This window comes from Triturus cristatus, chromosome 1_1, assembly GCF_964204655.1.
Source record: "Triturus cristatus chromosome 1_1, aTriCri1.1, whole genome shotgun sequence".
Classification (NCBI taxonomy): domain Eukaryota; kingdom Metazoa; phylum Chordata; class Amphibia; order Caudata; family Salamandridae; genus Triturus; species Triturus cristatus.
Genome location: NC_140579.1, coordinates 509,894,127 through 510,936,791, shown reverse-complemented (window position 1 = coordinate 510,936,791; position 1,042,665 = coordinate 509,894,127). Strand labels below are relative to the sequence as shown.

At 48.6% G+C, this 1,042,665-nt stretch overlaps 1 long non-coding RNA gene across 1 annotated transcript; it reads right to left on the bottom strand.

Annotated features, from left to right (window-relative positions):
• Positions 1-76,363: 76,363 nt before the first annotated feature.
• LOC146870490 (uncharacterized) lies at positions 76,364-1,033,255 on the bottom strand. Its single transcript, XR_014978232.1, has 4 exons — positions 1,033,162-1,033,255; positions 1,032,384-1,032,506; positions 1,032,222-1,032,295; positions 76,364-77,148 (listed from the first exon to the last, which is right to left on the bottom strand). It is a non-coding gene; the product is annotated as an uncharacterized LOC146870490 (long non-coding RNA).
• Positions 1,033,256-1,042,665: the final 9,410 nt, after the last annotated feature.

Below are 1,042,665 nucleotides of genomic sequence, written 5' to 3'. Positions count from 1 at the left end.
ATAGGTTGCTTTTCAAGTAGGCCTGGGCAGTGAACTTTGCTCCGTTTGCGGAGTTTTCTGCACTCTGCACTCCATGGAGCTCATGGAGTGCATAAAACTCTGCTTCGCGATGTGCAGCGGAGTTTTTTCCCCACTCGCGATCGCAAACGGTAAGTTTGCGAATGGTAAGTTCGTGAGCGCGAGCTGCCTTTGGGTAGAACTTCTACCCGAACTGCAGGAATGCCAGCACAAACTGCAGTTCGCACTGCACTCCGCCACCCGCGGAACTTCACTGAGTTTTTTGTAACTTCGCATAGTTCCGCGTAGCAAACCTCCATGAACTACGCCCAGGCCTAATTTCAAGACCCTCAGACAAGTCTTGCTCCAATTCTTTCCTGATCTTTCCTCCTCATTATCTGTGTGGTTCTGGTGGGCTTCTGCCCATGCCCGCAAAGCTATTTGGAGCTCTGATTTCTTAGCACTTCCTTTGGTAAACAACCTCTTCTCCTGACAAAATCCCTTGAGCAGGAACCACAATCCTAGTCAGAGTCATTTACACACTATAAATTAGCTTGGCACAGAGCAGGCAGACTAAACTTAAGAGGCAATGTGAAAAGTATTTGTGCAACACTTCAAACAGTAACACAGAGAAAACACCAGAAAAAGACTCCACACCAGTTTGTAAAAATAGTTTATATTTTTATGAACAAAACAAGACCAAAGCAACAATAATACAATGAGTATAACTGGAGTTACGGATTTTTGAAGAATACATGAAAATATAGTGCCTAAAACCTTAAAGCGCCAACTGGGGACATCTGGTCGCCCTTGACCGAGGTAAATGCAAAAGTTCTGGCCTACCGTGATAAATCACGGGTTGGATACAGGGACCAGCTTTGGCCAGCTGAAAAGTACCTGCGATGCATCGCCGACAGAGTCGAGATGCGAGAAACAAAAGAGGCGATGCGTCGGTGTCGAGCCGCTGAATCAAAGGCGATGCGTTGTCATCGAGTCACCCAAATTTGAGATGTGTTGGGAACTGGAGGTAATTCACCATGCAGTCAGCGATGTGAGGTCCACGATCCGTGTGTCAGAGGTGATGCATCAGCATTGAGGGTGATGGGCCGGTTCCGATCGGCACAACATCATTGATGCTTGGATTTGAGCAGTTGCAGCACTTTATACCCACTTCCAAGGGTCCAGGACTTGATTGGCACCACTTGGAAGGGCAAGACTTGCAGCAAGCATAGTCCAGGTGCTGTTGCAGGGTGCCGAGTAGTCTTTGATGTCGCTGAGACTTAGAACAGGGGTCACGCAGGCATGCCCTTGGAATCACTTTGGGTTCAAGTGAGAGGGTCCAGTCCTCCCTCAGCAGGGCAGCACAGCAAACAAGCAGGTAATCCAGAGCAGCAGTCCTGCAGAATGGCAGTCCTTCCTCCTGGCAGAATTTCTTCACAGATGCAGTAGAATCTGATTTGGTGGGGTCAGAGGCCCAGTACTTACACCCGGTTGTGTCTTTAAAGTGGAGGTAACTTCAAAGAGGGGCTTTGAAGTGCACAGAGGTCCTCCCTCCCAGCTCTGGCTCCAGACTCACTACAGACAGTATGCAGTCCTTTGTGTGGAGACAGAACACAGCTTATTCAGGTGTAAGTGTCAGCTCTTCCCTCCCATCCTGCCAAGGATGACCCATAAGGATGTGGATGGCCACTCAGTCCCACCTGAGCTCCTTTTGTGTGTGGCTGTCTAAAGGGAATGCACAAAGTCCATCTGTCATCCACCCCAGACATGCATTGGTAACAGGCTGCAGGCACTTAGGGCTCAAAGCAGAACAATGCCATCTTCCGAAAAGTGGATTTTTTAAAGGGTAGTGATAAATTCAACGTTACCAATATAGAGGATTTATCACTACCATTCCAATGATGTGAAAATGACTAATCTACTCTTCTCAATCAGGAATTTCAGCTTATAAATGTAATATGGCATTGCCAATGTTATCCTATGAGAGGGGTAGACCTCATAGTAGTGAAAAACAAATATGGGAGTTTTTCACTACCAGGCCTTATATGTAATAAAAGAGGAATTTAAGGCTTGGCAAGGGGTTTTAAATGCCAATTCAACAGGTCTGAGTCCTGTTTTAAAGTGCAACTTGTGTGGGTGGCACAATGCTGCAGGCCCGCTATTAGCATTTAATTTACAGGCCCTGGGCACAGGTAGTGCACTCTACTATGGACTTACAGGTAAATTAAACATACCAATTGTGGATAAGTCAATCAAAACAAGTTTTAGGGATGAAGCACACACTTTAGAATTGGTTGGCAGTGGTAAAATACTAGGAGTCCCAAGGCCAACAAAAAGAATTCAGCAAAATTTGAGATAAGCAAAATGTTTGGGGGAAGACCACCTTAAGGCTGTCAGGTATCACAACTATCTTTAATATGTGTATGTATATATGTGATCAAGCTCCCTGCGAGGAGTGAAACGCTTCATGGCAGGCACTGGTCCTGTGAATTTCATGGTTTGAATTCGTCAATAAATCGTCACTGCTTCACCCACCTCCGTGTTGTGAGATTCCGTAATTTTCTGGAGTTGGGAAGTCCGTGCCTGTGGTTCCGCTGAAAGAAGAGGGCGGACAGGATTGTTTCTACTTTATATATATATATATATATATATATATATATATATATATCACAACCAAACCCGATCTTCATAAAATCGGACACCGACACAGGAGATGCTGTTAGCCATCCGGCTAGGGTTTATTCTTCTTTTAATTTTCTGGAGTTGGGAAGTCCGTGCCTGTGGTTCCGCTGAAAGAAGAGGGCGGACAGGATTGTTTCTACTTTATATATATATATATATATATATCCAATCGAGTTGTGCTCTAAGCTTGAAGACCCCACACACGACGTGTAAGTGAAACACTTTATTCTCTTGCAGGCAGCAGCAAATTCACAAATTGTCAGCCCAGCGCATTTTCTGCCGGTAAATGCCATACGCGTTTCGGGAGTCGTTCCCTTGTTCACTGGCTTCGGCAAATGGTGGAGAAAGCCTTTCACATTGTGCACTCGCGATGATATTGACAAAGTCCCGCCCCCTATGGGCGTATGCCTTAGTGCATTCTGGTTATGGTGGTTTGCTTTGTTAAAATCCGTAATGGCAACAGACTCTCGTTCTCCCTTGAGTGGTGATAACCCATCGGGTCGCTGTTGCAGGCAAAGAGTGGTCCGCTGCTTCGTTTCTGCCTGATAGAGAGGCCACGTCGTTCTCGTTGTGCACCTGATAGTGCAAGTGCACAGACCTGCTCTGTCGGCAGTGGGGAGTCCTCGTGACCGGAGCAGGCCACTATATATCCAATCGAGTTGTGCTCTAAGCTTGAAGACCCCACACACGACGTGTAAGTGAAACACTTTATTCTCTTGCAGGCAGCAGCAAATTCACAAATTGTCAGCCCAGCGCATTTTCTGCCGGTAAATGCCATACGCGTTTCGGGAGTCGTTCCCTTGTTCACTGGCTTCGGCAAATGGTGGAGAAAGCCTTTCACATTGTGCACTCGCGATGATATTGACAAAGTCCCGCCCCCTATGGGCGTATGCCTTAGTGCATTCTGGTTATGGTGGTTTGCTTTGTTAAAATCCGTAATGGCAACAGACTCTCGTTCTCCCTTGAGTGGTGATAACCCATCGGGTCGCTGTTGCAGGCAAAGAGTGGTCCGCTGCTTCGTTTCTGCCTGATAGAGAGGCCACGTCGTTCTCGTTGTGCACCTGATAGTGCAAGTGCACAGACCTGCTCTGTCGGCAGTGGGGAGTCCTCGTGACCGGAGCAGGCCACTATATATCCAATCGAGTTGTGCTCTAAGCTTGAAGACCCCACACACGACGTGTAAGTGAAACACTTTATTCTCTTGCAGGCAGCAGCAAATTCACAAATTGTCAGCCCAGCGCATTTTCTGCCGGTAAATGCCATACGCGTTTCGGGAGTCGTTCCCTTGTTCACTGGCTTCGGCAAATGGTGGAGAAAGCCTTTCACATTGTGCACTCGCGATGATATTGACAAAGTCCCGCCCCCTATGGGCGTATGCCTTAGTGCATTCTGGTTATGGTGGTTTGCTTTGTTAAAATCCGTAATGGCAACAGACTCTCGTTCTCCCTTGAGTGGTGATAACCCATCGGGTCGCTGTTGCAGGCAAAGAGTGGTCCGCTGCTTCGTTTCTGCCTGATAGAGAGGCCACGTCGTTCTCGTTGTGCACCTGATAGTGCAAGTGCACAGACCTGCTCTGTCGGCAGTGGGGAGTCCTCGTGACCGGAGCAGGCCACTATATATCCAATCGAGTTGTGCTCTAAGCTTGAAGACCCCACACACGACGTGTAAGTGAAACACTTTATTCTCTTGCAGGCAGCAGCAAATTCACAAATTGTCAGCCCAGCGCATTTTCTGCCGGTAAATGCCATACGCGTTTCGGGAGTCGTTCCCTTGTTCACTGGCTTCGGCAAATGGTGGAGAAAGCCTTTCACATTGTGCACTCGCGATGATATTGACAAAGTCCCGCCCCCTATGGGCGTATGCCTTAGTGCATTCTGGTTATGGTGGTTTGCTTTGTTAAAATCCGTGATGGCAACAGACTCTCGTTCTCCCTTGAGTGGTGATAACCCATCGGGTCGCTGTTGCAGGCAAAGAGTGGTCCGCTGCTTCGTTTCTGCCTGATAGAGAGGCCACGTCGTTCTCGTTGTGCACCTGATAGTGCAAGTGCACAGACCTGCTCTGTCGGACCACTCTTTGCCTGCAACAGCGACCCGATGGGTTATCACCACTCAAGGGAGAACGAGAGTCTGTTGCCATTACGGATTTTAACAAAGCAAACCACCATAACCAGAATGCACTAAGGCGTACGCCCATAGGGGGCGGGACTTTGTCAATATCATCGCGAGTGCACAATGTGAAAGGCTTTCTCCACCATTTGCCGAAGCCAGTGAACAAGGGAACGACTCCCGAAACGCGTATGGCATTTACCGGCAGAAAATGCGCTGGGCTGACAATTTGTGAATTTGCTGCTGCCTGCAAGAGAATAAAGTGTTTCACTTACACGTCGTGTGTGGGGTCTTCAAGCTTAGAGCACAACTCGATTGGATATATAGTGGCCTGCTCCGGTCACGAGGACTCCCCACTGCCGACAGAGCAGGTCTGTGCACTTGCACTATCAGGTGCACAACGAGAACGACGTGGCCTCTCTATCAGGCAGAAACGAAGCAGCGGACCACTCTTTGCCTGCAACAGCGACCCGATGGGTTATCACCACTCAAGGGAGAACGAGAGTCTGTTGCCATTACGGATTTTAACAAAGCAAACCACCATAACCAGAATGCACTAAGGCGTACGCCCATAGGGGGCGGGACTTTGTCAATATCATCGCGAGTGCACAATGTGAAAGGCTTTCTCCACCATTTGCCGAAGCCAGTGAACAAGGGAACGACTCCCGAAACGCGTATGGCATTTACCGGCAGAAAATGCGCTGGGCTGACAATTTGTGAATTTGCTGCTGCCTGCAAGAGAATAAAGTGTTTCACTTACACGTCGTGTGTGGGGTCTTCAAGCTTAGAGCACAACTCGATTGGATATATATATATATATATATATTTTCATTCGATAGTGTCCCAATGTTGACGCCGGCGCTCCCCTCTAGGGCGGTGCATTCGGTTTAATATTCCTTCAAAAAGAGCCAAAAGTGCTGCCTGGCGACAGCACACTTTGTAGTTTAAGAATGCACTCACTCGTGTATTGAAGTTTAAAGGCGCTTTATTTACAAAAACGCTGCTTTTTTGAAAATAAAGCGCCTTTAAACTTCAATACACGAGTGAGTGCATTCTTAAACTACAAAGTGTGCTGTCGCCAGGCAGCGCTTTTGGCTCTTTTTGAAGGAACATATATATAATATATATATATATATATTCACTGAAAAAACCATGGGTTTCACACACGTTATAGTTAGGAATTAGCATTTAAAAAACCTTAGAAATTCAATGAAAAAACCAAAGGTTTCACACATGTTATAGTTAGCTGGACATTTCACTCGTAAAAAACCATTGAAATTCCCCCGTTATAGTTAGTTCAGCTAACTATAACTCGCGCGCCCGCAATGCACTACTGATGACGTCACATATTACATCACTCATGACATGGTCACTGACATCACTCATGACATCACTGATGACATCTCAAATGACATCACTGATGACATCACTGATGACATCATCCTTGTGATAGAGTGGCAGACCTCCTCTCCCCCTAATATAACCATTGAAACACACATTCAAAAATAGAAACTAAAATGTTCAAAATAATGAACATATCAATATCAGTTACAACAACCTATTCAGTAATTCTAAGAACCACATACACATACAGTAATTCACCAACAGTCCTCTACAGTCACTCATACATGTACTCACTCATCATATGTACTCATACACCTGTACATCCCGTTACAAAATGCCACTCATCCATAGAGTAACTCACACACATAGTCACTCATGCTAATAAAGAATCAATCATCCATTTACTTGCATATACAGTTATACACACACCACCACACTTACTTCTACAGAAACTTACATATACTTACTCTTTTAAACAATCACTTATAGAAACACATACTTATTCATACAGGAACTCTTCCAATCTCTCACTCTCACATATACTCACTTATATACACCAATAGTCACATATACTAGTTTAAAACATATGTAGTTACTCATAAAGACACTATTGAGACAGTCATTCACTCACTAACGTAGCCATGCACACACTCATCCACCCATACAGTCCTGCACACATGCTGTATTCAACACATACAAACAGTGAGTCACTCATTCATGCACCTATGCACTAAGTAATACCCCCCACCGAACCATACAGAAACTCAGACACTCATAGTGATAAAAAACCAACTAATAACCTATATAGACACTCATGTAGCTACTCACCAACCCATGCAGCCACTTATACACAAAGTAAGAAACTGATACAGATATTTAAATATTTAAAGATTACTCAGTAAGCCATGTATTCACTATGATACACTTAAACAGTCAGTTACACAAAAAAAATTCCAAAAAAAAGTATCCATTTAGACACTTATATACCCATTTATTCTTCCTTTGACCTTGAGATATACATAAATATAAAAAATATATAATTTTCATAAAAACACACAATCACTGGATGATGTCATCAGTGATGTCATCAGTGATGTCATTTGAGATGTCATCAGTGATGTCATGAGTGATGTCAGTGACCATGTCATGAGTGATGTAATATGTGACGTCATCAGTAGTGCATTGCGGGCGCGCGAGTTATAGTTAGCTGAACTAACTATAACGGGGGAATTTCAATGGTTTTTTACGAGTGAAATGTCCAGCTAACTATAACATGTGTGAAACCTTTGGTTTTTTCATTGAATTTCTAAGGTTTTTTAAATGCTAATTCCTAACTATAACGTGTGTGAAACCCATGGTTTTTTCAGTGAATTTCAAAGGTTTTTTAAATGCTAATTTCTAACTATGCCTACAGAGATAGGACATGTGAAGAAAGAAGAAAAAATGCACAGAAAGAAACAAAAGAAGTGCAGAAAGAAGCAACAGAAGTCCTCAAATACGAAGATAAGTGCAGGAAGAAGGATAACGTGCAGAAAGAACAAAAAGAAGAGCAGAAAGAAGCCTTGTTGCAAAATCATCCTGTACCCTCAACTTTTTCAGACGGATACTGGTGGTAACTGAGTCTGACTAACCAGTCCTAGAGCCAGTGCTATGTTAAAAGACACTTAGAATACAGTGAAAACACCTACATACACTAGGGAACATTATGCGTTGGGGTCCCCCTGTGATTAGCATGACCTCCTCTGTAAGCCCCTAGTGTATAATAGGGCATGGGGATTAAAACTACCTCTTAAAACAGGCCACAGGGCGTTTTTGCACACATTAACTCAGGCCCCGTCCCCTCCCTTCACCACTGTGTAAACACGCCCTGTGTCCATTTTTAGTTGGGAGATTAAGTTCATTTGAATCCTGAGGGTCCCTAGGGTCCAACTAGCCCACTAGGTACCTCCAGTAAGTGCCACAGAGCTGCGTTGCAGAGAGGTGTAAAAAGTGGCACGGCCTGGACCACCTCTCTGCAATGCAGCTCAGTGGCGCTTACTGGAAGCACTTGGTGGGCTAGTTAGCCCCCAGGGGCCCTCAGTATTGAAGGGAAATTATATCCCCAATTTAAAACATGCCATAGTGCGTGTTTGCACACGTCACCTCAGGCCCCGTCCCCTCCCTTCACCACTGTGTAAACGCGCCCTGTGGCTGTTCTAAGTTGAGAGTCCCCCTGAATCCTAAGGGTCCCTAGGGTCAAACTAGACCACTAGGTACCTCCAGTAAGCGCCACAGAGCTGCGTTGCAGAGAGGTGTAAAAAGGGGCTTGGCCTCAGAACACCTGGCTGCAGCGCAGCTCCCTGGCGCATACTGGAGATGCCTGTTGGGGGCGCGTTTGCAGAGTGCTGCACGGAGGGGGCATGGCCTCCGGCACGATGCCAGTCTTTTATTTATTTTAGTTTTTTAAGAAGGGGGGCTGTTTGGTTCCCCTTCTTATTCTAATTTATTGGCCCTGATGACCCCATCCCCCAGGGCCAGTCTCCTAATTATATTTTTTTGACCCCAATCCCCAGGGCCGGCCACTGTTTTTTATTATTTTTAAAAAATATATATTTATAGACACACCTAGGACATGCTGGACAAACCGTACGTACCTATCACCATGACGATTTGCGTGATATTCATTAAAAGGCGACTATGCATGCAATGAATCCACGTGGAATGTATTTACACCACTAGTGAAGCTCTGACATGTCTGATGCCCTACCGTGCCTAATCCTGGTAGACACCCTTGTCGTTTATTTATACAAACATGGGTAGCTATTGACGGGCACATTTAATACACATGCACACCAAGCCATTCAAAGGGGATTCGACAAAAATTCGACCAAAACTATGCAAGAAACCCCCCTCACGGTTAATAAAACACACATCCACTGCCGGATGTGTAATACTTTTTATTTTACTCTCTGGAAAGGGGACGAACATCACTTGAGAGTCACAGCGTGCTCCTGACAGAGCCCAATGCTGTGTTACACCCACCATTGCCTGCCGAGTGCCACACACCTCTGTGTTGTATTCCACTAGCTAGTGCATATGCTATGACACTCTCTAGCCCATGTGCACTGTAACACCACCCCGTGAATATGTCATGCCACACTTGTCTTCGCACGGGTTATATTGCCCCATCTAACGTGCCTTTCTCGATGCCTATGTTATAACGCACAGTGCTATGCCATACATATTACAATCTGGGATCCATATATTTGTCACAGTGCATAGGCAACATTACACTCCCCAGCACATATTTTATATTACAACTTTAGAGACTAGTTAGGTTACACAACACTGCCCTGTGCATATTACACTCCAAGGCGCATATCGCATAGCACGCGCTAGTGCCTGTGCTATCTCGCGCTCTCCAATGAATCTGTCATTGCGCACAATGTATTGCAAATTATATTTCACGCCCGGTTCATCTTATATCACACTTTTTGGTGCATAGTTTATACCATACACTATATCTAGTTTTCATTTTCAATCGTGCTCTCAGGACTATGTTCTATATAACACTGTGTTCACCTACCCTTTTCACGGGCATTACATTTTGCGATAGGGGGTGGAGGGTCAGGGGGTGTTTCTGCCAAGTGAGCCCGGAGTCACAGTCACAAACGTCCTCTTCTTCCTGAATAAAAGTGAGATTATGCTGCATACTTGTTCATATTTTAAGTAGTTCGCACAGACACAATGTTTTAAAAACAATAAAGTTCCTAATACCCGCCTTCTCTGAACAGTTAGCTTGCTGCCCCATCCCCTTCCTCCCTATCCTCTGTTGTGTGAATCCATGGACTAGCCTCCTCCCTCCTGCCACGCATGGTCTGATGTGCTGCCACTGCCCTCAATTTAGTATGATGTACCAGTCCAGTCCTCCTGCCCTCCATTGCCCAATTCTATGCCCCATCATTGACCTCCTGCTTAAACTCTGTGCTTAGCTTGCTGCCCCTATTCTCCTTCCCCCTGCCCTCCGATGTCTTTGTGCATGCCCCTGCTCCATCCTTTTTGCCCACCATGTCCCATGGACCTGCCACTCCTATCTACTCTGAGTATTCTGTTGAGCTGCCACTCCCCTCCCACCTGCCTAGCATTGTCAGATGACTGTAACCTGTCCCTGCCACCTCCACCCTGCCTGTCCACATGCCATGCCCCTATCCTCTTCCTCCTGTCCTACATGGTCCATTGTACTGCCACACCCTTCTGCCCTCCCTGGTCTGTTGTGCTGCAACTGCTCCTCCTGCCTGCCCCGTGTGGTCTGTTGTGAGGTCCCTTCCCCTGAACGTTCTTGTCTGTGCACAGGTCCTGACCCTCCCTTCTATCCTCCATTGTCCTTTGTGCATGCCCCTCCACCCTCCTTCTTGCCCATCATAGCCATTGTGCTGCCACTAACCCTCCCACTTGCCATGCATGGTCTTCTGTGCTGCCATGGCCCCTCCCACCTTCCCTGTGTGGTCAGTTAGCTGCCCCTGACCCCCTCCCACCTTCCCTCCATGGTCTGTGTGTATGCCATCACAGTCTCACTGTTGCTCTTCATGGTGTGTCTTGCTTCTAGTGCCCATCCTGCCTGACCTCCATGGCTATCTTGCTGCTCCTGCCCTGCCCCCTTGCCCCCAGCCCTACTCCCTCCCTCCTGGCTTGTCTGTTCCATTGTAATGCCCCTGATCCGTCCCTCCTGCCCTTTATGGTCTGTTATGCTGCAGCTTTCTCTCCTGTCTGTCCATTATGGTCAGCTAGCTACCATTGCCTCTTGCCCCTCTGTTCTCTGTTGTCCATGTGCATGGTCCTGTCCCCTCCCTCTTGCTTTCTATGGATTGTTGTGCTGCACTCCCGTCCTGCATGCCCTGTGTGGTGTATTGTGCTGCTGCAAACCCTGATGCCTGCCCTGCAGGGTCAGTTTGGTGCACCTCTCCATGTCCCTCCTGTCCTCTGTTATCCAAGTCCATGTCCCTATCCCATTTCCTTCCATGATCCAATGTACCATACTTGCGAACATTTTGAACTTGGTAAGAGGGAGATTTTGAAAAAAAACTGGGGTATTGATTTTCCCCTTTGAGTTACATTGAAAAAGAGGATATTGTAGACAGGAGACAGATCAAATAAAGCCCATTTGAGCTTAAAAACATTGGACGTTTCCTGGCTGAATCGGGTCTGTTGGCATGTATGGTTGTACTACCATTGCCTCTTCCTTCTGCCCACAATGGTCTATTACATTGCCACAGCCTTGAAGGAGGGTAGATTTTGTATCACAGGGGGCCCCTGGCCCGTTCTGTCCACACCTGAAGTATGAGACCCTTGTCCTTGCCCTGCCAGCTGCATTTGTAGGCCGTATTAAATTGACCAGCGGGTCCTGTATTGCTATATAATTATCCTGAGACATCCTTACCACTCAGCCAGCATAAAACCCCTGTGTAGGCCCTTCTGTTCAATATGTAGGCCTCTTTGTTAAATTGACCATAGCTCTGCAATTTTAGTGTATAGCAGTCTGAAGGCAGGTCTGCGAGGCCTTCTGATCCAAACTAGTAGCCCCCACCCTACCCGAGTGCTCCGTGCTCGGTATCAAAGTTCAACATCCCCCTGAAGCTGTCGACATACAGTAGGCTGCATCCTGGACTGGTACTTGCTTCCTGGGCAGGTTTCCCGCTTTTAAGGAAGTGGCAACCGCAGAGCGTCAAGTTAGGAGAACTGAGGAGATTTTATACATGAATATATTGAATTCCCGTACAATACCCATTATTTTCTGCTTGCTCTATGGAACTTACGATAAGCGATTGGCCTGAGAGACTGACCTTTTCACCCAGTCCATTGTCAGCATTAAGTGGGTAAATGACGAAATGTCTGGTAAAATCTGCAGTCGAAGCTTTTGGGTAGCATACGTAGGTAGATGTAGCGTGCAAAGGAGCCCACAAAATGATATAAAAAGGGAGCACCCACAGATATCGACGGACTACCTCGCCGTCTGTATGTAGGTTAACAGGCAGTGCAGGTTTTCCCCAAGAGCTGGGAGCTCTTGTCTTCCTTTGCTTAAAATGTCTTGCTCTGCTTTGCTTGAAGTATCTTATTCTATTTTACCTATATGAAATGTCATGTTATGTTTAACCATTGTTCTCTTTACTTTTGCATTTAAAAGATTTTGTATTGTAATTGCAGGAATGCTTGCTCTAAGAGTAAACGTGAGTGTTCCTAGGTAACATTTTCCTTGGTGTAACTTGTTTCTCATGATGCATTTATAGATGTGTTTTCTCTCTCTCTCTGTCAGTACATTAATTGAGATACAGAGAATATTATGACAGCTGTATGATTATCTGGATTCTGTTTTTTGTACTTTATGTCTCTATTCTGCGGTTTCTTTGAAGTTGCATCTTCTCATTAAACTGCCATTGTATTCTGCCTCCAATTCCATGTCTCATATGTCTGTTTTCTTCATTTTTGGAGCAAGCGTTCCTAGGCACCCCGGCTCAAATTAAGGTGCCCCTTTTGTCCCTGACTCACTCTCCTGCTCAGTTCTGTGGTGGCTCCCGGGGATCTGGGGACCGCCCCTAGCTTCCTTGACCCGTAATTGATCTTCCCTCCAACAGCCTCTCTTGCAAGTCCTGTATTGTTGGTTTGTTGCCCCTGCCCCCCTTTCCACTGCCCTCCATAGTCTGTTGTGCTTCCACGGCCCTTCCTGCCTGCTCAGTGTGGTTAAATTGTTGCCTTTGCACCCTCCTACCTGCCTTCAATTTTCAGAGTCCGTGCCCCTGGCCTCTGCCTCTCAACAGTATCCTAATGAACAACTAGATTGCTAACATTCTATATTTATTACAAAAGTGTGGAACGCCTGACATCATCTTGATGTAATCAAAACTGTCATACCTAGAGCATTTCCTTTAGAAATTACATATATGAGAGGGTCTTATTGGCATCAAAATTATGGTTAGTGCTCTAAAAGACTAAAATAAGGACATATTTTCTGAGTTTTCAAATAGCGACAAAGCACTTTTAAATTATTTGTTATCTTTAAGTTTTTTTATCCAGTTGACCACTTGATTAAATGTTGCACTTAGGGGAGAGGATGTGGTGTTACTTCCAGAACTGCAGACTTTGCAACTGGGGAACCAGGTTGAAGTTTCTGCTTCAGCTCGACATTCTGTGATTCTGGTCAAATCACTTAGTCTCCCCATGTCTACAACCAAAATGAATTTGTTCTTGTGTGATGTAACCAATGCTCATGTAAAGCACTCCAATACCTGACAAGTCTGCACTATATAACACTGCAAAAACACAAAATAATAAGTGTTTTGCACACTTCTGTCATTGGGCTATATTTGGGCTACATCTGGTTGATTTTGGGCTACATTTGGGCTCTTTTGTCTCCGGTGGCCATCTTGGGAGATTTATTTGTTATGAAGTTTCCTAATTTCCTCATGTACTGCAGTCTCCTCAGTAGGAAATGCTTTCAGTTTTTTACTTTGATTCCATCATGAAGGTATTCAGATATGTCACACATTTGCCATAAATTCTGAATGTTAGCACTCTAGTTGCTCATTAGATCACTGTAGTAAAACTACTCCACCATGGAAGTCTGCTCCTGGTATTAAAAGTGCATGTTTCAGTCTGCATGTCAGAATTTTTTAATGAAATAGAAGAGGATTTGTGAAGTCACTCAAAATGTGCCCTCATTTTCTTTCTTCAGTATTAATCATAATTTCTATGGCAAAATGAACCTCCTCATTGTGTTCCTTTTTAAATTAAATGTTTTAAGTGTTACCAGTTTATTCCAATCAAGATGGCTTCAGGTGTGCCATACTTTTGTCATAATGAAGACAGTAAGCGCTCTAGTTGTTTTTAAGAACATTCTGGGACATTCTGTCATTGGGCTATACTTGGGCTACATCTGGGTGATATTTGGGCTACATTTGGGCTCTTTTGTCTCTGGTGGCCATCTTGGGAGACTTATTTGTTATGAAGTTTCCTAATTTCCTCATTTACTGCAGTCTCCTCAGTAGGAAATACTTTCAGTTTTTTACTTTGATTCCATCAAGAAGGCATTCAGATGTGTCACACATTTGCCATAAATTCAGAATGTTAGCACTCTTTTTGCTCATTAGATCACTGTAGTAAAGCTACTGCTCACCAGGGAAAACTGCTGCTGGTATTGAAAGGGCATGTTTCAGTCTGCATGTCAGAATTTTTTAATGAAATAGAAGAGGATTTGAGAAGTCACTCAAAATGTGCCCTAATTTTTCTTTCTGCAGCACTAATCATACTTTTTATGGAAAAATGAACCCCCTCATTTTGTTCCTTTTTAAATTAAATGTTTTAAGAGTTACCACTTTAATCCAAGCAAGATGGCTTCAGGTGTGCCATACGTTTATCATAAGTAGGACTGTTAGCGCTCTAGTAGTTCTTTGGAACACTCTGGGAAGCTGCAGTAGAACACAAAGGAATCAACTGACAGTCTCTGCCCTTGTTGGATGTACATGTTTTACTGAGAATATCAGACTTCATTCTCACATGACTGAGAAAGATAATGTGAATTTACAGAAAATAAGCTCTCAGTTTAGCCTATAGATCACCTTCCAAACCTCTGTGGTAAAAGCATGAGAAAATATTTTTCTCTCAATCATGATATCCCAGCAGAAGGCTTTTTCACATGGTGAAATCACCTTAGAACATACCACAATTCCTAAAATGAGTATGGTACCATCAACAAATGATTTATAATGTAACTAAAGTCTTAAAACCTTCTATTAACTGCAATGCTTTTTAATGAGGTGCTATCATGTATATTTGTCCCAAGATGGCTGCCAACACTTCTTGGATGAAGTGCTGACAGCCAATCAGATCTCAGGATGAGATGTGTGGTTAGGCTCCGCCCACATATATATATGCTTTTAAATGCTATTTACTCAGGAAATACTGAACAGATTTACACCAGACCTGCAAAAGGCACTTCCTTGACCTTATGGCTACCTCTCTGCCAAATTTCTAGTAATTCTGTTCAGCCGTTCGGGCTGTAGCTCGTTCTAAAGGTCCTATGGAAAAATGCATGGGAAAAACGCGTTTTGGGACCCCCCTTTTATCTCAGCCCCCGCTTGACGAATCCCCCCGAGACTTTCAGGGTAGGAGCGGAGCGTAGCGCCCCACCTATTTTGAGAAATTCGCGAGGATTCATCGACCGGCGCCAAAGTTATTCAAAATAGAATGTTGCGGATTTCCTATGGAAAAGGGGTCCTAACTATAACTACCTACTGGCGACCGCCAGTAGGTAATATATATATATATATATATATATATATATATATATATTCACTGAAAAAACCATAGGTTTCACACACGTTATAGTTAGGAATTATCATTTACAAAACCTTGCAAATTCACTTAAAAAAACCATAGGTTTCACACATGTTATAGTTAGCTGTACATTTCACTCATAAAAAACCAATGAAATTCCACGTTATAGTTAGATCAGGTAACTATAACTTGCGCGCCCACAATAAACTGCTGATGACGTCACATATTACATCATTCATGACATGGTCAGTGACATCACTCATGACATCAATGATGACATCTGAAATTACACATTGGGGATTGCGGTCGCGCAAGTTATAGTTACCTGATCTAACTATAACGTGGAATTTCATTGGTTTTTTATGAGTGAAATGTACAGCTAACTATAACATGTGTGAAACCTATGGTTTTTTAAGTGAATTTGCAAGGTTTTGTAAATGATAATTCCTAACTATAACGTGTGTGAAACCTATGGTTTTTTCAGTGAATTTGTACGGTTTTTTAAATGCTACGTTATGTATTTTTTTTTTTCTGGTTTTTCACTGTGCGCACACCCTGCGTGCACGGTGCGCTTCGCGCATCGAGCGCCCACGTTGCGCAGTCCTTGCCGTGCGCGCCTCGCCTTTTTTTACACAGTAACATTTGTTTTTTTCTCCCTTGTGGGTCCTTTAATTTATTTAATAAATGTGATTGTTACTTCTTTATTTATTTTTTTTTGCCGTGCGCGTACGGTAAGCTTACCGTACGCGCACTCCGCGATGTTTTTTTAAAATTATTAAATGTTTTTTCCGTACTTTTGGGTCCTTCTTGGACCCCCTGACAAACACTAGGGGGTCTGCAACTCTCTTCGTTGCCCCCTTTTCGCGTTCCCCACCTTTGTTTCTCAGTGCGAGAGACAGAAAATGGCGGCCGACACTTCCTGATTTCGACCGATTCGAATGTTTACAGTCATGTAACCACCAATCAGAATTGAGCTCGCGCACGGCACCGTACGCGTACGGTAAGCTTACGGTAAGCGCACGGAGCGCGCTTACAGATATATATATATTGATTTAAATGCTATTTTCTCAGGACCTACTGAACAGATTTAAACCAGACCTACAAAAGGCACATCCTTGACCTGAGGACTACCTCTCTGCCAAATTTCAAGTAATTCTGTTCAGCCGTTCGGGCTGTAGCTCGGACTAAAGGTCCTATGGGAAAATGCATGGGGAAAACGCGTTTTGGGACCCCCCTTTTTTCTCAGCCCCCGCTTGACGAATCCCCCCGAGACTTTCAGTGTAGGAGTGGAGCGTAGCGCCCCATTAGTTTTGAAAATTTCACGAGGATTCGTCAACCGGCGCCAAAGTTATTCCAAATAGAATGTTGCGGATTTCCTATGGAAACACGGTCCTAACTATAACTATCTACTGGCGACCGCCAGTAGATAATATATATATATATATATATATATATATATATATATATATATATATATATATATATTCAGCTTCCCAACTCACTTGTTTTTCCACAAAGTCAAGCACTCACAGGAGGGGTTACGTATCGGTTCTTTTTTAATTTAGCAGATGAATCGAACAGCAAGACATTGAAATGTAATAGAGAGGGTTGCGCTGCCGTCATCGATCTTGTTGTAACGAGCATGACGTGAATGTATTTAACGTTTGCGCGCGGCGTTTGTAATGAGACACTGATGAAGGAAACTCTGAAACGCGTCTGTCTTGCTGTTCGATTCATCTGCTAAATTAAAAAAGAACCGATACGTAACCCCTCCTGTGAGTGCTTGACTTTGTTGAAAAACAAGTGAGTTGGGAAGCTGAATATTTAACGTGGGGCGCCGCCACGAAATAGCACCCGCCTGCGAGTGACCTGACTTGTCGGTGCGAACTTGGGAGCGTCAATATATATATATATATATATATATATATATATATATATATATATCAAATCACACTCTTCTTGTTTTCAAAAGAAAAGTCGGGCACACACGGGTTCTCCAGAATAAATGCTGCTTTAATTGGCTCTCAGCATGACGCGTTTCGTCGTAGTGACTTCATCAGATGCTTGCCAAATCATGAAAAGAAATAAATTACTCATCCACTTTTAATTAGCAAATGCCTCTCTCCGATAGGTGTAGGCAGTGCTGACACGTCGTGAGGGGGATGTCTCAGACCCGGTGCTCCGAGTCCGAGTCCGCTTAGAGCAGGCACATCAGCGTCAGTACTTCCCCAGTGGGCGGTGTCTGCTCTCACCCCACGGCAGTCATTATATATATATATATATAATATATATTCAGCTCGGTGGGGATTGTCCATACAATGAGCTGCACTCGAGCAACGAAGAAGCTTTCTCCAAAAGCCTTTATTTAGGTACAAACAGCCATTCTTTCCGGTGAATAGGGCATCGGACCGCAGACCTGACGCGTTTTGATTCTCTTTCTCAAAGGGGATATGCAGTCCACAAGTGCTTGATGTACCACATCGTCCTTATGTAGCAATATCGCCCGTCAAGATTGGACAACTTTGTATGAAGTAGGGCGTTGCATTGTGGGGGATGCAATTTATAATTAAATCCTCAAATGGAAGTGCTTGTCAATATATGCCAGATAAAAGCTCCACATGAGCCCCAGAGAGCACAACTGTTCTTAATCCTCCTACACTGCCCCACATTTGAAGCCCCTCGTTATTGAGCTCCGTGGCCCTCGGTTATTGAGGTGGTGCGAACTCAGCGGCAGGACGGCCGCTTAAACATTCAGCTCGGTGGGGATTGTCCATACAATTAGCTGCACTCGAGCAACGAAGAAGCTTTTCCCAAAAGCCTTTATTTAGGTACAAACAGCCATTCTTTCTGGTGAATAGGGCATCAGACCGCAGCCCTGACGTGTTTTGAGTCTCCTCTTTCTCAAAGGGGAAATGCAGTCCACAAGCGCTTGATATACCACATCGTCCTTATGTAGCAATATCGCCCATCAGGATTGGACCACTCTGTATGAGGTAGGGCGTTGCATTGTGGGGGATGCAGTTTATAATTAAATCCTCAAATGGAAGCGCTTGTCAATATATGCCAGATAAAAGCTCCACATGAGCCGCAGAGAGCGCGACTGTTCTTAATCCTCCTACGCTGCCCCACATTTGAAGCCCTCGTTATTGAGCTCCGTGGCCCTCGGTTATTGAGGTGGTGCGAACTCAGCGGCAGGACGGCCGCTTAAACATTCAGCTCTGTGGGGATTGTCCATACAATGAGCTGCACTCGAGCAACGAAGAAGCTTTCCCCAAAAGCCTTTATTTAGGTACAAACAGCCATTCTTTCCGGTGAATAGGGCATCGGACGACAGCCCTGACGAGTTTCGAGTCTCCTCTTTCTCAAAGGGGAAATGCAGTCCACAAGCGCTTGATGTACCACCTCGTCCTTATGTAGCAATATCGCCCGTCAGGATTGGACCACTCTGTCTGAGGTAGGGCGTTGCATTGTGGGGGATGCAGTTTATAATTAAATCCTCAAATGGAAGCGCTTGTCAATATATGCCAGATAAAATCTCCACATGAGCCCCAGAGAGCGTGACTGTTCTTAATCCTCCTACGATGCCCCACATTTGAAGCTGTTTGTACCTAAATAAAAGCTTTTGGGGAAAGCTTCTTCGTTGCTCGAGTGCAGCTCATTGTATGAACAATCCCCACCGAGCTTAATATGTATATATATATATATTCACTTAAAAAACCATAGGTTTCACACAGGTTATAGTTAGGTGGACATTTCACTCGTAAAAACCAATGAAATTCCCCCGTTATAGTTAGTTCAGATAACTATAACTCGCGCGCCCGCAATCCACTGCTCATGACGTCACATATTACATCACTCATAACATGGTCAGTGGCATCACTCATGACATCACTGATGACATCATCCTTGTGATAAAGTGGCGGTCGCGCGAGTTATAGTTATCTGAACTAACTATAACGGGGGAATTTCATTGTTTTTTTACGAGTGAAATGTCCACCTAACTATAACCTGTGAAACCTATGGTTTTTTAAGTGAATTTGCAAGGTTTTTTAAATGCTAATTCCTAACTATCACGTGTGTGAAACCTATGGTTTTTTAAGTGAATTTGTACGGTTTTTTAAATGCTAAGTTATGTATTTATTAATATATATATATTTTTTTTAAGGTTTTTCACCGCTGCGCGCACCGTGCACCGTGCGCGCACCGTGCGCGCACCCCACGATTTTTATAAAAAAAAAAAAAAAATGTTTATTTCACCCATGGGGCCTTCTGTGACCCCCTGACAAAGGCTAGGGGGTCAGGAACTCTCTTCCCTGCCCCCTTTTCACGTTTTCCACCTTTTTCCCCCTTTCCTTTTCAGTGCGAGAGACAAAATGGCGGCCGACACTTCCTGATTTCGACCGATTCGAATGTTGACTGACATCTAACAACCAATCAGAATTTCGCTCGCGCACGGCACGGTGCGCGCACGCGCGCGCACGGTGCCCGCACGGTGCGCGCGTATAGATATTTATATGCTTTTAAATGCTATTTTCTCAGGAAATACTGAACATATTGACACCAGACCTGCAAAAGGCACTTCCCTGACCTGAGGACTACCTCTCTGCCAAATTTCAAGTAATTCTGTTCAGCCGTTCGGGCTGTACCTTCGACTAAAGGTCCTATGGAAAAATGCATGGGGAAAACGCGTTTTGGGACCCCCCTTTTTTCTCCGCCCCCGCTTGACGAATCACCCCGAGACTTTCAGGGTAGGAGCTGAGCGTAGCGCCCCATTAGTTTTGAAAATTTCGCGAAGATTCGTCAACCGGCGTTAGTTATTCAAAATAGAATTTTGAGATTTCCTATGGAAACACGGTCATAACTATAACTATCTACTGGCGACCGCCAGTAGATAATATATATATATATATATATATATATATATATATATATATATATATATATATATATATATATTTATATATTTATATATATATTGGTTGATCACTCTCGATGTAACTGCGTTATATACCAGTATACATCATCAAGATGGGATAAAGGCAGCGGAACACTTTCTAAGAACCCAACCACTATACATGATGGACCATGGCAAAATGATTCTGGAAATGATCTCTAGTTGTCTATACAATAACTACTTTTTATTCCAGAATTCAATATTTCAACAGCTAAGAGGTGTGGCGATGGGGGCTTGCTTCTCCCCTAGCTACGCGTGTTTACACATGGGCATGTGGGAGGAGCAAGTCCTCCACAATCAATTCAACCACATCATGGCGGAAAACATCAATGTTTGGTATCGTTACATTGACGATTTATTCTTAATTTGGAAGGGTTCAGACTTAGCAGCTTCAAGGTTCATACAAGAGATCAATGTTAACCAACTGAATCTGCAATTCACAGCCCAAATAAGTCAGAAGAGCGTCCACTTTCTAGATGTAGAAGTCTTTATTCTCAATGGCAGACTTGAGACCAAACTTCATCGCAAAGCAACTGCAGGAAACACAGTGCTCCACACCAACAGTCATCATCCCGAGCACCTCATCCGCAGCATCCCCTATGGGGAGATGCTGCGCATCAGGCGCATCTGCAGTATTGATGACGACTGTCGGTCAGCTCATGAGGAAAGGAAAGTAAGGTTTCTAGCAAGGGGTTATACTTCTCCAGTAATAGACAAAGCTATCTTCAAAACGAGATCTTTAATAAGACACGAAACGTTGAGCCAGAAGTCAGACTCTAAATCTGTCATCAGCCGTTGTACAGACTCGGCAGGTGCACCTAGACTCATTATTACCTTTAGCCGACAGCAAGGGATCTTACGCAGAATATTCAAGAAGAACTGGGCTCTCATACGTAATGACCCGATAATAGGTGATTCTTTACCTAATGCACCTGACATCACATTTCGGAAAGCACGCTCTATGAGCGATATGCTGGTGAAAAGCAGTCCGGAGATAGGCACCAACAAAAGTAATTGGCTACAAACTACCAAGGGGTTCATTAAATGTTCCACTTGCAAAGCTTGTACATTGGGGAAGAGTACCACATCATATGTATCTCCATTTTCTGAATCTCCATGTAAGATTACAAAGAAGTTAACTTGCAATACTGACTTTGTGGTGTATGTGCTGGAGTGTACGTGTGGCCTGCAATACATTGGTAGCACCAAGTTGCAGGCTCACAAACGAATACTCCAGCACATGAGGGCCATTACCAACCATGACTCATCCTATCCTGTAGCGAGACACTTCAAGGATAAACATATCAGCAGTTTAGAACATCTTAGCTACTTTGTTATTGACACGATTCCACCACTCAGACGAGGGGGGGATCGAGAAGCCCTGCTAAGGAGACTAGAAACACGGTATATCTTAGAGCTAGACTCGAAGACACTGAACGGATTACATTCCAGTGAAGATTTCTATACGTGTTTATGAGTCAAGCCACAATTATCTGTTACAACCAGTTTTGAATCACAAATGCATTGTTTTTGGCAAACTCGATGCCAGGCCTCCTCTAAACATATACGAATGTAAAAAAATCAATTTTTTTAGAATAACTTGATACCCTTTTTAAGCACGTGCACTTTTTGGTCGCAAACAGACACAGGATTTTAAACCTTAGTATTTTTATAGGTTTCTATTAAGAATAATTTGAGGTTCTCTATATTTTACAACAGGAGGTCCAAGCAACACACTTAATCATTACATCAGACTTTTTGCAGGGGGGATTATCCCGATATTAATATAGGTGACAACAACAGTAATTATATGAACCAGGTATGGTAAGTTTTTTGTCTCAGGCTTCCCATATTTAGTGGGAAGAGGAGAGAGGAGAAAGAAAACTCTAACTGACGAGGTGCAATTTAGCTCCTATGGCAACAGATACCCATTTGGGTTTTATTATTTGCTACAGATGCAAACTGTCAGCCGTAATACAGTTTCTTCAACGTTGTTTGTAGTTCGGAGAACAACAACGTAGTTGTACCAACTTAATTCCTCCCCCTTTGTTTAATAAACAGTATTCTTAAATAACATGCTTAAAGAATACAGTTATACTTATGTATTTGGATTTAGAAACGAGACTATAAATCCGTTTTTTAGATATGGGGTTTCTTTATATATATATATATATATATTTGTTGTGATGACCTATTAACCTGCTGTTTATGTCAGTATTAAGGCTGTGAAACCATTTTTGTTGCTTTTACACACTTGTATCTCTTTTTGGTCTAATTGTCTAGGATCATATGTATTTTACAGTTATTCAGTGTATCCTTCATTGGCTCTGTTACACCAGCAATGAGATCTATTTCTATGTCTATTTGCGCAGTTTTGCACGTGACTTTGCACTAGCACTTTAAAAATTCAGGCTTCGACCTACAGCGTCATGTGATCAAGGCCTCCAGTAGGCCGAAACGCGTCATGGCGGTGGCGCGTCTATGTTGGACTGAATACAAAATTGGCACTGAATATTGGGTCCGTGTTCGTCTCTTGCACGAGGATTATTGGCAAGCTGTGAGACGATTTCTGTGGCATATTAATATATATATATATATTCATTCGGTGGTGTCCCAATGTTGACGCTGGCGCTCTCCTCTAGGGCGGTGCATCCTTTCCGACAGGGACAAGCCGGTTTAATATTCAATCAGAAAAACAAAAGCGCTGACTTACGACGGCCAAATTTGTAATTTAAGGATGCACTCACTCATGTATTGAAGTTTAAAGGCGCTTTATTTTCAAAGACGCTGCTTCACCCAACGCGTTTCACCTCTCCTGAGGCTTGATCACGTAAAGCGCCTTTAAACTTCAATACACGAGTGAGTGCATCCTTAAATTACAAATTTGGCCGTCGTAAGGCAGCGCTTTAGTTTTTTTGATTGAATATATATATATATATATATATATATATATATATATACACACATATGTATATATATATATATATTCACAGAAAAAAACATAGGTTTCAGGGGTGTTATAGTTAGCTGCCCATTTCACTCATACAAAACCATAGAAATTCCTAGTTATAGTTAGTTCTGCTAACTATAACTCACGCGCCTGCAATGCACTGCTGATGATGTCACATATTGCATCATTCATGACATGGTCAGTGACATCACTGATGACATCACTGATGACATCTCAAATGACATCACTGATGACATCATCCACTGAATGTGGTTTAGTTTGAAATTTAAATATGTATTATATATATACCAATCTGTATTGAAGATTGAGTGGATAAATAACTGTCTGGATGGAGGATTTAGTAGCTGTCTGACTGTCTTTTTTTTTTTTAAATTGTTTTCATTGTAAACAAAACAGCAAGACGCTTGAGTAGGCAGTTTACACGTAGCATTTGACAGTACAGCACCCCAGTCTACAACCCTGTAATTAGAACAATTTCTACACAGTGTTACATAGTTGGCATCAGCACTCCACACTCCCGCCCCAGGACCCACTCCATCAGTCTGAATCAGAGGTGTCATCTTCCGGCACTGGTGGCGGGTCACATATTCCTCCCCTGAATTTGTTCCATGCCCCCCATACCTTGTCCCATTTACGGGGCCAACCCCGCCTGATGAATGCCGAGCGCTCAGCAAGCATGGCTGCGTCCATATCCCTTCCCCATGCGGACAGTGAAGGCACCCCCACCGCCCCCCATTTTTGGGCTATGTTTCTCTTAGCTGTCATTATCCCCAACGTGGCCCAGCTCTGAGCCTGGCGGCTGAGATCATTAGGTTCCCACACGTTTAACAAACAGCGCCTGGGCTCTGGCACCAACGACACCCCGCACGCTTGTGACATTGTCCTCATCACCCATCTCCAGAATTCTTGAATTACGGGGCAATCCCAAATGGTGTGGAAAAAGGTTCCCTCCTCCCCGCAGCCTCGCAGGCAGAAGGGTGCAGTGCTCTGCCCATTTTGTGTAACAAGTGTCTGGTGTAGTTTGAGCGATGCAGAATTCGGAGCTGTACCAGCCGTAGCCTCGAGGGTATGCCCGCCTCGCGTGGCGAGGCCAACACCTCACGCCATTCCGGGTCATCAAACTCACCGACCTCAGCGGCCCATTTTTCCCGCACGGGCCCCATTGGGTCCGGCAGGTTGTTGTTAAGCTTGCGGTATGTGAAGGACGTAGCCTTCTTAGGCATGTATTCTGTCAGTAATCTGTCCTCCAGCGGAGATGCCTCCGGAACCTCCTCGCCGGGAGCCAGCCCCGCGACCAGGGCATGCTTAATCTGGATGTACCAGAACCATTCCGAGGGGGCCAGTTCATATTGTTGTTACAAGCGTGAGAACGGGACCACCACCCCCTTCTGCCACATATCGCCTATCACCGAAATCCCGATGCTGTCCCAATCATCGAAGCCCCTGCTATCCCTCAGCCGCCCCAACCGCTTTGCATCCCAAAGAGGCGTGAGCTGGGTCAAGACCCCTCGCCACCCCAGTTTAGCCTGAGCCGCGTGCCAGATGGTCACAGTCTGTCTCAAAGGGCCGATCAACTTCGGGGCCAGTCTACTATCGTCTAAAGGCGACAGCATACCCCTCACGCCCAATATGTCTCTGTCCGCCTTGAATGCTGGGTCAGACTGTGGCGCGTGGAGCCATTGATTAATTACCTTCAGCTGTGCCGCCCAGTAATAGAGTTGGATATCGGGGAGCGCAATTCCCCCGTCATACCACCCGCGGATTAATTTAGACTGCGCAATTCGTGCCGGCCCGTTGCCCCATAGGAGGCTAGAGACTTGTGCTGCTATCGCACGGAAGTAAGCCGGCGGTACCGGATACGGCGTGTTCTCCAGCACGTATAAGAACCGTGGCAAAGCCATCATTTTGAAGAGTGCCGCTCTCCCCAACAGGGTCAGCGGCAGCGCTCCCCAGTGAGGTACATCCTGCTTGAGGCGGTCCATTGGGGGCCGCAGATTTGGCCGGAAAAATTCCGCCTGATCTGTCGTGATATATATACCTAGATATTTGAACGAACCTTCCGCCATTCGGAGCGGACAGTCCGCCGGTAGCCGTGGAGGAGGGCCATGCAGTACGAACAGGGCCGACTTGGACCAGTTAATCGTGTAGGCGGGCGCTCTGCCAAAGACCTCAAAGATGTTAAGTAGTGCTAATATAGAACGTCTAGGGGAGGACAGGTACAGCAACACGTCATCCGCGTAAAGGGAGACGCGGTCCTCACAGCCGTCAGACCACTTGAGGCCCCGTATCATGGGCTCCCAGCGTATCCAAGCCGCGAGCGGCTCAAGCGCCAGGGCAAAGAGTAGTGGAGATAAGGGAAAGCCCTGGCGCGTGCCACGCGTCAAGGGGAAGGCCTCCGACATATGTCCATTGGCCGTGACATGGGCCATTGGATTGGTGTATAGGAGCCGGACCCAGGCACAGAATTTGGGCCCAAAGCCTAGGTGTAACAATACCGCAAAAAGAAAGGACCATTCAACCATATCGAACGCCATTCGCGCATCCAGAGAGAGAAGCACCGCCGGCTCCCGCAAGCGGTCCGTCCAGGCCAACACCTCGTGCAGTCGCCTCAAGGTATGGGATCTGCTTCTGCCGGGCATGAAGCCAGACTGATCTGGATGCACTATTTCGGACAAGTGCGGTGTCAGCCTGGTTGCCAGCAGTTTTGCGAGGATTTTGGCCTCCGCATTAAGCAGCGATATGGGACGATAGGAGGTACATTGATCGGCTGGCTTACCCAATTTCGGAATCACCACTATGGTGGCCGTGCGTTGATCCAGCGGGAGTTCGCCCCTCTGCAAACTGTGAGTAAACATATTTAGTAAGTGTGGGGCAAGCGTCCCAGACATCCTCTTATAGAGCTCAACCGTTATGACGTTGGGCCCCAAAGCCTTACCGGATTACAACGCGCCGATTGCCGCCTGTATCTCCTCCACCGTGGGCTCGGCTTCCAGGTTTTCCCGAGCCTCAGGGGAGAGTTTGGGCATGGTGAGGTCTCTGATGTATGTCAGCGCCTCCTCCACTGTCATGGAGGAAGCGGAAGAGTAGACCTCCCGAAAGTGCCCTGCCAGGGCACGCACTATTGCGCGCGGGTCGGTCGTCCTCTGTCCCTCATCGGTGCTAAGTTGCGCAATCCACCTAACGCCACTGTCTCGTCTATCAAGCCACGCTAGCAATTTTCCTGTTTTATCACCTACGTCATAAATTTTGTGCTTCGTGGCTTCCAAGCGTTGTCTGGTGCGCTCCGCGAGGTGCTCCCTGTACCTTGCCTGCGTCAATCGCAGGTTGTGGGAGGCTGTAGGAGATGGATCTTGGGCCTGATGAACCTCCGCCGCGTGAAGCTCAAGCTCTAGTGACTGCAGCTCGGAGTGTTTTTCGCGCTTATATGCCGCAATGGAGGTCATAGCCTGCCCCCTAACGACCGTTTTGTATGCCTCCCAAAGAACAGTAGGGGAGTAAACAGAGGCAGCATTTTCTTGGAAGTAAAGGCTCGTCGCCTTCGCTATTGATTTATGGATATCAGGGAGCCGGAGGCAGCCGGGATGCATCGGGTAGATGCGGTGTCTCATCAGGTGGTAGCGTGTGTACTGCAAGAGTATCGGGGAGTGATATACCTCTGGGTCTGATTTCTATACTGTCAACATTTTTGAGGCAGCCAGCCGAACCCAGGAAGTAGTCTATTCGAGTTAAACTATTGTGTACCCCTGAATGGTATGTGAATTGTTGCGCCATTGGGTGATGCAACCGCCATAGATCTGTGAGCCCGAGTGCTTCTGTAAAGCTCCCGAGGCGGGATACTCTCCCGCCCCCCGCCCTTGCAGGACATCGCTCACTAAGGTCGTTCATAACAGCATTAAAGTCTCCGCCCAGTATTAACTGCCCCTCCGGTAGAGTCAGCAGAAACGCGCTGAGCGCCGGGAGCGCTGTGGCATGCAGTGCAGGCGGAATATAAACAGACACTATATTTAGGGGCCGCCCCTCCCATTGGGTGAGGACCAGCGTTCCCAGTAACCTGCGCGCTTGTGCGCGCGCACACAGAGCATTTCACCAGCGCGCACAGACTATTGCAAAGCGCGCACGTAGTGGATTAACGACAGCCACGGCCTTTAAATGTGAGCGCCGTGAAAGGTGTGGTATTTTCTTAACTTTGCAGTGATATTAGGGCACAGGCTACTCAGGTTACTCTTGCCATCGGCCTGTGGTGTGGAATGTCTCAGGAGGGGTGGAGGGGCGGGGGGCCTAATTCTTCCAGCCAAAGGCGGAGTGGGGATGCTCTAAGAAGCGGAGAAAAAACAACAAAGCCTCATTAACACGAGAATGGCCTGGTAAAGACCTGTGAAGTACTCGGTGTGGCTGGCAGCTCAAGAACGTTCTTTGTACCCGGGAAGCTGGCTCAGCCCAGGCTGGCACACACGACGGGAAGGGGGGGGGGGTTTAGGGGCTAGGGGCAGAAGCACTTTGAGCACTATGGGCGTTGCGCGCCTGTTCACAATGTAGGATCACTGCTGCTTTTCACTTACATTTTTGAAAGTGTGCTGTACAAATGCCTCTCTCTGGTCGATGCTGCTAAAACTAAATAATCAAATTGTTATGTTTTCCCATCAGACTGGGAGCTGGTTCCATGCACTGACCAGCGGGAAGACGTTGGTGAATGTTGCGGTTATTCAAAAGCTCACAAATGAATTTTTTTAATGTTTTCTTTGTTTCACATAACACAGGATGGATTAATGTCATTGCTGTGTGTGTGTGTGTTCAATCAGGGCCAGATTTAGGACGTTAGTGCAGTCGCACCTGGCACTGACCCTGTGAGGTGTGTGGGGTGGGGTCACTGTGTTTTTACAATAGCTTTTGAGTTTGAAAGCAGGTGCTGCTAGTTTCCTTGGGTGGCCATCAGTAATGAGGCAACGTTAAACATTTCAAGATAATGACAGTGATTAATGCTCCTGCTGGAACTCTCAAAGGTTCATGTGCCTGCTGCAAAGAACGTGTGACTGACGCACCATGATCAGAGAACTGACTGTGAATGAACAATGAGTGAGTGAACAATGAGTAGACCTATAAAAAAAAAAATGTATGCCAGAGATAAGTTTTAGAGATGTGAAGGGTACTGTTGAATGATGGTAGTAATTGAATTCAAGGACAAGGTGGTCAGTTGGGGGCTGACAAAACGATTGTCACACTGGGTTCCAGCAGCGCTAAAGCCTACCTGTTTACAGCCTCATCCAGTAATCTCAAGTATAAGGTATTACCAGGGCCACTGGAATTATGCTTTATATTTGCATAATTATGGATATGCCACATAATCCATCATCTGAAAGAGAAATCTGATTTAAACCAAATAAAAATAGTTTCTATCTTAAACAAATCAAAAGATCAAAAGTTACTAAACAGAGTTGAGACATATGTATGGAAGACCCCTCGCAAAGGTTGGCTGGGCATCTTTCAGTTGCTTACGTCTGTATTTGGTTTATAAACCGGTCCTAAGGAGGTGAAATATTTGTGCAGACAGGATTACCATGTATAAAAAATTATAAAAGAATGAAGTAACACTAAGAAAGCATGTGCTCTATCACACATAATTTGCCTATTCTTATTCCATAATTTAGCCAACACTGCTGCATAATTTGGTGCTTTCCTCTGCTGCAGAATTCTAGGGGCCCTGGGTATTTTTGTTCAGCTTTTGTACAGTACACCATGTGCCATTACTATAGCTTCATTGAATGTATGGACACTGACAAACGTTCTCTCACTCATTTTCAATCACCTTCTCCTACAGTCTTGCACCATATACACACACCTTCAGGTCATATACTGTCTGTGTCCTGGAATGCACCCTGCATTCAGACAACTCACTCCTCATTCTCGCCATTCACTTTCCCGCTCACCCTGCACTCACAGCAATCACAATACACTCACAGCGATCACAATGCACTCACACTGATCACCATGCACTGACACCATTCACTCGCTCACCCAGCACTCACATTGATCACTCTGCACTCACAATACACTTGCGCTGTTCAGCCTGTATATCACCCTGCAGTCACAGGAGCACACTACTCACCATGCACTCATGTGATACTTCACTCACCTGTGCCTCTCACTGCTCAATCTGCAATCTCACTCAAACAAGCCCATCACGAGCAGTGCACTCATTTGTCCCACTCTGCACTTACATCCACACCCAATTTCATATGATCTCCTCACTCACCCTGCAGTCACTCCTCTTACCCTACCTACTCTTACACTGTTGCATCACTCACCGTGCATTCACATGGGCATGTCTGCCACCCACACAGCGCAGAGGGTTAATGTGCCTGCTACAAAGAACGTGTACCATGCAGATCACAGACCTGAGTGTGAGTAAACTAGGAACAGCGTTATTAAAAAATGAAATGTTTGTCAGAAAGGTGCTATAGAGAGATGAGGTGCATTGTTGGTGAGTGGTAGTGAGCGAATTCATGAAGGAGGAGGGAATGGGTGTCAAAAAAAGACTGTTGCACAGTGTGTGACCAATGCAGAGCCAGCCCTGGCTGGGAGTGTTAGCCACCGAAGTTCAGGACTAGTTGCTCCCCTGCTCACAGCGTCCGTCATGGGCTGCATTTAACATAAATTCTTTCAAAGAGCAAACCATCAACCCCACATTTAGAAAAGAAATGCAGCAATTTTTATATAGTGCGAACTCAATCCAAAAGTATTGGAGCGATTTAAATGATTTATTTATTTTTGTATGCATGGGGTGATTAATTGATTTGCTGAGAATCACAGGATGTTAATCTGACCGAAACTCAAAACCCATCTCCTAAATTAGCAGCTCGAGCATTAAGCCACAACCTCTACCACAAGAGCTGAAGCATTTTCAATATTATATACAATTTTATGCAACAAACAACCATTGACAAAGCCAATAGTCCTGCCTTCTTGTAGGTGTAATGTTACTTGTATTATATATTTGGATGCAATGACAGAAGAAGCAAAATATCAGTCAGGTGTCACGCTATGTTAAACACAGATTTTTTTGCTTAATTGCTTTAAAGCTATGCCCTTAATTGCACCGGTCACGCCCCTTTGAGAGACCCCCCTAGTTGTCACATCCCACTTAAAGCCCTGGTTTACATGTGCGGTCGAGTTCTTGGCGCACATAGCCTTGGCTGCAGCGCACAGAGACCTTACTCTGCCGCACACAGAGGAAAAAAATTAGAGGGAACATTGGTGAGGACCGCCGCAAATCGCCCCGAACCATCAGTTTTAACGTTGTGCACTATTAAATGGGACTGTCGGCGCACCATTATGCCCACCCCCCGAGACCCGGAGGTAAATTCGGAGTGTGCTACCATCTTGTACCCCCATCTATCCATCGCTCTACTAGCAGTGCCAGTAAGGTGGGTTTCCTGTAGCAAGACCACCGCCAGGGCGCACCTCTTAATGCCCTGCAGGACCAGACCCCGTTTGATTTTGTCCCCCAAGCCCCGCACATTCCACGTGAGTAGAGAGAGAGGCCGCACCGGAGTCAGATTGTTCTTAGTCGGTGTCCCGTGCAATGAGTCGGACATTACGGTGGTTGGGGCAAAAGGCAACAAACGTTACGGATATACCGGTGTAGGACATATATACTGTGATGAAGGCGTGTACTGCTTGATTGAAGTGTCATTGCCACCATGAACCAAAACATTTGAAAAGAACAGTGAAACAACCCCCAACCCCCCAACCCCCTCCCTGCCTCCCTGCCATACGGACCTTGAACTGCCCGCCACCCCAACTCAGCAGAGTGCTCAAACCCCTTATCCCCGAACATTACTTGCGTGCAAAGGAGCGGGAGGTCCGAGGAAGACCAAATCATCCCCTGTCCCAAGGTCCCATGGTTCATGTAAGAAAGTAGAGTGAAGTAGGCCACTCCGGTCTCGGCGGGTCTCTGAGCACACTACATGTCATCATACGTGGAGAGGCGCCAGTCAGAGCTCTAGCCGGCCGACCCCTCCGACCGCTCCGCTTCCTCCGTTCGCCGGTTTTGACCATCAGGGTCCTCCTACTCACCAGGCTGTCTTCTTCGCCGGTCTGATCGCCCAACACCTTTTGCCATCCCTCAAGCCAGTCATGAGCCTCCTCCGGCGTGTCAAAGAACCTTGTTTTCCCATCCGCCACCACACGTAGCCGCGCCGGGAAGAGCATAGCATAGGGAAGCTCACGGGCTCTCAGCTTCTTCTTGACTTCCAGAAAGCTCCTCCGCTGCGCCGCCACCGCCGCCGTGTAATCCGGGAAGAAGGATATCGTGGAGTTCAGGAGACGGAGGGGCGGTGCCACCCGTGCCGCCTGGAGAACGGCGTCTCTGTCGCGGAAATTGAACATGCGAGCCAGGACCGGTCTGGGGGGCGCACCAACCTTCGGATGGCCACCAGGTACTCTATGGGCGCGCTCCACCACGAAAAAGGCAGAGAGACCCCTGGGCTGCAACTTGGACTTTATCAGGTCCTCCACATATAAATCCATGGCAGGGTGACGCTCACTTTCGGGAATCCCAGTAATGCGCACGTTATTGCGGCGGGAGCTTTGTTGCCATGCGCTTGTTCTCCGCCTCCAACTGCGACACTTTTTGTAGGAGATAGCTAGAGTCTTTCATTAAGGTAGCTGTCACTTGCTCCACGTCTGTGACCCTGGCTGACATTTTCTGAAAATCGGCTCTGAGGAGGGACACGTCCGAGGAAATCGATCCCACGGTAGATTGTACTTGAGTTAGGGCAGCCATAATGTCCTCCAGCGTCACTTTAGGCATCCCAGCTTCTGCCGCTACACCCTCGACGCGTCCGCCGCGGTCCAGCAGTGAGAAAGGATCTTTATTGTATGCGAACTTGTCCAACTTGTTTGGCTGGCTCGCCCGGGCTCCTTTCCCACTCATGGTCGCGTCGGGAGGTGCAGCCAAAGGTACCCCACATCTACCGCCAGCTAGTCGGCGGAGCGGGAAGCCCCGTTCGGGCGCAGTTATTCCCAGGCCAGCACAGGAGTTGTCCACCGTGACCACCCACAGCTGTGGGCTACACTCTCGGATGCAGCACGGATAGTCAGGCATAAATCCCAAAGTAACACAGGGCCCCAGCACCGCGCCTGAGGCCCGCAATTCACCCCGTTGGCATCATCAGAGGGAGGCAGTGCGGGGGGTCCCCAGCACCGTCGTCCGGTGGCACCACCAGCCGCTCCCCGTCCGCCTCCCGTTGGGTCAGGGGCAGTGCTGGCGATTGGATCTCCCCCGAAGCGCGCCTCAGTCATCACCTGCCGCTCGTGTCATCCGGCGGGGAAGGGCCGCGGCCACCGGGCCCTTCTTTGAATCCTCTGCGGGGCCGTCTCCCCCAGCGTCACCTAGCCCCTGCGTCTCCTCAGTCCCGCTGATGCAGTGTTCACACAGGGACGACCCGAGCAGGGCACGGCCAACACGCGCCGCCGCCAGGCCCGCAGTGAGCCGCCAGCTCCTCCGGATCGCCTCGCAAACGGGCCCGGACCTTCCTCGCGGCACCCGGGACTCTCCGCAAAATCGAGGCCCCAGTCTAGGCCGCCGATGTAGGCCGCGACTCTCAAGGCGGCGCCAATACTGTTCTGGGCCACGGAGAGACCCGAAAATGGGATCAGGCGGGGTCGCTTCGCCTCAGCTCCCCGCTCAAAGACCTTGGGCACAGAATTGAGCACGGATTAGTGGGCGGATGTACGGGGAGTCGGCCTCACCCTCGGAGCTCCTTCAAGCTGCGGCCATCTTGCTTGGCAGCTAGCCACGCCTCCTGACTGTCTTTTTAAGTGAGTAATTAAAAGTGTCTCACTTAATACATGGATTAGTAACTAAACTGTGTGCAGCACTGTCTCTGTTGTTGTATAACATGCTGCATCAGTTGGTCACTGACTACATGAGTGTGTATATTAGTTATTGATTAGTTGGGTGAGTATTTGTATGGGACACTGAGTTTTTGTGTGGTTGGATGGGGTGTGTGTAAATCTATGCATAGATGTGTGAATGGTTGATTGACTAGGGGTATGGGTTTAAGAGTGCATGTGGAAACAGTTGTTTGGGTGACTGAGTGTATTTATTTGTGTGTTGGTGAGCGAATATATGTTTTAGTTGTACATCTTCAACAAAGTAAAAAAATAAAAGGCATTGTATGTGAGAGTTGGTGTATATAAATAAGTATGTGTAAGAGTCAGTGATTGTGAGAGTAACTATATGAATGAGTGTATAATTGTAATGGTGCTTTTTTGACATATTAACGATGAGTTACTATGTGTTTGAATAAATGAGGTGTTGTTGGATAATTTAAGTGCGATACATTTTTTTCATGAGTGAGTAGGATGACTGCATAACCGACTAAGATGACTGCTGATGTGTCAATGTCTATATATGTGTATAAGTGCATTTGATAGTGTTCTATTAATTAATGACTGCATGTATAGATGATTCTGTTGTTGAATGGGTAGTTGTGTGTGTAGACTTAGGAATCAGTGAGTGGGTATGTAGTAACTGGTATTGGTGTGTCAATGGTTTCAAATATGGTACTCTGTATTTTACAGTGAGTGATGAAAGGTTATACTAGTGTATGATGAGGTGTATCAGATTGTCAAGTGTATGATGTCATCAGTGATGTCACTGACCATGTCATGAATGATGCAATATGTGACATCATCAGCAGTGCATTGCGGGCGTTTGAGTTATAGTTAGCAGAACTAACTATAACGGAGGAATTTCTATGGTTTTGTATGAGTGAAATGGGCAGCTAACTATAACACCCCTGAAACCTATGGTTTTTTCTGTGAATTTCTAAGGTTTTTTAAATGCTAATTTCTAACTATAACGTCTCTGAAACCTATGTTTTTTTTCAGTGAATTTCAAAGGTTTTTTAAATGCTAACTTTTAAGTGTTTATTTTTTTTGTACTGATTTTCTACAGTTTTTTAACTGTTTATTTATAAATATTTTATTCATTAAATAAGATTATATATTTTTCTGAAAACTGCAAAAAAAGAAATTATTTTAATTAAAACTGAAATATTGATTAATTTTCTTGTTTTCATTTAAAAAAAAATATATTTATATTATTTTCTCAAAGTGTACACATTACGGTGGGTGCGCGCATTCTAGCCGCCATTTTAAAAAAGTTGTGAAGGATCCGCGTATGGTGTGCGACGGCTGCGTGTTTTTCAGATACATCATATACATTTAATATCACATGATATGCGCGATTGGTATGCGACCAGTCTGCGACTCCTGCTCCCGCGCATTCGCGACACATGCGCATTACGGTACAAGATGTTTGCGCGGTTGCGGGTCCCGCGTGACAAATTATACGTGCTGGGGCCCGCTGGGTGCGCGACTCCCGCAAAAAAAATGTATGTTCCAACATGATATGTATGTGTCTTTAATATACATATTAAGGCAAGAGATTATGTAAGATATTCATCAAAATAATATATTTGTTCTTATAATAAACTTATATTATTTTTAAATATATTTTCGCGAAGTCGGGTGCGTGCATCGTGAGTGCAGAAAACCAGGTCAGCAGAGCTGCTGTAGAGCCAGAGAACCAGGTCAGCAGTGCTGCTCTAGAGCCTAAGAACTAGGTCAGCAGAGCTGCTCTAGAGCCAGAGAACCAGGTCAGCAGAGCTGCTGTAGAGCCAGAGAAACCAGGTCAGCAGAGCTGCTTTAGAGGGAGAGAACCAGGTTAGCAGAGCTGCTTTAGAGCCAGAGAACCAGGCCAGCAGAGCTGCTTTAGAGCCAGAGAACCAGGTCAGCAGAGCTACTCTAGAGCCAGAGAAACAAATCAGCAGAGCTGCTTTAGAGCCATAGAACCAGGTCAGCAGAGCTGCTTTAGAGCCAGAAAACCAGGTCAGTAGAGCTGCTCTAGAGCCTAAGAACCAGGTCAACAGAGTTGTTCTAGAGCCAGAGAACCAGGTCTGCAGAGCTGCTGAAGAGCCAGAGAAACCAGGTCAGTAGAGCTGCTTTAGAGGGAGATAACCAGGTCAGCAGAGCTGCTCTAGAGCCCGAGAACCATGTCAGCAGAACTGCTTCAGAGCCATAGAACTGGGTCAGCTGAGCTGCTTTAGAGCCAGAGAACCAGGTCAGCAGAGCTGTTGTAGAGCCAGAGAACTAGATCAGCAGAGCTGCTCTTTAGCATAATAACTAGGTCAGCAGAGCTGCTCTAGAGCCAGAGAAACCAGGTCAGCAGAGCTGCTTTAGAGAGAGCGAACCAGGTCAGCAGAGCTGCTTTAGAGCCAGAGAACCAGGTCAGCAGAGCTGCTCTAGCTGACACTGACTGACTGACACTGACTGATTGACACTGACTGACACAGATTGACTGACACTGATTGACACTGACTGACTGACACTTACTGACTGACTGACACTGATTGACACTGACTGACACTGATTGACTGACACTGACTGACACTGATTGACTGACACTGACTGACTGACACTGATTGACTGACACTGACTGACTGACTGGCACTGACTGACTGACACTGACTGACACTGACTGACTACTCTCTACTACTATACTACTGACTCTCTACTACTCTCTCTCTACTACTCACTCTCTACTACTCACTTTCTACTACTCTCTACTACTCACTCTCTACTACTCTACTACTCTCTACTACTCACTGTCTACTACTCTCTCTCTACTACTCACACTCTACTACTCTCTACTACTCACTGTCTACTACTACTCTCTCTACTACTCACTCTCTACTACTCTCTACTACTCACTCTCTACTACTCACTCTACTACTTTCTACTACTTTCTACCATTCACTCTCTACTACTCTACTACTCACTCTCTACTACTCACTCGCTACTACTCTCTACTTTTCACTCTGTACTACACTCTCTACTACTCTCTCTCTCTACTACTCTCTACTACTACTCTCTACTATTCACTCTCTACTACTCACTCTCTACTACTCTCTACTACTCACTCTACTACTCTCTGCTGCTCTCTACCACTCACTCTCTACTACTCTCTCTCTACTACTCACTCTCTACTACTCTCTCTCTACCACTCTCTACTACTCACTCTACTACGCTCTACTACTCACTCTCTACTACTCTCTCTCTACTACTCACTCTCTACTATTCACTCTCTACTACACGCTCTCTACTACTCGCTCTCTACTACTCGCTCTCCACTACTCACTCTCTACTACTCGCTCTCTACTACTCTCTACTACTCACTCTCTACTACTCACTCTCTACTACTCTCTACTACTCTCTCTGCTACTCACTCTCTACTACTCTACTAGTCTCTACTACTCGCTCTACTACTCACTATCTACTATTCTCTACTACTCACTCTACTACTCTCTCCTACTCTCTACCACTCACTCTCTACTACTCTACTACTCACTCTCTACTGCTCTCTCTCTACTACTCACTCTCTACTACTCACTCTACTACTCTCTACTACTCACTCTCTACTACTCTCTGCTACTCACTCTGTACTACTCACTCTCTACTACTCTCTACTGCTCACTCTCCACTACTCATTCTCTACTACTCGCTCTCAACTACTCACTCTACTACTCACTCTCTACTACTCTACTACTCTCTCTACTTCTCACTCTCTACTACTCTCTCTACTACTCACTCTCTACTACTCTCTACTACTCACTCTCTACTACACACTCTCTACTACTTGCTCTCTGCTACTCGCTCTCTACTAATCTCTAGTACTCACTCTACTACTCACTCTCTACTACTACTCACTCTCTACTACTCCACTACTCTCTACTACTCTCTCTCTACTACTCTCTCTCTACTACTCTCTCTCTACTACTCTCTACTACTCACTCTGCTACTCACTCTCTACTACTCTCTAATACTCTCTCTCTGCTCCTCACTCTCTACTACTCTCTACTACTCACTCTCTACTACTCTCTACTACTCTCTACTACTCACTCTACTACTCACTCTCTACTACTCTACTACTCACTCTCTAATACTCACTCTCTACTACTCACTCTCTACTACTCACTCTACTACTCTCTACTACTCACTCTCTGATACTTTCTCTACTACTCACTCTCTACTCTCTATTACTCGCTCTCTACTCTCTACCTCTCTACCTCTCTCTACCTCTCTCTCTACTACTCTCTACCTCTACCTCTCTACCTCTACGCCTCTACCTATACACCTCTCCCTCTCTATCTCTCTGTACATACACACATATGCACATATATATATGCATATATATGCATATGCATTTATATATATATGTATGTGTATATATATATATATATACATATATAAACATATAAATATAATCTGCATATCTATATAAATATAAATGCATGCAAACATTTGCATATACATATATGCATACATATGAATGGTATGTACATGAAAGTTTGAAAAACTCAAATACAAGCAAAGCTAAAAAGCCACCTAATTACAAACAGAATTGCTTTAACTTAAACGACGGCGAGACCTATTGCATTTTCAATGCTTGTTTACTCTGATTCCATCCAGAAGGCATTCAGATGTGTCACACATTTTCCATAAATTCTGAATGGTAGCACTCTAGTTGCTCATTAGATCACTGTAGTAAAGCTACTGCTCACCAGGGAAATCTGCTGCTGGTATTCAAAGTGCATGTTTCAGTCTGCATGTCAGAATTTTTTAATGAAATGGAAGAGGATTTGAGAAGTCAAAATGTGCCCTAATCTTTCTTTCTACAGCACTAATCATAATTTCTATGGCAAAATGAACCCCCACATTTTGTTCCTTTGCAAATTAAATGTTTTAAGTGTTACCACTTTATTCCAATCAAGATGGCATCAGGTGTGCCATACTTTTGTCATAAGTAAGACTGTTAGCGCGCTAGTTGTTCTTTAAAACACTCTAGGACATTCTGTCATTGGGCTATACTTGGGCTACATCTCGGCGATATTTGTGCTACATTTGGGCTCTTTTGTCTTTGGTGGCCATCTTGGGAGACTTATTTGTTTTGAAGTTTCCTAATTTCCTCATTTACAACAGTCTCCTCAGTAGGAAATACTTTCAGGTTTTTTACTTTCATTCCATCAAGAAGGCATTCAGATGTGTCACACATTTGCCATAAATTCTGAATGTTAGCACTCTAGTTGCTTATTAGATCACTGTAGTGAAGCTACTGCTCACCAGGGAAGTCTGCTGCTGGTATTGAAAGTGCATGTTTCAGTCTGCATGTCAGAATTTTTTAATGAAATAAAGAGGATTTGAGAAGTCACTCAAAATGTGCCCTGATTTTTCTTTCTGCAGCACTAATCATACATTCTATGGCAAAATGAACCCCCTCATTTTGTTCCTTTTTAAATTAAATATTTTAAGAGTTACCACTTTATTCCAATCAAGATGGCTTCAGGTGTGCCATACGTTTATCATAAGTAGGAGTGTTAGCGCTCTAGTTGTTCTTTGGAACACTCTGGAAAGCTGCAGTAGAACACAAAGGAATCAACTGACAGTCTCTGCCCTTGTTGGATGAACATGTTTTACTGAGAATGTCAGACTTGATTCTCACATGACTAAGAAAGATAATGTGAATTTACAGAAAATATGCTCTCAGTTTAGCTTATAGATCACCTTCCAAACCTCTGTGGGAAAAGCATGTGAAAATAGTTTTCTCTCAAACATGATTCATGATATCCCAGCAGAAGGCTTTTTCACATGGTAAAATCACCTTAGAACATACCAGAATTCCTAAAATGAGTATGGTACCATCAACAAATGATTTATAATGTAACTAAAGTCTTAAAACCTTCTAATAACTGCAATGCTTTTTAATGAGGTGCTATCATGTATATTGGTCCCAAGATGGCTGCCAACACTTCTTGGATGAAGTGCTGACAGCCAATCAGATCTCACGATGAGATGTGTGGTTAGGCTCCGCCCAGATATATATGTGATTTTACTTTTGATTTTCTCAGGAACTACTGAACGGATTTACACCATTTAAGCAAAAGGCACGACTCTGAACCAAGGTCTACCTTTCTGTCAAATTTGGTGTAATTCCGTTCAGCAGTTCGGGCTGTAGCTGCGTCAATAGGTCCTATGGAAAATTGCATTGGGAAAACGTGTTTTGGGACCCCCCTTTTTTCTCAGCCCCCGCTTGACAAATTACCACGAAACTTTCAGGATAGGAGCGGACCGGAGCTGGCCAAAAGATTGGAAACTTTTGCGAAGATTCGTCAACCGGCGCCAGACTTATTGGGAATAGAATATTGCGGATTTCCTATGGAAAATAGGTCCTAACTATAACTACCTACTGGCGACCGCCAGTAGGTAATATGTATGTATATGTATGTTGTTAGAAACGGGGTAGCGTAGAGCGGGTAGGCCAAACTAGGAGGCATTGTGTAAAGCATCTGCGCAGCACACTCACAGGCGACACACCGGACACACTACAAAAGAGACTCCACACCAGATTAGGTGAAAAAACAGCATATATATTATGCAGAACACGTCATAAGGCAATCACAGTTCTGTGCTTACTGGCACCAGGTAGACATTTACAGGGGGACTATTTACAAGGCAGGGCCAATCGGGCCGCTGCCCGAACCATCACCAGCACAATTAGAATAAATGGAAGCATCAGTAATAAACATAAAGCAGCCAGTACCTCCTGGCAGGATCATGCACTTAGCCATAGTCCATATAGCCTTAGGCCTACACATAGAGCATCATCACATTAGCATGCAAACACTAGGATAAAGCATGAGCAACACATTAGGGCTAATCACATTACCGTTGGCATTACTTTATACCATCAGCAATACATATCTACCATCCAGTAGTTATTGACAAGGCCATGCACTGAGCAGCCTTACGATAAGCATAAATCACTTTAGGCATTTATCAGGGTAGGGCTAAACATGGAGTATAAACCTCATTAGCCTGAAAACATTAACAGCATGAAAGCATTAGGCCTAAACTTCAAACTAGCCATGTAGGCATTAGGGAAAAAGCATTATCATGAATCAATGCATTAGTCATAGACATAAACGTCATCACATTAGAAGGAAGCATGAATCCTATGACATGAGGCATACTTGCATGGGGCATCTCCATAGGCGTAAAAACACATTATGCAGAACACCAACAATATAAGCCTTGGGGGAAAAAGGACATCAGGCATCAACCTTAGGTTTTGAAACACATTACGCATAGCATTAGCCTGCAGCCACCTTATGCAGTAAAACAGATGAGGCATAAATGCAATATCATTAGTGTAAAGACACGTTAGGCATACATCATGACATTAGGCATCATCAAATACAATAGGCACCAATCCTGGGGTATAAACACCTTAGGCATGAATATTTGCAGGTACATTAGGCATCATTAGGGCATTTCTTATTAGCATAAGAGCATGAACATCATGGCAGGATTACACTGCGCGTAGAAATGCATTAGGTCGCAAGTCAGAAGTGCGAACCTCATACATGCATACACGTTGCAAAGATTTTCACCACTCCCTGGAAGTAGCTGTCTCTCAGGTGGGCAGTATAGATAAAGTGCTCTCCTCATGCAGGAGTAAAGTTGCAGCGCTAAATCCAGGAATGCAGGACTAAGAGTCCTGGGGGCTGGAAAACAGTTGTAGCACTTCACGAGGCGCTAGACAGCAAGCAGAGCACAGTCAATGCGAATATAGCTCTCTGGCAGCACAGCGCTGCAGGACCCACGCACCTTCTTCTCCTGGGCAGGGGCTGGAGGCAGCGCTCACGAGGCGATAGATGGTTCACAGTCCCAGGGTCCCACCCGAGGGAGTACGGCCCATGCTCCTCACCTCCTTGGAGTGCAGGCAACCAGAAGATAGCGCTCATGAGGCGCTAGGTGGCAGGAAAGTTCTTAGGGGCTTGGATAGCGCTGCAGCCCTCACAAGGCTGTAGGCAGCAGGAAGAGCCCAGTCACTCCAAATATAGCGCCCATGAGGTGCTAGGGAACATGCAGGGGAACTTCCTCACCAGACGTCAGCTGCAGGATCCATGCTCCTCCTCTCTTTGGGGATGGAGATATAGCGCTATGACAGCACCACGCTGCAGGCATCAGCTCCTCCTCTGGCAATCAGGAAAGTAGTGCCTCCCAGGCACTAGGGAGCTGGCGAGGATCCAGAGTCCCACACAAGGAAGTAGTGCCCACACTCCTCACCTCCTGGGAATACAGGCAGTCAAAGTATAGCGCTCACAAGGCGCTAGGGCAGCAGAGCAGGCAGGCCAGGCTGGGTAAGATCAGCAGACAGTGGGCACTCATCAGTACAGGACAGCAGCTCCTAGAAGCAGTCATCTCCCATAAAGTGGCACTCCTCCTGACCTAGCAGTCTTCACTCCCGCAAAGGCTCTCACTGGCCCTGTGGACAGCAGAGGGGTGCAGATGGGCTCAGGGGCCAGCACACAGGTCCTTGCGGCGGTACCTCCTGGCAGAGGGTCCCCTCTCAATCAAGTCCACGTTCAGTCTGAGCACATGGAGGCACAGCTCCTCTACATATCCACCCCTCCTCCCACCTACCAGAAAGGGCTAGAACCTTCTAGAAGGCTCCTGGCAGTTCCCAACTGACACTGTGGGGGTGGTGTAGAGCACCCTGGATGCCAGGCTTCTCTCCAAAAGCTGGGGGTGCTGGGAAACAAACAACTAGACTGGCAACCCACCTCAGGCAGGCGGCACAAGCAGACAGAAATGGCGTCCATTTTAAAAGTAACATTGCTTTACAACAGTACAAATAAATTTGCGCACGCCATTGTGCAGCAGGTATTATTTTTCTCTCACACCACACATGGCATATACATTTCCTACCATGGGGGAGATGTCCCCTTAAGGGGGGGGGGTTTCCTAATATACCTATGCAAGGCAGGAAGCACACACATTTGGCACTGCTAACCAGTGCTAAAGTGTCCAACGTCCTACAACCACTCATTCCACAACAGCAAAAAGGCTAGGGGGAAGGCAAAAAAGTTTGGGATGACCCTGGTCCAACATATGTGTGGATATATATAAATTCACTTAAAAAACCATAGGTTTCACACATGTTATAGTTAGCTGGACATTTCACTCGTGAAAAACCATTGAAATTCCCCCGTTATAGTTAGTGCAGGCAACTATAACTCACGCGACCGCAATCCTCTGCTGATGACGTCAGATATTACATCACTGTATTTAGACACTTATTTACCCATGTCTTCTTCCATTAATTTTTAGCTATACATATATTAGAAATATTTTTTTTCAGAAAGACACATATGTCATCAGTGATGTCATATCTGACGTCATCAGCAGAGGATTGCGGTCGCGTGAGTTATAGTTGCCTGCACTAACTATAACGTGGGAATTTCAATGGTTTTTCACGAGTGAAATGTCCAGCTAACTATAACATGTGTGAAACCTATGGTTTTTTAAGTGAATTTGCAAGGTTTTTTAAATGCTAATTCCTAACTATAACGTGTTTTCACCGTGCTTCGCGCACCGTGCGCGCGCTGTGGGCGCACGGTGCGCTTCGCACACCGCGCGCCCACGTTACGCAGTTCGCGGAATTTTTCCATTTCTACCATACGCGTACGCTACGCGTACTCCGCAATTTTTCGCAAAAAAATTAAAGGAAATTTTGGCCCTTGGAGGTCTTCTGGGACCCCCTGACAAAGGCTAGGGGGTCAGGAGCTGTCCACCCTGCCCCCTTTTCACGTTCTCCACCTTTGTTTTTCACCCCCTCAGACTGCGAGAGACAAAATGGCGGCCGACACTTCCTGGTTTCGACCGATTCGAATGTTTACTAAGATCTAACAACCAATCAGAATCACGCTCGCGCACGGCAGCGTGCGCGTACGGTAAGTTTTACCGTACGCGCACGGTGCGCGCTTACAGATATATATATATGCTTTTAAATGCTATTTTCTCAGGAAATACTGAACAGATTTACACCAGACCTGCAAAAGGCACATCCCTGACCTGAGGACAACCTCTCTGCCAAATTTCAAGTAATTCTGTTCAGCCGTTCGGGCTGTAGCTTGGACTAAAGGTCCTATGGAAAAATGCAAGGGGAAAACGTGTTTTGGGACCCCCTTTTTCTCAGCCCCCGCTTGACGAATCCCCCCGAGACTTTCAGGGAAGGAGCAGAGCGGAGCGCCCCACCGATTTTGAAAATTGCGCGAGGATTCGTCAATCGGCGCCAAAGTTATTCCAAATAGAATGTTGCGGATTTCCTATGGAAACACGATCCTAACTATAACTATCTACTGGCGACCGCCAGTAGATAATATATATATATATATATATATATATATATATATATATTCACTGAAAAAACCATAAGTTTCAGGTACGTTTTAGTTAGTTGGACTTTTCACTTGTATAAAACCATAGAAATTCCGGCTAACGATAACTCGCACCCCCGCAATGCACTGCTGATGACGTCACATATTACATCATTCATGACATGGTCGGTGACATCACTGATGACATGTCAAATGACATCACTGATGACATCACTGATGACATCATCCAGTGACTGTGTGTTTCTGTAAAGTTTAAATTTGTTTTATATATATATGCCAAGCTGTATTGAAGAATGAGTGGGTGTATAAGTGTCTGTATGGAGGATTTAGTAGGTACGTGACTGACTGTATAAGTCAGTGATTAAATCTGTCTTACTGAATGCATGGGTTAGTGAATAAACTGAGTGAAAGTCTGTATCCGTCTGTCTGTTGTTGTGTAATCAGCTGCATGGGTTGGTGAGTAGTTGCATGAGTGTCTTTATGGGTTATTGATTGCTTGCCTGAATATTTGTATGTCTGCCTGAGTTTGTGTGTGGGTGGGTGGGAGGTGTGTGACTTTGTGCATAGATGTGTGAGTGGTTGATTCACTGGGTGTATGGGTTCAAGAGTGCATGTGGAAACAGCTGTAGGGGTGGGTGAGTGTGTGTATGGGCGTGTTGGTGAGTAAATGGATGTCTCAGTGGTACATGTGCAAGTAACTACATATGTAAAAAGCAGTATATGTGAGTGATGGTGTATATAAATAACTATACGTGAGAGTCAGTAATTCTGAGAGTGGCTCCATGGATGAGTGTGTATTTGTATCAGTGAGTCTATAAGAGAGTAATTATGTGTTAGTATCTGTATGAATAAGTGAGGTGGTGTCTGTATAACTGTATAGGTGAGTAAATGGAAGTATGATTGATTCTTTGCATGACTGGCTAGGTGTGTGAGTAACTCTGGATATGTGGCACTGTGTGAGTGTCTGTATAGGTGTATGAGTGCATATGATAGCATTATATTGATTAGTGACTGCATGTATGAGTAATTATCAATCAGTGCGTATTTAGTAACTGGTATTGATGTGTCTATTTTTTCGAAAATGGTAGTCTGTATTTTAGAGTGGGTGTATCAAAGGTTATATTCAGGTGTGAGGAGGTGCAGATTTTCACGTGGATAATGCCATCAGTGATGTCATCAGTGATGTCATTTGACATGTCATCAGTGATGTCATCAGTGATGTCACTGACCATGTCATGAATGATGTAATATGTGACGTCATCAGCAGTGCATTGCGGGGGCGCGAGTTCTAGTTAGCTGAACTAACTATAACGCCGGAATTTCTATGGCTTTATACAAGTGAAATGTCCAACTAACTATAATGTTCCTGAAACCTATGGTTTTTTCAGTGAATTTTTATATGTTTTTTTAAATGCTAATTTCTAACTATAACGTGCCTGAAACCTATGGTTTTTTCAGTGAATTTCTATGTTTTTTTAAATGCTAATTTCTAACTATAACGTGCCTCAAACCTATGTTTTTTTCAGTGAATTTCAAAGCATTTTTAAACGAAAATTTGTAAGTCTAATGTACCTCAAACCTATGTTTTTTTAATTTTCTATTTATATATATATATATATATTCCAATCGTAATTGCCATGCAAATGAAGACACCCACACAACGCTCGATTTTTCCTTTGTTTATTCGGGAGGCAGCAGCGGACTCAGGGAGTATCCCACAGCATGGTAAAGCGCCTTCTGCCTACGCGTTTCGAGAATTATCCCTTCATCATGGCACGGCGTTTGGTAGGGAGGATGAAAACGTGCATAGTTTTCACAGGTGATATAGTTTGTTTAGTCCCGCCTTAGTGGGCGTGTTCTTGCAAAGCACCCTGGTTCGTGTAGTCCAGGGCAATTTCGAGAGTCCATGATTGGTGCTGTTTTCCCTTAGTTCCTCTGTAGTTTTTACCCAGTGGGTCGCTGGCGATCCCCTTCTGTTTCCGTTGCTTTAGTGGTGCCCCATCGAACAGGCACGTTGTTCCGCATGGGGTGCCCCAGCCTGGGACACACGGACCTGCAAGGAGCAGTGGGGTTGTCTTCGTGACCCTGGCTGGCCACCACATATTCCAATCGTAATTGCCATGCAAATGAAGACACCCACACAACGCTCGATTTTTCCTTTGTTTATTCGGGAGGCAGCAGCGGACTCAGGGAGAATCCCACAGCATGGTAAAGCGCCTTCTGCCTACGCGTTTCGAGAATTATCCCTTCATCATGGCACGGCGTTTGGTAGGGAGGATGAAAACGTGCATAGTTTTCACAGGTGATATAGTTTGTTTAGTCCCGCCTTAGTGGGCGTGTTCTTGCAAAGCACCCTGGTTCGTGTAGTCCAGGGCCATGATGAAGGGATAATTCTCGAAACGCGTAGGCAGAAGGCGCTTTACCATGCTGTGGGATTCTCCCTGAGTCCGCTGCTGCCTCCCGAATAAACAAAGGAAAAATCGAGCGTTGTGTGGGTGTCTTCATTTGCATGGCAATTACGATTGGAATATGTGGTGGCCAGCCAGGGTCACGAAGACAACCCCACTGCTCCTTGCAGGTCCGTGTGTCCCAGGCTGGGGCACCCCATGCGGAACAACGTGCCTGTTCGATGGGGCACCACTAAAGCAACGGAAACAGAAGGGGATCGCCAGCGACCCACTGGGTAAGAACTACTGAGGGACTAAGGGAAAACAGCACCAATCATGGACTCTCGAAATTGCCCTGGACTACCCTGCCCCCTTTTCACGTTCGCCACCTTCCTTTTTCACTCTCGCACTGAAAACAAACAAAATGGCGGCCGACACTTCCTGATTTCGACCGATTCGAACGTTGACTAACATGTAACCACCAATCAGAATTACGCTCGCGCACGTTAGGGTGCTCACACGGTGCGCGGCTACAGATATTTATATGCTTTTAAATGCTATTTTCTCAGGAACTACTGAACAGATTGACAACAGACCTGCAAAAGGCACTTCCCTGACCTGAGGACTCCCTCTCTGCCAAATTTCAAGTAATTCTGTTCAGCCGTTCGGGCTGTACCTTCGACTAAAGGTCCTATGGAAAAATGCATGGGGAAAACACGTTTTGGGACCCCCCTTTTTTCTCGATTCCGATCCTGTAAAACCCGGGTACGAACCGTCGTACGGAGCGTTTTCTCCGTCCGACTCGTACCCGGGAAAACCACCTTACAAACCCGCAAGTACGATTCGTACAGAAATACCATTTCCGTATGATTCGTACAAAACACCGACTGGCTAAAATATACCCACAATTTCGATCCGGGACACCGCATACGTGACGTCCGGACGGAGTCAGGCAGCGTTTTACGAACCAGCAAGTACGATTCGTGCCTACGTCACTCCGCACGTAGCATTTTTTACGGGAGCCAAAAACTGCTGGGAAATTGAGGACAACGCGAGAAAGGAGCACCTGTACGCGACGGACAGCCATGGACCCCATCCTACGTGTCATCCCGGCCCTCATAGCCTACGACCTGGTGCACAGGAACCGACACAGATGCCGCAGAAGGTCAGAACAACACCCAGGGGCAAAGGTGGGGGGCAGGAAACATAACCCCCACCCAAGGCAAAATGTATACATGCCCTGTACATACCGTACCTCCAGGGACTGGTCACTCTGGGGGGGGCGTGTCCACCAAGACCTGCGTCCCGCCACAACGGAAGTGGACGTAGACGCGTCCCGTCACCACAACAATTGTGGTACGCACCGTACCCACGCCTTAAGAGCATGGGTACGGGTCGTACCACGCCTACCCCTACGTCACCCCAACATTGGGGGTACGGCCCGTACCCAGGCCTGAAGAGCGTGGGTACGGGTCGCACCACGCCTACCCCTACGTCACCCCAACAATGGTAGTACGGCCTGTACCCACGTTCTGTAGGCCTGGGTACGGCCTGTACTCCTATGGCACCCCAACAATGGTGGTACGGCCCATACCCACGCTCTTCAGGCCTGGGTATGGGCCGTACCACCATTGTTGGGGTGACGTAGGGGTACGCGTGGTGCGACCCATACCCATGCTCTGAAGGCCTGGGTACGGGCCGTACCACCATTGTTGGGGTGACGTAGGGGTATGCATGGTGCGACCCATACCCACGCTCTTCAGGCCTGGGTACGGGCCGTACCACCATTGTTGGGGTGACGTAGGGGTACGCGTGGTGCGACCCGTACTCACGCTCTTCAGGCCTGGGTACGGGCCGTACCACCATTGTTGGGGTGACGTAGGGGTACGCGTGGTGCGACCCGTACCCATGCTCTTCAGGCCTGGGTACGGGCCGTACCCCTACGTCACCCCAACAATGGTGGTACGACCCATACCCAGGCCTGAAGAGCGTGGGTACGGGTCGCACCACGCGTACCCCTACGTCACCCCAACAATGGTGGTACGGCCCGTACCCAGGCCTGAAGAGCGTGTGGGCGGGTGGGTGGGTGTCGTGCTACGATCCACATCAGTGCACAGAGACATAGGGGTGGGTGCCTATCACTCCCAGCAGTGCCCAGACATATGAGGGGTGGTGCCTATCACTCCCAGCAGTGCCCAGACATATGATGGGTGGGTGCCTATCACTCCCAGCAGTGCCCAGACATATGAGCGGTGGGTGCAGAGGACCCCCAGCAGTGCCCAGACATATGAGGGGTGGGTGCAGAGGACTCCCAGCAGTGCCCAGACATATGGGGGTGGGTGCCTATCACTCCCAGCAGTGCCCAGACATATGAGGGGTGTGTGCCTATCACTCCCAGCAGTGCCCAGACATATGAGGGGTGGGTGCAGAGGACTCCCAGCAGTGGCCAGACATATGAGGGGTGGGTGCAGAGGACTCCCAGCAGTGCCCAGACATATGAGGGGTGTGTACCTATCACCCCCAGCAGTGCCCAGACATATGAGGGGTGGGTGCAGAGGACCCCCAGCAGTGCCCAGACATATGAGGGGTGGGTGCAGAGGACTCCCAGCAGTGCCCAGACATATGAGGGGTGGGTGCCTATCACTCCCAGCAGTGCCCAGACATGTGAGGGGTGTGTGCCTATCACTCCCAGCAGTGCCCAGCCATATGAGGGGTGGGTGCAGAGGACCCCCAGCAGTGCCCAGACATATGAGGGGTGGGTGCAGAGGACTCCCAGCAGTGCCCAGACATATGAGGGGTGGGTGCAGAGGACTCCCAGCAGTGCCCAGACATATGAGGGGTGGGTGCCTATCAGTCCCAGCAGTGCCCAGACATCTGAGGGGTGGGTGCAGAGGACTCCCAGCAGTGCCCAGACATATGAGGGGTGGGTGCCTATCACTCCCAGCAGTGCCCAGACATATGAGGGTTGGGTGCCTATCACTCCCAGCAGTGCCCAGACTTATGAGGGGTGGGTGCAGAGGACTCCCAGCAGTGCCCAGACATATGAGGGGTGGGTGCCTTACACTCCCAGCAGTGCCCAGACATATGAGGGGTGGGTGCCTATCACTCCCAGCAGTGCCCAGACATATGAGGGGTGGGTGCAGAGGACCCCCAGCAGTGCCCAGACATATGAGAGGTGGGTGCAGAGGACTCCCAGCAGTGCCCAGACAAATGAGGGGTGGGTGCAGAGGCCTCCCAGCAGTGGACAGAGACATGGGGGTGTGTACATCATCCTCCCATTAGCAAAACTCCATGGGTGCATGAAGGCATCCACAATGTGTGACTGTGTTGATAGTGCCATGACAACACATCACTGACAGCAGTGTCCCACTCCCATGAGGATGGATGTCCTTCCCCCACTGCATGACACACCACATGTGGGTGTGATGACAAATTACATATGCATACCCACCCCTGGCGGTGGCAGCACAATACACACACTGAGATCATGCAACAAGACTGTATCCTCATGTGAAACCCCACTAAACTAAGAGACCCAAAGGGAACACACACTGTCACCCACATTCCAGGACTGATAGGAATGTACAGGTGCTGGGGCAGCCAACAAGTTGTTGCCTCTCATGGAAGGAAAAGGGTGGAGTACCCACAGATACAATGCCCAAAATTGTCAGTCAGGTGCCCAAATACCCTGCAGAACAATTAACACATGTGTGCTAGGCTGGGAGTACACACATGCATAGTGCGGAAAAGGGACCATGTCCACATGAAGCCATGGCAACATACTCCATACACAAGTACAGTGACTACCAAGGATGGCACAGACTATGCAGGTGTAGGCATTGCTGAGCAGGCATGGGCAAAGTTGAAGGGATCCCTCACACAGCAAGGAACTGTAGACACAGGTCAGCACAACAATTGGGAAACACCCTGCAGGAAAGAAGTCAGGTGCCACAGAGGAAGGAACACTCTTTGGGACAATGTCACCATACAGTAAGAGCTTACATGACCAAAGATTATTTGCAGAGACCTTGTGATGGCACGCAGATACCAGGGTCCTCCCCATGAGCAGCACACTACAACATTTCCCAGACACCTAACACATTATCACCACCCCAACTCAGGAAGCAGCAGCACCAACAGCAATACCAGAAAAGCATTTGTGTGCAAATGAAAAACAAAATGCTTTATTCAGCATAAAAAAAGTTTGGATTTGAAATGTACACTATATACAAGGCCCATAGGCCAGTCCATATGCGAATTCCGGGGGGGGGGGGACACATTGGGACGCGTCTCCCCTAGCTTGCCTGCACAGTTCACAGTTCCTTTCCATCCACGGGGGGGGGGGCATCATGTGGGGGGGAAGGACCAGGCACCGCAGGGACAGGAGGGGCAAGGGTAGGTTTTGTGGGTACAGGGACGGACGACTCCACCACAGGGGGTGGGGCAGCGCCAAAGGTGGTGGTTAGGATGGCGCTGCACGCGGTTGCAAGGTCTGCCAGTGTCTTCCCTGCACCCGAAGGAACCACAGGCCCCAAGGAGGGGGGGGTCAGAGGAACCCTCCCCCAGCACTACTGGGGGAGGGTGTGGACAGGGGGGGGGACTCAACTCCCCTGCCTGGGGACTTCCTCGACCGCTTGCGGGGTGGTGTCACACTGGGACTGAGGGACAGACTGGCCATGAAGGACTCTTTGTCCGACTGTTGGGCAGGGGAGCTAAGGGGAGTGGTTTTGGAGGAAGTGGCTCGTGAGGACTGCGGACTCCCACTGTGGCTGCGTGGCTGCCGTTTGCCCCCCGACCCAGTGGGTGTGCCTACTTCCCCCTGTGTGTGCGTGACTGGAGGTGTGCGCTTGGCCTTCCCTGTTGGTGTGCTGCCTGTGTCTGGTGGGGTGCGTGCATGGGGATGTCTGGGTGTGCTTGGGACAGGCATGGGAGTGGGAAGTGTGGATGGTGCAGGGGTAGGAGGGGGGACGGAGTGCTGCAGGAGACCCACTGCTGCCGTCAGTGACAAGTCCATGGACCTCAGCAACATCCGTTGGTCAGACATCGCTGCTGACATGCCCTCCATGTACGACACCATCTGTGTCAGCAGTCTGGTGTGGCCATGGAGGACATTAAGCAGCGATGTCTGACCAACCTGCAACTGCCGCAGGATGTCCACAGACTCGACATTGATGGCAGCAGGGGAGACAGGGGCAGGGGGTGCGGTGCCTGGCACGAAGGAGACATGTGGTCGCCTAGCACGGACAGAAGGGACCCGAGCAAGTGGGAGGGCGGTGATGGGAATGGAGGGGGCGGCGAGAGATGTACTGCTGCTTTCAGCTGTGGGAGCAGCCTCCGCCCCCTCTGGGAGCTCAGCCGCGGACCCATCAGCGTCATAGTCGGTGTTGGGACTGGACAGGTCCTCCGCCTGACTCCCCTCGCCCTCCGTGCCACTTGCTGCGCCAGACTCCCCAGCACTGGTGGCACCGGTGCTGAATCCCTCCTCCACGTCCGTGCCGGTGTCTCCCTCGGTGTCCCCCGACGATGCTGTGGGCAAGGTGAAGAGACAGGAAATAATCAGACACCTGTATACATATGACACATGAGTCCAAACTACATAGGTCACAGTGCATAGCATGAAAAGCATCATGAGTAACATCTATAATACTACGCACATATGTAGGCCCTGCACTACACAGTTGGTTGACCCACCATGCCACTTTGAAACAATGGAGATCATGACACAACAGCAAAGAACTTGATATCGAATTATACAGAGAAGCTAGTGTCTGTGGACAGTCGAGCACAGCATCTGGACCACACACCGTTGCCAAAAATGGATGAGCAGGAACCATGTATTTTAACTTTTGACACATGCTGCAAAGCACAAACATTAAACCCTGCACAACATGACTGGGTCAATACTTGTTGAGTGTCTGTTCCGACTATCATCACACACAGGCCAGACCTGGCAAGGAGACATAAGCTTTGGACATGTAGGCCTTGCCCGCACAAACCCCCCCCTACCTGAGACAATGTGATTGAGACAGAGGAAGGACTTACACCTCTTAATCAGGGATCACATTAATGGGCTCCATTAAAGCCTAATTGCACTCTAACTACCCCTCGTGGGGCTGACCACACATATTATTGACAAACAACCATCATCAGATAGTTGTACACAGACACACAGGCACTGGCCAGTGTGAGGATGCACAAGCCACATTGGGTCACCCTGTACAGTGTACACATGTAGCACACTTTACGTAAATACAAATGAGGCCAGGGTACAATGCCACAGAGGCCAACCTATGCTGAAGACACTGAGAATGTCCACAGTGTTGGATGACACACATGATTCCTAGGAAAAGGTGTCTCAGGGGACTGTAGTGGCCACACTGCTCCATGGTCCTGGATAGATCTGACTGCAACAGGAGCAACCGTCCCCGCACTATGCATATCTCCCCCTCATGCACATCATGTCTGAGGCCACAACATCGGTCATGCATGCTGCAAGGCAGTTCATTTTAAGCCTTACACTCCTATGTTGAGACTCTGCATCAGTGCCAACAATCATGGACCCCCAAATGACTGAACTGGACAGGGCACAGGCAATGTCCCAACACATGTCACAGACCACCCCCACACATGATGCTGCAAGCATTGGGCATTTGGATTAACTGCCAGCCTAGATTACCTTGTGAAAGAGTGACTACACACAGACCAGGGAACACACGTCAAGGAGGGTACGGGAGGAAGAACAGGACCGGTTGACTTTGGGGAACAGGATATGCACTGCACATATAAACCCTGGCAGTGTATCCAGGCGACTGAGCACTTCCAAAAGCTGGTGACACACAACAAACACACATGTACCTACCCCCTTCCTGCTGCTGCTTCTCCTGTAACCGCCTATCCATGTCAGGGAAGACCACCGCCAGGTCACGCTTCATTTGGTGGGTCAGGCGCCGGCGCCTGCGGTTCTTGCCCTCTGGTGAGTCCCCCAGCAGGACCCGGGCGATCCTCCTGGTCCAGCACCGGATATCCTGCCAGCATTTCCTCACCTGGGCCAGGCGCCGACTGCGACCCTCCACCGACCTCACGGCCCTGACGGCCCGCTTCCAAATCTCCCCCTTGGCGTAGGACAACATCAATACACCTGCTCCATGTCACAGAGACACACATTAGAACAACTGGGCTTGTTTGAACAGGGCATAGTATGCAGCCAACTTATTGCACCTTTGTCATAGGGACATTATCCTCTGGGGAAGGCCAAATGCACTACGTGGCATTTAAAGTACACAGGTGGCATGAGGGGTGCGACAGAATCAATGATCATGGCTCACACTGTGCATCACAAGCAACACCAGGATTATGGACAGCACCTCAAAGCAGTCACATGCCCCAGGCCACTGATGCAACCTCAGCGGAGTACACAGACACACACAGGCACAGGACAATCACCTGCCATTGGCAACTGCGGGTACAAACATCACTCTGCACATGTGCCACTTGACTGGGGGGGGTCACAGGTGTGGGGCTAGCTCAGCACGTCAGACACACAGCACGGCTCCCTGCTCACATCAGATGGGTAGGGCATATGCATCCTCCATGCAGCTGGGGTGCAACACTCCACATAGACACTCACCCACATGACAGGGGACTTACACACACACCAATGTCCAGGGGCCGTACACATCATTTGGACACTATCACCACAGGTACACTCAATTCACACACATCTGTGGGTACAGTCACCTGTCACACTGGGGGGACCACAGAATCACATCAGGACTATGGAAACAACATTCCCAAGAGGATTAGCCAGGCTGAATGTGGCATGCACCATGCAGTGATTGTCACAGTAAGCACAATGCAAGTGAGGAGTGCAGATATGAACCACATCAGGCTCTGCATGGGAGACATAAGGCATTCCCCCCCAGGACCCACCATGAACAACATTGCATGTCTGTCACACCTGGACACAATGCCAGAAGTGACAGACACAAAAAAGGGGCACAGTCACAGCTAGTGGAGTCAGCACTCACCTGCTCCCCTGGTCTCCCATACAGGCAGGGGTACTGTGGGAGGATGACGTCCAGCAACGCCTCATTCTCCTCTTGGGTGAAAGGCTGGGCCCTCTCCACAGACCTGGACATGGTGCCAGAGGAATCACGAGCAGCAGCAGTGGTGTGGAATGAAAGGTTGTGCAGGCAAGTGCTCTCTCATGGGTCCTGGCTGCCTTATATCTCCCTTGCTGGGCTGTTTCATTTACAGGAGTACAGAGTGATTGGTCAATCTCATTTGCATCCTACGTTTCCTCCAATCCCTTTAAACCTACCCCAGTGAGGGCCTTTGCATGGTTCAAAATTTGAGCATGATGTCAAGTCAGCAACCACTTTGCAACATAGTATATTGTCTCCAGCCGACTTTTGCTGGCCACCTGATGAAAAATTTGGAACTGGAAACTCGGTCTCCATGACAACCAGCATGCATTTAGGCCCTTATACTTGTCCCTCATGTGTCCCCTATGTAATTTCACTATCCACACACAGGTACGGTGCGTTCTACACGTACCCCTAGGGCACCACTACTCCAGTGATACGGTCCGTACACGCGTGTGTAGGGCCCGTATCACTTTGGTAGTGTTGCCGTAGGCATACGCCATTGTGATACGGGCCGTACACGCGTATGTACGGCCCGTATCTCTATGGCATACGCCTACAGCAACACTACCATAGTGCTACGGGCCGTACCCGCGTGTGTAGGGCCCGTAGCACTATGGTAGTGTTGCCGTAGGCGTACGCCATAGAGATACGGGCCGTACATACGCGGGTACGAGCCCTATCTCTATGGCGTATGCCTACGCCAACACTACCCTAGTGCTACGGGCCGTACCCGCGTGTGTAGGGCCCACAGCACTATGGTAGTGTTGCCGTAGGCGTACGCCATAGTGCCACGGGCCGTACATACGCGGGTACGAGCCGTATCTCTATGGCGTACGCCTGCGCCAACACTACCATGGGGATAGGACCAGTGTGTACACGTACGTGTGTACGGTCTTAGCACACACGCGTACTCCTACCCAAACCCCATATTGTGATACGACCGCACACACGCCCTCAGAGCGTGTGTACGGTGGTGATAGGAGGCGCACAGGAAAGGAATGGAGGTGTATGACTCGCACAAGGATGGACATCAAGTCATTGTCAGTGCAGTGCATCATATCATGTGTAGGGCCTAGGTGTGTCAGGCAGTGAGCTGGCACATGTCTCCTCATGTTTTACCCCAATAGTTGTGTGATGACCTGTGTACACATGTCATGTGTGATGGGGCACCATGTGGGCGCTTCCCCTTCACACCTTTTACATGTGTGCATGTATTTCAAACTTGTCAAGCACTGCATCACTGGCATGGCACAGTCCCCAACACCCGCAAATGTCCCCTGATGCCAGGTACACGGATGATGACACCTGACATCTCACTACCAGCGTGCCACGATGTGACTATGTCATGTGTGTGTCATGTGTTCCCATGATCTTGCTGTTGGTGTTCCGTCAACGGCATCTGCTGTAGCTGCATCCAACATGTGTCTGTGTGTAGATGCCCATGTCACACTATTAGGCACACCAGGACACATGTGGAATAACACGTGACGTGTATCTGTATGCATCTAACAGGGACTTGCGAGCTTAGGACATATTTGCGTAGTCTCAATGTCTGTGTGATCATATTTGACCCCCTTCATGGCAAGGTGTGTGGTCTGTCCTTTTTCCATGACATGTGACCTGTGCGTCTAGCTTGCCGGCAGCTGTCTGTATGAGATGACATCCTTCAAATGCACATATGTGGATGTATGTCACTCCAGTAATGTGTCTGGCTGTTCACTCACACTGGCCCACTGCCATTGACAATCCATGTTTGTAGCTGGCTCTTGGTAGGAGTGTCACCTGGCTGGCATACGTGTGCAGGATGTATTGCACAGACCAGACTGTGTATGTGGCATATGTGTATTAGCTGTTGAACATGTGCTCAGTTCATTGACATTGGTGTAGTAATGTACTCAATCTTCGTTATTCCTTCCAATTTTCTGCAGGGCACCGCCTCTCCCCCGACCAATGCCAGACTTGGCTGCCATGAGGGAACGTGACTGCATACGCCGCTACCGATTCCCCCAACGGTTAATTGTGGACCTGACAAACAGGCTGGCACCACACCTCCAACCGCGACACAGTTATCCGACTGCGCTGACCCCCAAGATGAAGGTGATGTCAGCCCTACATTTCTTTGCCACCGGTACGTTTCAATTGACCATAGCTGATGTGGGTGGCATGTCTCAGACCATGTTCAACCGTGTCCTGCATGATGTTTTAGAAGCCATGTTGGAGCACCTGGATGAATTCATCCATTTTTCAACTCGTGAGCAGTTGACAGGTATCAAGGGTGAGTTCTATGCCCTGGGAGGGATGCCCCATGTAATTGGGTCCATTGATGGGACACATGTGCTTTGGTACCACCACAGGCACAGGAGGTAGCCTTCCGTAACCGTAAACATTACCACTCCTTGTGGTGTGTCTTGCTAACATGGTGATTTCCCATGTCTGTGCATGTTTTCCAGGGTCAGCACACGATGCCTACATCATGAGGCGTAGCAGGGTGCCAGAAATGATGCTGCAGCTGCACAACGAACGAGCATGTCTTGTTGGTGAGTAGACTCTGTTTGTCCAGTATTCAGCGGTATCTTAGTATGTGACGGCATCTCCTGACCCACTTCTTTACATGATGTTTCCATGTAGGGGACTCTGGCTATCCCAACATGCCATGGCTGGTGACGCCTCTCTGCAATCCGAGAACAGCTGCAGATCACCGTTACAACAACGCCCATGGGCAGACAAGGCGAGTGATTGAGAGGACGTTTGGCCTCCTGAAGAGCCGATTCCGGTGCCTCCACAAGACCGGTGGGTCCCTCCCATATGCACCGGTGAAGGTCTGCAAAATCTTCCTCGTGTGCTGCATGCTGCACAACATGGCAGTGGAGAAAGCTGTGCCACTCATCCTGGATCCCGATGAGCAGGAACATCCACCCGTGGAGGATGACGGCCTTGGTCACGAGGCAAGTGAGGAGGAGGAGGAAGAGGAGGAGGAGGAGGACATCCAGAGTCAGCTCATACGCAACTTCTTCTCATAAGTGTGAGTCCCTGGGTCTGAGTGTGCATGCTTTGAGCCTTGTGTGGCATGTGTTGCAATGTGTGTGTCCAGCTAACTGTATGCTAAGTGACTTTGAGGTATGTGCTGATGTGTCACTCGAGTGCTGATGTCATTCCACACATTTTAGCTGACACACTCAATTGACAACTGGCATGGTGTCAACCTTATTCAGGTAGAGTACATGACCATGCATGCGGATGACTATGTTTTTCCTGACTTCTTGTGTGTCTCTCATCCCCAGGTAGTTGCGCATGCTGTCTGCTCGTGGCATTGTGGTGCTCCTGCTATTCCTCATGAGTAATGCAACGTGTGCTGAATCAGCGTTACATGCATGGACATGGTGAAAATTCTCCTTTGGGTAAGGATTGCAGCAAGGCTTTTTGGGTGTGGTAGTTGTTTGTGATGTGTGGGCACTGCTCCTGTGCAGGTTATGTTACTATGCATACATGTCGACTCACCATACAATGGATTTACAGCATCTGTGGTGCAAAGGGGGTGTCCGGTGTAGGTCCCACATGTTAATCCAATAGACCTATGAGTCTGTTAATGTTGATGCTTTTGCATAGGTGTGAGCCTGAGTAATAAAGGGGTTCCTCAGCCTCCAAGGTGCCTCATCTCTGTCAATGCAGGTCTCTTGCCACTGTGCATGCGGCATCTCTGGCATGGTTGTCAAGGATTGTGCATATGAGTCTATGTGTAGATTAGCAACCTGCATGCTGTTCTTCATGTATTTGATTCTCTATTGTGCATGATGTCCATGGCTGTGTATGTGTTTTGGCATGTTAGTCCCCCCCTTGGGCCGTCAACACCTTCTGGGGTGTGTTTCCTGTGCGCAGCTCGGCCTTCAGTTTCATGATCCGGTGTCAGTCATCTTTGGTGATTGTGCATCCTTTGTCTCTGGGTGTGCCATTGCAAACCGGTAACTCCTTCCTTGACACCTGTTGCAGTAGTCCTTTCTGACATCCTAGTCTTTGTGTGGATATTGTGGCATAACTCCCAGGACATGCCGCCTGCTGTTGCAGCCACTGCAGCAAGGGCACACGTAGTTTCCAGATTTGGCAACACACACACAAAGGTGCTCCTCCCTTCCTCCCTCAACACATTCATTTGGCTGTCTTCGGCTTGTCTGTGCCACAGTTGCGGCCATGCGGTACCAAAGGCTGGACCGTCTGCACATGCAACGTGCACATTGCACGACCCTCAGGTCCTTGCATGACCCACATCACACTACAGTGTGATGTTGCAGCCACCCTCCAAGCAAGGTCCATCCACACTTCTCCCGCCTGCTCTCAGGCATGCACTGAGTGCACACACAACACCTTTGCATGATGAGTGTGCAACTCCGACTGCCTACATAGCGCTGCCACGCCTTCCAGGACCTGTCACACCCACCATGGGCCATGGGAGCGGGACTCAAGGCTTCTGCATGTAGTATGCTTTCGTTGTGAGGCACATGGCACAGGTATCATCTTTCAGCGTGTCAATCTACAATGTGTCCAGGACCCCCCTATCCACCATCACATGCGCACACACCCTCATCATCAACTCGTATGCCATTGACAGCCAGGCGCTCCTCACCCTCACCAAGGACGCAGACATTTCCAGTTCCAATATTCAAGATTGCATGGGATCCATAGATGAATGGCAGAACAGCAGCCACCTGAGGCTGGACTTGTACAGGACTGAGGTCAACATCTGAGGATTGTCCCCTTACAGCTGGCTCAACTGCTTGTGTCCCATCCACAGAAGCCCCGCACACTCACCTAGTGTCCACGCACACAAGATGTTGTGCATCATGGATTGCTTGCTCTAATTTGCCATGGTAATCACCAGCATCTGTACCTCACACTGCAACACCCTCAGCATTATGCACATGATCCCCAGATAGATCCACTCCAAGGAAAGACGGACCATCCCCCAGGTCCACGACAACATCCGTGTCAAATACTGCCCTGCCCTCTACGGAGCAGCCACATCCAAAATCCAGGGACACTTGTCCACATCCAGGCTGCATCTGCACACCTCAGCGTCAACATCCCGCGCCCCAGCCACATCACCGTCCAGCAGAGATAGCTGCAATGGATCACTGTGTGCTGCAGGATGACCTTCAGACTCCTCACCCACACTCAGGAGGCAGGCCACAACCCTGACCCAAAATCAACCTTGTACCACTGTCATCCGAGACCCCGTAGTGCCATCTCCGTGCATCCAACCTTGACCTGGCCACCATTCTTCTGATCCACCGTACTCCTGCATGCAGGACATAGTTCTCCCACCTTGGAACAAATACCTGGGACTCCCTCCTTGGGAACCTCCAAATGAGGCATGACCTCTACGCCTTATTGTTACTCTTCCAAATAGGTGTGTCCTCACAGTTTCCCTAGCACCCCCTCAGCAGCTTGAGGCCATCACAGGTGAGTATTGTGCTCCATGTCTGCATTGAATGATACATTGTGACCCATGTGTGTCCTGTACCAGACTCCGATCCCAGGGTGTGGAGTTAGTTCAACACTCAGGCATAGTTTGACATTTACACACACATATGTTGGTGAATAATGCCAAATGACAGCAACATCTCATGACAAAATTAAGTATTTATTTTTGGTGGGGTAAGTCTTTTGGTGGATGAAGTAAGGTGCTCTACCGGGTGCATAGAATCCAAAGTTCACAGGGGGAGATGGCATCCTTGTCAGTTGGAGTCATCAGAGTCCAGACCACAGTGTTCATCATTGGTCAGACTTTGACCAGCAAGTCCATGTGGCAGAGAATGTCATTGGGTGAGGTGGTGCTGTTACGCCAGAGGGCCAGGTGCCAGGCCAGGTGACCTGGGAGATGTGGGTGGTCCGCTGACTCTCACGGTCTTTTCCGTGGATGACCCACCGTCCTCCGGGGACCCTCAGATGCAGGCCTTGACGATGTCTGTGATGCTCTGTCGGACGAATCCTCCTCCTCCCTCCCTGTGGCTGGTGCTGGTCTTCGCCTGGTGTCACAGGGAGGGTTGCCCACGTTGTCGGCAATCCGACGGAGTGAACGGCTCATGTCCGTTTGCAACGCCAGGAGCTCAGCCAGTCTTGCCTCCATCCGTCCTTGGTGTTGTTGTTGACTGGCATGTTGCTCGGCCTGCAGGTTCTTCATCTCGTCGAGGGTCCCCTTGATGTCTGTGAGGCTCGACACAACCTGGCTGATGCCCCTGGTGTCACGCCGGTATGTGTCCAGGATGTGGCGCATGTGTGCCATACCGGTTCCCTCAGCTGGCTGGTCAGGTTCTCGCCTCCGCCTGCCTCCACTCCCACCACCCCTGCCCACACGAGCCGGGCCTGCCGTTGTGGGCACATCGGGTCTACGGGACCCCTGAGGGATGGCATTAGCGTGGTCGGCTGCCTCCTCCTGGGTGCCCGGAGAACCTTGTCCCTCCTGGTCAGACTGGCTGTGTTGTTCGGTGCGAGCAGGGCTCCTGGGTGTCTCCTGGGATGTGGCAGGAATGGGGGTGGGGGTTGGCACAGATGTACCTGACGCAGGTGCTGCAGGGGCTTGGGCACCAGAGGGGCCAGGTTAGTCGGGGTCATCCACGGAGTGGTGAGAGTCGTCGCTGCCGGTGGGATCATCTTCACACTGATCCTGGGACTGTGATTGTTCCCCCCATTGTTGGGGGGAGGTCGATAACGTTGCCCTGTGTGTGAGAGAGAGACAATGTTAATGCTGTTTCATGCCACATCCATGCTTCATACATATTCAAGTAGTCACAGTTCCTCCAGGTGGTTGGATGTGCCTAGCATTCCTCTCAATGTACACTTGGGGATGGGTATGTTGCGGGGGACAGATTAGTATGTGCTCCTGAGTGTTTGCCAGTAGATTTTTTGCTGGGATGCTAATTTGGCTATGGATTGGTCTTGTTGTGTCACATGTGCATTGTGAGAGTGGGTAAATCCGTTGCCTGCCCCGGGGTTGTGTGCTTGTGTGAGGGGGGTGTGTGACCAGGCCTGCTGTTGTGTGTAGTGTAATTTGTCATTGGGTCTCCCAGGTGATGTGTCTGTCCCCTCATGGTGCATGCTGGCATGACAGTGTGTGTGAGTTCCTGTGCTGGGTATGTGAGCTAGTGGAGTTGTTGTTTGAGTGTACAGTGGTCACAGGAGGGCCTTGTGCTGCCTACAGCAGGGCCAAGTGTCAGCTACCTTGTCATTACTATGCCAGTCCCTGTGCATTGGGCATGGTGCATGGGTATGTACCTAGGCCATATGGGCTGTGGGCATTGGTGTCTTGTTCTGAGTTGCACAATATGTTGTGTGAGACCCACCCTCCCAGCATCCCAGACATCCAGTCTTGGGTTTGTGGTTGGTGTGGCCTGGGACATGGCGTTGCCTTTATTTGTGAATGGGGCATGGAGACGTTAGTGGCATGAGCGTGGTTTTTAGGGTGTGGTTGTGTGCGGTGAGGGCTTGGGGGTAGGTGAGTGCATTTGTTGAAGTTGGGGTGTGGATGCCATTCCCCCCATGTTACGTGAGTTGTTTGTGTACTCACCAGGCTCTGCGACTCCTTCGACTCCGTGTGCTCCCACCGGCGGAAGCGTGGCCATCACCTTCTCCTCCCAGGGATGGTAATGTACGGGTCTGCGGGGCAGCCCGCCTCCAGTGATGTTACTCTGGGCGTATTCCTCGTTCATTTTCCTCTTGACTGCCCTGCGCAGATCGTACCACCTGGCTTGGCATTCATGCCTGGTCCTTCGGATGGGCGCAACAGCATTCACCTTATCGACGATCCTCTGCCACAGGCTGGTTTTTTGGGCTATGCTTGTCTGTCTGACCAATGTTCCAAACAGCTGTGGCTCGACTCTGATGACTTCGTTGACAAGGAGCTCAAGCTCCGCCGGAGTGAACTTTGGATTCTTGTCAGTGGGCATGGTGTGGGGTGTGGGTGTGGATGGTTGTGGGTGTGTGGGTGTGAATGTGACGGTGTGTGTGTGAAGGTGAAGAGGGGGTGTTTGTGAAGGAGGTTGTGTGAAGGTGTGTAAGTGAAGGTGTAGGTAAGGTGTGAGTAAGGTGCAGTTGTTTGTCTGTGGTGTCTGTGAGCAGTGGGTCTGTTGCAATGGCTCATGGGTTGTGTGTGTGGGCCCTTTTTATTGGTCCATTTGTGGGTGTGGCAGTGTTTGAATTTGTGGTGGGTGTGTTATAAGAGGTGGTTGTGATTTGGTCCTCTGTTTGGCTGTTTGGATGTGGCAGGTCAGTCATAGAGATGTATTTTGTCATGTTGACGTGTTTTGTGGTGTTGTGCGAGTCGAATTGACCCGCCTTGTGCTGTTTTACAGTGTCCTGGTTCTGTACGAGTCTTTTTCGCGTAGGTACGGTCCGTACATACGCGATGCTGGGTGAGGGTGCTGGGGTACGGTGTTGGGGTACGGTGCGTACAGGTGCGGGGCTGTGCTACGGTGTTGGGTTGCGGCGCGTACAGGTGCGGGCTGTGCTACGGTGTTGGGGTGCGGCGCGTACAGGTGTGGGCTGTGCTACGGTGTTGGGGTGTGGCGCGTACAGGTGCGGGCTGTGCTACGGTGTTGGGGTGCGGCGCATACAGGTGCGGGCTGTGCTACGGTGTTGGGGTAAGGTGCGTACAGGTGCGGGGCTGTGCTACGGTGTTGGGGTGTGGCGCGTACAGGTGCGGGCTGTGCTACGGTGTTGGGGTGCGGCGCATACAGGTGCGGGCTGTGCTACAGTGTTGGGGTACAGTGTGTACAGGTACGGGGCTGGGCTACGGTGTTGGGGTACGGTGCGTACAGGTGCGGGGCTGTGCTGCGGTGTTGGGCTGCTGCGCGTACAGGTGCGGGCTGTGCTACGGTGTTGGCGTGCGGCGCGTACAGGTGCGGGCTGTGCTACTGTGTTGGGATACGGTGGGTACAGGTATGGGGCTGGGCTACGGTGTTGGGGTACGGTGCGTACAGGTGCGGGGCTGTGCTACGGTGTTGGGGTACGCTGTGTACAGGTACGGGGCTGGGCTACGGTTTTGGGGTATGGTACGTACAGGTACGGGCTGGGCTACGGTGTTGGGGTACGGTACGGTGCGTACAGGTATGGGGCTGGGCTATGGTGTTGGGGTACGGTGCGTACAGGTGTGGGGCTGTGCTATAATGTTGGGGTACGGTGCGGAGGGGGGGTACAGTGCTGACATGTGCGGGGTGAGGGGGGCTGTACGACTCGTATTCGGGCACAAGTTTACCCGTGTACATGTAGGCTACAGCGTTCGCTCCGTACGGGGCCTTTCACATGCGGTTATGTATTCGACGGGCGGTACGGATTGTACTTGCGCGCTCGGACTTCTGTTTTACGATTTGCACGTAAACATGTCCGGCTCCCTATCGGACACTTTTCCTGACGCTATTCGGACGTAAAAATGTACGCCTCCCTCTCGGACCATTTTCCCGACGCAATTCGTATGTATTTTTCACGTACGAATCGTACTTCGCAGTTTGTACGGTACTTGTACGATTCATAAGTAAAAAAATACGGATACGAGTCGGACGGTAAATCTTTTTAACGGATCGGAATCGGCACCCAAGTACAAAACAAAACATATTATCTACTGGCGGTCGCCAGTAGATAGTTATAGTTAGGACCGAGTTTCCATAGGAAATCTCAAAATTCTATTTTGAATAACTTTGGCGCCGGTTGACGAATCCTCGCGAAATTTTCAAAACTAATGGGCCGCTCCGCTCCGCTCCTTCCCTGAAAGTCTCGGGGGGATTCGTCAAGCGGGGGCCGAGAAAAAGGGGGGGTCCCAAAACGCGTTTTCCCCATGGATTTTTCCATAGGGACTTTAGTCGCAGCTACAGCCCGAACGGCTGAACAGAATTACGTGAAATTTGGCAGAGAGGTAGCCATAAGGTCAAAGAAGTGCCTTTTGCAGGTCTGGTGTAAATCTGTTCAGTATTTCCTGAGAAAATAGCATTTAAAAGCATATATATATCTATACACGCGCACCGTGCGCGCTGGGTGCGCGCACCCTGCCGTGCGCGAGCGCAATTCTGATTGGTTGTTAGATCTTAGTAAACATTCGAATCGGTCGAAACCAGGAACTGTCGGCCGCCATTTTGTCTCTCGCACTCTGAGGGGGTGAAAAACAAAGGTTGAGAACGTGAAAAGGGGGCAGGCTGGACAGTTCCTGACCCCCTTAAATTTTTCAGGGGGTCCCAGAAGGACCCCCAAGGGCCCAAAAAAGTTTTAAATTTTTTCGCGAAAAATCACGGAGTGTGAAAAAATTCTGCGAAAAAATTCTGCGAACGTTGCGCACCGTGCGCGCACGGTCCGAACTGCGTAAAGTGGGCGTGCGGTGCGCGAAGCGCACCGCGTGCCCACTGCACGCGCACGGTGTGCGCACGGTAAAAATTTTTACAAAAAAAAAAATATATTCATAACTTAGCATTTAAAAAACCGTACAAATTCACTGAAAAAACCACAGGTTTCACACTCGTTATAGTTAGGAATTACCATTTTAAAAACCTTGCAAATTCACTTAAAAAACCATAGGTTTCACACATGTTATAGTTAGCTGGACATTTCACTCGTGAAAAACCAATGAAATTCCCCCGTTATAGTTAGTGCAGGCAAATATAACTCACGCGACCGCAATCCTCTGCTGATGACATATGTGTCTTTCTGAAAAATAAATATTTGTAATATATGTATAGCTAAAGATTAATGGAAGAAGACATGGGTGAATAAGTGACTAAATACAGTGATGTAATATCATCAGCAGAGGATTGCGGTCGCGTGAGTTATAGTTGCCTGCACTAACTATAACGGGGGAATTTCATTGGTTTTTCATGAGTGAAATGTCCAGCTAACTATAACATGTGTGAAACCTATGGTTTTTTAAGTGAATTTGCAAGGTTTTTAAAATGCTAATTCCTAACTATAACGAGTGTGAAACCTGTGGTTTTTTCAGTGAATATATATATAAATATATTTAAAATAAATTGTGAATAATTTTTAGTTAGGAAAACTATAGTCAATCTTTTAAAAAAAAAATATTATACATAAGTCGCACACCCTTCGCGCATCCTACACGATGGCTGCGCACATTCTAGTAGCCATTTTGAAAAGTCGCGCTGGTGTCGCGACTTCGGCGTAGTTTGTAAAGTATGAAATATCTTTAAGTTAATTATAAATAAAAGTTTTCCTTTAAGTGTTTGTCTAAATTTATTAATAAAAGTATTTTTAAAGTATTATTTTCAATATAATTTCGACTAAAAATTATTCGATTATTATTGGATTCGGAGGATAGGAGGGATGGCCATTTTTTGATCTAGTCAGGTGGACACCCTCCTCCAGGTGAGGTACGACTTGGGGATTCTATTCAAAAGGTGAGGAATCCACAGGCAGAAGTATCCATCAGAAGAACAAGTTACTTACCTTCGGTATCGCTTTTTCTGGTGGATACAGTATCTGCCTGTGGATTCCTCACTGTCCCACCCACCTCCCCGTTGTCCACCTGTTTCTACCAAAAAGATGCTATTACTGTTTGGCATGAATGTTTTTAATATGTATTAATCATGCGTATGTTTGAATAGTGAGAAATGCTTGATCTGTTGCTATTTCTTTATGTCTTTATTGGTTATGCATTTGTGTATATATATATTCACAGAAAAAAAACATAGGTTTCAGGGACTTTATAGTTAGGAATTAGCATTTGAAAAACCTTTGAAATTCACTGAAAAAACCATAGGTTTCAGGGATGTTATAGTTAGATGGACATTTCACTCATAGAAAACCATAGAAATTCCCCTGTTATAGTTAGTTGAGCTAACTATAACTCGCGCCCCCGCAATGCACTGTTGATGACGTCACATATTACATCATTCATGACATGGTCAGTGACATCACTGATGACATCACTGATGACATCTCAAATGACATCCCTGATGACATCACTGCTGACATCATCAAGTGAATGTGTGTTTCTATAAAATGTAAATATGTTTAATATATATATATGCCAAGGTGTATTGAAGAATAAATGGGTGTATAAGAGTCAGGATGGATGATTAAGTAGGTGTGTGACTGACTGTATAAGTGAGTGATTAATTGTGTCTTACTTAATTCATGTGTTAGCGACTGATACAGACATTCACACAGTTTAGGTTGTCAGTTGGTGTGTAAGCAGTGCCATGGTTTGGTTAGCAACTAAATGAGGATCTATATGAGCTATTGATTGCTTGTCTGAGTACCTGTATGGGTGCCTGAGTGTCTGTGTAGGTGGGTGGGAGGTGTGACTCTGTGCATAGATGTGTGAGTGGATAATTCACTGGGTATATGTGTTCAAGTCTGTATCTGTGAAGGGCAGTATGGCTTGGTGAGTGTGTGTATGAGTGTCTTGGTGAGTAAATGGATGCCTCAGTGGTACATGTGTGAGTAACTCCATATGTGAAAGGCAGTATATATGAGTGTTTGACTGTGTCAAATGACTATATGTGAGAGTGAGTGATTGTGAGAGTGCCTGTATGGATCAGTGTGCTTGTATTAGTTATTGTATTAGAGTGTAAGTATGTGTTAGTATATGTTTAAATAAGTGACGTAGTATGTGTATAACTGTACAGGTGAGTAAATGAAAGTGTGATTGATTATTTCCATTACTGACTAGGTGTGTGAATAACTCTATGAATGAGAGGCGGTGTGTGAGTGTCTGTATAGATATGTGATTGGATATGATAATGCTGTATTGATGGCTGACTGTATGTATGAGTGACTGTATGGGTGAATGAATGGATGTGTGTAGACCTACAAATTAGAGAGTGGATATGCACTAACTGCTATTGGTGTGTTAATGGTTTCAAAAATTATAGTCTGTATTTTAGAGTGGGTGTATCAAGTATTAGGGTCTGATAAGGTGCATCAGATTTTGACTTGGATGATATCATCAGTGATGTCATTTGAGATGTCATCAGTGAGGTCATCAGTGATGTCACTGACCATGTCATGAATTATGTAATATGTGACGTCATCAGCAGTGCATTGCGGGGGCGCGAGTTATAGTTAGCTCAACTAACTATAACAGGGGAATTTCTATGGTTTTCTATGAGTGAAATGTCCCACTAACTATAACATCCCTGAAACCTATGGTTTTTTCTGTGAATTTCTAAGGTTTTTTAAATGCTAATGTCTAACTATAACGTGCCTGAAACCTATGGTTTTCTCTGTGAATTTCAAAGGTTTTTTAAATGCTAATTTCTAATTATAATGTTCATTAAACCTATCTAATTATCAACCCATTCTCAACTTGGTGAAAACTGCAAATCTCACCACTCTTCCATCGATACCTTATGCCTACAAAATCGCTACAAACGAAAGCCACAACTAACGCTAATGAAATGCAAAGTAGGCGTTCCTGTGCAAAAAAACCAACCACTTCCCCATATTTTCAACGACCAGCCAAATCTGCAATGCGATCCAAAAAGCAGGCGATAAGCCGAGTTAGCAGTAACAAATTAACATCAACCTTTAACTGGTGTAAGGAGGTCGACTATCTACTCCGTGAATTGGACCCAACTCACAGCCACATCTAAAGACCAACACGTGATAGAGCTACAGATCATGCAGGTCCGACACGCAATAAGACCACAACACCCAGCGCCACCACCACCAGAACCTCACCCCGCACCACCCCCCTTACTACCACCAAGGCAGCGCAAAACAGGACAACGGACCTTCCCAAAACACCATGCCCCTCAGCCACACAATAGCTGAATGTTGGGAGATGTGGCAACAAACTATATATGAAGGAGGCAAGTCACCCTTCAACAATAAAGCACACAATGCCAAGTGTAACGCTGATGTGCTGCACAGACCTCACTATGCAAAGCACAAACCTCTCCATGTGGAGATATACAGTTGATACTTGTAGTGTAGTGCACAGTGGACGCAACCATGTTACCTCAGGTAGTGGGGAAGATCTTGGTCATGTAGCTTTGTTGCCCCCCCCTGAAAGCGGAAGCGGAGTGGGCTGCTCCAACGTACGCCACTCCAGAGTAGCAGTATGAGTAAATAGGCCAGGCCCTAGGCGTGGTTCACTTGAGGGAAGACCAATGAGTCTGTCACAGCGGCAGCCCTCACCCTGGCACGTGGCTGCCGCCATAACCGTGGGCCTCCTCGACACAGGCCCCCTGTGAACCCAGCGGCACAGCACCGCAGTCTAATGTCAGTACCGACCACTGCCTTCGATCTACACTGCGGACAGCAGCGCTCACAATTCAGATGCAGTGGCGATCGCAGATGTCGCAGTCCAGTTCACAAGACACTTTGCCTCCAGTGTGGCCCGCCCAGACCACGCATCATCACACGGTGCGCACACGCTGTGTGCTTCAGGTGCTACTAACTCACTGCACCATAAATCATCACCACGTAGCTGTGCGCCCATCCTGACCGCTGCCTCCGCCCTACACTGGGGTTACACGGTTCACAATTCAAGATGACTAGTGACGCAAATTGTGTAAGACAGTATAATGGGTTAAGAAGACCACATGCTCCCAATCTGTGCAGCTCAAGTCAACGTCAACTGCCTGTGGGCCTTTGCTGACCGCTGTCTCCAGCCTACACTGTGGAAGACCGGCAACACGTGGTACCAACTAACCCTGTTCAACACAAGCCGATCCCACATGTCTAACTGTGTCCTGAGTCCTCAATGGCAGCGACCACAGCACCACACTCCGTTCGATCACCGAGGGGTATTTCCACATGGAAGGCCGGCGACACGTGGTGCCACTGAACCTGTACTACGCAAGGTTTGTTTGGGTCACCAACGTACGGACGTGGCTGTGGACCCTAGCTCACCGCTACCTCTGCCCTACACTGTCGGCGACCGGCGACAAATGGTACCACTAACCGTCTTCACCACATGCTCCCAATCTGTGCAGCTCAAGTCAACGTCACCTGCCTGTGGGCCTTTGCTGACCGCTGCCTCCGGCCTACACTGTGGAAACCGGCGACACGTGGTGCCAACTAACCCTGTTCAACACAAGCCGATCCCACATGTGTAAGTGTATCCTGAGTCCTGAATTGCAGCGACCACAGCACCAGACTCCCTTCGATCAGTGAGTGGTATTTCCATATGGAAGACTGGCGACACGTGGTGCCACTGAACCTGCACTACGCAGGCCGGTGGGGCCACCAACTTATGCACGTGGCTGTGGGCCCTTGCTCACCGCTACCTCTGGCCTACACTGTGGAAGACCGGCGACAAATGGTGACACTAACCGTCTTCAACACAAGCTGATCCCACATGTGGAACTGTGTCCTAAGTCCTGAATGGTAGTGACCCTAACTCTGGGAGACAACCACAGAACCAGACTCCCTTCGATCAGTGAGGCATATTTCCATGAGCAACGGCGGCGACACGTGGTGCCACTAACTCTGTTCAACACAAGCCGAACAATCCCACATGTGGAACTGTGTCCTGAGTCCAGAATGGCAGTGACCCCAAGTCCATGGCAGCGACCACAGCAGCATACTCCCTCTGATTAGTTAGGCATATTTCCATATGCAACGGCGGCGACACGTGATGCCAATAACTCTGTTCAACACAAGCAGATCCCACATGTGTAACTGTGTCCTGAGTCCTGAATGGCAGTCACCCCAAGTTCGTGGCAGCGACAACAGCACCACACTCCCTTCGATCAGTGAGGCATATTTCGAGATGCAAGGCCGGCAACACGTAGTCCCACTAACCCTCTTTAACACAAGCCGATCCCACATGTGTAACTGTGTCCTGCGTCCGGAATAGAATTCACCCCAAGTCTGTGGCAGCGACCACAGCACCACACTCCCTTTGATCAATGAGGGGTATTTCCATATGCAACTACAGACTCCAGTAGGCAACTAACTATCACAGTCCTACACCCTACATATTATCCTTTTAGTATCCTCACTTCAAGATTTTTTTTTTTTTATATCAGTTATAGCTTTACTACAATGACCAAATTAATCTTCAAATGCAAACTAACATGGAATAGCAGTCTACATTACAGGCAGTACAGCTGGCAATTCCAATTTTAAGTGCTTATTTCTAACAAGATTGTACTCAGAAAATACAACACTTCGTCAATGTATTCTATACTTATTTCATCTTTTCATCATACGCCTACACTGCACTCAGTAGGGCTCACAATGAAAATTATTTCTTCATTCATTAACTATAGAGTCCACTAGGCAAGTAACTATTACAGGCCTTAAATCTACATAATATCCTTTTAGTATCCTTTCTTCTTGAACATTTGTTATATCAATTATAGCTGTAGTACAATGACCAAATTAATTTTCAAGTACAAATGAACACTCAGCAGTCTACACTGCGGGCAGCAGACCTCACAATTTGGATTTTGGACAAGTGGTGACAACTAACACTGTCCAACACAAGCCGATCCCACATGTGTAACTGTGTCCTGAGTCCTGAATGGCAGTGACCCCAAGTCCATGGCAGCCACCACAGCAGCAAACTCTCTTTGATCAGTTAGACATATTTCCATATGCAGTGACCCAAAACTTCATGACAGCGACCACACCACCACACTCCCTTCGATTAGTGAGGAGTATTTTCATATTGAAGGCTGACGACAAGTGGTGCCACTGAACCTGCACTACGCAGGCCAGTGACGCCACCAATGTATGAACGTGGCTGTGGGCCCTTGCTCACCGCTACCTCTGGCCTACACTACGGTCAGCACGCCTCACAATTCAGATAGAGTCCTGATTCCACATGATGCAGTCCAGTAGCCAAGACACATTGCTCCCAGTGCGGCCCGTCCACACCAAGCATCATCACAGGCTCATACAGTCTCAATACTTCTGCTGCCACTAACCCTCTTTAACAGAAGCCGATCCCACATGTGTAACTGTGTCCTGAGTCCTGAATGGCAGTGACCGCAAGTCCGTGGCACCGACCACAGCACCACACTCCCTTCGATCAGTGACGCATATTTCGACATGCAAGGCCGGCGACACGTAGTTCGACTAACCCTCTTTAACACAAGCCGATCCCACATGTGTAACTGTGTCCTGAGTCCTGAATGGCAGTGACCCCAACTTCGTGACCACAGCACCAGACTTCCTTCAGTCTTATTTGTTGTTCTTTTCTTTAAATACTGTAAATCTATACATGACTAAGATTCTTCTTTGTCCAACCGCACAGGGACACTTCCAGGCCCAAGAAGGTTGTTGGGGGTATGATGGTAATGTGGGAAGAGGGTGCGTTACCTGCCAATGTGGGGAGAGGCAGCGTCAAAGGGGTATCTATCACATAAAGAACTCCAATATGTTTTCACAAATGCCTCAGATAAATACCAGCAGACGGACTGAATCACAAAATGGTTTTTCAATGCTTATGTAGTGTGAGTTATAAACAGTTTGCACCCAGGCTCACAGAGGGCCAGCTGCGGCCCGTCCGCTCGACTCACAGACGCAGTACTACGAGCCGTCCGCGTTATTGTAGCTATCCCTGCCCGGTTCCGTTAAACGCCACGCCACGCCACGCCACTGCGATTGCGTTCCGACGTTGGCCCTACATAGCTACCTGTCGCAGGCGTACTCGCTGTTGGTGTGCAGGTCAGTGGTCTAGTTCTCAACATCTAACTTCCACTCCCTCAAGGCAGGTTTGCACACACACCACACCCATCCGGCGCATGCGTCACAGGCCATGTGACCACGCAAATATAATAGACCGACAAAGTCACATCCTTTATTGCCAGTGCTGACTAGATGGCGGACGCTCCACGTGTCTCAACCATAAAGAGTCTTTGAAAAGTTGCGCAGAAGGTTAGTCGCACCCTGATCTGTATAGCCATCAGGGGCCTACCACCCCCTTGGCACGGACTTCAGATGCACAGGGTTAGTGCCACCCGAAGCTCATATGGCCATCAGGGGCCTACCACCACGTGGCACAAACTTAACTTCCACAGGCTTAGCGGCCCCAAAAGCTGATGTGGTCTCCGCCATTGATAACTCAGGACTCAGTGACATGTGTGAGATCTTCCAAGCACCTGATGTCGTCTCCGCCATTCATTACTCAGAACTCAGAGTCATATCTGGGAGGACTTTTGACAGGCACGTGGAGTGCCCACTGCTGCACACTCCGGTGGCACCAGGTAATTATTTCCTCATTGATGCGCAGAGGCGGCAGCGTCTCTCTCTCTCTCTCTCTCTCTCTCTCTCTCTCTTCCTTCTTTTCCTTCTATCTCTCTAACTCTCTCTCTTCCTTCTCCCTTTCTCACTCCCTTTCTTTCTTTCCCTCTCTTTTTCTCTCTGGCTTTTTTTTCCCTCTCTGTTTCTCTCTCCTTTGATATGGCCATTACACACGTCCTTATTTTGTGCTTTATTTTCCAGGCTCTCTCGTCGACATCCATGGTCCCCACAGGAGTGTTCCGCCTTCTTGTTTTCTATTATTTTTGTTACATTTTGTTTATTAGTTTATCATTTATATATATGTTAATAAAAAAATAAATTTTGCAAATAGTTTTTCGTTTATCGTTATATATGTATTTATAAAAGAAACAGTAAAAAAAAAAAGAATAGCGTTTTTGGTTGTTCTCTTCACTGCTGTGTGACTCTTTCTTGTTCTTATTACTGTTATTTGATGGAGTCCACCATGGGGCACTTATCGTGGGAATACTGGTGATGTCTGCAGTTTACACCAACTTCTGAATAGTGTGTTAGATTTATCTCAACTTTACTTCCTTTAAAGTGCTGATAATGAAATGCAGACGAGCCGTTCCCGTACAAAAAGACACGAGGTGCACCTTTGCGATTTATTCTAAATACTAAAATCCTGTATTGAATTGCACTGAGGTAGTGGCTGCACTTACAGTGTACACACAAAATCAATTAAGCACTCTCATTGTATTTATATTGATTGGGAATAGTGCATCAAGTGCTGGATCTTGACGAGATACACTGCTCAGTTCGTATATTGTTCTGCACACGAAGAAAATCACATTCCGGCGATAAGCCACGTTAGAACCAGGTATTTTACACCTGCTTTCTGCTGGTGTTAAGCAGGACGACTACCTGCACCATGAAACGGAACACAGCCAAGAGCCACACCAGAACACCCACAGGTGCCATAGAATCAATGAGCATGATGCAGGGATACCCATGAGGGCCACAAGACTCATCGCAACAACTCCAGGACCGCCAACGCCCCCCAAAACCGCATCTGAGCAGGTGTGTCCCTGTGGTCATTGTCTTAGCATGATAGGCACCAGCCCTGCAACATCACAGTGTGCTGTCACCTCAGCGTTGGCAGTGAGCCTGGACATGTAGCTACGCATGCATCCTCCTGCATGCACAACTGGCATGTGCTGGTCCGGAGTACACAGGTCAGCGCAGGGGTATGCCTATCCGGCAAGGGGAACAGGATGTCTCGGAGATGTCCATGTACAGGAAGTGCGGTAAGTATGTCTGTGTTATGGTGTGGCCTGCCACAAAGGCCACAGCACTCAAAGTTGTAAAGTGCCATGCACCACCTCCAAATGGCACTGCGATGGTGTAGTTTGAATGTAGCAGGACATGCGCAAATAGGCATTACAATGGTGTGCCGTACGAGTGCATGAGATACAACAGCGCACCGTAGAAAAGTGTGGGGGCTCGTGGGAGGGAGAAACAGCTGTTTGGCAATGTAACACACAGTGAACTCGCCCATGTGCCACGTGCTGGGTATCTCATCTATGATAACCACAGTCGCAGACACCAACGACTGACCTTTGTTTTTCACTTCTATGCTCGTTCAGTGGTGTGATGTTGGCGGGTTGCGTGACTTGTACTCCTTGTTGGTGTGTTTCATTTTGGCCATTGTTTGTCTATACTTGTGCTGTACTTAATTGTGCATGTGTGCAATTCTGCCCATCTCCCCCCGTCCCCCCACTCCCTGCTTCTTCCTCTTCCTGGTGCCGTTGTGTCTATAATTTTGTTGCTCCACACATAAACACACGTAAAGAACAAATTCGAATAGGTCCCTGATTCTTTTAGGTTTCAAAAAAACTTCTCTCTATTGGTTTCTTTTTAATTTTCCATATAAACCGTTTTTTACACATAGAAGTCAGAAGTGCAACGTATTCTATCAACACACTATCTAGAACATTCTACAACACGTGCAGGTTAAAATTTCATCAATTTTTTTAAACTTAACGATATTTTTTTGCAACATTTTCTCGAACATTTAACGGCACGTGCAGGTTAAAAGTTCACAATTGTTTTAAGTTCGAACACTGCAGCTGTGTTTTAGTTGAGCAAATGTTATCTTATGATATGTACTCCGCGTTGAAACTGCTTTTTCTTAACCAATCACAATGATGCTTTTCCACAAAACGAATGTGCACCCTACTTTTAAAAAAGAATGCTTTTCAACTCCCAATCACGTATCGTTTTGTATGGCAAAAAAAGTACTTCCCCATCTTTAAACATATTTATTATTCTACCAAGGAACTGCATGAGCTACAGACATCTTTCCATACCTTCCAACCATACCTTCAAAATGCTAGTGTGGATCGTAGGACATAGCTATATTTTCAGGTGCAAGAGGTATGTAGAACAAAGACGTATTGACTTAGACCTAGGTTTACAAAATGTGGACATTAAATGGTTTACACAAAGAAGATTGAAGTTGCACCAATTGCTACCATTGGTTAAAACCTCTTTGCATCTTCCACACCCTGATCTCATAATTGTGCATTGTGGTGGAAATGACCTAGGCACATTGACTGGGGTAAGTTTGGAAATGCTTATGAAGGACACCTTTGCACACCTCAGCTCAGCACCATGTGACTCTGGGCAATAGCTCACTTAATAGCTCACATAATTTCCACGCCGGCCTCGAGGGCCTTCAGACCCATAGGGGTGAGTAGTTTGCGCTTTACAAATACCGTATTGATTTGATACGTGCAAATTTACCTTCGCACTCCCTGTATAACACCCCCTAAGCACCATACACAAGTTACAATGTTCAAAACAAAAGTTCCTCCGAGTAGATATAACTACATGCTGACACTACTTGACAGATGTGGCACAGCGGCCAGAGCACATGACTTAACAGCATATGACATACAGTTTGGACTCACGCTTTCATCCCCGACTCCGGCAGCACCTCAGCTTAGCACCATGAGACTCTAGACAATACCTCACATATTTTCCGTACCCCAGGACTTTCAAACCAGTAGGAGTCAGTAGTTCATCCTAGTAGGTATAAACACATGCTGACACTACTTCCACAGGTGAGCTGCAGCGGCCAGGGCACATGACTTCACACCATAAGACACACAGTTTAGGCTCACGCTTTCATCCCCGACTCCCGCAGCAGCTCACCTTAACAGCATCAGACTACGCAATACCTCACTTAATTTCCGTACCCAGCACATTCAGACCGGTAGGTATGAGTAGTTCGCTTCGCACCCCCTCTGTAGCACACCCTAAACACCGCACAGAGGTTGCAGTGCTGCCACCCTCCTCTTTCCCACATTTTTCCCCCTTTTTCCCCCTTACTTGCTTCAACGGAATCACAAAATGGCGGCCAACACTTCCTAGTTGCAAATGCTCGCAGCCAATCAGCAGCAAGCTCATGCTCGTAATGCCTCAGCCAATCAGATGGTAGAATTCCCAAATATCGATATCTGTAAATTTTGATATTTCTCAAAACCACTGAACAGATTTACACAAAAGCGTGCTTTCTAGACCAAGACCCTTCTCCCTGCCAAATTTGGGGTAATTCCGTTCACCCGTTCGACCTGTAGCCTTGTCTAAAATTTCCTATAGAAATTAACATTGAAAAAACATGTTTTGGGACCTCCTTTTTTCTCGGCCCCCCCTTGACGAATCACCCCCAAACTTTCAACATAGGAGCTGATCTCAACAAAGAATTAGTTTTTGAAAATTTCACGAAGATTCATCAATCGGCGCCAAAGTTATTGCGAATAGAATGTTGCCATTTTCCTATAGTAACTAGGTCCTAACTATAAATATATATATATATATATATATATATATATATATATATATATATATATATATATATATATATATATATATATATATATATATCAAACTGAGTATTTTTCGCGCGTTTCCAGGCACAGGAAAAAATGAGTCGCACACAGGTTTTTCTTTGGAGAAGATTGTAATTGGTGACTCAGACGCGTTTCGACACCGCGGTCTTTGTCAGTGAGTCATTACATGAATCAGGAAGTGATCATGTTATTTAAAACAGTTCCTGTTGCAGTTTAGTAAACATAGAAAAAATATATACGTTGGTGAGTGTTACTGGTCTTTATCATGGTTTTTAGAAGACAGACTCAACCAAACTTTACACTCTATATAGAGAACACAAAATAACAGAAAATTCAACAGTTAATATAATCACTGTAATTCATGATATAGCATTGGAACTGTTTTTTAACGATATTTGTATTGAGTTCATTAGTAATATTCCCTTGTGAAGTATGATTCAAATTCATCATTTTAAATGTTGTAATGAAACAAACAGTTGTAAAAGTGGCAGTGGATTCAAATGTTTTTAACTCATAGATGCGGTTCCAAGTATAGATGTGCCAGAGGTTATCTATATTATCAATAACCCAGGTAATGTAAGTGGGAAAAGCAATGAATTAAGTCAATTCCTGGTTTTATATCTACAGGTAAGGGATTAACATTGGTAACTGTGGCGGTGATCTGGTTTTAACCAGCGACATCCAATGATCAGGGGAACGCGTGGGTGAAGTGGGAGGATGATGATTAAGTGACCTGAAGTCTCATCGTATCAGCCTAAGTGAACATGGAGGTCTTCCTCGTGGTTAAGACCTCCTGGGGTCTTGCTTTGTAATTTTATTATATACTCAGATTCCAGGCGTCGCAGATGACGTTCCTGATCTCCCCCTCTTGGTGACGCTTGCACCCTGTCAATGCCAAAATAAGAGATTTTAGAACTGATGTCATATAAATTAGGATGTATCAGATCGCAATGTTTGGCAATAGCGTAGGACATGTCTCTGTTCTTAATAAGGCACAAGTGCTCAAATATACGTTTCTTCACTGGGAAGATTGTACTTCCCACATAGCGTAAGCCGCAAATGCAAACCAAAGCATACACAACAAAGTCAGTATTACAATTGATAAAGACATTAATCTTTCCCATTTTACCATTGAGTAGGTTGAATTTTTTTACATTTGTTCTGTTATTGCATGCTTTGCAACGCCCACACTTGTGAAAACCTGGGAGCTCTCGTAACCAGGTTCCCTTCGCCTTTGTCTTCATAGCAAGATGGCTATGAACTAGCATGTCCTTTAGTGACTGACATTTCCTGTATGTGACATGTGGTGATGGACTGACCAATTTTCTAATTATTAGATCTTTTTTGACTATGTGCCAATGTTTGCGTATGATGCGATGTATCTCTTGCGAGGCATGATTGTAGGTGGTGATTAGTCTTACTTCATGTTTGTTATCTTCCCTTTCTTTTGGAATAAGTAGGCTGTTCCTATTTTTGCAGTCTGCCTTTTCTGAGGCTATTTTGATGGTTCTAGGTGTATAGCCCCTGTTTTTAAATCGACCCTTCATGTTCTTAGCTTCCTTTTCATAGGAGGTATCTGAGCTGCAGTTTCGTTTGGCTCTTAACAGTTCTCCATACGGGATACTGTTTTTGGGGTTGATTGGATGGTGACTATGTGCATGTAAAATGCTATTCGTCGATGTAGGCTTCCTATAGAGGCTGGTATGAAGTGTTCCTAGTTCTACTCTTACAAGGATGTCCAGAAATTCAATTTCATGTTGGTCGGTTTTGCTGGTGAATTTCAAGTTTAAGTTATTCACCGACAGGCCTTGAATAAAATTATCCAAGGTATTCTGTGGCCCGTCCCAAATCAGAAAAATATCATCAATGTAACGGATCCACATAACTAAATTGTTCGTATACTGTATGTTATCATTGTGCCATAGGTGCTCTGCCTCCCACCACCCCATGAATAGACAGGCGTAGCTCGGCGCGAAGCTATTTCCCATGGCAGTACCGGTATATGGTTCATACCAGTCCTCCTCAAATAAGAAACAGTTATTATGTAGGTAAAAGTGTAACATATGCATCAAAATAATGGTATGGTCATACATGTTAATTGGTCTGTCTCTTAAAAAATATTTACAAGCCTGCATGCCCAAGTCATGTTCGATGCAGGTATACAGGGAAATTACGACAATTGTATTATATATATATATATTTAGTATACTATGTATACATGTGAAAATGTCTCGGTCCACCTGTTTGCCTCGGTGGCACGGAAAAAATGGGTGGAACGGACGTCAGCACGCCGACGAGGTCCTCTTATGGCTCCGATGACGTCATACGGTGTCGCAAGCGGAGCCGTGATATTATGACGTCCACGTCAACGTGGGAGAGCTAGGAAAGAATTTCCGTGGAATGCTGGTGCAGGGGATATTCACCTAAATGTTCAGGCTAGTCCTTTGGGAGCACCTGTTTATGTTGCCACTCCAGTAACTGAAACCAGTGATCCGAGGGCAGAGGCCATACAGATGGCACACAAGGTGGGGTGCCCTAGTTCCAAAATGTAGAATTAGTTCTACAATGGTCTTCAAGAGGACCTGCGATGTCGCTTCTGCCTCCCATACCCTGGAGGTCACGCGGAACGGTCATACTGCGGTGGGACGCACACTTGTTGACCTCTCATGGCACAATTCCACTATTCAGGTAGGACGCTTTCCAATAGCTATGTTTTCTGATGACGTGTCGCGCCGGTCCCGTCCAACAACAGAACTCCTTTAGATTCAAACAGACTCTTCCATTCTCTCAACGCAAATGAAAACAGGCCACTGGGATACTTTCACAATACAAAAGCCAGGAATGCACTTTTCGGTAAAAAAAGCACATTCCTTCCTCCTAATTTATCAAATAAACGACTCGCTGAAGAACAGAGGCCAGCTTCAATCGGTAAACAGCTGTTACAACGACTTTTTGACTTCGCAATACCATTACATCGCATGCATTACCACGCATGCGTTGTACATTGCGAAGTCATTACTACGCATTGTTTTAGAACGCATGGTCATTTTCCACGCATGCCTTTACAATGAATTTCGTTGTAAAGGTATGTATGGTAAATAACCATGCGTTCTAAAAAACATGTAGACGATCCACGTCATTGTAAGGAAACGGAGGCTGTTTCATTTCCTCATAACGACGTGCACCGCCCCTCAGAGACGACGTGAAGCAGAAACCACGAGGAGAGAGGAACCACAAGGAGTGAGAGGTAAGGGGGATTAGGCATGGGGCGGGGGTTTATTTTCTAGGGGTTAGGCTAGTGCAGTGCTGTTTGGGTAATGTAGGGGGTCGTGCTGGGGGTAGTGTTTTAGGTTTTAGGGTAGTGCAGTGGTGTTTGGGTAGTGTAGGGGGTCGTGCTGGAGTAGTGTTTTAGGGTTTAGGGTAGTGCAGTAGTGTAGGGGGCCATGCTAGGGGTAGTGTTTTAGGGATTAGGGTAGTTCAGTGGTGTATGGGTAGTGTGGGGTCATGCTGGGGTAGTGTTTTTAGGGTTTAGGGTAGTGCAGTGGTGTTTGCGTAGTGTAGGGGGTCATGCCAGGGGTAGTGTTTTAGGGTTTAGGGTAGTACAGTGGTGTTTGGGTAGTGTAGGGGGTCATGCTGGGGGTAGATTTAGGGATTAGGGTAGTGTAGTGGTGTTTGATTAGTGTAGGGGGTAGTGCTGGAGTAGTACTATAGGGTTTAGGGTAGTGCAGTGGTGTTTGGGTAGTGTTGGGGTTCAAGCTGGGGGTAGTGTTTTAGGGTTTAGGGTAGTGCAGTGGTGTTTGGGTAGTGTAGGGGGTCATGCTGGGGGTAGATTTAGGGTTTAGGGTAGTGCAGTGGTGTTTATGTTGTGAGGGGGCCATGCTGGGGGTAGTGTTTTAGGGTTTAGGGTAGTGCAGTGGTGTTTCTGTAGTGTAGGGGCTATGCTGGGGGTAGTGTGTTAGGGTTTAGGATAGTGTAGTGGTGTTTGAGTAGTGTAGGGGGTCATGCTAGGTGTAGTGTTTTAGGGTTTAGGGTAGTGCAGTGGTGTTTGTGTAGTATAGGGGGACATGCTGGGGGCAGTGTTTTAGGGTTTAGGGTAGTGCAGTGGTGTTTGTGTAGTGTATGGGGTAGTGTTTTAGGGTTTAGGATAGTGCAGTGGTGTTTGTGTAGTGTAGGGGGTCATGCTGGGGGCAGTGTTTAGGGTTTAGGGTAGTGTAGTGGTGTTTGTCTAGTGTACGGGGTAGTGTTTTAGGGTTTAGGGTAGTGCAGTGGTGTTTGTGTAGTGTAGGGGTCATGCTGTGGGTAGTGTTTTAGGGTTTAGGGTAGTGCAGTGGTCTTTGTGTAGTGTAGGAGGTCCTGCTGGGGGTAGTGTTTTAGGGTTTAGGGTAGTGCAGTGGTGTTTGGGTAGTGTAGGGGTTCGTGCTGGAGGTAGTGTAGTATAGGGGGTCATGTTTTAAGGTAGAGGGTAGTGCAGTGGTGTTTGGGTAGTGTAGGGGGTCATGCTGGGATTAGTGTTTTAGGGTTTAGGGTAGTGCAGTGGTGTTTGGGTAGTGTAGGGGTTTGTGCTGGAGGTAGTGTTTTAGGGTTTAGCGTAGTGCAGTGGTGTTTGTGTAGAGTGGGAGGTCATGCTGGGGTAGATTTAGGGTTTAGTGTAGTGCAGTGGTGTTTGGGTAGTGTAGGGAGTCGTTCTGGGGGTAGTGTTTTAGGGTTTAGGGAAGTGCAGTGGTGTTTGTGTAGTGTAGGGAGTCAGGCTGGGGTAGTGTTTTCGGGTTTAGGGTAGTGCAGTGGTGTTTGTGTAGTGTAGGGGTCATGCTGGGGGTAGTGTTTTAGGGTTTAGGGTAGTGCAGTGGTGTATGTGTAGTGTAGGGGGGTCGTGCTGGGGGTAGTGTTTTAGGGTCGTGCAGTTGTGTTTGTGTAGTGTAGGGGCCGTGTTTTAGGGTTTAGCGTAGTTCAGTGGTGTTTGGGTAGTGTAGGGGTCTTGCTGAGGGTAGTGTTTTTGGGTTCAGCGTAGTGCAGTTGTGTTTGGGTAGTGAAGGGGTCATGCTGGGGTAGAGTTTTAGGGTTTAGGGTAGGTCAGTGGAGTTTGTGTAGTGTAGGGGGTCGTGCTTGGCGTAGTGTTTTAGGGTTTAGGGCAGTGCAGTGGTGTTTGTGTAGTGTAGGGGGTCATGCTGGGGGTAGATTTAGGGTTTAGGGTACTGCAGTGGTGTTTGTGTAGATTAAGGGGTCGTGCAGTGGGTAGTGTTTTAGGGTTTAAGGCAGTGCAGTGGTGTTTGTATAGTCTAGGGGGTTGTGCTGGGCATAGATGTAGGGTTTTGGGTAGTGCAGTGGTGTTTGGGTAGTGTAGGGAGTCGTGCTGGTGGTAGTGTTTTAGGGTTTAAGGCAGTGCAGTGGTGTTTGTGTACTGAAGGGGTCGTGCTGGGGGTAGTGTTTAAGGGTCTAGGGTAGTGCAGTGGTGTTTGTTTAGTCTAGGGGGTTGTGCTGGGCACAGATGTAGGGTTTTGGGTAGTGCAGTGGTGTTTGGGTAGTGTAGGGAGTCGTGCTGAGGGTAGTGTTTTAGGGTTTAGGGTAGTGCAGTGGTGTTTGTGTAGTGTAGAGGGTCGTGCTGGGGGTAGTGTTTTAGGGTTTAGGGTAGTGCAGTGGTGTTTGGGTAGTGTACGAGGTAGTACTGGGGTAGTGTTTTAGGGTTTAGGGTAGTGCAGTGGTGTTTGTGTAGTGTAAGGGGTCGTGTTGGGGGTAGTGTTTTAGGGTTTAGGGTAGTGCAGTGGTGTATGTGTAGTGTAGAGGGTAGTGTTTTAGAGTTTAGGGTAGTGCAGTGGTTGTGTAGTGTAGGGGGTCATGCTGGGGGTAGTGTTTTAGGGTTTAGGGTAGTGCAGTGGTGTTTGTGTAGTGTAGGGGTTCGTGTTTTAGAGTTTTGCTTAGTGCAGTGGTGTTTGGGTAGTGTAGGGGGTCTTGCTGAGGGTAGTGTTTTTGGGTTTAGCGTAGTGCAGTTGTGTTTGGGTAGTGAAGGGGCGTGAGGGGGGTAGAGTTTTAGGGTTTAGGGCAGGTCAGTGGTGTTTGTGTAGTGTAGGGGGTCGTGCTTGGGGTAGTGTTTTAGGGTTTCGGGTAGTGCAGTGGTGTTTGTGTAGTGTAGGGGGTCATGCTGGGGGTAGATTTAGGGTTTAGGGTACTGCAGTGGTGTTTGTGTAGATTAAGGTGTCGTGCTGTGGGTAGTGTTTTAAGGTTTAAGGCAGTGCAGTGGTGTTTGTGTACTGAAGGGGTCGTGCTGGGGGTAGTGTTTTAGGGTCTAGGGTAGTGCAGTGGTGTCTGTGTAGTCTAGGGTTTGTGCTGGGCGTATATTTAGGGTTTAGGGTAGTGCAGTGGTGTTTGGGTAGTGTAGGGAGTCGTGCTGGTGGTAGTGTTTTAGGGTTTAGGGTAGTGCAGTTATGTGTGGGTAGTGCAGGGTGTCGTGCTGGAGGTAGTGTTTTAGGGTTTAGGGTAGTGCAGTGGTGTTTGTGTAGTGTAGGGGGTTGTGGTGGGGGTAGTGTTTTAGGGTATAGGGTAGTGCAGTGGTATTTGTGTAGTGTAGGGGGTCGTGCCTGGGGTAGTGTTTTAGCGTTTTGGGTAGTGCAGTGGTGTTTGTGTAGTGTAGGGGGTCATGTTTTAGGGTTTAGGGTAGTGCAGTGGTGTTTGGGTAGTGTAGGGGGTCATGCTGGGGGTAGTGTTTTGGGGTTTTGGGTAGTGCAGTGGTGTTTGTGTAGTGTAGGGGGTCATGTTTTAGGGTTTAGGGTAGTGCAGTGGTGTTTGGGTAGTCTAGGGAGTCGTGCTGGGTGTAGTGTTTTTGGATTTACCGTAGTGCAGTTGTGTTTGGGTAGTGACGGGGGTCGTGCTGGGGGTAGTGTTTTAGGATTTAGGGTAGAACAGTGGTGTTTGTGTAGTGTAGGGGTCGTGCTTCAGGTAGTGTTTTAGAGTTTAGGGTAGTGTAATGGTGTTTGTGTAGTGTAGAGGGTCATGCTTGGTGTAGTTTTAGGGTTTAGGGTAGTGCAGCGGTGTTTGTGTAGTGTAGGGATCGTGCTGGGGGTGGGTTTAGGGAAGGGCAGTGGTGTTTGGGTAGTGTAGGAGGTCGTGCTGGGGGTAGTGTTTTAGGGTGTAGGGTAGTGCAGTTATGTTTGGGAAGTGTAGGGTGTCGTGCTGGGGGTAGTGTTTTAGGGTTTAGGGTAGTGCAGTGGTGTTTGGGTAGTTAAGAGGGTCATGCTGGGGGTAGTGTTTTATGGTTTAGGGTAGTGGAGGGGTGTTTGTGTAGTAGGGGGTCATGCTTGGGGTGGTGTTTTACGTTTAGCGTAGTGCAGTGGTGTATGGGTAGTGTAGGGGTTCATGGTGGGGGCAGTGTTTTAGGGTTCGGGGTAGTGCATTGGTGTTTGGGTTGTGTAGGGGGTCATGCTGTATGTAAATTTAGGGTTTCTGGTAGTGCAGTGGTGTTTGGGTAGTGTAGGGGGTTGTGCTGCGGGTAGTTTTTTAGGGTTTAGGGTAGTGCAGTGGTGTTTCGGTAGTGTAGGGGGTCGTGCTGGGGTAGTTTTAATAGGGTTTAGGGTAGTGCAGTGGTTTTTCTGTAGTGTATGGGGTTGTGCTGGGTATAGTGTTTTAGGGTTTGCGGTAGTGCAGTTGTGTTTAGGTAGTGTTGGGGGTAGTGCTGGGGTAGGGTTTAGGGTAGTGCAGTGGTGTTTGTGTAGTGTAGGGGGTCGTGCTGGGGGTAGGGTTTTTGGGTTTAGGGTAGTGCAGTTGTGTTTGGGTAGTGAAGTGGGTAGGGCTGGGGGTAGTGTTTACGGTTGTACAGTGGTGTTTGTGTAGTGTAGGGCGTCTTGCTTGGGGTAGTGCTTTAGGGTTTAGGGTAGTGCAGTGGTGAGTGCAGTGGTGTTTGTGTAGTGTAGGGAGTCGTGCTGGTGGTAGTGTTTTAGTGTTTAGGGTAGTGCATTAGTGTTTGTGTAGTGTAGGGGGTCGTGCTGGGGGTAGTGTTTTTGGGTTTAGTGTAGCGCAGTTGTGTTTTGGTAGTGAAGGGGTCATGCTGGGGGTAGTGTTTTAGGGTTTAGGGTAGTGCAGTGGTGTTTGTGTAGTGTAGGGGGTCATGCTGGGGGTAGATTTAGGGTTTAGGGCAGTACAGTGGTGTTTGTGCAGTTTAGGGGGTCATGCACGTGATAGTGTTTTAGGGTTTAAGGCAGTGCAGTGGTGTTTGTGTAGTGAAGGGGTCGTGCTGGTGGTAGTGTTTTAGGGTTTAGAGTAGTGCAGTGGTGTTTTTGTGATGTAGGGGGTTGTGCTGGGGGTAGATTTAGGATTTTGGGTAGTGCAGTGGTGTTTGGGTAGTGTTGGGAGTCGTGCTGGTGGTAGTGTTTTAGTGTTTAGGGTAGTTCAGTGGTGTTTTGGTAGTGTAGAGGGTCATGCTGTGGGTAGTGTTTTAGGGTTTAGGGTAGTGTAGCGGGCTTTGGGTAGTGTAAGGGGTCAAGCCTGGGGTAGATTTAGGGTTTAGAGTAGTGCAGTGGTGTTTGGGTAGTGTAGAGGGTCATGCTGGGGGTAGTGTTTTAGGTTTTAGGGTAGTGCAGTTATGTTTGGGAAGTGTAGGGTGTCGTGCTGGGGGTAGTGTTTTAGGGTTTAGGGTAGTGGAGGGGTGTTTGTGTAGTAGGGGGTCGTGCTTGGGGTGGTGTTTTAGAGTTTAGTGTAGTGCAGTGGTGTTTGTATAGTGTAGGGGGTCATGCTGGGGTTAGTGTTTTAGGGTAGTGCAGTGGTGTTTGGGTAGTGTGGGGGGTTCATGCTGGGGGCAGTATTTTAGGGTTTCGGGTAGTGCATTGGTGTTTGGATAGTGTAGGGAGTCATGCTGTGGGTAAATTTAGGGTTTCGGGTAGTTCAGTGGTGTTTGTTGTGAGGGGATTGTGCTGGGGGTAGTGTTTTAGGGTTTAGGGAAGTGCAGTGGTGTTTGGGTAGTATAGAGGGTCGTGCTGGGGGTAGTGTTTTAGGGTTTAGGGTAGTGCAGTTGTGTTTGGGTAGTGTAGAGGGTCATGCTGGGGGTAGTGTTTTAGGGTTTAGGGTAGTGGAGGGGTGTTTGTGTAGTAGGGGGTCGTGCTTGGGGTGGTGTTTTAGGGTTTAGGGTAGTGCATTGGTGTTTGGGTAGTGTAAGGGGTCATGCTGTGGGTAAATTTAGGGTATCGGGTAGTGCAGTGGTGTTTGTGTTGTGAGGGGGTAGTGCTGGGGGTAGTGTTTTAGGGTTTAGGGTAGTGCAGTGGTGTTTGGGTAGTGTAGGGGCTCCTGCTTGCGGTAGTGTTTTCGGGTTTAGGGTAGTGCGATGGTGTTTGTTTAGTGTAGAGGGTCATGCTGGGAGTAGTGTTTTAGGGTTTAGGGTAGTGGAGTGGTGTTTGGGTAGTGTAGAAGGTAGTGCTGGGGTAGTGTTTTAGGGTTTTAATGTAGTGCAGTGGTGTTTGTGTAGTGTAAGGGGTCGTGTTGGGGTAGTGTTTTAGGGTTTAGGGTAGTGTAGTGGTGTATGTGTAGTGTAGGGGGTAGTGTTCTAGAGTTTGGGGTAGTGCAGTGGTGTTTGTGTAGTGTAGAGGGTCATGCTGGGGGTAGTGTTTTAGGGTTTTGGGTAGTGCAGTGGTGTTTGTGTAGTGTCGGGGGTCGTGTTTTAGGGTTTAGCGTAGTGCAGTGGTGTTTGGGTAGTGTAGGGGGTCTTGCTGAGGGTAGTGTTTTTGGGTTTAGCGTAGTGCAGTTGTGTTTGGGTAGTGAAGGGGTCGTGCAGGGGTAGAGTTTTAGGGTTTAGGGTAGTGCAGTGGTGTTTGTGTAGTGTAGGGGGTCATGCTGGGGGTAGATTTAGGGTTTAGGGTATTGCAGTGGTGTTTGTGTAGATTAAGGGGTCGTGCTGTGGGTAGTGTTTTAGGGTTTAAGGCAGTGCAGTGGTGTTAGTGTACTGAAGGGGTCCTGCTGGGGGTAGTGTTTTAGGGTCTAGGGTAGTGCAGTGGTGTTTGTGTAGTCTAGGGGGTTGTGCTGGGCGTATATTTAGGTTTTAGGGTGGTGCAGTTATGTGTGGGTAGTGCAGGGTGTCGTGCTGGGGGTAGTGTTTTAGGGTTTAGGGTATGCAGTGGTGTTTGTGTAGTATAGGGGGTCGTGCTGGGGGTAGTGTTTTAGGGTTTAGGGTAGTGCAGTGGTGTTTGTGTAGTGTAGTGGGTAGTGTTTTAGGGTTTAGGGTAGTGCAGTGGTATTTTTGTAGTGTAGGGGGTCGTTCCTTGGGGTAGTGTTTTAGCATTTTGGGTAGTGCAGTGGTGTTTGTGTAGTGTAGGGGGTCTTGTTTTAGGGTTTAGGGAAGTGCAGTGGTGTTTGGATAGTGTGGGGGGTCGTGCTGGGGGTAGTGTTTTTGGGTTTACCGTAGTGCAGTTGTGTTTGGGTGTGTTTGGGTAGTGAAGGGGGTCGTGCTGGGGGTAGTGTTTTAGGATTTAGGGTAGTACAGTGATGTTTGTGTAGTGTAGGGGGTCGTGCTTGCGGTAGTTTTAGGGTTTTGGGTAGTGCAGTGGTGTTTGTGTAGTGTAGGGGTCGTGCTGGGGGTAGATTTAGGGTTTCGGGTAGTGCAGTGGTATTTGTGTTGTGAGGAGGTCGTGCTGAGAGTAGTGTTTTAGGGTTTAGGGTAGTGTAGTTGTGTTTGGGTAGTGAAGGGGGTAGTGCTGGGGGTAGTGTTTTAGGGTTTAGGGTAGTACAGCGGTGTTTGTGTAGTGTAGGGGGTCGTGCTTGGGGTAGTGTTTTAGGGTTTAGAGTAGTGCTGTGGTGTTTGTGTAGTGTAGGGGTTCATGCTGGGGGTAGATTTAGGATTTAGGGTAGTACAGTGGTGTTTGTGTAGTGTAGGGGGTTGTGCTGGTGTAGTGTTTTAGGGTTTAAGGCAGTGCAGTGGTGTTTGTGTAGTGTAGGGGTCGTGCTGGGGATAGATTTAGGGTTTTGGGTAGCGCAGTTTTGTTTGTATAGTGTAGGGGTCATGTTTTAGGTATAGGGTAGTGCAGTGGTGTTTGGGTAGTGTAGAGGGTCATGCTGGGGTTAGTGGTTTAGGGTTTAGGGTAGTACAGTGGTGTTTAGGTAGTGTAGGGGCTCGTGCTAGGGGTAGTGTTTTACGGTTTAGGGTAGTGCAGTGGTGTTTGTGTAGTGTGAGAGGTCATGGTGGGGGTAGATTTAGGGTTTAGTGTAGTGCAGTGGTGTTTGGGTAGTGTAGGTAGTCGTGCTGGGGGTAGTGTTTTAGGGTTTAGGGAAGTGCAGTGGTGTTTGTGTAGTGTAGGGAGTCAAGCTGGGGGTAGTGTTTTGGGGTTTAGGGTAGTGCAGTGGTGTTTGTGTAGTGTAGGGGGTTGTGCTTGGGGTAGTGTTTTCGGGTTTAGGGTAATGCAGTGGTGTTTGTGTAGTGTTGGGAGTTGTGCTTGGGGTAGTGTTTTAGGGTTTAGGGTAGTGCAGTGGAGTTTGGGTAGTGTAGGGGCTCGTACTTTCGGTAGTGTTTTCAGGTTTAGTGTAGTGCAGTGGTGTTTGGGTAGTGTAGGGGGTAGTGCTGGGGTAGTGTTTTAGGGTTTAGGGTAGTTTAGTGGTGTTTGTGTAGTGTAGGGGGTCGTGTTGGGGGTAGTGTTTTATTGTTTAGGGTAGTGCAGTGGTGTATGTGTAGTGTAGGGGTAGTGTTTTAGAGTTTTGGGTGGTGCAGTCATATTTTTGTAGTGTAGGGGGGTCGTGCTGGGGGTAGTGTTTTAGGGTTTAGGGTCGTGCAGTGGTGTTTGGGTAGTGTAGGGGTCTTGCTGAGGGTAGTGTTTTTGGGTTCAGCGTAGTGCAGTTGTGTTTGGGTAGTGAAGGAGTTGTGCTGGGGGTAGAGTTTTATGGTTTAGGGTAGGTCAGTGGAGTTTTGTAGTGTAGGGGGCCGTGCTTGGGATAGTGTTTTTGGGTTTATTTTAATGCAGTGGTGTTTGTGTAGTGTAGGGAGTTGTGCTGGGGGTAGTGTTTTAGGGTTTAGGGTAGTGCAGTGGTGTTTGGGTAGTGTAGGGGCTCCTGCTTGCGGTAGTGTTTTCGGGTTTAGGGTAGTGCGATGTGTTTGTTTAGTGTAGGGGGTCATGCTGGGAGTAGTGTTTTAGGGTTTAGGGTAGTGGAGTGGTGTTTGGGTAGTGTAGGAGGTAGTGCTGGGGTATTGTTTTAGGGTTTTAATGTAGTGCAGTGGTGTTTGTGTAGTGTAAGGGGTCGTGTTGGGGTAGTGTTTTAGGGTTTAGGGTAGTTTAGTGGTGTATGTGTAGTGTAGGGGTAGTGTTCTAGAGTTTGGGGTAGTGCAGTGGTGTTTGTGTAGTGTAGAGGGTCATGCTGGGGGTAGTGTTTTAGGGTTTAGGGTAGTGCAGTGGTGTTTGTGTAGTGTCGGGGGTCGTGTTTTAGGGTTTAGCGTAGTGCAGTGGTGTTTGGGTAGTGTAGGGGGTCTTGCTGAGGGTAGTGTTTTTGGGTTTAGCGTAGTGCAGTTGTGTTTGGGTAGTGAAGGGGTCGTGCAGGGGTAGAGTTTTAGGGTTTAGGGTAGGTCAGTGGAGTTTGTGTAGTGTAGGGGGTCGTGCTTGGGGTAGTGTTTTAGGGTTTAGGGTAGCGCAGTGGTGTTTGTGTAGTGTAGGGGGTCATGCTGGGGGTAGATTTAGGGTGTAGGGTACTGCAGTGGTGTTTGTGTAGATTAAGGGGTCGTGCTGTGGGTAGTGTTTTAGGGTTTGAGGCAGTGCAGTGGTGTTAGTGTACTGAGGGGTCCTGCTGGGGGTAGTGTTTTAGGGTCTAGGGTAGTGCAGTGGTGTTTGTGTAGTCTAGGGGGTTGTGCTGGGCGTATATTTAGGGTTTAGGGTGGTGCAGTTATGTGTGGGTAGTGCAGGGTGTCGTGCTGGGGGTAGTGTTTTAGGGTTTAGGGTATGCAGTGGTGTTTGTGTAGTATAGGGGTCGTGCTGGGGGTAGTGTTTTAGGGTTTAGGGTAGTGCAGTGGTGTTTGTGTAGTGTAGTGGGTAGTGTTTTAGGGTTTAGGGTAGTGCAGTGGTATTTGCGTAGTGTAGGGGGTCGTTCCTTGGGGTAGTGTTTTAGCATTTTGGGTAGTGCAGTGGTGTTTGTGTAGTGTAGGGGGTCATGTTTTAGGGTTTAGGGTAGAGCAGTGGTGTTTGGGTAGTGTAGGGGGTTGTGCTTGGGGTAGTGTTTTCGGGTTTAGGGTAATGTAGTGGTGTTTGTGTAGTGTTGGGAGTTGTGCTTGGGGTAGTGTTTTAGGGTTTAGGGTAGTGCAGTGGAGTTTGGGTAGTGTAGGGGCTCGTACTTTCGGTAGTGTTTTCAGGTTTAGTGTAGTGCGATGGTGTTTGTTAAGTGTAGGGGGTCGTGCTGGGGTAATGTTTTAGGGTTTAGGGTAGTGCAGTGGTGTTTGGGTAGTGTAGGGGGTAGTGCTGGGGTAGTGTTTTAGGGTTTAGAGTAGTTTAGTGGTGTTTGTGTAGTGTAGGGGGTCGTGTTGGGGGTAGTGTTTTATTGTTTAGGGTAGTGCAGTGGTGTATGTGTAGTGTAGGGGTAGTGTTTTAGAGTTTTGGGTGGTGCAGTCGTATTTTTGTAGTGTAGGGGGGTCGTGCTGGGGGTAGTGTTTTAGGGTTTAGGGTCGTGCAGTGGTGTTTGTGTAGTGTAGGGGGCCGTGTTTTAGGGTTTAGCCTACTGCAGTGGTGTTTGGGTAGTGTAGGGGTCTTGCTGAGGGTAGTGTTTTTGGGTTCAGCGTAGTGCAGTTGTGTTTGGGTAGTGAAGGAGTTGTGCTGGGGGTAGAGTTTTATGGTTTAGGGTAGGTCAGTGGAGTTTTGTAGTGTAGTGGGTCGTGCTTGGGATAGTGTTTTTGGGTTTATGTTAATGCAGTGGTGTTTGTGTAGTGTAGGGAGTTGTGCTGGGGGTAGTGTTTTAGGGTTTAGGGTAGTGCAGTGGTGTTTGGGTAGTGTAGGGGCTCCTGCTTGCGGTAGTGTTTTCGGGTTTAGGGTAGTGCGATGGTGTTTGTTTAGTGTAGGGGGTCATGCTGGGAGTAGTGTTTTAGGGTTTAGGGTAGTGGAGTGGTGTTTGGGTAGTGTAGGAGGTAGTGCTGGGGTATTGTTTTAGGGTTTTAATGTAGTGCAGTGGTGTTTGTGTAGTGTAAGGGGTCGTGTTGGGGTAGTGTTTTAGGGTTTAGGGTAGTTTAGTGGTGTATGTGTAGTGTAGGGGTAGTGTTCTAGAGTTTGGGGTAGTGCAGTGGTGTTTGTGTAGTGTAGAGGGTCATGCTGGGGGTAGTGTTTTAGGGTTTAGGGTAGTGCAGTGGTGTTTGTGTAGTGTCGGGGGTCGTGTTTTAGGGTTTAGCGTAGTGCAGTGGTGTTTGGGTAGTGTAGGAGGTCTTGCTGAGGGTAGTGTTTTTGGGTTTAGCGTAGTGCAGTTGTGTTTGGGTAGTGAAGGGGTCGTGCAGGGGTAGAGTTTTAGGGTTTAGGGTAGGTCAGTGGAGTTTGTGTAGTGTAGGGGGTCATGCTTGGGGTAGTGTTTTAGGGTTTAGGGTAGTGCAGTGGTGTTTGTGTAGTGTAGGGGGTCATGCTGGGGGTAGATTTAGGGTTTAGGGTACTGCAGTGGTGTTTGTGTAGATTAAGGGGTCCTGCTGGGGGTAGTGTTTTAGGGTTTAAGGCAGTGTAGTGGTGTTTGTGTAGTCTAGGGGGTTGTGCTGGGCGTATATTTAGGTTTTAGGGTGGTGCAGTTATGTGTGGGTAGTGCAGGGTGTCGTGCTGGGGGTAGTGTTTTAGGGTTTAGGGTATGCAGTGGTGTTTGTGTAGTATAGGGGGTCGTGCTGGGGGTAGTGTTTTAGGGTTTAGGGTAGTGCAGTGGTGTTTGTGTAGTGTAGTGGGTAGTGTTTTAGGGTTTAGGGTAGTGCAGTGGTATTTGTGTAGTGTAGGGGGTCGTTCCTTGGGGTAGTGTTTTAGCATTTTGGGTAGTGCAGTGGTGTTTGTGTAGTGTAGGGGGTCATGTTTTAGGGTTTAGGGTAGTGCAGTGGTGTTTGGGTAGTGTAGGGGATCGTGCTGGGGATAGTGTTTTAGGGTTTTGGGTAGTGCAGTGGTGTTTGTGTAGTGTAGGGGGTCATGTTTTAGGGTTTAGGGAAGTGCAGTGGTGTTTGGATAGTGTGGGGGGTCGTGCTGGGGGTAGTGTTTTTGGGTTTACCGTAGTGCAGTTGTGTTTGGGTGTGTTTGGGTAGTGAAGGGGGTCGTGCTTGCGGTAGTTTTAGGGTTTTGGGTAGTGCAGTGGTGTTTGTGTAGTGTAGGGGTCGTGCTGGGGGTAGATTTAGGGTTTCGGGTAGTGCAGTGGTATTTGTGTTGTGAGGAGGTCGTGCTGAGAGTAGTGTTTTAGGGTTTAGGGTAGTGTAGTTGTGTTTGGGTAGTGAAGGGGGTAGTGCTGGGGGTAGTGTTTTAGGGTAGTACAGCGGTGTTTGTGTAGTGTAGGGGGTCGTGCTTGGGGTAGTGTTTTAGGGTTTAGAGTAGTGCTGTGGTGTTTGTGTAGTGTAGGGGTTCATGCTGGGGGTAGATTTAGGATTTAGGGTAGTACAGTGGTGTTTGTGTAGTGTAGGGGGTTGTGCTGGTGTAGTGTTTTAGGGTTTAAGGCAGTGCAGTGGTGTTTGTGTAGTGTAGGGGTCGTGCTGGGGTAGTGTTTTAGGATTTAGGGCAGTGCAGTGGTGTTTGTGTAGTGTAGGGTGTCGTGTTGGGGATAGATTTAGGGTTTAGGGTAGCGCAGTTTTGTTTGTATAGTGTAGGGGTCATGTTTTAGGTATAGGGTAGTGCAGTGGTGTTTGGGTAGTGTAGAGGGTCATGCTGGGGTTAGTGGTTTAGGGTTTAGGGTAGTACAGTGGTGTTTAGGTAGTGTAGGGGCTCGTGCTAGGGGTAGTGTTTTACGGTTTAGGGTAGTGCAGTGGTGTTTGTGTAGTGTGAGAGGTCATGGTGGGGGTAGATTTAGGGTTTAGTGTAGTGCAGTGGTGTTTGGGTAGTGTAGGTAGTCGTGCTGGGGGTAGTGTTTTAGGGTTTAGGGAAGTGCAGTGGTGTTTGTGTAGTGTAGGGAGTCAAGCTGGGGGTAGTGTTTTGGGGTTTAGGGTAGTGCAGTGGTGTTTGTGTAGTGTAGGGGGTTGTGCTTGGGGTAGTGTTTTCGGGTTTAGGGTAATGCAGTGGTGTTTGTGTAGTGTTGGGAGTTGTGCTTGGGGTAGTGTTTTAGGGTTTAGGGTAGTGCAGTGGAGTTTGGGTAGTGTAGGGGCTCGTACTTTCGGTAGTGTTTTCAGGTTTAGTGTAGTGCGATGGTGTTTGTTAAGTGTAGGGGGTCGTGCTGGGGTAATGTTTTAGGGTTTAGGGTAGTGCAGTGGTGTTTGGGTAGTGTAGGGGGTAGTGCTGGGGTAGTGTTTTATTGTTTAGGGTAGTGCAGTGGTGTATGTGTAGTGTAGGGGTAGTGTTTTAGAGTTTTGGGTGGTGCAGTCGTATTTTTGTAGTGTAGGGGGGTCGTGCTGGGGGTAGTGTTTTAGGGTTTAGGGTCGTGCAGTGGTGTTTGTGTAGTGTAGGGGGCCGTGTTTTAGGGTTTAGCCTAGTGCAGTGGTGTTTGGGTAGTGTAGGGGTCTTGCTGAGGGTAGTGTTTTTGGGTTCAGCGTAGTGCAGTTGTGTTTGGGTAGTGAAGGAGTTGTGCTGGGGGTAGAGTTTTATGGTTTAGGGTAGGTCAGTGGAGTTTTGTAGTGTAGTGGGTCGTGCTTGGGATAGTGTTTTTGGGTTTATGTTAATGCAGTGGTGTTTGTGTAGTGTAGGGAGTTGTGCTGGGGGTAGTGTTTTAGGGTTTAGGGTAGTGCAGTGGTGTTTGGGTAGTGTAGGGGCTCCTGCTTGCGGTAGTGTTTTCGGGTTTAGGGTAGTGCGATGGTGTTTGTTTAGTGTAGGGGGTCATGCTGGGAGTAGTGTTTTAGGGTTTAGGGTAGTGGAGTGGTGTTTGGGTAGTGTAGGAGGTAGTGCTGGGGTAGTGTTTTAGGGTTTTAATGTAGTGCAGTGGTGTTTGTGTAGTGTAAGGGGTCGTGTTGGGGTAGTGTTTTAGGGTTTAGGGTAGTGTAGTGGTGTATGTGTAGTGTAGGAGGTAGTGTTATAGAGTTTGGGGTAGTGCAGTGGTGTTTGTGTAGTGTAGAGGGTCATGCTGGGGGTAGTGGTTTAGGGTAGTGCAGTGGTGTTTGTGTAGTGTCGGGGGTCGTGTTTTAGGGTTTAGCGTAGTGCAGTGGTGTTTGGGTAGTGTAGGGGGTCTTGCAGAGGGTAGTGTTTTTGGGTTTAGCGTAGTGCAGTTGTGTTTGGGTAGTGAAGGGGTCGTGCAGGGGTAGAGTTTTAGGGTTTAGGGTAGGTCAGTGGAGTTTGTGTAGTGTAGGGGGTCGTGCTTGGGGTAGTGTTTTAGGGTTTAGGGTAGTGCAGTGGTGTTTGTGTAGTGTAGGGGGTCATGCTGGGGGTAGATTTAGGGTTTAGGGTACTGCAGTGGTGTTTGTGTAGATTAAGGGGTCGTGCTGTGGGTAGTGTTTTAGGGTTTAAGGCAGTGCAGTGGTGTTAGTGTACTGAAGGGGTCCTGCTGGGGGTAGTGTTTTAGGGTCTAGGGTAGTTCAGTGGTGTTTGTGTAGTCTAGGGGGTTGTGCTGGGCGTATATTTAGGGTTTAGGGTGGTGCAGTTATGTGTGGGTAGTGCAGGGTGTCGTGCTGGGGGTAGTGTTTTAGGGTTTAGGGTATGCAGTGGTGTTTGTGTAGTATAGGGGGTCGTGCTGGGGGTAGTGTTTTAGGGTTTAGGGTAGTGCAGTGGTGTTTGTGTAGTGTAGTGGGTAGTGTTTTAGGGTTTAGGGTAGTGCAGTGGTATTTGTGTAGTGTAGGGGGTCGTTCCTTGGGGTAGTATTTTAGCATTTTGGGTAGTGCAGTGGTGTTTGTGTAGTGTAGGGGGTCATGTTTTAGGGTTTAGGGTAGTGCAGTGGTGTTTGGGTAGTGTAGGGGGTTGTGCTTGGGGTAGTGTTTTCGGGTTTAGGGTAATGCAGTGGTGTTTGTGTAGTGTTGGGAGTTGTGCTTGGGGTAGTGTTTTAGGGTTTAGGGTAGTGCAGTGGAGTTTGGGTAGTGTAGGGGCTCGTACTTTCGGTAGTGTTTTCAGGTTTAGTGTAGTGCGATGGTGTTTGTTAAGTGTAGGGGGTCGTGCTGGGGTAATGTTTTAGGGTTTAGGGTAGTGCAGTGGTGTTTGGGTAGTGTAGGGGGTAGTGCTGGGGTAGTGTTTTAGGGTTTAGGGTAGTTTAGTGGTGTTTGTGTAGTGTAGGGGGTCGTGTTGGGGGTAGTGTTTTATTGTTTAGGGTAGTGCAGTGGTGTATGTGTAGTGTAGGGGTAGTGTTTTAGAGTTTTGGGTGGTGCAGTCGTATTTTTGTAGTGTAGGGGGGTCGTGCTGGGGGTAGTGTTTTAGGGTTTAGGGTCGTGCAGTGGTGTTTGTGTAGTGTAGGGGGCCGTGTTTTAGGGTTTAGCCTAGTGCAGTGGTGTTTGGGTAGTGTAGGGGTCTTGCTGAGGGTAGTGTTTTTGGGTTCAGCGTAGTGCAGTTGTGTTTGGGTAGTGAAGGAGTTGTGCTGGGGGTAGAGTTTTATGGTTTAGGGTAGGTCAGTGGAGTTTTGTAGTGTAGTGGGTCGTGCTTGGGATAGTGTTTTTGGGTTTATGTTAATGCAGTGGTGTTTGTGTAGTGTAGGGAGTTGTGCTGGGGGTAGTGTTTTAGGGTTTAGGGTAGTGCAGTGGTGTTTGGGTAGTGTAGGGGCTCCTGCTTGCGGTAGTGTTTTCGGGTTTAGGGTAGTGCGATGGTGTTTGTTTAGTGTAGGGGTCATGCTGGGAGTAGTGTTTTAGGGTTTAGGGTAGTGGAGTGGTGTTTGGGTAGTGTAGGAGGTAGTGCTGGGGTAGTGTTTTAGGGTTTTAATGTAGTGCAGTGGTGTTTGTGTAGTGTAAGGGGTCGTGTTGGGGTAGTGTTTTAGGGTTTAGGGTAGTGTAGTGGTGTATGTGTAGTGTAGGGGGTAGTGTTATAGAGTTTGGGGTAGTGCAGTGGTGTTTGTGTAGTGTAGAGGGTCATGCTGGGGGTAGTGGTTTAGGGTAGTGCAGTGGTGTTTGTGTAGTGTCGGGGGTCGTGTTTTAGGGTTTAGCGTAGTGCAGTGGTGTTTGGGTAGTGTAGGGGGTCTTGCAGAGGGTAGTGTTTTTGGGTTTAGCGTAGTGCAGTTGTGTTTGGGTAGTGAAGGGGTCGTGCAGGGGTAGAGTTTTAGGGTTTAGGGTAGGTCAGTGGAGTTTGTGTAGTGTAGGGGGTCGTGCTTGGGTTAGTGTTTTAGGGTTTAGGGTAGTGCAGTGGTGTTTGTGTAGTGTAGGGGGTCATGCTGGGGGTAGATTTAGGGTTTAGGGTACTGCAGTGGTGTTTGTGTAGATTAAGGGGTAGTGCTGTGGGTAGTGTTTTAGGGTTTAAGGCAGTGCAGTGGTGTTAGTGTACTGAAGGGGTCCTGCTGGGGGTAGTGTTTTAGGGTCTAGGGTAGTTCAGTGGTGTTTGTGTAGTCTAGGGGCTTGTGCTGGGCGTATATTTAGGGTTTAGGGTGGTGCAGTTATGTGTGGGTAGTGCAGGGTGTCGTGCTGGGGGTAGTGTTTTAGGGTTTAGGGTATGCAGTGGTGTTTGTGTAGTATAGGGGGTCGTGCTGGGGGTAGTGTTTTAGGGTTTAGGGTAGTGCAGTGGTGTTTGTGTAGTGTAGTGGGTAGTGTTTTAGGGTTTAGGGTAGTGCAGTGGTATTTGTGTAGTGTAGGGGGTCGTTCCTTGGGGTAGTGTTTTAGCATTTTGGGTAGTGCAGTGGTGTTTGTGTAGTGTAGGGGGTCATGTTTTAGGGTTTAGGGTAGTGCAGTGGTGTTTGGGTAGTGTAGGGGATCGTGCTGGGGATAGTGTTTTAGGGTTTTGGGTAGTGCAGTGGTGTTTGTGTAGTGTAGGGGATCATGTTTTAGGGTTTAGGGAAGTGCAGTGGTGTTTGGATAGTGTGGGGGGTCGTGCTGGGGGTAGTGTTTTTGGGTTTACCGTAGTGCAGTTGTGTTTGGGTGTGTTTGTGTAGTGTAGGGGGTCGTGCTTGCGGTAGTTTTAGGGTTTTGGGTAGTGCAGTGGTGTTTGTGTAGTGTTGGGGTCGTGCTGGGGGTAGATTTAGGGTTTCGGGTAGTGCAGTGGTATTTGTGTTGTGAGGAGGTCGTGCTGAGAGTAGTGTTTTAGGGTTTAGGGTAGTGTAGTTGTGTTTGGGTAGTGAAGGGGGTAGTGCTGGGGGTAGTGTTTTAGGGTTTAGGGTAGTACAGCGGTGTTTGTGTAGTGTAGGGGGTCGTGCTTGGGGTAGTGTTTTAGGGTTTAGAGTAGTGCTGTGGTGTTTGTGTAGTGTAGTGGTTCATGCTGGGGGTAGATTTAGGATTTAGGGTAGTACAGTGGTGTTTGTGTAGTGTAGGGGGTTGTGCTGGTGTAGTGTTTTAGGGTTTAAGGCAGTGCAGTGGTGTTTGTGTAGTGTAGGGGTCGTGCTGGGGTAGTGTTTTAGGATTTAGGGCAGTGCAGTGGTGTTTGTGTAGTGTAGGGTGTCGTGTTGGGGATAGATTTAGGGTTTAGGGTAGCGCAGTTTTGTTTGTATAGTGTAGGGGTCATGTTTTAGGTATAGGGTAGTGCAGTGGTGTTTGGGTAGTGTAGAGGGTCATGCTGGGGTTAGTGGTTTAGGGTTTAGGGTAGTACAGTGGTGTTTAGGTAGTGTAGGGGCTCGTGCTAGGGGTAGTGTTTTACGGTTTAGGGTAGTGCAGTGGTGTTTGTGTAGTGTGAGAGGTCATGGTGGGGGTAGATTTAGGGTTTAGTGTAGTGCAGTGGTGTTTGGGTAGTGTAGGTAGTCGTGCTGGGGGTAGTGTTTTAGGGTTTAGGGAAGTGCAGTGGTGTTTGTGTAGTGTAGGGAGTCAAGCTGGGGGTAGTGTTTTGGGGTTTAGGGTAGTGCAGTGGTGTTTGTGTAGTGTAGGGGGTTGTGCTTGGGGTAGTGTTTTCGGGTTTAGGGTAATGCAGTGGTGTTTGTGTAGTGTTGGGAGTTGTGCTTGGGGTAGTGTTTTAGGATTTAGGGTAGTGCAGTGGAGTTTGGGTAGTGTAGGGGCTCGTGCTTTCGGTAGTGTTTTCAGGTTTAGTGTAGTGCGATGGTGTTTGTTAAGTGTAGGGGGTCGTGCTGGGGTAATGTTTTAGGGTTTAGGGTAGTGCAGTGGTGTTTGGGTAGTGTAGGGGGTAGTGCTGGGGTAGTGTTTTAGGGTTTAGGGTAGTTTAGTGGTGTTTGTGTAGTGTAGGGGGTCGTGTTGGGGGTAGTGTTTTATTGTTTAGGGTAGTGCAGTGGTGTATGTGTAATGTAGGGGTAGTGTTTTAGAGTTTTGGGTGGTGCAGTCGTATTTTTGTAGTGTAGGGGGGTCGTGCTGGGGGTAGTGTTTTAGGGTTTAGGGTCGTGCAGTGGTGTTTGTGTAGTGTAGGGGGCCGTGTTTTAGGGTTTAGCCTAGTGCAGTGGTGTTTGGGTAGTGTAGGGGTCTTGCTGAGGGTAGTGTTTTTGGGTTCAGCGTAGTGCAGTTGTGTTTGGGTAGTGAAGGAGTTGTGCTGGGGGTAGAGTTTTATGGTTTAGGGTAGGTCAGTGGAGTTTTGTAGTGTAGGGGGTCGTGCTTGGGGTAGTGTTTTAGGGTTTAGGGTAGTGCAGTGGTGTTTGTGTAGTGTAGGGGGTCATGCTGTGGGGTAGATTTAGGGTTTAGGGTAATGCAGTGGTGTTTGTGTAGATTAAGGGGTCGTGCTGTGGGTAGTGTTTGAGGGTTTAAGGCAGTGCAGTGGTGTTTGTGTACTGAAGGGGTCGTGCTGGGGGTAGTGTTTAAGGGTCTAGGGTAGTGCAGTGGTGTTTGTGTAGTCTAGGGGGTTGTGCTGGGCATAGATGTAGGGTTTAGGGTAGTGCAGTGGTGTTTGGGTAGTGTAGGAAGTCATGCTGGTGGTAGTGTTTTAGGGTTTAGGGTAGTGCAGTTATGTGTGGGTAGTGTAGGGTGTCGTGCTGAGGATAGTGTTTTAGGGTTTAGGGTAGTGCAGTGGTGTTTGTGTAGTGTAGGGGGTCGTGCTGGGGGTAGTGTTTTAGGGTTTAGGGTAGTGCAGTGGTGTTTGTGTAGTGTAGTGGGCAGTGTTTTAGGGTTTAGGGTAATGCAGTGGTATTTGTGTTGTGTAGGGGGTCATGCCTGGGGTAGAGTTTTAGGGTTTTGGGTAGTGCAGTGGTGTTTGTGTAGTGTAGGGGGTCATGTTTTAGAGTTTAGGGTAGTGCAGTGGTGTTTTGGTAGTGTAGGGGGTCGTGCTGGGGGTAGTGTTTTAGGGTTTTGGGTAGTGCAGTGGTGTTTGTGTAGCGTAGGGGGTCATGTTTTAGGGTTTAGAGTAGTGCAGTGGTGTTTGGGTAGTGTAGGGGGTCGTGCTGTGGGTAGTGTTTTTGGGTTTACCGTAGTGCAGTTGTGTTTGGGTAGTGAAGTGGGTCGTGCTGGGGGTAGTATTTTAGGATTTAGGGTAGTACAGTGGTGTTTGTGTATTGTAGGGGGTCGTGCTTCAGGTAGTGTTTTAGGGTTTAGGGTAGTGTAATGGTGTTTGTGTAGTGTAGGGGGTCATGCTTGGGGTAGTTTTACGGTTTAGGGTAGTGCAGTGGTGTTTGTGTAGTGTAGGGGTCGTGCTGGGAGTAGATTTAGGGTTTAGGGTAGGGCAGTGGTGTTTGGTAGTGTAAGGAGTCATGTTGGTGGTAGTGTTTTAGGGTTTAGGGTAGTGGAGTGGTGTTTGGGTAGTGTAGGAGGTAGTGCTGGGGTAGTGTTTTAGGGTTTTAATGTAGTGCAGTGGTGTTTGTGTAGTGTAAGGGGTCGTGTTGGGGTAGTGTTTTAGGGTTTAGGGTAGTGTAGTGGTGTATGTGTAGTGTAGGGGGTAGTGTTATAGAGTTTGGGGTAGTGCAGTGGTGTTTGTGTAGTGTAGAGGGTCATGCTGGGGGTAGTGGTTTAGGGTAGTGCAGTGGTGTTTGTGTAGTGTCGGGGGTCGTGTTTTAGGGTTTAGCGTAGTGCAGTGGTGTTTGGGTAGTGTAGGGGGTCTTGCAGAGGGTAGTGTTTTTGGGTTTAGCGTAGTGCAGTTGTGTTTGGGTAGTGAAGGGGCCGTGCAGGGGTAGAGTTTTAGGGTTTAGGGTAGGTCAGTGGAGTTTGTGTAGTGTAGGGGGTCGTGCTTGGGGTAGTGTTTTAGGGTTTAGGGTAGTGCAGTGGTGTTTGTGTAGTGTAGGGGGTCATGCTGGGGGTAGATTTAGGGTTTAGGGTACTGCAGTGGTGTTTGTGTAGATTAAGGGGTCGTGCTGTGGGTAGTGTTTTAGGGTTTAAGGCAGTGCAGTGGTGTTAGTGTACTGAAGGGGTCCTGCTGGGGGTAGTGTTTTAGGGTCTAGGGTAGTTCAGTGGTGTTTGTGTAGTCTAGGGGCCTGTGCTGGGCGTATATTTAGGGTTTAGGGTGGTGCAGTTATGTGTGGGTAGTGCAGGGTGTCGTGCTGGGGGTAGTGTTTTAGGGTTTAGGGTATGCAGTGGTGTTTGTGTAGTATAGGGGGTCGTGCTGGGGGTAGTGTTTTAGGGTTTAGGGTAGTGCAGTGGTGTTTGTGTAGTGTAGTGGGTAGTGTTTTAGGGTTTAGGGTAGTGCAGTGGTATTTGTGTAGTGTAGGGGGTCATTCCTTGGGGTAGTGTTTTAGCATTTTGGGTAGTGCAGTGGTGTTTGTGTAGTGTAGGGGGTCATGTTTTAGGGTTTAGGGTAGTGCAGTGGTGTTTGGGTAGTGTAGGGGATCGTGCTGGGGATAGTGTTTTAGGGTTTTGGGTAGTGCAGTGGTGTTTGTGTAGTGTAGGGGATCATGTTTTAGGGTTTAGGGAAGTGCAGTGGTGTTTGGATAGTGTGGGGGGTCGTGCTGGGGGTAGTGTTTTTGGGTTTACCGTAGTGCAGTTGTGTTTGGGTGTGTTTGTGTAGTGTAGGGGGTCGTGCTTGCGGTAGTTTTAGGGTTTTGGGTAGTGCAGTGGTGTTTGTGTAGTGTTGGGGTCGTGCTGGGGGTAGATTTAGGGTTTCGGGTAGTGCAGTGGTATTTGTGTTGTGAGGAGGTCGTGCTGAGAGTAGTGTTTTAGGGTTTAGGGTAGTGTAGTTGTGTTTGGGTAGTGAAGGGGTAGTGCTGGGGGTAGTGTTTTAGGGTTTAGGGTAGTACAGCGGTGTTTGTGTAGTGTAGGGGGTCGTGCTTGGGGTAGTGTTTTAGGGTTTAGAGTAGTGCTGTGGTGTTTGTGTAGTGTAGGGGTTCATGCTGGGGGTAGATTTAGGATTTAGGGTAGTACAGTGGTGTTTGTGTAGTGTAGGGGGTTGTACTGGTGTAGTGTTTTAGGGTTTAAGGCAGTGCAGTGGTGTTTGTGTAGTGTAGGGGTCGTGCTGGGGTAGTGTTTTAGGATTTAGGGCAGTGCAGTGGTGTTTGTGTAGTGTAGGGTGTCGTGTTGGGGATAGATTTAGGGTTTAGGGTAGCGCAGTTTTGTTTGTATAGTGTAGGGGTCATGTTTTAGGTATAGGGTAGTGCAGTGGTGTTTGGGTAGTGTAGAGGGTCATGCTGGGGTTAGTGGTTTAGGGTTTAGGGTAGTACAGTGGTGTTTAGGTAGTGTAGGGGCTCGTGCTAGGGGTAGTGTTTTACGGTTTAGGGTAGTGCAGTGGTGTTTGTGTAGTGTGAGAGGTCATGGTGGGGGTAGATTTAGGGTTTAGTGTAGTGCAGTGGTGTTTGGGTAGTGTAGGTAGTCGTGCTGGGGGTAGTGTTTTAGGGTTTAGGGAAGTGCAGTGGTGTTTGTGTAGTGTAGGGAGTCAAGCTGGGGGTAGTGTTTTGGGGTTTAGGGTAGTGCAGTGGTGTTTGTGTAGTGTAGGGGGTTGTGCTTGGGGTAGTGTTTTCGGGTTTAGGGTAATGCAGTGGTGTTTGTGTAGTGTTGGGAGTTGTGCTTGGGGTAGTGTTTTAGGATGTAGGGTAGTGCAGTGGAGTTTGGGTAGTGTAGGGGCTCGTGCTTTCGGTAGTGTTTTCAGGTTTAGTGTAGTGCGATGGTGTTTGTTAAGTGTAGGGGGTCGTGCTGGGGTAATGTTTTAGGGTTTAGGGTAGTGCAGTGGTGTTTGGGTAGTGTAGGGGGTAGTGTTTTAGGGTTTAGGGTAGTTTAGTGGTGTTTGTGTAGTGTAGGGGGTCGTGTTGGGGGTAGTGTTTTATTGTTTAGGGTAGTGCAGTGGTGTATGTGTAGTGTAGGGGTAGTGTTTTAGAGTTTTGGGTGGTGCAGTCGTATTTTTGTAGTGTAGGGGGGTCGTGCTGGGGGTAGTGTTTTAGGGTTTAGGGTCGTGCAGTGGTGTTTGTGTAGTGTAGGGGGCCGTGTTTTAGGGTTTAGCCTAGTGCAGTGGTGTTTGGGTAGTGTAGGGGTCTTGCTGAGGGTAGTGTTTTTGGGTTCAGCGTAGTGCAGTTGTGTTTGGGTAGTGAAGGAGTTGTGCTGGGGGTAGAGTTTTATGGTTTAGGGTAGGTCAGTGGAGTTTTGTAGTGTAGGGGGTCGTGCTTGGGGTAGTGTTTTAGGGTTTAGGGTAGTGCAGTGGTGTTTGTGTAGTGTAGGGGGTCATGCTGTGGGGTAGATTTAGGGTTTAGGGTAATGCAGTGGTGTTTGTGTAGATTAAGGGGTCGTGCTGTGGGTAGTGTTTGAGGGTTTAAGGCAGTGCAGTGGTGTTTGTGTACTGAAGGGGTCGTGCTGGGGGTAGTGTTTAAGGGTCTAGGGTAGTGCAGTGGTGTTTGTGTAGTCTAGGGGGTTGTGCAGGGCATAGATGTAGGGTTTAGGGTAGTGCAGTGGTGTTTGGGTAGTGTAGGAAGTCATGCTGGTGGTAGTGTTTTAGGGTTTAGGGTAGTGCAGTTATGTGTGGGTAGTGTAGGGTGTCGTGCTGAGGATAGTGTTTTAGGGTTTAGGGTAGTGCAGTGGTGTTTGTGTAGTGTAGGGGGTCGTGCTGGGGGTAGTGTTTTAGGGTTTAGGGTAGTGCAGTGGTGTTTGTGTAGTGTAGTGGGCAGTGTTTTAGGGTTTAGGGTAATGCAGTGGTATTTGTGTTGTGTAGGGGGTCGTGCCTGGGGTAGAGTTTTAGGGTTTTGGGTAGTGCAGTGGTGTTTGTGTAGTGTAGGGGGTCATGTTTTAGAGTTTAGGGTAGTGCAGTGGTGTTTTGGTAGTGTAGGGGGTCGTGCTGGGGGTAGTGTTTTAGGGTTTTGGGTAGTGCAGTGGTGTTTGTGTAGCGTAGGGGGTCATGTTTTAGGGTTTAGAGTAGTGCAGTGGTGTTTGGGTAGTGTAGGGGGTCGTGCTGTGGGTAGTGTTTTTGGGTTTACCGTAGTGCAGTTGTGTTTGGGTAGTGAAGTGGGTCGTGCTGGGGGTAGTATTTTAGGATTTAGGGTAGTACAGTGGTGTTTGTGTATTGTAGGGGGTCGTGCTTCAGGTAGTTTTTTAGGGTTTAGGGTAGTGTAATGGTGTTTGTGTAGTGTAGGGGGTCATGCTTGGGGTAGTTTTACGGTTTAGGGTAGTGCAGTGGTGTTTGTGTAGTGTAGGGGTCGTGCTGGGAGTAGATTTAGGGTTTAGGGTAGGGCAGTGGTGTTTGGTAGTGTAAGGAGTCATGTTGGTGGTAGTGTTTTAGGGTTTAGGGTAGTGCAGTTATGTCTGGGAAGTGTAGGTTGTTGTGCTGGGGGTAGTGTTTTAGGGTTTAGGGTAGTGCAGTGGTGTTTGTGTAGTGTAAGGGGTCGTGTTGGGGTAGTGTTTTAGGGTTTAGGGTAGTGCAGTGGTGTATGTGTAGTGTAGGGGGTAGTGTTTTAGAGTTTGGGGTAGTGCAGTGGTGTTTGGGTAGTGTGGGGGGGTTCATGATGGGGGCAGTATTTTAGGGTTTAGGGTAGTGCATTGGTGTTTGGGTAGTGTGGGGGGTTCATGATGGGGCAGTATTTTAGGGTTTAGGGTAGTGCAGTGGTGTTTGGGTATAGTAGAGGGTCATGCTGGGGGTAGTGTTTTAGGGTTTAGGGTAGTGGAGGGGTGTTTGTGTAGTAGGGGGTCGTGTTTGGGGTAGTGTTTTAGAGTTTAGGGTAGTGCAGTGGTGTTTGTATAGTGTAGGGGGTCATGCTGGGGTTAGTGTTTTAGGGTTTAGGAAAGTGCAGTAGTGTTTGGGTAGTGTAGGGGTTCATGTTGGGGGCAGTGTTTTAGGGTTTAGGGTAGTGCATTGGTGTTTGGGTAGTGTAGGGGGTCATGCTGTGGGTAAATATAGGGTTTCGGTAGTGCAGTGGTGTTTGTGTTGTGAGGGGGTTGTGCTGGGGTAGTGTTTTAAGGTTTAGGGTAGTGCAGTGGTGTTTGTGTAGTGTAGGGGGTTGTGCTGGGGGTAGTGTTTTAGGGTTTAGGGTAGTGCAGTGGTGTTTGTGTAGTGTAGGGGGTCGTGCTGGGGGTAGTGGTTTAGGGTTTAGGGTAGTGCAGTGGTGTTTGGGTGGTGTAGGGGTTCATGCTGGGGGTAGTGTTTTAGGGTTTAGGGTAGTGTAGCGGGGTTTGGGTAGTTTAAGGGGTCACGCTGGGGGTAGATTTAGGGTTTAGGGTAGTGCAGTGGTGTTTGGGTAGTGTAGGGGTTCGTGCTGGGGTAGTTTGTTAGGGTTTAGGGTAGTGCAGTGGTTTTTGTGTAGTGTATGGGTTTGTGCTGGGTACATTGTTTTAGGGTTTACGGTAGTGCAGTTGTGTTGGGGTAGTGCTGGGGTAGGGTTTAGGGTAGTGCAGTGGTGTTTGTGTAGTGTAGGGGGTCGTGCTGGGGGTAGATTTAGGGTTCAGGGTAGTGCAGTGGTGTTTGGGTAGTGTAGAGGGTCATGCTGGGGGTAGTGTTTTTGGGTTTAGGGTAGTGCAGTGGTGTTTGGGTAGTGAAGAGGGTCATGCTGGGGGTAGTGTTTTAGGGTTTAGGGTAGTGGAGGGGTGTTTGTGTAGTAGGGGGTCATGCTTGGGGTGGTGTTTTAGAGTTTACTGTAGTGCAGTGTTGTTTGTATACTGTAGGGGGTCGTGCTGGGGTTAGTGTTTTAGGGTTTAGGGTAGTGCAGTGGTGTATGGGTAGTGTAGGGTTTCATGTTGAGGGCAGTGTTTTAGGGTTTAGGGTAGTGCATTGGTGTTTGGGTAGTGTAGGGGGTCATGCTGTGGGTAAATTTAGGGTTTCTGGTAGTGCAGTGGTGTTTGTGTTGTGAGGGGGTTGTGCTGGGGGTAGTGTTTTAGGGTTTAAGGAAGTGCAGTGGTGTTTGGGTAGTGTAGGGGTTCGTGCTGGGGTAGTTTTTTAGGGTTTAGGGTAGTGCAGTGGTTTTTGTGTAGTGTATGGGGTTGTGCTGGGTACAGTGTTTTAGGGTTTATGGTAGTGCAGTTGTGTTGGGGTAGTGCTGGGGTAGGGTTTAGGGTAGTGCAGTGGTGTTTGTGTAGTGTAGTGGGTCGTGCTGGGGGTAGGGTTTTTGGGTTTAGGGTAGTGCAGTTGTGTTTGGGTATTGAAGTGGGTAGTGCTGGGTGTAGTGTTTACAGTTGTACAGCGGGGTTTGTGTAGTGTAGGGGGTCTTGCTTGGGGTAGTGCTTTAGGGTTTAGGGTAGTGCAGTGGTGTTTGGGTAGTGTAGGGGGTAGTGCTGGGGTAGTGTTTTAGGGTTTAGGGTAGTTTAGTGGTGTTTGTGTAGTGTAGGGGGTCGTGTTGGGGGTAGTGTTTTATTGTTTAGGGTAGTGCAGTGGTGTATGTGTAGTGTAGGGGTAGTGTTTTAGAGTTTTGGGTGGTGCAGTCGTATTTTTGTAGTGTAGGGGGGTCGTGCTGGGGGTAGTGTTTTAGGGTTTAGGGTCGTGCAGTGGTGTTTGTGTAGTGTAGGGGGCCGTGTTTTAGGGTTTAGCCTAGTGCAGTGGTGTTTGGGTAGTGTAGGGGTCTTGCTGAGGGTAGTGTTTTTGGGTTCAGCGTAGTGCAGTTGTGTTTGGGTAGTGAAGGAGTTGTGCTGGGGTAGAGTTTTAGGGTTTAGGGTAGGTCAGTGGAGTTTGTGTAGTGTAGGGGGTCGTGCTTGGGGTAGTGTTTTAGGGTTTAGGGTAGTGCAGTGGTGTTTGTGTAGTGTAGGGGGTCATGCTGTGGGGTAGATTTAGGGTTTAGGGTACTGCAGTGGTGTTTGTGTAGATTAAGGGGTCGTGCTGTGGGTAGTGTTTAAGGGTCTAGGGTAGTGCAGTGGTGTTTGTGTAGTCTAGGGGGTTGTGCTGGGCATAGATGTAGGGTTTAGGGTGGTGCAGTGGTGTTTGGGCAGTGTAGGGAGTCATGCTGGTGGTAGTGTTTTAGGGTTTAGGGTAGTGCAGTTATGTGTGGGTAGTGTAGGGTGTCGTGCTGAGGATAGTGTTTTAGGGTTTAGGGTAGTGCAGTGGTGTTTGTGTAGTATAGGGGGTCGTGCTGGGGGTAGTGTTTTAGGGTTTAGGGTAGTGCAGTGGTGTTTGTGTATTGTAGTGGGCAGTGTTTTAGGGTTTAGGGTAGTGCAGTGGTATTTGTGTTGTGTAGGGGGTCGTGCCTGGGGTAGAGTTTTAGGGTTTTGGGTAGTGCAGTGGTGTTTGTGTAGTGTAGGGGATCATGTTTTAGAGTTTAGGGTAGTGCAGTGGTGTTTTGGTAGTGTAGGGGGTCGTGCTGGGGGTAGTGTTTTAGGGTTTTGGGTAGTGCAGTGGTGTTTGTGTAGCGTAGGGGGTCATGTTTTAGGGTTTAGAGTAGTGCAGTGGTGTTTGGGTAGTGTAGGGGGTCGTGCTGTGGGTAGTGTTTTTGGGTTTACCGTAGTGCAGTTGTGTTTGGGTAGTGAAGGGGGTCGTGCTGGGGGTAGTATTTTAGGATTTAGGGTAGTACAGTGGTGTTTGTGTATTGTAGGGGGTCGTGCTTCAGGTAGTATTTTAGGGTTTAGGGTAGTGTAATGGTGTTTGTGTAGTGTAGGGGGTCATGCTTGGGGTAGTTTTACGGTTTAGGGTAGTGCAGTGGTGTTTGTGTAGTGTAGGGGTCGTGCTGGGAGTAGATTTAGGGTTTAGGGTAGGGCAGTGGAGTTTGGTAGTGTAAGGAGTCATGTTGGTGGTAGTGTTTTAGGGTTTAGGGTAGTGCAGTTATGTCTCGGAAGTGTAGGTTGTTGTGCTGGGGGTAGTGTTTTAGGGTTTAGGGTAGTGCAATGGTGTTTGTGTAGTGTAAGGGGTCGTGTTGGGATAGTGTTTTAGGGTTTAGGGTAGTGCAGTGGTGTATGTGTAGTGTAGGGGGTAGTGTTTTAGAGTTTGGGGTAGTGCAGTGGTGTTTGGGTAGTGTGGGGGGTTCATGATGGGGGCAGTATTTTAGGGTTTAGGGTAGTGCATTGGTGTTTGGGTAGTGTGGGGGGTTCATGATGGGGGCAGTATTTTAGGGTTTAGTGTAGTGCATTGGTGTTTGGGTAGTGTAGGGGTTCATGCTGTGGGTAAAGTTAGGGTTTCGGGTAATGCAGTGGTGTTTGTGTTGTGAGGGGGTTGTGCTGAGGGTAGTGTTTTAGGGTTTTGGGAAGTGCAGTGGTGTTTGGGTAGTGTAGACGGTCATGCTGGGGGTAGTGTTTTAGGGTTTAGGGTAGTGCAGTGGTGTTTGGGTATAGTAGAGGGTCATGCTGGGGGTAGTGTTTTAGGGTTTAGGGTAGTGCAGTGGTGTTTGTGTAGTGTAGTGGGTAGTGTTTTAGGGTATAGAGTAGTACAGTGGTATTTGTGTAGTGTAGGGGGTCGTGCCTGGGGTAGTGTTTTAGCGTTTTGGTTAGTGCAGTTTTGTTTGTGTAGTGTAGGGGGTCATGTTTTAGGGTTTAGGGTAGTGCAGTGGTGTTTGTGTAGTGTATGGGGTCATATTTTAGGGTTTAGGGTAGTGCAGTGGTGTTTGGGTAGTGTAGGGGGTCGTGCTGGGTGTAGTGTTTTTGGGTTTACCGTAGTGCAGTTGTGTTTGGGTAGTGATGGGGGTCGTGCTGGGGGTAGTGTTTTAGGATTTACGGTAGAACAGTGGTGTTTGTGTAGTGTAGGGGTCGTGCTTCAGGTAGTGTTTTAGGGTTTAGGGTAGTGTAATGGTGTTTGTGTAGTGTAGAGGGTCATACTTGGTGTAGTTTTAGGGTTTAGGGTTTAGGGTAGTGCAGTGGTGTTTGTGTAGTGTAGGGATCGTGCTGGGGTAGATTTAGGGTTTAGGGTTTAGGGTAGGGCAGTGGTGTTTGGGTAGTGTAGGAGGTTGTGCTGGGGTAGTGTTTAAGGGTTTAGGGTAATGCAGTTATGTTTGGGAAGTGTAGGGTGTTGTGCTGGGGGTAGTGTTTTAGTGTTTAGGGTAGTGCAGTGGATTTTGTGTAGTGTAGGGGGTCGTGCTAGGGATAGTGTTTTAGGGTTTAGGGTAGTGCAGTAGTGTTTGGGTAGTGTAGGGGTTCATGCTGGGGGGTAGTGTTTTAGGGTTTGTGTAGTGTAGTGGGGTTTGGGTAGTGTAGAGGGTCATGCTGGGGGTAGTGTTTTAGGGTAGTGCAGTTGTGTTTGGGTAGTGTAGAGGGTCATGCTGGTGGTAGTGTTTTAGGGTTTAGGGTAGTGGAGGGGTGTTTGTATAGTGTAGGGGTCATGCTGGGGTTAGCGTTTTCAGGGTTTAGGGTAGTGCAGTGGTGTTTGGGTAGTGTAGGGGTTCATGCTGGGGGCAGTGTTTTAGGGTTTAGGGTAGTGCATTGGTGTTTGGGTAGTGTAGAGGGTCATGCTGTGGGTAGTGTTTTAGGGTTTTGTGTAGTGGAGGGGTGTTTGTGCTGTAGGGGGTCGTGCTTGGGGTGGTGTTTTAGAGTTTAGGGTAGTGCAGTGGTGTTTGTATAGTGTAGGGGGTCATTCTGGGGTTAGTGTTTTAGGGTTTAGGGTAGTGCAGTGGTGTTTGGGTAGTGTAGGGGGTCATGCTGTGGGTAAATATAGGGTTTTGGGTAGTGCAGTGGTGTTTGTGTTGTGAGGGGGTTGTGCGGGGGTAGTGTTTTAGGGTTTAAGGAAGTGCAGTGGATTTTGTGTAGTGTAGGGGGTCGTGCTAGGGATAGTGTTTTAGGGTTTAGGGTAGTGCAGTAGTGTTTGTGTAGTGTCGGGGTTCATGCTGGGGGGTAGTGTTTTAGGGTTTGTGTAGTGTAGCGGGGTTTGGGTAGTTTAAGTGGTCAAGCTGGGGCTAGATTTAGGGTTTAGGGTAGTGCAGCGGTGTTTGGGTAGTGTAGAGGGTCATGCTGGGGGTAGTGTTTTAGGGTAGTGCAGTGGTGTTTGGGTAGTGTAGAGGGTCATGCTGGTGGTAGTGTTTTAGGGTTTAGGGTAGTGGAGGGGTGTTTGTATAGTGTAGGGGTCATGCTGAGGTTAGCGTTTTCAGGGTTTAGGGTAGTGCAGTGGTGTTTGGGTAGTGTAGGGGTTCATGCTGGGGGCAGTGTTTTAGGGTTTAGGGTAGTGCATTGGTGTTTGGGTAGTGTAGGGGGTCATGCTGTGGGTAGTGTTTTAGGGTTTAGGGTAGTAGAGGGGTGTTTGTGCTGTAGTGGGTCGTGCTTGGGGTGGTGTTTTAGAGTTTAGGGTAGTGCAGTGGTGTTTGTATAGTGTAGGGGGTCATTCTGGGCTTAGTGTTTTAGGGTTTAGGGTCGTGCAGTGGTGTTTGGGTAGTGTAGGGGGTCATGCTGTGGGTAAATATAGGGTTTCGGGTAGTGCAGTGGTGTTTGTGTTGTGAGGGGGTTGTGCGGGGTAGTGTTTTAGGGTTTAAGGAAGTGCAGTGGTGTTTGGGTAGTGTAGAGGGTCGTGCTGGGGGTAGTGTTTTAGGGTTTGGGTAGTGCAGTGGTGTTTGGGTAGTGTAGAGGGTCATGCTGGGGATAGTGTTTTAGGGTTTAGGGTTGTGGAGGGTTTTTTGTGTAGTAGGGGGTTGTGCTTGGGGTGGTGTTTTAGAGGTTAGGGTAGTGCTGTGGTCTTTGTATAGTGTAGGGGGTCATGCTGAGGGTAGTGTTTTAGGGTTTAGGGTAGTGCAGTGGTGTTTGGGTAGTGTAGGGGTTCATGCTGGGGGCAGTGTTTTAGGGTTTAGGGTAGTGCATTGGTGTTTGGGTTGTGTAGGAGGTCATGCTGTGGGTAAATGTAGGGTTTTGGGTAGTGCAGTGGTGTTTTTGTTGTGAGGGGGTTGTGCTGGGGGTAGTTTTTAAAGGTTTAGGGTAGTGCAGTGGTGTTTGTGTAGTGTGGCAGGTCATGCTGGGGGTAGATTTAGGGTTTAGTGTAGTGCAGTGGTGTTTGGGTAGTGTAGGTAGTCGTGCTGGAGGTAGTGTTTTAGGGTTTAGGGTAGTGCAGTGGTGTTTGTGTAGTGTAGAGAGTCAAGCTGGGGGTAGTGTTTTAGGGTTTAGGGTAGTGCAGTGGTGTTTAGGTATTGTAGGGGGTCGTGCTTGGGGTAGTGTTTTCAGGTTTAGGGTAATGCAGTGGTGTTTGTGTAGTGTAGGGAATTGTGCTGGGGGTAGTGTTTTAGCGTTGAGGGTAATGCAGTGGTGTTTGGGTAGTGTAGGGGCTCGTGCTTGCGGTAGTGTTTTCGGATTTAGGGTAGTGCGATGGTGTTTGGGTATTGTAGGGGGTCGTGCTTGGGGTAGTGTTTTCAGGTTTAGGGTAATGCAGTGGTGTTTGTGTAGTGTAGGGGGTCATGCTGGGAGTAGTGTTTTAGGGTTTAGGGTGGTGCAGTGGTGTTTGGGTAGTGTAGGAGGTAGTGCTGGGGTAGTGTTTTAGGGTTTAGGGTAGTGCAGTTGTGTTTTTGTAGTGTAAGGGGTCGTGTTGGGGTAGTGTTTTAGGGTTTAGGGTAGTGCAGTGGTGTATGTGTAGTGTAGGGGGTAGTGTTTTAGAGTTTGGGGTAGTGCAGTGGTGTTTGTGTAGTGTAGGGGGTCATGCTGGGGGTGGTGTTTTAGGGTTTAGCGTAGTGCAGTGGTGTTTGGATAGTGTGGGGGGTCTTGTTGAGGATAGTGTTTTTGGGTTTAGCGTAGTGCAGTTGTGTTTGGGTAGTGAAGGGTTCGTGCTGGGGGTAGAGTTTTAGGGTTTAGGGTTGGTCAGTGGAGTTTGTGGAGTGTAGGGGGTCGTGCTTGGGGTAGTGTTTTAGGGTTTAGGGTAGTGCAGTGGTGTTTGTGTAGTGTAGGGGGTCATGCTGGGGATAGATTTAGGGTTTAGGGTACTGCAGTGGTGCTTGTGTAGATTAAGGGGTCGTGCTGTGGGTAGTGTTTTAGGGTTTAAGGCAGTGCAGTGGTGTTTGTGTACTGAAGGGGTCGTGCTAGGGGTTGTGTTTTAGGGTTCTAGGGTAGTGCAGTGGTGTTTGTGTAGTCTAGGGGGTTGTGCTGGGTGTATATTTAGGGTAGTGCAGTGTTGTTTGGGTAGTGTAGGGAGTCGTGCTGGTGATAGTGTTTTAGGGTTTAGGGTAGTGCAGTTATGTGTGGGTAGTGCAGGGTGTCGTGCTGGGGGTAGTGTTTTAGGGTTTAGGGTAGTGCAGTGGTGTTTGTGTACTGTAGGGGGTCGTGCTGGGGGTAGTGTTTTAGGGTTTAGGGTAGTGCAGTGGTGTTTCTGTAGTGTAGTGGGTAGTGTTTTAGGGTTTAGGGTAGTGCAGTGGTATTTGTGTAGTGTAGGAGGTCGTGCCTGGGGTAGTGTTTTAGCGTTTTGGGTAGTGCATTGGTGTTTGTGTAGTGTAGGGGGTCATGTTTTAGGCTTTAGGGTAGTGCAGTGGTGTTTGGGTAGTGTAGGGGGTCGTGCTGGGGGTAGTGTTTTTGGGTTTACCGTAGTGCAGTTGTGTTTGGGTAGTGAAGGGGGTCGTGCTGGGGGTAGTGTTTTACGATTTAGGGTAGTGCAGTGGTGTTTGTTTATTTTTTTCTATTTAGGGGGTTTTGTAAAGCGCTTGGTGACGCCCAGCGGCGTGTCCCCGCGCTGAGGAGCAGATACTTACTGGAACCTACAGAAGTGGAATACCTTACTGTTCGAATAGTGCAGTTTTAAGCTTGGCTCTAAAGATTAGTTCTGATGGTTCTAGTTGCAATGCTATGGGTAGTGTGTTCCATCTAGAAGCTGCAAGGTACCTAAAGGATCTTCCGCCCATCCGTGCTCTAGACACCTTGGGGATAGCCAGGAGTCCTGAGCCGGAAGATCTCAGGGAGCGGGACGGCTCATAAGACGTCAGCAGTCCTTTCAAAGGGAGAGGAGACCTCCCATTGATGATCCGATGGCACTTGCATAGTGCTTTGAATTCTACCCTGCTTCTGATCGGGAGCCAATGCAAAGACCGGAGGGCCGCTGAAGATGCGGCTCTTCTGGGTAGTCTAAGCACTAGTCGGGCAGCGGCATTCTGTAAGACCTGTAGGCGGCTCAAATTCTTCTCCAAGGTCCCTAAATAGAGAAGATTGCCATAGTCCATCTTTGATGTGACTAGTGCATGCACCAGGGTTTGACGGGCTCTTACAGGTAAAAACTTCAATGCCATCCTGAGACTTTTGAGGGTCCCGAAGCATGATCCGACCACCCGATTGATCTGGGGGCCAAAGGTCAGGTCAGTATCGAACCAGATGCCCAAGTTCTTTGCTTTCTGGCACGGGATGGGTGTTGGACCTAGGCATGGTGGCCACCATGCCGACGTCCATGCCGATTGGCCTCCCCCCACGACCAGCACCTCGGTCTTGCCTCCGTTAAGCTTGAGACAATTGGCGGACATCCAGGCAGCTAGATCTTGCATTCAAGCTCTGAAGATGTCCGCCGAAAGATCGGGTGCGCGCGACAGGGAGATGACCAACTGCGTGTCGTCGGCATAAGACACCATTCGGAGGCTGTGACTCTCTACTAAGGTGGCAATCGGGGCAACATAAAGATTAAAAAGTGTTGGACTCAGGGACGAGCCCTGCGGCACCCCCTGGTCCAAAGCGATTCGCTCAGAGTAATGGTCACCTTGCCTCACTTGGAAGCCTAGGCCTGCAAGAAATGAATAAATCCATTTCAGCGCTGCCCCTCTCACCCCACCTTTGTTCAGACACTGTAGCAAGATGGAATGTGGCTACAGTGTCGAACGCCGCGCTGAGGTCTAAGAGGATTAAAGCCATGGTTTGTCCCTCGTCAGCACCTTGCCTGAGGGTTTCGGTAGCTCTGAGAAGGGCAGACTCCGTGGAATGACGGGGCCGAAACCCAAATTGGGTAGGATGAAGAAGGTTGCTTTCCTCCACATATTTCATTAGCTGTTTGTTTACCACCTTCTCCGCTACCTTAGAGAAATAAGGCAGCAGAGAAATGGGGCGTAAATTGTCCAGCTTCTCAAAGCTAATGTTGGGCTTCTTGCGGAGGGGAAGCACCACAGCCTGTTTCCAATCCTCAGGTATAGAACTGGATCGAAAGGAGACATCTAGCAGGTGCCTGATGTAAGGTTCAAGTGTCTCCAGACTGTCACTCAACCTTTTTGGGGATGCGGGATCTCGAGGGGAGCCAGATTTGACAGATCTGCAAATTTTAACTAAATCCTCCGGTAAGGGGATAGTAAAATGGAGTAGCAGATTTTGATCGGCTTCATCTCCTGCTGAGTCTGCAGGCTCTTCCGCTACAGGTGGTATATCGGGAAAAGCAGAATAAATCTTAGACACTTTGTCTCCGAAGTAGTTAGCAATGCGATTGCATGCTGCTACTGAGTGGTCTTCATCTTGAGTAAAGGTTTTTGGGGTGGATAGGGACTTATATATGCTAAACAGTTCCCTGGCGGAATTTTCTGCCCCGTGGATTCTGTCTGCATAGTATGTGGCTTTCTCTATCCGGATTTTGTTATGATAGGTTCGTCTCTTTATGAGATAGGCCTCTTTCATCCGGTCATCATATGCCACTCTCCATTGTCTTTCTGCTCGTTTACAGTCCCTTTTGGCGCAGCGCAGCACCTCGCTGAACCAGGGAGCAGTTCTTTGTCTGTGGACACCTTTGGTTGACCGGCCCAATGGGGCTGTGCAGTCCAGAGCAGCCGTGATGCGGTCATTGAGCAATTTATTTGCCATTGCCACGTCATTGCCTCCTGGGGGCCCTTCCGCGGTAAGAGCCTTATTAAACTCTAGCAGGGAGAATCTTGCCCACCTACGTCGAGGGTAGTTGAGAGGGGTGGGAGCGCTAGCTTTATGCTTGGGCAAGTGAATAATGAATGGAACAAAAAAGTGATCTGTCCAGGGCAGGGGCACTGGGGGAGCAACTAAGACATCCTCCCAATTGGCAAATATAGGGTCTAGCAGATGCCCACGATTATGTGTTGGAAGCTGCCCCTTTAGCTCTAGCTGTAGGGTGTGAAGTTCTTCCCGGAACTCCACCGCTCCTTTGTCTAGTGAGTCTTGCAGGTGTATATTTAAGTCTCCCAACAACAAAAACGTGTCCCTCCTTATCGCTGTTTCTGTGACCCACTCTAAAAGATTGCCTTTAAATCTGGACATAGGTCCCGGTGAGTGATAAACTAGCAGACCCTTTACAGTCATGCTCCCGTCGATTGTTATGGTGAAAACACCCGCCTCACATCCTGCCAAATTAGCTAGTTCTAGTTTGCAGGCCCATTGCTGTTTAAAGGCGATCGCAATTCCGCCTCCTCTGCCTACCGGTCTGTCCAGGCGCACCATCTGATAGTCATCTGGTAAGGCCTGAATGATATCGGGATCAGAGTTGGCATCAAGCCAAGTTTCTGTAATAAACAGCAGATCAGGATGTTTATCAATGAGAAGGTCATATACATCGTGTTTATGACAGCTAAGCGACCTCACATTAATGAGGCCGCAGGACAGCGAGGAATTGCTAGCCCTGGTGTCTGCTAGCGCTGTGCTGAAGCGGAATTGGCAGTGACTACACCCTTCATTCTCCCCTACCCTTACGCTGTGGTGACCAGGAGTGCACACATTAGAGAAAAAACTTACTAATTCACTCCTGCTCCAGGTAAATCTACAATCCGGGCCAGGGGTTGGGGCCCTGGGCCGTGTCCGGTCGCGGACGGGCGTAGACGGGCTTGGCTTAGGCGCGGCTTCGGCGCGCATCCGGCGTGCCCGCTGCGCCAGCCCACTGCGCCGTCTGGCCGGGATACACATTATATAGGGTGTGAGGAGGGTGGGAGGGCGGCGCGACTAGAGCGCACCCCCAGCCCTACCTAAAATGGCGCCCACCGCCGCCAACAGCAAATCACACAAGACGGCTGGGCGAGGCAGGCGAGGCAGAGAAAAGGAAAATCAGCAGCGAAAATACCGCAAGCTGAGTTTGTGTAGTGTAGGGGGACGTGCTTCAGGTAGTGTTTTAGGGTTTGGGGTAGTGTAATGGTGTTTGCGTAGTTTAGAGGGTCATGCTTGCGGTAGTTTTAGGGTTTAAGGTAGTGCAGTGGTGTTTGTGTAGTGTAGGGGTCGTGCTGGGGGTAGATTTAGGGTTTAGGGTAGGGCAGTGGTGTTTGGGTAGTGTAAGGAGTCGTGCTGGTGATAGTGTTTTAGGGTTGAGGGTAATGCAGTTATGTTTGGGAAGTGTAGGGGTTCATGCTGGGGGTAGTGTTTTAGGGTTTAGGGTAGTGTAGCGGGGTTTGGGTAGTTTAAGGGGTAAAGCTGGGGGTAGATTTAGGGTTTAGGGTAGTGCAGTGGTGTTTGTGTTGTGAGGGGGTCGTGCTGTGGGTAGTGTTTTAGGGTTTAAGGCAGTGCAGTGGTGTTTGTGTACTGAAGGGGTCGTGCTGGGGTAGTGTTTTAGGGTCTAGGGTAGTGCAGTGGTGTTTGTGTAGTCTAGGGGGTTGTGCTGGGTGTATATTTAGGGTTTAGGGTAGTGCAGTGTTGTTTGGGTAGTGTAGGGAGTCGTGCTGGTGGTAGTGTTTTAGGGTTTAGGGTAGTGCAGTTATGTGTGGGTAGTGCAGGGTGTCGTGCTGGGGGTAGTGTTTTAGGGTTTAGGGTAGTGCAGTGGTGTTTGTGTACTGTAGGGGGTCGTGCTGGGGGTAGTGTTTTAGGGTTTAGGGTAGTGCAGTGGTGTTTCTGTAGTGTATTGGGTAGTGTTTTAGGGTTTAGGGTAGTGCAGTGGTATTTGTGTAGTGTAGGAGGTCGTGCCTGGGGTAGTGTTTTAGCGTTTTGGGTAGTGCATTGGTGTTTGTGTAGTGTAGGGGGTCATGTTTTAGGCTTTAGGGTAGTGCAGTGGTGTTTGGGTAGTGTAGGGGGTCGTGCTGGGGGTAGTGTTTTGGGGTTTACCGTAGTGCAGTTGTGTTTGGGTAGTGAAGGGGGTCGTGCTGGGGGTAGTGTTTTACGATTTAGGGTAGTGCAGTGGTGTTTGTGTAGTGTAGGGGGTCGTGCTTCAGGTAGTGTTTTAGGGTTTGGGGTAGCGTAATGGTGTTTGCGTAGTGTAGAGGGTCATGCTTGCGGTAGTTTTAAGGTTTAGGGTAGTGCAGTGGTGTTTGTGTAGTATAGGGGTCGTGCTGGGGGTAGATTTAGGGTTTAGGGTAGGGCAGTGGTGTTTGGGTAGTGTAAGGAGTTGTGCTGGTGATAGTGTTTTAGGGTTGAGGGTAATGCAGTTATGTTTGGGAAGTGTAGGGGTTCATGCTGGGGGTAGTGTTTTAGGGTTTAGGGTAGTGTAGCGGGGTTTGGGTAGTTTAAGGGGTCAAGTTGGGGGTAGATTTAGGGTTTAGGGAAGTGCAGTGGTGTTTGGGTAGTGTAGAGGGTCATGCTGGGGCAGTGTTTTAGGGTTTAGGGTAGTGCAGTGGTGTTTGGGTAGTGTAGAGGGTCATGCTGGGGGTAGTGTTTTAGGGTTTAGGGTAGTGGAGGGGTGTTTGTATAGTAGGGGGTCATGCTTTGGGTGGTGTTTTAGAGTTTAGGGTAGTGCAGTGGTGTTTGTATAGTGTAGGGGGTCATGCTGGGGGAAGTGTTTTAGGGTTTAGGGTAGTGCATTGGTGTTTGGGTAGTGGGGTGGTCATCCTGTGGGTAAATTTAGGGTTTCGGGTAGTGCAGTGGTGTTTGTGTTGTGAGGGTGTTGTGCTGGGGTAGTGTTTTAAGGTTTAGGGTAGTGCAGTGGTGTTTGGGTAGTGTAGGGGTTCATGCTGTGGGTAAATTTAGGGTTTCGGGTAGTGCAGTGGTGTTTGTGTTGTGAGGGGGTTGTGCTGGGGTAGTGTCTTTAGGTTTAGGGTAGTGCAGTGGTGTTTGTGTAGTGTGGGAGGACATGCTGGGGGCAGATTTAGGGTTTAGTGTAGTGCAGTGGTGTTTGGGTAGTGTAGGTAGTCGTGCTGGGGGTAGTGTTTTAGGGTTTAGGGTAGTGCAGTGGTGTTTGTGTAGTGTAGGGAATCAAGCTGGGGGTAGTGTTTTAGGGTTTAGGGTAGTTCAGTGTTGTTTGGGTAGTGTAGGGGGTTGAGCTTGGGGTAGTGTTTTCGGGTTTAGGGTAATGCAGTGGTGTTTGTGTAGTGTAGGGAGTTGTGCTGGGGGTAGTGTTTTAGGGTTTAGGGTAGTGCAGTGGTATTTGGGTAGTGTAGGGGCTCGTGCTTGCGGTAATGTTTTGGGGTTTAGGGGAGTGCAGTGGTGTTTGGGTAGTGTAGGAGTGCTGGGGTAGTGTTTTAGGGTTTAGGGTAGTGCAGTGGTATTTGTGTAGTGTAAGGGGTCGTGTTGGGGGTAGTGGTTTAGGGTTTAGGGTAGTGCAGTGGTGTATGTGTAGTATAGGGGTTAATGTTTTAGAGTTTAGGGTAGTGCAGTGGTGTTTGGGTAGTGTAGGGGGTCTTGCTGAGGGAAGTGCTTTTGGGTTTAGCGTCGTGCAGTTGTGTTTGGGTAGTGAAGGGGTCGTGCTGGGGGTAGAGTTTTAGGCTTTAGGGTAGGTCAGTGGAGTTTGTGTAGTGTAGAGGGTCATGCTTGGGATAGTGTTTTACGGTTTAGGGTAGTACAGTGGTGTTTGTGTAGTGTAAGGGGTCATGCTGGGGGTAGATTTAGGGTTTAGGGTACTGCAGTGGTGTTTGTGTAGATTAAGGGGTCGTGCTGGGGATAGTGTTTTAGGGTTTAGGGTAGTGCAGTGGTGTTTGTGTAGTGTAGGGGGTCTTGCTTCAGGTAGTGTTTTAGGGTTTAGGGTAGTGTAATGGTGTTTGTCTAGTGCAGAGGGTCATGCTGGGGGTAGTGTTTTAGGGTTTAGGGTGGCGGAGGGGTGTTTGTGTAGTGGGGGTCATGCTTGGGGTGGTGTTTTAGAGTTTAGGGTAGTGCAGTGGTGTTTGTACAGTGTAGGGGGTCATGCTGGGGTTAGCGGTTTAGGGTTTAGGGTAGTGCAGTGGTGTTTGGGTAGTGTAGGGGTTCATGCTGGGGGCAGTGTTTTAGGGTTTAGGGTAGTGCATTGGTGTTTGGGTAGTGTAGGAGATCATGCTGTTTGTAAATTTAGGGTTTCGGGTAGTGCAGTGGTGTTTGTGTTGTGAGGGGGTTGTGCTGGGGGTAGTGTTTTAGGGTTTGGGCTAGTCTAGGGGGGTTTGGGTAGTGTAAGGGGTCAAGCTGGGGGTAGATTTAGGGTTTAGGGTAGTGCAGTGGTGTTTGGGTAGTGTAGAGGGTCATGCTGGGGGTAGTGTTTTAGGTTTTAGGGTAGTGCAGTGGTGTTTGGGTAGTGTGGGGGGGGGTTCATGCTGGGGGCAGTGTTTTAGTGTTTAGGGTAGTGCATTGGTGTTTGGGTAGTGTAGGGGGTCATGCTGTGGGTAAATTTAGGGTTTCGGGTAGTGCAGTGGTGTTTGTGTTGTGGGGGGGTTGTGCTTGGGGTGGTGTTTTAGAGTTTAGGGTAGTGCAGTGGTGTTTGGGTAGTGTAGGCGTTCATGCTGGGGGCAGTGTTTTAGGGTTTTGAGTAGTGCATTGGTTTTGGGTAGTGTAGGGGGTCATGCTGTGGGTAAATTTAGGGTTTCGGTAGTGCAGTGGTGTTTGTGTTGTGCGGGTGTTGTGCTGGGGGTAGTGTTTTTAGGTTTAGGGTAGTGCAGTGGTGTTTGTGTAGTGTGGGAGGTCATGCTGGGGGCAGATTTAGGGTTTAGTGTAGTGCAGTGGTGTTTGGGTAGTGTAGGTAGTCGTGCTGGGGGTAGTGTTTTAGGGTTTAGGGTAGTGCAGTGGTGTTTGTGTAGTGTAGGGAGTCAAGATGGGGGTATTGTTTTAGGGTTTAGGATAGTGCAGTGGTGTTTGGGTAGTGTAGGGGGTCGTGCTTGGGGTAGTGTTTTTGGGTTTAGGGTAATGCAGTGGTGTTTGTGTAGTGTAGGTAGTTGTGCTGGGGGTAGTGTTTTAGGGTTTAGGGTAGTGCAGTGGTGTTTGGTTAGTGTAAGGGGTCATGCTGGGGGTAGATTTAGGGTTCAGGGGACTGCAGTGGTGTTTGTGTAGATTAAGGGGTCGTGCTGTGGGTAGTGTTTTAGGGTTTAAGGCAGTGCAGTGGTGTTTGTGCACTGAAGGGGTCGTGCTGGGGGTAGTGTTTTAGGGTCTAGGGTAGTGCAGTGGTGTTTGTGTAGTCTAGGGGGTTGTGCTGTGCGTATATTTAGGGTTTAGGGTAGTGCAGTGGTGTTTGGGTAGTGTAGGGAGTCGTGCTGGTGGTAGTGTTTTAGGGTTTAGGGTAGGGCGGTTATGTGTGGGTAGTGCAGGGTGTTGTGCTGGGGGTAGTGTTTTAGGGTTTAGGGTAGTGCAGTCGTGTTTGTGTAGTGTAGTGGGTAGTGTTTTAGGGTTTAGGGTAGTACAGTGGTATTTGTGTAGTGTAGGGGGTCGTGCCTGGGGTAGTGTTTTAGCGTTTTGGGTAGTGCAGCGGTGTTTGTGTAGTGTAGGGGGTCATGTTTTAGGGTTTAGGGTAGTGCTATGGTGTTTGGGTAGTGTAGGGGGTCGTGCTAGGGGTAGTGTTTTAGTGTTTTGGGTAGTGCAGTGGTGTTTGTGTAGTGTAGGGGGTCATGTTTTAGGGTTTAGGGTAGTGCAGTCGTGTTTGGGTAGTGTAGGGGGTCGTGCTGGGGTAGTGTTTTTGAGTTTACCGTAGTGCAGTTGTGTTTGGGCAGTGAAGGGGGTCGTGCTGGGGGTAGTGTTTTAGGATTTAGGGTACTATAGTGGTGTGTGTGTAGTGAAGGGGGTCGTGCTTCAGGTAGTGTTTTTGGGTTTGGGGTAGTGTAATGGTGTTTGTGTAGTGTAGAGGGTCATGCTTGCGGTAGTTTTATGGTTTAGGGTAGTGCAGTGGTGTTTGTGTAGTGTAGGGGTCGTGCTGGGGGTAGATTTAGGGTTTAGGGTAGGGCAGTGGTGTTTGGGTAGTGTAAGGAGTCGTGCTGGTGGTAGTGTTTTAGGGTGTAGGGTAATGCAGTTATGTTTGGTAAGTGTAGGGTGTCGTGCTGGGGGTAGTGTTTTAGTGTTTAGGGTAGTGCAGTGGATTTTTGTAGTGTAGGGGGTCGTGCTAGGGATAGTGTTTTAGGGTTTAGGTTAGTGCAGTTGTGTTTGGGTAGTGTAGGGGTTCATGCTGGGGGGTAGTGTTTTAGGGTTTGTGTAGTGTAGCGGGGTTTGGGTAGTGTAGAGGGTCATGCTGGGGGTAGTGTTTTAGGGTAGTGCAGTGGTGTTTGGGTAGTGTAGGGGGTCATGCTGTGTGTAAATATAGGGTTTCGGGTAGTGCAGTGGTGTTTGTGTTGTGAGGGGGTTGTGCTGGGGGTAGTGTTTTTAGGTTTGGGGTAGTGCAGTGGTGTTTGTGTAGTGTAGGCGGTCGTACTGGAGGTAGTGTTTTAGGGTTTAGGATAGTGCAGTGGTGTATATGTGGTGTAGGGTGTAGTGTTTTAAGGTTTAGGGTAGTGCAGTGGTGTTTGTGAAGTGTAGGGGTCGTGCTGGGGGTAGATTTAGGGTTTAGGGTAGGGCAGTGGTGTTTGGGTAGTGTAAGGAGTCGTGCTGGTGATAGTGTTTTAGGGTTTAGGGTAGTGGAGGGGTGTTTGTATAGTAGGGGGTCATGCTTGGGGTGGTGTTTTAGAGTTTAGGGTAGTGCAGTGGTGTTTTTATAGTGTAGGGGTCATGCTGGGGTTAGTGCTTTAGGTTTTAGGATAGTGCAGTGGTGTTTGGGTAGTGTAGGGGTTCATGCTGGGGGCAGTGTTTTAGGGTTTAGGGTAGTGCATTGGTGTTTGGGTAGGTGGGGGGTCATCCTGTGGGTACATTTAGGGTTTCGGGTAGTGCAGTGGTGTTTGTGTTGTGAGGGGGCTGTGCTGGGGTAGTGTTTTAAGGTTTAGGGTAGTGCAGTGGTGTTTGGGTAGTGTAGGGGTTCATGCTATGGGTACATTTAGGGTTTTGGGTAGTGCAGTGGTGTTTGTGTTGTGAGGGGGTTGTGCTGGGGGTAGTGTGTTTAGGTTTAGGGTAGTGCAGTGGTGTTTGTGTAGTGTGGGAGGTCATGCTGGGGCAGATTTAGCGTACTGAAAAACAATGTTCACAAGGAACTCATTTGGAATTCATTTCCTAATAACAAGCAACAGCCTCCTCTGGCTCATGATTCACTTAGGAATTGTCGTGCATAACCATTGTCATTATTGAGTACTCTGAGTATCTACAGGTTGTTTTAATGGATGTCTCCTTTCTCTTTCTATCCCTCCCCCTTCATCTTTTCACAGGAATTGTACTCTCAGGCTTGTTAATTCACTAGTCCTGATGATGATCTATGTATTGTGTAAATAGATCGAAACGTCGTCGACCCTATGTACAAACATGCATGTTAAACACATATGTTAAAATTGTGCATGACATTGTACCGTCTTGAAAGCTTGCCCTTGAATTCCTTTTCGGCAATAAGCTTCTCTCTTCAGCCTGATAAATGTCTTTTATGTGTGACTGTTTGTAATTTTGTTAAGTGTTGAAGGACGCAGGACTGTGTCCCACTCAATATTCACACGTATGTCTAAATTATCTGTTTTTCTTGATCATTAAACTTCAATGTCCGGCTGGGCATTGCATAATTATATAGAGCCGATTCTGGTCTATATTTCTCCCATGTTGAATTGCTTTTGAAGGACCTATTGTTTTTCAAATTAGCAAGTACCCTAGGTCCTTCCTACCTCACGGGTTTCCCCTTGTCAAGTATAAATATATGTATAGTGTAGGGGGTCATGCTGGGGTTAGCGTTTTAGGGTTTAGGGTAGTGCAGTCGTGTTTGGGTAGTGTAGGGGTTCATGCTGGGGGCAGTGTTTTAGGGTTTAGGGTAGTGCATTGGTGTTTGGGTAGTGTAGGAGATCATGCTGTGGGTAAATTTAGGGTTTCGGGTAGTGCAGTGGTGTTTGTGTTGTGAGGGGGTTGTGCTGGGGGTAGTGTTTTAGGGTTTAGGCTAGTGTAGCGGGGTTTGGGTAGTGTAAGGGGTCAAGCTGGGGGTAGATTTAGGGTTTAGGGTAGTGCAGTGGTGTTTGGGTAGTGTAGAGGGTCATGCTGGGGGTAGTGTTTTAGGTTTTAGGGTAGTGCAGTGGTGTTTGGGTAGTGTGGGGGGGGTTCATGCTGGGGGCAGTGTTTTAGTGTTTAGGGTAGTGCATTGGTGTTTGGGTAGTGTAGGGGCTCGTGCTTGCGGTAGTGTTTTCGGATTTAGGGTAGTGCGATGGTGTTTGTTTAGTGTAGGGGGTTTTGCTGGGAGTAGTGTTTTAGGGTTTATGGTAGTGCAGTGGTGTTTGGGTAGTGTAGGAGGTAGTGCTGGGGTAGTGTTTTAGGGTTTAGGGTAGTGCAGTGGTGTTTGTGTAGTGTAAGAGGTCATGTTGGGGGTAGTAATTTAGGGTTTAGGGTAGTGCAGTGGTGTATGTGTAGTGTAGGGGGGAGTGTTTTAGAGTTTGGGGTAGTGCAGTGGTGTTTGTGTAGTGTAGGGGGTCATGCTGGAGGTGGTGTTTTAGGGTTTAGGGTAGTGCAGTGGTGTTTGTGTAGTGTAGAGGGTCGTGTTTTAGGGTTTAGCGTAGTGTAGTGGTGTTTGGGTAGTGTAGGGGGTCTTGCTGAGGGTAGTGTTTTAGGGTTAAGCGTAGTGTAGTGGTGTTTGGGTAGTGTAGGGGGTCTTGCTGAGGGTAGTGTTTTTGGGTTTAGGGTAGTGCAGTGGTGTTTGTGTAGTATAGGGGGTCGTGCTGGGGATAGTGTTTTAGGGTTTAGGGTAGTGCAGTGGTGTTTGGGTAGTGTAGGGGTTCATGCTGGGGGTAGTGTTTTAGGGTTTAGGGTAGTGTAGCGGGGTTTGGGTAGTTTAAGGGGTCAAGCTGGGGGTAGATTTAGGGTTTAGGGTAGTGCAGTGGTGTTTGTGTTGTGAGGGGGTTGTGCTGGGGGTAGTGTTTTAAGGTTTAGGGTAGTGCAGTGGTGTTTGTGTAGGGTGGGAGGTCATGCTGGGGGTGGATTTAGGGTTTAGTGTAATGCAGTGGTGTTGGGGTAGTGTAGGTAGTCATGCTGGAGGTAGTGTTTTAGGATTTAGGGTAGTGCAGTGGTGTTTGTGTAGTGTAGGGAGTGTTGCTGGGGGTAGTGTTTTAGGGTTGAGGGTAGTGCAGTGGTGTTTGGGTAGTGTAGGGGCTCGTGCTTGCGGTAGTGTTTTAGGATTTAGGGTAGTGCAGTGGTGTTTGTGTAGTGTAGGGGTTTTGCTGGGAGTAGTGTTTTAGGGTTTATGGTAGTGCAGTGGTGTTTGGGTAGTGTAGGAGGTAGTGCTGGGGTAGTGTTTTAGGGTTTAGGGTAGTGCAGTGGTGTTTGTGTAGTGTAAGAGGTCACGTTGGGGGTCGTATTTTAGGGTTTAGGGTAGTGCAGTGGTGTATGTGTAGTGTAGGGGGGAGTGTTTTAGAGTTTGGGGTAGTGCAGTGGTGTTTGTGTAGTGTAGGGGGGTCATGCTGGGGGTGGTGTTTTAGGGTTTAGGGTAGTGCAGTGGTGTTTGTGTAGTGTAGGGGGTCGTGTTTTAGGGTTTAGCGTAGTGTAGTGGTGTTTGGGTAGTGTAGGGGGTCTTGCTGAGGGTAGTGTTTTAGGGTTTAGCGTAGTGCAGTGGTGTTTGGGTAGTGTAGGGGGTCTTGCTGAGGGTAGTGTTTTTGGGTTTAGCGTAGTGCAGTTGTGTTTGTGTAGTGTAGGGGGTCGTGCTGGGGGTAGGGTTTTAGGGTTTAGGGTAGTGCAGTGGTGTTTCTGTAGTATAGTGGGTAGTGTTTTAGGGTTTAGAGTAGTGCAGTGGTAATTGTGTAGTGTAGGAGGTTGTGCCTGGTGTAGTGTTTTAGCGTTTTGGGTAGTGCAGTGGTGTTTGTGTAGTGTGGGGGGTCAAGTTTTAGGCTTTAGGGTAGTGCAGTGGTGTTTGGGTAGTGTAGGGGGTCGTGCTGGGGGTGGTGTTTTAGGGTTTAGGGTAGTGCAGTCGGGTTTGTGTAGTGTAGTGGGTAGTGTTTTAGGGTTTAGGGTAGTGCAATGGTGTTTGGGTAGTGTAGGGGGTCGTGCTGGGGGTAGTGTTTTTGAGTTTACCGTAGTGCAGTTGTGTTTCTGTAGTGAAGGGGGTCATACTGGGGGTAGTGTTTTAGGGTTTGGGGTAGTGTAATGGTGTTTGTGTAGTGTAGAGGGTCATGCTTGCGGTAGTTTTAGGGTTTAGGGTAGTGCAGTGGTGTTTGTGTAGTGTAGGGGTCGTGCTGAGGGTAGATTTAGGGTTTAGGGTAGGGCAGTGGTGTTTGGGTAGTGTAAGGAGTTGTGCTGGTGGTAGTGTTTTAGGGTTTAGGGTAATGCAGTTATGTTTGGGAAGTGTAGGGTGTCATGCTGGGGGTAGTGTTTCAGTGTTTAGGGTAGTGCAGTGGTGTTTGGGTACTGTAGGGGTTCAGGCTGGGGGTAGTGTTTTAGGGTTTAGGGTAGTGTAGCGGGGTTTGGGTAGTTTAAGGGGTCAAGCTGGGGGTAGATTTAGGGTTTAGGGTAGTGCAGTGGTGTTTGTGTTGTGAGGGGGTTGTGCTGGGGGTAGTGTTTTAAGGTTTAGGGTAGTGCAGTGGTGATTGTGTAGGGTGGGAGGTCATGCTGGGTGTAGATTTAGGGTTTAGTGTAATGCAGTGGTGTTTGGGTAGTGTAGGTAGTCATGCTGGAGGTAGTGTTTTAGGGTTTAGGGTAGTGCAGTGGTGTTTGGGTAGTGTAGAGGGTCGTGCTTGGGGTAGTGTTTTCGGGTTTAGGGTAATGCAGTGGTGTTTGTGTAGTGTAGGGAGTTGTGCTGGGGGTAGTGTTTTAGGGTTGAGGGTAGTGCAGTGGTGTTTGGGTAGTGTAGGGGCTCGTGCTTGCGATAGTGTTTTCGGATTTAGGGTAGTGCGATGGTGTTTGTTTAGTGTAGGGGGTCATGCTGGGAGTAGTGTTTTAGGGTTTATGGTAGTGCAGTGGTGTTTGGGTAGTGTAGGAGGTAGTGCTGGGGTAGTGTTTTAGGGTTTAGGGTAGTGCAGTGGTGTTTGTGTAGTGTAAGAGGTCGTGTTGGGGGTAGTGTTTTAGGGTTTAGGGTAGTGGCAGTGGTGTATGTGTAGTGTAGGGTGGAGTGTTTTAGAGTTTGGGGTAGTGCAGTGGTGTTTGTGTAGTGTAGGGGGTCGTGTTTTAGGGTTTAGCGTAGTGCAGTGGTGTTTGGGTAGTGTAGGGGGTCTTGCTGAGGGTAATGTTTTTGGGTTTAGCGTAGTGCAGTGGTGTTTGGGTAGTGTAGGGGGTCTTGCTGAGGGTAGTGTTTTTGGGTTTAGCGTAGTGCAGTTGTGTTTGTGTAGTGTAGGGGGTCGTGCTGGGGGTAGTGTTTTAGGGTTTAGGGTAGTGCAGTGGTGTTTCTGTAGTATAGTGGGTAGTGTTTTAGGGTTTAGGGTAGTGCAGTGGTATTTGTGTAGTGTAGGAGGTTGTGCCTGGTGTAGTGTTTTAGCGTTTTGGGTAGTGCAGGGGTGTTTGTGTAGTGTAGGGGGTCAAGTTTTAGGCTTTAGGGTAGTGCAGTGGTGTTTGGGTAGTGTAGGGGGTCGTGCTGGGGGTAGTGTTTTAGGGTTTAGGGTAGTGCAGTGGTGTTTGTGTAGTGTAGGGGGTCGTGCTGGGGGTAGTGTTTTAGGGTTTAGAGTAGTGCAATTGTGTTTGTGTAGTGTAGTGGGTAGTGTTTTAGGGTTTAGGGTAGTGCAATGGTGTTTGGGTAGTGTAGGGGGTCGTGCTGGGGGTAGTGTTTTAGGGTTTAGAGTAGTGCAATTGTGTTTGTGTAGTGTAGTGGGTAGTGTTTTAGGGTTTAGGGTAGTACAGTGGTGTTTGTGTAGTGTAGTGGGTCGTGCTTCATGTAGTGTTTTAGGGTTTGGGGTAGTGTAATGGTGTTTGTGTAGTGTAGAGCGTCATGCTTGCGGTAGTTTTAGGGTTTAGGGTAGTGCAGTGGTGTTTGTGTAGTGTAGGGGTCGTGCTGAGGGTAGATTTAGGGTTTAGGGTAGGGCAGTGGTGTTTGGGTACTGTAAGGAGTCGTGCTGGTGGTACTGTTTTAGGGTTTAGGGTAATGCAGTTATGTTTGGGAAGTGTAGGGTGTCGTGCTGGGGGTAGTGTTTTAGTGTTTAGGGTAGTGCAGTGGTGTTTGTGTAGTGTAGGGGGTCGTGCTGGGGATAGTGTTTTAGGAATTAGGGTAGTGCAGTGGTATTTGCGTAGTGTAGGGGTTCATGCTGGGGGTAGTGTTTTAGGGTTTAGGGTAGTGTAGCGAGGTTTGGGTAGTTTAAGGGGTCAAGCTGGAGGTAGATTTAGGGTTTAGGGTAGTGCAGTGGTGTTTGGGTAGTGTAGAGGGTCATGCTGGGGGTAATGTTTTAGGGTAGTGCAGTGGTGTTTGGGTAGTGCAGGGGTTCATGCGGGGGGCAGTGGTTTAGGGTTTAGGCTAGTGCATTGGTGTTTGTGTTGTGTAGGGGGTCATGCTGTGGGTACATTTAGGGTTTCGGGTAGTGCCGTGGTGTTTGTGTTGTGAGGGGGTTGTGCTGGGGGTAGTGTTTTAAGGTTTAGGGTAGTGCAGTGGTGTTTGTGTAGTGTGGGAGGTCATGCTGGTGGTAGATTTAGGGTTTAGTGTAATGCAGTGGTGTTTGGGTAGTGTATGTAGTCATGCTGGAGGTAGTGTTTTAGGGTTTAGGGTAGTGCAGTGGTGTTTGGGTAGTGTAGAGGGTCGTGCTTGGGGTAGTGTTTTCGGGTTTAGGGTAATGCAGTGGTGTTTGTGTAGTGTAGGGAGTTGTGCTGGGGTAGTGTTTTAGGGTTGAGGGAAGTGCAGTGGTGTTTGTGTAGTGTAGGGGGTCGTGTTTTAGGGTTTAGCGTAGTGCAGTGGTGTTTGGGTAGTGTAGGGGGTCTTGCTGAGGGTAATGTTTTTGGGTTTAGCGTAGTGCAGTGGTGTTTGGGTAGTGTAGGGGGTCTTGCTGAGGGTAGTGTTTTTGGGTTTAGCGTAGTGCAGTTGTGTTTGTGTAGTGTAGGGGGTCGTGCTGGGGGTAGTGTTTTAGGGTTTAGGGTAGTGCAGTGGTGTTTCTGTAGTATAGTGGGTAGTGTTTTAGGGTTTAGGGTAGTGCAGTGGTATTTGTGTAGTGTAGGAGGTTGTGCCTGGTGTAGTGTTTTAGCGTTTTGGGTAGTGCAGTGGTGTTTGTGTAGTGTAGGGGGTCAAGTTTTAGGCTTTAGGGTAGTGCAGTGGTGTTTGGGTAGTGTAGGGGGTCGTGCTGGGGGTAGTGTTTTAGGGTTTAGGGTAGTGCAGTGGTGTTTGTGTAGTGTAGGGGGTCGTGCTGGGGGTAGTGTTTTAGGGTTTAGAGTAGTGCAATTGTGTTTGTGTAGTGTAGTGGGTAGTGTTTTAGGGTTTAGGGTAGTGCAATGGTGTTTGGGTAGTGTAGGGGGTCGTGCTGGGGGTAGTGTTTTAGGGTTTAGAGTAGTGCAATTGTGTTTGTGTAGTGTAGTGGGTAGTGTTTTAGGGTTTAGGGTAGTACAGTGGTGTTTGTGTAGTGTAGTGGGTCGTGCTTCATGTAGTGTTTTAGGGTTTGGGGTAGTGTAATGGTGTTTGTGTAGTGTAGAGCGTCATGCTTGCGGTAGTTTTAGGGTTTAGGGTAGTGCAGTGGTGTTTGTGTAGTGTAGGGGTCGTGCTGAGGGTAGATTTAGGGTTTAGGGTAGGGCAGTGGTGTTTGGGTACTGTAAGGAGTCGTGCTGGTGGTACTGTTTTAGGGTTTAGGGTAATGCAGTTATGTTTGGGAAGTGTAGGGTGTCGTGCTGGGGGTAGTGTTTTAGTGTTTAGGGTAGTGCAGTGGTGTTTGTGTAGTGTAGGGGGTCGTGCTGGGGATAGTGTTTTAGGAATTAGGGTAGTGCAGTGGTATTTGCGTAGTGTAGGGGTTCATGCTGGGGGTAGTGTTTTAGGGTTTAGGGTAGTGTAGCGAGGTTTGGGTAGTTTAAGGGGTCAAGCTGGAGGTAGATTTAGGGTTTAGGGTAGTGCAGTGGTGTTTGGGTAGTGTAGAGGGTCATGCTGGGGGTAATGTTTTAGGGTAGTGCAGTGGTGTTTGGGTAGTGCAGGGGTTCATGCGGGGGGCAGTGGTTTAGGGTTTAGGCTAGTGCATTGGTGTTTGTGTTGTGTAGGGGGTCATGCTGTGGGTACATTTAGGGTTTCGTGTAGTGCCGTGGTGTTTGTGTTGTGAGGGGGTTGTGCTGGGGGTAGTGTTTTAAGGTTTAGGGTAGTGCAGTGGTGTTTGTGTAGTGTGGGAGGTCATGCTGGTGGTAGATTTAGGGTTTAGTGTAATGCAGTGGTGTTTGGGTAGTGTATGTAGTCATGCTGGAGGTAGTGTTTTAGTGTTTAGGGTAGTGCAGTGGTGTTTGGGTAGTGTAGAGGGTCGTGCTTGGGGTAGTGTTTTCGGGTTTAGGGTAATGCAGTGGTGTTTGTGTAGTGTAGGGAGTTGTGCTGGGGTAGTGTTTTAGGGTTGAGGGAAGTGCAGTGGTGTTTGGGTAGTGTAGGGGCTCGTGCTTGCGGTATTGTTTTTGGATTTAGGGTAGTGCGATGGTGTTTGTTTAGTGTAGGAGGTCGTGCTGGGAGTAGTGTTTTAGGGTTTATGGTAGTGCAGTGGTGTTTGGGTAGTGTAGGAGGTAGTGCTGGGGTAGTGTTTTAGGGATTAGGGTAGTGCAGTGGTGTTTGTGTAGTGTAAGGGGTCGTGTTGGGGGTGGTGTTTTAGGGTTTAGGGTAGTGCAGTGGTGTTTGGGTAGTGTAGGGGGGGAGTGTTTTAGAGTTTGGGGTAGTGCAGTGGTGTTTGTGTAGTGTAGGGGGTCATGCTGGGGGTGGTGTTTTAGGGTTTAGGGTAGTGCAGTGGTGTTTGGGTAGTGTAGGGGGACGTGTTTTAGGGTTTAGCGTAGTGCAGTGGTGTTTGGGTAGTGTAGGGGGTCTTGCTGAGGGTAGTGTTTTTGGGTTTAGCGTAGTGCAGTTGTGTTTGGGTAGTGAAGGGGTTGTGCTGGGGTAGAGTTTTAGGGTTTAGGGTTGGTCAGTGGAGTTTGTGTAGCGTAGGGGGTCGTGCTTGGGGTAGTGTTTTAGGGTTTAGGGTAGTGCAGTGGTGTTTGTGTAGTGTAGGGGTCGTGCTGTGGGTAGTGTTTTAGGGTTTAAGGCAGTGCAGTGGTGTTTGTGTACTGACGGGGTCGTGCTGGGGGTAGTGTTTTAGGGTCTAGGGTAGTGCAGTGGTGTTTGTGTAGTCTAGCAGGTTGTGCTGGGCGTAGTTTTAGGGTTTAGGGTAGTTTAGTGTTGATTGGGTAGTGTAGGGAGTCATGCTGGTGGTAGTGTTTTAGGGTTTAGGGTAGTGCAGTTATGTGTGGGTAGTGCAGGGTGTCATGCTGGGGGTAGTGTTTTGGGGTTTAGGGTAGTGCATTGATGTTTGTGTAGTGTAGGGGGTCGTGCTGGGGGTAGTGTTTTAGGGTTTAGGGTAGTGCAGTGGTGTTTCTGTAGTGTAGTGGGTAGTGTTTTAGGGTTTAGGGTAGTGCAGTGGTATTTGTGTAGTGTAGGGGGTCATGCCTGGGGTAGTGTTTTAGCGGTTTGGGTAGCGCAGTGGTGTTTGTGTAGTGTAGGGGGTCATGATTTAGGCTTTAGGGTAGTGCAGTGGTGTTTGGGTAGTGTAGAGGGTCATGCTGGGGGTAGTGTTTTAGGGTTTAGGGTAGTGCTGTGTGGTTTGTGTAGTGTAGGGGTCGTGCTGGGGGTATATTTAGGGTTTAGGGTAGGGCAGTGGTGTTTGGGTAGTGTACGGAGTCGTGCTGTTGGTAGTGTTCTAGGGTTTAGGGTAGTGCAGTGGTGTTTGTATAGTGTAGGGGGTTGTGCTGGGGTAGTGTTTTAGGATTTAGGGCAGTGCAGTGGTGTTTCCGTAGTGTAGGGGTTCATGCTGTGGGTAGTGTTTCAGGGTTTAGGGTAGTATATCGGGGTTTGGGTAGTGTAAGGGGTCACGCTGGGGGTATATTTAGGGTTTAGGGTAGTGCAGTGGTGTTTGGGTAGTGTAGAGGGTCATGCTGGGGGTAGTGTTTTAGGTTTTAGGGTAGTGCAGTGGTGTTTGGGTAGTATAGGGGGTCATGCTGGGGGTAGTGTTTTAGGGTTTAGGGTAGTGCAGTGGTGTTTGTGTTGTGAGGGGGTTGTGCTGGGGGTAGTGTTTTAGGGTTTAGGGAAGTGCAGTGGTGTTTGGGTAGTGTAAAGGGTCGTGCTGGGGGTAGTGTTTTAGGGTTTAGGGCAGTGCAGTGGTGTTTGGGTAGTGTAGAGGGTCATGCTGGGGGTAGTGTTTTAGGGTTTAGGGTAGTGGAGGGGTGTTTGTCTAGTAGGGGGTCGTGCTTGGGGTGGTGTTTTAGAGTTTAGGGTAGTGCAGTGGTGTTTGTATATTGTAGAGGGTCATGCTGGGGTTAGTGTTTTAGGGTTTAGGGTAGTGCATTGGTGTTTGGGTAGTGTAGGGGGTCATGCTGTGGGTAGATTTAGGGTTTAGTGTAGTGCAGTGGTGTTTGGGTAGTGTAGGTAGTCGTGCTGGGGGTAGTGTTTTAGGGTTTAGGGTAGTGCAGTGGTGTTTGGGTAGTGTAGGGAGTCAAGCTGAGGGTAGTGTTTTAGGCTTTAGGGTAGTGCAGTGATGTTTGGGTAGTGTAGGGGCTCGTGCTTGCGGTAGTGTTTTCGGGTTTAGGGTAGTGCGATGGTGTTTGTTTAGTGTAGGGGATCGTGCTGGGGGTAGTGTTTTAGGGTTTAGGGTAGTGCAGTGGTGTTTGGGTAGTGTAGGAAGTAGTGCTGCGATAGAGTTTTAGGGTTTAGGGTAGTGCAGTGGTGTTTGTGTACTGTAAGGGGTCGTGTTGGGGGTAGTGTTTTAGGGTTTTGGGTAGTGCCGTTTTGTTTGTGTAGTGTAGGGGGTCATGTTTTAGGGTTTAGGGTAGTGCAGTGGTGTTTTGGTAGTGTAGGGGGTCATGCTGGGTGTAGTGTTTTTGGGTTTACCGTAGTGCAGTTGTGTTTGGGTAGTGAAGGGGGTCGTGCTGGGGTAGTGTTTTAGGATTTAGGGTGGTACAGTGGTGTTTTTGTAGTGTAGGGGGTCGTGCTTCAGGTAGTGTTTTAGGGTTTAGGGAAGTGTAATGGTGTTTGTGTAGTGTAGAGGGTCATGCTTGGGGTAGTTTTAGGGTTTAGGGTAGTGCAGTGGTGTTTATGTAGCGTAGGGATCGTGCTGGGGTAGATTTATGGTTAAGGGTAGGGCAGTGGTGTTTGGGTAGTGTAAGGAGTCGTGCTGGTGGTAGTGTTTTAGGGTTTAGGGTAGTACAGTTATGTTTGGGAAGTGTAGTGTGTCCTGCTGGGGGTAGTGTTTTGGGGTTTAGGGTAGTGCAGTGGTGTTTGTGTAGTGTAGGGGGTCATGCTGGGGGTAGTGTTTTAGGGTTTAGGGTAGTGCAGTGGTGTTTTGGGTAGTGTAGGGGTTCATGCTGGGGGGTAGTGTTTTAGGGTAGTGTAGCGGGGTTTGGGTAGTTTAAGGGGTCAAGCTGGGGGTAGATTTAGGGTTTAGGGTAGTGCAGTGGTGTTTGGGTAGTGTAGAGGGTCATGCTGGGGGTAGTGTTTTGGGGTTTAGGATAGTGCAGTGGTGTTTGGGTAGTGTAGGGGGTCGTGCTGGGCGTAGTGTTTTAGGGTTTAGGGTAGTGCAGTGGTGTTTGGGTAGTATAGGGGTTCATGCTGGGGGTAGTGTTTGAGTGTTTAGGGTATTGTGGTGGTGTTTGTGTAGTAGGGGGTCATGCTGGGGGTGGTGTTTTAGGGTTTAGGGTAGTGAAGTGGTGTTTGTGTAGTGTAGGGGGTCATGCTGGGGTTAGTGGTTTAGGGTAGTGCAGTGGTGTTTGGGTAATGTAGGGGTTTATGCTGGGGGTGGCGTTTTAGGGTTTAGGGTAGTGCATTGGTTTTTGGGTAGTGTAGGGGGTCATGCTGTGGGTAAATTTAGTGTTTCTGGTAGTGCAGTGATGTTTGTGTTGTGAGGGGGTTGTGCTGGGGGTAGTGTTTTAGGGTTTAGTGAAGTGCAGTGGTGTTTGGCTGGTGTAGGGGGTCGTGCTGGGGTAGTGTTTTAGGGTTTAGGGTAGTGCAGTGGTTTTTGTGTAGTGTACGGGGTTGTGCTGGGTATAGCTTTTTAGGGTTTAGGGTAGTGCAGTTGTATTTGGGTAGTGTTGGGGGTAGTGCTGGGATAGGGTTTAGGGTAGTGCAGTGGTGTTTGTGTAGTGTAGGGGGTCGAGCTGGGGGTAGTGTTTTTGGATATAGGGTAGTGCAGTTGTGTTTGGGTAGTGAAGGGGGTAGTGCTGGGGGTAGTGTTTTAGGGTTTAGGGTAGTACAGCAGTGTTTGTGTAGTGTAGGGGGTCTTGCTTGGGGTAGTGTTTTAGGGTTTAGGGTAGTGCAGTGGTGTTTGTTTAGTGTAGGGGGTCATGCTGGGGTAGATTTAGTATTTAGGGTAGTACAGTGGTGTTTGTTTAGTGTAGGGGGTGACGCTGGGGGTAGTGTTTTAGGGTTTAAGGCAGTGCAGTGGTGTTTGTTTAGTGAAGGGGTCGTGCTGGGGATAGTGTTTTAGGGTTTAGGGTAGTGCAGTGGTGTTTGTGTAGTGTAAGGGGTTGTGCTGGGGATAGATTTAGGGTTTAGGGTAGTGCAGTGGTGTTTGTGTAGTTTAGGGGGTCATGCACGTGATAGTATTTTAGGGTTTAATGCAGTGCAGTGGTGTTTGTGTAGTGAAGGGGTCGTGCTGGGGGTAGTGTTTTAGGGTTTAGGGTAGTGCAGTGGTGTTTTTGTGGTGTAGGGGGTTGTGCTGGGGGTAGAATTAGTGTAGGGGGTTGTGCTGGATGAGTAGCGGCACTCATCCTCCTAGACCTCTCCGCAGCATTTGACACTGTCTGCCACCGCACACTAGTACAACGCCTCAACGACACCGGCATCCAAGGGAAGGCTCTGGAATGGATCATCTCATACCTCTCCGGCAGAACACAGAGAGTACGCCTCCCTCCGTTCCGCTCCGAGGCCACCGAAGTCATCTGCGGCGTCCCGCAAGGATCGTCGCTCAGCCCCACTCTCTTCAACATCTACATGAAACCCCTCGCTGCCATCGCACGCCAACACAACCTCAACATCATCTCCTACGCCGATGACACCCAGCTGATTCTCTCCCTCTCCAGAGACCCCGAAACCGTCAAAGCCAGCCTGCACGAAGGGATGACAGACGTCGCTGAATGGATGAACACCAGCCGCCTGAAACTGAACACGGACAAGACAGAAGTCCTCATCCTGGGACCATCACCCTCCGCATGGGACAACTCCTGGTGGCCCCCGGGCACTAGGCACCGCACCTGAACCGACGGACCACGCACGCAACTTGGGCGTCATACTGGACTCCTCCCTATCGATGACCAGACAAGTCAACGCCGTCTCCTCAGCTTGCTTCCACAACCTCCGCATGCTCCGAAAGATCTTCCGATGGATCCCGACCGAGACCAGGAAGACGGTCACCCAGGCTCTCATCACCAGCAGACTAGACTACGGAAACACCCTCTACGCCGGTACTACAGCCAAGCTTCAGAAAAGACTTCAGCGTATCCAGAACGCCTCCGCCCGACTCATCCTGGACGTCCCCCGACGCAGCCACATCTCGTGCCACCTGAGAGACCTGCACTGGCTCCCTGTCAACAAGAGGATCACGTTCAGACTCCTCACCCACGCACACAAGTCCCTCCACGACCTAGGCCCAGGGTACCTCAACAGCCGCCTCACCTTCTACACGCCCACCCGCCAGCTACGTTCCGCTAACCTCGCCCTCGCCGTTGTCCCTCGCATCCAGAGAGCCACCGCTGGAGGAAGGTCATTCTCCTACCTGGCAGCTAAGACTTGGAACTCCCTACCCGTCCACCTGCGGATGACACAGGACCACCTGGCCTTCAGGAAACAGCTCAAGACCTGGCTGTTCGAGCAGTAGCAGACCCCCTTCCCCAAGCGCCTTGAGACGCTTACGGGTGAGTAGTGCGCGATATAAGTTCCGTGATTGATTGATTGATTGATAGAATTAGGATTTAGTGTAGTGCAGTGGTGTTTGGGTAGTGTAGGGAGTCGTGCTGGTGGTAGCATTTTATTGTTTACGGTAGTGCAGTGAAGTTTGGGTAGTGTATGTGGTCGTGCTGGGGGTAGTGTTTAAAGGTTTAGGGTCGTGCAGTGGTGTTTGTGTAGTGTAGGTGGTCATACTGGGGGTAGTGTTTTAGGGTTTAGGGTAGTGCAGTGGTGTATGTGTAGTGTATGGGGTAGTGTTTTAGTGTTTAGGGTAGTGCAGTGGGGTTTGTGTTGTGTAGGGGGTTGTGCTGGGTGTAGATTTAGGGTTTAGGGTAGTGCAGTGGTGTATGGGTAGTGTAGGGAGTCATGCTGGTGGTAGTGTTTTAGTGTTTAGGGTAGTGCAGTGATGTTTGGGTAGTGTAGGGGTCGTGCTTGGGGCAGTGTTTTAGTGTTTAGGGTAGTGCAGTGGTGTTTGTGTAGTGTAGGGGGTCATGCTGGGGGTAGTGCTTTTGGGTTTAGGGTAGTGCAGTTGTGTTTGGGTAGTGAATGAATCGTGCTGGGGTAGTGTTTTAGGGTTTAGGGTAGTACAGTGGTGTTTTTGTAGTGTAGGGGGTGGTGGTTGGGATAGTGGTTTAGGGTTTAAGGTAGTGCAGTGGTGTATGTGTAGTATAGGGGGTCACGCTGGGGTAGATTTAGGGTTTAGGGTAGTACAGTGGTGTTTGTGTAGTGTAGGGGGTCATGCAGGGGGTAGTGTTATAGGGTTTAAGGCAGTGCAGTGGTGTTTGTGTAGTGAAGGGGTTGTGCTGGGGGTAGTGATTTAGGGTTTAGGATAGTGCAGTGGTGTTTTTGTAGTGTAGGGGGTTGTGCTGGGTGTAGATTTAGAGTTTAGGGTAGTCCAGTGGTGTTTGGGTAGTGTAGGGAGTCGTGCTGGTGGTAGTGTCTTAGTGTTTAGGGTAGTGCAGTGATGTTTGGGTAGCGTAGGGGGTCATGCTGGGGTAGTGTTTAAGGGTTCATGGTTGTGCTGTGGTGTTTGTGTAGTGTAGGCGGTCTTACTGGGGGTAGTGTTTTACTGTTTAGGGTAGTGCAGTGGTGTTTATGTAGTGTATGGGGTAGTGTTTTAGGGTTTAGGGTAGTACAGTGGTGTTTGAGTAGTGTAGGGAGTCGTGCTGGTGGTAGTGATTTAGTGTTTAGGGTAGTGAAGTGATGTTTGGGTAGTATAGGGGTTCCTGCTGGGGGTAGTGTTTAAGGGTTTAGGGTAGTGCAGTGGTGTTTGGGTAGTATAGCGGGTCATGCTGGGGGTAGATATAGGGTTTAGGGTAGTGCAGTGGTGTTTGTGTTGTGAGGGAGCCATGCTGGGGGTAGTGTTTTAGGGTTTAAGGTAGTGCAGTAGTGTTTGGGTAGTATAGGGGATTGTGCTGAGGGTAGTGCTTTAGGATTTAGGGTAGTACAGTGGTGTTTGTGTAGTGTAGGGAGTCATGTTGGAGGTAGTGTTTTAGTGTTTAGTGTAGTGCAGTTATGTTTGAGTAGTGTAGGGGGTCGTGCTGAGGGTAGTGTTTATGGGTTTAGGGTAGTGCAGTGGTGTTTGTGTAGTGTAGGGGGTCCTGCTGGGGGTAGTGCTTTAGGGTTTAGGGTAGTGCAGTGGGGTTTGTGTAGTGTAGGGGGTAGTGTTTTACGGTTTAGGGTAGTGCAGTGGTGTTTTGGTACTGTACGGAGTCGTGCTGGTGGTAGTGTTTTAGTGTTTAGGGTAGAATAGTGATGTTTGGGTAGTGTAGGTGTCATGCTGGGAGTAGTGTTTAAGGGTTTAGGGTAGTGCAGTGGTGTTTGTGTAGTGTAGGGGGTCGTGCTGGGGGTAGTGCAGTGGTGTTTGTGTAGTGTAGGGGGTAGAGTTCTAGGGTTTAGGTGAGTGCAGTGGTGTTTGGGTAGTATAGGGGGTCGTGCTGGGGGTAGTGTTTTAGGGTTTTGGGTAGTGCAGTGGTGTTTGTGTAGTGTAGGGGGTCATGTTTTAGGGTTTAGGTTAGTGCAGTGGTGTTTAGGTAGTGTAGGGGGTCGTGCTGGGGGTAGTGTTTTAAGATTTAGGGTAGAACAGTGGTGTTTGTCCTGAATCTTGGGCTTTCAGCGCCGCGGGACTGCGAGGACCACAACCCCCGTCAGCCACTCCTGTGTCCTCTTCCCGCTGGACCCGCCTCCTGCCCTCGAACACGGATAACCTCTCCCGGCCCCCGCTTCGCGGGTGCCGGTCGCAGGAGTAAACAGTGTACTGAATCTTGGGCTTTCAGCGCCGCTGGACTGCGAGGACCACAACCCCTGTCAGCCACACCTGTGTCCTCTTCCCGCTGGACCCGCCTCCCGCGCTCGAACACGGATAACCTCTCCCGGCCCCCGCTTCGCGGGTGCCGGTCGCAGGAGTAAACAGTGTCCTGAATCTTGGGCTTTCAGCGCCGTGGGACTGCGAGGACCACAACCCCTGTCAGCCACACCTGTGTCCTCTTCCCGCTGGACCCCCCTCCCGGCTTCCGGATAATACTGGGCTATTCCACCGCTTCACGGGACGCGTGCGGGGCGCGCGCCGGGCGAAGCCCGGGCCAAGGCCGGGCCCGTTTTTGCCCGTTCGTGCCCGCGAGAGTCCAGTCCGGGCCAACTCTCTTACTGCTATCTATTCCGTGAGTACTTTTAACATTTTCCATGAAGCGCTGGTGAATAATGGTGAACAAAAGAGGTACGAAACATATTGCTACTGACCATGTTGCTGGATCATTGGACAAATTCATTGTTAGAGCCTCTTCAATACTCGAGCATGAAATAGCAATTACCGAGCGCCGGCTGTCTATGGAGCCGGTCTCTTCTAAACGTTCCTCATTGGGTTCAATTGCATTTAGTCGCTCTCCTGCTGTTTCTCCTTCCACCCTTCCTACTATGAGTTCACGCAAAGGTGATCCCTCACTATCAACTCCACTTATCGCCCTCGTCAAAGATATTACAGACACGGCTATAAGTGTACCAGCCTCCGTCCAGGTTCCTTCCATCTTGCCTGCAATCACAGCCCGGGAAGTGGGCACTATTCCTAAAAGGAAACGAACTGGGATTTCGCCAAGAAGCAGGAGGAATAAAATACAGAAACCAAACTCTGATCCTTCGGTCTCTCCCCTGCCTGTAGCCACAGATACTGTCCAGTTAACTTGCACAGAGCGATCTTCCCTAGATGTAGCCCCACAGTTATTTGACATAGATCTGCTACTTGGGAAAATGTCTACAGTGCTAGCACTAGCCATACAACCGCTAGAGCTTAGACTAGTCGCAATAGAGAATAGGTTGGTTGCATTGGAGGTTGCTATGGACAAAAATGATAAAAACCTACAAGCTAATAAACCCTGCTCACATCCATGCCAAAACCAAGACAAAATCGCTGGAACCCCTATTACTCCACAAGAACTATCTGGCACCCAGCAGATCCAACAACGGGGAGCTCCACGTAATTCCTATCTGAACTTACAGCGGGGGCTACCTATACCTAATGCCACAAATGTGGCTGATAGCATACCCCCAACAAATAATCATTGTCTTGAGCCTCCTACTGAGGCCCCTCCTCCCATGGATTTCCCACGCATCAATCTTTCCCCAGAAAGCGCCCCCTATGTGGTTGTTTTGACTGATGTCCCTAAATTGGCTACCAAGAGACCCGAATCATTTCAGGAACTTAAAAACAAAGTAACGTTTTGGTTGAATACTTATAGACCCTTGCCCCGGAATATACGCTCATCCATTTTGTTTGTTAGAAGAGTTGGTTGGGTGGGTCACAAATCAAAGAATGTGGGAGGTGACTGTGTTATTGTCAACTTCAAAAACCCTGAGGTAGTTGACCACGTATGTAGTCCTATCTTTGATAACCTATCCTCTAATATTAAAACGTATAACCTAAGTCACTTCTATCCCTCACCCAATAAACCTCCCCCACCCTGCCTAAGGTCCCTCGCACCGTTTTATAACTATGTTGATCGAGGGCAATCTGGCGATGGTATGCGGGGTAGGATGATTGATAATGAAGTCTTAGGTTTTCCAGTTAATAATAGGTTTAGCTCCTTGGATGAGGTGGAATGACTAAAGACGCAAGGTATTCATTATTTATCTTCCACCTCTCCTGTTGATGAGATTGGCAATAAAGGTGGTCATGGAGTCCCAACTGTGATTTTTCCCATAGGATCAGAACCTCTGGATGCTGAAATTATTTCATCTATTACCTTAAGCACCAGGAGGGATGACCCCACTCAATCTTCGGCTTGGGAGGTTGCCTCCAACAACTTACCTGCAACTATTGATATTCTATCCACCCAGACTAACTCTGTAACTGTTTTATCTCCTTCTGATAGACTGCTTAAAATCCTTAGTTGGAACATTGCGGGTCTGGCTACCAATATTGACAACCCAGAGTGGTGTTCTTTTATCGACCCCTTTGGGATTTGTTTATTTCAGGAAACGTGGTCGGTAGAACCCATACATAGACTGGGATATACCACCTATATGCAACCAGCCACAAAAGGTCCTAAGGGGAGACCCTCGGGGGGGTCTGTGTGTTTGGGTGGGCACTCATCTTGGTTTTAAGATCAAAAGGGTCGAAACGAATAGTAGAGATATAATTTGCATTCTTATGTCCCACAAGTTGACCCCTAAGATTGCACTTATTAACGTCTATTCGCGTCCTACTTGTTGGGGTGGTACATCATCTACTCTCGAGTCCTTGTCATCTTTTTTGGAATCTCTCCCAGATGATGTCATTCTGATGATTGGAGGAGACTTTAATTGTCACTTTGAGCCTCTGTGTGGAGAAATTCCAATTTCACTTGAGGAAGATGAGGCTAGATCTATCCCACCCACTAATATGTATCCAGCCAAACGTTGGACTCCCTTGGTTTTTCAACTTACTTCCCTCACTTACTCATTCTCTTTGAGAGCGTGTAATGGTCGTTTTAACGGGGACATCCCGGGGCAGTCAACTTATAGGGGAATGGGCCATGAATCCGTGATTGATTATTTTTTGGTCGGTCTAGATTTGTGGCCCAAAGTGTTGGATTTTAAAATAATTAGGCGAACCGAGAGTGACCATGATCCCCTGACAGTTGATTTAAATTTCCAATTGTTGAATACAGGGTCAGATATAGACACCCCCCCAGTGGGGAATATAAGGGTCACCGAAGGGGGGAAGAGGATACGCTGGCTTACCATAAAACAGTCTGATGCGACTATTGCCAGTATGTACCAAAAAATACTTCCTATACTCGAAAAGGTGCTCAAAATGGAAGGTAATAATCCTGTAGCCGATGGAACTATGGATTTGGCTAAAACCCATAAGGATCTCGTTGAAATACTGAGTGGCTTCTTCTATAGAGTAGTCACAGTAAATGTAAAGAAGCCGGGAAATATAAATCCCTGGTTCACAAAGGGCTGCAGGCTAGCCAAACAGGAATTACTACAGGCTATTAAGGTAGGCAACCGCCTACATATCTTGGAAGCAAGGCGGGTCTATAGAAAGATAATTCTTAGTGCTAAAATCGAGTGGGAAGAGGAAAGATGGGCTGCTATGAGATCAGCACTTGTGGTAAAAGATACAAGATCCTTTTGGAACCTTGTCCATTTTGGGAAATCGGAGGGCAAAACTACGATCGACCCCAATGTTTCTGAAGATACATGGGCATCTCACTTTAAAAACCTGTACTCCATTAATGCAACTAGGAGAGATGATCCCCCTGCTATCTTAATGAGCATGGACCCATGTTGGGTCGTTCCCCCCTGGACGTTAACGGAAGTGGATCTAGCACTGGACCACCTCCAATTAAACAAGGCCCCTGGGTTAGATAGGATCCCCGGGGACCTTTATAAAGATGAACGGATGGTCTGGGCTGCCTACCTTCTAATCCTTTTTAATGCTATTTTGCAAGGCTTACCGGCACCCCTAACCTGGATGGGTGCGGAAATTATCCCCATTTTTAAAAAGGGATCCCCCCTCGATCCAGGTAATTACAGGCCTATAAGCCTTATAGATGTGAGCCAGAAAATTTATTCTAGGCTTCTCGGTTACAGAATAGGATCGAAGAGAATAATATTCTAACCCCACTCCAAGCGGGATTTAGGACCAAAACCTCAACTATGGACAAATTATTCAGGCTCCAGATCCTCTACTGGAAACACGTCATATTAGAGGGGGGTAGCCTATATTTGACCTTCGTGGATTTGAAATCTGCATTCGATATGGTGGACCGTAACCAGCTTTGGAATCTATTGCTGGCTATGGGGGTTCCACCCTATCTATGCTACCAATTGAAGATTCTCCACGACGGGACATATGCCAGAGTCCGTTATGGGAAACACGGCAACTTGACCGGCCCATTCCCAGTGGAAAAGGGAGTGCGTCAGGGTTGTGTCCTTGCCCCAACCCTGTTCTCACTTTTCCTTAATGGGCTCATTGATGACCTTCTGGATACTACAGATATTGACGCACCAAAATTGGCCTCTAGAAAATATCCTGCTCTTATGTTTGCAGATGACACCCTGCTGCTGTCAAAATCGCCGATGGGCATGCAGCGGGTGTTGGATCAGTTTACCAACTTCTGCAAAAAAAGGAACCTGGTGGTCAATATAGATAAAACAAAGTATATGGCCTTCAACGTAAAACCTTCTAATTACCCACACCCCAAGATGGAAGGTATTGCTCTGGATCGGGTTTCTACTTTTGAGTACCTAGGCCTGACCCTGAATGATAAAATGGGATGGTCCCCCCAAAAGATTAAAGCAAATTTAAAACTTAATCAGGCTATCCGGGGCATCCTTAAAGTCTACAAAAAATGTCGTTCAAAAATCATAAGTGCCCCTCTTGAAATTTACACTGTGCAATCTAGGTCCTCTACACTCTATGGGGCTGAATTATGGGGCCATACTTCTGCAAATGATTTGGTCAGCACAGAAAATAACTTTATCAGGAAACTTTTAACCCTTCCAAATAATACGCCGCTTACGCCACTGAGGTTGGATCTTAACATTCGTCCCATCTCAGTGGTTGTCGCCGCTAGGCCAGTGATGTACTGGAGAAGGCTTTGGAGCACACCTGAGCTGGCGTGCTATAGAAATGAATTGAAAGTAATCTTGAGTACACTCGGGGCCGATAAGATTACTTGGCTCCAGTATGTCAGGCAGACACTAATTCAGATTGGTCTTGCACACCTCTGGCATAATCCAGAGAATTCTATCTCAGGCATTACCAAAAAATCTCTTGCCACAATACTTTGCCATCTAATGAAAGTCTATAGCTCAGCTAAATCATCAAGTCTGACTGATGCTTTTCTTGAGGTTAAGTCATATTACGCCTTTGTACCCGACCTTGATGCTATCCAGCCTATCTTAGCAAAAAAGCTATATGTACAGTTTAGATATGGAACCCTCCCCTTATATTCACTCACTGACCGATGGGCGGGTGGTTCCCAGCATGTATGCCCTGGTTGCTCAACTGAATTGGAAACTATGATCCATGCTGTGCTTTTTTGTCCAGCATATGTCGGTATCCGGAAAAAATGGATAAAACAGTTATGTCTAAATCTGGGCCTTAGGAGTTATCTTGACTTTTTTAGGATCCTCAGAAGTGATACAAATCCACTTGTTGTGGTTGCAGTTTCAAAGTTTTTGTTTGCAATGTGGTTAATTCGTAGGAAATTAACAAGCAAAAATACAGATTGATTTCTGGCACCAAGAGTGGCTAGATTATTGTTAAACCATACTGACATCTTGATTTCTTTTCACTGGAACTTTGTATTAATTGATATATGTACTCTAAGAAATTTGATTTTATGACTGTACTTTTATGATTTTTAACAATCGCAATAAAGTTTTTGATGATGATGATGGTAATGTAGGGGGTCGTGCTTCAGGTAGTGTTTTAGGGTTTGGGGTAGTGTAATGGTGTTTGTGTAGTGTAGAGGGTCATGCTTGCGGTAGTTTTAGGGTTTAGGGTAGTGCAGTGGTGTTTGGGTAGTGTAGGGAGTTGTGCTGGTGGTAGTGTTTTAGGGTTTAGGGTAGCGCAGTTATGTGTGGGTAGTGCAGGGTGTCGTGCTGGGGGTAGTGTTTTAGGGTTTAGGGTAGTGCAGGGGTGTTTGTGTAGTATAGGGGGTCGTGCTGGGGGTAGTGTTTTAGGGTTTAGGGTAGTGCAGTGGTGTTTGTGCAGTGTAGTGGGTAGTGTTTTAGAGTTTAAGGTAGTACAGTGGTATTTGTGTAGTGTAGGGGGTCGTGCCTGGGGTAGTGTTTTAGCGTTTTTGGTAGTGCAGTGGTTTTTGTGTAGTGTAGGGGGGCATGGTTTAGGGTAGTGCAGTGGTGTTTGGGTAGAGTAGGCGGTCGTACTGGGGGTAGTGTTTTACTGTTTAGGGTAGTGCAGTGGTGTATGTGTAGTGTAGGGGGTAGTGTGTTAGGGTTTAGGGTAGTGCAGTGGTATTTGTGTAGTGTAGGGGGTCGTACTGGGGTTAGATTTAGGGTTTAGGGTAGTACAGTGGTGTTTGTGTAGTGTAGGGGGTTGTGCTGAGGGTAGTGTTTTAGGGTTTAAGGCAGTGCAATGGTGTTTGTGTAGTGTAGGACGTTGTGGTGGGGGTAGATTTAAAGGTTTAGGGTAGTACAATGGTGTTTGGGTAGTGTAGGGAGTCGTGCTGGTGGTAGTGATTTAGTGTTTAGGGTAGTGAAGTGATGTTTGGGTAGTATAGGGGTTCCTGCTGGGGGTAGTGTTTAAGGGTTTAGGGTAGTGCAGTGGTGTTTGGGTAGTATAGGGGGTCATGCTGGGGATAGATCTAGGGTTTAGGGTAGTGCAGTGGTGTTTGTGTAATGTAGGGGGTCATGTTTTAGGGTTTAGGGTAGGGCAGTGGTGTTTGGGTAGAGTAGGGGGTCGTGCTGGGGTAGTGTTTTAGGGTTATGGGTAGTGCAGTGGTGTTTGTGTAGTGTAGGGGGTCATGTTTTAGGGTTTAGGGTAGTGCAGTGGTGTTTGGGTAGTTTAGGGGGTCGTGCTGGGTGTAGTGTTTTAGGGTTTAGGGAAGTGCAATGGTGTTTGGGTAGTGTAGAGGGTCGTGCTGGGGGTAGTGTTTTAGGGTTTAGGGTAGTGCAGTGGTGTTTGGGTAGTGTAGAGGGTCATGCTGGGGGTAGTGTTTTAGGATTTAGGGTAGTGGAGGGGTGTTTGTGTAGCAGGGGGTCGTTCTTGGGGTGGTGTTTTAGAGTTTAGGGTAGTGCAGGGGTGTTTGTATAGTGTAGGGGGTCATGCTGAGGTTAGTGTTTTAGGGTTTAGTGTAGTGCAGTGGTGTTTGGGTAGTGTAGGGGTTCATGCTGGGGGCAGTGTTTTAGGGTTTAGGGTAGTGCATTGGTGTTTGGGTAGTATAGGGGGTCATGCTGTGGGTAAATTTAGTGTTTCTGGTAGAGCAGTGGTGTTTGTGTTGTGAGGGGGTTCTGCTGGGGGTAGTGTTTTAGGGTTTAGGGAAGTGCAGTGGTATTTGGGTAGTGTAGGGGGCCGTGCTGGGGTAGTGTTTTAGGGTTTAGGGTAGTGCAGTGGTTTTTGTATAGTGTATGGGGTTGTGCTGGGTATAGTAATTTAGGGTTTAAGGTAGTGCAGTCGTGTTTGGGTAGTGTTGGGGGTAGTGCTGGGGTAGGGTTTAGGGTAGTGCAGTGGTGTTTGTGTAGTGTAGGAGGTCATGCTGGGGTAGTGTTTTTGGGTTTAGGGTAGTGCAGTTGTGTTTGGGTAGTGAAGGGGTAGTGCTGGGGGTAGTGTTTTAGGGTTTAGGGTAGTACAGCAGTGTTTGTGTAGTATAGGGGGTCTTGCTTGGGGTAGTGTGTTAGGGTTTAGGGTAGTGCAGTAGTGTTTGTGTAGTGTAAGGTGTTGTGCTGGGGATAGATTTAGGGTTTAGGGTAGTGCAGTGGTGTTTGTGTAGTTTAGGGGGTCATGCACGTGATAGTGGTTTAGGGTTTAGGGTAGTGCAGTGGTGTTTTCGGTGGTGTAGGGGGTTGTGCTGGGGGTAGATTTAAGATTTAGTGTAGGGCAGTGGTGTTTGGGTAGTGTAGCGAGTCGTGCTGGTGGTAGTGTTTTAGTGTTTAGGGTAGTGCAGTGATGTTTGGGCAGTGTAGGGGGTCATGCTGGGGGTAGTGTTTAAGGGTTTAGGGTCGTGCAGTGGTTTTTGTGTAGTATAAGCGGTTGTACTGGGGGTAGTATTTTAGGGTTTAGGGTAGTGCAGTGGGCTTTGTGTTGTGTAGGGGGATGTTCTGGGGGTAGATTTAGGGTTTAGGGTAGTGCAGTGGTATATGGGTAGTGTAGGGAGTCATGCTGGTGGTAGTGTTTTAGTGTTTAGGGTAGTGCAGTGATGTTTGGGCAGTGTACAGGTCGTGCTTGGGGCAGTGTTTTAGTGTTTAGCGTAGTGCAGTGGTGTTTGTGTAGTGTAGGGGGTCGTGCTGGGGGTAGTGTTTTTGGGTTTAGGGTATTGCAGTTGTGTTTGGGTAGTGAAAGAATCATGCTGGGGTAGTGTTTTAGGGTTTAGGGTAGTACAGTGGTGTTTTTGTAGTGCAGGGGTGGTGGTTGGGGTAGTGGTTTAGGGTTTATTGTAGTGCAGTGGTGTTTGTGTAGTGTAGGGGGTCACGCTGGGGGTAGATTTAGGGTTTAGGGTAGGACAGTGGTGTTTGTGTAATGTAGGGGGTCATGCAGGGGGTAGTGTTTTAGGGTTTAAGGCAGTGCAGTGGTGTTTGTGTAGTGAAGGGGTTGTGCTGGGGGTAGGGTTTTAGGGTTTAGGGTAGTGCAGTGGTGTTTTTGTAGTGTAGGGGGTTGTGCTGGGTGTAGATTTAGGGTTTAGGGTAGTGCAGTGGTGTTTGTGTTGTGTAGGCGGTTGTACTGGGGGTAGTGTCTTACTGTTTAGGGTAGTGCAGTGGTGTATGTGTAGTGTAGGGGGTAGTGTTTTAGGGTTTAGGGTAGTGCAGTGGTGTTTGTGTAGTGTAGGGGGTCGTGCTGGGGTTACATTTAGGGTTTAGGGTAGTACAGTGGTGTTTGTGTAGTGTAGAGGGTCATGCTGATGGTAGTGTTTTAGGGTTTAAGGCAATGCAGTGGTGTTTGTGTAGTGAAGGGGGTCGTGTCGGGGTAGTGTTTTAGGGTTTAGGGTAGTGCAGTGGTGTTTGTGTAGTGTAGTGGGTTGTGCTGGGGGTAGTGTTTTAGGGTTGTGCAGTGGTGTTTGTGTGGTGTAGGGGGTCATGTTTTAGGGTTTAGGGTAGTGCAGTGGTGTTTGGGTAGTGTAGGGGGTCGTGCTGGGGTAGTGTTTTTGGGTTTAGGGTAGTGCAGTTGTGTTTGGGTAGTGAAGGGGATCCTGCGGTGGGTAGTGTTTTAAGGTTTAGGGTAGTACAGAGGTGTTTGTGTAATGTAGGGGGTCGTGCTGGTGTAGTGTTTTAGGTTTTATGGTAGTGCAGTGGTGTTTGTGTAGTGTAGGGTGTCGTGCCTGGGGTAGTGTTTTAGGGTTTTGGGTAGTGCAGTGGTGTTTGTGTAGTGTAGGGGGTCATGTTTTAGGGTTTAGGGTAGTGCAGTGGTGTTAGGGTAGTGTAGGGGTTCGTGCGGGGGGTAGTGTTTTTGGGTTTACCGTAGTGCAGTTGTTTTGGTAGTGAAGGGGGTCGTGCTGGGGGTAGTGTTTTAGGGTTTAGGGTGGTACAGTGCTGTTTCTGTACTGTAGGGGGTTGTGCTTCAGGTAGAGTTTTAGGGTTTACGGTAGTGCAGTGGTGTTTGTGTAGTGTAGGGGGTCATGCTTGGGGTAGAATTAGGGTTTAGGATAGTTCAGTGGTGTTTGTGTAGTGTAGGGTTCGTGCTGGTAGTAGTGTTTTAGGGTTTAAGGCAGTGCAGTGGTGTTTGTGTAGTGAAGGGGGTCGTGGTGGGGGAAGTGTTTTAGGGTCTAAGGTAGTGCAGTGGTGTTTGTGTAGTCTAGAGGGTTGTCCTAGGGGTAGATTTAGGGTTTAGGGTAGGGCAGTGGTGTTTGGGTAGTGTCAGGAGTCGTGCTGGTGGTAGTGTTTTAGGGTTTAGGGTAGTGCAGTTATGTTTGGGTAGTGTAGGGTGTCGTGCTGGGGGTGGTGTTTTATTGTTTAGGGTAGTGCAGTGGTGCTTGTGTAGTGTAGGGGGTCGTGCTGGGGGTAGTGTTTTAGGGTTTAGGGTAGTGCAGTGGCGTTTGGGTAGTGTAGGGGTTCATGCTGGGGGTAGGGTTTTATGGTTTAGGGTAGTGCAGTGGTGTTTGGGAAGTGTAAGGGGTCAAGCTGGGGGTATATTTAGGGTTTAGGGAAGTGCAGTGATGTTTGTGCTGTGAGGGGGTCTTGCTGGGGGTAGTGTTTTAGGGTTTAGGGTAGTGCAGTGGTGATAGGGTAGTGTAGAGGGTCATTTTGGGGGTAGTGTTTTAGGGTTTAGGGTAGTGCAGGGGTGTTTGGGTAGTGTAGGGGGTCATGCTGTGGGTAGATTTAGGGTTTCAGGTAGTGCAGTGGTGTTTGGGTAGTGTAGGGGGTCATGCTGGGGGTGGTGTTTTAGGGTTTAGAGAAGTGCAGTGGTGTTTGTGTAGTGTAGGGGGTAGTGTTTTAGGGTTTAGGGTAGTGCAGTGGTGTTTGTGTATTGTAGTGGGCAGTGCGGGGGTAGTGTTTTGGGGTTTAGGGTAGTGCAGTAGTGTTTGTGTAGTGTAGGGGTTCATGCTGTGGGTAGATTTAGGGTTTCAGGTAGTGCAGTGGTGTTTGGGTACTGAAGGGGGTCGTGGTGGGGGTATTGTATTAGGGTTTAGGGTAGTGAAGTGGTTTTTGTGTAGTGTAGGATGACGTGCTGGGGGTAGTGTTTTAGGGTTTAGGGTAGTGCAGTGGTATTTGTGTAGTGTAGGGGGTAGTGTTTTAGGGTTTAGGGTAGTGCAGTGGTGTTTGTGTATTGTAGTGGGCAGTGCGGGGGTAGTGTTTTGGGGTTTAGGGTAGTGCAGTAGTGTTTGTGTAGTGTAGGGGGTCGTGCTTGGAGTAGTTTTTTAGGGTTTAGGGTAGTGCAGTGGTGTTTGGGTAGTGTAGGGGGTCGTGCTGTGGGTAGTGTTTTTGGGTTTACCGTAGTGCAGTTGTGTTTGGGTAGTGAAGTGGGTCGTGCTGGGGGTAGTATTTTAGGATTTAGGGTAGTACAGTGGTGTTTGTGTATTGTAGGGGGTCGTGCTTCAGGTAGTGTTTTAGGGTTTAGGGTAGTGTAATGGTGTTTGTGTAGTGTAGGGGGTCATGCTTGGGGTAGTTTTACGGTTTAGGGTAGTGCAGTGGTGTTTGTGTAGTGTAGGGGTCGTGCTGGGAGTAGATTTAGGGTTTAGGGTAGGGCAGTGGTGTTTGGTAGTGTAAGGAGTCATGTTGGTGGTAGTGTTTTAGGGTTTAGGGTAGTGCAGTTATGTCTGGGAAGTGTAGGTTGTTGTGCTGGGGGTAGTGTTTTAGGGTTTAGGGTAGTGCAGTGGTGTTTGTGTAGTGTAAGGGGTCGTGTTGGGGTAGTGTTTTAGGGTTTAGGGTAGTGCAGTGGTGTATGTGTAGTGTAGGGGGTAGTGTTTTAGAGTTTGGGGTAGTGCAGTGGTGTTTGGGTAGTGTGGGGGGGTTCATGATGGGGGCAGTATTTTAGGGTTTAGGGTAGTGCATTGGTGTTTGGGTAGTGTGGGGGGTTCATGATGGGGCAGTATTTTAGGGTTTAGGTTAGTGCAGTGGTGTTTGGGTATAGTAGAGGGTCATGCTGGGGGTAGTGTTTTAGGGTTTAGGGTAGTGGAGGGGTGTTTGTGTAGTAGGGGGTCGTGTTTGGGGTAGTGTTTTAGAGTTTAGGGTAGTGCAGTGGTGTTTGTATAGTGTAGGGGGTCATGCTGGGGTTAGTGTTTTAGGGTTTAGGGAAGTGCAGTAGTGTTTGGGTAGTGTAGGGGTTCATGTTGGGGGCAGTGTTTTAGGGTTTAGGGTAGTGCATTGGTGTTTGGGTAGTGTAGGGGGTCATGCTGTGGGTAAATATAGGGTTTCGGTAGTGCAGTGGTGTTTGTGTTGTGAGGGGGTTGTGCTGGGTAGTGTTTTAAGGTTTAGGGTAGTGCAGTGGTGTTTGTGTAGTGTAGGGGGTTGTGCTGGGGGTAGTGTTTTAGGGTTTAGGGTAGTGCAGTGGTGTTTGTGTAGTGTAGGGGGTCGTGCTGGGGGTAGTGGTTTAGGGTTTAGGGTAGTGCAGTGGTGTTTGGGTGGTGTAGGGGTTCATGCTGGGGGTAGTGTTTTAGGGTTTAGGGTAGTGTAGCGGGGTTTGGGTAGTTTAAGGGGTCACGCTGGGGGTAGATTTAGGGTTTAGGGTAGTGCAGTGGTGTTTGGGTAGTGTAGGGGTTCGTGCTGGGGTAGTTTGTTAGGGTTTAGGGTAGTGCAGTGGTTTTTGTGTAGTGTATGGGTTTGTGCTGGGTACATTGTTTTAGGGTTTACGGTAGTGCAGTTGTGTTGGGGTAGTGCTGGGGTAGGGTTTAGGGTAGTGCAGTGGTGTTTGTGTAGTGTAGGGGGTCGTGCTGGGGGTAGATTTAGGGTTCAGGGTAGTGCAGTGGTGTTTGGGTAGTGTAGAGGGTCATGCTGGGGGTAGTGTTTTTGGGTTTAGGGTAGTGCAGTGGTGTTTGGGTAGTGAAGAGGGTCATGCTGGGGGTAGTGTTTTAGGGTTTAGGGTAGTGGAGGGGTGTTTGTGTAGTAGGGGGTCATGCTTGGGGTGGTGTTTTAGAGTTTACTGTAGTGCAGTGTTGTTTGTATACTGTAGGGGGTCGTGCTGGGGTTAGTGTTTTAGGGTTTAGGGTAGTGCAGTGGTGTATGGGTAGTGTAGGGTTTCATGTTGAGGGCAGTGTTTTAGGGTTTAGGGTAGTGCATTGGTGTTTGGGTAGTGTAGGGGGTCATGCTGTGGGTAAATTTAGGGTTTCTGGTAGTGCAGTGGTGTTTGTGTTGTGAGGGGGTTGTGCTGGGGGTAGTGTTTTAGGGTTTAAGGAAGTGCAGTGGTGTTTGGGTAGTGTAGGGGTTCGTGCTGGGGTAGTTTTTTAGGGTTTAGGGTAGTGCAGTGGTTTTTGTGTAGTGTATGGGGTTGTGCTGGGTACAGTGTTTTAGGGTTTATGGTAGTGCAGTTGTGTTGGGGTAGTGCTGGGGTAGGGTTTAGGGTAGTGCAGTGGTGTTTGTGTAGTGTAGTGGGTCGTGCTGGGGGTAGGGTTTTTGGGTTTAGGGTAGTGCAGTTGTGTTTGGGTATTGAAGTGGGTAGTGCTGGGTGTAGTGTTTACAGTTGTACAGCGGGGTTTGTGTAGTGTAGGGGGTCTTGCTTGGGGTAGTGCTTTAGGGTTTAGGGTAGTGCAGTGGTGTTTGGGTAGTGTAGGGGGTAGTGCTGGGGTAGTGTTTTAGGGTTTAGGGTAGTTTAGTGGTGTTTGTGTAGTGTAGGGGGTCGTGTTGGGGGTAGTGTTTTATTGTTTAGGGTAGTGCAGTGGTGTATGTGTAGTGTAGGGGTAGTGTTTTAGAGTTTTGGGTGGTGCAGTCGTATTTTTGTAGTGTAGGGGGGTCGTGCTGGGGGTAGTGTTTTAGGGTTTAGGGTCGTGCAGTGGTGTTTGTGTAGTGTAGGGGGCCGTGTTTTAGGGTTTAGCCTAGTGCAGTGGTGTTTGGGTAGTGTAGGGGTCTTGCTGAGGGTAGTGTTTTTGGGTTCAGCGTAGTGCAGTTGTGTTTGGGTAGTGAAGGAGTTGTGCTGGGGTAGAGTTTTAGGGTTTAGGGTAGGTCAGTGGAGTTTGTGTAGTGTAGGGGGTCGTGCTTGGGGTAGTGTTTTAGGGTTTAGGGTAGTGCAGTGGTGTTTGTGTAGTGTAGGGGGTCATGCTGTGGGGTAGATTTAGGGTTTAGGGTACTGCAGTGGTGTTTGTGTAGATTAAGGGGTCGTGCTGTGGGTAGTGTTTAAGGGTCTAGGGTAGTGCAGTGGTGTTTGTGTAGTCTAGGGGGTTGTGCTGGGCATAGATGTAGGGTTTAGGGTGGTGCAGTGGTGTTTGGGTAGTGTAGGGAGTCATGCTGGTGGTAGTGTTTTAGGGTTTAGGGTAGTGCAGTTATGTGTGGGTAGTGTAGGGTGTCGTGCTGAGGATAGTGTTTTAGGGTTTAGGGTAGTGCAGTGGGGTTTGTGTAGTGTAGGGGGTCGTGCTGGGGGTAGTGTTTTAGGGTTTAGGGTAGTGCAGTGGTGTTTGTGTATTGTAGTGGGCAGTGTTTTAGGGTTTAGGGTAGTGCAGTGGTATTTGTGTTGTGTAGGGGGTCGTGCCTGGGGTAGAGTTTTAGGGTTTTGGGTAGTGCAGTGGTGTTTGTGTAGTGTAGGGGATCATGTTTTAGAGTTTAGGGTAGTGCAGTGGTGTTTTGGTAGTGTAGGGGGTCGTGCTGGGGGTAGTGTTTTAGGGTTTTGGGTAGTGCAGTGGTGTTTGTGTAGCGTAGGGGGTCATGTTTTAGGGTTTAGAGTAGTGCAGTGGTGTTTGGGTAGTGTAGGGGGTCGTGCTGTGGGTAGTGTTTTTGGGTTTACCGTAGTGCAGTTGTGTTTGGGTAGTGAAGGGGGTCGTGCTGGGGGTAGTATTTTAGGATTTAGGGTAGTACAGTGGTGTTTGTGTATCGTAGGGGGTCGTGCTTCAGGTAGTATTTTAGGGTTTAGGGTAGTGTAATGGTGTTTGTGTAGTGTAGGGGGTCATGCTTGGGGTAGTTTTACGGTTTAGGGTAGTGCAGTGGTGTTTGTGTAGTGTAGGGGTCGTGCTGGGAGTAGATTTAGGGTTTAGGGTAGGGCAGTGGAGTTTGGTAGTGTAAGGAGTCATGTTGGTGGTAGTGTTTTAGGGTTTAGGGTAGTGCAGTTATGTCTGGGAAGTGTAGGTTGTTGTGCTGGGGGTAGTGTTTTAGGGTTTAGGGTAGTGCAGTGGTGTTTGTGTAGTGTAGGGGGTCGTGTTGGGATAGTGTTTTAGGGTTTAGGGTAGTGCAGTGGTGTATGTGTAGTGTAGGGGGTAGTGTTTTAGAGTTTGGGGTAGTGCAGTGGTGTTTGGGTAGTGTGGGGGGTTCATGATGGGGCAGTATTTTAGGGTTTAGGGTAGTGCATTGGTGTTTGGGTAGTGTGGGGGGTTCATGATGGGGGCAGTATTTTAGGGTTTAGTGTAGTGCATTGGTGTTTGGGTAGTGTAGGGGTTCATGCTGTGGGTAAAGTTAGGGTTTCGGGTAATGCAGTGGTGTTTGTGTTGTGAGGGGGTTGTGCTGAGGGTAGTGTTTTAGGGTTTTGGGAAGTGCAGTGGTGTTTGGGTAGTGTAGACGGTCATGCTGGGGGTAGTGTTTTAGGGTTTAGGGTAGTGCAGTGGTGTTTGGGTATAGTAGAGGGTCATGCTGGGGGTAGTGTTTTAGGGTTTAGGGTAGTGCAGTGGTGTTTGTGTAGTGTAGTGGGTAGTGTTTTAGGGTATAGAGTAGTACAGTGGTATTTGTGTAGTGTAGGGGGTCGTGCCTGGGGTAGTGTTTTAGCGTTTTGGTTAGTGCAGTTTTGTTTGTGTAGTGTAGGGGGTCATGTTTTAGGGTTTAGGGTAGTGCAGTGGTGTTTGTGTAGTGTATGGGGTCATATTTTAGGGTTTAGGGTAGTGCAGTGGTGTTTGGGTAGTGTAGGGGGTCGTGCTGGGTGTAGTGTTTTTGGGTTTACCGTAGTGCAGTTGTGTTTGGGTAGTGACGGGGGTCGTGCTGGGGGTAGTGTTTTAGGATTTACGGTAGAACAGTGGTGTTTGTGTAGTGTAGGGGTCGTGCTTCAGGTAGTGTTTTAGGGTTTAGGGTAGTGTAATGGTGTTTGTGTAGTGTAGAGGGTCATACTTGGTGTAGTTTTAGGGTTTAGGGTTTAGGGTAGTGCAGTGGTGTTTGTGTAGTGTAGCGATCGTGCTGGGGTAGATTTAGGGTTTAGGGTTTAGGGTAGGGCAGTGGTGTTTGGGTAGTGTAGGAGGTTGTGCTGGGGTAGTGTTTAAGGGTTTAGGGTAATGCAGTTATGTTTGGGAAGTGTAGGGTGTTGTGCTGGGGGTAGTGTTTTAGTGTTTAGGGTAGTGCAGTGGATTTTGTGTAGTGTAGGGGGTCGTGCTAGGGATAGTGTTTTAGGGTTTAGGGTAGTGCAGTAGTGTTTGGGTAGTGTAGGGGTTCATGCTGGGGGGTAGTGTTTTAGGGTTTGTGTAGTGTAGTGGGGTTTGGGTAGTGTAGAGGGTCATGCTGGGGGTAGTGTTTTAGGGTAGTGCAGTTGTGTTTGGGTAGTGTAGAGGGTCATGCTGGTGGTAGTGTTTTAGGGTTTAGGGTAGTGGAGGGGTGTTTGTATAGTGTAGGGGTCATGCTGGGGTAAGCGTTTTCAGGGTTTAGGGTAGTGCAGTGGTGTTTGGGTAGTGTAGGGGTTCATGCTGGGGGCAGTGTTTTAGGGTTTAGGGTAGTGCATTGGTGTTTGGGTAGTGTAGAGGGTCATGCTGTGGGTAGTGTTTTAGGGTTTTGTGTAGTGGAGGGGTGTTTGTGCTGTAGGGGGTCGTGCTTGGGGTGGTGTTTTAGAGTTTAGGGTAGTGCAGTGGTGTTTGTATAGTGTAGGGGGTCATTCTGGGGTTAGTGTTTTAGGGTTTAGGGTAGTGCAGTGGTGTTTGGGTAGTGTAGGGGGTCATGCTGTGGGTAAATATAGGGTTTTGGGTAGTGCAGTGGTGTTTGGTTTGTGAGGGGGTTGTGCGGGGGTAGTGTTTTAGGGTTTAAGGAAGTGCAGTGGATTTTGTGTAGTGTAGGGGGTCGTGCTAGGGATAGTGTTTTAGGGTTTAGGGTAGTGCAGTAGTGTTTGTGTAGTGTCGGGGTTCATGCTGGGGGGTAGTGTTTTAGGGTTTGTGTAGTGTAGCGGGGTTTGGGTAGTTTAAGTGGTCAAGCTGGGGCTAGATTTAGGGTTTAGGGTAGTGCAGCGGTGTTTGGGTAGTGTAGAGGGTCATGCTGGGGGTAGTGTTTTAGGGTAGTGCAGTGGTGTTTGGGTAGTGTAGAGGGTCATGCTGGTGGTAGTGTTTTAGGGTTTAGGGTAGTGGAGGGGTGTTTGTATAGTGTAGGGGTCATGCTGAGGTTAGCGTTTTCAGGGTTTAGGGTAGTGCAGTGGTGTTTGGGTAGTGTAGGGGTTCATGCTGGGGGCAGTGTTTTAGGGTTTAGGGTAGTGCATTGGTGTTTGGGTAGTGTAGGGGGTCATGCTGTGGGTAGTGTTTTAGGGTTTAGGGTAGTAGAGGGGTGTTTGTGCTGTAGTGGGTCGTGCTTGGGGTGGTGTTTTAGAGTTTAGGGTAGTGCAGTGGTGTTTGTATAGTGTAGGGGGTCATTCTGGGCTTAGTGTTTTAGGGTTTAGGGTCGTGCAGTGGTGTTTGGGTAGTGTAGGGGGTCATGCTGTGGGTAAATATAGGGTTTCGGATAGTGCAGTGGTGTTTGTGTTGTGAGGGGGTTGTGCGGGGTAGTGTTTTAGGGTTTAAGGAAGTGCAGTGGTGTTTGGGTAGTGTAGAGGGTCGTGCTGGGGGTAGTGTTTTAGGGTTTGGGTAGTGCAGTGGTGTTTGGGTAGTGTAGAGGGTCATGCTGGGGATAGTGTTTTAGGGTTTAGGGTTGTGGAGGGTTTTTTGTGTAGTAGGGGGTCGTGCTTGGGGTGGTGTTTTAGAGGTTAGGGTAGTGCTGTGGTCTTTGTATAGTGTAGGGGGTCATGCTGAGGGTAGTGTTTTAGGGTTTAGGGTAGTGCAGTGGTGTTTGGGTAGTGTAGGGGTTCATGCTGGGGGCAGTGTTTTAGGGTTTAGGGTAGTGCATTGGTGTTTGGGTTGTGTAGGAGGTCATGCTGTGGGTAAATGTAGGGTTTTGGGTAGTGCAGTGGTGTTTTTGTTGTGAGGGGGTTGTGCTGGGGGTAGTTTTTAAAGGTTTAGGGTAGTGCAGTGGTGTTTGTGTAGTGTGGCAGGTCATGCTGGGGGTAGATTTAGGGTTTAGTGTAGTGCAGTGGTGTTTGGGTAGTGTAGGTAGTCGTGCTGGAGGTAGTGTTTTAGGGTTTAGGGTAGTGCAGTGGTGTTTGTGTAGTGTAGAGAGTCAAGCTGGGGGTAGTGTTTTAGGGTTTAGGGTAGTGCAGTGGTGTTTAGGTATTGTAGGGGGTCGTGCTTGGGGTAGTGTTTTCAGGTTTAGGGTAATGCAGTGGTGTTTGTGTAGTGTAGGGAATTGTGCTGGGGGTAGTGTTTTAGCGTTGAGGGTAATGCAGTGGTGTTTGGGTAGTGTAGGGGCTCGTGCTTGCGGTAGTGTTTTCGGATTTAGGGTAGTGCGATGGTGTTTGGGTATTGTAGGGGGTCGTGCTTGGGGTAGTGTTTTCAGGTTTAGGGTAATGCAGTGGTGTTTGTGTAGTGTAGGGGGTCATGCTGGGAGTAGTGTTTTAGGGTTTAGGGTGGTGCAGTGGTGTTTGGGTAGTGTAGGAGGTAGTGCTGGGGTAGTGTTTTAGGGTTTAGGGTAGTGCAGTTGTGTTTTTGTAGTGTAAGGGGTCGTGTTGGGGTAGTGTTTTAGGGTTTAGGGTAGTGCAGTGGTGTATGTGTAGTGTAGGGGGTAGTGTTTTAGAGTTTGGGGTAGTGCAGTGGTGTTTGTGTAGTGTAGGGGGTCATGCTGGGGGTGGTGTTTTAGGGTTTAGCGTAGTGCAGTGGTGTTTGGATAGTGTGGGGGGTCTTGTTGAGGATAGTGTTTTTGGGTTTAGCGTAGTGCAGTTGTGTTTGGGTAGTGAAGGGTTCGTGCTGGGGGTAGAGTTTTAGGGTTTAGGGTTGGTCAGTGGAGTTTGTGGAGTGTAGGGGGTCGTGCTTGGGGTAGTGTTTTAGGGTTTAGGGTAGTGCAGTGGTGTTTGTGTAGTGTAGGGGGTCATGCTGGGGATAGATTTAGGGTTTAGGGTACTGCAGTGGTGCTTGTGTAGATTAAGGGGTCGTGCTGTGGGTAGTGTTTTAGGGTTTAAGGCAGTGCAGTGGTGTTTGTGTACTGAAGGGGTCGTGCTGGGGGTTGTGTTTTAGGGTTCTAGGGTAGTGCAGTGGTGTTTGTGTAGTCTAGGGGGTTGTGCTGGGTGTATATTTAGGGTAGTGCAGTGTTGTTTGGGTAGTGTAGGGAGTCGTGCTGGTGATAGTGTTTTAGGGTTTAGGGTAGTGCAGTTATGTGTGGGTAGTGCAGGGTGTCGTGCTGGGGGTAGTGTTTTAGGGTTTAGGGTAGTGCAGTGGTGTTTGTGTACTGTAGGGGGTCGTGCTGGGGGTAGTGTTTTAGGGTTTAGGGTAGTGCAGTGGTGTTTCTGTAGTGTAGTGGGTAGTGTTTTAGGGTTTAGGGTAGTGCAGTGGTATTTGTGTAGTGTAGGAGGTCGTGCCTGGGGTAGTGTTTTAGCGTTTTGGGTAGTGCATTGGTGTTTGTGTAGTGTAGGGGGTCATGTTTTAGGCTTTAGGGTAGTGCAGTGGTGTTTGGGTAGTGTAGGGGGTCGTGCTGGGGGTAGTGTTTTTGGGTTTACCGTAGTGCAGTTGTGTTTGGGTAGTGAAGGGTGTCGTGCTGGGGGTAGTGTTTTACGATTTAGGGTAGTGCAGTGGTGTTTGTTTATTTTTTTCTATTTAGGGGGTTTTGTAAAGCGCTTGGTGACGCCCAGCGGCGTGTCCCCGCGCTGAGGAGCAGATACTTACTGGAACCTACAGAAGTGGAATACCTTACTGTTCGAATAGTGCAGTTTTAAGCTTGGCTCTAAAGATTAGTTCTGATGGTTCTAGTTGCAATGCTATGGGTAGTGTGTTCCATCTAGAAGCTGCAAGGTACCTAAAGGATCTTCCGCCCATCCGTGCTCTAGACACCTTGGGGATAGCCAGGAGTCCTGAGCCGGAAGATCTCAGGGAGCGGGACGGCTCATAAGACGTCAGCAGTCCTTTCAAAGGGAGAGGAGACCTCCCATTGATGATCCGATGGCACTTGCATAGTGCTTTGAATTCTACCCTGCTTCTGATCGGGAGCCAATGCAAAGACCGGAGGGCCGCTGAAGATGCGGCTCTTCTGGGTAGTCTAAGCACTAGTCGGGCAGCGGCATTCTGTAAGACCTGTAGGCGGCTCAAATTCTTCTCCAAGGTCCCTAAATAGAGAAGATTGCCATAGTCCATCTTTGATGTGACTAGTGCATGCACCAGGGTTTGACGGGCTCTTACAGGTAAAAACTTCAATGCCATCCTGAGACTTTTGAGGGTCCCGAAGCATGATCCGACCACCCGATTGATCTGGGGGCCAAAGGTCAGGTCAGTATCGAACCAGATGCCCAAGTTCTTTGCTTTCTGGCACGGGATGGGTGTTGGACCTAGGCATGGTGGCCACCATGCCGACGTCCATGCCGATCGGCCTCCCCCCACGACCAGCACCTCGGTCTTGCCTCCGTTAAGCTTGAGACAATTGGCGGACATCCAGGCAGCTAGATCTTGCATTCAAGCTCTGAAGATGTCCGCCGAAAGATCGGGTGCGCGCGACAGGGAGATGACCAACTGCGTGTCGTCGGCATAAGACACCATTCGGAGGCTGTGACTCTCTACTAAGGTGGCAATCGGGGCAACATAAAGATTAAAAAGTGTTGGACTCAGGGACGAGCCCTGCGGCACCCCCTGGTCCAAAGCGATTCGCTCAGAGTAATGGTCACCTTGCCTCACTTGGAAGCCTAGGCCTGCAAGAAATGAATAAATCCATTTCAGCGCTGCCCCTCTCACCCCACCTTTGTTCAGACACTGTAGCAAGATGGAATGTGGCTACAGTGTCGAACGCCGCGCTGAGGTCTAAGAGGATTAAAGCCATGGTTTGTCCCTCGTCAGCACCTTGCCTGAGGGTTTCGGTAGCTCTGAGAAGGGCAGACTCCGTGGAATGACGGGGCCGAAACCCAAATTGGGTAGGATGAAGAAGGTTGCTTTCCTCCACATATTTCATTAGCTGTTTGTTTACCACCTTCTCCGCTACCTTAGAGAAATAAGGCAGCAGAGAAATGGGGCGTAAATTGTCCAGCTTCTCAAAGCTAATGTTGGGCTTCTTGCGGAGGGGAAGCACCACAGCCTGTTTCCAATCCTCAGGTATAGAACTGGATCGAAAGGAGACATCTAGCAGGTGCCTGATGTAAGGTTCAAGTGTCTCCAGACTGTCACTCAACCTTTTTGGGGATGCGGGATCTCGAGGGGAGCCAGATTTGACAGATCTGCAAATTTTAACTAAATCCTCCGGTAAGGGGATAGTAAAATGGAGTAGCAGATTTTGATCGGCTTCATCTCCTGCTGAGTCTGCAGGCTCTTCCGCTACAGGTGGTATATCGGGAAAAGCAGAATAAATCTTAGACACTTTGTCTCCGAAGTAGTTAGCAATGCGATTGCATGCTGCTACTGAGTGGTCTTCATCTTGAGTAAAGGTTTTTGGGGTGGATAGGGACTTATATATGCTAAACAGTTCCCTGGCGGAATTTTCTGCCCCGTGGATTCTGTCTGCATAGTATGTGGCTTTCTCTATCCGGATTTTGTTATGATAGGTTTGTCTCTTTATGAGATAGGCCTCTTTCATCCGGTCATCATATGCCACTCTCCATTGTCTTTCTGCTCGTTTACAGTCCCTTTTGGCGCAGCGCAGCACCTCGCTGAACCAGGGAGCAGTTCTTTGTCTGTGGACACCTTTGGTTGACCGGCCCAATGGGGCTGTGCAGTCCAGAGCAGCCGTGATGCGGTCATTGAGCAATTTATTTGCCATTGCCACGTCATTGCCTCCTGGGGGCCCTTCCGCGGTAAGAGCCTTATTAAACTCTAGCAGGGAGAATCTTGCCCACCTACGTCGAGGGTAGTTGAGAGGGGTGGGAGCGCTAGCTTTATGCTTGGGCAAGTGAATAATGAATGGAACAAAAAAGTGATCTGTCCAGGGCAGGGGCACTGGGGGAGCAACTAAGACATCCTCCCAATTGGCAAATATAGGGTCTAGCAGATGCCCACGATTGTGTGTTGGAAGCTGCCCCTTTAGCTCTAGCTGTAGGGTGTGAAGTTCTTCCCGGAACTCCACCGCTCCTTTGTCTAGTGAGTCTTGCAGGTGTATATTTAAGTCTCCCAACAACAAAAACGTGTCCCTCCTTATCGCTGTTTCTGTGACCCACTCTAAAAGATTGCCTTTAAATCTGGACATAGGTCCCGGTGAGCGATAAACTAGCAGACCCTTTACAGTCATGCTCCCGTCGATTGTTATGGTGAAAACACCCGCCTCACATCCTGCCAAATTAGCTAGTTCTAGTTTGCAGGCCCATTGCTGTTTAAAGGCGATCGCAATTCCGCCTCCTCTGCCTACCGGTCTGTCCAGGCGCACCATCTGATAGTCATCTGGTAAGGCCTGAATGATATCGGGATCAGAGTTGGCATCAAGCCAAGTTTCTTTAATAAACAGCAGATCAGGATGTTTATCAATGAGAAGGTCATATACATCGTGTTTATGACAGCTAAGCGACCTCACATTAATGAGGCCGCAGGACAGCGAGGAATTGCTAGCCCTGGTGTCTGCTAGCGCTGTGCTGAAGCGGAATTGGCAGTGACTACACCCTTCATTCTCCCCTACCCTTACGCTGTGGTGACCAGGAGTGCACACATTAGAGAAAAAACTTACTAATTCACTCCTGCTCCAGGTAAATCTACAATCCGGGCCAGGGGTTGGGGCCCTGGGCCGTGTCCGGTCGCGGACGGGCGTAGACGGGCTTGGCTTAGGCGCGGCTTCGGCGCGCATCCGGCGTGCCCGCTGCGCCAGCCCACTGCGCCGTCTGGCCGGGATACACATTATATAGGGTGTGAGGAGGGTGGGAGGGCGGCGCGACTAGAGCGCACCCCCAGCCCTACCTAAAATGGCGCCCACCGCCGCCAACAGCAAATCACACAAGACGGCTGGGCGAGGCAGGCGAGGCAGAGAAAAGGAAAATCAGCAGCGAAAATACCGCAAGCTGAGTTTGTGTAGTGTAGGGGGACGTGCTTCAGGTAGTGTTTTAGGGTTTGGGGTAGTGTAATGGTGTTTGCGTAGTTTAGAGGGTCATGCTTGCGGTAGTTTTAGGGTTTAAGGTAGTGCAGTGGTGTTTGTGTAGTGTAGGGGTCGTGCTGGGGGTAGATTTAGGGTTTAGGATAGGGCAGTGGTGTTTGGGTAGTGTAAGGAGTCGTGCTGGTGATAGTGTTTTAGGGTTGAGGGTAATGCAGTTATGTTTGGGAAGTGTAGGGGTTCATGCTGGGGGTAGTGTTTTAGGGTTTAGGGTAGTGTAGCGGGGTTTGGGTAGTTTAAGGGGTAAAGCTGGGGGTAGATTTAGGGTTTAGGGTAGTGCAGTGGTGTTTGTGTTGTGAGGGGGTCGTGCTGTGGGTAGTGTTTTAGGGTTTAAGGCAGTGCAGTGGTGTTTGTGTACTGAAGGGGTCGTGCTGGGGTAGTGTTTTAGGGTCTAGGGTAGTGCAGTGGTGTTTGTGTAGTCTAGGGGGTTGTGCTGGGTGTATATTTAGGGTTTAGGGTAGTGCAGTGTTGTTTGGGTAGTGTAGGGAGTCGTGCTGGTGGTAGTGTTTTAGGGTTTAGGGTAGTGCAGTTATGTGTGGGTAGTGCAGGGTGTCGTGCTGGGGGTAGTGTTTTAGGGTTTAGGGTAGTGCAGTGGTGTTTGTGTACTGTAGGGGGTCGTGCTGGGGGTAGTGTTTTAGGGTTTAGGGTAGCGCAGTGGTGTTTCTGTAGTGTATTGGGTAGTGTTTTAGGGTTTAGGGTAGTGCAGTGGTATTTGTGTAGTGTAGGAGGTCGTGCCTGGGGTAGTGTTTTAGCGTTTTGGGTAGTGCATTGGTGTTTGTGTAGTGTAGGGGGTCATGTTTTAGGCTTTAGGGTAGTGCAGTGGTGTTTGGGTAGTGTAGGGGGTCGTGCTGGGGGTAGTGTTTTGGGGTTTACCGTAGTGCAGTTGTGTTTGGGTAGTGAAGGGGGTCGTGCTGGGGGTAGTGTTTTACGATTTAGGGTAGTGCAGTGGTGTTTGTGTAGTGTAGGGGGTCGTGCTTCAGGTAGTGTTTTAGGGTTTGGGGTAGCGTAATGGTGTTTGCGTAGTGTAGAGGGTCATGCTTGCGGTAGTTTTAAGGTTTAGGGTAGTGCAGTGGTCTTTGTGTAGTATAGGGGTCGTGCTGGGGGTAGATTTAGGGTTTAGGGTAGGGCAGTGGTGTTTGGGTAGTGTAAGGAGTTGTGCTGGTGATAGTGTTTTAGGGTTGAGGGTAATGCAGTTATGTTTGGGAAGTGTAGGGGTTCATGCTGGGGGTAGTGTTTTAGGGTTTAGGGTAGTGTAGCGGGGTTTGGGTAGTTTAAGGGGTCAAGTTGGGGGTAGATTTAGGGTTTAGGGAAGTGCAGTGGTGTTTGGGTAGTGTAGAGGGTCATGCTGGGGCAGTGTTTTAGGGTTTAGGGTAGTGCAGTGGTGTTTGGGTAGTGTAGAGGGTCATGCTGGGGGTAGTGTTTTAGGGTTTAGGGTAGTGGAGGGGTGTTTGTATAGTAGGGGGTCATGCTTTGGGTGGTGTTTTAGAGTTTAGGGTAGTGCAGTGGTGTTTGTATAGTGTAGGGGGTCATGCTGGGGGAAGTGTTTTAGGGTTTAGGGTAGTGCATTGGTGTTTGGGTAGTGGGGTGGTCATCCTGTGGGTAAATTTAGGGTTTCGGGTAGTGCAGTGGTGTTTGTGTTGTGAGGGTGTTGTGCTGGGGTAGTGTTTTAAGGTTTAGGGTAGTGCAGTGGTGTTTGGGTAGTGTAGGGGTTCATGCTGTGGGTAAATTTAGGGTTTCGGGTAGTGCAGTGGTGTTTGTGTTGTGAGGGGGTTGTGCTGGGGTAGTGTCTTTAGGTTTAGGGTAGTGCAGTGGTGTTTGTGTAGTGTGGGAGGACATGCTGGGGGCAGATTTAGGGTTTAGTGTAGTGCAGTGGTGTTTGGGTAGTGTAGGTAGTCGTGCTGGGGGTAGTGTTTTAGGGTTTAGGGTAGTGCAGTGGTGTTTGTGTAGTGTAGGGAATCAAGCTGGGGGTAGTGTTTTAGGGTTTAGGGTAGTTCAGTGTTGTTTGGGTAGTGTAGGGGGTCGAGCTTGGGGTAGTGTTTTCGGGTTTAGGGTAATGCAGTGGTGTTTGTGTAGTGTAGGGAGTTGTGCTGGTGGTAGTGTTTTAGGGTTTAGGGTAGTGCAGTGGTATTTGGGTAGTGTAGGGGCTCGTGCTTGCGGTAATGTTTTGGGGTTTAGGGGAGTGCAGTGGTGTTTGGGTAGTGTAGGAGTGCTGGGGTAGTGTTTTAGGGTTTAGGGTAGTGCAGTGGTATTTGTGTAGTGTAAGGGGTCGTGTTGGGGGTAGTGGTTTAGGGTTTAGGGTAGTGCAGTGGTGTATGTGTAGTATAGGGGTTAATGTTTTAGAGTTTAGGGTAGTGCAGTGGTGTTTGGGTAGTGTAGGGGGTCTTGCTGAGGGAAGTGCTTTTGGGTTTAGCGTCGTGCAGTTGTGTTTGGGTAGTGAAGGGGTCGTGCTGGGGGTAGAGTTTTAGGCTTTAGGGTAGGTCAGTGGAGTTTGTGTAGTGTAGAGGGTCATGCTTGGGATAGTGTTTTACGGTTTAGGGTAGTACAGTGGTGTTTGTGTAGTGTAAGGGGTCATGCTGGGGGTAGATTTAGGGTTTAGGGTACTGCAGTGGTGTTTGTGTAGATTAAGGGGTCGTGCTGGGGATAGTGTTTTAGGGTTTAGGGTAGTGCAGTGGTGTTTGTGTAGTGTAGGGGGTCTTGCTTCAGGTAGTGTTTTAGGGTTTAGGGTAGTGTAATGGTGTTTGTCTAGTGCAGAGGGTCATGCTGGGGGTAGTGTTTTAGGGTTTAGGGTGGCGGAGGGGTGTTTGTGTAGTGGGGGTCATGCTTGGGGTGGTGTTTTAGAGTTTAGGGTAGTGCAGTGGTGTTTGTACAGTGTAGGGGGTCATGCTGGGGTTAGCGTTTTAGGGTTTAGGGTAGTGCAGTGGTGTTTGGGTAGTGTAGGGGTTCATGCTGGGGGCAGTGTTTTAGGGTTTAGGGTAGTGCATTGGTGTTTGGGTAGTGTAGGAGATCATGCTGTTTGTAAATTTAGGGTTTCGGGTAGTGCAGTGGTGTTTGTGTTGTGAGGGGGTTGTGCTGGGGGTAGTGTTTTAGGGTTTGGGCTAGTCTAGGGGGGTTTGGGTAGTGTAAGGGGTCAAGCTGGGGGTAGATTTAGGGTTTAGGGTAGTGCAGTGGTGTTTGGGTAGTGTAGAGGGTCATGCTGGGGGTAGTGTTTTAGGTTTTAGGGTAGTGCAGTGGTGTTTGGGTAGTGTGGGGGGGGGTTCATGCTGGGGGCAGTGTTTTAGTGTTTAGGGTAGTGCATTGGTGTTTGGGTAGTGTAGGGGGTCATGCTGTGGGTAAATTTAGGGTTTCGGGTAGTGCAGTGGTGTTTGTGTTGTGGGGGGGTTGTGCTTGGGGTGGTGTTTTAGAGTTTAGGGTAGTGCAGTGGTGTTTGGGTAGTGTAGGCGTTCATGCTGGGGGCAGTGTTTTAGGGTTTTGAGTAGTGCATTGGTTTTGGGTAGTGTAGGGGGTCATGCTGTGGGTAAATTTAGGGTTTCGGTAGTGCAGTGGTGTTTGTGTTGTGCGGGTGTTGTGCTGGGGGTAGTGTTTTTAGGTTTAGGGTAGTGCAGTGGTGTTTGTGTAGTGTGGGAGGTCATGCTGGGGGCAGATTTAGGGTTTAGTGTAGTGCAGTGGTGTTTGGGTAGTGTAGGTAGTCGTGCTGGGGGTAGTGTTTTAGGGTTTAGGGTAGTGCAGTGGTGTTTGTGTAGTGTAGGGAGTCAAGATGGGGGTATTGTTTTAGGGTTTAGGATAGTGCAGTGGTGTTTGGGTAGTGTAGGAGGTCGAGCTTGGGGTAGTGTTTTTGGGTTTAGGGTAATGCAGTGGTGTTTGTGTAGTGTAGGTAGTTGTGCTGGGGGTAGTGTTTTAGGGTTTAGGGTAGTGCAGTGGTGTTTGGTTAGTGTAAGGGGTCATGCTGGGGGTAGATTTAGGGTTCAGGGGACTGCAGTGGTGTTTGTGTAGATTAAGGGGTCGTGCTGTGGGTAGTGTTTTAGGGTTTAAGGCAGTGCAGTGGTGTTTGTGCACTGAAGGGGTCGTGCTGGGGGTAGTGTTTTAGGGTCTAGGGTAGTGCAGTGGTGTTTGTGTAGTCTAGGGGGTTGTGCTGTGCGTATATTTAGGGTTTAGGGTAGTGCAGTGGTGTTTGGGTAGTGTAGGGAGTCGTGCTGGTGGTAGTGTTTTAGGGTTTAGGGTAGGGCGGTTATGTGTGGGTAGTGCAGGGTGTTGTGCTGGGGGTAGTGTTTTAGGGTTTAGGGTAGTGCAGTCGTGTTTGTGTAGTGTAGTGGGTAGTGTTTTAGGGTTTAGGGTAGTACAGTGGTATTTGTGTAGTGTAGGGGGTCGTGCCTGGGGTAGTGTTTTAGCGTTTTGGGTAGTGCAGCGGTGTTTGTGTAGTGTAGGGGGTCATGTTTTAGGGTTTAGGGTAGTGCTATGGTGTTTGGGTAGTGTAGGGGGTCGTGCTAGGGGTAGTGTTTTAGTGTTTTGGGTAGTGCAGTGGTGTTTGTGTAGTGTAGGGGGTCATGTTTTAGGGTTTAGGGTAGTGCAGTCGTGTTTGGGTAGTGTAGGGGGTCGTGCTGGGGTAGTGTTTTTGAGTTTACCGTAGTGCAGTTGTGTTTGGGCAGTGAAGGGGGTCGTGCTGGGGGTAGTGTTTTAGGATTTAGGGTACTATAGTGGTGTTTGTGTAGTGAAGGGGGTCGTGCTTCAGGTAGTGTTTTTGGGTTTGGGGTAGTGTAATGGTGTTTGTGTAGTGTAGAGGGTCATGCTTGCGGTAGTTTTATGGTTTAGGGTAGTGCAGTGGTGTTTGTGTAGTGTAGGGGTCGTGCTGGGGGTAGATTTAGGGTTTAGGGTAGGGCAGTGGTGTTTGGGTAGTGTAAGGAGTCGTGCTGGTGGTAGTGTTTTAGGGTGTAGGGTAATGCAGTTATGTTTGGTAAGTGTAGGGTGTCGTGCTGGGGGTAGTGTTTTAGTGTTTAGGGTAGTGCAGTGGATTTTGTGTAGTGTAGGGGGTCGTGCTAGGGATAGTGTTTTAGGGTTTAGGTTAGTGCAGTTGTGTTTGGGTAGTGTAGGGGTTCATGCTGGGGGGTAGTGTTTTAGGGTTTGTGTAGTGTAGCGGGGTTTGGGTAGTGTAGAGGGTCATGCTGGGGGTAGTGTTTTAGGGTAGTGCAGTGGTGTTTGGGTAGTGTAGGGGGTCATGCTGTGTGTAAATATAGGGTTTCGGGTAGTGCAGTGGTGTTTGTGTTGTGAGGGGGTTGTGCTGGGGGTAGTGTTTTTAGGTTTGGGGTAGTGCAGTGGTGTTTGTGTAGTGTAGGCGGTCGTACTGGAGGTAGTGTTTTAGGGTTTAGGATAGTGCAGTGGTGTATATGTGGTGTAGGGTGTAGTGTTTTAAGGTTTAGGGTAGTGCAGTGGTGTTTGTGAAGTGTAGGGGTCGTGCTGGGGGTAGATTTAGGGTTTAGGGTAGGGCAGTGGTGTTTGGGTAGTGTAAGGAGTCGTGCTGGTGATAGTGTTTTAGGGTTTAGGGTAGTGGAGGGGTGTTTGTATAGTAGGGGGTCATGCTTGGGGTGGTGTTTTAGAGTTTAGGGTAGTGCAGTGGTGTTTTTATAGTGTAGGGGTCATGCTGGGGTTAGTGCTTTAGGTTTTAGGATAGTGCAGTGGTGTTTGGGTAGTGTAGGGGTTCATGCTGGGGGCAGTGTTTTAGGGTTTAGGGTAGTGCATTGGTGTTTGGGTAGGTGGGGGGTCATCCTGTGGGTACATTTAGGGTTTCGGGTAGTGCAGTGGTGTTTGTGTTGTGAGGGGGCTGTGCTGGGGTAGTGTTTTAAGGTTTAGGGTAGTGCAGTGGTGTTTGGGTAGTGTAGGGGTTCATGCTGTGGGTACATTTAGGGTTTTGGGTAGTGCAGTGGTGTTTGTGTTGTGAGGGGGTTGTGCTGGGGGTAGTGTGTTTAGGTTTAGGGTAGTGCAGTGGTGTTTGTGTAGTGTGGGAGGTCATGCTGGGGGCAGATTTAGGGTTTAGTGTAGTGCAGTGGTGTTAGGGTAGTGTAGGTAGTCGTGCTGGGGGTAGTGTTTTAGGGTTTAGGGTAGTGCAGTGGTGTTTGTGTAGTGTAGGGAGTCAAGCTGGGGGTAGTGTTTTAGGGTTAAGGGTAGTTCAGTGGTGTTTGGGCAGTGTAGGGGTTCGAGCTTGGGGTAGTGTTTTCGGGTTTAGGGTAATGCAGTGGTGTTTGTGTAGGGTAGGGAGTTGTGCTGGGGGTAGTGTTTTAGGGTTTAGGGTAGTGCAGTGGTGTTTGGGTAGTGTAGGGGCTCGTGCTTGCGGTAGTGTTTTGGGGTTTAGGGGAGTGCGATGGTGTTTGTTTAGTGTAGGGGGTCGTACTGGGGGTAGTGTTTTAGGGTTTAGGGTAGTGCAGTGGTGTTTGGGTAGTGTAGGAGTGCTGGGGTAGTGTTTTAAGGTTTAGGGTAGTGCAGTGGTGTTTGTGTAGTGTAAGGGGTCGTGTTGGGGGTAGTGGTTTAGGGTTTAGGGTAGTGCAGTGGTGTATGTGTAGTGTAGGGGGTAATGTTTTAGAGTTTAGGGTAGTGCAGTGGTGTTTGGGTAGTGTAGGGGGTCTTGCTGAGGGTAGTGCTTTTGGGTTTAGCGTAGTGCAGTTGTGTTTGGGTAGTGAAGGGGTCATGCTGGGGGTAGAGTTTTAGGGTTTAGGGTAGGTCAGTGGAGTTTGTGTAGTGTAGAGGGTCATGCTTGGGATAGTGTTTTAGGGTTTAGGGTAGTACAGTGGTGTTTGTGTAGTGTAAGGTGTCATGCTGGGGGTAGATTTAGGGTTTAGGGTACTGCAGTGGTGTTTGTGTAGATTAAGGGGTCGTGCTGGGGATAGTGTTTTAGGGTTTAGGGTAGTGCAGTGGTGTTTGTGTAGTGTAGGGGGTCTTGCTTCAAGTAGTGTTTTAGGGTTTAGGGTAGTGTAATGGTGTTTGTCTAGTGCAGAGGGTCATGCTGGGGGTAGTGTTTTAGGGTTTAGGGTGGTGGAGGGGTGTTTGTGTAGTGGGGGTCATGCTTGGGGTGGTGTTTTAGAGTTTAGGGTAGTGCAGTGGTGTTTGTATAGTGTAGGGGTTAATTTGAAAAACAATAGGTCCTTCAAAAGCAATTCAACATGGGAGAAATATAGACCAGAATCGGCTCTATATAATTATGCAATGCCCAGCCGGACATTGAAGTTAAATGATCAAGAAAAACAGATAATTTAGACATACGTGTGAATATTGAGTGGGACACAGTCCTGCGTCCTTCAACACTTAACAAAATTACAAACAGTCACATATAAAAGACATTTATCAGGCTGAAGAGAGAAGCTTATTGCCGATAAGGAATTCAAGGGCAAGCTTTCAAGACGGTACAATGTCATGCACAATTTTAACATATGTGTTTAACATGCATGTTTGTACATAGGGTCGACGACGTTTCGATCTGTTTACACAATACATAGATCATCATCAGGACTAGTGAATTAACAAGCCTGAGAGTACAATTCCTGTGAAAAGATGAAGGGGGAGGGATAGAAAGAGAAAGGAGACATCCATTAAAACAACCTGTAGATACTGAGAGTACTCAATAATGACAATGGTTATGCATGACAATTCCTAAGTGAATCATGAGCCAGAGGAGGTTGTTGCAAGTGCGAAGGAACTTGTTCTACATTATAAGTAAGACCATCTAGTGCGTGCTGCTATCCCCAGAAAAACACCCCCAACAACATTGAATGCCCATTGGGGACTCACGCCCTTGGTCGGTCACGCTAAGTGTGGTAATTGTAATCTGTGTGACTATACATTAGAAGGCAAAACTTTCTCTTTTGGTAACATTGTCATTAATTCTAATGGTTTCTCGAACTGCAACACATGCAACGTGATTTACTTGATTCAGTGTCCATGCAACAAGAACTACATTGGTCAGACAACCCAGAAGATCAAAACAAGAATCGGACAACACCGCAGCAGGATCCGCTGTAATGTCCCAAATGCACCATTGGTTGAACATTTCAAACTGGCCAACCACCAAGACAACGAGATCAAATAGACAGTTCTACGAACCATCAAGCTGCCACCAAGAGGCGGCGATTTGGCACAAATCCTCAATAAAGAGGAGTTGAAGCTCATTATTCTTTTGGACACAATCCGTAATGGTCTTAATAGGAATGAGGACTGGTTGTCCCTTATTTAAAGAATCGTGAAATTTTATTCGCAAATTCAATGTTCTGACACTTGGCAAATATTCCTTCCTGTCTGTAACTATTGTAATTTAATTTTTGTCACTTCAATTGAATTGACCTGCTTAGCTGAATAATGCACTCCTCGTTGTTTCTTATTCCTATTTCCATCACTCCTTGATTACCAACACTGACCCAATATGGCCGACACAAATCCCCTCACGGTTGCCCGTGTCCATACACACTGCACGTCCTGTCACATGACATGGTTGTGGTTGGTCACGTGTCTTTCCCGGGCTTGCTTTAGTAACTGTGCGTAGTTCTCTATCTTCACCCTGCGATCGTGCAGCTCACTCGTTCTCTGGTAAGTCCTTGTCCCGCCCCATTACCCTCGATCAATGGCCCCCCCTTCGTCTCCGACTCCCATACTACGCTCTTCCTTAGGCGCATCTTGGATCGTCAAGCCGCCCCATTCGGAAGCCGATTATCCTAACAGCTCCGCTCACCCGTTCCTTCTGCACGCCGTCACGAACAAGTGGTGAGTCCTTATTTTAATTTATTTATTCCCCTACCGTTGCTCCAATTTCCCATCCCCTCACCCTCTGTTCCCTCCCCTCAGCTCCAGCGATTGCCCCATTCTGTGATCCTCCTCATGGCCGCTGGACCTCCGCACAACAACCCTATCTCGGTTCCTCCCAATTGGTAGCAACGATTCTGTTCGCCTCCATTCTAGGTCAGTCTCCTAATTCCCTCACTATGCTCATTATGCCTCCTATTCCACCTGATTACCTCACGTCGCCGATCGGGTTACGTTATTTCCCTCACTATGCTCATTATGCCTCCTTTTTCACCTGATTACCTCACGTCGCCGATCGGGTTACGTTATTGCCGCCATCCGCCTTCTCGCATTAGGTCACCACACATATAGTTCACATCTTCTTGGCACTCTGTATTACTGCGGGTATTTTCACACTCTTAACTGCGGTTAACATTGTACCAGCCAATTGTGCACGCCGTTGATCGCGTACCGTAAATTCACGGTCTACAGACCTAACTCACCCCTCCTATTCTCTGGTTTCATTCTGCCATCGGTTCTTCACACCTAGTTTACGTACCGCCTCTCTCACCTTTGTAATTGAGGTGGATGTACTTTTGCAACCCTCTTCCGATATTCTTTTCCTTACTTCAAATGTAGAACAAGTTCCTTCGCACTTGCAACAGCCTCCTCTGGCTCATGATTCACTTAGGAATTGTCGTGCATAACCATTGTCATTATTGAGTACTCTGAGTATCTACAGGTTGTTTTAATGGATGTCTCCTTTCTCTTTCTATCCCTCCCCCTTCATCTTTTCACAGGAATTGTACTCTCAGGCTTGTTAATTCACTAGTCCTGATGATGATCTATGTATTGTGTAAATAGATCGAAACGTCGTCGACCCTATGTACAAACATGCATGTTAAACACATATGTTAAAATTGTGCATGACATTGTACCGTCTTGAAAGCTTGCCCATGAATTCCTTTTCGGCAATAAGCTTCTCTCTTCAGCCTGATAAATGTCTTTTATGTGTGACTGTTTGTAATTTTGTTAAGTGTTGAAGGACGCAGGACTGTGTCCCACTCAATATTCACACGTATGTCTAAATTATCTGTTTTTCTTGATCATTAAACTTCAATGTCCGGCTGGGCATTGCATAATTATATAGAGCCGATTCTGGTCTATATTTCTCCCATGTTGAATTGCTTTTGAAGGACCTATTGTTTTTCAAATTAGCAAGTACCCTAGGTCCTTCCTACCTCACGGGTTTCCCCTTGTCAAGTATAAATATATGTATAGTGTAGGGGGTCATGCTGGGGTTAGCGTTTTAGGGTTTAGGGTAGTGCAGTCGTGTTTGGGTAGTGTAGGGGTTCATGCTGGGGGCAGTGTTTTAGGGTTTAGGGTAGTGCATTGGTGTTTGGGTAGTGTAGGAGATCATGCTGTGGGTAAATTTAGGGTTTCGGGTAGTGCAGTGGTGTTTGTGTTGTGAGGGGGTTGTGCTGGGGGTAGTGTTTTAGGGTTTAGGCTAGTGTAGCGGGGTTTGGGTAGTGTAAGGGGTCAAGCTGGGGGTAGATTTAGGGTTTAGGGTAGTGCAGTGGTGTTTGGGTAGTGTAGAGGGTCATGCTGGGGGTAGTGTTTTAGGTTTTAGGGTAGTGCAGTGGTGTTTGGGTAGTGTGGGGGGGGTTCATGCTGGGGGCAGTGTTTTAGTGTTTAGGGTAGTGCATTGGTGTTTGGGTAGTGTAGGGGCTCGTGCTTGCGGTAGTGTTTTCGGATTTAGGGTAGTGCGATGGTGTTTGTTTAGTGTAGGGGGTTTTGCTGGGAGTAGTGTTTTAGGGTTTATGGTAGTGCAGTGGTGTTTGGGTAGTGTAGGAGGTAGTGCTGGGGTAGTGTTTTAGGGTTTAGGGTAGTGCAGTGGTGTTTGTGTAGTGTAAGAGGTCATGTTGGGGGTAGTAATTTAGGGTTTAGGGTAGTGCAGTGGTGTATGTGTAGTGTAGGGGGGAGTGTTTTAGAGTTTGGGGTAGTGCAGTGGTGTTTGTGTAGTGTAGGGGGTCATGCTGGAGGTGGTGTTTTAGGGTTTAGGGTAGTGCAGTGGTGTTTGTGTAGTGTAGAGGGTCGTGTTTTAGGGTTTAGCGTAGTGTAGTGGTGTTTGGGTAGTGTAGGGGGTCTTGCTGAGGGTAGTGTTTTAGGGTTAAGCGTAGTGTAGTGGTGTTTGGGTAGTGTAGGGGGTCTTGCTGAGGGTAGTGTTTTTGGGTTTAGGGTAGTGCAGTGGTGTTTGTGTAGTATAGGGGGTCGTGCTGGGGATAGTGTTTTAGGGTTTAGGGTAGTGCAGTGGTGTTTGGGTAGTGTAGGGGTTCATGCTGGGGGTAGTGTTTTAGGGTTTAGGGTAGTGTAGCGGGGTTTGGGTAGTTTAAGGGGTCAAGCTGGGGGTAGATTTAGGGTTTAGGGTAGTGCAGTGGTGTTTGTGTTGTGAGGGGGTTGTGCTGGGGGTAGTGTTTTAAGGTTTAGGGTAGTGCAGTGGTGTTTGTGTAGGGTGGGAGGTCATGCTGGGGGTAGATTTAGGGTTTAGTGTAATGCAGTGGTGTTGGGGTAGTGTAGGTAGTCATGCTGGAGGTAGTGTTTTAGGATTTAGGGTAGTGCAGTGGTGTTTGTGTAGTGTAGGGAGTGTTGCTGGGGGTAGTGTTTTAGGGTTGAGGGTAGTGCAGTGGTGTTTGGGTAGTGTAGGGGCTCGTGCTTGCGGTAGTGTTTTCGGATTTAGGGTAGTGCGATTGTGTTTGTTTAGTGTAGGGGTTTTGCTGGGAGTAGTGTTTTAGGGTTTATGGTAGTGCAGTGGTGTTTGGGTAGTGTAGGAGGTAGTGCTGGGGTAGTGTTTTAGGGTTTAGGGTAGTGCAGTGGTGTTTGTGTAGTGTAAGAGGTCACGTTGGGGGTCGTATTTTAGGGTTTAGGGTAGTGCAGTGGTGTATGTGTAGTGTAGGGGGGAGTGTTTTAGAGTTTGGGGTAGTGCAGTGGTGTTTGTGTAGTGTAGGGGGGTCATGCTGGGGGTGGTGTTTTAGGGTTTAGGGTAGTGCAGTGGTGTTTGTGTAGTGTAGGGGGTCGTGTTTTAGGGTTTAGCGTAGTGTAGTGGTGTTTGGGTAGTGTAGGGGGTCTTGCTGAGGGTAGTGTTTTAGGGTTTAGCGTAGTGCAGTGGTGTTTGGGTAGTGTAGGGGGTCTTGCTGAGGGTAGTGTTTTTGGGTTTAGCGTAGTGCAGTTGTGTTTGTGTAGTGTAGGGGGTCGTGCTGGGGGTAGGGTTTTAGGGTTTAGGGTAGTGCAGTGGTGTTTCTGTAGTATAGTGGGTAGTGTTTTAGGGTTTAGAGTAGTGCAGTGGTAATTGTGTAGTGTAGGAGGTTGTGCCTGGTGTAGTGTTTTAGCGTTTTGGGTAGTGCAGTGGTGTTTGTGTAGTGTGGGGGGTCAAGTTTTAGGCTTTAGGGTAGTGCAGTGGTGTTTGGGTAGTGTAGGGGGTCGTGCTGGGGGTGGTGTTTTAGGGTTTAGGGTAGTGCAGTCGGGTTTGTGTAGTGTAGTGGGTAGTGTTTTAGGGTTTAGGGTAGTGCAATGGTGTTTGGGTAGTGTAGGGGGTCGTGCTGGGGGTAGTGTTTTTGAGTTTACCGTAGTGCAGTTGTGTTTCGGTAGTGAAGGGGGTCATACTGGGGGTAGTGTTTTAGGGTTTGGGGTAGTGTAATGGTGTTTGTGTAGTGTAGAGGGTCATGCTTGCGGTAGTTTTAGGGTTTAGGGTAGTGCAGTGGTGTTTGTGTAGTGTAGGGGTCGTGCTGAGGGTAGATTTAGGGTTTAGGGTAGGGCAGTGGTGTTTGGGTAGTGTAAGGAGTTGTGCTGGTGGTAGTGTTTTAGGGTTTAGGGTAATGCAGTTATGTTTGGGAAGTGTAGGGTGTCATGCTGGGGGTAGTGTTTTAGTGTTTAGGGTAGTGCAGTGGTGTTTGGGTACTGTAGGGGTTCAGGCTGGGGGTAGTGTTTTAGGGTTTAGGGTAGTGTAGCGGGGTTTGGGTAGTTTAAGGGGTCAAGCTGGGGGTAGATTTAGGGTTTAGGGTAGTGCAGTGGTGTTTGTGTTGTGAGGGGGTTGTGCTGGGGGTAGTGTTTTAAGGTTTAGGGTAGTGCAGTGGTGATTGTGTAGGGTGGGAGGTCATGCTGGGGGTAGATTTAGGGTTTAGTGTAATGCAGTGGTGTTTGGGTAGTGTAGGTAGTCATGCTGGAGGTAGTGTTTTAGGGTTTAGGGTAGTGCAGTGGTGTTTGGGTAGTGTAGAGGGTCGTGCTTGGGGTAGTGTTTTCGGGTTTAGGGTAATGCAGTGGTGTTTGTGTAGTGTAGGGAGTTGTGCTGGGGGTAGTGTTTTAGGGTTGAGGGTAGTGCAGTGGTGTTTGGGTAGTGTAGGGGCTCGTGCTTGCGATAGTGTTTTCGGATTTAGGGTAGTGCGATGGTGTTTGTTTAGTGTAGGGGGTCATGCTGGGAGTAGTGTTTTAGGGTTTATGGTAGTGCAGTGGTGTTTGGGTAGTGTAGGAGGTAGTGCTGGGGTAGTGTTTTAGGGTTTAGGGTAGTGCAGTGGTGTTTGTGTAGTGTAAGAGGTCGTGTTGGGGGTAGTGTTTTAGGGTTTAGGGTAGTGGCAGTGGTGTATGTGTAGTGTAGGGTGGAGTGTTTTAGAGTTTGGGGTAGTGCAGTGGTGTTTGTGTAGTGTAGGGGGTCGTGTTTTAGGGTTTAGCGTAGTGCAGTGGTGTTTGGGTAGTGTAGGGGGTCTTGCTGAGGGTAATGTTTTTGGGTTTAGCGTAGTGCAGTGGTGTTTGGGTAGTGTAGGGGGTCTTGCTGAGGGTAGTGTTTTTGGGTTTAGCGTAGTGCAGTTGTGTTTGTGTAGTGTAGGGGGTCGTGCTGGGGGTAGTGTTTTAGGGTTTAGGGTAGTGCAGTGGTGTTTCTGTAGTATAGTGGGTAGTGTTTTAGGGTTTAGGGTAGTGCAGTGGTATTTGTGTAGTGTAGGAGGTTGTGCCTGGTGTAGTGTTTTAGCGTTTTGGGTAGTGCAGTGGTGTTTGTGTAGTGTAGGGGGTCAAGTTTTAGGCTTTAGGGTAGTGCAGTGGTGTTTGGGTGGTGTAGGGGGTCGTGCTGGGGGTAGTGTTTTAGGGTTTAGGGTAGTGCAGTGGTGTTTGTGTAGTGTAGGGGGTCGTGCTGGGGGTAGTGTTTTAGGGTTTAGAGTAGTGCAATTGTGTTTGTGTAGTGTAGTGGGTAGTGTTTTAGGGTTTAGGGTAGTGCAATGGTGTTTGGGTAGTGTAGGGGGTCGTGCTGGGGGTAGTGTTTTAGGGTTTAGAGTAGTGCAATTGTGTTTGTGTAGTGTAGTGGGTAGTGTTTTAGGGTTTAGGGTAGTACAGTGGTGTTTGTGTAGTGTAGTGGGTCGTGCTTCATGTAGTGTTTTAGGGTTTGGGGTAGTGTAATGGTGTTTGTGTAGTGTAGAGCGTCATGCTTGCGGTAGTTTTAGGGTTTAGGGTAGTGCAGTGGTGTTTGTGTAGTGTAGGGGTCGTGCTGAGGGTAGATTTAGGGTTTAGGGTAGGGCAGTGGTGTTTGGGTACTGTAAGGAGTCGTGCTGGTGGTACTGTTTTAGGGTTTAGGGTAATGCAGTTATGTTTGGGAAGTGTAGGGTGTCGTGCTGGGGGTAGTGTTTTAGTGTTTAGGGTAGTGCAGTGGTGTTTGTGTAGTGTAGGGGGTCGTGCTGGGGATAGTGTTTTAGGAATTAGGGTAGTGCAGTGGTATTTGCGTAGTGTAGGGGTTCATGCTGGGGGTAGTGTTTTAGGGTTTAGGGTAGTGTAGCGAGGTTTGGGTAGTTTAAGGGGTCAAGCTGGAGGTAGATTTAGGGTTTAGGGTAGTGCAGTGGTGTTTGGGTAGTGTAGAGGGTCATGCTGGGGGTAATGTTTTAGGGTAGTGCAGTGGTGTTTGGGTAGTGCAGGGGTTCATGCGGGGGGCAGTGGTTTAGGGTTTAGGCTAGTGCATTGGTGTTTGTGTTGTGTAGGGGGTCATGCTGTGGGTACATTTAGGGTTTCGGGTAGTGCCGTGGTGTTTGTGTTGTGAGGGGGTTGTGCTGGGGGTAGTGTTTTAAGGTTTAGGGTAGTGCAGTGGTGTTTGTGTAGTGTGGGAGGTCATGCTGGTGGTAGATTTAGGGTTTAGTGTAATGCAGTGGTGTTTGGGTAGTGTATGTAGTCATGCTGGAGGTAGTGTTTTAGGGTTTAGGGTAGTGCAGTGGTGTTTGGGTAGTGTAGAGGGTCGTGCTTGGGGTAGTGTTTTCGGGTTTAGGGTAATGCAGTGGTGTTTGTGTAGTGTAGGGAGTTGTGCTGGGGTAGTGTTTTAGGGTTGAGGGAAGTGCAGTGGTGTTTGGGTAGTGTAGGGGCTCGTGCTTGCGGTATTGTTTTTGGATTTAGGGTAGTGCGATGGTGTTTGTTTAGTGTAGGAGGTCGTGCTGGGAGTAGTGTTTTAGGGTTTATGGTAGTGCAGTGGTGTTTGGGTAGTGTAGGAGGTAGTGCTGGGGTAGTGTTTTAGGGATTAGGGTAGTGCAGTGGTGTTTGTGTAGTGTAAGGGGTCGTGTTGGGGGTGGTGTTTTAGGGTTTAGGGTAGTGCAGTGGTGTTTGGGTAGTGTAGGGGGGGAGTGTTTTAGAGTTTGGGGTAGTGCAGTGGTGTTTGTGTAGTGTAGGGGGTCATGCTGGGGGTGGTGTTTTAGGGTTTAGGGTAGTGCAGTGGTGTTTGGGTAGTGTAGGGGGACGTGTTTTAGGGTTTAGCGTAGTGCAGTGGTGTTTGGGTAGTGTAGGGGGTCTTGCTGAGGGTAGTGTTTTTGGGTTTAGCGTAGTGCAGTTGTGTTTGGGTAGTGAAGGGGTTGTGCTGGGGTAGAGTTTTAGGGTTTAGGGTTGGTCAGTGGAGTTTGTGTAGCGTAGGGGGTCGTGCTTGGGGTAGTGTTTTAGGGTTTAGGGTAGTGCAGTGGTGTTTGTGTAGTGTAGGGGTCGTGCTGTGGGTAGTGTTTTAGGGTTTAAGGCAGTGCAGTGGTGTTTGTGTACTGACGGGGTCGTGCTGGGGGTAGTGTTTTAGGGTCTAGGGTAGTGCAGTGGTGTTTGTGTAGTCTAGCAGGTTGTGCTGGGCGTAGTTTTAGGGTTTAGGGTAGTTTAGTGTTGATTGGGTAGTGTAGGGAGTCATGCTGGTGGTAGTGTTTTAGGGTTTAGGGTAGTGCAGTTATGTGTGGGTAGTGCAGGGTGTCATGCTGGGGGTAGTGTTTTGGGGTTTAGGGTAGTGCATTGATGTTTGTGTAGTGTAGGGGGTCGTGCTGGGGGTAGTGTTTTAGGGTTTAGGGTAGTGCAGTGGTGTTTCTGTAGTGTAGTGGGTAGTGTTTTAGGGTTTAGGGTAGTGCAGTGGTATTTGTGTAGTGTAGGGGGTCATGCCTGGGGTAGTGTTTTAGCGGTTTGGGTAGCGCAGTGGTGTTTGTGTAGTGTAGGGGGTCATGATTTAGGCTTTAGGGTAGTGCAGTGGTGTTTGGGTAGTGTAGAGGGTCATGCTGGGGGTAGTGTTTTAGGGTTTAGGGTAGTGCTGTGTGGTTTGTGTAGTGTAGGGGTCGTGCTGGGGGTATATTTAGGGTTTAGGGTAGGGCAGTGGTGTTTGGGTAGTGTACGGAGTCGTGCTGTTGGTAGTGTTCTAGGGTTTAGGGTAGTGCAGTGGTGTTTGTATAGTGTAGGGGGTTGTGCTGGGGTAGTGTTTTAGGATTTAGGGCAGTGCAGTGGTGTTTCCGTAGTGCAGGGGTTCATGCTGTGGGTAGTGTTTCAGGGTTTAGGGTAGTATATCGGGGTTTGGGTAGTGTAAGGGGTCACGCTGGGGGTATATTTAGGGTTTAGGGTAGTGCAGTGGTGTTTGGGTAGTGTAGAGGGTCATGCTGGGGGTAGTGTTTTAGGTTTTAGGGTAGTGCAGTGGTGTTTGGGTAGTGTAGGGGGTCATGCTGGGGGTAGTGTTTTAGGGTTTAGGGTAGTGCAGTGGTGTTTGTGTTGTGAGGGGGTTGTGCTGGGGGTAGTGTTTTAGGGTTTAGGGAAGTGCAGTGGTGTTTGGGTAGTGTAAAGGGTCGTGCTGGGGGTAGTGTTTTAGGGTTTAGGGCAGTGCAGTGGTGTTTGGGTAGTGTAGAGGGTCATGCTGGGGGTAGTGTTTTAGGGTTTAGGGTAGTGGAGGGGTGTTTGTCTAGTAGGGGGTCGTGCTTGGGGTGGTGTTTTAGAGTTTAGGGTAGTGCAGTGGTGTTTGTATATTGTAGAGGGTCATGCTGGGGTTAGTGTTTTAGGGTTTAGGGTAGTGCATTGGTGTTTGGGTAGTGTAGGGGGTCATGCTGTGGGTAGATTTAGGGTTTAGTGTAGTGCAGTGGTGTTTGGGTAGTGTAGGTAGTCGTGCTGGGGGTAGTGTTTTAGGGTTTAGGGTAGTGCAGTGGTGTTTGGGTAGTGTAGGGAGTCAAGCTGAGGGTAGTGTTTTAGGCTTTAGGGTAGTGCAGTGATGTTTGGGTAGTGTAGGGGCTCGTGCTTGCGGTAGTGTTTTCGGGTTTAGGGTAGTGCGATGGTGTTTGTTTAGTGTAGGGGATCGTGCTGGGGGTAGTGTTTTAGGGTTTAGGGTAGTGCAGTGGTGTTTGGGTAGTGTAGGAGGTAGTGCTGGGATAGTGTTTTAGGGTTTAGGGTAGTGCAGTGGTGTTTGTGTACTGTAAGGGGTCGTGTTGGGGGTAGTGTTTTAGGGTTTTGGGTAGTGCCGTTTTGTTTGTGTAGTGTAGGGGGTCATGTTTTAGGGTTTAGGGTAGTGCAGTGGTGTTTTGGTAGTGTAGGGGGTCATGCTGGGTGTAGTGTTTTTGGGTTTACCGTAGTGCAGTTGTGTTTGGGTAGTGAAGGGGGTCGTGCTGGGGTAGTGTTTTAGGATTTAGGGTGGTACAGTGGTGTTTTTGTAGTGTAGGGGGTCGTGCTTCAGGTAGTGTTTTAGGGTTTAGGGAAGTGTAATGGTGTTTGTGTAGTGTAGAGGGTCATGCTTGGGGTAGTTTTAGGGTTTAGGGTAGTGCAGTGGTGTTTATGTAGCGTAGGGATCGTGCTGGGGTAGATTTATGGTTAAGGGTAGGGCAGTGGTGTTTGGGTAGTGTAAGGAGTCGTGCTGGTGGTAGTGTTTTAGGGTTTAGGGTAGTACAGTTATGTTTGGGAAGTGTAGTGTGTCCTGCTGGGGGTAGTGTTTTGGGGTTTAGGGTAGTGCAGTGGTGTTTGTGTAGTGTAGGGGGTCATGCTGGGGGTAGTGTTTTAGGGTTTAGGGTAGTGCAGTGGTGTTTTGGGTAGTGTAGGGGTTCATGCTGGGGGGTAGTGTTTTAGGGTAGTGTAGCGGGGTTTGGGTAGTTTAAGGGGTCAAGCTGGGGGTAGATTTAGGGTTTAGGGTAGTGCAGTGGTGTTTGGGTAGTGTAGAGGGTCATGCTGGGGGTAGTGTTTTGGGGTTTAGGATAGTGCAGTGGTGTTTGGGTAGTGTAGGGGGTCGTGCTGGGCGTAGTGTTTTAGGGTTTAGGGTAGTGCAGTGGTGTTTGGGTAGTATAGGGGTTCATGCTGGGGGTAGTGTTTGAGTGTTTAGGGTATTGTGGTGGTGTTTGTGTAGTAGGGGGTCATGCTGGGGATGGTGTTTTAGGGTTTAGGGTAGTGAAGTGGTGTTTGTGTAGTGTAGGGGGTCATGCTGGGGTTAGTGGTTTAGGGTAGTGCAGTGGTGTTTGGGTAATGTAGGGGTTTATGCTGGGGGTGGCGTTTTAGGGTTTAGGGTAGTGCATTGGTTTTTGGGTAGTGTAGGGGGTCATGCTGTGGGTAAATTTAGTGTTTCTGGTAGTGCAGTGATGTTTGTGTTGTGAGGGGGTTGTGCTGGGGGTAGTGTTTTAGGGTTTAGTGAAGTGCAGTGGTGTTTGGCTGGTGTAGGGGGTCGTGCTGGGGTAGTGTTTTAGGGTTTAGGGTAGTGCAGTGGTTTTTGTGTAGTGTACGGGGTTGTGCTGGGTATAGCTTTTTAGGGTTTAGGGTAGTGCAGTTGTATTTGGGTAGTGTTGGGGGTAGTGCTGGGATAGGGTTTAGGGTAGTGCAGTGGTGTTTGTGTAGTGTAGGGGGTCGAGCTGGGGGTAGTGTTTTTGGATATAGGGTAGTGCAGTTGTGTTTGGGTAGTGAAGGGGGTAGTGCTGGGGGTAGTGTTTTAGGGTTTAGGGTAGTACAGCAGTGTTTGTGTAGTGTAGGGGGTCTTGCTTGGGGTAGTGTTTTAGGGTTTAGGGTAGTGCAGTGGTGTTTGTTTAGTGTAGGGGGTCATGCTGGGGTAGATTTAGTATTTAGGGTAGTACAGTGGTGTTTGTTTAGTGTAGGGGGTGACGCTGGGGGTAGTGTTTTAGGGTTTAAGGCAGTGCAGTGGTGTTTGTTTAGTGAAGGGGTCGTGCTGGGGATAGTGTTTTAGGGTTTAGGGTAGTGCAGTGGTGTTTGTGTAGTGTAAGGGGTTGTGCTGGGGATAGATTTAGGGTTTAGGGTAGTGCAGTGGTGTTTGTGTAGTTTAGGGGGTCATGCACGTGATAGTATTTTAGGGTTTAATGCAGTGCAGTGGTGTTTGTGTAGTGAAGGGGTCGTGCTGGGGGTAGTGTTTTAGGGTTTAGGGTAGTGCAGTGGTGTTTTTGTTGTGTAGGGGGTTGTGCTGGGGGTAGAATTAGTGTAGGGGGTTGTGCTGGATGAGTAGCGGCACTCATCCTCCTAGACCTCTCCGCAGCATTTGACACTGTCTGCCACCGCACACTAGTACAACGCCTCAACGACACCGGCATCCAAGGGAAGGCTCTGGAATGGATCATCTCATACCTCTCCGGCAGAACACAGAGAGTACGCCTCCCTCCGTTCCGCTCCGAGGCCACCGAAGTCATCTGCGGCGTCCCGCAAGGATCGTCGCTCAGCCCCACTCTCTTCAACATCTACATGAAACCCCTCGCTGCCATCGCACGCCAACACAACCTCAACATCATCTCCTACGCCGATGACACCCAGCTGATTCTCTCCCTCTCCAGAGACCCCGAAACCGCCAAAGCCAGCCTGCACGAAGGGATGACAGACGTCGCTGAATGGATGAACACCAGCCGCCTGAAACTGAACACGGACAAGACAGAAGTCCTCATCCTGGGACCATCACCCTCCGCATGGGACAACTCCTGGTGGCCCCCGGCACTAGGCACCGCACCTGAACCGACGGACCACGCACGCAACTTGGGCGTCATACTGGACTCCTCCCTATCGATGACCAGACAAGTCAACGCCGTCTCCTCAGCTTGCTTCCACAACCTCCGCATGCTCCGAAAGATCTTCCGATGGATCCCGACCGAGACCAGGAAGACGGTCACCCAGGCTCTCATCACCAGCAGACTAGACTACGGAAACACCCTTTACGCCGGTACTACAGCCAAGCTTCAGAAAAGACTTCAGCGTATCCAGAATGCCTCCGCCCGACTCATCCTGGACGTCCCCCGACGCAGCCACATCTCGTGCCACCTGAGAGACCTGCACTGGCTCCCTGTCAACAAGAGGATCACGTTCAGACTCCTCACCCACGCACACAAGTCCCTCCACGACCTAGGCCCAGGGTACCTCAACAGCCGCCTCACCTTCTACACGCCCACCCGCCAGCTACGTTCCGCTAACCTCGCCCTCGCCGTTGTCCCTCGCATCCAGAGAGCCACCGCTGGAGGAAGGTCATTCTCCTACCTGGCAGCTAAGACTTGGAACTCCCTACCCGTCCACCTGCGGATGACACAGGACCACCTGGCCTTCAGGAAACAGCTCAAGACCTGGCTGTTCGAGCAGTAGCAGACCCCCTTCCCCAAGCGCCTTGAGACCCTTACGGGTGAGTAGTGCGCGATATAAGTTCCGTGATTGATTGATTGATTGATAGAATTAGGATTTAGTGTAGTGCAGTGGTGTTTGGGTAGTGTAGGGAGTCGTGCTGGTGGTAGCATTTTATTGTTTACGGTAGTGCAGTGAAGTTTGGGTAGTGTATGTGGTCGTGCTGGGGGTAGTGTTTAAAGGTTTAGGGTCGTGCAGTGGTGTTTGTGTAGTGTAGGTGGTCATACTGGGGGTAGTGTTTTAGGGTTTAGGGTAGTGCAGTGGTGTATGTGTAGTGTATGGGGTAGTGTTTTAGTGTTTAGGGTAGTGCAGTGGGGTTTGTGTTGTGTAGGGGGTTGTGCTGGGTGTAGATTTAGGGTTTAGGGTAGTGCAGTGGTGTATGGGTAGTGTAGGGAGTCATGCTGGTGGTAGTGTTTTAGTGTTTAGGGTAGTGCAGTGATGTTTGGGTAGTGTAGGGGTCGTGCTTGGGGCAGTGTTTTAGTGTTTAGGGTAGTGCAGTGGTGTTTGTGTAGTGTAGGGGGTCATGCTGGGGGTAGTGCTTTTGGGTTTAGGGTAGTGCAGTTGTGTTTGGGTAGTGAATGAATCGTGCTGGGGTAGTGTTTTAGGGTTTAGGGTAGTACAGTGGTGTTTTTGTAGTGTAGGGGGTGGTGGTTGGGATAGTGGTTTAGGGTTTAAGGTAGTGCAGTGGTGTATGTGTAGTATAGGGGGTCACGCTGGGGTAGATTTAGGGTTTAGGGTAGTACAGTGGTGTTTGTGTAGTGTAGGGGGTCATGCAGGGGGTAGTGTTATAGGGTTTAAGGCAGTGCAGTGGTGTTTGTGTAGTGAAGGGGTTGTGCTGGGGGTAGTGATTTAGGGTTTAGGATAGTGCAGTGGTGTTTTTGTAGTGTAGGGGGTTGTGCTGGGTGTAGATTTAGAGTTTAGGGTAGTCCAGTGGTGTTTGGGTAGTGTAGGGAGTCGTGCTGGTGGTAGTGTCTTAGTGTTTAGGGTAGTGCAGTGATGTTTGGGTAGCGTAGGGGGTCATGCTGGGGTAGTGTTTAAGGGTTCATGGTTGTGCTGTGGTGTTTGTGTAGTGTAGGCGGTCTTACTGGGGGTAGTGTTTTACTGTTTAGGGTAGTGCAGTGGTGTTTATGTAGTGTATGGGGTAGTGTTTTAGGGTTTAGGGTAGTACAGTGGTGTTTGAGTAGTGTAGGGAGTCGTGCTGGTGGTAGTGATTTAGTGTTTAGGGTAGTGAAGTGATGTTTGTGTAGTGTAGGGGGTCGTGCTGGGGTTAGATTTAGGGTTTAGGGTAGTACAGGGGTGTTTGTGTAGTGTAGGGGGTCATGCTGAGGGTAGTGTTTTAGGGTTTAATGCAGTGCAGTGGTGTTTGTGTAGTGAAGGGGGTCGTGCCGGGGGTAGTGTTTTAGGGGTTAGGGTAGTGCAGTGGTGTTTGTGTAGTGTAGGGGGTTGTGGTGGGGTAGATTTAGGGTTTAGGGTAGTACAGTGGTGTTTGAGTAGTGTAGGGAGTCGTGCTGGTGGTAGTGATTTAGTGTTTAGGGTAGTGAAGTGATGTTTGGGTAGTATAGGGGTTCCTGCTGGGGGTAGTGTTTAAGGGTTTAGGGTAGTGCAGTGGTGTTTGGGTAGTATAGCGGGTCATGCTGGGGGTAGATATAGGGTTTAGGGTAGTGCAGTGGTGTTTGTGTTGTGAGGGAGCCATGCTGGGGGTAGTGTTTTAGGGTTTAAGGTAGTGCAGTAGTGTTTGGGTAGTATAGGGGATTGTGCTGAGGGTAGTGCTTTAGGATTTAGGGTAGTACAGTGGTGTTTGTGTAGTGTAGGGAGTCATGTTGGAGGTAGTGTTTTAGTGTTTAGTGTAGTGCAGTTATGTTTGAGTAGTGTAGGGGGTCGTGCTGAGGGTAGTGTTTATGGGTTTAGGGTAGTGCAGTGGTGTTTGTGTAGTGTAGGGGGTCCTGCTGGGGGTAGTGCTTTAGAGTTTAGGTGAGTGCAGTGGGGTTTGTGTAGTGTAGGGGGTAGTGTTTTACGGTTTAGGGTAGTGCAGTGGTGTTTTGGTACTGTACGGAGTCGTGCTGGTGGTAGTGTTTTAGTGTTTAGGGTAGAATAGTGATGTTTGGGTAGTGTAGGTGTCATGCTGGGAGTAGTGTTTAAGGGTTTAGGGTAGTGCAGTGGTGTTTGTGTAGTGTAGGGGGTCGTGCTGGGGGTAGTGCAGTGGTGTTTGTGTAGTGTAGGGGGTAGAGTTCTAGGGTTTAGGTTAGTGCAGTGGTGTTTGGGTAGTATAGGGGGTCGTGCTGGGGGTAGTGTTTTAGGGTTTTGGGTAGTGCAGTGGTGTTTGTGTAGTGTAGGGGGTCATGTTTTAGGGTTTAGGTTAGTGCAGTGGTGTTTAGGTAGTGTAGGGGGTCGTGCTGGGGGTAGTGTTTTAAGATTTAGGGTAGAACAGTGGTGTTTGTCCTGAATCTTGGGCTTTCAGCGCCGCGGGACTGCGAGGACCACAACCCCTGTCAGCCACTCCTGTGTCCTCTTCCCGCTGGACCCGCCTCCTGCCCTCGAACACGGATAACCTCTCCCGGCCCCCGCTTCGCGGGTGCCGGTCGCAGGAGTAAACAGTGTACTGAATCTTGGGCTTTCAGCGCCGCTGGACTGCGAGGACCACAACCCCTGTCAGCCACACCTGTGTCCTCTTCCCGCTGGACCCGCCTCCCGCGCTCGAACACGGATAACCTCTCCCGGCCCCCGCTTCGCGGGTGCCGGTCGCAGGAGTAAACAGTGTCCTGAATCTTGGGCTTTCAGCGCCGTGGGACTGCGAGGACCACAACCCCTGTCAGCCACACCTGTGTCCTCTTCCCGCTGGACCCCCCTCCCGGCTTCCGGATAATACTGGGCTATTCCACCGCTTCACGGGACGCGTGCGGGGCGCGCGCCGGGCGAAGCCCGGGCCAAGGCCGGGCCCGTTTTTGCCCGTTCGTGCCCGCGAGAGTCCAGTCCGGGCCAACTCTCTTACTGCTATCTATTCCGTGAGTACTTTTAACATTTTCCATGAAGCGCTGGTGAATAATGGTGAACAAAAGAGGTACGAAACATATTGCTACTGACCATGTTGCTGGATCATTGGACAAATTCATTGTTAGAGCCTCTTCAATACTCGAGCATGAAATAGCAATTACCGAGCGCCGGCTGTCTATGGAGCCGGTCTCTTCTAAACGTTCCTCATTGGGTTCAATTGCATTTAGTCGCTCTCCTGCTGTTTCTCCTTCCACCCTTCCTACTATGAGTTCACGCAAAGGTGATCCCTCACTATCAACTCCACTTATCGCCCTCGTCAAAGATATTACAGACACGGCTATAAGTGTACCAGCCTCCGTCCAGGTTCCTTCCATCTTGCCTGCAATCACAGCCCGGGAAGTGGGCACTATTCCTAAAAGGAAACGAACTGGGATTTTGCCAAGAAGCAGGAGGAATAAAATACAGAAACCAAACTCTGATCCTTCGGTCTCTCCCCTGCCTGTAGCCACAGATACTGTCCAGTTAACTTGCACAGAGCGATCTTCCCTAGATGTAGCCCCACAGTTATTTGACATAGATCTGCTACTTGGGAAAATGTCTACAGTGCTAGCACTAGCCATACAACCGCTAGAGCTTAGACTAGTCGCAATAGAGAATAGGTTGGTTGCATTGGAGGTTGCTATGGACAAAAATGATAAAAACCTACAAGCTATTAAACCCTGCTCACATCCATGCCAAAACCAAGACAAAATCGCTGGAACCCCTATTACTCCACAAGAACTATCTGGCACCCAGCAGATCCAACAACGGGGAGCTCCACGTAATTCCTATCTGAACTTACAGCGGGGGCTACCTATACCTAATGCCACAAATGTGGCTGATAGCATACCCCCAACAAATAATCATTGTCTTGAGCCTCCTACTGAGGCCCCTCCTCCCATGGATTTCCCACGCATCAATCTTTCCCCAGAAAGCGCCCCCTATGTGGTTGTTTTGACTGATGTCCCTAAATTGGCTACCAAGAGACCCGAATCATTTCAGGAACTTAAAAACAAAGTAACGTTTTGGTTGAATACTTATAGACCCTTGCCCCGGAATATACGCTCATCCATTTTGTTTGTTAGAAGAGTTGGTTGGGTGGGTCACAAATCAAAGAATGTGGGAGGTGACTGTGTTATTGTCAACTTCAAAAACCCTGAGGTAGTTGACCACGTATGTAGTCCTATCTTTGATAACCTATCCTCTAATATTAAAACGTATAACCTAAGTCACTTCTATCCCTCACCCAATAAACCTCCCCCACCCTGCCTAAGGTCCCTCGCACCGTTTTATAACTATGTTGATCGAGGGCAATCTGGCGATGGTATGCGGGGTAGGATGATTGATAATGAAGTCTTAGGTTTTCCAGTTAATAATAGGTTTAGCTCCTTGGATGAGGTGGAATGACTAAAGACGCAAGGTATTCATTATTTATCTTTCACCTCTCCTGTTGATGAGATTGGCAATAAAGGTGGTCATGGAGTCCCAACTGTGATTTTTCCCATAGGATCAGAACCTCTGGATGCTGAAATTATTTCATCTATTACCTTAAGCACCAGGAGGGATGACCCCACTCAATCTTCGGCTTGGGAGGTTGCCTCCAACAACTTACCTGCAACTATTGATATTCTATCCACCCAGACTAACTCTGTAACTGTTTTATCTCCTTCTGATAGACTGCTTAAAATCCTTAGTTGGAACATTGCGGGTCTGGCTACCAATATTGACAACCCAGAGTGGTGTTCTTTTATCGACCCCTTTGGGATTTGTTTATTTCAGGAAACGTGGTCGGTAGAACCCATACATAGACTGGGATATACCACCTATATGCAACCAGCCACAAAAGGTCCTAAGGGGAGACCCTCGGGGGGGTCTGTGTGTTTGGGTGGGCACTCATCTTGGTTTTAAGATCAAAAGGGTCGAAACGAATAGTAGAGATATAATTTGCATTCTTATGTCCCACAAGTTGACCCCTAAGATTGCACTTATTAACGTCTATTCGCGTCCTACTTGTTGGGGTGGTACATCATCTACTCTCGAGTCCTTGTCATCTTTTTTGGAATCTCTCCCAGATGATGTCATTCTGATGATTGGAGGAGACTTTAATTGTCACTTTGAGCCTCTGTGTGGAGAAATTCCAATTTCACTTGAGGAAGATGAGGCTAGATCTATCCCACCCACTAATATGTATCCAGCCAAACGTTGGACTCCCTTGGTTTTTCAACTTACTTCCCTCACTTACTCATTCTCTTTGAGAGCGTGTAATGGTCGTTTTAACGGGGACATCCCGGGGCAGTCAACTTATAGGGGAATGGGCCATGAATCCGTGATTGATTATTTTTTGGTCGGTCTAGATTTGTGGCCCAAAGTGTTGGATTTTAAAATAATTAGGCGAACCGAGAGTGACCATGATCCCCTGACAGTTGATTTAAATTTCCAATTGTTGAATACAGGGTCAGATATAGACACCCCCCCAGTGGGGAATATAAGGGTCACCGAAGGGGGGAAGAGGATACGCTGGCTTACCATAAAACAGTCTGATGCGACTATTGCCAGTATGTACCAAAAAATACTTCCTATACTCGAAAAGGTGCTCAAAATGGAAGGTAATAATCCTGTAGCCGATGGAACTATGGATTTGGCTAAAACCCATAAGGATCTCGTTGAAATACTGAGTGGCTTCTTCTATAGAGTAGTCACAGTAAATGTAAAGAAGCCGGGAAATATAAATCCCTGGTTCACAAAGGGCTGCAGGCTAGCCAAACAGGAATTACTACAGGCTATTAAGGTAGGCAACCGCCTACATATCTTGGAAGCAAGGCGGGTCTATAGAAAGATAATTCTTAGTGCTAAAATCGAGTGGGAAGAGGAAAGATGGGCTGCTATGAGATCAGCACTTGTGGTAAAAGATACAAGATCCTTTTGGAACCTTGTCCATTTTGGGAAATCGGAGGGTAAAACTACGATCGACCCCAATGTTTCTGAAGATACATGGGCATCTCACTTTAAAAACCTGTACTCCATTAATGCAACTAGGAGAGATGATCCCCCTGCTATCTTAATGAGCATGGACCCATGTTGGGTCGTTCCCCCCTGGACGTTAACGGAAGTGGATCTAGCACTGGACCACCTCCAATTAAACAAGGCCCCTGGGTTAGATAGGATCCCCGGGGACCTTTATAAAGATGAACGGATGGTCTGGGCTGCCTACCTTCTAATCCTTTTTAATGCTATTTTGCAAGGCTTACCGGCACCCCTAACCTGGATGGGTGCGGAAATTATCCCCATTTTTAAAAAGGGATCCCCCCTCGATCCAGGTAATTACAGGCCTATAAGCCTTATAGATGTGAGCCAGAAAATTTATTCTAGGCTTCTCGGTTACAGAATAGGATCGAAGAGAATAATATTCTAACCCCACTCCAAGCGGGATTTAGGACCAAAACCTCAACTATGGACAAATTATTCAGGCTCCAGATCCTCTACTGGAAACACGTCATATTAGAGGGGGGTAGCCTATATTTGACCTTCGTGGATTTGAAATCTGCATTCGATATGGTGGACCGTAACCAGCTTTGGAATCTATTGCTGGCTATGGGGGTTCCACCCTATCTATGCTACCAATTGAAGATTCTCCACGACGGGACATATGCCAGAGTCCGTTATGGGAAACACGGCAACTTGACCGGCCCATTCCCAGTGGAAAAGGGAGTGCGTCAGGGTTGTGTCCTTGCCCCAACCCTGTTCTCACTTTTCCTTAATGGGCTCATTGATGACCTTCTGGATACTACAGATATTGACGCACCAAAATTGGCCTCTAGAAAATATCCTGCTCTTATGTTTGCAGATGACACCCTGCTGCTGTCAAAATCGCCGATGGGCATGCAGCGGGTGTTGGATCAGTTTACCAACTTCTGCAAAAAAAGGAACCTGGTGGTCAATATAGATAAAACAAAGTATATGGCCTTCAACGTAAAACCTTCTAATTACCCACACCCCAAGATGGAAGGTATTGCTCTGGATCGGGTTTCTACTTTTGAGTACCTAGGCCTGACCCTGAATGATAAAATGGGATGGTCCCCCCAAAAGATTAAAGCAAATTTAAAACTTAATCAGGCTATCCGGGGCATCCTTAAAGTCTACAAAAAATGTCGTTCAAAAATCATAAGTGCCCCTCTTGAAATTTACACTGTGCAATCTAGGTCCTCTACACTCTATGGGGCTGAATTATGGGGCCATACTTCTGCAAATGATTTGGTCAGCACAGAAAATAACTTTATCAGGAAACTTTTAACCCTTCCAAATAATACGCCGCTTACGCCACTGAGGTTGGATCTTAACATTCGTCCCATCTCAGTGGTTGTCGCCGCTAGGCCAGTGATGTACTGGAGAAGGCTTTGGAGCACACCTGAGCTGGCGTGCTATAGAAATGAATTGAAAGTAATCTTGAGTACACTCGGGGCCGATAAGATTACTTGGCTCCAGTATGTCAGGCAGACACTAATTCAGATTGGTCTTGCACACCTCTGGCATAATCCAGAGAATTCTATCTCAGGCATTACCAAAAAATCTCTTGCCACAATACTTTGCCATCTAATGAAAGTCTATAGCTCAGCTAAATCATCAAGTCTGACTGATGCTTTTCTTGAGGTTAAGTCATATTACGCCTTTGTACCCGACCTTGATGCTATCCAGCCTATCTTAGCAAAAAAGCTATATGTACAGTTTAGATATGGAACCCTCCCCTTATATTCACTCACTGACCGATGGGCGGGTGGTTCCCAGCATGTATGCCCTGGTTGCTCAACTGAATTGGAAACTATGATCCATGCTGTGCTTTTTTGTCCAGCATATGTCGGTATCCGGAAAAAATGGATAAAACAGTTATGTCTAAATCTGGGCCTTAGGAGTTATCTTGACTTTTTTAGGATCCTCAGAAGTGATACAAATCCACTTGTTGTGGTTGCAGTTTCAAAGTTTTTGTTTGCAATGTGGTTAATTCGTAGGAAATTAACAAGCAAAAATACAGATTGATTTCTGGCACCAAGAGTGGCTAGATTATTGTTAAACCATACTGACATCTTGATTTCTTTTCACTGGAACTTTGTATTAATTGATATATGTACTCTATAAGAAATTTGATTTTATGACTGTACTTTTATGATTTTTAACAATCGCAATAAAGTTTTTGATGATGATGATGGTAATGTAGGGGGTCGTGCTTCAGGTAGTGTTTTAGGGTTTGGGGTAGTGTAATGGTGTTTGTGTAGTGTAGAGGGTCATGCTTGCGGTAGTTTTAGGGTTTAGGGTAGTGCAGTGGTGTTTGGGTAGTGTAGGGAGTTGTGCTGGTGGTAGTGTTTTAGGGTTTAGGGTAGCGCAGTTATGTGTGGGTAGTGCAGGGTGTCGTGCTGGGGGTAGTGTTTTAGGGTTTAGGGTAGTGCAGGGGTGTTTGTGTAGTATAGGGGGTCGTGCTGGGGGTAGTGTTTTAGGGTTTAGGGTAGTGCAGTGGTGTTTGTGCAGTGTAGTGGGTAGTGTTTTAGAGTTTAAGGTAGTACAGTGGTATTTGTGTAGTGTAGGGGGTCGTGCCTGGGGTAGTGTTTTAGCGTTTTTGGTAGTGCAGTGGTTTTTGTGTAGTGTAGGGGGGCATGGTTTAGGGTAGTGCAGTGGTGTTTGGGTAGAGTAGGCGGTCGTACTGGGGGTAGTGTTTTACTGTTTAGGGTAGTGCAGTGGTGTATGTGTAGTGTAGGGGGTAGTGTGTTAGGGTTTAGGGTAGTGCAGTGGTATTTGTGTAGTGTAGGGGGTCGTACTGGGGTTAGATTTAGGGTTTAGGGTAGTACAGTGGTGTTTGTGTAGTGTAGGGGGTTGTGCTGAGGGTAGTGTTTTAGGGTTTAAGGCAGTGCAATGGTGTTTGTGTAGTGTAGGACGTTGTGGTGGGGGTAGATTTAAAGGTTTAGGGTAGTACAATGGTGTTTGGGTAGTGTAGGGAGTCGTGCTGGTGGTAGTGATTTAGTGTTTAGGGTAGTGAAGTGATGTTTGGGTAGTATAGGGGTTCCTGCTGGGGGTAGTGTTTAAGGGTTTAGGGTAGTGCAGTGGTGTTTGGGTAGTATAGGGGGTCATGCTGGGGATAGATCTAGGGTTTAGGGTAGTGCAGTGGTGTTTGTGTAATGTAGGGGGTCATGTTTTAGGGTTTAGGGTAGGGCAGTGGTGTTTGGGTAGAGTAGGGGGTCGTGCTGGGGTAGTGTTTTAGGGTTATGGGTAGTGCAGTGGTGTTTGTGTAGTGTAGGGGGTCATGTTTTAGGGTTTAGGGTAGTGCAGTGGTGTTTGGGTAGTTTAGGGGGTCGTGCTGGGTGTAGTGTTTTAGGGTTTAGGGAAGTGCAATGGTGTTTGGGTAGTGTAGAGGGTCGTGCTGGGGGTAGTGTTTTAGGGTTTAGGGTAGTGCAGTGGTGTTTGGGTAGTGTAGAGGGTCATGCTGGGGGTAGTGTTTTAGGATTTAGGGTAGTGGAGGGGTGTTTGTGTAGCAGGGGGTCGTGCTTGGGGTGGTGTTTTAGAGTTTAGGGTAATGCAGGGGTGTTTGTATAGTGTAGGGGGTCATGCTGAGGTTAGTGTTTTAGGGTTTAGTGTAGTGCAGTGGTGTTTGGGTAGTGTAGGGGTTCATGCTGGGGGCAGTGTTTTAGGGTTTAGGGTAGTGCATTGGTGTTTGGGTAGTATAGGGGGTCATGCTGTGGGCAAATTTAGCGTTTCGGGTAGTGCAGTGGTGTTTGTGTTGTGAGGGGGTTGTACTGGGGGTAGTGTTTTAGGGTTTAGGGTAGTGCAGTGGTGTTTGTGTAGTGTAGGGAGTCAAGCTGGGGGTAGTGTTTTAGGGTTTAGGGTAGTGCAGTGGTGTTTGGGTAGTGTAGGGGGTCGTGCTTGGGGTAGTGTTTTCGGGTTTAGGGTAATGCAGTGGTGTTTGTGTAGTGTAGGGAGTTGTGCTAGGGGTAGTGTTTTAGGGCTGAGGGTAGTGCAGTGGTGTTTGGGTAGTGTAGGGGCTCGTGCTTGCGGTAGTGCTTTCGGATTTAGGGTAGTGCAGTGGTGTTAGTGTAGTGTAAGGGGTTGTGTTGGGGGTAGTGTTTTAGGGTTTAGGGTAGTGCAGTGGTGTTTGTGTAGTGTAGGGGGTTGTGTTTTAGGGTTTAGTGTAGTGCAGTGGTGTTTGGGTAGTGTAGGGGGTCTTGCTGAGGGTAGTATTTTTGGGTTTAGAGTAGTGCAGTTGTGTTTGGGTAGTTAAGGGGCCATGTTGGGGGTAGAGTTTTAGGGTTTAGGGTAGGTCAGTGTAGTTTGTGTAGTGTAGAGGGTCGTGCTTGGGGTAGTGTTTTAGGGTTTAGGGTAGTGCATTAGTGTTTGTATAGTGTAGGGGGTCATACTGGGGGTAGATTTAGGGTTTAGGGTACTGCAGTGGTGTTTGTGTAGATTAAGGGGTCGTGCTGTGGTTAGTGTTCTAGGGTTTAAGGCAGTGCAGTGGTGTTTGTGTACTGAAGGTGTCGTGCTGGGGGTAGTGTTTTAGGGTCCAGGGTAGTGCAGTGATGTTTGTGTAGTCTAGGGGGTTGTGCTGGGCGTATTTTTAGGGTAGTGCAGTGGTGTTTGGGTAGTGTAGGGAGTTGTGCTGGTGGTAGTGTTTTAGGGTTTAGGCTAGCGTAGTTATGTGTGGGTAGTTCAGGGTGTCGTGCTGGGGTTAGTGTTTTAGGGTTTAGGGTAGTGCAGTGGTGTTTGTGTAGTGTAGGGGTTGTGCTGGGGGCAGTGTTTTAGGGTTTAGGGTAGTTCAGTGGTGTTTTTGTAGTGTAGTGGGTAGTGTTTTAGGGTTTAGGGTAGTGCAGTGGTATTCGTGTAGTGTAGGGGGTAGTGCCTGGGGTAGTGTTTTAGCGTTTTTGGTAGTGCAGTGGTGTTTGTGTAGTGTAGGGGGTCATGTTTTAGAGTTTAGGGTAGTGCAGTGGTGTTTGGGTAGAGTCGGGTGTCGTGCTGGGGGTAGTGTTTTAGGGTTTTGGGTAGTGCAGTGGTGTTTGTGTAGTGTAGGGGGTCATGTTTTAGGGTTTAGGGTAGTGCAGTGGTGTTTGGGTAGTGTAGGGGGTCGTGCTGGGTGCAGTGTTTTTGGGTTTACCGTAGTGCAGTTGTGTTTGGGTAGTGAAGGGGGTCGTGCTGGGGGTAGAGTTTTAGGATTTAGGGTAGTACAGTGGTGTTTGTGTAGTGTAGGGGGTCGTGCTTCAGGTAGTGTTTTAGGGTTTAGGGTAGTGTAATGGTGTTTGTGTAGTGTAGAGGGTCATGCTTGGGGCAGTTTTAGGGTTTAGGGTAGTGCAGTGGTGTTTGTGTATTATAGGGATCGTGCTGGGGTAGATTTAGGGTTTAGGGTACCGCAGTGGTTTTTGGGTAGTGTAAGGAGTCGTGCTGGTGGTAGTGTTTTCGGGTTTAGGGTAGTGCAGTTATGTTTGGGAAGTGTAGGGTGTCGTGCTGGGGGTAGTGTTTTAGGGTTTAGGGTAGTGCAGTGGTGTTTGTGTAGTGTAGGGGGTCATGCTGGGGGTAGTGTTTTAGGGTTTAGGGTAGTGCAGTGGTGTTTTGGGTAGTTTAGGGGTTTATGCTGGGGGTAGTGTTTTAGGGTTTAGGGTAGTGTAGCGGGTTTTGGGTAGTTTAAGGGGTCAAGCTGGGGGTAGATTTAGGGTTTAGGGTAGTGCTGTGGTGTTTGGGTAGTGTAGAGGGTCATTCTGGGGGTAGTGTTTTAGGGTTTAGGGTAGTGCAGTGGTGTTTGGGTAGTGTAGAGGGTCATGCTGGGGGTAGTGTTTTAGGGTTTAGGGTAGTGGAGGGGTGTTTGTGTGGTAGGGGGTCATGCTTGGGGTGGTGTTTTAGAGTTTAGGGTAGTGCAGAGGTGTTTGTATAGTGTAGGGGGTTATGCTGGGGTTAGAGTTTTAGGGTTTAGGGTAGTGCAGTGGTGTTTGGGTAGTGTAGGGGTTCATGCTGGGGGCAGTGTTTTAGGGTTTAGGGTGGTGCATTGGTGTTTGGGTAGTATAGGGGGTCATGCTGTGGGTAAATTTAGTGTTTCTGGTAGAGCAGTGGTGTTTGTGTTGTGAGGGGGTTCTGCTGGGGGTAGTGTTTTAGGGTTTAGGGAAGTGCAGTGGTATTTGGGTAGTGTAGGGGGCCGTGCTGGGTAGTGTTTTAGGGTTTAGGGTAGTGCAGTGGTTTTTGTATAGTGTATGGGGTTGTGCTGGGTATAGTAATTTAGGGTTTAAGGTAGTGCAGTCGTGTTTGGGTAGTGTTGGGGGTAGTGCTGGGGTAGGGTTTAGGGTAGTGCAGTGGTGTTTGTGTAGTGTAGGAGGTCATGCTGGGGTAGTGTTTTTGGGTTTAGGGTAGTGCAGTTGTGTTTGGGTAGTGAAGGGGTAGTGCTGGGGGTAGTGTTTTAGGGTTTAGGGTAGTACAGCAGTGTTTGTGTAGTATAGGGGGTCTTGCTTGGGGTAGTGTTTTAGGGTTTAGGGTAGTGCAGTAGTGTTTGTGTAGTGTAAGGTGTTGTGCTGGGGATAGATTTAGGGTTTAGGGTAGTGCAGTGGTGTTTGTGTAGTTTAGGGGGTCATGCACGTGATAGTGGTTTAGGGTTTAGGGTAGTGCAGTGGTGTTTTCGGTGGTGTAGGGGGTTGTGCTGGGGGTAGATTTAAGATTTAGTGTAGGGCAGTGGTGTTTGGGTAGTGTAGCGAGTCGTGCTGGTGGTAGTGTTTTAGTGTTTAGGGTAGTGCAGTGATGTTTGGGTAGTGTAGGGGGTCATGCTGGGGGTAGTGTTTAAGGGTTTAGGGTCGTGCAGTGGTTTTTGTGTAGTATAAGCGGTTGTACTGGGGGTAGTATTTTAGGGTTTAGGGTAGTGCAGTGGGCTTTGTGTTGTGTAGGGGGATGTTCTGGGGGTAGATTTAGGGTTTAGGGTAGTGCAGTGGTATATGGGTAGTGTAGGGAGTCATGCTGGTGGTAGTGTTTTAGTGTTTAGGGTAGTGCAGTGATGTTTGGGCAGTGTACAGGTCGTGCTTGGGGCAGTGTTTTAGTGTTTAGCGTAGTGCAGTGGTGTTTGTGTAGTGTAGGGGGTCGTGCTGGGGGTAGTGTTTTTGGGTTTAGGGTATTGCAGTTGTGTTTGGGTAGTGAAAGAATCATGCTGGGGTAGTGTTTTAGGGTTTAGGGTAGTACAGTGGTGTTTTTGTAGTGCAGGGGTGGTGGTTGGGGTAGTGGTTTAGGGTTTATTGTAGTGCAGTGGTGTTTGTGTAGTGTAGGGGGTCACGCTGGGGGTAGATTTAGGGTTTAGGGTAGGACAGTGGTGTTTGTGTAATGTAGGGGGTCATGCAGGGGGTAGTGTTTTAGGGTTTAAGGCAGTGCAGTGGTGTTTGTGTAGTGAAGTGGTTGTGCTGGGGGTAGGGTTTTAGGGTTTAGGGTAGTGCAGTGGTGTTTTTGTAGTGTAGGGGGTTGTGCTGGGTGTAGATTTAGGGTTTAGGGTAGTGCAGTGGTGTTTGTGTTGTGTAGGCGGTTGTACTGGGGGTAGTGTCTTACTGTTTAGGGTAGTGCAGTGGTGTATGTGTAGTGTAGGGGGTAGTGTTTTAGGGTTTAGGGTAGTGCAGTGGTGTTTGTGTAGTGTAGGGGGTCGTGCTGGGGTTACATTTAGGGTTTAGGGTAGTACAGTGGTGTTTGTGTAGTGTAGGGGGTCGTGCTGATGGTAGTGTTTTAGGGTTTAAGGCAATGCAGTGGTGTTTGTGTAGTGAAGGGGGTCGTGTCGGGGTAGTGTTTTAGGGTTTAGGGTAGTGCAGTGGTGTTTGTGTAGTGTAGGGGGTTGTGGTGGGGGAGATTCAGGGTTTAGGGAAGTGCGGTGGTGTTTGGGTAGTGTAGGGAGTCGTGCTGGTGGTAGTCATTTAGTGTTTAGGGTAGTGCAGTGGTGTTTGTGTAGTGTAGTGGGTTGTGCTGGGGGTAGTGTTTTAGGGTTGTGCAGTGGTGTTTGTGTGGTGTAGGGGGTCATGTTTTAGGGTTTAGGGTAGTGCAGTGGTGTTTGGGTAGTGTAGGGGGTCGTGCTGGGGTAGTGTTTTTGGGTTTAGGGTAGTGCAGTTGTGTTTGGGTAGTGAAGGGGATCCTGCGGTGGGTAGTGTTTTAAGGTTTAGGGTAGTACAGAGGTGTTTGTGTAATGTAGGGGGTCGTGCTGGTGTAGTGTTTTAGGTTTTATGGTAGTGCAGTGGTGTTTGTGTAGTGTAGGGTGTCGTGCCTGGGGTAGTGTTTTAGGGTTTTGGGTAGTGCAGTGGTGTTTGTGTAGTGTAGGGGGTCATGTTTTAGGGTTTAGGGTAGTGCAGTGGTGTTAGGGTAGTGTAGGGGTTCGTGCGGGGGGTAGTGTTTTTGGGTTTAGGGTGGTACAGTGCTGTTTCTGTACTGTAGGGGGTTGTGCTTCAGGTAGAGTTTTAGGGTTTACGGTAGTGCAGTGGTGTTTGTGTAGTGTAGGGGGTCATGCTTGGGGTAGAATTAGGGTTTAGGATAGTTCAGTGGTGTTTGTGTAGTGTAGGGTTCGTGCTGGTAGTAGTGTTTTAGGGTTTAAGGCAGTGCAGTGGTGTTTGTGTAGTGAAGGGGGTCGTGGTGGGGGAAGTGTTTTAGGGTCTAAGGTAGTGCAGTGGTGTTTGTGTAGTCTAGAGGGTTGTCCTAGGGGTAGATTTAGGGTTTAGGGTAGGGCAGTGGTGTTTGGGTAGTGTCAGGAGTCGTGCTGGTGGTAGTGTTTTAGGGTTTAGGGTAGTGCAGTTATGTTTGGGTAGTGTAGGGTGTCGTGCTGGGGGTGGTGTTTTATTGTTTAGGGTAGTGCAGTGGTGCTTGTGTAGTGTAGGGGGTCGTGCTGGGGGTAGTGTTTTAGGGTTTAGGGTAGTGCAGTGGCGTTTGGGTAGTGTAGGGGTTCATGCTGGGGGTAGGGTTTTATGGTTTAGGGTAGTGCAGTGGTGTTTGGGAAGTGTAAGGGGTCAAGCTGGGGGTATATTTAGGGTTTAGGGAAGTGCAGTGATGTTTGTGCTGTGAGGGGGTCTTGCTGGGGGTAGTGTTTTAGGGTTTAGGGTAGTGCAGTGGTGATAGGGTAGTGTAGAGGGTCATTTTGGGGATAGTGTTTTAGGGTTTAGGGTAGTGCAGGGGTGTTTGGGTAGTGTAGGGGGTCATGCTGTGGGTAGATTTAGGGTTTCAGGTAGTGCAGTGGTGTTTGGGTAGTGTAGGGGGTCATGCTGGGGGTGGTGTTTTAGGGTTTAGAGAAGTGCAGTGGTGTTTGTGTAGTGTAGGGGGTCATGCTGGGGTTAGTGTTTTAGCTTTTAGGGTAGTGCAGTGGTGTTTGGGTAGTGTAGGGGTTCATGCTTTGGGCAGTGTTTTCGGGTTTAGGGTAGTGCATTGGTGTTTGGGTAGTGTAGGGGGTCATGCTGTGGGTAGATTTAGGGTTTCAGGTAGTGCAGTGGTGTTTGGGTACTGAAGGGGGTCGTGGTGGGGGTATTGTATTAGGGTTTAGGGTAGTGAAGTGGTTTTTGTGTAGTGTAGGATGACGTGCTGGGGGTAGTGTTTTAGGGTTTAGGGTAGTGCAGTGGTATTTGTGTAGTGTAGGGGGTAGTGTTTTAGGGTTTAGGGTAGTGCAGTGGTGTTTGTGTATTGTAGTGGGCAGTGCGGGGGTAGTGTTTTGGGGTTTAGGGTAGTGCAGTAGTGTTTGTGTAGTGTAGGGGGTCGTGCTTGGAGTAGTTTTTTAGGGTTTAGGGTAGTGCAGTGGTGTTTGTGTAGTGTAGGTCGTCTTGCGGGGGGTAGTGTTTTTGCGTTTAGGGTAGCGCAGTTGTGTTTGGGTAGTGAAGGGTGTAGTGCTGGGGGTAGTGTTTTAGGGTTTTGGGTAGTACAGCAGTGTTTGTGTAGTGTAGGGGGTCGTGCTTGGGGTAGTGTTTTAGGGTTTAGGGTAGTGCAGTGGTGTTTGTGTAGTGTAGGGGGTCATGCTGGGGGTATATTTAGGGTTTAGGGTAGTGCAGTGGTGTTTGTGTAGTGTAGGGGGTCGTCCTGGGGTAGTGTTTTAGGGTTTAAGGCTGTGCAGTGGTGTTTGTGTAGTGAAGGGGTCGTGCTGGGGGTAGTGTTTTAGGGTTTAGGGTAGTGCAGTGGTATTTGTGTAGTGTAGGGGGTTGTGCTGGGGGAAGATTTAGGGTTTAGGGTTGTGCAGTGGTGTATGGGTAGTGTAGGGGGTCTTGCTGAGGGTAGTGTTTAAGGGTTTAGGGTAGTGCAGTGGTCTTTGTGTAGTGTAGGGGGTCGTGCTTGGGGTTGTATTTTAGTGTTTAGGGTAGTACACTGGTGTTTGTGTACTGTAGGGGTTGTGCTGGGGGTAGTGTTTTTTGTTTTAGGGTAGTGCAGTTGTGTTTGGGTAGTGTAGAGGGTGATGCTGGGGTTAGTGGTTTAGGGTTTAGGGTAGTACAGTGGTGTTTAGGTAGTGTAGGGGCTCGTGCTAGGGGTAGTGTTTTACGGTTTAGGGTAGTGCAGTGGTGTTTGTGTAGTGTGAGAGGTCATGGTAGGGGTAGATTTAGGGTTTAGTGTAGTGCAGTGGTGTTTGGGTAGTGTAGGTTGTCATACTGGGGGTAGTGTTTTAGGGTTTAGGGTAGTGCAGTGGTGTTTGTGTAGGGTAGGGAGTTGTGCTGGGGGTGGTGTTTTAGGGTTTAGGGTAGTGCAGTGGTGTTTGGGTAGTGTAGGGGCTTGTGCTTTCAGTAGTGTTTTCGGGTTTAGGGTAGTGCAATGGTGTTTGTTTAGTGTAGGGGGTAGTGCTGGGGTAATGTTTTAGGGTTTAGGGTAGTGCAGTGGTGTTTGGGTAGTGTAGGGGGTAGTGCTGGGGTAGTGTTTTAGGGTTTAGGGTAGTGCAGTGGTGTTTGTGTAGTGTAGGGGGTTGTGTTGGGGATAGTGTTTTAGGGTTTAGGGTAGTGCAGTCGTGTTTTTGTAGTGTAGGGGGTCGTGCTGGGGGTAGTGTTTTAGGGTTTAGGGTAGTGCAGTGGTGTTTGTGTAGTGTAGGGGTCGTGTTTTAGGGTTTAGCGTAGTGCAGTAGTGTTTGGGTAGTCTAGGGGTCTTGCTGAGGGCAGTGTTTTTCGGTTCAGCGTAGTACAGTTGTGCTTGGGTAGTGAACGGGTCGTGCTGGGGGTAGAGTTTTAGGATTTAGGGTAGGTCAGTGGAGTTTGTGTAGTGTAGGGTGTCGTGCTTGGGGTAGTGTTTTAGGGTTTAGGGTAGGTCAGTGGAGTTTGTGTAGTGTAGGGCGTCGTGCTTGGGGTAGTGTTTTAGGGTTAAGAGTAGTGCAGTGGTGTTTGTGTAGTATAGGGGGTCATGCTGGGGGTAGATTTAGGTTTTAGGTTAGTGCAGTTATGTGTGGGTAGTGTAGGGTGTCGTGCTGGGGGTAAGGTTTTAGGGTTTAGGGTAGTGCAGTGATGTTTGTGTAGTGTAGTGGGTAGTGTTTTAGGGTTAAGGGTAGTGCAGTGGTATTTGTGTGAAGTGTAGGGGGTCGTGCCTGGACTAGTGTTTTAGTGTTTTGGGTAGTGCAGTGGTGTTTGTATAGTGTAGGAAGTCATGTTTTAGAGTTTAGGGTAGTGCAGTGGTGTTTGGGTAGTGTAGGGGGTCATGCTGGGGGTAGTGCAGTGGTGTTTTTGTAGTGTAGGGGGTTGTGCTGGGTGTACATTTAGGGTTTAGGGTAGTGCAGTGGTGTTTGGGTAGTGTAGTGAGTCGTGCTGGTGGTAGTGTTTTAGTGTTTAGGGTAGTGCAGTATTGTTTGGGTAGTGTAGTGGGTCATGCTGGGGTAGTGTTTAAGGGTGTAGGGTAGTGCAGTGATGTTTGTGTAGTGTAGGCGGTCGTACTGGGGGTAGTATTTTACTGTTTAGGGTAGTGCAGTGGTGTATGTGTAGTGTAGGGGGTAGTGTTTTAGGGTTTAGGGTAGTGCAGTGGTATTTGTGTAGTTTAGGGGGTCGTGCTGGGGTTAGATTTAGGGTTTAGGGTAGTACAGTGGTGTTTGTGTAGTGTAGGGGGTCGTGCTGAGGGTAGTGTTTTAGTGTTTAGGGTAGTGCAGTGGTGTTTGTGTAGTTTAGGGGGTTGTGGTGGGAGTAGATTTAGGGTTTAGGGTAGTGCAATGGTGTTTGGGTAGTGTAGGGAGTCGTGCTGGTGGTAGTGATTTAGTGTTTAGGGTAGTGAAGTGATGTTTGGGTAATATAGGGGATCCTGCTGGGGGTAGTGTTTAAGGGTTTAGGGTAGTGCAGTGGTGTTTGGGTAGTATAGGAGGTCATGCTAGGGGTAGATCTGTGGTTTAGGGTAGTGCAGCGGTGTTTGTGTTGTGAGGGAGCCATGCTGGTGGTAGTGTTTTAGGGTTTAAGGTGGTGCAGTGGTTTTTGGGTAGTATAGGGGGGGCGTGCTGAGGGTAGTGCTTTAGGGTTTAGGGTAGTACTATGGTGTTTGTGTAGTGTAGGGGGTTGTGCTGGGGGTAGTGTTGTAGGGTTGTGCAGTGGTGTTTGTGTAGTGTAGGGGGTCATGTTGTAGGGTTTAGGGTAGTGCAGTGGTGTTTGGGTAGTGTGGGGGTCGTGCTGGGGTAGTGTTTTGGGTTTAGGATAGTGCAGTTGTGTTTGGGTAGTGAAGGGGATCCTGCGGTGGGTAGTGTTTTAAGGTTTAGGGTAGTACAGAGGTGTTTGTGTAATGTAGGGGGTCGTGTTGGTGTAGGGGTTTAGGTTTTAGGATAGTGCAGTGGTGTTTGTGTAGTGTAGGGTGTCGTGCCTGGGGTAGTGTTTTAGGGTTTTGGGTAGTGCAGTGGTGTTTGTGTAGTGTAGGGGGTCAAGTTTTAGGTTTTAGGGTAGTGCAGTGGTGTTTGTGTAGTGTAGGGTGTCATGCCTGGGGTAGTGTTTTTGGGTTTAGGGTACTGCATTGGTGTTTGGGTAGTGTAGGGGGTCATGCTGTGGGTAGATTTAGGGTTTCAGGTAGTGCAGTGGTGTTTGGGTAGTGAAAGGGGTCGTGGTGGGGGTATTGTTTTAGGGTTTAGGGTAGTGCAGTGGTTTTTGTGTAGTGTAGGGTGTCGTGCTGGGGGTAGTGTTTAGGGTTTAGGGTAGTGCAGTGGTATTTGTGTAGTGTAGGGGGTAGTGTTTTAGGGTTTAGGGTAGTGCAGTGGTGTTTGTGTATTGTAGTGGGCAGTGCGGGGGTAGTGTTTTAGGGTTTAGGGTAGTGCAGTAGTGTTTGTGTAGTGTAGGGGTTCGTGCTTGGGGTAGTTTTTTAGGGTTTAGGGTAGTGCAGTGGTGTTTGTGTAGTGTTGGTCGTCTTGCGGGGGGTAGTGTTTTTGCGTTTAGGGTAGCGCAGTTGTATTTGGGTAGTGAAGGGTGTAGTGCTGGGGGTAGTGTTGTAGGGTTTTGGGTAGTACAGCAGTGTTTGTGTAGTGTAGGGGGTCGTGCTTGGGGTAGTGTTTTAGGGTTTAGGGTAGTGCAGTGGTGTTTGTGTAGTATAGGGGGTCATGCTGGGGGTATATTTAGGGTTTAGGGTAGTGCAGTGGTGTTTGTGTAGTCTAGGGGGTCGTCCTGGAGTAGTGTTTTAGGGTTTAAGGCTGTGCAGTGGTGTTTGTGTAGTGAAGGGGTCGTGCTGGGGGTAGTGTTTTAGGGTTTAGGGTAGTGCAGTGGTATTTGTGTAGTGTAGGAGGTTGTGCTGGGGGAAGATTTAGGGTTTAGGGTTGTGCAGTGGTGTATGGGTAGTGTAGGGGGTCTTGCTGAGGGTAGTGTTTAAGGGTTTAGGGTAGTGCAGTGGTCTTTGTGTAGTGTAGGGGGTCGTGCTTGGGGTTGTGTTTTAGTGTTTAGGGTAGTGCACTGGTGTTTGTGTACTGTAGGGGTTGTGCTGGGGGTATTGTTTTGGGGTTTAGGGTAGTGCAGTTGTGTTTGGCTAGTGAAGGGGTCGTGCTGGGGGTAGTGTTTTAGGGTTTAGGGTAGTACAGTGGTGTTTATGTAGTGTAGGGGGTCATGTTTTAGGGTATAGGATAGTGCAGTGGTGTTTGGGTAGTGTAGAGGGTGATGCTGGGGTTAGTGGTTTAGGGTTTAGGGTAGTACAGTGGTGTTTAGGTAGTGTAGGGGCTCGTGCTAGGGGTAGTGTTTTACCTTTAGGGTAGTGCAGTGGTGTTTGTGTAGTGTGAGAGGTCATGGTAGGGGTAGATTTAGGGTTTAGTGTAGTGCAGTGGTGTTTGGGTAGTGTAGGTTGTAATACTGGGGGTAGTGTTTCAGGGTTTAGGGTAGTGCAGTGGTGTTTGTGTGGTGTAGGAAGTCAAGCTGGGGGTAGTGTTTTAGGGTTTAGGGTAGTGCAGTGGTGTTTGGGTAGTGTAGGGTTCGTGCTGGGGTAGTGTTTTAGGGTCTATGGTAGTGCAGTGGTATTTGTGTAGTGTTGGGGGTCATGCTGGGGTAGTGTTTTAGGGTTTAGGGTGGTGAAGTGGTGTTTGTGTAGTGTAGTGGGTAGTGTTTCAGGGTTAAGGGTAGTGCAGTGGTATTTGTGTATTGTAGGGGGTCGTGCCTGGGGTAGTGTTTTAGGGTTTTGGGTAGTGCAGTGGTGTTTGTGTAGTGTAAGGGGTAGTGTTTTAGGGTTTAGGGTAGTACAGTGGTGTTTGTGTAGTGTAGGGGGTCGTGCTTCAGGTAGTGTTTTAGGGTTTATGGTAGTGTAATGGTGTTTGTGTAGTGTAGAGGGTCATGCTTGGGGCAGTTTTAGGGTTTAGGGTAGTGCAGTGGTGTTTGTGTATTATAGGGATCGTGCTGGGGTAGATTTAGGGTTTAGGGTATCGCAGTGGTGTTTGGGTAGTGTAAGGAGTCGTGCTGGTGTTAGTGTTTTCGGGGTTAGGGTAGTGCAGTTATGTTTGGGAAGTGTAGGGTGTCGTGCTGGGGGTAGTGTTTTAGGGTTTAGGGTAGTGCAGTGGTGTTTGTGTGGTGTAGGGGGTCGTGCTGGGGGTAGTGTTTTAGGGTTTAGGGTAGTGTAGCGGGTTTTGGGTAGTTTAAGGGGTCGAGCTGGGGGTAGATTTAGGGTTTAGGGTAGTGCTGTGGTGTTTGGGTAGTGTAGAGGGTCATTCTGGGGGTAGTGTTTTAGGGTTTAGGGTAGTGCAGCGGTGTTTGGGTAGTGTAGAGGGTCATGCTGGGGGTAGTGTTTTAGGGTTTAGGGTAGTGGAGGTGTGTTTGTGTAGTAGGGGGTCATGCTTGGGGTGGTGTTTTAGAGTTTAGGGTAGTGCAGAGGTGTTTGTATAGTGTAGGGGGTTATGCTGGGGTTAGAGTTTTAGGGTTTAGGGTAGTGCAGTGGTGTTTGGGTAGTGTAGGGATTCATGCTGGGGGCAGTGTTTTAGGGTTTAGGGTAGTGCATTGGTGTTTGGGTAGTATAGGGGGTCATGCTGTGGGTAAATTTAGTGTTTCTGGTAGAGCAGTGGTGTTTGTGTTGTGAGGGGGTTCTGCTGGGGGTAGTGTTTTAGGGTTTAGGGAAGTGCAGTGGTATTTGGGTAGTGTAGGGGGTCGTGCTGGGGTAGTGTCTTAGGGTTTAGGGTAGTGCAGTGGTTTTTGTATAGTGTATGGGGTTGTGCTGGGTATATTGATTTAGGGTTTAAGGTAGTGCAGTTGTGTTTGGGTAGTGTTGGGGGTAGTGCTGGGGTAGGGTTTAGGGTAGTGCAGTGGTGTTTGTGTAGTGTAGGAGGTCATGCTGGGGTAGTGTTTTTGGGCTTAGGGTAGTGCAGTTGTGTTTGGGTAGTGAAGCGGTAGTGCTGGGGGTAGTGTTTTAGGGTTTAGGGTAGTACAGCAGTGTTTGTGTAGTGTAGGGGGTCTTGCTTGGGGTAGTGTTTTAGGGTTTAGGGTAGTGCAGTAGTGTTTGTGTAGTGTAAGGTGTTGTGCTGGGGATAAATTTAGGGTTTAGGGTAGTGCAGTGGTGTTTGTGTAGTTTAGGGGGTCATGCACGTGATAGTGTTTTAGGGTTTAGGGTAGTGCAGTGGTGTTTTCGGTGGTGTAGGGGGTTGTGCTGGGGGTAGATTTAAGATTTAGTGTAGGGCAGTGGTGTTTGGGTAGTGTAGCGAGTCGTGCTGGTGGTAGTGTTTTAGTGTTTAGGGTAGTGCAGTGATGTTTCGGTAGTGTAGGGGGTCATGCTGGGGGTAGTGTTTAAGGGTTTAGGGTAGTGCAGTGGTGTTTGGGTAGTATAGGAGGTCATGCTAGGGGTAGGTCTGTGGTTTAGGGTAGTGCAGTGGTGTTTGTGTTGTGAGGGAGCCATGCTGGTGGTAGTGTTTTAGGGTTTAAGGTGGTGCAGTGGTTCTTGGGTAGTATAGGGGGGGCGTGCTGAGGGTAGTGCTTTAGGGTTTAGGGTAGTACTATGGTGTTTGTGTAGTGTAGGGGGTTGTGCTGGGGGTAGTGTTGTAGGGTTGTGCAGTGGTGTTTGTGTAGTGTAGGGGGTCATGTTTTAGGGTTTAGGGTAGTGCAGTGGTGTTTGGGTAGTGTAGGGGGTCATGCTGGGGTAGTGTTTTGGGTTTAGGATAGTGCAGTTGTGTTTGGGTAGTGAAGGGGATCCTGCGGAGGGTAGTGTTTTAAGGTTAAGGGTAGTACAGAGGTGTTTGTGTAATGTAGGGGGTCGTGTTGGTGTAGGGGTTTAGGTTTTAGGATAGTGCAGTGGTGTTTGTGTAGTGTAGGGTGTCCTGCCTGGGGTAGTGTTTTAGTGTATTGGGTAGTGCAGTGGTGTTTGTGTAGTGTAGGGGGTCATGTTTTAGGTTTTAGGGTAGTGCAGTGGTGTTTGTGTAGTGTAGGGTGTCATGCCTGGGGTAGTGTTTTCGGGTTTAGGGTACTGCATTGGTGTTTGGGTAGTGTAGGGGGTGATGCTGTGGGTAGATTTAGGGTTTAAGGTAGTGCAGTAGTGTTTGGGTAGTATAGGGGATTGTGCTGAGGGTAGTGCTTTAGGATTTAGGGTAGTACAGTGGTGTTTGTGTAGTGTAGGGAGTCATGTTGGAGGTAGTGTTTTAGTGTTTAGTGTAGTGCAGTTATGTTTGAGTAGTGTAGGGGGTCGTGCTGAGGGTAGTGTTTATGGGTTTAGGGTAGTGCAGTGGTGTTTGTGTAGTGTAGGGGGTCCTGCTGGGGGTAGTGCTTTAGGGTTTAGGGTAGTGCAGTGGGGTTTGTGTAGTGTAGGGGGTAGTGTTTTACGGTTTAGGGTAGGGCAGTGGTGTTTTGGTACTGTACGGAGTCGTGCTGGTGGTAGTGTTTTAGTGTTTAGGGTAGAATAGTGATGTTTGGGTAGTGTAGGTGTCATGCTGGGAGTAGTGTTTAAGGGTTTAGGGTAGTGCAGTGGTGTTTGTGTAGTGTAGGGGGTCGTGCTGGGGGTAGTGCAGTGGTGTTTGTGTAGTGTAGGGGGTAGAGTTCTAGGGTTTAGGTTAGTGCAGTGGTGTTTGGGTAGTATAGGGGGTCGTGCTGGGGGTAGTGTTTTAGGGTTTTGGGTAGTGCAGTGGTGTTTGTGTAGTGTAGGGGGTCATGTTTTAGGGTTTAGGTTAGTGCAGTGGTGTTTAGGTAGTGTAGGGGGTCGTGCTGGGGGTAGTGTTTTAAGATTTAGGGTAGAACAGTGGTGTTTGTCCTGAATCTTGGGCTTTCAGCGCCGCGGGACTGCGAGGACCACAACCCCTGTCAGCCACTCCTGTGTCCTCTTCCCGCTGGACCCGCCTCCTGCCCTCGAACACGGATAACCTCTCCCGGCCCCCGCTTCGCGGGTGCCGGTCGCAGGAGTAAACAGTGTACTGAATCTTGGGCTTTCAGCGCCGCTGGACTGCGAGGACCACAACCCCTGTCAGCCACACCTGTGTCCTCTTCCCGCTGGACCCGCCTCCCGCGCTCGAACACGGATAACCTCTCCCGGCCCCCGCTTCGCGGGTGCCGGTCGCAGGAGTAAACAGTGTCCTGAATCTTGGGCTTTCAGCGCCGTGGGACTGCGAGGACCACAACCCCTGTCAGCCACACCTGTGTCCTCTTCCCGCTGGACCCCCCTCCCGGCTTCCGGATAATACTGGGCTATTCCACCGCTTCACGGGACGCGTGCGGGGCGCGCGCCGGGCGAAGCCCGGGCCAAGGCCGGGCCCGTTTTTGCCCGTTCGTGCCCGCGAGAGTCCAGTCCGGGCCAACTCTCTTACTGCTATCTATTCCGTGAGTACTTTTAACATTTTCCATGAAGCGCTGGTGAATAATGGTGAACAAAAGAGGTACGAAACATATTGCTACTGACCATGTTGCTGGATCATTGGACAAATTCATTGTTAGAGCCTCTTCAATACTCGAGCATGAAATAGCAATTACCGAGCGCCGGCTGTCTATGGAGCCGGTCTCTTCTAAACGTTCCTCATTGGGTTCAATTGCATTTAGTCGCTCTCCTGCTGTTTCTCCTTCCACCCTTCCTACTATGAGTTCACGCAAAGGTGATCCCTCACTATCAACTCCACTTATCGCCCTCGTCAAAGATATTACAGACACGGCTATAAGTGTACCAGCCTCCGTCCAGGTTCCTTCCATCTTGCCTGCAATCACAGCCCGGGAAGTGGGCACTATTCCTAAAAGGAAACGAACTGGGATTTCGCCAAGAAGCAGGAGGAATAAAATACAGAAACCAAACTCTGATCCTTCGGTCTCTCCCCTGCCTGTAGCCACAGATACTGTCCAGTTAACTTGCACAGAGCGATCTTCCCTAGATGTAGCCCCACAGTTATTTGACATAGATCTGCTACTTGGGAAAATGTCTACAGTGCTAGCACTAGCCATACAACCGCTAGAGCTTAGACTAGTCGCAATAGAGAATAGGTTGGTTGCATTGGAGGTTGCTATGGACAAAAATGATAAAAACCTACAAGCTATTAAACCCTGCTCACATCCATGCCAAAACCAAGACAAAATCGCTGGAACCCCTATTACTCCACAAGAACTATCTGGCACCCAGCAGATCCAACAACGGGGAGCTCCACGTAATTCCTATCTGAACTTACAGCGGGGGCTACCTATACCTAATGCCACAAATGTGGCTGATAGCATACCCCCAACAAATAATCATTGTCTTGAGCCTCCTACTGAGGCCCCTCCTCCCATGGATTTCCCACGCATCAATCTTTCCCCAGAAAGCGCCCCCTATGTGGTTGTTTTGACTGATGTCCCTAAATTGGCTACCAAGAGACCCGAATCATTTCAGGAACTTAAAAACAAAGTAACGTTTTGGTTGAATACTTATAGACCCTTGCCCCGGAATATACGCTCATCCATTTTGTTTGTTAGAAGAGTTGGTTGGGTGGGTCACAAATCAAAGAATGTGGGAGGTGACTGTGTTATTGTCAACTTCAAAAACCCTGAGGTAGTTGACCACGTATGTAGTCCTATCTTTGATAACCTATCCTCTAATATTAAAACGTATAACCTAAGTCACTTCTATCCCTCACCCAATAAACCTCCCCCACCCTGCCTAAGGTCCCTCGCACCGTTTTATAACTATGTTGATCGAGGGCAATCTGGCGATGGTATGCGGGGTAGGATGATTGATAATGAAGTCTTAGGTTTTCCAGTTAATAATAGGTTTAGCTCCTTGGATGAGGTGGAATGACTAAAGACGCAAGGTATTCATTATTTATCTTCCACCTCTCCTGTTGATGAGATTGGCAATAAAGGTGGTCATGGAGTCCCAACTGTGATTTTTCCCATAGGATCAGAACCTCTGGATGCTGAAATTATTTCATCTATTACCTTAAGCACCAGGAGGGATGACCCCACTCAATCTTCGGCTTGGGAGGTTGCCTCCAACAACTTACCTGCAACTATTGATATTCTATCCACCCAGACTAACTCTGTAACTGTTTTATCTCCTTCTGATAGACTGCTTAAAATCCTTAGTTGGAACATTGCGGGTCTGGCTACCAATATTGACAACCCAGAGTGGTGTTCTTTTATCGACCCCTTTGGGATTTGTTTATTTCAGGAAACGTGGTCGGTAGAACCCATACATAGACTGGGATATACCACCTATATGCAACCAGCCACAAAAGGTCCTAAGGGGAGACCCTCGGGGGGTCTGTGTGTTTGGGTGGGCACTCATCTTGGTTTTAAGATCAAAAGGGTCGAAACGAATAGTAGAGATATAATTTGCATTCTTATGTCCCACAAGTTGACCCCTAAGATTGCACTTATTAACGTCTATTCGCGTCCTACTTGTTGGGGTGGTACATCATCTACTCTCGAGTCCTTGTCATCTTTTTTGGAATCTCTCCCAGATGATGTCATTCTGATGATTGGAGGAGACTTTAATTGTCACTTTGAGCCTCTGTGTGGAGAAATTCCAATTTCACTTGAGGAAGATGAGGCTAGATCTATCCCACCCACTAGTATGTATCCAGCCAAACGTTGGACTCCCTTGGTTTTTCAACTTACTTCCCTCACTTACTCATTCTCTTTGAGAGCGTGTAATGGTCGTTTTAACGGGGACATCCCGGGGCAGTCAACTTATAGGGGAATGGGCCATGAATCCGTGATTGATTATTTTTTGGTCGGTCTAGATTTGTGGCCCAAAGTGTTGGATTTTAAAATAATTAGGCGAACCGAGAGTGACCATGATCCCCTGACAGTTGATTTAAATTTCCAATTGTTGAATACAGGGTCAGATATAGACACCCCCCCAGTGGGGAATATAAGGGTCACCGAAGGGGGGAAGAGGATACGCTGGCTTACCATAAAACAGTCTGATGCGACTATTGCCAGTATGTACCAAAAAATACTTCCTATACTCGAAAAGGTGCTCAAAATGGAAGGTAATAATCCTGTAGCCGATGGAACTATGGATTTGGCTAAAACCCATAAGGATCTCGTTGAAATACTGAGTGGCTTCTTCTATAGAGTAGTCACAGTAAATGTAAAGAAGCCGGGAAATATAAATCCCTGGTTTACAAAGGGCTGCAGGCTAGCCAAACAGGAATTACTACAGGCTATTAAGGTAGGCAACCGCCTACATATCTTGGAAGCAAGGCGGGTCTATAGAAAGATAATTCTTAGTGCTAAAATCGAGTGGGAAGAGGAAAGATGGGCTGCTATGAGATCAGCACTTGTGGTAAAAGATACAAGATCCTTTTGGAACCTTGTCCATTTTGGGAAATCGGAGGGTAAAACTACGATCGACCCCAATGTTTCTGAAGATACATGGGCATCTCACTTTAAAAACCTGTACTCCATTAATGCAACTAGGAGAGATGATCCCCCTGCTATCTTAATGAGCATGGACCCATGTTGGGTCGTTCCCCCCTGGACGTTAACGGAAGTGGATCTAGCACTGGACCACCTCCAATTAAACAAGGCCCCTGGGTTAGATAGGATCCCCGGGGACCTTTATAAAGATGAACGGATGGTCTGGGCTGCCTACCTTCTAATCCTTTTTAATGCTATTTTGCAAGGCTTACCGGCACCCCTAACCTGGATGGGTGCGGAAATTATCCCCATTTTTAAAAAGGGATCCCCCCTCGATCCAGGTAATTACAGGCCTATAAGCCTTATAGATGTGAGCCAGAAAATTTATTCTAGGCTTCTCGGTTACAGAATAGGATCGAAGAGAATAATATTCTAACCCCACTCCAAGCGGGATTTAGGACCAAAACCTCAACTATGGACAAATTATTCAGGCTCCAGATCCTCTACTGGAAACACGTCATATTAGAGGGGGGTAGCCTATATTTGACCTTCGTGGATTTGAAATCTGCATTCGATATGGTGGACCGTAACCAGCTTTGGAATCTATTGCTGGCTATGGGGGTTCCACCCTATCTATGCTACCAATTGAAGATTCTCCACGACGGGACATATGCCAGAGTCCGTTATGGGAAACACGGCAACTTGACCGGCCCATTCCCAGTGGAAAAGGGAGTGCGTCAGGGTTGTGTCCTTGCCCCAACCCTGTTCTCACTTTTCCTTAATGGGCTCATTGATGACCTTCTGGATACTACAGATATTGACGCACCAAAATTGGCCTCTAGAAAATATCCTGCTCTTATGTTTGCAGATGACACCCTGCTGCTGTCAAAATCGCCGATGGGCATGCAGCGGGTGTTGGATCAGTTTACCAACTTCTGCAAAAAAAGGAACCTGGTGGTCAATATAGATAAAACAAAGTATATGGCCTTCAACGTAAAACCTTCTAATTACCCACACCCCAAGATGGAAGGTATTGCTCTGGATCGGGTTTCTACTTTTGAGTACCTAGGCCTGACCCTGAATGATAAAATGGGATGGTCCCCCCAAAAGATTAAAGCAAATTTAAAACTTAATCAGGCTATCCGGGGCATCCTTAAAGTCTACAAAAAATGTCGTTCAAAAATCATAAGTGCCCCTCTTGAAATTTACACTGTGCAATCTAGGTCCTCTACACTCTATGGGGCTGAATTATGGGGCCATACTTCTGCAAATGATTTGGTCAGCACAGAAAATAACTTTATCAGGAAACTTTTAACCCTTCCAAATAATACGCCGCTTACGCCACTGAGGTTGGATCTTAACATTCGTCCCATCTCAGTGGTTGTCGCCGCTAGGCCAGTGATGTACTGGAGAAGGCTTTGGAGCACACCTGAGCTGGCGTGCTATAGAAATGAATTGAAAGTAATCTTGAGTACACTCGGGGCCGATAAGATTACTTGGCTCCAGTATGTCAGGCAGACACTAATTCAGATTGGTCTTGCACACCTCTGGCATAATCCAGAGAATTCTATCTCAGGCATTACCAAAAAATCTCTTGCCACAATACTTTGCCATCTAATGAAAGTCTATAGCTCAGCTAAATCATCAAGTCTGACTGATGCTTTTCTTGAGGTTAAGTCATATTACGCCTTTGTACCCGACCTTGATGCTATCCAGCCTATCTTAGCAAAAAAGCTATATGTACAGTTTAGATATGGAACCCTCCCCTTATATTCACTCACTGACCGATGGGCGGGTGGTTCCCAGCATGTATGCCCTGGTTGCTCAACTGAATTGGAAACTATGATCCATGCTGTGCTTTTTTGTCCAGCATATGTCGGTATCCGGAAAAAATGGATAAAACAGTTATGTCTAAATCTGGGCCTTAGGAGTTATCTTGACTTTTTTAGGATCCTCAGAAGTGATACAAATCCACTTGTTGTGGTTGCAGTTTCAAAGTTTTTGTTTGCAATGTGGTTAATTCGTAGGAAATTAACAAGCAAAAATACAGATTGATTTCTGGCACCAAGAGTGGCTAGATTATTGTTAAACCATACTGACATCTTGATTTCTTTTCACTGGAACTTTGTATTAATTGATATATGTACTCTATAAGAAATTTGATTTTATGACTGTACTTTTATGATTTTTAACAATCGCAATAAAGTTTTTGATGATGATGATGGTAATGTAGGGGGTCGTGCTTCAGATAGTGTTTTAGGGTTTGGGGTAGTGTAATGGTGTTTGTGTAGTGTAGAGGGTCATGCTTGCGGTAGTTTTAGGGTTTAGGGTAGTGCAGTGGTGTTTGGGTAGTGTAGGGAGTTGTGCTGGTGGTAGTGTTTTAGGGTTTAGGGTAGCGCAGTTATGTGTGGGTAGTGCAGGGTGTCGTGCTGGGGGTAGTGTTTTAGGGTTTAGGGTAGTGCAGGGGTGTTTGTGTAGTATAGGGGGTCGTGCTGGGGGTAGTGTTTTAGGGTTTAGGGTAGTGCAGTGGTGTTTGTGCAGTGTAGTGGGTAGTGTTTTAGAGTTTAAGGTAGTACAGTGGTATTTGTGTAGTGTAGGGGGTCGTGCCTGGGGTAGTGTTTTAGCGTTTTTGGTAGTGCAGTGGTTTTTGTGTAGTGTAGGGGGGCATGGTTTAGGGTAGTGCAGTGGTGTTTGGGTAGAGTAGGCGGTCGTACTGGGGGTAGTGTTTTACTGTTTAGGGTAGTGCAGTGGTGTATGTGTAGTGTAGGGGGTAGTGTGTTAGGGTTTAGGGTAGTGCAGTGGTATTTGTGTAGTGTAGGGGGTCGTACTGGGGTTAGATTTAGGGTTTAGGGTAGTACAGTGGTGTTTGTGTAGTGTAGGGGGTTGTGCTGAGGGTAGTGTTTTAGGGTTTAAGGCAGTGCAATGGTGTTTGTGTAGTGTAGGACGTTGTGGTGGGGGTAGATTTAAAGGTTTAGGGTAGTACAATGGTGTTTGGGTAGTGTAGGGAGTCGTGCTGGTGGTAGTGATTTAGTGTTTAGGGTAGTGAAGTGATGTTTGGGTAGTATAGGGGTTCCTGCTGGGGGTAGTGTTTAAGGGTTTAGGGTAGTGCAGTGGTGTTTGGGTAGTATAGGGGGTCATGCTGGGGATAGATCTAGGGTTTAGGGTAGTGCAGTGGTGTTTGTGTAATGTAGGGGGTCATGTTTTAGGGTTTAGGGTAGGGCAGTGGTGTTTGGGTAGAGTAGGGGGTCGTGCTGGGGTAGTGTTTTAGGGTTATGGGTAGTGCAGTGGTGTTTGTGTAGTGTAGGGGGTCATGTTTTAGGGTTTAGGGTAGTGCAGTGGTGTTTGGGTAGTTTAGGGGGTCGTGCTGGGTGTAGTGTTTTAGGGTTTAGGGAAGTGCAATGGTGTTTGGGTAGTGTAGAGGGTCGTGCTGGGGGTAGTGTTTTAGGGTTTAGGGTAGTGCAGTGGTGTTTGGGTAGTGTAGAGGGTCATGCTGGGGGTAGTGTTTTAGGATTTAGGGTAGTGGAGGGGTGTTTGTGTAGCAGGGGGTCGTGCTTGGGGTGGTGTTTTAGAGTTTAGGGTAGTGCAGGGGTGTTTGTATAGTGTAGGGGGTCATGCTGAGGTTAGTGTTTTAGGGTTTAGTGTAGTGCAGTGGTGTTTGGGTAGTGTAGGGGTTCATGCTGGGGGCAGTGTTTTAGGGTTTAGGGTAGTGCATTGGTGTTTGGGTAGTATAGGGGGTCATGCTGTGGGCAAATTTAGCGTTTCGGGTAGTGCAGTGGTGTTTGTGTTGTGAGGGGGTTGTACTGGGGGTAGTGTTTTAGGGTTTAGGGTAGTGCAGTGGTGTTTGTGTAGTGTAGGGAGTCAAGCTGGGGGTAGTGTTTTAGGGTTTAGGGTAGTGCAGTGGTGTTTGGGTAGTGTAGGGGGTCGTGCTTGGGGTAGTGTTTTCGGGTTTAGGGTAATGCAGTGGTGTTTGTGTAGTGTAGGGAGTTGTGCTAGGGGTAGTGTTTTAGGGCTGAGGGTAGTGCAGTGGTGTTTGGGTAGTGTAGGGGCTCGTGCTTGCGGTAGTGCTTTCGGATTTAGGGTAGTGCAGTGGTGTTAGTGTAGTGTAAGGGGTTGTGTTGGGGGTAGTGTTTTAGGGTTTAGGGTAGTGCAGTGGTGTTTGTGTAGTGTAGGGGGTTGTGTTTTAGGGTTTAGTGTAGTGCAGTGGTGTTTGGGTAGTGTAGGGGGTCTTGCTGAGGGTAGTATTTTGGGGTTTAGAGTAGTGCAGTTGTGTTTGGGTAGTTAAGGGGCCATGTTGGGGGTAGAGTTTTAGGGTTTAGGGTAGGTCAGTGTAGTTTGTGTAGTGTAGAGGGTCGTGCTTGGGGTAGTGTTTTAGGGTTTAGGGTAGTGCATTAGTGTTTGTATAGTGTAGGGGGTCATACTGGGGGTAGATTTAGGGTTTAGGGTACTGCAGTGGTGTTTGTGTAGATTAAGGGGTCGTGCTGTGGGTAGTGTTCTAGGGTTTAAGGCAGTGCAGTGGTGTTTGTGTACTGAAGGTGTCGTGCTGGGGGTAGTGTTTTAGGGTCCAGGGTAGTGCAGTGATGTTTGTGTAGTCTAGAGGGTTGTCCTAGGGGTAGATTTAGGGTTTAGGGTAGGGCAGTGGTGTTTGGGTAGTGTCAGGAGTCGTGCTGGTGGTAGTGTTTTAGGGTTTAGGGTAGTGCAGTTATGTTTGGGTAGTGTAGGGTGTCGTGCTGGGGGTGGTGTTTTATTGTTTAGGGTAGTGCAGTGGTGCTTGTGTAGTGTAGGGGGTCGTGCTGGGGGTAGTGTTTTAGGGTTTAGGGTAGTGCAGTGGCGTTTGGGTAGTGTAGGGGTTCATGCTGGGGGTAGGGTTTTATGGTTTAGGGTAGTGCAGTGGTGTTTGGGAAGTGTAAGGGGTCAAGCTGGGGGTATATTTAGGGTTTAGGGAAGTGCAGTGATGTTTGTGCTGTGAGGGGGTCTTGCTGGGGGTAGTGTTTTAGGGTTTAGGGTAGTGCAGTGGTGATAGGGTAGTGTAGAGGGTCATTTTGGGGGTAGTGTTTTAGGGTTTAGGGTAGTGCAGGGGTGTTTGGGTAGTGTAGGGGGTCATGCTGTGGGTAGATTTAGGGTTTCAGGTAGTGCAGTGGTGTTTGGGTAGTGTAGGGGGTCATGCTGGGGGTGGTGTTTTAGGGTTTAGAGAAGTGCAGTGGTGTTTGTGTAGTGTAGGGGGTCATGCTGGGGTTAGTGTTTTAGCTTTTAGGGTAGTGCAGTGGTGTTTGGGTAGTGTAGGGGTTCATGCTTTGGGCAGTGTTTTCGGGTTTAGGGTAGTGCATTGGTGTTTGGGTAGTGTAGGGGGTCATGCTGTGGGTAGATTTAGGGTTTCAGGTAGTGCAGTGGTGTTTGGGTACTGAAGGGGGTCGTGGTGGGGGTATTGTATTAGGGTTTAGGGTAGTGAAGTGGTTTTTGTGTAGTGTAGGGTGACGTACTGGGGGTAGTGTTTTAGGGTTTAGGGTAGTGCAGTGGTATTTGTGTAGTGTAGGGGGTAGTGTTTTAGGGTTTAGGGTAGTGCAGTGGTGTTTGTGTATTGTAGTGGGCAGTGCGGGGGTAGTGTTTTGGGGTTTAGGGTAGTGCAGTAGTGTTTGTGTAGTGTAGGGGGTCGTGCTTGGAGTAGTTTTTTAGGGTTTAGGGTAGTGCAGTGGTGTTTGTGTAGTGTAGGTCGTCTTGCGGGGGGTAGTGTTTTTGCGTTTAGGGTAGCGCAGTTGTGTTTGGGTAGTGAAGGGTGTAGTGCTGGGGGTAGTGTTTTAGGGTTTTGGGTAGTACAGCAGTGTTTGTGTAGTGTAGGGGGTCGTGCTTGGGGTAGTGTTTTAGGGTTTAGGGTAGTGCAGTGGTGTTTGTGTAGTGTAGGGGGTCATGCTGGGGGTATATTTAGGGTTTAGGGTAGTGCAGTGGTGTTTGTGTAGTGTAGGGGGTCGTCCTGGGGTAGTGTTTTAGGGTTTAAGGCTGTGCAGTGGTGTTTGTGTAGTGAAGGGGTCGTGCTGGGGGTAGTGTTTTAGGGTTTAGGGTAGTGCAGTGGTATTTGTGTAGTGTAGGGGGTTGTGCTGGGGGAAGATTTAGGGTTTAGGGTTGTGCAGTGGTGTATGGGTAGTGTAGGGGGTCTTGCTGAGGGTAGTGTTTAAGGGTTTAGGGTAGTGCAGTGGTCTTTGTGTAGTGTAGGGGGTCGTGCTTGGGGTTGTATTTTAGTGTTTAGGGTAGTACACTGGTGTTTGTGTACTGTAGGGGTTGTGCTGGGGGTAGTGTTTTTTGTTTTAGGGTAGTGCAGTTGTGTTTGGGTAGTGTAGAGGGTGATGCTGGGGTTAGTGGTTTAGGGTTTAGGGTAGTACAGTGGTGTTTAGGTAGTGTAGGGGCTCGTGCTAGGGGTAGTGTTTTACGGTTTAGGGTAGTGCAGTGGTGTTTGTGTAGTGTGAGAGGTCATGGTAGGGGTAGATTTAGGGTTTAGTGTAGTGCAGTGGTGTTTGGGTAGTGTAGGTTGTCATACTGGGGGTGGTGTTTTAGGGTTTAGGGTAGTGCAGTGGTGTTTGGGTAGTGTAGGGGCTTGTGCTTTCAGTAGTGTTTTCGGGTTTAGGGTAGTGCAATGGTGTTTGTTTAGTGTAGGGGGTAGTGCTGGGGTAATGTTTTAGGGTTTAGGGTAGTGCAGTGGTGTTTGGGAAGTGTAGGGGGTAGTGCTGGGGTACTGTTTTAGGGTTTAGGGTAGTGCAGTGGTGTTTGTGTAGTGTAGGGGGTTGTGTTGGGGATAGTGTTTTAGGGTTTAGGGTAGTGCAGTGGTGTATGTGTAGTGTAGGGGGTAGTGTTTTAGAGTTTTGGGTAGTGCAGTCGTGTTTTTGTAGTGTAGGGGGTCGTGCTGGGGGTAGTGTTTTAGGGTTTAGGGTAGTGCAGTGGTGTTTGTGTAGTGTAGGGGTCGTGTTTTAGGGTTTAGCATAGTGCAGTAGTGTTTGGGTAGTCTAGGGGTCTTGCTGAGGGCAGTGTTTTTCGGTTCAGCGTAGTACAGTTGTGCTTGGGTAGTGAACGGGTCGTGCTGGGGGTAGAGTTTTAGGATTTAGGGTAGGTCAGTGGAGTTTGTGTAGTGTAGGGTGTCGTGCTTGGGGTAGTGTTTTAGGGTTTAGGGTAGGTCAGTGGAGTTTGTGTAGTGTAGGGCGTCGTGCTTGGGGTAGTGTTTTAGGGTTAAGAGTAGTGCAGTGGTGTTTGTGTAGTATAGGGGGTCATGCTGGGGGTAGATTTAGGTTTTAGGTTAGTGCAGTTATGTGTGGGTAGTGTAGGGTGTCGTGCTGGGGGTAAGGTTTTAGGGTTTAGGGTAGTGCAGTGATGTTTGTGTAGTGTAGTGGGTAGTGTTTTAGGGTTAAGGGTAGTGCAGTGGTATTTGTGTGAAGTGTAGGGGGTCATGCCTGGACTAGTGTTTTAGAGTTTAGGGTAGTGCAGTGGTGTTTGGGTAGTGTAGGGGGTCATGCTGGGGGTAGTGCAGTGGTGTTTTTGTAGTGTAGGGGGTTGTGCTGGGTGTACATTTAGGGTTTAGGGTAGTGCAGTGGTGTTTGGGTAGTGTAGTGAGTCGTGCTGGTGGTAGTGTTTTAGTGTTTAGGGTAGTGCAGTATTGTTTGGGTAGTGTAGTGGGTCATGCTGGGGTAGTGTTTAAGGGTGTAGGGTAGTGCAGTGATGTTTGTGTAGTGTAGGCGGTCGTACTGGGGGTAGTATTTTACTGTTTAGGGTAGTGCAGTGGTGTATGTGTAGTGTAGGGGGTAGTGTTTTAGGGTTTAGGGTAGTGCAGTGGTATTTGTGTAGTTTAGGGGGTCGTGCTGGGGTTAGATTTAGGGTTTAGGGTAGTACAGTGGTGTTTGTGTAGTGTAGGGGGTCGTGCTGAGGGTAGTGTTTTAGTGTTTAGGGTAGTGCAGTGGTGTTTGTGTAGTTTAGGGGGTTGTGGTGGGAGTAGATTTAGGGTTTAGGGTAGTGCAATGGTGTTTGGGTAGTGTAGGGAGTCGTGCTGGTGGTAGTGATTTAGTGTTTAGGGTAGTGAAGTGATGTTTGGGTAATATAGGGGATCCTGCTGGGGGTAGTGTTTAAGGGTTTAGGGTAGTGCAGTGGTGTTTGGGTAGTATAGGAGGTCATGCTAGGGGTAGATCTGTGGTTTAGGGTAGTGCAGCGGTGTTTGTGTTGTGAGGGAGCCATGCTGGTGGTAGTGTTTTCGGGTTTAAGGTGGTGCAGTGGTTTTTGGGTAGTATAGGGGGGGCGTGCTGAGGGTAGTGCTTTAGGGTTTAGGGTAGTACTATGGTGTTTGTGTAGTGTAGGGGGTTGTGCTGGGGGTAGTGTTGTAGGGTTTAGGGTAGTGCAGTAGTGTTTGTGTAGTGTAGGGGTTCGTGCTTGGGGTAGTTTTTTAGGGTTTAGGGTAGTGCAGTGGTGTTTGTGTAGTGTTGGTCGTCTTGCGGGGGGTAGTGTTTTTGCGTTTAGGGTAGCGCAGTTGTATTTGGGTAGTGAAGGGTGTAGTGCTGGGGGTAGTGTTGTAGGGTTTTGGGTAGTACAGCAGTGTTTGTGTAGTGTAGGGGGTCGTGCTTGGGGTAGTGTTTTAGGGTTTAGGGTAGTGCAGTGGTGTTTGTGTAGTATAGGGGGTCATGCTGGGGGTATATTTAGGGTTTAGGGTAGTGCAGTGGTGTTTGTGTAGTCTAGGGGGTCGTCCTGGAGTAGTGTTTTAGGGTTTAAGGCTGTGCAGTGGTGTTTGTGTAGTGAAGGGGTCGTGCTGGGGGTAGTGTTTTAGGGTTTAGGGTAGTGCAGTGGTATTTGTGTAGTGTAGGAGGTTGTGCTGGGGGAAGATTTAGGGTTTAGGGTTGTGCAGTGGTGTATGGGTAGTGTAGGGGGTCTTGCTGAGGGTAGTGTTTAAGGGTTTAGGGTAGTGCAGTGGTCTTTGTGTAGTGTAGGGGGTCGTGCTTGGGGTTGTGTTTTAGTGTTTAGGGTAGTGCACTGGTGTTTGTGTACTGTAGGGGTTGTGCTGGGGGTATTGTTTTTGGGTTTAGGGTAGTGCAGTTGTGTTTGGCTAGTGAAGGGGTCGTGCTGGGGGTAGTGTTTTAGGGTTTAGGGTAGTACAGTGGTGTTTATGTAGTGTAGGGGGTCATGTTTTAGGGTATAGGATAGTGCAGTGGTGTTTGGGTAGTGTAGAGGGTGATGCTGGGGTTAGTGGTTTAGGGTTTAGGGTAGTACAGTGGTGTTTAGGTAGTGTAGGGGCTCGTGCTAGGGGTAGTGTTTTACCTTTAGGGTAGTGCAGTGGTGTTTGTGTAGTGTGAGAGGTCATGGTAGGGGTAGATTTAGGGTTTAGTGTAGTGCAGTGGTGTTTGGGTAGTGTAGGTTGTAATACTGGGGGTAGTGTTTCAGGGTTTAGGGTAGTGCAGTGGTGTTTGTGTGGTGTAGGAAGTCAAGCTGGGGGTAGTGTTTTAGGGTTTAGGGTAGTGCAGTGGTGTTTGGGTAGTGTAGGGTTCGTGCTGGGGTAGTGTTTTAGGGTCTATGGTAGTGCAGTGGTATTTGTGTAGTGTTGGGGGTCATGCTGGGGTAGTGTTTTAGGGTTTAGGGTGGTGAAGTGGTGTTTGTGTAGTGTAGTGGGTAGTGTTTCAGGGTTAAGGGTAGTGCAGTGGTATTTGTGTATTGTAGGGGGTCGTGCCTGGGGTAGTGTTTTAGGGTTTTGGGTAGTGCAGTGGTGTTTGTGTAGTGTAAGGGGTAGTGTTTTAGGGTTTAGGGTAGTACAGTGGTGTTTGTGTAGTGTAGGGGGTCGTGCTTCAGGTAGTGTTTTAGGGTTTATGGTAGTGTAATGGTGTTTGTGTAGTGTAGAGGGTCATGCTTGGGGCAGTTTTAGGGTTTAGGGTAGTGCAGTGGTGTTTGTGTATTATAGGGATCGTGCTGGGGTAGATTTAGGGTTTAGGGTATCGCAGTGGTGTTTGGGTAGTGTAAGGAGTCGTGCTGGTGTTAGTGTTTTCGGGTTTAGGGTAGTGCAGTTATGTTTGGGAAGTGTAGGGTGTCGTGCTGGGGGTAGTGTTTTAGGGTTTAGGGTAGTGCAGTGGTGTTTGTGTGGTGTAGGGGGTCGTGCTGGGGGTAGTGTTTTAGGGTTTAGGGTAGTGTAGCGGGTTTTGGGTAGTTTAAGGGGTCGAGCTGGGGGTAGATTTAGGGTTTAGGGTAGTGCTGTGGTGTTTGGGTAGTGTAGAGGGTCATTCTGGGGGTAGTGTTTTAGGGTTTAGGGTAGTGCAGCGGTGTTTGGGTAGTGTAGAGGGTCATGCTGGGGGTAGTGTTTTAGGGTTTAGGGTAGTGGAGGTGTGTTTGTGTAGTAGGGGGTCATGCTTGGGGTGGTGTTTTAGAGTTTAGGGTAGTGCAGAGGTGTTTGTATAGTGTAGGGGGTTATGCTGGGGTTAGAGTTTTAGGGTTTAGGGTAGTGCAGTGGTGTTTGGGTAGTGTAGGGATTCATGCTGGGGGCAGTGTTTTAGGGTTTAGGGTAGTGCATTGGTGTTTGGGTAGTATAGGGGGTCATGCTGTGGGTAAATTTAGTGTTTCTGGTAGAGCAGTGGTGTTTGTGTTGTGAGGGGGTTCTGCTGGGGGTAGTGTTTTAGGGTTTAGGGAAGTGCAGTGGTATTTGGGTAGTGTAGGGGGTCGTGCTGGGGTAGTGTCTTAGGGTTTAGAGTAGTGCAGTGGTTTTTGTATAGTGTATGGGGTTGTGCTGGGTATATTGATTTAGGGTTTAAGGTAGTGCAGTTGTGTTTGGGTAGTGTTGGGGGTAGTGCTGGGGTAGGGTTTAGGGTAGTGCAGTGGTGTTTGTGTAGTGTAGGAGGTCATGCTGGGGTAGTGTTTTTGGGCTTAGGGTAGTGCAGTTGTGTTTGGGTAGTGAAGCGGTAGTGCTGGGGGTAGTGTTTTAGGGTTTAGGGTAGTACAGCAGTGTTTGTGTAGTGTAGGGGGTCTTGCTTGGGGTAGTGTTTTAGGGTTTAGGGTAGTGCAGTAGTGTTTGTGTAGTGTAAGGTGTTGTGCTGGGGATAAATTTAGGGTTTAGGGTAGTGCAGTGGTGTTTGTGTAGTTTAGGGGGTCATGCACGTGATAGTGTTTTAGGGTTTAGGGTAGTGCAGTGGTGTTTTCGGTGGTGTAGGGGGTTGTGCTGGGGGTAGATTTAAGATTTAGTGTAGGGCAGTGGTGTTTGGGTAGTGTAGCGAGTCGTGCTGGTGGTAGTGTTTTAGTGTTTAGGGTAGTGCAGTGATGTTTCGGTAGTGTAGGGGGTCATGCTGGGGGTAGTGTTTAAGGGTTTAGGGTAGTGCAGTGGTGTTTGGGTAGTATAGGAGGTCATGCTAGGGGTAGGTCTGTGGTTTAGGGTAGTGCAGTGGTGTTTGTGTTGTGAGGGAGCCATGCTGGTGGTAGTGTTTTAGGGTTTAAGGTGGTGCAGTGGTTCTTGGGTAGTATAGGGGGGGCGTGCTGAGGGTAGTGCTTTAGGGTTTAGGGTAGTACTATGGTGTTTGTGTAGTGTAGGGGGTTGTGCTGGGGGTAGTGTTGTAGGGTTGTGCAGTGGTGTTTGTGTAGTGTAGGGGGTCATGTTTTAGGGTTTAGGGTAGTGCAGTGGTGTTTGGGTAGTGTAGGGGGTCATGCTGGGGTAGTGTTTTGGGTTTAGGATAGTGCAGTTGTGTTTGGGTAGTGAAGGGGATCCTGCGGAGGGTAGTGTTTTAAGGTTAAGGGTAGTACAGAGGTGTTTGTGTAATGTAGGGGGTCGTGTTGGTGTAGGGGTTTAGGTTTTAGGATAGTGCAGTGGTGTTTGTGTAGTGTAGGGTGTCCTGCCTGGGGTAGTGTTTTAGGGTATTGGGTAGTGCAGTGGTGTTTGTGTAGTGTAGGGGGTCATGTTTTAGGTTTTAGGGTAGTGCAGTGGTGTTTGTGTAGTGTAGGGTGTCATGCCTGGGGTAGTGTTTTCGGGTTTAGGGTACTGCATTGGTGTTTGGGTAGTGTAGGGGGTGATGCTGTGGGTAGATTTAGGGTTTCAGGTAGTGCAGTGGTGTTTGGGTAGTGAAGGGGGTCGTTTGTGGGAGTATTGTTTTAGGGTTTAGGGTAGTGCACTGGTTTTTGTGTAGTGTAGGGTGTCGTGCTGGGGGTAGTGTTTAGGGTTTAGGGTAGTGCAGTGGTATTTGTGTAGTGTAGAGGGTAGTGTTTTAGGGTTTAGGGTAGTGCAGTGGTGTTTGTGTATTGTAGTGGGCAGTGCGGGGGTAGTGTTTTAGGGTTTAGGGTAGTGCAGTAGTGTTTGTGTAGTGTAGGGGGTCGTGCTTGGGGTAGTTTTTTAGGGTTTAGGGTAGTGCAGTGGTGTTTGTGTAGTGTAGGTTGTCTTGCGGGGGGTAGTGTTTTTGCGTTTAGGGTAGCGCAGTTGTGTTTGGGTAGTGAAGGGTGTAGTGCTGGGGGTAGTGTTTTAGGGTTTTGGGTAGTACAGCAGTGTTTGTGTAGTGTAGGGGGTCGTGCTTGGGGTAGTGTTTTAGGGTTTAGGGTAGTGCAGTGGTGTTTGTGTAGTATAGGGGGTCATGCTGGGGGTATATTTAGGGTTTAGGGTAGTGCAGTGGTGTTTGTGTAGTGTAGGGGGTCGTCCTGGAGTAGTGTTTTAGGGTTTAAGGGTGTGCAGTGGTGTTTGTGTAGTGAAGGGGTCGTGCTGGGGGTAGTGTTTTAGGGTTTAGGGTAGTGCAGTGGTATTTGTGTAGTGTAGGGGGTTGTGCTGGGGGAAGATTTAGGGTTTAGGGTTGTGCAGTGGTGTATGGGTAGTGTAGGGGGTCTTGCTGAGGGTAGTGTTTAAGGGTTTAGGGTAGTGCAGTGGTCTTTGTGTAGTGTAGGGGGTCGTGCTTGGGGTTGTGTTTTAGTGTTTAGGGTAGTGCACTGGTGTTTGTGTACCGTAGGGGTTGTGCTGGGGGTATTGTTTTGGGGTTTAGGGTAGTGCAGTTGTGTTTGGGTAGTGAAGGGGTCGTGCTGGGGGTAGTGTTTTAGGGTTTAGGGTAGTACAGTGGTGTTTATGTAGTGTAGGGGGTCATGTTTTAGGGTATAGGGTAGTGCAGTGGTGTTTGGGTCTTGTAGGGGTAGTGCTGGGGTAGTGTTTTAGGGTTTAGGGTAGTGCAGTGGTGTTTGTGTAGTGTAGGGGGTCGTGTTGGGGATAGTGTTTTAGGGTTTAGGTTAGTGCAGTGGTGTATGTGTAGTGTAGGGGGTAGTGTTTTAGAGTTTTGGGTAGTGCAGTCGTGTTTTTGTAGTGTAGGGGGTCATGCTGGGGGTAGTGTTTTAGGGTTTAGGGTAGTGCAGTGGTGTTTGTGTAGTGTAGGGGTCATGTTTTAGGGTTTAGCGTAGTGCAGTAGTGTTTGGGTAGTGTAGGGGTCTTGCTGAGGGTAGTGTTTTTGGGTTCAGCGTAGTGCAGTTGTGTTTGGGTAGTGAAGGGGTCGTGCTGGGGATAGAGTTTTAGGATTTAGGGTTGGTCAGTGGAGTTTGTGTAGTGTATGGGGTCGTACTTGGGGTAGTGTTCTAGGGTTTAGGGTAGTGCAGTTGTGTTTGGGTAGTGAAGGGGTCGTTCTGGGGGTAGAGTTTTAGGCTTTAGGGTAGGTCAGTGGAGTTTGTGTAGTGTAGGGCGTCGTGCTTGGGGTAGTGTTTTAGGGTTCAGGGTAGTGCAGTGGTGTTTGTGTAGTGTAGGGGGTCATGCTGGGGGTAGAGTTAGCGTTTAGGGTACTGAAGTGGTGTTTGTGTAGATTAAGGGGTCGTGCTGTGGGTAGTCTTTTAGGATTTAAGGCAGTGCAGTGGTGTTTGTGTACTGAAGGGGTCGTGCTGGGGGTAGTGTTTTAGGGTCTATGGTAGTGCAGTGGTGTTTGTGTAGTGTTGGGGGTCGTGCTGGGGGTAGTGTTTTAGGGTTTAGGGTGGTGAAGTGGTGTTTGTGTAGTGTAGTGGGTAGTGTTTCAGGGTTAAGGGTAGTGCAGTGGTATTTGTGTATTGTAGGGGGTCGTGCCTGGGGTAGTGTTTTAGGGTTTTGGGTAGTGCAGTGGTGTTTGTGTAGTGTAAGGGGTAGTGTTTTAGGGTTTAGGGTAGTGCAGTGGTGTTTGGGTTCTGTAGGGAGTCATGCTGGTTGTAGTGTTTTAGTGTTTAGGGTAGTGCAGTGATGTTTGGGTAGTGTAGGTGTCATGCTGGGAGTAGTGATTTAGGGTTTAGGGTAGTGCAGTAATGTTTGGGTAGTGTAGGTGTCGTGCTTGGGGTTGTGTTTTAGTGTTTAGAGTAGTGCACTGGTGTTTGTTTACTGTAGGGGTTGTGCTGGGGGTAGTGTTTTTGGATTTAGGGCAGTGCAGTTGTGTTTGGGTAGTGAAGGGGTCGTGCTGGGGGTAGTGTTTTAGGGTTTAGGGTAGTACAGTGGTGTTTGTGTAGTGTAGGGGGTCATGTTTTAGGGTATAGGGTAGTGCAGTGGTGTTTGGGTAGCGTAGAGGGTGTCAAGAATTCCTGTCATGCGAGGGGAGGAAAACGGTAACCAGCGAAAACGGACTACATCTCCCAGGATGCTTAGCGGTTGAGAGGTTATGTAAACAGGAGAGATGTTACATAACTCAAGGAAAACACGCCCTTATGTAAACAGGAGAGCTGTTACATAACTCAAGGAAAACACGCCCTTATGTAAACAGGAGAGATATTACATAACTCAAGGAAACACGCCCTTATGTAAACAGGAGAGCTGTTACATAACTCAAGGAAAACACGCCCTTATGTAAACAGGAGAGCTGTTACATAACTCAAGGAAAACACGCCCTATAAAGGGAGGAACCGGGAGGTACAACGCTGTCGGATATTGTGTTTACACCGACGTACCTGCTTAGTGAAGAGCAGTGTTCCGGAGTGGTGCTCCAGTAAGGCAAGAACGGAGGTAGGTCGAGTCGTTACTCCCTGGGCCGTGTCTTGCCCCATCGTCACCTGTGAAGGACCCGGAAGCTCTACCGGATAACCATTGAGCTTCGCTTTTTGACTCGGCTGAGTCAAAGCGCAGTGGCGCTTTTGCTGGTTGGAGTCGTAACTCCCAGCCCGACCAGAGATACAGGGACTGCCAGCTGTAACGCACACCAGGAGGTGTTTGCCGCGTTACAGACTCGGAAGTCCACAGGATCGATCGAGCGGCTGCTCTCGGTTCAGTCTTCTTTGCTTGTGATTGGGGTATCGGTGACGCATCACCAGGAGGTGACTCCGCGTCCCGGTGCAGTCTGAGGAAGAGGTTGAGCGGCTGCTCCCTTCAGGTAGAGACCCCGGCTGGGTGTTTCCCTGACTCCTCGATTCTCCCCAACACTCCTCGTGCCCCTCACAGCCTACCGATTGGCATTGTCGGCCATTTCATTTCTGCCCTCTGTTGGCATATGCCGGGATCGGCGTATATGCAGAGGACGGTTAGGACCATCCGTGCTGTGGGCTGGTAACGTACTTAGCCTGGAGGATTCCAGTGACTATAACCTTTGTTTATTCCTTGTATTATTTTTGCCTTCATTAAAATAACTAAACCTTCACAAGTGGTTGCGTTCTCATTATCGTGTCTGTTAAACGATCCTGAGACGTTCAGGGCGTTACAAAATATCCGACCTTAATAACACTAACTGTCTCCCGGTCGATAACAGACATGGCAACACTTGATGATGTGCTGGCTGCTTTAGCGACCGTGCAAATTGAATTGGCTGCCTCCAGGCAAGAAACAGCCGATGTAAAAGCCAGACTGGATGCTATCCAATTGGACCCGCTCACGCCCAGCACCTCCCTCACGAACCAGACCCCTGCGGTAGTAGTGGAAATGCCGGTAGCCGTCCCCTTGGCAACACCAGAGAGGTACAGTGGGGATCCTAACACAGTGCAGGTATTCCTCACACAAGTGGCGCTACATTTATCGTGCAAACCAAGGGCGTTCCCCACGAGTCAGGCTCGTGTGGCTTTCCTTATATCCTATTTGGCTGGAAACGCGGCACAATGGGCCGTACCTCTGGTGAGCAGGGACGACCCCATCTTATGTGATTGGGTGCTTTTCGCGAGGAATTCCTGAAGGTCTTCGACAGAAGGGCTGACTCGTACACGGCGGACCGTGAAATGCTTGAGTTGAGACAGGGATCCAACGACCTGGTGCAGTATCTCAACGCGTTCCGAAGGCTGGTTGCGGAAACCAAGTGGCCTGTTGCTAAACAGACGGCGCTCTTCCATCACGGGCTGTGCGATGAGCTCAAGGACGCCGTGGCTCATATTGACCCACAACCCAAGACATGTGAGGGCCTTATCAACCTGGTATTACGGCTGGAACATAGGCTAAGTGAAAGAAAGGGGGATCATGGGAGAAAAGGAAAATCCCTTCCATCCTATGTGACAGTGGGAAGTCCTGAAACTTCCACCGCATCCAAGGGAGAACCCATGGACATCGGCGCAATACGAGCGAGCCTCACAGCCACGGAGAAAGAGTCACGCCGTAAACAAGGATTGTGCCTATATTGTGGCAAAAAAGGCCACTACGTACGTGAATGCCCTGCCAAACCGAAGACGTCACGTTATCGGGCCAACCGGTCGGTAACAGCCGTGGTGGACGTACCGGCGGAAAACTAGAGGACTCCCAGACCAAAGAAGGGGCATCTCGGAGTCACTCATCCATCCCTTCACTTTCCAACTCGGTCACTAAGGGACAATGACACCTGTTTCTCACGGTGCACGTGGGAGTGCATGACCAGTGGATACCCGTTGTGGCCATGGTGGATTCAGGGGCCACTGGCATGTTTATGGACCACAACGAGGCATGCAGGCTAGGGCTAGTGTTTCTTCCCAAAGCTGTACCCGAAGACGTCTATGCTGTAGACGGAAGGCGATTGGTGACGGGGCCCATCGGGCAGCATACGGGGGTCCTTCCGATGAGATGTGGGAGGAACCATTTGGAACAAATCGATTTTAACATCATCCGAGCGCCCCAATATGGCGTCATATTGGGATTGCCGTGGCTACAGAAACACAACCCCTCTGTGGATTGGCCAACACATCGCATCGAACTGACGTCACCGTATTGCACCGTATTGCACCATGCATTGTGGAATAAGAACGGAATCCCTTGACGCAGATGAGAGCGGGAGTCAGACGGTGGCTACAGCGGCAGAAAAAGATGTGGCTCTCCCCCAGGCTTATCACAGTTTTGAGGATGTATTTGATGAGGTGAAGGCGGAAGTGCTACCACCACATAGACAGTTTGACTGCCAGATCGACCTGGTGCCAGGGGCCAGCGTTCCCAGCGGCAGGCTGTATGCCCTGACGGAGCCTGAAAACGTGCATCTCCGGGGGTACCTGGATAAACTCCTCAAGCTAGGATTCATCCGCCCGTCCAAGTCTCCGGCCGCCTCGCCACTCTTCTTCATCCCGAAGGCTAATGGGGAGCTGAGAGCCTGTGTGGACTTTAGGGCATTGAATGCGATAACCGTAAAGAATCGGTACCCCTTGCCTCTCATCAGTGTACTCCTGGAACAGGTCAAGAAAGCTCGTATCTACACCAAGGATTTGAAAGGGGCATACCATCTGGTGCGCATGAGGGACGGAGACGAGTGGAAGACCGCCTTTAAGACCAGGTTCGGCCTTTTTGAGTACCTCGTCATGCCGTTCGGTCTGTGCAACGCCCCGGCAGCCTTTCAGTACTTTTTGAATGAGGTATTCAGAGAGGAGTTGGATATCTACGTGGTCGTATATATCGACGACATCCTCATCTATTCGTCCAGTGTGGAGGAGCACGTACACCACGTCAAAGCTGTGCTCCAAAAGCTGAGGGAAAACATGCTGTTTTGTAAACTCAGCAAGTGTGACTTCCACGTCACATCCGTGGAATTCCTCGGAGTGATGCTGAGTCCAGAGGGACAGGAGATGGCAGAACGAAAGATCAAGGCGGTGAAAGAATGGCCGGTGCCCCAAAGCGTGAAGGACGTCCAAAGTTTCATTGGCTTCGCCAACTTTTACAGGCGGTTTATAGATGGATTTTCAGGATTGGTGGCCCCAATCACACAGCTACTGAGGAAGTCCAAGGAGTTTGTCTGGTCCCCTGAAGCGAACAAAGCCTTTGAGGCCCTGAAAAGCGCCTTTGGTAAGGCGCCGGTGTTGGCTCACCCTGATCCGGATCTCCCCTACGTGGTGGAAGCGGACGCATCGGATGTGGCGCTGGGGGCTATCTTGTCCCAACGCAACCACGACACAGGGGTGCTTCATCCCGTTGCGTACATGTCCCGCAAACTCAACGACGCCGAACGCAACTACCATATTGCGGAGAAGGAGCTTCTCGCAATCAAGGACGCCTTCACCGAATGGAGGCATTGGTTGATGGGGGCAAGACATGTGGTATCGGTGTACACGGACCATCGGAACCTACAGTTCATGACGGCCACAAGACACCTTTCTCCCAGACAGCTGCGGTGGATGATCTTCTTTGCGGGGTTCAACTTCCGCATCACATATCGGCCGGGGACGGAAAACCGGAAGGCGGACGCCCTGTCCCGTCAATCTGCAGTTAAGGAACCATTGCCTGCGACCGAGCATTCCATCATTTCCCCGAGGATGGTATTGGGGGTTATCCAACCGGATACTTTCCTGAGGGGAATAAAGAGAGGGATCAGGTCATTCGCATGGCGGAGGTGGCTCCTCAGTCACAGAGAATGGCAGCTGAAGGCTGGGATACCCCTGAAGGGCAGGTGCCTATTGATACCCACGCCTAGGCTAAGGAAACAAGCATTCATCTGGTGCCATGACTCTCCATGCGCAGGTCATTTGGGCTTTGAAAAAACGGTGGCTAGCATGGGACAGCATTTCTGGTGGCCAACCATGAGAGTGGATGTCAGGAGGTGGGGACAGGAGTGTCCTACGTGTGCTACCATGAAGGCCGACCATGGCCGAACCCAAGGGCTCTTACATCCACTTCCGACCCCGGATAGACCATGGGATAGCATATCACTGGACTTCGTGGTGGGCCTACCGGTAGACCAGGGGATGACGGCAATACTGGTGGTGGTGGATTACTTGACGAAAATGGGGCACTTCATCCCCTGCAAGAGAGTCCCTACGGCCGGGGAATTGGCGTCACTACTCCTAAAGAATGTGGTACGACTGCATGGATTACCTGGGGTGATCGTGTCGGACCGGGGGTCGCAGTTTACTGCGCAATTCTGGAAGACTTGGTGCACTGCGATGCATGTTAAGACCGCCCTGTCCACCAGCTACCACCCTCAAACGGACGGCCAAACCGAGCGCCTGAACCAAACGCTCAAACAGTATCTGCGATGTTTTGTGGACCAGGGCAGGGAAGAATGGGTCGACTTGCTATGGGTTGCAGAGATCGCCTATAACAACGCCACTCACAGCTCCACACAGTCATCTCCGTTCTATAGCAACTATGGCCAACATCCCAGGTTCTTGCCATTTCTACATCCGTTCAGAGAGGACAGGATTCCCGCCACAGCGGACAGGGTGGCACACATAAAAGACACGTTGATGCGCTCAAGGGCTGTCCTAATAGAGGCCAAGAGAAGATACAAGGCTGCGGCAGACAGGAAGAGAAGGCCCGGGCCACTGTACCGCACTGGAGACTACGTCTGGATATCCACAAGAAACATGAGGTTTCGAAAGAACAGTGTGTTCCATCCCAAGTACATGGGCCCCTATCGAATTACCAAGTGTATGGGTCCCGTGAACGTGAAGGTGTGCTTGCCCCAGTCATTGCGGATACACCCTGTCTTTCATGTATCATTGCTCAAACCAGCACCCTCCAAGCCGTCTGGGACACCTAGGCCGGTATGCGTGGAGTCGGAGGTGGAGTATGAAGTGTCGGGCATACGGGCGTCCAAATGGCGCAGGGGGAAGCTGTGGTACCTGGTTGCGTGGAAAGGCTATGGCCCGGAGGAGCAGTCATGGGAACCGGCTGAAGGGGTTCATGCTCCGCGCTTGGTCTCCTTGTTCCATCGGCGTTTTCCTGCCAGCGCTGGACCCGTGGGGAGCCGCTGAGAGGGAGGATGTACTGTCAAGAATTCCTGTCATGCGAGGGGAGGAAAACGGTAACCAGCGAAAACGGACTACATCTCCCAGGATGCTTAGCGGTTGAGAGGTTATGTAAACAGGAGAGATGTTACATAACTCAAGGAAAACACGCCCTTATGTAAACAGGAGAGCTGTTACATAACTCAAGGAAAACACGCCCTTATGTAAACAGGAGAGATGTTACATAACTCAAGGAAACACGCCCTTATGTAAACAGGAGAGCTGTTACATAACTCAAGGAAAACACGCCCTTATGTAAACAGGAGAGCTGTTACATAACTCAAGGAAAACACGCCCTATAAAGGGAGGAACCGGGAGGTACAACGCTGTCGGATATTGTGTTTACACCGACGTACCTGCTTAGTGAAGAGCAGTGTTCCGGAGTGGTGCTCCAGTAAGGCAAGAACGGAGGTAGGTCGAGTCGTTACTCCCTGGGCCGTGTCTTGCCCCATCGTCACCTGTGAAGGACCCGGAAGCTCTACCGGATAACCATTGAGCTTCGCTTTTTGACTCGGCTGAGTCAAAGCGCAGTGGCGCTTTTGCTGGTTGGAGTCGTAACTCCCAGCCCGACCAGAGATACAGGGACTGCCAGCTGTAACGCACACCAGGAGGTGTTTGCCGCGTTACAGACTCGGAAGTCCACAGGATCGATCGAGCGGCTGCTCTCGGTTCAGTCTTCTTTGCTTGTGATTGGGGTATCGGTGACGCATCACCAGGAGGTGACTCCGCGTCCCGGTGCAGTCTGAGGAAGAGGTTGAGCGGCTGCTCCCTTCAGGTAGAGACCCCGGCTGGGTGTTTCCCTGACTCCTCGATTCTCCCCAACACTCTTCGTGCCCCTCACAGCCTACCGATTGGCATTGTCGGCCATTTCATTTCTGCCCTCTGTTGGCATATGCCGGGATCGGCGTATATGCAGAGGACGGTTAGGACCATCCGTGCTGTGGGCTGGTAACGTACTTAGCCTGGAGGATTCCAGTGACTATAACCTTTGTTTATTCCTTGTATTATTTTTGCCTTCATTAAAATAACTAAACCTTCACAAGTGGTTGCGTTCTCATTATCGTGTCTGTTAAACGATCCTGAGACGTTCAGGGCGTTACAGAGGGTCATGCTGGGGTTAGTGGTTTAGGGTTTAGGGTAGTACAGTGGTGTTTAGGTAGTGTAGGGATTCATGCTAGGGGTAGTGTTTTACGGTTTAGGGTAGTTAAGTGGTGTTTATGTAGTGTAAGAGGTCATGGTGGGGGTAGATTTAGGGTTTAGTGTAGTGCAGTGGTGTTTGGGTAGTGTAGGTTGTCATACTGGGGGTAGTGTTTTAGGGTTTAGGGTTGTGCAGTGGTGTATGGGTAGTGTAGGGGGTCTTGCTGAGGGTAGTGTTTAAGGGTTTAGGGTAGTGCAGTGGTCTTTGTGTAGTGTAGGGGGTCGTGCTTGGGGTTGTGTTTTAGTGTTTAGGGTAGTGCACTGGTGTTTGTGTACTGTAGGGGTTGTGCTGGGGGTATTGTTTTTGGGTTTAGGGTAGTGCAGTTGTGTTTGGGTAGTGAAGGGGTCGTGCTGGGGGTAGTGTTTTAGGGTTTAGGGTAGTACAGTGGTGTTTATGTAGTGTAGGGGGTCATGTTTTAGGGTATAGGGTAGTGCAGTGGTGTTTGGGTCTTGAGGGGTAGTGCTGGGGTAGTGTTTTAGGGTTTAGGGTAGTGCAGTGGTGTTTGTGTAGTGTAGGGGGTCGTGTTGGGGATAGTGTTTTAGGGTTTAGGTTAGTGCAGTGGTGTATGTGTAGTGTAGGGGGTAGTGTTTTAGAGTTTTGGGTAGTGCACTCGTGTTTTTGTAGTGTAGGGGGTCATGCTGGGGGTAGTGTTTTAGGGTTTAGGGTTGGTCAGTGGAGTTTGTGTAGTGTATGGGGTCGTACTTGGGGTAGTGTTTTAGGGTTTAGGGTAGTGCAGTTGTGTTTGGGTAGTGAAGGGGTCGTTCTGGGGTAGAGTTTTAGGCTTTAGGGTAGGTCAGTGGAGTTTGTGTAGTGTAGGGCGTCGTGCTTGGGGTAGTGTTTTAGGGTTCAGGGTAGTGCAGTGGTGTTTGTGTAGTGTAGGGGGTCATGCTGGGGGTAGAGTTAGCGTTTAGGGTACTGAAGTGGTGTTTGTGTAGATTAAGGGGTCGTGCTGTGGGTAGTCTTTTAGGATTTAAGGCAGTGCAGTGGTGTTTGTGTACTGAAGGGGTCGTGCTGGGGGTAGTGTTTTAGGGTCTATGGTAGTGCAGTGGTGTTTGTGTAGTGTTGGGGGTCGTGCTGGGGGTAGTGTTTTAGGGTTTAGGGTGGTGAAGTGGTGTTTGTGTAGTGTAGTGGGTAGTGTTTCAGGGTTAAGGGTAGTGCAGTGGTATTTGTGTATTGTAGGGGGTCGTGCCTGGGGTAGTGTTTTAGGGTTTTGGGTAGTGCAGTGGTGTTTGTGTAGTGTAAGGGGTAGTGTTTTAGGGTTTAGGGTAGTGCAGTGGTGTTTGGGTTCTGTAGGGAGTCATGCTGGTTGTAGTGTTTTAGTGTTTAGGGTAGTGCAGTGATGTTTGGGTAGTGTAGGTGTCATGCTGGGAGTAGTGATTTAGTGTTTAGGGTAGTGCAGTAATGTTTGGGTAGTGTAGGTGTCGTGCTTGGGGTTGTGTTTTAGTGTTTAGAGTAGTGCACTGGTGTTTGTTTACTGTAGGGGTTGTGCTGGGGGTAGTGTTTTTGGGTTTAGGGCAGTGCAGTTGTGTTTGGGTAGTGAAGGGGTCGTGCTGGGGGTAGTGTTTTAGGGTTTAGGGTAGTACAGTGGTGTTTGTGTAGTGTAGGTGGTCATGTTTTAGGGTATAGGGTAGTGCAGTGGTGTTTGGGTAGCGTAGAGGGTCATGCTGGAGTTAGTGGTTTAGGGTTTAGGGTAGTACAGTGGTGTTTAGGTAGTGTAGGGATTCATGCTAGGGGTAGTGTTTTACGGTTTAGGGTAGTTAAGTGGTGTTTATGTAGTGTAAGAGGACATGGTGGGGGTAGATTTAGGGTTTAGTGTAGTGCAGTGGTGTTTGGGTAGTGTAGGTTGTCATACTGGGGGTAGTGTTTTAGGGTTTAGGGTAGTGCAGTGGTGTTTGTGTAGTGTAGGGAGTCAAGCTGGGGGTAGTGTTTTAGGGTTTAGGGTAGTGCAGTGGTGTTTGTGTAGTGTAGGGAGTTGTGCTGGGGGTAGTGTTTTAGGGTTTAGGGTAGTGCAGTGGTGTTTGGGTAGTTTAGGGGCTCGTGCTTTCGGCAGTGTTTTCGGATTTAGGGTAGTGCGATGGTGTTTGTTTATTGTAGGGGGTCATGCTGGGGTAATGTTTTAGGGTTTAGGGTAGTGCAGTGGTGTTTGTGTAGTGTAGGGGGTCGTGTTGGGGATAGTGTTTTAGAGTTTTGGGTAGTGCAGTCATGTTTTTGTAGTGTAGGGGGTCGTGCTGGGGGTAGTGTTTTAGGGTTTAGGGTAGTGCAGTGGTGTTTGTGTAGTGTAGGGGTCATATTTTAGGGTTTAGCGTAGTGCAGTAGTGTTTGGGTAGTGTAGGGGTCTTGCTGAGGGTAAGGTTTTTGGGTTCAGCGTAGTGCAGTTGTGTTTGGGTAGTGAAGGGGTCGTGCTGGGGGTAGAGTTTTAGGGTTTAGGGTTGGTCAGTGGAGTTTGTGTAGTGTAGGGGGTCGTACTTGGGGTAGTGGTTTAGGGTTTAGGGTAGTGCTGTTGTGTTTGGGTAGTGAAGGGGTCGTTCTGGGGGTAGAGTTTTAGGGTTTAGGGTAGGTCAGTGGAGTTTGTGTAGTGTAGGGCGTCGTGCTTGGGGTAGTGTTTTAGGGTTCAGGGTAGTGCAGTGGTGTTTGTGTAGTGTAGGGGGTCATGCTGGGGGTAGAGTTAGCGTTTAGGGTACTGAGGTGGTTTTTGTGTAGATTAGGGGTCGTGCTGTGGATAGTGTTTTAGGGTTTAAGGCAGTGCAGTGGTGTTTGTGTACTGAAGGGGTCGTGCTGGGGGTAGTGTTTTAGGGTCTAGGGTAGTGCAGTGGTGTTTGTGTAGTCTAGAGGGTTGTGCTGGGCATAGATTTAGGGTTTAGGGTAGTGCAGTGGTGTTTGTGTAGTGTTGGGGGTCGTGCTGGGGGTAGTGTTTTAGGGTTTAGGGTGGTGCAGTGGTGTTTGTGTAGTGTAGTGGGTAGTGTTTTAGGGTTAAGGGTAGTGCAGTGGTATTTGTGTAGTGTAGGGGGTCGTGCCTGGGGTAGTGTTTTAGGGTTTTGGGTAGTGCAGTGGTGTTTGTGTAGTGTAGGGGCTAGTGTTGTAGTGTTTAGGGTAGTGCAGTGGTGTTTGGGTTCTGTAGGGAGTCAGGCTGGTGGTAGTGTTTTAGTGTTTAGGGTAGTGCAGTGATGTTTGGGTAGTGTAGTTGTCATGCTGGGAGTAGTGGTTTAGGGTTTTGGGTAGTGCAGTGATGTTTGGGTAGTGTAGGTGTCATGCTGGGAGTAGTGTTTTAGGGTTTAGCGTAGTGCAGTGGTGTTTGTGTAGTGTAGGGGGTCGTGCTGGGGGTAGTGTTTTAGGGTTTAGGGTAGTGCAGTGGTGTTTGTGTAGTGTAGGGGGTAGAGTTTTAGGGTTTAGGGTAGTGCAGTGGTGTTTGTGCAGTGTAGGGGGTTTTGCTGGGGGTAGTGTTGTAGGGTTGTGCAGTGGTGTTTGTGTAGTGTAGGTGGTCATGTTTTAGGGTTTAGGGTAGTGCAGTGGTGTTTGGGTAGTGTAGGGCGTCGTACTGGGGGTAGTGTTTTTGGGTTTAGGGTAGTGCAGTTGTGTTTGGGTAGTGAAGGGGATCCTGCGGTGGGTAGTGTTTTAAGGTTTAGGGTAGTACAGAGGTGTTTGTGTAGTGTAGGGTGTCGTGCCTGGGGTAGTGTTTTAGGGTTTTGGGTAGTGCAGTGGTGTTTGTGTAGTGTAGGGGGGTCATGTTTTAGGGTTTAGGGTAGTGCAGTGGTGTTAGGGTAGTGTAGGGGTTCGTGCTGGTGGTAGTGTTTTTGGGTTTACCGTAGTGCAGTTGTGTTTGGGTAGTGAAGGGGCTCGTGCTGGGGGTAGTGTTTTAGGGTTTAGGGTGGTACAGTGCTGTTTGTGTATTGTAGGGGGTTGTGCTTCAGGTAGTGTTTTAGGGTTTACGGTAGTGCAGTGGTGTTTGTGTAGTGTAGGGGGTCATGCTTGGGGTAGAATAAGGGTTTAGGATAGTGCAGTGGTGTTTGTGTAGTGTAGGGGTCGTGCTGGGAGTAGTGTTTTAGGGTTTAAGGCAGTGCAGTGGTGTTTGTGTAGTGAAGGAGGTCGTGGTGGGGGAAGAGTTTTAGGGTCTAGGGTAGTGCAGTGGTGTTTGTGTAGTCTAGAGGGTTGTCCTAGGGGTAGATTTAGGGTTTAGGGTAGTGCAGTGGTGTTTGTGTAGTGTAGGGGTAGTGTTTTAGGGTTTAGGGTAGTGCAGTTATGATGGGTAGTGTAGGATGTCGTGCTGGGGGTAGTGTTTTAGGGTTTAGGGTAGTGCAGTGTTGCTTGTGTAGTGGGGGGTCGTGCTGGGGTTAGTGTTTTAGGGTTTAGGGTAGTGCAGTGGTGTTTGGGTAGTGTAGGGGGTCGTGGTGGGGGTATTGTTTTAGGGTTTATGGTAGTGCAGTGGTGTTTGTGTAGTGTAGGGGGTCGTGCTGGGGGTAGTGTTTTAGGGTTTAGGGTAATTCAGTGGTATTTGTGTAGTGTAGGGGGTAGTGTTTTAGGGTTTAGGGTAGTGCAGTGGCGTTTTTGTATTGTAGTGGGCAGTGCGGGGGGTAGTGTTTTAGGGTTTAGGGTAGTGCCGTAGTGTTTGTGTAGTGTAGGGGGTTGTGCTTGGGATAGTTTTTTAGGGTTTAGGGTAGTGCAGTGGTGTTTGTGTAGTGTAAGGGGTAGTGTTTTAGGGTTTAGGGTAGTGCAGTGGTGTTTGGGTTCTGTAGGGAGTCATGCTGGTGGTAGTGTTTTAGTGTTTAGGGTAGTGCAGTGATGTTTGGGTAGTGTAGTTGTCATGCTGGGAGTAGTGTTTTAGGGTTTAGGGTAGTGCAGTAATGTTTGGGTAGTGTAGGTGTCGTGCTTGGGGTTGTGTTTTAGTGCTTAGAGTAGTGCACTGGTGTTTGTGTACTGTAGGGGTTGTGCTGGGGTAGTGTTTTTGGGTTTAGGGTAGGGCAGTTGTGTTTGGGTAGTGAAGGGGTCGTACTGGGGGTAGTGTTTTAGGGTTTAGGGTAGTACAGGGGTGTTTGTGTAGTGTAGGGGGTCATATTTTACGGTATAGGGTAGTGCAGTGGTGTTTAGGTAGCGTAGAGGTTCATTTTGGGGTTAGTGTTTTAGGGTTTAGGGTAGTGCAGTGGTGTTTGGGTAGTGTAGGTTGTCATACTGGGGGTAGTGTTTTAGGGATTAGGGTAGTGCAGTAGTGTTTGTGTAGTGTAGGGATTCAAGCTGGGGGTAGTGTTTTAGGGTTTAGGGTAGTGCAGTGGTGTTTGTGTAGTGTAGGGAGTTGTGCTGGGGGTAGTGTTTTAGGGTTTAGGGTAGTGCAGTGGTGTTTGGGTAGTGTAGGGGCTCGTGCTTTTGGTAGTGTTTTCGGGTTTAGGGTAGTGCGATGGTGTTTGTTTAGTGTAGGGGGTCATGCTGGGGTAATGTTTTAGGGTTTAGGGTAGTGCAGTGGTGTTTGGGTCGTGTAGGGGGTAGTGCTGGGGTAGTGTTTTAGGGTTTAGGGTAGTGCAGTGGTGTTTGTGTAGTGTAGGGGGTCGTGTTGGGGATAGTGTTTTAGGGTTTAGGGTAGTGCAGTGGTGTATGTGTAGTGTAGGGGGTAGTGTTTTAGAGTTTTGGGTAGTGCAGTCGTGTTTTTGTAGTGTAGGGGGTCGTGCCTGGGGGTAGTGTTTTAGGGTTTAGGGTAGTGCAGTGGTGTTTGTGTACTGTAGGGGTCAAGTTTTAGAGTTTAGCGTAGTGCAGTGGTGTTTGTGTTGTGTAGGGGGTCGTGTTGGGGATAGTGTTTTAGGGTTTAGGGTAGTGCAGTGGTGTATGTGTAGCGTAGGGGGTAGTGTTTTAGAGTTTTGGGTAGTGCAGTCGTGTTTTTGTAGTGTAGGGGGTCGTGCCTGGGGGTAGTGTTTTAGGGTTTAGGGTAGTGCAGTGGTGTTTGTGTACTGTAGGGGTCATGTTTTAGGGTTTAGCGTAGTGCAGTAGTGTTTGGGTAGTGTAGGGGTCTTGCTGAGGGTAGTGTTTTTGGGTTCAGCGTAGTGCAGTTGTGTTTGGGTAGTGAGGGGGTTGTTCTGGGGTAGAGTTTTAGGGTTTAGGGTAGGTCAGTGGAGTTTGTGTAGTGTAGGGTGTCGTGCTTGGGGTAGTGTTTTAGGGTTCAGGGTAGTGCAGTGGTGTTTGTGCAGTGTAGGGGGTCATGCTGCGGGTAGAGTTAGCGTTTAGGGTAGTGAAGTGGTGTTTGTGTAGATTAAGGGGTCGTGCTGTGGGTATTGTTTTAGGGTTTAAGGCAGTGCAGTGGTGTTTGTGTACTGAAGGGGTCGTGCTGGGGGTAGTGTTTTAGGGTCTAGGGTAGTGCAGTGGTGTTTGTGTAATGTTGGGGGTCGTGCTGGGGGTAGTGTTTTAGGGTTTAGGGTGGTGCAGTGGTGTTTGTGTAGTGTAGTGGGTAGTGTTTCAGGGTTAAGGGTAGTGCAGTGGTGTTTGTGTATTGTAGGGGGTCGTGCCTGGGGTAGTGTTTTAGGGTTTTGGGTAGTGCAGTGGTGTTTGTGTAGTGTAAGGGGTAGTGTTTTAGGGTTTTGGGTAGTGCAGTGATGTTTGGGTAGTGTAGGTGTCATGCTGGGAGTAGTGTTTTAGGGTTTAGGGTAGTGCAGTGATGTTTGGGTAGTGTAGGTGTCGTGCTTGTGGTTGTGTTTTACGGTTTAGGGTAGTTAAGTGGTGTTTATGTAGTGTGAGAGGTCATGGTGGGGGCAGATTTAGGGTTTAGTGTAGTGCAGTGGTGTTTGAGTAGTGTAGGTTGTCATACTGGGGGTAGTGTTTTAGGGTTTAGGGTAGTGCAGTGGTATTTGTGTAGTCTAGGGAGTCAAGCTGGAGGTAGTGTTTTAGGGTTTAGGGTAGTGCAGTGGTGTTTGTGTAGTGTAGGGAGTTGTGCTGGGGGTAGTGTTTTATGGTTTAGGGTAGTGCAGTGGTGTTTGGGTAGTGTAGGGGCTCGTGCTTTCGGCAGTGTTTTCGGGTTTAGGGTAGTGCGATGGTGTTTGTTTATTGTAGGGGGTCGTGCTGGGGTAATGTTTTAGGGTTTAGGGTAGTGCAGTGGTGTTTGGGTCATGTAGGGGGTAGTGCTGGGGTAGTGTTTCAGGGTTTAGGGTAGTGCAGTGGTGTTTGTGTAGTGTAGGGGGTCGTGTTGGGGATAGTGTTTTAGGGTTTAGGGTAGTGCAGTGGTGTATGTGTAGTGTAGGGGGTAATGTTTTAGGGTTTTGGGTAGTGCAGTGGTGTTTGGGTCATGTAGGGGGTAGTGCTGGGGTAGTGTTTTAGGGTTTAGGGTAGTGCAGTGGTGTTTGTGTAGTGAAGGGGTCGTGCTGGTGGTAGTGTTTTAGGGTTTAGGGTAGTGCAGTGGTGTTTGTGTAGTGTAGGGGTCATGTTTTAGGGTTTAGCGTAGTGCAGTAGTGTTTGGGTAGTGTAGGGTTCTTGCTGAGGGTAGTGTTTTGGGGTTCAGCGTAGTGCAGTTGTGTTTGGGTAGTGAAGGGGTCGTGCTGGGGGTAGAGTTTTAGGGTTTAGGGTTGGTCAGTGGAGTTTGTGTAGTGTAGGGGGTCGTACTTGGGGTAGTGTTTTAGGGTTTAGGGTAGTGCAGTTGTGTTTGGGTAGTGAAGGGGTCGTTCTGGGGGTAGAGTTTTAGGGTTTAGGGTAGGTCAGTGGAGTTTGTGTAGTGTAGGGCGTCGTGCTTGGGGTAGTGTTTTAGGGTTCAGGGTAGTGCAGTGGTGTTTGTGTAGTGTAGGGGGTCATGCTGGGGGTAGAGTTAGCGTTTAGGGTACTGAAGTGGTTTTTGAGTAGATTAAGGGGTCGTGCTGTGGATAGTGTTTTAGGGTTTAAGGCAGTGCAGTGGTGTTTGTGTACTCAAGGGGTCGTGCTGGGGGTAGTGTTTTAGGGTCTAGGGTAGTGCAGTGGTGTTTGTGTAGTCTAGGGGGTTGTGCTGGGCATAGATTTAGGGTTTAGGGTAGTGCAGTTATGTGTGGGTAGTGGAGGGTGTCGTGCTGGGGGTACTGTTTTAGGGTTTAGGGTAGTGCAGTGATGTTTGTGTAGTGTTGGGGGTCGTGATGGGGGTAGTGTTTTAGGGTTTAGGGTGATGCAGTGGTGTTTGTGTATTGTAGTGGGTAGTGTTTTAGGGTTAAGGGTAGTGCAGTGGTATTTGTGTAGTGTAGGGGGTCGTGCCTGGGGTAGTGTTTTAGGGTTTTGGGTAGTGCAGTGGTGTTTGTGTAGTGTAGGGGGTAGTGTTTTAGGGTTTAGGGTAGTGCAGTGGTGTTTGGGTTCTGTAGGGAGTCAGGCTGGTGGTAGTGTTTTAGTGTTTAGGGTAGTGCAGTGATGTTTGTGTAGTGTAGGTGTCATGCTGGGAGTAGTGTTTTAGGGTTTTGGGTAGTGCAGTGATGTTTGGGTAGTGTAGGTGTCATGCTGGGAGTCGTGTTTTAGGGTTTAGCGTAGTGCAGTGGTGTTTGTGTAGTGTAGGGGGTCGTGCTGGGGGTAGTGTTTTAGGGTTTAGGGTAGTGCAATCGTGTTTGTGTAGTGTAGGGGGTAGAGTTTTAGGGTTTAGGGTAGTGCAGTGGTGTTTGTGCAGTGTAGGGGGTTGTGCTGGGGGTAGTGTTGTAGGGTTGTGCAGTGGTGTTTGTGTAGTGTAGGTGGTCATGTTTTAGGGTTTAGGGTAGTGCAGTGGTGTTAGGGTAGTGCAGTGGTGTTTGGGTAGTTTAGGGCGTCGTACTGGGGGTAGTGTTTTTGGGTTTAGGGTAGTGCAGTTGTGTTTGGGTAGTGAAGGGGATCCTGCGGTGGGTAGTGTTTTAAGGTTTAGGGTAGTACAGAGGTGTTTGTGTAATGTAGGGGGTCGTGCTGGTGTAGTGTTTTAGGTTTTATGGTAGTGCAGTGGTGTTTGTGTAGTGTAGGGTGTCGTGCCTGGGGTAGTGTTTTAGGGTTTTGGGTAGTGCAGTGGTGTTTGTGTAGTGTAGGGGTTCGTGCTGGGGGTAGTGTTTTTGGGTTTACCGTAGTACAGTTGTGTTTGGGTAGTGAAGGGGCTCGTGCTGGGGGTAGTGTTTTAGGGTTTAGGGTGGTACAGTGCTGTTTGTGTATTGTAGGGGGTTGTGCTTCAGGTAGTGTTTTAGGGTTTACGGTAGTGCAGTGGTGTTTGTGTAGTGTAGGGGGTCATGTTTTAGGGTTTAGGGTAGTGCAGTGGTGTTAGGGTAGTGTAGGGGTTCGTGCTGGGGGTAGTGTTTTTGGGTTTACCGTAGTACAGTTGTGTTCGGGTAGTGAAGGGGCTCGTGCTGGGGGTAGTGTTTTAGGGTTTAGGGTGGTACAGTGCTGTTTGTGTATTGTAGGGGGTTGTGCTTCAGGTAGTGTTTTAGGGTTTACGGTAGTGCAGTGGTGTTTGTGTAGTGAAGGGGGTCGTGGTGGGGGAAGAGTTTTAGGGTCTAGGGTAGTGCAGTGGTGTTTGTGTAGTCTAGAGGGTTGTCCTAGGGGTAGATTTAGGGTAGGGCAGTGGTGTTTGGGTAGTGTAAGGAGTCGTGCTGGTGGTAGTCTTTTAGGGTTTGGGGTAGTGCAGTTATGATGGGTAGTGTAGGGTGTCGTGCTGTGGGTAGTGTTTTAGGGTTTAGGGTAGTGCAGTGGTGTTTGTGTAGTGTAGGGAGTTGTGCTGGGGGTAGTGTTTTCGGGTTAAGGGTAGTGCAGTGGTGTTTGGGTAGTGTAGGGGCTCGTGCTTTCGGTAGTGTTCTCGGGTTTAGGGTAGTGCGATGGTGTTTGTTTAGTGTAGGGGTCGTGCTCGGATAATGTTTTAGGGTTTAGGGTAGTGCAGTGGTGTTTGGGTAGTGTAGGGGGTACTGCTGGGGTAGTGTTTTAGGGTTTAGGGTAGTGCAGTGGTGTTTGTATAGTGTAGGGGGTCGTGTTGGGGATAGTGCTTTAGGGTTTAGGGTAGTGCAGTGGTGTATGTGTAGTGTAGGGGGTAGTGTTTTAGAGTTTTGGTTAGTGCAGTCGTGTTTTTGTAGTGTAGGGGGTCATGCTGGGGGTAGTGTTTTAGGGTTTAGGGTAGTGCAGTGGTGTTTGTGTAGTGTAGGGGTCATGTTTTAGGGTTTAGCGTTGTGCAGTAGTGTTTGGGTAGTGTAGGGGTCTTGCTGAGGATAGTGTTTTTGGGTTCAGCGTAGTGCAGTTGTGTTTGGGTAGTGAAGGGGTCGTGCTGGGGATAGAGTTTTAGGATTTAGGGTTGGTCAGTGGAGTTTGTGTAGTGTAGGGGGTCGTGCTGGGGGTAGTGTTTTAGGGTTTAGGGTGGTACAGTGCTGTTTGTGTACTGTAGGGGGTTGTGCTTCAGGTAGTGTTTTAGGGTTTACGGAAGTGCAGTGGTGTTTGTGTAGTGTAGGGGGTCATGCTTGGGATAGAATTAGGGTTTCGGATAGTGCAGTGGTGTTTGTGTAGTGCAGGGCGTCGTGCTTGGGGTAGTGTTTTAGGGTTTAGGGTAGTGCAGTGGTGCTAGTGTAGTGTAGGGGGTCATGCTGGGGGTATATTTAGGGTTTAGGGTAGTACAGTGATGTTTGTGTAGTTTAGGGGGTCGTCCTGGGGTAGTGTTTTAGGGTTTAAGGCTGTGCAGGGGTGTTTGTGTAGTGAAGGGGTCGTGCTGGGGGTAGTGTTTTAGGGTTTAGGGTAGTGCATTGTTATTTGTGTAGTGTAGGGGGTTGTGCTGGGGAAGATTTAGGGTTTAGGGTAGTGCAGTGGTGTATGGGTAGTGTAGGGGGTCGTGCTTGGGGTTGTGTTTTATTGTTTAGGGTAGTCCACTGGTGTTTGTGTACTGTAGGGGTCGTGCTGGGGGTAGTGTTTTAGGGTTTAGGGTAGTGCAGTGGTGTTTGTGTAGTGTAGGGAGTTGTGCTGGGGGTAGTGTTTTAGGGTTTAGGGTAGTGCAGTGGTGTTTGGGTAGTTTAGGGGCTCGTGCTTTCGGCAGTGTTTTCGGATTTAGGGTAGTGAGATGGTGTTTGTTTATTGTAGGGGGTCATGCTGGGGTAATGTTTTAGGGTTTATGGTAGTGCAGTGGTGTTTGGGTCATATAGGGGGTAGTGCTGGGGTAGTGTTTTAGGGTTTAGGGTAGTGCAGTGGTGTTTGTGTAGTGTAGGGGGTCGTGTTGGGGGTAGTGTTTTAGGGTTTAGGGTAGTGCAGTGGTGTTTGTATAGTGTAGGGGGTCGTGTTGGGGATAGTGCTTTAGGGTTTAGGGTAGTGCAGTGGTGTATGTGTAGTGTAGGGGGTAGTGTTTTAGAGTTTTGGTTAGTGCAGTCGTGTTTTTGTAGTGTAGGGGGTCGTGCTGGGGGTAGTGTTTTAGGGTTTAGGGTAGTGCAGTGGTGTTTGTGTAGTGTAGGGGTCATGTTTTAGGGTTTAGCGTTGTGCAGTAGTGTTTGGGTAGTGTAGGGGTCTTGCTGAGGATAGTGTTTTTGGGTTCAGCGTAGTGCAGTTGTGTTTGGGTAGTGAAGGGGTCGTGCTGGGGATAGAGTTTTAGGATTTAGGGTTGGTCAGTGGAGTTTGTGTAGTGTAGGGGGTCGTGCTGGGGGTAGTGTTTTAGGGTTTAGGGTGGTACAGTGCTGTTTGTGTACTGTAGGGGGTTGTGCTTCAGGTAGTGTTTTAGGGTTTACGGAAGTGCAGTGGTGTTTGTGTAGTGTAGGGGGTCATGCTTGGGATAGAATTAGGGTTTCGGATAGTGCAGTGGTGTTTGTGTAGTGCAGGGCGTCGTGCTTGGGGTAGTGTTTTAGGGTTTAGGGTAGTGCAGTGGTGCTAGTGTAGTGTAGGGGGTCATGCTGGGGGTATATTTAGGGTTTAGGGTAGTACAGTGATGTTTGTGTAGTTTAGGGGGTCGTCCTGGGGTAGTGTTTTAGGGTTTAAGGCTGTGCAGGGGTGTTTGTGTAGTGAAGGGGTCGTGCTGGGGGTAGTGTTTTAGGGTTTAGGGTAGTGCATTGTTATTTGTGTAGTGTAGGGGGTTGTGCTGGGGAAGATTTAGGGTTTAGGGTAGTGCAGTGGTGTATGGGTAGTGTAGGGGGTCGTGCTTGGGGTTGTGTTTTATTGTTTAGGGTAGTCCACTGGTGTTTGTGTACTGTAGGGGTCGTGCTGGGGGTAGTGTTTTAGGGTTTAGGGTAGTGCAGTGGTGTTTGTGTAGTGTAGGGAGTTGTGCTGGGGGTAGTGTTTTAGGGTTTAGGGTAGTGCAGTGGTGTTTGGGTAGTTTAGGGGCTCGTGCTTTCGGCAGTGTTTTCGGATTTAGGGTAGTGCGATGGTGTTTGTTTATTGTAAGGGGTCATGCTGGGGTAATGTTTTAGGGTTTATGGTAGTGCAGTGGTGTTTGGGTCATATAGGGGGTAGTGCTGGGGTAGTGTTTTAGGGTTTAGGGTAGTGCAGTGGTGTTTGTGTAGTGTAGGGGGTCGTGTTGGGGATAGTGTTTTAGAGTTTTGGGTAGTGCAGTCGTGTTTTTGTAGTGTAGGGGGTCGTGCTGGGGGTAGTGTTTTAGGGTTTAGGGTAGTGCAGTGGTGTTTGTGTAGTGTAGGGGGTTGTGCTGGGGGTAGTGTTTTAGGGTTTACGGTAGTGCAGTGGTGTTTGTGTAGTGGTCGTGCTGGGAGTAGTGTTTTAGGGTTTAAGGCAGTGCAGTGGTGCTAGTGTAGTGTAGGGGGTCATGCTGGGGGTATATTTAGGGTTTAGGGTAGTACAGTGATGTTTGTGTAGTGTAGGGGGTCGTCCTGGGGTAGTGTTTTAGGGTTTAAGGCTGTGCAGTGGTGTTTGTGTAGTGAAGGGGTCGTGCTGGGTGTAGTGTTTTAGGGTTTAGGGTAGTGCATTGTTATTTGTGTAGTGTAGGGGGTTGTGGTGGGGGAAGATCTAGGGTTTAGGGTAGTGCAGTGGTGTATGGGTAGTGTAGGGGGTCGTGCTTGGGGTTGTGTTTTAGTGTTTAGGGTAGTCCACTGGTGTTTGTGTACTATAGGGGTTGTGCTGGGGGTAGTGTTTTTGGGTTTAGGGTAGTGCAGTTGTGTTTGGGTAGTGAAGGGGTCGTGCTGGGGTTAGTGTTTTAGGGTTTAGGGTAGTACAGTGGTGTTTGTGTAGTGTAGGGGGTCATGTTTTAGGGTATAGGGTAGTGCAGTGGTGTTTGGGTAGTGTAGAGGGTCATGCTGGGGATAGTGGTTTAGGGTTTAGGGTAGTACAGTGGTGTTTAGGTAGTGTAGGGGCTCGTGCTAGGGGTAGTGTTTTACGGTTTAGGGTAGTGCAGTGGTATTTGTGTAGTGTGAGAGGTCATGGTGGGGGTAGATGTAGGGTTTAGTGTAGTGCAGTGGTGTTTGGGTAGTGTAGGTTGTCATACTGGGGGTAGTGTTTTAGGGTTTAGGGTAGTGCAGTGGTGTTTGTGTAGTGTAGGGAGTCAAGCTGGGGGTAGTGTTTTAGGGTTTAGGGTAGTGCAGTGGTGTTTGTGTAGTGTAGGGAGTTGTGCTGGGGGTAGTGTTTTCGGGTTTAGGGTAGTGCAGTGGTGTTTGTTTAGTGTAGGGGTCGTGCTCGGATAATGTTTTAGGGTTTAGGGTAGTGCAGTGGTGTTTGGGTAGTGTAGGTGGTACTGCTGGGGTAGTGTTTTAGGGTTTAGGGTAGTGCAGTGGTGTTTGTATAGTGTAGGGGGTCGTGTTGGGGATAGTGCTTTAGGGTTTAGGGTAGTGCAGTGGTGTATGTGTAGTGTACGGGGTAGTGTTTTAGAGTTTTGGTTAGTGCAGTCGTGTTTTTGTAGTGTAGGGGGTCGTGCTGGTGGTAGTGTTTTAGGGTTTAGGGTAGTGCAGTGGTGTTTGTGTAGTGTAGGGGTCATGTTTTAGGGTTTAGCGTTGTGCAGTAGTGTTTGGGTAGTGTAGGGGTCTTGCTGAGGATAGTGTTTTTGGGTTCAGCGTAGTGCAGTTGTGTTTGGGTAGTGAAGGGGTCGTGCTGGGGGTAGAGTTTTAGGGTTTAGGGTTGGTCAGTGGAGTTTGTGTAGTGTAGGGGGTCGTACTTGGGGTAGTGGTTTAGGGTTTAGGGTAGTGCTGTTGTGTTTGGGTAGTGAAGGGGTCGTTCTGGGGGTAGAGTTTTAGGGTTTAGGGTAGGTCAGTGGAGTTTGTGTAGTGTAGGGCGTCGTGCTTGGGGTAGTGTTTTAGGGTTCAGGGTAGTGCAGTGGTGTTTGTGTAGTGTAGGGGGTCATGCTGGGGATAGAGTTAGCGTTTAGGGTACTGAAGTGGTTTTTGTGTAGATTAAGGGGTCGTGCTGTGGATAGTGTTTTAGGGTTTAAGGCAGTGCAGTGGTGTTTGTGTACTGAAGGGGTCGTGCTGGGGGTAGTGTTTTAGGGTCTAGGGTAGTGCAGTGGTGTTTGTGTAGTCTAGAGGGTTGTGCTGGGCATAGATTTAGGGTTTATGGTAGTGCAGTTATGTGTGGGTAGTGGAGGGTGTCGTGCTGAGGGTACTGTTTTAGGGTTTAGGGTAGTGCAGTGGTGTTTGTGTAGTGTTGGGGGTCGTGCTGGGGGTAGTGTTTTAGGGTTTAGGGTGGTGCAGTGGTGTTTGTGTAGTGTAGTGAGTAGTGTTTTAGGGTTAAGGGTAGTGCAGTGGTATTTGTGTAGTGTAGGGGGTCGTGCCTGGGGTAGTGTTTTAGGGTTTTTGGTAGTGCAGTGGTGTTTGTGTAGTGTAGGGGCTAGTGTAGTGTTTAGGGTAGTGCAGTGGTGTTTGGGTTCTGTAGGGAGTCAGGCTGGTGGTAGTGTTTTATTGTTTAGGGTAGTGCAGTGATGTTTGGGTAGTGTAGGTGTCATGCTGGGAGTAGTGTTTTAGGGTTTTGGGTAGTGCAGTGATGTTTGGGTAGTGTAGGTGTCATGCTGGGAGTAGTGTTTTAGGGTTTAGCGTAGTGCAGTGGTGTTTGTGTAGTGTAGGGGGTCGTGCTGGGGGTAGTGTTTTAGGGTTTAGGGTAGTGCAGTGGTGTTTGTGTAGTGTAGGGGGTAGAGTTTTAGGGTTTAGGGTAGTGCAGTGGTGTTTGTGCAGTGTAGGGGGTTTTGCTGGGGGTAGTGTTGTAGGGTTGTGCAGTGGTGTTTGTGTAGTGTAGGTGGTCATGTTTTAGGGTTTAGGGTAGTGCAGTGGTGTTTGGGTAGTGTAGGGCATCGTACTGGGGGTAGTGTTTTTGGGTTTAGGGTAGTGCAGTTGTGTTTGGGTAGTGAAGGGGATCCTGCGGTGGGTAGTGTTTTAAGGTTTAGGGTAGTACAGAGGTGTTTGTGTAGTGTAGGGTGTCATGCCTGGGGTAGTGTTTTAGGGTTTTGGGTAGTGCAGTGGTGTTTGTGTAGTGTAGGGGGGTCATGTTTTAGGGTTTAGGGTAGTGCAGTGGTGTTAGGGTAGTGTAGGGGTTCGTGCTGGTGGTAGTGTTTTTGGGTTTACCGTAGTGCAGTTGTGTTTGGGTAGTGAAGGGGCTCGTGCTGGGGGTAGTGTTTTAGGGTTTAGGGTGGTACAGTGCTGTTTGTGTATTGTAGGGGGTTGTGGTTCAGGTAGTGTTTTAGGGTTTACGGTAGTGCAGTGGTGTTTGTGTAGTGTAGGGGGTCATGCTTGGGGTAGAATTAGGGTTTAGGATAGTGCAGTGGTGTTTGTGTAGTGTAGGGGTCGTGCTGGGAGTAGTGTTTTAGGGTTTAAGGCAGTGCAGTGGTGTTTGTGTAGTGAAGGGGGTCGTGGTGGGGAAAGAGTTTTAGGGTCTAGGGTAGTGCAGTGGTGTTTGTGTAGTCTAGAGGGTTGTCCTAGGGGTAGATTTAGGGTTTAGGCTAGTGCAGTGGTGTTTGTGTAGTGTAGGGGTAGTGTTTTAGGGTTTAGGGTAGTGCAGTTATGATGGGTAGTGTAGGATGTCGTGCTGGGGGTAGTGTTTTAGGGTTTAGGGTAGTGCAGTGTTGCTTGTGTAGTGGGGGGTCGTGCTGGGGTAGTGTTTTAGGGTTTAGGGTAGTGCAGTGGTGTTTGGGTAGTGTAGGGGGTCGTGGTGGGGGTATTGTTTTAGGGTTTATGGTAGTGCAGTGGTGTTTGTGTAGTGTAGGGGGTCGTGCTGGGGGTAGTGTTTTAGGGTTTAGGGTAATTCAGTGGTATTTGTGTAGTGTAGGGGGTAGTGTTTTAGGGTTTAGGGTAGTGCAGTGGCGTTTTTGTATTGTAGTGGGCAGTGCGGGGGGTAGTGTTTTAGGGTTTAGGGTAGTGCCGTAGTGTTTGTGTAGTGTAGGGGGTTGTGCTTGGGATAGTTTTTTAGGGTTTAGGGTAGTGCAGTGGTGTTTGTGTAGTGTAAGGGGTAGTGTTTTAGGGTTTAGGGTAGTGCAATGGTGTTTGGGTTCTGTAGGGAGTCATGCTGGTGGTAGTGTTTTAGTGTTTAGGGTAGTGCAGTGATGTTTGGGTAGTGTAGGTGTCATGCTGGGAGTAGTGTTTTAGGGTTTAGGGTAGTGCAGTAATGTTTGGGTAGTGTAGGTGTCGTGCTTGGGGTTGTGTTTTAGTGCTTAGAGTAGTGCACTGGTGTTTGTGTACTGTAGGGGTTGTGCTGGGGTAGTGTTTTTGGGTTTAGGGTAGTGCAGTTGTGTTTGGGTAGTGAAGGGGTCGTACTGGGGGTAGTGTTTTAGGGTTTAGGGTAGTACAGGGGTGTTTGTGTAGTGTAGGGGGTCATGTTTTACGGTATAGGGTAGTGCAGTGGTGTTTAGGTAGCGTATAGGGTCATTCTGGGGTTAGTGGTTTAGGGTTTAGGGTAGTACAGTGGTGTTTAGGTAGTGTAGGGGCTCGTGCTAGGGGTAGTGTTTTACGGTTTAGGGTAGTGCAGTGGTGTTTGTGTAGTGTAGGGAGTTGTGCTGGGGGTAGTGTTTTAGGGTTTAGGGTAGTGCAGTGGTGTTTGGGTAGTGTAGGTTGTCATACTGGGGGTAGTGTTTTAGGGATTAGGGTAGTGCAGTAGTGTTTGTGTAGTGGAGGGAGTCAAGCTGGGGGTAGTGTTTTAGGGTTTAGGGTAGTGCAGTGGTGTTTGTGTAGTGTAGGGAGTTGTGCTGGGGGTAGTGTTTTAGGGTTTAGGGTAGTGCAGTGGTGTTTGGGTAGTGTAGGGGCTCGTGCTTTTGGTAGTGTTTTCGGGTTTAGGGTAGTGCGATGGTGTTTGTTTAGTGTAGGGGGTCATGCTGGGGTAATGTTTTAGGGTTTAGGGTAGTGCAGTGGTGTTTGGGTCGTGTAGGGGATAGTGCTGGGGTAGTGTGTTAGGGTTTAGGGTAGTGCAGTGGTGTTTGTGTAGTGTAGGGGGTCATGTTGGGGATAGTGTTTTAGGGTTTAGGGTAGTGCAGTGGTGTATGTGTAGTGTAGGGGGTAGTGTTTTAGAGTTTTGGGTAGTGCAGTCGTGTTTTTGTAGTGTAGGGGGTTGTGCCTGGGGGTAGTGTTTTAGGGTTTAGGGTAGTGCAGTGGTGTTTGTGTACTGTAGGGGTCATGTTTTAGGGTTTAGCGTAGTGCAGTGGTGTTTGTGTAGTGTAGGGGGTCGTGTTGGGGATAGTGTTTTAGGGTTTAGGGTAGTGCAGTGGTGTATGTGTAGTGTAGGGGGTAGTGTTTTAGAGTTTTGGGTAGTGCAGTCGTGTTTTTGTAGTGTAGGGGGTCGTGCCTGGGGGTAGTGTTTTAGGGTTTAGGGTAGTGCAGTGGTGTTTGTGTACTGTAGGGGTCATGTTTTAGGGTTTAGCGTAGTGCAGTAGTGTTTGGGTAGTGTAGGGGTCTTGCTGAGGGTAGTGTTTTTGGGTTCAGCGTAGTGCAGTTGTGTTTGGGTAGTGAAGGGGTCGTGCTGGGGGTAGAGTTTTAGGGTTTAGGGTTGGTCAGTGGAGTTTGTGTAGTGTAGGGGGTCGTACTTGGGGAAGTGTTTTAGGGTTTAGGGTAGTGCAGTTGTGTTTGGGTAGTGAGGGGGTCGTTCTGGGGTAGAGTTTTAGGGTTTAGGGTAGGTCAGTGGAGTTTGTGTAGTGTAGGGCGTCGTGCTTGGGGTAGTGTTTTAGGGTTCAGGGTAGTGCAGTGGTGTTTGTGTAGTGTAGGGGGTCACGTTTGGGGTAGTTTTGGGGTTTAGGGTAGTGCAGTTGTGTTTGGGTAGTGAAGGGGGTCCTGCGGTGGGTAGTGTTTAAAGGTTTAGGGTACTACAGAGGTGTTTGTGTAATGTAGGGGGTTGTGCTGGTTTAGTGTTTTAGGTTTTAGGGTAGAGCAGTGGTGTTTGTGTAGTGTAGGGTGTCGTGCCTGGGGTAGTGTTTTAGGGTTTTGGGTAGTGCAGTGGTGTTTGTGTAGTGTAGGGGGTCATGTTTTAGGGTTTAGGTTAGTGCAGTGGTGTTTGGGTAATGAAGGGGGTCGTGCTGGGTGTAGTGTTTTAGGGTGGTACAGTGCTGTTTGTGTAGTGTAGGGAGTCGTGCTTGGGGTAGAATTAGGGTTTTGGGTAGTGCAGTGGTGTTTGTGTAGTGTAGGGGTCGTGCTGGGGGTAGTGTTTTAGGGTTTAAGACAGTGCAGTGGTGTTTGTGTAGTGAAGGGGGTCATGGTGGGGGAAGTGTTTTAGGGTCTAGGGTAGTGCAGTGGTGTTTGTGTAGTCTAGAGGGTGTCGTGCTGAGGGTAGTGTTTTAGGGTTTTGGGTAGTGCAGTGGTGTTTGTGTTGTGTATGGGGTCATGCTTGGGGTAGAATTAGGGTTTAGGATAGTGCAGTGGTGTTTGTGTAGTGTAGGGGTCGTGCTGGGGGTAGTGTTTTAGGGTTTAAGACAGTGCAGTGGTGTTTGTGTAGTAAAGGGGGTCATGGTGGGGGAAGTGTTTTAGGGTCTAGGCTAGTGCAGTGGTGTTTGTATAGTCTAGAGGGTTGTCCTGGGGGTAGATTTAGGGTTTAGGGTAGGGCTGTGGTGTTTGGGTAGTGTAAGGAGTCGTGCTGGTGGTAGTGTTTTAGGGTTTAGGGTAGTGCAGTTATGTTTGGGTAGTATAGGGTGTCGTGCTGGGGGTAGTGTTTTAGGGTTTAGGGTAGTGCAGTGGTGTTTGGGAAGTATAAGGGATATTCTTAGATCTTGTGATGCTCAGTTCTTGGTTTGTCCTCGATATAAGCTGTCAACCAAAGGAGGCAGATCTTTTTCGGTTTTGGCTCCACAGTTATGGAACAGACTACCAGAACCACTTCGGAGAGAAGTAAATCTCCTATGTTTTAGGAAACAGCTAAAAACGCTTCTTTTCAGGGAGGCTTTTGGCCCATTTAAATAACTGCATTAAAAGGCACTTCCTTTCATCTTTGTTACGCTTTGAACCACAGCTGTCGGTCATCGGTCTTGAGCGCCTAGAGACCTGTAGATGAGTTGGCGCTATAGAAACCGAAGTTAACATTAACATTAACAAGCTGGGGGTATATTTAGGGTTTAGGGAAGTGCAGTGGTATTTGTGTTGTGAGGGGGTCTTGCTAGGGGTAGTGTTTTAGGGTTTAGGGTAGTGCAGTGGTGTTAGGGTAGTGTAGAGGGTCATGCTGGGGGTAGTGTTTTAGGGTTTAGGGTAGTGCAGGGGTGTTTGTGTAGTAGGGGGTCATGCTGGGGGTGATGTTTTAGGGTTTAGGGAAGTGCTGTGGTGTTTGTGTAGTATAGGGGGTCATGCTGGGGTTAGTGTTTTAGCTTTTAGGGTAGTGCAGTGGTGTTTGGGTAGTGTAGGGGTTCATGCTGAGGGTAGTGTTTATGGGTTTAGGGTAGTGCAGTGGTGTTTGTGTACTGTGGGGGGTCATGCTGGGGGTAGTATTTTGGGGTTTAGGGTAGTGCAGTGGTGTTTGTGTTGTGAGGGGGTCTTGCTGGGTGTAGTGTTTTAGGGTTTAGGGTAGTGCAGTGGTGTTAGGGTAGTGTAGAGGGTCATGCTGGGGTTAGTGTTTTAGCTTTTAGGGTAGTGTTTATGGGTTTAGGGTAGTGCAGTGGTGTTTGTGTACTGTGGGGGGTCATGCTGGGGGTAGTGTTTTGGGGTTTAGGGTAGTGCAGTGGTGTTTGTGTAGTGTACGGGTAGTGTTTTAGGGTTTAGGGTAGTGCAGTCGTGTTTGGGTACTGTAGGGAGTCGTGCTGATGGTAGTGTTTTAATGTTTAGGGTAGTGCAGTGATGTTTGGGTAGTGTAGGTGTCATGCTGGGGGTAGTGTTTAAGGGTTTAGGGTAGTACAGTGGTGTTTGTGTAGTGTAGGGGGTCGTTCTGGGGGTAGTGTTTTAGGGTTTAGGGTAGTGCAGTGGTGTTTGTGTAGTGTAGGGGGTAGAGTTTTATGGTTTAGGGTAGTGCAGTGGTGTTTGTGTAGTGTAGGTGGTTGTGCTGGGGGTAGTGTTTTAGGGTTGTGCAGTGGTGTTTGTGTAGTGTAGGGGTTCATGTTTTAGGGTTTAGGGTACTGCAGTGGTGTTTGGGTAGTGTAGGGGGTCGTTCTGGGGGTAGTGTTTTTGGGTTTAGGGTAGTGCCGTTGTGTTTGGGTAGTGAAGGGGGTCCTGCGGTGGGTAGTGTTTAAAGGTTTAGGGTAGTGCAGTTATGTTTGGGTAGTGTAGGGGGTCGTGCTGAGGGTAGTGTTTATGGGTTTAGGGTAGTACAGTGGTGTTTGTGTACTGTAGGGGGTAATGCTGGGGGTAGTGTTTTAGGGTTTAGGGTAGTGCAGTGGTGTTTGTTTAGTGTAAGGGTAGTGTTTTAGGGTTTAGGGTAGTGCAGTGGTGTTTGGGTACTGTAGGGAGTCGTGCTGATGGTAGTGCTTTAGTGTTTAGGGTAGTGCAGTGGTGTTTGTGTAGTGTAGGGGGTCGTTCTGGGGGGAGTGTTTTAGGGTTTAGGGTAGTGCAGTGGTGTTTGTGTAGTGTAGGGGGTAGAGTTTTAGGGTTTAGGGTAGTGCAGTGGTGTTTGTGTAGTGTAGGTGGTTGTGCTGGGGTAGTGTTTTTGGGTTGTGCAGTGGTGTTTGTGTAGTGTAGGGGTTCATGTTTTAGGGTTTAGCGTAGTGCAGTGGTGTTTGGGTAGTGTAGGGGGTCGTTCTGGGGGTAGTGTTTTTGGGTTTAGGGTAGTGCAGTTGTGTTTGGGTAGTGAAGGGGGTCCTGCGGTGGGTAGTGTTTAAAGGTTTAGGGTAGTACAGAGGTGTTTGTGTAATGTAGGGGGTTGTGCTGGTGTAGTGTTTTAGGTTTTAGGGTAGAGCAGTGGTGTTTGTGTAGTGTAGGGTGTCGTGCCTGGGGTAGTGTTTTAGGGTTTTGGGTAGTGCAGTGGTGTTTGTGTAGTGTAGGGGGTCATTTTTTAGGGTTTAGGGTAGTGCAGTGGTGTTTGGGTAATGAATGGGGTCGTGCTGGGGGTAGTGTTTTAGGGTGGTACAGTGCTGTTTGTGTAGTGTAGGGAGTCGTGCTTGGGGTAGAATTAGGGTTTTGGGTAGTGCAGTGGTGTTTGTGGAGTGTAGGGGGTCATGCTTGGGTTGGAATTAGGGTTTAGGATAGTGCAGTGGTGTTTGTGTAGTGTAGGGGTCGTGCTGGGGGTAGTGTTTTAGAGTTTAAGACAGTGCAGTGGTGTTTGTGTAGTGAAGGGGGTCATGGTGGGGGAAGTGTTTTAGGGTCTAGGGTAGTGCAGTGGTGTTTGTGTAGTCTAGAGGGTTGCCCTGGGGGGTAGATTTAGGGTTTAGGGTAGGGCAGTGGTGTTTGGGTAGTGTAAGGAGTCGTGCTGGTGGTAGTGTTTTAGGGTTTAGGGTAGTGCAGTTATGTTTGGGTAGTATAGGGTGTCGTGCTGGGGGTAGTGTTTTAGGGTTTAGGGTAGTGCAGTGGTGTTTGGGAAGTATAAGGGATATTCTTAGATCTTGTGATGCTCAGTTCTTGGTTTGTCCTCGATATAAGCTGTCAACCAAAGGAGGCAGATCTTTTTCGGTTTTGGCTCCACAGTTATGGAACAGACTACCAGAACCACTTCGGAGAGAAGTAAATCTCCTATGTTTTAGGAAACAGCTAAAAACGCTTCTTTTCAGGGAGGCTTTTGTCCCATTTAAATAACTGCATTAAAAGGCACTTCCTTTCATCTTTGTTACGCTTTGAACCACAGCTGTCGGTCATCGGTCTTGAGCGCCTAGAGACCTGTAGGTGAGTTGGCGCTATAGAAACCGAAGTTAACATTAACATTAACAAGCTGGGGGTATATTTAGGGTTTAGGGAAGTGCAGTGGTATTTGTGTTGTGAGGGGGTCTTGCTGGGGGTAGTGTTTTAGGGTTTAGGGTAGTGCAGTGGTGTTAGGGTAGTGTAGAGGGTCATGCTGGGGGTAGTGTTTTAGGGTTTAGGGTAGTGCAGGGGTGTTTGTGTGGTAGGGGGTCATGCTGGGGGTGATGTTTTAGGGTTTAGGGAAGTGCTGTGGTGTTTGTGTAGTATAGGGGGTCATGCTGGGGTTAGTGTTTTAGCTTTTAGGGTAGTGCAGTGGTGTTTGGGTAGTGTAGGGGTTCATGCTGGGGGCAGTGTTTTCGGGTTTAGGGTAGTGCATTGGTGTTTGGGTAGTGTAGGGGGTCATGCTGCGGTTAGATTTAGGGTTTCAGGTAGTGCAGTGGTGTTTGGGTAGTGTAGGGGGTCGTGCTGGGGGTATTGTTTTAGGGCTTAGGGTAGTGCAGTGGTTTTTGTGTAGCGTATGGGGTCGTGATGGGGGTAGTTTGTTAGGGTTTAGGGTAGTGCATTTGTGTTTAGGTGGTGTAGTGGGTAGTGCGGGGGTAGTGTTTTAGGGTTTAGGGTAGTGCAGTAGTGTTTGTGTAGTGTAGGGGGTCGTGGTTGGGATAGTTTTTCAGGGTTTAGCGTAGTGCAGTGGTGTTTGTGTAGTGTAGGGGGTCTTGCTAGGGTTAGTGTTTTTGCGTTTAGGGTAGCACAGTTGTGTTTGGGTAGTGAAGGTTGTAGTGCTGGGGGTAGTGTTTTAGGGTTTAGGGTAGTACAGCGTTGTTTGTTTAGTGTAAAGGGTTGTGCTTGGGGTAGTGTTTTAGGGTGAGGGGAGTGCAGTGGTATTTGTGTAGTATAGGGCATCATGCTGGGGGTAGATTTAGGGTTTAGGGTAGTACAGTGGTGTGTGTGTAGTGTAGGGGTCGTCCTGCGGTAGTGTTTCAGGGTTTAAGGCTGTGCAGTGGTGTTTGTGTTGTGAAGAGGTCGTGCTGGGGGTAGTGTTTTAGGGTTTAGGGTAGTGCAGTGGTATTTGTGTAGTGTAGGGGGTTGTGTTGAGGGTAGATTTAGGGTTTAGGGTAGTGCAGTGGTGTATGGGTAGTGTAGGGGGTCTTGCTGAGGGTAGTGTTTAAGGGTTTAGTGTAGTGCAGTGGTCTTTGTGTAGTGTAAGGGGTCGTGCTTGGGTTTGTGTTTTAGTGTTTAGGGTAGTGCACTGGTGTTTGTGTAGTGTAGGGGTTGTGCTGGGGGTAGTGTTTTTGGGTTTAGGGTAGTGCAGTTGTGTTTGGGTAGTGAAGGGGTCGAGCTGGGGGTAGTGTTTTAGGGTTTAGGGTAGTACAGTGGTGTTTGTGTAGTGTAGGGGGTCGTGTTTGGGGTAGTGGTTTAGGGTTTAGGGTAGTGCAGTGGTGTTTGTGTAGTGTAGGGGGTCACGCTGGGGATAGATTTAGGGTTTACGGTAGTACAGTGGTGTTTGTGTAGTGTAGGGGGTCATGTTTTAGGGTTTAGGGTAGTGCAGTGGTGTTTGGGTAGTGTAGGGGGTCGTGCTGGGGGTAGTGTTTTGGGGTTTAGGGTAGTGCAGTTGTGTTTGGGTAGTGAAGGGGGTCCTGTGGTGGGTAGTGTTTCAAGGTTTAGGGTAGTACAGAGGTGTTTGTGTAATGTAGGGGGTCATGCTGGTGTAGTGTTTTAGGTTTTAGGGTAGTGCAGTGGTGTTTGTGTAGTGTAGGGTGTCGTGCCTGGGGTAGTGTTTTAGGGTTTTGGGTAGTGCAGTGGGGTTTATGTAGTGTAGGGGGTCATATTTTAGGGTTTAGGGTAGTTCAGTGGTGTTAGGGTAGTGTAGGGGGTCGTGCTGGTGGTAGTGTTTTAGTGTTTAGGGTAGTGCAGTGATGTTTGGGTAGTGTAGGAGGTCGTGCTTGGGGTAGTGTTTTAGGGTGTAGGGTAGTGCAGTGGTATTTGTGTAGTGTAGGGCGTCATGCTGGGGGTAGATTTAGGGTTTAGGGTAGTACAGTGGTGTTTGTGTAGTGTAGGGGTCGTCCTGGGGTAGTGTTTCAGGGTTTAAGGCTGTGCAGTGATGTTTGTGTCGTGAAGAGGTCGTGCTGGGGGTAGTGTTTTAGGGTTTATGGTAGTGCAGTGGTATTTGTGTAGTGTAGGGGGTTGTGCTGAGGGTAGATTTAGGGTTTAGGGTAGTGCAGTGGTGTATGGGTAGTGTAGGGGGTCTTGCTGAGGGTAGTGTTTAAGGGTTTAGTGTAGTGCAGTGGTCTTTGTGTAGTGTAAGGGGTCGTGCTTGGGTTTGTGTTTTAGTGTTTAGGGTAGTGCACTGGTGTTTGTGTAGTGTAGGGGTTGTGCTGGGGTAGTGTTTTTGGGTTTAGGGTAGTGCAGTTGTGTTTGGGTAGTGAAGGGGCCGAGCTGGGGGTAGTGTTTTAGGGTTTAGGGTAGTACAGTGGTGTTTGTGTAGTGTAGGGGGTCGTGTTTGGGGTAGTGGTTTAGGGTTTAGGGTAGTGCAGTGGTGTTTGTGTAGTGTAGGGGGTCACGCTGGGGGTAGATTTAGGGTTTACGGTAGTACAGTGCTGTTTGTGTAGTGTAGGGGGTCATGTTTTAGGGTTTAGGGTAGTGCAGTGGTGTTTGGGTAGTGTAGGGGGTCGTGCTGGGGGTAGTGTTTTGGGGTTTAGGGTAGTGCAGTTGTGTTTGGGTAGTGAAGGGGGTCCTGTGGTGGGTAGTGTTTCAAGGTTTAGGGTAGTACAGAGGTGTTTGTGTAATGTAGGGGGTCATGCTGGTGTAGTGTTTTAGGTTTTAGGGTAGTGCAGTGGTGTTTGTGTAGTGTAGGGTGTCGTGCCTGGGGTAGTGTTTTAGGGTTTTGGGTAGTGCAGTGGGGTTTATGTAGTGTAGGGGGTCATGTTTTAGGGTTTAGGGTAGTTCAGTGGTGTTAGGATAGTGTAGGGGGTCGTGCTGGTGGTAGTGTTTTAGTGTTTAGGGTAGTGCAGTGATGTTTGGGTAGTGTAGGAGGTCATGCTGGGGTAGTGTTTAAGGGTTTAGGGTAGTGCAGTGGTGTTTGTGTAGTGTAGGTGGTCGTACTGGGGGTAGTGTTTTACTGTTTAGTGTAGTGCAGTGGTGTTTTTGTAGTGTAGGGGGTTGTGCTGGGTGTAGATTTAGGGTTTAGTGTAGTGCAGTGGTGTTTGGGTAGTGTAGGGAGTCGTGCTGGTGGTAGTGTTTTAGTGTTTAGGGTAGGTCAGTGATGTTTGGGTAGTGTAGGGGGTCATGTTGGGGGAAGTGTTTAAGGGTTTAGGGTAGTGCAGTGATGTTTGTGTAGTGTAAATGGTCGTACTGGGGGTAGTGTTTCACTGTTTAGGGTAGTGCAGTGGTGTATGTGTATTGTAGGGGGTAGTGTTTTAGGGTTTAGGGTAGTGCAGTGGTATTTGTGCAGTGTAGGGTGTCGTGCTGGGGTTAGATTTAGGGTTTAGGGTAGTACAGTGGTGTTTGTGTAGTGTAGGGGGTCGTGCTGAGGGTAGTGTTTTAGGCTTTAAGGCAGTGCAGTGGTGTTTGTGTAGTGAAGGGGGTCGTGCCGGGGGTAGTGTTTTAGGGTTTAGGGTAGTGTAGTGGTGTTTTTGTAGTGTAGGGGGTCGTGGTGGGAGTAGATTTAGAGTTTAGGGTAGTGCTGTGGTGTTTGGGTAGTGTAGGGAGTCGTGCTGGTGGTAGTGATTTAGTGTTTAGGGTAGTGAAGTGCTGTTTGGGTAGTATAGGGGTTCCTGCTGGGGGTAGTGTTTAAGGGTTTAGGGTAGTGCAGTGGTGTTTGGGTAGTATAGGGGGTCATGCTGGGGGTAGATCTAGGGTATGGGTAGTGCAGTGGTGTTTGTGTTGTGAGGGAGCCATGCTGGTGGTAGTGTTTTAGGGTTTAAGGTAGTGCAGTGGTGTTTGGGTAGTGTAGGGGGTCATGCTGAGGGTAGTGCTTTAGGGTTTAGGGTAGTGCATTGGTGTTTGTGTAGTGTAGGGCGTCATCCTGGTGGTAGTGTTTTAGTGTTCAGTGTAGTGCAGTTATGTTTGGGGTCGTGCTGAGGGCAGTGTTTATGGGTTTAGGGTAGTGCATTGGTGTTTGTGTAGTGTAGGGGGTCATGCTGGGTGTAGTGTTTTAGGGTTTAGGGTAGTGCAGTGGTGTTTGTGTAGTGTAGGGGGTAGTGTTTTAGGGTTTAGGTTAGTGCAGTGGTGTTTGGGTATTGTAGGGAGTCGTGCTGATGGTAGTGTTTTAGTGTTTAGGGTAGTGCAGTGATGTTTGGGTAGTGTAGGTGTCATGCTTGGGGTAGTGTTTAAGGGTTTAGGGTTGTGCAGTGGTGTTTGTGTAGTATAGGGGGTCGTGCTGGGGGTAGTGTTTTAGGGTTTAGGGTAGTGTAGTGGTGTTTGTGTAGTGCAGGGGGTTGTGCTGGGGGTAGTGTTTTAGGGTTGTGCAGTGGTGTTTGTGTAGTGTAGGGGTTCATGTTTTAGGGTTTAGGGTAGTGCAGTGGTGTTTGGGTAGTGTAGAGGGTCGTGCTGGGGGTAGTGTTTTTGGGTTTAGGGTAGTGCAGTTGTGTTTGGGTAGTGAAGGGGGTCCTGTGGTGGGTAGTGTTTCAAGGTTTAGGGTAGTACAGAGGTGTTTGTGTAATGTAGGGGGTCATGCTGGTGTAGTGTTTTAGGTTTTAGGGTAGTGCAGTGGTGTTTGTGTAGTGTAGGGTGTCGTGCATGAGGTAGTGTTTTAGGGTTTTGGGTAGTGCAGTGGGGTTTGTGTAGTGTAGGGGGTCATGTTTTAGGGTTTAGAGTAGTGCAGTGCTGTTAGGGTAGTGTAAGGGGTCGTGATGGGTGTAGTGTTTTTGGGTTTACCATAGTGCAGTTTTGTTTGGGTAGTGCAGGGGGTCGGGCTGGGGGTAGTGTTTTAGGGTTTAGGGTGGTACAGTGGTGTTTGTGTAGTGTACTGGGTCATGCTGGGGTTAGTGTTTTAGCTTTTAGGGTAGTGCAGTGGTGTTTGGGTAATGTAGGGGTTCATGCTGGGGGCAGTGTTTTCGGGTTTAGGGTAGTGCATTGGTGTTTGGGTAGTGTCGGGGGTCATGCTGTGGCTAGATTTAGGGTTTCAGGTAGTGCAGTGGTGTTTGGGTAGTGTAGGGGGTCGTGCTGGGGGTATTGGTTTAGGGTAGTGCAGTGGTTTTTGTGTAGTGTATAGGATCGTGCTGGGGTCGTTTTTTAGGGTTTAGGGTAGTGCATTTGTGTCAGGCAGTGTTGGGGTAGTGCGGGGGTATTGTTTAGGGTAGTGCAGTGGTGTTTGTGTAGTGTAGGGGGTCGTGCTGGGGGTAGTGTTTTAGGGTTTAGGGTAGTGCAGTGGTATTTGTGTAGTGTAGGGGGTAGTGTTTTAGGGTTTAGGGTAGTGCAGTGGTGTTTGTGTATTGTAGTGGGTAGTGCGGGGGGTAATGTTTTAGGGTTTAGGGTAGTGCAGTAGGGTTTGTGTAGTATAGGGGGTCGTGCTTGGGGTAGTTTTTTAGGGTTTAGGGTAGTGCTGTGGTGTTTGTGTAGTGTAGGGGGTCTTGATGGGGGTAGTGTTTTTGCGTTTAGGGTAGTGCAGTTGTGTTTGGGTAGTGAAGGGTGTTGTGCTGGGGGTAGTGTTTCAGGGTTTTGGGTAGTACAGCGGTGTTTGTGTAGTGTAGGGGGTCGTGCTTGGGGTAGTGTTTTAGGGATTAGGGTAGTGCAGTGGTGTTTGTGTAGTGTAGGGGATCATGCTGGGGTTAGATTTAGGGTTTAGGGTAGTACAGTGGTGTTTGTGTAGTGTAGGGGGTCGTCCTGGGGTAGTGTTTTAGGGTTTAAGGCTGTGCAGTGGTGTTTGTGTAGTGAAGGGGTCGTGTTTTAGGGTTTAGGGTAGTGCATTTGTGTCAGGCAGTGTTGGGGTAGTGCGGGGGTAGTGTTTAGGGTAGTGCAGTGGTGTTTGTGTAGGGTTTAGGGTAGTGCAGTGGTATTTGTGTAGTGTAGGGGTAGTGTTTTAGGGTTTAGGGTAGTGCAGTGGTGTTTGTGTATTGTAGTGGGTAGTGCGGGGGGTAGTGTTTTAGGGTTTAGGGTAGTGCAGTAGGGTTTGTGTAGTATAGGGGGTCGTGCTTGGGGTAGTTTTTTAGGGTTTAGGGTAGTGCAGTGGTGTTTGTGTAGTGTAGGGGGTCTTGATGGGGGTAGTGTTTTTGCGTTTAGGGTAGCGCAGTTGTGTTTGGGTAGTGAAGGGTGTAGTGCTGGGGGTAGTGTTTCAGGGTTTTGGGTAGTACAGCCATGTTTGTGTAGTGTAGGGATTCGCGCTTGGGGTAGTGTTTTAGGGATTAGGGTAGTGCAGTGGTGTTTGTGTAGTGTAGGGGATCATGCTGGGGTTAGATTTAGGGTTTAGGGTAGTACAGTGGTGTTTGTGTAGTGTAGGGGGTCGTCCTGGGGTAGTGTTTTAGGGTTTAAGGCTGTGCAGTGGTGTTTGTGTAGTGAAGGGGTCGTGCTGGGGGTCGTGTTTTAGGGTTTAGGGTAGTGCTGTGGTATGTGTGTAGTGTAGGGGGTCGTGCCTGGGGTAGTGTTTTAGCATTTTGGGTAGTGCACTGGTGTTTGTGTAGTGTAGGGGGTCATGTTTTCGGGTTTAGGGTAGTGCAGTGGTATTTGGGTAGTGTAGGGGGTCATGCTGGGGTAGTGTTTTAGGATTTTGGGTAGTGCAGTGGTGTTTGTGTAGTGTAGGGGGTCATGTTTTAGGGTTTAGGGTAGTGCAGTGGTGTTTGGGTAGTGTAGGGGGCCGTGCTGAGTGTAGTGTTTTTGGGTTTATCGTAGTGCAGTTGTGTTTGGGTAGTGTTTTAGGGTTTAGGGTAGTGTAATGGTGTTTGTGTAGTGTAGAGGGTCATGCTTGGGGTAGTTTTAGGGTTTAGGGTAGTGCAGTGGTGTTTGTGTAGTTTAGGGATCGTGCTGGGGGTAGATTTAGGGTTTAGGGTAGGGCAGTGGTGTTTGGGTAGTGTAAGTAGTCGTGCTGGTGGTAGTGTTTTAGGGTTTAGGCTAGTGCAGTTTTGTTTGGGAAGTGTACGGTCTCGTGCTGGGGGTAGTGCTTTAGCGTTTAGGGTAGTGCATTGGTGTTTGCGTAGTGTAGGGGGTCGTGTTGTCGTAGTGTTTTAGGGTTTAGGGTAGTGCAGTGGTGTTTGGGTAGTGTAGGGGTTCATGCTGGGGGTAGCGTTTTAGGGTTTAGGGTAGTGTAGCGGGGTTTGGGTAGTTTAAGGGGTCAATCTGGGGGTAGATTTAGGGTTTAGGTAGTGCAGTGGTGTTTGGGTAGTGTAGAGGGTCATGCTGGGGATAATGTTTTAGGGTTTAGGGTAGTGGAGGGGTGTTTGTGTATTAGGGGGTCATGCTTCGGGTGGTTTTTTAAAGTTTAGGGTAGTGCAGTGGTGTTTGTATAGTGTAGGTGGTCATGCTGGGCTTAGTGTTTTAGGGTTTAGGGTAGTGCAGTGGTGTTTGGGTAGTGTAGGGGGTCATGCGGGGGGCAGTGTTTTAGGGTTTAGGGTAGTGCATTGGTGTTTGGGTAGTGTAGGGGATCATGCTGTGGGTAAATTTAGGGTTTCTGGTAGTGCAGTGGTGTTTGTGTTGTGAGGGGGTTGTGCTGGAGGTAGTGTTTTAGGGTTTAGGGAAGTGCAGTGGTGTTTGGGTAGTGTAGGGGGTCGTGCTTGGGTAGTGTTTTAGGGTTTAGTGTAGTGCAGTGGTTTTTGTGTAGTGGATGGAGTTGTGCTGGGGGTAGTGTTTTTGGGTTTAGGGTAGTGCAGTTGTGTTTGGGTAGTGAAGGGGTCGTGGTGGGGGTAGTGTTTTAGGGTTTAGGGTAGTACAGTGGTGTTTATGTAGTGTAGGGGCTCGTGCTTGGTTTAGTGGTTTAGGGTTTAGGATAGTGCAGTGGTGTTTGTGTAGTGTAGGGGGTCATGTTGAGGATAGATTTAGGGTTTAGGGTAGTACAGTGGTGTTTGTGTAGTTTAGGGGGTCATGCACGTGATAGTGTTTTAGGGTTTAGGGTAGTGCAGTGGTGTTTGTGTAGTGTAGGGGATCATGCTGTGGTTAGATTTAGGGTTTAGGGTAGTACAATGGTGATTGTGTAGTGTAGGGGGTCGTCCTGGGGTAGTGTTTTAGGGTTTAAGGCTGTGCAGTGGTGTTTGTGTAGTGAAGGTGTCGTGCTGGGGGTCGTGTTTTAGGGTTTAGGGTAGTGCAGTGGTATTTGTGTATTGTAGGGGTCGTGCCTTTGGTAGTGTTTTACCATTTTGGGTAGTGCACTGGTGTTTGTGTAGTGTAGGGGGTCATGTTTTAGGGTTTAGGGTAGTGCAGTGGTATTTGGGTAGTGTAGGGGGTCGTGCTGGGGTAGTGTTTTAGGGTTTTGGGTAGTGCAGTGGTGTTTGTGTAGTGTAGGGGGTCGTGCTGGGGGTAGTGTTTTAGGGTTTTGGGTAGTGCAGTTGTGTTTGTGTACTGTAGGGGGTCATGTTTTAGGGTTTAGGGTAGTGCAGTGGTGTTTGGGTAGTGTAGGGGGTCGTGCTGGGTGTAGTGTTTTTGGGTTTATCGTAGTGCAGTTGTGTTTGGGTAGTGAAGGGGGTCTTGCTTGGGGTACTGTTTTAGGGTTTAGGGTAGTGTAATAGTGTTTGTGTAGTGTAGAGGGTCATGCTTGGGGTAGTTTTAGGGTTTAGGGTAGTGCAGTGGTGTTTGTGTAGTTTAGGGATCGTGCTGGGGGTAGATTTAGGGGTTAGGGTAGGGCAGTGGTGTTTGGGTAGTGTAAGGAGTCATGCTGGTGACAATGTTTTAGGGTTTAGGCTAGTGCAGTTATGTTTGGGAAGTGTACGGTCTCGTGCTGGGGGTAGTGTTTTAGCGTTTAGGGTAGTGCAGTGGTGTATGTGTAGTGTAGGGGGTCGTGTTGGGGTAGTGTTTTAGGGTTTAGGGTAGTGCAGTGGTGTTTGGGTAGTGTAGCGGTTCATGCTGGGGCTAGTGTTTTAGGGTTTAGGGTAGTGTAGCGGGGTTTGGGTAGTTTATGGGGTCAATCTGGGGGTAGATTTAGGGTTTAGGTAGTGCAGTGGTGTTTGGGTAGTGTAGAGGGTCATGCTGGGGGTAGTGTTTTAGGGTTTAGGGTAGTGGAGGGGTGTTTGTGTATTAGGGGTCATGCTTCAGGTGGTGTTTTAGAGTTTAGGGTAGTGCAGTGGTGTTTGTATAGCGTAGGTGGTCATGCTGGGGTTAGTGTTTTAGGGTTTAGGGTAGTGCAGTGGTGTTTGGGTAGTGTAGGGGTTCATGCTGGGGGCAGTGTTTGAGGGTTTAGGGTAGTGCATTGGTGTTTGGGTAGTGTAGGGGGTCATGCTGTGGGTAAATTTAGGGTTTCTGGTAGTGCAGTGGTGTTTGTGTTGTGAGGGGGTTGTGCTGGAGGTAGTGTTTTAGGGTTTAGGGAAGTGCAGTGGTGTTTGGGTAGTGTAGGGGGTCGTGCTGGGATAGTGTTTTAGGGTTTAGGGTAGTGCAGTGGTTTTTGTGTAGTGTATGGGGTTGTGCTGGGTATAGTGTTTTAGGGTTTAGGGTAGTTCAGTTGTGTTTGGGTAGTGTTGGGGGTAGTGCTGGGGTAGTGTTTAGGGTAGTGCAGTGGTGTTTGTGTAGTGTAGGGGGTCATGCTGGGGGTAGTGTTTTTGGGTTTAGGGTAGTGCAGTTGTGTTTGGGTAGTGAAGGGGGTAGAGCTGGGGGAGTGTTTTAGGGTTTAGTGTAGTACAGCAGTGTTTGTGTATTGTAGGGGGTCTTGCTTGGGGTAGTGTTTTAGGGATTAGGGTAGTGCAGTGGTGTTTGTGTAGTGTAGCGGTCAAGCTGGGGGTAGATTTATTTTTTAGGGTAGTACAGTGGTGTTGGACTTGGCCCTTCTGGCAGGTTCACCCCTGAACTTTTTGCTTTTTATTGGTGACTTGGTGTGGTGATTTCTTTTTGGTTTCTGCGCACTTTCCCTGTGTCCCAGGGTAAAGTGCGTGCGCGCTCTGAGTGCATTTGGTGAGATAGGCCTGCCCTCCCATAGGAATGCATGGGGAATGTATGTGTCCCTGGTAGTTCCTGATGCGTGGGGTGTGCAGGCCCGAGTTTGGTACGTGCGGACTCGTGTGATTGAATGCTGCGCGGTGATGTGTGTGGCGTGCATGTACCTAGTGTGCAAGTGCCCCTTCTAGAAGTGGGCACTTCGGTGTGCAGTGTAAAATGTGTGCCTTGTCGCGTGATTGGCTGGTTGAGGTCATGTGACGGGCTAGGGATTCCCCGGAGTCAGGATGAGTCACCCAGTGGTGAATGGGGAGATCAGCAGCTAGATGGGTGGGAGGAGTACACCTGGGTCCTGAATAGGGCAGGGTTTTCCCCACACAATGCTGGCTCCGCCCCCTGTGGTGCGACTGACGACCCTAGCCCTGCCAGTGAATAGAGTGAGGGGCTGAGCACATCAAGGGTGCTCCCCAACCAGCTGCGACTGGTTTTCCCCCTCACCCTGAACCCAGAACAATGGGGAAAGATGTATAAAAATGGGGCTGTGTCCCCACAGAAGTTGTTTTCTGCCAGGATCCTACCTGAGGGGGGCTGCTGCTGGACCAGAGGACCGCCACTTGGACTACCTCCCTGCCTGGAGGCCCAGTGAGCTGGCTCTGGGTCCAGCCTTGCCCCCCACCCCTGCCGTGCTGTGTGCAGGGGAGACTTTTTGCTGGACGTTATTATCCTTCTTAAAGCGCTGGGAGCGCTTTATTTGCAGCCCTAAGCGCCTGGGAGCGCTTTTATTTGACTGGTAGCGCTGGGAGCGCTTTGTTTAGGACACCAGCATAGAGGAGCGCCTTCCTGTGTGCCTCGCTGAAGCCTCCAGTGCCTGAAAGCGCTGGAATTGCCTTCGGCGCAGAGAGCGCCTGTTTCTGTGCCCTTAGCGCCAGGAGCGCTTTGTTTCTGATGGCGGGTGCCCACCCCGCTTAGTTGATTATTCCTGTGGCGGGTGCCACCCCGCTTATTTCCGTCACGTTATACTGTAATCCGAAGGCAGGAGCCCACCCCGCGCTTCGGGAAAAGCCGGTATCAAGTTCACCGCCGGCAGCCCGGGAGTTCGCTGACGTCGTCACCCCCGCGCTGGGATTGGCCCAGCCGTCGCGGTTGCCCGGCAACGTGGGGAAACAACCCCAAGGATCACCGCATCGACGGGTGAAAGCAGGCGAAGCCGGAAGTCTACGGGAGGCCACCCCGTGCTCCGGTGAACGAGGGGAGGCCGCCGGGAAAGAGAGAGAGAGCCCCCGAGGAGCGGGAGCTCTCTAGTGCCGGCCGTCCTGACCCCGACGAGCCTGGAGCCTCGGAGGCTCCACAGGAGAAGCGCCGTCCGGACCGAAAGACCGGGAGAGCCGCCCGAACTGGTGAGTGAGGGCTGGGGCGGGATCCTCTGACCGGTAGCGACCCCCCTGCGAGGGCTCTCATGTATGGGGACCATGTATGGGGACCCTGGCTGATTAAGAGCGCGTGACGCTCCAACTGCGTAGGCATTCTATTAGTATCACAGCGGCCCCCGGAAGGCAGAGGGCCGCTCCATCCGTGGGGACATTTCTGTAGTGCCTGCACAAGGTACCAGGGCAGTGCGAGTGTCGGGCGGCCCCGGAAGGCAGCGGGCCACCCCAATGTGTTCCCGAGCCCAGTGAGGCTCCAACGTTCGTGGGGCATTATTACTTTAGAGCCCAGAGGGGCTCCAACGTTACAGGGCATTGGTTGTTTAGAGCCACGAAGGCTCTAGGGGACATTTGGTGTGGGCAGAGCCCAGAGAGGGCTCCAGAGGCACGCCAGTGCCCAAGCTCAGTCCCTACAGCTGCCCAGCACTTAGTGGGCAGCTGCCACGTTTAGGTTGTGCCCCTGTGCGCATTGGCCTGCGCAGTTTGCGCAGTCTTCCCCTGACATTGGGACACAGGGCGTCCTTGCCCCTACCAGGCCAGTTGGCCTAGGGACTGCCACAGGTAGTGGCTAATGTGAGTTTTGCGCTATTGTCCCTAACCCTGCACCTCTGAATGTGTTTTATGCGTCATGTGCCTTGTTCTTACACCGCTGAATGTCTTTTATGCATCATGTGTTTTCCTTCCCTACACCTCTGAATGTGTTGCGATGCATCATGTGTAATGTGCGTTTACCCCTACAGGTATTGTGATATTTAGGTGGTTGTTTTTCTCCTAGTACAGGTGGTGCTAGTGAGGTCCTGATTCCCTGCGCAGTATTTTCCTAAGGTGGTTAGGGTTGCGTAGGTGGTACTTACCTGATACCAGTAGTTACTGGTTGTGTGCTACATTTGCTATTTTGTACTACAGTATTATTCCTATGTTCCAAAAGTGCTAATTCTTGACAGTGGTCCATGTGGCCCTGTCCCCTGTACATATAATCCCTTGTAAATTCTGCCCGTGCCTGTTGGCACATTGTACAGTGTGTGTTTTTATCTAATGTGTTTTGGTAATACAAAGGTTATTTTTATAGAATACCTTGTGTGGAGTTTCCTTTGTGGTGGGCCTTGGGTGTTGTTGCTGGGTGCGCGCGCAAACGCTTTACACATCGCCTCAGAGATAAGCCTCACTGCTCGTGCCAAGCTACCAAGGGGGTGAGCAGGGGTTATCTTTGGCGTGTAACTTCCTTGCCCTGACTAGAGTGGTGGTTTCTGCCTGACTTTGGCGCAAGCCTTAGCCAACCAGAAATCCCATTTCTAACATTGGTGATCAGCGGTGGGATTTGGACTTGCGTTTGCGCTGTACCGCAGCGGCAACTGGCCGCACTACAAAACTCTGCATTTAGATAAATCACATGGTATAGGGATTATTGTTCTAAGTTTGGTTTTAATTGTCATTTCTTTAGAAATGTGTTTTTTTTGCACTGTGAGTTAGGTGTCCCGGGACACCTAAGTGCATTGTGTTTTCTGGATTCACCAGAGGGTGGGATCCAGTGGTGGCAGCGTAATAGTGTCCAGTACATTTTTTCCCCGCCCTGCGCCCAGAGTTGGTACCTGTGTCACTTGTGGTCAGGTTGAGGAATCAGGGGTGGTAGAAACTGCCTTACCAGTCCGAGGGGAGGGTTGTGTGTGGATGGATGGTGTGTGGCACTAGGCAAGTGAGTGTGAGTTCTCTGGGTTAGAGAGCTTGTTGAATCTTTTTGTGAATTGTGTGCTCCTGTTAGGCTCAGACCCCTAGGTTCCCTGTATAATCTTTTTACCATAACGTCCGCCAGAATGGAGCCTGCTTGTGATCCCTATGAGCTAGCTTGGCGCCAGAGGCAGGAGTTAGAAAGGTCCTGTACAGGGGGAGAGTCCGACACTCTGTACGAACTTCAGGACCACCTGGTCCTATGGCAAAAGGGTCCATGGGATCTTGAGCACAGTATGGAAAGGGCCCGGGCCTCACACCTGGAGGGTGGTGGGTCTGTGGGGAGCCCTGAAGATTCAGAAGAGGAGGCTGAGAGGGCCTCCACCAGAGGCAAAGTAGCTCTGGAGGGTAGACTATCCCCTGCGCGCAATTTTAATTTTCTGGGCTCCCCCGGGAGGGTTGAGTCCAGTGGTGGTAGCTATATAGACTGCAGTGTAGGAAATCCCAGTCCTAGTTCCCCCAGTCTGGTACCTGTTCCCCAGGAGGAGGAGTTAAGGTTAAAATTCAGGGGCAGTAGGAAACTGTCTCACCAGACTTGGGAGGAGTTTGTGGATGGATGTGAGGATGCCACTTCTAGAAGTGGGCACTTCGGTGTGCAGTGTAAAATGTGTGCCTTGTCGCGTGATTGGCTGGTTGAGGTCATGAGACGGGCTAGGGATTCCCCAGAGTCAGGATGAGTCACCCAGTGGTGAATGGGGAGATCAGCAGCTAGATGGGTGGGAGGAGTACACCTGGGTCCTGAATAGGGCAGGGTTTTCCCCACACAATGCTGGCTCCGCCCCCTGTGGTGCGACTGACGACCCGAGCCCTGCCAGTGAATAGAGTGAGGGGCTGAGCACATCAAGGGTGCTCCCCAACCAGCTGCGACTGGTTTTCCCCCTCACCCTGAACCCAGAACAAAGGGGAAAGATGTATAAAAATGGGGCTGTGTCCCCACAGAAGTTGTTCTCTGCCAGGATCCTACCTGAGGGGGGCTGCTGCTGCTGCTGGACCAGAGGACCGCCACTTGGACTACCTCCCTGCCTGGAGGCCCAGTGAGCTGGCTCTGGGTCCAGCCTTGCCCCCACCCCTGCCTTGCTGTGTGCAGGGGAGACTTTTTGCTGGACTTTATTATCCTTCTTAAAGCGCTGGGAGCGCTTTATTTGCAGCCCTAAGCGCCTGGGAGCGCTTTTATTTGACTGGTAGCGCTGGGAGCGCTTTGTTTAGGACACCAGCATAGAGGAGCGCCTTCCTGTGTGCCTCGCTGAAGCCTCCAGTGCCTGAAAGCGCTGGAATTGCCTTCGGCGCAGAGAGCGCCTGTTTCTGTGCCCTTGGCACCAGGAGCGCTTTGTTTCTGATGGCGGGTGCCCACCCCGCTTAGTTGATTATTCCTGTGGCGGGTGCCACCCCGCTTATTTCCGTCACGTTATACTGTAATCTGAAGGCAGGAGCCCACCCCGCGCTTCGGGAAAAGCCGGTATCAAGTTCACCGCCGGCAGCCCGGGAGTTCGCTGACGTCGTCACCCCCGCGCTGGGATTGGCCCAGCCGTCGCGGTTGCCCGGCAACGTGGGGAAACAACCCCAAGGATCACCGCATCGACGGGTGAAAGCAGGCGAAGCCGGAAGTCTACGGGAGGCCACCCCGTGCTCCGGTGAACGAGGGGAGGCCGCCGGGAAAGAGAGAGAGAGCCCCCGAGGAGCGGGAGCTCTCTAGTGCCGGCCGTCCTGACCCCGACGAGCCTGGAGCCTCGGAGGCTCCACAGGAGAAGCACCGTCCGGACCGAAAGACCGGGAGAGCCGCCCGAACTGGTGAGTGAGGGCTGGGGCGGGATCCTCTGACCGGTAGCGACCCCCCTGCGAGTCCGCCCCAGCGAAGGCAGTAGTCCTCTAGAGCCCAGAGAGGGCTCTCATGTATGGGGACCCTGGCTGATTAAGAGCGCGTGACGCTCCAACTGCGGAGGCATTCTATTAGTATCACAGCGGCCCCCGGAAGGCAGAGGGCCGCTCCATCCGTGGGGACATTTCTGTAGTGCCTGCACAAGGTACCAGGGCAGTGCGAGTGTCGGGCGGCCCCGGAAGGCAGCGGGCCGCCCCAACGTGTTCCCGAGCCCAGTGAGGCTCCAACGTTCGTGGGGCATTATTACTTTAGAGCCCAGAGGGGCTCCAACGTTACAGGGCATTGGTTGTTTAGAGCCACGAAGGCTCTAGGGGACATTTGGTGTGGGCAGAGCCCAGAGAGGGCTCCAGAGGCACGCCGGTGCCCAAGCTCAGTCCCTACAGCTGCCCAGCACTTAGTGGGCAGCTGCCATGTTTAGGTTGTGCCCCTGTGCGCATTGGCCTGCGCAGTTTGCGCAGTCTTCCCCTGACATTGGGACACAGGGCGTCCTTGCCCCTACCAGGCCAGTTGGCCTAGGGACTGCCACAGGTAGTAGCTAATGTGAGTTTTGCGCTATTGTCCCTAACCCTGCACCTCTGAATGTGTTTTATGCGTCATGTGCCTTGTTCTTACACCGCTGAATGTCTTTTATGCATCATGTGTTTTCCTTCCCTACACCTCTGAATGTGTTGCGATGCATCATGTGTAATGTGCGTTTACCCCTACAGGTATTGTGATACTTAGGTGGTTGTTTTTCTCCTAGTATAGGTGGTGCTAGTGAGGTCCTGATTCCCTGCGCAGTATTTTCCTAAGGTGGTTAGGGTTGCGTAGGTGGTACTTACCTGATACCAGTAGTTACTGGTTGTGTGCTACATTTGCTATTTTGTACTAAGTATTATTCCTATGTTCCAAAAGTGCTAAATCCTGACAGTGGTCCATGTGGCCCTGTCCCCTGTACATATAATCCCTTGTAAATTCTGCCCGTGCCTGTTGGCACATTGTACAGTGTGTGTTTTTATCTAATGTGTTTTGGTAATACAAAGGTTATTTTTATAGAATACCTTGTGTGGAGTTTCCTTTGTGGTGGGCCTTGGGTGTTGTTGCTGGGTGCGCGCGCAAACGCTTTACACATCGCCTCAGAGATAAGCCTGACTGCTCGTGCCAAGCTACCAAGGGGGTGAGCAGGGGTTATCTTTGGCGTGTAACTTCCTTGCCCTGACTAGAGTGGTGGTTTCTGCCTGACTTTGGCGCAAGCCTTAGCCAACCAGAAATCCCATTTCTAACAAGTGGTGTTTGTGTAGTGTAGGGGGTCACGCTGGGGGTAGTGTTTTAAAGTTTAAGGCAGTGCAGTGGTGTTTGTGTAGTGAAGGGATCGTGCTGGGGGTAGTGGTTTAGGGTTTAGGGTAGTGCAGTGGTGTTTGTGTAGTGTAAGGGGTTGTGCTGGGATAGATTTAGGGTTTAGGGTAGTGCAGTGGCATATGGGTCGTGTAGGGAGTCGTGGTGGTGGTAGTGTTTTAGTGTTTAGGGTAGTGCAGTGATAGTTTGGGTTGTGTAGGGGGTTGTGCTTGGGGTAGTGTTTAAGGGTTTAGGGTAGATCAGTGGTGTTTGTGTAGTGTAGGGAGTCGTACTTGGGGTAGTGTTTTAGTGTTTAGGGTAGTGCATTGGTGTTTGTGTAGTGTAGGGGGTCGTGCTGGGGGTAGTGTTTTTGGGTTTAGGGTAGTGCAGTTGTGTTTGTGTAGTGTAGGGAGTCGTGCTGGAGGTAGTGTTTTAGGGTTTAAGGTAGTACAGTGGTGTTTATGTAGTGTAGGAGCTCGTGCTTGGTTTAGTGGTTTAGGGTTTAGGATAGTGCAGTGGTGTTTGTGTAGTGTAGGGGTCATGCTGGGGGTAGATTTAGGGTTTAGGGTAGTACAGTGGTGTTTGTGTAGTTTAGGGGGTCATGCACGTGATAGTGTTTTAGGGTTTAAGGCAGTGCAGTGGTGTTTGTGTAGTGAAGTGGTCGTGCTGGGGGTAGTGTTTTAGAGTTTAGGGTAGTGCAATGGTGTTTTTGTGGTGTAGGGGGTTGTGCTGGGGGTAGATTTAGGATTTGGGGTATTGCAGTGGTGTTTGGGTAGTGTATGGAGTCGTGCTGGTGGTAGTGTTTTAGTGTTTAGTGTAGTGCAGGGATGTTTGGGTAGTGTAGGGGGTCGTGCTGGGGGTAGTGTTTAAGGGTTTAGGGTCGTGCAGTAGTGTTTTTGTAGTGTAGGTGGTCGTACTGGGGGTAGTGTTTTAGGGTTTAGGGTAGTGCAGTGGTGTATGTGTAGTGTAGGGGGTAGTGTTTAGGGTAGTGCCGTGGGGTTTGTGATGTGTAGGGGGTTGTGCTGGGGTAGATTTAGGGTTTAGGATAGTGCAGTGGTATATGGGTAGTGTAAGGAGTCATGCTAGTGGTAGTGTTTTAGTGTTTAGGGTAGTGCAGTGATGTTTGGGTAGTGTAGGGGTTGTGCTTGGGGCAGTGTTTTTATGTTTAGGGTAGTGCAGTGGTGTTTGTGTAGTGTAGGGGGTCGTGCTGGGTGTAGTGTTTTGGGGTTTAGAGTAGTGCAGTTGTGTTTGGGTAGTGAAAGGATTGTGCTGGGGTAGTGTTTTAGGGTTTAGGGTAGTACAGTGGTGTTTGGGTAATGTAGGGAGTCGTGCTGGTGGTAGTGTTTTAGTGTTTAGGGTAGTGCAGTGATGTTTGGGTAGTGTAGGGGGTCATGCTGGGGTAGTGTTTAAGGGTTTAGGGTAGTGCAGTCGTGTTTGTGTAGTGTAGGCGGTCGTACTGGGGGTAGTGTTTTACTGTATAGGGTAGTGCAGTGGTGTATGTTTAGTGGTGTAGTGTAGGGGGTAGTGTTTTAGGGTTTAGGGTAGTGCAGTGGTGTTTGTGTAGTGTAGGGGGTTGTGGTGGGAGTAGAATTAGGGTTTAGGGTAGTGCAGTGGTGTTTGGGTAGTGTAGGGAGTCGTGCTGGTGGTAGTGATTTAGTGTTTAGGGTAGTGAAGTTATGTTTGGGTAGTATAGGGGTTCCTGATGGGGGTAGTGTTTAAGGGTTTAGGGTATTGCAGTGGTGTTTGGGTAGTATAGGGGGTCATGCTGGGGGTAGATCTAGGGTTTAGGGTAGTGCAGTGGTGTTTGTGTTGTGAGGGACCCATGCTGGGGGTAGTGTTTTAGGGTTTAAGGTAGTGCAGTGGTGTTTGGGTAGTGTAGGGGGTCATGCTGAGGGTAGTGATTTAGGGTTTAGGGTAGTACAGTGGTGTTTGTGTAGTGTAGGGAGTCATGCTGGTGGTAGTGTTTTAGTGTTTAGTGTAGTGCAGTTATGTTTGGGTAGTGTAGGGGGTCGTGCTGAGGGTAGTGTTTATGGGTTTAGGGTAGTGCAGTGGTGTTTGTGTACTGTGGGGGGTCATGCTGGGGGTAGTGTTTTGGGGTTTAGGGTAGTGCAGTGGTGTTTGTGTAGTGTAGGGGTAGTGTTTTAGTGTTTAGGGTAGTGCAGTGATGTTTGGGTAGTGTAGGTGTCATGCTGGGGGTAGTGTTTAAGGGTTTAGGGTAGTGCAGTGGTGTTTGTGTAGTGTAGGGGGTCGTTCTGGGGGTAGTGTTTTAGGGTTTAGGGTAGTGCAGTGGTGTTTGTGTAGTGTAGGTGGTTGTGCTGGGGGTAGTGTTTTAGGGTTGTGCAGTGGTGTTTGTGTAGTGTAGGGGTTCATATTTTAGGGTTTAGGGTAGTGCAGTGGTGTTTGGGTAGTGTAGGGGGTTGTTCTGGGTGTAGTGTTTTTGGGTTTAGGGTAGTGCAGTTGTGTTTGGGTAGTGAAGGGGGTCCTGCGGTGGGTAGTGTTTAAAGGTTTAGGGTAGTGCAGTTATGTTTGGGTAGTGTAGGGGGTCGTGCTGAGGGTAGTGTTTATGGGTTTAGGGTAGTAGAGTGGTGTTTGTGTACTGTAGGAGGTCATGCTGGGGGTAGTGTTTTAGGGTTTAGGGTAGTGCAGTGGTGTTTGTTTAGTGTAAGGGTAGTGTTTTAGGGTTTAGGGTAGTGCAGTGGTGTTTGGGTACTGTAGGGAGTTGTGCTGGGGTAGTGTTTTTGGGTTGTGCAGTGGTGTTTGTGTAGTGTAGGGCTTCATGTTTTAGGGTTCAGGGTAGTGCAGTGGTGTTTGGGTAGTGTAGGGGGCCGTTCTGGGGGTAGTGTTTTTGGGTTTAGGGTAGTGCAGTTGTGTTTGGGTAGTGAAGGGGGTCCTGCGGTGGGTAGTGTTTAAAGGTTTAGGGTAGTACAGAGGTGTTTTTGTAATGTAGGGGGTTGTGCTGGTGTAGTGTTTTAGGTGTTAGGGTAGAGCAGTGGTGTTTGTGTAGTGTAGGGTGTCGTGCCTGGGGTAGTGTTTTAGGGTTTTGGGTAGTGCAGTGGTGTTTATGTAGTGTAGGGGGTCATGTTTTAGGGTTTAGGGTAGTACAGTGGTGTTTGGGTAATGAAGGGGTCGTGCTGGGGGTAGTGTTTTAGGGTGGTACAGTGCTGTTTGTGTAGTGTAGGGAGTCGTGCTTGGGGTAGAATTAGGGTTTTGGATAGTGCAGTGGTGTTTGTGTAGTGTAGGGGTCGTGCTGGGGGTAGTGTTTTAGGGTTTAAGACAGTGCAGTGGTGTTTGTGTAGTGAAGGGGGTCATGGTGGGGGAAGTGTTTTAGGGTCTAGGGTAGTGCTGTGGTGTTTGTGTAGTCTAGAGGGTTGTCCTGGGGGTAGATTTAGGGTTTAGGGTAGGGCAGTGGTGTTTGGGTAGTGTAAGGAGTCGTGCTGGTGGTAGTGTTTTAGGGTTTAGGATAGTGCAGTTATGTTTGGGTAGTATAGGGTGTCGTGCTTGGGATAGTGTTTTAGGGTTTAGGGTAGTGCAGTGGTGTTTGTGTAGTAAAGGGGGTCATGCTGGGGGTAGTGTTTTAGGGTTTAGGGTAGTGCAGTGGTGTTTGTGTAGTATAGGGGGTAGCGTTTTAGGGTTTAGGGTAGTGCAGTGGTGTTTGGGTACTGTAGGGAGTCGTGCTGATGGTAGTGTTTTAGTGTTTAGGGTAGTGCAGTGATGTTTGGGTAGTGTAGGTGTATGCTGGGGGTAGTGTTTAAGGGTTTAGGGTAGTGCAGTGGTGTTTGTGTAGTGTAGGGGGTCATTCTGGGGGTAGTGTTTTAGGGTTTAGGGTAGTGCAGTGGTGTTTGTGTAGTGTAGGGGGTAGAGTTTTTGGGTTTAGGGTAGTGCAGTGGTGTTTGTGTAGTGTAGGTGGTTGTGCTGGGGGTCGTGTTTAGGGTTGTGCAGTGGTGTTTGTGTAGTGTAGGGGCTCATGTTTTAGGGTTTAGGGTAGTGCAGTGGTGTTTGGGTAGTGTAGGGGGTTGTTCTGGGGGTAGTGTTTTTGGGTTTTGGATAGTGCAGTGGTGTTTGTGTAGTGTAGGGGTCGTGCTGGGGGTAGTGTTTTAGGGTTTAAGACAGTGCTGTGGTGTTTGTGTAGTGAAGGGGGTCATGGTGGGGGAAGTGTTTTAGGGTCTAGGGTAGTGCAGTGGTGTTTGTGTAGTCTAGAGGGTTGTCCTGGGGGTAGATTTAGGGTTTAGGGTAGGGCAGTGGTGTTTGGGTAGTGTAAGGAGTCGTGCTGGTGGTAGTGTTTTAGGGTTTAGGGTAGTGCAGTTATGTTTGGGTAGTATAGGGTGTCGTGCTTGGGGTAGTGTTTTAGGGTTTAGGGTAGTGCAGTGGTGTTTGTGTAGTAAAGGCGGTCATGCTGGGGGTAGTGTTTTAGGGTTTAGGGTAGTGCAGTGGTGTTTGTGTAGTATAGGGGGTAGCGTTTTAGGGTTTAGGGTAGTGCAGTGGTGTTTGGGTACTGTAGGGAGTCGTGCTGATGGTAGTGTTTTAGTGTTTAGGGTAGTGCAGTGATGTTTGGGTAGTGTAGGTGTATGCTGGGGGTAGTGTTTAAGGGTTTAGGGTAGTGCAGTGGTGTTTGTGTAGTGTAGGGGGTCATTCTGGGGGTAGTGTTTTAGGGTTTAGGGTAGTGCAGTGGTGTTTGTGTAGTGTAGGGGGTAGAGTTTTAGGGTTTAGGGTAGTGCAGTGGTGTTTGTGTAGTGTAGGTGGTTGTGCTGGGGGTCGTGTTTAGGGTTGTGTAGTGGTGTTTGTGTAGTGTAGGGGTTCATGTTCCAGGGTTTAGGGTAGTGCAGTGGTGTTTGGGTAGTGTAGGGGGTCGTTCTGGGGGTAGTGTTTTTGGGTTTAGGGTAGTGCAGTTGTGTTTGGGTAGTGAAGGGGGTTCTGCGGTGGGTAGTGTTTAAAGGTTTAGGGTAGTACAGAGGTGTTTGTGTAATGTAGGGGGTTGTGCTGGTGTAGTGTTTTAGGTTTTAGGGTAGAGCAGTGGTGTTTGTGTAGTGTAGGGTGTCGTGCCTGGGGTAGTGTTTTAGGGTTTTGGGTAGTGCAGTGGTGTTTGTGTAGTGTAGGGGGTCATGTTTTAGGGTTTAGGGTAGTGGAGTGGTGTTTGGGTAATGAAGGGGGTCATGCTGGGGGTAGCGTTTTAGGGTGGTACAGTGCTGTTTGTGTGGTGTAGGGGGTCGTGCTTCAGGTAGTGTTTTAGGGTTTTGGGTAGTGCAGTGGTGTTTGTGTAGTGTAGGGCGCCATGCTTGGGGTAGAATTAGGGTTTAGGATAGTGCAGTGGTGTTTGTGTAGTGTAGGGGTCGTGCTGGGGGTAGTGTTTTAGGGTTTAAGGCAGTGCAGTGGTGTTTGTGTAGTGAAGGGGGTCATGGTGGGGGAAGCGTTTTAGGGTCTAGGGTAGTGCAGTGGTGTTTGGGTAGTGTAAGGAGTCGTGCTGGTGGTAGTGTTTTAGGGTTTAGGGTAGTGCAGTTATGTTTGGGTAGTATAGGGTGTCGTGCTGGGGCTAGTGTTTTAGGGTTTAGGGTAGTGCGGGTGTGCTTGTGTAGTGTAGGGGATCATGATGGGGGTAGTGTTTTAGGGTTTAGGGTAGTGCAGTGGTATTTGGGTAGTGTAGGGGTTCATGCTGGGGGTAGGGTTTTATGGTTTAGGGTAGTGCAGTGGCGTTTGGGAAGTGTAAGGGATCAAGCTGGGGTATATTTAGGGTTTAGGGAAGTGCAGTGGTATTTGTGTTGTGAGGGGGTCTTGCTGGGGGTAGTGTTTTAGGGTTTAGGGTAGTGCAGTGGTGTTAGGGTAGTGTAGAGGGTCATGCTGGGGGTAGTGTTTTAGGGTTTAGGGTAGTGCAGGGGTGTTTGTGTATTAGGGGTTCATGATGGGGGTGGTGTTTTAGGGTTTAGGGAAGTGCTGTGGTGTTTGTGTAGTATAGGGGGTCATGCTGGGGTTAGTGTTTTAGCTTTTAGGGTAGTGCAGTGGTGTTTGGGTAGTGTAGGGGTTCATGCTGGGGGCAGTGTATTCGGGTTTAGGGTAGTGCATTGGTGTTTGGGTAGTGTAGGGGGTCATGCTGTGGTTAGATTTAGGGTTTCAGGTAGTGCAGTGGTGTTTGGGTAGTGTAGGGGGTCGTGCTGGGGGTATTGTTTTAGGGTTTAGGGTAGTGCAGTGGTTTTTTTGTAGTGTATGGGGTCATGATGGGGGTTGTTTGTTAGGGTTTAGGGTAGTGCATTTGTGTTTAGGTAGTGTTGTGGGTAGTGCGGGGGGTAGTGTTTTAGGGTTTAGGGTAGTGCATTAGTGTTTGTGTAGTGTAGGGAGTCGTGCTTGTGGTAGTTTTTTAGGGTTTAGCGTAGTGCAGTGGTGTTTGTGTAGTGTAGGTGGTCTTGCTGGCAGTAGTTTTTTTGCGTTTAGGGTAGCGCAGTTGTGTTTGGGTAGTGAAGGTTTTAGTGCTGGGGCTAGTGTTTTAGGGTTTAGGGTAGTACAGCGGTGTTTGTTTAGTATAGGGGGTCGTGCTTGGGATAGTGTTTTAGGGTTTAGGGTAGTGCAGTGGTGTTTGTGTAGTGTAGGGCGTCATGCTGGGGGTAGATTTAGGGTTTAGGGTAGTACAGTGGTGTTTGTGTAGTGTAGGGTGTTGTCCTGGGGTAGTGTTTTAGGGTTTAAGGCTGTGCAGTGGGGTTTGTGTCGTGAAGCGGTCGTGCTGGGGGTAGTGTTTTAGGGTAGTGCAGTGGTATTTGTGTAGTGTAGGGGGTTGTGCTGGCGGTAGATTTAGGGTTTAGGGTAGTGCAGTGGTGTATGGGTAGTGTAGGGGGTCTTGCTGAGGGTAGTCTTTAAGGGTTTAGTGTAGTGCAGTGGTCTTTGTGTAGTGTAAGGAGTCGTGCTTGGGGTTGATTTTTAGTGTTTAGGGTAGTGCACTGGTGTTTGTGTAATGTAGGGGTTGTGCTGGGGGTAGTGTTTTTGGGTTTAGGGTAGTGCAGTTGTGTTTGGGTAGTGAAGGGGTCGAGCTGGGGGTAGTGTTTTAGGGTTTAGGGTAGTACAGTGGTGTTTGTGTAGTGTAGGGGGTCGTGTTTGGGGTAGTGGTTTAGGGTTTAGGGTAGTGCAGTGGTGTTTGTGTAGTGTAGGGGGTCACGCTGGGGGTAGATTTAGGGTTTACGGTAGTACAGTGGTGTTTGTGTAGTGTAGGGGGTCATGCAGGGGGTAGTGTTTTAGGGTTTAAGGCAGTGCCGAGGTGTTTGTGTAGTGAAGGGATCGTGCTGGGGTAGTGTTTTAGGGTTTAGGGTAGTGCCGTGGTGTTTTTGTAGTGTAGGAGTTGTGCTGGGGATAGATTTAGGGTTTAGGGTAGTGCAGTGATGTTTGGTTAGTGTAGGGAGTTGTGCTGGTGGTCGTTTTTTAGTGTTTAGGGTAGTGCAGTGATGTTTGAGGAGTGTAGGGGGTCGTGCTGGGTGTAGTGTTTAAGGGTTTAGGTTAGTGCAGTGGTGTTTGTGTAGTGTAGTCGGTCGTACTGGGGTAGTGTTTTCGGGTTTAGTGTAGTGGAGTGGTGTATGTGTAGTTTAGGCGGTATTGTTTTATGGTTTAGGGTAGTGCAGTGGTGTTTGTGTAGTGTAGGGGGTCGTGCTGAGGGTTGTGTTTTAGGGTTTAAGGCAGTGCAGTGGTGTTTGGGTAGTGTAAGGAGTCGTGCTGGTGGTAGTGTTTAGTGTAGTGCAGTGATGTTTGGGTAGTGTAGGAGGTCCTGCTGGGGGTAGTGTTTAAGGGTTTAGGGTAGTGTAGTGGTGTTTGGGTAGTGTAGGGGGTCATTCTGGGGCTAGATTTGGGGTTTAGGGTAGTACAGTGGGTTTGTATTGTGAGGGAGCCGTGATGGGGGTAGTGTTTTAGGGTCTAAAGGTAGTGCAGTGGTGTTTGGGTAGTGTAGGGGGTCGTGCTGGGGGTAGTGTTTATGGGTTTAGGGTAGTGCAGTGGTGTTTGTTTAGAGTAGGGGGTCGTTCTGGAGATAGTGTTTTAGGGTTTAGGGTAGTGCAATGGTGTTTGTGTAGTGTAGGGGGTAGTGTTTTAGGGTTTAGGGTAGTGCAGTGGTGTTTGGGTACTGTAGGGAGTCGTGCTGGTGGTAGTGTTTTAGTGTTTTGGGGAGTGCAGTGATGTTTGGGTAGTGTAGGGGTCATGCTGGGGGTAGTGGTTAAGGGTTTAGGATAGTGCAGTGGTGTTTGGGTAGTGTAGGGGGTCATGCTGTGGGTAGATTTAGGGTTTCAGGTAGTGCAGTTGTGTTTGGGTAGTGTAGGGGGTCGTGGTGGGGGTATTGTTTTAGGGTTTAAGGCAGTGCAGTGGTGTTTGGGTAGTGTAAGGAGTCGTGCTGGTGGTAGTGTTTAGTGTAGTGCAGTGATGTTTGGGTAGTGTAGGAGGTCCTGCTGGGGGTAGTGTTTAAGGGTTTAGGGTAGTGTAGTGGTGTTTGGGTAGTGTAGGGGGTCATTCTGGGGTAGATTTGGGGTTTAGGGTAGTACAGTGTGTTTGTATTGTGAGGGAGCCGTGATGGGGGTAGTGTTTTAGGGTCTAAAGGTAGTGCAGTGGTGTTTGGGTAGTGTAGGGGGTCGTGCTGGGGGTAGTGTTTATGGGTTTAGGGTAGTGCAGTGGTGTTTGTTTAGAGTAGGGGGTCGTTCTGGGGATAGTGTTTTAGGGTTTAGGGTAGTGCAGTGGTGTTTGTGTAGTGTAGGGGGTAGTGTTTTAGGGTTTAGGGTAGTGCAGTGGTGTTTGGGTACTGTAGGGAGTCGTGCTGGTGGTAGTGTTTTAGTGTTTTGGGGAGTGCAGTGATGTTTGGGTAGTGTAGGGGTCCTGCTGGGGGTAGTGGTTAAGGGTTTAGGATAGTGCAGTGGTGTTTGGGTAGTGTAGGGGGTCATGCTGTGGGTAGATTTAGGGTTTCAGGTAGTGCAGTTGTGTTTGGGTAGTGTAGGGGGTCGTGGTGGGGTATTGTTTTAGGGTTTAGGGTAGTGCAGCGGTGTTTGTGTAGTGTAGGGGGTCGTGCTGGGGGTAGTGTTTTAGGGTTTATGGTAGTGCAGTGGTGTTTGTGTATTGTAGTGGGCAATGCGGGGGATAGTGTTTTAGGGTAGTGCAGTAGTGTTTGTGTAGTGTAGGGGGTCATGCTTGGGGTAGTTTTTTAGGGTTTATGGTAGTGCAGTGGTGTTTGTGTAGTGTAGTGGGTCTTGCGGGGGTAGTGTTTTTGCGTTTAGGGTAGCGCAGTTGTGTTTGGGTAGTGAAGGGTGTAGTGCTGGGGGTAGTGTTTTAGGGTAGTGCAGTGGTATTTGTGTAGTGTAGGGGGTAGTGTTTTAGGGTTTAGGGTAGTGCAGTAGTGTTTGTGTAGTGTAGGGGTCGTTCTTGGGGTAGTTTTTTAGGGTTTAGGGTAGTGCAGTGGTGTTTGTGTAGTGTAGTGGGTCTTGCGGGGGTTGTGTTTTTGCGTTTAGGGTAGCGCAGTTGTGTTTGGGTAGTGAAGGGTGTAGTGCTGGGGGTAGTGTTTTAGGGTTTAGGGTAGTACAGCGGTGTTTGTGTAGTGTAGGGGGTCATGCTTGGGGTAGTATTTTAGGGTTTAGGGTAGTGCAGTAGTGATTGTGTAGTGTAGGGGGTCATGCTGGGGGTATATTTAGGGTTTAGGGTAGTACAGTGATGTTTGTGTAGTGTAGGGGGCCATTCTGAGGTAGTGTTTTAGGGTTTAAGGCTGTGCAGTGGTGTTTGTGTAGAAAAGGGGTCGTGCTGGGGTAGTGTTTTAGGGTTTAGGGTAGTGCAGTGGTATTTGTGTAGTATAGGGGGTTGTGCTGGCGGAAGAGTTAGGGTTTAGGGTAGTGCAGTGGTGTATGGGTAGTGTAGGGGGTCTTGCTGAGGGTAATGTTTTAGGGTTTAGGGTAGTTCAGTGGTCTTTGTGTAGTGTAGGGGGTCGTGCTTGGGGTTGTGTTTTAGTGTTTAGGGTAGTGCACTGGTGTTTGTGTACTGTAGGGGTTGTGCTGGGGGTAGTGTTTTTGGGTTTAGGGTAGTGCAGTTGTGTTTGGGTAGTGAAGGGGTCGTGCTGGGAGTAGTGTTTTAGTGTTTAGGGTAGTACAGTGGTGTTTGTGTAGTGTAGGGGGTCATGTTTTAGGGTATAGGGTAGTGCAGTGGTGTTTGGGTAGTGTAGAGGGTCATGCTGGGTTTAGTGGTTTAGGGTAGTACAGTGGTGTTTAGGTAGTGTAGGGGCTCGTGCTAGGGGTAGTGTTTTACGGTTTAGGGTAGTGCAGTGGTGTTTGTGTAGTGTGAGAGGTCATGGCGGGGGTAGATTTAGGGTTTAGTGCAGTGGTGTTTGGGTAGTGTAGGTTGTCATACTGGGGGTAGTGTTTTAGGGTTTAGGGTAGTGCAGTGGTGTTTGTGTAGTGTAGGGGGTCATGTTTTAGGGTATAGGGTAGTGCAGTGGTGTTTGGGTAGTGTAGAGGGTCATGCTGGGGTTAGTGGTTTAGGGTTTAGGGTTTTACAGTGGTGTTTAGGTAGTGTAGGGGCTCGTGCTGGGGTAGTGTTTTTGCGTTTATGGTAGCGCAGTGGTGTTTGGGTAGTAAAGGTTGTAGTGCTGGGGGTTGTGTTTTAGGGTTTAGGGTAGTACAGCGGTGTTTGTTTAGTGTAGGGGGTCGTGCTTGGGGTTGTGTTTTAGTGTTTAAGGTAGTGCACTGGTGTTTGTGTACTGTAGGGGTTGTGCTGGGGGTAGTGTTTTTGGGTTTAGGGTAGTGCAGTTGTGTTTGGGTAGTGAAGGGGTCGTGCTGGGAGTAGTGTTTTAGTGTTTAGGGTAGTACAGTGGTGTTTATGTAGTGTAGGGGGTCATGTTTTAGGGTATAGGGTAGTGCAGTGGTGTTTGGGTAGTGTAGAGGGTCATGCTGGGTTAAGTGGTTTAGGGTTTAGGGTAGTACAGTGGTGTTTAGGTAGTGTAGGGGCTCGTGCTAGGGGTAGTGTTTTACGGTTTAGGGTAGTGCAGTGGTGTTTGTGTAGTGTGAGAGGTCATGGCGGGGGTAGATTTAGGGTTTAGTGCAGTGGTGTTTGGGTAGTGTAGGTAGTCATACTGGGGGTAGTGTTTTAGGGTTTAGGGTAGTGCAGTGGTGTTTGTGTAGTGTAGGGGGTCATGTTTTAGGGTATAGGGTAGTGCAGTGGTGTTTGGGTAGTGTAGAGGGTCATGCTGGGGTTAGTGGTTTAGGGTTTAGGGTTTTACAGTGGTGTTTAGGTACTGTAGGGGCTCGTGCTGGGGTAGTGTTTTTGCGTTTATGGTAGCGCAGTGGTGTTTGGGTAGTGAAGGTTGTAGTACTGGGGGTAGTGTTTTAGGGTTTAGGGTAGTACAGCGGTGTTTGTTTAGTGTAGGGGGTCGTGCTTGGGGTTGTGTTTTAGTGTTTAGGGTAGTGCACTGGTGTTTGTGGACTGTAGGGGTTGTGCTGTGGGTAGTGTTTTTGGGTTTAGGGTAGTGCAGTTGTGTTTGGGTAGTGAAGGGGTCGTGCTGGGAGTAGTGTTTTAGGGTTTAGGGTAGTACAGTGGTGTTTGTGTAGTGTAGGGGGTCATGTTTTAGGGTATAGGGTAGTGCAGTGGTGTTTGGGTAGTGTAGAGGGTCATGCTGGGGTTAGTGGTTTAGGGTTTAGGGTAGTACAGTGGTGTTTAGGTAGTGTAGGGGCTCGTGCTAGGGGTAGGTGTTTACGGTTTAGGGTAGTGCAGTGGTGTTTGTGTAGTGTGAGAGGTCATGGCGGGGGTAGATTTAGGGTTTAGTTTAGTGCAGTGGTGTTTGGGTAGTGTAGGTTGTCATACTGGGGTAGTGTTTTAGGGTTTATGGTAGGGCAGTGGTGTTTGTGTAGTGTAGGGGGTCATGTTTTAGGGTATAGGGTAGTGCAGTGGTGTTTGGGTAGTGTAGAGGGTCATGCTGGGGTTAGTGGTTTAGGGTTTAGGGTTTTACAGTGGTGTTTTGGTAGTGTAGGGGCTCGTGCTGGGGTAGTGTTTTTGCGTTTATGGTAGCGCAGTTGTGTTTGGGTAGTGAAGGTTGTAGTGCTGGGGGTAGTGTTTTAGGGTTTAGGGTAGTACAGCGGTGTTTGTTTAGTGTAGGGGGTCGTGCTTGGGGTAGTGTTGTAGGGTTTAGGGTAGTGCAGTGGTGTTTGTGTAGTGTAGGGCGTCATGCTGGGGGTAGATTTAGGGCTTAGGGTAGTACAGTGGTATTTGTGTAGTGTAGGGGTTCGTCCTGGGGTAGTGTTTTAGGGGTTAAGGCTGTGCAGTGGTTTTTGTGTCGTGAAGGGGTCGTGCTGGGGGTAGTGTTTTAGGGTTTAGGGTAGTGCAGTGGTATTTGTGTAGTGTAGGGGGTTGTGCTGGGGGTAGATTTAGGTTTTAGGGTTGTGCAGTGGTGTATAGGTAGTGTAGGGGGTCACGCTAGGGGTAGATTTAGGGTTTACGGTAGTACAGTGGTGTTTGTGTAGTGTAGGGGTTGTGCTGGGGGTAGTGTTTTTGGGTTTAGGGTAGTGCAGTTGTGTTTGGGTAGTGAAGGGGTCGAGCTGGGGGTAGTGTTTTAGGGTTTAGGGTAGTACAGTGGTGTTTGTGTAGTGTAGGGGGTCGTGTTTGGGGTAGTGGTTTAGGGTTTAGGGTAGTGCAGTGGTGTTTGTGTAGTGTAGGGGGTCACGCTAGGGGTAGATTTAGGGTTTACGGTAGTACAGTGGTGTTTGTGTAGTGTAGGGGGTCGTGCTGGGTGTAGTGTTTAAGGGTTTAGGTTAGTGCAGTGGTGTTTGTGTAGTGTAGGCGGTCGTACTGGGGTAGTGTTTTAGGGTTTAGTGTAGTGGAGTGGTGTATGTGTAGTGCAGTGTAGGCGGTAGTGTTTTATGGTTTAGGGTAGTGCGGTGGTGGTTGTGTAGTGTAGGGGTCGTGCTAAGGGTTGTGTTTTAGGGTTTAAGGCAGTGCAGTGGTGTTTGTGTAGTGAAGGGGGTTGTGCCGGGGGTAGTGTTTTAGGATTTAGGGTAGTGCAGTGGTGTTTGTGGAGTGTAGGGGGTTGCAGTGGGGGTAGATTTAGGGTTTAGGGTAGTGCAATGGTGTTTGGGTAGTGTAAGGAGTCGTGCTGGTGGTAGTGTTTTAGTGTTTAGGGTAGTGCAGTGATGTTTGGGTAGTGTAGGAGGTCCTGCTGGGGGTAGTGTTTAAGGGTTTAGGGTAGTGTAGTGGTGTTTGGGTAGTGTAGGGTGTCATGCTGGGGATAGATTTTGGGGTTTAGGGTAGTGCAGTGTGTTTGTATTGTGAGGGAGCCGTGCTGGGGGTAGTGTTTTAGGGTTTAAGGTAGTGCAGTGGTGTTTGGGTAGTGTAGGGGGTCGTGCTAGGGGTAGTGTTTTAGGGTTTAGGGTATTGCAGTGGTGTTTGTGTAGATTAGGGAGTCGTTCTGGTGGTAGTGTTTTAGTGTTTAGGGTAGTGCAGTTATGTTTGGGTAGTGTAGGGGGTCGTGCTGGGGTAGTGTTTATGGGTTTAGTGTAGTGCAGTGGTGTTTGTGTAGAGTAGGGGGTCATTCTGGGGGTTGTGTTTTAGGGTTTAGTGTAGTGCAGGGGTGTTTGTGTAGTGTAGGGGGTAGTGTTTTAGGGTTTAGGGTAGTGCAGTGGTGTTTGGGTACTGTAGGGAGTCATGCTGGTGGTAGTGTTTTAGTGTTTAGGATAGTGCAGTGATGTTTGGGTAGTGTAGGGGTCATGCTGGGGGTAGTGGTTAAGGGTTTAGGATAGTGCAGTGGTGTTTGTGTAGTGTAGGGGGTCGTGCTGGGGGTAGTGTTTTAGGGTTTAGGGTAGTGCAGTGGTGTTTGTGTAGTGTAGGGGGTAGTGGTTTAGGGTAGTGCAGTGATGTTTGTGTATTGTAGTGGGCAGTGTGGGGGGTAGTGTTTTAGGGTTTAGGGTAGTGCAGTAGTGTTTGTGTAGGGGGTCGTGTTTGGGGTCGTTTGTTAGGGTTTAGGGTAGTGCAGTGGTGTTTGTGTAGTGTAGGGGGTCTTGCGGGGGGTAGTGTTTTTGCGTTTAGGGTAGCACAGTTGTGTTTGGGTAGTGAAGGGTGTAGTGCTGGGGGTAGTGTTTTAGGGTTTAGGGTAGTACAGCGGTGTTTGTGTAATGTAAGGGGTCGTGCTTGGGGTAGTGTTTTAGGGTTTAGGGTAGTGCAGTGGTGTTTGTGTAGTGTAGGGGGTCATGCTGGGGGTATATTTAGGGTTTAGGGTAGTACAGTGATGTTTGTGTAGTGTAGGGGGTTGTCCAGGGGTAGTGTTTTAGGGTTGAAGGCTGTGCAGTGGTGTTTGTGTAGTGAAGGGGTCGTCCTGGGGGTAGTGTTTTAGGGTTTAGGGTAGTGCAGTGGTATTTGTGTAGTGTAGGGGGTTGTGCTGGTGGAAGATTTAGGGTTTAGGGTAGTGCAGTGGTGTATGGGTGGTGTAGGGGGTCTTGCTGAGGATAGTGTTTAAGGGTTTAGGGTAGTGCAGTGGTCTTTGTGTAGTGTAGGGGGTTGTGCTGGCGGAAGATTTAGTGTTTAGGGTAGTGCACTGGTGTTTGTGTACTGTAGGGGTTGTGCTGGGGGTAGTGTTTTTGGGTTTAGGGTAGTGCAGTTGTGTTTGGGTAGTGAAGGGGTCGTGCTGGGGGTAGTGTTTTAGGGTTTAGGGTAGTACAGTGGTGTTTGTGTAGTGTAGGGGGTCATGTTTTAGGGTATAGGGTAGTGCAGTGGTGTTTGGGTAGTGTAGAGGGCCATGCTGGGGTTAGTGGTTTAGGGTAGTACAGTGGTGTTTAGGTCGTGTAGGGGCTCGTGCTAGGGGTAGTGTTTTAGGGTTTAGGGTAGTACAGTTGTGTTTGGGTAGTGATGGGGTCGTGCTGGGGGTAGAGTTTTAGGGTAGGTCAGTGGAGTTTGTGTAGTGTAGGGGGTCGTGCTTGGGATAGTGTTTTAAGTGTTTAGGGTAGTGCAGTGGTGTTTGTGTAGTGTAGGGGGTCATGCTGGGGGTAGAGTTAGCGTTTAGGGTACTGCAGTGGTGTTTGTGTAGATTAAGGGGTTGTGCTGTAGGTAGTGTTTTAGGGTTTAAGACAGTGCAGTGGTGTTTGTGTAGTGTGAGAGGTCATGGTGGGGGTAGATTTAGGGTTTAGTGTAGTGCAGTGGTGTTTGGGTAGTGTAGGTTGTCATACTGGGGCTAGTGTTTTAGGGTTTAGGGTAGTGCAGTGGTGTTTGTGTAGTGTAGGGAGTCAAGCTGGGGGTAGTGTTTTAGGGTTTAGGGTGGTGCAGTGGTGTTTGTGTAGTGTAGGGAGTTGTGCTAGGGGTAGTGTTTTAACCCCTTCAGTGCCCGCCCCTTTCCCCGCCCTGTGCCGGCCGTTGTATTAGCGGGCGGGGTTTATGACGAGCTGGTCTCGTCATGGGCACAGCGCGACCGCGGCCCATGACGAGACCAGCTCGTCACGGGCATTGAAGAGGTTAAGGTTTAGGGTAGTGCAGTTGTGTTTGGGTAGTGAAGGGGTCGTGCTGGGGGTAGAGTTTTAGGGTTTAGGCTAGGTCAGTGGAGTTTGTGTAGTGTAGGGGGTCGTGCTTGGGGTAGTGTTTTAGGGTTTAGGGTAGTACAGTTGTGTTTGGGTAGTGATGGGGTCGTGCTGGGGGTAGAGTTTTAGGGTTTAGGGTAGGTCAGTGGAGTTTGTGTAGTGTAGGGGGTCGTGCTTGGGATAGGGTTCAAGTGTTTAGGGTAGTGCAGTGGTGTTTGTGTAGTGTAGGGGGTCATGCTGGGGGTAGAGTTAGCGTTTAGGGTACTGCAGTGGTGTTTGTGTAGATTAAGGGGTCGTGCTGTGGGTAGTGTTTTAGGGTTTAAGACAGTGCAGTGGTGTTTGTGTACTAAAGGGGTCGTGCTGGGGGTAGTGTTTTAGGGTTTAGGGTAGTACAGTTGTGTTTGGGTAGTGATGGGGTCGTGCTGGGGGTAGCGTTTTAGGGTTTAGGGTAGTGCAGTTATGTTTGGGTAGTGTAGGGTGTCGTGCTGGGGGTACTGTTTTAGGGTTTAGGGTAGTGCAGTGGTGTTTGTGTAGTGTAGGGGGTCGTGCTGGGGGTAGTGTTTTAGGGTTCAGGGCAGTGCAGGGGTGTTTGTGTAGTGTAGTGGGTAGTGTTTTAGGGTTAAGGGTAGTGCAGTGGTATTTGTGTAGTGTAGGGGGTCGTGTCTGGGGTAGTGTTTTAGGGTTTTGGGTAGTGCAGTGGTGTTTGTGTAGTGTAGGAGGTCATGTTTTAGAGTTTAGGGTAGTGCAGTGGTGTTTGGGTAGTGTTGGGGGTCATGCTGGGGGTAGTGTTTTAGGGTTTAGGGTAGTGCAGTGGTGTTTTTGTAGTGTAGGGGTTGTGCTGGGTGTAGATTTAGGGTTTAGTGTAGTGCGGTGGTGTTTGGGTAGTGTAGGGAGTCGTGCTGGTGGTAGTGTTTAAGGGTTTAGGGTAGTGCAGTATTGTTTGGGTAGTGTACGGGGTCATGCTGGGGTAGTGTTTAAGGGTTTAGGGTAGTGCAGTGGTGTTTGTGTAGTGTAGGCGGTCGTACTGGGGGTAGTGTTTTACTGTTTAGGGTAGTGCAGTGGTGTATGTGTAGTGTAGGGGGTAGGGTTTTATGGTTTAGGGTAGTGCAGTGGTGTTTGAGAAGTGTAAGGGATCAAGCTGGGTGTAGTGTTTTAGGGTTTAGGGTAGTGCAGTGGTGTTAGGGTAGTGTAGAGGGTCATGCTGGGGGTAGTGTTTTAGGGTTTAGGGTAGTGCAGGGGTGTTTGTGTAGTAGGGGGTAATGCTGGGGGTGGTGTTTTAGGGTTTAGGGTAGTACAGTGGTGTTTGTGTAGTGTAGGGGGTCGTGTTTAGGGTAGTGGTTTAGGGTTTAGGGTAGTGCAGTGGTGTTTGTGTAGTTTAGGAAGTCATGCTGGGGGTAGTGTTTTAGGGTTTAGGGTAGTGCAGTGGTTTTTGTGTAGTGTATGGGGTCGTGATGGGGGTTGTTTGTTAGGGTTTAGGGTAGTGCATTTGTGATTAGGTAGTGTAGTGGGTAGTGTGGGGGGTAGTGTTTTAGGGTTTAGGGTAGTGCAGTAGTGTTTGTGTAGTGTAGGGGGTCGTGCTTGGGGTAGTTTTTGTGGTTTAGCGTAGTACAGTGGTGTTTGTGTAGTGTAGGGGGTCTTGCTGGGGGTAGTGTTTTTGCGTTTAGGGTAGCGCAGTCATGTTTGGGTAGTGAAGGTTGTAGTGCTGGGGGTAGTGTTTTAGGGTTTAGGGTAGTACAGCGGTGTTTGTTTAGTGTAGGGGGTCGTGCTTGGGGTAGTGTTTTAGGGTTTAGGGTAGTGCAGTTGTGTTTGTGTAGTGTAGGGCGTCATGCTGGGGGTAGATTTAGGGTTTAGGGTAGTACAGTGGTGTTTGTGTAGTGTTGGGGGTCGTCCTGGGGTAGTGTTTTAGGGTTTAAGGCTGTGCAGTGGTGTTTGTGTCATGAAGAGGTCGTGCTGGGGGTAGTGTTTTAGGGTTTAGGGTAGTGCAGGGGTATTTGTGTAGTGTAGAGGGTTGTGCTGGGGGTAGATTTAGGGTTTAGGGTAGTGCAGTGGTCTATGGGTAGTGTAGGGGGACTTGCTGAGGGTAGTCTTTAAGGGTTTAGTGTAGTGCAGTGGTCTTTGTGTAGTGTAGGGGTTGTGCTGGGGGTAGTGTTTTTGGGTTTAGGGTAGTGCAGTTGTGTTTGGGTAGTGAAGGGGTCAAGCTGGGGGTAGTGTTTTAGGGTTTAGGGTAGTACAGTGGTGTTTGTGTAGTGTAGGGGGTCGTGTTTGGGGTAGTGGTTTAGGGTAGTGTAGTGGTGTTTGTGTAGTGTAGGGAGTCCTGCTGGGGATAGTGTTTTGGGGTTTAGGGTAGTGCAGTGGTGTTTATGTAGTGTAGGGGTCGTGCTGGGGGTAGTGTTTTAGGGTTTAGGGTAGTGCAGTGGTGTTTGGGTACTGTAGGCGGTCGTGCTGGGGGTAGTGTTTTAGGGTTTAGGGTATTGCAGTGGTGTTTGTGTAGAGTAGGGAGTCATGCTGGTGGTAGTGTTTTAGTGTTTAGGGTAGTGCAGTTATGTTTGGGTAGTGTAGGGGGTCGTGCTTGGGGTAGTGTTTATGGGTTTAGGGTAGTGCAGTGGTGTTTGTGTAGAGTAGCGGGTCGTTCTGGGTGTAGTGTTTTAGGGTTTAGGGTAGTGCAGTGGTGTTTGTGTAGTGTAGGGGGTAGTGTTTTAGGGTTTAGGGTAGTGCAGTCGTGTTTGAGTACTGTAGGGAGTCGTGCTGGTGGTAGTGTTTTAGGGTTTAGGGTAGTGCAGTTATGTTTGGGTAGTATAGGGTGTCGAGCTGGGGGTAGTGTTTTAGGGTGTAGGGTAGTGCGGTGGTGCTTGTGTAGTGTTGGGGGTCATGCTGGGGGTAGGGTGTTATGGTTTAGGGTAGTGCAGTGGTGTTTGGGAAGTGTAAGGGATCAAGCTGGGGGTATATTTAGGGTTTAGGGAAGTGCAGTGGTATTTGTGTTGTGAGGGGGTCATGCTGGGGGTAGTGTTTTAGGGTTTAAGGTAGTGCAGGGGTGTTTGTGTAGTAGGGGGTCATGCTGGGGTTGGTGTTTTAGGGTGTAGGGAAGTGCTGTGGTGTTTTTGTAGTATAGGGGGTCATGCTGGGGTTAGTGTTTTAGCTTTTAGGGTAGTGCAGTGGTGTTTGGGTAGTGTAGGGGTTCATGCTGGGGGCAGTGTTTTCGGGTTTAGGGTAGTGCATTGGTGTTTGGGTAGTGTAGGGGGTCATGCTGTGGTTAGATTTAGGGTTTCAGGTAGTGCAGTGGTAGTGCAGTGGTGTTTGGGTAGTGAAGGAGGTCGTGCTGGGGGTAGTGATTTAGTGTTTAGGGTAGTGAAGTTATGTTTGGGTAGTATAGGGGTTCCTGCTGGGGGTAGTGTTTAAGGGTTTAGGGTAGTGCAGTGGTGTTTGGGTAGTATATTGGGTCATGCTGGGGGTAGATCTAGGGTTTAGGGTAGTGCAGTGGTGTTTGTGTTGTGAGGGAGCCATGCTGGGGGTAGTGTTTTAGGGTTTAAGGTAGTGCAGTGGTGTTTGGGTAGTGTAAGGGGTCATGCTGAGGGTAGTACTTTAGGGTTTAGGGTAGTACAGTGGTGTTTGTGTAGTGTAGGGAGTCATGCTGGTGGTAGTGTTTTAGTGTTTAGTGTAGTGCAGTTATGTTTGGGTAGTGTAGGGGGTCGTGCTGGGGGTAGTGTTTTAGGGTTTAGGGTAGTGCAGTAGTGTTTGGGTACTGTAGGGAGTCGTGCTGATGGTAGTGTTTTAGGGTTTAGGGTAGTGCAGTGGTGTTTGTGTAGTGTAGGTGTCATGCTGGGGATAATGTTTAAGGGTTTAGGGTAGTGCAGTGGTGTTTGTGTAGTGTAGGGGGTCATTCTGGGGGTAGTGTTTTAGGGTTTAGGCTAGTGCAGTGGTGTTTGTGTAGTGTAGGTGGTAGAGTTTTAGGGTTTAGGGTAGTGCAGTGGTGTTTGTGTAGTGTAGGTGGTTGTGCTGGGGGTAGTGTTTTAGGGTTGTGCAGTGGTGTTTGTGTAGTGTAGGGGTTCATGTTTTAGGGTTTAGGGTAGTGCAGTGGTGTTTGGGTAGTGTAGGGGGTCGTTCTGGGGGTAGTGTTTTTGGGTTTAGGGTAGTGCAGTTGTGTTTGGGTAGTGAAGGGGGTCCTGCGGTGGGTAGTGTTTTAAGGTTTAGGGTAGTACAGAGGTGTTTGTGTAATGTAGGGGGTCGTGCTGGTGTAGTGTTTTAGGTTTTAGGGTAGTGCAGTGGTGTTTGTGTAGTGTAGGATGTCGTGCCTGGGGTAGTGTTTTGGGTAGTGCAGTGGTGTTTGTGTAGTGTAGGTGGTCATGTTTTAGGGTTTAGGGTAGTGCAGTGGTGTTTGGGTAATGAAGGGGGTCAAGCTGGGGGTAGTGTTTTAGGGTGGTACAGTGCTGTTTGTGTAGTGTAGGGGGTCGTGCTTCAGGTTGTGTTTTAGGGTTTTGGGTAGTGCAGTGGTGTTTGTGTAGTGTAGGGGGTCATGCTTGGGATAGAATTAGGGTTTAGGATAGTGCAGTGGTGTTTGTGTAGTGTAGGGGTCGTGCTGGGGGTAGTGTTTTAGGGTTTAAGGCAGTGCAGTGGTGTTTGTGTAGTGAAGGGGGTCGTGGTGGGGAAAGTGTTTTAGGGTCTAGGGTAGTGCAGTGGTGTTTGTGTAGTCTAGAGTGTTGTTCTGGGGGTAGATTTAGGGTTTAGGGTAGTGCAGTGGTGTTTGGGTAGTGTAAGGAGTCGTGCTGGTGGTAGTGTTTTAGGGTTTAGGGTAGTGCAGTTATGTTTGGGTAGTATAGGGTGTCGTGCTGGGGGTAGTGTTTTTGGGTTTAGGGTAGTGCGGTGGTGCTTGTGTAGTGTAGGGGGTCATGCTGGGGGTAGTGTTTTAGGGTTTAGGGTAGTACAGAGGTATTTGTGTAATGTAGGGGGTCGTGCTGGTGTAGTATTTTAGGTTTTAGGGTAGTGCAGTGTTTGTGTAGTGTTGGGTGTCGTGCCTGGGGTAGTGTTTTAGGGTTTTGGGTAGTGCAGTGGTGTTTGTGTAGTATAGGTGGTCATGTTTTAGGGTTTAGGGTTTAGGGTAGTGCAGTGGTGTTTGGGTAATGAAGGGGGTCGTGCTGGGGGTAGTGTTTTAGGGTGGTACAGTGCTGTTTGTGTAGTGTAGGGGGTCGTGCTTCAGGTTGTGTTTTAGGGTTTTGGGTAGTGCAGTGGTGTTTGTGTAGTGTAGGGGGTCATGCTTGGGATAGAATTAGGGTTTAGGGTAGTGCAGTGGTGTTTGGGTAGTGTAAGGAGTCGTGCTGGTGGTAGTGTTTTAGGGTTTAGGGTAGTGCAGTTATGTTTGGGTAGTATAGGGTGTCGTGCTGGGAGTAGATTTAGGGTTTAGGGTAGTACAGTGGTGTTTGTGTAGTGTTGGGGGTCGTCCTGGGGTAGTGTTTTAGGGTTTAAGGCTGTGCAGTGGTGTTTGTGTCATGAAGAAGTCGTGCTGGGGGTAGTGTTTTAGGGTTTAGGGTAGTGCAGGGGTATTTGTGTAGTGTAGAGGGTTGTGCTGGGGGTAGATTTAGGGTTTAGGGTAGTGCAGTGGTGTATGGGTAGTGTAGGGGGACTTGCTGAGGGTAGTCTTTAAGGGTTTAGTGTAGTGCAGTGGTCTTTGTGTAGTGTAGGGGTTGTGCTGGGGGTAGTGTTTTTGGGTTTAGGGTAGTGCAATTGTGTTTGGGTAGTGAAGGGGTCAAGCTGGGGGTAGTGTTTTAGGGTTTAGGGTAGTACAGTGGTGTTTGTGTAGTGTAGGGGGTCGTGTTTGGGGTAGTGGTTTAGGGTTTAGGGTAGTGCAGTGGTGTTTGTGTAGTGTAGGGGGTCACGCTGGGGGTAGACTTAGGGTTTACGGTAGTACAGTGGTGTTTGTGTAGTGTAGGGGGTCATGCAGGGGGTAGTGTTTTAGGGTTTAAGGCAGTGCAGTGGTGTTTGTGTAGTTAAGGGATCGTGCTGGGGTAGTGTTTTAGGATTTAGCGTAGTGCCGTGGTGTTTTTGTAGTGTAGGGGTTGTGCTGGGGATAGATTTAGGGTTTAGGGTAGTGCAGTGGTGTTTGGGTAGTGTAGGGAGTTGTGCTGGTGGTAGTTTTTTAGTGTTTAGGGTAGTGCAGTGATGTTTGAGGAGTGTAGGGGGTCGTGCTGGGTGTAGTGTTTAAGGGTATAGGTTAGTGCAGTGGTGTTTGTGTAGTGTAGGCGGTCGTACTGGGGTATTGTTTTAGGGTTTAGTGTAGTGGAGTGGTGTATGTGTAGTGTAGGCGGTAGTGTTTTATGGTTTATGGTAGTGCAGTGGTGTTTGTGTAGTGTAGGGGGTCGTGCCGGGGGTAGATTTAGGGTTTAGGGTAGTACAGTGGTGTTTGTGTAGAGTAGGGGGTCGTGCTGAGGGTTGTGTTTTAGGGTTTAAGGCAGTGCAGTGGTGTTTGTGTAGTGAAGGGGGTCGTGCCGGGGGTAGTGTTTTAGGGTTTAGGGTAGTGCAGTGGTGTTTGTGGAGTGTAGGGGGTTGCGGTGTCGGTAGATTTAGGGTTTAGGGTAGTGCAATGGTGTTTGGGTAGTGTAAGGAGTCGTGCTGGTGGTAGTGTTTTAGTGTTTAGTGTAGTGCAGTGATGTTTGGGTAGTGTAGGAGGTCCTGCTGGGGGTAGTGTTTAAGGGTTTAGGGTAGTGTAGTGGTGTTTAGGGTAGTGTAGGGGTCATGCTGGGGATAGATTTGGGGTTTAGGGTAGTGCAGTGTGTTTGTATTGTGAGGGAGCCGTGCTGGGGGTAGTGTTTTAGGGTTTAAGGTAGTGCAGTGGTGTTTGGGTACTGTAGGGGGTCGTGCTGGGGGTAGTGTTTTAGGGTTTAGGGTATTGCAGTGGTGTTTGTGTAGAGTAGGGAGTCATGCTGGTGGAAGTGTTTTAGTGTTTAGGGTAGTGCAGTTATGTTTGGGTAGTGTAGGGGGTCGTGCTTGGGGTAGTGTTTATGGGTTTAGGGTAGTGCAGAGGTGTTTGTGTAGAGTAGCGGGGCGTTCTGGGTGTAGTGTTTTAGGGTTTAGGGTAGTGCAGTGGTGTTTGTGTAGTGTAGGGGGTAGTGTTTTAGGGTTTAGGGTAGTGCAGTCGTGTTTGAGTACTGTAGGGAGTTGTGCTGGTGGTAGTGTTTTAGTGTTTAGGGGAGTGCAGTGATGTTTGGGTAGTGTAGGGGTCATGCTGGGGGTAGTGGTTAAGGGTTTAGGACAGTGCAGTGGTGTTTGTGTAGCGTAGGGGGTCGTGCTGGGGGTAGTGTTTTAGGGTTTAGGGTAGTGCAGTGGTGTTTGTGTAGTGAAGGGGTTCGTGCTGGGGTAGCGTTTTAGAGTGTAGGGTAGTGCCGTGGTGTTTGGCTACTGTAGGGGGTCGTGCTGGGGGTAGTGTTTTAGGGTTTAGGGTAGTGCAGTTGTGTTTGGGTAGTGTAGGGGGTCGTGCTTCAGGTAGTGTTTATGGGTTTAGGGTGGTACAGTGCTGTTTGTGTAGTGTTGGGGGTCGTGCTTTAGGTAGTGTTTTAGGGTTTTGGGTAGTGCAGTGGTGTTTCTGCAGTCTAGGGGGTCATGCTTGGGGTAGAATTAGGGTTTAGGATAGTGCAGTGGTGTTTGTGTAGTGTAGGGGTCGTTTTGGGGGTAGTGTTTTAGGGTTTAAGGCAGTACAGTGGTGTTTGTGTAGTGAAGGGTGTCGTGGTGGGGGAAGTGTTTTAGGGTCTAGGGTAGTGCAGTGGTGTTTGTGTGGTCTAGAGGGTTGTCCTGGGGGTAGATTTAGGGTTTAGGGTAGGGCAGTGGTGTTTGGGTAGTGTAAGGAGTCGTGCTGGTGGTAGTGTTTTAGGGTTTAGGGTAGTGCAGTTATGTTTGGGTAGTGTAGGGTGTCGTGCTGGGGGTAGTGTTTTAGGGTTTAGGGTAGTGCAGTGGTGCTTGTGTAGTGTAGGGGGTCGTGCTGGGGGTAGTGTTTTAGGGTTTTGGGTAGTGCAGTGGTGTTTGGGTAGTGTAGGGGTTCATGCTGGGGGTAGGGTTTTATGCTTTAGGGTAGTGAAGTGGTGTTTGGGAAGTGTAAGGGGTCAAGCTGGGGGTATATTTAGGGTTTAGGGAAGTGCAGTGGTGTTTGTGTTGTGAGGGGGTCTTGCTGGGGGTAGTGTTTTAGGGTTTAGGGTAGTGCCGTGGTGTTAGGGTAGTGTAGAGGGTCATGCTGGGGGTAGTGTTTTAGGGTTTAGGGTAGTGCAGGGGTGTTTGTGTAGTAGGGGGTCATGCTGGGGGTGGTGTTTTAGGGTTTAGGGAAGTGCAGTGGTGTTTGTGTAGTGTAGGGGGTCATGCTGGGGTTAGTGTTTTAGCTTTTAGGGTAGTGCAGTGGTGTTTGGGTAGTGTAGGGGTTCATGCTGGGGGCAGTGTTTTCGGGTTTAGGGTAGTGCAATGGTGTTTGGGTAGTGTCGGGGGTCATGCTGTGGTTAGATTTAGGGTTTCAGGTAGTGCAGTGGTGTTTGGGTAGTGTAGGGGATCGTGCTGGGGGTATTGTTTTAGGGTTTAGGGTAGTGCAGTGGTTGTTGTGTAGTGTATGGGATCGTGCTGGGGTAGTTTTTTAGGGTTTTGGGTAGTGCATTTGTGGTTAGGCAGTGTTGGGGTAGTGCGGGGGTAGTGTTTAGGGTAGTGCAGTGGTGTTTGTGTAGTGTAGGGGGTCGTGCTGGGGGTAGTGTTTTAGGGTTTAGGGTAGTGCAGTGGTATTTGTGTAGTGTAGGGGGTAGTGTTTTAGGGTTTTTACTGTAGTGCAGTGGTTGTGTATTGTAGTGGGTAGTGCGAGGTGTAGTGTTTTAGGGTTTAGGGTAGTGCAGTAGTGTTTGTGTAGTGTAGGGGGTCGTGCTTGGGGTAGTTTTTTAGGGTTTAGGGTAGTGCAGTGGTGTTTGTGTAGTGTTGGGGTTCTTGCTGGGGGTAGTGTTTTTGCGTTTAGGGTAGCGCAGTTGTGTTTGGGTAGTGAAGGGTGTAGTGACGGGGGTAGTGTTTCAGGGTTTAGGGTAGTACAGCGGTGTTTGTGTAGTGTAGGGCGTCATGCTTGGGGTAGTGTTTTAGGGTTTAGGGTAGTGCAGTGGTGTTTGTGTAGTGTAGGGGATCATGCTGGGAGTTGATTTGGGGTTTAGGGTAGTGCAGGGGTATTTGTGTAGTGTAGAGGGTTGTGCTGGGGGTAGATCTAGGGTTTAGGGTAGTGCAGTGGTGTATGGGTAGTGTAGGGGGACTTGCTGAGGGTAGTCTTTAAGGGTTTAGTGTAGTGCAGTGGTCTTTGTGTAGTGTAGGGGTTGTGCTGGGGGTAGTGTTTTTGGGTTTAGGGTAGTGCAGTTGTGTTTGGGTAGTGAAGGGGTCAAGCTGGGGGTAGTGTTTTAGGGTAGTACAGTGGTGTTTGTGTAGTGTAGGGGGTCGTGTTTGGGGTAGTGGTTTAGGGTTTAGGGTAGTGCAGTGGTGTGTGTGTAGTGTAGGGGGTCACGCTGGGGGTAGACTTAGGGTTTACGGTAGTACAGTGGTGTTTGTGTAGTGTAGGGGGTCATGCAGGGGGTAGTGTTTTAGGGTTTAAGGCAGTGCAGTGGTGTTTGTGTAGTTAAGGGATCGTGCTGGGGTAGTGTTTTAGGGTTTAGCGTAGTGCCGTGGTGTTTTTGTAGTGTAGGGGTTGTGCTGGGGATAGATTTAGGGTAGTGCAGTGGTGTTTGGGTAGTGTAGGGAGTTGTGCTGGTGGTAGTTTTTTAGTGTTTAGGGTAGTGCAGTGATGTTTGAGGAGTGTAGGGGGTCGTGCTGGGTGTAGTGTTTAAGGGTATAGGTTAGTGCAGTGGTGTTTGTGTAGTGTAGGCGGTCGTACTGTGGAAATATGGATTTTTCTGATCAGTTATGTCCCCTATCTTGGACCCCAACGGTTTCATGTATGAATCACAAGTACATGTATGTTCCCTCCAGTTCCAGTTATGAAGACGCAAACACATGTGCGTCCACCGTCAACATGTCCTCTTTCAGATCAGCCATGAATGGGCCGGATATTCCATTCCTAAGTACGAAAGGCCACCGGCTTTATATGGTTCACTTATGCCATTTTACAGTCCAGGCAAGTAGGCCCTGATTCTGTCATCAAGCTTTTCTTTCTTTCTGCCTCTGAAGCTCCAGTCTGAGCCTGCATCTGTGACCATGAACTTTGTCTCATTCCCTGCGCGGCTCACGAAGCCTGACATCAGCCTGTTGCCTGCCAAAAACTGTATTTCACCTTCGAAATTATCTGCTCCGCTCCCTGCCCAATGCATTCCTGTCTAGTAGTTTAAGTAAACATTCTTCCAGCTACCGAGCAAAGGCCCGGCTTCTCTGTCTTTATGCAAGTAATTCATAGCCTTATTATTATGGAAGACTTCTGCCCTCGCATCTAGTGTAGACACTTAGACGCTTGTACACGCACTAACAGTCAGTATAGTCAGTATAGAATAAGATTCTACTCTAAGAGACCTCTCTTTTGGATAACATAGTTCTTTAAACATAGGATGTTAGATATGATTTGGGATTAGGTTGACTTGACCCTCCAGACTTCTGTCGCCACATGTAGAGCTAAATGTCAAGTCCCCTTCACCCCCTAGTTGCACGTCAATCACACGTCATGCTGCTGTGCGCGCATTTCTGCCAAGTATTTCTGCTGACATTGCGAAATTCTTTCATGGAACCACCCTATTATGACATCACATCTGATGACGTTCTTTAGTCACACCCAGTTACACCTACTTTTGCTACGTATGTATGTCTTATCTACACTATCACTTGTTACGCCTCTTGCATTTGCTTCACTGTAATGCCTATTGTATAAAAGTGATTAATTATCAATAATGTATGTACTTCACTTCCTGAACCTTCGTGGTGATGGAACTTGGAGCAACCGATTCGAATCGTCCATTGGAATAAAGCCCATTCCGAACCTCTAATACCACGGATTCTGCCTCTTATTTATTGAGCTATTTTTATTATGTTTCTGTATCAAATTAAGTCCCGGTAATTAAATTATTTACCACATGAATGGCGCCCGAACAGGGACACTTTCTCATCTCACGCGCCGGCGGTGCGTTGCAGGCCCGGTCTCCTGCCACAGCTGGACGGACAACAACGCGTACCAGCAGGATTTCCTGTATCTCCCTCCGGTCAAGCGGGGGCGACTGAGGCTGCGATCAACACCCAGACGAGGCGGTGAGAAGTGCGAAGTATCCCGACCAGAGCCTAGCTGAGAGAGCAAGATCCGAGGTATACAGAGGCCCACCAGGTTTCCGAAGCTCAGAAGTGTCCGAAGTTTTCGAGTCGAGTCCAGTCCGGTCCAGTTCAGTTCCGTTCCGAGGCCTTCCGTTCCGAGCTACCCGGTGAGTACCATTACTGGGGAGGCGTTCTGACGTGCACATAGGTTGTGCCGGTCAAGACGGGTTTGGGTACACAAATCCGGTCTGCACTGTTTCAGCAGTGTATCTGTACTGTTTAGCAGTATATCTAGTATATCAAGTATATAAATTCAGAATAATCCAGATAATGCCGAGTATTATGTTTAGTGATTAAGTTTTCCTTAGATCGTCATCATCATTGTTTGCTCATTTAAATGTTAAATGTTAAATGTGTTAATACGTTCTGCATATTGTGGTATGAATGACCGTTCATTATCGTGTTTATTGTATTAAGTTTGTTCAAAATCAAGTATCAGATCAGTTCTCAATATGCCGCTCTTTTCGAAATTAAGACAGATCACAACTAGAAAAGGGGTACTCGAAGAAGCTGTTCCTATTCCTCCTAGGGACACTCCAGGGTACTTCATGTATCATAAACACGGCTTAGACGCTATATTATTTCTTGATTTATGGGTAGACTACACCAAGGAATTACCAGAAAGTCAGAGGTGGCCCGCAGCTGGGACCTGGGATGCAGAGTGCATCATGAAAGTAGAGGAAGAGTTATGGAAAAGGAAAGTCAGACAGTCACAGAAAGACGCCGTTGAGTTATGGCGTAAAGAATCTCATAGACGTACAGAAAAAGCACTCCGACAGGAAGAGAAAAATAAGGAGAATTCAAATAGAGTCCGAGAAAATCTATTAATTGAAGAAGGTACACGAGTGAAATCAGAACAAGTAGATAGACAAAGAAATGCCCTTATGAAGGGTATGTATCCCCTTCTGGCCGAGGGATTACCTAAGGCTACTCCGGGGATACCAAAAGACTTGCCACCCCCATTATTCCCAATAAAAGTACATCCTAAGGGGCATCCTAGAACCGCAGAAGATGTTTTTCTTTCCTCATATTTAGATGACGCAGCTCCCGAGTATGCTAACCCCGCCCCACATAGACCGTCGGCCGGGGAGGTTCAACGCCAAGATCCTGTATCTGTATCTCTACAACAACAAATCCTGACACAAGTTCCGGCAAGCACATCTGTTTCCACATCTGTTCCTACAGCTACTTCTATAGCTGTGTCCACACCTATAGTTGCTGTATCGCGTTCAACGAATCCTTTCACGCCCGATACCCCAGACGGGGCTACCGGAGGTGCTACCAATATTTTTTCTACGCCACCCAGAGTAAATAAACTTACCTTTCAAGAATCAGCACATCCACGTACCCCCAAACTCATAAATGCCCGTACGCTTAAGGAACTTCTTATAGATTGTAGATATGACCCTGTGCCCGGCAAAGAGGACGAAATGATCATGGCATCATTACGTATCAGACGAGCCGCGGTGTATTTAGGGAAGTTACCAGGAATGACTATGCATCTAGATAATATATACCATTTTGTCCAAACAGGGCGAGATTCTGAATGTATTAACAGAGCTATGGAATACCAGAAAGTGGAGATACAAGGGGAACTGTTACGTTTCCTTATAAATTGTGTGATCAGAAATCAAGACCGACCGGGGGTAGACCCGGAAGCAATGCAAACTCTTACCAGATGGAGCCAGAATATATCAGAAGGGAGACATGATAAGCAAAACTGTATAATAGCCATGTGCCGAAAGATCCGTAAAGAAATAGAACGCCTACACGAAGAGAGATTAGCGGTAGACCAGTTCGAACAAAGCGAGGAGGAAGGATCAGGACTGCCCACAGGACAGTCAGACACCATAGCCTATGTAGGTAGAGGAAGATCTTGTAATAGTACTAGATGTTTTACTGACCCGATACGTCCGATACGTCCAGATAATAACAGGAATTTCCAAACACCTATAATAAATATAAGGTCCCCCGAGCATTCGTTCCAAGCCGCTGACAAATTACTGCGAGAACGAAGGGGTTATCATTTACTCGATTCTATGGATGTACAAGAATTAGCCAGGTCAGCCGTTCATTGGGTTGACAGTCCCGGAAAATATGGTGATGATACAGTAGCACACACATTTTTGAACCTCACCCCAGATGAACAGCGTTTAGCTGGGATTTATATGATTCAACAACTTCTTATACTATATAAAAGCCAACATTCAGATCCTGGTCCTTTACCTGATATATTGACTGAATTACTCACGAATAGATGGAGAGGTTCAGGTACTAAGCTAATTAAAGAAATACTAGAATCAAGAAAGCAGTACATTCTTTTTGTATGCCCAGAGCATGTCTCACTGCCCATCAAGGAAAGACCGATGTATTACATGGACAGACAGAATCCCTTACGAGAAGTACACCCAATAAAGGGCGAGGACAATCAGTTTAAACGTGTATTTGTATATACGCCCATATCGAAAATAGAATTGTTAGAAATGAAGAAAGTGGTACCCAGTCATGACAAAGACCCAGCGGGTTTCCACCGAGAAATTAAAGACATGTTACTCATGGGAGAATATACCTATCCCGACATTATGACAATATTAAAGGTATTGATGCCTGCTGGCATTTATGAAAAACTCAAGGAAAAAGAGTGGGAGGTGGGAGACCAAAAGATAGACTGGACAGCATTAGAAAATGAAGAAAAGGCCCGAGGTCCAGGTTCGGGGCTTGGGGACAAAACTAAAGCACTACCAGGTTTATTAGTACAGGTACTGCCACGTTTATTAACTACGAAAAAGGAAGACTGGGGTGCAATTTCAGCCTGTAAACAAAAGCAAGATGAAGACACTAGTGATTTCTATGCACGATTTGAAAAATGTTTTGGTATAAATAGTGGCATAAAAGCAAGTAGCGAATCATACCCACATCTGTTTGTGACAAAATTAGTTGAAAATTCCTTGCCCCAAGTGAAGAATAGAGTATTAAAATTCGAGAGTACCTGGCAAGGTAATACCCCATCACAAATGTTACAAATGTTACAGTACCATTACAATAGAATTAGAGAGGAACAAGAACATGAACAAAGACGCATGAAAGACACGAAAATGAAAATGCTAGTCTCCCAGACAGTTCCAGCTGAAGGACATAAAAAGGGTACGACACACTCCGGTGAGTCAGCAGGACCTGTAAAAGGGACATGCAACTATTGTAAACAACCAGGTCATTATATACACGATTGCCCAGTCCTGAAGCGTAATATCGCCACAGGTATTACAAAAGAAAGACCACGGCCACTTAGACAGGATCAGAATGAACAAGGAGCCCCGCAGCATGCACAGTCCATGCCAGCTCCACAACAGTCTATACAGTTTGTGCCAGCTGCACCAGCGCTGCCTGTTGCTGCCACACAAACCACGACACGACAGCTGTACCAGACCGCACAGTACTTCACTTCCTGAACCTTCGTGGTGATGGAACTTGGAGCAACCGATTCGAATCGTCCATTGGAATAAAGCCCATTCCGAACCTCTAATACCACGGATTCTGCCTCTTATTTATTGAGCTATTTTTATTATGTTTCTGTATCAAATTAAGTCCCGGTAATTAAATTATTTACCACATGAATGGCGCCCGAACTAGAAATAGGATAATAATTACTGCAAGTATATTGTTGCACATATATTATCCTATTTCTAGACATGTTTATAATGTTACTGCTGAACATTCTTTTAGTGAATTACCTCCGCATGAGTTGTCTTATAGATTTGCGCTGCGCAATAACACGTTTATTAGTATGTTACATCATTCCCATCAAGTTAGCAATGCTACAAATTGTTGGATATGTGGCCGACTCCCTCCCTATCAGAATTATAAAGGAATTCTACCTCTCTTTCCATACCCATTCACACACAACGGCTCCTGTGGAGCATGGGTTAGTTTAATTAATCCCCTAGATTCAAATTCTGCAGTTTATCAAGACAACTGGGTATGGGGAAATTTGAACTTAGTTTTACTTAAAGTCTGCTACCCTAACAAGGAGGGACTTCCCAAGAGAACAGGAACTGATCTAGAAAATGAAGTATATGGATTAGGTAATTTTACGCTTAATCTTATGATCTTAAATGTCGAATCCGAAGCTACTCCAATTTTGCCCGCCATGTCAGTATTTCCAGTAAAAGGTGAATTATGTGTAAGAAAGAATGGTTCCATACATATGGGCCATAGTAGATGCACCACTGTAATAGAATTCAGTGATCAAGGCAAGTCGACATTTAGAGCTTCCCGCCATTCCTATTTTATATGTGGTCAGACGGCATATGTACGTTTGCCTCTAGATTGGGATGGTACCTGCTACATTGGATTCCTTTTGCCACCTGTTTTCCTAGCTCCTCCCGATTATCACAGAAATACTCATTTAGTACACAATAGAGAAAGGAGAGATCTCCCAATTGTCGATTACACTGAAACAGCATGGGAAAAATACACAGATTTCAATAAAGGTCTCTTTCCCTATATAGGTACCGTTACTAATAGTAAGCTGATACGTAGATTAACTAGAACCCTTGAAGCAGTAGTGAACGAAACTATTTCCGCCTTAGGCAATTTAACAGAAGAACAGTCTGCTATGCGGATTGTTGTGCTTCAAAATCGTCTTGTCCTTGACGTCATCCTGGCCGATAGGGGCGGAGCTTGTAGGGTCATCGGATCAAGTTGTTGCATTTTCATACCAGAAAATTCGCCATCTGTATATAAAGCCATAACTTGCCTTCATAAGATTGTAAGCCAGATACACCAGAATCCAGGCACCTGGACTTGGTCCGGTTGGTTTTGGAGTGTATTATCTACCTTTGGATGGAAGGTCCTATCCTTCCTAGGTATTGGCTTTCTCATACTATTCAGTTGCTGTCTATGCCTACAATGTGGACCAGCGATTTGTGGTCTGTGTGCCACATCGTGTATTCCATCACCAAGATTTCATTCGTCCCAGAAGAAAAAAGAAGAACAAATGATGCTATATGAACAGATCAATGGATTGATGAAGATTGATATCTCTTGACGGGCAAGTAGGGGACAAGGAGGGAATGTGGAAATATGGATTTTTCTGATCAGTTATGTCCCCTATCTTGGACCCCAACGGTTTCATGTATGAATCACAAGTACATGTATGTTCCCTCCAGTTCCAGTTATGAAGACGCAAACACATGTGCGTCCACCGTCAACATGTCCTCTTTCAGATCAGCCATGAATGGGCCGGATATTCCATTCCTAAGTACGAAAGGCCACCGGCTTTATATGGTTCACTTATGCCATTTTACAGTCCAGGCAAGTAGGCCCTGATTCTGTCATCAAGCTTTTCTTTCTTTCTGCCTCTGAAGCTCCAGTCTGAGCCTGCATCTGTGACCATGAACTTTGTCTCATTCCCTGCGCGGCTCACGAAGCCTGACATCAGCCTGTTGCCTGCCAAAAACTGTATTTCACCTTCGAAATTATCTGCTCCGCTCCCTGCCCAATGCATTCCTGTCTAGTAGTTTAAGTAAACATTCTTCCAGCTACCGAGCAAAGGCCCGGCTTCTCTGTCTTTATGCAAGTAATTCATAGCCTTATTATTATGGAAGACTTCTGCCCTCGCATCTAGTGTAGACACTTAGACGCTTGTACACGCACTAACAGTCAGTATAGTCAGTATAGAATAAGATTCTACTCTAAGAGACCTCTCTTTTGGATAACATAGTTCTTTAAACATAGGATGTTAGATATGATTTGGGATTAGGTTGACTTGACCCTCCAGACTTCTGTCGCCACATGTAGAGCTAAATGTCAAGTCCCCTTCACCCCCTAGTTGCACGTCAATCACACGTCATGCTGCTGTGCGCGCATTTCTGCCAAGTATTTCTGCTGACATTGCGAAATTCTTTCATGGAACCACCCTATTATGACATCACATCTGATGACGTTCTTTAGTCACACCCAGTTACACCTACTTTTGCTACGTATGTATGTCTTATCTACACTATCAATTGTTACGCCTCTTGCATTTGCTTCACTGTAATGCCTATTGTATAAAAGTGATTAATTATCAATAATGTATGTACTTCACTTCCTGAACCTTCGTGGTGATGGAACTTGGAGCAACCGATTCGAATCGTCCATTGGAATAAAGCCCATTCCGAACCTCTAATACCACGGATTCTGCCTCTTATTTATTGAGCTATTTTTATTATGTTTCTGTATCAAATTAAGTCCCGGTAATTAAATTATTTACCACAGTACTGGGGTAGTGTTTTAGGGTTTAGTGTAGTGGAGTGGTGTATGTGTAGTGTAGGCGGTAGTGTTTTATGGTTTATGGTAGTGCAGTGGTGTTTGTGTAGTGTAGGGGGTCGTGCCGGGGGTAGATTTAGGGTTTAGGGTAGTACAGTGGTGTTTGTGTAGTGTAGGGGGTCGTGCTGAGGGTTGTGTTTTAGGGTTTAAGGCAGTGCAGTGGTGTTTGTGTAGTGAAGGGGGTCGTGCCGGGGGTAGTGTTTTAGGGTTTAGGGTAGTGCAGTGGTGTTTGTGGAGTGTAGGGGGTTGCGGTGTCGGTAGATTTAGGGTTTAGGGTAGTGCAATGGTGTTTGGGTAGTGTAAGGAGTCGTGCTGGTGGCAGTGTTTTAGTGTTTAGTGTAGTGCAGTGATGTTTGGGTAGTGTAGGAGGTCCTGCTGGGGGTAGTGTTTAAGGGTTTAGGGTAGTGTAGTGGTGGTTAGGGTAGTGTAGGGGGCCATGCTGGGGATAGATTTGGGGTTTAGGGTAGTGCAGTGTGTTTGTATTGTGAGGGAGCCGTGCTGGGGGTAGTGTTTTAGGGTTTAAGGTAGTGCAGTGGTGTTTGGGTACTGTAGGGGGTCGTGCTGGGGGTAGTGTTTTAGGGTTTAGGGTATTGCAGTGGTGTTTGTGTAGAGTAGGGAGTCATGCTGGTGGTAGTGTTTTAGTGTTTAGGGTAGTGCAGTTATGTTTGGGTAGTGTAGGGGGTCGTGCTTGGGGTAGTGTTTATGGGTTTAGGGTAGTGCAGTGGTGTTTGTGTAGAGTAGCGGGTCGTTCTGGGTGTAGTGTTTTAGGGTTTAGGGTAGTGCAGTGGTGTTTGTGTAGTGTAGGGGGTAGTGTTTTAGGGTTTAGGGTAGTGCAGTCGTGTTTGAGTACTGTAGGGAGTCGTGCTGGTGGTAGTGTTTTAGTGTTTAGGGGAGTGCAGTGATGTTTGGGTGGTGTAGGGGTCATGCTGGGGGTAGTGGTTAAGGGTTTAGGACAGTGCAGTGGTGTTTGTGTAGCGTAGGGGGTCGTGCTGGGGGTAGTGTTTTAGGGTTTAGGGTAGTGCAGTGGTGTTTGTGTAGTGAAGGGGTTCGTGCTGGGGTAGCGTTTTAGGGTTTAGGGTAGTGCAGTTGTGTTTGGGTAGTGTAGGGGGTCGTGCTTCAGGTAGTGTTTTAGGGTTTAGGGTGGTACAGTGCTGTTTGTGTAGTGTTGGGGGTCGTGCTTTAGGTAGTGTTTTAGGGTTTTGGGTAGTGCAGTGGTGTTTCTGCAGTGTAGGGGGTCATGCTTGGGGTAGAATTAGGGTTTAGGATAGTGCAGTGGTGTTTGTGTAGTGTAGGGGTCGTGCTGGGGGTAGTGTTTTAGGGTTTAAGGCAGTACAGTGGTGTTTGTGTAGTGAAGGGTGTCGTGGTGGGGGAAGTGTTTTAGGGTCTAGGGTAGTGCAGTGGTGTTTGTGTGGTCTAGAGGGTTGACATGGGGGTAGATTTAGGGTTTAGGGTAGGGCAGTGGTGTTTGGGTAGTGTAAGGAGTCGTGCTGGTGGTAGTGTTTTAGGGTTTAGGGTAGTGCAGTTATGTTTGGGTAGTGTTGGGTGTCGTGCTGGGGGTAGTGTTTTAGGGTTTAGGGTAGTGCAGTGGTGCTTGTGTAGTGTAGGGGGTCGTGCTGGGGGTAGTGTTTTAGGGTTTAGGGTAGTGCAGTGGTGTTTGGGTAGTGTAGGGGTTCATGCTGGGGGTAGGGTTTTATGCTTTAGGGTAGTGAAGTGGTGTTTGGGAAGTGTAAGGGGTAAAGCTGGGGGTATATTTAGGGTTTAGGGAATTGCAGTGGTGTTTGTGTTGTGAGGGGGTCTTGCTGGGGGTAGTGTTTTAGGGTTTAGGGTAGTGCCGTGGTGTTAGGGTAGTGTAGAGGGTCATGCTGGGGGTAGTGTTTTAGGGTTTAGGGTAGTGCAGGGGTGTTTGTGTAGTAGGGGGTCATGCTGGGGGTGGTGTTTTAGGGTTTAGGGAAGTGCAGTGGTGTTTGGGTAGTGTAGGGGGTCATGCTGGGGTTAGTGTTTTAGCTTTTAGGGTAGTGCAGTGGTGTTTGGGTAGTGTAGGGGTTCATGCTGGGGGCAGTGTTTTCGGGTTTAGGGTAGTGCAATGGTGTTTGGGTAGTGTCGGGGGTCATGCTGTGGTTAGATTTAGGGTTTCAGGTAGTGCAGTGGTGTTTGGGTAGTGTAGGGGGTCATGCTGGGGGTATTGTTTTAGGGTTTAGGGTAGTGCAGTGGTTGTTGTGTAGTGTATGGGATCGTGCTGGGGGTAGTTTTTTAGGGTTTTGGGTAGTGCATTTGTGGTTAGGCAATGTTGGGGTAGTGCGGGGGTAGTGTTTAGGGTAGTGCAGTGGTGTTTGTGTAGTGTTGGGGGTCGTGCTGGGGGTAGTGTTTTAGGGTTTAGGGTAGTGCAGTGGTATTTGTGTAGTGTAGGGGGTAGTGTTTTAGGGTTTTTACTGTAGTGCAGTGGTTGTGTATTGTAGTGGGTAGTGCGAGGTGTAGTGTTTTAGGGTTTAGGGTAGTGCAGTAGTGTTTGTGTAGTGTAGGGGGTCGTGCTTGGGGTAGTTTTTTAGGGTTTAGGGTAGTGCAGTGGTGTTTGTGTAGTGTTGGGGTTCTTGCTGGGGGTAGTGTTTTTGCGTTTAGGGTAGCGCAGTTGTGTTTGGGTAGTGAAGGGTGTAGTGCTGGGGGGTAGTGTTTCAGGGTTTAGGGTAGTACAGCGGTGTTTGTGTAGTGTAGGGCGTCGTGCTTGGGGTAGTGTTTTAGGGTTTAGGGTAGTGCAGTGGTGTTTGTGTAGTGTAGGGGATCATGCTGGGAGTTGATTTGGGGTTTAGGGTAGTACAGTGGTGTTTGTGTAGTGTGGGGGGCCTCCTGGTGTAGTGTTTTAGGGTCTAAGGCTGTGCAGTGGTGTTTGTGTAGTGAAGGGGTCATGCTGGGGGTCGTGTTTTAGGGTTTAGGGTAGTGCAGTGGTATTTGTGTAGTGTAGGGGGTCGTGCCTGGGGTAGTGTTTTAGCATTTTGGGTAGTGCACTGGTGTTTGTGTAGTGGAGGGGGTCATGTTTTAGGGCTTAGTGTAGTCCAGTGGTATTTGGGTAGTGTAGGGGGTCGTGCTGGGGGTAGTGTTTTAGGGTTTTGGGTAGTGCAATGGTGTTTGTGTAGTGTAGGGGGTCGTGTTTTAGGGTTTAGGGTAGTGCAGTGGTGTTTGGGTAGTGTAGGGGATCGTGCTGGGTGTAGTGTTTTTGGGTTTACCGTAGTGCAGTTGTGTTTGGGTAGTGAAGGGGGTCGTGCTGGGGGTAGTGTTTTAGGGTTTAGGGTAGTGTAATGGTGTTTGTGTAGTGTAGAGGGTCATGCTTGGGGTCGTTTTAGGGTTTAGGGTAGTGCAGTGGTGTTTGTGTAGTTTAGGGATCGCGCTGGGGGTAGATTTAGGGTTTAGGGTAGAGCAGTGGTGTTTGGGTAGTGTAGAGGGTCATGCTGGGAGTAGTGTTTTAGGGTTTAGGGTAGTGGAGGGGTGTTTGTGTATCAGGGGGTCATGCTTCGGGTGGTGTTTTAGAGTTTAGGGTAGTGCAGTGGTGTTTGTATAGTGTAGGTGGTCATGCTGGGGTTAATGTTTTAGGGTTTAGGGTAGTGCAGTGGTGTTTGGGTAGTGTAGGGGTTCATGCTGGGGGCAGTGTTTTTGGGTTTAGGGTAGTGCATTGTTGTTTGTGTTGTGAGGGGGTTGTGCTGGAGGTAGTGTTGTAGGGTTTAGGGAAGTGCAGTGGTGCTTGGGTAGTGTAGGGGGTCGTGCTGGGATAGTGTTTTAGGGTTTAGGGTAGTGCAGTGGTTTTTGTGTAGTGTATGGGGTTGTGCTGGGTATAGTGTTTTAGGGTTTAGGGTAGTGCAGTTGTGTTTGGGTAGTGTTGGGTGTAGTGCTGGGGTAGGGTTTAGGGTAGTAGAGTGGTGTTTGTGTAGTGTAGGGGGTCGGGCTGGGGGTAGTGTTTTTGGGTTTAGGGTAGTGCAGTTGTGTTTGGGTAGTGAAGTGGGTAGTGCTGGGGGTAGTGTTTTAGGGTTTAGTGTAGTACAGCAGTGTTTGTGTAGTGTAGGGGGTCTTGCTTGGGGTAGTGTTTTAGGGTTTAGGGTAGTGCAGTGGTGTTTGTGTAGTGTAGGGGGTCATGCTGGGGGTAGATTTATTTTTAGGGTAGTGCAGTGGTGTTTGTGTAGTGTAGGGTGTCACGCTGGGGGTAGTGTTTTAAAGTGTAAGGCAGTGCAATGGTGTTTGTGTAGTGAAGGGATCGTGCTGTGGTAGTGTTTTAGGGTTTAGGGTAGTGTAGTGGTGTTTGTGTAGTGTAAGGGGTTGTGCTGGGATAGATTTAGGGTTTAGGGTAGTGCAGTGGCATATGGGTCGTGTAGGGAGTCGTGGTTGTGGTATTGTTTTAGTGTTTAGGGTAGTGCAGTGATAGTTTGTGTTGTGTAGGGGGTTGTGCTTAGGGTAGTGTTTAAGGGTTTAGGGTAGATCAGTGGTTTTTGTGTATTGTAGGGGGTCGTACTTGGGGTAGTGTTTTAGTGTTTAGGGTAGTGCGTTGGTGTTTGTGTAGTGTAGGGGGTCGTGCTGGGGGTAGTGTTTTGGGGTATAGGGTAGTGCAGTTGTGTTTGGGTAGTGAAGGGGTCGTGCTGGGGGTAGTGTTTTAGGGTTTAGGGTAGTACAGTGGTGTTTATGTAGTGTAGGGGCTTGTGCTTGGTTTAGTGGTTTAGGGTTTAGGATAGTGCAGTGGTGTTTGTGTAGTGTAGGGGGTCATGCTGGGGGTAGTGTTTTTGCGTTTAGGGTAGCGCAGTTGTGTTTGGGTAGTGAAGGGTGTAGTGCTGGGGGGTAGTGTTTCAGGGTTTAGGGTAGTACAGCGGTGTTTGTGTAGTGTAGGGCGTCGTGCTTGGGGTAGTGTTTTAGGGTTTAGGGTAGTGCAGTGGTGTTTGTGTAGTGTAGGGGATCATGCTGGGAGTTGATTTGGGGTTTAGGGTAGTACAGTGGTGTTTGTGTAGTGTGGGGGGCCTCCTGGTGTAGTGTTTTAGGGTCTAAGGCTGTGCAGTGGTGTTTGTGTAGTGAAGGGGTCATGCTGGGGGTCGTGTTTTAGGGTTTAGGGTAGTGCAGTGGTATTTGTGTAGTGTAGGGGGTCGTGCCTGGGGTAGTGTTTTAGCATTTTGGGTAGTGCACTGGTGTTTGTGTAGTGGAGGGGGTCATGTTTTAGGGCTTAGTGTAGTCCAGTGGTATTTGGGTAGTGTAGGGGGTCGTGCTGGGGGTAGTGTTTTAGGGTTTTGGGTAGTGCAGTGGTGTTTGTGTAGTGTAGGGGGTCGTGTTTTAGGGTTTAGGGTAGTGCAGTGGTGTTTGGGTAGTGTAGGGGATCGTGCTGGGTGTAGTGTTTTTGGGTTTACCGTAGTGCAGTTGTGTTTGGGTAGTGAAGGGGGTCGTGCTGGGGGTAGTGTTTTAGGGTTTAGGGTAGTGTAATGGTGTTTGTGTAGTGTAGAGGGTCATGCTTGGGGTCGTTTTAGGGTTTAGGGTAGTGCAGTGGTGTTTGTGTAGTTTAGGGATCGCGCTGGGGGTAGATTTAGGGTTTAGGGTAGAGCAGTGGTGTTTGGGTAGTGTAGAGGGTCATGCTGGGAGTAGTGTTTTAGGGTTTAGGGTAGTGGAGGGGTGTTTGTGTATCAGGGGGTCATGCTTCGGGTGGTGTTTTAGAGTTTAGGGTAGTGCAGTGGTGTTTGTATAGTGTAGGTGGTCATGCTGGGGTTAATGTTTTAGGGTTTAGGGTAGTGCAGTGGTGTTTGGGTAGTGTAGGGGTTCATGCTGGGGGCAGTGTTTTTGGGTTTAGGGTAGTGCATTGTTGTTTGTGTTGTGAGGGGGTTGTGCTGGAGGTAGTGTTGTAGGGTTTAGGGAAGTGCAGTGGTGCTTGGGTAGTGTAGGGGGTCGTGCTGGGATAGTGTTTTAGGGTTTAGGGTAGTGCAGTGGTTTTTGTGTAGTGTATGGGGTTGTGCTGGGTATAGTGTTTTAGGGTTTAGGGTAGTGCAGTTGTGTTTGGGTAGTGTTGGGTGTAGTGCTGGGGTAGGGTTTAGGGTAGTAGAGTGGTGTTTGTGTAGTGTAGGGGGTCGGGCTGGGGGTAGTGTTTTTGGGTTTAGGGTAGTGCAGTTGTGTTTGGGTAGTGAAGTGGGTAGTGCTGGGGGTAGTGTTTTAGGGTTTAGTGTAGTACAGCAGTGTTTGTGTAGTGTAGGGGGTCTTGCTTGGGGTAGTGTTTTAGGGTTTAGGGTAGTGCAGTGGTGTTTGTGTAGTGTAGGGGGTCATGCTGGGGGTAGATTTATTTTTAGGGTAGTGCAGTGGTGTTTGTGTAGAGTAGGGTGTCACGCTGGGGGTAGTGTTTTAAAGTGTAAGGCAGTGCAATGGTGTTTGTGTAGTGAAGGGATCGTGCTGTGGTAGTGTTTTAGGGTTTAGGGTAGTGTAGTGGTGTTTGTGTAGTGTAAGGGGTTGTGCTGGGATAGATTTAGGGTTTAGGGTAGTGCAGTGGCATATGGGTCGTGTAGGGAGTCGTGGTTGTGGTATTGTTTTAGTGTTTAGGGTAGTGCAGTGATAGTTTGTGTTGTGTAGGGGGTTGTGCTTAGGGTAGTGTTTAAGGGTTTAGGGTAGATCAGTGGTTTTTGTGTATTGTAGGGGGTCGTACTTGGGGTAGTGTTTTAGTGTTTAGGGTAGTGCGTTGGTGTTTGTGTAGTGTAGGGGGTCGTGCTGGGGGTAGTGTTTTGGGGTATAGGGTAGTGCAGTTGTGTTTGGGTAGTGAAGGGGTCGTGCTGGGGGTAGTGTTTTAGGGTTTAGGGTAGTACAGTGGTGTTTATGTAGTGTAGGGGCTTGTGCTTGGTTTAGTGGTTTAGGGTTTAGGATAGTGCAGTGGTGTTTGTGTAGTGTAGGGGGTCATGCTGGGGGTAGATTTAGGGTTTAGGGTAGTACAGTGGTGTTTGTGTAGTTTAGGGGGTCATGCACGTGATAGTGTTTTAGGGTTTAAGGCAGTGCAGTGGTGTTTATGTAGTGAAGGGGTCGTGCTGGGGGTAGTGTTTTAGAGTTTAGGGTAGTGCAATGGTGTTTTTGTGGTGTAGTTGGTTGTGCTGGGGGTAGATTTAGGATTTAGCGTATTGCAGTGATGTTTGGGTAGTGTAGGGGGTCGTGCTGGGGGTAGTGTTTAAGGGTTTAGGGTCGTGCAGTGGTGTTTTTGTAGTGTAGGCGGTCGTACTGGGGTAGTGTTTTAGGGTTAAGGGTAGTGCAGTGGTGTATGTGTAGTGTAGGAGGTAGTGTTTAAGTGTTTAGGGTAGTGCAGTGGGGTTTGTGTTGTGTAGGGGGTTGTGCTGGGGTAGATTTAGGGTTTAGGGTAGTGCAGTGGTATATGGGTAGTGTAAGAAATCATGCTGGTGGTAGTGTTTTAGTGTTTAGGGTAGTGCAGTGATGTTTGGGTATTGTAGGGGTTGTGCTTGGGGCAGTGTTTTTATGTTTAGGGTAGTGCAGTGGTGTTTGTGTAGTGTAGGGGGTCCTGCTGGGGAAGTGTTTTTGGGTTTAGAGTAGTGCAGTTGTGTTTGGGTAGTGAAAGGATCGTGCTGGGGAAGTGTGTTAGGGTTTAGGGTAGTACAGTGGTGTTTTTGTAGTGTAGGGGGTGTTGGTTGGGATAGTAGGTTAGGGTTTATGGTAGTGCAGTGGTGTTTGTGTAGTGTAGGGGGTCACACTGGGGGTAGATTTTGGGTTTGAGGTAGTACAGTGGTGTTTGTGTAGTGTAGGGGGTCATGCAGGGGGTAGTGTTTTAGGGTGTAAGGCAGTGCAGTGGTGTTTGTGTAATGAAGGGGTTGTGCTGGGGATAGTGTTTTAGGGTTTACGGTAGTGCAGTGGTGTTTTTGTAGTGTAGGGGGTTGTGCTGGGTGGAGATTTAGGGTTTAGGGTAGTGCAGTGGTGTTTGGGTAGTGTAGGGAGTCGTGCTGGTGGTAGTGTTTTAGTGTTTAGGGTAGTGTAGTGATGTTTGGGTAGTGTAGGGGGTTATGCTGGGGTAGTGTTTAAGGGTTTAGGGTAGTGCAGTGGTGTTTGTGTAGTGTAGGCGGTCGTACTGGGGGTAGTGTTTTACTGTTTAGGGTAGTGCAGCGGTGTATGTGTAGTGGTGTAGTGTAGGGGGTAGTGTTTTAGGGTTTAGTGTAGTGCAGTGGTATTTGTGTAGTGTAGGAGGTCGTGCTGGGGTTAAATTTAGGGTTTAGGGTAGTACAGTGGTGTTTGTGTAGTGTAGGGGGTCGTGCTGAGGGTAGTGTTTTAGGGTTTAAGGCAGTGCATTGGTGTTTGTGTAGTGAAGGGGGTTGTGCCGGGGGTAGTGTTTTAGGGTTTAGGGTAGTGCAGTGGTGTTTGTGTAGTGTAGGGGGTTGTGGTGGGAGTGGGTTTAGGGTAGTGCAGTGGTGTTTGGGTAGTGTAGGGAGTCGTGATGTGGTAGTGATTTAGTGTTTAGGGTAGTGAAGTTAGGTTTGGGTACTATAGGGGTTCCTGCTGGGGGTAGTGTTTAAGGGTTTAGGGTAGTGCAGTGGTGTTTGGGTAGTATAGGGGGTCATGCTGGGGGTAGATCTAGGATTTAAGGTAGTGCAGTGCTGTTTGGGTAGTGTAGGGGGTCATGCTGAGGGTAGTGCTTTAGCGTTTAGGGTAGTACAGTGGTGTTTGTGTAGTGTAGGGAGTCATGCTGGTGGTAGTGTTTTAGTGTTTAGTGTAGTGCAGTTATGTTTGGGTAGTGTAGGGGGTCGTGCTGAGGGTAGTGTTTATGGGTTTACTGTAGTGCAGTGGTGTTTGTGTAGTGTAGAGGGTAGGGTTTTAGGGTAGTGCAGTGGTGTTTGGGTACTGTACGGAGTCGTGCTGATGGTAGTGTTTTAGTGTTTAGGGTAGTGCAGTGGTGTTTGTGTAGTGTAGGGGGTCATTCTGGGGGTAGTGTTTTAGGGTTTAGGGTAGTGCAGTCGTGTTTGTGTAGTGTAGGGGGTAGAGTTTTAGGGTTTAGGGTAGTGCAGTGGTGTTTGTGTAGTGTAGGTGGTTGTGCTGGGGGTAGTGTTTTAGGGTTGTGCAGTGGTGTTTGTGTAGTGTAGGGGTTCATGTTTTAGGGTTTAGGGTAGTGCAGTTGTGTTTGGGTAGTGAAGGGGGTCCTGCCGTGGGTAGTGTTTTAAGGTTTAGGATAGTACAGAGGTGTTTGTGTAATGTAGGGGGTCGTGCTGGTGTAGTGTTTTAGGTTTTATGGTAGTGCAGTGGTGTTTGTGTAGTGTAGGGTGTCGTGCCTGGGGTAGTGTTTTAGGGTTTTGGGTAGTGCAGTGGTATTTGTGTAGTGTAGGTGGTCATGTTTTAGGGTTTAGGGTAGTGCAGTGGTGTTTGGGTAATGAAGGGGGTCGTGCTGGGGGCAGTGTTTTAGGGTGGTACAGTGCTGTTTGTGTAGTGGAGCGGGTCGAGCTTCAGGTTGTGTTTTAGGGTTTTGGGTAGTGCAGTGGTGTTTGTGTAGTGTAGGGGGTCATGCTTGGGATAGAATTAGGCTTTAGGATAGTGCAGTGGTGTTTGTGTAGTGTAGGGGTCGTGCTGGGGGTAGTGTTTTAGGGTTTAAGACAGTGCAGTGGTGTTTGTGTAGTAAAGGGGGTCGTGGTGGGGGAAGTGTTTTAGGGTCTAGGGTAGTGCAGTGGTGTTTGTGTAGTCTTGAGGGATGTCCTGGGGGTAGATTTAGGGTTTAGGGTAGGGCAGTGGTGTTTGGGTAGTGTAAGGAGTCGTGCTGGTGGTAGTGTTTTAGGGTTTAGGGTAGTGCAGTTCTGTTTGGGTAGTATAGGGTGTCGAGCTGGGGGTAGTGTTTTAGGGTGTAGGGTAGTGCGGTGGTGCTTGTGTAGTGTTGGGGGTCATGCTGGGGGTAGGGTGTTATGGTTTAGGGTAGTGCAGTGGTGTTTGGGAAGTGTAAGGGATCAAGCTGGGGGTATATTTAGGGTTTAGGGAAGTGCAGTGGTATTTGTGTTGTGAGGGGGTCATGCTGGGGGTAGTGTTTTAGGGTTTAGGGTAGTGCAGGGGTGTTTGTGTAGTAGGGGGTCATGCTGGGGTTGGTGTTTTAGGGTTTAGGGAAGTGCTGTGGTGTTTTTGTAGTATAGGGGTCATGCTGGGGTTAGTGTTTTAGCTTTTAGGGTAGTGCAGTGGTGTTTGGGTAGTGTAGGGGTTCATGCTGGGGGCAGTGTTTCCGGGTTTAGGGTAGTGCATTGGTGTTTGGGTAGTGTAGGGGGGTCATGCTGTGGTTAGATTTAGGGTTTCAGGTAGTGCAGTGGTAGTGCAGTGGTGTTTGGGTAGTGAAGGAGGTCGTGCTGGGGGTAGTGATTTAGTGTTTAGGGTAGTGAAGTTATGTTTGGGTAGTATAGGGGTTCCTGCTGGGGGTAGTGTTTAAGGGTTTAGGGTAGTGCAGTGGTGTTTGGGTAGTATATTGGGTCATGCTGGGGGTAGATCTAGGGTTTAGGGTAGTGCAGTGGTGTTTGTGTTGTGAGGGAGCCATGCTGGGGGTAGTGTTTTAGGGTTTAAGGTAGTGCAGTGGTGTTTGGGTAGTGTAAGGGGTCATGCTGAGGGTAGTGCTTTAGGGTTTAGGGTAGTACAGTGGTGTTTGTGTAGTGTAGGGAGTCATGCTGGTGGTAGTGTTTTAGTGTTTAGTGTAGTGCAGTTATGTTTGGGTAGTGTAGGGGGTCGTGCTGGGGGTAGTGTTTTAGGGTTTAGGGTAGTGCAGTAGTGTTTGGGTACTGTAGGGAGTCGTGCTGATGGTAGTGTTTTAGGGTTTAGGGTAGTGCAGTGGTGTTTGTGTAGTGTAGGTGTCATGCTGGGGATAATGTTTAAGGGTTTAGGGTAGTGCAGTGGTGTTTGTGTAGTGTAGGGGGTCATTCTGGGGGTAGTGTTTTAGGGTTTAGGGTAGTGCAGTCGTGTTTGTGTAGTGTAGGGGGTAGAGTTTTAGGGTTTAGGGTAGTGCAGTGGTGTTTGTGTAGTGTAGGTGTCATGCTGGGGATAATGTTTAAGGGTTTAGGGTAGTGCAGTGGTGTTTGTGTAGTGTAGGGGGTCATTCTGGGGGTAGTGTTTTAGGGTTTAGGGTAGTGCAGTCGTGTTTGTGTAGTGTAGGGGGTAGAGTTTTAGGGTTTAGGGTAGTGCAGTGGTGTTTGTGAAGTGTAGGTGGTTGTGCTGGGGGTAGTGTTTTAGGGTTGTGCAGTGGTGTTTGTGTAGTGTAGGGGTTCATGTTTTAGGGTTTAGGGTAGTGCAGTGGTGTTTGGGTAGTGTAGGGGGTCGTTCTGGGGGTAGTGTTTTTGGGTTTAGGGTAGTGCAGTTGTGTTTGGGTAGTGAAGGGGGTCCTGCGGTGGGTAGTGTTTTAAGGTTTAGGGTAGTACAGAGGTGTTTGTGTAATGTAGGGGGTCGTGCTTGTGTAGTGTTTTAGGTTTTAGGGTAGTGCAGTGGTGTTTGTGTAGTGTAGGGTGTCGTGCCTGGGGTAGTGTTTTGGGTAGTGCAGTGGTGTTTGTGTAGTGTAGGTGGTCATGTTTTAGGGTTTAGGGTAGTGCAGTGGTGTTTGGGTAATGAAGGGGGTCAAGCTGGGGGTAGTGTTTTAGGGTTTAAGGCAGTGCAGTGGTGTTTGTGTAGTGAAGGGGGTCGTGGTGGGGAAAGTGTTTTAGGGTCTAGGGTAGTGCAGTGGTGTTTGGGTAGTGTAAGGAGTCGTGCTGGTGGTAGTGTTTTAGGGTTTAGGGTAGTGCAGTTATGTTTGGGTAGTATAGGGTGTCGTGCTGGGGGTAGTGTTTTTGGGTTTAGGGTAGTGCGGTGGTGCTTGTGTAGTGTAGGGGGTCATGCTGGGGGTAGTGTTTTAGGGTTTAGGGTAGTACAGAGGTATTTGTGTAATGTAGGGGGTCGTGCTGGTGTAGTGTTTTAGGTTTTAGGGTAGTGCAGTGGTGTTTGTGTAGTGTTGGGTGTCGTGCCTGGGGTAGTGTTTTAGGGTTTTGGGTAGTGCAGTGGTGTTTGTGAAGTATAGGTGGTCATGTTTTAGGGTTTAGGGTTTAGGGTAGTGCAGTGGTGTTTGGGTAATGAAGGGGGTCATGCTGGGGGTAGTGTTTTAGGGTGGTACAGTGCTGTTTGTGTAGTGTAGGGGGTCGTGCTTCAGGTTGTGTTTTAGGGTTTTGGGTAGTGCAGTGGTGTTTGTGTAGTGTAGGGGGTCATGCTTGGGATAGAATTAGGGTTTAGGATAGTGCAGTGGTGTTTGTGTAGTGTAGGGTGTCGTGCCTGGGGTAGTGTTTTGGGTAGGGCAGTGGTGTTTGTGTAGTGTAGGTGGTCATGTTTTAGGGTTTAGGGTAGTGCAGTGGTGTTTGGGTAATGAAGGGGGTCAAGCTGGGGGTAGTGTTTTAGGGTGGTACAGTGCTGTTTGTGTAGTGTAGGGGGTCGTGCTTCAGGTTGTGTTTTAGGGTTTTGGGTAGTGCAGTGGTGTTTGTGTAGTGTAGGGGGTCATGCTTGGGATAGAATTAGGGTTTAGGATAGTGCAGTGGTGTTTGTGTAGTGTAGGGGTCGTGCTGGGGGTAGTGTTTTAGGGTTTAAGGCAGTGCAGTGGTGTTTGTGTAGTGAAGGGGGTCGTGGTGGGGAAAGTGTTTTAGGGTCTAGGGTAGTGCAGTGGTGTTTGTGTAGTCTAGAGTGTTGTTCTGGGGGTAGATTTAGGGTTTAGGGTAGTGCAGTGGTGTTTGGGTAGTGTAAGGAGTCGTGCTGGTGGTAGTGTTTTAGGGTTTAGGGTAGTGCAGTTATGTTTGGGTAGTATAGGGTGTCGTGCTGGGGGTAGTGTTTTTGGGTTTAGGGTAGTGCGGTGGGGCTTGTGTAGTGTAGGGGGTCATGCTGGGGGTAGTGTTTTAGGGTTTAGGGTAGTACAGAGGTATTTGTGTAATGTAGGGGGTCGTGCTGGTGTAGTGTTTTAGGTTTTAGGGTAGTGCAGTGGTGTTTGTGTAGTGTTGGGTGTCGTGCCTGGGGTAGTGTTTTAGGGTTTTGGGTAGTGCAGTGGTGTTTGTGTAGTATAGGTGGTCATGTTTTAGGGTTTAGGGTAGTGCAGTGGTGTTTGGGTAATGAAGGGCGTCGTGCTGGGGGTAGTGTTTTAGGGTGGTACAGTGCTGTTTGTGTAGTGTAGGGGGTCGTGCTTCAGGTTGTGTTTTAGGGTTTTGGGTAGTGCAGTGGTGCTTGTGTAGTGTAGGGGGTCATGCTGGGGGTAGTGTTTAGGATAGTGCAGTGGTATTTGTGTAGTGTAGGGGTCGTGCTGGGGGTAGTGTTTTAGGGTTTAAGGCAGTGCAGTGGTGTTTGTGTAGTGAAGGGGGTCGTGGTGGGGAAAGTGTTTTAGGGTCTAGGGTAGAGCAGTGGTGTTTGTGTAGTCTAGAGTGTTGTCCTGGGGGTAGATTTAGGGTTTAGGGTAGTGCAGTGGTGTTTGGGTAGTGTAAGGAGTCGTGCTGGTGGTAGTGTGTTAGTGTTTAGGGTAGTGCAGTTATGTTTGGGTAGTATAGGGTGTCGTGCTGGGGGTAGTGTTTTAGGGTTTAGGGTAGTGCGGTGGTGCTTGTGTAGTGTAGGGGGTCATGCTGGGGGTAGTGTTTAGGGTAGTGCAGTGGTGTTTGGGTAGTGTAGGGGTTCATGCTGGGGGTAGGGCTTTATGGTTTAGGGTAGTTCAGTGGTTTTTGGGAAGTGTAAGGGATCAAGCTGGGGGTATATTTAGGGTTTAGGGAAGTACAGTGGTATTTGTGTTGTGAGGGGGTCATGCTGGGGGTAGTGTTTTAGGGTTTAGGGTAGTGCAGGGGTGTTTGTGAAGTAGGGGGTCATGCTGGGGGTAGTGTTTTAGGGTTTAGGGTAGTGCAGTGGTGTTTGTGTAGTGTAGAGGGTAGTGCTTTAGGGTTTAGGGTAGTGCAGTGGTGTTTGGGTACTGTAGGGAGTCGTGCTGATGGTAGTTTTTTAGTGTTTAGGGTAGTGCAGTGATGTTTGGGTAGTGTAGGTGTTTTGCTGGGGATAGTGTTTAAGGGTTTAGGGTAGTGCAGTGGTGTTTGTGTAGTGTAGGGGGTGGTTCTGGGGGTAGTGTTTTAGGGTTTAGGGTAGTGCAGTGGTGTTTGTGTAGTGTAGGGGGTAGAGTTTTAGGGTTTAGGGTAGTGCAGTGGTGTTTGTGTAGTGTAGGTGTTTGTGCTGGGGGTAGTGTTTTAGGGTTGTGCAGTGGTGTTTGTGTAGTGTAGGGGTTCATGTTTTATGGTTTAGGGTAGTGCAGTGGTGTTTGGGTAGTGTTGGGGGTCGTTCTGGGGGTAGTGTTTTTGGGTTTAGGGTAGTGCAGTTGTGTTTGGGTAGTGAAGGGGGTCCTGCGGTGGGTAGTGTTTTAAGGTTTAGGGTAGTACAGAGGTGTTTGTGTAATGTAGGGGGTCGTGCTGGTGTAGAGTTTTAGGTTTTAGGGTAGTGCAGTGGTGTTTGTGTAGTGTAGTGTGTCGTGCCTGGGGTAGTGTTTTAGGGTTTTGGGTAGTGCAGTGGTGTTTGTGTAGTGTAGGTGGTCATGCTTTAGCATTTAGGGTAGTGCAGTGGTGTTTGGGTAATGAAGGGGGTCGTGCTGGGGGTAGTGTTTTAGGGTGGTACAGTGCTGTTTGTGTAGTGTAGGGGGTCGTGCTTCGGGTTGTGTTTTAGGGTTTTGGGTAGTGCAGTGGTGTTTGTGTAGTGTAGCGGGTCATGTTTGGGGTAGAATTAGGGTTTAGGATAGTGCAGTGGTGTTTGTGTAGTGTAGGGGTCATGCTGGGGGTAGTGTTTTAGGGTTTAAGGCAGTGCAGTGGTGTTTGTGTAGTGAAGGGGGTCGTGGTGGGGGAAGTGTTTTAGGGTCTAGGGTAGTGCAGTGGTGTTTGTGTAGTCTAGAGGGTTGTCCTGGGGGTAGATTTAGGGTTTAGGGTAGGGCAGTGGTGTTTGGGTAGTGTAAGGAGTCGTGCTCGTGGTAGTGTTTTAGGGTTTAGGGTAGTGCAGTTATGTTTGGGTAGTATAGGGTGTCGTGCTGGGGATAGTGTTTTAGGGTTTAGGGTAGTGCGCTGGTGCTTGTGTAGTGTAGGGGGTCGTGCTGGGGATAGTGTTTTAGGGTTTAGGGTAGTGCAGTGGTGTTTGGGTAGTGTAGGGGTTCATGCTGGGGGTAGGGTTTTATGGTTTAGGGTAGTGCAGTGGTGTTTGGGAAGTGTAAGGGATCAAGCTGGGGGTATATTTAGGGTTTAGGGAAGTGCAGTGGTATTTGTGTTGTGAGGGGGCCATGCTGGGGGTAGTGTTTTAGGGATTAGGGTAGTGCAGGGGTGTTTGTGTAGTAGGGGGTCATGCTGGGGGTGGTGTTTTAGGGTTTAGGGAAGTGCTGTGGTGTTTGTGTAGTATAGGGGGTCATGCTGGTGTTAGTGTTTTAGCTTTCAGGGTAGTGCAGTGGTGTTTGGGTAGTCTAGGGGTTCATGCTGGGGGCAGTGTTTTCGGGTTTAGGGTAGTGCATTGGTGGTTGGGTAGTGTAGGGGGTCATGCTGTGGTTAGATTTAGGGTTTCAGGTAGTGCAGTGGTGTTTGGGTAGTGAAGGGGGTCGTGCTGGGGGTATTGTTTTAGGGTTTAGGGTAGTGCAGTGGTTTTTGTGTAGTGTATGGGGTCGTGACGGGGTAGTTTTTTAGGGTTTATGGTAGTGCATTTGTGTTTAGGTAGTGTAGTGGGTAGTGCGTGGGGTAGTGTTTTAGGGTTTAGGGTAGTGCAGTAGTGTTTGTGTAGTGTAGGGGGTCGTGCTTGGGGTAGTTTTTTAGGGTTTAGCGTAGTGCAGTGGTGTTTGTGTAGTGTAGGGGGTCTTGCTGGGGGTAGTGTTTTTGCGTTTAGGGTAGCGCAGTTGTGTTTAGGTAGTGAAGGTTGTAGTGCTGGGGGTAGTGTTTTAGGGTTTAGGGTACTACAGCGGTGTTTGTTTAGTGGAGGGGGTCGTGCTTGGGGTAGTGTTTCAGGGTTTAGGGTAGTGCAGTGGTGTTTGTGTAGTGTAGGGCGTCATGCTGGGGGTAGATTTAGGGTTTAGGGTAGTACAGTGGTGTTTGTGTAGTGTAGGGGGTCGTGTTTGGGGTAGTGGTTTAGGGTTTAGGGTAGTGCAGTGGTGTTTGTGTAGTGTAGGGGGTCATGCTGGGGGTAGATTTAGGGTTTACGGTAGTACAGTGGTGTTTGTGTAGTATAGGGGGTCATGCTGGGGTTAGTGTTTTATCTTTTAGGGCAGTGCAGTGGTGTTTGTGTAGTGAAGGGATCGTGCTGGGGTAGTGTTTTAGGGTTTAGGGTAGTGCCGTGGTGTTTTTGTAGTGTAGGGGTTATGCTGGGGATAGATTTAGGTTTTAGGGTAGTGCAGTGGTGTTTGGGTAGTGTAGGGAGTTGTGCTGGTGGTAGTTTTTTAGTGTTTAGGGTAGTGCAGTGATGTTTGAGGAGTGTAGGGGGTCGTGCTGGGTGTAGTGTTTAAGGGTTTAGGTTAGTGCAGTGGTGTTTGTGTAGTGTAGGCGGTCGTACTGGGGTAGTGTTTTAGGGTTTAGTGTAGTGGAGTGGTGTATGTGTAGTGTAGGCGGTAGTGTTTTATAGTTTAGGGTAGTGCAGTGGTGTTTGTGTAGTGTAGGGGGTCGAGCCGGGGGTAGTGTTTTAGGGTTTAAGGTAGTGCAGTTGTGTTTGTGTAGTGAAGGGGGTCGTGCCGGGGGTAGTGTTTTAGGGTTTAGGGTAGTGCAGTGGTGTTTGTGGGGTGTAGGGGGTTGCGGTGGGGATAGATTTAGGGTTTAGGGTAGTGCAATGGTGTTTGGGTAGTGTAAGGAGTCGTGCTGGTGGTAGTATTTTAGTGTTTAGTGTAGTGCAGTGATGATTGGGTAGTGTAGGAGGTCCTGCTGGGGGTAGTGTTTAAGGGTTTAGGGTAGTGTAGTGGTGTTTGGGTAGTGTAGGGGGTCATGCTGGGGATAGATTTGGGGTTTAAGGTAGTGCAGTGTGTTTGTATTGTGAGGGAGCCTTGGTGGGGGTAGTGTTTTAGGGTTTAAGGTAGTGCAGTGGTGTTTGGGTAGTGAAGGGGGTCATGCTGGGGGTAGTGTTTTAGTGTTTAGGGTAGTGCAGTTATGTTTGGGTAGTGTAGGGGGTCGTGCTGTGGGTAGTGTTTATGGGTTTAGGGTAGTGCAGTGGTGTTTGTGTAGAGTAGGGGGTCGTTCTGGGGATAGTGTTTTAGGGTTTAGGGTAGTGCAGTGGTGTTTGTGTAGTGTAGGGGTAGTGTTTTAGGGTTTAGGGTAGTGCAGTGGTGTTTGGGTACTGTAGGGAGTCGTGCTGGTGGTAATGTTTTAGTGTTTAGGGTAGTGCAGTGATGTTTGGGTAGAGTAGGGGTCATGCTGGGCGTAGTGGTTAAGGGTTTAGGATAGTGCAGTGGTGTTTGTGTAGTGTAGGGGGTCGTGCTGGGGGCAGTGTTTTCGGGTTTAGGGTAGTGCATTGGTGGTTGGGTAGTGTAGGGGGTCATGCTGTGGTTAGATTTAGGTTTTCAGGTAGTGCAGTGGTGTTTGGGTAGTGAAGGGGGTCGTGCTGGGGGTATTGTTTTAGGGTTTAGGGTAGTGCAGTGGTTTTTGTGTAGTGTATGGGGTCGTGATGGGGTAGTTTTTTAGGGTTTATGGTATTGCATTTGTGTTTAGGTAGTGTAGTGGGTAGTGCGTGGGGTAGTGTTTTAGGGTTTAGGGTAGTGCAGTAGTGTTTGTGTAGTGTAGGGGTCGTGCTTGGGGTAGTTTTTTAGGGTTTAGCGTAGTGCAGTGGTGTTTGTGTAGTGTAGGGGGTCTTGCTGGGGGTAGTGTTTTTGCGTTTAGGGTAGCGCAGTTGTGTTTGGGTAGTGAAGGGTGTAGTGCTGGGGGTAGTGTTTTAGGGTTTAGGGTAGTACAGCGGTGTTTGTTTAGTGTAGGGGGTCGTGCTTGGGGTAGTGTTTTAGGGTTTAGGGTAGTGCAGTGGTGTTTGTGTAGTGTAGGGCGTCATGCTGGGGGTAGATTTAGGGTTTAGGGTAGTACAGTGGTGTTTGTGTAGTGTAAGGGTTCGTCCTGGGGTAGTGTTTTAGGGTTTAAGGCTGTGCAGTGGTGTTTGTGTCATGAAGGGGTCGTGCTGGGGGTAGTGTTTTGGGGTTTAGGGTAGTGCAGTGGTATTTGTGTAGTGTAGGGGGTTGTGCTGGGGGTAGATTTAGGGTTTAGGGTAGTGAAGTGGTGTATGGGTAGAGTAGGGGGTCTTGCTGAGGGTAGTGTTTAAGGGTTTAGGGTAGTGCAGTGGTCTTTGTGTAGTGTAAGGGGTCGTGCTTGGGGTTGTGTTTTAGTGTTTAGGGTAGTGCACTGGTGTTTGTGTAGTGTAGGGGTTGTGATGGGGGTAGTGTTTTAGGGTTTAGGGTAGTACAGTGGTGTTTGGGTAGTGTAGGGGGTCGTGTTTGAGGTAGTGGTTTAGGGTTTAGGGTAGTGCAGTGGTGTTTGTGTAGTGTAGGGGGTCACGCTGGGGGTAGATTTAGGGTTTACGGTAGTACAGTGGTGTTTGTGTAGTATAGGGGGTCATGCTGGGGTTAGTGTTTTAGCTTTTAGGGCAGTGCAGTGGTGTTTGTGTAGTGAAGGGATCGTGCTGGGGTAGTGTTTTAGGGTTTAGGGTAGTGCTGTGGTGTTTTTGTAGTGTAGGGGTTATGCTGGGGATAGATTTAGGGTTTAGGGTAGTGCAGTGGTGTTTGGGTAGTGTAGGCGGTCGTACTAGGGTAGTGTTTTAGGGTTTAGTGTAGTAGAGTGGTGTATGTGTAGTGTAGGCGGTAGTGTTTTATAGTTTAGGGTAGTGCAGTGGTGTTTGTGTAGTGTAGGGGGTCGAGCTGGGGGTAGTGTTTTAGGGTTTAGGGTAGTGCAGTGGTGTTTGTGTAGTGAAGGGGGTCGTGCCGGGGGTAGTGTTAGGATTTAGGGTAGTGCAGTGGTGTTTGGGTAGTGTAAGGAGTCGTGCTGGTGGTAGTATTTTAGTGTTTAGTGTAGTGCAGTGATGATTGGGTAGTGTAGGAGGTCCTGCTGGGGGTAGTGTTTAAGGGTTTAGGGTAGTGTAGTGGTGTTTGGGTAGTGTAGGGGGTCATGCTGGGGATATATTTTGGGTTTAGGGTAGTGCAGTGTGTTTGTATTGTGAGGGAGCGGTGCTGGGGGTAGTGTTTTAGTGTTTAGGGTGGTGCAGTTATGTTTGGGTAGTGTAGGGGGTCGTGCTGGGGGTAGTGTTTATGGGTTTAGGGTAGTACAGTGGTGTTTTTGTAGTGTAGGGGGCGTTGGTTGGGATAGTAGGTTAGGGTTTATGGTAGTGCAGTGGTGTTTGTGTAGTGTAGGGGGTCACACTGGGGGTAGATTTTGGGTTTGAGGTAGTACAGTGGTGTTTGTGTAGTGTAGGGGGTCATGCAGGGGGTAGTGTTTTAGGGTGTAAGGCAGTGCAGTGGTGTTTGTGTAATGAAGGGGTTGTGCTGGGGATAGTGTTTTAGGGTTTACGGTAGTGCAGTGGTGTTTTTGTAGTGTAGGAGGTTGTGCTGGGTGGAGATTTAGGGTTTAGGGTAGTGCAGTGGTGTTTGGGTAGTGTAGGGAGTCGTGCTGGTGGTAGTGTTTTAGTGTTTAGGGTAGTGCAGTGATGTTTGGGTAGTGTAGGGGGTCATGCTGGGGTAGTGTTTAAGGGTTTAGGGTAGAGCAGTGGTGTTTGTGTAGTGTAAGCGGTCGTACTGGGGGTAGTGTTTTACTGTTTAGGGTAGTGCAGTGGTATTTGTGTAGTGTAGGAGGTCGTGCTGGGGTTAAATTTGGGGTTTAGGGTAGTACAGTGGTGTTTGTGTAGTGTAGGGGGTCGTGCTGAGGGTAGTGTTTTAGGGTTTAAGGCAGTGCATTGGTGTTTGTGTAGTGAAGGGGGTTGTGCCGGGGGTAGTGTTTTAGGGTTTAGGGTAGTGCAGTGGTGTTTGTGTAGTGTAGGGGGTTGTGGTGGGAGTAGATTTAGGGTTTAGGGTAGTGCAGTGGTGTTTGGGTAGTGTAGGGAGTCGTGATGGTGGTAGTGATTTAGTGTTTAGGGTAGTGAAGTTATGTTTGGGTAGTATAGGGGTTCCTGCTGGGGGTAGTGTTTAAGGGTTTAGGGTAGTGCAGTGGTGTTTGGGTAGTATAGGGGGTCATGCTGGGGGTAGATCTAGGATTTAAGGTAGTGCAGTGGTGTTTGGGTAGTGTAGGGGGTCATGCTGAGGGTAGTGCTTTAGGGTTTAGGGTAGTACAGTGGTGTTTGTGTAGTGTAGGGAGTCATGCTGGTGGTAGTGTTTTAGTGTTTAGTGTAGTGCAGTTATGTTTGGGTAGTGTAGGGGGTCGTGCTGAGGGTAGTGTTTATGGGTTTACGGTAGTGCAGTGGTGTTTGTGTAGTGTAGAGGGTAGGGTTTTAGGGTTTAGGGTAGTGCAGTGGTGTTTGGGTACTGTAGGGAGTCGTGCTGATGGTAGTGTTTTAGTGTTTAGGGTAGTGCAGTGATGTTTGGGTAGTGTAGGTGTCATGCTGGGGATTGTGTTGAAGGGTTTAGGGTAGTGCAGTGGTGTTTGTGTAGTGTAGGGGGTCATTATGGGGGTAGTGTTTTAGGGTTTAGGGTAGTGCAGTGGTGTTTGTGTAGTGTAGGGGGTAGAGTTTTAGGGTTTAGGGTAGTGCAGTGGTGTTTGTGTAGTGTAGGTGTTTGTGCTGGGGGTAATGTTTTAGGGTTGTGCAGTGGTGTTTGTGTAGTGTAGGGGTTCATGTTTTATGGTTTAGGGTAGTGCAGTGGTGTTTGGGTAGTGTTGGGGGTCGTTCTGGGGGTAGTGTTTTTGGGTTTAGGGTAGTGCAGTTGTGTTTGGGTAGTGAAGGGGGTCCTGCGGTGGGTAGTGTTTTAAGGTTTAGGGTAGTACAGAGTTGTTTGTGTAATGTAGGGGGTCGTGCTGGTGTAGTGTTTTAGGTTTTAGGGTAGTGCAGTGGTGTTTGTGTAGTGTAGTGTGTCGTGCCTGGGGTAGTGTTTTAGGGTTTTGGGTAGTGCAGTGGTGTTTGTGTAGTGTAGGTGGTCATGCTTTAGCATTTAGGGTAGTGCAGTGGTGTTTGGGTAATGAAGGGGGTTGTGCTGGGGGTAGTGTTTTAGGGTGGTACAGTGCTGTTTGTGTAGTGTAGGGGGTCGTGCTTCGGGTTGTGTTTTAGGGTTTTGGGTAGTGCAGTGGTGTTTGTGTAGTGTAGCGGGTCATGTTTGGGGTAGAATTAGGGTTTAGGATAGTGCAGTGGTGTTTGTGTAGTGTAGGGGTCATGCTGGGGGTAGTGTTTTAGGGTTTAAGGCAGTGCAGTGGTGTTTGTGTAGTGAAGGGGGTCGTGGTGGGGGAAGTGTTTTAGGGTCTAGGGTAGTGCAGTGGTGTTTGTGTAGTCTAGAGGGTTGTCCTGGGGGTAGATTTAGGGTTTAGGGTAGGGCAGTGGTGTTTGGGTAGTGTAAGGAGTCGTGCTCGTGGTAGTGTTTTAGGGTTTAGGGTAGTGCAGTTATGTTTGGGTAGTATAGGGTGTCGTGCTGGGGATAGTGTTTTAGGGTTTAGGGTAGTGCGCTGGTGCTTGTGTAGTGTAGGGGGTCGTGCTGGGGATAGTGTTTTAGGGTTTAGGGTAGTGCAGTGGTGTTTGGGTAGTGTAGGGGTTCATGCTGGGGGTAGGGTTTTATGGTTTAGGGTAGTGCAGTGGTGTTTGGGAAGTGTAAGGGATCAAGCTGGGGGTATATTTAGGGTTTAGGGAAGTGCAGTGGTATTTGTGTTGTGAGGGGGCCATGCTGGGGGTAGTGTTTTAGGGATTAGGGTAGTGCAGGGGTGTTTGTGTAGTAGGGGGTCATGCTGGGGGTGGTGTTTTAGGGTTTAGGGAAGTGCTCTGGTGTTTGTGTAGTATAGGGGGTCATGCTGGTGTTAGTGTTTTAGCTTTCAGGGTAGTGCAGTGGTGTTTGGGTAGTCTAGGGGTTCATGCTGGGGGCAGTGTTTTCGGGTTTAGGGTAGTGCATTGGTGGTTGGGTAGTGTAGGGGGTCATGCTGTGGTTAGATTTAGGGTTTCAGGTAGTGCAGTGGTGTTTGGGTAGTGAAGGGGGTCGTGCTGGGGGTATTGTTTTAGGGTTTAGGGTAGTGCAGTGGTTTTTGTGTAGTGTATGGGGTCGTGACGGGGTAGTTTTTTAGGGTTTATGGTAGTGCATTTGTGTTTAGGTAGTGTAGTGGGTAGTGCGTGGGGTAGTGTTTTAGGGTTTAGGGTAGTGCAGTAGTGTTTGTGTAGTGTAGGGGGTCGTGCTTGGGGTAGTTTTTTAGGGTTTAGCGTAGTGCAGTGGTGTTTGTGTAGTGTAGGGGGTCTTGCTGGGGGTAGTGTTTTTGCGTTTAGGGTTACGCAGTTGTGTTTGGGTAGTGAAGGTTGTAGTGCAGTGGTATTTGTGTATTGTAGCAGGTCGTGCGGGGGTAGTGTTTTAGGGTTTTGGGTAGTGCAGTATTGTTTGTGTAGTGTAGGGGTCGTGCTTGGGGTAGTGTTTTAGGGTTTAGGCTAGTGCAGTGGTTTTTGTGTAGTGTTGGGGGTCGTGCTGGGGGTAGTGTTTTTGGGTTTAGGGTAGTGCAGTTGTGTTTGGGTAGTGAAGGGGGTCGTGCTTGGAGTAGTGTTTTAGGTTTTAGGGTAGTGCAGTGGTGTTTGTGTAGTGTAGGGGGTCATGCTGGGGGTAGATTTAGGGTTTAGGGTAGTATAGTGGTGTTTGTGTAGTGTAGGGGGTCGTGCTGGGGGTAGTGTTTTAGGGTTTAAGGCAGTGCAGTGGTGTTTGTGTAGTGAAGGTTTCGTGCTGGGGGTTGTGTTTTAGGGTTTAGGGTAGTGCAGTGGTGTATGGGTAGTGGAGGGTGTCGTGCTGATGGTAGTGTTTTAGTGTTTAGGGAAGTGCAGTGATGTTTGGGTAATGTAGGGGGTCGTGTTGGGGATAATGTTCAAGGGTTTAGGGTAGTGCAGTAGTGTTTGTGTAGTGTAGGGGGTCATGCTGGGGGTAGTGTTTTAGGGTTTAGGTTAGTGTAGTGGTGTTTGTGTAATATAGATGGTAGTGTTTTAGGGTTTAGGGTAGTGCAGTGGTGTTTTTGTAGTGTAGGGGGTCGTGCTGGGGGTAGTGTTTTAGGGTTTAAGGCAGTGCAGTGGTGTTTGTGTAGTGAAGGGGGTCGTGCTGGGGGTAGTGATTTAGGGTTTAGGGTAGTGCAGTGGTGTTTGTGTAGTGTAGGGGGTTGTGCTGGGGTAGATTTAGGGTTTAGGGTAGTGTAGTGGTTTTTGGGTGGTGTAGGGAGTCGTGCCAGTGGCAGTGTTTTAGTGTTTAGGATAGTGCTGTGATGTTTGGGTAGTGTAGGGGTCCTGCTGGGGGTAGTGTTTAAGGGTTTAGGGTAGTGCTGTGGTGTTTGGGTAGTGTAGGGGGTCATGCTGGGGGTAATGTTTTAGGGTTTAGGGTAGTGCAGTGGTGTTTGGGTAGTGTAGCGGGTCATGCTGGGGTAGATTTAGGGTTTCGGGTAGTGCGGTGGTGTTTGTGGTGTGAGGGGGTCGTGCTGGGGGTAGTGTTTAAGGGTTTAGGGTAGTGCAGTTGTGTTCGGGTAGTGTTGGGGGAGGTGCGGTGGTAGGGTTTAGGGTAGTGCAGTGGTGTTTGTGTAGTGTAGGGGTCATGCTGGCGGTAGTGTTTTAGGGTTTAGGGTAGTGCAGTGGTGTTTGTGTATTGTAGGGGGTAGTGTTTTAGGGTTTAGGGTAGTGCAGTGGTGTTCGTGTATTGTAGCAGGTCGTGCTGGGGTAATGTTTTAGTGTTTGTGTAGTGTAGGGGTCGTGCTTGGGGTAGTGTTTTAGGGTTTAGGGTAGTGCAGTGGTGTTTGGGTAGTGTAGGGTTGATGCTGGGGGTAGATTTAGGGTTTCGGGTAGTGCAGTAGTGTTTGTGTTGTGAGGGGGTCGTGCTGGGGGTAGTGTTTTAGGGTTTAGGGAAGTGCAGTGGTTTTTGGGCAGGGTAGGGGGTCATGCTGGGGGTAGTGTTTTAGAGTTTAGGGTAGTGTAGTTGTGTTTGGATATTGTTGGGGGTAGTGCTGGGGTAGGGTTTAGGGTAGTGCAGTGGTGTTTGTGTAGTGTAGGGGTCATGCTGGGTGTAGTGTTTTAGGGTTTAGTGTAGTGCAGTGGTGTTTGTGTATTGTAGGGTGTAGTGTTTTAGGGTTTAGGGAAGTGCAGTGGTTTTTGGGCAGGGTAGGGGGTCATGCTGGGGGTAGTGTTCTAGGGTTTAGGGTAGTGTAGTTGTGTTTGGGTAGTGTTGGGGGTGGTGCTCTGGTAGGGTTTAGGGTAGTGCAGTGGTGTTTGTGTAGTGTAGGGGTCATGCTGGGGGTAGTATTTTAGGGTTTAGGGTAGTGCAGTGGTGTTTGTGTATTGTAGGGGGTAGTGTTTTAGGGTTTAGGGTAGTGCAGTGGTGTTCGTGTATTGTAGCGGGTCGTGCTGGGGGTAATGTTTTAGGGTTTGGGTAGTGCAGTAGTGTTTGTGTAGTGTAGGGGTCGTGCTTGGGGTAGTGTTTTAGGGTTTAGGGTAGTGCAGTGGTGTTTGGGTAGTGTAGGGTTGATGCTGGGGGTAGATTTAGGGTTTCGGGTAGTGCAGTAGTGTTTGTGTTGTGAGGGGGTCATGCTGGGGGTAGTGTTTTAGGGTTTAGGGAAGTGCAGTGGTTTTTGGGCAGGGTAGGGGGTCATGCTGGGGGTAGTGTTTTAGGGTTTAGGGTAGTGTAGTTGTGTTTGGATATTGTTGGGGGTAATGCTGGGGTAGGGTTTAGGGTAATGCAGTGGTGTTTGTGTAGTGTAGGGGATGGTGCTGGGGGAGTGTTTTTGGGTTTAGGGTAGTGCAGTGGTGTTTGTGTATTGTAGGGGGTAGTGTTTTAGAGTTTACGGTAGTGCAGTGGTGTTTGTGTATTGTAGCGGGTCGTGCTTGGGGTAGTTTTTTAGGGTTTAGGGTAGTGCAGTGGTGTTTGTGTAGTGTAGGGGGTCGTGCTGAGGGTAGTGTTTTTGGGTTTAGGGTAGTGCAGTTGTGTTTGGGTAGTGAAGGGGGTCGTGCTTGGGGTAGTGTTTTAGGGTTTAGGGTAGTACAGTGGTGATTGTGTAGTGTAGGGGTACGTGCTTGGAGTAGTGTTTTAGGGTTTAGGGTAGTGCAGTGGTGTTTCTGTAGTGTAGGGGGTCATGCTGGAGGTAGATTTAGGGTTTAGGGTAGTACAGTGGTGTATGTGTAGTGTATGGGGTCGTGCTGGGGGTAGTGTTTTAGGGTTTAAGGCAGTGCAGTGATGTTTGTGTAGTGAAGGTGTCGTCCTGGGGTCGTGTTTTAGGGTTTAGGGTAGTCCAGTGGTATATGGGTAGTGTAGGGAGTCGTGCTGATGGTAGTGTTTTAGTGTTTAGGGAAGTGCAGTGATGTTTGGGTAATGTAGGGGGTTGTGATGTGGGTAGTGTTTATGGGTTTAGGGCAGTGCAGTGGTGTTTGTGTCGTGTAGGGGGTAATGCTGGGGGTAGATTTAGGGTTTAGGGTTGTACAGTGGTGTATGTGTAGTGTATGGGGTCATGCAGGGGGTAGTGTTTTAGGGTTTAAGGCAGTGCAGTGGTGTTTGTGTAGTGAAGGTGTCGTCCTGGGGTTGTGTTTTAGGGTTTAGGGTAGAGCAGTGGTATATGGGTAGTGTAGGGAGTCGTGCTGATGGTAGTGTTTTAGTGTTTAGGGAAGTGCAGTGATGTTTGGGTAATGTAGGGGGTTGTGATGTGGGTAGTGTTTAAGGGTTTAGGGTAGTGCAGTGGTGTTTGGGTAGTGTAGGGGGTGATTCTGGGGGTAGTGTTTTAGGGTTTAGGGTAGTGCAGTGGTGTTTGGGTAGTGTAGGGGTTCATGCTGGGGGTAGTGTTTTAGGGTTTTGGGTAGTGCAGTGGTGTTTGGGTAGTGTAGGATGTCATGCTGGGATATATTTAGGGTTTCAGGTAGTGCGGTCGTGTTTGTGTTGTGAGGGGGTCGTGCTGGGGTAGTGTTTTAGTGTTTATGGAAGTGCAGTGGTGTTTGGGTAGGGTAGGTTGTCATGCTGGGGTAGTGTTTTAGGGTTTAGGGAAGTGCAGTTGTGTTTGGGTAGTGTTGGCAGTGGTGCTGTGGTAGGGTTTAGGGTAGTGCAGTGGTGTTTGTGTAGTGTAGGGGTCGTGCTGGGGGTAGTGTTTTAGGGTTTAGGGTAGTGCAGTTGTGTTTGTGTATTGTAGGGGGTAGTGTTTTAGGGTTTAGGGTAGTGCAGTGGTGTTTGTGTATTGTAGCGGGTCGTGCGGGGGGTAGTGTTTTAGGGTTTTGGGTAGAGCAGTAGTGTTTGTGTAGTGTAGGGGTCGTGCTTGGGGTAGTGTTTTAGGGTGGGTACAGCGGTGTTTGTGTAGTGTAGGGGGTCATGCTTGGTGTAGTGTTTTAGGGTTTAGGGTAGTGCAGTGGTGTTTGTGTAGGGTAGGGGGTCATGCTGGGGGTAGATTTAGGGTTTAGGGTAGTATAGTGGTGTTTGTGTAGTGTAGGGGGTTGTGCTGGGGGTGGTGTTTTAGGGTTTAAGGCATTGCAGTGGTGTTTGGGTAGTGAAGGGGTCGTGCTGGGGGTAGTGTTTTAGGGTTTAGGGTAGTGCAGTGGTGTATGGGTAGTGTAGGGAGTCGTGCTGATGGTAGTGTTTTAGTGTTTAGGGAAGTGCAGTGATGTTTGGGTAATGTAGGTGGTCGTGATGGGGGTAGTGTTTAAGGGTTAGGGTAGTGCAGTGGTGTTTGTGTAGTGTAGGGGGTCATGCTGGGGGTAGTGTTTTAGGGTTTAGGGTAGTGCAGTGGTGTTTGTGTAGTGTAGGGGGTTGTGCTGGTGGTAGATTTAGGGTAGTGTAGTGGTTTTTGGGTGGTGTATTGAGTTGTGCTGGTGGCAGTGTTTTAGTGGCAGTGATGTTTGGGTAGTGTAGGGGTCCTGCTGGGGGTAGTGTTTTAGGGTTTAGGGTAGTGCAGTGGTGTTTGTGTAGTGTAGGGGGTCATGTTTTAGGGTTTAGGGTAGTGCAGTGGTGTATGGGTAGTGTAGGGGTCTTGCTGGGGGTAGTGTTTTTAGGTTTAGGGTAGTGCAGTTGTGTTTGGGTAGTCAAGGGGTTGTGCTACGGGGTAGTGTTTTAGGGTTTAGGGTAGTATAGTGGTATTTGTGCAGTGTAGGGGGTCGTGCTTGGGGTAGTGTTTTAGGGTAGGGCAGTGGTGTTTGTGTATTGTAGGGGGTCATGCTGGGGGTAGTGTTTTAGGGTTTAGGGTAGTGCAGTGTTTTTTGTGTAGTGTAGGGGGTCGTGCTGGGGTAGATTTAGGGCTTAGGATAGTACAGTGGTGTTTGTGTAGTGTAGGGGGACGTGCTGGGGGTAGTGTTTTAGGGTTTAAGACAGTGCAGTGGTGTTTGTGTAGTGAAGGGGGTCGTGCTGGGGATAGTGTTTTAGGTTTTAGGGTAGTGCAGTGGTGTTTGTGTAGTGTAGGGGGTTGTGCTGGGGGTAGATTTAGGGTGTAGGGAAGTGCAGTTGTATTTGGGTAGTGTAGGGAGTCATGCCGGTGGTAGTGTTTTAGTGTTTAGGGTAGTGCAGTGGTGTTTGTGTAGTATAGGGGGTAGTGTTTTAGGGTTTAGGGTAGTGCAGTGGTGTTTCTGTAGTGTACGGGGTCATGCTGTGGGTAGTGTTTTAGGGTTTAGGGTAGTGCAGTGGTTTTTGGGTAGTGTAGGGGGCCACGTTTTAGGGTATAGGGTAGTGCAGTGGTGTTTGGATAGTGAAGGGGGTCATGCTGGGGGTTAGTGTTTTAGGGTTTAGGTTAGTGCAGTGGTGTTTGTGTAGTGTGGGAGGTCATGTTGGGATAGATTTAGGGTTTTGTGTAGTGCAGTGGTGTTTGGGTAGTGTAGGTAGTCGTGCTGGGGGTAGTGTTTTAGGGTTTAGGGTAGTGCATTGGTTTTTGTGTAGTATAGGGAGTCGTGCTGGGGGTAGTGTTTTAGGGTTTAGGGTAGTGCAGTGGTGTTTGGGTAGTATAGGGGGTAGTGCTGGGATAGTGTTTTAGGGCTTAGGGTAGTGCATTGGTGTTTGTGTAGTGTAGGGGTCGTGCTGAGGGTAGTGTTTAGGGTAGTGCAGTGGTGTTTGTGTAGTGTAGTGGGTAGTGCTGGGGGTAGATTTAGGGTGTAGGGAAGTGCAGTGGTGTTTGGGTAGTGTAAGGGGTCGTGCTGGGGTTGTGTTTTAGGGTTTAGGGTAGTGCAGTGTTGTTTGTGTAGTGTAGGGGGTTGTGCTGGGGGTAGATTTAGGTTTTAGGGTAGGGCAGTGGATTTTGGGTGGTGTAGGGAGTTGTGCCGGTGGCAGTGTTTTAGTGTTTAGGGTAGTGCAGTGATGTTTGGGTAGTGTAGGGGTCCTGCTGGGGGTAGTGTTTAAGGGTTTAGGGTAGTGCAGTTGTGTTTGGGTAGTTTAGGGGGTCATGCTGGGGGTAGTGTTTTAGGGTTTAGGGTAGTGCAGTGGTGTTTGTGTAGTGTAGGGGTTCATGCTGGGGGTAGATTTAGGGTTTTGGATAGTGCAGTGGTGTTTGTATTGTGAGGGGGTCATGCTGGGGGTAGTGTTTTAGGGTTTATGGAAGTGCAGTGGTGTTTGGGTAGGGTATGGGGTCGTGCTGGGGGTAGTGTTTTAGGGTTCAGGGTAGTGCAGTTGTGTTTGGGTAGTGTTGGGGGTAGTGCTGGGGTAGGGTTTAGGGTAGTGCAGTGGTGTTTGTGTAGTGTAGGGGTCGTGCTGGGGGTAGTGTTTTAGGGTTTGGGGTAGTGCAGCGGTGTTTGTGTATTGTAGGGGGTAGTGTTTTAGGGTTTAGGGTAGTGCAGTTGTGTTTGGTATTGTAGCTGGTCGTGCAGGGGGTAGTGTTGTAGGGTTTTGGGTAGTGCAGTAGGGTTTTGTGTAGTGTAGGGGTTGTGCTTGGGGTAGTGTTTTAGGGTTTAGGGTAGTGCAGTGGTGTTTGTGTAGTATAGGGGGTCGTGCTGGGGTAGTGTTTTTGGGTTTAGGTTAGGGCAGTTGTGTTTGGGTAGTGAAGGGGGTCGTGCTTGTGGTACAGTTTTAGGGTTTAAGGTAGTACAGCGGTGTTTGTGTAGTGTAGGGGGTCGTGCTTGGGGTAGCGTTTTAGGGTTTAGGGTAGTGCTGTGGTGTTTGTGTAATGTAGGCGGTCATGCTGGGGGTAGATTTAGGGTTTAGGGTAGTGCAGTGGTTTTTGGGTGGTGTATGGAGTCGTGCTGGTGGCGGTGTTTTAGTGTTTAGGGTAGTGCAGTGATGTTTGGGTAGTGTAGGGGTCCTGCTGGGGGTAGTGTTTTAGGGTTTAGGGTAGTGCAGTGGTGTTTGTGTAGTGTAGGGGGTCATGTTTTAGGGTTTATGATAGTGCAGTGGTGTTTGGGTAGTGTAGGGGTCGTGCTGGGGGTAGTGTTTGTAGGTTTAGGGTAGTGCAGCTGTGTTTGGGTAGTCAAGGGGGTTGTGCTGGGGGTAGTGTTTTAGGGCTTAAGGTAGTACAGTGGTGTTTGTGAAGTGTAGGGGTCGTGCTTGGGGTAGTGTTTTAGGGTAGTACAGTGGTGTTTGGGTAGTGTAGGGTTCATGCTGGGGGTAGACTTAGGGTTTTGGGTAGTGCAGTAGTGTTTGTGTTGTGAGGGGGTCGTGCTGGGGGTAGTGTTTTAGTGTTTAGGGTAGTGCAGTGATGTTTGTGTAGTGTAAGGGGTCATGCTGGGGGTAGTGTTTAAGCGTTTAGGGTAGTGCATTTGTGTTTGTGTAGTATAGGGGGTTGTGTTTTAGGGTTTAGGCTAGTGCAGTGGTGTTTGTGTAGTGTAGGGGGTCATGCTGTGGGTAGTGTTTATTGTTTAGGGTAGTGCAGTGATGTTTGGATAGTGTAGGGGGTCATGCTGGGGGTAGTGTTTAAGAGTTTAGGGTAGTGCAGTGGTGTTTGTGTATTGTAGCGGGTCGTGCTAGGGGTAGTGTTTTAGGGTTTGGGGTAGTGCAGTGGTGTTTGTGTAGTGTAGGGGGTTGTGCTGGGGCTAGATTTAGAGTGTAGGGAAGTGCAGTGGTGCTTGGGTAGTGTAGGGAGTCATGCTGGTGGTAGTGTTTTAGTGTTTAGGGTAGTGCAGTGATGTCTGGGTAGTGTAAGGGGTCATGCTGGGGGTAGTGTTTAAGAGTTTAGGGTAGTGCAGTTGTGTCTGTGTAGTATACGGGGTAGTGTTTTAGGGTTTAGGGTAGTGCAGTGGTGTTTGTGTAGTGTAGGGGGTCATGCTGTGGGTAGTGTTTTAGTGTTTAGGGTAGTGCAGTGATGTTTGGATAGTGTAGGGGGTCATGCTGGGGGTAGTGTTTAAGAGTTTAGGGTAGTGCAGTGGTGTTCGTGTATTGTAGCGGGTCGTGCTCGGGGTAGTGTTTTAGGGTTTGGGTAGTGCAGTAGTGTTTTGTAGTGTAGGGGTCGTGCTTGCGGTAGTGTTTTAGGGTTTAGGCTAGTGCAGTGGTGTTTGGGTAGTGTAGGGTTCATGCTGGGGGTAGACTTAGGGTTTTGGGTAGTGCAGTAGTGTTTGTGTTGTGAGGGGGTCGTGCTGGGGGTAGTGTTTAAGGGTTTAGGGTAGTGCAGTGGTGTTTGGGTAGTGTAGGGGGTGATGCTGGGGGTAGTGTTTTAGGGTTTAGGGTAGTGCAGTGGTGTTTGGATAGTGTAGGGGTTCATGCTGGGGGTAGTGTTTTAGGGTTTTGGGTAGTGCAGTGGTGTTTGGGTAGTGTAGGGTGTCATGCTGGGGTAGATTTAGGGTTTCGGGTAGTGCCGTGGTGTTTGTGTTGTGAGGGGGTCGTGCTGGGGGTAGTGTTTTAGTGTTTATGGAAGTGCAGTTGTGTTTGGGTAGTGTAGGAGGTGGTGCTGTGGTAGGGTTTAGGGTAGTGCAGTGGTGTTTGTGTAGTGTAGGGGGTAGTGTTTAGGGTTTAGGGTAGTGCAGTGGTGTTTGTGTATTGTAGCGGGTCATGCGGAGGGTAGTGTTTTAGGGTTTTGGGTAGTGCAGTAGTGTTGGTGTTGTGTAGGGGTTGTGCTTGGGGTAGTATTTTAGGGTTTAGGGTAGTGCAGTGGTATTTGTGTAGTGTAGGGAGTCGTGCTGATGGTAGTGTTTTAGTGTTTAGGAAAGTGCAGTGATGTTTGGGTAATGTAGGTGGTCGTGATGGGGGTAGTGTTTAAGGGTTTAGGGTAGTGCAGTGGTGTTTGTGTAGTGTAGGGGGTCATGCTGGGGGTAGTGTTTTAGGGTTTAGGGTAGTGCAGTGGTGTATGGGTAGTGTAGGGATCATGCTGATGGTAGTATTTTAGTGTTTAGGGAAGTGCAGTGATGTTTGGGTAATGTAGGGGGTCGTGATGGGGGTAGTGTTTAAGGGTTTAGGGTAGTGCAGTGGTGTTTGTGTAGTTTAGGGGGTCATGCTGGTGGTAGTGGTTTTAGGGTTTAGGTTGGTGTAGTGGTGTTTGTGTAGTGTAGAGGGTCGTGTTTTAGGGTAGATTTAGAGTTTAGGGTAGTGCAGTGGTTTTTGGGTGGTGTAGGGAGGCTTGCCGGTGGCAGTGTTTTAGTGTTTAAGATAGTGCTGTGATGTTTGGGTAGTGTAGGGGTCCTGCTGGGGGTAGTGTTTAAGGGTTTAGGGTAGTGCAGTGGTTTTTGGGTAGTGTAGGGGGTGATGCTGGGGGTAGTGTTTTAGGGTTTAGGGTAGTGCAGTGGTGTTTGTGTAGTGTAGGGGGTTGTGCTGGGGGTAGTGTTTTAGGGTTTAAGGCAGTGCAGTGGTGTTTGTGTAGTGAAGGGGTCGTGCTGGGTGTAGTGTTTTAGGGTTTAGGGTAGTGCAGTGGTGTATGGGTAGTGTAGGGAGTCGTGCTGATGGTAGTGTTTTAGTGTTTAGGGAAGTGCAGTGATATTTGGGTAATGTAGGTGGTCGTGATGGGGATAGTGTTTAAGGGTTTAGGGTAGTGCAGTGGTGTTTGTGTATTGTAGCGGGTTGTGCGGGGGTAGTGTTTTAGGGTTTAGGGTAGTGCAGTGGTGTTTGTGTAGTGTACGTGGTCGTGCTGGGGTAGTGCTTTTGGGTTTAGGGTAGTGCAGTTGTATTTGGGTAGTGAAGGGGGTCATGCTTGGGGTAGTGTTTTAGGGTTTATGGTAGTACAGCGGTGTTTGTGTAGTGTACGGGTTCATGCTTGGAGTAGTGTTTTAGGGTTTAGGGTAGTGCAGTGGTGTTTCTGTAGTATAGGGGGTCATGCTGGGGTAGATTTAGGGTTTAGGGTAGTACAGCGGTGTTTGTGTAGTGTATGGGGTCGTGCTGGGGGTAGTGTTTTAGGGTTTAAGGCAGTGCAGTGGTGTTTGTGTAGTGAAGGTGTCGTCCTGGGGTCGTGTTTTAGGGTTTAGGGTAGTGCAGTGGTGTGTGGGTAGTGTAGGGAGTCGTGCTGATGGTAGTGTTTTAGTGTTTAGGGAAGTCCAGTGATGTTTGGGTAATGTAGGGGGTCGTGATGGTGGTAGTGTTTAAGGGTAGTGCAGTGGTGTTTGTGTAGTGTAGAGGGTCGTGTTTTAGGGTAGATTTAGAGTTTAGGGTAGTGCAGTGGTTTTTGGGTGGTGTAGGGAGGCTTGCCGGTGGCAGTGTTTTAGTGTTTAGGATAGTGCTGTGATGTTTTGGTAGTGTAGGGGTCCTGCTGGGGGTAGTGTTTAAGGGTTTAGGGTTGTGCAGTGGTGTTTGGGTAGTGTAGGGGGTGATGCTAGGGGTAGTGTTTTAGGGTTTAGGGTAGTGTAGTGGTGTTTGGGTAGTGTAGGGGTTCATGCTGGGGGTAGTGTTTTAGGGGTTTGGGTAGTGCAGTGGTGTTTGGGTAGTGTAGGGTGTCATGCTGGGGTAGATTTAGGGTTTCGGGTAGTGCAGTGGTGTTTGTGTTGTGAGGGGGTCGTGCTGGGGGTAGTGTTTTAGTGTTTTTGGAAGTGCAGTGGTGTTTGGGTAGGGGGTCATGCTGGGGTAGTGTTTGAGGGTTTAGGGTAGTGCAGTTGTGTTTGGGTAGTGTTGGGGGTGGTGCTGTGGTAGGGTTTAGGGTAGTGCAGTGGTGTTTGTGTAGTGTAGGGGTCGTGCTGGGGGTAGTATTTTAGGGTTTAGGGTAGTGCAGTTGTGTTTGTGTAGTGTAGGGGGTAGTGTTTTAGGGTTTAGGGTAGTGCAGTGGTGTTTGTGTATTGTAGCGGGTCATGCGGAGGGTAGTGTTTTAGGGTTTTGGGTAGTGCAGTAGTGTTTCTGTAGTGTAGGGGGTCATGCTGGGGGTAGTGTTTTAGGGTTTAGGGTAGTGCAGTGATGTTTGGGTAATGTAGGGGGTCGTGATGGGGATAGTGTTTAAGGGTTTAGGGTAGTGCAGTGGTGTTTGTGTTGTTTAGGGGGTCATGCTGGGGGTAGTGGTTTTAGGGTTTAGGTTGGTGTAGTGGTGTTTGTGTAGTGTAGAGGGTCGTGTTTTAGGGTAGATTTAGAGTTTAGGGTAGTGCAGTGGTTTTTGGGTGGTGTAGGGAGGCTTGCCGGTGGCAGTGTTTTAGTGTTTAGGATAGTGCTGTGATGTTTGGGTAGTGTAGGGGTTCCTGCTGGGGGTAGTGTTTAAGGGTTTAGGGTAGTGCAGTGGTGTTTGGGTAGTGTAGGGTGTCATGCTGGGGTAGATTTAGGGTTTTGGGTAGGGCAGTGGTGTTTGTGTTGTGAGGGGGTCGTGCTGGGGTAGTGTGTTAGTGTTTATGGAAGTGCAGTGGTGTTTGTGTAGTGTAGCGGGTCATGCTGTGGGTAGTGTTTTAGTGTTTAGGGTAGTGCAGTGATGTTTGGATAGTGTAGGGGGTCATGCTGGGGGTAGTGTTTAAGAGTTTAGGGTAGTGCAGTGGTGTTCGTGTATTGTAGCCGGTCGTGCTAGCGGTAGTGTTTTAGGGTTTGGGGTAGTGCAGTGGTGTTTGTGTAGTGTAGGGGGTTGTGCTGGGGGTAGATTTAGAGTGTAGGGAAGTGCAGTGGTGCTTGGGTAGTGTAGGGAGTCATGCTGGTGGTAGTGTTTTAGTGTTTAGGGTAGTGCAGTGATGTCTGGGTAGTGTAAGGGGTCATGCTGGGGGTAGTGTTTATGAGTTTAGGGTAGTGCAGTTGTGTTTGTGTAGTATAGGGGGTAGTGTTTTAGGGTTTAGGGTAGTGCAGTGGTGTTTGTGTAGTGTAGGGGGTCATGCTGTGGGTAGTGTTTTAGTGTTTAGGGTAGTGCAGTGGTGTTTGGATAGTGTAGGGGGTCATGCTGGGGGTAGTGTATTAGGGTTTAGGGTAGTGCAGTGGTGTTCGTGTATTGTAGCGGGTCGTGCTCGGGGTAGTGTTTTAGGGTTTGGGTAGTGCAGTAGTGTTTGTGTAGTGTAGGGGTCGTGCTTGCGGTAGTGTTTTCGGGTTTAGGGTAGTGCAGTGGTGTTTGGGTAGTGTCGGGTTCATGCTGGGGGTAGATTTAGGGTTTTGGGTAGTGCAGTAGTGTTTGTGTTGTGAGGGGGTCGTGCTGGGGGTAGTATTTTAGGGTTTAGGGAAGTGCAGTTGTTTTTGGGCAGGGTAGGGGGTCATGCTGGGGGTAGTGCTTTAGGGTTTAGGGTAGTGCAGTGGTGTTTGTGTAGTGTAGGGGATCGTGCTGGGGGAGTGTTTTGGGGTTTAGGGTAGTGCAGTGGTGTTGTGTATTGTAGGGGGTAGTGTTTTAGAGTTTACGGTAGTGCAGTGGTGTTTGTGTATTGTAGGGGGTCATGCTGGGGGTAGATTTAGGGTTTAGGGTAGTACAGTGGTGTTTGTGTAGTGTAGGGGGTTCTGCTGGGGGTAGTATTTTAGGGTTTAAGGCAATGCAGTGGTGTTTGCGTAGTGAAGGGGTCGTGCTGGGGGTAGTGTTTTAGTGTTTAGGGTAGTGCAGTGGTGTATGGGTAGTGTAGGGAGTCGTGCTGATGGTAGTGTTTTAGTGTTTAGGGAAGTGCAGTGATATTTGGGTAATGTAGGTGGTCGTGATGGGGGTAGTGTTTAAGGGTTTAGGGTAGTGCAGTGGTGTTTGTGTATTGTAGTGGGTTGTGCGGGGGTAGTGTTTTAGGGTTTTGGGTAGTTGTTAGAATGGGGAACCTCTGGTTGGCACAGGTAGGTACTTGTGACAAGCAGTGGTCCCTTCTTCTATTCAGGGCGAGAGAATTACCCCTTCAGAACAACCCCTGCTCACCCTATGGGTAGGGTGGCGCGAGCAGTCAGGGCTAAACTTCAGGGCGCTAATCAGTTAAGCATTTATGATCACACACAGTAAATCACAACGATCCCCCACAAACGGACACCAGGCGTAAGTTGTATCAAAAATACGGATGCTTTATATAAAAGATTCTTTGTTACGCAGGCATGTACAAGACCATCAATAACGGTTGCGAAATGGAAGCCACAAGATGATAATTAGGCACTGTTCTTTTCTTCGGTCACTTAGTCTATCACGAGCGCTTCGCAGTGCTCGGTTGGGTCGGTCCAGTCACGGTGATGCGCAGGGCACCCAGGGTACAGTGATACGGGGAAATCAGAACGTTGCGGACCCAGAGTCCGATAGAGAGTTCACTGTACCTGGGAACGTGCGATGTGCTTGGATGAGTCTTCGGGGGAGATGCAGGTTCTGCACCTCGCGGGTCTCCGGATCAAGAATTCAGCGGGCGGCTCTCGGTAGACAGGTGCGGCTCAGGGCCTCCGACACGGACTGTGCGGGAGGTCACGGCGGAGGGCGGCACGGTCAGACTCAGGCTGGGAGGTGAAGCGGGGCGGCCGGATACGTTACGACGTACGGGCGGCCGTCCGAGGCTTGATTTCACTTCCCAATTAGAAATCCGGCGGGAGGGCGAGAGGGCACCAGGCACGCTCCAGTGGCAGGCAGGTGACAGGGAAGCGGGGCGGCCTGCCTTGATGGGTCCAGAGCGACTCAGGTAGAGCGGGGCTCTCGGCGAGGGGAGGCGGCCAGGCTTCTAGGTGTCACGGCCCTAGGAGGGGAGGCAAGGTGCGCAGAGCACTCCGGCGGGAGAAAGCACACGGCTCGAGTTCTCAGACGAGCGGAGACACGGTGAACCCACTGGTCCTGGGGTTCAGTTCAGGGGGCAAGCTCTTCTTCCAAGCCCTTGGAGATAGTTGAAGAACAAAGTGCAAAAGTCTCTTTTAGTCTTTTTCCTCTCCTTCCTCAGCAAGGCACCTACTGCAGGCCAGTCCCTCAGGTCAGGGAAAGTTACTCCTCCTTCAGCTTTTTCCAGGTCCTTCTAGTCGGGCAGAGTTCCTTCGTGGTTCAATCTGGATCTGCTTTCTTAGGAGCCAGGCTCCTACTTTTATACAGTGATTCTTTTGTTCTTTAGCGCCAGGGGGCCTGGGCCTGGCTCAGTCCAGTTCTGGAGTACTTTGTTTTGGTGACTCTGCTCTTTCCTTTCAGCAGCAGGGCAGAGACATCAGCCGCTCCACAGGGGGCGGAGCCGGCTTTGTGGTGGCAGAGCACAGGTCTATTCAAGAGTCAGGGTGTACTCCTCCCACCCATCCTGGTGCGATCTCTCTACCCACCACCTGGCAGCCAACCTGTCTCCTGGAATCCCCCAGCCCTGCTCCTGTACTGTTGCTAGGCAGAACCCACACCCACAGCAGAGGCGGACTGAGATGGTCAGGCACGCAAAGGCTAACTTTCTAAAAGTAGCGTTTGCAAACCCAGGATATTAAAATAACCTTTACTAAAAGATGCATTTTATTATCCCGAGTTCAGGCATACTAAACATGACTTTCTACCATGCTCTCTGAGTCCACTGGGGTCACAGCGTGTAGCGATCCCAGCAGCCCATTCTGGCCTATGGAGAGCAGGTAGCCTTCAATAATGAAAAACGAAAATGGCTGTAATTCACTATTAAGACATGCCACACACATCAGGGCATGTCCTACCTTATGCCTACAATGCACCCTGCGCTTGGGCCTACCAGAGGGGTGACTAACAAGTAGTTAAGGGAAGGTTTAGGGACTGGCAAGTGGGGACACTTGCTCAGTCAGCGCGACGGTACCAGACCGCGCGCAGGTTCTGCAGTGGCAGATCCTAGACACATTTTACCCCGCTGCTTCGGTGGGTGGCACAATCAGTGCTGCAAGCCCACTAGCAGCATTTGGATATACAAGCCCTGGGCACCCCTGGTGCACTCTACTAGGGACTGATAGTAAACCAAATATGCCAAACGTGGAAGTCAATTCACATGATACATTTTACCATAGGGAGCACTTGCACTGTGGCACTGGATGGCAGTGGCACAGTGCCCTGAGCAGCTAACACCAACACAAAAACACATTGAGGCACAGACAAAAAATGGAAGGGTGACCCACGCCAATGGTGCCAGGTCTAACACGTGTCCCCTCCAGCTGAAAAGTGGGGAGAACTACCCTACCCCAGGGAGTTCTTCATCACTAAGGCGGAAAAATCTGGACAGACCGTCAGCATTGGCGTGATCTGTGCCAGGGCGATGCTCCACCGTAAAGTCCATACCCTGTAGGGAGATGGACCACCTCAACAGTTTTGGGTTCTCACCCCTCATTTGCATCAACCATCTGAGGGGCCTGTGGTCGGTCTGAACCCGGAAGTGAGACCCAAACAAGTAGGGTCTTAGCTTCTTCAGCGCCCAGACCACAGCAAATGCTTCTCGTTCTATCGCACTCCACCTTTGTTCCCGGGGAAGTAGCCTCCTGCTAATAAAGGCTACTGGTTGGTCAAAGCCCTCCTCAGTGATTTGTGAGAGAACAGCCCCTACACCATGCTCTGATGCATCTGTCTGCACCAGGAACTCTTTGGAGAAGTCAGGAGCCAAGAGCACGGGCGCCGTGCACATGGCAGTTTTCAGGGTGTCGAAGGTTTTCTGACAGGTGTCAGTCCATATCACTTTTCTGGGCTGCTTCTTCGAAGTCAGCTCTGTCAAGGGAGGAACGATGCTGCCATACCCCTTGACAAACCTCCTGTAGTACCCGGTGAGTCCTAAAAAGGCCCTCACCTCCGTCTGGGTCTTTGGGGGCTCCCAAGCCAGGATGGTTTCAACTTTGGGTTGGAGGGGCGCCACCTGGCCGCTCCCACTTGGTGTCCCAAGTACACCACTGAACCCTGCCCGATCTGACACTTGGTTGTCTTGATCGTGAGGCCTGCCTTGCGCAGCGCCATCAACACTTCCCAGAGGTGTTGCAGGTGTTCTTTCCATGTGCCGCTGAACACTGCGATGTCATCCAGGTAGGCGGCGCTGAACTCGGTCAGCCCAGCCAACACCTGGTTGACCAACCTCTGGAAGGTGGCAGGGGCATTCTTCATCCCAAAGGACATCACCCGGAACTGGTAATGCCCATCTGGTGTAGAGAATGCGGACCTCTCTTTGGCCCCATCAGTTAGGGCGATCTGCCAGTACCCAGACGTTAAATCAAATGTGCTGAGGTACCGTGCAGCCCCTAACCGATCGATGAGCTCATCAGCTCGGGGGATGGGGTGCGCGTCAGTCTTCGTGACTGAGTTGAGTCCTCGGTAGTCCACACAGAACCGGAGTTCGGGCGTGGCACCCGGCGCTGCAGCCTTTGGGACCAAGACCACTGGGCTGGCCCAAGGACTGCTGGAGGACTCAACCACCCCTAGAGCAAGCATCTTCGAGACCTCCTCTTTGATGCAGGCTCTGACCCTGTCAGTTACCCGGTAGGCTTTGTGCTTCACAGGTAAGCTGTCTCCTGTATCCACATCATGGACGCACCAATTTGTGATACCAGGAACCAGGGAGAACAGGTCAGGAAACTGCCCCAGCAGCTGGCGGCAGTCACCCTGTTGCTCAGGGGTCAGGGTGGGTGAGAGGTTAACTCCATCCACTGACCCGTCTCGCTCTGAGGCTACCAAGAGGTCAGGAAGAGGCTCGGACTCCTCTTCCGCCCCATCATCGGTGGCCAAGAACATGCCCACTTCGGACCTCTCCAAGTGGGGCTTCAGTCGATTGACATGTAGGACCCTTAAGGGGTTCCTAGGAGACCGCAAGTTCACCAAGTAGGTGACAGAACTCTTGCGCTCCACAATCTCAAAGGGTCCTGTCCACTTGTCCTGGAGTGCACAAGGCTCCACAGGGGCCAGGACCCACACTTTTTGACCAGGTTGAAGCTCAACCAGAGTGGCATTCTGGTCGTACCACCACTTCATTTCCTCCTGGCTGGCTTCCAGGTTTGCCTCAGCAAGTTGCCTGAAACGCCTAGTCTGGTTCCGGAAAGCCAGCATGTAACTGTATACATTCTGGGGAGGTTTCCTGGGAGATTGCTCCCAGCCTTCCTTGACCAGACTAAGAGGTCCTCGTACTGGGTGGCCGTACAAAAGCTCAAAGGGACTGAACCCTAGAGACTTTTGTGGCACCTCGCGGTACGCAAAGAGACGGCATGGTAAGAGGACGTCCCACTTACGCCTCATGGGTTCCTCGAGACCCATAATCATGCCCTTCAGGGTTCGGTTGAAGCGCTCAACCAACCCGTTTCCTTGGGGATGGTAAGGGGTGGTGAACTTGTAGGTCACACCACACTCTTGCCAAAGGGACTTCATATATTTCGATATGAAGTTGGTCCCCCTGTCAGACACCACCTCTAGAGGGAATCCTACTCGTGAGAAAATTCCCATCAGTGCCCGTCCCACCACGGGGGCCGTCACTGTCCTCAGAGGGATGGCTTCAGGGTACCGGGTGGCATGGTCCACCAAGACCAGGATAAACCTGTTGCCCATGGCTGTCTTGGGGTCCAGTGGCCCCACAATGTCAATCCCCACCCGCTGGAATGGGGTACTGACCACCGGGAAAGGTTGGAGCGGAGCTCTCAGCTTCCTTCCACTCTTGCCACTTGCCTGGCAAGTCTGGCATGTCCTGCAGTGAGTGTCAGAACTCCTGCGCATTTGGGGCCAATAAAAGTGGGTGACAAGCCTTTCAAAGGTCTTGTCCTGCCCCAAATGTCCTGCTAACGGTACGTCGTGAGCCAGCCCCAGTAGGAAGGCTCTGAACTTCTGGGGTACCACCAGCGCACGGGCTGACCCAGGTTCAGCAACCTTAGGCTCTGAGTATAGGAGGTCGTTCTCCCAGTAGATCAAGTGAGTTCCGGACTGATCACCATTGGCCTGGGCTGCAGCCTGCTGCCGCATACCCTCTAGAGAGGGGCACTCTTTCTGCTCCCTGCAGAACTCCTCCCTGGGGGGGCCTCCTTCTTGCTGCCAATGGGTCAGCTCAGGCAGGTCCCCCAGTTCGGCTATCTGTTCCCCGGTAGGCTCCAGGGCATCCCCCTCAGGGTCTGCTTCCTCCTGGGCCGTAGGAACTTCAGGAGCCGGATTCCCGTGCCTCCTGTGCCCTCTCTCTAAGGCCGGTTCCTGGGCCTCTTCCTCAGGCTCCAGGGTTCCTTCAACACCCCTACTGGCTGCCATCGACCGGGTGGTCACGCACGCCCAATCAGGTAAACTCACCGTCCGCAGGTGAGCTTCCTTCTCCACCTTTTCCCAAGGGGAGCTCTCCAAATCGTTACCTAGGAGACAATCAACAGGCATGGCCTCTCTCACAGCCACTTGCAGAGTACCAGAGACCCCCCCCCCACTCAAAGGGAACCTGAGCCATTGGACACTGACTCTCGGTGTTGTCGGCATTGACAACACGGCAGAATGCGTGTGGGACAACCTGCTCTTGAGACACCAGGTGTTGCTTGACAGCAGTCACACTGGCTCCTGTATCTCTAAGAGCCCCCACCCTTCAGCCATTTATGGTCACCCACTGCCCGTACTTTTGAGTATTGGGGGGCAGCTGGGCCTCAGCGACCATCTCACTGTCTCCTAACGAGACTAGGGTCATCTGTACGGGATACCCCGCCCCTTGGACATCTATCTCCCTCCCAAAGGCTACACTAGTCACCTGCTTGAAGGGTGGAGCACCAGAGGGTGCTGGTTTACCATACATGGGGCACTTGGGATCCACGGAAATGTGCCCCAGGTTGTTACACTTGTAACATCTGAGGGGCCCTCTTTGAACAGGGTTACCTGTCGGGGCCCCGGTCTGCTTCGGGGGTGGGGGAGGCTGAGAACCTTTCCCTTGGTTCCCCTGGGGATTACTTTGGGACCCTTTGTAGAACTCCGTCTGTTTACCCTTGTCCCCCCCATTCTTCTGCTAGGGACCCTGGACACCTTTGGCGGGGCCTCCCATGGGACCCTTGTGGACCCTGGTGCTGATCCAGCGGTCCGCCTCCTCAGCAAGCTTCCTAGGGTTAGTCAGCTTGCTATCGATCAGGTGTTGGCGTAGCTCAGGAAAACAATTATCCGACAAGTGCTCCCATGCAATTAAGTCAAACAGCCCTTGGTAATCATTCACTTTGCTACCCTTCACCCAACCATCCAGCGCTCTGCAGAAAAAGGTCACATACTCTACATAAGTGGTACCAGGTTTCTTGGTGCAATTCCTAAATCTCTGTCTGTACAACTCAGGAGTTAACCCATACCTTGTCATAAGAGCTTCCTTCATGTGTGGATAGGATGTGTTGAAATCAGAGGGGAGATCCAGCAGTGTGTCCCGCCCCTCACTCAGGAACCTTCCCCACAACCCCGCTCCCCAATCTTTCTCAGGGACCCGGTGGGAGGACATGGCTACCTCATAGGCCCTGAACCACTGCCCAATATCATCCTGCTTATAATACTCTTTCACTACATCCTTAGGAATGTGCAACCTCGACTCTGTTAAATTGCTGCCACCAGAGGGCGAGTTGTCTAAACTCCTGGCCTTGAGATCCAACTCCCTCATTTTTACCTCATGCTCCATGGCCAGTCTTTGCCTTTCCATTTCCATTTGCAGTTTCGCCATCTCCACTTCATGTGCTCGTGCCGCACTCCTGTCGGCCATCTCCTCTGGCGACAGGCCTCTGCTAGGCTCAGAAACACCTTATGGGGGTATCACTTCTCGTGCATTCTCTGGAAACTTTGATTCGTGCCAGGCTCTCAGCGCCTTTACGTACTGATCCTTAGTGGTTAGTCCGCTTTGCTTAATTCGGTACTTGGAGAGATATCCTTTCAGGATATCATTGTTGCACTTCCGCAGTGCGCCTTCCTCCCAATCGATGTCATCAACTCCAGAGAATACAGAGGACGCTCTGCTCCCACTGACTGAGCTAGGCATGCTTTCTTAAAGTGGAGATTCTCCTTTAGCAAAAACTGTCAATCAATCTGTGGCTGCGTTATAGGTCTGCTCTACGTGGTGATCAATAATTCACTGTATGCAAATCATAAATGCAAATCCGAGATCCCACCGCTGCCACCAATGTTAGAATGGGGAACCTCTAGTTGGCACAGGTAGGTACTTGTGACAAGCAGTGGTCCCTTCTTCTATTCAGGGCGAGAGAATTACCCCTTCAGAACAACCCCTGCTCACCCTATAGGTAGTGTGGCGCGAGCAGTCGGGGCTAAACTTCAGGGCGCTAATCAGTTAAGCATTTATGATCACACACAGTAAATCACAACGATCCCCCACAAACGGACACCAGGCGTAAGTTGTATCAAAAATACGGATGCTTTATATAAAAGATTCTTTGTTACGCAGGCATGTACAAGACCATCAATAACGGTTGCGAAATGGAAGCCACAAGATGATAATTAGGCACTGTTCTTTTCTTCGGTCACTTAGTCTATCACGAGCGCTTCGCAGTGCTCGGTTGGGTCGGTCCAGTCACGGTGATGCGCAGGGCACCCAGGGTACAGTGATACGGGGAAATCAGAACGTTGCGGACCCCGAGTCCGATAGAGAGTTCACAGTACCTGGGAACGTGCGATGTGCTTGGACGAGTCTTCGGGGGAGATGCAGGTTCTGCACCTCGCGGGTCTCCGGATCAAGAATTCAGCGGGCGGCTCTCGGTAGACAGGTGCGGCCCAGGGCCTCCGACACGGACTGTGCGGGAGGTCACGGCGGAGGGCAGCACGGTCAGACTCAGGCTGGGAGGTGAAGCGGGGCGGCCGGATAAGTTACGACGTACGGGCGGCCGTCCGAGGCTTGATTTCACTTCCCAATTAGAAATCCGGCGGGAGGGCGAGAGGACACCAGGCACGCTCCAGTGGCAGGCAGGTGACAGGGAAGCAGGGCGGCCAGCCTCGATGGGTCCAGAGCGACTCAGGTAGAGCGGGGCTTTCGGCGAGGGGAGGCGGCCAGGCTTCTGGGTGTCACGGCCCTAGGAGGGGAGGCAAGGTGCGCAGAGCACTCCGGCGGGAGAAAGCACACGGCTCGAGTTCTCAGACGAGCGGAGAGACGGTGAACCCACTGGTCCTGGGGTTCAGTTCAGGGGGCAAGCTCTTCTTCCAAGCCCTTGGAGATAGTTGAAGAACAAAGTGCAAAAGTCTCTTTTAGTCTTTTTCCTCTCCTTCCTCAGCAAGGCACCTACTGCAGGCCAGTCCCTCGGGTCAGGGAAAGTTACTCCTCCTTCAGCTTTTTCCAGGTCCTTCTAGTCGGGCAGAGTTCCTTCGTGGTTCAATCTGGATCTGCTTTCTTAGGAGCCAGGCTCCTACTTTTATACAGTGATTCTTTTGTTCTTTAGCGCCAGGGGGCCTGGGCCTGGCTCAGTCCAGTTCTGGAGTACTTTGTTTTGGTGACTCTGCTCTTTCCTTTCAGCAGCAGGGCAGAGCCGGCTCCACAGGGGGCGGAGCCGGCTTTGTGGTGGCAGAGCACAGGTCTATTCAAGAGTCAGGGTGTACTCCTCCCACCCATCCTGGTGCGATCTCTCTACCCACCACCTGGCAGCCAACCTGTCTCCTGGAATCCCCCAGCCCTGCTCCTGTACTGTTGCTAGGCAGAACCCACACCCACAGCAGAGGCGGACTGAGATGGTCAGGCACGCAAAGGCTAACTTTCTAAAAGTAGCGTTTGCAAACCCAGGATATTAAAATAACCTTTACTAAAAGATGTATTTTATTATCCCGAGTTCAGGCATACTAAACATGACTTTCTACCATGCTCTCTGAGTCCACTGGGGTCACAGCGTGTAGCGATCCCAGCAGCCCATTCTGGGCTATGGAGAGCAGGTAGCCTTCAATAGTGAAAAACGAAAATGGCTGTAATTCACTATTAAGACATGCCACACACATCAGGGCATGTCCTACCTTATGCCTACAATGCACCCTGCGCTTGGGCCTACCAGAGGGGTGACTAACATGTAGTTAAGGGAAGGTTTAGGGACTGGCAAGTGGGGACACTTGCTCAGTCAGCGCGACGGTACCAGACCGCGCGCAGGTTCTGCAGTGGCAGATCCTAGACACATTTTACCCCGCTGCTTCGGTGGGTGGCACAATCAGTGCTGCAAGCCCACTAGCAGCATTTGGATATACAAGCCCTGAGCACCCCTGGTGCACTCTACTAGGGACTGATAGTAAACCAAATATGCCAAACGTGGAAGTCAATTCACATGATACATTTTACCATAGGGAGCACTTGCACTGTGGCACTGGATGGCAGTGGCACAGTGCCCTGAGCAGCTAACACCAACACAAAAACACATTGAGGCACAGACAAAAAATGGAAGGGTGACCCACGCCAATGGTGCCAGGTCTAACAGTAGTGCAGTAGTGTTTGTGTAGTGTAGGGGTCGTGCTTGAGGTAGTGTTTTAGGGTTTAGGGTAGTGCAGTGGTGTTTGTGTAGTGTACGTGGTCGTGCTGGGGGTAGTGCTTTTGGGTTTAGGGTAGTGCAGTTGTATTTGGGTAGTGAAGGGGGTCATGCTTGGGGTAGTGTTTTAGGGTTTATGGTAGTACAGCGGTGTTTGTGTAGTGTACGGGTTCATGCTTGGAGTAGTGTTTTAGGGTTTAGGGTAGTGCAGTGGTGTTTCTGTAGTATAGGGGGTCATGCTGGGGTAGATTTAGGGTTTAGGGTAGTACAGTGGTGTTTGTGTAGTGTATCGGGTCGTGCTGGGGGTAGTGTTTTAGGGTTTAAGGCAGTGCAGTGGTGTTTGTGTAGTGAAGGTGTCGTCCTGGGGTCGTGTTTTAGGGTTTAGGGTAGTGCAGTGGTGTGTGGGTAGTGTAGGGAGTCGTGCTGATGGTAGTGTTTTAGTGTTTAGAGAAGTCCAGTGATGTTTGGGTAATGTAGGGGGTCGTGATGGTGGTAGTGTTTAAGGGTTTAGTGTAGTGCAGTGGTGTTTGTGTAGTGGAGGGGGTCATGCTGGGGGTAGTGGTTTTAGGGTTTAGGTTGGTGTAGTGGTGTTTGTGTAGTGTAGCGGGTCGTGTTTTAGGGTAGATTTAGAGTTTAGGGTAGTGCAGTGGTTTTTGGGTGGTGTAGGGAGGCTTGCCGGTGGCAGTGTTTTAGTGTTTAGGATAGTGCTGTGATGTTTGGGTAGTGTAGGGGTCCTGCTGGGGGTAGTGTTTAAGGGTTTAGGGTAGTGCAGTGGTGTTTGGGTAGTGTAGGGGGTGATGCTAGGGGTAGTGTTTCAGGGATTAGGGTAGTGTAGTGGTGTTTGGGTAGTGTAGGGGTTCATGCTGGGGGTAGTGTTTTAGGGTTTTGGGTAGTGCAGTGGTGTTTGGGTAGTGTAGGGTGTCATGCTGGGGTAGATTTAGGGTTTCGGGTAGTGCAGTGGTGTTTGTGTTGTGAGGGGGTCGTGCTGGGGGTAGTGTTTTAGTGTTTTTGGAAGTGCAGTGGTGTTTGGGTAGGGTAGGGGGTCATGCTGGGGTAGTGTTTGAGGGTTTAGGGTAGTGCAGTTGTGTTTGGGTAGTGTTGGGGGTGGTGCTGTGGTAGGGTTTAGGGTAGTGCAGTGGTGTTTGTGTAGTGTAGGGGTCGTGCTGGGGGTAGTATTTTAGGGTTTAGGGTAGTGCAGTTGTGTTTGTGTAGTGTAGGGGGTAGTGTTTTAGGGTTTAGGGTAGTGCAGTGGTGTTTGTATATTGTAGCGGGTCATGCGGAGGGTAGTGTTTTAGGGTTTTGGGTAGTGCAGTAGTGTTTCTGTAGTGTAGGGGTCGTGCTTGGGGTAGTATTTTAGGGTTTAGGGTAGTGCAGTGGTGTTTGTGTAGTGTAGGGAGTCGTGCTGATGGTAGTGTTTTAGTGTTTAGGAAAGTGCAGTGATGTTTGGGTAATGTAGGTGGTCGTGATGGGGTAGTGTTTAAGGGTTTAGGGTAGTGCAGTGGTGTTTGTGTAGTGTAGGGGGTCATGCTGGGGGTAGTGTTTTAGGGTTTAGGGTAGTGCAGTGGTGTTTGTGTAGTGTAGGGGGTCGTGCTGGGGTAGATTTAGGGTTTAGGGTAGTACAGTGGTGTTTGTGTAGTGTAGGGGGTCGTGCTGGAGGTAGTGTTTTAGGGTTTAAGGCAGTGCAGTGGTGTTTGTGTAGTGAAGGTGTCGTCCTGGGGTCGTGTTTTAGGGTTTAGGGTAGTGCAGTGGTGTGTGGGTAGTGTAGGGAGTCGTGCTGATGGTAGTGTTTTAGTGTTTAGGGAAGTCCAGTGATGTTTGGGTAATGTAGGGCGTTGTGATGGTGGTAGTGTTTAAGGGTTTAGGGTAGTGCAGTGGTGTTTGTGTAGTGGAGGGGGTCATGCTGGGGGGTAGTGGTTTTAGGGTTTAGGTTGGTGTAGTGGTGTTTGTGTAGTGTAGCGGGTCGTGTTTTAGGGTAGATTTAGAGTTTAGGGTAGTGCAGTGGTTTTTGGGTGGTGTAGGGAGGCTTGCCGGTGGCAGTGTTTTAGTGTTTAGGATAGTGCTGTGATGTTTGGGTAGTGTACGGGTCCTGCTGGGGTAGTGTTTAAGGGTTTAGGGTAGTGCAGTGGTGTTTGGGTAGTGTAGGGGGTGATGCTAGGGGTAGTGTTTTAGTGTTTAGGGTAGTGTAGTGGTGTTTGGGTAGTGTAGGGGGTGATGCTGGGGGTAGTGTTTTAGGGTTTAGGGTAGTGCAGTGGTGTTTGGGTAGTGTAGGGGTTCATGCTGGGGGTAGTGTTTTAGGGTTTTTGGAAGTGCAGTGGTGTTTGGGTAGGGTAGGGGGTCATGCTGGGGTAGTGTTTGAGGGTTTAGGGTAGAGCAGTTGTGTTTGGGTCCTGTTGGGGGTAGTGTTTAAGGGTTTAGGGTAGTGCAGTGGTGTTTGGGTAGTGTAGGGGGTGATGCTGGGGGTAGTGTTTTAGGGTTTAGGGTAGTGCAGTGGTGTTTGGGTAGTGTAGGGGTTCATGCTGGGGGTAGTGTTTTAGGGTTTTGGGTAGTGCAGTGGTGTTTGGGTAGTGTAGGGTGTCATGCTGGGGTAGATTTAGGGTTTCGGGTAGGTCGGTGGTGTTTGTGTTGTGAGGGGGTCGTGCTGGGGGTAGTGTTTTAGTGTTTATGGAAGTGCAGTGGTGTTTGTGTAGTGTAGCGGGTCATGCTGTGGGTAGTGTGTTAGTGTTTAGGGTAGTGCATTGATGTTTGGATAGTGTAGGGGTCGTGCTGGGGGTAGTGTTTAAGAGTTTAGGGTAGTGCAGTGGTGTTCTTGTATTGTAGCGGGTCGTGCTAGGGGTAGTGTTTTAGGGTTTGGGGTAGTGCAGTGGTGTTTGTGTAGTGTAGGGGGTTGTGCTGGGGGTAGATTTAGAGTGTAGGGAAGTGCAGTGGTGCTTGGGTAGTGTAGGGAGTCATGCTGGTGGTAGTGTTTTAGTGTTTAGGGTAGTGCAGTGATGTCAGGGTAGTGTAAGGGGTCATGCTGGGGGTAGTATTTTAGTGTTTAGGGTAGTGCAGTGATGTTTGGATAGTGTAGGGGGTCATGCTGGGGGTAGTGTTTAAGAGTTTAGGGTAGTGCAGTGGTGTTTGTGTATTGTAGCGGGTCGTGCTCGGGGTAGTGTTTTAGGGTTTGGGTAGTGCAGTAGTGTTTGTGTAGTGTAGGGGTCGTGGGAGGACATGGCTACCTCATAGGCCCTGAACCACTGCCCAATATCATCCTGCTTATAATTCTCTTTCACTACATCCTTAGGAATGTGCAACCTCGACTCTGTTAAATTGCTGCCACCAGAGGGCGAGTTGTCTAAACTCCTGGCCTTGAGATCCAACTCCCTCATTTTTACCTCATGCTCCATGGCCAGTCTTTGCCTTTCCATTTCCATTTGCAGTTTCGCCATCTCCACTTCATGTGCTCGTGCCGCACTCCTGTCGGCCATCTCCTCTGGCGACAGGCCTCTGCTAGGCTCAGAAACACCTTCTGGGGGTATCACTTCTCGTGCATTCTCTGGAAACTTTGATTCGTGCCAGGCTCTCAGCGCCTTTACGTACTGATCCTTAGTGGTTAGTCCGCTTTGCTTAATTCGGTACTTGGAGAGATATCCTTTCAGGATATCATTGTTGCACTTCTGCAGTGCGCCTTCCTCCCAATCGATGTCATCAACTCCAGAGAATACAGAAGACGCTCTGCTCCCACTGACTGAGCTAGGCATGCTTTCTTAAAGTGGAGATTCTTCTTTAGCAAAAACTGTCAATCAATCTGTGGCTGCGTTATAGGTCTGCTCTACGTGGTGATCAATAATTCACTGTATGCAAATCATAAATGCAAATCCGAGATACCACCGCTGCCACCAATGTTAGAATGGGGAACCTCTAGTTGGCACAGGTAGGTACTTGTGACAAGCAGTGGTCCCTTCTTCTATTCAGGGCGAGAGAATTACCCCTTCAGAACAACCCCTGCTCACCCTATAGGTAGTGTGGCGCGAGCAGTCAGGGCTAAACTTCAGGGCGCTAATCAGTTAAGCATTTATGATCACACACAGTAAATCACAACGATCCCCCACAAACGGACACCAGGCGTAAGTTGTATCAAAAATACGGATGCTTTATATAAAAGATTCTTTGTTACGCAGGCATGTACAAGACCATCAATAACGGTTGCGAAATGGAAGCCACAAGATGATAATTAGGCACTGTTCTTTTCTTCGGTCACTTAGTCTATCACGAGCGCTTCGCAGTGCTCGGTTGGGTCGGTCCAGTCACGGTGATGCGCAGGGCACCCAGGGTACAGTGATACGGGGAAATCAGAACGTTGCGGACCCCGAGTCCGATAGAGAGTTCACAGTACCTGGGAACGTGCGATGTGCTTGGACGAGTCTTCGGGGGAGATGCAGGTTTTGCACCTCGCGGGTCTCCGGATCAAGAATTCAGCGGGCGGCTCTCGGTAGACAGGTGCGGCCCAGGGCCTCCGACACGGACTGTGCGGGAGGTCACGGCGGAGGGCGGCACGGTCAGACTCAGGCTGGGAGGTGAAGCGGGGCGGCCGGATACGTTACGACGTACGGGCGGCCGTCCAAGGCTTGATTTCACTTCCCAATTAGAAATCCGGCGGGAGGGCGAGAGGACACCAGGCACGCTCCAGTGGCAGGCAGGTGACAGGGAAGCGGGGCGGCCAGCCTCGATGGGTCCAGAGCGACTCAGGTAGAGCGGGGCTCTCGGCGAGGGGAGGCGGCCAGGCTTCTGGGTGTCACGGCCCTAGGAGGGGAGGCAAGGTGCGCAGAGCACTCTGGCGGGAGAAAGCACACGGCTCGAGTTCTCAGACGAGCGGAGAGACGGTGAACCCACTGGTCCTGGGGTTCAGTTCAGGGGGCAAGCTCTTCTTCCAAGCCCTTGGAGATAGTTGAAGAACAAAGTGCAAAAGTCTCTTTTAGTCTTTTTCCTCTCCTTCCTCAGCAAGGCACCTACTGCAGGCCAGTCCCTCAGGTCAGGGAAAGTTACTCCTCCTTCAGCTTTTTCCAGGTCCTTCTAGTCGGGCAGAGTTCCTTCGTGGTTCAATCTGGATCTGCTTTCTTAGGAGCCAGGCTCCTACTTTTATACAGTGATTCTTTTGTTCTATAGCGCCAGGGGGCCTGGGCCTGGCTCAGTCCAGTTCTGGAGTACTTTGTTTTGGTGACTCTGCTCTTTCCTTTCAGCAGCAGGGCAGAGCCGGCTCCACAGGGGGCGGAGCCGGCTTTGTGGTGGCAGAGCACAGGTCTATTCAAGAGTCAGGGTGTACTCCTCCCACCCATCCTGGTGTGATCTCTCTACCCACCACCTGGCAGCCAACCTGTCTCCTGGAATCCCCCAGCCCTGCTCCTGTACTGTTGCTAGGCAGAACCCACACCCACAGCAGAGGCGGACTGAGATGGTCAGGCACGCAAAGGCTAAATTTCTAAAAGTAGCGTTTGCAAACCCAGGATATTAAAATAACCTTTACTAAAAGATGTATTTTATTATCCCGAGTTCAGGCATACTAAACATGACTTTCTACCATGCTCTCTGAGTCCACTGGGGTCACAGCGTGTAGCGATCCCAGCAGCCCATTCTGGCCTATGGAGAGCAGGTAGCCTTCAATAGTGAAAAACGAAAATGGCTGTAATTCACTATTAAGACATGCCACACACATCAGGGCATGTCCTACCTTATGCCTACAATGCACCCTGCGCTTGGGCCTACCAGAGGGGTGACTAACATGTAGTTAAGGGAAGGTTTAGGGACTGGCAAGTGGGGACACTTGCTCAGTCAGCGCGACGGTACCAGACCGCGCACAGGTTCTGCAGTGGCAGATCCTAGACACATTTTACCCCGCTGCTTCGGTGGGTGGCACAATCAGTGCTGCAAGCCCACTAGCAGCATTTGGATATACAAGCCCTGAGCACCCCTGGTGCACTCTACTAGGGACTGATAGTAAACCAAATATGCCAAACGTGGAAGTCAATTCACATGATACATTTTACCATAGGGAGCACTTGCACTGTGGCACTGGATGGTAGTGGCACAGTGCCCTGAGCAGCTAACACCAACACAAAAACACATTGAGGCACAGACAAAAAATGGAAGGGTGACCCACGCCAATGGTGCCAGGTCTAACAGTAGTGCAGTAGTGTTTGTGTAGTGTAGGGGTCGTGCTTGAGGTAGTGTTTTAGGGTTTAGGGTAGTGCAGTGGTGTTTGTGTAGTGTACGTGGTCGTGCTGGGGGTAGTGCTTTTGGGTTTAGGTTAGTGCAGTTGTATTTGGGTAGTGAAGGGGGTCATGCTTGGGGTAGTGTTTTAGGGTTTATGGTAGTACAGCGGTGTTTGTGTAGTGTACGGGTTCATGCTTGGAGTAGTGTTTTAGGGTTTAGGGTAGTGCAGTGGTGTTTCTGTAGTATAGGGGGTCATGCTGGGGTAGATTTAGGGTTTAGGGTAGTACAGTGGTGTTTGTGTAGTGTATGGGGTCGTGCTGGGGGTAGTGTTTTAGGGTTTAAGGCAGTGCAGTGGTGTTTGTGTAGTGAAGGTGTCGTCCTGGGGTCGTGTTTTAGGGTTTAGGGTAGTGCAGTGGTGTGTGGGTAGTGTAGGGAGTCGTGCTGATGGTAGTGTTTTAGTGTTTAGAGAAGTCCAGTGATGTTTGGGTAATGTAGGGGGTCGTGATGGTGGTAGTGTTTAAGGGTTTAGGGTAGTGCAGTGGTGTTTGTGTAGTGGAGGGGGTCATGCTGGGGGTAGTGGTTTTAGGGTTTAGGTTGGTGTAGTGGTGTTTGTGTAGTGTAGCGGGTCGTGTTTTAGGTTAGATTTAGAGTTTAGGGTAGTGCAGTGGTTTTTGGGTGGTGTAGGGAGGCTTGCCGGTGGCAGTGTTTTAGTGTTTAGGATAGTGCTGTGATGTTTGGGTAGTGTAGGGGTCCTGCTGGGGGTAGTGTTTAAGGGTTTAGGGTAGTGCAGTGGTGTTTGGGTAGTGTAGGGGGTGATGCTAGGGGTAGTGTTTCAGGGATTAGGGTAGTGTAGTGGTGTTTGGGTAGTGTAGGGGTTCATGCTGGGGGTAGTGTTTTAGGGTTTTGGGTAGTGCAGTGGTGTTTGGGTAGTGTAGGGTGTCATGCTGGGGTAGATTTAGGGTTTCGGGTAGTGCAGTGGTGTTTGTGTTGTGAGGGGGTCGTGCTGGGGGTAGTGTTTTAGTGTTTTTGGAAGTGCAGTGGTGTTTGGGTAGGGTAGGGGGTCATGCTGGGGTAGTGTTTGAGGGTTTAGGGTAGTGCAGTTGTGTTTGGGTAGTGGAGGGGGTCATGCTGGGGGGTAGTGGTTTTAGGGTTTAGGTTGGTGTAGTGGTGTTTGTGTAGTGTAGCGGGTCGTGTTTTAGGGTAGATTTAGAGTTTAGGGTAGTGCAGTGGTTTTTGGGTGGTGTAGGGAGGCTTGCCGGTGGCAGTGTTTTAGTGTTTAGGATAGTGCTGTGATGTTTGGGTAGTGTACGGGTCCTGCTGGGGGTAGTGTTTAAGGGTTTAGGGTTGTGCAGTGGTGTTTGGGTAGTGTAGGGGGTGATGCTAGGGGTAGTGTTTTAGTGTTTAGGGTAGTGTAGTGGTGTTTGGGTAGTGTAGGGGGTGATGCTGGGGGTAGTGTTTTAGGGTTTAGGGTAGTGCAGTGGTGTTTGGGTAGTGTAGGGGTTCATGCTGGGGGTAGTGTTTTAGGGTTTTTGGAAGTGCAGTGGTGTTTGGGTAGGGTAGGGGGTCATGCTGGGGTAGTGTTTGAGGGTTTAGGGTAGAGCAGTTGTGTTTGGGTCCTGTTGGGGGTAGTGTTTAAGGGTTTAGGGTAGTGCAGTGGTGTTTGGGTAGTGTAGGGGGTGATGCTGGGGGTAGTGTTTTAGGGTTTAGGGTAGTGCAGTGGTGTTTGGGTAGTGTAGGGGTTCATGCTGGGGGTAGTGTTTTAGGGTTTTGGGTAGTGCAGTGGTGTTTGGGTAGTGTAGGGTGTCATGCTGGGGTAGATTTAGGGTTTCGGGTAGGTCGGTGGTGTTTGTGTTGTGAGGGGGTCGTGCTGGGGGTAGTGTTTTAGTGTTTATGGAAGTGCAGTGGTGTTTGTGTAGTGTAGCGGGTCATGCTGTGGGTAGTGTGTTAGTGTTTAGGGTAGTGCATTGATGTTTGGATAGTGTAGGGGTCGTGCTGGGGGTAGTGTTTAAGAGTTTAGGGTAGTGCAGTGGTGTTCTTGTATTGTAGCGGGTCGTGCTAGGGGTAGTGTTTTAGGGTTTGGGGTAGTGCAGTGGTGTTTGTGTAGTGTAGGGGGTTGTGCTGGGGGTAGATTTAGAGTGTAGGGAAGTGCAGTGGTGCTTGGGTAGTGTAGGGAGTCATGCTGGTGGTAGTGTTTTAGTGTTTAGGGTAGTGCAGTGATGTCAGGGTAGTGTAAGGGGTCATGCTGGGGGTAATGTTTAAGAGTTTAGGGTACTGCATTTGTGTTTGTGTAGTATAGGGGGTAGTGTTTTAGGGTTTAGGGTAGTGCAGTGGTGTTTGTGTAGTGTAGGGGGTCATGCTGTGGGTAGTATTTTAGTGTTTAGGGTAGTGCAGTGATGTTTGGATAGTGTAGGGGGTCATGCTGGGGGTAGTGTTTAAGAGTTTAGGGTAGTGCAGTGGTGTTTGTGTATTGTAGCGGGTCTTGCTCGGGGTAGTGTTTTAGGGTTTGGGTAGTGCAGTAGTGTTTGTGTAGTGTAGGGGTCGTGGGAGGACATGGCTACCTCATAGGCCCTGAACCACTGCCCAATATCATCCTGCTTATAATACTCTTTCACTACATCCTTAGGAATGTGCAACCTCGACTCTGTTAAATTGCTGCCACCAGAGGGCGAGTTGTCTAAACTCCTGGCCTTGAGATCCAACTCCCTCATTTTTACCTCATGCTCCATGGCCAGTCTTTGCCTTTCCATTTCCATTTGCAGTTTCGCCATCTCCACTTCATGTGCTCGTGCCGCACTCCTGTCGGCCATCTCCTCTGGCGACAGGCCTCTGCTAGGCTCAGAAACACCTTCTGGGGGTATCACTTCTCGTGCATTCTCTGGAAACTTTGATTCGTGCCAGGCTCTCAGCGCCTTTACGTACTGATCCTTAGTGGTTAGTCCGCTTTGCTTAATTCGGTACTTGGAGAGATATCCTTTCAGGATATCATTGTTGCACTTCCGCAGTGCGCCTTCCTCCCAATCGATGTCATCAACTCCAGAGAATACAGAGGACGCTCTGCTCCCACTGACTGAGCTAGGCATGCTTTCTTAAAGTGGAGATTCTTCTTTAGCAAAAACTGTCAATCAATCTGTGGCTGCGTTATAGGTCTGCTCTACGTGGTGATCAATAATTCACTGTATGCAAATCATAAATGCAAATCCGAGATACCACCGCTGCCACCAATGTTAGAATGGGGAACCTCTAGTTGGCACAGGTAGGTACTTGTGACAAGCAGTGGTCCCTTCTTCTATTCAGGGCGAGAGAATTACCCCTTCAGAACAACCCCTGCTCACCCTATAGGTAGTGTGGCGCGAGCAGTCAGGGCTAAACTTCAGGGCGCTAATCAGTTAAGCATTTATGATCACACACAGTAAATCACAACGATCCCCCACAAACGGACACCAGGCGTAAGTTGTATCAAAAATACGGATGCTTTATATAAAAGATTCTTTGTTACGCAGGCATGTACAAGACCATCAATAACGGTTGCAAAATGGAAGCCACAAGATGATAATTAGGCACTGTTCTTTTCTTCGGTCACTTAGTCTATCACGAGCGCTTCGCAGTGCTCGGTTGGGTCGGTCCAGTCACGGTGATGCGCAGGGCACCCAGGGTACAGTGATACGGGGAAATCAGAACGTTGCGGACCCCGAGTCCGATAGAGAGTTCACAGTACCTGGGAACGTGCGATGTGCTTGGACGAGTCTTCGGGGGAGATCCAGGTTTTGCACCTCGCGGGTCTCCGGATCAAGAATTCAGCGGGCGGCTCTCGGTAGACAGGTGCGGCCCAGGGCCTCCGACACGGACTGTGCGGGAGGTCACGGCGGAGGGCGGCACGGTCAGACTCAGGCTGGGAGGTGAAGCGGGGCGGCCGGATACGTTACGACGTACGGGCGGCCGTCCGAGGCTTGATTTCACTTCCCAATTAGAAATCCGGCGGGAGGGCGAGAGGACACCAGGCACGCTCCAGTGGCAGGCAGGTGACAGGGAAGCGGGGCGGCCAGCCTCGATGGGTCCAGAGCGACTCAGGTAGAGCGGGGCTCTCGGCGAGGGGAGGCGGCCAGGCTTCTGGGTGTCACGGCCCTAGGAGGGGAGGCAAGGTGCGCAGAGCACTCCGGCGGGAGAAAGCACACGGCTCGAGTTCTCAGACGAGCGGAGAGACGGTGAACCCACTGGTCCTGGGGTTCAGTTCAGGGGGCAAGCTCTTCTTCCAAGCCCTTGGAGATAGTTGAAGAACAAAGTGCAAAAGTCTCTTTTAGTCTTTTTCCTCTCCTTCCTCAGCAAGGCACCTACTGCAGGCCAGTCCCTCAGGTCAGGGAAAGTTACTCCTCCTTCAGCTTTTTCCAGGTCCTTCTAGTCGGGCAGAGTTCCTTCGTGGTTCAATCTGGATCTGCTTTCTTAGGAGCCAGGCTCCTACTTTTATACAGTGATTCTTTTGTTCTTTAGCGCCAGGGGGCCTGGGCCTGGCTCAGTCCAGTTCTGGAGTACTTTGTTTTGGTGACTCTGCTCTTTCCTTTCAGCAGCAGGGCAGAGCCGGCTCCACAGGGGGCGGAGCCGGCTTTGTGGTGGCAGAGCACAGGTCTATTCAAGAGTCAGGGTGTACTCCTCCCACCCATCCTGGTGTGATCTCTCTACCCACCACCTGGCAGCCAACCTGTCTCCTGGAATCCCCCAGCCCTGCTCCTGTACTGTTGCTAGGCAGAACCCACACCCACAGCAGAGGCGGACTGAGATGGTCAGGCACGCAAAGGCTAACTTTCTAAAAGTAGCGTTTGCAAACCCAGGATATTAAAATAACCTTTACTAAAAGATGTATTTTATTATCCCGAGTTCAGGCATACTAAACATGACTTTCTACCATGCTCTCTGAGTCCACTGGGGTCACAGCGTGTAGCGATCCCAGCAGCCCATTCTGGCCTATGGAGAGCAGGTAGCCTTCAATAGTGAAAAACGAAAATGGCTGTAATTCACTATTAAGACATGCCACACACATCAGGGCATGTCCTACCTTATGCCTACAATGCACCCTGCGCTTGGGCCTACCAGAGGGGTGACTAACATGTAGTTAAGGGAAGGTTTAGGGACTGGCAAGTGGGGACACTTGCTCAGTCAGCGCGACGGTACCAGACCGCGCACAGGTTCTGCAGTGGCAGATCCGAGACACATTTTACCCCGCTGCTTCGGTGGGTGGCACAATCAGTGCTGCAAGCCCACTAGCAGCATTTGGATATACAAGCCCTGAGCACCCCTGGTGCACTCTACTAGGGACTGATAGTAAACCAAATATGCCAAACGTGGAAGTCAATTCACATGATACATTTTACCATAGGGAGCACTTGCACTGTGGCACTGGATGGTAGTGGCACAGTGCCCTGAGCAGCTAACACCAACACAAAAACACATTGAGGCACAGACAAAAAATGGAAGGGTGACCCACGCCAATGGTGCCAGGTCTAACAGTAGTGCAGTAGTGTTTGTGTAGTGTAGGGGTCGTGCTTGAGGTAGTGTTTTAGACAGAAAACCCTAAAACACTACCCCAAGCATGACCCCCTTCACTAGTGTACGGGTTCATGCTTGGAGTAGTGTTTTAGGGTTTAGGGTAGTGCAGTGGTGTTTGTGTAGTGTACGTGGTCGTGCTGGGGGTAGTGCTTTTGGGTTTAGGGTAGTGCAGTTGTATTTGGGTAGTGAAGGGGGTCATGCTTGGGGTAGTGTTTTAGGGTTTATGGTAGTACAGCGGTGTTTGTGTAGTGTACGGGTTCATGCTTGGAGTAGTGTTTTAGGGTTTAGGGTAGTGCAGTGGTGTTTCTGTAGTATAGGGGGTCATGCTGGGGTAGATTTTGGGTTTAGGGTAGTACAGTGGTGTTTGTGTAGTGTATGGGGTCGTGCTGGGGGTAGTGTTTTAGGGTTTAAGGCAGTGCAGTGGTGTTTGTGTAGTGAAGGTGTCGTCCTGGGGTCGTGTTTTAGGGTTTAGGGTAGTGCAGTGGTGTGTGGGTAGTGTAGGGAGTCGTGCTGATGGTAGTGTTTTAGTGTTTAGAGAAGTCCAGTGATGTTTGGGTAATGTAGGGGGTCGTGATGGTGGTAGTGTTTAAGGGTTTAGGGTAGTGCAGTGGTGTTTGTGTAGTGGAGGGGGTCATGCTGGGGGTAGTGGTTTTAGGGTTTAGGTTGGTGTAGTGGTGTTTGTGTAGTGTAGCGGGTCGTGTTTTAGGGTAGATTTAGAGTTTAGGGTAGTGCAGTGGTTTTTGGGTGGTGTAGGGAGGCTTGCCGGTGGCAGTGTTTTAGTGTTTAGGATAGTGCTGTGATGTTTGGGTAGTGTAGGGGTCCTGCTGGGGGTAGTGTTTAAGGGTTTAGGGTAGTGCAGTGGTGTTTGGGTAGTGTAGGGGGTGATGCTAGGGGTAGTGTTTGAGGGATTAGGGTAGTGTAGTGGTGTTTGGGTAGTGTAGGGGTTCATGCTGGGGGTAGTGTTTTAGGGTTTTGGGTAGTGCAGTGGTGTTTGGGTAGTGTAGGGTGTCATGCTGGGGTAGATTTAGGGTTTCGGGTAGTGCAGTGGTGTTTGTGTTGTGAGGGGGTCGTGCTGGGGGTAGTGTTTTAGTGTTTTTGCAAGTGCAGTGGTGTTTGGGTAGGGTAGGGGGTCATGCTGGGGTAGTGTTTGAGGGTTTAGGGTAGTGCAGTTGTGTTTGGGTAGTGTTGGGGGTGGTGCTGTGGTAGGGTTTAGGGTAGTGCAGTGGTGTTTGTGTAGTATAGGGGTCGTGCTGGGGGTAGTATTTTAGGGTTTAGGGTAGTGCAGTTGTGTTTGTGTAGTGTAGGGGGTAGTGTTTTAGGGTTTAGGGTAGTGCAGTGGTGTTTGTATATTGTAGCGGGTCATGCGGAGGGTAGTGTTTTAGGGTTTTGGGTAGTGCAATAGTGTTTCTGTAGTGTAGGGAGTCGTGCTGATGGTAGTGTTTTAGTGTTTAGGAAAGTGCAGTGATGTTTGGGTAATGTAGGTGGTCGTGATGGGGTAGTGTTTAAGGGTTTAGGGTAGTGCAGTGGTGTTTGTGTAGTGTAGGGAGTCGTGCTGATGGTAGTGTTTTAGTGTTTAGGAAAGTGCAGTGATGTTTGGGTAATGTAGGTGGTCGTGATGGGGTAGTGTTTAAGGGTTTAGGGTAGTGCAGTGGTGTTTGTGTAGTGTAGGGGGTCATGCTGGGGGTAGTGTTTTAGGGTTTAGGGTAGTGCAGTGGTGTTTGTGTAGTGTAGGGGGTCGTGCTGGGGTAGATTTAGGGTTTAGGGTAGTACAGTGGTGTTTGTGTAGTGTAGGGTGTCGTGCTGGGGGTAGTGTTTTAGGGTTTAAGGCAGTGCAGTGGTGTTTGTGTAGTGAAGGTGTCGTCCTGGGGTCGTGTTTTAGGGTTTAGGGTAGTGCAGTGGTGTGTGGGTAGTATAGGGAGTCGTGCGGATGGTAGTGTTTTAGTGTTTAGGGAAGTCCAGTGATGTTTGGGTAATGTAGGGGGTCGTGATGGTGGTAGTGTTTAAGGGTTTAGGGTAGTGCAGTGGTGTTTGTGTAGTGGAGGGGGTCATGCTGGGGGTAGTGGTTTTAGGGTTTAGGTTGGTGTAGTGGTGTTTGTGTAGTGTAGCGGGTCGTGTTTTAGGGTAGATTTAGAGTTTAGGGTAGTGCAGTGGTTTTTGGGTGGTGTAGGGAGGCTTGCCGGTGGCAGTGTTTTAGTGTTTAGGATAGTGCTGTGATGTTTGGGTAGTGTACGGGTCCTGCTGGGGGTCGTGTTTTAGGGTTTAGGGTAGTGCAGTGGTGTTTGGGTAGTGTAGGGGGTGATGCTAGGGGTAGTGTTTTAGTGTTTAGGGTAGTGTAGTGGTGTTTGGGTAGTGTAGGGGGTGATGCTGGGGGTAGTGTTTTAGGGTTTAGGGTAGTGCAGTGGTGTTTGGGTAGTGTAGGGGTTCATGCTGGGGGTAGTGTTTTAGGGTTTTTGGAAGTGCAGTGGTGTTTGGGTAGGGTAGGGGGTCATGCTGGGGTAGTGTTTGAGGGTTTAGGGTAGAGCAGTTGTGTTTGGGTCCTGTTGGGGGTAGTGTTTAAGGGTTTAGGGTAGTGCAGTGGTGTTTGGGTAGTGTAGGGGGTGATGCTGGGGGTAGTGTTTTAGGGTTTAGGGTAGTGCAGTGGTGTTTGGGTAGTGTAGGGGTTCATGCTGGGGGTAGTGTTTTAGGGTTTTGGGTAGTGCAGTGGTGTTTGGGTAGTGTAGGGTGTCATGCTGGGGTCGATTTAGGGTTTCGGGTAGGTCGGTAGTGTTTGTGTTGTGAGGGGGTCGTGCTGGGGGTAGTGTTTTAGTGTTTATGGAAGTGCAGTGGTGTTTGTGTAGTGTAGCGGGTCATGCTGTGGGTAGTGTGTTAGTGTTTAGGGTAGTGCAGTGGTGTTTGTGTAGTGTAGCGGGTCATGCTGTGGGTAGTGTTTAAGAGTTTAGGGTAGTGCAGTGGTGTTCTTGTATTGTAGCGGGTCGTGCTAGGGGTAGTGTTTTAGGGTTTGGGGTAGTACAGTGGTGTTTGTGTAGTGTAGGGGGTTGTGCTGGGGGTAGATTTAGAGTGTAGGGAAGTGCAGTGGTGCTTGGGTAGTGTAGGGAGTCATGCTGGTGGTAGTGTTTTAGTGTTTAGGGTAGTGCAGTGATGTCTGGGTAGTGTAAGGGGTCATGCTGGGGGTAATGTTTAAGAGTTTAGGGTAGTGCAGTTGTGTTTGTGTAGTATAGTGGGTAGTGTTTTAGGGTTTAGGGTAGTGCAGTGGTGTTTGTGTAGTGTAGGGGGTCATGCTGTGGGTAGTATTTTAGTGTTTAGGGTAGTGCAGTGATGTTTGGATAGTGTAGGGGGTCATGCTGGGGGTAGTGTTTAAGAGTTTAGGGTAGTGCAGTGGTGTTTGTGTATTGTAGCGGGTCGTGCTCGGGGTAGTGTTTTAGGGTTTGGGTAGTGCAGTAGTGTTTGTGTAGTGTAGGGGTCGTGCTTGCGGTAGTGTTTTAGGATTTAGGGTAGTGCAGTGGTGTTTGGGTAGTGTAGGGTTCATGCTGGGGGTAGATTTAGGGTTTGGGGTAGTGCAGTAGTGTTTGTGTTGTGAGGGGGTTGTGCTGAGGGTAGTGTTTTAGGGTTTAGGGAAGTGCAGTTGTTTTTAGGCAGGGCAGGGGGTCATGCTGGGGGTAGTGTTTTAGGGTTTAGGGTAGTGTAGTTGTGTTTGGGTAGTGTTGGGGTAGTGCTGGGGTAGGGTTAAGGGTAGTGCAGTGGTGTTTGTGTAGTGTAGGGGATCGTGCTGGGGGAGTGTTTTTGGGTTTAGGGTAGTGCAGTGGTGTTTATGTATTGTAGGGGTTAGTGCTTTAGAGTTTACGGTAGTGCAGTGGTGTTTGTGTATTGTAGCGGGTCGTGCGGGGGTAGTGTTTTAGGGTTTTGGGTAGTGCAGTAGTGTTTGTGTAGTGTAGGGGTCGTGCTTGGGGTAGTGTTTTAGGGTTTAGGGTAGTGCAGTGTTGTTTGTGTAGTGTAGGGGGTTGTGCTGGGGGTAGTGCTTTTGGGTTTAGGGTAGAGCAGTTGTGTTTGGGTAGTGAAGGGAGTCGTGCTTGGGGTAGTGTTTTAGAATTTAGGGTAGTACAGCGGTGTTTGTGTAGTGTAGGGGTTCATGCTTGGAGTACTGTTTTAGGGTTTAGGGTAGTGCAGTGGTGTTTCTGTAGTGTAGGGGGTCATGCTGGGAGTAGATTTAGGGTTTAGGGTAGTACAGTGGTGTTTGTGTAGTGTATGGGGTCGTGCTGGGGGTAGTGTTGTAGGGTTTAAGGCAGTGCACTGGTGTTTGTGTAGTGAAGGTGTTGTCCTGGGGTCGTGTTTTAGGGTCTAGGGTAGTGCAGTGGTGTATGGGTAGTGTAGGGATCATGCTGATGGTATTGTTTTAGTGTTTAGGGAAGTGCAGTGATGTTTGGGTAATGTAGGGGGTCGTGATGGGGGTAGTGTTTAAGGGTTTAGGGTAGTGCAGTGGTGTTTGTGTAGTTTAGGGGGTCATGCTGGGGGTAGTGGTTTTAGGGTTTAGGTTGGTGTAGTGGTGTTTGTGTAGTGTAGAGGGTGGTGTTTTAGGGTAGATTTAGAGTTTAGGGTAGTGCAGTGGTTTTTGGGTGGTGTAGGGAGGCTTGCCGGTGGCAGCGTTTTAGTGTTTAGGATAGTGCTGTGATGTTTGGGTAGTGTAGGGGTCCTGCTGGGGGGAGTATTTAAGGGTTTAGGGTAGTGCAGTGGTGTTTGGGTAGTGTAGGGGGTGATGCTGGGGGTAGTGTTTTAGGGTTTAGGGTAGTTCAGTGGTGTTTGGGTAGTGTAGGGGTTCATGCTGGGGGTAGTGTTTTAGGGTTTTGGGTAGTACAGTGGTGTTTGGGTAGTGTAGGGTGTCATGCTGGGGTAGATTTAGGGTTTCGGGTAGGGCGGTGGTGTTTGTGTTGTGAGGGGGTCGTGCTGGGGGTAGTGTTTTAGTGTTTATGGAAGTGCAGTGGTGTTTGGGTAGGGTAGGAGGTCATGCTGGGGTAGTGTTTTAGGGTTTAGGGTAGTGCACTTGTGTTTGGGTAGTGTTCGGGGTGGTGCTGTGGTAGGTATTAGGGTAGTGCAGTGGTGTTTGTGTAGTGTAGGGGTCGTGCTGGGGGTAGTGTTTTAGGGTTTAGGGTAGTGCAGCTGTGTTTGTGTATTGTAGGGGGTAGTGTTTTAGGGTTTAGGGTAGTGCAGTGGTGTATGGGTAGTGTAGGGAGTCGTGCTGATGGTAGTGTTTTAGTGTTTAGGGAAGTGCAGTGATATTTGGGTAATGTAGGTGGTCGTGATGGGGGTAGTGTTTAAGGGTTTAGGGTAGTGCAGTGGTGTTTGTGTATTGTAGCGGGTTGTGCGGGGGTAGTGTTTTAGGGTTTTGGGTAGTGCAGTAGTGTTTGTGTAGTGTAGGGGTCGTGCTTGAGGTAGTGTTTTAGGGTTTAGGGTAGTGCAGTGGTGTTTGTGTAGTGTACGTGGTTGTGCTGGGGGTAGTGCTTTTGGGTTTAGGGTAGTGCAGTTGTGTTTGGGTAGTGAAGGGGGTCATGCTTGGGGTAGTGTTTTAGGGTTTATGGTAGTACAGCGGTGTTTGAGTACTGTACGGGTTCATGCTTGGAGTAGTGTTTTAGGGTTTAGGGTAGTGCAGTGGTGTTTCTGTAGTATAGGGGGTCATGCTGGGGTAGATTTATGGTTTAGGGTAGTACAGTGGTGTTTGTGTAGTATATGGGGTCGTGCTTGGGGTAGTGTTTTAGGGTTTAGGGTAGTACAGCGGTGTTTGTGTAGTGTAGGGGGTCATGCTGGGGGTAGATTTAGGGTTTAGGGTAGTACAGTGGTGTTTGTGTAGTGTATGGGGTCGTGCTGGGGGTAGTGTTTTAGGGTTTAAGGCAGTGCAGTGGTGTTTGTGTAGTGAAGGTGTCGTCCTGGGGACGTGTTTTAGGGTTTAGGGTAGTGCAGTAGTGTGTGGGTAATGTAGGGAGTTGTGCTGATGGTAGTGTTTTAGTGTTTAGGGAAGTCCAGTGATGTTTGGGTAATGTAGGGGGTCGTGATGGTGGTAGTGTTTAAGGGTTTAGGGTAGTGCAGTGGTGTTTGTGTAGTGGAGGGGGTCATGCTGGGGGTAGTGGTTTTAGGGTTTAGGGAAGTCCAGTGATGTTTGGGTAATGTAGGGGGTCGTGATGGTGGTAGTGTTTAAGGGTTTAGGGTAGTGCAGTGGTGTTTGTGTAGTGGAGGGGGTCATGCTGGGGGTAGTGGTTTTAGGGTTTAGGTTGGTGTAGTGGTGTTTGTGTAGTGTAGAGGGTCGTGTTTTAGGGTAGATTTAGAGTTTAGGGTAGTGCAGTGGTTTTTGGGTGGTGTAGGGAGGCTTGCCGGTGGCAGTGTTTTAGTGTTTAGGATAGTGCTGTGATGTTTGGGTAGTGTAGGAGTCCTGCTGGGGGTAGTGTTTAAGGGTTTAGGGTAGTGCAGTGGTGTTTGGGTAGTGTAGGGGGTGATGCTAGGGGTAGTGTTTTAGGGTTTAGGGTAGTGTAGTGGTGTTTGGGTAGTGTAGGGGTTCATGCTGGGGGTAGTGTTTTAGGGTTTTGGGTAGTGCAGTGGTGTTTGGGTAGTGTAGGGTGTCATGCTGGGGTAGATTTAGGGTTTCGGGTAGTGCAGTGGTGTTTGTGTTGTGAGGGGGTCGTGCTGGGGGTAGTGTTTTAGTGTTTTTGGAAGTGCAGTGGTGTTTGGGTAGGGTAGGGGGTCATGCTGGGGTAGTGTTTGAGGGTTTAGGGTAGTGCAGTTGTGTTTGGGTAGTGTTGGGGGTGGTGCTGTGGTAGGGTTTAGGGTAGTGCAGTGGTGTTTGTGTAGAGTAGGGGTCGGGCTGGGGGTAGTATTTTAGGGTTTAGGGTAGTGCAGTTGTGTTTGTGTAGTGTAGGGGGTAGTGTTTTAGGGTTTAGGGTAGTGCAGTGGTGTTTGTGTATTGTAGCGGGTCATGCGGAGGGTAGTGTTTTAGGGTTTTGGGTAGTGCAGTAGTGTTTCTGTAGTGTAGGGGGTCGTGCTGGGGTAGATTTAGGGTTTAGGGTAGTACAGTGGTGTTTGTGTAGTGTAGGGGGTCGTGCTGGGGGCAGTGTTTTAGGGTTTAAGACAGTGCAGTGGTGCTTGTGTAGTGAAGGGGGTCGTGCTGGGGGTAGTGTTTTAGGGTTTAGGGTAGTGCAGTGGTGTTTGTGTAGTGTAGGGGGTTGTGCTGCGGGTAGATTTAGGGTTTAGGGTAGTGTAGGGGTTTTTGGGTGGTGTAGGGAGTTGTGCTGGTGGCAGTGTTTTAGTGTTTTGGGTAGTGCAGTTATGTTTGGGTAATGTAGGGGTCATGCTGGGGGTAGTATTTTAGGGTTTAGGGTAGTGCAGTGGTGTTTGTGTATTGTAGGGGGTAGTGTTTTAGGGTTTAGGATTGTGCAGTGCTGTTTGTGTATTGTAGCGGGTCGTGCGGGGGGTAGTGTTTTAGGGTTTTGGGTAGTGCAGTAGTGTTTGTGTAGCGTAGGGGTCGTGCTTGGGGTAATGTTTTAGGGTTTAGGGTAGTGCAGTGGTGTTTGTGTAGTGTAGGGGGTTGTGCTGGGGGTAGGGTTTTAGGGTTTAAGGCAGTGCAGTGGTGTTTGTGTAGTGAAGGTGTCATCCTGGGGTCGTGTTTTAGGGTTTAGGCTAGTGCAGTGGTGTATGGGTAGTGTAGGGATCATGCTGATGTTAGTGTTTTAGAGTTTAAGGTAGTGCAGTGATGTTTGGGTAATGTAGGGGGTCATGATGGGGGTAGTGTTTAAGGGTTTAGGGTAGTGCAGTGGTGTTTGTGTAGTTTAGGGAGTCATGCTGGGGGTAGTGGTTTTAGGGTTGAGGTTGGTGTAGTGGTGTTTGTGTAGTGTAGAGGGTCGGGTTTTAGGGTAGATTTAGAGTTTAAGGTAGTGCAGTGGTGTTTGGGTTGTGTAGGGAGGCATGCCGGTGGCATTGTTTTAGTGTTTAGGATAGTGCTGTGATGTTTGGGTAGTGTAGGGGTCCTGTTGGGGGTAGTGTTTAAGGGTTTAGGGTAGTGCAGTGGTGTTTGGGTAGTGTAGGGGGTGATGCTGGGGGTAGTGTTTTAGGGTTTAGGGTAGTGCAGTGGTGTTTGTGTAGTTTAGGGGGTCATGCTGGGGGTAGTGGTTTTAGGGTTTAGGTTGGTGTAGTGGTGTTTGTGTAGTGTAGAGGGTCGTGTTTTAGGGTAGATTTAGAGTTTAGGGTAGTGCAGTGGTTTTTGGGTGGTGTAGGGAGGCTTGCCGGTGGCAGAGTTTTAGTGTTTAGGATAGTGCTGTGATGTTTGGGTAGTGTAGGGGTCCTGCTGGGGGTAGTGTTTAAGGGCTTAGGGTAGTGCAGTGGTGTTTGGGTAGTGTAGGGGGTGATGCTGGGGGTAGTGTTTTAGGGTTTAGGGTAGTTCAGTGGTGTTTGGGTAGTGTAGGGGTTCATGCTGGGGGTAGTGTTTTAGGGTTTTGGGTAGTACAGTGTTGTTTCGGTAGTGTAGGGTGTCATGCTGGGGTAGATTTAGGGTTTCGGGTAGGGCGGTGGTGTTTGTGTTGTGAGGGGGTCGTGCTGGGGGTAGTGTTTTAGTGTTTATGGAAGTGCAGTGGTGTTTGGGTAGGGTAGGAGGTCATGGTGGGGTAGTGTTTTAGGGTTTAGGGTAGTGCAGTTGTGTTTGGGTAGTGTTCGGGGTGGTGCTGTGGTAGGGATTAGGGTAGTGCAGTGGTGTTTGTGTAGTGTAGGGGTCGTGCTGGGGGTAGTGTTTTAGGGTTTAGGGTAGTGCAGCTGTGTTTGTGTATTGTAGGGGGTAGTGTTTTAGGGTTTAGGGTAGTGCAGTGCTGTTTGTGTATTGTAGCGGGTCATGTGGGGGGTAGTGTTTTAGGGGTTTGGGTAGTGCAGTGGTGTTTGTGTAGTGTAGGGGGTCGTGCTGGGGGTATTGTCTTTGGGTTTAGGGTAGGGCAGTTGTGTTTGGGTAGTGAAGGGGGTCGTGCTTGGGATAGTGTTTTAGGGTTTAGGGTAGTACAGCGGTGTTTGTGTAGTGTAGGGGGTCATGCTTGGGGTAGGTTTAGGGTAGTACAGTGGTGTTTGTGTAGTGTAGGGGGTTGTGCTGGGGGTAGTGTTTTAGGGTGTAAGGCAGTGCAGTGGTGTTTGTGTGGTGAAGGTGTCGTCCTGGGGTCGTGTTTTAGGGTTTAGGGTAGTGCAGTGGTGTATGGGTAGTGTAGGGATCATGCTGATGGTAGTGTTTTAGTGTTTAGGGAAGTGCAGTGATGTTTGGGTAATGTAGGGGGTCGTGATGGGGGTAGTGTTTGAGGGTTTAGGGTAGTGTAGTGGTGTTTGTGTAGTTTAGGGGGTCATGCTGGGGGTAGTGGTGTTAGGGTTTAGGTTGGTGTAGTGGTGTTTGTGTAGTGTAGAGGGTCGTGTTTTAGGGTAGATTTAGAGTTTAGGGTAGTGCAGTGGTTTTTGGGTGGTGTAGGGAGGCTTGCCAGTGGCAGTGGTTTAGTGTTTAGGATAGTGCTGTGATGTTTGGGTAGTGTAGGGGTCCTGTTGGGGGTAGTTTTTAAGGGTTTAGGGTAGTGCAGTGGTGTTTGGGTAGTATAGGGGGTGATGCTGGGGGTAGTGTTTTAGGGTTTAGGGTAGTGCAGTGGTGTTTGGGTAGTGTAGGGGTTCATGCTGGGGGTAGTGTTTTAGGGTTTTGGGTAGTGCAGTGGTGTTTGGGTAGTGTAGGGTGTCATGCTGGGGTAGATTTAGGGTTTCGGGTAGGGTGGTGGTGTTTGTGTTGTGAGGGGGTCGTGCTGGGGGTAGTGCTTTAGTGTTTATGGAAGTGCAGTGGTGATAGTGTAGTGTAGCGGGTCATGCTGTGGGTAGTGTTTTAGTGTTTAGGGTAGTGCAGTGATGTTTGGATAGTGTAGGGGTCATGCTAGGGGTAGTGTTTAAGAGTTTAGGGTAGTGCAGTGGTGTTCGTGTATTGTAGCGGGTCGTGCTAGGGGTAGTGTTTTAGGGTTTGGGGTAGTGCAGTGGTGTTTGTGTAGTGTAGGGGGTTGTGCTGGGGGTAGCTTTAGAATGTAGGGAAGTGCAGTTGTGCTTGGGTAGTGTAGGGAGTCATGCTGGTGGAAGTGTTTTAGTGTTTAGGGTAGTGCAGTAATGTCTGGGTAGTGTAAGGGGTCATGCTTGGGGTAGTGTTTAAGAGTTTAGGGTAGTGCAGTTGTGTTTGTGTAGTATAGGGGGTAGTGTTTTAGGGTTTAGGGTAGTGCAGTGGTGTTTGTGTAGTGTAGGGGTCATGCTGTGGGTAGTGTTTTAGTGTTTAGGGTAGTGCAGTGATGTTTGGATAGTGTAGGGGGTCATGCTGGGGGTAGTGTTTAAGAGTTTAGGGTAGTGCAGTGGTGTTCGTGTATTGTAGAGGGTCGTGCTCGGGGTAGTGTTTTAGGGTTTGGGTAGTGCAGTAGTGTTTGTGTAGTGTAGGGGTCGTGCTTGAGGTAGTGTTTTAGGGTTTAGGGTAGTGCAGTGGTGTTTGGGTAGTGTAGGGTTCATGCTGGGGGTAGATTTAGGGTTTTGGGTAGTGCAGAAGTGTTTGTGTTGTGAGGGGGTCGTGCTGGGGGTAGTGTTTTAGGGTTTAGGGAAGTGCAGTTGTTTTGGGCAGGGTAGGGGGTCATGCTGGGGTAGTGTTTTAGGGTTTAGGGTAGTGTAGTTGTGTTTGGGTAGTGTTGGGGTAGGGTTTAGGGTAGTGCAGTGGTGTTTGTGTAGTTTAGGGGATCGTGCTGGGGGAGTGTTTTTGGGTTTAGGGTTGTGCAGTGGTGTTTGTGTATTGTAGGGGGTAGTGTTTTAGAGTTTACGGTAGTGCAGTGGTGTTTATGTATTGTAGCGGGTTGTGCGGGGGAAGTGTTTTAGGGCTTTGGGTAGTGCAGTGGTGTTTGTGTAGTGTAGGGGGTCATGCTGAGGTAGATTTAGGGTTTAGGGTAGTACAGTGGTGTTTCTGTAGTGTAGGGGGTTGTGCTGGGGGTAGTGTTTTAGGGTTTAAGGCAGTGCAGTGGTGTTTGTGTAGTGAAGGGGTCGTGCTGGGGGTAATGTTTTAGGGTTTAGGGTAGTGCAGTGGTGTTTGTGTATTGTAGCGGGTCGTGCGGGGGTAGTGTTTTAGGGATTTGGGTAGTGCAGTAGTGTTTGTGTAGTGTAGGGGTCGTGCTTGAGGTAGTGTTTTAGGGTTTAGGGTAGTGCAGTGGTGTTTGTGTAGTGTAGGGGGTCGTGCTGAAGGTAGTGCTTTTGGGTGTAGGGTAGTGCAGTTGTGTTTGGGTAGTGAAGGGGGTCGTGCTTGGGGTAGTGTTTTAGGGTTTAGGGTAGTACAGCAGTGTTTGTGTAGTGTAGGGGTTCATGCTTGGAGTAGTGTTTTAGGGTTTAGGGTAGTGCAGTGGTGTTTCTGTAGTGTAGGGGGTCATGCTGGAGGTAGATTTAGGGTTTAGGGTAGTACAGTGGTGTTTGTGTGGTGTATGGGGTCGTGCTGGGGGTAGTGTTTTAGGGTTTAAGGCAGTGCAGTGGTGTTTGTGTAGTGAAGGTGTCGTCCTGGGGTCGTGTTTTAGGGTTTAGGGTAGTGCAGTAGTGAGTGGGTAGTGTAGGTAGTCGTGCTGATGGTAGTGTTTTAGTGTTTAGGGAAGTCCAGTGATGTTTGGGTAATGTAGGGGGTCGTGATGGTGGTAGTGTTTAAGGGTTTAGGGTAGTGCAGTGGTGTTTGTGTAGTGGAGGGGGTCATGCTGGGGGTAGTGGTTTTAGGGTTTAGGTTCGTGTAGTGGTGTTTGTGTAGTGTAGAGGGTCGTGTTTTAGGGTAGATTTAGAGTTTAGGGTAGTGCAGAGGTTTTTGGGTGGTGTAGGGAGGCTTGCCGGTGGCAGTGTTTTAGTGTTGAGGATAGTGCTGTGATGTTTGGGTAGTGTAGGGGTCCTGCTGGGGGTAGTGTTTAAGGGTTTAGGGTAGTGCAGTGGTATTTGGGTAGTGTAGGAGGTGATGCTAGGGGTAGTGTTTTAGGGTTTAGGGTAGTGCAGTGGTGTTTGGGTAGTGTAGGGTTCATGCTGGGGGTAGATTTAGGGTTTTGGGTAGTACAGAAGTGTTTGTTTTGTGAGGGGGTCGTGCTGGGGGTAGTGTTTTAGGGTTTAGGGAAGTGCAGTTGTTTTTGGGCAGGGTAGGTGGTCATGATGGGGGTAGTGTTTTAGGGTAGTGTAGTTGTGTTTGGGTAGTGTTGGGGTAGTGTTGGGGTAGGGTTTAGGGTAGTGCAGTGGTGTTTGTGTAGTTTAGGGGATCGTGCTGGGGGAGTGTTTTTGGGTTTAAGGTTGTGCAGTGGTGTTTGTGTATTGTAGGGGGTAGTGTTTTAGAGTTTACGGTAGTGCAGTGGTGTTTGTGTATTGTAGCGGGTCGTGCGGGGGTAGTGTTTTAGGGCTTTGGGTAGTGCAGTGGTGTTTGTGTAGTGTAGGGGGTCATGCTGGGGGTAGATTTAGGGTTTAGGGTAGTACAGTGGTGTTTGTGTAGTGTAGGGGGTTGTGCTGGGGGTAGTGTTTTAGGGTTTAAGGCAGTGCAGTGGTGTTTGTGTAGTGAAGGGGTCGTGCTGGCGTAGTGTTTTAGGGTTTAGGGTAGTGCAGTGGTGTTTGTGTATTGTAGCGGGTCGTGCGGGGGTAGGGTTTTAGGGATTTGGGTAGTGCAGTAGTGTTTGTGTAGTGTAGGGGTCTTGCTTGAGGTAGTGTTTTAGGGTTTAGGGTAGTCCAGTGGTGTTTGTGTAGTGTAGGGGGTAGTGCTGAAGGTAGTGCTTTTGGGTGTAGGGTAGTGCAGTTGTGTTTGGGTAGTAAAGGGGGTCGTGCTTGGGGTAGTGTTTTAGGGTTTAGGGTAGTACAGCGGTGTTTGTGTAGTGTAGGGGGTCATGCTGGGGGTAGATTTAGGGTTTAGGGTAGTACAGTGGTGTTTGTGTAGTGTATGGGGTCGTGCTGGGGGTAGTGTTTTAGGGTTTAAGGCAGTGCAGTGGTGTTTGTGTAGTGAAGGTGTCGTCCTGGGGATGTGTTTTAGGGTTTAGGGTAGTGCAGTAGTGTGTGGGTAGTGTAGGGAGTCGTGCTGATGGTAGTGTTTTAGTGTTTAGGGAAGTCCAGTGATGTTTGGGTAATGTAGGGGGTCGTGATGGTGGTAGTGTTTAAGGGTTTAGGGTAGTGCAGTGGTGTTTGTGTTGTGAGGGGGTCGTGCTGGGGGTAGTGTTTTAGTGTTTTTAGAAGTGCAGTGGTGTTTGGGTAGGGTAGGGGGTCATGCTGGGGGTAGTGGTTTTAGGGTTTAGGTTGGTGTAGTGGTGTTTGTGTAGTGTAGGGGGTAGTGTTTTAGGGTTTAGGGTAGTGCAGTGGTGTTTGTGTATTGTAGCGGGTCATGCGGAGGGTAGTGTTTTAGGGTTTTGGGTAGTGCAGTAGTGTTTCTGTAGTGTAGGGGTCGTGCTTGGGGTAGTATTTTAGGGTTTAGGGTAGTGCAGTGGTATTTGTGTAGTGTAGGGAGTCGTGCTGATGGTAGTGTTTTAGTGTTTAGGAAAGTGCAGTGATGTTTGGGTAATGTAGGTGGTCGTGCTGGGGGTAGTATTTTAGGGTTTAGGGTAGTGCAGTTGTGTTTGTGTAGTGTAGGGGGTAGTGTTTTAGGGTTTAGGGTAGTGCAGTGGTGTTTGTGTATTGTAGCGGGTCATGCGGAGGGTAGTGTTTTAGGGTTTAGGGTAGTGCAGTGGTGTTTGTGCAGTGTAGGGGGTCATGCTGGGGGTAGTGTTTTAGGGTTTAGGGTAGTGCAGTGGTGTTTGTGTAGTGTAGGGGGTCGTGCTGGGGTAGATTTAGGGTTTAGGGTAGTACAGTGGTGTTTGTGTAGTGTAGGGGGTCGTGCTGGGGGCAGTGTTTTAGGGTTTAAGACAGTGCAGTGGTGCTTGTGTAGTGAAGGGGGTCGTGCTGGGGGTAGTGTTTTAGGGTTTAGGGTAGTGCAGTGGTGTTTGTGTAGTGTAGGGGGTTGTGCTGCGGGTAGATTTAGGGTTTAGGGTAGTGTAGGGGTTTTTGGGTGGTGTAGGGAGTTGTGCTGGTGGCAGTGTTTTAGTGTTTTGGGTAGTGCAGTTATGTTTGGGTAATGTAGGGGTCATGCTGGGGGTAGTATTTTAGGGTTTAGGGTAGTGCAGTGGTGTTTGTGTATTGTAGGGGGTAGTGTTTTAGGGTTTAGGATTGTGCAGTGCTGTTTGTGTATTGTAGCGGGTCGTGCGGGGGGTAGTGTTTTAGGGTTTTGGGTAGTGCAGTAGTGTTTGTGTAGCGTAGGGGTCGTGCTTGGGGTAATGTTTTAGGGTTTAGGGTAGTGCAGTGGTGTTTGTGTAGTGTAGGGGGTTGTGCTGGGGGTAGGGTTTTAGGGTTTAAGGCAGTGCAGTGGTGTTTGTGTAGTGAAGGTGTCATCCTGGGGTCGTGTTTTAGGGTTTAGGCTAGTGCAGTGGTGTATGGGTAGTGTAGGGATCATGCTGATGTTAGTGTTTTAGAGTTTAAGGTAGTGCAGTGATGTTTGGGTAATGTAGGGGGTCATGATGGGGGTAGTGTTTAAGGGTTTAGGGTAGTGCAGTGGTGTTTGTGTAGTTTAGGGAGTCATGCTGGGGGTAGTGGTTTTAGGGTTGAGGTTGGTGTAGTGGTGTTTGTGTAGTGTAGAGGGTCGGGTTTTAGGGTAGATTTAGAGTTTAAGGTAGTGCAGTGGTGTTTGGGTTGTGTAGGGAGGCATGCCGGTGGCATTGTTTTAGTGTTTAGGATAGTGCTGTGATGTTTGGGTAGTGTAGGGGTCCTGTTGGGGGTAGTGTTTAAGGGTTTAGGGTAGTGCAGTGGTGTTTGGGTAGTGTAGGGGGTGATGCTGGGGGTAGTGTTTTAGGGTTTAGGGTAGTGCAGTGGTGTTTGTGTAGTTTAGGGGGTCATGCTGGGGGTAGTGGTTTTAGGGTTTAGGTTGGTGTAGTGGTGTTTGTGTAGTGTAGAGGGTCGTGTTTTAGGGTAGATTTAGAGTTTAGGGTAGTGCAGTGGTTTTTGGGTGGTGTAGGGAGGCTTGCCGGTGGCAGAGTTTTAGTGTTTAGGATAGTGCTGTGATGTTTGGGTAGTGTAGGGGTCCTGCTGGGGGTAGTGTTTAAGGGCTTAGGGTAGTGCAGTGGTGTTTGGGTAGTGTAGGGGGTGATGCTGGGGGTAGTGTTTTAGGGTTTAGGGTAGTTCAGTGGTGTTTGGGTAGTGTAGGGGTTCATGCTGGGGGTAGTGTTTTAGGGTTTTGGGTAGTACAGTGTTGTTTCGGTAGTGTAGGGTGTCATGCTGGGGTAGATTTAGGGTTTCGGGTAGGGCGGTGGTGTTTGTGTTGTGAGGGGGTCGTGCTGGGGGTAGTGTTTTAGTGTTTATGGAAGTGCAGTGGTGTTTGGGTAGGGTAGGAGGTCATGGTGGGGTAGTGTTTTAGGGTTTAGGGTAGTGCAGTTGTGTTTGGGTAGTGTTCGGGGTGGTGCTGTGGTAGGGATTAGGGTAGTGCAGTGGTGTTTGTGTAGTGTAGGGGTCGTGCTGGGGGTAGTGTTTTAGGGTTTAGGGTAGTGCAGCTGTGTTTGTGTATTGTAGGGGGTAGTGTTTTAGGGTTTAGGGTAGTGCAGTGCTGTTTGTGTATTGTAGCGGGTCATGTGGGGGGTAGTGTTTTAGGGTTTTGGGTAGTGCAGTGGTGTTTGTGTAGTGTAGGGGGTCGTGCTGGGGGTATTGTCTTTGGGTTTAGGGTAGGGCAGTTGTGTTTGGGTAGTGAAGGGGGTCGTGCTTGGGATAGTGTTTTAGGGTTTAGGGTAGTACAGCGGTGTTTGTGTAGTGTAGGGGGTCATGCTTGGGGTAGGTTTAGGGTAGTACAGTGGTGTTTGTGTAGTGTAGGGGGTTGTGCTGGGGGTAGTGTTTTAGGGTGTAAGGCAGTGCAGTGGTGTTTGTGTGGTGAAGGTGTCGTCCTGGGGTCGTGTTTTAGGGTTTAGGGTAGTGCAGTGGTGTATGGGTAGTGTAGGGATCATGCTGATGGTAGTGTTTTAGTGTTTAGGGAAGTGCAGTGATGTTTGGGTAATGTAGGGGGTCGTGATGGGGGTAGTGTTTGAGGGTTTAGGGTAGTGTAGTGGTGTTTGTGTAGTTTAGGGGGTCATGCTGGGGGTAGTGGTGTTAGGGTTTAGGTTGGTGTAGTGGTGTTTGTGTAGTGTAGAGGGTCGTGTTTTAGGGTAGATTTAGAGTTTAGGGTAGTGCAGTGGTTTTTGGGTGGTGTAGGGAGGCTTGCCAGTGGCAGTGGTTTAGTGTTTAGGATAGTGCTGTGATGTTTGGGTAGTGTAGGGGTCCTGTTGGGGGTAGTTTTTAAGGGTTTAGGGTAGTGCAGTGGTGTTTGGGTAGTATAGGGGGTGATGCTGGGGGTAGTGTTTTAGGGTTTAGGGTAGTGCAGTGGTGTTTGGGTAGTGTAGGGGTTCATGCTGGGGGTAGTGTTTTAGGGTTTTGGGTAGTGCAGTGGTGTTTGGGTAGTGTAGGGTGTCATGCTGGGGTAGATTTAGGGTTTCGGGTAGGGTGGTGGTGTTTGTGTTGTGAGGGGGTCGTGCTGGGGGTAGTGCTTTAGTGTTTATGGAAGTGCAGTGGTGATAGTGTAGTGTAGCGGGTCATGCTGTGGGTAGTGTTTTAGTGTTTAGGGTAGTGCAGTGATGTTTGGATAGTGTAGGGGTCATGCTAGGGGTAGTGTTTAAGAGTTTAGGGTAGTGCAGTGGTGTTCGTGTATTGTAGCGGGTCGTGCTAGGGGTAGTGTTTTAGGGTTTGGGGTAGTGCAGTGGTGTTTGTGTAGTGTAGGGGGTTGTGCTGGGGGTAGCTTTAGAATGTAGGGAAGTGCAGTTGTGCTTGGGTAGTGTAGGGAGTCATGCTGGTGGAAGTGTTTTAGTGTTTAGGGTAGTGCAGTAATGTCTGGGTAGTGTAAGGGGTCATGCTTGGGGTAGTGTTTAAGAGTTTAGGGTAGTGCAGTTGTGTTTGTGTAGTATAGGGGGTAGTGTTTTAGGGTTTAGGGTAGTGCAGTGGTGTTTGTGTAGTGTAGGGGTCATGCTGTGGGTAGTGTTTTAGTGTTTAGGGTAGTGCAGTGATGTTTGGATAGTGTAGGGGGTCATGCTGGGGGTAGTGTTTAAGAGTTTAGGGTAGTGCAGTGGTGTTCGTGTATTGTAGAGGGTCGTGCTCGGGGTAGTGTTTTAGGGTTTGGGTAGTGCAGTAGTGTTTGTGTAGTGTAGGGGTCGTGCTTGCGGTAGTGTTTTAGGGTTTAGGGTAGTGCAGTGGTGTTTGGGTAGTGTAGGGTTCATGCTGGGGGTAGATTTAGGGTTTTGGGTAGTGCAGAAGTGTTTGTGTTGTGAGGGGGTCGTGCTGGGGGTAGTGTTTTAGGGTTTAGGGAAGTGCAGTTGTTTTTGGGCAGGGTAGGGGGTCATGCTGGGGTAGTGTTTTAGGGTTTAGGGTAGTGTAGTTGTGTTTGGGTAGTGTTGGGGTAGGGTTTAGGGTAGTGCAGTGGTGTTTGTGTAGTTTAGGGGATCGTGCTGGGGGAGTGTTTTTGGGTTTAGGGTTGTGCAGTGGTGTTTGTGTATTGTAGGGGGTAGTGTTTTAGAGTTTACGGTAGTGCAGTGGTGTTTATGTATTGTAGCGGGTTGTGCGGGGGAAGTGTTTTAGGGCTTTGGGTAGTGCAGTGGTGTTTGTGTAGTGTAGGGGGTCATGCTGAGGTAGATTTAGGGTTTAGGGTAGTACAGTGGTGTTTCTGTAGTGTAGGGGGTTGTGCTGGGGGTAGTGTTTTAGGGTTTAAGGCAGTGCAGTGGTGTTTGTGTAGTGAAGGGGTCGTGCTGGGGGTAATGTTTTAGGGTTTAGGGTAGTGCAGTGGTGTTTGTGTATTGTAGCGGGTCGTGCGGGGGTAGTGTTTTAGGGATTTGGGTAGTGCAGTAGTGTTTGTGTAGTGTAGGGGGTCGTGCTGAAGGTAGTGCTTTTGGGTGTAGGGTAGTGCAGTTGTGTTTGGGTAGTGAAGGGGGTCGTGCTTGGGGTAGTGTTTTAGGGTTTAGGGTAGTACAGCAGTGTTTGTGTAGTGTAGGGGTTCATGCTTGGAGTAGTGTTTTAGGGTTTAGGGTAGTGCAGTGGTGTTTCTGTAGTGTAGGGGGTCATGCTGGAGGTAGATTTAGGGTTTAGGGTAGTACAGTGGTGTTTGTGTGGTGTATGGGGTCGTGCTGGGGGTAGTGTTTTAGGGTTTAAGGCAGTGCAGTGGTGTTTGTGTAGTGAAGGTGTCGTCCTGGGGTCGTGTTTTAGGGTTTAGGGTAGTGCAGTAGTGAGTGGGTAGTGTAGGTAGTCGTGCTGATGGTAGTGTTTTAGTGTTTAGGGAAGTCCAGTGATGTTTGGGTAATGTAGGGGGTCGTGATGGTGGTAGTGTTTAAGGGTTTAGGGTAGTGCAGTGGTGTTTGTGTAGTGGAGGGGGTCATGCTGGGGGTAGTGGTTTTAGGGTTTAGGTTCGTGTAGTGGTGTTTGTGTAGTGTAGAGGGTCGTGTTTTAGGGTAGATTTAGAGTTTAGGGTAGTGCAGAGGTTTTTGGGTGGTGTAGGGAGGCTTGCCGGTGGCAGTGTTTTAGTGTTGAGGATAGTGCTGTGATGTTTGGGTAGTGTAGGGGTCCTGCTGGGGGTAGTGTTTAAGGGTTTAGGGTAGTGCAGTGGTATTTGGGTAGTGTAGGAGGTGATGCTAGGGGTAGTGTTTTAGGGTTTAGGGTAGTGCAGTGGTGTTTGGGTAGTGTAGGGTTCATGCTGGGGGTAGATTTAGGGTTTTGGGTAGTACAGAAGTGTTTGTGTTGTGAGGGGGTCGTGCTGGGGGTAGTGTTTTAGGGTTTAGGGAAGTGCAGTTGTTTTTGGGCAGGGTAGGTGGTCATGATGGGGGTAGTGTTTTAGGGTAGTGTAGTTGTGTTTGGGTAGTGTTGGGGTAGTGTTGGGGTAGGGTTTAGGGTAGTGCAGTGGTGTTTGTGTAGTTTAGGGGATCGTGCTGGGGGAGTGTTTTTGGGTTTAAGGTTGTGCAGTGGTGTTTGTGTATTGTAGGGGGTAGTGTTTTAGAGTTTACGGTAGTGCAGTGGTGTTTGTGTATTGTAGCGGGTCGTGCGGGGGTAGTGTTTTAGGGCTTTGGGTAGTGCAGTGGTGTTTGTGTAGTGTAGGGGGTCATGCTGGGGGTAGATTTAGGGTTTAGGGTAGTACAGTGGTGTTTGTGTAGTGTAGGGGGTTGTGCTGGGGGTAGTGTTTTAGGGTTTAAGGCAGTGCAGTGGTGTTTGTGTAGTGAAGGGGTCGTGCTGGCGTAGTGTTTTAGGGTTTAGGGTAGTGCAGTGGTGTTTGTGTATTGTAGCGGGTCGTGCGGGGGTAGGGTTTTAGGGATTTGGGTAGTGCAGTAGTGTTTGTGTAGTGTAGGGGTCTTGCTTGAGGTAGTGTTTTAGGGTTTAGGGTAGTCCAGTGGTGTTTGTGTAGTGTAGGGGGTAGTGCTGAAGGTAGTGCTTTTGGGTGTAGGGTAGTGCAGTTGTGTTTGGGTAGTAAAGGGGGTCGTGCTTGGGGTAGTGTTTTAGGGTTTAGGGTAGTACAGCGGTGTTTGTGTAGTGTAGGGGGTCATGCTGGGGGTAGATTTAGGGTTTAGGGTAGTACAGTGGTGTTTGTGTAGTGTATGGGGTCGTGCTGGGGGTAGTGTTTTAGGGTTTAAGGCAGTGCAGTGGTGTTTGTGTAGTGAAGGTGTCGTCCTGGGGATGTGTTTTAGGGTTTAGGGTAGTGCAGTAGTGTGTGGGTAGTGTAGGGAGTCGTGCTGATGGTAGTGTTTTAGTGTTTAGGGAAGTCCAGTGATGTTTGGGTAATGTAGGGGGTCGTGATGGTGGTAGTGTTTAAGGGTTTAGGGTAGTGCAGTGGTGTTTGTGTTGTGAGGGGGTCGTGCTGGGGGTAGTGTTTTAGTGTTTTTAGAAGTGCAGTGGTGTTTGGGTAGGGTAGGGGGTCATGCTGGGGGTAGTGGTTTTAGGGTTTAGGTTGGTGTAGTGGTGTTTGTGTAGTGTAGAGGGTCGTGTTTTAGGGTAGATTTAGAGTTTAGGGTAGTGCAGTGGTTTTTGGGTGGTGTAGGGAGGCTTGCCGGTGGCAGCGTTTTAGTGTTTAGGATAGTGCTGTGATGTTTGGGTAGTGTAGGGGTCCTGCTGGGGGTAGTGTTTAAGGGCTTAGGGTAGTGCAGTGGTGTTTGGGTAGTGTAGGGGGTGATGCTGGGGGTAGTGTTTTAGGGTAGTTCAGTGGTGTTTGGGTAGTGTAGGGGTTCATGCTGGGGGTAGTGTTTTAGGGTTTTGGGTAGTACAGTGGTGTTTCGGTAGTGTAGGGTGTCATGCTGGGGTAGATTTAGGGTTTCGGGTAGGGCGGTGGTGTTTGTGTTGTGAGGGGGTCGTGCTGGGGGTAGTGTTTTAGTGTTTATGGAAGTGCAGTGGTGTTTGGGTAGGGTAGGAGGTCATGCTGGGTAATGTTTTAGGGTAGTGCAGTTGTGTTTGGGTAGTGTTCGGGGTGGTGCTGTGGTAGGGATTAGGGTAGTGCAGTGGTGTTTGTGTAGTGTAGGGGTCGTGCTGGGGGTAGTGTTTTAGGGTTTAGGGTAGTGCAGCTGTGTTTGTGTATTGTAGGGGGTAGTGGTTTAGGGTTTAGGGTAGTGCAGTGCTGTTTGTGTATTGTAGCGGGTCATGTGGGGGGTAGTGTTTTAGGGTTTTGGGTAGTGCAGTGGTGTTTGTGTAGTGTAGGGGGTCGTGCTGGGGGTATTGTCTTTGGGTTTAGGGTAGGGCAGTTGTGTTTGGGTAGTGAAGGGGGTCGTGCTTGGGGTAGTGTTTTAGGGTTTAGGGTAGTACAGCGGTGTTTGTGTAGTGTAGGGGGTCGTGCTTGGGGTAGATTTAGGGTTTAGGGTAGTACAGTGGTGTTTGTGTAGTGTAGGGGGTTGTGCTGGGGGTAGTGTTTTAGGGTGTAAGGCAGTGCAGTGGTGTTTGTGTGGTGAAGGTGTCGTCCTGGGGTCGTGTTTTAGGGTTTAGGGTAGTGCAGTGGTGTATGGGTAGTGTAGGGATCATGCTGATGGTAGTGTTTTAGTGTTTAGGGAAGTGCAGTGATGTTTGGGTAATGTAGGGGGTCGTGATGGGGGTAGTGTTTGAGGGTTTAGGGTAGTGTAGTGGTGTTTGTGTAGTTTAGGGGGTCATGCTGGGGGTAGTGGTGTTAGGGTTTAGGTTGGTGTAGTGGTGTTTGTGTAGTGTAGAGGGTCGTGTTTTAGGGTAGATTTAGAGTTTAGGGTAGTGCAGTGGTTTTTGGGTGGTGTAGGGAGGCTTGCCAGTGGCAGTGTTTTAGTGTTTAGGATAGTGCTGTGATGTTTGGGTAGTGTAGGGGTCCTGTTGGGGGTAGTGTTTAAGGGTTTAGGGTAGTGCAGTGGTGTTTGGGTAGTATAGGGGGTGATGCTGGGGGTAGTGTTTTAGGGTTTAGGGTAGTGCAGTGGTGTTTGGGTAGTGTAGGGGTTCATGCTGGGGGTAGTGTTTTAGGGTTTTGGGTAGTGCAGTGGTGTTTGGGTAGTGTAGGGTGTCATGCTGGGGTAGATTTAGGGTTTCGGGTAGGGTGGTGGTGTTTGTGTTGTGAGGGGGTCGTGCTGGGGGTAGTGCTTTAGTGTTTATGGAAGTGCAGTGGTGATAGTGTAGTGTAGCGGGTCATGCTGTGGGTAGTGTTTTAGTGTTTAGGGTAGTGCAGTGATGTTTGGATAGTGTAGGGGGTCATGCTGGGGGTAGTGTTTAAGAGTTTAGGGTAGTGCAGTGGTGTTCGTGTATTGTAGCGGGTCGTGCTAGGGGTAGTGTTTTAGGGTTTGGGGTAGTGCAGTGGTGTTTGTGTAGTGTAGGGGGTTGTGCTGGGGGTAGCTTTAGAGTGTAGGGAAATGCAGTTGTGCTTGGGTAGTGTAGGGAGTCATGCTGGTGGAAGTGTTTTAGTGTTTAGGGTAGTGCAGTGATGTCTGGGTAGTGTAAGGGGTCATGCTTGGGGTAGTGTTTAAGAGTTTAGGGTAGTGCAGTTGTGTTTGTGTAGTATAGGGGGTAGTGTTTTAGGGTTTAGGGTAGTGCAGTGGTGTTTGTGTAGTGTAGGGGTCATGCTGTGGGTAGTGTTTTAGTGTTTAGGGTAGTGCAGTGATGTTTGGATAGTGTAGGGGGTCATGCTGGGGGTAGTGTTTAAGAGTTTAGGGTAGTGCAGTGGTGTTCGTGTATTGTAGCGGGTCGTGCTCGGGGTAGTGTTTTAGGGTTTGGGTAGTGCAGTAGTGTTTGTGTAGTGTAGGGGTCGTGCTTGCGGTAGTGTTTTAGGGTTTAGGGTAGTGCAGTGGTGTTTGGGTAGTGTAGGGTTCATGCTGGGGGTAGATTTAGGGTTTTGGGTAGTGCAGAAGTGTTTGTGTTGTGAGGGGGTCGTGCTGGGGGTAGTGTTTTAGGGTTTAGGGAAGTGCAGTTGTTTTTGGGCAGGGTCGGGGGTCATGCTGGGGGTAGTGTTTTAGGGTTTAGGGTAGTGTAGTTGTGTTTGGGTAGTGTTGGGGTAGGGTTTAGGGTAGTGCAGTGGTGTTTGTGTAGTTTAGGGGATCGTGCTGGGGGAGTGTTTTTGGGTTTAGGGTTGTGCAGTGGTGTTTGTGTATTGTAGGGGGTAGTGTTTTAGAGTTTACGGTAGTGCAGTGGTGTTTGTGTAGTGTAGGGGGTCATGCTGAGGTAGATTTAGGGTTTAGGGTAGTACAGTGGTTTTTCTGTAGTGTAGGGGGTTGTGCTGGGGGTAGTGTTTTAGGGTTTAAGGCAGTGCAGTGGTGTTTGTGTAGTGAAGGGGTCGTGCTGGGGGTAATGTTTTAGGGTTTAGGGTAGTGCAGTGGTGTTTGTGTATTGTAGCGGGTCGTGCGGGGGTAGTGTTTTAGGGATTTGGGTAGTGCAGTAGTGTTTGTGTAGTGTAGGGGTCGTGCTTGAGGTAGTGTTTTAGGGTCTAGGGTAGTGCAGTGGTGTTTGTGTAGTGTAGGGGGTCGTGCTGAAGGTAGTGCTTTTGGGTGTAGGGTAGTGCAGTTGTGTTTGGGTAGTGAAGGGGGTCGTGCTTGGGGTAGTGTTTTAGGGTTTAGGGTAGTACAGCGGTGTTTGTGTAGTGTAGGGGTTCATGCTTGGAGTAGTATTTTAGGGTTTAGGGTAGTGCAGTGGTGTTTCTGTAGTGTAGGGGGTCATGCTGGAGGTAGATTTAGGGTTTAGGGTAGTACAGTGGTGTTTGTGTGGTGTATGGGGTCGTGCTGGGGGTAGTGTTTTAGGGTTTAAGGCAGTGCAGTGGTGTTTGTGTAGTGAAGGTGTCGTCCTGGGGTCGTGTTTTAGGGTTTAGGGTAGTGCAGTAGTGTGTCGGTAGTGTAGGTAGTCGTGCTGATGGTAGTGTTTTAGTGTTTAGGGAAGTCCAGTGATGTTTGGGTAATGTAGGGGGTCGTGATGGTGGTAGTGTTTAAGGGTTTAGGGTAGTGCAGTGGTGTTTGTGTAGTGGAGGGGGTCATGCTGGGGGTAGTGGTTTTAGGGTTTAGGTTCGTGTAGTGGTGTTTGTGTAGTGTAGGGGGTAGTGCTGAAGGTAGTGCTTTTGGGTGTAGGGTAGTGCAGTTGTGTTTGGGTAGTAAAGGGGGTCGTGCTTGGGGTAGTGTTTTAGGGTTTAGGGTAGTACAGCGGTGTTTGTGTAGTGTAGGGGGTCATGCTGGGGGTAGATTTAGGGTTTAGGGTAGTACAGTGGTGTTTGTGTAGTGTATGGGGTCGTGCTGGGGGTAGTGTTTTAGGGTTTAAGGCAGTGCAGTGGTGTTTGTGTAGTGAAGGTGTCGTCCTGGGGATGTGTTTTAGGGTTTAGGGTAGTGCAGTAGTGTGTGGGTAGTGTAGGGAGTCGTGCTGATGGTAGTGTTTTAGTGTTTAGGGAAGTCCAGTGATGTTTGGGTAATGTAGGGGGTCGTGATGGTGGTAGTGTTTAAGGGTTTACGGTAGTGCAGTGGTGTTTGTGTTGTGAGGGGGTCGTGCTGGGGGTAGTGTTTTAGTGTTTTTAGAAGTGCAGTGGTGTTTGGGTAGGGTAGGGGGTCATGCTGGGGTAGTGTTTGAGGGTTTAGGGTAGTGCAGTTGTGCTTGGGTAGTGTTGGGGTGGTGCTGTGGTAGGGTTTAGGGTAGTGCAGTGGTGTTTGTGTAGTGTAGGGGTTGTGCTGGGGGTAGTATTTTAGGGTTTAGGGTAGTGCAGTTGTGTTTGTGTAGTGTAGGGGGTAGTGTTTTAGTGTTTAGGGTAGTGCAGTGGTGTTTGTGTATTGTAGCGGGTCATGCGGAGGGTAGTGTTTTAGGGTTTTGGGTAGTGCAGTAGTGTTTGTGTAGTGTAGGGGTCGTACTTGGGGTAGTATTTTAGGGTTTAGGGTAGTGCAGTGGTGTTTGTGTAGTGTAGGGAGTCGTGCTGATGGTAGTGTTTTAGTGTTTAGGAAAGTGCAGTGATGTTTGGGTAATGTAGGTGGTCGTGATGGGGTAGTGTTTAAGGGTTTAGGGTAGTGCAGTGGTGTTTGTGTAGTGTAGGGGGTCATGCTGGGGATAGTGTTGTAGGGTTTAAGACAGTGCAGTGGTGCTTTTGTAGTGAAGGGGGTCGTGCTGGGGGTAGTGTTTTAGGGTTTAGGGTAGTGCAGTGGTGTTTGTGTAGTGTAGGGGGTTGTGCTGGGGGTAGATTTATGGTTTAGGGTAGTGTAGGGTTTTTTGGGTGGTGTAGGGAGTTGTGCTGGTGGCAGTGTTTTAGTGCATTTAATCCCCTCCTGAGGCGGAAGCCGGGAGGTTGCTGCTTTATTTGTTTGATTATAATTTCGTTTTGCACCTTTTAAATCCTCGCCGTATTTTTAGCTTTTAACTCCACTGCACTTGGCTTGAAAAACGAAGCTTAGCTGCACTGTTTAGTAATTGTGACTGATTTACTCTGTTTGATGTAAAAGTGGCAGAAATTATCCCCCTGCCCCCCGCTTGTTTAACTTAGCACTCACCCTGATACTCGGATCTCCCTCAGCCGATTTGGATGCTGAGATAGCCGAGCCTCGGCCAGGTAGAATCGACTTTGGCGGCCATCTTGGTTTGGGGCAGCGTTTCCACGCTCTCTATTGGCCACTATAAAAGGACATCCCCTATCAAGCACTCCTATTCGCTGTGCATTTAATCCCCTCCTGAGGCGGAAGCCGGGAGGTTGCTGCTTTATTTGTTTGATTATAATTTCGTTTTGCACCTTTTAAATCCTCGCCGTATTTTTAGCTTTTAACTCCACTGCACTTAGCTTGAAAAACGAAGCTTAGCTGCACTGTTTAGTAATTGTGACTGATTTACTCTGTTTGATGTAAAAGTGGCAGAAATTATCCCCCTGCCCCCCGCTTGTTTAACTTAGCACTCACCCTGATACTCGGATCTCCCTCAGCCGATTTGGATGCTGAGATAGCCGAGCCTCGGCCAGGTAGAATCGACTTTGGCGGCCATCTTGGTTTGGGGCAGCGTTTCCACGCTCTCTATTGGCCACTATAAAAGGACATCCCCTATCAAGCACTCCTATTCGCTGTGCATTTAATCCCCTCCTGAGGCGGAAGCCGGGAGGTTGCTGCTTTATTTGTTTGATTATAATTTCGTTTTGCACCTTTTAAATCCTCGCCGTATTTTTAGCTTTTAACTCCACTGCACTTGGCTTGAAAAACGAAGCTTAGCTGCACTGTTTAGTAATTGTGACTGATTTACTCTGTTTGATGTAAAAGTGGCAGAAATTATCCCCCTGCCCCCCGCTTGTTTAACTTAGCACTCACCCTGATACTCGGATCTCCCTCAGCCGATTTGGATGCTGAGATAGCCGAGCCTCGGCCAGGTAGAATCGACTTTGGCGGCCATCTTGGTTTGGGGCAGCGTTTCCACGCTCTCTATTGGCCACTATAAAAACGGAAGGCAATGCCTCCGCGCAGCGGACGCGTTCAGCGGACGCGCCGAACCTGCGCCGGAGTCGTGCCTGAGTCCTGCCCGTCTGCGCCCGTCCGCGCTGAGGACGGGCTGGACGGCTGGACCACTGGCCATTACAAGGCAGGCGCCCCTGTCCTGAAATACTCTTTAAGGGAAATGCTGCGGCTTAAGCCCGCCCCTGCCCCTTGCTCACATCGCTACAGACCTGAGGATTATTTGACATGTCCTAGCTGTGCGTGCTTTCCGATTGATGCAGATGAGCCTCTGCTTTCTCTTTCCTCTGCTCCTCCGGAGTCCTGCTCTTTATCAACATCTAAAAATCCCAGCGAGTCTTGTCTTCTTCTCAATGCTCGCTCGCTCATTAAAAATAACATTGTATTCAAGGAACTGGTCTTAGATAAAACACCTTCTTGGGTTTTTATTACGGAGACCTGGGCCAAAGACTCCTCGGGTCCTGATCTGGTTGAAGCGGTCCCTGAGGGTTACTGCCTAACTCGATTTGACAGATTAGGCCGTGTTGGCGGTGGTCTGGCTATTTTATATCAGGACAAATTTCACTGCCACACTATACCCCTTTCTGACCCCAAGGACACATTCCAGGTCCTATATTTTTCCCTCTCCGATTCTGCTAATCCAGCATTTAATGGAATCTTGGTCTACCGCCCCCCTGGCCCAAGAGCAGGATTTGGGCTGAAATTGATGCAGGTTCTGGAACCCTATTTTGGCCGACAAAATCTGACCATTCTAGGTGATTTCAATTTCCATCTTGAGCTATTGGAGGCTCACGACACTATTTCCTTGGTAGAAATAATGTCAGCCTGCGGACTCACCCAGCTGGTGAACGGTCCCACCCACCGAGCGGGGCACACGCTCGATGGCATCTTTTCTAACGACCCTAGGCTGACAGCTGCCAGCCCCTTCCATCTCTCCTGGTCGGACCATCTGGCCGTTCCCTTTAATATGATGTATCCCTCACGGGGCTATATTAGAAGGGCCTCGAGCACCATGGAAGTGCGAAGGAACCTCAAAAAGATCAGGGAAGATTCCCTCCATCCATGGACAACCAGTCTGTCCATTCCTCAGGAGGCAGATACCTCCACTGCGGTCTCTATATTTGAAAATACCATTGCTGAGGCCTTAGAGGAACTTGCTCCTGCAAGGTCTTGCTATTCTGCTAGAAAAAGACCTTCAGCTCCCTGGTTCTCCGAACAGCTCCGGCTTCGGAGACAGGAAGTAAGAAGGCAGGAACGCTTATGGCACTCTAGTTGGGCCCCTAAGGATAGAGAAGCCCATAGGGTCCTGCTTAAAAATTACAAACTGGAAGTTATTAAGACCAAGCAGGAATACTTCACGGCACTCACCTCCTCATTGTCATCTCCTAGAGAACTCTTTAGGATTGTCGATTCCCTTACGACCCTTCAGACACCGGATCCTGTGGTTGCCTCTCAGGACCTGTGCAACAAGATAGCCGCCTTTTTCCAGTCAAAAATCGCCGACATCTATGCTGCTCTGGAGGTCCAAAAATCCCTGACCGCCGTTCCTTTGCTGCCTGCTCTCCCTGAGCCCAGTGTTGCTGAATCCTCTCAACATCAGGATTTGATTTCCTTTCCTCCCCTTTCCTGTCAGGATCTTGAAATCCTGCTTGATAAAACTAAATCTGGCTCTCCGTTGGATGTCTGCCCGCTAAAGATCCTCAAGCAGTGCAGAGAATCTCTCCTTCCTCCTCTGGTTGACATCATGAACAGAGCGATGAAGGAAGGCATTTTTCCCCAGCAGTGGAAGAATGCTGTTGTAAAACCTTTGCTTAAAAAGCCTTCTCTGGACCCCGGGGTGTTAAAGAACTTTCGCCCCATTTCACTGCTCCCGGCTCCCGCAAAGATGCTCGAAGCCCATCTAAATAAACATCTGGCTGCATTTGTGGAGAGCTCGGGCTGTTTGGATCTCTCCCAGCATGGTTTCAGGAGGGAACACAGCACTGAGTCTGCCCTCACCATAGTGCTGGATACCATCCGCACTAGAGTTGATGAGGGTCAGACCTCCCTCCTGATCCTTTTAGACCTCACAGCGGCCTTCGATACCCTGTCTCCTGTGGTGTTAACATCTCGCCTGAGGGAGATTGGGGTCCGCGGGCCTGCTCTGGGACTCCTTTCCTCTTTTCTCGACCATAGAGAACAAAGGATAATGCTGGGATCGTTTCTATCTCCATCCCTGTCTGTGCAATGTGGGGTCCCTCAAGGGTCAGCGCTCAGTCCTACCCTTTTTAATATCTATGTGACCCCCCTTGCCAGACTCATTAGATCTTTTGGGATGGAGGTAGTTTCCTACGCGGACGACACCCAGATCTTAGTCTCTCTCTCCCAGCCAGCTACATCAACTGCCGCCAATTTTAGATCTTGCATGGAGGCAGTTGGCCAGTGGATGATCCACAATTCACTAAAACTGAATGGGGAGAAGACGGAGGTGATGGTCTTTGGAGGAAAGGAACCGATCTGGTCGGCGGAGTGGTGGCCGAATTCGCTGGGCGTATGTCCCGAGCCCACCTTGTCAGCAAAAAACCTGGGAGTTATGATCGACCCCAACCTTAGTATGTGCCAACAGGTCAACAGGACTGTTTCGACCTGCTGGGGGATTATCCACATTCTGAGGAAAATCAGGCACTTTTTGTCACCCCAGGCAAGAAAGCAACTTGCTGTCGCTCTTTTGGGTTCGCGACTGGATTACTGCAATGCGCTGTATGCAGGGCTGAACAAGAGTCTTCTACAGCGCTTGCAGGTGGTCCAGAACGCGGCAGCGAGATTGGCTCTTGACCTACCAAAACGTGCCTCTGCCACCGAAGCCCGAAAACAACTGCACTGGCTCCCCGTTGAATACCGGATCCTTTTCAAATCCATGTGCCTGGTGTATAAAGCCTTAGCTAAACCCAGCCCTACAAGCATGGGATCCATTCTTTCTCGGCATAACCCCAGTAGAAATCTTCGCTCCAGTCACAAACTTCTCCTCTCTGTACCCCGTGTCAGAAAAGCAAGATGGGGAGGCAAGGCCTTTTCCTTCCTGGCACCTAAGTGGTGGAATGCCCTCCCTTTGGAAGTAAGATCCAGTCCCTCTCTGCAAACTTTTAGATCCGCGCTTAAGACTCACCTTTTTACACGTGCATTCCCGTAGTGGTGCTTTGTATATTCTGTTTATTGTTTATTGATTTTGATAGGCGCCTTGATACCTTCGGGTTTAGTCTGCGCGTTATAAGTTGCATAATAAATAAATAAATAAATAAATAAATTAGTGTTTTGGGTAGTGCAGTGATGTTTGGGTAATGTAGGGGTCATGCTGGGGGTAGTGTTTTAGGGTTTAGGGTAGGGCAGTGGTGTTTGTGTACTGTAGGGGATAGTGTTTTAGGGTTTAGGATAGTGCAGTGCTGTTTGTGTATTGTAGCGGGTCGTGCGGGGGGTAGTGTTTTAGGGTTTTGGGTAGTGCAGTAGTGTTTGTGTAGTGTAGGGGTCGTGCTTGGGGTAATGTTTTAGGGTTTAGGGTAGTGCATTGGTGTTTGTGTAGTGTAGGGGGTCGTGGTGGGGGTATTGTTTTTGGGTTTAGCGTAGGGCAGTTGTGTTTGGGTAGTGAACAGGGTCGTGCTTGGGGTAGTGTTTTAGGGTTTAGGGTAGTACAGCGGTGTTTGTGTAGTGTAGGAGGTCGTGCTTGGGGTAGTGTTTTAGGGTTTAGGGTAGTGCAGTGGTGTTTGTGTAGTGTAGGGGGTCATGCTGGGGGTAGAATTAGGGTTTAGGGTAGTACAGTGGTGTTTGTGTAGTGTAGGGGGTTGTGATGGGGGTAGTGTTTTAGGGTTTAAGGCAGTGCAGTGGTGTTTGTGTAGTGAAGGTGTCGTCCTGGGGTCGTGTTTTAGGGTTTAGGGTAGTGCAGTGGTGTATGGGTAGTGTAGGGATCATGCTGATGGTAGTGTTTAAGGAATTGCAGTGATGTTGGGGAATGTAGGGGGTCATGATGGGGTAGTGTTTAAGGGTTTAGGGTAGTGCAGTGGTGTTTGTGTAGTTTAGGGGGTCATGCTGGGGGTAGTGGTTTTAGGATTTGGGTTGGTGTAGTGGTGTTTGTGTAGTGTAGAGGGTCGTGTTTTAGGGTAGATTTAGAGTTTAGGGTAGTGCAGTGGTTTTTGGGTGGTGTAGGGAGGCTTGCCAGTGGCAGTGGTTTAGTGTTTAGGATAGTGCTGTGATGTTTGGGTAGTGTAGGGGTCCTGTTGGGGGTAGTTTTTAAGGGTTTAGGGTAGTGCAGTGGTGTTTGGGTAGTGTAGGGGTAGTGCTGGGGTAGTGTGTTAGGGTTTAGGGTAGTGCAGTGGTGTTTGGGTAGTGTAGGGGTGATGCTGGGGGTAGTGTTTTAGGGTTTAGGGTAGTGCAGTGGTGTTTGGGTAGTGTAGGGGTTCATGCTGGGGGTAGTGTTTTAGGGTTTTGGGTAGTGCAGTGGTGTTTGGGTAGGGTAGGGTGTCATGCTGGGGTCGATTTAGGGTTTCGGGTAGGTCGGTAGTGTTTGTGTTGTGAGGGGGTCGTGCTGGGGGTAGTGTTTTAGTGTTTATGGAAGTGCAGTAGTGTTTGTGTAGTGTAGCGGGTCATGCTGTGGGTAGTGTGTTAGTGTTTAGGGTAGTGCAGTGATGTTTGGATAGTGTAGGGGTCGTGCTGGGGGTAGTGTTTAAGAGTTTAGGGTAGTGCAGTGGTGTTCTTGTATTGCAGCGGGTCGTGCTAGGGGTAGTGTTTTAGGGTTTGGGGTAGTACAGTGGTGTTTGTGTAGTGTAGGGGGTTGTGCTGGGGGTAGATTTAGAGTGTAGGGAAGTGCAGTGGTGCTTGGGTAGTGTAGGGAGTCATGCTGGTGGTAGTGTTTTAGTGTTTAGGGTAGTGCAGTGATGTCTGGGTAGTGTAAGGGGTCATGCTGGGGGTAATGTTTAAGAGTTTAGGGTAGTGCAGTTGTGTTTGTGTAGTATAGTGGGTAGTGTTTTAGGGTTTAGGGTAGTGCAGTGGTGTTTGTGTAGTGTAGGGGGTCATGCTGTGGGTAGTATTTTAGTGTTTAGGGTAGTGCAGTGATGTTTGGATAGTGTAGGGGGTCATGCTGGGGGTAGTGTTTAAGAGTTTAGGGTAGTGCAGTGGTGTTTGTGTATTGTAGCGGGTCGTGCTCGGGGTAGTGTTTTAGGGTTTGGGTAGTGCAGTAGTGTTTGTGTAGTGTAGGGGTCGTGCTTGCGGTAGTGTTTTAGGATTTAGGGTAGTGCAGTGGTGTTTGGGTAGTGTAGGGTTCATGCTGGGGGTAGATTTAGGGTTTGGGGTAGTGCAGTAGTGTTTGTGTTGTGAGGGGGTTGTGCTGAGGGTAGTGTTTTAGGGTTTAGGGAAGTGCAGTTGTTTTTGGGCAGGGCAGGGGGTCATGCTGGGGGTAGTGTTTTAGGGTTTAGGGTAGTGTAGTTGTGTTTGGGTAGTGTTGGGGTAGTGCTGGGGTAGGGTTAAGGGTAGTGCAGTGGTGTTTGTGTAGGGTAGGGGATCGTGCTGGGGGAGTGTTTTTGGGTTTAGGGTAGTGCAGTGGTGTTTATGTATTGTAGGGGTTAGTGCTTTAGAGTTTACGGTAGTGCAGTGGTGTTTGTGTATTGTAGCGGGTCGTGCGGGGGTAGTGTTTTAGGGTTTTGGGTAGTGCAGTAGTGTTTGTGTAGTGTAGGGGTCGTGCTTGGGGTAGTGTTTTAGGGTTTAGGGTAGTGCAGTGTTGTTTGTGTAGTGTAGGGGGTTGTGCTGGGGGTAGTGCTTTTGGGTTTAGGGTAGAGCAGTTGTGTTTGGGTAGTGAAGGGAGTCGTGCTTGGGGTAGTGTTTTAGAATTTAGGGTAGTACAGCGGTGTTTGTGTAGTGTAGGGGTTCATGCTTGGAGTACTGTTTTAGGGTTTAGGGTAGTGCAGTGGTGTTTCTGTAGTGTAGGGGGTCATGCTGGGAGTAGATTTAGGGTTTAGGGTAGTACAGTGGTGTTTGTGTAGTGTATGGGGTCGTGCTGGGGGTAGTGTTGTAGGGTTTAAGGCAGTGCACTGGTGTTTGTGTAGTGAAGGTGTTGTCCTGGGGTCGTGTTTTAGGGTCTAGGGTAGTGCAGTGGTGTATGGGTAGTGTAGGGATCATGCTGATGGTATTGTTTTAGTGTTTAGGGAAGTGCAGTGATGTTTGGGTAATGTAGGGGGTCGTGATGGGGGTAGTGTTTAAGGGTTTAGGGTAGTGCAGTGGTGTTTGTGTAGTTTAGGGGGTCATGCTGGGGGTAGTGGTTTTAGGGTTTAGGTTGGTGTAGTGGTGTTTGTGTAGTGTAGAGGGTGGTGTTTTAGGGTAGATTTAGAGTTTAGGGTAGTGCAGTGGTTTTTGGGTGGTGTAGGGAGGCTTGCCGGTGGCAGCGTTTTAGTGTTTAGGATAGTGCTGTGATGTTTGGGTAGTGTAGGGGTCCTGCTGGGGGGAGTATTTAAGGGTTTAGGGTAGTGCAGTGGTGTTTGGGTAGTGAAGGGGGTGATGCTGGGGGTAGTGTTTTAGGGTTTAGGGTAGTTCAGTGGTGTTTGGGTAGTGTAGGGGTTCATGCTGGGGGTAGTGTTTTAGGGTTTTGGGTAGTACAGTGGTGTTTGGGTAGTGTAGGGTGTCATGCTGGGGTAGATTTAGGGTTTCGGGTAGGGCGGTGGTGTTTGTGTTGTGAGGGGGTCGTGCTGGGGGTAGTGTTTTAGTGTTTATGGAAGTGCAGTGGTGTTTGGGTAGGGTAGGAGGTCATGCTGGGGTAGTGTTTTAGGGTTTAGGGTAGTGCACTTGTGTTTGGGTAGTGTTCGGGGTGGTGCTGTGGTAGGTATTAGGGTAGTGCAGTGGTGTTTGTGTAGTGTAGGGGTCGTGCTGGGGGTAGTGTTTTAGGGTTTAGGGTAGTGCAGCTGTGTTTGTGTATTGTAGGGGGTAGTGTTTTAGGGTTTAGGGTAGTGCAGTGGTGTATGGGTAGTGTAGGGAGTCGTGCTGATGGTAGTGTTTTAGTGTTTAGGGAAGTGCAGTGATATTTGGGTAATGTAGGTGGTCGTGATGGGGGTAGTGTTTAAGGGTTTAGGGTAGTGCAGTGGTGTTTGTGTATTGTAGCGGGTTGTGCGGGGGTAGTGTTTTAGGGTTTTGGGTAGTGCAGTAGTGTTTGTGTAGTGTAGGGGTCGTGCTTGAGGTAGTGTTTTAGGGTTTAGGGTAGTGCAGTGGTGTTTGTGTAGTGTACGTGGTTGTGCTGGGGGTAGTGCTTTTGGGTTTAGGGTAGTGCAGTTGTGTTTGGGTAGTGAAGGGGGTCATGCTTGGGGTAGTGTTTTAGGGTTTATGGTAGTACAGCGGTGTTTGAGTACTGTACGGGTTCATGCTTGGAGTAGTGTTTTAGGGTTTAGGGTAGTGCAGTGGTGTTTCTGTAGTATAGGGGGTCATGCTGGGGTAGATTTATGGTTTAGGGTAGTACAGTGGTGTTTGTGTAGTATATGGGGTCGTGCTTGGGGTAGTGTTTTAGGGTTTAGGGTAGTACAGCGGTGTTTGTGTAGTGTAGGGGGTCATGCTGGGGGTAGATTTAGGGTAGTACAGTGGTGTTTGTGTAGTGTATGGGGTCGTGCTGGGGGTAGTGTTTTAGGGTTTAAGGCAGTGCAGTGGTGTTTGTGTAGTGAAGGTGTCGTCCTGGGGACGTGTTTTAGGGTTTAGGGTAGTGCAGTAGTGTGTGGGTAATGTAGGGAGTCGTGCTGATGGTAGTGTTTTAGTGTTTAGGGAAGTCCAGTGATGTTTGGGTAATGTAGGGGGTCGTGATGGTGGTAGTGTTTAAGGGTTTAGGGTAGTGCAGTGGTGTTTGTGTAGTGGAGGGGGTCATGCTGGGGGTAGTGGTTTTAGGGTTTAGGGAAGTCCAGTGATGTTTGGGTAATGTAGGGGGTCGTGATGGTGGTAGTGTTTAAGGGTTTAGGGTAGTGCAGTGGTGTTTGTGTAGTGGAGGGGGTCATGCTGGGGGTAGTGGTTTTAGGGTTTAGGTTGGTGTAGTGGTGTTTGTGTAGTGTAGAGGGTCGTGTTTTAGGGTAGATTTAGAGTTTAGGGTAGTGCAGTGGTTTTTGGGTGGTGTAGGGAGGCTTGCCGGTGGCAGTGTTTTAGTGTTTAGGATAGTGCTGTGATGTTTGGGTAGTGTAGGGGTCCTGCTGGGGGTAGTGTTTAAGGGTTTAGGGTAGTGCAGTGGTGTTTGGGTAGTGTAGGGGGTGATGCTAGGGGTAGTGTTTTAGGGTTTAGGGTAGTGTAGTGGTGTTTGGGTAGTGTAGGGGTTCATGCTGGGGGTAGTGTTTTAGGGTTTTGGGTAGTGCAGTGGTGTTTGGGTAGTGTAGGGTGTCATGCTGGGGTAGATTTAGGGTTTCGGGTAGTGCAGTGGTGTTTGTGTTGTGAGGGGGTCGTGCTGGGGGTAGTGTTTTAGTGTTTTTGGAAGTGCAGTGGTGTTTGGGTAGGGTAGGGGGTCATGCTGGGGTAGTGTTTGAGGGTTTAGGGTAGTGCAGTTGTGTTTGGGTAGTGTTGGGGGTAGTGCTGTGGTAGGGTTTAGGGTAGTGCAGTGGTGTTTGTGTAGAGTAGGGGTCGTGCTGGGGGTAGTATTTTAGGGTTTAGGGTAGTGCAGTTGTGTTTGTGTAGTGTAGGGGGTAGTGTTTTAGGGTTTAGGGTAGTGCAGTGGTGTTTGTGTATTGTAGCGGGTCATGCGGAGGGTAGTGTTTTAGGGTTTTGGGTAGTGCAGTAGTGTTTCTGTAGTGTAGGGGTCGTGCTTGGGGTAGTATTTTAGGGTTTAGGGTAGTGCAGTGGTATTTGTGTAGTGTAGGGAGTCGTGCTGATGGTAGTGTTTTAGTGTTTAGGAAAGTGCAGTGATGTTTGGGTAATGTAGGTGGTCGTGCTGGGGGTAGTATTTTAGGGTTTAGGGTAGTGCAGTTGTGTTTGTGTAGTGTAGGGGGTAGTGTTTTAGGGTTTAGGGTAGTGCAGTGGTGTTTGTGTATTGTAGCGGGTCATGCGGAGGGTAGTGTTTTAGGGTTTAGGGTAGTGCAGTGGTGTTTGTGCAGTGTAGGGGGTCATGCTGGGGGTAGTGTTTTAGGGTTTAGGGTAGTGCAGTGGTGTTTGTGTAGTGTAGGGGGTCGTGCTGGGGTAGATTTAGGGTTTAGGGTAGTACAGTGGTGTTTGTGTAGTGTAGGGGGTCGTGCTGGGGGCAGTGTTTTAGGGTTTAAGACAGTGCAGTGGTGCTTGTGTAGTGAAGGGGGTCGTGCTGGGGGTAGTGTTTTAGGGTTTAGGGTAGTGCAGTGGTGTTTGTGTAGTGTAGGGGGTTGTGCTGCGGGTAGATTTAGGGTTTAGGGTAGTGTAGGGGTTTTTGGGTGGTGTAGGGAGTTGTGCTGGTGGCAGTGTTTTAGTGTTTTGGGTAGTGCAGTTATGTTTGGGTAATGTAGGGGTCATGCTGGGGGTAGTATTTTAGGGTTTAGGGTAGTGCAGTGGTGTTTGTGTATTGTAGGGGGTAGTGTTTTAGGGTTTAGGATTGTGCAGTGCTGTTTGTGTATTGTAGCGGGTCGTGCGGGGGGTAGTGTTTTAGGGTTTTGGGTAGTGCAGTAGTGTTTGTGTAGCGTAGGGGTCGTGCTTGGGGTAATGTTTTAGGGTTTAGGGTAGTGCAGTGGTGTTTGTGTAGTGTAGGGGGTTGTGCTGGGGGTAGGGTTTTAGGGTTTAAGGCAGTGCAGTGGTGTTTGTGTAGTGAAGGTGTCATCCTGGGGTCGTGTTTTAGGGTTTAGGCTAGTGCAGTGGTGTATGGGTAGTGTAGGGATCATGCTGATGTTAGTGTTTTAGAGTTTAAGGTAGTGCAGTGATGTTTGGGTAATGTAGGGGGTCATGATGGGGGTAGTGTTTAAGGGTTTAGGGTAGTGCAGTGGTGTTTGTGTAGTTTAGGGAGTCATGCTGGGGGTAGTGGTTTTAGGGTTGAGGTTGGTGTAGTGGTGTTTGTGTAGTGTAGAGGGTCGGGTTTTAGGGTAGATTTAGAGTTTAAGGTAGTGCAGTGGTGTTTGGGTTGTGTAGGGAGGCATGCCGGTGGCATTGTTTTAGTGTTTAGGATAGTGCTGTGATGTTTGGGTAGTGTAGGGGTCCTGTTGGGGGTAGTGTTTAAGGGTTTAGGGTAGTGCAGTGGTGTTTGGGTAGTGTAGGGGGTGATGCTGGGGGTAGTGTTTTAGGGTTTAGGGTAGTGCAGTGGTGTTTGTGTAGTTTAGGGGGTCATGCTGGGGGTAGTGGTTTTAGGGTTTAGGTTGGTGTAGTGGTGTTTGTGTAGTGTAGAGGGTCGTGTTTTAGGGTAGATTTAGAGTTTAGGGTAGTGCAGTGGTTTTTGGGTGGTGTAGGGAGGCTTGCCGGTGGCAGCGTTTTAGTGTTTAGGATAGTGCTGTGATGTTTGGGTAGTGTAGGGGTCCTGCTGGGGGTAGTGTTTAAGGGCTTAGGGTAGTGCAGTGGTGTTTGGGTAGTGTAGGGGGTGATGCTGGGGGTAGTGTTTTAGGGTTTAGGGTAGTTCAGTGGTGTTTGGGTAGTGTAGGGGTTCATGCTGGGGGTAGTGTTTTAGGGTTTTGGGTAGTACAGTGTTGTTTCGGTAGTGTAGGGTGTCATGCTGGGGTAGATTTAGGGTTTCGGGTAGGGCGGTGGTGTTTGTGTTGTGAGGGGGTCGTGCTGGGGGTAGTGTTTTAGTGTTTATGGAAGTGCAGTGGTGTTTGGGTAGGGTAGGAGGTCATGCTGGGGTAGTGTTTTAGGGTTTAGGGTAGTGCAGTTGTGTTTGGGTAGTGTTCGGGGTGGTGCTGTGGTAGGGATTAGGGTAGTGCAGTGGTGTTTGTGTAGTGTAGGGGTCGTGCTGGGGGTAGTGTTTTAGGGTTTAGGGTAGTGCAGCTGTGTTTGTGTATTGTAGGGGGTAGTGTTTTAGGGTTTAGGGTAGTGCAGTGCTGTTTGTGTATTGTAGCGGGTCATGTGGGGGGTAGTGTTTTAGGGTTTTGGGTAGTGCAGTGGTGTTTGTGTAGTGTAGGGGGTCGTGCTGGGGGTATTGTCTTTGGGTTTAGGGTAGGGCAGTTGTGTTTGGGTAGTGAAGGGGGTCGTGCTTGGGATAGTGTTTTAGGGTTTAGGGTAGTACAGCGGTGTTTGTGTAGTGTAGGGGGTCATGCTTGGGGTAGATTTAGGGTTTAGGGTAGTACAGTGGTGTTTGTGTAGTGTAGGGGGTTGTGCTGGGGGTAGTGTTTTAGGGTGTAAGGCAGTGCAGTGGTGTTTGTGTGGTGAAGGTGTCGTCCTGGGGTCGTGTTTTAGGGTTTAGTTTAGTGCAGTGGTGTATGGGTAGTGTAGGGATCATGCTGATGGTAGTGTTTTAGTGTTTAGGGAAGTGCAGTGATGTTTGGGTAATGTAGGGGGTCGTGATGGGGGTAGTGTTTGAGGGTTTAGGGTAGTGTAGTGGTGTTTGTGTAGTTTAGGGGGTCATGCTGGGGGTAGTGGTGTTAGGGTTTAGGTTGGTGTAGTGGTGTTTGTGTAGTGTAGAGGGTCGTGTTTTAGGGTAGATTTAGAGTTTAGGGTAGTGCAGTGGTTTTTGGGTGGTGTAGGGAGGCTTGCCAGTGGCAGTGGTTTAGTGTTTAGGATAGTGCTGTGATGTTTGGGTAGTGTAGGGGTCCTGTTGGGGGTAGTTTTTAAGGGTTTAGGGTAGTGCAGTGGTGTTTGGGTAGTATAGGGGGTGATGCTGGGGGTAGTGTTTTAGGGTTTAGGGTAGTGCAGTGGTGTTTGGGTAGTGTAGGGGTTCATGCTAGGGGTAGTGTTTTAGGGTTTGGGGTAGTGCAGTGGTGTTTGTGTAGTGTAGGGGGTTGTGCTGGGGGTAGCTTTAGAATGTAGGGAAGTGCAGTTGTGCTTGGGTAGTGTAGGGAGTCATGCTGGTGGAAGTGTTTTAGTGTTTAGGGTAGTGCAGTGATGTCTGGGTAGTGTAAGGGGTCATGCTTGGGGTAGTGTTTAAGAGTTTAGGGTAGTGCAGTTGTGTTTGTGTAGTATAGGGGGTAGTGTTTTAGGGTTTAGGGTAGTGCAGTGGTGTTTGTGTAGTGTAGGGGTCATGCTGTGGGTAGTGTTTTAGTGTTTAGGGTAGTGCAGTGATGTTTGGATAGTGTAGGGGGTCATGCTGGGGGTAGTGTTTAAGAGTTTAGGGTAGTGCAGTGGTGTTCGTGTATTGTAGAGGGTCGTGCTCGGGGTAGTGTTTTAGGGTTTGGGTAGTGCAGTAGTGTTTGTGTAGTGTAGGGGTCGTGCTTGCGGTAGTGTTTTAGGGTTTAGGGTAGTGCAGTGGTGTTTGGGTAGTGTAGGGTTCATGCTGGGGGTAGATTTAGGGTTTTGGGTAGTGCAGAAGTGTTTGTGTTGTGAGGGGGTCGTGCTGGGGGTAGTGTTTTAGGGTTTAGGGAAGTGCAGTTGTTTTTGGGCAGGGTAGGGGGTCATGCTGGGGTAGTGTTTTAGGGTTTAGGGTAGTGTAGTTGTGTTTGGGTAGTGTTGGGGTAGGGTTTAGGGTAGTGCAGTGGTGTTTGTGTAGTTTAGGGGATCGTGCTGGGGGAGTGTTTTTGGGTTTAGGGTTGTGCAGTGGTGTTTGTGTATTGTAGGGGGTAGTGTTTTAGAGTTTACGGTAGTGCAGTGGTGTTTATGTATTGTAGCGGGTCGTGCGGGGGAAGTGTTTTAGGGCTTTGGGTAGTGCAGTGGTGTTTGTGTAGTGTAGGGGGTCATGCTGAGGTAGATTTAGGGTTTAGGGTAGTACAGTGGTGTTTCTGTAGTGTAGGGGGTTGTGCTGGGGGTAGTGTTTTAGGGTTTAAGGCAGTGCAGTGGTGTTTGTGTAGTGAAGGGGTCGTGCTGGGGGTAATGTTTTAGGGTTTAGGGTAGTGCAGTGGTGTTTGTGTATTGTAGCGGGTCGTGCGGGGGTAGTGTTTTAGGGATTTGGGTAGTGCAGTAGTGTTTGTGTAGTGTAGGGGTCGTGCTTGAGGTAGTGTTTTAGGGTTTAGGGTAGTGCAGTGGTGTTTGTGTAGTGTAGGGGGTCGTGCTGAAGGTAGTGCTTTTGGGTGTAGGGTAGTGCAGTTGTGTTTGGGTAGTGAAGGGGGTCGTGCTTGGGGTAGTGTTTTAGGGTTTAGGGTAGTACAGCAGTGTTTGTGTAGTGTAGGGGCTCATGCTTGGAGTAGTGTTTTAGGGTTTAGGGTAGTGCAGTGGTGTTTCTGTAGTGTAGGGGGTCATGCTGGAGGTAGATTTAGGGTTTAGGGTAGTACAGTGGTGTTTGTGTGGTGTATGGGGTCGTGCTGGGGGTAGTGTTTTAGGGTTTAAGGCAGTGCAGTGGTGTTTGTGTAGTGAAGGTGTCGTCCTGGGGTCGTGTTTTAGGGTTTAGGGTAGTGCAGTAGTGAGTGGGTAGTGTAGGTAGTCGTGCTGATGGTAGTGTTTTAGTGTTTAGGGAAGTCCAGTGATGTTTGGGTAATGTAGGGGGTCGTGATGGTGGTAGTGTTTAAGGGTTTAGGGTAGTGCAGTGGTGTTTGTGTAGTGGAGGGGGTCATGCTGGGGGTAGTGGTTTTAGGGTTTAGGTTCGTGTAGTGGTGTTTGTGTAGTGTAGAGGGTCGTGTTTTAGGGTAGATTTAGAGTTTAGGGTAGTGCAGAGGTTTTTGGGTGGTGTAGGGAGGCTTGCCGGTGGCAGTGTTTTAGTGTTGAGGATAGTGCTGTGATGTTTGGGTAGTGTAGGGGTCCTGCTGGGGGTAGTGTTTAAGGGTTTAGGGTAGTGCAGTGGTATTTGGGTAGTGTAGGAGGTGATGCTAGGGGTAGTGTTTTAGGGTTTAGGGTAGTGCAGTGGTGTTTGGGTAGTGTAGGGTTCATGCTGGGGGTAGATTTAGGGTTTTGGGTAGTACAGAAGTGTTTGTGTTGTGAGGGGGTCGTGCTGGGGGTAGTGTTTTAGGGTTTAGGGAAGTGCAGTTGTTTTTGGGCAGGGTAGGTGGTCATGATGGGGGTAGTGTTTTAGGGTAGTGTAGTTGTGTTTGGGTAGTGTTGGGGTAGTGTTGGGGTAGGGTTTAGGGTAGTGCAGTGGTGTTTGTGTAGTTTAGGGGATCGTGCTGGGGGAGTGTTTTTGGGTTTAAGGTTGTGCAGTGGTGTTTGTGTATTGTAGGGGGTAGTGTTTTAGAGTTTACGGTAGTGCAGTGGTGTTTGTGTATTGTAGCGGGTCGTGCGGGGGTAGTGTTTTAGGGCTTTGGGTAGTGCAGTGGTGTTTGTGTAGTGTAGGGGGTCATGCTGGGGGTAGATTTAGGGTTTAGGGTAGTACAGTGGTGTTTGTGTAGTGTAGGGGGTTGTGCTGGGGGTAGTGTTTTAGGGTTTAAGGCAGTGCAGTGGTGTTTGTGTAGTGAAGGGGTCGTGCTGGCGTAGTGTTTTAGGGTTTAGGGTAGTGCAGTGGTGTTTGTGTATTGTAGCGGGTCGTGCGGGGGTAGGGTTTTAGGGATTTGGGTAGTGCAGTAGTGTTTGTGTAGTGTAGGGGTCTTGCTTGAGGTAGTGTTTTAGGGTTTAGGGTAGTCCAGTGGTGTTTGTGTAGTGTAGGGGGTAGTGCTGAAGGTAGTGCTTTTGGGTGTAGGGTAGTGCAGTTGTGTTTGGGTAGTAAAGGGGGTCGTGCTTGGGGTAGTGTTTTAGGGTTTAGGGTAGTACAGCGGTGTTTGTGTAGTGTAGGGGGTCATGCTGGGGGTAGATTTAGGGTTTAGGGTAGTACAGTGGTGTTTGTGTAGTGTATGGGGTCGTGCTGGGGGTAGTGTTTTAGGGTTTAAGGCAGTGCAGTGGTGTTTGTGTAGTGAAGGTGTCGTCCTGGGGATGTGTTTTAGGGTTTAGGGTAGTGCAGTAGTGTGTGGGTAGTGTAGGGAGTCGTGCTGATGGTAGTGTTTTAGTGTTTAGGGAAGTCCAGTGATGTTTGGGTAATGTAGGGGGTCGTGATGGTGGTAGTGTTTAAGGGTTTAGGGTAGTGCAGTGGTGTTTGTGTTGTGAGGGGGTCGTGCTGGGGGTAGTGTTTTAGTGTTTTAAAAGTGCAGTGGTGTTTGGGTAGGGTAGGGGGTCATGCTGGGGGTAGTGGTTTTAGGGTTTAGGTTGGTGTAGTGGTGTTTGTGTAGTGTAGAGGGTCGTGTTTTAGGGTAGATTTAGAGTTTAGGGTAGTGCAGTGGTTTTTGGGTGGTGTAGGGAGGCTTGCCGGTGGCAGCGTTTTAGTGTTTAGGATAGTGCTGTGATGTTTGGGTAGTGTAGGGGTCCTGCTGGGGGTAGTGTTTAAGGGCTTAGGGTAGTGCAGTGGTGTTTGGGTAGTGTAGGGGGTGATGCTGGGGGTAGTGTTTTAGGGTAGTTCAGTGGTGTTTGGGTAGTGTAGGGGTTCATGCTGGGGGTAGTGTTTTAGGGTTTTGGGTAGTACAGTGGTGTTTCGGTAGTGTAGGGTGTCATGCTGGGGTAGATTTAGGGTTTCGGGTAGGGCGGTGGTGTTTGTGTTGTGAGGGGGTCGTGCTGGGGGTAGTGTTTTAGTGTTTATGGAAGTGCAGTGGTGTTTGGGTAGGGTAGGAGGTCATGCTGGGTAATGTTTTAGGGTAGTGCAGTTGTGTTTGGGTAGTGTTAGGGGTGGTGCTGTGGTAGGGATTAGGGTAGTGCAGTGGTGTTTGTGTAGTGTAGGGGTCGTGCTGGGGGTAGTGTTTTAGGGTTTAGGGTAGTGCAGCTGTGTTTGTGTATTGTAGGGGGTAGTGGTTTAGGGTTTAGGGTAGTGCAGTGCTGTTTGTGTATTGTAGCGGGTCATGTGGGGGGTAGTGTTTTAGGGTTTTGGGTAGTGCAGTGGTGTTTGTGTAGTGTAGGGGGTCGTGCTGGGGGTATTGTCTTTGGGTTTAGGGTAGGGCAGTTGTGTTTGGGTAGTGAAGGGGGTCGTGCTTGGGGTAGTGTTTTAGGGTTTAAGGTAGTACAGCGGTGTTTGTGTAGTGTAGGGGGTCGTGCTTGGGGTAGATTTAGGGTTTAGGGTAGTACAATGGTGTTTGTGTAGTGTAGGGGGTTGTGCTGGGGGTAGTGTTTTAGGGTGTAAGGCAGTGCAGTGGTGTTTGTGTGGTGAAGGTGTCGTCCTGGGGTCGTGTTTTAGGGTTTAGGGTAGTGCAGTGGTGTATGGGTAGTGTAGGGATCATGCTGATGGTAGTGTTTTAGTGTTTAGGGAAGTGCAGTGATGTTTGGGTAATGTAGGGGGTCGTGATGGGGGTAGTGTTTGAGGGTTTAGGGTAGTGTAGTGGTGTTTGTGTAGTTTAGGGGTTCATGCTGGGGGTAGTGTTTTAGGGTTTTGGGTAGTGCAGTGGTGTTTGGGTAGTGTAGGGTGTCATGCTGGGGTAGATTTAGGGTTTTGGGTAGGGTGGTGGTGTTTGTGTTGTGAGGGGGTCGTGCTGGGGGTAGTGCTTTAGTGTTTATGGAAGTGCAGTGGTGATAGTGTAGTGTAGCGGGTCATGCTGTGGGTAGTGTTTTAGTGTTTAGGGTAGTGCAGTGATGTTTGGATAGTGTAGGGGGTCATGCTGGGGGTAGTGTTTAAGAGTTTAGGGTAGTGCAGTGGTGTTCGTGTATTGTAGCGGGTCGTGCTAGGGGTAGTGTTTTAGGGTTTGGGGTAGTGCAGTGGTGTTTGTGTAGTGTAGGGGGTTGTGCTGGGGGTAGCTTTAGAGTGTAGGGAAATGCAGTTGTGCTTGGGTAGTGTAGGGAGTCATGCTGGTGGAAGTGTTTTAGTGTTTAGGGTAGTGCAGTGATGTCTGGGTAGTGTAAGGGGTCATGCTTGGGGTAGTGTTTAAGAGTTTAGGGTAGTGCAGTTGTGTTTGTGTAGTATAGGGGGTAGTGTTTTAGGGTTTAGGGTAGTGCAGTGGTGTTTGTGTAGTGTAGGGGTCATGCTGTGGGTAGTGTTTTAGTGTTTAGGGTAGTGCAGTGATGTTTGGATAGTGTAGGGGGTCATGCTGGGGGTAGTGTTTAAGAGTTTAGGGTAGTGCAGTGGTGTTCGTGTATTGTAGCGGGTCGTGCTCGGGGTAGTGTTTTAGGGTTTGGGTAGTGCAGTAGTGTTTGTGTAGTGTAGGGGTCGTGCTTGCGGTAGTGTTTTAGGGTTTAGGGTAGTGCAGTGGTGTTTGGGTAGTGTAGGGTTCATGCTGGGGGTAGATTTAGGGTTTTGGGTAGTGCAGAAGTGTTTGTGTTGTGAGGGGGTCGTGCTGGGGGTAGTGTTTTAGGGTTTAGGGAAGTGCAGTTGTTTTTGGGCAGGGTAGGGGGTCATGCTGGGGGTAGTGTTTTAGGGTTTAGGGTAGTGTAGTTGTGTTTGGGTAGTGTTGGGGTAGGGTTTAGGGTAGTGCAGTGGTGTTTGTGTAGTTTAGGGGATCGTGCTGGGGGAGTGTTTTTGGGTTTAGGGTTGTGCAGTGGTGTTTGTGTATTGTAGGGGGTAGTGTTTTAGAGTTTACGGTAGTGCAGTGGTGTTTGTGTATTGTAGCGGGTCGTGCGGGGGTAGTGTTTTAGGGCTTTGGGTAGTGCAGTGGTGTTTGTGTAGTGTAGGGGGTCATGCTGAGGTAGATTTAGGGTTTAGGGTAGTACAGTGGTGTTTCTGTAGTGTAGGGGGTTGTGCTGGGGGTAGTGTTTTAGGGTTTAAGGCAGTGCAGTGGTGTTTGTGTAGTGAAGGGGTCGTGCTGGGGGTAATGTTTTAGGGTTTAGGGTAGTGCAGTGGTGTTTGTGTATTGTAGCGGGTCGTGCGGGGGTAGTGTTTTAGGGATTTGGGTAGTGCAGTAGTGTTTGTGTAGTGTAGGGGTCGTGCTTGAGGTAGTGTTTTAGGGTTTAGGGTAGTGCAGTGGTGTTTGTGTAGTGTAGGGGGTCGTGCTGAAGGTAGTGCTTTTGGGTGTAGGGTAGTGCAGTTGTGTTTGGGTAGTGAAGGGGGTCGTGCTTGGGGTAGTGTTTTAGGGTTTAGGGTAGTACAGCGGTGTTTGTGTAGTGTAGGGGTTCATGCTTGGAGTAGTATTTTAGGGTTTAGGGTAGTGCAGTGGTGTTTCTGTAGTGTAGGGGGTCATGCTGGAGGTAGAGTTAGGGTTTAGGGTAGTACAGTGGTGTTTGTGTGGTGTATGGGGTCGTGCTGGGGGTAGTGTTTTAGGGTTTAAGGCAGTGCAGTGGTGTTTGTGTAGTGAAGGTGTCGTCCTGGGGTCGTGTTTTAGGGTTTAGGGTAGTGCAGTAGTGTGTCGGTAGTGTAGGTAGTCGTGCTGATGGTAGTGTTTTAGTGTTTAGGGAAGTCCAGTGATGTTTGGGTAATGTAGGGGGTCGTGATGGTGGTAGTGTTTAAGGGTTTAGGGTAGTGCAGTGGTGTTTGTGTAGTGGAGGGGGTCATGCTGGGGGTAGTGGTTTTAGGGTTTAGGTTCGTGTAGTGGTGTTTGTGTAGTGTAGGGGGTAGTGCTGAAGGTAGTGCTTTTGGGTGTAGGGTAGTGCAGTTGTGTTTGGGTAGTAAAGGGGGTCGTGCTTGGGGTAGTGTTTTAGGGTTTAGGGTAGTACAGCGGTGTTTGTGTAGTGTAGGGGGTCATGCTGGGGGTAGATTTAGGGTTTAGGGTAGTACAGTGGTGTTTGTGTAGTGTATGGGGTCGTGCTGGGGGTAGTGTTTTAGGGTTTAAGGCAGTGCAGTGGTGTTTGTGTAGTGAAGGTGTCGTCCTGGGGATGTGTTTTAGGGTTTAGGGTAGTGCAGTAGTGTGTGGGTAGTGTAGGGAGTCGTGCTGATGGTAGTGTTTTAGTGTTTAGGGAAGTCCAGTGATGTTTGGGTAATGTAGGGGGTCGTGATGGTGGTAGTGTTTAAGGGTTTACGGTAGTGCAGTGGTGTTTGTGTTGTGAGGGGGTCGTGCTGGGGGTAGTGTTTTAGTGTTTTTAGAAGTGCAGTGGTGTTTGGGTAGGGTAGGGGGTCATGCTGGGGTAGTGTTTGAGGGTTTAGGGTAGTGCAGTTGTGCTTGGGTAGTGTTGGGGTGGTGCTGTGGTAGGGTTTAGGGTAGTGCAGTGGTGTTTGTGTAGTGTAGGGGTTGTGCTGGGGGTAGTATTTTAGGGTTTAGGGTAGTGCAGTTGTGTTTGTGTAGTGTAGGGGGTAGTGTTTTAGTGTTTAGGGTAGTGCAGTGGTGTTTGTGTATTGTAGCGGGTCATGCGGAGGGTAGTGTTTTAGGGTTTTGGGTAGTGCAGTAGTGTTTGTGTAGTGTAGGGGTCGTACTTGGGGTAGTATTTTAGGGTTTAGTGTAGTGCAGTGGTGTTTGTGTAGTGTAGGGAGTCGTGCTGATGGTAGTGTTTTAGTGTTTAGGAAAGTGCAGTGATGTTTGGGTAATGTAGGTGGTCGTGATGGGGTAGTGTTTAAGGGTTTAGGGTAGTGCAGTGGTGTTTGTGTAGTGTAGGGGGTCATGCTGGGGATAGTGTTGTAGGGTTTAAGACAGTGCAGTGGTGCTTTTGTAGTGAAGGGGGTCGTGCTGGGGGTAGTGTTTTAGGGTTTAGGGTAGTGCAGTGGTGTTTGTGTAGTGTAGGGGGTTGTGCTGGGGGTAGATTTATGGTTTAGGGTAGTGTAGGGTTTTTTGGGTGGTGTAGGGAGTTGTGCTGGTGGCAGTGTTTTAGTGTTTTGGGTAGTGCAGTGATGTTTGGGTAATGTAGGGGTCATGCTGGGGGTAGTGTTTTAGGGTTTAGGGTAGGGCAGTGGTGTTTGTGTACTGTAGGGGATAGTGTTTTAGGGTTTAGGATAGTGCAGTGCTGTTTGTGTATTGTAGCGGGTCGTGCGGGGGGTAGTGTTTTGGGTAGTGCAGTAGTGTTTGTGTAGTGTAGGGGTCGTGCTTGGGGTAATGTTTTAGGGTTTAGGGTAGTGCATTGGTGTTTGTGTAGTGTAGGGGGTCGTGGTGGGGGTATTGTTTTTGGGTTTAGCGTAGGGCAGTTGTGTTTGGGTAGTGAACAGGGTCGTGCTTGGGGTAGTGTTTTAGGGTTTAGGGTAGTACAGCGGTGTTTGTGTAGTGTAGGAGGTCGTGCTTGGGGTAGTGTTTTAGGGTTTAGGGTAGTGCAGTGGTGTTTGTGTAGTGTAGGGGGTCATGCTGGGGGTAGAATTAGGGTTTAGGGTAGTACAGTGGTGTTTGTGTAGTGTAGGGGGTTGTGATGGGGGTAGTGTTTTAGGGTTTAAGGCAGTGCAGTGGTGTTTGTGTAGTGAAGGTGTCGTCCTGGGGTCGTGTTTTAGGGTTTAGGGTAGTGCAGTGGTGTATGGGTAGTGTAGGGATCATGCTGATGGTAGTGTTTAAGGAATTGCAGTGATGTTGGGGAATGTAGGGGGTCATGATGGGGTAGTGTTTAAGGGTTTAGGGTAGTGCAGTGGTGTTTGTGTAGTTTAGGGGGTCATGCTGGGGGTAGTGGTTTTAGGATTTGGGTTGGTGTAGTGGTGTTTGTGTAGTGTAGAGGGTCGTGTTTTAGGGTAGATTTAGAGTTTAGGGTAGTGCAGTGGTGTTTGGGTGGTGTAGGGAGGCTTGCCGGTGGCAGTGTTTTAGTGTTTAGGATAGTGCTGTGATGTTTGGGTAGTGTAGGGGTCCTGTTGGGAGTAGTGTTTAAGGGTTTAGTATAGTGCAGTGGTGTTTGGGTAGTGTAGGGGGTGATGCTGGGGGTAGTGTTTTATGGTTTAGGGTAGTGCAGTGGTTTTTGGGTAGTGTAGGGGTTCATGCTGAGGGTTGTGTTTTAGGGTTCTGGGTAGTGCAGTGGTTTTTGGGTAGTGTAGGGTGTCATGCTGGGGTAGATTTAGGGTTTCGGGTAGGTCGGTGGTGTTTGTGTTGTGAGGGGGTCGTGCTGGGGGTAGTGTTTTAGTGTTTATGGAAGTGCAGTGGTGTTTGTGTAGTGTAGCGGGTCATGCTGTGGGTAGTGTTTTTGTGTTTAGGGTAGTGCAGTGATGTTTGGATGGTGTAGGGGGTCATGCTGGGGGTAGTGTTTTAGGGTTTGGGGTAGTGCAGTGGTGTTTGTGTAGTGTAGGGGGTTGTGCTAGGGTAGATTTAGAGTGTAGGGAAGTGCAGTGGTGCTTGGGTAGTGTAGGGAGTCATGCTGCGGGTAGTGTTTAAGAGTTTAGGGTAGTGCAGTTGTGTTTGTGTAGTATAGGGGGTAGTGTTTTAGGGTTTAGGGTACTGCAGTGGTGTTTGTGTAGTGTAGGGGGTCATGCTGTGGGTAGTGTTTTAGTGTTTAGGGTAGTGCAGTGATGTTTAGATAGTGTAGGGGGTCATATTGGGGGTAGTGTTTAAGAGTTTAGGGTAGTGCAGTGGTGTTCGTGTATTGTAGCGGGTCGTGCTCGGTGTAGTGTTTTAGGGTTTGGGTAGTGCAGTAGTGTTTGTGTAGTGTAGGGGTCGTGCTTGCGGTAGTGTCTTAGGGTTTAGGGTAGTGCAGTGGTGTTTGGGTAGTGTAGGGTTCATGCTGGGGGTAGATTTAGGGGTTTGGGTAGTGCAGTAGTGTTTGTGTTGTGAGGGGGTCGTGCTGGGGGTAGTGTTTTAGGGTTTAGGGAAGTGCAGTTGTTTTTGGGCAGGGCAGGGGGTCATGCTGGGGGTAGTGTTTTAGGGTTTAGGGTAGTGTAGTTCTGTTTGGGTAGTGTTGGGGTAGTGTTTTAGAGTTTACAGTAGTGCAGTGGTGTTTGTGTATTGTAGCGGGTCGTGCGGGGTAGTGTTTTAGGGTTTTGGGTAGTGCAGTAGTGTTTGTGTAGTATAGGGGTCGTGCTTGGGGTAGTGTTTTAGGGTTTAGGGTAGTGCAGTGTTGTTTGTGTAGTGTAGGGGGTCGTGCTGGGGGTAGTGCTTTTGGGTTTAGGGTAGAGCAGTTGTGTTTGGGTAGTGAAGGGGGTCGTGCTTGGGGTAGTGTTTTAGGATGCAGGGTAGTACAGCGGTGTTTGTTTAGTGTAGGGGTTCGTGCTTGGAGTAGTGTTTTAGGGTTTAGGGTAGTGCAGTGGTGTTTCTGTAGTGTAGGGGGTCATGCTGGGGGTAGATTTAGGGTTTAGGGTAGTACAGTGGTGTTTGTGTAGTGTATGGGGTCGTGCTGGGGGTAGTGTTGTAGGGTTTAAGGCAGTGCAGTGGTTTTTGTGTAGTGAAGGTGTCGTCCTGGTGTCGTGTTTTAGGGTTTAGGGTAGTGCAGTGGTGTATGGGTAGTGTAGGGATCATGCTGATGGTAGTGTTTTAGTGTTTAGGGAAGTGCAGTGATGTTTGGGTAATGTAGGGGGTCGTGATGGGGGTAGTGTTTAAGGGTTTAGGGTAGTGCAGTGGTGTTTGTGTAGTTTAGGGGGTCATGCTGGGGGTAGTGGTTTTAGGGTTTAGGTTGGTGTAGTGGTGTTTGTGTAGTGTAGAGGGTCGTGTTTAACGGTAGATTTAGAGTTTAGGGTAGTGCAGTGGTTTTTGGGTGGTGTAGGGAGGCTTGCAGGTGGCAGCGTTTTAGTGTTTAGGATAGTGCTGTGATGTTTGGGTAGTGTAGGGGTCCTGCTGGGGGTAGTGTTTAAGGGTTTAGGGTAGTGCAGTGGTGTTTGGGTAGTGTAGGGGGTGATGCTGGGGGTAGTGTTTTAGGGTTTTGGGTAGTGCAGTGGTGTTTGGGTAGTGTAGGGTGTCATGCTGGGGTAGATTTAGGGTTTCGGGTAGGGCGGTGGTGTTTGTGTTGTGAGGGGGTCTTGCTGGGGGTAGTGTTTTAGTGTTTATGGAAGTGCAGTGGTATTTGGGTAGGGTAGGAGGTCATGCTGGGGTAGTGTTTTAGGGTTTAGGGTAGTGCAGTTGTGTTTGGGTAGTGTTCGGGTGGTGCTTTGGTAGGGATTAGGGTAGTGCAGCTGTGTTTGTGTATTGTAGGGGGTAGTGTTTTAGGGTTTAGGGTAGTGCAGTGCTGTTTGTGTATTGTAGCGGGTCGTGTGGGGGTAGTGTTTTAGGGTTTGGGGTAGTGCAGTCGTGTTTGTGTAGTGTAGGGGTCGTGCTTGGGGTAATGTTTTAGGGTTTAGGGTAGTGCAGTGGTGTTTGTGTAGTGTAGGGGGTCGTGCTGGGGGTATTGTTTTGGGGTTTAGGGTAGGGCAGTTGTGTTTGGGTAGTGAAGGGGGTCGTGCTTGGGGTAGTGTTTTAGGGTTTAGGGTAGGACAGCGGTGTTTGTGTAGTGTAGGGGGTCGTGCTTGGGGTAGTGTTTTAGGGTTTAGGGTAGTGCAGTGGTGTTTGTGTAGTGTAGGGGGTCATGCTAGGGGTAGATTTAGGGTTTAGGGTAGTACAGTGGTGTTTGTGTAGTGTAGGGGGTTGTGCTGGGGGTAGTGTTTTAGGGTTTAAGGCAGTGCAGTGGTGTTTGTGTAGTGAAGGTGTCGTCCTGGGGTCGTGTTTAAGGGTTTAGGGTAGTGCAGTGGTGTTTGTGTAGTTTAGGGGGGTCATGCTGGGGGTAGTGGTTTTAGGGTTTAGGTTGGTGTAGTGGTGTTTGTGTAGTGTAGAGGGTCGTGTTTTAGGGTAGATTTAGAGCTTAGGGTAGTGCAGTGGTTTTTGGGTGGTGTAGGGAGGCTTGCCGGTGGCAGCGTTTTAGTGTTTAGGATAATGCTGTGATGTTTGGGTAGTGTAGGGGTCCTGTTGGGGGTAGTGTTTAAGGGTTTAGGCTAGTGCAGTGGTGTTTGGGTAGTATAGGGGGTGGTGCTGGGGGTAGTGTTTTAGGGTTTAGGGTAGTGCAGTGGTGTTTGGGTAGTGTAGGGGTTCATGCTGGGGGTAGTGTTTTAGGGTTTTGGGTAGTGCAGTGGTGTTTGGGTAGTGTAGGGTGTCATGCTGGGATAGATTTAGGGTTTCGGGTAGGACGGTGGTGTTTGTGTTGTTAGGGGGTCGTGCTGGGGGTAGTGCTTTAGTGTTTATGGACCTGCAGTGGTGTTAGTGTAGTGTAGCGGGTCATGCTGTGGGTAGTGTTTTAGTGTTTAGGGTAGTGCAGTGATGTTTGGATAGTGTAGGGGGTCATGATGGGGGTAGTGTTTAAGAGTTTAGGGTAGTGCAGTGGTGTTCGTGTATTGTAGCGGGTCGTGCTAGGGGTAGTGTTTTAGGGTTTGGGGTAGTGCAGTGGTGTTTGTGTAGTGTAGGGGGTTGTGCTGGGGATAGATTTAGAGTGTAGGGAAGTGCAGTGGTGCTTGGGTAGTGTAGGGAGTCATTCTGGTGGTAGTGTTTTAGTGTTTAGGGTAGTGCAGTGATGTCTGGGTAGTGTAAGGGGTCATGCTGGGGGTAGTGTTTAAGAATTTAGGGTAGTGCAGTTGTGTTTGTGTAGTATGGGGGGTAGTGTTTTAGGGTTTAGGGTAGTGCAGTGGTGTTTGTGTAGTGTAGGGGGTCATGCTGTGGGTAGTGTTTTAGTGTTTAGGGTAGTGCAGTGATGTTTGGATAGTGTAGGGGGTCATGCTGGGGGTAGTGTTTAAGAGTTTAGGGTAGAGCAGTGGTGTTAGTGTATTGTAGCGGGTCGTGCTCGGGGTAGTGTTTTAGGGTTTGGGTAGTGCAGTAATGTTTGTGTAGGGTAGGGGTCGTGCTTGCGGTAGTGTTTTAGGGTTTAGGGTAGTGCAGTGGTGTTTGGGTAGTGTAGGGTTCATGCTGGGGGTAGATTTAGGGTTTTGGGCAGTGCTGTAGTGTTTGTGTTGTGAGGGGGTAGTGTTTTAGGGTTTAGGGAAGTGCAGTTGTTTTTGGGCAGGGTAGGGGGTTATGCTGGGGGTAGAGTTTTAGGGTTTAGGGTAGTGTAGTTGTGTTTGGGTAGTGTTGGGGTAGTGTTGGGGTAGGGTTTAGGGTAGTTGAGTGGTGTTTGTGTAGTGTAGGGGATCGTGCTTGGGGAGTGTTTTTGGGTTTAGGGTAGTGCAGTGGTGTTTGTGTATTGTAGGGGGTAGTGTTTTAGAGTTTACGGTAGTGCAGTGGTGTTTGTGTATTGTAGCGGGTCGTGCGCGGGTAGTGTTTTAGGGCTTTGGGTAGTGCAATGGTGTTTGTGTAGTGTAGGGGGTCATCCTGGGGTTAGATTTGGGGTTTAGGGTAGTACAGTGGTGTTTGTGTAGTGTAGGGGGTTGTGCTGGGGGTAGTGTTTTAGGGTTTAGGGTAGTGCAGTAGTGTGTCGGTAGTGTAGGTAGTCGTGCTGATGGTAGTGTTTTAGTGTTTAGGGAAGTCCAGTGATGTTTGGGTAATGTAGGGGGTCGTGATGGTGGTAGTGTTTAAGGGTTTAGGGTAGTGCAGTGGTGTTTGTGTAGTGGAGGGGGTCATGCTGGGGGTAGTGGTTTTAGGGTTTAGGTTCGTGTAGTGGTGTTTGTGTAGTGTAGGGGGTAGTGCTGAAGGTAGTGCTTTTGGGTGTAGGGTAGTGCAGTTGTGTTTGGGTAGTAAAGGGGGTCGTGCTTGGGGTAGTGTTTTAGGGTTTAGGGTAGTACAGCGGTGTTTGTGTAGTGTAGGGGGTCATGCTGGGGGTAGATTTAGGGTTTAGGGTAGTACAGTGGTGTTTGTGTAGTGTATGGGGTCGTGCTGGGGGTAGTGTTTTAGGGTTTAAGGCAGTGCAGTGGTGTTTGTGTAGTGAAGGTGTCGTCCTGGGGATGTGTTTTAGGGTTTAGGGTAGTGCAGTAGTGTGTGGGTAGTGTAGGGAGTCGTGCTGATGGTAGTGTTTTAGTGTTTAGGGAAGTCCAGTGATGTTTGGGTAATGTAGGGGGTCGTGATGGTGGTAGTGTTTAAGGGTTTACGGTAGTGCAGTGGTGTTTGTGTTGTGAGGGGGTCGTGCTGGGGGTAGTGTTTTAGTGTTTTTAGAAGTGCAGTGGTGTTTGGGTAGGGTAGGGGGTCATGCTGGGGTAGTGTTTGAGGGTTTAGGGTAGTGCAGTTGTGCTTGGGTAGTGTTGGGGTGGGGCTGTGGTAGGGTTTAGGGTAGTGCAGTGGTGTTTGTGTAGTGTAGGGGTTGTGCTGGGGGTAGTATTTTAGGGTTTAGGGTAGTGCAGTTGTGTTTGTGTAGTGTAGGGGGTAGTGTTTTAGTGTTTAGGGTAGTGCAGTGGTGTTTGTGTATTGTAGCGGGTCATGCGGAGGGTAGTGTTTTAGGGTTTTGGGTAGTGCAGTAGTGTTTGTGTAGTGTAGGGGGTCGTGGTGGGGGTATTGTTTTTGGGTTTAGCGTAGGGCAGTTGTGTTTGGGTAGTGAACAGGGTCGTGCTTGGGGTAGTGTTTTAGGGTTTAGGGTAGTACAGCGGTGTTTGTGTAGTGTAGGAGGTCGTGCTTGGGGTAGTGTTTAGGGTTTAGGGTAGTGCAGTGGTGTTTGTGTAGTGTAGGGGGTCATGCTGGGGGTAGAATTAGGGTTTAGGGTAGTACAGTGGTGTTTGTGTAGTGTAGGGGGTTGTGATGGGGGTAGTGTTTTAGGGTTTAAGGCAGTGCAGTGGTGTTTGTGTAGTGAAGGTGTCGTCCTGGGGTCGTGTTTTAGGGTTTAGGGTAGTGCAGTGGTGTATGGGTAGTGTAGGGATCATGCTGATGGTAGTGTTTAAGGAATTGCAGTGATGTTGGGGAATGTAGGGGGTCATGATGGGGTAGTGTTTAAGGGTTTAGGGTAGTGCAGTGGTGTTTGTGTAGTTTAGGGGGTCATGCTGGGGGTAGTGGTTTTAGGATTTGGGTTGGTGTAGTGGTGTTTGTGTAGTGTAGAGGGTCGTGTTTTAGGGTAGATTTAGAGTTTAGGGTAGTGCAGTGGTGTTTGGGTGGTGTAGGGAGGCTTGCCGGTGGCAGTGTTTTAGTGTTTAGGATAGTGCTGTGATGTTTGGGTAGTGTAGGGGTCCTGTTGGGAGTAGTGTTTAAGGGTTTAGTATAGTGCAGTGGTGTTTGGGTAGTGTAGGGGGTGATGCTGGGGGTAGTGTTTTATGGTTTAGGGTAGTGCAGTGGTTTTTGGGTAGTGTAGGGGTTCATGCTGAGGGTTGTGTTTTAGGGTTCTGGGTAGTGCAGTGGTTTTTGGGTAGTGTAGGGTGTCATGCTGGGGTAGATTTAGGGTTTCGGGTAGGTCGGTGGTGTTTGTGTTGTGAGGGGGTCATGCTGGGGGTAGTGTTTTAGTGTTTATGGAAGTGCAGTGGTGTTTGTGTAGTGTAGCGGGTCATGCTGTGGGTAGTGTTTTTGTGTTTAGGGTAGTGCAGTGATGTTTGGATGGTGTAGGGGGTCATGCTGGGGGTAGTGTTTTAGGGTTTGGGGTAGTGCAGTGGTGTTTGTGTAGTGTAGGGGGTTGTGCTAGGGTAGATTTAGAGTGTAGGGAAGTGCAGTGGTGCTTGGGTAGTGTAGGGAGTCATGCTGCGGGTAGTGTTTAAGAGTTTAGGGTAGTGCAGTTGTGTTTGTGTAGTATAGGGGGTAGTGTTTTAGGGTTTAGGGTACTGCAGTGGTGTTTGTGTAGTGTAGGGGGTCATGCTGTGGGTAGTGTTTTAGTGTTTAGGGTAGTGCAGTGATGTTTGGATAGTGTAGGGGGTCATATTGGGGGTAGTGTTTAAGAGTTTAGGGTAGTGCAGTGGTGTTCGTGTATTGTAGCGGGTCGTGCTCGGTGTAGTGTTTTAGGGTTTGGGTAGTGCAGTAGTGTTTGTGTAGTGTAGGGGTCGTGCTTGCGGTAGTGTCTTAGGGTTTAGGGTAGTGCAGTGGTGTTTGGGTAGTGTAGGGTTCATGCTGGGGGTAGATTTAGGGGTTTGGGTAGTGCAGTAGTGTTTGTGTTGTGAGGGGGTCGTGCTGGGGGTAGTGTTTTAGGGTTTAGGGAAGTGCAGTTGTTTTTGGGCAGGGCAGGGGGTCATGCTGTGGGTAGTGTTTTAGGGTTTAGGGTAGTGTAGTTCTGTTTGGGTAGTGTTGGGGTAGTGTTTTAGAGTTTACGGTAGTGCAGTGGTGTTTGTGTATTGTAGCGGGTCGTGCGGGGTAGTGTTTTAGGGTTTTGGGTAGTGCAGTAGTGTTTGTGTAGTATAGGGGTCGTGCTTGGGGTAGTGTTTTAGGGTTTAGGGTAGTGCAGTGTTGTTTGTGTAGTGTAGGGGGTCGTGCTGGGGGTAGTGCTTTTGGGTTTAGGGTAGAGCAGTTGTGTTTGGGTAGTGAAGGGGGTCGTGCTTGGGGTAGTGTTTTAGGATGCAGGGTAGTACAGCGGTGTTTGTTTAGTGTAGGGGTTCGTGCTTGGAGTAGTGTTTTAGGGTTTAGGGTAGTGCAGTGGTGTTTGGGTAGTATAGGGGGTGATGCTGGGGGTAGTGTTTTAGGGTTTAGGGTAGTGCAGTGGTGTTTGGGTAGTGTAGGGGTTCATGCTGGGGGTAGTGTTTTAGGGTTTTGGGTAGTGCAGTGGTGTTTGGGTAGTGTAGGGTGTCATGCTGGGGTAGATTTAGGGTTTCGGGTAGGGTGGTGGTGTTTGTGTTGTGAGGGGGTCGTGCTGGGGGTAGTGCTTTAGTGTTTATGGAAGTGCAGTGGTGATAGTGTAGTGTAGCGGGTCATGCTGTGGGTAGTGTTTTAGTGTTTAGGGTAGTGCAGTGATGTTTGGATAGTGTAGGGGGTCATGCTAGGGGTAGTGTTTAAGAGTTTAGGGTAGTGCAGTGGTGTTCGTGTATTGTAGCGGGTCGTGCTAGGGGTAGTGTTTTAGGGTTTGGGGTAGTGCAGTGGTGTTTGTGTAGTGTAGGGGGTTGTGCTGGGGGTAGCTTTAGAATGTAGGGAAGTGCAGTTGTGCTTGGGTAGTGTAGGGAGTCATGCTGGTGGAAGTGTTTTAGTGTTTAGGGTAGTGCAGTGATGTCTGGGTAGTGTAAGGGGTCATGCTTGGGGTAGTGTTTAAGAGTTTAGGGTAGTGCAGTTGTGTTTGTGTAGTATAGGGGGTAGTGTTTTAGGGTTTAGGGTAGTGCAGTGGTGTTTGTGTAGTGTAGGGGTCATGCTGTGGGTAGTGTTTTAGTGTTTAGGGTAGTGCAGTGATGTTTGGATAGTGTAGGGGGTCATGCTGGGGGTAGTGTTTAAGAGTTTAGGGTAGTGCAGTGGTGTTCGTGTATTGTAGAGGGTCGTGCTCGGGGTAGTGTTTTAGGGTTTGGGTAGTGCAGTAGTGTTTGTGTAGTGTAGGGGTCGTGCTTGCGGTAGTGTTTTAGGGTTTAGGGTAGTGCAGTGGTGTTTGGGTAGTGTAGGGTTCATGCTGGGGGTAGATTTAGGGTTTTGGGTAGTGCAGAAGTGTTTGTGTTGTGAGGGGGTCGTGCTGGGGGTAGTGTTTTAGGGTTTAGGGAAGTGCAGTTGTTTTTGGGCAGGGTAGGGGGTCATGCTGGGGTAGTGTTTTAGGGTTTAGGGTAGTGTAGTTGTGTTTGGGTAGTGTTGGGGTAGGGTTTAGGGTAGTGCAGTGGTGTTTGTGTAGTTTAGGGGATCGTGCTGGGGGAGTGTTTTTGGGTTTAGGGTTGTGCAGTGGTGTTTGTGTATTGTAGGGGGTAGTGTTTTAGAGTTTACGGTAGTGCAGTGGTGTTTATGTATTGTAGCGGGTCGTGCGGGGGAAGTGTTTTAGGGCTTTGGGTAGTGCAGTGGTGTTTGTGTAGTGTAGGGGGTCATGCTGAGGTAGATTTAGGGTTTAGGGTAGTACAGTGGTGTTTCTGTAGTGTAGGGGGTTGTGCTGGGGGTAGTGTTTTAGGGTTTAAGGCAGTGCAGTGGTGTTTGTGTAGTGAAGGGGTCGTGCTGGGGGTAATGTTTTAGGGTTTAGGGTAGTGCAGTGGTGTTTGTGTATTGTAGCGGGTCGTGCGGGGGTAGTGTTTTAGGGATTTGGGTAGTGCAGTAGTGTTTGTGTAGTGTAGGGGTCGTGCTTGAGGTAGTGTTTTAGGGTTTACGGTAGTGCAGTGGTGTTTGTGTAGTGTAGGGGGTCGTGCTGAAGGTAGTGCTTTTGGGTGTAGGGTAGTGCAGTTGTGTTTGGGTAGTGAAGGGGGTCGTGCTTGGGGTAGTGTTTTAGGGTTTAGGGTAGTACAGCAGTGTTTGTGTAGTGTAGGGGCTCATGCTTGGAGTAGTGTTTTAGGGTTTAGGGTAGTGCAGTGGTGTTTCTGTAGTGTAGGGGGTCATGCTGGAGGTAGATTTAGGGTTTAGGGTAGTACAGTGGTGTTTGTGTGGTGTATGGGGTCGTGCTGGGGGTAGTGTTTTAGGGTTTAAGGCAGTGCAGTGGTGTTTGTGTAGTGAAGGTGTCGTCCTGGGGTCGTGTTTTAGGGTTTAGGGTAGTGCAGTAGTGAGTGGGTAGTGTAGGTAGTCGTGCTGATGGTAGTGTTTTAGTGTTTAGGGAAGTCCAGTGATGTTTGGGTAATGTAGGGGGTCGTGATGGTGGTAGTGTTTAAGGGTTTAGGGTAGTGCAGTGGTGTTTGTGTAGTGGAGGGGGTCATGCTGGGGGTAGTGGTTTTAGGGTTTAGGTTCGTGTAGTGGTGTTTGTGTAGTGTAGAGGGTCGTGTTTTAGGGTAGATTTAGAGTTTAGGGTAGTGCAGAGGTTTTTGGGTGGTGTAGGGAGGCTTGCCGGTGGCAGTGTTTTAGTGTTGAGGATAGTGCTGTGATGTTTGGGTAGTGTAGGGGTCCTGCTGGGGGTAGTGTTTAAGGGTTTAGGGTAGTGCAGTGGTATTTGGGTAGTGTAGGAGGTGATGCTAGGGGTAGTGTTTTAGGGTTTAGGGTAGTGCAGTGGTGTTTGGGTAGTGTAGGGTTCATGCTGGGGGTAGATTTAGGGTTTTGGGTAGTACAGAAGTGTTTGTGTTGTGAGGGGGTCGTGCTGGGGGTAGTGTTTTAGGGTTTAGGGAAGTGCAGTTGTTTTTGGGCAGGGTAGGTGGTCATGATGGGGGTAGTGTTTTAGGGTAGTGTAGTTGTGTTTGGGTAGTGTTGGGGTAGTGTTGGGGTAGGGTTTAGGGTAGTGCAGTGGTGTTTGTGTAGTTTAGGGGATCGTGCTGGGGGAGTGTTTTTGGGTTTAAGGTTGTGCAGTGGTGTTTGTGTATTGTAGGGGGTAGTGTTTTAGAGTTTACGGTAGTGCAGTGGTGTTTGTGTATTGTAGCGGGTCGTGCGGGGGTAGTGTTTTAGGGCTTTGGGTAGTGCAGTGGTGTTTGTGTAGTGTAGGGGGTCATGCTGGGGGTAGATTTAGGGTTTAGGGTAGTACAGTGGTGTTTGTGTAGTGTAGGGGGTTGTGCTGGGGGTAGTGTTTTAGGGTTTAAGGCAGTGCAGTGGTGTTTGTGTAGTGAAGGGGTCGTGCTGGCGTAGTGTTTTAGGGTTTAGGGTAGTGCAGTGGTGTTTGTGTATTGTAGCGGGTCGTGCGGGGGTAGGGTTTTAGGGATTTGGGTAGTGCAGTAGTGTTTGTGTAGTGTAGGGGTCTTGCTTGAGGTAGTGTTTTAGGGTTTAGGGTAGTCCAGTGGTGTTTGTGTAGTGTAGGGGGTAGTGCTGAAGGTAGTGCTTTTGGGTGTAGGGTAGTGCAGTTGTGTTTGGGTAGTAAAGGGGGTCGTGCTTGGGGTAGTGTTTTAGGGTTTAGGGTAGTACAGCGGTGTTTGTGTAGTGTAGGGGGTCATGCTGGGGGTAGATTTAGGGTTTAGGGTAGTACAGTGGTGTTTGTGTAGTGTATGGGGTCGTGCTGGGGGTAGTGTTTTAGGGTTTAAGGCAGTGCAGTGGTGTTTGTGTAGTGAAGGTGTCGTCCTGGGGATGTGTTTTAGGGTTTAGGGTAGTGCAGTAGTGTGTGGGTAGTGTAGGGAGTCGTGCTGATGGTAGTGTTTTAGTGTTTAGGGAAGTCCAGTGATGTTTGGGTAATGTAGGGGGTCGTGATGGTGGTAGTGTTTAAGGGTTTAGGGTAGTGCAGTGGTGTTTGTGTTGTGAGGGGGTCGTGCTGGGGGTAGTGTTTTAGTGTTTTAAAAGTGCAGTGGTGTTTGGGTAGGGTAGGGGGTCATGCTGGGGGTAGTGGTTTTAGGGTTTAGGTTGGTGTAGTGGTGTTTGTGTAGTGTAGAGGGTCGTGTTTTAGGGTAGATTTAGAGTTTAGGGTAGTGCAGTGGTTTTTGGGTGGTGTAGGGAGGCTTGCCGGTGGCAGCGTTTTAGTGTTTAGGATAGTGCTGTGATGTTTGGGTAGTGTAGGGGTCCTGCTGGGGGTAGTGTTTAAGGGCTTAGGGTAGTGCAGTGGTGTTTGGGTAGTGTAGGGGGTGATGCTGGGGGTAGTGTTTTAGGGTAGTTCAGTGGTGTTTGGGTAGTGTAGGGGTTCATGCTGGGGGTAGTGTTTTAGGGTTTTGGGTAGTACAGTGGTGTTTCGGTAGTGTAGGGTGTCATGCTGGGGTAGATTTAGGGTTTCGGGTAGGGCGGTGGTGTTTGTGTTGTGAGGGGGTCGTGCTGGGGGTAGTGTTTTAGTGTTTATGGAAGTGCAGTGGTGTTTGGGTAGGGTAGGAGGTCATGCTGGGTAATGTTTTAGGGTAGTGCAGTTGTGTTTGGGTAGTGTTAGGGGTGGTGCTGTGGTAGGGATTAGGGTAGTGCAGTGGTGTTTGTGTAGTGTAGGGGTCGTGCTGGGGGTAGTGTTTTAGGGTTTAGGGTAGTGCAGCTGTGTTTGTGTATTGTAGGGGGTAGTGGTTTAGGGTTTAGGGTAGTGCAGTGCTGTTTGTGTATTGTAGCGGGTCATGTGGGGGGTAGTGTTTTAGGGTTTTGGGTAGTGCAGTGGTGTTTGTGTAGTGTAGGGGGTCGTGCTGGGGGTATTGTCTTTGGGTTTAGGGTAGGGCAGTTGTGTTTGGGTAGTGAAGGGGGTCGTGCTTGGGGTAGTGTTTTAGGGTTTAGGGTAGTACAGCGGTGTTTGTGTAGTGTAGGGGGTCGTGCTTGGGGTAGATTTAGGGTTTAGGGTAGTACAATGGTGTTTGTGTAGTGTAGGGGGTTGTGCTGGGGGTAGTGTTTTAGGGTGTAAGGCAGTGCAGTGGTGTTTGTGTGGTGAAGGTGTCGTCCTGGGGTCGTGTTTTAGGGTTTAGGGTAGTGCAGTGGTGTATGGGTAGTGTAGGGATCATGCTGATGGTAGTGTTTTAGTGTTTAGGGAAGTGCAGTGATGTTTGGGTAATGTAGGGGGTCGTGATGGGGGTAGTGTTTGAGGGTTTAGGGTAGTGTAGTGGTGTTTGTGTAGTTTAGGGGTTCATGCTGGGGGTAGTGTTTTAGGGTTTTGGGTAGTGCAGTGGTGTTTGGGTAGTGTAGGGTGTCATGCTGGGGTAGATTTAGGGTTTTGGGTAGGGTGGTGGTGTTTGTGTTGTGAGGGGGTCGTGCTGGGGGTAGTGCTTTAGTGTTTATGGAAGTGCAGTGGTGATAGTGTAGTGTAGCGGGTCATGCTGTGGGTAGTGTTTTAGTGTTTAGGGTAGTGCAGTGATGTTTGGATAGTGTAGGGGGTCATGCTGGGGGTAGTGTTTAAGAGTTTAGGGTAGTGCAGTGGTGTTCGTGTATTGTAGCGGGTCGTGCTAGGGGTAGTGTTTTAGGGTTTGGGGTAGTGCAGTGGTGTTTGTGTAGTGTAGGGGGTTGTGCTGGGGGTAGCTTTAGAGTGTAGGGAAATGCAGTTGTGCTTGGGTAGTGTAGGGAGTCATGCTGGTGGAAGTGTTTTAGTGTTTAGGGTAGTGCAGTGATGTCTGGGTAGTGTAAGGGGTCATGCTTGGGGTAGTGTTTAAGAGTTTAGGGTAGTGCAGTTGTGTTTGTGTAGTATAGGGGGTAGTGTTTTAGGGTTTAGGGTAGTGCAGTGGTGTTTGTGTAGTGTAGGGGTCATGCTGTGGGTAGTGTTTTAGTGTTTAGGGTAGTGCAGTGATGTTTGGATAGTGTAGGGGGTCATGCTGGGGGTAGTGTTTAAGAGTTTAGGGTAGTGCAGTGGTGTTCGTGTATTGTAGCGGGTCGTGCTCGGGGTAGTGTTTTAGGGTTTGGGTAGTGCAGTAGTGTTTGTGTAGTGTAGGGGTCGTGCTTGCGGTAGTGTTTTAGGGTTTAGGGTAGTGCAGTGGTGTTTGGGTAGTGTAGGGTTCATGCTGGGGGTAGATTTAGGGTTTTGGGTAGTGCAGAAGTGTTTGTGTTGTGAGGGGGTCGTGCTGGGGGTAGTGTTTTAGGGTTTAGGGAAGTGCAGTTGTTTTTGGGCAGGGTAGGGGGTCATGCTGGGGGTAGTGTTTTAGGGTTTAGGGTAGTGTAGTTGTGTTTGGGTAGTGTTGGGGTAGGGTTTAGGGTAGTGCAGTGGTGTTTGTGTAGTTTAGGGGATCGTGCTGGGGGAGTGTTTTTGGGTTTAGGGTTGTGCAGTGGTGTTTGTGTATTGTAGGGGGTAGTGTTTTAGAGTTTACGGTAGTGCAGTGGTGTTTGTGTATTGTAGCGGGTCGTGCGGGGGTAGTGTTTTAGGGCTTTGGGTAGTGCAGTGGTGTTTGTGTAGTGTAGGGGGTCATGCTGAGGTAGATTTAGGGTTTAGGGTAGTACAGTGGTGTTTCTGTAGTGTAGGGGGTTGTGCTGGGGGTAGTGTTTTAGGGTTTAAGGCAGTGCAGTGGTGTTTGTGTAGTGAAGGGGTCGTGCTGGGGGTAATGTTTTAGGGTTTAGGGTAGTGCAGTGGTGTTTGTGTATTGTAGCGGGTCGTGCGGGGGTAGTGTTTTAGGGATTTGGGTAGTGCAGTAGTGTTTGTGTAGTGTAGGGGTCGTGCTTGAGGTAGTGTTTTAGGGTTTAGGGTAGTGCAGTGGTGTTTGTGTAGTGTAGGGGGTCGTGCTGAAGGTAGTGCTTTTGGGTGTAGGGTAGTGCAGTTGTGTTTGGGTAGTGAAGGGGGTCGTGCTTGGGGTAGTGTTTTAGGGTTTAGGGTAGTACAGCGGTGTTTGTGTAGTGTAGGGGTTCATGCTTGGAGTAGTATTTTAGGGTTTAGGGTAGTGCAGTGGTGTTTCTGTAGTGTAGGGGGTCATGCTGGAGGTAGAGTTAGGGTTTAGGGTAGTACAGTGGTGTTTGTGTGGTGTATGGGGTCGTGCTGGGGGTAGTGTTTTAGGGTTTAAGGCAGTGCAGTGGTGTTTGTGTAGTGAAGGTGTCGTCCTGGGGTCGTGTTTTAGGGTTTAGGGTAGTGCAGTAGTGTGTCGGTAGTGTAGGTAGTCGTGCTGATGGTAGTGTTTTAGTGTTTAGGGAAGTCCAGTGATGTTTGGGTAATGTAGGGGGTCGTGATGGTGGTAGTGTTTAAGGGTTTAGGGTAGTGCAGTGGTGTTTGTGTAGTGGAGGGGGTCATGCTGGGGGTAGTGGTTTTAGGGTTTAGGTTCGTGTAGTGGTGTTTGTGTAGTGTAGGGGGTAGTGCTGAAGGTAGTGCTTTTGGGTGTAGGGTAGTGCAGTTGTGTTTGGGTAGTAAAGGGGGTCGTGCTTGGGGTAGTGTTTTAGGGTTTAGGGTAGTACAGCGGTGTTTGTGTAGTGTAGGGGGTCATGCTGGGGGTAGATTTAGGGTTTAGGGTAGTACAGTGGTGTTTGTGTAGTGTATGGGGTCGTGCTGGGGGTAGTGTTTTAGGGTTTAAGGCAGTGCAGTGGTGTTTGTGTAGTGAAGGTGTCGTCCTGGGGATGTGTTTTAGGGTTTAGGGTAGTGCAGTAGTGTGTGGGTAGTGTAGGGAGTCGTGCTGATGGTAGTGTTTTAGTGTTTAGGGAAGTCCAGTGATGTTTGGGTAATGTAGGGGGTCGTGATGGTGGTAGTGTTTAAGGGTTTACGGTAGTGCAGTGGTGTTTGTGTTGTGAGGGGGTCGTGCTGGGGGTAGTGTTTTAGTGTTTTTAGAAGTGCAGTGGTGTTTGGGTAGGGTAGGGGGTCATGCTGGGGTAGTGTTTGAGGGTTTAGGGTAGTGCAGTTGTGCTTGGGTAGTGTTGGGGTGGTGCTGTGGTAGGGTTTAGGGTAGTGCAGTGGTGTTTGTGTAGTGTAGGGGTTGTGCTGGGGGTAGTATTTTAGGGTTTAGGGTAGTGCAGTTGTGTTTGTGTAGTGTAGGGGGTAGTGTTTTAGTGTTTAGGGTAGTGCAGTGGTGTTTGTGTATTGTAGCGGGTCATGCGGAGGGTAGTGTTTTAGGGTTTTGGGTAGTGCAGTAGTGTTTGTGTAGTGTAGGGGTCGTACTTGGGGTAGTATTTTAGGGTTTAGTGTAGTGCAGTGGTGTTTGTGTAGTGTAGGGAGTCGTGCTGATGGTAGTGTTTTAGTGTTTAGGAAAGTGCAGTGATGTTTGGGTAATGTAGGTGGTCGTGATGGGGTAGTGTTTAAGGGTTTAGGGTAGTGCAGTGGTGTTTGTGTAGTGTAGGGGGTCATGCTGGGGATAGTGTTGTAGGGTTTAAGACAGTGCAGTGGTGCTTTTGTAGTGAAGGGGGTCGTGCTGGGGGTAGTGTTTTAGGGTTTAGGGTAGTGCAGTGGTGTTTGTGTAGTGTAGGGGGTTGTGCTGGGGGTAGATTTATGGTTTAGGGTAGTGTAGGGTTTTTTGGGTGGTGTAGGGAGTTGTGCTGGTGGCAGTGTTTTAGTGTTTTGGGTAGTGCAGTGATGTTTGGGTAATGTAGGGGTCATGCTGGGGGTAGTGTTTTAGGGTTTAGGGTAGGGCAGTGGTGTTTGTGTACTGTAGGGGATAGTGTTTTAGGGTTTAGGATAGTGCAGTGCTGTTTGTGTATTGTAGCGGGTCGTGCGGGGGGTAGTGTTTTGGGTAGTGCAGTAGTGTTTGTGTAGTGTAGGGGTCGTGCTTGGGGTAATGTTTTAGGGTTTAGGGTAGTGCATTGGTGTTTGTGTAGTGTAGGGGGTCGTGGTGGGGGTATTGTTTTTGGGTTTAGCGTAGGGCAGTTGTGTTTGGGTAGTGAACAGGGTCGTGCTTGGGGTAGTGTTTTAGGGTTTAGGGTAGTACAGCGGTGTTTGTGTAGTGTAGGAGGTCGTGCTTGGGGTAGTGTTTTAGGGTTTAGGGTAGTGCAGTGGTGTTTGTGTAGTGTAGGGGGTCATGCTGGGGGTAGAATTAGGGTTTAGGGTAGTACAGTGGTGTTTGTGTAGTGTAGGGGGTTGTGATGGGGGTAGTGTTTTAGGGTTTAAGGCAGTGCAGTGGTGTTTGTGTAGTGAAGGTGTCGTCCTGGGGTCGTGTTTTAGGGTTTAGGGTAGTGCAGTGGTGTATGGGTAGTGTAGGGATCATGCTGATGGTAGTGTTTAAGGAATTGCAGTGATGTTGGGGAATGTAGGGGGTCATGATGGGGTAGTGTTTAAGGGTTTAGGGTAGTGCAGTGGTGTTTGTGTAGTTTAGGGGGTCATGCTGGGGGTAGTGGTTTTAGGATTTGGGTTGGTGTAGTGGTGTTTGTGTAGTGTAGAGGGTCGTGTTTTAGGGTAGATTTAGAGTTTAGGGTAGTGCAGTGGTGTTTGGGTGGTGTAGGGAGGCTTGCCGGTGGCAGTGTTTTAGTGTTTAGGATAGTGCTGTGATGTTTGGGTAGTGTAGGGGTCCTGTTGGGAGTAGTGTTTAAGGGTTTAGTATAGTGCAGTGGTGTTTGGGTAGTGTAGGGGGTGATGCTGGGGGTAGTGTTTTATGGTTTAGGGTAGTGCAGTGGTTTTTGGGTAGTGTAGGGGTTCATGCTGAGGGTTGTGTTTTAGGGTTCTGGGTAGTGCAGTGGTTTTTGGGTAGTGTAGGGTGTCATGCTGGGGTAGATTTAGGGTTTCGGGTAGGTCGGTGGTGTTTGTGTTGTGAGGGGGTCGTGCTGGGGGTAGTGTTTTAGTGTTTATGGAAGTGCAGTGGTGTTTGTGTAGTGTAGCGGGTCATGCTGTGGGTAGTGTTTTTGTGTTTAGGGTAGTGCAGTGATGTTTGGATGGTGTAGGGGGTCATGCTGGGGGTAGTGTTTTAGGGTTTGGGGTAGTGCAGTGGTGTTTGTGTAGTGTAGGGGGTTGTGCTAGGGTAGATTTAGAGTGTAGGGAAGTGCAGTGGTGCTTGGGTAGTGTAGGGAGTCATGCTGCGGGTAGTGTTTAAGAGTTTAGGGTAGTGCAGTTGTGTTTGTGTAGTATAGGGGGTAGTGTTTTAGGGTTTAGGGTACTGCAGTGGTGTTTGTGTAGTGTAGGGGGTCATGCTGTGGGTAGTGTTTTAGTGTTTAGGGTAGTGCAGTGATGTTTAGATAGTGTAGGGGGTCATATTGGGGGTAGTGTTTAAGAGTTTAGGGTAGTCCAGTGGTGTTCGTGTATTGTAGCGGGTCGTGCTCGGTGTAGTGTTTTAGGGTTTGGGTAGTGCAGTAGTGTTTGTGTAGTGTAGGGGTCGTGCTTGCGGTAGTGTCTTAGGGTTTAGGGTAGTGCAGTGGTGTTTGGGTAGTGTAGGGTTCATGCTGGGGGTAGATTTAGGGGTTTGGGTAGTGCAGTAGTGTTTGTGTTGTGAGGGGGTCGTGCTGGGGGTAGTGTTTTAGGGTTTAGGGAAGTGCAGTTGTTTTTGGGCAGGGCAGGGGGTCATGCTGGGGGTAGTGTTTTAGGGTTTAGGGTAGTGTAGTTCTGTTTGGGTAGTGTTGGGGTAGTGTTTTAGAGTTTACAGTAGTGCAGTGGTGTTTGTGTATTGTAGCGGGTCGTGCGGGGTAGTGTTTTAGGGTTTTGGGTAGTGCAGTAGTGTTTGTGTAGTATAGGGGTCGTGCTTGGGGTAGTGTTTTAGGGTTTAGGGTAGTGCAGTGTTGTTTGTGTAGTGTAGGGGGTCGTGCTGGGGGTAGTGCTTTTGGGTTTAGGGTAGAGCAGTTGTGTTTGGGTAGTGAAGGGGGTCGTGCTTGGGGTAGTGTTTTAGGATGCAGGGTAGTACAGCGGTGTTTGTTTAGTGTAGGGGTTCGTGCTTGGAGTAGTGTTTTAGGGTTTAGGGTAGTGCAGTGGTGTTTCTGTAGTGTAGGGGGTCATGCTGGGGGTAGATTTAGGGTTTAGGGTAGTACAGTGGTGTTTGTGTAGTGTATGGGGTCGTGCTGGGGGTAGTGTTGTAGGGTTTAAGGCAGTGCAGTGGTTTTTGTGTAGTGAAGGTGTCGTCCTGGTGTCGTGTTTTAGGGTTTAGGGTAGTGCAGTGGTGTATGGGTAGTGTAGGGATCATGCTGATGGTAGTGTTTTAGTGTTTAGGGAAGTGCAGTGATGTTTGGGTAATGTAGGGGGTCGTGATGGGGGTAGTGTTTAAGGGTTTAGGGTAGTGCAGTGGTGTTTGTGTAGTTTAGGGGGTCATGCTGGGGGTAGTGGTTTTAGGGTTTAGGTTGGTGTAGTGGTGTTTGTGTAGTGTAGAGGGTCGTGTTTAACGGTAGATTTAGAGTTTAGGGTAGTGCAGTGGTTTTTGGGTGGTGTAGGGAGGCTTGCAGGTGGCAGCGTTTTAGTGTTTAGGATAGTGCTGTGATGTTTGGGTAGTGTAGGGGTCCTGCTGGGGGTAGTGTTTAAGGGTTTAGGGTAGTGCAGTGGTGTTTGGGTAGTGTAGGGGGTGATGCTGGGGGTAGTGTTTTAGGGTTTTGGGTAGTGCAGTGGTGTTTGGGTAGTGTAGGGTGTCATGCTGGGGTAGATTTAGGGTTTCGGGTAGGGCGGTGGTGTTTGTGTTGTGAGGGGGTCGTGCTGGGGGTAGTGTTTTAGTGTTTATGGAAGTGCAGTGGTATTTGGGTAGGGTAGGAGGTCATGCTGGGGTAGTGTTTTAGGGTTTAGGGTAGTGCAGTTGTGTTTGGGTAGTGTTCGGGTGGTGCTTTGGTAGGGATTAGGGTAGTGCAGCTGTGTTTGTGTATTGTAGGGGGTAGTGTTTTAGGGTTTAGGGTAGTGCAGTGCTGTTTGTGTATTGTAGCGGGTCGTGTGGGGGTAGTGTTTTAGGGTTTGGGGTAGTGCAGTCGTGTTTGTGTAGTGTAGGGGTCGTGCTTGGGGTAATGTTTTAGGGTTTAGGGTAGTGCAGTGGTGTTTGTGTAGTGTAGGGGGTCGTGCTGGGGGTATTGTTTTGGGGTTTAGGGTAGGGCAGTTGTGTTTGGGTAGTGAAGGGGGTCGTGCTTGGGGTAGTGTTTTAGGGTTTAGGGTAGGACAGCGGTGTTTGTGTAGTGTAGGGGGTCGTGCTTGGGGTAGTGTTTTAGGGTTTAGGGTAGTGCAGTGGTGTTTGTGTAGTGTAGGGGGTCATGCTAGGGGTAGATTTAGGGTTTAGGGTAGTACAGTGGTGTTTGTGTAGTGTAGGGGGTTGTGCTGGGGGTAGTGTTTTAGGGTTTAAGGCAGTGCAGTGGTGTTTGTGTAGTGAAGGTGTCGTCCTGGGGTCGTGTTTAAGGGTTTAGGGTAGTGCAGTGGTGTTTGTGTAGTTTAGGGGGGTCATGCTGGGGGTAGTGGTTTTAGGGTTTAGGTTGGTGTAGTGGTGTTTGTGTAGTGTAGAGGGTCGTGTTTTAGGGTAGATTTAGAGCTTAGGGTAGTGCAGTGGTTTTTGGGTGGTGTAGGGAGGCTTGCCGGTGGCAGCGTTTTAGTGTTTAGGATAATGCTGTGATGTTTGGGTAGTGTAGGGGTCCTGTTGGGGGTAGTGTTTAAGGGTTTAGGCTAGTGCAGTGGTGTTTGGGTAGTATAGGGGGTGGTGCTGGGGGTAGTGTTTTAGGGTTTAGGGTAGTGCAGTGGTGTTTGGGTAGTGTAGGGGTTCATGCTGGGGGTAGTGTTTTAGGGTTTTGGGTAGTGCAGTGGTGTTTGGGTAGTGTAGGGTGTCATGCTGGGATAGATTTAGGGTTTCGGGTAGGACGGTGGTGTTTGTGTTGTTAGGGGGTCGTGCTGGGGGTAGTGCTTTAGTGTTTATGGACCTGCAGTGGTGTTAGTGTAGTGTAGCGGGTCATGCTGTGGGTAGTGTTTTAGTGTTTAGGGTAGTGCAGTGATGTTTGGATAGTGTAGGGGGTCATGATGGGGGTAGTGTTTAAGAGTTTAGGGTAGTGCAGTGGTGTTCGTGTATTGTAGCGGGTCGTGCTAGGGGTAGTGTTTTAGGGTTTGGGGTAGTGCAGTGGTGTTTGTGTAGTGTAGGGGGTTGTGCTGGGGATAGATTTAGAGTGTAGGGAAGTGCAGTGGTGCTTGGGTAGTGTAGGGAGTCATTCTGGTGGTAGTGTTTTAGTGTTTAGGGTAGTGCAGTGATGTCTGGGTAGTGTAAGGGGTCATGCTGGGGGTAGTGTTTAAGAATTTAGGGTAGTGCAGTTGTGTTTGTGTAGTATGGGGGGTAGTGTTTTAGGGTTTAGGGTAGTGCAGTGGTGTTTGTGTAGTGTAGGGGGTCATGCTGTGGGTAGTGTTTTAGTGTTTAGGGTAGTGCAGTGATGTTTGGATAGTGTAGGGGGTCATGCTGGGGGTAGTGTTTAAGAGTTTAGGGTAGAGCAGTGGTGTTAGTGTATTGTAGCGGGTCGTGCTCGGGGTAGTGTTTTAGGGTTTGGGTAGTGCAGTAATGTTTGTGTAGGGTAGGGGTCGTGCTTGCGGTAGTGTTTTAGGGTTTAGGGTAGTGCAGTGGTGTTTGGGTAGTGTAGGGTTCATGCTGGGGGTAGATTTAGGGTTTTGGGCAGTGCAGTAGTGTTTGTGTTGTGAGGGGGTAGTGTTTTAGGGTTTAGGGAAGTGCAGTTGTTTTTGGGCAGGGTAGGGGGTTATGCTGGGGGTAGAGTTTTAGGGTTTAGGGTAGTGTAGTTGTGTTTGGGTAGTGTTGGGGTAGTGTTGGGGTAGGGTTTAGGGTAGTTGAGTGGTGTTTGTGTAGTGTAGGGGATCGTGCTTGGGGAGTGTTTTTGGGTTTAGGGTAGTGCAGTGGTGTTTGTGTATTGTAGGGGGTAGTGTTTTAGAGTTTACGGTAGTGCAGTGGTGTTTGTGTATTGTAGCGGGTCGTGCGCGGGTAGTGTTTTAGGGCTTTGGGTAGTGCAATGGTGTTTGTGTAGTGTAGGGGGTCATCCTGGGGTTAGATTTGGGGTTTAGGGTAGTACAGTGGTGTTTGTGTAGTGTAGGGGGTTGTGCTGGGGGTAGTGTTTTAGGGTTTAGGGTAGTGCAGTAGTGTGTCGGTAGTGTAGGTAGTCGTGCTGATGGTAGTGTTTTAGTGTTTAGGGAAGTCCAGTGATGTTTGGGTAATGTAGGGGGTCGTGATGGTGGTAGTGTTTAAGGGTTTAGGGTAGTGCAGTGGTGTTTGTGTAGTGGAGGGGGTCATGCTGGGGGTAGTGGTTTTAGGGTTTAGGTTCGTGTAGTGGTGTTTGTGTAGTGTAGGGGGTAGTGCTGAAGGTAGTGCTTTTGGGTGTAGGGTAGTGCAGTTGTGTTTGGGTAGTAAAGGGGGTCGTGCTTGGGGTAGTGTTTTAGGGTTTAGGGTAGTACAGCGGTGTTTGTGTAGTGTAGGGGGTCATGCTGGGGGTAGATTTAGGGTTTAGGGTAGTACAGTGGTGTTTGTGTAGTGTATGGGGTCGTGCTGGGGGTAGTGTTTTAGGGTTTAAGGCAGTGCAGTGGTGTTTGTGTAGTGAAGGTGTCGTCCTGGGGATGTGTTTTAGGGTTTAGGGTAGTGCAGTAGTGTGTGGGTAGTGTAGGGAGTCGTGCTGATGGTAGTGTTTTAGTGTTTAGGGAAGTCCAGTGATGTTTGGGTAATGTAGGGGGTCGTGATGGTGGTAGTGTTTAAGGGTTTACGGTAGTGCAGTGGTGTTTGTGTTGTGAGGGGGTCGTGCTGGGGGTAGTGTTTTAGTGTTTTTAGAAGTGCAGTGGTGTTTGGGTAGGGTAGGGGGTCATGCTGGGGTAGTGTTTGAGGGTTTAGGGTAGTGCAGTTGTGCTTGGGTAGTGTTGGGGTGGGGCTGTGGTAGGGTTTAGGGTAGTGCAGTGGTGTTTGTGTAGTGTAGGGGTTGTGCTGGGGGTAGTATTTTAGGGTTTAGGGTAGTGCAGTTGTGTTTGTGTAGTGTAGGGGGTAGTGTTTTAGTGTTTAGGGTAGTGCAGTGGTGTTTGTGTATTGTAGCGGGTCATGCGGAGGGTAGTGTTTTAGGGTTTTGGGTAGTGCAGTAGTGTTTGTGTAGTGTAGGGGGTCGTGGTGGGGGTATTGTTTTTGGGTTTAGCGTAGGGCAGTTGTGTTTGGGTAGTGAACAGGGTCGTGCTTGGGGTAGTGTTTTAGGGTTTAGGGTAGTACAGCGGTGTTTGTGTAGTGTAGGAGGTCGTGCTTGGGGTAGTGTTTAGGGTTTAGGGTAGTGCAGTGGTGTTTGTGTAGTGTAGGGGGTCATGCTGGGGGTAGAATTAGGGTTTAGGGTAGTACAGTGGTGTTTGTGTAGTGTAGGGGGTTGTGATGGGGGTAGTGTTTTAGGGTTTAAGGCAGTGCAGTGGTGTTTGTGTAGTGAAGGTGTCGTCCTGGGGTCGTGTTTTAGGGTTTAGGGTAGTGCAGTGGTGTATGGGTAGTGTAGGGATCATGCTGATGGTAGTGTTTAAGGAATTGCAGTGATGTTGGGGAATGTAGGGGGTCATGATGGGGTAGTGTTTAAGGGTTTAGGGTAGTGCAGTGGTGTTTGTGTAGTTTAGGGGGTCATGCTGGGGGTAGTGGTTTTAGGATTTGGGTTGGTGTAGTGGTGTTTGTGTAGTGTAGAGGGTCGTGTTTTAGGGTAGATTTAGAGTTTAGGGTAGTGCAGTGGTGTTTGGGTGGTGTAGGGAGGCTTGCCGGTGGCAGTGTTTTAGTGTTTAGGATAGTGCTGTGATGTTTGGGTAGTGTAGGGGTCCTGTTGGGAGTAGTGTTTAAGGGTTTAGTATAGTGCAGTGGTGTTTGGGTAGTGTAGGGGGTGATGCTGGGGGTAGTGTTTTATGGTTTAGGGTAGTGCAGTGGTTTTTGGGTAGTGTAGGGGTTCATGCTGAGGGTTGTGTTTTAGGGTTCTGGGTAGTGCAGTGGTTTTTGGGTAGTGTAGGGTGTCATGCTGGGGTAGATTTAGGGTTTCGGGTAGGTCGGTGGTGTTTGTGTTGTGAGGGGGTCATGCTGGGGGTAGTGTTTTAGTGTTTATGGAAGTGCAGTGGTGTTTGTGTAGTGTAGCGGGTCATGCTGTGGGTAGTGTTTTTGTGTTTAGGGTAGTGCAGTGATGTTTGGATGGTGTAGGGGGTCATGCTGGGGGTAGTGTTTTAGGGTTTGGGGTAGTGCAGTGGTGTTTGTGTAGTGTAGGGGGTTGTGCTAGGGTAGATTTAGAGTGTAGGGAAGTGCAGTGGTGCTTGGGTAGTGTAGGGAGTCATGCTGCGGGTAGTGTTTAAGAGTTTAGGGTAGTGCAGTTGTGTTTGTGTAGTATAGGGGGTAGTGTTTTAGGGTTTAGGGTACTGCAGTGGTGTTTGTGTAGTGTAGGGGGTCATGCTGTGGGTAGTGTTTTAGTGTTTAGGGTAGTGCAGTGATGTTTGGATAGTGTAGGGGGTCATATTGGGGGTAGTGTTTAAGAGTTTAGGGTAGTGCAGTGGTGTTCGTGTATTGTAGCGGGTCGTGCTCGGTGTAGTGTTTTAGGGTTTGGGTAGTGCAGTAGTGTTTGTGTAGTGTAGGGGTCGTGCTTGCGGTAGTGTCTTAGGGTTTAGGGTAGTGCAGTGGTGTTTGGGTAGTGTAGGGTTCATGCTGGGGGTAGATTTAGGGGTTTGGGTAGTGCAGTAGTGTTTGTGTTGTGAGGGGGTCGTGCTGGGGGTAGTGTTTTAGGGTTTAGGGAAGTGCAGTTGTTTTTGGGCAGGGCAGGGGGTCATGCTGGGGGTAGTGTTTTAGGGTTTAGGGTAGTGTAGTTCTGTTTGGGTAGTGTTGGGGTAGTGTTTTAGAGTTTACGGTAGTGCAGTGGTGTTTGTGTATTGTAGCGGGTCGTGCGGGGTAGTGTTTTAGGGTTTTGGGTAGTGCAGTAGTGTTTGTGTAGTATAGGGGTCGTGCTTGGGGTAGTGTTTTAGGGTTTAGGGTAGTGCAGTGTTGTTTGTGTAGTGTAGGGGGTCGTGCTGGGGGTAGTGCTTTTGGGTTTAGGGTAGAGCAGTTGTGTTTGGGTAGTGAAGGGGGTCGTGCTTGGGGTAGTGTTTTAGGATGCAGGGTAGTACAGCGGTGTTTGTTTAGTGTAGGGGTTCGTGCTTGGAGTAGTGTTTTAGGGTTTAGGGTAGTGCAGTGGTGTTTCTGTAGTGTAGGGGGTCATGCTGGGGGTAGATTTAGGGTTTAGGGTAGTACAGTGGTGTTTGTGTAGTGTATGGGGTCGTGCTGGGGGTAGTGTTGTAGGGTTTAAGGCAGTGCAGTGGTTTTTGTGTAGTGAAGGTGTCGTCCTGGTGTCGTGTTTTAGGGTTTAGGGTAGTGCAGTGGTGTATGGGTAGTGTAGGGATCATGCTGATGGTAGTGTTTTAGTGTTTAGGGTAGTGCAGTGATGTTTGGGTAATGTAGGGGGTCGTGATGGGGGTAGTGTTTAAGGGTTTAGGGTAGTGCAGTGGTGTTTGTGTAGTTTAGGGGGTCATGCTGGGGGTAGTGGTTTTAGGGTTTAGGTTGGTGTAGTGGTGTTTGTGTAGTGTAGAGGGTCGTGTTTAACGGTAGATTTAGAGTTTAGGGTAGTGCAGTGGTTTTTGGGTGGTGTAGGGAGGCTTGCAGGTGGCAGCGTTTTAGTGTTTAGGATAGTGCTGTGATGTTTGGGTAGTGTAGGGGTCCTGCTGGGGGTAGTGTTTAAGGGTTTAGGGTAGTGCAGTGGTGTTTGGGTAGTGTAGGGGGTGATGCTGGGGGTAGTGTTTTAGGGTTTTGGGTAGTGCAGTGGTGTTTGGGTAGTGTAGGGTGTCATGCTGGGGTAGATTTAGGGTTTCGGGTAGGGCGGTGGTGTTTGTGTTGTGAGGGGGTCGTGCTGGGGGTAGTGTTTTAGTGTTTATGGAAGTGCAGTGGTATTTGGGTAGGGTAGGAGGTCATGCTGGGGTAGTGTTTTAGGGTTTAGGGTAGTGCAGTTGTGTTTGGGTAGTGTTCGGGTGGTGCTTTGGTAGGGATTAGGGTAGTGCAGCTGTGTTTGTGTATTGTAGGGGGTAGTGTTTTAGGGTTTAGGGTAGTGCAGTGCTGTTTGTGTATTGTAGCGGGTCGTGTGGGGGTAGTGTTTTAGGGTTTGGGGTAGTGCAGTCGTGTTTGTGTAGTGTAGGGGTCGTGCTTGGGGTAATGTTTTAGGGTTTAGGGTAGTGCAGTGGTGTTTGTGTAGTGTAGGGGGTCATGCTGGGGGTAGATTTAGGGTTTAGGGTAGTACAGTGGTGTTTGTGTAGTGTAGGGGGTTGTGCTGGGGGTAGTGTTTTAGGGTTTAAGGCAGTGCAGTGGTGTTTGTGTAGTGAAGGTGTCGTCCTGGGGTCGTGTTTAAGGGTTTAGGGTAGTGCAGTGGTGTTTGTGTAGTTTAGGGGGTCATGCTGGGGGTAGTGGTTTTAGGGTTTAGGTTGGTGTAGTGGTGTTTGTGTAGTGTAGAGGGTCGTGTTTTAGGGTAGATTTAGAGCTTAGGGTAGTGCAGTGGTTTTTGGGTGGTGTAGGGAGGCTTGCCGGTGGCAGCGTTTTAGTGTTTAGGATAATGCTGTGATGTTTGGGTAGTGTAGGGGTCCTGTTGGGGGTAGTGTTTAAGGGTTTAGGCTAGTGCAGTGGTGTTTGGGTAGTATAGGGGGTGGTGCTGGGGGTAGTGTTTTAGGGTTTAGGGTAGTGCAGTGGTGTTTGGGTAGTGTAGGGGTTCATGCTGGGGGTAGTGTTTTAGGGTTTTGGGTAGTGCAGTGGTGTTTGGGTAGTGTAGGGTGTCATGCTGGGATAGATTTAGGGTTTCGGGTAGGACGGTGGTGTTTGTGTTGTTAGGGGTCGTGCTGGGGGTAGTGCTTTAGTGTTTATGGACCTGCAGTGGTGTTAGTGTAGTGTAGCGGGTCATGCTGTGGGTAGTGTTTTAGTGTTTAGGGTAGTGCAGTGATGTTTGGATAGTGTAGGGGGTCATGATGGGGGTAGTGTTTAAGAGTTTAGGGTAGTGCAGTGGTGTTCGTGTATTGTAGCGGGTCGTGCTAGGGGTAGTGTTTTAGGGTTTGGGGTAGTGCAGTGGTGTTTGTGTAGTGTAGGGGGTTGTGCTGGGGATAGATTTAGAGTGTAGGGAAGTGCAGTGGTGCTTGGGTAGTGTAGGGAGTCATTCTGGTGGTAGTGTTTTAGTGTTTAGGGTAGTGCAGTGATGTCTGGGTAGTGTAAGGGGTCATGCTGGGGGTAGTGTTTAAGAATTTAGGGTAGTGCAGTTGTGTTTGTGTAGTATGGGGGGTAGTGTTTTAGGGTTTAGGGTAGTGCAGTGGTGTTTGTGTAGTGTAGGGGGTCATGCTGTGGGTAGTGTTTTAGTGTTTAGGGTAGTGCAGTGATGTTTGGATAGTGTAGGGGGTCATGCTGGGGGTAGTGTTTAAGAGTTTAGGGTAGAGCAGTGGTGTTAGTGTATTGTAGCGGGTCGTGCTCGGGGTAGTGTTTTAGGGTTTGGGTAGTGCAGTAATGTTTGTGTAGGGTAGGGGTCGTGCTTGCGGTAGTGTTTTAGGGTTTAGGGTAGTGCAGTGGTGTTTGGGTAGTGTAGGGTTCATGCTGGGGGTAGATTTAGGGTTTTGGGCAGTGCAGTAGTGTTTGTGTTGTGAGGGGGTCGTGCTGGGGGTAGTGTTTTAGGGTTTAGGGAAGTGCAGTTGTTTTTGGGCAGGGTAGGGGGTTATGCTGGGGGTAGAGTTTTAGGGTTTAGGGTAGTGTAGTTGTGTTTGGGTAGTGTTGGGGTAGTGTTGGGGTAGGGTTTAGGGTAGTTGAGTGGTGTTTGTGTAGTGTAGGGGATCGTGCTTGGGGAGTGTTTTTGGGTTTAGGGTAGTGCAGTGGTGTTTGTGTATTGTAGGGGGTAGTGTTTTAGAGTTTACGGTAGTGCAGTGGTGTTTGTGTATTGTAGCGGGTCGTGCGCGGGTAGTGTTTTAGGGCTTTGGGTAGTGCAATGGTGTTTGTGTAGTGTAGGGGGTCATGCTGGGGTTAGATTTGGGGTTTAGGGTAGTACAGTGGTGTTTGTGTAGTGTAGGGGGTTGTGCTGGGGGTAGTGTTTTAGGGTTTAAGGCAGTGCAGTGGTGTTTGTGTAGTGAAGGGGTCGTGCTGGGGGTAGTGTTTTAGGGTTTAGGGTAGTGCAGTGGTGTATGGGTAGTGTAGGGAGTCGTGCTGATGGTAGTGTTTTAGAGTTTAGGGAAGTGCAGTGATATCTGGGTAATGTAGGTGGTCGTGATGGGGGTAGTGTTTAAGGGTTTAGGGTAGTGCAGTGGTGTTTGTGTATTGTAGCGGGTCGTGCGGGGGTAGTGTTTTAGGGTTTTGGGTAGTGCAGTAGTGTTTGTGTAGTGTAGGGGTCGTGCTTGAGGTAGTGTTTTAGGGTTTAGGGTAGTGCAGTGGTGTTTGTGTAGTGTAGGGGGTCGTGCTGGGGGTAGTGCTTTTGGGTTTAGGGTAGTGCAGTTGTGTTTGGGTAGTGAAGGGGGTCGTGCTTGGGGTAGTGTTTTAGGGTTTAGGGTAGTACAGCGGTGTTTGTGTAGTGTAGGGGTTCATGCTTGGAGTAGTGTTTTAGGGTTTAGGGTAGTGCAGTAGTGTTTCTGTAGTGTAGGGGGTCATGCTGGGGGTAGATTTAGGGTTTAGGGTAGTACAGTGGTGTTTGTGTAGTGTATGGGGTCGTGCTGGGAGTAGTGTTTTAGGGTTTAAGGCAGTGCAGTGGTGTTTGTGTAGTGTAGGGGGTCATGCTGTGGGTAGTGTTTTAGGGTTTAGGGTAGTGCAGTGGTGTGTGGGTAGTGTAGGGAGTCATGCTGATGGTAGTGTTTTAGTGTTTAGGGAAGTCCAGTGATGTTTGGGTAATGTAGGGGGTCGTGATGGTGGTAGTGGTATTAGGGTTTAGGTTGGTGTAGTGGTGTTTGTGTAGTGTAGAGTGTCGTGTTTTAGGGTAGATTTAGAGTTTAGGGTAGTGCAGTGGTTTTTGGGTGGTGTAGGGAGGCTTGCCGGTGGCAGTGTTTTAGTGTTTAGGATAGTGCTGTGATGTTTGGGTAGTGTAGGGGTCCTGCTGGGGTTAGTGTTTTAGGGTTTAGGGTAGTGCAGTGGTGTTTGGGTAGTGTAGGGGGTGATGCTAGCTGTAGTGTTTTAGGGTTTAGGGTAGTGCAGTGGTGTTTGGGTACTGTAGGGGTTCATGCTGGGGGTAGTGTTTTAGGGTTTGGGGTAGTGCAGTGGTGTTTGGGTAGTGTAGGGTGTCATGCTGGGGTAGATTTAGGGTTTCGGGTAGTGCAGTGGTGTTTGTGTTGTGAGGGGGTCATGCTGGGGTAGTGTTTGAGGGTTTAGGGTAGTGCAGTTGTGTTTGGGTAGTGTTGAGGGTGGTGCTGTGGTAGGGTTTTGGGTAGTGCAGTAGTGTTTGTGTAGTGTAGGGGTCGTGCTTGGGGTAGTATTTTAGGGTTTAGGGTAGTGCAGCGGTGTTTGTGTAGTGTAGGGAGTCATGCTGATGGTAGTGTTTTAGTGTTTAGGAAAGTGCAGTGATGTTTGGGTAATGTAGGTGGTCGTGATGGGGGTAGTGTTTAAGGGTTTAGGGTAGTACAGTAGTGTAGGGGGTCATGCTGGGGGTAGTGTTTTAGGGTATCGGGTAGTGCAGTGGTGTTTGTGTAGTGTAGGGGGTCGTACTGGGGTAGATTTAGGGTTTAGGGTAGTACAGTGGTGTTTGTGTAGTGTAGGGGGTCGTGCTGGGGCAGTGTTTTAGGGTTTAGGGTAGTGCAGTGGTGTTTGTGTAGTGTAGGGGTTTGTGCTGGGGGTAGATTTAGGGTTTAGGGTAGTGTAGGGGTTTTTGGGTGGTGTAGGGAGTTGTGCTGGTGACAGTGTTTAGTCTTTTGGGTAGTGCAGTGATGTTTGGATAATGTAGGGGTCATGCTGGGGGTAGTGTTTTAGCGTTTAGGGTTGTGCAGTGGTGTTTGTGTAGTGTAGGGGGTCATGTTTTAGGGTTTAGGGTAGTACAGTGGTGTTTGTGTAGTGTAGGGGGTCATGCTGGGGGTAGATTTAGGGTTTAGGGTAGTACAGTGGTATTTGTGTAGTACAGGGGTTCATGCTGGGGATAGTGTTTTAGGATTTAAGGCAGTGCAGTGATGTTTGTGTAGTGAAGTGGGTCATGCTGGGGATAGTGTTTTAGGTTTTAGGGTAGTGCAGTGGTGTTTGTGTAGTGTAGGGCGTTGTGTTGGGGGTAGTGTTTTAGGGTTTAGGGTAGTGCAGTGGTGTTTGGGTAGTATAAGGGGTAGTGCTGGGATAGTGTTTTAGGGCTTAGGGTAGTGCATTGGTGTTTGTGTAGTGTAGGGGTCGTGCTGAGGGTAGTTTTTTAGGGTAGTGCAGTGGTGTTTGTGACGTGTAGGGGTAGTGCTGGGGGTAGATTTAGGTTGTACGGAAGTGCAGTGGTGTTTGGGTAGTGTAGGGGGTCGTGCTGGGGGTTGTGTTTTAGGGTTTAGGGTAGTGCAGTGGTGTTTGTGTAGTGTAGGGGGTTGTGCTGGGGGTAGATTTAGGTTTTAGGGTAGTGCAGTGGATTTTGGGTGGTGTAGGGAGTTGTGGCGGTGGCAGTGTTTTAGTGTTTAGGGTAGTGCAGTGATGTTTGTGTAGTGTAGGGGTCCTGCTGGGGTTAGTGTTTAAGGGTTTAGGGTAGTGCAGTTGTGTTTGGGTAGTGTAGGGGGTCATGCTGGGGGTAGTGTTTTAGGGTTTAGAGTAGTGCAGTGGTGTTTGTGTAGTGTAGGGGTTCGTGCTGGGGGCAGTGTTTTAGGGTTTAGGGCAGTGCAGTGGTGTTTGGGTAGTGTAGGGGGTCACGTTGGGGGTGGATTTAGGGTTTTGGGTAGTGCAGTGGTATTTGTGTTGTGAGGGGGCATGCTGGGGGTAGTGTTTTATGGTTTATGGAAGTGCAGTGGTGTTTGGGTAGGATATGGGGTCGTGCTGGGGGAAGTGTTTTAGGGTTTAGGGTAGTGCAGTTGTGTTTGGGTAGTGTTGAAGGTAGTGCTGGGGTAGGGTTTAGGGTAGTGCAGTGGTGTTTGAGTAGTGTAGGGGTTGTGCTTGGGGTAGTGTTTTAGTGTTTAGGGAAGTCCAGTGATGTTTGGGTAATGTAGGGGGTTGTGATGGTGGTAGTGTTTAAGGGTTTAGGGTAGAGAAGTGGTGTTTGTGTAGTGTAGGGGGTCATGCTGGGGGTAGATTTAGGGTTTAGGGTAGTACAGTGGTATTTGTGTAGTACAGGGGTTCATGCTGGGGATAGTGTTTTAGGATTTAAGGCAGTGCAGTGATGTTTGTGTAGTGAAGTGGGTCATGCTGGGGATAGTGTTTTAGGTTTTAGGGTAGTGCAGTGGTGTTTGTGTAGTGTAGGGCGTTGTGCTGGGGGTAGTGTTTTAGGGTTTAGGGTAGTGCAGTGGTGTTTGGGTAGTGTAAGGGGTAGTGCTGGGATAGTGTTTTAGGGCTTAGGGTAGTTCATTGGTGTTTGTGTAGTGTAGGGGTCGTGCTGAGGGTAGTTTTTTAGGGTAGTGCAGTGGTGTTTGTGTAGTGTAGGGGGTCGTACTGGGGTAGATTTAGGGTTTAGGGTAGTACAGTGGTGTTTGTGTAGTGTAGGGGGTCGTGCTGGGGCAGTGTTTTAGGGTTTAGGGTAGTGCAGTGGTGTTTGTGTAGTGTAGGGGTTTGTGCTGGGGGTAGATTTAGGGTTTAGGGTAGTGTAGGGGTTTTTGGGTGGTGTAGGGAGTTGTGCTGGTGACAGTGTTTAGTCTTTTGGGTAGTGCAGTGATGTTTGGATAATGTAGGGGTCATGCTGGGGGTAGTGTTTTAGCGTTTAGGGTTGTGCAGTGGTGTTTGTGTAGTGTAGGGGGTCATGTTTTAGGGTTTAGGGTAGTACAGTGGTGTTTGTGTAGTGTAGGGGGTCATGCTGGGGGTAGATTTAGGGTTTAGGGTAGTACAGTGGTATTTGTGTAGTACAGGGGTTCATGCTGGGGATAGTGTTTTAGGATTTAAGGCAGTGCAGTGATGTTTGTGTAGTGAAGTGGGTCATGCTGGGGATAGTGTTTTAGGTTTTAGGGTAGTGCAGTGGTGTTTGTGTAGTGTAGGGCGTTGTGTTGGGGGTAGTGTTTTAGGGTTTAGGGTAGTGCAGTGGTGTTTGGGTAGTATAAGGGGTAGTGCTGGGATAGTGTTTTAGGGCTTAGGGTAGTGCATTGGTGTTTGTGTAGTGTAGGGGTCGTGCTGAGGGTAGTTTTTTAGGGTAGTGCAGTGGTGTTTGTGACGTGTAGGGGTAGTGCTGGGGGTAGATTTAGGTTGTACGGAAGTGCAGTGGTGTTTGGGTAGTGTAGGGGGTCGTGCTGGGGGTTGTGTTTTAGGGTTTAGGGTAGTGCAGTGGTGTTTGTGTAGTGTAGGGGGTTGTGCTGGGGGTAGATTTAGGTTTTAGGGTAGTGCAGTGGATTTTGGGTGGTGTAGGGAGTTGTGGCGGTGGCAGTGTTTTAGTGTTTAGGGTAGTGCAGTGATGTTTGTGTAGTGTAGGGGTCCTGCTGGGGTTAGTGTTTAAGGGTTTAGGGTAGTGCAGTTGTGTTTGGGTAGTGTAGGGGGTCATGCTGGGGGTAGTGTTTTAGGGTTTAGAGTAGTGCAGTGGTGTTTGTGTAGTGTAGGGGTTCGTGCTGGGGGCAGTGTTTTAGGGTTTAGGGCAGTGCAGTGGTGTTTGGGTAGTGTAGGGGGTCACGTTGGGGGTGGATTTAGGGTTTTGGGTAGTGCAGTGGTATTTGTGTTGTGAGGGGGCATGCTGGGGGTAGTGTTTTATGGTTTATGGAAGTGCAGTGGTGTTTGGGTAGGATATGGGGTCGTGCTGGGGGAAGTGTTTTAGGGTTTAGGGTAGTGCAGTTGTGTTTGGGTAGTGTTGAAGGTAGTGCTGGGGTAGGGTTTAGGGTAGTGCAGTGGTGTTTGAGTAGTGTAGGGGTTGTGCTTGGGGTAGTGTTTTAGTGTTTAGGGAAGTCCAGTGATGTTTGGGTAATGTAGGGGGTTGTGATGGTGGTAGTGTTTAAGGGTTTAGGGTAGAGAAGTGGTGTTTGTGTAGTGTAGGGGGTCATGCTGGGGGTAGATTTAGGGTTTAGGGTAGTACAGTGGTATTTGTGTAGTACAGGGGTTCATGCTGGGGATAGTGTTTTAGGATTTAAGGCAGTGCAGTGATGTTTGTGTAGTGAAGTGGGTCATGCTGGGGATAGTGTTTTAGGTTTTAGGGTAGTGCAGTGGTGTTTGTGTAGTGTAGGGCGTTGTGCTGGGGGTAGTGTTTTAGGGTTTAGGGTAGTGCAGTGGTGTTTGGGTAGTGTAAGGGGTAGTGCTGGGATAGTGTTTTAGGGCTTAGGGTAGTTCATTGGTGTTTGTGTAGTGTAGGGGTCGTGCTGAGGGTAGTTTTTTAGGGTAGTGCAGTGGTGTTTGTGTAGTGTAGGGGGTCGTGCTGGGGGTAGTGTTTTAGGGTTTAGGACAGTGCAGTGGTGCTTGTGTAGTGAAGGGGGTCATGCTGGGGGTAGTGTTTTAGGGTTTAGGGTAGTGTAGGGGTTTCTGGGTGGTGTAGGGAGTTGTGCTGGTGGCAGTGTTTTAGTGTTTAGGGTAGTGCAGTGATGTTTGGGTAGTGTAGGGGTCCTGCTGGGGGTAGTGTTTTAGGGTTTAGGGTAGTGCATTGGTGTTTGTGTAGTGTAGGGGGTCATGTTTTAGGGTTTAGGGTAGTGCAGTGGTGTATGGGTAGTGTAGGGGTCTTGCTGGGGTAGTGTTTTTAGGTTTAGGTTAGTGCAGTTGTGTTTTGGTAGTCAAGGGGTTGTGCTACGGGGTAGTGTGTTAGGGCTTAGGGTAGTACAGTGGTGTTTGTGCAGTGTAGGGGGTCGTGCTTGGGGTAGTGTTTTAGGGTAGGGCAGTGGTGTTTGTGTAGTGTAGGGGGTCATGCTGGGGTAGATTTAGGGTTTAGGGTAGTACAGTGGTATTTGTGTAGTATAGGGGGTCATGCTGGGGGTAGTGTTTTAGGATTTAAGGCAGTGCAGTGGTGTTTGTGTAGTGAAGGGGGTCGTGCTGGGAATAGTGTTTTAGGTTTTAGGGTAGTGCAGTGGTGTTTGTGTAGTGTAGGGGGTTATGCTGGGGGTAGATTTAGGGTGTAGGGAAGTGCAGTGGCATTTGGGAAGTGTAGCGAGTCATGCTGGTGGTAGTGGTTTAGTGTTTAGGGTAGTGCAGTGGTGTTTGTGTAGTGTAGGGGGTCATGCTGTGGGTAGTGTTTTAGGGTTTAGGGTAGTGCAGTGGTTTTAGGGTAGTATAGGGGGCCACGTTTTAGGGTATAGGGTAGTGCAGTGGTGTTTGGATAGTGAAGGGGGTCATGCTGGGGTTAGTGTTTTAGGGTTTAGGTTAGTGCAGTGGTGTTTCTGTAGTGTGGGAGGTCATACTGGGGTAGATTTAGGGTTTTGTGTAGTGCAGTGGTGTTTGGGTAGTGTAGGGAGTCGTGCTGGGGGTAGTGTTTTAGGGTTTAGGGTAGTGTATTGTTTTTGTGTAGTGTAGGGAGTCGTGCTGGGGTAGTGTTTTAGGGTAGTGCAGTGGTGTTTGGGTAGTATAGGGGGTAGTGCTGGGATAGTGTTTTAGGGCTTAGGGTAGTGCATTGGTGTTTGTGTAGTGTAGGGGTCGTGCTTAGGGTAGTAAATTAGGGTAGTGCAGTGGTGTTTGGGTAGTCAAGGGGTTGTGCTACGGGTTGTGTTTAAGGGCTTAGGGTAGTACAGTGGTGTTTGTGCAGTGTAGGGGGTCGTGCTTGGGGTAGTGTTTTAGGGTAGTGCAGTGGTGTTTGTATAGGGGGTCATGCTGGGAGTAGATTTAGGGTTTAGGGTAGTACAGTGGTATTTGTGTAGTATAGGGGGTCATGCTGGGGGTAGTGTTTTAGGATTCAAGGCAGTGCAGTGGTGTTGGTGTAGTGAAGGGGGTCGTGCTGGGTATAGTGTTTTAGGTTTTAGGATAGTGTAGTTGTGTTTGTGTAGTGTAGGGGGTTGTGCTGGGGGTAGATTTAGGGTGTAGGAAACTGCAGTGGTATTTGGGTAGTGTAGGGAGTCATGCTGGTGGTAGTGTTTTTGTATTTAGGGTAGTACAGAGGTGTTTGTCTAGTATAGGGGGTAGTGTTTTAGGGTTTAGGGTAGTGCAGTGGTGTTTGTGTAGTGTAGGGGGTCATGCTGTGGGTAGTGTTTTAGGGTTTAGGGTAGTGCAGTGGTCTTTGGGTAGTGTAGGGGGCCATGTTTTAGGGTATAGGGTAGTGCAGTGGTGTTTGGCTAGTGAAGGGGGTCATGCTGGGGTAAGTGTTTTAGGGTTTAGGGTAGTGCAGTGATGTTTGGGTAGTGTAGGGGTTCGTGCTGGGGGTAGGGTTTTAGGGTTTAGGTTAGTGCAGTGGTGTTTGTTTAGTGTGGGAGGTCATGCTGGGGGTAGATTTAGGGTTTTGTGTAGTGCAGTGGTGTTTGGGTAGTGTAGGGAGTCGTGCTGGGGGAAGTGTTTTAGGATTTAGGGTAGTGCATTGGTTTTTGTGTAGTGTAGGGAGTCGTGCTGGGGGTAGTGTTTTAGGGTTTAGGGTAGTGCAGTGGTGTTTGGGTAGTATAGGGGGTAGTGCTGGGATAGTGTTTTAGGGCTTAGGGTAGTGCATTGGTGTTTGTGTAGTGTAGGGTTCGTGCTGGGGGTAGTATTTTAGGGTTTAGGGTAGTGCAGTGGTGTTTGTGTAGTGTAGGGGGTAGTGCTGTGGGTAGATTTAGGGTGTAGGGAAGTGCAGTGGTGTTTGGGTAGTGTAGGGGGTCGTGCTGGGGTTATGTTTTAGGGTTTAGGGTAGTGCAGTGGTGTTTGTGTAGTGCAGTGGGTTGTGCTGGGGGTAGATTTAGGTTTTAGGGTAGTGCAGTGGTTTTTGGGTGGTGCAGGGAGTCGTGCCGGTGGCAGTGTTTTAGTGTTTAGGGTAGTGCAGTGATGTTTGGGTAGTGTAGGGGTCCTGCTGGGGGTAGTGTTTAAGGGTTTAGGGTAGTGCAGTTTTGTTTGGGTAGTGTAGGGGTTCATGCTGGGGGTAGTGTTTTAGGGTTTAGGGTAGTTCAGTGGTGTTTGTGTAGTGTAGGGGTTCATGCTGGGGGTAGTGTTTTAGGGTTTAGGGCAGTGCAGTGGTGTTTGGGTAGTGTAGGGGGTCATGTTGGGGATAGATTTAGGGGTTTGGGTAGTCCAGTTATGTTTGTGTTGTGAGGGGGTCGTGCTGGGGGTAGTGTTTTAGGGTTTATGGAAGTGCAGTGGTGTTTGGGTAGGGCATGGGGTCGTGCTGGGGCTAGTGTTCTAGGGTTTAAGGCAGTGCAGTGGTGTTTGTATAGTGAAGGGGTCGTGCTGGGGGTAGTGTTTTAGGGTTTAGGGTAGTGCAGTGCTGTATGGGTAGTGTAGGGAGTCGTACTGATGGTAGTGTGTTAGTGTTTAGTGAAGTGCAGTGATTTTTGGGTAATGTAGGGAGTCGTGATGAGGGTAGTGTTTAAGGGTTTAGGGTAGTGCAGTGGTGTTTGTGTAGTGTAGGGGGTCATGCTGGGGGTAGTGTTTTACGGTTTTGGGTAGTGCAGTGGTGTTTGTGTAGTGTAGGGGGTCGTGCTGGGGAAGATTTAGGGTTTAGGGTAGTACAGTGGTGTTTGTGTAGTATAGGGGGTCGTGCTGGGTTAGTGTTTTAGGGTTGAAGGCATTGAAGTGGCAGGGGCGGCCTTAGGCATGTGCAAGCTGTGCACCTGCACAGGGCCACCAAACCCCACGAGGAATCGGATACAATACATATTCGTGGCGGCCCCTGGCAGGGATTTGGCGCATGAACGACTGAGGCGTGCTAAATCTAATGTGATGCACGCTGAATGGTTGTTCTTATACTCTTTTCCTTTCTAACCCAGTCTCGTCTTTGTGTGGGGTTGGCCTTGTTTCGGGCTCTTCTGGTAGGTCTTGAGCTTGTTTAGAACTTTTTTTCCATGAGAATCGAGCTTGTTTTAATAGTCCAGATCTGGCACCTCCGGAGGCTCGGCATGCGCAGTGCCCGTGAGTCCTGCAGCGAAGGGGTTACAGAAGCACCATGCATCACTGGCGGCAGGAGGGGTGGCAGCACCCGTGCCCGGCGTGCAGCACCGAGACCGTCCGAGGCCATGCACCGGCGCGCCTAGAGACCCTGGGCAAGAAAGGCCGCCTTGCAGAGGATAGCATGCCAGTGTGCAACCTTTGGTGCCAGCTGCGAGGTGAGCAGCCCGAGGGTCAGGGCATGGGGAGGGGGAGTGAGGAGGTCAGCGTGTGCCACTGCAGAGTGAACCCGAGGGAAGGTGAGCCATTGGACGAGGGTGTGGGGAGCCCTGGGGAGGAGGGCAGATCAGGCATAGGAATGTATCCCGTGGGGGTGAGGAGCCGGGGGCGTGGGGCAGGTTGGGTGAGGATGTTATTGTAGATGGTGTGTGCTTTGGGTCTGGGTGGAGGTAAGCCATGTGAGGTGGCGAGCTGGAGGTATTCTGGTGGTCATGGGAAGGGAGGGCATGATGAATCGTGAGAGAGAGCCTCTCTCTCACGATTCATCTCTGAGAGAGCGCGGGTCGGAGAGGTGGTCACTGTGCGCCAGGGGTAGGGAGTGGTACAGATCGGCGCTGTTTGTTGAGGGAAATGTGAGTCAGGAGTGCAGGGGCGGTGTTTACTTGTGGCTGAGGGGAGGCATGGTGACTTTTGGAGGTGTAACTTGGGAGGCACGGTCGTATTGGGGGGGAAGAGGAGAGCAGGGTACGAGGTGTTAGACGTAATGTTAAGGATTCATTAAAATGATTACAATTACTTATCAACAATCATGAAAACAGAGTATGAAGCTGATACTTGTGATCTAATGAGTGGATCTGCCTGCACAAATCTTTTAAAACATCGAGTGTTCGAATGTACTTGGCATTTGGTTATGTCTGTTTATATGGTGTTGAGGCAGACATGAAATGCAAGCACCTATGGATGGACGCCTGGAATAGGATGGCAGTGCCTACCCATGTTAACTCAATCTAATGCCCTTTTGCAGAGACCTTGGTAGGAGACTGGCTTCTTGATCATTTCTTTAATTACATTCCAGTGCTTGTCATGTGACTAGCAGAGAAAACTAGTTTAACTAGTCCTCAGTTTGCAGTTGGTGAAGCAGCCTTCTCTGTCCATACTAGGGGCATAGTTACCATTGGTTCAGCAAGTACAGTGGCTACTAAATCTTTAGACAATCCTAAACTCTTTCGACACCTTTAGCAATAATTTAAAAGTTATCTCTTGGAATGCTGCCGGGATAAACAATAGTCCCGAGAAATTACAATACTTGTTTTCTTTGAAAGCTAGCATTATTTGCATCCAAGAGACTTGGTGTGTCAGCAGATTGTGCGGAGGGAGAGATTATTTCGTTCTTGAGGCAATGGCCTTGCCTTCAAAGAAAGGGCACGCAAAAGGGGGAATTGCGTGCCTTTTGTCAAATAGATTCAAATGGAATTTTACCCATTATGTTGACCCAAGTAACCTTTTCCAGGCGGTGACCCTTTGCTCTTCTATTAGCAGGGGAAACAATAATTCTTTGGTAATAATAAATGCATATATTCCCCCGGATGAATGTTTTAATTCCCTATTGAAGCAAGTTTTTTCATATATTAAACAGATTAAAGAGGTAGAATTGCCCCCCCATGTGTTATTAGTAGGTGACTTTAATTGTAAGGTTTCTAACTCTAGTTTAGAGTTATTTAGCAACAAATGCAAAGAAGAAGCATATTATATTCCTCAGATTCTCTTCCCTAATAAAATTAAAACTAATAAGAGAGGGAAGTTGTTGCTGAAAGAACTTTCTGCAGCTGAGGGGTTAATAGTGAACGGTAGACTCCCTTCTGACGTCCCTGCAAAATACACTCATAGAACCTCTCAAAGCCAGTCAATCCTGGACTATGTAATCACTGATTATGGTATTTTTTCCTTAGTGAAAGATTTGGTGGTTTCACCGACAACTTTTAGTGACCATAATGTGATTACTATACATTTTTCTCTATTTTTTCCAAATTCCGATTCATGGTCCCTTAATAGTGATATAGTTAATTTTCATAGGGACTCTGGAAGATGTTTTTGGAATTTTAAAGCCAAGAAGGGCCTGGAGTGTATTTTAGGCAAAACTATTTTAGAATTGAATGATTGGCAGGGTTTTGAATTGATTTATTTTGAGAATTTTATGAAGGAGGTTACTCGTGCTGCTAAAAGATCCACCTCTTCCGTAAAAAGGATCCATGTTCCTAGTTCAATTATCCCTTTAAATAAGGAAATAAATAGATTAGTGCGGGAGCAATTCCTGTGCAGATCCATTGAAATAAAAAACAAAATATATTTGTTAAAAAGAAGGAGAAGCAGAATTAGGAAGAAACTTAAAAAAGAAAAAGAGGACTCTCTTTGGATAAGTTTACGGGAGGCTGTCGCTCATGGCAAAGTCAGACAATTTTGGTCCCTTATTGGAGAGGTTTGTGGAGTCAGAGTTAGTCCTCTCCCTATTCCTATTGCTGAATCGTCATGGATCTCCTTTATTTCCAGCCTATATGCTGGGAACGGCGTAGTGTTGGAAAGTGAGCGGCCCATTAGAGCCATTAGAGACGTTGAGTTTTCCATTGAAGTTCCTTCAGAGAAAACCATTGAAATGGCTATTAAAGATATGCGTTCCTCTGGAGCAATGGGGCCTGACGAACTTCCTATCTCGATATTGAAGTTAGACCCTGTTTTATGGAGCAAGATACTTTTTCCTTTATTTAGAGCGTGCTTCCTTAGTAAAACTGTGCCTTCTTCTTGGAAAGGGAGCATTTTGGTTCCTTTATTCAAGAAAGGCGATAGGGATAAGCCAATGAACTATCGCCAGATAGCCCTTCTTGATGCTATTGGAAAAGTTTTTTCCAAATGTCTTCTATCTCTAATTACTAATTGGGTTGAGGTGAATCAGATATTACCCCTCGAACAAACTGGTTTCCGTAAGGGGCATGGCACTTTGGATAACCTTACAGCCCTGCAGGTTATTTTGGATAAATATGTAAGAGTTCGGGGAGGAGGAGTGTATGCGGCTTTTATTGATTTCTCCACAGCATTCGACAAAGTAGATCGCCTTTTGCTGTGGAGAAAGTTAGCAGCTTTGGGTATGCCCCCACCTCTATTAGATCTAGTTCGATCCTTACATACAGACACTTGGTGTCGAGTGCTACAGGGTGGAGAAAGGGGCTTATCACGGGCTATACCATCTATTAATGGATTAAAACAGGGTTGTCTTCTGGCACCACTACTGTTCTCCCTGTATATTGCTGAGCTTCCAGCTTCGCTTGCATCTTGTGTTGGCATAGCCCCGGTAGTGGGGGGGGCTCTTCTATTTCCTGCCTTTTATATGCAGACGATATTCTTATCCTTGATTTAACTCCTAAAGGTTTAGCTAATCGTCTGCAGGCTTTACATCATTTTGCAGAGACCCACTTCATGAGGATAAATGCCACAAAAAGTAAAATTATGTGCATTACAGGGAGGAAAAAATCTAAATCTGAGAATTTTGGCTGGTCAGTCGGTGGTCAGAAATTGGAGGTGGTTAAAACATATACCTTTTTAGGAAAAATAATTTCTGCAAACCTGAGTGAGAAACCTCATATCGATAACAATTCTCGTAAAGCCCTGTCCCAAGGTAAAAGTTTGAGTGCTCTTTATTCCGCCACAGGGAGAAGACACTTTGCTTGTTTACTCGAGGTTTATAGGGCAAAAATTCCATCAACCCTCCTGTATGGAATAGAAGTGGTCGATCTAAAGCTTTGGGGTTTTCTACAGACGGTCGAAGGAAAATTATTAAGGTCTATAACCTCTCTTAATTCTGCTTGTTCTGTAGCTTCCTGCAGACTTGAGTTTGGTCTCCGTAGCAGTTGGGTGCAGGGCCTATCTGCCTTAGTACGATGGGTTGCCAGCCTCGCTAGAGGTGAAATGGGGACTCTGAGATTCCTTCTCAAGGGGGAATTGTTGGGAAGTTTTAGAGAGTACTCTCAAATTGTTAAAAATTTCAGAAAGGCTGTGGCTCTTCTTGAATTAGATGAGAGCACTATTTTTGTTATCTCTCCCTCCCAGCTAAAATCTCTTCTGAAACAGGCTTCCTGGACTCTTTGTTTTATGTTGGACAAAAAGTCCATGGTAGCTAAGAAGGGAGGTGTTCTTCTGACTAATACATACTTAAGGAAGTTTGTCCAACCCTATGTCATTTGGAATTTACCTCATGGTATTCGGAGATTTTGGTTCCTCTTGAGGCAGGATCTATTGCCACTTAATACTCTTTTGGCAAAATGGTATGGGTCCTCTCCTTTATGCAACTTATGTAATATGTCTGCACAGGATCGTAATCATGTATTGTTTATATGTCCGGTATTGCGTCCACTTCGCTTAAAGTGGTTAAGATCAACATGTTTGCATTTGGGTATCCTGGATATGAACTCTTTTCTGCAGGCTTTATATACTCCTCCAAATGAAATGTTTTGCTTCAATATTTTTAACTTTTTTAAAGGTTTTTTAGCTATTTATTGATGAAATATGGAGGTCTGTGTCGTAGTCTGTCTTTTTCAGCAGAGAGTGTTGTAATTGTTATTTTATTCTTTGGGAATATGTATTTGTATTTGTGTATTTTGTTTATGTGGCCCTCTTCGGAGTGCCAAAACATAATAAATAAAATTGAAATACAGTGGTACTGAGACCCAAAACCCTCAGGGGCCCCTTGAACCCTGATAATTGCTATATTTTACTTCCTGAGCAGCAGCCAAAGGGGCCATTTTCCTTGCTTATGCCACGGCCCATGGGGTCGTTGGTACTCTGTGCTAGTGATTCGTACGTCTGCTTGAAAGTTGTCTCCTGACTGGATGTTCCTTGCACATTAATTTTGCTTCAGTGAACCTCTAGTGCCTTTTCATAGCCTTAGGACTCACTGTAATTAATCCTTGTTTAATAGGTGCTCTGTAAAGCGAGCAGAACTGGTTGCTGGAATATGGCACTATACAAGAAACCTTAATTAAATATATTGTATTTTGTCTTTTGACAATGTGGTAAAGTGGATGAGTCTTTGGTTACCTGTAGGCTGTCTTCAGGATCAGTTAGTGACGTACTGAGACAGGTCTCTATGTGCCATGATTTCAAGGTAGCTTACTCTCTTCCTGCTAAGGTCACTTCCCAAATAGATCATGAACTATTCTCCAGGCTCTACTGTTCTCAGTGGACTGAGAAAACAGACCTTGTATGCCAAGTCACATGATCTACCCTATAGTTTTATAACACTCTTCAAATAAACCTTCCATATGTGGCTAGTCCTCATAATGTGTCATACATGTAGTGGGAAGGGTAATTACTATCAATCAGTCAGGGTTTGTAAAGCTCAGCTGCTTCACACATAAGGGTCTCGAAGCGGTGTGGGATTCATGCTGCTGGATCATGCTGCTTGTTGGTTGAACAGCGAGGTCTTGTGGTCCTTCCTGAACTGCTGGAGCGATGGTGAGGCTCTGAGGTGCAGGGGGAGGGTTTTCAGGTCTTCACTGCCAGGTGGGAGAAGTAGCGGCCTCCACTGTTTTATCAGCGGCTGCATTAGGTGGCTGCTAGGGAGATGGTTCTGGAACATATTTTCCTGGTAGGTTGGTGGAAATTCACTCGTTCATTAAGGTATGCTGGTCCTTCCTTGTGTAGTCCAGGGAAGACATGGCTTGGCAGTTCCGGCTGGACTGTTCCCATGAGGCACAGGGTAAAGGCTGATTTGCATATGGCCATGTCTGAACTGGGGTGGTGTGGTGAGCAAAAAAACGATGGATTTAGGCCCAGATCTCTGTACTGGGGTGAATATATGACATTGTTCTGCATTCTGTCCATCAACTGTTGTTTTTGCAAGAAAATAAAAATGACACATCAAAATCTTTCAGCAGCCGCCACTGCTGATTGTCTTCTTTTTTTCCCTACCCACTGCAAGCCTCGCCCGCTGCATTGCAAGCAAAATTAAGAGAATTCGAGTACACAAATCTGGTTATTCAAAACGAAAGAGAAAGGTGGCTTAGCAGGCTTTCGTAGTGTCACAGGAAGGAGCAATCCTGAACTTTATCACCCAAGGGAAACCTAAAGATGGAGAATCCTCTGGCCAGAGTACTGCTGATGCACTAGGTAAAACAGGCGCTGACGACCATAAAGAAGAACAAAAAAATGATGATATCCATGAGCAGAATGATACTCATGAGCAGACCAATGAAAATGAACAAGGTGACTCTGAAATTGATACAAACATGCAGCAATTACCAACTCAGGATGAGGATTATTACAAAAGACCCTCAGAGAGAGAAACTGAAACATCATTCATCGGTCCATCGACATCTGGCATTCTGAATGAGGTTCAGAGTTTACAGACGGATGATGCTGGTATTGAAGAGGAAGCCAAAGAGCAAGACCATGTTACAGACCCGTGTTCTGAATATGATTCATGTGATTGGAGGGATCCTACTTTGTGGCCGAACTCTCTTACGGACGCGCAACGTGTTTTTCTTCTTGAAAGGGGTCCCTCCAGAGACCCAGATTCTAAAACAAAGTATCCAAGTGATGAGCACTCAAAAAGTAAACGTCGTTTTTCTGTTACCATGTTACTGGTCCTCTAACGCCTTTTCGGGACGTTTTATTAAAACACCTTCCTGAGCTCTGCCCCGCCCGGACCCCCTCTTCCGGGGCCCCCTACCTGCGCTCCCTGCACAGGGCCACCATGATCCTAGAGCCGCCCCTGGAAGTGGTGTTTGTGTAGTGAAGGGGGTCATGCTGGGGGTAGTGTTTTAGGGTTTAGGGTAGTGCAGTGGTGTTTGTGTAGTGTAGGGGGTTGTGCTGGTGGTAGATTTAGGGTTTAGGGTAGTGCAGTGGTTTTTGGGTGGTGTAGGGAGTCGTGCTGGTGGCAGTGTTTTAGTGTTTAGGGTAGTGCAGTGATGTTTGGGTAGTGTAGGGGTCCTGCTGGGGGTAGTGTTTAAGGGTTTAGGGTAGTGCAGTGGAATTTGGGTAGTGTAGGGGGTCATGCCGGGGGTAGTGTTTTAGGGTTTAGAGTAGTGGATTGGTTTTGTGTAGTGTAGGGAGTCATGCTGGGGGTAGTTTTTTTAGGGTTTAGGGTAGTACAGTGGTGTTTGGGTAGTATAGGGGGTAGTGCTGGGGTAGTGTTTTAGGGTTTAGGGTAGTGCAGTGGTGTTTGTGTAGTGTAGGTGGTCGTGCTGGGGGTAGTGTTTTAGGGTTTAGGGTAGTACAGTGTTGTTTGTGTAGTACAGGGGGTAGTGTTTTAGGGTTTAGGGTAGTGCAGTGGTGTTTATGTAGTGGAGGGGGTCATGCTGGGGGTAGTGTTTTAGGGTTTAGGGTAGTGCAGTGGTGTTTGTGTAGTGTAGGGGTCATGCTGGGGGTAGTGTTTAAGGGTTGAGGGTAGTGCAGTGATGTTTGTTAGTGTAGGGGTAGAGTTTTAGGGTTTAGGGTAGTGCAGTGGTGTTTGTATAGTGTAGGGGGTTGTGCTGGGGGTAGTGTTTTTAGGGTTTAGGGAAGTGCAGTGGTGTTTGTGTAGTGTAGGGGGTTGTGCTGGGGGTAGTGTTTTTAGGGTTTAGGGAAGTGCAGTGGTGTTTGTGTAGTGTAGGGTGTCATGTTTTAGGGTTTATGGTTGTGCAGTGGTGTTTGGGTAGTGTAGGGGGTTATGCTGGGGGTAGTGTTTTTTGGTTTAGGGTAATGCAGTGGTGTTTTGTGTAGTGTAGGGGTAGAGTTGTAGGGTTTAGGGTAGTGCAGTGGTGTTTGTATAGTGTAGGGGGTTGTGCTGGGGGTAGTGTTTTTAGGGTTTAGGGAAGTGCAGTGGTGTTTGTGTAGTGTAGGGTGTCATGTTTTAGGGTTTATGGTTGTGCAGTGGTGTTTGGGTAGTGTAGGGGGTTATGCTGGGGGTAGTGTTTTTTAGTTTAGGGTAGTGCAGTGGTGCTTGGGTAGTGTAGGGGGTCATGCTGGGGGAAGATTTAGGGTTTCGGATAGTGCAGTAGTGTTTGTGTTGTGAGGGGGTCATGCTGGAGGTAGTGGTTTAGGGTTTACGGAAGTGCAGTGGTGTTTGGGTAGGGTAGGGGGTCATGCTGGGGGTAGTGTTTTAGGCTAGTGTAGTTGTGTTTGGGTAGTGTTGGGTGTGGTGCTGGGGTAGGGTTTTGGGTAGTGCAGTGGTGTTTGTGTAGTGTAGGGGGTCATGCTGGGGGAGTGTTTTAGGGTTTAGGGTTGTGCAGTGGTGTGTGTGTTTTGAAGGGGGCAGTGTTTTAGAGTTTAGGGTAGTGCAGTGGTGTTTGTGTAGTGTAGCGGGTCGTGCGGGGGTAGTGTTTTAGGGTTTAGGGTAGTACAGTGGTGTTTGTGTAGTGTAGGGGGTCGTGCAGGGGGTAGTGTTTTTGGGTTTAGGGTAGTGCAGTTGTGTTTGGGTAGAGAAGGGGGTCGTGCTTGGGGTAGTGTTTTAGGGTTTACAGTAGTACAGTGGTGTTTGTGTAGTATAGGGGGTCATGCTTGGAGTAGTGTTTTAAGCTTTAGAGTAGTCCAGTGGTGTTTGTGTAGTGTAGGGGGTCATGCTGGGGATAGATTTAGGGTTTAAGGTAGTACAGTGGTGTTTGTGTAGTGTAGGGGGTCGTGCTGGGGGTAGTGTTTTAGGGTTTAAGGCAGTGCAGTGTTGTTTGTGTAGGGAAGGTGTCATGCTGGGGGTAGTGTTTTAGGGTTTAGGGAAGTGCAGTGGTGTATGGGTAGTGTAGGGAGTCGTGCTGATGGTAGTGTTTTAGTGTTTAGGGAAGTGTAGTGATGTTTGTGTAGTATAGGGAGTTGTGCTGGGGGTAGATTTAGGGATTAGGGTAGTGCAGTGGTTCTTGGGTGGTGTAGGGAGTCATGCTGGGGGTAGTGTTTTTGAGTTTAGGGTACGGCAGTTGTGTTTGGGTTGTGAAGGGGATCGTGCTTGGGGTAGTGTTTTAGGGTTTAGGGTAGTACAGCGGTGTTTGTGCAGTGTAGGGGGTCGTGCTTGGGGTAGTGTTTATTGTAGTGCAGTGGTGTTTATGTAGTGTAGGGGGTCATGCTGGGGGTAGATTTAGGGTTTAGGGTAGTACAGTGGTGTTTGTGTAGTGTAGGGGGTCGTGCTGGGGTTAGTGTTTTAGGGTTTAAGGCAGTGCAGTGGTGTTTGTGTAGTGAAGGGGTCGTGCTGGGGGTAGTGTTTTAGGGTTTAGGGTAGTACAGTGGTGTTTGGGTAGTATAGGGGGTAGTGCTGGGGTAGTGTTTTAGGGTTTAGGGTAGTGCAGTGGTGTTTGTGTAGTGTAGGTGGTCGTGCTGGGGGTAGTGTTTTAGGGTTTAGGGTAGTACAGTGTTGTTTGTGTAGTACAGGGGGTAGTGTTTTAGGGTTTAGGGTAGTGCAGTGGTGTTTATGTAGTGGAGGGGGTCATGCTGGGGGTAGTGTTTTAGGGTTTAGGGTAGTGCAGTGGTGTTTGTGTAGTGTAGGGGTCATGCTGGGGGTAGTGTTTAAGGGTTGAGGGTAGTGCAGTGATGTTTGTTAGTGTAGGGGTAGAGTTTTAGGGTTTAGGGTAGTGCAGTGGTGTTTGTATAGTGTAGGGGGTTGTGCTGGGGGTAGTGTTTTTAGGGTTTAGGGAAGTGCAGTGGTGTTTGTGTAGTGTAGGGGGTTGTGCTGGGGGTAGTGTTTTTAGGGTTTAGGGAAGTGCAGTGGTGTTTGTGTAGTGTAGGGTGTCATGTTTTAGGGTTTATGGTTGTGCAGTGGTGTTTGGGTAGTGTAGGGGGTTATGCTGGGGGTAGTGTTTTTTGGTTTAGGGTAATGCAGTGGTGTTTTGTGTAGTGTAGGGGTAGAGTTGTAGGGTTTAGGGTAGTGCAGTGGTGTTTGTATAGTGTAGGGGGTTGTGCTGGGGGTAGTGTTTTTAGGGTTTAGGGAAGTGCAGTGGTGTTTGTGTAGTGTAGGGTGTCATGTTTTAGGGTTTATGGTTGTGCAGTGGTGTTTGGGTAGTATAGGGGGTTATGCTGGGGGTAGTGTTTTTTAGTTTAGGGTAGTGCAGTGGTGCTTGGGTAGTGTAGGGGGTCATGCTGGGGGAAGATTTAGGGTTTCGGATAGTGCAGTAGTGTTTGTGTTGTGAGGGGGTCATGCTGGAGGTAGTGGTTTAGGGTTTACGGAAGTGCAGTGGTGTTTGGGTAGGGTAGGGGGTCATGCTGGGGGTAGTGTTTTAGGCTAGTGTAGTTGTGTTTGGGTAGTGTTGGGTGTGGTGCTGGGGTAGGGTTTTGGGTAGTGCAGTGGTGTTTGTGTAGTGTAGGGGGTCATGCTGGGGGAGTGTTTTAGGGTTTAGGGTTGTGCAGTGGTGTGTGTGTTTTGAAGGGGGCAGTGTTTTAGAGTTTAGGGTAGTGCAGTGGTGTTTGTGTAGTGTAGCGGGTCGTGCGGGGGTAGTGTTTTAGGGTTTAGGGTAGTACAGTGGTGTTTGTGTAGTGTAGGGGGTCGTGCAGGGGGTAGTGTTTTTGGGTTTAGGGTAGTGCAGTTGTGTTTGGGTAGAGAAGGGGGTCGTGCTTGGGGTAGTGTTTTAGGGTTTACAGTAGTACAGTGGTGTTTGTGTAGTATAGGGGGTCATGCTTGGAGTAGTGTTTTAAGCTTTAGAGTAGTCCAGTGGTGTTTGTGTAGTGTAGGGGGTCATGCTGGGGATAGATTTAGGGTTTAAGGTAGTACAGTGGTGTTTGTGTAGTGTAGGGGGTCGTGCTGGGGGTAGTGTTTTAGGGTTTAAGGCAGTGCAGTGTTGTTTGTGTAGGGAAGGTGTCATGCTGGGGGTAGTGTTTTAGGGTTTAGGGAAGTGCAGTGGTGTATGGGTAGTGTAGGGAGTCGTGCTGATGGTAGTGTTTTAGTGTTTAGGGAAGTGTAGTGATGTTTGTGTAGTATAGGGAGTTGTGCTGGGGGTAGATTTAGGGATTAGGGTAGTGCAGTGGTTCTTGGGTGGTGTAGGGAGTCATGCTGGGGGTAGTGTTTTTGAGTTTAGGGTACGGCAGTTGTGTTTGGGTTGTGAAGGGGATCGTGCTTGGGGTAGTGTTTTAGGGTTTAGGGTAGTACAGCGGTGTTTGTGCAGTGTAGGGGGTCGTGCTTGGGGTAGTGTTTATTGTAGTGCAGTGGTGTTTATGTAGTGTAGGGGGTCATGCTGGGGGTAGATTTAGGGTTTAGGGTAGTACAGTGGTGTTTGTGTAGTGTAGGGGGTCGTGCTGGGGTTAGTGTTTTAGGGTTTAAGGCAGTGCAGTGGTGTTTGTGTAGTGAAGGGGTCGTGCTGGGGGTAGTGTTTTAGGGTTTAGGGTAGTGCAGTGGTGTATGGGTAGTGTAGGGAGTCATACTGATGGTAGTGTTTTAGTGTTTAGTGAAGTGCAGTGATTTTTGGGTAATGTAGGGGGTCGTGATGGGGGTAGTGTTTAAGGGTTTAGGTAGTGCAGTGGTGTTTGTGTAGTGTAGGGGGTCATGCTGGGGGTAGTGTTTTGTGGTTTAGGGTAGTGCAGTGGTTTTGTGTAGTGTAGGGGGTCGTGCTGGGATAGATTTAGGGTTTAGGGTAGTACAGTGGTGTTTGTGTAGTGTAGGGGGTCGTGCTGGGTTAGTGTTTTAGTGTTTAAGGCATTGCAGTGGTGTTTGTGTAGTGAAGGGGGTCATGCTGGGGGTAGTGTTTTAGGGTTTAGGGTAGTGCAGTGGTGTTTGTGTAGTGTAGGGGGTTGTGCTGGTGGTAGATTTAGGGTTTAGGGTAGTGCAGTGGTTTTTGGGTGGTGTAGGGAGTCGTGCTGGTGGCAGTGTTTTAGTGTTTAGGGTAGTGCAGTGATGTTTGGGTAGTGTAGAGGTCCTGCTGGGGGTAGTGTTTTAGGGTTTAGGGTAGTGCAGTGGTTTTTGTGTAGTGTAGGGTGTCATGTTTTAGTGTTTAGGGTAGTGCAGTGGTGTATTGGTAGTGTAGGGGTCGTGCTGGGTGTAGTGTTTTTAGGTTTAGGGTAGTGCAGTTGTGTTTGGGTAGTCAATGGGGTTGTGCTAGGGGGTAGTGTTTTAGGGCTTAGTGCAGTACAGTGGTGTTTGTGCAGTGTAGGGGGTCGTGCTTGGGGTAGTGTTTTAGGGTAGTGCAGTGGTGTTTGTGTAGTGTAGGGGGTCATGTTAGGGGTAGATTTAGGGAAAAACTGAATAGCTTTCATCGGCCCGGAGAGTTTCCTCGTTATGGGCCGTTACCATGGGAACTTAACAGTTGCTACGAGTAAACAAGGTAATGAACTCTCCGTGATGTAGCGCGTTGCTTTGACATTGCGCATTACGGTGTAATGGGGTGACGCGCGTGAGCTGCGATCGAGGATTCAAGGAAGGAATACAGCATACACTCTTCCCAAGAGAATGGAATACTTCGCCAGTGCGTCTCCAGAGTAGGATCACTCGCTAGCGCGTCAGCAAGGTATTTATTTTTAAAAGTCTCTCGCGCTGCAGGTGTTCCCAAAGGACGATATTATAAAGTATGTAAAATTCAATAACTCCCGTCACAAAATGTCTTCAAAAGTATGATTTTCACGAGATGGCACAGACTGTGAATGGCTCTCTTCAAGAAGGCTGTAGATAGATCCGTCTTAAGAATTAGGGTCACAGAACACACAACACCTGTGCTGCTGAAATATGGTTGGTAAGGTGTTATTTTCCATAGATCGTCGCCATTGATGCAAATGGAAGATAAAGGTCCACTATAGATAATAAGTAATTTATTGGAAAGCAGCACAGCAACCAGAACACAACTGGTCAGTATTGCAGGAACAGTGCAACTGCCCTCAGTACCTAACAGTGTCTCCAAGGTTCCATATGGAACAGGAATGTTATTCATATGATGTCATGGTGCAGACGCATTACATGGGTTAAATTAAACAAGCATTGCAAATGTAAATACAACATTGTGTTTTAGGGTTTAAGGTAGTGCAGTGGTGTTTGTGTAGTGTAGGGGGTCGTGCTGGGGGTAGATTTAGGGTTTAGGGTAGTACAGTGGTATTTGTGTAGTGTAGGGGGTCGTGCTGGGGTTAGTGTTTTAGGGTTTAAGGCAGTGCAGTGGTGTTTGTGTAGTGAAGGGGTCGTGCTGGGGGTAGTGTTTTAGGGTTTAGGGTAGTGCAGTGGTGTATGGGTAGTGTAGGGAGTAATACTGATGGTAGTGTTTTAGTGTTTAGTGAAGTGCAGTGATTTTTGTGTAATGTAGGGGGTCATGATGGTGGTAGTGTTTAAGGGTTTAGGGTAGTGCAGTGGTGTTTTTGTAGTGTAGGGGGTCATGCTGGGGGTAGGGTTTTAGGGTTTAGGGTAGTGCAGTGGTTTTGTGTAGTGTAGGGGGTCGTGCTGGGATAGATTTAGGGTTTAGGGTAGTACAGTGGCGTTTGTGTAGTGTAGGGGGTCGTGCTGGGTTAGTGTTTTAGTGTTTAAGGCATTGCAGTGGTGTTTGTGTAGTGAAGGGGGTCATGCTGGGGGTAGTGTTTTAGGGTTTAGGGTAGTGCAGTGGTGTTTGTGTAGTGTAGGGGGTTGTGCTGGTGGTAGATTTAGGGTTTAGGGTAGTGCAGTGGTTTTTGGGTGGTGTAGGGAGTCGTGCTGGTGGCAGTGTTTTAGTGTTTGGGGTAGTGCAGTGATGTTTTGGTAGTGTAGAGCTCCTGCTGGGGGTAGTGTTTAAGGGTTTGGGGTAGTGCAGTGGAATTTGGGTAGTGTAGGGGGTCATGCTGGGGGTAGTGTTTTAGGGTTTGGGGTAGTGCAGTGGAATTTGGGTAGTGTGAGGGGGTCATGCTGGGGGTAGTGTTTTAGGGTTTAGGGTAGTGCAGTGGTTTTTGTGTAGTGTAGCGGGTCATGTTTTAGTGTTTAGGGAAGTGCAGTGGTGTATTGGTAGTGTAGGGGTCGTGCTGGGCGTAGTGTTTTTAGGTTTAGGGTAGTGCAGTTGTGTTTGGGTAGTCAATGGGGTTGTGCTAGGGGGTAGTGTTTTAGGGCTTAGTGTAGTACAGTGGTGTTTGTGCAGTGTAGGGGGTCCTGCTTGGGGTAGTGTTTTAGGGTAGTGCAGTGGTGTTTGTGTAGTGTAGAGGGTCATATTTAGGGGTAGATTTAGGGAAAAACTGAATAGCTTTCATCGGCCCGGAGAGTTTCCTCGTTATGGGCCGTTACCATGGGAACTTAACAGTTGCTACGAGTAAACAAGGTAATGAACTGTCCGTGACGTAGCGCGTTGCTTTGACATTGCGCATTACGGTGTAATGGGATGACGCGCATAAGCTGCGATCGAGGATTCCAGGAAGGAATACAGCATACACTCTTCCCAAGAGAATGGAATACTTCGCCAGTGCGTCTCCAGAGTAGGATCACTCGCTAGCGCGTCAGCAAGGTATTTATTTTTAAAAGTCTCTCGCGCTGCAGGGGTTCCCAAAGGACGATATTATAAAGTATGTAAAATTCAATAACTCACGTCACAAAATGTCTTCAAAAGTCCAGTTTTCACGGGATGGCACAGACTGTGAATGGCTCTCTTCAAGAAGGCTGTAGATAGATCCGTCTTAAGAATTAGGGTCACAGAACACACAACACCTGTGCTGCTGAAATATGGTTGGTAAGGTGTTCTTTTCCATAGATCGTCGCCATTGATGCAAATGGAAGATAAAGGTCCACTATAGATAATAAGTAATTTATTGGAAAGCAGCACAGCAACCAGAACACAACTGGCCAGTATTGCAGGAACAGTGCAACTGCCCTCAGTACCTAACAGTGTCTCCAAGGTTCTATATGGAACAGGAATGTTATTCATATGATGCCATGGTGCAGACGCATTACATGGGTTAAATTAAACAAGCATTGCAAATGTAAATACAACATAGTGTTTTAGGGTTTAAGGTAGTGCAGTGGCGTTTGTGTAGTGCAGGGGGTCGTGCTGGGGTAGTGTTTTAGGGTTTAGGGTAGTACAGTGGTTTTTGTGTAGTATAGGCGGTAGTGTTTTAGGGTTTAGGGTAGTGCAGTGGTGTTTGTGTAGTGTAGGGTGTCATATTTTAGGGTTTATGGTTGTGCAGTGGTGTTTGGGTAGTGTAGGGGGTCATGCTGGGGGTAGTGTTTTTTGGTTTAGGGTAGTGCAGTGGTGCTTGGGTAGTGTAGTAGGATTATGCTGGGGTAGATTTAGGGTTTCGGGTAGTGCAGTAGTGTTTGTGTTGTGAGGGGGTCATGCTGGGGGTAGTGGTTTAGGGTTTACGGAAGTGCAGTCGTGTTTGTGTAGTGTAGGGGGTCGTGCTGGGGGAGTGTTTTAGGGTTTAGGGTAGTGCAGTGGTGTTTGTGTTTTGTAGGGGGTAGTGTTTTAGAGTTTAGGGTAGTGCAGTGGTGTTTGTGTAGTGGAGGTGGTCATGCTGGGGGTAGTGTTTTAGGGTTTAGGGTAGTGCAGTGTTGTTTGTGCAGTGTAGGGGTCGTGTTGTAGAGTTTATGGTAGTGCAGTGTGTTTGGGTAGTGTAGGGGGTCGTGCTGGTTGTAGTGTTTAAGGGTTTAGGGTAGTGCAGTGATGTTTGTTAGTGTAGGGGTCATCATGCTGGGGGTAGTGTTTTAGGGTTTAGGGTAGTGCAGTGGTGTTTGTGTAGTGTAAGGATAGAGTTTTAGGGTTTAGGGTAGTGCAGTGGTATTTGTGTAGTGTAGGGGGTTGTGCTGGGGGTAGTGTTTTTAGGGTTTAGGGAAGTACAGTGGTGTTTGTGTAGTGTAGGGTGTCATGTTTTAGGGTTTATGGTTGTGCAGTGGTGTTTGGGTAGTGTAGGGGGTCATGCTGCGGGTAGTGTTTTTTGGTTTAGGGTAGTGCAGTGGTGCTTGGGTAGTGTAGGGGGATTATGCAGGGGTAGATTTAGGGTTTCGGGTAGTGCAGTAGTGTTTGTGTTGTGAGGGGGTCATGCTGGGGGTAGTGGTTTAGGGTTTACGGAAGTGCAGTCGTGTTTGTGTAGTGTAGGGGGTCGTGCTGGGGGAGTGTTTTAGGGTTTAGGGTAGTGCAGTGGTGTTTGTGTTTTGTAGGGGGTAGTGTTTTAGAGTTTAGGGTAGTGCAGTAGTGTTTGTGTAGTGTAGGGGTCGTGCGTGGGGTAGTGTTTTAGGGTTTAGGGTAGTGCAGTGGTGTTTGTGTAGTGTAGGGGTCATGCTGGGGGTAGTGTTTTTGGGTTCAGGGTAGTGCAGTTGTGTTTGGGAGAAAGGGGTCGTGCTTGGGGTAGTATTTTAGGGTTTAGGGTAGTGCAGTGGTGTTTGTGTAGTGTAGGGGGTCATGTTTTAGGGTTTAGGGTAGTGCAGTGGTGTATGGCTAGTGTAGGGGTCGTGCTGGGGTAGTGTTTTTAGGTTTAGGGTAGTGCAGTTCTGTTTGGGTAGTCAAGGGGTTGTGCTACGGGGTAGTGTTTTAGGGCTTAGGGTAGTACAGTGGTATTTTTGTAGTATAGGGGGTCATGCTGCGGGTAGTGTTTTAGGATTTAAGGCAGTGCAGTGGTGTTGGTGTAGTGAAGGGGGTTGTGCTGGGGATAGTGTTTTAGGTTTTAGGATAGTGCACTGTGTTCGTGTAGTGTAGGGGGTTGTGCTGGGGGTAGATTTAGGGTGTAGGGAACTACAGTGGTATTTGGGTAGTGTAGGGAGTCATGCTGGTGGTAGTGTTTTAGGGTTTAGGGTAGTGCAGTGGTGTTTGTGTAGTGTAGGGGGTCATGCTGTGGGTAGTGTTTTAGGCTTTAGGGTAGTGCAGTGGTGTTTGGGTAGTGTAGGGGGCCAAGTTTCAGGGTATAGGGTAGTGCAGTGGTGTTTGGATAGTGAAGGGGGTCATGCTGGGGTTAGTGTTTTAGGGTTTAGGGTAGTGCAGTGGTGTTTGGATAGTGTAGGAGTTCGTGCTGAGGGTAGTGTTTTAGGGTTTAGGTTAGTGCAGTGGTGTTTGTGTAGTGTGGGAGTTCATGCTGGGGTAGATTTAGGGTTTTGTGTAGTGCAGTGGTGTTTGGGTAGTGTAGGGAGTCGTGCTGGGGGTAGTGTTTAAGGGTTTAGGGTAGTGCATTGGTTTTTGTGTAGTGTAGGGAGTCGTGCTGGGGGTAGTGTTTTAGGGTTTAGGGTAGTGCTGTGGTGTTTGGGTAGCATAGGGGATAGTGCTGGGATAGTGTTTTAGGGCTTAGGGTAGTGTATTGGTGTTTGTGTAGTGGAGGGGTCGTGCTGGGGGTAGTGTTTTAGGGTTTAGGCTAGTGCAGTGGTGTTTGTGTAGTGTAGGGGGTAGTGCTGGGGGTAGATTTAGGGTGTAGGCAAGTGCACTGGTGTTTGGGTAGTGTAGGGGGTTGTGCTGGGGGTTGCGTTTTAGGGTTTAGGGTAGTGCAGTGGTGTTTGTGTAGTGTAGGGGGTTGTGCTGGGGTAGATTTAGGTTTTAGGGTAGTGCAGTGGTTTTTGGGCGGTGTAGGGAGTCGTGCCGGTGGCAGTGTTTTAGTGTTTAGGGTAGTGCAATGATGTTTGGGTAGTGTAGGGGTCCTGCTGGGGGTAGTGTTTAAGGGTTTAGGGTAGTGCACTTGTGTTTGGGTAGTGTAAGGGGTCGTGCTGGGGGTAGTGTTTTAGGGTTTAGGGTAGTGCAGTGGTGTATGTGTAGTGTAGGGGTTGATGCTGGGGGTAGTGTTTTAGGGTTTAGGGCAGTGCAGTGGTGTTTGGGTAGTGTAGGGGGTCATGTTGGGGGTAGATTTAGGGTTTTGGGTAGTGCAGTGGTGTTTGTGTTGTGAGGGGGTCGTGATAGGGGTAGTGTTTTAGGGTTTATGGAAGTGCAGTGGTGTTTGGGTAGGGTATGGGGTTGTGCTGGGGGTAGTGTTTTAGGGTTTAGGGTAGTGCAGTTGTGTTTGGTAGTGTTGGGGGTAGTGCTGGGATAGGGTTTAGGGTAGTGCAGTGGTGTTTGTATAGTGTAGGGGTCGTGCTGGGGGTAGTGTTTTAGGGTTTAGGGTAGTGCAGCGGTGTTTGTGTATTGTAGGGGGTAGTGTTTTAGGGTTTAGGGTAGTGCAGTGGTGTTAGGTATTGTAGCGGGTCGTGCAGGGGGTAGTGTTTTAGGGTTTTGGGTAGTGCAGTAGTGTTTGTGTAGTGTAGGGGTCGTGCTTGGGGTAGTGTTTTAGGGCTTAGGGTAGGGCAGTTGTGTTTGGGTATTGAAGAGGGTCGCGCTTGGGGTACAGTCTTCGGGTTTAAGGTAGTACAGCGGTGTTTGTGTAGTGTAGGGGGTCGTGCTTGGGGTAGTGTTTTAGGGTTTAGGGTAGTGCAGTGGTGTTTGTGTAATGTACGGGGTCATGCTGGGGGTAGATTTAGGGTTTTGGGTAGTACAGTGGAGTTTGTGTAGTGTAGGGGTCGTGCTGGGGGTAGTGTTTTGGGGTTTAAGGCAGTGCAGTGGTGTTTGGGTAATGTAGGGGGTCGTGATGGGGGTAGTGTTTAAGGGTTTAGGTAGTGCAGTGGTGTTTGTGTAGTATAGGGGGTTATGCTGAGGGTAGATTTAGGGTTTAGGGTAGTGCAGTGGTGTTTGTGTAGTGCAGGGGGTCGTGCTGGGGGTAGTGTTTTAGGGTTTAGGGTAGTGCAGTGTTGTTTGTGTAGTGTAGGGGGTCGTGTTTTAGAGTTTAGAGTAGTGCAGTGGTGTTTGGGAAGTATAGGGGGTCGTGCTGGTGGTAGTGTTTTAGTGTTTAAGGTAGAGCAGTGATGTTTGGTTAGTGTAGGGAGTCATGCTGGGGGTAGTGTTTAAGGGTTTGGGGTAGTGCAGTGATGTTTCTTAGTGTAGGGGTCATCATGCTGGGGGTAGTATTTTAGGGTTTAGGGTAGTGCAGTGGTGTTTGTGTAGTGTAGGGTGTCATGTTTTAGGGTTTATGGTTGTGCAGTGGTGTTTGGGTAGTGTAGGGGGTCATGCTGGGGGTAGTGTTTTTTGGTTTAGGGTAGTGCAGTGGTGCTTGGGTAGTGTAGGGGGATTATGCTGGGGGTAGATTTAGGGTTTCGGGTAGTGCAGTAGTGTTTGTGTTGTGAGGGGGTCATGCTGGGGGTAGTGGTTTAGGGTTTACGGAAGTGCAGTGGTTTTTGGGTAGGGTAGGGGGTCATGCTGGGGGTAGTGTTTTAGGGTTTAGGGTAGTACAGTGTTGTTTGTGTAGTATAGGGGGTAGTGTTTAAGGGTTTATGGTAGTGCAGTGGTGTTTGTGTAGTGGAGGGGGTCATGCGGGGGTAGTGTTTTAGGGTTTAGGGTAGTGCAGTGGTGCTTGGGTAGTGTAGGGGGTCATGCTGGGGGTAGATTTAGGGTTTCAGGTAGTGCAGTAGTGTTTGTGTTGTGAGGGGGTCATGCTGGAGGTAGTGGTTTAGGCTAGTGTAGTTGTGTTGGGTAGTGTTGGGGGTGGGGCTGGGGTAGGGTTTAGGGTAGTGCAGTGGTGTTTGTGTAATGTAGGGGGTCATGCTGGGGGAGTGTTTTAGGGTTTAGGGTGGTGCAGTGGTGTGTGTGTTTTGAAGGGGGTAGTGTTTTAGAGTTTAGGGTAGTGCAGTGGTGTTTGTGTTGTGTAGCGGGTCATCCGGGGGTAGTTTTTTAGGGTTTTGGGTAGTGCAGTAGTGTTTGTGTAGTGTAGGGGTCGTGCTTGGGGTAGTGTTTTAGGGTTTAGGGTAGTACAGTGGTGTTTGTGTAGTGTAGGGTGTCGTGCTGGGGGTAGTGTTTTTGGGTTTAGGGTAGTGCAGTTGAGTTTGGGTAGAGAAGGGGGTCGTGCTTGGGGTAGTGTTTTAGGGTTTAGAGTAGTACAGTGGTGTTTGTGTAGTGTAGGGGGTCATGCTGTGGATAGATTTAGGGTTTAGGGTAGTACAGTGGTGTTTGTGTAGTGTAGGGGGTCTTGCTGGGGGTAGTGTTTTAGGGTTTAAGGCAGTGCAGTGGTGTTTGTGTAGTGAAGGTGTCGTGCTGGGGGTAGTGTTTTAGGGTTTAGGGTAGTGCAGTGGTGTATGGGCAGTGTAGGGAGTCGTGCTGATGGTAGTGTTTTAGTGTTTAGGGAAGTGCAGTGATGTTTGTGTAGTATAGGGAGTTGTGCTGGGGGTAGATTTAGGGTTTAGAGTAGTGCAGTGGTTCTTGGGTGGTGTAGGGAGTCATGCTGGGGGTAGTGTTTTTGAGTTTAGGGTACAGCAGTTGTGTTTGGGTTGTGAAGGGGATCGTCCTTGGGGTAGTGTTTTAGGGTTTAGGGTAGTACAGCAGTGTTTGTGTAGTGTAGGGGGTCATGCTTGGGGTAGTGTTTTAGGGTTTATTGTAGTGCAGTTGTGTTTGTGTAGTGTAGGGGGTCATGCTGGGGGTAGATTTAGGGTTTAGGGTAGTACAGTGGTGTTTGTGTAGTGTGGGGGGTCGTGCTGGGGTTAGTGTTTTAGGGTTTAAGGCAGTGCAGTGGTGTTTGTGTAGTGAAGGGGTCGTGCTGGGGGTAGTGTTTTAGGGTTTAGGGTAGTGCAGTGGTGTATGGGTAGTGTAGGGAGTCATACTGATGGTAGTGTTTTAGTGTTTAGTGAAGTGCAGTGATTTTTGGGTAATGTAGGGGGTCGTGATGTGGGTAGTGTTTAAGGGTTTAGGGTAGTGCAGTGGTGTTTGTGTAGTGTAGGGGGTCGTGCTGGGATAGATTTAGGGTTTAGGGTAGTACAGTGGTGTTTGTGTAGTGTAGGGGGTCGTGCTGTTTTAGTGTTTAAGGCATTGCAGTGGTGTTTGTGTAGTGAAGGGAGTCATGCTGGGGGTAGTGTTGTAGGGTTTAGGGTAGTGCAGTTGTGTTTGGGTAGTCAATGGGGTTGTGTTAGGGGGTAGTGTTTTAGGGCTTAGTGTAGTACAGTGGTGTTTGTGCAGTGTAGGGGGTCGTGCTTGGGGTAGTGTTTTAGGGTAGTGCAGTGGTGTTTGTGTAGTGTAGGGGGTCATGTTAGGGGTAGATTTAGGGGAAAACTGAATAGCTTTCATCGGCCCGGAGAGTTTCCTCGTTATGGGCCGTTACCATGGGAACTTAAGAGTTGCTACGAGTTGCTACGAGTAAACAAGGTAATGAACTGTCCGTGACGTAGCGCGTTGCTTTGACATTGCGCATTACGGTGTAATGGGGTGACGCGCATGAGCTGCGGTCGAGGATTCCAGGAAGGAATACAGCATACACTCTTCCCAAGAGAATGGAATACTTCGCCAGTGCGTCTCCAGAGTAGGATCACTCGCTAGCGCGTCAGCAAGGTATTTATTTTTAAAAGTCTCTCGCGCTGCAGGTGTTCCCAAAGGACGATATTATAAAGTATGTAAAATTCAATAACTCGCGTCACAAAATGTCTTCAAAAGTCCGATTTTCACGGGATGGCACAGACTGTGAATGGCTCTCTTCAAGAAGGCTGTAGATAGATCCGTCTTAAGAATTAGGGTCACAGAACACACAACACCTGTGCTGCTGAAATATGGTTGGTAAGGTGTTCTTTCCCATAGATCGTCGCCATTGATGCAAATGGAAGATAAAGGTCCACTATCGATAATAAGTAATTTATTGGAAAGCAGCACAGCAACCAGAACACAACTGGTCAGTATTGTAGGAACAGTGCAACTGCCCTCAGTACCTAACAGTGTCTCCAAGGTTCTATATGGAACAGGAATGTTATTCATATGATGCCATGGTGCAGACACATTACATGGGTTAAATTAAACAAGCATTGCAAATGTAAATACAACATAGTGTTTTAGGGTTTAGGGTAGTGCAGTGGTGTTTGTGTAGTGCAGGGGGTCGTGCTGGGGGTAGTGTTTTAGGGTTTAGGATAGTACAGTGTTGTTTGTGTAGTATAGGGGGTAGTGTTTTAGGGTTTAGGGTAGTGCAGTGGTGTTTGTGTAGTGTAGGGGGTCGTGTTTTAGAGTTTAGGGTAGTGCAGTGGTGTTTGGGTAGTGTAGGGGGTCGTGCTGGTGGTGGTGTTTTAGTGTTTAAGGTAGTGCAGTGATGTTTGGTTAGTGTAGGGGGTCAACCTGGGGGTAGTGTTTAAGGGTTTAGGGTAGTGCAGTGATGTTTGTGTAGTGTAGGGGTCATCATGCTGGGGGTAGTGTTTTAGGGTTTAGGGTAGTGCAGTGGTGTTTGTGTAGTGTAGGGGTAGAGTTTTTAGGGTTTAGGGTAGTGCAGTGGTATTTGTGTAGTGTAGGGGGTTGTGCTGGGGGTAGTGTTTTTAGGGTAAGGGGAGTGCAGTGGTGTTTGTGTAGTGTAGGGTGTCATGTTTTAGGGTTTATGGTTGTGCAGTAGTGTTTGGGTAGTGTAGGGGGGCATGCTGGGGGTAGTGTTTTTTGGTTTAGGGTAGTACAGGGGTGCTTAGGTAGTGTAGGGGGTCATGCTGGGGGTAGATTTAGGGTTTCGGGTAGTGCAGTGGTGTTTGTGTTGTGAGGGGGTCATGCTGGGGGTAGTGGTTTAGGGTTTACGGAAGTGCAGTGGTTTTTGGGTCATGCTGGGGGTAGTGTATTAGGGTTTAGGGTAGTGTAGTTGTGTTTGGGTAGTGTTGGGGGTGGTGCTGGGGTAGGGTTTAGGATAGTGCAGTGGTGTTTGTGTAGTGTAGGGGGTCATGCTGGGGGAGTGTTTTAGGGTTTAGGGTAGTGCAGTGGTGTGTGTGTTTTGTAGGGGGTAGTGTTTTAGAGTTTAGGGTTGTGCAGTGGTGTTTGTGTATTGTAGCGGGTCGTGCGAGGGTAGTGTTTTAGGGTTTTGGGTAGTGCAGTAGTGTTTGTGTTGTGTAGGGGTCGTGTTTGGGGTAGTGTTTTAGGGTTTAGGGTAGTGCAGTGGTGTTTGTGCAGTGTAGGGGGTCATGCTGGGGGTAGTGTTTATGGGTTTAGGGTAGTGCAGTTGTGTTTGGGTAGTCAAGGGGTTGTGCTACGCGGTAGTGTTTTAGGGCTTAGGGTAGTACTGTGGTTTTTGTGCAGTGTAGGGGGTCATGCTGGGGGTAGATTTAGGGTTTAGGGTAGTACAGTGGTATTTGTGTAGTATAGGGGGTCATGCTGGGGGTAGTGTTTTAGGATTTAAGGCAGTGCAGTGGTGTTGGTGTAGTGAAGGGGGTCGTGCTGGAGATAGTGTTTTAGGTTTTAGGATAGTGCAGTTGTGTTTGTGTAGTGTAGGGGGTTGTGCTGGGGGTAGATTTAGGGTGTAGGAAACTGCAGTGGTATTTGGGTAGTGAAGGGAGTCATGCTGGTGGTAGTGTTTTAGTGTTTAGGGTAGTACAGAGGTGTTTGTGTAGTATAGGGGGTAGTGTTTTACGGTTTAGGGTAGTGCAGTGGTGTTTGTGTAGTGTAGGGTATCATGCTGTGGGTAGTGTTTTAGGGTTTAGGGTAGTGCAGTGGTATTTGTGTAGTGTAGGGGGTTGTGCTAGGGGTAGTGTTTTTAGGGTAAGGGAAGTGCAGTGGTGTTTGTGTAGTGTAGGGGGTCATGTTAGGGGTAGATTTAGGGGAAAACTGAATAGCTTTCATCGGCCCGGAGAGTTTCCTCGTTATGGGCCGTTACCATGGGAACTTAAGAGTTGCTACGAGTTGCTACGAGTAAACAAGGTAATGAACTGTCCGTGACGTAGCGCGTTGCTTTGACATTGCGCATTACGGTGTAATGGGGTGACGCGCATGAGCTGCGGTCGAGGATTCCAGGAAGGAATACAGCATACACTCTTCCCAAGAGAATGGAATACTTCGCCAGTGCGTCTCCAGAGTAGGATCACTCGCTAGCGCGTCAGCAAGGTATTTATTTTTAAAAGTCTCTCGCGCTGCAGGTGTTCCCAAAGGACGATATTATAAAGTATGTAAAATTCAATAACTCGCGTCACAAAATGTCTTCAAAAGTCCGATTTTCACGGGATGGCACAGACTGTGAATGGCTCTCTTCAAGAAGGCTGTAGATAGATCCGTCTTAAGAATTAGGGTCACAGAACACACAACACCTGTGCTGCTGAAATATGGTTGGTAAGGTGTTCTTTCCCATAGATCGTCGCCATTGATGCAAATGGAAGATAAAGGTCCACTATCGATAATAAGTAATTTATTGGAAAGCAGCACAGCAACCAGAACACAACTGGTCAGTATTGTAGGAACAGTGCAACTGCCCTCAGTACCTAACAGTGTCTCCAAGGTTCTATATGGAACAGGAATGTTATTCATATGATGCCATGGTGCAGACACATTACATGGGTTAAATTAAACAAGCATTGCAAATGTAAATACAACATAGTGTTTTAGGGTTTAGGGTAGTGCAGTGGTGTTTGTGTAGTGCAGGGGGTCGTGCTGGGGGTAGTGTTTTAGGGTTTAGGATAGTACAGTGTTGTTTGTGTAGTATAGGGGGTAGTGTTTTAGGGTTTAGGGTAGTGCAGTGGTGTTTGTGTAGTGTAGGGGGTCGTGTTTTAGAGTTTAGGGTAGTGCAGTGGTGTTTGGGTAGTGTAGGGGGTCGTGCTGGTGGTGGTGTTTTAGTGTTTAAGGTAGTGCAGTGATGTTTGGTTAGTGTAGGGGGTCAACCTGGGGGTAGTGTTTAAGGGTTTAGGGTAGTGCAGTGATGTTTGTGTAGTGTAGGGGTCATCATGCTGGGGGTAGTGTTTTAGGGTTTAGGGTAGTGCAGTGGTGTTTGTGTAGTGTAGGGGTAGAGTTTTTAGGGTTTAGGGTAGTGCAGTGGTATTTGTGTAGTGTAGGGGGTTGTGCTGGGGGTAGTGTTTTTAGGGTAAGGGGAGTGCAGTGGTGTTTGTGTAGTGTAGGGTGTCATGTTTTAGGGTTTATGGTTGTGCAGTAGTGTTTGGGTAGTGTAGGGGGGCATGCTGGGGGTAGTGTTTTTTGGTTTAGGGTAGTACAGGGGTGCTTAGGTAGTGTAGGGGGTCATGCTGGGGGTAGATTTAGGGTTTCGGGTAGTGCAGTGGTGTTTGTGTTGTGAGGGGGTCATGCTGGGGGTAGTGGTTTAGGGTTTACGGAAGTGCAGTGGTTTTTGGGTCATGCTGGGGGTAGTGTATTAGGGTTTAGGGTAGTGTAGTTGTGTTTGGGTAGTGTTGGGGGTGGTGCTGGGGTAGGGTTTAGGATAGTGCAGTGGTGTTTGTGTAGTGTAGGGGGTCATGCTGGGGGAGTGTTTTAGGGTTTAGGGTAGTGCAGTGGTGTGTGTGTTTTGTAGGGGGTAGTGTTTTAGAGTTTAGGGTTGTGCAGTGGTGTTTGTGTATTGTAGCGGGTCGTGCGAGGGTAGTGTTTTAGGGTTTTGGGTAGTGCAGTAGTGTTTGTGTTGTGTAGGGGTCGTGTTTGGGGTAGTGTTTTAGGGTTTAGGGTAGTGCAGTGGTGTTTGTGCAGTGTAGGGGGTCATGCTGGGGGTAGTGTTTATGGGTTTAGGGTAGTGCAGTTGTGTTTGGGTAGTCAAGGGGTTGTGCTACGCGGTAGTGTTTTAGGGCTTAGGGTAGTACTGTGGTTTTTGTGCAGTGTAGGGGGTCATGCTGGGGGTAGATTTAGGGTTTAGGGTAGTACAGTGGTATTTGTGTAGTATAGGGGGTCATGCTGGGGGTAGTGTTTTAGGATTTAAGGCAGTGCAGTGGTGTTGGTGTAGTGAAGGGGGTCGTGCTGGAGATAGTGTTTTAGGTTTTAGGATAGTGCAGTTGTGTTTGTGTAGTGTAGGGGGTTGTGCTGGGGGTAGATTTAGGGTGTAGGAAACTGCAGTGGTATTTGGGTAGTGAAGGGAGTCATGCTGGTGGTAGTGTTTTAGTGTTTAGGGTAGTACAGAGGTGTTTGTGTAGTATAGGGGGTAGTGTTTTACGGTTTAGGGTAGTGCAGTGGTGTTTGTGTAGTGTAGGGTATCATGCTGTGGGTAGTGTTTTAGGGTTTAGGGTAGTGCAGTGGTATTTGTGTAGTGTAGGGGGTTGTGCTAGGGGTAGTGTTTTTAGGGTAAGGGAAGTGCAGTGGTGTTTGTGTAGTGTAGGGTGTCATGTTTTAGGGTTTATGGTTGTGCAGTAGTGTTTGGGTAGTGTAGGGGGGCATGCTGGGGGTAGTGTTTTTTGGTTTAGGGTAGTACAGGGGTGCTTAGGTAGTGTAGGGGGTCATGCTGGGGGTAGATTTAGGGTTTCGGGTAGTGCAGTGGTCTTTGGGTAGTGTAGGGGGCCAAGTTGTAGGGTATAGGGTAGTGCAGTGGTGTTTGGATAGTGAAGGGGGTTATGCTGGGGTTAGTGTTTTAGGGTTTAGGGGAGTGCAGTGATGTTTGGGTAGTGTAGGGGTTCGTGCTGGGGATAGTGTTTTAGGCTTCAGGTTAGTGCAGTGGTGTTTGTGTAGTGTGGGAGGTCATGCTGGGGGTAGATTTAGGGTTTTATGTAGTGCAGTTGTGTTTGGGTAGTGTAGGGAGTCATGCTGGGGGTAGTGTTTTAGGGTTTAGGGTAGTGCATTGGTTTTTGTGTAGTGTAGGGAGTCGTGCAGGGGGTAGTGTTTTAGGGTTTAGGGTAGTGCAGTGGTGTTTGGGTAGTATAGGGGGTAGTGCTGGGATAGTGTTTAAGGGCTTAGGGTAGTGCATTGGTGTTTGTGTTGTGTAGGGGTCGTGCTGGGGGTAGTGTTTTAGGGTTTAGGGTAGTGCAGTGGTGTTTGTGTAGTGTAGGGGGTAGTGCTGGGGGTAGATTTAGGGTGTAGGGAAGTGCAGTGGTGTTTGGGTAGTGTAGGGGGTCGTGCTGGGGGTTGTGTTTTAGGGTTTAGGGTAGTGCAGTGGTGTTTGTGTAGTGTAGGGAGTCGTGCTGGGGGTAGTGTTTTAGGGTTTAGGGTAGTGCAGTGGTGTTTGGGTAGTATAGGGGGTAGTGCTGGGATAGTGTTTAAGGGCTTAGGGTAGTGCATTGGTGTTTGTGTTGTGTAGGGGTTGTGCTGGGGGTAGTGTTTTAGGGTTTAGGGTAGTGCAGTGGTGTTTGTGTAGTGTAGGGGGTAGTGCTGGGGGTAGATTTAGGGTGTAGGGAAGTGCAGTGGTGTTTGGGTAGTGTAGGGGGTCGTGCTGGGGGTTGTGTTTTAGGGTTTAGGGTAGTGCAGTGGTGTTTGTGTAGTGTAGTGGGTTGTGCTGTTGTGCTGGGGGTAGATTTAGGTCTTAGGGTAGTGCAGTGGTTTTTGGGTGGTGTAGGGAGTCGTGCCGGTGGCAGTGTTTTAGTGTTTAGGGTAGTGCAGTGATGTTTGGGTAGTGTAGGGGTCCTGCTGGGGGTAGTGTTTTAGGATTTAGGGTAGTGCAGTGCTGTATGGGTAGTGTAGGGAGTCGTACTGGTGGTAGTGTGTTAGTGTTTAGTGAAGTGCAGTGATTTTTGGGTAATGTAGGGGGTCGTGATGAGGGTAGTGTTTAAGGGTTTAGGGTAGTGCAGTGGTGTTTGTGTAGTGTAGGGGGTCATGCTGGGGGTAGTGTTTTACGGTTTAGGGTAGTGCAGTGGAGTTTGTGTAGTGTAGGGGGTCGTGCTGGGAAAGATTTAGGGTTTTGAGTAGTACAGTGGTGTTTGTGTAGTGTAGGGGGTCGTGCTGGGTTAGTTTTTTAGGTTTTAAGGCATTGCAGTGGTGTTTGTGTAGTGAAGGGGGTCATGCTGGGTAGTGTTTTAGGGTTTAGGGTAGTGCAGTGGTGTTTGTGTAGTGTAGGGGGTTGTGCTGGTGGTAGATTTAGGGTTTAGGGTAGTGCAGTGGTTTTCGGGAGGTGTAGGGAGTCGTGCTGGTGGCAGTGTTTTAGTGTTTAGGGTAGTGCAGTGATGTTTGGGTAGTGTAGGAGTCCTGCTGGGGGTAGTGTTTAAGGGTTTAGGGTAGTGCAGTGGAATTTGGGTAGTGTAGGGGGTCATGCTGGGGGTAGTGTTTTAGGGTTTAGGGTAGTGCAGTGGTTTTTGTGTAGTGTAGGGGGTCATGTTTTAGTGTTTAGGGTAGAGCAGTGGTGTATGGGTAGTGTAGGGGTCGTGCTGGGCGTAGTGTTTATAGGTTTAGGGTAGTGCAGTTGTGTTTGGGTAGTCAATGGGGTTGTGCTAGGGGGTAGTGTTTTAGGGCTTAGTGTAGTACAGTGGTGTTTGTGCAGTGTAGGGGGTCGTGCTTGGGGTAGTGTTTTAGGGTAGTGCAGTGGTGTTTGTGTAGAGTAGGGGGTCATGTTAGGGGTAGATTTAGGGAAAAACTGAATAGCTTTCATCGGCCCGGAGAGTTTCCTCGTTATGGGCCGTTACTATGGGAACTTAACAGTTGCTACGAGTAAACAAGGTAATGAACAGTCCGTGACGTAGCGCGTTGCTTTGACGTTGCGCATTACTGTGTAATGGGGTGACGCGCATAAGCTGCGATCGAGGATTCCAGGAAGGAATACAGCATACACTCTTCCCAAGAGAATGGAATACTTCGCCAGTGCGTCTCCAGAGTAGGATCACTCGCTAGCGCGTCAGCAAGGTATTTATTTTTAAAAGTCTCTCGCGCTGCAGGTGTTCCCAAAGGACGATATTATAAAGTATGTAAAATTCAATAACTGACGTCACAAAATGTCTTCAAAAGTCCAATTTTCACGGGATGGCACAGACTGTGAATGGCTCTCTTCAAGAAGGCTGTAGATAGATCCGTCTTAAGAATTAGGGTCACAGAACACACAACACCTGTGCTGCTGAAATATGGTTGGTAAGGTGTTCTTTTCCATAGATCGTCGCCATTGATGCAAATGGAAGATAAAGGTCCACTATAGATAATAAGTAATTTATTGGAAAGCAGCACAGCAACCAGAACACAACTGGTCAGTATTGTAGGAACAGTGCAACTGCCCTCAGTACCTAACATTGCCTCCACGGTTCTATATGGAACAGGAATGTTATTCATATGATGCCATGGTGCAGACGCATTACATGGGTTAAATTAAACAAGCATTGCAAATGTAAATACAACATCGTGTTTTAGGGTTTAAGGTAGTGCAGTGGTGTTTGTGTAGTGTAGGGGTTCGTGCTGGGGGTAGATTTAGGGTTTAGGGTAGTACAGTGGTGTTTGTGTAGTGTAGGGGGTTGTGCTGGGGTTAGTGTTTTAGGGTTTAAGGCAGTGCAGTGGTGTTTGTGTAGTGAAGGGGTCGTGCTGGGGGTAGTGTTTTAGGGTTTAGGGTAGTGCAGTGATGTATGGGTAGTGTAGGGAGTCATACTGATGGTAGTGTTTTAGTGTTTAGTGAAGTGCAGTGATTTTTGGGTAATGTAGGGGGTCGTGATGGGGTTAGTGTTTAAGGGTTTAGGGTAGTGCAGTGGTGTTTGTGTAGTGTAGGGGGTCATGCTGGGGGTAGTGTTTTAGGGTTTAGGGTAGTGCAGTGGTTTTGTGTAGTGTAGGGGCTCGTGCTGGGATAGATTTAGGGTTTAGGGTAGTACAGTGGTGTTTGTGTAGTGTAAGGGGTCGTGCTGGGTTAGTGTTTTAGTGTTTAAGGCATTGCAGTGGTGTTTGTGTAGTGAAGGGGGTCATGCTGGGGGTAGTGTTTTAGGGTTTAGGGTAGTGCAGTGGTGTTTGTGTAGTGTAGGGGGTTGTGCTGGTGGTAGATTTAGGGTTTAGGGTAGTGCAGTGGTTTTTGGGTGGTGTAGGGAGTCGTGCTGGTGGCAGTGTTTTAGTGTTTAGGGTAGTGCAGTGATGTTTGGGTAGTGTAGAGGTCCTGCTGGGGGTAGTGTTTAAGGGTTTGGGGTAGTGCAGTGGGATTTGGGTAGTGTAGGGGGTCATGCTGGGGGTAGTGTTTTAGGGTTTAGGGTAGTGCAGCGGTTTTTGTGTAGTGTAGGGGGTCATGTTTTAGTGTTTAGGGTAGTGCAGTGGTCTATTGGTAGTGTAGGGGTCATGCTGGGCGTAGTGTTTTTAGGTTTAGGGTAGTGCAGTGGTGTTTGTGTAGTGTAGGGGGTCATGTTAGGGGTAGATTTAGGGAAAAACTGAATAGCTTTCATCGGCCCGGAGAGTTTCCTCGTTATGGGCCGTTACCATGGGAACTTAACAGTTGCTACGAGTAAACAAGGTAATGAACTGTCCGTGACGTAACGCGTTGCTTTAACATTGCGCATTACGGTGTAATGGGGTGACGCGCATAAGCTGCGATCGAGAATTCCAGGAAGGAATACAGCATACACTCTTCCCAAGAGAATGGAATACTTCGCCAGTGCGTCTCCAGAGTAGGATCACTCGCTAGCGCGTCAGCAAGGTATTTATTTTTAAAAGTCTCTCGCGCTGCAGGTGTTCCTAAAGGACGATATTATAAAGTATGTAAAATTCAATAACTCACGTCACAAAATGTCTTCAAAAGTCCGATTTTCACGGGATGGCACAGACTGTGAATGGCTCTCTTCAAGAAGGCTGTAGATGGATCCGTCTTAAGAATTAGGGTCACAGAACACACAACACCTGTGCTGCTGAAATATGGTCGGTAAGGTGTTCTTTTCCATAGATCGTCGCCATTGATGCAAATGGAAGATAAAGGTCCACTATAGATAATAAGTAATTTATTGGAAAGCAGCACAGCAACCAGAACACAACTGGTCAGTATTGCAGGAACAGTGCAACCGCCCTCAGTACCCAACAGTGTCTCCAAGGTTCTATATGGAACAGGAATGTCATTCATATGATGCCATGGTGCAGACACATTACATGGGTTAAATTAAACAAGCATTGCAAATGTAAATACAACATAGTGTTTTAGGGTTTAGGGTAGTGCAGTGGTGTTTGTGTAGTGCAGGGGGTCGTGCTGGGGGTAGTGTTTTAGGGTTTAGGGTAGTACAGTGTTGTTTGTGTTGTATAGGGGGTAGTGTTTAAGGGTTTATGGTAGTGCAGTGGTGTTTGTGTAGTGGAGGTGGTCATGCTGGGGGTAGTGTTTTAGGGTAGTGCAGTGGTGTTTGTGTAGTGTAGGGGGTCGTGTTTTAGAGTTTAGGGTAGTGCAGTGGTGTTTGGGTAGTGTAGGGGGTCGTGCTGGTGGTAGTGTTTTAGTGTTTAAGGTAGTGCAGTGATGTTTGGTTAGTGTAGGGGGTCAATCTGGGGGTAGTGTTTAAGGGTTTAGGGTAGTGCAGTGATGTTTGTGTAGTGTAGGGGTCATCATGCTGGGGGTAGTGTTTTAGGTTTTAGGGTAGTGCAGTGGTGTTTGTGTAGGGTAGGGGTAGAGTTTTAGGGTTTAGGGAAGTGCAGTGGTATTTGTGTAGTGTAGGGGGTTGTGCTGGGGGTAGTGTTTTTAGGGTTTAGGGAAGTGCAGTGGTGTTTGTGTAGTGTAGGGTGTCATGTTTTAGGGTTTATGGTTGTGCAGTGGTGTTTGGGTAGTGTAGGGGGGCATGCTGGGGGTAGTGTTTTTTGGTTTAGGGTAGTACAGGGGTGCTTCGGTAGTGTAGGGGGTCATGCTGGGGGTAGATTTAGGGTTTCGGGTAGTGCAGTGGTGTTTGTGTTGTGAGGGGGTCGTGCTGGGGGTAGTGGTTTAGGGTTTACGGAAGTGCAGTGGTTTTTGGGTAGGGTAGGGGGTCATGCTGGAGGTAGTGTTTTAGGGTTTAGGGTAGTGTAGTTTAGTTTGGGTAGTGTTGGGGGTGGTGCTGGGGTAGGGTTTAGGATAGTGCAGTGGTGTTTGTGTAGTGTAGGGGGTCATGCTGGGGGAGTGTTTTAGGGTTTAGGGTAGTGCAGTGGTGTTTGTGTTTTGTAGGGGGTAGTGTTTTAGAGTTTAGGGTAGAGCAGTGGTGTTTGTGTATTGTAGCGGGTCGTGCGGGGGTAGTGTTTTAGGGTTTTGGGTAGTGCAGTAGTGTTTGTGTTGCGTAGGGGTCGTGCTTGGGGTAGTGTTTTAGGGTTTAGGGTAGTGTAGTGGTGTTTGTGCAGTGTAAGGGGTCATGCTGGTGGTAGTGTTTATGGGTTTAGGGTAGTGCAGTTGTGTTTGGGTAGAGAAGGGGTCGTGCTTGGGGTAGTGTTTTAGGGTTTGGGTAGTGCAGTGGTGTTTGTGTAGTGTAGGGGGTCATGTTTTAGGGTTTAGGGTAGTGCAGTGGTGTATGGGTAGTGTGGGGGTCGTGCTGGGGGTAGTGTTTTTAGGTTTAGGGTAGTGCAGTTGTGTTTGGGTAGTCAAGGGGTTGTGCTATGGGGTAGTGTTTTAGGGCTTAGGGTAGTACAGTGGTGTTTGTGCAGTGTAGGGGGTCGTGCTTGGGGTAGTGCTTTAGGGTAGTGCAGTGGTGTTTGTGTAGTGTAGGGGGTCATGCTGGGGGTAGATTTAGGGTTTAGGGTAGTACAGTGGTATTTGTGTAGTATAGGGGGTCATGCTGGGGGTAGTGTTTTAGGATTTAAGGCAGTGCAGTGGTGTTGGTGTAGTGAAGGGGGTCGTGCTGGGGATAGTGTTTTAGGTTTTAGGATAGTGCAGTTGTGTTTGTGTAGTGTAGGGGGTTGTGCCGGGGGTATATTTAGGGTGTAGGAAACTGCAGTGGTATTTGGGTAGTGTAGGGAGTCATGCTGGTGGTAGTGTTTTAGTGTTTAGGGTAGTACAGAGGTGTTTGTGTAGTATAGGGGTAGTGTTTTAGGGTTTAGGGTAGTGCAGTGGTGTTTGTGTAGTGTAGGGGGTCATGCTGTGGGTAGTGTTTTAGGGTTTAGGGTAGAGCAGTGGTCTTTGGGTAGTGTAGGGGCCAAGTTTTAGGGTATAGGGTAGTGCAGTGGTGTTTGGATAGTGAAGGGAGTCCTGCTGGGGTTAGTGTTTTAGGGTTTAGGGTAGTGCAGTGATGTTTGGGTAGTGTAGGGGTTCGTGCTGGGGGTAGTGTTTTAGGGTTCAGGTTTGTGCAGTGGTGTTTGTGTAGTGTGGGAGGTCATGCTGGGGGTAGATTTAGGGTTTTGTGTAGTGCAGTTGTGTTTGGGTAGTGTAGGGAGTCATGCTGGGGGTAGTGTTTTAGGGTTTAGGGTAGTGTGTTGGTTTTTGTGTAGTGTAGGGAGTCGTGCTGGGGGTAGTGTTTTAGGGTTTAGGGTAGTGCAGTGGTGTTTGGGTAGTATAGGGGGTAGTGCTGGGATAGTGTTTTAGGGCTTAGGGTAGTTCATTGGTGTTTGTGTAGTGTAGGGGTCGTGCTGGGGGTAGTGTTTTAGGGTTTAGGGTAATGCAGTGGTGTTTGTGTAGTGTAGGGGGTAGTGCTGGGGGTAGATGTAGAGTATGGGAAGTGCAGTGGTGTTTGGGTAGTGTAGGGGGTCGTGCTGGGGGTTGTGTTTTAGGGTTTAGGGTAGTGCAGTGGTGTTTGTGTAGTGTAGTGGGTTGTGCTGGGGGTAGATTTAGGTTTTAGGGTAGTGCAGTGGTTTTTGTGTGGTATAGGGAGTCGTGCCGGTGGCAGTGTTTTAGTGTTTAGGGTAGTGCAGTGATGTTAGGGTAGTGTAGGGGTCCTGCTGGGGGTAGTGGTTAAGGGTTTAGGGTAGTGCAGTTGTGTTTGGGTAGTGTAGGGGGTCATGCTGGGGGTAGTGTTTTAGGGTAGCTCAGTGGTGTTTGTGTAGTGTAGGGGTTCATGCTGGGGGTAGTGGTTTAGGGTTTAGGGCAGTGCAGTGGTGTTTGGGTACTGTAGGGGTCATGTTGGGGGTAGATTTAAGGGTTTGGGTAGTGCAGTGGTGTTTGTGTTGTGAGGGGGTCGTGCTGGGGGTAGTGTTTTAGGGTTTATGGAAGTGCAGTGGTATTTGGGTAGGATATGGGGTCGTGCTGGTGGTAGTGTTCTAGGGTTTAAGGCAGTGCAGTGGTGTTTGTGTAGTGAAGGGGTCGTGCTGGGGGTAGTGTTTTAGGGTTTAGGGTAGTGCAGTGCTGTATGGGTAGTGTAGGGAGTCGTACTGATGGTAGTCTGTTAGTGTTTAGTGAAGTGCAGTGATTTTTGGGTAATGTAGGGGGCCGTGATGAGGGTAGTGTTTAAGGGTTTAGGGTAGTGCAGTGGTGTTTGTGTAGTGTAGGGGGTCATGCTGGGGGTAGTGTTTTACGGTTTAGGGTAGTGCCGTGGTGTTTGTGTAGTGTAGGGGGTCGTGCTGGGAAAGATTTTGGGTTTAGAGTAGTACAGTGGTGTTTGTGTAGTGTAGGGGGTCATGCTGGGGGTTGTGTTTTAGGGTTTAGGGTAGTGCAGTGGTGTTTGGGTAGTCAATGAGGTTGTGCTAGGGGGTAGTGTTTTAGGGCTTAGTGTAGTACAGTGGTGTTTGTGCAGTGTAGGGGGTCGTGCTTGGGGTAGTGTTTTAGGGTAGTGCAGTGGTGTTTGTGTAGTGTAGGGGGTCATGTTAGGGCTAGATTTAGGGAAAAACTGGATAGCTTTCATCGGCCCGGAGAGTTTCCTCGTTATGGGCCGTTACTATGGGAACTTAACAGTTGCTACGAGTAAACAAGGTAATGAACTGTCCGTGACGTAGCGCGTTGCTTTGACGTTGCGCATTACTGTGTAATGGGGTGACGCGCATAAGCTGCGATCGAGGATTCCAGGAAGGAATACAGCATACACTCTTCCCAAGAGAATGGAATACTTCGCCAGTGCGTCTCCAGAGTAGGATCACTCGCTAGCGCGTCAGCAAGGTATTTATTTTTAAAAGTCTCTCGCGCTGCAGGTGTTCCCACAGGACGATATTATAAAGTATGTAAAATTCAATAACTCACGTCACAAAATGTCTTCAAAAGTCCAATTTTCACGGGATGGCACAGACTGTGAATGGCTCTCTTCAAGAAGGCTGTAGATAGATCCGTCTTAAGAATTAGGGTCACAGAACACACAACACCTGTGCTGCTGAAATATGGTTGGTAAGGTGTTCTTTTCCATAGATCGTCGTCATTGATGCAAATGGAAGATAAAGGTCCACTATAGATAATAAGTAATTTATTGGAAAGCATCACAGCAACCAGACCACAACTGGTCAGTATTGCAGGAACAGTGCAACTGCCCTCAGTACCTAACAGTGTCTCCAAGGTTCTATATGGAACAGGAATGTTATTCATATGATGCCAGGGTGCAGACGCATTACATGGGTTAAATTAAACAAGCATTGCAAATGTAAATGCAACATCGTGTTTTAGGGTTTAAGGTAGTGCAGTGGTGTTTGTGTAGTGTAGGGGGTCGTGCTGGGGGTAGTGTTTTAGGGTTTAGGTTAGTGCAGTGGTGTTTGTGTAGTGTGGGAGGTCATGCTGGGGATAGATTTAGGGTTTTGTGTAGTGCAGTTTTGTTTGGGTAGTGTAGGGAGTCGTGCTGGGGGTAGTGTTTTAGGGTTTAGGCTGGTGCATTGGTTTTTGTGTAGTGTAGGGAGTCGTGCTGGGGGTAGTGTTTTAGGGTTTAGGGTAGTGCAGTGGTGTTTGGGTAGTATAGGGGGTAGTGCTGGGATAGTGTTTTAGGGCTTAGGGTAGTGCATTGGTGTTTGTGTAGTGTAGGGGTCGTGCTGGGGGTAGTGTTTTAGGGTTTAGGGTAGTGCAGTGGTGTTTGTGTAGTGTAGGGGGTAGTGCTGGGGTAGATTTAGGGTGTAGGGAAGTGCAGTGGTGTTTGGGTAGTGTAGGGGGTCATGCTGGGGGTTGTGTTTTAGGGTTTAGGGTAGTGCAGTGCTGTATGGGTAGTGTAGGGAGTCGTACTGATGGTAGTGTGTTAGTGTTTAGTGAAGTGCAGTGATTTTTGGGTAATGTAGGGCGTCGTGATGAGGGTAGTGTTTAAGGGTTTAGGGTAGTGCAGTGGTGTTTGTGTAGTGTAGGGGGTCATGCTGGGGGTAGTGTTTTACGGTTTAGGGTAGTGCAGTGGTGTTTGTGTAGTGTTGGGGTCGTGCTGGGAAAGATTTAGGGTTTACAGTAGTACAGTGGTGTTTGTGTAGTGTAGGGGGTCGTGCTGGTTTAGAGTTTTAGGGTTTAAGGCATTGCAGTGGTGTTTGTGTAGTGAAGGGGGTCATGCTGGGGGTAGTGTTTTAGGGTTTAGGGTAGTGCAGTGGTGTTTGTGTAGTGTAGGGGGTTGTGCTGGTGGTAGATTTAGGGTTTAGGGTAGTGCAGTGGTTTTTGGGTGGTGTAGGGAGTTGTACTGGTTGCAGTGTTTTAGTGTTTAGGGTAGTGCAGTGATGTTTGGGTAGTGTAGGGGTCCTGCTGGGGGTAGTGTCTAAGTGTTTAGGGTACGGCTGGGAATTTGGGTAGTGTAGGGGGTCATGCTGGGGGTAGTGTTTTAGGGTTTAGGGTAGTGCAGTGGTTTTTGTGTAGTGTAGGGGGTCATGTTTTAGTGTTTACGGTAGTTCAGTGGTGTATGGGTAGTGTAGGGGTCGTGCTGGGCGTAGTGTTTTTAGGTTTAGGGTAGTGCAGTTCTGTTTGGGTAGTCAATGGGGTTGTGCTAGGGGGTAGTGTTTTAGGGCTTAGTGTAGTACAGTGGTGTTTGTGCAGTGTAGGGGGTCGTGCTTGGGGTAGTGTTTTAGGGTAGTGCAGTGGTGTTTGTGTAGTGTAGGGGGTCATGTTAGGGCTAGATTTAGGGAAAAACTGAATAGCTTTCATTGGCCCGGAGAGTTTCCTCGTTATGGGCCGTTACTATGGGAACTTAACAGTTGCTCCGAGTAAACAAGGTAATTATCTGTCCGTGACGTTGCGCGTTGGTTTGACGTTGCGCATTACGGTGTAATGGGGTGACGAGCATGAGCTGCGATCGAGGATTCCAGGAAGGAATACAGCATACACTCTTCCCAAGAGAATGGAATACTTCGCCAGTGCGTCTCCAGAGTAGGATCACTCGCTAGCGCGTCAGCAAGGTATTTATTTTTAAAAGTCTCTCGCGCTGCAGGTGTTCCCAAAGGACGATATTATAAAGTATGTAAAATTCAATAACTCACGTCACAAAATGTCTTCAAAAGTACAATTTTCACGGGATGGCACAGACTGTGAATGGCTCTCTTCAAGAAGGCTGTAGATAGATCCGTCTTAAGAATTAGGGTCACAGAACACACAACACCTGTGCTGCTGAAATATGGTTGGTAAGGTGTTCTTTTCCATAGATCGTTGCCAATGGAAGATAAAGGTCCACTATAGATAATAAGTAATTTATTGGAAAGCAGCACAGCAACCAGAACACAACTGGTCAGTATTGCAGGAACAGTGCAACTGCCCTCAGTACCTAACAGTGTCTCCAAGGTTCTATATGGAACAGGAATGTTATTCGTATGATGCCATGGTGCAGACGCATTACATGGGTTAAATTAAACAAGCAATGCAAATGTAAATACAACATCGTGTCTTAGGGTTTAAGGTAGTGCAGTGGTGTTTGTGTAGTGTAGGCGTCGTGCTGGGGGTAGTGTTTTAGGGTTTAGGGTAGTACAGTGGTGTTTGTGTAGTATAGGGGGTAGTGTTTTAGGGTTTAGGGTAGTGCAGTGGTGTTTGTGTAGTGGAGGGGGTCATGCTGGGGATAGTGTTTTAGGGTTTAGGGTAGTGCAGTGTTGTTTGTGTAGTGTAGGGGGTCGTGTTTTAGAGTTTAGAGTAGTGCAGTGGTGTTTGGGAAGTGTAGGGGGTCGTGCTGGTGGTAGTGTTTTAGTGTTTAAGGTAGAGCAGTGATGTTTGGTTAGTGTAGGGGGTCATGCTGGGGGTAGTATTTTAGGGTTTAGGGTAGTGCAGTGGTGTTTGTGTAGTGTAGGGGTAGAGTTTTAGGGTTTAGGGTAGTGCAGTGGTATTTGTGTAGTGTAGGGGGTTGTGCTGGGGTAGTGTTTTTAGGGTTTAGGGAAGTGCAGTGGTGTTTGTGTAGTGTAGGGTGTCATGTTTTAGGGTTTATGGTTGTGTAGTGGTGTTTGGGTAGTGTAGGGGGTCATGCTGGGGGTAGTGTTTTTTGGTTTAGGGTAGTGCAGTGGTGCTTGGGTAGTGTAGGGAGATTATGCTGGGGGTAGATTTAGGGTTTCGGGTAGTGCAGTAGTGTTTGTGTTGTGAGGGGGTCATGCTGGGGATAGTGGTTTAGGGTTTACGGAAGTGCAGTCGTGTTTGTGTAGTGTAGGGGATCATGCTGGGGGAGTGTTTTAGGGTTTAGGGTAGTGCAGTGGTGTTTGTGTTTTGTAGGGGGTAGTGTTATAGAGTTTAGGGTAGTGCAGTAGTGTTTGTGTAGTGTAGGGGTCATGCTTGGGGTAGTGTTTTAGGGTTTAGGGTAGTGCAGTGGTGTTTGTGTTGTGTAGGGGTCCTGCTGGGGGTAGTGTCTAAGGGTTTAGGGTAGTGCAGTGCAATTTGGGTAGTGTAGGGGGTCATGCTGGGGGTAGTGTTTTAGGGTTTAGGGTAGTGCAGTGGTTTTTGTGTAGTGTAGGGGGTCATGTTTTAGTGTTTAGGGTAGTGCAGTGGTGTGTGGGTAGTGTAGGGGTCGTGCTGGGCGTAGTGTTTTTAGGTTTACGGTAGTGCATTTGTGTTTGGGTAGTCAATGGGGTTGTGCTAGGGGGTAGTGTTTTAGGGCTTAGTGTAGTACAGTGGTGTTTGTGCAGTGTAGGGGGTCGTGCTTGGGGTAGTGTTTTAGGGTAGTGCAGTGGTGTTTGTGTAGTGTAGGGGGTCATGTTAGGGGTAGATTTAGGGAAAAACTGAATAGCTTTCATCGTCCCGGAGAGTTTCCTCGTTATGGGCCGTTACTATGGGAACTTAACAGTTGCTATGAGTAAACAAGGTAATGAACTGTCCGTGACGTAGCGCGTTGCTTTGACGTTGCGCATTACGGTGTAATGGGGTGACGAGCATAAGCTGCGATCGAGGATTCCAGGAAGGAATACAGCATACACTCTTCCCAAGAGAATGGAATACTTCGCCAGTGCGTCTCCAGAGTAGGATCACTCGCTAGCGCGTCAGCAAGGTATTTATTTTTAAAAGTCTCTCGCGCTGCAGGTGTTCCCAAAGGACGATATTATAAAGTATGTAAAATTCAATAACTCACGTCACAAAATGTCTTCAAAAGTCCAATTTTCACGGGATGGCATAGACTGTGAATGGCTCTCTTCAAGAAGGCTGTAGATAGATCTGTCTTAAGAAATAAGGTCACAGAACACACAACACCTGTGCTGCTGAAATATGGTTGGTAAGGTGTTGTTTTCCATAGATCGTCGCCATTGATGCAAATGGAAGATAAAGGTCCACTATAAAAAATGAGTAATTTATTGGAAAGCAGCACAGCAACCAGAATACAACTGGTCAGTATTGCAGGAACAGTGCAACTGCCCTCAGTACCCAACAGTGTCTCCAAGGTTCTATATGGAACAGGAATGTTATTCATATGATGCCATGGTGCAGACGCATTACATGGGTTAAATTAAACAAGCATTTCAAATGTAAATACAACATCGTGTTTTAGGGTTTAAGGTAGTGCAGTGGTGTTTGTGTAGTGTAGGGGGTCGTGCTGGGGGTAGTGTTTTAGGGTTTAGGGTAGTACAGTGGTGTTTGTGTAGTGTAGGGGGTAGTGTTTTAGGGTTTAGGGTAGTGCAGTGGTGTTTGTGTAGTGGAGGGGGTCATGCTGGGGATAGTGTTTTAGGGTTTAGGGTAGTGCAGTGTTGTTTGTGTAGTGTAGGGGGTCGTGTTTTAGAGTTTAGAGTAGTGCAGTGGTGTTTGGAAAGTGTAGGGGGTCGTGCTGGTGGTAGTGTTTTAGTGTTTAAGGTAGAGCAATGATGTTTGGTTAGTGTAGGGGGTCATGCTGGGGGTAGTGTTTAAGGGTTTAGGGTAGTGCAGTGATGTTTGTTATTGTAGGGGTCATCATGCTGGGGGTAGTGTTTTAGGGTTTAGGGCAGTGCAGTGGTGTTTGTGTAGGGTAGGGGTAGAGTTTTAGGGTTTAGGGTAGTGCAGTGGTATTTGTTGTAGTGTAGGGGGTTGTGCTGGGGGTAGTGTTTTTAGGGTTTAGGGAAGTGCAGTGGTGTTTGTGTAGTGTAGGGTGTCATGTTTTAGGGTTTATCGCTGTGCAGTGGTGTTTGGGTAGTGTAGGGGGTCATGCTGGGGGTAGTGTTGTTTGGTTTAGGGTAGAGCAGTGTTGCTTGGGTAGTGTAGGGGTATTATGCTGGGGGTAGATTTAGGGTTTCGGGTAGTGCAGTAGTGTTTGTGTTGTGAGGGGGTCATGCTGGGGGTAGTGGTTTAGGGTTTACGGAAGTGCAGTCGTGTTTGTGTAGTGTAGGGGGTCGTGCTGGGGGAGTGTTTTAGGGTTTAGGGTAGTGCAGTGGTGTTTGTGTTTTGTAGGGGGTAGTGTTATAGAGTTTAGGGTAGTGCAGTAGTGTTTGTGTAGTGTAGGGGTAGTGCTTGGGGTAGTGTTTTAGGGTTTAGGGCAGTGCAGTGGTGTTTGTGTAGTGTAGGGGGTCATGCTGGGGGTAGTGTTTTTGGGTTTACGGTAGTGCAGTTGTGTTTGGGAGAAAGGGGTCGTGCTTGGGGTAGTATTTTAGGGTTTAGGGTAGTGCAGTGGTGTTTGTGTAGTGTAGGGGGTCATGTTTTAGGGTTTAGGGTAGTGCAGTGGTGTATGGGTAGTGTAGGGGTCGTGCTGGGGGTAGTGTTTTTAGGTTTAGGGTAGTGCAGTTCTGTTTGGGTAGTCAAGGGGTTGTGCTACGGGGTAGTGTTTTAGGGCTTAGGGTAGTACAGTGGTGTTTGTGCAGTGTAGGGGGTCGTGCTTGAGGTAGTGTTTTAGGGTAGTGCAGTGGTGTTTGTGTAGTGTAGGGGGTCATGCTAGGGGTAGATTTAGGGTTTAGGGCAGTGCAGTGGTATTTGTTTAGTATAGGGGGTCATGCTGGGGATAGTGTTTTAGGTTTTAGGATAGTGCAGTTGTGTTTGTGTAGTGTAGGGGGTAGTGTTAGGGTTTAGGGTAGTGCAGTGGTGTTTGGGTAGTGTAGGGGGACGTGCTGGGGGTAGTGTTTTAGGGTTTAGGGTAGAACAGTGGTGTTTGTGTAGTATAGGGGGTAGTGTTTTAGGGTTTAGGGTAGTGCAGTGGTGTTTGTGTAGTGGAGGGGGTCATGCTGGGGATAGTGTTTTAGGGTTTAGGGTAGTGCAGTGTTGTTTGTGTAGTGTAGGGGGTCGTGTTTTAGAGTTTAGAGTAGTGCAGTGGTGTTTGGGAAGTGTAGGGGGTCGTGCTGGTGGTAGTGTTTTAGTGTTTAAGGTAGAGCAGTGATGTTTGGTTAGTGTAGGGGGTCATGCTGGGGGTAGTGTTTAAGGGTTTAGGGTAGTGCAGTGATGTTTGTTAGTGTAGGGGTCATCATGCTAGGGGTAGTGTTTTAGGGTTTAGGGTAGTGCAGTGGTGTTTGTGTAGTGTAGGGGTAGAGTTTTAGGGTTTAGGGTAGTGCAGTGGTATTTGTGTAGTGTAGGGGGTTGTGCTGGGGGTAGTGTTTTTAGGGTTTAGGGAAGTGCAGTGGTGTTTGTGTAGTGTAGGGTGTCATGTTTTAGGGTTTATGGTTGTGCAGTGGTGTTTGGGTAGTGTAGGGGGTCATGCTGGGTGTAGTGTTTTAGGGTTTAGGGTAGTGCAGTGGTTTTTGTGTAGTGTAGGGGGTCATGTTTTAGTGTTTAGGGTAGAGCAGTGGTGTATGGGTAGTATTGGTGTCGTGCTGGGAGTAGTGTTTTTAGGTTTAGGGTAGTCAATGGGGTTGTGCTAGGGGGTAGTGTTTTAGGGCTTAGTGTAGTACAGTGGTGTTTGTGCAGTGTAGGGGGTCGTGCTTGGGGTAGTTTTTTAGGGTAGTGCAGTGGTGTTTGTGTAGTGTAGGGGGTCATGTTAGGGGTAGATTTAGGGAAAAACTGAATAGCTTTCATAGGCCCGGAGAGTTTCCTCGTTATGGGCCGTTACTATGGGAACTTAACAGTTGCTACGAGTAAACAAGGTAATGAACTGTCCGTGACGTAGCGCGTTGCTTTGATGTTGCGCATTACGGTGTAATGGGGTGACGCGCATAAGCTGCGATCGAGGATTCCAGGAAGGAATACAGCATACACTCTTCCCAAGAGAATGGAATACTTCGCCAGTGCGTCTCCAGAGTAGGATCACTCGCTAGCGCGTCAGCAAGGTATTTATTTTTAAAAGTCTCTCGCGCTGCAGGTGTTCCCAAAGGACGATATTATAAAGTATGTAAAATTCAATAACTCACGTCACAAAATGTCTTCAAAAGTCCAATTTTCATGGGATGGCACAGACTGTGAATGGCTCCCTTCAAGAAGGCTGTAGATAGATCCGTCTTAAGAATTAGGGTCACAGAACACACAACACCTGTGCTGCTGAAATATGATTGGTAAGGTGTTCGTTTCCATAGATCGTCGCCATTGATGCAAATGGAAGATAAAGGTCCACTATAGATAATAAGTAATTTATTGGAAAGCAGCACAGCAACCAGAACACAACTGGTTAGTATTGCAGGAACAGTGCAACTGCCCTCAGTACCTAACAGTGTCTCCAAGGTTCTATATGGAACAGGAATGTTATTCATATGATGCCATGGTGCAGACGCATTACATGGGTTAAATTAAACAACCATTGCAAATGTAAATACAACATAGTGTTTTAGGGTTTAGGGTAGTGCAGTGGTGTTTGTGTAGTGAAGGGGGTCGTGCTGGGGGTAGTGTTTTAGGGTTTAGGGTAGTACAGTGTTGTTTGTGTAGTATAGGGGGTAGTGTTTTAGGGTTTAGGGTAGTGCAGTGGTGTTTGTGTAGTGGAGGGGGTCATGCTGGGGGTAGTGTTTTAGGGTTTAGGGTAGTGCAGTGGCGTTTGTGTAGTATAGGGGGTCGTGTTTTAGAGTTTAGGGTAGTGCAGTGGTGTTTGGGTAGTGTAGGGGGTCGTGCTGGTGGTAGTGTTTTAGTGTTTAAGGTAGTGCAGTGATGTTTGGTTAGTGTAGGGGGTCAATCTGGGGGTAGTGTTTAAGGGTTTATGGTAGTGCAGTGGTGTTTGTGTAGTGTAGGGGTAGAGTTTTAGGGTTTAGGGTAGTGCAGTGGTATTTGTGTAGTGTAGGGGTTGTGCTGGGGTAGTGTTTTTAGGGTTTAGGGTAGTGCAGTGGTGTTTGTGTAGTGTAGGGGGTCATGTTGGGGGTAGTGTTTATGGGTTTAAGGTAGTGCATCGGTGTTTGTGTAGTGTAGGGTGTCATGTTTTAGGGTTTATGGTTGTGCAGTGGTGTTTGAGTAGTGTAGGGGGTCATGCTGGGGGGTAGTGTTTTTTGGTTTAGGGTAGTACAGGGGTGCTTGGGTAGTATAGGGGGTCATGCTGGTGGTAGATTTAGGGTTTCGGGTAGTGCAGTAGTGTTTGTGTTGTGAGGGGGTCATGCTTGGGGTAGTGGTTTAGGGTTTACGGAAGTGCAGTGGTTTTTGGGTAGGGTAGGGGGTCATGCTGGGGGTAGTGTTTTAGGGTTTAGGGTAGTGTAGTTGTGTTTGGGTAGTGTTGGGGGTGGTGCTGGGGTAGGGTTTAGGATAGTGCAGTGGTGTTTGTGTAGTATAGGGGGTCATGCTGGGGGAGTGTTTTAGGTTTAGGGTAGTGCAGTGGTGTTTGTGTTGTGTAGGGGTCCTGCTGGGGGTAGTGTCTAAGGGTTTAGGGTAGTGCAGTGCAATTTGGGTAGTGTAGGGGGTCATGCTGGGGGTAGTGTTTTAGGGTTTAGGGTAGTGCAGTGGTTTTTGTGTAGTGTAGGGGGTCATGTTTTAGTGTTTAGGGTAGTGCAGTGGTGTGTGGGTAGTGTAGGGGTCGTGCTGGGCGTAGTGTTTTTAGGTTTACGGTAGTGCATTTGTGTTTGGGTAGTCAATGGGGTTGTGCTAGGGGGTAGTGTTTTAGGGCTTAGTGTAGTACAGTGGTGTTTGTGCAGTGTAGGGGGTCGTGCTTGGGGTAGTGTTTTAGGGTAGTGCAGTGGTGTTTGTGTAGTGTAGGGGGTCATGTTAGGGGTAGATTTAGGGAAAAACTGAATAGCTTTTATCGTCCCGGAGAGTTTCCTCGTTATGGGCCGTTACTATGGGAACTTAACAGTTGCTATGAGTAAACAAGGTAATGAACTGTCCGTGACGTAGCGCGTTGCTTTGACGTTGCGCATTACGGTGTAATGGGGTGACGAGCATAAGCTGCGATCGAGGATTCCAGGAAGGAATACAGCATACACTCTTCCCAAGAGAATGGAATACTTCGCCAGTGCGTCTCCAGAGTAGGATCACTCGCTAGCGCGTCAGCAAGGTATTTATTTTTAAAAGTCTCTCGCGCTGCAGGTGTTCCCAAAGGACGATATTATAAAGTATGTAAAATTCAATAACTCACGTCACAAAATGTCTTCAAAAGTCCAATTTTCACGGGATGGCATAGACTGTGAATGGCTCTCTTCAAGAAGGCTGTAGATAGATCTGTCTTAAGAATTAGGGTCACAGAACACACAACACCTGTGCTGCTGAAATATGGTTGGTAAGGTGTTCTTTTCCATAGATCGTCGCCATTGATGCAAATGGAAGATAAAGGTCCACTATAAAAAATGAGTAATTTATTGGAAAGCAGCACAGCAACCAGAATACAACTGGTCAGTATTGCAGGAACAGTGCAACTGCCCTCAGTACCTAACAGTGTCTCCAAGGTTCTATATGGAACAGGAATGTTATTCATATGATGCCATGGTGCAGACGCATTACATGGGTTAAATTAAACAAGCATTTCAAATGTAAATACAACATCGTGTTTTAGGGTTTAAGGTAGTGCAGTGGTGTTTGTGTAGTGTAGGGGGTCGTGCTGGGGGTAGTGTTTTAGGGTTTAGGGTAGTACAGTGGTGTTTGTGTAGTGTAAGGGGTAGTGTTTTAGGGTTTAGGGTAGTGCAGTGGTGTTTGTGTAGTGGAGGGGGTCATGCTGGGGATAGTGTTTTAGGGTTTAGGGTAGTGCAGTGTTGTTTGTGTAGTGTAGGGGGTCGTGTTTTAGAGTTTAGAGTAGTGCAGTGGTGTTTGGAAAGTGTAGGGGGTCGTGCTGGTGGTAGTGTTTTAGTGTTTAAGGTAGAGCAATGATGTTTGGTTAGTGTAGGGGGTCATGCTGGGGGTAGTGTTTAAGGGTTTAGGGTAGTGCAGTGATGTTTGTTATTGTAGGGGTCATCATGCTGGGGGTAGTGTTTTAGGGTTTAGGGCAGTGCAGTGGTGTTTGTGTAGGGTAGGGGTAGAGTTTTAGGGTTTAGGGTAGTGCAGTGGTATTTGTTGTAGTGTAGGGGGTTGTGCTGGGGGTAGTGTTTTTAGGGTTTAGGGAAGTGCAGTGGTGTTTGTGTAGTGTAGGGTGTCATGTTTTAGGGTTTATCGCTGTGCAGTGGTGTTTGGGTAGTGTAGGGGGTCATGCTGGGGGTAGTGTTGTTTGGTTTAGGGTAGAGCAGTGGTGCTTGGGTAGTGTAGGGGTATTATGCTGGGGGTAGATTTAGGGTTTCGGGTAGTGCAGTAGTGTTTGTGTTGTGAGGGGGTCATGCTGGGGGTAGTGGTTTAGGGTTTACGGAAGTGCAGTCGTGTTTGTGTAGTGTAGGGGGTCGTGCTGGGGGAGTGTTTTAGGGTTTAGGGTAGTGCAGTGGTGTTTGTGTAGTGGAGGGGGTCATGCTGGGGGTAGTGTTTTAGGGTTTAGGGTAGTGCAGTGGTGTTTGTGTAGTATAGGGGGTCGTGTTTTAGAGTTTAGGGTAGTGCAGTGGTGTTTGGGTAGTGTAGGGGGTCGTGCTGGTGGTAGTGTTTTAGTGTTTAAGGTAGTGCAGTGATGTTTGGTTAGTGTAGGGGGTCAATCTGGGGGTAGTGTTTAAGGGTTTATGGTAGTGCAGTGGTGTTTGTGTAGTGTAGGGGTAGAGTTTTAGGGTTTAGGGTAGTGCAGTGGTATTTGTGTAGTGTAGGGGTTGTGCTGGGGTAGTGTTTTTAGGGTTTAGGGTAGTGCAGTGGTGTTTGTGTAGTGTAGGGGGTCATGTTGGGGGTAGTGTTTATGGGTTTAAGGTAGTGCATCGGTGTTTGTGTAGTGTAGGGTGTCATGTTTTAGGGTTTATGGTTGTGCAGTGGTGTTTGAGTAGTGTAGGGGGTCATGCTGGGGGGTAGTGTTTTTTGGTTTAGGGTAGTACAGGGGTGCTTGGGTAGTATAGGGGGTCATGCTGGTGGTAGATTTAGGGTTTCGGGTAGTGCAGTAGTGTTTGTGTTGTGAGGGGGTCATGCTTGGGGTAGTGGTTTAGGGTTTACGGAAGTGCAGTGGTTTTTGGGTAGGGTAGGGGGTCATGCTGGGGGTAGTGTTTTAGGGTTTAGGGTAGTGTAGTTGTGTTTGGGTAGTGTTGGGGGTGGTGCTGGGGTAGGGTTTAGGATAGTGCAGTGGTGTTTGTGTAGTATAGGGGGTCATGCTGGGGGAGTGTTTTAGGTTTAGGGTAGTGCAGTGGTGTTTGTGTTGTGTAGGGGTCCTGCTGGGGGTAGTGTCTAAGGGTTTAGGGTAGTGCAGTGCAATTTGGGTAGTGTAGGGGGTCATGCTGGGGGTAGTGTTTTAGGGTTTAGGGTAGTGCAGTGTTTTTTGTGTAGTGTAGGGGGTCATGTTTTAGTGTTTAGGGTAGTGCAGTGGTGTGTGGGTAGTGTAGGGGTCGTGCTGGGCGTAGTGTTTTTAGGTTTACGGTAGTGCATTTGTGTTTGGGTAGTCAATGGGGTTGTGCTAGGGGGTAGTGTTTTAGGGCTTAGTGTAGTACAGTGGTGTTTGTGCAGTGTAGGGGGTCGTGCTTGGGGTAGTGTTTTAGGGTAGTGCAGTGGTGTTTGTGTAGTATAGGGGGTAGTGTTTTAGGGTTTAGGGTAGTGCAGTGGTGTTTGTGTAGTGGAGGGGGTCATGCTGGGGGTAGTGTTTTAGGGTTTAGGGTAGTGCAGTGGTGTTTGTGTAGTATAGGGGGTCGTGTTTTAGAGTTTAGGGTAGTGCAGTGGTGTTTGGGTAGTGTAGGGGGTCGTGCTGGTGGTAGTGTTTTAGTGTTTAAGGTAGTGCAGTGATGTTTAGTTAGTGTAGGGGGTCAATCAGGGGGTAGTGTTTAAGGGTTTATGGTAGTGTAGTGGTGTTTGTGTAGTGTAGGGGTAGAGTTTTAGGGTTTAGGGTAGTGCAGTGGTATTTGTGTAGTGTAGGGGTTGTGCTGGGGTAGTGTTTTTAGGGTTTAGGGTAGTGCAGTGGTGTTTGTGTAGTGTAGGGGTCATGCTTGGGGTAGTGGTTTAGGGTTTACGGAAGTGCAGTGGTTTTTGGGTAGGGTAGGGGGTCATGCTGGGGGTAGTGTTTTAGGGTTTAGGGTAGTGTAGTTGTGTTTGGGTAGTGTTGGGGGTGGTGCTGGGGTAGGGTTTAGGATAGTGCAGTGGTGTTTGTGTAGTATAGGGGGTCATGCTGGGGGAGTGTTTTAGGTTTAGGGTAGTGCAGTGGTGTTTGTGTAGTATAGGGGGTAGTGTTTTAGGGTTTAGGGTAGTGCAGTGGTGTTTGTGTAGTGGAGGGGGTCATGCTGGGGATAGTGTTTTAGGGTTTAGGGTAGTGCAGTGTTGTTTGTGTAGTGTAGGGGGTCGTGTTTTAGAGTTTAGAGTAGTGCAGTGGTGTTTGGGAAGTGTAGGGGGTCGTGCTGGTGGTAGTGTTTTAGTGTTTAAGGTAGAGCAGTGATGTTTGGTTAGTGTAGGGGGTTATGCTGGGGGTAGTGTTTAAGGGTTTAGGGTAGTGCAGTGATGTTTCTTAGTGTAGGGGTCATCATGCTGGGGGTAGTATTTTAGGGTTTAGGGAAATGCAGTGGTGTTTGTGTAGTGTAGGGGTAGAGTTTTAGGGTTTAGGGTAGTGCAGTGGTATTTGTGTAGTGTAGGGGGTTGTGCTGGGGGTAGTGTTTTTAGGGTTTAGGGAAGAGCAGTGGTGTTTGGGTAGTGTAGGGGATCATGCTGGGGGTAGTGTTTTTTGGTTTAGGGTAGTGCAGTGGTGCTTGGGTAGTGTAGGGGGATTATGCTGGGGGTAGATTTATGGTTTCGGGTAGTGCAGTAGTGTTTGTGTTGTGAGGGGGTCATGCTGGGGGTAGTGGTTTAGGGTTTACGGAAGTGCAGTCGTGTTTGTGTAGTGTAGGGGGTCGTGCTGGGGGAGTGTTTTAGGGTTTAGGGTAGTGCAGTGGTGTTTGTGTTTTGTAGGGGTAGTGTTATAGAGTTTAGGGTAGTGCAGTAGTGTTTGTGTAGTGTAGGGGTCCTGCTTGGGGTAGTGTTTTTTTGGTTTAGGGTAGTGCAGTGGTGTTTGTGTTGTGTAGGGGTCCTGCTGGGGGTAGTGTCTAAGGGTTTAGGGTAGTGCAGTGGAATTTGGGTAGTGTAGGGGGTCATGCTGAGGGTAGTGTTTTAGGGTTTAGGGTAGTGCAGTGGTTTTTGTGTAGTGTAGGGGGTCATGTTTTAGTGTTTAGGGTAGTGCAGTGGTGTATGGGTAGTGTAGGGGTCGTGCTGGGCGTAGTGTTTTTAGGTTTAGGGTAGTGCATTTGTGTTTGGGTAGTCAATGGGGTTGTGCTAGGGGGTAGTGTTTTAGGGCTTAGTGTAGTACAGTGGTGTTTGTGCAGTGTAGGGGGTCATTCTTGGGGTAGTGTTTTAGGGTAGTGCAGTGGTGTTTGTGTAGTGTAGGGGGTCATGTTAGGGGTAGATTTAGGGAAAAACTGAATAGCTTTCATCGTCAGGGAGAGTTTCCTCGTTATGGGCCGTTACTATGGGAACTTAACAGTTGCTATGAGTAAACAAGGTAATGAACTGTCCGTGACGTAGCGCGTTGCTTTGACGTTGCGCATTACGGTGTAATGGGTTGACGAGCATAAGCTGCGATCGAGGATTCCAGGAATACAGCATACACTCTTCCCAAGAGAATGGAATACTTCGCCAGTGCGTCTCCAGAGTAGGATCACTCGCTAGCGCGTCAGCAAGGTATTTATTTTTAAAAGTCTCTCGCGCTGCAGGTGTTCCCAAAGGACGATATTATAAAGTATGTAAAATTCAATAACTCACGTCACAAACTGTCTTCAAAAGTCCAATTTTCACGGGATGGCATAGACTGTGAATGGCTCTCTTCAAGAAGGCTGTAGATAGATCTGTCTTAAGAATTAGGGTCACAGAACACACAACACCTGTGCTGCTGAAATATGGTTGGTAAGGTGTTCTTTTCCATAGATCGTCGCCATTGATGCAAATGGAAGATAAAGGTCCACTATAGAAAATAAGTAATTTATTGGAAAGCAGCACAGCAACCAGAATACAACTGGTCAGTATTGCAGGAACAGTGCAACTGCCCTCAGTACCTAACAGTCTCTCCAAGGTTCTATATGGAACAGGAATGTTATTCATATGATGCCATGGTGCAGACGCATTACATGGGTTAAATTAAACAAGCATTGCAAATGTAAATACAACATCGTGTTTTAGGGTTTAAGGTAGTGCAGTGGTGTTTGTGTAGTGTAGGGGGTCGTGCTGGGGGTAGTGTTTTAGGGTTTAGGGTAGTACAGTGGTGTTTGTGTAGTATAGGGGGTAGTGTTTTAGGGTTTAGGGTAGTGCAGTGGTGTGTGTGTAGTGGAGGGGGTCATGCTGGGGATAGTGTTTTAGGGTTTAGGGTAGTGCAGTGTTGTTTGTGTAGTGTAGGGGGTCGTGTTTTAGAGTTTAGAGTAGTGCAGTGGTGTTTGGAAAGTGTAGGGGGTCGTGCTGGGGGTAGTGTTTAAGGTTTTAGGGTAGTGCAGTGGTGTTTGTGTAGTGTAGGGGTAGAGTTTTAGGGTTTAGGGTAGTTTAGTGGTATTTGTGTAGTGTAGGGGGTTGTGCTGGGGGTAGTGTTTTTAAGGTTTAGGGAAGTGCAGTGGTGTTTGTGTAGTGTAGGGTGTCATGTTTTAGGGTTTATGGTTGTGCAGTGGTGTTTGGGTAGTGTAGGGGGTCATGCTAGGGGTAGTGTTTTTTGGTTTAGGGTAGTGCAGTGGTGCTTGGGTAGTGTAGGGGGATTATGCTGGGGGTAGATTTAGGGTTTTGGGTAGTGCAGTAGTGTTTGTGTTGTGAGGGGGTCATGCTGGGGATAGTGGTTTAGGGTTTACGGAAGTGCAGTCGTGTTTTTTTATAATGTAGGGGGTCGTGCTGGGGTAGTGTTTTAGGGTTTAGGGTAGTGCAGTGTTGTTTGTGTAGTGTAGGGGGTCGTGTTTTAGAGTTTAGAGTAGTGCAGTGGTGTTTGGAAAGTGTAGGGGGTCGTGCTTGGGGTAGTGTTTTAGGGTTTAGGGTAGTGCAGTGGTGTTTGTGTAGTGTAGGGGGTCATGCTGGGGGTAGTGTTTTGGGGTTTAGGGTAGTGCAGTTGTGTTTGGGAGAAAGGGGTCGTGCTTGGGGTAGTATTTTAGGGTTTAGGGTAGTGCAGTGGTGTTTGTGTAGTGTAGGGGGTCATGTTTTAGGGTTTAGGGTAGTGCAGTGGTGAATGGGTAGTGTAGGGGTCGTGCTGGGGGTAGTGTTTTAAGGTTTAGGGTAGTGCAGTTCTGTTTGGGTAGTCAAGGGGTTGTGCTACGGGGTAGTGTTTTAGGGCTTAGGGTAGTACAGTGGTGTTTGTGCAGTGTAGGGGGTCGTGCTTGGGGTAGTGTTTTAGGGTAGTGCAGTGGTGTTTGTGTAGTGTAGGGGGTCATGCTAGGGGTAGATTTAGGGTTTAGGGTAGTACAGTTGTATTTGTGTAGTATGGGGGTCATGCTGGGGGTATTGTTTTAGGATTTAAGGCAGTGCAGTGGTGTAGTGAAGGGGGTCGTGCTGGGGATAGTGTTTTAGGTTTTAGGATAGTGCAGTTGTGTTTGTGTAGTGTAGGGGATTGTGCTGGGGGTAGATTTAGAGTGTAGGGAACTGCAGTGGTATTTGGGTAGTGTAGGGAGTCATGCTGGTGGTAGTGTTTTAGTGTTTAGGGTAGTACAGAGGTGTTTGTGTAGTATAGGGGGTAGTGTTTTAGGGTTTAGGGTAGTTCAGTGGTGTTTGTGTAGTGTAGGGGGGCATGCTGTGGGTAGTGTTTTAGGCTTTAGGGTAGTGCAGTGGTGTTTGGGCAGTGAAGGGGGCCAAGTTTCAGGGTATAGGGTAGTGCAGTGGTGTTTGGATAGTGAAGGGGGTCATGCTGGGGTTAGTGTTTTAGGGTTTAGGGTAGTGCAGTGGTGTTTGGGTAGTGTAGGGGTTCGTGCTGGGGGTAGTGTTTTAGGGTTTAGGTTAGTGCAGTGGTGTTTGTGTAGTGTGGGAGTTCATGCTGTGGGTAGATTTACGGTTTTGTGTAGTGCAGTGGTGTTTGGGTAGTGTAGGGAGTCGTGCTGGGGGGAGTGTTTTAGGGTTTAGGGTAGTGCATTGGTTTTTGTGTAGTGTAGGGAGTCGTGCTGGGGTAGTGTTTTAGGGTTTAGGGTAGTGCAGTGGTGTTTGGGTATCATAGGGGATAGTGCTGGGATAGTGTTTTAGGGCTTAGGGTAGTGCATTGGTGTATGTGTCGTGTAGGGGTCGTGCTGGGGTTAGTGTTTTAGGGTTTAGGCTAGTGCAGTGGTGTTTGTGTAGTGTAGGGGGTCATGCTGGGGGTAGATTTAGGGTTTAGGGTAGTAGAGTGGTGTTTGTGTAGTGCAGGGGGTCGTGCTGGGGGTAGTGTTTTAGGGTTTAAGGCAGTGCAGTGGTGTTTGTGTAGTGAAGGGGTCGTGCTGGGGGTAGTGTTTTAGGGTTTTGGGTAGTGCAGTGGTGTATGGGTAATGTAGGGAGTCATACTGATGGTAGTGTTTTAGTGTTTAGTGAAGTGCAGTGATTTTTGGGTAATGTAGGGGGTCGTGATGGGGGTAGTGTTTAAGGGTTTAGGGTAGTGCAGTGGTGTATGTGTAGTGTAGGGGGTCATGCTGGGGGTAGTGTTTTAGGGTTTAGGGTAGTGCAGTGGTGTTTGTGTAGTGTAGGGGGTCGTGCTGGGTTAGTGTTTTAGGGTTTAAGGCATTGCAGTGCTGTTTGTGTAGTGAAGGGGGTCATGCTGGGGGTAGTGTTTTAGGGTTTAGGGTAGTGCAGTGGTGTTTGTGTAGTGTAGGGGGTTGTGCTGGTGGTAGATTTAGGGTTTAGGGTAGTGCAGTGGTTTTTGGGTGGTGTAGGGAGTCGTGCTGGTGGCAGTGTTTTAGTGTTTAGGGTAGTGAAGTGATGTTTTGGTAGTGTAGAGGTCCTGCTGGGGGTAGTGTTTAAGGGTTTGGGGTAGTGCAGTGGAATTAGGGTAGTGTAGGGGGTCATGCTGGGGGTAGTGTTTTAGGGTTTAGGGTAGTGCAGTGGTTTTTGTGTAGTGTAGGGGTCATGTTTTAGTGGTTAGGGTAGTGCAGTGGTGTATGGATAGTGTAGGGGTCGTGCTGGGCGTAGTGTTTTTAGGTTTAGGGTAGTGCAGTTGTGTTTTTGTAGTCAATGGGGTTGTGCTAGGGGGTAGAGTTTTAGGGTTTAGTGTAGTACAGTGGTGTTTGTGCAGTGTAGGGGGTCGTGCTTGGGGTAGTGTTTTAGGGTAGTGCAGTGGTGTTTGTGTAGTGTAGGGGGTCATGTTAGGGGTAGATTTAGGGACAAACTGAATAGCTTTCATCGGCCCGGAGAGTTTCCTCGTTATGGGCTGTTACCATGGGAATTCAACAGTTGCTACGAGTAAACAAGGTAATGAACTGTCCGTGACGTAGCGCGTTGCTTTGACGTTGCGCATTACGGTGTAATGGGGTGACGCGCATAAGCTGCGATCGAGGATTCCAGGAAGGAATACAGCATACACTCTTCCCAAGAGAATGGAATACTTCGCCAGTGCGTCTCCAGAGTAGGATCACTCGCTAGCGCGTCAGCAAGGTATTTATTTTTAAAAATCTCTCGCGCTGCAGGTGTTCCCAAAGGACGATATTATAAAGTATGTAAAATTCAATAACTCACGTCACAAAATGTCTTCAAAAGTCCGATTTTCACGGGATGGCACAGACTGTGAATGGCTCTTTTCAAGATAGCTGTAGATAGATCCGTCTTAAGAATTAGGGTCACAGAACATACAACAAAAGTGCTGCTGAAATATGGTTGGTAAGGTGTTCTTCTCCATAGATCGTCGCCATTGATGCAAATGGAAGATAAAGGTCCACTATCGATAATAAGTAATTTATTGGAAAGCAGCACAGCAACCAGAACACAACTGGTCAGTATTGTAGGAACAGTGCAACTGCCCTCAGTACCTAACAGTGTCTCCAAGGTTCTATATGGAACAGGAATGTTATTCATATGATGCCATGGTGCAGACACATTACATGGGTTAAATTAAACAAGCATTGCAAATGTAAATACAACATAGTGTTTTAGGGTTTAGGGTAGTGCAGTGGTGTTTGTGTAGTGAAGGGGGTCGTGCTGGGGGTAGTGTTTTAGGGTTTAGGGTAGTACAGTGTTGTTTGTGTAGTATAGGGGGTAGTGTTTTAGGGTTTAGGGTAGTGCAGTGGTGTTTGTGTAGTGGAGGGGGTCATGCTGGGGGTAGTGTTTTAGGGTTTAGGGTAGTGCAGTGGTGTTTGTGTAGTGTAGGGGGTCGTGTTTTAGAGTTTAGGGTAGTGCAGTGGTGTTTGGGTAGTGTAGGGGGTCGTGCTGGTGGTAGTGTTTTAGTGTTTAAGGTAGCGCAGTGATGTTTGGTTAGTGTAGGGGGTCAATCTGGGGGTAGTGTTTAAGGGTTTATGGTAGTGCAGTGGTGTTTGTGTAGTGTAGGGGTAGAGTTTTAGGGTTTAGGGTAGTGCAGTGGTATTTGTGTAGTGTAGGGGTTGTGCTGGGGGTAGTGTTTTTAGGGTTTAGGGTAGTGCAGTGGTGTTTGTGTAGTGTAGGGGGTCATGTTGGGGGTAGTGTTTATGGGTTTAAGGTAGTGCAGTGGTGTTTGTGTAGTGTAGGGGGTCATGCTGGGGGTAGTGTTTTTTGGTTTAGGGTAGTATAGGGGGTCATGCTGGGGGTAGATTTAGGGTTTCGGGTAGTGCAGTAGTGTTTGTGTTGTGAGGGGGTCATGCTTGGGGTAGTGGTTTAGGGTTTACGGAAGTGCAGTGGTTTTTGGGTAGGGTGGGGGTCATGCTGGGGGTAGTGTTTTAGGGTTTAGGGTAGTGTAGTTGTGTTTGGGTAGTGTTGGGGGTGGTGCTGGGGTAGGGTTTAGGATAGTGCAGTGGTGTTTGTGTAGTGTAGGGGGTCATGCTGGGGGAGTGTTTTAGGGTTTAGGGTAGTGCAGTGGTGTTTGTGTTTTGTAGGGGGTAGTGTTTTAGAGTTTAGGGTAGTGCAGTGGTGTTTGTGCATTGTAGCGGGTCGTGCGGGGGGTAGTGTTTTAGGGTTTTGGGTAGTGCAGTAGTGTTTGTGTAGTGTATGGGTCGTGCTTGGGGTAGTGTTTTAGGGTTTAGGGAAGTGCAGTGGTGTTTGTGTAGTGTAGGGGGTCATGCTGGGGGTAGTGTTTATGGGTTTAAGGTAGTGCAGTTGTGTTTGGGTAGAGAAGGGGGTCGCGCTTGGGGTAGTGTTTTAGGGTTTAGGGTAGTGCAGTGGTGTTTGTGTAGTGTAAGGGGTCATGTTTTAGGGTTTAGGGTAGTGCAGTGGTGTATGGGTAGTGTAGGGGTCGTGCTGGGGGTAGTGTTTTTAGGTTTAGGGTAGTGCAGTTGTGTTTGGGTAGTCAAGGGGTTGTGCTACGGGGTAGTGTTTTAGGGCTTAGGGTAGTACAGTGGTGTTTGTGCAGTGTAGGGGGTCGTGCTTGGGGTAGTGTTTTAGGGCAGTGCAGTGGTGTTTGTGTAGTGTAGGGGGTCATGCTGGGGGTAGATTTAGGGTTTAGGGTAGTACAGTGGTTTTTGTGTAGTATAGGGGGTCATGCTGGGGGTCGTGTTTTAGGATTTAAGGCAGTGCAGTGGTGTTGGTGTAGTGAAGGGGGTCGTGCTGGGGATAGTTTTTTAGGTTTTAGGGTAGTACAGAGGTGTTTGTGTAGTATAGGGGGTAGTGTTTTAGGGTTTAGGGTAGTTCAGTGGTGTTTGTGTAGTGTAGGGGGGCATGCTGTGGGTAGTGTTTTAGGCTTTAGGGTAGTGCAGTGGTGTTTGGGCAGTGAAGGGGGCCAAGTTTCAGGGTATAGGGTAGTGCAGTGGTGTTTGGATAGTGAAGGGGGTCATGCTGGGGTTAGTGTTTTAGGGTTTAGGGTAGTGCAGTGGTGTTTGGGTAGTGTAGGGGTTCGTGCTGGGGTAGTGTTTTAGGGTTTAGGTTAGTGCAGTGGTGTTTGTGTAGTGTGGGAGTTCATGCTGTGGGTAGATTTACGGTTTTGTGTAGTGCAGTGGTGTTTGGGTAGTGTAGGGAGTCGTGCTGGGGGGAGTGTTTTAGGGTTTAGGGTAGTGCATTGGTTTTTGTGTAGTGTAGGGAGTCGTGCTGGGGTAGTGTTTTAGGGTTTAGGGTAGTGCAGTGGTGTTTGGGTATCATAGGGGATAGTGCTGGGATAGTGTTTTAGGGCTTAGGGTAGTGCATTGGTGTATGTGTCGTGTAGGGGTCGTGCTGGGGTTAGTGTTTTAGGGTTTAGGCTAGTGCAGTGGTGTTTGTGTAGTGTAGGGGGTCATGCTGGGGGTAGATTTAGGGTTTAGGGTAGTAGAGTGGTGTTTGTGTAGTGCAGGGGGTCGTGCTGGGGGTAGTGTTTTAGGGTTTAAGGCAGTGCAGTGGTGTTTGTGTAGTGAAGGGGTCGTGCTGGGGGTAGTGTTTTAGGGTTTTGGGTAGTGCAGTGGTGTATGGGTAATGTAGGGAGTCATACTGATGGTAGTGTTTTAGTGTTTAGTGAAGTGCAGTGATTTTTGGGTAATGTAGGGGGTCGTGATGGGGGTAGTGTTTAGGGGTTTAGGGTAGTGCAGTGGTGTATGTGTAGTGTAGGGGGTCATGCTGGGGGTAGTGTTTTAGGGTTTAGGGTAGTGCAGTGGTGTTTGTGTAGTGTAGGGGGTCGTGCTGGGTTAGTGTTTTAGGGTTTAAGGCATTGCAGTGCTGTTTGTGTAGTGAAGGGGGTCATGCTGGGGGTAGTGTTTTAGGGTTTAGGGTAGTGCAGTGGTGTTTGTGTAGTGTAGGGGGTTGTGCTGGTGGTAGATTTAGGGTTTAGGGTAGTGCAGTGGTTTTTGGGTGGTGTAGGGAGTCGTGCTGGTGGCAGTGTTTTAGTGTTTAGGGTAGTGAAGTGATGTTTTGGTAGTGTAGAGGTCCTGCTGGGGGTAGTGTTTAAGGGTTTGGGGTAGTGCAGTGGAATTAGGGTAGTGTAGGGGGTCATGCTGGGGGTAGTGTTTTAGGGTTTAGGGTAGTGCAGTGGTTTTTGTGTAGTGTAGGGGTCATGTTTTAGTGGTTAGGGTAGTGCAGTGGTGTATGGATAGTGTAGGGGTCGTGCTGGGCGTAGTGTTTTTAGGTTTAGGGTAGTGCAGTTGTGTTTTTGTAGTCAATGGGTGTAGGAGAGTAGGGTCTGCTATCCTATGGTCACCCCAAATTTTTGCTTTTTGCTTCACTGGTTTTTGACATATTGAGGCTGTGGGCCTGCCAATCAGACCCCCAGCCTGCTGTTCTCTCTACTAAATTAAAACTATGCACCCTAGGTGCATAACCAATTGGAAGTGGATCACCCTGTCAGCCCCTGTACCAGTGTACACTAGGTACCCAGGGCATTGGTGTACCCAAGGCCTGCCAAGGGCTGCAGCATGTATTATGCCACCCCAGGCTTGGCCTAACAATTTGACACAACTGGCTGATCACTCAGCTGGGGTAAGTTGGTGTAATCACCTCTTACTTAGGTGTAGTATACCTATACCTAACCTTAAATGGGACACCTGGTAACCTATAAGTCACTCCTATGGCAGGCCTTAACAATCCTGAAGGCAGAGTGCTTGGTTCCATGTGAGATGGTGCTCTGGCATGAGCTGAGCCTGTCTGCAGTGGTCGGAACAACTTCCTTCTACTGTTTCCAGATATCGTCATACCATATACTCTTAAGTGCATTATGAACCTCGCGGTTAAATGCTATCTTTGGTTTGGCTTTATCAAAACATGTCGAGTAAGGTGTCATACGAATTGGAATACTAACCCCTCGCCAATTCTGGCGACGGGGTTAGCATTCCACCCTTCTAGAGGGACACGACATGTACAGTACCTGAAACCCGGGTAAAATCAGACATAGCCTCAGCTCCACAAAATGGATGCTGCCACCACAGACACAAGTCTGCCCTCCTGCTGCTGGGAGTCCTTCCAGCTTGGGAGGTGTGGACAAAGGGTTTCCTGCCAGGGGAGGTGCGTGCACCACCCCAGACAGGATTTTGTGTATTGGTCAGGTAGGGCTTGAAAGAAACCAGACATGCCTGTGGCTCACAAGGAGCCTCGGGGCATATGCCAGTTCAAACCGGTCCTGGGGCACACCAGTCCCGGGCCTGGGGCGAGCTGGACAAAGGATTGGGGGTGTAACCACCCCCCTTCCTGGTCCCACCCATAGGGAGGGACCTAGCAGGTAGTCCGGCCCCTAGAATCCGAATAAAGGTAGGAGCTGTGTCCTAAGACTTCAGACATCCTGGAATCAACTTAACACTAAGAAGAAGACGGGAACTTCGACGCTCTGCTGCACAGAGGACTGAAGCCAATCTCCCCTGTGGTCAGGGAGTGACCACCTTGCTAACGCAAGCACCATCCAGCGAATCAACGTCTGCTTTGCCGCCGCCTCCCGCCGGAGCCCGAGCCCAGAGACTGACAAGACCTGGACCTCCAGACCTCTCACCGCCCGATCCACAGTCCCTGAAAAGAAGAGACCCGTGGAGGCACCGAGACACGTGGAGCCAGCCATCTTGGAACGACTACGACAAGCTGACAAGTGCAACAACCGAGGCTCCCTCCAAGTTGTGCTTTGGGATCTGAGAAGCCCAACACCCGAGCAGCATCTGCACCAAAGGTGAGCCCTCCAGCATCTCCACGATCTGCGTGGGGCCCTTCTGCATTTTGCCACTCGACGCGCCTAACCGGTTGCTGGCCCGCTGGCTAGTGGCCATCTTGGCGACGAAATCTACGACAAACACCGCTGGTCTGGTTGCTCCAGACTGGCCCTTGCTCCCCTCCAAAGGAGCAATCCCTCTGACCTTGCTGGTCAGAACCAACAGCTGATTTCCGATTCCTCCTACAATTGCTTTTGCCAAGGCTTGTTTGCTTCGATCAAGTCGCCAACACCGCCGACAGCGAGAGCCTGCGTGGGACAGCTCGTGAGCCGACTCCTGGACGTCGTCGACCTTCAGGGACCACGTGGCTGCGGAGACAAGCTACCCCTCATCACCTGTTTGCACCCGACATCGCCTGGTACCCACCTGGTGCCACGCTGGTCACTGGCTAGTGACTGTGAACACTGTCCCCTCTGCTTACAGGTCTTCAACATCTCCGATCCACTCTTGGATCCACTGCATCTCTTCCCGACCGACCGCCTGCAGCATCTTTGTCCCAGGCTCAACGGAACAGATAGAAGAAACCCGACGCACTTTGAGGCCTATGCACCCGCTTCCTGTGGGTGAGGTAAAGCTGGTACTCCGGTGCCCATGTGTAGTAATACATCTCTAGTGCCTGTGTTCCAAATCTTAAGTTCCTAGGTCATCCGGAAGATTCCTTTTGCAGTAACTTTGTACTTTTTACGCACCCATTGAAACCTATGGGAGCACGCGTGTGACTATTTGCTCTGCACACGCCACCCGTGGACCTCCTGGTCACTAACTGACGTTAGCTCCTTGTAGGCCCAGCGATTCTAGAGGCCCTAGGCCTTTTCCCTTTTCTGTTCGTGGTACTTATACCACTATTTTAGTATATGGTTCGAGTGGCCACCAGGGCCTATCCATATAAAGTGCAACTTCTGTGTATTCTGTGATAACCTTGTTTGACGATTTGTGCTCCTGTGCTCATAAAGAGACTAGGGGTTACTTTGAGAAATAAATACATATATATTTTGAATATATATCTGTGTGGTGTCCTTTCATTGGTATAAAAGGGGGTTACTATTGGTAAAACAGCTTGCTTAACACGCTTCACGAGTTTAGCCTCAAAGACTGCTTAGCCTACGCTACCACTAGGGCAGCTGGTCCGAAAAGGTTGACTTACAACCACACCATAAGGGTTGCTTGGCATGGTACAAGGTGGTCACTAGAACTAGTGAACAGCATATACCAGGCCAACTTCTCACATTGGTGAGCAGCGGTTGGATTTGAGCTTGCTGTGTTTTACCATTGTAATCTCTTGGTTACCAATTGAAAGATCACATAGGTACCTGTAGGTACATATAAAACAAGATTAGATATACTTAAGTTCTACTGAACTTAGTTGTTGTAGAGCAAAGGGAGTAGCACACCCTGACTACAACTACTAGATAGGTTTAGTAGGTAAACCCAAGTGTAGGTAGATTGCAACACATCCACCCACACTTAAGAGCAATGGCCGGGGCAGAGGGGTCCACTGTACCCATCTCTGTTGAGAGTGACCCCCAGAGGGCACCATCCAGCTTTGCTACCCTTAATCAGAATGAGCTCAGGCATTTGGCAACTCTTAGAGGCCTTAAACAGCCCAAGAACCCAAACTCTGCTGAGCTCAGAGAGCTCTTACAGAATGATGAGAATCAGAGAGCACTCAAGAAAGCTTCCCAGTTAGCCCCCTTAGGGACAGGAACAGGAGGCCCCCCTTCTAAAGATGCCACTGAAGTACCCCTTCCCAATAGTCACCCCTTAGATGGGATGCCTACCACAGAGGATGAGAGTGAAAAGGATACTGACAGTAGTGAGGATGAAGGGAGAACTAGCCCAGTGCCAAGTATTATACTTGGCCCAGCTAAACCAAGGCTATTGGGGACTGACAGTGGGGTCAACCCACTGGATCTCCCCAGTGGACTTAACACAGGGCTTGGAAGGCAAAGGAATCGCTCAGGTGACTCCAATGCTTCCCATGGCTCTAGAGGCTCTCAGGGTCACTCCAGGAGAAGGATGACCACCCCTCAGAGGAGGGAACATGAGGCCAAGATGCAAGAGGCCCAGCTGAGGATCAGGAAGCAGGAGCTAGAAGTAGCCCTGATGGAAGAGAAACTTAGCAAGGCTAGACAGCATAAAGAGAGTGGGTCTATACCCACTGGTGGCAGCATTGTCCCTAAGGACAAAGATAGGGTTTTCGATAATAGAAACCTGTCTAAGGTTGTGCCCCCCTACAAAAGTGGGGATGACATCCACAAGTGGATAACTGCTCTTGAGAGGGCCTGCAAAGTACAGCAGGTTCCTGAAGACCAGTGGGCAGCAATCCTCTGGCTCTCCTTTGAGGGAAGAGGCAGAGACAGACTCCTCACTGTTAGAGAAGAGGATGTCAGAAACTACAGAGTCCTGAAGAGTGTTCTAGTTGATGGGTTAGGCTTAACCACTGAGCAGTACAGGTTAATGTTCAGAGACACCCAAAAGACACAGACTCAGGACTGGTCTGAATACATTGAATGTGCCACTAAGGCTTTGGAGGGTTGGTTGCTGGGAAGTAAGGTATCTGATTTTACAGGATTGTATAATTTGATGATGAGAGAACAGATTTTAAATAACTGTCAAAACCAGCAACTGCATCAACACTTGGTTGACTCTGATCTGACCTCTCCCCAAGAATTGGGAAAGAAGGCAGACAAATGGGTCAGAACCAGGGTTAAGCAAAAGAACCAGAACCAGGGCCAAGGGGGTGATCAGAAGAAAACAGACCAAAAGGGTGGAGATCAGAAACCTAAAGACCAGAAGTCTTCAACAGGGCCCCAAACTACTGCTAAGGAGGGTGGGTCCCAACAGTCCAAGAAGAAGAAAGAAGGTCAGAAGAAACCCTGGTGCAATCATTGTAAAAATACAACTCACTGGACTAGTGATTGCAAAAAGGGTGGAGCCCCCAACACTGTTGCCCCTAAGGCACCTGCTCCCAGTACTACTGTTAGCAGTGTTGGTCCCCAGACAAAGGGTGTAGTGGGAATCACTATGGGAACTGAAGGAGATTCTGACTTAGACAGAACCCTTACACAGGCAGTCTTGATCTGTGATGGGGACATTGATTTGTCCCTGACTGTGAGCCCCAGTAACCTGGGCAAGTACAGACAGACTCCTTTAATTAATGACAAAGTGGCTCAAGCCTACAGGGACACATGTGCCAGTGTCACTATGGTGACACCAGGCTTTGTGGATCCTGGACAGTACATACCAGGTGAGAACTACCTGGTGACCAATGCCAGCAATGCCACTACTTCACATAGTGTGGCAGTTGTTAACTTCTCATGGGGAGGGGTAACTGGCCTCAAAAGGGTTGTGGTTAGTGCAGACCTCCCAGTAGAATGTTTGTTGGGCAATGACCTAGAGAGTTCTCTATGGTCAGAAGTGGAGTACAGGACTCATGCAGAGATGTTAGGTATATCATCACATGTCCTTGCTGTGACCAGGTCACAGGCCAAAAAGTGCCTCACTGAACCTCAGGTCTTGGATCCTGGAACAATGGACCAAGCACCTACCAAGAAGAAGAACAGGAGGGTCAAGGCTGTGCCTTCCCCCCTGCCTCAGAGTGATGATCAGCCTTCCCAGGAAGCTGATCTAGAGGACCCTGAAGGAACTGTCCCTGAAGAGCTTGAACCTGATCAGGTTGAGTTTCTGGGGACAGGGGGACCTTCAAGGGCTGACTTGAGGCAGGCTCAGTTATCCTGTCCCTCTCTTGAACCCCTCAGACAGCTGGCTGCTGCTGAGGCTGCTGGGAATGCTCAAGGTACCCATAAAGTGTATTGGGATGAAGGGCTCCTTTATTCAGAGGCTAGAGACCCCAAGCCTGGTGCAACCAGGAGGTTGGTCATACCTCTGCAATTTAGGGGCTTCCTTCTTACCTTGGCCCATGATATTCCTTTAGCAGGACACCTAGGCCAGAACAAGACCTGGGACAGACTTGTCCCTCACTTTCACTGGCCTCATATGAATGAAGATACAAAGGAGTTTTGTCGCTCCTGTGTTACCTGCCAAGCCAGTGGCAAATCAGGTGGCACAACAAAGGCCCCCCTGATACCACTACCTGTGGTGGGGGTCCCCTTTGAAAGAGTGGGAATAGACATAGTGGGTCCCATGGATCCTCCCACTGCATCTGGGCACAGATTTATACTGGTGGTAGTGGATCATGCCACCAGGTATCCAGAGGCAATTCCCCTTAGGACCACTACAGCACCTGTTGTGGCCAGGGCCCTGCTGGGAGTATTCTCCAGAGTGGGGTTTCCTAAGGAGGTAGTATCTGACAGAGGTACCAACTTTATGTCAGGATACTTGACAGCTATGTGGAAGGAATGTGGTGTCAACTACAAGTTCACCACCCCTTATCACCCACAATGCAATGGGCTTGTTGAGAGATTCAACAAGACCCTAAAGGGTATGATCAAAGGATTACCTGAAAAGCTCAGGCGAAGATGGGATATCCTTCTACCCTGCCTTCTGTTTGCTTACAGAGAGGTCCCACAAAAAGGAGTTGGCTACAGCCCCTTTGAATTGTTGTTTGGGCACCCTGTGAGAGGCCCACTGTGTTTGGTGAAGGAAGGCTGGGAGTTACCTCTCAAAAAGCCTAAGCTAGACATAGTGGACTATGTACTTGGTCTCCGCTCCAGGATGGCTGAGTATATGGAGAAGGCATCTAAAAACCTTGAGGCAAGCCAGGCCTTACAGAAAGCTTGGCATGACCAAAAGGCTGTCTTGGTTGAGTATCAGCCAGGACAGAAGGTATGGGTGTTGGAGCCAGTGGCCCCAGCAGCACTCCAAGACAAATGGTCTGGACCCCATACAATCCTGGAAAAGAAGGGAGAGGTCACCTACTTGGTGGACCTAGGAACTCCCAGGAGTCCCCACAGGGTACTCCATGTTAACAGGCTTAAAGCATATGTTGACAGGGCAGACATGGGCTTGCTCATGGCTACAGATGAGGGACAGGAGGAAGAGAGTGACCCTCTCCCAGACCTGTTGTCTCAGAACCCTAAAGATGGCTCAGTTGAAGGAGTGACCCTTGGAGGCAACCTCACTGCCCATCAGCAGACTGAATGTAGACAGGTTCTACAATCATTTTCACATATGTTTTCCTTGATACCTAGTCAAACTGACTGGTGTACCCATGTTGTGGACACTGGTGACAGTCTGCCTGTAAAAAACAAACTTTACAGACAACCTGACCACGTCAGGGACTGTATAAAGGCTGAGGTACATAAAATGCTGGAATTAGGTGTCATTGAACCCTCAGAGAGCCCCTGGGCTAGCCCAGTGGTTCTGGTCCCCAAACCTCACACCAAAGATGGCAAGAGAGAGATGAGGTTCTGTGTGGACTACAGAGGACTCAATGCTGTCACCAGGACAGATGCACACCCTATTCCAAGGGCAGATGAGCTCATAGACAAACTAGCTTCTGCAAAGTTTTTGAGCACATTTGACTTGACAGCTGGCTATTGGCAAATCAGATTAGCTGAGGAGTCTAAGGCCAAAACAGCATTCTCAACCCCAGGTGGGCATTATCAGTTTGTGGTGATGCCCTTTGGTCTGAAGAATGCACCTGCCACCTTCCAAAGGCTGGTGAACCAAGTCCTTACTGGGTTGGATGACTTTTGCGCAGCATATCTTGATGACATTGCTGTCTTTAGTTCCACCTGGGAGGATCACCTGATCCACCTGAAGAAGGCTCTTGAGGCTCTGCAAAGGGCAGGCCTCACTATCAAGGCTACTAAGTGCCAGATAGGGCAGAGTAAGGTTGTGTATTTGGGCCACCTTGTAGGTGGGGGCCAAGTTCAACCACTGGAGAGTAAGATACAGTCCATCAAGGATTGGTCCCCTCCAACCACCCAGACTCAAGTTCGAGCTTTCTTGGGCTTGACTGGGTATTACAGGAAGTTTGTTAAGAACTATGGGTCCATTGTGACTCCTCTTAATGATCTGACATCCAAGAAGATGCCCAAAAAGGTTCAGTGGACAGTAAGCTGTCAAAAGGCATTTGATGACCTGAAGGAGGCCATGTGCTCTGCACCTATCCTGAAAAGTCCTGACTACTCCAAAGAGTTTATTGTCCAAACAGATGCTTCTGAGTTGGGTGTGGGAGCTGTGCTGTCACAACTTAATGTAGATGGTCAAGACCAACCCATTGCTTTTATTAGCAGGAGGTTGACCCCCAGAGAGAAGAATTGGTCAGCTATTGAGAGGGAGGCCTTTGCTGTGGTGTGGGCCCTGAAGAAGCTGAGGCCATACTTGTTTGGCACTCACTTCAAGATTCAGACCGACCATAAGCCCCTCTTGTGGCTAAATCAGATGAAGGGTGAAAACCCCAAACTGCTTAGGTGGTCCATTTCCCTACAGGGGATGGACTTTACAGTGGAGCACCGGCCAGGTACTGACCATGGGAATGCAGATGGTCTCTCCAGGTACTTCCACTTAGGACATGAAGACGAGACTGGTCAAGGCTAGTTTAATGTCCCAGCGTTTGGGGGGGGGTTGTGTAGGAGAGTAGGGTCTGCTATCCTATGGTCACCCCAAATTTTTGCTTTTTGCTTCACTGGTTTTTGACATATTGAGGCTGTGGGCCTGCCAATCAGACCCCCAGCCTGCTGTTCTCTCTACTAAATTAAAACTATGCACCCTAGGTGCATAACCAATTGGAAGTGGATCACCCTGTCAGCCCCTGTACCAGTGTACACTAGGTACCCAGGGCATTGGTGTACCCAAGGCCTGCCAAGGGCTGCAGCATGTATTATGCCACCCCAGGCTTGGCCTAACAATTTGACACAACTGGCTGATCACTCAGCTGGGGTAAGTTGGTGTAATCACCTCTTACTTAGGTGTAGTATACCTATACCTAACCTTAAATGGGACACCTGGTAACCTATAAGTCACTCCTATGGCAGGCCTTAACAATCCTGAAGGCAGAGTGCTTGGTTCCATGTGAGATGGTGCTCTGGCATGAGCTGAGCCTGTCTGCAGTGGTCGGAACAACTTCCTTCTACTGTTTCCAGATATCGTCATACCATATACTCTTAAGTGCATTATGAACCTCGCGGTTAAATGCTATCTTTGGTTTGGCTTTATCAAAACATGTCGAGTAAGGTGTCATACGAATTGGAATACTAACCCCTCGCCAATTCTGGCGACGGGGTTAGCATTCCACCCTTCTAGAGGGACACGACATGTACAGTACCTGAAACCCGGGTAAAATCAGACATAGCCTCAGCTCCACAAAATGGATGCTGCCACCACAGACACAAGTCTGCCCTCCTGCTGCTGGGAGTCCTTCCAGCTTGGGAGGTGTGGACAAAGGGTTTCCTGCCAGGGGAGGTGCGTGCACCACCCCAGACAGGATTTTGTGTATTGGTCAGGTAGGGCTTGAAAGAAACCAGACATGCCTGTGGCTCACAAGGAGCCTCGGGGCATATGCCAGTTCAAACCGGTCCTGGGGCACACCAGTCCCGGGCCTGGGGCGAGCTGGACAAAGGATTGGGGGTGTAACCACCCCCCTTCCTGGTCCCACCCATAGGGAGGGACCTAGCAGGTAGTCCGGCCCCTAGAATCCGAATAAAGGTAGGAGCTGTGTCCTAAGACTTCAGACATCCTGGAATCAACTTAACACTAAGAAGAAGACGGGAACTTCGACGCTCTGCTGCACAGAGGACTGAAGCCAATCTCCCCTGTGGTCAGGGAGTGACCACCTTGCTAACGCAAGCACCATCCAGCGAATCAACGTCTGCTTTGCCGCCGCCTCCCGCCGGAGCCCGAGCCCAGAGACTGACAAGACCTGGACCTCCAGACCTCTCACCGCCCGATCCACAGTCCCTGAAAAGAAGAGACCCGTGGAGGCACCGAGACACGTGGAGCCAGCCATCTTGGAACGACTACGACAAGCTGACAAGTGCAACAACCGAGGCTCCCTCCAAGTTGTGCTTTGGGATCTGAGAAGCCCAACACCCGAGCAGCATCTGCACCAAAGGTGAGCCCTCCAGCATCTCCACGATCTGCGTGGGGCCCTTCTGCATTTTGCCACTCGACGCGCCTAACCGGTTGCTGGCCCGCTGGCTAGTGGCCATCTTGGCGACGAAATCTACGACAAACACCGCTGGTCTGGTTGCTCCAGACTGGCCCTTGCTCCCCTCCAAAGGAGCAATCCCTCTGACCTTGCTGGTCAGAACCAACAGCTGATTTCCGATTCCTCCTACAATTGCTTTTGCCAAGGCTTGTTTGCTTCGATCAAGTCGCCGACACCGCCGACAGCGAGAGCCTGCGTGGGACAGCTCGTGAGCCGACTCCTGGACGTCGTCGACCTTCAGGGACCACGTGGCTGCGGAGACAAGCTACCCCTCATCACCTGTTTGCACCCGACATCGCCTGGTACCCACCTGGTGCCACGCTGGTCACTGGCTAGTGACTGTGAACACTGTCCCCTCTGCTTACAGGTCTTCAACATCTCCGATCCACTCTTGGATCCACTGCATCTCTTCCCGACCGACCGCCTGCAGCATCTTTGTCCCAGGCTCAACGGAACAGATAGAAGAAACCCGACGCACTTTGAGGCCTATGCACCCGCTTCCTGTGGGTGAGGTAAAGCTGGTACTCCGGTGCCCATGTGTAGTAATACATCTCTAGTGCCTGTGTTCCAAATCTTAAGTTCCTAGGTCATCCGGAAGATTCCTTTTGCAGTAACTTTGTACTTTTTACGCACCCATTGAAACCTATGGGAGCACGCGTGTGACTATTTGCTCTGCACACGCCACCCGTGGACCTCCTGGTCACTAACTGACGTTAGCTCCTTGTAGGCCCAGCGATTCTAGAGGCCCTAGGCCTTTTCCCTTTTCTGTTCGTGGTACTTATACCACTATTTTAGTATATGGTTCGAGTGGCCACCAGGGCCTATCCATATAAAGTGCAACTTCTGTGTATTCTGTGATAACCTTGTTTGACGATTTGTGCTCCTGTGCTCATAAAGAGACTAGGGGTTACTTTGAGAAATAAATACATATATATTTTGAATATATATCTGTGTGGTGTCCTTTCATTGGTATAAAAGGGGGTTACTATTGGTAAAACAGCTTGCTTAACACGCTTCACGAGTTTAGCCTCAAAGACTGCTTAGCCTACGCTACCACTAGGGCAGCTGGTCCGAAAAGGTTGACTTACAACCACACCATAAGGGTTGCTTGGCATGGTACAAGGTGGTCACTAGAACTAGTGAACAGCATATACCAGGCCAACTTCTCACAATGGGGTTGTTCTAGGGGGTAGAGTTTTAGGGTTTAGTGTAGTACAGTGGTGTTTGTGCAGTGTAGGGGGTCGTGCTTGGGGTAGTGTTTTAGGGTAGTGCAGTGGTGTTTGTGTAGTGTAGGGGGTCATGTTAGGGGTAGATTTAGGGACAAACTGAATAGCTTTCATCGGCCCGGAGAGTTTCCTCGTTATGGGCTGTTACCATGGGAATTCAACAGTTGCTACGAGTAAACAAGGTAATGAACTGTCCGTGACGTAGCGCGTTGCTTTGACGTTGCGCATTACGGTGTAATGGGGTGACGCGCATAAGCTGCGATCGAGGATTCCAGGAAGGAATACAGCATACACTCTTCCCAAGAGAATGGAATACTTCGCCAGTGCGTCTCCAGAGTAGGATCACTCGCTAGCGCGTCAGCAAGGTATTTATTTTTAAAAATCTCTCGCGCTGCAGGTGTTCCCAAAGGACGATATTATAAAGTATGTAAAATTCAATAACTCACGTCACAAAATGTCTTCAAAAGTCCGATTTTCACGGGATGGCACAGACTGTGAATGGCTCTTTTCAAGATGGCTGTAGATAGATCCGTCTTAAGAATTAGGGTCACAGAACATACAACAAAAGTGCTGCTGAAATATGGTTGGTAAGGTGTTCTTCTCCATAGATCGTCGCCATTGATGCAAATGGAAGATAAAGGTCCACTATCGATAATAAGTAATTTATTGGAAAGCAGCACAGCAACCAGAACACAACTGGTCAGTATTGTAGGAACAGTGCAACTGCCCTCAGTACCTAACAGTGTCTCCAAGGTTCTATATGGAACAGGAATGTTATTCATATGATGCCATGGTGCAGACACATTACATGGGTTAAATTAAACAAGCATTGCAAATGTAAATACAACATAGTGTTTTAGGGTTTAGGGTAGTGCAGTGGTGTTTGTGTAGTGAAGGGGGTCGTGCTGGGGGTAGTGTTTTAGGGTTTAGGGTAGTACAGTGTTGTTTGTGTAGTATAGGGGGTAGTGTTTTAGGGTTTAGGGTAGTGCAGTGGTGTTTGTGTAGTGGAGGGGGTCATGCTGGGGGTAGTGTTTTAGGGTTTAGGGTAGTGCAGTGGTGTTTGTGTAGTGGGTGTGTTTTAGAGTTTAGGGTAGTGCAGTGGTGTTTGGGTAGTGTAGGGGGTCGTGCTGGTGGTAGTGTTTTAGTGTTTAAGGTAGTGCAGTGATGTTTGGTTAGTGTAGGGGGTCAATCTGGGGGTAGTGTTTATGGGTTTAAGGTAGTGCAGTGGTGTTTGTGTAGTGTAGGGGGTCATGCTGGGGGTAGTGTTTTTTGGTTTAGGGTAGTAGAGGGGTGCTTGGGTAGTATAGGGGGTCATGCTGGGGGTAGATTTAGGGTTTCGGGTAGTGCAGTAGTGTTTGTGTTGTGAGGGGGTCATGCTTGGGGTAGTGGTTTAGGGTTTACGGAAGTGCAGTGGTTTTTGGGTAGGGTGGGGGTCATGCTGGGGGTAGTGTTTTAGGGTTTAGGGTAGTGTAGTTGTGTTTGGGTAGTGTTGGGGGTGGTGCTGGGGTACGGTTTAGGATAGTGCAGTGGTGTTTGTGTAGTGTAGGGGGTCATGCTGGGGGAGTGTTTTAGGGTTTAGGGTAGTGCAGTGGTGTTTGTGTTTTGTAGGGGGTAGTGTTTTAGAGTTTAGGGTAGTGCAGTGGTGTTTGTGCATTGTAGCGGGTCGTGCGGGGGTAGTGTTTTAGGGTTTTGGGTAGTGCAGTAGTGTTTGTGTAGTGTATGGGTCGTGCTTGGGGTAGTGTTTTAGGGTTTAGGGAAGTGCAGTGGTGTTTGTGTAGTGTAGGGGGTCATGCTGGGGGTAGTGTTTATGGGTTTAAGGTAGTGCAGTTGTGTTTGGGTAGAGAAGGGGGTCGCGCTTGGGGTAGTGTTTTAGGGTTTAGGGTAGTGCAGTGGTGTTTGTGTAGTGTAAGGGGTCATGTTTTAGGGTTTAGGGTAGTGCAGTGGTGTATGGGTAGTGTAGGGGTCGTGCTGGGGGTAGTGTTTTTAGGTTTAGGGTAGTGCAGTTGTGTTTGGGTAGTCAAGGGGTTGTGCTACGGGGTAGTGTTTTAGGGCTTAGGGTAGTACAGTGGTGTTTGTGCAGTGTAGGGGGTCGTGCTTGGGGTAGTGTTTTAGGGCAGTGCAGTGGTGTTTGTGTAGTGTAGGGGGTCATGCTGGGGGTAGATTTAGGGTTTAGGGTAGTACAGTGGTTTTTGTGTAGTATAGGGGGTCATGCTGGGGGTCGTGTTTTAGGATTTAAGGCAGTGCAGTGGTGTTGGTGTAGTGAAGGGGGTCGTGCTGGGGATAGTTTTTTAGGTTTTAGGATAGTGCAGTTGTGTTTGTGTAGTGTAGGGGTAGATTTAGGGTGTAGGAAACTGCAGTGGTATTTGGGTAGTGTAGGGAGTCATTCTGGTGGTAGTGTTTTAGTGTTTAGGGTAGTACAGAGGTGTTTGTGTAGTATAGGGGGTAGTGTTTTAGGGTTTAGAGTAGTGCAGTGGTGTTGTGTAGAGTAGGGGGTCATGCTGTGGGTAGTGTTTTAGGGTTTAGGGTAGTGCAGTGGTCTTTCGGTAGTGTAGGGGGCCAAGTTTTAGGGTATAGGGTAGTGCAGTGGTGTTCGGATAGTGAAGGGGGTCATGCTGGGGTTAGTGTTTTAGGGTTTAGGGTAGTGCAGTGATGTTTGGGTAGTGTAGGAGTTCGTACTGGGGGTAGTGTTTTAGGGTTTAGGTTAGTGCAGTGGTGTTTGTGTAGTGTGGGAGGTCATGCTGGCGATAGATTTAGGGTTTTGTGTAGTGCAGTTTTGTTTGGGTAGTGTAGGGAGTCGTGCTGGGGGTAGTGTTTTAGGGTTTAGGGTAGTGCATTGGTTTTTGTGTAGTGTAGTGATCGTCCTGGGTGTAGTGTTTTAGGATTTAGGGTAGTGCAGTGATGTTTGGGTAGTGTAGGGGTCCTGCTGGGGGTAGTGTTTAAGGGTTTAGGGTAGTGCAGTTGTGTTTGGGTAGTGTAGGGGGTCATGCTGGGTGTAGTGTTTTAGGGTTTATGGTAGTTCAGTGGTGTTTGTGAAGTGTAGGGGTTCATGCTGGGGGTAGTGTTTTAGGGTTTAGGGCAGTGCAGTGGTGTTTGGGTAGTGTAGGGCGTCATGTTGGGGGTAGATTTACAGGTTTGGGTAGTGCAGTGGTGTTTGTGTTGTGAGGGGGTCGTGCTGGGGGTAGTGTTTTAGGGTTTATGGAAGTGCAGTGGTGATTGGGTAGGGTATGGGGTCATGCTGGGGGTAGTGTTCTTGGGTTTAAGGCAGTGCAATGGTGTTTGTGTAGTGAAGGGGTCGTGCTGGGGAAGATTTAGGGTTAAGGGTAGTATAGTGGTGTTTGTGTAGTGTAGGGGGTCGTGCTGGGTTAGTGTTTTAGGGTTTAAGGCATTGCAGTGGTGTTTGTGTAGTGAAGGGGTCAAGCTGGGGGTAGTGTTTTAGGGTTTAGGGTAGTGCAGTGGTGTTTGTGTAGTGTAGGGGGTTGTGCTGGTGGTAGATTTAGGCTTTAGGGTAGTGCAGTGGTTTTTGGGTGGTATAGGGAGTCGTGCTGGTGGCATTGTTTTAGTGTTTAGGGTAGTGCAGTGATGTTTGGGTACTGTAGGGGTCCTGCTGGGGGTAGTGTTTAAGGGTTTAGGGTAGTGCAGTGGAATTTGGGTAGTGTAGGGGGTTATGTTTTAGTGTTTAGGGTAGTGCAGTGGTGTATGGGTAGTGTAGGGGTCGTGCTGGGCGTGGTGTTTTTAGGTTTAGGGTAGTGCAGTTGTGTTTGGGTAGTCAATGGGGTTGTGCTAGGGGGTAGTGTTTTAGGGCTTAGTGTAGTACAGTGGTGTTTGTGCAGTGTAGGGGGTCGTGCTTGGGGTAGTGTTTTAGGGTAGTGCAGTGGTGTTTGTGTAGTGCAGGGGGTCATGTTAGGGGTAAATTTAGGGAAAAACGGAATAGTTTTCATCGTCCCGGAGAGTTTCCTCGTTATGGGCCGTTACTATGGGAACTTAACAGTTGCTACGAGTAAACAAGGTAATGAACAGTCCGTGACATAGCGCGGTGCTTTCACGTTGCGCATTACGGTGTAATGGGGTGACGCGCATAAGCTGCGATCGAGAATTCCAGGAAGGAATACAGCATACACTCTTCCCAAGAGAATGGAATACTTCGCCAGTGCGTCTCCAGAGTAGGATCACTCGCTAGCGCGTCAGCAAGGTATTTATTTTTAAAAGTCTCTCGCGCTGCAGGGGTTCCCAAAGGACGATATTATAAAGTATGTAAAATTCAATAACTCACGTCACAAAATGTCTTCAAAAGTCCAGTTTTCACGGGATGGCACAGACTGTGAATGGCTCTCTTCAAGAAGGCTGTAGATAGATCCGTCTTAAGAATTAGGGTCACAGAACACACAACACCTGTGCTGCTGAAATATGGTTGGTAAGGTGTTCTTTTCCATAGATCGTCGCCATTGATGCAAATGGAAGATAAAGGTCCACTATAGATAATAAGTAATTTATTGGAAAGCAGCACAGCAACCAGAACACAACTGGCCAGTATTGCAGGAACAGTGCAACTGCCCTCAGTACCTAACAGTGTCTCCAAGGTTCTATATGGAACAGGAATGTTATTCATATGATGCCATGGTGCAGACGCATTACATGGGTTAAATTAAACAAGCATTGCAAATGTAAATACAACATAGTGTTTTAGGGTTTAAGGTAGTGCAGTGGCGTTTGTGTAGTGCAGGGGGTCGTGCTGGGGTAGTGTTTTAGGGTTTAGGGTAGTACAGTGGTTTTTGTGTAGTATAGGCGGTAGTGTTTTAGGGTTTAGGGTAGTGCAGTGGTGTTTGTGTAGTGTAGGGTGTCATATTTTAGGGTTTATGGTTGTGCAGTGGTGTTTGGGTAGTGTAGGGGGTCATGCTGGGGGTAGTGTTTTTTGGTTTAGGGTAGTGCAGTGGTGCTTGGGTAGTGTAGTAGGATTATGCTGGGGTAGATTTAGGGTTTCGGGTAGTGCAGTAGTGTTTGTGTTGTGAGGGGGTCATGCTGGGGGTAGTGGTTTAGGGTTTACGGAAGTGCAGTCGTGTTTGTGTAGTGTAGGGGGTCGTGCTGGGGGAGTGTTTTAGGGTTTAGGGTAGTGCAGTTGTGTTTGTGTTTTGTAGGGGGTAGTGTTTTAGAGTTTAGGGTAGTGCAGTGGTGTTTGTGTAGTGGAGGTGGTCATGCTGGGGGTAGTGTTTTAGGGTTTAGGGTAGTGCAGTGTTGTTTGTGCAGTGTAGGGGTCGTGTTGTAGAGTTTATGGTAGTGCAGTGTGTTTGGGTAGTGTAGGGGGTCGTGCTGGTTGTAGTGTTTAAGGGTTTAGGGTAGTGCAGTGATGTTTGTTAGTGTAGGGGTCATCATGCTGGGGGTAGTGTTTTAGGGTTTAGGGTAGTGCAGTGGTGTTTGTGTAGTGTAAGGATAGAGTTTTAGGGTTTAGGGTAGTGCAGTGGTATTTGTGTAGTGTAGGGGGTCGTGCTGGGGGTAGTGTTTTTAGGGTTTAGGGAAGTACAGTGGTGTTTGTGTAGTGTAGGGTGTCATGTTTTAGGGTTTATGGTTGTGCAGTGGTGTTTGGGTAGTGTAGGGGGTCATGCTGCGGGTAGTGTTTTTTGGTTTAGGGTAGTGCAGTGGTGCTTGGGTAGTGTAGGGGGATTATGCAGGGGTAGATTTAGGGTTTCGGGTAGTGCAGTAGTGTTTGTGTTGTGAGGGGGTCATGCTGGGGGTAGTGGTTTAGGGTTTACGGAAGTGCAGTCGTGTTTGTGTAGTGTAGGGGGTCGTGCTGGGGGAGTGTTTTAGGGTTTAGGGTAGTGCAGTGGTGTTTGTGTTTTGTAGGGGGTAGTGTTTTAGAGTTTAGGGTAGTGCAGTAGTGTTTGTGTAGTGTAGGGGTCGTGCGTGGGGTAGTGTTTTAGGGTTTAGGGTAGTGCAGTGGTGTTTGTGTAGTGTAGGGGTCATGCTGGGGGTAGTGTTTTTGGGTTCAGGGTAGTGCAGTTGTGTTTGGGAGAAAGGGGTCGTGCTTGGGGTAGTATTTTAGGGTTTAGGGTAGTGCAGTGGTGTTTGTGTAGTGTAGGGGGTCATGTTTTAGGGTTTAGGGTAGTGCAGTGGTGTATGGCTAGTGTAGGGGTCGTGCTGGGGTAGTGTTTTTAGGTTTAGGGTAGTGCAGTTCTGTTTGGGTAGTCAAGGGGTTGTGCTACGGGGTAGTGTTTTAGGGCTTAGGGTAGTACAGTGGTATTTTTGTAGTATAGGGGGTCATGCTGCGGGTAGTGTTTTAGGATTTAAGGCAGTGCAGTGGTGTTGGTGTAGTGAAGGGGGTTGTGCTGGGGATAGTGTTTTAGGTTTTAGGATAGTGCACCGTGTTCGTGTAGTGTAGGGGGTTGTGCTGGGGGTAGATTTAGGGTGTAGGGAACTACAGTGGTATTTGGGTAGTGTAGGGAGTCATGCTGGTGGTAGTGTTTTAGGGTTTAGGGTAGTGCAGTGGTGTTTGTGTAGTGTAGGGGGTCATGCTGTGGGTAGTGTTTTAGGCTTTAGGGTAGTGCAGTGGTGTTTGGGTAGTGTAGGGGGCCAAGTTTCAGGGTATAGGGTAGTGCAGTGGTGTTTGGATAGTGAAGGGGGTCATGCTGGGGTTAGTGTTTTAGGGTTTAGGGTAGTGCAGTGGTGTTTGGATAGTGTAGGAGTTCGTGCTGAGGGTAGTGTTTTAGGGTTTAGGTTAGTGCAGTGGTGTTTGTGTAGTGTGGGAGTTCATGCTGGGGGTAGATTTAGGGTTTTGTGTAGTGCAGTGGTGTTTGGGTAGTGTAGGGAGTCGTGATGGGGGTAGTGTTTAAGGGTTTAGGGTAGTGCATTGGTTTTTGTGTAGTGTAGGGAGTCGTGCTGGGGGTAGTGTTTTAGGGTTTAGGGTAGTGCTGTGGTGTTTGGGTAGCATAGGGGATAGTGCTGGGATAGTGTTTTAGGGCTTAGGGTAGTGTATTGGTGTTTGTGTAGTGGAGGGGTCGTGCTGGGGGTAGTGTTTTAGGGTTTAGGCTAGTGCAGTGGTGTTTGTGTAGTGTAGGGGGTAGTGCTGGGGGTAGATTTAGGGTGTAGGGAAGTGCACTGGTGTTTGGGTAGTGTAGGGGGTTGTGCTGGGGGTTGTGTTTTAGGGTTTAGGGTAGTGCAGTGGTGTTTGTGTAGTGTAGGGGGTTGTGCTGGGGTAGATTTAGGTTTTAGGGTAGTGCAGTGGTTTTTGGGCGGTGTAGGGAGTCGTGCCGGTGGCAGTGTTTTAGTGTTTAGGGTAGTGCAATGATGTTTGGGTAGTGTAGGGGTCCTGCTGGGGGTAGTGTTTAAGGGTTTAGGGTAGTGCACTTGTGTTTGGGTAGTGTAAGGGGTCGTGCTGGGGGTAGTGTTTTAGGGTTTAGGGTAGTGCAGTGGTGTATGTGTAGTGTAGGGGTTGATGCTGGGGGTAGTGTTTTAGGGTTTAGGGCAGTGCAGTGGTGTTTGGGTAGTGTAGGGGGTCATGTTGGGGGTAGATTTAGGGTTTTGGGTAGTGCAGTGGTGTTTGTGTTGTGAGGGGGTCGTGATAGGGGTAGTGTTTTAGGGTTTATGGAAGTGCAGTGGTGTTTGGGTAGGGTATGGGGTTGTGCTGGGGGTAGTGTTTTAGGGTTTAGGGTAGTGCAGTTGTGTTTGGTAGTGTTGGGGGTAGTGCTGGGATAGGGTTTAGGGTAGTGCAGTGGTGTTTGTATAGTGTAGGGGTCGTGCTGGGGGTAGTGTTTTAGGGTTTAGGGTAGTGCAGCGGTGTTTGTGTATTGTAGGGGGTAGTGTGTTAGGGTTTAGGGTAGTGCAGTGGTGTTAGGTATTGTAGCGGGTCGTGCAGGGGGTAGTGTTTTAGGGCTTTGGGTAGTGCAGTAGTGTTTGTGTAGTGTAGGGGTCGTGCTTGGGGTAGTGTTTTAGGGCTTAGGGTAGGGCAGTTGTGTTTGGGTATTGAAGAGGGTCGCGCTTGGGGTACAGTCTTCGGGTTTAAGGTAGTACAGCGGTGTTTGTGTAGTGTAGGGGGTCGTGCTTGGGGTAGTGTTTTTGGGGTTTAGGGTAGTGCAGTGGTGTTTGTGTAATGTACGGGGTCATGCTGGGGGTAGATTTAGGGTTTTGGGTAGTACAGTGGAGTTTGTGTAGTGTAGGGGTCGTGCTGGGGGTAGTGTTTTGGGGTTTAAGGCAGTGCAGTGGTGTTTGTGTAGTGAAGGGGTTGTGATGGGGGTAGTGATTTAGGGATTAGGGTAGTGCAGTGGTGTATGGGTAGTGTAGGGAGTCGTGCTGATGGTAGTGTTTTGGTGTTTAAGGAAGTGCAGTGATGTTTGGGTAATGTAGGGGGTCGTGATGGGGGTAGTGTTTAAGGGTTTAGGTAGTGCAGTGGTGTTTGTGTAGTATAGGGGGTTATGCTGAGGGTAGATTTAGGGTTTAGGGTAGTGCAGTGGTTTTTGGGTGGTGTAGGGAGTTGTGCTGGTGGCAGTGTTTTAGTGTTTAGGGTAGTGCAGTGATGTTTGGGTAGTGTAGGGGTCCTGCTGCGGGTAGTGTTTTTAGGTTTAGGGTAGTGCAGTTGTGTTTGTGTAGTCAAGGGGGTTGTGCTTGGGGTAGTGTTTTAGGGCTTAAGGTAGTACAGTGGTGTTTGTGAAGTGTAGGGGTCGTGCTTGGGGTAGTGTTTTAGGGAAGTGCAGTGGTGTTTGTGTAGTGTAGGGGGTCATGCTCGGGGTAGATTTAGGGTTTAGGGTAGTGCAGTGGTGTTTGTGTAGTATAGTGGGTCATGCTGGGGGTAGTGTTTTAGGGTTTAAGGCAGTGCAGTGGTGTTTGTGTAGTGAAGGGGTCGTGCTGGGGGTAGTGTTTTAGGGTTTAGGGTAGTGCAGTGGTGTTTGTGTAGTGTAGGGGATTGTGCTGGGGGTAGATTTAGTGTGTAGGGAAGTGCAGTGGTGCTTGGCTTGTGTAGGGAGTCATACTGGTGGTAGTGGTTTAGTGTTTAGGGTAGTGCAGTGATGTTTGGGTAATGTAGGGGGTCATGCTGGGGGTAGTGTTTAAGAGTTTAGGGTAGTGCAGTGGTGTTTGTGTAGTATGGGGGTAGTGTTTTAGGGTTTAGGGTAGTGCAGTGGTGTTTATGTAGTGTAGGGAGTCATGCTGTGGGTAGTGTTTTAGGGTTTAGGGTAGTGCAGTGGTGTTTGGGTAGTGTAGGGGGCCATGTTTTAGGGTATAGGGTAGTGCAGTGGTGTTTGGGTAGTGTAGGGGGTCATGCTGGGGTTAGTGTTTTAGGGTTTAGGGTAGTGCAGTGGTGTTTGTGTAGTGTGGGAGGTCATGCTGGGGTAGATTTAGGGTTTAGTGTAGTGCAGTGGAGTTTGTGTAGATTAAGGGGTCGTGCTTTGGGTAGTGTTTTAGGGTTTAAGGCAGTGCAGTGGTGTTTGTGTACTGAAGGGGTCGTGCTGGGGGTAGTGTTTTAGGGTTTAGGGTAGTGCAGTGGTGTTTGGGTAGCATAGGGGATAGTGCTGGGATAGTGTTTTAGGGCTTAGGGTAGTGCATTGGTGTTTGTGTAGTGTAGGGGTCGTGCTGGGGGTAGTGTTTTAGGGTTTAGGCTAGTGCAGTGGTGTTTGTGTATTGTAGGGGGTAGTGCTGGGGGTAGATTTAGGGTGTAGGGAAGTGCAGTGGTGTTTGGGTAGTGTAGGGGGTCGTGCTGGGGGTTGTGTTTTAGGGTAGTGCAGTGGTGTTTGTGTAGTGTAGGGGGTTGTGCTGGGGGTAGATTTAGGTTTTAGGGTAGTGCAGTGGTTTTTGGGTGGTTTAGGGAGTCGTGCTGGTGGTAGTGTTTAAGGGTTTAGGGTAGTGTAGTGGTGTTTGTGTAGTGTAGGGGTTCATGCTGGGGGTAGTGTTTTAGGGTTTAGGGCAGTGCAGTGATGTTTGGGTAATGTAGGGGGTCGTGATGGGGTAGTGTTTAAGGGTTTAGGTAGTGCAGTGGTGTTTGTGTAGTATAGGGGGTTATGCTGGGAGTAGATTTAGGGTTTAGGGTAGTGCAGTGGTTTTTGGGTGGTGTAGGGAGTCGTGCTGGTGGCAGTGTTTTAGTGTTTAGGGTAGTGCAGTGATGTTTGGGTAGTGTAGGGGTCCTGCTGGGGGTAGTGTTTAAGGGTTTAGGGTAGTGCAGCGGTGTTTGTTTATTGTAGGGGGTAGTGTTTTAGGGTTTAGGGTAGTGCAGTGGTGTTTGGTATTGTAGCGGGTCGTGCAGGGGGTAGTGTTTTAGGGTTTTGGGTAGTGCAGTAGTTTTTGTGTAGTGTAGGGGTCCTGCTGAGGGTATTGTTTTAGAGTTTAGGGTAGTGCAGCGGTGTTTGTGTATTGTAGGGGGTAGTGTTTTAGGGTTTAGGGTAGTGCAGTGGTGTTTGGTATTGTAGCGGGTCATGCAGGGGGTAGTGTTTTAGGGTTTTGGGCAGTGCAGTAGTGTTTGTGTAGTGTAGGGGTCGTGCTTGGGGTAGTGTTTTAGGGTTTAGGTGTAGGGCAGTTGTGTTTGGGTAGTGAAGAGGGTCGTGATTGGGGTACAGTTTTAGGGTTTAAGGTAGTACAGCGGTGTTTGTGTAGTGTAGGGGGTCATGCTTGGGGTAGTGTTTTAGGGTTTAGGGTAGTGCAGTGGTGTTTTTGTAATGTAGGGGGTCATGCTGGGGGTAGATTTAGGGTTTTGGGTAGTACAGTGAAGTTTGTGTGGTGTAGGGGTCGTGCTGGGGGTAGTGTTTTGGTGGTTTAAGGCAGTGCAGTGGTGTTTGTGTAGTGAAGGGGTCGTGCTGGGGGTAGTGTTTTAAGGATTAGGGTAGTGCAGTGGTGTATGGGTAGTGTAAGGAGTCGTGCTGATGGTAGTGTTTTAGTGCTTAAGGAAGTGCAGTGATGTTTGGGTAATGTAGGGGGTCGTGATGGGGTAGTGTTTAAGGGTTTAGGTAGTGCAGTGGTGTTTGTGTAGTATAGGGGGTTATGCTGGGAGTAGATTTAGGGTTTAGGGTAGTGCAGTGGTTTTTGGGTGGTGTAGGGAGTCGTGCTGGTGGCAGTGTTTTAGTGTTTAGGGTAGTGCAGTGATGTTTGGGTAGTGTAGGGGTCCTGCTGGGGGTAGTGTTTAAGGGTTTAGGGTAGTGCAGCGGTGTTTGTTTATTGTAGGGGGTAGTGTTTTAGGGTTTAGGGTAGTGCAGTGGTGTTTGGTATTGTAGCGGGTCGTGCAGGGGGTAGTGTTTTAGGGTTTTGGGTAGTGCAGTAGTTTTTGTGTAGTGTAGGGGTCGTGCTGGGGGTAGTGTTTTATGGTTTAGGGTAGTGCAGCGGTGTTTGTGTATTGTAGGGGGTAGTGTTTTAGGGTTTAGGGCAGTGCAGTGGTGTTTGGTATTGTAGCGGGTCGTTCAGGGGGTAGTGTTTTAGGGTTTAGGGTAGGGCAGTTGTGTTTGGGTAGTGAAGAGGGTCGTGCTTGGGGTACAGTTTTAGGGTTTAAGGTAGTACAGCGGTGTTTGTGTAGTGTAGGGGGTCGTGCTTGGGGTAGTGTTTTAGGGTTTAGGGTAGTGCAGTGGTGTTTGTGTAATGTAGGGGGTCATGCTGGGGGTAGATTTAGGGTTTTGGGTAGTACAGTGGAGTTTGTGTGGTTTAGGGGTCGTGCTGGGGGTAGTGTTTTGGGGTTTAAGGCAGTGCAGTGGTGTTTGTGTAGTGAAGGGGTCGTGCTGGGGGTAGTGTTTTAGGGATTAGGGTAGTGCAGTGGTGTTTGTGTAGTGTGGGAGGTCATGCTGGGGATAGATTTAGGGTTTAGTGTAGTGCAGTGGTGTTTGAGTAGTGTAGGAAGTCTTGCTGGGGGTAGTGTTTTAGGGTTTAGGGTAGTGGATTGTTGTTTGTGTAGTGTAGGGAGTCGTGCTCGGGGTAGTGTTTTAGGGTTTAGGGTAGTGCAGTGGTGTTTGGGTAGCATAGGGGGTGGTGCTGGGGTAGTGTTTTAGGGTTTTGGGTAGTGCAGTGGTGTTTGTGTTGTGAGGGGGTCGTGCTGGGGGTAGTGTTTTTGGGTTTATGGAAGTGCAGTGGTGTTTGGGTAGGAAATGGGGTTGTGCTGGGGGTAGTGTTTTAGGTTTTAGGGTAGTGCAGTTGTTTTTGGTAGTGTTGGGGGTAGTGCTGGGATAGGGTTTAGGGTAGTGCAGTGGTGTTTGTGTAGTGTAGGGGTCGTGCTGGGGGTAGTGTTTTAGGGTTTAGGGTAGTGCAGCGGTGTTTGTGTATTGTAGGGGGTAGTGTTTTAGGGTTTAGGGCAGTGCAGTGGTGTTTGGTATTGTAGCGGGTCGTTCAGGGGGTAGTGTTTTAGGGTTTAGGGTAGGGCAGTTGTGTTTGGGTAGTGAAGAGGGTCGTGCTTGGGGTACAGTTTTAGGGTTTAAGGTAGTACAGCGGTGTTTGTGTAGTGTAGGGGGTCGTGCTTGGGGTAGTGTTTTAGGGTTTAGGGTAGTGCAGTGGTGTTTGTGTAATGTAGGGGGTCATGCTGGGGGTAGATTTAGGGTTTTGGGTAGTACAGTGGAGTTTTTGTGGTGTAGGGGTCGTGCTGGGGGTAGTGTTTTGGTGGTTTAAGGCAGTGCAGTGGTGTTTGTGTAGAGAAGGGGTCGTGCTGGGGGTAGTGTTTTAGGGATTAGGGTAGTGCAGTGGTGTATGGGTAGTGTAAGGAGTCGTGCTGATGGTAGTGTTTTAGTGCTTAAGGAAGTGCAGTGATGTTTGGGTAATGTAGGGGGTCGTGATGGGGTAGTGTTTAAGGGTTCAGGGGGGTGCAGTGGTGTTTGTGTAGTATAGGGGGTTATGCTGGGAGTAGATTTAGGGTTTAGGGTAGTGCAGTGGTTTTTGGGTGGTGTAGGGAGTCGTGCTGGTGGCAGTGTTTTAGTGTTTAGGGTAGTGCAGTGATGTTTGGGTAGTGTAGGGGTCCTGCTGGGGGTAGTGTTTAAGGGTTCAGGGGGGTGCAGTGGTGTTTGTGTAGAGTAGGGGGTAATTTATTAGGGTTTATGGTAGTGCAGTGATGTATGGGTAGTGTAGGGGTCGTGTTTTAGGTTTAGGGTAGTGCAGTTGTGTTTGGGTAGTCAAGGGGGTTGTGCTGGGGGTAGTGTTTTAGGGCTTAAGGAAGTACAGTGGTGTTTGTGAAGTGTAGGGGTCGTGCTTGGGGTAGTGTTTTAGGGTAGTGCAGTGGTGTTTGTGTAGTGTAGGGGTCATGCTGGGGGTAGATTTAGGGTTTAGGGTAGTGCAGTGGTGTTTGTGTAGTATAGGGGGTCATGCTGGGGGTAGTGTTTTAGGGTTTAAGGCAGTGCAGTGGTGCTTGTGTAGTGAAGGGGTCGTGCTGGGTGTAGTGATTTAGGGTTTAGGGTAGTGCAGTGGTGTTTGTGTAGTGTAAGGGATTGTGCTGGGGGTAGATTTAGGGTGTAGGGAAGTGCAGTGGTGCTTGGGTAGTGTAGGGAGTCATACTGGTGGTAGTGTTTTAGTGTTTAGGGTAGTGCAGTGATGTTTGGGTAGTGTAGGGGGTCATGCTGGGGGTAGTGTTTAAGGGTTTAGGGTAGCGCAGTGGGGTTTTGGTAATGTTGTGTGCCATGTTTTACGGTATAGGGTAGTGCAGTGGTGTTTGGGTATTGTAGGGGGTCATGCTGGGGTTAGTGTTTTAGGGTTTAGGGTAGTGCAGTGGTGTTTGGGTAGTGTAGGGGTTCGTGCTGGGAGTAGTGTTTTAGGGTTTAGGTTAGTGCAGTGGTGTTTGTGTAGTGTGGGAGGTCATGCTGGGGGTAGATTTAGGGTTTAGTGTAGTGCAGTGGTGTTTGGGTAGTGTAGGGAGTCTTGCTGGGGGTAGTGTTTTAGGGTTTAGGGTAGTTGATTGGTTTTTGTGTAGTGTAGGGAGTCGTGCTGGGGGTAGTGTTTTAGGGTTTAGGGTAGTGCAGTGGTGTTTGGGTAGTATAGGGGTAGTGCTGGGGTAGTGTTTTAGGGTTTAGGTTAGTGCAGTGGTGTTTGTGTATTGTAGGGAGTCGTGCTGGGGGTAGTGTTTTAGGGTTTAGGGTAGTACAGTGGTGTTTGTGTAGTATAGGGGTAGTGTTTTAGGGTTTAGGGTAGTGCAGTGGTGTTTGTGTTGTGGAGGAGGTCATACTGGGGGTAGTGTTTTAGGGTTCAGCTTAGTGCAGTGGTGTTTGGGTAGTGTAGGGGGTCGTGCTGGTGGTAGTGTTTTAGTGTTTAAGGTAGTGCAGTGATGTTTGGTTAGTGTAGGGGGTCATGCTGGGGGTAGTGTTTAAGGGTTTAGGGTAGTGCAGTGATGTTTGTTAGTGTAGGGGTCATGCTGGGGGTAGTGTTTTAGGGTTTAGGGTAGTTCAGTGGTGTTTGTGTAGTGTAGGGGTAGAGTTTTAGGGTTTAGGGTAGTGCAGTGGTGTTTGTGTAGTGTAGGGGGTCGTGTTTTAGAGTTTAGGGTAGTGCAGTGGTGTTTGGGTAGTGTAGGGGGTTGTGCTGGTGGTAGTGTTTTAGTGTTTAAGGTAGTGCAGTGATGTTTGGTTAGTGTAGGGGGTCATGCTGGGGGTAGTGTTTTAGGGTTTAGGGTAGTTCAGTGGTGTTTGTGTAGTGTAGGGATAGAGTTTTAGGGTTTAGGGTAGTGCAGTGGTGTTTGTGTAGTGTAGGGGGTTGTGCTGGGGGTAGTGTTTTTAGGGTTTAGGGAAGTGCAGTGGTGTTTGTGTAGTGTAGGGTGACATGTTTTAGGGTTTATGGTTGTGCAGTGGTGTTTGGGTAGTGTAGGGGGTCATGCTGGGGGTAGTGTTTTTTGGTTTAGGGTAGTGCAGTAGTGTTTGTGTTGTGAGGGGGTCATGCTGTGGGTAGTGGTTTAGGGTTTACGGAAGTGCAGTGGTTTTTGGGTAGGGTTGGGGGTCATGCTGGGGGTAGTGTTTTAGGGTTTAGGATAGTGTAGTTGTGTTTGGGTAGTGTTTGGGGTGGTGCTGGGGTAGGGTTTAGGGTAGTGCAGTGGTGTTTGTGTAGTGTAGGGGGTCGTGCTGGGGGAGTTTTTTAGGGTTTAGAGTAGTGCAGTGGTGTTTGTGTAGTGTAGGGGTTGTGCTTGGGGTAGTGTTTTAGGGTTTAGGGTAGTACAGTGGTGTTTGTGTAGTGTAGGGGGTCGTGCTGGGGGTAGTGGTGTTTGGTTTAGGGTAGTGCAGTTTTGTTTGGGTAGAGAAGGGGGTCGTGCTTGGGGTAGTGTTTTAGGGTTTAGAGTAGTACAGCGGTGTTTGTGTAGTTTAAGGGGTTATGCTTGGAGTGGTGTTTTAAGCTTTAGGGTAGTGCAGTGGTGTTTGTGTAGTGTAGGGGGTCATGCTGAGGGGTAGATTTAGGGTTTAGGGTAGTACAGTGGTGTTTGTGTAGTGTAGGGGGTTGTGCTGGGGGTAGTGTTTTAGGGTTTAAGGCAGTGCAGTGGTGTTTGTGTAGTAAAGGTGTTGTGTTGGGGGTAGTGTTTTAGGGTTTAGGGTAGTGCAGGGTGTATGGGTAGTGTAGGGAGTCATGCTGATGGTAGTGTTTTAGTGTTTAGGGAAGTGCAGTGATGTTTGTGTAGTGTAGGGGGGTTGTGCTTGGGGTAGTGTTTTAGGGTTTAGGGTAGTACAGTGGTGTTTGTGTAGTGTAGGGAGTCGTGCTGGGGGTAGTGTTTTTGGGTTTAGGGTAGGGCAGTTGCGTTTGGGTAGTGAAGGGGATCGTGCTTGGGGTAGTGTTTTAGGGTTTAGGGTAGTACAGCGGTGTTTGTGTAGTGTAGGGGGACGTGCTTGGGGTAGTGTTGTAGGGTTTAGGGTAGTGCAGTGGTGTTTGTGTAGTGTAGGGGGTCATGCTGAGGGTAGATTTAGGGTTTAGGGTAGTACTGTGGTGTTTGTGTAGTGTAGGGGGTCGTGCTGGGGGTAGTGTTTTAGGGTTTAAGGCAGTGCAGTGGTGTTTGTGTAGTGAAGGGGTCGTGCTGGGGGTAGTGTTTTAGGGTTTAGGGTAGTGCAGTGGTGTATGGGTAGTGTGGAGAGTCATGCTGATGGTAGTGGTTTAGTGTTTAGTGAAGTGCAGTGATTTTTGGGTAATGTTGGGGGTCCTGATGGGGGTAGTGTTTAAGGGTTTAGGGTAGTGCAGTGGTGTTTGTGTAGTGTAGGGGTCATGCTGGGGGTAGTGTTTTAGGGTTTAGGCTAGTGCAATGGTGTTTGTGTAGTGTATGGGGTTGTGCTGTGGTAGATTTAGGGTAGTACAGTGGTGTTTGTGTAGTGTAGGGGGTCGTGCTGGGTTAGTTTTTTAGGGTTTAAGGCATTGCAGTGGTGTTGGTGTAATGAAGGGGTCATGCTGGGGGTAGTGTTTTGGGGTTTGGAGTAGTGCAGTGGTATTTGTGTAGTGTAGGGGTTGTGCTGGTGGTAGATTTAGGGTTTAGGGTAGTGCAGTGGTTTTTGGGTGGTGTAGGGAGTCATGCTGGTGGCAGTGTTTTAGTGTTTAGGGTAGTGCAGTGATGTTTGGGTCGTGTAGGGGTCCTGCTGGGGGTAGTATTTAAGGGTTTAGGGTAGTGCAGTGGAACTTGGGTAGTGTAGGGGATCATGCTGGGGATAGTGTTTTAGGGTTTAGGGTAGTGCAGTGGTGTTTGTGTAGTGTAGGGGGTCATGTTTTAGTGTTTAGGGTAGTGCAGTGGTGTATGGGTAGTGTAGGGGTCGTGCTGGGCGTAGTGTTTTTAGGTTTAGGGTAGTGCAGTTTTGTTTGGGTAGTTGATGGGGTTGTGCTAGGGGGTAGTGTTTTAGGGCTTAGTGTAGTACAGTGGTGTTTGTGCAGTGTAGGGGGTCGTGCTTGGGGTAGTGTTTTAGGGTAGTGCAGTGGTGTTTGTGTAGTGTAGGGGGTCATGTTAGGGGTAGATTTAGGGTAAAACTGAACAGCTTTCATCGGCCCGGAGTGTTTCCTCATTATGGGCCGTTACTATGGGAACTTAACAGCTGCTACGAGTAAACAAGGTAATGAACGTAGCGCGTTGCTTTGACGTTGCGCATTATGGTGTAATGGGGTGACGCGCATAAGCTGCGATCGAGGATTCCAGAAAGGAATACAGCATACACTCTTCCCAAGAGAATGGAATACTTCGACAGTGGTTCCCCAGAGTAGGATCACTCGCTAGCGCGTCAGCAAGGTATTTATTTTTAAAGGTCTCTCGCGCTGCAGGTGTTCCCAAAGGACGATATTATAAAGTATGTAAAATTCAGTAACTCACGTCACAAAATGTCTTCAAAAGTCCGATTTTCACGGGATTGCACAGACTGTGAATGGCTCTCTTCAAGAAGGCTGTAGATAGATCCGTCTTAAGAATTAGGGTCACAGAACACACAACACCTATGCTGCTGAAATATGGTTGGTAAGGTGTTCTTTTCCATAGATCGTCGCCATTGATGGAAATGGAAGATAAAGGTCCACTATAGATAATAAGTAATTTATTGGAAAGCAGCACAGCAACCAGAACACAACTGGTCAGTATTGCAGGAACAGAGCAACTGCCCTCAGTACCTAACATTGTCTCCAAGGTTCTATATGAAACAGGAATGTTATTCATATGATGCCATGGTGCAGACACATTACATGGGGTAAATTAAACAAGCATTGCAAATGTAAATACAACATAGTTGTAATGAAGTGACAGAGCCGAGTACAGGTAACACTTCTTTATTCAGGCCAACCGCTCTCTAACTCACGAGCAGATTGTCAACATTCCATTGTAAGCTTCAGGAGATACCAAGGAGAGTGGGAGGCGGGGGTGGATGGAAAGTACCAAGGGGAGGGAAGAGGGAAGATACAACACATCTCCTTACCCAACATAACAATATAGCAAAAGCACGGAATTTTACACAGCAACTCTATCCCCTCTCCATACCTGACCATTTTCACATTCCACCACATTTCTCCCTTTGCTCATTATCTTTTGAGGAGGAAAGAATTTGCTCTGACCCAATTGTACCCTAGTGGGTTTCTTTATCACTGCATCATCGTTGGTGTTAACTTTTAAATCCTTCACACCATATTTCTTGTCATACCATCCTTTATAGCGGGATTGATGTTGCTGCACTTTTACCTGACTTTCTATTCTGTCATAGACAACCGTCTTGCCCCCTTCAAGCCAAAGGGGGAACAACTTTGTTCCAGGTTCTCTCCCTCTCAACACCACAAAAGGAGAGATTCCCGTCACCAAATTGGGTGCCGTGTGGTAAGCCCACAAGCAGTCTCTCAGGGAATTGTCTACATTGAACCCATTAGATATAGCCAGTTGGATATGTTCTTTGATCAAACGGTTCATCCTCTCCACTAGTCCATTGGCCTTGGGACAGTAGAGTGCCGTTTTCTCATGCTTGATGTTATGGTTCCTCAAAAAGACTAACATTTCCTCCGAAGTAAATTGTACCCCATTGTCAGTCACCAAAATGGATGGTACTCCTTCATAACAAAACACTGAACTTAAGAAGGCAATGAGGTTCTTAGTCGTAGTGGAAGGAGTAAATTTGATATTGACCCAGTGGGAAGTATAATCCACCAGAACAAACATGAATCTCCTTTGGGGACCTAGAGTATCCATTGGGCCAATTATGTCCACAGCCAATTTTGTCCATGGAACAGTAGGTACCTCCACAGGGGAAAGGGGAACCTTATGAGTAGATTTTACTTTGTCACTTTTGGCACAATTACAGCAGTCCTTGACCTTCCATTCTACCCTTGAGTCCATCTTAGGGAACCAGAAACTGTTCCTCACTTTAGTTTTTGTGAAACTTCTCCCTAAGTGGCCTTCATGTGCAAGATCTATTATCCTGTCTCTGAGAGCCTCTGGTGGCACAATTTTAGAATTCCGATAAATTTTGTTACCCTGGATGTTCAACTCATTTCTAACTTCCCAGAATCCCTTTAAGCTCTCCATAACATCGCTACATTTTCCCGGCCACCCATTTATGATGTATCCTTTAAGTGCCTCCATGTTGGAATCTTTCTCCATTCCCTCATTCCATTCCTCCTCAGTAAAAGAGGGTAAAAGAACAGAAAAAATTGGAGTATCTAAAGGGTCTGCCTCAACGTTGCTTGTAATGGGAGACCTGGATAAATAGTCCGCAAGGACATTGTCCTGACCAGGAAGATATTCAATGCGAAAGTTATATTTCTCCAGCCCCAAGACCCATTTAGCTATCCTGGGGGAATCACAACTTACTTTCTTAGATGAAAAAATGTGCGTTAGGGGTTTGTGATCCGTACGGACCGTGAAAGAACTTCCCCAAAGAAAAAACTTAAAATGGTTGATGGCCCAGTAGCATGCCAAAGCTTCCCTCTCAATTACGGAATAATTCCGTTCAGGTTGGCTTAAGGTGCGTGAAGCAAAGGCTATGATGGTTTCCGTACCGTCCCCTTTCTGTAATAGAGTGGCCCCGAGACCTTTGTTGGATGCATCAGTGCATAAAATGGTTTTCTTCCTATGGTCAAAAGGGCCCAGTGCACGTGAGCTGATAATTTCTTTTCTCAGATTGTTTACGGAGACAGAATGTTTTTCTTCCCATTTGAATTCACAATTTTTTTTAACAAATCTCTTAATGAATCACATTTTTCTGCAAAATTGGGAATGAATTTAGCCATGTACTCTACCAGGCCTAAAAATGACTTTAGCTCTTCCTTGTTCGTTGGTACAGGAGCGTTCTCGACTGCCTGAACCAGACTGAGTTTGGGTTTTATTCCTTCAAATGACAAATTGTGGCCCAAGTAATCTACTTCCGTGACTTTGATTTTGCATTTTTCTTTTCTCACAGTAAGACCTGCTTTAGTTAGTCTGGTACACACTTCCCTAAATATGGAGTCATGTTCATTTTCATCTGCACCATAAACTAACACATCATCCTGGAAACACATGCTGTTAGGAATTCCTTCTAGTACCCTTTGCATCATTTTTTGGAAGACAGCCGCCGCCGAAGCCAGACCAAACGGCATCCTTCCAAACATGTATGTGCCAAAAGGCGTGGCAAATGCTGTTAGTGGCCTAGATTCCGGGTGGAGATCAACTTGATAATACGCCATGGAAAGATCTATGACTGAAAAGAATTTGGCTTTACCCATGGTGCACAACATTTCATTAATGTTTGGAAGAGGGAACCGTTCCACCCAAATGTTTTCATTAAGGCTGCGTAAGTCAATACAAAGACGAATTCCCTGTCCATTGGCCTTTGAAGCTATAACAATTGGAGATAACCACTCTGATGCCTCAATGGGGTAGATGACGCCTAATTGGCACAACTAGTCGAGTTCCTCTTTCAATGGTTGTTTTAGGAGCAAAGGAACTGGACGGGTTTTATGCACCACAGGTTTAGCCCCTTGTCTAATTTTTATCTTATGCGGATAGTGTTTCAACAATCCCAGGTTCTCAGAGAAAAGATTGGGGAATTCATTACAGAGGGGTGACTGTTCAGTGGCTTCATTAATTAATTTGACCTGTTCCTTGCTATTAGGATCAAGGATAATGCCCAGTTCCCTCTGGTGGCGCCACCCTAGAAGATTGGATCCTGAGCTAACCAGATAGACTTTACCCATCGTGGACCTACCTTTAAAATGAATTTGTGTCTCCACCATTCCCACTAATGGAATAGGGTCTCTGGTATAGCCATGGGGTGAAATGTCAGGTGTAGATATGACCATGCCATGCTCTTTTCCTATTTTCCTGAAATCATTCACATTTAACAAAGTAAAAGGAGAGCAGGAGTCTGCAAACATTTCAAAAGATTCACTGTTAATGACTACATCACATTTAGGGTATTCATTACCATTCCTTTCCGCCAAGCTCCTTACTTGGAACACATAACTAAGTTGGTCCTCACTGGATGCACTGATGACTTTGACTTGACTCGGTTCGCTGTCCCTGCACACTCTAGCTAAATGTCCCCTTCTGTTACATTTTTTGCAATGAGCATTACGAGCTGTGCACGATGGATTATTAGCTAGGTGATTACTACTGCCACATCTATAACATTTGAAATCATGTTGATCTTTTGGCCATTTTATGGAAGCCTCTCCTTTTTGTCTGACTTTAGGAAAATTCTTGTTAGACCCATCAACCTGAACTGCTGCTACCACTTCCTCATGTATTTTGATTTCCTTCATACATTTGGCAGTGTGTTCAATAGACTGAGCTATAGAAATGGCCTCCTCTAAAGATGGATTTTTGGATAACAACTTCTCTTGAATTCTACTGTTACTTGTGCATCTGACCAACTGGTCGCGTATGAGAGAATCATTAAGTTCCCCAAAATCACACCTTTGAGTTAGCCCTCTCAAAACAGCAATATAATTTTTAACAGACTCGTTTTTTCCTTGGGACCTACTGAAAAATGTATGACGTTCAAGGACCACATTAATTTTGTCCCCAAAATGACTACCTAACTTTAACATAGTTATGTCATACACATCTAAATCATCTTCTTCCTCCAACTCAGGTTCTGGCAGAGTTTCATACACTTTTCGCCCATGAACACCGATATTGTGCAAGAGAAGGTGTTGTTTCCTTAAGGCGGAAAACCTTTCCCCACCCATAGCAATCAAATAGGACTCAAATAGTTTAGTCCATTCCTTCCAATGGATCTCTGGATCTCCACAGTCATTTAGGAAGGAAGGTGGTTGGCAAATGCCTGGAGTGCCCATGTTTTACCAGGAAAATGCAAACGAAAAATTCAGTGGCACTAGGAATCCAGACACCAAAATTTTATATTATGACTCCCCACAATAATTGCATGTACTAGTGCACAGAATAACACAAGCTTATTAGCACATAAACTTAAATTACAAGCATGTATAATACACAATGACCTGTATTAATGGATATGGTAAGATAGTTCACAGCTGGCGGAGAGTTTATTGTTATTTCCTAATTTCGGAATCACCAACCACTCCTTAGAAACGTTATACAAAACACTATGGGGAAAAATGCAGTCTGAGCCAACCAGAAATAATTATGAGTAGTTCATGAATTCTCTGGCGGTAGTGAGGGAGCTAACTTTACCCCAACTTAAAGTAACAGGCCAGAGAAAATCCTGTCTCACAGTAAAGGATACTATAGGCCAAAAAGTACGCCCAAAATAGCAGGAAACTTCGGCCCCTCGCAGGGAAGGAGCCGCTGTTCAGCGTCTAAAAGATAAGTCCTACCAGTACCGAAAAGGAGTGCTCCGAACAGGACCCAGTGAAGCACGATGTTTCAGCTACAGAAGAACACCAAGGAGTGCTCCGAACAGGACCCTGCGAAGCGCGAAGTTCCAGCTCACCGTATGGACACCTCAGCAGGGATGGCTGCCTACAATGTTGGTAACGCAGCAGGATTCCACCGCCAGACACCACTGTTGCCCACTTCAATCTCCTCAGGCGCCGCGTGAACTCCGCCCAGGGTGGGCGTGAGAAGGCGTTCACTTTACCTCAACCACCCTTGAGCTCGTAAGACGCGGAAGCTTCTTTGAGGTATCCGCCCCCGAGGGCGTGGAAGGCAACGCAGACGATTCTCCCACCAGTCCCAATAACTCCACCCGCTTGTGGGTGTGAGGAGGCGTAGCAGACCGGAGAAACTGACAGGAAAGATACTCACACGTCGTGTACAGATCGAGACACTGCCGTGAATACCTCCCAGCCGTCAGTAGCCTTACTCGCAGTTCGGAAGACGTGTGGGCAGTAGCGCTGGAATCAACCTGGTCCAGAACAGCTAATTTACGAATAGCACCGCTGTTCCTAGGTTTCTGAGAGCAAATAAAAAGGGGAGTTGGCCTGATCTGCCCCCTCCACAGGATCGTCGCCAGTGTAATGAAGTGACAGAGCCGAGTACAGGTAACACTTCTTTATTCAGGCCAACCGCTCTCTAACTCACGAGCAGATTGTCAACATTGCATTGTAAGCTTCAGGAGATACCAAGGAGAGTGGGAGGCGGGGGTGGATGGAAAGTACCGAGGGAAGAGGGAAGATACAACAATAGTGTTTTAGGGTTTAGGGTAGTGCAGTGGTGTTTGTGTAGTGTAGGGGATCATGCTGCGGATAGTGTTTCAGGGTTTAGGGTACTACAGTGGTGTTTGTGTAGTGTAGGGGGTCATGTTGGGGGTAGATTTAGGGTTTTTGGCAGTGCAGTGGTGTTTGTGTAGTGAAGGGGTCGTGCTGGGGGTAGTATTTTAGGGATTAGGGTAGTGCAGTGGTGTTTGTGTAGTGTGGGAGGTCATGCTGGGGGTAGATTTAGGGTTTAGTGTAGTGCAGTGGTGTTTGAGTAGTGTAGGAAATCTTGCTGGGGGTAGTGTTTTAGGGTTTAGGGTAGTGGATTGTTTTTTGTGTAGTGTAGGGAGTCGTGCTGGGGGTAGTGTTTTAGGGTTTAGGGTAGTGCAGTGGTGTTTGGGTAGTATAGGGGGTGGTGCTGGGGTAGTGTTTTAGGGTTTTGGGTAGTGCAGTGGTGTTTGTGTTGTGAGGGGGTCGTGCTGGGGGTAGTGTTTTAGGGTTTATGGAAGTGCAGTGGTGTTTGGGTAGGATATGGAGTTGTGCTGGGGGTAGTGTTTTAGGGTTTAGGGTAGTGCAGTTGTGTTTGGTAGTGTTGGGGGTAGTGCTGGGATAGGGTTTAGGGTAGTGCAGTGGTGTTTGTGTAGTGTAGGGGTCGTGCTGGGGGTAGTGTTTTAGGGTTTAGGGTAGTGCAGCGGTGTTTGTGTATTGTAGGGGGTAGTGTTGTAGGGTTTAGGGCAGTGCAGTGGTGTTTGGTATTGTAGCGGGTCGTTCAGGGGGTAGTGTTTTAGGGTTTAGGGTAGGGCAGTTGTGTTTGGGTAGTGAAGAGGGTCGTGCTTGGGGTACAGTTTTAGGGTTTAAGGTAGTACAGCGGTGTTTGTGTAGTAACAAAAGCTGTTGATGCACACGCAATATTTAAACATGTGTATAAAAATTCAATAAACAATAGCAATTGTTGGAACTCTTGTTCTTCTTTATTCTTGAATAATTTCTTCCACTCCCAACGCGTTTCGTCGCAATAGGGATTAACCCAAACGACTTCCTCAGGGCTGGAAGTAATGAAATGATATTACAATAAATCAAATTTCCCCTATTAAGTACAATTTATCAGTTGGATATAATCCAAACCTTGTGTAGAGGACAGCAAAATGATACAAAATAAGAGCACATACCATAATCTGATTATTATACAGAATGGTTGTTATAACAGAATAAGAAAACATACCATCATCTAATTATTATACAGAATGGTTGTTATAGCTTAATATCATAAAGGATTACCTCACTTAAATATAGTGAAATTGTACATCAATCCTGATTTGTGTGGACCCAGTGCCCTACCATACCACGATCTTAAATCAATCTCAAACTAATTGTCATATAACAAAAGCGCCAAGAAAAAGCAAATCACCCTAAAGTAGTGAGAGACATGCTGTACCCATATTAAGTATTTGCTCATACCTGCAGTTTTCTTATTCCAATGTATTCCTAAATAATTATATTGAATGAATTTCACAGTTAGTAACTGCGAGACACAAGAGGCATAAGAGAATCACTCGCAAGGCGGTTCTCCCGCCAAAATTTTGTTTATAAAACAATTGCTTACCTCATTAATTCCTCACAGTGAGTTAAGTAATACTCCAGATATTAATGTTTATTCCCGCGTCAGATGCTGTATCATAGTCCCTATAAGGAATAACCATAACAGTCTGCTGTATAAGCACATTTCACCAAATACAAAACGCCCTACCGTAAATCAACGTGAATTTCACTAGTGCTTTAAAATCAATCTCACCTCTAACAAGAAGCCATCGTATCTCCTTCCGATTCCTAATACGTGCCAAACCGCTAAGATTAACGGTATATATCTTTGAAGGTACCTTATATTTCAGGACCTAAAAGTTAAAGATAGACCAAACTCATAGTTTACTCGAAATAAACTAACTAGTAAAACAACCGTGCTAATTGTATTCACAAAACACCACAATTACGTACTTGCTCACCTTCCAAACAAATGTCTCCCAAGTAAATTAAATTCCAAAGATATTCTCCATTACATCAATAGGTACCCTAGAGTACTGGAACCTGCAAATAAATTAAAAAAGACTCGTCATAAGCGTTAACTACTCATACCATTATTCATGACGAGTTTAGAAATCCACACGCATTCGCTCACCTTCTAGTTAACACTACTTCCCGAATACAGATTCCGTAGGCAATCACGTGACGGCATCGTCATGCTTTAAAGGCCCGAAAACATAAAGAAGGTGACTAACCTCTAAAGATAATTTCGGGCGCCATTACTAAATGGTGTTTACGTTAGAACAGGAGAAATAAAGGAGGTGACTACCCCTAACTAAATAACGGGCGCCATTATAAAGATGGTATTCGCTTTATTAACAATGAACCACCAAGGCGTGCTCTCAATAGTCCAAATATTTGATTCTAAGATTCAAAAATCGATATATGTGCAAACGGACATAAAGAAACAAAGAATAAAAAGTAAAGAATATAAAAGAATTCCCTTCTTTATATAAGAGCCAACACAATAAATAAATAAATAACCAAAACAATGGGTAAAGAATAACATATAAAAAAGATATAATACTCAATATGTCTATGGCGACTGCCATTGTAAGAAATTCTTCCCAGAGTATGAGATTAACCCAAGAGGTCTGTCAATAATCCTGATGCTATATGATACATGAGCAAAATCAAAAATAAAAAACTACACGAACCTTCTATTTAGAAGCGCCCAAGATCCAAGTTCAATTGCTATGCTACGTAAGAGGTGTCCCTCCGCTAAAAAGTCGCCTCTTTGCATATGCTACATTATAAGTCATGCTAAAGCCTCCATCGTCTCAGAGTTACCAGCTACTACCTATAAAAAATTCATTATAAGTAGCCACAGGTGGAAGATTGATTCGCATCCCGAATAATGCCTAGTCACCCAAAAAATATTGTAACTCATGGTCATAATTAGGACCCACCTCAACCGCCCTCAAGCGCATGATCCACCTTGCCTCTTGTCTCCGCAGTTGGAGCTCCCTATTCCCACCTCGTGGGTCTAATTTGACATGCTCAATAACAATAAATTGAAAAGACTTAGATGGACCCTGTGCTAAACAATTATGTATATGTTCGGCAATAGGATATCTGCAGTCATTACATTTCACAGCTCTGAAGTGTTCACTGACACGTTCCTTTAGTGCCCAAATTGTACTGCCTACATAAATTATTTGGCATTTGCATGTAATAATATACACCACAAATTTGGTAGTACAATTAATGTTGGATAGAATATCATATGTACGACCCTTGTCATCTACGAACTGCTTAGTTCTGTCCTTAGCGAATTTACACATATTACAATGCCCACATTTGTAAAAGCCCTTGCTCAATTGTGAAAGCCATACCTCCTGTCTTTTGTCAATGGGGTAACTGGGACTCAATATTGCACTCAATGTCTTACCTCTCCGAAAGGTAATTTGTGGTTTGTCCCCCAAAAACTCTTTCAATGTTCTATCAGCTTTCAATATGTGCCAGTGTTTATTCAGACTTCTGTAAAGTGTTGTACTCATAGAGTTATAATCCGCAATCATCCTAACAATAGGTGTTTCAGGTGTTATTACGCGAACTGGCTTCAGTGTGGATGCTCTTTTGATCTTTAATGCTCTGTTTTTAGCTTTCATAACATCTAATCTAGAATAACCCCTTTGGATAAATCGTCTTTCCATATCTACAATGCAAGATTTGAATTCTTTGTCTTCACTACAATTCCGTCGTGCTCTTAACATTTTGGCATATGGAATTGCTGTTATCTGATGCCGAGGATGTGCACTATCATCATGCAATATAGCGTTACATGATGTGGGTTTCCGATACATATTGCTATGGATCTTGTTTTCCTTCACGTATAGTTCAACATCAAGAAACACTATATTTGTGGAACTAGCATGCGATGTAAACCTGAATTTAGATCATTGTCGTTAATATAGTTTGTAAATTCCTGCAATGACTCCACTGTACATGTCCAAATCATCAGGCAGTCATCTATATAGAGTCCCCAGTAAAGGATCTGGTCATTCCAGTGACTACCTGATGGACCCCATATCACCGTTTCCTCTAGCCAACCCATGAACAGATTCGCATAGGCCGGCGAAAATCTTGAGCCCATAGCCACTCCTTGCTTTTGCCTGAACCAATCCCCTTTAAAGAGAAAATAGTTGTTGCACAAGATTAATTCTGTCATAGATAACAACATTTTGGTATGCTCCCATTGACTGGCAGGTCTTTTAGACAAAAAATGGCTAACTGCTTTTAAGCCCAACTCATTGCGTATGCTGGTATACAGTGATACCATGTCGAGCGTCACAAGCATCATATCCATTTCCCAGATGATATCACTAAGGATATTAAGAATATGCCTCGTATCCTTAATATATGATGGTAAATTAACCACAATTGGCTGTAAGAATACATCAACATACTGTGATAGGCGCTCAGTAGGCCCACCAATACCAGATACAATAGGCCTCCCTGGTGGAAAAGGGAGGTCTTTGTGAATTTTAGGTAAGGTATACAAACATGGATACCTAGGACGGTTCACTTTCAGGTACAGAAATTCTTCATCATCAAGCAGATCATTATCATGCCAATTTTTGAGAAATCCATTAATTTTGGTAACGAGAGAACATTGGATTATAAACAATTCTTTCATAACAATGTACATCATTCAATTGTGCATAGATTTCTTTTTCATAGTCATTTTTGTTCATCACAACTAGGTTGCCCCCTTTGTCTTCCTTTCTAATAATTAGGTTGGGGTCTCCTGCCAATGTTTTAGTGCTTGGCGTTCCTTTTTAGTTAGATTATCTCGATAGAACTTCATAGTATCAACATTCTTATCACACATATTGTCCAAATCATTAATGACCAAAGAGAGAAAAATTTCAATGTTATTTCCACTCACCAAAGTTGGAGACCAGCGAGATTTCCCCTTAAGTCCACTGGATAGGGATACATCTGGTCTAATGTCCAAATCATCCAGTACTCTAGATATTGTCACTGGATCATCTTCCATTTCAGTGATTGAAAGTAAAGTTACAGTGTCTTGGATATCTCTAATTGTCAATGTATTAGATGCCAAATTACATACTTGTGATACAACCTTTTTATTGGAAATAGGATTCATTGCAAAGTGTTTTTTCAATTTTAAACGCTGATAAAACGGAATAAGTCAATTTTCATGTCACACAAATTCCCCAAATTATATGGACAGAAACCCAAGCCTTTCTTCAAAACCTTAATCATGTCTGCTGTAAGTAAAGAGTCTGATAAGTTAATTATCTGCACCTCTTCTATTTCAGAACCATTCAATCCTTTTTGCCCCATGAACGGGTTTTCATCCCTGCTCTGTTTCCTTCTGCTGCTACTCCTCTTGTCCCTCCTAGTTTTCTTGTGTTTCCTATTCTCTGTTCCTGTTCTCTGTTCCCTCTCCTGATCCGATTCACTTCCTTTAGGAAAGATGAATTGCCCATATTACTGTGGATTCCTGTTGGAGCGCTAGGTTCTTTTTCCCTTACACCCATCAAGCTTACAGTTTAAATTTGGGTTAGCTGCACCACAGGCACATTATTATAATGAGTGATAATCTAGACAGAGATAGGTTGGTGGCTGAACTATTTGACAACTTATGTAGAGGCAGCACGGTGAATGAGGCGGTTAGAGATACAAATCAGACAAAAAATGAAGGACTGCGTGAAAAATGTATCAGACTTGAAAGACTTAAGCGGTCTGAGTTATCTAAGTGGTGGGATGGTGCAACATTAAAACAGTATCTAAAATTAAATAGGATTCCCAGAGGTCTTCGATCCCAAATCATCCCAACATACGATGACTTGGACGAGGACCTCCTTATGATTTGGGAAAAGGAGTAAACATCTAGCTCAATTAAATTAATGGAAATCCTTATTGAAAATGCAGAAAGAAAGGTAAAAAAATTACAAGTAGAAATCACACAGTTGGAAGAAGAAATCACATCTCTGAATAAACCTGAAGTAGCAGCTAAGAATTTTGACATACTGAAAGGAGTTTTATTAAATCATCAAAATGACATCAAGCAAAGAAAGGCAAGCAAGTTAAAAAGAGATGAAGTAGATTACAACAGTGGAAGAATCTTTACCTTTTCCAAGAAATATGATTACCTTATCTCTGACAAAAATAAGCAGGTGCCTGATTCTCGGTCTACTAGCTCCAGTAACACATCGCTTAGCACAGTACCTACTAGTGGCAGTGATGTGGAGGGGGGCTTAGTAGCAACAGGGAGACAATTACACCCTTTGGGCAATTCATCTTTCCTACAGGAAGTGAATCGGATCAAGAGAGGGAACAGAGAACAGGAACAGAGAATAGGAAACACAAGAAAACTAGGAGGGGCAAGAGGAGTAGCAGCAGAAGGAAACAGAGCAGGGATGAAAACCCGTTCATGGGACAAAAAGGATTGAATGGTTCTGAAATAGAAGAGGTGCAGATAATTAACTTATCAGACTCTTTACTTACAGCAGACATGATTAAGGTTTTGAAGAAAGGCTTGGGTTTCTGTCCATATAATTTGGGGAATTTGTGTGACATGAAAATTGACTTATTCCGTTTTATCAGACGTTTAAAATTTAAAAAACACTTTGCAATGAATCCTATTTCAAATAAAAAGGTTGTATCACAAGTATGTAATTTGGCATCTAATACATTCACAATTAGAGATATCCAAGACACTGTAACTTTACTTTCAATCACTGAAATGGAAGATGATCCAGTGACAATATCTAGAGTACTGGATGATTTGGACATTAGACCAGATGTATCCCTATCCAGTGGACTTAAGGGGAAATCTCGCTGGTCTCCAACTTTGGTGAGTGGAAATAACATTGAAATCTTTCTCTCTTTGGTCATTAATGATTTGGACAATATGTGTGATAAGAATGTTGATGCTATGAAGTTCTATCGAGATAATCTAACTACACAGGAACGCCAAGCACTAAAAACATTGGCAGGAGACCCCAACCTAATTATTAGAAAGGAAGACAAAGGGGGCAACCTAGTTGTGATGAACAAAAATGACTATGAAAAAGAAATCTATGCACAATTGAATGATGTCCATTGTTATGAAAGAATTGTTTATAATCCAATGTTCTCTCTTGTTACCAAAATTAATGGATTTCTCAAAAATTGGCATGATAATGATCTGCTTGATGATGAAGAATTTCTGTACCTGAAAGTGAACCGTCCTAGGTATCCATGTTTGTATACCTTACCTAAAATTCACAAAGACCTCCCTTTTCCACCAGGGAGGCCTATTGTATCTGGTATTGGTGGGCCTACTGAGTGCCTATCACAGTATGTTGATGTATTCTTACAGCCAATTGTGGTTAATTTGCCATCATATATTAAGGATACGAGGCATATTCTTAATATTCTTAGTGATATCATCTGGGAAATGGATATGATGCTTGTGACGCTCGACATGGTATCACTGTATACCAGCATACGCAATGAGTTGGGCTTAAAAGCAGTTAGCCATTTTTTGTCTAAAAGACCTGCCAGTCAATGGGAGCATACCAAAATGTTGTTATCTATGACAGAATTAATCTTGTGCAACAACTATTTTCTCTTTAAAGGGGATTGGTTCAGGCAAAAGCAAGGAGTGGCTATGGGCTCAAGATTTTCGCCGGCCTATGCAAATCTGTTCATGGGTTGGCTAGAGGAAACGGTGATATGGGGTCCATCAGGTAGTCGCTGGAATGACCAGATCCTTTACTGGGGACGCTATATAGATGACTGCCTGATGATTTGGACAGGTACAGTGGAGTCATTGCAGGAATTTACAAACTATCTTAACGACAATGATCTAAATATCAGGTTTACATCGCATGCTAGTTCCACAAATATAGTGTTTCTTGATGTTGAACTATACGTGAAGGAAAACAAGATCCATAGCAATATGTATCGGAAACCCACATCATGTAACGCTATATTGCATGATGATAGTGCACATCCTCGGCATCAGATAACAGCAATTCCATATGGTGAAATGTTAAGAGCACGACGGAATTGTAGTGAAGACAAAGAATTCAAATCTTACATTGTAGATATGGAAAGACGATTTATCCAAAGGGGTTATTCTAGATTAGATGTTATGAAAGCTAAAAACAGAGCATTAAAGATCAAAAGAGCATCCACACTGAAGCCAGTTCGCGTAATAACACCTGAAACACCTATTGTTAGGATGATTGCGGACTATAACTCTATGAGTACAACACTTTACAGAAGTCTGAATAAACACTGGCACATATTGAAACCTGATAGAACATTGAAAGAGTTTTTGGGGGACAAACCACAAATTACCTTTCGGAGAGGTAAGACATTGAGTGCAATATTGAGTCCCAGTTACCCCATTGACAAAAGATAGGAGGTATGGCTTTCACAATTGAGCAAGGGCTTTTACAAATGTGGACATTGTAATATGTGTAAATTCGCTAAGGACAGAACTAAACAGTTCGTAGATGACAAGGGTCGTACATATGATATTCTATCCAACATTAATTGTACTACCAAATTTGTGGTGTATATTATTACATGCAAATGCCAAATAATTTATGTAGGCAGTACAATTAGGGCACTAAAGGAACGTGTCAGTGAACACTGCAGAGCTGTGAAATGTAATGACTGCAGATATCCGATTGCCGAACATATACATAATTGTTTAGCACAGGGTCCATCTAAGTCTCTTCAATGTATTGGTATTGAGCATGTCAAATTAGACCCACGAGGTGGGAATAGGGAGCTGCAACTGCGGAGACAAGAGGCAAGGTGGATCATGCGCTTGAGGGCGGTTGAGGTGGGTCTTAATTATGACCATGAGTTACAATATTTTTGGGGTGACTAGGCATTATTGGGGATGCGAATCAATCTTCCACCTGTGGCTACTTATAATGAATTTTTTATAGGTAGTAGCTGGTAACTCTGAGACGATGGAGGCTTTAGCATGACTTATAATGTAGCATATGCAAAGATGCTACTTTTTAGCGGAGGGACACCTCTTACGTAGTATAGGAATTGAACTTGGATCTTGGGCGCTTCTAAATAGAAGGTTCGTGTAGTTTTTTTATTTTTGAATTTGCTCATGTATCATATAGCAAGAGTTAAGTATACAGGGGTAACCCTTTAACCCAAGGAACCTGGGCCTCGTAAATATATATGAACAATGGTTCCGTAGGGGAATTAGTATTTACAATGAAGAAAAAATCAATAGAACATAAACACAGCAATCAATGATCTAGCCAGCAATTAATCTTAAAGACTGAGTAATACTTCAAAAAACGTAACAATTTATTTTTCGTATTTCATATGAATTTTAAATCATTCATCAACTCCTTTAGATATGTACAAAAAATATACAAACGGGCTGTATATACAAAATTATTTACAAAGCAACGACGCAGTGACAAAGTGAATAGGGTGACTCAGTGTGATAGTGCAAAAGTGGATATTTACAATATTGATAAAATACGAAGGAAGTTGTTTTAACACAAAAAGTCCTCGGCTAATTTGTGGATAGGTAATGAGCCTTGTATAGCACACGTCCTGTAATCTGTATGTACAAGGTATTCCAATTAGTGCAGGACTGTGGAACCGTCAACGTTTCGACCCTGTGTCGACCAGTTGTTCTATATGGTCATGTCGGGTCTTCTTCAGGACATTGGGGATGTATAACAGCCTGCATGAAATAGATATAGATCAATATCTGCTGTGTTAAAAGTAAAGTTAGGGAAGGTATAAGTTTCCCATAAACTCACCCAAATAGCGGTGAAGGGACCGGAGTCAGACAGTATGGCGTAGTGGCAGTCAGAGGAGATTACCTATTAACATATGTGCATATTAGTAATCAAGTTCTAAATGCTAATCTTACTTAAACACCAAATGCCACAAGTAAAAATATTAATTTTTACCAATATCACAGAAGGTCTAGGTTCTTCTTCGCCTAGTTATCTACTCTTGTTCTCCTTTAGTCATTCCGGTCAGCGCGCCAGCTATCAGTCACTGCAAATTTAAACGCAGATAGGGATATTCAGAATAATGGCTATAGAGTTAAGGTAAGGCGCCACTAAAGCTTAGTGGTCCATAGGAAAGCTCACCTGACTTCAGAATAATTTATTTAGCAATGCTGGAGTCTGGGACATCAGGATATCACTTCAACTAGAATAAATCACAAATCAGCCCTCATTAAGTATTGGACTAGTATGCTATGTGAACATTTCAAACATTCTGAACTCTGGAGTCATCACGGGCTCAAATTCATAAAGAACGCAAGTATATTTGTGTGCGAGTCGTATCGTAACGCTAGTTCATCATTACCCCCTCATTGTAGTAAGTGTAGATCTTATACGTATTTAAACTAGTGTTGTAATTTCTTAAAAAACGAACTTATGACCCAATTAACGAGTGGTGGCATGAAATCAGTTTAAGAGTTCATTAAAGTGCATCTTTACGTCTGCATTACGGGAGTTACTGCAAACATTAACTACGGTCCATACGGCGAAGGTTAAATAAAACGGCTATAATTAGACATCGTCGTTTCATACGCTACATGCGTGAAGCCGTATATAGAGGAGATAGCTCCTACCTGATGTTGGAAATGTATTCTCGGAGTCTCCGGGAGTCGATAAGAAGCACGCCACCAACCTGACTGTGAAACGTGCAGCAGCTAAATAGTAGCTGTTATGGATAAAGAAATAGGACTCGAGTACGTCTCCGTTGTGGTTTCATAATTTCACAATTTTTTCAATGTTATAAATGGAGCCTATTTAATTAATTGAATGCTCCAAATATGGCATTTATTAGAATTTAAGCCAACCCATGTGGATCGTGTGCGATGTTGGTTTGAAAGTGTATTCAAGCAGGAAGACCATTTTGCTCAGCCACACGGCTCTAGTTAGCCTGCCAGTGCGCCTAGTGGTGGTCCGTTTTTTTACAGACGAATGAAACTGATGGCTCACCTCCCAAAAGTAATGTAAATAAACAAACAGTACTTAACAATGTAAAACTGATGGCTCACCTCCCAAAAATAATGTAAATAAACAAACAGTACTTAGCAATGTGGGCATTTAGATATAAATATAAAAACAAATGAAACTGATGGCTCAACTTCCAAAAGCGATAGAAATAGACGAACAGTACTTAGCAATATACTTAGCAATATAGGCATTTAGATACCACATAGCTAGTTTCGGGATATTTGAAAACAAAACACATTGTGGGGCTATCGTTATTTACATTGCATATCATGCAGCAGAAAAGCGAAAGTGAAGGCTTGTCATCATATAAGCGTTGTATACAACATTTCATCGTACATTGGTGACAGGACAAAAACAGGTGGTCATAACATGTATCTTCAGAATAATGTCAGGAGAACCATATCAGTAAATTAGATTTCATACAAAATAGCCATCCTGAGCATATTGATATCAATACATGTGCATTAAAGTGGTCATGAATTTAGACTGAGTACTGTTGGCGAACTTCCCAAAACCAGGTTAAGTGGTAATTATGTAATTACCTAAAGCATAGCATTCCCAGTTGTTTGTTGGTCTCTTCATTTTCGTTGAGCCCTGTCTTTACAGAGTCTAGGGAGTGGATCCACCTACACTCCTTATAATTGAGCATGGAATGGATATTCCCACCTCTCGGGTGCAGCCGCACCCTCTCAATTACTGTCCATCTCATGCTATCTGGTGGATGATTGAAACTCAGGAAATGGTCAACTAGAGGTGCACCTTGCGTTCTGCATTTGACCCTACTCATATGCTGCAGAATTCTACATTTGATTTTTTGTGTAGTTTGCCCTACATATACTTTATCGCATGGACAATAAATTGCATAGATAACGTTATTACTGTTGCAATTGGTAAATGTAGGTCGTGTGAAGTTTTTTGTACCATACACGAAAGACATACCCTCTATTGAAGAGTCACAAGCTTTGCAGTTGCCACATTTTTTATGTCCCAGGATCGGTGGCAATGATAGTTGAGAACGTAAATCTGGTTTAGGGGGACCATGAAGGTAGGCACTGACTACTGTATCTTTTATACTCTTGCCACGTTTGAAAGCAAATAACGGTAATTCTGTGGTTCCAATTTCTGTGGCTACCAGATTCCAATATTTGGCAATAGTTTTTTTAATGGATTGACTATCTGGGTTAAAGGTGGTAACACAGACTATTCTATCACTCGTCTTCTCGCTTTTTTTAGTCTCTAGTAGAGTTTCTCGTGGGCAGTACCAGGCTCTTTTTTTAGCCCGTTTCAGGAGGATGTTAGGGTAACCTCTATCTCTTAGCCTTTTAGTGAGAACACTTGCTTCCGCAAAATAATCTGCTCTCAGCGTACAATTACGGCGCAGTCTAAGAAACTGCCCGTAGGGCAGATTGTCTCGAAGACTGCGGGGATGGTTCGAATTATAGCTAAGAAGAGCGTTTCTCTCAATTGGTTTTCTGTACAATCCAGTATACAATACCCCATCTGCAGTTTTCACATTGAGATCTAAGAAACTTATGGTTTCATTATTTTCATTCATTGTAAATTTTATATCGTCGGATCTTCCATTTAACCAGTCAAAAAACGACTTGAGGGTCGTAGTTGTGCCGGTCCAAATCATAAAAACATCATCAATATATCTTTTCCATATATTGATGCTGTCTCTATAAGGATTGCTTTCGTCATAAAGAAAGGTCCACTCAAAATGGTTCATGTACAGATTTGCCAAGGACGGCGCATAGCTTGCGCCCATGGCAACGCCCTTGCATTGAAAAAAATACTGGTTATGAAACACAAAGTAGTTTTTTGTCATTGCGATGTCCAACATGGCTATTAGGAAATCCGTAGGGATTCTATGGGGTGCAGGTCTTGTATTGAGTACTTCTTGTATTACAGACAAAGCATCTTTTTGTGGTATGCTTGTGTATAAGGAAGAAACGTCTAGAGTTACTAGAAGTTGTGTCTCCCTATTAAATGGATGGTCCTCTATGAACTGGATCATTTGAGTTGAATCCCGAACATAGGATTCCGTGGCAATCACAAATGGCTGTAGAAAGTAATCAATATATTGATTTAAGGGTTCCAGTATGGAGCCGCAGCCCGATACAATTGGACGTCCCGGTGGTTTATCAGGGTTCTTATGGACTTTCGGCAGAGTATAAATTGTTGGAATTCTGGGGTTAGTTTGGGTAAGAAATTTGGACTCTGGAATACTAAGAAAACCTGAATCAAGTGCATGTGTTAATAGGGAATCAATCAAAATTTTTATTTCGGGTGTAGGGTCCTTTGTGATTAATTGGTAGCTATCACGGTCATTAAGTTGTCTTTGGATTTCCTCCACATAATCACTCCGATTTTGTATTATGATTGAGCCCCCTTTATCCGCAGCTTTAATAATTATTTGGTCGTTGTTCTTTAGGGACTGTAGGGCCACTTTCTCTCTCAATGGGATATTGTAGGGGACAAATCTAGGTTTGTCCAATATGGACAAAACTTCATGTGTAACGATTTGTTCGAAAGCTACAATTTTCTGGCTCATATTCTGTATACCGGGTGTAAAGACAGAGTTGGGTTTGAAAGGTGTTGCTGCACTAGACCGAGCGAAAGGTTCTCTATGTGCATAGAAGTACTTTAGTCTGACCTTTCTGAAAAACTGCATCAGTTCAAGTTTTACCATAAAAGGATCTGTTCTCTGAGTGGGCACAAAAGATAGCCCTTTGGATAGAATATTGTTTTCTTCTTGCGACAAGGTATAGTTTGAGAGATTAATGATAGGATTATTCTCATTTGCGATCGCCGATTCAGTTTGGGTGTTATTAGGGATGAGGGCATCTCTAGTGTTAACCTCTCTAAGAGGAACATGTGTCAGTGGTAAGGTCGCATCTGAATTTACAGTAATTAGGGTGTCAGACGTTATATTCGGGGAAGCTGATGTTACCATCGGTATGTCTGGCGTCTTGTTGAGATTTCCCCATGGTTCACCTGGTCGTAGAATCTCACTTGTTGGTTGCCTCGTTGAGGCGGGGGATTCTGATTTCCCCTTTGGGTGTGGGCCTGTTGGTTCCCGCCCCTGCCCCGGTACCAGCCTCTCTGTCTCTGGAACCCTCTCCCTCTGTTGGAACTCCATGGTGCGTCCCCTAAAAAAGACTGTTGTTGGGGGCCTTGTGGTCTTGGTGCTGTACTTGTCGAAGCTAACTCGTTTTCACCTTCGGAATTGCTCCCAAAAGAAGAATTCGACAAAGTGGTGAACCTTCGTGGGCCCTGTTTGCTGCGATTCGTGTAAAAGCCTTGATTATCCTGCTGATAATAATCGTCTGAAATATAAGGATATGTTATCTTTCTGTCATAATTCTGTATATCCTTCTGTAGTTTGTCTGACTTTCTTTGTAGTGTGAAGGTATGGAATTCGGCGAGTGTTTTCTCTGCCTTTTCCAATGCTTCTTTAGCGTTTGTTAAAGTGTTGTCTCCCACTATTTCTCTTTTCAGATCATTGATTTCTTGGATAAGTTTTTTCGAATATTCCAAAGCCGTCTCAACTCCAAGTACCATCCAGTATCTTGAGCAGTTATTTGAAATAAAACTAAAACCTTCTCTAAATTTAGGAATATCAATGAAAATAGCGGGTTCGTTTCGAACTTGAAGACCCTTGGGAATAATATTGGCCTGTAAGTATTTAGTCAGAAAATGTCCATGTAGTCTAGTTCGTACTAACTTCTTTTCTAGACGTTCTAATTTTGTCAATTTATCATTTAGTGTAGTATTGATGGCTGATAACTCTACTCCAAAAGAATTTGATACTCCTTGTTCAGCTATTAGTTTCGCTATATATTCTTCAGTATAAGAAAGAGTATCTGACATAACTTTTTTTTAAAATAAATTTGCAGAGAAAAACCCTCGCAAGCCAGCGCTTGCACAGGACAAGAGTTAAGTATACAGGGGTAACCCTTTAACCCAAGGAACCTGGGCCTCGTAAATATATATGAACAATGGTTCCGTAGGGGAATTAGTATTTACAATGAAGAAAAAATCAATAGAACATAAACACAGCAATCAATGATCTAGCCAGCAATTAATCTTAAAGACTGAGTAATACTTCAAAAAACGTAACAATTTATTTTTCGTATTTCATATGAATTTTAAATCATTCATCAACTCCTTTAGATATGTACAAAAAATATACAAACGGGCTGTATATACAAAATTATTTACAAAGCAACGACGCAGTGACAAAGTGAATAGGGTGACTCAGTGTGATAGTGCAAAAGTGGATATTTACAATATTGATAAAATACGAAGGAAGTTGTTTTAACACAAAAAGTCCTCGGCTAATTTGTGGATAGGTAATGAGCCTTGTATAGCACACGTCCTGTAATCTGTATGTACAAGGTATTCCAATTAGTGCAGGACTGTGGAACCGTCAACGTTTCGACCCTGTGTCGACCAGTTGTTCTATATGGTCATGTCGGGTCTTCTTCAGGACATTGGGGATGTATAACAGCCTGCATGAAATAGATATAGATCAATATCTGCTGTGTTAAAAGTAAAGTTAGGGAAGGTATAAGTTTCCCATAAACTCACCCAAATAGCGGTGAAGGGACCGGAGTCAGACAGTATGGCGTAGTGGCAGTCAGAGGAGATTACCTATTAACATATGTGCATATTAGTAATCAAGTTCTAAATGCTAATCTTACTTAAACACCAAATGCCACAAGTAAAAATATTAATTTTTACCAATATCACAGAAGGTCTAGGTTCTTCTTCGCCTAGTTATCTACTCTTGTTCTCCTTTAGTCATTCCGGTCAGCGCGCCAGCTATCAGTCACTGCAAATTTAAACGCAGATAGGGATATTCAGAATAATGGCTATAGAGTTAAGGTAAGGCGCCACTAAAGCTTAGTGGTCCATAGGAAAGCTCACCTGACTTCAGAATAATTTATTTAGCAATGCTGGAGTCTACTATTTAGCTGCTGCACGTTTCACAGTCAGGTTGGTGGCGTGCTTCTTATCGACTCCCGGAGACTCCGAGAATACATTTCCAACATCAGGTAGGAGCTATCTCCTCTATATACGGCTTCACGCATGTAGCGTATGAAACGACGATGTCTAATTATAGCCGTTTTATTTAACCTTCGCCGTATGGACCGTAGTTAATGTTTGCAGTAACTCCCGTAATGCAGACGTAAAGATGCACTTTAATGAACTCTTAAACTGATTTCATGCCACCACTCGTTAATTGGGTCATAAGTTCGTTTTTTAAGAAATTACAACACTAGTTTAAATACGTATAAGATCTACACTTACTACAATGAGGGGGTAATGATGAACTAGCGTTACGATACGACTCGCACACAAATATACTTGCGTTCTTTATGAATTTGAGCCCGTGATGACTCCAGAGTTCAGAATGTTTGAAATGTTCACATAGCATACTAGTCCAATACTTAATGAGGGCTGATTTGTGATTTATTCTAGTTGAAGTGATATCCTGATGTCCCAGACTCCAGCATTGCTAAATAAATTATTCTGAAGTCAGGTGAGCTTTCCTATGGACCACTAAGCTTTAGTGGCGCCTTACCTTAACTCTATAGCCATTATTCTGAATATCCCTATCTGCGTTTAAATTTGCAGTGACTGATAGCTGGCGCGCTGACCGGAATGACTAAAGGAGAACAAGAGTAGATAACTAGGCGAAGAAGAACCTAGACCTTCTGTGATATTGGTAAAAATTAATATTTTTACTTGTGGTATTTGGTGTTTAAGTAAGATTAGCATTTAGAACTTGATTACTAATATGCACATATGTTAATAGGTAATCTCCTCTGACTGCCACTACGCCATACTGTCTGACTCCGGTCCCTTCACCGCTATTTGGGTGAGTTTATGGGAAACTTATACCTTCCCTAACTTTACTTTTAACACAGCAGATATTGATCTATATCTATTTCATGCAGGCTGTTATACATCCCCAATGTCCTGAAGAAGACCCGACATGACCATATAGAACAACTGGTCGACACAGGGTCGAAACGTTGACGGTTCCACAGTCCTGCACTAATTGGAATACCTTGTACATACAGATTACAGGACGTGTGCTATACAAGGCTCATTACCTATCCACAAATTAGCCGAGAACTTTTTGTGTTAAAACAACTTCCTTCGTATTTTATCAATATTGTAAATATCCACTTTTGCACTATCACACTGAGTCACCCTATTCACTTTGTCACTGCGTCGTTGCTTTGTAAATAATTTTGTATATACAACCCGTTTGTATATTTTTTGTACATATCTAAAGGAGTTGATGAATGATTTAAAATTCATATGAAATACGAAAAATAAATTGTTACGTTTTTTGAAGTATTACTCAGTCTTTAAGATTAATTGCTGGCTAGATCATTGATTGCTGTGTTTATGTTCTATTGATTTTTTCTTCATTGTAAATACTAATTCCCCTACGGAACCATTGTTCATATATATTTACGAGGCCCAGGTTCCTTGGGTTAAAGGGTTACCCCTGTATACTTAACTCTTGTCCTGTGCAAGCGCTGGCTTGCGAGGGTTTTTCTCTGCAAATTTATTTAAAAAAAAGTTATGTCAGATACTCTTTCTTATACTGAAGAATATATAGCGAAACTAATAGCTGAACAAGGAGTATCAAATTCTTTTGGAGTAGAGTTATCAGCCATCAATACTACACTAAATGATAAATTGACAAAATTAGAACGTCTAGAAAAGAAGTTAGTACGAACTAGACTACATGGACATTTTCTGACTAAATACTTACAGGCCAATATTATTCCCAAGGGTCTTCAAGTTCGAAACGAACCCGCTATTTTCATTGATATTCCTAAATTTAGAGAAGGTTTTAGTTTTATTTCAAATAACTGCTCAAGATACTGGATGGTACTTGGAGTTGAGACGGCTTTGGAATATTCGAAAAAACTTATCCAAGAAATCAATGATCTGAAAAGAGAAATAGTGGGAGACAACACTTTAACAAACGCTAAAGAAGCATTGGAAAAGGCAGAGAAAACACTCGCCGAATTCCATACCTTCACACTACAAAGAAAGTCAGACAAACTACAGAAGGATATACAGAATTATGACAGAAAGATAACATATCCTTATATTTCAGACGATTATTATCAGCAGGATAATCAAGGCTTTTACACGAATCGCAGCAGACAGGGCCCACGAAGGTTCACCACTTTGTCGAATTCTTCTTTTGGGAGCAATTCCGAAGGTGAAAACGAGTTAGCTTCGACAAGTACAGCACCAAGACCACAAGGCCCCCAACAACAGTCTTTTTTAGGGGACGCACCATGGAGTTCCAACAGAGGGAGAGGGTTCCAGAGACAGAGAGGCTGGTACCGGGGCAGGGGCGGGAACCAACAGGCCCACACCCAAAGGGGAAATCAGAATCCCCCGCCTCAACGAGGCAACCAACAAGTGAGATTCTACGACCAGGTGAACCATGGGGAAATCTCAACAAGACGCCAGACATACCGATGGTAACATCAGCTTCCCCGAATATAACGTCTGACACCCTAATTACTGTAAATTCAGATGCGACCTTACCACTGACACATGTTCCTCTTAGAGAGGTTAACACTAGAGATGCCCTCATCCCTAATAACACCCAAACTGAATCGGCGATCGCAAATGAGAATAATCCTATCATTAATCTCTCAAACTATACCTTGTCGCAAGAAGAAAACAATATTCTATCCAAAGGGCTATCTTTTGTGCCCACTCAGAGAACAGATCCTTTTATGGTAAAACTTGAACTGATGCAGTTTTTCAGAAAGGTCAGACTAAAGTACTTCTATGCACATAGAGAACCTTTCGCTCGGTCTAGTGCAGCAACACCTTTCAAACCCAACTCTGTCTTTACACCCGGTATACAGAATATGAGCCAGAAAATTGTAGCTTTCGAACAAATCGTTACACATGAAGTTTTGTCCATATTGGACAAACCTAGATTTGTCCCCTACAATATCCCATTGAGAGAGAAAGTGGCCCTACAGTCCCTAAAGAACAACGACCAAATAATTATTAAAGCTGCGGATAAAGGGGGCTCAATCATAATACAAAATCGGAGTGATTATGTGGAGGAAATCCAAAGACAACTTAATGACCGTGATAGCTACCAATTAATCACAAAGGACCCTACACCCGAAATAAAAATTTTGATTGATTCCCTATTAACACATGCACTTGATTCAGGTTTTCTTAGTATTCCAGAGTCCAAATTTCTTACCCAAACTAACCCCAGAATTCCAACAATTTATACTCTGCCGAAAGTCCATAAGAACCCTGATAAACCACCGGGACGTCCAATTGTATCGGGCTGCGGCTCCATACTGGAACCCTTAAATCAATATATTGATTACTTTCTACAGCCATTTGTGATTGCCACGGAATCCTATGTTCGGGATTCAACTCAAATGATCCAGTTCATAGAGGACCATCCATTTAATAGGGAGACACAACTTCTAGTAACTCTAGACGTTTCTTCCTTATACACAAGCATACCACAAAAAGATGCTTTGTCTGTAATACAAGAAGTACTCAATACAAGACCTGCACCCCATAGAATCCCTACGGATTTCCTAATAGCCATGTTGGACATCGCAATGACAAAAAACTACTTTGTGTTTCATAACCAGTATTTTTTTCAATGCAAGGGCGTTGCCATGGGCGCAAGCTATGCGCCGTCCTTGGCAAATCTGTACATGAACCATTTTGAGTGGACCTTTCTTTATGACGAAAGCAATCCTTATAGAGACAGCATCAATATATGGAAAAGATATATTGATGATGTTTTTATGATTTGGACCGGCACAACTACGACCCTCAAGTCGTTTTTTGACTGGTTAAATGGAAGATCCGACGATATAAAATTTACAATGAATGAAAATAATGAAACCATAAGTTTCTTAGATCTCAATGTGAAAACTGCAGATGGGGTATTGTATACTGGATTGTACAGAAAACCAATTGAGAGAAACGCTCTTCTTAGCTATAATTCGAACCATCCCCGCAGTCTTCGAGACAATCTGCCCTACGGGCAGTTTCTTAGACTGCGCCGTAATTGTACGCTGAGAGCAGATTATTTTGCGGAAGCAAGTGTTCTCACTAAAAGGCTAAGAGATAGAGGTTACCCTAACATCCTCCTGAAACGGGCTAAAAAAAGAGCCTGGTACTGCCCACGAGAAACTCTACTAGAGACTAAAAAAAGCGAGAAGACGAGTGATAGAATAGTCTGTGTTACCACCTTTAACCCAGATAGTCAATCCATTAAAAAAACTATTGCCAAATATTGGAATCTGGTAGCCACAGAAATTGGAACCACAGAATTACCGTTATTTGCTTTCAAACGTGGCAAGAGTATAAAAGATACAGTAGTCAGTGCCTACCTTCATGGTCCCCCTAAACCAGATTTACGTTCTCAACTATCATTGCCACCGATCCTGGGACATAAAAAATGTGGCAACTGCAAAGCTTGTGACTCTTCAATAGAGGGTATGTCTTTCGTGTATGGTACAAAAAACTTCACACGACCTACATTTACCAATTGCAACAGTAATAACGTTATCTATGCAATTTATTGTCCATGCGATAAAGTATATGTAGGGCAAACTACACAAAAAATCAAATGTAGAATTCTGCAACATATGAGTAGGGTCAAATGCAGAACGCAAGGTGCACCTCTAGTTGACCATTTCCTGAGTTTCAATCATCCACCAGATAGCATGAGATGGACAGTAATTGAGAGGGTGCGGCTGCACCCGAGAGGTGGGAATATCCATTCCATGCTCAATTATAAGGAGTGTAGGTGGATCCACTCCCTAGACTCTGTAAAGACAGGGCTCAACGAAAATGAAGAGACCAACAAACAACTGGGAATGCTATGCTTTAGGTAATTACATAATTACCACTTAACCTGGTTTTGGGAAGTTCGCCAACAGTACTCAGTCTAAATTCATGACCACTTTAATGCACATGTATTGATATCAATATGCTCAGGATGGCTATTTTGTATGAAATCTAATTTACTGATATGGTTCTCCTGACATTATTCTGAAGATACATGTTATGACCACCTGTTTTTGTCCTGTCACCAATGTACGATGAAATGTTGTATACAACGCTTATATGATGACAAGCCTTCACTTTCGCTTTTCTGCTGCATGATATGCAATGTAAATAACGATAGCCCCACAATGTGTTTTGTTTTCAAATATCCCGAAACTAGCTATGTGGTATCTAAATGCCTATATTGCTAAGTATATTGCTAAGTACTGTTCGTCTATTTCTATCGCTTTTGGAAGTTGAGCCATCAGTTTCATTTGTTTTTATATTTATATCTAAATGCCCACATTGCTAAGTACTGTTTGTTTATTTACATTATTTTTGGGAGGTGAGCCATCAGTTTTACATTGTTAAGTACTGTTTGTTTATTTACATTACTTTTGGGAGGTGAGCCATCAGTTTCATTCGTCTGTAAAAAAACGGACCACCACTAGGCGCACTGGCAGGCTAACTAGAGCCGTGTGGCTGAGCAAAATGGTCTTCCTGCTTGAATACACTTTCAAACCAACATCGCACACGATCCACATGGGTTGGCTTAAATTCTAATAAATGCCATATTTGGAGCATTCAATTAATTAAATAGGCTCCATTTATAACATTGAAAAAATTGTGAAATTATGAAACCACAACGGAGACGTACTCGAGTCCTATTTCTTTATCCATAACAGCTACTATTTAGCTGCTGCACGTTTCACAGTCAGGTTGGTGGCGTGCTTCTTATCGACTCCCGGAGACTCCGAGAATACATTTCCAACATCAGGTAGGAGCTATCTCCTCTATATACGGCTTCACGCATGTAGCGTATGAAACGACGATGTCTAATTATAGCCGTTTTATTTAACCTTCGCCGTATGGACCGTAGTTAATGTTTGCAGTAACTCCCGTAATGCAGACGTAAAGATGCACTTTAATGAACTCTTAAACTGATTTCATGCCACCACTCGTTAATTGGGTCATAAGTTCGTTTTTTAAGAAATTACAACACTAGTTTAAATACGTATAAGATCTACACTTACTACAATGAGGGGGTAATGATGAACTAGCGTTACGATACGACTCGCACACAAATATACTTGCGTTCTTTATGAATTTGAGCCCGTGATGACTCCAGAGTTCAGAATGTTTGAAATGTTCACATAGCATACTAGTCCAATACTTAATGAGGGCTGATTTGTGATTTATTCTAGTTGAAGTGATATCCTGATGTCCCAGACTCCAGCATTGCTAAATAAATTATTCTGAAGTCAGGTGAGCTTTCCTATGGACCACTAAGCTTTAGTGGCGCCTTACCTTAACTCTATAGCCATTATTCTGAATATCCCTATCTGCGTTTAAATTTGCAGTGACTGATAGCTGGCGCGCTGACCGGAATGACTAAAGGAGAACAAGAGTAGATAACTAGGCGAAGAAGAACCTAGACCTTCTGTGATATTGGTAAAAATTAATATTTTTACTTGTGGCATTTGGTGTTTAAGTAAGATTAGCATTTAGAACTTGATTACTAATATGCACATATGTTAATAGGTAATCTCCTCTGACTGCCACTACGCCATACTGTCTGACTCCGGTCCCTTCACCGCTATTTGGGTGAGTTTATGGGAAACTTATACCTTCCCTAACTTTACTTTTAACACAGCAGATATTGATCTATATCTATTTCATGCAGGCTGTTATACATCCCCAATGTCCTGAAGAAGACCCGACATGACCATATAGAACAACTGGTCGACACAGGGTCGAAACGTTGACGGTTCCACAGTCCTGCACTAATTGGAATACCTTGTACATACAGATTACAGGACGTGTGCTATACAAGGCTCATTACCTATCCACAAATTAGCCGAGGACTTTTTGTGTTAAAACAACTTCCTTCGTATTTTATCAATATTGTAAATATCCACTTTTGCACTATCACACTGAGTCACCCTATTCACTTTGTCACTGCGTCGTTGCTTTGTAAATAATTTTGTATATACAGCCCGTTTGTATATTTTTTGTACATATCTAAAGGAGTTGATGAATGATTTAAAATTCATATGAAATACGAAAAATAAATTGTTACGTTTTTTGAAGTATTACTCAGTCTTTAAGATTAATTGCTGGCTAGATCATTGATTGCTGTGTTTATGTTCTATTGATTTTTTCTTCATTGTAAATACTAATTCCCCTACGGAACCATTGTTCATATATATGTATCATATAGCATCAGGATTATTGACAGACCCCTTGGGTTAATCTCATACTCTGGAAAGAATTTCTTACAATGGCAGTCGCCATAGACATATTGAGTATTATATCTTTTTTATATGTTATTCTTTACCCATTGTTTTGGTTATTTATTTATTTATTGTGTTGGCGCTTATATAAAGAAGGGAATTCTTTTATATTCTTTACTTTTTAGTTTTTGTTTCTTTATGTCCGTTTGCACATATATCGATTTTTGAATCTTAGAATCAAATATTTGGACTATTGAGAGCACGCCTTGGTGGTTCATTGTTAATAAAGCGAATACCATCTTTATAATGGCGCCCGTTATTTAGTTAGGGGTAGTCACCTCCTTTATTTCTCCAGTTCTAACGTAAACACCATTTAGTAATGGCGCCCGAAATTATCTTTAGAGGTTAGTCACCTTCTTTATGTTTTCGGGCCTTTAAAGCATGACGATGCCGTCACGTGATTGCCTACGGAACCTGTATTCGGGAAGTAGTGTTAACTAGAAGGTGAGCGAATGCGTGTGGATTTCTAAACTCGTCATGAATAATGGTATGAGTAGTTAACGCTTCTGACGAGTCTTTTTTAATTTATTTGCAGGTCCCAGTACTCTAGGGTACCTATTGATGTAATGGAGAATATCTTTGGAATTTAATTTACTTGGGAGACATTTGTTTGGAAGGTGAGCAAGTACGTAATTGTGGCGTTTTGTGAATACAATTAGCACGGTTGTTTTACTAGTTAGTTTATTTCGAGTAAACTATGAGTTTGGTCTATCTTTAACTTTTAGGTCCTGAAATATAAGGTACCTTCAAAGATATATACCGTTAATCTTAGCGGTTTGGCACGTATTAGGAATCGGAAGGAGATACGATGGCTTCTTGTTAGAGGTGAGATTGATTTGAAAGCACTAGTGAAATTCACGTTGATTTACGGTAGGGCGTTTTGTATTTGGTGAAATGTGCTTATACAGCAGACTGTTATGGTTATTCCTTATAGGGACTATGGTACAGCATCTGACGCGGGATTAAACATTAATATCTGGAGTATTACTTAACTCACTGTGAGGAATTAATGAGGTAAGCAATTGTTTTATAAACAAAATTTTGGCGGGAGAACCGCCTTGCGAGTGATTCTCTTATGCCTCTTGTGTCTCACAGTTACTAACTGTGAAATTCATTCAATATAATTATTTAGGAATACATTGGAATAAGAAAACTGCAGGTATGAGCAAATACTTAATATGGGTACAGCATGTCTCTCACTACTTTGGGGTGATTTGCTTTTTCTTGGTGCTTTTGTTATATGACAATTAGTTTGAGATTGATTTAAGATCGTGGTATGGTAGGGCACTGGGTCCACACAAATCAGGATTGATGTACAATTTCACTATATATAAGTGAAGTAATCCTTTATGATATTAAACTATAACAACCATTCTGTATAATAATTAGATGATGGTATGTTTTCTTATTTTGTTATAACATCCATTCTGTATAATAATCAGATTATGGTATGTTCTCTTTATTTTGTATCATTTTGCTGTCCTCTACACAAGTTTTGGATTATATCCAACTGATAAATTGTACTTAATAGGGGAAATTTGATTTATTGTAATATAATTTCATTACTTCCAGCCCTGAGGAAGTTTTTTGGGTTAATCCCTATTGCGACGAAACGTGTTGGGAGTGGAAGAAATTATTCAAGAATAAAGAAGGACAAGAGTTCCAACAATTGCTATTGTTTATTGAATTTTTATACACATGTTTAAATATTGCGTGTGCATCAACAGCTTTTGTTAGTTTAATCAATCTTGGATTGAGTTTTTTAGGGAATTGGGTGATATTCCCTAGTGTGGTAGCACCGCGTGTACTTTGATTGGATCAGTGAATATTACTGTGGATTCCTGTTGGAGCGCTAGGTTCTTTTTCCCTTACACCCATCAAGCTTCCTGGTGTTTGTGTAGTGTAGGAGGTCGTGCTTGGGGTAGATTTAGGTTTTAGGGTAGTGCAGTGGTTTTTGGGTGGTGTAGGGAGTCGTTCCGGTGGCAGTGTTTTAGTGTTTAGGGTAGTGCAGTGATGTTTGGGTAGTGTGGGGGTCCTGCTGGGGGTAGTGTTTAAGGGTTCGTCTCCAGAGTAGGATCACTCGCTAGCGCGTCAGCAAGGTATTTATTTTTAAAAGTCTCTCGCGCGGCAGGTGTTCCCAAAGGACGATATTATAAAGTATGTCAAATTCAATAACCCACGTCACAAAATGTCTTCAAAAGTCCGATTTGCACGGGATGGCACAGACTGTGAATGGCTCTCTTCAAGAAGGCTGTAGATAGATCCGTCTTAAGAATTAGGGTCAAAGAACACACAACACCTGTGCTGCTGGAATATGGTTGGTAAGGTGTTCTTTTCCATAGATCGTCGCCATTGATGCAAAAGGAATGTAAAGGTCCACTAGAGATTATAAGTAATTTATTGTAAAGCAGCACAGCAACCAGAACACAACTGGTCAGTATTGCAGGAACAGTGCAACTGCCCTCAGTACCCAACAGTGTCTCCAAGGTTCTATATGGAACAGAAATGTTATTCATATGCTGCCATGATGCAGACACATTACATGGGTTAAACTAAACAAGCATTGCAAATGTAAATACAACATAGTGTTTTAGGGTTTAGGGTAGTGCAGGGGTGTTTGTGTAGTGTAGGGGGTCATGCTGCGGATAGTGTTTTAGGGTTTAGGGTAGTACAGTGGTGTTTGTGTAGTGTAGGGGGTCATGCTGGGGGTAGATTTAGGGTTTAGTGTAGTGAAGTGGTGTTTGGGTAGTGTAGGGGCTCGTGCGGTGGGTAGTGTTTTTGGGTTTAAGGCAGTGCAGTGCAGTGGTGTTTGAGTAGTGAAGGGGGTCGTGCTGGGGTAGTGTTTTAGGATTTAGGGCAGTGCTGTCGTGTTTGTGTAGTGTAGGGGGTCATGCTGCAGGTAGTGTTTCAGGGTTTAGGGTAGTGCAGTGGTGTTTGTGTAGTGTAGGGGGTCATGCTGGGGGTAGATATAGGGTTTAGTGAAGTGCAGTGGTGTTTGGGTAGTGTAGGGGCTCGTGCTGGGGATAGATTTAGGGTAGCGATTTGGTGTTTGTGTAGTGTAGGGGGTCATGCTGGCGGTAGTGTTTTAGGGTTTAGGGTAGTGCAGTGGTGTTTGGGTAGTGTAGGGGGTCATGCTGGCAGTAGTGTTTTAGGGTTTAGGGTAGTGCAGTGGTGTTTGGGTAGTGTAGGGGGTCATGCTGGGGGTAGTGTTTTAGGGTTTAGGGTAGTGCAGTGGTGTATGCGTAGTGTAGGGGGTCATGGTTGAGGGTAGTGCAGTGGTGCATGGGTAGTGTAGGGGTCGTCTTGGGGGTAGTGTTTTTAAGTTTAGGGTAGTGCAGTTGTGTTTGGGTAGTCAAGGGGTTTGTGCTAGGGGGTAGTGTTTTAGGGCTTAGGGTAGTACAGTCGTGTTTGTGCAGTGTAGGGGTCATGCTTGGGGTAGTGTTTTAGGGTAGTGCAGTGGTGTTTGTGTAATGTAGGGGTCATGCTGGGGGTAGATTTAGGGTTTAGGGTAGTACAGTGGTGTTTGTGTTGTATAGGGGGTCATGCTGGTGGTAGTGTTTTAGGGTTTAAGGCAGTGCAGTGGTGTTTGTGTAGTGAAGGGGGTCATGCTGGGGATAGTGTTTTAGGTTTTAGGGTAGTGCAGTGGTGTTTGTGTAGTGTAGGGGGTTGTGCTGGTGGTAGATTTAGGATGTAGGGAAGTGCAGTGGTGTTTGGGTAGTGTAGGGAGTCATGCTGGTGGTAGTTTTTTAATGTTTAGGGTAGTGCAGTGATGTTTGGGTAGTGTAGGGGGTCATGCTGGGGGTAGTGTTTAAGAGTTTAGGGTAGTGCAGTGGTGTTTGTGTAGTATAGGGGGTAGTGTTAGGGTTTAGGTTAGTGCAGTGGTGTTTGTGTAGTGTAGGGGGTCATGCTGGGGGTAGATTTAGGGTTTAGTGTAGTGCAGTGGTGTTTGGGTAGTGTAGGGAGTCGTGCTGGGGGTAGTGTTTTAGGGTTTAGGGTAGTGCATTGGTTTTTGTGTAGTGTAAGGAGTCGTGCTGGGGGTAGTGTTTTAGGTTTTGGATAGTGCAGTGGTGTTTGGGTAGTATAGGGGTAGTGCTGGGGTAGTGATATAGGGTTTAGGGTAGTGCAGTGGTGTTTGTGTAGTGTAGGGGTCGTGCTGGGGGTAGTGTTTTAGGGTTTAGGGTAGTGCAGTGCTGTTTGTGTAGTGTAGGGGTAGTGCTGGGGATAGATTTAGAGTGTAGGGAAGTGCAGAGGTGTCTGGGTAGTGTAGGGGGTCTTGCTCGGGGGTAGTGTTTTATGGTTTAGGGTAGTGCAGTGGTGTTTGTGTTGTGTAGGGGGTTGTGCTTGGGGTAGATTTAGGTTTTAGGGTAGTGCAGTGGTTTTTGGGTGGTGTAGGGAGTCGTTCCGGTGGCAGTGTTTTAGTGTTTAGGGTAGTGCAGTGATGTTTGGGTAGTGTGGGGGTCCTGCTGGGGGTAGTGTTTAAGGGTTCGTCTCCAGAGTAGGATCACTCGCTAGCGCGTCAGCAAGGTATTTATTTTTAAAAGTCTCTCGCGCGGCAGGTGTTCCCAAAGGACGATATTATAAAGTATGTCAAATTCAATAACCCACGTCACAAAATGTCTTCAAAAGTCCGATTTGCACGGGATGGCACAGACTGTGAATGGCTCTCTTCAAGAAGGCTGTAGATAGATCCGTCTTAAGAATTAGGGTCAAAGAACACACAACACCTGTGCTGCTGGAATATGGTTGGTAAGGTGTTCTTTTCCATAGATCGTCGCCATTGATGCAAAAGGAATGTAAAGGTCCACTATAGATAATAAGTAATTTATTGGAAAGCAGCACAGCAACCAGAACACAACTGGTCAGTATTGCAGGAACAGTGCAACTGCCCTCAGTACCTAACAGTGTCTCCAAGGTTCTATATGGAACAGAAATGTTATTCATATGCTGCCATGGTGCAGACACATTACATGGGTTAAACTAAACAAGCATTGCAAATGTAAATACAACATAGTGTTTTAGGGTTTAGGGTAGTGCAGTGGTGTTTGTGTAGTGTAGGGGGTCATGCTGCGGATAGTGTTTTAGGGTTTAGGGTAGTACAGTGGTGTTTGTGTAGTGTAGGGGGTCATGCTGGGGGTAGATTTAGGGTTTAGTGTAGTGAAGTGGTGTTTGGGTAGTGTAGGGGCTCGTGCGGTGGGTAGTGTTTTTGGGTTTAAGGCAGTGCAGTGCAGTGGTGTTTGAGTAGTGAAGGGGGTCGTGCTGGGGTAGTGTTTTAGGATTTAGGGCAGTGCAGTCGTGTTTGTGTAGTGTAGGGGGTCATGCTGCGGGTAGTGTTTCAGGGTTTAGGGTAGTGCAGTGGTGTTTGTGTAGTGTAGGGGGTCATGCTGGGGGTAGATATAGGGTTTAGTGAAGTGCAGTGGTGTTTGGGTAGTGTAGGGGCTCGTGCTGGGGATAGATTTAGGGTAGCGATTTGGTGTTTGTGTAGTGTAGGGGGTCATGCTGGCGGTAGTGTTTTAGGGTTTAGGGTAGTGCAGTGGTGTTTGGGTAGTGTAGGGGGTCATGCTGGCGGTAGTGTTTTAGGGTTTAGGGTAGTGCAGTGGTGTTTGGGTAGTGTAGGGGGTCATGCTGGGGGTAGTGTTTTAGGGTTTAGGGTAGTGCAGTGGTGTATGCGTAGTGTAGGGGGTCATGTTTTAGGGTTTAGGGTAGTGCAGTGGTGCATGGGTAGTGTAGGGGTCGTCTTGGGGGTAGTGTTTTTAAGTTTAGGGTAGTGCAGTTGTGTTTGGGTAGTCAAGGGGTTTGTGCTAGGGAGTAGTGTTTTAGGGCTTAGGGTAGTACAGTCGTGTTTGTGCAGTGTAGGGGGTCATGCTTGGGGTAGTGTTTTAGGGTAGTGCAGTGGTGTTTGTGTAATGTAGGGGTCATGCTGGGGGTAGATTTAGGGTTTAGGGTAGTACAGTGGTGTTTGTGTTGTATAGGGGGTCATGCTGGTGGTAGTGTTTTAGGGTTTAAGGCAGTGCAGTGGTGTTTGTGTAGTGAAGGGGGTCATGCTGGGGATAGTGTTTTAGGTTTTAGGGTAGTGCAGTGGTGTTTGTGTAGTGTAGGGGGTTGTGCTGGTGGTAGATTTAGGATGTAGGGAAGTGCAGTGGTGTTTGGGTAGTGTAGGGAGTCATGCTGGTGGCAGTTTTTTAATGTTTAGGGTAGTGCAGTGGTGTTTGTGTAGTATAGGGGGTAGTGTTAGGGTTTAGGTTAGTGCAGTGGTGTTTGTGTAGTGTAGGGAGTCGTGCTGGGGGTAGTGTTTTAGGGTTTAGGGTAGTGCATTGGTTTTTGTGTAGTGTAAGGAGTCGTGCTGGGGGTAGTGTTTTAGGTTTTGGATAGTGCAGTGGTGTTTGGGTAGTATAGGGGTCGTGCTGGGGTAGTGTTTTAGGGTTTAGGGTAGTGCAGTGCTGTTTGTGTAGTGTAGGGGTAGTGCTGGGGATAGATTTAGAGTGTAGGGAAGTGCAGTGGTGTCTGGGTAGTGTAGGGGGTCTTGCTCGGGGGTAGTGTTTTATGGTTTAGGGTAGTGCAGTGGTGTTTGTGTTGTGTAGGGGGTTGTGCTTGGGGTAGATTTAGGTTTTAGGGTAGTGCAGTGGTTTTTGGGTGGTGTAGGGAGTCGTTCCGGTGGCAGTGTTTTAGTGTTTAGGGTAGTGCAGTGATGTTTGGGTAGTGTAGGGGTCCTGCTGGGGGTAGTGTTTAAGGGTTTAGGGTAGGGCAGTGGTGTTTGGGTAGTGTAGGGGGTCATGCTGGGGGTAGTGTTTTATGGTTTAGGGTAGTGCAGTGGTATTTGGGTAGAGTAGGGGTTTATGCTGGGGGTCGTGTTTTAGGGTTTAGTGTAGTGCAGTGGTGTTTGGGTAGTGTAGGGTGTCATGTTGGGGGTAGATTTAGGGTTTTTGGTAGTGCAGTGGTGTTTGTGTTGGGAGGAGGTCGTGCTGGGGTAGTGTTTTAGGGTTTATGGAAGTGCAGTGGTGTTTGGGTAGTGTTGGGGGTAGTGTTTTAGGGTTTAGGGTAGTGCAGTGGTGTTTGGGTAGTGTAGGGGGTCATGTTGGGTGTAGATTTAGGGTTTTTGGTAGTGCAGTGGTGTTTGTGTTGTTAGGAGGTCGTGCTGGGGTAGTGTTTTAGGGTTTATGGAAGTGCAGTGGTGTTTGGGTAGTGTTGGGGGTAGTGCTGGGGTAGGGATTAGGGTAGTGCAGTGGTGTTTGTGTAGTGTAGTGGTCATGTTGGGGGAGGTGATTTAGGGTTTAGGGTAGTGCAGTGTGTTTGTGTATTGCAGGGGGCAGTGTTTTAGTTTAGGGTAGGGCAGTGGTGTTTGTGTAGTGTAGGGGGTCATGTTTTAGGGTTTATGGTAGTGCAGTGGTGTATGGGTAGTGTGGGGCCATGCTGGGGGGAAGTGTTTTTAGGTTTATGGTAGTGCAGTTGTGTTTGGGTAGTCAAGGGGGTTGTGCTGGGGGTAGTGTTTTAGGGCTTAGAGTAGTACAGTGGTGTTTGTGAAGTGTAGGGGGTCGTGCTTGGGGTAGTGTTTTAGGGTAGTGCAGTCGTGTTTGTGTAGTGTAGGGGGTCATGCTGGGGGTAGATTTAGGGATTAGGGTAGTACAGTGGTGTTTGTGTAGTAAAGGGGGTCGTGCTGGGGTTAGTGTTTTAGGGTTTAGGGTAGTGCAGTGGTATTTGTGTAGTGTAGGGGATTGTGCTGGGGTAGATTTAGGGTGTAGGGAAGTGCAGTGGTGTTTGGGTAGTGTAGGGAGTCATGCTGGTGTCAGTTTTTTAATGTTTAGGGTAGTGCAGTGATGTTTGGGTAGTGTAGGGGGTCATGCTGGGGGTAGTGTTTAAGAGTTTAGGGTAGTGCAGTGGTGTTTGTGTAGTATAGGGGGTAGTGTTAGGGTTTAGGTTAGTGCAGTGGTGTTTGGGTAGTGTAGGGAGTCATGCTGGGGGTAGTGTTTTAGGGTTTAGGGTAGTGCATTGGTTTTTGTGTAGTGTAAGGAGTCGTGCTGGGGGTAGTGTTTTATGTTTTGGATAGTGCAGTGGTGTTTGGGTAGTATAGGGGTAGTGCTGGGGTAGTGATTTAGGGTTTAGGGTAGTGCAGTGGTGTTTGTGTAGTGTAGGGGTCGTGCTGGGGGTAGTGTTTTAGGGTTTAGGGTAGTGCAGTGGTGTATGGGTAGTGTAGGGAGTGGTGCTGATGGTAGTGTTTTAGTGTTTAGGGAAGTGCAGTGATTTTTGGGTAATGTAGGGGGTTGTGATGGGGTAGTGTTCAAGGGTTTAGGGTAGTGCCGTGGTGTTTGTGTAGTATAGGTGGTCATGCTGGGGGTAGTGTTTTAGGGTTTAGGGTAGTGCAGTGGTGTTTGTATAGTGTAGGGGGTCGTGCTGGGGTAGATTTAGGGTTTAGGGTAGTACAGTGGTGTTTGTGTAGTGTAGGGGGTCGTGCTGGGGGTAGTGTTTTAGGGTTTAAGGCATTGCAATGGTGTTTGTGTAGTGAAGGCGGTCATGTTGTGGGTTCTGTTTTAGGGTTTAGGGTAGTGCAGTGGTGTTTGTATAGTGTAGGGGGTTGTGCTGGGGTAGATTTAGGGTTTAGGGTAGTGCAGTGGTTTTTGGGTGGTGTAGGGAGTCATGCTGGTGGCTGTGTTTTAGTGTTTAGGGTAGTGCAGTGATGTTTGGGTAGTGGAGGGGTCCTGCTGGGGGTAGTGTTTAAGGGTTTAGGGTAGTGCAGTGGTGTTTGGGTGGTGTCGGGGGTCATGCTGGGGGTAGTGTTTTAGGGTTTAGGGTAGTGCAGTGGTGTTTGTGTAGTGTAGGGGGTCATGTATTCGTGTTTAGGGTAGTGCAGTGGTGTATGGGTAGTGCAGGGGTCGTGCTTGTGGTAGTGTTTATAGGTTTAGGGTAGTGCAGTTGTGTTTGGATAGTCAAGGGGGTTGTGCTAGGGGGTAGTGTTTTAGGGCTTAGGGTAGTACAGTGGTGTTTGTGCAGTGTAGGGGGTCGTGCTTTGGGTCGTGTTTTAGGGTAGTGCAGTGGTGTTTGTGTAGTGTAGGGGGTCATGTTAGGGGTAGATTTCGGGAAAAACTGAATAGCTTTCATCGGCCCAGAGAGTTTCCTCGTTACGGGCCGTTACTATTGGAACTTAACAGCTGCTACGAGTAAACAAGGTAAATGAACTGTCCGTAACGTAGCACGTTGCTTTGACGTTGCGCATTACGGTGTAATGGGGTGACGCGCATAAGCTGCGATCGAGGATTCCAGGAAGGAACACAGCATACACTCTTCCCAAGAGAATGGAATACTTCGCCAGTGCGTCTCCAGAGTAGGATCACTCGCTAGCGCGTCAGCAAGGTATTTATTTTTAAAAGTCTCTCTGCAGGTGTTCCCAAAGGACGATATTATAAAGTATGTAAAATTCAATAACTCACGTCACAAAATGTCTTCAAAAGTCCGGTTTTCACGGGATAGCACAGACTGTGAATGGCTCTCTTCAAGAAGGCTTTAGATGGATCCGTCGTAAGAATTAGGGTCAAAGAACACACAACACCTGTGCTGCTGGAATATGGTTGGTAAGGTGTTCTTTTCCATAGATCGTCGCCATTGATGCAAAAGGAATGTAAAGGTCCACTAGAGATAATAAGTAATTTATTGGAAAGCAGCACAGCAAGCGGAACACAACTGGTCAGTACGGCAGGAACAGTGCAACTGCCCTCAGTAAATAACAGTGTCTCCAAGGTTCTATATGGAACAGGAATGCTATTCATATGATGCCATGGTGCAGACACATTACATGGGTTAAATTAAACAAGCATTGCAAATGTAAATACAGCATAGTGTTTTATGGTTTAGGGTAGTGCAGTGGTGTTTGGGTATTGTAGGGGGTAGTGCTGGGGTAGTGTTTTAGGGTTTAGGGTAGAACAGAGGTGATTGTGTAATGTAGGGGGTCGTGCTGGTGTAGTGTTTTAGGTTTTAGGGTAGTGCAGTGGTGTTTGTGTAGTGTAGTGTGTCGTGCTGTGGGTAGTGTTTTAGGGGTTAGGGTAGCGCAGAGGTGTTTGTGTAATGTAGGGGTTTGTGCTAGGGTAGTGTTTTAGGGTGTAGAGTAGTGCAGTGGTGTTTGGCTAGTGAAGGGGGTCGTGCGGGGGTAGTGTTTTAGGGTTTAGGGTAGTGCAGTTGTGTTTGCGTAGTGTAGGGGGTCATGCTGGGGGTAGTGTTTTTGGGTTTAGAGCAGTGCAGTGGTGTTTGTGTAGCGTAGGGGTCATGTTCCGGGTAGTGTTTCAGGGTTTAGGGTAGTGCAGTGGTGTTTGTGTAGTGGAGTGGGTCATGATGGGGGTAGATATAGGGTTTAGTGCAGTGCAGTAGTGTTTGGGTAGTGTAGGGGCTCGTGCTGGGGAGAGATTTAGGGTTTAGGGTAGCGATTTGGTATTTGTGTAGTGTAGGGGGTCATGCTGGGGGTAGCGTTTTAGGGTTTAGGGTAGTGCAGTGGTGTTTGGGTAGTATAGGGGGTCATGCTGGGGTAGTGTGTTAGGGTTTAGGCTAGTGCAGTGGTGTTTGTGTAGTGTAGGGGGTCATGTTTTAGGGTTTAGGGTAGTGCAGTGGTGTATGGGTAGTGTAGGGGTCGTGCTGGGGGTAGTGTCTTAGGTTTAGGGTAGTGCAGTTGTGTTTGGGTAGTCAAGGGGGTTGTGCTGGGGGTAGTGTTTTAGGGCTTAGGGTAGTACAGTAGTGTTTGTGCAGTGTAGGGGGTCATGCTTGGGGTAGTGTTTTAGGGTAGTGCAGTGGTGTTTGTGTAGTGTAGGAGGTCATGCTGGGGGTAGATTTAGGGTTTAGGGTAGTACAGTGGTGTTTGTGTAGTATAGGGGGTCATGCTGGGGGTAGTGTTTTAGGGTTTAAGGCAGTGCAGTGGTGTTTGTGTAGGGAAGGGGGTTGTGCTGGGGGTAGATTTAGGGTGTAGGGAAGTGCAGTGGTGTTTGGGTAGTGTAGGGAGTCATGCTGGTGGTAGTGTTTTAGTGTTTAGGGTAGTGCAGTGATGCTTGGGTAGTGTAGGGGGTCATGCTGGGGGTAGTGTTTAAGAGTTTAGGGTAGTGCAGTGGTGTTTGTGTAGTATAGGGGGTAGTTTTAGGCTTTAGGGTAGTGCAGGTGTGTTTGTGTAGTGTAGGGGGTCATGCTGTGGGTAGTGTTTTAGCGTTTAGGGTAATGCAGTGGTGTTTGGGTAGTGTAGGGGGCCAAGTTTTAGGGTATAGGGTAGTGCAGTCGTGTTTGGATAGTGTAGGGGGTCATGCTGGGGTTAGTGTTTTAGGGTTTAGGGTAGTGCAGTGGTGTTGGGGTAGTGTAGGGGTTCGTGCTGGGGGTAGTGTTTTAGGGTTTAGGGTAGTACATTGGTTTTTGTGTAGTGTAGGGAGTCATGCTGGGGGTAGTGTTTTAGGGTTTAGGGTAGTCCAGTGGTGTTTGGGTAGTATAGGGGGTTGTGCTGCGGGTAGATTTAGGGTGTAGGGAAGTGCAGTGGTGTTTGGGTAGTGTAGGGAGTCATGCTGGTGGTAGTATTTTAGTGTTTAGGGTAGTGCAGTGATGTTTGGGTAGTGTAGGTGGTCATGCTGGGGGTAGTGTTCAAGAGTTTAGGGTAGTGCAGTGTTGTTTGGGTAGTGTAGGGAGTCGTGCTGGGGGTAGTAATTTAGGGTTTAGTGTAGTGCATTGGTTTTTGTATAGTGTAGGGAGTCGTGTTGGGGGTAGTTTTTTAGGGTTTAGGGTAGTGCAGTGGTGTTTGTGTAGTGTAGGGGTCGTGCTGGGTTAGTGTTTTAGGGTTTAGTGTAGTGCAGTGGTGTTAGTGTAGGGGGTAGTGCTGGGGATAGATTTAGGGTGTAGGGAATTGCAGTGGTGTTTGGGTAGTGTAGGGGTCGTGCTGGGGTAGTATTTTAGGGTTTAGGGTAGTGCAGTGGTGTTTGTGTAGTGTAGGGGGTTGTGCTGGGGGTAGATTTAGGTTTTAGGGTAGTGCAGTGGTTTGTGGGTGGTGTGAGGAGTCGTGCCGGTGGCAGTGTTTTAGTGTTTAGGGTAGTGCAGTGATGTTTGTGTAGTGTAGGGATACTGCTGGGGGTAGTATTTAAGGGTTTAGGGTAGTGCAGTGGTGTTTGGGTAGTGTAGGGGGTCAGGCTAGGGGTAGTGTTTTAGGGTTTAGGGTAGTGCAGTGGTGTTTGTGTAGTGTAGGGGTTCATGCTGGGGGTAGTGTTTTAGGGTTTAAGGTGGTGCAGTGGTGTTTGTGTAGTGAAAGGGGTCATGCTGGGGATAGTGTTTTAGGTTTTAGGCTAGTGCAGTGGTGTTTGTGTAGTGTAGGGGGTTGTGCTGGGGATAGATTTAGGGTGTAGGGAAGTGCAGTGGTGTTTGGGTAGTGTAGGGAGTCATGCTGGTGGTAGTGTTTTAGTGTTTAGGGTAGTGCAGTGATGCTTGGGTAGTGTAGGGGTCATGCTGGGGGTAGTGTTTTAGGGTTTAGGGTAGTGCTGTGGTGTTTGGGTAATGTAGTTGGTCATGTTGGGGGTAGATTTAGGGTTTCGGGTAGTGCAGTGGTGTTTGTATTGTGAGGGGGTTGTGCTGGGGGTAGTGTTTTAGGGTTTATGGAAGTGCAGTGGTGTTTGAGGAGAGTACGGGGTCGTGCTGGGGGTAGTGTTTTAGGGTTTAGGGTAGTGCAGTTGTGTTTGGGTAGTGTTGGGGTCATGCTGGGGGTAGTGTTTTAGGTTTTAGGGTAGTGCAGTGGTGTTTGTGTATTGTAGGGGGTAGTGTTTTAGGGTTTAGGGTAGTGCAGTGGTGTTTGGTATTGTAGCGGGTCATGCAGGGGGTAGTGTTTTAGGGTTTCGGGTAGTGCAGTAGTGTTTGTATAGTGTAGGGATCCTGCTGGGGATAGTATTTAAGGGTTTAGGGTAGTGCAGTGGTGTTTGGGTAGTGTAGGGGGTCATGCTGGGGGTAGTGTTTTAGGGTTTAGGGTAGTGCAGTGGTGTTTGGGTAGTGTAGGGGTTCATGCTGGGGGTAGTGTTTTAGGGTTTAGGGTAGTGCAGTGGTGTTTGGGTAGTGTAGGGGGTCATGTTCGGGATAGATTTAGGGTTTCGGGTAGTGCAGTGGTATTTGTGTTGTGAGGGGGTCGTGCTGGGGGTAGTGTTTTAAGGTTTATGGAAGTGCAGTGGTGTTTGGGTAGGGTACGGGGTCGTGCTGGGGTTAGTGTTTTAGGATTTAGGGTAGTGCAGATTTGTTTGGTAAGTGTTGGGGTCATGCTGGGGGTAGTGTTTTAGGGTTTAGGGTAGTGCAGTGGTGTTTGTGTATTGTAGGGGGTAGTGTTTTAGGGTTTAGGGTAGTGCAGTGGTGTTTGGTATTGTAGTGGGTCGTGCAGGGGGTAGTGTGTTAGGGTTTTGGGTAGTGCAGTAGTGTTTGTGTGTAGGGGTCGTGCTTGGGGTAGTGTTTTAGGGTTTAGGTTAGTGTAGTGGTGTTTGTGTAGTGTAGGAGGTAGTGCTGGGGGTAGCGTTTTGTGGTTTGGGGAAGGGCAGTTGTGTTTGGGTAGTGAAGGGGTTCGTGCTTGGGGTACGGTTTTAGGGTTTAAGGTAGTACAGCGGTGTTTGTGTAGTGTAGGGGGTCGTCCTTGGGGTAGTGTTTTAGAGTTTAGGGTAGTGCAGTGGTGTTTGTGTAGTGTAGGGGGTCATGCGGGGGGTAGATTTCGTGTTTAGGGTCGTACAGTGGAGTTTGTGTAGTGTAGAGGGTCGTGCTGGGGGTAGTGTTTTCTGGGTATAAAGCAGTGCAGTGGTGTTTGTGTAGTGAAGAGGTCATGCTGGGTGTAGTGTTTTAGGGATTAGGGTAGTGCAGTGGTGTATGGGTAGTGTAGTGAGTCGGGCTGATGGTAGTGTTTTAGTGTTTAAGGAAGTGCAGTGATGTTTGGGTAATGTAGGGGGTCGTGATGGGGATAGTGTTTAAGGGTTTAGGTAGTGCAGTGGTGTTTGTGTAATGTAGCGGTTTATACTGGGGGTAGATTTAGGGTTTAGGGTAGTGCAGTGTTTTTTGGGTAGTGTAGGGGTCCTGCTGGGGGTAGTGTTTAAGGGTTTAGGGTAGTGCATTGGTGTTTGTGTAGTGTAGGGGGTTGTGCTGGGGGTAGTGTTTTTAGGGTTTAGGGAAGTGCACTGGTGTTTGTGTAGTGTAGGGTGTCATGTTTTAAGGTTTATGGTAGTGCAGTGGTGTTTGGGTAGTGTAGGGGGTCATGTTTTAGGGTTTATGGTAGTGCAGTGGTGTATGGTTAGTGTAGGGGTCGTGCTGGGGGAAGTGCTTTTAGCTTTAGAGTAGTGCAGTTGTGTTTGGGTAGTCAAGTGGGTTGTGCTGGGGGTAGTGTTTTAGGGCTTAGGGTAGTACAGTGGTGTTTGTGAAGTGTAGGGGGTCGTGCTTGGGGTAGTGTTTTAGGGTAGTGCAGTGGTGTTTGTGTAGTGTAGCGGGTCATGCTCGGGGTAGATTTAGGGTTTAGGGTAGTACAGTGGTGTTTGTGTAGTATAGGGGGTCATGCTGGGGATAGAGTTTTAGGGTTTAAGGCAGTGCAGTGGTGTTTGTGTAGTGAAGGGTGGTGTGCTGGGGTAGTGTTTTAGTGTTTAGGGTAGTGCAGTGGTGTTTGTGTAGTGTAGGGGATTGTGCTGGGGGTAGATTTAGGGTGTAGGGAAGTACAGTGGTGTTTGGGTAGTGTAGGGAGTCATGCTGGTGGTAGTGTTTTAGTGTTTAGGGTAGTGCAGTGATGTTTGGGTAGGATAGAGGGTAGTGTTTTAGGGTTTAGGGTAGCGCAGTGGTGTTTGTGTAGTGTAGGGGGTCATGCTGTGGGTAGTGTTTTAGTGTTTAGGGTAGTGCAGTGGTGTTTGGGTAGTGTAGGGGGCCATGTTTTAGGGTATAGGGTAGTGCAGTGGTGTTTGGGTAGTGTAGGGGGTCATGCTGGGGTTGGTGTTTTAGGGTTTAGGGTAGTGCAGTGGTGTTTGGGTAGTGTAGGGGTTTGTGCTGGGGTAGTGTTTTAGGGATTAGGTTAGTGCAGTGGTGTTTGGGTAGTGTAGGGGGTAGTGCTGGGGATAAATTTAGGGTGTAGGGAAGTGCAGTGGTGTTTGGGTAGTGTAGGGGTCGTTCTGGGGGTAGTGTTTTAGGGTTTAGGGTAGTGCAGTGGTGTTTGTGTAGTGTAGGGGTTGTGCTGGGGGTAGATTTAGGTTTTAGGGTCGTGCAGTGGTTTGTGGGTGGTGTAGGGAGTCGTGCCAGTGGCAGTGTTTTAGTGTTTAGGGTAGTGCAGTGATGTTTGAGTAGTGCAGGGCTCCTGCTGGGGGTAGTGTTTAAGGGTTTAGGGTAGTGCAGTGGTGTTTGGGTAGTGTAGGGGTTCATGCTGGGGGTAGTGTTTTAGGGTTTAGGGTAGTGCAGTGGTGTTCGGGTAGTGTAGGGGGTCATGTTGGGGGTAGATTTAGGGTTTCGGGTAGTGCAGTGGTGTTTGTGTTGTGAGGGGGTCGTGCTGGGGTTAGTGTTTTAGGGTTTATGGAAGTGTAGTGGTGTTTGGGTAGGGTACGGGGTTGTGCTGGGGGTAGTGTTTTAGGGTTTAGGGTAGTGCAGTCGTGTTTGGGTAGTGTTGTGGTCTTGCTGGGGGTAGTGTTTTAGGGTTTAGGGTAGTGCAGTGGTGTTTGGGTAGTGTAGGGGGTCATGCTGGGGGTAGTGTTTTAGGGTTTAGGGTAGTGCAGTGGTGTTTGGGTAGTGTAGGGGTTCATGCTGGGGGTAGTGTTTTAGGGTTTAGGGTAGTGCAGTGGTGTTTGGGTAGTGTAGGGGGTCATGTTCGGGATAGATTTAGGGTTTCGGGTAGTGCAGTGGTATTTGTGTTGTGAGGGGGTCGTGCTGGGGGTAGTGTTTTAAGGTTTATGGAAGTGCAGTGGTGTTTGGGTAGGGTACGGGGTCGTGCTGGGGTTAGTGTTTTAGGATTTAGGGTAGTGCAGTGGTGTTTGTGTATTGTAGGGGGTAGTGTTTTAGGGTTTAGGGTAGTGCAGTGGTGTTTGTGTATTGTAGGGGGTAGTGTTTTAGGGTTTAGGGTAGTGCAGTGGTGTTTGGTATTGTAGCGGGTCGTGCAGGGGGTAGTGTTTTAGGGTTTTGGGTAGTGCAGTAGTGTTTGTGTAGTGTAGGGGTCGTGCTTGGGGTAGTGTTTTAGGGTTTAGGTTAGTGTAGTGGTGTTTGTGTAGTGTAGGAGGTAGTGCTGGGGGTAGTGTTTTGTGGTTTAGGGAAGGGCAGTTGTGTTTGGGTAGTGAAGGGGGTCGTGCTTGGGGTACGGTTTTAGGGTTTAAGGTAGTACAGCGGTGTTTGTGTAGTGTAGGGGGTCATGCGGGGGGTAGATTTCGTGTTTAGGGTCGTACAGTGGAGTTTGTGTAGTGTAGAGGGTCGTGCTGGGGGTAGTGTTTTCTGGGTATAAAGCAGTGCAGTGGTGTTTGTGTAGTGAAGAGGTCATGCTGGGTGTAGTGTTTTAGGGATTAGGGTAGTGCAGTGGTGTATGGGTAGTGTAGTGAGTCGGGCTGATGGTAGTGTTTTAGTGTTTAAGGAAGTGCAGTGATGTTTGGGTAATGTAGGGGGTCGTGATGGGGATAGTGTTTAAGGGTTTAGGTAGTGCAGTGGTGTTTGTGTAATGTAGCGGTTTATACTGGGGGTAGATTTAGGGTTTAGGGTAGTGCAGTGTTTTTTGGGTGGCGTAGGGAGTCGTGCTAGTGGCAGTGTTTTAGTGTTTAGGGTAGTGCAGTGATGTTTGGGTAGTGTAGGGGTCCTGCTGGGGGTAGTGTTTAAGGGTTTAGGGTAGTGCATTGGTGTTTGTGTAGTGTAGGGGGTTGTGCTGGGGGTAGTGTTTTTAGGGTTTAGGGAAGTGCACTGGTGTTTGTGTAGTGTAGGGTGTCATGTTTTAGGGTTTATGGTAGTGCAGTGGTGTTTGGGTAGTGTAGGGGGTCATGTTTTAGGGTTTATGGTAGTGCAGTGGTGTATGGTTAGTGTAGGGGTCGTGCTGGGGGAAGTGCTTTTAGCTTTAGTGCAGTGCAGTTGTGTTTGGGTAGTCAAGTGGGTTGTGCTGGGGGTAGTGTTTTAGGGCTTAGGGTAGTACAGTGGTGTTTGTGAAGTGTAGGGGGTCGTGCTTGGGGTAGTGTTTTAGGGTAGTGCAGTGGTGTTTGTGTAGTGTAGGGGGTCATGCTCGGGGTAGATTTAGGGTTTAGGGTAGTACAGTGGTGTTTGTGTAGTATAGGGGGTCATGCTGGGGATAGAGTTTTAGGGTTTAAGGCAGTGCAGTGGTGTTTGTGTAGTGAAGGGTGGTGTGCTGGGGTAGTGTTTTAGTGTTTAGGGTAGTGCAGTGGTGTTTGTGTAGTGTAGGGGATTGTGCTGGGGGTAGATTTAGGGTGTAGGGAAGTACAGTGGTGTTTGGGTAGTGTAGGGAGTCATGCTGGTGGTAGTGTTTTAGTGTTTAGGGTAGTGCAGTGATGTTTGGGTAGTATAGGGGGTCATGCTGGGGGTAGTGTGTAAGAGTTTAGGGTAGTGCAGTGGTGTTTGTGTAGTATAGAGGGTAGTGTTTTAGGGTTTAGGGTAGCGCAGTGGTGTTTGTGTAGTGTAGGGGGTCATGCTGTGGGTAGTGTTTTAGTGTTTAGGGTAGTGCAGTGGTGTTTGGGTAGTGTAGGGGGTCATGCTGGGGTTGGTGTTTTAGGGTTTAGGGTAGTGCAGTGGTGTTTGGGTAGTGTAGGGGTTTGTGCTGGGGTAGTGTTTTAGGGATTAGGTTAGTGCAGTGGTCTTTGGGTAGTGTAGGGGGTAGTGCTGGGGATAAATTTAGGGTGTAGGGAAGTGCAGTGGTGTTTGGGTAGTGTAGGGGGTCGTTCTGAGGGTAGTGTTTTAGGGTTTAGGGTAGTGCAGTGGTGTTTGTGTAGTGTAGGGGTTGTGCTGGGGGTAGATTTAGGTTTTAGGGTCGTGCAGTGGTTTGTGGGTGGTGTAGGGAGTCGTGCCAGTGGCAGTGTTTTAGTGTTTAGGGTAGTGCAGTGATGTTTGAGTAGTGCAGGGCTCCTGCTGGGGGTAGTGTTTAAGGGTTTAGGGTAGTGCAGTGGTGTTTGGGTAGTGTAGGGGTTCATGCTGGGGGTAGTGTTTTAGGGTTTAGGGTAGTGCAGTGGTGTTCGGGTAGTGTAGGGGGTCATGTTGGGGGTAGATTTAGGGTTTCGGGTAGTGCAGTGGTGTTTGTGTTGTGAGGGGGTCGTGCTGGGGTTAGTGTTTTAGGGTTTATGGAAGTGTAGTGGTGTTTGGGTAGGGTACGGGGTTGTGCTGGGGGTAGTGTTTTAGGGTTTAGGGTAGTGCAGTCGTGTTTGGGTAGTGTTGTGGTCTTGCTGGGGGTAGTGTTTTAGGGTTTAGGGTAGTGCAATGGTGTTTGGGTAGTGTAGGGGGTCATGCTGGGGGTAGTGTTTTAGGGTTTAGGGTAGTGCAGTGGTGTTTGGGTAGTGTAGGGGTTCATGCTGGGGGTAGTGTTTTAGGGTTTAGGGTAGTACAGTGGTGTTTGGGTAGTGTAGGGGGTCATGTTCGGGATAGATTTAGGGTTTCGGGTAGTGCAGTGGTATTTGTGTTGTGAGGGGGTCGTGCTGGGGGTAGTGTTTTAAGGTTTATGGAAGTGCAGTGGTGTTTGTGTATTGTAGGGGGTAGTGTTTTAGGGTTTAGGGTAGTGCAGTGGTGTTTGTGTATTGTAGGGGGTAGTGTTTTAGGGTTTAGGGTAGTGCAGTGGTGTTTGTGTATTGTAGGGGGTAGTGTTTTAGGGTTTAGGGTAGTGCAGTGGTGTTTGGTATTGTAGCGGGTCGTGCAGGGGGTAGTGTTTTAGGGTTTTGGGTAGTGCAGTAGTGTTTGTGTAGTGTAGGGGTCGTGCTTGGGGTAGTGTTTTAGGGTTTAGGTTAGTGTAGTGGTGTTTGTGTAGTGTAGGAGGTAGTGCTGGGGGTAGTGTTTTGTGGTTTAGGGAAGGGCAGTTGTGTTTGGGTAGTGAAGGGGGTCGTGCTTGGGGTACGGTTTTAGGGTTTAAGGTAGTACAGCGGTGTTTGTGTAGTGTAGGGGGTCATGCGGGGGGTAGATTTCGTGTTTAGGGTCGTACAGTGGAGTTTGTGTAGTGTAGAGGGTCGTGCTGGGGGTAGTGTTTTCTGGGTATAAAGCAGTGCAGTGGTGTTTGTGTAGTGAAGAGGTCATGCTGGGTGTAGTGTTTTAGGGATTAGGGTAGTGCAGTGGTGTATGGGTAGTGTAGTGAGTCGGGCTGATGGTAGTGTTTTAGTGTTTAAGGAAGTGCAGTGATGTTTGGGTAATGTAGGGGGTCGTGATGGGGATAGTGTTTAAGGGTTTAGGTAGTGCAGTGGTGTTTGTGTAATGTAGCGGTTTATACTGGGGGTAGATTTAGGGTTTAGGGTAGTGCAGTGTTTTTTGGGTGGCGTAGGGAGTCGTGCTAGTGGCAGTGTTTTAGTGTTTAGGGTAGTGCAGTGATGTTTGGGTAGTGTAGGGGTCCTGCTGGGGGTAGTGTTTAAGGGTTTAGGGTAGTGCATTGGTGTTTGTGTAGTGTAGGGGGTTGTGCTGGGGGTAGTGTTTTTAGGGTTTAGGGAAGTGCACTGGTGTTTGTGTAGTGTAGGGTGTCATGTTTTAGGGTTTATGGTAGTGCAGTGGTGTTTGGGTAGTGTAGGGGGTCATGTTTTAGGGTTTATGGTAGTGCAGGGGTGTATGGTTAGTGTAGGGGTCGTGCTGGGGGAAGTGCTTTTAGCTTAAGTGTAGTGCAGTTGTGTTTGGGTAGTCAAGTGGGTTGTGCTGGGGGTAGTGTTTTAGGGCTTAGGGTAGTACAGTGGTGTTTGTGAAGTGTAGGGGGTCGTGCTTGGGGTAGTGTTTTAGGGTAGTGCAGTGGTGTTTGTGTAGTGTAGGGGGTCATGCTCGGGGTAGATTTAGGGTTTAGGGTAGTACAGTGGTGTTTGTGTAGTATAGGGGGTCATGCTGGGGATAGAGTTTTAGGGTTTAAGGCAGTGCAGTGGTGTTTGTGTAGTGAAGGGTGGTGTGCTGGGGTAGTGTTTTAGTGTTTAGGGTAGTGCAGTGGTGTTTGTGTAGTGTAGGGGATTGTGCTGGGGGTAGATTTAGGGTGTAGGGAAGTACAGTGGTGTTTGGGTAGTGTAGGGAGTCATGCTGGTGGTAGTGTTTTAGTGTTTATGGTAGTGCAGTGATGTTTGGGTAGTATAGGGGGTCATGCTGGGGGTAGTGTGTAAGAGTTTAGGGTAGTGCAGTGGTGTTTGTGTAGTATAGAGGGTAGTGTTTTAGGGTTTAGGGTAGCGCAGTGGTGTTTGTGTAGTGTAGGGGGTCATGCTGTGGGTAGTGTTTTAGTGTTTAGGGTAGTGCAGTGGTGTTTGGGTAGTGTAGGGGGTCATGCTGGGGTTGGTGTTTTAGGGTTTAGGGTAGTGCAGTGGTGTTTGGGTAGTGTAGGGGTTTGTGCTGGGGTAGTGTTTTAGGGATTAGGTTAGTGCAGTGGTGTTTGGGTAGTGTAGGGGGTAGTGCTGGGGATAAATTTAGGGTGTAGGGAAGTGCAGTGGTGTTTGGGTAGTGTAGGGGGTCGTTCTGGGGGTAGTGTTTTAGGGTTTAGGGTAGTGCAGTGGTGTTTGTGTAGTGTAGGGGTTGTGCTGGGGGTAGATTTAGGTTTTAGGGTCGTGCAGTGGTTTGTGGGTGGTGTAGGGAGTCGTGCCAGTGGCAGTGTTTTAGTGTTTAGGGTAGTGCAGTGATGTTTGAGTAGTGCAGGGCTCCTGCTGGGGGTAGTGTTTAAGGGTTTAGGGTAGTGCAGTGGTGTTTGGGTAGTGTAGGGGGTCATGCTGGGGGTAGTGTTTTAGGGTTTAGGGTAGTGCATTGGTGTTCGGGTAGTGTAGGGGGTCATGTTGGGGGTAGATTTAGGGTTTCGGGTAGTGCAGTGGTGTTTGTGTTGTGAGGGGGTCGTGCTGGGGTTAGTGTTTTAGGGTTTATGGAAGTGTAGTGGTGTTTGGGTAGGGTACGGGGTTGTGCTGGGGGTAGTGTTTTAGGGTTTAGGGTAGTGCAGTCGTGTTTGGGTAGTGTTGTGGTCTTGCTGGGGGTAGTGTTTTAGGGTTTAGGGTAGTGCAGTGGTGTTTTTGTAGTGTAGGGGTCGTGCTGGGGGTAGTTTTTTAGGGTTTAGGGTAGTGCAGTGGTGTTTGTGTAGTGTAGGGGTAGTGCTGGGGATAGATTTAGGGTATAGGGAAGTGCAGTGGTGTTTGGGTAGTGTAGGGGGTCGTGCTGGGGGTAGTGTTTTAGGGTTTAGGGTAGTGCAGTGGTGTTTGTGTAGTATAGGGGGTTGTGCTGGGGGTAGATTTAGGTTTTAGGGTAGTGCAGTGGTTTGTGGGTGGTGTAGGGAGTCATGCTGGTGGCAGTGTTTTAGGGTTTAGGGTAGTGCAGTGATGTTTGGGTAGTGTAGGGGTCCTGTTGGGGGTAGTGTTTAAGGGTTTAGGGTAGTGCAGTGGTGTTTGGGTAGTGTAGGGGGTCATGCTGGGGGTAGTGTTTTAGGGTTTAGGGTCATATAGTGGAGTTTGTGTAGTGTAGAGGGTCGTGCTGGGGGTAGAGTTTTCTGGGTTTAAAGCAGTGCAGTGGTGTTTGTGTAGTGAAGGGGTCGTGCTGGGTGTAGTGTTTTAGGGATTAGGGTAGTGCAGTGGTGTATGGGTGGTGGAGGGAGTCGTGCTGATGGTAGTGTTTTAGTGTTTAAGGAAGTGCAGTGATGTTTGGGTAATGTAGGGGGTCGTGATGGGGATAGTGTTTAAAGGTTTAGGTAGTGCAGTGGTGTTTGTGTAATGTAGGGGGTTATACTGGGGGTAGATTTAGGGTTTAGGGTTTAGGGTAGTGCAGTGGTTTTTGGGTGGTGTAGGGTGTCGTGGTGGTGGCAGTGTTTTAGTGTTTAGGGTAGTACAGTGATGTTTGGGTAGTGTAGGGGTCCTGCTGGGGGTAGTGTTTAAGGGTTTAGGGTAGTGCAGTGGTGTTTGGGTAGTGTATGGGGTCATGCTGGGGGTAGATTTAGCGTTTAGGGTAGTACAGCGGTGTTTGTGTAGTATAGGTTGTCATGCTGGGGGTAGTGTTTTAGGGTTTAAGGCAGTGCAGTGGTGTTTGTGTAGTGAAGGGTGTCGTGCTGGGGGTAGTGTTTTAGGGTTTAGGGTAGTGCAGTGGTGTTTGTGTAGTGTAGGGGATTGTGCTGGGGGTAGATTTAGGGTGTAGGGAAGTGCAGTGGTGTTTGGGTAGTGTAGGGAGTCATGCTGGTGGTAGTGTTTTAGTGTTTAGGGTAGTGCAGTGATGTTGGGGTAGTATAGGGGTCATGCTGGGGGTAGTGTTTAAGAGTTTAGGGTAGTGCAGTGGTGTTTGTGTAGTATAGAGGGTAGTGTTTTAGGGTTTAGGGTAGTGCAGTGGTGTTTGTTTAGTATAGGGGGTCATGCTGTGGGTAGTGTTTTAGTGTTTAGGGTAGTGCAGTGGTGTTTGGGTTGTGTAGGGGGCCATGTTTTAGGATATAGTTTGGTGCAGTGGTGTTTGGGTAGTATAGGGGGTAGTGCTGGGGTAGTGTTTTAGGGTTTAGGGTAGTGCAGTGGTGTTTGGGTAGTATAGGGGGTGGTGCTGGGGTAGTGTTTTAGGGTTTAGGGTAGTGCAGTGGTGTTTTTGTAGTGTAGGGGGTTGTGCTGGGGGTAGTGTTTTAGGGTTTAGGGTAGTGCAGTGGTGTTTGTGTAGTGGAGGGGGTCATGCTGAGGGTAGTGTTTTAGGGTTTAGGGTAGTGCAGTGGGGTTTGTGTAGTATAGGGGGTCGTGTTTTAGAGTTTAGGGTAGTGCAGTGGTGTTTGTGTAGTGGGGGGGGTCATGCTGGGGGTAGTGTTTTAGGGTTTAGGGTAGTGCAGTGGTGTTTGTGTAGTGTAGGGGGTCGTGTTTTAGAGTTTAGGGTAGTGCAGTGGTGTTTGTGTAGTGTAGGGGGTCATGCTGGGGATAGTGTTTAAGGGTTTAGGGTAGTGCAGTGATGTTTGTTAGTGTAGGGGTCATGCTGGGGGTAGTGTTTTAGGGTTTAGGGTAGTGCAGTGGTGTTTGTGTAGTGTAGGGGTAGAGTTTTAGGGTTTAGGGTAGTGCAGTGGTGTTTGTGTAGTATAAAGAGTAGTGTTTTAGGGTTTAGGGTACTGCAGTGGTGTTTGTGTAGTGTAGGGGGTCATGCTGTGGGTAGTGTTTTTAGGGTTTAGGGTAGTGCAGTGGTGTTTGGGTAGTGTAGGGGGCCATGTTTTAGGGTGTAGGGTAGTGCAGTGGTGTTTGGGTAGTGTAGGGGGTCATGCTGAGGGTAGTGTTTAAGAGTTTAGGGTAGTGCAGTGGTGTTTGTGTAGTATAAAGAGTAGTGTTTTAGGGTTTAGGGTAGTGCAGTGGTGTTTGCGTAGTGTAGTGGTTTGTGCTGGGGGTAGTGTTTTAGTGTTTAGGTTAGTGCAGTGGTGTTTGTGTAGTGTGGGAGGTCATGCTGGGGGTAGATTTAGGGTTTAGTGTAGTGCAGTGGTGTTTGAGTAGTGTAGGGAGTCGTGCTGGACGTAGTGTTTTAGGGTTTAGGGTAGTGCATTGGTTTTTGTGTAGTGTAGGGAGTCGTGCTGGGGGTAGTGTATTAGGGTTTAGGGTAGTGTAGTGGTGTTTGGGTAGTATAGGGCGTAGTGCTGGGGTAGTGTTTTAGGGTTTAGGGTAGTGCAGTGGTGTTTGTGTAGTATAAAGAGTAGTGTTTTAGGGTTTAGGGTACTGCAGTGGTGTTTGTGTAGTGTAGGGGGTCATGCAGTGGGTAGTTTTAGGGTTTAGTGCAGTGCAGTGGTGTTTGAGTAGTGTAGGGAGTCGTGCTGGAGGTAGTGTTTTAGGGTTTAGGGTAGTGCATTGGTTTTTGTGTAGTGTAGGGAGTCGTGCTGGGGGTAGTGTATTAGGGTTTAGGGTAGTGAAGTGATGTTTGGGTAGTGTAGGGGGTCATGCTGGGGGTAGTGTTTAAGAGTTTAGGGTAGTGCAGTGGTGTTTGTGTAGTATACAGAGTAGTTTTTTTAGGGTTTAGGTTAGTGCAGTGGTGTTTGTGTAGTGTGGGAGGTCATGCTGGGGGTAGATATAGGGTTTAGTGTAGTGCAGTGGTGTTTGAGCAGTGGAGGGGGTCATGCTGGGGGTAGTGTTTTAGGGTTTAGGGTAGTGCAGTGGTGTTTGTGTAGTGTAGGGGATTGTGCTAGGGGTAGATTTAGGGTGTAGGGAAGTGCAGTGGTGTTTGGGTAGTGTAGGGAGTCATGCTGGTGGTAGTGTTTTAGTGTTTAGGGTAGTGCAGTGATGTTTGGGTAGTATAGGGGTCATGCTGGGGGTAGTGTTTTAGTGTTTAGGGTAGTGCAGTGGTGTTTGGGTTGTGTAGGGGGCCATGTTTTAGGATATAGTTTGGTGCAGTGGTGTTTGGGTAGTGTAGGGGGTCATGCTGGGTTTGGTGTTTTAGGGTTTAGGATAGTGCAGTGGTGTTTGGGTAGTGTAGGGGTTTGTGCTGGGGGTAGTGTTCTAGGGATTAGGTTAGTGCAGTGGTGTTTGGGTAGTATAGGTGGTAGTGCTGGGGTAGTGTTTTAGGGTTTAGGGTAGTGCAGTGGTGCTTGTGTAGTGTAGGGGGTTGTGCTGGGGGTAGTGTTTTAGGGTTTAGGGTAGTGGTGTGGTGTTTGTGTAGTGGAGGGGGTCATGCTGGGGGTAGTGTTTTAGGGTTTAGGGTAGTGCAGTGGGGTTTGTGTAGTGTAGGGGGTCGTGTTTTAGAGTTTAGGGTAGTGCAGTGGTGTTTGTGTAGTGGAGGGGGTCATGCTGGGGGTAGTGTTTTAGGGTTTAGGGTAGTGCAGTGGTGTTTGTGTAGTGTAGGGGGTCGTGTTTTAGAGTTTAGGGTAGTGCAGTGGTGTTTGTGTAGTGTAGGGGGTCGTGCTGGTGGTAGTGTTTTAGTGTTTAAGGTAGTGCAGTGATGTTTGGTCAGTGTAGGGGGTCATGCTGGGGGTAGTGTTTAAGGGTTTAGGGTAGTGCAGTGATGTTTGTTAGTGTAGGGGTCATGCTGGGGGTAGTGTTTTAGGGTTTAGGGTAGTGCAGTGGTGTTTGTGTAGTGTAGGGGTAGAGTTTTAGGGTTTAGGGTAGTGCAGTGGTGTTTGTGTAGTGTAGGGGGTTGTGCTGAGGGTAGTGTTTTTAGGGTTTAGGGAAGTGCACTGGTGTTTGTGTAGTGTAGGGTGTCATGTTTTAGGGTTTATGGTAGTGCAGTGGTGTTTGGGTAGTGTAGGGGGTCGCGTTTTAGAGTTTAGGGTAGTGCAGTGGTGTTTGTGTAGTGGAGGGGGTCATGCTGGGGGTTGTGTTTTAGGGTTTAGGGTAGTGCAGTGGTGTTTGTGTAGTGTAGTGGGTCGTATTTTAGAGTTTAGGGTAGTGCAGTGGTGTTTGGGTCGTGTAGGGGGTCATGCTGGTGGTAGTGTTTTAGTGTTTATGGTAGTGCAGTGGTGTTTGTGTAGTGTAGGGGGTCGTGTTTTAGAGTTTAGGGTAGTGCAGTGGTGTTTGTGTAGTGGAGGGGGTCATGCTGGGGGTAGTGTTTTAGGGTTTAGGGTAGTGCAGTGGTGTTTGTGTAGTGTAGGGAGTCGTGTTTTAGAGTTTAGGGTAGTGCAGTGATGTTTGGTCAGTGTAGGGGGTCATGCTGGGGGTAGTGTTTATGGGTTTTGGGTAGTGCAGTGATGTTTGTTACTGTAGGGGTCATGATAGGGGTAGTGTTTTAGGGTTTAGGGTACTGCAGTGGTGTTTGTGTAGTTTAGGGGTAGAGTTTTAGGGTTTAGGGTAGTGCAGTGGTGTTTGTGTATTGTAGGGTGTCATGTTGTAGGGTTTATGGTAGTGCAGTGGTGTTTGTGTAATGTAGGGGGTTGTGTTTTAGAGTTTAGGGTAGTGCAGTGGTGTTTGTGTAGTGGAGGGGGTCATGCTGGGGGTAGTGTTTTAGGGTAGTGCAGTGGTGTTTGTGTAGTGTAGGGGGTCGTGTTGGGGGTAGTGATTTAGGGTCTAGGGTAGTGCAGCAGTATTTGTGTAGTCTAGGGGGTTGTGCTGGGGGTAGTGTTTTAGTGTTTAAGGTAGTGCACTGGTGTTTGTGTAGTGTAGGGTGTCATGTTTTAGGGTTTAGGGTAGTGCAGTGGTATTTGTGTAGTGTAGAGGGTCATGTTTTAGGGTATAGGTCAGTACAGTGGTGTTTCTGTAGTATAGGGGGTCATGCTGGGGGTCGTGTTTTAGGGCTTAAGGCAGTGCAGTGGTGTTTGTGTAGTGAAGGGGTCGTGCTGGGGGTAGTGTTTTAGGGTTTTGGGTAGTGCAGTGGTGTTTGTGTAGTGTAGGGGGTCATGCTGTGGGTAGTGTTTTTAGGGTTTAGGGTAATGCAGTGGTGTTTGGGTAGTGTAGGGGGCCTTGTTTTAGGGTGTAGGGTAGTGCAGTGGTGTTTGGGTAGTGTAGGGGGTCATGCTGGGGTTAGTGTTTTAGGGTTTAGGGTAGTGCAGTGGTGTTTGTGTAGTGTAGTGGTTCGTGCTGGGGTAGTGTTTTAGTGTTTAGGTTAGTGCAGTGGTGTTTGTGTAGTGTGGGAGGTCATGCTGGGGGTAGATTTAGGGTTTAGTGTAGTGCAGTGGTGTTTGAGTAGTGTAGGGAGTCGTGCTGGAGGTAGTGTTTTAGGGTTTAGGGTAGTGCATTGGTTTTTGTGTAGTGTAGGGAGTCGTGCGGGGGGTAGTGTATTAGGGTTTAGGTGAGTGAAGTGGTGTTTGGGTAGTATAGGGCGTAGCGCTGGGGTAGTGTTTTAGGGTTTAGGGTAGTGTAGTAGTGTTTGTGTAGTATAGGGGGTCGTGCTGGTTGTAGTGTTTTAGAGTTTAGGGTAGTGCAGTGGTGTTTGTGTAGTGGAGGGGGTCATGCTGGGGGTAGTGTTTTAGGGTTTAGGGTAGTGCTGTGGTGTTTGTGTAGTGTAGAGGGTCGTGTTTTAGAGTTTAGGGTAGTGCAGTGGTGCTTGGGTAGTATAGGGGGTCGTGCTGGTGGTAGTGTTTTAGTGTTTAAGGTAGTGCAGTGATGTTTGGTCAGTGTAGGGGGTCATGCTGGGGGTAGTGTTTATGGGTTTAGGGTAGTGCAGTGATGTTTGTTACTGTAGGGGTCATGATGGGGGTAGTGTTTTAGGGTTTAGGGTACGGCAGTGGTGTTTGTATAGTTTAGGGGTAGAGTTTTAGGGTTTAGGGTAGTGCAGTGGTGTTCGTGTATTGTAGGGTGTCATGTTTTAGGGTTTATGGTAGTGCAGTGGTGTTTGTGTAATGTAGGGGGTCGTGTTTAAGAGTTTAGGGTAGTGCAGTGGTGTTTGTGTAGTGGAGGGGGTCATGCTGGGGGTAGTGTTTTAGGGTTTAGGGTAGTGCAGTGGTGTTTGTGTAGTGTAGGGGGTCGTGTTGGGGGTAGTGATTTAGGGTCTAGAGTAGTGCAGCAGTATTTGTGTAGTCTAGGGGGTTGTGCTGGGGGTAGTGTTTTAGTGTTTAAGGTAGTGCACTGGTGTTTGTGTAGTGTAGGGTGTCATGTTTTAGGGTTTAGGGTAGTGCAGTGGTATTTGTGTAGTGTAGGGGGTCATGTTTTAGGGTATAGGTCAGTACAGTGGTGTTTCTGTAGTATAGGGGGTCATGCTGGGGGTCGTGTTTTAGGGCCTAAGGCAGTGCAGTGGTGCTTGTGTAGTGAAGGGGTCATGCTGGGGATAGTGTTTTAGGGTTTTGGGTAGTGCAGTGGTGTTTGTGTAGTTTAGGGGGTTGTGCTGGGGTAGAATTAGGATGTAGGGAAGTGCAGTGGTGTTTGGGTAGTGTAGGGAGTCATGCTGGTGGTAGTGTTTTAGTGTTTTGGGTAGTGCAGTGATGTTTGGGTAGTGTAGGGGGTCATGCTGAGGGTAGTGTTTAAGAGTTTAGGGTAGTGCAGTGGTGTTTGTGTAGTATAAAGAGTAGTGTTTTAGGGTTTAGGGTAGTGCAGTGGTGTTTGTGTAGTGTAGTGGTTTGTGCTGGGGGTAGTGTTTTAGTGTTTAGGTTAGTGCAGTGGTGTTTGTGTAGTGTGGGAGGTCATGCTGGGGGTAGATTTAGGGTTTAGTGTAGTGCAGTGGTGTTTGAGTAGTGTAGGGAGTCGTGCTGGAGGTAGTGTTTTAGGGTTTAGGGTAGTGCATTGGTTTTTGTGTAGTGTAGGGAGTCGTGCTGGGGGTAGTGTATTAGGGTTTAGGGTAGTGTAGTGGTGTTTGGGTAGTATAGGGCGTAGTGCTGGGGTAGTGTTTTAGGGTTTAGGGTAGTGCAGTGGTGTTTGTGTAGTATAAAGAGTAGTGTTTTAGGGTTTAGGGTACTGCAGTGGTGTTTGTGTAGTGTAGGGGGTCATGCAGTGGGTAGTTTTAGGGTTTAGGGTACTGCAGTGGTGTTTGTGTAGTGTAGGGGGTCCTATTTTAGGATATAGGGTAGTGCAGTGGTGTGTAGGGAGTCGTGCTGGAGGTAGTGTTTTAGGGTTTAGGGTAGTGCATTGGTTTTTGTGTAGTGTAGGGAGTCGTGCTGGGGGTAGTGTATTAGGGTTTAGGGTAGTGAAGTGATGTTTGGGTAGTGTAGGGGGTCATGCTGGGGGTAGTGTTAAAGAGTTTAGGGTAGTGCAGTGGTGTTTGTGTAGTATAAAGAGTAGTTTTTTAGGGTTTAGGTTAGTGCAGTGGTGTTTGTGTAGTGTGGGAGGTCATGCTGGGGGTAGATATAGGGTTTAGTGTAGTGCAGTGGTGTTTGAGCAGTGGAGGGGGTCATGCTGGGGGTAGTGTTTTAGGGTTTAGGGTAGTGCAGTGGTGTTTGTGTAGGGGATTGTGCTAGGGGTAGATTTAGGGTGTAGGGAAGTGCAGTGGTGTTTGGGTAGTGTAGGGAGTCATGCTGGTGGTAGTGTTTTAGTGTTTAGGGTAGTGCAGTGATGTTTGGGTAGTATAGGGGTCATGCTGGGGGTAGTGTTTAAGAGTTTAGGGTAGTGCAGTGGTGTTTGTGTAGTATAGAGGGTAGTGTTTTAGGGTTTAGGGTAGTGCAGTGGTGTTTGTTTAGTGTAGGGGGTCATGCTGTGGGTAGTGTTTTAGTGTTTAGGGTAGTGCAGTGGTGTTTGGGTTGTGTAGGGGGCCATGTTTTAGGATATAGTTTGGTGCAGTGGTGTTTGGGTAGTGTAGGGGGTCATGCTGGGTTTGGTGTTTTAGGGTTTAGGATAGTGCAGTGGTGTTTGGGTAGTGTAGGGGTTTGTGCTGGGGGTAGTGTTCTAGGGATTAGGTTAGTGCAGTGGTGTTTGGGTAGTATAGGTGGTAGTGCTGGGGTAGTGTTTTAGGGTTTAGGGTAGTGCAGTGGTGCTTGTGTAGTGTAGTGGTTCGTGCTGGGGGTAGTGTTTTAGTGTTTAGGTTAGTGCAGTGGTGTTTGTGTAGTGTGGGAGGTCATGCTGGGGGTAGATTTAGGGTTTAGTGTAGTGCAGTGGTGTTTGAGTAGTGTAGGGAGTCGTGCTGGAGGTAGTGTTTTAGGGTTTAGGGTAGTGCATTGGTTTTTGTGTAGTGTAGGGAGTCGTGCGGGGGGTAGTGTATTAGGGTTTAGGTGAGTGAAGTGGTGTTTGGGTAGTATAGGGCGTAGTGCTGGGGTAGTGTTTTAGGGTTTAGGGTAGTGTAGTAGTGTTTGTGTAGTATAGGGGGTCGTGCTGGTTGTAGTGTTTTAGTGTTTATGGTAGTGCAGTGGTGTTTGTGTAGTGTAGGGGGTCGTGTTTTAGAGTTTAGGGTAGTGCAGTGGTGTTTGTGTAGTGGAGGGGGTCATGCTGGGGGTAGTGTTTTAGGGTTTAGGGTAGTGCTGTGGCGTTTGTGTAGTGTAGAGGGTCGTGTTTTAGAGTTTAGGGTAGTGCAGTGGTGCTTGGGTAGTATAGGGGGTCGTGCTGGTGGTAGTGTTTTAGTGTTTAAGGTAGTGCAGTGATGTTTGGTCAGTGTAGGGGGTCATGCTGGGGGTAGTGTTTATGGGTTTAGGGTAGTGCAGTGATGTTTGTTAGTGTAGGAGTCATGATGGGGGTAGTGTTTTAGGGTTTAGAGTAGTGCAGTGGTGTTTGTGTAGTTTAGGGGTAGAGTTTTAGGGTTTAGGGTTTAGGGTAGTGCAGTGGTGTTTGTGTAGTGTAGGGGGTCGTGTTTTAGGGTTTAGGGTAGTGCAGTGGTGTTTGGGTCATGTAGGGGTCGTGCTGGTGGTAGTGTTTAAGGTAGTGCACTGGTGTTTGTGTAGTGTAGGGTGTCATGTTTTAGGGTTTATGGTAGTGCAGTGGTGTTTGTGTAATGTAGGGGGTTGTGTTTTAGAGTTTAGGGTAGTGCAGTGGTGTTTGTGTAGTGGAGGGGGTCATGCTGGGGGTAGTGTTTTAGGGTTTAGGGTAGTGCAGTGGTGTTTGTGTAGTGTAGGGGGTCGTGTTGGGGGTAGTGATCTAGGGTAGTGCAGCAGTATTTGTGTAGTCTAAGGGGTTGAGCTGGGGGTACATTTAGGGTTAAGTGTAGTGCAGTGGTGTTTGTGTAGTGAAGGGGGTCTTGCTGTGGGTAGTGTTTTAGGGTTTAGGGTAGTGCAGGGGTATTTGTGTAGTGTAGGGGGTCATGTTTTAGGGTATAGGTCAGTACAGTGGTGTTTCTGTAGTATAGGGGGTCATGCTGGGGGTTGTTTTTTAGGGTTTAAGGCAGTGCAGTGGTGTTTGTGTAGTGAAGGGGTCGTGCTGGGGGTAGGGTTTTAGGGTTTTGGGTAGTGCAGTGTTTGTGTAGTGTAGGGGGTTGTGCTGGGGTAGAATTAGGATGTAGGGAAGTGCAGTGGTCTTTGGGTTGTGTAGGGAGTCATGCTGGTGGTAGTGTTTTAGTGTTTTGGGTAGTGCTGTGATGTTTGGGTAGTGTAGGGGGTCATGCTGGGGGTAGTGTTTAAGAGTTTAGGGTAGTGCAGTGGTGTTTGTGTAGTATAAAGAGTAGTGTTTTAGGGTTTAGGGTACTGCAGTGGTGTTTGTGTAGTGTAGGGGGTCATGCTGTGAGTAGTGTTTTTATTGTTTAGGGTAGTGCAGTGGTGTTTGAGTAGTGTAGGGGGCCATGTTTTAGGGTGTAGGGTAGTGCAGTGGTGTTTGGGTAGTGAAGGGGGTCATGCTGGGGTTAGTGTTTTAGGGTTTAGGGTAGTGCAGTGGTGTTTGCCTAGTGTAGTGGTTCGTGCTGGGGTAGTGGTTTAGTGTTTAGGTTAGTGCAGTGGTGTTTGTGTAGTGTGGGAGGTCATGCTGGGGGTAGATTTAGGGTTTAGTGTAGTGCAGTGGTGTTTGAGTAGTGTAGGGAGTCGTGCTGGAGGTAGTGTTTTAGGGTTTAGGGTAGTGCATTGGTTTTTGTGTAGTGTAGGGGGTCGTGCTGGGGGTAGTGTTTTAGGGTTTAGGGTAGTGCAGTGGTGTTTGTGTAGTGAAGGGGGTAGTGTTTTAGGGTTTTGGGTAGTGCAGTGGTGTTTGTGTAGTGGAGGGGGTCATGCTGGGGGTAGTGTTTTAGGGTTTAGGGTAGTGCAGTGGTGTTTGTGTAGTGTAGGGGGTCATGTTTTAGAGTTTAGGGTAGTGCAGTGGTGTTTGGGTAATGTAGGGGGTCGTGCTGGTGGTAGTGTTTTAGTGTTTAAGGTAGTGCAGTGATGTTTGGGTAGTGTAGGGGGTCATGCTGGGGGTAGTGTTTAAGGGTTTATGGTAGTGCAGTGATGTTTATTAGTGTAGGGGTCATGCTGGAGGTAGTGTTTTAGGGTTTATGGTAGTGCAGTGGTGTTTGTGTAGTGTAGGGTGTCGTGTTTTAGGGTTTAGGGTAGTGTATTGGTGTTTGGGTAGTGTAGGGGGTCGTGCTGGGGGTAGTGTTTTAGGGTTTCAGGTAGTGCAGTAGTGTTTGTGTTGTGAGGGGATTGTCCTGGGGCAGTGTTTTAGGGCTTAGGGAAGTGCAGTGCTTTTTGGGTAGGGTAGGGTAGGGGGTCATGCTGGGGGTAGTGTTTTAGGGTTTAGGGTACTGTAGTTGTGTTTGGGTAGTGTAGGGTGTTGTGTTTTAGGGTTTAGGGTAGTGCAGTGAAGTTTGGGTAGTGTAGGGGGTCGTGCTGAAGGTAGTGTTTTAGGGTTTCGGGTAGTGCAGTAGTGTTTGTGTTGTGATGGGGGTTGTGCTGGGGTAGTGTTTTAGGGTTTAGGGAAGTGCAGTGCTTTTTGGGTAGGGTAGGGTAGGGTAGGGGATCATGCTGGGGGTAGTGTTTTAGGGTTTAGGGTACTGTAGTTGTGTTTGGGTAGGGTTGGGTGTAGTGCTGGGGTAGGGTTTAGGTTAGTGCAGTGGTGTTTGTGTAGTGTAGGGGGTCGTGCTGGGGGAGTGTTTTAGGGTTTGGGGTAGTGCAGTGGTGTTTGTGTTTTGTAGGTGGTAGTGTTTTAGAGTTTAGGGTAGTGCAGTGGTGTTTGTGTATTGTAGCGGGTCATGAAGGGGGGTAGTGTTTTAGGGTTTTGGGTAGTGCAGTAGTGTTTGTGTAGTGTAGGGGTCGTGCTTGGAGTAGTGTTTTAGGGTTTAGGGTAGTGCAGTGATGTTTGGGTAGTGTAGGGGACCTGCTGGGGGTAGTGTTTAAGGGTTTAGGGTAGTGCAGTGGTGTTTGGGTAATGTAGGGGGTCATGCTGGGGGTAGTGTTTTAGGGTTTAGGGTAGTGCAGTGGTGTTTGGGTAGTGTAGGGGTTCATGCTGGGGGTAGTGTTTTAGGGTTTAGGGTAGTGCAGTGGTGTTTGGGAAGTGTAGGGGGTCATGCTGGGGGTAGATTTAGGGTAGTAAAGTTTTGTTTGTGTAGTGTAGGGGGTCATGCTGGGGGTAGTGTTTTAGGGTTCAGGGTAGTGCAGTGGTGTTTGTGTATTGTAGGGGGTAGTGTTTTAGGGTTTAGGGTAGTGCAAAGGTGTTTGTGTATTGTAGCGGGTCGTGCGGGTGGTAGTGTTTTAGGGTTTTGGGTAGTGCAGTAGTGTTTGTGTAGTGTAGGGGTCGTGCTTGGGGTAGTGTTTTAGGGTTTAGGTAGTGCAGTGGTGTTTGTGTAGTGTAGGGGGTCGTGCTGGGGGTAGTGTTTTTGGGTTTAGGGTAGGGCAGTTGTGTTTGGGTAGTCTAGGGGTCATGCTTGGGGTAGTGTTTTAGGGTTTAGGGTAGTGCAGTGGTGTTTGTGTAGTGTAGGGGGTCATGGTGGGTGTAGATTTAGGGTTTAGGGTAGTAAAGTTTTGTTTGTGTAGTGTAGGGGGTCATGCTGGGGGTAGATTTAGGGTAGTAAAGTTTTGTTTGTGTAGTGTAGGGGGTCATGCTGGAGGTAGTGTTTTAGGGTTCAGGGTAGTGCAGTGGTGTTTGTGTATTGTAGGGGGTAGTGTTTTAGGGTTTAGGGTAGTGCAAAGGTGTTTGTGTATTGTAGCGGGTCGTGCGGGTGGTAGTGTTTTAGGGTTTTGGGTAGTGCAGTAGTGTTTGTGTAATGTAGGGGTCGTGCTTGGGGTAGTGTTTTAGGGTTTAGGTAGTGCAGTGGTGTTTGTGTAGTGTAGGGGGTCGTGCTGGGGGTAGTGTTTAAGGGTTTAGGGTAGTGCAGTGGTGTTTGGGTAATGTAGGGGGTCATGCTGGGGGTAGTGTTTTAGGGTTTAGGGTAGTGCAGTGGTGTTTGGGTAGTGTAGGGGTTCATGCTGGGGGTAGTGGTTTAGGGTAGTGCAGTGGTGTTTGGGAAGTGTAGGGGGTCATGCTGGGGGTAGATTTAGGGTAGTAAAGTTTTGTTTGTGTAGTGTAGGGGGTCATGCTGGGGGTAGTGTTTTAGGGTTCAGGGTAGTGCAGTGGTGTTTGTGTATTGTAGGGGGTAGTGTTTTAGGGTTTAGGGTAGTGCAAAGGTGTTTGTGTATTGTAGCGGGTCGTGCGGGTGGTAGTGTTTTAGGGTTTTGGGTAGTGCAGTAGTGTTTGTGTAGTGTAGGGGTCGTGCTTGGGGTAGTGTTTTAGGGTTTAGGTAGTGCAGTGGTGTTTGTGTAGTGTACGGGGTCGTGCTGCGGGTAGTGTTTTTGGGTTTAGGGTAGGGCAGTTGTGTTTGGGTAGTCTAGGGGTCATGCTTGGGGTAGTGTTTTAGGGTTAGGGTAGTGCAGTGGTGTTTGTGTAGTGTAGGGGGTCATGGTGGGTGTAGATTTAGGGTTTAGGGTAGTAAAGTTTTGTTTGTGTAGTGTAGGGGGTCATGCTGGGGGTAGTGTTTTAGGGTTTAAGGCAGTGCAGCGGTCTTTGTGTAGTGAAGGGGTCGTGCTGGGGTAGTGTTTTAGGTTTTATGGAAGTGCAGTGGTGTTTGGGTAGGGTAGGTGGTCGTGCTGGGGGTAGTGTTTTAGGGTTTAGGGTAGTGCAGTGGTGTTTATGTATTGTAGGGGGTAGTGTTTTAGGGTTTAGGGTAGTGCAGTGGTGTTTGTGTATTTGTAGCGGGTCGTGCGGATGGTAGTGTTTTAGGGTTTTGGGTAGTGCAGTAGTGTTTGTGTAGTGTAGGGGTCATGCTTGGGGTAGTGTTTTAGGGTTTGGGGTAGTGCAGTGGTGTTTGTGTAGTGTAGGGGGTTGTGCTGGGGGTAGTGTTTTTGGGTTTAGGGTAGGGCACTTGTGTTAGGGTAGTGTAGGGGGTCATGCTGGGGGTAGTGTTTTAGGGTTTAGGGTAGTGCAGTGGTGTTTGGGTAGTGTAGGGGTTCGTGCTGGGGGTAGTGTTTTAGGGTTTAGGGTAGTGCAGTGGTGTTTGGGAAGTGTAGGGGGTCATGCTGGGGGTAGATTTTGGGTAGTGCAGTAGTGTTTGTGTAGTGTAGGGGTCGTGCTTGGGGTAGTGTTTTAGGGTTTAGGTAGTGCAGTGGTGTTTGTGTAGTGTAGGGGGTCGTGCTGGGGTAGTGTTTTTGGGTTTAGGGTAGGGCAGTTGTGTTTGGGTAGTGTAGGGGTCATATTGGGGTAGTGTTTTAGGGTTTAGGGTAGTGCAGTGGTGTTTGTGTAGTGTAGGGGGTCATGGTGGGTGTAGTGTTTTAGGGTTTAAGGCAGTGCAGCGGTCTTTGTGTGGTGAAGGGGTCGTACAGGGGATAGTGTTTTAGGATTTAGGGTAGTGCAGTGGTGTATGGGTATTGTAGGGAGTCGTGCTGATGGTAGTGTTTTGGGAAGTGCAGTGATGTTTCGGTAATGTAGGGGGTCGTGATGTGGGTAGTGTTTAAGAGTTTAGGGTAGTGCAGTGCTGTTTGTGTAGTGTAGGGGGTCATGCTGGGGGTAGTGTTTTAGGGTTTAGGGTAGTGCAATGGTGTTTGTGTAGTGTAGGGGGTCATGCTGGGGTAGATTTAGGGTTTAGGGTAGTACAGTGGTGTTTGTGTAGTGTAGGGGGTCATGCTGGGGGTAGTGTTTTTGGGTTTAGGGTAGTGAGTTGTGTTTGGGCAGTGAAGGGGGTCGTGCTTGGCGTAGTGTTTTACGGTAGTACAGCGGTATTTGTGAAGTGTAGGGGATCGTGCTTGGAGTAGTGTTTTAGTGTTTAGGGTAGTGCAGTGATGTTTGGGTAGTGTAGGGGACCTGCTGGGGGTAGTGTTTAAGGGTTTAGGGTAGTGCAGTGGTGTTTGGGTAATGTAGGGGGTCATGCTGGGGGTAGTGTTTTAGGGTTTAGGGTAGTGCAGTGGTGTTTGTGTAGTTTAGGGGGTTGAGCTGGGGGCAGATTTAGGGTTTAGGGTAGCGCAGTGGTTTTTGGGTGGTGTAGGGAATCGTGCTGGTGGCAGTGTTTTAGTGTTTAGGGTAGTGCAGCGATGTTTATTAGTGTAGGGGTCATGCTGGAGGTAGTGTTTTAGGGTTTACGGTAGTGCAGTGGTGTTTGTGTAGTGAAGGGGTAGTGTTTTAGGGTTTACGGTAGTGCAGTGGTGTTTGTGTATGTTGGGGGTTGTGCTGGGGGTAGTGTTTTTAGGGTTTAGGGAAGTGCAGTGGTGTTTGTGTAGTGTAGTAGTGTAGGGTGTCATGTTTTAGGGTTTAGGGTAGTGCAGTGGTGTTTGGGTAGTGTAGGGGGTCGTTCTGGGGGTAGTGTTTTAGGGTTTCGGGTAGTGCAGTAGTGTTTGTGTTGTGAGGGGGTTGTGCTGGGGTAGTGTTTTAGGGTTTATGGTAGTGCAGTGCTTTTTGGGTAGGGTAGGGGGTCGTGCTGGGGGTAGTGTTTTTGGGTTTAGGGTAGGGCAGTTGTGTTTGGGTAGTCTAGGGGTCATGCTTGGGGTAGTGTTTCAGGGTTTAGGGTAGTGCAGTGGTGTTTGTGTAGTGTAGGGGGTCATGGTGAGTATAGATTTAGAGTTTAGGGTAGTAAAGTTTTGTTTGTGTAGTGTAGGGGGTCATGCTGGGGGTAGTGTTTTAGGGTTTAAGGCAGTGCAGCGGTCTTTGTGTAGTGAAGGGGTCGTGCTAGGGGTAGTGTTTTAGGATTTAGGGTAGTGCAGTGGTGTATGGGTATTGTAGGGAGTCGTGCTGATGGTAGTGTTTTAGTGTTTAGGGAAGTGCAGTGATGTTTGGGTAATGTAGGGGGTCGTGATGGGGTAGTGCTTAAGAGTTTAGGGTAGTACAGTGGTGTTTGTGTAGTGTAGGGGGTCGTGCTGGTAGTAGTGTTATAGGGTTTAAGGCAGTGCAGTTGTGTTTGTGTAGTGAAGGGGGTCGTGCTGGGGGTAGTTTTTTAGGGTTTAGGGTAGTGCAGTATTGTTTGTGTAGTTTAGGGGGTTGTGCTGGGGGTAGATTTAGGGTTTAGGGTAGTGCAGTGGTTTTTGGGTGGTGTAGGGAGTCGTGCTGGTGGCAGTGTTTTAGTGTTTAGGGTAGTGCAGTGATGTTTATTAGTGTAGGGGTCATGCTGGAGGTAGTGTTTTAGGGTTTACGGTAGTGCAGTGGTGTTTGGGTAGTGAAAGGGTAGTGTTTTAGGGTTTACGGTAGTGCAGTGGTGTTTGTGTATGTTGGGGTTGTGCTGGGGGTAGTGTTTCTAGGGTTTAGGGAAGTGCAGTGGTGTTTGTGTAGTGTAGGGTGTCGTGTTTTAGGGTTTAGGGTAGTGCAGTGAAGTTTTTGGGTGGTGTAGGGAGTCGAGCTGGTGGCAGTGTTTTAGTGTTTAGGGTAGTGCAGTGATGTTTATTGGTGTAGGGGGTCGTGCTGAGGGTAGTGTTTTAGGGTTTCGGGTAGTGCAGTAGTGTTTGTGTTGTGAGGGGGTTGTGCTGTGGTAGTGTTTTAGGGTTTAGGGAAGTGCAGTGCTTTTTGGGTAGGGTAGGGTAGAAGGTCATGCTGGGGGTAGTGTTTTAGGGTTTAGGGTACTGTAGTTGTGTTTGGGTAGTGTTGGGGTAGTGCTGGGGTAGGGTTTAGGTTAGTGCAGTGGTGTTTGTGTAGTGTAGGGGGTCGTGCTGGGGGAGTGTTTTAGGGTTTGGGGCAGTGCAGTGGTGTTTGTGTATTGTAGGGGGTAGTGTTTTAGAGTTTAGGGTAGTGCAGTGGTGTTTGTGTATTGTAGCGGGTCGTGAAGGGGGGTAGTGTTTTAGGGTTTTGGGTAGTGCAGTAGTGTTTGTGTAGTGTAGGGGTCGTGCTTGGAGTAGCGTTTTAGGGTTTAGGGTAATGCAGTGGTGTTTGTGTAGTGTAGGGGGTCATGCTAGAGGTAGTGTTTTTGGGTTTAGGGTAGTGCAGTGATGTTTGGGTAGTGTAGGGGACCTGCTGGGGGTAGTGTTTAAGCGTTTAGGGAAGTGCAGTGGTGTTTGGGTAATGTAGGGGGTCATGCTGGGGGTAGTGTTTTAGGGTTTAGGGTAGTGCAGTGGTGTTTGGGTAGTGTAGGGGTTCATGCTGGGGGTAGTGTTGTAGGGTTTAGGGGGTGCAGTGGTATTTGGGAAGTGTAGGGGGTCATGCTGGGGGTAGATTTAGGGTAGTAAAGTTTTGTTTGTGTAGTGTAGGGGGTCATGCTGGGGGTAGTGTTTTAGGGTTCAGGGTAGTGCAGTGGTGTTTGTGTATTGTAGGGGGTAGTGTTTTAGGGTTTAGGGTAGTGCAAAGGTGTTTGTGTATTGTAGCGGGTCGTGCGGGTGGTAGTGTTTTAGGGTTTTGGGTAGTGCAGTAGTGTTTGTGTAGTGTAGGGGTCGTGCTTGGGGTAGTGTTTTAGGGTTTAGGTAGTGCAGTGGTTGTTGTGTAGTGTAGGGGGTCGTGCTGGGGGTAGTGTTTTTGGGTTTAGGGTAGGGCAGTTGTGTTTGGGTAGTCTAGGGGTCATGCTTGGGGTAGTGTTTTAGGGTTTAGGGTAGTGCAGTGGTGTTTGTGTAGTGTAGGGGGTCATGGTGGGTGTAGATTTAGGGTTTAGGGTAGTAAAGTTTTGTCTGTGTAGTGTAGGGGGTCATGCTGGGGGTAGTGTTTTAGGGTTTAAGGCAGTGCAGCGGTCTTTGTGTAGTGAAGGGGTCGTGCTGGGGTAGTGTTTTAGGTTTTATGGAAGTGCAGTGGTGTTTGGGTAGGGTAGGTGGTCGTGCTGGGGGTAGTGCTTTAGGGTTTAGGGTAGTGCAGTTGTGTTTGGGTAGTCTAGGGGTCATGCTTGGGGTAGTGTTTCAGGGTTTAGGGTAGTGCAGTGGTGTTTGTGTAGTGTAGGGGGTCATGGTGGGTGTAGATTTAGGGTTTAGGGTAGTAAAGTTTTGTTTGTGTAGTGTAGGGGGTCATGCTGGGGGTAGTGTTTTAGGGTTTAAGGCAGTGCAGCGGTCTTTGTGTAGTGAAGGGGTCGTGCTAGGGGTAGTGTTTTAGGATTTAGGGTAGTGCAGTGGTGTATGGGTATTGTAGGGAGTCGTGCTGATGGTAGTGTTTTAGTGTTTAGGGAAGTGCAGTGATGTTTGGGTAATATAGGGGGTCGTGATGGGGGTAGTGCTTAAAAGTTTAGGGTAGTACAGTGGTGTTTGTGTAGTGTAGGGGGTCGTGCTGGTGGTAGTGTTATAGGGTTTAAGGCAGTGCAGTTGTGTTTGTGTAGTGAAGGGGGTCGTGCTGGGGGTAGTTTTTTAGGGTTTAGGGTAGTGCAGTATTGTTTGTGTAGTTTAGGGGGTTGTGCTGGGGGTAGATTTAGGGTTTAGGGTAGTGCAGTGGTTTTTGGGTGGTGTAGGGAGTCGTGCTGGTGGCAGTGTTTTAGTGTTTAGGGTAGTGCAGTGATGTTTATTAGTGTAGGGGTCATGCTGGAGGTAGTGTTTTAAGGTTTACGGTAGTGCAGTGGTGTTTGGGTAGTGAAAGGGTAGTGTTTTAGGGTTTACGGTAGTGCAGTGGTGTTTGTGTATGTTGGGGGTTGTGCTGGGGGTAGTGTTTCTAGGGTTTCGGGAAGTGCAGTGGTGTTTGTGTAGTGTAGGGCGTCGTGTTTTAGGGTTTAGGGTAGTGCAGTGAAGTTTTTGGGTGGTGTAGGGAGTCGAGCTGGTGGCAGTGTTTTAGTGTTTAGGGTAGTGCAGTGATGTTTATTAGTGTAGGGGGTCGTGCTGAGGGTAGTGTTTTAGGGTTTCGGGTAGTGCAGTGATGTTTATTAGTGTAGGGGTCATGCTGGAGGTAGTGTTTTAAGGTTTACGGTAGTGCAGTGGTGTTTGGGTAGTGAAAGGGTAGTGTTTTAGGGTTTACGGTAGTGCAGTGGTGTTTGTGTATGTTGGGGGTTGTGCTGGGGGTAGTGTTTCTAGGGTTTCGGGAAGTGCAGTGGTGTTTGTGTAGTGTAGGGTGTCGTGTTTTAGGGTTTAGGGTAGTGCAGTGAAGTTTTTGGGTGGTGTAGGGAGTCGAGCTGGTGGCAGTGTTTTAGTGTTTAGGGTAGTGCAGTGATGTTTATTAGTGTAGGGGGTCGTGCTGAGGGTAGTGTTTTAGGGTTTCGGGTAGTGCAGTAGTGTTTGTGTTGTGAGGGGGTTGTGCTGTGGTAGTGTTTTAGGGTTTAGGGAAGTGCAGTGCTTTTTGGGTAGGGTAGTGTAGGGGGTCATGCTGGGGGTAGTGTTTTAGGGTACTGTAGTTGTGTTTGGGTAGTGTTGGGGGTAGTGCTGGGGTAGGGTTTAGGTTAGTGCAGTGGTGTTTGTGTAGTGCAGGGGGTCGTGCTGGGGGAGTGTTTTAGGGTTTGGGGCAGTGCAGTGGTGTTTGTGTATTGTAGGGGGTAGTGTTTTAGAGTTTAGGGTAGTGCAGTGGTGTTTGTGTATTGTAGCGGGTCGTGAAGGGGGGTAGTGTTTTAGGGTTTTGGGTAGTGCAGTAGTGTTTGTGTAGTGTAGGGGTCGTGCTTGGAGTAGCGTTTTAGGGTTTAGGGTAATGCAGTGGTGTTTGTGTAGTGTAGGGGGTCATGCTAGAGGTAGTGTTTTTGGGTTTAGGGTAGTGCCGTGATGTTTGGGTAGTGTAGGGGACCTGCTGGGGGTAGTGTTTAAGGGTTTAGGGTAGTGCAGTGGTGTTTGGGTAATGTAGGGGGTCATGCTGGGGGTAGTGTTTTAGGGTGTAGGGAAGTGCAGTGGTGTTTGGGTAGTGTAGGGGTTGTGCTGGGGTAGTATTTTAGGGTTTAGGGTAGTGCAGTGGTGTTTGTGTAGTGTAGGGGGTTGTGCTGGGGGTAGATTTAGGTTTTAGGGTAGTGCAGCGGTTTGTGGGTGGTGTGAGGAGTCGTGCCGGTGGCAGTGTTTTAGTGTTTAGGGTAGTGCAGTGATGTTTGTGTAGTGTAGGGATCCTGCTGGGGGTAGTATTTAAGGGTTTAGGGTAGTGCAGTGGTGTTTGGGTAGTGTAGGGGTTCATGCTCGGGGTAGTGTTTTAGGGTTTTGGGTAGTGCAGTGGTGTTTGGGTAGTGTAGGGTGTCATGCTTGGGGTAGTTTTACGGTTTAGGGTAGTGCAGTGGTGTTTGTGTAGTGTAGGGGTCGTGCTGGGGGTAGTGTTTTAGGGTTCAGGGTAGTGCAGTGGTGTTTGTGTATTGTAGGGGGTAGTGTTTTAGGGTTTAGGGTAGTGCAAAGGTGTTTGTGTATTGTAGCGGGTCGTGCGGGTGGTAGTGTTTTAGGGTTTTGGTAGTGCAGTAGTGTTTGTGTAGTGTAGGGGTCGTGCTTGGGGTAGTGTTTTAGGGTTTAGGTAGTGCAGTGGTGTTTGTGTAGTGTAGGGGGTCGTACTGGGGGTAGTGTTTTAGGATTTAGGGTAGTGCAGTGGTGTATGGGTATTGTAGGGAGTCGTGCTGGGGGTAGATTTAGGGTTTAGGGTAATGCAGTGGTGTTTGGGTAGTGTAAGGGGTCATGCTGGGGGTAGTGCTTTCGGGTTTAGGGTAGTGCAGTAGTGTTTGTGTAGTGTAGGGGGTCATGTTTGAGGGTTTAGGGTAGTGCAGAGGTGTATGGGTAGTATGGGGTCGTGCTGGGGGTAGTGTTTTTAGGTTTAGGGTCGTGCAGTTTTGTTTGGGTAGTCAAGTGGGTAGTGTTTTAGGGTGTAGGGTAGAGCAGTGGTGTTTGTGTAGTTTAGGGGGTTGTGCTGGGGGTAGATTTAGGGTTTAGGGTAGTGCAGTGGTTTTTGGGTGGTGTAGGGAATCGTGCTGGTGGCAGTGTTTTAGTGTTTAGGGTAGTGCAGTGATGTTTATTAGTGTAGGGGTCATGCTGGAGGTAGTGTTTTAGGGTTTACGGTAGTGCAGTGGTGTTTGTGTAGTGAAGGGGTAGTGTTTTAGGGTTTACGGTAGTGCAGTGGTGTTTGGGTAGTGTAGGGGGTCGTGCTGGGGGTAGTGTTTTAGGGTTTCGGGTAGGGCAGTAGTGTTTGTGTTGTGAGGGGGTTGTGCTGGGGTAGTGTTTTAGGGTTTAGGGAAGTGCAGTGCTTTTTGGGTAGGGTAGGGTAGGGTAGGGGGTCATGCTGGGGGTAGTGTTTTAGGGTTTAGGGTACTGTAGTTGTGTTTGGGTAGTGTTGGGGGTAGTGCTGGGGTAGGGTTTAGGGTAGTGCAGTGGTGTTTGTGTAGTATAGGGGTTCGTGCTGGGGGAGTGTTTTAGGGTTTAGGGTAGTGCAGTGGTGTTTGTGTATTGTAGGGGGTAGTGTTTTAGAGTTTAGGGTAGTGCAGTGGTGTTTGTGTATTGTAGCGGGTCGTGCGGGGGTAGTGTTTTAGGGTTTTGGGTAGTGCAGTAGTGTTTTTGCAGTGTAGGGGTCGTGCTTGGAGTTGTGTTTTAGGGTTTAGGGTAGTGCAGTGGTGTTTGTGTAGTGTCGGGGGTCATGCTGGGGGTAGTGTTTTTGGGTTTAGGGTAGTGCATTTGTGTTTGGGCAGTGAAGGGCGTCGTGCTTGGCGTAGTGTTTTAGAGTTTAGGGTAGTACCGCGGTGTTTGTGTAGTGTAGGGGGTCGTGCTTGGAGTAGTGTTTTAGTGTTTAGGGTAGTGCAGTGATGTTTGGGTAGTGTAGGGGACCTGCTGGGGGTAGTGTTTAAGGGTTTAGGGTAGTGCAGTGGTGTTTGGGTAATGGAGGGGGTCATGCTGGGGGTAGTGTTTTAGGGTTTAAGGTAGTGCAGTGGTGTTTGTGTATGTTGGGGGTTGTGCTGGGGGTAGTGTTTTTAGGGTTTAGGGAAGTGCAGTGGTGTTTGTGTAGTGTAGGGTGTCGTGTTTCAGGGTTTAGGGTAGTGCAGTGGTGTTTGGGTAGTGTAGGGGGTCGTGCTGAGGGTAGTGCAGTAGTGTTTGTGTTGTGAGTGGGTTGTGCTGGGGTGGTGTTTTAGGGTTTAGGGAAGTGCAGTGCTTTTTGGGTAGGGTAGGGTAGGGGGTCATGCTGGGGGTAGTGTTTTAGGGTTTAGGGTACTGTAGTTGTGTTTGGGTAGTGTTGGGGGTAGTGCTGGGGTAGGGTTTAGGGTAGTGCAGTGGTGTTTGTGTAGTGTTGGGGGTCGTGCTGGGGGAGAGTTTTAGGGTTTAGTGTAGTGCAGTGGTGTTTGTGTATTGCAGGGGGTAGTGTTTTAGAGTTTAGGGTAGTGCAATGGTGTTTGTGTATTGTAGCGGGTCGTGAAGGGGGTTGTGTTTTAGGGTTGTGGGTAGTGCAGTAGTGTTTGTGTAGTGTAGGGGTCGTGCTTGGAGTAGTGTTTTAGGGTTTAGGGTAGTGCAGTGGTGTTTGTGTAGTGTAGGGGGTCATGCTGGGGGTAGTGTTTTTGGGTTTAGGGTAGTGCATTTGTGTTTGGGCAGTGAAGGGCATCGTGCTTGGCGTAGTGTTTTAGGGTTTAGGGTAGTACAGCGGTGTTTGTGTAGTGTAGGGGGTTGTGCTTGGAGTAGTGTTTTAGTGTTTAGTGTAGTGCAGTGATGTTTGGGTAGTGTAGGGGATCTGCTGGGGGTAGTGTTTAAGGGTTTAGGGTAGTGCAGTGGTGTTTGGGTAATGTAGGGGGTCATGCTGGGGGTAGTGTGTTAGGGTTTAGGGTAGTGCAGTGGTGTTTGGGTAGTGTAGGGGTTCATGCTGGGGGTAGTGTTTTAGGGTTTAGGGTAGTGCAGTTGTGTTTGGGAAGTGTAGGCGGTCATGCTGGGGGTAGATTTAGGGTTTCGGGTAGTGCGGTGGTGTTTGTGTTGTGAGGGGGTCGTGCTGGGGTAGTGTTTTAGGGTTTATGTAAGTGCAGTGGTGTTTTGGTAGGGTAGGTGGTCGTGCTGGGGGTAGTGTTTTAGGGTTTAGGGTAGTGCAGTTGTGTTTGTGTATTGTTGGGGTGGTGCTTGGGTAGGGTTTATGGTAGTGCAGTGGTGTTTGTTTAGTGTAGGGGTCGTGCTGGGGGTAGTGTTTTAGGGTTTAGGGTAGTGCAGTGGTGTTTATGTATTGTAGGGGGTAGTGTTTTAGGGTTTAGGGTAGTGGAGTGGTGTTTGTGTATTGTAGCGGGTCGTGCTGATGGTAGTGTTTTAGGGTTTTGGGTAATACAGTAGTGTTTGTGTAGTGTAGGGGTCATGCTTGGGATAGTGTTTTAGGGTTTAGGGTAGTGCAGTGGTGTTTGTGTAGTGTAGGGGGTCGTGCTGGGGGTAGTGTTTTTGGGTTTAGGGTAGGGCAGTTGTGTTAGGGTAGTATAGGGGGTCATGCTGGGGGTAGTGTTTTAGGGTTTAAGGTAGTGCAGTGGTGTTTGGGTAGTGTAGGGGTTCATGCTGGGGGTAGTGTTTTAGGGTTTAGGGTAGTGCAGTGGTGTTTGGGAAGTGTAGGGGGTCATGCTGGGTGTAGATTTAGGGTTTCGGGTAGTGCGGTGGTGTTTGTGTTGTGAGGGGGTCGTGCTGGGGTAGTGTTTTAGGGTTTAGGGTAGTACAGTGGTGTTTGTGTATTGTAGGGGGTAGTGTTTTAGGGTTTAGGGTAGTGCAGTGGTGTTGGTGTATTGTAGCGGGTCGTGCGGGTGGTAGTGTTTTAGGGTTTTGGGTAGTGCAATAGTGTTTGTGTAGTGTAGGGGTCGTGCTTGGGGTAGTGTTTTAGGGTTTAGGTAGTGCAGTGGTGTTTGTGTAGTGTAGGGGGTCGTGCTGGGGGTAGTGTTTTTGGGTTTAGGGTAGGGCAGTTGTGTTTGGGTAGTGTAGGGGTCATGCTTGGGGTAGTGTTTCAGGGTTTAGGGTAGTGCAGTGGTGTTTGTGTAGTGTAGGGGGTCATGGTGGGTGTAGATTTAGGGTTTAGGGTAGTACAGTTTGGTTTGTGTAGTGTAGGGGGTCGTGCTGGGGGTAGTGTTTTAGGGTTTAAGGCAGTGCAGCGGTCTTTGGGTAGTGAAGGGGTCGTGCTGGGGGTAGTGTTTTCGGATTTAGGGTAGTGCAATGGTGTATGGGTATTGTAGGGAGTCGTGCTGATGGTAGTGTTTTAGTGTTTAGGGAAGTGCAGTGATGTTTGGGTAATGTAGGGGTTCGTGATGGGGGTAGTGTTTAAGAGTTTAGGGTAGTGCAGTGGTGTTTGTGTAGTGTAGGGGGTCATGCTGGGGGTAGTGTTTTAGGGTTTAGGGTAGTGCAGTGGTGTTTGTGTAGTGTAGGGGGTTGTGCTGGTGGTAGTGTTATAGGGTTTAAGGCAGTGCAGTTGTGTTTGTGTAGTGAAGGGGGTTGTGCTGGGGGTAGTGTTTTAGGGTTTAGGGTAGTGCAGTGGTGTTTGTGTAGTTTAGGGGGTTGTGCTGGGGGTAGATTTAGGGTTTAGGGTAGTGTAGTGGTTTTTGGGTGGTGTAGGGAGTCGTGCTGGTGGCAGTGTTTTAGTGTTTAGGGTAGTGCAGTGATGTTTATTAGTGTAGGGGTCATGCTGGAGGTAGTGTTTTAGGGTTTACGGTAGTGCAGTGGTGTTTGTGTAGTGAAGGGGTAGTGTTTTAGGGTTTACGGAAGTGCAGTGTTGTTTGTGTATGTTGGGGGTTGTGTTGGGGGTAGTGTTTTTAGGGTTTAGGGAAGTGCAGTGGTGTTTGTGTAGTGTAGGGGGTCATGTTTGAGGGTTTAGGGTAGTGCAGTGGTGTATGGGTAGTATAGGGGTCGTGCTGGGGGTAGTGTTTTTAGGTTTAGGGTAGTGCAGTGCTGTTTGTGTAGTTTAGGGGGTTGTGCTGGGGTAGTGTTTTAGGGTTTAGGGAAGTGCAGTGCTTTTTGGGTAGGGTGGGGTAGGGGGTCATGCTGGGGGTAGTGTTTTAGGGTTTAGTGTACTGTAGTTGTGTTTGTGTATTGTAGGGGGTAGTGTTTTAGAGTTTAGGGTAGTGCAGTGGTGTTTGTGTATTGTAGCGGGTCGTGCGGGGTGTAGTGTTTTAGGGTTTTGGGTAGTGCAGTAGTGTTTGTGTAGTGTAGGGGTCGTGCTTGGAGTAGTGTTTTAGGGTTTAGCGTAGTGCAGTGGTGTTTGTGAAGTGTAGGGGGTCATGCTGGGGTAGAGTTTTTGTCTTTAGGGTAGTGCATTTGTGTTTGGGCAGTGAAGGGCATCGTGCTTGGCGTAGTGTTTTAGGGTTCAGGGTAGTAGAGCGGTTTTTGTGTAGTGTAGGGGGTCGTGCTTGGAGCAGTGTTTTAGTGTTTACGGTAGTGCAGTGATGTTTGGGTAGTGTAGGGGACCTGCTGGGGGTAGTGTTTAAGGGTTTAGGGTAGTGCAGTGGTGTTTGGGTAATGTAGGGGGTCATGCTGGGGGTAGTGTTTTAGGGTTTAGGGTAGTGCAGTGGTGTTTGGATAGTGTAGGGGTTCATGCTGGGGGTAGTGTTTTAGGGTTTAGGGTAGTGCAGTGGTGTTTGTGTAGTGTAGGGGGTCGTGCTGGGGGTAGTGTTTTTGGGTTTAGGGTAGGGCACTTGTGTTAGGGTAGTGTAGGGGTCCATGCTTGGGCTAGTGTTTTAGGGTTTAGGGTAGTGCATTGGTTTTTGTGTAGTGTAGGGAGTCGCGCAGGGGGTAGTGTTTTAGGTTTTAGAGTAGTGCAGTGGTGTTTGGGTAGTATAGGGGGTAGTGCTGGGATAGTGTTTTAGGGTTTAAGGCAGTGCAGTGGTGTTTGTGTAGTGAAGGGGGTCGTGCTGGGGATAGGGTTTTAGGTTTTAGGCTAGTGCAGTGGTGTTTGTGCAGTGTACGGGGTTGTGCTGGGGGTAGATTTAGGGTGTAGGGAAGTGCAGTGGTGTTAGGGTAGTGTAGGGAGTCATGCTGGTGGTAGTGTTTTAGTGTTTAGGGTAGTGCAGTGATGTTTGGGTAGTGTAGGGGGTCATGCTGGGGGTAGTGTTTAAGAGTTTAGGGTAGTGCAGTGGTGTTTGTGTGGTATAGGGGGTAGTGTTAGGGTTTAGGGTAGTGCAGTGGTGTTTGGGTAGTGTAGGGGGTCATGCTGTGGGTAGTGTTTTAGGGTTTAGGGTAGTGTAGTGGTGTTTGGGTAGTGTAGGGGGCAAAGTTTTAGGGTATAGGGTAGTGCAGTCGTGTTTGGATAGTGTAGGGGGTCATGCTGGGGTTAGTGTTTTAGGGTTTAGGGTAGTGCAGTGGTGTTTGGGTAGTGTAGGGGTTCATGCTGGGGGTAGTGTTTTAGGGTTTAGGTTAGTGCAGTGGTGTTAGTGTAGTGTGTGAGGTCATGCTGGGGGTAGATTTAGGGTTTAGTGTATTGCAGTGGTGTTTGGGTAGTGTAGGGAGTCGTGCTGGGGGTAGTTTTTTAGGGTTTAGGGTAGTGCAGTGGTGTTTGGGTAGGTTAGGGGGTAGTGATGGGGTAGTGTTTTAGGGTTTAGGGTAGTGCAGTGGTGTTTGTGTAGTGTAGGGGTCGTGCTGGGGGTAGTGTTTTAGGGTTTAGGGTAGTGCAGTGGTGTTTGTGTAGTGTAGGGGGTAGTGCTGGGAATAGATTTAAGGTGTAGGGAAGTGCAGTGGTGTTTGTGTAGTGTAGGGGGTTGTGCTGGGGGTAGATTTAGGTTTTAGGGTAGTGCAGTGGTTTGTGGGTGGTGTAGGGAGTCGTGCCGGTGGCAGTGTTTTAGTGTTTAGGGTAGTGCAGTGATGTTTGGGTAGTGTAGGGATCCTGCTGGGGGTAGTGTTTAAGGGTTTAGGGTAGTGCAGTGGTGTTTGGGTAGTGTAGGGGTTCATGCTGGGGGCAGTGTTTTAGGGTTTAGGGTAGTGCAGTGGTGTTTAGGTAGTTTAGGGAGTCGTGCTGGGGTAGTGTTTTAGGGTTTAGGGTAGTGCATTGGTTTTTGTGTAGTGCAGGGAGTCATGCTGGGGGTAGTGTTTTAGGGTTTAGGGTAGTGCAGTGGTGTTTGGGTAGTGTAGGGGGTCATGCTGGGGGTAGTGTTTTTTGGTTTAGGGTAGTGCAGTGGTGTTTGGGTAGTGTAGGGGTTCATGCTGGGGGTAGTGTTTTAGGGTTTAGGGTAGTACAGTGGTGTTTGGGTAGTGTAGGGGGTCATGTTGGGGGTAGAGTTAGGGTTTCGGGTAGTGCAGTTGTGTTTGTGTTGTGAGGGGGTCATGCTGGGGGTAGTGTTTTAGGGTTTATGAAAGTGCAGTGGTGTTTGGGTAGGGAACGGGGTCGTGCTGGGGGTAGTGTTTTAGGGTTTAGGGTAGTGCAGTTGTATTTGGGTAGTGTTGGGGTCGTGCTGGGGGTAGTGTTTTAGCGTTTAGGGTAGTGCAGTGGTGTTTGTGTACTGTAGGGGGTAGTGTGTTAGGGTTTTGGGTAAGGCAGTAGTGTTTCTGTAGTGTAGGGGTCGTGCTTGGGGTAGTGTTTTAGGGTTTAGGGTAGTGCAGTGGTGTTTGTGTAGTGTAGGGGGTCATGCTGGGGGTAGTGTTTTTGGGTTTAGGGTAGTGCAGTTGTGTTTGGGTAGAAAAGGAGGTCGTGCTCGGGGTAGTGTTTTAGGGTTTAGAGTAGTGCAGTGGTGTTTGGGTAGTGTAGGGGGCCAAGTTTTAGGGTATAGGGTAGTGCAGTGGTGTTTGGATAGTGAAGGGGTCATGCTGGGGTCAGTGTTTTAGGGTTTAGGTTAGTGCAGTGGTGTTTGTGTAGTGTGGGAGATCATGCTGGGGGTGATTTAGGGTTTTGTGTAGTGCAGTGGTGTTTGGGTAGTTTAGGGAGTCGTGCTGGGGTAGTGTTTTAGGGTTTAGGGTAGTGCATTGGTTTTTGTGTAGTGTAGGGAGTCGTGCTGGGGGTAGTGTTTTAGGGTTTAGAGTAGTGCAGTGGTGTTTGGGTAGTATAGGGGGTAGTGCTGGGATAGTGTTTTAGGGCTTAGGGTAGTGCATTGGTGTTTGTGTAGTGTAGGGGTCGTGCTGGGGTAGTGTTTTAGGGTTTAGGGTAGTGCAGTGGTGATTGTGTAGTGTAGGGGGTCGTGGGGGGTCATGCTGGGGTAGATTTAGGGTTTAGCGTAGTACAGTGGTGTAGAGAGGGACCTCTGCTCTGCCGCTGGTCACACTCAGCAGACGTTGTGTCCAGAGGACAGCGTGTTACCACTTTTACTGTGTTTTAATTGAAATTGTAAAGCCGTTTCTGTGATACCTTGCTGCTACCGGTACTTTGTTTAAAAATATTTTATCTTTACCTGATTTTTATACTGCTGGCACCATCTTTGCACATTGCTAATTTGCACAGTACCGGGCTCACGGGGAAGGTTCTTTCATGTTTTCCTCCCTGCTAAGTCTTCTCTGACGGTCGACCCAAGCGTACCCGTCTGTAGGCGGGCCCGCATTGCACCTGGGTTCGACGCGTCAGCTGGGGGGCGTGGCTAGCTCTGAAATTAAAACGGCGCTGGGACGGCCACGGAGCGGGCGCGTCAAAGGCAAGCCCGTCTGCGCCCGTCCGCGCACGATCCACACCCAGCACCAGGACCCCTGCCCCTCGGTCCCCATACTCATACAGCAGAGGTGAGCTGTTAGCTTTGAATACCTCCCTATGCAGGCCCCATGACTGGGATTTCTGTCGGGAGGTCTCGGGGATAAGAGCCTGTCCCAATTGTGCTGGCCAGTCTTGGGAGTATCGTAAGGAGGCTGGTGGGGGGATCCTGCCTGATAGGCAGCATGGAGGAGAGGTAGCAAACAAGCAAGGAGTAATGACCCCTCCTTTGAGGAAGACTATACCGCCCCATATGTTAAATTGTGTTTTGTTGAACGTTCGGTCGCTTCATAAACACTGTTACCAAATCTATGACCTTATTGAGAACGGGGCGTATGATTTAATTTTTGAACTGAAACTTGGACGGACAACACATCTGGTCCGGACTGGAACATTGCCCTACCCAGCGGTTATGTTGTCTCTTTCCAGCACGACTGGACAAGAAAGGGGGGGGGGAATAGCTGTTGTTCATTCGACACTGTTAAAAATTTGTGTGGAAACCTATCTTGATCTCCCCGCGGAAGCAATGTTTTTTACCATCTATGTAGCTAATATGTACAAATTCAAAGGAATTCTAGTCTGTCGTCCGCCAGGCCCCAAATTCACTTTCCCTATAATGCTTATGCATTTTTTAGAATCCCGGATGGATCACCATCCTTTTATGATCCTTGGTGATTTTAATTATCATCTAGAACGCGCGGACCAGTCAGAGGTGGCGGTGTTAATTGCTAACCTAGCCACACTCGATTTTAATCAAGTAGTCACAAGTCCCTCTCATAGTTTGGGACATACTCTAGATGGAATTTTTATCAACAACGTGGACCTGAAGGTGGCCAATATTATGCCATTTCCCTGGTCTGATCATAAGGGAGTGAATTTTACTATTAGGACCAGAATATCGGTCTCTCACTCAGGCCATAGGGCAGAGAAACACATGATCAGACCATGGTCTCAGGTGACCGTTGATAAACTGCTCCCTATCCTGGGTGGCTCACGCCCCTCCTACACTAATGATATCTCGGAGGCGGTGATAGTCTTTAAGGATTGGCTGGCGGCCGCGATGGAGAGAGTAACTCCTCAGAAGCCACTGGGTTCCAGAAGAACTAAACTATCCGCGCCTTGGTATAACAACAAACTCAAGATACTGAAGAGTACATGCAGAAGGGCTGAGCGGTTGTGGAGAAAGGATTATAGCGTCGAGGGCAAAGCACACTATAATTGCACTCTTGCAGGCTACAGGCAAGCAATAGTGGCAGCCAAAAGTGCCTATTTTGAATTTAAAATCAGCGAGGCTGGCAACTCAGCTAAGGAGCTTTTCAAGACCATAACAGCTCTTGCTAAACCTCCGCAGGATAACTCCTACCAACCTGACCTGGAAACCTGCCAAAAGTTGGCGGTATATTTCCAGGAGAAGGTACAGGCCAGCTATAATGAATTTAGCTAGCTCGCCTAGCTCAGAGTGGAGCGATCAGAGGCAGGATTTCAGCCCTAGGTGTAATACGGTTCTCAGTGAGTTTGCCCCCATTACGGTGGAGGAAACACGTAGGTTGATCATCTCAATCAACTCAGGATCTCCCCTGGATCCGTGCCCACCATCAGTCTTCCATCTTGCTGCTGAGGTGATTGCGGAGGAGCTATCCCAGCTAATGAATATAGCAATGCAATCTGGTTGCTACCCTTCGAGCTGGAAGAAAGCCATAATCAAGCCTCTGCTCAAAAAACCTACACTACACCCTCTAGTCTTAAAAAACTATCGCCCAATTGCCGCACTGCCCATGGCGGCCAAGATTCTGGAGAAGGAGCTTAATCGCTCCCTTACGGCATACCTGGTGGCCCACGATCTGCTTGACTCTTCTCAGCACGGTTTCCGCACCCAGCACTCTACAGAGTCAGCACTGCTGATGGCAGCAGAAAATGTGCGTACTATAGTCGACGGGGGAGGTCGGGCAGTCCTGGTGATGTTGGATCTCTCAGCTGCCTTCGACACCGTGAATCATACGGTGCTGATTCGGAGGCTGCAGGAGTTTGGTGTCCAGGGTACTGCATTGGCCCTACTAGCCTCTTTTTTGGAGGGTAGGGAGCAGAGCTTGCCGTGGGATGGTCTGCAGTCCGACCCCTTTCACTTACCGTGCGGAGTGCCACAGGGCTCTGCCTTATCTCCCACGCTCTTTAACATCTATGTTGCCCCCTTGGCCAAGCTCATTAGGGTGCATGGCTTCACGATTATCTCCTATGCTGATGATTCTCAGATTATTGTGTCCGCTGGTGACCAAGCCAACGATACGGCTATTAAGTTTCACAGCTGTCTGTCAGAAATCATGAGCTGGATGCGAGAGAATTTTCTCAAAATTAATACGGAGAAAACGGAGATAATAGAGTTTGGCCGGGGAAAACCCGTGTGGAACGGTTCCTGGTGGCCAGCGGAGGCTGGAGAATGCCCTTGTCCCGTGCTTAAGGTTAGAAACCTGGGAGTGGTGTTTGATAATCAGCTTAATTTTTCTGCGCATGTCAGTAATCTGGCCTCTTCCTGATCCTATCTAATAAGGACATTGCAGAAGATTTTCCCTTTAATTAAATTGGATCTTCGCAGGAATGTGGTGGTAGCTCTAGTGCTGTCCAGAATGGATTACTGTAATGCATTGCTACTAGGAATCAACAAGACCTTGATGAGGAGACTGCAGGTCTTGCAGAATGCGGCAGCCAGACTTTTGCTAGACGTTCCCAGAGATCATTCTATTGCTGAGGGAATCAAGGCACTTCATTGGCTCCCAGTCCAGCAACGCATAGATTTTAAGGCTCTATGCCTAGTACACAAGGCTGTGTTTGGGGGGGGGGGAGCAAAGGAGGTTTGGAAGCTTTTTGTTCCCTACTCTCCGGGTCGGGCACTTAGGTCCTCCTCTCAATCCCTCCTTAGGCTAAATCGTGTCAGGAAAGCCAGATGGGGCGGCAGAGCCTTTTCTTTTCATGCTACCAGTCTCTGGAACAAACTTCCTGCTTCTCTGAAACTAACAGACAGTCATCAAGTCTTCAGAAAACTGTTAGAAACGCGGCTTTTTGAGGTGACCCGGTGTTAATCATGGAGCGGTTTTCTCTCTACCCACCAGCGGCAAGACGCTTCGGCATTCGTTCGCGCTTTACAAGTGGCTATCCTATCCTATCCTATCCTATGTGTACTGTAGGGGGTCGTGCTGGGTTAGTGTTTTAGGGTTTAAGGCATTGCAGTTGTGTTTGTGTAGTGAAGGGGGTCATGCTGGGGGTAGTGTTTTAGGGTTTTGGGTAGTGCAGTGGTGTTTGTGTAGTGTAGGGGGTTGTGCTGGTGGTAGATTTAGGGTTTAGGGTAGTGCAGTGGTTTTTGGGTGGTGTAGGGAGTCGTGCTGGTGGCAGTGTTTTAGTGTTTAGGGTAGTGCAGTGATGTTTGGGTAGTGTAGGGGTCCTGCTGGGGGTAGTGTTTAAGGGTTTAGGGTAGTGCAGTGGAATTTGGGTAGTGTAGGGGGTCATGCTGGGGGTAGTGTTTTAGGGTTTAGGGTAAGGCAGTAGTGTTTCTGTAGTGTAGGGGTCGTGCTTGGGGTAGTGTTTTAGGGTTTAGGGTAGTGCAGTGGTGTTTGTGTAGTGTAGGGGGTCATGCTGGGGGTAGTGTTTTTGGGTTTAGGGTAGTGCAGTTGTGTTTGGGTAGAAAAGGAGGTCGTGCTCGGGGTAGTGTTTTAGGGTTTAGGGTAGTGCAGTGGTGTTTGGGTAGTGTAGGGGGCCAAGTTTTAGGGTATAGGGTAGTGCAGTGGTGTTTGGATAGTGAAGGGGTCATGCTGGGGTCAGTGTTTTAGGGTTTAGGTTAGTGCAGTGGTGTTTGTGTAGTGTGGGAGATCATGCTGGGGTGATTTAGGGTTTTGTGTAGTGCAGTGGTGTTTGGGTAGTTTAGGGAGTCGTGCTGGGGTAGTGTTTTAGGGTTTAGGGTAGTGCATTGGTTTTTGTGTAGTGTAGGGAGTCGTGCTGGGGGTAGTGTTTTAGGGTTTAGAGTAGTGCAGTGGTGTTTGGGTAGTATAGGGGGTAGTGCTGGGATAGTGTTTTAGGGCTTAGGGTAGTGCATTGGTGTTTGTGTAGTGTAGGGGTCGTGCTGGGGGTAGTGTTTTAGGGTTTAGGGTAGTGCAGTGGTGATTGTGTAGTGTAGGGGGTCGTGGGGGGTCATGCTGGGGTAGATTTAGGGTTTAGCGTAGTACAGTGGTGTAGAGAGGGACCTCCGCTCTGCCGCTGGTCACACTCAGCAGACGTTGTGTCCAGAGGACAGCGTGTTACCACTTTTACTGTGTTTTAATTGAAATTGTAAAGCCGTTTCTGTGATACCTTGCTGCTACCGGTACTTTGTTTAAAAATATTTTATCTTTACCTGATTTTTATACTGCTGGCACCATCTTTGCACATTGCTAATTTGCACAGTACCGGGCTCACGGGGAAGGTTCTTTCATGTTTTCCTCCCTGCTAAGTCTTCTCTGACGGTCGACCCAAGCGTACCCGTCTGTAGGCGGGCCCGCATTGCACCTGGGTTCGACGCGTCAGCTGGGGGGCGTGGCTAGCTCTGAAATTAAAACGGCGCTGGGACGGCCACGGAGCGGGCGCGTCAAAGGCAAGCCCGTCTGCGCCCGTCCGCGCACGATCCACGCCCAGCACCAGGACCCCTGCCCCTCGGTCCCCATACTCATACAGCAGAGGTGAGCTGTTAGCTTTGAATACCTCCCTATGCAGGCCCCATGACTGGGATTTCTGTCGGGAGGTCTCGGGGATAAGAGCCTGTCCCAATTGTGCTGGCCAGTCTTGGGAGTATCGTAAGGAGGCTGGTGGGGGGATCCTGCCTGATAGGCAGCATGGAGGAGAGGTAGCAAACAAGCAAGGAGTAATGACCCCTCCTTTGAGGAAGACTATACCGCCCCATATGTTAAATTGTGTTTTGTTGAACGTTCGGTCGCTTCATAAACACTGTTACCAAATCTATGACCTTATTGAGAACGGGGCGTATGATTTAATTTTTGAACTGAAACTTGGACGGACAACACATCTGGTCCGGACTGGAACATTGCCCTACCCAGCGGTTATGTTGTCTCTTTCCAGCACGACTGGACAAGAAAGGGGGGGGGGAATAGCTGTTGTTCATTCGACACTGTTAAAAATTTGTGTGGAAACCTATCTTGATCTCCCCGCGGAAGCAATGTTTTTTACCATCTATGTAGCTAATATGTACAAATTCAAAGGAATTCTAGTCTGTCGTCCGCCAGGCCCCAAATTCACTTTCCCTATAATGCTTATGCATTTTTTTGAATCCCGGATGGATCACCATCCTTTTATGATCCTTGGTGATTTTAATTATCATCTAGAACGCGCGGACCAGTCAGAGGTGGCGGTGTTAATTGCTAACCTAGCCACACTCGATTTTAATAAAGTAGTCACAAGTCCCTCTCATAGTTTGGGACATACTCTAGATGGAATTTTTATCAACAACGTGGACCTGAAGGTGGCCAATATTATGCCATTTCCCTGGTCTGATCATAAGGGAGTGAATTTTACTATTAGGACCAGAATATCGGTCTCTCACTCAGGCCATAGGGCAGAGAAACACATGATCAGACCATGGTCTCAGGTGACCGTTGATAAACTGCTCCCTATCCTGGGTGGCTCACGCCCCTCCTACACTAATGATATCTCGGAGGCGGTGATAGTCTTTAAGGATTGGCTGGCGGCCGCGATGGAGAGAGTAACTCCTCAGAAGCCACTGGGTTCCAGAAGAACTAAACTATCCGCGCCTTGGTATAACAACAAACTCAAGATACTGAAGAGTACATGCAGAAGGGCTGAGCGGTTGTGGAGAAAGGATTATAGCGTCGAGGGCAAAGCACACTATAATTGCACTCTTGCAGGCTACAGGCAAGCAATAGTGGCAGCCAAAAGTGCCTATTTTGAATTTAAAATCAGCGAGGCTGGCAACTCAGCTAAGGAGCTTTTCAAGACCATAACAGCTCTTGCTAAACCTCCGCAGGATAACTCCTACCAACCTGACCTGGAAACCTGCCAAAAGTTGGCGGTATATTTCCAGGAGAAGGTACAGGCCAGCTATAATGAATTTAGCTAGCTCGCCTAGCTCAGAGTGGAGCGATCAGAGGCAGGATTTCAGCCCTAGGTGTAATACGGTTCTCAGTGAGTTTGCCCCCATTACGGTGGAGGAAACACGTAGGTTGATCATCTCAATCAACTCAGGATCTCCCCTGGATCCGTGCCCACCATCAGTCTTCCATCTTGCTGCTGAGGTGATTGCGGAGGAGCTATCCCAGCTAATGAATATAGCAATGCAATCTGGTTGCTACCCTTCGAGCTGGAAGAAAGCCATAATCAAGCCTCTGCTCAAAAAACCTACACTACACCCTCTAGTCTTAAAAAACTATCGCCCAATTGCCGCACTGCCCATGGCGGCCAAGATTCTGGAGAAGGAGCTTAATCGCTCCCTTACGGCATACCTGGTGGCCCACGATCTGCTTGACTCTTCTCAGCACGGTTTCCGCACCCAGCACTCTACAGAGTCAGCACTGCTGATGGCAGCAGAAAATGTGCGTACTATAGTCGACGGGGGAGGTCGGGCAGTCCTGGTGATGTTGGATCTCTCAGCTGCCTTCGACACCGTGAATCATACGGTGCTGATTCGGAGGCTGCAGGAGTTTGGTGTCCAGGGTACTGCATTGGCCCTACTAGCCTCTTTTTTGGAGGGTAGGGAGCAGAGCTTGCCGTGGGATGGTCTGCAGTCCGACCCCTTTCACTTACCGTGCGGAGTGCCACAGGGCTCTGCCTTATCTCCCACGCTCTTTAACATCTATGTTGCCCCCTTGGCCAAGCTCATTAGGGTGCATGGCTTCACGATTATCTCCTATGCTGATGATTCTCAGATTATTGTGTCCGCTGGTGACCAAGCCAACGATACGGCTATTAAGTTTCACAGCTGTCTGTCAGAAATCATGAGCTGGATGCGAGAGAATTTTCTCAAAATTAATACGGAGAAAACGGAGATAATAGAGTTTGGCCGGGGAAAACCCGTGTGGAACGGTTCCTGGTGGCCAGCGGAGGCTGGAGAATGCCCTTGTCCCGTGCTTAAGGTTAGAAACCTGGGAGTGGTGTTTGATAATCAGCTTAATTTTTCTGCGCATGTCAGTAATCTGGCCTCTTCCTGATCCTATCTAATAAGGACATTGCAGAAGATTTTCCCTTTAATTAAATTGGATCTTCGCAGGAATGTGGTGGTAGCTCTAGTGCTGTCCAGAATGGATTACTGTAATGCATTGCTACTAGGAATCAACAAGACCTTGATGAGGAGACTGCAGGTCTTGCAGAATGCGGCAGCCAGACTTTTGCTAGACGTTCCCAGAGATCATTCTATTGCTGAGGGAATCAAGGCACTTCATTGGCTCCCAGTCCAGCAACGCATAGATTTTAAGGCTCTATGCCTAGTACACAAGGCTGTGTTTGGGGGGGGGGGAGCAAAGGAGGTTTGGAAGCTTTTTGTTCCCTACTCTCCGGGTCGGGCACTTAGGTCCTCCTCTCAATCCCTCCTTAGGCTAAATCGTGTCAGGAAAGCCAGATGGGGCGGCAGAGCCTTTTCTTTTCATGCTACCAGTCTCTGGAACAAACTTCCTGCTTCTCTGAAACTAACAGACAGTCATCAAGTCTTCAGAAAACTGTTAGAAACGCGGCTTTTTGAGGTGACCCGGTGTTAATCATGGAGCGGTTTTCTCTCTACCCACCAGCGGCAAGACGCTTCGGCATTCGTTCGCGCTTTACAAGTGGCTATCCTATCCTATCCTATCCTATGTGTACTGTAGGGGGTCGTGCTGGGTTAGTGTTTTAGGGTTTAAGGCATTGCAGTTGTGTTTGTGTAGTGAAGGGGGTCATGCTGGGGGTAGTGTTTTAGGGTTTTGGGTAGTGCAGTGGTGTTTGTGTAGTGTAGGGGGTTGTGCTGGTGGTAGATTTAGGGTTTAGGGTAGTGCAGTGGTTTTTGGGTGGTGTAGGGAGTCGTGCTGGTGGCAGTGTTTTAGTGTTTAGGGTAGTGCAGTGATGTTTGGGTAGTGTAGGGGTCCTGCTGGGGGTAGTGTTTAAGGGTTTAGGGTAGTGCAGTGGAATTTGGGTAGTGTAGGGGGTCATGCTGGGGGTAGTGTTTTAGGGTTTAGGGTAAGGCAGTAGTGTTTCTGTAGTGTAGGGGTCGTGCTTGGGGTAGTGTTTTAGGGTTTAGGGTAGTGCAGTGGTGTTTGTGTAGTGTAGGGGGTCATGCTGGGGGTAGTGTTTTTGGGTTTAGGGTAGTGCAGTTGTGTTTGGGTAGAAAAGGAGGTCGTGCTCGGGGTAGTGTTTTAGGGTTTAGGGTAGTGCAGTGGTGTTTGGGTAGTGTAGGGGGCCAAGTTTTAGGGTATAGGGTAGTGCAGTGGTGTTTGGATAGTGAAGGGGTCATGCTGGGGTCAGTGTTTTAGGGTTTAGGTTAGTGCAGTGGTGTTTGTGTAGTGTGGGAGATCATGCTGGGGTGATTTAGGGTTTTGTGTAGTGCAGTGGTGTTTGGGTAGTTTAGGGAGTCGTGCTGGGGTAGTGTTTTAGGGTTTAGGGTAGTGCATTGGTTTTTGTGTAGTGTAGGGAGTCGTGCTGGGGGTAGTGTTTTAGGGTTTAGAGTAGTGCAGTGGTGTTTGGGTAGTATAGGGGGTAGTGCTGGGATAGTGTTTTAGGGCTTAGGGTAGTGCATTGGTGTTTGTGTAGTGTAGGGGTCGTGCTGGGGGTAGTGTTTTAGGGTTTAGGGTAGTGCAGTGGTGATTGTGTAGTGTAGGGGGTCGTGGGGGGTCATGCTGGGGTAGATTTAGGGTTTAGCGTAGTACAGTGGTGTAGAGAGGGACCTCCGCTCTGCCGCTGGTCACACTCAGCAGACGTTGTGTCCAGAGGACAGCGTGTTACCACTTTTACTGTGTTTTAATTGAAATTGTAAAGCCGTTTCTGTGATACCTTGCTGCTACCGGTACTTTGTTTAAAAATATTTTATCTTTACCTGATTTTTATACTGCTGGCACCATCTTTGCACATTGCTAATTTGCACAGTACCGGGCTCACGGGGAAGGTTCTTTCATGTTTTCCTCCCTGCTAAGTCTTCTCTGACGGTCGACCCAAGCGTACCCGTCTGTAGGCGGGCCCGCATTGCACCTGGGTTCGACGCGTCAGCTGGGGGGCGTGGCTAGCTCTGAAATTAAAACGGCGCTGGGACGGCCACGGAGCGGGCGCGTCAAAGGCAAGCCCGTCTGCGCCCGTCCGCGCACGATCCACGCCCAGCACCAGGACCCCTGCCCCTCGGTCCCCATACTCATACAGCAGAGGTGAGCTGTTAGCTTTGAATACCTCCCTATGCAGGCCCCATGACTGGGATTTCTGTCGGGAGGTCTCGGGGATAAGAGCCTGTCCCAATTGTGCTGGCCAGTCTTGGGAGTATCGTAAGGAGGCTGGTGGGGGGATCCTGCCTGATAGGCAGCATGGAGGAGAGGTAGCAAACAAGCAAGGAGTAATGACCCCTCCTTTGAGGAAGACTATACCGCCCCATATGTTAAATTGTGTTTTGTTGAACGTTCGGTCGCTTCATAAACACTGTTACCAAATCTATGACCTTATTGATTTAATTTTTGAACTGAAACTTGGACGGACAACACATCTGGTCCGGACTGGAACATTGCCCTACCCAGCGGTTATGTTGTCTCTTTCCAGCACGACTGGACAAGAAAGGGGGGGGGGAATAGCTGTTGTTCATTCGACACTGTTAAAAATTTGTGTGGAAACCTATCTTGATCTCCCCGCGGAAGCAATGTTTTTTACCATCTATGTAGCTAATATGTACAAATTCAAAGGAATTCTAGTCTGTCGTCCGCCAGGCCCCAAATTCACTTTCCCTATAATGCTTATGCATTTTTTAGAATCCCGGATGGATCACCATCCTTTTATGATCCTTGGTGATTTTAATTATCATCTAGAACGCGCGGACCAGTCAGAGGTGGCGGTGTTAATTGCTAACCTAGCCACACTCGATTTTAATAAAGTAGTCACAAGTCCCTCTCATAGTTTGGGACATACTCTAGATGGAATTTTTATCAACAACGTGGACCTGAAGGTGGCCAATATTATGCCATTTCCCTGGTCTGATCATAAGGGAGTGAATTTTACTATTAGGACCAGAATATCGGTCTCTCACTCAGGCCATAGGGCAGAGAAACACATGATCAGACCATGGTCTCAGGTGACCGTTGATAAACTGCTCCCTATCCTGGGTGGCTCACGCCCCTCCTACACTAATGATATCTCGGAGGCGGTGATAGTCTTTAAGGATTGGCTGGCGGCCGCGATGGAGAGAGTAACTCCTCAGAAGCCACTGGGTTCCAGAAGAACTAAACTATCCGCGCCTTGGTATAACAACAAACTCAAGATACTGAAGAGTACATGCAGAAGGGCTGAGCGGTTGTGGAGAAAGGATTATAGCGTCGAGGGCAAAGCACACTATAATTGCACTCTTGCAGGCTACAGGCAAGCAATAGTGGCAGCCAAAAGTGCCTATTTTGAATTTAAAATCAGCGAGGCTGGCAACTCAGCTAAGGAGCTTTTCAAGACCATAACAGCTCTTGCTAAACCTCCGCAGGATAACTCCTACCAACCTGACCTGGAAACCTGCCAAAAGTTGGCGGTATATTTCCAGGAGAAGGTACAGGCCAGCTATAATGAATTTAGCTAGCTCGCCTAGCTCAGAGTGGAGCGATCAGAGGCAGGATTTCAGCCCTAGGTGTAATACGGTTCTCAGTGAGTTTGCCCCCATTACGGTGGAGGAAACACGTAGGTTGATCATCTCAATCAACTCAGGATCTCCCCTGGATCCGTGCCCACCATCAGTCTTCCATCTTGCTGCTGAGGTGATTGCGGAGGAGCTATCCCAGCTAATGAATATAGCAATGCAATCTGGTTGCTACCCTTCGAGCTGGAAGAAAGCCATAATCAAGCCTCTGCTCAAAAAACCTACACTAGACCCTCAAGTCTTAAAAAACTATCGCCCAATTGCCGCACTGCCCATGGCGGCCAAGATTCTGGAGAAGGAGCTTAATCGCTCCCTTACGGCATACCTGGTGGCCCACGATCTGCTTGACTCTTCTCAGCACGGTTTCCACACCCAGCACTCTACAGAGTCAGCACTGCTGATGGCAGCAGAAAATGTGCGTACTATAGTCGACGGGGGAGGTCGGGCAGTCCTGGTGATGTTGGATCTCTCAGCTGCCTTCGACACCGTGAATCATACGGTGCTGATTCGGAGGCTGCAGGAGTTTGGTGTCCAGGGTACTGCATTGGCCCTACTAGCCTCTTTTTTGGAGGGTAGGGAGCAGAGCTTGCCGTGGGATGGTCTGCAGTCCGACCCCTTTCACTTACCGTGCGGAGTGCCAAAGGGCTCTGCCTTATCTCCCACGCTCTTTAACATCTATGTTGCCCCCTTGGCCAAGCTCATTAGGGTGCATGGCTTCACGATTATCTCCTATGCTGACGATTCTCAGATTATTGTGTCCGCTGGTGACCAAGCCAACGATACGGCTATTAAGTTTCACAGCTGTCTGTCAGAAATCATGAGCTGGATGCGAGAGAATTTTCTCAAAATTAATACGGAGAAAACGGAGATAATAGAGTTTGGCCGGGGAAAACCCGTGTGGAACGGTTCCTGGTGGCCAGCGGAGGCTGGAGAATGCCCTTGTCCCGTGCTTAAGGTTAGAAACCTGGGAGTGGTGTTTGATAATCAGCTTAATTTTTCTGCGCATGTCAGTAATCTGGCCTCTTCCTGATCCTATCTAATAAAGACATTGCAGAAGATTTTCCCTTTTATTAAATTGGATCTTCGCAGGAATGTGGTGGTAGCTCTAGTGCTGTCCAGAATGGATTACTGTAATGCATTGCTACTAGGAATCAACAAGACCTTGATGAGGAGACTGCAGGTCTTGCAGAATGCGGCAGCCAGACTTTTGCTAGACGTTCCCAGAGATCATTCTATTGCTGAGGGAATCAAGGCACTTCATTGGCTCCCAGTCCAGCAACGCATAGATTTTAAGGCTCTATGCGTAGTACACAAGGCTGTGTTTGGGGGGGGGGGGAGCAAAGGAGGTTTGGAAGCTTTTTGTTCCCTACTCTCCGGGTCGGGCACTTATGGTCCTCCTCTCAATCCCTCCTTAGGCTAAATCGTGTCAGGAAAGCCAGATGGGGCGGCAGAGCCTTTTCTTTTCATGCTGCCTAGTCTCTGGAACAAACTTCCTGCTTCTCTGAAACTAACAGACAGTCATCAAGTCTTCAGAAAACTGTTAGAAACACGGCTTTTTGAGGTGACCCGGTGTTAATCATGGAGCTGTTTTCTCTCTACCCACCAGCGGCAAGACGCTTCGGCATTCGTTCGCGCTTTACAAGTGGCTATCCTATCCTATCCTATCCTTTGTGTACTGTAGGGGGTCGTGCTGGGTTAGTGTTTTAGGGTTTAAGGCATTGCAGTTGTGTTTGTGTAGTGAAGGGGGTCATGCTGGGGGTAGTGTTTTAGGGTTTTGGGTAGTGCAGTGGTGTTTGTGTAGTGTAGGGGGTTGTGCTGGTGGTAGATTTAGGGTTTAGGGTAGTGCAGTGGTTTTTGGGTGGTGTAGGGAGTCGTGCTGGTGGCAGTGTTTTAGTGTTTAGGGTAGTGCAGTGATGTTTGGGTAGTGTAGGGGTCCTGCTGGGGGTAGTGTTTAAGGGTTTAGGGTAGTGCAGTGGAATTTGGGTAGTGTAGGGGGTCATGCTGGGGGTAGTGTTTTAGGGTTTAGGGTAGTGCAGTGGTGTTTGTGTAGTGTAGGGGGTCATGTTTTAGTGTTTAGGGTAGTGCAGTGGTGTATGGGTAGTGTAGGGGTCGTGCTGGGCGTAGTGTTTTTAGGTTTTGGGTAGTGCAGTTGTGTTTGGGTAGTCAATGGGGTTGTGCTAGGGGGTAGTGTTTTAGGGCTTAGTGTAGTACAGTGGTGTTTGTGCAGTGTAGGGGGTCGTGCTTGGGGTAGTGTTTTAGGGTAGTGCAGTGGTGTTTGTGTAGTGAAGGGGGTCATGTTAGGGGTAGATTTAGGGAAAAACTGAATAGCTTTCATCGGCCCGGAGAGTTTCCTCGTTACGGGCCGTTACTATGGGAACTTAACAGCTGCTACGAGTAAACAAGGTAATGAACTGTCCGTAACGTAGCGCGTTGCTTTGACGTTGCGCATTACGGTGTAATGGGGTGACGCACATAAGCTGCGATCGAGGATTCCAGGAAGGAATACAGCATACACTCTTCCAAAGAGAATTGAATACTGCGCCAGTTCGTCTCCAGAGTAGGATCACTCGCTAGCGCGTCAGCAAGGTATTTATTTTTAAAAGTCTCTCGCGCTGCAGGTGTTCCCAAAGGACGATATTATAAAGTATGTAAAATTCAATAACCCACGTCACAAAATGTCTTCAAAAGTCCGATTTTCACGGGATCGCACAGACTGTGAATGGCTCTCTTCAAGAAGGCTGTAGATAGATCCGTCTTAAGAATTAGGGTCAAAGAACACACAACACCTGTGCTGCTGGAATATGGTTGGTAAGGTGTTCTTTTCCATAGATCGTCGCCATTGATGCAAAAGGAATGTAAAGGTCCACTAGAGATTATAAGTAATTTATTGTAAAGCAGCACAGCAACCAGAACACAACTGGTCAGTATTGCAGGAACAGTGCAACTGCCCTCAGTACCTAACAGTGTCTCCAAGGTTCTATATGGAACAGGAATGTTATTCATATGCTGCCATGGTGCAGACACATTACATGGGTTAAACTAAACAAGCATTGCAAATGTAAATACAACATAGTGTTTTAGGGTTTAGGGTAGTGCAGTGGTGTTTGTGTAGTGTAGGGGGTCATGCTGCGGATAGTGTTTTAGGGTTTAGGGTAGTACAGTGGTGTTTGTGTAGTGTAGGGGGTCATGCTGGGGGTAGATTTAGGGTTTAGTGTAGTGAAGTGGTGTTTGGGTAGTGTAGGGGCTCGTGCGGTGGGTAGTGTTTTTGGGTTTAAGGCAGTGCAGTGGTGTTTGAGTAGTGAAGGGGGTCGTGCTGGGGTAGTGTTTTAGGATTTAGGGCAGTGCAGTCGTGTTTGTGTAGTGTAGGGGGTCATGCTGCGGGTAGTGTTTCAGGGTTTAGGGTAGTGCAGTGGTGTTTGGGTAGTGTAGGGGCTCGTGCTGGGGATAGATTTAGGGTTTAGGGTAGCGATTTGGTGTTTGTGTAGTGTAGGGGGTCATGCTGATGGTAGTGTTTTAGGGTTTAGGGTAGTGCAGTGGTGTTTGGGTAGTGTAGGGGGTCATGCTGGCGGTAGTGTTTTAGGGTTTAGGGTAGTGCAGTGGTGTTTGGGTAGTGTATGGGGTCATGCTGGGGGTAGATTTAGGGTTTAGTGTAGTGAAGTGGTGTTTGGGTAGTGTAGGGGCTCGTGCGGTGGGTAGTGTTTTTGGGTTTAAGGCAGTGCAGTGCAGTGGTGTTTGAGTAGTGAAGGGGGTCTTGCTGGGGTAGTGTTTTAGGATTTAAGGCAGTGCAGTCGTGTTTATGTAGTGTAGGGGGTCATGCTGCAGGTAGTGTTTCAGGGTTTAGGGTAGTGCAGTGGTGTTTGTGTAGTGTAGGGGGTCATGCTGGGGGTAGATATAGGGTTTAGTGAAGTGCAGTGGTGTTTGGGTAGTGTAGGTGCTCGTGCTGGGGATAGATTTAGGGTAGCGATTTGGTGTTTGTGTAGTGTAGGGGGTCATGCTGGTGGTAGTGTTTTAGGGTTTAGGGTAGTGCAGTGGTGTTTGGGTAGTGTAGGGGGTCATGCTGGTGGTAGTGTTTTAGGGTTTCGGGTAGTACAGTGGTGTTTGTGTAGTATAGGGTGTAGTGTTTTAGGGTTAAGGGTAGTGCAGTGGTGTTTGTGTAGTGTAGGGGGTCATGCTGTGGGTAGTGTTTTAGGGTTTCGGGTAGTGCAGTGGTGTTTGGGTAGTGTAGGGGGCCAAGTTTTAGGGTATAGGGTAGTGCAGTGGTGTTTGGCTAGTGAAGGGGGTCATGCTGGGGTTAGTGTTTTAGGGTTTAGGTTAGTGCAGTGGTGTTTGTGTAGTGTGGGAGGTCATGCTGGGTGTAGATTTAGAGTTTTGTATAGTGCATTGGTGTTTGTGTAGTCTAGGGGTCGTGCTGGGGGTAGTGTTTTAGGGTTTAGGGTAGTGCAGTGGTGTTTGTGTAGTGTAGGGGGTCGTGCTGGGGTAGATTTAGGGTTTAGCGTAGTACAGTGGTGTTTGTGTAGTGTAGGGGGTCGTGCTGGGTTAGTGTTTTAGGGTTTAAGGCATTGCAGTGGTGTTTGTATAGTGAAGGAGTCATGCTGGGGGTAGTGTTTTAGGGTTTAGGGTAGTGCAGTGGTGTTTGTGTAGTGTAGGGGGTTGTGCTGGTGGTAGATTTAGGGTTTAGGGTAGTGCAGTGGTTTTTGGGTGGTGTAGGGAGTCATGCTGGTGGCAGTGTTTTAGTGTTTAGGGTAGTGCAGAGATGTTTGGGTAGTGTAGGGGTCCTGCTGGGGGTAGTGTTTAAGGGTTTAGGGTAGTGCAGTGGAATTTGGGTAGTGTACGGGGTCATACTGGGGGTAGTGTTTTAGGGTTTAGGGTAGTGCAGTGGTGTTTGTGTAGTGTAGGGGGTCATGTTTTAGTGTTTAGGGTAGTGCAGTGGTGTATGGGTAGTGTAGGGGTCGTGCTGGGCGTAGTGTTTTTAGGTTTAGGGTAGTGCAGTTGTGTTTGGGTAGTCAATGGGGTTGTGCTAGGGGGTAGTGTTTTAGGGCTTAGTGTAGTACAGTGGTGTTTGTGCAGTGTAGGGGGTCGTGCTTGGGGTAGTGTTTTAGGGTAGTGCAGTGGTGTTTGTGTAGTGAAGGGGGTCATGTTAGGGGTAGATTTAGGGAAAAACTGAATAGCTTTCATCGGCCCGGAGAGTTTCCTCGTTACGGGCCGTTACTATGGGAACTTAACAGCTGCTACGAGTAAACAAGGTAATGAACTGTCTGTAACGTAGCGCATTGCTTTGACGTTGCGCATTACGGTGTAATGGGGTGACACACATAAGCTGCGATCGAGGATTCCAGGAAGGAATACAGCATACACTCTTCCAAAGAGAATTGAATACTGCGCCAGTTCGTCTCCAGAGTAGGATCACTCGCTAGCGCGTCAGCAAGGTATTTATTTTTAAAAGTCTCTCGCGCTGCAGGTGTTCCCAAAGGACGATATTATAAAGTATGTAAAATTCAATAACCCACGTCACAAAATGTCTTCAAAAGTCCGATTTTCACGGGATGGCACAGACTGTGAATGGCTCTCTTCCCGAAGGCTGTAGATAGATCCGTCTTAAGAATTAGGGTCAAAGAACACACAACACCTGTGCTGCTGGAATATGGTTGGTAAGGTGTTCTTTTCCATAGATCGTCGCCATTGATGCAAAAGGAATGTAAAGGTCCACTAGAGATTATAAGTAATTTATTGTAAAGCAGCACAGCAACCAGAACACAACTGGTCAGTATTGCAGGAACAGTGCAACTGCCCTCAGTACCTAACAGTGTCTCCAAGGTTCTATATGGAACAGGAATGTTATTCATATGCTGCCATGGTGCAGACACATTACATGGGTTAAACTAAACAAGCATTGCAAATGTAAATACAACATAGTGTTTTAGGGTTTAGGGTAGTGCAGTGGTGTTTGTGTAGTGTAGGGGGTCATGCTGCGGATAGTGTTTTAGGGTTTAGGGTAGTACAGTGGTGTTTGTGTAGTGTAGGGGGTCATGCTGGGGGTAGATTTAGGGTTTAGTGTAGTGAAGTGGTGTTTGGGTAGTGTAGGGGCTCGTGCGGTGGGTAGTGTTTTTGGGTTTAAGGCAGTGCAGTGCAGTGGTGTTTGAGTAGTGAAGGGGTCGTGCTGGGGTAGTGTTTTAGGATTTAGGGCAGTGCAGTCGTGTTTGTGTAGTGTAGGGGTTCATGCTGCGGGTAGTGTTTCAGGGTTTAGGGTAGTGCAGTGGTGTTTGTGTAGTGTAGGGGGTCATGCTTGGGGTAGATATAGGGTTTAGTGAAGTGCAGTGGAGTTTGGGTAGTGTAGGGGCTCGTGCTGGGGATAGATTTAGGGTTTAGGGTAGCGATTTGGTGTTTGTGTAGTGTAGGGGGTCATGCTGGTGGTAGTGTTTTAGGGTTTAGGTAGTGCAGTGGTGTTTGGGTAGTGTAGGGGGTCATGCTGGCGGTAGTGTTTTAGGGTTTAGGGTAGTGCAGTGGTGTTTGGGTAGTGTAGGGGGTCATGCTGGGGGTAGTTCTTTAGGGTTTAGGGTAGTGCAGTGGTGTATGCGTAGTGTAGGGGGTCATGTTTTAGGGTTTAGGGTAGTGCAGTGGTGTATGGGTAGTGTAGGGGTCGTCTTGGTGGTAGTGTTTTTAAGTTTAGGGTAGTGCAGTTGTGTTTGGGTAGTCAAGGGGTTTGTGCTAGGGGGTAGTGTTTTAGGGCTTAGGGTAGTACAGTCGTGTTTGTGCAGTGTAGGGGGTCATGCTTGGGGTAGTGTTTTAGGGTAGTGCAGTGGTGTTTGTGTAATGTAGGGGTCATGCTGGGGGTAGATTTAGGGTTTAGGGTAGTACAGTGGTGTTTGTGTTGTATAGGGGGTCATGCTGGTGGTAGTGTTTTTAGGGTTTAAGGCAGTGCAGTGGTGTTTGTGTAGTGAAGGGGGTCATGCTGGGGATAGTGTTTTAGGTTTTAGGGTAGTGCAGTGGTGTTTGTGTAGTGTAGGGGGTTGTGCTGGTGGTAGATTTAGGATGTAGGGAAGTGCAGTGGTGTTTGGGTAGTGTAGGGAGTCATGCTGGTGGTAGTTTTTTAATGTTTAGGGTAGTGCAGTGATGTTTGGGTAGTGTAGGGGGTCATGCTGGGGGTAGTGTTTAAGAGTTTAGGGTAGTGCAGTGGTGTTTGTGTAGTATAGGGGGTAGTGTTAGGGTTTAGGTTAGTGCAGTGGTGTTTGTGTAGTGTAGGGGGTCATGCTGGGGATAGATTTAGGGTTTAGTGTAGTGCAGTGGTGTTTGGGTAGTGTAGGGAGTCGTGCTGGGGGTAGTGTTTTAGGGTTTAGGGTAGTGCATTGGTTTTTGTGTAGTGTAAGGAGTCGTGCTGGGGGTAGTGTTTTAGGTTTTGGATAGTGCAGTGGTGTTTGGGTAGTATAGGGGTAGTGCTGGGGTAGTGATTTAGGGTTTAGGGTAGTGCAGTGGTGTTTGTGTAGTGTAGGGGTCGTGCTGGGGGTAGTGTTTTAGGGTTTAGGGTAGTGCAATGCTGTTTGTGTAGTGTAGGGGTAGTGCTGGGGATAGATTTAGAGTGTAGGGAAGTTGAGTGGTGTCTGGGTAGTGTAGGGGGTCTTGCTCGGGGGTAGTGTTTTATGGTTTAGGGTAGTGCAGTGGTGTTTGTGTTGTGTAGGGGGTTGTGCTTGGGGTAGATTTAGGTTTTAGGGTAGTGCAGTGGTTTTTGGGTGGTGTAGGGAGTCGTTCCGGTGGCAGTGTTTTATTGTTTAGGGTAGTGCAGTGATGTTTGGGTAGTGTAGGGGTCCTGCTGGGGGTAGTGTTTAAGGGTTTAGGGTAGTGCAGTGGTGTTTGGGTAGTGTAGGGGGTCATGGTGGGGGTAGTGTTTTATGGTTTAGGGTAGTTCAGTGGTGTTTGGGTAGAGTAGGGGTTTATGCTGGGGGTAGTGTTTTAGGGTTTAGTGTAGTGCAGTGGTGTTTGGGTAGTGTAGGGGGTCATGTTGGGGGTAGATTTAGGTTTTTTGGTAGTGCAGTGGTGTTTGTGTTGTGAGGAGGTCGTGGTGGGGTAGTGTTTTAGGGTTTATGGAAGTGCAGTGGTGTTTGGGTTGTGTTGGGGGTAGTGTTTTAGGGTTTAGGGTAGTGCAGCGGTGTTTGGGTAGTGTAGGGGGTCATGTTGGGTGTAGATTTAGGGTTTTTGGTAGTGCAGTGGTGTTTCTGTTGTTAGGAGGTCGTGCTGGGATAGTGTTTTAGGGTTTATGGAAGTGCAGTGGTGTTTGGGTAGTGTTGGGGGTAGTGCTGGGGTAGGGTTTAGGGTAGTGCAGTGGTGTTTGTGTAGTGTAGTGGTCATGCTGGGGGAGGTGTTTTAGGGTTTGGGGCGGTGCAGTGGTGTTTGTGTATTGCAGGGGGCAGTGTTTTAGTTTAGGGTAGGGCAGTGGTGTTTGTGTAGTGTAGGGGGTCATGTTTTAGGGTTTATGGTAGTGCAGTGGTGTATGGGTAGTGTGGGGCCGTGCTGGGGGGAAGTGTTTTTAGGTTTATGGTAGTGCAGTTGTGTTTGGGTAGTCAAGGGGGTTGTGCTGGGGGTAGTGTTTTAGGGCTTAGAGTAGTACAGTGGTGTTTGTGAAGTGTAGGGGGTCGTGCTTGGGGTAGTGTTTTAGGGTAGCGCAGTGGTGTTTGTGTAGTGTAGGGGGTCATGCTGGGGGTAGATTTAGGGTTTAGGGTAGTACAGTGGTGTTTGTGTAGTGAAGGGGGTCGTGCTGGGGGTAGTGTTTTAGGGTTTAGGGTAGTGCAGTGGTGTTTGTGTAGAGTAGGGGATTGTGCTGGGGGTAGATTTAGGGTGTAGGGAAGTGCAGTGGTGTTTGTGTAGTGAAGGGCTCGTGCTGGGGGTAGTGTTTTAGGGTTTAGGGTAGTGCAGTGGTGTATGGGTAGTGTAGGGAGTGGTGCTGATGGTAGTGTTTTAGTGTTTAGGGAAGTGCAGTGATTTTTGGGTAATGTAGGGGGTCGTGATGGGGTAGTGTTCAAGGGTTTAGGGTAGTGCCGTGGTGTTTGTGTAGTATAGGTGGTCATGCTGGGGGTAGTGTTTTAGGGTTTAGGGTAGTGCAGTGGTGTTTGTGTAGTGTAGGGGGTCGTGCTGGGGTAGATTTAGGGTTTAGGGTAGTACAGTGGTGTTTGTGTAGTGTAGGGGGTCGTGCTGGGGGTAGTGTTTTAGGGTTTAAGGCATTGCAATGGTGTTTGTGTAGTGAAGGCGGTCATGTTGTGGGTTCTGTTTTAGGGTTTAGGGTAGTGCAGTGGTGTTTGTATAGTGTAGGGGGTTGTGCTGGGGTAGATTTAGGGTTTAGGGTAGTGCAGTGGTTTTTGGGTGGTGTAGGGAGTCATGCTGGTGGCAGTGTTTTAGTGTTTAGGGTAGTGCAGTGATGTTTGGGTAGTGGAGGGGTCCTGCTGGGGGTAGTGTTTAAGGGTTTAGGGTAGTGCAGTGGTGTTTGGGTGGTGTAGGGGGTCATGCTGGGGGTAGTGTTTTAGGGTTTAGGGTAGTGCAGTGGTGTTTGTGTAGTGTAGGGGGTCATGTATTAGTGTTTAGGGTAGTGCAGTGGTGTATGGGTAGTGCAGGGGTCGTGCTGGTGGTAGTGTTTATAGGTTTAGGGTAGTGCAGTTGTGTTTGGGTAGTCAAGGGGGTTGTGCTAGGGGGTAGTGTTTTAGGGCTTAGGGTAGTACAGTGGTGTTTGTGCAGTGTAGGGGGTCGTGCTTGGGGTCGTGTTTTAGGGTAGTGCAGTGGTGTTTGTGTAGTGTAGGGGGTCATGTTAGGGGTAGATTTAGGGAAAAACTGAATAGCTTTCATCGGCCCAGAGAGTTTCCTCGTTACGGGCCGTTACTATTGGAACTTAACAGCTGCTACGAGTAAACAAGGTAATGAACTGTCCGTAACGTAGCGCGTTGCTTTGACATTGCGCATTACGGTGAATTGGGGTGACGCGCTTAAGCTGCGATCGAGGATTCCAGGAAGGAATACAGCATACACTCTTCCCAAGAGAATGGAATACTTCGCCAGTGCGTCTCCAGAGTAGGATCACTCGCTAGCGCGTCAGCAAGGTATTTATTTTTAAAAGTCTCTCGCGCTGCAGGTGTTCCCAAAGGACGATATTATAAAGTATGTAAAATTCCATAACTCACGTCACAAAATGTATTCAAAAGTCCGATTTTCACGGGATGGCACAGACTGTGAATGGCTCTCTTCAAGAAGGCTTTAGATGGATCCGTCGTAAGAATTAGGGTCACAGAACACACAACACCTGTGCTGCTGAAATATAGTTGGTAAGGTGTTCTTCTCCATAGATCGTCGCCATTGATGCAAAAGGAATGTAAAGGTCCACTAGAGATAATAAGTAATTTATTGGAAAGCAGCACAGCAAGCGGAACACAACTGGTCAGTACGGCAGGAACAGTGCAACTGCCCTCAGTAACTAACAGTGTCTCCAAGGTTCTATATGGAACAGGAATGCTATTCATATGATGCCATGGTGCAGACACATTACATGAGTTAAATTAAACAAGCATTGCAAATGTAAATACAACATAGTGTTTTATGGTTTAGGGTAGTGCAGTGGTGTTTGGGTATTGTAGGGGGTAGTGCTGGGGTAGTGTTTTAGGGTTTAGGGTAGAACAGAGGTGATTGTGTAATGTAGGGGGTCCTGCTGGTGTAGTGTTTTAGGTTTTAGGGTAGTGCAGTGGTGTTTGTGTAGTGTAGGGTGTCGTGCTGTGGGTAGTGTTTTAGGGGTTAGGGTAGCGCAGTGGTGTTTGTGTGATGTAGGGGTTCGTGCTAGGGTAGTGTTTTAGGGTGTAGAGTAGTGCAGTGGTGTTTGGCAAGTGAAGGGGGCCGTGCGGGGGGTAGTGTTTTAGGGTTTAGGGTAGTGCAGTTGTGTTTGCATAGTGTAGGGGGTCGTGCTGGGGGTAGTGATTTTGGGTTTAGAGCAGTGCAGTGGTGTTTGAGCAGTGTAGGGGGTCGTGCTGGGGTAGTGTTTTAGGATTTAGGGCAGTGCAGTTGTGTTTGTGTAGCGTAGGGGTCATGTTCCGGGTAGTGTTTCAGGGTTTAGGGTAGTGCAGTGGTGTTTGTGTAGTGTAGGGGGTCATGATGGGGGTAGATATAGGGTTTAGTGCAGTGCAGTAGTGTTTGTGTAGTGTAGGGGGTCATGCTGGGGGTAGCGTTTTAGGGTTTAGGGTAGTGCAGTGGTGTTTGGGTAGTATAGGGGGTCATGCTGGGGTAGTGTGTTAGGGTTTAGGGTAGTGCAGTGGTGTTTGTGTAGTGTAGGGGGTCATGTTTTAGGGTTTAGGGTAGTGCAGTGGTGTATGGGTAGTGTAGGGGTCGTGCTGGGGGTAGTGTCTTAGGTTTAGGGTAGTGCAGTTGTGTTTGGGTAGTCAAGGGGGTTGTGCTGGGGGTAGTGTTTTAGGGCTTAGGGTAGTACAGTAGTGTTTGTGCAGTGTAGGGGGTCATGCTTGGGGTAGTGTTTTAGGGTAGTGCAGTGGTGTTTGTGTAGTGTAGGAGGTCATGCTGGGGATAGTGTTTTAGGGTTTAAGGCAGTGCAGTGGTGTTTGTGTAGGGAAGGGGGTCATGCTGGGCATAGTGTTTTAGGGTTTAGGGTAGTGCAGTGGTGTTTGTGTAGTGTAGGGGGTTGTGCTGGGGTAGATTTAGGGTGTAGGGAAGTGCAGTGGTGTTTGGGTAGTGTAGGGAGTCATGCTGGTGGTAGTGTTTTAGTGTTTAGGGTAGTGCAGTGATGCTTGGGTAGTGTAGGGGGTCATGCTGGGGGTAGTGTTTAAGAGTTTAGGGTAGTGCAGTGGTGTTTGTGTAGTTTAGGGGGAAGTTTTAGGGTTTAGGGTAGTGCAGGTGTGTTTGTGTAGTGTAGGGGGTCATGCTGTGGGTAGTGTTTTAGCGTTTAGGGTAATGCAGTGGTGTTTGGGTAGTGTAGGGGGCCAAGTTTTAGGGTATAGGGTAGTGCAGTCGTGTTTGGATAGTGTAGGGGGTCATGCTGGGGTTAGTGTTTTAGGGTTTAGGGTAGTGCAGTGGTGTTGGGGTAGTGTAGGGGTTCATGCTGGGGGTAGTGTTTTAGGGTTTAGGTTAGTGCAGTGGTGTTTGCGTAGTGTGGGAGGTCATGCTGGGGGTAGATTTAGGGTTTAGTGTAGTGCAGTGGTGTTTGGGTAGTGTAGGGAGTCGTGCTGGGGGTAGTGTTCTAGGGTTTAGGGTAGTGCATTGGTTTTTGTGTAGCGTAGGGAGTCATGCTGGGGGTAGTGTTTTAGGGTTTAGGGTAGTCCAGTGGTGTTTGGGTAGTATAGGGGGTTGTGCTGGGGGTAGATTTAGGGTGTAGGGAAGTGCAGTGGTGTTTGGGTAGTGTAGGGAGTCATGCTGGTGGTAGTATTTTAGTGTTTAGGGTAGTGCAGTGATGTTTGGGTAGTGTAGGTGGTCATGCTGGGGGTAGTGTTTAAGAGTTTAGGGTAGTGCAGTTTTGTTTGGGTAGTGTAGGGAGTCGTGCTGGGGGTAGTATTTTAGGGTTTAGTGTAGTGCATTGGTTTTTGTGTAGTGTAGGGAGTCGTGCTGGGGGTAGTTTTTTAGGGTTTAGGGTAGTGCAGTGGTGTTTGTGTAGTGTAGGGGTCATGCTGGGGTAGTGTTTTAGGGTTTAGTGTAGTGCAGTGGTGTTTGTGTAGTGTAGGGGGTAGTGCTGGGGATAGATTTAGGGTGTAGGGAAGTGCAGTGGTGTTTGGGTAGTGTAGGGGTTGTGCTGGGGTAGTATTTTAGGGTTTAGGGTAGTGCAGTGGTGTTTGTGTAGTGTAGGGGGTTGTGCTGGGGGTAGATTTAGGTTTTAGGGTAGTGCAGCGGTTTGTGGGTGGTGTGAGGAGTCGTGCCGGTGGCAGTGTTTTAGTGTTTAGGGTAGTGCAGTGATGTTTGTGTAGTGTAGGGATCCTGCTGGGGGTAGTATTTAAGGGTTTAGGGTAGTGCAGTGGTGTTTGGGTAGTGTAGGGGTTCATGCTCGGGGTAGTGTTTTAGGGTTTAAGGCGGTGCAGTGGTGTTTGTGTAGTGAAAGGGGTCATGCTGGGGATAGTGTTTTAGGTTTTAGGGTAGTGCAGTGGTGTTTGTGTAGTGTAGGGGGTTGTGCTGGGGATAGATTTAGGGTGTAGGGAAGTGCAGTGGTGTTTGGGTAGTGTAGGGAGTCATGCTGGTGGTAGTGTTTTAGTGTTTAGGGTAGTGCAGTGATGCTTGGGTAGTGTAGGGTGTCATGCTGGGGGTAGTGTTTAAGAGTTTAGGGTAGTGCAGTGGTGTTTGTGTAGTATAGGGGGTAGTTTTAGGGTTTAGGGTAGTGCAGGTGTGTTTGTGTAGTGTAGGGGGTCGTGCTGTGGGTTGTGTTTTAGCGTTTAGGGTAATGCAGTGGTGTTTGGGTAGTGTAGGGGGCCAAGTTTTAGGGTATAGGGTAGTGCAGTCGTGTTTGGATAGTGTAGGGGGTCATGCTGGGGTTAGTGTTTTAAGGGTTTAGGGTAGTGCAGTGGTGTTGGGGTAGTGTAGGGGTTCGTGCTGGGGTAGTGTTTTAGGGTTTAGGTTAGTGCATTGGTGTTTATGTAGTGTGGGAGGTCATGCTGGGGGTAGATTTAGGGTTTAGTGTAGTGCAGTGGTGTTTGGGTAGTGTAGGGAGTCGTGCTGGGGGTAGTGTTTTAGGGTTTAGGGTAGTGCATTGGTTTTTGTGTAGTGTAGGGAGTCGTGCTGGGGGTAGTGTTTTAGGGTTTAGGGTAGTGCAGTGGTGTTTGGGTAGCATAGGGGGTTGTGCTGGGGGTAGATTTAGGGTGTAGGGAAGTGCAGTGGTGTTTGGGTAGTGTAGGGAGTCATGCTGGTGGTAGTATTTTAGTGTTTAGGGTAGTGCAGTGATGTTTGGGTAGTGTAGGTAGTCATGCTGGGGGTAGTGTTTAAGAGTTTAGGGTAGTGCAGTCTTGTTTGTGTAGTATAGGGGGTCGTTTTAGGGGTTAGGGTAGTGCAGTGGTGTTTGTGTAGTGTAGGGGGTCATGCTGTGGGTAGTGTTTTAGGGTTTAGGGTAGTGCAGTGGTGTTTGGGTAGTGTAGGGGTTCATGCTGGGGTAGATTTAGGGTGTAGGGAAGTACAGTGGTGTTTGGGTAGTGTAGGGAGTCATGCTGGTGGTAGTGTTTTAGTGTTTAGGGTAGTGCAGTGATGTTTGGGTAGTATAGGGGGTCATGCTGGGGGTAGTGTGTAAGAGTTTAGGGTAGTGCAGTGGTGTTTGTGTAGTATAGAGGGTAGTGTTTTAGGGTTTAGGGTAGCGCAGTGGTGTTTGTGTAGTGTAGGGGGTCGTGCTGTGGGTAGTGTTTTAGTGTTTAAGGTAGTGCAGTGGTGTTTGGGTAGTGTAGGGGGCCATGTTTTAGGGTATAGGGTAGTGCAGTGGTGTTTGGGTAGTGTAGGGGGTCATGCTGGGGTTGGTGTTTTAGGGTTTAGGGTAGTGCAGGTGTGTTTGGGTAGTGTAGGGGGTCGTGCTTGGGTCAGTGTTTTAGGGTTTATGGAAGTGTAGTGGTTTTTGGGTAGGGTACGGGGTCGTGCTGGGGGTAGTGTTTTAGGGTTTAGGGTAGTGCAGTCGTGTTTGGGTAGTGTTGGGGTCGTGCTGGGGGTAGTGTTTTAGGGTTTAGGGTAGTGCAGTGGTGTTTAGGTAGGATAGGGGGTAGTGCTGGGGTAGTGTTTTAGGGTTTAGGGTAATGCAGTGGTGTTTTTGTAGTGTAGGGGTCGTGCTGGGGGTAGTTTTTATGGGTTTAGGGTAGTGCAGTGGTGTTTGTGTACTGTAGGGGTAGTGCTGGGGATAGATTTAGGGTGTAGGGAAGTGCAGTGGTGTTTGGGTAGTGTAGGGGGTCAAGCTGGGGGTAGTGTTTTAGGGTTTAGGGTAGTGCAGTGGTGTTTGTGTAGTGTAGGGGGTTGTGCTGGGGGTAGATTTAGGTTTTAGGGTAGTGCAGTGGTTTGTGGGTGGTGTAGGGAGTCATGCCGGTGGCAGTGTTTTAATGTTTAGGGTAGTGCAGTGATGTTTGGGTAGTGTAGGGGTCCTGCTGGGGGTAGTGTTTAAGGGTTTAGGGTAGTGCAGTGGTGTTTGGGTAGTGTAGGGGGTCATGCTGGGGGTAGTGTTTTAGGGTTTAGGGTAGTGCAGTGGTGTTTGGGTAGTGTAGGGTTTCATGCTGGGGGTAGTGTTTTAGGGTTTAGGGTAGTGCTGTAGTGTTTGGGTAGTGTAGTTGGTCATGTTGGGGTAGATTTAGGGTTTTGGGTAGTGCAGTGGTGTTTGTATTGTGAGGGGGTTGTGCTGGGGGTAGTGTGTTAGGGTTTATGGAAGTGCAGTGGTGTTTGAGGAGAGTACAGGGTCGTGCTGGGGGTAGTGTTTTAGGGTTTAGGGTAGTGCAGTTGTGTTTGGGTAGTGTTGGGGTCATGCTGGGGGTAGTGTTTTAGGTTTTAGGGTAGTGCAGTGGTGTTTGTGTATTGTAGGGGGTAGTGTTTTAGGGTTTAGGGTAGTGCAGTGGTGTTTGGTATTGTAGCGGGTCATGCAGGGGGTAGTTTTAGGGTTTCGGGTAGTGCAGTGGTGTTTGGGTAGTGTAGGGGGTCATGTTCGGGATAGATTTAGGGTTTCGGGTAGTGCAGTGGTGTTTGTGTTGTGAGGGGGTCGTGCTGGGGGTAGTGTTTTAAGGTTTATGGAAGTGCAGTGGTGTTTAGGTAGGGTACGGGGTCGTGCTGGGGGTAGTGTTTTAGGATTTAGGGTAGTGCAGATGTGTTTGGGTAGTGTTGGGGTCATGCTGGGTGTAGTGTTTTAGGGTTTAGGGTAGTGCAGTGGTGTTTGTGTATTGTAGGGGGTAGTGTTTTATGGTTTAGGGTAGTGCAGTGGTGTTTGGTATTGTAGCGGGTCGTGCAGGGGGTAGTGTTTTAGGGTTTTGGGTAGTGCAGTAGTGTTTGTGTAGTGTAGGGGTCGTGCTTGGGGTAGTGTTTTAGGGTTTAGGTTAGTGTAGTGGTGTTTGTGTAGTGTAGGAGGTAGTGCTGGGGGTAGTGTTTTGTGGTTTAGGGAAGGGCAGTTGTGTTTCGGTAGTGAAGGGGGTCGTGCTTGGGGTACGGTTTTAGGGTTTAAGGTAGTACAGTGGTGTTTGTGTAGTGTAGGGGGTCGTGCTTGGGGTAGTGTTTTAGAGTTTAGGATAGTGCAGTGGTGTTTGTGTAGTGTAGGGGGTCATGCGGGGGGTAGATTTAGTGTTTAGGGTCGTACAGTGGAGTTTGTGTAGTGTAGAGGATCGTGCTGGGGGTAGTGTTTTCTGGGTATAAAGCAGTGCAGTGGTGTTTGTGTAGTGAAGAGGTCATGCTGGGTGTAGTGTTTTAGGGATTAGGGTAGTGCAGTGGTGTATGGGTAGTGTAGTGAGTCGTGCTGATGGTAGTGTTTTAGTGTTTAAGGAAGTGCAGTGATGTTTGGGTAATGTAGGGGGTCGTGATGGGGCTAGTGTTTAAGGGTTTAGGAAGTGCAGTGGTGTTTGTGTAATGTAGCGGTTTATACTGGGGGTAGATTTAGGGTTTAGGGTAGTGCAGTGTTTTTTGGGTGGTGAAGGGAGTCGTGCTAGTGGCAGTGTTTTAGTGTTTAGGGTAGTGCAGTGATGTTTGGGTAGTGTAGGGGTCCTGCTGGGGGTAGTGTTTAAGGGTTTAGGGTAGTGCATTGGTGTTTGTGTAGTGTAGGGGGTTGTGCTGGGGGTAGTGTTTTTAGGGTTTACGGAAGTGCACTGGTGTTTGTGTAGTGTAGGGTGTCATGTTTTAGGGTTTATGGTAGTTCAGTGGTGTTTGGGTAGTGTAGGGGGTCATGTTTTAGGGTTTATGGTAGTGCAGTGGTGTATGGTTAGTGTAGGTGTCGTGCTGAGGGAAGTGCTTTTAGCTTTAGAGTAGTGCAGTTGTGTTTGGGTAGTCAAGGGGGTTGTGCTGGGGGTAGTGTTTTAGGTCTTAGTGTAGTACAGTGGTGTTTGTGAAGTGTAGGGGGTCGTGCTTGGGGTAGTGTTTTAGGGTAGTGCAGTGGTGTTTGTGTAGTGTAGGGGGTCATGCTCGGGGTAGATTTAGGGTTTAGGGTAGTACAGTGGTGTTTGTGTAGTATAGGGGGTCATGCTGGGGATAGAGTTTTAGGGTTTAAGGCAGTGCAGTGGTGTTTGTGTAGTGAAGGGTGGTGTGCTGGGGTAGTGTTTTAGTGTTTAGGGTAGTGCAGTGGTGTTTGTGTAGTGTAGGGGATTGTGCTGGGGGTAGATTTAGGGTGTAGGGAAGTACAGTGGTGTTTGGGTAGTGTAGGGAGTCATGCTGGTGGTAGTGTTTTAGTGTTTAGGGTAGTGCAGTGATGTTTGGGTAGTATAGGGGGTCATGCTGGGGTAGTGTGTAAGAGTTTAGGGTAGTGCAGTGGTGTTTGTGTAGTATAGAGGGTAGTGTTTTAGGGTTTAGGGTAGCGCAGTGGTGTTTGTGTAGTGTAGGGGGTCATGCTGTGGGTAGTGTTTCTAGTGTTTAGGGTAGTGCAGTGGTGTTTGGGTAGTGTAGGGGGCCATGTTTTAGGGTATAGGGTAGTGCAGTGGTGTTTGGGTAGTATAGGGGGTCATGCTGGGGTTGGTGTTTTAGGGTTTAGGGTAGTGCAGTGGTGTTTGGGTAGTGTAGGGGTTTGTGCTGGGGTAGTGTTTTAGGGATTATGTTAGTGCAGTGGTGTTTGGGTAGTGTAGGGGGTAGTGCTGGGGATAGATTTAGGATGTAGGGAAGTGCAGTGGTGTTTGGGTAGTGTAGGGGGTCGTTCTGGGGGTAGTGTTTTAGGGTTTAGGGTAGTGCAGTGGTGTTTGTGTAGTGTAGGGGGTTGTGCTGGGGGTAGATTTAGGTTTTAGGGTCGTGCAGTGGTTTGTGGGTGGTGTAGGGAGTTGTGCCAGTGGCAGTGTTTTAGTGTTTAGGGTAGTGCAGTGATGTTTGAGTAGTGTAGGGCTCCTGCTGGGGGTAGTGTTTAAGGGTTTAGGGTAGTGCAGTGGTGTTTGGGTAGTGTAGGGGTTCATGCTGGGGGTAGTGTTCTAGGGTTTAGGGTAGTGCAGTGGTGTTTGGGTAGTGTAGGGGGTCATGTTGGGGGTAGATTTAGGGTTTCGGGTAGTGCAGTGGTGTTTGTGTTGTGAGGGGGTCGTGCTGGGGTTAGTGTTTTAGGGTTTATGGAAGTGTAGTGGTGTTTGGGTAGTATAGGGGGTCGTGCTGGGGGTAGTATTTTACGGTTTAGGGTAGTGCAGTCGTGTTTGAGTAGTGTTGGGGTCGTGCTGGGGGTAGTGGTTTAGGGTTTAGGGTAGTGCAGTTGTGTTTAGGTAGGATAGTGGGTAGTGCTGGGGTAGTGTTTTAGGGTTTAGGGTAATGCAGTGGTGTTTTTGTAGTGTAGGAGTAGTGCTGGGGATAGATTTAGGGTGTAGGGAAGTGCAGTGGTGTTTGGGTAGTGTAGGGGGTCGTGCTGGGGGTAGTGTTTTAGGGTTTAGGGTAGTGCAGTGGTGTTTGTTTAGTATAGGGGGTTGTGCTGGGGGTAGATTTAGGTTTTAGGGTAGTGCAGTGGTTTGTGGGTGGTGTAGGGAGTCATGCCGATGGCAGTGTTTTAGTGTTTAGGGTAGTGCAGTGAGGTTTGGGTAGTGTAGGGGTCCTGCTGGGGGTAGTGTTTAAGGGTTTAGGGTAGTGCAGTGGTGTTTGGGTAGTGTAGGGGGTCATGCTGGGGGTAGTGTTTTAGGGTTTAGGGTAGTGCAGTGGTGTTTGGGTAGTGTAGGGGTTCATGCTGGGGGTAGTGTTTTAGGATTTAGGGTAGTGCTGTGGTGTTTGGGTAGTGTAGTTGGTCATGTTGGGGGTAGATTTAGGGTTTCGGGTAGTGCAGTGGTGTTTGTGTTGTGAGGGGGTTGTGCTGGGGGTAGTGTTTTAGGGTTTATGGAAGTGCAGTGGTGTTTGAGGAGAGTACGGGGTCGTGCTGGGGGTAGTGTTTTAGGGTTTAGGGTAGTGCAGTTGTGTTTGGGTAGTGTTGTGGTCATGCTGGGGGTAGTGTTTTAGGTTTTAGGGTAGTGCAGTGGTGTTTGTGTATTGTAGGGGGAAGTGTTTTAGGGTTTAGGGTAGTGCAGTGGTGTTTGGTATTGTAGCGGGTCATGCAGGGGGTAGTGTTTTAGGGTTTTGGGTAGTGCAATAGTGTTTGTGTAGTGTAGAGATCCTGCTGGGGGTAGTATTTAAGGGTTTAGGGTAGTGCAGTGGTGTTTGGGTAGTGTAGGGGGTCATGCTGGGGGTAGTGTTTTAGGGTTTAGGGTAGTGCAGTGGTGTTTGGGTAGTGTAGGGGGTCATGTTCGGGATAGATTTAGGGTTTTGGGTAGTGCAGTGGTGTTTGTGTTGTGAGGGGGTCGTGCTGGGGGTAGTGTTTTAAGGTTTATGGAAGTGCAGTGGTGTTTGGGTAGGGTACGGGGTCGTGCTGGGGGTAGTGTTTTAGGATTTAGGGTAGTGCAGATGTGTTTGGGTAGTCTTGGGGTCATGCTGGGGGTAGTGTTTTAGGGTTTAGGGTAGTGCAGTGGTGTTTGTGTATTGTAGGGGGTAGTGTTTTAGGGTTTAGGGTAGTGCAGTGGTGTTTGGTATTGTAGCGGGTCATGCAGGGGGTAGTGTTTTAGGGTTTTGGGTAGTGCAGTAGTGTTTGTGTAGTGTAGGGGTCGTGCTTGGGGTAGTGTTTTAGGGTTTAGGTTAGTGTAGTGGTGTTTGTGTAGTGTAGGAGGTAGTGCTGGGGGTAGTGTTTTGTGGTTTAGGGAAGGGCAGTTGTGTTTGGGTAGTGAAGGGGGTTGTGCTTGGGGTACGGTTTTAGGGTTTAAGGTAGTGCAGTGGTGTTTGGTATTGTAGCGGGTCATGCAGGGGGTAGTGTTTTAGGGTTTTGGGTAGTGCAGTAGTGTTTGTGTAGTGTAGGGGTCGTGCTTGGGGTAGTGTTTTAGGGTTTAGGTTAGTGTAGTGGTGTTTGTGTAGTGTAGGGGGTCATGCAGGGGGTAGATTTAGTGTTTAGGGTCGTACAGGAGTTTGTGTAGTGTAGAGGGTCGTGCTGGGGGTAGTGTTTTCTGGGTATAAAGCATTGCAGTGGTGTTTGTGTAGTGAAGAGGTCATGCTGGGTGTAGTGTTTTAGGGATTAGGGTAGTGCAGTGGTGTATGGGTAGTGTAGGGAGTCGTGCTGATGGTAGTGTTTTAGTGTTTAAGAAAGTGCAGTGATGTTTGGGTAATGTAGGGGGTCGTGATGGGGATAGTGTTTAAGGGTTTAAGTAGTGCAGTGGTGTTTGTGTAATGTAGCGGGTTATACTGGGTGTAGATTTAGGGTTTAGGGTAGTGCAGTGGTTTTTGGGTGGTGTAGGGAGTCGTGCTGGTGGCAGTGTTTTAGTGTTTAGGGTAGTGCAGTGATGTTTGGGTAGTGTAGGGGTCCTGCTGGGGGTAGTGTTTAAGGGTTTAGGGTAGTGCAGTGGTGTTTGTGTAGTGTAGGGGGTTGTGCTGGGGGTAGTGTTTTTAGGGTTTATGGTAGTGCACTGGTGTTTGGGTAGTGTAGGGGTCATGTTTTAGGGTTTATGGTAGTGCAGTGGTGTATGGTTAGTGTAGGGGTCGTGCTGGGGGAAGTGTTTTTAGCTTTAGTGTAGTGCAGTTGTGTTTGGGTAGTAAAGGGGGTTTTGCTGGGGTAGTGTTTTAGGGCTTAGGGTAGTACAGTGGTGTTTGTGAAGTGTAGGGGGTCGTGCTTGGGGTAGTGTTTTAGGGTAGTGCAGTGGTGTTTGTGTAGTGTAGGGGGTCATGCTCGGGGTAGATTTAGGGTTTAGGGTAGTACAGTGGTGTTTGTGTAGTATATGGGGTCATGCTGGGGGTAGAGTTTTAGGGTTTAAGGCAGTGCAGTGGTGTTTGTGTAGTGAAGGGTGTTGTGCTGGGGTAGTGTTTTAGTGTTTAGGGTAGTGCAGTGGTGTTTGTGTAGTGTAGAGGATTGTGCTGGGGGTAGATTTAGGGTGTAGGGAAGTACAGTGGTGTTTGGGTAGTGTAGGGAGTCATGCTGGTGGTAGTGTTTTAGTGTTTAGGGTAGTGCAGTGACGTTTGGGTAGTATAGGGGGTCATGCTGGGGGTAGTGTTTAAGAGTTTAGGGTAGTGCAGTGGTGTTTGTGTAGTATAGAGGGTAGTGTTTTAGGGTTTAGGGTAGTGCAGTGGTGTTTGTGTAGTGTAGGGGGTCATGCTGTGGGTAGTGTTTTAGGGTTTAGGGTAGTGCAGTGGTGTTTGGGTAGTGTAGGGGGCCATGTTTTAGGGTATAGGGTAGTGCAGTGGTGTTTGGGTAGTGTAGGGGGTCATGCTGGGGTTGGTTTTTTAGGGTTTAGGGTAGTGCAGTGGTGTTTGGGTAGTGTAGGGGTTTGTGCTGGGGGTAGTGTTTTAGGGATCAGGTTAGTGCAATTGTGTTTGGGTAGTGTAGGGGGTAGTGCTGGGGATAGATTTAGGGTGTAGGGAACTGCAGTGGTGTTTGGGTAGTGTGGGGGTAATGATGGGAGTTGTGTTTTAGGGTTTAGGGTAGTGCAATGGTGTTTGTGTAGTGTAGGGGGTAGTGTTTTAGGGTTTATGGTAGTGCAGTGGTCTGTGTGTAGTGTAGGGGGTCATGCTGGGGGTAGTGTTTTAGGGTTTAGGGTAGTGCAGTGGTGTTTGGGTAGTGTAGGAGGTCATATTGGGGGTAGATTTAGGGTTTCGGGTAGTGCAGTGGTGTTTGTGTTGTGAGGGGGTCGTGCTGGGGTTAGTGTTTTAGGGTTTATGGAAGTGTAGTGGTGTTTGGGTAGGGTACGGGGTCGTGCTGGGGGTAGTGTTTTACGGTTTAGGGTAGTGCAGTCGTGTTTGGGTAGTGTTGGGGTCGTGCTGGGGGTAGTGGTTTAGGGTTTAGGGTAGTGCATTGGTGTTTAGGTAGGATAGTGGGTAGTGCTGGGATAGTGTTTTAGGGTTTAGGGTAATGCAGTGGTGTTTTTGTAGTGTAGGAGTAGTGCTGGGGATAGATTTAGGGTGTAGGGAAGTGCAGTGGTGTTTGGGTAGTGTAGGGGGTCATGCTGGGGGTAGTGTTTTAGGGTTTAGGGTAGTGCAGTGGTGTTTGTTTAGTATAGGGGGTTGTGCTGGGGGTAGATTTAGGTTTTAGGGTAGTGCAGTGGTTTGTGGGTGGTGTAGGGAGTCGTGCCAGTGGCAGTGTTTTAATGTTTAGGGTAGTGCAGTGATGTTTGAGTAGTGTAGGGGTCCTGCTGGGGGTAGTGTTTAAGGGTTTAGGGTAGTGCAGTGGTGTTTGGGTAGTGTAGGGGTTCATGCTGGGTGTAGTGTTTTAGGGTTTAGGGTAGTGCAGTGGTGTTTGGGTAGTGTAGGGGGTCATGGTGGGGGTAAATTTAGGGTTTTGGGTAGTGCAGTGGTGTTTGTGTTGTGAGGGGGTCGTGCTGGGGTTAGTGTTTTAGGGTTTATGGAAGTGTAGTGGTGTTTGGGTAGGGTACGGGGTCGTGCTGGGGGTAGTGTTTTAGGGTTTAGGGTAGTGCAGTCGTGTTTGGGTAGTGTTGGGGTCGTGCTGGGGGTAGTGTTTTAGGGTTTAGGGTAGTGCAGTGGTGTTTAGGTAGGATAGGGGGTAGTGCTGGGGTAGTGTTTTAGGGTTTAGGGTAATGCAGTGGTGTTTTTGTAGTGTAGGGGGCGTGCTGGGGGTAGTTTTTTAGGGTTTAGGGTAGTGCAGTGGTGTTTGTGTAGTGTAGGGGTAGTGCTCGGGATAGATTTAGGGTATAGGGAAGTGCAGTGGTGTTTGGGTAGTGTAGGGGGTCGTGCTGGGGGTAGTGTTTTAGGGTTTAGGGTAGTGCAGTGGTGTTTGTGTAGTGTAGGGGGTTGTGCTGGGGGTAGATTTAGGTTTTAGGGCAGTGCAGTGGTTTGTGGGTGGTGTAGGGAGTCATGCCGGTGGTGTTTTTTAGTGTTTAGGGTAGTGCAGTGATGTTTGGGTAGTGTAGGGGTCCTGCTGGGGGTAGTGTTTAAGGGTTTAGGGTAGTACAGTGGTGTTTGGGTAGTGTAGGTGGTCATGCTGGGGGAAGTGTTTTATGGTTTAGGGTAGTGCAGTGGTGTTTGGGTAGTGTAGGGGTTCATGCTGGGGGTAGTGTTTTTGGGTTTAGGGTAGTGCATTTGTGATTGGGCAGTGAAGGGCGTCGTGCTTGGCGTAGTGTTTTAGGGTTTAGGGTAGTACAGCTGTGTTTGTGTAGTGTAGGGGGTCATGCTTGGAGCAGTGTTTTAGTGTTTAGGGTAGTGCAGTGATGTTTGGGTAGTGTAGTGGACCTGCTGGGGATAGTGTTTAAGGGTTTAGGGTAGTGCAGTGGTGTTTGGGTAATGTAGGGGGTCGTGATGGGGTAGTGTTTAAGGGTTTAGGGTAGTGCAGTGGTGTTTGTGTATTGTAGGGGGTCATGCTGGGGGTAGTGTTTTAGGGTTTACGGTAGTGCAGTGGTGTTTGTGTAGTGTAGGGGTTCATGCTGGGATAGATTTAGGGTTTAGGGTAGTACAGTGGTGTTTGTGTAGTGTAGGGAGTCGTGCTGGTGGTAGATTTATAAGGTTTAAGGCAGTGCAGTGGTGTTTGTGTAGTGAAGGGGGTCATGCTGGGGGTAGTGTTTTAGGGTTTAGGGCAGTGCAGTGGTGTTTGTGTAGTTAAGGGGGTTGTGCTGGGGGTAGATTTAGGGTTTAGGGTAGTGCAGTGGTTTTTGGGTGGTGTAGGGAGTCGTGCTGGTGGCAGTGTTTTAGGGTTTAGGGCAGTGCAGTGATGTTTGGGTAGTGTGTTGGTCCTGCTGGGGGTAGTGTTTTAGGGTTTAGGGTAGTGCAGTAGTGTGTGTGTAGTGTAGGGGGTCATGTTTGAGGGTTTAGGGTAGTGCAGTGGTGTATGGGTAGTATAGGGGTCGTGCTGGGGGTAGTGTTTTTAGGTTTAGGGTAGTGCAGTTGTGTTTGGGTAGTCAAGGGGTAGTGTTTTAGGGTTTAGGGTAGTGCAGAGGTGTTTGTGTATGTTTGGGGTTTTGCTGGGGGTCGTGTTTTTAGGGTGTAGGGAAGTGCAGTGGTGTTTGTGTAGTGTAGGGTGTCGTTTTTTAGGGTTTAGGGTAGTGCAGTGGTGTTTGGGTAGTGTAGGGGGTCGTGCTGGGGGTAGTGTTTTAGGGTTTCGGGTAGTGCAGTTGTTTTTGTGCAGTGAAGGGGTTCGTGCTTGGTGTAGTGTTTTAGGGTTTAGGGTAGTACAGCGGTGTTTGTATAGTGTAGGGGGTCGTGCTTGGAGTAGTGTTTTAGTGTTTAGGGTAGTGCAGTGATGTTTGGGTAGTGCAGGGGACCTGCTGGGGGTAGTGTTTAAGGGTTTAGGGTAGTGCAGTGGTGTTTGGGTAATGTAGGGGGTCATGCTGGGCGTAGTGTTTTAGGGTTTAGGGTAGTGCAGTGGTGTTTGGGTAGTGTAGGGGTTCATGCTGGGGATAGTGTTTTAGGGTTTAGGGTAGTGCAGTGGTGTTTGAGAAGTGTAGGGGGTCATGCTGGGGTAGATTTAGGGTTTCGGGTAGTGCGGTGGTGTTTGTGTTGTGAGGGGGTCGTGCTGGGGATAGTGTTTTAGGGTTCATAGAAGTGCATTGGTGTTTGGGGAGGGTAGGTGGTCGTGCTGGGGGTAGTGTTTTAGGGTTTAGGGTAGTGCAGTGGTGTTTGTGTATTGTAGGGGGTAGTGTTTTAGGGTTTTGGGTAGTGCAATAGTGTTTGTGTAGTGTAGGGGTCATGCTTGGGGTAGTGTTTTAGGGTGTAGGGTAGTGCAGTGGTGTTTGTGTAGTGTAGGGGGTCGTGTTTTTGGGTTTAGGGTAGGGCAGTTGTGTTTGGGTAGTGTAGGGGGACATGCTTGGGGTAGTGTTTTAGGGTTTAGGGTAGTGCAGTGGTGTTTGTGTAGTGTAGGGGGTCATGCTGGGGGTAGATTTAGGGTTTAGGGTAGTACAGTTTTGTTTGTGGAGTGTAGGGGGTCGTGCTGGGGGTAGTGTTTTAGGGTTTAAGGCAGTGCAGCGGTGTTTGTGTAGTGAAGGGGTCGTGCTGGGGGTAGTGTATTAGTGTTTAGGGTAGTGCAGTGGTGTATGGGTATTGTAGGGAGTCGTGCTGATGGTAGTGTTTTAGTGCTTAGGGAATTGCGGTGATGTTTGGGTAATGTAGGGGGCCGTGATGGGGTAGTGTTTAAAGGTTTAGGGTAGTGCAGTGGTGTTTGTGTAGTGTGGGGGTCATGCTGGGGGTGGTGTTTTAGGGTTTAGGGTAGTGCCGTGGTGTTTGTGTAGTGTAGGGGTCATGCTGGGGTAGATTTAGTGTTTAGGGTAGTACAGTGGTGTTTTGTGTATTGTAGGCGGTCGTGCTGGTGGTAGTGTTATAGGGTTTAAGGCAGTGTAGTGCTGTTTTGTGTAATGAAGGGGGTCGTGCTCGGGGTAGTGTTTTAGGGTTTAGGGTAGTGCAGTGGTGTTTGTGTAGTTTAGGGGGTTGTGCTGGGGGTAGATTTAGGGTTTAGGGTAGTGCAGTGGTTTTTGGGTGGTGTAGGGAGTTGTGCTGGTGGGAGTGTTTTAGTGTTTAGGGTAGTGCTGTGATGTTTGGGTAGTGTAGGGGTCCTGCTGGGGGTAGTGTTTAAGGGTTTAGGGTAGTGCAGTGGTGTTTGGGTAGTGTAAGGGGTCATGCTCGGGGTAGTGTTTTAGGGTTTAGGGTAGTGCAGTAGTGTTTGTGTAGTGTAGGGAGTCATGTTTGAGGGTTTAGGGTAGTGCAGTGGTGTATGGGTAGTGTAGGGGTCGTGCTGGGGTAGTGGTTTTAGGTTTAGGGTAGTGCAGTTGTGTTTGGGTAGTCAAGGGGGTAGTGTTTTATGGTTTAGGGTAGTGCAGTAGTGTTTGTGTATGTTGGGGGTTGCGCTGGAGGTAGTGTTTTTAGGGTTTTGGGAAGTGCAGTGGTGTTTGTGTAGTGTAGGGTGTCACGTTTTAGGGTTTAGGGTAGTGCAGTGGTGTTTGGGTTGTGTAGGGGGTCATGCTGGGGGTAGTGTTTCCGGTAGTGCAGTAATGTTTGTGTTGTGAGGGGGTTGTGCTGGGGTAGTGTTAAAGGGTTTAGGGAAGTGCAGTGCTTTTTTGGTAGGGTAGGGGTCGTGCTGGGGGTGTGTTTTAGGGTTTAGGGTAGTGCAGTGGTGTTTGTGTATTGTAGGGGGTAGTGTTTTAGAGATTTGGGTAGTGCAGTTGTGTTTCTGTATTGTAGCGGGTCATGCAGGGAGTAGTGTTTTAGGGTTTTGGGTAGTGCAGTAGTGTTTGTGTAGTGTAGGGGTCGTGCTTGGAATAATGTTTTAGGGTGGTGCAGTGGTGTTTGTATAGTGTAGGGGGTCATGCTGGGGGTAATGTTTTTGGGTTTAGGGTAGTGAGTTGTGTTTGGGCAGTGAAGAGGGTCGTGCTTGGCGTAGTGTTTTAGGGTTTAGGGTAGTACAGCGGTGTTTGTGAAGTGTAGGGGGTCGTGCTTGCAGTAGTGTTTTAGTGTTTAGGGTAGTGCAGTGATGTTTGGGTAGTGTAGGGGACCTGCTGGGGGTAGTGTTTAAGGGTTTAGGGTACTGCAGTGGTGTTTGTGTAATTTAGGGGGTCATGCTGGGGGTAGTGTTTTAGGGTTTAGGGTAGTGCAGTGGTGTTTGGGTAGTGTAGGGGTTCATGCTGGGGGTAGTGTTTTAGGGTTTAGGGTAGTGCAGTGGTTTTTGGGTGGTGTAGGGAATCGTGCTGGTGGCAGTGTTTTAGTGTTTAGGGTAGTGCAGCGATGTTTTTTAGTGTAGGGGTCATGCTGGAGGTAGTGTTTTAGGGTTTACGGTAGTGCAGTGGTGTTTGTGTATGTTGGGGGTTGTGCTGGGGGTAGTGTTTTTAGGGTTTAGGGAAGTGCAGTGGTGTTTGTGTAGTGTAGGGTGTCGTGTTTTAGGGTTTAGGGTAGTGTAGTGGTGTTTGGGTAGTGTAGGGGGTCGTTCTGGGGTTAGTGTTTTAGGGTTTCGGGTAGTGCAGTAGTGTTTGTGTTGTGAGGGGGTTGTGCTGGGGTAGTGTTTTAGGGTTTAAGGTAGTGCAGTGCTTTTTGGGTAGGGTAGGGGGTCGTGCTGGGGGTAGTGTTTTTGGGTTTATGGTAGGGCAGTTGTGTTTGGGTAGTCTAGGGGTCTTGCTTGGGGTAGTGTTTTAGGGTCCCCCTACACTATACAGTGATGTTTGGGTAGTGTAGGGGACCTGCTGGGGGTAGTGTTTAAGGGTTTAGGGTACTGCAGTGGTGTTTGGGTAATGTAGGGGGTCATGCTGGGGGTAGTGTTTTAGGGTTTAGGGTAGTGCAGTGGTGTTTGGGTAGTGTAGGGGTTCATGCTGGGGGTAGTGTTTTAGGGTTTAGGGTAGTGCAGTGGTTTTTGGGTGGTGTAGGGAATAGTGCTGGTGGCAGTGTTTTAGTGTTTAGGGTAGTGCAGAGATGTTTTTTAGTGTAGGGGTCATGCTGGAGGTAGTGTTTTAGGGTTTACGGTAGTGCAGTGGTGTTTGTGTAGTGAAGGGGTAGTGTTTTAGGGTTTACGGTAGTGCAGTGGTGTTTGTGTATGTTGGGGGTTGTGCTGGGGGTAGTGTTTTTAGGGTTTAGGGAAGTGCAGTGGTGTTTGTGTAGTGTAGGGTGTCGTGTTTTAGGGTTTAGGGTAGTGCAGTGGTGTTTGGGTAGTGTAGGGGGTCGTTCTGGGGGTAGTGTTTTAGGGTTTCGGGTAGTGCAGTAGTGTTTGTGTTGTGAGGGGGTTGTGCTGGGGTAGTGTTTCAGGGTTTAGGGTAGTGCAGTGCTTTTTGGGTAGGGTAGGGGGTCGTGCTGGGAGTAGTGTTTTTGGGTTTATGGTAGGGCAGTTGTGTTTGGGTAGTCTAGGGGTCATGCTTGGGGTAGTGTTTTAGGGTTTAGGGTAGTGCAGTGGTGTTTGTGTAGTGTAGGGGGTCATGGTGGGTGTAGATTTAGGGTTTAGGGTAGTAAAGTTTTGTTTGTGTAGTGTAGGGGGTCATGCTGGGGGTAGTGTTTTAGGGTTTAAGGCAGTGCAGCGGTCTTTGTGTAGTGAAGGGGTCGTGCTAGGGGTAGTGTTTTAGGATTTAGGGTAGTGCAGTGGTGTATGGGTATTGTAGGGAGTCGTGCTGATGGTAGTGTTTTAGTGTTTAGGGAAGTGCAGTGATGTTTGGGTAATGTAGGGGGTCGTGATGGGGTACTGCTTAAGAGTTTAGGGTAGTACAGTGGTGTTTGTGTAGTGTAGGGGGTCGTGCTGGTGGTAGTTTTTTAGGGTTTAGGGTAGTGAAGTATTGTTTGTGTAGTTTAGGGGTTTGTGCTGGGGTAGATTTAGGGTTTAGGGTAGTGCAGTGGTTTTTGGGTGGTGTAGGGAGTCGTGCTGGTGGCAGTGTTTTAGTGTTTAGGGTAGTGCAGTGATGTTTATTAGTGTAGGGGTCATGCTGGAGGTAGTGTTTTAGGGTTTACGGTAGTGCTGTGGTGTTTGGGTAGTGAAGGAGTAGTGTTTTAGGGTTTACGGTAGTGCAGTGGTGTTTGTGTATGTTGGGGGTTGTGCTGGGGGTAGTGTTTTTAGGGTTTAGGGAAGTGCAGTGGTGTTTGTGTAGTGTAGGGTGTCGTGGTTTAGGGTTTAGGGTAGTGCAGTGAAGTATTTGGGTGGTGTAGGGAGTCGTGCTGGTGGCAGTGTTTTAGTGTTTAGGGTAGTGCAGTGATGTTTATTAGTGTAGGGGTCATGCTGGAGGTAGTGTTTTAGGGTTTACGGTAGTGCTGTGGTGTTTGGGTAGTGAAGGGGTAGTGTTTTAGGGTTTACGGTAGTGCAGTGGTGTTTGTGTATGTTGGGGGTTGTGCTGGGGGTAGTGTTTTTAGGGTTTAGGGAAGTGCAGTGGTGTTTGTGTAGTGTAAGGTGTCGTGGTTTAGGGTTTAGGGTAGTGCAGTGAAGTTTTTGGGTGGTGTAGGGAGTCGTGCTGGTGGCAGTGTTTTAGTGTTTAGCGTAGTGCAGTGATGTTTATTAGTGTAGGGGGTTGTGCTGAGGGTAGTGTTTTAGGGTTTCGGGTAGTGCAGTAGTGTTTGTGTTGTAAGGGGGTTGTGCTGGGGTAGTGTTTTAGGGTTTAGGGCAGTGCAGTGCTTTTTGGGTAGGGTAGGGTAGGGGGTCATGCTGGGGGTAGTGTTTTAGGGTTTAGGGTACTGTAGTTGTGTTTGGGTAGTGTTGGGGTAGTGCTGGGGTAGGGTTTAGGTTAGTGCAGTGGTGTTTGTGTAGTGTAGGGTGTCGTGTTTTAGGGTTTAGGGTAGTGCAGTGAAGTTTGGGTAGTGTAGGGGGTCGTGCTGAGGGTAGTGTTTTAGGGTTTCGGGTAGTGCAGTAGTGTTTGTGTTGTGAGGGGGTTGTGCTGGGGTAGTGTTTTAGGGTTTAGGGAAGTGCAGTGCTTTTTGGGTAGGGTAGGGGGTCATGCTGGGGGTAGTGTTTTAGGGTTTAGGGTACTGTAGTTGTGTTTGGGTAGGGTTGGGGGTAGTGCTGGGGTAGGGTTTAGGTTAGTGCAGTGGTGTTTGTGTAGTGTAGGGGGTCGTGCTGGGGAGTGTTTTAGGGTTTGGGGTAGTGCAGTGGTGTTTGTGTATTGTAGGGGGTAGTGTTTTAGAGTTTAGGGTAGTGCAGTGGTGTTTGTGTATTGTAGCGGGTCGTGAAGGGGGTAGTGTTTTAGGGTTTTGGGTAGTGCAGTAGTGTTTGTGTAGTGTAGGGGTCGTGCTTGGAGTAGTGTTTTAGGGTTTAGGGTAGTGCAGTGGTGTTTGTGTAGTGCAGGGGGTCATGCTAGGGGTAGTGTTTTTGGGTTTAGGGTAGTGCAGTGATGTTTGGGTAGTGTAGGGGACCTGCTGGGGGTAGTGTTTAAGGGTTTAGGGTAGTGCAGTGGTGTTTGGGTAATGTAGGGGGTCATGCTGGGGGTAGTTTTTTAGGGTTTTGGGTAGTGCAGTGGTGTTTGGGTAGTGTAGGGGTTCATGCTGGGGGTAGTGTTTTAGGGTTTAGGGTAGTGCAGTGGTGTTTGGGAAGTGTAGGGGGTCATGCTGGGGGTAGATTTAGGGTAGTAAAGTTGTGTTTGTGTAGTGTAGGGGGTCATGCTGGGGGTAGTGTTTTAGGGTTCAGGGTAGTGCAGTGGTGTTTGTGTATTGTAGGGGGTCGTGCGGGTGGTAGTGTTTTAGGGTTTTGGGTAGTGCAGTAGTGTTTGTGTAGTGTAGGGGTCGTGCTTGGGGTAGTGTTTTAGGGTTTAGGTAGTGCAGTGGTGTTTGTGTAGTGTAGGGGGTCGTGCTGGGGGTAGTGTTTTTGGGTTTAGGGTAGGGCAGTTGTGTTTGGGTAGTCTAGGGGTCATGCTTGGGGTAGTGTTTTAGGGTTTAGGGTAGTGCAGTGGTGTTTGTGTAGTGTAGGGGGTCATGGTGGGTGTAGATTTAGGGTTTAGGGTAGTAAAGTTTTGTTTGTGTAGTGTAGGGGGTCATGCTGGGGGTAGTGTTTTACGGTTTAAGGCAGTGCAGCGGTCTTTGTGTAGTGAAGGGGTCGTGCTGGGGTAGTGTTTTAGGTTTTATGGAAGTGCAGTGGTGTTTGGGTAGGGTAGGTGGTCATGCTGGGGGTAGTGTTTTAGGGTTTAGGGTAGTGCAGTTGTGTTTGTGTAGTGTTGGGGTGGTGCTTGGGTAGGGTTTATGGTAGTGCAGTGGAGTTTGTTTAGTGTAGGGGTCGTGCTGGGGGTAGTGTTTTAGCGTTTAGTGTAGTGCAGTGGTGTTTATTTATTGTAGGGGGTAGTGTTTTAGGGTTTAGGGTAGAGCAGTGGTGTTTGTGTAGTGTAGGGGGTCGTGCTGGGGGTAGTGTTTTAGGGTTTAGGGTAGTACAGTGGTGTTTGTGTATCGTAGGGGATAGTGTTTTAGGGTTTAGGGTAGTGAGGTGGTGTTTGTGTATTGTAGCGGGTCGTGCGGGTGGTATGGTTTAGGGGTTTTGGGTAGTGTAGTAGTGTTTGTGTAGTGTAGGGGTCGTGCTTGGGGTAGTGTTTTATGTTTTAGGTAGTGCAGTGGTGTTTGTGTAGTGTAGGGGGTCGTGCTGGGGTAGTGTTTTTGGGTTTAGGGTAGGGCAGTTGTGTTTGGGTAGTGTAGGGGTCATGCTGGGGGTAGTGTTTTAGGGTTTAGGGTAGTGCAGTGGTGTTTGTGTAGTGTAGGGGGTCATGGTGGGTGTAGTGTTTTAGGGTTTAAGGCAGTGCAGCGGTCTTTGTGTAGTGAAGGGGTCGTACTGGGGGTAGTGTTTTAGGATTTAGGGTAGTGCAGTGGTGTATGGGTATTGTAGGGAGTCGTGCTGATGGTAGTGTTTTAGTGTTTAGGGAAGTGCAGTGATGTTTGGGTAATGTAGGGGGTCGTGATGGGGGTAGTGTTTAAGAGTTTAGGGTAGTGCAGTGGTGTTTGTGTAGTGTAGGGGGTCATGCTGGGGGTAGTGTTTTAGGGTTTAGGGTAGTGCAGAGGTGTTTGTGTAGTGTAGGGGGTCATGCTGGGGTAGATTTAGGGTTTAGGGTAGTGCAGTGGTGTTTGTGTAGTGTAGGGGGTCATGCTGGGGGTAGTGTTTTTGGGTTTAGGGCAGTGAGTTGTGTTTGGGCAGTGAAGGGGGTCGTGCTTGGCGTAGTGTTTTAGGGTAGTTCAGCGGTGTTTGTGAAGTGTAGGGGGTCGTGCTTGGAGTAGTGTTTTAGTGTTTAGGGTAGTGCAGTGATGTTTGGGTAGTGTAGGGGACCTGCTGGGGGTAGTGTTTAAGGGTTTAGGGTAGTGCAGTGGTGTTTGGGTAATGTAGGGGGTCATGCTGGGGGTAGTGTTTTAGGGTTTAGGGTAGTGCAGTGGTGTTTGTGTAGTGTAGGGTGTCGTGTTTCAGGGTTTAGGGTAGTGCAGTGGTGTTTGTGTATGTTGAGGGTTGTGCTGGGGGTAGTGTTTTTAGGGTTTAGGGAAGTGCAGTGGTGTTTGTGTAGTGTAGGGTGTCGTGTTTCAGGGTTTAGGGTAGTGCAGTGGTGTTTGGGTAGTGTAGGGGGTCGTGCTGAGGGTAGTGCAGTAGTGTTTGTGTTGTGAGTGGGTTGTGCTGGGGTGGTGTTTTAGGGTTTAGGGAAGTGCAGTGCTTTTTGGGTAGGGTAGGGTAGGGGGTCATGCTGGGGGTAGTGTTTTTGGGTTTAGGGCAGTGAGTTGTGTTTGGGCAGTGAAGGGGGTCGTGCTTGGCGTAGTGTTTTAGGGTAGTTCAGCGGTGTTTGTGAAGTGTAGGGGGTCGTGCTTGGAGTAGTGTTTTAGTGTTTAGGGTAGTACAGCGGTGTTTGTGTAGTGTAGGGGGTTGTGCTTGGAGTAGTGTTTTAGTGTTTAGTGTAGTGCAGTGATGTTTGGGTAGTGTAGGGGATCTGCTGGGGGTAGTGTTTAAGGGTTTAGGGTAGTGCAGTGGTGTTTGGGTAATGTAGGGGGTCATGCTGGGGGTAGTGTGTTAGGGTTTAGGGTAGTGCAGTGGTGTTTGGGTAGCGTAGGGGTTCATGCTGGGGGTAGTGTTTAAGGGTTTAGGGTAGTGCAGTGGTGTTTGGGTAATGTAGGGGGTCATGCTGGGGGTAGTGTGTTAGGGTTTATGTAAGTGCAGTGGTGTTTTGGTAGGGTAGGTGGTCGTGCTGGGGGTAGTGTTTTAGGGTTTAGGGTAGTGCAGTTGTGTTTGTGTATTGTTGGGGTGGTGCTTGGGTAGGGTTTATGGTAGTGCAGTGGTGTTTGTTTAGTGTAGGGGTCGTGCTGGGGGTAGTGTTTTAGGGTTTAGGGTAGTGCAGTGGTGTTTATGTATTGTAGGGGGTAGTGTTTTAGGGTTTAGGGTAGTGGAGTGGTGTTTGTGTATTGTAGCGGGTCGTGCTGATGGTAGTGTTTTAGGGTTTTGGGTAATACAGTAGTGTTTGTGTAGTGTAGGGGTCATGCTTGGGATAGTGTTTTAGGGTTTAGGGTAGTGCAGTGGTGTTTGTGTAGTGTAGGGGGTCGTGCTGGGGGTAGTGTTTTTGGGTTTAGGGTAGGGCAGTTGTGTTAGGGTAGTATAGGGGGTCATGCTGGGGGTAGTGTTTTAGGGTTTAAGGTAGTGCAGTGGTGTTTGGGTAGTGTAGGGGTTCATGCTGGGGGTAGTGTTTTAGGGTTTAGGGTAGTGCAGTGGTGTTTGGGAAGTGTAGGGGGTCATGCTGGGTGTAGATTTAGGGTTTCGGGTAGTGCGGTGGTGTTTGTGTTGTGAGGGGGTCGTGCTGGGGGTAGTGTTTTAGGGTTTAGGGTAGTACAGTGGTGTTTGTGTATTGTAGGGGGTAGTGTTTTAGGGTTTAGGGTAGTGCAGTGGTGTTGGTGTATTGTAGCGGGTCGTGCGGGTGGTAGTGTTTTAGGGTTTTGGGTAGTGCAATAGTGTTTGTGTAGTGTAGGGGTCGTGCTTGGGGTAGTGTTTTAGGGTTTAGGTAGTGCAGTGGTGTTTGTGTAGTGTAGGGGGTCGTGCTGGGGGTAGTGTTTTTGGGTTTAGGGTAGGGCAGTTGTGTTTGGGTAGTGTAGGGGTCATGCTTGGGGTAGTGTTTCAGGGTTTAGGGTAGTGCAGTGGTGTTTGTGTAGTGTAGGGGGTCATGGTGGGTGTAGATTTAGGGTTTAGGGTAGTACAGTTTGGTTTGTGTAGTGTAGGGGGTCGTGCTGGGGGTAGTGTTTTAGGGTTTAAGGCAGTGCAGCGGTCTTTGGGTAGTGAAGGGGTCGTGCTGGGGGTAGTGTTTTCGGATTTAGGGTAGTGCAGTGGTGTATGGGTATTGTAGGGAGTCGTGCTGATGGTAGTGTTTTAGTGTTTAGGGAAGTGCAGTGATGTTTGGGTAATGTAGGGGTTCGTGATGGGGGTAGTGTTTAAGAGTTTAGGGTAGTGCAGTGGTGTTTGTGTAGTGTAGGGGGTCATGCTGGGGGTAGTGTTTTAGGGTTTAGGGTAGTGCAGTGGTGTTTGTGTAGTGTAGGGGGTTGTGCTGGTGGTAGTGTTATAGGGTTTAAGGCAGTGCAGTTGTGTTTGTGTAGTGAAGGGGGTTGTGCTGGGGGTAGTGTTTTAGGGTTTAGGGTAGTGCAGTGGTGTTTGTGTAGTTTAGGGGGTTGTGCTGGGGGTAGATTTAGGGTTTAGGGTAGTGTAGTGGTTTTTGGGTGGTGTAGGGAGTCGTGCTGGTGGCAGTGTTTTAGTGTTTAGGGTAGTGCAGTGATGTTTATTAGTGTAGGGGTCATGCTGGAGGTAGTGTTTTAGGGTTTACGGTAGTGCAGTGGTGTTTGTGTAGTGAAGGGGTAGTGTTTTAGGGTTTACGGAAGTGCAGTGTTGTTTGTGTATGTTGGGGGTTGTGTTGGGGGTAGTGTTTTTAGGGTTTAGGGAAGTGCAGTGGTGTTTGTGTAGTGTAGGGGGTCATGTTTGAGGGTTTAGGGTAGTGCAGTGGTGTATGGGTAGTATAGGGGTCGTGCTGGGGGTAGTGTTTTTAGGTTTAGGGTAGTGCAGTGCTGTTTGTGTAGTTTAGGGGGTTGTGCTGGGGTAGTGTTTTAGGGTTTAGGGAAGTGCAGTGCTTTTTGGGTAGGGTGGGGTAGGGGGTCATGCTGGGGGTAGTGTTTTAGGGTTTAGTGTACTGTAGTTGTGTTTGTGTATTGTAGGGGGTAGTGTTTTAGAGTTTAGGGTAGTGCAGTGGTGTTTGTGTATTGTAGCGGGTCGTGCGGGGTGTAGTGTTTTAGGGTTTTGGGTAGTGCAGTAGTGTTTGTGTAGTGTAGGGGTCGTGCTTGGAGTAGTGTTTTAGGGTTTAGCGTAGTGCAGTGGTGTTTGTGAAGTGTAGGGGGTCATGCTGGGGTAGAGTTTTTGTCTTTAGGGTAGTGCATTTGTGTTTGGGCAGTGAAGGGCATCGTGCTTGGCGTAGTGTTTTAGGGTTCAGGGTAGTAGAGCGGTTTTTGTGTAGTGTAGGGGGTCGTGCTTGGAGCAGTGTTTTAGTGTTTACGGTAGTGCAGTGATGTTTGGGTAGTGTAGGGGACCTGCTGGGGGTAGTGTTTAAGGGTTTAGGGTAGTGCAGTGGTGTTTGGGTAATGTAGGGGGTCATGCTGGGGGTAGTGTTTTAGGGTTTAGGGTAGTGCAGTGGTGTTTGGATAGTGTAGGGGTTCATGCTGGGGGTAGTGTTTTAGGGTTTAGGGTAGTGCAGTGGTGTTTGTGTAGTGTAGGGGGTCGTGCTGGGGGTAGTGTTTTTGGGTTTAGGGTAGGGCACTTGTGTTAGGGTAGTGTAGGGGTCCATGCTTGGGCTAGTGTTTTAGGGTTTAGGGTAGTGCATTGGTTTTTGTGTAGTGTAGGGAGTCGCGCAGGGGGTAGTGTTTTAGGTTTTAGAGTAGTGCAGTGGTGTTTGGGTAGTATAGGGGGTAGTGCTGGGATAGTGTTTTAGGGTTTAAGGCAGTGCAGTGGTGTTTGTGTAGTGAAGGGGGTCGTGCTGGGGATAGTGTTTTAGGTTTTAGGCTAGTGCAGTGGTGTTTGTGCAGTGTACGGGGTTGTGCTGGGGGTAGATTTAGGGTGTAGGGAAGTGCAGTGGTGTTAGGGTAGTGTAGGGAGTCATGCTGGTGGTAGTGTTTTAGTGTTTAGGGTAGTGCAGTGATGTTTGGGTAGTGTAGGGGGTCATGCTGGGGGTAGTGTTTAAGAGTTTAGGGTAGTGCAGTGGTGTTTGTGTGGTATAGGGGGTAGTGTTAGGGTTTAGGGTAGTGCAGTGGTGTTTGGGTAGTGTAGGGGGTCATGCTGTGGGTAGTGTTTTAGGGTTTAGGGTAGTGTAGTGGTGTTTGGGTAGTGTAGGGGGCAAAGTTTTAGGGTATAGGGTAGTGCAGTCGTGTTTGGATAGTGTAGGGGGTCATGCTGGGGTTAGTGTTTTAGGGTTTAGGGTAGTGCAGTGGTGTTTGGGTAGTGTAGGGGTTCATGCTGGGGGTAGTGTTTTAGGGTTTAGGTTAGTGCAGTGGTGTTAGTGTAGTGTGTGAGGTCATGCTGGGGGTAGATTTAGGGTTTAGTGTATTGCAGTGGTGTTTGGGTAGTGTAGGGAGTCGTGCTGGGGGTAGTTTTTTAGGGTTTAGGGTAGTGCAGTGGTGTTTGGGTAGGTTAGGGGGTAGTGATGGGGTAGTGTTTTAGGGTTTAGGGTAGTGCAGTGGTGTTTGTGTAGTGTAGGGGTCGTGCTGGGGGTAGTGTTTTAGGGTTTAGGGTAGTGCAGTGGTGTTTGTGTAGTGTAGGGGGTAGTGCTGGGAATAGATTTAAGGTGTAGGGAAGTGCAGTGGTGTTTGTGTAGTGTAGGGGGTTGTGCTGGGGGTAGATTTAGGTTTTAGGGTAGTGCAGTGGTTTGTGGGTGGTGTAGGGAGTCGTGCCGGTGGCAGTGTTTTAGTGTTTAGGGTAGTGCAGTGATGTTTGGGTAGTGTAGGGATCCTGCTGGGGGTAGTGTTTAAGGGTTTAGGGTAGTGCAGTGGTGTTTGGGTAGTGTAGGGGTTCATGCTGGGGGCAGTGTTTTAGGGTTTAGGGTAGTGCAGTGGTGTTTGGGTAGTGTAGGGGGTCATGTTGGGGGTAGAGTTAGGGTTTCGGGTAGTGCAGTTGTGTTTGTGTTGTGAGGGGGTCATGCTGGGGGTAGTGTTTTAGGGTTTATGGAAGTGCAGTGGTGTTTGGATAGGGTGTGGGGTCGTGCTGGGGGTAGTGTTTTAGGGTTTAGGGTAGTGCAGTTGTGTTTGGGTAGTGTTGGGGTCGTGCTGGGGGTAGTGTTTTAGCGTTTAGGGTAGTGCAGTGGTGTTTGTGTATTGTAGGGGGTAGTGTTTTAGGGTTTTGGGTAAGGCAGTAGTGTTTTTGTAGTGTAGGGGTCGTGCTTGGGTTAGTGTTTTAGGGTTTAGGGTAGTGCAGTGGTGTTTGTGTAGTGTAGGGGGTCATGCTGGGGGTAGTGTTTTTGGGTTTAGGGTAGTGCAGTTGTGTTTGGGTAGAAAAGGAGGTCGTGCTCGGGGTAGTGTTTTAGGGTTTAGGGTAGTGCAGTGGTGTTTGGGTAGTGTAGGGGGCCAAGTTTTAGGGTATAGGGTAGTGCAGTGGTGTTTGGATAGTGAAGGGGTCATGCTGGGGTCAGTGTTTTAGGGTTTAGGTTAGTGCAGTGGTGTTTGTGTAGTGTGGGAGATCATGCTGGGGGTGATTTAGGGTTTTGTGTAGTGCAGTGGTGTTTGGGTAGTTTAGGGAGTCGTGCTGGGGTAGTGTTTTAGGGTTTAGGGTAGTGCATTGGTTTTTGTGTAGTGCAGGGAGTCATGCTGGGGGTAGTGTTTTAGGGTTTAGGGTAGTGCAGTGGTGTTTGGGTAGTGTAGGGGGTCATGCTGGGGGTAGTGTTTTTTGGTTTAGGGTAGTGCAGTGGTGTTTGGGTAGTGTAGGGGTTCATGCTGGGGGTAGTGTTTTAGGGTTTAGGGTAGTACAGTGGTGATTGTGTAGTGTAGGGGGTCGTGGGGGGTCATGCTGGGGTAGATTTAGGGTTTAGCGTAGTACAGTGGTGTAGAGAGGGACCTCCGCTCTGCCGCTGGTCACACTCAGCAGACGTTGTGTCCAGAGGACAGCGTGTTACCACTTTTACTGTGTTTTAATTGAAATTGTAAAGCCGTTTCTGTGATACCTTGCTGCTACCGGTACTTTGTTTAAAAATATTTTATCTTTACCTGATTTTTATACTGCTGGCACCATCTTTGCACATTGCTAATTTGCACAGTACCGGGCTCACGGGGAAGGTTCTTTCATGTTTTCCTCCCTGCTAAGTCTTCTCTGACGGTCGACCCAAGCGTACCCGTCTGTAGGCGGGCCCGCATTGCACCTGGATTCGACGCGTCAGCTGGGGGGCGTGGCTAGCTCTGAAATTAAAACGGCGCTGGGACGGCCACGGAGCGGGCGCGTCAAAGGCAAGCCCGTCTGCGCCCGTCCGCGCACGATCCACGCCCAGCACCAGGACCCCTGCCCCTCGGTCCCCATACTCATACAGCAGAGGTGAGCTGTTAGCTTTGAATACCTCCCTATGCAGGCCCCATGACTGGGATTTCTGTCGGGAGGTCTCGGGGATAAGAGCCTGTCCCAATTGTGCTGGCCAGTCTTGGGAGTATCGTAAGGAGGCTGGTGGGGGGATCCTGCCTGATAGGCAGCATGGAGGAGAGGTAGCAAACAAGCAAGGAGTAATGACCCCTCCTTTGAGGAAGACTATACCGCCCCATATGTTAAATTGTGTTTTGTTGAACGTTCGGTCGCTTCATAAACACTGTTACCAAATCTATGACCTTATTGAGAACGGGGCGTATGATTTAATTTTTGAACTGAAACTTGGACGGACAACACATCTGGTCCGGACTGGAACATTGCCCTACCCAGCGGTTATGTTGTCTCTTTCCAGCACGACTGGACAAGAAAGGGGGGGGGGGAATAGCTGTTGTTCATTCGACACTGTTAAAAATTTGTGTGGAAACCTATCTTGATCTCCCCGCGGAAGCAATGTTTTTTACCATCTATGTAGCTAATATGTACAAATTCAAAGGAATTCTAGTCTGTCGTCCGCCAGGCCCCAAATTCACTTTCCCTATAATGCTTATGCATTTTTTAGAATCCCGGATGGATCACCATCCTTTTATGATCCTTGGTGATTTTAATTATCATCTAGAACGCGCGGACCAGTCAGAGGTGGCGGTGTTAATTGCTAACCTAGCCACACTCGATTTTAATCAAGTAGTCACAAGTCCCTCTCATAGTTTGGGACATACTCTAGATGGAATTTTTATCAACAACGTGGACCTGAAGGTGGCCAATATTATGCCATTTCCCTGGTCTGATCATAAGGGAGTGAATTTTACTATTAGGACCAGAATATCGGTCTCTCACTCAGGCCATAGGGCAGAGAAACACATGATCAGACCATGGTCTCAGGTGACCGTTGATAAACTGCTCCCTATCCTGGGTGGCTCACGCCCCTCCTACACTAATGAGATCTCGGAGGCGGTGATAGTCTTTAAGGATTGGCTGGCGGCCGCGATGGAGAGAGTAACTCCTCAGAAGCCACTGGGTTCCAGAAGAACTAAACTATCCGCGCCTTGGTATAACAACAAACTCAAGATACTGAAGAGTACATGCAGAAGGGCTGAGCGGTTGTGGAGAAAGGATTATAGCGTCGAGGGCAAAGCACACTATAATTGCACTCTTGCAGGCTACAGGCAAGCAATAGTGGCAGCCAAAAGTGCCTATTTTGAATTTAAAATCAGCGAGGCTGGCAACTCAGCTAAGGAGCTTTTCAAGACCATAACAGCTCTTGCTAAACCTCCGCAGGATAACTCCTACCGACCTGACCTGGAAACCTGCCAAAAGTTGGCGGTATATTTCCAGGAGAAGGTACAGGCCAGCTATAATGAATTTAGCTAGCTCGCCTAGCTCAGAGTGGAGCGATCAGAGGCAGGATTTCAGCCCTAGGTGTAATACGGTTCTCAGTGAGTTTGCCCCCATTACGGTGGAGGAAACACGTAGGTTGATCATCTCAATCAACTCAGGATCTCCCCTGGATCCGTGCCCACCATCAGTCTTCCATCTTGCTGCTGAGGTGATTGCGGAGGAGCTATCCCAGCTAATGAATATAGCAATGCAATCTGGTTGCTACCCTTCGAGCTGGAAGAAAGCCATAATCAAGCCTCTGCTCAAAAAACCTACACTACACCCTCTAGTCTTAAAAAACTATCGCCCAATTGCCGCACTGCCCATGGCGGCCAAGATTCTGGAGAAGGAGCTTAATCGCTCCCTTACGGCATACCTGGTGGCCCACGATCTGCTTGACTCTTCTCAGCACGGTTTCCGCACCCAGCACTCTACAGAGTCAGCACTGCTGATGGCAGCAGAAAATGTGCGTACTATAGTCGACGGGGGAGGTCGGGCAGTCCTGGTGATGTTGGATCTCTCAGCTGCCTTCGACACCGTGAATCATACGGTGCTGATTCGGAGGCTGCAGGAGTTTGGTGTCCAGGGTACTGCATTGGCCCTACTAGCCTCTTTTTTGGAGGGTAGGGAGCAGAGCTTGCCGTGGGATGGTCTGCAGTCCGACCCCTTTCACTTACCGTGCGGAGTGCCACAGGGCTCTGCCTTATCTCCCACGCTCTTTAACATCTATGTTGCCCCCTTGGCCAAGCTCATTAGGGTGCATGGCTTCACGATTATCTCCTATGCTGATGATTCTCAGATTATTGTGTCCGCTGGTGACCAAGCCAACGATACGGCTATTAAGTTTCACAGCTGTCTGTCAGAAATCATGAGCTGGATGCGAGAGAATTTTCTCAAAATTAATACGGAGAAAACGGAGATAATAGAGTTTGGCCGGGGAAAACCCGTGTGGAACGGTTCCTGGTGGCCAGCGGAGGCTGGAGAATGCCCTTGTCCCGTGCTTAAGGTTAGAAACCTGGGAGTGGTGTTTGATAATCAGCTTAATTTTTCTGCGCATGTCAGTAATCTGGCCTCTTCCTGATCCTATCTAATAAGGACATTGCAGAAGATTTTCCCTTTTATTAAATTGGATCTTCGCAGGAATGTGGTGGTAGCTCTAGTGCTGTCCAGAATGGATTACTGTAATGCATTGCTACTAGGAATCAACAAGACCTTGATGAGGAGACTGCAGGTCTTGCAGAATGCGGCAGCCAGACTTTTGCTAGACGTTCCCAGAGATCATTCTATTGCTGAGGGAATCAAGGCACTTCATTGGCTCCCAGTCCAGCAACGCATAGATTTTAAGGCTCTATGCCTAGTACACAAGGCTGTGTTTGGGGGGGGGGAGCAAAGGAGGTTTGGAAGCTTTTTGTTCCCTACTCTCCGGGTCGGGCACTTAGGTCCTCCTCTCAATCCCTCCTTAGGCTAAATCGTGTCAGGAAAGCCAGATGGGGCGGCAGAGCCTTTTCTTTTCATGCTACCAGTCTCTGGAACAAACTTCCTGCTTCTCTGAAACTAACAGACAGTCATCAAGTCTTCAGAAAACTGTTAGAAACGCGGCTTTTTGAGGTGACCCGGTGTTAATCATGGAGCGGTTTTCTCTCTACCCACCAGCGGCAAGACGCTTCGGCATTCGTTCGCGCTTTACAAGTGGCTATCCTATCCTATCCTATCCTATGTGTACTGTAGGGGGTCGTGCTGGGTTAGTGTTTTAGGGTTTAAGGCATTGCAGTTGTGTTTGTGTAGTGAAGGGGGTCATGCTGGGGGTAGTGTTTTAGGGTTTTGGGTAGTGCAGTGGCGTTTGTGTAGTGTAGGGGGTTGTGCTGGTGGTAGATTTAGGGTTTAGGGTAGTGCAGTGGTTTTTGGGTGGTGTAGGGAGTCGTGCTGGTGGCAGTGTTTTAGTGTTTAGGGTAGTGCAGTGATGTTTGGGTAGTGTAGGGGTCCTGCTGGGGGTAGTGTTTAAGGGTTTAGGGTAGTGCAGTGGAATTTGGGTAGTGTAGGGGGTCATGCTGGGGGTAGTGTTTTAGGGTTTAGGGTAAGGCAGTAGTGTTTCTGTAGTGTAGGGGTCGTGCTTGGGGTAGTGTTTTAGGGTTTAGGGTAGTGCAGTGGTGTTTGTGTAGTGTAGGGGGTCATGCTGGGGGTAGTGTTTTTGGGTTTAGGGTAGTGCAGTTGTGTTTGGGTAGAAAAGGAGGTCGTGCTCGGGGTAGTGTTTTAGGGTTTAGGGTAGTGCAGTGGTGTTTGGGTAGTGTAGGGGGCCAAGTTTTAGGGTATAGGGTAGTGCAGTGGTGTTTGGATAGTGAAGGGGTCATGCTGGGGTCAGTGTTTTAGGGGTTAGGTTAGTGCAGTGGTGTTTGTGTAGTGTGGGAGATCATGCTGGGGTGATTTAGGGTTTTGTGTAGTGCAGTGGTGTTTGGGTAGTTTAGGGAGTCGTGCTGGGGTAGTGTTTTAGGGTTTAGGGTAGTGCATTGGTTTTTGTGTAGTGTAGGGAGTCGTGCTGGGGGTAGTGTTTTAGGGTTTAGAGTAGTGCAGTGGTGTTTGGGTAGTATAGGGGGTAGTGCTGGGATAGTGTTTTAGGGCTTAGGGTAGTGCATTGGTGTTTGTGTAGTGTAGGGGTCGTGCTGGGGGTAGTGTTTTAGGGTTTAGGGTAGTGCAGTGGTGATTGTGTAGTGTAGGGGGTCGTGGGGGGTCATGCTGGGGTAGATTTAGGGTTTAGCGTAGTACAGTGGTGTAGAGAGGGACCTCCGCTCTGCCGCTGGTCACACTCAGCAGACGTTGTGTCCAGAGGACAGCGTGTTACCACTTTTTTACTGTGTTTTAATTGAAATTGTAAAGCCGTTTCTGTGATACCTTGCTGCTACCGGTACTTTGTTTAAAAATATTTTATCTTTACCTGATTTTTATACTGCTGGCACCATCTTTGCACATTGCTAATTTGCACAGTACCGGGCTCACGGGGAAGGTTCTTTCATGTTTTCCTCCCTGCTAAGTCTTCTCTGACGGTCGACCCAAGCGTACCCGTCTGTAGGCGGGCCCGCATTGCACCTGGGTTCGACGCGTCAGCTGGGGGGCGTGGCTAGCTCTGAAATTAAAACGGCGCTGGGACGGCCACGGAGCGGGCGCGTCAAAGGCAAGCCCGTCTGCGCCCGTCCGCGCACGATCCACGCCCAGCACCAGGACCCCTGCCCCTCGGTCCCCATACTCATACAGCAGAGGTGAGCTGTTAGCTTTGAATACCTCCCTATGCAGGCCCCATGACTGGGATTTCTGTCGGGAGGTCTCGGGGATAAGAGCCTGTCCCAATTGTGCTGGCCAGTCTTGGGAGTATCGTAAGGAGGCTGGTGGGGGGATCCTGCCTGATAGGCAGCATGGAGGAGAGGTAGCAAACAAGCAAGGAGTAATGACCCCTCCTTTGAGGAAGACTATACCGCCCCATATGTTAAATTGTGTTTTGTTGAACGTTCGGTCGCTTCATAAACACTGTTACCAAATCTATGACCTTATTGAGAACGGGGCGTATGATTTAATTTTTGAACTGAAACTTGGACGGACAACACATCTGGTCCGGACTGGAACATTGCCCTACCCAGCGGTTATGTTGTCTCTTTCCAGCACGACTGGACAAGAAAGGGGGGGGGGAATAGCTGTTGTTCATTCGACACTGTTAAAAATTTGTGTGGAAACCTATCTTGATCTCCCCGCGGAAGCAATGTTTTTTACCATCTATGTAGCTAATATGTACAAATTCAAAGGAATTCTAGTCTGTCGTCCGCCAGGCCCCAAATTCACTTTCCCTATAATGCTTATGCATTTTTTAGAATCCCGGATGGATCACCATCCTTTTATGATCCTTGGTGATTTTAATTATCATCTAGAACGCGCGGACCAGTCAGAGGTGGCGGTGTTAATTGCTAACCTAGCCACACTCGATTTTAATAAAGTAGTCACAAGTCCCTCTCATAGTTTGGGACATACTCTAGATGGAATTTTTATCAACAACGTGGACCTGAAGGTGGCCAATATTATGCCATTTCCCTGGTCTGATCATAAGGGAGTGAATTTTACTATTAGGACCAGAATATCGGTCTCTCACTCAGGCCATAGGGCAGAGAAACACATGATCAGACCATGGTCTCAGGTGACCGTTGATAAACTGCTCCCTATCCTGGGTGGCTCACGCCCCTCCTACACTAATGATATCTCGGAGGCGGTGATAGTCTTTAAGGATTGGCTGGCGGCCGCGATGGAGAGAGTAACTCCTCAGAAGCCACTGGGTTCCAGAAGAACTAAACTATCCGCGCCTTGGTATAACAACAAACTCAAGATACTGAAGAGTACATGCAGAAGGGCTGAGCGGTTGTGGAGAAAGGATTATAGCGTCGAGGGCAAAGCACACTATAATTGCACTCTTGCAGGCTACAGGCAAGCAATAGTGGCAGCCAAAAGTGCCTATTTTGAATTTAAAATCAGCGAGGCTGGCAACTCAGCTAAGGAGCTTTTCAAGACCATAACAGCTCTTGCTAAACCTCCGCAGGATAACTCCTACCGACCTGACCTGGAAACCTGCCAAAAGTTGGCGGTATATTTCCAGGAGAAGGTACAGGCCAGCTATAATGAATTTAGCTAGCTCGCCTAGCTCAGAGTGGAGCGATCAGAGGCAGGATTTCAGCCCTAGGTGTAATACGGTTCTCAGTGAGTTTGCCCCCATTACGGTGGAGGAAACACGTAGGTTGATCATCTCAATCAACTCAGGATCTCCCCTGGATCCGTGCCCACCATCAGTCTTCCATCTTGCTGCTGAGGTGATTGCGGAGGAGCTATCCCAGCTAATGAATATAGCAATGCAATCTGGTTGCTACCCTTCGAGCTGGAAGAAAGCCATAATCAAGCCTCTGCTCAAAAAACCTACACTAGACCCTCAAGTCTTAAAAAACTATCGCCCAATTGCCGCACTGCCCATGGCGGCCAAGATTCTGGAGAAGGAGCTTAATCGCTCCCTTACGGCATACCTAGTGGCCCACGATCTGCTTGACTCTTCTCAGCACGGTTTCCACACCCAGCACTCTACAGAGTCAGCACTGCTGATGGCAGCAGAAAATGTGCGTACTATAGTCGACGGGGGAGGTCGGGCAGTCCTGGTGATGTTGGATCTCTCAGCTGCCTTCGACACCGTGAATCATACGGTGCTGATTCGGAGGCTGCAGGAGTTTGGTGTCCAGGGTACTGCATTGGCCCTACTAGCCTCTTTTTTGGAGGGTAGGGAGCAGAGCTTGCCGTGGGATGGTCTGCAGTCCGACCCCTTTCACTTACCGTGCGGAGTGCCAAAGGGCTCTGCCTTATCTCCCACGCTCTTTAACATCTATGTTGCCCCCTTGGCCAAGCTCATTAGGGTGCATGGCTTCACGATTATCTCCTATGCTGACGATTCTCAGATTATTGTGTCCGCTGGTGACCAAGCCAACGATACGGCTATTAAGTTTCACAGCTGTCTGTCAGAAATCATGAGCTGGATGCGAGAGAATTTTCTCAAAATTAATACGGAGAAAACGGAGATAATAGAGTTTGGCCGGGGAAAACCCGTGTGGAACGGTTCCTGGTGGCCAGCGGAGGCTGGAGAATGCCCTTGTCCCGTGCTTAAGGTTAGAAACCTGGGAGTGGTGTTTGATAATCAGCTTAATTTTTCTGCGCATGTCAGTAATCTGGCCTCTTCCTGATCCTATCTAATAAAGACATTGCAGAAGATTTTCCCTTTTATTAAATTGGATCTTCGCAGGAATGTGGTGGTAGCTCTAGTGCTGTCCAGAATGGATTACTGTAATGCATTGCTACTAGGAATCAACAAGACCTTGATGAGGAGACTGCAGGTCTTGCAGAATGCGGCAGCCAGACTTTTGCTAGACGTTCCCAGAGATCATTCTATTGCTGAGGGAATCAAGGCACTTCATTGGCTCCCAGTCCAGCAACGCATAGATTTTAAGGCTCTATGCGTAGTACACAAGGCTGTGTTTGGGGGGGGGGGAGCAAAGGAGGTTTGGAAGCTTTTTGTTCCCTACTCTCCGGGTCGGGCACTTATGGTCCTCCTCTCAATCCCTCCTTAGGCTAAATCGTGTCAGGAAAGCCAGATGGGGCGGCAGAGCCTTTTCTTTTCATGCTGCCTAGTCTCTGGAACAAACTTCCTGCTTCTCTGAAACTAACAGACAGTCATCAAGTCTTCAGAAAACTGTTAGAAACACGGCTTTTTGAGGTGACCCGGTGTTAATCATGGAGCTGTTTTCTCTCTACCCACCAGCGGCAAGACGCTTCGGCATTCGTTCGCGCTTTACAAGTGGCTATCCTATCCTATCCTATCCTATCCTTTGTGTACTGTAGGGGGTCGTGCTGGGTTAGTGTTTTAGGGTTTAAGGCATTGCAGTTGTGTTTGTGTAGTGAAGGGGGTCATGCTGGGGGTAGTGTTTTAGGGTTTTGGGTAGTGCAGTGGTGTTTGTGTAGTGTAGGGGGTTGTGCTGGTGGTAGATTTAGGGTTTAGGGTAGTGCAGTGGTTTTTGGGTGGTGTAGGGAGTCGTGCTGGTGGCAGTGTTTTAGTTTTTAGGGTAGTGCAGTGATGTTTGGGTAGTGTAGGGGTCCTGCTGGGGGTAGTGTTTAAGGGTTTAGGGTAGTGCAGTGGAATTTGGGTAGTGTAGGGGGTCATGCTGGGGGTAGTGTTTTAGGGTTTAGGGTAGTGCAGTGGTGTTTGTGTAGTGTAGGGGGTCATGTTTTAGTGTTTAGGGTAGTGCAGTGGTGTATGGGTAGTGTAGGGGTCGTGCTGGGCGTAGTGTTTTTATGTTTTGGGTAGTGCAGTTGTGTTTGGGTAGTCAATGGGGTTGTGCTAGGGGGTAGTGTTTTAGGGCTTAGTGTAGTACAGTGGTGTTTGTGCAGTGTAGGGGGTCGTGCTTGGGGTAGTGTTTTAGGGTAGTGCAGTGGTGTTTGTGTAGTGAAGGGGGTCATGTTAGGGGTAGATTTAGGGAAAAACTGAATAGCTTTCATCGGCCCGGAGAGTTTCCTCGTTACGGGCCGTTACTATGGGAACTTAACAGCTGCTACGAGTAAACAAGGTAATGAACTGTCCGTAACGTAGCGCGTTGCTTTGACGTTGCGCATTACGGTGTAATGGGGTGACGCACATAAGCTGCGATCGAGGATTCCAGGAAGGAATACAGCATACACTCTTCCAAAGAGAATTGAATACTGCGCCAGTTCGTCTCCAGAGTAGGATCACTCGCTAGCGCGTCAGCAAGGTATTTATTTTTAAAAGTCTCTCGCGCTGCAGGTGTTCCCAAAGGACGATATTATAAAGTATGTAAAATTCAATAACCCACGTCACAAAATGTCTTCAAAAGTCCGATTTTCACGGGATCGCACTGACTGTGAATGGCTCTCTTCAAGAAGGCTGTAGATAGATCCGTCTTAAGAATTAGGGTCAAAGAACACACAACACCTGTGCTGCTGGAATATGGTTGGTAAGGTGTTCTTTTCCATAGATCGTCGCCATTGATGCAAAAGGAATGTAAAGGTCCACTAGAGATTATAAGTAATTTATTGTAAAGCAGCACAGCAACCAGAACACAACTGGTCAGTATTGCAGGAACAGTGCAACTGCCCTCAGTACCTAACAGTGTCTCAAAGGTTCTATATGGAACAGGAATGTTATTCATATGCTGCCATGGTGCAGACACATTACATGGGTTAAACTAAACAAGCATTGCAAATGTAAATACAACATAGTGTTTTAGGGTTTAGGGTAGTGCAGTGGTGTTTGTGTAGTGTAGGGGGTCATGCTGCGGATAGTGTTTTAGGGTTTAGGGTAGTACAGTGGTGTTTGTGTAGTGTAGGGGGTCATGCTGGGGGTAGATTTAGGGTTTAGTGTAGTGAAGTGGTGTTTGGGTAGTGTAGGGGCTCGTGCGGTGGGTAGTGTTTTTGGGTTTAAGGCAGTGCAGTGGTGTTTGAGTAGTGAAGGGGGTCGTGCTGGGGTAGTGTTTTAGGATTTAGGGCAGTGCAGTCGTGTTTGTGTAGTGTAGGGGGTCATGCTGCGGGTAGTGTTTCAGGGTTTAGGGTAGTGCAGTGGTGTTTGGGTAGTGTAGGGGCTCGTGCTGGGGATAGATTTAGGGTTTAGGGTAGCGATTTGGTGTTTGTGTAGTGTAGGGGGTCATGCTGATGGTAGTGTTTTAGGGTTTAGGGTAGTGCAGTGGTGTTTGGGTAGTGTAGGGGGTCATGCTGGCGGTAGTGTTTTAGGGTTTAGGGTAGTGCAGTGGTGTTTGGGTAGTGTATGGGGTCATGCTGGGGGTAGATTTAGGGTTTAGTGTAGTGAAGTGGTGTTTGGGTAGTGTAGGGGCTCGTGCGGTGGGTAGTGTTTTTGGGTTTAAGGCAGTGCAGTGCAGTGGTGTTTGAGTAGTGAAGGGGGTCTTGCTGGGGTAGTGTTTTAGGATTTAAGGCAATGCAGTCGTGTTTATGTAGTGTAGGGGGTCATGCTGCAGGTAGTGTTTCAGGGTTTAGGGTAGTGCAGTGGTGTTGGTGTAGTGTAGGGGGTCATGCTGGGGGTAGATATAGGGTTTAGTGAAGTGCAGTGGTGTTTGGGTAGTGTAGGTGCTCGTGCTGGGGATAGATTTAGGGTAGCGATTTGGTGTTTGTGTAGTGTAGGGGGTCATGCTGGTGGTAGTGTTTTAGGGTTTAGGGTAGTGCAGTGGTGTTTGGGTAGTGTAGGGGGTCATGCTGGTGGTAGTGTTTTAGTGTTTAGGGTAGTACAGTGGTGTTTGTGTAGTATAGGGTGTAGTGTTTTAGGGTTAAGGGTAGTGCAGTGGTGTTTGTGTAGTGTAGGGGGTCATGCTGTGGGTAGTGTTTTAGGGTTTCGGGTAGTGCAGTGGTGTTTGGGTAGTGTAGGGGGCCAAGTTTTAGGGCATAGGGTAGTGCAGTGGTGTTTGGCTAGTGAAGGGGGTCATGCTGGGGTTAGTGTTTTAGGGTTTAGGTTAGTGCAGTGGTGTTTGTGTAGTGTGGGAGGTCATGCTGGGTGTAGATTTAGAGTTTTGTATAGTGCATTGGTGTTTGTGTAGTCTAGGGGTCGTGCTGGGGGTAGTGTTTTAGGGTTTAGGGTAGTGCAGTGGTGTTTGTGTAGTGTAGGGGGTCGTGCTGGGGTAGATTTAGGGTTTAGCGTAGTACAGTGGTGTTTGTGTAGTGTAGGGGGTCGTGCTGGGTTAGTGTTTTAGGGTTTAAGGCATTGCAGTGGTGTTTGTATAGTGAAGGAGTCATGCTGGGGGTAGTGTTTTAGGGTTTAGGGTAGTGCAGTGGTGTTTGTGTAGTGTAGGGGGTCATGTTTTAGTGTTTAGGGTAGTGCAGTGGTGTATGGGTAGTGTAGGGGTCGTGCTGGGCGTAGTGTTTTTAGGTTTAGGGTAGTGCAGTTGTGTTTGGGTAGTCAATGGGGTTGTGCTAGGGGGTAGTGTTTTAGGGCTTAGTGTAGTACAGTGGTGTTTGTGCAGTGTAGGGGGTCGTGCTTGGGGTAGTGTTTTAGGGTAGTGCAGTGGTGTTTGTGTAGTGAAGGGGGTCATGTTAGGGGTAGATTTAGGGAAAAACTGAATAGCTTTCATCGGCCCGGAGAGTTTCCTCGTTACGGGCCGTTACTATGGGAACTTAACAGCTGCTACGAGTAAACAAGGTAATGAACTGTCTGTAACGTAGCGCATTGCTTTGACGTTGCGCATTACGGTGTAATGGGGTGACACACATAAGCTGCGATCGAGGATTCCAGGAAGGAATACAGCATACACTCTTCCAAAGAGAATTGAATACTGCGCCAGTTCGTCTCCAGAGTAGGATCACTCGCTAGCGCGTCAGCAAGGTATTTATTTTTAAAAGTCTCTCGCGCTGCAGGTGTTCCCAAAGGACGATATTATAAAGTATGTAAAATTCAATAACCCACGTCACAAAATGTCTTCAAAAGTCCGATTTTCACGGGATGGCACAGACTGTGAATGGCTCTCTTCCCGAAGGCTGTAGATAGATCCGTCTTAAGAATTAGGGTCAAAGAACACACAACACCTGTGCTGCTGGAATATGGTTGGTAAGGTGTTCTTTTCCATAGATCGTCGCCATTGATGCAAAAGGAATGTAAAGGTCCACTAGAGATTATAAGTAATTTATTGTAAAGCAGCACAGCAACCAGAACACAACTGGTCAGTATTGCAGGAACAGTGCAACTGCCCTCAGTACCTAACAGTGTCTCCAAGGTTCTATATGGAACAGGAATGTTATTCATATGCTGCCATGGTGCAGACACATTACATGGGTTAAACTAAACAAGCATTGCAAATGTAAATACAACATAGTGTTTTAGGGTTTAGGGTAGTGCAGTGGTGTTTGTGTAGTGTAGGGGGTCATGCTGCGGATAGTGTTTTAGGGTTTAGGGTAGTACAGTGGTGTTTGTGTAGTGTAGGGGGTCATGCTGGGGGTAGATTTAGGGTTTAGTGTAGTGAAGTGGTGTTTGGGTAGTGTAGGGGCTCGTGCGGTGGGTAGTGTTTTTGGGTTTAAGGCAGTGCAGTGCAGTGGTGTTTGAGTAGTGAAGGGGTCGTGCTGGGGTAGTGTTTTAGGATTTAGGGCAGTGCAGTCGTGTTTGTGTAGTGTAGGGGTTCATGCTGCGGGTAGTGTTTCAGGGTTTAGGGTAGTGCAGTGGTGTTTGTGTAGTGTAGGGGGTCATGCTTGGGGTAGATATAGGGTTTAGTGAAGTGCAGTGGAGTTTGGGTAGTGTAGGGGCTCGTGCTGGGGATAGATTTAGGGTTTAGGGTAGCGATTTGGTGTTTGTGTAGTGTAGGGGGTCATGCTGGTGGTAGTGTTTTAGGGTTTAGGTAGTGCAGTGGTGTTTGGGTAGTGTAGGGGGTCATGCTGGCGGTAGTGTTTTAGGGTTTAGGGTAGTGCAGTGGTGTTTGGGTAGTGTAGGGGGTCATGCTGGGGGTAGTTCTTTAGGGTTTAGGGTAGTGCAGTGGTGTATGCGTAGTGTAGGGGGTCATGTTTTAGGGTTTAGGGTAGTGCAGTGGTGTATGGGTAGTGTAGGGGTCGTCTTGGTGGTAGTGTTTTTAAGTTTAGGGTAGTGCAGTTGTGTTTGGGTAGTCAAGGGGTTTGTGCTAGGGGGTAGTGTTTTAGGGCTTAGGGTAGTACAGTCGTGTTTGTGCAGTGTAGGGGGTCATGCTTGGGGTAGTGTTTTAGGGTAGTGCAGTGGTGTTTGTGTAATGTAGGGGTCATGCTGGGGGTAGATTTAGGGTTTAGGGTAGTACAGTGGTGTTTGTGTTGTATAGGGGGTCATGCTGGTGGTAGTGTTTTTAGGGTTTAAGGCAGTGCAGTGGTGTTTGTGTAGTGAAGGGGGTCATGCTGGGGATAGTGTTTTAGGTTTTAGGGTAGTGCAGTGGTGTTTGTGTAGTGTAGGGGGTTGTGCTGGTGGTAGATGTAGGATGTAGGGAAGTGCAGTGGTGTTTGGGTAGTGTAGGGAGTCATGCTGGTGGTAGTTTTTTAATGTTTAGGGTAGTGCAGTGGTGTTTGTGTAGTATAGGGGGTAGTGTTAGGGTTTAGGTTAGTGCAGTGGTGTTTGTGTAGTGTAGGGGGTCATGCTGGGGATAGATTTAGGGTTTAGTGTAGTGCAGTGGTGTTTGGGTAGTGTAGGGAGTCGTGCTGGGGGTAGTGTTTTAGGGTTTAGGGTAGTGCATTGGTTTTTGTGTAGTGTAAGGAGTCGTGCTGGGGGTAGTGTTTTAGGTTTTGGATAGTGCAGTGGTGTTTGGGTAGTATAGGGGTAGTGCTGGGGTAGTGATTTAGGGTTTAGGGTAGTGCAGTGGTGTTTGTGTAGTGTAGGGGTCGTGCTGGGGGTAGTGTTTTAGGGTTTAGGGTAGTGCAATGCTGTTTGTGTAGTGTAGGGGTAGTGCTGGGGATAGATTTAGAGTGTAGGGAAGTTGAGTGGTGTCTGGGTAGTGTAGGGGGTCTTGCTCGGGGGTAGTGTTTTATGGTTTAGGGTAGTGCAGTGGTGTTTGTGTTGTGTAGGGGGTTGTGCTTGGGGTAGATTTAGGTTTTAGGGTAGTGCAGTGGTTTTTGGGTGGTGTAGGGAGTCGTTCCGGTGGCAGTGTTTTATTGTTTAGGGTAGTGCAGTGATGTTTGGGTAGTGTAGGGGTCCTGCTGGGGGTAGTGTTTAAGGGTTTAGGGTAGTGCAGTGGTGTTTGGGTAGTGTAGGGGGTCATGGTGGGGGTAGTGTTTTATGGTTTAGGGTAGTTCAGTGGTGTTTGGGTAGAGTAGGGGTTTATGCTGGGGGTAGTGTTTTAGGGTTTAGTGTAGTGCAGTGGTGTTTGGGTAGTGTAGGGGGTCATGTTGGGGGTAGATTTAGGTTTTTTGGTAGTGCAGTGGTGTTTGTGTTGTGAGGAGGTCGTGGTGGGGTAGTGTTTTAGGGTTTATGGAAGTGCAGTGGTGTTTGGGTTGTGTTGGGGGTAGTGTTTTAGGGTTTAGGGTAGTGCAGCGGTGTTTGGGTAGTGTAGGGGGTCATGTTGGGTGTAGATTTAGGGTTTTTGGTAGTGCAGTGGTGTTTCTGTTGTTAGGAGGTCGTGCTGGGATAGTGTTTTAGGGTTTATGGAAGTGCAGTGGTGTTTGGGTAGTGTTGGGGGTAGTGCTGGGGTAGGGTTTAGGGTAGTGCAGTGGTGTTTGTGTAGTGTAGTGGTCATGCTGGGGGAGGTGTTTTAGGGTTTGGGGCGGTGCAGTGGTGTTTGTGTATTGCAGGGGGCAGTGTTTTAGTTTAGGGCAGTGGTGTTTGTGTAGTGTAGGGGGTCATGTTTTAGGGTTTATGGTAGTGCAGTGGTGTATGGGTAGTGTGGGGCCGTGCTGGGGGGAAGTGTTTTTAGGTTTATGGTAGTGCAGTTGTGTTTGGGTAGACAAGGGGGTTGTGCTGGGGGTAGTGTTTTAGGGCTTAGAGTAGTACAGTGGTGTTTGTGAAGTGTAGGGGGTCGTGCTTGGGGTAGTGTTTTAGGGTAGCGCAGTGGTGTTTGTGTAGTGTAGGGGGTCATGCTGGGGGTAGATTTAGGGTTTAGGGTAGTACAGTGGTGTTTGTGTAGTGAAGGGGGTCGTGCTGGGGGTAGTGTTTTAGGGTTTAGGGTAGTGCAGTGGTGTTTGTGTAGTGTAGGGGTCGTGCTGGGGGTAGTGTTTTAGGGTTTAGGGTAGTGCAATGCTGTTTGTGTAGTGTAGGGGTAGTGCTGGGGATAGATTTAGAGTGTAGGGAAGTTGAGTGGTGTCTGGGTAGTGTAGGGGGTCTTGCTCGGGGGTAGTGTTTTATGGTTTAGGGTAGTGCAGTGGTATTTGTGTTGTGTAGGGGGTTGTGCTTGGGGTAGATTTAGGTTTTAGGGTAGTGCAGTGGTTTTTGGGTGGTGTAGGGAGTCGTTCCGGTGGCAGTGTTTTATTGTTTAGGGTAGTGCAGTGATGTTTGGGTAGTGTAGGGGTCCTGCTGGGGGTAGTGTTTAAGGGTTTAGGGTAGTGCAGTGGTGTTTGGGTAGTGTAGGGGGTCATGGTGGGGGTAGTGTTTTATGGTTTAGGGTAGTTCAGTGGTGTTTGGGTAGAGTAGGGGTTTATGCTGGGGGTAGTGTTTTAGGGTTTAGTGTAGTGCAGTGGTGTTTGGGTAGTGTAGGGGGTCATGTTGGGGGTAGATTTAGGTTTTTTGGTAGTGCAGTGGTGTTTGTGTTGTGAGGAGGTCGTGGTGGGGTAGTGTTTTAGGGTTTATGGAAGTGCAGTGGTGTTTGGGTTGTGTTGGGGGTAGTGTTTTAGGGTTTAGGGTAGTGCAGCGGTGTTTGGGTAGTGTAGGGGGTCATGTTGGGTGTAGATTTAGGGTTTTTGGTAGTGCAGTGGTGTTTCTGTTGTTAGGAGGTCGTGCTGGGATAGTGTTTTAGGGTTTATGGAAGTGCAGTGGTGTTTGGGTAGTGTTGGGGGTAGTGCTGGGGTAGGGTTTAGGGTAGTGCAGTGGTGTTTGTGTAGTGTAGTGGTCATGCTGGGGGAGGTGTTTTAGGGTTTGGGGCGGTGCAGTGGTGTTTGTGTATTGCAGGGGGCAGTGTTTTAGTTTAGGGCAGTGGTGTTTGTGTAGTGTAGGGGGTCATGTTTTAGGGTTTATGGTAGTGCAGTGGTGTATGGGTAGTGTGGGGCCGTGCTGGGGGGAAGTGTTTTTAGGTTTATGGTAGTGCAGTTGTGTTTGGGTAGTCAAGGGGGTTGTGCTGGGGGTAGTGTTTTAGGGCTTAGAGTAGTACAGTGGTGTTTGTGAAGTGTAGGGGGTCGTGCTTGGGGTAGTGTTTTAGGGTAGCGCAGTGGTGTTTGTGTAGTGTAGGGGGTCATGCTGGGGGTAGATTTAGGGTTTAGGGTAGTACAGTGGTGTTTGTGTAGTGAAGGGGGTCGTGCTGGGGGTAGTGTTTTAGGGTTTAGGGTAGTGCAGTGGTGTTTGTGTAGTGTAGGGGATTGTGCTGGGGGTAGATTTAGGGTGTAGGGAAGTGCAGTGGTGTTTGTGTAGTGAAGGGCTCGTGCTGGGGGTAGTGTTTTAGGGTTTAGGGTAGTGCAGTGGTGTATGGGTAGTGTAGGGAGTGGTGCTGATGGTAGTGTTTTAGTGTTTAGGGAAGTGCAGTGATTTTTGGGTAATGTAGGGGGTCGTGATGGGGTAGTGTTCAAGGGTTTAGGGTAGTGCCGTGGTGTTTGTGTAGTATAGGTGGTCATGCTGGGGGTAGTGTTTTAGGGTTTAGGGTAGTGCAGTGGTGTTTGTGTAGTGTAGGGGGTCGTGCTGGGGTAGATTTAGGGTTTAGGGTAGTACAGTGGTGTTTGTGTAGTGTAGGGGGTCGTGCTGGGGGTAGTGTTTTAGGGTTTAAGGCATTGCAATGGTGTTTGTGTAGTGAAGGCGGTCATGTTGTGGGTTCTGTTTTAGGGTTTAGGGTAGTGCAGTGGTGTTTGTATAGTGTAGGGGGTTGTGCTGGGGTAGATTTAGGGTTTAGGGTAGTGCAGTGGTTTTTGGGTGGTGTAGGGAGTCATGCTGGTGGCAGTGTTTTAGTGTTTAGGGTAGTGCAGTGATGTTTGGGTAGTGGAGGGGTCCTGCTGGGGGTAGTGTTTAAGGGTTTAGGGTAGTGCAGTGGTGTTTGGGGGGTGTAGGGGGTCATGCTGGGGGTAGTGTTTTAGGGTTTAGGGTAGTGCAGTGGTGTTTGTGTAGTGTAGGGGGTCATGTATTAGTGTTTAGGGTAGTGCAGTGGTGTATGGGTAGTGCAGGGGTCGTGCTGGTGGTAGTGTTTATAGGTTTAGGGTAGTGCAGTTGTGTTTGGGTAGTCAAGGGGGTTGTGCTAGGGGGTAGTGTTTTAGGGCTTAGGGTAGTACAGTGGTGTTTGTGCAGTGTAGGGGGTCGTGCTTGGGGTCGTGTTTTAGGGTAGTGCAGTGGTGTTTGTGTAGTGTAGGGGGTCATGTTAGGGGTAGATTTAGGGAAAAACTGAATAGCTTTCATCGGCCCAGAGAGTTTCCTCGTTACGGGCCGTTACTATTGGAACTTAACAGCTGCTACGAGTAAACATGGTAATGAACTGTCCGTAACGTAGCGCGTTGCTTTGACATTGCGCATTACGGTGAATTGGGGTGACGCGCTTAAGCTGCGATCGAGGATTCCAGGAAGGAATACAGCATACACTCTTCCCAAGAGAATGGAATACTTCGCCAGTGCGTCTCCAGAGTAGGATCACTCGCTAGCGCGTCAGCAAGGTATTTATTTTTAAAAGTCTCTCGCGCTGCAGGTGTTCCCAAAGGACGATATTATAAAGTATGTAAAATTCCATAACTCACGTCACAAAATGTATTCAAAAGTCCGATTTTCACGGGATGGCACAGACTGTGAATGGCTCTCTTCAAGAAGGCTTTAGATGGATCCGTCGTAAGAATTAGGGTCACAGAACACACAACACCTGTGCTGCTGAAATATAGTTGGTAAGGTGTTCTTCTCCATAGATCGTCGCCATTGATGCAAAAGGAATGTAAAGGTCCACTAGAGATAATAAGTAATTTATTGGAAAGCAGCACAGCAAGCGGAACACAACTGGTCAGTACGGCAGGAACAGTGCAACTGCCCTCAGTAACTAACAGTGTCTCCAAGGTTCTATATGGAACAGGAATGCTATTCATATGATGCCATGGTGCAGACACATTACATGAGTTAAATTAAACAAGCATTGCAAATGTAAATACAACATAGTGTTTTATGGTTTAGGGTAGTGCAGTGGTGTTTGGGTATTGTAGGGGGTAGTGCTGGGGTAGTGTTTTAGGGTTTAGGGTAGAACAGAGGTGATTGTGTAATGTAGGGGGTCCTGCTGGTGTAGTGTTTTAGGTTTTAGGGTAGTGCAGTGGTGTTTGTGTAGTGTAGGGTGTCGTGCTGTGGGTAGTGTTTTAGGGGTTAGGGTAGCGCAGTGGTGTTTGTGTGATGTAGGGGTTCGTGCTAGGGTAGTGTTTTAGGGTGTAGAGTAGTGCAGTGGTGTTTGGCAAGTGAAGGGGGCCGTGCGGGGGGTAGTGTTTTAGGGTTTAGGGTAGTGCAGTTGTGTTTGCATAGTGTAGGGGGTCGTGCTGGGGGTAGTGATTTTGGGTTTAGAGCAGTGCAGTGCAGTGGTGTTTGAGCAGTGTAGGGGGTCGTGCTGGGGTAGTGTTTTAGGATTTAGGGCAGTGCAGTTGTGTTTGTGTAGCGTAGGGGTCATGTTCCGGGTAGTGTTTCAGGGTTTAGGGTAGTGCAGTGGTGTTTGTGTAGTGTAGGGGGTCATGATGGGGGTAGATATAGGGTTTAGTGCAGTGCAGTAGTGTTTGTGTAGTGTAGGGGGTCATGCTGGGGGTAGCGTTTTAGGGTTTAGGGTAGTGCAGTGGTGTTTGGGTAGTATAGGGGGTCATGCTGGGGTAGTGTGTTAGGGTTTAGGGTAGTGCAGTGGTGTTTGTGTAGTGTAGGGGGTCATGTTTTAGGGTTTAGGGTAGTGCAGTGGTGTATGGGTAGTGTAGGGGTCGTGCTGGGGGTAGTGTCTTAGGTTTAGGGTAGTGCAGTTGTGTTTGGGTAGTCAAGGGGGTTGTGCTGGGGGTAGTGTTTTAGGGCTTAGGGTAGTACAGTAGTGTTTGTGCAGTGTAGGGGGTCATGCTTGGGGTAGTGTTTTAGGGTAGTGCAGTGGTGTTTGTGTAGTGTAGGAGGTCATGCTGGGGATAGTGTTTTAGGGTTTAAGGCAGTGCAGTGGTGTTTGTGTAGGGAAGGGGGTCATGCTGGGCATAGTGTTTTAGGGTTTAGGGTAGTGCAGTGGTGTTTGTGTAGTGTAGGGGGTTGTGCTGGGGTAGATTTAGGGTGTAGGGAAGTGCAGTGGTGTTTGGGTAGTGTAGGGAGTCATGCTGGTGGTAGTGTTTTAGTGTTTAGGGTAGTGCAGTGATGCTTGGGTAGTGTAGGGGGTCATGCTGGGGGTAGTGTTTAAGAGTTTAGGGTAGTGCAGTGGTGTTTGTGTAGTTTAGGGGGAAGTTTTAGGGTTTAGGGTAGTGCAGGTGTGTTTGTGTAGTGTAGGGGGTCATGCTGTGGGTAGTGTTTTAGCGTTTAGGGTAATGCAGTGGTGTTTGGGTAGTGTAGGGGGCCAAGTTTTAGGGTATAGGGTAGTGCAGTCGTGTTTGGATAGTGTAGGGGGTCATGCTGGGGGTAGTGTTTTAGGGTTTAGGTTAGTGCAGTGGTGTTTGCGTAGTGTGGGAGGTCATGCTGGGGGTAGATTTAGGGTTTAGTGTAGTGCAGTGGTGTTTGGGTAGTGTAGGGAGTCGTGCTGGGGGTAGTGTTCTAGGGTTTAGGGTAGTGCATTGGTTTTTGTGTAGCGTAGGGAGTCATGCTGGGGGTAGTGTTTTAGGGTTTAGGGTAGTCCAGTGGTGTTTGGGTAGTATAGGGGGTTGTGCTGGGGGTAGATTTAGGGTGTAGGGAAGTGCAGTGGTGTTTGGGTAGTGTAGGGAGTCATGCTGGTGGTAGTATTTTAGTGTTTAGGGTAGTGCAGTGATGTTTGGGTAGTGTAGGTGGTCATGCTGGGGGTAGTGTTTAAGAGTTTAGGGTAGTGCAGTTTTGTTTGGGTAGTGTAGGGAGTCGTGCTGGGGGTAGTATTTTAGGGTTTAGTGTAGTGCATTGGTTTTTGTGTAGTGTAGGGAGTCGTGCTGGGGGTAGTTTTTTAGGGTTTAGGGTAGTGCAGTGGTGTTTGTGTAGTGTAGGGGTCATGCTGGGGTAGTGTTTTAGGGTTTAGTGTAGTGCAGTGGTGTTTGTGTAGTGTAGGGGGTAGTGCTGGGGATAGATTTAGGGTGTAGGGAAGTGCAGTGGTGTTTGGGTAGTGTAGGGGTTGTGCTGGGGTAGTATTTTAGGGTTTAGGGTAGTGCAGTGGTGTTTGTGTAGTGTAGGGGGTTGTGCTGGGGGTAGATTTAGGTTTTAGGGTAGTGCAGCGGTTTGTGGGTGGTGTGAGGAGTCGTGCCGGTGGCAGTGTTTTAGTGTTTAGGGTAGTGCAGTGATGTTTGTGTAGTGTAGGGATCCTGCTGGGGGTAGTATTTAAGGGTTTAGGGTAGTGCAGTGGTGTTTGGGTAGTGTAGGGGTTCATGCTCGGGGTAGTGTTTTAGGGTTTAAGGCGGTGCAGTGGTGTTTGTGTAGTGAAAGGGGTCATGCTGGGGATAGTGTTTTAGGTTTTAGGGTAGTGCAGTGGTGTTTGTGTAGTGTAGGGGGTTGTGCTGGGGATAGATTTAGGGTGTAGGGAAGTGCAGTGGTGTTTGGGTAGTGTAGGGAGTCATGCTGGTGGTAGTGTTTTAGTGTTTAGGGTAGTGCAGTGATGCTTGGGTAGTGTAGGGTGTCATGCTGGGGGTAGTGTTTAAGAGTTTAGGGTAGTGCAGTGGTGTTTGTGTAGTATAGGGGGTAGTTTTAGGGTTTAGGGTAGTGCAGGTGTGTTTGTGTAGTGTAGGGGGTCGTGCTGTGGGTTGTGTTTTAGCGTTTAGGGTAATGCAGTGGTGTTTGGGTAGTGTAGGGGGCCAAGTTTTAGGGTATAGGGTAGTGCAGTCGTGTTTGGATAGTATAGGGGGTCATGCTGGGGTTAGTGTTTTAAGGGTTTAGGGTAGTGCAGTGGTGTTGGGGTAGTGTAGGGGTTCGTGCTGGGGTAGTGTTTTAGGGTTTAGGTTAGTGCATTGGTGTTTGTGTAGTGTGGGAGGTCATGCTGGGGGTAGATTTAGGGTTTAGTGTAGTGCAGTGGTGTTTGGGTAGTGTAGGGAGTCGTGCTGGGGGTAGTGTTTTAGGGTTTAGGGTAGTGCATTGGTTTCTGTGTAGTGTAGGGAGTCGTGCTGGGGGTAGTGTTTTAGGGTTTAGGGTAGTGCAGTGGTGTTTGGGTAGTATAGGGGGTTGTGCTGGGGGTAGATTTAGGGTGTAGGGAAGTGCAGTGGTGTTTGGGTAGTGTAGGGAGTCATGCTGGTGGTAGTATTTTAGTGTTTAGGGTAGTGCAGTGATGTTTGGGTAGTGTAGGTAGTCATGCTGGGGGTAGTGTTTAAGAGTTTAGGGTAGTGCAGTCTTGTTTGTGTAGTATAGGGGGTCGTTTTAGGGGTTAGGGTAGTGCAGTGGTGTTTGTGTAGTGTAGGGGGTCATGCTGTGGGTAGTGTTTTAGGGTTTAGGGTAGTGCAGTGGTGTTTGGGTAGTGTAGGGGTTCATGCTGGGGTAGATTTAGGGTGTAGGGAAGTACAGTGGTGTTTGGGTAGTGTAGGGAGTCATGCTGGTGGTAGTGTTTTAGTGTTTAGGGTAGTGCAGTGATGTTTGGGTAGTATAGGGGGTCATGCTGGGGGTAGTGTGTAAGAGTTTAGGGTAGTGCAGTGGTGTTTGTGTAGTATAGAGGGTAGTGTTTTAGGGTTTAGGGTAGCGCAGTGGTGTTTGTGTAGTGTAGGGGGTCATGCTGTGGGTAGTGTTTTAGTGTTTAAGGTAGTGCAGTGGTGTTTGGGTAGTGTAGGGGGCCATGTTTTAGGGTATAGGGTAGTGCAGTGGTGTTTGGGTAGTGTAGGGGGTCATGCTGGGGTTGGTGTTTTAGGGTTTAGGGTAGTGCAGGTGTGTTTGGGTAGTGTAGGGGGTCGTGCTTGGGTCAGTGTTTTAGGGTTTATGGAAGTGTAGTGGTTTTTGGGTAGGGTACGGGGTCGTGCTGGGGGTAGTGTTTTAGGGTTTAGGGTTGTGCAGTCGTGTTTGGGTAGTGTTGGGGTCGTGCTGGGGGTAGTGTTTTAGGGTTTAGGGTAGTGCAGTGGTGTTTAGGTAGGATAGGGGGTAGTGCTGGGGTAGTGTTTTAGGGTTTAGGGTAATGCAGTGGTGTTTTTGTAGTGTAGGGGTCGTGCTGGGGGTAGTTTTTATGGGTTTAGGGTAGTGCAGTGGTGTTTGTGTAGTGTAGGGGTAGTGCTGGGGATAGATTTAGGGTGTAGGGAAGTGCAGTGGTGTTTGGGTAGTGTAGGGGGTCAAGCTGGGGGTAGTGTTTTAGGGTTTAGGGTAGTGCAGTGGTGTTTGTGTAGTGTAGGGGGTTGTGCTGGGGGTAGATTTAGGTTTTAGGGTAGTGCAGTGGTTTGTGGGTGGTGTAGGGAGTCATGCCGGTGGCAGTGTTTTAATGTTTAGGGTAGTGCAGTGATGTTTGGGTAGTGTAGGGGTCCTGCTGGGGGTAGTGTTTAAGGGTTTAGGGTAGTGCAGTGGTGTTTGGGTAGTGTAGGGGGTCATGCTGGGGGTAGTGTTTTAGGGTTTAGGGTAGTGCAGTGGTGTTTGGGTAGTGTAGGGTTTCATGCTGGGGGTAGTGTTTTAGGGTTTAGGGTAGTGCTGTAGTGTTTGGGTAGTGTAGTTGGTCATGTTGGGGTAGATTTAGGGTTTTGGGTAGTGCAGTGGTGTTTGTATTGTGAGGGGGTTGTGCTGGGGGTAGTGTTTTAGGGTTTATGGAAGTGCAGTGGTGTTTGAGGAGAGTACAGGGTCGTGCTGGGGGTAGTGTTTTAGGGTTTAGGGTAGTGCAGTTGTGTTTGGGTAGTGTTGGGGTCATGCTGGGGGTAGTGTTTTAGGTTTTAGGGTAGTGCAGTGGTGTTTGTGTATTGTAGGGGGTAGTGTTTTAGGGTTTAGGGTAGTGCAGTGGTGTTTGGTATTGTAGCGGGTCATGCAGGGGGTAGTTTTAGGGTTTCGGGTAGTGCAGTAGTGTTTGTGTAGTGTAGGGATCCTGCTGGGGGTAGTATTTAAGGGTTTAGGGTAGTGCAGTGGTGTTTGGGTAGTGTAGGGGGTCATGCTGGGGGTAGTGTTTTAGGGTTTAGGGTAGTGCAGTAGTGTTTGGGTAGTGTAGGGGTTCATGCTGGGGGTAGTGTTTTAGGGTTTAGGGTAGTGCAGTGGTGTTTGGGTAGTGTAGGGGGTCATGTTCGGGATAGATTTAGGGTTTCGGGTAGTGCAGTGGTGTTTGTGTTGTGAGGGGGTCGTGCTGGGGGTAGTGTTTTAAGGTTTATGGAAGTGCAGTGGTGTTTGGGTAGGGTACGGGGTCGTGCTGGGGGTAGTGTTTTAGGATTTAGGGTAGTGCAGATGTGTTTGGGTAGTGTTGGGGTCATGCTGGGTGTAGTGTTTTAGGGTTTAGGGTAGTGCAGTGGTGTTTGTGTATTGTAGGGGGTAGTGTTTTATGGTTTAGGGTAGTGCAGTGGTGTTTGGTATTGTAGCGGGTCGTGCAGGGGGTAGTGTTTTAGGGTTTTGGGTAGTGCAGTAGTGTTTGTGTAGTGTAGGGGTCGTGCTTGGGGTAGTGTTTTAGGGTTTAGGTTAGTGTAGTGGTGTTTGTGTAGTGTAGGAGGTAGTGCTGGGGGTAGTGTTTTGTGGTTTAGGGAAGGGCAGTTGTGTTTCGGTAGTGAAGGGGGTCGTGCTTGGGGTACGGTTTTAGGGTTTAAGGTAGTACAGTGGTGTTTGTGTAGTGTAGGGGGTCGTGCTTGGGGTAGTGTTTTAGAGTTTAGGATAGTGCAGTGGTGTTTGTGTAGTGTAGGGGGTCATGCGGGGGGTAGATTTAGTGTTTAGGGTCGTACAGTGGAGTTTGTGTAGTGTAGAGGATCGTGCTGGGGGTAGTGTTTTCTGGGTATAAAGCAGTGCAGTGGTGTTTGTGTAGTGAAGAGGTCATGCTGGGTGTAGTGTTTTAGGGATTAGGGTAGTGCAGTGGTGTATGGGTAGTGTAGTGAGTCGTGCTGATGGTAGTGTTTTAGTGTTTAAGGAAGTGCAGTGATGTTTGGGTAATGTAGGGGGTCGTGATGGGGCTAGTGTTTAAGGGTTTAGGAAGTGCAGTGGTGTTTGTGTAATGTAGCGGTTTATACTGGGGGTAGATTTAGGGTTTAGGGTAGTGCAGTGTTTTTTGGGTGGTGAAGGGAGTCGTGCTAGTGGCAGTGTTTTAGTGTTTAGGGTAGTGCAGTGATGTTTGGGTAGTGTAGGGGTCCTGCTGGGGGTAGTGTTTAAGGGTTTAGGGTAGTGCATTGGTGTTTGTGTAGTGTAGGGGGTTGTGCTGGGGGTAGTGTTTTTAGGGTTTACGGAAGTGCACTGGTGTTTGTGTAGTGTAGGGTGTCATGTTTTAGGGTTTATGGTAGTTCAGTGGTGTTTGGGTAGTGTAGGGGGTCATGTTTTAGGGTTTATGGTAGTGCAGTGGTGTATGGTTAGTGTAGGTGTCGTGCTGAGGGAAGTGCTTTTAGCTTTAGAGTAGTGCAGTTGTGTTTGGGTAGTTAAGGGGGTTGTGCTGGGGGTAGTGTTTTAGGTCTTAGTGTAGTACAGTGGTGTTTGTGAAGTGTAGGGGGTCGTGCTTGGGGTAGTGTTTTAGGGTAGTGCAGTGGTGTTTGTGTAGTATAGGGGGTCATGCTGGGGATAGAGTTTTAGGGTTTAAGGCAGTGCAGTGGTGTTTGTGTAGTGAAGGGTGGTGTGCTGGGGTAGTGTTTTAGTGTTTAGGGTAGTGCAGTGGTGTTTGTGTAGTGTAGGGGATTGTGCTGGGGGTAGATTTAGGGTGTAGGGAAGTACAGTGGTGTTTGGGTAGTGTAGGGAGTCATGCTGGTGGTAGTGTTTTAGTGTTTAGGGTAGTGCAGTGATGTTTGGGTAGTATAGGGGGTCATGCTGGGGTAGTGTGTAAGAGTTTAGGGTAGTGCAGTGGTGTTTGTGTAGTATAGAGGGTAGTGTTTTAGGGTTTAGGGTAGTGCAGTGGTGTTTGTGTAGTGTAGGGGTCGTGCTGGGGGTAGTGTTTTAGGGTTTAGGGTAGTGCAATGCTGTTTGTGTAGTGTAGGGGTAGTGCTGGGGATAGATTTAGAGTGTAGGGAAGTTGAGTGGTGTCTGGGTAGTGTAGGGGGTCTTGCTCGGGGGTAGTGTTTTATGGTTTAGGGTAGTGCAGTGGTGTTTGTGTTGTGTAGGGGGTTGTGCTTGGGGTAGATTTAGGTTTTAGGGTAGTGCAGTGGTTTTTGGGTGGTGTAGGGAGTCGTTCCGGTGGCAGTGTTTTATTGTTTAGGGTAGTGCAGTGATGTTTGGGTAGTGTAGGGGTCCTGCTGGGGGTAGTGTTTAAGGGTTTAGGGTAGTGCAGTGGTGTTTGGGCAGTGTAGGGGGTCATGGTGGGGGTAGTGTTTTATGGTTTAGGGTAGTTCAGTGGTGTTTGGGTAGAGTAGGGGTTTATGCTGGGGGTAGTGTTTTAGGGTTTAGTGTAGTGCAGTGGTGTTTGGGTAGTGTAGGGGGTCATGTTGGGGGTAGATTTAGGTTTTTTGGTAGTGCAGTGGTGTTTGTGTTGTGAGGAGGTCGTGGTGGGGTAGTGTTTTAGGGTTTATGGAAGTGCAGTGGTGTTTGGGTTGTGTTGGGGGTAGTGTTTTAGGGTTTAGGGTAGTGCAGCGGTGTTTGGGTAGTGTAGGGGGTCATGTTGGGTGTAGATTTAGGGTTTTTGGTAGTGCAGTGGTGTTTCTGTTGTTAGGAGGTCGTGCTGGGATAGTGTTTTAGGGTTTATGGAAGTGCAGTGGTGTTTGGGTAGTGTTGGGGGTAGTGCTGGGGTAGGGTTTAGGGTAGTGCAGTGGTGTTTGTGTAGTGTAGTGGTCATGCTGGGGGAGGTGTTTTAGGGTTTGGGGCGGTGCAGTGGTGTTTGTGTATTGCAGGGGGCAGTGTTTTAGTTTAGGGCAGTGGTGTTTGTGTAGTGTAGGGGGTCATGTTTTAGGGTTTATGGTAGTGCAGTGGTGTATGGGTAGTGTGGGGCCGTGCTGGGGGGAAGTGTTTTTAGGTTTATGGTAGTGCAGTTGTGTTTGGGTAGTCAAGGGGGTTGTGCTGGGGGTAGTGTTTTAGGGCTTAGAGTAGTACAGTGGTGTTTGTGAAGTGTAGGGGGTCGTGCTTGGGGTAGTGTTTTAGGGTAGCGCAGTGGTGTTTGTGTAGTGTAGGGGGTCATGCTGGGGGTAGATTTAGGGTTTAGGGTAGTACAGTGGTGTTTGTGTAGTGAAGGGGGTCGTGCTGGGGGTAGTGTTTTAGGGTTTAGGGTAGTGCAGTGGTGTTTGTGTAGTGTAGGGGATTGTGCTGGGGGTAGATTTAGGGTGTAGGGAAGTGCAGTGGTGTTTGTGTAGTGAAGGGCTCGTGCTGGGGGTAGTGTTTTAGGGTTTAGGGTAGTGCAGTGGTGTATGGGTAGTGTAGGGAGTGGTGCTGATGGTAGTGTTTTAGTGTTTAGGGAAGTGCAGTGATTTTTGGGTAATGTAGGGGGTCGTGATGGGGTAGTGTTCAAGGGTTTAGGGTAGTGCCGTGGTGTTTGTGTAGTATAGGTGGTCATGCTGGGGGTAGTGTTTTAGGGTTTAGGGTAGTGCAGTGGTGTTTGTGTAGTGTAGGGGGTCGTGCTGGGGTAGATTTAGGGTTTAGGGTAGTACAGTGGTGTTTGTGTAGTGTAGGGGGTCGTGCTGGGGGTAGTGTTTTAGGGTTTAAGGCATTGCAATGGTGTTTGTGTAGTGAAGGCGGTCATGTTGTGGGTTCTGTTTTAGGGTTTAGGGTAGTGCAGTGGTGTTTGTATAGTGTAGGGGGTTGTGCTGGGGTAGATTTAGGGTTTAGGGTAGTGCAGTGGTTTTTGGGTGGTGTAGGGAGTCATGCTGGTGGCAGTGTTTTAGTGTTTAGGGTAGTGCAGTGATGTTTGGGTAGTGGAGGGGTCCTGCTGGGGGTAGTGTTTAAGGGTTTAGGGTAGTGCAGTGGTGTTTGGGGGGTGTAGGGGGTCATGCTGGGGGTAGTGTTTTAGGGTTTAGGGTAGTGCAGTGGTGTTTGTGTAGTGTAGGGGGTCATGTATTAGTGTTTAGGGTAGTGCAGTGGTGTATGGGTAGTGCAGGGGTCGTGCTGGTGGTAGTGTTTATAGGTTTAGGGTAGTGCAGTTGTGTTTGGGTAGTCAAGGGGGTTGTGCTAGGGGGTAGTGTTTTAGGGCTTAGGGTAGTACAGTGGTGTTTGTGCAGTGTAGGGGGTCGTGCTTGGGGTCGTGTTTTAGGGTAGTGCAGTGGTGTTTGTGTAGTGTAGGGGGTCATGTTAGGGGTAGATTTAGGGAAAAACTGAATAGCTTTCATCGGCCCAGAGAGTTTCCTCGTTACGGGCCGTTACTATTGGAACTTAACAGCTGCTACGAGTAAACAAGGTAATGAACTGTCCGTAACGTAGCGCGTTGCTTTGACATTGCGCATTACGGTGAATTGGGGTGACGCGCTTAAGCTGCGATCGAGGATTCCAGGAAGGAATACAGCATACACTCTTCCCAAGAGAATGGAATACTTCGCCAGTGCGTCTCCAGAGTAGGATCACTCGCTAGCGCGTCAGCAAGGTATTTATTTTTAAAAGTCTCTCGCGCTGCAGGTGTTCCCAAAGGACGATATTATAAAGTATGTAAAATTCCATAACTCACGTCACAAAATGTATTCAAAAGTCCGATTTTCACGGGATGGCACAGACTGTGAATGGCTCTCTTCAAGAAGGCTTTAGATGGATCCGTCGTAAGAATTAGGGTCACAGAACACACAACACCTGTGCTGCTGAAATATAGTTGGTAAGGTGTTCTTCTCCATAGATCGTCGCCATTGATGCAAAAGGAATGTAAAGGTCCACTAGAGATAATAAGTAATTTATTGGAAAGCAGCACAGCAAGCGGAACACAACTGGTCAGTACGGCAGGAACAGTGCAACTGCCCTCAGTAACTAACAGTGTCTCCAAGGTTCTATATGGAACAGGAATGCTATTCATATGATGCCATGGTGCAGACACATTACATGAGTTAAATTAAACAAGCATTGCAAATGTAAATACAACATAGTGTTTTATGGTTTAGGGTAGTGCAGTGGTGTTTGGGTATTGTAGGGGGTAGTGCTGGGGTAGTGTTTTAGGGTTTAGGGTAGAACAGAGGTGATTGTGTAATGTAGGGGGTCCTGCTGGTGTAGTGTTTTAGGTTTTAGGGTAGTGCAGTGGTGTTTGTGTAGTGTAGGGTGTCGTGCTGTGGGTAGTGTTTTAGGGGTTAGGGTAGCGCAGTGGTGTTTGTGTGATGTAGGGGTTCGTGCTAGGGTAGTGTTTTAGGGTGTAGAGTAGTGCAGTGGTGTTTGGCAAGTGAAGGGGGCCGTGCGGGGGGTAGTGTTTTAGGGTTTAGGGTAGTGCAGTTGTGTTTGCATAGTGTAGGGGGTCGTGCTGGGGGTAGTGATTTTGGGTTTAGAGCAGTGCAGTGCAGTGGTGTTTGAGCAGTGTAGGGGGTCGTGCTGGGGTAGTGTTTTAGGATTTAGGGCAGTGCAGTTGTGTTTGTGTAGCGTAGGGGTCATGTTCCGGGTAGTGTTTCAGGGTTTAGGGTAGTGCAGTGGTGTTTGTGTAGTGTAGGGGGTCATGATGGGGGTAGATATAGGGTTTAGTGCAGTGCAGTAGTGTTTGTGTAGTGTAGGGGGTCATGCTGGGGGTAGCGTTTTAGGGTTTAGGGTAGTGCAGTGGTGTTTGGGTAGTATAGGGGGTCATGCTGGGGTAGTGTGTTAGGGTTTAGGGTAGTGCAGTGGTGTTTGTGTAGTGTAGGGGGTCATGTTTTAGGGTTTAGGGTAGTGCAGTGGTGTATGGGTAGTGTAGGGGTCGTGCTGGGGGTAGTGTCTTAGGTTTAGGGTAGTGCAGTTGTGTTTGGGTAGTCAAGGGGGTTGTGCTGGGGGTAGTGTTTTAGGGCTTAGGGTAGTACAGTAGTGTTTGTGCAGTGTAGGGGGTCATGCTTGGGGTAGTGTTTTAGGGTAGTGCAGTGGTGTTTGTGTAGTGTAGGAGGTCATGCTGGGGATAGTGTTTTAGGGTTTAAGGCAGTGCAGTGGTGTTTGTGTAGGGAAGGGGGTCATGCTGGGCATAGTGTTTTAGGGTTTAGGGTAGTGCAGTGGTGTTTGTGTAGTGTAGGGGGTTGTGCTGGGGTAGATTTAGGGTGTAGGGAAGTGCAGTGGTGTTTGGGTAGTGTAGGGAGTCATGCTGGTGGTAGTGTTTTAGTGTTTAGGGTAGTGCAGTGATGCTTGGGTAGTGTAGGGGGTCATGCTGGGGGTAGTGTTTAAGAGTTTAGGGTAGTGCAGTGGTGTTTGTGTAGTTTAGGGGGAAGTTTTAGGGTTTAGGGTAGTGCAGGTGTGTTTGTGTAGTGTAGGGGGTCATGCTGTGGGTAGTGTTTTAGCGTTTAGGGTAATGCAGTGGTGTTTGGGTAGTGTAGGGGGCCAAGTTTTAGGGTATAGGGTAGTGCAGTCGTGTTTGGATAGTGTAGGGGGTCATGCTGGGGTTAGTGTTTTAGGGTTTAGGGTAGTGCAGTGGTGTTGGGGTAGTGTAGGGGTTCATGCTGGGGGTAGTGTTTTAGGGTTTAGGTTAGTGCAGTGGTGTTTGCGTAGTGTGGGAGGTCATGCTGGGGGTAGATTTAGGGTTTAGTGTAGTGCAGTGGTGTTTGGGTAGTGTAGGGAGTCGTGCTGGGGGTAGTGTTCTAGGGTTTAGGGTAGTGCATTGGTTTTTGTGTAGCGTAGGGAGTCATGCTGGGGGTAGTGTTTTAGGGTTTAGGGTAGTCCAGTGGTGTTTGGGTAGTATAGGGGGTTGTGCTGGGGGTAGATTTAGGGTGTAGGGAAGTGCAGTGGTGTTTGGGTAGTGTAGGGAGTCATGCTGGTGGTAGTATTTTAGTGTTTAGGGTAGTGCAGTGATGTTTGGGTAGTGTAGGTGGTCATGCTGGGGGTAGTGTTTAAGAGTTTAGGGTAGTGCAGTTTTGTTTGGGTAGTGTAGGGAGTCGTGCTGGGGGTAGTATTTTAGGGTTTAGTGTAGTGCATTGGTTTTTGTGTAGTGTAGGGAGTCGTGCTGGGGGTAGTTTTTTAGGGTTTAGGGTAGTGCAGTGGTGTTTGTGTAGTGTAGGGGTCATGCTGGGGTAGTGTTTTAGGGTTTAGTGTAGTGCAGTGGTGTTTGTGTAGTGTAGGGGGTAGTGCTGGGGATAGATTTAGGGTGTAGGGAAGTGCAGTGGTGTTTGGGTAGTGTAGGGGTTGTGCTGGGGTAGTATTTTAGGGTTTAGGGTAGTGCAGTGGTGTTTGTGTAGTGTAGGGGGTTGTGCTGGGGGTAGATTTAGGTTTTAGGGTAGTGCAGCGGTTTGTGGGTGGTGTGAGGAGTCGTGCCGGTGGCAGTGTTTTAGTGTTTAGGGTAGTGCAGTGATGTTTGTGTAGTGTAGGGATCCTGCTGGGGGTAGTATTTAAGGGTTTAGGGTAGTGCAGTGGTGTTTGGGTAGTGTAGGGGTTCATGCTCGGGGTAGTGTTTTAGGGTTTAAGGCGGTGCAGTGGTGTTTGTGTAGTGAAAGGGGTCATGCTGGGGATAGTGTTTTAGGTTTTAGGGTAGTGCAGTGGTGTTTGTGTAGTGTAGGGGGTTGTGCTGGGGATAGATTTAGGGTGTAGGGAAGTGCAGTGGTGTTTGGGTAGTGTAGGGAGTCATGCTGGTGGTAGTGTTTTAGTGTTTAGGGTAGTGCAGTGATGCTTGGGTAGTGTAGGGTGTCATGCTGGGGGTAGTGTTTAAGAGTTTAGGGTAGTGCAGTGGTGTTTGTGTAGTATAGGGGGTAGTTTTAGGGTTTAGGGTAGTGCAGGTGTGTTTGTGTAGTGTAGGGGGTCGTGCTGTGGGTTGTGTTTTAGCGTTTAGGGTAATGCAGTGGTGTTTGGGTAGTGTAGGGGGCCAAGTTTTAGGGTATAGGGTAGTGCAGTCGTGTTTGGATAGTATAGGGGGTCATGCTGGGGTTAGTGTTTTAAGGGTTTAGGGTAGTGCAGTGGTGTTGGGGTAGTGTAGGGGTTCGTGCTGGGGTAGTGTTTTAGGGTTTAGGTTAGTGCATTGGTGTTTGTGTAGTGTGGGAGGTCATGCTGGGGGTAGATTTAGGGTTTAGTGTAGTGCAGTGGTGTTTGGGTAGTGTAGGGAGTCGTGCTGGGGGTAGTGTTTTAGGGTTTAGGGTAGTGCATTGGTTTCTGTGTAGTGTAGGGAGTCGTGCTGGGGGTAGTGTTTTAGGGTTTAGGGTAGTGCAGTGGTGTTTGGGTAGTATAGGGGGTTGTGCTGGGGGTAGATTTAGGGTGTAGGGAAGTGCAGTGGTGTTTGGGTAGTGTAGGGAGTCATGCTGGTGGTAGTATTTTAGTGTTTAGGGTAGTGCAGTGATGTTTGGGTAGTGTAGGTAGTCATGCTGGGGGTAGTGTTTAAGAGTTTAGGGTAGTGCAGTCTTGTTTGTGTAGTATAGGGGGCCGTTTTAGGGGTTAGGGTAGTGCAGTGGTGTTTGTGTAGTGTAGGGGGTCATGCTGTGGGTAGTGTTTTAGGGTTTAGGGTAGTGCAGTGGTGTTTGGGTAGTGTAGGGGTTCATGCTGGGGTAGATTTAGGGTGTAGGGAAGTACAGTGGTGTTTGGGTAGTGTAGGGAGTCATGCTGGTGGTAGTGTTTTAGTGTTTAGGGTAGTGCAGTGATGTTTGGGTAGTATAGGGGGTCATGCTGGGGGTAGTGTGTAAGAGTTTAGGGTAGTGCAGTGGTGTTTGTGTAGTATAGAGGGTAGTGTTTTAGGGTTTAGGGTAGCGCAGTGGTGTTTGTGTAGTGTAGGGGGTCATGCTGTGGGTAGTGTTTTAGGGTATAGGGTAGTGCAGTGGTGTTTGGGTAGTGTAGGGGGTCATGCTGGGGTTGGTGTTTTAGGGTTTAGGGTAGTGCAGGTGTGTTTGGGTAGTGTAGGGGGTCGTGCTTGGGTCAGTGTTTTAGGGTTTATGGAAGTGTAGTGGTTTTTGGGTAGGGTACGGGGTCGTGCTGGGGGTAGTGTTTTAGGGTTTAGGGTAGTGCAGTCGTGTTTGGGTAGTGTTGGGGTCGTGCTGGGGGTAGTGTTTTAGGGTTTAGGGTAGTGCAGTGGTGTTTAGGTAGGATAGGGGGTAGTGCTGGGGTAGTGTTTTAGGGTTTAGGGTAATGCAGTGGTGTTTTTGTAGTGTAGGGGTCGTGCTGGGGGTAGTTTTTATGGGTTTAGGGTAGTGCAGTGGTGTTTGTGTAGTGTAGGGGTAGTGCTGGGGATAGATTTAGGGTGTAGGGAAGTGCAGTGGTGTTTGGGTAGTGTAGGGGGTCAAGCTGGGGGTAGTGTTTTAGGGTTTAGGGTAGTGCAGTGGTGTTTGTGTAGTGTAGGGGGTTGTGCTGGGGGTAGATTTAGGTTTTAGGGTAGTGCAGTGGTTTGTGGGTGGTGTAGGGAGTCATGCCGGTGGCAGTGTTTTAATGTTTAGGGTAGTGCAGTGATGTTTGGGTAGTGTAGGGGTCCTGCTGGGGGTAGTGTTTAAGGGTTTAGGGTAGTGCAGTGGTGTTTGGGTAGTGTAGGGGGTCATGCTGGGGGTAGTGTTTTAGGGTTTAGGGTAGTGCAGTGGTGTTTGGGTAGTGTAGGGTTTCATGCTGGGGGTAGTGTTTTAGGGTTTAGGGTAGTGCTGTAGTGTCTGGGTAGTGTAGTTGGTCATGTTGGGGTAGATTTAGGGTTTTGGGTAGTGCAGTGGTGTTTGTATTGTGAGGGGGTTGTGCTGGGGGTAGTGTTTTAGGGTTTATGGAAGTGCAGTGGTGTTTGAGGAGAGTACAGGGTCGTGCTGGGGGTAGTGTTTTAGGGTTTAGGGTAGTGCAGTTGTGTTTGGGTAGTGTTGGGGTCATGCTGGGGGTAGTGTTTTAGGTTTTAGGGTAGTGCAGTGGTGTTTGTGTATTGTAGGGGGTAGTGTTTTAGGGTTTAGGGTAGTGCAGTGGTGTTTGGTATTGTAGCGGGTCATGCAGGGGGTAGTTTTAGGGTTTCGGGTAGTGCAGTAGTGTTTGTGTAGTGTAGGGATCCTGCTGGGGGTAGTATTTAAGGGTTTAGGGTAGTGCAGTGGTGTTTGGGTAGTGTAGGGGGTCATGCTGGGGGTAGTGTTTTAGGGTTTAGGGTAGTGCAGTAGTGTTTGGGTAGTGTAGGGGTTCATGCTGGGGGTAGTGTTTTAGGGTTTAGGGTAGTGCAGTGGTGTTTGGGTAGTGTAGGGGGTCATGTTCGGGATAGATTTAGGGTTTCGGGTAGTGCAGTGGTGTTTGTGTTGTGAGGGGGTCGTGCTGGGGGTAGTGTTTTAAGGTTTATGGAAGTGCAGTGGTGTTTGGGTAGGGTACGGGGTCGTGCTGGGGGTAGTGTTTTAGGATTTAGGGTAGTGCAGATGTGTTTGGGTAGTGTTGGGGTCATGCTGGGTGTAGTGTTTTAGGGTTTAGGGTAGTGCAGTGGTGTTTGTGTATTGTAGGGGGTAGTGTTTTATGGTTTAGGGTAGTGCAGTGGTGTTTGGTATTGTAGCGGGTCGTGCAGGGGGTAGTGTTTTAGGGTTTTGGGTAGTGCAGTAGTGTTTGTGTAGTGTAGGGGTCGTGCTTGGGGTAGTGTTTTAGGGTTTAGGTTAGTGTAGTGGTGTTTGTGTAGTGTAGGAGGTAGTGCTGGGGGTAGTGTTTTGTGGTTTAGGGAAGGGCAGTTGTGTTTCGGTAGTGAAGGGGGTCGTGCTTGGGGTACGGTTTTAGGGTTTAAGGTAGTACAGTGGTGTTTGTGTAGTGTAGGGGGTCGTGCTTGGGGTAGTGTTTTAGAGTTTAGGATAGTGCAGTGGTGTTTGTGTAGTGTAGGGGGTCATGCGGGGGGTAGATTTAGTGTTTAGGGTCGTACAGTGGAGTTTGTGTAGTGTAGAGGATCGTGCTGGGGGTAGTGTTTTCTGGGTATAAAGCAGTGCAGTGGTGTTTGTGTAGTGAAGAGGTCATGCTGGGTGTAGTGTTTTAGGGATTAGGGTAGTGCAGTGGTGTATGGGTAGTGTAGTGAGTCGTGCTGATGGTAGTGTTTTAGTGTTTAAGGAAGTGCAGTGATGTTTGGGTAATGTAGGGGGTCGTGATGGGGCTAGTGTTTAAGGGTTTAGGAAGTGCAGTGGTGTTTGTGTAATGTAGCGGTTTATACTGGGGGTAGATTTAGGGTTTAGGGTAGTGCAGTGTTTTTTGGGTGGTGAAGGGAGTCGTGCTAGTGGCAGTGTTTTAGTGTTTAGGGTAGTGCAGTGATGTTTGGGTAGTGTAGGGGTCCTGCTGGGGGTAGTGTTTAAGGGTTTAGGGTAGTGCATTGGTGTTTGTGTAGTGTAGGGGGTTGTGCTGGGGGTAGTGTTTTTAGGGTTTACGGAAGTGCACTGGTGTTTGTGTAGTGTAGGGTGTCATGTTTTAGGGTTTATGGTAGTTCAGTGGTGTTTGGGTAGTGTAGGGGGTCATGTTTTAGGGTTTATGGTAGTGCAGTGGTGTATGGTTAGTGTAGGTGTCGTGCTGAGGGAAGTGCTTTTAGCTTTAGAGTAGTGCAGTTGTGTTTGGGTAGTCAAGGGGGTTGTGCTGGGGGTAGTGTTTTAGGTCTTAGTGTAGTACAGTGGTGTTTGTGAAGTGTAGGGGGTCGTGCTTGGGGTAGTGTTTTAGGGTAGTGCAGTGGTATTTGTGTAGTATAGGGGGTCATGCTGGGGATAGAGTTTTAGGGTTTAAGGCAGTGCAGTGGTGTTTGTGTAGTGAAGGGTGGTGTGCTGGGGTAGTGTTTTAGTGTTTAGGGTAGTGCAGTGGTGTTTGTGTAGTGTAGGGGATTGTGCTGGGGGTAGATTTAGGGTGTAGGGAAGTACAGTGGTGTTTGGGTAGTGTAGGGAGTCATGCTGGTGGTAGTGTTTTAGTGTTTAGGGTAGTGCAGTGATGTTTGGGTAGTATAGGGGGTCATGCTGGGGTAGTGTGTAAGAGTTTAGGGTAGTGCAGTGGTGTTTGTGTAGTATAGAGGGTAGTGTTTTAGGGTTTAGGGTAGCGCAGTGGTGTTTGTGTAGTGTAGGGGGTCATGCTGTGGGTAGTGTTTTAGTGTTTAGGGTAGTGCAGTGGTGTTTGGGTAGTGTAGGGGGCCATGTTTTAGGGTATAGGGTAGTGCAGTGGTGTTTGGGTAGTATAGGGGGTCATGCTGGGGTTGGTGTTTTAGGGTTTAGGGTAGTGCAGTGGTGTTTGGGTAGTGTAGGGGTTTGTGCTGGGGTAGTGTTTTAGGGATTATGTTAGTGCAGTGGTGTTTGGGTAGTGTAGGGGGTAGTGCTGGGGATAGATTTAGGATGTAGGGAAGTGCAGTGGTGTTTGGGTAGTGTAGGGGGTCGTTCTGGGGGTAGTGTTTTAGGGTTTAGGGTAGTGCAGTGGTGTTTGTGTAGTGTAGGGGGTTGTGCTGGGGGTAGATTTAGGTTTTAGGGTCGTGCAGTGGTTTGTGGGTGGTGTAGGGAGTTGTGCCAGTGGCAGTGTTTTAGTGTTTAGGGTAGTGCAGTGATGTTTGAGTAGTGTAGGGCTCCTGCTGGGGGTAGTGTTTAAGGGTTTAGGGTAGTGCAGTGGTGTTTGGGTAGTGTAGGGGTTCATGCTGGGGGTAGTGTTTTAGGGTTTAGGGTAGTGCAGTGGTGTTTGGGTAGTGTAGGGGGTCATGTTGGGGGTAGATTTAGGGTTTCGGGTAGTGCAGTGGTGTTTGTGTTGTGAGGGGGTCGTGCTGGGGTTAGTGTTTTAGGGTTTATGGAAGTGTAGTGGTGTTTGGGTAGTATAGGGGGTCGTGCTGGGGGTAGTGTTTTACGGTTTAGGGTAGTGCAGTCGTGTTTGAGTAGTGTTGGGGTCGTGCTGGGGGTAGTGGTTTAGGGTTTAGGGTAGTGCAGTGGTGTTTAGGTAGGATAGTGGGTAGTGCTGGGGTAGTGTTTTAGGGTTTAGGGTAATGCAGTGGTGTTTTTGTAGTGTAGGAGTAGTGCTGGGGATAGATTTAGGGTGTAGGGAAGTGCAGTGGTGTTTGGGTAGTGTAGGGGGTCGTGCTGGGGGTAGTGTTTTAGGGTTTAGGGTAGTGCAGTGGTGTTTGTTTAGTATAGGGGGTTGTGCTGGGGGTAGATTTAGGTTTTAGGGTAGTGCAGTGGTTTGTGGGTGGTGTAGGGAGTCATGCCGGTGGCAGTGTTTTAGTGTTTAGGGTAGTGCAGTGAGGTTTGGGTAGTGTAGGGGTCCTGCTGGGGGTAGTGTTTAAGGGTTTAGGGTAGTGCAGTGGTGTTTGGGTAGTGTAGGGGGTCATGCTGGGGGTAGTGTTTTAGGGTTTAGGGTAGTGCAGTGGTGTTTGGGTAGTGTAGGGGTTCATGCTGGGGGTAGTGTTTTAGGATTTAGGGTAGTGCTGTGGTGTTTGGGTAGTGTAGTTGGTCATGTTGGGGGTAGATTTAGGGTTTCGGGTAGTGCAGTGGTGTTTGTGTTGTGAGGGGGTTGGGCTGGGGGTAGTGTTTTAGGGTTTATGGAAGTGCAGTGGTGTTTGAGGAGAGTACGGGGTAGTGTTTTAGGGTTTAGGGTAGTGCAGTTGTGTTTGGGTAGTGTTGTGGTCATGCTGGGGGTAGTGTTTTAGGTTTTAGGGTAGTGCAGTGGTGTTTGTGTATTGTAGGGGGAAGTGTTTTAGGGTTTAGGGTAGTGCAGTGGTGTTTGGTATTGTAGCGGGTCATGCAGGGGGTAGTGTTTTAGGGTTTTGGGTAGTGCAATAGTGTTTGTGTAGTGTAGAGATCCTGCTGGGGGTAGTATTTAAGGGTTTAGGGTAGTGCAGTGGTGTTTGGGTAGTGTAGGGGGTCATGCTGGGGGTAGTGTTTTAGGGTTTAGGGTAGTGCAGTGGTGTTTGGGTAGTGTAGGGGGTCATGTTCGGGATAGATTTAGGGTTTTGGGTAGTGCAGTGGTGTTTGTGTTGTGAGGGGGTCGTGCTGGGGGTAGTGTTTTAAGGTTTATGGAAGTGCAGTGGTGTTTGGGTAGGGTACGGGGTCGTGCTAGGGGTAGTGTTTTAGGATTTAGGGTAGTGCAGATGTGTTTGGGTAGTCTTGGGGTCATGCTGGGGGTAGTGTTTTAGGGTTTAGGGTAGTGCAGTGGTGTTTGTGTATTGTAGGGGGTAGTGTTTTAGGGTTTAGGGTAGTGCAGTGGTGTTTGGTATTGTAGCGGGTCATGCAGGGGGTAGTGTTTTAGGGTTTTGGGTAGTGCAGTAGTGTTTGTGTAGTGTAGGGGTCGTGCTTGGGGTAGTGTTTTAGGGTTTAGGTTAGTGTAGTGGTGTTTGTGTAGTGTAGGAGGTAGTGCTGGGGGTAGTGTTTTGTGGTTTAGGGAAGGGCAGTTGTGTTTGGGTAGTGAAGGGGGTTGTGCTTGGGGTACGGTTTTAGGGTTTAAGGTAGTGCAGTGGTGTTTGGTATTGTAGCGGGTCATGCAGGGGGTAGTGTTTTAGGGTTTTGGGTAGTGCAGTAGTGTTTGTGTAGTGTAGGGGTCGTGCTTGGGGTAGTGTTTTAGGGTTTAGGTTAGTGTAGTGGTGTTTGTGTAGTGTAGGGGGTCATGCAGGGGGTAGATTTAGTGTTTAGGGTCGTACAGGAGTTTGTGTAGTGTAGAGGGTCGTGCTGGGGGTAGTGTTTTCTGGGTATAAAGCATTGCAGTGGTGTTTGTGTAGTGAAGAGGTCATGCTGGGTGTAGTGTTTTAGGGATTAGGGTAGTGCAGTGGTGTATGGGTAGTGTAGGGAGTCGTGCTGATGGTAGTGTTTTAGTGTTTAAGAAAGTGCAGTGATGTTTGGGTAATGTAGGGGGTCGTGATGGGGATAGTGTTTAAGGGTTTAAGTAGTGCAGTGGTGTTTGTGTAATGTAGCGGGTTATACTGGGTGTAGATTTAGGGTTTAGGGTAGTGAAGTGGTGTAGGGAGTCGTGCTGGTGGCAGTGTTTTAGTGTTTAGGGTAGTGCAGTGATGTTTGGGTAGTGTAGGGGTCCTGCTGGGGGTAGTGTTTAAGGGTTTAGGGTAGTGCAGTGGTGTTTGTGTAGTGTAGGGGGTTGTGCTGGGGGTAGTGTTTTTAGGGTTTATGGTAGTGCACTGGTGTTTGGGTAGTGTAGGGGTCATGTTTTAGGGTTTATGGTAGTGCAGTGGTGTATGGTTAGTGTAGGGGTCGTGCTGGGGGAAGTGTTTTTAGCTTTAGTGTAGTGCAGTTGTGTTTGGGTAGTAAAGGGGGTTGTGCTGGGGTAGTGTTTTAGGGCTTAGGGTAGTACAGTGGTGTTTGTGAAGTGTAGGGGGTCGTGCTTGGGGTAGTGTTTTAGGGTAGTGCAGTGGTGTTTGTGTAGTGTAGGGGGTCATGCTCGGGGTAGATTTAGGGTTTAGGGTAGTACAGTGGTGTTTGTGTAGTATATGGGGTCATGCTGGGGGTAGAGTTTTAGGGTTTAAGGCAGTGCAGTGGTGTTTGTGTAGTGAAGGGTGTTGTGCTGGGGTAGTGTTTTAGTGTTTAGGGTAGTGCAGTGGTGTTTGTGTAGTGTAGAGGATTGTGCTGGGGGTAGATTTAGGGTGTAGGGAAGTACAGTGGTGTTTGGGTAGTGTAGGGAGTCATGCTGGTGGTAGTGTTTTAGTGTTTAGGGTAGTGCAGTGACGTTTGGGTAGTATAGGGGGTCATGCTGGGGGTAGTGTTTAAGAGTTTAGGGTAGTGCAGTGGTGTTTGTGTAGTATAGAGGGTAGTGTTTTAGGGTTTAGGGTAGTGCAGTGGTGTTTGTGTAGTGTAGGGGGTCATGCTGTGGGTAGTGTTTTAGGGTTTAGGGTAGTGCAGTGGTGTTTGGGTAGTGTAGGGGGCCATGTTTTAGGGTATAGGGTAGTGCAGTGGTGTTTGGGTAGTGTAGGGGGTCATGCTGGGGTTGGTTTTTTAGGGTTTAGGGTAGTGCAGTGGTGTTTGGGTAGTGTAGGGGTTTGTGCTGGGGGTAGTGTTTTAGGGATCAGGTTAGTGCAATTGTGTTTGGGTAGTGTAGGGGGTAGTGCTGGGGATAGATTTAGGGTGTAGGGAAGTGCAGTGGTGTTTGGGTAGTGTGGGGGTAATGATGGGAGTTGTGTTTTAGGGTTTAGGGTAGTGCAATGGTGTTTGTGTAGTGTAGGGGGTAGTGTTTTAGGGTTTATGGTAGTGCAGTGGTCTGTGTGTAGTGTAGGGGGTCATGCTGGGGGTAGTGTTTTAGGGTTTAGGGTAGTGCAGTGGTGTTTGGGTAGTGTAGGAGGTCATATTGGGGGTAGATTTAGGGTTTCGGGTAGTGCAGTGGTGTTTGTGTTGTGAGGGGGTCGTGCTGGGGTTAGTGTTTTAGGGTTTATGGAAGTGTAGTGGTGTTTGGGTAGGGTACGGGGTCGTGCTGGGGGTAGTGTTTTACGGTTTAGGGTAGTGCAGTCGTGTTTGGGTAGTGTTGGGGTCGTGCTGGGGGTAGTGGTTTAGGGTTTAGGGTAGTGCATTGGTGTTTAGGTAGGATAGTGGGTAGTGCTGGGATAGTGTTTTAGGGTTTAGGGTAATGCAGTGGTGTTTTTGTAGTGTAGGAGTAGTGCTGGGGATAGATTTAGGGTGTAGGGAAGTGCAGTGGTGTTTGGGTAGTGTAGGGGGTCATGCTGGGGGTAGTGTTTTAGGGTTTAGGGTAGTGCAGTGGTGTTTGTTTAGTATAGGGGGTTGTGCTGGGGGTAGATTTAGGTTTTAGGGTAGTGCAGTGGTTTGTGGGTGGTGTAGGGAGTCGTGCCAGTGGCAGTGTTTTAATGTTTAGGGTAGTGCAGTGATGTTTGAGTAGTGTAGGGGTCCTGCTGGGGGTAGTGTTTAAGGGTTTAGGGTAGTGCAGTGGTGTTTGGGTAGTGTAGGGGTTCATGCTGGGGGTAGTGTTTTAGGGTTTAGGGTAGTGCAGTGGTGTTTGGGTAGTGTAGGGGGTCATGGTGGGGGTAAATTTAGGGTTTTGGGTAGTGCAGTGGTGTTTGTGTTGTGAGGGGGTCGTGCTGGGGTTAGTGTTTTAGGGTTTATGGAAGTGTAGTGGTGTTTGGGTAGGGTACGGGGTCGTGCTGGGGGTAGTGTTTTAGGGTTTAGGGTAGTGCAGTCGTGTTTGGGTAGTGTTGGGGTCGTGCTGGGGGTAGTGTTTTAGGGTTTAGGGTAGTGCAGTGGTGTTTAGGTAGGATAGGGGGTAGTGCTGGGGTAGTGTTTTAGGGTTTAGGGTAATGCAGTGGTGTTTTTGTAGTGTAGGGGGCGTGCTGGGGGTAGTTTTTTAGGGTTTAGGGTAGTGCAGTGGTGTTTGTGTAGTGTAGGGGTAGTGCTGGGGATAGATTTAGGGTATAGGGAAGTGCAGTGGTGTTTGGGTAGTGTAGGGGGTCGTGCTGGGGGTAGTGTTTTAGGGTTTAGGGTAGTGCAGTGGTGTTTGTGTAGTGTAGGGGGTTGTGCTGGGGGTAGATTTAGGTTTTAGGGCAGTGCAGTGGTTTGTGGGTGGTGTAGGGAGTCATGCCGGTGGTGTTTTTTAGTGTTTAGGGTAGTACAGTGGTGTTTGGGTAGTGTAGGTGGTCATGCTGGGGGAAGTGTTTTATGGTTTAGGGTAGTGCAGTGGTGTTTGGGTAGTGTAGGGGTTCATGCTGGGGGTAGTGTTTTTGGGTTTAGGGTAGTGCATTTGTGATTGGGCAGTGAAGGGTGTCGTGCTTAGCGTAGTGTTTTAGGGTTTAGGGTAGTACAGCTGTGTTTGTGTAGTGTAGGGGGTCATGCTTGGAGCAGTGTTTTAGTGTTTAGGGTAGTGCAGTGATGTTTGGGTAGTGTAGTGGACCTGCTGGGGATAGTGTTTAAGGGTTTAGGGTAGTGCAGTGGTGTTTGGGTAATGTAGGGGGTCGTGATGGGGTAGTGTTTAAGGGTTTAGGGTAGTGCAGTGGTGTTTGTGTATTGTAGGGGGTCATGCTGGGGGTAGTGTTTTAGGGTTTACGGTAGTGCAGTGGTGTTTGTGTAGTGTAGGGGTTCATGCTGGGATAGATTTAGGGTTTAGGGTAGTACAGTGGTGTTTGTGTAGTGTAGGGAGTCGTGCTGGTGGTAGATAAGGTTTAAGGCAGTGCAGTGGTGTTTGTGTAGTGAAGGGGGTCATGCTGGGGGTAGTGTTTTAGGGTTTAGGGCAGTGCAGTGGTGTTTGTGTAGTTAAGGGGGTTGTGCTGGGGGTAGATTTAGGGTTTAGGGTAGTGCAGTGGTTTTTGGGTGGTGTAGGGAGTCGTGCTGGTGGCAGTGTTTTAGGGTTTAGGGCAGTGCAGTGATGTTTGGGTAGTGTGTTGGTCCTGCTGGGGGTAGTGTTTTAGGGTTTAGGGTAGTGCAGTAGTGTGTGTGTAGTGTAGGGGGTCATGTTTGAGGGTTTAGGGTAGTGCAGTGGTGTATGGGTAGTATAGGGGTCGTGCTGGGGGTAGTGTTTTTAGGTTTAGGGTAGTGCAGTTGTGTTTGGGTAGTCAAGGGGTAGTGTTTTAGGGTTTAGGGTAGTGCAGAGGTGTTTGTGTATGTTTGGGGTTGTGCTGGGGGTCGTGTTTTTAGGGTGTAGGGAAGTGCAGTGGTGTTTGTGTAGTGTAGGGTGTCGTTTTTTAGGGTTTAGGGTAGTGCAGTGGTGTTTGGGTTGTGTAGGGGGTCGTGCTGGGGGTAGTGTTTTAGGGTTTCGGGTAGTGCAGTTGTTTTTGTGCAGTGAAGGGGTTCGTGCTTGGTGTAGTGTTTTAGGGTTTAGGGTAGTACAGCGGTGTTTGTATAGTGTAGGGGGTCGTGCTTGGAGTAGTGTTTTAGTGTTTAGGGTAGTGCAGTGATGTTTGGGTAGTGCAGGGGACCTGCTGGGGGTAGTGTTTAAGGGTTTAGGGTAGTGCAGTGGTGTTTGGGTAATGTAGGGGGTCATGCTGGGCGTAGTGTTTTAGGGTTTAGGGTAGTGCAGTGGTGTTTGGGTAGTGTAGGGGTTCATGCTGGGGATAGTGTTTTAGGGTTTAGGGTAGTGCAGTGGTGTTTGAGAAGTGTAGGGGGTCATGCTGGGGTAGATTTAGGGTTTCGGGTAGTGCGGTGGTGTTTGTGTTGTGAGGGGGTCGTGCTGGGGATAGTGTTTTAGGGTTCATAGAAGTGCATTGGTGTTTGGGGAGGGTAGGTGGTCGTGCTGGGGGTAGTGTTTTAGGGTTTAGGGTAGTGCAGTGGTGTTTGTGTATTGTAGGGGGTAGTGTTTTAGGGTTTTGGGTAGTGCAATAGTGTTTGTGTAGTGTAGGGGTCATGCTTGGGGTAGTGTTTTAGGGTGTAGGGTAGTGCAGTGGTGTTTGTGTAGTGTAGGGGGTCGTGTTTTTGGGTTTAGGGTAGGGCAGTTGTGTTTGGGTAGTGTAGGGGGACATGCTTGGGGTAGTGTTTTAGGGTTTAGGGTAGTGCAGTGGTGTTTGTGTAGTGTAGGGGGTCATGCTGGGGGTAGATTTAGGGTTTAGGGTAGTACAGTTTTGTTTGTGGAGTGTAGGGGGTCGTGCTGGGGGTAGTGTTTTAGGGTTTAAGGCAGTGCAGCGGTGTTTGTGTAGTGAAGGGGTCGTGCTGGGGGTAGTGTATTAGTGTTTAGGGTAGTGCAGTGGTGTATGGGTATTGTAGGGAGTCGTGCTGATGGTAGTGTTTTAGTGCTTAGGGAATTGCAGTGATGTTTGGGTAATGTAGGGGGCCGTGATGGGGTAGTGTTTAAAGGTTTAGGGTAGTGCAGTGGTGTTTGTGTAGTGTGGGGGTCATGCTGGGGGTAGTGTTTTAGGGTTTAGGGTAGTGCAGTGGTGTTTGTGTAGTGTAGGGGTCATGCTGGGGTAGATTTAGTGTTTAGGGTAGTACAGTGGTGTTTTGTGTATTGTAGGCGGTCGTGCTGGTGGTAGTGTTATAGGGTTTAAGGCAGTGTAGTGCTGTTTTGTGTAATGAAGGGGGTCGTGCTCGGGGTAGTGTTTTAGGGTTTAGGGTAGTGCAGTGGTGTTTGTGTAGTTTAGGGGGTTGTGCTGGGGGTAGATTTAGGGTTTAGGGTAGTGCAGTGGTTTTTGGGTGGTGTAGGGAGTTGTGCTGGTGGGAGTGTTTTAGTGTTTAGGGTAGTGCTGTGATGTTTGGGTAGTGTAGGGGTCCTGCTGGGGGTAGTGTTTAAGGGTTTAGGGTAGTGCAGTGGTGTTTGGGTAGTGTAAGGGGTCATGCTCGGGGTAGTGTTTTAGGGTTTAGGGTAGTGCAGTAGTGTTTGTGTAGTGTAGGGAGTCATGTTTGAGGGTTTAGGGTAGTGCAGTGGTGTATGGGTAGTGTAGGGGTCGTGCTGGGGTAGTGGTTTTAGGTTTAGGGTAGTGCAGTTGTGTTTGGGTAGTCAAGGGGGTAGTGTTTTATGGTTTAGGGTAGTGCAGTAGTGTTTGTGTATGTTGGGGGTTGCGCTGGAGGTAGTGTTTTTAGGGTTTTGGGAAGTGCAGTGGTGTTTGTGTAGTGTAGGGTGTCACGTTTTAGGGTTTAGGGTAGTGCAGTGGTGTTTGGGTTGTGTAGGGGGTCATGCTGGGGGTAGTGTTTCCGGTAGTGCAGTAATGTTTGTGTTGTGAGGGGGTTGTGCTGGGGTAGTGTTAAAGGGTTTAGGGAAGTGCAGTGCTTTTTTGGTAGGGTAGGGGTCGTGCTGGGGGTGTGTTTTAGGGTTTAGGGTAGTGCAGTGGTGTTTGTGTATTGTAGGGGGTAGTGTTTTAGAGATTTGGGTAGTGCAGTTGTGTTTCTGTATTGTAGCGGGTCATGCAGGGAGTAGTGTTTTAGGGTTTTGGGTAGTGCAGTAGTGTTTGTGTAGTGTAGGGGTCGTGCTTGGAATAATGTTTTAGGGTGGTGCAGTGGTGTTTGTATAGTGTAGGGGGTCATGCTGGGGGTAATGTTTTTGGGTTTAGGGTAGTGAGTTGTGTTTGGGCAGTGAAGAGGGTCGTGCTTGGCGTAGTGTTTTAGGGTTTAGGGTAGTACAGCGGTGTTTGTGAAGTGTAGGGGGTCGTGCTTGCAGTAGTGTTTTAGTGTTTAGGGTAGTGCAGTGATGTTTGGGTAGTGTAGGGGACCTGCTGGGGGTAGTGTTTAAGGGTTTAGGGTACTGCAGTGGTGTTTGTGTAATTTAGGGGGTCATGCTGGGGGTAGTGTTTTAGGGTTTAGGGTAGTGCAGTGGTGTTTGGGTAGTGTAGGGGTTCATGCTGGGGGTAGTGTTTTAGGGTTTAGGGTAGTGCAGTGGTTTTTGGGTGGTGTAGGGAATCGTGCTGGTGGCAGTGTTTTAGTGTTTAGGGTAGTGCAGCGATGTTTTTTAGTGTAGGGTTCATGCTGGAGGTAGTGTTTTAGGGTTTACGGTAGTGCAGTGGTGTTTGTGTATGTTGGGGGTTGTGCTGGGGGTAGTGTTTTTAGGGTTTAGGGAAGTGCAGTGGTGTTTGTGTAGTGTAGGGTGTCGTGTTTTAGGGTTTAGGGTAGTGTAGTGGTGTTTGGGTAGTGTAGGGGGTCGTTCTGGGGTTAGTGTTTTAGGGTTTCGGGTAGTGCAGTAGTGTTTGTGTTGTGAGGGGGTTGTGCTGGGGTAGTGTTTTAGGGTTTAAGGTAGTGCAGTGCTTTTTGGGTAGGGTAGGGGGTCGTGCTGGGGGTAGTGTTTTTGGGTTTATGGTAGGGCAGTTGTGTTTGGGTAGTCTAGGGGTCTTGCTTGGGGTAGTGTTTTAGGGTCCCCCTACACTATACAGTGATGTTTGGGTAGTGTAGGGGACCTGCTGGGGGTAGTGTTTAAGGGTTTAGGGTACTGCAGTGGTGTTTGGGTAATGTAGGGGGTCATGCTGGGGGTAGTGTTTTAGGGTTTAGGGTAGTGCAGTGGTGTTTGGGTAGTGTAGGGGTTCATGCTGGGGGTAGTGTTTTAGGGTTTAGGGTAGTGCAGTGGTTTTTGGGTGGTGTAGGGAATAGTGCTGGTGGCAGTGTTTTAGTGTTTAGGGTAGTGCAGAGATGTTTTTTAGTGTAGGGGTCATGCTGGAGGTAGTGTTTTAGGGTTTACGGTAGTGCAGTGGTGTTTGTGTAGTGAAGGGGTAGTGTTTTAGGGTTTACGGTAGTGCAGTGGTGTTTGTGTATGTTGGGGGTTGTGCTGGGGGTAGTGTTTTTAGGGTTTAGGGAAGTGCAGTGGTGTTTGTGTAGTGTAGGGTGTCGTGTTTTAGGGTTTAGGGTAGTGCAGTGGTGTTTGGGTAGTGTAGGGGGTCGTTCTGGGGGTAGTGTTTTAGGGTTTCGGGTAGTGCAGTAGTGTTTGTGTTGTGAGGGGGTTGTGCTGGGGTAGTGTTTCAGGGTTTAGGGTAGTGCAGTGCTTTTTGGGTAGGGTAGGGGGTCGTGCTGGGAGTAGTGTTTTTGGGTTTATGGTAGGGCAGTTGTGTTTGGGTAGTCTAGGGGTCATGCTTGGGGTAGTGTTTTAGGGTTTAGGGTAGTGCAGTGGTGTTTGTGTAGTGTAGGGGGTCATGGTGGGTGTAGATTTAGGGTTTAGGGTAGTAAAGTTTTGTTTGTGTAGTGTAGGGGGTCATGCTGGGGGTAGTGTTTTAGGGTTTAAGGCAGTGCAGCGGTCTTTGTGTAGTGAAGGGGTCGTGCTAGGGGTAGTGTTTTAGGATTTAGGGTAGTGCAGTGGTGTATGGGTATTGTAGGGAGTCGTGCTGATGGTAGTGTTTTAGTGTTTAGGGAAGTGCAGTGATGTTTGGGTAATGTAGGGGGTCGTGATGGGGTACTGCTTAAGAGTTTAGGGTAGTACAGTGGTGTTTGTGTAGTGTAGGGGGTCGTGCTGGTGGTAGTTTTTTAGGGTTTAGGGTAGTGAAGTATTGTTTGTGTAGTTTAGGGGTTTGTGCTGGGGTAGATTTAGGGTTTAGGGTAGTGCAGTGGTTTTTGGGTGGTGTAGGGAGTCGTGCTGGTGGCAGTGTTTTAGTGTTTAGGGTAGTGCAGTGATGTTTATTAGTGTAGGGGTCATGCTGGAGGTAGTGTTTTAGGGTTTACGGTAGTGCTGTGGTGTTTGGGTAGTGAAGGGGTAGTGTTTTAGGGTTTACGGTAGTGCAGTGGTGTTTGTGTATGTTGGGGGTTGTGCTGGGGGTAGTGTTTTTAGGGTTTAGGGAAGTGCAGTGGTGTTTGTGTAGTGTAAGGTGTCGTGGTTTAGGGTTTAGGGTAGTGCAGTGAAGTTTTTGGGTGGTGTAGGGAGTCGTGCTGGTGGCAGTGTTTTAGTGTTTAGCGTAGTGCAGTGATGTTTATTAGTGTAGGGGGTTGTGCTGAGGGTAGTGTTTTAGGGTTTCGGGTAGTGCAGTAGTGTTTGTGTTGTGAGGGGGTTGTGCTGGGGTAGTGTTTTAGGGTTTAGGGTACTGTAGTTGTGTTTGGGTAGTGTTGGGGTAGTGCTGGGGTAGGGTTTAGGTTAGTGCAGTGGTGTTTGTGTAGTGTAGGGTGTCGTGTTTTAGGGTTTAGGGTAGTGCAGTGAAGTTTGGGTAGTGTAGGGGGTCGTGCTGAGGGTAGTGTTTTAGGGTTTCGGGTAGTGCAGTAGTGTTTGTGTTGTGAGGGGGTTGTGCTGGGGTAGTGTTTTAGGGTTTAGGGAAGTGCAGTGCTTTTTGGGTAGGGTAGGGGGTCATGCTGGGGGTAGTGTTTTAGGGTTTAGGGTACTGTAGTTGTGTTTGGGTAGGGTTGGGGGTAGTGCTGGGGTAGGGTTTAGGTTAGTGCAGTGGTGTTTGTGTAGTGTAGGGGGTCGTGCTGGGGAGTGTTTTAGGGTTTGGGGTAGTGCAGTGGTGTTTGTGTATTGTAGGGGGTAGTGTTTTAGAGTTTAGGGTAGTGCAGTGGTGTTTGTGTATTGTAGCGGGTCGTGAAGGGGGTAGTGTTTTAGGGTTTTGGGTAGTGCAGTAGTGTTTGTGTAGTGTAGGGGTCGTGCTTGGAGTAGTGTTTTAGGGTTTAGGGTAGTGCAGTGGTGTTTGTGTAGTGCAGGGGGTCATGCTAGGGGTAGTGTTTTTGGGTTTAGGGTAGTGCAGTGATGTTTGGGTAGTGTAGGGGACCTGCTGGGGGTAGTGTTTAAGGGTTTAGGGTAGTGCAGTGGTGTTTGGGTAATGTAGGGGGTCATGCTGGGGGTAGTTTTTTAGGGTTTTGGGTAGTGCAGTGGTGTTTGGGTAGTGTAGGGGTTCATGCTGGGGGTAGTGTTTTAGGGTTTAGGGTAGTGCAGTGGTGTTTGGGAAGTGTAGGGGGTCATGCTGGGGGTAGATTTAGGGTAGTAAAGTTGTGTTTGTGTAGTGTAGGGGGTCATGCTGGGGGTAGTGTTTTAGGGTTCAGGGTAGTGCAGTGGTGTTTGTGTATTGTAGGGGGTCGTGCGGGTGGTAGTGTTTTAGGGTTTTGGGTAGTGCAGTAGTGTTTGTGTAGTGTAGGGGTCGTGCTTGGGGTAGTGTTTTAGGGTTTAGGTAGTGCAGTGGTGTTTGTGTAGTGTAGGGGGTCGTGCTGGGGGTAGTGTTTTTGGGTTTAGGGTAGGGCAGTTGTGTTTGGGTAGTCTAGGGGTCATGCTTGGGGTAGTGTTTTAGGGTTTAGGGTAGTGCAGTGGTGTTTGTGTAGTGTAGGGGGTCATGGTGGGTGTAGATTTAGGGTTTAGGGTAGTAAAGTTTTGTTTGTGTAGTGTAGGGGGTCATGCTGGGGGTAGTGTTTTACGGTTTAAGGCAGTGCAGCGGTCTTTGTGTAGTGAAGGGGTCGTGCTGGGGTAGTGTTTTAGGTTTTATGGAAGTGCAGTGGTGTTTGGGTAGGGTAGGTGGTCATGCTGGGGGTAGTGTTTTAGCGTTTAGTGTAGTGCAGTGGTGTTTATTTATTGTAGGGGGTAGTGTTTTAGGGTTTAGGGTAGAGCAGTGGTGTTTGTGTAGTGTAGGGGGTCGTGCTGGGGGTAGTGTTTTAGGGTTTAGGGTAGTACAGTGGTGTTTGTGTATCGTAGGGGATAGTGTTTTAGGGTTTAGGGTAGTGAGGTGGTGTTTGTGTATTGTAGCGGGTCGTGCGGGTGGTATGGTTTAGGGGTTTTGGGTAGTGTAGTAGTGTTTGTGTAGTGTAGGGGTCGTGCTTGGGGTAGTGTTTTATGTTTTAGGTAGTGCAGTGGTGTTTGTGTAGTGTAGGGGGTCGTGCTGGGGTAGTGTTTTTGGGTTTAGGGTAGGGCAGTTGTGTTTGGGTAGTGTAGGGGTCATGCTGGGGGTAGTGTTTTAGGGTTTAGGGTAGTGCAGTGGTGTTTGTGTAGTGTAGGGGGTCATGGTGGGTGTAGTGTTTTAGGGTTTAAGGCAGTGCAGCGGTCTTTGTGTAGTGAAGGGGTCGTACTGGGGGTAGTGTTTTAGGATTTAGGGTAGTGCAGTGGTGTATGGGTATTGTAGGGAGTCGTGCTGATGGTAGTGTTTTAGTGTTTAGGGAAGTGCAGTGATGTTTGGGTAATGTAGGGGGTCGTGATGGGGGTAGTGTTTAAGAGTTTAGGGTAGTGCAGTGGTGTTTGTGTAGTGTAGGGGGTCATGCTGGGGGTAGTGTTTTAGGGTTTAGGGTAGTGCAGAGGTGTTTGTGTAGTGTAGGGGGTCATGCTGGGGTAGATTTAGGGTTTAGGGTAGTACAGTGGTGTTTGTGTAGTGTAGGGGTCATGCTGGGGGTAGTGTTTTTGGGTTTAGGGCAGTGAGTTGTGTTTGGGCAGTGAAGGGGGTCGTGCTTGGCGTAGTGTTTTAGGGTAGTTCAGCGGTGTTTGTGAAGTGTAGGGGGTCGTGCTTGGAGTAGTGTTTTAGTGTTTAGGGTAGTGCAGTGATGTTTGGGTAGTGTAGGGGACCTGCTGGGGGTAGTGTTTAAGGGTTTAGGGTAGTGCAGTGGTGTTTGGGTAATGTAGGGGGTCATGCTGGGGGTAGTGTTTTAGGGTTTAGGGTAGTGCAGTGGTGTTTGGGTAGTTTAGGGGGTTGTGCTGGGGGCAGATTTAGGGTTTAGGGTAGTGCAGTGGTTTTTGGGTGGTGTTGGGAATCGTGCTGGTGGCAGTGTTTTAGTGTTTAGGGTAGTGCAGCGATGTTTATTAGTGTAGGGCTCATGCTGGAGGTAGTGTTTTAGGATTTACGGTAGTGCAGTGCTGTTTGTGTAGTGAAGGGGTAGTGTTTTAGGGTTTACGGTAGTGCAGTGGTGTTTGTGTATGTTGGGGGTTGTGCTGGGGGTAGTGTTTTTAGGGTTTAGGGAAGTGCAGTGGTGTTTGTGTAGTGTAGGGTGCCGTGTTTTAGGGTTTAGGGTAGTGCAGTGGTGTTTGGGTAGGGTAGGGGGTCGTTCTGGGGTAGTGTTTTAGGGTTTCGGGTAATGCAGTAGTGTTTGTGTTGTGAGGGGGTTGTGCTGGGGTAGTGTTTTAGGGTTTAGGGTAGTGCTTTTTGGGTAGGGTAGGGGGTCGTGCTGGGGGTAGTGTTTTTGGGTTTAGGGTAGGGCAGTTGTGTTTGGGTAGTCTAGGGGTCATGCTTGGGGTAGTGTTTTAGGGTTTAGGGTAGTGCAGTGGTGTTTGTGTAGTGTAGGGGGTCATGGTGGGTGTAGATTTAGGGTTTAGGGTAGTAAAGTTTTGTTTGGGTAATGTAGGGGGTCGTGATGGGGTAGTGCTTAAGAGTTTAGGGTAGTACAGTGGTGTTTGTGTAGTGTAGGGGGTCGTGCTGGTGGTAGTGTTACAGGGTTTAAGGCAGTGCAGTTGTGTTTGTGTAGTGAAGGGGGTCGTGCTGGGGGTAGTTTTTTAGGGTTTAGGGTAGTGCAGTATTGTTTGTGTAGTTTAGGGGGGTTGCTGGGGTAGATTTAGGGTTTAAGGTAGTGCAGTGGTTTTTGGGTGGTGTAGGGAGTCGTGCTGGTGGCAGTGTTTTAGTGTTTAGGGTAGTGCAGTGATGTTTATTAGTGTAGGGGTCATGCTGGAGGTAGTGTTTTAGGGTTTACGGTAGTGCAGTGGTGTTTGGGTAGTGAAGGGGTAGTGTTTTAGGGTTTACGGTAGTGCAGTGGTGTTTGTGTATGTTGGGGGTTGTGCTGGGGGTAGTGTTTTTAGGGTTTAGGGAAGTGCAGTGGTGTTTGTGTAGTGTAGGGTGTCGTGTTTTAGGGTTTAGGGTAGTGCAGTGAAGTTTTTGGGTGGTGTAGGGAGTCGAGCTGGTGGCAGTGTTTTAGTGTTTAGGGTAGTGCAGTGATGTTTGTGTAGTGTAGGGGGTCATGGTGGGTGTAGATTTAGGGTTTAGGGTAGTAAAGTTTTGTTTGCGTAGTGTAGGGGGTCATGCTGGGGGTAGTGTTTTAGGGTTTAAGGCAGTGCAGCGGTCTTTGTGTAGTGAAGGGGTCGTGCTGGGGTAGTGTTTTAGGTTTTATGGAAGTGCAGTGGTGTTTGGGTAGGGTAGGTGGTCATGCTTGGGGTAGTGTTTTAGGGTTTAGGGTAGTGCAGTGGTGTTTGTGTAGTGTAGGGGGTCATGGTGGGTGTAGATTTAGGGTTTAGGGTAGTAAAGTTTTGTTTGCGTAGTGTAGGGGGTCATGCTGGGGGTAGTGTTTTAGGGTTTAAGGCAGTGCAGCGGTCTTTGTGTAGTGAAGGGGTCGTGCTGGGGTAGTGTTTTAGGTTTTATGGAAGTGCAGTGGTGTTTGGGTAGGGTAGGTGGTCATGCTGGGGGTAGTGTTTTAGGGTTTAGGGTAGTGCAGTTGTGTTTGTGTAGTGTTGGGGTGGTGCTTGGGTAGGGTTTATGGTAGTGCAGTGGAGTTTGTTTAGTGTAGGGGTCGTGCTGGGGGTAGTGTTTTAGCGTTTAGTGTAGTGCAGTGGTGTTTATTTATTGTAGGGGGTAGTGTTTTAGGGTTTAGGGTAGAGCAGTGGTGTTTGTGTAGTGTAGGGGGTCGTGCTGGGGGTAGTGTTTTAGGGTTTAGGGTAGTACAGTGGTGTTTGTGTATCGTAGGGGATAGTGTTTTAGGGTTTAGGGTAGTGAGGTGGTGTTTGTGTATTGTAGCGGGTCGTGCGGGTGGTATGGTTTAGGGGTTTTGGGTAGTGTAGTAGTGTTTGTGTAGTGTAGGGGTCGTGCTTGGGGTAGTGTTTTATGTTTTAGGTAGTGCAGTGGTGTTTGTGTAGTGTAGGGGGTCGTGCTGGGGTAGTGTTTTTGGGTTTAGGTTAGGGCAGTTGTGTTTGGGTAGTGTAGGGGTCATGCTGGGGGTAGTGTTTTAGGGTTTAGGGTAGTGCAGTGGTGTTTGTGTAGTGTAGGGGGTCATGGTGGGTGTAGTGTTTTAGGGTTTAAGGCAGTGCAGCGGTCTTTGTGTAGTGAAGGGGTCGTACTGGGGGTAGTGTTTTAGGATTTAGGGTAGTGCAGTGGTGTATGGGTATTGTAGGGAGTCGTGCTGATGGTAATGTTTTAGTGTTTAGGGAAGTGCAGTGATGTTTGGGTAATGTAGGGGGTCGTGATGGGGGTAGTGTTTAAGAGTTTAGGGTAGTGCAGTGGTGTTTGTGTAGTGTAGGGGGTCATGCTGGGGGTAGTGTTTTAGGGTTTAGGGTAGTGCAGAGGTGTTTGTGTAGTGTAGGGGGTCATGCTGGGGTAGATTTAGGGTTTAGGGTAGTACAGTGGTGTTTGTGTAGTGTAGGGGGTCATGCTGGGGGTAGTGTTTTTGGGTTTAGGGTAGTGAGTTGTGTTTGGGCAGTGAAGGGGGTCGTGCTTGGCGTAGTGTTTTAGGGTAGTTCAGCGGTGTTTGTGAAGTGTAGGGGGTCGTGCTTGGAGTAGTGTTTTAGTGTTTAGGGTAGTGCAGTGATGTTTGGGTAGTGTAGGGGACCTGCTGGGGGTAGTGTTTAAGGGTTTAGGGTAGTGCAGTGGTGTTTGGGTAATGTAGGGGGTCATGCTGGGGGTAGTGTTTTAGGGTTTAGGGTAGTGCAGTGGTGTTTGGGTAGTTTAGGGGGTTGTGCTGGGGGCAGATTTAGGGTTTAGGGTAGTGCAGTGGTTTTTGGGTGGTGTAGGGAATCGTGCTGGTGGCAGTGTTTTAGTGTTTAGGGTAGTGCAGCGATGTTTATTAGTGTAGGGCTCATGCTGGAGGTAGTGTTTTAGGATTTACGGTAGTGCAGTGGTGTTTGTGTAGTGAAGGGGTAGTGTTTTAGGGTTTACGGTAGTGCAGTGGTGTTTGTGTATGTTGGGGGTTGTGCTGGGGGTAGTGTTTTTAGGGTTTAGGGAAGTGCAGTGGTGTTTGTGTAGTGTAGGGTGCCGTGTTTTAGGGTTTAGGGTAGTGCAGTGGTGTTTGGGTAGTGTAGCGGGTCGTTCTGGGGTAGTGTTTTAGGGTTTCGGGTAATGCAGTAGTGTTTGTGTTGTGAGGGGGTTGTGCTGGGGTAGTGTTTTAGGGTTTAGGGTAGTGCTTTTTGGGTAGGGTAGGGGGTCGTGCTGGGGGTAGTGTTTTTGGGTTTAGGGTAGGGCAGTTGTGTTTGGGTAGTCTAGGGGTCATGCTTGGGGTAGTGTTTTAGGGTTTAGGGTAGTGCAGTGGTGTTTGTGTAGTGTAGGGGGTCATGGTGGGTGTAGATTTAGGGTTTAGGGTAGTAAAGTTTTGTTTGGGTAATGTAGGGGGTCGTGATGGGGTAGTGCTTAAGAGTTTAGGGTAGTACAGTGGTGTTTGTGTAGTGTAGGGGGTCGTGCTGGTGGTAGTGTTATAGGGTTTAAGGCAGTGCAGTTGTGTTTGTGTAGTGAAGGGGGTCGTGCTGGGGGTAGTTTTTTAGGGTTTAGGGTAGTGCAGTATTGTTTGTGTAGTTTAGGGGGGTTGCTGGGGTAGATTTAGGGTTTAAGGTAGTGCAGTGGTTTTTGGGTGGTGTAGGGAGTCGTGCTGGTGGCAGTGTTTTAGTGTTTAGGGTAGTGCAGTGATGTTTATTAGTGTAGGGGTCATGCTGGAGGTAGTGTTTTAGGGTTTACGGTAGTGCAGTGGTGTTTGGGTAGTGAAGGGGTAGTGTTTTAGGGTTTACGGTAGTGCAGTGGTGTTTGTGTATGTTGGGGGTTGTGCTGGGGGTAGTGTTTTTAGGGTTTAGGGAAGTGCAGTGGTGTTTGTGTAGTGTAGGGTGTCGTGTTTTAGGGTTTAGGGTAGTGCAGTGAAGTTTTTGGGTGGTGTAGGGAGTCGAGCTGGTGGCAGTGTTTTAGTGTTTAGGGTAGTGCAGTGATGTTTATTAGTGTAGGGGGTCGTGCTGAGGGTAGTGTTTTAGGGTTTCGGGTAGTGCAGTAGTGTTTGTGTTGTGAGGGGGTTGTGCTGGGGTAGTGTTTTAGGGTTTAGGGAAGTGCAGTGCTTTTTGGGTAGGGTAGGGTAGGGGGTCATGCTGGGGGTAGTGTTTTAGGGTTTAGGGTACTGTAGTTGTGTTTGGGTAGTGTTGGGGGTAGTGCTGGGGTAGGGTTTAGGTTAGTGCAGTGGTGTTTGTGTAGTGTAGGGGGTCGTGCTGGGGGAGTGTTTTAGGGTTTGGGGTAGTGCAGTCGTGTTTGTGTATTGTAGGGGGTAGTGTTTTAGAGTTTAGGGTAGTGCAGTGGTGTTTGTGTATTGTAGCGGGTCATGAAGGGGGGTAGTGTTTTAGGGTTTTGGGTAGTGCAGCAGTGTTTGTGTAGTGTAGGGGTCGTGCTTGGAGTAGTGTTTTAGGGTTTGGGGTAATGCAGTGGTGTTTGTGTAGTGTAGGGGGTCATGCTAGAGGTAGTGTTTTTGGGTTTAGGGTAGTGCAGTGATGTTTGGGTAGTGTAGGGGACCTGCTGGGGGTAGTGTTTAAGGGTTTAGGGTAGTGCAGTGGTGTTTGGGTAATGTAGGGGGTCATGCTGGGGGTAGTGTTTTAGGGTTTAGGGTAGTGCAGTGGTGTTTGGGTAGTGTAGGGGTTCATGCTGGGGGTAGTGTTGAAGGGTTTAGGGTAGTGCAGTGGTGTTTGGGAAGTGTAGGGGGTCATGCTGGGAGTAGATTTAGGGTAGTAAAGTTTTGTTTGTGTAGTGTAGGGGGTCATGCTGGGGGTAGTGTTTTAGGGTTCAGGGTAGTGCAAATGTGTTTGTGTATTGTAGCGGGTCGTGCGGGTGGTAGTGTTTTAGGGTTTTGGGTAGTGCAGTAGTGTTTGTGTAGTGTAGGGGTCGTGCTTGGGGTAGTGTTTTAGGGTTTAGGTAGTGCAGTGGTGTTTGTGTAGTGTAGGGGGTCGTGCTGGGGGTAGTGTTTTTGGGTTTAGGGTAGGGCAGTTGTGTTTGGGTAGTCTAGGGGTCATGCTTGGAGTAGTGTTTTAGGGTTTAGTGTAGTGCAGTGGTGTTTGTGTAGTGTAGGGGGTCATGGTGGGTGTAGATTTAGGGTTTAGGGTAGTAAAGTTTTGTTTGTGTAGTGTAGGGGGTCATGCTGGGGGTAGTGTTTTAGGGTTTAAGGCAGTGCAGCGGTCTTTGTGTAGTGAAGGGGTCATGCTGGGGTAGTGTTTTAGGTTTTATGGAAGTGCAGTGGTGTTTGGGTAGGGTAGGTGGTCATGCTGGGGGTAGTGTTTTAGGGTTTAGGGTAGTGCAGTTGTGTTTGTGTAGTGTTGGGGTGGTGCTTGGGTAGGGTTTATGGTAGTGCAGTGGTGTTTGTTTAGTGTAGGGGTCGTGCTGGGGGTAGTGTTTTAGGGTTTAGGGTAGTGCAGTGGTGTTTATGTATTGTAGGAGGTAGTGTTTTAGAGTTTAGGGTAGTGCAGTGGTGTTTGTGTAGTGTAGGGGGTCATGCTGGGGGTAGTGTTTTAGGGTTTAGGGTAGTACAGTGGTGTTTGTGTAGTGTAGGGGGTCGTGCTTGGAGTAGTGTTTTAGTGTTTAGGGTAGTGCAGTGATGTTTGGGTAGTGTAGGGGACCTGCTGGGGGTAGTGTTTAAGGGTTTAGGGTAGTGCAGTGGTGTTTGGGTAATATAGGGGGTCATGCTGACGGTAGTGTTTTAGGGTTTAGGGTAGTGCAGTGGTGTTTGGGTAGTGTAGGGGTTCATGCTGGGGGTAGTGTTTTAGGGTTTAGTGTAGTGCAGTGGTATTTGGGAAGTGTAGGGGGTCATGCTGGGGGTAGATTTAGGGTTTCGGGTAGTGCGGTGGTGTTTGTGTTGTTAGGGGGTCGTGCTGGTTTAGTGTTTTAGGGTTTATGGAAGTGCAGTGGTGTTTGTTTAGTGTAGGGGTCGTGCTGGGGGAAGTGTTTTAGGGTTTAGGGTAGTGCAGTGGTGTTTATGTATTGTAGGGGGTAGTGTTTTAGTGTTTTGGGTAGTGCAGTAGTGTTTGTGTACTGTAGGGGTCATGCTTGGGGTAGATTTTTAGGGTTTAGTGTAGTGCAGTGGTGTATGGATATTGTAGGGAGTCATGCTGATGGTAGTGTTTTAGTGTTTAGGGAAGTGCAGTGATGTTTGGGTAATGTAGGGGGTCATGATGGGGGTAGTGTTTAAGAGTTTAGGGTAGTGCAGTGGTGTTTGTGTAGTGTAGGGGGTCATGCTGGGGTAGTATTTTAGGGTTTAGGGTAGTGCAGTGGTGTTTGTGTAGTGTAGGGGGTCATGCTGGGGTAGATTTAGGGTTTAGGGTAGTACAGTGGTATTTGTGTAGTGTAGGGGGTCGTGCTGGTGGTAGTGTTATAGGGTTTAAGGCAGTTCAGTGGTGTTTGTGTAGTGAAGGGGGTCGTGCTGGGGGTAGTGTTTTAGGGTTTAGGGTAGTGCAGTGGTGTTTGTGTAGTTTAGGGGTTTGTGCTGGGGGTAGATTTAGGGTTTAGGGTAGTGCAGTGGTTTTTGGGTGGTGTAGGGAGTCGTGCTGGTGGCAGTGTTTTAGGGTTTCGGGAAGTGCAGTGATGTTTGGGTAGTATGTTGGGCCTGCTGGGGGTAGTGTTTAAGGGTTTAGGGTAATGCAGTGGTGTTTGGGTAGTGAAAGGGGTCATGCTGGGGGTAGTGCTTTAGGGTTTAGGGTAGTGCAGTAGTGTTTGTGTAGTGTAGGGGATCATGTTTGAGGGTTTAGGGTAGTGCAGAGGTGTATGGGTAGTATAGGGGTCGTGCTGGGGGTAGTGTTTTAGGGTTTAGGGTAGAGCAGTGGTGTTTGTGTAGTTTAGGGGGTTGTGCTGGGGGTAGAAGTGCTTTTTGGGTAGGGTAGGGTAGGGGGTCATGCTGGGGGTAGTGTTTTAGGGTTTAGGGTACTGTAGTTGTGTTTGGGTAGTGTTGGGGGTAGTGCTGGGGTACGGCTTAGGGTAGTGCAGTGGTGTTTGTGTATTGTAGGGGGTAGTGTTTTAGAGTTTAGGGTAGTGCAGTGGTGTTTGTGTATTGTAGCGGGTCGTGCGGGGGTAGTGTTTCAGGGTTTTGGGTAGTGCAGTAGTGTTTGTGTAGTGTAGGGGTCGTGCTTGGGGTAGTGTTTTAGGGTTTAGGTAGTGCAGTGGTGTTTGTGTAGTGTAGGGGGTCGTGCTGGGGGTAGTGTTTTTGGGTTTAGGGTAGGGCAGTTGTGTTTGGGTAGTCTAGGGGTCATGCTTGGGGTAGTGTTTTAGGGTTTAGGGTAGTGCAGTGGTGTTTGTGTAGTGTAGGGGGTCATGGTGGGTGTAGATTTAGGGTTTAGGGTAGTAAAGTTTTGTTTGTGTAGTGTAGGGGGTCATGCTGGGGGTAGTGTTTTAGGGTTTAAGGCAGTGCAGCGGTCTTTGTGTAGTGAAGGGGTCATGCTGGGGTAGTGTTTTAGGTTTTATGGAAGTGCAGTGGTGTTTGAGTAGGGTAGGTGGTCGTGCTGGGGGTAGTGTTTTAGGGTTTAGGGTAGTGCAGTTGTGTTTGTGTAGTGTTGGGGTGGGGTGGTGCTTGGGTAGGGTTTATGGTAGTGCAGTGGTGTTTGTTTAGTGTAGGGGTCGTGCTGGGTGTAGTGTTTTAGGGTTTAGGGTAGTGCAGTGGTGTTTATGTATTGTAGGGGGTAGTGTTTTAGGGTTTAGGGTAGTGCAGTGGTGTTTGTGTGGTGTAGGGGGTCGTGCTGGGGGTAGTGTTTTTGGGTTTAGGGTAGGGCAGTTGTGTTAGGGTAGTGTAGGGGGTCATGCTGGGGGTAGTGTTTTAGGGTTTAGGGTAGTGCAGTGGTGTTTGGGTAGTGTAGGGGTTCATGCTGGGGGTAGTGTTTTAGGGGTTAGGGTAGTGCAGTGGTGTTTGGGAAGTGTAGGGGGTCATGCTGGGGGTAGATTTAGGGTTTCGGGAAGTGCGGTGGTGTTTGTGTAGTGTAGGGGGTCGTGCTGGGGGTAGTGTTTTAGGGTTTAGGGTAGTACAGTGGTGTTTGTGTATCGTAGGGGATAGTGTTTTAGGGTTTAGGGTAGTGAGGTGGTGTTTGTGTATTGTAGCGGGTCGTGCGGGTGGTATGGTTTAGGGGTTTTGGGTAGTGTAGTAGTGTTTGTGTAGTGTAGGGGTCGTGCTTGGGGTAGTGTTTTATGTTTTAGGTAGTGCAGTGGTGTTTGTGTAGTGTAGGGGGTCGTGCTGGGGTAGTGTTTTTGGGTTTAGGGTAGGGCAGTTGTGTTTGGGTAGTGTAGGGGTCATGCTGGGGGTAGTGTTTTAGGGTTTAGGGTAGTGCAGTGGTGTTTGTGTAGTGTAGGGGGTCATGGTGGGTGTAGTGTTTTAGGGTTTAAGGCAGTGCAGCGGTCTTTGTGTAGTGAAGGGGTCGTACTGGGGGTAGTGTTTTAGGATTTAGGGTAGTGCAGTGGTGTATGGGTATTGTAGGGAGTCGTGCTGATGGTAGTGTTTTAGTGTTTAGGGAAGTGCAGTGATGTTTGGGTAATGTAGGGGGTCGTGATGGGGGTAGTGTTTAAGAGTTTAGGGTAGTGCAGTGGTGTTTGTGTAGTGTAGGGGGTCATGGTGGGGGTAGTGTTTTAGGGTTTAGGGTAGTGCAGTGGTGTTTGTGTAGTGTAGGGGGTCATGCTGGGGTAGATTTAGGGTTTAGGGTAGTCCAGTGGTGTTTGTGTAGTGTAGGGGTTCATGCTGGGGGTAGTGTTTTTGGGTTTAGGGTAGTGAGTAGTGTTTGGGCAGTGAAGGGGGTCGTGCTTGGCGTAGTGTTTTAGGGTAGTTCAGCGGTCTTTGTGAAGTGTAGGGGGTCATGCTTGGAGTAGTGTTTTAGTGTTTAGGGTAGTGCAGTGATGTTTGGGTAGTGTAGGGGACCTGCTGGGGGTGGTGTTTAAGGGTTTAGGGTAGTGCAGTGGTGTTTGGGTAATGTAGGGGGTCATGCTGGGGGTAGTGTTTTAGGGTTTAGGGTAGTGCAGTGGTGTTTGGGTAGTTTAGGGGGTTGTGCTGGGGGCAGATTTAGGGTTTAGGGTAGTGCAGTGGTTTTTGGGTGGTGTAGGGAATCGTGCTGGTGGCAGTGTTTTAGTGTTTAGGGTAGTGCAGCGATGTTTATTAGTGTAGGGCTCATGCTGGAGGTAGTGTTTTAGGGTTTACGGTAGTGCAGTGGTGTTTGTGTAGTGAAGGGGTAGTGTTTTAGGGTTTACGGTAGTGCAGTGGTGTTTGTGTATGTTGGGGGTCGTTCTGGGGTAGTGTTTTAGGGTTTCGGGTAATGCAGTAGTGTTTGTGTTGTGAGGGGGTTGTGCTGGGGTAGTGTTTTAGGGTTTAGGGTAGGGCAGTTGTGTTTGGGTAGTCTAGGGGTCATGCTTGGGGTAGTGTTTTAGGGTTTAGGGTAGTGCAGTGGTGTTTGTGTAGTGGGTCATGGTGGGTGTAGATTTAGGGTTTAGGGTAGTAAAGTTTTGTTTGGGTAATGTAGGGGGTCGTGATGGGGGTAGTGCTTAAGAGTTTAGGGTAGTACAGTGGTGTTTGTGTAGTGTAGGGGGTCGTGCTGGTGGTAGTGTTATAGGGTTTAAGGCAGTGCAGTTGTGTTTGTGTAGTGAAGGGGGTCGTGCTGGGGGTAGTTTTTTAGGGTTTAGGGTAGTGCTGTATTGTTTGTGTAGTTTAGGGGGGTTGCTGGGGGTAGATTTAGGGTTTAAGGTAGTGCAGTGGTTTTTGGGTGGTGTAGGGAGTCGTGCTGGTGGCAGTGTTTTAGTGTTTAGGGTAGTGCAGTTTTGTTTATTAGTGTAGGGGTCATGCTGGAGGTAGTGTTTTAGGGTTTACGGTAGTGCAGTGGTGTTTGGGTAGTGAAGGGGTAGTGTTTTAGGGTTTACGGTAGTGCAGTGGTGTTTGTGTATGTTGGGGGTTGTGCTGGGGGTAGTGTTTTTAGGGTTTAGGGAAGTGCAGTGGTGTTTGTGTAGTGTAGGGTGTCGTGTTTTAGGGTTTAGGGTAGTGCAGTGAAGTTTTTGGGTGGTGTAGGGAGTCGAGCTGGTGGCAGTGTTTTAGTGTTTAGGGTAGTGCAGTGATGTTTATTAGTGTAGGGGGTCGTGCTGAGGGTAGTGTTTTAGGGTTTCGGGTAGTGCAGTAGTGTTTGTGTTGTGAGGGGGTTGTGCTGGGGTAGTGTTTTAGGGTTTAGGGAAGTACAGTGCTTTTTGGGTAGGGTAGGGTAGGGGGTCATGCTGGGGGTAGTGTTTTAGGGTTTAGGGTACTGTAGTTGTGTTTGGGTAGTGTTGGGGGTAGTGCTGGGGTAGGGTTTAGGTTAGTGCAGTGGTGTTTGTGTAGTGTAGGGGGTCGTGCTGGGGGAGTGTTTTAGGGTTTGGGGTAGTGCAGTCGTGTTTGTGTATTGTAGGGGGTAGTGTTTTAGAGTTTAGGGTAGTGCAGTGGTGTTTGTGTATTGTAGCGGGTCATGAAGGGGGTAGTGTTTTAGGGTTTTGGGTAGTGCAGTAGTGTTTGTGTAGTGTAGGGGTGGTGCTTGGGTAGGGTTTATGGTAGTGCAGTGGTGTTTGTTTAGTGTAGGGGTCGTGCTTGGAGTAGTGTTTTAGGGTTTAGGGTAATGCAGTGGTGTTTGTGTAGTGTAGGGGGTCATGCTAGAGGTAGTGTTTTAGGGTTTAGGGTAGTGCAGTGGTGTTTGGGTAATGTAGGGGGTCATGCTGGGGGTAGTGTTTTAGGGTTTAGGGTAGTGCAGTGGTGTTTGGGTAGTGTAGGGGTTCATGCTGGGGGTAGTGTTGAAGGGTTTAGGGTAGTGCAGTGGTGTTTGGGAAGTGTAGGGGGTCATGCTGGGAGTAGATTTAGGGTAGTAAAGTTTTGTTTGTGTAGTGTAGGTGGTCATGCTGGGGGTAGTGTTTTAGGGTTCAGGGTAGTGCAGTGGTGTTTGTGTATTGTAGGGGGTAGTGTTTTAGGGTTTAGGGTAGTGCAAAGGTGTTTGTGTATTGTAGCGGGTCGTGCGGGTGGTAGTGTTTTAGGGTTTTGGGTAGTGCAGTAGTGTTTGTGTAGTGTAGGGGTCGTGCTTGGGGTAGTGTTTTAGGGTTTAGGTAGTGCAGTGGTGTTTGTGTAGTGTAGGGGGTCGTGCTGGGGGTAGTGTTTTTGGGTTTAGGGTAGGGCAGTTGTGTTTGGGTAGTCTAGGGGTCATGCTTGGGGTAGTGTTTTAGGGTTTAGGGTAGTGCAGTGGTGTTTGTGTAGTGTAGGGGGTCATGGTGGGTGTAGATTTAGGGTTTAGGGTAGTAAAGTTTTGTTTGTGTAGTGTAGGGGGTCATGCTGGGGGTAGTGTTTTAGGGTTTAAGGCAGTGCAGCGGTCTTTGTGTAGTGAAGGGGTCATGCTGGGGTAGTGTTTTAGGTTTTATGGAAGTGCAGTGGTGTTTGGGTAGGGTAGGTGGTCGTGCTGGGGGTAGTGTTTTAGGGTTTAAGGTAGTGCAGTTGTGTTTGTGTAGTGTTGGGGTGGTGCTTGGGTAGGGTTTATGGTAGTGCAGTGGTGTTTGTTTAGTGTAGGGGTCGTGCTGGGGGTAGTGTTTTAGGGTTTAGGGTAGTGCAGTGGTGTTTATGTATTGTAGGGGGTAGTGTTTTAGGGTTTAGGGTAGTGCAGTGGTGTTTGTGTAGTGTAGGGGGTCGTGCTGGGGGTAGTGTTTTTGGGTTTAGGGTAGGGCAGTTGTGTTAGGGTAGTGTAGGGGGTCATGCTGGGGGTAGTGTTTTAGGGTTTAGGGTAGTGCAGTGGTGTTTGGGTAGTGTAGGGGTTCATGCTGGGGGTAGTGTTTTAGGGGTTAGGGTAGTGCAGTGGTGTTTGGGAAGTGTAGGGGGTCATGCTGGGGGTAGATTTAGGGTTTCGGGTAGTGCGGTGGTGTTTGTGTTGTGAGGGGGTCGTGCTGGGGTTAGTGTTTTAGGGTTTAGGGTAGTACAGTGGTGTTTGTGTATCGTAGGGGGTAGTGTTTTAGAGTTTAGGGTAGTGCAGTGGTGTTTGTGTATTGTAGCGGGTCGTGCGGGTGGTATGGTTTAGGGGTTTTGGGTAGTGCAGTAGTGTTTGTGTAGTGTAGGGGTCGTGCTTGGGGTAGTGTTTTAGGGTTTAGGTAGTGCATTGGTGTTTGTGTAGTGTAGGGGGTCGTGCTGGGGGTAGTGTTTTTGGGTTTAGGGTAGGGCAGTTGTGTTTGGGTAGTGTAGGGGTCATGCTTGGGGTAGTGTTTTAGGCTTTAGGGTAGTGCAGTGGTGTTTGTGTAGTGTAGGGGGTCATGGTGGGTGTAGTGTTTAAGGGTTTAAGGCAGTGCAGCAGTCTTTGTGTAGTGAAGGGGTCGTACTGGGGGTAGTGTTTTAGGATTTAGGGTAGTGCAGTGGTGTATGGGTATTGTAGGGAGTCGTGCTGATGGTAGTGTTTTAGTGTTTAGGGAAGTGCAGTGATGTTTGGGTAATGTAGGGGGTCGTGATGGGGGTAGTGTTTAAGAGTTTAGGGTAGTGCAGTGGTGTTTGTGTAGTGTAGGGGGTCATGCTGGGGGAAGTGTTTTAGGGTTTAGGGTAGTGCAGTGGTGTTTGTGTAGTGTAGGGGTCATGCTGGGGTAGATTTAGGGTTTAGGGTATTACAGTGGTGTTTGTGTAGTGTAGGGGTCTTGCTGGTGGTAGTGTTATAGGGTTTAAGGCAGTGCAGTTGTGTTTGTGTAGTGAAGGGGGTCGTGCTGGGGGTAGTGTTTTAGGGTTTAGGGTAGTGCAGTGGTGTTTGTGTAGTTTAGGGGGTTGTGCTGGGGGTAGATTTAGGGTTTAGGGTAATGCAGTCGTTTTTGGGTGGTGTAGGGAGTCGTGCTGGTGGCAGTGTTTTAGTGTTTAGGGTATTGCAGTGATGTTTATTAGTGTAGGGGTCATGCTGGAGGTAGTGTTTTAGGGTTTACGGCAGTGCAATGGTGTTTGTGTAGTGAAGGGGTAGTGTTTTAGGGTTTACGGTAGTGCAGTGGTGTTTGTGTATGTTGGGGGTTGTGCTGGGGGTAGTGTTTTTAGGGTTTAGGGAAGTGCAGTGGTGTTTGTGTAGTGTAGTGTGTCGTGTTTTAGGGTTTAGGGTAGTGCAGTGGTGTTTGGGTAGTGTAGGGGGTCGTGCTGAGGGTAGTGTTTTAGGGTTTCGGGTAGTGCAGTATTTTTTGTGTTGTGAGGGGGTTGTGCTGGGGTAGTGTTTTAGGGTTTAGGGAAGTGCAGTGCTTTTTGGGTAGGGTAGGGTAGGGGGTCATGCTGGGGGTAGTGTTTTAGGGTTTAGGGTACTGTAGTTGTGTTTGGGTAGTGTTGGGGGTAGTGCTGGGGTAGGGTTTAGGGTAGTGCAGTGGTGTTTGTGTAGTGTAGGGGGTCGTGCTGGGGGAGTGTTTTAGGGTTTAGGGTAGTGCAGTGGTGTTTGTGTATTGTAGGGGGTAGTGTTTTAGAGTTTAGGGTAGTGCAGTGGTGTTTGTGTATTGTAGCGGGTCGTGCGGGGGGTAGTGTTTAGGGTTTTGGGTAGTGCAGTAGTGTTTGTGTAGTGTAGGGGTCGTGCTTGGAGTAGTGTTTTAGGTTTTAGGGTAGTGCAGTGGTGTTTGTGTAGTGTAGGGGGTCATGCTGGGGTAGAGTTTTTGGGTTTAGGGTAGTGCATTTGTGTTTGGGCAGTAAAGGGCATCGTGCTTGGCATAGTGTTTTAGGGTTTAGGGTAGTACAGTGGTGTTTGTGTAGTGTAGGGGGTCGTGCTTGGAGTAGTGTTTTAAAGTTTAGGGTAGTGCAGTGATGTTTGGGTAGTGTAGGGGACCTGCTGGGGGTAGTGTTTAAGGGTTTAGGGTAGTGCAGTGGTGTTTGGGTAATATAGGGGGTCATGCTGGCGGTAGTGTTTTAGGGTTTAGGGTAGTACAGTGGTGTTTGGGTAGTGTAGGGGTTCATGCTGGGGGTAGTGTTTTAGGGTTTAGTGTAGTGCAGTGGTATTTGGGAAGTGTAGGGGTCATGCTGGGGGTAGATTTAGGGTTTCGGGTAGTGCAGTGGTGTTTGTGTTGTTAGGGGGTCGTGCTGGTTTAGTGTTTTAGGGTTTATGGAAGTGCAGTGGTGTTTGTTTAGTGTAGGGGTCGTGCTGGGGGAAGTGTTTTAGGGTTTAGGGTAGTGCAGTGGTGTTTATGTATTGTAGGGGGTAGTGTTTTAGGGTTTTGGGTAGTGCAGTAGTGTTTGTGTACTGTAGGGGTCATGCTTGGGGTAGATTTTTAGGGTTTAGTGTAGTGCAGTGGTGTATGGGTATTGTAGGGAGTCATGCTGATGGTAGTGTTTTAGTGTTTAGGGAAGTGCAGTGATGTTTGGGTAATGTAGGGGGTCGTGATGGGGGTAGTGTTTAAGAGTTTAGGGTAGTGCAGTGGTGTTTGTGTAGTGTAGGGGGTCATGCTGGGGTAGTATTTTAGGGTTTAGGGTAGTGCAGTGGTGTTTGTGTAGTGTAGGGGGTCATGCTGGGGTAGATTTAGGGTTTAGGGTAGTACAGTGGTATTTGTGTAGTGTAGGGGGTCGTGCTGGTGGTAGTGTTATAGGGTTTAAGGCAGTGCAGTGGTGTTTGTGTAGTGAAGGGGGTCGTGCTGGGGTAGTGTTTTAGGGTTTAGGGTAGTGCAGTGGTGTTTGTGTAGTTTAGGGGTTTGTGCTGGGGGTAGATTTAGGGTTTAGGGTAGTGCAGTGGTTTTTGGGTGGTGTAGGGAGTCGTGCTGGTGGCAGTGTTTTAGGGTTTCGGGAAGTGCAGTGATGTTTGGGTAGTATGTTGGGCCTGCTGGGGGTAGTGTTTAAGGGTTTAGGGTAATGTAGTGGTGTTTGGGTAGTGAAAGGGGTCATGCTGGGGGTAGTGCTTTAGGATTTAGGGTAGTGCAGTAGTGTTTGTGTAGTGTAGGGGATCATGTTTGAGGGTTTAGGGTAGTGCAGAGGTGTATGGGTAGTATAGGGGTCGTGCTGGGGGTAGTGTTTTTAGGTTTAGGGTAGTGCAGTTTTGTTTGGGTAGTCAAGTGGGTAGTGTTTTAGGGTTTAGGGTAGAGCAGTGGTGTTTGTGTAGTTTAGGGGGTTGTGCTGGGGGTAGAAGTGCTTTTTGGGTAGGGTAGGGTAGGGGGTCATGCTGGGGGTAGTGTTTTAGGGTTTAGGGTACTGTAGTTGTGTTTGGGTAGTGTTGGGGGTAGTGCTGGGGTACGGTTTAGGGTAGTGCAGTGGTGTTTGTGTAGTATAGGGGTTCGTGCTGGGGGAGTGTTATAGGGTTTATGGAAGTGCATTGGTGTTTGGGTAGGGTAGGTGGTCGTGCTGGGGGTAGTGTTTTAGGGTAGTGCAATTGTGTTTGTGTAGTGTTGGGGGTGGTGCTTGGGTAGGGTTTATGGTAGTGCAGTGGTGTTTGTGTAGTGTAGGGGGTCATGCTGGGGGTAGTGTTTTAGGGTTTAGGGTAGTGCAGTGGTGTTTGTGTAGTTTAGGGGGTTGTGCTGGGGTAGATTTAGGGTTTAGGGAAGTGCAGTGGTGTTTGTGTAGTGTAGGGGGTCATGCTGGGGGTAGTGTTTTAGGGTTTATGGTAGTGCAGTGGTGTTTGTGTAGTGTAGGGGGTCATGCTGGGGTAGATTTAGGGTTTAGGGTAGTACAGTGGTGTTTGTGTAGTGTAGGGGTCGTGCTGGGGGTAGTGTTTTAGGGTTTAGGGTAGTGCAGTGGTGTTTATGTATTGTAGGGGGTAGTGTTTTAGGGTTTAGGGTAGTGCAGTGGTGTTTGTGTATTGTAGCGGGTCGTGCGGATGTTAGTGTTTTAGGGTTTTGGGTAGTGCATTGGTGTTTGTGTAGTGTAGGGGTCATGCTTGGGGTAGTGTTTTAGGTTTTAGGGTAGTGCAGTGGTGTTTGTGTAGTGTAGGGGGTCGTGCTGGGGGTAGTGTTTTTGGGTTTAGGGTAGGGCAGTTGTGTTAGGGTAGTGTAGGTGGTCATGCTTGGGGTAGTGTTTTAGGGTTTAGGGTAGTGCAGTGGTGTATGGGTATTGTAAGGAGTCGTGCTGATGGTAGTGTTTTAGTGTTTAGGGGAAGTGCAGTGATGTTTGGGTAATGTACGGGGTCGTGATAGGGGTAGTGTTTAAGGGTTTAGGGTAGTGCAGTGGTGTTTGTGTAGTGTAGGGGGTCATGCTGGGGGTAGTGTTGTAGGATTTAGGATAGTGCAGGGGTGTTTGTGTAGTGTAGGGGGTCATGCTGGGGTAGATTTAGGGTTTAGGGTAGTAGAGTGGTGCTTGTGTAGTGTAGGGGGTCGTGCTGGTGGTAGTGTTATAGGGTTTAAGACAGTGCAGTGATGTATGGGTAGTGCAGGGGACCTGCTGGGGGTAGTGTTTTAGGGTTTAGGGTAGTGCAGTGGTGTTTGGGTAGTGTAGGGGTTCATGCTGGGGGTAGTGTTTTAGGGTTTACGGTAGTGCAGTGGTGTTTGGGAAGTGTAGGGGGTCATGCAGGGGGTAGATTTAGGGTTTCGGGTAGTGCTGTGGTGTTTGTGTTGTGAGGGGGTCGTGCTGGGGGTAGTGTTTTAGGGTTCATGGTAGTGCAGTGGTGTTTGGGTAGGGTAGGTGGTCGTGCTGGGGTAGTGTTTTAGGGTTTAGGGTAGTGCAGTTGTGTTTGTGTAGTGTTGGGGGTGGTGCTAGGGTAGGGTTTATGGTAGTGCAGTGGTGTTTGTGTAGTGTAGGGGTCATGCTGGGGGTAGTGTTTTAGGGTTTAGGGTAGTGCAGTGGTGTTTGGGTAGTGTAGGGGGTAATGATGGGAGTTGTGTTTTAGGGTTTAGGGTAGTGCAGTGGTGTTTGTGTATTGTAGGGGGTAGTGTTTTAGGGTTTAGGGTAGTGCAGTGGTGTTTGTGTATTGTAGCGGGTCATGCGGGTGGTAGTGTTTTAGGCTTTTGGGTAGTGCAGTAGTGTTTGTGTAGTGTAGGGGTCGTGCTTGGGGTAGTGTTTTAGGGTTTAGGTAGTGCAGTGGTGTTTGTGTAGTGTAGGGGGTCGTGCTGGGGGTAGTGTTTTTGGGTTTAGTGTAGGGCAGTTGTGTTTGGGTAGTGTAGGGGGTCATGCCTGGGGTAGTGTTTTAGGGTTTAGGGTAGTGCAGTGGTGTTTGTGTAGTGTAGGGGGTCATGGTGGGGGTAGATTTAGGGTTTAGGGTAGTACAGTTTTGTTTGTGTAGTGTAGGGGGTCATGCTGGGGGTAGTGTTTTAGGGTTTAAGGCAGTGCAGCGGTCTTTGTGTAGTGAAGGGGTCGGGCTGGAGGGAGTGTTTTAGGGTTTAGGGTAGTGCAGTGATGTTTATTGGTGTAGGGGTCATGCTGGAGGTAGTGGTTTAGGGTTTACGGTAGTGCAGTGGTGTTTGGGTAGTGAAGGGGTAGTGTTTTAGGATTTACGGTAGTGCAGTGGTGTTTGTGTATTTTGGGGGTTGTGCTGGGGGTAGTGTTTTTAGGGTTTAGGGAAGTGCAGTGGTGTTTGTGTAGTGTAGGGTGTTGTGTTTCAGGGTTTAGGGTAGTGCAGTGGTGTTTGGGTAGTGTAGGGGTCGTGCTGAGGGTAGTGCAGTAGTGTTTGTGTTGTGAGTGGGTTGTGCTGGGGTAGTGTTTTAGGGTTTAGGGAAGTGCAGTGCTTTTTGGGTAGGGTAGGGTAGGGGGTCATGCTGGGGGTAGTGTTTTAGGGTTTAGGGTACTGTTGTTGTGTTTGGGTAGTGTTGGGGGTAGTGCTGGGGTAGGGTTTAGGGTAGTGCAGTGGTGTTTGTGTAGTGTCGGGGGTCGTGCTGGGGGAGTGTTTTTGGGTTTAGGGTAGTGCAGTGGTGTTTGTGTATTGCAGGGGGTAGTGTTTTAGAGTTTAGGGTAGTGCAATGGTGTTTGTGTATTGTAGTGGGTCGTGAAGGGGGGTAGTGTTTTAGGGTTGTGGGTAGTGCAGTAGTGTTTGTGTAGTGTAGGGGTAGTGCTTGGAGTAGTGTTTTAGGGTTTTGGGTAGTGCAGCGGTGTTTGTGTAGTGTAGGGGGTCATGCTGGGGGTAGTGGTTTTGGGTTTAGGGTAGTGCATTTGTGTTTGGGCAGTGAAGGGCATCGTGCTTGGCGAAGTGTTTTGGAGTTTAGGGTAGTACAGCGGTGTTTGTGTAGTGTAGGGGGTCGTGCTTGGAGTAGTGTTTTAGTGTTTAGGGTAGTGCAGTGATGTTTGGGTAGTGTAGGGGATCTGCTGGGGGTAGTGTTTAAGGGTTTAGGGTAGTGCAGTGGTGTTTGGGTAATGTAGGGGGTCATGCTGGGGATAGTGTTTTAGGGTTTAGGGTAGTGTAGGGGTTCATGCTGGGGGTAGTGTTTTAGGGTTTAGGGTAGTGCAGTGGTGTTTGGGAAGTGTAGGCGGTCATGCTGGGGGTAGATTTAGGGTTTCGGGTAGTGCAGTTGTGTTTGTGTATTGTTGGGGTGGTGCTTGGGTAGGGTTTATAGTAGTGCAGTGGTGTTTGTTTAGTGTAGGGGTCGTGCTGGGGGTAGTGTTTTAGGGTTTAGTTTAGTGCAGTGGTGTTTATGTATTGTAGGGGGTAGTGTTTCAGGGTTTAGGGTAGTGCAGTGGTGTTTGTGTATTGTAGCGGGTAGTGCTGATGGTAGTGTTTTAGGGTTTTGGGTAGTGCAGTAGTGTTTGTGTAGTGTAGGGGTCATGCTTGGGGTAGTGTTTTAGGGTTTAGGGTAGTGCAGTGGTGTTTGTGTAGTGTAGGGGGTCGTGCTGGGGGTAGTGTTTTTGGGTTTAGGGTAGGGCAGTTGTGTTAGGGTAGTGTAGGGGGTCATGCTGGGGGTAGTGTTTTAGAGTTTAAGGTAGTGCAGTGGTGTTTGGGTAGTGTAGGGGTTCATGCTGGGGGTAGTGTTTTAGGGTTTAGGGTAGTGCAGTGGTGTTTGGGAAGTGTAGGGGGTCATGCTGGGTGTAGATTTAGGGTTTCGGGTAGTGCGGTGGTGTTGGTGTATTGTAGCGGGTCGTGCGGGTGGTAGTGTTTTAGGGTTTTGGGTAGTGCAGTAGTGTTTGTGTAGTGTAGGGGTCGTGCTTGGGGTAGTGTTTTAGGGTTTAGGTAGTGCAGTGGTGTTTGTGTAGTGTAGGGGGTCGTGCTGGGGGTAGTGTTTTTGGGTTTAGTGTAGGGCAGTTGTGTTAGGGTAGTGTAGGGGGTCATGGTGGGTGTAGATTTAGGGTTTAGGGTAGTACAGTTTTGTTTGTGTAGTGTAGGGGGTCGTGCTGGGGGTAGTGTTTTAGGGTTTAAGGCAGTGCAGCGGTCTTTGGGTAGTGAAGGGGTCGTGCTGGGGGTAGTGTTTTGGGATTTAGGGTGGTGCAGTGGTGTATGGGTATTGTAGGGAGTCGTGCTGATGGTAGTGTTTTAGTGTTTAGGGAAGTGCAGTGATGTTTGGGTAATGTAGGGGTTCGTGATGGGGGTAGTGTTTAAGAGTTTAGGGTAGTGCAGTGGTGTTTGTGTAGTGTAGGGGGTCATGCTGGGGGTAGTGTTTTAGGGTTTAGGGTAGTGCAGTGGTGTTTGTGTAGTGTAGGGGTCATGCTGGGGTAGATTTAGGGTTTAGGGTAGTACAGTGGTGTTTGTGTAGTGTAGGGGGTTGTGCTGGTGGTAGTGTTATAGGGTTTAAGGCAGTGCAGTTGTGTTTGTGTAGTGAAGGGGGTTGTGATGGGGGTAGTGTTTTAGGGTTTAGGGTAGTGCAGTGGTGTTTGTGTAGTTTAGGGTGTTGTGCTGGGGGTAGATTTAGGGTTTAGGGTAGTGCAGTGGTTTTTGGGTGGTGTAGGGAGTCGTGCTGGTGGCAGTGTTTTAGTGTTTAGGGTAGTGCAGTGATGTTTATTAGTGTAGGGGTCATGCTGGAGGTAGTGTTTTAGGGTTTACGGTAGTGCAGTGGTGTTTGTGTAGTGAAGGGGTAGTGTTTTAGGGTTTACGGTAGTGCAGTGTTGTTTGTGTATGTTGGGGGTTGTGTTGGGGGTAGTGTTTTTAGGGTTTAGGGAAGTGCATTGGTGTTTGTGTAGTGTAGGGGGTCATGTTTGAGGCTTTAGGGTAGTGCAGTGGTGTATGGGTAGTATAGGGGTCGTGCTAGGGGTAGTGTTTTTAGGTTTAGGGTAGTGCAGTGCTGTTTGTGTAGTTTAGGGGGTTGTGCTGGGGTAGTGTTTTAGGGTTTAGGGAAGTGCAGTGCTTTTTGGGTAGGGTGGGGTAGATGGTCATGCTGGGGGTAGTGTTTTAGGGTTTAGGGTAGTGCAGTGGTGTTTGTGTATTGTAGCGGGTCGTGCGGGGGTAGTGTTTTAGGGTTTAGCGTAGTGCAGTGGTGTTTGTGAAGTGTAGGGGGTCATGCTGGGGTAGAGTTTTTGGGTTTAGGGTAGTGCATTTGTGTTTGGGCAGTGAAGGGCATCGTGCTTGGCGTAGTGTTTTAGGGTTCAGGGTAGTAGAGCGGTGTTTGTGTAGTGTAGGGGGTCGTTCTTGGAGCAGTGTTTTAGTGTTTAGGGTAGTGCAGTGATGTTTGGGTAGTGTAGGGGACCTGCTGGGGGTATAGTTTAAGGCTTTAGGGTAGTGCAGTGGTGTTTGGGTAATGTAGGGGGTCATGCTGGGGGTAGTGTTTTAGGGTTTAGGGTAGTGCAGTGGTGTTTGGATAGTGTAGGGGTTCATGCTGGGGGTAGTGTTTTAGGGTTTAGGGTAGTGCAGTGGTGTTTGGAAAGTGTAGGGGGTCATGCTGGGGGTACATTTAGGGTTTCGGGTAGTGCGGTGGTGTTTGTGTTGTGACGGGGTCATGCTGGGGTAGTGTTTTAGGGTTTATGGCAGTGCAGTGGTGTTTGGGTAGGGTAGGTGGTCGTGCTGGGGGTAGTGTTTTAGGGTTTAGGGTAGTGCAGTTGTGTTTGTGTAGTGTTGGGGGTGGTGCTTGGGTAGGGTTTATGGTAGTGCAGTGGTGTTTGTTTAGTGTAGGGGTCGTGCTGGGGGTAGTGTTTTAGGGTTTAGGGTAGTGCAGTGGTGTTTATGTATTGTAGGGAGTAGTGTTTTAGGGTTTAGGGTAGTGCAGTGGTGTTTGTGTAGTGTAGGGGTCGTGCTTGGGGTAGTGTTTTAGGGTTTAGGGTAGTGCAGTGGTGTTTGTGTAGTTTAGGGGGTCGTGCTGGGGGTAGTGTTTTTGGGTTTAGGGTAGGGCAGTTGTGTTAGGGTAGTGTAGGGGGTCATGCTTGGGGTAGTGTTTTAGGGTTTAGGGTAGTGCAGTGGTGTTTGTGTAGTGTAGGGGGTCATGGTGGGGGTAGATTTAGGGTTTAGGGTAGTACAGTTTTGTTTGTGTAGTGTAGGGGGTCATGCTGGGGGTAGTGTTTTAGGGTTTAAGGCAGTGCAGCGGTCTTTGTGTAGTGAAGGGGTCGGGCTGGAGGGAGTGTTTTAGGGTTTAGGGTAGTGCAGTGATGTTTATTGGTGTAGGGGTCATGCTGGAGGTAGTGTTTTAGGGTTTACGGTAGTGCAGTGGTGTTTGGGTAGTGAAGGGGTAGTGTTTTAGGATTTACGGTAGTGCAGTGGTGTTTGTGTAGTGTAGGGTGTTGTGTTTCAGGGTTTAGGGTAGTGCAGTGGTGTTTGGGTAGTGTAGGGGTCGTGCTGAGGGTAGTGCAGTAGTGTTTGTGTTGTGAGTGGGTTGTGCTGGGGTAGTGTTTTAGGGTTTAGGGAAGTGCAGTGCTTTTTGGGTAGGGTAGGGTAGGGGGTCATGCTGGGGGTAGTGTTTTAGGGTACTGTTGTTGTGTTTGGGTAGTGTTGGGGGTAGTGCTGGGGTAGGGTTTAGGGTAGTGCAGTGGTGTTTGTGTAGTGTCGGGGGTCGTGCTGGGGGAGTGTTTTTGGGTTTAGGGTAGTGCAGTGGTGTTTGTGTATTGCAGGGGGTAGTGTTTTAGAGTTTAGGGTAGTGCAATGGTGTTTGTGTATTGTAGTGGGTCGTGAAGGGGGGTAGTGTTTTAGGGTTGTGGGTAGTGCAGTAGTGTTTGTGTAGTGTAGGGGTAGTGCTTGGAGTAGTGTTTTAGGGTTTTGGGTAGTGCAGCGGTGTTTGTGTAGTGTAGGGGGTCATGCTGGGGGTAGTGGTTTTGGGTTTAGGGTAGTGCATTTGTGTTTGGGCAGTGAAGGGCATCGTGCTTGGCGAAGTGTTTTGGAGTTTAGGGTAGTACAGCGGTGTTTGTGTAGTGTAGGGGGTCGTGCTTGGAGTAGTGTTTTAGTGTTTAGGGTAGTGCAGTGATGTTTGGGTAGTGTAGGGGATCTGCTGGGGGTAGTGTTTAAGGGTTTAGGGTAGTGCAGTGGTTTTTGGGTAATGTAGGGGGTCATGCTGGGGGTAGTGTTTTAGGGTTTAGGGTAGTGCAGGTGTGTTTGGGTAGTGTAGGGGTTCATGCTGGGGGTAGTGTTTTAGGGTTTAGGGTAGTGCAGTGGTGTTTGGGAAGTGTAGGCGGTCATGCTGGGGGTAGATTTAGGGTTTCGGGTAGTGCAGTTGTGTTTGTGTATTGTTGGGGTGGTGCTTGGGTAGGGTTTATAGTAGTGCAGTGGTGTTTGTTTAGTGTAGGGGTCGTGCTGGGGGTAGTGTTTTAGGGTTTAGTTTAGTGCAGTGGTGTTTATGTATTGTAGGGGGTAGTGTTTTAGGGTTTAGGGTAGTGCAGTGGTGTTTGTGTATTGTAGCGGGTAGTGCTGATGGTAGTGTTTTAGGGTTTTGGGTAGTGCAGTAGTGTTTGTGTAGTGTAGGGGTCATGCTTGGGGTAGTGTTTTAGGGTTTAGGGTAGTGCAGTGGTGTTTGTGTAGTGTAGGGGGTCGTGCTGGGGGTAGTGTTTTTGGGTTTAGGGTAGGGCAGTTGTGTTAGGGTAGTGTAGGGGGTCATGCTGGGGGTAGTGTTTTAGAGTTTAAGGTAGTGCAGTGGTGTTTGGGTAGTGTAGGGGTTCATGCTGGGGGTAGTGTTTTAGAGTTTAGGGTAGTGCAGTGGTGTTTGGGAAGTGTAGGGGGTCATGCTGGGTGTAGATTTAGGGTTTCGGGTAGTGCGGTGGTGTTGGTGTATTGTAGCGGGTCGTGCGGGTGGTAGTGTTTTAGGGTTTTGGGTAGTGCAGTAGTGTTTGTGTAGTGTAGGGGTCGTGCTTGGGGTAGTGTTTTAGGGTTTAGGTAGTGCAGTGGTGTTTGTGTAGTGTAGGGGGTCGTGCTGGGGGTAGTGTTTTTGGGTTTAGTGTAGGGCAGTTGTGTTAGGGTAGTGTAGGGGGTCATGGTGGGTGTAGATTTAGGGTTTAGGGTAGTACAGTTTTGTTTGTGTAGTGTAGGGGGTCGTGCTGGGGGTAGTGTTTTAGGGTTTAAGGCAGTGCAGCGGTCTTTGGGTAGTGAAGGGGTCGTGCTGGGGGTAGTGTTTTGGGATTTAGGGTGGTGCAGTGGTGTATGGGTATTGTAGGGAGTCGTGCTGATGGTAGTGTTTTAGTGTTTAGGGAAGTGCAGTGATGTTTGGGTAATGTAGGGGTTCGTGATGGGGGTAGTGTTTAAGAGTTTAGGGTAGTGCAGTGGTGTTTGTGTAGTGTAGGGGTCATGCGGGGGTAGATTTAGGGTTTAGGGTAGTACAGTGGTGTTTGTGTAGTGTAGGGGGTTGTGCTGGTGGTAGTGTTATAGGGTTTAAGGCAGTGCAGTTGTGTTTGTGTAGTGAAGGGGGTTGTGATGGGGGTAGTGTTTTAGGGTTTAGGGTAGTGCAGTGGTGTTTGTGTAGTTTAGGGTGTTGTGCTGGGGGTAGATTTAGGGTTTAGGGTAGTGCAGTGGTTTTTGGGTGGTGTAGGGAGTCGTGCTGGTGGCAGTGTTTTAGTGTTTAGGGTAGTGCAGTGATGTTTATTAGTGTAGGGGTCATGCTGGAGGTAGTGTTTTAGGGTTTACGGTAGTGCAGTGGTGTTTGTGTAGTGAAGGGGTAGTGTTTTAGGGTTTACGGTAGTGCAGTGTTGTTTGTGTATGTTGGGGGTTGTGTTGGGGGTAGTGTTTTTAGGGTTTAGGGAAGTGCATTGGTGTTTGTGTAGTGTAGGGGGTCATGTTTGAGGCTTTAGGGTAGTGCAGTGGTGTATGGGTAGTATAGGGGTCGTGCTAGGGGTAGTGTTTTTAGGTTTAGGGTAGTGCAGTGCTGTTTGTGTAGTTTAGGGGGTTGTGCTGGGGTAGTGTTTTAGGGTTTAGGGAAGTGCAGTGCTTTTTGGGTAGGGTGGGGTAGATGGTCATGCTGGGGGTAGTGTTTTAGGGTTTAGGGTAGTGCAGTGGTGTTTGTGTATTGTAGCGGGTCGTGCGGGGGTAGTGTTTTAGGGTTTAGCGTAGTGCAGTGGTGTTTGTGAAGTGTAGGGGGTCATGCTGGGGTAGAGTTTTTGGGTTTAGGGTAGTGCATTTGTGTTTGGGCAGTGAAGGGCATCGTGCTTGGCGTAGTGTTTTAGGGTTCAGGGTAGTAGAGCGGTGTTTGTGTAGTGTAGGGGGTCGTTCTTGGAGCAGTGTTTTAGTGTTTAGGGTAGTGCAGTGATGTTTGGGTAGTGTAGGGGACCTGCTGGGGGTATAGTTTAAGGCTTTAGGGTAGTGCAGTGGTGTTTGGGTAATGTAGGGGGTCATGCTGGGGGTAGTGTTTTAGGGTTTAGGGTAGTGCAGTGGTGTTTGGATAGTGTAGGGGTTCATGCTGGGGGTAGTGTTTTAGGGTTTAGGGTAGTGCAGTGGTGTTTGGAAAGTGTAGGGGGTCATGCTGGGGGTAGATTTAGGGTTTCGGGTAGTGCGGTGGTGTTTGTGTTGTGACGGGGTCATGCTGGGGTAGTGTTTTAGGGTTTATGGCAGTGCAGTGGTGTTTGGGTAGGGTAGGTGGTCGTGCTGGGGGTAGTGTTTTAGGGTTTAGGGTAGTGCAGTTGTGTTTGTGTAGTGTTGGGGGTGGTGCTTGGGTAGGGTTTATGGTAGTGCAGTGGTGTTTGTTTAGTGTAGGGGTCGTGCTGGGGGTAGTGTTTTAGGGTTTAGGGTAGTGCAGTGGTGTTTATGTATTGTAGGGAGTAGTGTTTTAGGGTTTAGGGTAGTGCAGTGGTGTTTGTGTAGTTTAGGGGGTCGTGCTGGGGGTAGTGTTTTTGGGTTTAGGGTAGGGCAGTTGTGTTAGGGTAGTGTAGGGGGTCATGGTGGGGGTAGATTTAGGGTTTAGGGTAGTACAGTTTTGTTTGTGTAGTGTAGGGGGTCATGCTGGGGGTAGTGTTTTAGGGTTTAAGGCAGTGCAGCGGTCTTTGTGTAGTGAAGGGGTCGGGCTGGAGGGAGTGTTTTAGGGTTTAGGGTAGTGCAGTGATGTTTATTGGTGTAGGGGTCATGCTGGAGGTAGTGTTTTAGGGTTTACGGTAGTGCAGTGGTGTTTGGGTAGTGAAGGGGTAGTGTTTTAGGATTTACGGTAGTGCAGTGGTGTTTGTGTATTTTGGGGGTTGTGCTGGGGGTAGTGTTTTTAGGGTTTAGGGAAGTGCAGTGGTGTTTGTGTAGTGTAGGGTGTTGTGTTTCAGGGTTTAGGGTAGTGCAGTGGTGTTTGGGTAGTGTAGGGGTCGTGCTGAGGGTAGTGCAGTAGTGTTTGTGTTGTGAGTGGGTTGTGCTGGGGTAGTGTTTTAGGGTTTAGGGAAGTGCAGTGCTTTTTGGGTAGGGTAGGGTAGGGGGTCATGCTGGGGGTAGTGTTTTAGGGTTTAGGGTACTATTGTTGTGTTTGGGGAGTGTTGGGGGTAGTGCTGGGGTAGGGTTTAGGGTAGCGCAGTGGTGTTTGTGTAGTGTCGGGGGTCGTGCTGGGGGAGTGTTTTTGGGTTTAGGGTAGTGCAGTGGTGTTTGTGTATTGCAGGGGGTAGTGTTTTAGAGTTTAGGGTAGTGCAATGGTGTTTGTGTATTGTAGTGGGTCGTGAAGGGGGGTAGTGTTTTAGGGTTGTGGGTAGTGCAGTAGTGTTTGTGTAGTGTAGGGGTAGTGCTTGGAGTAGTGTTTTAGGGTTTTGGGTAGTGCAGCGGTGTTTGTGTAGTGTAGGGGGTCATGCTGGGGGTAGTGGTTTTGGGTTTAGGGTAGTGCATTTGTGTTTGGGCAGTGAAGGGCATCGTGCTTGGCGAAGTGTTTTGGAGTTTAGGGTAGTACAGCGGTGTTTGTGTAGTGTAGGGGGTCGTGCTTGGAGTAGTGTTTTAGTGTTTAGGGTAGTGCAGTGATGTTTGGGTAGTGTAGGGGATCTGCTGGGGGTAGTGTTTAAGGGTTTAGGGTAGTGCAGTGGTGTTTGGGTAATGTAGGGGGTCATGCTGGGGGTAGTGTTTTAGGGTTTAGGGTAGTGCAGGTGTGTTTGGGTAGTGTAGGGGTTCATGCTGGGGGTAGTGTTTTAGGGTTTAGGGTAGTGCAGTGGTGTTTGGGAAGTGTAGGCGGTCATGCTGGGGGTAGATTTAGGGTTTCGGGTAGTGCAGTTGTGTTTGTGTATTGTTGGGGTGGTGCTTGGGTAGGGTTTATAGTAGTGCAGTGGTGTTTGTTTAGTGTAGGGGTCGTGCTGGGGGTAGTGTTTTAGGGTTTAGTTTAGTGCAGTGGTGTTTATGTATTGTAGGGGGTAGTGTTTTAGGGTTTAGGGTAGTGCAGTGGTGTTTGTGTATTGTAGCGGGTAGTGCTGATGGTAGTGTTTTAGGGTTTTGGGTAGTGCAGTAGTGTTTGTGTAGTGTAGGGGTCATGCTTGGGGTAGTGTTTTAGGGTTTAGGGTAGTGCAGTGGTGTTTGTGTATTTTGGGGGTTGTGCTGGGGGTAGTGTTTTTAGGGTTTAGGGAAGTGCAGTGGTGTTTGTGTAGTGTAGGGTGTTGTGTTTCAGGGTTTAGGGTAGTGCAGTGGTGTTTGGGTAGTGTAGGGGTCGTGCTGAGGGTAGTGCAGTAGTGTTTGTGTTGTGAGTGGGTTGTGCTGGGGTAGTGTTTTAGGGTTTAGGGAAGTGCAGTGCTTTTTGGGTAGGGTAGGGTAGGGGGTCATGCTGGGGGTAGTGTTTTAGGGTTTAGGGTACTGTTGTTGTGTTTGGGGAGTGTTGGGGGTAGTGCTGGGGTAGGGTTTAGGGTAGCGCAGTGGTGTTTGTGTAGTGTCGGGGGTCGTGCTGGGGGAGTGTTTTTGGGTTTAGGGTAGTGCAGTGGTGTTTGTGTATTGCAGGGGGTAGTGTTTTAGAGTTTAGGGTAGTGCAATGGTGTTTGTGTATTGTAGTGGGTCGTGAAGGGGGGTAGTGTTTTAGGGTTGTGGGTAGTGCAGTAGTGTTTGTGTAGTGTAGGGGTAGTGCTTGGAGTAGTGTTTTAGGGTTTTGGGTAGTGCAGCGGTGTTTGTGTAGTGTAGGGGGTCATGCTGGGGGTAGTGGTTTTGGGTTTAGGGTAGTGCATTTGTGTTTGGGCAGTGAAGGGCATCGTGCTTGGCGAAGTGTTTTGGAGTTTAGGGTAGTACAGCGGTGTTTGTGTAGTGTAGGGGGTCGTGCTTGGAGTAGTGTTTTAGTGTTTAGGGTAGTGCAGTGATGTTTGGGTAGTGTAGGGGATCTGCTGGGGGTAGTGTTTAAGGGTTTAGGGTAGTGCAGTGGTGTTTGGGTAATGTAGGGGGTCATGCTGGGGGTAGTGTTTTAGGGTTTAGGGTAGTGCAGGTGTGTTTGGGTAGTGTAGGGGTTCATGCTGGGGGTAGTGTTTTAGGGTTTAGGGTAGTGCAGTGGTGTTTGGGAAGTGTAGGCGGTCATGCTGGGGGTAGATTTAGGGTTTCGGGTAGTGCAGTTGTGTTTGTGTATTGTTGGGGTGGTGCTTGGGTAGGGTTTATAGTAGTGCAGTGGTGTTTGTTTAGTGTAGGGGTCGTGCTGGGGGTAGTGTTTTAGGGTTTAGTTTAGTGCAGTGGTGTTTATGTATTGTAGGGGGTAGTGTTTTAGGGTTTAGGGTAGTGCAGTGGTGTTTGTGTATTGTAGCGGGTAGTGCTGATGGTAGTGTTTTAGGGTTTTGGGTAGTGCAGTAGTGTTTGTGTAGTGTAGGGGTCATGCTTGGGGTAGTGTTTTAGGGTTTAGGGTAGTGCAGTGGTGTTTGTGTAGTGTAGGGGGTCGTGCTGGGGGTAGTGTTTTAGGGTTTAGGGTAGTGCAGTGGTGTTTGTGTAGTGTAGGGGGTCATGCTGGGGTAGATTTAGGGTTTAGGATAGTACAGTGGTGTTTGTGTAGTGTAGGGGGTCGTGCTGGTGGTAGTGATATAGGGTTAAGGCAGTGCAGTGGTGTTTGGGTAGTGTAGGGGTTCATGCTGGGGGTAGTGTTTTAGGGTTTAGGGTAGTGCAGTGGTGTTTGGGAAGTGTAGGGGGTCATGCTGGGTGTAGATTTAGGGTTTCGGGTAGTGCGGTGGTGTTGGTGTATTGTAGCGGGTCGTGCGGGTGGTAGTGTTTTAGGGTTTTGGGTAGTGCAGTAGTGTTTGTGTAGTGTAGGGGTCGTGCTTGGGGTAGTGTTTTAGGGTTTAGGTAGTGCAGTGGTGTTTGTGTAGTGTAGGGGGTCGTGCTGGGGGTAGTGTTTTTGGGTTTAGTGTAGGGCAGTTGTGTTAGGGTAGTGTAGGGGGTCATGGTGGGTGTAGATTTGGGGTTTAGGGTAGTACAGTTTTGTTTGTGTAGTGTAGGGGGTCGTGCTGGGGGTAGTGTTTTAGGGTTTAAGGCAGTGCAGCGGTCTTTGGGTAGTGAAGGGGTCGTGCTGGGGGTAGTGTTTTGGGATTTAGGGTGGTGCAGTGGTGTATGGGTATTGTAGGGAGTCGTGCTGATGGTAGTGTTTTAGTGTTTAGGGAAGTGCAGTGATGTTTGGGTAATGTAGGGGTTCGTGATGGGGGTAGTGTTTAAGAGTTTAGGGTAGTGCAGTGGTGTTTGTGTAGTGTAGGGGGTCATGCTGGGGGTAGTGTTTTAGGGTTTAGGGTAGTGCAGTGGTGTTTGTGTAGTGTAGGGGTCATGCTGGGGTAGATTTAGGGTTTAGGGTAGTACAGTGGTGTTTGTGTAGTGTAGGGGGTTGTGCTGGTGGTAGTGTTATAGGGTTTAAGGCAGTGCAGTTGTGTTTGTGTAGTGAAGGGGGTTGTGATGGGGGTAGTGTTTTAGGGTTTAGGGTAGTGCAGTGGTGTTTGTGTAGTTTAGGGTGTTGTGCTGGGGGTAGATTTAGGGTTTAGGGTAGTGCAGTGGTTTTTGGGTGGTGTAGGGAGTCGTGCTGGTGGCAGTGTTTTAGTGTTTAGGGTAGTGCAGTGATGTTTATTAGTGTAGGGGTCATGCTGGAGGTAGTGTTTTAGGGTTTACGGTAGTGCAGTGGTGTTTGTGTAGTGAAGGGGTAGTGTTTTAGGGTTTACGGTAGTGCAGTGTTGTTTGTGTATGTTGGGGGTTGTGTTGGGGGTAGTGTTTTTAGGGTTTAGGGAAGTGCATTGGTGTTTGTGTAGTGTAGGGGGTCATGTTTGAGGCTTTAGGGTAGTGCAGTGGTGTATGGGTAGTATAGGGGTCGTGCTAGGGGTAGTGTTTTTAGGTTTAGGGTAGTGCAGTGCTGTTTGTGTAGTTTAGGGGGTTGTGCTGGGGTAGTGTTTTAGGGTTTAGGGAAGTGCAGTGCTTTTTGGGTAGGGTGGGGTAGATGGTCATGCTGGGGGTAGTGTTTTAGGGTTTAGGGTAGTGCAGTGGTGTTTGTGTATTGTAGCGGGTCGTGCGGGGGTAGTGGTTTAGGGTTTAGCGTAGTGCAGTGGTGTTTGTGAAGTGTAGGGGGTCATGCTGGGGTAGAGTTTTTGGGTTTAGGGTAGTGCATTTGTGTTTGGGCAGTGAAGGGCATCGTGCTTGGCGTAGTGTTTTAGGGTTCAGGGTAGTAGAGCGGTGTTTGTGTAGTGTAGGGGGTCGTTCTTGGAGCAGTGTTTTAGTGTTTAGGGTAGTGCAGTGATGTTTGGGTAGTGTAGGGGACCTGCTGGGGGTATAGTTTAAGGCTTTAGGGTAGTGCAGTGGTGTTTGGGTAATGTAGGGGGTCATGCTGGGGGTAGTGTTTTAGGGTTTAGGGTAGTGCAGTGGTGTTTGGATAGTGTAGGGGTTCATGCTGGGGGTAGTGTTTTAGGGTTTAGGGTAGTGCAGTGGTGTTTGGAAAGTGTAGGGGGTCATGCTGGGGGTAGATTTAGGGTTTCGGGTAGTGCGGTGGTGTTTGTGTTGTGACGGGGTCATGCTGGGGTAGTGTTTTAGGGTTTATGGCAGTGCAGTGGTGTTTGGGTAGGGTAGGTGGTCGTGCTGGGGGTAGTGTTTTAGGGTTTAGGGTAGTGCAGTTGTGTTTGTGTAGTGTTGGGGGTGGTGCTTGGGTAGGGTTTATGGTAGTGCAGTGGTGTTTGTTTAGTGTAGGGGTCGTGCTGGGGGTAGTGTTTTAGGGTTTAGGGTAGTGCAGTGGTGTTTATGTATTGTAGGGAGTAGTGTTTTAGGGTTTAGGGTAGTGCAGTGGTGTTTGTGTAGTGTAGGGGTCGTGCTTGGGGTAGTGTTTTAGGGTTTAGGGTAGTGCAGTGGTGTTTGTGTAGTTTAGGGGGTCGTGCTGGGGGTAGTGTTTTTGGGTTTAGGGTAGGGCAGTTGTGTTAGGGTAGTGTAGGGGGTCATGCTTGGGCTAGTGTTTTAGGGTTATGGGTAGTGCAGTGGTGTTTGTGTAGTGTAGGGGTCGTGCTGGGGTAGTGTTTTAGGGTTTAGTGTGGTGCAGTACTGTATGGGTATTGTAGGGAGTCGTGCTGATGGTAGTGTTTTAGTGTTTAGGGAAGTGCAGTGATGTTTGGGTAATGTAGGGGGTCGTGATGGGGGTAGTGTTTAAGGGTATGGGGTAGTGCAGTGGTGTTTGTGTAGTGTAGAGGGTTGTGCTGGTGGTAGTGTTATAGGGTTTAAGGCAGTGCAGTGGTGTTTGTGTAGTGAAGGGGGTCGTGCTGGGGGTAGTGTTTTAGGGTTTAGGGTAGTGCAGTGGTGTTTGTGTAGTTTAGGGGGTTGTGCTGGGGGTAGATTTAGGGTTTAGGGTAGTGCAGTGGTTTTTGGGTGGTGTAGGGAGTCGTGCTGGTGGCAGTGTTTTAGGGTTTAGGGCAGTGCAGTGATGTTTGGGTAGTGTGTTGGTCCTGCTGGGGGTAGTGTTTAAGGGTTTAGGGTAGTGCAGTGGTGTTTGGGTAGTGTAAGGGGTCATGCTGGGGGTAGTTTTTTAGGGTTTAGGGTAGTGCAGTAGTGTTTGTGTAGAGTAGGGGGTCATGTTTGAGGGTTTAGGGTAGTGCAGTGGTGTATGGGTAGTATAGGGGTCGGGCTGGGGGTAGTGTTTTTAGGTTTAGGGTAGTGCAGTGGTGTTTGTGTAGTTTAGGGGGTTGTGCTGGGGGTAGATTTAGGGTTTAGGGTAGTGCAGTGGCTTTTCGGTGGTGTAGGGAGACGTGCTGGTGGCAGTGTTTCAGTGTTTAGGGTAGTGCAGTGATGTTTATGAGTGTAGGGGTCATGCTGGAGGTAGTGTTTTAGGGTTTACGGTAGTGCAGTGGTGTTTCTGTAGTGAAGGGGTAGTGTTTTAGGGTTTAGGGTAGTGCAGTGGTGTTTGGGTAGTGTAGGGGGTCGTGCTGAGGGTAGTATTTTAGGTTTTCGGGTAGTGCAGTAGTGTTTGTGTTGTGAGGGGGTTGTGCTGGGGTAGTGTTTTAGGGTTTAGGGAAGTGCAGTGCTTTTTGGGTAGGGTAGGGTAGGGGGTCATGCTGGGGGTAGTGTTTTAGGGTTTAGGGTACTGTAGTTGTGTTTGAGTAGTGTTGGGGGTAGTGCTGGGGTAGGGTTTAGTGTAGTGCAGTAGTGTTTGTGTAGTGTAGGGGGTCGTGCTGGGGGAGTGTTTTAGGGTTTAGGGTAGGGCAGTGGTGTTTGTGTATTGTAGGGGGTAGTGGTTTAGAGTTTAGGGTAGTGCAGTGGTGTTTGTGTATTGTAGCGGGTCGTGTGGGGGGTAGTGTTTTAGGGTTTTCGGTAGTGCAGTAGCGTTTGTGTAGTGTAGGGGTCGTGCTTGGAGTAGTATTTTAGGGTTTAGGGTAGTGCAGTGGTGTTTCTGTAGTGTCGGGGTCATGCTGGGGGTAGTGTTTTTGGGTTTAGGGTAGTGCATTTGTGTTTGGGCAGGGAAGGGCGTCGTGCTTGGCGTAGTGTTTTAGGGTTTAGGGTAGTACAGCGGTGTTTGTGTAGAATAGGGGGTCGTGCTTGGAGTAGTGTTTTAGTGTTTAGGGTAGTGCAGTGATGTTTGGGTAGTGTAGGGGACCTGCTGGGGGTAGTGTTTAAGGGTTTAGGGTAGTGCAGTGGTGTTTGGGTAATATAGGGGGTCGTGCTGGGGGTAGTGTTTTAGGGTTTAGGGTAGTGCAGTGGTGTTTGGGTAGTGTAGGGGTTCATGCTGAGGGTAGTGTTTTAGGGTTTCGGGTAGTGCGGTGGTGTTTGTGTTGTGAGAGGGTCGTGCTGGGGTAGTGTTATAGTGTTTATGAAAGTGCAGTGGTGTTTGGGTAGGGTAGGTGGTCGTGCTGGGGGTAGTGTTTTAGGGTTTAGGGTAGTGCAGTTGTGTTTGTGTAGTGTTGGGGGTGGTGCTTGGGTAGGGTTTATGGTAGTGCAGTGGTGTTTGTGTAGTGTAGGGGTCGTGCTGGTGGTAGTGTTTTAGGGTTTAGGGTAGTGCAGTGGTGTTTATGTATTGTAGGGGGTAGTGTTTTAGGGTTTAGGGTAGTGCAGTGGTGTTTGTGTATTGTAGCGGGTCGTGCGGATTGTTGTGTTTTAGGGTTTTGGGTAGTGCAGTAGTGTTTGTGTAGTGTAGGAGTCATGCTTGGGGTAGTGCTTTAGGGTTTAGGGTAGTGCAGTGGTGTTTGTGTAGTGTAGGGGGTCGTGCTGGGGGTAGTGTTTTTGGGTTTAGGGTAGGGCAGTTGTGTTAGGGTAGTGTAGGGGGTCATGCTAGGGTAGATTTAGGGTTTAGGGTAGGACAGTGGCGTTTGTGTAGTGTAGGGGTCGTGCTGGTGGTAGTGTTATAGGGTTTAAGGCAGTGCAGTTGTGTTTGTGTAGTGAAGGGGGTCGTGCTGAGGGTAGTGTTTTAGGGTTTAGGGTAGTGCAGTGGTGTTTGTGTAGTTTAGGGGGTTGTGCTGGGGGTAGATTTAGGGTTTAGGGTAGTGCAGTGGTTTTTGGGTGGTGTAGGAAGTCGTGCTGGTGGCAGTGTTTTAGTTTTTAGGGTAGTGCAGTGATGTTTGGGTAGTGTAGGGGTACTGCTGGGGGTAGTGTTTAAGGGTTTGGGTAGTGCAGTGGTGTTTGGGTAGTGTAAGGGGTCATGCTGGGGGTAGTGTTTTAGGGAAGTGCAGTTGTGTTTGTGTAGTGTAGGGGTCATGTTTAAGAGTTTAGGGTAGTGCAGTGGTGTATGGGTAGTTTAGGGGTCGTGCTGGGGGTAGTGTTTTTAGGTTTAGGGTAGTGCAGTTGTGTTTGGGTAGTCAAGGGGGTCATGCTGGGGGTAGATTTAGGGTTTAGGGTAGTACAGTGGTGTTTGTGTAGTATAGGGGGTCATGCTGGGGGTAGTGTTTTAGGGTTTAAGGCAGTGCAGTGGTGTTTGTGTAGTGAAGGGGCTCGTGCTGGGACTAGTGTTTTAGGGTTTAGGGAAGTGCAGTGGTGTTTGTGTAGTGTAGGGGGTTGTGCTGGGGATAGATTTAGGGTGTAGGGAAGTGCAGTGGTGTTTGGGTAGTGTAGGGGGTCGTGCTGGGGGTAGTGTTTTAGGGTTTAGGGTAGTGCAGTGGTGTTTGGGTATTATAGGGGGCCACGTTTTTAGGGTATAGGGTAGTGCACTGGTGTTTGGGTAGTGTAGGGGGTCATGCTGGGGTTAGTGTTTTAGAGTTCAGGGTAGTGCAGTGGTGTTTGGGTAGTGTAGGGTTTCGTGCTGGGGTTATTGTTTTAGGGTTTAGGTTAGTGCAGTGGTGTTTGTGTACTTTGGGAGGTCATGCTGGGGGTAGATTTAGGGTTTAGTGTAGTGCAGTGGTGTTTGGATAGTGTAGGGGGTCTTGCTGGGGGTAGTGTTTTAGAGTTTAGGGTAGTGCAGTGGTGTTTGGGTAGTATAGGGGGTAGTGCTCGGGTAGTGTTTTTTGGTTTAGGGTAGTGCAGTGGTGTTTCTGTAGTGTAGGGGGTAGTGTTGGGGGTAGATTTAGGGTGTAGGGAAGTGCAGTGATTTTTGGGTATTGTAAGGGACCTGCTGGGGGTAGTGTTTAAGGGTTTAGGGTAGTGCAGTGGTGTTTGGGTAATGTAGGGGGTCATGCTGGGGGTAGTGTTTTAGGGTTTAGGGTAGTGCAGTGGTGTTTGGGTAGTGTAGGGGTTCATGCTGGCGGTAGTGTTTTAGGGTTTAGGGTAGTGCAGTGGTGTTTGGGAAGTGTAGGGGGTCATGCTGGGGGTAGATTTAGGGTTTAGGGTAATGCAGTGGTGTATGGGTAGTATAGGGGTCGTGCTGGGGGTAGTGTTTTTAGGTTTAGGGTAGTGCAGTTTTGTTTGGGTAGTCAAGGGGGTAGTGTTTTACGGTTTAGGGTAGTTCAGTGGTGTTTGTGTAGTTTAGGGGGTTGTGCTGGGGGTAGATTTAGGGTTTAGGGTAGTGCAGTGGTTTTTGGGTGGTGTAGGGAGTCGTGCTGGTGGCATTGTTTTAGTGTTTAGGGTAGTGCAGTGATGTTTATTAGTGTAGGGGTCATGCTGGAGGTAGTGTTTTAGGGTTTACGGTAGTGCAGTTGTGTTTGTGTAGTGAAGGGGTAGTGTTTTAGGGTTTACGGTAGTGCAGCGGTGTTTGTTTATGTTGGGGGTTGTGCTGGGCGTAGTGTTTTTAGGGTTTAGGGAAGTGCAGTGGTGTTTGTGTAGTGTAGGGTGTCGTGTTTTAGGGTTTAGGGTAGTGCAGTGGTGTTTGGGTAGTGTAGGGGTTCATGCTGGCGGTAGTGTTTTAGTGTTTAGGGTAGTCCAGTGGTGTTTGGGAAGTGTAGGGGGTCATGCTGGGGGTAGATTTAGGGTTTAGGGTAGTGCAGTGGTGTATGGGTAGTATAGGGGTCGTGCTGGGGGTAGTGTTTTTAGGTTTAGGGTAGTGCAGTTTTGTTTGGGTAGTCAAGGGGGTAGTGTTTTACGGTTTAGGGTAGTTCAGTGGTGTTTGTGTAGTTTAGGGGGTTGTGCTGGGGTAGATTTAGGGTTTAGGGTAGTGCAGTGGTTTTTGGGTGGTGTAGGGAGTCGTGCTGGTGGCATTGTTTTAATGTTTAGGGTAGTGCAGTGATGTTTATTAGTGTAGGGGTCATGCTGGAGGTAGTGTTTTAGGGTTTACGGTAGTGCAGTTGTGTTTGTGTAGTGAAGGGGTAGTGTTTTAGGGTTTACGGTAGTGCAGTGGTGTTTGTGTATGTTGGGGGTTGTGCTGGGGGTAGTGTTTTTAGGGTTTAGGGAAGTGCAGTGGTGTTTGTGTATTGTAGGGGGTAGTGTTTTAGAGTTTAGGGTAGTGCAATGGTGTTTGTGTATTGTAGCGGGTCGTACTTGGAGTAGTGTTTTAGGGTTTTGGGTAGTGCAGTAGTGTTTGTGTAGTGAGGGGTCGTGCTTGGAGTAGTGTTTTAGGGTTTAGGGTAGTGCAGTGGTGTTTGTGTAGTGTCGGAGTTCATGCTGGGGGTAGTGTTTTTGGGTTTAGGGTAGTGCATTTGTGTTTGGGCAGGGAAGGGCGTCGTGCTTGGCGTAGTGTTTTAGGGTTTAGGGTAGTACAGCGGTGTTTGTGTAGAATAGGGGATCGTGCTTGGAGTAGTGTTTTAGTGTTTAGGGTAGTGCAGTGATGTTTGGGTAGTGTAGGGGACCTGCTGGGGGTAGTGTTTAAGGGTTTAGGGTAGTGCAGTGGTGTTTGGGTAATATAGGGTTCATGCTGGGGGTAGTGTTTTAGGCTTTGGGGTAGTGCAGTGGTGTTTGTGTAGTGTAGGGGGTCATGCTGGGGGTAGTGTTTTAGGGTTTAGGGTAGTGCAGTGGTGTTTGTGTAGTGTAGGGGGTCATGCTGGGGTAGATTTAGGGTTTAGGATAGTACAGTGGTGTTTGTGTAGTGTAGGGGGTCGTGCTGGTGGTAGTGATATAGGGTTAAGGCAGTGCAGTGGTGTTTGGGTAGTGTAGGGGTTCATGCTGGAGGTAGTGTTTTAGGGTTTAGGGTAGTGCAGTGGTGTTTGGGAAGTGTAGGGGGTCATGCGGGGGTTGATTTAGGGTTTCGGTAGTGCGGTGGTGTTTGTGTTGTGAGGGGGTCGTGCTGGGGTAGTGTTATAGGGTTTATGGAAGTGCAGTGGTGTTTGGGTAGGGTAGGTGGTCGTGCTCGGGATAGTGTTTTAGGGTTTAGGGTAGTGCAGTTGTGTTTGTGTAGTGTTGGGGGTGGAGCTTGGGTAGGGTTTATGGTAGTGCAGTGGTGTTTGTGTAGTGTAGGGGTCGTGCTGGGGGTAGTGTTTTAGGGTTTAGGGTAGTGCAGTGGTGTTTGTGTATTGTAGCGGGTCGTGCGGATGGTAGTGTTTTAGGGTTTTGGGTAGTGCAGTAGTGTTTGTGTAGTGTAGGGGGTCGTGCTGGGGGTAGTGTTTTTGGATTTAGGGTAGGGCAGTTGTGTTAGGGTAGTGTAGGGGGTCATGCTTGGGGTAGTGTTTTAGGGTTTAGGGTAGTGCAGTGGTGTTTGTGTAGTGTAGGGAGTCGTGCTGATGGTAGTGTTTTAGTGTTTAGGGAAGTGCAGTGATGTTTGGGTAATGTAGGGGGTCGTGATGGGGGTAGTGTTTAAGGGTTTAGGGTAGTGCAGTGTTGTTTGTGTAGTGTAGGGGGTCTTGCTGGGGGTAGTGTTTTAGGGTTTAGGGTAGTGCAGTGGTGTTTGTGTAGTGTAGGGGGTCATGCTGGGGTAGATTTAGGGTTTAGGGTAGTACAGTGGTGTTTGTGTAGTGTAGGGGGCCGTGTTTTAGGGTTTAGGGTAGTGCAGTGGTGTTTGGGTAGTATAGGGGTTCATGCTGGCGGTAGTGTTTTAGTGTTTAGGGTAGTGCAGTGGTGTTTGGGAAGTGTAGGGGGTCATGCTGGGGGTAGATTTAGGGTTTAGGGTAGTGTAGTGGTGTATGGGTAGTATAGGGGTCGTGCTGGGGGTAGTGTTTTTAGGTTTAGGGTAGTGCAGTTTTGTTTGGGTAGTCAAGGGGGTAGTGTTTTACGGTTTAGGGTAGATCAGTGGTATTTGTGTAGTTTAGGGGGTTGTGCTGGGGTAGATTTAGGGTTTAGGGTAGTGCAGTGGTTTTTGGGTGGTGTAGGGAGTCGTGCTGGTGGCATTGATTTAGTGTTTAGGGTAGTGCAGTGATGTTTATTAGTGTAGGGGTCATGCTGGAGGTAGTGTTTTAGGGTTTACGGTAGTGCAGTTGTGTTTGTGTAGTGAAGGGGTAGTGTTTTAGGGTTTACGGTAGTGCAGTGGTGTTTGTGTATGTTGGGGGTTGTGCTGGGCGTAGTGTTTTTAGGGTTTAGGGAAGTGCAGTGGTGTTTGTGTAGTGTAGGGTGTCGTGTTTTAGGGTTTAGGGTAGTGCAGTGGTGTTTGGGTAGTGTAGGGGGTCGTGCTGGGGGTAGTGTTTTAGGGTTTTGGGTAGTGCAGTAGTGTTTGTGTAGTGTAGGGGTCATGCTTGGGGTAGTGTTTTAGGGTTTAGGGTAGTGCAGTGGTGTTTGTGTAGTGTAGGGGGTCGTGCTGGAGTAGTGTTTTTGGATTTAGGGTAGGGCAGTTGTGTTAGGGTAGTGTAGGGGTCATGCTTGGGGTAGTGTTTTAGGGTTTAGGGTAGTGCAGTGGTGTTTGTGTAGTGTAGGGGTCGTGCTGGGGGTAGTGTTTTAGGGTTTAGTGTGGTGCAGTGGTGTATGGGTATTGTAGGGAGTCGTGCTGATGGTAGTGTTTTAGTGTTTAGGGAAGTGCAGTGATGTTTGGGTAATGTAGGGGATCGTGATGGGGTAGTGTTTAAGGGTTTAGGGTAGTGCAGTGGTGTTTGTGTAGTGTAGGGGGTCATGCTGGGGGTAGTGTTTTAGGGTTTAGGGTAGTGCAGTTGTGTTTGTGTAGTGTTGGGGGTGGAGCTTGGGTAGGGTTTATGGTAGTGCAGTGGTGTTTGTGTAGTGTAGGGGTCGTGCTGGGGGTAGTGTTTTAGGGTTTAGGGTAGTGCAGTGGTGTTTGTGTATTGTAGCGGGTCGTGCGGATGGTAGTGTTTTAGGGTTTTGGGTAGTGCAGTAGTGTTTGTGTAGTGTAGGGGGTCGTGCTGGGGGTAGTGTTTTTGGATTTAGGGTAGGGCAGTTGTGTTAGGGTAGTGTAGGGGGTCATGCTTGGGGTAGTGTTTTAGGGTTTAGGGTAGTGCAGTGGTGTTTGTGTAGTGTAGGGAGTCGTGCTGATGGTAGTGTTTTAGTGTTGAGGGAAGTGCAGTGATGTTTGGGTAATGTAGGGGATCGTGATGGGGTAGTGTTTAAGGGTTTAGGGTAGTGCAGTGGTGTTTGTGTAGTGTAGGGGGTCATGCTGGGGGTAGTGTTTTAGGGTTTAGGGTAGTGCAGTGGTGTTTGTGTAGTGTAGGGGGTCATGCTGGGGTAGATTTAGGGTCTAGGGTAGTACAGTGGTGTTTGTGTAGTGTAGGGGGCCGTGCTGGTGGTAGTGTTATAGGGTTTAAGGCAGTGCAGTGATGTATGGATAGTGCAGGGGACCTGCTGGGGGTAGTGTTTAAAGGTTTAGGGTAGTGCAGTGGTGTTTGGGTAATGTAGGGGGTCATGCTGGGGGTAGTGTTTAAGGGTTTAGGGTAGTGCAGTGGTGTTTGTGTAGTGTAGGGGTTCATGCTGGGGGTAGTGTTTTAAGGTTTAGGGTAGTGCAGTGGTGTTTGGGTAGTATAGGGGATAGTGCTGGGGTAGTGTTTTTGGGTTTAGGGTAGTGCAGTGGTGTTTCTGTAGTGTAGGGGGTAGTGTCGGGGGTAGATTTAGGGTGTAGGGAAGTGCAGTGGTGTTTGGGTATTGTAAGGGACCTGCTTGGGGTAGTGTTTAAGGGTTTAGGGTAGTGCAGTGGTGTTTGGGTAATGTAGGGGGTCATGCTGGGGGTAGTGTTTTAGGGTTTACGGTATTGCAGTGGTGTTTGGGTAGTGTAGGGGTTCATGCTGGGGGTAGTGTTTTAGGGTTTAGGGTAGTGCAGTGGTGTTTGGGAAGTGTAGGGGGTCATGCTGGGGGTAGATTTAGGGTTTAGGGTAGTGCAGTGGTGTTTGGGTAGTGTAGGGGTTCATGCTGGGGGTAGTGTTTTAGGGTTTAGGGTAGTGCAGTGGTGTTTGGGAAGTGTAGGGGGTCATGCTGGGGGTAGATTTAGGGTTTAGGGTAGTGCAGTGGTGTATGGGTAGTATAGGGGTCTTGCTGGGGGTAGTGTTTTTAGGTTTAGGGTAGTGCAGTTTTGTTTGGGTAGTCAAGGGGGTAGTGTTTTACGGTTTAGGGTAGTGCAGTGGTGTTTGTGTAGTTTAGGGGGTTGTGCTGGGGGTAGATTTAGGGTTTAGGGTAGTGCAGTGGTTTTTGGGTGGTGTAGGGAGTCGTGCTGGTGGCAGTGTTTTAGTGTTTAGGGTAGTGCAGTGATGTTTATTAGTGTAGGGGTCATTCTGGAGGTAGTGTTTTAGGGTTTACGGTAGTGCAGTTGTGTTTGTGTAGTGAAGGGGTAGTGTTTTAGGGTTTACGGTAGTGCAGCGGTGTTTGTGTATGTTGGGGGTTGTGCTGGGCGTAGTGTTTTTAGGGTTTAGGGAAGTGCAGTGGTGTTTGTGTAGTGTAGGGTGTCGTGTTTTAGGGTTTAGGGTAGTGCAGTGGTGTTTGGGTAGTGTAGGGGGTCGTGCTGGGGGTAGTGTTTTAGGGTTTCGGGTAGTGCAGTTCTTTTTGGGTAGGGTAGGGTAGGGGGTCATGCTGGGGGTAGTGTTTTAGGGTTTAGGGTACTGTAGTTGTGTTTGGGTAGTGTTGGGGGTAGTGCTGGGGTAGGGGTTAGGGTAGTGCAGTAGTGTTTGTGTAGTGTAGGGGGTCGTGCTGGGGGAGTGTTTTAGGGTAGTGCAGTGGTGTTTGTGTATTGTAGGGGGTAGTGTTTTAGAGTTTAGGGTAGTGCAATGGTGTTTGTGTATTGTAGCGGGTCGTGCGGGGGGTAGTTTTTAGGGTTTTGGGTAGTGCAGTAGTGTTTGTGTAGTGTAGGGGTCGTGCTTGGAGTAGTATTTTAGGGTTTAGGGTAGTGCAGTGGTGTTTGTGTAGTGTCGGGGTTCATGCTGGGGGTAGTGTTTTTGGGTTTAGGGTAGTGCATTTGTGTTTGGGCAGGGAAGGGCGTCGTGCTTGGCGTAGTGTTTTAGGGATTAGGGTAGTGCAGTGGTGTATGGGTAGTGGAGGGAGTCGTGCTGATGGTAGTGTTTTAGTGTTTAGGGAAGTGCAGTGATGTTTGGGTAATGTAGGGGGTCGTGATGGGGCTAGTGTTTAAGGGTTTAGGTTAGTGCAGTGGTGTTTGTGTAGTGTAGGGGGTCATGCTGGGGGTAGTGTTTTAGGGTTTAGGGTAGTACAGTGGTGTTTGTGTAGTTTAGGGGGTTGTGCTGGGGTAGATTTAGGGTTTAGGGAAGTGCAGTGGTGTTTGTGTAGTGTAGGGGGTCATGCTGGGGTAGTGTTTTAGGGTTTATGGTAGTGCAGTGGTGTTTGTGTAGTGTAGGGGGTCATGCTGGGGTAGATTTAGGGTTTAGGGTAGTACAGTGGTGTTTGTGTAGTGTAGGGGTCGTGCTGGGGGTAGTGTTTTAGGGTTTAAGGCAGTGCAGTGGTGTTTGTGTAGTGAAGGGGGTCGTGCTGGGGGTAGTGTTTTAGGGTTTAGGGTAGTGCAGTGGTGTTTGTGAAGTGTAGGGGGTTATGCTGGGGGTAGATTTAGGGTTTATGGAAGTGCAGTGGTGTTTGGGTAGGGTAGGGGGTCGTGATGGGGTAGTGTTTTAGAGTTTAGGGTATTGCAGTTGTGTTTGGGTAGTGTTTGGGTAGTGTTTGGGTAGTGCTGGTGTAGGGTTTAGGGTAGTGCAGTGGTGTTTGTGTAGTGTAGGGGCCGTGCTGGGGGTAGTGTTTTAGGGTTTAGGGTAGTGCAGTGTTGTTTGTGTGTTGTAGGGGTAGTGTTTTTGTGTTTAGGGTAGTGCAGTGGTGTTCGTGTATTGTAGCGGGTCATGCTCGGGTAGTGTTTTAGGGTTTAGGGTAGTACAGTGGTGTTTGTGTAGTGTAGGGGGTCGTGCTGGGGTAGTGTTTTTGGGTTTAGGGTATGGCAGTTGTGTTTGGGTAGTAAAGGGGGTCGTGCTTGGGTTACGGTTTTAGGGTTTTGGGTAGTACAGCGGTGTTTGTGTAGTGTAGGGGGTCGTGCTTGGGGCAGTGTTTTAGGCTTTAGTGTAGTGCAGTGGTGTTTGTGCAGTGTAGGGGGTCATGCTGGGGGTAGATTTAAGGTTTAGGGTAGTACAGTGGTGTTTGTGTAGTGTAGGGGGTCGTGCTGGGGGTAGTGTTTTAGGGTTTAGGTTAGTGCAGTGGTGTTTGGGTAGTGTAGGGGGTCATGCTGGGGGTAATGTTTTAGGGTTTAGGGTAGTGCAGTGGTGTTTGGGTAGTGTAGGGGTTCATGCTAGGGGTAGTGTTTTAGGGTTTAGGGTAGTGCAGTGGTGTTTGGGTAGTGTGGGGGGTCATGTTGGGGGTAGATTTAGGGTTTCGGTTAGTGCAGTGGTGTTTGTGTTGTGAGCGGGTCATGCTGGGGGTAGTGTTTTAGGGTTTATGGAAGTGCAGTGGTGTTTGGGTAGGGTATCGGGTCGTGATGGGGTAGTGTTTTAGAGTTTAGGGTTGGTCAGTTGTATTTGGGTAGTGTTGGGGTAGTGCTGGTGTAGGGTTTAGGATAGTGCAGTGGTGTTTGTGTAGTGTAGGGGCCGTGCTGGGGGTAGTGTTTTAGGGTTTAGGGTAGTGCAGTGGTGTTTGTGTATTGTAGGGGGTAGTGTTTTTGGGTTTAGGGTAGTGCAGTGGTGTTTGGGTATTGTAGCGGGTCGTGCAAGGGGTAGTGTTTAGGGCTTTGGGTAGTGCAGTAGTGTTTGTGTAGTGTAGGGGGTAGTGCTGGGGGTAGATTTAGGGTGTAGGGAAGTGCAGTGGTGTTTGGGTAGTGTAAGGGGTCGTGATGGGGGTAGTGTTTTAGGGTTTAGGGTAGTGCAGTGGTGTTTTTGTAGTGGAGGGGGTTGTGCTGGGGGTAGATTTATGTTTTTGGGGTAGTGCAGTGGTTTTTGGGTCGTGTAGGGAGTCGTGCCGGTGGCAGTGTTTTAGTGTTTAGGGTAGTGCAGTGATGTTTGGGTAGTGTAGGGGTCATGCTGGGGGTAATGTTTTAGGGTTTAGGGCAGTGCAGTGGTGTTTGGGTAGTGTGGGGGGTCATGTTGGGGGTAGATTTAGGGTTTCGGTTAGTGCAGTGGTGTTTGTGTTGTGAGCGGGTCATGCTGGGGGTAGTGTTTTAGGGTTTATGGAAGTGCAGTGGTGTTTGGGTAGGGTAGGGGGTCGTGATGGGGGTAGTGTTTTAGAGTTTAGGGTAGGTCAGTTGTGTTTGGGTAGTGTTGGGGTAGTGCTGGTGTAGGGTTTAGGGTAGTGCAGTGGTGTTTGTGTAGTGTAGGGGCCGTGCTGGGGGTAGTGTTTTAGGGTTTAGGGTAGTGCAGTGGTGTTTGTGTATTGTAGGGGGTAGTGTTTTAGGGTTTAGGGTAGTGCAGTGGTGTTTGGGTATTGTAGCGGGTCGTGCAAGGGGTAGTGTTTAGGGTTTTGGGTAGTGCAGTAATTTCTAATTTAAAACATTTATAAAGCGCAGCGTACACCGAACGGTTTCTTGGCGCTAATGGAGGGTATTGGCAACAGAGGCAAAGTAGGAGCCTATGGGAGAGCAAGGGGGGGAGGTTTAAACAGGGAAGGCCTGTTTAAACAGAAACGTTTTTAGTTCCTTGCGAAAGGGCACATAATGGGTAGCCGCCCGGAGATGGTCAGGGAGGGAGTTCCAGAGAGTGGGGGCCAAGGTAGAGAAGTTGGTCCCTCCCCACTTTTTACGTCTGAAGCGTGGGATTTGAAGGAGGGACTTGAAAGAAGAGCGAAGCTCTCTGGTGGGAACGTATTCTTTTATTAATGAAGAAATAAAGGCGGGGGCAGTGCCTTGGCGGGCCTGGAAAACCGTACATGCGGTTTTAAAAAGGGAGCGTTCCTTGACAGGGAGCCAATGGAGCTCCCTGAGAAGGGGTGTGAAGTGGTGGTGACGTGGGAGACCAAAGACCAACCGAGCAGCCTGGTTTTGGACCATCTGGAGCCTCCTCAGGCTGTATGCTGGTATGTCGTTGTAAAGGGCATTGGCGTAGTCCAGCCGGGATATTACCAATGCGGCCATGATCATTTTGAGTGCCTGGGGGGAAAAGAAGCGAGAGACAGTGCGGATAGTTCGGAGGGTGAGAAAGCAGGAAGAGACTACAGAGCTGATTTGAGAATGGAGGGTGAGCTGATTGTTCATTTTGACCCCCAATGTTTTGACCGTGGTAGAGGGAATGGGGGCGGGACCAAGAGAGGAGGGCCAGAAGAGAGAATTCCAGGGACTGGAAGAACCCCCGGTGAGAACCAACTCGGTTTTATCCGGGTTCAACTTGAGATGGTTGTGGTTAATCCAGTCCCTGATGAATGTCATGGTGGACTGGAAGCTAGAGACAGAGAAGGGAGAAGAGGATAAGTCAAAGATGAGCTGGAGGTCATCCGCGTAATTGTACACGGTAACCTCCAGCTGCTGGAGAGCGAAGATGAGGGAAGAGATATAGAGATTGAATAGTAAGGGAGACAGAGAGGAACCCTGGGGAACACCACAAGTGACGGGAAGTGGGGTGGTAGTGAAGTCTCCCAGCCGGACCGCCTGGGTACGGTCCCTCAGGAAGGAGGAAAGCCACACCAGGGCTGATCCCTCAATTCCAGCCGCCTTGACACGGGACAATAAGATGGTGTGGTCCACCGTGTCAAATGCGGCGGAGAGATCGAGGAGTACCAGCGCCTGGTGTTTGTTATGATCCATACCCTTCCTGAGGTTGTCAAGGACTGATACCACGACTGATTCAGTCGAGTGCCTGGGTCGGAAGCCAGCCTGGCGGGAGGCCAGTCCCCCATTGGCCTCTACGTGGGCGCTGAATACCGCGGTGACATGGCGCTCCAGCACCTTGCCCAGATAGGGCAGCAGGGAAATGGGGCGATAATTGGCTGAGATGGACGGGTCAGCGCCAGGCTTCTTTAAGATGGGCACTATAGTAGCTGATTTGAGCGCGGGGGTCACTACTCCCTGCGCTAGAGAACTATTGAGGAAAGTGATGGGGGGTTCAGGGCAGGAGGAGTAAATTTGTTGCAGGATTCGCGCCGGACAGATGTCTGCCGGGGAGCCAGACTTAACTTTGGGGAGTATCTCCAGAAATACCTCCTCAGTGAGGGGAGGGATGGAGGTAAGATGATTTTGGACAGTAGGGGGGAAGGGATCAACAAAGGTAGACGAGGGGGGGGGGGGATGTTGGCCTTGATGGTAGCGATCTTGTCAAGAAAATAAGTGTTAATTTGGTTGCATAGAGGCTGGGATGGGGGGATTTGGGGTGAAACTCTGTCGGAATAGGCCAGGTCATTCACTATACCGAAGATTTCCCTGGGTTTATTCTCAGCTGACATTATTTTTAATGAAAAATAGGAGGTTTTGGCGGCGAGGATTGCAGTCTTGTATTCGGTAAGTGATGTAAGGTAGAGGGTTTTGAATAAGGGGCAGTAATTTTTTCTCCAGTGCCTCTCTGCCTGTCGAACAGACAGTTTTAGCTCTTTTAGATGGTCATTAAACCACCTGTTCGACTCCTTAGGTCGCCGGACGGAAATGCGACGCAGGGGAGCCACTGAGTCACAACCTCTAGCCAACCAATATTAATAGTGTTGGCTTGAGAGTCGGACGGAAGACCAGAAAGGGTCGGAATAGAGTTCCGAAGGTGAGAGGTCAATGTGGGAAAGTCAACTCTGTTCCAATTCCGCGCCCAGGTATTTTTGGCGTGTAGGACTTTGGATACCGGGTTGAGAAAGATGGAGAAAGAAATAAGGGCATGATCGGACCAGAGACAAGGGGAGACCGTCACCGGGGAAACAGGCAGGTTGAGGGACCAAACCTGGTCAAGTATGTGACCGTGAGAGTGAGTGGGGACAGAGATATGTGACACAAAATTCAGAGATAGAAGAGACTCCGTGAATTCTTTCGAGGTAGTGCACTCAGAAGGGTCCAAGGCCCAGTAGTTGAAATCCCCTAACACCAAGACCGAAGCGTAGTTAATCACCATATTGGCCAGCATGTCTTGAAATGCCGGCAGAAACAGAGGGGAGAACTGGGGAGGGCGATACATTAGAAGACAAGTAATAGGGGGGGAGAAGACGAGGGAACGAACTGTAAGGAATTCAGTGGAGGGAATGGGGGGAAAGGGAAGGGTTTGAAAATTCAATTCCGACCGGGCGATTAACGCCACACCACCGCCTCCCTACCCGCCGGGCGGTCGGCGCGTAAGGCGACATAGGGAGGGGGAAGGGTAGCCAAGAGAATGGGGAGGGAGGAATCACAGAACCAGGTTTCGGTCAAGAGCAGTAAGTCAGGCTTCTCAGAATCGAGCAGGACAAAGAGCTCATGCAGTAGTGTTTGTGTAGTGTAGGGGTCGTGCTTGGGGTAGTGTTTTAGGGTTTAGGCTAGTGCAGTGGTGTTTGTGTAGTGTAGGAGGTCGTGCTGGGGGTAGTGTTTTTGGGTTTATGGTATGGCAGTTGTGTTTGGGTAGTAAAGTGGGTCGTGCTTGGGTTATGGTTTTAGGGTTTTGGGTAGTACAGCGGTGTTTGTGTAGTGTAGGGGGTCGTGCTTGGGGTAGTGTTTTAGGCTTTAGTGTAGTGCAGTGGTGTTTGTGTAGTGTAGGGGGTCATGCTGGGGGTAGATTTAGGGTTTAGGGTAGTACAGTGGTGTTTGTGTAGTGTAGGGGGTCATGCTGGGGGTAGTGTTTTAGGGTTTAGGGTAGTGCAGTGGTGTTTGTGTAGTGTAGGGGGTCGTGCTGGGGTAGATTTAGGGTTTAGGGAAGTGCAGTGGTGTTTGTGTAGTGTAGGGGGTCATGCTGGGGGTAGTGTTTTAGGGTTTATGGTAGTGCAGTGGTGTTTGTGTAGTGTAGGGGGTCATGCTGGGGTAGATTTAGGGTTTAGGGTAGTACAGTGGTGTTTGTGTAGTGTAGGGGGTCGTGCTGGGGGTAGTGTTTTAGGGTTTAAGGCAGTGCAGTGGTGTTTGTGTAGTGAAGGGGGTCGTGCTGGGGGTAGTGTTTTAGGGTTTAGGGTAGTGCAGTGGTGTTTGTGAAGTGTAGGGGGTTATGCTGGGGGTAGCTTTAGGGTTTATGGAAGTGCAGTGGTGTTTGGGTAGGGTAGGGGGTCGTGATGGGGGTAGTGTTTTAGAGTTTAGGGTATTGCAGTTGTGTTTGGGTAGTGTTGGGGTAGTGCTGGTGTAGGGTTTAGGGTAGTGCAGTGGTGTTTGTGTAGTGTAGGGGCTGTGCTGGGGGTAGTGTTTTAGGGTTTAGGCTAGTGCAGTGGTGTTTGTGTAGTGTAGGAGGTCGTGCTTGGGGTAGTGTTTTAGGCTTTAGTGTAGTGCAGTGGTGTTTGTGTAGTGTAGGGGGTCATGCTGGGGGTAGATTTAGGGTTTAGGGTAGTACAGTGGTGTTTGTGTAGTGTAGGGGGTCATGCTGGGGGTAGTGTTTTAGGGTCTAGGGTAGTGCAGTGGTGTTTGTGTAGTGTAGGGGGTCGTGCTGGGGTAGATTTAGGGTTTAGGGAAGTGCAGTGGTGTTTGTGTAGTGTAGGGGGTCATGCTGGGGGTAGTGTTTTAGGGTTTAGGGTAGTGCAGTGGTGTTTGTGAAGTGTAGGGGGTTATGCTGGGGGTAGATTTAGGGTTTATGGAAGTGCAGTGGTGTTTGGGTAGGGTAGGGGGTCGTGATGGGGGTAGTGTTTTAGAGTTTAGGGTATTGCAGTTGTGTTTGGGTAGTGTTGGGGTAGTGCTGGTGTAGGGTTTAGGGTAGTGCAGTGGTGTTTGTGTAGTGTAGGGGCTGTGCTGGGGGTAGTGTTTTAGGGTTTAGGGTAGTGCAGTGGTGTTTGTGTATTGTAGGGGTAGTGTTTTTGTGTTTAGGGTAGTGCAGTGGTGTTCGTGTATTGTAGCGGGTCATGCTCGGGTAGTGTTTTAGGGTTTAGGGTAGTACAGTGGTGTTTGTGTAGTGTAGGGGGTCGTGCTGGGGTAGTGTTTTTGGGTTTAGGGCATGGCAGTTGTGTTTGGGTAGTAAAGGGGGTCGTGCTTGGGTTACGGTTTTAGGGTTTTGGGTAGTACAGCGGTGTTTGTGTAGTGTAGGGGGTCATGCTTGGGGTAGTGTTTTAGGCTTTAGTGTAGTGCAGTGGTGTTTGTGCAGTGTAGGGGGTCATGCTGGGGGTAGATTTAAGGTTTAGGGTAGTACAGTGGTGTTTGTGTAGTGTAGGGGGTCGTGCTGGGGGTAGTGTTTTAGGGTTTAGGTTAGTGCAGTGGTGTTTGGGTAGTGTAGGGGGTCATGCTGGGGGTAATGTTTTAGGGTTTAGGGTAGTGCAGTGGTGTTTGGGTAGTGTAGGGGTTCATGCTAGGGGTAGTGTTTTAGGGTTTAGGGTAGTGCAGTGGTGTTTGTGTTGTGAGTGGGTCATGCTGGGGGTAGTGTTTTAGGGTTTATGGAAGTGCAGTGGTGTTTGGGTAGGGTATCGGGTCGTGATGGGGTAGTGTTTTAGAGTTTAGGGTTGGTCAGTTGTATTTGGGTAGTGTTGGGGTAGTGCTGGTGTAGGGTTTAGGGTAGTGCAGTGGTGTTTGTGTATTGTAGGGGGTAGTGTTTTTGGGTTTAGGGTAGTGCAGTGGTGTTTGGGTATTGTAGTGGGTCGTGCAAGGTGTAGTGTTTAGGGCTATGGGTAGTGCAGTAGTGTTTGTGTAGTGTAGGGGGTAGTGCTGGGGGTAGATTTAGGGTGTAGGGAAGTGCAGTGGTGTTTGGGTAGTGTAAGGGGTCGTGATGGGGGTAGTGTTTTAGGGTTTAGGGTAGTGCAGTGGTGTTTTTGTAGTGGAGGGGGTTGTGCTGGGGGTAGATTTATGTTTTTGGGGTAGTGCAGTGGTTTTTGGGTCGTGTATAGGGTCGTGCCGGTGGCAGTGTTTTAGTGTTTAGGGTAGTGCAGTGATGTTTGAGTAGTGTAGGGGTCCTGCTGGGGGTAGTGTTTAAGGGTTTAGGGTAATGCAATGGTGTTAGGGTAGTGTAGGGGTTCATGCTAGGGGTAGTGTTTTAGGGTTTAGGGTAGTGCAGTGGTGTTTGGGTAGTGTGGGGGTCATGTTGGGGGCAGATTTAGGGTTTCGGTTAGTGCAGTGGTGTTTGTGTTGTGAGCGGGTCATGCTGGGCGTAGTGTTTTAGGGTTTAAGGCAGTGCAGTGGTGTTTGTGTAGTGAAGGGGGTCGTGCTGGGGGTAGTGTTTTAGGGTTTAGGGTAGTGCAGTGGTGTTTGTGAAGTGTAGGGGGTTATGCTGGGGGTAGATTTAGGGTTTATGGAAGTGCAGTGGTGTTTGGGTAGGGTTGGGGGTCGTGATGGGGGTAGTGTTTTAGAGTTTAGGGTATTGCAGTTGTGTTTGGGTAGTGTTGGGGTAGTGCTGGTGTAGGGTTTAGGGTAGTGCAGTTGTGTTTGTGTAGTGTAGGGGCTGTGCTGGGGGTAGTGTTTTAGGGTTTAGGGTAGTGCAGTGGTGTTTGTGTATTGTAGGGGTAGTGTTTTTGTGTTTAGGGTAGTGCAGTGGTGTTCGTGTATTGTAGCGGGTCATGCTCGGGTAGTGTTTTAGGGTTTAGGGTAGTACAGTGGTGTTTGTGTAGTGTAGGGGGTCGTGCTGGGGTAGTGTTTTTGGGTTTAGGGCATGGCAGTTGTGTTTGGGTAGTAAAGGGGGTCGTGCTTGGGTTACGGTTTTAGGGTTTTGGGTAGTACAGCGGTGTTTGTGTAGTGTAGGGGGTCATGCTTGGGGTAGTGTTTTAGGCTTTAGTGTAGTGCAGTGGTGTTTGTGCAGTGTAGGGGGTCATGCTGGGGGTAGATTTAAGGTTTAGGGTAGTACAGTGGTGTTTGTGTAGTGTAGGGGGTCGTGCTGGGGGTAGTGTTTTAGGGTTTAGGTTAGTGCAGTGGTGTTTGGGTAGTGTAGGGGGTCATGCTGGGGGTAATGTTTTAGGGTTTAGAGTAGTGCAGTGGTGTTTGGGTAGTGTAGGGGTTCATGCTAGGGGTAGTGTTTTAGGGTTTAGGGTAGTGCAGTGGTGTTTGTGTTGTGAGCGGGTCATGCTGGGGGTAGTGTTTTAGGGTTTATGGAAGTGCAGTGGTGTTTGGGTAGGGTATAGGGTCGTGATGGGGTAGTGTTTTAGAGTTTAGGGTTGGTCAGTTGTATTTGGGTAGTGTTGGGGTAGTGCTGGTGTAGGGTTTAGGGTAGTGCAGTGGTGTTTGTGTAGTGTAGGGGCCGTGCTGGGGGTAGTGTTTTAGGGTTTAGGGTAGTGCAGTGGTGTTTGTGTAGTGTAGGGGGTCGTGCTGGGGTAGTGTTTTTGGGTTTAGGGCATGGCAGTTGTGTTTGGGTAGTAAAGGGGGTCGTGCTTGGGTTACGGTTTTAGGGTTTTGGGTAGTACAGCGGTGTTTGTGTAGTGTAGGGGGTCATGCTTGGGGTAGTGTTTTAGGCTTTAGTGTAGTGCAGTGGTGTTTGTGCAGTGTAGGGGGTCATGCTGGGGGTAGATTTAAGGTTTAGGGTAGTACAGTGGTGTTTGTGTAGTGTAGGGGGTCGTGCTGGGGGTAGTGTTTTAGGGTTTAGGTTAGTGCAGTGGTGTTTGGGTAGTGTAGGGGGTCATGCTGGGGGTAATGTTTTAGGGTTTAGAGTAGTGCAGTGGTGTTTGGGTAGTGTAGGGGTTCATGCTAGGGGTAGTGTTTTAGGGTTTAGGGTAGTGCAGTGGTGTTTGTGTTGTGAGCGGGTCATGCTGGGGGTAGTGTTTTAGGGTTTATGGAAGTGCAGTGGTGTTTGGGTAGGGTATAGGGTCGTGATGGGGTAGTGTTTTAGAGTTTAGGGTTGGTCAGTTGTATTTGGGTAGTGTTGGGGTAGTGCTGGTGTAGGGTTTAGGGTAGTGCAGTGGTGTTTGTGTAGTGTAGGGGCCGTGCTGGGGGTAGTGTTTTAGGGTTTAGGGTAGTGCAGTGGTGTTTGTGTATTGTAGGGGGTAGTGTTTTTGGGTTTAGGGTAGTGCAGTGGTGTTTGGGTATTGTAGCGGGTCGTGCAAGGGGTAGTGTTTAGGGCTATGGGTAGTGCAGTAGTGTTTGTGTAGTGTAGGGGGTAGTGCTGGGGGTAGATTTAGGGTGTAGGGAAGTGCAGTGGTGTTTGGGTAGTGTAAGGGGTCGTGATGGGGGTAGTGTTTTAGGGTTTAGGGTAGTGCAGTGGTGTTTTTGTAGTGGAGGGGGTTGTGCTGGGGGTAGATTTATGTTTTTGGGGTAGTGCAGTGGTTTTTGGGTCGTGTATAGAGTCGTGCCGGTGGCAGTGTTTTAGTGTTTAGGGTAGTGCAGTGATGTTTGGGTAGTGTAGGGGTCCTGCTGGGGGTAGTGTTTAAGGGTTTAGGGTAATGCAGTGGTGTTAGGGTAGTGTAGGGGTTCATGCTAGGGGTAGTGTTTTAGGGTTTAGGGTAGTGCAGTGGTGTTTGGGTAGTGTGGGGGTCATGTTGGGGGCAGATTTAGGGTTTCGGTTAGTGCAGTGGTGTTTGTGTTGTGAGCGGGTCATGCTGGGCGTAGTGTTTTAGGGTTTATGGAAGTGCAGTGGTGTTTGGGTAGGGTAGGGGGTCGTGATGGGGGTAGTGTTTTAGAGTTTAGGGTAGGTCAGTTGTGTTTGAGTAGTGTTGGGGTAGTGCTGGTGTAGGGTTTAGGGTAGTGCAGTGGTGTTTGTGTATTGTAGGGGGTAGTGTTTTAGGGTTTAGGGTAGTGCAGTGGTGTTTGGGTATTGTAGCGGGTCATGCAAGGGGTAGTGTTTAGGGTTTTGGGTAGTGCGGTAGTGTTTGTGTAGTGTAGGGGTCGTGCTTGGGGTAGTGTTTTAGGGTTTAGGGTAGTGCAGTGGTGTTTGTGTAGTGTAGGGGGTCATGCTGGGGGTAGATTTAGGGTTTAGGGTAGTACAGTGGTGTTTGTGTAGTGTAGGGGGTCGTGCTGGGGGTAGTGTTTTAGGGTTTAGGGTAGTGCAGTGGTGTTTGGGTAGTGTAGGGGGTCATGCTGGGGGTAATGTTTTAGGGTTTAGGGTAGTGCAGTGGTGTTTGGGTAGTGTAGGGGTTCATGCTAGGGGTAGTGTTTTAGGGTTTAGGGTAGTGCAGTGGTGTTTGGGTAGTGTGGGGGGTCATGTTGGGGGTAGATTTAGGGTTTCGGTTAGTGCAGTGGTGTTTGTGTTGTGAGCGGGTCATGCTGGGCGTAGTGTTTTAGGGTTTATGGAAGTGCAGTGGTGTTTGTGTAGTGAAGGGGGTTGTGCTGGGGGTAGTGTTTTAGGGTTTAGGGCAGTGCAGTGGTGTTTGTGAAGTGTAGGGGGTTATGCTGGGGGTAGATTTAGGGTTTATGGAAGTGCAGTGGTGTTTGGGTAGGGTAGGGGGTCGTGATGGGGGTAGTGTTTTAGAGTTTAGGGTATTGCAGTTGTGTTTGGGTAGTGTTGGGGTAGTGCTGGTGTAGGGTTTAGGGTAGTGCAGTGGTGTTTGTGTAGTGTAGGGGCTGTGCTGGGGGTAGTGTTTTAGGGTTTAGGGTAGTGCAGTGGTGTTTGTGTATTGTAGGGGTAGTGTTTTTGTGTTTAGGGTAGTGCAGTGGTGTTCGTGTATTGTAGCGGGTCATGCTCGGGTAGTGTTTTAGGGTTTAGGGTAGTACAGTGGTGTTTGTGTAGTGTAGGGGGTCGTGCTGGGGTAGTGTTTTTGGGTTTAGGGCATGGCAGTTGTGTTTGGGTAGTAAAGGGGGTCGTGCTTGGGTTACGGTTTTAGGGTTTTGGGTAGTACAGCGGTGTTTGTGTAGTGTAGGGGGTCATGCTTGGGGTAGTGTTTTAGGCTTTAGTGTAGTGCAGTGGTGTTTGTGCAGTGTAGGGGGTCATGCTGGGGGTAGATTTAAGGTTTAGGGTAGTACAGTGGTGTTTGTGTAGTGTAGGGGGTCGTACTGGGGGTAGTGTTTTAGGGTTTAGGTTAGTGCAGTGGTGTTTGGGTAGTGTAGGGGGTCATGCTGGGGGTAATGTTTTAGGGTTTAGGGTAGTGCAGTGGTGTTTGGGTAGTGTAGGGGTTCATGCTAGGGGTAGTGTTTTAGGGTTTAGGGTAGTGCAGTGGTCTTTGGGTAGTGTGGGGGGTCATGTTGGGGGTAGATTTAGGGTTTCGGTTAGTGCAGTGGTGTTTGTGTTGTGAGCGGGTCATGCTGGGCGTAGTGTTTTAGGGTTTATGGAAGTGCAGAGGTGTTTGGGTAGGGTAGGGGGTCGTGATGGGGGTAGTGTTTTAGAGTTTAGGGTAGGTCAGTTGTGTTTGGGTAGTGTTGGGGTAGTGCTGGTGTAGGGTTTTGGGTAGTGCGGTGGTGTTTGTGCAGTGTAGGGGGTCATGCTGGGGGTAGATTTAAGGTTTAGGGTAGTACAGTGGTGTTTGTGTAGTGTAGGGGGTCGTGCTGGGGGTAGTGTTTTAGGGTTTAGGTTAGTGCAGTGGTGTTTGGGTAGTGTAGGGGGTCATGCTGGGGGTAATGTTTTAGGGTTTAGAGTAGTGCAGTGGTGTTTGGGTAGTGTAGGGGTTCATGCTAGGGGTAGTGTTTTAGGGTTTAGGGTAGTGCAGTGGTGTTTGTGTTGTGAGCGGGTCATGCTGGGGGTAGTGTTTTAGGGTTTATGGAAGTGCAGTGGTGTTTGGGTAGGGTATAGGGTCGTGATGGGGTAGTGTTTTAGAGTTTAGGGTTGGTCAGTTGTATTTGGGTAGTGTTGGGGTAGTGCTGGTGTAGGGTTTAGGGTAGTGCAGTGGTGTTTGTGTAGTGTAGGGGCCGTGCTGGGGGTAGTGTTTTAGGGTTTAGGGTAGTGCAGTGGTGTTTGTGTATTGTAGGGGGTAGTGTTTTTGGGTTTAGGGTAGTGCAGTGGTGTTTGGGTATTGTAGCGGGTCGTGCAAGGGGTAGTGTTTAGGGCTATGGGTAGTGCAGTAGTGTTTGTGTAGTGTAGGGGGTAGTGCTGGGGGTAGATTTAGGGTGTAGGGAAGTGCAGTGGTGTTTGGGTAGTGTAAGGGGTCGTGATGGGGGTAGTGTTTTAGGGTTTAGGGTAGTGCAGTGGTGTATTTGTAGTGGAGGGGGTTGTGCTGGGGGTAGATTTATGTTTTTGGGGTAGTGCAGTGGTTTTTGGGTCGTGTATAGAGTCGTGCCGGTGGCAGTGTTTTAGTGTTTAGGGTAGTGCAGTGATGTTTGGGTAGTGCAGGGGTCCTGCTGGGGGTAGTGTTTAAGGGTTTAGGGTAATGCAGTGGTGTTAGGGTAGTGTAGGGGTTCATGCTAGGGGTAGTGTTTTAGGGTTTAGGGTAGTGCAGTGGTGTTTGGGTAGTGTGGGGGTCATGTTGGGGGCAGATTTAGGGTTTCGGTTAGTGCAGTGGTGTTTGTGTTGTGAGCGGGTCATGCTGGGCGTAGTGTTTTAGGGTTTATGGAAGTGCAGTGGTGTTTGGGTAGGGTAGGGGGTCGTGATGGGGGTAGTGTTTTAGAGTTTAGGGTAGGTCAGTTGTGTTTGGGTAGTGTTGGGGTAGTGCTGGTGTAGGGTTTAGGGTAGTGCAGTGGTGTTTGTGTAGTGTAGGGGCCGTGCTGGGGGTAGTGTTTTAGGGTTTAGGGTAGTGCAGTGGTGTTTGTGTATTGTAGGGGGTAGTGTTTTAGGGTTTAGGGTAGTGCAGTGGTGTTTGGGTATTGTAGCGGGTCATGCAAGGGGTAGTGTTTAGGGTTTTGGGTAGTGCGGTAGTGTTTGTGTAGTGTAGGGGTCGTGCTTGGGGTAGTGTTTTAGGGTTTAGGGTAGTGCAGTGGTGTTTGTGTAGTGTAGGGGGTCGTGCTGGGGGTAGTGTTTTGGGGTTTAGGGTATGGCAGTTGTGTTTGGGTAGTAAAAGGGGCCGTGCTTGGGTTACGGTTTTAGGGTTTTGGGTAGTACAGCGGTGTTTGTGTAGTGTAGGAGGTCGTGCTTGGGATAGTGTTTTAGGCTTTAGTGTAGTGCAGTGGTGTTTGTGTAGTGTAGGGGGTCATGCTGGGGGTAGATTTAGGGTTTAGGGTAGTACAGTGGTGTTTGTGTAGTGTAGGGGGTCGTGCTGGGGGTAGTGTTTTAGGGTTTAGGGTAGTGCAGTGGTGTTTGGGTAGTGTAGGGGGTCATGCTGGGGGTAATGTTTTAGGGTTTAGGGTAGTGCAGTGGTGTTTGGGTAGTGTAGGGGTTCATGCTAGGGGTAGTGTTTTAGGGTTTAGGGTAGTGCAGTGGTGTTTGGGTAGTGTGGGGGGTCATGTTGGGGGTAGATTTAGGGTTTCGGTTAGTGCAGTGGTGTTTGTGTTGTGAGCGGGTCATGCTGGGCGTAGTGTTTTAGGGTTTATGGAAGTGCAGTGGTGTTTGTGTAGTGAAGGGGGTTGTGCTGGGGGTAGTGTTTTAGGGTTTAGGGCAGTGCAGTGGTGTTTGTGAAGTGTAGGGGGTTATGCTGGGGGTAGATTTAGGGTTTATGGAAGTGCAGTGGTGTTTGGGTAGGGTAGGGGGTCGTGATGGGGGTAGTGTTTTAGAGTTTAGGGTATTGCAGTTGTGTTTGGGTAGTGTTGGGGTAGTGCTGGTGTAGGGTTTAGGGTAGTGCAGTGGTGTTTGTGTAGTGTAGGGGCTGTGCTGGGGGTAGTGTTTTAGGGTTTAGGGTAGTGCAGTGGTGTTTGTGTATTGTAGGGGTAGTGTTTTTGTGTTTAGGGTAGTGCAGTGGTGTTCGTGTATTGTAGCGGGTCATGCTCGGGTAGTGTTTTAGGGTTTAGGGTAGTACAGTGGTGTTTGTGTAGTATAGGGGGTCGTGCTGGGGTAGTGTTTTTGGGTTTAGGGCATGGCAGTTGTGTTTGGGTAGTAAAGGGGGTCGTGCTTGGGTTACGGTTTTAGGGTTTTGGGTAGTACAGCGGTGTTTGTGTAGTGTAGGGGGTCATGCTTGGGGTAGTTGTGAGAAAGTGCCATCTTTCTTGCATGGTATGCCCCCACTTTTTGCTAAATTGCTGAATGTACTTCGATTGAGTGTACCCTGGGTTCCTGCCAATCAGGTGCCCAGGGCCTATGTTCCTTCCTTAAACCACACAAACTCCAAATTGGCAAACCCTAGCCACATGTCAGCCCCTAGTAAATGGTACCCTAGGTACCCAGGGCCTTGTGACCAGGGAAGGCCTCTAAGGGCTGCAGCACTCATTGTGCCACCCTCAGAGGCCCTGTACCCTTACACACACACACTGCCCTTGCAGGCTGAGTGTCTGGGTGCAGGACAAAACAAAGAGTCGACATGGCACACATCACTGTGTACCATGCCCATCACCTACACTGCCAAGGCATATGTCAGCCACCCCTCTAGCTGGGTGCATTACGCCTATGGTGTGGGCACAGGAGCAGGAGCCCTGTGCCCCTACAGTACCCGGGTCCATTCCTGGGCACTGTAAGTGCAGTGCTGTCATTTAAGAATACATGGTGCTGAGAGCTTGTCAAACACGAGCTCCACAGCACCATATTGGCAACACTGAAGCCTGGGAAGTTTGGTATCAAACTTCTCAGCACCTTGAACCCACACTGATGCCAGTGTAGGATTTAATGTACTAAGCACCCCAGAGGGCATCTTAGAAGATGCCCCCTTACAGCTAACTTGCAATCCACGTCTGCTCTGAGGCTGCCCAGGCTGCCACACAGCAGACACGTTGCTGGACCCCTGGGTGGGAGAGCCCCTGCTCTCCCGGGCCTGCAACAATGCACATCCTGGGTGAGGTGAGAAATCTCCTCCCCCAGGATGAGCAAAGGGAAGCTTCAAAGGCATGCCGCCAGTTGGAGTTTCCCCAGGCCACTGCAACCCCCCACTCTGGCGGGAAGCTTGGCCGGAAACCCCATACAAGGACAGGGGATGTGCCAGCCTGCCCACCCCACCCCTCAGGTGGGGGAGGCGAGGTGAAGCACATCTCCGGGCTCTCGCCATCTTGAAGATGGGAGGCCCTACCCTATCAGGATTAGGCTACTGCCCCCCCTCCCACAGGAGAGAGGCAGGATAGGGGGTGTACCCACCCCAGGACAAGGACCCATTGGTCCCTGGCCTTCACCTACCTGTAACGCCCCTAAATCTAGTATTTAGGGGCCCCCTGAACCTTCCTTCCTCAGATTCCAGATAGAAAAACGACAAGAAGAGCAAGAAGAACAAAGACCTGCCCTGCAGCTGCTAAAAAGAGAAGAAGACACCAACTGCTTTGGCCCCAGCCCTACCGGCCTGTCGACTCTCGAACCTGCACCAGCGCGGCCTCCCACGTGGCCAGCAACCTCACCAACCCCGGAGGACCTGGCTACCTCTTAGCTCTAAGCCCCTGGGACTCCCACGAGTAGAGGCTCTACTCAAGAAACCTACTTGCTATCCCTGGCACCAGCCCGGGACCGCGGACCCAACACACTCTGCACCAGCCAAGCCTGGCCAGTGCCGGAGTGGACAAAGACCCCGAGGACGACCCCACGGCGACTGTGACCCAGAGTCCGGCACCCAAGGACCCCCCTCGACATCCCGGAAGAAGCCTGCAGCCTCAGAACCAAGTGCCACCCCAGCCGCGATCAACCAGAGGGTAAGATTCCCGACGTCAAAAGGCACCCCTGCACCCGGCGCCCTGCGACCCCCTGTGCCCAATCCTGGGGTACCCACCTAACCTACAACTACCCAACTTACCTCTCGAAGTGGTGGTGGCACCTGAAACCTCCTCGTCCCCGAGCCTGCAGCCTCTTTCCAAACCGGAACATTCCCATTGATTTCCATTGAGCGCCCTAAGGCTCAAAAGCACCCTGCACCCAGCCGCCCGAGTGGCCCTGGCAGTGCCCTCTCTACTCTAACCTACTTCCCCACTTGCCCTGAGTAAGTGACCAGGAGCCCAGCTCCCACAGCCGCGTGGCTTGCCAGACAGCAGCCACCAACCAAGGCCCCCCTATCCCTCATAGGATAACATTGGGCCCAACTCTCTCTGCACCCGGCCGTCCTGAAACCGCTGAGGGTGAACCAACTGTACCTACCTGACACTGGGGGACCCCTGAGTCCATGCCCGGAATTTCAACACTACCAGTCGAGTACTTACCCTTAAACCGCTAACTTCATTTTCCTCATAGGGTAACATTGACTGGCTTTTTCTTCAAAAATCTTCTAAGTGTGAACTTTTCAAAACTGCAAAAATTCACCAAAAATCAGCCAAGTGACAAAAACGAATTTACTCACCTGCTCCTAGGTGAGCTCCCAGTGCTGGATCTTGGTGCCCAGCCCTGACTCTGAAAAGTGTTCACAACTATACTTACTTCTAACTCATTTTTCTCCCATAGGAAACCATTGCCTGCTTTTCTGTGAAATTTCTTCTAAGTGTCTACTTTTGCAAATTTGAAATATTCTTTTAAAATCGTACCATTTCTGCAAATGAAATTACTTACCTGCTTTTGATAAGGACCCCAGTCCTGGGTCTAGGCACCCAGTCCTGGATTACTAAAGTAACGATAAAGTACTCTACCTGCAATTTGAATTTCTTGCCATAGAGATCCATTGAATGTTTTCTGTGAAATATTTTCTAAGTGCTAACTTTTGAAATAGCTAAATATTATCTAAAAATCATTACAGTTATTAAGTCGACTTTCTTCACTTGATTCTGAATACTGACCCCAGGCTGGTTCTAGGATCCAGACCTGGAATTCCAAAAGTAATCTGAAAAGTAATTTATTACAAATAACCTGAATTTACCATTGAGCTCAATGCATTGTTATGTTTAGGAAATAGGATTGTTTATTGCAACCAACTGTGACTGTTTACACAAATTTATTGCTTGAAACAAAAGTATTTATATTCAACCTCTCATTCTGAGAAAGTGTATTTTTACCCCCTTGTGGTTCTAAAAATAAAACAAGCATATATTTTATATATACAAATCATTGGCCTAGAGTTCAGTTATTGAGTGTGTGAAACCATTTGCTGACTGAGTGTGTACAATAAATGCTTTACACTGTCCTCTGGTACTGCCTTACTGCTCGACCAAGCTACCACTTTTGAGAGTAAGGTCATACCTAACTTTGACCTCTATCAGCCTCTGGGGGACTGTGGACTCTGTACACCCTGTACCTATTAGGGAACAGTATATACAGAGCCACTTTCTCACATTGGTGGATCAGCGGTGGGATACAAACTTGCATTTGTTGGACTACTTGGTTACCATCTGATCACACGACAGAACTCTTAAAAATTGCCTTTAGAATTCTGATTGGTTTTTCCAAAATTACTAAAAGTCTTGCTAGGGCCTTGCTTAAGTCCCATTAGAATTTTAGAAAAATAAAAGTCACTATAGTCAGGGTAGAGGGTTAGAACTGTCAGGTTAGAATGTCTCAAACAAACCCAGCTATTAGTGATAATAATAACATGGACCTGGTGGAGGAGCTCGACCTCACACCTTACTTACACTTGTCTTTCAAGGAATTGAGGTCCTTATGTAAACTCAAAAATTTACAAATGGGTCAGCATCCATCCAAACAAGGGCTCCAGGAGCTCCTGGCTGAGTATGCTAAAGACCACCCATCTGAACATGGTGATGGCCAGTCAGATGAGGAAAGGGAAACAGGGGAGGAGGACAGCAACCTCCCCATACTATTCCCTAGGGAGGAGATGGCACCCATACCCTCCAACTCAAGACATAGCATCTGGGCACCTAGAGACCACACAGGTGGCTCTGGTCCCAGAGACAACACTGGGGGACCCCCCAGTGAAGAGGACAGCCTTGTGAGGCTGGCCAAAAGAATAGATCTAGAGTCCAGGCTCCTGGCTCTAGAAAAGGAAAGGAGAGAGATGGGTTTAGCACCCATCAATGGTGGCAGCAATAATAAAAACAAGGATAGGGAGGAAACTTCTGACCTTAAAATCCCCAAAGGGATTGTCCCTAAATTTGAGGAAGGTGATGATATCACCAAATGGTTCACAGCCTTTGAGAGGGCTTGTGATATCAGGAAAGTAAAGAAACCTCTCTGGGGGGCACTCCTGTGGGAACTGTTCTCTGGTAACTGCAGGGACAGGCTTCTGACTCTCTCTGGGCCAGAAGCAGGATCCTATGACCTCATGAAGAAAGCTCTGATTGAGGGATTTGGATTCACCACTGAGGAGTATAGAATTAGATTCAGGGGGGCTCACAAAACCCAGACCCAGTCCTGGATTGATTTTGTAGATTTCTCAGTGAAGACACTGGATGGTTGGTTAGCTGGACATGGTGTGCAGGATTTTACTGGATTGTACAATTTATTCATGAAGGAACATATTTTGAGTAACTGCACAAATGAAAAGTTGCATCAGCATTTGGTAGACCTAGGTCTAATTTCTCCCCAAGAATTGGGAAAGAAGGCGGACCACTGGGTCAAGACTAGGGTGACCAAGACAACCACTGGGGGTGACCAAAAGAAGGTGGTCACAAAACCTCCCCAGGGGAAAGGTGGTGAGAATCCCCAAGATAAAAAGTCTGAGTCTTCCAAAGGGCCCCAAAAACCTGTTCAGGTGGGTGGGACCCAAACTACTCCCTATGTGCCCCAACCATATAGGGGGAAGAACTTTGATCCCTTAAAGGCCTTTTGTAATACCTGTAAGAAGCAGGGACACCTAACTGTATCTTGCCCCCAAAACAAAGCCCCTAAGGCACCCAGTACAGCCACTCCTGGGGCAGCAAGTATACAAATGGGATCAGAGGTGTACCCTGAGCAAATCTGGGAACACACTGAAGCAAGTTTAGTCTCCTTGGGAGAAGTGGAGTTTGCCACTGTGGCTGTGTGGCCCCCCAACTTGAAGAAATACTTACAGTACCCCTGGGTGAATGGAACTAGGGTAGAAGCTCTGAGGGATACAGGTGCCAGTGTCACTATGGTGAAAGACACACTGGTTTCCCCTGAGCAATACTTGATTGGGAAGTCTTACCCAGTCACCAACGCTGACAGTGTCACCACTAGTCATCCCATGGCCATGGTAACATTAGGCTGGGGGGGGGTTACTGGCCTGAAACAGGTAGTGGTCTCTCCAAAGTTGCCAGCTGCATGTCTGCTTGGAAATGATCTGGAAACCTCAGCCTGGGCTGAGGTTGAGTTAAAGGCCCATGCAGCCATGCTGGGCATCCCTGAATTGGTGTGTGTGCAAACCAGAGCACAGAGCAAGAGGAAGGGTGAAAAAGTAGGTTTGGAGCCTGGAATAATGGCCCAACCAACCAAGAGGAAGGGCAAGAAGACTGGGGGACCAGCTTCTGTACAGCCAAACACTCAGAACCCCTCTCCCCCTGGAGAGGATGTAGATACCTCTGAGGGAACTGAGTCCATGGAGCTTGACCCTTACCAGGTTGAACTCTTGGGCCCAGGGGGACCCTCTAGGGAAGAGCTGTGCCAGGGTCAGCAAGACTGTCCCACTCTTGAAAGCCTGAGACAACAAGCTGCTTCAGAAGCCAGGGGAGATGTCAGTGGTACCCATAGAGCTTATTGGGAAGAGGGATTACTGTATGCTGAGGCAAGAGACCCCACTCCTGGAGCCACCAGGAGGGTGGTAGTGCCACAGAAGTACAGGGAGTTCCTCCTAACTTTGGCTCATGACATCCCCCTAGCTGGACATCTGGGGCAATCCAAAACTTGGGAAAGGTTAGTGAGTCACTTTTACTGGCCCCAGATGCACCAAAAGGTGAAGGAGTTTGTCAGCTCCTGTGTTACCTGTCAGGCCAGTGGCAAGACAGGTGGCCACCCAAAGGCCCCCCTCATTCCACTACCAGTGGTGGGGGTCCCCTTTGAAAGGGTAGGTGTGGACATTGTGGGTCCACTCGAACCTCCCACAGCCTCAGGGAACAAATTCATTCTAGTAGTAGTGGATCATGCTACTAGGTACCCTGAAGCAATTCCACTTAGGACTACTACAGCTCCTGCAGTAGCCAAGGCCCTCCTGGGTGTCTTCACCAGGGTGGGTTTTCCTAAGGAGGTGGTTTCAGACAGAGGTTCCAACTTCATGTCTGCTTACCTAACACACATGTGGAAAGAGTGTGGAGTGCAGTACAAGTTTACTACACCCTACCACCCACAAACCAATGGCCTTGTTGAGAGGTTCAACAAGACATTGAAAGGTATGATCATGGGACTCCCTGAGAAACTCAAAAGGAGGTGGGATGTCCTATTACCATGCTTGCTTTTCGCCTACAGGGAAGTGCCACAGAAGGGAGTAGGTTTCTCACCCTTTGAACTTCTGTTTGGTCATCCTGTAAGGGGACCACTGTGTCTTGTAAAGGAGGGCTGGGAGAGGCCTCTTCAAGAACCCAAACAGGACATAGTGGACTATGTGCTTGGCCTAAGGTCCAGAATGGCTGAGTATATGGAAAAAGCATCCAAGAACCTTGAGGCCAGCCAGGAGCTCCAGAAGCACTGGTATGACCAAAAAGCTGCACTGGTTGAATTTCAACCAGGGCAACAGGTGTGGGTTTTGGAGCCAGTGGCACCAAGGGCTCTCCAAGACAAATGGAGTGGCCCTTACCCTATCCTAGAGAGAAAGAGTGAGGTCACCTATCTAGTTGACCTGGGCACTAGCAGGACACCCAAAAGGGTCATCCATGTGAACCGCCTTAAACTCTACAATGATAGGGCTGACATCACCATGCTGATGGTGACTGATGAAGAACAGGAAGCAGAGAGTGAGCCACTCCCTGACCTCCTATCCTACAGCCCAAAAGATGGGTCAGTAGATGGTGTGATTTTCTCAGACACCCTCTCTGCCCAACAACAGACTGACTGCAAGCAAGTCTTGCAACAATATGCTAGCCTCTTTTCCCTGACCCCTGGTCTGACAAGCTGGTGTACCCATGATGTGGACACTGGTGACAGTGCACCTGTCAAGAACAAAATCTATCGACAGTCAGATCAAGTCAAGGAAAGCATCAAAGCTGAGGTCAGCAAGATGCTGGAGTTAGGGGTCATTGAGCCTTCAGAGAGCCCCTGGGCTAGCCCAGTAGTTCTGGTCCCCAAACCTCATCAACAGGGTGAAAAGAGAGAGATGAGGTTCTGTGTGGACTATAGAGGGCTCAACTCTGTCACCAAGACAGATGCTCACCCTATCCCAAGAGCAGATGAACTGATAGACAAATTGGGGGCTGCCAAATTTCTCAGTACCTTTGACTTAACTGCAGGGTACTGGCAGATTGGCATGGCCCCAGGAGCAAAAGAAAAGACAGCATTCTCCACCCCTGATGGGCATTATCAGTTTACTGTGATGCCCTTTGGGTTAAAGAATGCCCCTGCCACCTTCCAGAGGTTGGTGAACCATGTCCTGGCTGGGTTGGAGTCCTTTAGTGCAGCTTATCTTGATGATATTGCTGTCTTTAGCTCCACCTGGCAGGATCACCTGATCCACCTTGGGAAGGTTTTAGAGGCTCTGCAGAGTGCAGGTCTCACTATCAAAGCATCCAAATGCCAGATAGGGCAGGGCACTGTGGTGTACTTGGGCCACCTTGTAGGTGGAGGCCAGGTACAGCCCTTACAACCCAAAATCCAGGCCATCATGGACTGGATAGCTCCAACAACCCAGACCCAAGTCAGGGCATTCCTTGGCTTGACTGGGTACTACAGGAGGTTTGTGAAGGGGTATGGGTCCATTGTGACCCCCCTCACAGAACTCACCTCCAAGAAAATGCCCAAGAAAGTTAACTGGACAGTTAGTTGTCAAAAGGCTTTTGACACCCTAAAAGAAGCAATGTGCTCAGCACCAATTCTAAAAGCTCCAGATTATGCCAAGCAGTTCATAGTGCAGACTGATGCCTCTGAGCTAGGGATAGGAGCGGTCCTATCCCAGACCAATGATGAAGGCCAAGACCAACCTGTTGCTTTTATAAGCAGAAGACTACTCCCTAGAGAGCAGCGTTGGAGTGCCATTGAGAGGGAGGCCTTTGCTGTGGTTTGGTCCCTGAAGAAGCTGAGGCCATACTTGTTTGGCACTCACTTCCTAGTTCAAACTGACCACAGACCTCTCAGATGGCTAATGCAGATGAAAGGGGAAAATCCAAAACTACTGAGGTGGTCCATCTCCCTACAGGGAATGGACTTTGAAGTGGAACACAGACCAGGGACTGCCCATGCCAATGCAGATGGACTTTCCAGGTTCTTCCACTTAGACAATGAAGACTCCATAGGACAAGGTTAGTCTCATCACCTTTCGTTTGGGGGGGGGTTGTGTGAGAAAGTGCCATCTTTCTTGCATGGTATGCCCCCACTTTTTGCTAAATTGCTGAATGTACTTCGATTGAGTGTACCCTGGGTTCCTGCCAATCAGGTGCCCAGGGCCTATGTTCCTTCCTTAAACCACACAAACTCCAAATTGGCAAACCCTAGCCACATGTCAGCCCCTAGTAAATGGTACCCTAGGTACCCAGGGCCTTGTGACCAGGGAAGGCCTCTAAGGGCTGCAGCACTCATTGTGCCACCCTCAGAGGCCCTGTACCCTTACACACACACACTGCCCTTGCAGGCTGAGTGTCTGGGTGCAGGACAAAACAAAGAGTCGACATGGCACACATCACTGTGTACCATGCCCATCACCTACACTGCCAAGGCATATGTCAGCCACCCCTCTAGCTGGGTGCATTACGCCTATGGTGTGGGCACAGGAGCAGGAGCCCTGTGCCCCTACAGTACCCGGGTCCATTCCTGGGCACTGTAAGTGCAGTGCTGTCATTTAAGAATACATGGTGCTGAGAGCTTGTCAAACACGAGCTCCACAGCACCATATTGGCAACACTGAAGCCTGGGAAGTTTGGTATCAAACTTCTCAGCACCTTGAACCCACACTGATGCCAGTGTAGGATTTAATGTACTAAGCACCCCAGAGGGCATCTTAGAAGATGCCCCCTTACAGCTAACTTGCAATCCACGTCTGCTCTGAGGCTGCCCAGGCTGCCACACAGCAGACACGTTGCTGGACCCCTGGGTGGGAGAGCCCCTGCTCTCCCGGGCCTGCAACAATGCACATCCTGGGTGAGGTGAGAAATCTCCTCCCCCAGGATGAGCAAAGGGAAGCTTCAAAGGCATGCCGCCAGTTGGAGTTTCCCCAGGCCACTGCAACCCCCCACTCTGGCGGGAAGCTTGGCCGGAAACCCCATACAAGGACAGGGGATGTGCCAGCCTGCCCACCCCACCCCTCAGGTGGGGGAGGCGAGGTGAAGCACATCTCCGGGCTCTCGCCATCTTGAAGATGGGAGGCCCTACCCTATCAGGATTAGGCTACTGCCCCCCCTCCCACAGGAGAGAGGCAGGATAGGGGGTGTACCCACCCCAGGACAAGGACCCATTGGTCCCTGGCCTTCACCTACCTGTAACGCCCCTAAATCTAGTATTTAGGGGCCCCCTGAACCTTCCTTCCTCAGATTCCAGATAGAAAAACGACAAGAAGAGCAAGAAGAACAAAGACCTGCCCTGCAGCTGCTAAAAAGAGAAGAAGACACCAACTGCTTTGGCCCCAGCCCTACCGGCCTGTCGACTCTCGAACCTGCACCAGCGCGGCCTCCCACGTGGCCAGCAACCTCACCAACCCCGGAGGACCTGGCTACCTCTTAGCTCTAAGCCCCTGGGACTCCCACGAGTAGAGGCTCTACTCAAGAAACCTACTTGCTATCCCTGGCACCAGCCCGGGACCGCGGACCCAACACACTCTGCACCAGCCAAGCCTGGCCAGTGCCGGAGTGGACAAAGACCCCGAGGACGACCCCACGGCGACTGTGACCCAGAGTCCGGCACCCAAGGACCCCCCTCGACATCCCGGAAGAAGCCTGCAGCCTCAGAACCAAGTGCCACCCCAGCCGCGATCAACCAGAGGGTAAGATTCCCGACGTCAAAAGGCACCCCTGCACCCGGCGCCCTGCGACCCCCTGTGCCCAATCCTGGGGTACCCACCTAACCTACAACTACCCAACTTACCTCTCGAAGTGGTGGTGGCACCTGAAACCTCCTCGTCCCCGAGCCTGCAGCCTCTTTCCAAACCGGAACATTCCCATTGATTTCCATTGAGCGCCCTAAGGCTCAAAAGCACCCTGCACCCAGCCGCCCGAGTGGCCCTGGCAGTGCCCTCTCTACTCTAACCTACTTCCCCACTTGCCCTGAGTAAGTGACCAGGAGCCCAGCTCCCACAGCCGCGTGGCTTGCCAGACAGCAGCCACCAACCAAGGCCCCCCTATCCCTCATAGGATAACATTGGGCCCAACTCTCTCTGCACCCGGCCGTCCTGAAACCGCTGAGGGTGAACCAACTGTACCTACCTGACACTGGGGGACCCCTGAGTCCATGCCCGGAATTTCAACACTACCAGTCGAGTACTTACCCTTAAACCGCTAACTTCATTTTCCTCATAGGGTAACATTGACTGGCTTTTTCTTCAAAAATCTTCTAAGTGTGAACTTTTCAAAACTGCAAAAATTCACCAAAAATCAGCCAAGTGACAAAAACGAATTTACTCACCTGCTCCTAGGTGAGCTCCCAGTGCTGGATCTTGGTGCCCAGCCCTGACTCTGAAAAGTGTTCACAACTATACTTACTTCTAACTCATTTTTCTCCCATAGGAAACCATTGCCTGCTTTTCTGTGAAATTTCTTCTAAGTGTCTACTTTTGCAAATTTGAAATATTCTTTTAAAATCGTACCATTTCTGCAAATGAAATTACTTACCTGCTTTTGATAAGGACCCCAGTCCTGGGTCTAGGCACCCAGTCCTGGATTACTAAAGTAACGATAAAGTACTCTACCTGCAATTTGAATTTCTTGCCATAGAGATCCATTGAATGTTTTCTGTGAAATATTTTCTAAGTGCTAACTTTTGAAATAGCTAAATATTATCTAAAAATCATTACAGTTATTAAGTCGACTTTCTTCACTTGATTCTGAATACTGACCCCAGGCTGGTTCTAGGATCCAGACCTGGAATTCCAAAAGTAATCTGAAAAGTAATTTATTACAAATAACCTGAATTTACCATTGAGCTCAATGCATTGTTATGTTTAGGAAATAGGATTGTTTATTGCAACCAACTGTGACTGTTTACACAAATTTATTGCTTGAAACAAAAGTATTTATATTCAACCTCTCATTCTGAGAAAGTGTATTTTTACCCCCTTGTGGTTCTAAAAATAAAACAAGCATATATTTTATATATACAAATCATTGGCCTAGAGTTCAGTTATTGAGTGTGTGAAACCATTTGCTGACTGAGTGTGTACAATAAATGCTTTACACTGTCCTCTGGTACTGCCTTACTGCTCGACCAAGCTACCACTTTTGAGAGTAAGGTCATACCTAACTTTGACCTCTATCAGCCTCTGGGGGACTGTGGACTCTGTACACCCTGTACCTATTAGGGAACAGTATATACAGAGCCACTTTCTCACAGTAGTGTTTTAGGCTTTAGTGTAGTGCAGTGGTGTTTGTGCAGTGTAGGGGGTCATGCTGGGGGTAGATTTAAGGTTTAGGGTAGTACAGTGGTGTTTGTGTAGTGTAGGGGGTCGTACTGGGGGTAGTGTTTTAGGGTTTAGGTTAGTGCAGTGGTGTTTGGGTAGTGTAGGGGGTCATGCTGGGGGTAATGTTTTAGGGTTTAGGGTAGTGCAGTGGTGTTTGGGTAGTGTAGGGGTTCATGCTAGGGGTAGTGTTTTAGGGTTTAGGGTAGTGCAGTGGTCTTTGGGTAGTGTGGGGGGTCATGTTGGGGGTAGATTTAGGGTTTCGGTTAGTGCAGTGGTGTTTGTGTTGTGAGCGGGTCATGCTGGGCGTAGTGTTTTAGGGTTTATGGAAGTGCAGTGGTGTTTGGGTAGGGTAGGGGGTCGTGATGGGGGTAGTGTTTTAGAGTTTAGGGTAGGTCAGTTGTGTTTGGGTAGTGTTGGGGTAGTGCTGGTGTAGGGTTTTGGGTAGTGCGGTAGTGTTTGTGTAGTGTAGGGGTCGTGCTTGGGGTAGTGTTTTAGGGTTTAGGGTAGTGCAGTGGTGTTTTTGTAGTGTAGGGGGTCGTGCTGGGGGTAGTGTTTTTGGTTTTAGGGTATGGCAGTTGTGTTTGGGTAGTAAAGGGGGTCGTGCTTTGGTTACGGTTTTAGGGTAGTACAGCGCTGTTGTGTAGTGTAGGAGGTCGTGCTTGTGGTAGTGTTTTAGGCTTTAGTGTAGTGCAGTGGTGTTTGTGTAGTGTAGGGGGTCATGCTGGGGGTAGATTTAGGGTTTAGGGTAGTACAGTGGTGTTTGTGTAGTGTAGGGGGTCGTGCTGGGGGTAGTGTTTTAGGGTTTAGATTAGTGCAGTGGTGTTTGGGTAGTGTAGGGGGTCATGCTGGGGGTAATGTTTTAGGGTTTAGGGTAGTGCAGTGGTGATTGGGTAGTGTAGGGGTTCATGTTGGGGTAGTGTTTTAGGGTTTAGGGTAGTGCAGTGGTGTTTGGGTAGTGTGGGGGGTCATGTTGGGGGTAGATTTAGGGTTTCGGTTAGTGCAGTGGTGTTTGTGTTGTGAGCGGGTAATGCTGGGGGTAGTGTTTTAGGGGTTATGGAAGTGCAGTGGTGTTTGGGTAGGGTATCGGGTCGTGATGGGGGTAGTGTTTTAGAGTTTAGGGTTGGTCAGTTGTGTTTGCTTAGTGTTGGAGTAGTGCTGGTGTAGGGTTTAGGGTAGTGCAGTGGTGTTTGTGTAGTGTAGGGGCCATGCTGGGGGTAGTGTTTTTGGGTTTAGGGTAGTGCAGTGGTGTTTGTGTATTGTAGGGGGTAGTGTTTTAGGGTTTAGGGTAGTGCAGTGATGTTTGGGTATTGTAGCGGGTCGTGCAAGGGGTAGTGTTTAGGGTTTTGGGTAGTGCAGTAGTGTTGGTGTAGTGTAGGGGGTAGTGCTGGGGGTAGATTTAGGGTGTAGGGAAGTGCAGTGGTGTTTGGGTAGTGTAAGGGGTTGTGATGGGGGCAGTGTTTTAGGGTTTAGGGTAGTGCAGTGGTGTTTTTGTAGTGTAGGGGGTTGTGCTGGGGTAGATTTAGGTTTTTGGGGTAGTGCAGTGGTTTTTGGGTCGTGTAGGGAGTCGTGCCGGTGGCAGTGTTTTAGTGTTTAGGGTAGTGCAGTGATGTTTGGGTAGTGTAGGGGTGATGCTGGGGGTAATGTTTTAGGGTTTAGGGTAGTGCAGTGGTGTTTGGGTAGTGTGGGGGGTCATGTTGGGGGTAGATTTAGGGTTTCGGTTAGTGCAGTGGTGTTTGTGTTGTGAGCGGGTCATGCTGGGGGTAGTGTTTTAGGGTTTATGGAAGTGTAGTGGTGTTTGGGTAGGGTAGGGGTTCGTGATGGGGGTAGTGTTTTAGGGTTCAGGGTAGTGCAGTGGTGTTTGTGTATTGTAGGGGGTAGTGTTTTAGGGTTTAGGGTAGTGCAGTGGTGTTTGGGTATTGTAGCGGGTCGTGCAAGGGGTAGTGTTTAGGGTTTTGGGTAGTGCAGTAGTGTTTGTGTAGTGTAGGGGTCGTGCTTGGGGTAGTGTTTTAGGGTTTAGGCTAGTGCAGTGGTGTTTGTGTAGTGTAGGAGGTCGTGCTGGGGGTAGTGTTTTTGGGTTTATGGTATGGCAGTTGTGTTTGGGTAGTAAAGGGGGTCGTGCTTGGGTTATGGTTTTAGGGTTTTGGGTAGTACAGCGGTGTTTGTGTAGTGTAGGGGGTCGTGCTTGGGGTAGTGTTTTAGGCTTTAGTGTAGTGCAGTGGTGTTTGTGTAGTGTAGGGGGTCATGCTGGGGGTAGATTTAGGGTAGTACAGTGGTGTTTGTGTAGTGTAGGGGGTCGTGCTGGGGGTAGTGTTTTAGGGTTTAAGGCAGTGGATTGGTGTTTGTGTAGTAAAGGGGTCGTACTGGGGGTAGTGTTTTAGGGATTAGGGTCTTGCAGTGGTGTATGGGTAGTGTAGGGAGTCGTGCTGATGGTAGTGTTTTAGTGTTTAGGGAAGTGCAGTGATGTTTGGGTAATGTAGGGGGTCGTGATGGGGCTAGTGTTTAAGGGTTTAGGTTAGTGCAGTGGTGTTTGTGTAGTGTAGGGGGTCATGCTGGGGTAGTGTTTTAGGGTTTAGGGTAGTGCAGTGGTGTTTGTGTAGTGTAGGGGGTCGTGCTGGGGTAGATTTAGGGTTTAGGGAAGTGCAGTGGTGTTTGTGTAGTGTAGGGGGTCATGCTGGGGGTAGTGTTTTAGGGTTTAGGGTAGTGCAGTGGTGTTTGTGTAGTGTAGGGGGTCATGCTGGGGTAGATTTAGGGTTTAGGGTAGTACAGTGGTGTTTGTGTAGTGTAGGGGGTCGTGCTGGGGGTAGTGTTTTAGGGTTTAAGGCAGTGCAGTGGTGTTTGTGAAGTGTAGGGGGTTATGCTGGGGTTAGATTTAGGGTTTAGGGTAGTGCAGTGGTGTTTGGGTAGTGTAGGGGTTTGTGCTGGGGGTAGTGTTTTAGGGTTTAGGTTAGTGCAGTGGTGTTTGTGTGGTGTGGGAGGTCATGCTGGGGGTAGATTTAGGGTTGAGTGTAGTGCAGTGGTGTTTGGGCAGTGTAGGGGTTCGTGCTGGGTGTTGTGTTTTAGGGTTTAGGTTAGTGCAGTGGTGTTTGTGTAGTGTGGGAGGTCATGCTGGGGTAGATTTAGGGTTTAGTGTAGTGCAGTGGTGTTTGGGTAGTGTAGGGAGTCGTGCTGGGGGTAGTGTTTTAGGGTTTAGGGTAGTGCATTAGTTTTTGTGTAGTGTAGGTGGTCTTGCTGGGGATAGTGTTTTAGGGTTTAGGGTAGTGCAGTGGTGTTTGTGTAGTGTAGGGGTAGTGTTTTAGGGTTTAGGGTAGTGCAGTGGTGACTGTGTAGTGGAGGGGTCATGCTGGGGGTAGTGTTTTAGGGTTTCGGGTAGTGCAGTGGTGTTTGTGTAGTGTAGGGGGTCGTGTTTTAGAGTTTAGGGTAGTGCAGTAGTGTTTGGGTAGTGTAGGGAGTCGTGCTGGTGGTAGTGTTTTAGTGTTTAAGGTAGTGCAGTGAAGTTTGGATAGTGTAGGGGGTCATGCTGGGGTAGTGTTTAAGGGTTTATGGTAGTTTAGTGATGTTTGTTTGTGTAAGGGGTAGTGTTTTAGGGTTTAGGGTAGTGCAGTGGTGACTGTGTAGTGGAGGGGGTCATGCTGGGGGTAGTGTTTTAGGGTTTCGGGTAGTGCAGTGGTGTTTGTGTAGTGTAGGGGGTCGTGTTTTAGAGTTTAGGGTAGTGCAGTGGTGTTTGGGTAGTGTAGGGGGTCGTGCTGGGGGTAGTGTTTTTGGGTTTAGGGAAGTGCAGTCGTGTTTGGGTAGTGTAGGGGGTCCTCCTAGGGGAAATGTTTTAGGGTAGTACAGAGGTGTTTGTGTAATGTAGGGGGTCGTGCTGCTGTAGTGTTTTAGGTTTTAGGGTGGTGCAGTGGTGTTTGTGTAGTGTAGGGTGTTGTGCTGGGGGTAGTGTTTTACGGTTTAGGGTAGTGCAGTTGTGTTTGTGTAGTGTAGGGGTTCGTGCTTGGGTAGTGTTTTCGGGTGTAGGGTAGTGCAGTGGTGTTTGGATAGTGTAGTGGGTCATGCTGGGGGTAGCATTTAAGGGTTTAGGGTTGTGCAGTGGTGTTTGTGTAGTGTAGGGGGTCTTTAATGGGTAGTGTTTTAGGGTTTAGGGTAGTGCAGTGGTGTTTGAGTAGTGTAGGGGGTCGTGCTGGGGGTAGTGTTTTCGGGTTTAGGACAGTGCAGTGCAGTGGTGCTTGGGTAGTGTAGGGGGACGTGCTGGGGGTACTGTTTTAGGATTTAGGCCAGTGCAGTGGTGTTTGTGTAGTGTAGGGGGTCATGCTGCGGGTAGTGTTTTAAGGTTTAGGGTAGTGCAGTGGTGTTTGTGTTGTGTAGGGGGTCATGCTGAGAGTAGATTTAGGGTTTTGTGTAGTGCAGTAGTGTTTGGGTAGTGTAGGGGGTCATGCTGGGGATAGATTTAGGGTAGTGAAGTGGTGTTTGGGTAGTGTAGGGAGTCATGCTGGGGGTAGTGTTTTAGGGTTTAGGGTAGTGCATTCGTTTTTGTGTAGTGTAGGTAGTCTTGCTGGGGATAGTGTTTTAGGGTTTAGGGTAGTGCAGTGGTGTTTGTGTAGTGTAGGGGTAGTGTTTTAGGGTTTAGGGTAGTGCAGTGGTGACTGTGTAGTGGAGGGGGTCATGCTGGGGGTAGTGTTTTAGGGTTTCGGGTAGTGCAGTGGTGTTTGTGTAGAGTAGGGGGTTGTGTTTTAGAGTTTAGGGTAGTGCAGTGGTGTTTCGGTAGTGTAGGGCGTCGTGCTGGTGATAGTGTTTTAGTGTTTAAGGTAGTGCAGTGATGTTTGGGTAGTATAGGGGGTCATGCGGGGGGTAGTGTTTAAGGGTTTAGGGTAGTTTAGTGATGTTTGTTTGTGTAAGGGTCATGCTGGGGTAGTGTTTTAGGGTTTAGGGTGGTGCAGTGGTGTTTGTGTAGTGTAGGGGGTAGAGTTTTAGGGTTTAGGGAAGTGCAGTGGTGTTTGTGTAGTGTAGGGGTTCATGATGTGGGTAATGTTTTAGGGTTTAGGGTAGTACAGTGGTGTTTGGGTAGTGTGGTGGGTCATGTTGGGGGTAGATTTAGGGTTTTGGTTAGTGCAGTGGTCTTTGTGTTGTGAGGGGGTAATGCTGGGGGTAGTGTTGTAGGGTTTATGGAAGTGCAGTGGTGTTTGGGTAGGGTTGGGGGTCATGATGGGGGTGGTGTTTTAGAGTTTAGGGTCGTGCAGTTGTGTTTGGGTAGTGTTGGGGTAGTGCTGGTGTAGGGTTTAGGGTATTGCAGTGGTGTTTGTGTAGTGTAGGGGCCGTGCTGGGGGTAGTGTTTTAGGGTTTAGGGTAGTGCAGTGGTGTGTGTGTATTGTAGGGGGTAGTGTTTTAGGGTTTAGGGTAGTGCAGTGGTGTTTGGGTATTGTAGGGGGTCGTGCTTGGGGTAGTGTTTTAGGCTGTAGTGTACTGCAGTGGTGTTTGTGTAGTGTAGGGGGTCATGCTGGGGGTAGATTTAGGGTTTAGGGTAGTACAGTGGTGTTTGTGTAGTGCAGGGGGTCTTGCTGGGGTAGTGTTTTAGGGTTTAAGGCAGTGCATTGGTATTTGTGTAGTAAAGGGGTCGTGCTGGGGGTAGTGTTTTAGGGATTAGGGTAGTGCAGTGGTGTATGGGTAGTGTAGGGAGTCGTGCTGATGGTAGTGTTTTAGTGTTTAGGGAAGTGCAGTGATGTTTGGGTAATGTAGGTGGTCTTGATGGGGGTAGTGTTTAAGGGTTTAGGGCAGTGCAGTGGTGTTTGTGTAGTGTAGGGGGTCATGCTGGGGGTAGTGTTTTAGGGTTTAGGGTAGTGCAGTGGTGTTTGTGTAGTGTAGGGGGTCGTGCTGGGGTAGATTTAGGATTTAGGGAAGTGCAGTGGTGTTTGTGTAGTGTAGGGGGTCATGCTGGGGGTAGTGTTTTAGGGTTTAGGGTAGTGCATTGGTGTTTGTGTAGTGTAGGGGGTCATGCTGGGCGTAGTGTTTTAGGTTTTAGGGTAGTGCAGTGGTGTTTGTGAAGTGTAGGGGGTTATACTGGGGGTAGATTTAGGGTTTAGGGTAGTGCAGTGGTGTTTGGGTAGTGTAGGGGTTTGTGCTGGGGTAGTGTTTTAGGGTTTAGGTTAGTGCAGTGGTGTTTGTGTAGTGTGGGATGTCATGCTGGGGGTAGATTTAGGGTTTAGTGTAGTGCAGTGGTGTTTGGGTAGTGTAGGTGGTCCTGCTGGGGGTAGTGTTTTAGGGTTTAGGGTAGTGCAGTGGTGTTTGTTTGTGTAAGGGTCATGCTGGGGTAGTGTTTTAGGGTTTAGGGTAGTGCAGTGGTGTTTGTGTAGTATAGGGGGTAGAGTTTTAGGGTTTAGGGAAGTGCAGTGATGTTTGTGTAGTGTAGGGGGTCATGCTGGGGATAATGTTTTAGGGTTTCGGGTAGTGCAGTGGTGTTTGGGTAGTGTAGGGGTTCATGCTGTGGGTAGTGTTTTAGGGTTTAGGGTAGTACAGTGGTGTTTGGGTAGTGTGGTGGGTCATGTTAGGGGTAGATTTAGGGTTTTGGTTAGTGCAGTGGTCTTTGTGTTGTGAGGGGGTAATGCTGGGGGTAGTGTTGTAGGGTTTATGGAAGTGCAGTGGTGTTTGGGTAGGGTTGGGGGTCATGATGGGGTGGTGTTTTAGAGTTTAGGGTCGTGCAGTTGTGTTTGGGTAGTGTTGGGGTAGTGCTGGTGTAGGGTTTAGGGTATTGCAGTGGTGTTTGTGTAGTGTAGGGGCCGTGCTGGGGGTAGTGTTTTAGGGTTTAGGGTAGTGCAGTGGTGTGTGTGTATTGTAGGGGGTAGTGTTTTAGGGTTTAGGGTAGTGCAGTGGTGTTTGGGTATTGTGGGGGTCGTGCTTGGGGTAGTGTTTTAGGCTGTAGTGTAGTGCAGTGGTGTTTGTGTAGTGTAGGGGGTCATGCTGGGGGTAGATTTAGGGTTTAGGGTAGTACAGTGGTGTTTGTGTAGTGCAGGGGGTCTTGCTGGGGGTAGTGTTTTAGGGTTTAAGGCAGTGCATTGGTATTTGTGTAGTAAAGGGGTCGTGCTGGGGGTAGTGTTTTAGGGATTAGGGTAGTGCAGTGGTGTATGGGTAGTGTAGGGAGTCGTGCTGATGGTAGTGTTTTAGTGTTTAGGGAAGTGCAGTGATGTTTGGGTAATGTAGGTGGTCGTGATGGGGGTAGTGTTTAAGGGTTTAGGGCAGTGCAGTGGTGTTTGTGTAGTGTAGGGGGTCATGCTGGGGGTAGTGTTTTAGGGTTTAGGGTAGTGCAGTGGTGTTTGTGTAGTGTAGGGGGTCGTGCTGGGGTAGATTTAGGATTTAGGGAAGTGCAGTGGTGTTTGTGTAGTGTAGGGGGTCATGCTGGGGGTAGTGTTTTAGGGTTTAGGGTAGTGCATTGGTGTTTGTGTAGTGTAGGGGGTCGTGCTGGGGTAGATTTAGGTTTAGGGTAGTACAGTGGTGTTTGTGTAGTGTAGGGGGTCATGCTGGGGGTAGTGTTTTAGGGTTTAAGGAAGTGCAGTGGTGTTTGTGTAGTGAAGGGGGTCGTGCTGGGCGTAGTGTTTTAGGATTTAGGGTAGTGCAGTGGTGTTTGTGAAGTGTAGGGGGTTATACTGGGGGTGGGTTTAGGGTAGTGCAGTGGTGTTTGGGTAGTGTAGGGGTTTGTGCTGGGGTAGTGTTTTAGGGTTTAGGTTAGTGCAGTGGTGTTTGTGTAGTGTGGGATGTCATGCTGGGGGTGGATTTAGGATTTAGTGTAGTGCAGTGGTGTTTGGGTAGTGTAGGTGGTCTTGCTGGGGGTAGTGTTTTAGAGTTTAGGGTAGTGCAGTGGTGTTTGTGTAGTGTAGGGGTAGTGTTTTAGGGTTTAGGGTAGTGCAGTGGTGACTGTGCAGTGGAGGGGGTCATGCTGGGGGTAGTGTTTTAGGGTTTCGGGTAGTGCAGTGGTGTTTGTGTAGTGTAGGGGGTCGTGTTTTAGAGTTTAGGGTTGTGCAGTGGTGTTTGGGTAGTGTAGGGGGCCGTGCTGGTGGTAGTGTTTTAGTGTTTAAGGTAGTGCCGTGATGTTTGGGTAGTGTAGGGGGTCATGCTTAGGGTAGTGTTTTAGGATTTAGGGCAGTGCAGTGCAGTGAAGTGGTGCTTGGGTAGTGTACGGGGACGTGCTTGGGGTAGTGTTTTAGGATTTAGGGCAGTACAGTGGTGTTTGTGTAGTGTACGGGGTCATGCTGCTGGTAGTGTTTTAGGATTTAGGCCAGTGTAGTGGTGTTTGTGTAGTGTAGGGGGTCATTCTGCGGGTAGTGTTTTAAGGTTTAGGGTAGTGCAGTGGTGTTTGTGTAGTGTAGGGGGTCTTGCTGGGGATAGATTTAGGGTTTAGGGTAGCGCAGTGGTGTCTATGTAGTGTAGGGGGTCATGCTGGTGGTAGTGTTTTAGGGTTTCGGGTAGTGCAGTGGTGTTTGTGTAGTGCAGGGGGATGTGCTGGGGGTAGTGTTTTAGGGTTTAGGAGAATGCAGTGGTGTTTGTGTAGTGTAGGGGTAGTGTTTTAGGGTTTAGGGTAGTGCAGTGATGTTTGGGTTGTTAAATGGTAGCGGCAGTTTCAGTCGATAATCTTTCAAGTATTTGCCCGGCGGTAATCGCCTCTCATACCACTCGATAATTTACCAATAAAAGAGGCAGGCGCCGGAGACTGGAAGGCAGGAAACAAAGTTTTATTCCGTCGGAGCAGAACACATCAGATCAGACAGCAAGGTATCGTCACGAGGTGCTCTAACTGCATCTCTGAGACCTGGTCTCTTATACACTGGTTTATTGCTTTATTACACATAGTATATTCTTGTGATTCCCTTGATGTGCGGGGAAATATCCCCTGAAGCCCCGGCTCAGATCCGATCCCACACATGGTTACAGTAGAGGTTCCCACCCTACCCGCAGTGGGAGATGGCTATCGCGCAGCAGGGAATTCCGCTAATTCCCGGGGGTGTGTGCAACCGGCCGGGTCTCAGGGGGTAGGGGCTTTGATTCTACTGTAATCCCTTTGATGTGGGGTGTTTCCCTTACAGTAGGGGCAATAAACTGCATCCGCAGGGCTAGGTGATGGCCTGGGACCAGTTCAGACAATGGGGCGCAGAGGAAGGGGGTTATCAAAGGAGAGGCATGACCATGTATGGGTTGTCGGTTGGAAGTGGTTCCGTAGCAGGGTCGCGCAGAAGGAGAGGGTTTATGGCCTGTATGAGAGAGCGGGGGTGGCCGGCGCGCAGGGGATGCTTGCAGCGCCAAGGGAAAACGCTGGCGGTCGAGAGTGAGCGGGGAGAGAGCGGGGTGCCTAAAATGGCGGCCGTGCATTCGTTGTGCGTGGCGCTGGGGAGAGGCAAGATGGCGCAGATAATGTTCAGTTTGCACGCCAAATTTCCACAGTCCTCCCTTTTAACATGTCTCGCCAGCTTGCCTAGTTTGGATCTATCCCCATAATACCCCGTACCTCCACCTCGTTCAGAGCTTTCATCCGCTCAGTTTCAAAGTCCAAAGTCTTAGGGCAGATGTAGTTCATAAAAAGCGAACATAAAGGTGGCAGACACTGAATCCCCAAGCAACATCCACATAGTAACACAATCGGTATCAGGATAAATGAAAACAGCCTCCATCCCCAACCTTTAATAGTGTCCCAAAACCAACTCCCCAGTGACCATTCTTCTTGTTCTTGATGAACCTCTGCGGACAGTCTGTGGAGATGTTCAATTGCTTTGTAGACTGAGGGTGAGTTATCCGGTACGTAGGTACAACAGCTGGACCCAATGATGCGGCATGCTCCTCCACGATCTGCCAGAACCACGTCTAGAACAAGGCGGTTCTGGAGAGTCACCAGGCGGACGGCCTGAAGCTCAGCGGTGTTGTTTGGCGAGGGCGCCAGCTGTAATGTTCATTGCCGTTTCGACTGCCTGGGTTAAGTGGCGGATGGCACGGCTGTTTGCCATCGGACCCCAGAGTGGAACAAGGCCTTTGACTGCGTCCATGAACTGTGCTCCGGTGGAGTCGGCCTGCACAATGTCTTTGGCCCGTTTCTGTCGGTGATGGTTTGCTGGAGCCACATACGTCGGAGGAAGGACAAAGGCGATGTAGCAGGTGCCTCCCCAACCTTTCGGAAGCCAGGTGTAGGCCTTAGTACCACAGACGAAGTACATATTCGGGGAGGCAACAAAGGAGGGTGGGTCAACTGAGTCCAATGTTCGGGTGATGAGGCAGGAGCTGTGGCCCACCAGCTGTGCCCCCAGGCCTTCGAGGCATACAGACCCAGTGATGTTGATGACGGACAGGGCCACTGGTAGGGTGGCGGCCGTCCGTTTCCGGAGGTAAGAGAAGGTGGGTCTGGCTGGATTGTTGAACACTTGCATTTCAACTCGTTCTTTGGCAGGGATGTCCATGTGAAAGGAAGTGTTCGATCTCAGAGGGCAGAAGAGGGCAGAAGTTCTTCCAGTTTTGTTCAGCCAGAACCCATGGTAAAAGTGTGACATGGTTCTGCCGGAAGTGGCATTGTCCTTGTAGCTTTCTTGCAGGAGGATTAGCCAGGCGAGGCAGGAACCATGGACAGAAAAAGGTGAAGGGATGAAAGGGATAGAGTGTCCAGTGGCATGTGGTAGCAGTCCACAGATCCAGCAATTAGTGGCGTTGGTAGCAAGATTGTGTTGGTGGAGCAACTGCACAAAAGAGTTATTCCAGAACTCCTTACGCCTTTCTCGGAGTTGGGGTGAAAGCGAGATCAGATGATGTTCTTTCGTGGTGGTAGGTTGAACGGTGGTCAGTCATGTCTTATGAGCGGGTGTGCTCTCCTCCATGATCCAGAAGGTGACCACGAGGAGAAGGCAAAAGAGAAGGGTAATGAAAAGTGCAATAGTCTTTAAGCTGTGCATTCGGTCAGTCTTTGGGTTTCTGTAGTGGATCTTCGGACGTCCGGTTGCTTCCATCATCTTCATGTCGGGCGCTTCCATCACCTTCAAGAGACTCGGTAGCGGGCAGAACCACAGACTTTGTTTTAGTTTCTCTCCTGGTGGCCTTTTAGGTGACTAGGCTACCGTTCTGAGATTTCCACTTAGCCTGTGGTCTGCTTAGCCGAAGTTCTCTCCTTTCGTCGCAAGTTATACCCTTCTTTGGATGGCACAGTGGGATCGGGATATTCAATCAATTCAAGTGTCTCTGTATCCGGGCAGCGGTTCAGGGATGGTCGGTCTTTGTCCAGTAGTTCCTCTTGGGTGGTGATGTTGTCCGTGGTTGTCAGGGTCGGTGATACCTTCTTGCAGTGGTGTGCATGCAGCCAATTGCGTTTCCCCTCCACTCGAAGAGCTGTTCGGGTGGTGATCAGGACTTGCAGGGGGCCCGTCCACCGGGGCTCCAGACTCTTGGTGCGCTGGAAGTTACGCACTAAGACGAAGTCACCGGGTTGGATGTCGTGTCCCGGGCCCCTGGAAACATCGGGAATGGCGTGCAGCACCTGCTGGTGGATAACAGACAACGTCTTAGTTAGGTTATACAAATAGTCAGACATGAGGACGTCCGGGACGTCGTGGATGGATGATGGTTTTGGTGCAGTCCAAAGGTTCATGGGCCGCCCAAAGACGACCTCGTAGGGGGTTAAGTGGTGTTTGGTGGGGGTGGAACGCATTGATAGCAATGCTAGTGGGAGAGCGTCTGGCCATCTTAGTCCTGTGGTGGCGACTATTTTTGCTATCTTAAGCTTCAATGTGGCATTGTGTCGCTCAACCAGGCCTGCCGATTGGGGATGGAAGACCGCATGGAACTTCTGTTTTACACCCAACCCTTTTAAGATGAGTTGGATAACTTCGGCTACGAAGTGGGGGCCATTGTCGCTCCACAAAATTCGACAAAGGCCGTATCGGGGGAAGAATTCCTTCAGTAGTACTTTTGCGGTAGTCATAGCGGTGTTATCATGGGTCGGGTAGGCTTCCACCCACTTGCTGAAGGCACATACAACGACAAGCACATACTTTAAACCTTGGCACCTTTCTAGCTGGACGTAGTCCATTTGTAGGACTTCAAAGGGGTGATTGGGGACCCCACACCCTCCCCGGGGTACAGCAGTTCCTTTCCCAGGGTTGTGTTGGAGGCATACTAGGCATTGTTGGACCAGACGTTTGGCGGAGTCTGGTATTCTGTCGTTGTGCCAGACTTTGGAGATGAGTTCGATCATGGGGGCAGACCCTATGTGTGCGGGGGAGTGTGCCATGGTCAGCACGGGGATCAAGTATGAGTCGGGTAGCAGCCATTTGTTCGAGTCTTTAGTTCGCCAACAACCGTCATCGTCCTTCAATCCTACCCGGGCCCATTCAGTTAATTCGTGTGGTGTGCTGGCTAGTTGGATATCCCTAATCGTTTCCCTAGCATCCTTCCATTTCTCAGTTTGTGACCTGGTCACGTACATACGGGTCGTGGACCTATTCTCGGCTGTGGTTCGGGCAGTAATGTCAGCTAGTGCATTTCCCTGACCTATAATGTCTGTCACCTTCTTGTGTGCCTGGCATTTGATCACAGCTAACCGTGTGGGGAGGAGGACTGCTTCGGTCAGGGCAGAGACTAGGTCTCCATGCAGGATGGGTGTGCCATGAGAAGTCAAGAATCCCCTCTCTTTCCATAAGAGCCCGAAGTGGTGAACTACCCCAAAGGCATACTGACTGTCTGTGTAAATGTTTGTGGTTGTCCCTGCTGCCAGGATGCAGGCTCATGTGAGGGCAATTAGTTCAGCCGCCTGTGCGGATCGCTGTGTGATGCGGGCTGTCTCAACAACTGTTCGAGCTGTGGTGACTGCATAGGCAGCTGAGGTGGTGCCATCAGGGAGCTTGATGCATGAGCCATCCACCCACAGTTCTCCGTCAGGGTCCGGGAAGGCAGTATCCCGGAGGTCAACCCTACTCTTGGTTTGTTCGTCGGTGAGGGTCACGCAGTCATGTATAGGGGATGCATTGGGGTCAGCGTCAGGGAGAGGTAGTAGAGTAGCTGGATTCAGAGTGGTGCATCGTTTCAATGTGATATGGGGTGCAAGCAGAGTCAGTTCATACCCAGTCAGTCGTGCGCTAGTCAGGTGTTGAGTCTTGGTTTGGTTCAGGAGGGTATCAACAGCATGGGGTACCAATACTGTGAGGGGGTTCGAGAGCACGATCCCCTCACTTTGTCGGATAGAGACAGCAGCGGCGGCTACTGCTCGAAGGCAGGCGGGCAAGGCTCTGGCTACGGGGTCGAGAGTGGCAGAGAAGTAGGCACAAGGGCGTTGCTTAGGGCCTATGGACTGGGTTAGGACAGACAACGCACATCCCTCCCTTTCGTGGGTGTAGAGGGAGAAAGGTTTAGTGTAGTCTGGGGTTCCTAGGACTGGGGCCGAGCAGAGGGCGTCTCGTAATTCTTTGAAGGAGGATTGGCATTCGGGTGTCCAGGGGAGGGGGAAGGGGACATCCTTAGCCAGCAGGGAAAGCAGAGGCTTTATGGTGAGACTGAAGTTTGGCAACCACTGTCGACAAAAGGAGGTGAGGCCCACTAGGGATCGTACTTGCTTCTGAGTTTTGGGAACAGGGGTTTCTAGGATGGTTTGAATTCGGTCAGGGGTAAGTTTCCTCCCGTCTTTGGATAGTAGGTGGCCTAGATAAGTTACCTGGGGCTGGCAGAATTGCAATTTCTTTCTGGAGACCTTGTGACCGTTCTCCGCAAGGAAGCGGAGGAGGTGAATGGTGGCTGTGACGGCAAGAGGAGTGGTGTCGGCCGCCAAAAGAATGTCATCGACGTACTGTATCAATACCACTCCATCGGGCAGTTGGACTGCATCCAGTTGCCTCTTGAGGGCTTGGCTGTAAATACTGGGACTCTCAGTGTAGCCCTGGGGTGCCCTGCAGAATCTGTACGAACGGGCTTTTAAAGTGAAGCCGAACAGGTAGCGGCTGTCTGGGTGGATGGGGATGGAAAAGAATGCGTTCTTGAGGTCAATAACAGTAAAGATGGTGGCGGTGGATGGAATCAGGGTGAGGATGGTGGTGATGTCTGAGACTACGGGGTACTGGGGTATGACTACTTTGTTAACCTCTCGCAAGTCAACAATGAAACGGTAGGCTTTCTCATCCCCCTCGCCTTGCTTCTTTACAATGGGTAGGATAGGGCTGTTGCAAACATTGCTCACTACTTCTTCTACCACTCCTGCCTCGACCAGGGACTCGATGATTTCCACCAATGCCCTCTCGCCTTCGGGTGATATCCGATACTGTGGAAGCTTTGGGAGCACTGCGTCCGGTCGGACGGTTATGTGTACCGGGTCGATCACCATGCGCCCTACATCTGAGTCGGTTTTAGCCCATAGATGTGAAGGTAATGTGTCGAGTAGGGACATATCAGCATCGGTTATAGAGAGCATACGCCGAGTGTGACAGGGTCTGGACAGATCTGGGTTATCGTGTAGGATGACTCGAACTCCGTCTGGGGAGCATCTGATAGTGGCTCGAAAATGTTTTAGCAAATCAAGTCCCATAATAGCATCGGGGGTGTTGGAGGAGAGCAGAAAGGTCGTGTCAGTGGTGTTATCTTCTAAGTCAAAGGAGATTGGTGCTGATAAGGGGTTAGTGGAGGGCGTTCCGTCAAAGCCTATTGAGGTTACGTGTGAGCCAGACAAGGGTGCCCTAGGAATCAGTCGTTTAGATAACGCACTACGTGTCGCCCCAGTATCTACCAGGAATGGAGATTTTGTGCCCAAGACCTTAGCGGTGACGTAAGGACCTTGCTGGTCAACACGGAGTTCGACTGGATCCCTCCCTTGCCCCTGGCGGTCCTATGCGAAGTCATGAGTGCTCTCATAGTCGGACTGCTGACACTGGTTTTGGCGGGGGCGATCAAAGGTGTTTGGTCTGCCTGGCCTGTCGTTGATGGTGTTGTTCGTGTGCCCTCGTCCCTGTCCTCTATTTCTGTGGTCGTATGCTGCGTCTCTGGGGTCCCTATTCTTGTTTATTTCCAGAAGGACCGGGCACTGGGATTTCCAGTGTCCGAACCCTCTACAGAACGCACATTGATTTCCATCTAAGTCTCTCCGTCCGTTGTAGGGTGTAGGTGTATGGTCTCTAGGGGGTAGCTTTCTAGGGGCGGTTGGTTGGTAATTCTCTTTTGGGGGTTCCCTTCCTATGGTCACCCCTTGCAACTGTGCTATCATCACCCTCTCCTTTAATTCCTTTTTCTTCTTCTCTGATGCCCTATCGTTCTCGTTCTTCTGATTTTCGTAGTATTGGGCCATCTGGAGAATTGCTGCGGGTTTGGAGGCTGCCCAGCTACTCTCGCTGGTCTGTAGCTTCTGGGAGACTTCTTGAGACAGACCCTTTACATAATTCTGGACAAAGAGGTGGTGTCCGGTTGCGGTGGTCATGTCTTGGCCACTGTAATCGGAAAACACAGTCTCGAATCGGGAGAAGTATTCAGACACATCCTCCTGGGGTTTCTGGCGGCAAGCCGTCACTATCGACCAGTCTACCTTTCTTTCTGGGATTAAAGTCTTCAGCTTTTGTACAATCTTGTCTGGGAGCTCTAAGATGGCTTTCGGGGGTTTCTGTCCAGGTTCTCGCTGTTTATCTATGGTATCGAGTTGTACCCAGGTATATCCGAACGGCTCAGCGTGGTCAACTTTCCGGATTTGTTTCCACACATCAGCCGGCAGACATAGCCCAAAGAACAAGTCGATATCTGCTAACGTCATTATCGTTGAGCCTAAGGCTGTGCCTAATTCAGTGTAGAAGGCAGTCGGGTTCTTTCTCAAGTCGGGTAGGGTCTTTCTAAAGGTCAAAATATCTTGCCGGTCCCACGGCTGGTAGACCCAGTTATATACGACCCTTCCCTTCGCATCTTGGTGGTTGATGTCGTCGTGCGTTCCCTGACCCCGTGGGGGGACCCAATAGGGGGCAGCTTCTTTAATGGGCATCATGGCATCGTCCCTTCCTCCCTGGGGCTTAGTTGCTATGGGGGTTTCTGTTTTGGTTGTCTGTCCATGTTCTTTAAGGTGTCGGTAGACCTCGAGTGTACGAGTGAAGAGGTTCGTTACATCGCCCTCTCTTTCTTCCCCAATGTCTACCTTCCTATATAGGGCCGCTAGGCCTTCGGGACCTTTATCGTGGTACCTATCCTCATATGTATTCAGGGTGTGATAACAGAGCCGTACGACGAAGTGTCGTCTGCGGCTGTCGGCATACGATTTATACACGTCCGTTATATACTCCTCACTTTCTTTTCGCTCCACCAGCGTCCCTACTATCTTGTCAATTCCTGCTCATTCATCTTTAGTTAACCGATTCATTCTGGTGGACTCTTTCTTTCCTATCTCATGGTCGTCTAGCGTTGTAGTCGACGTTAGGTTCAGTACAAGAGGCTCAGCCGGCGCGGAGGCCGTGAGGGCCGAGGCCCCTGTACTGCTTTCGTTCGTGTTCGGGGGTTGTGGGTGTTGCACTACCGATTGGGAGGGTGCATACGGAGGGGGCATGTAAATGGTCGGGGGACCTAACAGTAATTCGTCATTCGTTTGCTGCTTGGAGGACAATACAGGGTAGAGCAAAGAAGGGGTCCTAACAGCGTACTGGCCTGAGGTTTCGGGCTCCTGTCTTAGTTTAGTTTCCCTTCTCTCCTTTATGTCTTCTTCTAACTTTTTAGCGGCTAGGTGAGCTGCCTTTCGTAATTCCTTTTCTGCTTTTACTTCTTCCCTCTTTTTCCGTTGCGTCGCTTCTTTGCGCCACATGCCAATACTGTCAAGCATAGTAGGCGTCGTCTTATTGCTACGCAGAGCTACTTCTAGCGCTTCTATCTTGCGGTCGTCGAAGGATCCCATCAGTGGCCACTGACTTTCGGGGTCCTTCTTGGTATATTTATGCCACAGCTTGCTATAAGCTACGGCGACTAGTCCATATTTAGTGAACATGTCCTTATTAGGGGTGCCTTCCAGTGGAGCCGGATGGTTCACCTCTAATAAGCGGTCCGGGCAGAACCAACTACCAATCAGTGGGGAGAAGATAGGCATGACGGGTTTCAACGGGGACAAAAGTCAGCACTACCTATCTTTTCACTGCTTGCAAAGACTAGACAGAATATCTCTATTCTTCGTTATTTGTAAGCAGAGAATACCTCCAAAGAACCAATATCGAACAACTAGTGTTCGGACAATCAATCAATCAATCAATGGGGAGATAAAGATAGGCACGACGGGTTTCAACGGGGACAAAAGTCTGCGTTACCTACCCTTCACTATTTGCAAAGACTAGACAGAATATTCCTATTCTACGTTATTTGCAAACAGAGAATATCTCAAAAGCACTATTCTCCAAAACAATCAATGTTCGGACAATCAATCAATGGGGAGATAAAGATAGGCACGACGGGTTTCAACGGGGACAAAGGTCTGCGTTACCTACCCTTCACTATCTGCAAAGGGAGAGAGAGAGAGTATTTCTACTCCTCCCCGTTTGTAGACAGCGAATATCTCAAAGAGAACAATCAATGAGCACAATCAATGAGCAATACTAGTATTCAAACAATCAATCAATTATTTCGCACTTTTGTCGTATTTCACGACCTTACCCGGACCGCGTGGACAGTTTCTCGTCTTCCGCCTCCAGCGCCCGATCGTCCTCTATTCTCCGTATTTGCCGCGGCACTCCTGATGGTTCCCAGTCAGGACCGTAGATCACTCGAGAGAGGTCTGCTCGGAACCAGTGAAGTTCGGATGATCGGCTGCCAGACGAGGGTCTATTGGGCAGGAGCTCTCCCGATCGTTGCAGTCGTTCACTCTGTCGTCGGGACCTCTCCCACTGGATCCACGTGTCGCTGATGGGCCCCACGTTTGGGACGCCAATTGTTAAATGGTAGCGGCAGTTTCAGTCGATAATCTTTCAAGTATTTGCCCGGCGGTAATCGCCTCTCATACCACTCGATAATTTACCAATAAAAGAGGCAGGCGCCGGAGACTGGAAGGCAGGAAACAAAGTTTTATTCCGTCGGAGCAGAACACATCAGATCAGACAGCAAGGTATCGTCACGAGGTGCTCTAACTGCATCTCTGAGACCTGGTCTCTTATACACTGGTTTATTGCTTTATTACACATAGTATATTCTTGTGATTCCCTTGATGTGCGGGGAAATATCCCCTGAAGCCCCGGCTCAGATCCGATCCCACACATGGTTACAGTAGAGGTTCCCACCCTACCCGCAGTGGGAGATGGCTATCGCGCAGCAGGGAATTCCGCTAATTCCCGGGGGTGTGTGCAACCGGCCGGGTCTCAGGGGGTAGGGGCTTTGATTCTACTGTAATCCCTTTGATGTGGGGTGTTTCCCTTACAGTAGGGGCAATAAACTGCATCCGCAGGGCTAGGTGATGGCTTGGGACCAGTTCAGACAATGGGGCGCAGAGGAAGGGGGTTATCAAAGGAGAGGCATGACCATGTATGGGTTGTCGGTTGGAAGTGGTTCCGTAGCAGGGTCGCGCAGAAGGAGAGGGTTTATGGCCTGTATGAGAGAGCGGGGGTGGCCGGCGCGCAGGGGATGCTTGCAGCGCCAAGGGAAAACGCTGGCGGTCGAGAGTGAGCGGGGAGAGAGCGGGGTGCCTAAAATGGCGGCCGTGCATTCGTTGTGCGTGGCGCTGGGGAGAGGCAAGATGGCGCAGATAATGTTCAGTTTGCACGCCAAATTTCCACAGGGTAGTGTAGGGGTCCTGCTGGGGATAGTGTTTAACCCCTTCGCTGCAGCACAAATTCCGCCGCGGCGCTGGGGGGGTTCGGGGTCAGCGCGGCTCCGCCATGCTCGTGACGGAACCACTCCGTCATGAGCCACGGGCGCGCTGTACTCATGACGGAGTGGTTCAGTCACGACTCCGCCCGCTCGCATTATTTGCCCTCACAGGCGGGGAATCAGCGTTGCGTGGGCGGAGCGGCCGCAGCGGCCGCAGCATGACGGAACCACTCCGTCATGAGCACACGGCCCCCGTGGCTCATGACGGAGTGGTTCCGTCATGAGCACGCAAGGGGTTAAGGGTTTTGGGTAGTGCGGTGATGTTTGGGTAGTGTAAGAGGTCATGCTGGGGGTAGTGTTTTAGGGTTTAGGGTAGTGCAGTAGTGTTTGTGTAGTGTAGGGGTCATGTTTGAGGGTTTAGCGTAGTGCAATGGTGTTTGTGTAGTATAGGGGGTCATGCTCGGGGTAGTGTTTTAGGATTTAAGGCAGTGCAGTGGTGTTTGTGTAGTGAAGGGGCTCGTGCTGGGACTAGTGTTTTAGGGTTTAGGGAAGTGCAGTGGGGTTTGTGTAGTATAGGGGGTAGTGTTTTAGGGTTTAGGGTAGTGAACTGGTGTTTGTGTAGTGTAGGGGGTCATGCTGTGGGTAGTGTTTTAGGGTTTAGGGTAGTGCAGTGGTGTTTGGGTAGTAGAGGGGGCCACGTTTTAGGGTTTAGGGTAGTGCAGTGGTGTTTGGGTAGTGTTGGGGTCATGCTGGGGTTAGTGTTAGGGTTTAGGGTAGTGCAGTGGTGTTTGGGTAGTGTAGGGGTTCGTGCTGGTGGTAGTGTTTTAGTGTTTAAGGTAGTGCAGTGATGTTTGGGTAGTGTAGGGGGTCATGCTTAGGGTAGTGTTTAAGGGTTTAGGGTAGTTTAGTGATGTTTGTTTGTGTAAGGGTCATGCTGGGGTAGTGTTTTAGGGTTTAGGGTAATGCAGTGGTGTTTGGGTAGTGTAGGGGGTCGTGCTGGGGGTAGTGGTTTTGGGTTTAGGGAAGTGCAGTTGTGTTTGGGTAGTGAAGGGGGTCCTCCTAGGGGAAATGTTTTAGGGTAGTACAGAGGTGTTTGTGTAATGTAGGGGGTCGTGCTGCTGTAGTGTTTTAGGGTTTAGGGTAGTGCAGTTGTGTTTGTGTAGTGTAGGGGTTCGTGCTTGGGTAGAGTTTTCGGGTGTAGGGTAGTGCAGTGGTGTTTGGATAGTGTAGTGGGTCATCCTGGGGGTAGCATTTTAGGGTTTAGGGTTGTGCAGTGGTGTTTTTGTAGTGTAGGGGGTCTTTAATGGGTAGTGTTTTAGGGTTTAGGGTAGTGCAGTGGTGTTTGAGTAGTGTAGGGGGTCGTGCTGGGGTAGTGTTTTCGGGTTTAGGGCAGTGCAGTGCAGTGGTGCTTGGGTAGTGTACGGGGACGTGCTGGGGGTAGTGTTTTAGGATTTAGGGCAGTGCAGTGGTGTTTGTGTAGTATACGGGGTCATGCTGCTGGTAGTGTTTTAGGATTTAGGCCAGTGTAGTGGTGTTTGTGTAGTGTAGGGGGTCATGCTGCGGGTAGTGTTTTAAGGTTTAGGGTAGTGCAGTGGTGTTTGTGTAGTGTAGGGGGTCATGCTGGGAGTAGCTTTAGGGTTTTGTGTAGTGCAGTAGTGTTTGGGTATTGTAGGGGGACGTGCTGGGGGTACTGTTTTAGGATTTAGGCCAGTGCAGTGGTGTTTGTGTAGTGTAGGGCGTCATGCTGCGGGTAGTGTTTTAAGGTTTAGGGTAGTGCAGTGGTGTTTGTGTAGTGTAGGGGGTCTTGCTGGGGATAGATTTAGGGTTTAGGGTAGCGCAGTGGTGTCTATGTAGTGTAGGGGGTCATGCTGGTGGTAGTGTTTTAGGGTTTCGGGTAGTGCAGTGGTGTTTGTGTAGTGCAGGGGGATGTGCTGGGGGTAGTGTTTTTGGGGTTTAGGAGAATGCAGTGGTGTTTGTGTAGTGTAGGGGTAGTGTTTTAGGGTTTAGGGTAGTGCAGTGGTGTTTGTGTAGTGTATGGGGTTTTGCTGGTGGCAGTGTTTTAGTGTTTAGGGTAGTGCAGTGATGTTTGGGTAGTGTAGGGGTCCTGCTGGGGGTAGTGTTTAACCCCTTCGTGTGGCACAAATTCCGCCGCGGCGCTGGGGGGGTTCGGGGTCAGCGCGGCTCCGCCATGCTCGTGACGGAACCACTCCGTCATGAGCCACGGGCGCGCTGTGCTCATGACGGAGTGGTTCAGTCACGACTCCGCCCGCTCGCATTATTTGCCCGCACAGGCGGGGAATCAGCGTCGCATGGGCGGAGCGGCCGCAGCGGCCGCAGCATGACGGAACCACTCCGTCATGAGCACACGGTGCCCGTGGCTCATGACGGAGTGGTTCCGTCATGAGCACGCAAGGGGTTAAGGGTTTAGGGTAGTACAGTGATGTTTGGGTAGTGTAAGGGGTCATGCTGGGGGTAGTGTTATAGGGTTTAGGGTAGTGCAGTAGTGTTTGTGTAGTGTAGGGGTCATGTTTGAGGGTTTAGGGTAGTGCAGTGGTGTATGGGTAGTGTAGGGGTCGTGCTGGGGGTAGTGTTTTTAGGTTTAGGGTAGTGCAGTTGTGTTTGGGTAGTCAAGGGGGTAGTGCTAGGGGGTAGTGTTTTAGGGCTTAGGGTAGTACAGTGGTGTTTATGCAGTGTAGGGGTTGTGCTTGGGGTAGTGTTTTAGGGTAGTGCAGTGGTGTTTGTGTAGTGTAGGGGGTCATGCTGGGGGAAGATTTAGGGTTTAGGGTAGTGCAGTGGTGTTTGTGTAGTATAGGGGGTCATGCTCGGGGTAGTGTTTTAGGATTTAAGGCAGTGCAGTGGTGTTTGTGTAGTGAGGGGGCTCGTGCTGGGACTAGTGTTTTAGGGTTTAGGGAAGTGCAGTGGGGTTTGTGTAGTATAGGGGGTTGTGTTTTAGGGTTTAGGGTAGTGAACTGGTGTTTGTGTAGTGTAGGGGGTCATGCCGTGGGTAGTGTTTTAGGGTTTAGGGTAGTGCAGTGGTGTTTGGGTAGTAGAGGGGGCCACGTTTTAGGGTATGGGGTAGTGCAGTGGTGTTTGGGTAGTGTTGGGGTCATGCTGGGGTTAGTGTTAGGGTTTAGGGTAGTGCAGTGGTGTTTGGGTAGTGTAGGGGTTCGTGCTGGGGTTATTGTTTTAGGGTTTAGGTTAGTGCAGTGGTGTTTGTGTACTGTGCGAGGTCATGCTGGGGATAGATTTAGGGTTTAGTGTAGTGCAGTGGTGTTTGGGTAGTGTAGGGGGTTGTGCTGGGGGTAGTGTTTAAGGGTTTAGGGTAGTGCATTGTTTTTTGTGTAGTGTCGGGAGTCATGCTGGAGGTAGTGTTTTAGGGTTGAGGGTAGTGCAGTGGTGTTTGGGTAGTATAGAGGGTAGTGCTGGGGTAGTGATTTAGGGTTTAGGGTAGTGCAGTGGTGTTTGTGTAGTGTAGGGGTCGTGCTGCGGGTACTGTTTTAGGGTTTAGGGTAGTGCAGCGGTGTTTGTGTAGTGTAAGGGGTAGTGCTGGGGGTAGATTTAGGGTGTAGGGAAGTGCAGTGGTGTTTGGGTAGTGTAAGGGGTCGTGATGGGGTAGTGTTTTAGGGTTTAGGGTAGTGCAGTGGTGTTTTTGTAGTGTAGGGGGTTGTGCTGGGGTTAGATTTAGGTTTTTGGGGTAGTGCAGTGGTTTTTGGGTCGTGTAGGGAGTCGTGCCGGTGGCAGTGTTTTAGTGCTTAGGGTAGTGCAGTGATGTTTGGGTAGTGTAGGGGTCCTGCTGGGGGTAGTGTTTAAGGGTTTAGGGAGTGCAGTGGTGTTTGGGTAGTGTAGGGGGTCATGCTGGGGGTAATGTTTTAGGGTTTAGTGTAGTGCAGTGGTGTTTGAGTAGTGTAGGGGGGTCGTGCTGGGGGTAGTGTTTTCGTGTTTAGGACAGTGCAGTGCAGTGGTGCTTGGGTAGTGTAGGGGGACGTGCTGGGGGTACTGTTTTAGGATTTAGGCCAGTGCAGTGGTGTTTGTAAAGTGTAGGGGGTCATGCTGCGGGTAGTGTGTTAAGGTTTAGGTAGTGCAGTGGTGTTTGTGTTGTGTAGGGGGTCATGCTGTGAGTAGATTTAGGGTTTTGTGTAGTGCAGTAGTGTTTGGGTAGTGTAGGGGGTCATGCTGGGGATAGATTTAGGGTTTAGGGTAGTGCAGTGGTGTTTGGGTAGTGTAGGGAGTCATGCTGGTGGTAGTGTTTTAGGGTTTAGGGTAGTGCATTAGTTTTTGTGTAGTGTAGGTGGTCTTGCTGGGGATAGTGTTTTAAGGTTTAGGGTAGTGCAGTGGTGTTTGTGTAGTGTAGGGGTAGTGTTTTAGGGTTTAGGGTAGTGCAGTGGTGACTGTGTAGTGGAGGGGGTCATGCTGGGGGTAGTATTTTAGAGTTTCGGGTAGTGCAGTGGTGTTTGTGTAGAGTAGGGGGTTGTGTTTTAGAGTTAAGGGTAGTGCAGTAGTGTTTCGGTAGTGTAGGGGGTCGTGCTGGTGATAGTGTTTTAGTGTTTAAGGTAGTGCAGTGATGTTTGGGTAGTTTAGGGGGTCATGCGGGGGGTAGTGTTTAAGGGTTTAGGGTAGTTTAGTGATGTTTGTTTGTGTAAGGGTCATGTTGGGGTAGTGTTTTAGGGTTTAGGGTAGTGCAGTGGTGTTTGTGTAGTGTAGGGGGTAGAGTTTTAGTGTTTAGGGAAGTGCAGTTGTGTTTGTGTAGGTTAGGGTGTCGTGTTTTAGGGTTTAGGGTAGTGCAGTGGTGTTTGGGTAGTGTAGGGGTCCTGCTGGGGGTAGATTTTAAGGGTTTAGGGTAGTGCAGTGGTGTTTGGGTAGTGTAGGGGGTCATGCTGGGGGTAATGTTTTAGGGTTTCGGGTAGTGCAGTGGTGTTTGGGTAGTGTAGGGGTTCATGCTGTGGGTAGTGTTTTAGGGTTTAGGGTAGTACAGTGGTGTTTGGGTAGTGTGGGGGTCATGTTGGGGGTAGATTTAGGGTTTCGGTTAATGCAGTGGTCTTTGTGTTGTGAGGGGGTAATGCTGGGGGTAGTGTTGTAGGGTTTATGGAAGTGCAGTGGTGTTTGGGTAGGGTTGGGGGTCATGATGGGGGTGGTGTTTTAGAGTTTAGGGACGTGCAGTTGTGTTTGGGTAGTTTTTGTGTAGTGCTGGCGTAGGGTTTAGGGTATTGCAGTGGTGTTTGTGTAGTGTAGGGGCCGTGCTGGGGGGAGTTTTTTAGGGTTTAGGGAAGTGCAGTGGTGTGTGTGTATTGTAGGGGGTAGTGTTTTAGGGTTTAGGGTAGTGCAGTGGTGTTTGGGTATTGTAGGGGGTCGTGCTTGGGGTAGTGTTTTAGGCTGGAGTGTAGTGCAGTGGTGTTTGTGTAGTGTAGGGGGTCATGCTGGGGGTAGATTTAGGGTTTAGGGTAGTACAGTGGTGTTTGTGTAGTGCAGGGGGTCTTGCTGGGGTTAGTGTTTTAGGGTTTAAGGCAGTGCATTGGTGTTTGTGTAGTAAAGGGGTTGTGCTGGGGGTAGTGTTTTAGGGATTAGGGTAGTGCAGTGGTGTATGGGTAGTGTAGGGAGTCGTGCTGATGGTAGTGTTTTAGTGTTTAGGGAAGTGCAGTGATGTTTGGGTAATGTAGGTGGTCGTGATGGGGGCAGTGTTTAAGGGTTTAGGGCAGTGCAGTGGTGTTTGTGTAGTGTAGGGGGTCATGCTGGGGGTAGTGTTTTAGGGTTTAGGGTAGTGCAGTGGTATTTGTGTAGTGTAGGGGGTCATGCTGGGGGTAGTGTTTTAGGGTTTAGGGTAGTGCATTGGTGTTTGTGTAGTGTAGGGGGTCGTGCTGGGGTAGATTTAGGGTTTAGGGAAGTGCAGTGGTGTTTGTGTAGTGTAGGGGGTCATGCTGGGGGTAGTGTTTTAGGGTTTAGGGTAGTGCATTGGTGTTTGTGTAGTGTAGGGGGTCGTGCTGGGGTAGATTTAGGTTTAGGGTAGTACAGTGGTGTTTGTGTAGTGTAAGGGGTCATGCTGGGGGTAGTGTTTAGGGTTTAAGGCAGTGCAGTGGTGTTTGTGTAGTGAAGGGGGTCGTGCTGGGGGTAGTGTTTTAGGTTTTAGGGTAGTGCAGTGGTGTTTGTGTAGTGTAGGGGTAGTGTTTTAGGGTTTAGGGTAGTGCAGTGGTGTTTGGGTAGTGCAGGGGTTTGTGCTGGGGTAGTATTTTAGGGTTTAGGTTAGTGCAATGGTGTTTGTGTAGTGTGGGAGGTCATGCTGGGGGTAGATTTAGGGTTTAGTGTAGTGCAGTGGTGTTTGGGTAGTGTAGGTGGTCTTGCTGGGGGTAGTGTTTTAGGGTTTAGGGTAGTGCAGTGGTGTTTGTGTAGTGTAGGGGTAGTGTTTTAGGGTTTAGGGTAGTGCAGTGGTGACTGTAGTGGAGGGGGTCATGCTGGGGGTAGTGTTTTAGGGTTTCATGTAGTGCAGTGGTGTTTGTGTAGTGTAGGGGGTCGTGTTTTAGAGTTTAGGGTAGTGCAGTGGTGTTTGGGTTGTGTAGGGGGGTCGTGCTGGGGGTAGTGTTTTAGGTTTTAGGGTAGTGCAGTGGTGTTTGTGTAGTGTAGGGGTAGTGTTTTAGGGTTTAGGGTAGTGCAGTGGTGTTTGTGTAGTGTAGGGGGTCGTGCTGGGGGTAGTGTTTTTGGGTTTAGTGTAGTGCAGTTGTGTTTGTGTAGTGTAGGGGTTCGTGCTTGGGTAGTGTTTTCGGGTGTAGGGTAGTGCAGTGGTGTTTGTGTAGTGCAGGGGGATGTGCTGGGGGTAGTGTTTTAGGGTTTAGGAGAATGCAGTGGTGTTTGTGTAGTGTAGGGGTAGTGTTTTAGGGTTTAGGGTAGTGCAGTGGTGTTTGTGTAGTGTATGAGGTTTTGCTGGTGGCAGTGTTTTAGTGTTTAGGGTAGTGCAGTGATGTTTGGGTAGTGTAGGGGTCCTGCTGGGGGTAGTGTTTAACCCCTTCGCCGCGGCACAAATTCCGCCACGGCGCTGGGGGGTTCGGGGTCAGCGCGGCTCCGCCATGCTCGTGACGGAACCACTCCGTCATGAGCCACGGGAGCGCTGTGCTCATGACGGAGTGGTTCAGTCACGACTCCGCCCGCATTATTTGCCCGCACAGGCGGGGAATCAGCGTCGCGTGGGCGCAGTGGCCGCAGCATGACGGAACCACTCCGTCATGAGCACACGGCGCCCGTGGCTCATGACGGAGTGGTTCCGTCATGAGCACGCAACGGGTTAAGGGTTTAGGGTAGTGTAGTGATGTTTGGGTAGTGTAAGGGGTCATGCTGGGGGTAGTGTTTTAGGGTTTAGGGTAGTGCAGTAGTGTTTATGTAGTGTAGGGGTCATGTTTGAGGGTTTAGGTTAGTGCAGTGGTATATGGGTAGTGTAGGGGTCGTGCTGGGGGTAGTGTTTTTAGGTTTAGGGTAGTGCAGTTGTGTTTGGGTAGTCAAGGGGGTAGTGCTAGGGGGTAGTGTTTTAGGGCTTAGGGTAGTACAGTGGTGTTTATGCAGTGTAGGGGGTTGTGCTTGGGGTAGTGTTTTAGGGTAGTGCAGTGGTGTTTGTGTAGTGTAGGGGGTCATGCTGGGGGAAGATTTAGGGTTTAGGGTAGTGCAGTGGTGTTTGTGTAGTATAGGGGGTCATGCTCGGGGTAGTGTTTTAGGGTTTAAGGCAGTGCAGTGGTGTTTGTGTAGTGAAGGGGCTCGTGCTGGGACTAGTGTTTTAGGGTTTAGGGAAGTGCAGTGGGGTTTGTGTAGTATAGGGGGTAGTGTTTAAGGGTTTAGGGTAGTGAACTGGTGTTTGTGTAGTGTAGGGGGTCATGCTGTGGGTGGTGTTTTCGGGTTTAGGGTAGTGCAGTGGTGTTTGGGTAGTAGAGGGGGCCACTTTTTAGGGTATAGGGTAGTGCAGTGGTGTTTGGGTAGTGTTGGGGTCATGCTGGGGTTAGTGTTAGGGTTTAGGGTAGTGCAGTGGTGTTTGGGTAGTGTAGGGGTTCGTGCTGGGGTTATTGTTTTAGGGTTTAGGTTAGTGGAGTGGTGTTTGTGTACTGTGGGAGGTCATGCTGGGGGTAGATTTAGGGTTTAGTGTAGTGCAGTGGTGTTTGGGTAGTGTAGGGGGTTGTGCTGGGGGTAGTGTTTAAGGGTTTAGGGTAGTGCATTGTTTTTTGTGTAGTGTCGGGAGTCATGCTGGGGGTAGTGTTTTAGGGTTGAGGGTAGTGCAGTGGTGTTTGGGTAGTATAGGGGGTAGTGCTGGGATAGTGATTTAGGGTTTAGGGTAGTGCAGTGGTGTTTGTGTAGTGTAGGGGTCGTGCTGCGGGTACTGTTTTAGGGTTTAGGGTAGTGCAGCGGTGTTTGTGTAGTGTAAGGGGTAGTGCTGGGGGTAGATTTAGGGTGTAGGGAAGTGAGGTGGTTTTTGGGTAGTGTAAGGGGTCGTGATGGGGCAGTGTTTTAGGGTTTAGGGTAGTGCAGTGGTGTTTTTGTAGTGTAGGGGGTTGTGCTGGGGTTAGATTTAGGTTTTTGGGGTAGTGCAGTGGTTTTTGGGTCGTGTAGGGAGTCGTGCCGGTGGCAGTGTTTTAGTGCTTAGGGTAGTGCAGTGATGTTTGGGTAGTGTAGGGGTCCTGCTGGGGGTAGTGTTTAAGGGTTTAGGGTAGTGCAGTGGTGTTTGGGTAGTGTAGGGGTTCATGCTGGGGGTAATGTTTTAGGGTTTAGGGTAGTGCAGTGGTGTTTACTGTATTGTAGCGGGTCGTGCAAGGGGTAGTGTTTTAGGGTTTTGGGTAGTGCAGTAGTGTTTGTGTACTGTAGGGTCGTGCTTGGGGTAGTGTTTTAGGGTTTAGGGTAGTGCAGTGGTGTTTGTGTAGTGTAGGGGGTCGTGCTGGGGATAGTGTTTTTGGCTTTAGGGTATGGCAGTTGTGTTTGGGTAGTAAAGGGGGTCGTGCTTGGGTTACGGTTTTAGGGTTTTGGGTAGTACAGCGGTGTTTGTGTAGTGTAGGGGGTCATGCTTGGGGTAGTGTTTTAGGCTTAATCGTAGTGCAGTGGTGTTTGTGTAGTGTAGGGGGTCATGCTGGGGGTAGATTTAGGGTTTAGGGTAGTACAGTGGTTTTTGTGTAGTGTAGGGGATCGTGCTGGGGGTAGTGTTTTAGGGTTTAAGGCAGTGCATTGGTGTTTGTGTAGTAAAGGGGTCGTGCTGGGGGTAGTGTTTTAGGGATTAGGGTAGTGCAGTGGTGTATGGGTAGTATAGGGAGTCGTGCTGTTGGTAGTGTTTTAGTGTTTAGGGAAGTGCAGTGATGTTTGGGTAATGTAGGAGGTCGTGATGGGGTAGTGTTTAAGGGTTTAGGGTAGTGCAGTGGTGTTTGTGTAGTGTAGGGGGTCATGCTGGGGGTAGTGTTTAAGGGTTTAGGGTAGTGCAGTGGTGTTTTTGTAGTGTAGGGGGTCGTGCTGGGGTAGATTTAGGGTTTAGGGAAGTGCAGTGGTGTTTGTGTAGTGTAGGGGGTCATGCTGGGGGTAGTGTTTTAGGGTTTAGGGTAGTGCAGTGGTGTTTGTGTAGTGTAGGGGGTCGTGCTGGGGTAGATTTAGGGTTTAGGGTAGTACAGTGGTGTTTGTGTAGTGTAGGGGGTCGTGCTGGGGGTAGTGTATTAGGGTTTAAGGCAGTGCAGTGGTGTTTGTGTAGTGAAGGGGTCGTGCTAGCATTGTGTTTTAGGGTCTAGGATAGTGCAGTGGTGTTTGTGTAGTCTAGAGGGTTGTCCTGGGGGTAGCTTTTTGGTTTAGGGTAGGGCAGTGGTGTTTGGGTAGTGTAGGGGGTCATGCTGGGGTTAGTGTTTTAGGCTTTAGGGTAGTGCAGTGGTGTTTGGGTAGTGTAGGAGTTCTTGCTGGGGTTATTGTTTTAAGGTTTACGGTAGTGCAGTGGTGTTTGGGTAGTGTAAGGGGTCAAGCTGGGAGTAGATTTAGGGTTTAGGGAAGTGCAGTGGTGTTTGTGTTGTGAGGGGGTTATTCTGGGGGTAGTGTTTTAGGGTTTAGGGTAGTGCAGTGGTGTTTGTGTAGTGTAGGGGGTCATGCTGTGGGTAGTGTTTTAGGGTTTAGGGTAGTGCAGTGGTGTTTGTGTAGTGTAGGGGGTCATGCTGTGGGTAGTGTTTTAGGGTTTAGGGTACTGCAGTGGTATTTGTGTAGTGTAGGGGGTCCTATTTTATGATATAGGGTAGTGCAGTGGTGTTTGGGTAGTGTAGGGGGTCATGCTGGGGTTAGTGTTTTACGGTTTAGGGTAGTGCAGTGGTGTTTGGGTAGTGTAGGGGTTCGTGCTGGGGGTAGTGTTTCAGTGTTTAGGGTAGTGCAGTACCGTTTGTGCAGTGTGGGATGTCATGCTGGGGGTAGATTTAGGGTTTAGGGTAGTGCAGTGGTGTTTGTGTAGTGTAGGGGGTCATGCTGGGGGTAGTGTTTTAGGGTTTAGGGTAGTGCAGTGGTGTTTGTTTAGTGTAGGGGTAGTGTTTTAGGGTTTAGGGTAGTGCAGTGGTGTTTGGGTAGTGTAGGGGTTGTGCTGGGGGTAGTGTTTTAGGGTTTAGGGTAGTGCAGTGGTGTTTGTGTAGTGTAGGGGGTCATGTTTTAGGGTTCAGGGTAGTGCAGTGGTGTTTGGGTAGTGTAGGGGGTCATGCTGGGGGTATTGTTTTTAAGTTTACCATAGTGCAGTTGTGTTTGGGTAGTGAAGGGGGTCGTGCTGGGGATAATGTTTTAGGGTTTAGGGTAGTACAGTGGTGTTTGTGTAGTGTAGGGTGTCGTGCTTCAGGTAGTCTTTTAGGGTTTAGGGTAGTGCAGTGATGTTTGTGTAGTGTAGGGGGTCATGCTTGGGGTAGTTTTATGGTTTAGGGTCGTGCAGTGGTGTTTGTGTAGTGTACGGGTGGTGCTGGGGGTAGTGTTTTAGGGTTTAAGGCAGTGCAGTGGTGTTTGTGTAGTGAAGGGGTCATGCTAGGGTTGTGTTTTAGGGTCTAGGGTAGTGCAGTGGTGTTTGTGAAGTGTAGGGGTCGTGCTTGGGGTAGTGTTTTAGGGTTTAGGGTAGTGCAGTGGTGTTTGGGTAGTATAATGCGCCACGTTTTAGGGGATAGGGTAGTGCAGTGGTGTTTGGGTAGTGTAGGGGGTCATGCTGGGGTTAGTGTTTTAGGGTTTAGGGTAGTGCAGTGGTGTTTGGGTAGTGTAGGGGTTCGTGCTGGGGTTATTGTTTTAGGGTTTAGGTTAGTGCAGTGGTGTTTGTGTACTATGGGAGGTCATGCTGGGGGTAGATTTAGGGTTTAGTGTAGTGCAGTGGTGTTTGGGTAGTGTAGGAGGTTGTGCTGGGGATAGTGTTTTAGGGTTTAGGGTAGTGCATTGTTTTTTGTGTAGTGTAGGGAGTCATGCTGGGGGTCAGGTTTTAGGGATTAGGCTAGTGCAGTGGTGTTTGGGTAGTATAGGGGGTAGTGCTGGGGTAGTGTATTAGGGTTTAGGGTAGTGTAGTGCTGTTTGTGTAGTGTAGGGGTCGTGCTGCTGGTAGTGTTTTAGGGTTTAGGGTAGTGCAGTGGTGTTTGTGTAGTGTAGAGGGTAGTGCTGGGGGTAGATTTAGGGTGTAGGGAAGTGCAGTGGTGTTTGGGTAGGTTAAGGGATCGTGATGGGGTAGTGTTTTAGGTTTTTGGGGTATTGCAGTGGTTTTTGGGTCGTGGAGGGTTAGTGTTTTAGTGTTTAGGGTAGTGCAGTGATGTTTGGGTAGTGTAGGGGTCCATCTGGGGGTAGTGTTTAAGGGTTTAGGGTAGTGCAGTGGTGCTTGGGTAGTGTAGGGGGTCATGCTGGGGGTAATGTTTCAGGGTTTAGGGTAGTGCAGTGCTGTTTGGGTAGTTTAGGGGTTCATGCTGGGGTAGTGTTTTAGGGTTTAGGGTAGTGCAGTGGTGTTTGTGTAGTGCAGGGGGTCATGTTTTAGGGTTCAGGGTAGTGCAGTGGTGTTTGGGTAGTGTAGGGGGTCATGCTGGGGGTATTGTTTTTAAGTTTACCGTAGTGCAGTTGTGTTTGGTTAGTGAAGGGGGTCATGCTGGGGATAATGTTTTAGAGTTTAGGGTAGTACAGTGGTGTTTGTGTAGTGTAGGGTGTCGTGCTTCAGGTAGTCTTTTAGGGTTTAGGGTAGTGCAGTGGTGTTTGTGAAGTGTAGGGGTCGTGCTAGTGTAGTGTTTTAGGGTCTAGGGTCGTGCAGTGGTGTTTGTGTAGTGAAGGGGTCGTGCTAGTGTAGTGTTTTAGGGTCTAGGGTAGTGCAGTGGTGTTTGTGAAGTGTAGGGGTCGTGCTGGGGTTAGTGTTTTAGGGTTTAGGGTAGTGCAGTGGTGTTTGGGTAGTATAGGGGGCCACGTTTTAGGGTATAGGGAAGTGCAGTGGTGTTTGGGTAGTGTAGGGGGTCATGCTGGGGTTAGTGTTTTAGGGTTTACGGTAGTGCAGTGGTGTTTGGGTAGTGTAGGGGTTCGTGCTGGGGTTATTGTTTTAGGGTTTAGGGTAGTGCAGTGGTGTTTGTGTACTATGGGAGGTCATGCTGGGGGTAGATTTAGGGTTTAGTGTAGTGCAGTGGTGTTTGGGTAGTGTAGGGGATCGTGCTGGGGATAGTGTTTTAGGGTTTAGGGTAGTGCATTGTTTTTTGTGTAGTGTAGGGAGTCATGCTGGGGGTAGTGTTTTAGGGTTTTGGTTAGTGCAGTAGTGTTTGTGAAGTGTAAGGGTCGTGCTTGGGGTAGTGTTTTAGGGTTTAGGGTAGTGCAGTGGTGTTTCTGTAGTGCAGGGGGTCGTGCTGGGGGTAGTGTTTTTGGGTTTAGGGTATGGCAGTTGTGTTTGGGTAGTAAAGGGGGTCGTGCTTTGGTTACGGTTTTGGGTAGTACAGCGGTGTTTGTGGAGTGTAGGGGGTCGTGATTGGGGTAGTGTTTTAGGCTTTAGTGTAGTGCAGTGGTGTTTGTGTAGTGTAGGGGGTCATCCTGGGGGTATATTTAGGGTTTAGGGTAATACAGTGGTGTTTGTGTAGTGTAGGGGGTGTGCTGGGGTAGTGTTTTAGGGTTTAAGGCAGTGCATTGGTGTTTGTGTAGTAAAGGGGTCGTGCTGGGGGTGGTGTTTTATGGATTAGGGTAGTGCAGTGGTGTATGGGTAGTGTAAGGAGTCGTGCTGATGGTAGTGTTTTAGTGTTTAGGGAAGTGCAGTGATGTTTGGGTAATGTAGGGGGTCGTGATGGGGGTAGTGTTTAAGGGTTTAGGGTAGTGCAGTGGTGTTTGTGTAGTGTAGGGGGTCATGCTGGGGGTAGTGTTTTAGGGTTTAGGGTAGTGCAGTGGTGTTTGTGTAGTGTAGAGGGTAGTGCTGGGGGTAGATTTAGGGTGTAGGGAAGTGCAGTGGTGTTTGGGTAGGTTAAGGGATCGTGATGGGGTAGTGTTTTAGGTTTTTGGGGTAGTGCAGTGGTTTTTGGGTCGTGGAGGGAGTCGTGCCGGTGGCAGTGTTTAGGGTAGTGCAGTGATGTTTGGGTAGTGTAGGGGTCCATCTGGGGGTAGTGTTTAAGGGTTTAGGGTAGTGCAGTGGTGTTTGGGTAGTGTAGGGGGTCATGCTGGGGGTAATGTTTCAGGGTTTAGGGTAGTGCAGTGGTGTTTGGGTAGTGTAAGGGTTCATGCTTGGGTAGTGTTTTAGGGTTTAGGGGAGTGCAGTGGTGTTTGGGTAGTGTGGGGGGGGTCATGTTGGGGATAGATTTAGGTTTTCGGTTAGTGCAGTGGTGTTTGTGTTTTGAGGGGGTCATGCTGGGGGTAGTGTTTTAGGGTTTATGGAAGTGCAGTGGTGTTTGGGTAGGGGGTCGTGATGGATGTAGTGTTTTAGAGTTTAGGGTAGTGCACTTGTGTTTGGGTAGTGTTGGGTTAGTGCTGGTGTAGGATTTAGGGTAGTGCAGTGGTGTTTGTGTAGTGTAGGGGCTGTGCTGGGGGTAGTGTTTTAGGATTTAGGGTAGTGCAGTGGTGTTTGTGTATTGTAGGGGGTAGTGTTTTAGGGTTTAGGTTAGTGCATTGGTGTTTGGGTATTGTAGCGGGTCGTGCAAGGGGTAGTGTTTAGGGTTTTGGTTAGTGCAGTAGTGTTTGTGTAGTGTAGGGGTCGTGCTTGGGGTAGTGTTTTAGGGTTTAGGGTAGTGCAGTGGTGTTTCTGTAGTGCAGGGGGTCATGCTGGGGGTAGTGTTTTTGGGTTTAGGGTATGGCAGTTGTGTTTGGGTAGTAAAGGGGGTCGTGCTTGGGTTACGGTTTTAGGGTTTTGGGTAGTACAGCGGTGTTTATGTAGTGTAGGGGGTCGTGATTGGGGTAGTGTTTTAGGCTTTAGTGTAGTGCAGTGGTGTTTGTGTAGTGTAGGGGGTCATCCTGGGAGTATATTTAGGGTTTAGGGTAGTACAGTGGTGTTTGTGTAGTGTAGGGGGTTGTGCTGGGGGTAGTGTTTTAGGGTTTAAGGCAGTGCATTGGTGTTTGTGTAGTAAAGGGGTCGTGCTGGGGGTAATGTTTTAGGGATTAGGGTAGTGCAGTGGTGTATGGGTAGTGTAAGGAGTCGTGCTGATGGTAGTGTTTTAGTGTTTAGGGAAGTGCAATGATGTTTGGGTAATGTAGGGGGTCGTGATGGGGTAGTGATTAAGGGTTTAGGGTAGTGCAGTGGTGTTTGTGTAGTGTAGGGGGTCATGCTGGGGGTAGTGTTTTAGGGTTTAGGGTAGTGCAGTGGTGTTTGTGTAGTGTAGGGGGTCTTGCTGGGGTAGATTTAGGGTTTAGGGAAGTGCAGTGGTGTTTGTGTAGTGTAGGGGGTCATGCTGGGGGTAGTGTTTTAGGGTTTAGGGTAGTGCAGTGGTGTTTGTGTAGTGTAGGGGGTCGTGCTGGGGTAGATTTAGGGTTTAGGGTAGTGCAGTGGTGTTTGTGTAGTGTAGGGGGTCGTGCTGGTGTAGATTTAGGGTTTAGGGAAGTGCAGTGGTGTTTGTGTAGTGTAGGGGGTCATGCTGGGGGTAGTGTTTTGGGGTTTAGGGTAGTGCAGTGGTTTTTGTGTAGTGTAGGGGGTCGTGCTGTGGTAGTTTTAGGGTTTAGGGTAGTACAGTGGTGTTTGTGTAGTGCAGGGGGTTATGCTGGGGGTAGATTTAGGGTTTAGGGTAGTGGACTGGTGTTTGGGTAGTGTAGGGGTTTGTGCTGGGGGTAGTGTTTTAGGGTTTAGTGTAGTGCAGTGGTGTTTGGATAGTGTAGGGAGTCGTGCTGGGGTAGTGTTTTAGGGTTTAGGGTAGTGCATTGGTTTTTGTGTAGTGTAGGTGGTCTTGCTGGGGTTGTGTTTTAGGGTTTAGGGTAGTGCAGTGGTGTTTGTGTAGTGAAGGGGTAGTGTTTTAGGGTTTAGGGTAGTGCAGTGGTGATTGGGTAGTGTAGGGGGTCGTGCTGGTGTTAGTGTTTTAGGGTTTAGGGTAGTGCAGTGGTGTTTCTGTAGTGCAGGGGGTCGTGCTGGGGGTAGTGTTTTTGGGTTTAGGGTATGGCAGTTGTGTTTGGGTAGTAAAGGGGGTCGTGCTTGGGTTACGATTTTAGGGTTTTGGGTAGTACAGCGGTGTTTGTGGAGTGTAGGGGGTCGTGATTGGGGTAGTGTTTTAGGCTTTAGTGTAGTGCAGTGGTGTTTGTGTAGTGTAGGGGGTCATCCTGGGGGTATATTTAGGGTGTAGGGTAATACAGTGGTGTTTGTGTAGTGTAGGGGGTGTGCTGGGGTTAGTGTTTTAGGGTTTAAGGCAGTGCATTGGTGTTTGTGTAGTAAAGGGGTCGTGCTGGGGGTAGTGTTTTAGGGATTAGGGTAGTGCAGTGGATTATGGGTAGTGTAAGGAGTCGTGCTGATGGTAGTGTTTTAGTGTTTAGGGAAGTGCAGTGATGTTTGGGTAATGTAGGGGCTCGTGATGGGGGTAGTGTTTAAGGGTTTAGGGTAGTGCAGTGGTGTTTGTGTAGTGTAGGGGGTTATGCTGGGGGTAGTGTTTTAGGGTTTAGGGTAGTGCAGTGGTGTTTGTGTAGTGTAGAGGGTAGTGCTGGGGGTAGATTTAGGGTGTAGGGAAGTGCAGTGGTGTTTGGGTAGGTTAAGGGATCGTGATGGGGTAGTGTTTTAGGTTTTTGCGGTAGTGCAGTGGTTTTTGGGTCGTGGAGGGAGTCGTGCCGGTGGCAGTGTTTTAGTGTTTAGGATAGTGCAGTGATGTTTGGGTAGTGTAGGGGTCCATCTGGGGGTAGTGTTTAAGGGTTTAGGGTAGTGCAGTGGTGTTTGGGTAGTGTAGGGGGTCATGCTGGGGGTAATGTTTCAGGGTTTAGGGTAGTGCAGTGGTGTTTGGGTAGTGTAAGGGTTCATGCTTGGGTAGTGTTTTAGGGTTTAGGGGAGTGCAGTGGTGTTTGGGTAGTGTGGGGGGGTCATGTTGGGGATAGATTTAGGTTTTCGGTTAGTGCAGTGGTGTTTGTGTTTTGAGGGGGTCATGCTGGGGGTAGTGTTTTAGGGTTTATGGAAGTGCAGTGGTGTTTGGGTAGGGTAGGGGGTCGTGATGGATGTAGTGTTTTAGAGTTTAGGGTAGTGCACTTGTGTTTGGGTAGTGTTGGGTTAGTGCTGGTGTAGGGTTTAGGGTAGTGCAGTGGTGTTTGTGTAGTGTAGGGGCTGTGCTGGGGGTAGTGTTTTAGGGTTTAGGGTAGTGCAGTGGTGTTTGTGTATTGTAGGGGGTAGTGTTTTAGGGTTTAGGTTAGTGCATTGGTGTTTGGGTATTGTAGCGGGTCGTGCAAGGGGTAGTGTTTTAGGGTTTTGGTTAGTGCAGTAGTGTTTGTGTAGTGTAGGGGTCGTGCTTGGGGTAGTGTTTTAGGGTTTAGGGTAGTGCAGTGGTGTTTGTGAAGTGTAGGGGGTTATGCTGGGGGTAGATTTAGGGTTTAGGGTAGTGCACTGGTGTTTGGGTAGTGTAGGGGTTTGTGCTGGGGGTAGTGTTTTAGGTTTTAGTGTAGTGCAGTGGTGTTTGGGTAGTGTAGGGAGTCGTGCTGGGGTAGTGTTTTAGGGTTTAGGGTAGTGCATTGGTTTTTGTGTAGTGCAGGTGGTCTTGCTGGGGTTGTGTTTTAGGGTTTAGGGTAGTGCAGTGGTGTTTGTGTAGTGAAGGGGTAGTGTTTTAGGGTTTAGGGTAGTGCAGTGGTGATTGGGTAGTGTAGGGGGTCGTGCAGGTGTTAGTGTTTAGTGTTTAAAGTAGTGCAGTGATGTTTGGGTAGTGTAGGGGGTCGTGCTGGGGGTAGTGTTTAAGGGTTTAGGGTAGTTTAGTGATGTTTGTTTGTGTAAGAGTCATGCTGGGGTAGTGTTTTAGGGTTTAGGGTAGTGCAGTTGTGTTTGTGTAGGTTAGGGTGTCGTGTTTTAGGGTTTAGGGTAGTGCAGTGGTGTTTGGGTAGTTTAGGGGGTTGTGCTGGGGGTAGTGTTTTTGGGTTTAGGGAAGTGCAGTTGTGTTTGGGTAGTGAAGGTTGTTGTGCTGGGTTTAGGGTAGTACAGAGGTGTTTGGGTAGTGTAGGGGGTCGTGCTGGGGGTAGTGTTTAAGGGTTTAGGGTAGTGCATTGTTTTTTGTGTAGTGTCGGGAGTCATGCTGGAGGTAGTGTTTTAGGGTTGAGGGTAGTGCAGTGGTGTTTGGGTAGTATAGAGGGTAGTGCTGGGGTAGTGATTTAGGGTTTAGGGTAGTGCAGTGGTGTTTGTGTAGTGTAGGGGTCGTGCTGCGGGTACTGTTTTAGGGTTTAGGGTAGTGCAGCGGTGTTTGTGTAGTGTAAGGGGTAGTGCTGGGGGTAGATTTAGGGTGTAGGGAAGTGCAGTGGTGTTTGGGTAGTGTAAGGGGTCGTGATGGGGTAGTGTTTTAGGGTTTAGGGTAGTGCAGTGGTGTTTTTGTAGTGTAGGGGGTTGTGCTGGGGTTAGATTTAGGTTTTTGGGGTAGTGCAGTGGTTTTTGGGTCGTGTAGGGAGTCGTGCCGGTGGCAGTGTTTTAGTGCTTAGGGTAGTGCAGTGATGTTTGGGTAGTGTAGGGGTCCTGCTGGGGGTAGTGTTTAAGGGTTTAGGGAGTGCAGTGGTGTTTGGGTAGTGTAGGGGGTCATGCTGGGGGTAATGTTTTAGGGTTTAGTGTAGTGCAGTGGTGTTTGAGTAGTGTAGGGGGGTCGTGCTGGGGGTAGTGTTTTCGTGTTTAGGACAGTGCAGTGCAGTGGTGCTTGGGTAGTGTAGGGGGACGTGCTGGGGGTACTGTTTTAGGATTTAGGCCAGTGCAGTGGTGTTTGTGAAGTGTAGGGGGTCATGCTGCGGGTAGTGTGTTAAGGTTTAGGTAGTGCAGTGGTGTTTGTGTTGTGTAGGGGGTCATGCTGTGAGTAGATTTAGGGTTTTGTGTAGTGCAGTAGTGTTTGGGTAGTGTAGGGGGTCATGCTGGGGATAGATTTAGGGTTTAGGGTAGTGCAGTGGTGTTTGGGTAGTGTAGGGAGTCATGCTGGTGGTAGTGTTTTAGGGTTTAGGGTAGTGCATTAGTTTTTGTGTAGTGTAGGTGGTCTTGCTGGGGATAGTGTTTTAAGGTTTAGGGTAGTGCAGTGGTGTTTGTGTAGTGTAGGGGTAGTGTTTTAGGGTTTAGGGTAGTGCAGTGGTGACTGTGTAGTGGAGGGGGTCATGCTGGGGGTAGTATTTTAGAGTTTCGGGTAGTGCAGTGGTGTTTGTGTAGAGTAGGGGGTTGTGTTTTAGAGTTAAGGGTAGTGCAGTAGTGTTTCGGTAGTGTAGGGGGTCGTGCTGGTGATAGTGTTTTAGTGTTTAAGGTAGTGCAGTGATGTTTGGGTAGTTTAGGGGGTCATGCGGGGGGTAGTGTTTAAGGGTTTAGGGTAGTTTAGTGATGTTTGTTTGTGTAAGGGTCATGTTGGGGTAGTGTTTTAGGGTTTAGGGTAGTGCAGTGGTGTTTGTGTAGTGTAGGGGGTAGAGTTTTAGTGTTTAGGGAAGTGCAGTTGTGTTTGTGTAGGTTAGGGTGTCGTGTTTTAGGGTTTAGGGTAGTGCAGTGGTGTTTGGGTAGTGTAGGGGTCCTGCTGGGGGTAGATTTTAAGGGTTTAGGGTAGTGCAGTGGTGTTTGGGTAGTGTAGGGGGTCATGCTGGGGGTAATGTTTTAGGGTTTCGGGTAGTGCAGTGGTGTTTGGGTAGTGTAAGGGTTCATGCTGTGGGTAGTGTTTTAGGGTTTAGGGTAGTACAGTGGTGTTTGGGTAGTGTGGGGGTCATGTTGGGGGTAGATTTAGGGTTTCGGTTAATGCAGTGGTCTTTGTGTTGTGAGGGGGTAATGCTGGGGGTAGTGTTGTAGGGTTTATGGAAGTGCAGTGGTGTTTGGGTAGGGTTGGGGGTCATGATGGGGGTGGTGTTTTAGAGTTTAGGGACGTGCAGTTGTGTTTGGGTAGTTTTTGTGTAGTGCTGGCGTAGGGTTTAGGGTATTGCAGTGGTGTTTGTGTAGTGTAGGGGCCGTGCTGGGGGGAGTTTTTTAGGGTTTAGGGAAGTGCAGTGGTGTGTGTGTATTGTAGGGGGTAGTGTTTTAGGGTTTAGGGTAGTGCAGTGGTGTTTGGGTATTGTAGGGGGTCGTGCTTGGGGTAGTGTTTTAGGCTGGAGTGTAGTGCAGTGGTGTTTGTGTAGTGTAGGGGGTCATGCTGGGGGTAGATTTAGGGTTTAGGGTAGTACAGTGGTGTTTGTGTAGTGCAGGGGGTCTTGCTGGGGTTAGTGTTTTAGGGTTTAAGGCAGTGCATTGGTGTTTGTGTAGTAAAGGGGTTGTGCTGGGGGTAGTGTTTTAGGGATTAGGGTAGTGCAGTGGTGTATGGGTAGTGTAGGGAGTCGTGCTGATGGTAGTGTTTTAGTGTTTAGGGAAGTGCAGTGATGTTTGGGTAATGTAGGTGGTCGTGATGGGGGCAGTGTTTAAGGGTTTAGGGCAGTGCAGTGGTGTTTGTGTAGTGTAGGGGGTCATGCTGGGGGTAGTGTTTTAGGGTTTAGGGTAGTGCAGTGGTATTTGTGTAGTGTAGGGGGTCATGCTGGGGGTAGTGTTTTAGGGTTTAGGGTAGTGCATTGGTGTTTGTGTAGTGTAGGGGGTCGTGCTGGGGTAGATTTAGGGTTTAGGGAAGTGCAGTGGTGTTTGTGTAGTGTAGGGGGTCATGCTGGGGGTAGTGTTTTAGGGTTTAGGGTAGTGCATTGGTGTTTGTGTAGTGTAGGGGGTCGTGCTGGGGTAGATTTAGGTTTAGGGTAGTACAGTGGTGTTTGTGTAGTGTAAGGGGTCATGCTGGGGGTAGTGTTTAGGGTTTAAGGCAGTGCAGTGGTGTTTGTGTAGTGAAGGGGGTCGTGCTGGGGGTAGTGTTTTAGGTTTTAGGGTAGTGCAGTGGTGTTTGTGAAGTGTAGGGGGTTATACTGGGGGTAGATTTAGGGTTTAGGGTAGTGCAGTGGTGTTTGGGTAGTGTAGGGGTTTGTGCTGGGGTAGTATTTTAGGGTTTAGGTTAGTGCAATGGTGTTTGTGTAGTGTAGGGGTAGTGTTTTAGGGTTTAGGGTAGTGCAGTGGTGACTGTAGTGGAGGGGGTCATGCTGGGGGTAGTGTTTTAGGGTTTCATGTAGTGCAGTGGTGTTTGTGTAGTGTAGGGGGTCGTGTTTTAGAGTTTAGGGTAGTGCAGTGGTGTTTGGGTTGTGTAGGGGGGTCGTGCTGGTGGTAGTGTTTTAGTGTTTAAGGTAGTGCAGTGATGTTTGGGTAGTGTAGGGGGTCATGCTTAGGGTAGTGTTTAAGGGTTTAGGGTAGTTTAGTGATGTTTGTTTGTGTAAGGGTCATGCTGGGGTAGTGTTTTAGGGTTTAGGGTAATGCAGTGGTGTTTGGGTAGTGTAGGGGGTCGTGCTGGGGGTAGTGTTTTTGGGTTTAGTGTAGTGCAGTTGTGTTTGTGTAGTGTAGAGGTTCCTGCTTGGGTAGTGTTTTCGGGTGTAGGGTAGTGCAGTGGTGTTTGGATAGTGTAGTGGGTCATCCTGGGGGTAGCATTTTAGGGTTTAGGGTTGTGCAGTGGTGTTTGTGTCGTGTAGGGGGTCTTTAATGGGTAGTGTTTTAGGGTTTAGGGTAGTGCAGTGCAGTGGTGCTTGGGTAGTGTAGGGGGACGTGCTGGGGGTAGTGTTTTAGGATTTAGGGCAGTGCAGTGGTGTTTGTGTAGTGTACGCGGTCATGCTGCGGGTAGTGTTTTAGGATTTAGGCCAGTGTAGTGGTGTTTGTGTAGTGAAGGGGGTCATGCTGCGGGTAGTGTTTTAAGGTTTAGGGTAGTGCAGTGGTGTTTGTGTAGTGTAGGGGGTCATGCTGGGAGTAGATTTAGGGTTTTGTGTAGTGCAGTAGTGTTTGGGTAGTGTAGGGGGACGTGCTGGGGGTACTGTTTTAGGATTTAGGCCAGTGCAGTGGTGTTTGTGTAGTGTAGGGCGTCACGCTGCGGGTAGTGTTTTAAGGTTTAGGGTAGTGCAGTGGTGTTTGTGTAGTGTAGGGGGTCTTGCTGGGGATAGATTTAGGGTTTAGGGTAGCGCAGTGGTGTCTATGTAGTGTAGGGGGTCATGCTGGTGGTAGTGTTTTAGGGTTTCGGGTAGTGCAGTGGTGTTTGTGTAGTGCAGGGGGATGTGCTGGGGTAGTGTTTTAGGGTTTAGGAGAATGCAGGGGTGTTTGTGTAGTGTAGGGGTAGTGTTTTAGGGTTTAGGGTAATGCAGTGGTGTTTGGGTAGTGTAGGGGGTCGTGCTGGGGGTAGTGTTTTTGGGTTTAGTGTAGTGCAGTTGTTTGTGTAGTGTAGGGGTTCGTGCTTGGGTAGTGTTTTCGGGTGTAGGGTAGTGCAGTGGTGTTTGTGTAGTGCAGGGGGATGTGCTGGGGGTAGTGTTTTAGGGTTTAGGAGAATGCAGTGGTGTTTGTGTAGTGTAGGGGTAGTGTTTTAGGGTTTAGGGTAGTGCAGTGGTGTTTGTGTAGTGTATGAGGTTTTGCTGGTGGCAGTGTTTTAGTGTTTAGGGTAGTGCAGTGATGTTTGGGTAGTGTAGGGGTCCTGCTGGGGGTAGTGTTTAACCCCTTCGCCGCGGCACAAATTCCGCCACGGCGCTGGGGGGTTCGGGGTCAGCGCGGCTCCGCCATGCTCGTGACGGAACCACTCCGTCATGAGCCACGGGAGCGCTGTGCTCATGACGGAGTGGTTCAGTCACGACTCCGCCCGCATTATTTGCCCGCACAGGCGGGGAATCAGCGTCGCGTGGGCGCAGTGGCCGCAGCATGACGGAACCACTCCGTCATGAGCACACGGCGCCCGTGGCTCATGACGGAGTGGTTCCGTCATGAGCACGCAACGGGTTAAGGGTTTAGGGTAGTGTAGTGATGTTTGGGTAGTGTAAGGGGTCATGCTGGGGGTAGTGTTTTAGGGTTTAGGGTAGTGCAGTAGTGTTTATGTAGTGTAGGGGTCATGTTTGAGGGTTTAGGGTAGTGCAGTGGTATATGGGTAGTGTAGGGGTCGTGCTGGGGGTAGTGTTTTTAGGTTTAGGGTAGTGCAGTTGTGTTTGGGTAGTCAAGGGGGTAGTGCTAGGGGGTAGTGTTTTAGGGCTTAGGGTAGTACAGTGGTGTTTATGCAGTGTAGGGGGTTGTGCTTGGGGTAGTGTTTTAGGGTAGTGCAGTGGTGTTTGTGTAGTGTAGGGGGTCATGCTGGGGGAAGATTTAGGGTTTAGGGTAGTGCAGTGGTGTTTGTGTAGTATAGGGGGTCATGCTCGGGGTAGTGTTTTAGGGTTTAAGGCAGTGCAGTGGTGTTTGTGTAGTGAAGGGGCTCGTGCTGGGACTAGTGTTTTAGGGTTTAGGGAAGTGCAGTGGGGTTTGTGTAGTATAGGGGGTAGTGTTTTAGGGTTTAGGGTAGTGAACTGGTGTTTGTGTAGTGTAGGGGGTCATGCTGTGGGTGGTGTTTTCGGGTTTAGGGTAGTGCAGTGGTGTTTGGGTAGTAGAGGGGGCCACGTTTTAGGGTATAGGGTAGTGCAGTGGTGTTTGGGTAGTGTTGGGGTCATGCTGGGGTTAGTGTTAGGGTTTAGGGTAGTGCAGTGGTGTTTGGGTAGTGTAGGGGTTCGTGCTGGGGTTATTATTTTAGGGTTTAGGTTAGTGCAGTGGTGTTTGTGTACTGTGGGAGGTCATGCTGGGGGTAGATTTAGGGTTTAGTGTAGTGCAGTGGTGTTTGGGTAGTGTAGGGGGTTGTGCTGGGGGTAGTGTTTAAGGGTTTAGGGTAGTGCATTGTTTTTTGTGTAGTGTCGGGAGTCATGCTGGGGGTAGTGTTTTAGGGTTGAGGGTAGTGCAGTGGTGTTTGGGTAGTATAGGGGGTAGTGCTGGGATAGTGATTTAGGGTTTAGGGTAGTGCAGTGGTGTTTGTGTAGTGTAGGGGTCGTGCTGCGGGTACTGTTTTAGGGTTTAGGGTAGTGCAGCGGTGTTTGTGTAGTGTAAGGGGTAGTGCTGGGGGTAGATTTAGGGTGTAGGGAAGTGAGGTGGTTTTTGGGTAGTGTAAGGGGTCGTGATGGGGCAGTGTTTTAGGGTTTAGGGTAGTGCAGTGGTGTTTTTGTAGTGTAGGGGGTTGTGCTGGGGTTAGATTTAGGTTTTTGGGGTAGTGCAGTGGTTTTTGGGTCGTGTAGGGAGTCGTGCCGGTGGCAGTGTTTTAGTGCTTAGGGTAGTGCAGTGATGTTTGGGTAGTGTAGGGGTCCTGCTGGGGGTAGTGTTTAAGGGTTTAGGGTAGTGCAGTGGTGTTTGGGTAGTGTAGGGGTTCATGCTGGGGGTAATGTTTTAGGGTTTAGGGTAGTGCAGTGGTGTTTACTGTATTGTAGCGGGTCGTGCAAGGGGTAGTGTTTTAGGGTTTTGGGTAGTGCAGTAGTGTTTGTGTACTGTAGGGTCGTGCTTGGGGTAGTGTTTTAGGGTTTAGGGTAGTGCAGTGGTGTTTGTGTAGTGTAGGGGGTCGTGCTGGGGATAGTGTTTTTGGCTTTAGGGTATGGCAGTTGTGTTTGGGTAGTAAAGGGGGTCGTGCTTGGGTTACGGTTTTAGGGTTTTGGGTAGTACAGCGGTGTTTGTGTAGTGTAGGGGGTCATGCTTGGGGTAGTGTTTTAGGCTTAATCGTAGTGCAGTGGTGTTTGTGTAGTGTAGGGGGTCATGCTGGGGGTAGATTTAGGGTTTAGGGTAGTACAGTGGTTTTTGTGTAGTGTAGGGGATCGTGCTGGGGGTAGTGTTTTAGGGTTTAAGGCAGTGCATTGGTGTTTGTGTAGTAAAGGGGTCGTGCTGGGGGTAGTGTTTTAGGGATTAGGGTAGTGCAGTGGTGTATGGGTAGTATAGGGAGTCGTGCTGTTGGTAGTGTTTTAGTGTTTAGGGAAGTGCAGTGATGTTTGGGTAATGTAGGAGGTCGTGATGGGGTAGTGTTTAAGGGTTTAGGGTAGTGCAGTGGTGTTTGTGTAGTGTAGGGGGTCATGCTGGGGGTAGTGTTTAAGGGTTTAGGGTAGTGCAGTGGTGTTTTTGTAGTGTAGGGGTCGTGCTGGGGTAGATTTAGGGTTTAGGGAAGTGCAGTGGTGTTTGTGTAGTGTAGGGGGTCATGCTGGGGGTAGTGTTTTAGGGTTTAGGGTAGTGCAGTGGTGTTTGTGTAGTGTAGGGGGTCGTGCTGGGGTAGATTTAGGGTTTAGGGTAGTACAGTGGTGTTTGTGTAGTGTAGGGGGTCGTGCTGGGGGTAGTGTATTAGGGTTTAAGGCAGTGCAGTGGTGTTTGTGTAGTGAAGGGGTCGTGCTAGCATTGTGTTTTAGGGTCTAGGATAGTGCAGTGGTGTTTGTGTAGTCTAGAGGGTTGTCCTGGGGGTAGCTTTTTGGTTTAGGGTAGGGCAGTGGTGTTTGGGTAGTGTAGGGGGTCATGCTGGGGTTAGTGTTTTAGGCTTTAGGGTAGTGCAGTGGTGTTTGGGTAGTGTAGGAGTTCTTGCTGGGGTTATTGTTTTAAGGTTTACGGTAGTGCAGTGGTGTTTGGGTAGTGTAAGGGGTCAAGCTGGGAGTAGATTTAGGGTTTAGGGAAGTGCAGTGGTGTTTGTGTTGTGAGGGGGTTATTCTGGGGGTAGTGTTTTAGGGTTTAGGGTAGTGCAGTGGTGTTTGTGTAGTGTAGGGGGTCATGCTGTGGGTAGTGTTTTAGGGTTTAGGGTAGTGCAGTGGTGTTTGTGTAGTGTAGGGGGTCATGCTGTGGGTAGTGTTTTAGGGTTTAGGGTAGTGCAGTGGTATTTGTGTAGTGTAGGGGGTCCTATTTTATGATATAGGGTAGTGCAGTGGTGTTTGGGTAGTGTAGGGGGTCATGCTGGGGTTAGTGTTTTACGGTTTAGGGTAGTGCAGTGGTGTTTGGGTAGTGTAGGGGTTCGTGCTGGGGGTAGTGTTTCAGTGTTTAGGGTAGTGCAGTACCGTTTGTGCAGTGTGGGATGTCATGCTGGGGGTAGATTTAGGGTTTAGGGTAGTGCAGTGGTGTTTGTGTAGTGTAGGGGGTCATGCTGGGGGTAGTGTTTTAGGGTTTAGGGTAGTGCAGTGGTGTTTGTTTAGTGTAGGGGTAGTGTTTTAGGGTTTAGGGTAGTGCAGTGGTGTTTGGGTAGTGTAGGGGTTGTGCTGGGGGTAGTGTTTTAGGGTTTAGGGTAGTGCAGTGGTGTTTGTGTAGTGTAGGGGGTCATGTTTTAGGGTTCAGGGTAGTGCAGTGGTGTTTGGGTAGTGTAGGGGGTCATGCTGGGGGTATTGTTTTTAAGTTTACCATAGTGCAGTTGTGTTTGGGTAGTGAAGGGGGTCGTGCTGGGGATAATGTTTTAGGGTTTAGGGTAGTACAGTGGTGTTTGTGTAGTGTAGGGTGTCGTGCTTCAGGTAGTCTTTTAGGGTTTAGGGTAGTGCAGTGATGTTTGTGTAGTGTAGGGGGTCATGCTTGGGGTAGTTTTATGGTTTAGGGTCGTGCAGTGGTGTTTGTGTAGTGTACGGGTGGTGCTGGGGGTAGTGTTTTAGGGTTTAAGGCAGTGCAGTGGTGTTTGTGTAGTGAAGGGGTCATGCTAGGGTTGTGTTTTAGGGTCTAGGGTAGTGCAGTGGTGTTTGTGAAGTGTAGGGGTCGTGCTTGGGGTAGTGTTTTAGGGTTTAGGGTAGTGCAGTGGTGTTTGGGTAGTATAATGCGCCACGTTTTAGGGGATAGGGTAGTGCAGTGGTGTTTGGGTAGTGTAGGGGGTCATGCTGGGGTTAGTGTTTTAGGGTTTAGGGTAGTGCAGTGGTATTTGGGTAGTGTAGGGGTTCGTGCTGGGGTTATTGTTTTAGGGTTTAGGTTAGTGCAGTGGTGTTTGTGTACTATGGGAGGTCATGCTGGGGGTAGATTTAGGGTTTAGTGTAGTGCAGTGGTGTTTGGGTAGTGTAGGAGGTTGTGCTGGGGATAGTGTTTTAGGGTTTAGGGTAGTGCATTGTTTTTTGTGTAGTGTAGGGAGTCATGCTGGGGGTCAGGTTTTAGGGATTAGGGTAGTGCAGTGGTGTTTGGGTAGTATAGGGGGTAGTGCTGGGGTAGTGTATTAGGGTTTAGGGTAGTGTAGTGCTGTTTGTGTAGTGTAGGGGTCGTGCTGCTGGTAGTGTTTTAGGGTTTAGGGTAGTGCAGTGGTGTTAGTGTAGTGTAGAGGGTAGTGCTGGGGGTAGATTTAGGGTGTAGGGAAGTGCAGTGGTGTTTGGGTAGGTTAAGGGATCGTGATGGGGTAGTGTTTTAGGTTTTTGGGGTATTGCAGTGGTTTTTGGGTCGTGGAGGGTTAGTGTTTTAGTGTTTAGGGTAGTGCAGTGATGTTTGGGTAGTGTAGGGGTCCATCTGGGGGTAGTGTTTAAGGGTTTAGGGTAGTGCAGTGGTGCTTGGGTAGTGTAGGGGGTCATGCTGGGGGTAATGTTTCAGGGTTTAGGGTAGTGCAGTGCTGTTTGGGTAGTTTAGGGGTTCATGCTGGGGTAGTGTTTTAGGGTTTAGGGTAGTGCAGTGGTGTTTGTGTAGTGCAGGGGGTCATGTTTTAGGGTTCAGGGTAGTGCAGTGGTGTTTGGGTAGTGTAGGGGGTCATGCTGGGGGTATTGTTTTTAAGTTTACCGTAGTGCAGTTGTGTTTGGTTAGTGAAGGGGGTCATGCTGGGGATAATGTTTTAGAGTTTAGGGTAGTACAGTGGTGTTTGTGTAGTGTAGGGTGTCGTGCTTCAGGTAGTCTTTTAGGGTTTAGGGTAGTGCAGTGGTGTTTGTGAAGTGTAGGGGTCGTGCTAGTGTAGTGTTTTAGGGTCTAGGGTCGTGCAGTGGTGTTTGTGTAGTGAAGGGGTCGTGCTAGTGTAGTGTTTTAGGGTCTAGGGTAGTGCAGTGGTGTTTGTGAAGTGTAGGGGTCGTGCTGGGGTTAGTGTTTTAGGGTTTAGGGTAGTGCAGTGGTGTTTGGGTAGTATAGGGGGCCACGTTTTAGGGTATAGGGAAGTGCAGTGGTGTTTGGGTAGTGTAGGGGGTCATGCTGGGGTTAGTGTTTTAGGGTTTACGGTAGTGCAGTGGTGTTTGGGTAGTGTAGGGGTTCGTGCTGGGGTTATTGTTTTAGGGTTTAGGGTAGTGCAGTGGTGTTTGTGTACTATGGGAGGTCATGCTGGGGGTAGATTTAGGGTTTAGTGTAGTGCAGTGGTGTTTGGGTAGTGTAGGGGATCGTGCTGGGGATAGTGTTTTAGGGTTTAGGGTAGTGCATTGTTTTTTGTGTAGTGTAGGGAGTCATGCTGGGGGTAGTGTTTTAGGGTTTTGGTTAGTGCAGTAGTGTTTGTGAAGTGTAAGGGTCGTGCTTGGGGTAGTGTTTTAGGGTTTAGGGTAGTGCAGTGGTGTTTCTGTAGTGCAGGGGGTCGTGCTGGGGGTAGTGTTTTTGGGTTTAGGGTATGGCAGTTGTGTTTGGGTAGTAAAGGGGGTCGTGCTTGGGTTACGGTTTTGGGTAGTACAGCGGTGTTTGTGGAGTGTAGGGGGTCGTGATTGGGGTAGTGTTTTAGGCTTTAGTGTAGTGCAGTGGTGTTTGTGTAGTGTAGGGGGTCATCCTGGGGGTATATTTAGGGTTTAGGGTAATACAGTGGTGTTTGTGTAGTGTAGGGGGTGTGCTGGGGTAGTGTTTTAGGGTTTAAGGCAGTGCATTGGTGTTTGTGTAGTAAAGGGGTCGTGCTGGGGGTGGTGTTTTATGGATTAGGGTAGTGCAGTGGTGTATGGGTAGTGTAAGGAGTCGTGCTGATGGTAGTGTTTTAGTGTTTAGGGAAGTGCAGTGATGTTTGGGTAATGTAGGGGGTCGTGATGGGGGTAGTGTTTAAGGGTTTAGGGTAGTGCAGTGGTGTTTGTGTAGTGTAGGGGGTCATGCTGGGGGTAGTGTTTTAGGGTTTAGGGTAGTGCAGTGGTGTTTGTGTAGTGTAGAGGGTAGTGCTGGGGGTAGATTTAGGGTGGAGGGAAGTGCAGTGGTGTTTGGGTAGGTTAAGGGATCGTGATGGGGTAGTGTTTTAGGTTTTTGGGGTAGTGCAGTGGTTTTTGGGTCGTGGAGGGAGTCGTGCCGGTGGCAGTGTTTAGGGTAGTGCAGTGATGTTTGGGTAGTGTAGGGGTCCATCTGGGGGTAGTGTTTAAGGGTTTAGGGTAGTGCAGTGGTGTTTGGGTAGTGTAGGGGGTCATGCTGGGGGTAATGTTTCAGGGTTTAGGGTAGTGCAGTGGTGTTTGGGTAGTGTAAGGGTTCATGCTTGGGTAGTGTTTTAGGGTTTAGGGGAGTGCAGTGGTGTTTGGGTAGTGTGGGGGGGTCATGTTGGGGATAGATTTAGGTTTTCGGTTAGTGCAGTGGTGTTTGTGTTTTGAGGGGGTCATGCTGGGGGTAGTGTTTTAGGGTTTATGGAAGTGCAGTGGTGTTTGGGTAGGGTAGGGGGTCGTGATGGATGTAGTGTTTTAGAGTTTAGGGTAGTGCACTTGTGTTTGGGTAGTGTTGGGTTAGTGCTGGTGTAGGATTTAGGGTAGTGCAGTGGTGTTTGTGTAGTGTAGGGGCTGTGCTGGGGGTAGTGTTTTAGGATTTAGGGTAGTGCAGTGGTGTTTGTGTATTGTAGGGGGTAGTGTTTTAGGGTTTAGGTTAGTGCATTGGTGTTTGGGTATTGTAGCGGGTCGTGCAAGGGGTAGTGTTTAGGGTTTTGGTTAGTGCAGTAGTGTTTGTGTAGTGTAGGGGTCGTGCTTGGGGTAGTGTTTTAGGGTTTAGGGTAGTGCAGTGGTGTTTCTGTAGTGCAGGGGGTCATGCTGGGGGTAGTGTTTTTGGGTTTAGGGTATGGCAGTTGTGTTTGGGTAGTAAAGGGGGTCGTGCTTGGGTTACGGTTTTAGGGTTTTGGGTAGTACAGCGGTGTTTATGTAGTGTAGGGGGTCGTGATTGGGGTAGTGTTTTAGGCTTTAGTGTAGTGCAGTGGTGTTTGTGTAGTGTAGGGGGTCATCCTGGGAGTATATTTAGGGTTTAGGGTAGTACAGTGGTATTGTGTAGTGTAGGGGGTTGTGCTGGGGGTAGTGTTTTAGGGTTTAAGGCAGTGCATTGGTGTTTGTGTAGTAAAGGGGTCGTGCTGGGGGTAATGTTTTAGGGATTAGGGTAGTGCAGTGGTGTATGGGTAGTGTAAGGAGTCGTGCTGATGGTAGTGTTTTAGTGTTTAGGGAAGTGCAATGATGTTTGGGTAATGTAGGGGGTCGTGATGGGGTAGTGTTTTAGTGTTTAGGGAAGTGCAATGATGTTTGTGTAGTGTAGGGGGTCATGCTGGGGGTAGTGTTTTAGGGTTTAGGGTAGTGCAGTGGTGTTTGTGTAGTGTAGGGGGTCTTGCTGGGGTAGATTTAGGGTTTAGGGAAGTGCAGTGGTGTTTGTGTAGTGTAGGGGGTCATGCTGGGGGTAGTGTTTTAGGGTTTAGGGTAGTGCAGTGGTGTTTGTGTAGTGTAGGGGGTCGTGCTGGGGTAGATTTAGGGTTTAGGGTAGTGCAGTGGTGTTTGTGTAGTGTAGGGGGTCGTGCTGGTGTAGATTTAGGGTTTAGGGAAGTGCAGTGGTGTTTGTGTAGTGTAGGGGGTCATGCTGGGGGTAGTGTTTTGGGGTTTAGGGTAGTGCAGTGGTTTTTGTGTAGTGTAGGGGGTCGTGCTGTGGTAGTTTTAGGGTTTAGGGTAGTACAGTGGTGTTTGTGTAGTGCAGGGGGTTATGCTGGGGGTAGATTTAGGGTTTAGGGTAGTGGACTGGTGTTTGGGTAGTGTAGGGGTTTGTGCTGGGGGTAGTGTTTTAGGGTTTAGTGTAGTGCAGTGGTGTTTGGATAGTGTAGGGAGTCGTGCTGGGGTAGTGTTTTAGGGTTTAGGGTAGTGCATTGGTTTTTGTGTAGTGTAGGTGGTCTTGCTGGGGTTGTGTTTTAGGGTTTAGGGTAGTGCAGTGGTGTTTGTGTAGTGAAGGGGTAGTGTTTTAGGGTTTAGGGTAGTGCAGTGGTGATTGGGTAGTGTAGGGGGTCGTGCTGGTGTTAGTGTTTTAGGGTTTAGGGTAGTGCAGTGGTGTTTCTGTAGTGCAGGGGGGTCGTGCTGGGGGTAGTGTTTTTGGGTTTAGGGTATGGCAGTTGTGTTTGGGTAGTAAAGGGGGTCGTGCTTGGGTTACGATTTTAGGGTTTTGGGTAGTACAGCGGTGTTTGTGGAGTGTAGGGGGTCGTGATTGGGGTAGTGTTTTAGGCTTTAGTGTAGTGCAGTGGTGTTTGTGTAGTGTAGGGGGTCATCCTGGGGGTATATTTAGGGTGTAGGGTAATACAGTGGTGTTTGTGTAGTGTAGGGGGTGTGCTGGGGTTAGTGTTTTAGGGTTTAAGGCAGTGCATTGGTGTTTGTGTAGTAAAGGGGTCGTGCTGGGGGTAGTGTTTTAGGGATTAGGGTAGTGCAGTGGTGTATGGGTAGTGTAAGGAGTCGTGCTGATGGTAGTGTTTTAGTGTTTAGGGAAGTGCAGTGATGTTTGGGTAATGTAGGGGCTCGTGATGGGGGTAGTGTTTAAGGGTTTAGGGTAGTGCAGTGGTGTTTGTGTAGTGTAGGGGGTCATGCTGGGGGTAGTGTTTTAGGGTTTAGGGTAGTGCAGTGGTGTTTGTGTAGTGTAGAGGGTAGTGCTGGGGGTAGATTTAGGGTGTAGGGAAGTGCAGTGGTGTTTGGGTAGGTTAAGGGATCGTGATGGGGTAGTGTTTTAGGTTTTTGCGGTAGTGCAGTGGTTTTTGGGTCGTGGAGGGAGTCGTGCCGGTGGCAGTGTTTTAGTGTTTAGGATAGTGCAGTGATGTTTGGGTAGTGTAGGGGTCCATCTGGGGGTAGTGTTTAAGGGTTTAGGGTAGTGCAGTGGTGTTTGGGTAGTGTAGGGGGTCATGCTGGGGGTAATGTTTCAGGGTTTAGGGTAGTGCAGTGGTGTTTGGGTAGTGTAAGGGTTCATGCTTGGGTAGTGTTTTAGGGTTTAGGGGAGTGCAGTGGTGTTTGGGTAGTGTGGGGGGGTCATGTTGGGGATAGATTTAGGTTTTCGGTTAGTGCAGTGGTGTTTGTGTTTTGAGGGGGTCATGCTGGGGGTAGTGTTTTAGGGTTTATGGAAGTGCAGTGGTGTTTGGGTAGGGTAGGGGGTCGTGATGGATGTAGTGTTTTAGAGTTTAGGGTAGTGCACTTGTGTTTGGGTAGTGTTGGGTTAGTGCTGGTGTAGGGTTTAGGGTAGTGCAGTGGTGTTTGTGTATTGTAGGGGGTAGTGTTTTAGGGTTTAGGTTAGTGCATTGGTGTTTGGGTATTGTAGCGGGTCGTGCAAGGGGTAGTGTTTTAGGGTTTTGGTTAGTGCAGTAGTGTTTGTGTAGTGTAGGGGTCGTGCTTGGGGTAGTGTTTTAGGGTTTAGGGTAGTGCAGTGGTGTTTGTGAAGTGTAGGGGGTTATGCTGGGGGTAGATTTAGGGTTTAGGGTAGTGCACTGGTGTTTGGGTAGTGTAGGGGTTTGTGCTGGGGGTAGTGTTTTAGGTTTTAGTGTAGTGCAGTGGTGTTTGGGTAGTGTAGGGAGTCGTGCTGGGGTAGTGTTTTAGGGTTTAGGGTAGTGCATTGGTTTTTGTGTAGTGCAGGTGGTCTTGCTGGGGTTGTGTTTTAGGGTTTAGGGTAGTGCAGTGGTGTATGGTAGTGTAAGGAGTCGTGCTGATGGTAGTGTTTTAGTGTTTAGGAAAGTGCAGTGATGTTTGGGTAATGTAGGGGGTCGTGATGGGGGTAGTGCTTAAGGGTTTAGGGTAGTGCAGTGGTGTTTGTGTAGTGTAGGGGGTCATGCTGGGGGTAGTGTTTTAGGGTTTAGGGTAGTGCAGTGGTGTTTGTGTAGTGTAGAGGGTAGTGCTGGGGGTAGATTTAGGGTGTAGGGAAGTGCAGTGGTGTTTGGGTAGGTTAAGGGATCGTGATGGGGTAGTGTTTTAGGTTTTTGGGGTAGTGCAGTGGTTTTTGGGTCGTGGAGGGAGTCGTGCCGGTGGCAGTGTTTTAGTGTTTAGGGTAGTGCAGTGATGTTTGGGTAGTGTAGGGGTCCATCTGGGGGTAGTGTTTAAGGGTTTAGGGTAGTGCATTGGTGTTTGGGTAGTGTAGGGGGTCATGCTGGGGGTAATGTTTCAGGGTTTAGGGTAGTGCAGTGGTGTTTGGGTAGTGTAAGGGTTCATGCTTGGGTAGTGTTTTAGGGTTTAGGGGAGTGCAGTGGTGTTTGGGTAGTGTGGGGGGGTCATGTTGGGGATAGATTTAGGTTTTCGGTTAGTGCAGTGGTGTTTGTGTTTTGAGGGGGTCATGCTGGGGGTAGTGTTTTAGGGTTTCTGGAAGTGCAGTGGTGTTTGGGTAGGATAGGGGGTCGTGATGGATGTAGTGTTTTAGAGTTTAGGGTAGTGCACTTGTGTTTGGGTAGTGTTGGGTTAGTGCTGGTGTAGGGTTTAGGGTAGTGCAGTGGTGTTTGTGTAGTGTAGGGGCTGTGCTGGGGGTAGTGTTTTAGGGTTTAGGGTAGTGCAGTGGTGTTTGTGTATTGTAGGGGGTAGTGTTTTAGGGTTTAGGTTAGTGCATTGGTGTTTGTGTAGTGTAGAGGGTAGTGCTGGGGGTAGATTTAGGGTGTAGGGAAGTGCAGTGGTGTTTGGGTAGGTTAAGGGATCGTGATGGGGTAGTGTTTTAGGTTTTTGGGGTAGTGCAGTGGTTTTTGGGTCGTGGAGGGAGTTGTGCCGGTGGCAGTGTTTTAGTGTTTAGGGTAGTGCAGTGATGTTTGGGTAGTGTAGGGGTCCATCTGGGGGTAGTGTTTAAGGGTTTAGGGTAGTGCAGTGGTGTTTGGGTAGTGTAGGGGGTCATGCTGGGGGTAATGTTTCAGGGTTTAGGGTAGTGCAGTGGTGTTTGGGTAGTGTAAGGGTTCATGCTTGGGTAGTGTTTTAGGGTTTAGGGGAGTGCAGTGGTGTTTGGGTAGTGTGGGGGGGTCATGTTGGGGATAGATTTAGGTTTTCGGTTAGTGCAGTGGTGTTTGTGTTTTGAGGGGGTCATGCTGGGGGTAGTGTTTTAGGGTTTATGGAAGTGCAGTGGTGTTTGGGTAGGGTAGGGGGTCGTGATGGATGTAGTGTTTTAGAGTTTAGGGTAGTGCACTTGTGTTTGGGTAGTGTTGGGTTAGTGCTGGTGTAGGGTTTAGGGTAGTGCAGTGGTGTTTGTGCAGTGTAGGGGCTGTGCTGGGGGTAGTGTTTTAGGGTTTAGGGTAGTGCAGTGGTGTTTGTGTATTGTAGGGGGTAGTGTTTTAGGGTTTAGGTTAGTGCATTGGTGTTTGGGTATTGTAGCGGGTCGTGCAAGGGGTAGTGTTTTAGGGTTTTGGTTAGTGCAGTAGTGTTTGTGTAGTGTAGGGGTCGTGCTTGGGGTAGAGTTTTAGGGTTTAGGGTAGTGCAGTGGTGTTTGTGAAGTGTAGGGGTTTATGCTGGGGGTAGATTTAGGGTTTAGGGTAGTGCACTGGTGTTTGGGTAGTGTAGGGGTTTGTGCTGGGGGTAGTGTTTTAGGGTTTAGTGTAGTGCAGTGGTGTTTGGGTAGTGTAGGGAGTCGTGCTGGGGTAGTGTTTTAGGGTTTAGGGTAGTGCATTGGTTTTTGTGTAGTGTAGGTGGTCTTGCTGGGGTTGTGTTTTAGGGTTTAGGGTAGTGCAGTGGTGTTTGTGTAGTGAAGGGGTAGTGTTTTAGGGTTTAGGGTAGTGCAGTGGTGATTGGGTAGTGTAGGGGGTCGTGCTGGTGTTAGTGTTTAGTGTTTAAAGTAGTGCAGTGATGTTTGGGTAGTGTAGGGGGTCGTGCTGGGGGTAGTGTTTAAGGGTTTAGGGTAGTTTAGTGATGTTTGTTTGTGTAAGAGTCATGCTGGGGTAGTGTTTTAGGGTTTAGGGTAGTGCAGTTGTGTTTGTGTAGGTTAGGGTGTCGTGTTTTAGGGTTTAGGGTAGTGCAGTGGTGTTTGGGTAGTGTAGGGGGTTGTGCTGGGGGTAGTGTTTTTGGGTTTAGGGAAGTGCAGTTGTGTTTGGGTAGTGAAGGTTGTTGTGCTGGGTTTAGGGTAGTACAGAGGTGTTTGTGTAATGTAGGGGGTCGTGCTGCTGTAGTGTTTTAGGTTTTAGGTTGGTGCAGTGGTGTTTGTGTAGTGTAGGGGGTCATCCTGGGGGTATATGTAGGGTTTAGGGTAATACAGTGGTGTTTGTGTAGTGTAGGGGGTTGTGCTGGGGGTAGTGTTTTAGGGTTTAAGGCAGTGCATTGGTGTTTGTGTAGTAAAGGGGTCGTGCTGGGGATAGTGTTTTAGGGATTAGGGTAGTGCAGTGGTGTATGGTAGTGTAAGGAGTCGTGCTGATGGTAGTGTTTTAGTGTTTAGGGAAGTGCAGTGATGTTTGGGTAATGTAGGGGGTCGTGCTGAGGGTAGTGTTTATGGGTTTAGGGTAGTGCAGTGGTGTTTGTGTAGTGTAGGGGGTAATGCTGGGGGTAGTGTTTTAGGGTTTAGGGTAGTGCAGTGGTGTTTGTGTAATGTAGAGGGTAGTGCTGGGGGTAGATTTAGGGTGTAGGGAAGTGCAGTGGTGTTTGGGTAGGTTAAGGGATCGTGATGGGGTAGTGTTTTAGGTTTTTGGGGTAGTGCAGTGGTTTTTGGGTCGTGGAGGGAGTCGTGCCGGTGGCAGTGTTTTAGTGTTTAGGGTAGTGCAGTGATGCTTGGGTAGTGTAGGGGTCCATCTGGGGGTAGTGTTTAAGGGTTTAGGGTAGTGCATTGGTGTTTGGGTAGTGTAGGGGGTCATGCTGGGGGTAATGTTTCAGGGTTTAGGGTAGTGCAGTGGTGTTTGGGTAGTGTAAGGGTTCATGCTTGGGTAGTGTTTTAGGGTTTAGGGGAGTGCAGTGGTGTTTGGGTAGTGTGGGGGGGTCATGTTGGGGATAGATTTAGGTTTTCGGTTAGTGCAGTGGTGTTTGTGTTTTGAGGGGGTCATGCTGGGGGTAGTGTTTTAGGGTTTATGGAAGTGCAGTGGTGTTTGGGTAGGGTAGGGGGTCGTGATGGATGTAGTGTTTTAGAGTTTAGGGTAGTGCACTTGTGTTTGGGTAGTGTTGGGTTAGTGCTGGTGTAGGGTTTAGGGTAGTGCAGTGGTGTTTGTGTAGTGTAGGGGCTGTGCTGGGGGTAGTGTTTTAGGGTTTAGGGTAGTTCAGTGGTGTTTGTGTATTGTAGGGGGTAGTGTTTTAGGGTTTAGGTTAGTGCATTGGTGTTTGGGTATTGTAGCGGGTTGTGCAAGGGGTAGTGTTTTAGGGTTTTGGTTAGTGCAGTAGTGTTTGTGTAGTGTAGGGGTCGTGCTTGGGGTAGTGTTTTAGGGTTTAGGGTAGTGCAGTGGTGTTTCTGTAGTGCAGGGGGTCATGCTGGGGGTAGTGTTTTTGGGTTTAGGGTATGGCAGTTGTGTTTGGGTAGTAAAGGGGGTCGTGCTTGGGTTACGGTTTTAGGGTTTTGGGTAGTACAGCGGTGTTTGTGTAGTGTAGGGGGTCGTGATTGGGGTAGTGTTTTAGGCTTTAGTGTAGTGCAGTGGTGTTTGTGTAGTGTAGGGGGTCATCCTGGGAGTATATTTAGGGTTTAGGGTAGTACAGTGGTGTTTGTGTAGTGTAGGGGGTTCTGCTGGGGGTAGTGTTTTAGGGTTTAAGGCAGTGCATTGGTGTTTGTGTAGTAAAGGGGTCGTGCTGGGGGTAATGTTTTAGGGATTAGGGTAGTGCAGTGGTGTATGGGTAGTGTAAGGAGTCGTGCTGATGGTAGTGTTTTAGTGTTTAGGGAAGTGCAGTGATGTTTGGGTAATGTAGGGGGTCGTGATGGGGGTAGTGATTAAGGGTTTAGGGTAGTGCAGTGGTGTTTGTGTAGTGTAGGGGGTCATGCTGGGGGTAGTGTTTTAGGGTTTAGGGTAGTGCAGTGGTGTTTGTGTAGTGTAGGGGGTCTTGCTGGGGTAGATTTAGGGTTTAGGGAAGTGCAGTGGTGTTTGTGTAGTGTAGGGGGTCATGCTGGGGGTAGTGTTTTAGGGATTAGGGTAGTGCAGTGATGTTTGGGTAGTATAGGGGGGCACGTTTTAGGGTATAGGGTAGTGCAGTGGTGTTTGGGTAGTGTAGGGGGTCATGCTGGGGTTAGTGTTTTAGGGTTTAGGGTAGTGCAATGGTGTTTGGATAGTGTAGGGGTTCGTGCTGGGTTATTGTTTTAGGGTTTAGGTTAGTGCAGTGGTGTTTGTAAACTGTGGGAGGTCATGCTGGGGGTAGATTTAGGGTTTAGTGTAGTGCAGTGGTGTTTGTGTAGTGTAGGGGGTCCTATTTTAGGATATAGGGTAGTGCAGTGGTGTTTGGGTAGTGTAGGGGGTCATGGTGGGGTTAGTGTTTTAGGGTTTAGGGTAGTGCAGTGGTGTTTGGGTAGTGTAGGGGTTCGTGCTGGGGGTAGTGTTTCGGGTTTAGGGTAGTGCAGTGCTGTTTGTGAAGTGTGGGATGTCATGCTGGGGGTAGATTTAGGGTTTAGGGTAGTGCAGTGGTGTTTGGGTAGTGTAGGGGGTTGTGCTGGGGTAGTGTTTTAGGTTTTAGGGTAGTGCAGTGGTGTTTGTGTAGTGTAGGGAGTCATGTTTTAGGGTTCAGGGTAGTGCAGTTGTGTTTGGGTAGTGAAGGGGGTCATGCTGTGGGTAATGTTTTAGGGTTTAGGGTAGTACAATGGTGTTTCTGTAGTGTAGGGGGTCGTGCTTCAGGTAGTGTTTTAGGGTTTAGGGTAGTGCAGTGATGTTTGTGTAGGGTATGGGGTCATGCTTGGAGTAGTTTTAGGGTTTAGGGTCGTGCAGTGGTGTTTGTGTAGTGTACGGGTCGTGCAGGGGGTAGTGTTTTAGGGTTTAAGGCAGTGCAGTGGTGTTTGTGTAGTGAAGGGGTCGTGCTAGGGATGTGTTTTAGGGTCTAGGGTAGTGCAGTGGTGTTTGTGTAGTGTAGGGGTCGTGCTGGGAGTAATGTTTTAGGGTTTAGGGTAGTGCAGTGATGTTTGGGTAGTATAGGGGGCCACGTTTTAGGGTATAGGGTAGTGCAGTGGTGTTTGGGTAGTGTAGGGGGTCATGCTGGGGTTAGTGTTTTAGGGTTTAGGGTACTGCAATGGTGTTTGGGTAGTGTAGGGGTTCGTGCTGGGTTATTGTTTTAGGGTTTAGGTTAGTGCAGTGGTGTTTGTGTACTGTGGGAGGTCATGCTGGGGGTAGATTTAGGGTTTAGTGTAGTGCAGTGGTGTTTGGGTAGTGTAGGGGGTCGTGCTGGAGGTAGTGTTTTAGGGTTTAGGGTAGTGCATTGTTTTTTGTGTAGTGTAGGGAGTCATGCTGGGGGTAGTGTTTTAGGGTTTAGGGTAGTGCAGTGGTGTTTGGGTAGTATAGGGGGTAGTGCTGGGGTAGTGTATTAGGGTTTAGGGTAGTGCAGTGGTGTTTGTGTAGTGTAGGGGTCGTGCTGTGGGTAGTGTTTTAGGGTTTAGGGTAGTGCAGTGGTGTTTGTGTAGTGAAGGGGGTAGTGCTGTGGGTAGTGTTTTAGGGTTTAGGGTATTGCAGTGGTGTGTGTGTAGTGTAGTGGGTCTTATTTTAGGATATAGGGTAATGCAGTGGTGTTTGGGTAGTGTAGGGGGTCATGCTGGGGTTAGTGTTTTAGGGCTTAGGGTAGTGCAGTGGTGTTTGGGTAGTGTAGGGGTTCATGCTGGGGGTAGTGTTTCAGGGTTTAGGGTAGTGCAGTGGTGTTTGTGTAGTGTGGGATGTCATGCTAGGGGTAGATTTAGGGTTCAGGGTAGTGCAGTGGTGTTTGTGTAGTGTAGGGGGTCGTGCTGGGGGTAGTGTTTTAGGGTTTAGGGTAGTGCAGTGGTGTTTGTGTAGGGGTAGTGCTTTAGGGTTTAAGGTAGTGCAGTGGTGTTTGTGTAGTGTAGAGCGTTGTGCTGGGGGTAGTGGTTTAGGGTTTAGGAGAGTGCAGTGGGGTTTGTGTAGTGTAGGGGATTGTGCTGGGGTAGTGTTTTAGGGTTTAGGGTAGTGCAGTGATGTTTGTATAGTGTAGGGGGTCGTGTTTTAGGGTTTTAGGGTAGTGCAGTGTTTTTGGTGTAGTGTAGGGGGTCATGCTGGGGGTAGTTTTAGGGTTTTGTGTAGGTCAGTAGTGTTTGGGTAGTGTAGGGGGTCGTGCTGGGGATAGATTTAGGGTTTAGGGTAGTGCAGCGGTGTTTGTGTAGTGTAGTGGGTCCTAACTTACGATATAGGGTAATGCAGTGGTGTTTGGGTAGTGTAGGGGTCATGCTGAGGTTAGTGTTTTAGGGTTTAGGGTAGTGCAGTGGTGTTTGGGTAGTGTAGGGGTTCGTGCTGGGGGTAGTGTTTCAGGGTTTAGGGTAGTGCAGTGGTGTTTTTGTAGTGTGGGATGTCATGCTGGGGGTAGATTTAGGGTTTAGGGTAGTGCAGTGGTGTTTGTGTACTGCAGGGGGTCGTGCTGGGGGTAGTGTTTTAGGATTTAGGGTAGTGCAGTGGTGTTTGTGTAGTGTAGGGATAGTGTTTTAGGGTTTAGGGTAGTGCAGTGGTGTTTGTGTAGTGTAGAGCGTTGTGCTGGGGGTTGTGGTTTAGGGTTTAGGAGAGTGCAGTGGTGTTTGTGTAGTGTAGGGGTAGTGTTTTAGGGTTTAGGGTAGTGCAGTGGTGTTTGTGTAGTGTAGGGGATTGTGCTAGGGGTAGTGTTTTAGGGTTTAGGGTAGTGCAGTAGTGTTTGTATAGTATAGGGGGTCGTGTTTTAGGGTAGTGCAGTGGTGTTTGGGTAGTGTAGGGGGTCGTGCTGGGGGTAGTGTTTTTGGGCTTACCGTAGTGCAGTTGTGTGTGGGTAGTGAAGGGGGTCGTGCTGGGGGTAATGTTTTAGGGTTTAGGGTAGTACAGTGGTGTTTGGGTAGTGTAAGGGGTCGTGCTTCAGGTAGTGTTTTAGGGTTTTGGGTAGTGCAGTGGTGTTTGTGTAGTGTAGGGGGATCGTGCTAGGGGGAGTGTTTTAGGGTTTAGGGCAGTGCAGTGGTGTTTGTGTAGTGTAGGGGGTCATGCTGGGCGTAGTGTTTTAGGGTTTAGGGTAGTGCAGTGGTGTTTGTGCAGTGTAGGGGTAGTGTTTTATGGTTTAGGGTAGTGCAGTGGTGTTTGGGTAGTGTAGGGGGTTGTGCTGGGGTAGTGTTTTAGGGTTTAGGGAAGTGCAGTGGTGTTTGTGTTGTGAGGGGGTCATTCTGGGGGTAGTGTTTCAGGGTTTAGGGTAGTGCAGTGGTGTTTGTGTAGTGTAGCGGGTCATGCTGTGGGTAGTGTTTTAGGGTTTAGGGTAGTGCAGTGGTGTTTGTGTAGTGTAGGGGGTCATGCTGTGGGTAGTGTTTTAGGGTTTTGGGTAGTGCAGTGGTGTTTGTGTAGTGTAGGAAGTCCTATTTTAGGATATAGGGTAGTGCAGTGATGTTTGGGTAGTGTAGGGGTCCATCTGGGGGTAGTGTTTAAGGGTTTAGGGTAGTGCATTGGTGTTTGGGTAGTGTAGGGGGTCATGCTGGGGGTAATGTTTCAGGGTTTAGGGTAGTGCAGTGGTGTTTGGGTAGTGTAAGGGTTCATGCTTGGGTAGTGTTTTAGGGTTTAGGGGAGTGCAGTGGTGTTTGGGTAGTGTGGGGGGGTCATGTTGGGGATAGATTTAGGTTTTCGGTTAGTGCAGTGGTGTTTGTGTTTTGAGGGGGTCATGCTGGGGGTAGTGTTTTAGGGTTTATGGAAGTGCAGTGGTGTTTGGGTAGGATAGGGGGTCGTGATGGATGTAGTGTTTTAGAGTTTAGGGTAGTGCACTTGTGTTTGGGTAGTGTTGGGTTAGTGCTGGTGTAGGGTTTAGGGTAGTGCAGTGGTGTTTGTGTAGTGTAGGGGCTGTGCTGGGGGTAGTGTTTTAGGGTTTAGGGTAGTGCAGTGGTGTTTGTGTATTGTAGGGGGTAGTGTTTTAGGGTTTAGGTTAGTGCATTGGTGTTTGTGTAGTGTAGAGGGTAGTGCTGGGGGTAGATTTAGGGTGTAGGGAAGTGCAGTGGTGTTTGGGTAGGTTAAGGGATCGTGATGGGGTAGTGTTTTAGGTTTTTGGGGTAGTGCAGTGGTTTTTGGGTCGTGGAGGGAGTTGTGCCGGTGGCAGTGTTTTAGTGTTTAGGGTAGTGCAGTGATGTTTGGGTAGTGTAGGGGTCCATCTGGGGGTAGTGTTTAAGGGTTTAGGGTAGTGCAGTGGTGTTTGGGTAGTGTAGGGGGTCATGCTGGGGGTAATGTTTCAGGGTTTAGGGTAGTGCAGTGGTGTTTGGGTAGTGTAAGGGTTCATGCTTGGGTAGTGTTTTAGGGTTTAGGGGAGTGCAGTGGTGTTTGGGTAGTGTGGGGGGGTCATGTTGGGGATAGATTTAGGTTTTCGGTTAGTGCAGTGGTGTTTGTGTTTTGAGGGGGTCATGCTGGGGGTAGTGTTTTAGGGTTTATGGAAGTGCAGTGGTGTTTGGGTAGGGTAGGGGGTCGTGATGGATGTAGTGTTTTAGAGTTTAGGGTAGTGCACTTGTGTTTGGGTAGTGTTGGGTTAGTGCTGGTGTAGGGTTTAGGGTAGTGCAGTGGTGTTTGTGCAGTGTAGGGGCTGTGCTGGGGGTAGTGTTTTAGGGTTTAGGGTAGTGCAGTGGTGTTTGTGTATTGTAGGGGGTAGTGTTTTAGGGTTTAGGTTAGTGCATTGGTGTTTGGGTATTGTAGCGGGTCGTGCAAGGGGTAGTGTTTTAGGGTTTTGGTTAGTGCAGTAGTGTTTGTGTAGTGTAGGGGTCGTGCTTGGGGTAGTGTTTTAGGGTTTAGGGTAGTGCAGTGGTGTTTGTGAAGTGTAGGGGTTTATGCTGGGGGTAGATTTAGGGTTTAGGGTAGTGCACTGGTGTTTGGGTAGTGTAGGGGTTTGTGCTGGGGGTAGTGTTTTAGGGTTTAGTGTAGTGCAGTGGTGTTTGGGTAGTGTAGGGAGTCGTGCTGGGGTAGTGTTTTAGGGTTTAGGGTAGTGCATTGGTTTTTGTGTAGTGTAGGTGGTCTTGCTGGGGTTGTGTTTTAGGGTTTAGGGTAGTGCAGTGGTGTTTGTGTAGTGAAGGGGTAGTGTTTTAGGGTTTAGGGTAGTGCAGTGGTGATTGGGTAGTGTAGGGGGTCGTGCTGGTGTTAGTGTTTAGTGTTTAAAGTAGTGCAGTGATGTTTGGGTAGTGTAGGGGGTCGTGCTGGGGGTAGTGTTTAAGGGTTTAGGGTAGTTTAGTGATGTTTGTTTGTGTAAGAGTCATGCTGGGGTAGTGTTTTAGGGTTTAGGGTAGTGCAGTTGTGTTTGTGTAGGTTAGGGTGTCGTGTTTTAGGGTTTAGGGTAGTGCAGTGGTGTTTGGGTAGTGTAGGGGGTTGTGCTGGGGGTAGTGTTTTTGGGTTTAGGGAAGTGCAGTTGTGTTTGGGTAGTGAAGGTCGTTGTGCTGGGTTTAGGGTAGTACAGAGGTGTTTGTGTAATGTAGGGGGTCGTGCTGCTGTAGTGTTTTAGGTTTTAGGTTGGTGCAGTGGTGTTTGTGTAGTGTAGGGGGTCATCCTGGGGGTATATTTAGGGTTTAGGGTAATACAGTGGTGTTTGTGTAGTGTAGGGGGTTGTGCTGGGGGTAGTGTTTTAGGGTTTAAGGCAGTGCATTGGTGTTTGTGTAGTAAAGGGGTCGTGCTGGGGATAGTGTTTTAGGGATTAGGGTAGTGCAGTGGTGTATGGTAGTGTAAGGAGTCGTGCTGATGGTAGTGTTTTAGTGTTTAGGGAAGTGCAGTGATGTTTGGGTAATGTAGGGGGTCGTGATGGGGGTAGTGTTTAAGGGTAGTGCAGTGGTGTTTGTGTAGTGTAGGGGGTCATGCTGGGGGTAGTGTTTTAGGGTTTAGGGTAGTGCAGTGGTGTTTGTGTAATGTAGAGGGTAGTGCTGGGGGTAGATTTAGGGTGTAGGGAAGTGCAGTGGTGTTTGGGTAGGTTAAGGGATCGTGATGGGGTAGTGTTTTAGGTTTTTGGGGTAGTGCAGTGGTTTTTGGGTCGTGGAGGGAGTCGTGCCGGTGGCAGTGTTTTAGTGTTTAGGGTAGTGCAGTGATGTTTGGGTAGTGTAGGGGTCCATCTGGGGGTAGTGTTTAAGGGTTTAGGGTAGTGCATTGGTGTTTGGGTAGTGTAGGGGGTCATGCTGGGGGTAATGTTTCAGGGTTTAGGGTAGTGCAGTGGTGTTTGGGTAGTGTAAGGGTTCATGCTTGGGTAGTGTTTTAGGGTTTAGGGGAGTGCAGTGGTGTTTGGGTAGTGTGGGGGGGTCATGTTGGGGATAGATTTAGGTTTTCGGTTAGTGCAGTGGTGTTTGTGTTTTGAGGGGGTCATGCTGGGGGTAGTGTTTTAGGGTTTATGGAAGTGCAGTGGTGTTTGGGTAGGGTAGGGGGTCGTGATGGATGTAGTGTTTTAGAGTTTAGGGTAGTGCACTTGTGTTTGGGTAGTGTTGGGTTAGTGCTGGTGTAGGGTTTAGGGTAGTGCAGTGGTGTTTGTGTAGTGTAGGGGCTGTGCTGGGGGTAGTGTTTTAGGGTTTAGGGTAGTTCAGTGGTGTTTGTGTATTGTAGGGGGTAGTGTTTTAGGGTTTAGGTTAGTGCATTGGTGTTTGGGTATTGTAGCGGGTTGTGCAAGGGGTAGTGTTTTAGGGTTTTGGTTAGTGCAGTAGTGTTTGTGTAGTGTAGGGGTCGTGCTTGGGGTAGTGTTTTAGGGTTTAGGGTAGTGCAGTGGTGTTTCTGTAGTGCAGGGGGTCATGCTGGGGGTAGTGTTTTTGGGTTTAGGGTATGGCAGTTGTGTTTGGGTAGTAAAGGGGGTCGTGCTTGGGTTACGGTTTTAGGGTTTTGGGTAGTACAGCGGTGTTTGTGTAGTGTAGGGGGTCGTGATTGGGGTAGTGTTTTAGGCTTTAGTGTAGTGCAGTGGTGTTTGTGTAGTGTAGGGGGTCATCCTGGGAGTATATTTAGGGTTTAGGGTAGTACAGTGGTGTTTGTGTAGTGTAGGGGGTTCTGCTGGGGGTAGTGTTTTAGGGTTTAAGGCAGTGCATTGGTGTTTGTGTAGTAAAGGGGTCGTGCTGGGGGTAATGTTTTAGGGATTAGGGTAGTGCAGTGGTGTATGGGTAGTGTAAGGAGTCGTGCTGATGGTAGTGTTTTAGTGTTTAGGGAAGTGCAGTGATGTTTGGGTAATGTAGGGGGTCGTGATGGGGTAGTGATTAAGGGTTTAGGGTAGTGCAGTGGTGTTTGTGTAGTGTAGGGGGTCATGCTGGGGGTAGTGTTTTAGGGTTTAGGGTAGTGCAGTGGTGTTTGTGTAGTGTAGGGGGTCTTGCTGGGGTAGATTTAGGGTTTAGGGAAGTGCAGTGGTGTTTGTGTAGTGTAGGGGGTCATGCTGGGGGTAGTGTTTTAGGGATTAGGGTAGTGCAGTGATGTTTGGGTAGTATAGGGGGCCACGTTTTAGGGTATAGGGTAGTGCAGTGGTGTTTGGGTAGTGTAGGGGGTCATGCTGGGGTTAGTGTTTTAGGGTTTAGGGTAGTGCAATGGTGTTTGGATAGTGTAGGGGTTCGTGCTGGGTTATTGTTTTAGGGTTTAGGTTAGTGCAGTGGTGTTTGTAAACTGTGGGAGGTCATGCTGGGGGTGGGTTTAGTGTAGTGCAGTGGTGTTTGTGTAGTGTAGGGGGTCCTATTTTAGGATATAGGGTAGTGCAGTGGTGTTTGGGTAGTGTAGGGGGTCATGGTGGGGTTAGTGTTTTAGGGTTTAGGGTAGTGCAGTGGTGTTTGGGCAGTGTAGGGGTTCGTGCTGGGGGTAGTGTTTCGGGTTTAGGGTAGTGCAGTGCTGTTTGTGAAGTGTGGGATGTCATGCTGGGGGTAGATTTAGGGTTTAGGGTAGTGCAGTGGTGTTTGTGTAGTTTAGGGGTCATGCTTGGGGTAGTGTTTTAGTGTTTAGGGTAGTGCAGTGGTGTTTGGGTAGTGTAGGGGGTTGTGCTGGGGTAGTGTTTTAGGTTTTAGGGTAGTGCAGTGGTGTTTGTGTAGTGTAGGGAGTCATGTTTTAGGGTTCAGGGTAGTGCAGTTGTGTTTGGGTAGTGAAGGGGGTCATGCTGTGGGTAATGTTTTAGGGTTTAGGGTAGTACAATGGTGTTTCTGTAGTGTAGGGGGTCGTGCTTCAGGTAGTGTTTTAGGGTTTAGGGTAGTGCAGTGATGTTTGTGTAGGGTATGGGGTCATGCTTGGAGTAGTTTTAGGGTTTAGGGTCGTGCAGTGGTGTTTGTGTAGTGTACGGGTCGTGCAGGGGGTAGTGTTTTAGGGTTTAAGGCAGTGCAGTGGTGTTTGTGTAGTGAAGGGGTCGTGCTAGGGATGTGTTTTAGGGTCTAGGGTAGTGCAGTGTTGTTTGTGTAGTGTAGGGGTCGTGCTGGGAGTAATGTTTTAGGGTTTAGGGTAGTGCAGTGATGTTTGGGTAGTATAGGGGGCCACGTTTTAGGGTATAGGGTAGTGCAGTGGTGTTTGGGTAGTGTAGGGGGTCATGCTGGGGTTAGTGTTTTAGGGTTTAGGGTACTGCAATGGTGTTTGGGTAGTGTAGGGGTTCGTGCTGGGTTATTGTTTTAGGGTTTAGGTTAGTGCAGTGGTGTTTGTGTACTGTGGGAGGTCATGCTGGGGGTAGATTTAGGGTTTAGTGTAGTGCAGTGGTGTTTGGGTAGTGTAGGGGGTCGTGCTGGAGGTAGTGTTTTAGGGTTTAGGGTAGTGCATTGTTTTTTGTGTAGTGTAGGGAGTCATGCTGGGGGTAGTGTTTTAGGGTAGTGCAGTGGTGTTTGGGTAGTATAGGGGGTAGTGCTGGGGTAGTGTATTAGGGTTTAGGGTAGTGCAGTGGTGTTTGTGTGGTGTAGGGGTCGTGCTGTGGGTAGTGTTTTAGGGTTTAGGGTAGTGCAGTGGTGTTTGTGTAGTGAAGGGGGTAGTGCTGTGGGTAGTGTTTTAGGGTTTAGGGTATTGCAGTGGTGTGTGTGTAGTGTAGTGGGTCTTATTTTAGGATATAGGGTAATGCAGTGGTGTTTGGGTAGTGTAGGGGGTCATGCTGGGGTTAGTGTTTTAGGGCTTAGGGTAGTGCAGTGGTGTTTGGGTAGTGTAGGGGTTCATGCTGGGGGTAGTGTTTCAGGGTTTAGGGTAGTGCAGTGGTGTTTGTGTAGTGTGGGATGTCATGCTAGGGGTAGATTTAGGGTTCAGGGTAGTGCAGTGGTGTTTGTGTAGTGTAGGGGGTCGTGCTGGGGGTAGTGTTTTAGGGTTTAGGGTAGTGCAGTGGTGTTTGTGTAGGGGTAGTGCTTTAGGGTTTAAGGTAGTGCAGTGGTGTTTGTGTAGTGTAGAGCGTTGTGCTGGGGGTAGTGGTTTAGGGTTTAGGAGAGTGCAGTGGGGTTTGTGTAGTGTAGGGGATTGTGCTGGGGTAGTGTTTTAGGGTTTAGGGTAGTGCAGTGATGTTTGTATAGTGTAGGGGGTCGTGTTTTAGGGTTTTAGGGTAGTGCAGTGTTTTTGGTGTAGTGTAGGGGGTCATGCTGGGGGTAGTTTTAGGGTTTTGTGTAGGTCAGTAGTGTTTGGGTAGTGTAGGGGGTCGTGCTGGGGATAGATTTAGGGTTTAGGGTTGTGCAGTGGTGTTTGTGTAGTGTAGGGAGTCATGCTGTGGGTAGTGTTTTAGGGTTTAGGGTAGTGCAGCGGTGTTTGTTTAGTGTAGTGGGTCCTAACTTACGATATAGGGTAATGCAGTGGTGTTTGGGTAGTGTAGGGGTCATGCTGAGGTTAGTGTTTTAGGGTTTAGGGTAGTGCAGTGGTGTTTGGGTAGTGTAGGGGTTCGTGCTGGGGGTAGTGTTTCAGGGTTTTGGGTAGTGCAGTGGTGTTTTTGTAGTGTGGGATGTCATGCTGGGGGTAGATTTAGGGTTTAGGGTAGTGCAGTGGTGTTTGTGTACTGCAGGGGGTCGTGCTGGGGGTAGTGTTTTAGGGTTTAGGGTAGTGCAGTGGTGTTTGTGTAGTGTAGGGATAGTGTTTTAGGGTTTAGGGTAGTGCAGTGGTGTTTGTGTAGTGTAGAGCGTTGTGCTGGGGGTTGTGGTTTAGGGTTTAGGAGAGTGCAGTGGTGTTTGTGTAGTGTAGGGGTAGTGTTTTAGGGTTTAGGGTAGTGCAGTGGTGTTTGTGTAGTGTAGGGGATTGTGCTAGGGGTAGTGTTTTAGGGTTTAGGGTAGTGCAGTAGTGTTTGTATAGTATAGGGGGTCGTGTTTTAGGGTAGTGCAGTGGTGTTTGGGTAGTGTAGGGGGTCGTGCTGGGGGTAGTGTTTTTGGGCTTACCGTAGTGCAGTTGTGTGTGGGTAGTGAAGGGGGTCGTGCTGGGGGTAATGTTTTAGGGTTTAGGGTAGTACAGTGGTGTTTGGGTAGTGTAAGGGGTCGTGCTTCAGGTAGTGTTTTAGGGTTTTGGGTAGTGCAGTGGTGTTTGTGTAGTGTAGGGGGATCGTGCTAGGGGGAGTGTTTTAGGGTTTAGGGCAGTGCAGTGGTGTTTGGGTAGTGTAGTGGGTCATGCTGGGGGTAATGTTTTAGGGTTTAGGGCAGTGCAGTGGTGTTTGTGTAGTGTAGGGGGTCATGCTGGGCGTAGTGTTTTAGGGTTTAGGGTAGTGCAGTGGTGTTTGTGCAGTGTAGGGGTAGTGTTTTATGGTTTAGGGTAGTGCAGTGGTGTTTGGGTAGTGTAGGGGGTTGTGCTGGGGTAGTGTTTTAGGGTTTAGGGAAGTGCAGTGGTGTTTGTGTTGTGAGGGGGTCATTCTGGGGGTAGTGTTTCAGGGTTTAGGGTAGTGCAGTGGTGTTTGTGTAGTGTAGCGGGTCATGCTGTGGGTAGTGTTTTAGGGTTTAGGGTAGTGCAGTGGTGTTTGTGTAGTGTAGGGGGTCATGCTGTGGGTAGTGTTTTAGGGTTTTGGGTAGTGCAGTGGTGTTTGTGTAGTGTAGGAAGTCCTATTTTAGGATATAGGGTAGTGCAGTGGTTTTTGGGTAGTGTAGGGGGTCATGCTGGGGTTAGTGTTTTAGGGTTTAGGGTAGTGCAGTGGTGTTTGTGTAGTGTAGAGCGTTGTGCTGGGGGTTGTGGTTTAGGGTTTAGGAGAGTGCAGTGGTGTTTGTGTAGTGTAGAGGTAGTGTTTTAGGGTTTAGGGTAGTGCAGTGGTGTTTGTGTAGTGTAGAGGGTCCTATTTTAGGATATAGGGTAGTGCAGTGGTGTTTGTGTTATGAGGGGGTCATTCTGGGGGTAGTGTTTTAGGGTAGTGCAGTGGTGTTTGTGTAGTGTAGGGGGTCATGCTGTGGGTAGTGTTTTAGGGTTTAGGGTAGTGCAGTGGTGTTTGTGTAGTGTAGGGAGTCCTATTTTAGGATATAGGGTAGTGCAGTGGTGTTTGGGTAGTGTAGGGGGTCATGCTGGGGTTAGTGTTTTAGGGTTTAGGGTAGTGCAGTGGTGTTTGGGTAGTGTAGGGGTTTGTGCTGTGGGTAGTGTTTCAGGGTTTAGGGTAGTGCAGTGGTGTTTGTGTAGTGTAGGGGGTCATGCTGGGGGTAGTGTTTTAGGGTTTAGGGTAGTGCAGTGGTGTTTGTGTAGTGTAGGGGTAGTGTTTTAGGGTTTAGGGTAGTGCAGTGGTGTTTGGGTAGTGTAGGGGGTTGTGCTGGGGGTAGTGTTTTAGGGTTTAGGGTAGTGCAGTGGTGTTTGAGTAGTGTAGGGGGTCATGCTTTAGGGTTCAGGGTAGTGCAGTGGTGTATGGGTAGTGTAGGGGGTCATGCTGGGGGTATTGTTTTTAAGTTTACCGTAGTGCCGTTGTGTTTGGGTAGTGAAGGGGGTCATGCTGGGGTTAGTGTTTTAGGGTTTAGGGTAGTGCAGTGGTGTTTGGGTAGTGTAGGGGTTCATGCTGGGGGTAGTGATTCAGGGTTTAGCGTAGTGTAGTGCTGTTTGTGTAGTGTGGGATGTCATGCTGGGGGTAGATTTAGGGTTTAGGGTAGGGCAGTGGTGTGTGTGTTTTGAGGGGGTCATGCTGGGGGTACTGTTTTGGGGTTTATGGAAGTGCAGTGGTGTTTGGGTAGTATAGGGGGTAGTGCTGGGGTAGTGTATTAGGGTTTAGGGTAGTGCAGTGGTGTTTGTGTAGTGTAGGGGTCGTGCTGAGGGTAGTGTTTTAGGGTTTAGGGTAGTGCAGTGGTGTTTGTGTAGTGTAGAGGGTAGTGCTGGGGTAGATTTAGGGTGTAGGGAAGTGCAGTGGTGTTTGGGTAGTTTAAGGGGTCGTGATGGGGGTAGTGTTTTAGGGTTTAGGGTAGTGCAGTGGTTTTTGGGTAGTGTGGGGGGGTCATGTTGGGGGTTGATTTAGGGTTTCGGTTAGTGCAGTGGTGTTTGGGTAGGGTAGGGGGTCGTGATGGGGTAGTGTTTTAGAGTTGAGGGTAGTGCAGTGGTGTTTTTGTATTGTAGGGGGTAGTGTTTTAGGGTTTAGGGTAGTGCAGTGGGGTTTGTGTAGTGTAGGGGATTGTGCTGGGGGTAGTGTTTTAGGGTTTAGGGTAGTGCAGTGGTGTTTGTATAGTGTAGGGGGTCGTGTTTTAGGGTTTTAGGGTAGTGCAGTGTTTTTTGTGTAGTGTAGGGGGTCATGCTGGGGGTAGTTTTAGGGTTTTGTGTAGGTCAGTAGTGTTTGGGTAGTGGAGGGGGTCGTGCTGGGGATAGATTTAGGGTTTAGGGTTGTGCAGCGGTGTTTGTGTAGTGTAGGGAGTCATGCTGTGGGTAGTGTTTTAGGGTTTAGGGTAGTGCATCGGTGTTTGTGTAGTGGAGTGGGTCCTAACTTACGATATAGGGTAATGCAGTGGTGTTTGGGTAGTGTAGGGGTCATGCTGAGGTTAGTGTTTTAGGGTTTAGGGTAGTGCAGTGATGTTTGTGTACTGCAGGGGGTCATGCTGGGGGTAGGGTTTTAGGGTTTAGGGTAGTGCAGTGGTGTTTGTGTAGTGTAGGGGGTCCTATTTTAGGACATAGGGTAATGCAGTGGTGTCTGGGTAGTGTAGGGGCTCATGCTGGGGTTAGTGTTTTAGGGTTTAGGGTAGTGCAGTGGTGTTTGGGTAGTGTAGGGGTTCATGCTGGGGGTAGTGTTTCAGGGTTTAGGGTAGTGCAGTGCTGTTTGTGTAGTGTGGGATGTCATGCTGGGGGTAGATTTAGGGTTTAGGGTAGTGCAGTGGTGTTTGTGTAGTGTAGGGGGTCCTATTTTAGGATATAGGGTAGTGCAGTGGTGTTTGGGTAGTGTAGGGGGTCATGGTGGGGTTAGTGTTTTAGGGTTTAGGGTAGTGCAGTGGTGTTTGGGTAGTGTAGGGGTTCATGCTGGGGGTAGTGTTTCAGGGTTTAGGGTAGTGCAGTGCTGTTTGTGTAGTGTGGGATGTCATGCTGGGGGTAGATTTAGGGTTTAGGGTAGTGCAGTGGTGTTTGTGTAGTGTAGGAGGTCATGCTTGTGGTAGTGTTTTAGGGTTTAGGGTAGTGCAGTGGTGTTTATGTAGTGTAGGGGTAGTGTTTTAGGGTTTAGGGTAGTGCAGTGGTGTTTGGGTAGTGTAGGGGGTTGTGCTGGGGTAGTGTTTTAGGGTTTAAGGTAGTGCATTGGTGTTTGTGTAGTGTAGGGAGTCATGTTTTAGGGTTCAGGGTAGTGCAGTTGTGTTTGGGTAGTGAAGGGGGTCATGCTGGGGGTAATGTTTTAGGGTTTAGGGTAGTACAATGGTGTTTCTGTAGTGTAGGGGGTCGTGCTTCAGGTAGTGTTTTAGGGTTTAGGGTAGTGCAGTGATGTTTGTGTAGTGTATGGGTTCATGCTTGGGGTAGTTTTAGGGTTTAGGGTCGTGCAGTGGTGTTTGTGTAGTGTACGGGTCGTGCAGGGGGTAGTGTTTTAGTGTTTAAGGCAGTGCAGTGGTGTTTGTGTAGTGAAGGGGTCGAGCTAGGGTTGTGTTTTAGGGTCTAGGGTAGTGCAGTGGTGTTTGTGTAGTGTAGGGGTCGTGCTGGGAGTAATGTTTTAGGGATTAGGGTAGTGCAGTGATGTTTGGGTAGTATAGGGGGCCACGTTTTAGGGTATAGGGTAGTGCAGTGGTGTTTGGGTAGTGTAGGGGGTCATGCTGGGGTTAGTGTTTTAGGGTTTAGGGTAGTGCAATGGTGTTTGGATAGTGTAGGGGTTCGTGCTGGGTTATTGTTTTAGGGTTTAGGTTAGTGCAGTGGTGTTTGTGTACTGTGGGAGGTCATGCTGGGGGTAGATTTAGGGTTTAGTGTAGTGCAGTGGTGTTTGGGTAGTGTAGGGGGTCGTGCTGGAGGTAGTGTTTTAGGGTTTAGGGTAGTGCATTGTTTTTTGTGTAGTGTAGGGAGTCATGCTGGGGGTAGTGTTTTAGGGTTTAGGGTAGTGCAGTGGTGTTTGGGTAGTATAGGGGGTAGTGCTGGGGTAGTGTATTAGGGTTTAGGGTAGTGCAGTGGTGTTTGTGTAGTGTAGGGGTCGTGCTGTGGGTAGTGTTTTAGGGTTTAGGGTAGTGCAGTGGTGTTTGTGTAGTGAAGGGGGTAGTGCTGTGGGTAGTGTTTTAGGGTTTAGGGTATTGCAGTGGTGTGTGTGTAGTGTAGTGGGTCTTATTTTAGGATATAGGGTAATGCAGTGGTGTTTGGGTAGTGTAGGGGGTCATGCTGGGGTTAGTGTTTTAGGGCTTAGGGTAGTGCAGTGGTGTTTGGGTAGTGTAGGGGTTCATGCTGGGGGTAGTGTTTCAGGGTTTAGGGTAGTGCAGTGGTGTTTGTGTAGTGTGGGATGTCATGCTAGGGGTAGATTTAGGGTTCAGGGTAGTGCAGTGGTGTTTGTGTAGTGTAGGGGGTCGTGCTGGGGGTAGTGTTTTAGGGTTTAGGGTAGTGCAGTGGTGTTTCTGTAGGGGTAGTGCTTTAGGGTTTAAGGTAGTGCAGTGGTGTTTGTGTAGTGTAGAGCGTTGTGCTGGGGGTAGTGGTTTAGGGTTTAGGAGAGTGCAGTGGGGTTTGTGTAGTGTAGGGGATTGTGCTGGGGTAGTGTTTTAGGGTTTAGGGTAGTGCAGTGATGTTTGTATAGTGTAGGGGGTCGTGTTTTAGGGTTTTAGGGTAGTGCAGTGTTTTTGGTGTAGTGTAGGGGGTCATGCTGGGGGTAGTTTTAGGGTTTTGTGTAGGTCAGTAGTGTTTGGGTAGTGTAGGGGGTCGTGCTGGGGATAGATTTAGGGTTTAGGGTTGTGCAGTGGTGTTTGTGTAGTGTAGGGAGTCATGCTGTGGGTAGTGTTTTAGGGTTTAGGGTAGTGCAGCGGTGTTTGTGTAGTGTAGTGGGTCCTAACTTACGATATAGGGTAATGCAGTGGTGTTTGGGTAGTGTAGGGGTCATGCTGAGGTTAGTGTTTTAGGGTTTAGGGTAGTGCAGTGGTGTTTGGGTAGTGTAGGGGTTCGTGCTGGGGGTAGTGTTTCAGGGTTTAGGGTAGTGCAGTGGTGTTTTTGTAGTGTGGGATGTCATGCTGGGGGTAGATTTAGGGTTTAGGGTAGTGCAGTGGTGTTTGTGTACTGCAGGGGGTCGTGCTGGGGGTAGTGTTTTAGGGTTTAGGGTAGTGCAGTGGTGTTTGTGTAGTGTAGGGATAGTGTTTTAGGGTTTAGGGTAGTGCAGTGGTGTTTGTGTAGTGTAGAGCGTTGTGCTGGGGGTTGTGGTTTAGGGTTTAGGAGAGTGCAGTGGTGTTTGTGTAGTGTAGGGGTAGTGTTTTAGGGTTTAGGGTAGTGCAGTGGTGTTTGTGTAGTGTAGGGGATTGTGCTAGGGGTAGTGTTTTAGGGTTTAGGGTAGTGCAGTAGTGTTTGTATAGTATAGGGGGTCGTGTTTTAGGGTTTAGGGTAGTGCAGTGGTGTTTGGGTAGTGTAGGGGGTCGTGCTGGGGGTAGTGTTTTTGGGCTTACCGTAGTGCAGTTGTGTGTGGGTAGTGAAGGGGGTCGTGCTGGGGGTAATGTTTTAGGGTTTAGGGTAGTACAGTGGTGTTTGGGTAGTGTAAGGGGTCGTGCTTCAGGTAGTGTTTTAGGGTTTTGGGTAGTGCAGTGGTGTTTGTGTAGTGAAGGGGGTCATGCTGTGGGTAGTGTTTTAGGGTTTAGGGTAGTGCAGTGGTGTTTGTGTAGTGTAGAGGGTCCTATTTTAGGATATAGGGTAGTGCAGTGGTGTTTGTGTTATGAGGGGGTCATTCTGGGGGTAGTGTTTTAGGGTAGTGCAGTGGTGTTTGTGTAGTGTAGGGGGTCATGCTGTGGGTAGTGTTTTAGGGTTTAGGGTAGTGCAGTGGTGTTTGTGTAGTGTAGGGGTCCTATTTTACGATATAGGGTAGTGCAGTGGTGTTTGGGTAGTGTAGGGGGTCATGCTGGGGTTAGTGTTTTAGGGTTTAGGGTAGTGCAATGGTGTTTGGATAGTGTAGGGGTTCGTGCTGGGTTATTGTTTTAGGGTTTAGGTTAGTGCAGTGGTGTTTGTAAACTGTGGGAGGTCATGCTGGGGGTAGATTTAGGGTTTAGTGTAGTGCAGTGGTGTTTGTGTAGTGTAGGGGGTCCTATTTTAGGATATAGGGTAGTGCAGTGGTGTTTGGGTAGTGTAGGGGGTCATGGTGGGGTTAGTGTTTTAGGGTTTAGGGTAGTGCAGTGGTGTTTGGGTAGTGTAGGGGTTCATGCTGGGGGTAGTGTTTCAGGGTTTAGGGTAGTGCAGTGCTGTTTGTGTAGTGTGGGATGTCATGCTGGGGGTAGATTTAGGGTTTAGGGTAGTGCAGTGGTGTTTGTGTAGTGTAGGAGGTCATGCTTGTGGTAGTGTTTTAGGGTTTAGGGTAGTGCAGTGGTGTTTATGTAGTGTAGGGGTAGTGTTTTAGGGTTTAGGGTAGTGCAGTGGTGTTTGGGTAGTGTAGGGGGTTGTGCTGGGGTAGTGTTTTAGGGTTTAAGGTAGTGCATTGGTGTTTGTGTAGTGTAGGGAGTCATGTTTTAGGGTTCAGGGTAGTGCAGTTGTGTTTGGGTAGTGAAGGGGGTCATGCTGGGGGTAATGTTTTAGGGTTTAGGGTAGTACAATGGTGTTTCTGTAGTGTAGGGGGTCGTGCTTCAGGTAGTGTTTTAGGGTTTAGGGTAGTGCAGTGATGTTTGTGTAGTGTATGGGTTCATGCTTGGGGTAGTTTTAGGGTTTAGGGTCGTGCAGTGGTGTTTGTGTAGTGTACGGGTCGTGCAGGGGGTAGTGTTTTAGTGTTTAAGGCAGTGCAGTGGTGTTTGTGTAGTGAAGGGGTCGAGCTAGGGTTGTGTTTTAGGGTCTAGGGTAGTGCAGTGGTGTTTGTGTAGTGTAGGGGTCGTGCTGGGAGTAATGTTTTAGGGATTAGGGTAGTGCAGTGATGTTTGGGTAGTATAGGGGGCCACGTTTTAGGGTATAGGGTAGTGCAGTGGTGTTTGGGTAGTGTAGGGGGTCATGCTGGGGTTAGTGTTTTAGGGTTTAGGGTAGTGCAATGGTGTTTGGATAGTGTAGGGGTTCGTGCTGGGTTATTGTTTTAGGGTTTAGGTTAGTGCAGTGGTGTTTGTGTACTGTGGGAGGTCATGCTGGGGGTAGATTTAGGGTTTAGTGTAGTGCAGTGGTGTTTGGGTAGTGTAGGGGGTCGTGCTGGAGGTAGTGTTTTAGGGTTTAGGGTAGTGCATTGTTTTTTGTGTAGTGTAGGGAGTCATGCTGGGGGTAGTGTTTTAGGGTTTAGGGTAGTGCAGTGGTGTTTGGGTAGTATAGGGGGTAGTGCTGGGGTAGTGTATTAGGGTTTAGGGTAGTGCAGTGGTGTTTGTGTAGTGTAGGGGTCGTGCTGTGGGTAGTGTTTTAGGGTTTAGGGTAGTGCAGTGGTGTTTGTGTAGTGAAGGGGGTAGTGCTGTGGGTAGTGTTTTAGGGTTTAGGGTATTGCAGTGGTGTGTGTGTAGTGTAGTGGGTCTTATTTTAGGATATAGGGTAATGCAGTGGTGTTTGGGTAGTGTAGGGGGTCATGCTGGGGTTAGTGTTTTAGGGCTTAGGGTAGTGCAGTGGTGTTTGGGTAGTGTAGGGGTTCATGCTGGGGGTAGTGTTTCAGGGTTTAGGGTAGTGCAGTGGTGTTTGTGTAGTGTGGGATGTCATGCTAGGGGTAGATTTAGGGTTCAGGGTAGTGCAGTGGTGTTTGTGTAGTGTAGGGGGTCGTGCTGGGGGTAGTGTTTTAGGGTTTAGGGTAGTGCAGTGGTGTTTCTGTAGGGGTAGTGCTTTAGGGTTTAAGGTAGTGCAGTGGTGTTTGTGTAGTGTAGAGCGTTGTGCTGGGGGTAGTGGTTTAGGGTTTAGGAGAGTGCAGTGGGGTTTGTGTAGTGTAGGGGATTGTGCTGGGGTAGTGTTTTAGGGTTTAGGGTAGTGCAGTGATGTTTGTATAGTGTAGGGGGTCGTGTTTTAGGGTTTTAGGGTAGTGCAGTGTTTTTGGTGTAGTGTAGGGGGTCATGCTGGGGGTAGTTTTAGGGTTTTGTGTAGGTCAGTAGTGTTTGGGTAGTGTAGGGGGTCGTGCTGGGGATAGATTTAGGGTTTAGGGTTGTGCAGTGGTGTTTGTGTAGTGTAGGGAGTCATGCTGTGGGTAGTGTTTTAGGGTTTAGGGTAGTGCAGCGGTGTTTGTGTAGTGTAGTGGGTCCTAACTTACGATATAGGGTAATGCAGTGGTGTTTGGGTAGTGTAGGGGTCATGCTGAGGTTAGTGTTTTAGGGTTTAGGGTAGTGCAGTGGTGTTTGGGTAGTGTAGGGGTTCGTGCTGGGGGTAGTGTTTCAGGGTTTAGGGTAGTGCAGTGGTGTTTTTGTAGTGTGGGATGTCATGCTGGGGGTAGATTTAGGGTTTAGGGTAGTGCAGTGGTGTTTGTGTACTGCAGGGGGTCGTGCTGGGGGTAGTGTTTTAGGGTTTAGGGTAGTGCAGTGGTGTTTGTGTAGTGTAGGGATAGTGTTTTAGGGTTTAGGGTAGTGCAGTGGTGTTTGTGTAGTGTAGAGCGTTGTGCTGGGGGTTGTGGTTTAGGGTTTAGGAGAGTGCAGTGGTGTTTGTGTAGTGTAGGGGTAGTGTTTTAGGGTTTAGGGTAGTGCAGTGGTGTTTGTGTAGTGTAGGGGATTGTGCTAGGGGTAGTGTTTTAGGGTTTAGGGTAGTGCAGTAGTGTTTGTATAGTATAGGGGGTCGTGTTTTAGGGTTTAGGGTAGTGCAGTGGTGTTTGGGTAGTGTAGGGGGTCGTGCTGGGGGTAGTGTTTTTGGGCTTACCGTAGTGCAGTTGTGTGTGGGTAGTGAAGGGGGTCGTGCTGGGGGTAATGTTTTAGGGTTTAGGGTAGTACAGTGGTGTTTGGGTAGTGTAAGGGGTCGTGCTTCAGGTAGTGTTTTAGGGTTTTGGGTAGTGCAGTGGTGTTTGTGTAGTGAAGGGGGTCATGCTGTGGGTAGTGTTTTAGGGTTTAGGGTAGTGCAGTGGTGTTTGTGTAGTGTAGAGGGTCCTATTTTAGGATATAGGGTAGTGCAGTGGTGTTTGTGTTATGAGGGGGTCATTCTGGGGGTAGTGTTTTAGGGTAGTGCAGTGGTGTTTGTGTAGTGTAGGGGGTCATGCTGTGGGTAGTGTTTTAGGGTTTAGGGTAGTGCAGTGGTGTTTGTGTAGTGTAGGGGTCCTATTTTACGATATAGGGTAGTGCAGTGGTGTTTGGGTAGTGTAGGGGGTCATGCTGGGGATAGTGTTTTAGGGTTTAGGGTAGTGCAGTGGTGTTTGGGTAGTGTAGGGGTTTGTGCTGGGGGTAGTGTTTCAGGGTTTAGGGTAGTGCAGTGGTGTTTGTGTAGTGTAGGGGGTCATGCTGGGCGTAGTGTTTTAGGGTTTAGGGTAGTGCAGTGGTGTTTGTGTAGTGTAGGGGTAGTGTTTTAGGGTTTAGGGTAGTGCAGTGGTGTTTGGGTAGTGTAGGGGGTTGTGCTGGGGGTAGTGTTTTAGGGTTTAGGGTAGTGCAGTGGTGTTTGTGTAGTGTAGGGGGTCATGTTTTAGGGTTCAGGGTAGTGCAGTGGTGTATGGGTAGTGTAGGGGGTCATGCTGAGGGTATTGTTTTTAAGTTTACCGTAGTGCAGTTGTGTTTGGGTAGTGAAGGGGGTCGTGCTGGGGATAATGTTTTAGGGTTTATGGTAGTACAGTGGTGTTTGTGTAGTGTAGGGGGTCGTGCTTCAGGTAGTGTTTTAGGGTTTAGGGTAGTGCAGTGATGTTTGTGTAGTGTAGGGGTCATGCTTGGGGTAGTTTTAGGGTTTAGGGTCGTGCAGTGGTGTTTGTGTAGTGTAGGGGTCGTGCTGGGGGTAGTGTTTTAAGGTTTAATGCAGTGCAGTGGTGTTTGTGTAGTCAAGTGGTCGTGCTGAGGGTAGTGTTTTAGGGTCTAGGGTAGTGCAGTGGTGTTTTTGTAGTCTAGAGGGTTGTCCTGGGGGTAGATTTTTGGTTTAGGGTAGGGCAGTGGTGTTTGGGTAGTGTAAAGAGTCGTGCTGGTGGTAGTGTTTTAGGGTTTAGGGTAGTGCAGTTATGTTTGGGCAGAGTAGGGAGTCATGCTGGGGGTAGTGTTTTAGGGTTTAGGGTAGTGCAGTGGTGCTTGTGGAGTGTAGGGGGTCATGCTGGGGGTAGTGTTTTAGTGTTTAGGGTAGTGCAGTGGTGTTTGGGTAGTGTAGGGGTTCATGCTGAGGGTAGTGTTTTAGGGTTTTGGGTAGTGCAGTGGTGTTTGTGTTGTGAGGGGGTCATTCTGGGGTTAGTGTTTTAGGGTTTAGGGTAGTGCAGTGGTGTTTGGGTAGTGTAGGGGTTTGTGCTGTGGGTAGTGTTTCAGGGTTTAGGGTAGTGCAGTGGTGTTTGTGTAGTGTAGGGGGTCATGCTGGGGGTAGTGTTTTAGGGTTTAGGGTAGTGCAGTGGTGTTTGTGTAGTGTAGGGGTAGTGTTTTAGGGTTTAGGGTAGTGCAGTGGTGTTTGGGTAGTGTAGGGGGTTGTGCTGGGGGTAGTGTTTTAGGGTTTAGGGTAGTGCAGTGGTGTTTGAGTAGTGTAGGGGGTCATGCTTTAGGGTTCAGGGTAGTGCAGTGGTGTATGGGTAGTGTAGGGGGTCATGCTGGGGGTATTGTTTTTAAGTTTACCGTAGTGCCGTTGTGTTTGGGTAGTGAAGGGGGTCATGCTGGGGTTAGTGTTTTAGGGTTTAGGGTAGTGCAGTGGTGTTTGGGTAGTGTAGGGGTTCATGCTGGGGGTAGTGATTCAGGGTTTAGCGTAGTGTAGTGCTGTTTGTGTAGTGTGGGATGTCATGCTGGGGGTAGATTTAGGGTTTAGGGTAGGGCAGTGGTGTGTGTGTTTTGAGGGGGTCATGCTGGGGGTACTGTTTTGGGGTTTATGGAAGTGCAGTGGTGTTTGGGTAGTATAGGGGGTAGTGCTGGGGTAGTGTATTAGGGTTTAGGGTAGTGCAGTGGTGTTTGTGTAGTGTAGGGGTCGTGCTGAGGGTAGTGTTTTAGGGTTTAGGGTAGTGCAGTGGTGTTTGTGTAGTGTAGAGGGTAGTGCTGGGGTAGATTTAGGGTGTAGGGAAGTGCAGTGGTGTTTGGGTAGTTTAAGGGGTCGTGATGGGGGTAGTGTTTTAGGGTTTAGGGTAGTGCAGTGGTTTTTGGGTAGTGTGGGGGGGTCATGTTGGGGGTTGATTTAGGGTTTCGGTTAGTGCAGTGGTGTTTGGGTAGGGTAGGGGGTCGTGATGGGGTAGTGTTTTAGAGTTGAGGGTAGTGCAGTGATGTTTGTGTAGTGTAGGGGTCATGCTTGGGGTAGTTTTAGGGTTTAGGGTCGTGCAGTGGTGTTTGTGTAGTGTAGGGGTCGTGCTGGGGGTAGTGTTTTAAGGTTTAGTGCAGTGGTGTTTGTGTAGTCAAGTGGTCGTGCTGAGGGTAGTGTTTTAGGGTCTAGGGTAGTGCAGTGGTGTTTTTGTAGTCTAGAGGGTTGTCCTGGGGGTAGATTTTTGGTATAGGGTAGGGCAGTGGTGTTTGGGTAGTGTAAAGAGTCGTGCTGGTGGTAGTGTTTTAGGGTTTAGGGTAGTGCAGTTATGTTTGGGCAGAGTAGGGAGTCATGCTGGGGGTAGTGTTTTAGGGTTTAGGGTAGTGCAGTGGTGCTTGTGGAGTGTAGGGGGTCATGCTGTGGGTAGTGTTTTAGGGTTTAGGGTAGTGCAGTGGTGTTTGTGTAGTGTAGGGGGTCATGCTGTGGGTAGTGTTTTAGGGTTTTGGGTAGTGCAGTGGTGTTTGTGTAGTGTAGGGAGTCCTATTTTAGGATATAGGGTAGTGCAGTGGTGTTTGGGTAGTGTAGGGGGTCATGCTGGGGTTAGTGTTTTAGGGTTTAGGGTAGTGCAGTGGTGTTTGGGTAGTGTAGGGGTTTGTGCTGTGGGTAGTGTTTCAGGGTTTAGGGTAGTGCAGTGGTGTTTGTGTAGTGTAGGGGGTCATGCTGGGGGTAGTGTTTTAGGGTTTAGGGTAGTGCAGTGGTGTTTGTGTAGTGTAGGGGTAGTGTTTTAGGGTTTAGGGTAGTGCAGTGGTGTTTGGGTAGTGTAGGGGGTTGTGCTGGGGGTAGTGTTTTAGGGTTCAGGGTAGTGCAGTGGTGTATGGGTAGTGTAGGGGGTCATGCTGGGGGTATTGTTTTTAAGTTTACCGTAGTGCCGTTGTGTTTGGGTAGTGAAGGGGGTCATGCTGGGGTTAGTGTTTTAGGGTTTAGGGTAGTGCAGTGGTGTTTGGGTAGTGTAGGGGTTCATGCTGGGGGTAGTGATTCAGGGTTTAGCGTAGTGTAGTGCTGTTTGTGTAGTGTGAGATGTCATGCTGGGGGTAGATTTAGGGTTTAGGGTAGGGCAGTGGTGTGTGTGTTTTGAGGGGGTCATGCTGGGGGTACTGTTTTGGGGTTTATGGAAGTGCAGTGGTGTTTGGGTAGTATAGGGGGTAGTGCTGGGGTAGTGTATTAGGGTTTAGGGTAGTGCAGTGGTGTTTGTGTAGTGTAGGGGTCGTGCTGAGGGTAGTGTTTTAGGGTTTAGGGTAGTGCAGTGGTGTTTGTGTAGTGTAGAGGGTAGTGCTGGGGTAGATTTAGGGTGTAGGGAAGTGCAGTGGTGTTTGGGTAGTTTAAGGGGTCGTGATGGGGGTAGTGTTTTAGGGTTTAGGGTAGTGCAGTGGTTTTTGGGTAGTGTGGGGGGGTCATGTTGAGGGTTGATTTAGGGTTTCGGTTAGTGCAGTGGTGTTTGGGTAGGGTAGGGGGTCGTGATGGGGTAGTGTTTTAGAGTTGAGGGTAGTGCAGTGGTGTTTTTGTATTGTAGGGGGTAGTGTTTTAGGGTTTAGGGTAGTGCAGTGGGGTTTGTGTAATGTAGGGGTAGTGTTTTAGAGTTTACGGTAGTGCAGTGGGGTTTGTGTAGTGTAGGGGATTGTGCTGGGGGTAGTGTTTTAGGGTTTAGGGTAGTGCAGTGGTGTTTGTATAGTGTAGGGGGTCGTGTTTTAGGGTTTTAGGGTAGTGCAGTGTTTTTTGTGTAGTGTAGGGGGTCATGCTGGGGGTAGTTTTAGGGTTTTGTGTAGGTCAGTAGTGTTTGGGTAGTGTAGGGGGTCGTGCTGGGGATAGATTTAGGGTTTAGGGTTGTGCAGCGGTGTTTGTGTAGTGTAGGGAGTCATGCTGTGGGTAGTGTTTTAGGGTTTAGGGTAGTGCATCGGTGTTTGTGTAGTGTAGTGGGTCCTAACTTACGATATAGGGTAATGCAGTGGTGTTTGGATAGTGTAGGGGTCATGCTGAGGTTAGTGTTTTAGGGTTTAGGGTAGTGCAGTGGTGTTTGGGTAGTGTAGGGGTTCGTGCTGGGGGTAGTGTTTCAGGGTTTAGGGTAGTGCAGTGGTGTTTTTGTAGTGTGGGATGTCATGCTGGGGGTAGATTTAGGGTTTAGGGTAGTGCAGTGATGTTTGTGTACTGCAGGGGGTCATGCTGGGGGTAGTGTTTTAGGGTTTAGGGTAGTGCAGTGGTGTTTGTGTAGTGTAGGGATAGTGTTTTAGGGTAGTGCAGTGGTGTTTGTGTAGTGTAGAGCGTTGTGCTGGGGGTTGTGGTTTAGGGTTTAGGAGAGTGCAGTGGTGTTTGTGTAGTGTAGGGGTAGTGTTTTAGGGTTTAGGGTAGTGCAGTGGTGTTTGTGTAGTGTAGGGGATTGTGCTAGGGGTAGTGTTTTAGGGTTTAGGGTAGTGCAGTAGTGTTTGTATAGTGTAGGGGGTCGTGTTTTAGGGTTTAGGGTAGTGCAGTGGTGTTTGGGTAGTGTAGGGGGTCGTGCTGGGGGTAGTGTTTTTGGGCTTACCGTAGTGCAGTTGTGTGTGGGTAGTGAAGGGGGTAGTGCTGGGGGTAATGTTTTAGGGTTTAGGGTAGTACAGTGGTGTTTGGGTAGTGTAAGGGGTCGTGCTTCAGGTAGTGTTTTAGGGTTTTGGGTAGTGCAGTGGTGTTTGTGTAGTGAAGTGGGTCATGCTGTGGGTAGTGTTTTAGGGTTTAGGGTAGTGCAGTGGTGTTTGTGTAGTGTAGAGGGTCCTATTTTAGGATATAGGGTAGTGCAGTGGTGTTTGTGTTATGAGGGGGTCATTCTGGGGGCAGTGTTTTAGGGTAGTGCAGTGGTGTTTGTGTAGTGTAGGGGGTCATGCTGTGGGTAGTGTTTTAGGGTTTAGGGTAGTGCAGTGGTGTTTGTGTAGTGTAGGGGTCCTATTTTACGATATAGGGTAGTGCAGTGGTGTTTGGGTAGTGTAGGGGGTCATGCTGGGGTTAGTGTTTTAGGGTTTTGGGTAGTGCAGTGGTGTTTGGGTAGTGTAGGGGTTCATGCTGGGGGTAGTGTTTCAGGGTTTAGGGTAGTGCAGTGGTGTTTGTGTAGTGTAGGGGGTCATGCTGGGCATAGTGTTTTAGGGTTTAGGGTAGTGCAGTGGTGTTTGTGTAGTGTAGGGGTAGTGTTTTAGGGTTTAGGGTAGTGCAGTGGTGTGTGGGTAGTGTAGGGGGTTGTGCTGGGGTAGTGTTTTAGGGTTTAGGGTAGTGCAGTTGTGTTTGTGTAGTGTAGGGGGTCATGTTTTAGGGTTCAGGGTAGTGCAGTGGTGTATGGGTAGTGTAGGGGGTCATGCTGAGGGTATTGTTTTTAAGTTTACCGTAGTGCAGTTGTGTTTGGGTAGTGAAGGGGGTCGTGCTGGGGATAATGTTTTAGGGTTTATGGTAGTACAGTGGTGTTTGTGTAGTGTAGGGGGTCGTGCTTCAAGTAGTGTTTTAGGGTTTAGGGTAGTGCAGTGATGTTTGTGTAGTGTAGGGGTCATGCTTGGGGTAGTTTTAGGGTTTAGGGTCGTGCAGTGGTGTTTGTGTAGTGTAGGGGTCGTGCTGGGGGTAGTGTTTTAAGGTTTAAGGTGGTGCAGTGGTGTTTGTGTAGTGAAGTGGTCGTGCTGAGGGTAGTGTTTTAGGGTCTAGGGTAGTGCAGTGGTGTTTTTGTAGTCTAGAGGGTTGTCCTGTGGGTAGATCTTTGGTTTAGGGTAGGGCAGTGGTGTTTGGGTAGTGTAAAGAGTCGTGCTGGTGGTAGTGTTTTAGGGTTTAGGGTAGTGCAGTTATGTTTGGGCAGAGTAGGGAGTCATGCTGGGGGTAGTGTTTTAGGGTTTAGGGTAGTGCAGTGGTGCTTGTGTAGTGTAGGGGGTCATGCTGGGGGTAGTGTTTTAGGGTTTAGGGTAGTGCAGTGGTGTTTGGGTAGTGTAGGGGTTCATGCTGAGGGTAGTGTTTTAGGGTTTACGGTAGTGCAGTGGTGTTTTGGTAGTGTAAGGGGTCCAGCTGGCAGTAGATTTAGGGTTTAGGGAAGTGCAGTGGTGTTTGTGTTGTGAGGGGGTCATGCTGTGGGTAGTGTTTTAGGGTTTAGGGTAGTGCAGTGGTGTTTGTGTAGTGTAGGGGGTCATGCTGTGGGTAGTGTTTTAGGGTTTATGGTAGTGCAGTGGTGTTTGTGTAGTGTAGGGGGTCCTATTTTAGGATATAGGGTAGTGCAGTGGTGTTTGGGTAGTGTAGGGGGTCATGCTGGGGTTAGTGTTTTAGGGTTTAGGGTAGTGCAGTGGTGTTTGGGTAGTGTAGGGGTTTGTGCTGTGGGTAGTGTTTCAGGGTTTAGGGTAGTGCAGTGGTGTTTGTGTAGTGTAGGGGGTCATGCTGGGGGTAGTGTTTTAGGGTTTAGGGTAGTGCAGTGGTGTTTGTGTAGTGTAGGGGTAGTGTTTTAGGGTTTAGGGTAGTGCAGTGGTGTTTGGGTAGTGTAGGGGGTTGTGCTGGGGGTAGTGTTTTAGGGTTTAGGGTAGTGCAGTGGTGTTTGAGTAGTGTAGGGGGTCATGCTTTAGGGTTTAGGGTAGTGCAGTGGTGTATGGGTAGTGTAAGGGGTCATGCTGGGGGTATTGTTTTTAAGTTTACCGTAGTGCCGTTGTGTTTGGGTAGTGAAGGGGGTCGTGCTGGGGATAATGTTTTAGGGTTTAGGGTAGTAAAGTGGTGTTTGTGTAGTGTAGGGGGTCCTATTTTAGGATATAGGGTAGTGCAGTGGTGTTTGGGTAGTGTAGGGGGTCATGCTGGGGTTAGTGTTTTAGGGTTTAGGGTAGTGCAGTGGTGTTTGGGTAGTGTAGGGGTTCGTGCTGGGGGTAGTGATTCAGGGTTTAGCGTAGTGTAGTGTTGTTTGTGTAGTGTGGGATGTCATGCTGGGGGTAGATTTAGGGTTTAGGGTAGTGCAGTGGTGTGTGTGTTTTGAGGGGGTCATGCTGGGGTACTGTTTTGGGGTTTATGGAATTGCAGTGGTGTTTGGGTAGTATAGGGGTAGTGCTGGGGTAGTGTATTAGGGTTTAGGGTAGTGCAGTGGTGTTTGTGTAGTGTAGGGGTCGTGCTGAGGGTAGTGTTTTAGGGTTTAGGGTAGTGCAGTGGTGTTTGTGTAGTGTAGAGGGTAGTGCTGGGGTAGATTTAGGGTGTAGGGAAGTGCAGTGGTGTTTGGGTAGTTTAAGGGGTCGTGATGGGGGTAGTGTTTTAGGGTTTAGGGTAGTGCAGTGGTGTTTGGGTAGTGTAGGGGGTCATGCTGGGGGCAATGTTTCAGGGTTTAGGGTAGTGCAGTGGTGTTTGGGTAGTGTAGGGGTTCATGCTGGGGTAGTGTTTTAGGGTTTAGGGTAGTGCAGTGGTTTTTGGGTAGTGTGGGGGGGTCATGTTGGGGGTAGATTTAGGGTTTCGGTTAGTGCAGTGGTGTTTGGGTAGGGTAGGGGGTCGTGATGGGGTAGTGTTTTAGAGTTGAGGGTAGTGCAGTGGTGTTTGTGTATTGTAGGGGGTAGTGTTTTAGGGTGTAGGGTAGTGCAGTGGGGTTTGTGTAGTGTAGGGGTAGTGTTTTAGAGTTTAGGGTAGTGCAGTGGGGTTTGTGTAGTGTAGGGGATTGTGCTGGGGGTAGTGTTTTAGGGTTTAGGGTAGTGCAGTGGTGTTTGCACTACCCTAAAACACGACCCCCTACACTATACAAACACCACTGCACTACCCTAAACCCTAAAACACTACCCCCAGCACAATCCCCTACACTACACAAACCCCACTGCACTACCCTAAACTCTAAAACACTACCCCTACACTACACAAACACCACTGCACAACCCTAAACCCTAAATCTATCCCCAGCACGACCCCCTACACTACCCAAACACTACTGACCTACACAAAACCCTAAAACTACCCCCAGCATGACCCCCTACACTACACAAAAAACGCTGCACTACCCTAAAACACGACCCCCTACACTATACAGCGTTTTTTGTGTAGTGTAGGGGGTCATGCTGGGGGTAGTTTTAGGGTTTTGTGTAGGTCAGTAGTGTTTGGGTAGTGTAGGGGGTCGTGCTGGGGATAGATTTAGGGTTTAGGGTTGTGCAGTGGTGTTTGTGTAGTGTAGGGAGTCATGCTGTGGGTAGTGTTTTAGGGTTTAGGGTAGTGCATCGGTGTTTGTGTAGTGTAGTGTGTCCTAACTTACGATATAGGGTAATGCAGTGGTGTTTAGGTAGTGTAGGGGTCATGCTGAGGTTAGTGTTTTAGGGTTTAGGGTAGTGCAGTGGTGTTTGGGTAGTGTAGGGGGTCGTGCTGGGGGTAGTGTTTTAGGGTTTAGGTTAGTGCAGTGGTGTTTGTGTAGTGTGGGAGGTCATGCTGGGGATAGATTTAGGGTTTTGTGTAGTGCAGTTTTGTTTGGGTAGTGTAGGGAGTCGTGCTGGGGGTAGTGTTTTAGGGTTTAGGCTGGTGCATTGGTTTTTGTGTAGTGTAGGGAGTCGTGCTGGGGGTAGTGTTTTAGGGTTTAGGGTAGTGCAGTGGTGTTTGGGTAGTATAGGGGGTAGTGCTGGGATAGTGTTTTAGGGCTTAGGGTAGTGCATTGGTGTTTGTGTAGTGTAGGGGTCGTGCTGGGGGTAGTGTTTTGGGGTTTAGGGTAGTGCAGTGGTGTTTGTGTAGTGTAGGGATAGTGTTTTAGGGTTTAGGGTAGTGCAGTGGTGTTTGTGTAGTGTAGAGCGTTGTGCTGGGGGTTGTGGTTTAGGGTTTAGGAGAGTGCAGTGGTGTTTGTGTAGTGTAGGGGTAGTGTTTTAGGGTTTAGGGTAGTGCAGTGGTGTTTGTGTAGTGTAGGGGATTGTGCTAGGGGTAGTGTTTTAGGGTTTAGGGTAGTGCAGTAGTGTTTGTATAGTGTAGGGGGTCGTGTTTTAGGGTTTAGGGTAGTGCAGTGGTGTTTGGGTAGTGTAGGGGGTCGTGCTGGGGGTAGTGTTTTTGGGCTTACCGTAGTGCAGTTGTGTGTGGGTAGTGAAGGGGGTCGTGCTGGGGGTAATGTTTTAGGGTTTAGGGTAGTACAGTGGTGTTTGGGTAGTGTAAGGGGTCGTGCTTCAGGTAGTGTTTTAGGGTTTTGGGTAGTGCAGTGGTGTTTGTGTAGTGAAGGGGGTCATGCTGTGGGTAGTGTTTTAGGGTTTAGGGTAGTGCAGTGGTGTTTGTGTAGTGTAGAGGGTCCTATTTTAGGATATAGGGTAGTGCAGTGGTGTTTGTGTTATGAGGGGGTCATTCTGGGGGTAGTGTTTTAGGGTAGTGCAGTGGTGTTTGTGTAGTGTAGGGGGTCATGCTGTGGGTAGTGTTTTAGGGTTTAGGGTAGTGCAGTGGTGTTTGTGTAGTGTAGGGGTCCTATTTTACGATATAGGGTAGTGCAGTGGTGTTTGGGTAGTGTAGGGGGTCATGCTGGGGTTAGTGTTTTAGGGTTTAGGGTAGTGCAGTGGTGTTTGGGTAGTGTAGGGGTTCATGCTGGGGGTAGTGTTTCAGGGTTTAGGGTAGTGCAGTGGTGTTTGTGTAGTGTAGGGGGTCATGCTGGGCATAGTGTTTTAGGGTTTAGGGTAGTGCAGTGGTGTTTGTGTAGTGTAGGGGTAGTGTTTTAGGGTTTAGGGTAGTGCAGTGGTGTGTGGGTAGTGTAGGGGGTTGTGCTGGGGTAGTGGTTTAGGGTTTAGGGTAGTGCAGTGGTGTTTGTGTAGTGTAGGGGGTCATGTTTTAGGGTTCAGGGTAGTGCAGTGGTGTATGGGTAGTGTAGGGGGTCATGCTGAGGGTATTGTTTTTAAGTTTACCGTAGTGCAGTTGTGTTTGGGTAGTGAAGGGGGTCGTGCTGGGGATAATGTTTTAGGGTTTATGGTAGTACAGTGGTGTTTGTGTAGTGTAGGGGGTCGTGCTTCAGGTAGTGTTTTAGGGTTTAGGGTAGTGCAGTGATGTTTGTGTAGTGTAGGGGTCATGCTTGGGGTAGTTTTAGGGTTTAGGGTCGTGCAGTGGTGTTTGTGTAGTGTAGGGGTCGTGCTGGGGGTAGTGTTTTAAGGTTTAAGGCGGTGCAGTGGTGTTTGTGTAGTGAAGTGGTCGTGCTGTGGGTAGTGTTTTAGGGTCTAGGGTAGTGCAGTGGTGTTTTTGTAGTCTAGAGGGTTGTCCTGGGGGTAGATTTTTGGTTTAGGGTAGGGCAGTGGTGTTTGGGTAGTGTAAAGAGTCGTGCTGGTGGTAGTGTTTTAGGGTTTAGGGTAGTGCAGTTATGTTTGGGCAGAGTAGGGAGTCATGCTGGGGGTAGTGTTTTAGGGTTTAGGGTAGTGCAGTGGTGCTTGTGTAGTGTAGGGGGTCATGCTGGGGGTAGTGTTTTAGGGTTTAGGGTAGTGCAGTGGTGTTTGTGTAGTGTAGGGGTCCTATTTTACGATATAGGGTAGTGCAGTGGTGTTTGGGTAGTGTAGGGGGTCATGCTGGGGTTAGTGTTTTAGGGTTTAGGGTAGTGCAGTGGTGTTTGGGTAGTGTAGGGGTTCATGCTGGGGGTAGTGTTTCAGGGTTTAGGGTAGTGCAGTGGTGTTTGTGTAGTGTAGGGGGTCATGCTGGGCATAGTGTTTTAGGGTTTAGGGTAGTGCAGTGGTGTTTGTGTAGTGTAGGGGTAGTGTTTTAGGGTAGTGCAGTGGTGTGTGGGTAGTGTAGGGGGTTGTGCTGGGGTAGTGGTTTATGGTTTAGGGTAGTGCAGTGGTGTTTGTGTAGTGTAGGGGGTCATGTTTTAGGGTTCAGGGTAGTGCAGTGGTGTATGGGTAGTGTAGGGGGTCATGCTGAGGGTATTGTTTTTAAGTTTACCGTAGTGCAGTTGTTTGGGTAGTGAAGGGGGTCGTGCTGGGGATAATGTTTTAGGGTTTATGGTAGTACAGTGGTGTTTGTGTAGTGTAGGGGGTCGTGCTTCAGGTAGTGTTTTAGGGTTTAGGGTAGTGCAGTGATGTTTGTGTAGTGTAGGGGTCATGCTTGGGGTAGTTTTAGGGTTTAGGGTCGTGCAGTGGTGTTTGTGTAGTGTAGGGGTCGTGCTGGGGGTAGTGTTTTAAGGTTTAAGGCGGTGCAGTGGTGTTTGTGTAGTGAAGTGGTCGTGCTGTGGGTAGTGTTTTAGGGTCTAGGGTAGTGCAGTGGTGTTTTTGTAGTCTAGAGGGTTGTCCTGGGGGTAGATTTTTGGTTTAGGGTAGGGCAGTGGTGTTTGGGTAGTGTAAAGAGTCGTGCTGGTGGTAGTGTTTTAGGGTTTAGGGTAGTGCAGTTATGTTTGGGCAGAGTAGGGAGTCATGCTGGGGGTAGTGTTTTAGGGTTTAGGGTAGTGCAGTGGTGCTTGTGTAGTGTGGGGGGTCATGCTGGGGGTAGTGTTTTAGGGTTTAGGGTAGTGCAGTGGTGTTTGGGTAGTGTAGGGGTTCATGCTGAGGGTAGTGTTTTAGGGTTTACGGTAGTGCAGTGGTGTTTTGGTAGTGTAAGGGGTCCAGCTGGCAGTAGATTTAGGGTTTAGGGAAGTGCAGTGGTGTTTGTGTTGTGAGGGGGTCATTCTGGGGGTAGTGTTTTAGGGTTTAGGGTAGTGCAGTGGTGTTTGTGTAGTGTAGGGGGTCATGCTGTGGGTAGTGTTTTAGGGTTTAGGGTAGTGCAGTGGTGTTTATTTTAGTGTAGGGGGTCATGCTGTGGGTAGTGTTTTAGGGTTTATGGTAGTGCAGTGGTGTTTGTGTAGTGTAGGGGGTCCTATTTTAGGATATAGGGTAGTGCAGTGGTGTTTGGGTAGTGTAGGGGGTCATGCTGGGGTTAGTGTTTTAGGGTTTAGGGTAGTGCAGTGGTGTTTGGGTAGTGTAGGGGTTCGTGCTGGGGGTAGTGATTCAGGGTTTAGGGTAGTGCAGTGGTGTTTGTGTAGTGTAGGGGGTCATGCTGGGCGTAGTGTTTTAGGGTTTTGGGTAGTGCAGTGGTGTTTGTGTAGTGTAGAGGTAGTGTTTTAGGGTTTAGGGTAGTGCAGTAGTGTTTGTATAGTGTAGGGGGTCGTGTTTTAGGGTTTAGGGTAGTGCAGTGGTGTTTGGGTAGTGAAGGGGGTCGTGCTGGGGGTAATGTTTTAGGGTTTAGGGTAGTTCAGTGGTGTTTGGGTAGTGTAGGGGGTAATGCTGAGGGTATTGTTTTTAAGTTTACCGTAGTGCAGTTGTGTTTGGGTAGTGAAGGGGGTCGTGTTTTAGGGTTCAGGGTAGTGCAGTGGTGTATGGGTAGTGTAGGGGGTCATGCTGAGGGTATTGTTTTTAGTGTAGGGGGTTGTGCTGGGGTAGTGTTTTAGGGTTTAGGGTAGTGCAGTGGTGTTTGTGTAGCGTAGGGGGTCATGTTTTAGGGTTCAGGGTAGTGCAGTGGTGTATGGGTAGTGTAGGGGGTCATGCTGAGGGTATTGTTTTTAAGTTTACCGTAGTGCAGTTGTGTTTGTGTAGTGTAGAGGTAGTGTTTTAGGGTTTAGGGTAGTGCAGTAGTGTTTGTATAGTGTAGGGGGTCGTGTTTTAGGGTTTAGGGTAGTGCAGTGGTGTTTGGGTAGTGAAGGGGGTCGTGCTGGGGGTAATGTTTTAGGGTTTAGGGTAGTTCAGTGGTGTTTGGGTAGTGTAGGGGGTAATGCTGAGGGTATTGTTTTTAAGTTTACCGTAGTGCAGTTGTGTTTGGGTAGTGAAGGGGGTCGTGTTTTAGGGTCCAGCTGGGAGTAGATTTAGGGTTTAGGGAAGTGCAGTGGTGTTTGGGTAGTGTAGGGGTTCGTGCTGGGGGTAGTGTTTCAGGGTTTAGGGTAGTGCAGTGGTGTTTGTGTAGTGTAGGGGGTCATGCTGGGCATAGTGTTTTAGGGTTTAGGGTAGTGCAGTGATGTTTGTGTAGTGTAGGGGTAGTGTTTTAGGGTTTAGGGTAGTGCAGTAGTGTGTGGGTAGTGTAGGGGGTTGTGCTGGGGTAGTGTTTTAGGGTTTAGGGTAGTGCAGTGGTGTTTGTGTAGTGTAGGGGGTCATGTTTTAGGGTTCAGGGTAGTGCAGTGGTGTATTGGTAGTGTAGGGGGTCATGCTGAGGGTATTGTTTTTAAGTTTACCGTAGTGCAGTTGTGTTTGGGTAGTGAAGGGGGTCGTGCTGGGGATAATGTTTTAGGGTTTATGGTAGTACAGTGGTGTTTGTGTAGTGTAGGGGGTCGTGCTTCAGGTAGTGTTTTAGGGTTTAGGGTAGTGCAGTGATGTTTGTGTAGTGTAGGGGTCATGCTTGGTGTAGTTTTAGGGTTTAGGGTCGTGCAGTGGTGTTTGTGTAGTGTAGGGGTCGTGCTGGGGGTAGTGTTTTAAGGTTTAAGGCGGTGCAGTGGTGTTTGTGTAGTGAAGTGGTCATGCTGAGGGTAGTGTTTTAGGGTCTAGGGTAGTGCAGTGGTGTTTTTGTAGTCTAGAGGGTTGTCCTGGGGGTAGATTTTTGGTTTAGGGTAGGGCAGTGGTGTTTGGGTAGTGTAAAGAGTCGTGCTGGTGGTAGTGTTTTAGGGTTTAGGGTAGTGCAGTTATGTTTGGGCAGAGTAGGGAGTCATGCTGGGGGTAGTGTTTTAGGGTTTAGGGTAGTGCAGTGGTGCTTGTGTAGTGTAGGGGGTCATGCTGGGGGTAGTAATTTTAGGGTTTAGGGTAGTGCAGTGGTGTTTGGGTAGTGTAGGGGTTCATGCTGAGGGTAGTGTTTTAGGGTTTACGGTAGTGCAATGGTGTTTTGGTAGTGTAAGGGGTCCAGCTGGCAGTAGATTTAGGGTTTAGGGAAGTGCAGTGGTGTTTGTGTTGTGAGGGGGTCATTCTGGGGGTAGTGTTTTAGGGTTTAGGGTAGTGCAGTGGTGTTTGTGTAGTGTAGGGGGTCATGCTGTGGGTAGTGTTTTAGGGTTTAGGGTAGTGCAGTGGTGTTTATTGTAGTGTAGGGGTTCATGCTGTGGGTAGTGTTTTAGGGTTTATGGTAGTGCAGTGGTGTTTGTGTAGTGTAGGGGGTCCTATTTTAGGATATAGGGTAGTGCAGTGGTGTTTGGGTAGTGTAGGGGGTCATGCTGGGGTTAGTGTTTTAGGGTTTAGGGTAGTGCAGTGGAGTTTGGGTAGTGTAGGGGTTCGTGCTGGGGGTAGTGATTCAGGGTTTAGGGTAGTGCAGTGGTGTTTGTGTAGTGTAGGGGGTCATGCTGGGCGTAGTGTTTTAGGGTTTTGGGTAGTGCAGTGGTGTTTGTGTAGTGAAGGGGTCATGCTGTGGGTAGTGTTTTAGGGTTTAGGGTAGTGCAGTGGTGTTTGTGTAGTGTAGAGGGTCCTATTTTAGGATATAGGGTAGTGCAGTGGTGTTTGTGTTATGAGGGGGTCATTCTGGGGGTAGTGTTTTAGGGTAGTGCAGTGGTGTTTGTGTAGTGTAGGGGCTCATGCTGTGGGTAGTGTTTTAGGTTTTAGGGTAGTGCAGTGGTGTTTGTGTAGTGTAGGGGGTCCTATTTTAGGATATAGGGTAGTGCAGTGGTGTTTGGGTAGTGTAGGGGGTCATGCTGGGGTTAGTGTTTTAGGGTTTAGGGTAGTGCAGTGGTGTTTGGGTAGTGTAGGGGTTCGTGCTGGGGGTAGTGTTTCAGGGTTTAGGGTAGTGCAGTGGTGTTTGTGTAGTGCAGGGGGTCATGCTGGGCGTAGTGTTTAGGGTTTAGGGTAGTGCAGTGGTGTTTGTGTAGTGTAGGGGTAGTGTTTTATGGTTTAGGGTAGTGCAGTGGTGTTTGGGTAGTGTAGGGGGTTGTGCTGGGGTAGTGTTTTAGGGTTTAGGGTAGTGCAGTGGTGTTTGTGTAGTGTAGGGGGTCATGTTTTAGGGTTCAGGGTAGTGCAGTGGTGTATGGGTAGTATAGGGGGTCATGCTGAGGGTATTGTTTTTAAGTTTACCGTAGTGCAGTTGTGTTTGGGTAGTGAAGGGGGTCGTGCTGGGGATAATGTTTTAGGGTTTATGGTAGTACAGTGGTGTTTGTGTAGTGTAGGGGGTCGTGCTTCAGGTAGTGTTTTAGGGTTTAGGGTAGTGCAGTGATGTTTGTGTAGTGTAGGGGTCATGCTTGGGGTAGTTTTAGGGTTTAGGGTCGTGCAGTGGTGTTTGTGTAGTGTAGGGGTCGTGCTGGGGTAGTGTTTTAAGGTTTAAGGCAGTGCAGTGGTGTTTGTGTAGTGAAGTGGTCGTGCTGAGGGTAGTGTTTTAGGGTCTAGGGTAGTGCAGTGGTGTTTTTGTAGTCTAGAGGGTTGTCCTGGGGGTAGATTTTTGGTTTAGGGTAGGGCAGTGGTGTTTGGGTAGTGTAAAGAGTCGTGCTGGTGGTAGTGTTTTAGGGTTTAGGGTAGTGCAGTTATGTTTGGGCAGAGTAGGGAGTCATGCTGGGGGTAGTGTTTTTGGGTTTAGGGTAGTGCAGTGGTGCTTGTGTAGTGTAGGGGGTCATGCTGGGGGTAGTGTTTTAGGGTTAAGGGTAGTGCAGTGGTGTTTGGGTAGTGTAAGGGGTCCAGCTGGGAGTAGATTTAGGGTTTAGGGAAGTGCAGTGGTGTTTGTGTAGTGTAGCGGGTCATGCTGTGGGTAGTGTTTTAGGGTTTTGGGTAGTGCAGTGGTGTTTGTGTAGTGTAGGAAGTCCTATTTTAGGATATAGGGTAGTGCAGTGGTTTTTGGGTAGTGTAGGGGGTCATGCTGGGGTTAGTGTTTTAGGGTTTAGGGTAGTGCAGTGGTGTTTGGGTAGTGTAGGTGTTTGTGCTGGGTGTAGTGATTCAGGGTTTAGCGTAGTGTAGTGCTGTTTGTGTAGTGTGGGATGTCATGCTGGGGCTAGATTTAGGATTTAGGGTAGTGCAGTAGTGTTTGTGTAGTGTAGGGGTCATGACGGGGGTAGTGTTTTAGGGTTTAGGGTAGTGCAGTGGTGTTTGTGTAGTGTAGGGGTAGTGTTTTAGGGTTTAGGGTAGTGCAGTGGTGTTTGGGTAGTGTAGGGGGTTGTGCTGGGGGTAGTGTTTTAGGGTTTAGGGTAGTGCAGTGGTGTTTGTGTAGTGTAGGGGGTCATGTTTTAGGGTTCAGGGTAGTGCAGTGGTGTTTGGGTAGTGTAGGGGGTCATGCTGGGGCTATTGTTTTTACGTTTACCGTAGTGCAGTTGTGTTTGGGTAGTTAAGAGGGTCGTGCTGGGGATAATGTTTTAGGGTTTAGGGTAGTACAGTGGTGTTTGTGTAGTGTAGGGTGTCGTGCTTCAGGTAGTGTTTTAGGGTTTAGGGTAGTGCAGTGATGTTTGTGAAGTATAGGGGGTCATGCTTGGGGTAGTTTTAGGGTTTAGGGTAGTGCAGTGGTGTTTGTGTAGTGAAGGGGTCGTGCTAGGTTTGTGTTTTAGGGTCTAGGGTAGTGCAGTGGTGTTTGGGTAGTTTAAGGGGTCGTGATGGGGGTAGTGTTTTAGGGTTTGGGGTAGTGCCGCGGTGTCTGGGTAGTATAGGGGGCCACGTTTTAGGGTATAGGGTAGTGCAGTGGTGTTTGGGTAGTGTAGGGGGTCATGCTGGGGTTAGTGTTTTAGGGTTTAGGGTAGTGCAGTGGTGTTTGGGTAGTGTAGGGGGTCATGCTGGGGGTAGATTTAGGGTTTAGTGTAGTGCAGTGGTGTTTGGGTAGTGTAAGGGGTCAAGCTGGGAGTAGATTTAGGGTTTAGGGAAGTGCAGTGGTGTTTGTGTTGTGAGGGGGTCATTCTGGGGGTAGTGTTTTAGGGTTTAGGGTAGTGCAGTGGTGTTTGTGTAGTGTAGGGGGTCATGCTGTGGGTAGTGTTTTAGGGTTTAGGGTAGTGCAGTGGTGTTTATTGTAGTGTAGGGGGTCATGCTGTGGGTAGTGTTTTAGGGTTTATGGTAGTGCAGTGGTGTTTGTTTAGTGTAGGGGGTCCTATTTTAGGATATAGGGTAGTGCAGTGGTGTTTGGGTAGTGTAGGGGGTCATGCTGGGGTTAGTGTTTTAGGGTTTAGGGTAGTGCAGTGGTGTTTGGGTAGTGTAGGGGTTCGTGCTGGGGGTAGTGATTCAGAGTTTAGCGTAGTGTAGTGCTGTTTGTGTAGTGTGGGATGTCATGCTGGGGATAGATTTAAGGTTTAGGGTAGTGCAGTGGTGTGTGTGTAGTGTAGGGAGTCATGCTGGGGGTAGTGTTTTATGGTTTAGGGTAGTGCAGTGGTGTTTGGGTAGTATAGGGGGTAGTGCTGGGGTAGTGTATTAGGGTTTAGGGTAGTGCAGTGGTGTTTGTGTAGTGTAGGGGTCGTGCTGAGGGTAGTGTTTTAGGGTTTAGGGTAGTGCAGTGGTGTTTGTGTAGTGTAGAGGGTAGTGCTGGGGGTAGATTTAGGGTGTAGGGAAGTGCAGTGGTGTTTGGGTAGTTTAAGGGGTCGTGATGGGGGTAGTGTTTTAGGGTTTAGGGTAGTGCAGTGGTGTTTGGGTAGTGTAGGGGTTCATGCTGGGGTAGTGTTTTAGGGTTTAGGGTAGTGCTGTGGTGTTTGGGTAGTGTGGGGGGGTCATGTTGGGGGTAGATTTAGGGTTTCGGTTAGTGCAGTGGTGTTTGTGTTTTGAGGGGGTTATGCTGGGGGTACTGTTTTAGCGTTTATGGAAGTGCAGTGGTGTTTGGGTAGGGTAGGGGGTCGTGATGGGGTAGTGTTTTAGAGTTGAGGGTAGTGCAGTTGTGTTTGGGTAGTGTTGGGTTAGTGCTGGTGTAGGGTTTAGGGTAGTGCAGTGGTGTTTGTGTAGTTTAGGGGCCGTGCTGGCGGTAGTGTTTTAGGGTTTAGGGTAGTGCAGTGGTGTTTGTGTATTGTAGGGGGTAGTGTTTTAGGGTTTAGGGTAGTGCAAATGTGTTTGGGTATTTTAGCGGGTCGTGCAAGGTGTAGTGTTTTAGGGTTTTGGTTAGTGCAGTAGTGTTTGTGTAGTGTAGGGGTCGTGCTTGGGGTAGTGTTTTAGGGTTTAGGGTAGTGCAGTGGTGTTTGTGTAGTGTAGGGGGTCGTGCTGGGGGTAGTGTTTTTGGGTTTAGGGTATGGCAGTTGTGTTTGGGTAGTAAAGGGGGTCGTGCTTGGGTTACGGTTTTAGGGTTTTGGGTAGTACAGCGGTGTATGTGTAGTGTAGGGGGTCGTGATTGGGGTAGTGTTTTAGGCTTTAGTGTAGTGCAGTGGTGTTTGTGTAGTGTAGGGGTTGTGCTGGGAGTAGTGATTTAGGGTTTAAGGCAGTGCATTGGTGTTTGTGTAGTAAAGGGGTCGTGCTGGGGTAGTGTTTTAGGGATTAGGGTAGTGCAGTGGTGTATGGGTAGTGTAGGGAGTCGTGCTGATGGTAGTGTTTTAGTGTTTAGGGAAGTGCAGTGATGTTTGGGTAATGTAGGTGGTCATGCTGGGGGTAGTGTTTTAGGGTTTAGGGTAGTGCAGTGGTGTTTGTGTAGTGAAGTCGGTCATGCTGGGGTAGTGTTTTAGGGTTTAGGGAAGTGCAGTGATGTTTGTGTAGGTTAGGGTGTTGTGTTTTAGGGTTTAGAGTAGTGCAGTGGTGTTTGGGTAGTGTAAGGGGTCGTGCTAGGGGTAGTGGTTTTGGGTTTAGGGACGTGCAGTTGTGTTTGGGTAGTGAAGGGGGTCCTCCTAGGGGAAATGTTTTAGGGTAGTACAGAGGTGTTTGTGTAATGTAGGGGGTCGTGCTGCTGTAGTGTTTTAGGTTTTAGGGTGGTGCAGTGGTGTTTGTGTAGTGTAGGGTGTTTTGCTGGGGGTAGTGTTTTAGGGTTTAGGGTAGTGCAGTTGTGTTTGTGTAGTGTAGGGGTTCGTGCTTGGGTAGTGTTTTCGGGTGTAGGGTAGTGTAGTGGTGTTTGGATAGTGTAGTGGGTCATGCTGGGTGTAGCATTTTAGGCTTTAGGGTTGTGCAGTGGTGTTTGTGTAGTGTAGGGTGTCTTTAATGGGTAGTGTTTTAGGGTTTAGGGTAGTGCAGTGGTGTTTGTGTAGTGTGGGGGGTCATGCTGGGAGTAGATTTAGGGTTTTGTGTAGTGCAGTAGTGTTTGGGTAGTGTAGGGGGTCATGCTGGGGATAGATTTGGGGTTTAGGGTAGCGCAGTGGTGACTATGTAGTGTAGGGGGTCATCCTGGTGGTAGTGTTTTAGGGTTTCTGGTACTGCAGTGGTGTTTGGGTAGTGTAGGGGGATGTGCTGGGGGTAGTGTTTTAGGGTTTAGAAGAATACAGTGGTGTTTGTGTAGTGTAAGGGTAGTGTTTTAGGGTTTAGGGTAGTGCAGTGGTGTTTGTGTAGTGTAGTGGGTTGTACTGGGGTAGTGTTTTAGGGTTTAGGAGAGTGCAGTGGTGTTTGGGTAGTGTAGGGAGTCGTGCTGGAGGGAATGGTTTAGGGTGGTACAGTGGTGTTTGTGTAGTGTAGGGGGTCGTGCTTCAGGTAGTGTTTTAGGGTTTAGGGTAGTGCAGTGGTGTTTGTGTAGTGTAGGGGGTGATGCTTGGGGCAGTTTTAGGGTTGAGGGTAGTGCAGTTGTGTTTGTGTAGTGTAGGGGTCGTGCTGGGGGTAGTGTTTTAGGGTTTAAGGCAGTGCAGTGGTGTTTGTGTAGTGTAGGGGTTGTGCTGGGGTAGTGTTGTTTGGGTAGTGTAGGGTGTCGTGCTGGGGATAGATTTAGGGTTTAGGGTAGTGCAGTGGTGTTTGTGTAGTGTAGGGAATCATGCTGTGGGTAGTGTTTTAGGGTTTAGGTTAGTGCAGTGGTGTTTGTGTAGTGTTGTGGTGTAGTGTAGGGGGTCATGCTGGGAGCATATTTAGGGTTTTGTGTAGTGCAGTAGTGTTTGGGTAGTGTAGGGGGTCATTCTGGGGATAGATTTAGGGTTTTGGGTAGCGCAGTGGTGTCTATGTAGTGTAGGGGGTCATGCTGGGGGTAGTGTTTTAGGGTTTCGGGTAGTGCAGTGGTGTTTGGGTAGTGCAGGGGGATGTGCTGGGGGTAGTGTTTTAGGGTTTAGGAGAATGCAGTGGTGCTTGTGTAGTGTAGGGGGTCGTGTTTTAGGGTTTAGGGTAGTGCAGTGGTGTTTGGGTAGTGTAGGGGGGCGTGCTGGAGGTAATGGTTTAGGGTAGTACAGTGGTGTTTGTGTAGTGTAGGGGGTAGTGCTTCAGGTAGTGTTTTAGGGTTTAGGGTAGTGCAGTGGTGTTTGTGTAGTGTAGGGGGTGATGCTTGGGGCAGTTTTAGGGTTGAGGGTAGTGCAGTTGTGTTTGTGTAGTGTAGGGGTCGTGCTGGGGGTAGTGTTTTGGGGTTCAAGGCAGTGCAGTGGTGTTTGTGTAGTGTAGGGGTTGTGCTGGGGGTAGTGTTTTAGGATTAAGGGTAGTGCAGTGGTTTTTGTGTAGTGTTTGGGGTAGTGCTGGGGGTAGTGTTTTAGGGTTTAGGGTAGTGCAGTGGTGTTTGTGTAGTGTAGGGGGTCATGGTGTGGGTAGATTTTGGGTTTTGTGTATGTCAGTAGTGTTTGGGTAGTGTTAGGGTGTCGTGCTGGGGATAGATTTAGGGTTTAGGGTAGTGCAGTGGTGTTTGTGTAGTGTAGGCAGTCATGCTGTGGGTAGTGTTTTAGGGTTTAGGGTAGTGCAGTGGTGTTTGAGTAGTGTAGGGAGTCATGCTGTGGGTAGTGTTTTAGGGTTTAGGGTAGTGCAGTGGTGTTTGTGTAGTGTAGGGAGTCATGCTGTGGGTAGTGTTTTAGGGTTTAGGGTAATGCAGTGGTGTTTGGGTAGTGTAGGGGGTCATGCTGGGGTTAGTGTTTTAGGGTTTAGGGTAGTGCAGTGGTGTTTGTGTAGTGTGGGAGGTCATGCTGGGGGTAGATTTAGGGTTCAGTGTAGTGCAGTGGTGTTTGTGTAGTGTAGGGAGTCGTGCTGGGGTAGTGTTTTAGGGTTTAGGGTAGTGCATTGGTTTTTGTGTAGTGTAGGTGGTCTTGCTGGGGGTAGTGTTTTAGGTTTTAGGGTAGTGCAGTGGTGTTTGTGTAGTGTAGGGGTAGTGTTTTAGGGTTTAGGGTAGTTCAGTGGTGTCTGTGTAGTGGAGGGGGTCATGCTGGGGGTAGTGTTTTAGGGTTTCGGGTAGTGCAGTGGTGTTTGTGTAGTGTAGGGGGTCGTGTTTTAGAGTTTAGGGTAGTGCAGTGGTGTTTGTGTAGTGTAGGGGGTCGTGTTTTAGAGTTTAGGGTAGTGCAGTGATGTTTGGGTAGTGTAGGGGGTCATGCTGGAGTAGTGTTTTAGGGTTTAGGGTAGTGCAGTGGTGTTTGTGTAGTGTAGGGGGTAGAGTCTTAGGGTTTTGGGAAGTGCAGTGGTGTTTGTGTAGGTTTGGGTGTCGTGTTTTAGGGTTTAGGGTAGTGCAGTGGTGTTTGGGTAGTGTAGGGGGTCATGCTGGGGGTAGTGATTTTGGGTTTAGGGAAGTGCAGTGGTGTTTGTGTAGTGTAGGTGGTTGTGCTGCGGGGTAGTGTTTTAGGGTTTAGGGTAGTGCAGTGGTGTTTGTGTAGTGTAGGGGGTCGTGTTTTAGGGTTTAGGGTAGTGCAGTGGTGTTTGGGTAGTGTAGGGGGTCGTGCTGGGGTAGTGTTTTTGGGCTTACCGTAGTGCAGTTGTGTGTGGGTAGGGAAGGGGGACATGCTGGGGGTAATGTTTTAGGGTTTAGGGTAGTACAGTGGTGTTTGTGTAGTGTAGGAGGTCGTGCTTCAGTTAGTGTTTTAGGGTTTAGGGTAGTGCAGTGGTGTTTGTGTAGTGTAGGGGTCATGCTTGGGGTAGTTTTAGGGTTTAGGGTAGTGCAGTGGTGTTTGTGTAGTGTAGGGGTCGTGCTGGGGGAAGTGTTGTAGGGTTTAAGGCAGTGCAGTGGTGTTTGTGTAGTGAAGGGGTCGTGCTGGGGGTAGTGTTTTAGGGTCTAGGGTAGTGCAGTGGTGTTTGTGTAGTCTAGAGGGTTGTCTTGGGGGTAGATTTTTGGTTTAGGGTAGGGCAGTGGTGTTTGGGTAGTGTAAAGAGTCGTGCTGGTGGTAGTGTTTTAGGCTTTAGGGTAGTGCAGTTAAGTTTGGGCAGAGTAGGGTGTCGTGCTGGGGGTAGTATTTTAGGGTTAAGGGTAGTGCAGTGGTGCTTTTGTAGTGTAGGGGGTCATGCTGGGGGTAGTGTTTTAAGGTTTAGGGTAGGGCAGTGGTGTTTGGATAGTGTAGGGGTTCATGCTGGGGGTAGTGTTTTAGGGTTTAGGGTAGTGCAGTGGTGTTTGGGTAGTGTAAGGCGTCAAGCTGGGAGTCGATTTAGGGTTTAGGCAAGAGCAGGGGTGTTTGTGTAGTGTAGAGGGTAGTGCTGGGGGTAGATTTAGGGTGTAGGGAAGTGCAGTGGTGTTTGGGTAGTTTAAGGGGTCGTGATGGGGGTAGTGTTTTAGGGTTTAGGGTAGTGCAGTGGTGTTTGGGTAGTGTAGGGGTTCATGCTGGGGTAGTGTTTTAGGGTTTAGGGTAGTGCTGTGGTGTTTGGGTAGTGTGGGGGGGTCATGTTGGGGGTAGATTTAGGGTTTCGGTTAGTGCAGTGGTGTTTGTGTTTTGAGGGGGTTATGCTGGGGGTACTGTTTTAGCGTTTATGGAAGTGCAGTGGTGTTTGGGTAGGGTAGGGGGTCGTGATGGGGTAGTGTTTTAGAGTTGAGGGTAGTGCAGTTGTGTTTGGGTAGTGTTGGGTTAGTGCTGGTGTAGGGTTTAGGGTAGTGCAGTGGTGTTTGTGTAGTTTAGGGGCCGTGCTGGCGGTAGTGTTTTAGGGTTTAGGGTAGTGCAGTGGTGTTTGTGTATTGTAGGGGGTAGTGTTTTAGGGTTTAGGGTAGTGCAAATGTGTTTGGGTATTTTAGCGGGTCGTGCAAGGTGTAGTGTTTTAGGGTTTTGGTTAGTGCAGTAGTGTTTGTGTAGTGTAGGGGTCGTGCTTGGGGTAGTGTTTTAGGGTTTAGGGTAGTGCAGTGGTGTTTGTGTAGTGTAGGGGGTCGTGCTGGGGGTAGTGTTTTTGGGTTTAGGGTATGGCAGTTGTGTTTGGGTAGTAAAGGGGGTCGTGCTTGGGTTACGGTTTTAGGGTTTTGGGTAGTACAGCGGTGTATGTGTAGTGTAGGGGGTCGTGATTGGGGTAGTGTTTTAGGCTTTAGTGTAGTGCAGTGGTGTTTGTGTAGTGTAGGGGTTGTGCTGGGAGTAGTGATTTAGGGTTTAAGGCAGTGCATTGGTGTTTGTGTAGTAAAGGGGTCGTGCTGGGGTAGTGTTTTAGGGATTAGGGTAGTGCAGTGGTGTATGGGTAGTGTAGGGAGTCGTGCTGATGGTAGTGTTTTAGTGTTTAGGGAAGTGCAGTGATGTTTGGGTAATGTAGGTGGTCATGCTGGGGGTAGTGTTTTAGGGTTTAGGGTAGTGCAGTGGTGTTTGTGTAGTGAAGTCGGTCATGCTGGGGTAGTGTTTTAGGGTTTAGGGAAGGGCAGTGATGTTTGTGTAGGTTAGGGTGTTGTGTTTTAGGGTTTAGAGTAGTGCAGTGGTGTTTGGGTAGTGTAAGGGGTCGTGCTAGGGGTAGTGGTTTTGGGTTTAGGGACGTGCAGTTGTGTTTGGGTAGTGAAGGGGGTCCTCCTAGGGGAAATGTTTTAGGGTAGTACAGAGGTGTTTGTGTAATGTAGGGGGTCGTGCTGCTGTAGTGTTTTAGGTTTTAGGGTGGTGCAGTGGTGTTTGTGTAGTGTAGGGTGTTTTGCTGGGGGTAGTGTTTTAGGGTTTAGGGTAGTGCAGTTGTGTTTGTGTAGTGTAGGGGTTCGTGCTTGGGTAGTGTTTTCGGGTGTAGGGTAGTGTAGTGGTGTTTGGATAGTGTAGTGGGTCATGCTGGGTGTAGCATTTTAGGCTTTAGGGTTGTGCAGTGGTGTTTGTGTAGTGTAGGGTGTCTTTAATGGGTAGTGTTTTAGGGTTTAGGGTAGTGCAGTGGTGTTTGTGTAGTGTGGGGGGTCATGCTGGGAGTAGATTTAGGGTTTTGTGTAGTGCAGTAGTGTTTGGGTAGTGTAGGGGGTCATGCTGGGGATAGATTTGGGGTTTAGGGTAGCGCAGTGGTGACTATGTAGTGTAGGGGGTCATCCTGGTGGTAGTGTTTTAGGGTTTCTGGTACTGCAGTGGTGTTTGGGTAGTGTAGGGGGATGTGCTGGGGGTAGTGTTTTAGGGTTTAGAAGAATACAGTGGTGTTTGTGTAGTGTAAGGGTAGTGTTTTAGGGTTTAGGGTAGTGCAGTGGTGTTTGTGTAGTGTAGTGGGTTGTACTGGGGTAGTGTTTTAGGGTTTAGGAGAGTGCAGTGGTGTTTGGGTAGTGTAGGGAGTCGTGCTGGAGGGAATGGTTTAGGGTGGTACAGTGGTGTTTGTGTAGTGTAGGGGGTCGTGCTTCAGGTAGTGTTTTAGGGTTTAGGGTAGTGCAGTGGTGTTTGTGTAGTGTAGGGGGTGATGCTTGGGGCAGTTTTAGGGTTGAGGGTAGTGCAGTTGTGTTTGTGTAGTGTAGGGGTCGTGCTGGGGGTAGTGTTTTAGGGTTTAAGGCAGTGCAGTGGTGTTTGTGTAGTGTAGGGGTTGTGCTGGGGTAGTGTTGTTTGGGTAGTGTAGGGTGTCGTGCTGGGGATAGATTTAGGGTTTAGGGTAGTGCAGTGGTGTTTGTGTAGTGTAGGGAATCATGCTGTGGGTAGTGTTTTAGGGTTTAGGTTAGTGCAGTGGTGTTTGTGTAGTGTTGTGGTGTAGTGTAGGGGGTCATGCTGGGAGCATATTTAGGGTTTTGTGTAGTGCAGTAGTGTTTGGGTAGTGTAGGGGGTCATTCTGGGGATAGATTTAGGGTTTTGGGTAGCGCAGTGGTGTCTATGTAGTGTAGGGGGTCATGCTGGGGGTAGTGTTTTAGGGTTTCGGGTAGTGCAGTGGTGTTTGGGTAGTGCAGGGGGATGTGCTGGGGGTAGTGTTTTAGGGTTTAGGAGAATGCAGTGGTGCTTGTGTAGTGTAGGGGGTCGTGTTTTAGGGTTTAGGGTAGTGCAGTGGTGTTTGGGTAGTGTAGGGGGGCGTGCTGGAGGTAATGGTTTAGGGTAGTACAGTGGTGTTTGTGTAGTGTAGGGGGTAGTGCTTCAGGTAGTGTTTTAGGGTTTAGGGTAGTGCAGTGGTGTTTGTGTAGTGTAGGGGGTGATGCTTGGGGCAGTTTTAGGGTTGAGGGTAGTGCAGTTGTGTTTGTGTAGTGTAGGGGTCGTGCTGGGGGTAGTGTTTTGGGGTTCAAGGCAGTGCAGTGGTGTTTGTGTAGTGTAGGGGTTGTGCTGGGGGTAGTGTTTTAGGATTAAGGGTAGTGCAGTGGTTTTTGTGTAGTGTTTGGGGTAGTGCTGGGGGTAGTGTTTTAGGGTTTAGGGTAGTGCAGTGGTGTTTGTGTAGTGTAGGGGGTCATGGTGTGGGTAGATTTTGGGTTTTGTGTATGTCAGTAGTGTTTGGGTAGTGTTAGGGTGTCGTGCTGGGGATAGATTTAGGGTTTAGGGTAGTGCAGTGGTGTTTGTGTAGTGTAGGCAGTCATGCTGTGGGTAGTGTTTTAGGGTTTAGGGTAGTGCAGTGGTGTTTGAGTAGTGTAGGGAGTCATGCTGTGGGTAGTGTTTTAGGGTTTAGGGTAGTGCAGTGGTGTTTGTGTAGTGTAGGGAGTCATGCTGTGGGTAGTGTTTTAGGGTTTAGGGTAATGCAGTGGTGTTTGGGTAGTGTAGGGGGTCATGCTGGGGTTAGTGTTTTAGGGTTTAGGGTAGTGCAGTGGTGTTTGTGTAGTGTGGGAGGTCATGCTGGGGGTAGATTTAGGGTTCAGTGTAGTGCAGTGGTGTTTGTGTAGTGTAGGGAGTCGTGCTGGGGTAGTGTTTTAGGGTTTAGGGTAGTGCATTGGTTTTTGTGTAGTGTAGGTGGTCTTGCTGGGGGTAGTGTTTTAGGTTTTAGGGTAGTGCAGTGGTGTTTGTGTAGTGTAGGGGTAGTGTTTTAGGGTTTAGGGTAGTTCAGTGGTGTCTGTGTAGTGGAGGGGGTCATGCTGGGGGTAGTGTTTTAGGGTTTCGGGTAGTGCAGTGGTGTTTGTGTAGTGTAGGGGGTCGTGTTTTAGAGTTTAGGGTAGTGCAGTGGTGTTTGTGTAGTGTAGGGGGTCGTGTTTTAGAGTTTAGGGTAGTGCAGTGATGTTTGGGTAGTGTAGGGGGTCATGCTGGAGTAGTGTTTTAGGGTTTAGGGTAGTGCAGTGGTGTTTGTGTAGTGTAGGGGGTAGAGTCTTAGGGTTTTGGGAAGTGCAGTGGTGTTTGTGTAGGTTTGGGTGTCGTGTTTTAGGGTTTAGGGTAGTGCAGTGGTGTTTGGGTAGTGTAGGGGGTCATGCTGGGGGTAGTGATTTTGGGTTTAGGGAAGTGCAGTGGTGTTTGTGTAGTGTAGGTGGTTGTGCTGCGGGGTAGTGTTTTAGGGTTTAGGGTAGTGCAGTGGTGTTTGTGTAGTGTAGGGGGTCGTGTTTTAGGGTTTAGGGTAGTGCAGTGGTGTTTGGGTAGTGTAGGGGGTCGTGCTGGGGTAGTGTTTTTGGGCTTACCGTAGTGCAGTTGTGTGTGGGTAGGGAAGGGGGACATGCTGGGGGTAATGTTTTAGGGTTTAGGGTAGTACAGTGGTGTTTGTGTAGTGTAGGAGGTCGTGCTTCAGTTAGTGTTTTAGGGTTTAGGGTAGTGCAGTGGTGTTTGTGTAGTGTAGGGGTCATGCTTGGGGTAGTTTTAGGGTTTAGGGTAGTGCAGTGGTGTTTGTGTAGTGTAGGGGTCGTGCTGGGGGAAGTGTTGTAGGGTTTAAGGCAGTGCAGTGGTGTTTGTGTAGTGAAGGGGTCGTGCTGGGGGTAGTGTTTTAGGGTCTAGGGTAGTGCAGTGGTGTTTGTGTAGTCTAGAGGGTTGTCTTGGGGGTAGATTTTTGGTTTAGGGTAGGGCAGTGGTGTTTGGGTAGTGTAAAGAGTCGTGCTGGTGGTAGTGTTTTAGGCTTTAGGGTAGTGCAGTTAAGTTTGGGCAGAGTAGGGTGTCGTGCTGGGGGTAGTATTTTAGGGTTAAGGGTAGTGCAGTGGTGCTTTTGTAGTGTAGGGGGTCATGCTGGGGGTAGTGTTTTAAGGTTTAGGGTAGGGCAGTGGTGTTTGGATAGTGTAGGGGTTCATGCTGGGGGTAGTGTTTTAGGGTTTAGGGTAGTGCAGTGGTGTTTGGGTAGTGTAAGGCGTCAAGCTGGGAGTCGATTTAGGGTTTAGGCAAGAGCAGGGGTGTTTGTGTTGTGAGGGGGTTATTCTGGGTGTAGTGTTTTAGGGTTTAGGGTAGTGCAGTGGTGTTTGGGTAGTGTAGAGAGACGTGCTGGGGGTGGTGTTTTAGGGTTTAGGGTAGTGCAGTGGTTTTTGTGTAGTGTAGGGGGTCATGCTGGGGTTAGTGTTTTAGGGTTTAGGTAGTGTATTGGTTTCGGGCAGTGCAGTGGTGTTTGGATAGTGCAGGGGGATGTGCTGGGGGTAGTGTTTTAGGGTTTTGGAGAATGCAGTGGTGTTTGTGTAGTGTAGGGGTAGTGTTTTAGGGTTTAGGGTAGTGCAGTGGTGTTTGTGTAGTGTTGGGGGTCGTGTTTTAGGGTTTAGGGTAGTGCAGTGGTGTTTGGGTAGTGTAGGGGGTTGTGCTGGAGGGAATGGTTTAGGGTAGTACAGTGGTGTTTGTGTAGTGTAGGGGGTCGTGCTTCAGGTAGTGTTTTAGGGTTGAGGGTAGTGCAGTTGTGTTTGTGTAGTGTAGGGGTCATGCTGGGGGTAGATTTAGGGTTTAGGGTAGTGCAGTGGTGTTTGTGTAGTGTACGGGGTCATGCTGGGGGTAGATTTGGGGTTTAGTGTAGTGCAGTGGTGTTTGGGTAGTGTAGGGAGTCGTGCTGGGGGTAGTGTTTTAGTGTTTAGTGTAGTGCATTGCTTTTTGTGTAGTCTAGGTGGTCTTGCTGGGGGTAGTGTTTTAGGGTTTAGGGTAGTACAGTGGTGTTTGTGTAGTGTAGGGGTAGTGTTTTAGGGTAGTGCAGTGGTGTCTGTGTAGTGAAGGGTGTCATGCTGGGGGTAGTGTTTTAGGGTTTCGGGTAGTGCAGTGGTGTTTTTGTAGTGTAGGGGGTCGTGTTTTAGAGTTTAGGGTAGTGCAGTGGTGTTTAGGTACTGTAGGGGGTCGTGCTGGTGGTAGTGTTTTAGTGTTTAAGGTAGTGCAGTGATGTTTGGGTAGTGTAGGGGGCCATGCTGGAGTAGTGTTTTAGGGTTTAGGGTAGTGCAGTGATGATTGTGTAGAGTAGGGGGTAGAGTTTTAGGGTTTAGGGAAGTGCAGTGGTGTTTGTGTAGGTTAGGGTGTCGTGTTTTAGGGTTTAGGGTAGTGCAGTCGTGTTTGGGTAGTGTAGGGGGTTGTGCTGGGGGTAGTGTTTTAGGGATTAGGGTAGTGCAGTGCTGTTTGTGTAGTGTAGGGGACGTGCTGGGGGTAGTGTTTTAGGGTTTAGGGTAGTGCAGTGGTGTTTGTGTAGTGTGTTATGTTTTAGGGTTCAGGATAGTGCAGTGGTGTTTGGGTAGTGTAGGGGGTCGTGCTGGGAGTATTGTTTTTAAGTTTACCGTAGTGCAGTTGTGTTTGGGTAGTGAATGGGGTCGTGCTGGGGGTAATGTTTTAGGGTTTAGGGTAGTACAGTTGTGTTTGTGTAGTGTAGGGGGACGTGCTTCAGGTAGTGTTTTAGGGTTTAGGGTAGTGCACTGGTGTTTGTGTAGTGTAGGGGGTCATGCTTGGGGTAGTTTTAGGGTTTAGGGTAGTGCAGTGGTGTTTGTGTAGTGTACGGGTCGTGCTGGGGGTAGTGTTTTAGGGTTTAAGACAGTGCAGTGGTGTTTGCGTAGTGAAGGGGTCGTACTAGGGTTGTGTTTTAGGGTCTAGGGTAGTGCAGTGGTGTTTGTGTAGTCTAGAGGGTTGTCCTGGGGGCAGATGTTTGGTTTAGAGTAGGGCAGTGGTGTTTGGGTAGTGTAAAGAGTTGTGCTGGTGGTAGTGTTTTAGGGTTTAGGGTAGTGCAGTTATGTTTGGGCAGTGTAGGGTGTCATGCTGGGGGTAGTGTTTTAGGGTTTAGGGTAGTGCAGTGGTGCTTGTGTAGTGTAGGGGGTCATGCTGAGGGTAGTGTTTTAAGGTTTAGGGTAGTGCAGTGGTGTTTAGGTAGTGTAGGGGTTCATGCTGGGGTAGTGTTTTAGGGTTTAGGGTAGTGCAGTGGTGTTTGGGTAGTGTAAGGCATCAAGCTGGGAGTCGATTTAGGGTTTAAGGAAGTGCAGTGATGTTTGTGTTGTGAGGGGGTCATTCTGGAGGTAGTGTTTTAGGGTTTAGGGTAGTGCAGTGGTGTTTGGGTAGTGTAGAGGGACATGCTGGGGGTGGTGTTTTAGGGTTTAGGGTAGTGCAGTGTTTTTTGTGTAGTGTAGGGGGTCATGCTGGGGTTAGTGTTTTAGGGTTTAGGTAGTGCATTGGTGTTTGGGTAGTGTAGGGGGTCATGCTGTGGGTAGATTTAGAGTTTCGGGTAATGCAGTGGTGTTTGTGTTGTGAGGGGGTTGTGCTGGGGGTAGCGTTTTAGGATTTAGGGAAGTGCAGTGGTGTTTGGGTAGTGTTTGGGGTCGTGTTGGGGATAGTGTTTTAGGGTTTAGAGTAGTGCAGTCATGTTTGTGTAGTGTGGGAGGTCATGCTGGGGGTAGATTTAGGGTTTAGTGTAGTGCAGTGGTGTTTGGGTAGTGTAGGGGTTTGTGCTGGGTGTAGTGTTTTAGGGTTTAGGTTAGTGCAGTGGTGTTTGTGTAGTGTGGGAGGTCATGCTGGGGTAGATTTAGGGTTTAGTGTAGTGGAGTGGTGTTTGGGTAGTGTAGGGAGTCGTGCTGGGGGTAGTGTTTTAGGGTTTAGGGTAGTGCATTGGTTTTTGTGTAGTGTAGGTGGTCCTGCTGGGGGTAGTGTTTTAGGGTTTAGGGTAGTGCAGTGGTGTTTGGGTAGTAAAGGGGTCCTCCTAGGGGAAATGTTCTAGGGTAGTACAGAGGTGTTTTTGTAATGTAGGGGGTCGTGCTGCTGTAGTGTTTTAGGTTTTAGGGTGGTGCAGTGGTGTTTGTGTAGTGTAGGGGTTTGTGCTTGGGTAGTGTTTTCGGGTGTAGGGTAGTGCAGTGGTGTTTGGATAGTGTAGTGGGTCATGCTGGGGGTAGCGGTTTAGGGTTGTGCAGTGGTGTTTGTGTAGTGTAGGGGTCTTTAATGGATAGTGTTTTAGGGTTTAGGGTAGTGCTGTGGTGTTTAAGTAGTGTAGGGGGTCGTGCTAGGGGTAGTGTTTTCAGGTTTAGGGCAGTGCAGTGCAGTGGTGCTTGGGTAGTGTAGGGGGACCTGCTGGGGGGTAGTGTTTTAGGATTTAGGGCAGTGCAGTAGTGTTTGGGTAGTGTAGGGGGTCATGCTGGGGATAGATTTAGGGTTTCGGGTAGAGCAGTGGTGTTTGGGTAGTGCAGGGGGAGGTGCTGGGGGTAGTGTTTTAGGGTTTAGGAGAATGCAGTGGTGTTTGTGTAGTGTAGGGGTGTAGTGTAGGGGGTCATGCTGGGAGCATATTTAGGGTTTTGTGTAGTGCAGTAGTGTTTGAGTAGTGTAGTAGGTCATTCCGGGGATAGATTTAGGGTTTTGGGTAGCGCAGTGGTGTCTATGTAGTGTAGGGGGTCATGCTGGGGGTAGTGTTTTAGGGTTTCGGGAAGTGCAGTGGTGTTTGGATAGTGCAGGGGGATGTGCTGGGGGAAGTGTTTTAGGGTTTAGGAGAATGCAGTGGTGTTTGTGTAGTGTAAGGGTAGTGTTTTAGTGTTTAGGGTAGTGCAGTGGTGTTTGTGTAGTGTAGGGGGTAGTCCTGGGGGTAGTGTTTTAGGGTTTAGGAGAGTGCAGTGGTGTTTGGGTAGTGTAGGGAGTCGTGCTGGAGGTAATGGTTTAGGGTGGTACAGTGGTGTTTGTGTAGTGTAGGGGGTCGTGCTTCAGGTAGTGTTTTAGGGTTTAGGGTAGTGCAGTGGTGTTTGTGTAGTGTAGGGGGTGATGCTTGGGGCAGTTTTAGGGTTGAGGGTAGTGCAGTTGTGTTTGTGTAGTGTAGGGGTCGTGCTGGGGGTAGTGTTTTAGGGTTTAAGGCAGTGCAGTGGTGTTTGTGTAGTGTAGGGGTTGTGCTGGGGGTAGTGTTGTTTGGGTAGTGTAGGGTGTCGTGCTGGGGATAGATTTAGGGTTTAGGGTAGTGCAGTGGTGTTTGTGTAGTGTAGGGAATCATGCTGTGGGTAGTGTTTTAGGGTTTAGGTTAGTGCAGTGGTGTTTGTGTAGTGTTGTGGTGTAGTGTAGGGGGTCATGCTGGGAGCATATTTAGGGTTTTGTGTAGTGCAGTAGTGTTTGGGTAGTGTAGGGGGTCATTCTGGGGATAGATTTAGGGTTTTGGGTAGCGCAGTGGTGTCTATGTAGTGTAGGGGGTCATGCTGGGGGTAGTGTTTTAGGGTTTCGGGTAGTGCAGTGGTGTTTGGGTAGTGCAGGGGGATGTGCTGGGGGTAGTGTTTTAGGGTTTAGGAGAATGCAGTGGTGCTTGTGTAGTGTAGGGGTAGTGTTTTAGGGTAGTGCAGTGGTGTTTGTGTAGTGTAGGGGGTAGTCCTGGGGGTAGTGTTTTAGGGTTTAGGGTAGTGCAGTGGTGTTTGGGTAGTGTAGGGGGGCGTGCTGGAGGTAATGGTTTAGGGTAGTACAGTGGTGTTTGTGTAGTGTAGGGGGTAGTGCTTCAGGTAGTGTTTTAGGGTTTAGGGTAGTGCAGTGGTGTTTGTGTAGTGTAGGGGGTGATGCTTGGGGCAGTTTTAGGGTTGAGGGTAGTGCAGTTGTGTTTGTGTAGTGTAGGGGTCGTGCTGGGGGTAGTGTTTTAGGGTTCAAGGCAGTGCAGTGGTGTTTGTGTAGTGTAGGGGTTGTGCTGGGGGTAGTGTTTTAGGATTAAGGGTAGTGCAGTGGTTTTTGTGTAGTGTTTGGGGTAGTGCTGGGGGTAGTGTTTTAGGGTTTAGGGTAGTGCAGTGGTGTTTGTGTAGTGTAGGGGGTCATGGTGTGGGTATATTTTGGGTTTTGTGTAGGTCAGTAGTGTTTGGGTAGTGTAGGGTGTCGTGCTGGGGATAGATTTAGGGTTTAGGGTAGTGCAGTGGTGTTTGTGTAGTGTAGGGAGTCATGCTGTGGGTAGTGTTTTAGGGTTTAGGGTAGTGCAGTGGTGTTTGTGTAGTGTAGGGGGTCCTATTTTAGGATATAGGGTAATGCAGTGGTGTTTGGGTAGTGTAGGGGGTCATGCTGGGGTTAGTGTTTTAGGGTTTAGGGTAGTGCAGTGGTGTTTGTGTAGTGTGGGAGGTCATGCTGGGGGTAGATTTAGGGTTCAGTGTAGTGCAGTGGTGTTTGTGTAGTGTAGGGAGTCGTGCTGGGGTAGTGTTTTAGGGTTTAGGGTGGTGCATTGGTTTTTGTGTAGTGTAGGTGGTCTTGCTGGGGGTAGTGTTTTAGGTTTTAGGGTAGTGCAGTGGTGTTTGTGTAGTGTAGGTGTAGTGTTTTAGGGTTTAGGGTAGTTCAGTGGTGTCTGTGTAGTGGAGGGGGTCATGCTGGGGGTAGTGTTTTAGGGTTTCGGGTAGTGCAGTGGTGTTTGTGTAGTGTAGGGGGTCGTGTTTTAGAGTTTAGGGTAGTGCAGTGGTGTTTGTGTAGTGTAGGGGGTCGTGCTGGTGGCAGTGTTTTAGTGTTTAAGGTAGTGCAGTGATGTTTGGGTAGTGTAGGGGGTCATGCTGGAGTAGTGTTTTAGGGTTTAGGGTAGTGCAGTGGTGTTTGTGTAGTGTAGGGGGTAGAGTCTTAGGGTTTTGGGAAGTGCAGTGGTGTTTGTGTAGGTTTGGGTGTCGTGTTTTAGGGTTTAGGGTAGTGCAGTGGTGTTTGGGTAGTGTAGGGGGTCATGCTGGGGGTAGTGATTTTGGGTTTAGGGAAGTGCAGTGGTGTTTGTGTAGTGTAGGTGGTTGTGCTGCGGGGTAGTGTTTTAGGGTTTAGGGTAGTGCAGTGGTGTTTGGGTAGTGTAGGGGGTCGTGCTGGGGTAGTGTTTTTGGGCTTACCGTAGTGCAGTTGTGTGTGGGTAGGGAAGGGGGTCATGCTGGGGGTAATGTTTTAGGGTTTAGGGTAGTACAGTGGTGTTTGTGTAGTGTAGGAGGTCGTGCTTCAGTTAGTGTTTTAGGGTTTAGGGTAGTGCAGTGGTGTTTGTGTAGTGTAGGGGTCATGCTTGGGGTAGTTTTAGGGTTTAGGGTAGTGCAGTGGTGTTTGTGTAGTGTAGGGGTCGTGCTGGGGGAAGTGTTGTAGGGTTTAAGGCAGTGCAGTGGTGTTTGTGTAGTGAAGGGGTCGTGCTGGGGGTAGTGTTTTAGGGTCTAGGGTAGTGCAGTGGTGTTTGTGTAGTCTAGAGGGTTGTCTTGGGGGTAGATTTTTGGTTTAGGGTAGGGCAGTGGTGTTTGGGTAGTGTAAAGAGTCGTGCTGGTGGTAGTGTTTTAGGCTTTAGGGTAGTGCAGTTAAGTTTGGGCAGAGTAGGGTGTCGTGCTGGGGGTAGTATTTTAGGGTTAAGGGTAGTGCAGTGGTGCTTTTGTAGTGTAGGGGGTCATGCTGGGGGTAGTGTTTTAAGGTTTAGGGTAGGGCAGTGGTGTTTGGATAGTGTAGGGTTTCATGCTGGGGGTAGTGTTTTAGGGTTTAGGGTAGTGCAGTGGTGTTTGGGTAGTGTAAGGCGTCAAGCTGGGAGTCGATTTAGGGTTTAGGCAAGTGCAGTGGTGTTTGTGTTGTGAGGGGGTTATTCTGGGTGTAGTGTTTTAGGGTTTAGGGTAGTGCAGTGGTGTTTGGGTAGTGTAGAGGGACGTGCTGGGGGTGGTGTTTTAGGGTTTAGGGTAGTGCAGTGGTTTTTGTGTAGTGTAGGGGGTCATGCTGGGGTTAGTGTTTTAGGGTTTAGGTAGTGTATTGGTTTCGGGTAGTGCAGTGGTGTTTGGATAGTGCAGGGGGATGTGCTGGGGGTAGTGTTTTAGGGTTTAGGAGAATGCAGTGGTGTTTGTGTAGTGTAGGGGTAGTGTTTTAGGGTTTAGGGTAGTGCAGTGGTGTTTGTGTAGTGTAGGGGGTAGTCCTGGGGGTAGTGTTTTAGAGTTTAGGGTAGTGCAGTGGTGTTTGTGTAGTGTTGGGGGTCGTGTTTTAGGGTAGTGCAGTGGTGTTAGGGTAGTGTAGGGGGTTGTGCTGGAGGGAATGGTTTAGGGTAGTACAGTGGTGTTTGTGTAGTGTAGGGGGTCGTGCTTCAGGTAGTGTTTTAGGGTTTAAGGTAGTGCAGTGGTGTTTGTGTAGTGTAGGGGGTGATTCTTGGGGCAGTTTTAGGGTTGAGGGTAGTGCAGTTGTGTTTGTGTAGTGTAGGGGTCGTGCTGGGGGTAGTGTTTTAGGGTTTAAGGCAGTGCAGTGGTGTTTGTGTAGTGTAGGGGTTGTGCTGGGGGTAGTGTTTTAGGATTAAGGGTAGTGCAGTGGTTTTTGTGTAGTGTTTGGGGTAGTGCTGGGGTAGTGTTTTAGGGTTTAGGGTAGTGCAGTGGTGTTTGTGTAGTGTAGGGGGTCATGGTGTGGGTAGATTTTGGGTTTTGTGTAGGTCAGTAGTGTTTGGGTAGTGTAGGGTGTCGTGCTGGGGATAGATTTAGGGTAGTGCAGTGGTATTTGTGTAGTGTAGGGAGTCATGCTGTGGGTAGTGTTTTAGGGTTTAGGGTAGTGCAGTGGTGTTTGTGTAGTGTAGGGGTCGTGCTGGGGGAAGTGTTTTAGGGTTTAAGGCAGTGCAGTGGTGTTTGTGTAGTGAAGGGGTCGTGCTGGGGGTAGTGTTTTAGGGTCTAGGGTAGTGCAGTGGTGTTTGTGTAGTCTAGAGGGTTGTCCTGGTGGTAGATTCTTGGTTTAGGGTAGAGCAGTGGTGTTTGGGTAGTGTAAAGAGTCGTGCTGGTGGTAGTGTTTTAGGCTAAAGGGTAGTGCAGTTAAGTTTGGGCAGAGTAGGGTGTCGTGCTGGGGGTAGTATTTTAGGGTTAAGGGTAGTGCAGTGGTGCTTTTGTAGTGTAGGGGGTCATGCTGGTGTTAGTGTTTTAAGGTTTAGGGTAGGGCAGTGGTGTTTGGATAGTGTAGGGGTTCAAGGTGGGGGTAGTTTTTTAGGGTTTAGGATAGTGCAGTGGTGTTTGGGTAGTGTAAGGCGTCAAGCTGGGAGTCGATTTAGGGTTTAGGGAAGTGCAGTGGAGTTTGTGTTGTGAGGGGTTCATTCTGGGTGTAGTGTTTTAGGGTTTAGGGTAGTGCAGTGGTGTTTGGGTAGTGAAGAGGGAAGTGCTGGGGGTGGTGTTTTAGGGTTTAGGGTAGTGCAGTGGTTTTTGTGTAGTGTAGGGGGTCATGCTGGGGTTAGTGTTTTAGGGTTTAGGTAGTGTATTGGTGTTTGGGTAGTGTAGGGGGTCATGCTGTGGGTAGATTTAGAGTTTTGGGTAGTGCAGTGGTGTTTGTGTTGTGAGGGGGTTGTGCTGGGGGTAGTGTTTTAGGATTTAGGGAAGTGCAGTGGTGTTTGGGTAGTGTAGGGTGTAGTGCTGTGGGTAGTGTTTTAGGATTTAGGGTAGTGCAGTGGTTTTTGTGTAGTGTTTGGGGTCGTGCTGGGGGTAGTGTTTTAGTGTTTAAGGTAGTGCAGTGATGTTTGGGTAGTATAGGGGGTCATGCTGGAGTAGTGTTTTAGGGTTTAGGGTAGTGCAGTGGTGTTTGTGTAGTGTAGGGGGTAGAGTCTTAGGGTTTTGGGAAGTGCAGTGGTGTTTGTGTAGGTTTGGGTGTCGTGTTTTAGGGTTTAGGGTAGTGCAGTGGTGTTTGGGTAGTGTAGGGGGTCATGCTGGGGGTAGTGATTTTGGGTTTAGGGAAGTGCAGTGGTGTTTGTGTAGTGTAGGTGGTTGTGCTGCGGGGTAGTGTTTTAGGGTTTAGGGTAGTGCAGTGGTGTTTGGGTAGTGTAGGGGGTCGTGCTGGGGTAGTGTTTTTGGGCTTACCGTAGTGCAGTTGTGTGTGGGTAGGGAAGGGGGTCATGCTGGGGGTAATGTTTTAGGGTTTAGGGTAGTACAGTGGTGTTTGTGTAGTGTAGGAGGTCGTGCTTCAGTTAGTGTTTTAGGGTTTAGGGTAGTGCAGTGGTGTTTGTGTAGTGTAGGGGTCATGCTTGGGGTAGTTTTAGGGTTTAGGGTAGTGCAGTGGTGTTTGTGTAGTGTAGGGGTCGTGCTGGGGGAAGTGTTGTAGGGTTTAAGGCAGTGCAGGGGGTCATGCTGGGGTTAGTGTTTTAGGGTTTAGGTAGTGTATTGGTGTTTGGGTAGTGTAGGGGGTCATGCTGTGGGTAGATTTAGAGTTTTGGGTAGTGCAGTGGTGTTTGTGTTGTGAGGGGCTTGTGCTGGGGGTAGTGTTTTAGGGTTTAGGGTAGTGCAGTGGTGTTTGTGTAGTGTACGGGGTCATGCTGGGGGTAGATTTAGGGTTTAGTGTAGTGCAGTGGTGTTTGGGTAGTGTACGGGTTCGTGCTGGGTGTAGTGTTTTAGGGTTTAGGTTAGTGCAGTGGTGTTTGTGTAGTGTGGGAGGTCATGCTGGGGGTAGATTTGGGGTTTAGTGTAGTGCAGTGGTGTTTGGGTAGTGTAGGGAGTCGTGCTGGGGGTAGTGTTTTAGGGTTTAGTGTAGTGCATTGCTTTTTGTGTAGTCTAGGTGGTCTTGCTGGGGGTAGTGTTTTAGGGTTTAGGGTTTAGGGTAGTGCAGTGGTGTTTGTGTAGTGTAGGGGTAGTGTTTTAGGGTAGTGCAGTGATGTATGGGTAGTGTAGGGGGCCATGCTGGAGTAGTGTTTTAGGGTTTAGGGTAGTGCAGTGATGATTGTGTAGTGTAGGGGGTAGTCCTGGGGGTAGTGTTTTAGGGTTTAGGGTAGTGCAGTGGTGTTTGTGTAGTGTTGGGGGTCGTGTTTTAGGGTTTAGGGTAGTGCAGTGGTGTTTGGGTAGTGTAGGGGGTCGTGCTGGAGGTAATGGTTTAGGGTAGTACAGTGGTGTTTGTGTAGTGTAGGGGTTGTGCTGGAGGTAGTGTTTTAGGATTAACGGTAGTGCAGTAGTTTTTGTGTAGTGTTTGGGGTAGTGCTGGGGGTAGTGTTTTAGGGTTTAGGGTAGTGCAGTGGTGTTTGTGTAGTGTAGGGGGTCATGGTGTGGGTAGATTTTGGGTTTTGTGTAGGTCAGTAGTGTTTGGGTAGTGTAGGGTGTCGTGCTGGGGATAGATTTAGGGTTTAGGGTAGTGCAGTGGTGTTTGTGTAGTGTAGGGGGTCGTGCTTCAGGTAGTGTTTTAGGGTTTAGGGTAGTGCAGTGGTGTTTGTGTAGTGTAGGGGGTGATGCTTGGGGCAGTTTTAGGGTTGAGGGTAGTGCAGTTGTGTTTGTGTAGTGTAGGGGTCGTGCTGGGGGTAGTGTTTTAGGGTTTAAGGCAGTGCAGTGGTGTTTGTGTAGTGTAGGGGTTGTGCTGGGGGTAGTGTTGTTTGGGTAGTGTAGGGTGTCGTGCTGGGGATAGATTTAGGGTTTAGGGTAGTGCAGTGGTGTTTGTGTAGTGTAGGGAATCATGCTGTGGGTAGTGTTTTAGGGTTTAGGTTAGTGCAGTGGTGTTTGTGTAGTGTTGTGGTGTAGTGTAGGGGGTCATGCTGGGAGCATATTTAGGGTTTTGTGTAGTGCAGTAGTGTTTGGGTAGTGTAGGGGGTCATTCTGGGGATAGATTTAGGGTTTTGGGTAGCGCAGTGGTGTCTATGTAGTGTAGGGGGTCATGCTGGGGGTAGTGTTTTAGGGTTTCGGGTAGTGCAGTGGTGTTTGGGTAGTGCAGGGGGATGTGCTGGGGGTAGTGTTTTAGGGTTTAGGAGAATGCAGTGGTGCTTGTGTAGTGTAGGGGTAGTGTTTTAGGGTTTTAGGGTAGTGCAGTGGTGTTTGTGTAGTGTAGGGGGTAGTCCTGGGGGTAGTGTTTTAGGGTTTAGGGTAGTGCAGTGGTGTTTGTGTAGTGTAGGGGGTCGTGTTTTAGGGTTTAGGGTAGTGCAGTGGTGTTTGGGTAGTGTAGGGGGTCGTGCTGGAGGTAATGGTTTAGGGTAGTACAGTGGTGTTTGTGTAGTGTAGGGGGTAGTGCTTCAGGTAGTGTTTTAGGGTTTAGGGTAGTGCAGTGGTGTTTGTGTAGTGTAGGGGGTGATGCTTGGGGCAGTTTTAGGGTTGAGGGTAGTGCAGTTGTGTTTGTGTAGTGTAGGGGTTGTGCTGGGGGTAGTGTTTTAGGGTTCAAGGCAGTGCAGTGGTGTTTGTGTAGTGTAGGGGTTGTGCTGGGGGTAGTGTTTTAGGATTAAGGGTAGTGCAGTGGTTTTTGTGTAGTGTTTGGGGTAGTGCTGGGGGTAGTGTTTTAGGGTTTAGGGTAGTGCAGTGGTGTTTGTGTAGTGTAGGGGGTCATGGTGTGGGTAGATTTTGGGTTTTGTGTAGGTCAGTAGTGTTTGGGTAGTGTAGGGTGTCGTGCTGGGGATAGATTTAGGATTTAGGGTAGTGCAGTGGTGTTTGTGTAGTGTAGGGAGTCATGCTGTGGGTAGTGTTTTAGGGTTTAGGGTAGTGCAGTGGTGTTTGTGTAGTGTAGGGGGTCCTATTTTAGGATATAGGGTAATGCAGTGGTGTTTGGGTAGTGTAGGGGTCATGCTGGGGTTAGTGTTTTAGGGTTTAGGGTAGTGCAGTGGTGTTTGTGTAGTGTAGGGGGTCCTATTTTAGGATATAGGGTAATGCAGTGGTGTTTGTGTAGTGTAGGGAGTCGTGCTGGGGTAGTGTTTTAGGGTTTAGGGTAGTGCATTGGTTTTTGTGTAGTGTAGGTGGTCTTGCTGGGGGTAGTGTTTTAGGTTTTAGGGTAGTGCAGTGGTGTTTGTGTAGTGTAGGGGTAGTGTTTTAGGGTTTAGGGTAGTTCAGTGGTGTCTGTGTAGTGGAGGGGGTCATGCTGGGGGTAGTGTTTTAGGGTTTCGGGTAGTGCAGTGGTGTTTGTGTAGTGTAGGGGGTCGTGTTTTAGAGTTTAGGGTAGTGCAGTGGTGTTTGTGTAGTGTAGGGGGTCGTGCTGGTGGCAGTGTTTTAGTGTTTAAGGTAGTGCAGTGATGTTTGGGTAGTGTAGGGGGTCATGCTGGAGTAGTGTTTTAGGGTTTAGGGTAGTGCAGTGGTGTTTGTGTAGTGTAGGGGGTAGAGTCTTAGGGTTTTTGGAAGTGCAGTGGTGTTTGTGTAGGTTTGGGTGTCGTGTTTTAGGGTTTAGGGTAGTGCAGTGGTGTTTGGGTAGTGTAGGGGGTCATGCTGGGGGTAGTGATTTTGGGTTTAGGGAAGTGCAGTGGTGTTTGTGTAGTGTAGGTGGTTGTGCTGCGGGGTAGTGTTTTAGGGTAGTGCAGTGGTGTGTGTGTAGTGTAGGGGGTCATGTTTTAGGGTTTAGGGTAGTGCAGTGGTGTTTGGGTAGTGTAGGGGGTCGTGCTGGAGTAGTGTTTTTGGGCTTACCGTAGTGCAGTTGTGTGTGGGTAGGGAAGGGGGTCATGCTGGGGGTAATGTTTTAGGGTTTAGGGTAGTACAGTGGTGTTTGTGTAGTGTAGGAGGTCGTGCTTCAGTTAGTGTTTTAGGGTTTAGGGTAGTGCAGTGGTGTTTGTGTAGTGTAGGGGTCATGCTTGGGGTAGTTTTAGGGTTTAGGGTAGTGCAGTGGTGTTTGTGTAGTGTAGGGGTCGTGCTGGGGAAAGTGTTGTAGGGTTTAAGGCAGTGCAGTGGTGTTTGTGTAGTGAAGGGGTCGTGCTGGGGGTAGTGATTTAGGGTCTAGGGTAGTGCAGTGGTGTTTGTGTAGTCTAGAGGGTTGTCTTGGGGGTAGATTTTTGGTTTAGGGTAGGGCAGTGGTGTTTGGGTAGTGTAAAGAGTCGTGCTGGTGGTAGTGTTTTAGGCTTTAGGGTAGTGCAGTTAAGTTTGGGCAGAGTAGGGTGTCGTGCTGGGGGTAGTATTTTAGGGTTAAGGGTAGTGCAGTGGTGCTTTTGTAGTGTAGGGGGTCATGCTGGGGGTAGTGTTTTAAGGTTTAAGGTAGGGCAGTGGTGTTTGGATAGTGTAGGGGTTCATGCTGGGGGTAGTGTTTTAGGGTTTAGGGTAGTGCAGTGGTGTTTGGTAGTGTAAGGCGTCAAGCTGGGAGTCGATTTAGGGTTTAGGCAAGTGCAGTGGTGTTTGTGTTGTGAGGGGGTTATTCTGGGTGTAGTGTTTTAGGGTTTAGGGTAGTGCAGTGGTGTTTGGGTAGTGTAGAGGGACGTGCTGGGGGTGGTGTTTTAGGGTTTAGGGTAGTGCAGTGGTTTTTGTGTAGTGTAGGGGGTCATGCTGGGGTTAGTGTTTTAGGGTTTAGGTAGTGTATTGGTTTCGGGTAGTGCAGTGGTGTTTGGATAGTGCAGGGGGATGTGCTGGGGGTAGTGTTTTAGGGTTTAGGAGAATGCAGTGGTGTTTGTGTAGTGTAGGGGTAGTGTTTTAGGGTTTAGGGTAGTGCAGTGGTGTTTGTGTGGTGTAGGGGGTAGTCCTGGGGGTAGTGTTTTAGGGTTTAGGGTAGTGCAGTGGTGTTTGTGTAGTGTTGGGGGTCGTGTTTTAGGGTTTAGGGTAGTGCAGTGGTGTTTGGGTAGTGTAGGGGGTTGTGCTGGAGGGAATGGTTTAGGGTAGTACAGTGGCGTTTGTGTAGTGTAGGGGGTCGTGCTTCAGGTAATGTTTTAGGGTTTAAGGTAGTGCAGTGGTGTTTGTGTAGTGTAGGGGGTGATTCTTGGGGCAGTTTTAGGGTTGAGGGTAGTGCAGTTGTGTTTGTGTAGTGTAGGGGTCGTGCTGGGGGTAGTGTTTTAGGGTTTAAGGCAGTGCAGTGGTGTTTGTGTAGTGTAGGGGTTGTGCTGGGGGTAGTGTTTTAGGATTAAGGGTAGTGCAGTGGTTTTTGTGTAGTGTTTGGGGTAGTGCTGGGGTAGTGTTTTAGGGTTTAAGGCAGTGCAGTGGTGTTTGTGTAGTGTAGGGGTTGTGCTGGGGGTAGTGTTTTAGGATTAAGGGTAGTGCAGTGGTTTTTGTGTAGTGTTTGGGGTAGTGCTGGGGTAGTGTTTTAGGGTTTAGGGTAGTGCAGTGGTGTTTGTGTAGTGTAGGGGGTCATGGTGTGGGTAGAGTTTGGGTTTTGTGTAGGTCAGTAGTGTTTGGGTAGTGTAGGGTGTCGTGCTGGGGATAGATTTAGGGTAGTGCAGTGGTATTTGTGTAGTGTAGGGGGTCATGCTGTGGGTAGTGTTTTAGGGTTTAGGGTAGTGCAGTGGTGTTTGTGTAGTGTAGGGGTCGTGCTGGGGAAAGTGTTGTAGGGTTTAAGGCAGTGCAGTGGTGTTTGTGTAGTGAAGGGGTCGTGCTGGGGGTAGTGATTTAGGGTCTAGGGTAGTGCAGTGGTGTTTGTGTAGTCTAGAGGGTTGTCTTGGGGGTAGATTTTTGGTTTAGGGTAGGGCAGTGGTGTTTGGGTAGTGTAAAGAGTCGTGCTGGTGGTAGTGTTTTAGGCTTTAGGGTAGTGCAGTTAAGTTTGGGCAGAGTAGGGTGTCGTGCTGGGGGTAGTATTTTAGGGTTAAGGGTAGTGCAGTGGTGCTTTTGTAGTGTAGGGGGTCATGCTGGGGGTAGTGTTTTAAGGTTTAAGGTAGGGCAGTGGTGTTTGGATAGTGTAGGGGTTCATGCTGGGGGTAGTGTTTTAGGGTTTAGGGTAGTGCAGTGGTGTTTGGTAGTGTAAGGCGTCAAGCTGGGAGTCGATTTAGGGTTTAGGCAAGTGCAGTGGTGTTTGTGTTGTGAGGGGGTTATTCTGGGTGTAGTGTTTTAGGGTTTAGGGTAGTGCAGTGGTGTTTGGGTAGTGTAGAGGGACGTGCTGGGGGTGGTGTTTTAGGGTTTAGGGTAGTGCAGTGGTTTTTGTGTAGTGTAGGGGGTCATGCTGGGGTTAGTGTTTTAGGGTTTAGGTAGTGTATTGGTTTCGGGTAGTGCAGTGGTGTTTGGATAGTGCAGGGGGATGTGCTGGGGGTAGTGTTTTAGGGTTTAGGAGAATGCAGTGGTGTTTGTGTAGTGTAGGGGTAGTGTTTTAGGGTTTAGGGTAGTGCAGTGGTGTTTGTGTGGTGTAGGGGGTAGTCCTGGGGGTAGTGTTTTAGGGTTTAGGGTAGTGCAGTGGTGTTTGTGTAGTGTTGGGGGTCGTGTTTTAGGGTTTAGGGTAGTGCAGTGGTGTTTGGGTAGTGTAGGGGGTTGTGCTGGAGGGAATGGTTTAGGGTAGTACAGTGGCGTTTGTGTAGTGTAGGGGGTCGTGCTTCAGGTAATGTTTTAGGGTTTAAGGTAGTGCAGTGGTGTTTGTGTAGTGTAGGGGGGGATTCTTGGGGCAGTTTTAGGGTTGAGGGTAGTGCAGTTGTGTTTGTGTAGTGTAGGGGTCGTGCTGGGGGTAGTGTTTTAGGGTTTAAGGCAGTGCAGTGGTGTTTGTGTAGTGTAGGGGTTGTGCTGGGGGTAGTGTTTTAGGATTAAGGGTAGTGCAGTGGTTTTTGTGTAGTGTTTGGGGTAGTGCTGGGGTAGTGTTTTAGGGTTTAGGGTAGTGCAGTGGTGTTTGTGTAGTGTAGGGGGTCATGGTGTGGGTAGATTTTGGGTTTTGTGTAGGTCAGTAGTGTTTGGGTAGTGTAGGGTGTCGTGCTGGGGATAGATTTAGGGTAGTGCAGTGGTATTTGTGTAGTGTAGGGGGTCATGCTGTGGGTAGTGTTTTAGGGTTTAGGGTAGTGCAGTGGTGTTTGTGTAGTGTAGGGGTCGTGCTGGGGGAAGTGTTTTAGGGTTTAAGGCAGTGCAGTGGTGTTTGTGTAGTGAAGGGGTCGTGCTGGGGGAAGTGTTTTAGGGTTTAAGGCAGTGCAGTGGTGTTTGTGTAGAGAAGGGGTCGTGCTGGGGGTAGTGTTTTAGGGTCTAGGGTAGTGCAGTGGTGTTTGTGTAGTCTAGAGGGTTGTCCTGGTGGTAGATTTTTGGTTTAGGGTAGAGCAGTGGTGTTTGGGTAGTGTAAAGAGTCGTGCTGGTGGTAGTGTTTTAGGCTAAAGGGTAGTGCAGTTAAGTTTGGGCAGAGTAGGGTGTCGTGCTGGGGGTAGTATTTTAGGGTTAAGGGTAGTGCAGTGGTGCTTTTGTAGTGTAGGGGGTCATGCTGGGGGTAGGGTTTTAAGGTTTAGGGTAGGGCAGTGGTGTTTGGATAGTGTAGGGGTTCAAGCTGGGGGTAGTGTTTTAGGGTTTAGGGTAGTGCAGTGGTGTTTGGGTAGTGTAAGGCGTCAAGCTGGGAGTCGATTTAGGGTTTAGGGAAGTGCAGTGGAGTTTGTGTTGTGAGGGGTTCATTCTGGGTGTAGTGTTTTAGGGATTAGGGTAGTGCAGTGGTGTTTGGGTAGTGTAGAGGGACGTGCTGGGGGTGGTGTTTTAGGGTTTAGGGTAGTGCAGTGGTTTTTGCGTAGTGTAGGGGGTCATGCTGGGGTTAGTGTTTTAGGGTTTAGGTAGTGTATTGGTGTTTGGGTAGTGTAGGGGGTCATGCTGTGGGTAGATTTAGAGTTTTGGGTAGTGCAGTGGTGTTTGTGTTGTGAGGGGGTTGTGCTGGGGGTAGTGTTTTAGGATTTAGGGAAGTGCAGTGGTGTTTGGGTAGTGTAGGGTGTAGTGCTGTGGGTAGTGTTTTAGGATTTAGGGTAGTGCAGTGGTTTTTGTGTAGTGTTTGGGGTCGTGCTGGGGGTAGTGTTTTAGGGTTTAGGGTAGTGCAGTGGTGTTTGTGTAGTGTACGGGGTCATGCTGGGGGTAGATTTAGGGTTTAGTGTAGTGCAGTGGTGTTTGGGTAGTGTACGGGTTCGTGCTGGGTGTAGTGTTTTAGGGATTAGGTTAGTGCAGTGGTGTTTGTGTAGTGTGGGAGGTCATGCTGGGGGTAGATTTGGGGTTTAGTGTAGTGCAGTGGTGTTTGGGTAGTGTAGGGAGTCGTGCTGGGGGTAGTGTTTTAGTGTTTAGTGTAGTGCATTGCTTTTTGTGTAGTCTAGGTGGTCTTGCTGGGGGTAGTGTTTTAGGGTTTAGGGTAGTGCAGTGGTGTTTGTGTAGTGTAGGGGTAGTGTTCTAGGGTAGTGCAGTGGTGTCTGTGTAGTGGAGGGTGTCATGCTGGGGGTAGTGTTTTAGGGTTTCGGGTAGTGCAGTGGTGTTTTTGTAGTGTAGGGGGTCGTGTTTTAGAGTTTAGGGTAGTGCAGTGGTGTTTAGGTACTGTAGGGGGTCGTGCTGGTGGTAGTGTTTTAGTGTTTAAGGTAGTGCAGTGATGTTTGGGTAGTGTAGGGGGCCATGCTGGAGTAGTGTTTTAGGGTTTAGGGTAGTGCAGTGATGATTGTGTAGTGTAGGGGGTAGAGTTTTAGGGTTTAGGGAAGTGCAGTGATGTTTGTGTAGGTTAGGGTGTCGTGTTTTAGGGTTTAGGGTAGTGCAGTCGTGTTTGGGTAGTGTAGGGGGTTGTGCTGGGGGTAGTGTTTTAGGGTTTAGGGTAGTGCAGTGGTATTTGTGTAGTGTAGGGTGTTATGTTTTAGGGTTCAGGGTAGTGCAGTGGTGTTTGGGTAGTGTAGGGGGTCGTGCTGGGAGTATTGTTTTTAAGTTTACCGTAGTGCAGTTGTGTTTGGGTAGTGAATGGGGTCGTGCTGGGGGTAATGTTTTAGGGTTTAGGGTAGTACAGTTGTGTTTGTGTAGTGTAGGGGGACGTGCTTCAGGTAGTGTTTTAGGGTTTAGGGTAGTGCACTGGTGTTTGTGTAGCGTAGGGGGTCATGCTTGGGGTAGTTTTAGGGTTTAGGATAGTGCAATGGTGTTTGTGTAGTGTACGGGTCGTGCTGGGGGTAGTGTTTTAGGGTTTAAGACAGTGCAGTGGTGTTTGCGTAGTGAAGGGGTCGTACTAGGGTTGTGTTTTAGGGTCTAGGGTAGTGCAGTGGTGTTTGTGTAGTCTAGAGGGTTGTCCTGGGGGCAGATGTTTGGTTTAGGGTAGGGCAGTGGTGTTTGGGTAGTGTAAAGAGTTGTGCTGGTGGTAGTGTTTTAGGGTTTAGGGTAGTGCAGTTATGTTTGGGCAGTGTAGGGTGTCATGCTGGGGGTATTGTTTTAGGGTTTAGGGTAGTGCAGTGGTGCTTGTGTAGTGTAGGGGGTCATGCTGAGGGTAGTGTTTTAAGGTTTAGGGTAGTGCAGTGGTGTTTAGGTAGTGTAGGGGTTCATGCTGGGGTAGTGTTTTAGGGTTTAGGGTAGTGCAGTGGTGTTTGGGTAGTGTAAGGCATCAAGCTGGGAGTCGATTTAGGGTTTAAGGAAGTGCAGTGATGTTTGTGTTGTGAGGGGGTCATTCTGGAGGTAGTGTTTTAGGGTTTAGGGTAGTGCAGTGGTGTTTGGGTAGTGTAGAGGGACATGCTGGGGGTGGTGTTTTAGGGTTTAGGGTAGTGCAGTGTTTTTTGTCTAGTGTAGGGGGTCATGCTGGGGTTAGTGTTTTAGGGTTTAGGTAGTGCATTGGTGTTTGGGTAGTGTAGGGGGTCATGCTGTGGGTAGATTTAGAGTTTCGGGTAATGCAGTGGTGTTTGTGTTGTGAGGGGGTTGTGCTGGGGGTAGCGTTTTAGGATTTAGGGAAGTGCAGTGGTGTTTGGGTAGTGTTTGGGGTCGTGTTGGGGATAGTGTTTTAGGGTTTAGAGTAGTGCAGTCGTGTTTGTGTAGTGTGGGAGGTCATGCTGGGGGTAGATTTAGGGTTTAGTGTAGTGCAGTGGTGTTTGGGTAGTGTAGGGGTTTGTGCTGGGTGTAGTGTTTTAGGGTTTAGGTTAGTGCAGTGGTGTTTGTGTAGTGTGGGAGGTCATGCTGGGGTAGATTTAGGGTTTAGTGTAGTGGAGTGGTGTTTGGGTAGTGTAGGGAGTCGTGCTGGGGGTAGTGTTTTAGGGTTTAGGGTAGTGCATTGGTTTTTGTGTAGTGTAGGTGGTCTTGCTGGGGGTAGTGTTTTAGGGTTTAGGGTAGTGCAGTGGTGTTTGGGTAGTAAAGGGGTCCTCCTAGGGGAAATGTTCTAGGGTAGTACAGAGGTGTTTTTGTAATGTAGGGGGTTGTGCTGCTGTAGTGTTTTAGGTTTTAGGGTGGTGCAGTGGTGTTTGTGTAGTGTAGGGGTTCGTGCTTGGGTAGTGTTTTCGGGTGTAGGGTAGTGCAGTGGTGTTTGGATAGTGTAGTGGGTCATGCTGGGGGTAGCGTTTTAGGGTTTAGGGTTGTGCAGTGGTGTTTGTGTAGTGTAGGGGTCTTTAATGGGTAGTGTTTTAGGGTTTAGGGTAGTGCAGTGGTGTTTAAGTAGTGTAGGGGGTCGTGCTGGGGGTAGTGTTTTCAGGTTTAGGGCAGTGCAGTGCAGTGGTGCTTGGGTAGTGTAGGGGGACCTGCTGGGGGGTAGTGTTTTAGGATTTAGGGCAGTGCAGTAGTGTTTGGGTAGTGTAGGGGGTCATGCTGGGGATAGATTTAGGGTTTCGGGTAGTGCAGTGGTGTTTGGATAGTGCAGGGGGAGGTGCTGGGGGTAGTGTTTTAGGGTTTAGGAGAATGCAGTGGTGTTTGTGTAGTGTAGGGGTAGTGTTTTAGGGTTTAGGGTAGTGCAGTGGTGTTTGTGTAGTGTAGGGCGTAGTCCTGGGGGTCGTGTTTTAGGGTTTAGGGTAGTGCAGTGGTGTTTGTGTAGTGTAGGGGTCGTGCTGGGGGTAGTGTTTTAGGGTTTAAGGCAGTGCAGTGGTGTTTGTGAAGTGTAGGGGTTGTGCTGGGGGTAGTGTTTTAGGATTTAGGGTAGTGCAGTGGTTTTTGTGTAGTGTTTGGGGTCATGCTGGGGGTAGCGTTTTTTATGGTTTAGGGTAGTGCAGTGGTGTTTGGGTAGTGTAGGGGGTCATGCTGGGGGTAGATTTAGGGTTTTGTGTAGGTCAGTAGTGTTTGGGTAGTGTAGGGGGCCGTGCTGGGGATAGATTTAGGGTTTAGGGTAGTGCAGTGCTGTTTAAGTAGTGTAGGGGGTCGTGCTGGGGGTAGTGTTTTCGGGTTTAGGGCAGTGCAGTGCAGTGGTGCTTGGGTAGTGTAGGGGGACGTGCTGGGGGGTAGTGTTTTAGGATTTAGGGCAGTACAGTAGTGTTTGGGTAGTGTAGGGGCTCATGCTGGAGTTAGTGTTTTAGGGTTTAGGGTAGTGCAGTGGTATTTGGGTAGTGTAGGGGTTCGTGCTGGTGGTAGTGTTTCAGGGTTTAGGGTAGTGCAGTGGTGTTTGTGTAGTGTGGGATGTCATGCTGGGGGTAGATTTAGGGTTTAGGGTAGTGCAGTGGTGTTTGTGTAGTGTAGGGGGTCGTGCTGGGGGTAGTGTTTTAGTGTTTAGGGTAGTGCAGTGGTGTTTGTGTAGTGTAGGGGTAGTGTTATAGGGTTTAGGGTAGTGCAGTGGTGTTTGTGTAGTGTAGATGGTTGTGCTGGGGGTAGTGTTTTAGGGTTTTGGAGAGTGCAGTGGTGTTTGTGTAGTGTAGGGGTAGAGTTTTAGGGTTTAGGGTAGTGCAGTGGTGTTTGTGCAGTGTAGGGCGTTGTGCTGGGGGTAGTGTTTTAGGGTTTAGGGTAGTGCAGTGGTGTTTGTGTAGTGTAGGGGGTCGTGTTTTAGGATTTAGGGTAGTGCAGTGGTGTTTGGGTAGTGTAGGGGGTCGTGCTGTGGGTAGTGTTTTTGGGTTTAGGGTAGTGCACTGGTTTTTGTGTAGTGTAGGTGGTCTTGCTGGGGGTAGTGTTTTAGGGTTTAGGGTAGTGCAGTGGTGTTTGTGTAGTGTAGGGGTAGTGTTTTAGAGTTTAGGGTAGTGCAGTGGTGTCTGTGTAGTGGAGGGGGTCATGCTGGGGGTAGTGTTTTAGGGTTTCGGGTAGTGCAGTGGTGTTTGTGTAGTGTAGGGGGTGGTGTTTTAGGGTTTAGGGTAGTGCAGTGGTGTTTGTGTAGTGTAGGGGGTAGAGTCTTAGGGTTTAGGGAAGTGCAGTGGTGTTTGTGTAGGTTTGGGTGTCGTGTTTTAGGGTTTAGGGTAGTGCAGTGGTGTTTGGGTAGTGTAGGGGGTCATGCTGGGGGTAGTGTTTTTGTGTTTAGGGCAGTGCAGTGGTGTTTGTGTAGTGTAGGTGGTTGTGCTGCGGGGTAGTGTTTTAAGATTTAGGGTAGTGCAGTGGTGTTTGTGTAGTGTAGGGGGTCGTGTTTTAGGGTTTAGGGTAGTGCAGTGGTGTTTGGGTAGTTTAGGGGGTCGTGCTGGGGTAGTGTTTTTGGGCTTACCATAGTGCAGTTGTGTATGGGTAGGGAAGGGGGTCGTGCTGGGGGTAATGTTTTAGGGTTTAGGGTAGTACAGTGGTGTTTGTGTAGTGTAGGAGGTCGTGCTTCAGTTAGTGTTTTAGGGTTTAGGGTAGTGCAGTTGTGTTTGTGTAGTGTAGGGGGTCACGCTTGGGGTAGTTTTGGGGAATAGGGTAGTGCAGTGGTGTTTGTGTAGTGAAGAGGTCGTGCTGGGGAGAGTGTTTTAGGGTCTAGGGTAGTGCAGTGGTGTTTGGATAGTGTAGGGGTTCATGCTGGGGGTAGTGTTTTAGGGTTTAGGGTAGTGCAGTGGTGTTTGGGTAGTGTAAGGCGTCAAGCTGGGAGTCGATTTAGGGTTTAGGGAAGTGCAGTGGTGTTTGTGTTGTGAGGGGGTCATTCTGGGTGTAGTGTTTTAGGGTTTAGGGTAGTGCAGTGGTGATTGGGTAGTGTAGAGTGACATGCTGGGGGTGGTGTTTTAGGATTCAGTGTAGTGCAGTGGTTTTTGTGTAGTGTAGGGGGTCATGCTGGGGTTAGTGTTTTAGGGTTTAGGTAGTGTATTGGTGTTTGGGTAGTGTAGGGGGTCATGCTGTGGGTAGATTTAGAGTTTTGTGTAGTGTTTTAGTATTTAGGGAAGTGCAGTGGTGTTTGGGTAGTGTAGGGTGTTGTGCTGTGGGTAGTGTTTTAGGATTAGGGTAGTGCAGTGGTTTTTGTGTAGTGTTTGGGGTCGTGCTGGGGGTAGTGTTTTAGGGTTTAGGGTAGTGCAGTGGTGTTTGTGTAGTCTAGAGGGTTGTCCTGGTGGTAGATTTTTGGTTTAGGGTAGAGCAGTGGTGTTTGGGTAGTGTAAAGAGTCGTGCTGGTGGTAGTGTTTTAGGCTTTAGGGTAGTGCAGTTAAGTTTGGGCAGAGTAGGGTGTCGTGCTGGGGGTAGTATTTTAGGGTTAAGGGTAGTGCAGTGGTGCTTTTGTAGTGTAGGGGGTCATGCTGGGGGTAGTGTTTTAAGGTTTAGGGTAGTGCAGTGGTGTTTGGGTAGTGTAAGGCGTCAAGCTGGGAGTCGATTTAGGGTTTAGGGAAGTGCAGTGGAGTTTGTGTTGTGAGGGGGTCATTCTGGGTGTAGTGTTTTAGGGTTTAGGGTAGTGCAGTGGTGTTTGGGTAGTGTAGAGGGACGTGCTGGGGGTGGTGTTTTAGGGGTTAGGGTAGTGCAGTGGTTTTTGTGTAGTGTAGGGGGTCATGCTGGGGTTAGTGTTTTAGGGTTTAGGTAGTGTATTGGTGTTTGGGTAGTGTAGGGGGTCATGCTGTGGGTAGATTTAGAGTTTTGGGTAGTGCAGTGGTGTTTGTGTTGTGAGGGGCTTGTGCTGGGGGTAGTGTTTTAGGATTTAGGGTAGTGCAGTGGTGTTTGGGTAGTGTAGGGTGTAGTGCTGTGGGTACTGTTTTAGGATTTAGGGTAGTGCAGTGGTTTTTGTGTAGTGTTTGGGGTCGTGCTGGGGGTAGATTTAGGGTTTAGTGTAGTGCAGTGGTGTTTGGGTAGTGTACGGGTTCGTGCTGGGTGTAGTGTTTTAGGGTTTAGGTTAGTGCACTGGTGTTTGTGTAGTGTGGGAGGTCATGCTGGGGGTAGATTTGGGGTTTAGTGTAGTGCAGTGGTGTTTGGGTAGTGTAGGGAGTCGTGCTGGGGGTAGTGTTTTAGGGTTTAGTGTAGTGCATTGCTTTTTGTGTAGTCTAGGTGGTCTTGCTGGGGGTAGTGTTTTAGGGTTTAGGGTAGTGCAGTGGTGTTTGTGTAGTGTAGGGGTAGTGTTTTAGGGTAGTGCAGTGGTGTCTGTGTAGTGGAGGGTGTCATGCTGGGGGTAGTGTTTTAGGGTTTCGGGTAGTGCAGTGGTGTTTTTGTAGTGTAGGGGGTCGTGTTTTAGAGTTTAGAGTAGTGCAGTGGTGTTTAGGTACTGTAGGGGGTCGTGCTGGTGGTAGTGTTTTAGTGTGTAAGGTAGTGCAGTGATGTATGGGTAGTGTAGGGGGCCATGCTGGAGTAGTGTTTTAGGGTTTAGGGTAGTGCAGTGAGGATTGTGTAGTGTAGGGGGTAGAGTTTTAGGGTTTAGGGAAGTGCAGTGGTGTTTGTGTAGGTTAGGGTGTCGTGTTTTAGGGTTTAGGGTAGTGCAGTGTTTTTTGTGTAGTGTAGGGGGTCATGCTGGGGGTAGTGTTTAAGGGTTTAGGGTAGTGCAGTGGTGTTTGTGTAGTGTAGGGTGTTATGTTTTAGGGTTCAGGGTAGTGCAGTGGTGTTTGGGTAGTGTAGGGGGTCGTGCTGGGAGTATTGTTTTTAAGTTTACCGTAGTGCAGTTGTGTTTGGGTAGTGAAGGGGGTCATGCTGGGGGTAATGTTTTAGGGTTTAGGGTAGTACAGTTGTGTTTGTGTAGTATAGGGGGACGTGCTTCAGGTAGTGTTTTAGGGTTTAGGGTAGTGCACTGGTGTTTGTGTAGTGTAGGGGGTCATGCTTGGGGTAGTTTTAGGGTTTAGGGTAGTGCAGTGGTGTTTGTGTAGTGTACGGGTCGTTCTGGGGGTAGTGTTTTAGGGTTTAAGACAGTGCAGTGGTGTTTGCGTAGTGAAGGGGTCGTGCTAGGGTTGTGTTTTAGGGTCTAGGGTAGTGCAGTGGTGTTTGTGTAGTCTAGAGGGTTGTCCTGGGGGCAGATGTTTGGTTTAGGGTAGGGCAGTGGTGTTTGGGTAGTGTAAAGAGTTGTGCTGGTGGTAGTGTTTTAGGGTTTAGGGTAGTGCAGTTATGTTTGGGCAGTGTAGGGTGTCGTGCTGGGGGTAGTGTTTTAGGGTTGAGGGTAGTGCAGTGGTGCTTGTGTAGTGTAGGGGGTCATACTGGGGGTAGTGTTTTAAGGTTTAGGGTAGTGCAGTGGTGTTTAGGTAGTATAGGGGTTCATGCTGGGGTAGTGTTTTAGGGATTAGGGTAGTGCAGTGGTGTTTGGGTAGTGTAAGGCGTCAAGGTGGGAGTCGATTTAGGGTTTAAGGAAGTGCAGTGATGTTTGTGTTGTGAGGGGGTCATTCTGGAGGTAGTGTTTTAGGGTTTAGGGTAGTGCAGTGGTGTTTGGGTAGTGTAGAGGGACATGCTGGGGGTGGTGTTTTAGGGTTTAGGGTAGTGCAGTGTTTTTGTGTAGTGTAGGGGGTCATGCTGGAGTTTGTGTTTTAGGGTTTAGGTAGTGCATTGGTGTTTGGGTAGTGTAGGGGGTCATGCTGTGGGTAGATTTAGAGTTTCGGGTAATGCAGTGGTTGTGTTGTGAGGGGGTTGTGCTGGGGGTAGCGTTTTAGGATTTAGGGAAGTGCAGTGGTGTTTGGGTAGTGTTTGGGGTCGTGTTGGGGATAGTGTTTTAGGGTTTAGAGTAGTGCAGTCGTGTTTGTGTAGTGTGGGAGGTCATGCTGGGGGTAGATTTAGGGTTTAGTGTAGTGCAGTGGTGTTTGGGTAGTGTAGGGGTTTGTGCTGGGTGTAGTGTTTTAGGGTTTAGGTTAGTGCAGTGGTGTTTGTGTAGTGTGGGAGGTCATGCTGGGGTAGATTTAGGGTTTAGTGTAGTGGAGTGGTGTTTGGGTAGTGTAGGGAGTCGTGCTGGGGGTAGTGTTTTAGGGTTTAGGGTAGTGCATTGGTTTTTGTGTAGTGTAGGTGGTCTTGCTGGGGGTAGTGTTTTAGGGTTTAGGGTAGTGCAGTTGTGTTTGGGTAGTAAAGGGGTCCTCCTAGGGGAAATGTTCTAGGGTAGTACAGAGGTGTTTTTGTAATGTAGGTGGTCGTGCTGCTGTAGTGTTTTAGGTTTTAGGGTGGTGCAGCGGTGTTTGTGTAGTGTAGGGGTTCGTGCTTAGGTAGTGTTTTTGGGTGTAGGGTAGTGCAGTGGTGTTTGGATAGTGTAGTGGGTCATGCTGGGGGTAGCGTTTTAGGGTTTAGGGTTGTGCAGTGGTGTTTGTGTAGTGTAGGGGTCTTTAATGGGTAGTGTTTTAGGGTTTAGGGTAGTGCAGTGGTGTTTGAGTAGTGTAGGGGGTCGTGCTGGGGGTAGTGTTTTCGGGTTTAGGGCAGTGCAGTGCAGTGGTGCTTGGGTAGTGTAGGGGGACGTGCGGGGGGTAGTGTTTTAGGATTTAGGGCAGTACAGTAGTGTTTGGGTAGTGTAGGGGGTCATGCTGGGGATAGATTTAGGGTTTCGGGTAGTGCAGTGGTGTTTGGATAGTGCAGGGGGAGGTGCTGGGGGTAGTGTTTTAGGGTTTAGGAGAATGCAGTGGTGTTTGTGTAGTGTAGGGGTAGTGTTTTAGGGTTTAGGGTAGTGCAGTGGTGTTTGTGTAGTGTAGGGCGTAGTCCTGGGGGTAGTGTTTTAGGGTTTAGGGCAGTGAAGTGGTATTTGTGTAGTGTAGGGGGTCGTGTTTTAGGGTTTAGGGTAGTGCAGTGGTGTTTGGGTAGTGTAGGGGGTCGTGCTGGGGGTAATGTTTTAGGGTCAAGGGTAGTGCAGTGGTGTTTGTGTAGTGTAGGGGGTCAAGCTTGGGGTAGTTTTAGGGTTTAGGGTAGTGCAGTGGTGTTTGTGTAGTGTAGGGGTCGTGCTGGGGGTAGTGTTTTAGGGTTTAAGGCAGTGCAGTGGTGTTTGTGTAGTGTAGGGGTTGTGCTGGGGGTAGTGTTTTAGGATTTAGGGTAGTGCAGTGGTTTTTGTGTAGTGTTTGGGGTCATGCTGGGGGTAGCGTTTTTTATGGTTTAGGGTAGTGCAGTGGTGTTAGTGTAGTGTAGGGGGTCATGCTGGGGGTAGATTTAGGGTTTTGTGTAGGTCAGTAGTGTTTGGGTAGTGTAGGGGGCCGTGCTGGGTGTAGTGTTTTAGGGTTTAGGTTAGTGCAGTGGTGTTTGTGTAGTGTGGGAGGTCATGCTGGGGTAGATTTAGGGTTTAGTGTAGTGGAGTGGTGTTTGGGTAGTGTAGGGAGTCGTGCTGGGGGTAGTGTTTTAGGGTTTAGGGTAGTGCATTGGTTTTTGTGTAGTGTAGGTGGTCTTGCTGGGGGTAGTGTTTTAGGGTTTAGGGTAGTGCAGTTGTGTTTGGGTAGTAAAGGGGTCCTCCTAGGGGAAATGTTCTAGGGTAGTACAGAGGTGTTTTTGTAATGTAGGTGGTCGTGCTGCTGTAGTGTTTTAGGTTTTAGGGTGGTGCAGTGGTGTTTGTGTAGTGTAGGGGTTCGTGCTTAGGTAGTGTTTTTGGGTGTAGGGTAGTGCAGTGGTGTTTGGATAGTGTAGTGGGTCATGCTGGGGGTAGCGTTTTAGGGTTTAGGGTTGTGCAGTGGTGTTTGTGTAGTGTAGGGGTCTTTAATGGGTAGTGTTTTAGGGTTTAGGGTAGTGCAGTGGTGTTTGAGTAGTGTAGGGGGTCGTGCTGGGGGTAGTGTTTTCGGGTTTAGGGCAGTGCAGTGCAGTGGTGCTTGGGTAGTGTAGGGGGACGTGCTGGGGGGTAGTGTTTTAGGATTTAGGGCAGTACAGTAGTGTTTGGGTAGTGTAGGGGGTCATGCTGGGGATAGATTTAGGGTTTCGGGTAGTGCAGTGGTGTTTGGATAGTGCAGGGGGAGGTGCTGGGGGTAGTGTTTTAGGGTTTAGGAGAATGCAGTGGTGTTTGTGTAGTGTAGGGGTAGTGTTTTAGGGTTTAGGGTAGTGCAGTGGTGTTTGTGTAGTGTAGGGCGTAGTCCTGGGGGTAGTGTTTTAGGGTTTAGGGCAGTGAAGTGGTATTTGTGTAGTGTAGGGGGTCGTGTTTTAGGGTTTAGGGTAGTGCAGTGGTGTTTAGGTAGTGTAGGGGGTCGTGCTGGGGGTAATGTTTTAGGGTCAAGGGTAGTGCAGTGGTGTTTGTGTAGTGTAGGGGGTCTTGCTTGGGGTAGTTTTAGGGTTTAGGGTAGTGCAGTGGTGTTTGTGTAGTGTAGGGGTCGTGCTGGGGGTAGTGTTTTAGGGTTTAAGGCAGTGCAGTGGTGTTTGTGTAGTGTAGGGGTTGTGCTGGGGGTAGTGTTTTAGGATTTAGGGTAGTGCAGTGGTTTTTGTGTAGTGTTTGGGGTCATGCTGGGGGTAGCGTTTTTTATGGTTTAGGGTAGTGCAGTGCTGTTTGTGTAGTGTAGGGAGTCATGCTGTGGGTAGTGTTTTAAGGTTTAGGGTAGTGCAGTGGTGTTTGTGTAGTGTGGGATGTCATGCTGGGGGTAGATTTAGGGTTTAGGGTAGTGCAGTGGTGTTTGGGTAGTGTAGGGGCTCATGCTGGAGTTAGTGTTTTAGGGTTTAGGGTAGTGCAGAGGTCTTTGGGTAGTGTAGGGGTTCGTGCTGGGGGTAGTGTTTCAGGGTTTAGGGTAGTGCAGTGGTGTTTGTGTAGTGTGGGATGTCATGCTGGGGGTAGATTTAGGGTTTAGGGTAGTGCAGTGGTGTTTGTGTAGTGTAGGGGGTCGTGCTGGGGTAGTGTTTTAGTGTTTAGGGTAGTGCAGTGGTGTTTGTGTAGTGTAGGGGTAGTGTTATAGGGTTTAGGGTAGTGCAGTGGTGTTTGTGTAGTGTAGATGGTTGTGCTGGGGGTAGTGTTTTAGGGTTTTGGAGAGTGCAGTGGTGTTTGCGTAATGTAGGGGTAGTGTTTTAGGGTTTAGGGTAATGCAGTGGTGTTTGTGCAGTGTAGGGCGTTGTGCTGGGGGTAGTGTTTTAGGGTTTAGGGTAGTGCAGTGGTGTTTGTGTAGTGTAGGGGGTCGTGTTTTAGGATTTAGGGTAGTGCAGTGGTGTTTGGGTAGTGTAGGGGGTCGTGCTGGGGGTAGTGTTTTTGGGTTTAGGGTAGTGCACTGGTTTTTGTGTAGTGTAGGTGGTCTTGCTGGGGGTAGTGTTTTAGGGTTTAGGGTAGTGCAGTGGTGTTTGTGTAGTGTAGGGGTAGTGTTTTAGGGTTTAGGGTAGTGCAGTGGTGTCTATGTAGTGGAGGGGGTCATGCTGGGGGTAGTGTTTTAGGGTTTCGGGTAGTGCAGTGGTGTTTGTGTAGTGTAGGGGGTCGTGTTTTAGAGTTTAGGGTAGTGCAGTGGTCTTTGGGTAGTGTAGGGGGTCGTGCTGGTGGCAGTGTTTTAGTGTTTAAGGTAGTGCAGTGATGTTTGGGTAGTGTAGGGGGTCATGCTGGGGTAGTGTTTTAGGGTTTAGGGTAGTGCAGTGGTGTTTGTGTAGTGTAGGGGGTAGAGTCTTAGGGTTTAGGGAAGTGCAGTGGCGTTTGTGTAGGTTTGGGTGTCGTGTTTTAGGGTTTAGGGTAGTGCAGTGGTGTTTGGGTAGTGTAGGGGTCATGCTGGGGGTAGTGTTTTTGTGTTTAGGGCAGTGCAGTGGTGTTTGTGTAGTGTAGGTTGTTGTGCTGTGGGGTAGTGTTTTAGGGTTTAGGGTAGTGCAGTGGTGTTTGTGTAGAGTAGGGGGTCGTGTTTTAGGGTTTAGGGTAGTGCAGTGGTGTTTGGGTAGTGTAGGGGGTCGTGCTGGGGTAGTGTTTTTGGGCTTACTGTAGTGCAGTTGTGTATGGGTAGGGAAGGGGGTCGTGCTGGGGGTAATGTTTTAGGGTTTAGGGTAGTACAGTGGTGTTTGTGTAGTGTAGGAGGTCGTGCTTCAGTTAGTGTTTTAGGGTTTCGGGTAGTGCAGTGGTGTTTGTGTAGTGTAGGGGTCATGCTTGGGGTAGTTTTAGGGTTTAGGGTAGTGCAGTGGTGTTTGTGTAGTGTACGGGTCGTGCTGGGGGAAGTGTTGTAGGGTTTAAGGCAGTGCAGTGGTGTTTGTGTAGTGAAGGGGTCGTGCTGGGGGTAGTGTTTTAGGGTCTAGGGTAGTGCAGTGGTGTTTGTGTAGTCTAGAGGGTTGTCTTGGGGGTAGATTTATGGTTTAGGGTAGGGCAGTGGTGTTTGGGTAGTGTAAAGAGTCGTGCTGGTGGTAGTGTTTTAGGCTTTAGGGTAGTGCAGTTAAGTTTGGGCAGAGTAGGGTGTCGTGCTGGGGGTAGTATTTTAGGGTTCAGGGTAGTGCAGTGGTGCTTTTGTAGTGTAGGGGGTCATGCTGGGGGTAGTGTTTTAAGGTTTAGGGTAGGGCAGTGGTGTTTGGATAGTGTAGGGTTTCATGCTGGGGGTAGTGTTTTAGGGTTTAGGGTAGTGCAGTGGTGTTTGGGTAGTGTAAGGCGTCAAGCTGGGAGTCGATTTAGGGTTTAGGCAAGTGCAGTGGTGTTTGTGTTGTGAGGGGGTTATTCTGGGTGTAGTGTTTTAGGGTTTAGGGTAGTGCAGTGGTGTTTGGGTAGTGTAGAGGGACGTGCTGGGGGTGGTGTTTTAGGGTTTAGGGTAGTGCAGTGGTTTTTGTGTAGTGTAGGGGGTCATGCTGGGGTTAGTGTTTTAGGGTTTAGGTAGTGTATTGGTTTCGGGTAGTGCAGTGGTGTTTGGATAGTGCAGGGGGATGTGCTGGGGGTAGTGTTTTAGGGTTTAGGAGAATGCAGTGGTGTTTGTGTAGTGTAGGGGTAGTGTTTTAGGGTTTAGGGTAGTGCAGTGGTGTTTGTGTAGTGTAGGGGGTAGTCCTGGGGGTAGTGTTTTAGGGTTTAGGGTAGTGCAGTGGTGTTTGTGTAGTGTTGGGGGTCGTGTTTTAGGGTTTAGGGTAGTGCAGTGGTGTTTGTGTAGTGTAGGGGTAGTGTTTTAGGGTAGTGCAGTGGTGTCTGTGTAGTGGAGGGTGTCATGCTGGGGGTAGTGTTTTAGGGTTTCGGGTAGTGCAGTGGTGTTTTTTTTAGTGTAGGGGGTCGTGCTGGTGGTAGTGTTTTAGTGTTTAAGGTAGAGCAGTGATGTTTGGGTAGTGTAGGGGGCCATGCTGGAGTAGTGTTTTAGGGTTTAGGGTAGTGCAGTGATGATTGTGTAGTGTAGGGGGTAGAGTTTTAGGCTTTAGGGAAGTGCAGTGGTGTTTGTGTAGGTTAGGGTGTCTTGTTTTAGGGTTTAGGGTAGTGCAGTCGTGTTTGGGTAGTGTAGGGGGTTGTGCTGGGGGTAGTGTTTTAGGGTTTAGGGTAGTGCAGTGCTGTTTGTGTAGTGTAGGGGTCGTGCTGGGGGTAGTGTTTTAGGGTTTAGGGTAGTGCAGTGGTGTTTGTGTAGTGTAGGGTGTTATGTTTTAGGGTTCAGGGTAGTGCAGTGGTGTTTGGGTAGTGTAGGGGGTCGTGCTGGGAGTATTGTTTTTAAGTTTACCGTAGTGCAGTTGTGTTTGGATAGTGAATGGGGTCGTGCTGGGGGTAATGTTTTAGGGTTTAGGGTAGTACAGTTGTGTTTGTGTAGTGTAGGGGGACGTGCTTCAGGTAGTGTTTTAGGGTTTAGGGTAGTGCACTGGTGTTTGTGTAGTGTAGGGGGTCATGCTTGGGGTAGTTTTAGGGTTTAGGGTAGTGCAGTGGTGTTTGTGTAGTGTACGGGTCGTGCTGGGGTAGTGTTTTAGGGTTTAAGACAGTGCAGTGGTGTTTGCGTAGTGAAGGGGTGTTAGACGGCGACCTCAGAGGGGCCCGGAAAGGGGTCCTGATTTCCCTGAGTCCCACCCGTATTGTATTGTAGCCGGGCACTGGCGAGAGATTCCCCAGGGGGAGGAATCTCGCAGCTAGGATCGTACTTCTGGCACCACACGACACAGAGAGACCACACTGGGTATTCTCAGAAACAAGCTTTTATCACAAGGGGTATCACTGCAAATATGTACAAGATGAGCACGGGCTCAAGAGTCTCGGAAAGGTAGGGGGTAGCGGGACTGTCTCTGGTAACGGTTCAAAGCAGGGACGTATCCGGCGCACAGCTCACAATCCTCGAGCTGGGAGATACGTGGTCGGAGTCGGGGTCCGGCGGGACCGTGAGAGTCTGGGGGAGCCGCGAGTCACTCAGCAGGGCTCAGGTACAAGTTCGGAGGTCTTACGATCTTCAGGGAGCCGCGAGTCACTCAGCAGGGCTCAGGTACAAGTTCGGAGGTCTTACGATCTTCAGGGAGCCGCGAGTCACTCAGCAGGGCTCAGGTACAAGTTCGGAGGTCTTACGATCTTCAGGGAGCCGCGAGTCACTCAGCAGGGCTCAGGTAGGTTCCAGTTCCAGGAGCCGCGACCACGTCAGCAGGCTCTCGTTGTTCCAGCGTCGAATCTGCCGGACAGTCTCAGAGCACCCCTTGTTATAGGTCGACCCCGCTTTGATGTCCGGAGTCTGCGCAGGCAGGGGTCTTGTCACCTGGGGGCCGCTTGTTGGGGTTTCCGGCTATTGTCTTTTGATCCTTTCAGGGCCGGGTCGGGAGGAGTCCCAGACACCCAGCAGGCACGGAGCCAGCTCGCAGGGAGGCCGGAGGGCCGATCGAAACCCATCGTCCCAGGGGAGTTCAGAGGTGCGATAGAAACTGCTCCTCCCTCTCTCATCCCCTGGAAGCGGGATGTCCTCCAGCCGGAGTGGCGCCTCGAGGCCCGGGTCGCTCTGGAGCCGGGCGGCCATCTTGTTGCAGGGAGTGGGCACGCGGGCCCGGGGTGGCCGAAAGGAGAGAGGCCATGGACGGGGATGTCCGGGGTTGGTGCAGGGGTCCTAGTGGGAAAGGTCGGCTGGGCCGCGGCTGGGGCTGCAGGCACTAGGTTTCGGTGGTGCGGGGGCACGGAGGGCCATTCTACGAGGCCGGGTCCAACAAGGGGTCGTACTAGGGTTGTGTTTTAGGGTCTAGGGTAGTGCAGTGGTGTTTGTGTAGTCTAGAGGGTTGTCCTGGGGGCAGATGTTTGGTTTAGGGTAGGGCAGTGGTGTTTGGGTAGTGTAAAGAGTTGTGCTGGTGGTAGTGTTTTAGGGTTTAGGGTAGTGCAGTTATTTTTGGGCAGTGTAGGGTGTCGTGCTGGGGGTAGTGTTTTAGGGTTGAGGGTAGTGCAGTGGTGCTTGTGTAGTGTAGGGGGTCATGCTGGGGGTAGTGTTTTAAGGTTTAGGGTAGTGCAGTGGTGTTTAGGTAGTGTAGGGGTTCATGCTGGGGTAGTGTTTTAGGGTTTAGGGTAGTGCAGTGGTGTTTGGGTAGTGTAGAGGGACATGCTGGGGGTGGTGTTTTAGGGTTTAGGGTAGTGCAGGGTTTTTTGTGTAGTGTAGGGGGTCATGCTGGGGTTAGTGTTTTAGGGTTTAGGTAGTGCATTGGTGTTTGGGTAGTGTAGGGGGTCATGCTGTGGGTAGATTTAGAGTTTCGGGTAATGCAGTGGTGTTTGTGTTGTGAGGGGGTTGTGCTGGGGGTAGCGTTTTAGGATTTAGGGAAGTGCAGTGGTGTTTGGGTAGTGTTTGGGGTCGTGTTGGGGATAGTGTTTTAGGGTTTAGAGTAGTGCCGTCGTGTTTGTGTAGTGTGGGAGGTCATGCTGGGGGTAGATTTAGGGTTTAGTGTAGTGCAGTGGTGTTTGGGTAGTGTAGGGGTTTGTGCTGGGTGTAGTGTTTTAGGGTTTAGGTTAGTGCAGTGGTGTTTGTGTAGTGTGGGAGGTCATGCTGGGGTAGATTTAGGGTTTAGTGTAGTGGTGTTTGGGTAGTGTAGGTGGTCTTGCTGGGGGTAGTGTTTTAGGGTTTAGGGTAGTGCAGTTGTGTTTGGGTAGTAAAGGGGTCCTCCTAGGGGAAATGTTCTAGGGTAGTACAGAGGTGTTTTTGTAATGTAGGTGGTCGTGCTGCTGTAGTGTTTTAGGTTTTAGGGTGGTGCAGTGGTGTTTGTGTAGTGTAGGGGTTCGTGCTTGGGTAGTGTTTTTGGGTGTAGGGTAGTGCAGTGGTGTTTGGATAGTGTAGTGGGTCATGCTAGGGGTAGCGTTTTAGGGTTTAGGGTTGTGCAGTGGCGTTTGTGTAGTGCAGGGGTCTTTAAGGGGTAGTGTTTTAGGGTTTAGGGTAGTGCAGTGGTGTTTGAGTAGTGTAGGGGGTCGTGCTGGGGGTAGTGTTTTCGGGTTTAGGGCAGTGCAGTGCAGTGGTGCTTGGGTAGTGTAGGGGGACGTGCTGGGGGGTAGTGTTTTAGGATTTAGGGCAGTACAGTAGTGTTTGGGTAGTGTAGGGGGTCATGCTGGGGGTAGTGTTTTAAGGTTTAGGGTAGTGCAGTGGTGTTTAGGTAGTGTAGGGGTTCATGCTGGGGTAGTGTTTTAGGGTTTAGGGTAGTGCAGTGGTGTTTGGGTAGTGTAAGGCGTCAAGGTGGGAGTCGATTTAGGGTTTAAGGAAGTGCAGTGATGTTTGTGTTGTGAGGGGGTCATTCTGGAGGTAGTGTTTTAGGGTTTAGGGTAGTGCAGTGGTGTTTGGGTAGTGTAGAGGGACATGCTGGGGGTGGTGTTTTAGGGTTTAGGGTAGTGCAGGGTTTTTTGTGTAGTGTAGGGGGTCATGCTGGGGTTAGTGTTTTAGGGTTTAGGTAGTGCATTGGTGTTTGGGTAGTGTAGGGGGTCATGCTGTGGGTAGATTTAGAGTTTCGGGTAATGCAGTGGTGTTTGTGTAGTGAGGGGGTTGTGCTGGGGGTAGCGTTTTAGGATTTAGGGAAGTGCAGTGGTGTTTGGGTAGTGTAGGGTTATGTGCTGTGGATAGTGTTTTAGGATTTAGGGTAGTGCAGTGGTTTTTGTGTAGTGTTTGGGGTCGTGTTGGGGATAGTGTTTTAGGGTTTAGAGTAGTGCAGTGGTGTTTGTGTAGTGTGGGAGGTCATGCTGGGGTAGATTTAGGGTTTAGTGTAGTGCAGTGGTGTTTGGGTAGTGTAGGGGTTTGTGCTGGGTGTAGTGTTTTAGGGTTTAGGTTAGTGCAGTGGTGTTTGTGTAGTGTGGGAGGTCATGCTGGGGTAGATTTACGGTTTAGTGTAGTGGAGTGGTGTTTGGGTAGTGTAGGGAGTCGTGCTGGGGGTAGTGTTTTAGGGTTTAGGGTAGTGCATTGGTTTTTGTGTAGTGTAGGTGGTCTTGCTGGGGGTAGTGTTTTAGGGTTTAGGGTAGTGCAGTGGTGTTTGGGTAGTAAAGGGGTCCTCCTAGGGGAAATGTTCTAGGGTAGTACAGAGGTGTTTTTGTAATGTAGGGGGTCATGCTGCTGTAGTGTTTTAGGTTTTAGGGTAGTGCAGTGGTGTTTGGATAGTGTAGTGGGTCATGCTGGGGGTAGCGTTTTAGGGTTTAGGGTTGTGCAGTGGTGTTTGTGTAGTGTAGGGGTCTTTAATGGGTAGTGTTTTAGGGTTTAGGGTAGTGCAGTGGTGTTTGAGTAGTGTAGGGGGTCGTGCTGGGGGAAGTGTTTTCGGGTTTAGGGCAGTGCAGTGCAGTGGTGCTTGGGTAGTGTAGGGGGACCTGCTGGGGGGTAGTGTTTTAGGATTTAGGGCAGTGCAGTAGTGTTTGGGTAGTGTAGGGGGTCATGCTGGGGATAGATTTAGGGTTTCGGGTAGTGCAGTGGTGTTTGGATAGTGCAGGGGGAGGTGCTGGGGGTAGTGTTTTAGGGTTTAGGAGAATGCAGTGGTGTTTGTGTAGTGTAGGGCGTAGTCCTGGGGGTAGTGTTTTAGGGTTTAGGGTAGTGCAGTGGTATTTGTGTAGTGAAGGGGGTCGTGATTTAGGGTTTAGGGTAGTGCAGTGGTGTTTGGGTAGTGTAGGGGGTCGTGCTGGGGGTAATGTTTTAGGGTTAAGGGTAGTGCGGTGGTGTTTGTGTAGTGTAGGGGGTCATGCTTGGGGTAGTTTTAGGGTTTAGGGTAGTGCAGTGGCGTTTGTGTAGTGTAGGGGTCATGCTGGGGGTAGTGTTTTAGTGTTTAGTGTAGTGCATTGCTTTTTGTGTAGTCTAGGTTGTCTTGCTGGGGGTAGTGTTTTAGGGTTTAGGGTAGTGCAGTGGTGTTTGTGTAGTGTAGGGGTAGTGTTTTAGGGTAGTGCAGTGGTGTCTGTGTAGTGGAGGGTGTCATGCTGGGGGTAGTGTTTTAGGGTTTCGGGTAGTGCAGTGGTGTTTTTGTAGTGTAGGGGGTCGTGTTTTAGAGTTTAGGGTAGTGCAGTGGTGTTTAGGTACTGTAGGGGGTCGTGCTGGTGGTAGTGTTTTAGTGTTTAAGGTAGTGCAGTGATGTTTGGGTAGTGTAGGGGGCCATGCTGGAGTAGTGTTTTAGGGTTTAGGGTAGTGCAGTGATGATTGTGTAGTGTAGGGGGTAGAGTTTTAGGCTTTAGGGAAGTGCAGTGGTGTTTGTGTAGGTTAGGGTGTCGTGTTTTAGGGTTTAGGGTAGTGCAGTCGTGTTTGGGTAGTGTAGGGGGTTGTGCTGGGGGTAGTGTTTTAGGGTTTAGGGTAGTGCAGTGCTGTTTGTGTAGTGTAGGGGTCGTGCTGGGGGTAGTGTTTTAGGTTTTAGGGTGGTGCAGTGGTGTTTGTGTAGTGTAGGGGTTCGTGCTTGGGTAGTGTTTTCGGGTGTAGGATAGTGCAGTGGTGTTTGGATAGTGTAGTGGGTCATGCTGGGGGTAGCGTTTTAGGGTTTAGGGTTGTGCAGTGGTGTTTGTGTAGTGTAGGGGTCTTTAATGGGTAGTGTTTAAGGGTTTAGGGTAGTGCAGTGGTGTTTGGGTAGTGTAGAGGGACATGCTGGGGGTGGTGTTTTAGGGTTTAGGGTAGTGCAGGGTTTTTTGTGTAGTGTAGGGGGTCATGCTGGGGTTAGTGTTTTAGGGTTTAGGTAGTGCATTGGTGTTTGGGTAGTGTAGGGGGTCATGCTGTGGGTAGATTTAGAGTTTCGGGTAATGCAGTGGTGTTTGTGTTGTGAGGGGGTTGTGCTGGGGGTAGCGTTTTAGGATTTAGGGAAGTGCAGTGGTGTTTGGGTAGTGTAGGGTTATGTGCTGTGGATAGTGTTTTAGGGTTTAGTGTAGTGCAGTGGTGTTTGGGTAGTGTAGGGGTTTGTGCTGGGTGTAGTGTTTTAGGGTTTAGGTTAGTGCAGTGGTGTTTGTGTAGTGTGGGAGGTCATGCTGGGGTAGATTTAGGGTTTAGTGTAGTGGAGTGGTGTTTGGGTAGTGTAGGGAGTCGTGCTGGGGGTAGTGTTTTAGGGTTTAGGGTAGTGCATTGGTTTTTGTGTAGTGTAGGTGGTCTTGCTGGGGGTAGTGTTTTAGGGTTTAGGGTAGTGCAGTGGTGTTTGGATAGTGTAGTGGGTCATGCTGGGGGTAGCGTTTTAGGGTTTAGGGTTGTGCAGTGGTGTTTGTGTAGTGTAGGGGTCTTTAATGGGTAGTGTTTTAGGGTTTAGGGTAGTGCAGTGGTGTTTGAGTAGTGTAGGGGGTCGTGCTGGGGGTAGTGTTTTCGGGTTTAGGGCAGTGCAGTGCAGTGGTGCTTGGGTAGTGTAGGGGGACCTGCTGGGGGGTAGTGTTTTAGGATTTAGGGCAGTGCAGTAGTGTTTGGGTAGTGTAGGGGGTCATGCTGGGGATAGATTTAGGGTTTCGGGTAGTGCAGTGGTGTTTGGATAGTGCAGGGGGAGGTGCTGGGGGTAGTGTTTTAGGGTTTAGGAGAATGCAGTGGTGTTTGTGTAGTGTAGGGGTAGTGTTTTAGGGTTTAGGGTAGTGCAGTGGTGTTTGTGTAGTGTAGGGCGTAGTCCTGGGGGTAGTGTTTTAGGGTTTAGGGTAGTGCAGTGGTATTTGTGTAGTGAAGGGGGTCGTGTTTTAGGGTTTAGGGTAGTGCAGTGGTGTTTGGGTAGTGTAGGGGGTCATGCTTGGGGTAGTTTTAGGGTTTAGGGTAGTGCAGTGGTGTTTGTGTAGCGTAGGGGTCGTGCTGGGGGTAGTGTTTTAGTGTTTAGTGTAGTGCATTGCTTTTTGTGTAGTCTAGGTTGTCTTGCTGGGGGTAGTGTTTTAGGGTTTAGGGTAGTGCAGTGGTGTTTGTGTAGTGTAGGGGTAGTGTTTTAGGGTAGTGCAGTGGTGTCTGTGTAGTGGAGGGTGTCATGCTGGGGGTAGTGTTTTAGGGTTTCGGGTAGTGCAGTGGTGTTTTTGTAGTGTAGGGGGTCATGTTTTAGAGTTTAGGGTAGTGCAGTGGTGTTTAGGTACTGTAGGGGGTCGTGCTGGTGGTAGTGTTTTAGTGTTTAAGGTAGTGCAGTGATGTTTGGGTAGTGTAGGGGGTAGAGTTTTAGGCTTTAGGGAAGTGCAGTGGTGTTTGTGTAGGTTAGGGTGTCGTGTTTTAGGGTTTAGGGTAGTGCAGTCGTGTTTGGGTAGTGTAGGGGGTTGTGCTGGGGGTAGTGTTTTAGGGTTTAGGGTAGTGCAGTGCTGTTTGTGTAGTGTAGGGGTCGTGCTGGTGGTAGTGTTTTAGGGTTTAGGGTAGTGCAGTGGTGTTTGTGTAGTGTAGGGTGTTATGTTTTAGGGTTCAGGGTAGTGCAGTGGTGTTTGGGTAGTGTAGGGGGTCGTGCTGGGAGTATTGTTTTTAAGTTTACCGTAGTGCAGTTGTGTTTGGATAGTGAATGGGGTCGTGCTGGGGGTAATGTTTTAGGGTTTAGGGTAGTACAGTTGTGTTTGTGTAGTGTAGGGGGACGTGCTTCAGGTAGTGTTTTAGGGTTTAGGGTAGTGCACTGGTGTTTGTGTAGTGTAGGGGTCATGCTTGGGGTAGTTTTAGGGTTTAGGGTAGTGCAGTGGTGTTTGTGTAGTGTACGGGTTGTGCTGGGGGTAGTGTTTTAGGGTTTAAGACAGTGCAGTGGTGTTTGCGTAGTGAAGGGGTCGTACTAGGGTTGTGTTTTAGGGTCTAGGGTAGTGCAGTGGTGTTTGTGTAGTCTAGAGGGTTGTCCTGGGGGCAGATGTTTGGTTTAGGGTAGGGCAGTGGTGTTTGGGTAGTGTAAAGAGTTGTGCTGGTGGTAGTGTTTTAGGGTAGTGCAGTTATGTTTGGGCAGTGTAGGGTGTCGTGCTGGGGGTAGTGTTTTAGGGTTTAGGGTAGTGCAGTGGTGCTTGTGTAGTGTAGGGGGTCATGCTGAGGGTAGTGTTTTAAGGTTTAGGGTAGTGCAGTGGTGTTTAGGTAGTGTAGGGGTTCATGCTGGGGTAGTGTTTTAGGGTTTAGGGTAGTGCAGTGGTGTTTGGGTAGTGTAAGGCATCAAGCTGGGAGGCGATTTAGGGTTTAAGGAAGTGCAGTGATGTTTGTGTTGTGAGGGGGTCATTTTGGAGGTAGTGTTTTAGGGTTTAGGGTAGTGCAGTGGTGTTTGGGTAGTGTAGAAGGACATGCTGGGGGTGGTGTTTTAGGGTTTAGGGTAGTGCAGTGTTTTTTGTGTAGTTTAGGGGGTCATGCTGGGGTTAGTGTTTTAGGGTTTAGGTAGTGCATTGGTGTTTGGGTAGTGTAGGGGGTCATGCTGTGGGTAGATTTAGAGTTTCGGGTAATGCAGTGGTGTTTGTGTTGTGAGGGGGTTGTGCTGGGGGTAGCGTTTTAGGATTTAGGGAAGTGCAGTGGTGTTTGGGTAGTGTAGGGTTATGTGCTATGGATAGTGTTTTAGGATTTCGGGTAGTGCAGTGGTTTTGTGTAGTGTTTGGGGTCGTGTTGGGGATAGTGTTTTAGGGTTTAGAGTAGTGCAGTGGTGTTTGTGTAGTGTGGGAGGTCATGCTGGGGTAGATTTAGGGTTTAGTGTAGTGCAGTGGTGTTTGGGTAGTGTAGGGGTTTGTGCTGGGTGTAGTGTTTTAGGGTTTAGGTTAGTGCAGTGGTGTTTGTGTAGTGTGGGAGGTCATGCTGGGGTAGATTTAGGGTTTAGTGTAGTGGAGTGGTGTTTGGGTAGTGTAGGGAGTCGTGCTGGGGATAGTGTTTTAGGGTTTAGGGTAGTGCATTGGTTTTTGTGTAGTGTAGGTGGTCTTGCTGGGGGTAGTGTTTTAGGGTTTAGGGTAGTGCAGTGGTGTTTGGGTAGTAAAGGGGTCCTCCTAGGGGAAATGTTCTAGGGTAGTACAGAGGTGTTTTTGTAATGTAGGGGGTCGTGCTGCTGTAGTGTTTTAGGTTTTAGGGTGGTGCAGTGGTGTTTGTGTAGTGTAGGGGTTCGTGCTTGGGTAGTGTTTTCGGGTGTAGGGTAGTGCAGTGGTGTTTGGATAGTGTAGTGGGCCATGCTGGGGGTAGCGTTTTAGGGTTTAGGGTTGTGCAGTGGTGTTTGTGTAGTGTAGGGGTCTTTAATGGGTAGTGTTTTAGGGTTTAGGGTAGTGCAATGGTGTTTGAGTAGTGTAGGGGGTCGTGCTGGGGGTAGTGTTTTCGGGTTTAGGGCAGTGCAGTGCAGTGGTGCTTGGGTAGTGTAGGGGGACCTGCTGGGGGGTAGTGTTTTAGGATTTAGGGCAGTGCAGTAGTGTTTGGGTAGTGTAGGGGGTCATGCTGGGGATAGATTTAGGGTTTCGGGTAGTGCAGTGGTGTTTGGATAGTGCAGGGGGAGGTGCTGGGGGTAGTGTTTTAGGGTTTAGGAGAATGCAGTGGTGTTTGTGTAGTGTAGGGGTAGTGTTTTAGGGTTTAGGGTAGTGCAGTGGTGTTTGTGTAGTGTAGGGCGTAGTCCTGGGGGTAGTGTTTTAGGGTTTAGGGTAGTGCAGTGGTATTTGTGTAGTGAAGGGGGTCGTGTTTTAGGGTTTAGGGTAGTGCAGTGGTGTTTGGGTAGTGTAGGGGGTCGTGCTGGGGGTAATGTTTTAGGGTTAAGGGTAGTGCGGTGGTGTTTGTGTAGTGTAGGGGGTCATGCTTGGGGTAGTTTTAGGGTTTAGGGTAGTGCAGTGGCGTTTGTGTAGTGTAGGGGTCGTGCTGGGGGTAGTGTTTTAGGGTTTAAGGCAGTGCAGTGGTGTTTGTGTAGTGTAGGGGTTGTGCTGGGGTAGTGTTTTAGGATTTAGGGTAGTGCAGTGGTTTTTGTGTAGTGTTTGGGGTCATGCTGGGGGTAGCGTTTTTTATGGTTTAGGGTAGTGCAGTGGTGTTTGGGTAGTGTAGGGGATCATGCTGGGGGTAGATTTAGGGTTTTGTGTAGGTCAGTAGTGTTTGGGTAGTGTAGGGGGCCATGCTGGGGATAGATTTAGGGTTTAGGGTAGTGCAGTGCTGTTTGTGTAGTGTAGGGAGTCATGCTGTGGGTAGTGTTTTAGGGTTTAGGGTAGTGCAGTGGTGTTTGTGTACTGTAGGGGGTCCTATTTTAGGATATAGGGTACTGCAGTGGTGTTTGGGTAGTGTAGGGGCTCATGCTGGAGTTAGTGTTTTAGGGTTTAGGGTAGTGCAGTGGTGTTTGGGTAGTGTAGGGGTTCGTGCTGGGGGTAGTGTTTCAGGGTTTAGGGTAGTGCAGTGGTGTTTGTGTAGTGTGGGATGTCATGCTGGGGGTAGATTTAGGGTTTAGGGTAGTTCAGTGGTGTTTTTGTAGTGTAGGGGGTCGTGCTGGGGGTAGTGTTTTAGTATTTAGGGTAGTGCAGTGGTGTTTCTGTAGTGTAGGGGTAGTGTTATAGGGTTTAGGGTAGTGCAGTGGTGTTTGTGTAGTGTAGATGGTTGTGCTGGGGGTAGTGTTTTAGGGTTTTGGAGAGTGCAGTGGTGTTTGTGTAGTGTAGGGGCAGTGTTTTAGGGTTTAGGGTAGTGCAGTGGTGTTTGTGCAGTGTAGGGCGTTGTGCTGGGGGTAGTGTTTTAGGGTTTAGGGTAGTGCAGTGGTGTTTGTGTAGTGTAGGGGGTCGTGTTTTAGGATTTAGGGTAGTGCAGTGGTGTTTGGGTAGTGTAGGGGGTCGTGCTGGGGGTAGTGTTTTTGGGTTTAGGGTAGTGCACTGGTTTTTGTGTAGTGTAGGTGGTCTTGCTGGGGGTAGTGTTTTAGGGTTTAGGGTAGGCAGTGGTGTCTGTGTAGTGGAGGGGGTCATGCTGGGGGTAGTGTTTTAGGGTTTCAGGTAGTGCAGTGGTGTTTGTGTAGTGTAGGGGGTCGTGTTTTAGAGTTTAGGGTAGTGCAGTGGTGTTTGGGTAGTGTAGGGGGTTGTGCTGGGGTAGTGTTTTAGGGTTTAGGGTAGTGCAGTGGTGTTTGTGTAGTGTAGGGGGTCATGTTTTAGGGTTCAGGGTAGTGCAGTGGTGTATGGGTAGTGTAGGGGGTCATGCTGAGGGTATTGTTTTTAAGTTTACCGTAGTGCAGTTGTGTTTGGGTAGTGAAGGGGGTCGTGCTGGGGATAATGTTTTAGGGTTTATGGTAGTACAGGTGTGTTTGTGTAGTGTAGGGGGTCGTGCTTCAGGTAGTGTTTTAGGGTTTAGGGTAGTGCAGTGATGTTTGTGTAGTGTAGGGGTCATGCTTGGGGTAGTTTTAGGGTTTAGGGTCGTGCAGTGGTGTTTGTGTAGTGTAGGGGTCGTGCTGGGCGTAGTGTTTTAGGGTTTAGGGTAGTGCAGTGGTGTTTGTGTAGTGTAGGGGTAGTGTTTTATGGTTTAGGGTAGTGCAGTGGTGTTTGGGTAGTGTAGGGGGTTGTGCTGGGGTAGTGTTTTAGGGTTTAGGGTAGTACAGTGGTGTTTGTGTAGTGTAGGGGGTCATGTTTTAGGGTTCAGGGTAGTGCAGTGGTGTATGGGTAGTGTAGGGGGTCATGCTGAGGGTATTGTTTTTAAGTTTACCGTAGTGCAGTTGTGTTTGGGTAGTGAAGGGGGTCGTGCTGGGGATAATGTTTTAGGGTTTATGGTAGTACAGTGGTGTTTGTGTAGTGTAGGGGGTCGTGCTTCAGGTAGTGTTTTAGGGTTTAGGGTAGTGCAGTGATGTTTGTGTAGTGTAGGGGTCATGCTTGGGGTAGTTTTAGGGTTTAGGGTCGTGCAGTGGTGTTTGTGTAGTGTAGGGGTCGTGCTGGGGGTAGTGTTTTAAGGTTTAAGGCAGTGCAGTGGTGTTTGTGTAGTGAAGTGGTCGTGCTGAGGGTAGTGTTTTAGGGTCTAGGGTAGTGCAGTGGTGTTTGTGTAGTCTAGAGGGTTGTCCTGGGGTAGATTTTTGGTTTAGGGTAGGGCAGTGGTGTTTGGGTAGTGTAAAGAGTTGTGCTGGTGGTAGTGTTTTAGGGTTTAGGGTAGTGCAGTTATGTTTGGGCAGAGTAGGGAGTCATGCTGGGGGTAGTGTTTTTGGGTTTAGGGTAGTGCAGTGGTGCTTGTGTAGTGTAGGGGGTCATGCTGGGGGTAGTGTTTTAGGGTTAAGGGTAGTGCAGTGGTGTTTGGGTAGTGTAGGGGTTCATGCTGAGGGTAGTGTTTTAGGGTTTACGGTAGTGCAGTGGTGTTTTGGTAGTGTAAGGGGTCCAGCTGGGAGTAGATTTAGGGTTCAGGGTAGTGCAGTGGTGTTTGTGTAGTGTAGCGGGTCATGCTGTGGGTAGTGTTTTAGGGTTTAGGGTAGTGCAGTGGTGTTTGTGTAGTGTAGGGGGTCATGCTGTGGGTAGTGTTTTAGGGTTTTGGGTAGTGCAGTGGTGTTTGTGTAGTGTAGGAAGTCCTATTTTAGGATATAGGGTAGTGCAGTGGTTTTTGGGTAGTGTAGGTGGTCATGCTGGGGTTAGTGTTTTAGGGTTTAGGGTAGTGCAGTGGTGTTTGTGTAGTGTAGAGCGTTGTGCTGGGGGTTGTGGTTTAGGGTTTAGGAGAGTGCAGTGGTGTTTGTGTAGTGTAGGGGTAGTGTTTTAGGGTTTAGGGTAGTGCAGTGGTGTTTGTGTAGTGTAGGGGATTGTGCTAGGGGTAGTGTTTTAGGGTTTAGGGTAGTGCAGTAGTGTTTGTATAGTGTAGGGGGTCGTGTTTTAGGGTTTAGGGTAGTGCAGTGGTGTTTGGGTAGTGTAGGGGGTCGTGCTGGGGGTAGTGTTTTTGGGCTTACCGTAGTGCAGTTGTGTGTGGGTAGTGAAGGGGGTCATGCTGGGGGTAATGTTTTAGGGTTTACGGTAGTACAGTGGTGTTTGGGTAGTGTAAGGGGTCGTGCTTCAGGTAGTGTTTTAGGGTTTTGGGTAGTGCAGTGGTGTTTGTGTAGTGAAGGGGGTCATGCTGTGGGTAGTGTTTTAGGGTTTAGGGTAGTGCAGTGGTGTTTGTGTAGTGTAGAGGGTCCTATTTTAGGATATAGGGTAGTGCAGTGGTGTTTGTGTTATGAGGGGGTCATTCTGGGGGTAGTGTTTTAGGGTAGTGCAGTGGTGTTTGTGTAGTGTAGGGGGTCATGCTGTGGGTAGTGTTTTAGGGTTTAGGGTAGTGCAGTGGTGTTTGTGTAGTGTAGGGGGTCCTATTTTACGATATAGGGTAGTGCAGTGGTGTTTGGGTAGTGTAGGGGGTCATGCTGGGGTTAGTGTTTTAGGGTTTAGGGTAGTGCAGTGGTGTTTGGGTAGTGTAGGGGTTCGTGCTGGGGGTAGTGTTTCAGGGTTTAGGGTAGTGCAGTGGTGTTTGTGTAGTGTAGGGGGTCATGCTGGGCATAGTGTTTTAGGGTTTAGGGTAGTGCAGTGGTGTTTGTGTAGTGTAGGGGTAGTGTTTTAGGGTTTAGGGTAGTGCAGTGGTGTGTGGGTAGTGTAGGGGGTTGTGCTGGGGTAGTGTTTTAGGGTTCAGGGTAGTGCAGTGGTGTATGGGTAGTGTAGGGGGTCATGCTGAGGGTATTGTTTTTAAGTTTACCGTAGTGCAGTTGTGTTTGGGTAGTGAAGGGGGTCGTGCTGGGGATAATGTTTTAGGGTTTATGGTAGTACAGTGGTGTTTGTGTAGTGTAGGGGGTCGTGCTTCAGGTAGTGTTTTAGGGTTTAGGGTAGTGCAGTGATGTTTGTGTAGTGTAGGGGTCATGCTTGGGGTAGTTTTAGGGTTTAGGGTCGTGCAGTGGTGTTTGTGTAGTGTAGGGGTCGTGCTGGGGGTAGTGTTTTAAGGTTTAAGGCGGTGCAGTGGTGTTTGTGTAGTGAAGTGGTCGTGCTGAGGGTAGTGTTTTATGGTCTAGGGTAGTGCAGTGGTGTTTTTGTAGTCTAGAGGGTTGTCCCGGGGGTAGATTTTTGGTTTAGGGTAGGGCAGTGGTGTTTGGGTAGTGTAAAGAGTCGTGCTGGTGGTAGTGTTTTAGGGTTTAGGGTAGTGCAGTTATGTTTGGGCAGAGTAGGGAGTCATGCTGGGGGTAGTGTTTTAGGGTTTAGGGTAGTGCAGTGGTGCTTGTGTAGTTTAGGGGGTCATGCTGGGGGTAGTGTTTTAGGGTTTAGGGTAGTGCAGTGGTGTTTGGGTAGTGTAGGGGTTCATGCTGAGGGTAGTGTTTTAGGGTTTACGGTAGTGCAGTGGTGTTTTGGTAGTGTAAGGGGTCCAGCTGGCAGTAGATTTAGGGTTTAGGGAAGTGCAGTGGTGTTTGTGTTGTGAGGGGGTCATTCTGGGGGTAGTGTTTTAGGGTTTAGGGTAGTGCAGTGGTGTTTGTGTAGTGTAGGGGGTCATGCTGTGGGTAGTGTTTTAGGGTTTAGGGTAGTGCAGTGGTGTTTATTGTAGTGTAGGGGGTCATGCTGTGGGTAGTGTTTTAGGGTTTATGGTAGTGCAGTGGTGTTTGTGTAGTGTAGGGGGTCCTATTTTAGGATATAGGGTAGTGCAGTGGTGTTTGGGTAGTGTAGGGGGTCATGCTGGGGTTAGTGTTTTAGGGTTTAGGGCAGTGCACTGGTGTTTGGGTAGTGTAGGGGTTCGTGCTGGGGTAGTGATTCAGGGTTTAGGGTAGTGCAGTGGTGTTTGTGTAGTGTAGGGGGTCATGCTGGGCGTAGTGTTTCAGGGTTTTGGGTAGTGCAGTGGTGTTTGTGTAGTGAAGGGGTCATGCTGTGGGTAGTGTTTTAGGGTTTAGGGTAGTGCAGTGGTGTTTGTGTAGTGTAGAGGGTCCTATTTTAGGATATAGGGTAGTGCAGTGGTGTTTGTGTTATGAGGGGGTCATTCTGGGGGTAGTGTTTTAGGGTAGTGCAGTGGTGTTTGTGTAGTGTAGGGGGTCATGCTGTGGGTAGTGTTTTAGGGTTTAGGGTAGTGCAGTGGTGTTTGTGTAGTGTAGGGGGTCCTATTTTAGGATATAGGGTAGTGCAGTGGTGTTTGGGTAGTGTAGGGGGTCATGCTGGGGTTAGTGTTTTAGGGTTTAGGGTAGTGCAGTGGTGTTTGGGTAGTGTAGGGGTTCGTGCTGGGGGTAGTGTTTCAGGGTTTAGGGTAGTGCAGTGGTGTTTGTGTAGTGTAGGGGGTCATGCTGGGCGTAGTGTTTTAGGGTTTAGGGTAGTGCAGTGGTGTTTGTGTAGTGTAGGGGTAGTGTTTTATGGTTTAGGGTAGTGCAGTGGTGTTTGGGTAGTGTAGGGGGTTGTGCTGGGGTAGTGTTTTAGGGTTTAGGGTAGTGCAGTGGTGCTTGTGTAGTGTAGGGGGTCATGTTTTAGGGTTCAGGGTAGTGCAGTGGTGTATGGGTAGTGTAGGGGGTCATGCTGAGGGTATTGTTTTTAAGTTTACCGCAGTGCAGTTGTGTTTGGGTAGTGAAGGGGGTCGTGCTGGGGATAATGTTTTAGGGTTTATGGTAGTACAGTGGTGTTTGTGTAGTGTAGGGGGTCGTGCTTCAGGTAGTGTTTTAGGGTTTAGGGTAGTGCAGTGGTGTTTGTGTAGTGTGGGATGTCATGCTGGGGGTAGATTTAGGGTTTAGGGTAGTGCAGTGGTGTTTGTGTAGTGTAGGGGGTCGTGCTGGGGGTAGTGTTTTAGTATTTAGGGTAGTGCAGTGGTGTTTGTGTAGTGTAGGGGTAGTGTTATAGGGTTTAGGGTAGTGCAGTGGTGTTTGTGTAGTGTAGATGGTTGTGCTGGGGGTAGTGTTTTAGGGTTTTGGAGAGTGCAGTGGTGTTTGTGTAGTGTAGGGGTAGTGTTTTAGGGTTTAGGGTAGTGCAGTGGTGTTTGTGCAGTGTAGGGCGTTGTGCTGGGGGTAGTGTTTTAGGGTTTAGGGTAGTGCAGTGGTGTTTGTGTAGTGTAGGGGGTCGTGTTTTAGGATTTAGGGTAGTGCAGTGGTGTTTGGGTAGTGTAGGGGGTCGTGCTGGGGGTAGTGTTTTTGGGTTTAGGATAGTGCACTGGTTTTTGTGTAGTGTAGGTGGTCTTGCTGGGGGTAGTGTTTTAGGGTTTAGGGTAGTGCAGTGGTGTTTGTGTAGTGTAGGGGTAGTGTTTTAGGGTTTAGGGTAGTGCAGTGGTGTCTGTGTAGTGGAGGGGGTCATGCTGGGGGTAGTGTTTTAGGGTTTCGGGTAGTGCAGTGGTGTTTGTGTAGTGTAGGGGGTCGTGTTTTAGAGTTTAGGGTAGTGCAGTGGTGTTTGGGTAGTGTAGGGGGTCGTGCTGGTGGCAGTGTTTTAGTGTTTAAGGTAGTGCAGTGATGTTTGGGTAGTGTAGGGGGTCATGCTGGGGTAGTGTTTTAGGGTTTAGGGTAGTGCAGTGGTGTTTGTGTAGTGTAGGGGGTAGAGTCTTAGGGTTTAGGGAAGTGCAGTGGTGTTTGTGTAGGTTTGGGTGTCGTGTTTTAGGGTTTAGGGTAGTGCAGTGGTGTTTGGGTAGTGTAGGGGGTCATGCTGGGGGTAGTGTTTTTGTGTTTAGGGCAGTGCAGTGGTGTTTGTGTAGTGTAGGTGGTTGTGCTGCGGGGTAGTGTTTTAGGATTTAGGGTAGTGCAGTGGTGTTTGTGTAGTGTAGGGGGTCGTGTTTTAGGGTTTAGGGTAGTGCAGTGGTGTTTGGGTAGTTTAGGGGGTAGTGCTGGGGTAGTGTTTTTGGGCTTACCGTAGTGCAGTTGTGTATGGGTAGGGAAGGGGGTCGTGCTGGGGGTAATGTTTTAGGGTTTAGGGTAGTACAGTGGTGTTTGTGTAGTGTAGGAGGTCGTGCTTCAGTTAGTGTTTTAGGGTTTAGGGTAGTGCAGTGGAGTTTGTGTAGTGTAGGGGGTCACGCTTGGGGTAGTTTTGGGGTTTAGGGTAGTGCAGTGGTGTTTGTGTAGTGAAGGGGTCGTGCTGGGGGTAGTGTTTTAGGGTCTAGGGTAGTGCAGTGGTGTTTGGATAGTGTAGGGGTTCATGCTGGGGGTAGTGTTTTAGGGTTTAGGGTAGTGCAGTGGTGTTTGGGTAGTGTAAGGCGTCAAGCTGGGAGTCGATTTAGGGTTTAGGGAAGTGCAGTGGTGTTTGTGTTGTGAGGGGGTCATTCTGGGTGTAGTGTTTTAGGGTTTAGGGTAGTGCAGTGGTGTTTGGGTAGTGTAGAGGGACGTGCTGGGGGTGGTGTTTTAGGGGTTAGGGTAGTGCAGTGGTTTTTGTGTAGTGTAGGGGGTCATGCTGGGGTTAGTGTTTTAGGGTTTAGGTAGTGTATTGGTGTTTGGGTAGTGTAGGGGGTCATGCTGTGGGTAGATTTAGAGTTTTGGGTAGTGCAGTGGTGTTTGGGTAGTGTAGGGTGTAGTGCTGTGGGTAGTGTTTTAGGATTTAGGGTAGTGCAGTGGTTTTTGTGTAGTGTTTGGGGTCGTGCTGGGGGTAGTGTTTTAGGGTTTAGGGTAGTGCAGTGGTGTTTGTGTAGTGTACGGGGTCATGCTGGGGGTAGATTTAGGGTTTAGTGTAGTGCAGTGGTGTTTGGGTAGTGTACGGGTTCATGCTGGGTGTAGTGTTTTAGGGTTTAGGTTAGTGCAGTGGTGTTTGTGTAGTGTGGGAGGTCATGCTGGGGGTAGATTTGGGGTTTAGTGTAGTGCAGTGGTGTTTGGGTAGTGTAGGGAGTCGTGCTGGGGGTAGTGTTTTAGGGTTTAGTGTAGTGCATTGCTTTTTGTGTAGTCTAGGTGGTCTTGCTGGGGGTGGTGTTTTAGGGTTTAGGGTAGTGCAGTGGTGTTTGTGTAGTGTAGGGGTAGTGTTTTAGGGTAGTGCAGTGGTGTCTGTGTAGTGGAGGGTGTCATGCTGGGGGTAGTGTTTTAGGGTTTCGGGTAGTGCAGTGGTGTTTTTGTAGTGTAGGGGGTCGTGTTTTAGAGTTTAGGGTAGTGCAGTGGTGTTTAGGTACTGTAGGGGGTCGTGCTGGTGGTAGTGTTTTAGTGTGTAAGGTAGTGCAGTGATGTTTGGGTAGTGTAGGGGGCCATGCTGGAGTAGTGTTTTAGGGTTTAGGTTAGTGCAGTGATGATTGTGTAGTGTAGGGAGTAGAGTTTTAGGGTTTAGGGAAGTGCAGTGGTGTTTGTGTAGGTTAGGGTGTCGTGTTTTAGGGTTTAGGGCAGTGCAGTCGTGTTCGGGTAGTGTAGAGGGACATGCTGGGGGTGGTGTTTTAGGGTTTAGGGTAGTGCAGTGTTTTTTGTGTAGTGTAGGGGGTCATGCTGGGGGTAGTGTTTTAGGGTTTAGGGTAGTGCAGTGGTGTTTGTGTAGTGTAGGGTGTTATGTTTTAGGGTTCAGGGTAGTGCAGTGGTGTTTGGGTAGTGTAGGGGGTCATGCTGGGAGTATTGTTTTTAAGTTTACTGTAGTGCAGTTGTGTTTGGGTAGTGAAGGGGGTCGTCCTGGGGGTAATGTTTTAGGGTTTAGGGTAGTACAGTTGTGTTTGTGTAGTATAGGGGGACGTGCTTCAGGTAGTGTTTTAGGGTTTAGGGTAGTGCACTGGTGTTTGTGTAGTGTAGGGGGTCATGCTTGGGGTAGTTTTAGGGTTTAGGGTAGTGCAGTGGTGTTTGTGTAGTGTACGGGTCGTTCTGGGGGTAGTGTATTAGGGTTTAAGACAGTGCAGTGGTGTTTGCGTAGTGAAGGGGTCGTGCTAGGGTTGTGTTTTAGGGTCTAGGGTAGTGCAGTGGTGTTTGTGTAGTCTAGAGGGTTGTCCTGGGGGCAGATGTTTGGTTTAGGGTAGGGCAGTGGTGTTTGGGTAGTGTAAAGAGTTGTGCTGGTGGTAGTGTTTTAGGTTTTAGGGTAGTGCAGTTATGTTTGGGCAGTGTAGGATGTCGTGCTGGGGGTAGTGTTTTAGGGTTGAGGGTAGTGCAGTGGTGCTTGTGTAGTGTAGGGGGTCATGCTGGGGGTAGTGTTTTAAGGTTTAGGGTAGTGCAGTGGTGTTTAGGTAGTGTAGGGGTTCATGCTGGGGTAGTGTTTTAGGGTTTAGGGTAGTGCAGTGGTGTTTGGGTAGTGTAAGGCGTCAAGGTGGGAGTCGATTTAGGGTTTAAGGAAGTGCAGTGATGTTTGTGTTGTGAGGGGGTCATTCTGGAGGTAGTGTTTTAGGGTTTAGGGTAGTGCAGTGGTGTTTGGGTAGTGTAGAGGGACATGCTGGGGGTGGTGTTTTAGGGTTTAGGGTAGTGCAGTGTTTTTTGTGTAGTGTAGGGGGTCATGCTGGGGTTAGTGTTTTAGGGTTTAGGTAGTGCATTGGTGTTTGGGTAGTGTAGGGGGTCATGCTGTGGGTAGATTTAGAGTTTCGGGTAATGCAGTGGTGTTTGTGTTGTGAGGGGGTTGTGCTGGGGCTAGCGTTTTAGGATTTAGGGAAGTGCAGTGGTGTTTGGGTAGTGTTTGGGGACGTGTTGGGGATAGTGTTTTAGGGTTTAGAGTAGTGCAGTCGTGTTTGTGTAGTGTGGGAGGTCATGCTGGGGGTAGATTTAGGGTTTAGTGTAGTGCAGTGGTGTTTGGGTAGTGTAGGGGTTTGTGCTGGGTGTAGTGTTTTAGGGTTTAGGTTAGTGCAGTGGTGTTTGTGTAGTGTGGGAGGTCATGCTGGGGTAGATTTAGGGTTTAGTGTAGTGGAGTGGTGTTTGGGTAGTGTAGGGAGTCGTGCTGGGGGTAGTGTTTTAGGGTTTAGGGTAGTGCATTGGTTTTTGTGTAGTGTAGGTGGTCTTGCTGGGGGTAGTGTTTTAGGGTTTAGGGTAGTGCAGTTGTGTTTGGGTAGTAAAGGGGTCCTCCTAGGGGAAATGTTCTAGGGTAGTACAGAGGTGTTTTTGTAATGTAGGTGGTCGTGCTGCTGTAGTGTTTTAGGTTTTAGGGTGGTGCAGTGGTGTTTGTGTAGTGTAGGGGTTCGTGCTTGGGTAGTGTTTTTGGGTGTAGGGTAGTGCAGTGGTGTTTGGATAGTGTAGTGGGTCATGCTGGGGGTAGCGTTTTAGGGTTTAGGGTTGTGCAGTGGTGTTTGTGTAGTGTAGGGGTCTTTAATGGGTAGTGTTTTAGGGTTTAGGGTAGTGCAGTGGTGTTTGAGTAGTGTAGGGGGTCGTGCTGGGGGTAGTGTTTTCGGGTTTAGGGCAGTGCAGTGGTGCTTGGGTAGTGTAGGGGGACGTGCTGGGGGGAGTGTTTTAGGATTTAGGGCAGTACAGTAGTGTTTGGGTAGTGTAGGGAGTCATGCTGGGGATAGATTTAGGGTTTCGGGTAGTGCAGTGGTGTTTGGATAGTGCAGGGGGATGTGCTGGGGGTAGTGTTTTAGGGTTTAGGAGAATGCAGTGGTGTTTGTGTAGTGTAGGGGTAGTGGTTTAGGGTAGTGCAGTGGTGTTTGTGTAGTGTAGGGCGTAGTCCTGGGGGTAGTGTTTTAGGGTTTAGGGTAGTGAAGTGGTATTTGTGTAGTGTAGGGGGTCGTGTTTTAGGGTTTAGGGTAGTGCAGTGGTGTTTGGGTAGTGTAGGGGGTCATGCTGGGGGTAGATTTAGGGTTTTGTGTAGGTCAGTAGTGTTTGGGTAGTGTAGGGGGCCGTGCTGGGGATAGATTTAGGGTTTAGGGTAGTGCAGTGCTGTTTGTGTAGTGTAGGGAGTCATGCTGTGGGTAGTGTTTTAAGGTTTAGGATAGTGCAGTGGTGCTTGTGTACTGTAGGGGGTCCTATTTTAGGATATAGGGTAATGGAGTGGTGTTTGGGTAGTGTTGGGGCTCATGCTGGAGTTAGTATTTTAGGGTTTAGGGTAGTGCAGTGGTGTTTGGGTAGTGTAGGGGTGCGTGTTGGGGGTAGTGTTTCAGGGTTTAGGGTAGTGCAGTGGTGTTTGTGTAGTGTGGGATGTAATGCTGGGGGTAGATTTAGGGTTTAGGGTAGTGCAGTGGTGTTTGTGTAGTGTAGGGGGTCGTGCTGGGGTAGTGTTTTAGTGTTTAGGGTAGTGCAGTGGTGTTTGTGTAGTGTAGGGGTAGTGTTATAGGGTTTAGGGTAGTGCAGTGGTGTTTGTGTAGTGTAGATGGTTGTGCTGGGGGTAGTGTTTTAGGGTTTTGGAGAGTGCAGTGGTGTTTGTGTAATGTAGGGGTAGTGTTTTAGGGTTTAGGGTAGTGCAGTGGTGTTTGTGCAGTGTAGGGCGTTGTGCTGGGGGTAGTGTTTTAGGGTTTAGGGTAGTGCAGTGGTGTTTGTGTAGTGTAGGGGGTCGTGTTTTAGGATTTAGGGTAGTGCAGTGGTGTTTGGGTAGTGTAGGGGGTCGTGCTGGGGGTAGTGTTTTGGGGTTTAGGGTAGTGCACTGGTTTTTGTGTAGTGTAGGTGGTCTTGCTGGGGGTAGTGTTTTAGGGTTTAGGGTAGTGCAGTGCTGTTTGTGTAGTGTAGGGGTAGTGTTTTAGGGTTTAGGGTAGTGCAGTGGTGTCTGTGTAGTGGAGGGGGTCATGCTGGGGGTAGTGTTTTAGGGTTTCGGGTAGTGCAGTGGTGTTTGTGTAGTGTAGGGGGTCGTGTTTTAGAGTTTAGGGTAGTGCAGTGGTGTTTGGGTAGTGTAGGGGGTCGTGCTGGTGGCAGTGTTTTAGTGTTTAAGGTAGTGCAGTGATGTTTGGGTAGTGTAGGGGGTCATGCTGGGGTAGTGTTTTAGGGTTTAGGGTAGTGCAGTGGTGTTTGTGTAGTGTAGGGGGTAGAGTCTTAGGGTTTAGGGAAGTGCAGTGGTGTTTGTGTAGGTTTGGGTGTCGTGTTTTAGGGTTTAGGGTAGTGCAGTGGTGTTTGGGTAGTGTAGGGGCATGCTGGGGGTAGTGTTTTTGTGTTTAGGGCAGTGCAGTGGTGTTTGTGTAGTGTAGATGGTTGTGCTGCGGGGTAGTGTTTTAGGGTTTAGGGTAGTGCAGTGGTGTTTGTGTAGTGTAGGGGGTCGTGTTTTAGGGTTTAGGGTAGTGCAGTGGTGTTTGGGTAGTGTAGGGGGTCGTGCTGGGGTAGTGTTTTTGGGCTTACCGTAGTGCAGTTGTGTATGGGTAGGGAAGGGGGTCGTGCTGGGGGTAATGTTTTAGGGTTTAGGGTAGTACAGTGGTGTTTGTGTAGTGTAGGAGGTCGTGCTTCAGTTAGTGTTTTAGGGTTTAGGGTAGTGCAGTGGTGTTTGTGTAGTGTAGGGGGTCACGCTTGGGGTAGTTTTGGGGTTTAGGGTAGTGCAGTGGTGTTTGTGTAGTGTAGGGGTCGTGCTGGGGGAAGTGTTTTAGGGTTTAAGGCAGTGCAGTGGTGTTTGTGTAGTGAAGGGGTCGTGCTGGGGGTAGGGTTTTAGGGTTTAGGGTAGTGCAGTTCAGTTTGGGCAGAGTAGGGTGTCGTGCTGGGGGTAGTATTTTAGGGTTAAGGGTAGTGCAGTTGTGCTTTTGTAGTGTAGGGGGTCATGCTGGGGGTAGTGTTTTAAGGTTTAGGGTAGGGCAGTGGTGTTTGGATAGTGTAGGGGTTCATGCTGGGGGTAGTGTTTTAGGGTTTAGGGTAGTGCAGTGGTGTTTGGGTAGTGTAAGGCGTCAAGCTGGGAGTCGATTTAGGGTTTAGGGAAGTGCAGTGGTGTTTGTGTTGTGAGGGGGTCATTCTGGGTGTAGTGTTTTAGGGTTTAGGGTAGTGCAGTGGTGATTGGGTAGTGTAGAGGGACATGCTGGGGGTGGTGTTTTAGGATTTAGTGTAGTGCAGTGGTTTTTGTGTAGTGTAGGGGGTCATGCTGGGGTTAGTGTTTTAGGGTTTAGGTAGTGTATTGGTGTTTGGGTAGTGTAGGGGGTCATGCTGTGGGTAGATTTAGAGTTTTGTGTAGTGCAGTGGTGTTTGTGTTGTGAGGGGGTTGTGCTGGGGGTAGTATTTTAGTATTTAGGGAAGTGCAGTGGTGTTTGGGTAGTGTAGGGTGTTGTGCTGTGGGTTGTGTTTTAGGATTTAGGGCAGTGCAGTGGTTTTTGTGTAGTGTTTGGGGTCGTGCTGGGGGTAGTGTTTTAGGGTTTAGGGTAGTGCAGTGGTGTTTGTGTAGTGTGGGAGGTCATGGTGGGGGTACATTTAGGGTTTAGTGTAGTGCAGTGGTGTTTGGGTAGTGTACGGGTTCGTGCTGGGTGTAGTGTTTTAGGGTTTAGGTTAGTGCAGTGGTGTTTGTGTAGTGTGGGAGGTCATGCTGGGGGTAGATTTAGGGTTTAGTGTAGTGCAGTGGTGTTTGGGTAGTGTAGGGAGTCGTGTTGGGGGTAGTGTTTTAGGGTTTAGTGTAGTGCATTGGTTTTTGTGTAGTGTAGGTGGTATTGCTGGGGGTAGTGTTTTAGGGTTTAGGGTAGTGCAGTGGTGTTTGTGTAGTGTAGGGGTAGTGTTTTAGGGTAGTGCAGTGGTGTCTGTGTAGTGGAGGGGGTCATGCTGGGGGTAGTGTTTTATGGTTTCGGTTAGTGCAGTGGTGTTTTTGTAGTGTAGGGGGTCGTGTTTTAGAGTTTAGGGTAGTGCAGTGGTGTTTGGGTACTGTAGGGGTCGTGCTGGTGGTAGTGTTTTAGTGTTTAAGGTAGTGCAGTGATGTTTGGGTAGTGTAGGGGGTCATGCTGGGGTAGTGTTTTAGGGTTTAGGGTAGTGCAGTGGCTTTTGTGTAGTGTAGGGGGTAGAGTTTTAGGGTTTAGGGAAGTGCAGTGGTGTTTGTGTAGGTTAGGGTGTCGTGTTTCAGGGTTTAGGGTAGTGCAGTAGTGTTTGGGTAGTGTAGGGGGTTGTGCTGGGGGTAGTGTTTTAGGATTTAGGGAAGTGCAGTGGTGTTTGGGTAGTGTAGGGTGTAGTGCTGTGGGTAGTGTTTTAGGGTTTAAGGCAGTGCAGTGGTGTTTGTGTAGTGAAGGGGTCGTGCTGGGGGTAGTGTTTTAGGGTCTAGGGTTGTGCAGTGGTGTTTGTGTAGTCTAGAGGGTTGTCCTGGGGGTAGATTTTTTGTTTAGGGTAGGGCAGTAGTGTTTGGGTTGTGTAAAGAGTCGTGCTGGTGGTAGTGTTTTAGGCTTTAGGGTAGTGCAGTTAAGTTTGGGCAGAGTAGGGTGTCGTGCTGGGGGTAGTATTTTAGGGTTAAGGGTAGTGCAGTGGTGCTTTTGTAGTGTAGGGGGTCATGCTGGGGGTAGTGTTTTAAGGTTTAGGGTAGGGCAGTGGTGTTTGGATAGTGTAGGGGTTCATGCTGGGGGTAGTGTTTTAGGGTTTAGGGTAGTGCAGTGGTGTTTGGGTAGTGTAAGGCGTCAAGCTGGGAGTCGATTTACGGTTTAGGGAAGTGCAGTGGTGTTTGTGTTGTGAGGGGGTCATTCTGGGTGTAGTGTTTTAGGGTTTAGGGTAGTGCAGTGGTGATTGGGTAGTGTAGAGGGACATGCTGGGGGTGGTGTTTTAGGATTTAGTGTAGTGCAGTGGTTTTTGTGTAGTGTAGGGGGTCATGCTGGGGTTAGTGTTTTAGGGTTTAGGTAGTGTATTGGTGTTTGGGTAGTGTAGGGGGTCATGCTGTGGGTAGATTTAGAGTTTTGTGTAGTGCAGTGGTGTTTGTGTTGTGAGGGGGTTGTGCTGGGGGTAGTGTTTTAGTATTTAGGGAAGTGCAGTGGTGTTTGGGTAGTGTAGGGTGTTGTGCTGTGGGTAGTGTTTTAGGATTTAGGGCAGTGCAGTGGTTTTTGTGTAGTGTTTGGGGTCGTGCTGGGGGTAGTGTTTTAGGGTTTGGGGTAGTGCAGTGGTGTTTGTGTAGTGTGGGAGGTCATGGTGGGGGGTACATTTAGGGTTTAGTGTAGTGCAGTGGTGTTTGGGTAGTGTACGGATTCGTGCTGGGTGTAGTGTTTTAGGGTTTAGGTTAGTGCAGTGGTGTTTGTGTAGTGTGGGAGGTCATGCTGGGGGTAGATTTAGGGTTTAGTGTAGTGCAGTGGTGTTTGGGTAGTGTAGGGAGTCGTGTTGGGGGTAGTGTTTTAGGGTTTAGTGTAGTGCATTGGTTTTTGTGTAGTGTAGGTGGTATTGCTGGGGGTAGAGTTTTAGGGTTTAGGGTAGTGCAGTGGTGTTTGTGTAGTGTAGGGGTAGTGTTTTAGGGTAGTGCAGTGGTGTCTGTGTAGTGGAGGGGGTCATGCTGGGGGTAGTGTTTTATGGTTTCGGTTAGTGCAGTGGTGTTTTTGTAGTGTAGGGGGTCGTGTTTTAGAGTTTAGGGTAGTGCAGTGGTGTTTGGGTACTGTAGGGGTCGTGCTGGTGGTAGTGTTTTAGTGTTTAAGGTAGTGCAGTGATGTTTGGGTAGTGTAGGGGGTCATGCTGGGGTAGTGTTTTAGGGTTTAGGGTAGTGCAGTGGCTTTTGTGTAGTGTAGGGGGTAGAGTTTTAGGGTTTAGGGAAGTGCAGTGGTGTTTGTGTAGGTTAGGGTGTCGTGTTTCAGGGTTTAGGGTAGTGCAGTAGTGTTTGGGTAGTGTAGGGGGTCGCGCTGGGGGTAGGTTTTTTGGGTTTAGGGAAGTGCAGTGGTGTTTGTGTAGTGTAGGGGGTTGTGCTGGGGGTAGTGTTTTAGGATTTAGGGAAGTGCAGTGGTGTTTGGGTAGTGTAGGGTGTAGTGCTGTGGGTAGTGTTTTAGGATTTAGGGTAGTGCAGTGGTTTTTGTGTAGTGATTGGGGTCGTGCTGGGGGTAGTGTTTTAGGGTTTAGGGTAGTGCAGTGGTGTTTGTGTAGTGTACGGGGTCATGCTGGGGGTAGATTTAGGGTTTAGTGTAGTGCAGTGGTGTTTGGGTAGTGTACGGGTTCGTGCTGGGTGTAGTGTTTTAGGGTTTAGGTTAGTGCAGTGGTGTTTGTGTAGTGTGGGAGGTCATGCTGGGGGTAGATTTAGGGTTTAATGTAGTGCAGTGGTGTAGGGAGTCGTGTTGGGGGTAGTGTTTTAGGGTTTAGTGTAGTGCATTGGTTTTTGTGTAGTGTAGGTGGTCTTGCTGGGGGTAGTGTTTTAGGGTTTAGGGTAGTGCAGTGGTGTTTTTGTAGTGTAGGGGGTCGTGTTTTAGAGTTTAGGGTAGTGCAGTGGTGTTTAGGTACTGTAGGGGGTCCTGCTGGTGGTAGTGTTTTAGTGTTTAAGGTAGTGCAGTGATGTTTGGGTAGTGTAGGGGCCATGCTGGGGTAGTGCTTTAGGGTTTAGGGTAGTGCAGTGGTGTTTGTGTAGTGTAGGGGGTAGAGTTTTAGGGTTTAGGGAAGTGCAGTGGTGTTTTGTGTAGTGTAGGGGTCGTGCTGGGGGTAGTGTTTTAGGGTTTAGGGTAGTGCAGTGGTGTTTGTGTAGTGTAGGGTGTTATGTTTTAGGGTTCAGGGTAGTGCAGTGGTGTTTGGGTAGTGTAGGGGGTCGTGCTGGGGGTATTGTTTTTAAGTTTACCGTAGTGCAGTTGTGTTTGGGTAGTGAAGGGGGTCGTGCTGGGGGTAATGTTTTAGGGTTTAGGGTAGTACAGTTGTGTTTTTGTAGTGTAGGGGGACGTGCTTCAGGTAGTGTTTTAGGGTTTAGGGTAGTGCACTGGTGTTTGTGTAGTGTAAGGGGTCATGCTTGGGGTAGTTTTAGGGTTTAGGGTAGTGCAGTGGTGTTTGTGTAGTGTACGGGTCGTGCTGGGGGTAGTGTTTCAGGGTTTAGGGTAGTGCAGTGGTGTTTGTGTACTGTAGGGGGTCCTATTTTAGGATATAGGGTAATGCAGTGGTGTTTGGGTAGTGTAGGGGCTCATGCTGGAGTTAGTGTTTTAGGGATTAGGGTAGTGCAGTGGTGTTTGGGTAGTGTAGGGGTTCGTGCTGGGGTAGTGTTTCAGGGTTTAGGGTAGTGCAGTGGTGTTTGTGTAGTGTAGGGGGTCGTGCTGGGGGTAGTGTTTTAGTGTTTAGGGTAGTGCAGTGGTGTTTGTGTAGTGTAGGGGTAGTGTTATAGGGTTTAGGGTAGTGCAGTGGTGTTTGTGTAGTGTAGATGGTTGTGCTGGGGGTAGTGTTTTAGGGTTTTGGAGAGTGCAGTGGTGTTTGTGTAGTGTAGGGGTAGTGTTTTAGGGTTTAGGGTAGTGCAGTGGTGTTTGTGCAGTGTAGGGCGTTGTGCTGGGGGTAGTGTTTTAGGGTTTAGGGTAGTGCAGTGGTGTTTGTGTAGTGTAGGGGGTCGTGTTTTAGGATTTAGGGAAGTGCAGTGGTGTTTGGGTAGTGTAGGGGGTCGTGCTGGGGGTAGTATTTTTGGGTTTAGGGTAGTGCACTGGTTTTTGTGTAGTGTAGGTGGTCTTGCTGGGGGTAGTGTTTTAGGGTTTAGGGTAGTGCAGTGGTGTTTGTGTAGTGTAGGAGTAGTGTTTTAGGGTTTAGGGTAGTGCAGTGGTGTCTGTGTAGTGGAGGGGGTCATGCTGGGGATAGTGTTTTAGGGTTTCGGGTAGTGCAGTGGTGTTTGTGTAGTGTAGGGGGTCGTGTTTTAGAGTTTAGGGTAGTGCAGTGGTGTTTGGGTAGTGTAGGGGGTCGTGCTGGTGGCAGTGTTTTAGTGTTTAAGGTAGTGCAGTGATGTTTGGGTAGTGTAGGGGGTCATGCTGGGGTAGTGTTTTAGGGTTTAGGGTAGTGCAGTGGTGTTTGTGTAGTGTAGGGGGTAGAGTCTTCGGGTTTAGGGAAGTGCAGTGGTGTTTGTGTAGGTTTGGGTGTCGTGTTTTAGGGTTTAGGGTAGTGCAGTGGTGTTTGGGTAGTGTAGGGGGTCATGCTGGGGGTAGTGTTTTTGTGTTTAGGGCAGTGCAGTGGTGTTTGTGTAGTGTAGGTGGTTGTGCTGCGGGGTAGTGTTTTAGGATTTAGGGTAGTGCAGTGGTGTTTGGGTAGTTTAGGGGGTCGTGCTGGGGTAGTGTTTTTGGGCTTACCGTAGTGCAGTTGTGTATGGGTAGGGAAGGGGGTCGTGCTGGGGGTAATGTTTTAGGGTTTAGGGTAGTACAGTGGTGTTTGTGTAGTGTAGGAGGTCGTGCTTCAGTTAGTGTTTTAGGGTTTAGGGTAGTGCAGTGGTGTTTGTGTAGTGTAGGGGGTCACGCTTGGGGTAGTTTTGGGGTTTAGGGTAGTGCAGTGGTGTTTGTGTAGTGAAGGGGTCGTGCTGGGGGTAGTGTTTTAGGGTCTAGGGTAGTGCAGTGGTGTTTGGATAGTGTAGGGGTTCATGCTGGGGGTAGTGTTTTAGGGTTTAGGGTAGTGCAGGGGTGTTTGGGTAGTGTAAGGCGTCAAGCTGGGAGTCGATTTAGGGTTTAGGGAAGTGCAGTGGTGTTTGTGTTGTGAGGGGGTCATTCTGGGTGTAGTGTTTTAGGGTTTAGGGTAGTGCAGTGGTGATTGGGTAGTGTAGAGTGACATGCTGGGGGTGGTGTTTTAGGATTTAGTGTAGTGCAGTGGTTTTTGTGTAGTGTAGGGGGTCATGCTGGGGTTAGTGTTTTAGGGTTTAGGTAGTGTATTGGTGTTTGGGTAGTGTAGGGGGTCATGCTGTGGGTAGATTTAGAGTTTTGTGTAGTGTTTTAGTATTTAGGGAAGTGCAGTGGTGTTTGGGTAGTGTAGGGTGTTGTGCTGTGGGTAGTGTTTTAGGATTTAGGGTAGTGCAGTGGTTTTTGTGTAGTGTTTGGGGTCGTGCTGGGGGTAGTGTTTTAGGGTTTAGGGTAGTGCAGTGGTGTTTGTGTAGTCTAGAGGGTTGTCCTGGTGGTAGATTTTTGGTTTAGGGTAGAGCAGTGGTGTTTGGGTAGTGTAAAGAGTCGTGCTGGTGGTAGTGTTTTAGGCTTTAGGGTAGTGCAGTTAAGTTTGGGCAGAGTAGGGTGTCGTGCTGGGGGTAGTATTTTAGGGTTAAGGGTAGTGCAGTGGTGCTTTTGTAGTGTAGGGGGTCATGCTGGGGGTAGTGTTTTAAGGTTTAGGGTAGTGCAGTGGTGTTTGGGTAGTGTAAGGCGTCAAGCTGGGAGTCGATTTAGGGTTTAGGGAAGTGCAGTGGAGTTTGTGTTGTGAGGGGGTCATTCTGGGTGTAGTGTTTTAGGGTTTAGGGTAGTGCAGTGGTGTTTGGGTAGTGTAGAGGGACGTGCTGGGGGTGGTGTTTTAGGGGTTAGGGTAGTGCAGTGGTTTTTGTGTAGTGTAGGGGGTCATGCTGGGGTTAGTGTTTTAGGGTTTAGGTAGTGTATTGGTGTTTGGGTAGTGTAGGGGGTCATGCTGTGGGTAGATTTAGAGTTTTGGGTAGTGCAGTGGTGTTTGTGTTGTGAGGGGCTTGTGCTGGGGGTAGTGTTTTAGGATTTAGGGTAGTGCAGTGGTGTTTGGGTAGTGTAGGGGGTCGTGCTGGGGGTAATGTTTTAGGGTCAAGGGTAGTGCAGTGGTGTTTGTGTAGTGTAGGGGGTCATGCTTGGGGTAGTTTTAGGGTTTAGGGTAGTGCAGTGGTGTTTGTGTAGTGTAGGGGTTGTGCTGGGGGTAGTGTTTTAGGATTTAGGGTAGTGCAGTGGTTTTTGTGTAGTGTTTGGGGTCATGCTGGGTGTAGCGTTTTTTATGGTTTAGGGTAGTGCAGTGGTGTTTGTGTAGTGTAGGGGGTCATGCTGGGGGTAGATTTAGGGTTTTGTGTAGGTCAGTAGTGTTTGGGTAGTGTAGGGGGCCGTGCTGGGGATAGATTTAGGGTTTAGGGTAGTGCAGTGCTGTTTGTGTAGTGTAGGGAGTCATGCTGTGGGTAGTGTTTTAAGGTTTAGGGTAGTGCAGTGGTGTTTGTGTACTGTAGGGGGTCCTATTTTAGGATATAGGGTAATGCAGTGGTGTTTGGGTAGTGTAGGGGCTCATGCTGGGGTAGTGTTTCAGGGTTTAGGGTAGTGCAGTGATGTTTGTGTAGTGTGGGATGTCATGCTGGGGGTAGATTTAGGGTTTAGGGTAGTGCAGTGGTGTTTGTGTAGTGTAGGGGGTCGTGCTGGGGTAGTGTTTTAGTGTTTAGGGTAGTGCAGTGGTGTTTGTGTAGTGTAGGGGTAGTGTTATAGGGTTTAGGGTAGTGCAGTGGTGTTTGTGTAGTGTAGATGGTTGTGCTGGGGGTAGTGTTTTAGGGTTTTGGAGAGTGCAGTGGTGTTTGTGTAATGTAGGGGTAGTGTTTTAGGGTTTAGGGTAGTGCAGTGGTGTTTGTGCAGTGTAGGGCGTTGTGCTGGGGATAGTGTTTTAGGGTTTAGGTTAGTGCAGTGGTGTTTGTGTAGTGCAGGGGGTCGTGTTTTAGGATTTAGGGTAGTGCAGTGGTGTTTGGGTAGTGTAGGGGTCGTGCTGGGGGTAGTGTTTTTGGGTTTAGGGTAGTGCACTGGTTTTTGTGTAGTGTAGGTGGTCTTGCTGGGGGTAGTGTTTTAGGGTTTAGGGTAGTGCAGTGCTGTTTGTGTAGTGTAGGGGTAGTGTTTTAGGGTAGTGCAGTGGTGTCTGTGTAGTGGAGGGGGTCATGCTGGGGGTAGTGTTTTAGGGTTTCGGGTAGTGCAGTGGTGTTTGTGTAGTGTAGGGGGTCGTGTTTTAGAGTTTAGGGTAGTGCAGTGGTGTTTGGGTAGTGTAGGGGGTCGTGCTGGTGGCAGTGTTTTAATGTTTAAGGTAGTGCAGTGATGTTTGGGTAGTGTAGGGGGTCATGCTGGGGTAGTGTTTTAGGGTTTAGGGTAGTGCAGTGGTGTTTGTGTAGTGTAGGGGGTAGAGTCTTAGGGTTTAGGGAAGTGCAGTGGTGTTTGTGTAGGTTTGGGGGTCGTGTTTTAGGGTTTAGGGTAGTGCAGTGGTGTTTGGGTAGTGTAGGGGTCATGCTAGGGGTAGTGTTTTTGTGTTTAGGGCAGTGCAGTGGTGTTTGTGTAGTGTAAGTGGTTGTGCTGCGGGGTAGTGTTTTAGGGTTTAGGGTAGTGCAGTGGTGTTTGTGTAGTGTAGGGGGTCGTGTTTTAGGGTTTAGGGTAGTGCAGTGGTGTTTGGGTAGTGTAGGGGGTCGTGCTGGGGTAGTGTTTTTGGGCTTACCGTAGTGCAGTTGTGTATGGGTAGGGAAGGGGGTCGTGCTGGGGGTAATGTTTTAGGGTTTAGGGTAGTACAGTGGTGTTTGGGTAGTGTAGGGAGTCGTGTTGGGGGTAGTGTTTTAGGGTTTAGTGTAGTGCATTGGTTTTTGTGTAGTGTAGGTGGTATTGCTGGGGGTAGAGTTTTAGGGTTTAGGGTAGTGCAGTGGTGTTTGTGTAGTGTAGGGGTAGTGTTTTAGGGTAGTGCAGTGGTGTCTGTGTAGTGGAGGGGGTCATGCTGGGGGTAGTGTTTTATGGTTTCGGTTAGTGCAGTGGTGTTTTTGTAGTGTAGGGGGTCGTGTTTTAGAGTTTAGGGTAGTGCAGTGGTGTTTGGGTACTGTAGGGGTCGTGCTGGTGGTAGTGTTTTAGTGTTTAAGGTAGTGCAGTGATGTTTGGGTAGTGTAGGGGGTCATGCTGGGGTAGTGTTTTAGGGTTTAGGGTAGTGCAGTGGCTTTTGTGTAGTGTAGGGGGTAGAGTTTTAGGGTTTAGGGAAGTGCAGTGGTGTTTGTGTAGGTTAGGGTGTCGTGTTTCAGGGTTTAGGGTAGTGCAGTAGTGTTTGGGTAGTGTAGGGGGTCGCGCTGGGGGTAGGTTTTTTGGGTTTAGGGAAGTGCAGTGGTGTTTGTGTAGTGTAGGGGGTTGTGCTGGGGGTAGTGTTTTAGGATTTAGGGAAGTGCAGTGGTGTTTGGGTAGTGTAGGGTGTAGTGCTGTGGGTAGTGTTTTAGGATTTAGGGTAGTGCAGTGGTTTTTGTGTAGTGATTGGGGTCGTGCTGGGGGTAGTGTTTTAGGGTTTAGGGTAGTGCAGTGGTGTTTGTGTAGTGTACGGGGTCATGCTGGGGGTAGATTTAGGGTTTAGTGTAGTGCAGTGGTGTTTGGGTAGTGTACGGGTTCGTGCTAGGTGTAGTGTTTTAGGGTTTAGGTTAGTGCAGTGGTGTTTGTGTAGTGTGGGAGGTCATGCTGGGGGTAGATTTAGGGTTTAATGTAGTGCAGTGGTGTAGGGAGTCGTGTTGGGGGTAGTGTTTTAGGGTTTAGTGTAGTGCATTGGTTTTTGTGTAGTGTAGGTGGTCTTGCTGGGGGTAGTGTTTTAGGGTTTAGGGTAGTGCAGTGGTGTTTTTGTAGTGTAGGGGGTCGTGTTTTAGAGTTTAGGGTAGTGCAGTGGTGTTTAGGTACTGTAGGGGGTCCTGCTGGTGGTAGTGTTTTAGTGTTTAAGGTAGTGCAGTGATGTTTGGGTAGTGTAGGGGCCATGCTGGGGTAGTGCTTTAGGGTTTAGGGTAGTGCAGTGGTGTTTGTGTAGTGTAGGGGGTAGAGTTTTAGGGTTTAGGGAAGTGCAGTGGTGTTTTGTGTAGTGTAGGGGTCGTGCTGGGGGTAGTGTTTTAGGGTTTAGGGTAGTGCAGTGGTGTTTGTGTAGTGTAGGGTGTTATGTTTTAGGGTTCAGGGTAGTGCAGTGGTGTTTGGGTAGTGTAGGGGGTCGTGCTGGGGGTATTGTTTTTAAGTTTACCGTAGTGCAGTTGTGTTTGGGTAGTGAAGGGGGTCGTGCTGGGGGTAATGTTTTAGGGTTTAGGGTAGTACAGTTGTGTTTTTGTAGTGTAGGGGGACGTGCTTCAGGTAGTGTTTTAGGGTTTAGGGTAGTGCACTGGTGTTTGTGTAGTGTAAGGGGTCATGCTTGGGGTAGTTTTAGGGTTTAGGGTAGTGCAGTGGTGTTTGTGTAGTGTACGGGTCGTGCTGGGGGTAGTGTTTCAGGGTTTAGGGTAGTGCAGTGGTGTTTGTGTACTGTAGGGGGTCCTATTTTAGGATATAGGGTAATGCAGTGGTGTTTGGGTAGTGTAGGGGCTCATGCTGGAGTTAGTGTTTTAGGGATTAGGGTAGTGCAGTGGTGTTTGGGTAGTGTAGGGGTTCGTGCTGGGGTAGTGTTTCAGGGTTTAGGGTAGTGCAGTGGTGTTTGTGTAGTGTAGGGGGTCGTGCTGGGGGTAGTGTTTTAGTGTTTAGGGTAGTGCAGTGGTGTTTGTGTAGTGTAGGGGTAGTGTTATAGGGTTTAGGGTAGTGCAGTGGTGTTTGTGTAGTGTAGATGGTTGTGCTGGGGGTAGTGTTTTAGGGTTTTGGAGAGTGCAGTGGTGTTTGTGTAGTGTAGGGGTAGTGTTTTAGGGTTTAGGGTAGTGCAGTGGTGTTTGTGCAGTGTAGGGCGTTGTGCTGGGGGTAGTGTTTTAGGGTTTAGGGTAGTGCAGTGGTGTTTGTGTAGTGTAGGGGGTCGTGTTTTAGGATTTAGGGAAGTGCAGTGGTGTTTGGGTAGTGTAGGGGGTCGTGCTGGGGGTAGTATTTTTGGGTTTAGGGTAGTGCACTGGTTTTTGTGTAGTGTAGGTGGTCTTGCTGGGGGTAGTGTTTTAGGGTTTAGGGTAGTGCAGTGGTGTCTGTGTAGTGGAGGGGGTCATGCTGGGGATAGTGTTTTAGGGTTTCGGGTAGTGCAGTGGTGTTTGTGTAGTGTAGGGGGTCGTGTTTTAGAGTTTAGGGTAGTGCAGTGGTGTTTGGGTAGTGTAGGGGGTCGTGCTGGTGGCAGTGTTTTAGTGTTTAAGGTAGTGCAGTGATGTTTGGGTAGTGTAGGGGGTCATGCTGGGGTAGTGTTTTAGGGTTTAGGGTAGTGCAGTGGTGTTTGTGTAGTGTAGGGGGTAGAGTCTTCGGGTTTAGGGAAGTGCAGTGGTGTTTGTGTAGGTTTGGGTGTCGTGTTTTAGGGTTTAGGGTAGTGCAGTGGTGTTTGGGTAGTGTAGGGGGTCATGCTGGGGGTAGTGTTTTTGTGTTTAGGGCAGTGCAGTGGTGTTTGTGTAGTGTAGGTGGTTGTGCTGCGGGGTAGTGTTTTAGGATTTAGGGTAGTGCAGTGGTGTTTGGGTAGTTTAGGGGGTCGTGCTGGGGTAGTGTTTTTGGGCTTACCGTAGTGCAGTTGTGTATGGGTAGGGAAGGGGGTCGTGCTGGGGGTAATGTTTTAGGGTTTAGGGTAGTACAGTGGTGTTTGTGTAGTGTAGGAGGTCGTGCTTCAGTTAGTGTTTTAGGGTTTAGGGTAGTGCAGTGGTGTTTGTGTAGTGTAGGGGGTCACGCTTGGGGTAGTTTTGGGGTTTAGGGTAGTGCAGTGGTGTTTGTGTAGTGAAGGGGTCGTGCTGGGGGTAGTGTTTTAGGGTCTAGGGTAGTGCAGTGGTGTTTGGATAGTGTAGGGGTTCATGCTGGGGGTAGTGTTTTAGGGTTTAGGGTAGTGCAGGGGTGTTTGGGTAGTGTAAGGCGTCAAGCTGGGAGTCGATTTAGGGTTTAGGGAAGTGCAGTGGTGTTTGTGTTGTGAGGGGGTCATTCTGGGTGTAGTGTTTTAGGGTTTAGGGTAGTGCAGTGGTGATTGGGTAGTGTAGAGTGACATGCTGGGGGTGGTGTTTTAGGATTTAGTGTAGTGCAGTGGTTTTTGTGTAGTGTAGGGGGTCATGCTGGGGTTAGTGTTTTAGGGTTTAGGTAGTGTATTGGTGTTTGGGTAGTGTAGGGGGTCATGCTGTGGGTAGATTTAGAGTTTTGTGTAGTGTTTTAGTATTTAGGGAAGTGCAGTGGTGTTTGGGTAGTGTAGGGTGTTGTGCTGTGGGTAGTGTTTTAGGATTTAGGGTAGTGCAGTGGTTTTTGTGTAGTGTTTGGGGTCGTGCTGGGGGTAGTGTTTTAGGGTTTAGGGTAGTGCAGTGGTGTTTGTGTAGTCTAGAGGGTTGTCCTGGTGGTAGATTTTTGGTTTAGGGTAGAGCAGTGGTGTTTGGGTAGTGTAAAGAGTCGTGCTGGTGGTAGTGTTTTAGGCTTTAGGGTAGTGCAGTTAAGTTTGGGCAGAGTAGGGTGTCGTGCTGGGGGTAGTATTTTAGGGTTAAGGGTAGTGCAGTGGTGCTTTTGTAGTGTAGGGGGTCATGCTGGGGGTAGTGTTTTAAGGTTTAGGGTAGTGCAGTGGTGTTTGGGTAGTGTAAGGCGTCAAGCTGGGAGTCGATTTAGGGTTTAGGGAAGTGCAGTGGAGTTTGTGTTGTGAGGGGGTCATTCTGGGTGTAGTGTTTTAGGGTTTAGGGTAGTGCAGTGGTGTTTGGGTAGTGTAGAGGGACGTGCTGGGGGTGGTGTTTTAGGGGTTAGGGTAGTGCAGTGGTTTTTGTGTAGTGTAGGGGGTCATGCTGGGGTTAGTGTTTTAGGGTTTAGGTAGTGTATTGGTGTTTGGGTAGTGTAGGGGGTCATGCTGTGGGTAGATTTAGAGTTTTGGGTAGTGCAGTGGTGTTTGTGTTGTGAGGGGCTTGTGCTGGGGGTAGTGTTTTAGGATTTAGGGTAGTGCAGTGGTGTTTGGGTAGTGTAGGGGGTCGTGCTGGGGGTAATGTTTTAGGGTCAAGGGTAGTGCAGTGGTGTTTGTGTAGTGTAGGGGGTCATGCTTGGGGTAGTTTTAGGGTTTAGGGTAGTGCAGTGGTGTTTGTGTAGTGTAGGGGTTGTGCTGGGGGTAGTGTTTTAGGATTTAGGGTAGTGCAGTGGTTTTTGTGTAGTGTTTGGGGTCATGCTGGGTGTAGCGTTTTTTATGGTTTAGGGTAGTGCAGTGGTGTTTGTGTAGTGTAGGGGGTCATGCTGGGGGTAGATTTAGGGTTTTGTGTAGGTCAGTAGTGTTTGGGTAGTGTAGGGGGCCGTGCTGGGGATAGATTTAGGGTTTAGGGTAGTGCAGTGCTGTTTGTGTAGTGTAGGGAGTCATGCTGTGGGTAGTGTTTTAAGGTTTAGGGTAGTGCAGTGGTGTTTGTGTACTGTAGGGGGTCCTATTTTAGGATATAGGGTAATGCAGTGGTGTTTGGGTAGTGTAGGGGCTCATGCTGGGGTAGTGTTTCAGGGTTTAGGGTAGTGCAGTGATGTTTGTGTAGTGTGGGATGTCATGCTGGGGGTAGATTTAGGGTTTAGGGTAGTGCAGTGGTGTTTGTGTAGTGTAGGGGGTCGTGCTGGGGTAGTGTTTTAGTGTTTAGGGTAGTGCAGTGGTGTTTGTGTAGTGTAGGGGTAGTGTTATAGGGTTTAGGGTAGTGCAGTGGTGTTTGTGTAGTGTAGATGGTTGTGCTGGGGGTAGTGTTTTAGGGTTTTGGAGAGTGCAGTGGTGTTTGTGTAATGTAGGGGTAGTGTTTTAGGGTTTAGGGTAGTGCAGTGGTGTTTGTGCAGTGTAGGGCGTTGTGCTGGGGGTAGTGTTTTAGGGTTTAGGTTAGTGCAGTGGTGTTTGTGTAGTGCAGGGGGTCGTGTTTTAGGATTTAGGGTAGTGCAGTGGTGTTTGGGTAGTGTAGGGGTCGTGCTGGGGGTAGTGTTTTTGGGTTTAGGGTAGTGCACTGGTTTTTGTGTAGTGTAGGTGGTCTTGCTGGGGGTAGTGTTTTAGGGTTTAGGGTAGTGCAGTGCTGTTTGTGTAGTGTAGGGGTAGTGTTTTAGGGTAGTGCAGTGGTGTCTGTGTAGTGGAGGGGGTCATGCTGGGGGTAGTGTTTTAGGGTTTCGGGTAGTGCAGTGGTGTTTGTGTAGTGTAGGGGGTCGTGTTTTAGAGTTTAGGGTAGTGCAGTGGTGTTTGGGTAGTGTAGGGGGTCGTGCTGGTGGCAGTGTTTTAATGTTTAAGGTAGTGCAGTGATGTTTGGGTAGTGTAGGGGGTCATGCTGGGGTAGTGTTTTAGGGTTTAGGGTAGTGCAGTGGTGTTTGTGTAGTGTAGGGGGTAGAGTCTTAGGGTTTAGGGAAGTGCAGTGGTGTTTGTGTAGGTTTGGGGGTCGTGTTTTAGGGTTTAGGGTAGTGCAGTGGTGTTTGGGTAGTGTAGGGGTCATGCTAGGGGTAGTGTTTTTGTGTTTAGGGCAGTGCAGTGGTGTTTGTGTAGTGTAAGTGGTTGTGCTGCGGGGTAGTGTTTTAGGGTTTAGGGTAGTGCAGTGGTGTTTGTGTAGTGTAGGGGGTCGTGTTTTAGGGTTTAGGGTAGTGCAGTGGTGTTTGGGTAGTGTAGGGGGTCGTGCTGGGGTAGTGTTTTTGGGCTTACCGTAGTGCAGTTGTGTATGGGTAGGGAAGGGGGTCGTGCTGGGGGTAATGTTTTAGGGTTTAGGGTAGTACAGTGGTGTTTGTGTAGTGTAGGAGGTCGTGCTTCAGTTAGTGTTTTAGGGTTTAGGGTAGTGCAGTGGTGTTTGTGTAGTGTAGGGGGTCACGTTTGGGGTAGTTTTGGGGTTTAGGGTAGTGCAGTGGTGTTTGTGTAGTGTAGGGGTCGTGCTGGGGGAAGTGTTTTAGGGTTTAAGGCAGTGCAGTGGTGTTTGTGTAGTGAAGGGGTCGTGCTGGGGGTAGTGTTTTAGGGTCTAGGGTAGTGCAGTGGTGTTTGTGTAGTCTAGAGGGTTGTCCTGGGGTAGATTTTTGGTTTAGGGTAGGGCAGTAGTGTTTGGGTTGTGTAAAGAGTCGTGCTGGTGGTAGTGTTTTAGGCTTTAGGGTAGTGCAGTGGTGCTTTTGTAGTGTAGGGGGTCATGCTGGGGGTAGTGTTTTAAGGTTTAGGGTAGGGCAGTGGTGTTTGGATAGTGTAGGGGTTCATGCTGGGGGTAGTGTTTTAGGGTTTAGTGCAGTGGTGTTTGGGTAGTGTAAGGCGTCAAGCTGGGAGTCGATTTAGGGTTTAGGGAAGTGCAGTGGTGTTTGTGTTGTGAGGGGGTCATTCTGGGTGTAGTGTTTTAGGGTTTAGGGTAGTGCAGTGGTGATTGGGTAGTGTAGAGGGACATGCTGGGGGTGGTGTTTTAGGATTTAGTGTAGTGCAGTGGTTTTTGTGTAGTGTAGGGGGTCATGCTGGGGTTAGTGTTTTAGGGTTTAGGTAGTGTATTGGTGTTTGGGTAGTGTAGGGGGTCATGCTGTGGGTAGATTTAGAGTTTTGTGTAGTGCAGTGGTGTTTGTGTTGTGAGGGGGTTGTGCTGGGGGTAGTATTTTAGTATTTAGGGAAGTGCAGTGGTGTTTGGGTAGTGTAGGGTGTTGTGCTGTGGGTTGTGTTTTAGGATTTAGGGCAGTGCAGTGGTTTTTGTGTAGTGTTTGGGGTCGTGCTGGGGGTAGTGTTTTAGGGTTTAGGGTAGTGCAGTGGTGTTTGTGTAGTGTGGGAGGTCATGGTGGGGGTACATTTAGGGTTTAGTGTAGTGCAGTGGTGTTTGGGTAGTGTACGGGTTCGTGCTGGGTGTAGTGTTTTAGGGTTTAGGTTAGTGCAGTGGTGTTTGTGTAGTGTGGGAGGTCATGCTGGGGGTAGATTTAGGGTTTAGTGTAGTGCAGTGGTGTTTGGGTAGTGTAGGGAGTCGTGTTGGGGGTAGTGTTTTAGGGTTTAGTGTAGTGCATTGGTTTTTGTGTAGTGTAGGTGGTATTGCTGGGGGTAGTGTTTTAGGGTTTAGGGTAGTGCAGTGGTGTTTGTGTAGTGTAGGGGTAGTGTTTTAGGGTAGTGCAGTGGTGTCTGTGTAGTGGAGGGGGTCATGCTGGGGGTAGTGTTTTATGGTTTCGGTTAGTGCAGTGGTGTTTTTGTAGTGTAGGGGGTCGTGTTTTAGAGTTTAGGGTAGTGCAGTGGTGTTTGGGTACTGTAGGGGTCGTGCTGGTGGTAGTGTTTTAGTGTTTAAGGTAGTGCAGTGATGTTTGGGTAGTGTAGGGGGTCATGCTGGGGTAGTGTTTTAGGGTTTAGGGTAGTGCAGTGGCTTTTGTGTAGTGTAGGGGGTAGAGTTTTAGGGTTTAGGGAAGTGCAGTGGTGTTTGTGTAGGTTAGGGTGTCGTGTTTCAGGGTTTAGGGTAGTGCAGTAGTGTTTGGGTAGTGTAGGGGGTTGTGCTGGGGGTAGTGTTTTAGGATTTAGGGAAGTGCAGTGGTGTTTGGGTAGTGTAGGGTGTAGTGCTGTGGGTAGTGTTTTAGGGTTTAAGGCAGTGCAGTGGTGTTTGTGTAGTGAAGGGGTCGTGCTGGGGGTAGTGTTTTAGGGTCTAGGGTTGTGCAGTGGTGTTTGTGTAGTCTAGAGGGTTGTCCTGGGGGTAGATTTTTTGTTTAGGGTAGGGCAGTAGTGTTTGGGTTGTGTAAAGAGTCGTGCTGGTGGTAGTGTTTTAGGCTTTAGGGTAGTGCAGTTAAGTTTGGGCAGAGTAGGGTGTCGTGCTGGGGGTAGTATTTTAGGGTTAAGGGTAGTGCAGTGGTGCTTTTGTAGTGTAGGGGGTCATGCTGGGGGTAGTGTTTTAAGGTTTAGGGTAGGGCAGTGGTGTTTGGATAGTGTAGGGGTTCATGCTGGGGGTAGTGTTTTAGGGTTTAGGGTAGTGCAGTGGTGTTTGGGTAGTGTAAGGCGTCAAGCTGGGAGTCGATTTACGGTTTAGGGAAGTGCAGTGGTGTTTGTGTTGTGAGGGGGTCATTCTGGGTGTAGTGTTTTAGGGTTTAGGGTAGTGCAGTGGTGATTGGGTAGTGTAGAGGGACATGCTGGGGGTGGTGTTTTAGGATTTAGTGTAGTGCAGTGGTTTTTGTGTAGTGTAGGGGGTCATGCTGGGGTTAGTGTTTTAGGGTTTAGGTAGTGTATTGGTGTTTGGGTAGTGTAGGGGGTCATGCTGTGGGTAGATTTAGAGTTTTGTGTAGTGCAGTGGTGTTTGTGTTGTGAGGGGGTTGTGCTGGGGGTAGTGTTTTAGTATTTAGGGAAGTGCAGTGGTGTTTGGGTAGTGTAGGGTGTTGTGCTGTGGGTAGTGTTTTAGGATTTAGGGCAGTGCAGTGGTTTTTGTGTAGTGTTTGGGGTCGTGCTGGGGGTAGTGTTTTAGGGTTTGGGGTAGTGCAGTGGTGTTTGTGTAGTGTGGGAGGTCATGGTGGGGGGTACATTTAGGGTTTAGTGTAGTGCAGTGGTGTTTGGGTAGTGTACGGATTCGTGCTGGGTGTAGTGTTTTAGGGTTTAGGTTAGTGCAGTGGTGTTTGTGTAGTGTGGGAGGTCATGCTGGGGGTAGATTTAGGGTTTAGTGTAGTGCAGTGGTGTTTGGGTAGTGTAGGGAGTCGTGTTGGGGGTAGTGTTTTAGGGTTTAGTGTAGTGCATTGGTTTTTGTGTAGTGGAGGGGGTCATGCTGGGGGTAGTGTTTTATGGTTTCGGTTAGTGCAGTGGTGTTTTTGTAGTGTAGGGGGTCGTGTTTTAGAGTTTAGGGTAGTGCAGTGGTGTTTGGGTACTGTAGGGGTCGTGCTGGTGGTAGTGTTTTAGTGTTTAAGGTAGTGCAGTGATGTTTGGGTAGTGTAGGGGGTCATGCTGGGGTAGTGTTTTAGGGTTTAGGGTAGTGCAGTGGCTTTTGTGTAGTGTAGGGGGTAGAGTTTTAGGGTTTAGGGAAGTGCAGTGGTGTTTGTGTAGGTTAGGGTGTCGTGTTTCAGGGTTTAGGGTAGTGCAGTAGTGTTTGGGTAGTGTAGGGGGTCGCGCTGGGGGTAGGTTTTTTGGGTTTAGGGAAGTGCAGTGGTGTTTGTGTAGTGTAGGGGGTTGTGCTGGGGGTAGTGTTTTAGGATTTAGGGAAGTGCAGTGGTGTTTGGGTAGTGTAGGGTGTAGTGCTGTGGGTAGTGTTTTAGGATTTAGGGTAGTGCAGTGGTTTTTGTGTAGTGATTGGGGTCGTGCTGGGGGTAGTGTTTTAGGGTTTAGGGTAGTGCAGTGGTGTTTGTGTAGTGTACGGGGTCATGCTGGGGGTAGATTTAGGGTTTAGTGTAGTGCAGTGGTGTTTGGGTAGTGTACGGGTTCGTGCTGGGTGTAGTGTTTTAGGGTTTAGGTTAGTGCAGTGGTGTTTGTGTAGTGTGGGAGGTCATGCTGGGGGTAGATTTAGGGTTTAATGTAGTGCAGTGGTGTAGGGAGTCGTGTTGGGGGTAGTGTTTTAGGGTTTAGTGTAGTGCATTGGTTTTTGTGTAGTGTAGGTGGTCTTGCTGGGGGTAGTGTTTTAGGGTTTAGGGTAGTGCAGTGGTGTTTTTGTAGTGTAGGGGGTCGTGTTTTAGAGTTTAGGGTAGTGCAGTGGTGTTTAGGTACTGTAGGGGGTCCTGCTGGTGGTAGTGTTTTAGTGTTTAAGGTAGTGCAGTGATGTTTGGGTAGTGTAGGGGCCATGCTGGGGTAGTGCTTTAGGGTTTAGGGTAGTGCAGTGGTGTTTGTGTAGTGTAGGGGGTAGAGTTTTAGGGTTTAGGGAAGTGCAGTGGTGTTTTGTGTAGTGTAGGGGTCGTGCTGGGGGTAGTGTTTTAGGGTTCAGGGTAGTGCAGTGGTGTTTGGGTAGTGTAGGGGGTCGTGCTGGGGGTATTGTTTTTAAGTTTACCGTAGTGCAGTTGTGTTTGGGTAGTGAAGGGGGTCGTGCTGGGGGTAATGTTTTAGGGTTTAGGGTAGTACAGTTGTGTTTTTGTAGTGTAGGGGGACGTGCTTCAGGTAGTGTTTTAGGGTTTAGGGTAGTGCACTGGTGTTTGTGTAGTGTAAGGGGTCATGCTTGGGGTAGTTTTAGGGTTTAGGGTAGTGCAGTGGTGTTTGTGTAGTGTACGGGTCGTGCTGGGGGTAGTGTTTCAGGGTTTAGGGTAGTGCAGTGGTGTTTGTGTACTGTAGGGGGTCCTATTTTAGGATATAGGGTAATGCAGTGGTGTTTGGGTAGTGTAGGGGCTCATGCTGGAGTTAGTGTTTTAGGGATTAGGGTAGTGCAGTGGTGTTTGGGTAGTGTAGGGGTTCGTGCTGGGGTAGTGTTTCAGGGTTTAGGGTAGTGCAGTGGTGTTTGTGTAGTGTAGGGGGTCGTGCTGGGGGTAGTGTTTTAGTGTTTAGGGTAGTGCAGTGGTGTTTGTGTAGTGTAGGGGCAGTGTTATAGGGTTTAGGGTAGTGCAGTGGTGTTTGTGTAGTGTAGATGGTTGTGCTGGGGGTAGTGTTTTAGGGTTTTGGAGAGTGCAGTGGTGTTTGTGTAGTGTAGGGGTAGTGTTTTAGGGTTTAGGGTAGTGCAGTGGTGTTTGTGCAGTGTAGGGCGTTGTGCTGGGGGTAGTGTTTTAGGGTTTAGGGTAGTGCAGTGGTGTTTGTGTAGTGTAGGGGGTCGTGTTTTAGGATTTAGGGAAGTGCAGTGGTGTTTGGGTAGTGTAGGGGGTCGTGCTGGGGGTAGTATTTTTGGGTTTAGGGTAGTGCACTGGTTTTTGTGTAGTTAGGTGGTCTTGCTGGGGGTAGTGTTTTAGGGTTTAGGGTAGTGCAGTGGTGTTTGTGTAGTGTAGGAGTAGTGTTTTAGGGTTTAGGGTAGTGCAGTGGTGTCTGTGTAGTGGAGGGGGTCATGCTGGGGATAGTGTTTTAGGGTTTCGGGTAGTGCAGTGGTGTTTGTGTAGTGTAGGGGGTCGTGTTTTAGAGTTTAGGGTAGTGCAGTGGTGTTTGGGTAGTGTAGGGGGTCGTGCTGGTGGCAGTGTTTTAGTGTTTAAGGTAGTGCAGTGATGTTTGGGTAGTGTAGGGGGTCATGCTGGGGTAGTGTTTTAGGGTTTAGGGTAGTGCAGTGGTGTTTGTGTAGTGTAGGGGGTAGAGTCTTCGGGTTTAGGGAAGTGCAGTGGTGTTTGTGTAGGTTTGGGTGTCGTGTTTTAGGGTTTAGGGTAGTGCAGTGGTGTTTGGGTAGTGTAGGGGGTCATGCTGGGGGTAGTGTTTTTGTGTTTAGGGCAGTGCAGTGGTGTTTGTGTAGTGTAGGTGGTTGTGCTGCGGGGTAGTGTTTTAGGATTTAGGGTAGTGCAGTGGTGTTTGGGTAGTTTAGGGGGTCGTGCTGGGGTAGTGTTTTTGGGCTTACCGTAGTGCAGTTGTGTATGGGTAGGGAATGGGGTCGTGCTGGGGGTAATGTTTTAGGGTTTAGGGTAGTACAGTGGTGTTTGTGTAGTGTAGGAGGTCGTGCTTCAGTTAGTGTTTTAGGGTTTAGGGTAGTGCAGTGGTGTTTGTGTAGTGTAGGGGGTCACGCTTGGGGTAGTTTTGGGGTTTAGGGTAGTGCAGTGGTGTTTGTGTAGTGAAGGGGTCGTGCTGGGGGTAGTGTTTTAGGGTCTAGGGTAGTGCAGTGGTGTTTGGATAGTGTAGGGGTTCATGCTGGGGGTAGTGTTTTAGGGTTTAGGGTAGTGCAGGGGTGTTTGGGTAGTGTAAGGCGTCAAGCTGGGAGTCGATTTAGGGTTTAGGGAAGTGCAGTGGTGTTTGTGTTGTGAGGGGGTCATTCTGGGTGTAGTGTTTTAGGGTTTAGGGTAGTGCAGTGGTGATTGGGTAGTGTAGAGTGACATGCTGGGGGTGGTGTTTTAGGATTTAGTGTAGTGCAGTGGTTTTTGTGTAGTGTAGGGGGTCATGCTGGGGTTAGTGTTTTAGGGTTTAGGTAGTGTATTGGTGTTTGGGTAGTGTAGGGGGTCATGCTGTGGGTAGATTTAGAGTTTTGTGTAGTGTTTTAGTATTTAGGGAAGTGCAGTGGTGTTTGGGTAGTGTAGGGTGTTGTGCTGTGGGTAGTGTTTTAGGATTTAGGGTAGTGCAGTGGTTTTTGTGTAGTGTTTGGGGTCGTGCTGGGGGTAGTGTTTTAGGGTTTAGGGTAGTGCAGTGGTGTTTGTGTAGTCTAGAGGGTTGTCCTGGTGGTAGATTTTTGGTTTAGGGTAGAGCAGTGGTGTTTGGGTAGTGTAAAGAGTCGTGCTGGTGGTAGTGTTTTAGGCTTTAGGGTAGTGCAGTTAAGTTTGGGCAGAGTAGGGTGTCGTGCTGGGGGTAGTATTTTAGGGTTAAGGGTAGTGCAGTGGTGCTTTTGTAGTGTAGGGGGTCATGCTGGGGGTAGTGTTTTAAGGTTTAGGGTAGTGCAGTGGTGTTTGGGTAGTGTAAGGCGTCAAGCTGGGAGTCGATTTAGGGTTTAGGGAAGTGCAGTGGAGTTTGTGTTGTGAGGGGGTCATTCTGGGTGTAGTGTTTTAGGGTTTAGGGTAGTGCAGTGGTGTTTGGGTAGTGTAGAGGGACGTGCTGGGGGTGGTGTTTTAGGGGTTAGGGTAGTGCAGTGGTTTTTGTGTAGTGTAGGGGGTCATGCTGGGGTTAGTGTTTTAGGGTTTAGGTAGTGTATTGGTGTTTGGGTAGTGTAGGGGGTCATGCTGTGGGTAGATTTAGAGTTTTGGGTAGTGCAGTGGTGTTTGTGTTGTGAGGGGCTTGTGCTGGGGGTAGTGTTTTAGGATTTAGGGTAGTGCAGTGGTGTTTGGGTAGTGTAGGGGGTCGTGCTGGGGGTAATGTTTTAGGGTCAAGGGTAGTGCAGTGGTGTTTGTGTAGTGTAGGGGGTCATGCTTGGGGTAGTTTTAGGGTTTAGGGTAGTGCAGTGGTGTTTGTGTAGTGTAGGGGTTGTGCTGGGGGTAGTGTTTTAGGATTTAGGGTAGTGCAGTGGTTTTTGTGTAGTGTTTGGGGTCATGCTGGGTGTAGCGTTTTTTATGGTTTAGGGTAGTGCAGTGGTGTTTGTGTAGTGTAGGGGGTCATGCTGGGGGTAGATTTAGGGTTTTGTGTAGGTCAGTAGTGTTTGGGTAGTGTAGGGGGCCGTGCTGGGGATAGATTTAGGGTTTAGGGTAGTGCAGTGCTGTTTGTGTAGTGTAGGGAGTCATGCTGTGGGTAGTGTTTTAAGGTTTAGGGTAGTGCAGTGGTGTTTGTGTACTGTAGGGGGTCCTATTTTAGGATATAGGGTAATGCAGTGGTGTTTGGGTAGTGTAGGGGCTCATGCTGGGGTAGTGTTTCAGGGTTTAGGGTAGTGCAGTGATGTTTGTGTAGTGTGGGATGTCATGCTGGGGGTAGATTTAGGGTTTAGGGTAGTGCAGTGGTGTTTGTGTAGTGTAGGGGGTCGTGCTGGGGTAGTGTTTTAGTGTTTAGGGTAGTGCAGTGGTGTTTGTGTAGTGTAGGGGTAGTGTTATAGGGTTTAGGGTAGTGCAGTGGTGTTTGTGTAGTGTAGATGGTTGTGCTGGGGGTAGTGTTTTAGGGTTTTGGAGAGTGCAGTGGTGTTTGTGTAATGTAGGGGTAGTGTTTTAGGGTTTAGGGTAGTGCAGTGGTGTTTGTGCAGTGTAGGGCGTTGTGCTGGGGGTAGTGTTTTAGGGTTTAGGTTAGTGCAGTGGTGTTTGTGTAGTGCAGGGGGTCGTGTTTTAGGATTTAGGGTAGTGCAGTGGTGTTTGGGTAGTGTAGGGGTCGTGCTGGGAGTAGTGTTTTTGGGTTTAGGGTAGTGCACTGGTTTTTGTGTAGTGTAGGTGGTCTTGCTGGGGGTAGTGTTTTAGGGTTTAGGGTAGTGCAGTGCTGTTTGTGTAGTGTAGGGGTAGTGTTTTAGGGTAGTGCAGTGGTGTCTGTGTAGTGGAGGGGGTCATGCTGGGGGTAGTGTTTTAGGGTTTCGGGTAGTGCAGTGGTGTTTGGGTAGTGTAGGGGGTCGTGCTGGTGGCAGTGTTTTAATGTTTAAGGTAGTGCAGTGATGTTTGGGTAGTGTAGGGGGTCATGCTGGGGTAGTGTTTTAGGGTTTAGGGTAGTGCAGTGGTGTTTGTGTAGTGTAGGGGGTAGAGTCTTAGGGTTTAGGGAAGTGCAGTGGTGTTTGTGTAGGTTTGGGGGTCGTGTTTTAGGGTTTAGGGTAGTGCAGTGGTGTTTGGGTAGTGTAGGGGTCATGCTAGGGGTAGTGTTTTTGTGTTTAGGGCAGTGCAGTGGTGTTTGTGTAGTGTAAGTGGTTGTGCTGCGGGGTAGTGTTTTAGGGTTTAGGGTAGTGCAGTGGTGTTTGTGTAGTGTAGGGGGTCGTGTTTTAGGGTTTAGGGTAGTGCAGTGGTGTTTGGGTAGTGTAGGGGGTCGTGCTGGGGTAGTGTTTTTGGGCTTACCGTAGTGCAGTTGTGTATGGGTAGGGAAGGGGGTCGTGCTGGGGGTAATGTTTTAGGGTTTAGGGTAGTACAGTGGTGTTTGGGTAGTGTAGGGAGTCGTGTTGGGGGTAGTGTTTTAGGGTTTAGTGTAGTGCATTGGTTTTTGTGTAGTGTAGGTGGTATTGCTGGGGGTAGAGTTTTAGGGTTTAGGGTAGTGCAGTGGTGTTTGTGTAGTGTAGGGGTAGTGTTTTAGGGTAGTGCAGTGGTGTCTGTGTAGTGGAGGGGGTCATGCTGGGGGTAGTGTTTTATGGTTTCGGTTAGTGCAGTGGTGTTTTTGTAGTGTAGGGGGTCGTGTTTTAGAGTTTAGGGTAGTGCAGTGGTGTTTGGGTACTGTAGGGGTCGTGCTGGTGGTAGTGTTTTAGTGTTTAAGGTAGTGCAGTGATGTTTGGGTAGTGTAGGGGGTCATGCTGGGGTAGTGTTTTAGGGTTTAGGGTAGTGCAGTGGCTTTTGTGTAGTGTAGGGGGTAGAGTTTTAGGGTTTAGGGAAGTGCAGTGGTGTTTGTGTAGGTTAGGGTGTCGTGTTTCAGGGTTTAGGGTAGTGCAGTAGTGTTTGGGTAGTGTAGGGGGTCGCGCTGGGGGTAGGTTTTTTGGGTTTAGGGAAGTGCAGTGGTGTTTGTGTAGTGTAGGGGGTTGTGCTGGGGGTAGTGTTTTAGGATTTAGGGAAGTGCAGTGGTGTTTGGGTAGTGTAGGGTGTAGTGCTGTGGGTAGTGTTTTAGGATTTAGGGTAGTGCAGTGGTTTTTGTGTAGTGATTGGGGTCGTGCTGGGGGTAGTGTTTTAGGGTTTAGGGTAGTGCAGTGGTGTTTGTGTAGTGTACGGGGTCATGCTGGGGGTAGATTTAGGGTTTAGTGTAGTGCAGTGGTGTTTGGGTAGTGTACGGGTTCGTGCTGGGTGTAGTGTTTTAGGGTTTAGGTTAGTGCAGTGGTGTTTGTGTAGTGTGGGAGGTCATGCTGGGGGTAGATTTAGGGTTTAATGTAGTGCAGTGGTGTAGGGAGTCGTGTTGGGGGTAGTGTTTTAGGGTTTAGTGTAGTGCATTGGTTTTTGTGTAGTGTAGGTGGTCTTGCTGGGGGTAGTGTTTTAGGGTTTAGGGTAGTGCAGTGGTGTTTTTGTAGTGTAGGGGGTCGTGTTTTAGAGTTTAGGGTAGTGCAGTGGTGTTTAGGTACTGTAGGGGGTCCTGCTGGTGGTAGTGTTTTAGTGTTTAAGGTAGTGCAGTGATGTTTGGGTAGTGTAGGGGCCATGCTGGGGTAGTGCTTTAGGGTTTAGGGTAGTGCAGTGGTGTTTGTGTAGTGTAGGGGGTAGAGTTTTAGGGTTTAGGGAAGTGCAGTGGTGTTTTGTGTAGTGTAGGGGTCGTGCTGGGGGTAGTGTTTTAGGGTTTAGGGTAGTGCAGTGGTGTTTGTGTAGTGTAGGGTGTTATGTTTTAGGGTTCAGGGTAGTGCAGTGGTGTTTGGGTAGTGTAGGGGGTCGTGCTGGGGGTATTGTTTTTAAGTTTACCGTAGTGCAGTTGTGTTTGGGTAGTGAAGGGGGTCGTGCTGGGGGTAATGTTTTAGGGTTTAGGGTAGTACAGTTGTGTTTTTGTAGTGTAGGGGGACGTGCTTCAGGTAGTGTTTTAGGGTTTAGGGTAGTGCACTGGTGTTTGTGTAGTGTAAGGGGTCATGCTTGGGGTAGTTTTAGGGTTTAGGGTAGTGCAGTGGTGTTTGTGTAGTGTACGGGTCGTGCTGGGGGTAGTGTTTCAGGGTTTAGGGTAGTGCAGTGGTGTTTGTGTACTGTAGGGGGTCCTATTTTAGGATATAGGGTAATGCAGTGGTGTTTGGGTAGTGTAGGGGCTCATGCTGGAGTTAGTGTTTTAGGGATTAGGGTAGTGCAGTGGTGTTTGGGTAGTGTAGGGGTTCGTGCTGGGGTAGTGTTTCAGGGTTTAGGGTAGTGCAGTGGTGTTTGTGTAGTGTAGGGGGTCGTGCTGGGGGTAGTGTTTTAGTGTTTAGGGTAGTGCAGTGGTGTTTGTGTAGTGTAGGGGTAGTGTTATAGGGTTTAGGGTAGTGCAGTGGTGTTTGTGTAGTGTAGATGGTTGTGCTGGGGGTAGTGTTTTAGGGTTTTGGAGAGTGCAGTGGTGTTTGTGTAGTGTAGGGGTAGTGTTTTAGGGTTTAGGGTAGTGCAGTGGTGTTTGTGCAGTGTAGGGCGTTGTGCTGGGGGTAGTGTTTTAGGGTTTAGGGTAGTGCAGTGGTGTTTGTGTAGTGTAGGGGGTCGTGTTTTAGGATTTAGGGAAGTGCAGTGGTGTTTGGGTAGTGTAGGGGGTCGTGCTGGGGGTAGTATTTTTGGGTTTAGGGTAGTGCACTGGTTTTTGTGTAGTGTAGGTGGTCTTGCTGGGGGTAGTGTTTTAGGGTTTAGGGTAGTGCAGTGGTGTTTGTGTAGTGTAGGAGTAGTGTTTTAGGGTTTAGGGTAGTGCAGTGGTGTCTGTGTAGTGGAGGGGGTCATGCTGGGGATAGTGTTTTAGGGTTTCGGGTAGTGCAGTGGTGTTTGTGTAGTGTAGGGGGTCGTGTTTTAGAGTTTAGGGTAGTGCAGTGGTGTTTGGGTAGTGTAGGGGGTCGTGCTGGTGGCAGTGTTTTAGTGTTTAAGGTAGTGCAGTGATGTTTGGGTAGTGTAGGGGGTCATGCTGGGGTAGTGTTTTAGGGTTTAGGGTAGTGCAGTGGTGTTTGTGTAGTGTAGGGGGTAGAGTCTTCGGGTTTAGGGAAGTGCAGTGGTGTTTGTGTAGGTTTGGGTGTCGTGTTTTAGGGTTTAGGGTAGTGCAGTGGTGTTTGGGTAGTGTAGGGGGTCATGCTGGGGGTAGTGTTTTTGTGTTTAGGGCAGTGCAGTGGTGTTTGTGTAGTGTAGGTGGTTGTGCTGCGGGGTAGTGTTTTAGGATTTAGGGTAGTGCAGTGGTGTTTGGGTAGTTTAGGGGGTCGTGCTGGGGTAGTGTTTTTGGGCTTACCGTAGTGCAGTTGTGTATGGGTAGGGAAGGGGGTCGTGCTGGGGGTAATGTTTTAGGGTTTAGGGTAGTACAGTGGTGTTTGTGTAGTGTAGGAGGTCGTGCTTCAGTTAGTGTTTTAGGGTTTAGGGTAGTGCAGTGGTGTTTGTGTAGTGTAGGGGGTCACGCTTGGGGTAGTTTTGGGGTTTAGGGTAGTGCAGTGGTGTTTGTGTAGTGAAGGGGTCGTGCTGGGGGTAGTGTTTTAGGGTCTAGGGTAGTGCAGTGGTGTTTGGATAGTGTAGGGGTTCATGCTGGGGGTAGTGTTTTAGGGTTTAGGGTAGTGCAGGGGTGTTTGGGTAGTGTAAGGCGTCAAGCTGGGAGTCGATTTAGGGTTTAGGGAAGTGCAGTGGTGTTTGTGTTGTGAGGGGGTCATTCTGGGTGTAGTGTTTTAGGGTTTAGGGTAGTGCAGTGGTGATTGGGTAGTGTAGAGTGACATGCTGGGGGTGGTGTTTTAGGATTTAGTGTAGTGCAGTGGTTTTTGTGTAGTGTAGGGGGTCATGCTGGGGTTAGTGTTTTAGGGTTTAGGTAGTGTATTGGTGTTTGGGTAGTGTAGGGGGTCATGCTGTGGGTAGATTTAGAGTTTTGTGTAGTGTTTTAGTATTTAGGGAAGTGCAGTGGTGTTTGGGTAGTGTAGGGTGTTGTGCTGTGGGTAGTGTTTTAGGATTTAGGGTAGTGCAGTGGTTTTTGTGTAGTGTTTGGGGTCGTGCTGGGGGTAGTGTTTTAGGGTTTAGGGTAGTGCAGTGGTGTTTGTGTAGTCTAGAGGGTTGTCCTGGTGGTAGATTTTTGGTTTAGGGTAGAGCAGTGGTGTTTGGGTAGTGTAAAGAGTCGTGCTGGTGGTAGTGTTTTAGGCTTTAGGGTAGTGCAGTTAAGTTTGGGCAGAGTAGGGTGTCGTGCTGGGGGTAGTATTTTAGGGTTAAGGGTAGTGCAGTGGTGCTTTTGTAGTGTAGGGGGTCATGCTGGGGGTAGTGTTTTAAGGTTTAGGGTAGTGCAGTGGTGTTTGGGTAGTGTAAGGCGTCAAGCTGGGAGTCGATTTAGGGTTTAGGGAAGTGCAGTGGAGTTTGTGTTGTGAGGGGGTCATTCTGGGTGTAGTGTTTTAGGGTTTAGGGTAGTGCAGTGGTGTTTGGGTAGTGTAGAGGGACGTGCTGGGGGTGGTGTTTTAGGGGTTAGGGTAGTGCAGTGGTTTTTGTGTAGTGTAGGGGGTCATGCTGGGGTTAGTGTTTTAGGGTTTAGGTAGTGTATTGGTGTTTGGGTAGTGTAGGGGGTCATGCTGTGGGTAGATTTAGAGTTTTGGGTAGTGCAGTGGTGTTTGTGTTGTGAGGGGCTTGTGCTGGGGGTAGTGTTTTAGGATTTAGGGTAGTGCAGTGGTGTTTGGGTAGTGTAGGGGGTCGTGCTGGGGGTAATGTTTTAGGGTCAAGGGTAGTGCAGTGGTGTTTGTGTAGTGTAGGGGGTCATGCTTGGGGTAGTTTTAGGGTTTAGGGTAGTGCAGTGGTGTTTGTGTAGTGTAGGGGTTGTGCTGGGGGTAGTGTTTTAGGATTTAGGGTAGTGCAGTGGTTTTTGTGTAGTGTTTGGGGTCATGCTGGGTGTAGCGTTTTTTATGGTTTAGGGTAGTGCAGTGGTGTTTGTGTAGTGTAGGGGGTCATGCTGGGGGTAGATTTAGGGTTTTGTGTAGGTCAGTAGTGTTTGGGTAGTGTAGGGGGCCGTGCTGGGGATAGATTTAGGGTTTAGGGTAGTGCAGTGCTGTTTGTGTAGTGTAGGGAGTCATGCTGTGGGTAGTGTTTTAAGATTTAGGGTAGTGCAGTGGTGTTTGTGTACTGTAGGGGGTCCTATTTTAGGATATAGGGTAATGCAGTGGTGTTTGGGTAGTGTAGGGGCTCATGCTGGGGTAGTGTTTCAGGGTTTAGGGTAGTGCAGTGATGTTTGTGTAGTGTGGGATGTCATGCTGGGGGTAGATTTAGGGTTTAGGGTAGTGCAGTGGTGTTTGTGTAGTGTAGGGGGTCGTGCTGGGGTAGTGTTTTAGTGTTTAGGGTAGTGCAGTGGTGTTTGTGTAGTGTAGGGGTAGTGTTATAGGGTTTAGGGTAGTGCAGTGGTGTTTGTGTAGTGTAGATGGTTGTGCTGGGGGTAGTGTTTTAGGGTTTTGGAGAGTGCAGTGGTGTTTGTGTAATGTAGGGGTAGTGTTTTAGGGTTTAGGGTAGTGCAGTGGTGTTTGTGCAGTGTAGGGCGTTGTGCTGGGGGGAGTGTTTTAGGGTTTAGGTTAGTGCAGTGGTGTTTGTGTAGTGCAGGGGGTCGTGTTTTAGGATTTAGGGTAGTGCAGTGGTGTTTGGGTAGTGTAGGGGTCGTGCTGGGGGTAGTGTTTTTGGGTTTAGGGTAGTGCACTGGTTTTTGTGTAGTGTAGGTGGTCTTGCTGGGGGTAGTGTTTTAGGGTTTAGGGTAGTGCAGTGCTGTTTGTGTAGTGTAGGGGTAGTGTTTTAGGGTAGTGCAGTGGTGTCTGTGTAGTGGAGGGGGTCATGCTGGGGGTAGTGTTTTAGGGTTTCGGGTAGTGCAGTGGTGTTTGTGTAGTGTAGGGGGTCGTGTTTTAGAGTTTAGGGTAGTGCAGTGGTGTTTGGGTAGTGTAGGGGGTCGTGCTGGTGGCAGTGTTTTAATGTTTAAGGTAGTGCAGTGATGTTTGGGTAGTGTAGGGGGTCATGCTGGGGTAGTGTTTTTGTGTTTAGGGCAGTGCAGTGGTGTTTGTGTAGTGTAAGTGGTTGTGCTGCGGGGTAGTGTTTTAGGGTTTAGGGTAGTGCAGTGGTGTTTGTGTAGTGTAGGGGGTCGTGTTTTAGGGTTTAGGGTAGTGCAGTGGTGTTTGGGTAGTGTAGGGGGTCGTGCTGTGGTAGTGTTTTTGGGCTTACCGTAGTGCAGTTGTGTATGGGTAGGGAAGGGGGTCGTGCTGGGGGTAATGTTTTAGGGTTTAGGGTAGTAGAGTGGTGTTTGTGTAGTGTAGGAGGTCGTGCTTCAGTTAGTGTTTTAGGGTTTAGGGTAGTGCAGTGGTGTTTGTGTAGTGTAGGGGGTCACGTTTGGGGTAGTTTTGGGGTTTAGGGTAGTGCAGTGGTGTTTGTGTAGTGTAGGGGTCGTGCTGGGGGAAGTGTTTTAGGGTTTAAGGCAGTGCAGTGGTGTTTGTGTAGTGAAGGGGTCGTGCTGGGGGTAGTGTTTTAGGGTCTAGGGTAGTGCAGTGGTGTTTGTGTAGTCTAGAGGGTTGTCCTGGGGTAGATTTTTGGTTTAGGGTAGGGCAGTAGTGTTTGGGTTGTGTAAAGAGTCGTGCTGGTGGTAGTGTTTTAGGCTTTAGGGTAGTGCAGTGGTGCTTTTGTAGTGTAGGGGGTCATGCTGGGGGTAGTGTTTTAAGGTTTAGGGTAGGGCAGTGGTGTTTGGATAGTGTAGGGGTCCATGCTGGGGGTAGTGTTTTAGGGTTTAGTGCAGTGGTGTTTGGGTAGTGTAAGGCGTCAAGCTGGGAGTCGATTTAGGGTTTAGGGAAGTGCAGTGGTGTTTGTGTTGTGAGGGGGTCATTCTGGGTGTAGTGTTTTAGGGTTTAGGGTAGTGCAGTGGTGATTGGATAGTGTAGAGGGACATGCTGGGGGTGGTGTTTTAGGATTTAGTGTAGTGCAGTGGTTTTTGTGTAGTGTAGGGGGTCATGCTGGGGTTAGTGCTTTAGGGTTTAGGGTAGTGCAGTGGTGTTTGTGTAGTGTAGGGGGTAGAGTTTTAGGGTTTAGGGAAGTGCAGTGGTGTTTTGTGTAGTGTAGGGGTCGTGCTGGGGGTAGTGTTTTAGGGTTTAGGGTAGTGCAGTGGTGTTTGGGTAGTGTAGGGGGTCGTGCTGGGGGTAGTGTTTTAGGGTTTAGGGTAGTGCAGTGGTGTTTGGGTAGTGTAGGGGGTCGTGCTGGGGGTATTGTTTTTAAGTTTACCGTAGTGCAGTTGTGTTTGGGTAGTGAAGGGGGTCGTGCTGGGGGTAATGTTTTAGGGTTTAGGGTAGTACAGTTGTGTTTTTGTAGTGTAGGGGGACGTGCTTCAGGTAGTGTTTTAGAGTTTAGGGTAGTGCAGTGGTGTTTGTGTAGTGTACGGGTCATGCTGGGGGTAGTGTTTTAGGGTTTAAGACAGTGCAGTGGTGTTTGCGTAGTGAAGGGGTCATGCTAGGGTTGTGTTTTAGGGTCTAGGGTAGTGCAGTGGTGTTTGTGTAGTCTAGAGGGTTGTCCTGGGGGCAGATGTTTGGTTTAGGGTAGGGCAGTGGTGTTTGGGTAGTGTAAAGAGTTGTGCTGGTGGTAGTGTTTTAGGGTTTAGGGTAGTGCAGTTATGTTTGGGCAGTGTAGGGTGTCGTGCTGGGGTAGTGTTTTAGGGTTTAGGGTAGTGCAGTGGTGCTTGTGTAGTGTAGGGGGGTCATGCTGGCGGTAGTGTTTTAAGGTTTAGGGTAGTGCAGTGGTGTTTAGGTAGTGTAGGGGTTCATGCTGGGGTAGTGTTTTAGGGTTTAGGGTAGTGCAGTGGTGTTTGGGTAGTGTAAGGCGTCAAGCTGGGAGTCGATTTAGGGTTTAAGGAAGAGCAGTGATGTTTGTGTTGTGAGGGGGTCATTCTGGAGGTAGTGTTTTAGGGTTTAGGGTAGTGCAGTGGTGTTTGGGTAGTGTAGAGGGACATGCTGGGGGTGGTGTTTTAGGGTTTAGGGTAGTGCAGTGTTTTTTGTGTAGTGTAGGGGGTCATGCTGGGGTTAGTGTTTTAGGGTTTAGGTAGTGCATTGGTGTTTGGGTAGTGTAGGGGGTCATGATGTGGGTAGATTTAGAGTTTCGGGTAATGCAGTGGTGTTTGTGTTGTGAGGGGGTTGTGCTGGGGGTAGTGTTTTAGGATTTAGGGAAGTGCAATGGTGTTTGGGTAGTGTAGGGTTTTGTGCTGTGGATAGTGTTTTAGGATTTAGGGTAGTGCAGTGGTTTTTGTGTAGTTTTTGGGGTCGTGCTGGGGATAGTGTTTTAGGGTTTAGAGTAGTGCAGTGGTGTTTGTGTAGTGTGGGAGGTCATGCTGGGGGTAGATTTATGGTTTAGTGTAGTGCAGTGGTGTTTGGGTAGTTTAGGGGTTTGTGCTGGGTGTAGTGTTTTAGGGTTTAGGTTAGTGCAGTGGTGTTTGTGTAGTGTGGGAGGTCATGCTGGGGTATGTTTAGGGTTTAATGTAGTGGAGTGGTGTTTGGGTAGTGTAGGGAGTCGTGCTGGGGGTAGTGTTTTAGGGTTTAGGGTAGTGCATTGGTTTTTGTGTAGTGTAGGTGGTCTTGCTGGGGTAGTGTTTTAGAGTTTAGGGTAGTGCAGTGGTGTTTGTGTAGTATAGGGGTAGTGTTTTAGGGTTTAGGGAAGTGCAGTTGTGTTTGGGTAGTGAAGAGGGTCCTCCTAGGGGAAATGTTCTAGGGTAGTACAGAGGTGTTTTTGTAATGTAGGGGGTCGTGCTGCTGTAGTGTTTTAGGTTTTAGGGTGGTGCAGTGGTTTTTGTGTAGTGTAGGGGTTCGTGCTTGGGTAGTGTTTTCGGGTGTAGGTTAGTGCAGTGGTGTTTGGATAGTGTAGTGGGTCATGCTGGGGGTAGTGTTTTAGGGTTGTGCAGTGACGTTTGTGTAGTGTAGGGGTCTTTAATGGGTAGTGTTTTAGGGTTTAGGGTAGTGCAGTGCAGTGGTGCTTGGGTAGTGTAGGGGGGCGTGCTGGGGGTAGTGTTTTAGGATTTAGGGCAGTGCAGTAGTGTTTGGGTAATGCTGGGGATAGATTTAGGGTTTCGGGTAGTGCAGTGGTGTTTGGATAGTGCAGGGGGATGTGCTGGGGGTAGTGTTTTAGTGTTTAGGAGAATGCAGTGGTGTTTGTGTAGTGTAGGGGTAGTGTTTTAGGGTTTAGGGTAGTGCAGTGGTGTTTGTGTAGTGTAGGGGGTAGTCCTGGGGGTAGTGTTTTAGGGTTTAGGGTAGTGCAGTGGTGTTTGTGTAGTGTAGGGGTCGTGTTTTAGGGTTTAGGGTAGTGCAGTGGTGTTTGGGTAGTGTAGGGGGTCGTGCTGGGGGTAATGTTTTAGGGTTAAGGGTAGTGCAGTGGTGTTTGTGTAGTGTAGGGGGTCATGCTTGGGGTAGTTTTAGGGTTTAGGGTAGTGCAGTGGTGTTTGTGTAGTGTAGGGGTCGTGCTGGGGGTAGTGTTTTAGGGTTTAAGGCAGTGCAGTGTTGTTTGTGTAGTGTAGGGGTTGTGCTGTGTGTAGTGTTTTAGGATTTAGGGTAGTGCAGTGGTTTTTGTGTAGTGTTTGGGGTCGTGCTGGGGGTAGCGTTTTAGGGTTTAGGGTAGTGCAGTGGTGTTTATGTAGTGTAGGGGGTCATGCTGGGGGTAGATTTAGGGTTTTGTGTGGGTCGGTATTGTTTGGGTAGTGTAGGGGGTCGTGCTGGGGATAGATTTAGGGTTTAGGGTAGTGCAGTGCTGTTTGTGTAGTGTAGGGAGTCATGCTGTGGGTAGTGTTTTAGGGTTTAGGGTAGTGCTGTGGTGTTTGTGTACTGTAGGGGGTCCTATTTTAGGATATAGGGTAATGCAGTGGTGTTTGGGTAGTGTAGGGGCTCATGCTGGGGTTAGTGTTTTAGGGTTTAGGGTAGTGCAGGCAGTGGTGGTTGGGTAGTGTAGGGGTTCGTGCTGGGGTAGTGTTTCAGGGTTTAGGGTAGTGCAGTGGTGTTTGTGTAGTGTGGGATGTCATGCTGGGGGTAGATTTAGGGTTTAGGGTAGTGCAGTGGTGTTTGTGTAGTGTAGGGGTAGTGTTATAGGGTTTAGGGTAGTGCAGTGGTGTTTGTGTAGTGTAGATGGTTGTGCTGGGGGTAGTGTTTTAGGGTTTTGGAGAGTGCAGTGGTGTTTGTGTAGTGTAGGGGTAGTGTTTTAGGGTTTAGGGTAGTGCAGTGGTGTTTGTGCAGTGTAGGGCGTTGTGCTGGGGGTAGTGTTTTAGGGTTTAGGGTAGTGCAGTGGTGTTTGTGTAGTGTAGGGGGTCGTGTTTTAGGATTTAGGGTAGTGCAGTGGTGTTTGGGTAGTGTAGGGGGTTGTGCTGGGGGTAGTGTTTTTGGGTTTAGGGTAGTGCACTGGTTTTTGTGTAGTGTAGGTGGTCTTGCTGAGGGTAGTGTTTTAGGGTTTAGGGTAGTGCAGTGGTGTTGGTGTAGTGTTGGGGTAGTGTTTTAGGGTTTAGGGTAGTGCAGTGGTGTCTGTGTAGTGGAGGGGGTCATGCTGGGGGTAGTGTTTTAGGGTTTCGGGTAGTGCAGTGGTGTTTGTGTAGTGTAGGGGGTCGTGTTTTAGAGTTTAGGGTAGTGCAGTGGTGTTTGGGTAGTGTAGGGGGTCGTGCTGGTGGCAGTGTTTTAGTGTTTAAGGTAGTGCAGTGATGTTTGGGTAGTGTAGGGGGTTATGCTGGGGTAGTGTTTTAGGGTATAGGGTAGTGCAGTGGTGTTTGTGTAGTGTAGGGGGTAAAGTCTTAGGGTTTAGGGAAGTGCAGTGGTGTTTGTGTAGGTTTGGGTGTCGTGTTTTAGGGTTTAGGGTAGTGCAGTGGTGTTTGGGTAGTGTAGGGGGTCATGCTGGGGGTAGTTTTTTTGGGTTTAGGGTAGTGCAGTGGTGTTTGTGTAGTGTACGTGGTTGTGCTGCGGGGTAGTGTTCTAGGGTTTAGGGTAGTGCAGTGGTGTTTGTGTAGTGTAGGGGGTCGTGTTTTATGGTTTAGGGTAGTGCAGTGGTGTTTGGGTAGTGTAGGGGAACGTGCTGGGGTAGTGTTTTTGGGCTTACCATAGTGCAGTTGTGTGTGGGTATGGAAGGGGGTCGTGCTGGGGGTAATGTTTTAGGGTTTAGGGTAGTACAGTGGTGTTTGTGTAGTGTAGGGGGTCATGCTTGGGGTAGTTTTGGGGTTTAGGGTAGTGCAGTGGTGTTTGTGTAGTGTAGGGGTCGTGCTGGGGGAAGTGTTTTAGGGTTTAGGGTAGTGCAGTGGTGTTTGTGCAGTGTAGGGCGTTGTGCTGGGGGTAGTGTTTTAGGGTTTAGGGTAGTGCAGTGGTGTTTGTGTAGTGTAGGGGGTCGTGTTTTAGGATTTAGGGTAGTGCAGTGGTGTTTGGGTAGTGTAGGGGGTCGTGCTGGGGGTAGTGTTTTGGGGTTTAGGGTAGTGCACTGGTTTTTGTGTAGTGTAGGTGGTCTTGCTGGGGGTAGTGTTTTAGGGTTTAGGGTAGTGCAGTGCTGTTTGTGTAGTGTAGGGGTAGTGTTTTAGGGTTTAGGGTAGTGCAGTGGTGTCTGTGTAGTGGAGGGGGTCATGCTGGGGGTAGTGTTTTAGGGTTTCGGGTAGTGCAGTGGTGTTTGTGTAGTGTAGGGGGTCGTGTTTTAGAGTTTAGGGTAGTGCAGTGGTGTTTGGGTAGTGTAGGGGGTCGTGCTGGTGGCAGTGTTTTAGTGTTTAAGGTAGTGCAGTGATGTTTGGGTAGTGTAGGGGTCATGCTGGGGTAGTGTTTTAGGGTTTAGGGTAGTGCAGTGGTGTTTGTGTAGTGTAGGGGGTAGAGTCTTAGGGTTTAGGGAAGTGCAGTGGTGTTTGTGTAGGTTTGGGTGTCGTGTTTTAGGGTTTAGGGTAGTGCAGTGGTGTTTGGGTAGTGTAGGGGCATGCTGGGGGTAGTGTTTTTGTGTTTAGGGCAGTGCAGTGGTGTTTGTGTAGTGTAGATGGTTGTGCTGCGGGGTAGTGTTTTAGGGTTTAGGGTAGTGCAGTGGTGTTTGTGTAGTGTAGGGGGTCGTGTTTTAGGGTTTAGGGTAGTGCAGTGGTGTTTGGGTAGTGTAGGGGGTCGTGCTGGGGTAGTGTTTTTGGGCTTACCGTAGTGCAGTTGTGTATGGGTAGGGAAGGGGGTCGTGCTGGGGGTAATGTTTTAGGGTTTAGGGTAGTACAGTGGTGTTTGTGTAGTGTAGGAGGTCGTGCTTCAGTTAGTGTTTTAGGGTTTAGGGTAGTGCAGTGGTGTTTGTGTAGTGTAGGGGGTCACGCTTGGGGTAGTTTTGGGGTTTAGGGTAGTGCAGTGGTGTTTGTGTAGTGTAGGGGTCGTGCTGGGGGAAGTGTTTTTGGGTTTAAGGCAGTGCAGTGGTGTTTGTGTAGTGAAGGGGTCGTGCTGGGGGTAGGGTTTTAGGGTCTAGGGTAGTGCAGTGGTGTTTGTGTAGTACAGAGGGTTGTCCTGGGGGTAGATTTTTGGTTTAGGGTAGGGCAGTGGTGTTCGGGTTGTGTAAAGAGTCGTGCTGGTGGTAGTGTTTTAGGCTTTAGGGTAGTGCAGTTAAGTTTGGGCAGAGTAGGGTGTCGTGCTGGGGGTAGTATTTTAGGGTTAAGGGTAGTGCAGTTGTGCTTTTGTAGTGTAGGGGGTCATGCTGGGGGTAGTGTTTTAAGGTTTAGGGTAGGGCAGTGGTGTTTGGATAGTGTAGGGGTTCATGCTGGGGGTAGTGTTTTAGGGTTTAGGGTAGTGCAGTGGTGTTTGGGTAGTGTAAGGCGTCAAGCTGGGAGTCGATTTAGGGTTTAGGGAAGTGCAGTGGTGTTTGTGTTGTGAGGGGGTCATTCTGGGTGTAGTGTTTTAGGGTTTAGGGTAGTGCAGTGGTGATTGGGTAGTGTAGAGGGACATGCTGGGGGTGGTGTTTTAGGATTTAGTGTAGTGCAGTGGTTTTTGTGTAGTGTAGGGGGTCATGCTGGGGTTAGTGTTTTAGGGTTTAGGTAGTGTATTGGTGTTTGGGTAGTGTAGGGGGTCATGCTGTGGGTAGATTTAGAGTTTTGTGTAGTGCAGTGGTGTTTGTGTTGTGAGGGGGTTGTGCTGGGGGTAGTATTTTAGTATTTAGGGAAGTGCAGTGGTGTTTGGGTAGTGTAGGGTGTTGTGCTGTGGGTTGTGTTTTAGGATTTAGGGCAGTGCAGTGGTTTTTGTGTAGTGTTTGGGGTCGTGCTGGGGGTAGTGTTTTAGGGTTTAGGGTAGTGCAGTGGTGTTTGTGTAGTGTGGGAGGTCATGGTGGGGGTACATTTAGGGTTTAGTGTAGTGCAGTGGTGTTTGGGTAGTGTACGGGTTCGTGCTGGGTGTAGTGTTTTAGGGTTTAGGTTAGTGCAGTGGTGTTTGTGTAGTGTGGGAGGTCATGCTGGGGGTAGATTTAGGGTTTAGTGTAGTGCAGTGGTGTTTGGGTAGTGTAGGGAGTCGTGTTGGGGGTAGTGTTTTAGGGTTTAGTGTAGTGCATTGGTTTTTGTGTAGTGTAGGTGGTATTGCTGGGGGTAGTGTTTTAGGGTTTAGGGTAGTGCAGTGGTGTTTGTGTAGTGTAGGGGTAGTGTTTTAGGGTAGTGCAGTGGTGTCTGTGTAGTGGAGGGGGTCATGCTGGGGGTAGTGTTTTATGGTTTCGGTTAGTGCAGTGGTGTTTTTGTAGTGTAGGGGGTCGTGTTTTAGAGTTTAGGGTAGTGCAGTGGTGTTTGGGTACTGTAGGGGTCGTGCTGGTGGTAGTGTTTTAGTGTTTAAGGTAGTGCAGTGATGTTTGGGTAGTGTAGGGGGTCATGCTGGGGTAGTGTTTTAGGGTTTAGGGTAGTGCAGTGGCTTTTGTGTAGTGTAGGGGGTAGAGTTTTAGGGTTTAGGGAAGTGCAGTGGTGTTTGTGTAGGTTAGGGTGTCGTGTTTCAGGGTTTAGGGTAGTGCAGTAGTGTTTGGGTAGTGTAGGGGGTTGTGCTGGGGGTAGTGTTTTAGGATTTAGGGAAGTGCAGTGGTGTTTGGGTAGTGTAGGGTGTAGTGCTGTGGGTAGTGTTTTAGGGTTTAAGGCAGTGCAGTGGTGTTTGTGTAGTGAAGGGGTCGTGCTGGGGGTAGTGTTTTAGGGTCTAGGGTTGTGCAGTGGTGTTTGTGTAGTCTAGAGGGTTGTCCTGGGGGTAGATTTTTGGTTTAGGGTAGGGCAGTAGTGTTTGGGTTGTGTAAAGAGTCGTGCTGGTGGTAGTGTTTTAGGCTTTAGGGTAGTGCAGTTAAGTTTGGGCAGAGTAGGGTGTCGTGCTGGGGGTAGTATTTTAGGGTTAAGGGTAGTGCAGTGGTGCTTTTGTAGTGTAGGGGGTCATGCTGGGGGTAGTGTTTTAAGGTTTAGGGTAGGGCAGTGGTGTTTGGATAGTGTAGGGGTTCATGCTGGGGGTAGTGTTTTAGGGTTTAGGGTAGTGCAGTGGTGTTTGGGTAGTGTAAGGCGTCAAGCTGGGAGTCGATTTAGGGTTTAGGGAAGTGCAGTGGTGTTTGTGTTGTGAGGGGGTCATTCTGGGTGTAGTGTTTTAGGGTTTAGGGTAGTGCAGTGGTGATTGGGTAGTGTAGAGGGACATGCTGGGGGTGGTGTTTTAGGATTTAGTGTAGTGCAGTGGTTTTTGTGTAGTGTAGGGGGTCATGCTGGGGTTAGTGTTTTAGGGTTTAGGTAGTGTATTGGTGTTTGGGTAGTGTAGGGGGTCATGCTGTGGGTAGATTTAGAGTTTTGTGTAGTGCAGTGGTGTTTGTGTTGTGAGGGGGTTGTGCTGGGGGTAGTGTTTTAGTATTTAGGGAAGTGCAGTGGTGTTTGGGTAGTGTAGGGTGTTGTGCTGTGGGTAGTGTTTTAGGATTTAGGGCAGTGCAGTGGTTTTTGTGTAGTGTTTGGGGTCGTGCTGGGGGTAGTGTTTTAGGGTTTGGGGTAGTGCAGTGGTGTTTGTGTAGTGTGGGAGGTCATGGTGGGGGGTACATTTAGGGTTTAGTGTAGTGCAGTGGTGTTTGGGTAGTGTACGGGTTCGTGCTGGGTGTAGTGTTTTAGGGTTTAGGTTAGTGCAGTGGTGTTTGTGTAGTGTGGGAGGTCATGCTGGGGGTAGATTTAGGGTTTAGTGTAGTGCAGTGGTGTTTGGGTAGTGTAGGGAGTCGTGTTGGGGGTAGTGTTTTAGGGTTTAGTGTAGTGCATTGGTTTTTGTGTAGTGTAGGTGGTATTGCTGGGGGTAGTGTTTTAGGGTTTAGGGTAGTGCAGTGGTGTTTGTGTAGTGTAGGGGTAGTGTTTTAGGGTAGTGCAGTGGTGTCTGTGTAGTGGAGGGGGTCATGCTGGGGGTAGTGTTTTATGGTTTCGGTTAGTGCAGTGGTGTTTTTGTAGTGTAGGGGGTCGTGTTTTAGAGTTTAGGGTAGTGCAGTGGTGTTTGGGTACTGTAGGGGTCGTGCTGGTGGTAGTGTTTTAGTGTTTAAGGTAGTGCAGTGATGTTTGGGTAGTGTAGGGGGTCATGCTGGGGTAGTGTTTTAGGGTTTAGGGTAGTGCAGTGGCTTTTGTGTAGTGTAGGGGGTAGAGTTTTAGGGTTTAGGGAAGTGCAGTGGTGTTTGTGTAGGTTAGGGTGTCGTGTTTCAGGGTTTAGGGTAGTGCAGTAGTGTTTGGGTAGTGTAGGGGGTCGCGCTGGGGGTAGGTTTTTTGGGTTTAGGGAAGTGCAGTGGTGTTTGTGTAGTGTAGGGGGTTGTGCTGGGGGTAGTGTTTTAGGATTTAGGGAAGTGCAGTGGTGTTTGGGTAGTGTAGGGTGTAGTGCTGTGGGTAGTGTTTTAGGATTTAGGGTAGTGCAGTGGTTTTTGTGTAGTGATTGGGGTCGTGCTGGGGGTAGTGTTTTAGGGTTTAGGGTAGTGCAGTGGTGTTTGTGTAGTGTACGGGGTCATGCTGGGGGTAGATTTAGGGTTTAGTGTAGTGCAGTGGTGTTTGGGTAGTGTACGGGTTCGTGCTGGGTGTAGTGTTTTAGGGTTTAGGTTAGTGCAGTGGTGTTTGTGTAGTGTGGGAGGTCATGCTGGGGGTAGATTTAGGGTTTAATGTAGTGCAGTGGTGTAGGGAGTCGTGTTGGGGGTAGTGTTTTAGGGTTTAGTGTAGTGCATTGGTTTTTGTGTAGTGTAGGTGGTCTTGCTGGGGGTAGTGTTTTAGGGTTTAGGGTAGTGCAGTGATGTTTGGGTAGTGTAGGGGCCATGCTGGGGTAGTGCTTTAGGGTTTAGGGTAGTGCAGTGGTGTTTGTGTAGTGTAGGGGGTAGAGTTTTAGGGTTTAGGGAAGTGCAGTGGTGTTTTGTGTAGTGTAGGGGTCGTGCTGGGGGTAGTGTTTTAGGGTTTAGGGTAGTGCAGTGGTGTTTGTGTAGTGTAGGGTGTTATGTTTTAGGGTTCAGGGTAGTGCAGTGGTGTTTGGGTAGTGTAGGGGGTCGTGCTGGGGGTATTGTTTTTAAGTTTACCGTAGTGCAGTTGTGTTTGGGTAGTGAAGGGGGTCGTGCTGGGGGTAATGTTTTAGGGTTTAGGGTAGTACAGTTGTGTTTTTGTAGTGTAGGGGGACGTGCTTCAGGTAGTGTTTTAGGGTTTAGGGTAGTGCACTGGTGTTTGTGTAGTGTAAGGGGTCATGCTTGGGGTAGTTTTAGGGTTTAGGGTAGTGCAGTGGTGTTTGTGTAGTGTACGGGTCGTGCTGGGGGTAGTGTTTCAGGGTTTAGGGTAGTGCAGTGGTGTTTGTGTACTGTAGGGGGTCCTATTTTAGGATATAGGGTAATGCAGTGGTGTTTGGGTAGTGTAGGGGCTCATGCTGGAGTTAGTGTTTTAGGGATTAGGGTAGTGCAGTGGTGTTTGGGTAGTGTAGGGGTTCGTGCTGGGGTAGTGTTTCAGGGTTTAGGGTAGTGCAGTGGTGTTTGTGTAGTGTAGGGGGTCGTGCTGGGGGTAGTGTTTTAGTGTTTAGGGTAGTGCAGTGGTGTTTGTGTAGTGTAGGGGTAGTGTTATAGGGTTTAGGGTAGTGCAGTGGTGTTTGTGTAGTGTAGATGGTTGTGCTGGGGGTAGTGTTTTAGGGTTTTGGAGAGTGCAGTGGTGTTTGTGTAGTGTAGGGGTAGTGTTTTAGGGTTTAGGGTAGTGCAGTGGTGTTTGTGCAGTGTAGGGCGTTGTGCTGGGGGTAGTGTTTTTGGGTTTAGGGTAGTGCACTGGTTTTTGTGTAGTGTAGGTGGTCTTGCTGGGGGTAGTGTTTTAGGGTTTAGGGTAGTGCAGTGGTGTTTGTGTAGTGTAGGAGTAGTGTTTTAGGGTTTAGGGTAGTGCAGTGGTGTCTGTGTAGTGGAGGGGGTCATGCTGGGGATAGTGTTTTAGGGTTTCGGGTAGTGCAGTGGTGTTTGTGTAGTGTAGGGGGTCGTGTTTTAGAGTTTAGGGTAGTGCAGTGGTGTTTGGGTAGTGTAGGGGGTCGTGCTGGTGGCAGTGTTTTAGTGTTTAAGGTAGTGCAGTGATGTTTGGGTAGTGTAGGGGGTCATGCTGGGGTAGTGTTTTAGGGTTTAGGGTAGTGCAGTGGTGTTTGTGTAGTGTAGGGGGTAGAGTCTTCGGGTTTAGGGAAGTGCAGTGGTGTTTGTGTAGGTTTGGGTGTCGTGTTTTAGGGTTTAGGGTAGTGCAGTGGTGTTTGGGTAGTGTAGGGGGTCATGCTGGGGGTAGTGTTTTTGTGTTTAGGGCAGTGCAGTGGTGTTTGTGTAGTGTAGGTGGTTGTGCTGCGGGGTAGTGTTTTAGGATTTAGGGTAGTGCAGTGGTGTTTGTGTAGTGTAGGGGGTCGTGTGTTAGGGTTTAGGGTAGTGCAGTGGTGTTTGGGTAGTTTAGGGGGTCGTGCTGGGGTAGTGTTTTTGGGCTTACCGTAGTGCAGTTGTGTATGGGTAGGGAAGGGGGTCGTGCTGGGGGTAATGTTTTAGGGTTTAGGGTAGTACAGTGGTGTTTGTGTAGTGTAGGAGGTCGTGCTTCAGTTAGTGTTTTAGGGTTTAGGGTAGTGCAGTGGTGTTTGTGTAGTGTAGGGGGTCACGCTTGGGGTAGTTTTGGGGTTTAGGGTAGTGCAGTGGTGTTTGTGTAGTGAAGGGGTCGTGCTGGGGGTAGTGTTTTAGGGTCTAGGGTAGTGCAGTGGTGTTTGGATAGTGTAGGGGTTCATGCTGGGGGTAGTGTTTTAGGGTTTAGGGTAGTGCAGGGGTGTTTGGGTAGTGTAAGGCGTCAAGCTGGGAGTCGATTTAGGGTTTAGGGAAGTGCAGTGGTGTTTGTGTTGTGAGGGGGTCATTCTGGGTGTAGTGTTTTAGGGTTTAGGGTAGTGCAGTGGTGATTGGGTAGTGTAGAGTGGCATGCTGGGGGTGGTGTTTTAGGATTTAGTGTAGTGCAGTGGTTTTTGTGTAGTGTAGGGGGTCATGCTGGGGTTAGTGTTTTAGGGTTTAGGTAGTGTATTGGTGTTTGGGTAGTGTAGGGGGTCATGCTGTGGGTAGATTTAGAGTTGTGTAGTGTTTTAGTATTTAGGGAAGTGCAGTGGTGTTTGGGTAGTGTAGGGTGTTGTGCTGTGGGTAGTGTTTTAGGATTTAGGGTAGTGCAGTGGTTTTTGTGTAGTGTTTGGGGTCGTGCTGGGGGTAGTGTTTTAGGGTTTAGGGTAGTGCAGTGGTGTTTGTGTAGTCTAGAGGGTTGTCCTGGTGGTAGATTTTTGGTTTAGGGTAGAGCAGTGGTGTTTGGGTAGTGTAAAGAGTCGTGCTGGTGGTAGTGTTTTAGGCTTTAGGGTAGTGCAGTTAAGTTTGGGCAGAGTAGGGTGTCGTGCTGGGGGTAGTATTTTAGGGTTAAGGGTAGTGCAGTGGTGCTTTTGTAGTGTAGGGGGTCATGCTGGGGGTAGTGTTTTAAGGTTTAGGGTAGTGCAGTGGTGTTTGGGTAGTGTAAGGCGTCAAGCTGGGAGTCGATTTAGGGTTTAGGGAAGTGCAGTGGAGTTTGTGTTGTGAGGGGGTCATTCTGGGTGTAGTGTTTTAGGGTTTAGGGTAGTGCAGTGGTGTTTGGGTAGTGTAGAGGGACGTGCTGGGGGTGGTGTTTTAGGGGTTAGGGTAGTGCAGTGGTTTTTGTGTAGTGTAGGGGGTCATGCTGGGGTTAGTGTTTTAGGGTTTAGGTAGTGTATTGGTGTTTGGGTAGTGTAGGGGGTCATGCTGTGGGTAGATTTAGAGTTTTGGGTAGTGCAGTGGTGTTTGTGTTGTGAGGGGCTTGTGCTGGGGGTAGTGTTTTAGGATTTAGGGTAGTGCAGTGGTGTTTGGGTAGTGTAGGGTGTAGTGCTGTGGGTAGTGTTTTAGGATTTAGGGTAGTGCAGTGGTTTTTGTGTAGTGTTTGGGGTCGTGCTGGGGGTAGTGTTTTAGGGTTTAGGGTAGTGCAGTGGTGTTTGTGTAGTGTATGGGGTCATGCTGGGGGTAGATTTAGGGTTTAGTGTAGTGCAGTGGTGTTTGGGTAGTGTACGGGTTCGTGCTGGGTGTAGTGTTTTAGGGTTTAGGTTAGTGCAGTGGTGTTTGTGTAGTGTGGGAGGTCATGCTGGGGGTAGATTTGGGGTTTAGTGTAGTGCAGTGGTGTTTGGGTAGTGTAGGGAGTCGTGCTGGGGGTAGTGTTTTAGGGTTTAGTGTAGTGCATTGCTTCTTGTGTAGTCTAGGTGGTCTTGCTGGGGGTAGTGTTTTAGGGTTTAGGGTAGTGCAGTGGTGTTTGTGTTGTGTAGGGGTAGCGTTTTAGGGTAGTGCAGTGGTGTCTGTGTAGTGGAGGGTGTCATGCTGGGGGTAGTGTTTTAGGGTTTCGGGTAGTGCAGTGGTGTTTTTGTAGTGTAGGGGGTCGTGTTTTAGAGTTTAGGGTAGTGCAGTGGTGTTTAGGTACTGTAGGGGGTTGTGCTGGTGGTAGTGTTTTAGTGTGTAAGGTAGTGCAGTGATGTTTGGGTAGTGTAGGGGGCCATGCTGGAGTAGTGTTTTAGGGTTTAGGGTAGTGCAGTGATGATTGTGTAGTGTAGGGGGTAGAGTTTTAGGGTTTAGGGAAGTGCAGTGGTGTTTGTGTAGGTCAGGGTGTCGTGTTTTAGGGTTTAGGGTAGTGCAGTCGTGTTTGGGTAGTGTAGAGGGACATGCTGGGGGTGGTGTTTTAGGGTTTAGGGTAGTGCAGTGTTTTTAGTGTAGTTTAGGGGGCATGCTGGGGGTAGTGTTTTAGGGTTTAGGGTAGTGCAGTGGTGTTTGGGTAGTGAAGGGGGTCGTCCTGGGGGTAATGTTTTAGGGTTTAGGGTAGTACAGTTGTGTTTGTGTAGTATAGGGAACGTGCTTCAGGTAGTGTTTTAGGGTTTAGGGTAGTGCACTGGGTTTTGAGTAGTGTAGGGGGTCATGCTTGGGGTAGTTTTAGGGTTTAGGGTAGTGCAGTGGTGTTTTGTGTAGTGTACGGGTCGTTCTGGGGGTAGTGTTTTAGGGTTTAAGACAGTGCAGTGGTGTTTGCGTAGTGAAGGGGTCATGCTAGGGTTGTGTTTTAGGGTCTAGGGTAGTGCAGTGGTGTTTGTGTAGTCTAGAGGGTTGTCCTGGGGGCAGATGTTTGGTTTAGGGTAGGGCAGTGGTGTTTGGGTAGTGTAAAGAGTTGTGCTGGTGGTAGTGTTTTAGGGTTTAGGGTAGTGCAGTTATTTTTGTGTAGTGTAGGGGGTCATGCTGGGGGTAGTGTTTTAAGGTTTAGGGTAGTGCAGTGGTGTTTAGGTAGTGTAGGGGTTCATGCTGGGGTAGTGTTTTAGGGTTAGGGTAGTGCAGTGGTGTTTGGGTAGTGTAAGGCGTCAAGCTGGGAGTCGATTTAGGGTTTAGGGAAGTGCAGTGGTGTTTGTGTTGTGAGGGGGTCATTCTGGGTGTAGTGTTTTAGGGTTTAGGGTAGTGCAGTGGTGATTGGATAGTGTAGAGGGACATGCTGGGGGTGGTGTTTTAGGATTTAGTGTAGTGCAGTGGTTTTTGTGTAGTGTAGGGGGTCATGCTGGGGTTAGTGCTTTAGGGTTTAGGGTAGTGCAGTGGTGTTTGTGTAGTGTAGGGGGTAGAGTTTTAGGGTTTAGGGAAGTGCAGTGGTGTTTTGTGTAGTGTAGGGGTCGTGCTGGGGGTAGTGTTTTAGGGTTTAGGGTAGTGCAGTGGTGTTTGGGTAGTGTAGGGGGTCGTGCTGGGGGTATTGTTTTTAAGTTTACCGTAGTGCAGTTGTGTTTGGGTAGTGAAGGGGGTCGTGCTGGGGGTAATGTTTTAGGGTTTAGGGTAGTACAGTTGTGTTTTTGTAGTGTAGGGGGACGTGCTTCAGGTAGTGTTTTAGAGTTTAGGGTAGTGCACTGGTGTTTGTGTAGTGTAAGGGGTCATGCTTGGGGTAGTTTTAGGGTTTAGGGTAGTGCAGTGGTGTTTGTGTAGTGTACGGGTCATGCTGGGGGTAGTGTTTTAGGGTTTAAGACAGTGCAGTGGTGTTTGCGTAGTGAAGGGGTCATGCTAGGGTTGTGTTTTAGGGTCTAGGGTAGTGCAGTGGTGTTTGTGTAGTCTAGAGGGTTGTCCTGGGGGCAGATGTTTGGTTTAGGGTAGGGCAGTGGTGTTTGGGTAGTGTAAAGAGTTGTGCTGGTGGTAGTGTTTTAGGGTTTAGGGTAGTGCAGTTATGTTTGGGCAGTGTAGGGTGTCGTGCTGGGGTAGTGTTTTAGGGTTTAGGGTAGTGCAGTGGTGCTTGTGTAGTGTAGGGGGGTCATGCTGGCGGTAGTGTTTTAAGGTTTAGGGTAGTGCAGTGGTGTTTAGGTAGTGTAGGGGTTCATGCTGGGGTAGTGTTTTAGGGTTTAGGGTAGTGCAGTGGTGTTTGGGTAGTGTAAGGCGTCAAGCTGGGAGTCGATTTAGGGTTTAAGGAAGAGCAGTGATGTTTGTGTTGTGAGGGGGTCATTCTGGAGGTAGTGTTTTAGGGTTTAGGGTAGTGCAGTGGTGTTTGGGTAGTGTAGAGGGACATGCTGGGGGTGGTGTTTTAGGGTTTAGGGTAGTGCAGTGTTTTTTGTGTAGTGTAGGGGGTCATGCTGGGGTTAGTGTTTTAGGGTTTAGGTAGTGCATTGGTGTTTGGGTAGTGTAGGGGGTCATGATGTGGGTAGATTTAGAGTTTCGGGTAATGCAGTGGTGTTTGTGTTGTGAGGGGGTTGTGCTGGGGGTAGTGTTTTAGGATTTAGGGAAGTGCAATGGTGTTTGGGTAGTGTAGGGTTTTGTGCTGTGGATAGTGTTTTAGGATTTAGGGTAGTGCAGTGGTTTTTGTGTAGTTTTTGGGGTCGTGCTGGGGATAGTGTTTTAGGGTTTAGAGTAGTGCAGTGGTGTTTGTGTAGTGTGGGAGGTCATGCTGGGGGTAGATTTATGGTTTAGTGTAGTGCAGTGGTGTTTGGGTAGTTTAGGGGTTTGTGCTGGGTGTAGTGTTTTAGGGTTTAGGTTAGTGCAGTGGTGTTTGTGTAGTGTGGGAGGTCATGCTGGGGTAGGTTTAGGGTTTAATGTAGTGGAGTGGTGTTTGGGTAGTGTAGGGAGTCGTGCTGGGGGTAGTGTTTTAGGGTTTAGGGTAGTGCATTGGTTTTTGTGTAGTGTAGGTGGTCTTGCTGGGGTAGTGTTTTAGAGTTTAGGGTAGTGCAGTGGTGTTTGTGTAGTATAGGGGTAGTGTTTTAGGGTTTAGGGAAGTGCAGTTGTGTTTGGGTAGTGAAGAGGGTCCTCCTAGGGGAAATGTTCTAGGGTAGTACAGAGGTGTTTTTGTAATGTAGGGGGTCGTGCTGCTGTAGTGTTTTAGGTTTTAGGGTGGTGCAGTGGTTTTTGTGTAGTGTAGGGGTTCGTGCTTGGGTAGTGTTTTCGGGTGTAGGTTAGTGCAGTGGTGTTTGGATAGTGTAGTGGGTCATGCTGGGGGTAGTGTTTTAGGGTTGTGCAGTGATGTTTGTGTAGTGTAGGGGTCTTTAATGGGTAGTGTTTTAGGGTTTAGGGTAGTGCAGTGGTGTTTGAGTAGTGTAGGGGGGTCGTGCTGGGGGTAGTGTTTTCGGGTTTAGGGCAGTGCAGTGCAGTGGTGCTTGGGTAGTGTAGGGGGACGTGCTGGGGGTAGTGTTTTAGGATTTAGGGCAGTGCAGTAGTGTTTGGGTAATGCTGGGGATAGATTTAGGGTTTCGGGTAGTGCAGTGGTGTTTGGATAGTGCAGGGGGATGTGCTGGGGGTAGTGTTTTAGTGTTTAGGAGAATGCAGTGGTGTTTGTGTAGTGTAGGGGTAGTGTTTTAGGGTTTAGGGTAGTGCAGTGGTGTTTGTGTAGTGTAGGGGGTAGTCCTGGGGGTAGTGTTTTAGGGTTTAGGGTAGTGCAGTGGTGTTTGTGTAGTGTAGGGGTCGTGTTTTAGGGTTTAGGGTAGTGCAGTGGTGTTTGGGTAGTGTAGGGGGTCGTGCTGGGGGTAATGTTTTAGGGTTAAGGGTAGTGCAGTGGTGTTTGTGTAGTGTAGGGGGTCATGCTTGGGGTAGTTTTAGGGTTTAGGGTAGTGCAGTGGTGTTTGTGTAGTGTAGGGGTCGTGCTGGGGGTAGTGTTTTAGGGTTTAAGGCAGTGCAGTGTTGTTTGTGTAGTGTAGGGGTTGTGCTGTGTGTAGTGTTTTAGGATTTAGGGTAGTGCAGTGGTTTTTGTGTAGTGTTTGGGGTCGTGCTGGGGGTAGCGTTTTAGGGTTTAGGGTAGTGCAGTGGTGTTTATGTAGTGTAGGGGGTCATGCTGGGGGTAGATTTAGGGTTTTGTGTGGGTCGGTATTGTTTGGGTAGTGTAGGGGGTCGTGCTGGGGATAGATTTAGGGTTTAGGGTAGTGCAGTGCTGTTTGTGTAGTGTAGGGAGTCATGCTGTGGGTAGTGTTTTAGGGTTTAGGGTAGTGCTGTGGTGTTTGTGTACTGTAGGGGGTCCTATTTTAGGATATAGGGTAATGCAGTGGTGTTTGGGTAGTGTAGGGGCTCATGCTGGGGTTAGTGTTTTAGGGTTTAGGGTAGTGCAGGCAGTGGTGTTTGGGTAGTGTAGGGGTTCGTGCTGGGGTAGTGTTTCAGGGTTTAGGGTAGTGCAGTGGTGTTTGTGTAGTGTGGGATGTCATGCTGGGGGTAGATTTAGGGTTTAGGGTAGTGCAGTGGTGTTTGTGTAGTGTAGGGGTAGTGTTATAGGGTTTAGGGTAGTGCAGTGGTGTTTGTGTAGTGTAGATGGTTGTGCTGGGGGTAGTGTTTTAGGGTTTTGGAGAGTGCAGTGGTGTTTGTGTAGTGTAGGGGTAGTGTTTTAGGGTTTAGGGTAGTGCAGTGGTGTTTGTGTAGTGTAGGGGGTCGTGTTTTAGGATTTAGGGTAGTGCAGTGGTGTTTGGGTAGTGTAGGGGGTTGTGCTGGGGGTAGTGTTTTTGGGTTTAGGGTAGTGCACTGGTTTTTGTGTAGTGTAGGTGGTCTTGCTGAGGGTAGTGTTTTAGGGTTTAGGGTAGTGCAGTGGTGTTTGTGTAGTGTTGGGGTAGTGTTTTAGGGTTTAGGGTAGTGCAGTGGTGTCTGTGTAGTGGAGGGGGTCATGCTGGGGGTAGTGTTTTAGGGTTTCGGGTAGTGCAGTGGTGTTTGTGTAGTGTAGGGGGTCGTGTTTTAGAGTTTAGGGTAGTGCAGTGGTGTTTGGGTAGTGTAGGGGGTCGTGCTGGTGGCAGTGTTTTAGTGTTTAAGGTAGTGCAGTGATGTTTGGGTAGTGTAGGGGGTTATGCTGGGGTAGTGTTTTAGGGTATAGGGTAGTGCAGTGGTGTTTGTGTAGTGTAGGGGGTAAAGTCTTAGGGTTTAGGGAAGTGCAGTGGTGTTTGTGTAGGTTTGGGTGTCGTGTTTTAGGGTTTAGGGTAGTGCAGTGGTGTTTGGGTAGTGTAGGGGGTCATGCTGGGGGTAGTTTTTTTGGGTTTAGGGTAGTGCAGTGGTGTTTGTGTAGTGTACGTGGTTGTGCTGCGGGGTAGTGTTCTAGGGTTTAGGGTAGTGCAGTGGTGTTTGTGTAGTGTAGGGGGTCGTGTTTTATGGTTTAGGGTAGTGCAGTGGTGTTTGGGTAGTGTAGGGGAACGTGCTGGGGTAGTGTTTTTGGGCTTACCATAGTGCAGTTGTGTGTGGGTATGGAAGGGGGTCGTGCTGGGGGTAATGTTTTAGGGTTTAGGGTAGTACAGTGGTGTTTGTGTAGTTTAGGGGGTCATGCTTGGGGTAGTTTTGGGGTTTAGGGTAGTGCAGTGGTGTTTGTGTAGTGTAGGGGTCGTGCTGGGGGAAGTGTTTTAGGGTTTAAGGCAGTGCAGTGGTGTTTGTGTAGTGAAGGGGTCGAGCTGTGGGTAGTGTTTTAGGGTCTAGGGTAGTGCAGTGGTGTTTGTGTAGTCTAGAGGGTTGTCCTGGGGGTAGATTTTTGGTTTAGGGTAGGGCAGTAGTGTTTGGGTAGTGTAAAGAGTTGTGCTGTTGGTAGTGTTTTAGGCTAGTGCAGTTAAGTTTGGGCAGAGTAGGGTGTCGTGCTGGGGGTAGTATTTTAGGGTTAAGGGTAGTGCAGTGGTGCTTTTGTAGTGTAGGGTGTCATGCTGGGGGTAGTGTTTTAAGGTTTAGGGTAGGGCAGTGGTGTTTGGATAGTGTAGGGGTTCATGCTGGGGGTAGTGTTTTAGGGTTTAGGGTAGTGCAGTGGTGTTTGGGTAGTGTAAGGTGTCAAGCTGGGAGTCGACTTAGGGTTTAGGGAAGTGCAGTGGTGTTTGTGTTGTGAGGGGGTCAATCTGGGTGTAGTGTTTTAGGGTTTAGGGTAGTGCAGTGGTGATTGGGTAGTGTAGAGGGACATGCTGGGGGTGGTGTTTTAGGGTTTAGGGTAGTGCAGTGGTTTTTGTGTAGTGTAGGGGGTCATGCTGGGGTTAGTGTTTTAGGGTTTAGGTAGTGTATTGGTGTTTGGGTAGTGTAGGGGGTCATGCTGTGGGTATATTTAGAGTTTTGGGTAGTGCAGAGGTGTTTGTGTTATGAGGGGGTTGTGCTGGGGGTAGTGTTTTAGGATTTAGGGAAGTGCAGTGGTGTTTGGGTAGTGTAGGGTGTTGTGCTGTGGGTAGTGTTTTAGGATTTAGGGTAGTGCAGCGGTTTTTGTGTAGTGTTTGGGGTCGTGCTGGGGGTAGTGTTTTAGGGTTTAGGGTAGTGCAGTGGTGTTTGTGTAGTGTGGGAGGTCATGCTGGGGGTAGATTTAGGGTTTAGTGTAGTGCAGTTGTGTTTGGGTAGTGTACAGGTTCGTGCTGGGTGTAGTGTTTTAGGGTTTAGGTTAGTGCAGTGGTGTTTGTGTAGTATGTGAGGGCATGCTGGGGGTAGATTTAGGGTTTAGTGTAGTGCAGTGGTGTTTGGGTAGTGTAGGGAGTCGTGTTGGGGGTAGTGTTTTAGGGTTTAGTGTAGTGCATTGGTTTTTGTGTAGTGTAGGTGGTCTTGCTGGGGGTAGTGTTTTAGGGTTTAGGGTAGTGCAGTGGTGTTTGTGTAGTGTAGGGGTAGTGTTTTAGGGTAGTGCAGTGGTGTCTGTGTAGTGGAGGGGGTCATGCTGGGGGTAGTGTTTTAGGGTTTCGGGTAGTGCAGTGGTGTTTTTGTAGTGTAGGGGGTCATGTTTTAGAGTTTAGGGTAGTGCAGTGGTGTTTGGGTACTGTAGGGGGTCGTGCTGGTGGTAGTGTTTTAGTGTTTAAGGTAGTGCAGTGATGTTTGGGTAGTGTAGGGGGTCATGCTGGGGTAGTGTTTTAGGGTTTAGGGTAGTGCAGTGGTGTTTGTGTAGTGTAGGGGGTAGAGTTTTAGGGTTTAGGGAAGTGCAGTGGTGTTTGTGTAGGTTAGGGTGTCGTATTTTAGGGTTTAGGGTAGTGCAGTAGTGTTTGGGTAGTGTAGGGGGTCGCGCTGGGGGTAGGTTTTTTGGGTTTAGGGAAGTGCAGTGGTGTTTGTGTAGTGTAGGGGGTTGTGCTGGGGGTAGTGTTTTAGGGTTTAGGGTAGTGCAGTGGTGTTTGTGTAGTGTAGGGGTCGTGCTGGGGGTAGTGTTTTAGGGTTTAGGGTAGTGCAGTGGTGTTTGTGTAGTGTAGGGGTCATGCTGGGGGTAGTGTTTTAGGGTTTAGGGTAGTGCAGTGTTGTTTGTGTAGTGTAGGGGGTTATGTTTTAGGGTTCAGGGCAGTGCAGTGGTGTTTGGGTAGTGTAGGGGGTCGTGCTGGGGGTATTGTTTTTAAGTTTACCGTAGTGCAGTTGTGTTTGGGTAGTGAAGGGGGTCGTGCTGCAGGTAGTGTTTTAGGGTTTAAGACAGTGCAGTAGTGTTTGTGTAGTGAAGGGGTCGTGCTAGGGTTGTGTTGTAGGGTCTAGGGTAGTGCAGTGGTGTTTGTGTAGTCTAGAGGGTTGTCCTGGGGGCAGATGTTTGGTTTAGGGTAGGGCAGTGGTGTTTGGGTAGTGTAAAGAGTTGTGCTGGTGGTAGTGTTTTATGGTTTAGGGTAGTGCAGTTATGTTTGGGCAGTGTAGGGTGTCGTGCTGGGGGTAGTGTTTTAGGGTTTAGGGTAGTGCAGTGGTGTTTGTGTAGTGTAGGGGGTAGTCCTGGGGGTCGTGTTTTAGGGTTTAGGGTAGTGCAGTGGTGTTTGTGTAGTGTAGGGGGTCGTGTTTTAGGGTTTAGGGTAGTGCAGTGGTGTTTGGGTAGTGTAGGGGGTCGTGCTGGGGGTAATGTTTTAGGGTTAAGGGTAGTGCAGTGGTGTTTGTGTAGTGCAGGGGGTCATGCTTGGGGTAGTTTTTGGGTTTAAGGTAGTGCAGTGGTGTTTGTGTAGTGTAGGGGTTGTGCTGGGGGTAGTGTTTTAGGGTTTAAGGCAGTGCAGTGGTGTTTGTGTAGTGTAGGGGTTGTGCTGGGGGTAGTGTTTTAGGATTTAGGGTAGTGCAGTGGTTTTTGTGTAGTGTTTGGCGTCGTGCTGGGGGTAGGGTTTTAGGGTTTAGGGTAGTGCAGTGGTGTTTGTGTAGTGTAGGGGGTCATGCTGGGGGTAGATTTAGGGTTTTGTGTAGGTCAGTAGTGTTTGGGTAGTGTAGGGGGTCGTGCTGGGGATAGATTTAGGGTTTAGGGTAGTGCAGTGCTGTTTGTGTAGTGTAGGGAGTCATGCTGTGGGTAGTGTTTTAGGGTTTAGGGTAGTGCAGTGGTGTTTGTGTAGTGTAGGGGGTCCCATTTTAGGATATAGGGTAATGCAGTGGTGTTTGGGTAGTGTAGGGGCTCATCCAGGGGTTAGTGTTTTAGGGTTTAGGGTAGTGCAGTGGTGTTTGTGTAGTGTACGGGTCGTGCTGGGGGTAGTGTTTTAGGGTTTAAGACAGTGCAGTGGTGTTTGTGTAGTGAAGGGGTCGTGCTAGGGTTGTGTTGTAGGGTCTAGGGTAGTGCAGTGGTGTTTGTGTAGTCTAGAGGGTTGTCCTGAGGGCAGATGTTTGGTTTAGGGTAGGGCAGTGGTGTTTGGGTAGTGTAAAGAGTTGTGCTGGTGGTAGTGTTTTAGGGTTTAGGGTAGTGCAGTTATGTTTGGGCAGTGTAGGGTGTCGTGCTGGGGGTAGTGTTTTAGGGTTTAGGGTAGTGCAGTGGTGCTTGTGTAGTGTAGGGGGTCATGCTGGGGGTAGTGTTTTAAGGTTTAGGGTAGTGCAGTGGTATTTAGGTAGTGTAGGGGTTCATGCTGGGGTAGTGTTTTAGGGTTTAGGGTAGTGCAGTGGTGTTTGGTTAGTGTAAGGCGTCAAGCTGGGAGTCGATTTAGGGTTTAAGGAAGTGCAGTGATGTTTGTGTTGTGAGGGCGTCATTCTGGAGGTAGTGTTTAGGGTTTAGGGTAGTGCAGTGGTGTTTGTGTAGTGTGGGAGGTCATGCTGGGGGTAGATTTAGGGTTTAGTGTAGTGCAGTGGTGTTTGGGTAGTGTAGGGGTTCGTGCTGTGGGTAGATTTAGAGTTTCGGGTAATGCAGTGGTGTTTGTGTTGTGAGGGGGTGGTGCTGGGGGTAGTGTTTTAGGATTTAGGGAAGTGCAATGGTGTTTGGGTAGTGTAGGGTTTTGTGCTGTGGGTAGTGTTTTAGGATATAGGGTAGTGCAGTGGTTTTTGTGTAGTGTTTGGGGTCGGGCTGGGGATAGTGTTTTAGGGTTTAGGGTAGTGCAGTGGTGTTTGTGTAGTGTGGGAGGTCATGCTGGGGGTAGATTTAGGGTTTAGTGTAGTGCAGTGGTGTTTGGGTAGTGTAGGGGTTCGTGCTGGGTGTAGTGTTTTAGGGTTTAGGTTAGTGCAGTGGTGTTTGTGTAGTGTGGGAGGTAATGCTGGGGGTAGATTTAGGGTTTAGTGTAGTGGAGTGGTGTTTGGGTAGTGTAGGGGGTTGTGCTGGGGGTAGTGTTTAAGGGTTTAGGGTAGTGCATTGGTTTTTGTGTAGTGTAGGTGGTCTTGCTGGGGGTAGTGTTTTAGAGTTTAGGGTAGTGCAGTGGTGTTTGTATAGTATAGGGGTAGTGTTTTAGGGTTTAGGGAAGTGCAGTTGTGTTTGGGTAGTGAAGGGGGTCCTCCTAGGGGAAATGTTCTAGGGTAGAACAGAGGTGTTTTTGTAATGTAGGGGGTCGTGCTGCTGTAGGGTTTTAAGTTTTAGGGTGGTGCAGTGGTGTTTGTGTAGTGTAGGGGTTCGTGCTTGGGTAGTGTTTTCGGGTGTAGGGTAGTGCAGTGGTGTTTGTGTAGTGTAGGGGTCTTTAATGGGTAGTGTTTTAGGGTTTAGGGTAGTGCAGTGGTGTTTGAGTAGTGTAGGGGGGTCGTGCTGGGGGTAGTGTTTTCGGGTTTAGGGCAGTGCAGTGCAGTGGTGCCTGGGTATTGTAGGGGGACGTGCTGGGGGTAGTGTTTCATGATTTAGGGCAGTGCAGTGGTGTTTGTGTAGTGTACGGGGTCATGCTGCGAGTAGTGTTTTAGGGTTTAGGGTATTGCAGTGGTGTTTGTGTAATGTAGGGGGTCATGATGGGAGCATATTTAGGGTTTTGTGTAGTGCAGTAGTGTTTGGGTAGTGTAGGGGGTCATGCTGGGGATAGATTTAGGGTTTCGGGTAGTGCAGTGGTGTTTGGATAGTGCAGGGGGATGTGCTGGGGGTACTGTTTTAGGGTTTAGGAGAATGCAGTGGTGTTTGTGTAGTGTAGGTGAGGAAATATGAATTTTGTGATCAGTTATGTCCCCTATCGTAGACCCCAACGGCTCCATGTGCATGCTATAAGTACATGTATGTTCCCTCCTACTCCAGTTTTGAAGACGCAAATATATGTGCGTCCACCGTCAACATGTCCTCTTTCAGATCCGCCATGAATGGGTCAGATATTCCATTCCTAAGTATGAAAGGCCACCGACTTTATGTGGTTCACTTTCCACATTTTACAGATTCAGGCGAGTAGGCCCTGAATTCTGTCATCAAGCCTTTTCCTGCCTTCTGCCTCTGAAAGCTCCAGTCTGAGCCTGCATTTGTATCCATGAACTTTGTCCTACTCCCTGCGCGGCTAACGGTGCCTGATCCAGCATATTGCCTGCCAAAAACTGTATTTCACCTTCAAGATTATCTACTCCGCTCCTCATCCGATGCATTCCTGTCTAGCAGTTTAGGTAAACATTCCTCCAGCTACCGTGCAAAGGGGCCAGGCCTCGCTGTCCTCATGCAAGTAATTCATAGCTCCGTTACCATGGAATATTCCTACCCCCTCGCATCTCATGTAGACACTTAGACGCTTGTACACGCACTAACAGTCAGTATAGAATAGATTCTATCCTAGAGACCTTTCCTTTTGGATAACCCAGTTCTTTAAACATAGGATATTAGATATGATTTGGGATTAGGTTGACATAATCCCCAGACTTCTGTCTCCACATGTAGAGCTAAATGTCAAGTCCCCTTCACCCTCTCATTGCACGTCAATCACACGTCATGCGGCTGCGCGCGCATCTCTGCCAGATATTTCTGCTGACATTGCAGGATTCTTTTATGGATCCACCCACTTGTGACATCATGTTTAATGACGTATTTTAGTTACACCCATGTATACGCCTTTGTTAGTTACGTATGCACCTTTTATCTGTACTATCAGCTGTTACGCCTCTTGCATCTGTCTCACTGTAATGTATTTTTCTATAAAACTGCTTATCTGTCAATAATGTATGCCCTTCCTTCCTGAACTTTCGTGGTGATGGAATAGAAAGCCTACAATTCGAATTGTATTCCTTTGTATAGGAATAAAGCCTTTTAAAACCTCTAATACCACAGATTCTGCCTCTTATATTTACTGAGTTATTCTTAATAGACTTTACCGCATAAAAAATAGTACCGGTAATTAAATATTTACCACATAAATTGGCGCCCGAACAGGGACACTTTCTCATCTCACGCGCCGGAGGTGCGTTGCAGGCCCGGTCTCCTGCCACAGCTGAACGGACAAAAACGCGTACCTGCAGGATTTCCTGTATCTCCCTCCGGCCAAGCGGGGGCGACTGAGGCTGCGATCAACACCCAGACGAGGCGGTGAGAAGTGCGAAGTATCCCGACCAGAGCCTAGCTGAGAGAGCAAGATCCGAGGTATACAGAGGCCCACCAGGTTCCGAAGTTCCGAGTCCAGTCGAGTCGAGTCCAGTCCGGTCCAGTTTCAGTTCCGTTCCGAGGCCTTCCGTTCCGAGCTACCCGGTGAGTACCATTACCGGGGAGGCATTTTACGTGCACATAGTCTGTGCCGGTCAAGACGGGTTTGGGTACACAAATCCGGTCTGCACTGTTTCAGCAGTGTATCTGTACTGTTTAGCAGTATATATAGTATGTCTTGCATATAAATAAGTATTATCTAGCATCAGTATTATGTCAGTAACTAGTTTTCTATTAGTTATCATTGTTCGTTAAAACTGTTAAATGTTAAATGTTTTAATATGTTCTATACATTGTGGTGTGAATGACTGTTCATTATTGTGTTTTATAAAGTGTGTTCTAGTAATAAGGTCTAAAAATGCCGCTCTTTTCGAAATTAAGACAGATCAAAACTAGAAAAGGGGTACTCGAAGAAGCTGTTCCCATCCCACCTAGGGACACTCCAGGATACTTTATGTATCATAAGCATGGCCTAGATGCCATATTATTTCTTGATTTATGGGTGGACTACACCAAAGAATTACCAGAGAGTCAGAGATGGCCCGCAGCGGGGACCTGGGATGCAGATTGCATCATGAGAGTAGAAGAAGAATTATGGAAAAAGAAAGCCAGACAGTCACAGAAAGATGCCATTGAATTATGGCGTAAAGAATCATACAGACGTACAGAAAAAGCACTCAGACAGGAAGAGAAAGGTAGAGAGAATTCAAATAAAACTCGAGAAAATCTATTACTTGAGGAAGGTACCCGAGTAAACTCAGAACAAGTAGATAGACAAAGAAACACTCTTATGAATGGTATGTATCCTCTTTTGGCCGAAGGGTTACCTAAGGCTATCCCGGAAATACCAAAAAACTTAACTCCTCCATTGCTCCCGATAAAAGTACATCCCAAAACAGCAAAGGACGTTTTCCTTTCTTCCTATTTAGCTGACGTAGCTCCCGAGTATGCTAATGCCATACCACACCCACCGCTTGCCGATGGTGTTCAACATCAAGAGCATCCGTCTGTATCCCCGCAACTACAAACTCCTACACAAGTTCCCACAGGTCCGTCCGTTTCTACAGTTTTTCCCGCATCCACAATCTCTATCCTACGTCCAACGAATCCTTTCGTGCCTAGCACCTCAGATGGTGCTACAGGAGGTACGACAGACATGTTTGCCACCCCGCCGCGAAATAAACAGACCCTTAGAGATTTAGCACTCCAACGTACACCCCAACTAGCGACATCCGACATGTTTAAAGAACAGCTTGTGGATTGTAGATACGACCCAGTACCAGGTAGACAGGATAAATTGCTCATATCATCACTACGTATAAGACGAGCTACATTATATTTAATGACAATACCAGGAATGGGTGAACACCTAGACGAAATATATCGCTTTGTCCAAACAGGGCGAGGTCCAGAAAGTATTAACGAAGCTATGGAATACCAGAAAGTGGATGTCCAAAGACAACTACTACGTTTTTTCATAAATTGTGTAATTAGGAATCAAGACAGGCCCGGGGCAGATCACGATACCATGCAAAGACTTGTCAAATGGGGTCAGAACATATCAGAAGAGAAACATGATAGACAGGCGTGTATAATCGCCATGTGTCGAAAGATCCGCAAGGAAGTAGAACGAATACATAAAGAAAGACGAGAAACAGACAGAGTAGAATCAGAAGAGGAGGAGGAGCAAGAATCAGAACAATTAGAAACGATAGCTTATGTAGGTAGAGGAAGACCCCATAATAATACTAGAGGCTTTAATGATCAGATACGTCCACTACGTCCAGAATATAATAGACATTTTCCAAACCCTATGTTAAATACAAAGTCCCCCGAACATCTATTCCAAGCCGCTGATAAATTACTCCGAGATCGAAGGGGGTACCATGTGCTCGATTCCATGGACGAACAAGAATTAGCCAGGTCAGCAGTACAATGGGCTGACAGTCCCGGCGAATACAATGATGATGTACTTGCACACACGTTTCTGAATCTTGACCCATACGAACAGCGTTTAGCTAGTATATACATGATTCAACACCTCCTTATATTATATAAAAGCCAACACTCCGATCCAGGACCCTTACCTGACATATTGACAGAACTGCTCACGAATATATGGAGAGGGTCAGGTACTGATTTGATCAAAGAAATTCTAGAATTCCGAAACCAATATTTAAATTTCGTATGCCCAGAACACGTTCCAGTTCCCATCATAAGAAGAAAAATGTATCACATAGATAGACAGAACCCGTTACGCGAAGTACACCCAATCAGAGGTGACGGTAATAACTTTACACGCGTGTTTGTGTACACGCCTATAACTAAACTGGAATTATTAGAAATGAAGAAAGTAGTACCCAGCCATGACAAGGACCCAGCAGGTTTCCACCGCGAGATAAAAGACATGTTACTCATGGGAGAGTATACCTACCCCGACATTATGAAAATATTAAAAGTCCTATTACCCGCCGGTGTTTACGAGAAACTCAGAGAAAAGGAATGGGAGGTGGGAGACCAAAAGATAGATTGGACAGCATTAGAAAACGAAGAAAGGGCCCGAGCTGCAGGAGCAGGACTTGGGGAAAAGACTACAGCACTAGCAGGACTACTAGTGCAGGTACTGCCACGTTTATTAACTACGAAAAAGGAAGACTGGGGTGCAATATCAGCCTGTAAACAAAAGCCAGATGAAGACACTAGTGATTTCTATTCCCGATTTGAAAAATGTTTTGGTATAAATAGTGGTATAAAAGCCAGTAGTGAGTCATATCCACATCTGTTTGTGACAAAATTAGTTGAAAATTCTCTGCTACAAGTTAAGAATAGAGTATTGAAATTCGAAAGTACCTGGCAAGGTAATACCCCATCACAGATGTTACAGATGTTACAATATCATCACAATAGAATTAGAGAAGAACAAGAACACGAACAAAGACGTATGAAAGATACAAAAATGAAAATGCTTGTTGCTCAGTCAGTTCCAGCCGATGGTCATCATAAGGGTGATTCCGCAGGTCCTACGAAAGGGACATGCAACTATTGTAAACAACCAGGTCATTATATACACGATTGTCCAGCCCTGAAACATAATATTGCTACAGGTAGAACCCAGGAGAGACCACGTCCACCTAGACAGGATCAGAATCAACAACAAATCTCTCAGCATGCACAACCTAGGTTAGCTCTGCAACAACTAGCTCCGCAACAGGGAGCTCCACAACAGACCGTAGCACCACCACCAGCGCAGCCTATTGCTGCAACACAAGCAACAACACAACAGATGTATCAGTATGCACAAGCAGATTATCCCGATTATCAGCAATATGCATGACATAGCCTAGAGAGGGAAGTTGGCTTACCTCTTATTGAGGTTCCTGTAGACCAAGAGGGACCTTATGTACATAGTGAACTATTAGGGGAAGACAGAAAGTTTTTACTTGGATACAGGGGCAAGCAGAACGACTATACGACGCAGTGAAGTTCCAGGGGCACCCCTCTCAGGCTCACAAAATATTTCCCTTGGATTCTCAGGAAAACCTATAATAAATGACGTAACACAACCTCTTCCACTCACGATTGGTCAATTGACACGTACTACAGATTTATTGCTTACTAAATCATGTCCAGAAAACTTGTTAGGTATAAAAACATTGAAAGCTCTAGGAGCTATAATATGTTGTTCTCCGGAAGGAGTACGACTATTTCTACGTGACTTCAAAGGTCACTACGTGTCCAGAGAAATGGATCACCGACTGCAGAATTTACCTACACATTTATGGGCACAAGGCCCCACTGATGTTGGTTGCATGAATATTACACCATATCGTGTCACACTAAAACCAGGAGTAATACTACCACGAATACGACAATACAAGTTACCACCCGATGCTGTTGTGGCTTTGCTGCAAATTATTGACGAGCTCATTGCACAAGGAGTGGTTGTCGAAACCGACTCCAATGTATGTAATTCCCCGATAATTCTGATTCTTAAAAGAACGGATCCAAAAGCACCACCAGTATATCGATTAGTTATTGATCTGCGCGAATTAAATAAATGTATTGTACCACAATACCCTGTGGTCCCAGATATCTCTTCATTACTAACAGCTATTGACTCAGAAGCAACGTTCTTCACTGTAATTGACCTCAAAAATGCTTTCTTTAGCGTCCCAATCGATCCGGAAAGTCAATACTTGTTCGGGTTCAGTTTAAATGGACGAAGTTTTAAATTCACACGCGCACCTCAAGGATTTACAGAAAGCCCCAGCATCTATAGCCAAGCACTGAAACGAGAACTTGACAGTATCCACATGCCAGTTAACACTGCCTTGCTTCAATATGTCGATGATCTGCTGATCACCGCCCGAAGCGAACTTGAATGTGAAACAGCGTCACTGACGGTTTTAAAATTTTTGGCTAACAAGGGACACAAGGTGTCCCCTTCTAAGCTGCAATTCTGTGTCCAGCGAGTTGTTTACCTTGGGCACTCGCTGTCCAAGGAGGGAAGGCAGCTTACACCCGACCGCATCCAGTTAAGCGCTAACATGCCACCACCCAAGACACAAAAGGAGGTGCGGGCTTTTATAGGCCTCACTTCATACTGTAGGCAGTGGATCCCTCAATATGCATTTCTAGTAAAACCACTCATCCAGTTGACAACACAGGAGGCAGCCACATTAACTGTCCTCCCTTGGACTCAAGAACATACACACGCCTTTGAAAGCTTAAAGAAAGCTTTATGCCAAGCACCTGTTTTAGCAACACCATGTTACAGCAAACAGTTTACACTCTTTGTTACAGAACGCGAAGGTACTGCCTTGTCAGTACTCACTCAGGAACAAGCAGGATCACACAAACCATGCGCTTATTTCTCTAGTACATTAGATCCAGTAGCTCAGGCTCTTCCTGCGTGCCTGAAATCGGTGGCAGCAACAGCTTTAGCAATCAGACAAAGCGATGCCATAGTGTTAGGACATCAATTGACAGTACAAGTACCACATGCAGTAGAGGTTCTCCTGAACCGCACACAAACACAACACTTGACTATAGCGAGACTCACTGGTTACGAACTGACATTGTTTCAGCCACATATAGAAATCAGACGTTGTAATACGTTAAACCCTGCCACACTGTTACCAGTGGGCGGAACAGATCCATTGGCACATGATTGTGTCGAAATCATTACTATCACGACGAAACCCAGACAAGACTTGACAGATATCCCTTTGTCAGATCCAGACTTGACATTGTATGTAGATGGGTCATGTATGAGAACAAGTACAGGAGAGTTAGTGGCCGCTTACGCAGTCACAACAGACACTGAAGTCATTGAAACAAATTGTATTAACACTTTGTCAGCTCAAGCAGCAGAGCTCATCGCTCTGACACAAGCCTGTATTCAAGCCAAAAATAAGAAAGTCAACATATACACAGATTCACGTTATGTATTCGGAGTCGTCCATGACTTCGGCGTACTGTGGCGAGAGAGAGGTTATTTAACTTCTCACGGTGCCCACATCCAGCACGGACCCCTCATTCAAGCCCTATTAGACGCGATTCATCTACCTACTGCAATATCGATTATGAAATGCAAAGCCCATACAAAAGTTACCGATATCATTTCTCAGGGTAATGACCTAGCTGACAGAACAGCTAAACAGACTGCTCAGAATCAGACTCTCACAACTGACATGACAAAGACAATAGTTCAGACACTAACACATTGCATGACAGTTAAGGATCCCGCCCTTGATGTAATTGACATACAGACACATGCTACACCAGAAGAAATAAAGAAATGGACTGAATTAGGAGGGATCCAAACGGATCAAGGATGGATGACGAAGGAAAAATCTATATGGTTTCTTCCCGACTCTATGGTTCAAGTCATCATTAACACAATACATAGTCCAGCGCACCTAGGAGAAAAAGCTATGCTAGACAGCATTCAACACATTTGGTTCAACAAACACTTGCGAGCAGCAGCTAAACAAAAAGTTCGTACCTGTATGATATGTTGTCAGTTTAATCCAGGTAAAAGCATCCCCGTAGAGCAGGGTGGATTTCAACCTCCCGATCATGCTTTTGAAGTCCTCCAGATGGATTATATCCAGATGGAACGATGTCGAGGATTCAAATATGTTCTCGTAGTTGTCTGTGCTCTTTCCCGTTGGACAGAAGCATACCCGGTTTCAGATTACACTGCTCCGACTACTGCCAAACAGTTAGTTCGAGAATTCTTCCCACGGTACGGTTTACCACGTGTTGTCTACTCAGATAACGGCCAGCCGTTCTCATCCGAACTAATGAAACACGTTTCCCTTTTGTTAGGCTACCAATGGAAATTCCACTGTGTCCGGCATCCCGAGGCCGCAGGTCTCGTGGAACGCCATAATCAAACTCTGAAAATTAGATTGTCCAAAATATGTAGGGAAAAAGGTGTCGATTGGATAGTAGCCTTACCAGTTGCACTCTTTTACATGAGAATGGTAGCACATTCTCGAACAGGGCTATCCCCGTACGAGGTGATCTTCGGTAGACCACCAAATATGTGGGGGACGCCTATACCTCGCAAAATAACTGATGATGACTGTAATATGCTGACAGATTACCTGGCTTCCTTGATGTCTGCACTACAATCTTGTCGTTCACAGGTAGCCGCAGCTTTTCCCGATAATACTGAGGTGAAGCCTCATGACGTGGTTCCTGGTGACCTGGTTTTGGTCAGGAATTTCGACCGGAAGACCCAACTGGATCCTAGGTGGAAGTCGCCTAAGTTGGTTCTACTGACTACAAGGACTGCCGTGAAGATTGAGGGTCGCAAAGGGTGGTTGCACTCGAGTCATATCAAGAAATTTTATGGACTACCATCCAGTGTGAATACTCAACCCTGTATTCCCTCACAGACAGACTCAAAGCTCCCCTTGGTTGAGCAATCAAAACCAGAACTGTACAAACTGAAATTGAGGTCTAGCAAGTCAGACAATTTGATTGTTTAAGTCCTCTCCGAGGTGAATCGGTTGAATTTGTCTCTGACATGTATCCTCTGGACCGGAATAGAGAAAGAAATCAACAGATGCAGCTGAAAAAACATGCGTATTGTAAATCACTTCGTAGTCACTGCACAGTAACATTATTAATTTTGTTTTTTCTAAGTCTTCTTATCATTATTTTCAGCATACTATTGCATATGTATTACCCTATTCTTAAGCATGTTTACAATATAACTGCAGAACATTCTTTTAGCGAATTACCTCCGCATGAGTTGTCCTATAGATTTGCGCTGCGCAACAACACATTTATTAGTATGTTACATCATTCCCATCAGACCAGCAATGCCACAAATTGTTGGATATGTGGCCAACTCCCTCCCTATCAGAACTATAAGGGAGTTTTGCCCCTCTTTCCCTATCCGTTCACACACAATGGCTCCTGTGGAGCATGGTTTAGTTTGATTAATTCCCTAGATTCAAATTCCGCAGTTTATCAAGACAACTGGGTATGGGGAAACCTGAACCTAGTTTTGCTTAAAGTCTGCTACCCTAACAAGGAGGGACTTCCCAAAAGAACAGGAACTGATCTAGAAAATGAAGTATATGGATTAGGTAATTTTACACTTAACCTCATGATCCTGAACGTTGAATCTGAAGCTACACCAATCTTGCCCGCCATGTCAGTATTCCCAGTAAAAGGGGAATTATGTATAAGAAAGAATGGTTCCATACATATGGGCCATAGTAAATGCACCACTGTAATAAAATTCAGTGATCAAGGCAAGTCTACATTTAGAGCTTCCCATCATTCCTACTTCATATGTGGCCAGACCGCATATATATGTCTACCTCTAGATTGGGATGGTACCTGTTACATAGCATTCCTTCTGCCACCTGTTTTCCTAGCTCCTCCTGATTATCATAGAAATACCCATTTAGTACACAATAGACAACAGAGAGATCTCCCAATTGTCGATTACACTGAAACAGCATGGGAAAAATACACAGATTTCAATAAAGGATTCTTTCCCTATATAGGTACAGTCGCTAATAGTAAGCTGATACGTAGATTAACCAGAACCCTTGAAGCAGTAGTGAACGAGACTATTTCCGCCTTAGGCAATTTAACAGAAGAGCAGTCTGCTATGCGGATTGTTGTGCTTCAAAATCGTCTTGTCCTTGACGTCATCCTGGCCGATAGGGGCGGAGCTTGTAGGGTCATCGGATCAAGTTGCTGCATTTTCATACCAGAAAATTCGCCGTCAGTATATAAAGCCATAACCCGCCTTCATAAGATTATAAGCCAGATACACCAGAGTCCAGGCACCTGGACTTGGTCCGGTTGGTTCTGGGGCGTGTTGTCAGCCTGGGGATGGAGAATCCTATCCTTCCTAGGTATTGGCTTTCTCATACTATTCAGTTGCTGCTTATGTCTACAATGTGGGCCAGCGATTTGTGGTCTGTGTGCCACATCGTGTATCCCACATCCAAGTTTTCGTTCAAGATCCCGGAAGAAGAAAGAAGAACAAATGATGCTATATGAACAGATCGATGGATTGATGAAGATCGATATCTCCTGAGGGTCCGTAGGGGACAAGGAGGGAATGAGGAAATATGAATTTTGTGATCAGTTATGTCCCCTATCGTAGACCCCAACGGCTCCATGTGCATGCTATAAGTACATGTATGTTCCCTCCTACTCCAGTTTTGAAGACGCAAATATATGTGCGTCCACCGTCAACATGTCCTCTTTCAGATCCGCCATGAATGGGTCAGATATTCCATTCCTAAGTATGAAAGGCCACCGACTTTATGTGGTTCACTTTCCACATTTTACAGATTCAGGCGAGTAGGCCCTGAATTCTGTCATCAAGCCTTTTCCTGCCTTCTGCCTCTGAAAGCTCCAGTCTGAGCCTGCATTTGTATCCATGAACTTTGTCCTACTCCCTGCGCGGCTAACGGTGCCTGATCCAGCATATTGCCTGCCAAAAACTGTATTTCACCTTCAAGATTATCTACTCCGCTCCTCATCCGATGCATTCCTGTCTAGCAGTTTAGGTAAACATTCCTCCAGCTACCGTGCAAAGGGGCCAGGCCTCGCTGTCCTCATGCAAGTAATTCATAGCTCCGTTACCATGGAATATTCCTACCCCCTCGCATCTCATGTAGACACTTAGACGCTTGTACACGCACTAACAGTCAGTATAGAATAGATTCTATCCTAGAGACCTTTCCTTTTGGATAACCCAGTTCTTTAAACATAGGATATTAGATATGATTTGGGATTAGGTTGACATAACCCCCAGACTTCTGTCTCCACATGTAGAGCTAAATGTCAAGTCCCCTTCACCCTCTCGTTGCACGTCAATCACACGTCATGCGGCTGCGCGCGCATCTCTGCCAGATATTTCTGCTGACATTGCAGGATTCTTTTATGGATCCACCCACTTGTGACATCATGTTTAATGACGTATTTTAGTTACACCCATGTATACGCCTTTGTTAGTTACGTATGCACCTTTTATCTGTACTATCAGCTGTTACGCCTCTTGCATCTGTCTCACTGTAATGTATTTTTCTATAAAACTGCTTATCTGTCAATAATGTATGCCCTTCCTTCCTGAACTTTCGTGGTGATGGAATAGAAAGCCTACAATTCGAATTGTATTCCTTTGTATAGGAATAAAGCCTTTTAAAACCTCTAATACCACGGATTCTGCCTCTTATATTTACTGAGTTATTCTTAATAGACTTTACCGCATAAAAAATAGTACCGGTAATTAAATATTTACCACATAGGGGTAGGGTCTTAGGGTTTAGGGTAGTGCAGTGGTGTTTGTGTAGTGTAGGGGGTAGTCCTGGGGGTAGTGTTTTAGGGTTTAGGGTAGTGCAGTGGTGTTTGGGTAGTGTAGGGGGTCGTGCTGGGGGTAATGTTTTAGGGTTAAGGGTAGTGCAGTGGTGTTTGTGTAGTGCAGGGGGTCATGCTTGGGGTAGTTTTTGGGTTTAGGGTAGTGCAGTGGTGTTTGTGTAGTGTAGGGGTTGTGCTGGGGGTAGTGTTTTAGGGATTAAGGCAGTGCAGTGGTGTTTGTGTAGTGTAGGGGTTGTGCTGGGGGTAGTGTATTAGGATTTAGGGTAGTGCAGTGGTTTTTGTGTAGTGTTTGGCGTCGTGCTGGGGGTAGGGTTTTAGGGTTTAGGGTAGTGCAGTGGTGTTTGTGTAGTGTAGGGGGTCGTGTTTTAGGATTTAGGGTAGTGCAGTGGTGTTTGTGTAGTGTAGGGAGTCATGCTGTGGGTAGTGTTTTAGGGTTTAGGGTAGTGCAGTGGTGTTTGGGTAGTGTAGGGGCTCATGCAGGGGTTAGTGTTTTAGGGTTTAGGGTAGTGCAGTGGTGTTTGGGTAGTGTAGGGGTTCGTGCTGGGGGTAGTGTTTCAGGGTTTAGGGTAGTGCAGTGGTGTTTGTGTAGTGTGGGATGTCATGCTGGGGGTAGATTTAGGGTTTAGGGTAGTGCAGTGGTGTTTGTGTAGTGTAGGGGGTCGTGCTGGGGGTAGTGTTTTAGTGTTTAGCGTAGTGCAGTGGTGTTTGTGTAGTGTAGGGGTAGTGTTATAGGGTTTAGGGTAGTGCAGTGGTGTTTGTGTAGTGTAGATGGTTGTGCTGGGGGTAGTGTTTTAGGGTTTTGGAGAGTGCAGTGGTGTTTGTGTTGTGTAGGGGTAGTGTTTTAGGGTTTAGGGCAGTGCAGTGGTGTTTGTGCAGTGTAGGGCGTTGTGCTGGGGGTAGTGTTTTAGGGTTTAGGGTAGTGCAGTGGTGTTTGTGTAGTGTAGGGGGTCGTGTTTTAGGATTTAGGGTAGTGCAGTGGTGTTTGGTTAGTGTAGGGGGTCGTGCTGGGGGTAGTGTTTTTGGGCTTACCGTAGTGCAGTTGTGAGTGGGTAGTGAAGGGGGTCGTGCCGGGGGTAATGTTTAGGGTTTAGGGTAGTACAGTGTTGTTTGTGTAGTGTAGGGGGTCGTGCTTCAGGTAGTGTTTTAGGGTTTAAGGTAGTGCAGTGGTGTTTGTGTAGTGTAGGGGGTCATGCTTGGGGTAGTTTTAGGGTTTAGGGTAGTGCAGTGGTGTTTGTGTAGTGTAGGGGTCGTGCTGGGGGTAGTGTTTTAAGGTGTAAGGCAGTGCAGTGGTGTTTGTGTAGTGAAGGGGTTGTGCTGGGGGTAGTGTTTTAGGGTCTAGGGTAGTGCAGTGGTGTTTGTGTAGTCTAGAGTGTTGTCCTGGGGTTAGATTTTTAGTTTAGGCTATGGCAGTGGTGTTTGGGTAGTGTAAAGAGTCGTGCTGGTGGTAGTGTTTTAGGGTTTAGGGTAGTGCAGTTATGTTTGGGCATAGTAGGGTGTCGTGCTGGGGGTAGTGTTTTAGGGTTTAGGGTAGTGCAGTGGTGTTTGTGTAGTGTGGGAGGTCATGCTGGGGGTAGATTTAGGGTTTAGTGTAGTGCAGTGGTGTTTGGGTAGTGTAGGGGTTCATGCTGGGTGTAGTGTTTTAGGGTTTAGGTTAGTGCAGTGGTGTTTGTGTAGTGTGGGAGGTAATGCTGGGGGTAGATGTAGGGTTTAGTGTAGTGGAGTGGTGTTTGGGTAGTGTAGGGAGTCGTGCTGGGGGTAGTGTTTTAGGGTTTTGGGTAGTGCATTGGTTTTTGTGTAGTGTAGGTGGTCTTGCTGGGGGTAGTGTTTTAGAGTTTAGGGTAGTGCAGTGGTGTTTGTATAGTATAGGGGTAGTGTTTTAGGGTTTAGGGAAGTGCAGTTGTGTTTGGGTAGTGAAGGGGGTCCTCCTAGGGGAAATGTTCTAGGGTAGTACGGAGGTGTTTTTGTAATGTAGGGGGTCGTGCTGCTGTAGGGTTTTAGGTTTTAGGGTGGTGCAGTGGTGTTTGTGTAGTGTAGGGGTTCGTGCTTGGGTAGTGTTTTCGGGTGTAGGGTAGTGCAGTGGTGTTTGTGTAGTGTAGGGGTCTTTAATGGGTAGTGTTTTAGGGTTTAGGGTAGTGCAGTGGTGTTTGAGTAGTGTAGGGGGGTCGTGCTGGGGGTAGTGTTTTCGGGTTTAGGGCAGTGCAGTGCAGTGGTGCTTGGGTAGTGTAGGGGGACGTGCTGGGGGTAGTGTTTTATGATTTAGGGCAGTGCAGTGGTGTTTGTGTAGTGTAGGGGTAGTGTTTTAGGGTTTAGGGTAGTGCAGTGGTGTTTGTGTAGTGTAGGGGGTAGTCCTGGGGGTAGTGTTTTAGGGTTTAGGGTAGTGCAGTGGTGTTTGTGTAGTGTAGGGGGTCGTGTTTTAGGGTTTAGGGTAGTGCAGTGGTGTTTGGGTAGTGTAGGGGGTCGTGCTGGGGGTAGTGTTTTAGGGTTTAAGGCAGTGCAGTGGTGTTTGTGTAGTGTAGGGGTTGTGCTGGGGTAGTGTTTTAGGATTTAGGGTAGTGCAGTGGTTTTTGTGTAGTGTTTGGGGTCGTGCTGGGGGTAGGGTTTTAGGGTTTAGGGTAGTGCAGTGGTGTTCGTGTAGTGTAGGGGGTTATGCTGGGGGTAGATTTAGGGTTTTGTGTAGGTCAGTAGTGTTTGGGTAGTGTAGGGGGTCGTGCTGGGGATAGATTTAGGGTTTAGGGTAGTGCAGTGCTGTTTGTGTAGTGTAGGGAGTCATGCTGTGGGTAGTGTTTTATGGTTTAGGGTAGTGCAGTGGTGTTTGTGTAGTGTAGGGGGTCCTATTTTAGGATATAGGGTAATGCAGTGGTGTTTGGGTAGTGTAGGGGCTCATGCAGGGGTTAGTGTTTTAGGGTTTAGGGTAGTGCAGTGGTTTTTGGGTAGTGTAGGGGTTCGTGCTGGGGGTAGTGTTTCAGGGTTTAGGGTAGTGCAGTGGTGTTTGTGTAGTGTGGGATGTCATGCTGGGGGTAGATGTAGGGTTTAGTGTAGTGGAGTGGTGTTTGGGTAGTGTAGGGAGTCGTGCTGGGGGTAGTGTTTTAGGGTTTTGGGTAGTGCATTGGTTTTTGTGTAGTGTAGGTGGTCTTGCTGGGGGTAGTGTTTTAGAGTTTAGGGTAGTGCAGTGGTGTTTGTATAGTATAGGGGTAGTGTTTTAGGGTTTAGGGAAGTGCAGTTGTGTTTGGGTAGTGAAGGGGGTCCTCCTAGGGGAAATGTTCTAGGGTAGTACGGAGGTGTTTTTGTAATGTAGGGGGTCGTGCTGCTGTAGGGTTTTAGGTTTTAGGGTGGTGCAGTGGTGTTTGTGTAGTGTAGGGGTTCGTGCTTGGGTAGTGTTTTCGGGTGTAGGGTAGTGCAGTGGTGTTTGTGTAGTGTAGGGGTCTTTAATGGGTAGTGTTTTAGGGTTTAGGGTAGTGCAGTGGTGTTTGGGTAGTGTAGGGGGGTCGTGCTGGGGGTAGTGTTTTCGGGTTTAGGGCAGTGCAGTGGTGCTTGGGTAGTGTAGGGGGACGTGCTGGGGGTAGTGTTTTATGATTTAGGGCAGTGCAGTGGTGTTTGTGTAGTGTAGGGGTAGTGTTTTAGGGTTTAGGGTAGTGCAGTGGTGTTTGTGTAGTGTAGGGGGTAGTCCTGGGGGTAGTGTTTTAGGGTTTAGGGTAGTGCAGTGGTGTTTGTGTAGTGTAGGGGGTCGTGTTTTAGGGTTTAGGGTAGTGCAGTGTTGTTTGGGTAGTGTAGGGGGTCGTGCTGGGGGTAATGTTTTAGGGTTAAGGGTAGTGCAGTGGTGTTTTTGTAGTGCAGGGGGTCATGCTTGGGGTAGTTTTTGGGTTTAGGGTAGTGCAGTGGTGTTTGTGTAGTGTAGGGGTCGTGCTGGGGGTAGTGTTTTAGGGTTTAAGGCAGTGCAGTGGTGTTTGTGTAGTGTAGGGGTTGTGCTGGGGGTAGTGTTTTAGGATTTAGGGTAGTGCAGTGGTTTTTGTGTAGTGTTTGGGGTCGTGCTGGGGGTAGGGTTTTAGGGTTTAGGGTAGTGCAGTGGTGTTCGTGTAGTGTAGGGGGTTATGCTGGGGGTAGATTTAGGGTTTTGTGTAGGTCAGTAGTGTTTGGGTAGTGTAGGGGGTCGTGCTGGGGATAGATTTAGGGTTTAGGGTAGTGCAGTGCTGTTTGTGTAGTGTAGGGAGTCATGCTGTGGGTAGTGTTTTATGGTTTAGGGTAGTGCAGTGGTGTTTGTGTAGTGTAGGGGGTCCTATTTTAGGATATAGGGTAATGCAGTGGTGTTTGGGTAGTGTAGGGGCTCATGCAGGGTTTAGTGTTTTAGGGTTTAGGGTAGTGCAGTGGTTTTTGGGTAGTGTAGGGGTTCATGCTGGGGGTAGTGTTTCAGGGTTTAGGGTAGTGCAGTGGTGTTTGTGTAGTGTGGGATGTCATGCTGGGGGTAGATTTAGGGTTTAGGGTAGTGCAGTGGTGTTTGTGTAGTGTAGGGGGTCGTGCTGGGGGTAGTGTTTTAGTGTTTAGGGTAGTGCAGTGGTGTTTGTGTAGTGTAGGGGTAGTGTTATAGGGTTTAGGGTAGTGCAGTGGTGTTTGTGTAGTGTAGATGGTTGTGCTGGGGGTAGTGTTTTAGGGTTTTGGAGAGTGCAGTGGTGTTTGTGTAGTGTAGGGGTAGTGTTTTAGGGTTTAGGGCAGTGCAGTGGTGTTTGTGCAGTGTAGGGCGTTGTGCTGGGGGTAGTGTTTTAGGGTTTAGGGTAGTGCAGTGGTGTTTGTGTAGTGTAGGGGGTCGTGTTTTAGGATTTAGGGTAGTGCAGTGGTGTTTGGGTAGTGTAGGGGGTCGTGCTGGGGATAGTGTTTTTGGGCTTACCGTAGTGCAGTTGTGTGTGGGTAGTGAAGGGGGTCGTGCTGGGGGTAATGTTTAGGGTTTAGGGTAGTACAGTGGTGTTTGTGTAGTGTAGGGGGTCGTGCTTCAGGTAGTGTTTTAGGGTTTAAGGTAGTGCAGTGGTGTTTGTGTAGTGTAGGGGGTCATGCTTGGGGTAATTTTAGGGTTTAGGGTAGTGCAGTGGTGTTTGTGTAGTGTAGGGGTCGTGCTGGGGGTAGTGTTTTAAGGTTTAAGGCAGTGCAGTGGTGTTTGTGTAGTGAAGGGGTTGTGCTGGGGGTAGTGTTTTAGGGTCTAGGGTAGTGCAGTGGTGTTTGTGTAGTCTAGAGTGTTGTCCTGGGGTTAGATTTTTAGTTTAGGCTATGGCAGTGGTGTTTGGGTAGTGTAAAGAGTCGTGCTGGTGGTAGTGTTTTAGGGTTTAGGGTAGTGCAGTTATGTTTGGGCATAGTAGGGTGTCGTGCTGGGGGTAGTGTTTTAGGGTTTAGGGTAGTGCAGTGGTGCTTGTGTAGTGTAGGGGGTCATGCTGGGGGTAGTGTTTTAGGGTTTAGGGTAGTGCAGTGGTGTTTGGGTAGTGTAGGGCTTCATGATGAGGGTAGTGTTTTAGGGTTTAGGGTAGTGCAGTGGTGTTTGGGTAGTGTAAGGGGTCAAGCTGGGAGTAGATTTAGGGTTTAGAGAAGTGCATTGGTGTTTGTGTTGTGAGGGGTTCATTCTGGGGTAGTGGTTTAGGGTAGTGCAGTGGTGTTTGTGTAGTGTAGGGGGTCATGCTGTGGGTAGTTTTTTAGGGTTTAGGGTAGTGCAGTGGTGTTTGTGTAATGTAGGTGGTCATGCTGTGGGTAGTGCTTTAGGGTTTAGGGTAGTGCTGTGGTGTTTGTGTAGTGTAGGGGGTCCTATTTTAGGATATAGGGTAGTGCAGTGGTGTTTGGGTAGTGTAGGGGGTCATGCTGGGGTTAGTGTTTTAGGGTAGTGCAGTGGTGTTTGGGTAGTGTAGGGGTTCGTGCTGGGGGTAGTGTTTCAGGGTTTAGGGTAGTGCAGTGGTGTTTGTGTAGTGTAGGGTGGTCATGCTGGGGGTGGTGTTTTAGGGTTTAGGCTAGTGCAGTGGTGTTTGTGTAGTGTAGGGGGTAGTGTTTTAGGGTTTAGGGTAGTGCAGTGGTGTTTGGGTAGTATAGGGCTTCATGATGAGGGTAGTGTTTTAGGGTTTAGGGTAGTGCAGTGGTGTTTGGGTAGTGTAAGGGGTCAAGCTGGGAGTAGATTTAGGGTTTAGAGAAGTGCATTGGTGTTTGTGTTGTGAGGGGTTCATTCTGGGGTAGTGTTTTAGGGTTTAGGGTAGTGCAGTGGTGTTTTTGTAGTGTAGGGGGTCATGCTGTGGGTAGTTTTTTAGGGTTTAGGGTAGTGCAGTGGTGTTTGTGTAGTGTAGGGGGTCATGCTGTGGGTAGTTTTTTAGGGTTTAGGGTAGTGCAGTGGTGTTTGTGTAGTGTAGGGGGTCATGCTGTGGGTAGTGCTTTAGGGTTTAGGGTAGTGCAGTGGTGTTTGTTTAGTGTAGAGGGTCCTATTTTAGGATATAGGGTAGTGCAGTGGTGTTTGGGTAGTGTAGGGGGTCATGCTGGGGTTAGTGTTTTAGGGTTTAGGGTAGTGCAGTGGTGTTTGGGTAGTGTAGGGGTTCGTGCTGGGGGTAGTGTTTCAGGGTTTAGGGTAGTGCCGTGGTGTTTGTGTAGTGTGGGACGTCATGCTGGGGGTAGGTTTAGGGTAGTGCAGTGGTGTTTGTGTAGTGTAGGGTGGTCGTGCTGGGGGTAATGTTTTAGGGTTTAGGGTAGTACAGTGTTGTTTGTGTAGTGTAGGGGGTCATGCTTCAGGTAGTGTTTTAGGGTAGTGCAGTGGTGCTTGTGTAGTGTAGGGGTTGTGCTGGGGGTGGTGTTTTAGGGTTTAAGGCAGTGCAGTGGTGTTTGTGTAGTCTAGAGGGTTGTCCTGGGGGTAGATGTTTGGTTTAGGGTAGGGCAGTGGTGTTTGGGTAGTGTAAAGAGTCGTGCTGGTGGTAGTGTTTTAGGGTTTAGGGTAGTGCAGTTATGTTTGGGCAGAGTAGGGTGTCGTGCTGGGGTAGTGTTTTAGGGTTTAGGGTCGTGCAGTGGTGTTTGTGTAGTGTAGGGGGTCATGCTGGGTGTGTAGTGTTTTAGGGTTTAGGGTAGTGCAGTGGTGTTTGGGTAGTGTTCGGGTTCATGATGAGGGTAGTGTTTTAGGGTTTAGGGTAGTGCAGTGGTGTTTGGATAGTGTAGATGGACATGTTGGGAGTGGTGTTTTAGAGTTTAGGGTAGTGCAGTGGTTTTTGTGTAGTGTAGCAGGTCATGCGGGGGTTAGTGTTTTAGGGTTTAGGTAGTGCGTTGGTGTTTGGGTAGTTTAGGGGGTCATGCTGTGGGTAGATTTAGAGTTTTGGGTAGTGCAGTGGTGTTTGTGTTGTGAGGGGGTTGTGCTGGGGGTAGTGTTTAAGGATTTAGGGAAGTGCAGTGGTGTTTGTGTAGTGTGGGAGGTCATGCTGGGGGTAGATTTAGGGTTTAGTGTAGTGCAGTGGTGTTTGGGTAGTGTAGGGAGTCGTGCTGGGGGTAGTGTTTTAGGGTTTACTGTAGTGCATTGGTTTTTGTGTAGTGTATTTGGTCTTGCTGGGGTAGTGTTTTAGGGTTTAGGGTAGTGCAGTGGTGTTTGTGTAGTGTAGGGGTAGTGTTTTAGGGTTTAGGGTAGTGCAGTGGTGTCTGTGTAGTGGAGGGGGTCATGCTGGGGGTAGTGTTTTAGGGTTTCAGGTAGTGCAGTGGTGTTTGTGTAGTGTAGGGGTCGTGTTTTAGAGTTTAGGGTAGTGCAGTGGTGTTTGTGTAATGTAGGGGGTCATGCTGTGGGTAGTGCTTTAGGGTTTAGGGTAGTGCAGTGGTGTTTGTGTAGTGTAGGGGGTCCTATTGTAGGATATAGGGTAGTGCAGTGGTGTTTGGGTAGTGTAGGGGGTCATGCTGGGGTTAGTGTTTTAGGGATTAGGGTAGTGCAGTGGTGTTTGGGTAGTGTAGGGGTTCGGGCTGGGGTAGTGTTTCAGGGTTTAGGGTAGTGCAGTGGTGTTTGTGTAGTGTGGGACGTCATGCTGGGGGTAGATTTAGGGTTTAGGGTAGTGCAGTGGTGTGTGTAGTGTAGGGGGCTCATGCTGGGGGTGGTGTTTTAGGGTTTAGGCTAGTGCAGTGGTGTTTGTGTAGTGTAGGGGGTAGTGTTTTAGGGTTTAGGGTAGTGCAGTGGTGTTTGGGTAGTATAGGGCTTCATGATGAGGGTAGTGTTTTAGGGTTTAGGGTAGTGCAGTGGTGTTTGGGTAGTGTAAGGGGTCAAGCTGGGAGTAGATTTAGGGTTTAGAGAAGTGCATTGGTGTTTGTGTTGTGAGGGGTTCATAATGGGGTAGTGTTTTAGGGTTTAGGGTAGTGCAGTGGTGTTTGTGTAGTGTAGGGGGTCATGCTGTGGGTAGGTTTTTAGGGTTTAGGGTAGTGCAGTGCTGTTTGTGTAGTGTAGGGGGTCATGCTGTGGGTAGTGCTTTAGGGTTTAGGGTAGTGCAGTGGTGTTTGTGTAGTGTAGGGGGTCCTATTTTAGGATATAGGGTAGTGCAGTGGTGTTTGGGTAGTGTAGGGGGTCATGCTGGGGTTAGTGTTTTAGGGTTTAGGGTAGTGCAGTGGTGTTTGGGTAGTGTAGGGGTTCATGCTGGGGGTAGTGTTTCAGGGTTTAGGGTAGTGCCGTGGTGTTTGTGTAGTGTGGGACGTCATGCTGGGGGTAGATTTAGGGTTTAGGGTAGTGCAGTGGTGTTTGTGTAGTGTAGGGTGGTCGTGCTGGGGGTAATGTTTTAGGGTAGTACAGTGTTGTTTGTGTAGTGTAGGGGGTCATGCTTCAGGTAGTGTTTTAGGGTAGTGCAGTGGTGCTTGTGTAGTGTAGGGGTTGTGCTGGGGGTGGTGTTTTAGGGTTTAAGGCAGTGCAGTGGTGTTTGTGTAGTCTAGAGGGTTGTCCTGGGGGTAGATGTTTGGTTTAGGGTAGGGCAGTGGTGTTTGGGTAGTGTAAAGAGTCGTGCTGGTGGTAGTGTTTTAGGGTTTAGGGTAGTGCAGTTATGTTTGGGCAGAGTAGGGTGTCGTGCTGGGGGTAGTGTTTTAGGGTTTAGGGTCGTGCAGTGGTGTTTGGGTTCATGATGAGGGTAGTGTTTTAGGGTTTAGGGGAGTGCAGTGGTGTTTGGATAGTGTAGATGGACATGTTGGGAGTGGTGTTTTAGGGTTTAGGGTAGTGCAGTGGTTTTTGTGTAGTGTAGCAGGTCATGCGGGGGTTAGTGTTTTAGGGTTTAGGTAGTGTGTTGGTGTTTGGGTAGTGTAGGGGGTCATGCTGTGGGTAGATTTAGAGTTTTGGGTAGTGCAGTGGTGTTTGTGTTGTGAGGGGGTTGTGCTGGGGGTAGTGTTTAAGGATTTAGGGAAGTGCAGTGGTGTTTGGGTAGTGTAGGGTGTTGTGCTTTGGGTAGTGTTTTAGGATTTAGGGTAGTGCAGTGGTGTTTGTGTAGTGTGGGAGGTCATGCTGGGGATAGATTTAGGGTTTAGTGTAGTGCAGAGGTGTTTGGGTAGTGTAGGAAGTCGTGCTGGGGGTAGTGTTTTAGGGTTTACTGTAGTGCATTGGTTTTTGTGTAGTGTATTTGGTCTTGCTGGGGTAGTGTTTTAGGGTTTAGGGTAGTGTAGTGGTGTTTGTGTAGTGTAGGGGTAGTGTTTTAGGGTTTAGGGTAGTGCAGTGGTGTCTGTGTAGTGGAGGGGGTCATGCTGGGGATAGTGTTTTAGGGTTTCGGGTAGTGCAGTGGTGTTTGTGTAGTGTAGGGGTCATGTTTTAGAGTTTAGGGTAGTGCAGTGGTGTTTGTGTAATGAAGGGGGTCATGCTGTGGGTAGTGCTTTAGGGTTTAGGGTAGTGCAGTGGTGTTTGTGTAGTGTAGGGGGTCAAATTTTAGGATATAGGGTAGTGCAGTGGTGTTCGGGTAGTGTAGGGGGTCATGCTGGGGTTAGTGTTTTAGGGTTTAGGGTAGTGCAGTGGTGTTTGGGTAGTGTAGGGGTTCGTGCTGGGGGTAGTGTTTCAGGGTTTAGGGTAGTGCAGTGGTGTTTGTGTAGTGTGGGACGTCATGCTGGGGGTAGATTTAGGGTTTAGGCTAGTGCAGTGGTGTTTGTGTAGTGTAGGGGGGTCATGCTGGGGGTGGTGTTTTAGGGTTTAGGCTAGTGCAGTGGTGTTTGTGTAGTGTAGGGGGTAGTGTTTTAGGGTTTAGGGTAGTGCAGTGGTGTTTGGGTAGTATAGGGCTTCATGATGAGGGTAGTGTTTTAGGGTTTAGGGTAGTGCAGTGGTGTTTGGGTAGTGTAAGGGGTCAAGCTGGGAGTAGATTTAGGGTTTAGAGAAGTGCATTGGTGTTTGTGTTGTGAGGGGTTCATTCTGGGGTAGTGTTTTAGGGTTTAGGGTAGTGCACTGGTGTTTGTGTAGTGTAGGGGGTCATGCTGTGGGTAGTATTTTAGGGTTTACGGTAGTGCAGTGGTGTTTGTGTAGTGTAGGGGGTCATGCTGTGGGTAGTGCTTTAGGGTAGTGCAGTGGTGTTTGTGTAGTGTAGGGGGTCCTATTTTAGGATATAGGGTAGTGCAGTGGTGTTTGGTTAGTGTAGGGGGTCATGCTGGGGTTAGTGTTTTAGGGTTTAGGGTAGTGCAGTGGTGTTTGGGTAGAGTAGGGTGGTCGTGCTGGGGGTAATGTTTTAGGGTTTAGGGTAGTACAGTGTTGTTTGTGTAGTGTAGGGGGTCATGCTTCAGGTAGTGTTTTAGGGTAGTGCAGTGGTGCTTGTGTAGTGTAGGGGTTGTGCTGGGGGTGGTGTTTTAGGGTTTAAGGCAGTGCAGTGGTGTTTGTGTAGTCTAGAGGGTTGTCCTGGGGGTAGATGTTTGGTTTAGGGTAGGGCAGTGGTGTTTGGGTAGTGTTCGGGTTCATGATGAGGGTAGTGTTTTAGGGTTTAGGGTAGTGCAGTGGTGTTTGGATAGTGTAGATGGAGATGTTGGGAGTGGTGTTTTAGGGTTTAGGGTAGTGCAGTGGTTTTTGTGTAGTGTAGCAGGTCCTGCGGGGGTTAGTGTTTTAGGGTTTAGGTAGTGCAGTGGTGTTTGGGTAGTGTAGGGGGTCATGCTGGGGTTAGTGTTTTAGAGTTTAGGGTAGTGCAGTGGTGTTTGGGTAGTGTAGGGGTTCGTGCTGGGGGTAGTGTTTTAGGGTTTAGGGTAGTGCAGTGGTGTTTGTGTAGTGTGGGACGTCATGCTGTGGGTAGATTTAGAGTTTTGGGTAGTGCAGTGCTGTTTGTGTTGTGAGGGGGTTGTGCTGGGGGTAGTGTTTAAGGATTTAGGGAAGTGCAGTGGTGTTTGGGTAGTGTAGGGTGTTGTGCTTTGGGTAGTGTTTTAGGATTTAGGGTAGTGCAGTGGTTTTTGTGTAGTGTTTGGGGTCATGCTGGGGGTAGTGTTTTAGGGTTTAGGGTAGTGCAGTGGTGTTTGTGTAGTGTGGGAGGTCATGCTGGGGTAGATTTAGGGTTTAGTGTAGTGCAGTGGTGTTTGGGTAGTGTAGGGAGTCGTGCTGGGGGTAGTGATTTAGGGTTTACTGTAGTGCATTGGTTTTTGTGTAGTGTATTTGGTCTTGCTGGGGTAGTGTTTTAGGGTTTAGGGTAGTGCAGTGGTGTTTGTGTAGTGTAGGGGTAGTGTTTTAGGGTTTAGGGTAGTGCAGTGGTGTCTGTGTAGTGGAGGGGGTCATGCTGGGGGTAGTGTTTTAGGGTTTCGGGTAGTGCAGTGGTGTTTGTGTAGTGTAGGGGTCGTGTTTTAGAGTTTAGGGTAGAGCAGTGGTGTTTGGGTAGTGTAGGGGGTCGTGCTGGTGGCAGTGTTTTAGTGTTTAAGCTAGTGCTGTGATGTTTGGGTTGCGTATGGGGTCATGCTGGGGTAGTGTTTTAGGGTTTAGGGTAGTGCAGTGGTGTTTGTGTAGTGTAGTGGGTAGAGTTTTAGGGTTTAGGGAAGTGCAGTGGTGTTTGTGTAGGTTTGGGTGTCGTGTTTTAGGGTTTAGGGTAGTGCAGTGGTGTTTGGGTAGTGTAGGGGGTCATGCTGGGGGTAGTGTTTTTGGGTTTAGGGAAGTGCAGTGGTGTTTGTGTAGTGTAGGGGGTTGTGCTGCGGGGTGGTGTTTTAGGGTTTAGGGTAGTGCAGTGGTGTTTGTGTAGTGTAGGGGGTCATGTTTTAGGGTTTAGGGTAGTGCAGTGGTGTTTGGGTAGTGTAGGGGGTCGTGCTGGGGGTAGTGTTTTTGGGTTTACCGTAGTGCAGTTGTGTGTGGGTAGTGAAGGGGGTCATGCTGGGGGTAATGTTTTAGGGTTTAGGGTAGTACAGTGGTGTTTGTGTAGTGTAGGAGGTCGTGCTTCAGTTAGTGTTTTAGGGTTTAGGATAGTGCAGTGGTGTTTGTGTAGTGTAGGGGTCATGCTTGGGGTAGTTTTAGGGTTTAGGGTAGTGCAGTGGTGTTTGTGTAGTGTAGGGGTCGTGCTGGGGGAAGGGTTTTAGGGTTTAAGGCAGTGCAGTGGTGTTTGTGTAGGGAAGGGGTCGTGCTGGGGGTAGTGTTTTAGGGTCTAGGGTAGTGCAGTGGTGTTTGTGTAGTCTAGAGGGTTGTCCTGGGGTAGATTTTTGATTTAGGGTAGGGCAGTGGTGTTTGGGTAGTGTAAAGAGTCGTGCTGGTGGTAGTGTTTTAGGGTTTAGGGTAGTGCAGTTAAGTTTGGGCAGAGTAGGGTGTCGTGCTGGGGGTAGTATTTTCGGGTTAAGGGTTGTGCAGTGGTGCTTGTGTAGTGTAGGGGGTCATGCTGGGGGTCGTGTTTTAAGGTTTAGGGTAGTGCAGTGGTGTTTGGGTAGTGTAGGGGTTCATGCTGGCGGTAGTGTTGTAGGGTTTAGGATAGTGCAGTGGTGTTTGGGTAGTGTAAGGCGTCAAGCTGGGAGTCGACTTAGGGTTTAGGGAAGTGCAGTGGTGTTTGTGTTGTGCGGGGGTCATTCTGGGGGTAGCGTTTTAGGGTTTAGGGTAGTGCAGTGGTTGTTGGGTAGAGTAGAGGTGCATGCTGGGGGTGGTGTTTTAGGGTTTAGGGTAGTGCAGTGGTTTTTGTGTAGTGTAGGGGGTCATGCTGGGGTTAGTGTTTTAGGGTTTAGGTAGTGTATTGGTGTTTGGGTAGTGTAGGGGGTCATGCTGTGGGTAGATTTAGAGTTTTGGGTAGTGCAGTGGTGTTTGTGTTGTGAGGGGGTTGTGCTGGGGGTAGTGTTTTAGGATTTAGGGAAGTGCAGTGGTGTTTGGGTAGTGTAGGGTGTTGTGCTGTGGGTGGTGTTTTAGGATTTAGGGTAGTGCAGTGGTTTTTGTGTAGTGTTTGGGGTCGTGCTGGGGATAGTGTTTTAGGGTTTAGGGTACTGCAGTGGTGTTTGTGTAGTGTGGGAGGTCATGCTGGGAGTAGATTTAGGGTTTAGTGTAGTGCAGTGGTGTTTGGGTAGTGTAGGGGTTCGTGCTGGGTGTAGTGCTTTAGGGTTTAGAGGAGTTCCGTGGTGTTTCTGTAGTGTGGGAGGTCATGCTGGGGGTAGATTTAGGGTTTAGTGTAGTGCAGTGGTGTTTGGGTAGTGTAGGGAGTCGTGCTGGGAGTAGTGTTTTAGGGTTTAGTGTACTGCATTGGTTTTTGTGTAGTGTAGGTGGTCTTGCTGGGGGTAGTGTTTTAGGGTTTAGGGTAGTGCAGTGGTGTTTGTGTAGTATAGGGGTAGTGTTTTAGGGTTTAGGATAGTGCAGTGGTGTTTGGGTAGTGTAGAGGGACATGCTGGGGTGGTGTTTTAGGGTTTAGGGTAGGGCAGTGTTGTTTGTGTAGTGTAGGGGGTCATGCTTCAGGTAGTGTTTTAGGGTAGTGCAGTGGTGCTTGTGTAGTGTAGGGGTTGTGCTGGGGGTGGTGTTTTAGGGTTTAAGGCAGTGCAGTGGTGTTTGTGTAGTCTAGAGGGTTGTCCTGGGGGTAGATGTTTGGTTTAGGGTAGGGCAGTGGTGTTTGGGTAGTGTTCGGGTTCATGATGAGGGTAGTGTTTTAGGGTTTAGGGTAGTGCAGTGGTGTTTGGATAGTGTAGATGGAGATGTTGGGAGTGGTGTTTTAGGGTTTAGGGTAGTGCAGTGGTTTTTGTGTAGTGTAGCAGGTCCTGCGGGGGTTAGTGTTTTAGGGTTTAGGTAGTGCAGTGGTGTTTGGGTAGTGTAGGGGGTCATGCTGGGGTTAGTGTTTTAGAGTTTAGGGTAGTGCAGTGGTGTTTGGGTAGTGTAGGGGTTCGTGCTGGGGGTAGTGTTTTAGGGTTTAGGGTAGTGCAGTGGTGTTTGTGTAGTGTGGGACGTCATGCTGTGGGTAGATTTAGAGTTTTGGGTAGTGCAGTGCTGTTTGTGTTGTGAGGGGGTTGTGCTGGGGGTAGTGTTTAAGGATTTAGGGAAGTGCAGTGGTGTTTGGGTAGTGTAGGGTGTTGTGCTTTGGGTAGTGTTTTAGGATTTAGGGTAGTGCAGTGGTTTTTGTGTAGTGTTTGGGGTCATGCTGGGGGTAGTGTTTTAGGGTTTAGGGTAGTGCAGTGGTGTTTGTGTAGTGTGGGAGGTCATGCTGGGGTAGATTTAGGGTTTAGTGTAGTGCAGTGGTGTTTGGGTAGTGTAGGGAGTCGTGCTGGGGGTAGTGATTTAGGGTTTACTGTAGTGCATTGGTTTTTGTGTAGTGTATTTGGTCTTGCTGGGGTAGTGTTTTAGGGTTTAGGGTAGTGCAGTGGTGTTTGTGTAGTGTAGGGGTAGTGTTTTAGGGTTTAGGGTAGTGCAGTGGTGTCTGTAGTGGAGGGGGTCATGCTGGGGGTAGTGTTTTAGGGTTTCGGGTAGTGCAGTGGTGTTTATGTAGTGTAGGGGTCGTGTTTTAGAGTTTAGGGTAGAGCAGTGGTGTTTGGGTAGTGTAGGGGGTCGTGCTGGTGGCAGTGTTTTAGTGTTTAAGCTAGTGCTGTGATGTTTGGGTTGCGTATGGGGTCATGCTGGGGTAGTGTTTTAGGGTTTAGGGTAGTGCAGTGGTGTTTGTGTAGTGTAGTGGGTAGAGTTTTAGGGTTTAGGGAAGTGCAGTGGTGTTTGTGTAGGTTTGGGTGTCGTGTTTTAGGGTTTAGGGTAGTGCAGTGGTGTTTGGGTAGTGTAGGGGGTCATGCTGGGGGTAGTGTTTTTGGGTTTAGGGAAGTGCAGTGGTGTTTGTGTAGTGTAGGGGGTTGTGCTGCGGGGTGGTGTTTTAGGGTTTAGGGTAGTGCAGTGGTGTTTGTGTAGTGTAGGGGGTCATGTTTTAGGGTTTAGGGTAGTGCAGTGGTGTTTGGGTAGTGTAGGGGGTCGTGCTGGGGGTAGTGTTTTTGGGTTTACCGTAGTGCAGTTGTGTGTGGGTAGTGAAGGGGGTCATGCTGGGGGTAATGTTTTAGGGTTTAGGGTAGTACAGTGGTGTTTGTGTAGTGTAGGAGGTCGTGCTTCAGTTAGTGTTTTAGGGTTTAGGATAGTGCAGTGGTGTTTGTGTAGTGTAGGGGTCATGCTTGGGGTAGTTTTAGGGTTTAGGGTAGTGCAGTGGTGTTTGTGTAGTGTAGGGGTCGTGCTGGGGGAAGGGTTTTAGGGTTTAAGGCAGTGCAGTGGTGTTTGTGTAGGGAAGGGGTCGTGCTGGGGGTAGTGTTTTAGGGTCTAGGGTAGTGCAGTGGTGTTTGTGTAGTCTAGAGGGTTGTCCTGGGGTAGATTTTTGATTTAGGGTAGGGCAGTGGTGTTTGGGTAGTGTAAAGAGTCGTGCTGGTGGTAGTGTTTTAGGGTTTAGGGTAGTGCAGTTAAGTTTGGGCAGAGTAGGGTGTCGTGCTGGGGGTAGTATTTTCGGGTTAAGGGTTGTGCAGTGGTGCTTGTGTAGTGTAGGGGGTCATGCTGGGGGTCGTGTTTTAAGGTTTAGGGTAGTGCAGTGGTGTTTGGGTAGTGTAGGGGTTCATGCTGGCGGTAGTGTTGTAGGGTTTAGGATAGTGCAGTGGTGTTTGGGTAGTGTAAGGCGTCAAGCTGGGAGTCGACTTAGGGTTTAGGGAAGTGCAGTGGTGTTTGTGTTGTGCGGGGGTCATTCTGGGGGTAGCGTTTTAGGGTTTAGGGTAGTGCAGTGGTTGTTGGGTAGAGTAGAGGTGCATGCTGGGGGTGGTGTTTTAGGGTTTAGGGTAGTGCAGTGGTTTTTGTGTAGTGTAGGGGGTCATGCTGGGGTTAGTGTTTTAGGGTTTAGGTAGTGTATTGGTGTTTGGGTAGTGTAGGGGGTCATGCTGTGGGTAGATTTAGAGTTTTGGGTAGTGCAGTGGTGTTTGTGTTGTGAGGGGGTTGTGCTGGGGGTAGTGTTTTAGGATTTAGGGAAGTGCAGTGGTGTTTGGGTAGTGTAGGGTGTTGTGCTGTGGGTGGTGTTTTAGGATTTAGGGTAGTGCAGTGGTTTTTGTGTAGTGTTTGGGGTCGTGCTGGGGATAGTGTTTTAGGGTTTAGGGTACTGCAGTGGTGTTTGTGTAGTGTGGGAGGTCATGCTGGGAGTAGATTTAGGGTTTAGTGTAGTGCAGTGGTGTTTGGGTAGTGTAGGGGTTCGTGCTGGGTGTAGTGCTTTAGGGTTTAGAGGAGTTCCGTGGTGTTTCTGTAGTGTGGGAGGTCATGCTGGGGGTAGATTTAGGGTTTAGTGTAGTGCAGTGGTGTTTGGGTAGTGTAGGGAGTCGTGCTGGGAGTAGTGTTTTAGGGTTTAGTGTACTGCATTGGTTTTTGTGTAGTGTAGGTGGTCTTGCTGGGGGTAGTGTTTTAGGGTTTAGGGTAGTGCAGTGGTGTTTGTGTAGTATAGGGGTAGTGTTTTAGGGTTTAGGATAGTGCAGTGGTGTTTGGGTAGTGTAGAGGGACATGCTGGGGTGGTGTTTTAGGGTTTAGGGTAGGGCAGTGTTTTTTGTGTAGTGTAGGGGGTCATGCTGGGGTTAGTGTTTTAGGGTTTAGGTAGTGCATTGGTGTTTGGGTAGTGTAGGGGGTCATGCTGTGGGTAGATTTAAAGTTTCAGGTAGTGCAGTGGTGTTTGTGTTGTGAGGGGGTTGTGCTGGGGGTAGTGTTTTAGGATTTAGGGAAGTGCAGTGGTGTTTGGGTAGTGTAGGGTTTTGTGCTGTGGGTAGTGTTTTAGGATTTAGGGTAGTGCAGTGGTTTTTATGTAGTGTTTGGGATCGTGCTGGGGATAGTGTTTTAGGATTTAGGGAAGTGCAGTGGTGTTTGGGTAGTGTAGGGTTTTGTGCTGTGGGTAGTGTTTTAGGGTTTAGGGTAGTGCAGTGGTGTTTGTGTAGTGTGGGAGGTCATGCTGGGGGTAGATTTAGGGTTTAGTGTAGTGCAGTGGTGTTTGGGTAGTGTAAGGGTTCGTGCTGGGTGTAGTGTTTTAGGGTTTAGGTTAGTGCAGTGGTGTTTGTGTAGTGTGGGAGGTGATGCTGGGGATAGATTTAGGGTTTAGTGGAGTGGAGTGGTGTTTGGGTAGTGTAGGGAGTCGTGTTGGGGGTAGTGTTTTAGGGTTTAGGGTAGTGCATAGGTTTTTGTGTAGTGTAGGTGGTCTTGCTGGGGGTAGTGTTTGAGAGTTTAGGGTAGTGCAGTGGTGTTTGTGTAGTATAGGGGTAGTGTTTTAGGGTTTAGGGTAGTGCAGTGGTGACTGTGTAATGGAGGGGTTCATGCTGGGGGTAGTGTTTTAGGGTTTCGGGTAGTGCAGTGGTGTTTGTGTAGTGTAGGGGGTCGTGTTTTAGAGTTTAGGGTAGTGCAGGGGTGTTTGGGTAGTGTAGGGGGTTGTGCTGGTGGTAGTTTTTTAGTGTTTAAGGTAGTGCAGTGATGTTTGGATAGTGTAGGGGGTCATGCTGGGGGTAGTGTTCAAGGGTTTAGGGTAGTTTAGTGATGTTTGTTAGTGTAAGGGTCATGCTGGGGTAGTGTTTTAGAGTTTAGGGTAGTGCAGTGGTGTTTGTGAAGTGTAGGGGGTAGAGTTTTAGGGTTTAGGGTAGTGCAGTGGTGTTTGGGTAGTGTAGGAGGTCGTGCTGGGGGTAGTGTTTTAGGGTTTAGGGAAGTGCAGTTGTGTTTGGGTAGTGAAGGGGGTCCTCCTATGGGAAATGTTCTAGGGTAGTACAGAAGTGTTTTTGTAATGTAGGGGGTCGTGCTGCTGTAGTGTTTTAGGTTTTAGGGTGGTGCAGTGGTGTTTGTGTAGTGTAGGGGTTCGTGCTTGGGTAGTGTTTTGGGGTGTAGGGTAGTGCAGTGGTGTTTGGAAAGTGTAGTGGGTCATGCTGGGGGTAGCCTTTTAGGGTTTAGGGTTGTGCAGTGGTGTTTGTGCAGTGTAGGGGTCTTTAATGGGTAGTGTTTTAGGGTTTAGGGTAGTGCAGTGGTGTTTGAGTAGTGTAGGGGGGTCGTGCTGGGGGTAGTGTTTTCGGGTTTAGGGCAGGGCAGTGGTTCTTGGGTAGTGTAGGGGGACGTGCTGGGGGTAGTGTTTTAGGATTTAGGGCAGTGCAGTGGTGTTTGGGTAGTGTAGGGTTTTGTGCTGTGGGTAGTGTTTTAGGATTTAGAGTAGTGCAGTGGTTTTTGTGTAGTGTTTGGGATCGCGCTGGGGATAGTGTTTTAGGATTTAGGGAAGTGCAGTGGTGTTTGGGTAGTGTAGGGTTTTGTGCTGTGGGTAGTGTTTTAGGGTTTAGTGTAGTGCAGTGGTGTTTGTGTAGTGTGGGAGGTCATGCTGGGGGTAGATTTAGGGTTTAGTGTAGTGCAGTGGTGTTTGGGTAGTGTAGGGGTTCGTGCTGGGTGTAGTGTTTTAGGGTTTAGGTTAGTGCAGTGGTGTTTGTGTAGTGTGGGAGGTGATGCTGGGGATAGATTTAGGGTTTAGTGGAGTGGAGTGGTGTTTGGGTAGTGTAGGGAGTCGTGTTGGGGGTAGTGTTTTAGGGTTTAGGGTAGTGCATAGGTTTTTGTGTAGTGTAGGTGGTCTTGCTGGGGGTAGTGTTTTAGAGTTTAGGGTAGTGCAGTGGTGTTTGTGTAGTATAGGGGTAGTGTTTTAGGGTTTAGGGTAGTGCAGTGGTGACTGTGTAATTGAGGGGTTCATGTTGGGGGTAGTGTTTTAGGGTTTCGGGTAGTGCAGTGGTGTTTGTGTAGTGTAGGGGGTCGTGTTTTAGAGTTTAGGGTAGTGCAGTGGTGTTGGGTAGTGTAGGGGGTTGTGCTGGTGGTAGTTTTTTAGTGTTTAAGGTAGTGCAGTGATGTTTGGATAGTGTAGGGGGTCATGCTGGGGGTAGTGTTTAAGGGTTTAGGGTAGTTTAGTGATGTTTGTTAGTGTAAGGGTCATGCTGGGGTAGTTTTTTAGAGTTTAGGGTAGTGCAGTGGTGTTTGTGAAGTGTAGGGGGTAGAGTTTTAGGGTTTAGGGAAGTGCAGTGGTGTTTGTGTAGGTTAGGGTGTCGTGTTTTAGGGTTTAGGGTAGTGCAGTGGTGTTTGGGTAGTGTAGGGGGTCGTGCTGGGGTAGTGTTTTTGGGTTTAGGGAAGTGCAGTTGTGTTTGGGTAGTGAAGGGGGTCCTCCTATGGGAAATGTTCTAGGGTAGTACAGAGGTGTTTTTGTAATGTAGGGGGTCGTGCTGCTGTAGTGTTTTAGGTTTTAGGGTGGTGCAGTGGTTTTTGTGTAGTGTAGGGGTTCGTGCTTGGGTAGTGTTTTGGGGTGTAGGGTAGTGCAGTGGTGTTTGGAAAGTGTAGAGGGTCATGCTGGGGGTAGCCTTTTAGGGTTTAGGGTTGTGCAGTGGTGTTTGTGCAGTGTAGGGGTCTTTAATGGGTAGTGTTTTAGGGTTTAGGGTAGTGCAGTGGTGTTTGAGTAGTGTAGGGGGGTCGTGCTGGGGGTAGTGTTTTCGGGTTTAGGGCAGTGCAGTGCAGTGGTTCTTGGGTAGTGTAGGGGGACGTGCTGGGGGTAGTGTTTTAGGATTTAGGGCAGTGCAGTGGTGTTTGTGTAGTGTACGGGGTCATGCTGCGGGTAGTGTTTTAGGGTTTAGGGTATTGCAGTGGTGTTTGTGTAGTGTAGGGGGTCATGATGGGAGCATATTTCGGGGTTTTGTGTAGTGCAGTAGTGTTTGGGTAGTGTAGGGGGTCATGCTGGGGATAGATTTAGGATTTAGGGTAGCGCAGTGGTGTCTATGTAGTGTAGGGGGTCATGCTGGGGGTAGTGTTTTAGGGTTTCGGGTAGTGCAGTGGTGTTTGGGTAGTGCAGGGGGATGTGCTTGGGGTAGTGTTTTAGGGTTTAGGAGAATGCAGTGTTGTTTGTGTAGTGTAGGGGTAGTGTTTTAGGGTTTAGGGTAGTGCAGTGGTGTTTGTGTAGTGTAGGGGGTAGTCCTGGGGGGTAGTAATTTAGGGTTTAGGGTAGTGCAGTGGTGTTTGTGTAGTGTAGGGGGTCGTGTTTTAGGGTTTAGGGTAGTGCGGTGGTGTTTGGGTAGTGTAGGGGGTCGTGCTGGGAGTAATGTTTTAGGGTTAAGGGTAGTGCAGTGGTGTTTGTGTAGTGTAGGGGTCGTGCTGGGGGCAGTGTTTTAGGGTTTAAGGCAGTGCAGTGGTGTTTGTGTAGTATAGGGGTTGTGCTGGGGGTAGTGTTTTAGGATTTAGGGTAGTGCAGTGGTTTTTGTGTAGTGTTTGGGGTTGTGTTGGGGGTAGTTTTTTAGGGTTTAGGGTAGTGCAGTGTTGTTTGTGTAGTGTAGGGGGTCATGCTGGGGGTAGATTTAGGGTTTTGTGTAGGTCTGTAGTGTTTGGGTAGTGTAGGGGGTCGTGCTGGGGATAGATTTAGGGTTTAGGGTAGTGCAGTGCTGTTTGTGTAGTGTAGGGAGTCATGCTGTAGTGTAGTGTAGGGGTTGTGCTGGGGGTAGTGTTTTAAGGTTCAAGGCAGTGCAGTGGTGTTTGTGTAGTGAAGGGGTTGTGCTGGGGGTAGTGTTTTAGGGTTTAGGGTAGTGCAGTGGTGTTTGTGTAGTGTAGGGGGTCCTATTTTAGGACATAGGGTAATGCAGTGGTGTCTGGGTAGTGTAGGGGCTCATGCTGGGGTTAGTGTTTTAGGGTTTAGGGTAGTGCAGTGGTGTTTGGGTAGTGTAGGGGTATGTGCTGGGGGTAGTGTTTCAGGGTTTAGGGTAGTGCAGTGGTGTTTGTGTAGTGTGGGATGTCATGCTGGCGGTAGATTTAGGGTTTAGGTTAGTGCAGTGCTGTTTGTGTAGTGTAGGGGGTCGTGCTGGGGTAGTGTTTTAGTGTTTAGGGTAGTGTAGGGGTAGTGTTATAGGGTTTAGGGTAGTGCAGTGGTGTTTGGGTAGTGTAGGGGGTCGTGCTGGGGGTAGTGTTTTAGTGTTTAGGGTACTGCAGTGGTGTTTGTGTAGTGTGGGATGTCATGCTGGCGGTAGATTTAGGGTTTAGGTTAGTGCAGTGGTGTTTGTGTAGTGTAGTGGGTCGTGCTGGGGGTAGTGTTTTAGTGTTAAGGGTAGTGCAGTGGTGTTTGTGTAGTGTAGGGGTAGTGTTATAGAGTTTAGGGTAGTGCAGTGGTGTTTGGGTAGTGTAGGGGGTTGTGCTGGTGGTAGTTTTTTAGTGTTTAAGGTAGTGCAGTGATGTTTGGGTAGTGTAGGGGGGCATGCTGGGGGTAGTGTTTAAGGGTTTAGGGTAGTTTAGTGATGTTTGTTAGTGTAAGGGTCATGCTGGGGTAGTGTTTTAGGGTTTAGGGTAGTGCAGTGGTGTTTGTGTAGTGTTTGGGATCGTGCTGGGGATAGTGTTTTAGGATTTAGGGAAGTGCAGTGGTGTTTGGATAGTGTAGGGTTTTGTGCTGTGGGTAGTGTTTTAGGGTTTAGGGTAGTGCAGTGGTGTTTGTGTAGTGTGGGAGGTCATGCTGGGGGTAGATTTAGGGTTTAGTGTAGTGCAGTGGTGTTTGGGTAGTGTAGGGGTTCGTGCTGGGTGTAGTGTTTTAGGGTTTAGGTTAGTGCAGTGGTGTTTGTGTAGTGTGGGAGGTGATGCTGGGGATAGATTTAGGGTTTAGTGGAGTGGAGTGGTGTTGGGGTAGTGTAGGGAGTCGTGTTGGGGGTAGTGTTTTAGGGTTTAGGGTAGTGCATAGGTTTTTGTGTAGTGTAGGTGGTCTTGCTGGGGGTAGTGTTTTAGAGTTTAGGGTAGTGCAGTGGTGTTTGTGTAGTATAGGGGTAGTGTTTTAGGGTTTAGGGTAGTGCAGTGGTGACTGTGTAATGGAGGGGTTCATGCTGGGGGTAGTGTTTTAGGGTTTCGGGTAGTGCAGTGGTGTTTGTGTAGTGTAGGGGGTCGTGTTTTAGAATTTAGGGTAGTGCAGTGGTGTTTGGGTAGTGTAGGGGGTTGTGCTGGTGGTAGTTTTTTAGTGTTTAAGGTAGTGCAGTGATGTTTGGATAGTGTAGGGGGTCATGCTGGGGGTAGTGTTTAAGGGTTTAGGGTAGTTTAGTGATGTTTGTTAGTGTAAGGGTCATGCTGGGTTAGTGTTTTAGAGTTTAGGGTAGTGCAGTGGTGTTTGTGAAGTGTAGGGTGTCGTGTTTTAGGGTTTAGGGTAGTGCAGTGGTGTTTGGGTAGTGTAGGGGGTCGTGCTGGAGGTAGTGTTTTTGGGTTTAGGGAAGTGCAGTTGTGTTTGGGTAGTGAAGGGGGTCCTCCTATGGGAAATGTTCTAGGGTAGTACAGAGGTGTTTTTGTAATGTAGGGGTTCGTGCTGCTGTAGTGTTTTAGGTTTTAGGGTGGTGCAGTGGTGTTTGTGTAGTGTAGGGGTTCGTGCTTGGGTAGTGTTTTGGGGTGTAGGGTAGTGCAGTGGTGTTTGGAAAGTGTAGTGGGTCATGCTGGGGGTAGCCTTTTAGGGTTTAGGGTTGTGCAGTGGTGTTTGTGCAGTGTAGGGGTCTTTAATGGGTAGTGTTTTAGGGTTTAGGGTAGTGCAGTGGTGTTTGTGTAGTGTAGTGGGTCATGATGGGAGCATATTTAGGGTTTTGTGTAGTGCAGTAGTGTTTGGGTAGTGTAGGGGGTCATGCTGGGGATAGATTTAGGGTTTAGGGTAGCGCAGTGGTGTCTATGTAGTGTAGGGGGTCATGCTGGGGGTAGTGTTTTAGGGTTTCGGGTAGTGCAGTGGTGTTTGGGTAGTGCAGGGGGATGTGCTTGGGGTAGTGTTTTAGGGTTTATTAGAATGCAGTGGTGTTTGTGTAGTGTAGGGGTAGTGTTTTAGGGTTTAGGGTAGTGCAGTGGTGTTTGTGTAGTATAGGGGGTAGTCCTGGGGGTAGTAATTTAGGGTTTAGGGTAGTGCAGTGGTGTTTGTGTAGTGTAGGGGTCGTGTTTTAGGGTTTAGGGTAGTGCGGTGGTGTTTGGGTAGTGTAGGGGGTCGTGCTGGGAGTAATGTTTTAGGGTTAAGGGTAGTGCAGTGGTGTTTGTGTAGTGTAGGGGGTCATGCTTGGGGTAGTTTTAGGGTTTAGGGTAGTGCAGTGGTGTTTGTGTAGTGTAGGGGTCGTGCTGGGGGTAGTGTTTTAGGGTTTAAGGCAGTTCAGTGGTGTTTGTGTAGTATAGGGGTTGTGCTGGGGATAGTGTTTTAGGATTTAGGGTAGTGCAGTGGGTTTTGTGTAGTGTTTGGGGTTGTGCTGGGGGAAGTGTTTTAGGGTTTAGGGTAGTGCAGTGTTGTTTGTGTAGTGTAGGGGGTCATGCTGGGGGTAGATTTAGGGTTTTGTGTAGGTCTGTAGTGTTTGGGTAGTGTAGGGGGTCGTGCTGGGGATAGATTTAGGGTTTAGGGTAGTGCAGTGCTGTTTGTGTAGTGTAGGGAGTCATGCTGTAGTGTAGTGTAGGGGTTGTGCTGGGGGTAGTGTTTTAAGGTTCAAGGCAGTGCAGTGGTGTTTGTGTAGTGAAGGGGTTGTGCTGGGGGTAGTGTTTTCGGGTTTAGGGCAGTGCAGTGGTTCTTGGGTAGTGTAGGGGGACGTGCTGGGGGTAGTGTTTTAGGATTTAGGGCAGTGCAGTGGTGTTTGTGTAGTGTACGGGGTCATGCTGCGGGTAGTGTTTTAGGGTTTAGGGTATTGCAGTGGTGTTTGTGTAGTGTAGGGGGTCATGATGGGAGCATATTTAGGGTTTTGTGTAGTGCAGTAGTGTTTGGGTAGTGTAGGGGGTCATGCTGGGGATAGATTTAGGGTTTAGGGTAGCGCAGTGGTGTCTATGTAGTGTAGGGGGTCATGCTGGGGGTAGTGTTTTAGGGTTTCGGGTAGTGCAGTGGTGTTTGGGTAGTGCAGGGGGATGTGCTTGGGGTAGTGTTTTAGGGTTTAGGAGAATGCAGTGGTGTTTGTGTAGTGTAGGGGTAGTGTTTTAGGGTTTAGGGTAGTGCAGTGGTGTTTGTGTAGTATAGGGGGTACTCCTGGGGGTAGTAATTTAGGGTTTAGGGTAGTGCAGTGGTGTTTGGGTAGTGTAGGGGTTCGTGCTGGGTGTAGTGTTTTAGGGTTTAGGTTAGTGCAGTGGTGTTTGTGTAGTGTGGGAGGTGATGCTGGGGATAGATTTAGGGTTTAGTGGAGTGGAGTGGTGTTTGGGTAGTGTAGGGAGTCGTGTTGGGGGTAGTGTTTTAGGGTTTAGGGTAGTGCATAGGTTTTTGTGTAGTGTAGGTGGTCTTGCTGGGGGTAGTGTTTTAGAGTTTAGGGTAGTGCAGTGGTGTTTGTGTAGTATAGGGGTAGTGTTTTAGGGTTTAGGGTAGTGCAGTGGTGACTGTGTAATGGAGGGGTTCATGCTGGGGGTAGTGTTTTAGAGTTTAGGGTAGTGCAGTGGTGTTTGGGTAGTGTAGGGGGTTGTGCTGGTGGTAGTTTTTTAGTGTTTAAGGTAGTGCAGTGATGTTTGGATAGTGTAGGGGGTCATGCTGGGGGTAGTGTTTAAGGGTTTAGGGTAGTTTAGTGATGTTTGTTAGTGTAAGGGTCATGCTGGGTTAGTGTTTTAGAGTTTAGGGTAGTGCAGTGGTGTTTGTGAAGTGTAGGGGGTAGAGTTTTAGGGTTTAGGGAAGTGCAGTGGTGTTTGTGTAGGTTAGGGTGTCGTGTTTTAGGGTTTAGGGTAGTGCAGTGGTGTTTGGGTAGTGTAGGGGGTCGTGCTGGAGGTAGTGTTTTTGGGTTTAGGGAAGTGCAGTTGTGTTTGGGTAGTGAAGGGGGTCCTCCTATGGGAAATGTTCTAGGGTAGTACAGAGGTGTTTTTGTAATGTAGGGGGTCGTGCTGCTGTAGTGTTTTAGGTTGGTGCAGTGGTGTTTGTGTAGTGTACGGGGTCATGCTGCGGGTAGTGTTTTAGGGTTTAGGGTAGTGCAGTGGTGTTTGTGTAGTGTAGGGGGTCATGCTTGGGGTAGTTTTAGGGTTTAGGGTAGTGCAGTGGTGTTTGTGTAGTGTAGGGGTCGTGCTGGGGGTAGTGTTTTAGGGTTTAAGGCAGTGCAGTGGTGTTTGTGTAGTATAGGGGTTGTGCTGGGGGTAGTGTTTTAGGATTTAGGGTAGTGCAGTGGTTTTTGTGTAGTGTTTGGGGTTGTGCTGGGGGTAGTGTTTTAGGGTTTAGGGTAGTGCAGAGTTGTTTGTGTAGTGTAGGGGGTCATGCTGGGGGTAGATTTAGGGTTTAGGGTAGTACAGTGCTGTTTGTGTAGTGTAGGGAGTCATGCTGTAGTGTAGTGTAGGGGTTGTGCTGGGGGTAGTGTTTTAAGGTTCAAGGCAGTGCAGTGGTGTTTGTGTAGTGAAGGGGTTGTGCTGGGGGTAGTGTTTTAGGGTTTAGGGTAGTGCAGTGGTGTTTGTGTAGTGTAGGGGGTCCTATTTTAGGACATAGGGTAATGCAGTGGTTTCTGGGTAGTGTAGGGGCTCATGCTGGGGTTAGTGTTTTAGGGTTTAGGGTAGTGCAGTGGTGTTTGGGTAGTGTATGGGTTTGTGCTGGGGGTGGTGTTTCAGGGTTTAGGGTAGCGCAGTGGTGTTTGTGTAGTGTGGGATGTCATGCTGGCGGTAGATTTAGGGTTTAGGTTAGTGCAGTGCTGTTTGTGTAGTGTAGGGGGTCTGGTAGTGTTTTAGTGTTTAGTGTAGTGCAGTGGTGTTTGTGTAGTGTAGGGGTAGTGTTATATGGTTTAGGGTAGTGCAGTGGTGTTTGGGTAGTGTAGGGGGTCGTGCTGGGGGTAGTGTTTTAGTGTTTAGGGTACTGCAGTGGTGTTTGTGTAGTGTGGGATGTCATGCTGGCGGTAGATTTAGGGTTTTTGGTTAGTGCAGTGGTGTTTGTGTAGTGTAGTGGGTCGTGCTTGGGGTAGTGTTTTAGTGTTTAGGGAAGTGCAGTGGTGTTTGTGTAGGTTAGGGTGTCGTGTTTTACGGTTTAGGGTAGTGCAGTGGTGTTTGGGTAGTGTAGGGGGTTGTGCTGGGGGTAGTGTTTTTGGGTTTAGGGAAGTGCAGTTGTGTTTGGGTAGTGAAGGGGGTCCTCCTATGGGAAATGTTCTATGGTAGTACAGACGTGTTTTTGTAATGTAGGGGGTCGTGCTGCTGTAGTGTTTTAGGTTTTAGGGTGGTGCAGTGGTGTTTGAGTAGTGTAGGGGGGTCGTGCTGGGGGTAGTATTTTCGGGTTTAGGGCAGTGCAGTGGTGCTTGGGTAGTGTAGGGGGACGTGCTGGTGGTAGTGTTTTAGGGTTTAGGGTAGTGCAGTTATGTTTGGGCAGAGTAGGGTGTCGTGCTGTGGGTAGTGTTTTAGGGTTTAGGCTAGTGCAGTGGTGCTTGTGTAGTGTAGGGGGTCATGCTCGGGGTAGTGTTTTAGGGTAGTGCAGTGGTGTTTGGGTAGTGTTGGGCTTCATGATGAGGGTAGTGTTTTAGGGTTTAGGGTAGTGCAGTGGTGTTTGGGTAGTTTAAGGGGTCAAGCTGGTAGTAGATTTAGGGTTTAGGGAAGTGCAGTGGTGTTTGTGTTGTGAGGGGTTCATTCTGGGGTAGTGTTTTAGGGTAGTGCAGTGGGGTTTGGGTAGTGTAGGGGGTCATGCTGGAGGTAGTGTTTTAGGGTTTAGGGTAGTGCAGTGGTGATTGTGTAGTGTAGGGGTCATGCTGTGGGTAGTTTTTTAGGGTTTAGGGTAGTGCAGTGGTGTTTGTGTAGTGTAGGGGGTCATGCTGTGTGTAGTGTTTTAGGGTTTAGGGTAGTGTAGTGGTGTTTGTGTAGTGTAGGGGGTCCTATTTTAGGATATAGGGTAGTGCAGTGGTGTTTGGGTAATGTAGGGGGTCATGCTGGGGGTAGTGTTTTAGGGTTTAGGGTAGTGCAGTGGTGTTTGTGTAGTGTAGGGGTAGTGTTTTAGGGTTTAGGGTAGTGCAGTGGTATTTGTGTAGTGTAGGAGGTTGTGCTGGGGGTGTTGTTTTAGGGTTTAGGGTAGTGCAGTGGTGTTTGTGTAGTGTAGGGGGTCGTGTTTTAGGGTTCAGGGTAGTGCAGTGGTGTTTGGGTAGTGTAGGGTGTCGTGCTGGGGGTATTGTTTTTAAGTTTACTGTAGTGCAGTTGTGTTTGGGTAGTGAAGGGGGTCGTGCTGGGGGTAATGTTTTAGGGTAGTACAGTGTTGTTTGTGTAGTGGGTCATGCTTCACGTAGTGTTTAGGGTAGTGCAGTGGTGTTTGTGTAGTGTAGGGGTCGTGCTGGGGGTAGTGTTTTAGGGTTCAAGGCAGTGCAGTGGTGTTTGTGTAGTGAAGGGGTCATGCTAGGGCTGTGTTTTAGGGTTTAGGGCAGTGCAGTGGTGTTTGTGTAGTCTAGAGGGTTGTCCTGGGGGTAGATTTGTGGTTTAGGGTAGGGCAGTGGTGTTTGCGTAGTGAAAAGAGTCGTGCTGGTGGTAGTGTTTTAGGGTTTAGGGTAGTGCAGTTATGTTTGGGCAGAGTAGGGTGTCGTGCTGGGGGTAGTGTTTTAGGGTTTAGGGTTGTGCAGTGGTGCTCGTGTAGTGTAGGGGATGATGCTGGGGGTAGTGTTTTAGGGTTTAGGGTAGTGCAGTGGTGTTTGGGTAGTGTAGGGGTTCATGATGAGGGTAGTGTTTTAGGGTTTAGGGTAGTGCGTTGGTGTTTGGGTAGTGTAGGGGGTCATGCTGTGGGTAGATTTAGAGTTTTGGGTAGTGCAGTGGTGTTTGTGTTGTGAGGGGGTTGTGCTGGGGGTAGTGTTTAAGGATTTAGGGAAGTGCAGTGGTGTTTGGGTAGTGTAGGGTGTTGTGCTGTGGGTAGTGTTTTAGGATTTAGGGTAGTGCAGTGGTTTTTGTGTAGTGTTTGGGGTCGTGCTGGGGGTAGTGTTTTAGGGTTTAGGGTAGTGCAGTGGTGTTTGGGTAGTGTAGGGGGTCATGCTGGGGGTAGTGTTTTTGGGTTTAGGGAAGTGCAGTGGTGTTTGTGTAGTGTAGGGGGTTGTGCTGCGGGGTAGTGTTTTAGGGTTCAGGGTAGTGCAGTGGTGTTTGTGTAGTGTAGGGGGTCGTGTTATAGGGTTTAGGGTAGTGCAGTGGTGTTTGGGTAGTGTAGGGGGTTGTGCTGGGGGTAGTGTTTTTGGGCTTACCGTAGTGCAGTTGTGTGTGGGTAGTGAAGGGGGTCGTCCTGGGGGTAATGTTTTAGGGTTTAGGGTAGTACAGTGGTGTTTGTGTTGTGTAGGAGGTCGTGCTTCAGTTAGTGTTTTAGGGTTTAGGGTAGTGCAGTGGTGTTTGTGCAGTGTAGGGGTTCATGCTTGGGGTAGTTTTAGGGTTTAGGGTAGTGCAGTGGTGTTTGTGTAGTGTAGGGGTCGTGCTGGGGGTAGTTTTAGGGTTTAGGGTAGTGTAGTGGTGTTTGTGTAGTGTAGGGGTCGTGCTGGGAGTAGTGTTTTAGGGTTTAAGGCAGTGCAGTGGTGTTTGTGTAGTGTAGGGGTTGTGCTGGGGTAGTGTTTTAGGATTTAGGGTAGTGCAGTGGTTTTTGTGTAGTGTTTGGGGTCGTGCTGAGGGTTGTGTTTTAGGGTTTAGGGTAGTGCAGTGGTGTTTGTGTAGTGTAGGGGGTCATGCTGGGGGTAGATTTAGGGTTTTGTGTGGGTCAGTAGTGTTTGGGTAGTATAGGGGGTCGTGCTGGGGATAGATTTAGGGTTTAAGGCAGTGCAGTGGTGTTTGTGTAGGGAAGGGGTCGTGCTGGGGGTAGTGTTTTAGGGTCTAGGGTAGTGCAGTGGTGTTTGTGTAGTCTAGAGGGTTGTCCTGGGGTAGAATTTTGGTTTAGGGTAGGGCAGTGGTGTTTGGGTAGTGTAAAGAGTCGTGCTGGGGGTAGTATTTTAGGGTTAAGGGTAGTGCAGTCGTGCTTGTGTAGTGTAGGGGGTCATGCTGGGGGTAGTGTTTTAAGGTTTAGGGTAGTGCAGTGGTGTTTGGGTAGTGTAGGGGTTCATGCTGGGTGTAGTGTTTTAGGGTTTAGGGTAGTGCAGTGGTGTTTGGGTAGTGTAAGGCGTCAAGCTGGGAGTCAATTTAGGGTTTAGGGAAGTGCAGTGGTGTGGGGGTAGTGTTTTAGGTAGTGCATTGGTTTTTGTGTAGTGTAGGTGGTCTTGCTGGGGGTAGTGTTTTAGGGTTTAGGGTAGTGCAGAGGTGTTTGTGTAGTGTAGGGGTAGTGTTTTAGGGTTTAGGGTAGTGCAGTGGTGTCTGTGTAGTGGAGGGGGTCATGCTGGGGGTAGTGTTTTAGGGTTTCGAGTAGTGCAGTGGTGTTTGTGTAGTGTAGGGAGTCGTGTTTTAGAGTTTAGGGTAGTGCAGTGGTGTTTGGGTAGTGTAGGGGGATGTGCTGGTGGCAGTGTTTTTGTGTTTAAGGTAGAGAGGTGATGTTTGGGTAGTGTAGGGGGTCATGCTGGGGTAGTGTTTTAGGGTTTAGAGTAGTGCAGTTGTGTTTGTGTAGTGTAGTGGGTAGAGTTTTAGGGTTTAGCGAAGTGCAGTGGTGTTTGTGTAGGTTTGGGTGTCGTGTTTTAGGGTTTAGGGTAGTGCAGTCGTGTTTGGGTAGTGTAGGGGGTCATGCTGGGGGTAGTGTTTTTAGGTTTAGGGTAGTGCAGTGGTGTTTGTGTAGTGTAGGGGTCGTGCTGGGGGTAGTTTTAGGGTTTAGGGTAGTGCAGTGGTGTTTGTGTAGTGTAGGGGTCGTGCTGGGGGTAGTGTTTTAGGGTTTAAGGTAGTTCAGTGGTGTTTGTGTAGTGTAGGGGTTGTGCTGGGGTAGTGTTTTAGGATTTAGGGTAGTGCAGTGGTTTTTGTGTAGTGTTTGGGGTCGTGCTGAGGGTTGTGTTTTAGGGTTTAGGGTAGTGCAGTGGTGTTTGTGTAGGGAAGGGGTCGTGCTGGGGGTAGTGTTTTAGGGTCTAGGGTAGTGCAGTGGTGTTTGTGTAGTCTAGAGGGTTGTCCTGGGGTAGATTTTTGGTTTAGGGTAGGGCAGTGGTGTTTGGGTAGTGTAAAGAGTCGTGCTGGTGGGAGTGTTTTAGGGTTTAGGGTAGTGCAGTTAACTTTGGGCAGAGTAGGGTGTCGTGCTGGGGGTAGTATTTTAGGGTTAAGGGTAGTGCAGTGGTGCTTGTGTAGTGTAGGGGGTCATGCTGGGGGTAGTGTTTTAAGGTTTAGGGTAGTGCAGTGGTGTTTGGGTAGTGTAGGGGTTCATGCTGGGGGTAGTGTTTTAGGGTTTAGGGTGGTGCAGTGGTGTTTGGGTAGTGTAAGGCGTCAAGCTGGGAGTCGATTTAGGGAAGTGCAGTGGTGTTTGTGTTGTGCAGGGGTCATTCTGGGGGTAGTGTTTTAGGGTTTAGGGTAGTGCAGTGGTGTTTGGGCAGTGTAGAGGGACATGCTGGGGGTGGTGTTTTAGGGTTTAGGGTAGTGCAGTGTTTTTTGTGTAGTGTAGGGGGTCATGCTGGGGTTATTTTTTTTAGGGTTTAGGTAGTGTATTGGTGTTTGGGTAGTGTAGGGGGTCATGCTGTGGGTAGATTTAGAGTTTTGGGTAGTGCAGTGGTGTTTGGGTTGTGAGGGGGTTGTGCTGGGGGTAGTGTTTTAGGATTTAGGGAAGTGCAGTGGTGTTTGGGTAGTGTAGGGTGTTGTGCTGTGGGTAGTGTTTTAGGATTTAGGGTAGTGCAGTGGTTTTTGTGTAGTGTTTGGGGTCGTACTGGGGTAGTGTTTTAGGGTTTAGGGTAGTGCAGTGGTGTTTGTGTAGTGTGGGAGGTCATGCTGGGGTTAGATTTAGGGTTTAGTGTAGTGCAGTGGTGTTTGGGTAGTGCAGGGGTTCGTGCTGGGTGTAGTGTTTTAGGGTTTAGGTTAGTGCAGTGGTGTTTGTGTGGTGTGGGATGTCATGCTGGGGGTAGATTTAGGGTTTAGTGTAGTGCAGTGGTGTTTGGGTAGTGTAGGGAATCGTGCTGGGGGTAGTGTTTTAGGGTTTAGGGTAGTGCAGTGGTTTTTGTGTAGTGTTTGGGGTCGTGCTGAGGGTTGTGTTTTAGGGTTTAGGGTAGTGCAGTGGTGTTTGTGTAGGGAAGGGGTCGTGCTGGGGGTAGTGTTTTAGGGTCTAGGGTAGTGCAGTGGTGTTTGTGTAGTCTAGAGGGTTGTCCTGGGGTAGATTTTTGGTTTAGGGTAGGGCAGTGGTGTTTGGGTAGTGTAAAGAGTCGTGCTGGTGGTAGTGTTTTAGGGCTTAGGGTAGTGCAGTTAAGTTTGGGCAGAGTAGGGTGTCGTGCTGGGGGTAGTATTTTAGGGTTAAGGGTAGTGCAGTGGTGCTTGTGTAGTGTAGGGGGTCATGCTGGGGTTATTTTTTTTAGGGTTTAGGTAGTGTATTGGTGTTTGGGTAGTGTAGGGGGTCATGCTGTGGGTAGATTTAGAGTTTTGGGTAGTGCAGTGGTGTTTGGGTTGTGAGGGGGTTGTGCTGGGGGTAGTGTTTTAGGATTTAGGGTAGTGCAGTGGTTTTTGTGTAGTGTTTGGGGTCGTACTGGGGTAGTGTTTTAGGGTTTAGGGTAGTGCAGTGGTGTTTGTGTAGTGTGGGAGGTCATGCTGGGGTTAGATTTAGGGTTTAGTGTAGTGCAGTGGTGTTTGGGTAGTGCAGGGGTTCGTGCTGGGTGTAGTGTTTTAGGGTTTAGGTTAGTGCAGTGGTGTTTGTGTGGTGTGGGATGTCATGCTGGGGGTAGGTTTAGGGTTTAGTGTAGTGCAGTGGTGTTTGGGTAGTGTAGGGAATCGTGCTGGGGGTAGTGTTTTAGGGTTTAGGGTAGTGCAGTGGTTTTTGTGTAGTGTTTGGGGTCGTGCTGAGGGTTGTGTTTTAGGGTTTAGGGTAGTGCAGTGGTGTTTGTGTAGGGAAGGGGTCGTGCTGGGGGTAGTGTTTTAGGGTCTAGGGTAGTGCAGTGGTGTTTGTGTAGTCTAGAGGGTTGTCCTGGGGTAGATTTTTGGTTTAGGGTAGGGCAGTGGTGTTTGGGTAGTGTAAAGAGTCGTGCTGGTGGTAGTGTTTTAGGGTTTAGGGTAGTGCAGTTAAGTTTGGGCAGAGTAGGGTGTCCTGCTGGGGGTAGTATTTTAGGGTTAAGGGTAGTGCAGTGGTGCTTGTGTAGTGTAGGGGGTCATGCTGGGGGTAGTGTTTTAAGGTTTAGGGTAGTGCAGTGGTGTTTGGGTAGTGTAGGGGTTCATGCTGGGGGTAGTGTTTTAGGAATTAGGGTAGTGCAGTGGTGTTTGGGTAGTGTAAGGCGTCAAGCTGGGAGTCGATTTAGGGTTTAGGGAAGTGCAGTGGTGTTTGTGTTGTGCGGGGGTCATTCTGGGGGTAGTGTTTTAGGGTTTAGGGTAGTGCAGTGGTGTTTGGGCAGTGTAGAGGGACATGCTGGGGGTGGTGTTTTAGGGTTTAGGGTAGTGCAGTGGTTTTTGTGTAGTGTAGGGGGTCATGCTGGGGTTATTTCTTTTAGGGTTTAGGTAGTGTATTGGTGTTTGGGTAGTGTAGGGGGTCATGCTGTGGGTAGATTTAGAGTTGTGGGTAGTGCAGTGGTGTTTGGGTTGTGAGGGGGTTGTGCTGGGGGTAGTGTTTTAGGATTTAGGGAAGTGCAGTGGTGTTTGGGTAGTGTAGGGTGTTGTGCTGTGGGTAGTGTTTTAGGATTTAGGGTAGTGCAGAGGTTTTTGTGTAGTGTTTGGGGTCGTACTGGGGGTAGTGTTTTAGGGTTTAGGGTAGTGCAGTGGTGTTTGTGTGGTGTGGGATGTCATGCTGGGGGTAGATTTAGGGTTTAGTGTAGTGCAGTGGTGTTTGGGTAGTGTAGGGAATCGTGCTGGGGGTAGTGTTTTAGGGTTTAGTGTAGTGCATTGGTTTTTGTGTAGTGTAGGTGGTCTTGCTGGGGGTAGTGTTTTAGGGTTTAGGGTAGTGCAGTGGTGTTTGTGTAGTATAGGGGCAGTGTTTTAGGGTTTAGGCTAGTGCAGTGGTGACTTTGAAATGGAGGGGTTCATGCTGGGGGTAGTGTTTTAGGGTTTCGGGTAGTGCAGTGGTGTTTGTGTAGTATAGGGGGTCGTGTTTTAGAGTTTAGGGTAGTGCAGTGGTGTTTGGGTAGTGTAGGGGGTCGTGCTGGTGGTAGTTTTTTAGTGTTTAAGGTAGTGCAGTGATGTTTGGGTAGTGGAGTGGGTCATGCTGGTGGTAGTGTTTAAGGGTTTAGGGTAGTCTAGTGATGTTTGTTAGTGTAAGGGTCATGCTGGGGTAGTGTTTTAGGGTTTAGGGTAGTGCAGTGGTGTTTGGGTAGTGTAGGGGGTCATGCTGGGGGGTAGTGTTTTTGGGTTTAGGGAAGTGCAGTTGTGTTTGGTTAGTGAAGGGGGTCCTCCTATGGGAAATGTTCTATGGTAGTACAGACGTGTTTTTGTAATGTAGGGGGTCGTGCTGCTGTAGTGTTTTAGGTTTTAGGGTGGTGCAGTGGTGTTTGAGTAGTGTAGGGGGGTCGTGCTGGGGGTAGTGTTTTCGGGTTTAGGGTAGTGCAGTGCAGTGGTGCTTGGGTAGTGTAGGGGGACCTGCTGGGGTAGTGTTTTAGGATTTAGGGCAGTGCAGTGGTGTTTGTGTAGTGTATGGGGTCATGCTGTGGGTAGTGTTTTAGGGTTTAGGGTATTGCAGTGGTGTTTGTGTAGTGTATGGGGTCATGATGGGAGCATATTTAGGGTTTTGTGTAGTGCAGTAGTGTTTGGGTAGTGTAGGGGGTCATGCTGGGGATAGATTTAGGGTTTAGGGTAGCGCAGTGGTGTCTATGTAGTGTAGGGGGTCATGCTGGGGGTAGTGTTTTAGGGTTTCGGGTAGTGCAGTGGTGTTTGAGTAGTGTAGGGGGGTCATGCTGGGGGTAGTGTTTTCGGGTTTAGGGCAGTGCAGTGCAGTGGTGCTTGGGTAGTGTAGGGGGACGTGCTGGGGGTAGTGTTTTAGGATTTAGGGCAGTGCAGTGGTGTTTGTGTAGTGTACGGGGTCATGCTGCGGGTAGTGTTTTAGGGTTTAGGGTATTGCAGTGGTGTTTGTGTAGTGTAGGGGGTAGTGATGGGAGCATATTTAGGGTTTTGTGTAGTGCAGTAGTGTTTGGGTAGTGTAGGGGGTCATGCTGGAGATAGATTTAGGGTTTAGGGTAGCGTAGTGGTGTCTATGTAGCGTAGGGGGTCATGCTGGGGGTAGTGTTTTAGGGTTTCGGGTAGTGCAGTGGTGTTTGGGTAGTGCAGGGGGATGTGCTGGGGGTAGTGTGTTAGGGTTTAGGAGAATGCAGTGGTGTTTGTGTAGTGTAGGGGTAGTGTTTTAGGGTTTAGTGTAGTGCAATGGTGTTTGTGTAGTGTAGGGGGTAGTCCTGGGGGGAGTAATTTAGGGTTTAGGGTAGTGCAGTGGTGTTTGTGTAGTGTAGGGGGTCGTGTTTTAGGGTTTAGGGTAGTGCAGTGGTGTTTGGGTAGTGTAGGGGGTCGTGCTGGGAGTAATGTTTTAGGGTTAAGGGTAGTGCAGTGGTGTTTGTGTAGTGTAGGGGGTCATGCTTGGGGTCGTTTTAGGGTTTAGGGTAGTGCAGTGGTGTTTGTGTAGTGTAGGGGTCGTGCTGGGGGTAGTGTTTTAGGGTTTAAGGCAGTGCAGTGGTGTTTGTGTAGTATAGGGGTTGTGCTGGGGGTAGTGTTTTAGGGTTTAGGGTAGTGCAGTGGTGTTTGTGTAGTGTGAGAGGTCATGCTGGGGGTAGATTTAGGGTTTAGTGTAGTGCAGTGGTGTTTGGGTAGTGTAGGGGTTCGTGCTGAGTGTAGGGTTTTAGGGTTTAGGTTAGTGCAGTGGTGTTTGTGTAGTGTGGGAGGTCATGCTGGGGGTAGATTTAGGGTTTAGTGTAGTGCAGTGGTGTTTGGGTAGTGTAGGGAGTCGTGCTGGGGGTAGTGTTTTAGGGTTTAGTGTAGTGCATTGGTTTTTCTGTAGTGTAGGTGGTCTTGCTGGGGGTAGAGTTTTAGGGTTTAGGGTAGTGCAGTGGTGTCTGTGTAGTGGAGGGGGTCATGCTATGGATAGTGTTCTAGGGTTTCAGGTAGTGCAGTGATGTTTGGGTAGTGTAGGGGGGCACGCTGGGGTAGTGTTTTAGGGTTTAGGGTAGTGCAGTGGTGTTTGTGTAGTGTTGGGGGTAGAGTTTTAGGGTTTAGGGTAGTGCAGTGGTGTTTGGGTAGTGTAGGGGGTCGTGCTGGTGGTAGTGTTTTGGGGTTTAGGGAAGTGCAGTGGTGTTTGTGTAGTGTAGGGGTTTGTGCTGGGGGTAGTGTTTTAGGGTTTAGGGTAGTGCAGTGGTGTTTGTGTAGTGTAAGGGGTCGTGTTTTAGGGTTTAGGGTAGTGCAGTGGTGTTTGGGTAGTGTAGGGGGTCGTGCTGGGGGTAGTGTTTTTGGGCTTACCGTAGTGCAGTTGTGTGTGGGTAGTGAAGGGGGGCGTGCTGGGGGTAATGTTTTAGGGTAGTACAGTGGTGTTTGTGTAGTGTAGGGGGTCGTGCTTCAGGTAGTGTTTTAGGGTTTAGGGTAGTGCAGTGGTGTTTGTGTAGTGTAGGGGGTCATGATTGGGGTAGTTTTAGGGTTTAGGGTAGTGCAGTGGTGTTTGTGTAGTGTAGGGGTCGTGCTGAGGGTAGTGTTTTAGGGTTTAAGGCAGTGCAGTGGTGTTTGTGTAGTGTAGGGGGTCATGCTTGGGGTAGTTTTAGGGTTTAAGGTAGTGCAGTGGTGTTTGTGTAGTGTAGGGGTCGTGCTGGGGATAGTGTTTTAGGGTCTAGGGTAGTGCAGTGGTGTTTGTGTTGTCTAGAGTGTTGTCCTGGGGGTAGATTTTTGGTTTAGGGTAGGGCAATGGTTTTTGGGTAGTGTAAAGAGATGTGCTGGTTGTAGTGTTTTAGGGTTTAGGGTAGTGCAGTTATGTTTGGGCAGAGTAGGGTGTCGTGCTGGGGGTAGCGTTTTCGGGTTTAGGGTAGTGCAGTGGTGTTTGTGTAGTGTAGGGGGTCATGCTGGGGGTAGTGTTTTAGGGTTTAGGGTAGTGTAGTGGTGTTTGTGTAGTGTAGGGGTCGTGCTTTGGTAGTGTTTTAGGATTTAGGGTAGTGCAGTGGTTTTTGTGTAGTGTTTGGGGTCGTGCTGAGGGTAGTGTTTTAGGGTTTAGGGTAGTGCAGTGGTGTTTGTGTAGTGGAGGGGGTCATGCTGGGGGTATATTTAGGGTTTTGTGTAGGTCAGTAGTGTTTGGGTAGTGTAGGGGGTCGTGCTGGGGATAGATTTAGGGTTTAGGGTAGTTCAGTGGTGTTTGTGTTGTGTAGGGAGTCAAGCTGTGGGTAGTGTTTTAGGGTTTAGTGTAGTGCAGTGGTTTTTGTGTAGTGTAGGGGGTCATGCTGGGGATAGTGTTTTAGGGTTTAGGTATTGTATTGGTGTTTGGGTAGTGTAGGGGGTAATGCTGTGGGTAGATTTAGAGTTTTGGGTAGTGCAGTGGTGTTTGTGTTGTGAGGGGGTTGTGCTGGGGGTAGTGTTTTAGGATGTAGGGAAGTGCAGTGGTGTTTGGGTAGTGTAGGGTGTTGTGCTGTGGGTAGTGTTTTAGGATTCAGGGTAGTGCAGTGGTTTTTGTGTAGTGTTTGGGGTCGTGCCGGGGGTAGTGTTTTAGGGTTTAGGGTAGTGCAGTGGTGTTTGTGTAGTGTGGGAGGTCATGCTGGGGGTAGATTTAGGGTTTAGTGTAGTGCAGTGGTGTTTGGGTAGTGTAGGGGTTTGTGCTGGTCGTGGTGTTTTAGGGTTTAGGTTAGTGCAGTGGTGTTTGTGTAGTGTAGGGTTCGTGCTGGGGGAAGTGTTTTAGGGTTTAAGGCAGTGCAGTGGTGTTTGTGTAGGGAAGGGGTCGTGCTGGGGGTATTGTTTTAGGGTCTAGGGTAGTGCAGTGGTGTTTGTGTAGTCTAGAGGGTTGTCCTGGGGTAGATTTTTGGTTTAGGGTAGGGCAGTGGCGTTTGGGTAGTGTAAAGAGTCGTGCTGGTGGTAGTATTTTAGGGTTAAGGGTAGTGCAGTGGTGCTTGTGTAGTGTAGGGGGTCATGCTGAGGGTAGTGTTTTAAGGTTTAGGGTAGTGCAGTGGTGTTTGGGTAGTGTAGGGGTTCATGCTGGGGGTAGTGTTTTAGGGTTTAGTATAGTGCAGTTGTGTTTGGGTAGTGTAAGGTGTCAAGCTGGGAGTCGATTTAGGGTTTTGGGAAGTGCAGTGGTGTTTGTGTTGTGCGGGGGTCATTCTGGGGGTAGTGTTTTAGGGTTTAGGGTAGTGCAGTGGTGTTTGGGTAGTGTAGAGGGACATGCTGGGGGTGGTGTTTTAGGGTTTAGGGTAGTGCAGTGGTTTTTGTGTAGTGTAGGGGGTCATGCTGGGGTTAGTGTTTTAGGGCTTAGGTAGTGTATTGGTGTTTGGGTGGTGTAGGGGGTCATGCTGTGGGTAGATTTAGAGTTTCGGGTAGCGCAGTGGTGTGTGTGTTGTGAGGGGGTTGTGCTGTGGGTAGTGTTTTAGGATTTAGGGAAGTGCAGTGGTGTTTGGGTAGTGTAGGGTGTTGTGCTGTGGGTAGTGTTTTAGGATTTAGGGTAGTGCAGTGGTTTTTGTGTAGTGTTTGGGGTCGTGCTGGGGGTAGTGTTTTAGGGTTTAGGGTAGTGCAGTGGTGTTTGTGTAGTGTGAGAGGTCATGCTGGGGGTAGATTTAGGGTTTAGTGTAGTGCAGTGGTGTTTGGGTAGTGTAGGGGTTCGTGCTGGGTGTAGGTTTTAGGGTTTAGGTTAGTGCAGTGGTGTTTGTGTAGTGTGGGAGGTCATGCTGGGGGTAGATTTAGGGTTTAGTGTAGTGCAGTGGTGTTTGGGTAGTGTAGGGAGTCGTGCTGGGGGTAGTGTTTTAGGGTTTAGTGTAGTGCATTGGTTTTTCTGTAGTGTAGGTGGTCTTGCTGGGGTAGAGTTTTAGGGTTCAGGGTAGTGCAGTGGTGTTTGAGTAGTGTAGGGGTAGTGTTTTAGGGTTTAGGGTAGTGCAGTGGTGTCTGTGTAGTGGAGGGGGTCATGCTGGGGGTAGTGTTCTAGGGTTTCAGGTAGTGCAGTGGTGTTTGCGTAGTGTAGGGGGTCGTGTTTTAGAGTTTAGGGTAGTGCAGTGGTGTTTGGGTACTGTAGGGGGTCATGCTGGTGGTAGTGTTTTAGTGTTTAAGGTAGTGCAGTGATGTTTGGGTAGTGTAGGGGGTCACGCTGGGGTAGTGTTTTAGGGTTTAGGGTAGTGCAGTGGTGTTTGTGTAGTGTAGGGGGTAGAGTTTTAGGGTTTAGAGAAGTGCAGTGGTGTTTGTGTAGGTTAGGGTGTTGTGTTTTAGGGTTTAGGGTAGTGCAGTCGTGTTTGGGTAGTGTAGGGGGTCGTGCTGTGGGTAGTGTTTTGGGGTTTAGGGAAGTGCAGTGGTGTTTGTGTAGTGTAGGGGGTTGTGCTGGGGGTAGTGTTTTAGGGTTTATGGTAGTGCAGTGGTGTTTGTGTAGTGTAAGGGGTCGTGTTTTAGGGTTCAGGGTAGTGCAATGGTGTTTGGGTAGTGTAGGGGGTCGTGCTGGGGGTAGTGTTTTTGGGCTTACCGTAGTGCAGTTGTGTGTGGGTAGTGAAGGGGGTCGTGCTGGGGGTAATGTTTTAGTGTTTAGGGTAGTACAGTGGTGTTTGTGTAGTGTAGGGGGTCGTGCTTCCGTTAGTGTTTTAGGGTTTACGATAGTGCAGTGGTGTTTGTGTAGTGTAGGGGGTCATGCTTGGGGTAGTTTTAGGGCTTAGGGTAGTGCAGTGGTGTTTGTGTAGTGTAGGGGTCGTGCTGGGGGTAGTGTTTTAGGGTTTAAGGCAGTGCAGTGGTGTTTGTGTATAGAAGGGGTTGTGCTGGGGATAGTGTTTTAGGGTCTAGGGTAGTGCAGTGGTGTTTGTGTTGTCTAGAGGGTTGTCCTGGGGGTAGATTTTTGGTTTAGGGTAAGGCAATGGTTTTTGGGTAGTGTAAAGAGATGTGCTGGTTGTAGTGTTTTAGGGTAGTGCAGTTATGTTTGGACAGAGTAGGGGGTCATGCTGGGGGTAGTGTTTTAGGGTTTAGGGTAGTGTAGTGGTGTTTGTGTAGTGTAGGGGTCGTGCCGGGGTAGTGTTTTAGGATTTAGGGCAGTGCAGTGGTTTTTGTGTAGTGTTTGGGGTCGTGCTGAGGGTAGTGTTTTAGGGTTTAGGGTAGTGCAGTGGTGTTTGTGTAGTGTAGGGGGTCATGCTGGGGGTAGATTTAGGGTTTTGTGTAGGTCAGTAGTGTTTGGGTAGTGTAGGGGGTCGTGCTGGGGATAGATTTAGGGTTTAGGGTAGTTCAGTGGTGTTTGTGTAGTGTAGGGAGTCAAGCTGTGGGTAGTGTTTTAGGGTTTAGGGTAGTGCAGTGGTGTTTGTGTAGTGTAGGGGGTCCTATTTTAGGACATAGGGTAATGCAGTGGTGTTTGTGAAGTGTAGGGGGTCATGCTGGGGTTAGTGTTTTAGGGTTTAGGGTAGTGCAGTGGTTTTTGTGTAGTGTAGGGGGTCATGCTTGGGTTAGTGTTTTAGGGTTTAGGTAGTGTATTGGTGTTTGGGTAGTGTAGGGGGTCATGCTGTGGGTAGTGTTTTAGGATTTAGGGTAGTGCAGTGGTGTTTGGGTAGTGTAGGGTGTTGTGCTGTGGGTAGTGTTTTAGGATTTAGGGTAGTGCAGTGGTTTTTGTGTAGTGTTTGGGGTCGTGCCGGGCGTAGTGTTTTAGGGTTTAGGGTAGTGCAGTGGTGTTTGTGTAGTGTGGGAGGTCATGCTGGGGGTAGATTTAGGGTTTAGTGTAGTGCAGTGGTGTTTGGGTAGTGTAGGGGTTTGTGCTGGTCGTGGTGTTTTAGGGTTTAGGTTAGTGCAGTGGTGTTTGTGTAGTGTGGGAGGTCATGCTGGGGGTAGATTTAGGGTGTAGTGTAGTGCAGTGGTGTTTGGGTAGTGTAGGGAGTCGTGCTGGGGGTAGTGTTCTAGGGTTTAGGGTAGTGCAGTGGTGTTTGTGTAGTGTAGGGGGTTGTGCTGGGGGTAGTGTTCTAGGGTTTCAGGTAGTGCAGTGGTGTTTGCGTAGTGTAGGGGGTCGTGTTTTAGAGTTTAGGGTAGTGCAGTGGTGTTTGGGTACTGTAGGGGGTCATGCTGGTGGTAGTGTTTTAGTGTTTAAGGTAGTGCAGTGATGTTTGGGTAGTGTAGGGGGTCACGCTGGGGTAGTGTTTTAGGGTTTAGGGTAGTGCAGTGGTGTTTGTGTAGTGTAGGGGGTAGAGTTTTAGGGTTTAGAGAAGTGCAGTGGTGTTTGTGTAGGTTAGGGTGTTGTGTTTTAGGGTTTAGGGTAGTGCAGTCGTGTTTGGGTAGTGTAGGGGGTCGTGCTGTGGGTAGTGTTTTGGGGTTTAGGGAAGTGCAGTGGTGTTTGTGTAGTGTAGGGGGTTGTGCTGGGGGTAGTGTTTTAGGGTTTATGGTAGTGCAGTGGTGTTTGTGTAGTGTAAGGGGTCGTGTTTTAGGGTTCAGGGTAGTGCAATGGTGTTTGGGTAGTGTAGGGGGTCGTGCTGGGGGTAGTGTTTTTGGGCTTACCGTAGTGCAGTTGTGTGTGGGTAGTGAAGGGGGTCGTGCTGGGGGTAATGTTTTAGTGTTTAGGGTAGTACAGTGGTGTTTGTGTAGTGTAGGGGGTCGTGCTTCCGTTAGTGTTTTAGGGTTTACGATAGTGCAGTGGTGTTTGTGTAGTGTAGGGGGTCATGCTTGGGGTAGTTTTAGGGCTTAGGGTAGTGCAGTGGTGTTTGTGTAGTGTAGGGGTCGTGCTGGGGGTAGTGTTTTAGGGTTTAAGGCAGTGCAGTGGTGTTTGTGTATAGAAGGGGTTGTGCTGGGGATAGTGTTTTAGGGTCTAGGGTAGTGCAGTGGTGTTTGTGTTGTCTAGAGGGTTGTCCTGGGGGTAGATTTTTGGTTTAGGGTAAGGCAATGGTTTTTGGGTAGTGTAAAGAGATGTGCTGGTTGTAGTGTTTTAGGGTAGTGCAGTTATGTTTGGACAGAGTAGGGGGTCATGCTGGGGGTAGTGTTTTAGGGTTTAGGGTAGTGTAGTGGTGTTTGTGTAGTGTAGGGGTCGTGCCGGGGTAGTGTTTTAGGATTTAGGGCAGTGCAGTGGTTTTTGTGTAGTGTTTGGGGTCGTGCTGAGGGTAGTGTTTTAGGGTTTAGGGTAGTGCAGTGGTGTTTGTGTAGTGTAGGGGGTCATGCTGGGGGTAGATTTAGGGTTTTGTGTAGGTCAGTAGTGTTTGGGTAGTGTAGGGGGTCGTGCTGGGGATAGATTTAGGGTTTAGGGTAGTTCAGTGGTGTTTGTGTAGTGTAGGGAGTCAAGCTGTGGGTAGTGTTTTAGGGTTTAGGGTAGTGCAGTGGTGTTTGTGTAGTGTAGGGGGTCCTATTTTAGGACATAGGGTAATGCAGTGGTGTTTGTGAAGTGTAGGGGGTCATGCTGGGGTTAGTGTTTTAGGGTTTAGGGTAGTGCAGTGGTTTTTGTGTAGTGTAGGGGGTCATGCTTGGGTTAGTGTTTTAGGGTTTAGGTAGTGTATTGGTGTTTGGGTAGTGTAGGGGGTCATGCTGTGGGTAGTGTTTTAGGATTTAGGGTAGTGCAGTGGTGTTTGGGTAGTGTAGGGTGTTGTGCTGTGGGTAGTGTTTTAGGATTTAGGGTAGTGCAGTGGTTTTTGTGTAGTGTTTGGGGTCGTGCCGGGCGTAGTGTTTTAGGGTTTAGGGTAGTGCAGTGGTGTTTGTGTAGTGTGGGAGGTCATGCTGGGGGTAGATTTAGGGTTTAGTGTAGTGCAGTGGTGTTTGGGTAGTGTAGGGGTTTGTGCTGGTCGTGGTGTTTTAGGGTTTAGGTTAGTGCAGTGGTGTTTGTGTAGTGTGGGAGGTCATGCTGGGGGTAGATTTAGGGTGTAGTGTAGTGCAGTGGTGTTTGGGTAGTGTAGGGAGTCGTGCTGGGGGTAGTGTTCTAGGGTTTAGGGTAGTGCAGTGGTGTTTGTGTAGTGTAGGGGGTTGTGCTGGGGGTAGTATTTTAGGGTTTAGGGTAGAGCAGTGGTGTTTGTGTAGTATAGGGGCTAGTGTTTTAGGGTTTAGGGTAGTGCAATGGTGTCTGTGTAGTGGAGGGGGTCATGCTGGGGGTAGTGTTCTAGGGTTTCGGGTAGTGCAGTGGTGTTTGTTTAGTGTAGGGGGTCGTGTTTTAGAGTTTAGGGTAGTGCAGTGGTGTTTGTGTAGTGTAGGGGGTAGAGTTTTAGGGTTTAGAGAAGTGCAGTGGTGTTTGTGTAGGTTAGGGTGTCGTGTTTTAGGGTTTAGGGTAGTGCAGTGGTGTTTGGGTAGTGTAGGGGGTCGTGCTGGGGTAGTGTTTTGGGGTTTAGGGAAGTGCAGTGGTGTTTGTGTAGTGTAGGGGGTTGTGCTGGGGGTAGTGTTTTAGGGTTTAGGGTAGTGCAGTGGTGTTTGTGTAGTGTAGGGGGTCGTGTTTTAGGGTAGTGCAGTGGTGTTTGGGTAGGGTGTCATGCTGGGTTAGTGTTTTGGGCTTACCGTAGTGCAGTTGTGTGTGGGTAGTGAAGTGGGTGGTGCTGGGGGTAATGTTTTAGGGTTTAGGGTAGTACAGTGGTGTTTGTGTAGTGTAGGGGGTAGTGCTTCAGTTAGTTTTTTAGAGTTTAGGGTAGTGCAGTGGTGTTTGTGTAGTGTAGGGGGTCATGCTTGGGGTAGTTTTAGGGTTTAGGGTAGTGCTGTGGTGTTTGTGTAGTGTAGGGGTCGTGCTGGGGGTAGTGTTTTAGGGTTTAAGGCAGTGCAGTGGTGTTTGTGTATAGAAGGGGTCGTGCTGGGGGTAGTGTTTTAGGGTCTAGGGTAGTGCAGTGGTGTTTGTGTTGTGTAGAGGGTTGTCCTGGCGGTAGATTTTCGGTTTAGGGTAGGGCAGTGGTTTTTGGGTAGTGTAAAGAGATGTGCTGGTTGTAGTGTTTTAGGGTTTAGTGTAGTGCAGTTATGTTTGGGCAGAGTAGGGTGTCGTGCTGGGGGTAGCGTTCTAGGGTTTAGGGTAGTGCAGTGGTGTTTGGGTAGTGTAGGGAGTCATGCTGGTTGTAGTGTTTTAGTGTTTGGAGTAGTGCAGTGATGTTTGGGTGGTGTAGGGGGTCATGCTGGGGGTAGTGTTTAAGGGTTTAGGGTAGTGCAGTGGTGCTTGTGTTGTATAGGGGGTCATGCTTGGCGTAGTGTTTTAGTGTATAGGATAGTGCACTGGTGTTTGCGTAGTGTAGAGGGTCGTGCTGGGGATAGTGTTTTGGGGTTTAGGGTAGTGCAGTTGTGTTTGGGTAGTGAAGGGGTCGTGCTTGAGGTAGTGGTTTAGGGTAATGTAGTGGTGTTTCTGTAGTGTAGGGGGTCACGCTAGGGGGTAGATTTAGGGTTTAGGGTAGTACAGTGGTGTTTCTGTAGTCTAGGGGGTCATGCAGGGGATAGTGTTTTAGGGTTTAAGGCAGTGCAGTGGTGTTTGTTTAGTGAAGGCGTCGTGCTGGGGGTAGTGTTTAGGGTAGTGCAGTGGTGTTTTTGTAGTGTAGGGGGTTGTGCTGGGGGTAGATTTAGAGTTTAGGGTAGTGCAGTGGTGTTTGGTTAGTGTAGTGAGTCATGCTGGTGGTAGTGTTTTAGTGTTTAGGGTAGTGCAGTGATTTTTGGGTAGTGTAGGGGGTCGTGCTGGTGGTAGTGTTTAAGGTTTTAGGGAAGTGCAGTATTGTTTGTGTAGTGTAGGCGCTCGTACTGGGGTAGTGTTTTAGGGTTTAGTGTAGTGCAGTGGTGTATGTGTAGTGTAAGGGGTAGAGTTTTAGGGTTTAACATAGTGCAGTTGTGTTTGGGTAGTGAAAGGGTCGTGTTGGGGTAGAGTTTGAGGGTTTACGGTAGTATAGTGGTGTTTGTGTAGCGTAGGGGTCGTGCTTGGGGTAGTGTTTTAGGGTAGTGCAGTGGTCTTTGTGTAGTGTAGGGGGTCATGCTCGGGGTAGATTTAGGGTTTAGGGTAGTGCAGTGGTGTTTGTGTAGAGTAGGGAGTCATGCTGGTGGTAGTGTTTTAGGGTTTAAGGCAGTACAGTGGTGTTTGTGTACTGAGGGGGTCATGCTGGGGGTAGTGATTTAGGGTCTAGGGTAGTGCAGTGGTGTTTGTGTAGTCTAGGGGGTTGTGGTGGGGGTATATTTAGGGTTTAGGGTAGTGGAGTGGTGTTTGGGTAGTGTAGGAAGTCGAGCTGGTGGTAGTGTTTTAGGGTTTAGGGTAGTGAAGTTATGTGTGGGTATTGTAGGGTGTCATGCTGGGGTAGTGTTTTAGGGTTTATGGTAGTGTAGTGGTGTTTGTGCAGTGTAGGGGGTAGTGTTTTAGGGTTTAGGGTAGTGCAGTGGTGTTTGTGTAGTGTAGAGGGTCATGCTGGGGGTAGATTTAGGGTTTAGGGTAGTGCAGTGGTGTTTGTGTAGAGTAGGGAGACATGCTGGTGGTAGTGTTTTAGGGTTTAAGGCAGTACAGTGGTGTTTGTGTACTGAGGGGGTCATGCTGGGGGTAGTGATTTAGGGTCTAGGGTAGTGCAGTGGTGTTTGTGTAGTCTAGGGGGTTGTGGTGGGGGTATGTTTAGGGTTTAGGGTAGTGGAGTGGTGTTTGGGTAGTGTAGGAAGTCGAGCTGGTGGTAGTGTTTTAGGGTAGTGAAGTTATGTGTGGGTATTGTAGGGTGTCATGCTGGGGTAGTGTTTTAGGGTTTATGGTAGTGCAGTGGTGTTTGTGTAGTGTAGAGGGCCATGCTGGGGGTAGTGTTTTAGGGTTTAGGGTAGTGCAGTGGTGTTTGTGTAGTGTAGGGGTAGTGCTTTAGGGTTTATGGTAGTGCAGTGGTTTTTGTGTAGTGTAGGGGTAGTGTTTTAGGGTTTAGGGTAGTGGAGTGGTGTTTGGGTAGTGTAGGCAGTCATGCTGATGGTAGTGTTTTACTATTTAGGGTAGTATAGTTATGTTTGGGTAGTGTAGGGTATCGTGCTGGGGTAGTGATTTAGGGTTTAGAGTAGTGCAGTGGTGTTTGTGTAGTGTAGGTGTCGTTATGGGGGTAGTGTTTTAGAGTTTAAGGCAGTGCAGTGGTGTTTGTGTAGTGAATGGGGTGGTGCTGGAGGTAGTGTTTTAGGGTCTAGGGTAGTGCAGTGATGGTTGTGTAGTGTAGGGGGTCGTGCTGGGGGTAGTGTTTTAGGGTTTAGGGTAGAGCAGTGGTGTTTGTGTATTGTAGGGGGTGGTGTTTTAGCATTTAGGGTATTGCAGTGGTGTTTGTGTATTGTAGCGGGTCGTGCTGGGGTAGTGTTTTAGGGCTTTGGGTAGTGCAGTAGTGTTTGTGTAGTGTAGGGGTCGTGGTGGGGGTAGTGTTTTAGGGTTTAGGGTAGTGCAGTGGTGTTTGTGTATTGTAGCGGGTCGTGCGGGGGTAGTGTTTTTGGGATTAGGGTAGTGCAGTTGTGTTTGGGTAATGAAGGGGGTCGTTCTTGGGTTAGTGTTTTAGGGTTTAGAGTAGTACAGCGGTGTTTGTGTAGTGTAGGGGGTCGCGCTGGGGGTAGTGTTTTAGGGTTTAAGGCAGTGCAGTGGTGTTTGTGTAGTGAAGGGGTCGTGCTGGGGGTAGTGTTTTAGGGTTTAGGGTAGTGCAGTGGTGTATGGGTAGTGTAGGGAGTCGTGCTGATGGTAGAGTTTTAGTGTTTAGGGAAGTGCTGTGATGTTTGGGTAATATAGGGGGTCGTGATGGGGTAGTGTTTAAGGGTTTAGGGTTGTGCAGTGGTGTTTGTGTAGTGTAGGGGGTAGTGTTTTAGGGTTTAGGGTAGTGCAGTGGTGTTTGTGTAGTGTAGGGGTCGTGCTGGGGGTAGATTTACGGTTTAGGGTACTGCCGTGGTGTTTGTCTAGTGTAGGGGGTCGTGCTGGGGGTAGTGTTTTAGGGTTTAAGGCAGTGCAGTGGTGTATGTGTAGTGAAGGGGTCATGCTGGGGGTAGTGTTTTAGGGTTTAGGGTAGTGCAGTGGTGTTTGTGTAGTGTAGGGGGTCGTGTTTTAGATTTTAGGGTAGTGGAGGGGTGTTTGGGTAGTGTAGGGGGTCGTGCTGGTGGTAGTGTTTTAGTGTTTAAGGTAGTGTAGTGATGTTTGGGTAATGTAGGGGGTCATGCTGGGGGTAGTGTTTAAGGGTTTAGGGTTTTGCAGTGGTGTTTGTTAGTATAGGGGGCATGCTGGGGGTATATTTAGGGTTTTGTGTAGTGCAGTGGTGTTTGGGTAGTGTGGGGGGTCGTGCTGGGGATAGATTTAGTGTTTTGGGTAGCGCAGTGGTGTTTATGTAGTGTAGGGGTTCATGCTGGGGCAGTGTTTTAGGGTTTCGGGTAGTACAGTGGTGTTTGGGTAGTGCAGGGGGTTGTGCTGGGGATAGTGTTTTAGGTTTCAGGGTAGTGCAGTAGCGTTTGTGTAGTGTAGGGGGTCATGCTGTGGGTAGTGTTTTAGGGTTTAGGGTAGTGCAGTGGTGTTTGTGTAGCGTAGGGCGTCCTGTTTTAGGGTATAGGGTAGTGCAGTGGTGTTTGGGTAGTGTAGGGGATCATGCTGGGGTTAGTGATTTAGGGTAGTGCAGTGGTGTTTGAGTAGTGTAGGGGTTTACTCTGAGGGTAGTGTTTCAGGGTTTAGGGTAGTGCAGTGATGTTTGTGTAGTGTGGGAGGTAATGCTGGGGGTAAATTTAGGGTTTAGTGTCGTGCAGTGGTGTTTGGCTAGTGTAGGGAGGTTTGCTGGGGGTAGTGTATTATGGTTTAGGGTAGTGCAGTGGTGTTTGTGTAGTTTAGGGAGTCGTGCTGGGGATAGTGTTTTAGGGTTTAGGGTAGTGCAGTGGTGTTTGTGTAGTGTAGGGGGTCGTGCTGGGGTTAGGGTTTTAGGGTTTAGGGTAGTGCAGTTGTGTATGGGTAGTGTTGGGGGTAGTGCTGAGGTAGGGTTTAGGGTAGTGCAGTGGTGTTTGTGTAGTATAGGGGGTTGTGCTGGGGGTAGTGTTTTAGGGTTTAGGGTAGAGCAGTGGTGGTTGTGTAGTATAGGGGCTAGTGTTTTAGGGTTTAGGGTAGTGCAATGGTGTTTGTGTAGTGTAGGGGGTCGTGCTGGGGGTAGTGTTTTTGGGTTTAGGGCAGTGCAGTTGTGTTTGGGTAGTGAAGGGGTAGTGCTGGAGGTAGTGTTTTAGGATTTAGGGTAGTACTGCGGAGTTTGTGTAGTGTAGGGGGTCGTGCTTGGGGTAGTGTTTTAGGGTTTAGGATAGGAGAGGCAAAAGGTACTCCCTGTAATATTGTTAGGCCCTAGAGGAGGGAGTGCAAGTAAAATATAACAAGAAAAAACCTCTATACTGGCCTATTTAATTTTAGAAATGATCTGAATAGATTCTACATTGCCAAAAAAATCCTGCTCCATGTCATACAATATCCTCATATAACTTTAAACAAACAATTTATTGGTCCTATTTGATTTTGAACCATATTTTATTAATCTTTTTTTATAAACATCTTTTGTTAAACATGATAACATGTACATATAGAAAAGTGATTTTTTTCTTTTTTCAAGCAATGTAATTGATTTTACTCACTATGTTTTTTATATACATTTTAAGTGCATTAGATTTCAAAAAGACATCCTAGACATATAAAAACTCATCATTCAAAATTACTTACATACTCACTCATACTTCCATTCATACACAAATGTGACTCGCTATCTAAAAGGAGGAAAGGCAGGGGAAGGAAAGGAGAGAAAAGGACCCTTAATATGGTCTCAAAATTGACATCCGGTGAGCTAAATCATTCATTTCTCCAAGTCACCATGATGGGAGATATCATTCTCCGGTGCCACTTTGCTGGAAACAAATTTGCGGTCAACGCGCGTTTCAGTGGGAGACCACCTTCTTCAGGACCAACAAGATTTTATTTAAAAATGAAATATATACAATTTTTCAGGATGTCTGTGAGAGAAAAAGGACGAGGGGATAGTGACATTAGCAGGAGAATTTGAAATGAATTCAATTTTAAAGAGGAGATACTTCCTCATATTTGTATATGATTTTGTTTAATTTAGCTCTTATCCACTAATAGTGCTCAGTTACATAGTGGTTGCATCCTATAGCTAAGTGAGATGATTGTCCAGATTGGAAAATAGGAACAACAAATGAAAGGGCTATACAGTTCCTGCTTAGGTTAGTGGTGGGAGGACCGAACAAACTAAGATTAATGATAAAGGTTCCAACCTTAACCCAAATTCTTTATTCAAATGTTTAGGATCAAATCCTACACCACGTGGGTAAAGGCTCATAATTGATAACCTATGAGTCAATGTGCAGCCACCAATATATTTGCCGAGAAGACCTTCTGTACGTTCTCTGAGAGTATGTCAACTACTGGAAGGAGAGACATAGTTTTTACTAAGCAATAATCATTATTTTTTGTCCCAAAAGCAGAGTCTAGTGATAAAGCAGTGCTTTTTAAGTGTCAAGTATACCTGTGGCAGCTAACTCGAAGGAAATTCAAGGAGTGAGATCCATATCAGGTTTCAATAAGTAAGTGGGCAGGATGCTAGGAAGAAGAGAGTAGAATTATATATCTTATAAACACAAAAGCGTTCTGTTTAATGGCGTATAGTCACTTTAATTGGCTTATTTACCCTTTATGAGCATGGGGCCTCTCTCATGAGAGGCAGAACAGGATTGAAAAGTTTCTCTGTTTGTTTCTGAGGTCTTCCTTTTTATAAGCTTGTGCTATTTCCATATATCACATCTAGTACTGTCTGAAAAGTAAGGGAGTATATTGTCACGTTTAGAAAATACCCTCATTATTATAATCATTGTCTTTTTTTAATTATAGATGGGCACATTTCATGTTTATATGCTTCTTACACGGGAGGCATATATTCATTTTTTATGCTTAATCAAAAGAGACCCTGGTATACTCTCTCGAATCTTATGAAGATCGACCAGAATGTTTGAATCATTTAAAGGGGGCATATGCAAAGCATAATTCCTCATTGCGATGTTCACTTTCTATGCTTGAACAAACGGACCCTAGCATGCACATTCAAATCTTATGGAAATCGGCGTCTAGCCGAGATACTTAGACCATAATGTGGTTAGTAATGCTTGAGCCATTTGAAGGGAGCATATGCGAAGCATAACTCCTCGTTGCGATGTAAGTGTTTTGCTATCTATCCAGAATTACGTAGAAACATGGAGATAGCGCTAAATTGTACTTGATGTTTTGCGGAAATTGCCTTATGGTTGCTTTTGTTGCCATATAATTATGACACTATGTTTGGAGTACTAAAAGCTCCAAATCGAAAATTGGCGTGTACGGAAACATTCGGGCTAAGACTCCTATTTGCAAAAACCAATAGAGGGGGCTAACTTCGTTTTTCAGGAAATAATGAATAAAATGGGTCCGCATACCTGTACGGGTCAAAGCCCTGCCGCTAGCCGCTGTCACGATACTCCGAGAGAGTTGAAACTCTAAGTGAGTGTATTTTAAATACATGGCGGTCTCGCAGGATTAGAAACTGACGTAACCTGAACTACGTTGTACTATATCCGTATGAGCGCCATCTTTGAACGGTGTTAAGACGATTTCGTGAAATTAGAAACTAACGCGACCTGAGCTATATTGTATGCAGTGTTGTGCTATATAAAAGCGTGCGCCATTTATGAGCGATGTGTAAGAGGATCCTACTTTAATGAGACTTGATGACACATCAGTAGCTAGTAACTATTCAGGGTGTTCGATGTATAAAGGCCTGGGTCAAACGAACCATGCTGCATTTTTTAAATGATATAAGTATAGCATTCAATTGATTAAGTCTAGGAAACAAATCCTATTTCAGTGAGACTTGGTAGTACATCAAGAGCCTCTAACCATAAAGGATCCTCAAAATAAGCTGGCCTAAGTCAAACAATCCATGCTACCCTATTAAAGGATATAAGTGAGGCATTCAGATAATTAACTCTAGGAGTCGGTGGAGGCGCATGATATCGCTGTTTATAAATCTACAAAGCCGCCCAATCATATTTGAGAAGATTATCAAAATTGCAGATAATAAGCGCTATGTTGGAATAGATTTGAACACAGGATACGCAGAGTCCTGCTAGCAAAAGCTAGTCTATTTCTAAGTATAGAGTTTAAGAGATCTGTTCCTCAATGATGTATTCGGGTGCCATGTTGTAGGTCAGAGGGGATGCCAAGATGTATTGGTATGTCTGTTTTATTTACAGAGGATATGGTCATAGGTGACAGCATGCTAAATTAACAAAGGTAAACAGAATTGGAGATCTAAACAAATGCTTTGTGGTAAGCTTTTATGTAATAATTAAAAATTTGCAAACATTCGTGACAAGAATTTTCAATTCTATTAAGGACAAGGAGGCGAGGATTATGCTTTCTCATTTCTTTATTAGAAATGCCCAGCAGCCAATCAGAACCGTTTATGAAACGAAAAAACTACAGTACCCATGAGTACCCGGGTACCACGTGACAACCATAGAGTCTCTCCTATAAAAGGTACAACAGTAGATAGTACGTCCTCTTTCTTTGGTGAGGAGCAGTTCACATGAAAACATGAAATCCAATGGAAAAAGAAGCAAGCCAGGAACCAAGTCCATCAGCCACATTCGGTGATCATCCTGACGCTAGAAACACAGCAACGCCGAACAGAGGAAGGCAGCAGATGATCCAAGCGGAGTAAACAGGATAAACAGTAGAAATCACTATTTCGGGTCAGAACCTGAAAAGAAAAGTATAGCCGTAATACTCATCCAATAAAGAGAGTGAAGGCAATAAAAGGGAAGGGTAAACATTGAGAAATACAATGCATTGTCATAAATCAAATGCCACTGTGACAATGATAAACATGAGAATCAAACATGAATTTGGGTGGGATAATCCTCGCCTCCTTGTCCTTAATAGAATTGAAAATTCTTGTCACGAATGTTTGCAAATTTTTAATTCTATGTCAGGACAGGAGGCTCCGATTATGCTTGTTCAAAGCTGATCCACCACAACAGAAGCAATATGTTCGATAGGCTTGTAATAAAACGTTTTGAACATAGAATCAGAAGACCAATCTGCGGTTTTCATGATGTCCAGTAATGAAACACCCATCGAGAACGCTTTAGAGGCCATGGCCCCGCGAGCCGAGTGAGCACCAAAAATGGAAACATCAATTCCAGCCTCAGATAAGAGCCATCTAACCCAGCGAGCTAATGTAGCAGGAGTAACAGGACGAAAAGGTTTTTGCAAGGCAATAAGTAGTTGACCCTGTGTATCAGAACGTAAAGGTGCAGTACATACCTCGTAATCCTTGACACATTGAACAACGCAAAGGTTGGGATGATGAGGAAAGGAAGGATAAGTAACCGAAGAGGTAGCAGTCTTGGTGCGTTTAGAGATTAGAAAAGTGACACCCTCAGGTGTAAATCTTCGACCTGCCAAGTCTAACGCCCGCACGTCAGACACTCGTTTACAAGAAACGAGACATAACAGCATAGTCAATTTAGCAGAGAGCTGTTTACGAGAAAGTAATGAATTAGGAGGCCAAGCCTCCAAAAATCTCAAAACAATGGAGACATCCCAAAGCGAGACATATTTAGGGCACGGAGGGTTCGCTAGACGAATGCCCTTAAGCAACTTGGAAATTAAAGGATGTTCACCCGCCGGTTTGCCATTAATGGGAACATGGGCGGCAGAGATGGCGGAACGGAAGTTGTTGACCGTACGATAGGCCAAACCAGAAGAAGCGAGAGAAGCTAGAAAATTAATAATCAGAGCCACATCCGCTGAAGCGGGATCAACTTCCCGCTGAACACACCAGTCACACCAACGCTTCCATGAGGCTCTATATCTTTTGTGAGTACTGGGAGACCAGGCGTCACTGATGAATTTGGAAGCGTCGCATGAAAGGCCTGGGAGCGACCAGCGATCCCCGAAATTCGGCACGCCAACAGTAGGAGATTGCCGGATAGAACCAGGGGATGCGGATCGCCTAGGGGATCCAGCAACAGATTCCACTTCTGGGGAAGAAGGAACGGAACCGCACAACACATCTCCAGAAGGTCCGGGAACCATGGTTGAGCTCTCCACAGCGGAACAATGAGAATCAGCTCCGTTTGAAAACGTTTCGAGTAGGCCAGAACCCTGGGAATCAACATGAACGGGGGAAAGGCGTAGCACAGAGTGGACGGCCAAGTCTGAAGAAATGCATCTGTGGCCAGGGCTTTCGGATCCGGTCTCCAGCTGAAAAATAGAGGGAGTTGAGTATTCAGGCGAGACGCAAACAGATCTAGGTGACAATGACCCCAAGTCCGACGGAGAATGCGAAAAATGCGCGGGTGAAGGCGCCAATCGCTGAAGTCGCGAAGATGGCGAGAGTTCCAGTCCGCAATCTGATTGCGGCAACCGGGAAGATATTCGGCAATAACTGTGATCTTCTGTTGAAAACAGAAGTGCCAAAAATCCTTGGCGATCTCCGCCAAAATCTTGGATCGTGTTCCCCCCAACTTGTTGACATACCGGACCGCTGAAACGTTGTCCATGCGGAGAAGAATACAACAATTGGTCTGATGAGGGGAGAAACACCGAATCGCAAAAGACCCCGCTAGAAGTTCTAGGCAATTGATGTGAAGAGACAGTTCCTGGGGAGACCAGCGACCCCCGGTGGAGATTGGTCCGCACCTGGCTCCCCAACCCCAAAGGCTGGCATCCGATTCTATCACCAGATCCGGAGCGGAGCCGAACAGGGCTCGTCCATTCCAGGCCTCCATGTGGTCCAACCACCATTGCATCTCGCTCTTCGCATCCTCGGAAAGAGGAATCAGATCTGAATAGCGAAGACCTTTTTGGAGGTGACGAATCTTCAATCTCTGAAGTGCTCTGTAATGCAGCGGACCTGGGAATATCGCCTGAATGGAGGACGCCAGGAGACCTACTACCCGTGCTAACGACCTCAAGGACACAATCTGTCTGGAAAGAACAGACCTCAATTCTCTCTTGATGTACCGAATCTTTTGGTGTGGTAATAATAGTTGACAGGATAGGGAGTTCACTTGAAAACCCAGAAATTCGATTACTTGAGTAGGATTCAAGATAGACTTTTGCGGATTGACTAGGAAACCCAGGGATTGTAGAAGGTCGATAGACCATTCCAGATGGGTTAATACTGTGAGGGGTTTGTCCGCCATGAGAAGAATGTCGTCGAGATAGATTATCAGGCGGACACCCCGAGCACGCAGACATTCCACTACAGGCCTCAGAAGTTTCGTGAAGCACCAGGGTGCTGACGAGAGGCCGAATGGGAGAACTGTGTATTCGTACCATATTCCTTGCCAACTGAATTGAAGAAAACGACGATGAGGCTCGTAAATGGGAATGGAAAGATAGGCATCCTTGAGGTCGAGCCGAACCATCCAGTCCCCTTCGCGCAGAAGATCGCGCAAAAGATGGATCCCTTCCATCTTGAAGTGTCTGTAAACTACACTTCCGTTGAAATCCTTCAAGTTGAGGACCAGACGATTGCCACCCCCTTTTTTCTGAACCAGAAAAACATTGCTGATAAACCCGTGAGGGTGGGGGACAGTTGACCTGATTGCCCCTTTGGCGAGAAGGGAGTCTATCTCTGCCGAAATAAACTTTTGGTCCTGAAGAGAAAAATGGAGAGGAGGAGGGGGGAGGGATTGATGTTGGGTCTGATAGAATTCTATTTTGAAACCTTGAACAGTTTGCAGAACCCAAGCATCGTTGGAGATTTGACGCCAGTTCTGGAGGAAAAAACGTATTCTGCCCCCCAGAACCACCTCGGAAAAACAAATCAAACTCACCTGAGGTATTAGAGTCTTGGTAAGCACCTTGGTTGCCACCGGAACGGCCTTTCCGGAATTGACCTCTCCCTTTTCTGGAAGGATAGAAGTTTGAGCGGGTGTTGTAGCCGGAGTCCTGACCCCCGCCTCTCTGGGACTGATAACCTCTCTGGGAGGAGTTATTGGAGCCACGGCCGAACGAGCGTCCCCTATGTCGTCCGGCCCTGGCAAAAACCGGACGAAGTGCACGCTTGATAGAAGCTTGCGCCTTATCCAAACCACTGAAGGTTGCTACAAATTTAGTAAGTTCCTTAAGGAACGGTTGGCCAAATAAAAGACCCTGTGCCACCGGACCAGACTCGGAAGTGGAGAGTTCCGCCAATTTCGGGTCAATCTTTAGAAGAATAGAGCGGCGACGCTCACTAGAAATGGCACAATTTGCGTTGCCCAACTGGCAAATAGCCCTCTGAGCCCATTCTATGAGTTCATCTGGATCCACAAGAGATTCTGCTTCCTTGGCCTGAAATCCGAGATCAAGGATCTTGGTGAGGGGTCCCATTAAATCCAACATTTTATCTTGGCAGGACCGCCAAGATCTGTCCAGACCCTTTTTAGGGTCCTTAGCAAATTTCTTCAGATAGGAAAACATTGTGGGGTCAATTTCAGGAGTGTCTGCCAGGTGATCTGCAAGATCCGGGCGAGGGCACTCGGAGCGGAGGCGAGCTCTAACCTCTTTTTCAAAAGGTTGACGGATGTGCGCCTGGACATATTCAGCTACTGCAGGAGAAGGAAGCCATGAAGATGAATGGGGGTGATATATCTCCGAAGGCTCAAAGGTTAGGACTTGTGGGTGAGTAGGAGCGTCCACGTAATGCTCCTTGCGAGCCTTCTTGCGTGGTGGAGGGACATCCTGGTCAGAAGAGGAAGAAGGAGGACCGTCAGAGTCAGTGTGACAGGTTGCCGAGGTAGAAGCGCCTACCAAAGGACTGGAGGAAGCCTTTTCAGAGGCTAGAGTTTTAGCCAAACGTTTGAAATCCGCCCTGTGTGGATTTATTGGGGATTTGGAAGAGCGAGAAGAAGGCAACCAACCTTGCTGCTTTGCATATTGCGTCAAATGACGCTTCAATGGATTAATAGCGTGAACCAGGGCTTTAGTAACGGAGTGCTGAACTCCTTGGTCCAATGCTTCGACTAAATCGTGCTCAAGGAAACCTGAGCTCTCCTCTTCGTAAGAGTAATCATCTTCATCAAAATACTCCTCCATTATTCTTAGTTTCACTGGAAAAGTGAAAGTAATGCCCACCAAATGACAATTTAATGTCAATTAATATTATAATGCCAAAGGCACAATTCAGGGGGAGTGAAAAACCCCACAGCAAGCCAATTAATGGACAGAAAAAAGGCTGACCAAAAAATAAATAATTAAATTAATTGTGGAGGGAGGGCTTGCTGAGTCACTCTAGGCAGAGCCTATGCGTAATTATACAGCCCCAGGCCTTTAAACAGCAAAGGGCGTCGATGGGGCTGAAGAGAAGCTGAGGCAGTGGGCAGCGGTGTGAAGAACAACCGATTCCTGAGCTCCGTGTGAAAACACGGTTTGTAAACAATAAAAATGGCCGCCGCGCATGCGCGGAACGGCCGCCTCAGTTCTTATGTAAATAGAGAAGCACGCGCGCTAGCGCGAGCTTCTCAGCCCCTATTCTCCCACTCCACCGAATTCGGACACCGACGCTCGAGCGAGCGTCACGCCCAAGGGAGGTGAGACCACGCTCCCTGCATGCGCGCCGCGCGAAGCGGAGCAAACGAAATAAATGAACCGGGACAGCGCGCAACAATGTAGCAATAGCTAAATACAATTTGGAAGCGAGCGCGTCCCAACAGTAGTGCACAGACAATAATGCAACAATGTAACAGTAATAAAACGAAAAGGGCACTTAACTGGCTGCGGAGCAGCAAAGAAAGAGGACGTACTATCTACTGTTGTACCTTTTATAGGAGAGACTCTATGGTTGTCACGTGGTACCCGGGTACTCATGGGTACTGTAGTTTTTTCGTTTCATAAACGGTTCTGATTGGCTGCTGGGCATTTCTAATAAAGAAATGAGAAAGCATAATCGGAGCCTCCTGTCCTGACATAGAATCCAAGTGATCTCTTCATTAAGGCCCCTGCGTACTGTATCACAGTGAAAAATCCAAAAGGTCTCTCTGTTTTTACGCACTTGACTGATTTCTTGGCCTGGTTAATGAATTATTTTTTCTAGAATGAGCCATTTAAGATCTTGTTCTCCATGGTTTTGATCTAAAAAATGTTTTGGGGCTTGTGTTTTGTGTGTTCTGATTGCTGATTTGTGCTCAGATAGTCTAGTGCGGAATTCTCGGCCAGTTTCGCCTATGAAACCCAAGCCACATGGGCAGAGAATGAGCTAGATTACATTTTGGCTTGTGCAATTGGTATGGCTTTTAAGCCTACCTTTCTTGGTACCATATGACCATTCTTCTGTTGTGATGGCTGTAGGACATGCGTGGCATGTCCCACATCTATGATTTCCCAGAATCTCTGGTAGTCCATCAATGGTGTTTTGTCCTGCAGAGGTGGTGCTTTGCCTCATTGAGTTTGAGTTTATAGAGCGCACGTACACCTGGCGGTTTCATGGCGCTTTGAGGTACTGGGCCCGGAGAGATAAAGGGATCCGGGAGGAGGGGAGGAATATGATAGTTAAAGTGGGAAGGCTTTTGAAAAAAGGGAGGTTTTGAGCGCCTTACGGAAGTGTGAGTATTGAGTAGAAGATCTAAGGTGAACGGGGAGAGAATTCCAAAAGGCAGGGGCAAGTGTGGAAAATTTCGTGCCCCCCCACTTTTTGCGCCTAAAGCGGGGAACTGTCAATAGGTGTTGAGAGGATGAACGGAGTTCCCTGACAGGGGCGTAGGCTTTGATTTCAGAGGAGATGAAGGCAGGGGCTGCGCCAACTCGGGCCTGAAAGATGATACATCCCATCTTGAACTGGACTCGTTCTTGAATGGGGAGCCAGTGTAAGGACTTGAGAAGCGGCTTGACATGGTGGAATTTGGCCAGATTGTAGACCAGGCGGGCGGCCTGGTTTTGAACCAGCTGTAATCGTCGCATACTGTAGGCAGGCATGCCACAATATAGAGCGTTGCCGTAGTCTATACGGGAGATTACCATCGCCAGGACAATGAGTTTAAGGGCAGAGAAAGAAAAGAAACTGGAAACTTTACGGATAGTGCGGAGTGAAACAAAGGAGGAGGACACCACAAAGCTAACCTGGGAGTGCAGGGTGAGTTGATCGTTCAGTTTGATCCCCAGAGTTCTCACAGAGGAAGAAGGAGAAGGGGGGGAGCCTAGTGAAGGGGGCCAGAAAAGAGAGGTCCAGGGGCTTGAGCAACCACCTGTCAGAACCAGCTCGGTTTTATCTGGATTTAACTTCAGGTGGTTGTAGTTCATCCAGTCCCGGATAAAGATCATTACAGACTGGAACTTCACCATAGACTCTGGGGATGGGGACAAGGTAAAAATAAGCTGCAGGTCATCTGCGTAGTTGTAAACGGAGACCTCCATTTGCTGGAGGGCAAAAATCAGGGGGGCAATGTACAAGTTGAATAAGAGGGGGGAGAGGGAGGAGCCCTGGGGGACCCTGCATTGCACCTTTCGGGAGTCCGCTGAGAAGTCGCCCAAGCATACTGCCTGGGTGCGGTCCCTCAGGAAGGAGGATAGCCAGACCAAGGCAGAGCCTCCAATCCCCGCCGCTCTGACACGAGAGAGTAGGATGGAATAATCAACCGTGTCAAAAGCGGCGGAGAGGTCGAGGAGGACCAAGGCCTGGGGATGGTTGGTGTCCATACCCTCTCTGAGGTTATCAAGGACCGATAGCACCACGGACTCCGTGGAATGTGCGGGGCGGAATCCAGCCTGGCGGGGGGCTAATATCCCGTTCTCCTCCACAAAGGTACTGAGCGTTCCGGTGATATGGCGCTCCAGTACCTTTCCCAGAAAGGGCAATAATGAGATGGGGCGGTAGTTTGCAAGAGCGGAAGGGTCAGCGCCCGGTTTTTTAAGAATAGGAACAATGATGGCCGTTTTTAAAGATTGAGTAACAATGCCCTGAGACAGTGAACTATTGAGAAGATTGAGAGGGGGCTGCGTACAGACAGAGAAGATGTGCTTGAGGATGTAAGCAGGGCAAGGGTCCAGGGGTGAGCCTGATTTGACCATAGGGAGGAGGGAGAGGAAAGCCTCCTCTGTCAAAAGAGGAAAGGAATAGAGGCGTGCCCCGACTGACGGACACTGGGGATCGACAAAGGAAGGGGAGGGAGGAGGGATGTTAGCTTTGATGTTTGAGATTTTATCCAGGAAATAGGTGTTAAGGGAGTCGCATAAATCCTGAGAGGGAGAGGGTTTAAGAGTGGCTCTGTCTGAGTAAGCAAGGTCGTGAACAATGGAGAAAATTTCTCTAGTCTGATTTTCGGCAGCCAGAATTTTTGAAGAGAAGTAGGCAGTCTTTGTAGCCAGAATAGATTTTTTGTATTGGGACAGGAGGGAGGTATACTGGGTTTTGAGGTTAGGGCAGTAGTTTCGCCTCCAGGCCCGCTCGGCATGGTGTACAGTGAGTTTAAGGGCTTTAAGTTCCTCATTAAACCAACGGTTCGCGTCGTTCAGACGTCTGGAGGACACCCGCCTGAGGGGGGCGACAGAGTCGCAGCCTGACAAAAGCCAGGAATTAATGGAGTCGGCTTGTGCGAAAGATGACAGACCGTGTAAATCCGGACTGGATGCGAGGAGTGTGGCGGAGAGAGCGGCCACATCCACCTGGCTCCAAGAGCGCACCCAGATGTTTTTGGGGGGAGAGTGCTTAATGACTGGGCTAAGGTGTAAAGAAAAGGATATCAAGAAATGATCGGACCAGGTGCAGGGAGAGATGGACAGGGAAGCTATGGGACAATTAAGAGACCAAATCTGATCGAGGATATGGCCCTGAATGTGGGTGGGGAAATGAATATGGGAGTCAAAGTTGAGAGAGCAGAGAGTGTCCGAGAATTCTTTAGAGGTCGAACATTCTGCATGGTCTCAGGGCCAAAAGTTGAAATCTCCTAGAA